At 43.2% G+C, this 1,153,433-nt stretch overlaps 2 protein-coding genes, 1 non-coding gene and 2 pseudogenes across 10 annotated transcripts; 4 read left to right on the top strand and 1 right to left on the bottom strand.

Annotated features, from left to right (window-relative positions):
• The first annotated feature begins 493 nt into the window (after nucleotides 1-493).
• On the top strand, nucleotides 494-94,222 carry LOC126298358 (histone-arginine methyltransferase CARMER). 8 transcript variants are annotated; one of them, XR_007552599.1, is made up of 12 exons: nucleotides 494-858; nucleotides 10,548-10,679; nucleotides 10,786-10,889; nucleotides 25,164-25,379; nucleotides 25,782-25,959; nucleotides 32,807-32,897; nucleotides 34,626-34,798; nucleotides 35,233-35,455; nucleotides 39,087-39,274; nucleotides 41,961-42,053; nucleotides 44,302-48,236; nucleotides 86,680-86,769. XR_007552599.1 is itself a non-coding variant. In XM_049989652.1 (12 exons), the coding sequence occupies exons 1-12, from the start codon at nucleotides 726-728 to the stop codon at nucleotides 91,215-91,217; spliced, it is 1,812 nt and encodes a 603-aa protein (XP_049845609.1). In that variant the 5' UTR covers nucleotides 496-725; the 3' UTR covers nucleotides 91,218-94,222. The 8 variants fall into 8 exon arrangements, 7 of the variants coding, with proteins under 7 accessions (XP_049845614.1, XP_049845615.1, XP_049845616.1 ...); XM_049989652.1 differs by lacking the exon at nucleotides 44,302-48,236 and adding an exon at nucleotides 91,101-94,222 and having other exon boundaries at nucleotides 496-858; nucleotides 41,961-42,083; nucleotides 86,680-86,813; XM_049989654.1 differs by lacking the exon at nucleotides 44,302-48,236 and adding an exon at nucleotides 91,101-94,222 and having other exon boundaries at nucleotides 497-858; nucleotides 86,680-86,813.
• A 141,829-nt stretch (nucleotides 94,223-236,051) lies between these two features.
• On the top strand, nucleotides 236,052-921,571 carry LOC126298453 (organic cation transporter protein). The gene is made up of 10 exons (XM_049989783.1): nucleotides 236,052-236,128; nucleotides 663,153-663,264; nucleotides 802,303-802,495; nucleotides 809,435-809,538; nucleotides 879,850-880,007; nucleotides 902,639-902,807; nucleotides 908,051-908,284; nucleotides 911,964-912,178; nucleotides 917,851-918,041; nucleotides 920,930-921,571. Exons 1-10 carry the CDS (start codon nucleotides 236,086-236,088, stop codon nucleotides 921,140-921,142), a joined length of 1,632 nt encoding a protein of 543 aa, XP_049845740.1. The 5' UTR covers nucleotides 236,052-236,085; the 3' UTR covers nucleotides 921,143-921,571.
• On the top strand, nucleotides 462,350-462,467 carry LOC126299879 (5S ribosomal RNA; annotated as a pseudogene).
• On the top strand, nucleotides 849,323-849,395 carry Trnaa-cgc (transfer RNA alanine (anticodon CGC)). Its single transcript has one exon. It is a non-coding gene; the product is annotated as a tRNA-Ala (tRNA).
• Nucleotides 921,572-986,014: 64,443 nt separating the features above from the next.
• LOC126299919 (5S ribosomal RNA) lies at nucleotides 986,015-986,132 on the bottom strand (annotated as a pseudogene).
• Nucleotides 986,133-1,153,433: the final 167,301 nt, after the last annotated feature.

Here is a 1,153,433-nt window from a genome sequence, read left to right on the forward strand (position 1 = left end):
ATTCGTGTATAGATTATAGGCTGAACGTGAGATGATAAGCGTTTATAAAAATGTTGCCGTGACTAAATACAGTGATAAGAATTTGTTGGGCCATCAAGTGTACGGTCTGTTTCTGAAAGCATAAGCCTACATCGAAGAGAGATAAGTTCTTTTATACATGTAACGTGTCTTAATAAAATTTATTATCATAATGGACACTGAGAAGATATAAAGTACGTTGTTTTTTTAAGTTTGCGAATTTTATTGCCTATAAATAAATTTGATTCCTTAACATATTTTTGGTTTTTCTTACATGCTGAAAACGTTTTTTCTGCAAATGCCTTGTTTCTGTTTCTTTTTATTGTTTGTTTACATTCAAAAATATTCAATAACACCGCCAAAATAATAAAGTATTCGAGGTAAACAAATAAGTAAAGAAGAATGCATCTGACTTACGTCGGAATTCTTGTAATACTGTATACAGCAGTTATGTGGCCTCTTCCAGTTGGCCCCTAGCACTTAATGCTGCAAACAAATTGATCAAATAGGAGTGACCTATAGACATGGAGGTAGAATTACTATTATACCTCCATGTCTATAGGTCAGTATCTGAGATCGTATCGTAAATATGCGGATAATTTACTGTGGTCAAGTTCATCATTGCAGCATTGTATTTGAAGTTCTTTGCACTGCTTCGAGCTTGTAGGCATAAGCTTAGTGTCACGCTATCTTATCTAATACGAAAAATGGCGCAGATATTTCGCAGGGTGAATGTCTTGTGCGCTACTACTACGTGTGAATTTGTGCCAAAATATGAACATTCGGTGGTTGTTACGCTAGACTATGATCCCCAGGGCCTCAGCGCAAAAATTCGGAAAGGTAATCAGTCTTATTTCTCTTTAAATTCTCTTGTACCAAACATCTCATTGTGTGTATCCGACGCGTCTTTTCGAAGAGAAAAGTATAGGAAAAAAGACCAGTTTTGTTCAGTTATTCACCTAGTTATGCATAAGGACGTTCTTAGTCATCGCAACTCATTTATTTCTCAAGTAGTCACTGAAACTCATTCTGAGACTTGGATACCGGTACAAACCAAGCAAACTTACTTTTATCGAAATTTCTTAGAAAAATTTGAGATTAAACATTTAAGGTCATTGTACTGTGGAAAATATTTCGTATGTAAAACTGAACATTCTGAGCGCATTACAAATTTCTTTGTTAAAAAGGAAAGTTCTAGTTTGAACAGCGTCGGCTTGAAGTGATCACTATTGGTCGTGAACAGCTGTAGTGTATAGGTACTAACAACAACATTGACTACATATGATTAACTCTGATTTTTGCGAAACAGTATTTTGACTGTTGCTTGGTAATACCAGAGGCGAGAAACGTCAGAGCGCGTCTTCAGCGACTTGTTTATTGAATGACTTTCGTTTCAGATTTTGGATGAAAGAAGTGTAATTGTCAGCACCTTTTCTTTACGTATGAAGTGGCTGATGTTTGGCCTATTCGTATTTTGGATATGCGAGGGATCTCCTGTAGCATAGTTGCAGTTTCATAGTAATGAACTAGCACTTAGAGGAATATTTTGATCTTGTCCATGTCTGAACACTGGGTTGTTCACGGATATTTTCTGAATAGTTTGGTACAAGTGATGTTGGTCTCCTGTTGCTCATTATAGAGTAATTCCTGATTCCTATTTATTTTTGTGTCTGTAGTGCAATAAAAATGTTTGCACAGATAATGTCAATGGTATACTGTGTGTGTCTCATTTGGAAACAAACGTGTGCCCACTTTACACCTAATGAGATGGCCCAATGGTTAGAACACTGGACTCACATTTGGGAGGATGGCAGTTGAAATCTGCAAATGGCCGGCCAGATGTCTTCTGTGATTTCCTTAAATCGCTCCAGGCAAATGCTCGGATAGTACCATTAAAACAGGGCATTGCCAGTTTCCTTTTCCATCCTTTACATTTGGGTCAAAACACATAAACAAGAAAAAAGTTGTGTTTACATGAGTGGGTTACATTTATTAAATTTTGTTGCAGATTAAGATTACTAAATTCCAGCTCTGTAAATAACCATGATGTAGCAGAGTTTTCACAGAGAAGTGATAACTGTTTGTAAACCTATGACACGTTCCACATCATGGTGGGTTGTTGTGTAGGTGATATTTGGAAAATGCAGAAACTAAACTAAATAATGAAGTCAGTTCTTGAATGTTACTCTTACTGTTCTTAAAGGAACAGTGTTTGGGCACTAGTATTTATAATACTTTGTAAATGAGCTACCCAGTAACATGCCCTGTACATCTATGCATATTGCAGATGTAACCTTTGTAAGCAACATTTGTTGTATGCAAACTGTAATTACAAAATGGGGAGTACCGCAAGTTATGTAATACCTAGTTTGAATGTGAAACTTTTGAGTAAAATATGAACAGCTAAAAAAAAAACTGTTGTTTAATTCCTTCTAATTGTTTTGTGGTGCAAATGTCATGGGCGCCCAAAAAAAATTTTTGACAGGAAATGTAGTTTTGTATAGGAAAGAAAAAATGTGCAGGTATAACTCAAGATAGTCTGTAAATAAATATAACAACTGCAAAGAGTGGTATATCAACAATTTGACTTAAGAAAACAATAGTTACGAATGTACAGATACAAATCTATGTAATATATTACCTTCATTGACACATTATGTCTCGCGAAATGCCTTGGAAAAATAAAATAAAAAAGTCTGTAAAACTGGTTCACACACTTGAATTCAAAAACTGTTCTCATCTAAATTGCTAAGTAATTTTTGAGACTTGTATATTCAATAAACATTGATATTGTCGTGGTATAGTGTGCAAATGCCGAGTGGTGGATATATTAATTAAATAAACAAGTCACATTAAACATGAGGCCCAAAATATATTTTAGTACATGAAAATGGCAGTGTGTGGTTTCTTCTATTTCATTTTTAGAGTGAAGCACTTAATGTTTCCTCAGACTCCCACTATATTTTCAGGAAATTATTTATGGATCTTTTAGAGGTAATACATTATTTGTTACATTAGAATATATTATTTGTTTTACTCAATAAAGTAGTAGTAATTATATAGTCACTTAAATGTGTTCAGACTTGATAAAAATATTTACTGCAAAATAAACTGCCGTAGACCATCAAATATCTGAATGCTAATAAACTTAAACATTGGCTAATTGAAAGCATTCAACAAATTTAAATTTACATATCCTATAGAAATTCTGCTGATAATGATGTGGCTATTTCAGTAGTTTTCCCTACATGTAATCATGGTTGACTTCCTATGTTTACATCTGAATCTTCACTTGTGACAGTTCATTCTATTGTACAATTCATGACTATGACTAAAATATCACACTTGTAGAAATATTTCGTTTGGTCATTGCTGGCTTTATTTTGTTGTTAATAAGCGGAAAATTAAATCTGCAACGTATCTTTAGTTCAGAGTGTTCATAATGTTATATACTACTTTTCCATTTTGGGACTTTGTTGAATAAACTGTGTTGATGTGAATGTATTATACTGTTTTATTCTATACTCAAAAAAATTGCAGAGTATTAAAAATTTTGTTATATTTGAGAAGATTTTGAATATTATGTTGTTTAGTCATGAATGTGTCATAGTTCGTACACATGCATACATATGTGCATACATACATACAGCATTTGTCAGTTTATTCTGACTTTTGAAGCAGTTACTGTTTGAGTGTGCTGTATTTTGACACTAGGGGGTAATGGCTACAAATGCAGGTTTGTAAAAATGAAGTACTAACAGAATGTTAGTTTGGTTTTCAAGGTGGCTTTACAACAGAAATTGCTATATATGCTTTCAATGAACAAATATTAAAGGCTTTTGACAACTGAACATCACCCATTGGTTTTTTGTGATCACTGTGTGAATTGTGGAAATCTTCTAGATAGCTTACCTATTGTGGTATGAGTGGTACAGTTCACAGAGTGTTGAATATGAATTAAACTTGAAGAATGAAGAAGATTGAAATTAACTATACAGATTGTCTACAAAAACCAACCAACCTAAGTGGGGAAGTATCAAGAACAGTGTCCTACAACGTTCAGTCTTGTCCCTTATTGTCCACAATATATATTAATAGCTTGCTACTCTATATTCATGAGGATGCAAAGTTAGTTCTTTTTGCTGATGATACCAGTACAGTAATCCCACTCAGCAAACAAGAATTAACTAAGGAAACTAAATGTCTTTCACAAAATTAAGTGGTTCTCTGCAAATGGATTCCCACTAAATTTTGAGAAAACACAGTATGCACAGATGTGTACTGTAAATAGCATAGCACTATTGTTAAATATAGACTTTGAACAGAAGTATGTTGGGAAAGCAGAATGTTAAAACTTTCCAGTTTTGTGCACTGTTAAGAAATTGAATTGGAAGAAACACATTCATGATCTGCTGAATTGAGTTCAGCTATTTATTCTATAAGGGTTACTGCAAATTTTGGTGATAACCATATCAGTAAATTAGCATATTCTGCCTGTTGTAATTCACTTTCATATGACGTATTTTGGGATAATTCATCATTGAGAAGGAAAGTATTCATTCCACAAAAGTGTGTAATCGGAATAATAGTTGGAGTCCACTGGAGATCACCATGCAGATATTTATTTATTTAAGGAATTGGTATATTCACAGTACCTTCACAATACATATTCACTTAAGAAATTGGGTACTAATAACCCAGCCCAATTCAAAAACAATAGCTAATTGCATAGCTGCAAGACTAGAAGAGAGGATAATAAGCTTTACTATTCTAGTTTAAATCTGACTTTGGCACAGGGGTTGAATTATGCTGCCACAAAAGTCTTTGGTCCTTTACCAAATAGCATTAAAAGTCTGATAGATAGCATTTAAAAAACAATTAAAATAATTACAGAATGGCAACTACTCCTACTGAATAGATATATTTTTAGTTATTAATTAAAAATTACATAACATAAAGAAACCTTATGTTAAATTGACTTTCACATTATTACGAAGTGTTGTATTCATGATGTATGGAACAAGTTTTAATGCAGTGCAATGTAATGTAGTAATGATAAAGCATCTCCACTCATTAAAACCTGTTAAAGGGAATGTTACTCTTGGAACCTGTTGATTGCATCAATTTTCTGCAATTATACAGTGAAAATTTTAATGATTTGTTTAGAGTTACTTCGCCCTCACATTGAAGAATAATACACAAGTATGCGAAAATTCATTCTCCTCTGCTAGGTCCTCCAAAGACAGTTCATTAAGATATGGCAGTGTGGGAACATATAGCCTACATGATCCGTTTAAGAACCAGAGAACTTAAATTTTTCTATTTTTATTGCACTCCTCTTTGTATGCTGTACATAGAATATTGATATTCTTCTTAACCTCTTCCTGCATAATATGCACGGGGAAAGGTAATACCTCTACCATTTTGGTACTTACCAGTGCTATTTTGTTTTTATCCTTGATTGTAATTTCTATGGCTGTGGAAAGTCATGATACACTGCAATAAATTGTAATAAAACAAATTTCACAAAGTTTATACAGTGAAAAATCAGCACTAACAAGGTTTGCCATATTGTCAAATTTTCTGTCAGTCAGAATTTTTGGCACACACATCAAACAGCACTGTACACAGTCAAATTTTGGCAACTATAGTAAAATTTGACAAATTGTTTGGTCATTTACAAGGTCCTTAAAACACATTTGTGGTACGTGACTGTTGTCATGGTATTCAACATGTTTGATCAGTTTCATCTTTTGAAGCAAATGTTTGCCTGCTACATTAAGATTTGTCCTTGAAACTTCTGTAGAAAAGTGTTTCTCTGTTTGTATTCTTGTGTTTTAAATCACTGTGGTTTTTAAAACCTTTTGTTATTATCTGTGCCATCTGAATTCCTCATTGTGCTTCACTTAAGGAATTTTACTAATCTGTCTTACTTCTTTAGTTCCCTATAGTGTATTATTGCATTCACCATTCAACAACCTTTTTAATTCTGTCTACCTCTAGCATGTCCTTTCACTCTTCGGTATTTTATACAGTGTCATAGCTAATAAACACCTGAGCTGATTAAATTAAATTTCAGATCGCTATATGAATCGGATGTATTCAGTATTCATTTTGAATACTTCCTCTTGAAATTGGATGTGGCAGTTTTAAAGTTGTAGCTTTTATTTGCCTAAATAAAGTTACATTAATCTCAATAGGGTGATCAGACATAGGTTGAATACTATATCTTTTTTTTTCAGTAGTCACAAGTGAGTAACACACTACTAGCTATTTTGGAAATCAATGAAGCAATAACATCTCAAACCTGATAAATTTTTTTTAGCTGTGATGACAACATCGTTGTTGTTTTTCTGAATTTTATCACAGATATTCCTTGTGCTTTTGACTCTCTTCAATCATCTACATTTCTTTTTTTACACGGGTGGCAGTCAATAAGTTCTGACATGTTCATATCCACTGCTGACTCTTCCCTTAATAATTTACACTCAGTATTTTAACCTCAAATTTTCTGTGAAAAATGTTTCACTAGTATATTCTGGGTATCATTTTGATTTGTATCAACAAAAATATTACTGTCATGGCCTACTTTCTGATAATGTAAAATTATCTGTCAGCGCATTAATTCATCTTCTTTCCCATCACTTGGTCCCAATGTATTGAAAACTGTTGAAAAAGGGCAGAAAAAAAATTTGAAGCCTCTAGTGATAGTAGGGTAAGGGGTGTTCAGAATAAGATAAGAAACAACTATGTGGGTAACATTGAAGTCTTTATTCAAAAGTAGTTGCCAGAGCCCTGAGCACAGCCATCTCATTTTTTTAATGAGCAGGAGGATTTCCTTCTTACAGATTTTCTGCAGCCGTGACAGGAGCCAGTTATTCATTGTTGTCCTCCAGTTTGTCATTAGAGCTGCTGTGCTTCCCCCTGAGATGTTTTTTTAGCAAACCAATCACATGGAAGTTGGAGGGCTACAGGTCTGCAAAACAAAAGCTGCTCTCATTTGAACTGGGCCATTACACACTTGTGTACATAATCTTGATTTGTTCTTTATTAAACTGGCATGAAGTTGTATGAGGATGTTTGACACTAAAGGCAATTTAGATCTCCAAAATAGGAAACACACCTGGGCTGGTGGAATCTTTTTTTCAGTTGTGTATTTTCACAGATTGGATTAGCTGCTCTGTTAAGTGAGATTATTCATTAGTATCATAAACTGCTTGCAGGATGTGGAATAAATTTCTGGCCACACATTTCATGTTTGCAGAAATATGAGCCTGACACTACTTTTAACAAAGTGGCGTGTACCATGCTACTTCAGCAACCAGCAAATTTATTGACAGACTGTGTAGCGAGACAGAAGATAAAAATTCCTTGTGAAGTATGTGACAATATTTGTTCTTTACTCAGTGATCGACATTCTGGTTCACAACTTATATTCCTAATTTAACAGAAAATCTTTCATGTGTTTAGGTGAAATCTGCTTGTCAGCTCATACTGTTACTGAGAAATTTGTATGCATAAATTTCGTATTTGTATCAGAAGGATATGGATAGTGGTAGAGAAAAGTTGCGACACAGTGCTGTTGAGGGTTAAGCTGCACTTTGCTATTGTAATTGTGCTAACGTGAGAAACAGAGATGTTACCTTTATGTTGAACACAAATGAAGATAGAAATGGACATTCAGACGTAATGAATACTTGTTTCTTGTAACTGCAAATGAATTAGGTTCTTAGAAATATTGAACCTGGTGACACACCTTCTGATATCACCTATCTATTTTTGCCTATGAAGTTGTGAAAATGGCAAACAGGAAACATCCATTGAAATCCAATAGGTGTAAAATTATGGTGATTCTCACGCTCTTGCATTTGTTTAGTAAGTCAATTTAAATTTAACCTAGGCCAATGCTGCAGATCAGTCTCGACACAACCTATATTTCAGAAAATATTGTAAAGTAAAATATTATCAGTTTCCTGTTCTATTCTTGTTTGCACACTGACGTTCAGTATCAGTATGTTCAGCCACCGCAGCTTCTCAATACTAGCCCCGTGTTGTGTATTGCACAGTATAGAAAGTGCATCATTCATTTTTGTAGAATTCATATAGCACAGCAAGCAAAACAGAAGTGCTGACATTCAGTATTGATTTCAGATGTTGCCAAGTGCTGGGGAAAAAAAAGTTGGTGAGCATTTTTTTAATTTTCTTGTGTTTTGGGCTAAAATATGGGTAGCACTTCTTATCTACAAAGAAAGCCAGCATTTTGATTTAGTTAAAAGTATCATATTGTACTTCTGATTGGCCAAAGTTTATGAAGTAATTTAAAAATTTTGCAACTAGATTTGGTACATGTGTGGATCACACACACACACACACACACACACACACACACACACACACATATATATATATATATATATAGTTGGAACAATTGTTCTGTGAATCTTAATTATTTGTATGAAGTTGCATGAACTTGGTGAAACAGTCAGATCCTGTGTGCAGTTTTGTAGAAGTTACACTTTCCATACGAAATATATAAATGTAAAATGTGAAATACTTATTCTCATCTATGGGCACACAGCTGCTGTGAATTCCCTGAGAGAAGTCATTTTCCTGCATAGACTGCTTCAGTTTGAAATAATCAGTATTTCATGGTTTAGCAATTAGCTAATTTAATCCCTTGGACATTTTCAAGCTACCTCTGTTCCTTTCCTAACATTAGTTTTAAGCATATAGTATCATATATTCCACACATCAGTTTGGGGAAGACATGTGGCAGCATCCGTGTGTAATTTCAATGAAAGTGAATTTAAAAGTGCTTCTAAGTCACATAAGATATATAGATCAAGATGGTACTGAATCCTTTCTTGTGCTCATGACGTGTTTTGAGCATAGTCCGTCACCAGATGACCTGGTGACAGGTAACCGAATAATTGAGATTATATAAATCTCAAATGAAATTAATTGTACACAATTTTTGAAGAACATGAATACATACCATCAAAGATCATTACATGCATTATCAAGTACGCTGAATAATGTCTGTACAAATGTCAATTAAAACAAGTCATATACAAGAAATAGGCTTAACCAATAGCTGAATACAGTTACATTGTCAAGGCACTGCTAACGGAGCCATAACATAAGCTTGTATCGGTACAGGGCAGCTCTTCTGATAATGTGTAAAATACAAATATGAATATAAAATAATAAAAGCTCAATTAGTACTTACGTGCAAGGTCACTTGTACAGTACAGTATAAAAGACGCACCACTTACGTTGTCATATAGAACCATATTGGGCATGATCATAGTTTCAGTAGGGGGCATCACATCCAATGCAAAGTTAATTAAAATAATTATTTTTCAATAAAACAAAGTTAATTCATTTTCACCAGCACAGTACAATACTGCACTCTTTTGAACTGGTGGATGACATGAATCTTTCATATGATCTATATCTGTTTTACTTATGCAACTTACCAGCATTTGTAAACTCACTTTCATAGTTACTGTTGTGATGGTTGCATGCCTCTACCAGGACTTCAGGTCATTTTTACAACGTGTAATCTCAGTTTAAATCTTACATGGAACTATTTTAATGTTTTGTATGCAGCTACAGTGACAAAACTCGCATTGAAGTCAAATTTTCTCTTTTTTACGTATGGGCTTGACATATGAGGTAGTTATGCCCACAACTACAATGGTTACGTGGATCCATTAAGGACACCGTCAAATGTTTTTTCATCTACACTGATGGTTTGATTATATGATGCTATATCCGTACAATTTTCCACTGTGATGAAAATAAGAGGTTGCTCTAAAATATTCAAGGGGAGGGGGGAATTAGCTAACAGCTAACTCAAAAAAATAGTGATTATTTCAAAATAAAACAACCTACACAGGAAATTCACAGCAGTTGTGGACCCATACATACAAGACTCCTTGTCACTTTCATTAATGTCACATGGTACATTTTTCTCAGGAACTCATCAAGCAAAGTTTCCTAGTAACAAAAGCATATGGTATGAATTATTTGTGGTATATATTCAAGAACCTGTAGAAGCCTGCCTAACCTGTTCTTAGTATGTTTATACCTTTATGAGATGTGCTGTGAATAATATATTGATTTCAAACAGTGTAGTTCATAGTTGAATGAGAAAGTTTCACAAATGTGCTGAATACTACAGCTGACTCTACACTGATCAAATTGGTATGAAGGACATTGTTAAAGTTTGTGTCAGACTTTTTTAATTTCTTAAAAATTCCAGGTTAATTTTTTTTTAATTACATGGTAGGAAACTTTTGGAAATCAAAATTTCAATGTTGAGTTCTGGTGCAGGACATTTATCATCAGTCTGAGGCAAATCATAGCATTAGAAAACCCACTTCAGTTTGTAAATATCATATGTTCTAGGGTTTGGTTTGTGCGTAACACGTATCTTTCGATAACAAAAAGCTTTAAGTATTTTTTTCATTTATAAACTGCCTTGTATATTTTCAAAGAGTTTTTTCTTTTTTTTTTAATTTCAGATGAGAGTACTTACGACAGCATTGGTGAATATCCCATTTCGAGGGCAACTGAATGTGCTAGAGTGGGACCACAAGGTTATGTATTCACTTTTGATACAGAGAGCCTCCTATTCAGATTTCAGAGTGTAGCAGGTATGAAGTTCTGCATCAATGCAATTTTATTGTTTACTGCTCCTGTTCTGCCATGTCAGTCCAGTTTGTTGACTTAATCCTTTGATTTTATTCTCTCTTTCTTCAGATGCTAGAGCATTTCATGAAGCTGTAAGCAAAGTAAAACTTGGAAAGGATTCGTCAGTTTTTACAGATCGCACTGAAGACTCTTCAGCCATGCAGTATTTCCAGGTGAAATTTTTTATACCAAATACATTGAAATAATCAGTAGCATTGTGTTAAAGTACTTCCAAGAGTGGCACCGAGCACATAATCTGAATGTTGTGATTTGTGAAGAAACTTTCATTATGGTGGCAGGAATGGATCAGTGAAGTTGATGACCAATTCCATGGTTTGTAAAATGCCAGACGGCATCTTTTTTTATAAACAAGATCTTTGTAGAGTTCATAGAGTAAGCTTGAGTCAGATGTCTGGCAGTTATCATTTGATAGCCTTATGAAATGATCATTTTAGCAAATCCTGTGAAATGCAGAAGAAACAGTATTAAAAAGTGATTTGGATGAAATCCATGGGGACTGAGCACAAGCAGTGATAATTATTTTATTGTGGTTTAATGAGTATAAGCATGACCATAACACTGAAGATAAAAGCACTGTGGCCATCCAGTTGACCTGTTAAGACCATGGTGAGGAGCAGCCTTACTTCGAACTACAGTAAAAGATGTGGAGCACAGTATATATTATCTTTCAGTATACCTTTTATTTATTTTGAATAAACACCATGGCTTGATCATGAATCTTAGTGGATCATGAAACTTAGTGAGCAGACAGATTATGTTGGTACATCTTAATTGTTGCCCATGAAAGTCTAAGGTCATTATTTGAAATGTTAAGCAGTGTCTTGCAATAAGTATACTTGATTATTATTGTGTGAATGAAATCCTGGTGTGCTCATCCCATTTTGTATCACTTTGCAACATTACACCTAAATATAAATATAAATAAAAATAAAAATAAAATAATTGATGAGACTTTCAGGCAGCTCACTACTAATGTTATAGTAAAGTGTTACAAGGCTTTTTTCTACTTATCCTTATTAACTTCCATTCTTCTACATTTAGAACAAGCTGCCATTCATCACAACAACTAGAAATTTTGTCTAAGTAATCTTTTCTATTCCTACAGTCACTCAATGATGACACCTTCCCATATATCACATTGCCATCAGCAAGTAACTATAAATTGTTCATCAGGTCATTTGTCCCTGGGGCACTTCTGATGATGATATTGTCTGATGAACACTTGATGTCAAGAACTGCATACTGGGTTCTATTACTTCAAAATTCGTCGAACTACTCCCATATCTGGGAACCGATCCCATATACTTGTACCTCCATCAACAGTCTACAGTGGGGCACCATGTCGGATGCTTCCTAGAAATCTAGATGAATGGAATCTGCCCGTGGCCCTCCATCCATGGTTTGTAAGATATCATGTGAGAAAAGGGCAAACTGAGTTGTGCATGAGCAGTGTTTCCTAAATCCATGCTGATTTGTGGGTAGAAGTTTATCTGTCTAAAGGAAGTTTGTTATATTCTAACTCAGATTGTGTTAAAGTTATGTAGCATACTGACATTAAGGATATGAGACCTTTTCGCTGGGTGAGAAATTCACGATAAACACAGGCTAAATCAGGGACCAGATCCACAGGATACTGTCAGTAAAACTGAATTGGGATTCCATGTGGACCTGGCAACATATATCTTCAGATCTTTCAATTGCTTCTGTGCGTCACAGATGTAAATTTCGATGTCCTTTATGTGGGAGTCTGTAAGACAGTGAAATGATGGTATGTTAGTATGATCCTCCTGCATGAATGATTTCTTAAATATGAAATTTAAAACTTCAGCTTTCCTTTTGCAATCTTCTGTAGTCTCCGTAGACTGCTCGATGAGTGACCGAATGAAGCCTTTGACCCACTTAGTGATTTTATGTACGGACAGAATTGTCTTGGGTTCTCAGCAAGAGCAAGATATGATGGTGGAGGTTGTTGTATGCTGCGTGCATTGATCTTCAGACGCTTCAACTTCTACTAACTTTTGTCTGCTGGCATTTGTGCACTATTTTTAACCAAGAGTGCAATATTTTATTTCCTCAGTGTTCCCTGAAACTGATTATTAGACTGTGGTGGGTCCTTTCCATCCTTAATCCACTGACTCGGCACATACATCTCCAGAGTGTGATTCACAGTCTGTTTAAACTTTGCCCAGAATCCCTGTATTATCTTCCATGCTGGAGCTAAATGATGTCCATTCACTGCCTAAGTGGGAGTCTAACAATTGCTTATGCTTTTTTAAGCATAAACACTCTCCTGACCACCTTGACAGATCTATTAATGGTAGTAACTGTCATCGCAATATCATCATGAGCACTAATCCGTGTTTCTGACACTGTCGATAAGGTCAGGCCTGTTTGTAGCTACAAGGTCTAATATATTTCCATTGTGTGTGGGTTGTCTAACTAGTTGTTCAAGGTAGTTTTTTGGAAAACATGTTCGGAAGTGCTTCACAAGACTTTTAGCCCATGCCACTTGAAGTGAATCAATAGACATTCCAATATCTACACAGTAGGTTAGTCGCTTCCAACTAGTATTGAATGACATGGTTATTTACTTGCTACTGACTGTAGCCTTTTTTAATTATACTCAACTATCACAGCATAAATAGGTGGCTGGTAAAACTGTCTAACAATCAACTTGATTTGACCTAGACTTACTTACATTCTTGCAGATGATTTCACTATCTCACTGCATTGGAGACAATATTTTTGTCAACTGCAATGAACTCACACTCCTATGGCATCTAATCTGTCTGTCCTATATACATACCAAGAATCGCTAAATATCTCTGAGCTTTTAATTTTGTGTTTCAGCCAGTTATTAGTCCTGAGAATAATTTGAGCAAAAGAAATTTTCTGAAGGGCCAGAAATTACAAATACTTAAAGAACTCACTGTTAAAATTTCAACAGTCAAAGTGTGTCTACTTTGTATGTGATCTGATATTGCTCCCCACATATTGACTTACAAACATTCAGCAGAGAACCTCAAACTACTGCCTGGCCAAGGAAAAAAAGCCTCATATGTACTCTGCAGGTACTAAACTACTCGAGTAGCTGCTTCCTTTGTGTAGTGCTCCTCTTAACTATCAAGGGGAGTCCTACAACTCTGCATGCTATAACACAGGCCCAGAAATCTACAGCCATGACCATCACAGAATCAGTGAAACCTCTGGTTGAGGTCCCCAACTTGGCTCCAAATCCAAGAACCCTGATAGACCATGGGTACATAGCTACAAAATGTGAGCTCTGTTTGCACCATGCAAGTGAGGCCAGCAGTTTTCACCACTTCCACCAGTTGCCAGTAGAATTTGAGGATGTTATCAGAACCCAAGTGACAGGCATAATTGGTGATAACATTTGCAACAACTCAATCTTAAGGCAACCTGAACCCTTAATAGCCGTAGGTACAGCCTCCCCCACATCTCAGATATGGCCACCTGGCACACACACACAGTGCACATTGGAATTCTTTCTGGCCCTTGACATTATTTCCCTAAGAGGCTCCACAATGTGCCTAACATTGGAGCTCCCGATAACTAGTAAACCCCCTGCCCCCCTGTATCTGCTAAGACCCTGCTGAAGGAGTGGCCACCTGCCCGCTCACAGAGTGAATGTGCGAGGGCAGATGGTGAGTGCACATCAACACTCTATGATGAGTGATGCGACCGCATAACAACCCACCACTCACCCTGCAGAGTGTGGATCCCATGTCGGGTATGCAGGAAGGTGCCTTGATGGCAGAGCCTGTGGGTGAAACAAGTGACACCAGAGATGTCCCATGTGACGTGCCAGTTTCTCCGCTGCTGTCACATCCTGAGGCAGCAGTCTGCAGGTGGCTGACATGGTCATAAGTATCTTCATCTGTTTACGAACTGCAGCCAGCTCCTCTTGCATCTGCACTCAGCAAGCACCTCCTGCTAGTAACTTGAGAATTAAACTATGATTAAAAACAGAAAAAGTCAAATATGTGACTTGATAGTCTCATGGTGCTTCAGCAGTGGATGCTCTCAACTGACTGATCTGTGGTTACTGGCTACTGGCCATGCAAAAACAAATGAATGATGATTGCATGAATGTACACATTACCATTACCAAAACACATTACTATACCTCTCAAACACAAAAATTGCAATGAATTAAAGAATTAAACTGAGAACACAGAGAAGCTAGATATGCTATTTGTTAGCCTCCTGTTGCTTTATCCATGAAGGTTGATAGCTGAATGTTTTACAGCAAACTAGGAAAATATTTTGGATACATTTTGTAATTTTTAATGTTTTATATGGGAGATTGCAACTTTCCAGCTATTGATTGGGAAAGTTAAATTATTGCAATAAGGTGCACGATCAGGAATTTGTATGTAATCCTTCTGAATGTCTTTTCTGAAAACAGCTTCTGCAGTTGAAGAATCAGTTTGAGGGGATAATGTCTTGGATATCCTTGTAAATGAAGAGAGCTTACAGTTTGTTGAACATAAGAATGTTGTAGCATCAATGAATATATGCATTAAAGGAAATTAAAAAAAGGGGAAATATTTCTGCTTAGCAGGCGTTAAAAGTAACAGAATACAAATGATTTGAGCATTCGACATCATTTGGTCACCTCTACAGGCAATTCTGTGGATAGGCATTGTATACAGTTCAAAAGCAACTTACAATATGCTGTGGGCAGGTCTGGCAAGAAATTTTGTGATGAATGCAGAAAACCTAAACAAATCCAAAATTAGTGTTAGAGGGCCATCCAAGAAATGTTAAATGAATTTGAGGTGAAAAAATGAGAAGTAGTGTGATAGAAGGCTGAAACGATTAATTTTATCTTCCCAAAATGTTCACTGCAAAAGATCCATAACAAGATTCCTTATGTTGTACAAATGCTGAAGTTAGAGATATTGAGGTAAGTGATTGTAAAGTAGAAAATTAACTAACATAATTCATCATAGAAAACACTTCTTGACACCAGATGATACACCTGTATAATTCTATGAAGATAGTATGAAGAAATTTTTTCTCCTTGTAACGGCAGTTTATTGTAGGTGGTTGGAACAATTGAGGGTAGCAAGTAGCTGGATAAAGATGCATGTCATTCCTGTTTTCAGGCAGGCAATCTCATGTTTAGGAATCAGCGTTAATACCACAATCAATAATGTTGTGAAACTTAGATCACCTTTGAAATGCAGATGGCAGTTAAGTGCCCAGATTCATGGAAGGAATTTGAAGTTGCACGTTACATCCTAGTGAACAAAGTATGTTCAGATTATCAGACTAGCTTTGTGACTGAATTCAGGACTACTTAGCGGATACAACTCAACAAGCAAAATAGTAAGAGTAAAGGAATTTTAGGTGTCACTCATATGAGTGTCAACGCCCCTTTAAATTATCTGTTAGGTAATGTCTGGAGCTCTGGTAGACTGTGGATCGTCCTGTTGCATATGGAGAAGTAATAAAGCTAGAAAATAGTTGCACAGTGCAGGAAAACCAGCAGGGGTTCGATGCATGTGCAGAGGATGGTATTTGACCACCAGCATAAACGAACATTGTGTAGTATCCTTTCACTAATTGGCTGTTTGATTGCTGGACTGTTCCAAACCCTACTGGCCCTACTCACAAAATCTTCCAACTCCCTGAAGATATCTTCTGCTTTCACTTCCAGGAACATGCATTCCCCGACCTCAGAACTTGTTTTGTTCTCTCACCAGTGCTGACCCAGAGTCAAAAGTGTTCCTACAGCAGCATCCTCACACAGTCATCACCAGAACGTGTCAAACACGTGTGTGTGTGTGTGTGTGTGTGTGTGTGTGTGTGTGTGTGTGTGTGTGTGTGTGTGTGTGTGTGTGTGTGTGTGTGTGTGTGCGTGCGCCCGCACGACCTGGCTCAAATCAAGTATTCCCACAAGTTCAGTAAATGTAGATGGCTACATCTTTATAAGACAAGACAGATGTAACAGACAAGGGGATGGCATACGGGGGTGTACATATGCTTTGCTTTATCACCTACTGTGCTACACACATTCAACAGTAATTAAGATAAACAAGTGAAATATATGTTCATGGAAATGAAATCTCTTAACAGAAAGTGTCTGATATATGTTTTCTATAAACTTCCTAAAGTACACAGGTTAGCCTGCTTCGAAACTGCTAATTCAACTCTTGAATCAACATATAAGCATGTAATTATAGTTGGTGATACTCAATTTTTTATACAAATTGAGTTGATGCTTTCTTCTTCAAAAGTATTGCTACCTCAGCTTGCCCCTACCCATCATACGAAAAGTAGTCACACTCTCGTAGATCTATTTGCAACAAAATCCCCAGAGTAATTTGTACCTCTCAAATATTTGCACCTGGCATCTCTGCCCAGGACATAATTTTCATGATGTACTTGCTAGAACGTCCCAGATAGAAACCACAACTACATACCTGGACTTCAAACACATTAATTTATGTCAGCTTGTAGCTAAGGTGCAAGAAATAGTTTCAGGGACGTTTTCTAATCCTGTCTCAGAGATAAAAAAATACTTCATGGATTTACTAACATACGTAATCAGTTGTATGACAAATCTGCTAGTCTAAATACTGAAAAAATAAGTTCGAAACGTGCATCTTGACTTACTGAAGAGCTAAAACAACTCGGTCCCAAATTCTGCACATTGGACATAGCAAGTGCAACATTGTATTGCTTACAAGTACAAGCAGAAGCAGAACACACAGTCAAGCTGTGAGAAATGCAAAACTAAGGCATACCCGTACACTAATATACAGCAATAATAGACCATCTGTCCTGTGGAAAAATCTGTGTGGTATTGGTACAGGCAAAGTAAAAGCTGGAAGTGATCCCATTGTCCTAGCCGAAGAACTGAACTGGTGCTTCATATTATCTGCAGCTACAATTGAGCTGCAAACAAAACACTCATTGATTTCTTCATGGGGTAACAAACTGTAGCCATGGAAAAATTCTATCTAAAGCATGTTACCTATAGTACTATCCAAAAAGCAGTCATACATATCAGATCAGACCCTGGTGGACATTGCATCCCAGTTCAAATGAAGCAGCCTATTATTGTCCCACTACTTGCCACTATATCAGGTATATTCTATGACTCCTTACCACAAGCGTTTCCCCTGAGGCCTGGAAACAGGGACTAGTTAAGCCACTACCTAAAAATGACATTGCCACAGGATCCCCTGACTACTGACCTACTTGCATTCTTCTTACACTGTCCAGGGTCTTAGAATATATAGTCCATGACTTGCTAACAAATTGCCTAACTGCAAACAACATACTAGATGAATACGAATCAACTTTTGGTAAACATTGCAGTGCTGTATTAATAAAGGTAACAGATGACCTGAAGCTTGCCATCGATGCAGGAGAGGTGACTACCACGTGCTTCTTGGACTTCAGCAGAGTGTTAGACATAGTAGAGTTCGATATTTTACTTGCCAAACTTAGCAGTCTAAATTTCTCGTAAAGTGCAATGTTGTGGTTTTACTTATATCTGACATATCTCCAGCAGTGCATTGTGTCGTGTTGGTCACCCTATAGTAACAATGGATGCAGATAGTATTTGACTTCCCACAGGGTTCAGTATTAGGCTCTATACACTTTTCCTTGTATGCGAGTTACGTTATCAGTTTTATCCTGGTGCATATAGCAAATGTATGCTGATAACTTCAAGCTGTATCTAAGTGCAAAGCCAGTGAACCTGAAGACAGCCATTGAGAATCTTGACAGAAACCTGTGTTTGCATTTTCAAAATGGGTGCAGGATATAGGGTTAAACAGGGTGTATATGACCCGGGACAATCGGGAGATCCGGGAGAAACTCGGGAATTTTTTCCATCCGGGAGAAAACTGTGAAAAACCCAGGAATTTTTTAGAATTCCGGAAATTTTTAATTGTTTTAGTTAACAGTTAAATTTTTGTAATTTTGACTGGTAAGAACCGGTACTCTAACAAAGGATATTACTGTATCCCGCTACTGCAGAATAATACTTCAACAATAAAACATAAACGAGAGAAAAAATAAAAATACAAAGGAAATGCGCCATTTACGACGACACACACAGTGCTCTCACAAGCGTCTGCCAACAGCTAAATGTGTCAAAGGCTTTAGGAAGACCATGCAGAGCTTCATTACAACAATTTGCCTCCTATGAGCGTGAAGTCACAGCTGTTTACATTTGATTCATTTTAGCAGTTACGAGCGGGCTCATGCGCATGCGCAGTTGATTCGTGTTTGAGCAGTAGATTCTCCCGCTTCTGCATACAGGAATTTAGCTTTTGGCTGTGCAAGCAGTCACAGCAAGCAGCTAGATACTACTGGGAAAAGGGGGCATTAAATTCATATTCTTGAGGAAAAAAAACTTGTTTCACAAAGCGTCTAGCATCCAGCACACGTTTGTCTATCGATTATTCACATGATTTTGAAGTGCTTCACTGTTGATTTTTGAATGCGTGCATAGTGTTCCTGATGTCTATCAGGAGAATCCTTGTTGCATCTATAAATAAACTTTCTGCAGACAAAAGGCGACGGGACTATACGAGCTGAGCAGAGTAAGGCCGAACGGATTAATGCTAATTGCCGTCTAATTATGTGGCTGATTGGGTTTGCGAATGATTAGCGTTGTTATAATTACTAGCCAAATCCATAGATTCAGACTACCAAAATGGAAATAAATGACTGACAGGAATAACAGGCGAGAAAGATTATGTATTATCTTCTCGGTGTATCCAAGAAAAGGATATTTTTTTTTTTTTTTTGCCAGATCGCTAGTAAGGACCAGTTGTACAGTCCCTGGCTAGCAGCCGTTTAAGTTCTATTCTGGAAGTAACACGGAAAAGTGTTGTTTGAACATGTAACAACGCCTAACCGGAGAGTAATCGCAGGATGTCTAAACCGGTGATTCTGGCAGAGTTAGTGAAGGTAATCGGCGAACAAATTTTGACAATGGCAGGAATAGCTACAGAATTGATGACAAGATTGTTTGTTAGAACAAGGAAGGAGAAGAAACTGGGACATCACACAAATTATGGAAGAATAAGACAATTCCAAATTTATGTAAAAATTTCTTAACACTGCTTTTCAATCTCATGTTTGAGAAGCTGGTGCGTATGAATGAAATGTGGAACTATTTGCTAACAAAGCTTTTTGCTTGTAGTAGGCCTAATAGGCATTTGGTGTTGGTACTTTGTGAATTATATTCTGTTGCATTATAAAATGCTTATTAACTTTAGAGACCAGTATTATATGTGAAAGCTTTGCTTTTCTTGTACCAACATTATGTATATTAATTTAAACTATTAACTTTCCCTGCTTGCGTATTAGTGCTACTTAACAGTGATACTGTTGGCTGACTACATCACATGCCCTATGCTCTGAATATCCGCTGTCATCAGCTGCCGACATCACGTGACATGAGCTATGACTGGCTTATAGAAGCACTTTGCAATCTGTTTCAATGATTTGGAAAGTAACATGCAGTGTTGGGTGGTGGAATTCCACTGTATACTTTTGTAATACAAAAATACGCAGCGTACATTCTGCTGCACATCAGATATTTCTAAAACGTGTCTTTTCTTCTGAATTTCTTTTTCTAATGTGCCAAAAATTCTACGCTGTGTATAAAACCACAATAATTCAGAGGATTGATAAGACTGCGAGTGGTACTGGTGGGTTATTCTAGGCTCTTTAGCCACAAATATCTGGAATCCATACCATCTTCAATCGTAAATGGGACAAATATCAATCTCTTTCCCTCAGTGAAGAGTCTAGGAATAATAATAGAGGAAAATTTAAATCGTACTGAGAACATAACTGCATTGTACAAGAAGGCATTAACACCTCTCTACGCCCAACAAAAATATAAAGATTCTTAGATAACTATGATGTAATAAAGGTACTGTATGTTTGAAACCCTGGTCCGATGTAAGAGGGACCTGACATGCATTATCACTGAGATTAAATAAATAAATATATAAATAAATAAATATTGTGCATAAATAGGCAGAATGATTCATTGTTAAATTTCTCTGTTGACAAAATCTGTAATACAAGGTTTGGGGCAAAAATAATTGCAACTACCGTATTTACTAGAATCTAAGCTGCACCTGAAAAATGACTCGAAATAAAGGAAAAAAAAATTCCCGAATCTAACCCGCACCTGAAATTTGAGACTCGAAATTATGGGGGGAGAGAAGTTTTAGGCCGCACCTCCAAATCGAAGCAAATTTAGGTCGAATGAATGACGATACAGTTACAGTAGTTTGGTTCGAGTCGTAAGCTTAGCAGTTAAGCTTTACCAGGCAGCCATTGTTATGCGTCAGGCGCTCCGTCCGTATTTATACGGGTACCCTTCTTTTTTCATGTGCTTCGTCTGGTTTGAATCGATTGCTTATTTTGCTTTGATCTGATAAGTGCCGTTCTCTTTGTTATAGGTGTTTACGTCACTCTAAGCTGAAAATGCATTACTGTACTGTGTCATGCATTGTTTGTCTCATTCTGATAGTGCGTGTTTACAGCCTGTTGCCGTTCGCAGCATGGCTTGCTTTTGTGCGCGCTACCGCCGCTTACAATTGAGAGAGAGAGAGAGAGAGAGAGAGAGAGAGATAGAGAGAGAGAGAGAGAGAGAGAGAGAGAGAGAGAGAGAGAGGAATCTTCTCATTAGCGAAACAATGACAAGAGGCTGCTATTAGCTGTTACTTACACTGCTGCTTTCTATGATAATGATCATCAAGAACCAAATAATAGACTGCGTATGATATAACATGGTCTGAACGAGAGTTAGGCGAAAATTTTTCTCCGTTTGAAAATCTTTGCGGCCGCTTCCTTAGTACATCAAATTCTGCACAGAAATTAGTCATCTTAGATTTAAAAATCTAGTCAGTTGCCGTGCTTCGTTTCTGACTGTCACTATTAGGCATAAGAATAATACGAATATAAACATGACACGATACGTATATTCTTCCGTGTTTGCTGCTGCCTCACTCTAGTTTCGTAGATTATTAGGCAGACAGGATTTAAATGAGACAGCAGCAAACGCGAAAGAATACATGACAAAATGTTTATATTCGTATTATTCTTTTGGTGAAGAGAATACTGATGTGATTCACGTTTCATCAGGTTCCTATTAGCAACCATCTCTTTTCACAGGTAGGAAAAAATTCAGAACATTGAGTTGGCCATATTGACATTCATTCCAAACAGTCTCACCAGTCGGATTTTTGTAGTACATTGAAATTCTGCTACATTTGAAGATGAACAATACGGAATTTGTAGTTACTTCGTTGGATAATGTATGAAAATGCAGTAGTTGATACTCGGGGCGGAGAAAAAAGCTCGCCTTCCACCTTTAAATTTATTTGCTGACGTAGAGGTTTTGGCGCCAGTATTTATCTTTGTGCCTACAAAGCATGCCTGTGTAGCGCTACATATATTCGACAGCAAAAGTTAGTTGTGGCGGCACCTACCAACATTTTTCAGAACTTCCGCTTGCTTTGCACTCGATTCTAAGCCGCAGGCCGTTTTTTGGATTACAAAAACCGGAAAAAAAGTGCGGCTTGGATTCGAGTAAATACGACAGCCAAAGTTGCAAATTTCACTTTTTTTTTATTCATTTGATGACCAGTTTTGGGCAGGGATCTATTTTCAAACAGATAGCCTGTATACGCTGTAACTTCTAGTTTTTCACATTTTCTGCATGGCTTTTGCATTTTTTGGAAATACCAATTTGATTTATGTTATGATGATTTGAAAATGGGTCCCAGTCCAAAACTAGTCATTGTGTGAATAAAAACAAAGAGAAATTTTCAGCTTTTGCGAATTTTTCGTTGTACTGATTAACAGAAGTGTTGACCTACAATTATTCCACCGTGCTATAAGTTGGTAATTGCAACTACTTTTTTTCCCTCTCCCCTGCAGATAAGTGAGTGGATCACAAACTGCTATTTGTCATGTGGGGGCTATATAGACATAGTGTGTGTTCCAACAACAGATAGCTCTGTGATTGCTGGTAATAGCACAGAGTGCACTGTGATGTCAGTTGTGTGGTGAGCTTTGTGGAACATGGAAGTACTCATCTTGAGCAGTGCACGAACATTAAAGTAGCCATTCTCTGAGGGAGAAATGCAAGAGAATGTCACAGTGAATGGGTGGAAGCCCTCATGAGTAATGCTTTCTATGTCACATGACAGAGCAATGAGCATTGAGTACTACAGGGTCACCTTAGTGCTACAAGTACAATGTAGCATTCGGGAGAAACGTCTGAATCTTGGGGACAGTGCAGCAGTGCTGTCATATGGCATGACAATATGAAACCACATAAAGCAGTGTGTGTGCGACAGCAACTGCGATGCTCCCCTACACCCGGTTGGCTGTTTGTGACACTATGACATTGCCAATGCTGTGCAACAACTGATGATCCAACTTAGAAATGGTGTGGCAAAAAGTGACGTAAATGGTATTGACACCTCCCACATTGCTGGCAGCATTTAGTGAACATTGTAGGAGACTACTCTGAAGGCATGTAGACCTCATTTCGTCATGTCAACTGTGTCTGCTGTTCTGTAATCATTTTGTGCCATGAAACCAGTATTGTCCTGTACACTACTGTTCTAAATGTGTGTCGCAATGTTCGCGTGTTCAGTATCCACACATGTCATTCTCATCTCATCCTCTCTTTTGTATGTTGCATTTTCCAACCAGGTTGGTATCTGCAAGGGGGAGGAAATAGTTCCAATGACTTTCGCCACAACCATTAGTATCGGGGAGTAACTATTTACAGTGGCATAAAGTGGAATGACTGCATAAAACTGGTTGAAGAAAAGTTAAGTGCCAGGCTGTGATTCATTGGGAGAATAGTAAACATACATAATGAACCCATGAAAGAGTAGCTTAAAGTTCATTTGACCAGTTCTTGGGCATTCTCGTCAATTAGGGACCCTTACCGTGTCAGATCAGTAGAGGAGATATGAAAGATCCAAAGAAGAATAGAACATTTCATTACATGTTCATTTAGTATGTGCAATAATGTCACAGAGGTGATAATTAAACTCCAGTTGCAGAAACTACAGAGAGGTGGTGTGTATCACAAATAGGTTTACTCAAAACTTTCAGAGTGCATGTTTCAAGAGGCTAGGTAGAATATTACTGTCATCCATAGACAATATTTGAGATGACCATGAATGGAAAATCAGAGTACTTCATTCTTGTATAGGAGCTGACTGATAGTTTTCCATTCCACGTAACATTTGCAGATGGAATAGGAAAGGGAGCTTGCAGATTAGGTGTAGCTTAGAATTAGGTTATGTTGATCTTTGTGGTACCTTTATTCCCAAAAATGCACATGGTGTTACCAGATGTTGAGCTTGGTGTTGAAGGTAACTAAGTATCTTGTTTTGGTGGCTATCATAGTCCCTACCCTTCCTGTTTGTCACTTTACTGTAAGGACTGTTATGAAACTTCACTATACTGAACTGATTGTCAAATACCATGATAAGCTGGTGTCCTTTTTACAGCCAGATAAGCACAGTGACACAACTCAAAAATGTGATACCTGAGAAAACTCAACCTGAAGAAATAATTATATAAAACTTATATTGAAACAGTATAAACTTCCTTTAAATTTCAAATAAGTATTGTTGGCTGTAAGTTTCATTATATTTTTTGTGCACATAGGGCTTCTTCAGAGGAAATTCTCAATGGCATAAAGTAAAGATGCAATTTTTTGACTTGTCACTTTTCTTGCTGGGGTGCAATACGTGTAAACCATCCAAAAACTGAATTGTACAACATGCAAAGGAGTTACCTATGTTGAGCATTATGGAGATGAGGAGGTACAGAGAGACAAAAGAATGGCTAATTCCAACTATAGGAGTTGGAAATACCTGAAATTGCTATTGGCTGGGCATGTAGCCTGATCATCAGACTGATGGTAACTGCTTCTCACCTTATGAAATGACTTGGAAGATTCCCGAATAGAAGGTGGGTTGGTAATAAGAAATTGACAGGATGAGCTTAGCTACATGAAGCTTAAGATTTTGGGGATAGGTCTGGTTTGTGACAGTTGCATTTGTCATGATCAGTATTATGAATGTTGCTGATTAATCATTGGTGTTTCATTGCAGATACTGTTCCTGGAGTTCTTTTGTGGTTCCTTCAATTTTCATTTCATTCCTGTTAGGATTCATAATAAAATATTACTTGCTTTCAGTGCAGTTTATTAGGTTAATCATTTAGATGCTGTATTCTCAAAGACAAAAAATAATCTTGTTAATCTTTGGTGACCATTCAGCCAGCATTAGTGTTTCTGCTCTTAATTTTTAGCTGCAACAAAAAATTATTTTAAGCTCTGAAATTAGAGTTTAACTTTCATTGTTCAAATTTTTCATTTACAGTTTTATGGATATTTATCCCAACAACAAAATATGATGCAAGATTACATTAGGACAAGCACGTACCAAAGAGCAATTTTGGCAAATTTAGATGATTTCAAAGATAAAGTTGTCTTAGATGTTGGTGCGGGGTCAGGAATTTTGTCATTTTTTGCTATTCAAGCTGGAGCAAGAAAAGTTTATGCAGTTGAGGCAAGCACAATGGCACACCATGCAGAGGTAAGTGACCATTGCATATCATACCTCCCCTCCCCTTTTTGCCTATCTCTGACTCTGGTACCCCAGTCAGCTGTGATGCCTCATTTATACTGAACAATGATTTGTTCATTGTTATCAAGAAAAGAAACTGGCAGTGGTTTGCTATACAGTTTTCTGAAAATTGTGTATACGTGCTCAATATTGCTGAAAAGTTAATTTTTCATTCTGTTATAAATGTTTGTCTATATAAATTTTGAAGAATGATGTGTGAATCTAATATTTTTTCAAGTAGACTCGAAAATACATTTTAACATGATGTTTTGATGAGTGTTATGTGTCAATGGCGATTGGCATAAATTGATTTGCTTAATATTTTCATTTGATAATTTTTTAGCTATTGTCTATTTACTGTATATGTTTCAGACCCTGGTGAATGCAAACAATTTGAAAGGAAAGATAGTAGTAATTGCAGGCAAGGTAGAAGAAATATCTCTTACAGAGAAAGTTGATGTCATTGTTTCAGAACCAATGGGTTACATGTTGTACAACGAAAGAATGTTAGAAACATACCTACATGCTAAAAAGTGGCTTAAGGATGGAGGTAAGCAGTATTTCTTACAGCAGAGGGGAAAAAATGCATCTTTTTTGTTTGTGTAATGACATAACGGGGCAAGAATAGATTGCTCAATAATATTGAGATATTTCTGTGAAGACTTGGTTTGACTAGGTTGGTTACTGCACACGAGAGAATATTTGGTGTGGTGTTACACAGCATTGATCTTAAATTGTAGTAATATGTTGTCCATTCTGATTACACTAAATGGCATAATAGATGTTATGAGACTTAAACATTGATTTTGAGAATTGTTGTAATTGAGGGCTCAGAAGTCACTGATAGGTTCTTCCGAAACTTACTAAAGATTGGGGAGAGGATTCGGGTATCGAACAGTGTGCATGGTATCATTATTCTACCTAAATTGTGGAAATAAGCAACAATGGACATGGAAACTTGTAGTCAACCAGACAGAAAAAAAAAGTTGCGCAGTGTAAAGGTACCCAGTTAGTATATTCATTGTGCTCGGTGAATCCTTCTCTTCTCTGTCCAAAATTTATTGCTTGTCCACTTTTAACAAGACCATGTGCCTGTAATGAAATGAGATGTAATGTGAAGTTGTTCCTTTGAAAATGTAATATTGGCTTTGTTTCCTTTAGTGACTGTAAACACTGTTGGTTCATTTATAAGAATGTGATTTTTGCCGTGTCATCAAATAGTTACACTTAAGAAACATTTTGTTTTTAAAAAGTGTTTTATTATTATTATTATTTACGTCAGTGATACTAAAGTAACCATAAGTTGAGAGATGATTAACCCATCTGTGTTACTAGGCTGTTTCACAAGCAACAGTCCAGACTGTGTATGAATCGCCCAAAAATGGCAAGACTAGCAGGGATACAGTTGGAAACTAATGCAAGGGCATCCAGCTGCCCCTTCTTGTCTGTGTTCTTAGAGTTGTCTTTGGCCCCAAATGGCCTCAAGCTATTCTGTCCCTCGACATCGTTGTTGCATTTTTAAACTTTACTGTAAGTGTTTCATTTTTCTAACTTTCTAAGCTCATTAGCTGTCTATTCATAAAGTCTGCATTTCCTCACCCCATTTTAGTTGTACTATGATGACCTTACTGTCCAGCTACAGTTGTAGCTCCATGGGTTTCATCTCACTTTCAACTTTAGGACTGAAGCTACTGTTCCATACATTATCAACCACGATGACATTGTCACAGACCCTGGAGATCTCAATTCTCCATCTGTCGTTTTGTATCTTTTTAAGTCATTTTCTTGTAAATAGAGGGACTGATAAGGGTAGTTTAGTCCCTTTAAATAATGACCTATCCACCGTCATTGTCATTCGAACACTGCAATACATACAAAGGTCTGTTAGTACATGAATGGTAAGCTTATGAAGTTTACCCTAATACTTGAAAAGTTTCATAGGCACTGACTGTTTCAATTATAAAACTGTCTGAGGGATGGTACATTATGGTTTCATTTTTCCATGTGGAAACACACTAATCCGGAGGCAGCCAGATCATGCAAAAGTGCATGTGAGCATGATGTGCTGCATTCATGTGGACTGACGTTCGGCCTGTCTCAGCTTTGCTCAGTCCTTCTTGGAAGTAATCGGTACAGTGCGACATTACATTTAGCAGCAAAATGTGACACTTTCTCCCAGCATTTGGTGTGTCATTTTTCAGTTGACACGACATTGTTCAGTTCGGCACAGATGAGGTGTCAGTGCTATTTACCCTATGCTATTTGTTCATGATACAGAGGAACAGGTCCAGTGACTGTTTGCACAAAGAGGCAGTCAAGTGATCTGTCATGATGAGTATTTAAAACTGAATTGGAATGAAAGAGAGAATCTTGCGAATTCCCAATATCTATTATGCAGGCACATAACTAATTGACAGATACCACAAATTTGTTATGGGGTGACATTACAACATTGTGCAGAAAGAATTTAAAGATTTAGTGATGGTGAAAGAGCAAACAATTATAGTGATACACAGATTGGATTCATTGTTCTGTACATAAAGATGCACTTCATGTTAAGTTTATAAGCATAGAGCACATGCTGAAATTGGTTGTACAGTTCTAAACTTTTGAAGCTGCATACATTACACTTTCAGCTGCAACAGTTTTCGATGGAATTAAATAGAAAGTATGGAGACTGGAACAGTTTACTGTTTTAAAACCTTCTATTTTTGAATTACTGAAGGATCTTAAGGAACAAACATTGGAACATCTGAAATCGATTGCAGACCTTGCATTTTTATCATTTTACCCACAAATTATTTTGATGTTTAAAACTCAGTTGAAATTAAACTTTTCTCATGGAATTGCATCAGGTAAACTGAAATATAATATTTATTTTTAATTTTAATGTGTCATGAGGGCATCGTGATATCAGCATTAGTAGACCTATGCATAAAAACTGTCACATTTTTATTTATTGCAAATGAAAATTTTTAATTATATCATCTACATGTTACACATTCCAGTCACACAAAAGTTCCTTAGAATTCATGTTCAGTCCTCACAAGTGAAAGAAGTACGTCTGGTACAGCTGAAAACACACTCTTCCCTTCATCATACATAATCGAACTTTGTGCATGCAACACACCCTTATTGTTTGGGATTGTGCTTGCCACTACAACAGGCACAGTGTGAAGTGCTCTTCAGGCATGTGTGCTGCTTTGTGCTTTATCAGTATGCACTGCCTTTGAGCTGTAGGCCTGGAAGTAATTTTTTTTGAGCTATCAGGCTTCATCCTCCCCAGAGAGGGGGGGGGGGGGATGTGAAACAACATGTGCCCCAATAAATCCTGTAGTTACCTCACACAAGAAATTCAGTAACAACTTGGGCAACTAATTGGAAAGTTTATTGAGAAAGTTTAAATTTTATGTACTGCCATAAGTGAGGTGCTAGAATAATCTGTCTACAATTTTCTGCTTTTGCAGTCAATGGCACATGTTGCATGAAACATGTCTGCTTGTCAATGAATACCATGTTTTTAATATAGTCCTTGACAATTTTTGGACAGTTGATCGTAGTTATGCTCCCATCTTCTTTTTTGTTCACTGTCAATTTTATTGACTTAATGGAATAAACATCACAATAATTTAAAAATTGAATTATATGTTAGAATTTTTCGCAATTAGACCACCAGTTGTTCAGTAATGTGTTCTGTTTTCAAAGATTCACTACATACATAACCACTAAATTGAAAATGCTTTTCAACACGGTGGGGGAAGAAAAATGCATTTTTTCTTTTTGTTAAGACAAGATAAAAAGCTATTTTAACTTCTACAATGCCAGTTCAAAAACTTCACCAGAAAGAAAAATGGAAATAATAAAATGAGTGTAAAAAGTATTCGTAGTTTTTTTAGATGTAGTTCACTCACAGACAGACAGACAGACATGGTGTTAGATGCTTCATTCTATATTCTGTACATAACATAATTCTCAAGTACCTGAAAATTTGCGTATGTTTGTAGCAAAATTTGCATCTCTCTTTTTGGTCAAACATGCATCTTTCTTTTTTGCCCAATTTTGCAGTTTTCCTTTTTGGCCAAATTTGCATCTTTCTTTCATGACCAAATTTGTATCTGATTTTTTGTTTATAAATGATGAGAAATGGAAGTATCAAAAGGTTGCCACAATTATGTGCCTGAAGGCGCATACTGTGACATTGTACTTCGAAATTCACTGTTAAAAAAGGAAAGTAGTTACTGGGGATATTTGAGAGTGGAGTGTTACATCAACATCGATTGCACACGTACCATATTTTTATGCACCAGGAATTGAATGGCGATGACTTTGAATGTCGTGTACAGTTGTGCCACTGGGCACAAGAAAAATTACAGGATGACAGATTTTTTGCACATGTTCTATTTAGTGACGAAGTGTCATTCACCAACAGTGGTAACGTAAACCAACATAATATGCACTATTGTTGTTGTGGTCTTCAGTGCTGAGACTGGTTTGATGCAGCTCTCCATGCCACTCTATCCTGTGCAAGCCTCTTCATCTCCCAGTACCTACTGCAATCTACATCCTTCTGAATCTGCTTATTGTATTCATCTCTTGGTCTCCCTCTACGATTTTTACCCTCCACGCTGCCCTCCAATGCTAAATTGGTGATCCCTTGATGCCTCAGAACATGTCCTACCAACCGATCCCTTCTTCTCGGCAAGTTGTGCCACAAACTTCTCTTCTCTCCAATCCTATTCAATACTTCCTCATTAGTTATGTGATCTACCCATCTACTCTTCAGCTTTCTTCTGTAGCACCACAATTCGAAAGCTTCTATTGTCTTCTTGGCCAAACTATTTATTATCCATGTTTCACTTCCATACATGACTACACTCCATACAAATACTTTCAGAAACGACTGCTTGACACTTAAATCTATACTCGATGCTAACAAATTTCTCTTCTTCAGAAATGCTTTCCTTGCCATTGCCAGTCTACATTTTATATCCTCTCTACTTCGACCGTCATCAGTTATTTTGCTCCCCAAATAGCAAAACTCCTTTATTACTTTAAGTGTCTCACTTCCTAATCAAATTCCCGCAGCATCACCCGACTTAATTCGACTACATTCCATTATCCTCGTTTTGCTTTTGTTGATGTTCATCTTATATCCTCCTTTCAAGACGCTATCCATTCCATTCAACTGCTCTTCCAAGTCCTTTGCTGTCTCTGACAGAATTACAATGTCATCGGCGAACCTCAAAGTTTTTTTCTTCTCCATGGATTTTAATACCTACTCCGAATTTTTCTTTTGTTTCCTTTATTGCTTGCTCAATATACAGATTGAATAACATCGGGGAGAGGCTACAACCCTGTCTTACTCCCTTCCCAACCACTGCTTCCCTTTCATACCCCGCGACACTTATAACTGCTATCTGGTTTCTGTACAAATTGTAAATAGCCTTTTGCTCCCTGTATTTTACTTGTGCCACCTTCAGAATTTGAAAGAGAGTATTCCAGTCAACATTGTCAAAAGGTTTCTCTAAGTCTACAAATGCTAGAAACGTAGGTTTGCCTTTCCTTAATCTTTCTTCTAAGATAAGTCGTAGGACCAGTATTGCCTCACGTGTTTCAGTATTTCTATGGAATTCAAACTGGTCTTCCCCGAGGCCGGCTTCTACTAGTTTTTCCATTCGTCTGTAAAGAATTCGTGTCCGTATTTTGCAGCTGTGGCTTATTAAACTGATTGTTCGGTAATTTTCACATCTGTCAACACCTGCTTTCTTTGGGATTGGAATTATTATATTCTTCTTGAAGTCTGAGGGTATTTCGCCTGTCTCATACATCTTGCTCACCAAATGGTAGAGTTTTGTCAGGACTGGCTCTTCCAAGGCTGTCAGTAGTTCCAATGGAATGTTGTCTACTCCGGGTGCCTTGTTTCGACTCAGGTCTTTCAGTGCTCTGTCAAACTCTTCACGCAGTATTGCATGTGGTATATCGGCGACCTTGACAGGTAAATGTATGGTGCGACATTATGGGAAGGAAGGATGATTGGCCCCCATATTATCATGGCAATCTAAATGTTGCTGATTTCCTATGTAATATTCTACCGATGTTACTACCAGATGTTTCACTGAATGACAGAATAGTGATGTACTTCCAACATGATGGATGTCCAGCACATAGATCATGTGCGGTTGAAGCGGTATTGAATAGCATATTTCGTGACAGGTGCATTGGTCATTGAAGCACCGTACCATGGCCCGCATGTTCACCGGATATGACATCCCCGGATTTCTTTCTGTGGGAAGTTGAAGGATATTTGCTATTGTGATCCACGGACAATGCCTGAAAACATCGTCAGTGCATCGACAATGCATGTGCAAATATTACGGAAGGCGAACTACTCGTTGTTAAGAGGAATGTCGTTACACATATTGCCAAATGCATTGAGGTTAAGAGACATTATTTTGAGCATTTATTGTATTAATGTGGTATGTACAGGTAATCAAGATGTAACAGCATGCGATCTCAGAAATAAGTTCACAAAGGCACATGTATCACATTGGAACAACCGAAATAAAATATTCAAACGTACCTATGTTCTGTATTCTAATGAAAAAAAAAAACCTACCTGTTACCAACTGTTTGTCTAAAATTATGAGCCATATGTTTGTCACTAATTCAGCACCATCTATCACAAAGCGAAAAAGTAGTCCCAACTAAAACATTCATACTTCTTTATGTACTACATGAATATGTAATAAAAATGGGGATTCCTATTAAAAAAAAAAACCACAGCTGATATCCGTTTGACCTATGGCAGCGCCATCTAGCGGGCCAACCATAGCATCATCTGGTTTCTCCCTTCAAGCTAGACAAGTTTCATTCTTTGTAGTTTTTACGTTTGACGCTCATTTCATGAGGTATGTGGCCCAGTCACTATCAATGGGCCACCCTGTATAGCTGGGTAGCTGGAATGTGAAGGGAATGATGCTGTCTCGCAGCAGTGAATAAGTAAATGTGAATATAGGTAATTGCTACTGTAAAAATTAGTATGTTGCTTTTATCATTCACTGCAGTGTATTTCACCTTAAAAAGTGTAAAAAGGATTCCTGTCCTTCGTATATTGCTTGATTAAGTTGATATTAGTACTAAAATCCGTAATAACTATCCCCGTACAGTTTTTACAGAATGAGCTTGCTTAATGGACAAAATGAAAAAAAAGATTATTTCAATATGTGACAAAAGAATTCTTTGTAAAAGAATCAGTTGGTATTATAAAGAGGGATGATGTTACATTTTTATTTTGTCTGTCATTTAGTTCGCAGGATTTTACAGTTTTTAGATATCATTGTAGACATGTATTGTGATATGTATAAATTCTGATAAAGATCGTTTGGTTTTTAATTTAGGTAAAATGTTCCCAACCAGGGGCGATCTGCATATAGCCCCCTTTACTGATGATAACCTTTACATGGAGCAGTTTAACAAAGCAAATTTCTGGTGAGTACACACACTTTCTCAGTCACAGATGATCATGTAAAAAACTATGAATAGTTTAGTTTGATGAACGAAACTAAACAAAATGCAAGACAGCAAAGTACTGTTTATAAGGAAAGTGAATTTGAGATGAACAGCAGCTTAATTTCGAAGATGACTTCGCTCTTCTTCCTCCTCCCTCTCCCCTCCCACCTCCATTTCTGCATTTCAACAGTGACTGCTGACTGCACTGTTCCAAATTACACATATAGAATTAGAAATCACTTCAAGCAAAATATGACAACATTTCCATACCTGACTTGATTTGATGTACTTCACATATTGTCATTAAATATGTAGATGGTACAGCCACAATAAGAAGCCGTACAATCTTCATCACTAATTTACAAATTGTGAGTGCATGATCACCATTGTGAAATAAGTGTTGACATCTATAGGAAACCTGTTATATGTCTGTACAGTGGCAAGTGACATGCTTGTATTCTGGGAGGCTATATGTTGCCGCTGCATGTCAGTTCATGGCTTCAGTTCAGATAGTCTCTTTAATTATGTGTACAAAATATTTCCTACGAAGAATATAAAGTGCAGAGGATTGTGGTTACATGTTATATAATTGAACAAGGAAAGAGTAAAACATGATAACATACACCAAACAGGAAAATTAAGTGTAAACTTCAGGTTTCTCTGTGGTTTTCAGGTTGGTTGGTTGGTTGGTTGGTTGATTCAGGGTAGGGGACCAAACAGTGAGGTCATAGGCCACATTGGATTGGAGAACGGTGGGGAAGGATGTCGGCTGTGCTCTTGTACAGGAACCATCCTGGCATTTACCTGAAGCAATTTAGGGAAATCACGGAAAACCTAAATTAGGCTGTCAGGTGCAAGTTTGAACTGTCGTCATCCTGAGTGAGAGACCAGTGTGCTAACCACTGTGTCACCTTGCTCAGTAGTTTTCAGGATTTCTTTGAAATGTAGATCAGTGGACAATTCTCTCTCTCTCTCTCTCTCTCTCTCTCTCTCTCTCTGTCTGTCTGTCTGTCTGTGTGTGTGTGTGTGTGTGTGTGTGTGTGTGTGTGTGTGTGTGTGTGTGTGTCATTCATTATTTTAGCATTTTCTTGCAAGTCAACATGTATTTGTGAAAACTTTGCATTGTATCACAGGAAAATTGAAATATTTGTATACAGAGTGACTATTTTTTGACAAGGTCATGCAAAATCTAGTCTTAATCCCCTCTACCCATTACATCAGATCCTGGGTATGTGCTAACGTTTAGTTCTAAGTAAAATGTAAGACATCCAGAAGCATTCAAATGAAGAAAAATTGAACAGATGCCTATCAGTTTTGATACAATTATTTCTAATCTTTCAGTAAATACCGGGGGCCAGTTATCGAAAACAGCGTTCTTCTTTCCCTTATTTTTCTTTCAGCTTCTAAACCGAATGTTAGCACAGAGTTACAAAAAGGACACCTCCCTTTGCATGAAAAGTACACTAACTAGTAACCCCTACAGGTTTTGAGGGGAGTGTTATTTACTGGTATGTACAACAAAAGGAAAAGAGAACAGCCTGGAGATGACATGTCTGTAATAAAGTTATGCTACATGTAATTTTTAAATCAGTTCCTTGTTATTAAAGCATGTATTTATGTAGTGCTGTTATTACACAAATCTGTCCTAAAATTATACAAATCAGGTGGTAAACTTCTAGAGAGTTGACTGTGACTTACTTTTGCCAGGTATCAGCAGTGTTTCCATGGAGTGGACTTAAGCAGTTTAAGGCATGCTGCAATGAAAGAGTATTTCCGGCAACCCATAGTGGACACATTTGATGTCCGTGTTTGTATGGCAAAGTCTGTCAGGCATACTGTGGATTTTCAGCAGGCCAGTGAAACAGATCTCCATCGAATCGGTAAGTACAGAAAAGTGCTGAATGAATGGTTTTATTTAAACACAAATGGAGTACTTTGCCTAATGTGACATCTGTGTGGACAATCATAGTTATTACTCTATCATACTTACAAATATTGGACTGGAATTTCAAACAATAGCAAAGCTATTTGTGATTGTCTGAAAGAGTATGTTACTTTACGGTTGATAGTGACATCAAAGTGTTTACTCTGGGGAAGAATTTTGTGTTTGCAGTACAATAATGGTGTTAATCACTTTCCAAATTGAAGATACTCAATCCATAAACTGATAAATATGGTGGGAAATTGCTATTCTAGGTAATTATGCACTATGGCTAGTACACATTTTTGTATTATGAGAAGTGCACACATTTGAGCTCCAGCTTTTTAAGATCACATGTTTATTAAAATACATGAATTCATTTTCATCTTACAGAAATTCCTCTGCAGTTTCACCTGTTGGAATCTGGAACAGTTCATGGATTGGCGTTCTGGTTTGATGTTGCATTTATTGGCAAAAATTCAACAATATGGCTCTCAACAGCTCCATCAGAGCCTCTCACACATTGGTACCAGGTTAGATGTCTCTTGGAGACACCAATTTTTGTGAAAGCTGGACAGCTGCTTACTGGAAGAGTTTTGCTTTTAGCCAATCAAAGGTAAATTTAAAAAATGCTGACAACTACTTTGTTATAATTTAATTTGAATATTGGAATTTTGCCTATGTAAATTTTCAGAAGTGAAAGTCTGTAGACAACTGAACAAAGAAACATTCCAGATTTATATTTTTAGGACAAGTTTTTTTTAATTGCTTTTGTTTCCCCATTGCAGCTCCTTTCACTTTCACCTCCACTTTGGCAGATTTAATGTTCCATTTGAATTCATCATTTGCTATTTCCTGTAAACATGCCCTTGGTGTCAGTATTGGAGTATTGACAATCAGTTGATTCATGACAGACAAATGTAAAAGAAACCAGATCATGCTATTTAAAGCAGTAACAGTTTTAGAGCTAAAATGGAAATGTTGTAAATTTATAATTTGTAGTATGGGAACAAAGTTTCTCATGATAACATCCTTGTATAAAATGGTGTCATAAGCCTTTCCACATCACATTAGAAAGAAAGGAAAATAAATCACCAGAGCTTTATTCAATTTCAATCGTCTTTATTGAGAACCAGTGAATGTCATTATGCTGCTATATGTTGGTGGTTTGTGATAGTGGAACCTGTTGAAATGTAAATGCCTCCGTGAATATCTTTGCAATGTTTAAAAACTCTGGTTGAAGTACTGCTTCTGGCTAGTATACAGCTCAGCTGAGAGGAAAGAAAAGTCATAATTGTGCTATACTGTGTAACATGATTACTTCCTCATGTGAATTAAACATATTATACAAAATATTAAAATACTAAGAAAAGTAATGAGAGTAGCAAAAATAATATGTAATGGTAAATACATATAAAATTCAACAAACAGTTAGGCTATATGGGGTGTTACGAAAAGCCACTGGTGAAAAGAGAGCATTGTGTAGAAATGTAACATTGTCACAAGAAAATAAAGTAACAAACCCAAAATAACCACATGTAATAGGTCAATGTGCATCAGCACTGCCATGCAAGATGAAGTAACAGATGAATTAGAAGGATTAGAAAAACTCCAACTCCGCATGTATTGGTGATTCGTCTGTACCGATCTTAAGAGTGCTCTATCTTATTTGAAGCACTTGCATTGATGTGACTGCTTGCTCTAGGCAGGCACTTTCCCAGATGCATTGAAAATGTGTGGGGCGACTTAAACATAGAGATTTATAAAACTATCACACTTGTAGATGATACCAAAATTGTACTAAAAGAAGTAGTAAGTAAGAGTTAAAGGCATCAGTTAACATGGCCACAAAATGACTCTGCAGCTGAGCACAGAATAGTCTGCTTAGAACAAAGGAAAATGAAAAGGAAAATTTCACAGTGCTCTAAACAGCAATATGTACATTCCATTTGTTTCCATCAATCATGAGCCAGTTGGCAACAGTACATAAACCAAATTCCTAGGATTACAAAGCACAATAAAATAGAATGTGAAAATGAAATGTCTTAATGCAAAATTCAGCAAGAACTGCTATCTTCTTTGATTAACAAAATACTACTGTAATGAAAAAAACACTAGAGTGTATATTGTATGCCTACTTTCATTCACATCCTGAATATGGGATCATATTTTGGGGAAATCCAAAAAATGAAGCAAGTATCAGCATATTAAAATTACAATAAAGGGTCATTAGTCAAATTTGAATTTAAACCTAGATACTCGTGTGAAACACCATTTAAGATCTCTGGTATTCCATCTTTACCATTTATTTGCATTGTGCAATCTATTATAATCTTCAAAATCCAAGAATACAAGTGGTTTTTGTAAGACACAGTAGCTTCTTGTGGCGACTTATTTACAACTGCTCTCCAAAATGCTCCATAAGGAAGTTGTTAACCATAGCTGGAAATAGTGGAGGACCCAAGGCCATTCCTCCTGTCATTTCATAAAAATTTTCTGTGTAGCAAAAATTAGATGGTGACAAAACAGCTTCAGTCTCCAGGAGGAAAGCAGTCTGGTAACAGATTTAATGTACCTGTCACAGAGCTGTTTAACAGAGAAACTACATCCAGTTGGCCCTCAATATTATTGAGCTAAACTGATTTACTTTTATCTTGACAAAAATCATAGTTTTCAATGTGAACATCACATGTTAACAACCACTATGGGCACCTTAATGTAACAAGATATTTGGCTAATTTGTAGGTTGGGAAAACCAACAGCACTAGTAATGGGTCTCAGGGCAACATCTCCTTTAGGAATTTTAGGCAAGCTTTACAGCGTGGTAGGTCTGAGAGATAGACCCTAATATTCTTAATGGCATCATGTGGTAGTTTAAAAACAAACAGGTCTGCCATTTCCTGGTAAACGACAGAACAGGATCACATTCTGCTCATCTGCATGTATAATCCTCCAACACAAGTGCTGCTTTGCTGAGATGGTCTGCAGCTCGAAGAAATGCTGTGACATTTCCATTGTCAGCTGGGCAACACATTAGATATTTATCTCTCCACAAGTGTGAAGTCCTCTTGTTGCTCTGTGGAAAATTGACTTTGGAGGGTTGGCTGTTAGTAAAATGTGACCTTGGCAAACCTTACCTCCTTGGTCATGTACCGTGGAAGGAGTTTCCCTGTTTTCTTTCCAACTGCATTGTACTGGCTACTATATGTAAGAGTAATTACTGACCTATTTTATATATACATTATTGCCTGCCCCATAAAAATTAAAATGTGTAACCATTTGCATTATATCCACTCTTCTTCCCACAACAGGCCAGTGATCATAGTGATTGAAAAGTTATCAGGCCACATAAAATACCTTGTCTGAAACTAAGGCACATTTGTATGATATAATTTAACCATTGTAGCAAGGATCTATCTTAAGCTTTTAAAAGCAGCAAAAGTAATTTTAGTTTTTAATACTGTTCACTTGTATTTACTTTGTGATTGACAGATAGCAGTGATTCTAAAATGATTCGGTTTGCTAATGACACTAGTTATGTGCAACATAGGTAATCTGTCAAATAGTGCAGTTAAAGACATAAGTTCATTGCTTGTAGAAAGCAAATTTATGCTAAATAACATTGAGACTTAGTTCTACAGTTTCTAACATACAGTTCTGACCTTTTTATTACACAAAATGGTTGTATGATTAGCAAGGCTCAACAGTCCAAATTCCTAGGTGTTCATTATAGATGGTAAGCAGACATAGTAAACCCATGTTCAGGATATTGTTCAAAAAAGGAATGCAGCTGTATTTTCCCTTATTCTTGGTCCAGAAATGAACAGTTCGAGCAATGTGTAGTATAAGTTCGTAAACCTTCTGTTGACCCCTGCTCAGTGTCTGGGATTTCTGACATTGACCTTTCAGTATGTACACGATGTGATCAAAAGTATCTGGACACCTGGCTGAAAATGACTTAGAAGTTCTTGGTGCCCTCCATCGGTAATACTGGACTTCCATATGGTGTTGGCCCACCATTAACCCTGATGACAGCTTCTCCCTCCCTCTCCCTCCCCAAAGAAGGAATATAAAAGCTTAAAAAGTAACTATGGTTGATAGAAACATCTAAAAGTGAAAAAATCCCACTTCTGAGTATTTTGTCTCCTTTAATGTAAATATTTTAATAATGATTCCATCATATGGACTATAGAAAATTTCTTTTTAAAGATAAGAATTAGCTGACGAGTTTCTAATCTCTTTGACAGGCAGAGTTATGATGTAACAATTGAGCTGTGTGTGGAAGGCACAGGTACAAGGTCATCTAATACACTGGACTTAAAGAACCCTTATTTCCGTTACACGGGACAAGCAGCACAACCTCCACCTGGTGTCAATCATACCTCTCCAAGTGAAACATACTGGAGCCAGATCGATGCACAGGGAGCACGTCAGGGTAAGTAATGCTGGGCTGAAGAAAATTTCTTGAGTATTAACCATGCTGTAAACATCTGAAAGGATTTGACTAGCTGCTGCCCATAATTGAAATTCATTTTTATAGATTTAGTTATGTCATTCTATGATATGTTTTTTCCTCTTTTTGGTTGTCTGAAAGTATGCTAGTTTTGTTTATGTAGAATTAAAAATGCTTATTCTTCCTTTTTTGTGCTTCAGAATGTCTTTTCTGAGGTATGTCATATTTTATAACTTATTCGTATTTGATTAATGTCAATTGAATAGTTAAGGATTCGTGATGAAAGTGATTTAGGGTAGGTCAATGAAGTGACCAGAAGCTGTTGGTTATGAGGTGGGATGGTTCCAAAACAGGCAGTATTTTCGAAATTCTCTAAAAATAGTGTTACATAATCCAGGCAGTTGTGGATAAAATGTACCACAATTCAAGAATATTTCCAATGATACAGTACATTGAAGGATGGTAACATTAAATAAATGAATGAAAGTCTCTGGTTTCTGTTGGGGTAATTCACTGCAGTAGTAAAAACATGCTGTAACTGTTTTGAGTCAGATCACACTAGATTAGAGGGCATGCGATATTCCACACTGTACTGTTGCTATTCAGATATGGGTGCATGTGAATGAGTTTACGTTAAAGCTTCAAGCTGATGAATGGCTTCAGGAAACGTGTTACAGAAAAGTTTCTGAGAAGAATCCAATAAGGCAAAGGCCATATTCATATTGGTATGCAAACATGAGTGCTGCAGTATGCACTGGTGAAATTGTTTACACATTATTTTATCACTGTTGTTTCGCCAGGCTAATGCTCATGTTATCTTTTCTTCAAAGACCATTAGTCCTGCTAAGTATGTGGGAGAGTTTGGAAAGTAGAGTAGAGGCTATTAGGGAAGGTTGAGAGTCATGGCCGGATAGCTCAGTTTGTCGGAGACTTGTTGAATGGACTTCATTTTGGTGCTCCTGGACATACAAAATGATTATACGACATAATGCAGTGCTCGGTTCGGAGAATGAACCTAACAGTCTGTGATTATGAAATTAGTAATGAGCACCTATAGCATGTCACATTGTTTAAATATTTACTGTGTGTGTGTGTGTGTGTGTGTGTGTTGTGTGTGTGTGTGTGTGTGTGTTGGAAGGGTTCTCGGAAAATGTTGCACCTGTAAAGGAAATAACATACGAGGGCATTTGAAAAGTCCGTACAAAAATAAAAACTACTAACGTGTTTGGGGAAAACTTTATTTTTCGACAGTCTACTTTTAGACTTATACACTTCATCCAATGCTGTTCTAATTTGTTGATCTCTTCCTAATAATAGGAATTGCGCAAGTCTGCAAAATAGCTATTGGGGGGGGGGGGATGTGAAACGAGTTGGAACCCTATTTCCATTAATTTTGCGACCACAACTGCTGAGGTGTGGGCTGGTGCATTGTCGTGATGAAAAATGACTTTTGTGCGGTCCAATCGCCGTCGTTTTTCTTGCAATGAATAATATGCACCTGTTATAGCTTTATCCGTTTCCAGATAGTCGATGAGGATTATCCCTTGCGAATCCCAAAGACAGTCACCTTAACCTTCCCAGCTGAAGGACTGCTCTTCTCCTTTTTAGGTGGGGATTCTCCCTTCGTAACCCATTGCTTAGATTGTTGTTTGGTCTCAGGAGTATAGTGATGTACCCACGTTTCATCCACAGTGACAAAACAACACTTAGTCCTGCGGATTCTTCCTGAACAGCTGCAAACCATTCTTGCAACACTTCGCACGATTCAGTTTTTGGTCAAGTATGAGCAATTGTTGAACCCATCTTGCGGATAGCTTCCTCATGTCCAAATGTTCATGCAAAATATTATGTACCCGTTCTTAGAGATGCCCACAGCACTAGCAATCTCGCGCACCTTAACTCTTCTGTCATCCATCACCATATCATGTATTTTATCAATGATTTCTAGAGTCATAATCTCCACAGGGCATCCAGAATGTTGAGCATCCCTTGTACCCATATGGCCACTCCGAAAATTTAGAAACCAGTTATAAACTGTTCTAATTGAACGTGTAGAGTCACCGTAATGTTTATCAAGCTTCTCTTTAGTATCCTGATGCATTTTGCCGTTCATAAAGTAATGTTTAATCACCACACGAAATTCTTCTTCATCCATTTTTTGACAATCTGTCGACTTCTTTGATTCACACAAATGCCAAACACAAAGAATAGACCAATATGGCTGAAACTTGATGTGGGTTCCTTCTAAAGATGCCATCTCTCGGACTTTGCACGGACTTTTCAAACACCCCTTGTACAAGACCCTAGACAGTGAGAATAAGGTACCAGAGGCACATATAGGCAGTCATTTTTTCCCTTACTCTGTATGTGAGTTGTAATACAACAGATATTGATTAAAATTGATCTGATACTCTTCACCCCACACTGTGCTTGCTCCTCCCCCACAAACACCTCCCCCCCCCCCTTTCTCAGTACGGGAAAGTTATAGTTTTCACATGTTTGTATAGTGGCCAGTCTTGGAACACAATATTCCAAAATTGCTGTTTGTGTTTAATCTAACATATTTGCATTTGTTTTTTGTGTTACAATTTTGAAATGATTGTATACTTTTTTACTTTAAAGTACTCGTGAACCACATGACACTTTTTCATAATTCCTTCCTTTCTAGCAGTGAATATGGTGAATGGAATAGCAGTGAATGGTTTGGGAGAAGTTGCCACGATAGATGCAAGTCAGACAGCACCCAACCTAATGGGACTGGGTAAGCAACTCAGCCATTATCTGATTATAGGTAGGAATGCTCTTCTTTAATTTTATGCATGTTGTTGGCTTTATTAATTTTCACCTTCTTTCTTATTCATGGACTACATATGTAAACTGGAAAGGGGAAATGCTTTTTTAGTGTTCCATTTGGTGTTGTCTACAGGAAAGTTTAATTCTGTTAAGCCAAAAGTCTGTTAGTTGTGTTGTATTTGTCAGAATGAATTTTCTAATAGTTTCATACTCTACCTTTAGCAATTACCCTTCCTACTACTTATCAGATTAGTGTTCTTCCTGCACCTCTGTTGTTTCATTCTGAAAAATAAACTGCTTTTCATTTTATTCCTTCATGTTTGACAGAAACTCTCCATTTTCTTCTTAGAGAAATTTTATGACTGTCAAAAGTGAATTGAAACTGACTTGATATTGTGATGTCCAAAAACCTTATACGTGAGGATTTTGCAATTAGTGAAAATTTCTTTCATGGAAGTTGGAACTAATGTCATTGTCCCTCAGTTAAATAATTAATTTGCAATATTTATGCTGCTGTTGTGCACTGTCAACACTTGCATTGTAACTACTGCTGTGTATCCATTTTTTGTCATTAATTTTAGAATACTTTTATTCTTTTTGCTTCTTGGTTAATGCATAACTTCTTCCCTATCTTGTTTGTATATTCCACCAGCTGGGAGATTCGTAGCTGCACATCTTTATTTTAAAGAATTTTTTTATGAGGCACAAAAATAACAGAAGTAAAAATTTCATCTGTTGCTGTCAGTTGCAGGACATGCACTTTTTTTGTTGTTTCTTACAAGGCTCAGTCTGCAACTGCCATTTGTTTTTTTTCTTGCTGTTACAAAATGGGAGATCTTGTGTCCACTGAAATGACCAAAGGAAGCAACCAAAAAGACATGGTCATGCTTGTATCAAAATACAGTTCTGCAGAATTCTGTTATATAAACTAATTTAATAGCATAAAATTTAAGCCATGCTATCAGGTTCCCTGCCTAAGCACCACCTGGAAAGAGGGACCTTCTGAAAATACTTAAGTTTTTGAAATAATAATTTTGAATGGTATTGTTTTACTTCCTTTGGCCATTCAGGTGGAAGCTTGGTCTCCTGTGACATAACATCTCTGGTTGATGTATGTGAAAGTTTTTCTTCCCTGAACTTCTCAGAGGGGTGTGTGCTAATTATGCATGTGACTTAGTAAAGACTCTTGTTAAAGCAATGTAATCATTTTCATATGTCCAGATACTTTGAGATATGTTGGCAATCTTTGTGAGCCCACAGGTAGCACACTCTTTAGAGTAAAACTTCGGTTGGCCTAATGGAATGTGTGCAAAATACATAAATTCAGCATGTAGGATACGAGTTGTGGTAGTTTTCTGAAATTCAGACATCAATACATCACTTGTTTTCTGGGTATGAGGCATTAAATAATTTGTGTAAGACACTTTCCTGTCATAAGCTTTCTCTGTAGGGTATTGTCTTTACTGAATACATTTGCTTACAATGTTTATACTGTGTATAATTATTAGGTGTGAGTGAACTGGTCAGCATAATGACAAACAGCTCAATGTCAAAATCTCACAATAACATCTCTGGTAAAAACAATTTAAAAGAATAATTCAGCTCCATCACATTTATAATGTTATTCTCTTAAAAGAATTTTAAGAGGATTGACTTTTCCATTGTGCTTGAGCAAATTATTCTCATAAATTGTGAAATTGTGGACTTACAACTGGATGTCACTTCCATTGAGTGATGGATAAAACTGAACTGTAGTGAAAGGGTGATATCTAAGACATCATTATTTCATTCTATGAGTGTGATAACTGTAGCATAGTAGAAAGAGTTTTGGATAATTTTTATGTATGAAAAGTATACTAATAACTGTAGAGTAGTAGTGGACACCTTGTGTATTTGAATGTATTTTCATTGAAAATCTTGTAGTGATTTTGTGTCCTGCTTTTCCTTTTTTTATTCAAAAGTGTGTTAATGTGAACTTGAATGTTGCCATTAATTTATATTATTTCTACGATCATATATAAGGTGCCATGCAATTTAGTATTAAAATCAAAGGTGATGAAATAGGAACTCTTGCTTCATATTTCCAATATTGAAAAGGCAGTTTTCTCTCTAACAAAAAGGGCCATATATTAGCTTTAGTTATCATTAAGAAATTATTTATGTGGTAACTTTAACATTAAACTAATTTTTAAAGCAATATTTATTAAATTTTGTAGGCATTGAAGAATGTTTGGTGAAGGATGCTGGAACAAAGAAGGTTAAATTGAAACACATACTGCATAAATAATGAAACAGCACAGCTGTGCTGCCCCATCCCCACCCACAAACATACACATTTCCTTCTTATACCAATCAGATCTTTCTTCTCCATCCTAATCTTTATCTCCCCTTCCTTGAACTCTGTCTGGGCTCCTGCCCCAACACTTCTATACACACACACACACACACACACACACACACACACACACACACACACACACACACACACACACACACTCACTCAATTACTGTATATCCTATTCTTGACCGTCTCTGATAACATTTACTGATTCTTTTTTTAGCCACGTCACCCTTATCTTACCTTTACTTGTGCTTATTACAGTGTTATGCATTCCTGTTGTTAATTGTTAACTCATCAATCATACCTTTTCTGTTTTTTGTTATGCTTCTTGTATTTTACCTGCAGCTCCTTGCACAGCAGCTTAAGAAAGTCCTTAGATGTATATTATGTTTCACCATCGGGACCAGTCCTTATCATGGACTCTGATGTGAGTGCAAGCCCAGTGTTTTTTCATCTCTTACGGAGTTACTAAACCCTTGTCCCAACCTATTACTGTAGGTTGCGATGGGTGGTTATTTTTTCATTTAACTTCCACTATTGAAGTAGCTCTTTGCTTTTCGAAAATTTTTCTGAAATGAATATTGGTTTGGCAAATAAGTCTCTTCAGTTTTTAATGTGTAATGAAATGATAACTTTCATGTAAAAATGTAATTACATAATCTGGTCACAATATTGTGACTATCAGTGAACTGTTACGTGCAGTGTGGAGTGCAGCACAATAGGAGTTCCAAAATTAGTCTGAAACCTTTCAGGAGTTATGGAGGGTCCATAGTAAATTTATTAAATATATGCTCTGATAGATAGGCAATTGATAATTTAGGCAAATTTGGTTGCTATGAAATTCTTGGAAAAACTCTCCCAAGCAGTCTCACGTATTTTAGACTTTCCATTACCTTTCTAGAAGTCCCCATACATCTTTCGAAGGGAGAAATGTGGTTGTGTAAAACATAATTGAAATTTTAGTAGTTGCCAAAATGACTGAAAAGCATCTTACAAATGGATACATTACTCATAAGAATCAGATTGAAACATTGTCCAGAGAACACTAATTATTCCACTCTCAATCAGAACAACAAATTTTATTTCATCCTACTATTAAAATTGAAATATTTTTATCAATGGAAACGAAAACTATGGATGAGAATGGAGTTTGCGACACCTTCATATAAGATACTGCCAGTTGCCTTGACATATCTGACTAGGACAAAGACCAGAGCTTCCGACAGTAACATGCATAGTATTTGTGAAGAAGGTGATTGATATAGTCTTTTGACAGTAGAGTGTTTATTGTAATTTGGTATAGCAAGGAGACAGAATATTTTACACAAATTGTATATGTTCTGCAGTACTTTTTTTCTTTCTTTTTGAAACTAGTTTTTGCTTAAGATACAACTGGGGAATAACTTGGTACAGTTGTTGAAGATGTTAGCAAGCTGCTAGAAAACTTTGAGGGAAATGTTTCAAATGAAATGAGTTTGAAATGAAAATCATTTGGACAGTGTAACTGTTGTAGCAGTAAAGTGTACTAAGTGTAAAGAAATGCAAAGGAGGGTTTCAAAATGAGATCCAAATTGCATTATAGGTTCAAATTTTGTCAAAACTGAATTGGAATTTGTTATATAGCATTTATTCTACTGTCATAACTAACACAAAACTTAAAACAATGATACTAGTTAAAGTAAGCCAAAAGCTTATTCTCAAAATAGATAAATCTTGTAGACATACACAGTTGGCTTGAGTCATTAGTAAGTGTGTGTGTGTGTGTGTGTGGGGGGGGGGGGGGGGGGAGGAGAATTGGAGATTCAGGAGGTATAAATTTCAGTAATGCTGACACACATTAAAGCAGAAAACAGTTGTCCCTGGTTTTTGAAACTGTTACTTCCTTAATTGGGGAGGAAAGAGGGATGTTTTTCATGGTGGGGAAGGAGGGCCAGCTAACTCCTCCTCAGCTTTCAGAAACCTCTTTCCCTGTCCTCCTAGTTCCAAAACTTGGGAACAGAGTTGTTCGTACTTTTATGTGTATTGGCAGTGCTGGAATTTAATCTTCTGAAGGTAAGTAGTGGCCAGTATTCTGTCTCCTTGTAATTTTCTAGTACATTTGTGTTCAGATGCAGTCCTCTCATCCAGTTCAGATCCTGGCAGCATACGCTAGTTAATAAAGATACTGTTATTAGCATGATTGCCTGCTTACAGTAAATAATCAACTTCTTGCTAGGTGCTGCTTTGTAAAATTACTCATAAGCATATTATTCCAAATCAAACAGCTAGCTGCAATCATCAGATTGTTTCAAAAGACTTTATACAATGTGCATTAAACTGGCAACATCTAAGGAACTATATAGGTTTTACCTACCTTTCTTTAAATAGAATATATTGTGTGTTACAAGAGTTAATCTTTAACCTTCATATCCCTCCCCTCTATTGTTTTTTGGCAAGTTTTGTAATAACACTCAAATCCATCTCAGACTGAAGAGCTGAATGAACTTTCTGCTACTGTCAAGATTTGCAGGATAAAAATTGGCTGACCAGTTTTGAAGTGTTCTGTTAAAACATTTCTCATACATTGGGTGTTGTCAAATATCTTTGTAGCTCATATCTCTCTTCCCCGCCTCCCCCCACTCTTCAGTAAAGCAAAATATAGTTCTTAATATTTCCTTTCGTTTCCACAGAACTGGTATCAGCCAATTTTAGTATTTTGTTTTTGAAAGTAGAGTAGAATAAAAACCTGACTATACCGGAAATAACTTGCAGAAAATAATAAACTGAATGGACTTCTTTGCCAACCTCTTGTATTCTTTCTTAAATTTATTTAAAAATTCTTCAAATTGGACATGATGAATGAGGGTGGATATGTTTTAGTTGCCTGTTTGTCAGAGCAGATGTGTTTTTTACATAAAAAGGAAATGTAGCTACATGGTTAGGAAGCAAAGAAGAAAATTTCATACTAAAATTAATATAGAGGGTGATATGCTGTTTACTGCATAGGTGTCATGTGGAGTGCCATTTTGTTCAAACTGTAGTATGCTAAATGGGATACATTATTGTTTAAAATGGTGGGTAGTCAGTACTTTGATCTTTTGCAGATCACCTCACCGACCGGGCCAAGTTTGTTCACAGTATATATTAAATTTACCTTTACATTTATTATGCAGACAAAATCAGTTGACAGATTCTTACACCAGGTAGTAGCATTTATTAACATTACACTTTCAAATTAGACAGTGATACCAGCAAATTGCTTTGTACCGATGCTCCCTACTCCACAGTGTGTGGTTGTATGAAAAGCACAGTGTACTTTAAATTGTCCCACAGTTGCTCCTTACCTGCCGTGCACTCCTTTATTGGTTTGTGTTAGTGCGTTCTTTCTGCCTATTAATTTCATGAATTTACTTGTGTTCTGGTACAAATAATTAATAATTGTATTCTGCATGTAAACTCAATAGTAGTCCTATCCTTCTGAAAACTGTAACATTTGAAACAAACGTTGACGGGAAGTAATACACAGTCCACATTTCATAATCATTCAATCAAATTTCATCCTTGTGCTTTTCCTGTTCCCTCCCCTGCTGCTCTTTGTTGTGTATCACTTAAAATCAATCTCTCTCTCTCTCTCTCTCTCTCTCTCTCTCTCTCTTTCTTTCTTTCTTTTTTTCTTTCTCGGATACCCCCTTCCTTCCCTTGGAACAGTGTGGGTTGGACTGCAGCAAGCAGTATCATTAATTTACTTGCACCATTATGACCAAGGATTCCGGAGATCCAAAGATAAGCGGCATGTGCCATCTGTTTTCTGCATCAGCAGCTCCTCCCCAAGTGAGTGATTGTATTAAATCACTATTTTTTTTCCTTACAATTGACAACTTTTGTATTGTGGTAAATGTAAAGCACGAAACATGATGAAATCTTGCTGTTATGTAACTTCATTTAAACTTTGTGAACTTGAAGTGATATATTCGCATCATTCATAGGTAGTGTTCTCATCGTGTTGTTGGTGCACAGTTTCTAAGATTCGGTATTGGTAATAATAATTGAAAAGACATTCATTTTATCATCATGTGTTCAAAGCTATAAAGAAACATTGTTGGTATAGTATTCACAATATTTTGTTACATTGTTTAGGGATTTGTTTAAATATGTGCTTTGATTCTTGCACTATGTTCATTGTTTAATAGGGTGATAAACTTTGCATATGGAGCACATACTGTGCTAAGAATGTGATATTTGTTATTTCTCTCTTCAGAAAAAAAAACTACATACCAATTTCTGCTTATTATTTGCAGATAGTACATCATCCACTTCTGTGTTGAGATGTAAAGAGTCTGAAGTTATGTTATGTTGCATGACTGTTTTGGCTACATGTGATACAGTATGCCATCAGTAATCATTGTCAGTGAGAGAATTAACATTCATTTTAAAGGAATGAGACACGTGAAAATTCAGTCTATACACTTTATCGAGTACCTGAGAGAATAAAAACTGATCAGAAACATAGTGCTTCTGTAAGGAGAAAAAGTAACAACAGTACTTCTTGTAAGACATTTAGCCAAATGAATAGGTACTGTCTGTCTATTCATCATCCTAGTCCCTTCCCAGTCTAATTTTTTGTTTGTTGGATAGTTGATTCCTGTTTACGTTATTTTCTTAACTCCTTTTTCACTCCTGGTTTTACAGTCTTAATATTGCTCTGTTTTTCTGCCAGCATTTCACATTGCAGCCACTTGCCTAAGTAGGCCTTCCAGTTCATTTATTATCTCTGTAGCTACTGAAATTCCATTTGCTTATTTACTCCCTTAAATGAATTTTATTCTTCCATCTATTCCTGAAATCTTACTTGCCCACTTTACATATCACACTTGGTATATCTGCCTGCTTTCTTCATTTTGCTTTCAGCTCTTCTAATGCGGGGTTTCTGTTGTCACATGAACTATTTAAATTAATAATTATTACGCTTTGTCATTTGCATGTGTAACCAATTCTTGGACTTACCATTGTTGCAGTTTTTGTCATCCAGTTATACACTTTATATTTATTCTCTTCTTTAGTGTTAGAAAATGTTTCTAGCATTGTCTCAAAAAATTTAACATTTTTTCATTGATTATCATCTCAAGTATACGATATTTGTCTTTCCTGCTTTTTGAATCTATGTTAACACATTTTTGTGTAGTCTCAAACTTCTCTCATTCCTATTCTGGCCTGCAAGACAAGCAGGAGGTATTCGTGTGCTCAGTGTTTCCCAGCTGGGTGTTGCACCCTTTGCCTTTGTGACCACACACATTATTGTACAGCTGTTTAACCATGTAAAACAAATTTCAACTTCTAAATTGATATTGAATGCAGTGGACTGCAGGGGTTGTTGGTCAACCTCAGGATTCATAGAATTGGTGATGTCTCCGGGAGAGGATGCTCTCAGTGAAGTAAGCAAATACAGTATAAATACTAAATTGTTAAATTTTTGACCAAATTTGAATATTTGAGTGTGTAATTTTTTAGGGAATTGTGCAGATAAAAAGTTGGGTGGTGCCATGCAGTAAATTAAAAATAATAAAGCTAGTTACTAATGCAAGTAATTTAGGTTCCTTTGGCCTATTACATATTGTCAAATTTTTTGCCAGCAACCAATGTGACAGCAGCCAGTAGATGTCAAAGGAAGTATGGTTAGTTACACACTTGGTTGCCACAACAAATGAGTTGCAGATCATCAGGCTTGAAGGAGTAACCACTCCCAGTGACCATGAAGTGGGGCAACCAATGGTGTGGCTTAACAGAAGGGACACAGTGTTGTTTTAGGTTATGTGCAGCACCACACAAGGGCAAAAAAGGCTATAAATGTTGTAATATATATTTATTGTAAGGGATTGTGATTCCAGTGTGAGATCAGTTCAAAAGTACTCAGTGTCGTTATAATTAAAAACGTAATGTTTGGAACATGTAAAGACCACCATAAGTGTTTAAATAATACACTACTTTTCTTCATGAAATATAACAGGCAGCAGTGCCCAAAACTTGGACAATAAAAGTTTGTGCAAACTAGTAATATGAAGTCCGTACTTGAATATACAGGCTGTCCAAAATTTGTACACACTCTTCGATGTAATAACAGGATAATCTGTTTTTGTCCTTGACAAAAACTTCCAAAAACAGAAATAAAAACACTTGCTCAGATGTAGATTACAGTATATTGAAAGCTTTCGACAAACACTCTTCAATTGGTGAAAATACTGTCATTTACAGATGATATTTACTCCCTACACTCAAAATGGTTTGTTCTGCAAGACTTGCGCAGATGGTGACCACAGCATCCACACTTTAACTTGTTTTTGTGGTACCTCTGGTTAGTTATATTCTTCAAACATATGATTTCTAGTTGGTTCTTCATTTGGAGTAATTTTGATTATCTATAGTTTCTTTTGATGGATGTATTTTAAATAATAGGGAGTTGGAGTCCTTTAAAGTCCTTAGATTGCTCTTCTGCATATGGCTTCAAAAGTTCAAGGGTTAATTCATGCAAATACAATTTTCTAGCACTTGTTTTTCCTTTATTCCACATAGGTACTCTCTTCTGGAACACTCTGTAAGAGTTTATTGTGCCTATATAAAGTAATCTCTAGAACATTGACAGTGGCTATCTCCTCATACCACTTTTTGTAGGGTATGTCCTAGTTATTTGATATATGGCATCCACTCCTCCTCTAATGGAATTGTAATATAGGTTTATGTGAGTATCTTTTTTTGGTGCATCAGCTCGTACTCCTACATCACAGTGCCGTGTAGGCAACAACAGATTTTTCTTATTTTTTTTTTCCATTGTAATGTAAGACACAACTGTTACTAGAGGCTTCTTAATTGATGGATCTGTGAGTGAAAACTTACAATAATACAGTTCTGTGCCTGCTGCATCTTAGGTTCTTGCAGTATGAGTTTTCTGTTGAATTTGAGTGACCCAATTTTTAATTTGCATTCAGTGTGTCTCCCAATTCCACAGAAGTGTAGAAGCAGTCAGTTGTTACTATGTAACCTGTATTCTGTATTGGCTCCACCAGCCCCTTCACATTCTCAAAGGAACCTCATTGAAAGGCAGGTCTAGTGTCTTTTGCAGCATATACTTCCATTTTTATTGTTTATTGTTCAGTTGCACTACTGAGAATTACAACAAATGTACCATATGACCCTGGCATGTGTCAAAAAAAACTTTATAAGTGGAGACAACACGTGACAAGACACAGCATTTCATCAGTTTTTAGTGATGTTCACTTCTGAAGTACTTCAGGAATATCCCATTTAGTTCTTAAAGTACTTATGCAGTGCAAATTTGTCACATACACATCTTTATGCCTGGTGCCCTTATCAACAAAACAAATAATTTTCATTAGTAGATAATATCTTGTCTCATTCATATTTGCTTTATACCTGGCTCTTCCCAATAAATTTGACTACAGATGAGATAATGAAATATTGGTGCTTTGGTAAACTCACATTAAAATTAAAATTCTCATCAATTCATGTATTTCAAAATTAGCAGAAGATAGTTTTTCTTTCAACTTCTTCAATTCTATGATCAACAGTTTTCCAAACAATTTCAGGAGTGTAAAATTTCTTCAATGACTCACATACATTGGTTATTTTCCCAATAGTAGTTATTCCCTGAGGTTTGTGGACTACATTGGCAAGATCTCTTTTACATTGCCCTGGAGCTTCTGCAAGACACTCAACCAGACCTTGTAACATCTTTATTTGGAGCATTATCTGTGTGGTTTGTTTCTTCTTTGTCCTCAGTTTCATCATCATTTGAAGCCTTTTCAGCTTCTGCGTGATCAGATTCAAAATCATTGAAATCTAATAATTCATCACCCACCAAAAGTTAAGCTAGAATTGCCGGCCGCAGTGGTCTCGCGGTTTTAGGCGCGCAGTCCGGAACCGTGCGACTGCTACGGTCCCAGGTTCGAATCCTGCCTCGGGCATGGATGTGTGTGATGTCCTTAGGTTAGTTAGGTTTAAGTAGTTCTAAGTTCTAGGGGACTAATGACCACAGCAGTTGAGTCCCAAGGTGCTCAGAGCCATTTGAACCATTTTTAAGCTAGAATTTCTGCCTCATTCGAGCCTTCACAATCATTAAAGAAAATCTTCCTCACTTCACTTCACATTCTACACTGTGACAAACTGCTATAAATCAACAATCAAAATAAAACTCAAAATTGGACTATCAACAGTGCAGAGTTAAACTTGCATCAAAGATTGCCAAATGAAATTTTTACACAGAATTATGGTCACAGGTAGTACAACCCAGGTCAAAATATGCCCTTGAGCATACAACTTGTATTTATTTGTAATTTTAAATTTATTGCCAGATTAGTATACAGTGCAGTACTTTATAACACTCATAACATGGACTATTTGATATTATTTTTAATAAAAGAAAAAAGGACAGGCAATTTTTGCATGTGCTTGGTGGTCCTATGATTAAAGCTTTGGGTAAAAGTGAGGTAGCAGCAAGCAAGAAAATAAAAATTTGCTGCCTATCACTGATGCAGGAATTTGTCAGAAAACACTTCTTCTATGCATACTAGCTTAACTACTTCGTGTTGGCATCAGCCATTAGCTTTCCACAATTGTCACTTGTTTTAGTTACTTCAATCGTAATTCATTGTTTAAGTATTTAATAGATATTGTAAATGTAAAATTTAAATTATTTTTCTACTGTCGAGAGATTTTTATGAGAAAGGGGGAGATATTTATGTAAGAAAGAGATTGTGATCCAAAATATGAGCACTTTGTGGGTAAAAAGCAATTTTTTCGTTAAACTGAGAGCAGAGTCATTGTTAGAGATAATGCAAATACTGCTTGGACAGAAATATTTGTTTAACATGTAGGAATTGGGCATGAACAGTAGAGAATTAAGTCAAAATTCAAGGTTTATTCAATTACAGCAACAACTGTGCCACATTTATTATGGGCTTAAGAACATCAATTGAATTGTTAGCTGCCCTCAACAGAGTAATTATTACTAGATGGGCAGACAGGCATTACCAACAAAGGCTTGTGTTTGACACAAACAGGACACTATAAGCAGTTACGACTGGCTGACATAAGCACAAAAACATAGTGAGGCAAATGTGAATATTTTTGCACTTAAGAGCATTATTAAATTATGAATTAATCAGTTCTTTCAAAAAGGTTGAATGCATGACACATCATGGTCTGGAATGAATAAAGAAAGGAAAAGGTACACAAAAGAAGAGATGTGAAGAAAGCGAGGAGGGTGAGCAAATTATTGTCACTGCAGTAAGAAACCCGTTAAATCTCACTAACATTATCTTTGTGTGTGAAAGTTCATGACATATTGGTTGCAATCTGAATGATTTATGACATTTGCTGATTTGGACTGCTCAGTTAATATTCAGAGTGAAGCATACACTGAGTGCAGTCCAGTTGGACATAAGAAATGACAGAATTAACCATGATGATATTTTGTTCTTATTATAGATATATTAATCTTCCTTCAGTTTTAGTTATTTGCTCACAACTATTGACATGTATATTGATATCGACCTGTAAATTCTGTTTTATACACCAGGGAATGTGCAAATAATTTTAGGTTTTGTCAGAAGAAAGCAATTTGTGAAACATGTTGTTTGGGTTTAAAGTAGTGTCGGCTTGGGGGTTTTAGTGTGTGCTTTGGCATGTTACATTTGAGCTTCTTAAATGATTACTGATGGCAGCCCCATAACATTTAATTAGCAGCACAGCACAAGACATCAAGTACATTTAACACAGGTTTGAATTTCAAAATTCGTTTACTTAAGCAGGAGTATTACAGATTGTTGTAGACTTAATTCACTTTTATGTATATCTTTCCTCGTTTCGTTTACTGCTTCAGTAACTTTTACCTATTTGAACCTGTGCATGACATAGTTTTTGCATTGCACTGCTTCTTGTTTGTATTACATATAAAGTGCTAGTTTGCTTTAAATAGTATTTTGCCTGCTGTATAATGAATATTCAAAAATCAGAAAACTAATATTCTAGTGTCTTCTTAGATAGTAATGCTTTTGCTGAAATGCATGTGAAAAGTTTATGTAATTATTCAGTGGATTACAGTCTCATCTGTTGGGCACTCCTACAATTCAGGCTTTATATTTCTTTTCTGAGGGTGTTGTGCAGTCGTTGAGAGAGGAGTTGTTCAAAATGCAAGAGTTAAGTGACCCTTAAAATACATGCTAATGTGATACAGCTAGCAGTGGAATAGTTTATTAGTTAAACTGAAATTAAGGTTACAGTGATTCTGCAGCATCAGCAGCAGCTTAGGCAGTTTTGCCAAAGATAAATTTCTGCTTCTTTGAAAATGCTACTTTACTTTTTCTTGAAGCACTCTTGATTATTTTCTCCCCATGTAGCATATTAGGCCTCTTCATGAAGACTTTGTTATGCTTCCCTCAGAAGTTTGCTCAAGAATGAGGTGATTACCGGTAATGACTTAATCAATTTTTCCCCATTCTGGGTAATACAAGCTTGTGCCCAGTCTCTTAATGCTCTGGTTGACAATCCCGTCAGTTGACAGACACAAAAATTTCAATAGACTGCTTTGCCTGTCATTTGGCAGGGTTCAATTTCTCACACTTTCAAATATGAAATCATTTATATTGATGTGCTTGGTTTGTCATAATTGTGTTGAGGGTCATGTAGTTTCTAAAGCAACTGGTAGATTGCATTTGTTGCGTGTAATCAAGCTTCTGGAGGACAGCAGCAGTTAATTCGGCACAGAAAGAAATAAGATGTGGCTTAAATTTTTCTTGCAGACTATGAAGTTGTGCATTAATTGGAGAAAGATTTCATTGACAAGAACACTGAGAATGGTGATATTGATAATTAATATGATCCTGATTTTATGCTGGAAGAAATACGTCAGACTTCAAGTATTTCTTATTTTGATTTTTTAAAAGTTGAGTGACACAATTGCTTATATTATTTTCTGTCGTTTTTTTAAATTCTCTGTACCACGACTCGTATTTTTATATGTTGTACGTTCAGAAAGTGAAGAATGTGGTGAATGTAGAACCACAAAATATGAGTCATGACAACACTGAAAGTAGGCCAAGACAACAATAAATCATACTGATTCTGAAGAAGGATGGATGGATGGATGGATGGATGGATGGATGGATGCAGACTCCTTTCAAACTACATACATTTTTGTTGGGGCTGATGCTGTCTCAGATTTGTGTGAATTGGACACAGATTGTTCTGTTTGATTCCCCCCTCCATTTTGTGGACAGTGACCGCTTCACTCATTTCAAAGTATATACTAATTTTTACATCATACAGGAGATATAAAAACTGACAGGTAGAGGTCAACTCACTCCTACTTAATGTAGAATGTGTGGTTGGAAGAGGTCACTCATGTAGAAGTAAAAAATTCTGGTCTATAATTTTTCACACCAGCATAAACAAAAAGTCCCTTGTACAGGAGCATTAGAGTCAGTATTCTTGTCTCTTGTCATCACAACTAAAATTTATTGAACATAAATATTTTCCTCTAGATCAGGTGAAACTTCCACCTGAATGCCAATTCATTGGGAAAGTGAGATGAAGCAGGGTATGATCTGTTACGCAAGGGCTGTTCTCTAGTTGAAAATGTTCATTAATGGTTTTAACAGGCATATCTGCTTCTCAAAGACATATTGATTGATGAAGGCATGTGTAACTATAATTGCAGAAATTTTCAAGCTGTGTGTGCCACAAAGCCAAGCAAATAAGACACGAAACATTACATGATACCTATCAAATTCTGGTTGTCTGGAATTTTGACATTGGCATTGTGCGAAAGACTACCTGGTGCCTTAGCAAAGCTAACGGTGTGTATTATTCTCCAGTAGGTTCTACACAAGCACTACTCTTGCAAGAGAGATATGAAAGGAGAAGACAGGTCTTGTTGATGAAAGCATAATGAAGATTAAGGCAATGCCCCTGACTTTGAAATCATGCAGCATACAAAAAGTGGAACAGGTGTTAATGAGCAATGGGAACCTTCTGGCTGTATGCCGGGGAAATAAATATGCATGCCAAGCACCAGACACGAAGCAGGAATAATTCATGAAGACCCAAGAGGTAAACGAAAAATGAAACCTGCTTATGTTATGGAGTCCTCCACCACCACCACCACCACCACCAACAACAACAACAACAACAACAACAAAATTATTGATCAGTCTGATCAGAGTTTGGGTGCATAACAGTGAAATGCTGGAAGAAGCTAATAAAATTGAAAGTAAGGTAGTGTGCCTATGAAGGAATTGAATGCAGAAAGGCCAATGTGCAGGGAACCAACTGACCAGGCCATATACCAGAAAATATTTTCTGGGAAAAATTCCACCTTCACCAGGTTAAACAAGAATCCAAAGGATGTGCAAAGTACACTCAGCAGAGGACCATTGCCTACTCATCATCTGATTTCCACCAAATCTGATATATGTGAGTCTTGCCCAAAAATAAGTGATAGAATGAGTACAAAACGACACTCTGATTTCTTTGTGGAACTTCATTATTTTTTTATTTTTGTTTCATTTGCACTGCAAAAAACTGAAATAATGCTCAGTATACTGTTTTATTAATATTTTCATGAAAAACATAAAAAGGCAAAGGAAAATTAGAGTTGGCTTGAAAATAAAGCCTTTTGTGTAGGAGAAAAATTGTCTTCTATTAGTTGACACAAGGGAGACAAATAAATCCACAAATGTATGACAAGATTTTTCAAGCTGAAAGATTGGCATTGTGCAGTATTAAAGTGATTACCCCAAATGGAGTTCACGTGTGTGAGCTTGTGTCGCCAGGTAAAGAATTTGATCAAATAGCTTCAAAACTACTCTTACCACATCAAGAGAAAGAATGTTGCATGCTGAGAAGACCGCATCAAAATACATTCCATTGTACATCACAACCTGTCTTTACCAATATTTGGCAAAATGATGCTTTATGGTTGGTTCACAGCCAACTATGTGATTAGAGAGAACTTTTTATAAATGTAAATCAACCTCATTTTTCTGTATAAACTTCACAGTAACCATGCAATTGTAAAAATACAGTATTCCTAACGTGTACAAGATGCTGAGATAATTACTGCGTCCCTTGTTTTGAAAGTGAATGTCACTCCAGCATGTATAAATCAATAATTTAAAATAATAAAACTATCTAATTTAAATGTTAAGGTCTTATGTATGCCTTACAATCCCTTCCTGAAAATTTATTTGTAATTCCAAATTTTCCACTGCCTATATTTTTAATGCTTTATAAAATATTAATAAATGCAATGTATTGAGCATTATTTCAGTTTACTTGCATTGTAAGTAATATAAAAAAAACTGAAGATTCTTCCAGATATGGATTTGACTCCATGACCCTTGGATTATCACTCTGCATTATTTCCACTGGCCAACCAGTGCTTGGAAAGTATGATAACATAAAAATATTATGCATCACCCAACCCGTGTCAAAAATGGTTTTTTTCCGAATGCTTGGCTGTCTGCAGCCTCCATTTGTCATTTTCATTTCTGGCCAAGCCCTGCATGTATCATAAAATTGGACAAAATCAGTGATGACTAGTAGGTGCTATCCCCTTGTCAGACGAGAGAAAAGCAAACTGGAAAGACTGTGAGAGAGAGAGAGAGAGAGAGAGAGAGAGAGAGAGAGAGAGAGAGAGAGAGAGACAACACACCAGTGCAATGAGTGCAAAATTGCCATATGCAGTGTGCCTCGTTTAAAAGTGTATCAGTTAAAAAAAATTGTGTGAAGGTCAGCCAAATAAAAGTGAGAATTGGAAGAAAATAATAAGTAAACTATTATTTCAAAAGGAATTGCAATAACTGTTAAACCATTTATGCCACTGTGAGACAAGACAGTCAGTGCCTTTATGGAGAAATAATAGCAGCTGCCTGTAGAGCCATGATTGTACACAGGCACGAGGATGTTTGTCTGAAGCAAATCAATGTCCATGAATGTGTTTCTTTAGAACTCCAAAAACTGGAAATCCCATGGAGAGAGATCAGGACTGTATGGATGATGTGGAAGGGCTTCTTTGTGAAACATGGGCAGCATATTTGAAACAACCTTGGCAACATATTGGTGGGAATTATTCTGCAACACAATGATGCTTTCTGTCAAACTTCCTGGGCATTAGGTCTTGATGGTGCAATTCAGTTTTTGTGAAGTTTCCTCATACTGTTACTTGTTAATTGTGGCGCCATTTCCAGAAAGTCAGTGAGTGGGGGGTCCTTTTAGTTAAGGGAAAGATTATTGCAACTTTCCTACAGTGAGCCCACACGGTGCCAAGTTTAGACAGCGCTATAGAAGTTTTGCTGAGATTCCCTTAAGCATCCTCCCTACAGTCCTGAACACTCCCAACAAGATTTCCATATTTTTGGAGCCCTGAAAAATAAGTTAGTGGCTGTCAGTTTGGATGAAGAGGTGCAGGACAAGGTACAATTGTGGTTCTGCAGGCAAGTACGAAAATTTTTTCCAGAGATTTTGGCTGTCCTGTCTGACAGTAGGATCAAAGTTCAAAGTATTAACAGCACTTGTGATTACTTCCCAATAGTCAACGGTTTACTTATTTTTCTCCATCTATCTTGTTTTCATTTGATTGATGCTTATACTACATAAAAAAGATTGTAAAAGTTTATAATTGTGATTTTAATCTAAAAGTTTTCAATTGTTTTGCCTTTGGTGAATGTATTTTGCATAATCTAATATTCATTATAAAAGTATATAAAACAGTTAAACAAATAGAGATGCTTGAAAAAGGTAAACTAGCAGAAATAGATTCAGGATTTTATATAAGATTAGCATTACAGCTAAATATTGGCTGGTTTTCATAACAAAGAAAAAGGTTGAAAAACCATAAAAGTGGTCAGAATTGTAAGAGATGGTGATGTTTACATGGTCAGCAATCAAAATGTTAAGAGATCATTGTTAATGAGATTTTAAGCATTAACCTGTGTTCTTGGTAAGGAATGCCTTACATCCAGGCAAAGCTGCTTGAGGAAACCCAAAAGCAGTACCCACAAGTTTTTTTATTTTGCCTTTTCAAAACCTGAAGCAAACTTCTATTGACCATGTCTGGTGTGTAGAATGGATGTTAAGGGATATGGATTTGGGACCTCTCAAGATACGTGTTGTCTGGCTGCTCTGTAATGATGCTTGTTGTGGTGAATGTCACCATTACTGACAGTGGTTTTCCCTGTTCTTATGAAATTTATTGTAAATATGTTAACAGAATGCACTAATGAGCTTTCCATTTTCCAAACCTTTCTGAAATGAGGAACCTTAAAAGTTTAGCAATAGCCAGTGATACAATCCAGAAAGCATGCTTTGTGTACTGTGCAGATGCTGCAAAGCACCTCTCCAGTCACCTTCCAAACATGAAGATTGGTTCCCTCGGTAGCAGCTTCAATTTATCACTGATTTCCTACATCTGCATGCACATCTATGCTTTACAAGCCACCTTACAGTGTGTGGCAGAGGATACTTAGTGTACCACTGTCAGTCCCCCCGCACTGTTCATCACAAATGGTTCGTGGGAAGAAAGAATTTTTCGTAAGTCTTCATGTGAAATTGAATCTCTCCAATTGCATGCTCATGGTCATCTCATGAGGTATATTTAGGATAAAGGAATATAATAGTTGATTCTTCTAAAAATGGAATTTTAATACTAAACTACCCCGTGATGCCTTTCTTCTAGCATCTGCAGTTGGATTTATATGAGCAACTTAGTGATGCTCCTGCACTTATCAAATGAACATGTAACAAAATGAACTGCTCTTCTTTGGATTTTGCTTTTTCCTCTTATCAATTCTATCTGGTATAGATCAAAGATTGATGAACTGTATTATAGGTACAGCAGAGGTTTGGTGAGCTACCTCATTTTTGGATGGACCACACTCCCTGTGCGTTCCTCCATGACTGTATGGCATCTGCCTTACCTGCAATTAATTTTATGTGATTGTTAGATTTTTGCTCTGTGCACATATTCCTAGATATTGTATGGATGTGACTGCCAGCAGTGATTGTGCTATAATCGTGTAATCCCACAGTGTCTTTTTCAGCCTATTTGTGTACATTATGTTAAATTGGTTAATGTTGAGGGTCAAGTGACAACCCCTGGACTAAGTGCCAATCTTTTGCACGTCTTTCTGCATTTTTCTACAATTTCCTAGAGTTAAAGACTTCTGTTTACATCACCCATCATCATCATCATCAGCAGCAGCAGCACCTATAGCCATGAAAAGCCTCAGAGCTCCAGACATTATCCACTAGATTATCCTATAACATTCCCTTTGAGTATGCCCAGCAATGGTATCTACTGCCCTCTAGGTCTCACGGACGAACAGAGGGAGTTGGGTTTCATACAAGCATTATTTGTAGAACCTGTGTTGGATTGGTACAGAGGAGATCCTATATCTCCAGAAATTTCATGGTAGGTGAGCATAAAACATGTTTCAAAATTCTACAACAGACTGACACCCGAGATCTAGACCTATAGTTCTGTGCATCTGTTCTATGACCCTTCTTGAAAACAGGAATGATCTGCACATTTTTCCAATCACTAGGAACATTTTGCCCCTCCAGTGACCTACCATACAGTACTGCTAGATGAGGGAGCAAGTTTTCATGTAATCATGCAGAATAGTATTGATATTCTTCAGGTTCCGTTTGTGTCACAGTTCAGAGGAAGGAAGGAACCACAGTATGATCTTCGTCCATAAAACAGTTTTGGAATAAGGTGTTCAGTATTTCAACGCCCTCTCTGTCAACCTCTGTTTTGATGCTATTATGTTCGGAGTGTCTTGACTGATGGCATCAATCTGTTTACCAATTTAATGTAAGACCAAAACTTCTTAGGATTTTTTGTGTCAAGGCAGTAGGTTCAATTTTAGTTTCGAATTAGCTGATTCTTCACACATGGGGTTCTCGATGCTAATTTGGCTTTATTCAGTTTGTCTGCGATTCCTTAGATATGTTTAAATTGGCAGTATTTATAGCAACTTTCTAATATGGCTGTTGGGCCACAGTGGATCTTTCCCATCCCTCACAAGGTTGCTCGGCACATGCCTGTCTAAAGCACATTGTTCAGTGCTTTTGAACTTTGTCCATTGATACTCAGTGTTGTTACTAGTGGAGATGAAATTTTCGTGCTGACTGCTCAGGTAATTTGAAATGTTTCTTGTCATTCTTGGTAAGCAGAAAGATCTTCTTACATATTTTTTTTTATTCCTATTTACAGCCGTATTCAGGGATGCTGTAATGGCCAGATGATCACTGTTATTGTATGCTGTGTCAAAAAATTCGGGTCTGTTTGTCATCACCAGGCCAAAGATGTGCTGTTCATGATTCAGTTACCTCATTAGTAGCCCAAGGTAATTTTTGGGAAAGACATTTAGAACAACTTCACTTGATTCCCTGCCCTAATAGTACTTTAATAACTTGTTCCCAGTCCATAGCATATAAGTTGAAATATACATCTACATCCGTTCTCTGCAAGCCACTATACATTGCATGGTGGAGGGTACCCTTTAACACTACTAGTCATTTCATTTCCTGTTCCACTCACAAAGTGCCATCATATATGACTATGTATGAGCTCTAATTTCTTTACTTTTATCTATGTGATCCTTATGCAAAATGTACATTAGTGGCAATAGAATTGTTCTGCAGTCGGCTCCAAATGCTGGTCCTCTAAATTTTCTCAACAATGTTCCTCAAAAAGAATGTTGCTTTTCCTCCAGGGATTTCCATTTGAATTCCTGAAGCATCTCCATAATGATAACAAATCATTGCTTCAATGTCTTTCTTTAATCCAATCTAATATGCAGTCCCCTTTACAGATGAACCATACTTTCTCAGAATTCTCCCAATAGATGGAAGTTAACTATTTGCCTTCCCTGCCACAATCCTCACATGCTAGTTTCATTTTATTTCACTTTGCAACGTTATGCCCAGATATTTAAATGATATGACTGTGTCAAGCAGGACACTACTAATGGTGTATCTGAACATTACATTTTATTTTCCCTACTCATCTGCATTAACTTGGATTTTCCTACATTTATAGCTAGCTGCTATTCATCACAGCAAGAAATTTTGTCGAAGTCATCTTGCATCCTCCTACATTCACTCAATGACAACAAGTACTGTAACATGACCAGGTAATTTATGAGGTCGTCTCCATTGTTTTTCTCAAATGCTGTGCTACAACTGCTTGGGAGGCAGGGGGCTATAAAAACATCTGATGACCACGGTTGATTCGCCTTGACCACTTAATTTGACCAAAATTGTTTCTCATTCAGAATGTGTACAAACTTCACTAGATATTATTGTATTTTGTGTGACTGCAAACACACCTACATCAGCAGTGTTGAACTCAAGAGTTTAGATTTTCACTGCTATTAACATCTGGTTTCAGCCTGTCTTCTGTCCCCCAGTATCTGCCGTGTTGAAGAGTGCCCTCTTTAATTAATGGTGATAGTATTCTTCCTTGCCTAATATTAGAATTATTTTATTAGGCCTATGGAACACTTTCTCTGTCCTAAGAAACTCCATATGTGCACATCACACATTCTTGATGTCCCTAGTTGCTGCTTCCTGACCTGTTAAAGGGTGTCCTACAGTTCTTCAGTCACTAGCAGTGGGCAAGAAATGCACATGGAGGATACTCATAGAATTGCTTGAACCTCTGTTTTAAGCCTTCCACTAGTGGCTCCAAACCAGAGGACTGTGATCAGCTCTGGGAATGGTGCTGCAAAATACTGGCTCTTCCGTCTATCCTGCACATGAAACAAGCCGACTTCACCAATTCAGCCAAGCACTTCCAGGGACTGAGGGTGTCCACTAAACCAATGCAAGTAGTGTCATTTAGGCTGACATGAGTCTGATATGCAGCAAGTTGCACCCATCGCTGAACACTGGTCATTTTTTCCCGATCTGCCCACTATTTGCTTAAGGGGCTCCACTGTCCGCCTAATGTTGGAGCTCCCAGTGATAAGTAGTCCACTCTCTGTGCCTGTCCAGATCTTTCAGATTGCCCACAGATCCTATATCCTATGCTGGTTCAGATGTACTTTCAGCAGTGGACAATACCTCAAACCCTTTCCTTAAAGTGTAAGAGGACAGCCATGTAACCAGTATCCTCATTTGTCTTCTCTGTCCACATTCCCAGTACCACCTCTCCTCACCATCAATCAGTTTATCAACTGGCCAGGACTAGTGAATATGAAGACAATAGAACATCAGGGATCCCAGAGATGCCAAAGCATTTGTATCAGGTGCCCAACGTCATCACAACCCAGGAGGAGCAGCCTGAAACTTGTTGATTATGGCTTCTGGCTCTCATAATTCCCTATGCATACATACACAACAGGGTGCAGTACCTATACATCTTTAATTAGTATATGTCTGTCCCGGCACACTTAAATTTGTTCCTCATTGTATATTTATGTCTCAAAAATTGACAGGGTAAGCACAAATTGAAATAACAAAGATTTTAGAAGATGTGACCGGACTGCTGTCCCGTAAGTTACTTGTAAATAGAGACCATTCACTTCTTTGAGCAGCTCATGAGAACATAATCTAAACTGCATCCTATGTATAAACAAAAACTGCTGATACTCCTGGCACATCTGCTCAACTCTACGGTTACACTTAAATCTTGTGAATAATTTCTGACAGGTGCAATATTGTTCAATAATGTGTCTGAAAGAAATGACTCCAAATCCCAATTGGAGCCCTCAAGGCAATCTTTCAGACAAATACCAACTTCGAAATTGTTAAAAAGTTGGTGATAGATACACAATCAGAAATTGCTTGGCACCTACCAAGTAAAGTATGGCAGTGCACTCGACACATCCTATATTAAATGTTGAAGGTAGCAATCATGATTGATAACTGGCTGGTAGACGTGCCACTATGCCAAAGCCTTCATATGACATTGATGGCTACAGTGTCTGTGTTTATACATTGTCTCTCTCATCACAAGACAATGTCATTCAGATATGTATGCATGTCTGCAGACATTGTCACTGACAGTTATAGTTGTGTTAAATATAAGGAAATAGTTTCGCATTCTGTGACTATCCATTGACATCAGATATTTGCGACACCTGAACATTTGTGTGTGTCAAAGCCGGATTTCCCACTTACCGCAAGCAGTCGCCTTAACCACTGTGTTTATCTGAGCGCCCTGGAGGGATTCTCAGATAACCAAAGTGGTTAAGGCAGCTGCTGTCAATATGTAGGAAATTCAGGTTCAAGTTCTGGTCTTTCTCAAATTTTCATGTGGCATAAACAGCCTTTCATCAATGCATATTCACAGAATATGAAACAATTTCATGATGCCTTCACGCAAGACATAACCCAGTGCAATGCATGCAGCAGCTGGAGTATGTGAGGATGCAACTCGGAACACTGAAGGGATGACTGCTTGACAGCTTTGCTAATACGTGGCAAACTTGAGTGTCCTAACCCCACCCATATTTAGGCAGTCTTGAAGTAGGAAAAATTTATACCATGACAAAAACTTGTACCATGCCAACTCTGGTCCCAAAGCAGTGTGCTTGGGCCATCCCATCTGGCCAGCTGAAACTTTTCTAAAAAAAAAAAAAAAAATCCACAGCTTCCCACAATCAAAAGAAAATCAAGTGAGGTATCATACAATGTGAAATAGAGCCTCCTGTCGATCAAACTCTAGATCTGATTGTGCTAGCAAATGCGACATTTCATCTACATTAGCATGCTGGTCTGTGGTCCAGTGACAAGTGTCATAGCAATAAGTATTCTCCAGGCCTGCCCAGCTGTGCAGTTGATGGGTGGTCATATCTGGTTGCTTGGAATAAGAGCCATATAAGGAAACTAGCATCTTGGGGTCTAACATGTAATTTTTAATCCTGAATATTATTATAGCCAGTGCCTCTTTTCTGACTTGTGAATAATCGTTCTGAAAGTGTCTTTGATGCATAAGTAGTTGGTTTGTGTGTCCTAGCTGGGTTTTAATGCAACAGGACTGCACCTATGCCATACTGGGGCATGTCTGTGGCCAGGATTAATGTTCTACACAGTGTAAAAGAAACCAAACGAGGAGTTGAGCACACACACTGCCTGAGGGACTGCAAAACCCATTAACAGTCTGCGGACCAGTGAAGTCATTTAAGATGATGGCAGATGGGTGCAGACTGGAGGATGAACTTTGCCTTGTCCAAAAAGAACTGGACCTCCGTCAGCTTCCTGGGCACCTGCCAGTTCATAATGACTTTGGCGTGCTTGTTTTTAAAGATGAGGTCACCTTTGGTATGGACATGACCAAAAAAATGCACATTTGAGGAACACTACATTTTTTTCTAATGGAGGCAATCCTCCAGAATACGTTGGAAAAATGCGTGCATATTTCGTAAATGCTCCTCTCACATGTTGCCTGTGACCTAGATGTCATCGACCTAGTTCAAGCAACAAGGAATGTCCTGGATCAACTGCTTCAAATATCATTGATCATTAGGTGGTGCAGACTAAATTTCAAATGGCAAACAGTTAGACTTGTAAAAACCAAAAGTGGTTTTGAGCACTAAGAAACTCTGAGATGCAAAGTCCAACAGCAGCACTTGCAGGTAAGTGTCACACAATGCAATCCATATAAAACACTGGCCACCTGACAAACTGGCCAACAACTGCTCCTGCCATGGAAATGGATAAAGTCCACGACACATACGCATTGACTATATGTTCAAAACTGCAACGAAGGTGCAGGGTGTCATCTGGCTTCTGAATCACCACCAAGGGGGTAGCTCACTGTCAAGATGAAATAGGAGAAACAACACCAAGGTCCTGCCAGCACTGCAGCTCATCCTGGACCTTGTCACACTTGATAGAGGAGGTGGGATGGGGGCAAAAAGGTCTAGGTATTGCAGATGGCTTAAGGGAGATATGTATCTTGAAATTTTCTGCCTGACCCAAGGAATTAGCAAACAGCTGGTCTCATGAAGTTAGTAGAGATCAGATCATGAAAGGGGACCAACTGACATGTTAAATGTACTTTGTCCAACATCTGGTAGCCAAAATAGAAGGCATTCGACAATAAAATATTTTAGGGTGACATGTGATTCAATGACCAGGGCCTCCCATCTGGTAGACAGTTCAGCGGCGACAAGTCTTTTGAATTGACACCACTTCAGAGACTCGTGCGTCGATGGGGATGAAGTGAGGATGATTAGGACAACACAACATCCAGTCCGTGAGTGGAGAAAATCTCCGATCCAGCCGGGAATTGAACCTGGTCCCTTAGGATTGACATTCAGTCACATTGACCACTCAGCTACCTGGGGCGGACTACCAACAACATAATTTCCCATTTCACATTCTTATAATGTCCAGATGGAAAATTGCCCCCTCAGAAGAGTGCACTCTTAATTATAAGACCCATCTTGATTTATTGGGCAATGCAGGAGTCCAAGGAAAACATTAGGGCATCTGAGGGCCCTCCCTTGGCTTGTTGATATAACAAACAGATGCCAAACTGTATACTTTTTGGCATACCCCACACAAGGCATCTACATAGTGCAATCCTGTTGAATATGTACCACGTGACAGTTGAGCCAGGACCACTGACTTGCCCACGAGTGGAACAAGATGCAGAAGGACAGCGATGTTGAAGGGGCAGAAAAGTCAAAAGTGGGGACCACACCCGATTGACTTGTACCCGCTGGGTTCACCACGGGTGAAGACAAGGGGTGCCATAGCTTCACAGCACTCGTAGTGTCAAAGGCATCATCACACAGCAACTCAGCAGAAGGCACAGTCACCTGGTCAATGCCACAGGGTGCAAGGGGCTCTTTACTGCAAGTACCTAACTTTGCTACCTGCCAGTTATCGGAAAGCAGTCCTGTACCACAGTCGTAAGTTAATGTGAGTAAACGATCTGAGCAAGTTTGGCTATGTTGGTGGTCAGACAGGGAGTCAGGTGCTGAAAATCACGTTGCTAATTACATTTGCATGCGAAGTAGCACATCAGAGTACACTCACACCGGCATTTAAGTGAGAGGTCTTGCAGGTTGATGATCTGGACTGCATGAGACTGCAATTGCGCTTGCAACACATGGGTTTGATGACTGGAGTACTGCTTGAGCAACATTGTTCCTCAAAGCTAAGTTTCTAGAGCATGGGGGAGGACTTAAAACTTAGACTTCCTCACTCTATGCCCTTCTTGTGGCTTGTTGCCCTTACCCATTGTTCATGTGAGTGATACACTGCCAAGAAACTGTAATAAAACCTAAGAACATACTCTAGCTTCTTAATGTGGCGTAGGGGCAAAATAACTACACTACTGGCCATTAAAATTTTGCTGCACCACGAAGATAACTTGCCACAGACGGGAAATTTAACAGATAGGAAGAAGATGCTGTGGTATGCAAATGATTATCTTTTCAGAGCATTCACACAAAGTTGGCGCCGGTGGCAACACCTACAATGTGCTGGCATGAGGAAAGTTTCCAACAGATTCCTCGTGCACAAACAGCAGTTGACCCGTGTTGCCTGGTGAAACGTTGTTTTGATTCCTCATGTAAGGAGGAGAAATGCGTACCATCATGTTTCCGACTTTGATAAAGGTTGGATTGTAGCCTATCACCATTGCAATTTATTTTATTGCGACATTGCTGCACGTGTTGGTCGAGATCCAATGACTGTTAGCAGAATATGGAATTGGTGGATTCAGGAGGGTAATACGGAATGCCGCACTGGGTCACAACGGCCTCGTATCACTAGCCGTTGAGATGACAGGCATCTTATCTGCATGGCTGTAACGGATCGTGCAGCCACGTCTCGATCCCTGCGTCAACAGATGGGGACGTTTGCAAGACGACAACCATGTGCATGAACAGTTCGACGACGTTTGCAGCAGCATGAACTATCAGCTCGAAGACAATGGATGTGGTTACCCTTGACGCTGCATCAGACAGTAGCGCCTGTGATGGTGTACTCAACAATGAACCTGGGTGCACGAATGGCAAAACGTCATTTTTTCGGATGAATCCAGGTTTTGTTTACAGCTTCATGATGGTCGCATCCGTGTTTGACGACATCGCAGTGAACGCACACTGGAAGCGTGTATTTGTCATCGCCATACTTCCATATCACCTGGCGTGATGGTATGGGGTGCCATTGGTTACACGTCTCGGTCACCTCTTGTTTGCATTGACGGCACTTTGAACAGTGGACACTAAATTTCAGATGTGTTGTGACCCGTGGCTCTACCCTTAATTTGATCCCTGCGAAACCCTACATTTCAGCAGGATAATGCACGACTGCATGTTGCAGTTCCTGTACGGGCCTTTCTGGATACAGAAAATGTTCGAATGCTGCGTGGATAGCACACTCTCCAGATCTCTCACCAATTGAAAACGTCTGGTCAATGGTGACCGAGCAACTAGCTCGTCACAATATGCCAGTCACTACTCTAGATGAACTGTGGTATCGTGTTGAAGCTGCATGGGCAGCTGTACCTGTACACGCTATCCAAGCTCTGTTTGACTCAATGCCCAGGCGTATCAAAGCCAGAGGTGGTTGTTCTGGGTACTGATTTCTCAGGATGTATGCAACCAAATTGCGTGAAAATGTAATCATGTCAGTTCTAGTATAATATATTTGTCCAATGAATACCCGTTTATCATCTGCATTTCTTCTTAGTGTAGCAATTTTAATGGCCAGTAGTGTACCTTTCTCTGTGAAACTTGCATAGATTAGAGCACCAGGATGGTTTTTTCTTATACGTTGAAACATAATACTCTGAATTCCGTAGACCTGTAATGGTTCCTAGAACTCTAAAAATGTTTGTATAGATGATTCATGCAATTCCTCACAGAATATTTTAAGTTTGATTATATCCCATCATGTTCAAAATACATTAATAACTTAAAGCAGTCATCAAGCCAAAGATTGTTTAAACACCACAGTGCATTACTAGGTATGGTCCTGGTGGCGGCAGTACACTGTTACATTCCTTTGACCTTTGAAATGAGTAACCTTCTAGTTATTTGGGGGGGGGGGGGTGCTTATATTGCAATGTCGATTCCAAACTACAGTGCAATGAGGCATTCTTCACATCATCATTCACTGGCAGAGGTGAAAGAAATGATACGTAAAAATCATTGGACTGACTGCGGTTCGAACCCTAAGACCTAGTATGGCACTTCCCCACTGAGGCACCCCAAAATAAGGTACTTGTTCAAACTCCAAACATACATCCTCTAGAAAATACATCATCCTTGTCATTTTATTGTGTATGATAATTGTTCACACATTAAGTCATGTCTTCCTGTGAAATGCTGTGTTCAGATTGAGAACTTAAGAGTTGAACTGCATACATGCAGAACAAGTGGGAAGATGATACCGAAGTTTTACCAGGACTGCTAAGGGAGCATATGAGGAAAATAGTTAAGCTATCTCTAATAGCTGATGACACTTGAACATATGTTGTCTATTTGAAATAGGGTTTTCTTATGTTGATTGTGTCATGTCCTGTATTGAGTTCAATAAGTTAAGTACCAAGAAATAAAATGTACCTCACCTTAATGCACCCATTTGTTTTTTGTAATTATATCATTTCAGTATCACAGCTTGTGAACTTCCTCAGAAGAATTTTCGATTATTGTCAGTTTAAAATCATTGTTGCGAATTCATTTTGTAACCCATTGTGATGAGTTTTTGTCATTTTTATAGTAAAAATTTTGCAATTATTCATTCCAGGTGTTTTATATGTGTGATAATAAGTAGTACGTTTAGGATAATTTAATTAATTATTGTGTGTGTGTGTGGGGGGGGGGGGGGGGGGTTGTCAGACTATTCCATATACACTTCCCAGCAGCACTGCAGTTTGAATAGGATAGCGGTAACTCCTGTGTGTCACAAGAGGTGACTAAGTGGGGTTGCAACATAGGCAAGCCTCCGAAGTTTACAAAAGTAAAATGATTAGTTCTTTCAGTTTAATACAACCACCATCACCAGCCTTCTGGATTATTTAAATTTTATGTCTCATTAAGGGTTTCACCTCCTATTTTTTTTCTAAATTTTGCAGCAGCACAGTTTATCAGGGGAAGGACTCCTTAAGTGGCACTCATTGTCTGCAGTGCACGATCGTCTTCCATGCACAAAAAATTCAACATGGTAGCCAGTCCAGTGTTGAGTCAACATGTACCCTCTGTCATAGCTGCCTGACAACACAATGCTGAACTGTAAACGCCTCGTACAGGCTGTACAGTAGGCCTCCATCTTTCCTGGGACTCAAGGATCCTGGAAAATGGCCCCACTGTGCCAGGTGACCATTGCCATGATAGGGTGTGACCCTTGGAGCAAACCTCTGATTAAGAGTATCATCAGTGTAGATCTTTCAAAAATAATCGATCAACTTTGTACAAGTAAATGGCTATACTAACTTGGCTTTCTCAGGGGACAGAACTAGCAGTTGTTTTACAAACAGTTATTACCCCCTAATAGTCCCACCTCTGGCCATCCTGAGGGATAAGGGTCAGGTATGAAGGAATAGAACTAGACAGTTTACACAATATCTGGTATGCTATAGAACTGACGGAAGATTGTTTACAGCACTTGAACCTCAATTATTTGTGGAATGTGTGGAGGAAAAGTTTGGAGAAGTAGCGGCACCAGAAAAGACTAGTAAACTCCCAGTTTGGTAAAGAATTCAGTTCTCATGTATAAAGCAGCATCAAACATCTAATTACATTACAAATGAGTTAATGTGTTAAATATTTGAAATTCAGCAAGTAAGTGAGAAAAGTTTGAAATTATTCTTAAAGTTGGTTGGCAGCCACCAAGTACTCTAATTCTAAAACACTGGATCAATCAAGTCCAAGTATTTGCTTACCATCAGTTAATGTATTATACCTCTTAATGAATAGATTGATTTTTTTTTTAATTCAGTCAATGACTATACCAAATATTGAAAATTAGATTTTTGTTGCTTGCTGAAGCCATTAAATGGTCAATCTCCAACTGGTACTGGCTTCCAGAATAGCAGTTTAGTAATGTAGGTTTCAAATGGATCTGCTAATTAAAACAAGTGCTACACAGTCAGAAACGCTCCAAAAATGTAATGAACTGGGGACATACCAGGTACTCTGCCTCCACATAATAGCCTCCATTCGATTCAAGGCATGATGTTCCGCAAGAGCTCTTAACTGTCAGACTGACGATGAATTGCGAACCAACCTAGAATGACAAGGAGACCATTTTGTACAACACATCCAGAGAGATCCTAAGGGCAACTGGATAGACGGGTTCTTTTGTTCTCGCATTGGAAGGAAACATCCTACCTGAAAACATTAAATTCTTATGTTCTTCCACGTGCGAGATTCTACTAGTTCTTGAATTTCAGACACGTGTCCTCCCATTTTACTGCTGAACCTATTTGTGGAAATTATGAAAAAGCACTGCATGAAGAAAGACGATGCAAAAACCTTTGTGTATTCTTCATGTTCATGTTCAGATTTGCCCTGTATTCTCAAAGAAAAATACAAATGTGTAACATTTGATAGACATCCTACTTTCTTAAGTCAAAAGGAAGTATGCTGGCTCCATCCTGTCAATGTGGAAACTAATTCTGCAAACACTATCTAATCTGCAGTGACACAGATTGTTTACTTCATTATAATATCCCTAGCCATGAAGTAAGTCAGACTACCTGTTCTATAGAGAAGCAACAACTACCTCAGCTCCCAGAAGTATAGCACCAGCAGAGACCCCCATGCTCATAAAGTCAGAGAAACCTGAGAGAATGCCAATGAAGATTCCCACCAAAAACCAAGCAGATCTATGACCTGATACTAGCTACTGGTGGGATGTGACAGGACAGTCCTATCATTATTTTTTTCTCGAATTTTAAACTGAAAAATTCCTGTAAGAACCAAAACTCCTGAGATAAAAAGAAAGAAGAAGAGAGAAAATTCTAAACCTGAATCTAATATGGCAGTTGTAACTGACCTGGACCACCCTTTGAAAGCAGATGAGCCCATTTATGTGAATATTGCATCACTATCACAGGAAGTGCAGGAACACGTAGTAAAATAATGCATACACACTAACACCTTCACTGCTTTTAGTACCCATTTTTTGACATTACTTCGATGGATCTGTGATGGTTAGCACCACCTAGCAGGGTATGTCAGCTGATGACCATTTAACTTGCTATGTGCATTGACTTCAAGAGCAGAAATTCTTAGGAAATCGCTTGCTTAATACTATCTTGTATTTTGCAAAAACTGAATAAACACTGGAAGGGCGCATGGAGGTGTCTGTATGCAGCTACACCGGGATGCTTTTGGTGAGCAAGTGCTGCTTAACACTACACCAGAATCTGTGCCAAGTTGTCTGCCACAATAACAATATGTAATATTTGAACTCTGCTTGCTTAATGCAGAAGAGTCATTGCATTTTAGTGATGCACACAGTTCTTCCGGCTCCTGCAACAAAATGGAATGTTCATGGAGATATCTATGATAGTGACATCTACTCAGTTGTTGTAGCCTTATCAGACAATAGAAATAACGAATTTATGCCACCTTGGTCTCATAGCTGAGCCAACTGACCAGCTGTGCCATTGTAGGGACACAGGAGAAAGCAATCAACGAGGTGGTATGAGATGCTCCTATTACTATCATATGCAATATGGATTCTACAATCCTCTATTCTTTGGGCCTCCCTTGACAGAAATAGGAAAACTTATTCTAACAGCATCTTTCAATAGCCAACTTAATTTTATTGTAATCATACTCTGTGAAAGCAAGATTTTTAATGGAGGGGGAGGGGAGTGAACAATGACACAGCCTCATCTTCTCTAGTATGGACCAAATTCAACTGCATTCTGGTCATTTACTTAATCAATCTCAGACATTGCCGCTAATGTAGACATCACCATCTCCGTCCAAATTATTTTAGAACGTCTTAACAGCACACTATGCAAAAATGTGTGTCCAACAGTTACCATTCCGCTTTTGCAAATAACCAGTGCCTTGCAGAACACGGAAATTCAACTTTCAGCTTCCAAAACCTTGAAACTTGGATTATTTCTTTTAATGAATGGGAATGCAAGTGCCTTGACTTTGTCAGGACCCTTCCCTTAGGCCTGACAAGATGCTTAATCCAATGTTAAAACATCTCAGCAGTATCAGTAAAAGCAGTGCCGTAGAGTTTTTTTTACCCCTGTAGTGCCAAGACTAGTCATATGACTGGCCAATGAAAGCACGTCCTCACTGAGAAACAAAAAAAAAAAGAAAAGTTATTCAGTAGTATCAACATATTTATAAAATGTAACTTATCCAGTCAGTTTCAATTACGCCCGTCTTTTATTTTCTCACGTTATGATGATTTGTTTTGAGTGAAACAATATATGCGTTTATGAAATGGTCAATTCTGGAAATACTTGTTTTCCTTTTGTTTCTGCCACAATATTGTAAAGTATTTTGTATTATTAAGTATAACTGGATGTTCCTTTTCAGAATGGAGATGCAGTAACATATGCTTGTCATTCTTACATAAAATTAATTCTACATTCCATGTGAAATGTAGTTGTATGAAATAATTTGAGTTGTAACACAAGATTGACAGGAATATCTTTTTCTAACTTAGTGACGGTGTGAAGTCTGGATCCACAGGAAGGATGGGAAATAAGATATTTAATTTTGCCATGTCTGGTCTTGTGTCCATTAATAACTATTCCCCTGTGTAGTGGAGATCCTTCATGCAGACAATTTCATACCATAAAGCACAATGTTAGTGCCTACTACCTTGAAATTGGGAAAATGTGCACAAAATGCAAGCAGTTTCTGACCATTTTGTCTGATAATCAGTTTATGTAAATTTCTGGAAAGAAGGTTAAAAAGTGGCTTTGTTGGTGCTTGTAATCTAGATATTCCTTCCTCAATTCCACTGTAGTTTCCAAGAACTCCAGTCCATCAGTGACCATCTCCTGTATCTAGAAGCTGCAGTCCATAATACCTTTGCACATTGACATGTGATTACCATATGTTTGACCTACAAAAGACTTACTGAAGAATGTCTTTGCAAACTATTCTTTATATTTCATAAAAGGTGTTTTTGGGGATGCCTGTCAATTTTTGTGGATAACTTTTGTTTTTATTGTTTCGGGTCCAAGGGGCCACAGCTCTTTGTAGCAAACACATTCAGGAAATCAGGACTCGCTGGTATCTATGACGTATACTTTCCTCTTTGTATAACAGTAAACAATAATGTAACTGCTGTGGGACCTACAGTATAACCAACAATATATGATGTTGATTTCCGCTTGTATTACAGCTCTACATCTCTGCGCACTGTGGAATATCAACTTCAGAGAGCTATACATAATGGACATGGTTGGTCTAAAACCGGGAGTATTGTTTCTCAGCAGTGAAATTATGTCTCGTACATTTCTACAGACTCAAGTCTTTACAACCTCAGCCTGAGTTTTACTTAGATCAACTCTACTGGTAGTTGAACGCTGCCAGTCTGTAGGTATTCTATTTAACAACACACTAATTTTGTTACCATACATGTGCCAACTAAAGGCAAATTGTATGGCATAACTTCATGCTCTTCATTTTCTCAGAAGTAACTCATGGGGAACAGATGAGATGGTTTTACAAAATGTTAGTTTTATCTCCCATATGTTACGGATGTACTGTCTATTGTTCAGCAGCACTATCCAAACTTCAATTGTTACATCCTCTACCCTATAGTGCAGTCAGATTAGCAACTAGATCCTATTTTTTAAACACCTTGGTGTTTTCAATGCCAGCAACACCTAGTAAAGTATGCAGTCACAACTGAACAGAGACCCAAACACCATAGTTAGCACACTGTCCTAAAACCAATGGATCCAACTTGTATTGAATAGTCTCAGAAAAGGCAGACAGGCAGAGGTGTAATTTGAGGACCTATGCTGTGAACTCAGATTTCGTCTGCATCTCCCATGTAATACATTTCCTACCTGATAGTATGGACGGACACGCTCCATGATTCCCAGGAAATCAGATCCCACCACTTACCGAGTACGTATTGTACTCAATCCTTCATGACTAGCAACATATTTAAATTTTATACACTGATGGCTCAAAGGTCAGCAATCTTGTTGGTTATGCCTAAATGTACATAGGCAGCTACAAGAAACATTCTACCAAAAGCACTGTGCAACTGACAACTGTAGCCAGAGATCTTGCGACACATCAAAGCTCTTCCAGTCCATAACTTTTGTGTGCAGTGATTCTTTGAATGAAATGCTGGCAAAAGAAAAATATTACTTGCAGAAACATGCTGGCCTCCAGTATTCAAAATCTGTATGACATACACAGACCTGGAACTCTTGTCACTTCCCTTCGGACACTAAATCATGAAGGCAACCACAATGGCTAAATTAGCTCCGAGATCCCCAAGTACTGGTGTTAGGTCACATCTGTAACACAGTATGAAGCCCTGGGAAAAGGAATAGCAAACAACTGCATTCCTCAAACTAACTTAGAGAGGTGGGAGAGACCATTAAGGAGTGTTGAACTTCAAAGCCTCCCCAAAAGAAGGCATTTTCTTATGAAGCTTGTGCATTTGCACATCAGACTCCCATGAATTTGTCCTGTGACAATTATTCTTGCACCATTGTGTGTGTTGAGTACCCCCCTGATTCTCTCTCATATCCTCATAGAGTATGTCGTTCTGGTGGTTGATCTGCGATGTGGGCGGAAGCTGGATATGTTGTTACCACAGATACGACATGATAATACTGCAGGTGCCAAGTACATTGTAAATTTTTTGTGAGAATGTGGGCATAGTAAGAAAATGACATCCTCTTTTGAGTTGGTGTGGGTGATAAGTATGAAAGGATTGCCTTGTGACATGCTGCAGATGTTGATTGAAAGTAACAGAGCTACCAATTTTTGGAAACTGAAAGGACTGATAGAGTGCTTACAAGAGTCCCTATAAATAATAATAATTGCTTTCGATGTGTTCAGAAACTTCTGTGATATACACTATCTGGGATTTATAGGAACACAATAAAATATAAATATGATTGAAGAACTTTCAAAGACTTTTGTGTGTGTTACTTTAAAATTTTAGTTTGCAAGAAAACACATTCACCTGAGACTGTTGGAGAGTATCAAATTCCAGATTGTTCACACTTTTAACGCCATCTTAAATCTGATGAAAGGTGTGGTCTGTATGTAGCAAGCATCATGATTTGTTTGCTAACACTGTTTGATTGCAGTTTATACTAAAATAATAATTGTTTATAATTTCTTTGTTTATGTTCATTCTAGTGTTTTTATTCATATTGAAACCTTTACTGTAATTCTAAAAGTGAGCTTTGTGCTGATGCTGCGCATTTCTAAAATTATATGATACATTTCTTTTGTAGGGTTGAATGTTTCTGTAACAGTGAAATCGAACTCGGACATTGTTAAAGTACCCAGATTTGTTTTAATAATACTATGATAAGCAAATGTGGGAGTCAAACAACACTTGTTAACACCTATCATTTATGTCGAATGCCTCAGGTACCATATTGTTTACAGCTTTGTAAGTTCAGGTCAGAAGGTAGTGCAAATATGGAAGGTCTCCAACAACATGCTATTGAGCTCTGGCAGAAAATATTTAGAAATTTGATTCATGATTAGAACGGCTTATTTGGTTTACTCATTTGAGTAATAAATATCACAAGTATAGGAAGGCATCCATGTTTTGAAGTGCTTAATTTTCTTTGATGTTGTCTTGTGAGACTATGAGAAAGGGCATTTTTGTGTGTTAACCATGTAAATTGTTTCCTTGTTGTAAAGCTTTATCTTTTCAGTAATGATGTTTGCTTTAAATTGTATGTTTTTTTTTTAAACTTTGGCTGTATGACTGTGTGCATGGGTGTTGCTGCACTTCTCTACAGAGCTGGTGCAAGGTGTTTTGATGCTCTACACACACAATGTAATTTCCCTTCCCGTCCTAGGCACTGTGTTACACTCCCTCCCTTCGCCCCCACTCCCCCACCACCCACGCACAAAAAGTGAAACAAGTAAAAATTTTTGTATCCTCCTTAGATAGACAATGCACTAGATGATGTAACATTAAAGAAAAGAATATGAGTTGTCAGTTGTTTGGATCTTGCCTGCGTTTTTTTAAGGTATGGCCAAATTATGGTTATTTTACATTCCACAGTTTGTTACATTTTCATGTGGGTTTCTTGAGAAACATGCATTTTTTATCCAACAGATGCTTAAGTTTTTCAGTGGTGTTGGTTGAAATTACTGAAGCCTATGAGGGGTAACTTTAAATATATACAGCTGATGGCAAAATATTATGTTCTATAAATATCTTTCAGCTGTTGTTAGTTACCTACTGAAATTATTATTTGATGTATAACCAATTTGTGAGGGCTAATTTTGAAAAAAGATATGTCTGAACAAAGCAGAATTGTCAGTATTAATATCATTTATTCCCAGGCAGTTCCACCACAAAAGCTAGTAACTTTCTGAGAGAGGTAAAAGGTTTTTCCATAAGTCACATGTACTTCTACGTACAGGGTTTGGACAGAAATGCACACTTTGAAGATACATGCAGGTGCCAGTCAAGCCTGCAGTTATTTGACCATGAACAGCACCTGTGCAGTGTCCTCAATATGTTGCAAGTGTCAGTCATCATCAGAACAGCCTTCATGTAGTCTTGAGTGCTCTATGTCCGTACTAAGTGAATTTGAGTGTTTGCAAATTGTTGGTACTCTTATAGTGGGTGCTTTGATAACTATGGTAGCAGCGGTATTTGGTGTTTTAAGAGGTACTGTATCAAATATTTGTATCGTGCAGGGAAAGTGGAAATATATTATCTGTCAAGTCAATGCGGATAGTAGTGCATGTTGATGAGTGATCATGACAGACGGTCATCGAAGAGGATTCTTACAAAAAATAAGAGGACAACTGCTGCAAAGGCACTGCAGAACTGAATGCCGCACTTCCGAACCATGCCAGTACCGAAACAATGTGAAGGGAGTCCCATAAGCTGGGAATCACAAGGCTAGCTGAAATTGCAAAACAGCTCAGTGATGCAAATGCCTGTAGCGGAAAAGTATATCGTTGAAACCATAAAACGTGGACTATGTAGCAAAGGAAAGAAAATCAATTGGTCAGATTTGGGGATTCAGAGATAATTTGAGGAGCCATATTGTGCTATTACTACCAAGGAGAGTGTGACCATTTTGGCTGAGCAGGTTCATCACATGGTACAATATTTGTTCCCTAATAGTGGTGCTGTGTTCAAAGACGACATGACCCCTATTCACAAAGCTCACATCATCCAGGACTGGTGTTGTGAGCATGAGGGTGAATAGCTGTATCTCCCATGGACACCAGTCACCAGATCTCAATATTATTGAATCTTTGTGGTCTACTTTAGAGGGAAGGTGATAACTCTACAACTCCATCATTGTTACCCAAACTTACCAATATTTTGTGGAAAGAGTGGTATAAGATTCCATTGAAAAGAACAGAGGGCCTGTATTTATATCTTTGGAGATGACTAGAAGCTCTTTTGAATGCCAGTGGGATAGCTGCACCATATTTTTGTCCAACCTATGTACAAGCATTTCTGATAAAGTACAGCTCAATGTCTCCCCTTGCTTGATAATTTTGATTGTTCATTTCAAAAATGCCTTCTTTTACAGTTTACTCACATTATGAAAATTGAAGAGAGGCTGCATTATATTAGACTTTTTTTTTAAATTTATGATGCGAGGTATGACCTAGCCTTGACATCAAAGGCCTAATTATAGATCTATGTTAAACTTAAGGTGTTTTTGCCATATCTGGTGCACTTTTAAGGTGCTTCATGTTTAATTAATTGGAATATTTTTTGAAATACAGGAATATCTGCCTAGCATTCCATAAGTCCTGCAGAAAAATCTGAGTATGTAGTTGTACTGTCATGACTTAGATTGTGGAAAATGAGCAGTATTAAGTGAAGAGATTTATTGTTGAGGAAGATAATTTTGTTACATATCTTCACAACAAAAATCCAATCACACCACTTCTAAGTTGCAAATCACTCTTTCGATTGCGTGTCCTGTGTTAGTTACCTGAAGACTAGTGTACAGGGAACAGAATAGAAGCTGTATGAAGGGAGAGGAAAGCGCCCACTCCACCCCCCTCACCCGCTCCACCCCCCTCACCCGCTCCACCCCCCTCACCCGCTCCGCCCCCCTCACCCGCTCCGCCCCCCTCACCCGCTCCGCCCCCCTCACCCGCTCCGCCCCCCTCACCCGCTCCGCCCCCCTCACCCGCTCCGCCCCCCTCACCCCCTCCGCCCCCCTCACCCCCTCCGCCCCCCTCACCCGCTCCGCCCCCCTCACCCGCTCCGCCCCCCTCACCCGCTCCGCCCCCCTCACCCGCTCCGCCCCCCTCACCCGCTCCGCCCCCCTCACCCGCTCCGCCCCCCTCACCCGCTCCGCCCCCCTCACCCGCTCCGCCCCCCTCACCCGCTCCGCCCCCCTCACCCGCTCCGCCCCCCTCACCCGCTCCGCCCCCCTCACCCGCTCCGCCCCCCTCACCCGCTCCGCCCCCCTCACCCGCTCCGCCCCCCTCACCCGCTCCGCCCCCCTCACCCGCTCCGCCCCCCTCACCCGCTCCGCACCCCCCCCCCTCACCCGCTCCGCACCCCCCCCCCCCTCACCCGCTCCGCACCCCCCCCCCCTCACCCGCTCCGCACCCCCCCCCCCCCCCTCACACGTCCCACCCCACCCCCCCTCACACGTCCCACCCCACCCCCCCTCACCCGCTCACCCGCTCCACCCACTACCCCCCCCCCCCCCCATTTTCTGGCTGCTACTAAAATCTTCCTCACTGCTGTGTGTCATTGCAATGATTTTATGTTATGATATGGAGCGAAACAGTTGCAAATCTTAATAGAAATAAGACTACTGTAATGATTGTTTTTTATTTGTGGTAGAAATATGATGTTACTAAAAGTTGTCCTCACTATCCAGCTTCCTACTATTTGTCCATGATAAGTTGACGAATTGTGCAGTAGCAGTGCCCCACATTAGAGCTACTGATGGGTGAGGAGCGGTAACAGAAAGGCAGAATTGGTTGCTTGTAGCAGTGCTATCGCCATTACCCATGTTTTGTGCTTTATGTGTAATCGGAGGTTGCACTTTCGGAAATAGTGTCCAATTAAATGACTCTTGTCGGGTCGGAAATCACCTGATTTGTTGACATATTCATGCATGAGACTTTTACCTACAACTTATATATTATTTATTTATGAAAAATGAAAGTAAATTAATGTAAAACTTACGACACTAACAATTGAAAGTCAAAAACTGATTTTTGGAATCTGTTTGCACATTGCATTTATTCGGCACAGTGCAGCAGTAACGTTTATAAAGTATGCTTAATATGCATAAAAGTATTATCAGAATGATATTCACTAAATATCACATTCATTTTGTGTTTGAATTATCATCATCATCACCACCATTGTTTGAGGGCATGGTATTGATCACTACTTCATTGAGACAATTTCTATTATTCCATATTGTGTCCAATACTCTTTCTCCAGCTGCTGCCCTTTCCTGCAGTAACTGAGAGGGAAGCGGCATTAACAAAATTCTGCAGCTTTCCTTTAGCATTTCACCAGTGACATCATTCTTCCTGAAATTGTTTTGTTTTGGCCCATTCCAAGTCTGTCGGATTTAGATCGCAGTTGTAGGGTGGTAAACAGTCTACTTTGTGGCCTCTGTGGACAGTGATTTTATTCACAACATAAATGTTAGTTTTTCTTTATTTTAGATAACAGATGAGCCTTCCTCATTGAGCCATTGCAGTTTATTTTTCTGTCTCAGAACCACCCTAACATTATAATCCTGAGATCATATTTATTGGATGTTCTCTCAACCTGCCTTCTGTGGTATGGTGCATTATCCATCGCAATTACAGAATTGGATGGAATATTAGGAGCCACCATATCTGCAAACCATTTTTCAAAAGTAGTGGCATTCGTTTGTCCTAGGTAGTCACCCACAGTTGACTTTGCCAACAACTAAATGTGTGATTTCGTGATAAATCTGTTCCTGAATCCCACACTAGCAAGAGTCAACTTCTTTGAGGTACTACCCCACTACAATGTGTTTCATGTTATAGAATTTCTCCAGAGTGTTTTGCATGACCTGCTTATTGAAATAACCTGTTTCGTGCATGACATCGCTACATGTTACCCTAAGCAAAAGGTGGTATACTTAACAGATTGTTGGACCACAATGAAAGGATGTCAAAAGTAAATCTTTAACACAGCTATATGTGCACTGCACTTAATCACTTAGTGTGAGGAATGTTGGGAGTAGTGGAATAAGATATTTCTGTACATTCACTCCCACACCATGTGCCAAAACGATGGTGTGTTTACAGTAATCCCCTACATATGCAATTGAAATAGGTTTAGAAATAACACGTTTATTATACATGACTAAAGCAATTTTACAGATTTGCTGTAGCCATATTAGTTGATATATTGTAACAGGGCTCTGTGCGTGCCTACATGCGCATCCACCCTGCTGGTTCTGTAGAAATCAAGTCTTCAATCAGATTCTTCCCACATTTGATGCAGCATTTCCCTATAAATCTGTTCAAAAGCACTGTTGATGCAAGTTCACAATTATGGTAGGTTTATTGGTGGAGACTGTATGAACACTGAATCTTTCACATAACCCCACACACTCACAAGGAAAAAAAAATGCATGGAGTTAGGTTAAGAGGGTGCAGAAGCTATGACATGAATTGCTGATCATTTACACCACCATATTCTCAGATTCCCATTTAAGAATTCATGAACATTGTAATGGAAGTGGAGTGGACCACCATCCTGTCGGTAGATGGCACTGTCGGTTTCCATTTGTGGCACGAGTCAGTTTTCTGACATGCCTAGATTCATGATACTTGTAACAGTCTTTTCGCACAAGAAAACAGGACCATAAACTGTAAACTGTGAGACTCCACAGAACACATTAACTTTTGTTAAATATTGACTGCGCTGCATGTTAGTGTGGGAGTTCACTGTCCCCAGGGTTGCACGTCACGCCTTTTCCCTGTGCAATTCATTAAAAATGTTACTTGATCAATGAAGTTGAGTTTCGCAAAAAACTTGTCCTCTGCCATAAGCTGTTGCAACCCTGTCAAAAATTGAAATCTGTGACTTTGGCATTACCTTAAGATCTTCAAAACATTTGCTTGTCATATGTTCTGCTCTCTGCTTGCTCTGTTTATCGACTTCTGTTGGCTGCGCATGAAACACACATGCGCACAGTCAACTGTTTGTTCACTTATTACTGGTCGACTCATTGATTTCTCCTTGCAGAGCCACCATCCTGAGCTTTCATTGGCAAATGGCAGGGGCTGGGAGCTTCCCCCCCCCCCCCCCCCACCCTCCCCCTCCCCGTTAATAATTAACAGCAGATAGCTCTAATGGGTCATTGTGACCCTGGATGAGGAAACCTTGAGCTGGACGAAAATGATGTAAATTTGTGATCACTGTTAAGATACAGAGCCAACAGTGGAGATCATATTCTTAATGACCAGTGATGGGAAAACAATGTATAAAAGTTCTTTCATTCAAAATGAACTTATTAACACATTTGGTCACTTAATACAATTAAAAGTTGTAGAAATGCCAGAAAGTCTGGTTTTTTATTCTGTTTTAGCTGATGAAACCGCTGACATCTTTCAATTCGAACAATTTTCTCTGTGTACATTATGTAGAGGAGCAAGCTTTCAAAATCTGAGTAGATTTCGTGGCATTCGTCCCCATTTATGGGGGAGCAGGATTGGCTAACACATTATTGAATACCTTGTCAGGTATGATGTTGCTGCCACAATGAGTGGGCAAGTCAGAGGTGTACAAGCTTCCATCAGAGAAAAGCTACCGTTGGCCATATATACACATTGTTCTTCAGACACTCTAAATATGTGTGTGTCGGATGCAAGCAAAATACCTTCTCTAAGAAACTGTATGGGTGTCATAAAATAAGTGTGGGTATTCTTTCATTTGTCAGCCAAAAGAACAGAAATATTGAAATCAATGATTTATGAATGTTTTCCAGAACAAAAGAAAAGAAAACTTATTTTACTGTGCGAATCCCAATGGGTAGGAAGGGCACAGCTCAGTACTTTTCTTTAAAGATGTTTTGGAGCCTATCTTTCTCTCCTTTTGCTAAATAATAGAATTAAGTGACACAGCATCTAAGGCTCTCACTCTAAGTAGAGCTATTAGTCAATTTACATTTCTTGTTAATTTTTTTGTTTTGATCAGAGTGCTGTCAATCACCCCTAACTTATCTGAGCAGCTTCAAAACAAAAATATTGATCTTCCCCAGGCCTTGACTAATGTTATGAGTATCTTACACCTTCTGCCAAAGGAAAGGGTAAATGCAGATGACTCATTTAAAGCCTTGCATAATGGAGTGAAGACATTCACTGGCCAAACTTGACATTAAGGAAGAGATTCCAAGAATTTGTTGCCTTCAGTCAGCTTATACCAATGTCCCTTACACCACAAAAGAAGAATACTATCGACAAGTTGTTTATGTGCCATACCTGCACGATTTTTGTTACTCACATAAAGAATGCTTTGAATTTCACAAGGAAAGAGTTGCACCCGTACAAAGCATTCTTCCATAGTTGTGTATTACAACAGATTTCTGTTCATTGGATGTTGCTTTTAATTTCTACAAGGAAGATTTGTCACATAAAGATATTGTGCAAAGTGAGTTCATGTTGTGGAAAGAATAGTAGAGTCAGGAAAATCCTTCTAATCTTCGAAAAACAGCTATGAGTTATATTGAAAAACGTGACAAGACAGTCTTCCCCAACATTTATATCCTTCTGAAATCACTAGCAGTTCTTCTCATTTCTGTCGCAACTGTAGAGTGAACTTTATCCAGTCTGAGAAGATTGAAGACTTACCTAAGGAGCAGTACATCTGAAAGTAGCCTTAACGATCTTGCTTTACTTCCTGTCCACAGAGACATTATAGTTAGTGATGATGAGGTTCTTGATAAGATTGCAAGTGTACCAAGAAACCTGGATGTTGTTTTGTAAACATTGTTCTATGTAAAAAAGTGAAGTTCCTTGTCAGTTCGATAAACAGTTAATAAAAAGGTTGTTACTGCATTGTCATTTGTCCAACAGTCAGTTTAATAACCAATCTTGTAATGGTTGTTCAAAACAATTTCTTGGTGAGATAGCTCCTGACTTTTTGTATTCAGTTATCAAATACTTGATTGTAAAGTAGACGAGAGACATTTGAAATTTGCATATGACATCCTCAAAGTTTTTAATCTAAGTGCAGCCCTCTAATTTTAATTCATTCAATATTATTTCTTGTTGACATTGATGTGTTCTCCTCTGAATCCATTTTTGAACCTAACATTTCCTCTTTTTCCCCCCCTTCATTTTTGTGTTACATCTTAACTGTTATTAATGAATAATAATGCAATGACAGTAGCGACTGCTCTGGTTTTTAAGCACCACTGCACTTCTGTAAGAAGCACTAGCTGAAAGTTCCTGAAATTAGCTTCTCCCAGTGACTTGAAGAAGCAAACTTGAATAAGTTCTTGTGTCAATGTAAATGACTCCAGTCACAATAAAAGATTATTTATTCATCAGTCGAATTAAGTCGGGTGATCCTGAGGGAATTAGATTAGGAAATGAGACACTTAAAATAGTAAAGGAGGTTTGCTATTTGGGGAGCACAATAACTGATGATGGTCGAAGTAGAGAGGATATAAAATGGAGACTGGCAATGGCAAGGAAAGCGTTTCTGAGGAAGAGAAATTTGTTAACATCGAGTATAGAAGTGTCAGGAAGTCGTTTCCGAAAGTACTTGAATGGAGTGTAGCCATGTATGGAAGTGAAACATGGACGATAAATAGTTTGGACAAGAAGAGAATAGAAGCTTTCGAAATGTGGTGCTACAGAAGAATGCTGAAGATTAGATGGGTAGATCATGTAGCTAATGAGGAGGTATTGAATAGAATTGGGGAGAAGAGGAGTTTGTGCCACAACTTGACTAGAAGAAGGGATCGGTTGGTAGGACATGTTCTGAGGCACCAATTTAGTACTGGAGGGCAGCGTGGAGGGTAAAAATCGTAGAGGGAGACCAAGATATAAATACACTAAGCAGATTGAGAAGGATGTAGGCTGCATTATGTACTGGGAGATGAAGAAGTTTGCACAGGATAGAGTAGCATGCAGAGCTGCATCAAACCAGTCTCAGAACTGAAGACCACAACAACAACAACAACAACAACAACATTCATCACATGCCTGGTTTTGGGATAGTGCCCATCCTCAGGTGTTAATACATTCATGTACATGTTTATATTGCATGAGATCACTGTATGAATACAAAGAAAATTATTTGCTGGTGACTAAACAGATACAAGTGGAACAATTGTAAGTGGCAAGGCAGCATTTGTCATAAACATATCTGTAATGCCCCTTACAATTGTTCTACTTGTATCTGTTTAGTCACCAGCAAATAATTTTCTTTGTATTCATACAGTGATCTCCAGCAATATAAACATGTACATGAATGTATAAACATCTGAGGATGGGCACAAGCCCGAAACCGGTCATGTGACAAATAATCTTTTATTGTGTCTGGTAGTGGAAATTTTTCTACACCTTATAAAGGAACAGTCAGAGTTCAACAGTATCCACTATGGATAAAATTCACCTTGGAAATTGCTTGCAGAAGATAGTCATTAGTTAGTGGATGCAAGCCTTTCAATGCATACAATAATGCTTGACATCTATTGGCATCTCAATGTGGGCAGCACTCTAAAACAAGTGAATATCTTTCAACTGGTGCTGATTTTCTCTGCTTCTGGCAGCACCAGCAAAATCGTCAAATTATCATGGACAAACAGTACTTGGCCTGTATTGTAGAGTCTGACTGTTATGTTATCCAGAATGCAGAAAATTCTTCCCGTCATTCATTATTGTAGCAATGATACAACTAATATGCATGATCTAGTGTTTCCTTCCAGGTGATTTAATTTGGAACCAGCTGCTGTTTTATGTGCTGTAACATAGCTTTATATAACCAGTGTGTTTTTCCTTTTAATTTTGCATGGAATATGCTAAAGATAGCTGTGCAGTACAAATTAAATTCGAAGTATTTCATTGCATTTCAATTCATGCAGATGGCCAACCGAATATTCACCCAGGATCCATTTCAAGTACTGGACGTCAACGAGTATGTGCAGGAACTGCTACATCTACCCAGGCTGCACAGTTGATAGGTGGTGGAATATCTCCAACGTTATTTACATCACCGGTTAGTAATTCTGTATTTAGAATGTGTGTGTGTGTGTGTGTGTGTGTGTGTGTGTGTGTGTGTGTGTGTGTGTGTGTGTGTGTTTCAGAGGGACAGTGACGATGTGTCTGCAATAAATTAGGTTCCTGCTACTGGTATTACAGGCAACTAGTGATTGTTGTTGACTTTGTACTCGAGTCAAAGATAATGTTAAATGTTGTATGGCATTGTCAGTTGGATTAATTGCCCTTCTCCCAATGTACAGGACAGTATTACTCTAAGCGACTTCATATTGCAGATATTCATAGCTCTTACTTCTTTCTCATGCAGAGACTGTGATTAAAGTTTGCACTTTAAGTCCCAAACACAGATTTTTTGCAAGTTGTCGGAACAGTTTGGTTCTATTTAACAATTTGCATACTTCGCAAATGAAATGAAGATGTAATTGTTGTTAAAATTGGGGAAGGAATTCGTCAATATCCTCCAGGAGTTTACTGTTTTTGTTTTGTAACAAAAGTTCAAACTAAACTAACAGTTATCAGTGGGAACAGGAACATGTTATTACCTGGCCCAGGAAATTTGAAGGTGTGGCCAGGGATAGGAGGTAGTAACAGCATACTTTCTAATAAAACTGGAGTGCTCCCACACACTACTCATCTGTGTGCTAATGCCCTGTATAACATAGTGATTAAATGCTGAATATCACTTTCATTCAACTATGTTCCTTGCAAGCTTGGTATCACATATTCAGTGCCATATTTATGAATTCAGTTTTGTCAAAATGGGCTACCAGCTACTTTATTTTTGATTATTCATTTTTCATAAAAATCTGTAATAGTATGTCTTTTTCTAAAACTGTGTGTTGTTTTTAGACTTATTTATCATGATGTCTTATAAAACAAAATCCCATAGGCAGGACTTTTTTTGAGTTTCCTTGCTAGCCTGTGTGACAAAAGCTGTTAACTTTCTCATAGTTGATGTTTTGTGGTATTGTTCACCATATCACAGCATTGCTTTCTAACAAGACATTTATCCATTGGATATTTTATTGTGTGCTCTTTCTTTATTTCTTTGCCTTTTTGGGGTAGTATTTGAATCCCATTCCCCTCAGCATCGTCTTTTCTTAATGAAATTTGTGCATTGACTTTCTCAGCTTTAACAAATTGCTTGCACCTTTTGTCGTCTTTTCCCTCATCAGAATTTAATGATAGCAGCTACCTATAGTGGCAGCCTTCAAAGGAGACCATTTTCTATCATTTTACTTACTTGCACATGGGAATTGAAGCAAGCTTTTCATCTTTGATATTTCCTGAACTATTTAAGACATTGTAATTCTGTTTTCACCCAGATGAATTGTAAAATTTCATTAACTTAAAAAAACCGGTACTTATCTGACATGCATACATGTGGTTGGACTGATACACCAATTGGAAGCTAAACACATGGCATCTTAGGATGATTCAACAGTTGACTGTAGTAACAGTTCTGCTCTTGTTTCTGCAGAGCTTTGAAAGAAATGTGAACATCAGAAATTGAATGACTTCGTAAAACATACTGTAACATTGCATCATAAGTTTAATGTTGAGATTAACACTCACATTACAAAGTTACATCAGTAACAGCAACAAAAATGAAATCGTGAAAGAATGTGGTCATGAACACTTCCTTAAAATTTCATTTATGTCAGATGTTGGAAATGCCCACCATCTATTGCAATATTTGTTAGCAGTTGTTATTGCAAGGGTGTCTGAATGGACCAGAGAGATTCCATAAACATCATAGCATGTGCTGCACAGTATGAAGTTTTAAATCTTCTTGAATTGCCAGGACTTCTGCATAGACATTATTTTTCAGTTTTGCCCAGAGAAAAAGTTCAGGCGAGAAAAGTTCTGTGGCATCAAATCAAACAAACAAACAAGCAGGCCAACTGACAATATCTTTACATCCTATCCAGTGAGCAGGAAACAGCTGGGCTAGAGCTTTCTGAAAAATAAGCAAGTAGCGAGCTGGGCAGCTATTGTGTTGGTACCACATACATCTACATATTTAGAGTTGTACTTCCTCTAGGAGAGCTGGTAGCACTTTGCTAAGAAATGGTGTGTATCATTTTTTACCTGTTAGGTTTCTTCAATGAAGTACAGACCAGTCACGTAGTCTTCAATAACCCATCAGCATACTTTCACTCTCAACTGCCTCCAATTTTCAACCTGCCTCAGCTAGTGTGGGTTCTTGGTGATGCAATAATGCATATTTCTTACATTCAACTCTGCACGATTTTAAATGTAGCAAATAATTCCAACCAGAAACACGTTGTCCTGATCTTGCTTCAGAACCAAGTGACAAAACTCCATGTGTCTTCTCCCGCCTTGCTTCTTCCCCCGCCTTGCTTCTTACGAGCAAAAACTGACACATATATTTTGCTTGATATGCTCATTACAGGTTTGTTACATACCCTTTGCAAGGTATTCCAGTGCCCTTTCAATACAAACTGTCATTCTTGTTGTACACCTTATGTCAGGATATCTTTGTGCATACAGTTCAACTGTTGTCTTCATGTTCCTGCTGCATTCTGTGCACGATAGTATCATATCCAGTTTGTCTTGATTTGTGAATGAAGCATATTTTTTTAAACCAAACAGCACTCAACACACACGAATAACACAGACAGAATGAAAGCTAAAATTCTTTGGTGCTCCTTTTATACTAGTGTTGCAATGGTACAAAATAGTTTCCTCCTTGTGCAATGTGACATATTTCCCTATGTGCCTATTAAGAACTTCTTTGTAAGATAACCATTGGTTTCATGTTCAAAAATGGTAAATTATTTCTAACTATTGTAATTACCCTGAAACTAGTAACTGGATTATGAAGTGTAAAATGCCATTGAATTGGTGTGTTTTAGAACTATTACACTAGTGAGGGAAATTACTATAATTTTATTTGAAAAAGCAAAGTTGATGCCACTATCTCTGTACTTAATGTAGCAATGGAAAGAGACTGTGTAATTTCGGTGAGGACCTTCGTAAAATTCTTTTGGGTGAAAACAGAATTAATATACCTTAAATGGTTCCAGAAATAGTTGGGTTAACAGCTTAGCATAGTCACTTTGTATAAGGTAGTGTCTCACTAATCTCAGATAAATTTCAGATTGGTCCAAATTCCTGTGATTGAGTTTGTTGTTCTCATCTCAAAACACAATAAGAAAATCAATGATACTAGTGCATGGAAAAGTGGGTTTCAGGTTGTTTGATCTAAAAGTTCGAAATCCCTTGATGTGACTCGTGATAGAAGACTTTACAGAGAGACAGTTGCATCTGTCCATCGGTGTAGCTTATCTGAGAACACAATATTCTCTCTCATTATAATCAAAACCATTTGCATAACTGGAAACAGATGATTTTATTCCAGGAACATTGTGAGCAGTTTCTATGTTTCATATAAGTGTACATTTTTGTTGTTGCTACATGGCAACTACAATAATAAATTGGTACATAATTACCCTAGATTGTGTAGGATCTGATGACTCTTACTGAATTTAATACAAAAATAATTCATGCCATCTCCAGTGGTATAGTGTCCTTGTATCGAAGGCTGGTCAAAAATTATGAAATTGGCTGCTGTGATTTGCAAGTTCTTATGGCAAAGGAGGACTAGTGCTTGACATACCTACATGTAAAGTTGGTAGTTCCACCCTTGCAGACACACAGGTTATTTTTGAAATTTACGAGGAGGATTGCATCCACACACATTGTTGGACTGCAAAAGCATTCTGTCCAGTCTGTTTCAGAGTGGGGTGATTAGCATTGGTGACTAAGTGGGTTTTCATTGTCATACTCTGCCCGATTTTCTGTCAGCCAAACAGTTTGAGGGACTATTTCATTGTGATTATTTGTTACAATTTCCATTCAGTTTTGTGTCCAAAGTAGGCTCTACCAATACTTCCTCCTAGTTTATTTTGCCAACATTCGCTAAGAAACTCTGAATTAACATACGGTGACCGTTAATCCCTGTCTGTTCTCCTCACAGTTACTGGACTGCTGCATTCAGGTACCAAAGATCTTCTTGTAGAATTTTTTCACAAGTAGTATAAAAACATCACTGTGTTAGTATGTAGCATTATTAAAATTAAGAATATATGCCTTTCAACTTTGTACAAGTGGGACATGAAATGGAAGAAACTTGGATGAATCTGTTTTTTCAATGTTTGGTACTGCTACATGACAATAACAAATTAAATTATTGTGTTTCTCTTTGTATTATTATTATTATTATTATTATTATTATTATTATTATTATTATTATTTTCAGACTCATCAACTAGTCCTCCAGAATACTTCTCATTACCCAGTGAACAACAGTTTAATGATAGGAGACTATGTAACTCCTGGCAGCACAGTGTTGACAGCACAGAGTTACAGACAGTGAGTCCGTGGATATAACAAACAAAACTGAGGTTTTTACTTGCAACTTGTGTGTAGACTTTAAGTGGAAATACCACTTTTCAAGGGCTGCTAATATTTTATGTAAAGTGGCTTGCTCTCATGTTGTAAATCTGAAGAAAAGTGTTGTCACCTCAACTACCTCTGAGATGAGCTCTTTGTGTGTGTGTGTGTGTGTGTGTGTGTGTGTGTGTGTGTGTGTGTGTGTGTGTGTGTGTGTGTGTTTTTGTGTGTGCACACATGCGTGCATGTGCACACATGTGCTGTGCATACTTACGGATTATTTCTCAAAGGATTGAGAAATGTAGGTATCACTACATAACAGACGAAGATTTTACCAAATTTACATAAGAGAAGACTGACTTAGCATGCATAAGTGTAGAAGTATGAAGGATTGTAGAACTGGAGCATGTATTATACAGTTCCATCTTGTATTCAAAAGTAAGTCTTTTACAGCTTCTGTGAAGTATACATTCAGCTGATGCCTGATAAGCATAGATCAGGAGCTACAGTATCTGTGCCTCTGTGTTGTGGTGTCAGTTTTCCTGAGTTGAATGGTGGTGTGTTAGTGACATGTAGAATTTAAATGTGTGTGACCAGAAGAAGGAAAATGAACTTCTCAGTTTGGTTGCAGTTCCCTCCCCATCCCTGCCCCCCTTCCCCAAACCCAGTATTCCTATGTGAGTGCTTATTGTTTTAAATGACAATGAATTTAAAATTGGTTTTAATTTATTTTATTTGTATTTTTATAATTGACATTTTTAATGTTTAAAAATGCCTTATTGCTGATAATATGAAGACTTGTACTATGTACGTTTTTTTAAATACATTTTATAGGTTTTAATTCTAAATATTGTAACAATGCCAAGTAATGAAAACCTTGGAACAAATGTGAATGTGTTCGTTTTAGAACATTATGCGAGTGTAGATTTACTGTTTTACTTTCAAATCAGGTTTAGAAAAATTTTGATTATTTTCCCTCCCCCCTCCTTATCACTAGTTTTTTGTGTTGCTTAAATTTTGTGTGTGATAGACATTACTAGAAACTTACTGTTCGATATTGTGATGTATTTAATTATATTAACCCTTCAAGTTGGTAGACTGTGTGCGTGCCTAGTGCACTGGTGGTAGTTCATATGTCTGGCTGCTAATGAACTTGCCGTAGTTAGGAAATCATTAGTAGGAAAGGAATAAAGGTTTCAGAAATTAACAATATATGTTTGGTATGGTTAAAACATACATTATTATTTAAAATTGGTTTTCTTTATACAATAGCTTGAAAAATATCTTTGTTTCAAAGTCCTACACTGCAGTCTTCGCAGCAGAATGCTGTTTCTTGCAGCATACTGTTAATCTCATTTTAAGCTTGATCTTATATGGCGTGAAATGTCTTGTTGTGGGTGGTTCAGGCATAACACCTTCTGAAGAACAATCACACAGAGGTTAAGCTACATTCTTCCTGTGAATTTCCAGCAGTTCTGGTGTGAGTAGTAGCCTGAAATATATATGTATTTCTTCCTTTGTCTTTCCACCGGCTTTATAAAAAATAAAGGCATCATGCACTATAGTATTGATCAACCTTCTAAACATTTTTGTGTACTACTTTACATCTTCTTCCTTCCTTGACAGAAGGTTGTACTTCCAATCATTCAGATCTACACCACCGATAAAGATATTGTGTTATTTAATGCACTGAGGCTTTTGTAATCTTATGCCTCTCGGGGTTGCTGTGGCAACTAAATCTGCAGCATAATGGTTAGTTTCACATGTGATTGTTTCACATAAATATGTCTTTTTTAATGCTTTTGCTGCAAAATTCACCTATATCACAGGTTCACATTTACCAATAAATAGTGTTTTTAAAGGCAACAGAAGAATAGTAGACGTCTTCCCACATCCAGTCTTCTTCATACTGACATTTTGCACTGGTGCAACTCGTGTGACGTCCTCATGATCCTCAGTTTCTACTTCACGTTTTTGATTGTTTCTTCCAGACTGTCAGTATAATTGTAATCATCAACTGTTGTAACAGTTAGACTGCAAATGGCGAGTACACACTCAGAATACTGCCAGTCCAGATGCTCACAGTATGTGAATACATACTCGAGGCACCCAACTTGAGGGGTTAATAAATAACTTGCATTGTATTCTTTCTTTAGTGTTCAGAATATTTCTTTGTTGTGGTGATTAACATGTAACTACACTTGCTATCTTTAATAGATACAAAATATGTGTAAAACTTAGTGCAATGTTGCTGTCATTGTGATTTACACATATTCTGCATGGGAATTTTGTGGATGCTTGCCATACCTTCTGTTGAAGTAGAGAAACATGTTGCAAAAACAGTTTTATTACTGTGAGAGTGGCTTGTCACTACACAGTGAAGTTAATAGGTTGTCTGATCTGTATATGAGAGTCAAATGCCTATTGGCATGTAGAAAAAGTCAGTTTTTTGCACAGCAGGTGAATAGGCACTTACCCATGAAATATTCAACAGAATAAGTGACTTCATGGGAACAAGACCTTGCTAAGCTTTATTCTGAGAAACTATATTATTGTAGTGTTCATGACTTCACTGTGTCAGTGATTAAACATTTACAATAAGAAGTTGTTTTCACATATTTAAATGATGTGATAATATGGGCACTTCTTTTTTATTTTATTTTTTTGATTGTTTGTGACTTCACTCTTTTAGTGATCAGGATTTTACAGTTACTTACTGTCTTCATACCTGTAACTGTGTGGAGACTTGTTTGTTTTAGTGATCATGACTTCACTGTTTTTCAGTGATTGTAATTTACAATTCAATGTTGTTTTCAACTCTGTAATAATGTGATATGGGACCAGAAGTTCTCAATTATGTGAAAGTATTGTACCTTTTTCTTTATTTCTGTTTTGAAAAGTCCATTCTGTTGCAGATGAGTGTGATTTAAAAATGGATTTGGTAATAAAATTGTGATTGTCAGGAAAAAATACACCAATTACACTACATTTAAAAGACTTTCATTTGTAGGCATTAAATACACTTGTTTACTTCCTGTTCTGTGTCTCATTTACTTCTGCCATTTAAAAGCAAAATGTTCTGGAATCAAATCTTTGAAACTAAGTAACTGCAGAGAAGAGGAGGGGGGGGGGGGGAGAGAGAGAGAGAGAGAGAGAGAGAGAGAGAGAGAGAGAGAGAGAGAGAGAGAGAGAGAGGTGTTATTGAAATTAAGTTTGGTGGCATAAGTCTGTATTTGTTCAGAAATGTTTTCTCCTTTGTAATAGTTACTGCCAAACGTCAAAGTGTAAAATCACCATCACTTGAATAACACCCCTGAAATTGTTCTCTCTAAATTTACCGAATTATTGTGTAAGCTACTATAAATGTGTTGCAGTTCTTAATATATAAGAAAAGCTGTTGTAACTGCTTCAGGTGGCCACTTATAGATTTCCTTAGTTTACTGAAATAGGTCAGACAAGCATCTGTTGGCACTTCAGATTATCAGATATGAGCATATGTTCCTTCATTGCATGCTTAGTTTCCTGCTTATAGAAGTTAACTTGTATGTGCTCTACTGATGGTGCTTCCTACATTTGCTTTGCTATTGAGACACACAAATTGGCATTTTCACAGTTGACTGTTTTCAGTAGGAAAGCCTCAAGTGTTTTAGGACAGTATTTTATTTCATCAGCTGTTGTTTGCTCAAAACAAGTTTGCACAACTCTCACACAGCTCCCATTGAAGAGTTTGTTGTTTCTCCAGTCCAATTCAGCTTGAAAGCTAAGTATTAGTTGCAGGGTGTGTGTGTGTGTGTGTGTGTGTGTGTGTGTGTGTGTGTGTGTGTGTGTGTGTGGGCGCGTGCGCGCACACATAGGATTATTCCAGAGTGTTAGCAGTGAAAACATAAAACAAAACTGTGGATACACTGATTTTTTTACATTTATGTGCTAACACGGATGAAAATGAAGAGGGATTGGACAATATATATAGGCAGACTGAGGAAATGAGAAGAAAATAGGAAGGGACAAGCAAGAACTGGAATGATGTGACTGTTATAAAAATAACATTAAGACAGCAAAAATCTTTCTAGATGGATATGCTGATACAGATAAAATTTACGTGTATGAGATATTAGGACAAGATTGAAGCACATTAAGAAAAGACAACAGATAAAGAAATGAGATATGAGAAATTGAAGAATGTGGGACTATAGGAAAGAGTACAGTCACTAGGTTGAAAATGGGAAAATGACTGTTCAGAAGAATACAGAAAACTGTATAGTGAACTAAGAAAGTTTACTTAGCATGCTAGAGAGGATTGGATAAGAAAACAATTTGAGGAAATAGAAGAACTGGAAAAGAAAGAAAAATTTGACGAAATGTACAGAATAGTGACATCTTCAACAACAATATATGCCAAGAAAGTGAACAAACAAGGAATGTTAAGTAAACGTGGGGAAAAGACCATATGTATGGAAAATGAGAAGAATGTTCGGATAAATTATATGGAAGAGTTATATTGTGCACTGGCAGATAACACCAGAGTAATCTTGGGAGATAAAGGGGAACAGAATGATGATAACAGGTCAAAAGGTCTTGGAATGCGAATTGGAGAAAGATATTTAGGAACTCCAGGAGAAGAAAACATTGGGCATTGATAGAGTACCATCTGAGGCCCTGAATGTCTTAGGTCCAAATTCAATAGCCAGATTGATGGAGATAAAAAGAATGACTGACAGAAATTTGGCGTGAAGATTTACTTAACACCAATGTAGTATGTTTACTTAGAAAGTGCAGTGTAAAATAATGCAAAGACTATAGAACATTAAGTTTCATCAGTCCCATTACAAAGGCTGTAATGTGTCATGCTAAAGAGAACTGCGAAGAAAATGGAGGAAAATACTGGGGAAGACCAATTTGGGGTCAGAAAGGTTAAAGGAACAAAAGATGCAATAGGTTGTCTGAGAATGATTGGAAGGGGAATAATAGAAATGAACGTGGAGGGGGGAGGTGTATTTGTTTTATTGATTAGGAGAAGGCTTTTGATAGAAAACTGGATTATACTGCTGAGAATTTTAAAAGCTGTTTTATAGGCTGGGAAGTTAGAAGGTTAATAAAGGAGATGTATATAAACTAAAAAGTGACAGAATAGGGAGTGAGGAAATAAAAGAAATGAGCACTGGAAGGGGAGTAAGGCAAGGATAGTCACGGTCACAGAAGTTATTCAATATATATATATATATATATATATATATATATATATATATATATATATATATATATATATATATATATATGGAGAAGAAATAATAGGTGAGGCCATAGAGGATGCAAGAAGCATTGTAAATGAAGGAGAGAACAAAGACCGTAAAATACGTGGATCATGAAGCAGTGCTGGCAGAATGAGGAATTTCAGATGATGTGGAGGAGTACTGCAAGAAGGGTTGAGGTGAATGAAATGAAGAAAAATAGAGACAAAAGTTATAGAGTAAGCAAGAAGGAAGCTCCAGTTAACTTATTAATAGACAGAAGAAAGATAAACCAAGAAAAACCTTTTCAGTACCTGGGAAGTTTAATGAAATGAATGGAAGCTTTACAGAAGAAATAAGGAATAGGATATCTATGGAAAGGAGAGCATTTCAAAAGATTAAACAGTTATTAACATGTAGAATAATTCCAGCAGAGCTGAGGAAAAGATTTTCTAAATGTTATATCTGGGGTGTACTGTTAGCAGTCAATCATGGACAGTTAAAAAGACATACATTGAGAAAATTTTGAAATATGGCTGTGGAGAAGAACGCTTAAGGTTAAGTTTATTGACAGACTTCAGAATGAAGAAGTAAAGTAGAAAATAGGCGAAGAAAGCATGTTATTGGAAGTGATCAGAAAAAGGAAAAAAATCTCCGCTGAGGCGTATAACGCATAGGAATTATTTGCAGCAAAGAACTGTAGAGGGAAACATAGAAGGAATGAGACGAAGAGCTAGGAAGAGAAATAAAATCTCACTTGACATTAGAAGAGCACAAACAGATGAAGATGTTCAGAACAGAACATGTTGGAGGGTCTCCAGCTGAAACCTATCATAAGACAAAACACTAAAGAAGAAGATATTTTTATTTATGAGGTGGAGGAGGCATAGAACCTTAATCAAATATGTACTGATGTCTCACTTTATAGAATTTTGGTGCTATATTTTTAATTATTTAATGAACTAGTTGAAGACTCTGACATACAGGGTTAGTCAGAAAAGATTTTACGACTTTGGAGTGATATAGAAATTTATTGAGGTAACTTACAGGATCAATAGATGTGTCACTTTGTAGCAAACGACCTTGTTTCACATAAAAGTGCCAAGTGTCATTTTTATTTGATGTGACTACCATTTGTGATAGAGCAAACACCACATCAGTAATCAATTTTTTCCCACACTCATTGCAGCAGCTTGGGCATAATTTGTGCAACGACTGTGTAGATATGATTTTTCAAGTCGGCTAAATTGTTTGATAGGGGAGAAACAAACACTCAGTTTTTACTGAAACCCCAGAGAAAGAAATCGATTAGTTTCAAGTCTGAAGAGGGAGGTGGCTATGCAATTGGCCCTTCACGGCCAGTCTGCTGACCTGGGAAGCAATAATCAAGGAAACTTCGAACTTTCATGAGGAAATTAGGTGGTGAGTAAACTGTAGGCCTGCCTGGAGTTTCTTTGGTGTATTCATTGTGAAATTTATGCAGAGAAGTTGTTGCAGAGTTTGTTTCATGAAAACAGATCACACTAAACAGTGGATACCATACATGTGAGATATGGAGCCCTGATGAGTAGAGCTGTTTACAGGCATGAATTGTCGATTAACAAGTGCTTTTGATTGAGGAGTAATCATGAGTGTCCTCATCAGATGTTCCTGTAATATCAACATAGTTCCTTCATTTATCACTACATCACATTGAGTGGTAAATTGCTTGTAAGTTAACTATGCTTCCCATTCATGGTCAGGTATGTATTTGCATATAGAAGCAGTAAGGTCATTATTACACTATCATATTTATGTTAAATATTTATGATCAAAATTTGACAGTGTAATAGGGAACTTTGTGAAATCTCGCCTTTCATCAAAGAAACAGAATCAAATCTATAGCCACGCCACCCATTTGATCATAAAAGCCATACGTCTTTGGTTCCCCACAATACGAAATGTAACCACCTGGAGCACTGGTATCGCTACAGCTATTTAATGTCCCTCTACTGTGTTTGTAAACATGACTCCAAATTTCGTGTATTTCCTTGACACTTTTCTTTTTTATAACCATGCTGTTAGTGGGGTGGGAGGTGAGCAATGGGCTCAATGCATGCTATTAATCATTTGCTGATGGGCAGATGGAATATGCTGCAGGCAACTTTACATCCACAATCACTGTTTCAGCCATCCACTTCCACATCTGTGAACATCCGGGCAGCTTTTCAGCAAGCTTGAATAGAGGTGGTGGTCACACTCTAAAATAAAAAAAATTCTTAGCTTTGCATTCTACATTGACTATTTTTGAACTGTACATGCCACAAGTTAAAGTGTTTCATCTGTTTTGTACTTTTTATTAACTTTGTACTTGTTGAAACACTAATTCTATTAATTAATTTATTCAAAAATAAAAATTGTTCTTGTTGCCCATATACGGTACTAAACATTTATTTACCTTTGGATATCCCCCATTCATGCTTTATAAATCTGTTGGTTAATATGCACTGTGGTATTAGATTGCTGTATTAGAGTTGCTCTCTCCTGCAACAAGAAATCACAGTGTCACAGTGAGACTGTCTTCTGCACCTACAGCGTTTCTTAAGTGAATATTCTGTTCTGTAATATGAGAAACGACTTTACTGAGAAAATACTGAAATACACTCTCATCCACTCATAAGTAATTTATGTAAGACTTGATGTTCTACATTTGCATCTCTCTTAAATATTGCTGAATGCTTTTGTTTTCTCAACGTAATACCCATGGCTTCCCCAAGTATGTTTTCCTTTTTTTCTGCCTCTTTCCTTCCAAATGCACACACAACGTAACTGTGGCACAAGCAACTGCATCGCAAAATAAGTTGTTACTGTCCGCCATCTTGAAATTTGGTATAAAATATGATGACAGTGTAATAGTCCTTTTTAGTGCCTCATCAAAGATCTTTGTCAAAGAAATATGATAGTGTAATACTGGCTTGCACTGATTTCTGGAAGCCTTGGACATTTGAATTGAAAGTCCAAGGTACAAACGGATATGATGACTCACCAACTGAGTGAATATTCATGTAATTACATTACTTTGTGGCAGCACAATTAAAGATAAAAAAACTTCTGAAAAATCTATTGTCAATAACTGAATTTCTATTTTGAGTATAGTTTTTATGTGACTAAGATCAGTGTTGACAGACAATCCAAATTTTCCTAGAAGGGCGTATTTCTGTAAATTAGAGGAATTGTGCTTGAGTTTTCAAATGAACAGGCTGATTCACATTTTGCATGTATCTCATTTTCAGCAATGTTACCTTCTGCAAAACAGAATGTCTTGCTGCAAGGCCGTGTGGGAGGGGATGTGACTCAATAACAGATTCCCCCAGTGGTCTCACATGTCTTTCATGAGTTCATGCTTGGCTACCATGGGGCTACAGTCGTTGCAGCATTACTTCCTTTCTGTGCTTTGAGCTTGTACTTCCACTATCCCTTTCCCACCACTGCCTCTCCATCAGATGGTTTTCTTAGTGTAGATGCTGCTTGGACCTAGTTTATGACATGGGACTCAAATTTCCATTTGTGGCATTTTGTGCAACTTTTCATTAAACAAATACATGGTCCCCTGCCACCAATTTTCAAAATTCTGTAGCAGTGAGGGTAGTGCAGGGAATGTCGCCAAATGTGGTGTATGGTCCTTTCCATCTTTGCACCCTTACCTTTAATGAGGTGGTAAACCCAAAACCCAGCACGGTGGTCATCCCACTCAGGAGGGGGGGGGGGGGGGGTCAAGTACCTGCACATGACCATGACACTGTTGTTGCCTGAGCTGTAAACTCGCCATGTGTGCCAAGGAAGGAGTATGTGCCCATAGTGACTGGGGCAAGAGACTCTAAGTAATGGATTCTTAGCCAGGTAGCCATTACTCAGGCTGGGAGGAGAATTCTTCCCCCAATACGTGGTTTGTACAAGGACTGATGGCAGTTTGTTGTTGGCCGCAAAGCCCTAATCCTTTGTGGAGAACATACAAGGAACGCCAGTTTCGATAACAGCATGCCTTGTGATTGTCACTCCCCATAATAATCCAATGATTCAGGGCACCATTTACACTGAGACCTGCTATTGCAATCTGATGACAAGCTTTCCACCAAATTGGAGTGACGGGGGGCCAAAGGAGAATAGGGTTGCTACTGGGGCCTTCATCTTGGCCTTTGAAGGCAATTCATTGCCTGAAAAGGTCAAGGTGATGGTATACCGATGCGATGTGAAACCATATCCCCCCCCCCCAAGCGGTGCCTCAAGTGTTTGAAATACAGGCATATGTCTTTAGAGTTGCAGTGCTATTTCCATCTGTAGAGACTGTGGATGACAACTGCATGCGAACTCTCATTGTACCTTTTCCCCACATGTCAGCTGTGGAAAGCACTATCACCTGCTCGCCAGATAGCAACATTTTCCAGAGAGGGAAGATAATGCAAGAACATAAGACTCTGGACAAAAACCAAGAGAGGTAGTACAATCAGCTGCACCCAGCAGTATCAGTCATCTGCTTATGACAATGTTGCCCCCTTTGGTGATGGTACCCCTGCCCGTTCAGGTGGCTCCTGAGGCCCCAGGTTACCCTACGCAATGGAACTTGGAACCTATGTTTGTTCATGCCATAACCCCTCAACCAGTGGCAGCAGTGACCCTAGGGCATCACCTACCTCTTTGGCCCCTCCATGACCTCACAGTACATCAACAACATTATTCTCCAGCAGAATTGTAGCAGTTTATTCCACCACCTGTCTGAAATAGGACGTTTATTAAGCACTCCCCCTGCGTTCTCCATTGCCCTTTGTGAATACCAGGGATATTATATGAATCACACAATGACAAGGTTTCGGGTGGAGTTTGTACATATGTTCTGGACGCTATATTGTGAACTTGTGCCTCTTAACACACCTTTGGAAACTAGCTCTTTGGGTAAGGGAATTTCAGGATATTTCCATTTGCAGTGTTTACCTCCGTACCGATGATGAAGTGTCTCAAAATATATTGTTTGCATTGGTTTCTCAGCTCCCCCCACCTTTAGTAATCTTGGAGGACTTCAGTGCCCAAAACCCTTCATGGGTTGGAAAAATGATCACTGGCCACAGTAAATACTTCGGAAACTTTGTGGCGCAATCTAACCTTTGTCTCTTGAATACAGGTGCTCCCACACACCTCAGTGAGGTGCACAGAACTTTCTTGGCCATTGACCATTCCGTCTGCAGCCCCTGTCTTCTCCCATACATCCACCATGATCTCTGTGGTTGTGATCACTTCCTGATCATCCTGTCCCTACCTCAGCATCGCTGCCCTGGGTGCCTGCCCACATGGTCTCTCAACAGTGTTGACTGGGGTGCTTTCCCCTCTGTTGCCCATGGCTGCCCACCACATAGAGATGTCATTGAGGCAGTCCAGAATGCAGCTATAGCCATTCTTCTGCTAGCTGATTTAGCAATCATCTGTTCCTCAGGACTGCCTCGATGGAAGACATTACCTTGGTGGTCATCAGAAATTACAAAGGCCATTAGAGGTTGTAGGCAGGCTCTCCTGTGCCATAAGCGGCATCCATCAATGGAGCACCTTATTGTCTTTAAGTGGCTCCATGTCTGGGTCTGCCAACTAATACAAGGATAGAAGCAAGAATCCTGGGAACAGTATGTTTCAACCATCAGACCATGTACCTCTCCTTGGGAATTCTGGGCAAAGATCAGACACACCTACGGATAACACACCTGCAGGTGTACATGGTACTACCTTGAAGGGTGCAGTCTACACTGACCTGAATGCCGTCACCGAATATTTATCTCTGCATTATACTAGAGCCTTTGTGTCAGAGAATTATCAACCTGCCTTTCGGTTCCTAAAACAATGGGTGAAGTGAAAGCAATTATCTTTTACTGCACACCACCTGGAGCCATGCAATGCTCCATTCAGTGAATGGGAATTCTTCAGTGTCCTAGCCCACTGACCTGATACAGTTCCAGGGCCAAACATCATCCACGACCAAATGCTCAAGCACATATCAGTAGATAGTCAGCTTCATGTCCTTGCCATCTTTGACTGCATCAGGAGCTAGAGCATTTTCCGATCGCATTCGCAATAAAGCATCATCATCCCAGTACTGAAACAGGGTAAGCATCCGCGACAGATGGACAGTTATCGCCAAGTTAGTCTCATCAGTGTTCTGTGTCAGTTGCTTGAAAGCCAGCAGCTGTATTGGCTCCTTGACTCTCAGGGTCTTCTGGCTCCATCCCAGGGTGACTTTTCCCAAGACCTTGGCAGTGGTGGGAAGTGGAGAGTGGACCAGCAGAGATATCAGCCCGCGACCAACGATATCCCGACACTTTGGCTGAAGATGATGGAGACGCATGCCATCAAAATGTTGCTACGAGACGATGACGCTGCTCGGCTGATAACTCATGAAGATTTCATATATGAAATTTGCCGAGAAAGCCTGCACTCACATATTTTGCCAAGACTGTTCCACTACTGGTAATCTGGGTTACTTTGAGTCTGCCATCTGAACAGCTTTTTCCTAAAGTTAATACCTTATAGCTGTCTTCTTTGACCTACAAAAGGCGTATGATACCACATGGCAATACAACATCCTCGGTACCTTACACTAATGGGGTCTGCGGGATGCACTCCCGAATTTTACCCAGAATTTATTGTTTCATCATATTTTTACATTCAAATTGGTGCTTCCCACAGTTCTCCTCATATCCAAGAGCATGGGGCCCTTCGGGGCTCTGTACTGAGTGTCCCTCTCTTTCTAACAGCCATCAATGGTCTAGCAGCAGCTATGGGGTCCTCAGTATCACCCTCCTTGTATGTTGATGAAGTTTGCCTCTTCTATTGCTGTTCTAGTGTGGGTGTCATGAAATGTTGACTGCAAGGCACAATACGAAAGACGCAGGCATGGGCGTCACCCATGGCTTTAGATTTTCAGCCATCAAGATTTATGTTGTGCACTTCTGTTGATGTACCATTCACTATCAACCCAAAATTTACCTCAACGACCAACTAATCAATGTGGTGGAGGCTTACCGCTTTTTAGAATTGGTCATCAATGCTTGGTTGACATGGATTCCCCATATTTTTTCACCTTAAGCGAAAGTGCTGGCTGCACTTTCATACACTTTGCCATCTGAGTAACACCAGCTGGCCTGCAGGTCACACTAACCTTCTGTAGCTTTACAAAGCCCAGATACAATCCTGTCGTGATTATGGGAGTCCGATATATAGTTTGGCATTGCCCTCAGCATAGCAGGTACTGGAGCCTTTTGACCTAGCCCTGTGAATAACATGCTCCTGGAGGCAGGGCTTCCTCCATTGTGGATTAGGCATCATCAACAGCTTGTCAATTATGCTACACACATTTGCAGCTCCCCTAGGCATCTGAACTACTGTCTCATCTTTCCAATCAGGGAAATTCATTTCCCACAACAGCAGTCCAAATCAGGGATTCGGATTGCAATCTGTATCCAGTCCCTCCCCTCTGAACCCCAATTGTTTCTTCTACCACCCCTCTTCCAGACCCACTCATGTACACTTCCATGGTGCATCCCTCGGCCACATCTTTGTCTTGATCTATCACAAGGTCAGAAAGACTTGGTTCATCCTTAAGTCCACCACTACCATTTTTTCTCCACCTTGGCGCATCACAGGGCACAGTAGTAGTCTATAGTAATGGGTTGATGGTTGCCGGTCATGTAGAATTTGCTTATTTTCATGTGGGACGTAATGAACTGTGCTTCTTGCTGGATAGCTGTAGTGCTTTCACTGCAGCGCAGAGTTGGTAGCCATCTCTGGTGCTCTTGAGCATATCCGTTCTTTCACTGATGAGTCCTTTCTCATCTGCGGCGACTTCTTGAGCGGTTTGCAAGCTCTCAACCAGTGTTACACTCACCATCCTGTGGTCATGACATCCAGGATTCCCCGTATGTCCTTGAACAATGTGGACACTCAGTGACTTTTGTCTGGACCCCAAGCCATGTTGGGATCATGGGGAATGAACTCGCTTATAGACTGGGCAACCTGGCTATCAGTAAGCCAACTCTTGGGATTGGTGTGCCAGAAACAGATGGCCGATCAGTATTACGCCATCAAGTTTTAGGAATCTGGGAAATGGAATGGCTCAATTCAGCAAACTACAGGTGATAAAGGAGACTATGAATCTGGAGGTCCTCCCTGCAGGCCTCTCACAAGGACTCTGTCATTCTTTGCCAGCTCCATGTCAGCCATACTTGGCTGATTCATGGTCATCTCCTCCATTCCGAGAACACACCCCATTGTCATATTGTTTCCTGTTTGATGGTGGTCCATATATTGCTGAACTCTGCCAACCTAGCCTTCCTGTGGCAGACTCTTCCATCTCCCTGATTCGCTACACCTAGTGCTAGGAGCAGCATCTGATTTACTTTCACATTTTATTCATGAAGGGGGTTCTTACCATTGTCTTTAAGGGAGGGTCACTTAACCTTACCGGCCCATTGAGGAGTCGGCAGAACACACTGTTGCCTACTGTTCCCTGAACAGGCTGCCGGTGCCTGGGAGTGGTGGTCCACCCTGGCCCTCATCCTACCTGCTCTTTTCTTCTTCCTCCTCTATCTCCTGTGGTCTGTTTGATTTGTTTGTCTTTTGTCTGTATGTGCTTCTGTTTACCTGTCCATGTTGCTAGTCTTTCCTATGCAGTTACTGGGTAGGGTACTTGCGGTAAGTGGGGGGGGGGGGAGGGGGGTTGGGGGATGTATGTCCCCTCATTGCACTCTGCCTTTGGGAACTTGCAGCTGCTCCCTAGATGGGACACTTCACCTGCATCTCTTTCTATGTCTCTCTTTCTTTTTTGTCCCTCATGTAGCCTTCGTTGACATTCTGTAGAACTTGGGGTTTTCTTCCCTTGGGTTTTGTGTGGTACGCCACCTCTCATGTACAATCATGTAGAACTGTCTGTTAAAGGAAAAAGGAACTGATGATCAAGTAGTTTGGTCCTTTAATCATCCAGCTAACCATCCATTAATAGGTTCACCTTCACCACTGACTTCAGCTAAACAGTTCCAGAACATGATTGAAATTTACTGAGCCAATTCATAGGTGCAGTATAATTGTCTATTTCTTTCTCCTGATTTTATCACCCTTTGCTCTAATTATTGATTCATTACCATAGACAAATTGATGCACCTGTATATCAACTGCATCGAAGCATTTTCCATTTCTGGGCATGGTGGCATACAAAACGACACCACAATAACTTTTTGAAACAACATATGGTTTTCAATGTACTTCAGTAACACTGGCATTTTTGTCACTACTAGAAATGCCTTTGTTGTTGTTCTTATTTATTATTATTATTATTATTATTATTATTATTATTATTATTATTATTATTATTCTGGCCTGAGAACTAGTTTCACCCATCTCTCCATACTACTGCAGGGACCCATGTGGAGACACTCTCAACACTATTAAAACAGTGTTAAGAGTTCAGTCATTTTATTCGTTCTACATCTATGCTCTGCAAATCACTGTGAAGTGTATGGCAGAGGATATGTCCCATTGTACCAGTCATTAGGGTTTCTTCCTTTTCTATTTACATATTGAGTGTGGGAAGGGGGGGGGGGGTGCCTAGACATGCAGGGTGGTCACATTGAAATGTACTGAAATTATGTCCTATTGTAACGTAAGTTGCAGTGGCATTACATATTGGTTAATAAAATTGAAGTACAATATCTATAGTGACTTTAGAATCTTCCCACATCGACATGGAATCTAGTGTATACCGGCCTTCTGTAAACCAAGATCGTCTTTGGTGCTTCCCAATAATGCTCATATTTTATTGCGCAGGCGAAAGACAGATTTTACTCGACGATTCTTCAATATGTGTCCGATTTTTCCCGATAGTGCGTCAGTGTAGGAAGTATAGAGGCAGTTACTGCCTCTCCCTCCGTGATGCCTTTGGTCTCTACAGGTTGTACTGTTGTTGTGGGGTAGAAAACGTGCATAATCTGCCATTCTGGGTACCCTTTTTTTCGGGATACAGTTCAGAGGTGTTCTAGCGCCTTTGGCAGACTCTCTGCATATGAAATGGTGTGGCCAGTGTATTATTTTCTTAGCACTTCATTCCTGTGCGAACAGTGGTGCTAGCTGTCTGCATGCAAAACCAGGACAGTGTGTGTTTTCTTCTGATACACACTGTGGCTGAGGGTGCCGTCAGATCTTCTCTTGACCATGGCGTCCAGGAATGGTAATCTTCCTCCTTCAGTCTCCATAGTGAATTTGATGTTAGGGTGTATGGAGTTGAAATGTGTAATGAAATTAGTTTCTCACTTCCATGGGACCATATGACGAATGTTTCATCACATAACGCTGTCCCAGCATTTCGAAGTCTGTGCCAAGATCTTGGTACATTCATATCCCATCATGTGTTTGAGACAAACAGTGCTCTGCGACCGCTGACTTGGAATACGTCAGTCGAGTGTTGTTTGGATGACGCCAAGGCTTCATACTTGAAGTTCTCCATATACAAATTCGCGACCACAGACGGGACTGGGCTCCCATTTTGGCTCCTTCCGTTTCTTCATAGTATTCTCCATTAAACAGAAAGTACATATAGGTCAGGACATGGCCTGAAAAGGCCAGTGGTCTTCTTGTCAAATTTCTGACCAATAAGCTCTGGTGATGGTCGTAGAGGTACCCTGGTGAAAACAAACAACGTCGGAACTCACCAGGATATGTGAGAGTTTCACTCTGAAGTTCTCAAGTCGTTTTATAAAATGAACAGAATTGTGGATATGTTGTGTCTATTTACCTACATAAGGGCTTAGCCTATTCTGTCAGGTATTTTGCCGGCAAATGTGTAGGTGCTCTAATGTTGTTGACAATCAGGCACAATGACACCCCATATTTTGAACTTTTACCTCTAGTAAATCTGCGTTTTTGAGAAGATCCCTAGTCTTGTTCTCCATCTCTTTGTGGTGTCAACGCTTATCTTCCTGTAGGAGTCATTTAACAGACTGCAGCTTCTCAGTGTAGTCCTTGGGGGAAAGAACAAGGTAGAGAGCCAGACTAAGGGTCTTAGTCAAGGACGTGGATATACCAGAGGGGGTCGCCAAGGAACTGTTACCTCAAGGATATGTACCTATAAGACTTTATCGAATCCCTACAGCTCACGAAGGTAAGGTGACATTGCGCTCCATTTTCAGCAACGTTTGGGCATCTACATGTTTGCTGGTAAAATACCTGGTGGAAATACTAAATCCTTATGTGGATAAATGCACTCATCATATCGCAATTCTGTGCAATTTGTAAAACGCCTCGACAACTTCAGCGTGAAACCCTCAAATATAATGGTGAGTTCTGATGTCGTTTCGTTATTCACCAAGGTACCTCTATGACAGTCACTAGAACTTATTGGTCAGAAATTTGATGAAAAGACCACTGACCTTTTCAGGCATGTCCTGACTTCCACGTATTTTCTGTTTAATGGAGGATACTATGAACAAAGGGAAGGAGTCGCAATGGGTAGCCCGCTCTGGTTCACAAACTTGTATATGGAGTACTTACAGGAGCAACTCATGGCATCATCCAAATGAAAAGCCACGTGTTTTTTTTTCCATTATGTGGATGACGTGTTCATCATTTGGCCTCATGGAAGGGACAGACTTCTAGACTTTCCTACACATTTGAACTCCATCCACCCCAAAATCAAATTAACTATGAAGATAAAAGGAAGATTACCGTTTCTGAACGCCATGGTCAAGAGATAAGTGGTTGGAACCTCAGGCCTCGGTGTTTATCGAAAGAAAACCCACATTTACCTGTATTTGCATGCAGACAGTTGCCACCACCCTTCGCAGAGGAATGGGATACTGAAAACACTAGTATACAAGCCGGACACCATTTGACGCAGAGTGTCTGCCTCAAGACCTGCAACACCTCAGAACCAGGTACCCAGAATGGCAGATTAGGCGTGTTCTCCGCCCTACCACAATAGTACAACCTGTGGAGACGGATGACGTCATGGAGTAAGAGGGAGCCACTGCTCTTAAACCGCACTCAGGCCCAATAGCGAGAGAAAGCGGAAGCATATGGAAGCACAAAGTGAAAACCTTCTTTTGCCCACCCAATAAAACAGGATCATTATTCGGAAACGCTAAAGATGATTTACGTTTGCAGAAGGACGGCGTATACCAGTTTGAAAGTCAGTGTGGGAAAACATATATTGGACAGACAGTGTGCCCCGTCGAACATCGTTGCCGAGAACACCAGAGGCACACTCGACTGACGTATTCCAAGTCAGCGGTCGCAGAGCACTGTTTGTCTCAAACACATGATGGGATATGAATGTACCAAGATCTTGGCACAGACTTCGAAATGCTGGGACAGCGTTGAGAGGCAATAGAAATTCGCACCAGGGACGATGTCAGCATCTGAGTTTGCAGCTATGATCTTAGCAAGGCCTGCGACCGGCACTGAGTTTAATTAAGGAGACACTCAGCAAGCAAAGCGATCTGGCGACAACGGTCGACAGAGAACTTACATCAACGCTATCACAGACGCCAACGCTAGCATCTTCGCGACCGCCGACATGTGCCTGCGGGCTCGGACTGTGGATGGAGCGACTCGTGGGACAAGGGATACTAGTCGGCCACGATACACTATGTGATCAAAAGTATCCCGACACCTGACTGAAAATGACTTACAAGTTCGTGGCGCCCTCCATCGGTAATGATGGCATTCAGTATGGTGTTGGCCCACCATTAGCCTTGATGACAGCTTCCACTCTCGCAGGCATACGTTCAATCAGGTGCTGGAAGCTTTCTTGGAGAATGGTAGCCCATTCTTCACGGAGTGCTGCACCGAGGAGAGCTATCGATCTATGTCGGTGAGGCCTGGTACGAAGTCGGCGTTCCAAAATATCCCAAAGGTGTTCTATACGATTCAGTTCAGGACTCTGTGCAGGCCAGTCCATTACAGGGATGTTATTGTCGTGTAACCACTCCGCCACAGGCCGTGCATTATGAACAGGTGCTCGATCAAAGTTGCTATCGCCATCCCTGAATTGCTCTTAAACAGTGGGAAACCAGAAGGTGCTTGAAACATCAATGTAGGCCTGCGCTGTGATAGTGCCATGCAAAACAACAATGAAGAACACGACTACGCCGTAACACCACCGCCTCCGAATTTTACTGTTGGCATTCCATACGCTGGCAGATGACGTTCACTAGGCATTCGTCATACCTATATCCTGCCATCTGATCGCCACATTGTGTACCGTGATTCGTCACTCCACTGTTCAATCGTCCAATGTTTACGCTCCTTACACCAAGTGAGGCGTCGTTTGGAATTTACTGGCGTGATGTGTGGCTTATGAGCAGCCGCTCAACAATGAAATCCAAGTTTTCTCACCTCCTGCCTAAGTGTCATAGTACTTGCAGTGGATCCTGATGCAGTTTGAAATTTCTATGTGATTGTCTGGATAGATGTGAACCTATTACACATTACGATCTTCTTCAACTGTCGACGGTCTCTATCAGTCAACAGACGAGGTCTGCATGTACTCTTTTGTGCTGTATGCGTCCCTTCACGTTTCCACTTCACTATCAAATTGGAAACAGTGGCCCTAGGGATGTATAGGAGTATGGAAATCTCGCGTACAGACGTATGACACAAGTGACACCCAGTTCGAAGTCCGTGAGTTCCGCAGAGCGCCCCATTCTGCTCTCTCACAATGTCTATTGACTACTGATGTCGTTGATGTGGAGTAACTGACAGTAGGTGGCAGCACTATGCACTTAATATGAAAAACGTATGTTTTTTGATACTTTTGACCACATAGTGTATGACACAAACACGGGCAGCTAATACTACCAGTGTGATAGCTCATATGGAGCAGGTTTTTAAATTGTTGGAGGAGAATGAACAGCAGGTAATATTTCACGAACAGCTAACACTGCAAGTGCAATGTTAATTGGCAGAACAACAGTCTCAGTCTGATTTCTGTAAGACTAAAACAGTAGTACGTGCTTAGTCATTCACTGGTCCTTCAGCCGCATACCTAATAACTCTCTTCTCCTAGATAACAACAGAAGACGTTACTGTGTTTTATAGACGATGCATTAGCCATGGCTGCATTAAGTTGCTGTTAAGTTGAAACATGATCGAAGATGGCTATGTTACATATCAGGGCTAGAAAAAAACGAATATTTCGTACCATAAATTGCTTAACAAAGTAGTCATATTAAGTGAGTTAGGGAAATTTTTGCGTCATTGGTATAGAGAAACTCAATATTTTAACACAGAAAGGAAATGAAACAGTCGAAATATATTCTAACAGACTATGCAAAATTAATGCACAGACTTATGACCTGGTGCACATGTCAGATGTGGACAGTCTTACTTAAAAAAGCGGAAAATTGGGAGCGGCGGACGTGTTTTTTCAGAGGGACCCACCCAGATTTTCACGACGGGTGTGAATGGAGACACTAAGTACGACACGACGACGTCTAGCAGGAGACGTAAAGACCCTGTAACATACTGGGTGATTCAAAAAGTATACCACAACTTTAAAAACGTGTATTTAATGAAAGAAACATAATATAACCTTCTGTTATACATCATTACATAGAGTATTTAAAAATGTTTTTTTTTTTCACTCAGAAACAAGTTCAGAGATGTTCAATATGGCCCCCACCAGACACTCGAGCAATATCAACCCGATACTCCAACTCGTTCCACACTCTCTGTAGCATATCAGGCATAACAATTTGGATAGCTGCTGTTATTCCTCGTTTCCAATCATCAATCGTGGCTTCGAGAGGTGGCCAAAACACCATATCCTTAACATACCCCCATAAGAAAAAATCGCAGGGGGTAAGATCAGGGCTTCTTGGAGGCCAGTGATGAAGTGCTCTGTCACGGGCTGCCTGGTGGCCGATCCATCGCCTCGGGTACTTGACGTTCAGGTAGTTACGGACAGATAAGTGCCAATGTGGTGGCGCTCCATCCTGCTGAAATATGAATTGTGGAATTTGCAGCTTTCTGCTAGCTCTGCGAGTCGATTTTCCTGGGCTGCGAACAAATGCTTGCTGGATGCGTGCTACATTTCATCACTCGTTCTCGGCCGTCCAGAACTTTTCCCTTTGCACAAACACCCATTCTCTGTAAACTGTTTATACCAACGTTTAATACACCACCATACTTCGTTCGATATGCACGCTGAACAACTGTCGTCGATTCACTTCTGCCGTACTCAATAACACAAAAAGCTTTCTTTTGAGCGGTCGCCATCTTAGCATCAACTGACGCTGACACATAGTCAACAGCGCCTCAAGCGAACAAATGTACAACTAAATGAAACTTTATAGCTCCCTTAATTCGCCGACAGATAGTGCTTAGCTCTGCCTTTTGTCGTTGCAGAGTTTTAAATTCCTAAAGTTGTGGTATTCTTTTTGAATCACCCTGTATTCTTTAAGAAAATGTTGCGGAACTGCAGACCGCTGACGACTAAGGAAACAGCAGAAGCAATTTGGTCAATATGAATGGCGTCGTGGAGCAGTCTCTCTCCTCAGTGACACAAACATTTCACCTTTGGTAATCGATCATACTGATCGATGGCGTTTATATGACTCACACTCGATCCTCTGGTTTATTGTATGGTGACATCTTGTGTGTGAGATTGCTCCAATACTACTCTTGCACTTGCTGCCCTACGAGATGAATATCAATCCAAAGCCACTGCTGATGGAGTCCAGCATACAGTACTGATGTTAGTACAGCAGCCAGCGCTGATGGGTAGTGTGGGGTTCTACCAACACCTCTCCGGTCTAGGGTAGAATCTGCCCTGAACTGCATCGCCGCGTGTTTCTGAAGGCATACCGTACCGGGTCAGTTTCAGCATTCAGCACGACTACACGGCATCAAACATCGCGGTCCATCTGAGGGGACAACACGGGCGGTGATCTGGGACTGCCCGAAACTGCGTGTGTGTCAAAACACACACGTCACCGAGCTACCGACAGGGTATGCTTACTTTGCCAGCCGGCGGCAAAATCGCCACATCAGGGTGTCATCGACTTCGTGTCATCGACTTCCACTTCGAACTGTCGCAGTGTCCTCGGCAGTCATGAGTCTATTACTGAATTCAGCAGATTTTTCTCTGAATTACGCAGCTGCCAGTCGACGCAAAAGAAGCAGCTTTATGTTCAGTAGGCCTTATGTAATAATTTTGAATACTGTTTTATTATGTCTTTCAACGCCGCACAGGTTTTTCGTCTGCATCCTGACGAGTTAGTAGGGATTTCCAGCCCGGCAGAGGGCAGCTCTTACAGTAGCATTGGTACGCAAAGAAACATAAACGAATTTTTATGAGAGGAATTGGGTGCAGATGAAATCGCTTTGAATTTTCGTTTGCTTGCTTGTTTGCTTGCTTGTATGGATTATATAAGTCCTTGACAGGATTCCAGAAATATGTGGCACCAGATATTTATGCACTGGTCCCCACAAATTACGGGATGATGGTTTACGTGCATGCAGCTGGCGCCCGATATGTATTCCAGTGGGTACAGATCAGGCACGTTTGGTGGCATCAATGTGAGTTCACTGTAATGCCCTTCAAACCTTGCATCGCTGACATTTATCCTGTTGGAAGGTGTCATCACCGTAGTGGGAGATTTCAGGCATGAAGCGTGGCAGGTGGTCCGCAATAATGTTCACGTAGTTCATTGCTGTCATGATGCGTTCGATTACCACCATAGATCCCATGAAAGCCCAACTCAGTGTACCCCATATCATAATTCTGTCCTCACCGGCCTCCATCCGTGACGCGTTTTGCGCACCCATTCGCCTGAATGACAGCGTGTAAGGACACAACCATTGGTCTGGTGTAACAAGATTCATTCGGCAGGCGACACGTTTCTATTGATCCTCGGTGAAAACTCAGTGATGGTGTGCACACTGCAATTACAACTGACGATGTCGTTGGGTCAACACAGGAACACGTAGGGGTCATGCGATGTGGAGCTCCGTGTTCAACAATGGCCTCTAAACGAAATGGTTCAAATGGCTCTGAGCACTATAGGACTTAACGTCTGAGGTCATCAGTCCCCTAGACTTAGAACTACTTAAACCTGACTAACCTAAGGATATCACACACATCCATGTCCGAGGCAGGATTTGAACCTGCGACCGTAGCAGTAGCGCGGTTCCGGACTGAAGCGCCTAGAACCGCTCGGCCACAGCGGCCGTCGCCTTTAAATGGTGTGCTCCGAAGCATTGTATTCTGTCGTCAGATCTGCCACAGATCACTGCCTATCCTGGATTACACAGTGTGGGATACTCTGATCCCTGCGTTTTGTGATGAGACATTGTCGCCCGATATCATATGGCCTACTCGTGGTTTCACTATCCTTCAACCACTTTCCATAGGTGCTCGCGACAGCAGTACGTCAACAGGCGATCAGCTTCGCCGTTTCAGAAATTCTCATTTCTAGCTGCAGCGCCACAGCAATGTGCCCTTTCTCAAAGCCGCTTATATCAGTGGATTTTCGCATTTGTGGAACGTATATTCGCTATAGTGACTGCTCCTTCGCCTCTCTTCCGCTTACATTCTTTTCTTACTGCGTCATGTGCACGCAACACCACCAGGAGGCATTCAACCTCGCGGTGGGCAGTGCTTATGATGTTTTGGCTCATCGGTGTATATGATTATTGTTGTTACCTTGGACTCAGTACACCGTAATTATGATCAAAGGTAAGAGTTTCCTGTCAGTATTGATAAATGCGAAAGTTGTTTATTGATAACAGAAACACGTTTTACATGAGCCTGATCATGTATTGATACGATGTTTGATATATTTTTGTTTCGCTTTTTAATTTGAAATTTTACCTTTTTGTGACGAAGTTGCGTTTTATAGCGCTATATGGTAATTCCGGATTGATTTTTGTTTTTACTAGAACATTCTTTGTTTCACGTTACAAATCAAGAACTTTCGAATAAAACTTGAATTAAACACTGAAAATTTCAATTGTGCTATAAACACCATTAATTTTTAAGTAACAGACAGGGGGATAATTATATAGAACAAAAACGCTATGCATGTTACTGATAGAGACTTGTAACGTACTTTGGGGTACTTCTGCTACATTAAGATCCAAAACTCAAGAAGGCAAGAGAAAACTTACTTCGATTTAATTTTGGAGTCTGAAGAAATATCAATTAATTGTTCATTTTCTTCAGTGGTAAGTGTTGATGGAAGTATTGTACTGAAAGGATCTTTGATCCAGTTATGCTGATCCACTTCTTCTAGAAAGTACATCAGGAAATAATTACTGAGTTGAGTTACATGGTCCACAAACGCAGACTTCAATTCTTCACTCAACTCAAAATAAACGACTTCTTAAACTGTGTGAACAGGGAAAACTTAATTTGGGAAGGCGTTTCCTTTTCTCCACTGACAAATCAGTCGCGAAATCAAAACCATCGCGAAAACCCGATCAAGTTTTGCACAGACGTGTTGTGCAGTGTTTCTAGGTTGCTCATCGATCACGTGACGTCGCACGTTTTTATTCTGAGTGCCCAGAGAGTACGTAAAGACGCCCAGAAAAAAGATTCCCATGCAAAGTGTGAAGTACGTGCTGTTATTCAGTTTCTTCATGTGGAAGAGTTCCGCCGGATTTCATACAGTCCCTGTAACCAAACTGCCTAGTGCGGCAATGGTGCAGGAACTTTGAACCAGGACGTACAGACGTCCATCATGCAGATGGTCAGGGAAGGAAGCGAATGTCAAGTGATGTTATTGTTCAGCGATTAGCTCAGGCGATTTGAGAAAATGCTGTACGAAGGGCATTACAGAACATGCAAAGATGAATGTTAAAATCAGTCATTGTCTTTCATGACAATGCTCGCATGCACACTGCAGCTGCAACGAAGGCACTCCTGACGCATGTTCGATGGAAAATGTTTGATCATCCAGCGTACAGCCCGGAGTTGGTTCCCTCTGATTTGCACGTCCTTGCTCAAATGAACCCCTGGCTATGACAACATTTTGGTACACAACGAGCTGCTGACAAGCACTCAGAATTGGCGGAAAGCACGGGCAGCTGCCTACTACGATGAGGGTATTGGAAAGTTAGTGCAACACTACGACGCATGTCTAAGTTGGAGCAACGACAATGTAGAGAAATAGCTGGAAGGTGTAAATAAATGTTGCAAATAAAACATTTTTGATTTTCAGCGTGGATTTCATTCCTCAACCGATCGGACCTTTGGAAAAAAATTAAGAGAAGTCCTCTTATGCACATTTACAGAACAAATTTTTCACACTGCAGGAGAAATTAAAACTGCCCGGACTAGGACGTCAAACTGGGCCCTTGGCTTTTCGTGGGCAAGTGTTCTACCAACTGAACTATCAAATCACGACTCACGACCCATTCACAGAGCTTTACGTCCGCCGGTACCTCAACTCCTACCTTCCAAACTTCACAGAAGTTCTCCTGAAATACTTCTAAGACTAGCACTCCTCGAAGAAAGGATTGTGGGGAATTGGCTTAGCCACAACCTGGGACAATGTTCCAAGAATGAAATTTTCATTCTGCAGCGAAGAGCGCGCTGATGTGAAACCTCCTGGAAGATTAAAGCTGTATTCTGGACCGGGATGCGAAACCAGGACCTAAGCCTTTCTCGGGCAAGTGATCTACCCAACTGAGCTACACAAACACGACTCACGATCCACGTCCAAGCAACGGTTCGACACACAGTTTTAATCTGCTAGAAAGTGTCAATTCACATTTATCGAAAACATCTCGAATTAATTGTCCAGCTATTGAAGTAGTTTATCACTTTAGTCACTGACTGAAGAAGCTCATGAAGGGCAAGGCTCATGTTTTCTAAGGCCAGTGCTGCTCGGTGAATAAAACAGCGTGTCCAGATAACCTGAGGAGCCTCTTTACGGATCAGAGCTTACAATTCTGCATAACAGTCAGTCGTACTACGACCTTTATCTTCACACACGCTTGCACAGTTTGGGTCAAGAGGAACAGACAATACGAGTCATGGGCTTGACCACTGACGCAATATTAATTGCTGTTGTGACGTCGCCTGTTAGAGTACACATTCACAGTTCTGTTGTTAGTTAGCAAAGGTAAGTCAGTTTGAAAGTCGTTGTAAGATCACAATATACACTGAAGAGCCAAAGAAACTGGTACAACTACCTAATGTCGTATAGGGCCCCCGTTACCACATAGAAGTGCCGCAACACGACACGGCATGGACTCGACTAATGTCTGAAGTAGTGCTGGAGGGAACTGATACCATACCATGAATCCCGAAGGTCTGTCCATAAATCCGTAAGAGTACGGGGGGGGGGGGGTGGAGATCTCTTCTTTAGAAATGAATGATACATTTGAAAGATAATGCTTTGTACATACATTTCAAAAAAATTGTCCATTCTGAAAGATAAAAGCAAATCACAGGAGAAAAACAAAGATTAAAAACGGTCAGCAGTCGACAAAGTTAATCTTCTAAGTGATTGTTACTGAATAAAAGCAACTTGGTCACGTAGTATGACTCGACTGCCACGGACCACGCGGCGTACAATGTTACATGCGCAAACATGAGTACAAGGTGCAAACGGTATAAGCTGCCGAAATTATACAGACGATACGTCTCAGTGTGCTTGATAATAAAGCCTAATGAAATATCATTGTATCGTGTTCCTTGTTTTTGTTTTCCTAAAATATATTTGTAGGGTTGGCAGCAGATGCATTTCTGTTTACATTGTCAACTGACAACACTATTGTAACGAAAATGAAACCCATATTACTTTGTTTCCTCTTATAACAATACTGCAATAAGTGTTCACAATGCCCGCCATTCTATTCGACACATCTTTCGTTACGGCGAATGCAGTTTCGTCGTACTCGTTCATAAATATGCACATTTGCCTTTATGATATTGGCAGCATCGAAAATCGTCCACTTTATTTACTTGCTTAGCATAAATAAGTTCCTTCATATGGCCCAGAAAGGAAAAATCCGGTGGATTTAAATCAGGACTGCGTCCTGGCGGTCGATGTGGACCGATACGCTCAATCGATCGTCCTGGAAATCGTCAATTCAAAAATCTTCGTACTCTGTGACCAAAGTGGGGTGAAGCACCATCGTGGAGGAAACACATTCCGCCCGGGAGTAGCCGAGCGGTCTCAGGCGCTGCAGTCATGGACTGTGCGGCTGGTCACGGCGGAGGTTCGAATCATCCCTCGGGCATGGGTGTGTGTGTTTGTCTTTAGGATAATTTAGGTTAAGTAGTGTGTAAGCTTAGGGAAGGATGACCTTAGCAGTTAAGTCCCATAAGATTTCACACACATTTGAACATTTGATGAACCACATGTTATCACGAACAGCTAACGGAAAGTCTTCAAACAAATTTGGTAGCAATGTTCGGCAATTGTCACCAGTCGATCTTGCAGGTAAAACATAAGGCCAATAATGTAATCAATCATTGATTACAACCGCCCATAGATTTATGGAAAAGCTGCGCTGTAAATGTGTTGCCACTACTTCGCGCTGGTTGCGTACTCTCCACGTATGCATGTTATGGAAATTAGTTATTCCTTCGCGAATGAAAACGCGCTTTATATGTGACGAATATTTTGTTTACAAAATCATTCTGCGCACTTTGTAACAAAAACCACACTGAGAATTCTTGTTGTGGAGGGGAATCTTGCTTTTCCGCCACTTTTACGCGTTGAAAATGCTAAGGCCACGCCCCTCTTTTTTTCTAAATGTGATGAACGACAGCGTGCGATACATCCTTGCCGAGTGATGCTTCGAGTACTGAGAGTGGGATCTTCGCGGATGCGGTCCAGAATTTGTTCCGCAGCCCCCAATGTACGTTCATCGCGTTGTGGGCCGTTGCCTTCTGCGTGGGGCGGTAAAGAACCACTATATCTCAATTTATGCAAATCAAATACGTAGTCGTAAGCTGTATTCGGTCATGATTTATTTAATAGTGAAACAAAGAGTATCAGAACAGACAACACATTTCGCCTACTGAATCAAATGTAAAAAGGCAAAGATAACTATTGTACTTCGTTACGAATTAATTACAAAATAATCAAGTAAAAGTAGAGTATTATGACGATAAAAAAACTTTGGTGAACAGCGCCAAATGTCGATCGCGCAGGAAGTCTTTGTTGTGGGAAGCGTTCTCGTTAAATTGGTACAGGTGCCCTCCCAACACCTTTTGTCTCGCCATAAATTAAATGAATATCGCATAGTTCAACGATAGTAAATCTCGCTTCCATCCCAACGTTTAATCGAGTTGCAATAACATCTGCACAGGTAACTCGATGACTGTCGATGATCGACGAATTACAATGACTCAACCTCTCAGATCGTAGCTGCCTATGAGTTTGCGACTCACTCTCGCGATGTCAATACACGTAGCGGTAAATAACACGAACCGATTGCTTACATATGTGCACCTGTGATGCGGAGAGGGGGCGGAGCAGGTACCTCGTAGTGTTTTGATCTTGTCTAATGAACACTCCCTGTCTATTGTGCATAACGTCTACACAAGTCACGTTTAATCCGCGTGCACTGTCCAGTGTCTACTTGCCCAAAAACATTCTCTCGAGAAGAACTATTTTTTTTCTGGGACAACCGTAGAAACTGGACAAACATGTTACTAGAACTTTTATATCAATTACTTGTGTTCTACTAACAGGATTTTTTTGGCAGCTTATACCGTTTACACCCTGTATATATATATTTAAACACAACTGGCCATTAAAATTGCTACACCACGAAGATGACGTGCTACAGACGTGAAATATAACCGAGAGGAAGAAGATGCTGTGATATGCAAATGATTATGTTTTCAGAGCATTCACACAAGGTTGGCCCCGGTGGCGACACCTGCAACGTGCTGACATGAGGAAAGTTTCCAACCGATTTCTCATACACAAACATCATTTGACCGGCGTTGCCTGGTGAAACGGTGTTGTGATGCCTCGTGTAAGGTGGAGAAATGCGTACCATCACGTTTCCGACTTTGATAGAGGTCGGATTGTAGCCTATCGCGATTGCGGTTTATCGTATCGCGACATTGCTGCCCGCGTTGTTCGAGATCCAATGACTGTTAGCAGAATATGGAATCGGTGGGTTCAGGAGGGTAATACGGAATGCCGTGCTGGATCCCAACGGCCTCGTATCACTAGCAGTCGAGATGACAGGCATGTTATTCGCACGGCTGTAATGGATCGTGCAGCCACGTCTCGATCCCTGAGTCAACAGATGGGGACATCTGCAATACAACAACCATCTGCACGAACAGTTCGACGACGTTTGCAGGAGCATGGACTATCAGCTCGGAGATCATGGCTGCGGTTATCCTTGACGCTGCATCACAGACAGGAGCGCCTGCGATGGTGTACTCAAAGACGAAGCTGCGTGCACGAATGGCAAAACTTCATTTTTTCGGATGAATCCAGGTTCCGTTTACAGCATCATGATGGTCGCATCCGTGACGGCACTTTAAACAGTGAACGTTAGATTTCAGATGTGTTACGACCCGTGGCTCTACTCTTCATTCTATCCCTGCGAAACCTTACATTTCAGCAGGATAATGCACGACCGCATGTTGCGGGTCCTGTACGGGCCTTTCTGGACACAGAAAATGTTCGACTGCTGCCCTGGCCAGCACATTCTCCAGATCTCTCACAAGTTGAGAACGGTTGGTCAATGGTGGCCGAGCAACTGGTTCGTCACAATACGCCATTCACTACTCTTGATGAACTGTGGTATCGTGTTGAAGCCGCATGGGTAGCTGTACCTGTACATGCCATCCAAGCTCTATTTGACTCAATGCCCAGGCGTATCAAGGCCGTTATTACGACCATAGGTGGTTGTTCTGGGTACTGATTTCTTAGGATCTATGCTCCGAAATTGCGTGAAAATGTAATCACATGTCAGTTCTAGTATAATATCTTTGTCCAATGAATCCCCGTTTATCATCTGCATTTCTTCTTGGTGTAGCAATTTTAATGGCCAGTAGTGTAGAAAGCAGAAATGTCGTGGGCACGTCCGGAGTTTAGAGGAGCGCTGAATAGAGCGATGGGTGTGGCGGATCGCCGTTGGGCCGAGCCTGCTCTGTCGACGGCGCCATCCGCCCTCCCCCCCCCCTTCCCTCCCTCCCCCCTCCACTTATGACGACTGGAGATGCTGTCGTGTCAGACCGCCGTTCGGAGGAGCTCGACCCCCCGGTGGCCTCGTCTGACCCGCCGCCTAGAACGAATCGGCCACCGTCCATGGACCTCGACGTGGGCTACGATTCCCGAGAAGACGATGTCACAGTGCACGATGCACTCCTGGCCGACGAGAGGGCGCAATGGATAACGGCCAGCGCGCTGCAGCGCCCTGATTTCGAGCGGCGCAAACGGCCAATCTCCGCAGCACCCGCCGGCGCCAAAAAGGCGCCCAATAAGAAGAGGCAGCTTGCTGTCTCCACTACCGACGGCAGAAGACGTGCCGTACCAGACGACAGAGTGGCAGGTGTAACCTGGACAACCGTCACGCATCGGTGGGTGGCCAGACCCAGGGCGACGCCTTCCCTGCCGCCCACGGCTACTGCTAACCTCTACGGCGCGCTAGCAGACGAGGAGAAGTCGGAGCAGCCAGCAGCACCCGAGCAGACGGAGACCACAGCCGCTGCCCACGCTGGTCGTGCGGCAGAAGAAGATGCGACCGCCTCCCGATCGGACACCACCGCCGGAGGGTCGGAGCCACGGCGCCTCCCATAGTCTTTGAGGTGGCCAAAGTCTATAAAGGTTTCCTACAGCTCGTAAAGCAGTGGACGAGTGCAGACTTCACGGTGCGAGCTGCAGCAGGATACCTCGTGCGACGGCAAGTCGCAGACACAGAGGATTCCATCAAGGCGACGAGCGAGGCGTCGAACCAGGGCATGATGTGCTGCACGCACGCCGCCGTCCCCGAGAGACTCCTGGAGATCGTCGTGAAGGGCTTCCCCAAGGTGGCGGAACCTGAACTGAGGGACGACGAACTGGTGCAGCTTGACTTCTGTGTGTCCAACGTCACGCACAAGGAGCCGCCTTGTCTGCCTGTGATCGCCACCGACACCCCAGAGAACAGGCGGCTCTACCAACTGCAAAGAGTGGCCAACACCAAGGTCACAGTAGAGAACCTGAACAGAAGAGGGTCTTGGTCAATACGGACTAAAAGGAAGGGTTGGTTGGGTTGTTTGGTGAAGGAGACCAGACAGCGAGGTCATCGGTCTCATTGGATTAAGCAAAGAAAGTGAAGGAAGTCGGCCGTTCGCTTTCAAAGGAACCATCCCGGCATTTGCCTGCAGTGATTTAGGGAAATCACGGAAAATCTAAATCAGGATGACCGGACGCGGGATTGAACCGTCGTCCTCCCGAATGCGAGTCCAGTGTCTAACCACTGCGCCACCTCGCTCGGTTTAAAGGAAGGCCTCGGCGCTTGTTGGTGACGTCACGTCAGCTAGGCACGGCGAACGCCAGGTCTGTTGCAGGCAGAAACGCCTGGGCGTGCTTATCACTGAAAATCTCTTATTTTTGAACAAAATGCTTGGTATTATTTTGAATTCTGCAATTTTATTTAGATGAATGATTTTTCATACCATCGTAAAGCTACAAATGAAGATCATAGTTCTGTATTACTGAATCCTGCCACAAACAAACGTAGATCAATATTAGAAGATGCTTTGCCCATTGCAATCTTCGGAATTTTTACATTCAAGTAACTATATTTACTTGATCCATTTTGTTATCGAGGCTTACCCTAACCCCCTTACAAAGAACTAGTTTCTTTTATTTATTTATTTTCGTTTGACATCGTCACTGGAAATGTGAACTAATTTACATGTGTAAATGTCTAACTCTTGCCAGTCATTAGATTACAGTCGTTTTCAACGAAAGGAATTCTAAACAGGAAACAAAATAGCTTCATACATCGAAAATACTGCTGAGCTTAAACTTTTTTAAACATGCACATTAGAAAAGATAAATATTCCCCTCTTGCAACTGAAAGGAGAAACTTTACAAGTTAAAAAAATTTATTTGATAAAACAAGTATCTCTCTTTTTGCCTCTCCTTCTATCCACCCCTCCCTTCCCCAACGTGTCCAGTCGCAAGGTATTTCATTAACATTCAGTGCTCCTCACCCATAGTCAACCAAGATACCTAAAGAAGAGCACCAATATGTTCACAGTTTCTTGTAAAAGCAACCCAGTACAAACGTAACTTCCTCAGATTTACAAATAAGGTAAAGAAGTACGAATTCTGTCGCTGCTGGACCATGAAGTTGTTTTTGTATGTCAATGCTTAAAACAGGTGGATATTTAAGTTTAGGAGTACACTACTTGTTAAGAAGTGTAATGAATTTCACAATTAATTGATTGCAGAAATCTCTCAGAACAATGTGTGTCGGTCAACTACCGCCAATAGTTTCACATTTTCCTGTGTCAGCGAGGGAGACACCACCATTATGAGTATGTCTGCAACAGACCTGGCGTTCGCCGTGCCTGGCTGACGTGACGTCACGAACAAGCGCCGAGGCCTTCCTTTGAGTCGGTGTTGGCTCGGTGCAGTGGTTCCCCTGCCACGGGATGGGTCCCGTGGCTCTCCACTTCCTCGAGGAGTGCGTGAAGTGCGCTGGCGCCCGTGCGGGCAGAAACTGTCCACTCCCGAGGACGCACACTCTCAAGTGTGCAAACTGTGGCGGCCCACACGTGCCGAGTTACCGCGGCTGTGAAGTAATCAAAGCCGCAGTTGCTCGCCAACGCTACGCCCGCTATCTTAAAGCTATTCTACACTGCTGGAAATGGAAAAAAGAACACATTGACACCGGTGTGTCAGACCCACCATACTTGCTCCGGACACTGCGAGAGGGCTGTACAAGCAATGATCACACGCACGGCACAGCGGACACACCAGGAACCGCGGTGTTGACCGTCGAATGGCGCTAGCTGCGCAGCATTTGTGCACCGCCGCCGTCAGTGTCAGCCAGTTTGCCGTGGCATACGGAGCTCCAGCGCAGTCTTTAACACTGGTAGCATGCCGCGACAGCGTGGACGTGAACCGTATGTGCAGTTGACGGACTTTGAGCGAGGGCGTATAGTGGGCATGCGGGAGGCCTGGTGGACGTACCACCGAATTGCTCAACACGTGGGGCGTGAGGTCTCCACAGTACATCGATGTTGTCGCCAGTGGTCGGCGGAAGGTGCACGTGCCCGTCGACCTGGGACCGGACGGCAGCGACGCACGGATGCACGCCAAGACCGTAGGATCCTACACAGTGCCGTAGGGGACCGCACCGCCACTTCCCAGCAAATTAGGGACACTGTTGCTCCTGGGGTATCGGCGAGGACCATTCGCAACCGTCTCCATGAAGCTGGGCTACGGTCCCGCACACCGTTAGGCCGTCTTCCGCTCACGCCCCAACATCGTGCACCACGCCTCCAGTGGTGTCGCGACAGGCGTGAATGGAGGGACGAATGGAGACGTGTCGTCTTCAGCGATGAGAGTCGCTTCTGCCTTGGTGCCAATGATGGTCGTATGCGTGTTTGGCGCCGTGCAGGTGAGCGCCACAATCAGAACTGCATACGACCGAGGCACACAGGGCCAACACCCGGCATCATGGTGTGGGGAGCGATCTCCTACACTGACCGTACACCTCTGGTGATCGTCGAGGGGACACTGAATAGTGCACGGTACATCCAAACCGTCATCGAACCCATCGTTCTACCATTCCTAGACCGGCAAGGGAACTTGCTGTTCCAACAGGACAATGCACGTCCGCATGTATCCCGTGCCACCCAACGTGCTCTAGAAGGTGTAAGTCAACTACCCTGGCCAGCAAGATCTCCGGATCTGTCCCCCATTGAGCATGTTTGGGACTGGATGAAGCGTCGTCTCACGCGGTGTGCACGTCCAGCACGAACGCTGGTCCAACTGAGGCGCCAGGTGGAAATGGCATGGCAAGCCGTTCCACAGGACTACATCCAGCATCTCTACGATCGTCTCCATGGGAGAATAGCAGCCTGCATTGCTGCGAAAGGTGGATATACCCTGTACTAGTGCCGACATTGTGCATGCTCTGTTGCCTGTGTCTATGTGCCTGTGGTTCTGTCAGTGTGATCATGTGATGTATCTGACCCCAGGAATGTGTCAATAAAGTTTCCCCTTCCTGGGACAATGAATTCACGATGTTCTTATTTCAATTTCCAGGAGTGTATTAGTTAGGTGTTGAAGCGTTTACTGTTTAGAATTTCCTTCTTCTTGAGTGGGAGATGAGTAGTTGTGATCTTCTTTATTTTAGTGTTTTACTGGTGTGTTGGCGGAACGAGTTTAGGATCTTATTTTGTTGGCTTTTTGTTTCGCTTCATAGAGCAATGCCTTCTGCTTATCGGTCGATGAGAGGAACGGGACGTCTATATCGCTCCCGTTGGTTGTTTGGGGCCCCCAGGTTTCTGATGAGTGGGTTTGTTGATGTTGGCGTCTTCTCGTAGAATATTCTGGCGATCTTCTGGAATCGCTGTAATACTTCTAGTTCTTCAGCTTCCTCGTGGATATACTGGTGTGGGAACTGTGGGTGGACATGGAAGACACCTCGCAGAATTTTGTTCTGCAATGACTGCAGTCTTTGAATATATCGTTTTGCTGCTGCACCCCACACCTCGCAGGCGTAGTCAAAGAGTGGCCGCAGGTACATTCTGTAGATGAGCAGTCCATTTGCTACGGAGAGGTAGGATTTTCCGTTGATGATGGGATAGAGCGCTCCCAGACGTTGGTTTATCTTCATGCGGACTTCTTGTATGTGGTGACTCCATGTTAATTTCTTGTCCGTGACTACTCCTAGGTATTTCACTTTGTCTTGCCACGGGAGTTCGACGTTGTAGAGTCGTAGTGACGTTGTGGCATTTTCCTCTTCCTGGTGAAGATAATGGCCTGTGTCTTTCCTGGGTTACAGCTAATTCTCCACTTAGCCGCCCAATCTTCTAGAGCATTGCACACTCTCTGTAGTCTCGGCACGAGTACTTCCTTCCATTTACTTCGGGAGTAGACCATGGTATCATCCTCATAGATGGCTCGCTCCACCCGCGGGATCACTGGTAGATCTGCCGTAAAGATGGTGCAGAGTACAGGCCCGAGGACAGACCCTAGCGCGACTCCTGCTCTGATCTGTCGCACTGTTGAGGTTGTATCATCTATCTTCCAGTGAAGGTGCGGTTCTTGAGGTATGATGCAATGAGTTTTACGTAGCTCATCGGGAAGCCAAGATGGTGTAGTTTCCAAATAAGTCATTGATGCCACACAATGTCAAAAGCTATCTTGACGTCAAGGAGTACGGCTAAGCAGAATCCCCGTCCATTGAAGGCAGCAGTAATATATTCTACTGCCCGCAGAATCTGCTGCGTGGTAGTATGTCCACTACGGAATCCGAACTGCTCTGGTGGTAGTAACTCCTTTTGTTCTATTATTCGTTGCAGTCGTTGGAGCAGTAGTCGTTCGAAGAGCTTGCTTATGTGCGGGAACAGGCTGATTGGGCGATAACTTGTTGCTTCTTTGCGATTATTTCCAGGCTTCGGCACCGCCACTAGAATGGAATGTTTCCATGCCTTTGGGAAGAAGGTCTTGGAGAGGATGAAGTTGAAGATTGTGGTTAGATACACCACTGCTGTCCAGGGAAGTTGCTTCAGAATGCGTCCATTGATTTCAACCACTCTTGGCGCTTTGTTGTTGGGCAGCATCTTGATTCCTTCTGCCACCTCTTCTACGGTGATAGGAGGGATGGCTTCTTCATCCTCATCGTCAGGTTGGAGTATGTTTGTGGCTTCCCTTTCAGTTCCCTCGTTGCGTTGTTGGTCGACGCGATCTTCTAGAGGCTGAAAGTTTTCTCAAACACGTCTTCTAGCATATTTGCCTTGTCCTGAGGGCAATAAGCTGTACGGTCGTCTGTTGTCAGCGGAGGTATTCTCGTCCGTTTGTTGGTGAGATGTCGTACTGTACTGGGTCTGGCGTAAATGAGCGCAGTTTAGCTGCCCACTGTCTATTCCTGTGGTCAGCGAGGCCTGCTTTTATTTCACGTCGCAGGTGGCTGATACGGCGCTTAATATTGGTGTCTCGTGTGACTCTCCATTCTTTGCAGATCCTGTTTTTAGTCCTAATGGCTGCGAGGATTTCTTGCGGCAGGTCTTCAGTTAGTCTAGTTGATGGTCTCCTTTAGGTGTTCTACAGCGTCTTCTATGCTGTCGTCTTCTTCATTGGGCACAGAACAAAGAAGACTGCCGACCGCTCCCTCGGCCGTCCGCGCCAAGTCGCACAGGCGCTTCCCTGTATTGTGGGATTCTAAACATGTGGATTTTAAAAGTAGAATTAAGACGCATTATACTGTTGTAAATACTGCAAGAGATTTCGAAACAACAGACACCAAATTGCGGAAAAAAGCTGTAGATTCAACGTGAGCAGGAAAGTAATAAAATGAAAAACCTGAAAGTGTACAGGATACAGAAAGTGTGTATGGAAGCAAATGGGAGTATTTTGATGCTACGAAATAAATGTTTCGCGCCCACACTGCTAAGGAAACAGAGGACAATCTGGTAAGTACGACAAATTTAACCTTCTGCAAATAGTATATATTAATTTCATACAATGTAAGCTTTCACGGCCGGTATTGTCTTCACTTAAAACTTCGGCGCTGATAGGCCGTGGTCGAAGTATAAAACTGTCTCCTGACGTTTCGTCTCCGACTGCGGGAGACATCCTCGGAGGTAAAGCGGCGAACTGCGAAGAGAACTCGAGGAAGCGCTGATTATATAGGCAGTACAGAGGGCGCCACTGTCGATCACGTGGCGTCGGCTATGAGATTGTCTCTGGTGGTGCCAACATTCTCGATTGAAAGTAATCGATCGTCACTCTTGCGGTGCAACGCTAACATCCAAATTTTATCCAGTTTAACACCTTCGTCTTTTCTGTCAAAATTATTACGATGTTTATCAATCTCGATAGCCTCTCTATACAAGCGTGCATAATAATGCGAGGTTTTTGATATGACGCTCGTCTCGCTGAATTTTATTTCATGATCACCTTCCTGGTAAACGTGTTCCGCTACGGACGATTTATCCGTGTGACCCAGGCGGCAATTCCTCTTATGTTCAACAAGACGGGTGTTCACACTCCCACCCCAGTCCCACTCTCCCTTGTGAGCACCCACCTTGCCCATGCACAGGAGGATATTGAAAAAGGTACATTCATGGCCCCTTCCCCCGTTATATTACAGGACCATTAAGAACAAAGCTCCACTCTTTGATTAATGGAACAATTGTGTCAGCCTCTCACCACAGGTGCCAGCAACTGAGCCCAGGGTCTAACCCAGTACCCTTCCATAGTCAGGGACCAAAGTTGGTAGTCACACAGAGCAGCTTGAGTGGGCTGACTGAGCTGATGGATGCATTGTGGGATGCAGTGGCCATGGAGAACCTCCGCCTCACACTGCCCTGTATGAGAGAGGTTCAGTCTTAAGAGCGAAACACCGCCAGCGCATCCTGTTTGTTGTGATTTGTAAATATTGATTTCTTATGTTGTTCAAATGGTTCAAATGGCCCTGAGCACTATGGGACTTAACATCTGAGGTCGTCAGTCGCCTAGAACTTAGAACTACTTAAACCTAACTAACCTAAGGACAGCACACACATCCGTGCCAGAGGCAGGATTCGACCCTGCGACTGTAGCAGTCACGCAGTTCCGGACTGAAGCGCCTAGAACCGCTCGGCCACAGCGGCCGGCTCTTATGTTGTTGTTTGAAGGGATGCACGAAATGTTCTTCTTTGCTGTTTGATGGCAAATGGAAGGCATTACAATGGCAAAGGGATAGCATTAAGCAGAGACTATTTGTGGGTCACTGTCTTGTACAAGGGTCCAAAGTACCCGTTCATTAAACAACTTAACTTTGAGAGTCTAGATGCTTGCGTGAGAAGCAGTAGAGTTCATACATGCCATTACGAGAGAGTAGATGAAGATCCGCGAGGAACCATACGTGATTCGAAGGTGTCCTTTCCCTGTAGAAATACTGGGGTAGGTTAGGGACATGTAAGTCGCCGAAATGGCTTGCAGCAGTTCGCTGAGCCACAGGATATTATTAATTATTGTTCACGAAGATCAGCCACATGTCACCAAGGAAACCTGCTAAGTGGATACGGTCCCATGGATCTTGTGGTATAGGCCAGGATGCCAGGATGTGTAGCGCTGTGACGGAGCAGCGTGGTGGATGATGCAGGCTGTGCTGGTGATAGCCGTACAGTTGAAGTCTCTGTCCTTTTCTGGCCAGTATATGTGACGGCGTTCCATCGCCTTCATGTAAGTGATGCCCAAACTGAACATCTACAGGATATGGGAGTGTAGTTACTGAGTCACACTCACCTTGCAGTCTTAGTTTTCCAGGAGGTGGGTAATTATTCCCTTGGTGACCTGTAACTCATTCTGGAGGGACTGTCATATGGGCGTTTTTCTGGAGTTGGTTTGGGTGGTTGGTCTGTTTTATCGGGCAACTTAGATTTAGGTCCAAAAATACAACGACTGGTCTGTAATGAGTTATTGAGCGAAATTTGGTTCCATACAGTACTGTGCACTCAGGTGACAAAAGCAATGCGATAGCGATATCCACATATACATATGGCGGTAGTATCGCGTGAACAAGGTACAAAAGGGCAGTGCAGCGGCGGAGCTGTCACTTGTACTCATGTGATTCGTGTGAAAAGGTTTCCAACCTAATTATGGTCGCACGGCGGGAATTAACAGACTTTGAACACTGAATGGTAGCTGGACCTAATGCATGGGGCATTACATTTCGGACATCATTAGGAAACTCAATATTCCGAAACCGCAATGTCAAGAGTGTACTGGGAATACCACATTTCAGTCATTACCTCTCACCACGGAAAACGCAGTAGCCGACACCCTTCACCTAACGAACCAGAGCACTGGCGTTTGCGTAGAGTTGTTAACGCTAACACTCAACCATCACTGGGTGAAATAACCACAGAAATCAGTGTAAGACGTACGATGAATCTATCAGTTGGGATGGTGTGGCGAAATGTGGCGTTAATGAGCTATGGCAGCAGTCGATCAACACTAGTACCTTTTCTAACAGCGCAACATCGCAAGCAGCACCTTTCCTGGGTTTGTAAAAATATCGGTTGGACCCTAGGCGACTGGAAAATCGTGGCTTGGTCAGATGAATCCCGATTTCAGTTTGTAAGAGCTGATGGTAGGTTTCCAAGAAGCCACGCGGCAAGTTTTCAATAACGCACTGTGAAAGCTTGTGGTAGCTCCATGATGGAGTGGGCAGTGTTCACATAGAATGGACTGGGTCCTCTAGTCCTACTGAACCGATCACTGACTGTGAATGGTTATGTTCAGCTACTTGGAGGTCTTTTGCAATCATTCATAAAATGGCTCTGAGCACTATGGGACTTAACTTCTGAGGTCATCAGTCCCCCAGAACTTAGAACTACTTAAACCTAACTAACCTAAGGACATCAGACACATCCATGCTCGAAGCAAGATTAGAACCTGCGACCGTAGCGGTCGCGCAGTTCCGCACTGTAACGCCTAGAACCGCTCGGCCACTCTGGCCGACGCAATCATTCACAGACTTTATGTTCCCAAACAACTATTTGTCTTGTCACTGGGCACAATTGCTCGCTATTTTTTTGAAGAGCATTCTAGACAGTTCGAGCGAATGATTTGGATGCCCAGACCGCCCGACATGGATTCCATCGAACATTTAAGGGACATAATCCAGTGATCATTTCGTGCACATCATCTTGAACCGGTAACACTCTCGCAGTTATCAACGGCTGTAGATGCAGCACGGCTAAATAGTTCCGCAGGGGACTTCCGACGACTTGTGGAGTCCACGCCACGTCGAGCTGCTGCACTAACCCGGGCAGAAGGAGATCCGAGACGATATTACGAGGTATCCCATGACTTTTTCACTTCAGTGTTTGTAATATTTCCACCTCAAAAATATTGACGAGAGCTTAATTCTCATTTTGGCTGTAGCTACCCTGAGCTGTGGGTTAGAGTTTAATGCGTAAGCAACTGTTTATGCAAACTTCTTACGATTTTTATTGGACAGAACCACTCTGATGCCATTTTCGGCTTGTAATGTGAGAGCTTAGTCACGATTAAAAGTATCAAAGCAGCAAATTTTAAGATCTCTTTTTAAAGCTTCAAATGCTGCCTGATAGACGGATGTGTAAAAGAAGCGTATGTGTTTTTACGAAACTGTAAAAGGTTTGTAATCTCAAATGCCTGCGATTCGAATTTAGAGTAATAATTTACTTTTCATAAGCAAACTTAGAGATCGTGAGGTCCGTTGTTGCATGTATACGAGTTATGGCTTCCACTTGTTCTTTCTCCGTTCTAAATCTCTAATGCTAAAAATGTCCCAGACATTCTGCTTGAGGTTTGAATGTTACACATTTATCTAAACTGCTCTTTAGACCAGTCTGCTGGATTCTGGTGAAAAGCAGGTGCCAATTTTGAAGGTGTTCAGTTTACATTACGGCCCATGAGAATTATATCTTCCAAGCAATTGCCACAACTGGTGATGTTGCAGATAAGTTGTTAGAGGAAGCGCTGGAAAATCGCTAAAGTGGCAAAGCCGAGAGGCCAGCAACTGTTGCAATACAAAACAAATGGTGCGTTGACGACAATGTGTGAAAGGGATGGTTTGTCAGCTGGTAGCTGGAGATACGCAGGTCGAATTTGGAAAAGAAATGACAGCCTACAAGTTTGGTCAGAAGGTAATCTGGGCGGGGACTGGATATGAATTCACCATGTTGACAGACGAACTGAAATATATGCAGAGGCGAAGTTTGTCATTAAGTTTCTTTAATACTGTTAGAGGCGTAGACCATTGAATGGAAGAGACAGGCGCCACAATTTGTTTTCGTGCGAAATGATGAGGTTCTTGCTTGAAGAAATCACGGATGGCGACAGGAATAGGTACGGCGTGGTGCAACTTCGGCGAGACTGTGGGTTTGAACATGACGTGTGCAATATAGCCTTCTGCACATCCGACGCTGTCGTTAAAGAGATTCGTAACGCAACGCCTCCGAAGTATAGGAGGGAACACATTGTGAAACATTATAGTCTTTGTCGTCGATCAGAGGATCGAAACCTTGAAATGCATATGACTGAAAAATGCTCTACACTCGGATAGGAGCGACAACCAAGAAGGAGAGACGGCCTGAGACTTTTTGTACATTGCGTGCAATTCGCAAACTCCCCAGAGTGGAATAATTTGCTTGCATCAACAACGTGGGTGCTGTGCAGTAAGTCTGATGGATGGCACACGCAGTTGTTCGTATGTGGGCTCGTTTGCTGTCGAGACAGTGTCGTGCTGAAATTGATTATAAGTCCCATTAATACACTACTGGCCATTACAATTGCTACACCAAGAAGAAATGCAGATGATAAACTGGTATTCATTGGACAAATATACTATACTAGAACAGACATGTGATTACATTTTCACGCAATTTCGGTGCATAGATCCTGAGAAATCAGTACCCAGAACAACCACCTCTGGCCGTAATAACGGCCTTGATAGGCCTGGGCATTGAGTCAAACAGAGCTTGGATGGCGTGTGCAGGTACAACTGCCCATGCAGCTTGAACACGATATCACAGTTCATCAAGAGTAGTGACTCGCGTTTTGTGACAAGCCAGTTGCTCGGCCACCATTTACCAGACGTTTTCAGTTGGTGAGAGATCTGGAGAATGTGCTGGCCAGGGCAGCAGTCAAACATTTTCTCTATCCACAGGCCCGTACAAGACCTTCAACATACGGTCGTGCATTATCCTGCTGAAATGTAAGGTTACGCAGTGATCGAATGAAGGGTAGAGCCACGGGTCGTAACACATCTGAAATATAACGTCCACTGTTCAAAGTGCCATCAATGCGAACAAGAGGGGACCGAGACGTGTAACCAATGGCTCCCCATACCATCACGTCGGATGATACGCCAGTATGGCGATGACGAATACACGCTTCCAATGTGCGTTCACCGCGATGTCGCCAAGCATGGATGCGACCATCATGATGCTGTAAACAGAACCTGGATTCATCAGAAAAAATGAAGTTTTGCCGTTCGTGCACCCAGGTTCGTCACTGAGTACATCCTGTCTGTGATGCAACGTCAAGTGTAACCGCAGCCATGGTCTCCGAGCTGATAGTCCATGCTGCTGCAAACTTCATCGAACTGTTCGTGCAGATGGTTGTTGTCTTGCAAACGTCCCCATCTGTTGAGACAGGGATCGAGACGTGGCCGCACGATCCGTCACAGTCATGCGGATAAGATGTCTGTCATCTCGACTGCTAGTGATACGAGGCCGTTGAGATCTATCACGGCGTTCCGTATTACCCTCCTGAACCCACCGATTCCATATTCTGCTAACAGTCATTGGATCTCGACCAACGCGAGCAGCAATGTCGCGATGCGATGAACCGCAATCGCGATAGGCTACAATCCGACCTTTATCAAAGTCGGAAACGTGATGGTACGTATTTCTCCTCCTTACACGAGGCATCAGAACAACGTTTCACCAGGCAACGCCGGTCAACTGCTGTTTGTGTATGAGAAATCGATTGGAAACGTTCCTCATGTCAGCACGTTGTAGGTGTCGCCACCGGCGCCAAGCTTGTGTGAATGCTCTGAAAAGCTAATCATTTGCATATCGCAGCATCGTCTTCCTATCATCTTCGTGGTGTAGCAATTTTAATGGCCAGTAGTGTAGCAAACTGGAGTAGTATCTGTTTAGGTCTTGTCGTGCACAGGTCGAGTTGCGTGGAAAATTTGTTGATATTTTTGCTCTGCGGTGTCAGTGTCTGTTCCTGCCCAACGCGAGTTGTTCGTGGTGATGGTGACCGCGGCTGTGCCGACAGCTGACGCGTTGCCACAATCATCTCATTCCTCGTCCAGTATAGGATACCGTACACGAAGCTACCTAATCACACAACGATGGCAACCCTGAGAAACATGTGTAGTTTGCTGTATTTCTGTTAACAGAACGATATGCTATATCACACCATGTCGACGAACTCTCCTGTACGGCCCCGCAAGGACCTGCATGGACACGAATAAGCTGAAGACATATCTGTCGGTCAGTGCTTCCGATCAGTTTTTTCATAACGGAAAGGATTAGGGAAAGCATATTCATTGAAAGAACGGTCTGGTGAAGTAGAATTCTTATAAGCATTAGCTACTGCAAGAACTTCGTCTAGGGTAAGTTGCTCTCATTTCAAGGCTTGTAAATCCACTTTCCGATCACAACTGTAAAGAATGACATCGTGCACTGAAGATTCTGCATACGACTGTCCACTGACAATGTTTTCACTAGTAAACGAACTATTTCAGGAGAGATACGAGGGTTGTCCCGAAATTAACTTCCGATCGGTCGCGAAATGGACACCACAGTGAAAATCCGATGATGCTTCGTACAGATGTGTTCGGCAGTGTCTCTGTTATGACTGTCGATGGCATCAAGACGCTCTTTTCCGATTTGAGCGCACCGTGAGCGAGTAAAAGTGCCTAGAACAACGATGTCTCCCGCCAAGTAGGAGGGCCCGCTGAGAGGCTTCGCCCTAATGAATGCAGCCCACCTAACACAACTGCCACGCACTTCCTTCTTCACGGCAATTCTCAGCCGCATCCTGCAGGGGCATTGAAGACGCTGGTGCAGCCTTTTCGATGGGAAGTGTTCGAGCACCCACAACACAGCCCTAATTGGCTCGTCCTGAGTATCATCTCTGTTCACATGAAACGCTGGATACGAAGACAACACTTGGATGCAGGCTACGCGCTATAGACCAGCGTAGAGAATTATCGGAAAGCACAAGTGGCTGCCTTCTATGACGATGGTGTTGGAGATTTGGTATAACGCTCCGACAAATGTCTAAGTCGGAGCGGTGACTGTGTAGAGAAGTATCTGGAAAGTGTAGCTAACTCTTACAAATAAAATGTTTCTGATTTTCACTGTGGTTTCCATTTAGCGACCGATCGGAACTTACTTGATGCACAACCCACGTATCTGTCCAAGCTGCATACGTTTGTTTAAGGTATGCATTCGACACTGAAAAGTTCGAGCCTGTATCATGTTTGTAAACTGTAGACCGAGCAACGCTTATGGTGGGGAAGTAGTAGATCCTGCAATAACGTGACAACTGCCGTAGAGAGGGATTAAGAATCAATTTCCCGACTACCAGTTCAGTGCAGCGTATGGTGATTTATGAAAATTATGTTCCTGTGGGTTTCTTGTGATGGTTATATTCGTTACCAGGTTCTGTATTCCTTACAGTTTTAAGGAGTTTAGTCTAAAATTAACAATGGCCAGGCGTGTCAGCAGCCCGTGTTGCTACCGATTTAAAAGGCGCTCTGCGGAAGCGTCAGTATAACCGTGTGAACAAACCCGTAGGTGATTCTTGTAAGGTCGTGGTGTAGAAAGCGTGGGGACTCGTCTGCTAGGATTTCAGTTTGCAGATATACTTTAGTAGCGACCACGTAACACTATTACACGTAAAAGGGTGAGAATATATCCGTAGCTCGTGGTCTAATGGCTAGCGTTACTGTCTCTGGATCACGAGATCCCAGGTTATATTCCCGGCCGGGTTGAGGATTTTCTCTGCCCAGGGACTCGGTGTTTGTGTTGTCCCCCTCTTCCTCCTCCCCCTCCTCCTCATCATCGTCATTCGTGACAGTGGCTAGATTGAACTGTGTAAAAACTGGACTGTGTGAAAATTGGGACTTACTACGAGAGCTGATTTCGCGCAGTTGAGCGCCCCACAAACCAAACATCATCATCAACATGTTACAAATGCCTGCCAAAGCTAGTATCTGAGTCTCTACAAGAGGACGCAGTTTATGAACGATAGAGATTAACTTAGGACTGAATAATAAAACACAACGACGTTGAACAACACGTGTGATTTACGTGCATGAAAGTGCAGCAGAACTCTGCGACGCAAGCTGTCCACGTCGTCTTCCTCAGGTTTGAGGACAGGTTGGTATGAGTGTGTTGCAGTGGGAATACAGACCACTGTGTTAGTTGCCCCTAGGTTCTTGCGTGGTTTGTTCTTTGTTCCTCAGCCTACTGGGGCAGTTGCCACAATTTCAAGAATTCTGGATCCATGGCAGCATTGAGTGTTACAGACAGGGGGCGGGGTTTGAGTCCAGTCGATGCACTAACGAGAGTCGTCGTCTTCACTGAAGTACTCGACACTGATTTGACGAGTGATCTGATTTATTTGCACAACGAAATTGCAGTCACAGTACAACACATGAATTAGTTCATAACCTCTCTGTACCAGGCCGAGGTCTTCTACAGTCGAAGACAGAACATGATAATTTAAACAGAAGGTAAAGCGATCCAGTCCAAATCGTTGTACGCAGTAGCAGAACTCCCAAGGTATTAACCGTGTACATGTCCAAGTTCACGGGCAACGGCAGGTTTTTGCTATCGGTTCAAGCAATGGCAGTTGCTGTTACAAAATCTGAAGTGACCTCGCACGGACGATTCTGGTTACTATGTAAAGGTCATGTGCGTAGTCGACGTTTTGCAACCTGCACCACTCAACTAACGAGCAGCCCCTAGTGGCTCGCCATCACAGTTTTCTTTATCTTAAATATCTTTGTGACTAATGCCCTTTTGGCATATTTATTATTTTATAAATGACATAAGTACTGCCAGTCTTTTACAATGATTCAGTACTTATACTCTATCATACGTTTTTAGTCATAATTCTGTGACCATGTTATAGAATATAGACCATTCTTTGATTTAAATTCTGAGGAAGACACTCCTAGCAGTGTTGAAACCCGGTTAATTCATTAAAAATAGTGACCGAGAGCTGTTTTTCTTTCAGTTGTTTTCTAATGAATGTACTTCTGACGAAAAAGTGCTTCTGGTAGCTGGAGTCCATTGTTTTTGTTAATCGTGCGTTTTGCTTTCGTGCGGTGATATTTCACTTGAAACTTTTATTCCCTTACATATATTTCTTTATATCTACCTGAGATTTGAAATACCAATTTTCATAATTTGTCTTTAAAATTATTTTAATATAACAAAATATATGCTTACTAATTTTCAACCAATATTTTACTCCCCTAGGGGCTGAATTTCCAAAAGCCAGTGTAACACAATTTTATATTTGTTTTATTTCTAACAGAGAAGCCAAATACAAATTTTCATAGACTTAACATTGAAAATGCTTCCATAATGAAATACTTTCAAAAATTTTCATCCCCTATTTCACTCTCTTAGGCTGTTTAATTTCCAAAAATGGTGAAACGCGAATTTCTTTCTTCTAAACCGAGAAGTCAAGTACCAATTTTCATAGATATAACTAAAAAAATGCTTTAGTAGTTCTTTAATAATGATTTACGTAAAAATACTTTCACCACTACTTTTCCCCCTTAGTGCTTGAATTTACAAAATCCTGAAACACGTATTTTTTTCGTAATATTACACATCGCTGCGATTCAGCAACTGTATAAATTTGAAGAGATCGAGAAAACCAGCTAACCAGTTGAAAACCAAAGGCTTATTTAGCACTTGACCTAGGTTTCGTTATTTATAAAAACATCTTCCTCAGTCATATTACAGTCATAGACTTCATTACACTCATATTTATTAACAGTCCATAATTCAGTTCCATACATGGATACACTTCAGACAAATACCTTCAGAAAAGACTTCTTAACATTTCAGTCTCTATTCGATTCTACCAAATTTCTCTTCTTCACAAACGCTGCTCTTGCCATTGTCAGTTTACATTTTATATTCTCTCTACTTTGGCCACCATCTGTAATTTTGCTGCCCAAATAACAAAAATCATCTACTACTTTTAGTGTCCCGTTTCCTAATCTAATTCCCTTAATATCACCTGATTTAATTCGATTACTTTTTCATTGTCCTTGTTTTATTTCTCTTGATCTTCATCTTATATTCTCCTTTCAAGACGCCATCCAAATTTTATACATTATCATACTCATTAAAACTGTTACAGAATTACAGATTTAAATAAAAAATAAACAGAAACAAGACTGTTAATACTGTTCTCAAGTTGTAAGTATTACAGGATTTGGGTTAGACTACTTTCACTTGATATCTAAAGAATTATTTGTAGTAACAATATTTACTCCTGTTACTTTCTTGAACTAATCATTGATCTTAACTTTTAGATTTGTAAGTCTTCTTTTGCTGTAAATCTGGCTATGGTGTCAAACAAAATTTAAAAGTTTGGAATTGCTTTCCTCATACATTTTAAATTGAAAGTGGGTGCAATTTCTAAGCCCATTTGACTACTTGCACACTTCTACCCTGTTCTGTTTGCATTCTGAGTGTATTCTTTGAAAACAACGTAGGAGTTGCGAGGAGAGCTCAAACAATGAATTTGAAAAGAATTACTTACAATTAATCAATTATCATTAGTATTACTCTATCCACTTTCTGATGAAGGCAACCGTCCATGCTCCTCTAATGCAATTTCAGTCACATTCAGAAAACAAATCCATCTTGCTAGGAAATAATAATGTGTTGAATTTCTACTTATTCGGCGGTAACTGAAATCCAGACTAGAACTTCTGTCCCCATCCATGCTGGTGTGTACCCAGGATGCTAGCTGCTTTCTAATAATGAGATAGGTAGATGCGTATAAAATATTCTCTTTGTTCAAATAGATTTCGGGCTTGCAGCCGGTCGTCGTAAACTTCTTCGCACGATATTTCGGCTGGACAACTGCCAGGTGAGCCGAACGAGGACTGCCGAAGACGTTCTCCGCCCCGTCTTGTATAGTGCGCTGATAGTACTGCCGCGCATGCGTTGCAGTCGCGAAGACAGAAGAACCACACCGCCCAGCAACAGCGCCCTCGCTGGTGGAACTGCGAAACTCAGGTGCCGTCGGTACTGTCGCTGGCCGCAGGTATCGATGTCTTCTGGCGTCTTCGTCTCGAGAAAATTTCTGTGATGACGGGATTCCATGCATTATTCAGTTGGTAACCACTGTCCCGGTTCAATAAATTTCCAGCACTGCGTATTTCAACGGATTCTTTAATAATGGAGTCCCAAAAAGTTGTTGCTGTGGCCAAAATCGAAGTTTTGTCGTACTCCATTGAATGTCCGTTAGAAATACAATGTTCCGCAATTGCAGATTTACTGGGTTGCAGTAGACGGGTGCAACGTTGATGTTCTGTACAACGCTCTTCCACAGTACGTGTTGCCTGTCCTATGTAGGCCATACCACATTGACACGGTATTTTGTAAATTCCCGCCTTCCGCAGCAACAGATCATCCTTCACCGAACCCAGCAAATCTGAAATCTTAGAAGGCGGACGAAAAACAACTTTCACATGAAAAGTATTTAGAATCCTTGCTATTTTAAAAGAGATATTACCAACGATAGGAAGAAACGCTAAAGACTTGGCTGGCGCACTCTCTTCTTTATCCACTTCCCGGTTCCTGGCTCTAGTTGCGAAGGCCCTGTTAATTTGCCGGGTCGAGTAACCATTGTCCCTGAACACCGTTCTTAAATGTGCAAGTTCCTTAGGCAAATTTTCTGCATCCGACACCGTGTGTGCCCTGTGACAAGGGTTTTAAGTACACTCATGGTTTGGGATGGGTGATGGAAACTGGAAGAATGCAGGTACAAATCAGTGTGAGTCGGCTTACGGTAAACAGAGTGTCCCAACGAGCCGTCACTCTTCCGTTTAACCAGAACATCCAGGAATGGAAGGACACCATCTTTCTCTAGTTCCATGGTAAATCGAATATTCTGATGGATGGAGTTAAGATGATGAAAAAACTACATTAACTTTTCTTCTCCGTGGGGCCAGACTATGAAAGTATCATCGACGTACCTCCAGAAAACAGTTGGTTTACAGACCGCTGATTCAAGTGCTCTCTCTTCAAAATCCTCCATGAAAAGGTTAGCCACCAGAGGGGACAGAGGGCTGCCCATGGCGACACCGTCAGACTGTTCAAAAAAATTCCTGGTTAAACATAAAATAAGTCGAGGAAAGAGCATGTCGAAACAAAGCAGTGATGTCCGATTCAAACTGTTGACCAATTAGAAACAAGGAATCCCCAAGAGGTACTTTTGTGAAAAGGGAAATTACATCAAAACTCACTAGAAGATCCGAACTATATAAGTGGAGAGACCCCAGTCTATCGATAAAATCAGCAGAGTTCCGTATATGATGTGAACATTTGCCCACAAATGGTCTCAGCAAGGAAGCTAGATGTTTGGCTAAATCATACGTGGGTGCATCAATATTACTCACTATAGGTCGTGAAGGCAGACCTTCTTTATGCACTTTAGGAAGACCATACAGTCTCGGTGGTAGGCTGCCATGTGGTCTTAACCGCTTGATGGTCTCTGGAGCTAACGACGAAGAGTTTAAAAGTGCACACGTCTTACGTTGCACACGTGCTGTTGGGTCGTGATCAATCTTCCTGTACATGGTATCACTCAGTAGACTATACATCTTCTCTAAATACAACCCACGAGGTAACAAAACGGTAGAATTACCTTTATCAGCCTTCAACACCACTACTTCCGGATCTTCTCGAAGGTTCCGTAGTGCAGCCCTTTCTTGAGCGGTTATATTACTGCGTTGGGGTGGCGCTTTCAGAAGAACCCGACTAGTTTCCCGTCTTATTTCTTCAGCAGCGTCCAAAGGAAGGCGACGTACAGCTTGTTCAACACCACTTACAAAACTAATAAGAGGTACTGCACTTGGTGTAGGTGCAAAATTAAGACCTTTGCCCGAAACAGACAGCGTCGCATCGTCTAAAATCTTCTCCGTGAGATTGATCACGGAACGTCGCACAGTTATTTCCTGTGGCGTCGGCTGTTGTGGCGCCAAGCGATCGCATTTCGACATCTGCCGGGAACTAGCAGCCTTGTATACCCAGTCGAACTTGGCTGAAGTGACTCCATCCACCCAGTCCCATGAAATAGGAGAAAGAAGTGCTGCAATCTTCAAGTGTAGATGGAACAATTCTTCTGAGATGGCATCCAACCTTCGTCTCGTATGACAAATTCTCTCCTTCACAATAGCAAGGCTCACCTTCTCGATTATTTTCCGTGCAGTGGTCGTCTTAATAAAATGTGTCACTCTGGTAAATTTAGGTATTATGCCATGATCTCGACATCTCATTAAAAAACTTAAAGAACTTAAAAGTTCTGCTCTCTTACCACGTAGCTTGTCGAACCTTCTTACATTTGAGACCATCTCCTCCCCGTAAAGGCGTTTGATGTAAAATTTGAAATTTTCCCGGCGAATCAATTGTTAAAATAGATTTCGGGCTTGCAGCCGGTCGTCGTAAACTTCTTCGCACGATATTTCGGCTGGACAACTGCCAGCCATCTTCAGGTGAGCCGAACGAGGACGGACGAAGACGTTCTCCGTTCCGTCTTATATAGTGCGCTGATAGTACTGCCGCGCATGCGTTGCAGTCGCGGAGACAGAAGAACCACACCGCCCAGCAACAGCGCCCTCGCTGGTGGAACTGCGAAACTCAGGTGCCGTCGGTACTGTCGCTGGCCGCAGGTATCGATGTCTTCTGGCGTCTTCGTCTCGAGAAAATTTCTCTTTAATCATCAATAGCAGACTCCCAAAGCTTACTAATGTACCAGAGTCTTAATGCTTCCCGTTCAAAAAGTACATTTGAATATGACGTACAAAAGTCTGTATTTTTGAAAATCACGTCGGTAATTTGCGTTGCAAACGAAGCTGGGAAACACAGAGCCTGCATACACATTCGTGCATAAATGATTAGTTACTTTTTTTTAATATGTGGAAATACCCCATGTCTCTCTTCAGTCATGATTAACAGCTGCCCGAGGTATTAACTACGAAGCATTAGGCAGTATACGAAATCGGTGTTGACGTCTCTTTCGAATGGTAGGCAGTTCCGATACTGTTTAGTTAGCTTCAACGATCCAGGGGTAGAAACAAACAAACATTTTTTCCACTTTTGCATTTCATTAAATGCTCTCAGTTAATTAATTGTGTTGATCAGAATTCGAAATTGGTTTCGTTTAACGAACTGCACCGATCAATATGCGTCTGCCAACAGTTTCAAGCTTAGCTTCCAGAAATCGCATGGCATGTAGAAAGATAGGGGCCAGACGTCCAGTCAGTGCTCAGAACAACAAATATGAAGAGAAAGCTAGAATTGGATTGAGATGAGGAAGGAAATACGGCATTCCTTTTACTTCTGGCATTCACCTGGAGCTACTGACTGGAAAAAAAGAAAATCTAAATCAAGGTGGCTGGCCGGCATTTGAAGACCTTTCCTTCTGAATTCGAGTCCAGTGCTACCTCACCACATCGAAAATGGTGTCTATTTTGATTCTTCCCAAGAATCGGTTGTAATTCTCGGCAGAACGTTCTGCGAAGCATTCCCATTGTTCGAGAGTTCTGTGCAAACTTATATTCGTCGAACACCTCTCCCTCTCCCCTCCCCCCCACCCTTCCCCCAACACACACACACACACACATACACTCCTGGAAATGGAAAAAAGAACACATTGACACCGGTGTGTCAGACCCACCATACTTGCTCCGGACACTGCGACAGGGCTGTACAAGCAATGATCACACGCACGGCACAGCGGACACACCAGGAACTGCGGTGTTGGCCGTCGAATGTCGCTAGCTGCGCAGCATTTGTGCACCACCGCCGTCAGTGTCAGCCAGTTTGCCGTGGCATACGGAGCTCCATCGCAGTCTTTAACACTGGTAGCATGCCGCGACAGCGTGGACGTGAACCGTATGTGCAGTTGACGGACTTTGAGCGAGGACGTATAGTGGGCATGCGGGAGGCCGGGTGGACGTACCGCCGAATTGCTCAACACGTGGGGCGTGAGGTCTCCACAGTACATCGATGTTGTCGCCAGTGGTCGGCGGAAGGTGCACGTGCCCGTCGACCTGGGACCAGACCGCAGCGACGCACGGATGCACGCCAAGACCGTAGGATCCTACGCAGTGCCGTAGGGGACCGCACCACCACTTCCCAGCAAATTAGGGACACTGTTGCTCCTGGGGTATCGGCGAGGACCATTCGCAACCGTCTCCATGAAGCTGGGCTACGGTCCCGCACACCGTTAGGCCGTCTTCCGCTCACGCCCCAACATCGTGCAGCCCGCCTCCAGTAGTGTCGCGACAGGCGTGAATGGAGGGACGAATGGAGACGTGTCGTCTTCAGCGATGAGAGTCGCTTCTGCCTTGGTGCCAATGATGGTCGTATGCGTGTTTGTCGCCGTGCAGGTGAGCGCCACAATGAGGACTGCATACGACCGAGGCACACAGGGCCAACACCCGGCATCATGGTGTGGGGAGCGATCTCCTACACTGGCCGTACACCTCTGGTGATCGTTGAGGGGACACTGAATAGTGCACTGTACATCCAAACCGTCATCGAACCCATCGTTCTACCATTCCTAGACCGGCAAGGGAACTTGCTGTTCCAACAGGACAATGCACGTCCGCATGTATCCCGTGCCACCCAACGTGCTCTAGAAGGTGTAAGTCAACTACCCTGGCCAGCAAGATCTCCGGATCTGTCCCCCATTGAGCATGTTTGGGACTGGATGAAGCGTCGTCTCACGCGGTCTGCACGTCCAGCAGGAACGCTGGTCCAACTGAGGCGTCAGGTGGAAATGGCATGGCAAGCCGTTCCACAGGACTACATCCAGCATCTCTACGATCGTCTCCATGGGAGAATAGCAGCCTGCATTACGAGAAGGCGCTGCAGTCATGAACTGTGCGGCTGGTCCCGAAGGAGGTTCGAGTCCTCCCTCGGGCATGGGTGTGTGTGTGTGTTCGTCCTTAGGTTAATTTAGGTTAAGTAGTGTGTAAGCTTATGGACTGATGACCTTAGCAGTTAAGTCCGATAAGATTTCACACACATTTTTTTGTATTACTTTTACTTTCAGCTGGTGCATGTGCTGCTTACAAAATAACTGCAAAAGGGCAACGAAAATTGTTGAACACTCGAGGTGCAGTGCAGTATTAAATACGTTGACGGAAGAAATCGAAACACCAAAAATAATTAATGTAGAGTAATGAAATTTCTGGAATAGATTTGTCTAGGTACAATCTTTTGGAAATTTGTGGTAAGGACTAAGGGGCCAGATTGCTGAGGTCATCCGTCCCTAGGCTTACGCACTACTTGATTTAACTTAAACTAACTTACGCTAAGGACGACACACACACACCCATGCCCGAGGGACGACTCGAACTTCCAACGTGGGGATACGAGTGAGCCGTGACAAGACGCCCTAGACCGCTCTGCTACCCCGCGCGGCAGGTACAATATTTAAGTTATTAACATTGCGATATCACAAGTTAATTTAAACGAGAGATAAGCCATTGCAAATGTGAAATGCTGGTCTATTACTAATAGATGTAGCCGCCAGAATGTCGAATACAAGCGTGGAAACTTTCATTCATTGTGTTGTACAGGTGCTGGATGTCGGTTCGTGGGATTCAGTTCTACGCCTATTGCTCTTGGCCGGTCAGTACAGGGACAGTTAATGCTGTTAGTGGATGACGGTAGAGTTGTCGTCCGATGAGTGCTCGACTGGAGACAGATCTGGTGATCGAACAGGCCACGGCAACTCTCTGTCGACACTCTGTACAATGTGGTGGGTTACAATAGCGGTATGTGGACGAGCGTTATCGTGTCTGAAAACACTCCCTAGAATGCTGCCCATGAATTGCACCACAACGGGTTCCGTCACCGGATTGACGTACAGATTTGTAGTCAAGGTGTGTGGGATAGCCACGAGAGTGCTCCTGCTGTCATATAATCGCACCCAGACCATAACTCCCTGTTTTGGTTCAGTGTGTCTATCACCCAAACATGTCGGTTGCAAGCCCTCAGCTGGCCGTCTCCTAACCAACACAGGGCTATCACTAGCACCAAGGAACCACTGAAGTCGCATATGTAGGTGGTATGGGGCTAGTGGAATGCACGCAAGAGGGCATCTAGCTCGGAGCTATCATTTGTAACAGTTAGTTGTGTCAATGTAGTGCCAACTGCTGTTCAAATTGCTGTTCCAAATGCAGTATGATGCGCCAGAGCCCCACGCCGAACACGATGGTCATCCCTCACGGGAGTGCTACGTAGCTGTCCGGAGCCCACTCTTTTTTTCGACCGTGCATTCTCGTGACCTGTGCTGCCAGCTTTCACGTGCAGTGGCTACATTCTGCCAACTCTTTCTGCAGTATTACAGAAGCAACAACCAGTTTCTCGTAGCCATATTACTCGACCTCATGAGGTGCTGATAATGACGTCTTCGTCGCCCTAAAGGTCTTGTAGCTTAACATCAGCTCGCCACGTCCAGTCTCAAAGGCAACTAACGCTAACGACCGTTACAGCGTGTATTTAAAGCAAACCTGATTTGCATCCTTATAGTGACGTTTCCAGAGCCATTCTTATGGGACTGGGGCGAAATCTGAAAAAAACTTCACCTTTGACATATAGAAAGACGCTTACCAACTTTCGGTTATGTCGTACAACTCCTTCTTGGTGTTGCGCTATTTTTTTTTTTTTTTATTTCGTCATTTTCAGTGCGGTAGGTCCCGCAGCTGAGATGAATTTTTTGAAAGATTTGTTGATGCCTTCAGTTGCCATTCCCTTTATGTCATGTACGATTGTATAACATTGGACTTAGGCCATTTTCAAGTATCTAAAATGGAAGTATTATACATTGGATACATTAGTGACACTTGTGATTTTGATGTAGCAACAAGTCATACCTATAGATATACTAGGCCCATTATAACTTACTTTATGGATGATTTTTTGGTAATAAATTATGTCATGTATGTCATTGCTCCTATGGCTCCACGTTATGCTCACAAAATAAATCCGAGATGTTTACGCTATTTTAGGAGCACGTTACTTTCGAGCAGTTGTTGCAAAGCCCTTCTATATAAGGCCATGTTTTAACGTGCTTCACACTAGGAAGATCATAATTATTTTACAGAAATTTGCTGTTTGGCCGGCAATTCTTTTGTTATCTATAATATTTAATTATCGTTCATCATTGGTGAAAATATGACTGTATGTAATCTCTTTAAAAACTTGTAAATATTTGTTCTTTTATTATGGAAGCACGTCATTTTTGAATAGTTGGTACAAAGATCTTATATATGAAATCTATCACAGTACTCTAATGACACAGAACTGAGAACTACGAGAGACGAGTAAAACTGCTTTATGTTTCGCATTATAGCCATATTTATCATTGTGATTTTTCAACTTCTCCCTGCGTATTTCTTGCTCGAACACTCCACGGATGTATTGCCGGTCCATGGTGTCCAACGGGCCCGTTGGACACTATGGTCCGGCAGTACACCCGTGGACTGTTCGAGTATATTTATTATTGATTGTAGCGATAATTTTACATCCTATGGTTCTGTAATGCTTCGCCGTAGAACTTCTAGAAAGTTTTCCAGAAATTTCCCATTTCATAGATCTTTTTACTCATTTAAAACTCTGTCTAACTGAGCTTTTAGATGGATGTAAATTTCAATTTCTTCTGTTACATTCATGATTTTTCCTTTCTATAACTTATGTAATATTTAAAGTGATCCATCTATATTAGGTATTTTGTGGTTGGTGTCGTTTATGTGTGCAGCAAATGTGGATGGGTTATTGTCGCTTATTGTCGTGTGTTCTTTAAATCGTGTACTAACTTTTCTTCCTGTTTGTAGAATATAAAATTACATTACACATAGACTTATATATGTTCAACACATAAATATATGCAATTGCTTACCAAAAATAGTCGTATAAAGAAGAGCTACAGAGAATACTGCACGCCGCTTCCAAGAACAGTGCTAACAATGAAGAATTATCAACTATTGTTCTGAATACGCGGTAAAAATTCGCTCAGACGACCTGCACTGCCATCTATCGGCATTTTAGGAAACAATTAGGTGGTTGGCAGAGAGACTACTGGCACCTGAGCGGAAAGGGAGAAAATATTATGTGGTTAGCCACAGTGACCACCGCCCATTGAAACCGTCTACGTATATGGTTAGTTACAGTTTTGCCTGCCCTTCAGAGATATAAGGGTGCACTGCAGGAGTAAAATTGGTTGGAGTAGCGTCAGAGTTTTTATCCCATTGACCACGGGTCAGTAGCTATGTAAGGCAGCCATTCCAACAGCCTGCCATAGGTGTGGGCCAGCGCTGGGAATCACACAAAGTGGTTTGAGTGAGCTGACTGAAGGCGTAACGGGACATCCTCTTTCTTGAGGTCTGTAGATACTGCTTTCTTATTGTTGTATCCCTCTAGGATCCACCGGTACGCAACACATACATGTATTACGGGCTGCCGCGTCTCCAGGCCACTGCAGACACCACCGCGGAGAAGTGGGTACACAGTATGACCACAACCAGAAGCAAACTGTGTTTCTTGCCAACTGCACCTGCCACCTTCAGGTATTTTTATGAGTCGACGCATTCCAGCTGTGACTCATTATTATTTTAGTAATCGGATACTGCGTTTTTACATTTTGGGAAGTGCAAATTTTGCGTTTCTGAAAATTTAAGACAAATTGCCAATCTTTGCAACGCTTTGAAATTTTATCAAGATCCAATAGAATTTGTGGAGCTTTTTTCAGCAGAAAACCCTACTGAAATCTGTTCACCCGCCTGTGAGTAAACTGTAGACATATATGCATACAGATGGACATACGCTACATTCTACACTCTTGCTCATCAATTAAGGATAATTGCAGAAGGTGGTGCCTCACAATGTGGCACTTCACAAAACTGGCGCTAATAGCATAGGCACATAGGGAACACACACGACACAGATCTGTAAGCCCACGGTATTGGTGATAAGTTGAGAAAACCGACCTGAAACAGATGTGCTATAAAACGCCACTGTTTCCTGTGCATGTACCCCGACATCAATATGGGATATGATCACCATGCACACTTACACAGGCCGCACAAGTTGGTATACTCTGGATTAGGTGGTCAAGCAGCTGCTGGGGTATAGTCTCCCATTCTTGCACAACTGCCTGTCGGAGCTCCTGAAGTGTCCTAGGGGTTGGAAGACTTGCAGCGATACGTCGACCGAGAGCATCCCAGACGTTCTCGATGGGGTTTAGGTCTGGAGAACAGACAGGCCACTCCATTCGCCTGATATCTTCCGTTTAAAGGTACTCCTCGACGTTGGCAGCTCAGTGGGGCCGTGCGTTATCATCCATCAGGAAAAAGGTGGGACCCACTGCACCCCTGAAAAGGCGGACATACTGGTGCAAAATGACGTCCCATTACACCTGACCTGTTACAGTTCCTCTGTCAAAGCATGCAGTGGTGTATGTGCACCAATCATAATCCCACCCCACACCATCAAACCACGACCTCCATACAGGTCCCTTTCAAGGACATTAAGGGGTTGGTATCTGGTTCCTGGTTCACGCCAGGTGAAAATCCTGCGAGAATCACTGTTCAGACTACACATGGACTCGTCATTGAACATAACCTGGGACCACTGTTCCAATGACCGTGTACTGTGTTCTTGACACCAGGCTTTACGGGCTCTTCTGTGACCAGGGTCAGTGGAATGCACCTTGCAGGTCTCCGGGCGAATAAACCATGTCTGTTCAGTCGTCAGTAGTCTGTGTGTCTGGAGACAACTGTTCTAGTGGCTGTGGTAAGGTCCCGAGCAAGGCTACCTGCAGTACTCTGTGGCACTGATGGTGAGATATCGGTCTTCCTGTGGTGTTGTACATTGTGGACGTCCCGTACTGTAGCGCCTGGACACGTTTCCTGTCTGCTGGAAATGTTGCCATAATATTGAGATCACACATTATGGCACACGGAGGGCCCGTGCTACGACCTGCTGTGTTTGATCAGCCTCCAGTCGCCCTAGTATTCTACCCCTCATAGCGTCATCAATATGTGTTCTTTGAGCCATTTTCAATACACAGTCACCATTAGCACGTCTGAAAACGCCTGCAAACTTACTCGCTTCATCGTACTCTGACGTGCACCAACACACCTCTGCGTATGTGGACTGCTTCCAGCGCCACCGCGCGACGACCGCGGGTCAAATGCGCCGCATGGTCATACCCCGAGGTGATTTAAAACCGCAGACCGCACACCAAAGCGTTGTTTCACGATGTATCATCATTATCCTTAATTTATGAGCATGAGTGTATATTTGTAGTAGTTCATACGAAGTCTATTCGGAAAGCAAGATGCGATAGGTCGCGAAGTGGAAATGACAGTGAAAATCCGATGACGCGGCTTTGCACAGTTTGGTCGAGCTGTGTCTGTAGTATGCCTGTCGATTGCGTCACGTCACTCTTTTCAGTTCTGAGCACACAGTGAGCACGTAAAGACGCCTAGAACAATAGCGTCTCCTGCTAGCTATGGGTGGCCACTGAGAGGTTGTGCCTGATATCATGTGGACCCACATAACGTACCTGTCCTGCATGTCTTTCTTCGTGACTATTCTCTGCCGCACACTGCAGAGGCAATGAAGACGCCCCTGCAGGGCTTTCGATGGGAAGTGTTTGATCACCCACCATACAACCTGCACTTGGCTCCCTACGATGTTCATATCTGCACACATGAACCGCTGGCTGTGAAGACAATAGTTTAGTACAGAAAACGAACTGCTGACCAAAGTAGAGAAGTGGCGGAAAGCACAGGCGCCTTAATTCTGCGACATGGCATTGGAAATTTGGTACAACTCTATGACAAATGTCTAATTCGGAGCGGCAACTATGTAGAGAAGTATTTGGAGGGTGAAGCAAACTGTTGTAAATAAAATATTTTTGATTTTGACAGTTGTTTCCATTTCGCGACCGATCGGACATTACTTTACGGATAGCCCTCGTTAAACTTACTGCTGTTTCTGTTGGTGTTCCGAATATGCTCCCAATTCTCAGCATATAATATGGTGATTGGAAACACGAATCATGTACTGTGTTTTGTATGTTGTTAAGGTACTTCATGAAAAAATAAGCACTTCCTGTATGTGTTTCTGACTGTGCACACTGCGTCACTCCAGATTTAACAGGTGCATTGTCGAATGCACGGTATCATCTGGTGAAATAACCAGTTGGTGTTCCTCGTGCCGTTGCTGAGTAAGAAGAGCAGTAGATCGCATTCCCTATATTTAGTTTTCTGACGGATTTTAATAGCTCACTGTCAACGCTCGCCAGCCTCTAGATCGGGGAACCCTTATCTGGAAAAGTCTGTATGAATTTCACGAGGTGCTCGTCATTTGACATCAATTACGTACATGTTATAGACTGCTACAGAAGCTGCAAGAATTGCTCTTTCCAACACAGCACTTCGGGGCCAGAAGCATTACCATGACATCACTAAAAAGTTGTATAAGATAGTACGTAAGCTATGGTCACTTTCGAAGCCGAATCTATATTCACGAAGTTATTTGTAGAAGACACGTTTCTGGCCATGGTATTATCTCTCTCACTTGCCGCGACCAATTTCTACCGTGATGATTTTTGAAGAACGTCACCTAAACCCCTCACTCCTTCACTTATTCGTTACATTGATAATATATTTTTTTATTATTTGACGTCATGGTAGGGAGACAATGTACCAATTGATTCATCACATGAATAGCTTAGATACCATCCTAAAGTTTATGTTAGAAATGGAAATAGATGAAAAGCGGCATTTCTTAGACGTTCTAGATGAGTGGAAGCAAAACAGTTGACTAGGACACTCTGTGTATCCTAAGCATGATGATGATGATGATGATGATGATGGTGATGATATTCGGTTTGTGGGGCGCACAACTGTGCGGTCATCAACGCCCGTACAAATTCCCAATTTTTACACAGTCCAGTTTCTTTTCACAATCCAATCTAGTCACTCTCACAAATAATGATGATGATGATGAAATGATGAGAACAACACAAACACCCACTCCCTTGGCAGAGAAAATCTCAAATCCGGCCGGGACTCGAACGCGGGATCCCGTGATCCCTAGGCAGCAACGCTAGCCCCTACAGCACGAGCTGCGGACGTATCAAAAGCAGACCCACAGGGACCGATACCTCTAAACGCACAGTTTCTGGCAACCTTCGCACGGGAGAGTTACGCTGAACACTTTGATACATGGAGCTGAAGGCGTAACGGAAGAGAGCCATCTAATGTCCGTATCCAGACAAAAAGACTATCAGATATATGCTGTTAGGTAGATTCCCTCTTGAAAACTCTGACTCACATTCAGTCAATCAACATAACAAGATAAGCTCTCGACGTTCCTTCTTTCCTGTAGGGCAAAGTCCAGTAACACTGGGTGAATCTTAAACTGTCGAAGGATTAAATCTGTTTTAAGCCACATAAGAAAAGTGAAGAGTGATGCATCCAACAACGGAGAGTCATAGCCTCAGAGTTCATCCCATTTATAATATTCATTGTACACTATGTGATCAAAAATATCCGGACATCCCGAAAAAAATACATTTTTCATATTAGATGCATTGTGCTGCACCTACTGCCATGTACTCCATATCAGCGACCTCAGTAGTCATTAGACATCGTGAGAGGGCAGAATGGGGTGCTCCGCTGAACTCACGGACTTCGAACATGGTCAGGTGATTGGGTGTCACTTGTGTCATACATCTGCACGCGAGATTTCCACACTGCTAAACATCCCTGGGTCCACTGTTTCCGAAGTGATAGTGAAGTAGAAACGTGAAGGGACACGTACAGCACAAAAGCGTACGGGCCGACCACGTCTGTTGACTGACAGAGGCCGCCGACAGTTGAAGAGGGTCGTAATGTGTAATAGGCAGACATCTATCCAGAACATCACACAGGAATTGCAAACTGCATCAGGATCCACTGCAAGTACTATGACAGTTAGGCGGGAGGTGAGAAAACTTGCATTTCATTGTCGAAAGGCTGCTCATAAGCCACACATCAAGACGGTAAATACCAAACGACGCCTCGCTTGGCGTAAGGAGCGTAAACATTGGACGATTGAACAGTGGTAAAACGTTGTGTGGAGTGACGAGTCACGGTACACAATGTGGCGATCCGATGACAGGGTGTACGTATGGCGAATTCCCGGTGAACGTCATCTGCCAGCGAATGGAATGACAACAGTAAAATTCGGAGGCAGTGGTGTTATGGTGTGGTCGTGTTTCTCATGGAGGGGGCTTGCATCTCTTGGTGTTCTGCGTGGCACTATCACAGCACAGGCCTTCTTGCTTCCCACTGTTGAAAAGCAATTTGGGGATGGCGATTGCATCTTTCAACACGATCGAGCACCTGTTCATAATGCACGCCCTGTGGCGGAGTGGTTACACGACAATAACATCCCTGTAATGGACTGGCCTGCACAGAGTACTGACCTGAATCCTACAGAACATCTTTGGGATGTTTTGGGACGCCAACTTGGTGCCAGGCCTCACCGACCCACATCGATAGCTCTCCTCAGTACAGCACTCCGTGAAGAATGGTCTGGTATTCCCCAAGAAACCTAACTGAACGTATGCCTGCTGAAGTGGAAACTATCATCAAGGCTAAGAGTTGGACAACACCATACTGAATTCCAACATTATCGATGGAGGGCTCCACGAACTTATAAGTCATTTTCAGTCAGGTGCCCGGATACCTTTGATCACATAGTGTACATGTGGCAGTGGCTTCGTGTTACAGACCTGATAAGAAAACATTTTTTATGAAGTTTCAGCATAGTGGAGGGTAGGATTAGCAGCTTGAGTGTGAATTATTTTTAATTTTTCCAGTATCCGCTATAGTTGCGATAACAGTCATCTATTTGTTGTGACTAGTTTCGAAACATCACGTCCATTTTCAAATCACAGCCTTAAATGTAAGTGTAAGCATAAGTCTATCAATGTATGTATGAATAACAAAAGTTCATATTTGACCATAGAAACATTTAATGAATATAAAATGTTAGCCTTCATACGGGTATATAAGATGGTTTCCTTCCAATCGAACGCTGGAGTACCATTTTTACCAGTCTTGGTTTCTTAGCTATAGTGCATCTTCACACTATTCGTTCCGCCATCTGAGCTATTTGTGTGTTTTGGGTGGCGCTATTTCAAGAGCCGTTTTAATTAATTTTATTTTAATCTCCTCTCAGTCTTCTGAATCTATATTTAGGCTTTCCTGAAATTCTTGTTTCTTCATTTTCAAAGCTTCAGTATCAGTTTTATGTATCCTATGCCCTTGTCTTGGAATTTTTGTTTATGGAGTAAATTTCATTATTATTCTTATTATTAATATTATTATTATTATTATGTGGTTTTCATTTATTGTTATTAGTATTTCTTCAAGAGCGCAGTGAAGTCCTGATGATGATGCAGTCAACTTAACAGATTTATTGGAGCCAACTGAGTTACCACAGAACATACCTGATTTATGAAACGTCGAGTTTCCATCACCTGATTCTTTGTCAGACGTCGAGTGCGCGCCACAGCAGTGCACCAGCGATATATCACAGCAGCAACAGCAGCAGCAGCAGCAGCAGGGCATAAAAAACTCTTCTACCGGGACTGAAAGTCCCTGTAATCAAGACGTTAGCACTACTCATCAGGCGGTTATGATGGCATACCTCGCGTGTTAAAGTGATGCCATTCTCAGTAACGTAGAATCTAAATGTGAATGGCTATAAGAATATCGTTGTGGGCGCGTCTTCTAGAGAAGAGTTCAACACAGTGGTAGTGTTTGAAAATCCCCTTTCAAGCGGCGTGCATCCTATGAGTGGTGTCAGTTTCTAAGATGCTACTCCAGGCAGGTGTAAAATGAATGTGCGCAACGGAGAATAATACACGCTAAAATGAACATTTGGCCCTGTCTGACTATCCCTTGAAGCAGATCTTAGGATCTCTTAATTCTATAAATTACAATCTAAATGAATGATCAAGGCAACTGATCCTACTAAATGATAAACTTTGTTCCTGCATATATATTTATTGCAGATGAAAACAAAAACCTTTATATTACAAAGTTAACACTTCCTAAGTAAAATTACTAATCAATTGCCTAACTCTGCCGCTTATTATGGCTGCGCGGTCTAATATCCATAACGCGAAAAGACTGACATCATCTATGTACCAAACACTAGAAGACACTACTTTCGAAGATGATCTATTTTTGTGGTGTGGAACCTCAGTGGAAATAAACTAACGTGAGCACAGCTCTTTAGCTTTTATAGCCCTTAAAAACCGAAGCAATTTGCGATATCACCGTATGACTGCGTCTGGTGCGCGAAGTGATGGTTCTCGTACTCGTCTGCGACGATGGAAGAACTCCAGCCACAAATAACACTAGGACGGCAGAAGGAGGTCCTCTGACTCATATACTCTAATACTATCTCCTCCTCTCTGTGTTCTACAGACGAGAAACGTGAATTCCCAGCCACATGGACGGAATTTATATGACGTGTCAATTTAAGTACAGTGAAACGTCCCCTTAGAAAAATTATACAAGACTGTGCTTAAACTGACACAAAATATTTTTAGCGCAACGCAATCTGACTTCCAAAAATCCCTACGAAAGAATGGCCCTGACTGACATTAACCTATACGTTTCACAAATCACTTACCTCACAAAAATCTTCGTTACTCAAGCTACTGCAATACAGCGAGCGCCACTACTGCCAGCTAAATAAAAGATTCAAACTACTGAAGGCACTAACTACTGATAGGCATAGTTAGCAAATGAAAGATTTTAATAGAGAACAAACAATGTATTTACCTTAATAGTCATAATATATATATCAGTTCGTGACACCAATTCTTACAAATTTCAAAACTCCGCCATCTCTCCCCCCACGTCCACCACTGCTGGCGGCTCACCTCCAACTGCGCAACGCTACGCGCTGCCCAACACTACAATGGCAGACAACAATGCAAACCAGCCACAGACTGCACACGGCACAGCCAGTGATTTTCATACAGAGCGCTACGTGGCGGCGGCGTTACCAATAAAAAAACCTAAACAGCCTACTTACATAGTCCCCATGCTCCCCACAATACAGATTTGAATTTTTTTCATAATTACAGTAAGAAAGATATCGAATGAACACACTTATTGATACAATGATGGTCAAAAGCTAAAATTTTCTCACAGTCCATGAAGACAGTTCTGATCATTCATCACAGTAAAATTGCAGATTTTTTTTTCTCAAAGTCTGAGCAGTAAAAGAAAATGCACACGGAAGTAGTGGATTTCCATGCACTCTTGAAGAAGTAGTGTTGTCCTTACAATGGAAAGACAGTGCTGACTCTTGACATGCAGACAGGTAATGGGCCACAACAGAGCAAACCCACAGCAGAGTCAGGTGAAGGTTTGAAGAATATTGGTAGGTAGGTCATCACAAAGCAGACCCACTGTAGTTGTAGTAGAGATTATGGTATTGGTGGGCCACCAGAGGTGCAGACCCACTGCAGTCCTTGTAGAAATAATGGTATTGGTGGGCCATCAAAGATGCAGACCCACTGTAGTTCATGTAGAGACGGCCAGCAGCCAACTGTTGCGACTGTGCAGGTGCACAATCACCATCGAAGAGTCTTGAAGAGAATATAGCAAGTCGATAAACCACCACTTGTGTACTGACAAGGTTTTTGGAACTGTCCTTAGAACCAGCAATGCTGAATTATTAACACATGTGCAAACACTATCAGTCCCTACTTCTCACATATTGTCCATATACTATGACCAACAGAAACGTGTGCAGTAAAATGTAATTTACAAGTTACTTAATTTGATGAACTGGTCTCAATTACAATTTTATAACATGAGAATACAATAACAAAGGTACAAAATATATCATTAAAGAACATAATAGTACAGATAACATTTGCAGTAATACAGGCTTTATAAAAGAATCGAAATAACAAATACATCAGTGTTACAAAAATTACGACATAAGTACATACATAAAAGATCAGAATAACTTTTGAAACATCAATTTCGCACATGAGCATTAGAACAAAACAGAATAAATAATGTGTAAACATGTTTACGAAGTAAATAACATGTTATTAATGCAAATTATATTTGAGGATAACAGTATTCCTCATCATAGTGAATGTAGCTTAGTATTAGAAGAGAAAAAATTCTATGAAACATTACACAGAGACAGGAAGAAAATAAATACACAAGGGTACACAAACACATAGTGGGATAACACAAAAGGAAAGGACAGGGTTTGTTTTCAGGGTAACATTTGGTACTGCAGTCCAACCCAAAACTTCATTCCATAGATCGTCCCTCTTGTTTCACCATTTGCTCCAGCCCAAAAAAATCCTATCCAACAATGCTTTCTGTTTTCTGTTCACATCCTCTTTCAAAAATAGTTTTTCTCCACTGTACACTACTTTTTTGGCCAAACAATTTTTTTATAGCTTCTCAATGCTTTTCTTCCAATTCATCATAGTTAGTTTCTTATATAGTCTACCCCCTCTTAAGCTAACTTAAACCTACTGAGCTCAGATGCTAAACTAAGGGACGACGCAATGCAGCAGCACAAAACAATTAACACAAACAACAAGGACAAAAAAATGCAAGTAACCAAAGCAAGCAGCAATAAATGTAATAACTTATACCTAAACATGACAAACCCACAAGCAGAAAAAATAGTACAGTAAAGACAACAATGCAGATAAGGGAAAGTTATAATCACATCTCAATGTCTATGTAATTAAAGTGGTGCACCACAAAAACTAATGCTACAACAAATTACTAAGTACTTGAAAAGAAAATTATATATACAGTTACTGTTATTATTCGCTTCTTATTGCTTTTTCCATTCCAAGAGCTCCTTTTTCGAAGAATGTGGATCATAAAATAATTATTTAATAGATCTGTTGACAGAAAGTGTTCACATTAGCAAATGCATTTAATTTTATTTTATAAAACCAATGCTGCTACAAGCTGGAAACCAGATATCAAATGAAATAAGCAACTATGAAAGGCAAAGCATAAAAATATCATTCAATAGTCATGTGACATTTCATAAGTTAGTACAAATTCTCTCAACTCTCGTAGAAAGACGCTTGCCATTATCAGGTGTGCAGACGTAGATAAGTATCTTTTCCAAGTAATGAGCGTGTCGTTTTTGCGATGCTTTCTACAAAGGAATGTCAATAGCGAGGATACTGGCCTCCTTTTTTTTTTTTTTTTTCCTTGTGCCTCTGAAAGGCACACACTAATGGCTTGTTTCTAGGTGGCTGTCGCGCAGCTGGGTGCCCACGACGCATTACGTGCACGTGGTCACTTAACTTTCTTAACGAAATATTTACGACACCAGTTTCCACTACGGTGGCAGTATCATATAAAAATATTTTCACAGGTTGAGAATTTGCGTTACTAATGTGTAGAAAATAAAATCCTATAAATATAACAGTTTCCAAAACATTTTCGTCGGCATTGTAATACATTCACGCATTTACATACATTTCATAACTCTTAAAGTACGATTCTTGGTTTCCAACAACCTTTTTCACAAACCAGAGTCCCTAACCACTACTTATTATTCCTTACCTTATTCGTTGATACGTCTTCAATATTTCACCATAACAGATGCATAGAATAATCAAATAACTCATATAGCATCAGCTTATTGATCATAAACATACCGCAACAGCGTAATACACATCATCATCATAACATCATAAAACCTCAGCCAAATCTCAAAATCGTCGTAGCTTCCTCCAATAATTTCAAAACCTAAAAAAAATTCTCTGCTCATGTCAAAAGTGTCATCTACCTCAAACGTACTTTAAAACTCATGATCTCATACCAAATACATCATCCAAAGCTCTCATACAGTAGTAGCACAACGGTTCCGAAAAAATATGAACTGTTCACAAAGTACAGACAAAATACAATTTCATAAGTGTGAAATTATCCAACTGTGTAATTGCGTAAACATCTGTCACTGATGTAGTAAAACAAATATTTGTCTCTCTCAGTTAAATGATCACATAGCTGTGTAATTCTGTGTTAGAAAAATATGGTACCAATGTGTAAAGTTGTATAAGCAAATACCATATTAGCTAGGGCTCCTTGTGCTTGCCACACACATGATACACAAAGTAACCGTGTACCCCCTGAGGATTAATGTAATTATATCCTCAGGTGTTACAGATTACAGCAATTGAATGAAATGTATCACGGAAAACTTTCTTTGTGATTCAAATATGTTGAAAAATAAATGATTTAGGTACAAACTTAATCACTTAAATGCATGTCCTGTAGCGCTAAATGTGCGTCTTGCTGTAAGACAATCTCTGTGGAAGTGTCGTAGTTATTGTCCTCTGAAAGCTAAGTTCTGCAGAAGTCAATGTACTTACCTCATGATAAACGAAAGAGAAATGCTTTGCGTATAGATATCGTAGTTACTACGCTTATTGCCGTGAGGAAGTAAGTTCTGTATTGTAACGTATTGTTGTGCTACAGAAAAGGCTGTCTCATTGTAGCTATACCACAAAGTTACTACTAAAATACGTTTTCCTTTCCAGAAGAATTCAGAAAAACTGTGCAGATATAAAACAGATACACCGCAGAAGCACAATGTAAATTGTGTCACACATTAGTACCGTCGTGATATACTCGTGTAGCTAGCTATCAAAGACACCAAATGCTAAGTCATCTTTAATCTCACAGCAAGTATTTCAAATAAAGAATGTATTTTCAAGTAAACCAAAATGTTGCATTAAAATCTCATTAGCAGTACTGGTAAATGCTCTAAGTATGTAAGCCTTATAGTCGTTACGTAATTGTGCAACTAACAAGCAAGAATGTACACACACAATAACACTGTGACGTCTGTTCACTATAACAATGCATTCGTAATTTCTATTTAAATAAGTTCTCTTGGTTCTTGACTGGAAAATTTAACTTAAAACATGGTTGCATGTTAACAGATTCTAAGTCTGACAAATTGTACTAGTAACGTGCAGTGAAAAATTTTATGGCAAAGACTAAGTTATAAAGCAGATTATCTCTTAATAAACGGTTTTACATGTGAAATGTGGTGCAATCATTTACCCTTTCTTGTACGCTGAATTTCAACTTCAACGCAATTATAATGTGGTATACGTCGGTAAGGAATACTGGAATTTTTCTCAAGGTTGGCGTCTGTTATTTTTCCCTGAGCCAGCCGGCGCACGTGGCTGCCTGCGGTGCGAGTCATTGTCTGTCTCTTTGTTGGCGCGCGCCGTTATTGGGATTAGGAGACCTAACTTCTACAAATTCACCTTGACGAGAAGGCCCTGCCCTGTTTGAAGCTCGCCAGTTCTGATGGAATTCAGGTCTGTCGTTTTGTCGGTAGTTTATATAGTTTCGTGTTTGTCGGTCATGTGGTGGAGAATTTCTCCCTGAATCGTAACTGCGCGCTAGACCGTTGCATCTAAAGTTATTCTGTCTCCCCTGATAATATTTATTTTGGTTCCCATATTGTCTGTTTCCATGGTTTTCTCTGTCATATTCATTATTACGGAGATACCATCTTTCTCTGTAATTATTACTACTCTGCCAATGGTTGTCATATGGGTGGTTTCTGTTTTGGTCACGATTTGTGTTGTGAGAATAGCCTTGTCGTCTCCAGTTATTATTTCTTTTATCGCGGAATTGCGACTGATGTGACATGTAATGTGTTCCTGTTTTCGCGTTCCGCGATTGTCAGTGTCAATTTCTAATTCTTGTAAGAGTCCCTGAAAAACTTCAATGTCGTCTTTGCAACGCCCTGCCAAAATAATATTCCTTAAATGTTCCGGCAATTTCATTAAGCAAATGCGGATGAGTTCTGAAGGGCTGTATGGGTTTGAAAGATATTGATTCTTATGCAACATGTCTTAAAAATATTTGACAAGACTGGAAAATTCAGATTGTTCAAAGTGTTTCATCATCATGATGCTATGTTTTACTCGGTCTTGTGTAGCTTGAGACCAATATGCTGAGAGGAAGGCATGATAAAATTCTCCTTCACTGTGACAATCGTGAATGACTGATCACATTCTTACAGCTGGTTCATTCTCTAAGTAGCCACACATAAATTCTAATCTGTGCTCTAATGACCAGTTGGGGGGGGAAACAATGAGAGAATTGATGAAGCCACGCTTGTGGATGAATGTCGTTGCCAGAATTTTTAAATGTTTTGAATTTACGTGTAGTAATGAACAGCTTATAGTCAAAATCATCATATCGGCGAGTCGCATGTCGGTCATTGTTACGTCGTTTCGGCGGTTCCATCTCATAATTCGGTGTACTTTGCCATTTTCTTTCATAATCTCCGAAGTGCCCTGTGTTATTATTTTGTGGCAGTTCCGTATTTTTATGTCCTTCTTCCCGTATTGGAGTGCGAGTGTCCTCTGAAATACGTAATTCTTGTATTACCTGTGTCAGCTGATCTTGTACTTCCCGGATTTCTCTTTGGTGTTGCGTATCAATTTGATTCAGATTTTGTTTGAATTTCCTAATTTGTTCGCACTCTTCTGTGTCATTTAAGTTTTCTTGAGTTTTTGCAAGTTGCGTAACCGAATCGGTAGATGCAACTGAGTCAATTTTAGCTTGCAAGGTCTCATGATTTTCTTGAACAATAGTTTGCAGTTCTTTTATGGCTGCTTCGTGATTCTGTAATGCATTTTCATGCCGCGAAAAAATAGGTTGGAAAAGATTACAAATTTGTGTTTTTACGTCATTACAGGCTTTTTCACAATTCGATTCGATTTTATGTAATTCAGTAGTTAAATCTTCACGTGTTTGTTCAAGCGTATGTTCCACTGAGTCTAATTTTTGAAGCTTTTGTTCCATTGTGTCTAACTTTTGAAGCTTCTGCTGTGTTTGTCTCTGATTTTGTTCCAATGTGTCTAACTTTTGAAGATTTTGTCCCATTTGTTTCTGATTTTGTTCAAGCGTTGTGTCTAACTTTTGTAGCCTTTGTCCCATTTGTTGCATTAACTGTAATAACAGTGCACTGGTGTTTGAAACATGTTCCTCAGTGCTTTTCGGCAAGAAGAAAATGTGTCTTGACTTATTTTAGAAAACGGTGAGAACCCAAAACCTGAATCTGCTGTATTTGCAAGGTTGTGTCCTGTCATTCCCGATTCCTGAGGCGAGCTGTTGCCGACCGATCGATCGATAATGCTTCCCTGTTCACTACATGTTTCACTGTCTACACCATTATTTGACGCCCGCTCCATTTCCCTATGCATAGTTACCAAATTACTACTTAGAATGTCTGTTAATTCACTACACAGTGGTGCTGGTAAGCTACGCTAGTCGTCACTATTATTTCTCAGTTAACTTTGGAGCCTAGTGTTACGTTTTTCACACGCCATTATTGTCACAATATTTCACACGACAACACAGGAAACAACAATTTGAAGAGCAAAATAAGAGAACACATTAACGTAGCACTGAAAATAATATCTAGTTAATTGCAAGTGTAGCTGCGAAATACTTGGTGCAAATCTACATGCATGCCACAAGTGTTTTACTGTACAACAATGAAAAACTACAACTACAGAGGAAATTCTCTCTACAATTACGCGCTAGCAATAAACAAAGGCTACACTAACTACACAGACTACAAGAAAAAATCAGAAGATTCCAGTGAGGTATCCTCGGCTAAGGGCCGACATATGAAACGTCACCTTAGAAAAATTATACAAGACTGTGCTTAAACTGACACAAAATATTTTTAGTGCAACGCAATCTGACTTCCAAAAATCCCTACGAAAGAATGGCCCTGACTGACATTAACCTATACGTTTCACAAATCACTTACCTCACAAAAATCTTCGTTACTCAAGCTACTGCAATACAGCGAGCGCCAATACTGCCAGCTAAATAAAAGATTCAAACTACTGAAGGCACTAACTACTGATAGGCATAGTTAGCAAATGAAAGATTTTAATAGAGAACAAACAATGTATTTACCTTACTAGTCATAATATATACACTCCTGGAAATGGAAAAAAGAACACATTGACACCGGAGTGTCAGACCCACCATACTTGCTCCGGACACTGCGAGAGGGCTGTACAAGCAATGATCACACGCACGGCACAGCGGACACACCAGGAACCGCGGCGTTGGCCGTCGAATGGCGCTAGCTGCGCAGCATTTGTGCACCGCCGCCGTCTGTGTCAGCCAGTTTGCTGTGGCATACGGAGCTCCATCGCAGTCTTTAACACTGGTAGCATGCCGCGACAGCGTGGACGTGAACCGTATGTGCAGTTGACAGACTTTGAGCGAGGGCGTATAGTGGGCATGCGGGAGGCCGGGTGGACGTACCGCCGAATTGCTCAACACGTCGGGCGCGAGGTCTCCACAGTACATCGATGTTGTCGCCAGTGGTCGGCGGAAGGTGCACGTGCCCGTCGACCTGGGACCGGACCGCAGCGATGCACGGATGCATGCCAAGACCGTAGGATCCTACGCAGTGCCGTAGGGGACCGCACCGCCACTTCCCAGCAAATTAGGGACACTGTTGCTCCTGGGGTATCGCTGAGGACCATTCGCAACCGTCTCCATGAAGCTGGGCTAAGGTCCCGCACACCGTTAAGCCGTCTTCCGCTCACGCCCCAACATCGTGCAGCCCGCCTCCAGTGGTGTCGCGACAGGTGTGAATGGAGGGACGAATGGAGACGTGTCATCTTCAGCGATGAGAGTCGCTTCTGCCTTGGTGCCAATGATGGTTGCATGCGTGTTTGGCGCCGTGCAGGTGAGCGCCACAATCAGGACTGCATACGACCGAGGCGCACAGGGCCAACACCCGGCATCATGATGTGGGGAGCGATCTCCTACACTGGCCGTACACCTCTGGTGATCGTCGAGGGGACACTGAACAGTGCACGGTACATCCAAACCGTCATCGAACCCATCGTTCTACCATTCCTAGACCGGCAAGGGAACTTGATGTTCCAACAGGACAATGCACGTCCGCATGTATCCCGTGCCACCCAACGTGCTCTAGAAGGTGTAAGTCAACTACCCTGGCCAGCAAGATCTCCAGATCTGTCCCCCATTGAGCATGTTTGTGACTGGATGAAGCGTCATCTCACGCGGTGTGCACGTCCAGCACGAACGCTGGTCCAACTGAGGCGCCAGGTGGAAATGGCATGGCAAGCCGTTCCACAGGACTACATCCAGCATCTCTACGATCGTCTCCATGGGAGAATAGCAGCGTGCATTGCTGCGAAAGGTGGATATACACTGTACTAGTGCCGACATTGTGCATGCTCTGTTGCCTGTGTCTATGTGCCTGTGGTTCTGTCAGTGTGATCATGTGATGTATCTGACCCCAGGAATGTGTCAATAAAGTTTCCCCTTCCTGGGACAATGAATTCACGGTGTTCTTATTTCAATTTCCAAGAGTGTATATCAGTTCGTGACACCAATTCTTACAAATTTCAAAACTCCGCATCTCTCTCTCCACGTCCATCACTGCTGGCATCTCACCTCCAACTGCGCAACGCTACGCGCTGTTAGCATCCAGCTGCCGCTGCCCAACACTACAATGGCAGACAACAATGCAAACCAGCCACAGACTGCACACGGCACAGCCAGTGATTTTCATACAGAGCGCTACGTGGCGGCGGCATTACCAATAAAAAAACCTAAACAGCCTGAACGCTGCGTACTCAAAGACGACTTCTAACCCGGAGTTGAAGTCCAGACTCATATAGGTTCGCAACAGTACAGTGCCTAACTGTTCTAACTATAAACTCTCCTGAGAGCTAAGGCAACAAGTCCGTCTGTATCAACAAAGCTGATACCAAGTGACCGTCACACACGGGCGCTCACAACGAAAGAGCCTGTCTCTCCAGCGCTGGCTTCCCAGCAAGGCTTGGCTGCCCACCATCGTAATTCCGAAAACGAATCATATTTCCGAAACCACGGAATATTCTCCCTGTCTACAGATTCTTCCAAACGTCGACCAACCATATTGTAGTCTTTTGTCGTCCAGCGCGGCAAGTTTGCGAGGAAAAACCTATACTCGTACAATGGTACGCTTCTGAGTAAAAATACTTGGAAATAACCCAGCCTGTGTGGTTTCCGAGGTGCTGGTTCTTCGTTCCTCTCACCTGCGTCCAAGATTTTCATCGTTTCATCGTTTGGCTACGAAACCGGCCGGTCACGAATCTATTGTTCTCTAGTGCTTAGGTGCTACGATGTCCGTCTTGCTATTTGCTGTGTTTAGGCAGGACCAACACACCTGTGTGGGCCTTGCACCCAGAGCTTCATTTCCACCAGCCGTTTCATTTCCACTGGACTTCCAACCTCTACTAGTATAGGCAATCATTCATTACTCCGTTATTGTAATAACGCCACTCCGTCACTCCGTCACAAGAAGTACGTGACAATGTCTGTCTCCTTTATATATTCATACATACGATGCACCACCTATCACATGATACCTAATTTTGTTTCTAGATCACGGCAAAGTATGTGGATGAGTGCTTGTAAGGTGCGAAATTATAGCCACCATACAAGTTATGTCAAAATTTTTCATACCTGATCTCACTGCAGTGCTAAAATGGTGTGTTACTGGACTGCCATACAGCGCGTGTTGGGCAGTACCAAACAAGAATCAAAATTCACAACAACAGGAATAGTGAGTGTGAACTCATTTTCAGGAATCAATGTTCAGAAATTTGATGTCTGCTAGCTCGGACATGCAATGTGCTGTGAATAACCATCTCGGGTGGTGAGGGCATGACTATTGATTTTTCTGGTATATATGGAATGCGAGAAGCATGAAAGGGAGACAGTGGTGAGAAGGGACTGGGACAGGGTTGTAGCTTATGCCCGATGTTATTCAATTTGTACATTGAACAATCAGTAAAGCAAACCAAAGAAAAATTTGGAGTAGGAATGAAAGTTCGAGGAGAAGAAATAATGACTTTAAGGTTTACCGATGACATTGTAATTCTGTCAGAGACAGTAAAGGAGTTGGAAGAGCAGTTGAACGGAATGGGCAGTATTTTGAAAAGAGGATATCAGAGGGACATCAAAAAGAGCAAAATGGGTATATCGGAATGTAGCCGAATTAAGTCAGGTGGTGCTGAGAGAATTAGGTTAGGAAATGAGACATTCAAAGTAGTAGATGAGTTTTGCTAGTTGGGTAGCAAAATAATTGACGATGATCGAATCAGATAGGATATAAAATAGACTGGCAATGGTAAAAAACATTAGTAAATAAGAGAAATTTGTTAACAACGGGTATAGATTGAAATGTCAGGAAGTTTTTTCTGAAAGTATTTCTATGGAGTGTAGCTATCTACGGAAATTAAACATAGACTATAAACAGTTTAGACAGGAAGAGAACAGAAGCCTTTGCATGTTACAAGAGAATTCTGAAAATTAGATGGATAGATCACGCAACTAATGAGGAGGTACTAAATAGAATTGGGGAGAAAAGAAATTTGTGGCACAACCTGACTAGAAGAAGGGACCGGTTAGTAGGACACATTCTGAGACATCAAGGGATCACCAGTTTAGTACCAGAGGGAAGTGTGGGTGGTAAAAATCGAGAAAGGAGACCAAGAGATAACCAGAGTAAGGAGATTCAGAAGGATGTAGGCTGCAGAAGTTACTCGGAGATGAGGGTTTGCACAGGAGAGATTAGCATGGAGAGCTGCAGCAAACCAGTGTTCGGACTGAAGACCACAGCAACGACATGGCATGCTCTTAAAAAGCTCACTCATGAAAACAATTCGGAGGAAGTTTTGCATACTAGATTCGATATTTCTTGTGATTCTGTATGCTGTATATATAAAGTATCATGCCTTCTCAATGTTGCAAAATAAATACACGCATACATATACATGCTCATGTATTTTACTAAGTTATCTGAGATTAAAAAAAGAAAATAAATGATTGTTTAAAACTTTCATTTCAAGTAGATGAAGATGCACAGCTGTTGTAGCTCAGTAAGTGAGTAGAGTACTATATTTTTATTATGCAGTGGAACTGCCAATGTGACTAGATTTTTTTTGTAAATAACAAAAGAATTTCTGGTTTATTCACTAGGAATATACATACAATTTTCTCTTTTGTACAGAGACACTTTAATAATATTGACTGGAGATAGAGAGAGTCATTTCTCATTGGTCGATACTTAGCACTAATACCATTCAATAATATTGACTAGAAACATTCTTACATTAAAACTAAAATATAGTCTGTATAGTAAACCTCCCAGGACAGTTTTTTTGTTTATAAATGTACAGTTATTATTCTTTGATATAACTGTTTTTACATACTTTTTAGATTCTTTACTGCAGTTAATGCAATATTAGAGATAGCAAACTGTTAAAACTTTCTTGGCCACTTGTCTACAAATTGACTTTTGGCTTCTGTCTCGTGAACATCAGTCGACATTAGTTTGATAATCTTTTTGACGCTTCGCCAACGCGAGTGGCTGGCATTGTTACAGCTTCACCCTCCAGTCTGCCACCAGCAATGGAGCGTGAAGAGTTGACAATGTCAGCCACTCGTTTTGGGGAAACCTTAGAAAAATCTAATGTCAGCTGAAGAACCCGAAACAGAAACCAACAGACAACTTGTCATTAGAAGTACGGTTACCATTGTGTTCTTTGACAATAGATGTGTTTCCTACATACGATGTAGAAAATATGTAACACTATTAACACTTTTGCACAGGGCATAACTTAATCATAGCTAATACTTGGTTCAAGAATCATAAAAGAAGGTTGTATACATGGAAGAATCCTGGAGATACTAAAAGGTATCAGATAGATTATATAATGGTAAGACTGAAATTTAGGAACCAGGTTTTAAATTTTAAGACATTTCCAGGGGCACATGTGGACTCTGACCACAATCTATTGGTTATGAGCGGTGGATTAAAACTGAAAAAACTACAAAAAGGTGGGAGTTTAAGGAGATGGGATCTGGACAAACTGATTAAACCAGAGGATGTACAGAGTTTCAGGGAGAGCATAACGGAACAATTGTCACAAATCGGGGAAATAAATACAGTAGAAGAAGAATGGGTAGCTCTGAGGGATGAAGTAATGAAGGCAGCAGAAGATCAAGTATGTAAAAAGACGAGGGCTAATAGAAATCCTTGGTTAACAGAAGAAATATCGAATTGAATTGATGAAAGGAGAAAATATAAGAATGCATTAAATGAAGCAGGCAAAAAGGAATACAAACGTCTCAAAAATGACATCGACAGGAAGTGCAAAATGGCTAAGCAGGGATGGCTAGAGGACAAATGTAAGGATGTAGAGGCTTATCTCACTAGGGGTAAGATAGACACTGCCTACAGGAAAATTAAAGAGACCTTTGGAGAAAAGAGAGCCACTTGTATGAATATCAAGAGTTCAGATGGAAACCCAGTTTTAAGCAAAGAAGGGAAGGAGGAAAGGTGGAAGGAGTATATAGAGGGTCTATACAAGGGAGACGTACTTGAGGACAATATTCTGGAAATGAAAGAGAATGTAGATGAAGACTGCGTGAAGAGTTTGACAGAGCACTGAAAGACCTGAGTCGAAACAAGGCACCGGGAGTAGATAACATTCCATTAGAGCTACTGACGGCCTTGGGAGAGCCAGTCCTGACAAAACTCCACCATCTGGTGAGCAAGATGTATGAGACAGGCGAAATACCCTCAGACTTCCAGAAGAATATAATAATCCCAATCCCAAAGAAAGCAGGTGTTGACAGATGTGAAAATTACCGAACTATCAGTTTAATAAGTCACAGCTGCAAAATACTGACGCGAATTCTTTACAGACGGATGGAAAAACTGGTAGAAGCGGACCTTGGGGAAGATCAGTTTGGATTTCGCAGAAATGTTGGAACACGTGACGCAATACTAACCTTACGACTTATCTTAGAAGAAAGATTAAGAAAAGGCAAACCTACGTTTATAGCAATTGTAGACTTAGAGAAAGCTTTTGACAATGTTAACTGGAATATTCTCTTTCAAATTCTGAAGGTGGCAGGGGTACAATACAGGGAGTGAAAGGCTATTTACAATTTGTACAGAAACCAGATGGCAGTTATAAGAGTCGAGGGGCATGAAAGGGAAGCAGTGGTTGGGAAGGGAGTGAGACAGGGTTGTAGTCTCTCCCCGATGTTATTCAATCTCTATATTGAGCAAGCAGTAAAGGAAACAAAAGAAAAATTCGGAGTAGGTATTAAAATCCACGGAGAAGAAAGAAAAACTTTGAGGTTCGCCGATGACATTGTAATTCTGTCAGAGACAGCAAAGGACTTGGAAGAGCAGTTGAACGGAATGGATAGTGTCTTGAAAGGAGGATATAAGATGAACATCAACAGAAGCAAAACGAGGATAATGGAATGTAGTCAAGTTAAATCGGGTGACGCTGAGGGAATTAGATTAGGAAATGAGACACTTAAAGTAGTAAAGGAGTTTTGCTATTTGGGGAGCAAAATAGCTGATGATGGTCGAAGTAGAGAGGATATAAAATGTAGACTGGCAGTAGCAAAAAAAAGCATTTCTGAAGAGGAGAAATTTGTTAACATTGAGTATAGATTTAAGTGTGAGGAAATCATTTCTGAAAGTATTTGTATGGAGTGTAGCCACGTATGGAAGTGAAACATGGATGATAAATAGTTTGGACAAAAAGAGAATAGAAGCTTTCGAAATGTGGTGCTACAGAAGAATGCTGAAGATTAGATGGGTAGATCACATGACTAATGAGGAGGTATTGAATAGAATTGGGGAGAAGAGGAGTTTGTGGCACAACTTGACTAAAAGAAGGGATTGGTTGGTAGGACATGTTTTGAGGCATGAAGGGATCACATATTTAGCATTGGAGGGCAGCGTGGAGGGTAAAAATCATAGAGGGAGACCAAGAGATGAATACACTAAGCAGATTGAAAAGGATGCGGGTTGCAGTAAGTACTGGGAGATGAAGAAGCTTGCACAGGATAGAGTAGCATGGAGAGCTGCATCAAACCAGTCTCAGGACTGAAGACCACACACACACACACATTAACACTGAGACCACTAGCATAAAGTGAAGAAAACTATATACAATACACACACACACGCACACCCAACACACGCACACGCAAACACACACACACACACACACACACACACACACACACACACACACACACACACACATATATATATATATATATATATATATATATATATATATATGGCGAGTCACTAACTATTGCCACCAAGAATAGCTCCGAAAGCATGATAGTAGCAGCAGAAAAGTTTGTGGGACAAAGTTGCATGGGACAACGGGGACCATAATATGATGCTGGTTTTTTGTTGCTAGGTGGGGTCGCTTTAGAAATATGAAAGTCAAATTTGCCTTTTTAAATGGGATACTATAGTATGATACTTATTTTCTGATAGCGACTATCGAGACGAATTCAATGGTGTATAACAGTAGGGTCTTTGAAGGTCAACGAAAGTCACAAAGGTGTCATGAACGTCCAACGTGTTCGAAATGATGACCATTGGTATCAATGCAGTGCTGCAATCCTCTTATCATGGAGTGAGTGGTATTCTTGATCACATCGGCACTTATCGAAGGACATGCTCTGACAATTCTCTCTCGTATATCGTGCAAATAATAAATATTCGCTGAATACGGTGTACCCATCTAACGTGCCACTGGCATGTAAACACCATTCGACGGTTTCGCAATACAACACTAATACGAACGGTAAGAGAACTATTGTTGAATCACTCTCTGTCACCCAAGTGATTGCTTTTCGCAATATATATAAATGACCTAGTAGACAGTGTCGGAAGTTCCATGCGGCTTTTCGCGGATGATGCTGTAGTATACAGAGAAGTTGCAGCATTAAAAAATTGTAGCGAAATGTAGGAAGATCTGCAGCGGATAGGCACTTGGTGCAGAGAGTGGCAACTGACCCTTAAAATAGACAAATGTAATGTATTGCGAATGCATAGAAAGAAGGATCCTTTATTGTATGATTATATGATAGCGGAACAAACACTGGTAGCAATTACTTCTGTAAAATATCTGGGAGTATGCGTGCGTTACGATTTGAAGTGGAATGACCATATAAAATTAATTGTTGGTAACGCGAGTACCAGGTTCAGATTTATTGGGAGAGTCCTTAGAAAATGTAGTCGATCAACAAAGGTGGTGGCTTACAAAGCACTCGTTCGACCCATACTTGAGTATTGCTCATCAGTGTGGGATCCGTACCAGCTGCCGGCTGGTGTGGCCAAGCGGTTCTAGGCGCTTCAGTCTGGAACCGCGCGGCCGCTACGGTCGCAGGTTGGAATCCTGCCTCGGGCATGGATGTGTGTGTTGTCCTTAGGTTAGTTAGGTTTAAGTAGTTCTAAGTTCTAGGGGACTGATGACCTAAGATGTTAAGTCCCATAGTGCTCAGAGCCATTTTTCCGTACCAGGTCGGGTTGACGGAGGAGATAGAGAAGATCGAAAGAAGAGCGGCGCGTTTCGTCACAGGGTTATTTGGTAAACGTGATAGCGTTACGGAGATGTTTGGCAAACTCAAGTGGCAGACTCTGCAAGAGAGGCGCTCTGCATAGCGGTGTAGCTTGCTGTCCAGGTTTCGAGAGGGTGCGTTTCTGGATGAGGTATCGAATATATTGCTTTCCTCTACTTATACCTCCCGGAGGAGATTACGAATGTAAAATTAGAGAGATTCGAGCACGCACGGAGGCTTTCAGACAGTCGTTCTTCCCGCGAACCATACGCGACTGGAACAGGAAAGGGAGGTAATGACAGTGGCACGTAAAGTGCCCTCCGCCACTCACCGTTGCATGTCTTGCGGAGTATAAATGTAGATGTAGAAGTGAATAGTGTGACTATGGGAATGTTTCAGTCCCGTCCTCATAAATGAACCGTTTGTCGTCATAACGTGAGAGGCTGATTTTCCGTTGCAGTTCAGTGTGTACCACTTGAAATCGAATGCATCCTTGGCGAACAGTATGCGGCGCGGGAGGTGGCGTAGCACCAAAATCACCAAGCAGGCAGTCCTCGTAATCATCAATCATGAGAGAAATTGAAGTCGCACGTTTCCCATCCTGGAATTTGGGTGGCAGCTGTTTCTGTATGGTACGTAAACATTTCCGATATAAGACCCGTAAACTCCACACTCTCGATCTATACATATCTTCTTTAATTAGACAGACAATCTCCTTCTTAGCTGACTATGTACCATAAGGATTGTCGGCCATATATCCAGACCTATCAAATGCGTCGGGGTGGTACCTTATTGCTTCATGAAGATTGCAACCCTTCACTGAAGAGATGAAACCATCCGTATCCATATAAAGTAACTTTGGATCAGGGAAATGAGTTTTCGCCAACGAGTAATGAAAGTGGTGCACATGAAGTTTGGAAAGGTTCAGTATACACATAACGACATATAGGAACTGCCGAAACCTTAGGCTTCTCCAAAGCAACTAATCACTGACTGAAGGTTGTTACCCGTTTAAAATATGGCCCGGCGAATAATCCTGTGCGCCATAACACCACCTAGCGGGAAACTACTCGAATTTCACGTTGGTTTTTCAGATGTTTCACCTTTTCTGTAAATATCAGGAGTAGAAATATCTTCATTGATGAGTCCTGCTTCGAGCTGAGCCCCCATGACCAGTGAAGACCTGTCTGCAGACGTCCCGGACGGTGGTAGTATACCAGCCTGACTGTCGCCCGCCAAAAGGCCCGAGTGATCGTCTGGGGTGCCGTTCCTTCTCTTAGCAGCGCCCCTTTGGTTGTCATTCCCGGCACACTTGTAGCACAGTGGGACGTCGACGATATTCTACGGCCCCGTTTGTTCCCCTTCGTGGCAACCCATCCTAGGATTGCATTTCAGCAAGATAATATCCACATAGAGACGGCGAGGACTTCTGCTGCTTGTCTTCTTGTTTGCCAAACCCTACCTTAGCCAACAAGTTCGCCAAATCTCTCCCGAACTGATAACGTTTAGAGCATTATGGACAAGGCCGTCCAACCATCTCGGGAGTTTGAAGCTATAATGCGCCAGCTGGACAGGATTTGGCATGATATCCCCTGGAGGACATCTACTAACTCTGTCAATCAATGCCAAGCTGAATAACTGCTTGCATTAGAACCAGAGGTGCATCAATGAGTTATTGACTTGCTCTATTTGTGAAGCTCTTTCACTTGAATAAATCATCCATTTTTTCTGAAATTGTAATCATGTGTTTCTCTGTACATGTACAACACATTTACCGATTTCTGACCCATTCGGATAATTCGTTCGTGGTGCGTATTTTTTTTCATAGAGCGTAACAGTACAGCCGATGCGGGTCGAGTCGTCCACATACAGGCTGGTCGGAAATTCCCGTTACGGACTTCTAGGACTTGTAGAGAGGAGTGAGTACATCGTATTTTAAGTAGGAACCCGTATCCAGAAACGTCATCCATCGAGACTACAGAGCGTCAAAGTTATAGGCGTGGGCGTGGGCGTCTGTAAATGTACGTACATACAGGGTGATTCTGTGATGATGTTAAAAACTTTGTAGGACGATGGAGAACGATAAATGTATTAATTTGAAGTAAGGATCCCTGTACCGGAAACGGACGAGTTGAAAGTTATAAACGAAAACCGCTCTGATACCTCTGACTGTTGAATAGATGTACCGGTTCTTGCGTTGCGAAGAGTGTAGGGTTGGTAACTTTCAGTGATGGTAGTGTGGACAAAAATGAGAAAAAATGTCCACTAAACGTGGGATCTGAATTGAATACCTGAAGAGCTATGACCATTCGTTAATCTTCACTACTGTGAAACACATCTCCTCTCATGAGCAAGTGTTCATAGCTGTTAAGGTACGCACTTTAGCCCACGTTTATTGGACATTTTTTTCTCGTTTTTGTACACACTACCGCCACTACAAGTTACCAATCCTACACTCTTCGCAACACGCGAACCAGTACATGTATTCAACTGTAAGTGGTATCAGAACGGTTTTCGTTTATAACTTTCGACTCGTTCGTTTCCGGTACAGGGATCCTTACTTCAAATTAATACATTTGTCGTTCTCCATCATCCTAGAAAGTCTGTAAAATCATCACAGAATCACCTGTGTATACGTACATTCATAGACGCCCGCGCCTATAACTTTGGCGCTCTGTAGTCTCGTTGGATGACGTTTCCGGACATGGGTTCCTATTCAAAATATTACGTACACTCCCGTCTGTAAATCCTAAAAGTTTGTAACGGGAATTTCCGACCACCCTGTATAGTGTGAGCCAAGCTGAGCTGGGCGCTCTCTCCACTGCGTGTGCTATCAGTAGAGAAGACGAGATACAACGGAAAGGACGGAGAATATGCAGTTCTCAGGTGATGGTACTGAACGTAACCCACTCATTGTACGATCATGTCAAGGTTCACACATCACGCCTCAAACATGTTGTGACTTAGGAATAAGACCGCGTGTTCGATGTTCATGTTGAAATTTTGTTTTAAAGAAAGCAAGACGTAACTCGTTCCTGAAATTAACCTCGGGTGTGCTTCTTATGAAATAAAATTCTGATATATAAACACATAAAATATATATTGTTTATTGAAAAACACATTCAGAGTACACAGAATAGTAAATCATCAGTTGTTGTTGTGGTCTTCAGTCCTGAAGCTGGTTTGATGCAGCTGTCCATGCTACTCTATCCTGTGCAAGTTTCTTCATCTCCCAGTACTTGCTGTAACCTACGTCCTTCTGAATCTGCTTATTGTATTCATCTCTTGGTCTCCCTCTATGATTTTTACTCTCCACGCTGCCCTCCAATACTAAATTTGTGATCCCTTGATGCCTCAGAACATGTCCTACCAACCGGTCCCTTCTTCTTGTCAAGTCGTGCCACATACTCCTCTTCTCCCCGATTCTATTCAATACTTCATCATTAGTTAAGTGATCTACCCATCTAATCTTCAGCATTCTTCTGTAGCACCACATTTCGAAAGCTTCTATTCTCTTCTTGTCCAAACTATTTATCGTCCATGTTTCACTTCCATACATGGCTACACTCCATACAAATACTTTCAGAAACGACTTCCTGGCACTTAAATCTATACTCAATGTTAACAAATTTCTCCTCTTCAGAAATGCTTTTTCTTGCTACTGCCAGTCTACATTTTATATCCTCTCTACTTCGACCATCATCAGTTATTTTGCTCCCCAAATAGCAAAACTCCTTTACTACTTTAAGTGTCTCATTTCCTAATCTAGTTCCCTCAGCATCACCCGACTTTATTCGACTATATTCCATTACCCTTGTTTTGCTTTGTTGATGTTCATCTTATATCCTCCTTTCAAAACACTGTCCATTCCATTCAACTGCTCTTCCAAGTCCTTTGCTGTCTCTGACAGAATTACAATGTCATCGGCGAACCTAAAAGTTTTTATTTCTTCTCCATGGATTTTAATACCTACTCCGAATTTTCTTTTGTTTCCTTTACTGCTTGCTGAATATACATATTGAATACATCAGGGAGAGGCTACAACCCTGTCTCACTCCCTTCACAACCACTGCTTCCCTTTCATGTCCCTCGACTCTTATAACTGCCATCTGGATTCTGTACAAATTGTAAATATCCTTTCGCTCCCTGTATTTTACCCCTGCCAGCTTTAGAATTTGAAAGAGAATATTCTAGTCAACATTTTCAAAAGCCTTCTCTAAGTCTACAAATGCTAGAAATGTAGGTTTGCCTTTCCTTAATCTTTCTTCTAAGATAAGTCGTAAGGTCAGTATTGCCTCACGTGTTCCAATATTTCTACGGAATCCAAACTGATCTTCCCCAAGGTTGGCTTCTAGAAGTTTTTCCATTCGTCTGTAAAGAATTCGCGTTAGTATTTTGCAGTTGTGGCTTATTAAACTGATTGTTCGGTAATTTTCACATCTGTCAACACCTGCTTTCTTTGGGATTGGAATTATTATATTCTTCTGGAAGTCTGAGGGTATTTCGCCTGTCTCATACATCTTGCTCTCCATATGGTAGAGTTTTGTCAGGACTGGCTCTCCCAAAGCCGTCAGTAGCTCTAATGGAATGTTATCTACTCCCGGTGCCTTGCTTCGACTCAGGTCCTCAGTGCTCTGTCAAACTCTTCACGCAGTCTTCATCTACATTCTCTTTCATTTCCAGAATATTGTCCTCAAGTACGTCTCCCTTGTATAGACCCTCTATATACTCCTTCCACCTTTCCGCCTTCCCTTCTTTGCTTAGAACTGGGTTTCCATCTGAGCTCTTGATATTCATACAAGTGGCTCTCTTTTCTCCAAAGGTCTCTTTAATTTTCCTGTAGGCAGTATCTATCTCACCCCTAGTGAGATAAGCCTCTACATCCTTACAATTGTCCTCTAGCCATTCCTGCTTAGCCATTTTGCAGTTACTGTCGATCTCATTTTTGAGACGTTTGTATTCATTTTTGCCTGCTTCATTTACTGCATTTTTATATTTTTTCCTTTCATCAATTAAATTCAATATTTCTTCTGTTACTCAAGGATTTCTACTAGTCCTCGTCTTTTTACCTACTTGATCCTCTGCTGCCTTCACTACTGCATCCCTCAGAGCTACCCATTCTTCTTCTACTGTATTTATTTCCCCGATTTGTGGCAATTGTTCCGTTATGCTCTCCCTGAAACTCTGTACAACCTCTGGTTTAATCAGTTTGTCCAGATCCCATCTCCTTAACCTCCCACCTTTTTGCAGTTTTTTCAGTTTTAATCTACCGCTCATAACCAATAGATTGTGGTGAGAGTCCACATGTGCCCCTGAAAATGTCTTACAATTTAAAACCTGGTTCCTAAATCTCTTTCTTACCTGTATATAATCTATATGATACCTTCTAGTATTTCCAGGATTCTTCCATGTGTACAACCTTCTTTTATGATTCTTGAACCAAGTGTTAGCTATGATTACGTTATGCTCTGTGCAAAATTCTACCAGACGGCTTCCTCTTTCAGTTCTTTCTCCCAATCCATATTCACCTACTATGTTTCCTTATCTCCCTTTTCCTACTCTCGAATTCCAGTCACCCATGACTATTAAATTTTCGTCTCCCTTCACTACCTGAATAATTTCTTTTATCTCATCATACATTTCATCAATTTCTTCATCATCTGCAGAGCTAGTTGGCATGTAAACTTGTACTATTGTAGTAGGTGTGGGCTTCGCGTCTATCTTGGCCACAATAATGCGTTCACTATGCTGTTTGTAGTAGCTTACCAGCACTCCTATTTTTTTATTCATTATTAAACCTACTCCTGCATTACCCCTATTTGATTTTGTATTTGTAACCCCGTATTAACCAGACCAAAAGTCTTGTTCCTCCTGCCACCGAACTTCACTAATTCGCACTATATCTAACTTTAACCTATCCATTTCCCTTTTTAAGTTTTCTAACCTACCTGCCCGATTAAGGGATCTGACATTCCACGCTGCGATCCGTAGAACGCCAGTTTTCTTTCTCCTGGTAACGACGTCCTCTTGAGTAGTCCCCGCCTGGAGATCCGAATGGGGGACTATTTTACCTCCGGAATATTTTACCCAAGAGGACGCCATCGTTATTTAACCATACAATAAAACTGCATGCCCTCGGGAAAAATTACGGCTGTAGTTTCCCCTTGCTTTAAGCCGTTCCTAGTACCAGCACAGCAAGGCGGTTTTGGTTAGTGTTACAAGGCCAGATCAGTCAATCACCGAGACTGTTGCCCCTGCAACTACTGAAAAGGCTGCTGCCCCTCTTCAGGAACCACACGTTTGTCCAGCCTCTCAACAGATACCCCTCCGTTATGGTTGCACCTACGATACGGGCATCTGTATCGCTGAGGCACGCAAGCCTCCCCACCAACGGCAAGGTCCATGGTTCATGGGGGTGAGGGGGGGGGATCATCAGGGGAGGTACATATACTGAAAGTGCTCTCGTCTCCTTTTGACTGTAGCACGAACACTACTTTTCCTCTGGTATAGGAAGCTGAATCACTAAGGACAGTTCAAAAACATTCAACAAAATTTGATCATAATCCGAGGCACAAAAAGGTGATTACGTTTTCATGGCGAAAGTAACTTCTTGTGCAGTTTCCTTGTTATACACTTAATACACTGAGGTGAGAAAAGTCTTGGAATACCTCATAATGTCGTGTCGGACCTCTTTTCGACCATCGCAGTGCAACAACTAGACGTGGCAAGGTCTTAACAAGTCGTTGGAAGTCCTCTGCAGAAATATTGACCCATACTGCCTCTACAGCCATCCATAACCGCGAAAGTGTTGCCGGTGCAGGCTGTTGTGCACGAACAGACGTTTCGATTATGTCCCATAAATGTTCGATGGGATTCATGTCGAGCGACCTGGGAGGCCAAATCATTCGCTCGAATTTGACAGAATGTTCTTCAAACCAATCGCAACCAACTGGGGCCATGGCTCCATGGGACGTGCGCAACACTTGGACCCTACCATCAGCTCTTGCCAACTGAAATCGGCACTCATCTGACCAGACCACGGCTTTCCAGTCGTCTAGGGTACAACAGATATGGTCACGAGATCATGGGAGGTGCTGCAGGTGATGTCGTGCTGTTAGCAAAGACACTCGACTAAGTTGCCTGCTGCCATGGCCCCTTAACGCGGCACTGACCTAACGGACAGGTTCGTCGTACACCCTACATTGATTTCTGCGGCTTTTTCACGCAGTGTTGCTTGTCTGTTAGCACAGACGAGTCTACGCAAACACCGCTGCTGTCGGTCGTCAGGTGAAGGGCATCTGCACTGCTTTGTCTGTGGTGAGAGATAATGCCTCAAATTTGGTATTCTCGGCACACTGTTGACACACTGGATGTCGGAATATTGAATTCCCTAACGATTTCTGAAATGGAATGTTTCATGCATCTAGCTCCAACTACCATACCACATTAAAAATCTGTTGATTCGGGACCTGTGGCAATAACCAAGTTGAAAACCTTTACACATGAATCTACTCAGTACAAATAACAGCTCCGCATATGCATTGTCCTTTTGTATTTTGTGTACGCGATACTACCGCCACCTCGATATGTGCATATCGCTATCCCATAACTTTAGACACGTCAGTGTATTACGCTACGTTATGCTGTGAAATGTATTTACGATTTTTAAGAATTAATGAATTTAGGAAACGTCACTGCTTCACCATAAAGCACAGCATAAAACAGTGTCAAATAACTGTAGTTAAAGGAATTTTTTTGGTAAACATATTTCCATGAAAAAAATAACGAACTGGAAACGTTAGCCGTAAAGATGTCAAAATAAAAGAACATTACTTCACTGATGAAAATGAAAGGCGTTACATAATGAACACGTGATCGAACGCCACCAAACCGGTACTCCAGCATTTCTAAGCCTATGGGATATGTCGATAAAAATTTCATATATATGTCAGCTTATTTACAGTATTTTCTGTACAGAACAAAACCAATTCACCAATGAACGGTGTGACAGCATAATTTTTGGTGTATCTAACAGTACTGTTATTTTCAGAAAGAGATCGCAACACGCATGCCGAGAGGATGTACACGTGCAGCTTGTCGTCATCTCCTAGGCTCTGAAAAAGATCGAATCATTGGCAAGAGGGATGTGGGAGCAATGTACGTTGCATCCCGGAATGGTATCGCAGGCTAACACAAAAAAATTGATAAGGTTCATTACTGGCGACAACATAAGTAAAACGAAAACTGCAAGGTAGGAGGAAATTTTGAACAGGTCGAGGGGTGAACACGAAAGCGATTGCGAAAAGTGGGACCGGCCGACAGACCCATTTCGTAGGGGAAGCACATTGCCATTACGGTAATAGACAGATATCGTCAACTGGTAACAGAACAGTGTGTCACAAGAAAGCCCAGTTATACAGGGTGGTCCACTGATAGTGACCGGGCCAAATGTCTAACGAAATAAGCATCAAACGAAAAAACTACAAAGAACGAAACTCGTCTAGCTTGAAGGGGGAAACCAGATGGCGCTATGGTTGGCCCGCTAGATGGCGCTGCCTTGGTCAAACGGATATCAACTGCGGTTTTTAAAATAGGAACCCCCAATTTTTATTACATATTCGTGTAGTAAGTAAAGAAATATGAATGTTCTAGTTGGACCACTTTTTTCGCTTTGTGATAGATGGCGCTGTAATAGTCACAAACATATGGCTAACAATTAAATTAAAATACAGAATGTAGGTACATTTAAACAAACGCAGTTGATATCCGTTTGACCTATGGCAGCGCCATCTAGCGGGCCAACGATAGCGCCATCTGGTTTCCCTCTTCAAGCTAGACAAGTTTCATTCTTTGTAGTGTTTTCGTTTGACGCTTATTTCGTGAGATATTTGGCCCGGTCACGATCAATGGGCCGCCCTGTATATAGCAACAATAATTATTCAGCCACTGATGCAGCAGAAAAGAGCGTATGAAAGCCAAAGGTAAGGAAGTCTGAAGCCACTAGGAGAGCAGATGTCACTGCTACGCCACCCCTCCCCCCCCCCCCCCCCCCCCCACGCGTCTCCCCCGCAGCAGAGCGAACAGAAAGCGCCAGAATAAAGTCAGCGCCTTTCTTAATCTCACTCTCAGTTGCAGTTGTCCCGTGGTACGGGGGAGGCTGTATCTGTCGACCCACTCTGAGCCTAATCGTCTACAATCATCTATGGTGTCGCAAGTCTCGCTAGCGAGACTCTGTTACTGTGAGCTGCAGAGCCAATCTTGCGACCAACACTGATGGAATGCAGATACCACCATCATTCTGTTGGCCTACTGGTGGCTTGACCAGCAGGGCCAAGAAGCTGTTCGCCATCCTACGTTGTGAGTGGGAGCCAGTGTTACTGTTCACACAATTCCTCCACTGATGCTGCTGCCGTCTATCCCTTAACTGGAGACCGCGGGTCGAACTCTCCACTACAACGAGTACTACAGGTTGGGATGGAGGGGAGTAGTTTCCTGGGCGCTCGTCGCAAAGAGAAGGTCGGAAATCGGCTTGCAGAAGATGCTGTTCGCACCCGAGACCGCAGTATAGGAGGAGGAGAAGAAACAAAAATCCTAGGAATAACACGGGCTCATCAGAACAACCACACCAGCAACAGAACACCAACACAAGGGAACACAACCCGGACAGACAGACCAGTACACCCACGACACACCCACTGACCACAAATGCAACACAGGTGCCAATAGCAGTCACACAAACAAGCAACACCCAAGCCAGCCCATCCCCAGCACCAAGACGGACACCAGCGGCTGCCAACACAGCACCAAACTCACAGGCCGACACAAACAGTATCTTCACCAACATTGGGAGAATGTTGGAAACAAAATTCCCCCAAAACCCGATCGTCGGCTACCTCGTAAGAGCGGTCCCGATCATCACTACACTCACCTCACAGCTAATGTCACCCCAACCGGGCCAGCATATGGCTCACATACTAAACGCAAAAACAACGCTCTACACTACTTACAATTGCTAACACACCACCACCGCCCCCTCACACTAACAACCAAACACTATCACAGATCCTGTTCTGGAACGCAGACGGGATCGAAAACAAAAGAGCCGAACTGGCGGCGCTAATGGAGAGGACGGATATCCCCATCGCTCTCATAAGCGAAACTAAACTCAAACCGCACAAGTTAAACTTCACCGGTCATTGCGTCTATCGTATCGACCGAATATACGGCAGCGGTGGTGGCGGAACAGCCATCATAGTTCACAGAAACATAGAGCACACGAACATCGAGATCCCTGTACTTGAAAAACTAGAGGCTACGGCCGTCAGGGTCAAGTTCAACGGAGCTTACACAGTGCTGATATCGGTCTACAACACACCTAGGAACATCAGCACACGAGATATCAGCTCACTACTCAACATAGCTCCGCGAGTAATCGCCGCTGGCGATCTAAACGCCAAACACCCCGACTGGAACTCACGTGTACGGAACGCCAACGGCAAAAAACTATACGAACATGCTCTACATAGAAACTACATCACACTTGCACCGGTTGAGCCGACTTATATTCCTTACCAAAGGAATCATAGAGCAGACGTGCTAGACTTGGGCCTCATCAAGGGCATAACAGTAACCCTCAACCTTGAGGTTGTAAACGATCTGCCCTCAAACCACACCCCTGTAATGCTGGACACGGAAGAAACACTGCAGAACAACGAACCACGCAGGATACTGAACTACAAGCGCGCGAATTGGACGCTGTTCAAGGAAACGCTTGATAGACGTATTCCTGAAACTCACGAGATTACACAAACAGAACAAATCGATGCGGCTGTTGTAGCTCTTACCACTGGTGTCCAAGACGCAATGCCTGACGCCATACCAATTCGACCACTACAACATCACTCAGCGGCGCTGCCTCAGGAAATACTGAACACTATCTCATTGAGAAACCGTCTCAGGAGAAATTGGCAGAGGACCCGGCACCCATTGTATAAACGGCACGTTAACAGGCTCCAGGGAATCATACGGGAAAAAATACGTACATTTAAGAACACACAGTGGGATCAAAAACTCGCTGGGATGGATACCACACGTCCTGGGGTGTGGCAGCTAGCCCGACATTTCACCAGGGAAAAACACTACACCCCAACGATACAGGGACCGGACGGCCCCATCTACTTCGCGGAGAGAAGGCGGAGTTCATGGCCACCACACTAGCAGCGTCTTTCACACTCAACCTGGCTCCTTCCGACCCGTCGTTCACACTTGAAACTGACCAGGTGGTTACACAGCTTGTAGCCCAGCCAGCGCGCACCGAAATTAGACGCACACAACAAACGAAATCACATGGGCTATTATGCACTCCACACCTAGGAAAGCCCCTGGTCACGATGGCATTCAGAACCGCGTTCTCCAGGAGCTCACGGTCAAAGCCATAGAATATCTTACCTTCATTACGAATGCCATCCTCAAACACCAACACTTCCCTGCCTGTTGGAAGGCGGCCAAAGTCCTGATGTTCAGGAAGCCAGAGAACGACCACTCCCTCCCACAAAATTACCTACCCATCAGCCTGCTGAGCGCGCTCAGCAAGGTCGTTGAGAAGGTGATTATAAAACGATTCACTCGGTTTTGCATTGACAATGACACCCTGCGCCCGGAGCAATTCGGATTCAGGAACCATCGCTCGACAACACAACAACTACTGAGAGTCGTAGAATACATAACACACGGTTACATCACGAACAAAGCAACTGGGTCAGTGTTCCTTGACGTCGAGAAAGCTTTCGATCGTCTCTGGCACAATGGCCTCATCCGCAAACTCACGGACGCTGAGTTCCCCGACGGACTCGAATGTCTCGCACACTCATACCTTACCAACAGAAGTTTCAGCACTGACATTCAGGGTATACAATGGACACAACATGTTATCCAAGCAGGGGTACCCCAAGGAAGCATCCTAGGGCTCCTCTTGTTTAATCTCTACATTAATGATATTCCAACGACACAAAACACGACGGTTGCCATCTACACGGATGACACGGCCATACTTGCGCAAGACTGGAAACCATCAAACATTAATAACAGACTACAGACAGCACTCAGAACTGTCGAGCCTTGGTTGGAGAAGTGGCGTTTTAAAGTAAACGTCGACAAGTGAGAGGCAGTTCTGTTCACTCGCAGGCCGAAATTACTGCGCAAACACCAAAACTGTAGACCAATAACACTACACGCAAGCCCAATACGTTTCGCTGAGAAAGTCAGATACCTCCGTGTTTGGCTAGACCGGAAGCACACATGGGGGGACCACATACAATACATGACCAAAAGAGCAAACGCGAGGCTCAAACAACTCTATCCTATGCTCAACAGGAACAGTAGACTGAATAGGAGGGTATCTAGGACAGTATACATGACACTGATTAGACCGCTGATGACACACACAGCTCCTGTCTATGGATACGCAGCATCCACACACCTGGACCGCCTCCAGAAAATACAGAACAAGGTATTACGTATCGTAAGCAATGCTCCCCGATACACACGGACAGCGGACCTTCACCGAGAATACCGACTGGAGACTCTCCAGGAGGTATTCAAAAAACTCGCCACACGACTGTACAAGAAATCAAGTCACTCAAACAATCCTCACATCCTACACTTGGACAATTACGATCACAACCATAGATGGAAACATAAGCGCCCAAAGACACTCCTTACGGACTAGCCATCTATGGTAACTTAGTAACTACGCAAACGACGCAATGAGGCGAGCCCCTGCACTTCAGCCACTGACTAGCTTGCTAGCTGAGCCTCTGCCATGAGAACTGGCAATCGCAGGGAAGGCACACACGAAACACAAACAGACTCCCAACACATATCACACTGCCAGTCCCTTTGAGGACCATCGAACTGACAAACCTAAAACGACATGGCTGTGTTACAGGAGCAGCAGCTGGCCCAGAAGACATCGTCGGGCCAGCATCAGCAGCGCTCACCTCCTCGACAGGACTGAGCATTCCTTGACAATCTGGCATTGCTTCTATGGTACTGATGCATGATACACAACCGCTAACATAACCCTACCTTGCACGATCTGTCGCAGATAGCAAGAGACCGCTACTGCCCTTACTACCCAACCTGACACTGTCGCAGAGGCTTTTTTCCCCTTGGCACTTTTTTCCCCTCTGCCCTTAAAACCGCTCTTCTTTCAAGCGTGACTCTCTTGAGCTTTTTCGACCACTTCTATCACCCAGATGCGCCCGTATTAATGGGTAACCCTACCCAGACGTACGGATAACATGGCTGTTCCTCGCCCCTGCGATCTCCTCGATGTAATTACTAACAATGCAGAGGTGACAGTAGACCTTTTGAGTTGGTCACCATGCTTGTGCGAGCGTGGAGGGGCTCACACCTTTAGGAAAAGAAAATGCTGTTCGCCGCCGTCCATCGAGGGCCACGACAGATGCGGCGCCTGGGGGCCATCGACCGTCCGTGACGTAACGGCTCCCATGCGAGGCTTCCGTCGACTCAGCAGTACTGCCGGCCGATGTGCGGACGCTACTGCTGTGCGCACCCGACTGAGGTGCCAGCGGCCGGGGCAAACAGTGTTGCATAAAGCCGGGCAGAGGTTATAAGTGGAATGTCACCACAAACTGCCGGGAACAGATTACTGGAAGCTGGGTTGAGATGTCGAGCTGCCTTATATCATTTACCGCTGACACCAGAGTCGACAGGGACGTGGAATGGTGTTCAGCGAAGTCTCAATTCTGTTTATGGTGGTAAGACTGACGCCAACGTGTCCATAGACGACATGGTGAAAGCAGCGATTCTCGACTCATACCTCCATAACTCTTGGAATGATGGTGCAGGGGCCTACTAGATTTGCAACAGGACTGATTTGCTGACTATTGAAGGGACGCTGAATATTCGCCAGTTTGTGGCAAGAATTGGAAACCCTGTTATCATACGCTTAATGACCAGGGTAACAAATGGCATATTCCAGCAGGATGGTGTAATATCCAAAGCTGCAGTTCATCCTACAAACCGCTTGAGGATCGTGTCGATTCTTGACTTACCTATAGCTCCCTTGACGTGTCACCAACAGAGAATGTCAAGGATGCGATGCATACTTTTTCACGAGCCTTCAATCAACGATCTTCATGAACTGACACAGCATGCGTTTCAGGCATGCGAAAGAATTCCTCAAGATGACATTCAGAGGTTGTTTGTTTCCATATCATAAGGAATACAAAGAGTGTAGGTGGACAAAAATGGTACAAGTGGCTTTAAGCACTATGGGACTTAACATCTGAAGTCATCAGTCCCCTAGACTTAGAACTTCTTAAATCTAATTAACCTAAGGACATCACACACATTCATGCCCGAGGCAGGATTTGAACCTGCGACCGTAGCGTGTGCGCGGTTCCGGACTGAAGTGCCTAGAACTGCTCGGCCACAACGGCCGGCATGTAGGTGACACGACTTACTTATGTCGATGAGGGTATCAGTTCCGAATGGAATGAATATTTACTCATGACGTTATGTTTAATACGTTTTTCACTTTATAGCCATGAACAATGAAATTAGAGATACCGGTACCTTACTTCCAAGGTGTAGCACCCATCTGCGTCCTGTAGACAGTGGCGACGCGTCGTGGCGTTGACATGAAACGCATCGGGCAGCTGTCCGCACCTATGTCCGCTTAAGTGCAACACACAACTCACGGAGATTGTTCACAGTTGGATCCAACGCACTCCTATCCCCTCTCGATGGTGTCTTAGTTGTGGTCGGAAAGACTGAAGTGAGGCAAAGTAAGTCGCGACACTGGCACATTTATGTCCGTGCAGTGCTCATTCTGACACAATTAGGGCGTGATGTGGCAGTGCACTGTTTTACTGAATGTCGGATGTGGGGTGTTGTAAGCCAGTAAACGGATCCCCACGATGGGCCAGTGGATTCTCGTATTGTTCGGTGAAACGGAATGACGATAGACGTACGAGGGACATTATATTTCATTACATGCAATAATCATCCACAAAACGGTACCTGCACCATATGCCGGAAATGTGTTCTGTCGGCAAGCTTGATGCATAGACTCAGTGGCTTCCTCCGTTGTTCGCCGTGCTAAAAAAATCCAGTGCCTCGGTTGGCAAAGTCCTATTGTTGAGGGATTCCTAAAGCTCCATTCTGTGTTACACTGTCGAAAAAAATCAGCACTAAGAAGAAGCTGTGCAACATAAATCAAGATCGGTAGGTGTGTTTGTACTGTACATCTGAAAGATGATATCTGTTCAGATTTCGCACCAGTCGCGCTATTAGCGCCACTGTGAGGATGCAAATCAGGTTTGCTTTAAACACACGCTGTACCGGTCGTGAGGTCAGTAACCTTTGAGATTGGACGTGGTGAAATGATGTTATCCAGGAATGCCTTTAAGGCGACAAAGACCCATTATCAGCACCTCACTGAGTTTGAACGTGTTCGAGTAATAGGCTACGAAAAACTGAATGTTCCTTCTGCGATACTGCAGACTTGGCAGGAATGTAGCAACTGTACATGACTGTTAGCAACGGTATTCGTGGGAATGCACGGTCGCAAGAAGACCGGGCTGCGGACGGCTATTTGGCACTAGCGAGAGGGAAGAACATCGTGTTCGGCGTAGGCCTCTGGCACATCGTGCTACATCTACAGCCGTAATTTGAGCTGCAGCAGTGACAGGATGAACTGGTACAAATGGATTACTTCAAGGTCAGCTCCGAGACAGGAGCCCTGCAGCATGCATTCCCCTGTCCTCAAACCATCGCCATTTGCAACTTCAGTGGCGTCAAGCGAGAGCTCATTGGAGGACAGGGTGGATGTCTGTTGTCTTTTCTGATGAAAGCTGGTTCTGCCTCAGTACCAGTGATGGCCGTATTTGGTTAGGAGGAGACCAGTTAAGACACGCAACCAATCTGTGTGCGTGCTAGAAGTACTGGCCCTACATGGTCTGGGGTGCACTCTCGTGGTTAATCCATACAACCTGACTGCAAATTTGTATGTCATTCATCATCAGCATTACAGGGGTGTTTCTAAACATTTTAACGCTCGCCCACAAACCACTGTTGTAATCCAACTTGCTTTACAAAGTGTCGGCTTGCTGCCTTGGCCTACTCGATCACCAGATCTGTTTCCAACCGAGAACATGTGAGATATTATTCGACGACATCTCCAATGTCTTCCACAATCGGCATTAACCGTCACTGTATTGATCATCACATGCAACAAGCCAGGAACTCCATCTCACAGACTGACATCTTCCACCTGTACAGCACAATGCATGTATGTTTCCATTCTCGCTTTCCACATTCTGACAGTTACATTGGTTATTAATGTAGCAGCATTTCACATTTGCAATGGCTTATCTAGCGTAATCTTGCAATGTTAAACAGTTAAATATGTTACCTGGACAAATGTATTCCCGAAATTTCATTACTCTACGTTTTGGTGTTGCAATTTTTGTTCAGTTAGTGTTTTAACTGAAATGTTTTATGTCGTCATCCTACAGTTGTGGCGAAAGTCAGTGTGTCCATGTCCGGCTTTATAAGGAACGTATTTTATGAATATTATGTATATAGCTCCACTAATCATGGCTACCAAGCTCAGGATATAACTACGCTCTGTACGTATAGTTACTGAGTCTTAGAAAAACGTTTTTCACAGGAAGTCATTCTGCGAACTTTAAATCTGTATGATCACCACAAAAAACTGATCGAAGAGAATTTTTTCAGGTATGAAATGATAATTAAATCAAGACCCAAAGCTTTCAACAGGCGTCGATATACATCAACGGGGACAGTTGAAAATGCGTGCCCCGGCTGGGACTCGAACTCAGGATCTCCTGCTTACATGGCAGACGCTCTACCCATCTCAGCCACCGAAGGAACAGAGGATGCTTCGGTTCTGGGAGCTTCAGTCCGGAACCACGTGGCTGTTACGGTCGCAGGTTCGAATCCTGCATCGGGCACGGATATGTGTGATATCCTTAGGTTAGTTAGGTTTAAGTAGTTCTAAGTTTACGGAACTGATGACCTCAGACGTTAAGTCTCATAGTGCTCAGAGCCATTTGACCCACTAACGGAGCGAGGCTGTGCGAGGCTAAGACACTGAGTTCCAAGCCATACCAGTTCAGTGCTTCTATAGTTTTCTCAAATCGTCTAAGGCAAATTCTGACCGATATCTTTCCATATTCAGAGCTTTTGATCCATATATAACGACCTATCGTTCGACAGGGCCTTAAACCCTGATCTTCCGTTTTTAACAACGTACATTTCTCTGGACTAAAAGCTGTAGCTAGTCAAGTAACCAAACCAGTTCTTCCTATGGCTAGGGTGCCGGATGCTTTGTCAAGTAACAGAGTGCTGCTGAGGAAAGTAAATGAAGGAAGAAGATGACAAACGGCGCCACTACGTATTCGTCTCATTTCCATTATCACTATGGACCACTGAAAATGTTAACGCCTGAGAACGGATCGCCGTCAACAGTGTCACTCGTCTTTAATCTATGAGGTAGCGCAGAGAGGTATGACAGAGATTTATCCCTTGCACGCTCCCCGTGAGACCCACATTCCCAACTTCATGTCCCCACTCTACATTCGTGCCAGCCGGGGTGGCCGAGCGGTTCTAGGCGCTACAATCTGGAACCGCGCGACCACTACGGTCGCAGGTTGGAATCCTGCCTCGGGTATGGATGTGTGTGATGTCCTTAGGTTAGTTAGGTTTAAGTAGTTCTAAGTTCTAGGGGACTGACGACCTCAGAAGTTAAGTCCCACAGTGGTCAGAGCCATTTGAACTATTTGAATACTACATTCGTAGTGCACCTGCCCATTCCACTCATTACTCGCGGCAGACAATCTTACCGAGTCCCGTAAGAGTTCGGGCAATGCTTGTGCATCCAGCACAGAAGAAGAATATCAATGGCCTGTTAGCCTCAACTATATGAAGATGCTATCTGTTCTTTCGGACATGACCGAAAGAACAGATACCATATTCATATATCTTTTCAGGTAGGTGCTCAAGATAGAGTCTCGGTTATTCATTTCATTAGCTTATGATAAACCAAAAGCCCCTTTACATAAGCGACTGTTCTGGTGATTAAACAGTAATGTACTCCAGCCACGTGTCAAAGTCTTCGAGGTTGACTCTCGCATAACGCAGTTTTTTTCTCACACATTTCAAGTTGAAAAATATGGTAGGCAAATGATATATACGATATAAATAATACAAAATACATTGTACATTGTTTCTATTTGAACTACGTTCTCATTTCTGAAATTAATGACGTACATGTGTCTCCTACACAAAATTGTATCTTTTGTGTTCGGTATTTCTTTTACTTGTTGATGACATTGTAGCTCTTCCAGAAAAGGAAAAGGACTTGTAACAGCAGTTGAACGGAATGGGTGGTATCTCCGAAAGAGGTTATAAGACGAGCATCAACAAAAGTAAAACAAGGGTAATGAAATGTAGTCGAATTAAATCAGGTGACGCTGAGAGAACTGATAAGGAAATAAGACGCTAATAGTAATACATGTGTTTTGCTGTACGGGGTAATTCTTCTTGACGTTTAAAAAAACTCCAAAGCGACGTAGATGATGCTGAGACAAGTTATTTGTTTCAAATGGTTCTGAGCACTATGGGACTTAACATTTATGGTCATCAGTCCCCTGTAACTTAGAACTACTTAAACCTAACTAACCTAAGGACAGCACACAAAACCCAGCCATCAAGAGGCAGAGAAAATCCCTGACCCCGCCGGGAATCGAACCCGGGAACCCGGGCGTGGGAAGCGAGAACGCCACCGCACGACGAGATGTGGGCACAAGTTATTTAACATATGGCACACGGGGCGCAAATGTCTGGAAATCCCGAAACCTGGATGACAAATACTGAACACGTGACGTCACCAGAGACGTACCTCGCACCTGATCATCCCACCCAAAGGAAAGTATTCACCTCGATGTGGTCTTGGCCCTCGTGCGCGACTTTAGGGCGTGGGCCTCAGGTTTGAGTCTTACGTCTGGCAGGTGGTATTTTTTTGTGTTCTGTTAGACAGTTATATGTTTCCGTTGAGGTAATATTCATTAGTTATTTACCGGTCTCGCGGACTGCGATGGTTAACTGTGAATTACATTTCTACAGAAACCTACTACACTCCTGGAAATGGAAAAAAGAACACATTGACACCGGTGTGTCAGACCCACCATACTTGCTCCGGACACTGCGAGAGGGCTGTACAAGCAATGATCACACTCACGGCACAGCGGACACACCAGGAACCGCGGTGTTGGCCGTCGAATGGCGGTAGCTGCGCAGCATTTGTGCACCGCCGCCGTCAGTGTCAGCCAGTTTGCCGTGGCATACGGAGCTCCATCGCAGTCTTTAACACTGGTAGCATGCCGCGACAGCGTGGACGTGAACCGTATGTGCAGTTGACGGACTTTGAGCGAGGGCGTATAGTGGGCATGCGGGAGGCCGGGTGGACGTACCGCCGAATTGCTCAACACGTGGGGCGTGAGGTCTCCACAGTTCATCGATGTTGTCGCCAGTGGTCGGCGGAAGGTGCACGTGCCCGTCGACCTGGGACCGTACCGCAGCGACGCACGGATGCACGCCAAGACCGTAGGATCCTACGCAGTGCCGTAGGGGACCGCACCGCCACTTCCCAGCAAATTAGGGACACTGTTGCTCCTGGGGTATCGGCGAGGACCATTCGCAACCGTCTTCATGAAGCTGGGCTACGGTCCCGCACACCGTTAGGCCGTCTTCCGCTGACGCCCCAACATCGTGCAGCCCGCCTCCAGTGGTGTTGCGACAGGCGTGACTGGAGGGACGAATGGAGACGTGTCGTCTTCAGCGATGAGAGTCGCTTCTGCCTTGGTGCCAATGATGGTCGTATGCGTGTTTGGCGCCGTGCAGGTGAGCGCCACAATCAGGACTGCATACGACCGAGGCACACAGGGCCAACACCCAGCATCATGGTGTGGGGAGCGATCTCCTACACTGGCCGTACACCTCTGGTGATCGTCGAGGGGACACTGAATAGTGCACGGTACATCCAAACCGTCATCGAACCCATCGTTCTACCATTCCTATACCGGCAAGGGAACTTGCTGTTCCAACAGGACAATGCATGTCCGCATGTATCCCGTGCCACCCAACGTGCTCTAGAAGGTGTAAGTCAACTACCCTGGCCAGCCAGATCTCCGGATCTGTCCCCCATTGAGCATGTTTGGGACTGGATGAAGCGTCGTCTCACGCGGTCTGCACGTCCAGCACGAACGCTGGTTAAACTGTGGCGCCAGGTGGCAATGGCATGGCAAGCCGTTCCACAGGACTACATCCAGCATCTCTACGATCGTCTCCATGGGAGAATAGCAGCCTGCATTGCTGCAAAAGGTGGATATACACTGTACTAGTGCCGACATTGTGCATGCTCTGTTGCCTGTGTCTATGTGCCTGTGGTTCTGTCAGTGTGATCATGTGATGTATCTGACCCCAGGAATGTGTCAATAAAGTTTCCCCTTCCTGGGACGATGAATTCACAGTGTTCTTATTTCAATTTCCAGGAGTGTATACTGTGTAACAAGTAAATGAGTATAAACTTCCCAGCTGCACAGCGACCAGTAAATGATCTACGTGTTCTTTACTACATAAAGTCTGTAAACAAATAAATGAGGGGCAAAAGGAAAGAAACACAAAATAAGAGCAGCGTTTGCTTGCTTACAGCGAGAACAACTCGTTTACAACATATCATATTTACAAAATATGTTCTAAAACTGAGTATCCTAGCGGAGCGATGTGTAGCACTGTTCCCTAACGGCGAGGGTATGATCGACAAACCCAACCGCTGTACGTGCGTCATCTGGTGACGTCACAAGTTCAACATTTGTTGTCTACTTTTGGGGTATTCCCTACATTAGGGTCCCACGTGTTATATATCAAATTACTCGTCTCGGCGTCATCTATGTCGCTTCGGGTGCTTTTAAAAATGAATAAGAATCAGCAAAATAGGTAACAATGTCAGAAGCGTAAATGACATAAAATGAAGACTGGCAATAGCACGAAAAGCATTTCGGAAAAAAGAGTATTTTATTAACATCTAATATAAATGTAAATGTTAGGAAGACTTTTCCCAACATATTTGGCTAGAGTGCAGCCTTGTACGGAAGTGAACAGTTTAGACAAGAAGGCAATAGAAAATTTTGAAATATACTGCTACAGAAAAATCCTGACAGAGGGGTAGACCGAGTAACTAAATAGGATGCAGTGGAACACATTGGGAAAAAAGAAAATTATGAAACAACATGACTGAAATAAGGCATCGGCTGACAGGAAGCTTCCTCACATATGATGGGATCGTCGGTTTGGTATTGGAGGGAAGTGTGTGGGTTAATCACAGTGGAGGGACAGCAAGGTTCGAATACAGAGAGCACATTCAAATGGATGTAGGTTACAGTAGTTACGCAAAAAAATAATGAATGTGGAGTAACGAAATTTCGGGAATACATTTGTCTAGGTAATACATTTAAGTGATCATTTACAAGATCATAGGTTAATGTAAGCGCGACATAAGCCATGGCAAATGTGAAATGCTGGTACATTAATAACCGGTGTAGCCGCCAGAATCTTGAATCCAAGAATACAAACGTGCATGCATTGTGTTGTACAGGTCCCGGATGTCAGTTTGTGGGATGGAGTTCCATGCCTGTTGCACTTGGTCGCTCAATACAAGGATAGGTAATGCTGTTTGTGGATGACGCAGGAGTTGTCGTTCGATGACGTCCCATATATGCTCCACTAGATGATCAAGCAGGCCAAGGCTTCATGTGTACACCCTGTAGAGCATGTTGGGTTACAACAACGGTATGTGGGCGAGCGTTATCCTGTTGGAAAAAACCACCCCGAATTCTGTTCACGAATGGCAGCACAACAGGCTGAATCACCAGAGAGACGTACAAATTCGCAGTAACGGTGTGTAGGATAACCACGAGAGTGCTACTGCTGTCATAAAAAATTGCACCCCAGACCATAACCCAGGTGTAGGTCTACTGCGTTTAGCACGTAAACAGCTTGGTCAGGCACTCAATTTGTCTCCTCCCAACCAACTCTCGGCCATCACTGGCACCGTAGCAAAACCAGTTTTCACCAGGAAAGACAATAGACCTCCACCCCGCCCTCCAATGAGCTCTCTCTTGACACCACTGTAGACGCAAATGGCGGTGGTTTGCAGTCAGTGGAATGCACGTTACACAGCGTCTGGCTCTGAGCTGTCCTTGAAGTGACCGATTTGTAACTGTTTTTTATGTCAGAGTGGTACCAACTGCTGCCTAAATTGTTTCTGCAGACGCAGTACGATGCGTCAGAGCCATATGCCGAATAAGATGGTTTTCCTCGCGGTAGTGCCACGTGGCCGTCCGGAGCCCGATCTTCTTGTGACAGTACATTACCGTGACCACCGCTGCCAGCAATCATGTACAGTGGTTACATTCCTGCCTAGTCTTTCTGCAATGTCGCAGAAAATCCAGCGTCTCATAGCCCTATTACACGAACTCGTTCAAACTCGGTGAGGTGCTGATAATGGGGTCTTTGTCGTCTTAAAGGCATTCCTGAATAACATCATTTCACCACGTCCAATCTCAAAGGTAACGGACGCTCACGACCGTTAGAGCGTGTTTTTAAAGCAAACCTGATTTGCGTCCTCATAGCGGCGCTACTAGGGCTACTTTTACGCGACTGGCACCAAGTCTGAATAGATGTCATCGTTCAGATGTAGAAACATGTATACTAACTTTCGTTTATGTCGCAAAACTTCTTCCTGGTTTTGCAATTTTGTTTTTCCGGCATTGTATGTAGGAATGGATGCGACAAATCACAGGAAGTCTGATCCTAAACAGAATATTCCAGGCAGTGACGTTTCCTTGTGAATTTCATCGAAATGGTCATCTGAGACAATAGTTAAATATATAGATTACTGTAATTATTGTTGCCGGCCCGGGTGGCTGAGCGGTTCTAGGCGCTACAGTCACTACTGTCGCAGGTTCGATTCCTGCCTCGGGCATGGGTGTGTTGATGTCCTTACGTTGGTTAGGTTTAAGTAGTTCTAAGTTCTAGGGGACTGATGACCTCAGAAGATAAGTCCCATAGTACTCAGAGCCATTTTTTTTGTAATTATTGTTGTTGTTCGCCCACTGTAAACAGGGATACTCTCTGACTAAATCAGCTAAAAATTAAGTCAGATGTTACTTCGAGATTATTGTACGCGTTACTTAATTCTTTCTTGCACCACACCTTTTAATTTGCACACAATAAAACAAGACGAATGGTTGTTCTACCTGTGATGTGGCGGTGTAGCCCCTCCACTGAGTGATTTGCTACAATGTGGACCGTCTATTAACGATCAACGAAGAGCCTTGTCATCAACAGTTTGGTTTCGACTGCAGTTAACTTTGACAGCGACGTCTCTCCTTGAATGGAGGTACTGACGGTACATACTTGACACAGCGACACGTGAAAAGCACAGTTCCTGTACGACGTAGGAAGAGGAGTGTCTGGTGTGGTGTGTCGGGCAGCGTTCCGTCGCTCATCTTGCTCATCCGCTGCTCCATTCTCACACTGATGGCCATTTGCAGCGCTGACGATACCGAAGAATCGCGATATGTCCAACTATTCCGGCTGCTAGCTGACACGAGCGCTTCTTCTCCAGCATAGCAGCTGTCTGCATTGGGATTACTCCTGAGTTTGCGGGGTTTACGGAGCCTTTCTCGCGCTGATGTTTGTCGGGCGGCATAACACGCAGGCGTTATGAGCTCAGGGGCAACTGCGCGTAGTCGCTTTTAAATGGCAGGTAATTAACTACTGCTTCATGTGAAGCAACTACATTGATGCGAGTTCATGAAGATCGTTACGAGAGCGTTTAGAAATAACGCATAACGATTACTGACATTCAAAATATAACATTCGCTTAAGATGTTATTTAACACACAGTACATACTGATACGTGCTCATTCGTTAATTCCTGCATCTGTTATGAGCACTGCATAGAAGGCTGAAAGATTATGTATAATGTTGTGATTTGAACGCTTAACTAGGTGGATAGCTGGTAATTGGGATGATATGTTGATGTACAGTACCCATAGCTATATGTAATATGAACACACGAAACGACAAAATCTGCACAAAATTTACATGCCTATCTATATAGCTGACTTACGATGCTATGAACGGAAGTAACGGAAAGACATGCAACTCGTCGTAACGCTAATAGAAAGGTTCGTTGACTGTGGCCATTTCACTTTACCAGTTAGCAGTAGTAAAACTATATTAGTTCCTATTACACTGTACAGCTTAAAACATTTTTTGCTTTCATTTGCGTAATACACAAATAGTTGTAATGAAATGGAAACCATTACGCGTGTCAAATTTTATGCTTGAAACTTCCTGGCAGATTAAAACTGTGTGCCGGACCGAGACTCGAAGTCGGGACCTTTGCCTTTTGAGGGCAAGTGCTCTACCAACTGAGCTACCCAAGCACGACTCACGATCCGTCCTCACAGCCATCTGGCGGAAGTTATTTCAGCTGCAAGTAACATTCCTTATAAAGTTTATGTATGTTTTCTGTATCTAAGCTGAAACTTCCTGGCAGCTGGAAACTGTGCAGGACTGAGACTCGAACTCGGGAAGGTAGGAGATGGGGTACCGGCGCAAGTAAAGTTGTGGTGGCGGAACCCCAGCTGTGTTAAGTAGCTCAATTGGCACCGACACAGTAGCTCAGCGTCTTCGGTCAGAGGACTTGCTACCTTCTGTAATAATAATAATAATCATAATAATAAACTGAGTGAAGGGATCAACGATGAAAATTGGTGTCATATAACGTCTGCACCTACCAAATACAACGACCAATAAGGAGCAAAATGAAGCAAGGAGAAAAAAAATTGGTTGAGCATTTGCTAGTGAAAGGCAACGGTCCCGAGTTCCAGTCTCTGTCTAGCATACAGCTTTAAACTGTCAGGAAGTTTCATATCTGCGCACACTCCGCTGCAGAGTCAAAATTTCATTCTAAAATTTTATACTTGTTTGCAAAGCAATTTCACTTGAACTATAAAAGAAATGAGAGTGCGCAGCATATGTTTTTGTATCGTCCTAAATGTGAGGCTGCCACTAAAGTACCAAACAACATATTGACTACCAATATTTTGAAGAAGTTTATTTGTAACAGAGGAACAGAATCTTCCGAGACAGATAGTGGCATGCAGCTAGAAAAACAATCATAAAATTCCAAAAAAAGAGCGTCATTTCGAAAGATTAATTTTCAGCTCGAGCACGAGTGCGGAACCCAATAGCTCCTAACGAACGAGCGAATTTTTGAGATTGTTTACTCTCCATTATTAACGAAAAAGTGGTGTTCCTAAAACGTGTTACAACAGTGAATAACAAAACCTGTACTGGATTTGAATTTTTTTGTAAGGTGTTTATGATTTTTGCTTGTTTACTTATGTGTACTGAAATGACTTGAGATTTTATTTTCATGTCTCGGATCGCTATTAGATATTTGGCATTACAGATACATATTCGGTTTACACCTATGATTATGGACAGAACAGAAATACTATTTATTAACGTAGTAAAACTTTCAGTTTGGCCGAGGTCATGTTATAATTTAGTATTGTGACTAATATTTGTGAGACATGAGCTCACTTCTGGTTTTAACGTACTGTCAATACTGTTGAGTTTCGTTTATTTAACAACTTAAGTGCTGGCTGACCGTGTTCCGTATCCCACATAGAAATCATCTCTGTCTGTCAAGGAATTCCAAAACTTTTAATTATATATACTCTCCCTGCTTTTAACCAAACTCACTTCTCAATTAATTAAAAAGTTTCGTTGCAGGTTATTCTGTCAACACGAGAGAGAAGAGCTGGTACGGGAAAACCAGGCTTGACGACAGTTATTAAACTCTTCAACTTGCTCTGCCGTCAATTAAATCAAATATCTGCCTCTGATCGTCACAGGCTGTATATATGTATGAAAGCACAGTATCTAAATTGTTGCGTCTCGTGCAGTATATTCACTCTCCTCGAAAAAACCATTCATTATTTTCTACTGAAAATATTCTGTGCAGACTTTCTCTTCGCAGCTTGTACAAATAAAATAAATCAATCGTTGAAATTGTTCTCCGAAATATTAATAAATCTGAAATATTTTGCTGAGTTATCCTCTACCTTCACAGAAATAAGGATCGCCAACTTACATACATCAGAAAACAATAAAATATATAACTTGTTGGTAAATAGAAATAACAGATCTCCAGGCATTGACAGTGAGGAAAATACACGAGTGCTTCTCAGAGCAGCGATGGCCTTCGACACATTTGCCACTGATGACCAGCCACTCTGCAAGCTTCGTATTCAGAAGAGTCATGTATTCTCCCAGGTATCACCAGTTGTATGAAAAAAGTAAAAAAGGAACAGAACACATACTTTCTAGTTACAAAGGAACGTACGTCTATTTTAAGACTTAATAAATATTGTTAAATGCCTAACACATACACCGAAGGAAAAAAAAATCACAACTACCAGAAGGAGTTGTGAGACATAAACGGAAGTCGGTAGGCGTTTTTCTACATCTGAAAGATTATGTCTATTCAGATTTCGCTCCAATCGCATAAGAATTGCGCTAGTAGCGCCACGTTCCTTCTGCGGTACTGCAGAAAGACTCTGCAGGAATGTAGCCACTGTACGAGTACATGACTGCTGGCAGCGGTGGTTACGGGAATGTACGGTCGCAAGAAGACCGAGCTCGGGACCGCCATGTGGCACTACCGAGAGGAAAGCCATCGTGTTCAGCGTATGGCTCTGGCGCATAGTACTGCGTCTGCAGCAGCAGTTTAAGCAGCAGTTGGCACCACAGTGTCAAAACGAACTGGTACAAATCGTTTACTTCAAGGACATCTCTGAGCCAGACGCTTTTTAGCGTGCGTTCTACTGACCCCAAACCACCACCATTTGCGACTACAGGGGTGTCAAGCGAGAGCTCATCGGATGGTAGGGTGGAGGTCTGTTGAGTTTTCTGATGAAAGTTGGTTTTCCTTCGGTGCCAGTGATGGTCGTGTATGGGTTACAAGGAGACCAGTTGAGGGCTGCAGCCAACCTGTCTGCTTTCTAGACACATTCGACCAATACCTGGAATTACGGTCTTGCGTGCAATTTCGTATGACAGCAGTAACAATCACGTGCCTATCCCACGCACCGTCACTCCAGATTTGTACGTCAAGCTGGCTATTCGATCTGTCATGTTGCCATTCATGAACAGCATCCCAGCGGAGTGTCTTCCAACGGGATAACGCTCTGCCACATACCGCTGTTGTAACCCAACATGCTCTACAGTGTATCGACATGTTGCCTTGGTCTGCTCGATCACCAGATCTGTCTCTAGTTGAGCACATATGGGACATTATTGGACGACAACTCGAGCGTCATCGATAAAGAGCATTAACCGCCCAGTACTCACCGACCGAGTGCAACATGCATGGAAATCCGTCTCAGAAACTGACGCCCAGCGCCTGTATAACACAATGCATGCACGTTTGCGTGCTTGTATTCAACATTCTGGAGGTTACACGGGTATTAATGTACCGGTATTTCACGTATGTGATGGCTTATCTCGCACTTACATTTACCTGTGATCTTGCACTGTTAATCACTTAAATATGCTATCTGGAGCAATGTATTCCCGTAATTTCCTTACATTAATTATTTTTTGGCGTTGCGACTTTTTCCCGTCAGTGTACATTTGGTCAGCTGCTGCGGAAAATTCTTATATTCAGAATGTAGATGGCGTTACTGCCATCTGCTTTGCGTAGCTGCGATGAAACGCTAATCATTTCAGTTATCCACCCATGCAGTACACTTCAAGCCAGTTTGACATTTGTTGCATGTACTATTTATAGTATTGTAATTTTATTGGCCACCAGTTCATATAGCAACTAGTGTATTCCTCCCTATAACGCCGACAATGGGATTGCGTGACATTCCTTGTCACGTAGCTGCTTTCTCATCTCACGGTACTGTGTTACCTTGTTTTACTGTTTTTTCGCGGCGCTGTTAGACAGTCAGCATTGCGGCGCTCTTTGCGTCAGCACGTCGCTGCCGTTTTGTGGAAGATGACACTTGAAAACTCTAATTCATATTGTCTCAGACGCATCAGCAGTTTCGTCACAATGTACTTGGAAAGATGGGTCTTAGATACATCGCCAATCTACGTTCCTCTTAGTTTGTTTCATACAAGAATATTCGATAGCTCTAGATGTTGGAGACTTTGTTTTGATCATTTGTGGCAATATGGGATAGAAAAGTTATCAAATATACAGTGGTGACTGGAAGCTGCCTTCACCGATCCTTTTGCCAGGAAACTGAAGCTAAAGCAACTATATCACTATTCCAACTATAGACATTCCAAACAACTTGAGACCTTGAATTATACTTTTCAAACCAGCAGATGGTATTGAGCGGACCTGATACGGGTAAAATATCGTTGTAGTGCCTCTTGTTACAGTCACAGGCAGAGACTCAGAAAAGCTAGTATCTCTATCTCAAAGTAAGTGTACTTGTCTCTCTAGTTTATAACTGTAGGGTCTGCTGTAATTTTTGTATGATATCTCACAGGGGGAGGCCACGACGTTGGGAACACAGATTTACTTCAAACTTTTCACACCTTCAGTAGGCCATGAAAACAACTTAATGTGCAAGTTGTAAGGTGCAACACTCTGGAAATTCCGAGAAAATCGCTAGGGAAGGCTTACACGTGTATTATGTGACTTATGTATCTGTTCGTAGCACCGGAAGTTTGAGTTCATGGTGGTTAAGTGATTCACGCCGGCCAGAGTGGCAAAGCGGTTCTGGGCGCTACAGTCTGGAGCCGGGCGACAGCTACGGTCGCAGTTTCGAATCCTGCCTCGGGCATGGATGTGTGTGATGTCCTTAGGTTAGTTAGGTTTAAGTAGTTCTAAGTTATAAGGGACTGATGACCTTAGAAGTTAAGTCCCATAGTGCTCAGAGCCATTTGAACAATTTTTTTTTTTTTTTTTTTTTTTTTTTTTTTTTTTTTTTTTTTTTTTGGTTAACGTTTGAGGTTCATCAGACGAAAGTGTTTGAGGCGACAGTCCGACTCCCACTCAAAATCAACGTTCAGTCTGTATGTTTTTCATCACTGGTCATATATGATTTGCATCCAAACTATCGGAAGAAAGAGAAACTTTTCAATATGTCGAGGTGTGTTTTTCTTTAGAAACTCTGAACATTCCCTATAAATGTAGGAAAACTGCATTCATTTGATGTGGTGGATGCCGTTTCAATTTATGTTTTACATGTCTGTATGACAAATACTATCCTGCAACGTATGATGTCGAGAGCACATCCGTCGAGTAATTGTAAATTACTGTCACATTGTGACTTACTATATTACTGAATAACGTCATTCACATATTTATTTATCGAGGTTTGACATGTGTCTTGCAAGCCCGTCCCCCGTCCTTGAAAACTTAATTAAAAATAGTAAGTAGTCAACTAACATATAAAATTCATTAGAACTTCATGAAAATGCGCTTGGTTTTTTTCATTATATCGCCTCTCAAATGTCATATAAATTAAATAATGTGACCAGTGATGAAAAAAATATAGATTAAAAAGTTAGGGTGAGCGAGATTCGCACTGTCGTCCCGTCCACGACCCTGTTGTTTGGCGCGAACGCTAACCACGTGACCAAACTGACTTTTTACGTAAAGTGACTTCGCACAGATATACCAGTTACATAATAGAGGCGTAAAACTGCTCTTGCGGCTTTCTCGGAATTGCCAGAGTAATGCGCTTTACTACTTGAACATACGTTGTTTTAATGGCCTTCTAAAAATGTATAAAGTTCGAAGTAAATTCGTGATCCCAACGTCGTGACGTTCCCTTGTCAGTGAAGCGACCTTTCAGAAATTTGGGCAGTTTGCACTCGAGGCTCTTGTAGAATCTCTAATTCGAGTCGATAAAGCATTAATATAACAGAAAGTGCTTCTTTAACAGACAGGTAATGGACGGCGCAGTTAGTCTTTACACTTTTTCAACTTGCTGTGTTAATTAAAATATATATGTATATTGTGAAAGCTGCTTGATAATACATACATTCATTAAAGTACTTTGCCGTTGTTACCATTATTTCTGTATAAACATCAACACAGAACGGAGTCAGTGAAATAATTACACAAATATTCAACACCATACCTCAGCTTGTTATAGGTAAAGATATGGGGCTTAAGACTGATTTAAAGAACATTATATTGGGCAAATCCTTTTACTCAATAGAAGAGTATCCTCTTAAAATCAAAATTTTAAATCATTTTGTAATTAATATTAACACTATAATACAACAATATTCCATAATGTTAAGTCGTTGCATGGTATTTCACTAAAATGAAATGTAGAGTGCTTTCTTCAGTTACTTCCACATACTAGAGACTTTTCGCCATGGGATACATGGAATATGACTAATATAATGTAATGTCATTCAACTGTGTTACATTATCACGTATTTCATAAACTTGGAGAGTGCATATGGTTGGAGTACTTTTACACGGATTTTAGGTTCGCTTTAAACAATTGAGCCAGTACTTCCCTTTCAAGTACACTCTCAGTTGTCTTCAAGTAGCTAAGTTATCCTAGTTCCAGCTTTCCAGAAACAAAAATATTTTGGCGGTGCTGGTAATCGAATGTGAAAACTCCGTTGGGAAATTTTACACCCTGCCTACTCGCAGGAAACGGTTTTACAGCGTGAGTTAACGGGACCCAATTTTGCTGTAGGACGTAATGACAGCAGAATAGTAATATTGCTTGCACCTGTTATATTACCAGAATCTTATGGCGATTTTATTTTACTCTTCTTTTCATTGGTCTGTCTAGAGGTCAGGTATTTCACTCGAATTTTCTGACGCAGTGGTGCAAGAATCACAAATCCATACGACCATTGGTAATAAGTAACGCTCTCAGACGCTTCTTCTTATACGCTGCTTCCTACGGCAGTACTTACTTCCGCGCACACCATGATAAGGGTACAATCCAGATAGTTTTCTTACAGCTGTGTACGTAGCGCTCCTGTAGTGCTTTAGGCAGCCATACTGTGGTTTTAAATGTCCCGTAAAAGAGAATATAACGGGTTAGGATTAAGAGCACAATTTAAATGCTTACGTTCGTTCAGTGGTGCAGAAGTTGTTCCCAGCAGTTGATTATACCATCAAAATGACAATGCCACTACTAACAATGAGAAAGACAAAGTTAGCTTTGACGAATGGAAGGACAGTAAAGCCGATATCCTCCTGGCCCCGTAATTTTCTAAATTTTTGTTCACGCAATACTACGTAGAGAAACCAACTTCGTTTGCCTGACGTACTGCGTACTGGGATAACACCTAAACTTTCGTGCTGTTACTTGTTTAACTGATTGCTTTCTGAGTGATAATTATATGAAGCTCTCGTACTTCTACTTGCTTATCGATAATTAAGTCCGCCCCGATAGCTAAGTGGTCAGCGTGACAGATTGCCGTCCTACGAGCCTGGATTCGATTCCCGGTTGGGTCGGGGATTTTCTTCGCTCAGGGACTGGGTGTTGTGCTGTCTTCATCATCATTTCATTCCCATCCGGCCCGCAAGTCGCCCAGCAAGGCGGCCTGACTTGCCCCGTGAGGGGCCTCCCGGCCAATGACACCAAACGCTCATTTCCGTTTCATTTCCATCGATAATTAACAACCAGTCTTACTGAGACCCGATGCTAGCACTGCTACTGGCTGAGGCCAATAACGTACATGCATTAACCATCTTTCTTATAGCCCTGAAATACTTCAACACTTAATAACAACTTGTGCAACATAATCTGTGTAACTTTTCAGCATCTTGTAGACTCGTGCAGCGGCAAACTTACTTCACACGCTGAAAGATAAAACACTTAAGGACCAGTAGTGTGCGCTGGTAGATATTAGCACCTCAGCCTATTACAAAAAAGCCAAATTGTGACCATGGGAAAGTTAGGTTAAGGAACAGCAGTGTGCGGTGGTAGATATTAGGAGCTCCACCTGCTACAAAAAAGCCAATTCGTGACTATGGGAAAGGTAATCTGAGGACTACAGAGGATTATGCTGCGTGTGCGAGATCAGGAACCTCAATTTTCAATTAATCTATATTGAGACAAACATAAACGCATTTGGGGCTCCAATCACAATGTAAATACAGGCAAGGCCGAACACTATAGGCAGATGATGCGTGACCACATGTTGCAGAAAATGCAAGCCTCGCGATCTCTTACGAAGATTATCGTTATAACGCGGAATTCAAAACACATCGAGAATGGATATAAGAGGATATAATGAACGAGTAGCGGAAGTAAGAACGTCCATGTTGGACGGGACACATGCAGAAATACTAATGTCTCTTATATACTAACCTAAACACTGCTGCTACAATAAACCCAGAATGTGTCTTCAGTATTCACGAATAACACAAGTAATAGAAATGATGAAAAACCTTCGCGAAACATGTATAAAAAAGAAGGAGACTTCGTTACCCTTAGTAGCGCAGTTCATTATGAAGATGTCCCGCGGTCTCTCCGGAAGAGTCTATTCACAGAACGGTGATACGTGCGCTTACGTGCAGCTGCAGGACATCGTTATATAATTTGACCAACTTAAGAAAGACGCACGTATTCTGGAGTCAAAAGGGCTTCCTTCTTCAGAAATACCGATACTGAAACGATAACTTTGGTTCAGCAGGTATTTCGTCTGCTGGTGGTTAATAAACTACTAGAAGTGTTATGAAAGTTAGTGTGGTGAATATTGATTGTTGTGCATATAGGGGACCCCCGCGATAGTCATTCTTTCAGAGTTAAATGTTATCGAGCCATTTTCTTCTGATCTGAAGAAATAGTTAAGTTCCCTAGCACATTTGAAGGAAAGACACTAATTTTCTTGTGACAAATGGTGAAAAATTCATTGATTGTCAAACAAGATTTATAGACGCCCATCTTCAGCAAGATTAGGGCTGTTTTTAATTGAAAAGGTGAGCCTACAATACGAGGGCAAGGTGAAAATTACTCTGACTGTTAAACGAAATCTAGTCCCATTTCTTTACAGCATCCGTTATTAATGATTTTGTCTCATAGTTGGAGAAAATGAACTACGAAATTAAGGCAAAGTTGAAAAAGTGCTACTGGGGTGAAAAATTCGTAGTCATTACTACACTATGTGCCACTGTGAAGCACATTGTTCCCTCTCATTCACCAGAACTGCATCTTTATATTTTATTTACTGCTACCAGTTTAGAGCGATGGTTTATTCTCAAACGGTAGCTAGATGAAACCAAGGTTATACGATCTTAAATGTTACTTTTCAAATATAAAGCTGGAAAAAAGAAATCGTACACCTGGAAAGACGACGTCGATTCTGATCCGATGACAGCATATACCACTTGGGGGATAGTAGATAGTAGATGTACTGATAATAATTTCAAAGTCGCCCGCCAGCAGATAGTGTAGTGGCATAACTATTAGAGCACCGTCTGTGTCTACCCTTTAATAGGGGATGTTTAGAGCGTGAAGGCTCAATGTGGTGCAAACCTGTGAAGCAAGCAGGGAATCATATCATGGAAACGAACTCGCGCTTCTTACAGCAACTGAGCGAATTTGAAAGTGATGAAATTTTGGCCTTCCGATTGGAGGGATGGTCCTTTCGGAGAATTGGCACACAAGTTGGACGTACTGCGCAAGTTGTGCAACGATACTGGTATCCATCGTCTCAGGAACATGTTCACACCCATAGACGGGGTCCTGGACGGCCACGCAGCGAAGACGGCCGTCAGGATCAACGTATCGTAAGGGCAGTGGCAGATCGTGCAGCTACCATAGCACAGATAAGCAGGCTTATGAGCCCAGTCATGTCAACACGAAATGTTGTAAGCCGTTTATTAGCAGAGGCACTACGAGTTCGCCCACTTCCAGCCCGTCTCCCACCCACCCCACAGCATCGACGTGCTCGGCTCGATAGGTGCCGTCAGAGTATCACTTCGAAGATAGAATGGCATGCAGTGGTCTTCAGCAATGAAAGCACATTTTGTGTGTACGCAAGCGATGGTCCTTTGTGCAGACTGGTGAGTGCTGTCTCGTAGAGTGCATTCATCCCTTCGACCATAGATACTAGTAGACTGGCCTTGCTGTGCAGAAGCTATAGGGCTGGTGTGGCTCCAACATAAACCACGTGACTCTTCGTAAAACGTGGCGGGATTTCAAATCAGCGGTCTGTCATCCTATGTTTGTATCGTATTTTCCCCACATTTCTCAATTGACTGCCAAACGCTTCCAACAAAAATTACTTTTTTATTCGTGAAAAATTATGCCAGAACTACATTTGACCTGTATTTGTTTACAGTATGCAATATACCTGAAACTTTTATTTTTCGGGGTGTTCGTTTCCACATCGCATAACATCACTGTAAACAAAACAAAAATGCATGTTTTGAGGTATAATTTGTGGGCGAAACATGTCCGAAACGGCACTTAACGTAACGTGCTACAGTTCTATTCTAATACAATATTTTACTAACTCGCAGTTATCACACACATTCTAACAACATTCAGACTTACAGGCATTGGAAGCACAGATTTCAGAAGACGAGGCATCATCTAACGAACGCCTTCTAGTGTGTGATTTACGGAGCTTAGGCCTCTTCGATTTCATATGCTCCGGAAAATCAAAAAGTGTCGGGATAGCATCAATACTTAGCCAATTCCCTCCAGTCTTAGCCCTATAAAATCATCAGGTTTAAAAATGACAGACACTGTAAATATAAATTATAAATATATATTGTAAATAATAACTAACCTATCAAAACACTTCTCCTCGAAGTGCTTCGAGCAAAGGAGCGTATGTGCACATGGCTTAAAGTTTTCCTTTTGAGGGCCTGTATCCAAAGCTGCCTTCGGATTTCATCCTTAGGGAACCTATGATTAGGAATGAGAAACAGTTATACTTACTTCTGTAACCGAATTATCACAGATACTTTGCAAAATGTAATATGAGTCTGACTTTACAGGCATCACTTTCAACAGTTTAATTTGCGTGGTGCTCTATTTCAAGTGTAAAAAACATATAAAAGTCACTTAAACGTAATGCCATTTCCCCCGACAAAACGCTGAGTACAGCCATAAGCGCAACACGAAACAACCATGTTTTGCCCACATTCACGTGACTTCAGCCCAGAGATGTTGGAGCCACGAAAATGACGTCAGGCCCAGTCTCTTATATTTATGGTCGAAGATTCATCCAAGACACACTGGCCCCAACCCAGGCTTTATGTTCTGGCTTGCGATAAGCTACAACTCTCGTTTACCTTCGGTGTTTCCGGAGAGGACGCTAACCAGCGCTCACTACGTGCAGAATATTGTTGGACTCGTTCTTTTGCCGTTCCTGCATCAGGAAAGTGATGCGTTGTTCCACCAGGATAACGCTCGCCCACACATTGCCCGTGAAACTCAACGTGCCTGCAAGGCATGTAGCAACTTCCCTGGCCAGCAAGGTCTTCAATCGAGCACGTGTGGAATATGATGGGACGAAATGTGACTCGTACTACTCGTCAAACAATAACTGTTACAAAATTATTTGAACAGTTCGAGCAGGCGTGGTATCGTATATCCCAGGACAGTATTCGCCATCTGTGGATAGACTGGATGCCAGAGTCACTGTCTGCATTGCAGCCCGTGGAGACTACGCCATGTACTAACACCGGTGTTTCTGCATGGGTCGTTACCTGGTACCTCAGAACCGCTTGTGCTATTGATCTGCAAATGTAGATCATATTTTAAAAAATAACGTTTAAGATCCTGTAACTTTGGTTGTATCTAGGTACCACTTGAGAATGAGCCGTCGTTCGAAAACGTTAGCAATAAACAAAATATAAAAACATAGCCATAGTGGATTCTTATTACAACAGTATGCACTTCGTACAACCATTTTAGCTGAAATGATTTCCTGTATCGAGTGAGCAGTCTAACAAATTCACCCATTGAGACATAAACAATGATACAGGACGTTTCCCAGAATGTAAGCCGGCCGTTGAAGCCGAGCGGTTCTAGGCGCTTGAGTCTGGAACCGCGCGACCGGTATGGTCGCAGGTTCGAATTCTGCCTCGGACATGGATGTGTGTGATGTCCTTAGGTTAGTTAGGTTTAAGTAGTTCTAAGTTCTAGGGGACTGATGACCTCAGATGTTAAGTCCCATAGTGCTTAAAGCCATTTGAACTATTTGAACCAGAATGTAAACAAACACAGCTGTAATCAAGAACGTGTATAATTCCAATAGTACACGCTCTTTGAGCATCGCACGGATTAGAAAATGAGTCCAATCAGACGCGAACGGATACGCTAGTTGTTCGAGAAGTTTGTATAACGATACATACAACTTTTATTCGTTTCTTTTCATATTTCGACACGCATCTAGACGTTTTTAAATCAACGAAAATAAACTGATCGACTAAAGTTGTCCGACCTAATGGCAGGCACAACAGCTTATGCATATTTCGTAAAGAATATGTTGAATTAATTCCAAAACGTACCACATAAAAATACACACATATAACAATCACACCTCCGTCACCCCCATGACACACAAGCGCACACATGCACATATAGATGTAAAAAACCGCTGGAGAAACACAGGTAAAGTTAGTTGTAGGCAAATGTGTTATAACACTTGAGAAATCAACAAAAAGATTTTTATGCATAAAAACACAACATTATGTGTAGATATTAATAAAAACTTACCATTTACGCGTTACAAGTGAATCAATTTAATAATATCTAATTCTTAATATGTGGAACTAAGTGACACGAGAAAGTGGTGGCAGTCATGACAACACAGGCACTTACATTCAGTTGGCATCAAATGGAGTGAACAGAAACAATGAAGTCAATAGAAACAAACTTCCATAAATTTCTATACTATCGTGTCAGAAGATAAACTGTAATGTTACTCGAAGATTTGTTTGTCTTGTTTGGTGGGAACCAGTTTAACAGTGAAATTATGATCTTTAAAGTTGTCAACACTGTCAGTTTATGTTTTGTTCACTCTATGAAAACCACAGATGTGGTGCTGAACTTTTTTTTACTTTATTTGTAAGTACCAACCTAAATCGTGTTGTTTAATTTACATACCTGGTAATCACATTTGTATTTCCGTTTAATTAACCAAAAGTTCAGCTTCAGAGTACATCTTAATCAGACTTGTGCTTCGGCCAATTGAAAATGTAGGTTTGTGTTTTCACAATTTCTAGAATGAGTAGAAACAGTAATCGTCAGTGTTTCTTGAGAAGAAAAGCAGGAATTTGACGGATATGAAGAACCATCTGAGACTGTTCCAGCCAAGGAGACCATGCTGTGATGAAATGTATGGAAAAAGTAATCAGTAATTTAGGTCGTTTGCTTGTTATTAAGAAGGCAAAAATAATGTTTTCTTTAAACATAAGGCCGATTAAACATATCGTTTTCAAAGATGAGGAGTTAGTTTTAGTCAAGGACATTTTGTTCGAAAGATATTCAGTTCTGGGGGTACGAATTCGAAGACATCATGATGTTAGTGACTTAATACATTAACAGACAAACAAAGTTCATAAATTTAATGTTAAAATAAAATCATTAAAAGTCAAACAATTTTTATTTCGAAAACAGAGTAAAAGACCACAGTTCATCCAATATTTCCTGTTTATGAACTGAAAAAAACTTTTATGCACCAGATAAATTTTGTTTGTTACTGTCTTGGATCCAGATCCGACTGAAATACCCCTATTCAGCCAAAAACCAATAAGACACCGCTGTTTCTATCCACGCCTCTATGTGAGGTGAGTAGAAAATTAAATTAATCATTTATTTTTATAAAAGTATGAGTTACGTATAAAATTTTGCTTTTCGTATTCCTTTTTAAAATAAAATTATCAATTTTCCTTTTAAAGCTGAAACTATTTCTGTTCACCGCATTTTACATTACTGGAAATGAACATTTTTTAAAGGACTGTTTGAGAGTAAATTACGAAGGGAGGCTTCATAACCATCTAAATTAGGGATGTAGAGACTTGCCAGTACCGCCCCCCCCCCCCCCCAAAAAAAACTGTGTTGTGAAAAGTAATGTATCCGAATATTTTATTCTGTTCTCAAAATCGATTGAAGTATTGTAAGTAGGCTCTTTAGGTTTCTATATTGGCAACGCCACATAGCGCTCTGTATGAAAATCACTAGCTGTTCTATGTGCAGTCTGTGGCTCGTTTGCATTGTTGTCTGCCATTGTAGTGTTGGGCAGCTGGATAAGCGCGTAGCGTTGGAGAGTTGGAGGTGAGACGCCAGCAGTGGTGGATGTGGGGAGAGAAATGGCGGAGTTTTGAAATTTGTAAGAGTGGATGTCATGAACTGCTATATGTATTATGACTTTTGATGATATTAAGGTAAATACATTGTTTGTTCTCTATTAAAATATTTCATTTGCTAACTATCCCTAACAGTAGTTAGTGCCTTCCATAGTTTGAATCTTTTATTTAGCTGGCAGTAGTGGCGCTCGCTTTATTGCAGTAGTTCGAGTAACCAATATTTTTGTGAGGTAAGCGATTTGTGAAACGCATAGGTTAATGTTAGTCAGGGCCATTTTTTGTAGGGATTTTTGAAAGTCAGATTGCGTTGCACTAAAAATATTTTGTGTCAGTTTAAGCACAGTCTTGTATAATTTTTCTAAGGGGACGTTTCATATGTCGACCCTTAGCCAAGGATACCTCACTGGAATCTTCTGATTTTTTCTTGTAGTTTGTGTAATTAGTGTAGCTTTTGTATACTGCCAGCGCGTAATTATAGAGAGAATTTCCTTTGTAGTTGTAGTTTTTCATTGTTGTACAGTAAAACAGTTGTGGCATGCATGTAGATTTGCAGCAAATATTTCGCAGCTGCGCTTGCAATTAACGAGATATTATTTTCAGTGCTACGTTAATGTGTTCTCTTATTTTTGCTCTTCAAATTGTGCTTTTCTGTGTTATCGTGTGAAATATTGTGACAATAATGGCGTGTGAAAAACGTAATACTAGGCTCCAAAGTAAACTGAGAAATGACAGTGAAGACGAAAGCAGTGTGTTGGCGACACCGAGTAAGGAATTAACTAATGTTCAAAGTAGTAATTTGGTAACTGTACATAGGGAAATGGAGCGGGCTGCAAACAATGGTGTAGACAGTGAAACAATTAGTGAACAGGGAAGCATTATCGATCGATAGGTCGGCAACAGCTTGCCTCAGGAATCCGAAATGACAGAACACAATCTTGCAAATACTGTAGATTCAGGTTTTGCGTCCTCACCATTTTCTCAAATAAGTGAAGACACATTTTCTGCTTTTCAAACTGCGAATATTGCCGGTTCAAATGCATTGCCGAATAGCACTGAGGAACATGTTTCAGACACCAGTGCATTGTTATTACAATTAATGCAACAAATGGGACAAAAGCTTCAGAAGTTAGACACAATGGAAGAAAATTTTCAAAACTTAGACACAATGGAACAAAATCAGAGACAAACACAGCAAAAGCTTCAAAAGTTAGACACAATGGAACAAAATCAGAGACAAACACAGCAAAAGCTTCAAAAGTTAGACACCACAATTGAACAAACACGTGAAGATTTAACTACTGAGTTACATAACATTGAATCGAAATGTAAAAAAGTCTGTAATGACGTAAAAACACAGATTTGTGAGCATTTACAACCTATTTTTTCGCGGCATGAAAATGCATTACAGAATCACGAAGCAGCCATAAAAGAACTGCAAACTATTGTTCATGAAAATCATGAGACCTTGCAAGCTAAAATTGACTCAGTTGCATATACCGATTCGGTTACGCAACTTGCAAAAACTCAGGAAAACTCAGGAAAACAGAAAGACACATGGAGGAAATTAGTTCATTATCAGAGAAATAGTTGAACTTTCGGATCAGCTAAATAATTTATCTACGAAGGTAGATGATAATCTGAATGATACAAAACCGGTAGTTTTTAATGACACAGAAGAGTGCGAACAAATTAGGAAATTCAAACAAAATCAGAATCAAATTAATACTCAACACCAAAGAGAAACCCGGCATGTACAAGATCAGCTGACACAGGTAATACAAGAATTAAGTATTTCAGAGGACACTCGCGCTCCAATACGGGAAGAGGGACATAGAAATACGGAACAGCCACAAAATAATAACACAGGGCACTTCGGAAATTATGAAAGAAATTGGCAAGGTACACCGAACTTTGAGATGGAACCGCCGAAACGACGTAACAATGACCGACATGCGACTCGCCGATATGATGATTTTGACTATAAGCTGTTCATTACTACACGTAAATTCAAAGCATTTAAGAATTATTGCAACGACATTCATCCACAAGCGTGGCTTCATCAATTCTCTCATTGTTTTCCTTTCAACTGTTCATCAGAACAGAGATTAGAATTTATTTGTGGCTACTTAGAGAATGAACCAGCTGTAAGAATGCGATTGGTCATTCACGATTGTCACAGTCAAGGAGAATTTTATCATGCCTTCCTCTTAGCATATTGGTCTCAAGCTATACAAGACCGAGTAAAACATAGCATCATAATGATGAAACATTTCGAACAATCTGAATTTTCCAGTCTTGTGAAATATTTTGAAGACATGTTACACAAGAATCAGTACCTGTCAAACCCATACAGCCCCTCAGAACTCATCCGCATTTGCTTAATAAAATTACCTGAACATTTACAGCATATTATTTTGGCAGGACGTTGCAAAGACGACATTGAAGCTTTTCGGGGACTCTTACAAGAATTAGAAATTGACACTGACAATCGCGGAACGCGAAAACAGAAGCACAACAATTACAACAGGTCACATCCGTCACAATTCCGCAATGACAGAAATAACACCTGGACACAACAAGGCTACTCTCACAACACAAATCGTGACCAAAACAGACACTACCCGTATGACAACCGTTGGCAGAGTAGTAATAATTACAGGGAAAGATCACCTCGCCGCGGTAATGACTATCACAGAGACAATCAGAGAAACAGACAATATGGGAACCAAAATAAATATTATCAGGGTAGACAGAATAACTTTAGACGCAACGGTCCAGCCCGCAGTTACGATTTAGGGAGAAATTCTCCACCACGTGACCGACAAGAAAGAAACTATGGAATCTACCGACATGACGACAGACGATATAATCATAACGACAGACCTGAATTGCATCAGAACTGGCGGGATTCCTACAGGGCAGGGCCCTCTCGACAAGGTGAATTTGTAGAAGTTAGGTCTCCTAATCCCAATAACGGCGCGCGCCAACAAAGAGACAGACAATGACTCGCTCCGCAGGCAGCCACGTGCGCTCGCTGGCTCAGCGAAAAATAACATAGACGCTAACCTTGAGAAAAATTCCAGTATTCTTTACCGACGTATACCGCATGATAATTGTATTCAAGTTCAAACTCTGAGTACTATGAAGAGTAATGGGTTGCGCCACACTTCACATGTAAAACCGTTTACTGAGATATAATCTGTTTTTTAACTTAGTCTTTGCCATAAAACTTTTCATTTCGCGCTACTAGTACAATTTGTCACACTGAGAAATTGTTAACATGCAACAATGTTTTGAAGTTTAATATCCAGTGTAGAACCTAGCGAATATTTTTAAACAGAAATTATGAATGCATTGTTATAGTGAACAGACGACACAGTGTTGTATTTGTACATTTTTCGGTGTCTTCACATTTTTCCTGCAGCCATTTCGTCTTAGCTTCCCTGCACTTCCTATTTATTTCATTCCTCAGCGACTTGTATTTCTGTATTCCTGATTTTCCCGGAACATGTTTGTACTTCCTCCTTTCATCAATCAACTGAAGTATTTCTTCTGTTAACCATGGTTTCTTCGCAGCTGCCTTCTTTATACCTATGTTTTCCTTCCCAACTTCTGTGATGGCCCTTTTTAGAGATATCTATTCCTCTTCAACTGTGCTGCCTACTGCGCTATTCCCTAATGCTGTATCTATAGCGTTAGAGAACTTCAAACTTATCTCGTCATTCCTTAGAACTTCCGTATCCCACTTCTTTGCGTATTGATTCTTCCTGACTAATGACTTGAACTTCAGCCTACTCTTCATCACTACTATGTTGTGATCTGAGTCTATATCTGCTCCTGCGTACGCCTTACAATCCAGTATCTGATTTTGGAATCTCTGTGTGACCATGATGTAATCTAATCGAAATCTTCCCGTAACCCCCGGCCTTTTCCGAGTACACCTCCTCCTCTTGTGATTCTTGAACAGGGTATTCGCTATTACTAGCTGAAACTTGTTACAGAACTCAATTAGTCGTTCTCCTCTTTAATTCCTTCTCCCAAGCCAATACTCTCCTGTAACCTTGTCTTCTACTCCTTCCCCTACAACTGCATTCCCGTCGCCCATGACTATTAGATTTTCGTCCCCCTTTACATACTGCATTACCCTTTCAATATGCTCATACACTTTCTCTATCTGTTCATCTTCAGCTTGCGACGTCGGCATGTATACCTGAACTATCGTTGTCGGTGTTGGTCTGCTGTCGATTCTAATTAGAACAACCCGGTCGCTGAACTGTTCACAGTAACACACCCTCTGCTCTACCTTCCTATTCATAACGAATCCTACACCTGTTTTGCCATTTTCTGCTGCTGTTGATATTACCTTATACTCATCTGACCAGAAATCCTTCTCTTCCTTCCACTTCACTTCACTGACCCCTACTATATCTAGATTGAGCCTTTGCATTTCCCTTTTCAGATTTTCTAGTTTCCCTACCACGTTCAAGCTTCTGACATTCCACGCCCCGACTCGTAGATCATTATCCTTTCGTTGATGATTCAATCCTTTTCTCATGGTACAACTTACAGCGTGTTAAATGTCGGTACCTGAAAAGCAGCGTGCTCTAATCGAGCTACTAACCGCAGGAAACGTGCTTCCCATTTATATCCATAGAAGAATGAAGCTGTGTATGGTGATAATTGTATCGAAATTTGTAATGAGTGACATTCGGTTTTTCGTGCTCGTAATAAAGGAAACGGTGGTGCTAATCTCAGCGTATGTGACCGCCCTGGGAGTGGACTACCGCATACGGCAAACCAGCGAGACTCACCAGAATCACATTGATGAACACATCAGAGAAAATCGTCGGATAACGCAGACACAGCTCTCAGGTAAGAGTGGCATATCACGAGAGCGTCTTCAGGCCATTATTGCAGAACTGCGATACAGAAAACTTTGTGCACGGTAGGTGCCTCTAAGGCTCATTCCTGACATAAAGCTTAGGTGACTGGACATGTCAACAACTTCTTTTGCGTTTTGAGCATGTGGGTGATGAGCTCCATAACAACGTTGCGGTAGGCAATGAAAGCTGGATTCACTATTTTGATCCCGAACACAAGAGAGCATCAAAGGAGTTGCGCCACAAAGAATAACCGACGCCAAAAACGTTCAAGGCCATGCAGCTTCATGCTCATAGTGTTTTAGGATGTTCCGGGTGTGCTACATTTGGAATTCATCCCTAAAGGCACTATCACAAATTCTGTAACGAACTGCGAGACCCTCAGAAAGTGAAAGCACGATTTCAAAGAGTTCGTCCACTTATGGAGCACCTTCTCCTTTAGCAGAACATTGGCAGACCACAGATGAGCGCTGCGACATCTGCAACAGTCCGACGCCTTGGTTCACTGTCATCGATCGTCCTCCATACAGTCCCGACTTGGCCCCATCCGATTTTCATCTGTTTCAAAAACTTAAAGAACACCTTCGGGAGCTTCACTTTGATAATGATGACGTGGGGCAAGCAGATGTGAGTTTGTGGTTCCATCAACAAAGTCAAACATTCTACAGCGATGGTTTCAACAAATTGGCCTCTCGTTGGGAGAAATTTGTACGTCATCAGGATGACTATGTTGAGAAATAAATATGTCGAGATGAAAAATAAAGTTGTAGACTGATAATAACGTTCGTTTTATTTAAAAAGCTTTAAAACCCGTCACGTGAAAAATTCAGAGACAGTACTTTTCAGCAAGCCCTTATATATAAATCACGTGACCCACGCAAGCCGTCGTCTATAGTCTTATGTTTCCCACATACATTAGTGCAAGAAGGATTGCCCCGCCACTGTTGTCCAAAGGGAGTGCGCAAGTACAAGCGAACCTCCATCTGCCTGTGTTTTCCTCTTGGTTGCCCTCTGATAGCGTCGGGTCGATGTCCATCTGTAGTTCGAGTCAGGTCTTACAGTCAAACAGGTAACAACTGCAGTGTACTCCAGCGAAAACCACACCGATATTACACTGATCTATAGGGAGAATCACTGCGATGCACCTGAGGCCCGAAGACTGTATTCACGTTTTCCAACGCGACGTCTACCTTCTGTGCATGTTTTTACACGTACAGAGATGCGTTTAAGAACCGAGGGAGCTTTCCACATACAACGTGGCGTGAAAAGACCAATCCGCAACGCACCCGATATTGCCTGGAACGTTACTGAGTATTTTGGAGCACATTTCAAACACGGTAAGCTTAGCTTACATGAAAATAAGGCGTGCGGAAAATGTAGTGTAACGAAAGTGCTGTCGTGTTATTGCGTTTACACTGATGAGCCAGAACTTTATGACCACTGCACACCTCGACGTTGGATGCCACTTGGTAGTGTTGTGAGCACGTGACGCGGTACCAGAAGTATGTGAGCGGAGCAGACACGGACGGGGGATCACCCTAGCGAAGATATGGGCTGCAAAAGAGGAAATCCATTGAGATAAGCGACTCTGACGAAGGGCAGATTATAATTACACAGAGCCTGTGAAGCAGTATCTCGGAAACGGTGAAGCTGGTCGATTGTTCAGGTGCTACTGTCCTGAGCATATACGGATGGAGGGAGAAGGACAGTGAAACTACCACTAAGCGCTAAATGGTTGGACGTACATGATTCTTCACAGGACATGGGGTTCAGATGCTTGTCTGCTCTCTAAAGTAGGAGAGATGGTGATCCGTGGCATCTCTGCCGAGAGAGATAGACCACAGTGCTGGTGCAGGCAAACGTGTTTCGGAGCACACTGTTCATTGTAGATTGTTGTTTGTCGTATGTTGTCGAACATGGAGCTTCGCAGCAGACCACCCCTACGTATTCGCATGTGGATCCAGCGACGTCGTCAGTCACGATCGCAGTGGGTACGGGACCACAGGGATTCGACCATCGATCAATGGAAACGTGTCGGCTCTTCAGGTGAACCACATTTTTGCTACACTAGGTAGTCGGTCGTCTCCACAAACGCCGTCATCAAAGTGAACAGCGGCTCGAAACGTGCAACGCGCCACGGTCGTAGGCTGGTGGGAGCAGTATTATGCAACAGGAGACATACTCGTGCGCTTGCATGGGACCTGTGGTAGTAATCGAAGGCACGTTGTCAGATTCGAACCATCTGCATCCCTTGATGCTTGATATCAGTCTTAAGTAATAGAACCCAGTACGTTGTGCTCGATGGTGAGTGTTCATCGGAGGTGAGGGTATCATCTGGAGCGTCCCAGGGAAGTGTGGTAGGTCAGCTGTTGTTTTCTATCTACGTAAATGATCTTTTGGATAGGGTGGATAGCAATGTGCGGCTGTTTGCTGATGATGCTGTGGTGTATGGGAAGGTGTCGTCGTTGAGTGACTGTAGGAGGATACAAGATGACTTGGACAGGATTTGTGATTGGTGTAAAGAATGGCAGCTAACTCTAAATATAGATAAATGTAAACTAATGCAGATGAACAGGAAAAAGAATCCCGTAATGTTTGAATACTCCATTAGTAGTGTAGCGCTTGACGCAGTCTCTTCTATTAAATATTTGGGCGTAACATTGCAGAGCGATATGAAGTGTGACAAGCATGTAATGGCAGTTGTGGGGAAGACGGATAGTCATCTTCGGTTCATTGGTAGAATTTTGGGAAAATGTGGTTCATCTGTAAAGGAGACTGCTTATAAAACACTAATACGACCTATTCTTGAGTACTGCTAGAGCGTTTGGGGTCCCTGTCAGGTCGGATTGAGGGAGGACATAGAAGCAATTCAGAGGCGGGCTGTTAGATTTGTTACTGGAAGGTTTGATCATCACGCGAGGGTTACGGAAATGCTTCAGGAACTCGGATGGGAGTCTCTAGAGGAAAGGAGGGGTTCTTTTCGTGAATCGCTACTGAGAAAATTTAGAGAACCAGCATTTGAGGCTGACTGCAGTGCAATTTTACTGCCGCCAACTTACATTTCGCGGAAAGACCACAAAGATAAGATAAGAGAGATTAGGGCTCGTACAGAGGCATATAGGCAGGCATTTTTCCCTCGTTCTGTTTAGGAGAGGAACAGGGAGAGAAGATGCAAGTTGTGGTACGAGGTACCCTCCGCCACGCACCGTATGGAGGATTGCGGAGTATGTATGTAGATGTAGATGTAGATATCCTCCTCGACGGCGATGTCATCTTTTAACAGTATAATTGTCCATGTCTCGGGGTCAAAACCGTGCTATAGTGGTTTAAGGATCGTTATAGTGAACTTAGGTTGATGTCTCGGCGATCATATTCGCCTGATGTAAATACTGTGGATCCCATAGGACATGGCACCCCTTTAAGCTGTACCTACATCAACAGCTATTTGGAAATGATTTCCAAAATCGAGTATCGTTCCGCAGACCTCTCGTAAATAACGCAGCCTTAAATCCGGATTTCATCAGGCAGATTTTATGCGCTGATGAATGCTATGTCACCAATGACGCCACTGACAATAGACGCAATCTATATTACTGGGCTCCTGCAAATCCTCACTGGTTACGGCCACATGACATGCAAGCACACTGGGATATTAACGTACGGTGCGGTATTTTAGGAGACCACATTACTGAACCAGTTTCTTTGGCCCTCAGGCTAACTGGTCGGCTGTACTTGCAATTCCTACAGAATGAGCTGAAACTTGGCCGTCTCCTAGAAGATATTCCGCTTCTGTTAGCTGTGAGGCAGTGGTTTCAGCATGATGGTGCACCACCCCGTTGTTATAGAGGGGTTAGGTATATATCATCAATGTGTACTCCGAAAGTTGGAAGGTCGTGGTGGCTGCATTTGATAGCCAGAGAGATCGCCTGATTTAACACCCTTGGATTTTTTTCTTATGGAGTTATATCAAATCCAAGATTTACGAAACGGAACCGGAAAATCCAGATGTATTAAAAGAACGGATACGTCACGCTTACACTTCAGTATCTGGGGAAATGTTAAGAGATGTTCATGATAATACCGAGAGGCGCTAACATCAATTCATCCAACAAGACAGACATGCATTTGAAGGTTTGTATTATGAGTAATGCAGTTATAAAGATCTATAGGTCTAAAGGAACATCATTTATGGTATTAGTTATATTCAATATTCTTCATTGCAGTCAAAGATACGATAGCATTTATGTAATACTGCCAATCGTGAAGCACGAATTGGTGCATTATGTGTTGTTAATAAATCAGCTGTCATTAGTTGATATGCCTCGAAACAGGTAATTAATGTGCTTTGGCCCTTGCACGTATTGATTTGGTCAGGTACAATAATTTTTCTTCACAGGCACCTTTCTCGAGCCCAGGAATCGATCCCAGCAAGTTTTCTAGCGACGAGCTATAGGACCAGATACAGCTGTGAAGTGTTTGTTTTCAAGTGCTGATCTTACGTTTTGCATGGTCTCCCCTCTGTTGGTGTGGAGTATCCTTTACTGTTCTGCTTAGGCAAGCCTTTCGGCGTCTGTGATATCCGGGATTATTTAACGTCAAAGGAGGACAGTGTGCAAGGGCCACCTGGTAAATCGGTAAATGTAGGATGAGTCTCCCAAGAGTCGTTAGGCGTATTTTCTCTGGTGTTTTGGCAAATATGTGCTATTTCGTGTTTGCACTGTGTAACTAGAGTCAGTCCGAAATAACTCCACTCATCACATTTTTCATGCGACACCCAGTCGACGTAAAGCGTCGGTTTGTTTCCTGTTACAAATGTAATGGTTTTTAAAGCGGAATTTTACGTGCCTATTCAATAGAGCGGTCCCACATTAGTCTAGTGCGATAGTCGTTTCATCGGTATATATTAACAGGAACAAGTAAAACACGAGGAATAATTGGCACTCCAGCAGCAACTAGGTAGCGCTGCTGCAGTGCAGTCCAGAGGGGTGCTGTTACTGCTGGAGTACTGATTATTCATCGTGTCTTAGTGTCCCTGTTAACACACAGTGATAAACACAGATATCACAATATACTAATTTGGCACGGCCCTATCGAACGGGCACGTGAAATTCCGATTTAAAAATAATTTTGTTTGTAACGGGAAGAGCCGGCCGGAGTGGCCGAGCGGTTCTAGGCGCTACAGTCTGGAACCGCGCGACCGCTACGGTCGCTGGTTCGAATCCTCCCTCGGGCAAGTATGTGTGTGATGTCCTTAGGTTAGTTAGGTTCAAATGGTTCAAATGGCTCTGAGCACTATGGGACTCAACTGCTGTGGTCATCATCCCCTAGAACTTAGAACTACTTAAACCTAACTAACCTAAGGACATCACACACACCCATTCCCGAGGCAGGATTCGAACCTGCGACCGTAGCAGCAGCGCGGCTCCGGACTGGAGCGCCTAGAACCGCACGGCCACCGCGGCCGGCGGTTAGTTAGGTTTAAGTAGTTCTAAGTTCTAGGGGACTGATGACCTCAGCAGTTAAGTCCCGTAGTGCACAGAACCATTTTTGTAACGTGAAACAACCCAACGCTTTCTGTCGACAGTAGGCGTCGCGTGAAAGACGTGATGAGTAATATTTGTTTGGTTTGAGTCCAGTTACCCACTGCAAAAGGGAAACTGCATATACCTCACGCAACACCAGAGAAAAAGTGCCTGACGACCCTTAAGCCTTTAAATTTTGTACTGGGCTGCGTTTTCGCTAGAGGTCACGGTTTCCAAGTTATTCCAGAAAAAAGTACAAACGTGGCCTTCAAATACACAACTACCACACTCAGCCTCCACTGGTTAGGATTAATAGTATGTTGTTCATGGCACTCCCTCCTATCATTGCACAAAAATTTGCGACTGCTCGAATTATTTCCCACCTTCCACCTCTTTTGGTCTTCATTGATTGGCCTTACTACGCTTCCAGCTTAGTCTAGAACATACGAATTGTAAAACTGACGTTTGAGTAAATTTTACCCAACAGTTTTGTGAATTTTAACAGCATAAAATAAACAATTACTAGGGCTATTCGGAAAATAAGGAACGATAGGTCGCGAAATGGAAACTACAGTGAAAATCAAAACTGTTTCATTTGCAACGGTTACCTACACCTTCCAGCTACTTCTCTACACAGTCGCCGCTCAGACTTAGACATCTGTCGTAGCGTTGTACCAACTTTTCAATTCTCTCGTTATAGAAGACAGCCGCCAGTGCTTTCCGGCAATTTTCTACTCTGGACTGCAGCTCGTTGTCTGTGTCAAAATATTGTCTTCATAGCCAGCGGTTCATCTGAGCAGAGATGAACCTCAGGGGTAGAAAATTACAGGCTGTATTGTGAGTGATCTAACACTTCCCCTCGAAAATGCTGCAGGAGCATCAGCATTTGCCACTGCAGAGTGCGGTCGAGAATTGTCGTGCAGAACGAAACGCATGACACTTATGTTGTGTGGATTGCATAGCTTCAGGCGAAATCTTTCTCCAGGCCCCCATACTTGGAGGAAGATGCTAATTTCTAGTCACCTCTACGCTATCACTGTGAGCTCATAACTGGAAAGAGCGACATGATGCGACCGACAGGCGTACTAGACACATTTTTGTAGAGTAATAGGATTGTCACGAACAACATAAGAGAAATCGTGACTGGTGAGGAATGAATGGCGGACAGGGTGAGTAACAATCTGCAGTTGTTTGCTGATGATGCTGTGGTGCATGGTAAGGTGTTAAAGTTGAGTCAGTGTAGGAAGATACAAGACGACTTAGACAAAATTTCCAGTCGGTGTGATAAATAGCAGCTAGCCATAAATGTGGAAAATATAAGTTAAAGCGTATGAATAGGAATATCAAACCTGTAATGTTCGGACACAGTATTACGGTTGTCCTGCTTGACCCAGTCAAATCGTTTAAATATATGGGGGTAACATTGTAAAGCGATATGAGGTGGAACGAGCATGTGAGAATTGTGATAGGGAAGGCGAATGGTTGACTTCGGTTTATTGGGAGAATTTTAGGGAAGAGTGGTTTACCTTTTAAGGAGATCGCATGTAGGACATTGGCGCGACGTACTGTTGAGTACTGCTCGAGTGTTTGGGATCCGTACCAGGTCGGATTGAAGGAAGTCATCGAAGTGGGTCAGAAACGTGCTACTAGATTTCTCGCGTTGGTAGAGGTCCAATGACTGTTAGCAGAATATGGAATCGGTGGATTCAGGAGAGTAAAACGGAACGCCATGTTGGATCCCAACGGCCTCGTATCAGAAGCAGTCGAGATAACAGGCATCTTATCTGCATGGCTGTAACGGATCGTGCATCCACGTCTCGATCCCTGAGTCAACAGATGGGGACGTTTGCAAGACAACAACCATCTGCACGAACAGTTCGACGACGTTTGCAACAGCATGGACTATCAGCTCGGAGACCATGACTGCGGTTACCGTTGTCGCTGCATCACAGACAGGAGCGCCTGCGATGGTGTACTCAACGACGAACCAGGGTGCACGAATGGCAAAACGTCATTTTTTCGGATGAATCCAGGTTCTGTTTACAGCATCATGATGGTGGAATGCGTGTTTGGCGACATCGCGGTGAACGCACATTGGAAGCGTGTATTCGTCATCGCCATACTGGCGTAACACCCGGCGTGGTGGTATGGGGTGCCATTGGTCACCTCTTGTTCGCACTGATGGCACTTTGAACAGTGGACGTTACATTTCAGATGTGTTACGACCCGCGGCTCTACCCTTCATCCGATCCCTGCGAATCCCTACATTTCAGCAGGATAATGCACGACCGCATGTTGCAGGTCCTGTACGGTACTTTCTGGATACAGAAAATGTTCGTCTGTTGCCCTGTCCAGCATATTCTCTAGATCTCTCACGAATTGAAAACGTCTGGTCAATGGTGGCGGAGCAACTGTCTCGTGAAGCTGCATGGGCAGTTGTACCTGTACACGCCATCCAAGCTCTGTTTGACTCAATGCCAAGGCGTATCAAAGCCGTTATTACGGCCAGAGGTGGTTGTTCTGGGTACTGATTTCTCAGGATCTATGCACCCAAATTGCGTGAAAATGTAATCACATGTCAGTTCTAGTATAATATATTTGTCCAATGAACACCCTTTTATCATCTGCATTTCTTCTTGGTGTAGCAATTTTAATGGCCAGTAGTGTATATAGTTGTTTTTCTCTAGCTCTATTTACGAGTAGAACAGGAAAGGAAATGACAAGTATCGGTACAGGGTACTCTTCGCCACGTACCGTACGCTGGCTCGCGGAGTATCCATGTAGATTTAGATGCAGTGAGGAGGTGCGTTTGAAGCTCGATTTTGTAAATTTTTCTTGAATAACTCGAAAACCGTGGCCTCCAGCGAAAACGTGTCCCAGTGCAAAAATTAACTACATTAAATATCCTTCAAAAGGTCCTGTTCATTTTTTTCTGTAGGACTATTAGTTTGTGCGTAGCGAGCGATAGAATATGAAACTCACGAAGGCCATGTATACAATTGTGGGTGGCATAGAACGACATCAGTATGAGCAGCTGAATCGCCCTATATATCACTTGTTTCATAAGGATTCATTTTATTTGATAAATACAAACGCAATAAAGCATTTTTATTGAGACATTATTTACACATTTTTGATAGGTAACGAGACAATCGATTGATTTCACAATTGCTTTGATACTTGGCTTTATATTTGTCGTAGAAAACCGCAAAACTGAACCACTGACGTCTAAACAATGTCGTTCCCGGAAGGCCCGCGTGCACCTCTTATTGATACGACAAATTCAAACCTAACGTGTCGTGAAACAAGTTATTATTCCGCAATGGGCTCGCGCTGCCCCAATTCCAGCTAAAGTTGCATAGCTCAGAGGAATTAAGTTCTACCTGGGTTTTCGTTTACGAGAGGGAGTGAAAGATGATTTTTAAAAAAGCACAGATGGAGACGGGCGGACCACTATCGGATAAATGGCGGGCTGCATGCAGCATTACAAATCTAAATATTTGGAGTGCTTTAACTGTACCGAATGAGGCGAAGTCGTCCCGTAGTGGTGGCTCTTATATAATGACAATAATTATACAACGTGCTCCGTACTTTGAACAGCAATCACGATTATGCTCTGGAAGTGACGGCATTTACGTTAGCCACAGCAATGAATCAACTTATTTGCTGGATCTTTGATAAAAGTCAAGGACAAATCGTGACATTAGGCTTTTAATGAGGAGCCTTTACTGAGCATTAAAACATGTCACACAGAACCCAATGGATGGCATCCAGGAGGGTACAGGGCAATAATTGCAGATTGTGTCCATAAAACACAACACAGGAGACAGCTAGTAAACAGCATGCGCGAGTACCTGGCAACACTCACTTTTGCTGTCCCCTGTTTTAGAAGCTAATTGTCTCGTGTTGGTCTGTCACTTATTGACATATATATTTTTCCTCGTAACGTAAACTGCACCTTTTCTGATCGTTACTCTTACTCACATTTACTGCGGGACATTTACATAAAGGAAAGCATATTCGATAATGGTATAAATATATAGAGAAGACGAAAGATGATTAGCTGCTGGAGATATCTACATAACTAGGAAAGAGATAACCTAATTATTAAATAAAATTTTAATTTAATTTTGTTGCATAATAACGTGAGTCAGACATTGACTTCATATGCGGCTCTTGAAATAGTTGAGCTGCGTAGCGTGAACAACATGTCACAAAAATATTGATTTGGGACAGCTGATTGTGAATTAAAATCCATCAAAAGTTTGCTAAGGTCTATAAGGAGTCTTCTTTTCATCTTTTATACTTACGAAATAGTAAACTAAATCTAGTCGTTGATACGTTTCAGTTGAAGGTGGTTCACATGAATAACATCACAAAATTTTAACCATGGATAAAAAATGTAGAAAAATTGCAAAATATTCTATTGGGCGCCAGGAAATTAGAGGTGTATTAAACACCTGACATCATAGACCTGTGTCAGTAAAGAAGACGGCACAAAACTTCCTGCGGGCCGTGATTCGTGCTTGGGTAGCTCAGATGGTAGAGCACTCAGTCCGGCACACACTTTTAATCTGCCAGGAAGTTTCATATCAGCGCACTCTCCGCTGCAGAGTGAAAATCTCATTCTCATTCATTACAATTTGCATGAAGAAATTACCTATGAGGAAACTTTGTTCAAGACGGGTGACGAACTTTGTTGAATTCTGACCTAAAGCAAATGGGGTAACCATAGCAAAGCAATGGTTAGACATCGGTGATGTTTTGCTAGAAAAGTTGAAGTCGATTTCATCTGCTGGAAGGTTTATGGCTAAAATTATATTTAACGGTTACTACGGAAGTCTTCAGGCCCAACTGGGTGAAAGAATTCGCGAGCCGTTATCTCGATTCAGACAGAATAAATCATCTTTGATCAGGTCAGTGTAGTTGCTTACAAAAGTGGTCAGGACATGAGAAAACTGGTGGTTTGAAGTGCAAGAGGCAGAGTCATTCACCCTGCACTTCACACTTCGCACCTTATAAATTCTCCCCGTTCCTGTATTCAAGTAAATGAGTGGCTGCAAAAGGTTTTAATTCAGTGTAGAAGTTATGAACGCTGTAGACTGAAATGTTACAGAACTTTTGCAATTGCACCCCATGGTACTTCAGGATACTAACCGGGTACAGACTAGACAAAGTACATTGACCCAAAAATGCATATTATATTTTAAAGATGGTTTTTCACTGTCAGGCCGAGAATTTTACACGTTGCCATAACATTTGTGAAACAACGAGCTCCCTGTGAGTTTCTGCAGAGACTGTTAGAAATACATCGCTCGCTTTCTATCGCTAGTGCATCGAAAGTCTCTGAAGGATCGAAGAGTTCCTAGCGACTGGAAAAAAACACGTGTCAGTCCCGTCCTTAAGAACGGTCGTCGGACAGATACACATAATTGTGGCTCTATATCGCTGACGCCAGTCCGTTGTAGAAATACAGAACATGTTTTACGCTCACGCTTTATGATGTTTTTGCAGAACGAAATTCTTCTCTGTAGAAGTCAACATGCATTCAAGAAACAGAGAACTTGCGAAACTCAGCTCGTTCTATTCGTCCAAGAGACCCAGAGTACTGTAGACAAAGGTTACTGCCGTTTGCTTTGACTTCCGGAAGGCATTCGACAGAGTTCCCCACTAAATACGACTAAAAATAAAAAATAATTTCTCCAAGCCCCGATTCCTGACACCATACAAATAGACCTGAAAATTTATAAGTGTGAATTTTTAACAGCTATGAAGACACCTGTAAGATTTAAAACGAAAAACTTGGGTTGAGTGCATCAGATAATAGTGAGCAGGTGAAATATTCATGCATTAATTAGTAAGTGCTGTAATAGTATGAAAGTAAACTATTCTTGTATCAATTGTATATAGGATGTGCCACACGTTTTTCATTTTATACTATACAAGTATTGTCGTACTTATTAAAAATTTACAATCAAAATTTTCAGGTCTATTTGTATGGGGTTAGAACTCTGTATGGGACCAGGAGAAATTATTTTGCACTTTTTAGTCCGTTTTAAAAAACGTGGTAATTAAAATGTATTTTAGTTTAAATAGTTATTTTCTGCTTTTAGTCTTGTGCGTGCGAAATTTTCAATGGATCTAAAACATACTGATGAGATTATAAGAGAGACCTGGTACATTTCAGGCTTATATCAGTGTTTTTCATCTGAAAATTTATACCTCATTACTAATAATATATGCATATGTTTAACTGCTATTTTCCTAAAAAATAAAATAAAGAAGCAAGCAAAATTAATTTATAAGATTTTAGTCTCAATACTAATTTTCCACGCTTCTTTTCGTATGGTGTTTTGTTTTACTACGGCTTCCTATCAAAAGATTTACTTCTTTCGCACACTTTCAGATTTGCCTTTGCGCTAGCACTTTGGCCTAGTAATCTAGCGAGAAAAATATAAAATTTAAGAAATATTGTCGTAAGCATTTCCTTGTTTGTGTTTGGTTAACCACACAGCCTGTGAAGACAGAGTAGAACGAAATGACTTCTACATTTCCTCACAAGTAAGAACAATTTGGCAACAGCAAACCTGAGCAATAGAAAAGGCCTTCGTTCGTACTTACGACGAATACATTTTAAATGAGAGGTCAGAGTTTGGAGCCTCTGATGTCCTGAAACCGTCTTGGTTCCTTTACGAGCTGCTTTGGTTTATAAATAGTTCGCATCGACGAGAGCAAATAAAAGAACATTGAAATCGTTTTTGATATACAGCGTTGGCAAAATGTAACTGGTCTGGAAAATATTTCATGCACCTAAAATAGGCAACCCAACTTACATCAGCCGCAACAAGGGCAGATAATGTAAGTTGGGTTGCCTATCTTACGATGTATGAAATATTTTCCGGGACATTTACATTTTGCCTACCAAGTACAAATAGCTTCTTCCACTGTAGTATGAATACTGCAAAATCATGCGTTTTTCCTCCAAAGCCTCCTGCCCCCCTCCCCCAAATCTTGCGACATCCAACCACTCTTCGCTATAGTTTGGGGACTGAAAGTAAATAAAAAAGGAACCAGAGATCTAGTTATACACTTTTGACAAACACGAACACACACACACACACGCACACACACGCTGGAGGAAACTTGTTGCTCAGTATGCTACATAGCATTTGAAGGACTAAGTCTAAGTAAGTCATCTTGCTCACACATGGATTACGGAAAAAGTATAAAACCCTACCAATGCCAACGCATTTACCAAAACGAGCATTGCCAAGGGCGGGTGATAATTTGTGCCCACCATAATTTAAAAAAAAATCATCAATGTTGTTGCAGTACATTAACAACATACTTTTAAGGAGGTACTGATGTGGAATCACGGTCCAGAACCTGAAAATGTCTTTTAGCACACTCTTAGCAACCACGTGTAGTACCAACTTTGTGGCCTACACAAAAAATATTAAAAAAGGCAAATTTCGTTCATTGTTGTTGACTTTTTCTCTCGACATACTTTTTGAAGAGATACTGATGTGTAGCTAAGGTCCTGAACCTGGAAATATTGAATACGACCTTCAGTGGGGAAGTGCCATGTACCGCTGAGACTTAAATTTTTGGTTTATGTTTAAGTAGAAAATTTAAAACATATATGGAAATTCGTTGAAGAATTCTTTAGAAACAATAAATATTTTTTTAGATTTTAAAATGTAAAGAAATGATCTAGATTACAATATTTTCAAAATGTGGGCATAAAATACCTTCCTCTCCCTCCCCCCTTTTGGTAATGCGAGGGTTAAATATCCCTGTACGTGGGCTCCTTTTTACAATTACGTCTTGGTCTCAAAACAGACCGGTAATCTGCTGTTAGCAATGCGGACCTCGTGATGGCTGCAACAATGGAATCACGCATGCGCACACGTCGAAAAAGCGCCTTGCACCCACACGCAGGCGTCTGTTGTGTATGAAGGAAACACAGGCGCGTGGCGACTATGCAAAGGTGCACACGTGTAAACGCACCTTTGAAACAACTGAATTCAACCCTTTCCAATGGCGTCTTACGTGGAGAACGCGGCAAGTGCCATAGCCCAGTTTCCCAGAAACTTCGCTTAGTGGAAGAGGAGTCAGATTATCCACAGATACTCAAGCGTGTCTGAGAAAGCGACGGCCAAAGTTTTCGACTTAATTTACATGTCTTTTGGCGAGTGCTACTCTCCGTCGAAACAGTGGCACAGTCGTTAGCGTAGCGGGCTCTCAGTTTCGAGCCGCGTCTTCGAATCCCGAATATTCTTTTTAATTATTTTATTCCTTATTTTACCCGTTTATCTACCAATGTCCGTAGAAGGTTACTACATAAACGTTTTTTTTTAAAATCAAGTTAGGGGATATAAGGGCGTTATATTAATCGTAAAATTACTACTGGGTTTCACAATAGGCGTCATACATTTATTATGTACACTCCTGGAAATGGAAAAAAGAACACATTGACACCGGTGTGTCAGACCCACCATACTTGCTCCGGACACTGCGAGAGGGCTGTACAAGGAATGATCACACGCACGGCACAGCGGACACACCAGGAACCGCGGTGTTGGCCGTCGAATGGCGCTAGCTGCGCAGCATTTGTGCACCGCCGCCGTCAGTGTCAGCCAGTTTGCCGTGGCATACGGAGCTCCATCGCAGTCTTTAACACTGGTAGCATGCCGCGACAGCGTGGACGTGAACCGTATGTGCAGTTGACGGACTTTGAGCGAGGGCGTATAGTGGGCATGCGGGAGGCCTGGTGGACGTACCACCGAATTGCTCAACACGTGGGGCGTGAGGTCTCCACAGTACATCGATGTTGTCGCCAGTGGTCGGCGGAAGGTGTACGTGCCCGTCGACCTGGGACCGGACCGCAGCGACGCACGGATGCACGCCAAGACCGTAGGATCCTACACAGTGCCGTAGGGGACCGCACCGCCACTTCCCAGCAAATTAGGGACACTGTTGCTCCTGGGGTATCGGCGAGGACCATTCGCAACCGTCTCCATGAAGCTGAGCTACGGTCCCGCACACCGTTAGGCCGTCTTCCGCTCACGCCCCAACATCGTGCAGCCCGCCTCCAGTGGTGTCGCGACAGGCGTGAATGGAGGGACGAATGGAGACGTGTCGTCTTCAGCGATGAGAGTCACTTCTGCCTTGGTGCCAATGATGGTCGTATGCGTGTTTGGCGCCGTGCAGGTGAGCGCCACAATCAGGACTGCATACGACCGAGGCACACAGGGCAACACCCGGCATCATGGTGTGGGGAGCGATCTCCTACACTGGCCGTACACCTCTGGTGATCGTCGAGGGGACACTGAATAGTGCACGGTACATCCAAACCGTCATCGAACCCATCGTTCTACCATCCCTAGACCGGCAAGGGAACTTGCTGTTCCAACAGGACAATGCACGTCTGCATGTATCCCGTGCCACCCAACGTGCTCTAGAAGGTGTAAGTCAACTACCCTGGCCAGCAAGATCTCCGGATATGTCCCCCATTGAGCATGTTTGGGAGTGGATGAAGCGTCGTCTCACGCGGTCTGCACGTCCAGCACGAACGCTGGTCCAACTGAGGCGCCAGGTGGAAATGGCATGGCAAGCCGTTCCACAGGACTACATCCAGCATCTCTACGATCGTCTCCATGGGAGAATAGCAGCCTGCATTGCTGCGAAAGATGGATATACACTGTACTAGTGCCGACATTGTGCATGCTCTGTTGCCTGTGTCTATGTGCCTGTGGTTCTGTCAGTGTGATCATGTGATGTATCTGACCCCAGGAATGTGTCAATAAAGTTTCCCCTTCCTGGGACAATGAATTCACGGTGTTCTTATTTCAATTTCCAGGAGTGTATGTGTGTGTCGTATTTGCAAGCTTTACAGTCTTTTTAAATTGTCATATTCTTATATTTCATTATTATGTCAATTCTTCTATTAACTGTTATAGTTTTTTCTTATGTTTGTTCTTCAGGAAGTTTGGTGCATTTCTTGGATGATACTAATCGTAGAAACATACGAAACGTCGAAATTCCGAACTCCACGGTCACTGCACGAAGCCAGGTTTGGCACAGTGACATTTCTTCGTACGAATCTCACTCGAGAAGACACGTCGTTAACATCGCTGAAGATTTCACGCGTTGGCAGTAATTAGTGCGCCCCCGGTAGCTGGGTGGATAGTCTGCCTTCGGCGGTGCTACGGCACGGACGTCTGTTTACGTCCCTGCCGGAGAAGTTCGCGCTCGCGCAGTTGTTTACCTCTTCAGCGTACTCGTGCTTTTAGACGACTCGATATAGAATGGCACATGCATACCGAAAGTCGACTCTCAAGATTAGTTTTTCGAATGAATATTAGAGACCAAAAGCCTACGAAATAGAAAGGTTCCTACGAGACGAAGTTAAACTTGACTACAACGAACTTATCGGAATCCACCTCTCCATAGTGAGCAGTGTCGTTTACGTCAAGCTGTTTAACGATGCAGTTTGTGACAGAATCATCCGAGATACTAAACATGGACTCAAATTTCGTCACTCTGATGCACATGTTGGAGAAGTAACTATTGATCATACAGGACTGGGCTTACGAAACATACGGATTCGAGGTTCCGTCTGACTTGGTCGTTGACGCCTTACGCCCATATGGAAGAGTGCTTAGCCACGTTGAGGAAAAATGGTCCAACGTCACGACTTACCCCGTTCTCAATGGGGTGCGTCAAATCAGAATAGGACTGACACAACATGTACCCTCGTACTTGTTCATCGGCGGGTCCAGAGCTATATTCATCTACGATGGACAACCCAAAACATGCTCAGGCTGCGGGAAAGAGGGCCACGTACGTTACGAATGTATGCAGCGGAGGATAGTGCAAGTTCCAAACGGCGAACCCGTGCCTCCGTCCACGTTGACGCCGTTGCCACTAACGTATGCGGACGCATTTCGAACGGATACCATCCCGAAGAATGACCAGCTACAGAATCCTGACAGTTTACGGCAACCGACTGCAGCACAGACCGCCTCCAGTGACGAAACGACGCACACCTCTGCCGCTCCGGCGCCGACGACGCCCTTAACCGAGCGGAAAGGACCGGTAGGAGGTATGGAAGTTGATCCTGCGGTTGTCCCGACAGCTGCTTTCGTCCCTGAGCACCGGGAGTCACTGCCGCACTCGGATACGGAGGCGCACACGCGCAAACAACGGTCGCCGAAGCGCCACAAGAAACGACGGCTAGCGCCGTCGGATACCTGCTTACTGCAGTCCACGTCAGACGGACTTGGGTGTAACGTCGATACAGTGCATCCGGATGCGCAACGGGAGGTTCTTATCTCCACACAGCAGTACGACGCGAATCATGCTAGACAGGGGTTGAATCCAGACACACCGGACGGAAAGACGACGGAAGGAGACCCTCCACCCACCGCAGCAACGCTACCGCCTTCGGTCAGCCCGGCCGGAGAGACACAACGGGAGCTGGACCCCCAGCACAGGAACTGGGCCGACGAATCCGATACTGACCCACACACCGACGACGCACCCGCAATGGCGAGTGCTGCGTCCACGGGATGTTAACCGCGCAGAAGATGCAGACTGACGTACAAACAGCATGTCACTGGGCAGCAGCACACAAATTAACATAAGCGTTCGTGGGCGCTTTACGCACTGAGGAACAGCGGCTGGCATATCGAACAGCCTCTATTAATATTAATACGATCAAAACGACTGTCAAATTGCAATTATTACGAGACATATTGCATGCATCAGACGTCGACATCGTTCTGCTTCAGGAAGTATGTGTTGAGAGCTTCCCCGACCTCTATGAGTACGATACGTACATTACACCTACTACCGACGGCGGCAGCGGAACAGCGATACTTCTACGTAGCGGCACAGTAGCCGAGGACGTGGTGTACCTGCCGTCAGCGCGAGGACTGGCGCTCACAGTGCTGGGAGTACGGGTCGTTAACATTTACGCACCGTCGGGGTCCGACAGACGGCGCGACCGATCCCGATTTTACGCAGAGGAGATTGCAACACTATTCTTAGGTCGGTATGAACATGTCTTATTTGGAGGCGACTTCAACTGCGTGCTCGCACCAAAAGATCAACACCCACGTTATACTTCATGCCCGGAGCTGCGGCAGCTCATACAGGACATGAATCTCATTGATACATGGGAGAAGATATATAGCGACAGACATGGATACACCTACGTCACGAGTCACACTGCAAGTCGTCTCAGTCGCATTTACGTAACACGTCGTCTCGAACCTTCGATCCTCGATGCGGAATTGTGGCCTGTCGCCTTTTCAGATTACATAGCATATATATGCACGGTCTCTCTGAGTCGTCGACAAGTGTGGAGGAGTCACAGTGTTTGGAAACTGAATACAGCACACCTCAGGGAACCTGAGTGCAGACGCATAGTCGAAGAAACTTGGCACGTGTGTGACCGACGCCTCCCGACATATCCGACGACGTTGCAGTGGTGACTGGAATGCGTTAAGCCTGCACTGCGCCGAGCGTTAATTGTATACGGAAGAGAGCAGATGATGTGGAGGCGACACACGACGGAATTTTATTTCACGATGCTCCGCGAACTTTCTGTACAAGCACCTTCACAGGAGCATCGTGCCGGTATAAAACGAGCACAGGCCCAAATCATTTCCATAACGCGCCGCCGTCTGGAGGGTGTCGCAATCCGTGCAAGGGCCTTTGAACGAGTCCGTGGAGAATCACCGTCGATGTATCACGTTATCAGAGAAAAACAACGTAGCCGCAGAACCTTAATACAGTCGGTCGTACTGCCAGATGGTCGCCGCATGACAACCCAAAAAGATATTGTCAACGCTTTCGTGGAACACTACGGTCATCTCTATGAAGAAGCGGAACACCATCATGCAACTTTTCATGAGGTCGACGAACGCTCTCCGCGTGTCTCGACGAGTCGGCCAACCTGGAGTTAACAGGTGAAATCACAGTTGACGACGTAATGGAAGCGATTGATAAGGGAGCGTCGCACAAATCGCCGGGGCCCGACGGGTTTCCGTTAGAGTTCTATCGTACATATAAAGATCTCATGATTCCACGATGGACTGCCATGTACTGCGAATTGATGTCTCCCAACGTGCCTCTTCCACCCTCCTTCGTGGAAGGAATGATCATCCCCATTCACAAACCATCTGGCGGCACAGGGATACAGGCCTACCGGCCACTGACCCTTCTTAATTGCGACTACAAGATCTACGCCAGGATACTTGCAGCACGCTTTCAACGCGTAATACGCCAAGTGATTTCACTCGACCAAACCCAGCTAGGAGGAGACAGCAATATACAAACGGCACTCAGCGACTACTACGATGTTATCGCACTGGCATCAACATGTCGTCTCCGGGGTGTATTGGTATCTATAGACTCCGATCGCGCATTTGACAGGCTGAGTCATGCTTATCTCACGGACGTGATGACGAAAATGAAGTTTCCGGAAAGTTTTGTCACCGTCGTCATGAGACTACTCCACGGAGCCGCATCCAAAGTGCTCATCAATGGACGCTTGGTGGGGCCCATCACCATCTCACGATCGGTCAGACAAGGGTGCCCGCTGTCAACGATATTGTATGCCATCGCTGTCGAGCCGCTGCTCTGCGGGCTCCGGAATCGACTCCAAGGAATGACGATAAGGCACAACAAGTTTATATGCCGAACATATGCAGATGACCTAGTGTTTTTAGCACGGTCAGGCGACGAGGCAAGAGCGACTTTGCATTGGATTAATTTGTATTGTATGGCTACGGGAAGTCGCCTGAACATGGCAAAGTCGGGAGCGATGAACATCGGGAGAGGACTCCCGACAGGTAGTGTAGCACCATTACAGCCGATCAACAAGATGAAATGCCTAGGAATTATCTTCAGTACAGACGTTCGACGCACGGCAGCACTGAGTTACAGACATCTTCTGTAAACAATTCGTGCGAGTGTCCGAAGTCACAGGTTAAGGGCACTGCATATGATTCAACGGGTCACCTTTGCCAATGCTTATCTAGCCTCTCGCATCCCCCACCTGGCACAAGTTCTTCCTATGCCGGTGGTGTTGGCCCGTCGAATCCTGGCGGCACTAGGATATTTTGTGAGCACAGGTCTGCTTTTTAAGGTAGGATATGAAACCCTCACCCTTCCTCGTAGTCGTGGAGGTCATGGACTAGTCCACGTACGCGACCGAGCAGTGGCTATTTATGTAACCACAATGATAAAGATGTGGACACGACACCAGACAAGTCTGACGGGCTTCTTGATAGAAGAACTCGCTCCACCTTCTCGTTTGGCTCCGGTAGCGGTGGCTCACATCTCACCATCGCTTGCCCATATACGAACCTTTTTTGTGGAACACAGTTATGTACATATGGAACTACCGACTACCAGGACGGCAACGGCACATGGTATATATCACATCTTGACTCGACGACGGCCGAATAATGCCGTAGAGCGCCGCCAACCAACAGTTACGTGGTCAGTGGTATGGCGTACAGTGCACCATCCACACCTTGATACGGGAACGCGCACACTGTGGTATCAGGTGGTAAGTGGGAAATACGTGACTCGTTCCAGGTTGCATACAATTCATATGGCGGACGAGCCGCTGTGTCCGCAGTGCATTGTTATAGACTCAGAGGAACATCGCCTGATATGCGGTCCTTCGGCGGACGCATGGTGTTTGTTCAAAAAAAATGATCGCCTTCCTCCTTCGGGTGGGGCCGCAAACAATAGAACCACGCACACTACTTCTCCCAGACAGGACATATTATCCCCGAACAAAGACTAACGCTGTGACTTGGATTCGAGGTTTGACTGTGCGTTATCTTTTCCGAGACGGCAGTAAGAATGTGCTTGACTTTTGGGCCTTACTACAGGAACATCATTCACAGCTTATGAGACATCCGAGATATCGAACATATTACGCAAATTTTTTAGGGAGTGCCTTACTTGATCCCCCACCCAGTTGGGGTGTCCCGGGTAGGAGAATGTAATTATTGTCTATAAGTATCAGAACAAGAAAGGACCAGGACAGTGGAGAAGATCCACAAACACACGTGAAGACGTACCCGACACCAACGCGAGGTATGACCGGATTAGCGAGGTACGAGCCTGAAAGAAGAACGTAGACCATTATTGTTTTGTCCTGAAAGAAGCAGGATTTTTTTCACTATTATGTAAAAAAAATAAATAAAATGTCCACTTATTTACATTTCCCAGAAAAATTTTATTTTATAAAGTCATCGTCTTATATATAGAAGCAGTTTATGTTTGTTATTGTTACACCATTTTGCAAAAAAAAAGCGGTTTAATGCTGAGCGGTCTAAGGCGCTGTAAAAAATAAAAAAGTGGTCAGCCTGACAGACTGTCGATCCTAAGGGCCCGGGTTCGATTCCCAACTGGGTCGGAGATTTTCTCCGCTCAGGGGCTGGGTGTTGTGTTGTCCTTATCATCATCATTTCATCCTCAACGAACCGCAGGTCGCTGAAGTGGCATCAACTCGAAAGACCTGCACCAGGCGAACGGTCTACCCGACGGGAGGCCCTAGCCACACGACATTTCATTTCATTTCCGCCGCTAACTTTACCGGAAACTGGAGCTTTCAATTGATTATGAATGAAGATACACTACAGGAATTTCTCCATAACTAATTTCACATAACTTTTTCTTCTTCTTCTTCTTCTTCGCGGATGTATCACTTAGGACTAGGCGTAATCAACATTTGTTGGCCTTCCTTTTCGCCCAGTATTCCTTCATAAACAACGAATGGGCTAGCTTTCGTTGCGTAGACCACGTATGTCGGTTACTTTTTCTCTCTTCTTCCTCAAAACCCCGTGCGTTTGTGATTTTTCTGATTTCATTTCTACCATGTAGATTTGGAGACCCTAAGTCTCTCAGGACTTTTTCCGTCTGTTTGTACCAGTTCGGTCTTGTAGTTTTGTTCTTTTTCATTTATTTATTTATTCTTCTAATTCATTCACCATAAATATAATTCAAAATGGTTCAGATGGTTCTGACAAGGAAACCTCCCCATCGCACCGCCCTCAGATTTAGTTATACGTTGGCACAGTGGAGAGGCCTCAGTTTGTATATTTTGCTTATTTTATCATAGTTTCACACAACTTCTTCCTGTTTTCTCGATTGATCTGTGTTCAGTTTTTCAAGGTCTATCCATTGTGCCAACTTATAACTAAATCTGAGGGGGGCTGCGATTGGGGGGGGGGGGGGGTCCCTTATGAGCACTATGGGACTTAACATCTATGGTCATCAGTCCCCTAGAACTTAGAACTACTTAAACCTAACTAACCTAAGGACATCACACAACACCCAGTCATCACGAGGCAGAGAAAATCCCTGACCCCGCTGGGAATCGAACCCGAAATATAATTAGTAGAGGAATAAGGACAACGCTTTTTCAGTATACACTGGGAAACAGGAATATTTTATGGGCATCGGTAGAAAAATGAAAAAAAAAAGAAATAACATGCGGGGTTCGAACATCTGGCACGCAAATACGAAGCCACGAGACTACCCACGGTGCCACGATTTCAGTTTAACACTTTGCTCGCTGAAAGGCACTAAAGTGCCACTAAAATTGTGACTGTCGTGTTCTCAGGAACAGTCGAGTATCTACGCTTAAGCCGAAACACGTGTGGCCTTATTTTGACCCCTCTCCTACTGAGCGAAGTGCCCGGTAAATCGGTTTATGGCAGTCGCCGTGCGCTCCTCTTTAGTCAGGTCGCGCAGCCCTTTTGTGTCTTTGCCGTTGCGCGTCTAAAGACGTCGGTAAGGGTTGCATTCAGTTGCGTAAACGAGTGCCATTGAGCAGGTAGACGGGTACCACCGCGAGGCTCGTGCTGCCATTAACGCCGCACCTTTAGATGTGGGTGTCGCCCTACGCACCAGTACGTGTGTACACTGCTTCGTCCAGCCTCCGTACGCGGGGTGCGAGATGGTGTATTGTGCACGCAGAGTGAGTAATGAAGACAACGCCGGGTGCGTACCGTCGGTAGCAAAGAGCGGCGGTTACTGACGGCAGAGTAGTGGCAGAGACGCCGTCGCGTGGAGGGGGCGTAGCGCGCGTGCGCAGTGCGCAGCTCTGCGGCCGGTCGTGGCCGCTGCTCCGCGCCGTCGGCCGTCAGTTCGCCAGCAGCTCGCGGCACAGAACCTACACATGGACGTCGACAATGACCTGGAGCAGCTCATGGCGCACCTGGGTGAGTCGCCACTTGTTGCTCGGTCCACCTCAACCCTCCCTCACCCCTACTCTCACCTAGGCTGCCGCGGCTCACACACCAGTCCTCAGCACACGCTTCCCCAGATGTAAATTTTTTTTTTCGTAAATCGCCAAAAAGAAAGCGGCCACGTTTTAGACAGTTTCTTAGCTCTGTGATGCCTTGCATGAAACAATTGCCTTGGTCATGCAACGCTCCACGGATTGTCCCGCGGAACGAGGCCACTTCATTATTGATTTTTTTTTTATGTAGGAAATGGAGCAACGAGAAGAATGCGTACCTTTGGTACTGCTTTTTATTCGCACGTGACGAGCACCCACACCATTCGCTACGAGTGCATCTGTAATGAAACACCACTCCGACGGAACAGTGGCTCGTCTGTGTGCGTATCATTCAATCTCTCCGTCATCTATTCCCAAAAGCGTCGCAAGTGCGAGTAAATACATTGTTGACAGTCAGTCCCTGCAGGAAAAAATGGAACTTCTTAGTTTTAGCTCACGCGTCATCATTAATTGCTTCGCCCGTGGTAATCAATGACGAACATCCATCTACAATATTCTACACGCATTTATTTTGCTGTTTTTTTTTCGCCAAATAATAGTGTTTGAAAGTGCGTTTATGTTGAACCAGTTTTATTTTGCGGTTAATCGAGGAAAATTTTTCTCTGAGATTTATTTTTAAGTCGGACAGTTCAGTATAGGAGGAGCGTTATGTAGAACTGTGTCCGGTGAAAGAGCGAGTGCGGTATGAAACGAGAGCGAAGAAATGCTAGGCAGACTGTCATAACACGCGCTGGCAGAGGCGGGCGGCGTCGCCGGGCCTGTGTCACGCTGTACAGCCTCCGCCTAGGCGCAGGCGAACGCGTCTAGCTGCAACGAAAATTCAACCTGCGTCCCATTGTTAGGCAGCACACGCCATTTCGCTGCCACTGCTCTTATTCTGAAGAAAGATACCATTCCACCGAGCTCTATTTTAACATTGTACTTTATTCAGTGCTACTAGTTTCAAGTGCATTTAAAAACATAGCAAAACACAATAATGAAACAAAAGTTGTAAGATAAAAGCCATACAACTACAGTGGATGAAGTGCTTTCACAAAATAATTATCTGTAACAGATGTGAATATACAGGTATGAAGAAGATGTATCCTCATCTGTTATAGTATGACTACTACGTTCATAAAAACTACAACAACCGTTTTTTTTTCATTTATCTACCGATGCCCATAAAAGATTCCTGCACGAATGTTTACCAATGTATAATGAAATTGCATTGACCTTATTCCTCCAATAATTATACATATGGTGAATGAATTTAAAAGAAATAAATAAATAAACGAAGAAGTTATGTGACATTAGTTCCGGAGAAATTTCTGTAGTGTATTTTGATTCATAATCAGTTGAAAGCGCCAGTTTCCGGTAAAGTTGTAACTTTCTTTCCATTATGATGTGTTGTTCTGTTTTTAGATGCACTTTAAGATGAGTTGGCCGGCCGTTGTGGCCTAGCATTTCTAGGCGCTTCAGTCTGGAACCGCGCGACCGCTACGGTCGCAGGTTCGAATCCTGCCTCGGGCATGGATGTGTGTGATGTCCTTAGGTTAGTTAGGTTTAAGTAGTTCTAAGTTCTAGGGGGCTGATGACCTCAGATGTTAAGTTCCATAGTGCTCAGATCCATTTGAACCATTTTTTTTAAAAATGGGTTGTGCCCAGCCCGAAACTAATAGTGCTGAACGAAGTACAATAAAAATCCAGCCTGGTGGAATGACGTCTTTCTTCAGATTTATAGAGCCTGTGGCGCCCGCCCTCAAGAGAATGATAACTGCTCTTAGTACTCAGAACGCCGTAAAAGTCACTTCATACACTTTTGAGTCGAACGTTGTTTTTGAATCCGCCGTCGAAAGTAAAACACATTCATACTTTCCCCGCCAAAACTTAATGAGATTCCTCTATTTGCTAAATGTATGGCTGCAGCTTGAGTGGTTTTTCAATCAAGTAGGTCAAGTAAAGAACCGTGGCAGTTACAACCTAGACACTCACGTTCCCACAACCTTAAATTTATAGATTTACATGGCACAGTGGTACGATAGTTCTTCAAATCTCCGTCCACTTCTCTTGATTTAACGTTTACATAGTTTCCCTAAATAGATGAAGTCAAATGTTGAGATGGTCCCTTTGAAAAGGACAGCGGATTTTCTTTCCCGTCCTTTAGTAATCCGACCGCGTGCTCCGTCTCTAATGATCTCGTTGCCGGCTGGGTATTAAATTGTAGTCTCTCTTCTTTCCAAATTTATAGACGCGGAATGCAGTGTCATATGCATACTGAAAATCGGCTCCAAACCAACCGATAGATTTCGCATAATTTATTAGAGGCTGGTTATAAACGAAGTATACATTTGTGACTCTTCAAGTTATACATTTATTTGGATGTAGTCAGTGAAACACAAGAAACGTTTCGCATCTTAACGTTATCCATAAATATGTTCCAAGGAACACGTTCCTAACTATAAAGTACTCCATTCATATCGTCTGGACTACGGGATAACCTTTCCAGTCATGTTTGGAAAAGCGTTTCTGGCTGCTGTAAACACTCCAGCACTCCAGAAGAGCGCGGAAGAGTGTTTTTGGGGAAGTTTCCAGGTCCCGGACGTAACAGTTACCTACCGGACACGAAACAGGCGGCCGCTGTCCATGGTACAGCGGCTGATGAAATCCTTACGCCAGACACTTTCACTTCTCTTCCACGGAAGCCGAGAAGTCGTAGCGCACTGATACTGCAGTTTATCCCCTCTAGTTATTGAAGCTAGCTTTCGATTAACTGGAAAATGTTTTGCATACAAGCACAATGTCCGTTCTGGTACCTCGAAATTGGAATTTACCAACCTGCTATTTCATCATACGATGGACGGGAAGAAGTTAAGATGGGAACGAGTCTTTACCTGCGTTATGGAATTCGTGAATTCAATCAAAATAGTAAATTTTCTGCCTTATCATTTTATGGAAAACGTGTGTTAAAGTAATTACTTTTAGACCTTCAGTTCTATCCTCAACATTTGTTAGGTATTAGCGTTTATTTTGTTAGAAAAGTATTCAAACGGCAACGACTAGGCAATCAATTTTCAAGCGCTGGTGAGCGAGTGCATTTCGTACGTTGCCATCCCAGAAAGCATCCTGGTGCTTACGGTTTCTCTTTCCTTCCCGTCCATTTTGCTGTCGCTGTCACACAAGGTGAGGTTTCAAAGTTCACATTGGCTCTCCGACTCTGTCTTCGGGATTCAGTGGCTAAATTGTTTTTGGGCAGGCTGATTTATCTGCCGGCCGGAGTGGCCGTGCGGTTCTAGGCGCTACAATCTGGATTCGAGCGACCGCTATGGTCGCAGGTTCGAATCCTGCCTCGGGCATGGATGTGTGTGATGTCCTTAGGTTAGTTAGGTTTAATTAATTCTGAGTTCTAGGCGACTGATGACCTCAGAGGTTAAGTCGCATAGTGCTCAGAGCCGTTTGATTCAATCTGTCAAATATTTGTTCGAATCTCCTAGCGAATGTACAATCAAATGCCCTCGTCGAAGAAGCCTATTATCTCTAACAGTCTCCAGCTTACGTTGTTTAGAACTGTGATGATTCCAATTTTAGTAACATATTTCTAGAAAAAATGGGACAATACTAAGGAAAGTCGTGAAATAGGACGGTATGGTAGCTATTCTGCTTATCAATATGCCAAAAGATGTACGTTATATGCATAATAATGAGATTTTTCTTCTGAGTTCATTTTCGTAAAAGAGCATTAACTCTAGGTTTCATTATTATTGTTATAGATCCATCAATTTTATCGCTACCAGAGGCTGCCAGTCTGGGATATGTTTTCCAACAAACATATTTCCTCCAGATTCTATCATATCTAGAAACTTTTATGATAGTAATTGTTTCACCTAACTTAGTTATGTGATGAAAATCTGAAGCTGTGAAGGCACCCATATCAGCACCTCTTTCTAAAGCATAGATGAGAAACAGTCGGGAGATACGTAGCACGACTCAGTAGCACGGTAGCAGCAGTGTGAAAATCTGGCCTGCCACTGTATGTACTGTAGATTGTGTGAAAGCCTCGACATGAGCTGTGTAATAACGATACTACATTCGGAAGGCACAACCTTGCGTAAATAAAACACAGTATCACACACACATCGCATACCTCTGAAGCTATACAAATCAGTATTAGAAGGTGAAGGTTAGAGAGAGAGAGAGAGAGAGAGAGAGAGAGCGTTTCATTGAACATCTAGGCCACAAGAGAATGTCGGCAGTAATCTGTGTTTGAACTCAGTCCTCCTTTACGAGATATATGGAGAACCTAATTAGCACACAACGACACACTATCAATAAGAGTCGGTTTGCAATTCCACAGGCCTTTAGCGGGTAGGCGGTAACAGCCATATAATTTAGACTGTGGGAACTGAAGTTATACGTACCAGTTTGAATGACGGAAAGAGCAGACCAAAAATTTCCTTTCGCCTCTAAATTTGAGTATGACATTGTTATGAAGACACAAATATTACCACACTTACAGACAGTACATCGAAAACACGATTGTGTCACCGAGAGAGAATATCTTCTCATCAGACCATTTGATATTGTGCTGCGGGATGCTGCAGACTGCATAAAATATTTTATCATGTACATTGAACGGCCCTTACATAATTTTCACAACCTGTTTTATGGTAAAAAAAAATTCGATGCTTAACATCGCAAAAAACTAACTTATAGGTAGGCCGTAGTTGTTACTACAATTGCAGGTAATTTCTGTTTCATTTCATCGCTAGTGCTAACTTCCCATTCAGGCATTTTCTCTGGAAATATTAAACTCATTCAGTCAATGTTCTTGAAAATATGTGATATTTCCTAAGGTGGACAGTGTGAAGCGACTCTTACGTCAGCCGTTAGTATTTACACAAGAAATGTACACCGCCGTCTGATGCTGTGTTTAAATGCCACGCTGATGAAAAGAAAAGAAATGGTTCATTTGAAGAAATTTTGGGTTCTCGCCATATCATAAACATACATACGAATCGCCAAAGCAGGCTGGGGACAAAAAACTTGTACCGAAATGTTCTGACATCCTTAGATTAAGAAATGAAATCGGATCATTAGAAGTTTCTAAGCAAATTTTCGCAAGATATATGGCGTCTTTTTTATGTGACCATAGTCGGAAATCATTTGACGTGCCGTCTTCGTTGGCTTTACAGGTAACGGGAAGTTAAATAGAAAGAATAGAATTAAAGGAAGGGAAGATGTTGGTGTTACCAGAGAAGCAGCTATGTTGTTAGTATCACAGAGTTCGTGACAGTTGTAGTAGAGGATTTGAGAATCAGTACACAGCCAGCCAAATGAACAGGATCAAAACCGCAACTTCACAAGCTTCTTCAGACCTCTCTAGTTAGGCTTCTTTATACTAGAACTACTTCACTATGAGTTTACCATGCTCGGAAGCCGGTGCGGCGCTTTACAGTGACTGCCAGCCACCGCTGTGAGTTTGCATCGAGATACTGAACATCATGAGTCAGGAAGATGTACTTACGTGAATCCCGATTCAGTGCAACGACCGATTCTGGACACCAGTTGGTATGGAGAAAACAGGGAACAAGTACGATTCACAAATTAAATTAGAATGTAATGACTACTGCGGAGCCTGCCGTTGTGGCCGAGCGGTTCTAGGCGCTTCAGTCTGGAACCGCGCGACCTCTACGGTCGCAGGTTCGCATCCTGCCACGGGCATGGATGTGTGTGATGTCCTTAGGTTGGTTAGGTTTAAGTGGTCCTAAGTTCTAGGGGACTGATGACCTCAGCTGTTAAGTCCCATGGTGTTCAGAGCCATTTGAACCATTTGAACCACTGCGGACATGTGCTAATGGTCCGAGCAGGTATCATAGCCAACGTTTATGATGGTACCTTTTCAGGTTTCCACGCGAGCTGATTATTTCATCGTCATCCGCAGACCTGGACGACGGAACCAGTAATGTTTCTCAGCTGCTGAAAGCAGCGGTCCCATACATTATCGCTGTCTTGTCTCCAAGCACACTGGGAGCTTTTGTTGTATCGTACATCTACTCTTAGCGAACCCAACTCTTTGTACTCGCTAATAACATTCGCGGGACATAGAAGATAAAAAGAAAATGGTTTTCTTAAACACTGAATTTCACAAATTATGCTTCTGTTAGCGGATACTGGGGTAATGAACCGATAACTAAGAATAAACATTGTCAACACACATTTCTAAATCATTAACACTGCATAATATCGCACCAGCACCAGGCACTATAGCCGTGAGAGCTGTTTTTCTTTCGTCAGCTTGACGAGGGCGAATCAGCAGTGTTTGGATAATGTCTACGTGGAGACAAAAGTAGATGACCACCTATTACCAGAAGAAATGCGCATGCCCATTACGATTTCAGTCATTGGAAACCAAACAAACAGGACCACAAGAATAGTAAACTGCTATAACACTGCCTTTATGTAGAACTGTCTGATAGAATGGTCCAGAAAGCAGTTTAGTTATGAAATTTCGATGTGATCTCTTCCACAGAATAAACGAAACGTTGTGCACAGTTTCATATCGACTGCAACACATCATCTTGTTAAGCAAAGCCGGCCGTTGTGGCCGAGCGGTTCTAGGCGCTTCAGTCCGGAACCGCGCTGCTGCTACGGTCGCAGATTCGAATCCTGCTTCGGGCATGGATGTATGTGATGTCCTTACGTTAGTTAGGTTTAAGTAATTCTAAGTCTAGCGGACTGATGGCCTCAGACGTTAAGTGCTTAGAGCCATTTGAGCCATTTTGTTAAGCAAAATGTAGAAGAGTAAATCAATATTTTACCTACAAAATACATAACTGCTAACTCGGTAAAGCAGTGGGCAGTTATCTTCATAGTTATTTCTACAATCAAGACAACAGACGTTTAGAAAGGATCGTATTGATGTATAGAACTTTCAGCTGTATTTTTTCGAATTACAACTGGAGTGCATCAAGTTACGAAACATAACACCGTCTGTGTGTGCTTCTGTGCCACCATCTGTCACTAGCGACTATCACGAGAATGACCCACATTCGTGAGACCACGAGCACATGTACAAAATAAACACAGCTATTGTTAACATAATATTTTTCTCCAATTTTATCGGCATTCTCCTTGATCTAAGGATAATGGACAATGACGATTGGTCAGCGAATCATATAACACGCGGATCATTTTTGTTCTGCGGTAACGATCTGTGGATGGGAGAGCACGGCCAGTGAGAAGTTCCATGCTCCGCAAACAGCGAAATCGCCAAGAATAGTGTTTTAGATTTTAGGAGATAAAGGATGGGATCGACTGTGGCCTTGCACCTCTATATGCATCTGGAGTAATTTATGCTAAAAACAACAAACTTCAGAGCAGTCTGAATGATAACCAAACACTAAACCTTCGGTATGAATGCATCGTACGGTGACGACGGGCGAAGGTAAGCGGATATGAGGCCCAGTGCCTATGTAATCTGGTAGTTCCTCAAGAGAATTCGGCTACATTTTATGTGGTCTTACGTAAACTGAAAGGTAAAAGGAAAAGGGTTTAGTCTCTCTAGAGGGCTTTGGCAAAGCTGATCATCGACTAAAAATAGAAACAAAAGTGGTTGGCTCATTTTGTAACACTAGGTGATCTCATTCTCAAAGTACCAATGATTACAATCACAGTGATCTATTTAAAACTCCTTTCAAACGTAGAACGTCATCTAACAAAATAAGAAACACGATAAGACTATGCTGTCCCGTAAGATAAGCAGCTGAGCTATGCGGTATAGATAAAGAAGAAATTATCTTTCATTTCAGATCTGGCCTCACACATGGAAGAGTGGTACATCGTTTCTTCGCTCGATACACCGTTAGATTCATAAATAAGTAACCCTGACTTGCTGGTACATGTAATATCATTTCTATAACGATCTTCAAAGGTCGTGTCCTTCTGCAGTGGCAATATTTGTCGTGGCAAACTAGGTCTGGGAGAAGTAAATGCTACTGTGTCCCTGTCCTTCAGCTACACATACAGTACAGACTTTTCGTTATCGCTCTGTTGATTAATTGTCTAAGTAATTGGTTGTAGAAAAGTAGTGTTCACACATTACATTTCGTCTCGTGCTCCTCTGTCCGTCCAGCAGGCGGGACCCCTTTTGCGCATCTGTATGGCTTGTATACACTGTCTTCTGGGTAGCGTCGTAGTCACAGTGGCGACTTTGTTAAGGTATGAGTGTCAGTGGTACTTATTTTGTCGGACATTTCCAACAGAACAGACATCTCTCAAATATGTACATTTCTGTAAGAGCGCGACGGCTTCTTGACGCTTGCTTCTGTACGCATGCACACATATGGTCCGACCTCCTACGGGAATCAATAATTTGCGAGTAGGAGGCTAATGGACGAGGGACGCTGCAGTAAAGGGTGCAGTAAGTTGGAAATTTGAGTGGTCAGGGACCGTGACCACATGGCCGAAGCAGTGTCGGAGGACTGGCTGCCCTCTGTAATAAAAGAAAACGAGTGAAGTATTCTACATCTGCATCTACATCCATACACCTGACGGTGTGTGGCGGAGGGTACCTTGAGTACCTCTATCGGTTCTCCCTTCTATTCCAGTCACGTATTGTTCGTGGAAAGAAGGATTGTCGGTATGCTTCTGTGTGGCCTCTAATCTCTCTGATTTTATCCTCATGGTCTCTTCGCGAGATATACGTAGGAGGGAAGGTATGTTCTCGAAACTTTAACAAAAGCCCGTACCGAGCTACTGAGCGTCTCTCCTGCAGAGTCTTCCACTGGAGTTTATCTATCATCTCCGTAACGCTTTCGCGATTACTAAATGATACTGTAACGAAGCGCGCTGCTCTCCGTTGGATCTTCTCTATCTCTCTTATCAACCCTATCTGGTACGGATCCCACACTGTTGAGCAGTATTCAAGCAGTGGGCGAACAAGCGTACTGTAACCTACTTCCTTTGTTTTCGGATTGCATTTCCTTAGGATTCTTGCAATGAATCTCAGTCTGGCATCTGCTTTACCGACGATCAACTTTATATGATCATTCCATTTTAAATCACTCCTAATGCGTACTCACAGATAATTCATGGAATTAACTGCTTCCAGCTGCGGGAAAACTCAAAAAGGGCTTCAGTCATAAAGGGTGCAGGCCGAACACAGGAAGAACATAGGTATACAGGAACCATCGGTATAACAGTTGTAAATTGTCGTAGCTGTGTTGGGAAAGTACTAGAGCTCCAAGCTCTAATAGAAAGCACTGATGCTCCAATCGTTAAAAGTACTGAAAGCTGGCTCTAGCTGAAGATATGTCCAGTCGAAAATTTTTCGAAAAGCCTAACATTGTTCCGAAAGGATACGCTAAACAAGGTTGGTGGCGTGTTTGTTGCTGTTAGAAGTAGTTTATCTTGTCGCGAAATTGAGGTAGATAGCTCCTGTGAGTAGTATGGGCAGATGTCTTTCTTGGTAACTGGTATAAAATAATAATTGGATCCTTTTACTGACTTCCAAATTCAGATGATACAATTGCTGAAAGGGTCAAAGAAAACTTGTCTTTAATTTCAAACACGTACCCGATTCATACAATTGTAGTTGGTGGAGACTTTAATTTACCCTCGCTATGTTGGCGAAAATACATGTTTAATTCCGGAGGTATGCATAAAACATCATCCGAAATTGTCCTAAACACATTCTCTGAAAATTATTTCGAGCAGTTAGTTCATGAGCCTACGGGAATAGTAAACGATTGTGAAAACACACTTGACCTCTTAGCAACAAATAATCCGGAGCTAATAACGAGCATCAAAACGGATACAGAGTTTAGTGAACACAGGTCTGTCGTAGTGAGACTGAATATTGTAACCCTCAAATCCTCCAAAAATAAACGAAAAATATACCCATTCAAAAAAGCAGATAAAAATTCGCTTGACGCCTTCCTGACAGATAATCTACACTCCTTAAAAATTAACAATGTAAGTGTAGACCAGATGTGGCTTTAATTCCTACCGAATAAATTAACAGACGATGGAGCTGAACCTCGTTGGTAAACAAAAAGGATCAGAGCACTGTTGCGGAAACAAATTCCTCCACCAAAGTAGGCGAAGTAAATATTCCAGAATTCGAATCAAGAACAGCTGAATCGTGAGTAACGTAGAAATAGATATCCTTGGAGTAGTGAAGTAACTTAAATCACTTAATAAAAGCAAGTCTTCCGGTCCATATTGTATACTAATTAGGTTCCTTTCAGACTACGCTGATGCAACAGCTCCATACTTAACAGTCATATATCACCGTTCGCTCGACGGAAGTTCCTAACCGCCGGTCGGGGTGGCCGAGCGATTCTAGGCACTACAGTCTGGAACCGCGCGACCGCTACGGTCGCAGGTTCGAATCCTGCCTCTGGCATGGATGTGTGTGATGTCCTTAGGTTAGTTAGGTTTAAGTAGTTTTAAGTCTAGGGGACTGATGACCTCAGATGTTAAGTCCCATAGTGCTCAGAGACATTTGAACCATTTTTTGAGTTCCTAGCCCAAAGACTGGAAAGTTGCAAAGGTCACACCAACATTCAAGAAAAGTAATAGGAGTAATCCATTAAACTGCAGGCCCATATCATTAACGTCGATATGCAGCAGGATTTTAGAACATATATTGTGTTCAAACATTATGATTTACCTCGAAGAAAACGGTCTGTTGACACACAGTCAACACGGACTTACGAAACATTCTTGTGAAACGCAACCACCTCTTTGCTTGCACGAAGTGTTGAGTGCTATTGACGAGAGATTTCGAACTGATTCCGTATTTCTGGATTTCTTGAAGGTTTTTGTCACTGTACCACACAAGCGGCTCGTAGTGAAAATGCGTGCTTATAGAATATCGTCTCAGTTATGTAACTGCATTTGTGATTTCCTGTCAGAGATGTCACAGTTCGTAGTAATTGACGTAAAATCATCGAGTAAATCAGAAGCGATATATGGCGTTCCCCAAGGTAGTGTTGCTTGCCTTTGCTGTTCCTTATCTATATAAACGATTTGGGAGACAATGTGAGAGACCGTCTTAGGTTGTCTGCAGATGACGCTGTCGTTTATCGACTAGTAAAGGCATAGGAAGATCAAAACAGATGCAAAACGATTTAGAAAAGACATCTGTATGGTGGAAAAAGTGTCAATTGACCCCAAATAACGAAAAGTGTGAGGTTATCCACATGAGTGGTAAAAGGAGTCCGTTAATCTTCGGTTACACGATACATCAGTCAAATCTACAGGCCATAAATTAAACTAAATACCTAGGTATTCCTATTACGAACAATTGAAATTGGAAGGAATACACAGAAAATGTAGTGGGGAAGTCGAACCAAAGACTGCGTTTTATTGACAGGACAGATCTACTAAGGAGACTTCCTACACTACGCTTGTCCGTCCTCTTTTAGAATATTGATGCGCCGTGTAGGATCTTTACCAGATAGGGTTGAAGGAGTGCATAGAAAAAGTTCGAAGAAGGCAGCACGCTTTGTATTACCGCGAAATAGGGGAGAGAGTGACATTGAAACGATATAGGATTTGGGATGGACGTCATTAAAACAAAGGCGTTTTTTGTTGCGGGGGAATCTTCTCACGAAATTCCAATCACCAATTTTCTCCTCTGAATGCGAAAATATTTTGTTGAAGCCGACCTACATAGAGAGAAACTAACACCATTATCAAATAACAGAAATCAGAGCTCGCACGGAAAGACATAGGTGATTGTTGTTTCCGAGCGCTATACGAGATTGGAACAATAGAGAATTGTGAAGGTGATTCGATGAACCCTCTGCGAGGCACTTAGATGTGATTTGCAGAGTATCCATGTAGATGTAGACATCCTGAAAACCATAGACCAAGGTAGTCAGGTAGCTTCAGTATTTCTTGATTTCCGAAAAGTTATTTGCTCAGCTAAGATCTTACGCGGTATCTAGTGAAATTTGTGACGGGACTGAGGCTCTTTTGGTAGAGAGGACGCAGCAAATTGATTTGGATGGGGAGTGACAGACAGATGTAGAAGTGCTTTGGGTGTGTCTTAAGGATGGGTTTTGGGACCATTTCTCTTCATGTTGTGTATTAATGACCTTATCCTTAGACTTTTCGCAGATGGTGCAGTTATATATAAAGTACTGTCGACAGAGCTTATAAGCATTCTGTCAGATCTTGAGAAGATTTCAAAAAGGTGCAAGTATTAGCAACTTACTTAAATGTTCAGAAATGGAAAACTGAGCACTTCACAAAACGAAAACACGTAGTATCCCATGACTGCAGTATCAAAGGACCACAACTGGTATCGGTGACGTCATACAAACAGCTGGGTGTAAACACTTTGTAGGGATAGGCCCAGTTGTTAGTAAAGTAGGTGAGAAACTTCGGTTTATTGGTAAAATACTAGGGAAATGTTTTTGGCTAAGTAAGGGACTGCTTACGGATCAGTCGTGTGACCCGTCCGAGAATATTGCTCAAGTGTACCAAATAGGAATGACAGGGAATACTGAGCGTGTATAGTGAAGGCCGGCAAGAATGTTCACAGGTATGTTTGATCCATCGAAGACTGCCACGCAGATGCTGAAGAAACTGACCCGGCAGACACTTGAAAATTGACGTAAACTATCCCGACAAAGCCTACTTAAGAAGTTACAAGGACGGGCTTTAAACGATAACTCTAGGATTGTACTACAAACCATTAAGTTTCGCTCTCTAGGGACCGTGAGGACAAGTTTAGATTAATTGCAGCGCCAAAAGAGAAACTCAATCCAGCTGCGCTCCGTACGTGAATGGAACGAGAAGAAGCCCTAATAACTGGTAAAATCCGAAGTACCTTCTGTCATGCACTGCACTGTGATATGCACAGTACGAATGTACACTACTGGCCATTAAAAATACTACATCACGAAGATGACGTGCTACAGACGCGAAATTTAACCGACAGGAAGAAGATGCTGTGATATGTAAGTGATTAGCTTTTCAGAGCATTCACACAAGGTTGGCACCGGTGGGGACACCAACAACGTGCTGACACGAAGAAAGTTTCCAACCGATTTCTCACACAGAAACAGCAGTTGACCGGCGTTGCCTAGTGAAACGTTGTTCTGATGCCTCGTGTAAGGAGGAGAAGTGCGTACCATCACGTTTCCGGCTTTGATAAAGGTCAGATCGTAGCCTATCGCGATTGCGGTTTATCGTGTCGCGACATTGCTGCTCGCGTTCTTCGAGATCCAATTACTGTTAGTAGAATTTGGACTCGGTGGGTTGAGTTGGGTAATACGGACCGCCGTGCTGGATCCCAACGGCATCGTATCACTAGCAGTCGAGATGACAGGCATCTTATCCGCATGGCTGTAACGGATCGTGCAGCCACGTCTCGATCCCTGACTCAACAGATGTGGACGTTTGCAAGACAACAATCATCTGCACAAACAGTTCGACGACGTTTGCAGCAGCATGGACTGTCAGATCGGAGACCATGGCTGCGGTTACGCTTGACGCTGAATCACAGACAGGAGCGCCTGCGATTGTGTTCTCAACGACGAACCTGGGTGTACGAATGGCAAAATGTCATTTTTTCGGATGAATCCCGTTCTGTTTACAGCATCATGATGGTCGCATCCGTGTTTGGCGACATCGCGGTGAACGCACATTGGAAGCGTGTGTTCTTCATCGCCATACTGGCGTATCACCCGGCGTGATGGTATGGGGTGCCATTGTTTATACGTCTCGGTCACCTCTTGTTCGCATTGACGGCACTTTGAACAGCAGACGTTACATTTCAGATGTGTTACGACCCGTAGCTCTACCCTTCATTCGATCCCTGCGAAACCCTACATTTCAGCAGGATAATGCACGACCGCATATTGCAGGTCCTGTACGGGCCTTTTTGGATACAGAAAATGTTCGACTGTTGCCCTGGCCAGCACATTCTCCAGATCTCTCACCAATTGAAAACGTCTGGTCAATGATGGCCGAGCAACCGGCTCGTCACAATACGCCGGTCAGTACTCTTGATGAACTGTGGTGTAATGTTGAAGCTTCATGGGCAGCTGTACCTGTACACTCAATCCAAGCACTGTTTGACTCAATGCCCAGGCGTATGAAGGCCGTTATTACGGCCAGAGGTGGTTGTTCTCGGTACTGATTTCTCAGGATCTATGCGCCCAAATTGTGTGAAAATGTAATCACATGTCAGTTATAGTATAATATATTTGTCCAATAAATACCCGTTTATCATATGCATTTCTTCTTGGTGTAACAATTTTGATGGCCAGTAGTGTAACTGTAGATGTAGACTCTCTCAAACTGTTCTGGCATAATTCGCCAGCGATGCGGCGTTACATTGTTTGTAGGTTACCGTTAGTGAACAAACAGTTGGAAATAATCAAAAACTAGGTTCCCATATCGTTCGTCAGTGAGACGCGTTGACAGAAGCACTAGTGATGCTTTTATCATCCCACATGCACATTCTTCACACGATGATATCTACACTGCCTACTTGAACGGGACAAGAGGTATGTGTCGTTTTGTATGGTTTCTGGCGTGCTCACTATAACGTAATGGCAAAAGTACACTGTGGTGGCAAAAGTCTTGGGATACCTCTTAACATCGTGTCGGACCTCCTTTTGTCCGGCGAAGAACAGCATCACGATGTGGCATGGCCTCAAAAAGTCGTTGGAATTCTCCTGTACAAATACTGCCTCCATAGCCGTCCGTAATTACGAAAGCGTTGCCAGTGAAGGATTTTGAGCACGATCTGACCTCTCGGTTATGTCCCATAAACGTTTAATGGGATTCATGTCGGGCGATCTGGGTGGTCAAATCATTCACTCGAATTGTTCAGAATGTTCTTCACATCAGTCAGGAACAATTGTGGTCCGGTGACATGGTGCACTGTAATCCTTAAAAATTTCATAATTTTTGGGGGACATGAAGTCCATTAATGGCTGCAAATCATCTCCAAGTAGTCCGGCCCCAGTAGCTGACTGGTCAGCGATACAGACAGTCAATCCTAAGGGCCCGGGTTCGATTCCCGGGTGGGTCGGAGATTTTCTCCGCTCAGGGACTGGGTGTTGTGTTGTCCTAATCATCATTGTTTCATCCCCAAAGACGAGCAAGTCGCCGAAGTGGCGTCAAATCGAAAGACTTGCACCAGGCGAGCGGTCTACCCGACGGGATGCCCTCGTCACACGCCATTATTATCTCCAAGTAGTCGAACACAACTATTTACAGTTAATGATCGGACCCATTCCATTCCATGTAAAAACAGCCCACACCATTATGGAGCCACCACTAGCTTGCACAGTGTCTTGTTGACAACTAGGGCCTGTGGCTTCGTGGGGTCTGCACCACACTCGAACACTACCATCTGCTCTTACCAACTGAAATCGGGACTCATCTGACCAGATCACGGTTTTTCACCCTACGGTCCGACCGATATGGTCACGAGCCCAGGGAAGCCGCAGCAAAGGCACTCGCATCGATTGTCTGCTGCCATAACCTATTAACGCCAAATTTCTCTGCTCTGGCGTAATGGAAAAGTTCGTCGTATTCGTCATACGTCCCACATTGGTTTCTGTGGTTATTTCACTTAGTGTTGTTTGTGTGTTAGTTATGACACCACCACGTAAATGCCACTGCCCTCGGTCGTTAAGTGAAGGCCGTCAGCCACTGCTTTGTCCGTGGTGAGAGCTGATGTCCGAAATTTGGTATTCTCGGCACACTCTGGATCGCAGATTACGATTTCCCTAACGAATACCGAAACGGGATGTCCCATGCGGCTGTCCTGTGTGGCCGAGCGGTTCTAGGCGCTTCAGTTTGGAACCGATCGACCGCTACGGTCTCAGGTTCGAATCCTGCTTCGGGCATGGATGTGTGTGATGTCCTTAGGTTAGTTAGGTTTAAGTAGTTCTAAGTTCTAGGTGACTGACGATCTCAGATGTTGTATCCCATAGTGCTTAGAGCCATTCGAGCCACTTTTTGTCCCTTGCGCTTAGCTCCGACTGCGATTCCGCGTTCAAAGTCAGTTAATTCCCGTTGCACGGCCATAATCACGTCGGAAACCTTTTCACATGAATCATCTTGGCAGGCCGTTGTGGTGTGGCCTAGCGGTTCTAGGCGCTTCAGTCCGGAACCGCGCGACTGCTACAGTAGCAGGTTCGAATCCTGCCTCGGGCATGGATGTGTGTGATGTCCTTAGGTTTAAGTAGTTGTAAGTTCTAGGGGACTGATTACCTCAGATGTTAAGTCCCATAGTGCTCAGAGCCATTTAAACCATTTTTTGAATCATCTGGGTACAAATGACTGCTCCGTCACTGCACCGCCCTTTTATACTTGGTGTACTCGGTACTACATTCATCTATAATGTGCATATCGCTATGCTATGAATTTTGTCACCTCAGTATAAAGCCATGAGGGCGACTCACGAGTTATCCTTGGACAGCTCAGTTGAGCGCAAAAGGCGTGGTTCCCGGTTCGATTACCCTTCCGACATACAGTTGTTGAGAAGTAACGAGCGTTGGCGCACGCTATCCCGTGACCGAATTTAAAAAAAAAGTTCAGATGAGCGCGTTAGTCGCTGCAGTTACTGTCTCGCGGTCCGTTTAGGTTTCAGATATCTACCAAATGGGAGTTACACTATTCATACAAAATTGCAAAATCGACTACATTTGGGATTATTCGTCCACTGTGCAAAGTTATCTTGGTGAAGCAAACAGACATTTTGAAGTATATTCCAGACGAAAATATATCTCAAGGATTTGAACAGTACGCAATGTTTGTTCATAGCATCGGAGCTCTCGAAGCTAATCATATCAAACATTCAAGTTTCTTAAACTTTACGTATAAACATTATTTTTCTGTAGCGCTGTTGGCGCTATGTAACTCTATCGCTTTGTCTGGGTAAACATTCACGTTACTGGGGAAAATAGGGATTCAGGAATTTTCAGAGATTCTCTGGCTGCCCCGAAACAACGACCTTTAACAGTAAACCACGAGATGACCCTTTCTTACATAATCGTAGGTAAACTGCCATTTGACTGACGGAAAATTTAATGAGACTTTGGGGCTAAATTTACCAACTATTTTCTTAATGACTTGAACATCCAGATCATATGTTATGAAAGAAAGTAAATTTTTTCTCACCTATATTTTCCTTTTTTGCTCGAGATATTTCCCACACACAAGATCAAAACAAATTCTACCGAAACTCACCGTCTCACAATTTTATTTTTATACAATTCCCATGTTATATAGCATATTGAGGCCTCTTTGTACTTAGTCAGTTAGTAGTTCGATATCAATATTCTAGCAGTCGATTTCACGGGATTTTATTAACGTCCAATAAAGAGGAAAACAGGAACAAATTGGAAATACGACAAAAACGCGCTGTCAGCTGTACAGCGCACGGGCGCCACGTATTTTTCTAACCGCGCGTCAAAGCGTATTGGGCTGCATATATAAATTTCCTCCGTGAACTCTACGTTAACACGCGCCACTGTGTGTTAACGCTCGCTCATATGACTGGTTCCGATTTCAATGTTGGTTGTATAAACGAGCGATTTTAAAACGCGCGCTGAATTCCCGTCTTCTGAACTTAGCCTTATCCTGCTACTAAGTTTCAAAATCAGGTTTGTCAGGGCATATTGTCGGTCACTAGTTTGTAGATATCCATCACACTTGATTTGATTGCTGTTGATTTATAGCTTATATCATCCACTTCTTGTTTTAATTTGTGAAGTTGCATTTGGGTCGTTATGTGTTTTCAGATGTTTCAAATTATTGCACATCTCGTCCGCTGTACTGTCTTTTTTGAAAGTATATCCACATCACTACTAGAAGCCATGTTTCACTATGTCTGTTTAGTACCTAACAGCAGACTCTCTAAAAAAATTGCGGAAGATTCAATACGTAACGTCTTTAACTACTTTCCAATAATTAGCACAGCACATGGATTTGATTGAAATACCCGAACTGAACACATGGGGAGACACAATACGCTTCGGACAAGTAATGAGCTGACCGAGTTTATTGGTTCACACAGACGGAGGGTTCACCGAATGGACAATTTCCAGTATAATGGGTTCAAAATGGTTCAAATGGCTCTGAGCTCTGTGGGACTTAACGTCTAAGGTCATCAGTCCCCTAGAACTTTCAATACTTAAACCTAACTAACCTAAGGACATCACACACATCCGTGCCCGAGACAGGATTCGAACCTGCGACCGTAGCGATTGCGCGGTTCCAAAATGTAGCGCCTAGAACTGCTCGGCCACTTCGGCCGGCAGTATAATGGGAATCAATCGACTTGATCGACGTTTATTAACAGTGACGGAAGCGAATAAGTGTGACATGTCTGAAACATCTAGAAGTCGCAATGAATTCTTTTAAAAACAACTAAGCACATGCCATACAGATGAGCTTGTAAGGGTCTCTCTATGTGATACTGGAAATACTTCATGAATCTTTGTTAAACTTGTTTGGTGGGATATGTGTTAAAACCAAATGCCTACTTACTTTCAACGTCCCGTAAAAATTTATTGTGGGACCCAGTTCTGTCAGGAATATGTATCGATAGTGTCGATAAACAGTATGATTCCATGATGATGTTAAAACTTTGAGTGATGATGGAGAAGAGTAAATGTATCAATTTGAGATAAGGAATCTTGGTACGGAAACGACAGAGTCGATATTTACACCACTGGCTATTAAAATTGCTACACCAAGAAGAAATGCAGATGACGAACGGGTATTTATTGGAGAAATATATTATACTACAACTGATATGTGATTACATTTTCACGCAATTTGGGTGCATAGATCCTGCGAAATCAGTGCCCAAAACAACCACCTCTGGCTGTAATAACGGTCTTGGTACGCCTTGGTACGTCTTGAGTCAAACAGAGCTTGGATAGCGTGTACAGGTACAGCTGCACATGCAGCTTCAACACGATTCTACAGTTCATTAAGATTAGCGACTGGCATATTGTGACGAGCCAGTTGCTCGGCCACCATTGACCAGACGTTTAGAGTTGGTGAGAGATCTGGAGAATGTGCTGGCCAGGGCAGCAGTCGAACATTCTCTGTATCCAGAAAGGCCCGTACAGGACCTGCAACATGCGGTCGGGCATTATGCTGCTGATTGGTTCAAATGGCTCTGAGCACTATGGGACTTAACATCTGAGGTCATCAGTCCACTAGAACTTGGAACTACTTAAACCTAACTAACCTAAGGACATCACATACTTCCACGCCCGAGGCAGGATTCGAACCTGCGACCGTAGCGGTCGCGCGGTTCCAGACTGAAGCGCCTAGAACCGCTCGGCCACTCAGGTCAGTTATCCTGCTGAAATGTAGGGTTTCGCAGGGATCGAATGAAGGGTAGAGCTACGGGTCGTAACACATCTGAAATGTAACGTCTGCTGTTCAAAGTGCCGTCAATGCGAACAAGAGGTGACCGAGACGTGTAAACAATGGCACCCCATACCATCACGCCACGTCATACGCCAGTATGGCGATGACGAATACACGCTTCCAATGTGCGTTCACCGCGATGTCGCCAAACACGGATGCGACCATCATGATGATGTAAACAAAACCTGGATTCATCCGAAAAAATGACATTTTGCCATTCGTGCACCCAGGTTCGTCGTTGAGTATACCATGGCAGGCGCTCATGTCTGTGATGCAGCGAAAAGGGAAACCGCAGCCATGGTCTCCGTGCTGATAGCACCTGCTGCTGCAGACGTCGTCGAACTGTTCGTGCAGATGGTTGTTGTCTAGTAAACGTCCCCATCTGTTGACTCAGGGGTCGAGAAGTGGCTGCACGATCCGTTACAGCCATGCTGATAAGATGCCTGTCATCTCGACTGCTAGTGATACGAGGCCATTGGGATCCAGCACGGCGCTCCGTATTACCCTCCTGTACCCACCGATTCCATATACTGCTAACAGTCATTGGATATCGATCAACGCGAGCAGCAATGTCACGATATGATAAACCGCAATCGCGAGAGTCTACAATGCGACCTTTATCAAAGTTGGAAACGTGATGGTACGCATTTCTCCTCAGAACAACGTTTCACCAGGCAACGCCGGTCTACTGCTATTTGTGTATGAGAAATCGACTGGAAACTTTCCTCATGTCAGCACGTTGTAGTTGTCGCCACCGGACCAACCTTGTGTGAATGCTCTGAAAAGCTAATCATTTGCATATCACAGCATCTTCTTCCTGTCGGTTAAATTTCGCGTCTGTAGCACGTCATCTTCTAGGTGTAGCAGTTTTAATGACCAGTAGTGTACTATGTCTAGCAAAAATGGGCTGTAACGTGCATACCTAAGCAGCTATGAGCACTTGTTCATATTTGCTACTATGTAACACGTCTCTTCAAGTGAACAAGTGCTCGAAGCGTTTAACGTATGCCTTTTAGAGCCCATGTTACGAGACATTTTTTTCTTGTTTTGGCCCATAGCAACTCCTTTCAAAATATAGAAGGCAAAGGACTTGCAGTAGAAGAGGTCCGCTCTCAAAGGTATCAAAAAATTTTCGCTTATAACTATCGACTGGGTCGTTTCCGGACCCGGGTCCCTTACCTGAAATTGGTACATTTACCCTTCTCTATCACCCCTGAAAGTTTGTATCATCATCACGGCATCACCTCGTATAGTGAATGTAATAATACTGCACGAATATCGCTATCTCTACATTGTCACATCTGACAATCGATGCACGGGATTAGCCGAGCGGTCGTTCGAGTCCTTCCTCGGGCATGTGTGTGTGTGTTTGTCCTTAGGTTAATTTAGGTTAAGTAGTGTGTAAGCTTAGGGACCGATGACCTTAGCAGCTAAGTCCCATAAGATTTCACACTCATTTTTTGACAATCGAAGTATCGTTTGAATTTGTAAGAGCCACAAGCGAGCTACGGGAAGGCTGAGGGCTGGCAGTTGGTGCACACAGCGTCCCTTCCTCAGTGCTGGAACTCGCTAACGCACGCTATTGCTGTGGCGCTTAATCATGGAATTGTCACTTCGAATCACCGCGGTGGAAGTTTTTTCAATCTGTCTATTTCCACGTCGGGCGCCACTGCGTCATTTCGATTACGGACTGAGATCCTCTGCACACCTATCCCAGGGTAAATAAAGCAGAAAGATGAGCCAGTGCAGCATGGAACAGATGCACGCAAAATTCGCAAAATTACAGCTAAATAATTATGTTCTATAAAACAGTCCTAGTTTTACTCAAGCGAATCGATACTCAGAAATACGGGAACCTCTTCTTACTGTCTGCAGACACAGTAACGAACACCTGCAAATGGTGTTTCGAAATGAATATAAAATATTCCTTCATTATTGGTACAAGAACTTGTGCTGTCGTAAAATCAATCGCGAGCAAGGGAGACCAAGCTAAGCGGTAGTCGCGTGCGTCCACAGAGCCTGAAATAGTGGCTAAGAAGAGCCGAGCCGGCACAAAGCTGGCGTCGCTCGATGTGCCACTGCGCCCAGTTTTAAGGCCCTAACAAGATAATGCGAAGTGCTGATAAGCAAACCAAGCCACGCGCTGCGTGGGGAGAAGGCTACAGGAAGCGATACGAGAAGAACCGAAGAGCTCCTGAAGAAAGACTTTCGCTTTAGAGCAGGATGGCTGGTCTAGCAGGATGTCGGTACAAGCTGTGCGCCTTGGACGACTGATATGCTTTTCTGACAGTAGCTGACCAGCAGATATAATTCAACACTTTGTTCTTAATGGGACGAAATTTTCAGATGTAAACGTATCTTATGGATTTTCACTAAATAGGGGTCTAGGATTGTTACTGTTTATAATATGCGAGTATATAGGCCCCTACAATTGAGCTACTGGATAGCGCCTGAAGCTCTGAGGCTATTCGCAGACGGTGCCGTTGTCTGTAGGAAAGTTGCAACGCAAACTGACTGTAGCGGTAAGTGAGATGATCTGAAGTGGATTGATGATTGGCGCCGAGAATGGCAGATGACTCTCAAAGTAGGTGATTGCTTATAGACCGAATTTCGTGGTGATGTTACAAACTTTCAGGGATGATGGAGATGGCCCAATGCATCAATTTAAGGTCAAGGACATTGATCCGGAAGCGACCGAGTCAGAAGTTATATACGAAAATCCTTATGATATCTCTGACAGTGGAATACACCTGTAATGTTGTTGTTACGACTGTAGGGTACGCAACTATCAGAGGTTGACCAAAATTGAAAAAAAAAAAATGAGTAAACATGATTTCAAAATGCATTTCACAGAAGGGAAGACGAACAATTGCTCATCGCTCTTAAGGGATGCATTTTAGAGCTAATGCTTACTCTGAAAGTTGCCTACCCTACAGTCTTAGCAACAACAGTACAGGTACATGTATTCCACTGTCAGGGGCACCACAACAATTTTCGCTTATAACTTTCGTCTCAGCCATTTCCAGACAAGGGTCTCTTACCTCGAATTGATACATTCGCGCTTCTTCAAATGGTCCAAATGGCTCTGAGCACTATGGGACGTAACTTCTGAGGTCATCAGTCCCCTAGAACTTAAAACTACTTAAACCTAACTAACCTAAGGACAACACACACCCATTCCCGAGGCAGGATTACAACCTGTGACCGTAGCGGTCGCGCGGTTCCAGACTGTAGCGCCTAGAACCGCTCGGCCACCCCGGCCGGCATTCACGCTTCTCCATCACCCTTGAAAGTTTATAACATTATTACGGGATCATCCTCTATAAGCGGAGAGATGCATTAATGCTCGATTACAGTACTGGTACTAAGTCAGTGGAAACATCAAGCGTAAAATGCTTAAAAGTAAGTGTCCGGAGCTACTTAACGTGCAACAACCACATTAAAATAGCTGTTAGGAAACAGTTGCCAGGTTATGATTCATTGGAAGTGTCCTAAGCAAAGCCGGTTGTTGAGGCCGAGCGGTTCTAGGCGCTTCAGTCTGGAACCGCGCGACCGCTACGGTCGCAGGTTCGAATCCTGCCTCGGGCATGGATGTGTGTGTGTCCTTAGGTTAGTTAGGTTTAAATAGTTCTAAGTTCTAGGGGGCTGATGAACTCAGAAGCTGTCCCATAGTGCTCAGAGCCATTTGAAGCATTTGTCCTAAGGAAGTACAGTTCATGCACGAAAGAAGTGGCTTACAAACTCGTTGAAACGATTCTTGAAGGTTTTCGTCGGCTATGGACCCTTATTAGGTAGAATTTATACACTGATCAGTCACATTAATGGCAGATGACTCTCAAAGTAGATAATTGTACGGTATTGCTTACAGACCGTGAGATTTCGTGATGATGTTACAAATTTCGGGGATGATGCAGATGGTCCAATACATCGATTTAAGGTCCCGAAAGACCGAGTCGAAGCCTGAATAAACCGCCTTTTGCAGCCCGAACCACTGCAGGACGCACAGGAAGAGTGTCAGTGACGTTCTGGAAGGTACCGACAAGGACGTGGGGCCAATTCCAGTGCCGTGGCCGTCTCCGATAGGTTTCTCGGGTGAGGATCCATGGTGCGAACAGCTCGATCGAAGTTGTCGCAAAGATTGTAGAGTGGTTTTAAATCCAGGAGTTTAATTGCCAAGGGAGTACATACTCATTTTGGTGCTCTTCGAACCACTCAGGTACACTACGAGCTGTGTGACACGTTCCATTGTCCTGCTGGTAGATGGCACCCCACTGAGGAAGAAGACGCTGCAACTATGGGTGGACATGGCCGCAGTTATAGATGTATACATGTGTTGATCCACTGTGCCTATATTCGTGCCGGCCTGGGTGGCCGAGCGGTTCTAGGCGCTACAGTCTGGAACCGCGCGACCGCAACGGAGCAAGGTTCGAATCCTGCCTTGGGCATGGATGTGTGTGGTGTCCTTAGGTTAGTTAGTGTTAAGTAGTTCTAACTTCTAGGGGACTGATGACCTCAGAAGTTAAGTCCCATAGTACTCAGAGCCATTTGAATCACTGTGCCTACCAGAATGACGAGATCACCCAGGGAATGCCACGAAAACATTCCTCAGATCATAATACTCTCTCCTTCGGCTTTTGTGCTTTCTTATAGACGATTGTAGCAGGGCCTTGGTTTTCACACGTTTCACGTCCTACACGCCAACGGCCATCTGTCCGATGGAGCATAAAACATGATTCTTCTGAAAAGGACTCCTGACGTCATTCAGACACTTGCGGTGCTGACGTGCAATTTCCAGCCTTCGTCGCCGAAGAACAGCAATCAGCATGGGTGCATGAACTAGGAACCTACTGAGGAGGCCCATAAGCTCCAATGGACCCTCAGTTGCTCAAGAGTTACACATCTGTTCACTCGTATACATATAGGCACCCGTCGTTCACCCCTATCATCTATGGTCCGTGGTGCACTACAGTTGTCAAATGTTCGAATGGCTCTGAGCGCTATGGGATATCATCAATCCCATAACTAACCTAAGGACATGATACACATCCATGTCCGAGGTAGGATTCGAACCTGCGACCGTAGCAGTCGCGCGGTTCCAGACTGAAGCGCCTAGAACCGCTCGGCCACACCGACCGGCACCACACTTGTCTTGGCGCCGGATGTGGATAGCCCATTTTGCCACGCACGGTATAATTTAACCACGGAGCTCGTACATTTTACAAATTTAGTCATTTCGGAAATACTTCCGCCCTTTGCCCGAAAGCCATTGATCATGCACTTGTGGACGTCAGATAAGTGGCTCCGTTTCCGCAATACGACAACGACTGCGCTATTTTTCCGCATCTCCCCGACACCCTTTATATACTCTGCACTACTAGGGCTGCCAAATGCCGTCTATGAATTGTTGTTGCACTTTGACATCGAACATAGGCGGTGGTCCCATTAATGTGACTAGACCGTGCAGAATAGATAGACGAGTACCAAAGGAGAGTGGCGCGTTTTGTTACGGGGTCGCTTAGTAAGACCGAACCGTTTCGCAGATGTTCATCAAACCAGAGTGGCAGATGATAGAAGAGAAGCGTCGTGCTTTGTGACAAAGTTTATTGAAAAAATTCCTATGGCGTACGCTCCAACAAGAGTCGAAAAACATATTACTTTCTCTCATACACATCTCATGAAAGTACCACGACTGGACAATCAGATAAATTAGGCTTGAAATTCATTCTTACCGATAGCCATTATTCGCACGAACCATTGACGAATGGAACTAGGAAGAGCTGCCCGCCATCTTATATCATGAGGAGGCTTGCACAGTTGAGGTTTAAAACGAAAAATATTAAAATGACAAAATTTGGAATTATAGAATTCCTTTGCGAGTTTAGTACTCCAAGCACACGTATGATTCGTTTTTTTTTTCCTCAAACGATTCAGACATAACATGTACGAGTACTGTAGTTTCCGGAAAAGGTTAGTACCATATTTAATCACTTGTGTGGTAGAGTAGATTTTCTTCTCAAATTCATTTTAGCATACATTTGAGAGGTGGAGATATGTTCAAGAAACACGCAGGGAGAATTCATGAAAACTGAACAGAGCTGAAGCGTGTATCAAAGGTTGCATAGCTACTAGGCGTCAGTTACTTGCCCATAATGCTAGACAGAATGCATTCGCTCTCGACCTTGTGATGATCGTTTACCATAAAATATCTCTGCATCATAATCGAACAGCGCATCAATATACGCCAAAGGACATTGAGTTTTCATTCGTTACCACAATTGTATAGATAATGACGCGATTTTAGCTACCGACTGAACATAGCCAATATTTAAGGCACTGAGCTTGCAGCTTGTGGAACGGTTATTAAATACCGGTCACGCCGTATTTATTTGGATTTTCCATGGTTTCCTTACATCACTTCATGCGAATGGATAGATAGTTCTCTGGATAAGTTTATGGGCAATTCGTTTTTTCATTCTTTCCCAACGACAAGGCGATTCGATGCCGTGATTAAGCGAATGGACTCCAGCCATCTAGACATAGGTATTCTATGATTCCTTAAGCCATTGAAGGTTAATGTTACTGTCGATTTCCTCCCCAATCCTTGTTCAGTCTTAGCCTGTGCTCCGTCTCTAACGAGCCCGTCATAAGTGAGACATTAAACGGTAATGTGAAGATGGTATCTGTTCTTTCGGACATGTACGAAAGAACGGATACCATCTTGATATAGTTAAGGCTAACCGGCCGTTGACCTCCTCCTCCTGTGCTGGATGCACACGTATTGGCCGAACTCTTACGGGACTCGGTAAGATTGTCTGCCGTGAGTAATGAGTGTAATGGGCAGGGGCACTACGAATGTAGTGTGTGGACATTAAGTTGGGAATGTGGGTCTCATGGGGAGCGTGCAAGGGATACGCCCTGCAGTAGCTATATCCTCTGTACCCTCCGTGGTTTGAGATGGATACAGCGTCTGCCATGTAAGCAGCAGATCCTGGGTTCGAGTCCCGGTCGGGACACACATTTTCAACTGTTCCCGTTGATGTATATCACCGGGTGTCGACAGCGTAGGGTCTAGATTTAATTATCATTTAAACGATAATGTTCCTCCCTTCTTCATTTCCTTCCTATGTTCCGTCTACAAAGACCTTCTCAGGGTTCATTATCAAATTGTGACCTGTTTAATTTTGTGTTTGGTCATAACGTGAAACGTATAATATTTTCAGCCCAGGAAATAGAAACCACGAAGTAGGACTGCAACTTACTCACATGTGACAGAAGTTTGCTTTGCATGAAGACAGCATCTTCAACAATGTATCTTATATAGTGTCGTAAGTGAACCAAACAGAACTCGTATGTGTCATCCTCGGATGCTCTTATAACATAAAAATGACTTGAAACTACGAGAGGTAAATTCGTTAAGTGAGTAATTGCTCAGTGGCTGTACGGCACTTTAAGTTAATACCGAAGTACCTGACGGTAATCGTGACAAGTTAGCAACAATGACTGGAATATATTTTAAGTTTTCCGCAGAGCATTGTCATATTTCTTTACGTAACGTAATTAGGTTCTGAAATAAAGTTTTCAATGCCATCTGAGAGCTTCTACGCCGTCTTGCTCTTGTTTGCAGGTAAAAATAGATGTCTGAAGGTCTTAACAGATCTATCGGTCAGCATGAGTGTGCTTTTTAAGTCATTTCCCATGTCGTTTTGACAAATGCTGGGCTGCTCCACAAAGTGACAAGCAGCTAAAAGCTCATAACGGAGCTTACACAGTTCACAGATAGATGCTGCACACGATTTCCTTCCCTTAGTATAGCCGGCCGCGGTGGTCTAGCGGTTCTAGGCGCTCAGTCCGGAACCACGCGACTGCTACGGTCGCATGTTCGAATCCTGCCTCGGGGAGGGATGTATGTGATGTCCTTAGGTTAGTTAGGTTTAAGTAGTTCTAAGTTCTAGGGGACTGATGGCCACAGATGTTAAGTCCCATAGTGCTCAGAGCCATTTGAACCATTTGAACCTTAGTATAACTGACGTCGGGGACGTCTGGCCACAAGGTGTAAGAGGATTGAATTAGCTAAATCATTAAAACAGTGCACATGGTATAAAAGCTGGTAGACAGGATGGTCAGAGACAATCTGAAAAGCTTCAAAGGGTGTTGCAGCGTAGGTAGCGCTGAGAAATAATTGTTAAGAAAAAAATTCTATACGTTGCGCCGTTTCCGCGTTAATTAACCTTGACGTTAGACAATCAGGTCGTTGCACGTGCAAATTCAGGCGGTTCGACAGATAAAACTAGTAGGTTTTTTTCATAGCGTAGGTGACAGCGCAATAGACTGCTCAGCCTTTGGCTCGGGTTCGATTCTTACTACAGACCGATGTCCAAGTTTTGTATAACAGTCTTGTTCGGTTTTTGAAAACCAAACGAAGAAAAGGTTTGGTAACACCCTCTCTAGCAGCAGACTGTTTGTAATTCCGCGCCTGTCAGCCTCATTAGCTAACCTCAATGTTAATTAACTCTATAATGGCGCGACGGATCGAATTACTGTTTTTGACTCTGTGTGTGTGTGTGTGTACTGTAAAACTGGACAACTTAGCACTTCTTCTAACAAAATCTCTTACCAACCTGTACTGAGACATTTAATTTACGCCGAGCGCGATTAGCCGAGCGGTCTTCGGCGCTGCAGTCATGGACTGTGCGGCTGGTCCCGGCGGAGGTTCGAGTCCTCCCTCGGGCATGGGTGTGTGTGTTTGTCTTTAGGATAATTTAGGTTAAGTAGTGTGTAAGCTTAGGGACTGATGACCTTAGCAGTGAAGTCTCATAAGATTTCACACACATTTGAACATTTAATGTACACGTATGGAATTTCATAACCGTTAGCCTTTACATTTGATAAAAATAAAGTTTTGATGTACAGTGAGGTACTCGGAATATTGAATATTAATTGTCACAAAGTTAATCTTCACATTAGGACAACATTACGACGTGAAGTCTAAGGCAGGGAATGTTGAGTTAAATTCATCTGTCGCAAAGATGGGGTGACCTGATGTTTCTTTATAACGCAGTTTCAACTTTGTCATAAATTTGCCCAATTTTTGTGAGTTTTGTTTCACTCATATGCAGAAAATTATTTGTTTCAAAGTTGACCAATTTGGTGAGATGTGGTTTTCTAATTTTCTTAAAAACTAGATAATTATAGGCATATCCCCATTCATACAAAATGACAATGAAAAAATCAACTTCACTAAGCAAGGTAATTAAACAATACTTCTACATACATATTTATGCATCTGTTCAGTGGAACCGTATGAGAAAAAGCGACATGTCACTATATTTGCATTTAACACAGTAACCTCTAAGCAAGGAAATTCAAAAATGGTTCAAATGGCTCTGAGCACTATGGGACTTAACTTCTGAGGTCATCAGTCCCCTAGAACTCAGAACTACTTAAACCTAACGAACCTAAGGACATCACACACAACCATGCCCGAGGCAGGATTCCAACCTGCGACTGTAGCGCCTAGAAGCGCACGTTAACTTCGGCCGGCCAACACAACATTCTGAGCAACTGCAGGTTTATTTAAAAACAAAGTTATAATGCGAAATAGAACTTCATTATTTTTTACCAACTTCTTTCGCTTTTTCTGTTGTTCAACAAAAGTTTTGTAAAAAGTAGCTCTTATACAGAACGATCTGCACATATACCTCGTTTATATCAATTTACCCTCAGTTACTCAGCTCTTCAAAGTTATCAGCAGTAACAGAAAGTTTCCAAGACATGTACGAACACATTTATCCAGCTGCCAAAAACCATTTTTTTGACCAGCTCAAGTGTGATATCACATAGTTATAGGTTTAATCGTTAATGACCGTACTATACAAGAACACACAGCAGCAAAGCTGTATGTTGAATGTTGACCAGAATTACAGTTTTTATGAATAAACAGTCTGAACGCGCTATTGTCAAAAAAAATTTACCCAGTTTTACGTTATATATATATATTCGACGGTACGTAAACCTAATGTTTCTTTCTTTCTTACGTCGCACTTTTTAGTTTCCCAATATTGTGGCTTCGTGATAAGCGTACAGTTTAATATCATCGGGATGCGCAGGTTCAGTTAAATGTAAATTTATTGGTCCAGCCTACGGAAGTATTGATTGAGGAGACATGCACGTAGTCGTCTGGTGTAGTGCTCGGGAAAGCCGTTACCCTGCCCGTGACGCAACGACAGCTGCTGTCAATAAGTTACAGGAGCGAATGTTGCGCAGGACCACGTCTGAATAATTACTGCGCGCAACCCACAAGCCTGGGTTCAGCCAGACGGTGTTAATCGTATCAGCCAGACCTGCACACGCTTCCGTGCACTGATCCATCCTGTTCACAGTACCTTCACTTACCTCTCATTATGTTTATCGGAACAAATCTGGACCAGAGTTGCAGCTCTTTAAAAGAGATGCATCTAACAGGACTTTCCATTTGACATTAACGAACTATTAATTGCAATTATTTCTCTAGAAAGGTATAAAATTCACTTGAAACAAAGTATTACGTCAGGCTGCACTTCACATGCGTATACAGAAACGTGGAGACGATGTACTATTTTGTATTTTATACAGACAAGGTCGTAAACGTAAGTTAACCTGTCGAGGCTTCAGCTTCAGTGGATCGACTTTGTAAATTGCGGTTAACCAAAGTTTATATGACTGGTTTCGAGATTCAGCAAGCATATGCGACGTTGTAGAGTGTCGTATCAACTAAATCACACCATTTCATTCAGCAAGGTGTCGCGCAGTTTGTCAACATTTCGTTAGAGATCATATAATGGGGAGCATCTAAAGAATACATACTATCTGTCGACGTAATCAGCTTCTCTGCCGAGGGATTTAAGCGAAGGAAACCCTTATTAGCCAGCTCATGAGACAAAAGCTTATTAATGAGCGGAAATTTCCTAAAAATGTGGTAGATGTCGCGAAAAGAACATATTTTTTTTAAAAAAATACGCAACAACTTCGCTGTATTATGTTGTTTCAGTTTATAGTGCTACTCGACGGAATAGCATGCTGCTATGGCAGAAATGCAGGGCCAATACATGAATGCTCTAAGAGACGAAACGCAATTTGCGTACACGTTTAGGTTTTCATCGTCCATCCACAAACAGACACCCTAGAGACCAAAAAAGAATTATGACGATAACGTGATATCGACAAACCACAGGCGACTATTATTTTCTTCTTGGATTTCGGCAAAGCTTTTCATGCTGTCGATCTGCTCTGCAGTGGTTCCACTCATACCTTCCATTTCGCCAACACTGAGTAATGATCGGGCCAAAAAGGTCACAATGGAGGGGTGTACACTGCCCAATTACATTAATGCGCAACTGTTGCACATTGCTCCTTCCAGAATGACGGAATAATCCAGGGAATGCCACGGAGATATTCCGCAGATCATAACGCTTCCTCCTCCGGCCTGGACCCTTCTAAAGACTGCAGCAGGGTGTTTGCTTTCGGATGTTTCACGCCGTACACACCAAAGAACATCCGTCCGATGGAGCATAAAATGTAATTCATCACTCAAAGGACGTCCAGTTGCCGTGCAAACTCCAGCTTTCGTCACCGATTAAGAGCAGCCAGCACGGGTGTACGAACCAAGCGTCTGCTGCCAAGCACCATACGCAGCAACGGTCGTTTCGAAACACTCTTCGTAGCCTCTTGGTTCATCTGGGCGGTCAGTTGCTCAACAGTTGCACGTCTGTTCGCCCCTACACATTTCCGCAGCCATTTGTTCATCGTTGTCATCTATAGCACGTGGTGCACCAAGTTACCTCGGCGCCGGTTTGGGATGGCGCCATTTTGCCATGCGCGGTATACTTTAACCACGGCGGCACGCCAACACTTAACTGACTTATCCGTTTCGGAAATGCTTCCAACCGTGGCCCGGAAGCCAATTATCATGCCCTTCTGAACGCCAGATAAATCGATCCGTTTCCGCCTTACGTCAACGACTGCTCTTTTTTCCGTGTGCCCCCGGCACGCTTTATATACTCTCCACTGCAAATGCGGCAACCTGCCGTCTGCGAGTGGTAACTGCACGTTGACGTCGAATATGGGCGGTGGTCACATAATTGTGGATGGACTCGGTTGTGTCAGGGATCCCACAAGGATCAGTATTGGGCCCATTATTCTTATCAGTCATCATCATCATCATCATATTTTAAGACTGATTATGCCTTTCAGCGTTCAGTCTGGAGCATAGCCCCCTTATAAAATTCCTCCATGATCCCCTATTCAGTGCTAACATTGGTGCCTCTTCTGATGTTAAACCTATTACTTCAAAATCATTCTTAACCGAATCCAGGTACCTTCTCCTTGGTCGGCCCCGAATCCTCCTACCCTCTACTGCAAAACCCATGAGTCTCTTGGGTAATCTTGCTTCTCCCATGCGTGTAACATGACCCCACCATCTAAGCCTGTTCATCCTGACTGCTACATCTATAGAGTTCATTCCCAGTTTTTCTTTGATTTCCTCATTGTGGACACCCTCCTGCCATTGTTCCCATCTACTAGTACCTGCAATCATTCTAGCTACTTTCATATCCATAACCTCAACCTTGTTGATAAGGTAACCTGAATCCACCCAGCTTTCGCTCCCATACAACAAAGTTGGTCGAAAGATTGAACGGTGCACAGATAACTTAGTCTTGGTACTGACTTCCTTCTTGCAGAAGAGAGTAGATCGTAGCTGAGCGCTCACTGCATTAGCTTTGCTACACCTCGCTTCCAGTTCTTTCACTATGTTGCCATCCTGTGAGAATATGCATCTTAAGTACTTGAAACTGTCCACCTGTTCTAACTTTGTTCCTCCTATTTGGCACTCAATCCGTTTATATTTCTTTCCCACTAACATTACTTTCGTTTTGGAGATGCTAATCTTCATACCATAGTCCTTACATTCCTGATCTAGCTCTGAAATATTACTTTGCAAACTTTCAATCGAATCTGCCATCACAACTAAGTTATCCGCATATGCAAGACTGCTTATTTTGTGTTCACATATCTTGATCTCACCCAGCCAGTCTATTGTTTTCAACATATGATCCATAAATAATATGAACAACAGTGGAGACAGGTTGCAGCCTTGTCTTACCCCTGAAACTACTCTGAACCATGAACTCAATTTACCGTCAACTCTAACTGCTGCCTGACTATCCATGTAAAGACCTTTAATTGCTTGCAAAAGTTTGCCTCCTATTCCATAATCTCGTAGAACAGACAATAACTTTCTCCTAGAGACCCGGTCATATGCCTTTTCTAGATCTATAAAGCATAGATACAGTTCCCTGTTCCAATCATAACACTTCTCCATTATTTGCCGTAAGCTAAAGATCTGGTCCTGACAACCTCTAAGAGGCCTAAACCCACACTGATTTTCATCCAATTGGTCCTCAACTAATACTCGCACTTTCCTTTCAACAATACCTGAGAAGATTTTACCCACAACGCTGATTAAAGAGATACCTCTGTAGTTGTTACAATCTTTCCTGTTTCCATGTTTAAAGATTGGTGTGATTACTGCTTTTGTCCAGTCTGATGGAACCTGTCCCGACTCCCAGGCCATTTCAATTATCCTGTTTAGCCATTTAAGACCCGACGTTCCACTGTATTTGATGAGTTCCGACTTAATTTCATCCATCTCAGCTGCTTTATTGCACTGCAATCTATTGACCATTGTCTCCACTTCCTCAAATGTGATTTTATTTCCATCCTCATTCTTATCCCTTTCTACCTCGAAATCTGAAACATTGATGATCGTATTTTCACCTACATTGAGCAACTCTTCAAAATATTCCCTCCATCTGCCCAAGGCATCCACAGGATTCACCAGTAGTTTCCCTGACCTGTTCAAAATACTTGTCATTTCCTTCTTACCTCCCTTTCGAACACTGCTAATTACACTCCAGAATGGTTTTCCAGCAGCTTGACCCATAGTCTCCAACCTGTTTTCAAAGTCTTCCCAAGATTTCTTCTTGGATGCTGCAGTTATCTGTTTGGCTTTGTTTCTTTCTTCAACATAACTTTCTCTGTCTACCTGAGTTCTAGTATGTAGCCATTTTTGATACGCCTTCTTTTTCCTTTTACAGGCTGCCTTGACTGTGTCATTCCACCAAGCTGTTTGCTTCATCCTACTTTTACACACTACTGTTCCAAGACATTCTTTAGCCACTTCTAGTACTGTGTCCCTGTACCTTGTCCATTCCTTTTCCAATGACTGCAATTGACTACATTCAACTAATATGCTAATTTTGTGTCAACTATTCTCTCCCACTGCAAATAACCCCTATACGCTAACGACCCTCATTTATATCGAAGTGCAAGTCCAACATACTTGTGCACAGCCATCCCACATGTAAATGCCGATTCACTTGCCCTGTCAGAGTGGGTGCAGAACATGGATTTGAAACTTAACCGGTCCGAAACGCAAGCAGTTTAGTTCCTCACAAAAGACATGTTACACCTCAGTGCAGAGAATCTCTTCCACCATTAATTATTAACGGCGCAGACATAATATTTTTTTCTGCACAGAACTTAGGGCTAATTCACAACCTTTACTTAGACTGAACTGAAGTCTGTAAGAATGTGTCACTTCACTCTCTACAGAAACAGAAAAAAAATGTTTCCTATCAAGCTTAAAAAGAAGCTCGTAGAGACTATAATACTCCCCATTCTTGACCTGCTGATGCTGTTGTCGAAAGACTTTCGTATTAAAGCTGACGTAGGCTGGAACTGGTGAGGAAGGCTTGTGTACGCTACATTTGTGTCGTACGCTTTTTCGACCATATCACTCCTGCCTATGAACGGTTATCATTGCTAGGTGCCTATAAGAGCAGAAACTATCACCTTCTACGTTTTCTCTAGCGTCTTCTCAATCACTGCACTCCTTCTTATTTGTCTGCAACTCTTTCGCTACTGTCTGAACAGCACAGCAGAAATACTCATTCACAACAAAGTAAAATTCTCTCCGTATCATCACAGAGCCCTGCCATGTTTTCTTAATCATTTTCTCTATCGGGAACAAGAATTTCGATTGATCTTCCTCAAAATATCAGAGAAATTAAATTATTTCCAAATTTCAAAGACAGCTAAAGGTCCACCTTCTGTTACAAGATTCGTCTTCAATGTGTGTGAATTTGTAAGGGACGAAATTGCTGAAATCATCGGCTCCTAGACTTACACACTACTTAAACCAACTCATGCTAAGAACAACATACACACCCATGCCTGAGGGAGGACTCGAACCTCCGGCGGGAGAGGTCGCGCAATCCATGACATGGCGCCTCAAAACGAAAGGCCACGCCATGCGGCTCAGTCATCTCCTACATGTCGCTTGCAGCTCACTCTTGTCACCTCCTCCCTCCCTGCCACACAATTTTTCACTATTGCTTATCAGATATTCTGTTCCATTCTTTCCTAACAACCACTGTCTCTGTCATTTCAATCTTCTCCTCTTTCTTTATCGATTTCGCTTCTGATAATACTAAACATGGCCTCAAATTTGCTAGGCTAATCTATATCATTCTAAATACCATTAATTATTATTGTCAATAATTATTATTATTGGAAATGTTTGGTAATGTGTTTGGTATGTGTTGCTCCTGGTCGGATGTAAGAGAGGGCCGTAATTCCCTAATCTAGTCAGCTTACATAAGGAATAAAAAATAAAAGTAAAGGACAGACTGAAGACATAAAATTCCACAGGAGACTTGTATCTCGTTGCTCTAACAGAACATCACCACCGTGAATGAAAATTTTTTTGGGAGCCGGCAAGAACAGATTCATCACTCATCAGAATGACTAGACATTATTGGAAACATCACGAGCCGAACATGGACATATCATTACAATTGTATGCCTATCGATTCCAAATGATTCAAGAAATCAAGCCAGTCAGTAACATAAAACGAAGCGAGAATTTATCAGACTGAATATGCAGAGAACGTCTAACACAGTCATCAGTTTTCGTAGTCGAAAAAAAAAATGGTTCAAATGGCTCTGAGCACTATGGGACTTAAAATCTGTTGTCATCAGTCCCCTAGAACTTAGAACTACTTAAACCTAACTAATCTAAGGACATCACACACATCCATATCCGAGGCAGGATTCGAACCTGCGACGGTAGCGGTCGCGCGGTTCCAGACAGAAGCGCCTAGAACCGCTCGGCCACACCGGCCGGCTGTCAGTTTTCAAGTGCTTTAAAAATAAAAGCATCCATGCTAAACTGAGGCCGAAAATCGTTTTTTGTGATTTGTGATAAGTTACACTCCTGGAAATGGAAAAAAGAACACATTGACACCGGTGTGTCAGACCCACCATACTTGCTCCGGACACTGCGAGAGGGCTGTACAAGCAATGATCACACGCACAGCACAGCGGACACACCAGGAACCGCGGTGTTGGCCGTCGAATGGCGCTAGCTGCGCAGCATTTGTGCACCGCCACCGTCAGTGTCAGCCAGTTTGCCGTGGCATACGGAGCTCCATCGCAGTCTTTAACACTGGTAGCATGCCGCGACAGCGTGGACGTGAACCGTATGTGCAGTTGACGGACTTTGAGCGAGGGCGTATAGTGGGCATGCGGGAGGCCGGGTGCACGTACCGCCGAATTGCTCAACACGTGGGGCGTGAGGTCTCCACAGTACATCGATGTTGTCGCCAGTGGTCGGTGGAAGGTGCACGTGCCCGTCGACCTGGGACCAGACCGCAGCGACGCACGGATGCACGCCAAGACCGTAGGATCCTACGCAGTGCCGTAGAGGACCGCACCGCCACTTCCCAGCAAATTAGGGACACTGTTGCTCCTGGGGTATCGGCGAGGACCATTCGCAACCGTCTCCATGAAGCTGGGCTACGGTCCCGCACACCGTTAGGCCGTCTTCCGCTCACGCCCCAACATCGTGCAGCCCGCCTCCAGTGGTGTCGCGACAGGCGTGAATGGAGGGACGAATGGAGACGTGTCGTCTTCAGCGATGAGAGTCGCTTCTGCCTTGGTGCCAATGATGGTCGTATGCGTGTTTGGCGCCGTGCAGGTGAGCGCCACAATCAGGACTGCATACGACCGAGGCACACAGGGCCAACACCCGGCATCACGGTGTGGGGAGCGATCTCCTACACTGGCCGTACACCTCTGGTGATCGTCGAGGGGACACTGAATAGTGCACGGTACATCCAAACTGTCATCGAACCCATCGTTCTACCATTCCTAGACCGGCAAGGGAACTTGCTGTTCCAACAGGACAATGCACGTCTGCTTGTCTCCCGTGCCACCCAACGTGCTCTAGAAGGTGTAAGTCAACTGCCCTGGCCAGCAAGATCTCCGGATCTGTCCCCCATTGAGCATGTTTGGGACTGGATGAAGTGTCGTCTCTCGCGGTCTGCACGTCCAGCACGAACGCTGGTCCAACTGAGGCGCCAGGTGGAAATGGCATGGCAAGCCGTTCTACAGGACTACATCCAGCATCTCTACGATCGTCTCCATGGGAGAATAGCAACCTGCATTGCTGCGAAAGGTGGATATACACTGTACTAGTGCCGACATTGTTCATGCTCTGTTGCCTGTGTCTATGTGCCTGTGGTTCTGTCAGTGTTATCATGTGATGTATCTGACCCCAGGAATGTGTCAATAAAGTTTCCCCCTCCCGGGACAATGAATTCACGGTGTTCTTATTTCAATTTCCAGGAGTGTATTTGCATTGGATCCTTCAATATGCCTTCAACAATTCCTCGTTTAGCTCACACAGAGGCCTCGAGTAATTTTTGAGAAGTCGTTCCACCTGTAAATCATCAATCTTAGATATATTCACATATCAAAAGAAGTTTTGCATCACATAGGTCCCGAGAGTTCCGGAAACTGTACAGAAAATTGGAATAGAGATCGATATAAGCATCATTTCCGCCCATTTTATTGCTCATGAAAACCATACATTCCATGTTATACCATCATACAGTGAGACTTTCAGAGGTGGTGTTCCAGATTTATGTACACACCGGTACCTCTAATACCCAGTAGCATGTCCTCTTGCATTAATGCATGCCTGTATTCGTCGTGGCATACTACCCACAAGTTCATCAAGGCACTGTTGGTCCAGATTGCCCCACTCCTCAACGGCGATTTGGCGTAGATCCCTCAGAGTAATTGGTGGGTCACATCGTCCATAAACAGCCCTTTTCAATCTATCCCAGGCATGTCCGATAGGGTTCACGTCTGGAGAACATGCTGGCCACTCTTGTCGAGTGATGTCGTTATCCTGAAGGAAGTCATTCACAAGATATGCACGATGGGGGCGCGAATTTTCGTTCATGAAGACGAATGCCTGTCCAATATGCTGCCGGTATGGTTACACTGTCGGTGGGAGGATGGCATTCACATGTCGTAAAACCGTTACGGCGCTTTCCATGACCACCAGCGGCGTACGTCGCTCCTACATAATGCCATCCCAAAACGGTAGGGATCTACCTTGCTGCACTCGCTGGACAGTTTGTCTCAGGCGTTCAGCCTGAGCGGGTTGCCTCCAGACACGTCTCCTACGATTGTCTGGTTGAAGGCATATGCGACACCCATCGGTGAAGAGAACGTGATGCCAATCCTGAGCGGTCCATTCGCCATGTTGTTGGGCCCACCTGCACCGCCCTGCATGGTGTCGTGGTTGCAAAGATGGACCTCGCCATGGACGTCGGGAGTGAAGTTGCGCAACATACCGCCTATTGCGCACAGTTTGAGTCGTAACACGACGTCCTGTGGCTGCACGAAAAGCATTATTCAACATGGTTGCGTTCCCGTCTGGGTTCCTCCGAGCCATAATCCGTAGGTAGCGGTTATCCACTGGAGTAGTAGCCCTTGGGCGGCCTGAGCGAGGCATGTCATCGACAGTTTCTGTCTCTCTGTATCTCCTCCATGTCCGACCATCATCGCTTTGGTTCATTCCGAGACAACTGGACGTTTCCCTTATTGAGATACCTTCCTGGCACGAACTAACAATGCGGACGCGGTCGAACCGCGGTATTGACAGTCTAGACATGGTTGAACTACAGACAACACGAGCCGTGTACCTCCTTCCTGGTGGGATGACTGGAAGTGAACGGCTGTCTGACCTCCTCCGTCTAACAGGCGCTGCTTATGCATGATTGTTTACATCTTTGGGCATGTTTAGTGACATATCTGAACAGTCAAAGAGACTGTGCCTGTGATACAATATCCACAGTCAACGTTCTATCTTCAGGAGCTCTGGAAACCACGGTGATGCAAGACTTCTTTTGATGTGTGTATCTGGACTGACGGAACGACAGCACTGCATTTCTTTGAAGTTGACAGTTACTCAGCAGCTCCGAAGTGAATACGTGTTGTGAGCAAATTGAATAGTGCGAATCCTCAAGAAATTTGATTTTGTCAACATATAGCAACTTTCATGCATTGTGTTGCTGTGGTTAAGTGTGAAACGATAGAAAGAGAGAGGGCGAAGTTTACTTCTGAGATATAGTCCTTTTCTCACTAATGTTAACTACTTCCAGCAGCGCCACACATCATATGATAGCATAGGCGATTCTTGAAAAGGGCACAATCGGCTCATTTTCGGTCTTTACTAATGAGTAACAAGGAATTTTGCTACAAGGTTTAGTGAAACACACAGCAGTCCAAAAAATGTATAGCTTTCTTGCATCAGAATCTTCGACTGAAGAGTGAATTAAAGTAATAGGAAAGTGATAGGAACGAAATTCAAAGTTGAATTTTTTTGCAGCAGGCGCTACTGTGTAGTAAGTAAGAAAAGATGGGTTGGTTACATCCCTCGTCTTTTGACCAGTAATTAAACATATGCTTTTTCTCACTTTCTTGCATGATATTCACACCTTAAATGAACAGTTAGCACAAGATCGGTGTTTTCAACATCGAGGAACGGACCAGTATATCTGTTGTGAGATGCTCTTTGGTCGTTACGTTTTTCCTGTACGTATCAACTGTTTTTGTAATATCAATGTCTCCACATTAAACGAGTTTATATAAATTTATGTCGTTAAGAGGGTCTCCCTCACAGGGGAATGCAATAAACCAAGAAGCGTGTGTTGTCGGGCTTTTTCAAATCATAAATACCATTTTCTCATTTGGGAGCAAACCCATAGTGCAGTTCGAAGATCACTTTCAGTTTAAGAAGATTTTTCACTTTAATGAGAAGTTGTCGAAAGACGACAGAAGTTATAATACATCTTACTCTTCGTTGCCATTTCCTGAACCTCCTGGTTACTATACGCTGAACCTCCGATATCTTAGAACTCTAACTGTATTCCATAGTACAGTAATCTAACACTAGGCTACTGCAGAAATGAAGGATTCATGAGGCTCAACTGAACCTTATTAGTCCAGTCAACAAAGGAAAATTAGGGGAAAAATTCGTATATTCGCAAAATTTTTGTACATTGTTAGGGGCAGCGTCATGAGTAACACACTAAAAATTCTGACCGTTAGGGTGTGAATTTGGGGCTAAGAGGAGAGTTTGAAGGTCACTTTTGTTAGGTTCTTCCTCAATTTCTCGGGACCGCGGATTCAAGAGAAAATGTCCGCAAGTACAAAATTAAACTAATTTACGTTTTCTACACCAAATATCGTATACATTTTTTGTCTTGGACAAATAGTTCCCGCGTTGCAGGAGATAGAAAAATCTCAAGTTATTTAAAAATGTCTTTTGATGGAATTAAACTGATGCTTATTTTAAAATGAACTGGGTTACAATAAATACTAAATGTTTGTACCACGTAGCAGGACAGTATTATGGAATAAATTGGGTTCTGTGGTGTTACAGTGCTGAAAGGTGGTGGCAGAGGTTAGAAGTGTAGGGGAATCAGGTAGCCGGATTGTGGTCATGCATTTCCCTCCATCATACATCTCCAAAATGAAGCGAGCAGCCATTTACCCATTTTCTCTACCGCACTATGTCATAAAAAACAGCTACAAGGTATTTCAGAAAGTTATGCCAACTCTTCCGTAGCTCGCCTTATGAAACAGTGGCTACCAACGCACAGATAGTCTCGGCGGGAGAGTGAGTTTATATTTCACAAAATATGTTAGCACGACATGGAATACACATATGAATTACTGACGATACTAAGGCAAGAATCGGATATGGACTGAGTCAACGTTAATCTCGGCACATTGTACTACAATGGTAGAGGGAAACTGGTTCTTAGTCATCCTGTACGGTAATTGTAGCGTTCTTCCAGGAAAGGGAACTACCCACATGATGAGTGCTTCTCGCTTTTGAGTTTAAAAACAGACTATATCTCTCCAGAATTTTCTGTGCAGTTTTCTCATGTGAGTAGAAAAAATAACTTCAGTGACCTCGTATTTGTATTGTGAAGCTATTTACAGTTTATTAATTATTTATTTGCAGTTGTTAAATGAGCTGTACGTAAAAAAGCTCAACAGCTGCAGCTGGCAACTGTCTATCAAACTGAAGAGCATGCTGCAAATGTAACATTCTGTCAATATGTATTTCACAACATCGATTTCATTGTCTCCGCTATCAGTGAGGGGAATACTTTTCGAAGTTTGGGGAAATCAAATGCATAACATCAGCCTCAGCTCTTTCAGCATCTGAAGAGGTCCAGTGTCTTAAATTTGCTTCCACTGCGGTGGAAGTAGGTCACTTACGTGTTATGGAACTTCAGATATTTAGACACAAGTCAAGTAATGCATTACAGGTTTACACATAGTCAGCCCTATTTCATCAGACACTTTGACGCCCACCTTGCAAGATATACTTCGATGAGCGGCAAGAGGCTCCACGCAGTGCAGTCCACTCTATAAGTGTCAGCAATTCCTGAGTTGAAGAGATTTACTCAGTCTAACAGTAACCCAATTAGTAATGAGAGAAGAGCGGTAAATTTTCACGTCATTTGTTAATTCACCACAAAGTGACTACAACACAAGGTTACACGGTTTTACAATGACAATCAGCCAACGACAGACAGCAGTAAAATGGCACATATGCCAATCCAATCCCTTTTCACCAACACTACAAAGGTCACTGACAACATCGCATTTAAGGATTAAGCACTTCTCAGCCATTATTTATAGAAAACTGAAAATAAACAGGAGATGACTGAAGTTATTTTATGTATTAACATAAGAGAACCTGACAAGAAATGCTGGGAGACATAGCCCATCTGTAAACTGAAAAGTGAGCGGCACCCATTGTAGAGGAAGTTGCGTTTTTGGAAGAATGCTATAGCTGTCGTACGGGATGACTAAGAATGTTCCCTGTAGTGTTCAGAACAGTGAGCAGAGCTTTACGTAAATTCTGTCCATACACGATTCTTGCGTTAGTATTATTAGTATTTCATACCTACAGTCCATATTAGTGTTAACACATTTTGTGGAAAATAAACACCTCCCTCCTCCCGGGACTGTTAGTGCACTAAGTAGCCAGTGATTCGTAAGGCAAGCTGCGAAGTGGTTGTTATAACTTTCTGAAATATCCTGTAGTATCTTTTTGTGACGTAGTGTCGTAGAAAATTGCCTGCTGCTCTTCATTTCGGAGACGTTAAAAGGAGGGAAATGCATGACCACAATACAGCGTACAGCGACCTACCTGCCCTCACACTTCTAACCACCCCCGCCACCAATCCACACTGTAACACTTTAGAATACAACTTATCACTTAATACGGTTCTAATTTACTTAGATGTGGTACAAAATTTCATATTTGTTATTAACCCACTTCATTTAACAACAAACATCAATTTTATACCATTGAAACACGATTTTTTTTAATAATCTGCAATTTTTTCATTCCCTTCAACGTGGAAATTAAGAGCCCTAAAGAAAAAAATAAGTCAAACATTTTTGTAGGATATGTAAAGTAGTTTAATTTTTTTTACTGGGAATCATTTTCATTAGAAGCTATGGTTTTCGAGATATTCAGGAAAAACATAAAAAAGTGAACTTTAAAAGCTCTCCCAACCCCCCCCCCCCCCCCCACACCCCCACCAGTCAGGATTTTTAGTATGTTGTCCATGACACTGCCTGTTACCATTGTTCAAAAACTTGCGATTGCACAAATTTTCTACCTCCGGTTGACATTTTAAGGTCTTTGTTGACTGGACTTCTGGACAGTATATGTTGTTGTTGTTGTTGTCTTCAGTCCTGAGACTGGTTTGATGCAGCTCTCCATGCTACTCTATCCTGTGCAAGCTGCTTCATCCCCCAGTACCTACTGCAACCTACATCCTTCTGAATCATTTAATCATACAGTAAAGCTGCATGTCCTCGGGAAAAATTACGGCTGTAGTTTCCCCTTGCTTTCAGCCGTTCGCAGTACCAGCACAGCAAGGCCGTTTTGGTTAATGTTGCAAGGCCAGATCAGTCAATCATCCAGACTGTTGCCCCTGCAACTACTGAAAAGGCTGCTGCCCCTCTTCAGGAACCACACATTTGTCTGGCCTCTCAACAGATACCCCTCCGTTGTGGTTGTACCTACGGTACGGCCATCTGTATCGCTGAGGCACGCAAGCCTCCCCACCAACGGCAAGGTCCATGGTTCATGGGGGGAGGACAGTATATGTACAAGGCAAAAAAAAAGAAAAAAAACTATATGTCTCAGAACTATGTACGACCTTTGACTCTGGAGGAACGAGTTAACAAGCTACTGACCAACGATATTCTAGACCTGTTTCCGGGAGGACGACGGTTCAATCCCGCGTCCGGCCATCCTGCTTTAGGTTTTCCGTGATTTCCCTAGATCACACCAGGCAAATGCCGGGATGGTTCCTTTGAAAGGGCACGGCCGACTTCCTTTCCCATCCTTCCCTAATCCGAGCTTGTGCTCCGTCCCTAATGACCTCGTTGTCGACGGGACGTTAAACACCAATATCCTCCTCCTCTAGACGTGTTTAGTGGACTTTGTGTGCTGGCCGCTGTGGCCGAGCGGTTCTAGGCGCTTCAGTCTGGAACCGAGCTGGTGCTACGGTCTGAGGTTCGAATCCTGCCTCAGGCATGGATGTGTGTGATGTCCTTAGGTTAAGTAGTATAGGGGACTGATGACTTCAGATGTTAAGTCCCATAGTGCTTAGAGCCATTTCAACCATTTCTGACTATGTGTCAGGCCAGCGCACCCAACATGGAAGCTGTTATACCCGTCGTACTTTGATAAACACTTCAAAGTTTTCGCCACATAGTTGTGCCACTAAAATATCCCATATGAAGGTGCCTGAAGGAGGGGCATCACCTAGGGCTCCAAAGTCTAACGCCTGTCTAAGTGCAGCAGTTCTGTCGCTCAGGGTGAACCCTCCCCCCACCGACTCACCGCTCTCCATACGTAGAAGCGAGATCGCATGTCCTACAAAAGGCGTTGGCGTTTGTTTTCGATGTCGCTCAATAATACAGGCTGCCAGATTACGGTTATCACCGCATTGTCCAGCACGTAAGTGCCAATATTGTTGAGTAGTATCTCAAGTAATACAGTGTCCCCTTCAGCACCGCTGCGACGACCTTCAGTATGCGTAAAGCACTTTGCCTTTGGGGTTTCTGTGTAGTGGAAGCCGAGACAGAATAAGTCTTTGTTACACCCTATATAATGACCTCGTGTGGTATGGACTAAGGTGCACCTACACCAGACTGGAGCAAATGGACTACAGCCATCGATATCGACAGCTCCACATCTATCTCCTTCTACTCTGCCTCACCAGCCAGCCACTGCAGTGGACGAATCAGTACTGTACTGTCCGTTACGACCAGACAGAAATAATAATAATAATAAGTCCGTTATATAATCATATTATGTGACGCAATATCCGCTCGTCACCAGGTGCGACCCTCTTCTATCCAAGTGCTGTAGTGGCTGCATGCTTTGAACCGGCTAAAATATCACGTATGGGGAACCCAATTTCCTAGAGATCAAACGGCCGCTTTCTACCTCATTCACATGCTGTTATGCTGGCCTTTGACGTCAACGAGGCACAGCCCACCTGGTGGACACGTAGAACAGTGCGCGTCAACAAGTGACTTGGACTTTGTACAGATGACGTAAATGCAGGACTAGCAACGGCCTGTGTTACGTGTCTGAATAGATCAGTGTTATACCAGGCTCACAGAATGAAGTACTATCAAACGACGTACAAACGTGACATCAAGTCTTGATATATTTAGACGATTGCTTGTGGTTGTTACAGTTTTCACAAAACTCAGTGTATTTTGAGATCTCTAGTTTCTGATCGTGATGTTACAGAAAAGTGAGAAGAAATTGTCCATGTTTTGAGAGGTGATATTATGGACCAAACCGAGATAATATTTTCCGGTAAAAATGGGTTTCAAAATGAACATCTTAAGTGGTATGAGCACATGTTCATTTTTGGTGACGTGAAAAATATCAGTTCTATTGCAAGCTCTTTGCTATTACGAACGACTTACAGAACGCAGTAAACAAATGAGGACACATACCTCAGTTATCGTCCATGGATACCGCAGACAGTAAACATTTGTTAATCAAAAATTGATTTTAAGGGTAGAGTGACTTGATCTTCTATAGGACTGCCACACTCAAACATAAATTTAGCATGAAGTATTTAGTTTTCAAGCATTTTCTCAAAAAATAAGCGAGAGATTTATTTTCCCGCTTTCAATAAAGGGTACCCGATTTTTTTCCCATTTCTGGTTTTTACATTCAGTACGGTTTAAGTTTTGCGAAGTGTACTAAATCTAGTATAAATACTGAAATAACGTCAACATATAAACATGAATATATTAGAAAACGATTACCATTAAAAAAAGGTGTTATAATGTGTCAGGTAAGATTAGCAATTAGCGATGTAATTTGCGTTATAAAATGAGACCACATAAGACTATATGGTAAAGTGTCACTGGCAAGTACATTGCTAGTGCTTGAAAATTTTGATTTGTAGGCTTGCAGCCAAGACGGTCAGTATATCCCACAGGTGAGTGTCAATGTGCGGAATAGAAAAACTGATTTTATAGTAAAGATACAAGTTTATGACACAGGGAAAGGAAGTTATATTGTGCTAAACAAATTTTCTACACTGATTTTGAACACCAGTTAACATTTCACTACTCACACCTGCAAGTATACGTAGCACGTTCTGCTACAGAAGTTTTGCAGTCAGACTGTTTAATGCTTTGATCATAGCAGTTCATACTCAGCAACACTAGTCACGGTGTCCCTCATAGACTTTTATAGAATCAAAACCAAACTTCAGATAAAAATAGCTTCAGATTGAGCAAAACTGTAGAATTAAGCGATTGAAACTTATGCATAACAATTTTCTTTACATTAACAGCGATAAAAGTACAAATAAAATATATATTGAATTACATTTTCCGATACAGCTACCGACTATAGCATAATACTCTAAATTGGTGGTTTTCTAAATGGGGTGGGAAATCCATAACTGTAACATATTTGGTTCAATTTCCTTTCGATTTCACAGGCCTCATTGTCAAAATATCCACGCAAAAACTGTTTGCTGCATTGCTTCGTGTGGTGATTTTCCTTGGAATTCTTTCTTTATTCAAAGCAGGGATGTGAACATTGCTTCGTACTTCGTCAGTGGGAAGCCTTTTATACGTATTGATATTACATAAATATTATGAATTTCGTAACACGAACAGAAAAATTAACATTTAATAAATTTTTGCACCTATTTTTTACGAACGACAGATGTAATGACCATTATCAGTTAGTTCATAATATTTATATACAAGTAACAACTCTCAAATATAGATCATCGGCATCTGCCCTTGGAACGGTGTCACTTCTTAGTTTCGGCCTATGATTAATTAAACTCATATTGGAAAACGTTTTCACACGATTTGTGTATATTTAAAACGACCTAAACTGTGTAACGATATATTTCTTCCTTTCACATACTTGTCTATGTAATGAAATGCTGCACAAGAGTTCACCATTGTACGTCGGAACTTCAGAAAGTAAGTTACTCGTGTCGTCGCTTTCCTAGGCCATAGCACAAAAAGAGAAAACATGTTCTAGGTTTTGCTAGAGTCAGAATTCTGCTTCGGTACGGATAACAGATGCATCCCAGGAGGGGGGGGGGGGGCGTAGTGAGACGGCGCGGGAACTAGAAACGTACTTCAAGTCTGAAGTACGGTTATTGTTAGCAAAACGTCTAAATTGCATAGAGTTTCGCCGTGAAATTCTGACGGTATATGGACCATTCGCAGTATCGCGTCTAGCCGTAGTGGAATGGTGCCAAGAGTTTGACAAAGTTCGCAAGGGTGTGAATGATCCTGATCGGGAAGGAAGGTCAGCAGCATCGATCTCAAACAACAAAGACCAGGCAGTCGAGGTACTGATTCACAACAATCGCACAGTGACCATCGCGGACATTGCTCAGCAGAGCCGCGGCTCAATAGGTATGCTCATTGCATCGCCCGAAATAGTCCGTTGTGTCGAAATCTGTGCTCTCGCTAGGTTCAGCGACTAATGTGACCTGCACCTAAAGACGTAAGGTGTATGATGTCCCTCGACTTCCTTGAGCGCTACTCCGTGGAAGGAAATCATTGGCTAACCCACATCACTCCAGGCGGTGAAACGTAGGTCCATCATTCCACACCTGCGATAAAAAAATCGTCTATGGAATAGATACACACCCCCTTGCCTCCACGAGAGAAACTCAAAGTACTAACATCAGCAGGAAAGGTCATGCCCACAGTTTTCTTCGACCTTGACGGAATTGTGTGCACAGAGTTTATGGCAAAGGACACAACCATTAATGCCGATCCTAGCTTGCAACAGTGACACCGCTGCACAACGCCATAAAGAGCAAGAGGCGTGGAAGATTAAGCAAAGCCATTGTTCACCTGCACGACGATGCAACCCCACACAGCAAGCAGAACACAATCTTTTTCACCGTTTTCGATGGTAGATTTGGAAGCATTCACTATTCAGTCCAGATCTAGCACCATGTGATTTCCATCTCATCGGCGAACTGGGTGAACATGTGGAAGAGATTTTCCAACGATAAAGACGTTGAGAAAGAGGTTTACCAGTGGATACATGGCCAAGGAGAGGATTTCTATCGTCGAGGAATTGAACGATGATAGAACGTTCTGACCGTCGGTTACACAGTCTGTCAAAAGTACTGCCATGCAGCAGTGTCACTTTGAAGTGTTGTGCGCATTTAAATGACTCTGAGTACTATGGGACTTAACATCGGAGGCCATCAGTCCCCTGGAACTTAGAACTACTTAAACCTATCTGACCTAAGGTCATCACACACACCCATACCCGGGGCAGCATTCGAACCTGCGATCGTAGCGGTCGTGCGGTTCCAGACTGAAGCGCCTAGAACCTCTCGGTCACACCGGCGGGCTGTGCGTATTCAGTAAAAGTTACTTGGCCTGCCTTAATAATGTGTAACTTACGTTTTGGACTTTCTAGTAATATAAAACTTTTGCGAAAACACAACAATAATGGAAAATTAACGTTATTACATAAACCGCCTGCAGGAAGAAAAACCTATCAACTGGCAGAGATATTGAATTCAGTATAGTGTGTAACAAAAATGTACGACACAAATTGCAAGACACAATTTCTCACACATAGACGTAGAAAGGAAACGATTTGAGCATATGGCATCGTTGAACGGGAAGCCCCTATTCGGGGAAGTACGGCAGGCAAGCGCAAGTCTTATTTCATTCGAAGCCACATGGGGTTACTGGCGCGCCGGTGATGAGGATGAAATGATGGCGAGGTCAACACAACACGCAGTCCACGAGCGGAGAAAATCTCCAACCCGGCCGGGAATCGAAGCCGGACCCAATTGCATCGTGGACGAGCACATTACCACCTAGCTAAGCGGGACATGGACGCAGAAATTAATTATGTGTACTTGCATCTGGAAATGATTTGTTTTCATGTCACAACTCGTTTTTTGCAACTCATTAATCATGGGAAACGCACAAGAAAAGAAAACTAGATTCATGGGGGTCATTCACGCTTGGTGACATCTGGTTACTTTGTGCACAGCCAGTGTTCTGTATTACATGCCATGTGACGTATGTCATTGTTTAGTTATAGGCAACATTAACTGTTCCAGCGATCAGTACGACCATTGCAAGCACACGGGTTACTACGTAGAGATAATCACAGACTTGGCTTGAGCAACGGTAGTGTACACAAATGCGGAGGTGGTAGATGCCCATTTGATGTATGGATTAACTGAAGGCAATAGCGCTTGCTCTCAACGTTTGCACCAGGAGAGATTTCCAGGACAGTAAAACATTTGAAGTCATTAATCGTCGTCTTAGGAAACATGATGCGATTAAGCCTGATACTCGCGGCCGGGGAAGTCTAGAAGATTCAAAATGGTTCAAATGTCTCTGAGCACTATGGGACTCAACTTCTGAGATCATCAGTCCCCTAGAACTTAGAACTACATAAACCTAATTAACCTAAGGACATCACACATCCATGCCCGAGGCAGGATTCGAACATGTGACCGTAGTGGTTGCGCGATTCCTAAGGCACGTAGAACCGCTCGGCCACACCACCCGGCAGTCTAGAAGGACGATGACACCGCAACGGAAGGCGACAGTTCTTTTACAGTTGACGACGACCCTAGTGACAGTACAAGACAGGTAGCTGTAACACTGAATGTTGACCTCATGACTGTCTGAAGAGTGTTTGTTACATTAGGACCAGCTGCATCCATACCACTTACAGCGTGTGCAGGCACTATCCAGCTGCATCTTTACAGCATATGCAGGCACTATCAGGAGCTGATTTCCTGCACGGGAACTCTTCTGCAAATGGTTTATTCAAAAAAGTGTTACCCATAATTTTAGGGAAACAGTTCTGTTTACAGATGAGGTGTCGTTTCAGCGAGCTCAGATTGTAAAACTTCACAATCATCATGTAAGGTCAGACGTCAGTCATTACGCAGCTGTTGAAGTCGGTCATCAACAAAAAATTTCTGTCAGTGCTTGGGTTGGTATTGTTGGTCACTGTTTGGGAGGGCCTCACTTTCTTCCACCCATGCTCAACGGACCAAGTTATCTTACTTCGTAGGGCATGTTCTACCTGATATTTGCAGATGTGCCTTTAGTTGTGCGAGAAAATGCTTACTTCATGCACGATGGAACACACTCTTCATTTTAGAGCTAATGCCCGTCAGCTTTTAATGACAGATTCGGTGACAGGTGGGTAGACAGAGAGGGAGTCATTTCCTGGCCTCTACGCTCTGCGGACCTAAACCCACTGGACTTTTATTTGTGAGGGCGTTTGTAAGCTCTTATGCTCGTAACGCCAGTACAAGATGTTGAGAGTCTCCGTGTCTGTATTATAGAAGGCTGTGAAACTATAAGCAATACTACAGGGATACATCAGTACATCCGGGGTAATCTCCGACGGCGGTTTGATGCATCTATCAAAGTCCATGGAGGGCATATTGAACACCTTCTGCGAGAAAGAGTTGCATGTTGTATGCTGGTGCGTTCTGTCAGTGTATGGTCCCCATGATTAGTGAGTTGGAGCAAATGAGTTGTAACACGGAAAAAAAAGCGTTTCCAGACCCATGTGTATATAATGAAATTTCTATGACTACGTATGAGCAATGTGTCCTGCAATTCGTGCCGTACATTTTTGTTACACCCTATATAATGACTTCGTGTAGTATGGACTAAGGTGCACCTACACCAGACTGGAGCAAATGGACTACAGCCATCGATATCGACAGCTCCACATCTATCTCCTTCTACTCTGCCTCACCAGCCAGCCACTGCAGTGGACGAATCAGTACTGTACTGTCCGTTACGACCAGACAGGAAAAATAATGATAATCAGTCCATTCTATAATCATATTATGTGGTGCAAAATCCGACGTCGCCAGGTGCGACCCTCTTCTATCCGAGTGCTGTAGTGGCTGCATGCTTTGAACCGGCTAAAATATCATGAATGGGGAACCCAATTTCCTAGAGATCAAACGGCCGCTTTCTACCTCATTCACATGCTGTTATGCTGGCCTTTGACGTCAACGAGGCACAGTGCACCTGGTGGACACGTAGAACAGTGCGCGTCAACAAGTGACTTGGACTTTGTACAGATGACGTAAATGCAGGACTAGCAACGGCCTGTGTTACGTGTCTGAAAAGATCAGTGTTATACCAGGCTCACAGAATGAAGTACTATCAAACGACGTACAAACGTGACACCAAGTCTTGATATATTTAGACGATTGCTTTTGGTTGTTACAGTTTTCACAAAACTCATTGTATTTTGAGATTTCTAGTTTCTGATCGTGATGTTACAGGAAAGTGAACAGAAACTGTCCATGTTTTGAGAGGTGGTATTATGGACCAAACCGAGATAATATTTTCCGGTAAAAATGGGTTTCAAAATGAACATCTTAAGAGGTATGAGCACATGTTCATTTTCGGTACCGTGAAAAATATCAGTTCTATTGCAAGCTCTTTGCTATTACGAACGACTTACAGAACGCAGTAAACAAATGAGGACACATACCTCAGTTATTGTCCATGGATACCGCAGACAGTAAACATTTGTTAATGTTGTTACTGTATTCACAGTGCTGGATAAGTGTAGCGCATATACAGGGTGGTCAGGAACAGTCTGAAAAAATTGTAAGGGTGATGCAAGGGAGGTTGTGCTGAAAAATAAATGTTAACAATACAATTCGATACGTTTCACAGTTTCCGAGTTAATTAACATTGAAGGTATCTAATCAGGCCCTTATGGGTGCAAATTCATGCAAAATCGTCACCTAGTAAAAAGCATCGGATGCTCCTTAAGGCTATTCGCTGCTGATGAACTTGTTTTCATCAAAGTAGCAACGCCAGAAGGTAGTAAGAATTTGCAGAACGACCTGCAGAGAATTGATAAATGGTGCAGACTCTGCCAGTTGACCCTGAACGTAAATAAATGTAACATATTGCGCATACATAGGAAAAGAAATCCACTACTGTACAGCTACACTATTGATGACAAACAGTTGGAGACAGCGTATGCCGTAAAATATCTAGGCTTAACTATTCAGAGCGACCTTTAGTGGAATGACCATGTAAAACATATAGTGGGAAAAGCAGACACTAGACTCAGATTCATCGGAAGAATCTTAAGGAAATGTAACTCATCCATGAAAGAAGTGGCTTATAAGGCGCTTGTTCGCCCGATTATTGAGTACTGTTAATGTATCTGGGATCCTTATCAGGTAGAACTGATAGAAGAGATAGAGAAGATCCAACGAAGAGCGGTTCGTTTCGTCACGGGATCGTTTAGCTGGCGAGAGAGCGTTACGGAAATGCTAAACAAACTCCACTGGCAGACGCTACAAGAGAGACGTTGTGCATCACGGAGAGATTTACTATTGAAATTTCGGGACAGTACTTTTCAGGAGGAGTCAGACAACATATTACTCCTTCCCACATACATCTCGCGTATTGACCTCGAGGAGAAAATTCGAGAAATTAGAGCCAATACAGAGGCTTACCGACAATCATTCTTCCCACGCACTATTCGCGAGTGGAACAGGGTTGGAGAGATCAGATAGTGGTACCGAGAGAACCCTCCGCCTCACACCATTAGGTGGCTTGCAGACTATGATGTAGATGTAGATGCGGCGCGCCAGAGACGATGTCGCCAAACTAGTAATTCGTTTAGTTTCCTAAAACCGTACATAAGAGGGAGACAATATTTGGTCATGGGATGAAAGTAAGGATCGAACCCGAAGCAAAGGCTGGACGGTCTCCTAGGCTATCATCTACGTTATTAAAACATTTGACAGTAATTGCGTCTTCCGGGCTGTTTGAATTTGCCGTGCCCTTTTTAAAGGAACCGTCCTCCCATTTGCCTGGAGTGATTTACGGACGTCGCGTAAAACAGATCTGGAAGGGCGGATGGGAGTATAGTGTGGTACCCACTGCGTCACCTCGCTCCTTAGCGTTGTTACCAATCCTCGTAGGGTATACAAGGGCCGTGAGCAGCGTCAGATGTTGAGTGATCACTGTGAAGGTCCTAGAAATGCTGCGTCCTCGGGTAATACAGCGTTATCAGCGAGTAACAGAGTTTGAAAGGGGCCTCATTGTCTGCCTCCATTTGCCCGACTGGTCGAATCGTCCATATTTATGGAGCATTCAGATGTGCCAGAGCACGATGTTGGGCTGAATGCGAACGAGATGGCTAGCATACACGTCGTCAAGATTCCAGTCGACCTCATCTGACCAACACTGAGGATCGCCGTATTGTGGACATAGCACATCATAACCCCTTCATATCTATGATTTACATCCGAGAACAAGTAACTGTCTCCCTGAAACATCCTGTGTCATCCCGCATCATAGGTTGGAGACTAGCAACAGCCATACTATGGAATTACTATCCCACGTGTAGTCTGTCAATAGCACCACAACACAAACGGCTGCAATTTGAATGGTGCTTTAACTAGGAAGTGTGGACTGGTAATGAATGACGTTGCAGTGTTTTCAACGATGAACCGTGGTTCTGCACTACCTCGGTTAACCACCGTTGGCGAGTATGGCGTTGAGTTGGGGAAAGGTTCTATTCTTCCAATGTTTTGAAGAGGTACAGCGATGTTAGTTCAAATGGTTCAAATGGCTCTAAGCACTATGAGACTTAACATCTGAGCTCATCAGTCTCCTGGACTTAGAACTACTTAAACCTAATTAACCTGAGGACATCACACACATCTATGCCCGAGGCAGGATTCGAACCTGTGGCCGTAGCAGCAGCGTGGTTCCGGAATGCAGCGATGTTACTTCTGACGTCGTTGTGTGGGGATCCATCGGGTATCGGATATGACTTGTGGTCACGCCTGGTAGAGACTGAGGGAACTCTGACGGCACAACCGTAAGCCACAGATATCCAATGTCCGCGTACGTTATATCTCTTGCCACAGTATCTTGATGCCATTCTTCGACGGGACAATGTTCGTCCACACATGACAAGTGTCTCTATGAGGTGTCTGCGAGATATTGAGGTACTCCCGTAGCCAGCAAGATCCCCAGATCTCTTCCCGATAGAACATATGTGGGACCATCTTGGACGTTAAATCCTTCCCAGTGTCAGTATCGACGTTACAGAGGACCAGTTACAACAGCTATGGGCAGCTTGTCCCAGGAGAGGAGACAGCTTTATAACATTATTCCCAGCAGAATCAGAGCACACATTCAAGCCAGAGAGGGTAAAACGTTATAAGCGGGCTCATACTGCGAAAAGCACTGTTGTTTTTTACTCGATTTTATAAGTATCGAAACGACATCACACACCTTCCCAACCCGCACTTTTGGCTGCTTCACTTTTTTGTGAGGCATTATATCAGTGGAAGGTGGTCAATCATATCTTGTTTTATAGAAAAATACCATAGAATATTCAGCATCTCGATATAACTCGAAACTTCTCATCCAACTTCAACGAATATTGTGTGTTAATGATGTTGGTCTATACATGTAGAACTGGATTCAGATCTGCATCAAGCTACCCTTTTGAGGTTTCCCGCAATTTCCCTGAGCCCTTGAGGTGGATGAGGAATGGCTCTTTCTACACTTACGTCTAATAGAGCGAGGGAAAAGTGACTCCTTATATGCATCCGTATGAGCCCTAATTTCTCGTATCTTATCTGCGATGTCCTTAGGCGAAATGTATGTTGACGGTAGTATGATCGTGTGCAGTCGGCATCAAATGTCAGTTCTCTAAATTTTCTCAGTAGCATTCCACGAAAACAACGTCGCCATCCATCCTGGGATTCCCATTTGAGTTCCCGAAGCATCTCCGTAACACTTGCGTGTTGTTCGAACCCACCAGTGACAGATCTAGCTTCCCGCTCTGAAGTGCGTCGATGTTTTCATTTAATCTGACCTGGTGTGGATTCCAAACTCCCGAGCGGTGCTTAAGAAAAGGCAGCATTAGTGGCTTCTATGCGGTCTCCTTTATAGAGGAACCATACTTTACCAGTCGACCATTCGCCTTCTCTGTCACAATCCCACATGTTCGTCCCATTTCATAGAGCAACATTTCACCCAGGTTTTTAAACAATGTGACTGTGTCAAGCAGAACACTACTAATGCTGTATCCGAATATTACGGGTGTGTTTTTCCTGATCGTCTACATTAACTTACTTTTTTTTGCATTTAGAGCTACGTGCCATTCATCACACCAACTAGAAATTTTGTCTGAGTCATTCATCTTCGACATCTGTGTATAGAAGAAATAGCGGTCCTATCACGCTTCCTGGGGCACTCCTGACGGCACCCTCGTCTCCGACGAACACTCGACGTCGAGGACAACATACTGGGTTCTATTATTTAAGAAGTCTTCAAGTCACTCGCATGTCTTGGAACCTAATCAGTATGCTCGTACCCTAGTAAACAGCCTGCATTTGGGTCCCAGCTTTTCGGAAGACTACGTATATGGAATTAGCCTGCTGTCCTTCATCCTCAGGTCGCAGTATATCCTGTGAGAAAAGGGTCAGCTGAGTTTCGCAGGAGCGATGCTTTAGAAAACCGTGCTGATTCGTGAACATAAGCTTTTCGATCTCTGGAAATTTATAATATCCGAACTCAGAAGATATTCTACAATTCCGCACCAACCGTTGTTAAGCATAGGCTTCTTGTTCTGCAATTTTGCGGGCCCGTTCTATTACCCTTCTTTTACAGTCCGATTCTATCGGCCACCTTGTCTTCCTGTACCTTTTGTTTTTCCATCACCCTATTGAGGAAGTGACCCAAACCAGGATGCGATCTGTGGACGAGTTCTCCCGGTGATTGAGTGCTCCGGCCCCTCTTCACCCTCCGCCGCCAAATAATGACAGAAAGGCACTCAGTTAGCGAGCGGACAGTGATGAAATGCCGGCGTATAGGAAGTGGTCCAACAGATCGGAACTGTGCCTTGGCTGCAGCCAATCGTCCCCGCGCTACAGTGCTATTTTTGTCGCGCATCGTGACTCCAGACTTATTTTAGAGCTCTTTCGCTTCCTGTTTTTCGCCCACATATGTGTTCTCCGTCCTGGCTGTTTAATATGCGCTAAATATTTGTACCGACTCCTTACTAGCTCGCTAAATTTTTAAATAAGACTGTGATGTACATTTCCTTGCCAAAATGTATATTATACAAATACTGCAAACACAGTGTTGTGTATCACAAAAAAGAGGAAATAATTCAAAGGTAGCTTTGCATATCAGCTGATGATAAGTTAAAGGATGCTGTGCAGTCGGCCGTGGTGGCCGAGCGGTTCTAGGCGATACAGTCTGGAACCGCGCGACCGCTACGGTCGCAGGTTCGAATCCTGCTTTGAGCATGGATGTGTGTGATGTCCTTAGGTTGGTTAGGTTTAAGTAGTTCTAAGTTATAGGGGACTGATGCCCTCAGAAGTTAAGTCGCCCAGTGCTCAGAGCCATTTGAACCATTTGATGTTGTGTACGTAGGTCCGATTTCCATGTTAATCTTCCGTGTGCCTCTATGATTTACATTCAAGAGAATGTTGACTAGTTTACAATAAACTTGTGAATTTATGATAACATTGTTAAAGTTCATCCTTACTGACGTGGGACACCGGCTAACAATATAGGTAATAGAAATGGAACGCCAGAGCCGCATTTTCAAAGTGTTTATTACCCAGACCACTAGTTTCAACGCTGACTCACGTTAGGAACATACAGGGTGAGAATTTTAAATTGACAAACCAGAATAACTCGAAAAGTAAGCTTCACACGAAAAAATGTGTAGAATCCAAGGTTGATTATTTTCGAGGGGGACATTTGCTGGTGCTAAAATTAGCCCGCCACCCCAGCCCCCTGGGGATGGAGCGGGAGGCTACTTTAAAATGGGAACCCCCATTTTTTTATTGCAGAATCAGATCGGTTTATCGTATCGCGACATTGCTGCTCGCGTTGGTCGACATCCAATGACTGTTAGCAGAATATGGAATCGGTGGGTTTAGGAGGGTAATACGGAACGCCGTGCTGGATCCCAACGACCTCGTATCACTAGCAGTCCAGATGACAGGCATCTTATCCGCATGGCTGTAACGGATCGTGCAGCCACGTCTCGATCCCTGAATCAAGAGATGGGGACGTTTGCAAGACAACAACCATCTGCACGAACAGTTCGACGAAGTTTGCAGCAGCATGGACTATCAGTTCGGAGACCATGGCTGTGGTTACCCTTGATTGCTGCATCACAGACAGGAACGCCTGCAATGGTGTACTCAACGATGAACCTGGGTGCACGAATGGCAAAACGTCATGTTTTCGGATGAATCCAGGTTCTGTTTACAGCATCATGATGGTGGCACCAATTGAAAACGTCTGGTCAATGATGGCCGAGCAACCGGCTCGTCACAATACGCCGGTCAGTACTCTTGATGAACTGTGGTGTAATGTTGAAGCTTCATGGGCAGCTGTACCTGTACACTCAATCCAAGCTCTGTTTGACTCAATGCCCATTCGTATCAAGGCCGTTATTACGGCCAGAGGCGGTTGTTCTGGGTACTGATTTCTCAGGATCTATGCACCCAGACTGCGTGAAAATGTGATCACCTGTCAGTTCTAGTATAATATATTTGTCCATTGAATACCCGTTTATCATATGCATTTCTTCTTGGTGTAACATTTTAATGGCCAGTAGTGTAATTAGATTTTTGGATCGAATGACTGTTCTGTAGCATTAGCTCTAGTAAGTGCAGTCTTGCGATTGTGGTCGCTCCACGTTATTCTCACAAACCCCTGTCAGTGTGGTGAACACAGACAAGAGTCAAGAAGACAGAGCGCTTTGCCGCACTCCTCAGTAATTGCTAGCAGTGGAATACAGAGCCGTCGGCAGGGTAGTGTAAGCACAGATCCTCGCTCCGCTATCTCGTTAAAAGTCGAGATTCAATATCTGACTCATCTTGTGAGCAGTAAAAAGAAGCGCTTCCCCCATTACGTCATTCCTGAACATCAAAGGCGGGAGGTGACAGAGTTAACGAGCAAACTGTTTTTCTCCCTGTCCCTGTATGAAAACTAGATGCGCATATGAGATATGGGGAATGCACAGGATTTCTAAGAAATGAAACGAATTCGAGAAGATAAAGGCCTTAAACAAGCCTCTGTTGTTCAGAAAGGCAGTTCTTTTTACAAACCCAAAATTCTCTGACTGATTGCATGGAATCTACTTCTTCGGCGTTCACTTTGTGCGTCACAAGGCAGTGAATTTGCTTGTGGGCAGAGCTGGTAAGTTATGAAAGCCAATAAAATGCAATAACTGAAAAGCGGTATCACATTGACGCCCTCTCCGTGTAAGACTGAAGTTTCTACGTACGCACCAGGTACCATCTCTCACATAATCATTATGAGCGTTAACCTGTCCACTTCAGAGTGTTAATTTCAGTAACAAAGGCCACAGCTGCCTTCGATACTCCTAAATATCTCACAAATCACTGTACAGTGTTTGCCTCACTCGTAAATGATGTTCTAGAAAAGTGACTGACTGTACATTCCTGAACCCTAATTTGTCTTATATTGTTCTTACAATCCTTATGTGAGGTATTCGAAGGAAGTAGGAGAATAGTTTAATTTTTTTCACTTACTGGTTACTTAAACTTTCACGAAAATAATGGTACCTTCTCTTGAAAGATTCCCATGTAACATAACAACAAATCTGACAACATTTCCATGGATTTATTACATCAGTTTATTTCATATGATATGGTGAAGATTCTAAAAACTGGAGCCAACTTTAGAAAAAAATAGCATTAGTGTCTTTTCCGCACACTGTAAGAGAAAGTTAAATGAATACTGAAGACCCGTCGCCGGCTGGTGTGGCCAAGCGGATCTAGGCGCTACAGTCCGGAACCGCGCGACCGCTGCGGTCGCAGGTTCGAATCCTGCCTCGGGCATCGATGTGTGTGATGACATTAGGTTTGTTAGGTTTAAATAGTTCCAAGTTCTAGGGGACTGATGACCTCAGAAATTGTCCCGTAGTGCTCAGAGCCATTTTTTTTTTTTTTGAACACCCGCCACAACGGGACCGTGAAATAATTTCATTTAAAAGTATTCCTCACATTTGTTAAGACATTTACCCCACTGAAAGGCGAGTGATCAGTTCTTGTTTCGTAAAAAGCGGCCGGCCGCTGATGCATCCAAAACCGCACCCACTCTTGCACTTCCTCGTCCGGTTGAAGCCAACGTCAACACATGTCTTTCTTCAATGTGCTAAGTTGTGAAAATCACACGGTGAGAGAGCCGTTCTGTACGGAGGCTGCTGCAGTGTTTCCCAACAAAATCGCTGAAGCATAGCCTGCGTCCGAGGGCTGTGTGGGGGCGGACATTATCGTGAAACAGGATGATTTCGTCCGACAGAATTTCTTGGCGTTTTAACCTTGTCTCAGTTTCCGCAAATTGTCTTCATAGCACTGCGCATTATTGTGGTTCCACACTTGCGGAAGTCTACGAGCAGAGGGCCTCTGCAGTCGAAGAACGAGGTCATCATGACCTTGTTGGAACTTGTGTGAGCAGCTTTGGATTTCTTAGGCAGAGGAGTTGTCGAACGTTTCCACTGTTGGCTTTGCCATTTGATCTCAGGCTGTCGGAATGCTGTCGGACGGAAGTATCTTGTTTCACGATAACCCCCGTCCCCACATTGCCAAACAGACGAAGGCTATGCTTCAGCGATTCGGTTGGGAAACACTGCAACCCCGATCTTTCACGACGTGATTTTCACATCTTTAGCAAGCTGAAGAAAGATGTTTGTGGACGCCGGTTTGAGTCTGACAAGGAAGTGTAAGAGTGGGTGTGCTTGTGGATCCGTCAGCGGCCGACCGCTCTCTACTATGCAGGAGACTATCGTCTCGTCTCCTAGTGGGATAAATGTCTTAACGCGTGTAGTGATTGCTTTTGAATGGAGCCGTTCCATAACCCCATTGTGGCCGGTGTTGGGTTTTCATCTGACGGCCCTACATACTTTGCATTTACACTACATTTTCCGGGGGTACTACAATGAAATCTCTCTGCAACGAAATATGTGTTCGTTCTGTTTCACATCAGTTAGTAAAATTTCCCCTCTTTCAAGAGTTAGGTGCAAAAGTTTGTGCTTAGCACCCACATAGCATTGATGTTAAATAAATTTTGTTTTTGTGACTTCGTACTTGTTGCGCTACAACTTCAGTCATGTATCAGACTTATCTGCGAAATAATTCAAAATCTTTCTCGACACTGTTGTTCAATATCGGGCGGATGGATATCCTGGGACATTCTGCCAGCGTGGAAGAGTTTCTGTCTATAAAATAACGCGATCGTCATCTTTTCTTTGATCCTTTGACATAATATTTAATCTTGAATGACATGGGGCTTTAACTGAATATTTTCTTTCCGTTTTAAAGATAAAAAGAGTTTCTGAAATACTTACTGTTGAAGCTCGTAATTTTCCCGAAACAACGGCAACGAATTTTAATTACTCCAGCCTCACGTCCAGCTGAACATTTTCTCAATATCCTACGAGTTTAACGTTGCTAAATAATTGTCAAACAATGCTTCATTTTTAAACTTTACAATTTAATTGTGGATGCCTAAACTAAACATTTACGGCTTAATATAGCGATACTGCATTCAGTGTGTATGACACCTTCTTTCATGACGTTCATTTAAGCCGAATGAGTTGCATACTTCCACTAAAATCATTAGACTCTGGATCTATCTGAATCAACGACACCCTTATATGTCCATCTGCGAAGGAAGGTACCTCATCTCTAGCGGCTAAAACACAATAAATGCTTACGAACTTGCAGCATAGTGCAGTTCTCTAATGTCCGTTCTATGAGGTGTTTTTACTGTTGTTGAGTCGGCCATAGTGCCGCTTTGATCTTCTCTGCAGGGGTAGTTTTTGTACATAGGATAATCTTACCTACATTTGTCTCACTTACTACACGGAAGGTCTGAAAATGGACATAGGTGTCCCAATGTACTCACCATCAAGAAATAAAAAAAAAAAGATACTTCTCAATGCGACTTATGACGAGGCTACAATAATTTACTTCAACAATAAAAATTATTTTAAAGTTGAGAAAGGTGTTTTTTCCACCACCCATCAATGTCATTTACTGCAAAGCCCTGCGCTTGTGTATAATCCATTTATGGAGGTATGTAAAGATTACAGAAGCACGAGTCAATGAAGAAACGGTAGAGGAGAGGATAGCGTATCTAGGAACACACCCTGTTTTTTGGTCGGTACTTCAGTGTATGACTGCTTTTCGAATCACGTGAAAGAATACGTTCTGGAGGCCGCCATATACAGTTTCCGCATTTTTCTATAGTTTTTGTTGTCAGACATGAAATTGTGTTTAGCGAAGAATTTGTAAATATTTCGCGTTCTACAGATTTAAGTGCTGTGTAGAATGTTCGGAAATTCCCGTTACAAATTTCTAGCACTTATATAGGATACTGAGTACATAATATTTTCAGTAGGAACCCATGCCCGGAGACGTACCGTTTCTGTCCTACGACCGTTTCAATTGAGATGGGTAGCGCGTCCACGTCTGCTAAGGGAAAGAAAAAAAGACTCAGAGCTGCTTGTCCTGGTATCCAGTAGGGTAGACAGGATGATGTGTTCTTGTTTAATTTACGAGACTCCTGTAGAGATAGAGGAAGATCTGCTGGCTGAAGTAGAAATTGAGGAGACACCAGGTGAGATGGAGCGTGTGTACCAGAACATACTTCGGAGGCACAATGTCTGTAACAACGTTGATGGTCGCCACATCGAGCCGCTGTCGTAATGCGTCATTACTGTTCTATATATACGGTATGCTGGGTTCATTTTTGTTTTGGAATAAAGTAAACACGTAATATTTAAGTATCAATACAAAAACATATAAATAGTCGTTTCTTTACGTTTCCTTTTGAATAGCTATCTAACAATTGTACTGTATGACGCTTAATTCAATTCCCCAAGCAGAAATGAGTGAGTTTAACTTCTAAGTTGAAACCGTTTTTTGGGAGGTGACTATCAGCAGCCGTCAAGTAACGTATAAAATGCCGGTTCGATCATCAGCCGCTTTTATTTTAAACCCAAATATTCTCTTCACTGTTAAGGGTTAAAATGCTTTAAGCCACAGCATTACATTTGTCATTACTTAAATAATGTGTAGAGCATGTCATGAATATCAGTATACGACACAGCACATTTAGAAGCGAATATAATAATAACAAGTGTACCCTACTGTAAGTGACTGATGGTGAGACATGCAATTTATACATAAATGGAAGCCATCGTAGAACGGAAACGGTACGTTTTCGGACATGGGTTCCTATTCAGACTATTATTTACTTACTCCCCTCTACAAACCCTAGAAGCCTGTAACGAAATTTCCAAACACCCTGTCATATATTAAAGCTATTTTGAATATATTATTTATTATTAAGGTTCAGAACTTTATGGTGATTAAATGATACATATTTTTAGAACTATTTATGTAACCTGTGGATGGTCGAGCCATACTTCGTCAGCCGAGCACCATCTTGTACCTTGCAACAGAAGAAGATCTATGATCATGGAACATACAATACTTACAAATGAGTGAGTTTGCTTACTGTCTTAACACTTTTACCTGTCTGCAAACAGAAAATTTGTGTTAGTTTCTTTGTCAAAACGAATTTAACTTGTAACTGGTTATGATAATACTTCTGCTTAAGTTGATTTCGCTTACTGTTTATCGTTTTGTGGTAGAGTAATAATATATGTATTATTAAACACAGCGTTTAGAAGATTTCCTCAATTCCAAAACTTTTAGATTTCAATCGATTATTTTATGAAACGTCCCCTTAAAACAATTATACAAGACTGTGCTTAAACTGAAACACAATATCTTTAGCGCAACGCAATCTGACTTTCAAAAATCCCTACAAAAGAATGGCCCTGACTAACAATAACCTATACCTTTCACAAATCACTTACCTCACAAAAATCTTCGTTACTCGAACTACTGCAATACAGCGAGCGCCACTACTGCCAGCTAACTAAAAGTTTCAAACTACGGAAGTCACTAACTAATGATAGGCACAGTTAGCAAATGAAAGATTTTAATAGAGAACAAACAATGTATTTACCTTTATAGTCACAATATATATATATATCAGTTCATGACACCAATTCTTACAAATTTCAAAACTCCGCCATCTCTCTCCCCACGTCCACCACTGCTGGCGGCTCACCTCCAACTGCGCGACGCTACGCGCTGTTAGCATCCAGCTGCCGCTGCTCAACACTACAATGGCGAGTATTACAACAATGCCAACCAGCCACAGACTGCACACGGCACAGCCAGTGATTTTCATACAGAGCGCTACGTGGCGGCGGCGTTACCAATAAAAAAACCTAAACAGCCTACTTACAATTTGTTTCTAGATGCATAACCATGTAGCACCTTGGAAGATGCGTTCACATTCGGAGAAACCTTTATTTTCCGGAGTAATCTTTGTAATTTCTGAAAAAGCCTGCAGCACATGAAAAGTGAATGCCATCATTTAAAACTGAACTAAGAAAATATATTAAACTTCTGTTATCTAGAGGCGAATGTCAAAAGTTTATCAGCTACAACATTCTCCCCTACTTTGTATCACACAATTATGATCAGAAGAGTCATAAATTAGATATTATTTATTAAAAAGCAATATATTTGCTTGACAAAATATATGATACATATACAATTCTTAAAGAGTCATATTTCCCAAAATAGAAGTTCCAGCGTTTTCTCTCACTATTTCCTTATCTGTCAACGAACTGTATATGTGGAGTTTGAATGAAATGATTAACACACAGAGGGATAGATAAGTATCCAGTCTTGCTGAGGGCAACATATGGACATGCTACGTCACTTTCGGTTCAGCCACACTGCAGCAGTCCAATATGAAAATTCAAGTGATAATGTTATCCAGATCTTTGAAGCTGCTCCATTCCGGTATATTTTAATTACCTCGCTTAAGCTCCACTTAGATGTCGAATGCGGGAAGAACGTATGACAACACATCACCTTTTGTATTGGGAGACTTTACTCTGTAAGTACTGCATGTGTTAACACATCTCGTCAGATGATACCTCATGCATGACTGTAGTGAATCTGTCGGTCATAATATTGTCTGTTAGCCGGCACTGTCTCTTCAGCGGCTTGTGCTTCTGTACTATTTACGTTGTTAACTTTCAAACATGAGTTGTACACGGTTGTACAAATAAATGACCTTCAAGGGTGGTAGAAGAGACGCACCTCCCTACCTGAAAATAGTTTTTATTCAGTTTCATCCGTTAGAACAAAGGTATTTCCCTCGTGGGTACGTATCAGAAATACTCCTAAATATGCGTCTTATTAGCCGTTAGTTCTTAATTTTACTGTCTTTCTCAAATGCGACCCTGTCTTCTAAACCAACAGCATAGGTAGCAAATATTAATATTTTCTACATCATAAAAATAGACTTTTATTGATAATTTTTAATATGGCGTAAGTTATAAATTACGAGCCTTTTGAAGGTACTTGGTTGAAGATATTCTGTATAATTATTTATTAAAGAGTGGGCTACATGATGATGAAATGATGAAATAAATTTTTAAACTTTCTAAAATTGAGTATGGAAGATGTCCTAGACGACTCTAACAAAACTTTTTTTCGAAAATGGCACGTCTAAGATTTTGGGGGCAAAATGTGTTTTAGGAAAATCATTAAGGATGAATAGAATGGCACAGAACAAAATTTTCTTTTGGTTAAATAGACGTTCGTTTTGGTTTTTAAAACAAAAAATTATGAACTTCAATTTGGAAATAATTCTTTTTGAAATTATTGCGAGTGAAGAGCTTTACCTGTTTTCTGTTTACTATTATATATTTTCAAAATGTTTGTAATCTTGTCCTATGCACATCCTTCCCCCATCTTTTCGCGCTTTGGGTGCTGCGATGTATCTCTGCATGTGTCAGTGGCGAGTATGTTTCCCGAATTCAGTCTTTCATTTCATCTCTTGAAGGAATCTGATGCAGTGTAGCAAAAATAATAAAGGTGAATTAAATACCCCCCCTTCCCCCACACAACGCTATCCCGATTCATCGAGCAGGAAAGAATACGACTCCCCTGCAAGGCGCATCGATCCCGAATCAGTGCTTAACTCGAATTTTCGTTTTAAGAAAACATAAACTGTTACTATTAAAATAAAAATACAGTTATTTCAGATAGGAAATGTGATATGAATGTTTTTCTCACTAAAAAACGAAAAAATATCTCATTAGTTTACTGGTATGCGTCAGACGAAGAATTCTTAGGTACAGTGATGAATAATCAGTGGGCTTTAGATTTTTTCCGTCAATTATTTTTTCACCTCTTGTGAAGACTTGTAAATATGAAAAATACCAAGTTGCGTCGTATTTAGGAAATCACGATAATATGTGCGATAGTATGTAAAGGATGGGGTAAGTCAGTTCAAAGGCCCGAGGAAGATAAGGGCGTTCCACTTCCAATGGACCATACCTAGTTTAAGACTTCGGTGTTCAAACCAACCTTCAGGTTAAGGGCAGCCACACCTTAAGCGTATTTATTATCCTGTGAAACTTGCTCCATGCGTCAGGGAGTTTGATCCGATCACATCACTGAATCTACGGACCATATCAAACAGTTACCAGATAAGAGACTGTCGGGTTTTGAGAGCTCTGTTCAGCTGTGACAATTCTGAGCCATCTTCCCATCAGAGGCTCTGAAGATGGCTACGTGTCCTCCAGTTTTTTAACTGATTCCAAGGAATGCGAATTTCAAACCACTTTATCCGTAATTGCTCAGCTAACAAAACCTTTGGCGAACACTATTTTAAAAAATAAGGGCTGACACGATAGGCGTGATACACTTTGTATCATAAATTTTAAGTAGTTTTATTATTTATTTAAACCATCATCTTTGCTGAAAGCAGTTTACATGGCTAAATTCAGAAAAATTAAGGCAACTATATTCAGATGGGGCAAATAAAAGTGGCCCAGATTCTGCGCGTTAGATTTTCAACATTTTGAAACCATTTGTAGCAGCATCAATGGAGGAGGAAAAGATCTACAGTTACTTCCAAGAGAACTGAGCAATTGCTCACACAGCCGGCCGAACTCTGGAGCACATTTACACAATCTTCACGCTTGACAGAGTTGTTAGCAGAGATCAATCTGGTCGCTGCTCTAGCTGGCCACCCAGGTCACCTGATCTGTCAGAGTGTGATCATTTTGTGTGGGGAGCCCTCAAGTCTAAGGCGTATCTCAACAAACCTCATAGCCTTCAAGAACGCAGCAGAACATCTCGGATGAGACTGCAACAGTTCCAGCAGTCCAGCTTCGATTCATCATCAGAACTTCCCGACTAGGCTCAAAAGCGCCAGCAGATGAATAGTGATCACTTTCAAAATATGCTATAGTTAGGTTAGTACAGTGCTGTCTTTCCTCAGGTGTGTTTCTTTGCACCAAGGAACTCTGTTCTCCAGGCCACTTTTACTTGGCCCACACTGCATAGGGTGATTCTTATTAACATTTCAAACCCTCCTAAACGATTTAGAACACTCTGAGACCAGTAATTCAGTCTGAGACACCCGGAGCCACAAATGTCGGGAAATATGTAGAAAGTGGATCACAAATGTTGAACATGTGACGTCACCAGATGTACGTCGCCGCACGTGCAGCGGTTGAGCCTATCGGTGAGTCGAAACTGATCATGCCAATCCAAGTCAAGAATTCACGTTGGTGTGACTCCTGGCCTGCGTGCGTGACTGTAGATCGTGAGGCTCAGGGTTCGAGTCTTGCGTCTGGCAGGCAGTATTTTTTGCATCGCGCTAGACAGTTACGTCTTCACATTCAGATAAGATTCATTATTTTATTTATTGGTCTCGCGGTCTCCGCTGGTTTATTGCCAAAGTACAGTACAACAGAAACCTATCATATTGCGTCACACGTAAATGAGTGTAAGCTTCCGGACTGCGCTGCTACCCGTCAATGAACTACATTTTCTTTACTAAATAACGTCTGCAAACAAAACGAGAGGGAAGAAAGGAAAGAAACACAAAATAGAAACAGCTTTTGCTTGGTTACAGCGAGGACAATTATTTTGTAAGTTCTGCATTTACAACAGACCACATTTACAAATGGTATTCGAGATTTGCACGGTTTGAATGTAAGTATTGCATCGCTCAATCAGCCCTTCACGCACGTGCTCGAAAAAATGCGCCCTATTTTCGATCTACGCGGCGGCAACGGCTATGCTGGCTATGAGGCCCATTTTCGACTCTACGGGGTGCTGTAAACGAGCTCCTCCATGGGATCACAAAGGGAAAAAAAATAGCTGAGCGATGTATAGCATTGCCACTACCGGCGAGAGTAGGATTGAGAAGCCCAACCATTGAACGTGCGGCGAGGTACGTCATTTGGTGACGTCACGTGTTCAACGTTTGTCAGTCACTTTTGGGGTATTTCCCGACATTTGCGGCCACATGTGTCTTTCAAATTCTGAAGGTGGCAGGGGTAAAATACAGGGAGCGAAAGGCTATTTACAATTTGTACCGAAACCAGATAGCAGTTATGAGTCGAGGGACACGAAAGGGAAGCAGTGGTTGGGAAGGGAGTGAGACAGGGTCGTAGTCTCTCCCCGATGTTATTCAATCTGTATATTGAGCAAGCAGTAACGGAAACAAAAGAGAAATTCGGAGTAGGTATTAAAATCCATGGAGAAGAAATAAAAACTTTGAGGTTCGCCGATGACATCGTAATTCTGTCAGAGACAGCAAAGGACTTGGAAGAGCAGTTGAACGGAATGGATAGTGTCTTGAAAAGAGGATATAAGATGAACATCAACAAAAGCAAAACGAGGATAATGGAATGTAGTCGAATTAAGTTGGGTGATGCTGAGGGAATTAGATTAGGAAATGAGGCACTTAAAGTGGTAAAGGAGTTTTGCTATTTGGGGAGCAAAATAACTGATGATGGTCGAAGTAGAGAGGATATAAAATGTAGACTGGCAATGGCAAGGAAAGCGTTTCTGAAGAAGAGAAATTTGTTAACATCGAGTATAGATTTAAGTGTCAGGAAGTCATTTCTGAAAGTATTTGTATGGAGTGTAGCCATGTGTGAAAGTGAAACATGGACGATAAATAGTCTGGACAAGAAGAGAATAGAAGCTTTCGAAATGTGGTGCTACAGAAGAATGCTGAAGATTAGATGGGTAGATCACATAACTAATGAGGAAGTATTGAATAGGATTGGGGAGAAGAGAAGTTTGTGGCACAACTTGACCAGAAGAAGGGATCGGTTGGTAGGACATGTTCTGAGGCATCAAGGGATCACATATTTAGCATTGGAGGGCAGCGTGGAGGGTAAAAATCGTAGAGGGAGACCAAGAGATGACTACACTAAGCAGATTCAGAAGGATGTAGGTTGCAGTAGGTACTGGGAGATGAAGAAGCTTGCACAGGATAGAGTAGCATGGAGAGATGCATCGAACCAGTCTCAGGACTGAAGACCACAACAACAACAACATGTGTCTCATATTAAATTAGTTATCTCAGAATCATCTACGTCGCTTCTGGGGTTTTTAAACGTTAATAACAATCACTCTGTATAATAAAATATATAATAACAATATAACAAAGTGGTTACAGGGAGTCTGGTCGCTCAAACTTGCGATTTTTCAGCGTTGTTAGAGCTCGGCAGAATAGTAGAACTGATGCGAGTGGCGGACGAAAGCAAGCTCTTTTGTTGAGAGAAGTGGTGGCCATTAGTGCAGGTGCTCCTGTCTTTAGAGCTGCCTGGAGCGCTCGCCGCGCGCCCGGTAGAAGGACAAAGCTTTCTCGCAGCAGAAACGCGTATTGAACAATCGCCAAGCCGGCTCGCTTAGCGCTCCATGCCGACAAACTTGCTCCCGAATTAAACTCTAACTGGATCTGGCTTATTCCACCAGACCTTCAATTTGCTTGTTGGAGTTGTTGCCAAGGAAACGCACGATATGGATCCAGCCCGGCGCTTCAGTTACAGTTGCTGTATTGGATTCTCGAAAACGTCAGTAATGCACGTAGACATCGGTAGCTACTGTTCAGCACCCATGTCGAATATGACATCAATAACATGTGGTGTTCGTCTCCAATCATCTTCTAGCCGCTTCTTAAGGTTGTTAGAAATTACGTCTCCATCGTCACTTTCCCTAATGAAATTCGTTGTAACTAATCCAACACAATTTGAGAAGGACGCTGATATTCACAGCTATAGTAGTCGAAGAAAATAATGACCTGCCCTATTAACTGCTAAAGCTTTCTGTAGCTCAAGCATGCGTTACATTTTCAGCCACAAAAGTCATAATTCATTTGCCCAAACAAAAGAAAATTTTATGTGTAATCGGATACTGAATCTACTAGACAACTCTTTCTATTCAACAGACGAATCTGAAACTAAAAACTGGTAGAATGTGTAACTTTGAAAAGAAGTCTGAGTAGTGTCACTCTCATATTTAAGCCGCTGTGCTATTTAGTAATCTGTAAATGGCTGCATATAGCTATACAAGCAAACGAAATCATAATTTACGTAGTATGCAAATCGACACATTCCCCATCGTTTCGACAGAAACTGTGCAGATAATCTATGTATGGAAGGTATTCCTAAGGTTTTAATTATCACTTCGAAAAAATAAAGTTATGTATTCAATTGATTATTTGCAGATACACATCTGCAATATCGGTACAAATTGAAATCTTGGTGGCACAGTACTGTAGAGGAACCAAAACAGAGTAACACGGTCTATCTCAGCATCATCAGCTGAATGCACCATTTTTTAGGGTTCTTATAGCAGCAAGCGTATTTTATAGTAATTTTATGTAATTTAAAATACACAGGCTGATTCAACTGCCCTTATTATGTCGTTTTATGTACACCGAAATGTTCTATCTGGCCTTCAACAACCACGCTCGAAATTTTCATATTCTTTCGTTCGCCACGCGCCAAATATTGGTCATACAGAAGAAAATGAATAGAAGCTTTTTGTAGGAACTTTAATGTAGTTAAATTTTTTACAGGGATAGGTCTTCGCTAGAGGCTATATTTTTCGAGTTATTAAAGAAAAACATACAAAAGTGACCATCAAATGCACCCCACTCACACACTCAGCCCCTAACGGTCGCTATTCATGGAACTCCCTCATACCACAGTACAAAAATTTGCAACTGCACGAATTATTTCCCACATTCAACCGTTTTTTATCTTCACTGATTGGCCTTAAGCCGCTTCCGACTAAGTCGACCATTCACAAATTTTAATATTGATGTATGTGTAAATTTTACCTAACAAAATTGTTAACTTTGGCAGCATAAAAGAAATGATTAGATCGTTATATTCGTCGGGCTTTCTGACAACGAAACTACTGTGCTTGTAAGGGTTTAGCCTGGATCGAATTGTGAAAGTAACTTGTTTTAGCGTGACTTTTTTTTTAAAAAAAAGACGTTTTTCTTTTATTATCACTGAACGAGGTGGCACAATGGTTAGCACAAAGGACTCGCATTCGAGATGACGACGGTTCAAACCCGCGTCCGGCCACCATGATTTAGGTTTTCCGTGATTTCCCTAAATCGCGTCAGGCAATGCCGTGATTATTCCCTTGAAAGGGTACGGCTAACTTCCTTCCCCATCCTTTCCTAATCCGATGGGAAAGATGATCTCGCTGTTTGGTGCCCTCCCCAAAATCAACGAAACCAACCGTCTTTCAATAACCTCACGGACACGTTCAAATTAATAATGTTAACGGAATATTGGACTATGCTGGTGGCGTAGTACTCTAATCAATAGAAAACAAAAAAAGGTCAGATATCTGTAATAGCTTACGTAGTCGTAAATTTATGTATAGAGGCAGGGGGGAGAGCCCTCGAACAGCAAATTAGAAATCTCGATTGGTGAGGGATGAGTATGGGGTTGGAGATTCGTTTGAAGGTCAGTTTTATACATTTTTCTTGAATAACTCGAAAACCGTGACGCTCAGTGAAAACGTATTCCGTCACAAAATTTAAGTACATTGCATTTCCTGCACAAGGTCTTATTAATTTTTGGGGGGAGGACTAATAGTTTGCGCGTAGCGAGCGAGAGAAGGCCAAATATTACATTGCCGGTTGCATAAAACGACATCGGTAGGGGCAGCTGAACCATCCCGTATGTGTAAGATTGCAATACAAAACAGACGACGGAGAAAACGAAGGTGTCTGTAGAAAAGCGTAATGTATAATTGTAAGTGAAGAGGGCAAAACTGTGAATCTTCTACTGCATGAAGTTTTTCTACCAAGCAGAGATGGAAAAATCAATTATGATTTAAATGTACAATCATCAATAGCATTTTCATTGTGTATACCACACAGAAATTTATGGCGAGGTCAGTGGAGCAAGGTTTCACTATCTAGACATCGCAGTAGGTCGTCGAGTTGCACGAGGAGAAATAATATTAAGTACTGAACAATATTTTTTCAAGTTTTTTCTTCTTATCTTTTAAATATGAAGCGATAAATATTACTACTGTCGGTAGCAAACTGTATTTCTAGTGTAGGTTAAATGTTAATTCAGCATTAAAACTAAATCTGTAAGAGAGGCATTGAAAAGGATTTGTATATTCGTTCGAATGATATGCGCACACGTCACCTTCGCTGATTTCTTGGTCCACTCGTAAATAACTTAGAGGGCCTGCTTGATTGAGTTATGACGGCTCTTAGGCTCTCTTGCCTGGCAGTCAGATATATAAGTAGTTGAAGGTCACCTGCATCACTTACAGTGGTCCTAATACTGATATATGACGTTATGTCTCCTGGACTGCGTCTTTAGCAATCTGCGTATTATTGCCTGATTTAAGAAAAACATTGTCTTATTTAACTCTCCGACATATACTGTGGGCAAAGTAAAAATTTTATGGTACTATTTTTTCTTCGATTGTAGCATTGACGTACCGCTAACGTCTGCGCGAATAAATGAAAATTTTTCTTGATTGCTGTTAGGAAGGTATTAAGAAATTAGTGAGACAAGTAAGAAATGTAATATTTTATTCCTTTCTCTTCTTAAAGCGGAGGCGAGGCTGTTAGTTTCTTTATAACCTTTTCCACCAGACAGTGGTTGTGGTGCCTGTACTCGAAGGGCCAGAACTTCCACAACTGTTGACTGCATGACTGAAATGAAGCGTTCCAGTTGCCAGTTATATTGCAATTATATTCACACAATCAGTTCGCACTCAGTTATGAATCTTCCAATAGTGTGTGAAGTATTTATGCCAATGACAGCACAGTCACATAACGTCATATATAGAAATGGACGACATAGGTTGCAGTCTATTTGATTCTGAGTAATATGCTACTTTTCTAAGCGATTAGTGATTTTTGTAAATTATTCTCCTAAAAAAATATTTTTCTCTTTAACAGTATTATACTTAAATAATATGACAACAAAAATTGATAGATTTAATTACTATTTAATGTGTTTGCTAAATTATGTCGACTTCGTATTATTGCTGTTCTTATGCCTCCTGGTGGAAAATATCCTTGGATTGCATAAATGCAGGACTCGCATTCGGGAGGACGACGGTTCAATCCCGTCTCCGGCCATCCTGATTTAGGTTTTCCGTGCTTTGCCTAAATCCTTTCAGACAAATGCCGGGATGGTTCCTTTGAAAGGGCACGGCCGATTTCCTTCCCCGTCCTTCCCTAACCCGAGCTTGCGCTCCGTCTCTAATGACCTCGTTGTTGACGAGACGTTAAACACTAATCTCCTCCTCCTCCATAAAATGAAAACAAGACAGTATTCAGTTAACATCAGTATTACTTTCGCTAAAGTCTACCAGACGGTTTAGTGGGAGGTCCCTGTGGGAATTCTGTTTGGCCTGCTCAGTTTGTGTCTGCAGTCCATGTTTCCACCAAATTTAATCGATACACTTGATACGCATTAGCTACATGCGGTAGGATCCATTTTTTACGAAATTCTTCGTGATAATTGGACTACTCAAAACTCAGTAATAAATTCTCATGAGCGATCATTAGTAATAATGTGTAAGCTGCGTAGAAACCTAACCAGGTGATGATGGAAACGAACGTGGTGACATTTTGCGGTGCCTTGTAAACGGAAATATAACACTGGAGTCTGCAGGTAGACGAAAGGATAGTAAACGGGCAGTGCAATACATTTAAAGCAATAAGGGCAGCTGAGGCGTTGCAAAATTATTGATTCTGTTTGCCACTGAGAATGTTTAGAAAAAATATGAAACATGACATTGGTAGCGTTACAATCTGTACCATGAGCACATTCTCTGGCAGTATACCGTGAAAAACGACAGCCGCTGCAAAAAATAATGCTCTCTTCGCCTTGCTGTGGCTTGCTCATGAAGCGAAGCTCATGTTGTAAAAATATTCTGCACTAGTCACAATTTCGCTTAGAAATACTGAAGAATGTGCCGTAACTAAGAAGAGATTTATTTTAGCCCATAAATATGCGTGAAACCGGTCTCTTCAGAGTTTCCACGAGGAATTATTTGTCGTAGTTCATATGCAGACAATATAGTAGAACATGTAGTCAGCAATTTTCGCACAGATCTCCTTAAAAATGTTGCATTGCACGTTGAGTACACACGACTTAGTCAATCATACTCTAGTGGCAAACATACATTATTGTAAGTCGATTGTAAGCGTCCCCACGCTCAATACTATCCCAAATTCTTTCATGCCAACCAGAATCAACACATTAGTGTATTTTGTTTGCACTCAGTTTGCGACGACTAATATCGAGAAACATCGCTGTCGTTTGGGAACAATGGGCAAGCAGAAGAGAATTATCTAAACGCCAGTGAGGGTGTGCTACGCTTCTAACAGTCCTATATTAAAACCGGCACTATTGCATTGTGTTCTTACTCCTTCCTCATAATACTGAAAGTTATATCGTCTCCATTAAATAACCTCTAGTAACGTTTTCTATATCCAAAATGCTACTCAGAAAAAGAGTATAAGTGGACGAGGTTTTGGGTTCGATTCCAGGTCCGGCACACGAGCTTAATCTGTCAGGAAGTTTCAAAATAGCGCAACATTACGCTGCAGAGATAAAGATTCATCCTGGAAATAGTCCCTAGGCTATTGTTAAACCATTTATCTAAAATATGCTTGAATACTAGTCTGCTAAGGTGTGCAGGAGATTTTCAGTGCATTACGGTAAGTAAGAGATAGCTGCTGGTACACTGGTATTGGTAGAATTGAAGCTGGGAGGACGAGTCATGAGTTGCGTCTGGATTCTACCCGCGTTTAGGAAAGGTTCTGGGTTCGAATACCAGTCCTGATATTAAAGTTTTAACATCTTAGGAAATTTCAGAACATCATCTCCAGCCCAGAATAAGAGTCACATGGGAAGACTACAAAAGGTGCGTAACATCCTTACTGGCTCACCGAAATTTGATTCCAGACGTAGTTCAGAGAAACACTGTATGTATTGGCAACGACGACAATTTTACTGAAAATAAAGAGTGCATTATAAATATATTTCAGTAGTTTCTCATTATACGTATTCTGCACACATTTTCTGTATTTCCTTTACTCTCGAAACACTCTCCATGTTGCAACTTTCCTGTAGAAAACGTCGATCCAATAGAAATCATGAAAACTAATTGCAATTATCATTTATCAGTTAGTTTCCCATTAATTATATGATTCACGTATTGCAGACGAATTTATAATTTTAAAAATATTTTTCTGCCCTAGGAAAGCTAATTTAGTTGCATTTATATACCTACTGCGCTACCGAACAGCAGTTATAGAAAATGTTTGATTGAAAGGCGGTACAGCAGAGTTATTGTCATGAAACTGAATTTCAGGCGAGAATTTTTTTAAATGCCTATGGCCCTCCTAAGTGAATATTTACGTTAACGCTTTACGATGAACGAGTTTTAAACGAGTTTTAAACATTTTAAACGAGTTACACAAAGTTTCTTACATCTAACAATGACATTACACATCTTTCAGTGATCTAGCTAAAATGCACAACTAACGTTAATACCTAATACATTTAGAATTTTCAAGATGATGTATAACAAAGACTTAAAACCACAAAATTACACAAGACACTAATTAATATAGTGAAAAGAGCTTCTAATATAAATCCAAAAAGTAATTTAAGAATTTCTGGCTTGTCCTAATTTAAAACTAGGTTGATGTTTTGCGGTAATAATCATATAATATTCTTAGTTATCCGCTTATACACTTCCTGCTTGAGAAACAGGGGGACAAATATATCCAACCGCCACAGTATCACAGCCACGTAATGCCATTTCTTAGACATTAAGTCTACACACGTCTGACAGACAAAACAATAGTAAATCCTACGCTGCACATCGTGGTGATGGTTTCGTATGACAAATAACACCTTTTAAGGTCTTAGATGGGATGGTAGGGTGTAACTCCGCGTAATACCTTGTCTTAACGAGTACTGACTGTTATCTTGTTCTTGCTATTCACGCCTGATTATCGATATCAGGTAGCTTTAACATGTGTCGTATGGAACCTTCAAATTGTGACATAACACATTTATAATTGTATTGGACCCAAGCAAAATTATCCTAATATATGTTAAGTGAAAACCAAATGTGAATTAAATTTGTTTCTCTTACACTTCCTAAATTACTAATAAACAAAGTGGAAGTACTAGCCATCATCTAAGTCGCTAGCCTCTAATACTTCCGGAGCCGACGATATTATCGAAGCAATTGTGTCGACGAGCTCCAGTACCCAAACGGGCCAAACGGGCGAATATCTTCAGGTAGCGTCAGGGCTTTTAACTTCACTGAGATACCTAATCAACTGTTTTTAGTAGGATTATGTATTAATATAATGTTATTCAAGTCTCTTGAAAATATAATGACGTCCAGAGGATTTTCGCGATCCAAAAAAGCGACATGTGGTGTGCCGACAATGTGTGCTCTAAATCGTTCCTTGGCAACTTTGTTAGACTTGCGACAGTGATGCGGCTAGAGAGTAAATCGAGATGTCCCTCCACCGGCGGCATAGAGAACGTCAATACGGGCTGCGATGCCGTTGCACGGCAATACAGGCCATCCTGCATGACCTTAAGTAACACTTCCCATTGATCGACAGCAGCCCTCAGGAGATCATGAAAAGCCCGTGGCGGCAGTGTTGTGAACGTAAGCCTGCAGATTCAACCGGGTTTAAGTCTGAGTATCGTTTATTAGGCTAGCATTGTGTGGTCGAGCATTCTCAAACAACAGCTGGACATGAGTGTAGGAACATAGCAAAATGATCGTAGTAAGATAGCGTTGTGCTACAGTTAAAGCCTAAAAATCACAACAGCACAGTTTCCACTCAGTTGTCCTCTGTTATGATAATATGAGGCTTTAAAGCCCGCGAGCTTTACTAAAAGCCATTATATTGAAATAATTTTTCAAGAATCTCGAATGTCGTCAAGGAAGTATAGTTTAGTATAAAAACCTATAAGTGCTTCAGTGACTTAATAGACAAAAAATTGTTACGAGGATTGGATGCACAGCAAAATGCTCGACCTTTTGCGTACTATCACTTGTCGAATTTATATATTTATTTAACGACTGAGATGAACACTGGAACGTATGTAACCAGGCCACAATTTTTCCCGATTAGTTTTAAGAACATTCTAGATAATTCGAGCGAATGGTTTGGCTCTCCAGATCGCCCAACGTAAATTCCATCGAACATTTATGGGACATGATGGAGAGGTCAGTTCTTGCAAAAGATCCTGCATCGTCAACACTTTCGCAATTATGGACGGTTATAGAGGCAGCATGGCTTAATATTTATACAGAGCACTACCAACGACTTGTTGATCCCATACCACATCGAGTTGCTACACTACTCCGGGCAAAAAAGTGTCCGATACGATATTAGGAGGTCAGTGTAGTCAATCACATTGCGGAGCAGTATTCGGCGACAGAGTATACATTGTTGCATCTGTTGAATTTACCTGCCGTTGGCTCTAGATGTTTCCTAAAGGACAGGAAGGAAGGAAGATTACGGTTTAACGTCCCGTCGACGTCGAGGTCATAAGAGATGGAGCACCAACCCGACTTTTTTCAAGGATGGGGAACGAAATCGCCTGTGTCCTTTGAAAGAAACCATTCAGACACTTGTCTAGATCGATTTAGGGAAATCACGAAAACCTAAATCTGGATGGCCGGAATCGGATCTGAACCGTCGTCCTCCCGAATGCCAGTACAATGTACTAACCACTGCGCCACATCACTCGGTCCTGAAGGACAAGATGCGATCCAGTATGACGTCAAGTTACTCAGGAAATTGATTATGGGAAAGCACTTTATTGTTGAAGTATACGTTGGGAGATTTTGTGGTTTCCTCATCATTCATGTGGAAACATTATTTCCGTTTTGCTTGTGTTGACACTCAGACTCCAGTCAGCGTAGAATTTTCCAACACCTTCAAGGTCTTTGGAAAGGAAACTGTCAGCATCTTCCATTTGATTTGGGCAGCTATGACTAGGCAGTCAGCATAAGCAAATTTACATACTTTTGTTTCTGGCATGTCGAATATGTACAGGCTGGAAAGCGCAGGTGCCAGCACTGATCCTTGAGGGTGGCCCTTCTTTATTTTTAGGATACTACTTACATTGAATAGCCAAAGAAACCGGTACACCTACCTAATATAGTGTAGGACCCCCGCGAGCACGCAGAAGTGCAGCAACACAACGTGGGATGGACTCGACTAATGTCTGAAGCAGTGCTGGAGGATATTGACACCATGAATCCTGCAGGGCTGTCCATACGTCCGTAAGAGTACGAGGCAGTGGAGATCTCACCTGAACAGCACGTTGCAAGGCGTCCCAAATATACTCAATAATGTTCTTGTCTGGGGAGTTTGGTGGCCAGTGGAAGTGTAAACTCAGAAAAATGTTCCTGGAGCCACTCTGTAGCAGTTCTGGACATGTGGGGTGTCGCACTGTCGTGATGGAATTGCCCAAGACGGTCGGAATGCACAATGGACATGAATGGATGCATGTGATCAGACAGGATGCTTACATACATGTCACCTTTCAGAGTCGTATCTAGACACATCCGGGGTCTGATATCACTCAAACTGCACACGCCCCACACCATTGCAAAGCCTCCACCAGCTTGAATAGTTCTCTGCTGACAGGCAGGGTCCATGGATTCATGAGGTTGTCTCCATATCTGTACACGTCCATCCGCTCGGTAGAACGTGAAACGAGACTCGTCCGACGAGGCAACATATTTCCTGTCATCGACAATCCAATGTTGGTGTTGACAGCCCCAGGTGAGGCGTAAAGCTTTGTGTCGTGCAGTCGTTAAGGGTACACGAGTGGGCCTTCGGCTCCGAAAGCCCTTATAAATGATTTTTCGTTGAATGGTTGACACACTGACATTTGTTGATGGCCCAGCATCAAAATCTGCAGCAATCTGCTGAAGGGTTGCACTTTGGTCACGGAGATGCTGTGTCCCATCGCTCGTGCGCCGACTATAATGCCACGTTCAAACTCATTTAAATCTTGGTAACCGATCTAAAAACTGCTCCAGACATTTGTTGTCTTATATAGGGGTTGCCGAGCGCAGCGCCTCATTCTGCCTTTTTACGTATCTCTGTAATTGAATACGCATGCCTATACCAGTTTCTTTGGCGCTTCAGTGTATTTTGTAACCCATTATTATTTGGAAGGTTCTGTCACGTGGTATGTTTTTGACAAAGCCTAAGATTTTCTGGCATGGGATGATGCTGTGCAGTATACACGGTGATACCCTGATGTTACAAATTTTTAGGGATGATGGAGAAGGGTAAGTGCATCGATTCGAGGTAAAGAACCCTGGTATAGAAACGACAGAGTTGAAAGATATGCGGGAAAAATCTTTCTTATACCGCTGACAGTGGAATACAAGTACCAGTACTGTTGTTGCTAAGATTATATGGTAGGCAGCTTTCACAGGTGGTGGTATGGACCAAAACAACAATTAAATGCTTAGCAAGCATCGTCTCTAAAACGCATACCGTAAGAGCTATGAGCAGTCGTTCACTTCGATACTGTGAAACACATATTTGTAACTGAAGTCTCTTTGGTTTCCATGTTATTGGTGGAGGTAGTAAGGACCAAATAAAGAAAATATGTACTGTAAGTATGGGTTCTAATATGTATGTCTTAAGATCTATGGGCATTCGTTCAGTAGGAAAAATTTGTTTCACAGTAGCGAAGTTGAACTTTTGCGATGTACTCCGTCAGTCCTATCTGGTAACGATCCCACAACGATCAGCAGTATTCTAAAAGAGGAAGGACAAGCGTAGTGTAGGCAGTCTCCTTAGTAGGTCTGTTACATTTTCTAAGTGTCCTGCCAATAAAACGCAATCTTTGGTTAGCTTTCCCCACAACATTTTCTATGTGTTCCTTCCAATTTAAGTTGTTCGTAATTGTAATACCTAGGTATTTTGTTGAATTTACGGCTGTTATAGTAGACTGATTTATCGTGTAACCGAAGTTTAACGAATTCCTTTTAGCACTAATGTGGATGACCTCACACATTTCGTTATTTAGGGTTAACTGTCAATTTTCGCACCATTCAGATATCTTTTCTAAATCGTTTTGCAATTTGTTTTGATCTTCTGATGACTTTATTAGTCGATAAACGACAGCGTCATCTGCAAATAACCAAAGATGGCTGATCAGATTGTCTCTCAAATCGTTTATACTGATAAGGAATAGCAAACGGCTTATAACACTACCTTGGGGAGCGCCAGAAATCATTTCTGTTTTACTCGAAGACTTTCCGTCAATTACTACGAACTGTGATCTCTCTGACAGGAAGTCACAAATCCAGTCACATAACTGAGACGATATGACATAAGCACGCAATTTCATTACGAGCCGCTTATGTCTTACAGTGTCAAAAGCCTTCCGGAAATCCATAAATACGGAATCGATCTGAAATACCTTGTCAATAGCACTCAATACTTTATGTGAATAAAGAGCTAGTTGTGTTTCACAGAAACGATGTTTTCTAAACCCATGTTGACTGTGTGTCATTAGAACGTTTTCTTCAAGGTAATTCATGATGTTCGAACACAATATATGTCCCAAAATCCTGCTTCATGTCGACGTTAACGATATGGGCCTGTAATTTAGTGGCTTACTCCTACTACCTTTCTTGAATATTGTTGTGACCTGTGCAACTTTCCAGTCTTTAGGTACAAATCTTTCGTCGAGCGAACGGTTGTATACGATTGTTAAGTATGGAGCTAATGCAACAGCATACTCTGAAAGAAACCGAATTGGTATACAGTCTGGACCAGAAGACTTGCTTTTATTAAGTGATCTAAGTTCCTTCCCTACTCTGAGGATATTTTCTTCTCTGTTTCTCATGTTGGCAGCTGTTCTCGATTCGAATTCTGGAATATTTACTTCATCTTCTTTTGTGGAGGCATTATCACAATGCACCATCTGTGAGGCAATGGCTTGTGGACAATAGCATTCCTGAAATGGACGGACCTTCCCAGAGTTCCGACCTGAACCTAATGGAACAACTTTGGGATGAGTTAGAACGTCGATTTCGATCTAGACCCGAGCATCCAACATCACTACCTTCTCTGGGCTCGGCTCTTGAAGAAAAACAGACATTCAAGAACATTGAAAATTTTCGCAACTGCGTTCATGCTGTCATAAAGTCGAAAGGTGGACACACCCCGTATTAATGTCCACTAATTTGTGTACAGAAACATTTGATCAGGTAGTGTACGTACCGTTTTCGCAGTGGAGGTGTTTATCGTAGGTTACACAGTTTTCAAAGCTCTTATCTTGCTCTCTCGTTAACAGTGGGTACTCCAACTACTTTTGCAACTTGAGATAACCTGTAATTACTCCTCGTGGCTGCAGTCGTAAATATCGTCATTTACATTGTTTTCTGCTGGAATACACAATATCAAATTATTGTGCGTTTTAACTACATTGATAATAGAGTCACGTACTCTAGATTTTATTTTGATGAGTGAAATCGACCAGGTATCTATTTTCCCAAAGGAACGAATGAGTGAAATAAATGCCGTCTTTACTGAATGGGAAACTCCATCTCAGACGTCGCACAGGCACTGATATTTTCACGTGCGAAAGTGTTGAAAGTTTACCCAGAGCTTGGATGGCGTGCCCATGCAGCTTCAACACGATACCACAGTTCATCAAGATTAGTGACTGGCGAACTGTGAAGAGCCAGTTGCTCGGCCACCATTGACCAGACTTTTTAATCGGTGAGAGATCTGGAGGATGTGCTGGCCAGCGCAGCAGTCGAACATTCTCTGTATCCAGAAAGGCCCGTACAGGACCTGAAACATGCGATCGTGCATTATCCTGCTGAAATGTAGGCTTTCGTACGGATCGAATGAAGGGTAGAGCCACGGGTCGTAACACATCTGAAATGTAATGTCCACTGTTCAAAGTGCCGTCAATGCGAACAAGAAGTGACCGAGACGTGTAACCAATGGAACTCCATACCATCACGCCGGGTGATACGCCAGTTTGTCGATGACGTATACATGCTTCCAATGTGCGTTCACCGCGTGTCGCCAAACACGGATGCGACCATCACGATGCTGTAAACAGAACCTGGATTCATCCGTTTTGCCATTCGTGCACCCAGGTTCGTCATTGAGTACACCATCGCAGGCTCTCCTGTCTGTGATGCAGCGTCAAGGCTAACCGCAGCCATGGTCTCCGAGCTGATAGTTTATGATGCTGCAAACGTTGTTGAACCGTTCGTGCAGGTGGTTGTTGTCTTGCAAACGTCCCCATCTGTTGACTCAGGGATCGAGTCGTGGCTGCACGATGCGTTACAGCCATGCGGATAAGATGCCTGTCATCTCGACTGCTAGTGATACGAGGCCGTTAGGATCCAGCACGGCGTTCCGTATTACCCTCCTGAATCCATCGATTCCATATTCTGCTAACAGTCACTGTATCTCAACCAACGCCAGCAGCAATGTCGCGATACGTTAAACCGCAATCGCGATAGGCTACGATCCGACCTTTATCAAACTCGGAAACGTGGTGGTACGCATTTCTGCTCCTTATACGAGGCATCACAACAACGTTTCACCAGGCAACGCCGGTCAAATGCCGTTTGTGTATGAGAAATCGGTTGGAAACTTTCCTCATGTCAGCACGTTGTAGGTGTCGCCACCGGCGCCAACCTTGTGTGAATGCTCTGAAAAGCTAATCATTTGCAAATCACAGCATCTTCTTCCTGCCGGTTAAATTTCGCGTCTGTAGCACGTCATCTTCGTGGTGTAGTAACTTTAATGGCTAGTAGTGTAGTAAATGACACCTATATCTTGGGGCAGTCACTTTCCTGCGACGAACAGTGCTTCATGTGGCCTTTATCTGGTTCCAGGAACAAAGTCTCCTCCGGCTTTCATGCCCAGTAACTTACGTTATGTTAGTTGTTGAACAATTTGTTCCTACCCTGAAGCTAAATGAGAAAGATCACACGTTCCAGCTGAACTAAGTTAAAATTTGAGTGAAAACTTTCCAAAGTTTTCTTTTAGCGCTTTTCTTTTAATGTGAGACACGTTCTGTGTACTAGGAGTATGTAAAAAAAAATGTTCAAATGTGTGTGAAATGTTATGGGTCTTAGCTGCTAGGGTCATCAGTCTCTAAGCTTACACACTACTTAACCTAAATTATCCTAAGGACAAACACACACACCCATGCCCGAGGGAGGACTCGAACCTCCGCCGGGAACAGCCGCACAGTCCATAACTGCAGCGCCCAAGACCGCTCGGCTAATCCCGCGCGGCAGGAGTACGTCAACTCCAATCATAAACTTGTCATGACAAGAAAAAAATTTAGTACTGCAAGCTACACTAGAAGAAAGAAAATTTAGAGCTTAACGTCCCGTTCGGCTACAAGAGACTGAACACTACTGAGCTGGAACGGCTGGGAAAGGAAATCGTCTGTGTCTCTTTTGAAGCAACCATTCCAGCGTCCGCAGTAACTGACTTACGGAAACCTGAATCATAATAGCCAGACAGTGAGTTGAACTGCGCTACTCCAGTATATGTGTCTGGCACTGCACCATCTCGCTTTACGTTTAAGGTTCAACACAGCAAGACAAGTTTTACATCTAGAAACTGTGCAGGCTTATATGTTTGCGACAGTGCAACTCTTGGCGCAAAATTGCCCACAATATATTCATGCAGAATTTGAGAAGATAACACTCAGCGACTTCCAACAAACTTTACACATAATTTCAAACCTTTTTGAAACTTTTTCTCGCTGACACGTCCCATAAAATAATGAGAGGAAAAAAAGTTTATCGTTTACTATATTTTCTCTGTTCGTGCAGCAAAACTTCAGCATCAGGCATGACGTTTTAATTTATTACTCGTTATCTAATATATCTCTTCTCAATACACTTCGCAGACAGACAAAATTATTTCATTATGCGATATATAATTCAGGAGACATAACGCCATAAAGGATTGAGTAGCGTGAAACGGTGTTGTATACACGGGAGTTCGATTCTTTAAAGAACTGCGGGTTCTGATGTTTCTGTTAATGTAAATAAGATGACAGCTGATGTCAACAAGCTGAATTGTAGAGGTGTAAGTGCTGCAGCGGCTGACAGCGGAGCTCTTGTTTACTAATTTCTGCTGTTCAGTGTGGGCTTTTTAGCATACTGTTAAGATGCCGTAAGTTCGATCCCTGGTGACCTACAGGGCAGAGATGCTCTCCATAATATCGTGGAAATTTAAGAGAAATAACGTCGTGCAACGGATTACGTCTTATTGGATAAAAACTATAATGGGTGCACCAATTAAGCGTGGAAGTGTGGATACCACACCTCACACTGACATATTAATGAAGTGGCTCATCTAACTACAAAATGAAATTAGTGGTCACTACAACAGTTGGCTTTATTAGTATAAGACATCAAACAATTGATTGACCCACTACATCAAGCAAGTACATATTTAATAAGTGGACAGAACATTGTAATAGCGATGGCGCAAGTGGGCGAACATACAAAAGCATAATGTGAAACTATATCCCGAGTATGGGCAATGACCGTGAAAACTGTTAGTAATTTGAAGAAAGAATCCCAGAAAAGAAAGTGCGAACACAAACAGATTAACCAAATTGCACGATCTGTGAAACTAGTTGGCTTCAAATGTTAAACTTGCGCAATTAAACCCTGATGTAACTTAAGGGGGATAGGACGTCAAACGGGCCGACTTCGAGAAGGAGAGGCACCACAGAACATTTTCATTTGCACTGTCTATACTTTTACAAATATATTCATAAAACTTTGTCAGCATGACCGGGAAGGATTCAGGATTCACACTCATAGCAGTGGAAGTTCAAAAACAAGAAAAAATAATATTTTTTAAATGTGAAATTACATGATTTTTTTCACTTACTGTTGGCTGCATTTGTTGCTATAGGTACACTTTTCTTCATAAGTAAGTGAGATTCTTCGATGAATGTTGCACAGCTTACAAACCATACTTACAGGTGTATGAAAATCTAGAATTTATTTAATCAATGGGAAAATGAATGGGCTGTTACGTTTTAAGCTTCGTGTTTAGAGAAAACTCGATTTTATAGTTAATTATCTCAATTTTTACCACAGTTTTTAACAGATTTGGGAAATTTCACGTGTCAAAAAATTTGTTTTGTAATGTTTTTGAACTTCCTCTGTTATGAGTGTGAATTCTGAATCCTTCCTGGTCATGCTGACAAAGTTTTATGAATTTATTTTTAAAATTATAGACAGTGAAAATTAAAATGTCCTGTGGTGTCTCTCCTGCTCCAAGTTGGCCCGTTTCACGTCCTACCCCCCTTAACTAGCTTCACGGCCCTCTCGGCTCGGTGACTGCGTTGCCAGCTCATGATTACCATCCTTAGTTGGAACGGGCAGTGGCTGGAAATTCTGAGTCCAACACGACCTCTGTACTCTGGTCTAAATTTCAGACGTCTCTCTCCAGAATATTCTGCAACGTCCTGGAGCAAGTCTACTCTTCAATGTCGCTGCGACAAGTGTTTTCTGACTTTACTCCCAGAAAAATAACTGGTTTTGCCAGAGTAGGAATCTCAGCAGACCTTGCGAATTCTGACCAACATTTATTTTATAAACATGTTTAAATAATTCCTATTCTCATGGATTCTGTCAAAGTTGACCAATAATGATATGGCACAGGAAAGAGGGCAGAAAATCTCTCCGACTACATGACAGGTTTCCAACCCCGGCCAACCGAACGATTTGCACATACAGGAAAACTTGTTACCAAATGCTTCCACACGGGAACAACGTACTGTAATTCTGTTTTTTTGCTGCCGAAGGGCAAACAACGGTAGGCATCCATCGGAGAATGAAGAATGTATTTGGGCAGCATGTATATCGAAGACCAGTGTTGTGTAATGGTGAGCCAAGTTCGGTGGGGAGGCCAGTCTCATCCCCTACAGACGCCAACCAAAGAGGGAGACACTCGAGCATCCGCTCTATAGTCCTGATCTCTCCCCATGCGATCATCACGCCTTCAGTCCATTAAAAAGCGTCGTGAAGGGTCGACGATTTCTGTCGGACGAGGATGTGCAGCAGGCTATTAAGGACATATTCACGCAGCAGGATACGATGTTTTACAAAATGGATATCTTCAACCTGGTGCGTCTGTGGGATGATTGCCTCAATGCTCAGGGCTATTTTACCAGATTGGCATACCGATTCTGAACTGCACGGCCTTCTAACGGAATATTTTTGATAGCCACATATACAAAACAAGTGCTCAGGTAAACAAAGCGGAACCGCTTCATAAGTCTTATCAATATCTATAATATATTGATACTTCAAACAAATCAACAGAGATAAGGAGGAATAACCTAAAGAGAAAGCTTGGTGAACTGAACTAACGAGATAAGCTTTCGTTACACACCTGTTCGGGTTGGTGGTGACAAGGATTCTGGTGGAAGACACGTTGGTAGTCGTTATTACAGTTTTAAATAATAAAAAGACGGAGGAGAAGACCTGTACAGTAAATAGCAAACAGAAGTTAATGACACAGCAGAAAATTATAAATGGTTCAAATGGCTCTGAGCACTATGGGACTTAACATCTGTGGTCATCAGTCCCCTAGAACTACTTAAACCTAACTAACCTAAGAACATCACACACATCGATGCCCGAGGCAGGATTCGAACCTGCGACCGTAGCAGCAGCGCTGTTCCGGACTGAAGCGCCTAGAACCGCTCGGTAACAGCTGCCGGCGCGCATAGATTTCATTTGCCTTAAGCGAGAAAAGGTAGGTACAACTTTAATATAATATAGGAAACATTGTTGTGTTTGTGAATAATCAACTTTAACAGAAGTTTTGAAATCAACGGATTATTCGACTAAGAGTGTGGGGAATACCGCGTGTAATCTGTGATGTGCACTGAGCGTTATATGCGTATCGATATATCCCAGTCGGGCTAAATTTTCACTCTGTATGACTCGAACAAAACGAGAAACCAAATCTTCGTTACATAGATATCCACTGTACATCTGCGCTCACAGGTACGACAAATACATAGCTCAGAATGTTTGCCATTAGCAGCCATCAGTTATAGTAGATCGTCATTCAGGTGTGATCAGCGTGCCACATAGAGAATTATACTGCTATTACCTACGCAGAAAAGGTTTGATTAATAATCATATTTTGTACATCGCCTCTACTAATTGACAGGCCAATCATTCTCCTAACAGACTGTACAGATATTGGGTATGGAATCTCAACGACTGACGTTACGGTAGCTTCTGCAGAGGCTATGTATACCTTTGAAAGGGACTTACTTACAGGAAGTCACGCTTACCGTCGAGGTGGTGCAGTATTTAAGGTACTAGATTCGCATCTGGGAGGAGCTGAGTTCAAATCCCCGACAGGCCATGAATATTTATCAGGACGTGTATTCGCAAACTGCGAATGCGGGACTACAACAGCTATACAGTTTACTGAAAACAAATGAAAATTTGTTCCGCACCGGAACTCGAACCTGGATTTCCCACTTAACACGAGCGATCGCCTTAAGCACGCCAACTATACAAGCACGGTTTACGGACGGACCCATACTTCCATTCCATAAGTCCCATTGTCTGCTTCCCATAGTGCTCCAACCACGATGTGATTTCCGCACAGTTAGAGACTTACTTTAGTTTCCCCGTCAGGTTGGCTTGGTTTTGGATTGAAATACATTACACTGATGTGCAAAACTCATGCGATATACAGCGGCGGTAGTATCGCGTGCATTGGCGGAGCTGTCATTTGTACTCAGGTGATTCATGTGGAAAGGTCTCCGACGTGATTGTGGTCGCAATAGACTTTCAACACGAAATGCTGGTTGGAGCTCCACGCATCGGAAACTATGGAAATTGTTAGGGAATTCAATATTACGAAATCCACAGTGTGAAGAGTGTGGTGTCACCGCCAGACACCCCACTTGCTAGATGGTAGCCTTTAAATCGGCCGCGGTCCGGTAGTATACGTCGGACCCGCGTGTCGCCACTATCAGTGATTGCAGACCGAGCGCCGCCACACGGCAGGTCTAGTCTAAAGAGACTCCCTAGCACTCGCCCCAGTTGTACAGCCGACTTTGCTAGCGATGGTTCACTGTCTACATACGCTCTCATTTGCAGAGACGACAGTTTCGCATAGCCTTCATCTACGTTATTTGCTACGACCTAGCAAGGCGCCATATTCAGTTACTTTTGATATTGTGAACTATGTACCGTCAAGAGCGACGTTCGTCATTAATGGATTAAAGTTAAGTATTCCACCAGCTACGTCCGTTTTTCTCACTTCTAATTCCCGTGTCATGTTCCAGACCTCACGCCAGCCTGCGTGAGCTAAAAACCGTGCATTTCGGCCTCCTTTAGCAATACGGTGTTGGCTCTCCTGCCAATCACAACAAAGAGTGTGCCAAGAATTCCAAATTTCAGGCCCCACGGACCATGCAGTGGTCGACAGTCTTCACTTAACTACCGAGAAGAGCGAAGTTTTCTTACAGTTGTCAGTGCTAACGGACAAGCAACTCTACGTGAAACAACCGCAGAAATCAATGTGGGACGTACGACGAACGTATTCCTTAGGACAGTACGGCGAAATTTGGAGTTAATGGACAATGCAGCGGACGACCGAATCGAGGACCTTTGCTAACACCACGACATCGCCTGCAGCGCCTCTCCTGCCCTGGGCTCGTGACCATAACGGTGGGAACGTAGACGACTGAAAACCCGTGGCCTGGTCGGATGAGTCCCGATCTCATTTGGTAAGAGGTGGTGGTAGGGTTCGAGTGTGTCACAGATCCCATGAAGCCATGGACTCAAGCTGTGCAAGCTGGTGGTGGCTCCGTAATGGCGTGGGCTGTGATTACACCGACCGTTGACTGAAAATGATTATGTTTGGCTACCTGGACACCATTTTCAGCCGTTCAAGAACCCTACGTTCCCAAAGAACTATGGAATTTTTCTGGCTCACGATGCGCCATGTCAACAGACCACAATTTTTCAAGATTGGTTTGAAGAACATTCTGGATAATTCCAGCGAATGACTTGGCTACCTACATCACCCGACATGAATCTAGTCGAACATTTATGGCACATAATCGTGAAATGAGTTCGTACACAAAATCCTGCACCGGGGACACTTCCGCAATTACGGTCAGCTATAGCGGCAGCATGGCTCAATATTTCTGCAAAGGACTTCTAACGACAACTTAACAGACACTGTCAAATACGAAACAGCACTAATTTATGGAAATTTAGATATTTCTGGTGACTATTCACTCACAATTAATGACTACCATGATATTTCCCGTGAATGGACCAGAGATCACATTCCTTTCGTCGATGTCCAATTTTGCTTAATAATTGTATAGTGGAACTCTCTCTCTCTCGCTCTCTCTCTCTCTCTTTCTCTCTCTCTCTCTCTCTCATTGTCGGAAAACTTAGATATATCCAGAGTGAAATTTTCACTCTGCAGCGGAGTGTGCGCTGAAATGAAACTTCCTGGCAGATTAAAACTGTATGCTAGACAGAGACTCGAACTAGGGACCGTTGCCTTTCACGGACAAATGCTCTACCAACGTTTTTTTTTTTTCTTCCTTCATTTTGATCGTTACTGTTCGCTGTATTTGGTCGGGGCGGACGTTACATGACACCAGCTTAAGTTCATCGTCGATCCGTTCACTCAATTTTTTATTATTATTATTACAAAAGGTAGCAAGTCCTCTGAAAGAACACTTTGAGCTACCCTGTCGGTGCCAGTTGAGCTACTTAACGTGACTGGCGTTCCGTCACCACAACTTTACTTGCGCCGGTACCTCATCTCCTACGCTGCCCGGGGTGGCCGAGCGGTTCTAGGCGCTACAGTCTGGAACCGCGCGACCACTACGGTCGCAGGTTCGAATCCTGCCTCGGGCATGGATGTGTTGATGTCCTTAGGATAGTTACGTTTAAATAGTTCTAAGTTCTAGGAGACTGATGACCTCAGAAGTTAAGTCCCATAGTGCTCATAGCCACTTTGAACCCATCTCCTATCTTCCCGAGTTCGAGTCTCAGTCCTACACAGTTTTCAGCTGGCAGGAAGTCTCAAAAAATGGTTCAAATGGCTCTGAGCACTATGGGACTTAACATCTGTGGTCATCAGTCCCCTAGAACTTAGAACTACTTAAACCGAGGCAGGATTAGAACCTGCGACCGTAGCAATCACGCGGTTCCAGACTGAAGTCCTAGACCCGCACGGCCACACCGGCCGGCAGGAAGTTTCAGCTTAAATGTAGAAAAAATTCATGAAATTTATAAGGAATGTTACTTGCGGCTGAAATAATTCTGTTCTGCCACTTGTATTCACCTTTTCAAAGCAACTACAAGAGTAAGCACGTCGGCTTGACCATTTTTAGCAAAAACATCACGTTGTTACCGAGATACCTCACCAAATTCAACTGGGATATATATCGGCATAGTGCCTGAGGCACGTTACCAGATAGATAGTTTCTTTGTAGCAGTAACATGATATTTGAGAAGTAAGTAGGTACAATGTAACTGCTTGCATGCACGCAAGGCGTCGCGTGCGACAACCTGGACGAGAATATAGACCACACGCGCTCGTGTTCTCTATGACTAACTCGTGTCTCGCTGTATAGGATTTTAAGATGATAAAGTTTTATACCTTGCCAACTCACGACATACACTACATACAAAATTAGTTTCTCTTTGATGCTACTGGTTTGCAGTAATGTAACTTCCTACGACTTGTAGCTATTCACATATCTGCCCGTGCAAAATATGTCGTTATTTGACGATTAGTTCAATAAGTGAAACTTCGTTGCAGATTAAAGGTGTATGCCAGGCCGGTATTCGAACCCCGAGCCTTGTATTTTTATGGCAACGCTCTTACCGACTGAGCACCCACGTACGACTCACTGCCCTCCCTCACAAGCGGAATATTCCCTTCGATTTAGTACATTAATACACATGGGAACAACGTTCACAAATTACCGGGAGGCTAATTATATCGAAATTGCTCTCTCGTGCGCATGGTTGTGCTTAATACTTCGAGCGTCAACGCTGTCTAAACTCACCACACATTTCACAACATCTGATCTCTCTGATGGTTAACACGTGGCCACTATTGACTCCTGACTTCAGAGAGGAAGTCGTCATTAGTCGATCGAGCAATAAATTCTCCTGCACACATCCCGTCATTAGAATAGTAGTATCGAGCGCTTCCATACGAATTAGTGCCATTGACTTACCACGAATTTAAACTCAGTTTTTAGGATGCCATTCTGTTTCTCCAGCTGCGTAACGGGCAACTTGATAAAGAACACTGCCGTTGCTGTTGTGGTACTGTGAATGCCTTATAACATAATTAAAGGTTACTGGTGATAATTTACACAGTCGTACATGCTGCAAAACATATTCTTCATCTATCTATAAAAATCCCTTCATTACTTGAAGACAGTACTAAACTGGCTAAATTGAAAAATTTGGTGGGTGTATCAAATTAGACCTAGTAAGTCAGAGGTGAATAAAAATATGGTGGATAGGGGAAGATGTTATCATTCCCAGTATGGAAGCAAGCACACATTTTACCAGAAAAATGGAAATTAAAGATAAAAAAGGTCACGATATTTAAAAGAAGCGGAAATCGAAGGCCTTCCTGACTAAATATCCAGATTCTCTCATGAAGACATTTGGTGAAACCGTTGCAAACCAAAATGTGGATGAGCATGCCGGTATATTATCACCATACCATCCAAAAATGTGAGCAGGACAATAAAAACTGCATCTAATGGCTCGGAATCTGTGTAAAAGTCAATTTGAAAACATTTTCACGTCTCAAGAAATTTTCATTCAATATGTATATTAATTTTTATTGATTAATATATTAATTAATTACTATATTCCTCACGCTGTGAGTTAGGTCACGCAGCCGACAGAAAGAAAACGAAACTAGGGATATTTAAGTAGTATGACCATACGGCTCGCTATAGGATTAATAAAGAGAATCTTTATTCCTTACAATAAATATACATAAGTAAATATACTTCCCGAGAACGTGCCACATAGAAATCAAAAGACAGTTAACGGTTCTTTAAGGCTATTATTATTTGTATCTGTGTCTACTAACGTCTGTCAAAAGTGTTTAGACGTTTCAACGATTATTTCGTAAAATAAGGGATTACAAATAAATTAGTCTCTGGCTGCTTGCTGACATCATCGATCAACAATACGTGCAACAAACCTGTATCTCCAACGCAACACAAAATTTGAGACATCAGCGGTCGGCAGACAAAATTTTGTGTGGTGCTGTAGAAACAGTATTGGCAGCAAGCTATGATCTCGATCAGCCACAGACTAATTTATTTACAATTTCAACTCGTCATACGTCTACGTTCCCGCCTTCCATCACGACGTAAAGTTTATTTCACAAAATTTTCTTCTGGAGGGTTCACAGTAAGCTGTTGATACAAAAGTCAGTCAAAGCAATAAATTATTTCTGCTTATTTGAACTCGTCTGAATAATTTTATATGATAGTTTAAATTTTAATATTACATGTCTGTCGAGGGTTAAGCGTTATTAGAGATAGAGCAGTTCATCAGAATAAGCATAAGAATGGAAATCGATAGTATCCTTTCCAATAGGAAATTTTTTCCATTCACTTTAAACGATTTAGAAAAACCTAAATGCGAATAGTCGGACGGGTATTTGAATCTCGTTCCTGCAGTGCCATAAACAATGCCCTTCCTCGCTCTGAATCTGGAAGAAATATATAGCACAGAATTCTGTCTCCAGTTACACTAGAGAAATTTATCGGCTAATTCTTCGAATGATTCTGAAAGGGCGAGGACGCAACAGGTGTCTTCCGAGTGTTGTGCGCATTGCGGAGACCCCGAGCTACCGCTGCAACCGATATCAAATGGTTCAAATGGCTCTGAGCACTATGGGACTAAACATGTACGGTCATCAGTCCTCTAGAACTTAGAACTACTTAAACCTAACTAACCTAAGGACATCACACACATCGAACCGAGATCGTACCAGCACATAATGTAGTTGATATTCCATTGCTTGCTTGCGGCTATTTGTCACTGTCTAACGCAAATACGTCTTACCCCAGATACACTTGCACACTTGACGAGGTGCGTGGAGACAAAGGAGTGATTCTTGTTACAGGCACTGATGATGTTCCGCTCGAATGATGGGTGTAAACCTAGTATCATGTAACCACTTCGACACTATCACACAGCGTAACAAAACCGCAAACTTAGCTGCGAGGGAAGCGAGGAATACAATTCAGAGAGTAAAACGTTCACTAGATCTGACAGCTAAAAATGAAGTCGACATGTGGCTTACTGTGAATTATTCTGTGCCACAAACAATGTAAAGCAGTCGAAGAGTCAGGAATAGTCTTTCACAATCTTAAAAGATATTAGAAGTGTGCCGATTTTTAAACATGTTTCACAAATATTTCTCACCGATTGCATCACTTTTGGTCGCCAGGGGAATTTTGTCCTCTAGTAAGAAGAATTGAAGAGAAATTTTAGTGCAGGCCGGCCGAAGTGGCCAAGCGGTTCTGGGTGCTACAGTCTGGAACCGCGCGACCGCTACGGTCGCAGGTTCGAATCCTGCCTCGGGCATGGGTGTGTGTAATGTCCTCAGTTAGGTTTAAGTAGTTCTAAGTTCTAGAGGACTGATGACCTCAGAAGTTAAGTCCCATAGTGCTCAGAGCCATTTGAACCATTTTTAATGCAGTGCTTCTTAGAGAAGGAGCAAATGTTTAGTTAGGCAAGGATAACATGAAGCCACGTGAAACATAAATCAGAGGCCGAACCCCAACGAGCTCAAGCCTAGAAAAACAGTAGATACAGCAATGGACACCCAGCCATGTTTCACTCTTCCGTCGGAAGTAGGAAGGAACGTGGAACAAGACTCATTCTACCAAACGACATTGCTCCATAGTCCAGGTTCAAATGATTCTGAACACTATGGGACTTAACATCTGTGGTCATCAGTCCCCTAAAACTTAGAACTACTTAAACCTAACTAACCTAAGGACATCACACACATCCATGTCCGAGGCAGGATTCGAACCTGCGACTGTAGCAGTCGCGTGGTTCCGGACTGTAGCGCCTAAAACCACTCCGCCACATCGGCCGGCCCATAGTCCAGGTTTTATGGTTTTCGCACCACTTTTTACTGCTACAGGCATTTGTACCGTTGATTAGTGGTATTGGAATTCCAGCTAGCCGTGCAAGTCCATGTTTACAAGGTAACCTTCCCATCGCACCCCCCTCTGATTTAGTTATACGTTGGCACAGTGGATATGCCTTGAAAAACTGAACACAAATCAATCGAGAAAATAGGAAGAAGTTGTGTGAAACTATGAAAAAAATAAGCAAAATATACAAACTGAGAAGTCCTTGGGAAAGATAGGTAACATCAAGAAGAGCGTGAGCTAAGGAGCGCTGTGGTTCTGTGATTAGCGTGACCAGCTGCGGAGCTAGAGGTCCTTGGTTAAAGTCTTCCCACGGATGAAAAGTTTAATTATTTCAGGCAATTATCAAAGTTAAGGCACTCACACATAATCAACTTCGCTCTCCAAAATTCCAGGACATGTTCAGATTTTCTTGGACATATGCAGGATTTGACGTTCTACCAAAAAAAAAAAAAAAAAAAAAAAAAAAAAAAAAAAAAAAAAAAAAAAAATTCTTTTTTTTTTTCGCTCTCCAAAATTCCTGGACATGTTCAGATTTTCTTGGACATATGCAGGATTTGACGGTCTACACATGGAAAAATTTGAAAACGTTAAAAACATATGTTTTTACGGAGCACAGGGAAAACTGTGCGACTATGAAACTTTTGCATGCCGGCTGGTGTAGCCGTGCGGTTCTAGGCGCTTCAGTCTGGAACCACGTGACCGCTACGGTCGCAGGTTCGAATCCTGCCTCGGGCATGGATGTGTGTGATGTCCTTAGGTTAGTTAGGTTTAAGTAGTTCTAAGTTCTAGGGGACTGATGACCACAGATGTTAAGTCCCATAGTGCTCAGAGCCATTTTAACCAAACTGTTTCATTCATTTGTTGCAGTTTATGTGACAAACTCTTATGTTTTCATCACTTTTTTGGGAGTGATTATCACATCCGCAAGAATACCTAAATCGGGCAAGGTAGAAGGAGCTTTTTACTCATTCGCCAAGTGTACAAGTTAGTCGGGTCGGCAACATATTCCCGTCATGTGACGCACATGCCGTCACCCGTGTCGAATAGAATATATCAAACGTGTTTTCCTGTGGAAGAATCGGTTGACCTACGACCTGGCGATCAAATTTTTCGGTTCCCATTGGAGGGGCACGTCGTTTCGTCTACTAATCGCACGGTTTTGCGGTGCTGTCGCAAAACACAGACACTAAACTTATTACAGTGAACAGAGACGTCAATGAACGAACGGACAGATCATAACTTTGCGAAAATAAAGAAAGTAAACTTTTCACTCGAGGGAAGACTTGAACCAAGGACCTCTCGCTCCGCGGTACCACGGCGCTTCTGAAGTCACAGTCTCCTTGATGTTGCCTATCTTGCGCACGGACTACTCAGTTTGTATATTTTGCTTGTTTTTTTCATAGTTCCACACAACTCCTTCCTGTTTTCTCGATTGATCTGTGTTCAGTTTTTCAAGGCCTATCCACTGTGCCAACTTATAACTAAATCTGAGGCGGGTGCGATGGGGAGGTTCCCTTGTTAGTGTGATTTTGGTGCTGGCGACATTCGATTCTGTGTGACTTTTGCTGCTGTCGTCCTCTTATTTTTCGTCGCAGTCCTCTATAATGACCGTCTCCCACGATCACCCAACACGCACTTTGCGACTTAACGGAAGATGTTTTTCCGCTAACCCTGTATGCGGTATAAATCTTCGATACCGTGCCTCTTGCAGTTCCAAACACTTCGGCTCTCCTGTTTATAGAAGCACCCACCATAAGAACACCAACAATTTCCTCCGTTCGAATTCCTTTAGCTCCGACATAATGCACCCGCAGCTATACAGAACACTGTTCTGACCACAACTGACACTCCCAATGTACTCAGGGCATTGTTCAGGTGCCGACCGTGGTCAAATACAACACCGCAAACTGCACACTTGGCTAGTATATGCATTTATGTTCAACCATGTATTTCTTGCGTTGCTTCCATATTTTTTGTCTGAGCTCTGTAGGTATACCAAGAAGTGTGGCACTCCTTGTAGCTTGAAATGCAAGTGAGGCTTGGAAAACAAGGTACACTGGTAATTTTCTAATGCACTTAGCATTTTCCAGTTTTTTATAAGAAAACTGACTTTATTTAACAGAACTGTCCCCAATATGTTGATTCATTGTGAGGTTATTATTACATCTCAACTTCTCCCACCGCTCTTCAATGGTCTGCTAAAATTCCATGTTACTTTTTAGAGACGGCATAATGTAATGAATATAAAGTTACATCATTGTCTAACAGAAAAGCTTCTGTCCACAAATCAGCACGGGTGTGGAAAGCATAGCTTGTGCGAAACTCAGCTTGCCCTTTCATTACATGATATCCCGCAAACCGTGGATGGAGGACAACAGGCACATTCCATATTCCTAGATTTTCGGAAAGCGTTTGACACGGTGGCCCGACTGCAGACTTTTAAGCAAGGTCTGAGCACGTGGAATAGATTGCTAGATATGTGGGTGGCTCAAAGTCTTCGGAAGCAGTAGAAACCAGTACGATGTTTTCGACGGCAAATGTTCATCAGGGACAATGCTATCGCCAAGAGTGCCCCATGGGAATCTCAGGAAAGTCTGATAGGAACGCTCTAGTTCTCTATATACACTGCGCAAAAGCATTACAGAACGATATCGGTTTATTGGGAGACTAGGAAACTGTAGCTCATCAGTAAAGGAGACCGTGTGCAGAACGTTTCTCGGTTGTTTGGGCCCCCCAGCAGGTAGGATTAAAGGAAGACATCGAAGCAACTAAGAGGCTTGCCACTAGATGTGTTATCGGTAGATTAAATCAACACGCGATCATCATGGGGACTCATCGTGAACTCGGATGGGAATCCCTGGTTATAGGACGATATTCTTTTCGCAAAACTCTATTGAAAAAATTTAAAGAACCAGCATTTTCAGCTGATTGCAAAACGATTCTATTGCTGCCAACGTGCATTTGAGGACCGAAAAGACAAGATAAGAGAGATTAGGACTCGTACGGAGCGATTCGCAGGTGAATAAGCACTCTCCTTTTGTATTTTTGGCCATGCAGTAAGGCGGAGAGAGTAGCATTGCAGTATAGCTGGTTCCCGTACCGTAGCCAAGTGTTTCACAACGACAGAACTGAAAGTTTATCTATTTCTGTTACTACTTCGAGCATCTACAGCAATATATGAAGCCATTTCACTATTTTCACATGTCTCTCAGGCAATGTGTTTCTATTTAGCTTGACGTATACAACAAGATCATCAGATGGAAAGATAGCAAAATAGAGTTCTATATTCTGTTCACAATGGGGCCATTAAAGACACAGCCATGGAGCACAAGCTCGTATTTGGCTGTTGAATGGGCTGTGACTTTCGTTAAAGAGTAATTCTGGGACAGCACCCCATCTTTGAACACCCCTGCTCCCGAATGTTTGCCCAGTGCTTTTTCTTAACATACTCGCTTAGAAATGATGATTATCTTATGGGCTCAGAGAATGTGTCGTCTCATTGCTCTAAAGTACTCAAAAGACCGTTAATTGGTATAACAGAACATTATTTTTGTATAATCACCTGTCCTTCACACTATCTGCGTAATTCCAGACGTGTCAACCTCGAACATATCGCTCACGGAATTGTTTATCGTAGGTGGGTGCACTTTGGGCTGCTGACAATCTTGACCGTGCAACCCGGACCTCCAGCTTATCAGCAGTCCTACTGAACACAAATACGTACCTGTGGTATACAATGAGAGCTGCTTCTTCAATACAGCGTCTACTAAAATCCCAGGCGTTAGTTCGTCATTACCCTTTAGAAACCGCTGGCATTGGTTTTAGTAGCTTGATGGCACTAAGGATACACACAGTAGTGCCAAGAAAGGAATTAATCACGGCCAGATCCACACAGTCATCTCATTTGACGAAACCGGTAGAAAACTAAGAGAGGAAAATCGTACTAGGAGTACACAAAAAACTTACGCGGCCACACCTTCCTTCCTTCTGTTGAACTAGTGTAGAAAAGCAGCTACATACCAGACAGGTACCCGGATCAAAGTTTTATTTTCCTGAACACAATCTAAAACGTATACAACAGCGCCCACGAATACTACAGAATAAAGTCAGATACAGGAACTTTTGTCGAGAAGGTAAGCTTCGTACTAACCTGTGTACATCAGATTTAGCCATACGCGTTAAGAGCTTATATTGGCTCTACTTGTAGTGGATCTACTGATTTTTTTCGGTTGCGAGATTAACGTATGACTAGGAATTAGTTTCTTAGCAAGCCTGAGTATGGTTTTTACGTTTATTTCCACATCTTTGGAAGAAAATGACTCCCTACCACATTTCTGCTTGCCGGTTACGAGGGATATTTGTGTATTCAAAGCCGATACTCAAGTAATTTTTGTTTTTAAGTGGTTATCTTCACTCGTTCATTCGGGCGGCAGCGATGGGCTGCCTGATCACTGGGAAGATTCATTGTTTTACATCTACATCTATATCATACTCCTCAAACCACCTAATGGTGTGTGGCGGAGGGTACTTTCGGTACCACTATCTGACCCCTCCAATTCTCTTCCACTCGCGAATAGTGAGTGGGAAGAATGATTATCGGTAAGCCTCTGTATTGGCTCTAATTTCACGAATTTTCTCCTTGTGGTCAATACGCGAGATGTATGTGGGGGAAAGTAATATGTTGTCCGACTCCTCCTGAAAAGTGCTGTCCCGAAATTTCAGTAGTAAACCTCTCCGTAATGCACAGCGTCTCTCTTGTAACACCTGCACAGCGCGGGATTAGCCGAGCGGTGTAAGGCGCTGCAGTCATGGACTGTGCGGCTGGTACCGGCGGAGGTTCGAGTCCTCCCTCGGGCGTGGATGTGTGTGTTTGTCTTTAGGATAATTTAGTTTAAGTAGTGTGTAAGCTTAGGGACTGATGACCTTAGCAGTTAACTCCCATAAGATTTTGCACACATTTGAACATTTTTTGTAACGTCTGCCAGTGGAGTTTGTTTAGCATTTCGCCAACGCTCTCTCGCCAGCTAAAAGATCGCTTGACGAAACACACCGCTCTTCGTTGGATCTTTTCTATCTCCTCTGTCAGTCCTGCCTGATAAGGGTCTCAGATAGACCCACAACCTGCCATCGAAAAAAAAATGGTTCAAATGGCTCTGAGCACTATGGGACTTAACATCTGTGGTCATCAGTCCCCTAGAACTTAGAACTACTTAAACCTAACTAACCTAAGCACATCACACACATCCATGCCCGAGGCAGGATTCGAACCTGCGACCGTAGCAGTCACGCGGTTCCGTACTGAGCACCTTAACCGCGAGACCACCGCGGCCGGCCCTGCCAGCGGATCGCCACATTGTGTACCGTGATTCGTCACTCCACACAACGTTTTTCCAATGTTCAGTCGTCCAATGTTTACGCTCCTTACACCAAGCGAGGTGTCGTTTGGCTCAACCATGAAATTCAAGTTTTCTCACCACGCGCCTAACTGTCATAGTACTTGCAGTGGATGCTGGTGCAGTTTGGAAATCCTGTGTGATGGTCTTGATAGATGTCTACCTATCACACATTACGACCCTCTTCAACTGTCGGCAGTCTCTGTCAGTCAACAGACGAGTTCCGCCAGTACGCTTTTGTGCTGTATGCGACTCTTCACGTCTCCACTTCACTGTCACATTGGAAACAGTGGACGCAGGGACGTTTAGCAATGTGGAAATCTCGCGTACAGACGTGTGACACAAGTGACACCCAATCAGCTGACCACGTTCGAAGTCCGTGAATTCCCGGAGCTCCTCATTCCGCTCTCTCACGCTGTCTAATGACTACTGAGGTCGCTGATACGGACTACCTGGCAGTAGATGGCAGTAAAATGAACCTAATATGAAAAACGTATCACATAGTGTATATTGTAAACAGCAATGGTTCTATCACACTTCCCTGTGGTAGTCCGGATATTACCTTTACATCTGTCGACTTTGTTCATAATCAGTGCGGCATTGTCCAGTCTAATTTATTTATTCAATTAATTCATTAAGTCGTGTAAATCAGTTTTTAAAAATGATGTAATATCGCAACTACACAAGACGGACAAACAAAAGTGCCCATCTGATTACAAATCAAAACATATCCATCCTGCATAGTGCTTAACGTAATACTCAAGGATGAATGAGCTAATTTAAAACATTAATCACGATTTCAGTAACACCATAGCGGCGTAACAAATCTGATCAAACATTTTGCTTAGGCGGAAGTGTATGGCATCTACAAATATCAAGAAGGTTTCGGTTCCCGTCTGAGGTAGGTGCTTTTTCTCCACTTGGGGACTGGGTGTTGTGTTCTCACGTTTGTACCGTTATAACTGACAGCACACTACTGAGATGGCAGAATAAGCATCGTCCGGAAGCCAATTATACAAGGTGATTTTTCCATCGTGTACCAACTCTGGGGATTGATCAATAAGAGGAAACGGAACAAAAAAGGTCTATGGTTTCAGTGCTAGAGACCATTTATTGAATCATACATTGTTACAGAGATTGCGGTCTGGCTGGCTTGGAGCACTATGGGACTTAACATCTGAGGTCATCAGTCCCCTTGAACTTAGAACTGCTTAAACCTAACTAACCTAAGGACATCACACACATCCATGTCCGAGGCAGGATTCGAACCTGCGACCGTAGCGGTCGCGCGGTTCCAGACTGAAACGTCTAGATCCGCTCGGCCACACGGGCCGGCTGACTGCGGTCGAATACGCTCTGTACCGTGCAGCCACAGTTACAATATGCATAGTTGCTTCCTAGAGCCTGGTGCTGTTCCTTATACGTCATGCCCTAGCGCCCTCTCCTGCCATAGTTATTGGTAATGAGGTGTCCGATTCACTTCTCTTCCTGACTCACCTTGTAGTGAATGTAATAATGCGTTGTACACAATGGTTCAAATGGCTCTGAGCACTATGGGACTTAACTTCTGATCATCGGTCCCCCAGAACTTAGAACTACTTAAACCTAACTAACCTAAGGACGTCGCACACATCCATGCCCGTGGCAGAATTCGAACATGCGACCGTAGCGGTCGCGCGGTTCCTACCTGTAACTCCTACAACTGCTCGGCCACCCCGGCCGGCCTGTACACAATGGTTCTGTATTCGAAACGAGAGTTTGCCTACATAGTGATTACTTAGGGAAAGGAAAATGGCAACGCGCGGTGGGCAGCAAGGTTGTATCAGGAGACCTATCCCCGCTGACAACAACCACACCATTCAATGTTTGCAACAGTGTTTCGCCGTTTCCTGAGACAGGGCCGTTTCAAGAAGCAGGATGTCATGAAGGACGTACCCGAAATGTTCGGACACCGGACGTGGAGGAAAATGTGATTAACGCTATGGAAGGCGACAGCCGTGTCAGTACCAGGCAGTTGGCGCACCATTATAGAGTAAACCAGACAACCGTGTGGAACATTTTCCATAACGATTGTTACTACCCTTATCACTTACAGCGTGTGCAGGGCTTACTATCCTCAGACTTTCCACATGGGGGCGGTGTTGTCACTGGTTTCTTCACCAGGCAACCACTATCCAAGGGCTCATGTTATACCCTACTGGCCATTAAAATTGCTACACCAAGAAGAAATGCAGATGGTAAACGGGTATTCATTGTACAAATATATTATACTACAACCGACATGTGATTATATTTTCACGCAATTTGGGTGCATAGATCCTCAGAAATCAGTACCCACAAGAACCACCTCTGGTCGTAATAAAGGCCTTGATACGCCTGGGCATGAAGTCCAACAGAGCTTGGATGGCGTGTACAGGTACAGCTGCCCATGCAGCTTTAACACGATACCACAGTTCATCAAGAGTACTGACTGGCGTATTGTGACGTGCCACTTGCTCGGCCACCATTGACCAAACGTTTTCAATTGGTGACAGATCTGGAGAATGTGCTGGCCTAGGGCAGCAGTCGAACATTTTCTGTATCCAGAAAGGCCCTGCAACATGCGGTCGTGCATTATCCTGCTGAAATGTAGTGTTTCGCAGGGATCGAATGAGGGTAGAGTCACGGGTCGTAAAACATCTGAAATGTAACGTCCACTGTTGAAAGTGCCGTCAATGCGAACAAGAGGTGACCGAGACGTGTAGCCAATGGCACCCCATACCATCACGCCCGATGATTACGCCAATATGGCGATGACGAATACATGCTTCCAATGAGCTTTCAGCCCGATGTCGCCAAACACGGCTGCGACCATCATGATGCTGTAAACAGAACCTGGATTCATCCGAAAAAATTAAGTTTTGCCATCCGTGCTCACAGGTTCGTCGTTGAGTATTCCAACGCAGGCGCTCCTGTCTGTGATGCAGCGTCAAGGGTAACTGCAGCCATGGTATCCGAGCTGATAGTCCATGCTGCTGCAAACGTCGTCGAACTGTTCGTGCAGATGGTTGTTGTCTTGCAAACGCCCCCATCTGTTGACTCAGGAATCGAGACGTGGCTGCACGATCCGTTACAGTCATGCGGATAAGATGCCTGTCATCTCGACTGCTAGTGATACGAGGCCGTTGGGATCCAGCACGGCGTTCCATATTACCCTCCTGAACCCACCGATTCCATATTCTGCTAACAGTCGTTGGATCTCGACCAACGCGAGCAGCAATGACGCGATACGATAAATTGCAATCGCGATAGGCTACAATCCGACCTTTAACAAAGTCGGAAACGTGATGGTACGCATTTCTCCTCCTTACACGAGGCACCACAAGATCGTGTCACCAGGCAACGCCATTCAACTGCTGTTTGTGTATGAGAAATCAGTTGGAATCTTTCCTCATGTCAGCACGTTGTGGGTGTCGCCAACGGCGGCAACCTTGTGTGAATGCTCTGAAGAGCTAATCATTTGCACATCACAGCATCTTCTTCCTGTCGGTTAAATTTCGCGTCTGTAGCACGTCATCTTCGTGGTGTAGCAATTTTAATGGCCAGTAGCGTACATCCTACTCACAGATGATGCCACCTTTGCGCGCAGGGGTGTCTTCAGTTTCCACAACAGTCACCTTTGGGATAGTATGCAGAACCCCATGGTATGGCGACAGCGAATCATCAGCATGTTTTTGTCGGGATAATTGCCGACCGTATTTTAAGATGAGTCTTGTTTCCGCGTCACCTAACAGGCCGCAACCATCGACGTTCCTTGCGGGTGGCTTTGCCTCTCCTGCTGGAGGAAGTACCACTGATGATTCGAAGGGTTATGTGGCTGCTACATGATGGTGCTCCAGCCTACTTCGCCGTTAACGTCCGGACCCATCTCCATCGTGTCTTCCGTGGTCGATGGATCGGATTACGGGCTCGTTCCCCGGATCTCAACCCGTGCGATTTCTGGTTATAGGGCAGTCTCAAACGTATCGAGTCTGCAGAGCCCATTCCAGATGCGGAGACACTGGAGCCGCGTATCCATGCTGCCTTTGACACTGTTCGGATGCAGCCTGTCCGATGTGAACTTGTGAGAACGAACATGGTACGGCGCGTACACGCATGCATCTAGCGCATACGGAAACCATTTTCAGCACATGCCGTAGCTGTGGCTGCACGGTACAGCGCGTATTAGACCGCAGTCTCTGGAATTATGTATGATTGAATAAATGGTCTCTAGCATGGAAAGCATGCATTTCCGGACATACCTTCATTAGACCTGTTTTATTCCTTATCCTCTCATCGATCAATCTATACAGTTTGTAACGGTGGAAAAAATCGCCCTATGTTAAATAAATAAAGAAATACCTGACACTATGCTATCAAAGTGTCAAACTGTATGATACTGGCTTTGGAACATAACTGGCAACTATATTAATTCTGCTCGATTTGAAAGAACAAATTGCAAAAGCTTACACATCACGGAACACAAAAGGTATGAATCGTATCTTACAGGGTACACAACAATACTGAATCCAGGGACCACTGTAATGGAATAGGGAAGTTGTAGAGCTGGACCGAGCTGTGATTGGTCATTAATCATAAGCATTTTATTCTACACAAAATATCAAACATCAAAAAGGATCAGTAAAGATTTCAAGGTTGAGGGCTCAAGGTTCGCCGGCCGAAGTGGCCGAGCGGTTCTAGACGCTACAGTCTGGAGCCGCGGGACCGCTACGGTCGCAGGTTCGGTCATGGATGTCTGTGATGCCATTAGGTTAGTTAGGTTATGTAGTTCTAAGTTCTAGGGGACTGATGACCTCAGAAGTTAAGTCCCATTCTGCCCAGAGCCATTTGAACTTTTTTTTTTTTTTTTTTTCTCTAGGTTCACATCAGATCCACCGAACATAATCAAATTAACACTGAATTTTGCATAACTGGTGGACCTCACATCCAACAATTTTAACTGCAAACACGGCCAACACAAGGAGCTGCAAATCAAAATAATGAATATGGACACCTATGCTTGGGCCTGGAAACATTAGACAAGCAGAGAACGGGAAGAATGATTACGGCTTAACATAATTAAGACAGCGAATTCAATAGAGAATGCGCAGTAGTTCTCTTGGAGGGCAATGGGAGATACAGTCGTCGGTGGGGCTTGATGGAGGAACCATCCCCGCCTGACGTGACTCTGCTAGTTACGGAGAGGCTGAACATCTGCTTCCGAACGGAGTTTGCGTCCTATTTCTTCAGACTACGAGTTTAGCGTAACACATGTGCTACCTTGTTCGGTTTCACAGAACTATCAGACCTGTCTCTTACAAATGCTGATAACGCGATTCAGCCACAGCAATGGTAGCGAACAGGGAAAACGATGAACAGTATCTAGTGAAGCTAGCGCTCGGTTACGGAAGAGACGTCTACTAAAAACGCGTCCAGATACAAATCGATGGAAAAGTAGTCGCCTCTGGACTTCTTCGTGCCTAAGGTCAAAATAATTCCATATACTGCTTGCTGACGCAAATGGAACTTCCACGACGAGTTATTTTACCGACTGACCTTCGGGAATTGCAGCCATGCTGTGGGCGTCCCCAATAGCAAAAAAGACCTAGCAGTCCAGTTTCGGATTTTTCACTTCCGAAGAGTAGATTCTGTTGCGATCTGAAGCGATAAAAATATCACACCCAACTATGGATAGTTTACGGATTGTTAAATACCATAGACAATGAAAGAAATTTTGAGTTATCGTTTTATCGGCACCAGGTGAGCAAAAGCTGGTACTGAGCAAGGATAGCGAAGGAAATAGGCAATAGCCTCTTTAAGGAATGGCCGTAACGTTCTGTTCAAGGTTTATTGATGCGATAATGGAGTTTAATAGACTGCGATTTATTATTCAATTAAAGGTTTTTGAGAGAGACTGCAACAATTCAAAGCTTTTAATCTAGTACGGTACTGCAGTGCTTGTGTTGTTCAGAATTACGATGCATTGGTCCTTCGGACATACATGCGTGTCCGAAGGAACAGGCATTGCGATCACAACAGCTCGCGATAACGGGATATCGGGGTTCGAGACCCAGTTCGGCACAAATATTCACTGCCGTCATCCCATTATGTAGCTGATGGTTGTTCATATTCGCAACTACCAATACATTTCATGTATTAATTTATTAATATGATTAGCTTCAAGTATCTATGCCCATTCGCTATGATTATATTTATGTTTATTACATGCGGCAACGTCAAAAGTGTCAGCGCTACACCAAATGGGCACTCGTCAGAGACCTCCACAAATAGCACACAATGCTAAGGAAACGTATCTGAGTGTTCGGGCGCCTGTAGTAGCTTCATATATCGCCGGTTGGAGAGTTGAGCGGTGTTATCGGTATACCTTAGACCCACCACAAGAATTTCCCTCACACAATTATACTGCGTTGCTCAGCGACTATGGTTCTTCCCTGTGTGAGCAGACCCAGGAACAGGAAGGGCGCTGACACACCTGTTCATGGTAAATCGTGTTGTAGCCTCGAGAACGATTGATTCTCACTGACCGCTAGTCTAGCGCTCTACTAGGACATCTTAATATCCAACCAGTATTCTGTAAAAGAAACTACATTGTGACACCAACGTACACGTTTGGGACAATGCCATGTTAGGAGTACGTACGCTACTGAAATGGTTTCATATGGATATTACACTACTGGCCATTAAAATTGCTACACCACGAAGATGACATGCTACAGACGCAAAATTTAACCGACAGGAAGAAGATGCTGTGATATCCAAATGATTGGCTTTTCTGAGCATTCACACAAGGTTGGCGCCTGTGGCGAGACCACAACGTGCTGGCACGAGGAAAGTTTCCAGCCGATTTCTCATACACAAGCAGCAGTTGACCGGCGTTGCCTGGTGAAACGTTGTCGTGATGCCTCGCGTAAGCAGGAGAAATGCGTACCATCACGTTTCCGACTTTGATAAAGGTCCGATTGTAGCCTATCGCGATTGGGGTTTATTGTATAGCGACATTGTTGCTCGCGTTGGTCGAGATCCAATGACTGTTAGCAGAATATGGAATCGGTGGGTTCAGGAAGGTAATATGGAACGCCGTGCTGGATCCCAACGGCCTCGTATCACTAGCAGTCGAGATGACAGGCATCTTATCCGCATGACTGTAACGGATCGTGCAGCCACGTCTCGATTCCTGAGTCAACAGATGGGGGCGTTTGCAAGACAACAACCATCTGCACGAACAGTTCGACGACGTTTGCAGCAGCATGGACTATCAGCTCGGATACCATGGCTGCAGTTACCCTTGACGCTGCATCACAGACAGGAGCGCCTGCGTTGGAATACTCAACGACGAACCTGTGAGCACGGATGGCAAAACGTCATTTTTTCGGATGAATCCAGGTTCTGTTTACAGCATCATGATGGTCGCATCCGTGTTGGGCGACATCGTGGTGAACGCACATTGGAAGCGTGTATTCATCACCGCCATACTGGCGTATCACCCGGCGTGATGGTGTGGGGTGCCATTGGCTATACGTCTCGGTCACCTCTTGTTCACATTGACGACACTTTCAAAAGTAGACGTTACATTTCAGATGTTTTACGACCCGTGGCTCTACCCTCATTTGATCCCTGCGAAACCCTACATTTCAGCAGGATAATGCACGACCGCATGTTGCAGGCCCTTTCTGGATACAGAAAATGTTCGACTGCTGCCCTAAGCCAGCACATTCTCCAGATCTCTCACCAATTGAAAACGTCTGGCCAATGGTGGCCGAGCGACTGGCTCGTCACAATACGCCAGTCAGTACTCTTGATGAACTGTGGTATCGTGTTAAAGCTGCATGGGCAGATGTACCTGTACACGCCATCCAAGCTCTGTTTGTCTCATTGCCCAGGCGTATCAAGGCCGTTATTGCGGCCAGAGGTGTTTGTTCTGGGTACTGATTGCGTGAAAATGTGATCACATGTCAGTTCTAGTATAATATATTTGTCCAATGAATACCCGTTTATCGTCAGCATTTCTTCTTGGTGTAGCAATTTTAATGGCCTGTAGTGTGTGAAGGCAGAAATCTATACGGATGCCATTATGCTATGTTATGTTAAAATAAATAAGAAAACAAAAGAATACTAAGATTGTAAGTGAGATCGCTGTTGGGTAGGAAGAGAAGGAAGTTATGTCATTACTGAAACAAACATTGATATTATGATAAACAAATCTGCTCCCTATACATGGTTTTGAGAAACTTCCGTTACAGACTTCTGGGAGTTTTAGAGGGGAGAAAGTACATAATATTTCGAGTAGCAACCCATGTTCCTATACAAAATATTGTGCACTCACTCCTTTCTAGAAGTCCTAGACGCTTGTAACGGTAATTTCCGAATGCTCTGTATACAACATAGTGTTTTATGGTACGAAAACTGCGGATTAATTCGTTAGTTATGGTTGGCAGAAACAGAGAAGTAGTGGAGTTCAGAAGAAACATTCAATTAATGGTTTGTGTCTAAATAATTTTTCAGTACGATAGACATAAAACAAAATTAAGTTACCGCAAAGAAAAATATGACAAACGATTTTGGACTCCATTGTTTGAATCCACAAACATTTCCTGAACTACATCATATTCACCAAAATCATGAAGTTGCACCAATATTTTATTTTTCAACACTTGACCATTTTTCAGGGTAAACACACTATCCATAGTCAGGCGTCAAAAGGTTTAGTATTAACAATGTTTTCATTGTTACATATATCATGACGTCTGAATGTAAGCACCGTTTACTCATCACACTTTTCACTTCTAAGTCTTACTTTTGGGTTGATCCAGAAATACTTCCAGGTGTTGACAAAGGCTGTATTGGTGCAGCTAAATGATGTTTGTGAGAATAATGTCATTCGAAAATATTACGTCTTCATTTTTAATGTAATGGCTATTTTGAGTAAATGTTTTAGTATTGTGTATATAATTCCTTATTGAATGAAATCTTGCAGTCGGCAGCAGCTTATTACGAATCTGTGTAAAAGTTTAAGATTTGCCCGAAAGGGGTACGAACACGGATCTCTGGGTTTGGCTGCCAGTGCTCTGACTTCTGACCTATACAAGCTTACCTCAAGGGCGGCCGCAAACCTTCAGTTTGACATCGGCTTTCCTGGTTACAGATATTCTGTTTCTGGAGATCGCCGCAGCCTTGTAAAACAGTTTTGTCTCCTGTCACCCAAGCATGTTTCATAGCGCTGTTGACGCAATCATTATTCTATTGAATTATAGCATGACGTGGTAGTCGCGTGAGAGTCTTATTACTTATGAGATATAAGTGCTGTCGCAAACGCTCGGTTGACTGACCATGATGTCGAAGTACAACGTCCATGAGATTCATTTTACGTGGGACAATCACTGACGAGGTCATAGGACATGTATTATAATTACCACACACTGGACTCGCATTCGGGAGGACGACGGTTCAATCCCGTCTCCAACCCTCCTGATTTAGGTTTTCCGTGACTTCCTTAAATCGTTTCAGGCAAATGCCGGGATGGTTCCTTTCAAAGGGCACGGCCGATTTCCTTCCCAATCCTTCAATAACCCGAGCTTGCGCTCCGTCTCTAATGACCTCGTTGTCGACGAGACGTTAAACACTAACCACCTACCAACCTATAATTACCAACGCATACCCTCGGCGTCTACGCTCGCCGTTAAATCACAGTTTAGCGTGGTATTAAGAAGTGTGGACACATTTCATGTCCATTTATCAGTTAAAATAATAGAAAATTTGAGGTCGTGACAAAGAGAGAAAATCGTTAAAATAAAAGGGTAATTTTAAAACATGTTAAGGATGCTACACTTCCCAGTACGCCTCCTCTTCTTCTGAAAATTTTGACGGGAAATCTTTAAAACATAGACTTTAAATATATCCACTTCCTTTGCAGAACTTTCTTCCACATTGAATACTGCGTGTTACAAAGACAGAAACTTTCAGTGAGGTCGAACATAAATGAATGATCTGGCGGTGGAGAATGTACAACGTTCAAGCCTGATAACAAAGATACGAAGTATTTTAATGAATGGGCTGTTGGCTAGAATATGTTTAGCTGATAGAATCCGTCACGTTATATTGGGCAGCAAATGTTTAATAGAAACAGAAGTTAGATCGGCGGTATCCCTAGAAAGCACAATATTATCACTAATGTTGTCAATAAATACATCCATTTGTAAAAAGTGAAATATTCAGAACCAATGGTATGTGACACGCCACGATAAGAGGGCGTGTACAACAGCAGAACCACACTTAGGGCCTGACAAGTGATTTAAATGGGAGAGAGGCACCATGCACGTAGTCCCAACAGCACCCTCTTTGTGTGAGCAGAAAGATCAATGTTGCGAAAAGCTCAGTCGGTGCGGAGACGTCATACGAAGTGGAAACGTGAGCCACTATGCCTCGCCGACATCACAGAGTGGAATATCAGCATGTGAGTGCGTTCTGACGCGACAGAACGATTACTCTCCGGGAGGCGGATCTGTCGTTCCGTGAAATTGCGGCTTGTCAGGGCAAGCTGCTTTAACAGTGAGGCGCTTGTGGAACCAATGGAAAGAAGAGGGCCGTACACAACGCCGACAGTGTACTGGACGACACGATGTCGCTAAAGCGAAATATGACTGCCATCTTGTCCTCCTGGTCGTAACGGACAGAACAGCTTCGTCCACAGTGTTCGCGCGACATTGGAGTACTGCAACGGGTGTGGATGTGTCTGCGTCGACGGTTCTACACTGTGTTCTGCGGGGTGGACTGACGGCACGCATGCGGTTGCGTTGGCTTTCCTAGACCAGACCCACCAACGTCGCAGACACTCAGGGCACGTGAACGCCGATGCTGGCGTACTGAGTGGCAAAATTTAGTGTTTTCGGACGAGTAACTCTTCAACCTGTTCAACACTGATGGCTGCATACGCGTTTTATGCCGCCGTGGTGAACACAGTCGGGCAGGATGTATTATTGAGCGGCATAGCGGACAAACGCGAAGTGTGACGGTTCGGAACGCCATTGCCTATATCAAGCGGTCTCGTCTCCTACGTCTTGAGGCAATCTGAACAGCTACCCTTCTACATCAGGGAGGCCCTACAGCACGAGGAATTGCCCCTCCTGCAGGCTGTTCCACATGCCACATTTCAGCAGGACAACGCCCGGTCGCATATGGCGAGGAATGTGCAAGCCCTTCTGCTTCCTTGGCCTGCCCTTTCGCCCCACATGTCGCTCATTGAACATGCGTAGGATACAGTCGGTCGGTAACTTGTTCGTTCAGATCCTCTTGCAGCCACTGTTGATGCTTTGTGGACGCGCTTACAAACCACGTCGTAGAGTATTCCGCAGTAGCATATCCAGGCGCCCTTTGACACCATGCCACGACGTCTGGAGGCTGTGATTGTAGCTCGTGGTGGCACTACTCAGCACAGTGACAGTGTATCTACAGGTCTGTAATGCTAATAATTTGTGTAGTGTCATGTCCCTCATCGGTGGAATAAGTTTCACTGTGATCACATCTCTCGGTCTTGGTTTTTCATTATTTTCAAACACAAGTGTACGTAAACGACTTATTATACCCGTCCAGTAGCACTGTCATATTTACTGGGTAAATATGTAAAACTGGGTAAATATGTAAAACGGTTTAAGATAGTACGGTCAATCTGTATACTGAACGAGCGACGTGCTCCACCTTCAGACGGATTCCACCAAGTATCTACGGCCGCTGGCTGGTAAGTTACATACACAAACAGTCCTCGTGCATCAGTCTATTTATTAATCGAAACCACAGCAAAATCCCTACGGTATTTCCTGAGATCAGCCTTCACACACATGCATAATTACGCTGCAAGAGACTAATTTATCACCAGCTGCGACATAGTCGCGTATATGAACAGTGATCCAATATTGTCAAATGTTTTTTATTCCAGTCCTTGATCACAATATCAGTTCTTTTGACGATGACCGGTTTCAGTCAGTAATGACCATCCTCAGATCTTTTCTATACCATGTCCTAAAGTGATAAGGCCGTAATGGCATCGTCAAAAACATATAAATATACTCAGCCCAGCATCGTCACATAGATCTAAAATAAGGTGTAGAATAGGCCACATCGTTCACACAGTCATTTTTGCAACTCGTGGCCTATTCTACACCTTATTTTAGATCTATGTGACGATGCTGTGCGGAGTATATTTATATGTTTTTGACGATGCCATTACGGCCTTATCGCTTTAGGACATGGTAGAAAAGATCTGAGGATGGTCATTATGACTGAAACGGGTCATCGTAAAAGAATTGACATTGTGATCAAAGACTGGAACGAAAAACATTTGACTTTAATTTATAATATGTTTGGATGCCGGTTTCGTTTAAGCGTGACTAAATGGAAGATAATATCCATAAACAAGAGAAAGAATGGGATAGCATCTAGTTACAATGTAAGTGCTAAACTACACATGCCACATCGTAGTGGCATGTGGAACGAAAACACAGTTTCAATTGTACGGAACGTCACCGGATTTATTGGGAGGAATCTGTTCAGTTCCAATGGAACTGTTAAGAAAATTGCTTAGAAGGTGATAGGGCTACCTATTCCAGAGTGTGAAATCGAATAGGTATAACAGCGACTCAACGAATTTGGACACGCTCACCAGGTGCAAAATATGTCGGCGAGGTTCGTACGAAAACATGACAGAGATGCTCAGAGAAATCGTGTGGGGCTCTTTGGAAGATACATGATGATGTGGTAGGTAAAGTTAGAAAACTGGCATTCGAGGAAGATTTTGCAACCATTTTACATACGTCACGCGTGTGAGCGCGAGAAGTAATAAAATAACTTAAGGCGAGTACAGAAGCATCCAGACAGTCGGTTTTCGTAGTTCCATACACGAATGGGTTAGGGCAGGAGGTGGCTATTGGCGGGGCTATGTATCTTCCGCCACGTTCTATACATTGCGTGGTATGATGTCATACAGTATCGACACCACGCCAGGCGTTCTAGGTCTAGAGGTTGGCAGTAACACATGTGACTGCCTTGCAAATCCACAGCCTGCTAGTACATGCACCCTTAGCTTCACGTGCGAGCAGCATCACTACCGAGCCGGCCGTTGTGGCCGAGCGGTTCTAGGCGCTTCAGTCTGGAACCGCGCGACCACTACGGTCGCAGGTTCGAATCCTGCTTCGGGAGTGGATGTGTGCGATGTCCTTAGGTCAGTTAGGTTTAAGTAGTTCTATGTTCTAGGGGACTGATGACCTCAGATGTTAAGTCCCATAGTGCTCAGAGCCATTTTGAGCCGCCACCGAGCGGGCTTAACAAAGACGCCGCACCGACGCCATCCAGACTACTCGTGGAGTTCACTTGGAGCCTTCGCAACGTTACCAGTTACTTCCTGATTGTTTATGACGAACGTTCCTAATGTGGATTACTGTTTGAACTTGGAGAAGAAAGTTAAGTAAAAGACGTTGATTCTACTCATTTTGCTTTGTCTCAACACTTACCTGTTCCTCGGTATCTTCCCTGGACCGATCTATCACATAGGATAAGGAACATTTGTTAATTGTAACAGTAAAGTTCTGACACTGCTGAGTCAAAAGATGATGACCACTGCCTACAGAATTTGGAATGTCACCCGGTGACGCTGCGGGAACGTGACGCGGGGAGTAAACTACACTGACGGAAAAAAACGCAACAGTTTTTTTAAAACTGAGATTCTTTCAAAAACTGATGGTCTTCTCGATTTCATCAGTGCACATACTAACGTGGCTCGTAGTTGTGTGTTGAAGAAGTGCATAGAGATAATCAAAATATCACACACATGGCTCTGAGCACTATGGGACTCAACTGCTGTGGTCATCAGTCCCCTTGAACTTAGAACTACTTGAGCCTAACTAACCTAAGGACATCACACACATCCATGCCCGAGGCAGGATTCGAACCTGCGACCGTAGCAGTCACTCGGTTCCGGACTGCGCGCCTAGAACCGCGAGACCACCGCGGCCGGCTATCATACAAATATTTCTTTGTAAATACAAAGAAGGAAAAGGTATTCAGTTTTATTAAGAATTATAAGAAAGCCAGAAGCATTGTTGAACGGCTCTGCATCCCAGTTTTCATCATCTGTGGTGATATTTGGCAAATGTCTTTCATCTCACGGTGTTTAAGATATACACTGGCGGAAAGAATCGCAACACCAAGAAAGAGTTGTGCGACATAAATGAAAGTTGGTAGGCGTATTTTTACATCTGAAGGATGATGTCTGTTCAAGTTACCCACCAGTTGCATACGAGTGGCGCTAATAGCGCCGCTGTTGTTGTTGTTATTGTGGTCCTGAGACTGGTTTGATGCAGCTCTCCATGCTACTCTATCCTGTGCAAGCTTCTTCATCTCCCAGTACCTCCTGCATCCTACATCCTTCTGAATCTGCTTAGTGTATTCATCTCTTGGTCTACCTCTACGATTTTTACCCTCCACGCTGCCCTCCAGTACTAAATTGGTGAACCTTTGATGCCTCAGAACATGTCCTACCAACCTATTCTTTCTTCTAGTCAAGTTGTGCCACAAACTCCTCTTCTCCTCAATTCTATTCAATACCTCCTCATTAGTTATGTGATCTACCCATCTAATCTTCAGCATTCTTCTGTAGCACCACATTTCGAAAGCTTCTATTCTCTTCTTGTCCAGACTATTTATCGTCCATGTTTCACTTCCACACATGGCTACACTCAATACAAATATTTTCAGAAACGACTTCCTGACATTTAAATCTATACTTGATGTTAACAAATTTCTCTTCTTCAGAAACGCTTTCCTTGCCATTGCCAGTCTACATTTTATATCCTCTCTACTTCGACTATCATCAGTTATTTTGCTACCCAAACAGCAAAACTCCTTTACTACTTCAAGTGTCGTATTTCCTAATCTAATTCCCTCAGCATCACCCGACTTAATTCGACTACATTCCATTATCCTCATTTTGCTTTTGTTGATGTTCATCTTATATCCTCCTTTCAAGACACTGTCCATTACGTTCAACTGCTCTTCCAAGTCCTTTGCTGTTTCTGACAGAATTACAATGTCATAGCGCCGCTATGAGAATGCAAATCAGGTTTGCTTTAAATACACGCTGGGAATGTCGTGAGCGTTAGTTACCTTTCAGATTGGACGTGCTGAGTTGATGTTAGTCAAGAATGCCTCTTGTCGCGTGGTCCAGGGCGTCTTGTCACGGTCTGCGCGGCTCCCTACGTAGGAGGTTCGAGTTCTCCCTCGGGCATAGGTGTGTGTGTTGTCCTTAGCGAAAGTTAGTTTAAGTTAGATTAAGTAGTGCATAAGCTTAGGGACCGATGACCTCAGCAGTTTGGTCCCATAAGACCTTACCAGCCGCTCCTGTGGCCGAGCGGTTCTAGGCTCTTCAGTCGGGAACCGCGCTGCTGCTACGGTCACAGGTTCGAACCCTGCCTCGGGCATGTATGTGTGTGCTGTCCTTAGGTTAGTTTAAGTAGTTCTAAGTATAAGGGACTGATGACCTCAGATGTTACCTCCCATAGTGGTCAGAGCTGGCTCTGAGAACTATGGGACTTAACATCTAGTGCTCAGAGCCATTTGAACCAAGACCTTACCACAAATTTCCAATTTTGAACGAGGTCGTGTATTTAAGAGAAGCTGGATGATCATTCTGCGATATTGCAGAAAGGCTTGTCAGCAATGTAATCAATATACATGATTGCTGGAAGCGGTGGTCACGTGAATATACGGATACAAAGAGACCGGGCTCCGTAAGGCCAAGTCACACTACAGAGAGGGAACACCATCGTTGTCGGAGTATAGCTCTGGCGCATCGTACTACATCTGCAGCAGCAATATGAGTAGGAGTTGGTTCCACAGTGACGCAGCGAACTGTTACAAATCTGTTACTTCAAGGACAGCTACGTAGCGTCGTGTGCCGTGCATATCTGTGACCCTAAACCACCGCCATCTGCGACTTCAGTGGTGTCGGCTGAGAGCTCATTGGAGGGCAGGGTGCAAGTCTACTGTGTTTTCTGATGAAGCTGATTCTGCACCTGAAATTATGATCTGCGTTGTCATTTCGTATGACAGCATGAGCGCTCTGGTGGTTATCCCACGCACCCTGAGCGCAAAATTGTACGTCAGTCTGGTTATTCGACCTGGTGTGCTGTCATTCATGAACAGCATTCCAGGGGTCAACAAACAGGACCGACCTGGAACTCCATCCAACAAACTGACATCCGGCACGTCTACAACACAATTCATTCGCGTCTGGATGCTCGCGTTCAACATTCTGGCGGCTACACCGGTTATTAATATACCAGCATTTTGCAATGACTTATCTGGCTCTTACATTAACCTGTGGTCTTGCAATGTTAATTACTTAAATATGTTACCTAGACAAATGCATTCCTGAAATTTCTTTACTCTACTTTTTTTTGTTGCTATTCTCTTTCAGTGCATATAGCCTAAGCAAACAGAGACATACCGGGCATTGTCCTAGCGACGCCAAAGGCTGCGAAAGGCGAGAGACATTAATGGCAGATTGCTATGGTCCGACGCATGGGAAAGAGCATCTCCGAAAAGGCGAATCCAGTCGGCTGTTTTCGTGCTAGTATCGCGAGAGTCTACGGAATGTAGTTGGACGGTGAAATCACAAGTAGGTGACGAGAAGTTAAGCGTACAGACCTAATTAGAGAACGTGTAGGTAGGAGGAGGCTTGCCCCCTCTGTTAAGCAGGATAGGCCAAGATGTGTGGTAGATCTGTTGACAAAGTACAATGCTGGTGCAAGCACTCGCGTTGCGGAGCACGTCATTTAGGTCACACTGCTGAACCTGTGGCTCTCTAGCAGACGACCTCTACGTGTTTCCATGTTAACCCAACGAATGGTCAGTTATGACTGCAGTGGGCGGGGATCTTAACGACTGGAAAGTGGGTCGATGGAAACACGCCGCCTGCAGTACTGTGTTATGGGAGACATCCGCGTAGGCTTCCTTGGAACCTGTGTTAATAATCGAAGTACCATAATACTTGTGGATTGTATGAACGTTGTGATCTCTGCTGTTTTCTTTGCGTGACTGATTAAGAGCGAGCTTCCAAGTGTTCAGCAGAGTTGTTGTTCCATTTTATGCACAATATTTCGATGACCGACCCATCTGTCTCCTGCAGGCACTGCGAGCTTTGCTATTTTGTGTACTTGGTGCCTAGACTCCAACCAGACTGCTATCTACAGGATGTTTATAAATGAATATCGGGGTTTTAACGTTTTATAATATTTATTACATTAAACTTCACAGTTATAAATGATATGTCAAAAGAAAGAGTAACTTACAGTTGTCTGGCACCAGTGCGCATGTGCAGCGCACAATGTTTCTGCCACGATCTGCTAGACAGCGGTAGTAGCGAAGATGTCAACTAATGAACAGAAAGCGTTTTGTGTTTTGCAGTTTGCAAAGACCGAATCTGTAGTTACTGGGCAACATGCGTTCTGGATGAAGTTCGGTTGTGATCCTCCAAGTGATAATAACATTCGTAGATGGGATCATCAGTTTGATGATACCAGCTGCCTTTGAAAAGGGAAGAGCACAGGACGACCAACAGTTAGTGAAGAGACTGTTGAGTGAGTGAGAGAGTCGTTCACTCATAGCCCAAAGAAATCAGTCTGGACGGCTAGTCATGAATTAAAAGTTCCCGTGTCGACTGTTTGGAAAATTTTAAGAAACTAGCAGACCTCCCTGAATTAAGAAACCAGATTGAAGCAGCTGTTGCTACTCGTACAATCACTGAAGACACACTTATCACTCGGCTATAGACTTGATGTGTGCCGTGTGACAGATGATGCTCACGTTGAACATTTATAAGGTCCTTGGTAAAACTGTTTGAGATGCTCTTTCATTTGACATATCGTTTACAACTGTAAGTTTAATATAATAAATATTACAAAGCGTTAAAACCCAGATATTCATTTATAAATACCCAGTATTATTGGTCTTATGGGGCTATTTATAGCTGAGATCGATTCCCGGCATCCAAATGCGCCCCCCTGAAGATCTTTCGTGTAACAGAGCACACACTGATACTGCGTGAAACGCAAATTCCCTCACCATTTTCCGGCTCTGATGGATTTGACAGTGGAAAGATTTTCATTAACTGAGTGCCGAACCCAAGCATTATTAAAATTGACACCTCCATCCCTGTCTAATAGGTTCTCTGACATCTTTATTTCGATAGACGCCTTAATTATGCTGTCCCAGAAAGGTCGATCACACCACAATACTGATCTGATCGTATTTTATTACATGATTGTATTCGAGGAGTGCAAGGCGGCAACTGATTTGCTTGGTTTTATAGTTGGGTGTCCCATTGATGTTCCTTGCATCTCTCCTCGACTGTTCTGACGATCTGCAGGACCTAAGGCATGCGACATTCACATGGAATGCGATACATCCGTCATCAAAGTTGGAAAACGCTGAGAGAATCAGTCGCCAGCCAGAGTGGCCGAGCGGTTCTAGGCGCTTCAATCTAGAACCGCGCGACCGCAACGGTCTCAGGTTCGAATCCTGCCTCGGGCATGGGTGTGTGTGATGTCCTTAGGTTAGTTAGGTTTAAGTAGTTCTATGTTCTAGGGGACTGATGACCTCATATGTTAAGTCCCATAGTGCTCAGAGCCATTTGAACCATTTTGAGTCAGTCCGTGCTCTGTTAAAGAGCGTCAAAGAGCGCAGTGTACGTCGGAAATGGAAACCGCATAAATAGCGGCGTGAGGCATACAATACTGACGTTGAAATCTTGGCCACCAAATCTTCCCGATCTGAACCCGATGGAACTTACCTGAGACGCTGTCAGGCACTACCTGCGTGCCAAAAACCACCGGCCCTTACATTACTGGAATTGTGTGACCCTCTGCACACATCTGGTGTAATACGTGCCCTGAAACCTACCAAGGTCTTTCAGAATCCATGAAATGAATAATCGCAGCTGTGTTGTGTTCCAGAGATGGAACAACGCGCTATTGGTTGTAATGTTTCGGGTCATCAGTGTATGCAGATACCGCAAAAACTTCCCGCGAGCACAATTCAACATTCTACATATTCCTGAGAGACTTACAACATCGGATCACTTAGTCGTTTGGTTGACTGATGGCCCGTAACGAGGTGGGCGTCCTTTTACGGAAAAACAAACCTATTTAAGAGAGTACGTTCCGCCACATTAGTGGCATTGTGAATAAAGGTTATACAGACCACAAGCTGAAGATAATGTTACAGTTTATAATATCGTAAACAAACAATGTTCTGACGCGGCATGGCAAATGTGAAAATGTTATTTGAGGATTAAAAAAAGAGCAATAGTATGCCCACCATGACTTCTGCGGAAATCGCTTAATGGGAAAAGGGAAAATTACGTCCAAAGTCCTTAATTACCTTAGAATGAGCAGTACGTTTCCTCAGCGATTGTGAAATTCAGTGACTGTCTTCATTTACATCGGAATTATGCAAAAGCCTCAGCTCAAGTGCAGATTAAGCAGCTCCGATGACAACTGTAGCGTTTAAGAACGGCAGCGCTTGAGTAAACTAAACACTAGCCCGAGAAATTCTCGTGTACTGAACGTAAATATACACTGCGTGGGTGAAATAGTATGACAATAGTTCATCTTTAAATTGTTCCCTATTTATCTTACCGTCTACAGTAGTTACGTTGATGCAACCACCATGAGCAACATATAATTTTTCCCATATTTGCATATAAATACAGTATTTTGTAGACACGGTTCTTGGTACACTAAATTTTTTTTTGTTTCTTTGCACACAGATATGATTTGCCGTTACTGCTAAAGAGTCAGTAGGTACACTAGTTATTTTATTGAATTATAGCAAAGTGTGAGAGGTAATTACAAGATAAAGGTCTACAACTGCGACCGTGTGGGCTGCAGATTCCTCGACTTGCGCCATAGGGTGGTGGGGTTTCGGGTTCCACTGGATAGGTCAGAAGTCCACTACACGCGGCAAGCGGCTACACAGATATCAGGGGTTGTGTGGTGTGGGCTGGGCAGTTTTTTAGGTTAGATGGCCTTGGGCAAGTACAGAAAGGGCAACAGCCTCAATGGGTGCGGGGCAAAGTCAGGACATGCGGGGACCAAGTAGCAATCGGTATTGTATTTGAAAACTGTTGAAGCTGCATTGGTAAAGTACCGGAACTTCAAGTGCTGATAGAAAGCACCAAAGCTGAAAGCGTTATAGGTACAGAAAGCTGTCTGAAGCCAGAGATAAATTCTGCCGAAATTTTTACCAAGGTACAGACGGTGTTTAGAAAGTATAGAATGCATGCAACCAGTGGTGGAGTGTTTGTCGCTGTTAGTAGTAGCTTATCCTGTAGTGAACTAGAAGTGGATAGTTCCTGCGAAATATTATGGGTGGAGGTTACACTCAACAACCGAGCTAGGTTAATAATTGGCTCCTTTTACCGACCTCCCGACTCAGCAGCATTAGTGGAAGAACAACTGAGAGAAAATTTGGAATACATTTCACATAAATTTTCTCAGCATGTTATTGTCTTAGGTGGAGATTTCAATTTACCAGATATAGTCTGAGACACTCAGATGTTTAGGACGGGTGGTAGGGACAGAGCATCGAGTGACATTATACTGAGTGCCCTATCCGAAAATTACCTCGAGCAATTAAACAGAGACCCAAATCGTGGAGATAACATCTTGCACCTACTGATAACAAACACACCCGAACTTTTCGACTTTGTATGTGCAGAACAGGGAATCAGTGATCATAAGGCTGTTGCAGCATCCCTGAATATGGAAGTTAATAGGAATATAAAAAAAAGGGAGGAAGGTTTATCTGTTTAGCAAGAGTAATAGAAGGCCGATTTCAGACTGCCTATCAGATCAAAACGAAAATTTCTGTTTCGACACTGACAATGTTGAGTGTTTATGGAAAAAGTTCAAGGCAATCGTAAAATGCATTTTAGACAGGTACGTGCCGAGTAAAACTGTGAGGGACGGGAAAAACCCACCGTGGTACAACAACAAAGTTAGGAAACTACTGCGAAAGCAAAGAGAGCTTCACTCCAAGTTTAAACGTAGCTAAAATCTCTCAGACAAACAGAAGCTAAACGATGTCAAAGTTAGCGTAAGGAGGGCTATGTGTGAAGTGTTCAGTGAATTTGAAAGTAAAATTCTATGTACCAACTAGACAGAAAATACTAGGAAGTTCTGGTCTTACGTTAAATCAGTAAGTGGCTTGAAACAGGATATCCAGACACTGTGGGATGATGATGGCATTGAAACAGAGGATGACACGCGTAAAGCTGAAATACTAAACACCTTTTTCCAAAGCTGTTCCACAGAGGAAGACCGCACTGCAGTTCCTTCTCTAAAACCTTGCACAAATGAAAAAATGGCTGACATCGAAATAAGTGTCCAAGGAATAGAAAAGCAACTGGAATCACTCAACAGAGGAAAGTCCACTGGACCTGATGGGATACCAATTCGATTCTACACAGAGTATGCGAAAGAACTTGCCCCTCTTCTAACAGCCGTGTACCACAAGTCTCTAGAGGAACAGAAGGTTCCAAATGATTGGAAAAGAGCACAGGTACTCCCAGTCTTCAAGAAGGGTCGTCGAGCAGATGCACAAAACTATAGACCTATGTCTCTGACGTCGATCTGTTGTAGAATTTTAGAACATGTTTTTTGCTCGAGTATCATGTCATTTTTGGAAACCCAGAATCTACTCTGTAGGAATCAACATGGATTCCAGAAACAGCGATCGTGTGAGACCCAACTCGCTTTATTTGTTCTTGAGACCCAGAAAATATTAGATACAGGCTCCCAGGTAGATGCTGTTTTTCTTGACTTCCGGAAGGCGTTCGATACAGTTCCGCACTGTCGCCTGATAAACAAAGTAAGAGCCTACGGAATATCAGACCAGCTGTGTGGCTGGATTGAGGAGTTTTTGGCAAACAGAACACAGCATGTTGTTATCAATGGAGAGACGTTTACAGACATTAAAGTAACCTCTGGCGTGCCACAGGGGAGTTTTATAGGACCATTGCTTTTCACAATATATATAAATGACCCAGTAGATAGTGTTGGAAGTTCCATGTGGCTTTTTGCGGCTGATGCTATAGTATACAGAGAAGTTGCAGCATTAGAAAATTGTAGCGAAATGCAGGAAGATCTGCAGCGGATAGGCACTTGGTGCAGGGAGTGGCAACTGACCCTTAACATAAACAAATGTAATGTACTGCGAATATGTAGAAAGAAGGATCCCTTATTGTATGATTATATGATAGCCGAACAAACAGTGGTAGCAGTTACTTCTGTAAAATATCTGGGAGTATGCATGCGGAATGATTTGAAGTGGAATGATCATATAAAACTAATTATTGGTAAGGTGGGTACCAGGTTGAGATTCATTGGGAGAGTCCTTAGAAAATGTAGTCCATCAACAAAGGAGGTGGGTTACAAAACCCTCGTTCGACCTATACTTGAGTATTGCTCATCAGTGTGGGATCCGTACCAGATCAGGTTGATGGAGGAGATAGAGAAGATCCAAGGAGGAGCGGCGCATTTCGTCACAGGGTTGTTTGGTAAGCGTGATAGCGTTACGGAGATGTTTAACAAACTCAAGTGGCAGACTTTGCAAGAGAGGCGCTCTGCATCGCAGTGTAGCTTGCTCTTCAGATTTCGAGAGGGTGCGTTTCTGGGTGGGGTATCGAATATATTGCTTCCCCCTACTTATACCTCCCGAGGAGATCACGAATGTAAAATTAGAGAGATTAGAGCGCGCACGGAGGCTTTCAGACAATCGCCCTTCCCGCGAACCATATGCGACTGGAACAGAAAAGGAAGGTAATGACAGTGGCACGTAAAGTGCCCTCCGCCACACACCGTTGGGTGGCTTGCGGAGTATAAATGTAAATGTAGATGTACAACACTAGTATGCGACTTCCATGCATTATCACATTCAGTTTGGTTATAAATAGAGACAACCATTCTTTTCTGCAGTAATTACTTTCACTGCTTCATCGCTGTTATCTAGTAGATGCAAGGTTAGAATGAAGATGCGTAGCACTACCTATGTACCGGAATTGACATTTACGTCGATATACATAAATGTAGTCGTCAAAATACCTAACTATGTAACTTACAGTTTTCATCACTTGGAAGTAGAAAACTACTAAATCTGCTTCCCAACCGTTTCTCGTACAGCTATATAGTAACATGTAGAATCATTTCTTGTATATAAATATTATTCGGGTAATTGTGAATCACTGCAATAACAGGCCTGAGCTTCATGGAGTATATCTACATCTACATACATACTCCGCAACCCATCTCTACTAGTAATTTCCTTTCCTGTTCCATTCGCAAATAGATCGAGGAAAAAACGAGTGTCCGTGTGCCTCTCTTATCTTCGTGGTCCTTACGCGAAATGTACGTTGGCAATAGTAGAAACGTTTTGCAGCCAGTTTCATACGTCTGTTCTCTACATTTCTCAGTAGTTGACTCGAAAAGAACGTCGTCTTCCGTTCAGGGATTCCCATTTGAGTTCAGGAAACACCTCCGTAATACTTGTGTGTTAATCGAACCTACCGGTGCAAAACTAGCAGCCCGCCTCTGACTTGCTTCGATGTCTTCCTTCAATCCGATCTGGTGGGAATCCCAAACACTCGAGCAGTACTCAAGAATGGGTTACACCAGTGTTCTTTATGCGGTCTTCGTTAGAGATGAACACACTTTTCTAAACTTCTCCCAGTAAGCCAAAGTCGATTATCCGGCTGCTCTACTACCATCCTTATGTGCTCGTTCCATTTCATATCGCTTTGCAACGTTACACCTAGGTGACTGTGTCAAACAATGCACTACTGGGATTGTTTTTCCTATTTATCTGCATTAAATTATATTTAGAGCAAACCGCCATTCATCCCAACAACTAAAAGTTTTGTGTAAGTCATCTCGTGTACGGCTACAGTCACTCAATGACGAAACCTTCCTGTACGCCACAGCATCATCAGCAAACAGCAGCAAGTTACTGCTCACCCTGTCCGTCAGATCATTTGTGTATACGTGGCGATCACAGAGTATCCGTTTGAGGCTGTTGCTGCAGCATATATGCAACGTAGCGTGACCCCGATGTGGGTATATAAGAACGTACAGGCAAGGGATTAGGGTGTTATTCAAGTCTACCCCACGTGTGTGCGATAAATACGGAAACGTAAAATATGGTGATGTTATTACCAAATACGTCCAAACAAAACCGACGTGCTGCTATTCTTTCCTTGCCTGCCGCAGGACATAAACCAACGGACACCCATGAACGTGTATATCGATTACCACCGTTGTTGAATTGTGCGCCAATGGTTGCTGCTACATATAGCAAATGTCGTAACGCAGAAGTTACGCTATCTCACGTAGGAGATTGTCGAGCACACGCGCTACTCGTATAGCCCCATGCAATAATCAAACATTCGGTGCTTTAAAAAACACATAGAAGGATGTGCAGCGGGCAGTTAAGGAATTCTTTACGCAACAGGACACGGCGTTTTACTAAACATGTATCTCCAACCTGGTACGTCGGTGGGGTGATAGCCTCAATGTTCTGGGCGATTTTGCCTGATAGGCAAACCTGTTCTGGATTGCACGGCCTTCGAACGAAAACTTTTTTATCGTCCCGTATCACGCTTTCCTGGAGCACTTCTGACGGCACTCTTGTCTCTGATCAACATTCGTAGTCGAGGACAAAGTTTTGGTTTCTACTACTTAAGAAGTCTTCGGGCCAGTCACACATCTGGAACCTACGAGGTGCATTCAAGTTCTAAGGCCTTCGATTTTTTTCCTCCGGACTGGAAAGAGACAGAAACATGCGCATTGTTTTAAAATGAAACCGCGTTCATTGTCAATACGTCCCAGAGATGGCAGCACCGTACGGCAGATGGAATTTTACCGCCAGCGGCGAGAATGAGAACTGTTTTAAATACTTAAAATGGCGACGTTTTCCTTAATTGAACAGCGTGCAATCATTCATTTTCTGAATTTGCGTGGTGTGAAACCAATTGAAATTCATCGAAAGTTGAAGGAGACATGTGGTGATGGAGTTATGGATGTGTCGAAAGTGCGTTCGTGGATACGACAGTTTAATAAAGGCAGAACATCGTGTGACAACAAACCGAAACAACCTCGGGCTTGCACAAGCCGGTCTGACGACATGATCGAGAAAGTGGAGAGAATTGTTTTGGGGTATCGCCGAATGACTGTTGAACAGATTGCCTCCAGAGTTGGCATTTCTGTGGGTTCTGTGCACACAATCCTGCATGACGACCTGAAAATGCGAAAAGTGTCATCCAGGTGGGTGCCACGAATGCTGACGAACGACCACATGGCTGCCCATGTGGCATGTTGCCAAACAACGTTGACACGCAACGACAGCATGAATGGGACTTTCTTTTCGTCGGTTGTGACAATGGATGGGACGTGGATGCCATTTTTCAATCCAGAAACAAAGCGCCAGTCAGCTCAATGGAAGCACACAGATTCACCACCACCAAAAAAATTTCGGGTAACCGCCAGTGCTGAAAAAATGAGGGTGTCCATGTTCTGGGACAGCGAGGGCGTAATCCTTACCCATTGCGTTCCAAAGGGCACTACGGTAACAGGTGCATCCTACGAAAATGTTTTGAAGAACAAATTCCTTCCTGCACTGCAACAAAAACGTCCGGGAAGGGATGCGCGTGTGCTGTTTCACCAAGACAACGCACCCGCACATCGAGCTAACGTTACGCAACAGTTTCTTCGTGATAACAACTTTGAAGTGATTCCTCATGCTCCCTACTCACCTGACCTGCCTACTAATGACTTTTGGCTTTTTCCAACAATGAGAGACACTCTCCGTGGCCGCACATACACCAGCCATGCTGCTATTGCCTCAGCGATTTTCCAGTGGTCAAAACAGACTCCTAAAGAAGCCTTCGCCGCTGCAATGGAATCATGGCGTCAGCGTTGTGAAAAATGTGTACGTCTGCAGGGCGATTACGTCGAGAAGTAACGCCAGTTTCATCGATTTCGGGTGAGTAGTTAATTAGAAAAAAAGTCGGAGGCCTTAGAACTTGAATGCAACTCGTATTACGAATGCTCGTACCTCCGTTAACAGTCTGAAGTGGGGCACCGTGTCAATCGCTTTTCGAAAATCTAGGAATGTTGAATCTGTCTGTTGCCCTTCATCTATGATCTGTACGATATCATGCGAATAAAGGGCAAGGCAAGTTTCGCACGAGCAGTGGTTTCTAATTCCGTGTTGGATTGTGGACAGAAGCTCTTCAGCCTCAAGGAAATTTATTATATTCGTACTCAGAAGATATTCAAGAATTCTGCACCAAACCAATGTGAGGGGTATTTTGCGGATATGTTCATTTACCCTTCTTATACGCAAGTGTCACCTGCACTTTTTTTTCAATTGCTTGAGACTTTGCTCTCGGCGAGAGATTCGCGGTAAATGGAAGTTAAGTAATGTGCGGATGCTGTAGCGTACTCTCTGTAAAACTGAACTGGAATTCTATCCGGACTGGTGACTTGTTTGTTTTAAACTCTTTCAGTTGCTTCTCTACGCCATGGGTGCGTATTACTATGTGGTCCATACGGGAGTCTGTACGAAGGTCAAACGGTGGTATGTTTGTACGGTCCCCCGTGTGTGAGTGATTTCTTAAACGTGAGATGCAAAACTTTGACTTTCCTTTTGCTGGCTTCTGTTGCCGTGCAAACCTGTCCAACGAGTGATTGGATAGAAAGAAGCCTCGGACCCACTTAGCAATGTTACTTAGAATCAGTATGACGGTGGTAGTTGCTGTATGCATCGCGCGTCCCTCTTTTTACAGATTCACGAATTTCTACTAACTTTTTCTTGTCGTTCTCTGTGCGTTCATTTCTAAACCAAGAGTGCGACTACCTTACCTTCCTCAACATTTTCAGAACTTCGTTATTAAACCACAGTTGACCTTTTCCGAACTTAATCTACACTACTAGCCATTAAAATTGCTACACCAAGAAGAAATGCTATGATAAACGGGTATTCATTGGACAAATATATTATACTAGAACTGACATGTGATTACATTTTCACGTAATTTGGGTGCATAGATCGTGAGAAATCAGTACCCAGAACAACAACCTCTGGCCGCAATAATGGCCTTGATACGCCTGGGCAATGAGTCAAACAGAGCTTGGATGACGTGTACAGGTACAGCTGCCCACGCAGCTTCAACACGATACCACAGTTTACCAAGAGTAGTGACTGGCCTATTGTGACGAGCCAGTTGCTCGGCCACCATTGCCCAGACGTTTTCAATTAGTGAGAGATCTAGAGAATGTGCTGTTCAGGGCAGCAGCCGAACATTTTCTGTATCCAGAAAGACCTGTACAGGACCTGCAACATGCGGTCGTGCATTATCCTGATGAAACGTAGGTTGAATGAAGGGTAGAGCCACGGGTCGTAACACATCTGAAAAGTAACGTCTACTGTTCAAAGTGCCGTCAATTTGGACAAGAGGTGACCGAGACGTGTAACCAATAGCACCCCATACCGTCACACCGGGTGATACGCCACTATGGCGATGACGAATACACGCTTCCAATGTGCGTTCACCGCGATGTCGTTAAACACGGATGCGGCCATCATGATGTTGTAAACAGAACCTGGATTCATCCGAAAAAATGACGTTTTGTCATTTGTGCACGCAGGTTCGTCTTTGAGTACACCATCGCAGGCGGTCCTGTCTGTGATGCAGCGTCAAGGCTAACCGCAGCCATGGTCTCCGAGCTGATAGTCCATGATGCTGCAAACGTCGTCAAACTGCTTGTGCAAATGGTTGTTGTCTTGCAAACGTCCCCATCTGTTGACTCAGGGATCGAGACGTGGCTGCACGATCCGTTACAGCCATGCGGGTAAAATGCCTGTCATCTCGACTGCTAGTGATTCGAGGCCGTTGGGATCCAGCACGGCGTTCCGTATTACCCTCCTGAACCCACCGATTCCATATTCTGCTAACAGTCATTGGATCTCGACCAACGCGAGCAACAATGTCGCAATACGATAAACGGCAATCGCGATAGGCTACAACCCGACCTTATCAAAGTCGGATACGTGATGGTAGGCACCTCTCCTCCTTACACGAGGCTTCACAACAACGTTTCACCAGGCAACGCCAGTGAACTGCTGTTTGTGTATGAGAAATCGCTTGGAAACTTTCCTCGTGTCAACACGTTGTAGGTGTCGCCACCGGTGCCAACCTTGGGTGAATGCTCTGAAAAGCTAATAATTTGCATATCACAGCATCTTCTTCCTGTCGGTTAAATTTCGCGTCTGTAACACGTCATCTTCGTGGTGTAGCAATTTTAATGGCCAGTAGTGTATTTAGTCTGCACATACGAGTCCAGAGCACGATTTTTAACTTCGCAAATAATTCCTCTGCATCCCTCATACTGGTACTAAATGTCTCTTCTTTTTCTAATCGGATGCTAACAATTGCTTATCTGGTCTTTCTACCAAAAACGCTCTCCTAACTTTGTTGATAGATTTATTAACTTTAGATTAAATCTCACAAACAGGAACCAGCAGTAATTATGAGTCCACGAATTTTTCACATCTCAATAATGTGAAGAGTCGCCAGAAATGACACGTGTTTCGGATTCCGCTCTAAACTTCCCCTTGCGGTCACACTAATGTGACTACTTGTCAAAAGCCTGAGTAGCCATCTTTTGTAGTGCGGACCGCTGCGAGCCGTGCATGAAGAGAGTCAACTAGGTTCTGTAAGTTACCGACAGTGATGTGGAGCCATGCTGATTCCAGTACCGTAGCCAGCTGCGCTAAGTTTCTCGGTTGAGGATCCATGGCGGGAATAGCCCGATCGAAGTCTACTAACCATACACGTACATAGGTACACTGCGAGATGTGTCATACAACGCATTGTCCTGCTGGTAGAAGCCATTGTGCCAAGGACATAGTCCCCAAGGATAGATGCATACTTGTGTTGATCCATTGGGACCGTAACGCTCCATCCTCCGTCCTGGCCTTCCAACGATTGTTGCAGGGTGTTTTCCATTTGTCCGACGGAACATAAAATGTGATTCATCTAAAAACTAAAAAGGCCACTCAGTGGACATCCAACTGCAGTACTGACGTACAATGTCCAGCCTTCGTCGCCGATGAACAACGGTCCCAAGCGAAGAGTTTACAAACTTCGCCGTTTCGGAAACGCTTCCACCGTTAGCCCCATCGAGGTCTACGAACCATACACGTACATAGGTACACTGCGAGATGTGTCATACAACGCATTGTCCTGCTGGTAGAAGCCATCGTGCCAAGGACATAGTCCCCAAGGATAGATGCATACTTGTGTTGATCCATTGGGACCGTAACGCTCCATCCTCCGTCCTGGCCTTCCAACGATTGTTGCAGGGTGTTTTCCATTTGTCCGACGGAACATAAAATGTGATTCATCTAAAAACTAAAAAGGCCACTCAGTGGACATCCAACTGCAGTACTGACGTACAATGTCCAGCCTTCGTCGCCGATGAACAACGGCCCCAAGCGAAGAGTTTACAAACTTCGCCGTTTCGGAAACGCTTCCACCGTTAGCCCGATCGAGGTCTACGAACCATACACGTACATAGGTACACTGCGAGATGTGTCATACAACGCATTGTCCTGCTGGTAGAAGCCATCGTGCCAAGGACATAGTCCCCAAGGATAGATGCATACTTGTGTTGATCCATTGGGACCGTAACGCTCCATCCCCCGTCCTGGCCTTCCAACGATTGTTGCAGGGTGTTTTCCATTTGTCCGACGGAACATAAAATGTGATTCATCTAAAAACTAAAAAGGCCACTCAGTGGACATCCAACTGCAGTACTGACGTACAATGTCCAGCCTTCGTCGCAGATGAACAACGGCCCCAAGCGAAGAGTTTACAAACTTCGCCGTTTCGGAAACGCTTCCACCGTTAGCCCGATCGAGGTCTACGAACCATACACGTACATAGGTACACTGCGAGATGTGTCATACAACGCATTGTCCTGCTGGTAGAAGCCATCGTGCCAAGGACATAGTCCCCAAGGATAGATGCATACTTGTGTTGATCCATTGGGACCGTAACGCTCCATCCTCCGTCCTGGCCTTCCAACGATTGTTGCAGGGTGTTTTCCATTTGTCCGACGGAACATAAAATGTGATTCATCTAAAAACTAAAAAGGCCACTCAGTGGACATCCAACTGCAGTACTGACGTACAATGTCCAGCCTTCGTCGCCGATGAACAACGGCCCCAAGCGAAGAGTTTACAAACTTCGCCGTTTCGGAAACGCTTCCACCGTTAGCCCGATCGAGGTCTACGAACCATACACGTACATAGGTACACTGCGAGATGTGTCATACAACGCATTGTCCTGCTGGTAGAAGCCATCGTGCCAAGGACATAGTCCCCAAGGATAGATGCATACTTGTGTTGATCCATTGGGACCGTAACGCTCCATCCTCCGTCCTGGCCTTCCAACGATTGTTGCAGGGTGTTTTCCATTTGTCCGACGGAACATAAAATGTGATTCATCTAAAAACTAAAAAGGCCACTCAGTGGACATCCAACTGCAGTACTGACGTACAATGTCCAGCCTTCGTCGCCGATGAACAACGGCCCCAAGCGAAGAGTTTACAAACTTCGCCGTTTCGGAAACGCTTTCACCGTTGGCCCGAGAGCCAATGATCATGCCCATTTGGACGTCAGATAAACCGCTCCGTTTCAGCATTACGACAACTACTGCGCTTCTATGCGCACATGCTCGAAAGAACAGATACCACGCATTCATATAGATGATTCGCCTCGACGGGCTATGAATCCACCACGTCCATTGCGAATGCGCAATAACGTTCGACTTCCTGCGGGAATCTCAAAGTAGCGAGAGTGGGGGATATGGATTGCCATATATACTTATGACATTTATACAGTTGCTTCTCTTTTCTCCAAAAGTCTCTTTAACTTTCTTACAGCCGGCAGCTATCTTTTCCCTAGTTATGAATGCTTTTGTATCTTTGCATTTCTCGCCAAGATATTCCTGCTTTGCCATTTTGCACTTTATATCGGTCTCATTTTTTATACTTCTGTATCACTTCTGCCTGCTTTATTTGTTGCATTTTTATATTTTCTTCTTTCGTCAGTGAGCTTTGACATATCGTATGTTATCTAATGTATTCTGCTGGACTTTCTCTTTCTGCCTATTTGATCCTCTGCTGCCTTCACTATTTCATCTCTCAAGGCTACCCATTCGTCTGCTGTTGTGTTTTTTACCCATATATCAGTCAATTGTTGCCTAATTCTCTCTTGAAACTCTCAACAACCTCTGGTTCTTTCAACTCATCCAGCTCCAACCTCCTCAATTTCCTACATTTCTGCAATTTATTCAGTTTTAATCTGCAGTTCATGACCGATAAACTATGGACAGAGTCCACATGTGCCCCTGGAAATTTTTGCAGTTTAAAGTCTAGTTTCGATATCTCTCTCTTATTATTATGTAATCTATTTGAAACCTTCGTGTGTATACAGATTTCTTCCACCTATACAACCCTCTTTCACAATTTTTAAACGAAGTATCATCGATGATTAAATTATGCTTTGTGCTAATTTCTACCAGGAGGTTTCCACTTTTATTCCTTTTCCCCAGTCCAAGCACTCCTACCATTCTTCCTTCTCTTCCCTTTCCTACTACTGAATTCCACTCAAACACCACGATTAAATTATCGTCGCCCTTTACCATTTGGGTAATTCCTTATATTTCATCACACATTTTTTCAATCTCTGTCTCATTTGCGGAACTAACTAGCATATGAATTTGTATTATATTCGCTTCTGACTATCTTGGCTACGATAATGCGATCACTGTCTTCTTCATAAAAGCTTACCCACATTCATATTTTGTTCCCCACAATTATCTAGTCATGAATTACCCCTATTTTATTTTATATTTGTAACCTCGTAGATACCTGACCAGACATCTTGACCTTCCTGCCACCGCAATTAGCTGATTCCCATTATATCTGTCTTCACCTAATCTGCTTTCGATTACGGGATCTAACAATCCACGCTACGACTATTAGATTGACAGTTTTGTGTTCCCTGATAACGACAGCCTCCTGAATAGTCATGGCCCGGAGATTCGAATGGGGGATTTTTTTTTTTTTTTTTTACCTTTGGAATATTTTAACCCGAGAGGACGACATAATCATTTAAGCATACAGTAACGCTGCATGCCCTCGGGAAAAATAACGGCTGGAGTTTGTCCTTGCTTTCAGCTGTCTGCAGTACCAGCATAGCAAGGCCATGTTGGCTGATGTAACATGGCCAGATCAGTCAATAAACCAGACTGCTAACCCTATTCAGGAACCACAGGTCTGTCTGGCCTCTGTACAGCTACTACTCCCGTCTCCTTCCCACAACCTCCCCGTTGCAGTTGCACATACGTCTTTGTTATCTGTATCGTTAAGGCATACAAGCTATCTTACCACTGCAAGATCCATGGCTCACGGGAGCAGGGAGTTATAATTATCAGAATTTTACTCAATCAAATTCTGGAGAATCTCATGTTTCTCGGAAATTTGGTACCTATCCTTAAACAGACATTATGAGACCGTGATTATGGAGATATTATTTTCTGTTAAAATTCAGATTGCAATAGACGTACGTTGAAAAATATCCAGTAACGTTTGCGGTGTATTGAAACAGGAAACGTAAATAATTTAAGGGAAGGTTTGAAAACACGCATACACGAGCTACTGAATTTGATAGAGCTGCTGTGTTGGAAAGAGAACGATCCTGTCGCTACAGTCGAATGAAATACTCTGGAGTAACACGTGACAAGGATATCATCAGTACTTTTACTGCTTCTCGGTGTGGCATTCGTTCTTGAGATGAACGACACCTGTAGGATCAACGCACATGATAGCGGCAAGGCAGTGGGTGGCCAACATTCCATATCTCAGGCTGCGCACCCATCTTTACGAGGCCACATAATCGAAGATAGTAATTTCCATACCTACCTTCCCGCGTCTGTGACTGCTGGGCATTAGCAATATTTGGAAGTAATCACCCATGTTCTCTGGGCTTCAGAGCCTCCACATTTTGAACCTAATTGGAAACAATGGATCTGAAAAAAGCATCTTACCCAATGTGGCAGATCCATTATTACGGCAGTAAAGTCTAAGCGTTAATATTTCTACAGTCAGAGCACCTTTCAGTCCGCTCTATAGCGAATTCGTCGTGTGTTAACAAGGCCATGTCAGTGACATGGTATATTGTTCTCTGAACTAGATGTCGTCGTGTTTTACAAAATGTTAAAATACTTTAGTAAATAGAGGCCGAATAACAAATGTTTCCTGAAGTATTCTGTATTCAGTGTAATAATGACCAGTCATTCTACATCTACATCTACATCCATACTCCGCAAGCCATCTGACGGTGTGTGGCGGAGGGTACCCTGAGTACCTCTATCGGTTCTCCCTTCTATTCCAGTCTCGTATTGTTCGTGGAAAGAAGGATTGTCGGTATGCTTCTGTGTGGGCTCTAATCTCTCTGATTTTATCCTCATGGTCTCTTCGCGAGGTATACACGTAGGAGGGAGCAATATACCGCTTGACTCTTCGGTGAAGGTATGTTCTCGAAACTTTAACAAAAGCCTGTACCGAGCTACTGAGCGTCTCTCCTGCAAAGTCTCCCACTGGAGTTTATCTATCTTCTCCGTAACGCTTTCGCGATTACTAAACGATCCTGTAACGAAGCGCGCTGCTCTCCGTTGGATCTTCTCTATCTCTTCTATCAACACTATCTGGTACGGATCCCACACTGCTGAGCAGTATTCAAGCAGTGGGCGAACAAGCGTACTGTAACCTACTTCCTTTGTTTTCGGATTGCATTTCCTTAGGATTCTTGCAATGAATCTCAGTCTGGCATCTGCTTTACCGACGATCAACTTCATATGAGCATTCCATTTTAAATCACTCCTAATGCGTACTCCCAGATAATTTATGGAATTAACTGCTTCCAGTTGCTGACCTGCTATTTTGTAGCTAAATGATAAGGGATCTATCTTTCTATGTATTCGCACCACATTACACTTGTCTACATTCAGATTCAATTGCCATTCGCTGCAGATCCTCCTGCGTCTCAGTACAATTTTCCATTGTTACAACCTCTCGATACACCACAGCATCATCTGCAAAAATCCCCAGTGAACTTTCGATGTCATCCACAAGGTCATTTATGTATACTGTGAATAGCGCACGGTCCTACGACACTCCCCTGCGGTACACCTGAAATCACTCTTACTTCGGAAGACTTCTCTCCATTGAGAATAACATGCTACGTTCTGTTATGTAAGAACTCTTCAATCCAATCACACAATTGGTCTGATAGTCCATACGCTCTTACTTTGTTCATTAAACGACTGTGGGGAACTGTATCGAACGCCTTGCGGAAGTCAAGAAACACGGCATCTACCTGTGAACCCGTGTCTATGGCCCTCTGAGTCTCGTGGACGAATAGCGCGAGCTCGGTTTCACACGACCGTCTTTTTCGAAACCCATGCTGATTCCTTCAGAGTAGATTTCTAGTCTCCAGAAAAGTCATTATATTCGAACATAATACGTGTTCCAAAATTCTACAACTGATCGACGTTAGAGATATAGGTCTATAAGTCTGCACATCTGTTAAAGGTAACATATTCGGAAGAAGTGGGCTCCAAATCTCTGTCACGCCATCCAAATTTTGATTTTATTTACTACCCTTAAATAGCTTAGGGCAAATGCTGGACTGATTCATATGAAATAGCGACGATCTATTTCCTTCTCCATTTTTGTTCAGTCCGAGTATGTGCTCCCTAATTACCTCGTCACCAACGAGATGCTATATCCTAATCTTTCTTCCTTCCTTCTTTTCATAAGTTTAAATGCCCCGCCCGCCTCACTCATTACAGACGGGAGAAGTGTCTGATACCACAGCTTTTAATATTTCACAAACTTATCAAGGTATAAAAACAAGTTAAAATAATGCCAATGTGTCAGCATAAATAACAGTCTACACGACTGTGCAGTACATAAATTGTAATAGCCTCAATGCAGTATCTGTGTAGACATTTGCTTCCAGTCGGACCTATCGCTATTCCATATCGGGGATATTTGACATTTTGCTACAATTTGCGCAAATTTATTTGTGTCAGTTACATTATAATGAATGGAAATGACTTTTCGTGGGATTATGCTGTTGTTCGCAAGAGCTCATATTCATTTCCCATGTACAAGCGGTACTTTAATGGAAACAGTTGCATCATAATGAATGAAAAGTACGATTTGTGGGACTATACTGTTATTCGCAAGTGTTTATATTCATTTCACACGTACATTTCATTTTACGGGCATTTTATATCCTACACATCTTTATGAAGAGTGTACAAGAACAGAACCTAGTTTTTATGTAGCTGTATACCTAAGACACTAAACAATATTCAGCCTGTAATTAATTTCCGCTGAATCACTTGTTTCCGAACTAGATAAAACGACCAGAATGCAATTGAGTATATACCCTGCACAGTTCTTCATTTAACGAAGCACTTGTCACGATAACACCGTTACGCAGCAGGCCTGTTGCATGTGCCATTAATGCCACACGATAACATAAAAGCATATTTTTACTTGTTGCCCTCGGCTTTTATGGGACAACTGATGCGGTCGAAAATGTTTTAGTGCACCCGCAGTTGCGACATAAGTTGCGAGTTGCGAAATGCTAGGTAGTCCCCAAACTGGAATTTAAACTGCCAGGACAGGATACTACATGGTTGGCAACGTATGACCGACTTTCGGAACTGATAATTGATATACACTCCTGGAAATTGAAATAAGAAAACAGTGAATTCATTGTCCCAGGAAGGGGAAACTTTATTGACACATTCCTGGGGTCAGATACATCACATGATCACACTGACAGAACCACAGGCACATAGACACAGGCAACAGAGCATGCACAATGTCGGCACTAGTACAGTGTATATCCACCTTTCGCAGCAATGCAGGCTGCTATTCTCCCATGGAGACGATCGCAGAGATGCTGGATGTAGTCCTGTGGAACGGCTTGCCATACCATTTCCACCTGGCGCCTCAGTTGGACCAGCGTTCGTGCTGGACGTGCACACCGCGTGAGACGACGCTTCATCCAGTCCCAAACATGCTCAATGGGGGACAGATCCGGAGATCTTGCTGGCCAGGGTAGTTGACTTACACCTTCTAGAGCACGTCGGGTGGCACAGGATACATGCGGACGTGCATTGTCCTGTTGGAACAGCAAGTTCCCTTGCCGGTCTAGGAATGGTAGAACGATGGGTTCGATGACGGTTTGGATGTACCGTGCACTATTCAGTGTCCCCTCGACGATCACCAGAGGTGTACGGCCAGTGTAGGAGATCGCTCCCCACACCATGATGCTGGGTGTTGGCCCTGTGTGCCTCGGTCGTATGCAGTCCTGATTGTGGCGCTCACCTGTACGGCGCCAAACACGCATACGACCATCATTGGCACCAAGGCAGAAGCGACTCTCATCGCTGAAGACGACACGTCTCCATTCGTCCCTCCATTCACGCCTGTCGCGACACCACTGGAGGCGGGCTGCACGATGTTGGGGCGTGAGCGGAAGACGGCCTAACGGTGTGCGGGACCGTAGCCCAGCTTCATGGAGACGGTTGCGAATGGTCCTCGCCGATACCCCAGGAGCAACAGTGTCCCTAATTTGTTGGGAAGTGGCGGTGCGGTCCCCTACGGCACTGCGTAGGATCCTACGGTCTTGGCGTGCATCCGTGCGTCGCTGCGGTCCGGTCCCAGGTCGACGGGCACGTGCACCTTCCGCCGACCACTGGCGACAACATCGATGTACTGTGGAGACCTCACGCCCCACGTGTTGAGCAATTCGGCGGTAGGTCCACCCGTTCTCCCGCATGCCCACTATACGCCCTCGCTCAAAGTCCGTCAACTGCACATACGGTTCACGTCCACGCTGTCGCGGCATGCTACCAGTGTTAAAGACTACGATGGAGCTCCGTATGCCACGGCAAACTGGCTGACACTGACGGCGGCGGTGCACAAATGCTGCGCAGCTAGCTAGCGCCATTCGACGGCCAACACCGCGGTTCCTGGTGTGTCCGCTGTGCCGTGCGTGTGATCATTGCTTGTACAGCCCTCTCGCAATGTCCGGAGCAAGTATGGTGGCTCTGAAACACCGGTGTCAATGTGTTCTTTTTTCCATTTCCAGGAGTGTACGTTCATCTTTGGAGAATTTGCAGTGGACTGTTCAATAGTCACATCTCGCTTAAGCCGGAACCGTATTGCAGCCAATTGACGATTGGGCACTACTAACATGTCATGTCGGTAAACAAAAGCACATTCTGCCTTCTCTTACATGAACTGGGTCCATTGAACCATTACAATAGTGATTTTTCCAGCACACTTTTCTTATTGGGACGATATGAGCGAAGCACTTGAACAACACGTAGCCTAGTTCTGGCGTCCGGTGGGTCGTGCAATCATTGGACCCGTCGTCTCAGTCGCTTGGAGCGATCTACGTATTATGGATTCGGTACATCGTCTTTTCGAATGTCGATCCAGCGTAAACCTGCTCAGCTTCCCATGCTCCGATCTCTCTTCCACAATTTTGTAGATTGGCTTCGTTCAATAGAGTGTTGCATATTGGTGGTATTGCTTCAAATATTAAGATCAAGTCACCATGTAATCGGGGATAATTGGGTAGGGGGCAGTGTTCTCTCTGTGTTAGGAGAGCCACATTTTAAGTTTTATAATGGATCGGTCCAACCGGTTTGGTCACAAGCCCAGGAGACGCGCTGAAGGCGATGTCGTACTGTTGGCAAAGGGATTCGCTTCGATAATCTGCTGCCATTGCCCATTAACGCTAAATTTCGTGGCAATGTCCTAACGGATACGTTCGTCGTACGACACACGTTGATTCCTGCGCTCATTTCACACAGAGTTGCTTGTCTGTTAATAATGACAACACTACGCAAACGACGCTACACTCGGTCGTTAAGTGAAGGCCGTCGGCCAATGTGTAGTCCATGGTGAGAGGTAGTGGCAGAAATTCGCTAATATCGGCACACTTTTGACACTGTGGATCTCAGAATATTGAATTCCTTAACAATTTCCGAAATGGAATGTCTCATGCGTCTAGGTTCAACTGCCATTCCTCGTTCAAAATCTGTTATTTCCCGTCGTGCGGTCATAATCACGTCGGGTACCTTTCCACGTGAATCACCTGAGTACAAATGACGGCACCGCTGATTCACTGCCCTTTTGTAGCTCGTGTACACGATACTACCGCCATTCGTATATGAGCATACCGCTAGGCCATGACTTTTGTCACCCCTGTGTAATACTGTGGACGATTAATACATCAAACCACCTCAACAACAACAACAACAATAACAACAACAGTCAGGTTCTAGCCAGTGTGCTCCTCTAGGAACCAAATTTTTAAGTACCAGTATTTAGATTAAAAATTTGTTGCTTCACTAAATGTTTCCACTCGTTTTCAGAAAACGTATGTTTACATATACTTATGTATACCCTTTCCTTTTACAGGTAAGCAGTGCAGCAAGAAATATAAGACCTCTATCCCCGAAAAGAGGATTAACTGATCTTATCATGAGGAGCCTCCAAGAAACTGGTCTGGTGAGCCTGTATCTGTTACAATATCACTCAGTTTTGCATAGCGTAGTCACCCTTGTCCTCGCTGACGACTAGCAACTAATCATCTCGTAGTGGCATCGAATATATGATTGTTATTTTTTCAAACTTATAAAAACTGTAATCGAACTAAGAACTACATTGAAATAATTGACTTCTTGTTATTATAAAGCGCACCACGGACGGTGTACCGTAATTTTTTAAGCTGAAGATGTTAATGAATTGGAGGTAGAAGAAAGTCTAGAACGAACTGTAAGACAGTAGTGGTAATCATCGCTGAGTACATGTAATGTAAATTCTAACCTTCTCTTTCACATCTGTTGTCCATCTTCAACACCGAGAAATAATGTCTCAGAATGTTGCCTCAGGTAGTCTTCTGAGTACCACATTAATTTAGAGAATCCCATTTTGGAAACATCCCCTAGGCTGTGGCTAAGCCATGTCTCCCCAATATCCTTTCTTTCAGGAGTGCTAGTTCTGCAGGGTTCGCAAGAGAGCTTTTGTAAAGTTTGGAAGGTAGGAGACGAGGTACTGGCAGAAGTGAAGCTGTGAGGACGGGGCGTGAGTTGTGCTTGGGTAGCTCAGTTGGCGGCAGTCTCCAGAGAATGCCGACGTGAAATACTTAGTTCTTGTATCCGGCACGGTAGCTCAGCGTGTTCGGTCAGATGGCTGCTCTCTGTTATAAAAAAACTGCGTGAAACGATCAACAACGAGCTTCAACGCATGTCATGCGACGTCCGCTACGACGAAATACAACGAACCATAACGAACCAAAAAAAAAAAAAAATAGTTGGTAGAGCACTTGCCCGCGAAAGGCAAAGGTCCCGAGTTCGAGTCTCGGTCCGACACACAGTTTTAATCTGCCAGGAAGCTTCACATTAATTTAGTTTTTACTAACAGAATTGATTCGCTATTTACTTCAACGCTTTTTGTCAATGTCTAACAGTTTGAGTACGTAAAATAAAGTTAGCTGAAGTAGGCAGACAAATATACTTTTTCCCCATTCAGTAAAGAGCTATGAGGTGACCATTCGTGAATTGTAATGTACTTCCAGCAGCAGCTTCATGGGACATTATTTACACGGATAGTTCAGTGCAAAAGAATAATCAGTACCGCCAACAGGCGGGATATTTGAGTTATCTAGTTTTTTTTTCTGCAGCTGTGGACCAGATTCTAAGACAAAGGAAACATTTTGTGCACTTTTGTTGCCAGAACTAAGTTTAAAATTAATTACTCGCTTCATATAGATGAAAAGTGCACGGTTAGAACAATATAATCGCTCCGTAAGCAGTCACTAAAATTTACACTCATGTTCAGAAAAAACAGAACACCTTGAATGGCTAGAGGTAGGACTTTCGTATTCACAGAACGTGTACATTGGTATGTTGTGAAGAAATGATTAGCATTTGAACCATGTCGGATAGCGGGTTCAAGGTTAACATCGACATCACGGCGCAAAAACACCTACCGGTAAAATGTGAATGCGGCTCTTGTCACTACAAACCTGAGGTAATGCATCAGTGCAACGTGCAGGATGCCTCGCAGACGTATGTGCGAACAGTATCGTGAAATCAGTGAGTTTAAAAAAGCGCACGTTATTAGTGTGAGAGAATATAATGCATTAATCTGGGAAACTGATGATGATGATGTTTGGTTTGTGGGGCACTGAACTGCGTGGTCATCAGCACCCGTACAAAGTCTCAATTTTTACACAGTACAATTTTGCTACTGGCACGAATGATGATGATGAAGTGAGGAGGACAACACAAACATCTAGTCCCCGGGCAAAGAAAAATCCCCAACCCGGCCGGGAATCGAACCCGGGACCCCTTGATCCAGATGCAGCAACGCTAGCCACTAGACCATGAGCTGCAGACGTCTGGGAAACTGCTGCTTGTATGGGACGAAGTGTCTCGCAGTGCAACGGGTGTGTGCACAATGCCGTAGAATAGGACGAGATGTGTCTGGCCACAACACCCATATAACATCAAGACCTCTTCCGAATGGCATTTCAGGGCAGATCTGCGTCCTCCTCAGCTCTAGCGGAACAGTGTAATTAATACATCGTGCGCTATCAGTGGTCACAATCTGTCGCCGTTTATTACGGCATAGGTTACGTGCGGGTCGTCCACTTCTCCGCATACCTTCGACGACTGTACAGAAACATGCTAGACGGCAATGGTGTACGGAACGAAGTCCCTGTGGACAAGAATGGCATCATATAGTGTATTTGGACGAATTCAGGCTCTGTTTACTTGAAAATGATGGCTGCATTTTGGTTCGCGGCAGACAGGGGGAGCGGCATCACAGTGACAGCATTAGCACAAGACATACAGCGCCAACTCAAGGGCTTATGGTATGGGGTGCTATTCGGTACCAACACAAATCACTGTTGGTGCGTGTCTAGGGCACTGTGACCAGAGTGACGTACATGAATGACATCCTGCGACGTGTAGCGATGCCCATTCTGCACAACACCTCAAACGTCATTTTTAAGAAAGACAATACATGACCACATGTTGCTGCACGAACATATGCCTCCTTGGTGTCAGAGGATGTCAATATTTTGGCCTGGCCCGCCAGATAACCAGACTTATCACCAATCGAAAATGTGTGGAATATGGTGAAACGACGGGTGCTGCGCTGTGACACAATGCCAACGACCACAGATGAACTATGGAACCAGGTGAACGCATTATGGATGGCTATACGACAGGACGTCATTCGCGCCTTTTACGCGCCGATGCCATCATGCATGGAGCAAGTTATCAGAGTACATGGTGGACCCGGTGCCTACTAGGCAACAGGACACATGTTGAACTGGGGTGACTGAAATGCTAATCATTTCTGCAGAACATACTAATGTACATGGCCTGAGAATATGAACGTCCTATCTCTAGACGTTCAAGACGTTTTTTTCACAGATCCACATTAAGATAAAAATTTCGGATTTGAGATCCTCAGCATATCTCCCACGAAAGCAGCCCGTCATATAACATAAAGTACCGTTGATGTGGAGATTGGTAGGGACGTAGCACATCAGACTGGACAAGGATAGAGAGGGGAACTGAATGTGTCATTTCCAAACAAACTTCCCCTCATTCGTGTTAAGTTCGTTGTGGATACCACGAAAAAGCTAAATCTGAATTTCCCGGCAAGGATTTAAACCTAGATCCTCCTCCCCCCCCCCCCCCCTCATCCCTACTCCCTACAAACACACGAATGTGAGTCGAATGTCACCCCCGTCGCTCGGTGCTTCGCAGTATGTGTTAAGTGTAATCGTTTCGTGTAGGTGACTGCGATGGGCGCTTGTACAGTCTTCACCAAGTGCAGGGCGTGCCTTGCGATACAGCCCCGTGTTGTACATTCGGTACATGAGAGAGGGAGCTATTTGTATATCCACCACAAAAGGAAAAATGAGCAACCTGTTTTTTTTTTTCTTTTCGCATAGGAGGAATTCTTACTTATACTGGCCACACAAATCGCGGCCAGTCCTTAGCCTCACACAGTCCAGCCTTGCTCACCTTCCTGTCTCCCGCACCTTCATCTCCCACGCCCAGTATCTGCATGTCTCCCATGGTAGTATCCTCCATCTCGCTCTAGTCTTATCGTTCCTTCGGCTTCTCCATGCATCACTGCCTTTATTACCGTGTTCTACCCTCTCTTCCTCACACGTCCGTAGAACCTGAGTCATTTAGTTTTCACACACGCTACAATGTCAGGCACTTTATACAATTGTTTGAGTTCTCTGTTTTTCCATATTCTCCATGGGTTATTTTCTTTCACCGTTCCACATATTCTTCTCAGTACTTTATTTTCATAAGTAATGAGTTTTTCATCTTTTTTGTCAGGGTTGTATGTCTTGCTTGTGTAGCACAGTATTGGTTTGATGATGGTCCGATAAACACACCTGGAAATGGAAAAAAGAACACATTGACACCGGTGTGTCAGACCCACCATACTTGCTCCGGACACTGCGAGAGGGCTGTACAAGCAATGATCACACGCACGGCACAGCGGACACACCAGGAACCGCGGTGTTGGCCGTCGAATGGCGCTAGCTAGCTGGGCAGCATTTGTGCACCGCCGCCGTCAGTGTCAGCCAGTTTGCCGTGGCATACAGAGCTCCATCGCAGTCTTTAACACTGGTAGCATGCCGCGACAGCGTGGACGTGAACCGTATGTGCAGTTGACGGACTTTTGAGCGAGGGCGTATAGTGGGCATGCGGGAGGCCGGGTGGACGTACCACCGAATTGCTCAAAACGTGGGGCGTGTGGTCTTCACAGTACATCGATGTTGTCGCCAGTGGTCGGCGGAAGGTGCACGTGCCCGTCGACTTGGGACCGGACCGCAGCGACGCACGGATGCACGCCAAGACCGTAGGATCCTACGCAGTGCCGTAGGGGACCGCACCGCCACTTCCCAGCAAATTAGGGACACTGTTGCTCCTGGGGTATCGGCGAGGACCATTCGCAACCGTCTCCATGAAGCTGGGCTACGGTCCCGCACACCGTTAGGCCGTCTTCCGCTCACGCCCCAACATCGTGCAGCCCGCCTCCAGTGGTGTCGCGACGGGCGTGAATGGAGGGACGAATGGAGACGTGTCGTCTTCAGCGATGAGAATCGCTTCTGCCTTGGTGCCAATGATGGTCGTATGCGTGTTTGGCGCCGTGCAGGTGAGCGCCACAATCAGGACTGCATACGACCGGGGCACACAGGCAAACACCCTGCATCACGGTGTGGGGAGCGATCTCCTACACTGGCCGTACATCTCTGGTGATCGTCGAGGGGACACTGAATAGTGCACGGTACATCCAAACCGTCATCGAACCCATCGTTGTCCTACCATTCCTAGACCGGCAAGGGAACTTGCTGTTCCAACAGGACAATGCACGTCCGCATGTATCCCGTGCCACCCAATGTGCTCTAGAAGGTGTAAGTCAACTACCCTGGCCAGCAAGATCTCCGGATCTGTCCCCCATTGAGCATGTTTGGGACTGGATGAAGCGTCGTCTCACGCGGTCTGCACGTCGAGCACGAACGCTGGTCCAACTGAGGCGCCAAGTGGAAATGGCATGGCAAGCCGTTCCACAGGACTACATCCAGCATCTCTACGATCGTCTCCATGGGAGAATAGCAGCCTGCATTGCTGCGAAAGGTGGATATACACTGTACTAGTGCCGACATTGTGCATGCTCTGTTGCCTGTGTCTATGTGCCTGTGGTTCTGTCAGTGTGATCATGTGATGTATCTGACCCCAGGAATGTGTCAATAAAGCTTCTCCTTCCTGGGACAATGAATTCACGGTGTTCTTATTTCAATTTCCAGGAGTGTAATCTTATTTTTGCCTGCCTGGACACTAACTTTTTTGTTCTAAGAACTCGTCTTTCAATTATCATGAACTTTCTTCATTTATACTTAAAACTACTTTCTTAGCTTCTCCCATCAGTACAGTTCCCCTTTTCTTCCGGTCTTCCATGCTCTTTCCTATCGCCATAATATCATGCGCGAAATACAGAACATTTATTTTCTTCCCTATGGTGACTTGTGCACATTCTTCTGTTACAATCGTAAAAGGAACGAAGGCGCTTTAGGAATACTGTCGATATTAGTTTACTGATAAAAATCTACCGAACCGTCTTCCTGTAGTTCTTTGGTACCTTCTTTTTTCTAATCATTTGGCATAACTTCCATAGCGGTAACAGTTCCAAAATACGTACACCGTTGTTCCTCTGAGCACACATATTTTTTGACCGAACTATAAACTGTCGTACTGTCGCTGCCCTGTATATGACGATGAGAAAGGCATTAAAGAAGTACCGGTGTACGGCCTAATCCTATCGAATAGCACGAAGGGAGCCGCCGAGCTCAACGTCGGACGGCTGAATCTAATGCTACTTGGGGACAAGTTATTTTTATGATTTTCGTAAAAATTTGGTGTTACGAATGGTTTTCAAGAAGTAAGTCACACAACATTATGGCAGACCAAGTAATTTTTATTGGTGTTACGAAGGGTTTTCAAGAAGTAAGTCACACAACATTATGGCAGACCAAGTAATTTTTATTGACACCTGCACTACACTTCAAAATGACGCAGATACATGACACCATTGTGAACATAGTCACCAAGTATCTGTAAACAACGACTGGAGCGCTCAGATAGTTCAATTCCTCAAAAACAGAAATCCTGTTCTTGTCACGGAGCCCTTCGAGAACTGCTATGTTAACGTCCTCCTCGTCGGAAAATCCCTCGATTATTTGGAAATAGTCGTCTGTGGTCGATGTTGAAGGTTTCCTTCCAGACTAGCATCAACCACGTCTATGTGGCTTTGGGGGCTGGAAGTGACACTGCGTTTGGTCCATATAACCGCCAGAATTTCACGTGAATCTGGGTGCAAATACGCGTTTTGACACACAAGAATCACAATGTCCCGTATACTTCAATTCAGCAGTGCCGTTCCAATTGACGCGTCTTTTCACTCCCACACCGTGAGCCACCTGTTATCGGGGCCTCAGCAGGACTGCGAGTGCAGGAAACCCCAAACATGGACTCTCTTCTGAAAGTGCGATACTCTTGTTGAGCAATGGTCTTAGCGTGGGACGACAAGTGTAACTCAGTTTCTAGAGTTCCTACGTATTTGGTGAATATTGGTATGGTGAGAAAAAAATATGTTGAAATGTGTGTGAAATCTTATGGGACTTAACTGCTAAGGTCATCAGTCCCTAAGCTTACATACTACTTAACCTGAATTATCCTAAGGACAAACACACACACACACACACACACACCCATGCCCGAGGGAGGACTCGAACCTCCGCCAGGACCAGCCGCACAGTCCATGACTGCAACGCCCTAGACAGCTCGGCTAATCCCGTTCGGCGGTATGGTGAGACAATGCCTGTGTGAGAACGTAGGTTAATTTTTATAATAAAGTAAAAACAGAAACCAGCCACTGTAAACAGTGCTATTTGTTAAGAAAGAAGCCGTGCAATGGTGATCCTGTCAGCTCGAAACCGGTAACAGCCATCTTCGTTCTTAGCAGCACTGACAGCGGCTTGTTGCTGTTGCAACCTTCCCGTCTCCTCTACATCTCTCTTTTTATTTGTTTTTTTGTTACTAAACTTTCCCTTCTACAATAACCTATAAAACATTTCCTTGGATTTCTATCTCTTGCTTAATAATAACAAATGAAATCTTCCCTTTGAAATTAATTCTCTTTGTCAATCTTTGCGTACAAATTTAATTACTGCTTATTAAAAGTGATATTCTGATTGTTTCTACGAAACATAGAATGTGTCGTCGTCGTGGCCCTCAGTCGTTACCTGCAATAACCCAAAACCGTTCCTTACCTTTTTTGCTGTTACTGGATCGCCATCTGACTGCTACATAGAACTGCGACATGAATGTACTTACTCCGGTTTACTATACTCTATTAACTGCTGGTGGGTTGTCATAATAAGTGGCTGTATTTATTACCAAAGCTGACGTTATTCTTTAATTAATTTGACGGCAGTTACGTAATTCATAGTTACACTTTTTCTTGACAACAATAAAATTTTTGCAAAGTTTTACGTTGATGGGTTTTGGAATGGATTATAATCAGTAATGCAACATTGATGGCAAAAGCTAATTATTTTCTGAAAACGTTTCTTCAAATATTTACTGCTGGTAATGAAATGATTTTACAAACGTTGAAGTGGGACTTACTTTTTACAACAATCTTACAACTGGCATTGCGCAAACATACCTTCAGTAGTCTTGAGTTTCACAACGAAAACAATTCAATAATATTAGTTCCTCTTATGATAATAGTTAGCTGATGTCTCTGTACATCCGTTTATAATCTCTTGTAAATCATAGCTGGTGGTTGGCAAGCACACTGCTCCTCTCAATCTCTCGCATCAGACCTGCTGCCAACTCGCTTCACATCTCGCTTACTACTGACTTCCTACGACCGCTAAAATACTGTCTCTCCTGCCAACAATGCTTTCTGGTGCAGACAATCCCTGCTACCATTACAAAATGTATCAATGCGCGGTCTTTCCCGCTCTTTTCTTAAAATGTATCAATACGCGGTCTTTCCCGCCCTTTTTAAATTTATGTCAATTTGCGGTCTCTCTTGCCAACAGTACTTTGGTGCAGACATTCCCTGCTACCACAATTATTTCCAACATGACAAAGATTAATTATTCCTACTTAAGCCTATTAATAAAATATAAACATCTTTCATAAATTGTGGGTTGACAATAGACAATAGAAATATACACGTCTTACACTGTTTTTATTTTATTGTAAGAAATCGCCTGCGCTCTCTAACAGTAATACGTGCCCTCTCTCTGTGAGAAACTGTAAACCGAAAAGTTGACTCATAATTCAATGGTCAGGAACATTACGTTACCTCCCCTCCTTGCCTTTTCGACCAAATACCAGTGAAGCAAACAAGTACTGGACAGCTGTTCAAGTCTCTCACCAATATTTTATAAAGTTTTAAGATTCAAATACTTATTTTAATGATTATTTCTGATAATATTTGCTGTAAAAGTAGTATATTAGTGGATTTTCATTCATCTCTGTCTTTCTTGTTGTGTTATTGATTCGAGTGGTGTGTTATTCGTGAGTGTGCTTACGTCGTTCGTCGGAGTCTCAGTACTGTGTTTATATTTCGCGGCGTGGGTGCAGGTGAAGCGGTTTTAAAGCTAAGTATTGACAAAGTTGTTTGTGCACTGTACTCGGTTATTACATTTAGTAGTTTTGGACGGTGAAAGAACGGTTCAATAAAATTTCAGAAACGTTCGCTCACTGTGTTTCATAAAGTTATTTGTGCACTGTAGTCATTTATTAAATTTAGTGCGGTAATTTTCAGCTGGTATTTCTTGTTGTTCCTAAAGAAATATATCATTGAAAACATAAGCTCATTGTGTTTAGTTTCGTTGAGTGTTCCGGTGGACACTTGGATTTTTGTATTTAGACAAGAAATCGTGTGAATTTTCTGTCGTATTGGTATCAGTTGTGGTTTAGTAGCATTAATAGAAGTAGTTGCTTTCTTAGTAGAGAGCAAAATTCGAGATCACTATTGTTAGTTCTTTAATAGTTCTACTGTAGTAATTGAACTTCTGTAACGTGGACGTTTAGTTTTTCAGTACTTATTAACGTTTTACCATAAGTGAGAACTGTGGGCTTTGACGTAGGTTTGTAAATAGTGGGTTACGGTGTGAAATTTCTTCGAAGTATTTTCCTGAGGGGAATACAGTGGGGACGCCAGTGGGCATTCTAGTGAGATCCTTTCCTGGAAATGCATAATTTGTGGCAGAGATAAGTTAATAGAGCGTAATATCTGTACCCTGCAGGTGCATTTGCAAAGCGCAATGGAGGAACTAAGCAGTACGAGGAGGGAGAGGGGGTCTGGGGAATGGGAACTGACAGTTGGTAAGAAGGCTGTTACGAGGAGGAGATATTCAGACAGTTGTACTTTGCGTATCACCAATAGATTTAACCAACTGTCGAAGTAATAGCAAAGGACCCTAAGACAGTTGCAGTTTCAATAGAAAGAAAAAGGTTCTGCTATTAGGTAGTCCACCTGGCAAAGGTGTGGTCCAACAGTTGCAAGAATGTTAAGGAGTGATTGCCAGGTCACCAGTATTGTGAAGCCTAGTGCAGGGTTGGCTCAAGCGACTGTTAACTTAAGGGAGTTAACGTAGGGATTTTACGAAAGAGGATCAGGTAGTGATTGTGGATGGGGCTGGAAATAGTCTTGATAGGGACGAGGAGTCTGATATTGTTTGTGACCTGGAAAAGATAACTACTCAAACTTCGTGCAACTGTTTCAGCGTAATGATCGGCCTCATTTTAATGATGGTACTAGGCATGTTAACATGAGGCTTGTGAAGGCACTGCTGGCGAAGGGCATGGCTCAGATTGCAATGGTGGCAGTTGAGTCTATCAGTAGGTCGGGCTTTACTAGGCATGGCCTGCACCTCTGTAGGTATGGCAAGGGGAGTTTGGCAAAGCTTATAGGGGACAGTGTAATGGGCGGTGATGGGATCACTCATGGGAAAATTCCTGTAGTAGTTGGTGTTAGAACTGCGCCTTTTTTAAAATTGAAGTCAGCTGGTAGGTATCCCTCCATAAAGGAAGTTTCTCTAATAAATGAACCACCTTCGAAGAAGGTCAAGTACTCAAGTAGTGAAAGAATAAGCATATTTCAGCAAAATATAATAGATATTAGAGTTAAAGGTAGTGAACTGTTTATAGATGTTTACTCTGACATTTTGGCATATCACAGTGCCGCTTAAATGATGTGACAGTTCAGAGTCTTGACCAGGATACAGATTAGCTGACTGTTTATCAGCCGCGCGGGATTAGCCGAGCGGTCTAGTGCGCTGCAGTCATGGACTGTGCGGCTGGTCCCGGCGGAGGTTCGAGTCCTCCCTCGGGCATGGGTGTGTGTGTTTCTCCTTAGGATAACTTAGGTTAAGTAGTGTGTAAGCTTAAGGACTGATGACCTTAGCAGTCCCATAAGATTTCACACACATTTGTGGGGGATTGGCGATGTACTTAAAAACAGTATTCGAGTCCATAGATGTATCAAAGGACTGCACTGAACAGATATTTGAATGTTACTCAGGGGCAGTTGAATTTAGTGAGACTAACTCTTCTAGTTGTTATTTATAGTTCCCCTAACTCTGACTTCAGAACATTTCTGCTCAAGCTAGAGAGGATTCTTGGTACACTTTATATGAAGTGCCAAAAATTAGTTTTATATTGTGACTTGAATATTAATTTTGTACGTGATTGTGCAAGAAAAAGGATGTTGGAAGATCTAAATTATATGATTTGATGCAGACTGTGTTTTTTTCAATCAGGGTGCAAGGGAACAGAAGCACAATCATGGACAGTATTTTTGTTCATTCTTCATTACTAGATGGGCATTCTGTTGGTAAAAGGGTGAATGGCCTTACAGACTGATGATCAAATTTTGACACTAAACGGTTTTTGTACTCAAACAAATGTTATATTTACTTGAAAACTATGTAGAAAAGTTAATCCTACGGCAATAGAGAGTTTTTTAAACCTCGTTGAGGAACAAGAGTGACAGGATGTTTACAGTGCTGATAACACAGATGAAAAATATAATATTTTCCTTAACACATGTCTCATGCTCTTTGAAAGTTGCTTTCCATTACAGCATTAGAACATTCTAAACAGGGCTAGCATTAAAAACAGTCTGGGTGGCTCACTAGTAGGATAAGGATATAATGTGGAACAAAGTGGGAATTATATCAAAATGTTAGAAGCAGACATAATGAGACACAGTAGCCCATTACAAACAGTAGTGTAAGGTAGTTAAAAATGTTGTTAGGAAGCCAAATAGAATAGCTAATTCACAGAGTAAAATTAAAGCCATATGGTCAGTCGTGAAGGAAGTGTCTGGTAGTAAAAATGGCTTCTGTTTCTGATAAGTCAGATATCTGTACAGTATTCAACACTCACATTCAGAACATAGCATGCGAATTACATGAAATCTTACTTTCTACTGTGAATCTTGGAAAATGTATCTCCGAGGCTGATATCTGAAATACTCCTACGTGACACTAACAAGAGGGAGATTGAGTCGATAATTAAATCACTGAGGACTAAGAGCTCTCATGGAGATAATGAAGTATGTAACAGAATACTTCAGTACTTTGGTGAACATGTTTGCTCTCTACTTAGCCATATTTTTAATTTTTCCTTTAGGAATGGTCAGTTTCCTGGACGATTAAAGTACTCAGTAGTGAAGCCGCTTTATTAAAAGGAGGAAGGAATAATGTACACAATTTGAGACATATTTCTATGCCATCAGTGTCTGCTAAAGTTATTAAAAAGCTGTGTATGTAAGGATAATTGATCATTTCATTTCACATTGTTTGCTGCCAAATATACAGTATTTTTTTAGAAGTGATTTAACAACTAAAAATGATATATTCTCTTTTCTCTGTTAGGTACTGGATGGATTAAACAAAAGGTTTAGAATCGTTTTTGGTGTAACTACTGCATTTGTTTGTGTTGATCACAAAACATTGCTCCAGAAGTTAGGCCATTGTGGAATACGGGGAGTAGCTCAATTAATTCACCTCTTACTTTGAGAACAGACAGAAAAGGTCATTCTCCACGGTATTATGGCTATGGTGTGGTGTCCGAGTCTGGCATGGTTAAATTGGGGAGGAGGAACCGGTGTACCGCAGGGATCAGCTCTGGGGCCGCTCCTGTTCCTTATTTATATAAATGATATCACTTCTGTTACTACAGATGATTCTAAAATATTTCTATTTGATGATGCCACTAGCTTGGTAGTAAAGGATGTTCTGTACAACGTTGGCACTGTTTGAAACAGTACCGTTCAAGACATCCTCATAACTTGTAAAAATGGACTAACGCTACATCACGGTGAGACTCAATTTTTAAAGTTTATAACGCACAATTCAACAAAACCTGAGGTTTTAATGACTTAGAATGGGCATATGATTAGAGAGATTGACCAGTTCAAATTTCTAGGTGTTCAGATAGATGGTAAACTATGGTGGAAACACCATTTTCACGATCTTCTTCAAAGACTTACTGCTGCCATTTTTACTGTTACAACAGTGTCTGAAGCAAATGATAGATAGTTCGATACGAAAAGTAACTTATTTTGCTTATTTTCATTCGCTTATGACATGTGTTATTATATTTTGGGGTAACACTTTCCATTGTCAAAGGGTATTTTTGGCTCAGAAAAGGGAGTTTCGTATAATAAGTGGTGTAAGTTCACGAACCTCTTGTCAACTACTTTTCATTAGTCTGACCATTCTGACAGTAGACTCTCAATATAGTCTTTAATGTCGTTTGTTGTTAACAAGATCAGCTTATTCCCAAGAATTAGCTGCTTTCACTCAGTTAATGCTAGGCAAAAATCAAATGCTAATTTGGACCGCACTTCCTTCACTCCTGTGCATCCATCATGCTGCCGCAAGAATTGAAAAATCTTAGCAGTAATTCACGCTATTTCAGATCTAAACTGAAGAGTTTCTTCTTTAAGAAATTAAGCTGATTCCTGTGTTATATTGTTTATTGTGTTCACATAAACTTGTGTTTTTAGGATTCATAAACATTTTACTTTATCTGTTATTCTTTTTCTTTCGTAATTTCGTGTACTGTCACATCCCATGATCGTGCAAGTTTGCTCCTCAATTTGATCCTACGGAACTAGACGCGCGAAATAAATGAAAAGTCTTTGAGGCTGCCTCCGGGTCCGAAGCACACTAGTGTGTGCGGGAACGGGTGACTTTTTCAGTCACTCTGATGCGTTCCCCACGTCTGTATCTGTTATGAATGCCGTGTTGCACGTATGGTGCTAGGTCACACCACAGAATTACGACGCTCACCCTGTTACAACACTGTCACATCGCTGTTGTTCGAAACGGGAACACACACTGTCTAAGATAAGCGACCATTTGTAAGTGGTCACTCAAGCGTTATTCATGTGTACTTTGTATATCCGCCCAAAGTGATAATTTAGTAAGTCCTTGGAAGTTTATCGTACGCAGCCCACAACTGTTTGTCGAAATTATCGATAGTATGTGCCCGTAAGCAAGTAATGACCTGGTTATCTCGCCCAGCCAGTGGGCACAGCCAGAAGAACCTGATATATCGAGTTCTGATGACTGGACTTTTACCTTGGCCTGTGGTAAACAGGTTCGGGCAACTGTCTCATTCATTTAAAACGGTGCAACTGAAAGCTATACGTAATGCTGCTTACTGAAAGCGAGTCGCGTGAAATGTTCTTACTGTGTTAGCATAACAAGGGGAGTGCTGTTGTAACGCATCCTCTGAAATTTTTATTAATGAAGCGTTGTAACTTGTACAAAGTCGTTATTCGAATAAAATTCCGTTAGTGGTCGTGCTTGTGGTGATCGTAACTGCCGAAAGTAAAGGATGTAGAGACGAAAGAAACACGAGAAGTATTGCGCTCCGTCGACATCTACAATAGTAGAGACGACATAACAGCTCAGTCGGACAAGGTTAGAGGCAGATGCTACTAGTCGTATTGCTATGAGAACCATCACGTAATTCGCCTGCAAAGAGTTAAGAACAAGCACATAGAGACCTAATCAGGATAAATGGAGTGGGGTTTGAACCATACGCCCCACAAACGGAATCAAATTTGTCAGTCACTCCGCCACATCGCTCAAAATGTTCCACAAGAAGTTCAGCTCTGATCTTAGTCGACAAGTATATCATTCTACATTTAAGCACAGATCATTATGACCATGTCGGATGACCACGAAAATCTGTGTTTCAACTCAAACTTATTCCAAATGATGGCTTCATTCCAGTACGGGGCATGAGCCTGTATACCTTCGCGGCTTTGTTCCACTGGTATTTTTTAATATTCCGTTTATACTTTCACAGACCACTTCACCAGAAAATCGAAAAGTAATACGTCTGAAGAAGAAACATTCACAGCTAAAAATACAGAGGAACAGGGGCTTTCACCAATATACTTGTTTCACTTTTAGTATCATAGAGTGTGTGACGCACAATAATAAATTCTTTTCTTAGTTGTATGACTTCCAATCCTTCAGAAAATTTGTTTCTAAGTTGCTTTACCGTTTCGGCACAAGGTTTTTACAATGTGTACAGTATACAGCGGCGGCCGGTCTGGCCGAGCGGTTCTAGGCGCTTTAGTTTGGAACCGCGCGACCGCTACGGTCGTAGGTTCGAATCCTGCCTCGGGCATGGATGTGTGTGATGTCCTTAGGTTAGTTAGGTTTAAGTAGTTCTAAGTTCTAGGGGACTGATGACCTCAGATGTTAAGTCCCATAGTGCCCAGAGCCGTTTCAACCAGTATACAGCGCGCTGTCCGTAAATGGCAAGAAACTTCAGATTCTGATGGCCGAAATTCAATCAGCTACAGTGATGGAATGAGAGGAGTACATCATATGTCCTAAACTGATGAATAAAGTAATCCACAGTGCACACTAACACATTAATACCACAAAATGATCATTATTTAATTAGTGTAAATTTTATTGTATTGGTATAGTTACGTGACGGTGAGGTTTGCACTTCGAGATAGGTCCCAATAATAAAAATTTAAACAGAATACCAACAAATACTCATTCGTTATTACTGTAAAACTCATTTATTGAAAGGCTTTTTAATTTAGTAAACATTCTAATTCATTTCGCCCAATAAATTACGCAGTTCACGGGCATAAACATACTGAATTTATCCTTCCCAGTGACATAACTGAAGAACTTTTTTTCCGACGGGGAAGCTCTTTGGTCGCGGCTCAAAGTGACATGTCCACGTTCCGTTCTCTGTTACATTCTGGACAAGAAATTACCACCATCGGATTCCTAATGTGTAAGCAGATATGAACAGACGACAATGTTATTATTGTTTATGGTCATCTATTACGGTGAGATAGAACACTTTGGCTCAAAGCTTGCGATGCAGAAACTAATAGCTAATTGTGTTGAGCATATGGATAGGGATGGCAAATTCAACGTTTAGCATATCTGATCTCATCGGCCTCTTGCCTTATGTGTATGTGCCAGACTATTAGATAATGATTTCAATACTTTCACAAATTTTGCGGTGTTTTTTTCCATAACCAGTGTCCAACGTCAGCTTGAAACTCGTAATCGTTTAGCAACATTTTCAGTTTCTCGAATTCACTACTATGTTTTCAACAACAGTTTTCATGTTACTTTTCCGACTCTCACAAAATCCTATGCATTCTACACTGCCTCTTTAAAATCAGTCCGCGTTATATTGCATACAATTTCGATGAAAAACTAACATTGTTTGGATACTGACATTAATGACGAACAACATTTTCAACTCCATGATGAATTAATATGATTTTTTGCACCTGGTCACACAAAAATTGAGAGTTACCCAGACCGTTTGTTGATAACTCACTAAAAGTACAAACGATTACGCTGCCCATAGTAGGAGTTCGAAAACGTTACTTTACGTTAGTAGTCGTTGACTAGCTCGAATACTAGTTGCTGATAAGGTCCATCCTGTGAACTTGTGCCCAATGATTATAGAATCAATGACATTCGATAATTTTTGCGATGATGTCCTAATCTTGTCATTGAGATTTTCTGACATCCTTTTTGTGATGGCATTAATGTGTTACTGGCCTACATGTTACAAAGTATCACTACCGAACTGTTCGATTGTCTTTCCTTTCGTCCTGATACATATCGTACACTAAAACTACTATGTGAGCTACTTACACATAATTTGAATTCGGTCATACGTTCCCTAGCGCCTGCGCTGTCTCCTGATACTTGCACATCTCGTAACAATAATTGTATCGCGTATATTAAGTTATATGGTGTTGGGGCGCTCTAAGACGATTTATAATTACAAACTCATTACTGTATCATCATTTTAGAGAAGATGAGCATGCCTATCGTACTTCTGGAGTGAGAATGTCAATGAAATGTCACAGCGACAGTCAGATACGTGAGTGCAGAGGAGCGGAGGAGAAGATGTCAGCATTCACTCAGTCTTAACCACACAGCTTTTGACGTGTGGTCTTATAAGCTCAACGAACAAAGGATGTATTACTGAGCCCTTTGAAAAGAACAAACTGGTCGCACTGGATTTTGTAGAATTAGTGCCACGCGCCACCACTGTCAAATCGGATACGACGCAGAGCGATAGACTCCAGCTGTCGTTCCCAGGACTACACTGTGAACGAGTGTCTACAAGAAATATTGCACCATACGCACTGGTGAAACACGGTGTAACAACAGCGGACGTGAAAAGATCGTGACGGAAGAGAGCGGAGGCAAGTGTCACGCATTGAAAATGACAGTCGGTTTCAAACCAGGCGAAATTGGTGTTGTCAGCGAAAGCACGTACAACCCAACCGGTTTGCGGGTGACCATTGCGAAGGGAACTTCATGCAATGGTCTTTTAGAGCCAAGTACCTGGGAAAAGAACATTGGCTAGAGAGCCACTTGTAATTACACGTCTTCAGTCAGTCAAACAACATAGAAACTGGACAGTAGGTGAGTGTGGGCTTGTATTGTGGTCCAACGAGTCACGACTTTACTTTTCTAACGATGTAAGTGGACCGACAGCAAACGAAGTATTTAACCCACAGTTCGTAGATGTAGAGTGAGGCAACAGATAGGACACCTCCTAATATCGTGTCGGACCTCCTTTCTCTCGGCGTAGTGCAGAAACTCGACGTGGCATAGACTCAGGAAGTCGTTGGAAGCCCTTGCAAAAATATTGAGCCATGCCGTCTCTTTATCCGTCATTAATTGCGAAAGTCTTGCCGGTGCAGTATTTTGTGCCGGAACTGTCCTCTCCATTATGTCCCATTAATGTTCGATGGGCTTAACGTCGCGTGACGCTAGGGGCCAAATCATGTGCTCGAATTGTCCACAATGTTCTTCAAACTAAACGCCACCAATTGTGCCCCGGTGATATGACACGTTGCCATCCACAAAAATTCCATGGTTCTTTGCTGCAAATGGTCTCGAAGTAGCTGAACGTAAACATTTCCAGTCAGTGATCGGTTCAGTTGGACCTAGGGGACCCAGTCTGTTCCATGTAAACACAGTCTATACCATTATGTAGCCACCTGAGCCACACTCTAACATCAGCTCTTAACTCGTCCGACCAGGTCACGATTTTCCTGTCGTCTACGGTCCAACCGATATGATCACGAGCCCAAGACATGTGCTGCAGGCAATGTCGTGGTGTTACCAAAGGCATTCCAGTCGATCGGCTACCACCATAGCCAATTAACTCCAAATTTCGCCGCACTGCCCTAAAGGATACGCCCGTCGTATGTCCTTCGTTGATTTTTGTGGTTATTTCACCCAGTGTTGCTTGTCTGTTAGCACTGACGAATCTACGCAAATTCAGTTGCTGTCGGTCGTTAAGTGAATGGCATCGTCCACTGCGTTGTCCGTGGTGAGAGGTAATGCCTGAAATTTGGTGTTCTCGGTACGCTCTTGATTCAGAAGATTTCAGAATATTGAATCCTTTAACGATTTCAGATTTGTAATGTCCTATGCGTCTACCTCCAATTACCATTCCGCGTTCAAAACCAGTTAATTCCCGTCGTGGGGCCCTAATCACGTCGGAAACCTTTTCACATGGGTCACGTGAGTACAGATGACAGCTCCGCCAACTCACTGCCCTTTTATATCATGGGCGCGCGATACTATCGCAGTCTGTATATGTGCGCGTCGCTATCCCAAGATTTTTATGACCTCAGTGTTGTTCAGGTGCTTCTGTGGCGCTTCTTGTAGCATAACGTAAGCCCACTCATTCAGATAGTCGTGAATATGAAACTCAATGTTTATTTCAACATTTTCGGCGAGCTGGTGTTGTCGTTTCTTCTACATCTTCGTGATGAATGCTGAGGACAATCCCGTCTTCCAAGACGACCCCACCCTTGTCCACGGGGCTGCACGTCTATATTCTCGGTTTGCAAAATACTCGAGCACTCTATCGCACCTTGACTGACCTGCTGAATCGCCAGATTCTTGTCTCTCAGAAAATGCCTGGTATTACTTTGAACACAGGGTTTAATGTAGTGACCAACATCACCACAATTTGTTAGCTCTGTGGGATCTAATTGGCTACGGATGGCTTCAGCTGGATATGGTGCACCTGAAGAAACTTTTAGACGATCTTCTTCGCCAAAGTGTCCTTTGTCAAGACTTCAGGCGATGTTAGAATATGTCTGCTGAGAATCACTAACTTTTTGTCCAGTGCGCTTTTTTTTGTGCTACCTTTAGAACCGTGTGTATCTGTTTCAGACACACCTACTTCGAATAAGGAGGCATTTAAATACAGATTGTACAGGTGAGTGCGTCAATGTATTCATTCTTCCGTTTGATTTAAACAATTCTTGTGACCTCGAACGAAAAACGCACGTACTACAACTGTACACAACATTATCCTCCAGAAAAGTGGTAGCTGTACATATGGGCGGCTTTTTCTGTTCGGATAATATGCGGTCCAGTCATATTAATGTGTATACTGTTATATTCGACGTCAACGTGCAATAATCACTCATAGATGGTAGCTAGCAGTACTAGCAGTGTACGGCATATAAAGCATGTCGGGTAGACGCGAGAAAAAGGACAGTATATGTCGTAATGCGGAACGGAACGATTTATCTGACGTCGAAAAGGGCATAATCATTGGATTTAGGGTTAACTGTGTCCTCTAGCGCAACTTTACGCTAGCACATGAAAGGTTCAGTCAATGAAAGGACTAGGCCACAATTCTCAAACATTATTGACTTTATTACAGTGTAACTCTCTGAGCAAGTTTCATTCCTTGGCTCATTTAGCATTAAACTTTTAGGCAAGCTATAAAATAATAAAAAACTAAAATATATTTTACCAAACAATCAGAATCCAATAAGCCTGGTACTTCAACTAGAAAAATAACTAGACCAGAATATAACCTTTGGTCTTACTCTAAGCCTGAATCTACCAATGAGCTCACGATTTTTTTCAAACCCCACAGAGCATAAAATTTTAAGACAAAGTTTCTCATAAAAATATTTCTCTAATTAAATATAGAAATCTCATAAACAAATCCAAGCTGGCAAGTAAATGACTTTAGTTTTAACTTCTGCACTAGTTCAACACAGGATAATTAAATAAACTCGTGGTTTTAAAATTAAGCCACCACTCACGCAACTACAAATGCATCAAGAGATAATGGTTATAATTCGAAGCATATACTTAAAGTAAGATTACACAGCCTTCCTTTCATTACACATGAACTGCCGCTCTTGGTACGAGCTCTTTTACTCTCCAACAATCAACAGGCCCTGCTCTCCCGTCTCCAAAGGCAGGTCGTTGTAAACAGGGAGAGCACACCAAGTAACAAGACAAGCTTCTAAAACACACAAACAGATGGTGTTAATTCAAAAAGCCTCAAAAACATGTTCCTACGGGCTTCAGGGAATACAGGCCAGACCAGAAAGACAATTTAAACTATGGCATGGAAAACTTGAAGCAATCAATTGGCCCACTAAATAAAATATAAAAATTTAACCACACTTGATAAACCATCAAAACACGGGCATTTCACTACTAAGGAAATCGTTCAGGACTTCTATCTATCTATCGCTTGAGTCTTGTCCCGCAGTTACGTAGGGTCAGCCATCGTTAATCGGATTGGGCATGTTAATTCTAATGTTCAAATGTGTGTGAAATCTTATGGAACTTAACTACTAAGGTCATCAGTTCCTAAGCTTACACACTACTTAACCTAAATAATCCTAAGGACAAACACACACACCCATGCCCGAGGGAGGACTCGAACCTCCGCCGGGACCAGCCGCACAGTCCATGACTGCAGCGCACCAGACCGCTCGGCTAATCCTGCGCGGCTGGGCATGTTAATGTTTAAGGGGTGGCCGGATGCCCTTCCTGCCGCCACCCCGTACCCCCTGGGAAGGAATTAGTGCACCCCAACTGTCTGCGTCGAGTGTAATCCATGGAATACTGCGAAAGTGTTCAGATGTCTGCGAGCCGTGTAACTGAGGCGGGACATGGTGACCATCCCGATATTCACCTAGCGAGATGTGGAAAACCGCCTAAAAACCACATCCAGGATGGCCGGCACATCGCTCTCGTCGTTAATCCGCCGGGCGGATTCGATCCGTGGCCGGCGAGCCAACCCGAGTCCAGGAAGCAGCGCGTTAGCGCTCTCGGCTAACCTGGCGGTTCTAAATCGTTCAGGACTGGCAGTTGGCAATACCCATAGCACAGATTGAAGAAGCTGACGAGAATTTCGCATGAGGCAACAAGAGGCAGCAAAGCATTAAATCACGTTGTCACCACAGTTCATGGGCTAAAATTTTACTCACAAAAAAAAAAAAAAACTATCTATGGACCCATTGTCGTCGTGAGCAGAAACAAGGCTGTCCACTCAGAGTCTTGTCAAACAATGAGCTTCAGAATCACCAACGCCAGTATCAGTTCTACGCGTTGCCAGTTTATACAGCTCCAGCGTGCTTCCAAACACAGTCCATGCGTGACTCACGCCTCCTAGCGGCTCCGTGTTCACTCTCTCCTCTCGTGCCTCGCCTCATGCGCACGCTGTATAGGCAAACTTTACGCCAGACGGGATCGATAATCGCTAGGTCGATGTGCACACATCACTGTGGAGGCAACTCCAAACGGCTAAGTTTGTACACTGTTCGCGTGTAGCTGTTGTTAAAGTATAGCTTGCATGGGAAAATGGCGCAATTCAAAACCGGAGAATACTAGTGCAACTGTTCAGCAAGTGACCCAGATGAACCGAGTGGCTGCCAACAGTACCTCCTCAACGACGGTTCAGCGAACGCGAGCGCCATATGGACATGGGTCTCCGCAGTAGGCGCCAGGTCCATGCACCCATGTTAACTGCTGTTCATCGGCGACGAGGGCTGGAGTTTGCACGCTAATACCGCAACTGGACGTCCACAGAATGGCGGTAGGTGGCCTTTTCATATGAATCACGTTTTATGCTGCATTGTAAATATGGAAAACATTCTGCAACAATCGTTAGGTCAGGCTGGAGGAGGGAGCGCTATGGTCTGTGGAATGTTCTCGTGGCATTCGCTGGGTAATCCTGTCATTGTGGATGGCTCAGTGAATCAACACAAGTATGCATCTATCCTTGGCGAGCATGCGCAATCCTAGATACTGTGTGTTTTTCCTCGGCACGATGGCCTCTACCAACAGGACAATGCAACGTGTCACACAGCTCGCAGTGTACGTGAGTGGTCTGAAGACCATCAGGATGAGTTTACCGTACTCTCCTGACCATTAAACTCCCCAGATTTAAAACCAGTCGAGTATCAGTGGGACCACCTTGATCGGGCTGTTCGTGCCATGGATCGTCAACCGAGAAAATTATCGCATCTGGCTACTGCACTGGGGTCGGCGTGGCTCCACAGTCCAGGATCTCATTCACTCTGCAAATGCTCGAATAGGTTGTTATTAAGGCTTTTTACAGGTGGTCACATAATTTGACTGGACAGTGTACTTACGAAGATGCGGAATGCATCTCCCTATCCTAACGTATACCTGAAATCTGGACGTACGCTCGTTGACAGTCCGCTACAACGTAGCTACTAGCACGACCGTTCCAGAACATCTACACTGAAGAGATACGTATTAAGATTAATCTCACTACTAAGGCGGAACTATTTATAAGAAAAAATTGAAAAATGAAAGATTATTCCACCGAAAGATGTGCAACAGAGTTCAAGAAAACGTTAGAAACAGTACGGCACGAATGAAACACAATAAGAGCACGTGGAAAAGGGCGACACGGAATCAGTAACAAAAGGTTTTGCCGGTCGGTGTGGCCGTGTGTTTCTAGGCTCTTTAGTTTGGAACCGCGTGACCGCTACGGTCGCAGGTTCGAATCCTGCCTCGGGCATGGATGTGTGTGATGTCCTTAGGTTAGTTAGGTTTAATCAGTTCTCAGTTCTAGGGGACTGATGACCTCAGATGTTGAGTCCCATAGTGCTCACAGCCATTTGAACCATTTGAACAAAAGGTTTTCCAACTTACATAACCCCTGAAACCGCAAATGAAAAATTGCGAATTTAATTACTAAGCCCTGCCAGCACACACATCTCACATTCATGTACATATAAAAGGTGTTAGGGGTATAACTGCAGATATTGTGATCATTGGTACCTTAATATGCACCCACTTCAGTGTATTTGTTGTTTTCTGTCTGCGTCTAACGCTCTTTCCGCAAACATGTCACATAATTTACTACCTGATGTTTTCTGTATGGTCGTAACTAAACTACTAAGTCGACTACGGCTGCCCTTATAGACTAACCGTTTTGCGTCCACGTGTCCGCAATTTAACACCTCAGCCCGCATCTCGTGGTCGTGCGGTAGCGTTCACGCTTCCCACGCCCGGTTTCCCGGGTTCGATTCCCGGCGGGGTCAGGGATTTTCTCTGCCTCGTGATGGCTGGGTGTTGTGTGATGTCCTTAGGTTAGTTAGGTTTGAGTAGTTCTAAGATCTAGGGGACTGATGACCACAGATGTTAAGTCCCATAGTGCTCTCAGCCATTTAAAACACCGTAGAAATAATATTAGAGAATGAGACTAACGTGTTTAACAACTGTGACTGATACCTCACTCAGCGAAGAGGGACAAGATTTTGAATATAGTCGTAATAACAGGCCATCACACATATTTTGAAACAAATGTTAATTATTATATGAACTAAGTCTTGTGACACTGACTGGTATGACAACTTCATATTTATAGACGAAAAGCACAGTAATGTGGTGGATGTTCTAGAGTAAGGCTAGTCAACCTCTTTTACCCACCGCTCAGTTCTGTATCTCCGTTAGTAATAAGCTTGTCTAACCGCCAACCTGTTCCACAAAACGATGATTTGCAAAGTAGGAAAGTAACTTTACTTTATAAAATTTATAAAGCAGTGTTACAGAAAGTCAAAGCATACAATAATAACAATAACAATAATAACTGCATCCCAAATACTTTGTTAAAATTTTATGAAAACATAATGAAATCGTGACAGCAGAAATGCTCACTAGTGGGCGGTAGGAAGCAAGTTGACTGCCACTGTTTTAGAGTATCAATTTATTTAAGTAACCAGTTCTCACCTTACAAGGTCTTCATTGAATTCTCGTGGTTTTCATAAATATAAAAAACATAACTTCTTCTACATCGTTTCATTTAAAGTGAAATTTACGTGAGTTATTTACACTTAAATATGCTAAAGTGGCCATTGATGTAGGGTAAAAATACTAACGGGTTATCATCCGCGCTCATTTAGGTATTGTATACATCTTTGTACTGACACAGACTTCAGCTGCAGACCAGTAAGCATTCTTGGCACGTTCTTCCCAGCATTCAGTCTAGTCCACTCAAGCATGTCTGAGCTGTCCTGACGATGGAATGGGACACTACTGTGCCTCGCTCTCAAGAGCGCTGCGTGGGCTCAAATGCTGACGACAGCTAATAATGCTTGCTTGCTTGACCTTTCATTTCAAATGCAGCTTCGAACAATTTGTATAACAAACGTGCAGATTTATACTTTATAAAGTTATTAATACTTAAGCATATCCTCTTCATGAATAAATAAAGAGTTATTGGAAATTTCAAACGAAATATTACATATACGAAATTGATTTACAGTCAATAGTACGTATCACTGCTACATCAACCAGTTTTATGCGGTGGATAAGTTAAAACTTCGTGTGGATATGTTACAGAAATCGAAAAAAAAAAAATTGAAATTGCGCTGTATTTTGACAACTGCTGACTTTGTTACGATTTCAATTGAAGGTGCAGACCTAGTATAAAAGTTACTCAATAAATAGACAATCTTTAACTGGAATTTTTTAATGTCAACGCGCAGTTTGTTGGAACGCAGGGAGAAAGTTTTGTCGAAATCACAAAACGGTAATTCATGTACGACAAACGGATGACCCATCTTATTACATTCACTCTCAAAACCGACTTGTTCTCTAGTTTGGTTAATATCGAATGGTTTTCCCAAACTGCAAGTGAAAATTCTTGTAAAAATCGTGTACACCAATGCCAAAAGCTTTTGGAACTACTCATATTATTTCGTCTTTTCAAGCACTGAGTAATAGCTTTCTTATCTGTATACATTTTGCATCCACGTTCTGTTTTCTGAATTCGATGAGACTGAGGTTACTTCAGTGTGACAAACAACTTCCTCCTCTATACCGCTGAAAAATAACAGCAACCCTACAACCCTTAAAAGCGATAGAGGTCCGTCTACAGTTGCCTCAGGCTGACACGTGTCTCCATTAATGTCAGTAAGAGGAGTAGTGAAATCCAATACACTTTCTCGCGTTTCTCGGTCTTTAGTGATACACTTAACCTCGCCTCCTACACTGCGCGCTGCATTCCTCTCCTTACTACTGTCCCAGCGTCAGTATGAGCTTCTCAGGTTGCGCATCCAGACCTTCTCTTTATTCCCCTAGCGCCCTCTTCCGTCAGTTTTCCTTCACCTACGAATAACGTGTGTTTTCAGTACCTAACTTTAACATCACTCAGAAAAAGGTTTTTATGTTCAAATAATTTGGCTTCAACCTTGGGTAAAGTTTTTTGTTATTTTTGTATGCGAATCTGCCTCATTTCCGTAGATTATACAATCCAAAAATCGATTGTTCACACAGTCTTCCACCTTCTGTCTCTCCAACACAACTGTTTACGCAACAACTGACTGTTTCAGACGCGATATTATAAAATTTTCGTGAACCTCACCAACATTAAATTGAATTAAAGCAATTGAGCATTAAGAATAATTCAAAGTCAGGAATTCAGTAACAAACTTTGAGGGACGATAGTTCGCACAGAGAGGAGGATTCTTGATAATAAGGAACACATCTGCTGTAGCGTGTCGGTCACGAGCTGCGCAGACAGTTTGTCCGTAATGTTCTGATAGTGAATAACAACCGTATAAGAATTACACCAGTCCTAAGCCCCCGTATTTGCTTAACACACAGTGTAGGTTTATTCCAACGTAGCTTTAACAAAATGCAAATCATTTACAAAATGTTGTTAATCCTCCCCGAGTTTTACTGAAAACTCATCCGTGTAACTTATTAACGACATATTACGAAGAGTATGTTCCTTAACAGAAATGGAATTTTATCGAAGTTTGTCGGTGAAGTTAAGTGTCGCCGAAGTGTCCATTGTTATACAGTGCGATCCATTGTTCGTGACCGGGCCAAATATCTTACGAAATAAGCGTCAAACGAAAAAACTACAAAGAACGAAACTTGTCTAGCTTGAAGGGGGAAACTAGATGGCGCTATGGTTGGCCCGCTAGATTGCGCTGCCATAGGTCAAACGGATATCAACTGCGTTTTTTTAAATAGGAACCCCCATTTTTATTACATATTCGTGTACGTAGTACTTAAAGATATATGAATGTTTTAGTTGGATCACTTTTTTGGCTTTGTGATAGATGGCGCTGTAATAGTCACATACATGTGGCTCACAATTTTAGACCAACAGTTGGTAATAGGTAGGTTTCTTAAATTAAAATACAGAACGTAGGTACGTTTGAGCATTTTATTTCGGTTGTTCCAATGTCATACGTGTACCTTTGTGAACTTATCATTTCTGAGAATGCATGCTGTTTCAGTGTGATTATCTGTAAATACCACATTAATGCAATAAATGCTCAAAATGATGTCCGTCAATCTCAATGCATTTGGCAGTACGTGTAACGACATTCCTCTCAACAGCGAGTAGTTCGCCTTCCGTAATGTTTGCACATGCATTGACTATGCGCTGACACATGTTGTCAGGCGTTGTCGGTGGATCACGATAGCAAATATCCTTCAAATTTCCCCAAAGAAAGAAATCCGGGGACGTCAGATCCGGTGAACGTGAGGGTCATGGTATGGTGCTTCGACGACCAGTCCACCTGTCATGAAATATGCTATTTAATACCACTTCAACCGCAAGCGAGCTATGTGCCGAACATCCATCATGTTGGACGTACATCGCCATTATGTCATGCAGTGAAACATCTTGTAGTAACATCGGTAGAACATTACGTAGGAAATCAGCACATATTGCAACATTTAGATTGCCATCGATAAAATAGAGCCCAATTATCTTTCCTCCCATAACGCCGCACCATAGATTAACCCGCCAAGGTCGTTGATGTTCCACTTGTCGCAGCCATCGTGGATTTTCCGTTGCCCGATAATGCATATTATGCCGGTTTACGTTACTGCTGTTGGCGAATGACGCTTCGTCGCTAAATAGAACGAGGGCAAAAAATCTGTCATCGTCCCGTAATTTCTCTTGTGCCCCGTGGCAGAACTGTACACGACGTTCGAAGTCGTCGCCATGCAACTCCTGGTGCATAGAAATATGGTACAGGTGGAATCGATGTTGATGTAGCATTCTCAACACCGACGTTTATGAGACTCCTGATTCTCGCGCAATCTGTCTGCTACTGATGTGCGGATTAGCCTCGACAGCAGCTAGAACACCTACTTGGGCATCATCATTTGTTGCAGGTCGTAGTTGAACACTTCGTGTTTCCTTAAATAACGGAACTATCCGGCGAACGGTCCGGATACTTTGATGATGTCGTCCAGGACACCGAGCAGCATACATAGTCCACTCCCGTTGGGCATTTTGATCACAATGGCCATACGTCAACACGATATCGTCCTTTTTCGCAATTGATAAACGGTCTATTTTAACACGGGTAATGTATCACGAAGCAAATACCGTCCGCACTGGAGGAGTGTTAAGTGATACCACGTACTTATACGTTTGTGACTATTACAGCGCCATCTAACACAAAGCGAAAAAGTGCTCCAACTAAAACATTCATATTTCTTTACGCACGACACGAATATGTAATAAAAATGGGGGTTCCTATTTAAAAAAATGCAGTTGATATCCGTTTGACCTATGGCAGCGCCATCTAGCGCCATCTCGTTTCCCCCTTCAAGCTAGGCGAGTTTCGTTCTTTGTAGTTTTTTCGTTTGATGCTTATTTCGTGATATATTTGGCCCGGTCACTATCAATGGACCAACCTGTATACGTCTTATAAATGTTTATTACATCCACAAAACAAGGACTGTCGTATAGTTCTTACAAGAATATATATTTGCTGAAGTGTTCATCTGAAACCTCCGACCTGAATCCTGCAACAATTATTCACAATGCTTCAGGAAGAACAAGAACGAATTCCGTTTTCACTGTATCAAAACGTAGCAGAAATGTCTCTCCGAGGATGTCACGACAGCAATAAAATGAGTTCATATACGCTTATAGTTAAATGGGTAGCGCCTATGGTACGAACAGAAATACATGCCCCTAGACTTTTGATCACTTCCCATAAATAAATGGACAGATTCGCAACATCCCCATCACGATCAGCGACCTGAACCAGACTCTTTCACCTTATTTACAGGAAGAATGTGTCAGTATGAAGTTATTCAATATAAACTTTGAGAGGAATCCTAAATGAAGACTTCTCACTAAATTTCAAAATACTAGCTGATCACTGAGTACTGACAATGACCAAAGTGTTATCATTGGCAATTGAAACTGTTCTTTCTGTATTCTTAGGATTACACTTTCTAGTAGCTATTCAAAATTAACTCTCAGCTGTATAACAGGATCATAAATAGTTTGGCTGTAGCCATGTAAATACTTATACGCCTACATTTTCGTCACAGTCAAGAACAGTCAGTAGCCAATAGTGCTCACAGTGATCCTACTCATCTTATTACATTTTTTATTTATTTTATTTACTGTCGACTCCCAGTCTTTGGAAGCGGTAACATCCATCAAGTACCTGGGTGTGACTGTTCGAAATTATCTCAAATGGAATGATCAGATTACACAAGTAACGGGTAAGGCAAACTCTAGATTGCGGTTTATTGGTAGAATCCTGAAGCAATGCAGTCCTTCGACTAAGGAAATAGATTACAATACGTTAATTCGTCCAGTCTTAGGCTATTGTTAGTCTGTATGGGACCCTTATCAGTTGGGTCTGATCAAGAGATTGAGAAGGTCCAAAGAAGAGCGGCAATATTTGTGACTGGTCCATTTAGCCATCGTGAGGGCGTTACAGATCTCTTAGAAAGCTTGAAGTGGGACACACTTGCAGATAGACGGCGCGCTAAACAGAAGGGGCTGCTCACTAAATTCCGAAATCCGATCTTCGCCGAGAATGTAGGGCATATATTATTACTACCAACTTTCAAATCGCGCAATGATCACCATTCAAAATTCAAAGATGAGGGAAATTAGAGTTCGTACTGAGGCGTTGAGACAGTCGTTTTTCCTTCGAGCGATCCGCGAGTAGAACAGGGGGGGGGGGGGGGGATATGACTTGGGCGCTAATTGTGCTCTCCGCAACACACTGCTTGGTGGCTAGCGGAGTATACAGGTTGTTACAAAAAGGTACGGCCAAACTTTCAGGAAACATTCCTCACACACAAATAAAGAAAACATGTTATGCGTACATGTGTCCGGAAACGCTTAATTTCCATGTTAGAGCTCATTTTAGTTTCGTCAGTATGTACTGTACTTCCTCGATTCACCGCCATGATTTCATACGGGATACTCTACATGTGCTACTAGAACATGTGCCTTTACAAGTACGACACAACATGTGGTTCGTGCACAATGGAGCTCCTGCACATTTCAGTCGAAGTGTTCGTACGCTTCTCAACAACAGATTCGGTGACCGATCGATTGGTAGAGACGGACCAATTCCATGGCCTCCACGCTCTCCTGACCTCAACCCTCTTGACTTTCATTTATGGGGGCATTTGAAAGCTCTTGTCTACGCAACCCCGGTACCAAATGTAGAGACTCTTCGTGCTCGTATTGTGGGCGGATGTGATACAATACGGCATTCTCCAGGGCTGCATTAGCGCATCAGGGATCCCATGCGACGGAGGGTGGGTGCATGTATCCTCGCTAACGGAGGACATTTTGAACATTTCCTGTAACAAAGTGTTTGAAGTCACGCTGGTACGTTCTGTTGCTGTGTGTTTCCATTCCATGATTAATGTGATTTGAAGAGAAGTAATAAAATGAGCTCTAACATGGAAAGTAAGCGTTTCCGGACACATGTCCACATAACATATTTTCTTTCTTTGTGTGTGAGGTATGTTTCCTGAAAGTTTGGCCGTACCTTTTTGTAACACCCTGTATATGTAGATCTAGATGTACGAACACGAGATCAAGTTATGAATAGAAAGAGAATAGGTGAATATCACACGTCTGTTACATCTCAAGTTTATATAGCTCTCATGCGTTCTCAGTCATTTACCATATTAAGAAATACTTTCTCTGGAGGTACTTTGCAATTAACGTTAAAGCTTGTCTCTGCATCCACTTGATAGCTAAACCCGTATCCAGCCAAGGCGGGCTAAGAGGTGCTCGTCATTTAGCACGAAATACGTTGCATATGTAACTGGTCCGGTAATATACCTAGCCACACGCCTCTATATTGCTTCGATGGCGCCTATGGTTCCAAACATTCATGGTGGTTTCTGTTTGTTCTATATCGTGTCTCTCTAGCACTTTCACGCAACGACGCTCTGTGCGTGTTTTTTAGGGAACTGACTAGTTTGAACCTGGGTCCTGTTGCTGGTAAGGAGACGCCAGACCACACATGACATGTACAATTCAGAAGAGTTCAGTGAGACTAGCGATGATATAACCAAATACTAAATGATCTCAGCGTCAGCTCCACTGCACTCCCTGTAAAAGAATCTTAATACTAACTAAATTTAGTGGAAGAGGTTCAAGACTCTCCTATTTTTAGTTAGCTGGTAAAATAACTTCGAAAAAGCAGTTAAGTTTACCGTTGGAAATTTTATTCTACTCACAAAACATCGTTTATAAATTGCACTATTGATAAAAGGAAATGTTTCAATACAGGATGGTAAAAACCAACTGCGTTCAACAAAAATGTGAACAAATATTCCCTGAATGGGTTTCCAAGTTCTACAATGGATCGAAGGATGACCTATGCCATATCACATCTATAATCAAGGTTTAAACTAAGTTTCACAAAAGAGAAAACTATCAAAATGGTCTACAGTGACCCTCAATTATCTTTAACTACTTATCTAACTTGTCGTAAATTACAGTGGCTGATGTGACTTCTCAATAACTATATAACAGAGAAATCATCGCGTTTCAGATTTTTACTTCAAGTGGCAAATGTGAACACCATGAGCTTTAATTGACGATCGACACTAGTATTACGCAAAAAGGAGGTGTAACAGATGAGACTTCTGCAGTTCTGAGTGAAGCTTTATGCGCTGTTATGCGGCGTCGCGTGCGCTCATTACCTTGTCGTTGGTTAGGCAGCTCCAGGGGGGCAGCGGCCTGCGCAGCTCCGCTCACCTCGCCATGTCGGAAGCAACCCCTCTCCACTTCTCCTTACTACAGTTTACCGAAGTTGGTTTAAAAAAACTATCTGGCTGTGTTTTCATCTGACCAATCAGGGTCTCAATGTTAACCTTAAGCTCCGCCTACAAAAATTATGTGTATCCAATGTGGTGGGGCAATGTTTTTAAAGTTTGCAACGTAACAGAGACGCAAAAAAGTCTCACGCTAAAACTTGCATCTGGTATGGTCCTTTTAGCGTTATCGTAAGATCTATACTATTCTTCTGGAGGGCTCTATCTTTTAACATGGGCTGGCGGGTGGTCCTAACGTAACAGAGACGCGAAAAACTACCACGCTAAACCTTGCGGGTGGTGTGGCCCTTTTTGTGTTATCGTAAGATCTATACTGTTTTTCTGGAGGGCTCTAGCTTTTAACATGGGCTGGGGGGTGGTCCTTGACGTAACAGAGAGGCGAAAAAGTCTCACGCTAAAACGTGCGGGTGATGTAGTCTTAGCGGTAGGCTGGCAACGTGGGTGTCCAGTCCGTCCCTTATCGTAGGACCTTCTAGTTTAACACGGTTCTGCTCTCGGCTTCTGTTCTCGTTTCTCCTCTCGGAACTGCGTCTGTCTCACGGTGGGAAGGTATGACATGCATTTAGGCATTCTTGTGTTAGTCTGTGGTATTCCTTTTGCTCACTCGTTACTCGTATTTCTTTGATTAATTTAATGTCACGATTTATTCAGAGCTATGTGACATACGACTGGATTTGCTTATCATGTCAGGGTTTTCATGGAAGGTGTTGGATTTGCCTGACACCTCACATGGTGGTGGTGGTGATGGTTTCATTTTTATAACGGTGCTGCTGCTTTCTTTTTTATAATCTCCTTGGTGCATTGTTACAGGGCCATATCTGAAACGTGGCTCTTCACCCTGGAAGCAGGCGGTGCCTGGTCGCTCCTAAGTAAAAGACCGAAAAACCAAATAAAACTGTTATACAATTCAACTCGTAAACCAGATAACAATACGTGGCAATAACTGACCGACCACGCGTAGTCGGTTAGCACAAGCTGGACCGTGGCAGTCGCTACCCTTGAGGACAGGCAACCGACAGAACACGCCCTGCTACTGAAGGGCCTCTATATACTCCACCACAGTAGACCTGCAACACCTTGTTTCAACAGTAAATTGAGTTTACTGCTACTCCCAGGTCTTCCCAGACACATCATGCGTTCCCAGGTTACCTTCAGTTCTCTCTCGTCTCTAACGATTTTGTCGTTGACGAGACATTAAACCCTAATTTAATTCCCTCAACGTGGATGGATAATTATGAACTGACTATTGGTTGACAGACGTCGTTTTGAACTGCTAATCGGTGTACTATTGTGAGATGACAGGCAGCACGAAGATATAGATTGTCACGAGATGTTGATGGAACACAAAACTGCGACCAAACGAGCTATTATTCCAGTGGACGGTAGTGAAGTGATAAAGACCCTCGATACGTTGAAAAACATAAAGACATCATGTCTTGACAATAATCTCGTGTTTTGAAGCAAAAACACTATACCACAGCCATCCAAATGGTTGAATTTGTTTCTATAGAATCTCTGAGGATTAGTCCACAGCACTAAGAAATCGTTTCTTTTCAAATAACTGGGCTACGTCTGGGGATGGGATACAAATTTGTTGACAGATTTAGCTGTCGGAATTCCTGTTTGCGGATGCTAAGTGACCTTACCTTGCTCTGTCGAATGCATTGACTCTTAAAGTTACCACCTCTCTCGGTAAACGCCAGTGGGATGATCTTCTTTGCGCAAACACCCAGTGCAAACGCCCTCATATCACGCTGTGTAGAGTGCCACTTTGATTCGTCCCCGGTCTCCGATCATTTATTGACACACACAAAAATATCAAACTTTTCATTCATTTTCAGTCATGATTAAAACTACTCAGAGCGTGTACGGTTTTCAAATGAGGATCTGCTACATTTTCGACACCGAGGTTATCATAGATGAAATAATTTAGTAAGCACTTACGTATTAGTTCTCAGGAAGGTTGAGCAGCACTCTCAGATTGTACGCTGATGCTACTGTTGCCTACAGGAAAACAATATCATCAGATGGTCGTGTGAAAATGCCAAAGGCTCAGACAATATTCCCAAGTAGAGCACTAAACGATAGGTATCTTGCCGGCCGTGTTGGCGGAGCCGTTCTAGGCGCTACAGTCTGGAACCGCGCGACCGCTACGGTCGCAGGTTCGAATCCTGCCTCGGACATGGATGTGTGTGATGTCCTTAGGTTAGTCAGGTTTAAGTAGTTCTAAGTTGTAGGGGACTGATGACCTCTGAAGTTAAGTCCCATAGTGCTCAGAGCCATTTGAACCATTTTTGATAGGTATCTTGAAATACAGATAAATTATGCTTATCCATTACGGATATTTTAGAACCGTGACTGTATATTGAATGTAAATAAGTTATACAGAACTGCAACCAGTCACTTTTTGAATAATAATGCTATATTCCATGAACCGGTTTTCGAACCTTTTCAGGTTCATCTTCAGATGGTTTCGGGAGGATCCGGGAAGTTACATCATTACTGGTAGTAGCATAATGCTGGGTGCTGGTTTGCGACAGTATAGGCGCCTTTTTTCGGATCTGTCTGCCTCCATTTTGATGTCCAGAACACTTTCACACAAACTATATTAATTTACACTTTGACAGCGACACTTTTCCAGCATCCAACATGCGCTTTACAATGGTTGCTTGTTGTGACTGGTTGCAGTTCTGTATAACTTATTTACATACAGATAAATTAAATATAACGCCCACAACAACGAGAAAGGTCTCGATACATCCTACTACAAGGCGAGTGTAAAGGTTATGGAGCCCATCACATCACTGTTCAGATGCAATGACGACTTGAAACCAAAAGTAGGAACAACGAACGTAAACTTTAGATACAAGACGCTAGTCTAATCAATTATAGACTACAATATTTTAAACATAGCTGCACAACAGCAACGGTTTCATGTAATAAAATTATAAACAGCCGACCAGTTGCAATAGATAAAGAAATTCTTTATCTGGGTTTCGACAAATATAAATTTGTCTTCCTCAGAAGGTAACAATTTTACATTGGTAAGGACTAATGTACCATCGCCGTTTTTACAATTGTCGGCATAGATCCATGTGTCAAAAATAAAATATAGGACTAGAATTAGAGTTTGTCACGTTGATATAACATAGCTCATAGATCCATGAGCTATTTTATATTACCGTGACAATGCAGCCATTATCGCGAAGCAAAAACTACGCTTCGCCAAGATGTAGACTGATGTTTACAGTGCATCGTATTATTGTCGCTTGTTTAGTGGAAGGTGTGCTCGAAAATTCGTTACGATATGGGTAGTGACATACGTGAAAAAGATAATATATCTATTTTTTTTTAAATGACTGTTCGACTACATTCTAGACATTTACAGAGACGTACTTCTGATTATTTGCTCTGTGATTATGGTAAACTGACCTTTATTCCAGGTTTGTTGTAGTAGAAATGAACAAATATATACTGTACCATCTATTAATAAATGCCATTCTGGACTACTTCCTACGCCATTGACTACCTTCGATAGTTATCAGTTGTGCCTAATATGTAACTGTAAACGATGGGCGCTGACGTCGAAGTAAGGCTGGTTAAGGTTTAAAGAATCGCTGAACACGTGGGCATTAGAAACAGAGCACGAGTAATAATCAGATCTGAGTGTTGTAAGAAACCGGCATTGGACATTTCTAATAAACCATCCCAGCATGCGCCTAAACTGATTTATCCTAAATATTAATGATCGCGTGGGGATTTGAACCTCACTCCTCCAGAGGCGGGAGTAGTGTGGTAATCTCAACTCTACCTCGTTTGGATCCGACTACGCCAAGTGCATGGCAATTGTACTAAAGTGTTCTAAGAATATGGTATCAAATTATAGAATGAATCCGTCACGAAATCAATTTTGCATGACAAGTGAAAATAGTGTGTTCCGTCCGATGAACGAATCACCATTAATAGATACTTATACCCTCATTCCACAAGAGACTGCAGAGAACACTAGCGCAAGATCTAGTAATAAGAAACGAATTTTACCCTGCCAACATGCCTAGATTTCAAAATTTCTATTTCCACAGGAACTGGATCTCTATACGCGTAAATTAAGATGGAGGTAAAAAGCGTCGACATGATTAAACGGTCAGAGTCACAACTTTCATATTTTCTTCATAAGCAAAGAGCACTACCATTTGTTAACGTCACGCTGACTCGGACCCGTGGGTATCTGAAGGAGTACAAAAGGGTCACTTGGAGATATAGCATCCTGGTGACAGGAGGTATAGTTATTCAACATAGGAGGTAACTTACAAACGTCTCGTTCGATCAGTGCTTGAATATTCCCCCTCAGTATGGGATCCTTACAAGACTAAACTCATAGAGGAAATAGAGAAGATACAAAGAAGGCCAGGACGTTTCGTAACAGGTTCATTTAGTCGGCGCGAAAGCGTCACGAGCGGGAAGGAGTGGCCGAGTGGTTCTAGGCGCTTCAGTCTGGAACCGCGCGACCACTACGGTCGCAGGTTCGAATCCTGCCTCGGGCATGGATGTGTGCGATGTCCTTAGGTTAGTTAGGTTTAAGTATTTCTAAGTTCTAGGGGACTGAGTCCCATAGTGCTCAGGGCCATTTTAACCATTTCTGAAAGCGTCACGGAGATGCTCAGACAATTCCAATGGCAGACGTTGCAAGAGAGGCTTTCTGCATCAAGTTATGGACTACAGTTAAAGTTCCGAGAGCGAATAACCAATATATTGCTGCCTACTATGTCTATGTCGCGGAGAGCCCATGAAGATAAAATTAGAGAGATTCGAGTCCACACGGAGGCTTACCAGCAATCGTTCTTCTCACAAACCATATGCAACCGAAACAGGAAAAGTGGTAAGTTGCACTGATACAAAACGTGATCGCCGCCACGAACTGTGAGATGACTTGCGGTGTATAGATGTAGATGCGCAGGGTGATTAGAAACAGCCTGGAAAGCTTGTAAAGGTATTGCAATGTAGGTTTTGCTGAGATATAATTTTTAAGGGAAAAAATTAGATACGTTGCATCGTTTGAGTTAATTAGCACTGAGGCAGCACAACAGATACAATTAGTTTCAGTTGTTCTCGTAGCGTAAACAATGGCTCTGGTTCGATCCTAACTACCGCCCCGTGTCCAATTTTTGTATCGCTCTCTTGTTCGGTTTTGGGAAACCAAACGAAGGACGCGTTTGGCAAACGCCTGATTGGCTAACTTCAACGTTAATTGACTGTGAAACGGCGCAACATACCAATTTTTTTCTTAACAATTATTTCCCAGTACAACCTACCCTTCAACACCCTTACGAGCTTATCAGACTGTTTCTGACCACCCTATAGATGTTGGTGCACGTGAAGTGTACAGACAACCAGTACACAACAAGGTGAAGGAGGCACTTAAGATGTTTTTGTAGTTTAGGTGCAGTAACATGGAAGCCTTGTCTGAGTATTAGGCAACAGGTTGCTGCCTCGGAACAGGCAATGACGGAGTAACCAAGAAGGCGAAATAATCAGCACCGTCGGCCAGTCCAGTCTGCAGTGACGATATGGGCTGCAGACCAGGTAAACAAGCTTAAACGAGTCATGAGCCGTTAACTACCTGCCTCGTCCTCCTCCCGTTCCCTGTAAGCTACTTGTGGATGCAAACCATTATCAGTCACGTGATTTCTGTGCCCGTCTCAGGGCCTCTCGCTCTTGAATACGTCTCTTCTGCTGAACGCCTGAACATGCTTCCTTCACTTGCAGCCTCTGAATGTTCACTGGTACTCTATATTCTCCAGTACTCAACACAAAATAGTTACGGAACATTTGAGGCGCCTAACAGCTGATTAAGAAAATAACGATTTCGTAAGTGGTCCACTAGAGAAACTTCCTACTGCACCACTATAAAAGCTTTCTCTGGGAAATTTACACATAACAAACGGACCTGGATTCTCTAAGGATATTGATTATAGAGACTGGGATTTGTGATCATGGTGCAATTTTTGTAAAAATGATTAAGAACTTACGAAGGTAAGGGAAAATTCTGCTTGTTCGGTAAAGTGGATACGTGGGTGGTCCTATGAGGTATCAGGAGGAAGGCAGAATAGTTTAATTCGGCATATCATAAAAGCAAGAACTGTGGCTCAAGTTAATACCATTAGTATATTAAATTCTAAACAAACATACACGGCACAACAGATAAAAATCACAGAGATCCACTGTGCTACGTGAAACTCATTAAGCCGGCCGTTGTGTGCGAGCGCTTGTAGGCGCTTCAGTCCGGAACCGCGCGACTGCTACAGTCACAGGTTTGAATCCTGCCTCGGGCATAGATGTGTGTGATGTCCTTAGGTTAGTTAGGTCTAAGTAGTTCTAGGGGACTGATGACCTCAGATGTTAAGTCCCATACCGCTCAGAGCAATTTGAACCATTTTTTTGAAACGCAATAAAACTCTTCTTGAGGAAGTATCGACAGGTAGAAACCAATGTATCGAATGGCAGATGCTAACGGAACACATTTTACTACCGAAACAGCTACACATGAAACTTCATTAATTAGAGTAACGAAAACCTTATAGCAGGAATTTTCCCAAAATTCCAAAAAATAGCAAATTTATAAAGGTTCTCGGTTAAAGAAAGTTAATGTTCATATATTGCATGATGGTACAGCGAACAACAGCACGAAACCATAAATGAGAAGTTCTGTTTTTCCTTATGCACGCAACTTTTTTTTTTTTTTTTTTTTGTGGCTGGGGCAGAGCACACGCCACATTCATCTATATCAAAGCCAGCAGAAATACCGCATTATTGATGGGTCTTTGGCTTTCGCACGGAACCTTTCATCAAGTGCTTTATCAGAGAACTCTTCATGGCATGTTTCACTGCTCCATTACAACAACAGCTCTCTCCTATTCTTGAAAACTTTGCAGAGGCTACTTCGCTGAAATGCTACACCGGCAAAGTGTTCAGGAGTACTTCTGCGGAAGTAGGCGAGAGGTACTACCAGATTTAATTCTTTCAGACGCGTGTAGGGGTGTGTTTTTGATTAATTAGTGAGTAGAAAAGTTCAAGAGTTCCAAGCTCAAGAAACCCGAGGCCCGGGAGAGCGGTGTGCTGATCACATCTCCGTCCATACCGCATTCAATGACGCCACTGGCAGAGGATGACACAGTGGTCGGTCGAGCTCTGTTGGCCAGCCTACGGCCAGAGTGCGGAACGATACCTTACCTACATAACTTATATGGTGAACAATGCAAGAATTCTTCATTGCTGTTTTTTGCAAAATCGATGCGAATATTGTTGTTACCTTTCTCCAAATTGCCACGAAGTATCGAGTGTGAATCTGCATCGCACGAATAGCTGTAATGAGAGCTTGAACAATGTAGCTTCGATGTTGCAATGGATGGGAACGGAATGAAAGACGGGCAGTTGTGAAACATGCTATCGGCGCAAACGATACTCGTTTCGTTTAGAACTAAAGGTATCACTAAGTTATACACCCCAATATTACAGTGGTATTTGTCCTCAGTCCGTGAGACACTGAGGACAAGTTTTCTAAAGGGTCTGGTGATGTGGACTATAATACCCACGACTATTCCTCTTCTTCAGACAAAGAAACTCCTCCAGTATCGGCAATAGCAGATCGGGGTGAATGCCACTGCAACACAACTGCGAACTAGGCTAAGAATTCAGGTATTAATTCAGCACTATTAGTTGTTTCATTATGTAACCTCATCCCCTATTTTCTGCACGTTGTATACTATTCTAATCCTCCTTCGAATGTGCAGGATGCATTGAGAGTTAGCTCACAACCTCTGCACTGAAGTGACAAAAGTCACGAGATGGGGATATCCACGTATACAGTTGACCGTAGTATCGCATACGCAAGGAATAAAGAGGCAGTGCGTCGGCGAAGCTGTCATTTGTACTCGGGTGATTCATCTGAAAAGTGTTCAAACGTCATTGCGGCCGCACTACGGGAATTAACAGACCTTAAATGCGGAATGGTAGTTGGAGCTAGAAGCATGGGACATTCCATTTCGGTAACTGGTAAGTCCGCAGCTCGTGGTCATGCTGTAGCGTTCTCGCCTCCCACGCCCGGGTTCCCGGGTTCGATTCCCGGCGGGATCAGGGATTTTCTCTGTTTCGTGATGAATGGGTGTTGTGTGATGTCCTTAGGTTGTTAGGTTTAAGTAATTCTAAGTTCTAGGGGACTGATGACCACAGATGTTAAGTCCCATAGTGCTTAGAGCCATTTGAACAATTTTGGTAACTGGTAAGGAATTCACTATTCCGATATCCACAGTGTCAAGAGTGTGCCGAGAATACCAAATTCCACATATTACCTTTTACAATGGACAGTGCATTGGGCGACGGCTTTCACTTAACGACCGAGGAGAGCGGCGTTTGATTTGAGTTGTCAGTGCTAACAGACAAGCAACCCTGCGTGAAATGACCGCAGAAATCCATGTGGTACGAACGACGAACGTATCGGTTAGGACAGTGTGGTGAAATTTGACGTTAACGGGTTATGGCAGCAGACGACCCACACTAGTGCCTTTGCTAACACCACGACATCGCCTGCAGCGTCTCTTCTGGGCTCGTGACCATATCGGTTGGATCCTAGATGAGGCGAAAGCCGTGGCCTGGTTGTATGACTCTCGATTTTAGCTGGTAAGAGCTGATGGTCGGGTTCGAGTGTGGTGCAGATCCCACGAAGCCATGGACCTAAGTTGTCAACAAGGCACTGCGCAAGCTGGTGGTCTCTCCATAATGGTGCGGGCTGTGCTTGCATGGAATGATCTGAGTCCTCTCGTGCAACTGAACCCATCACTGGCTTCATGTTTCCAAGGAATGATGGAATTTTTATGGAGGACAGTGGGTTATTTCACCGGTTTGAAGAATGTTCTGGATAGTTCGAGGTCATGATTTGGCCACACAGACCACCTGACATGAATCCCATCGAACATTTAAGGGATATAATTGAGAGTTTATTTCGTGCACAGAATCCTGCACCGGCAACACTTTCGCAATTATGGACGGCTACAGAAGCAGCAAGGCTCAGTATTTCTGCTGAGGACTTCCAACAACTTCTTGAATCCATGGCACATCGAGTTGCTGCACTCCACATGGAAAAAGGAGGCCCAACTCGATATCAGCAGGTATCCTATGACTATTGTTGCCTCAGCGTACACTGGTCTTCTACACCAGTTCAAAAAATGTTCAAATGTGTATGAAATCTTATGGGCTTAACTGCTAAGGTCATCAGTACCTAAGCTTACACACCACTTAACCTAAATTATCCTAAGGAAAAACAAACACACACACACACACATATATATATATATATATATATATATATATATATATATATATATATATATATGCCCGAGGGAGGACTCGAACCTCGGCCGGGATCAGCCGCACAGTCCATAACTGTAGCGCCCTAGACCGCTCGGCTAGCGGCTTTCTACACCAGTCATCGTACTACGTGATATGAGTACATATCAAATATAAATAAGAAGGCTGACAATCTACTCGTGTACTGTAATACGACGACTCGTTTATAAGACCAGATATCCACTGGCTGCAAGAAAAAAAAATTAGTACACGTGGAAAGATGATGTCGATTTTGATCCGATGACGGCATTTGCCACCTGGGTGATAGTAGATATACTCACAATGATTTCAACGTCGTCCGCCAACAGAAAACGTAGCAGCATAGCTACCTCAGTGCGATCTGTGGCTAACCTTTAATAAGGAATGCTCCCTGCCAGAAGCCTCGGTGTGGCGCAGACGTGCGAAGCAAACAGGCAATCGTGTCACGGAAACGCACTCGTGCTTTCTACCGCCGACTGAGCAGGAATGGAAGAGGTCAAAATGTGGTCTTCCGATTGGTGGGATGGCCTTTTTGGAGAACTGCCACACAAGTTGGACTTGCTGTGTCAGTTGTGCAACGATGCTGGTATCAGTCACCAGTGGAACGTTCTCACAGCCGTGGAAGAGTTTCTGGACGGCCACGCAGCATAGACGGCCTCCAGGATCATCGTAATCTAAGGGCAGCAGTGGCGGTGTCATGCAGCTACCACAGCACAGATAACAGGGCTTATGAGCCCAGACATGTCAACACGAACTGCTGCGAACCGTTTATTAGCAGTGGCATTACGGGCACGCACACCTTTAGCCCTTCTTACATTAACGCCACAGCACTGAAGTGCACAGCTCGGGAGGCGCCCGCCGTCAATCATCTGGAAAATGAAATGGAGCGCCGTGGTCTTCAGCGATGAAACCAGATTCTGCCTGTACGCGTATGACGTAGACCTGGTGAGCGCTATCTCGTAGAGTGCATTCATTCAAGACCTTACGATTTGGGGTGCGATAAGCTACAGCTCTCGTTTACCTTTGTTGTTTCTGAAGGGCATGCTAACCAGCGCTCGGTACGTGCAGACTGTTGTCAGATCCGTTTTTTTGCCGTTCTTTTGCCGTTCTTGGAACGGGAAAGTGATATTTTGTTCCAGCAGGGTAATATTCGCCCACACACTGCCCGTGAAACGCAACGTGCTCTACAAGACTTGTAGCAACGTCCCTAGCCAGCACGACCCCCGGATTTGTCTCCAGCACATGGGATGAGAAGTGACTCCTGCGACTCGTCAACCAACAACTCTTGCAGAACGACGTGAACAGGTCGAGCAGGGGTGGCATAACGTATCCCAGGACCGTATCGCAATCTGTACAATCGAATGGATGTCAGAGTCAGCGCCTACATTGCCGCCCGTGAAGGCTACACAACGTACTAATATAGGTGACGCAGCACTGGCCGATCACTGGTCCCTCTGAACCGCTTGTGCTACTGATCTGTAACGTAATCATTTTCTGTACTCCAAATGCACTGTTGCAACAATAAATATTGAGTGAATCAGAAACCTCTAAAAGGGTGTACTAATTTTTTCCAGCAGTATACGTTATTTCGACGACGACATGTCCTTTAGACATGTCGCACATTTCAGCTTGCACTTGAGAATGGCTATAAGCCGAAATCATAATTGCGTGAAATAAACGGATAGTAATTACAGTTAAATGGCGGAATTTTTTAAAGTGTTTATTTGGAGTGATGTCGTGGCCAGGAAACGTGCCGGCCGCTGTAGCCGAGCGGTTCTGGGCGCTTCAGTCCGGAACCGCGGTGCCACTACGGTCGCAGGTTCGAATCCTGCCTCGGACATGGATGTGTGTGATGTCCTTAGGTTAGTTAGGTTTAAGTAGTTCTAAGTCTAAAGGACTGATGACCTCAGTTGTTAAGTCCCATACTGCTCAGAGCCATTTGAACTATTTATGAACCAGGAAGCGTGTACTGCTGATGAATGGCGTCGCTGCGTGTTGAGAAATGAATCGCAGTTCTGGACTATACCGGATGACCAGTGTAGGCTATTATGGCGGCGACTTGGGGATAACTCTCCCATTGTCCAATGGTTTGGAGAGGCACAGCGCTAAAACTCCTTGCGTCGTAGTATACGGAGCCATCGGGTATGATTCCAGGCTACAGCTAGTAGTGATTTAGGGTACTCTGACTGCACAGCGGTGCGTCATAGGCATCCTGAATCCTCAAATATCACCTCTCATGGAGATTTTTCAACAAGATAATGCTCGTCCACACGTGGTACGTGTATCTATGATCTGCCTGCTTCATGTTGAAGTACTTCTGTGACCAATAAGATTCCTAGGCCTGCCCCGACAGAAGATGTGTGGGACCATCTTGGACGTCAACTCTGTCCCAGTGCTACTATCGACGACATGAAAGTCTGGTTGTGGGACAGTTTGCCTAAGGAGAGAAACCATTGGCATAATGACGGCCTTACGAACCAAATAAAACCATCCATCCAGGCCAGACGGGGAGCAACGTAATACTGTTAAGGGGACTCATACTGCTAAGTTCCTCGTGAATTTCACTGGGTTTTGTGACATTACATGCCTTATCAATGAATGAAATTTCATTTCGTTTCGATCTCCTTGTCTGGCTGCTTCACTTTTTGTCAGGCAGCGTGTATATCATGGTTAGAAGCGTGTTACTGCACCTGTCTGAAGTCCCGTAGTGGAAAATTAGATGTCTGGCTCTTAATAGTGCTCTCAGATTTGCGGCTCATTTCCGAGAGGTTGCCGTTCCGTTCATTAGCGGACTTGAGAGAGGCTGGGGCGCAATAACCCAGTTGCTGTAGGGCCGCTATATGCGGAGACACTTGGCGACGTCACGGCGCGGCACGGCGCCAGTACACACAGATATAACGTCGCGGCACCGTAACCCCACAATACGTCACCGCGGCCAGACGGGGAATGCTATTTAGCAAACCCGCCCCCATATCTCGAACAAAGGAATAACTCCAGGTTGCGAAGTTCCGTAAATAAAGTGTTCGTGGAGAAGCAAGGGAAACATTTTTTTTCTCTTTCTTTTTTTGTAATAGGTACGAGGGGCTGTAGCTTACCGAGCAGACTAACACTTTGGCAAGAAACGGGAAGCCAAAATGTTGACTGATATTTACTTTACAAGCTGGAATTTTTCTACCGGAAATGTCGAAGAGCAAAGGCGGAAGTGCCGTCAGAACGAAGCAAAATTTCGATGTAGACCTCCACGCGCGGTATGTGACAGGTCAGCCGGCTCGTCTGCAATCAAAATTGAGTTGACTTTAGCGAAGCGTGTAAAATTCTTTAGGAGTTGAAACTCATTTAAGTTATTTCGAGCATAGGTGACAAAATGGCGGCCATTTGAAGAAAATAGGCTTTTTTCATAATTTCTCGACTTCGTCGGCCAAGTAAAAATATTTATACACTACTGGCTATTAAATTTGCTACACCAAGAAGAAACGCAGATGATAAACGGGTATTCATTGGACAAATATATTATACTAGAACTGACATGTGATTGCATTTTCACCCAAATTTGGGTGCATAGATCCTGAGAAATCAGTACCCAGAACAACCACTTCTGGCCGTCATAACGGCTTGGATGGCGTGTACAGGTACAGCCTCCCATGCAGCTTCAACACGATACCACAGTTCATAAAGAGTAGTGACTGGCGCATTGTGACGAGCCAGTTGCTCGGCCACCATTGACCAGACGTCTTCAATTGGTGAGAGATTTGGGGAATGTGCTGGCCAGGGCAGCAGCCAAACATTTTCTGTATCTGGAAAGGGCCGTAAAGGTCCTGCAACATGCCGTCGTGCATTATCCTGCTGAAAAGTAAGGTTACGCTGGGATCGAATGAAGGGTAGAGCCACGGGTCGTAACACATATGAAATGTAAAGTCCACTGTTGAAAGTGCCGTCAGTGCGAACAAGAGGTGACCGAGACGTGTAACCAATGGCACCCCATACCATCACGCCGGGTGATACGCCAGTATGGCGATGACGAATACACGCTCCCAACGTGCGTTTTCCGCGATGTAGCCAAACACGGATGCGACCATCATGATACTGTAAACGAAACCTAGATTCATCTGAAAAATGACGTTTTGACATTCTTGCACCCAGGTTCGTTGTTTAGTACACCATCGCAGGCGCTCCTGTCTGTGATGCAGCGCCAAGGGTAACCGCAGCCATGATCTCCGAGCTGATAGTCCATGATGCTGCAAACGTCGTCGAACTGTTCGTGCAGATGGTTGCTGTTTTGCAAACGTCCCCGTCTGTTGACTGAGGGATCGAAACGTGGCTGCACGATCCGTTAGTGCCATCTCGACTGCTAGTGATACGAGGCCGTTGGGATCCAGCACGGCGTTCCGTATTACCCTCCAGAACCCACTGATCCCATATTCTGCTAACAGGCATTGGATCTCGACCAACGCGAGCAGCAATGTCGCGATACGATAAACCGCCATCGCGACAGGCTACAATCCGACCTTTATCAAAGTCGGAAACGTGATGGTACGCATTTCTCCTCCTTACACGAGGCATCACAACAACGTATCACCTGCAACGCCGGTCAACTGCTGTTTGTGTATGAGAAATCGGTTGGAAACTTTTCTCATCTCAGCACGTTGTAGGTGTCGCCACCGGCGCCAACCTTGTACGAATGCTCTGAAAAGCTAATCATTTGCATATCACAGCATCTTCTTCCTGTCGGTTAAATTTGGCGTCTGTAGCACGTCACCTTTGTGGTGTAGCAATTTTAATGGCCAGTAGTGTAGTTGATGGACTGGAATAAAAGTGGTACAGCTCCTAGAAAATTTAGTTAGTTACGTCGGAAACAAAGAATCATGCCAATCGGTTCAGTAGGTTTGAAGTTATCATACCGCGTGATAAAATGTATTTCGAGAAAAACGCGTTTGAAGTTTTGACTATATATAAATGCAATAATGTAACTTATGTTCGATCTGCTACTCCGGGTCCATAAACTAGTCCTTCCTTTTCCTCATAGAGGGCGTTGTGTTCGATCCGGCGATCCTCCAGAGACGCTCGAACGGCCGGAGACAAGCGATTTTCGGCTGCTTGAATCCGGTGGTCGTCCGAATGCTTGGCGAACTGCTTCGAACAGAGTCCCAGGGAGACGTCCATCGTTGTCAGGGTCTTCAGAATTGCTGAATACCCTTCGCTAAAGCTGCTCACTGCCAGGAAAGTCGCAATCTCCGCAGTCAAATGGTTGGGGGCTAACTTCCAAACACACGCGTTCAAACTTTCAGTTGAATTTTGTGTGTTTCTTCCCAAGCACCGGTACAATAACTCGTCCTCCGAAAGAAAAAAAACTGGTGAGTGAAAAAGGCCAATTTCAGGCAGGTGCATTTTTTGTTCAACTGCGAATAACTAACATTTCCGTTCCGTATTCGAAAAAACCGTTTCGGGGGTGGATTCTAAACACTTTAATGGATCCAAAAATTCAATTTAAAAAAAATCGATTTTTTGAACCAAAAGATAGTAAACCTCACCTTCATTTCCTCTGTATGATGATGTTGCCGTGGTGTCTGTAAGGTGTCGAAATTGAGTGACTATAGGAAGATACAAGACGAGTTAGAAAAAATTTCTAGTTAGTGTGAGGAATGACAGGTAGTCCTAAATGCGGAAAATCTACGTTAATGAGGATGAGTAGGAAGATCAAACCGTATTTTTCGGATACAGTATTACTAGTTTCCTGGTTTACACAGTCAAGTCGTTTAAATATCTGGCTGAAAAGTAGCAAAGCGATATGAGATGGAACGAGCAAGTGAGAACTGTGGTAGAGAAGGTGAATGTTAGACTTCGGTTTATTGGGGAATTTTAGGAATGAGTAGTTCACTTGTAAAGGAGACCGCATATAGGACGCTGGTGCGACCTATTCTTGAGTACTACTCGAGTGTTTCGGATCCGTACCAGGTCGCATTAAAGGAAGACATCGAAGCAATTCAACGGCGGACTGCTAGATTTGTTACCGGTAGGTTCGAACAACACGTAAGTGTTACGGAAATGCTTCAGGAACTCAAATGGGAATTCATGGAGAGAATGCGACGTTCTTTCCAGAAACTCTATAGAGAAAATTTAGAGAATTGGTATATGAAGCTGACTGTGGGACGACTCTACTGCCACACTGTGCGTAAGGCTCACGAAGATAAGATACGAGAAATTTGAGCTCATACAGAGGCATATAGACAGTCGTTTCCCCTCGCTCTATCTGCAACTGGAACAGGAAAGGAAATGACTATTAATAGTACAGGGTACCCTTCGCCACGCACCATACGATGACTTGCAGAGTACCTATGTATACGAAGATGAAGTGAACTAACTTTCTGTATCCAGAAGCCTTTTTAAAGAGACCTTCAACTATTACCCAAACAATGAAATTACAGCGATTATCAACTGAACTGCAGATGAAGAAAATGTTTCTTTTCAGCAGACGGATTATCTTGCCCGACAAGGAGCCGCAGAATGGCAAAACAAGAAGTTTCTTTCCAGAAACAAAGCATAAAATCAAGCCTATCTTCAGATGTCCTACCAAAATCCGACAGTTACTGAGGCCAGTTGAAGGTGGGACAGGTCTCAGAACACCGGTTCTGCATGATACCTTGTGAGTGTGCCCAGTCTTACGCCGGACAAACAGTGCACGCCGCGGAACAACGCTCGAAGGATTAAGAGAGGTTTGATCACCTGCACTACCCCGAAAAATCCGCTTTAACTGGGCATGTTCTAGAAAACGAGCACCGGATGAGATTTGACGAAACCTCTGTCGTGGCGTGCACTAACGGCGGCTGGGGCTGCGTAGTTAAGGAATCCATCGTTATAAAAATAACCGATAACACCATTAATGGAGACGGCGACCTGTAGTTCAGGGCAGCGTGCGATCCAGCAGTCATGAAGGTGAAGCGGGAGCAGCGAATGCGGAGTCGACGTATGCCCATATATAGCGATGCAGTGAGCAGCACTGACCATCTAGACTATATAGGGGTGTACTAGAAGCTCCTCAGCACTCATTCTACTCAGAAATGACCAAGGAGTATTTGGTCGATGGCTCATGGCATTTTAAGCATTTGATGCTCCTGGAAAATAAAGAACATTTTATTCAGTGTTATCGCTGATTCTTCTGCATTCTTGAATTACAGATAGTTAACGTGTCTGTGTTTATCACGATAAATTTGCATCATCTCTCTCTCTCTCTCTCTCTCTTTCTTTCTTTCACACACACACACACACACACACACACACACACACACACACACACACACACACAAATAAATGGAGAGATAGAGAGAAATAGATTCTCTTCTCTTCGTGATGTGGAACTATTCTATTGTCATGCCTAAGTTAGTATGTTTACAATGTAAGTTAACTATAGGTTAGTCCGGAACTGTTCAAAATTTTTTAACCTGTCAATTTAGCAACAACAGCCAGACGCGATCTATTGCTTATTTCTGATTACACATTTAACGTGTCCATACGAATGTAACAGCCGGACACGATGTACCCTGCGTAGGCCTAGTTAGGTATGTGTGCTATTGTGTGAGTGTGTGTTTGTCGGTGTATTAGTTTTGTCATGTTAACTAATTCTTCCATCGCTGCTTGGTAGATCAACTTAACATTTACAAATGAAAAACGCAACACGTCGATCAGTCATCAGATAATATTGCCAATGTAATTCACTAAATAAATTATTACAACTGAATATGCAAATTTTGTGTTTTTCATTTATAACTATCGGTTTGTGTCTGTAGTAGAGTCTGTATTCTTTGCAAATTTTCTGTTTTGATGACATATGGGTCTCTGTTGACGTCTGTTGGTCTGTGGTTTGGACAGGAGAGTTGCGATAAATATTGGTACACGCTCGTAGAAAAGTATGTCAGGTGACAGACCCCATTCTCCAAAACGGAACAATTTTGGCCAGTGGTGTAATACTAATGTGGGGTTTATATGGTTACAACAAAATGATATAACTAGTACCCGTTTCACAACGAGGGCTCCGTTTGCTTATTGCAACCCTCTAGACGCCTGTCCTTCCAGCTCCACAGTGTGCTACCCGGCTGTGTCACACCAGTGTGATGCACACTCCTGAGGTAGGAAACTGCTTCAGAGATCAATAGACCACCATCCTATCAAGCACAGCTTGTACGATGTCAGCTGAAAAATTCCTTCTTTGGGCTCTGCTACAATCAAACTCCGTGAGCTGAGGCCAGCTGTTAAGCTTATCCGGTGTTCATTAACGTAGTTAGAGATAAAGAATCTCAAATGACCCCCGCTGTCTTACACAGGGAAACAGCCACCGAGATGAAAGTTTTGTTTGGCTGTTCGTTTACATCCTGCCCCATTACACATCATTTGTAATACAATATTTTGTATTTGTGTGTGTGTGTGTGCGTGTGTGTGTGTGTGTGTGTGTGTGTGTCACCCGGTGCCTGCACATAGCTTACTCCTCTCGAATAGCGCAAAGGGGGTTGCCAACGGACGGATCATCATCAACAGTGTGACATGTCCACACCTCTATCTATCTATCAACATTTATACTCCGCAAGCCACCCAACGGTGTGTGGCGGAGGGCACTTTACGTGCCACTGACACTAACTCCCTAACAAGTTCCAGTCGCGTATGGTTCGCGGGAAGAACGACTGCCGCAAAGCCTCCGTGCGCGCTCGAATCTCTCTAATTTTACATTCATGATCTCCTCGGGAGGTATAAGTAGGGGGAAGCAATATATTCGATTCCTCATCCAGAAACACTCTCTCTCGAAACCTGGACAGCAAGCTACACCACGATGCAGAGCGCCTCTCTTGCAGAGTCTGCCACTTGCGTTTGCTAGACATCTCAGTAACGCTATCACACTTACCAAATAACCCTTTGGATCTTCTTTATCTCCTCTGTCAACCCGACCTGGTACGGATCCCACACTGATGAGCACTACTCAAGTATAGGTCGAACGAGTGTTTTGTAAGCCACCTCCTTTGTTGATGGACCACATTTTCTAAGGACTCTCCCAATGAATCTCAACCTGGTACCCGCCTTACCAACAATTAATGTTATATGATCATTCCACTTCAAATCGTTCCGCACGCACACTCCCAGACCGTAACTGCTACCAGTGTTTGTTCCGCTCTCATATAATCATACAATAAAGGATCCTTATTTCTATGTATTCGCAATATATTACATTTGTCTATGTTAAGGGTCATTTGCCCCTGCCTGCACCAAGTGCCTATCCGCTGCAGATCTTCCTGCATTTCGCGTCAATTTTCTAATGCTGCAACTTTTCTGTATACTACAGCATCATCCTCGAAAAGCCGCATGGAACTTCCGACACTATCTACTAGGTCATTTATATACATTGTGAAAAGCAATGGTCCCATAACACTCCCGCCAGAGGTTACTTTAACATCTGTAGTCGTCTCTTCATTGAGAATAACATGCTGTGTTCTGTTTGCTAAAAACTCTTCAATCCAGCCACACAGCTGGTCTGATAATCCGTAGGCTCTTACTTTGTTTATCAGGCGACAGTGCGGAACTGTATCGAACGCCTTCCGGAAGTCAAGGAAAATGGCATCTACCTGGGAGCCTGTATCTAATATTTTCTGGGTCTCATGAACAAATAAAGCGAGTTGAGTCTCACACGATCGCTGTTTCCGGAATCCATGTTGATTCCTACAGAGTAGATTCTGGGTTTTCAGAAACGACATGATACGCGAGCAAAAAACATGTTCTAAAATTCTACAACAGATCGACGTCAGAGATATAGGTCTATGAGACATTGCGGAGACGTATAGTATTTAAACCAGGACGAAGGCGCGTACTCCGGTGATCAGGAACTTTACGCCACCACCTCTCCTCCAAGTGCCTGAAAAGTACTAGCAGTAAAATTTTTTCCCCACCATTAGGATTCAAACCGGCTTACATCAGGGTCATTTTGTTCGTTATTGTTGGTTGCATATGTTCAGGGTGGACGTCCTATGGCGCCGATTCAAGTTCATCGTTGATCCATTCACTCAGTTTTTTTTATAACAGAGGGCAGCTGATTTCGGCCACGAGGCGGGTACAGATCAAAGTAAAGCCAGGGGCAGAAGCAGGACTTGGCGCTGCTTCTGTGCGCTAGATTGAGCGCCTCACTGCGGCTGTGACCGAATGCCGCGTGGCTCCACGTGGCGGACAAGCACGTGCGGACAAGATCCTTGCCACGTGTCGGACTATTCATCTCCCTCTCTTGCAACGCAAGCGTAAAAACTAGAGCTTGCTACTGAGTTTGTTGTTGTGGGCGTTCCCGCTGTAGCTGGCACAGGACTGTATCACGTGTGACACGAATACCAATCCACTCAGCACTCTCTTTACCCATTCCATTCGTCACGTTTCCCAAACTAAGGGAGCGCTATGAGGAGAGATGTGTGACAGCAGAAGGGAGACTTCGGACAAGCAGAACGCAGAATGTTCTGCAGGGATATTCGCAAAACTTCCAAATCGTAACTCCAAAAGGAACTTTTCAAAATGGTATTGGAACTTGTATTTTCTACACTTTTGCATTAGACGAAACATGTTGCTAGAAACTGCATTATACACTGAGGAGCCAATATATTATGGCCACCTGCTTCATAGCTTGTTTATCTGTCTTTGGAACGAAATACATCTCTGATTCTACGTATCAGGGTCCTACAGTTGGTGGTAGGTCTGTGGAGGTATGTGGCATTAGATGTCTACGAGGAGGTCATGTAATTCACGTAAATAACGGACCGCTGATTTGTGTACGCGACAATGGCGCCCGATAGCGACCCAGATTGGTTACATAGGATTTACATCAGGTGAATTTGGCTGCCGAGTTATCAACATGAGTTCACGGTAATGATCCTCAAACCATGGTTCTGGCTCCGAGATACGGACAATTATATTGCTGAAAGATGACATCGCCATCGGGGAAGACATTAAGCATAAAGGAATGCAGGTGGTTCGCAGCTGTCAGAATGTCTTCGATTACTAACACAAGTCCCATGCAAGCACAGAAGAACGTCTCCCATAGTATAACACTGCTCCCACCAGCCTGTGTCCGTGGCGCGCTGCACGTTTCGAGCCGTCGTTCACCTCGATGACGGCATTTGTGGAGACGACCATCGACCTAGTGAACCAAAAATATGATTTACGTGAATAGCCGACACATTTCTATTGATCGACTGTCGAATCCCAATGGTCCCGTGCCCACTGAAGTCGTTACTGACGATTTGTCATGGCCTGTCTTCCACCAGGCGTCTCTGGCTCCCTTTTTGTCGATGATTTTGCCATCTATTGCAGTTCTCTACGGACCTGTTTCACTGAGCTGCGTCTTCAGCGCTGTCTTGACCGTCTTCACTCCTGGAGCATCGCCAATGTCTTTCGATTTTCCACAAACAAAACTGTCTGTATCAATTTCTCGCGGTGGAAATGGTTTCTCCCATCATCTCTACATCTTGGGCCTGTTGCCCTTCCGTTCGTTGACACTACGAAATTTCTGGGTCTCATGCTCGATAGGAACTCTCTCGGTCCTCCCATGTCTCTTACGTGGCAGCCTGCTGTACGTGGTCCCTTAACGTTCTCCGTGTCCTCAATGGTACTTCTTGGGGTGCCGATCAAACCACTCTCCTCCGTTTGTGCGGGTCCCTTGTCCGTTCGAAACTCGACTATGGGTGCATTGTTTATGCATCTGCACGCCCATCCCTTTTACACCGTCTCAACACTATCCACCATCGTGGCATCTGCTTGGCCACGAGTGCCTTTTACACCAGCCCAGTTGAGAGTCTGTATGGTGAAGCTGCTTAACTACCTCTGTCCTACTGCCGTGACTTTCTCCTCGGCAGGTACCCATGCCGTTTGTCCGCCATGCGTGGCCACCCTTCCTATGCCTCCTCCTTTGATGATTCCTTAGATCGTCAGTATGGGGCTCGTCCTTCTTCGCTGTTACCTCCTGGAGTCTGCTTTCACCACTTGAACGGCGGCTTAACTTCACGCTACCTGCAACTTTCCCCGTGGGTGAAACCCTTCACCACCTTGGCTTCTTGAAGCGGCCCATGTTAACCTTGACCTTCATTCGCTTCCTAAGGACACTACACCATCGTCGGTCTATCGCCTACAGTTTCACAACCTTCGCATGGAACTTAGCGATAGTACATTTGTATACACTGATGGCTCTCTGACTGATCGTGGGATCGGGTGTGCATTCGCAATTGGCACCCGTGTCTTTCGATATCGGCTTCCGGCCAACTCCTCAGTGTTTACAGCAGAGTTTTTCACCTTGTATCAGGCCACGGAGTACATCCGGCGACAGATACTTCCCAATTGTGGTTCAAAATGGTTTAAATGGCTCTGAGCACTATGGGACTTAACATCTGTGGTCATCAGTCCCCTAGAACTTAGAATTACTTAAACCTAACTAACCTAAGGATATCACACACATCCATGCCCGAGGCATGAATCGAACCTGCGACCATAGCAGTCGCGCGGTTCCGGACTGAGCGCCTAGAACCGCCTGACCACAGCGGCCGGCTCCCAATTGTGTCCTCTGCTCAGACTCATTCAGCGCAGCGCCCTCCAAAGCCTCTGTGCGCTGTACACTGCTCATCCCTGAGTGCAGTGGGTCCAGGAAAACTGTCATTTACTCACTGTTGGTGGAGCCAATGTCATGTTTCTGTGGATCCCTGGTCATGTCGGTCTGCCACGAAACGAGCCTGCTGAAGCTGCTGCCAAGGCTGCAGTCCTCTTACCTCAGCCCGTGAGTACCTCTATTCCCTCAGATGATCTCTGCGTTGCCGTCTGTCAGGCGGTGGTGTCCCTTTGGCTTCGCCAGTGGTCCTCCCTTCACGGGAATAAGCTTCGGCTTCTTAAGCCTCTCCCGGCGCCTTAGACGACCTCCTGCCTTTTTAGCCATCGTCATTTGTTCAATGGCGCTGCCCCACCTCTTTGTACGCATTGAGCCCAAATTTTAACTGTCCGCCACTACGTGCTGGGATGCCCTTTTTTTACTAATTTACGTTCCATATTTTGTTCATCATCTGATTTAGCAAATGACGCGCGGGCTGTCACCCGCGTTTTACTTTTTATCCGTCGTAGCAATATGGTGAAGGCCATTTAATTTTTAGTTTTGTATCTCCATTTTTATGGTGTTTTTAGCCCCTTTCCCACGTGTCTTGTTTACATGTCTCCTATTCTTTCTATTGAGACTGACATATGGTCGTTTTCCTTGTCTCTGTGTTTACGTTCTATAGTTTTGACTTGGGCACGTATGACCTCAGTTGTTCTTTGGCGCTCTAAAACAAAATATACGTTGTTGACGATGCCGTTGGGTCAACGTGTGAACACGTAGGGGTGGTCTGCTGCGGAGCTCCATGTTTGACAATGTACGATGAACGGTGTGCTCTGAAACACTTGTGAGTGCACCAGCGTTGTGCTCTTTCGGCAGAGATGCTACAGATAACCATGTATCCTACTTTACAACGCAGGCAAGCTTCTGGACCCCACGTTATCTGAAGAGTCGTGAATGTCCAACCATTTAGCGCCTAGGGGTTGTTTCACTGTCCTTCTACCTCTTCCGTAAATGCTTACGACAGTAGCACGTGAACATTCGACCAGAAACGCCGTTTTCATACTCGTTCACAGGCTGTGCGTAATAATAATCTGCCCTTTGTCAAAGTAGGTTATCTCAATGCATTTTTTTTCTACATGCAAGGCATATCTTCGCTAGGGTGATCCCCCTTCCGTATCTGCTATGCTTACATACTTTTGCTATCGCGTCACGTGCCTGCAACGCCACCAGGCAGCATCGAACGTCGCAGTGGGTAGTGTCGTAATGTTTTGGCTTATCAGTGTTTCCGGACACCTATTACTGGGCAGTAGTATGGGAAGTGTGCATCCATTGTTTTTCGGTTTGAACTCTGCTGGGGGCACTTTCAATGAGATTCCTGAATGTCTGTGGAGGAATGACAGCCCATTCTTCCCCAAAAGCCAAAACCGGAGAAGGTAGTGATTTTGGGTGCTGGCATCTGGAACGCATTTGACATTCTAACTCATCCCAAAGATTTTCCATCGGGTTCAGGTCGATTATCTGAGCAAGCCAGTATGCTTCATGAGTGTTATTGTTCACAAACCACTGCTTCATAGAGATTTCTTTATGACAGGGTGAATTGTCATGCTGATACAATCATCCTCTCTGAAATATTCATCTACCGTATGCAGTGCACTATGCTGTAAAATGTGTTCAAATCCAGGCGCATTTAGCGCTTTCTTAAATGCAGTAAGGTTACCACACTTTAAACACAAATAAAAGCCCCTACCTCTTTACTACTTCAGCGTTGGCACCACACATGATGGCAGGTAACGTTCTCCAGCCATTTGTCAAACCCAGTCTTTTCCATTCCATTGCCACAGGATATAGCGTGATTCACCACACCAAATCACTCGTTTCCAGGCATCCACTACACAGGGGCGTCGCTCTTTACATCACCTCATGCGTCGTCGCTCTTTACATCACCTCATGCGTCGGTTAGCACTGACTACAGTAATGTGTAGTTTTTGTGGACCTGCCCCATTATTTTTGACTTCCTACGTACAATCACTGCGCTAACAGAATTGCTGGCAGTGCTTTGTAATTCACGAGTGATTCCTTACGACGATTTCATGCGTTTTTGTTGAACCGCTCTTCGCAATGATCGACAGTCTCTGTCCATCAGTACACAGGTCTACCTGGTCTTGGTTTAGCTGTGATTGTTGCTTCGCGTTTTCACTTCAGTCACCTCACTAACATTCGACTTGGAAGGGCTGAAATGTCCCCGACGAATCTGATACTCAGGTGACAACCGATGACTAGTCCAAGCTTGAAGACACTGATCCCGCCTGAACAACCCATTCTCCTGCTATTTTATTCGCTACAGAGCCAGTTTCGCGCCATTTGCCACAAATTTTTGCACTGCAGACTTTGATCGAAGTTTTTCCAAAACACTTCCAGTCTTAAACTCCTGAGTATTCAGTTCCGCACACTATTCCACGAAATATGTTTCACGTAAAACAATCAGCATGCGCCATTTTATCGTGAGCACCATTTTGTGTTGCACTGAACTAGCCACTAAACATATCTGCTCCTCTCACTCACTGTAGTCTAATGACATAGCGAAACACTCGGGACAGAGCGAGTGGGAAATGCGCACGCCCACCATATGACAGCAGCTGATTCGTGCATCAAAATCACGGTTTCCAGCAGTTTCTGGGACTGGCTGTTCTCCTGTACATTAAAAAGGGGGAATTCCGCGCAGTATTACAGGCTATTTTTTATGTACAGAATGTTTCAAAGTCTTTGCATCAAATGTCAAGCGGTGATGCATCAAGCCATGGGCAACAATTTTTCTTCGAGACAAAATATTCACAGAAGCTTCTCGGCGACGCTAGACACCCGTTAGGTTTCGCCGCCACTTGGACGACGAAATTTCACCTAACTAGCATAGGTTACTAATCAGGTGTGCTGCAGACAAACTACCCCAGTGAGTTGATAGAGTGACCTTCAACAAGAAAATTTAAGAATCGGCGTCTCTAAGTAGAGAAAGATATTTTACAAGCTAAACGGGAACACTAATTTTGCTGAGCCTCCACGGAGAAGATAACTTAGTTATCGCCAGTACACAAAACATATGCACACCGCAGAGCGCCTATACCCCGTAGCCTCTCAGGAGCGTAGTCCGTACCAAAGGAGAAAAACTGTTCTCCGTGATGCTGAAAGTACATTACGTTTTGGAATTAAAAATTAAATAAAGTATTGCATTTTTTTATTATATACAGATGAAAGCCACACTTAAATACTACTTTTCTACATAGTTGCCATTTAAATTAAGCACTTATCGTAGCGATGGACGAGCTTGGAAATTCCTTCGTTGTAAAATACGGCCGCCTGCGCCTTCAACCACGTGGTTACATCTTTTGGGACAGAAAAGGTAATTTTTGTGGATTTCCTGGGAAGAGGCACTGTAATAAACTCTCAAAGGTATTGCCAAACTCTGCACAACCTCAGAAGAGCAATACAAAACAAGCGCAGGGGAAAGTTGGGCTCAAAGATCTTGCTGATTCACGACAACGCCCGGGCCCACACGTCAAATGCCACTCGTGAAGTTCTCGAATCTTTTAAGTGGGAGTTGTTTCCTCATTGGCCGTACAGTCCCGACCTGGCACCGAGCGACTTCCACTTACTCCCAGCAATGAAGAAGTGGTTGGCTATGCAGCGTTTTGATGACGACGAAGGAATTTCCAAGCTCGTCCATCGCTACAATAAGTGCCTTAATTTAAATGGCAACTATGTATGACGTGCTACAGACGCGAAATTTAACCGACAGGAAGAAGATGCTGTGATATGCAAATGATTAGCTTTTCAGAGCATTCACATAAGGTTGGCGCCGGTGGCGACACCTACAACGTGCTGGCGTGAGGAAAATTTCCAACCGATTTCTCATACACAAACAGCAATTGACCGGCGTTCCCTGGTGAAACGTTGTTGTAATGCCAGGTGTAAGGAGGAGAAATGCGTACCACCACGTCTCCCGACTTTGATAAAGGTCGGATTGTAGAGCATCGCGATGGCGGTTTATCGTATCGCGACATTGCTGCTCGCATTGGTCGAGATCTAATGACTTTTAGCAGAATATGGAATCGGTAACTAGTATCTCCGACTGAAGCAAGCATTACATTTTAGTTTTGGTAGTGACAATAGTAACAACAATACAGTAATTTACACAGACAGACATGAAGGAAACCAGAAAAAACAGAAAAGAAAGATTACTTGATACTAGTGAATATGAGAGAAAATCGTAGTTTATTGGGAAAGGAACAGAGTATAACAAAAGGACATCAGAAAAGTGAGAATTAAAAGTCTCCTCGACTTGTAGCTCACTGAGATTGGGAAGGTATGGTTATTAGCGTTTTACGGCCTGTCGAAGAAACGGTCATTAAAAGCTTAGCAAAAACACGCATTGAGCAGAGATAGTGAAAGAAAGTGACAGTGACCTTCTCGAAGAGAGAGTCTCGACATTTGCTTCAAGTCTCTAGGGGAAGCTAAATAATCCCTACTTCGGGATGACCGGATGGGTATTTGAACTCAGGTTCTCGAGTTTGGTTCCTTAATCCCGCGCAAAATCGTTCTGTCGATGTCATTGCGGATGGAGCACTTGCTCAGTATGCACTCTTCGCAATTATCCCCTTAGCTACAACGTCATCACTCGTTTATTCTTTCAAAACGAAATCTCATTGACAGAACATTTTGTGTGAGTATGCGTACCGAGAGCTATGAGTGTTTCGCAGAGTTGATAAGCCTTAATATGACAGAATGAAGGAGAGGTGTAATGGAAAATTTTAGCTTTCGTTCTCCCGTAATTTCACAAACGATTAATTGACAGATAACCTTAATTCAGAAAATATCGTTATTGTAAAACACAACTAGCACTTCACTCTCTGGAAGCAATGAGTGCAATCGAAAGCGGATGTCACATTGATTCCAGATATTTACACTACTGGCCATTAAAATTGCTACACCACGAAGATGACGTGGTATAGACGCGAAATTTAACCGACAGGAAGAAGATGCTGTGATATGCAAATGATTAGCTTTTCAGAGCATGCACACTAGGTTGGCGCCGGTGGCGACACCTACAACGTGCTGACATGAGGTGAAACGTTGCGACGCCTCGTGTACGGAGGAGAAATACGTACCATCACGTTTCCGACTTTGATAAAGGTCGGATTTTAGCCTATCGCGATTGCGTTTATCGTATCGCGACATTGCTGCTCGCGTTGATCGAGATCCAATGACTGTTAGCAGAATATGGAATCGTTGTTTTCAGGAGGGTAATACGGAACGTCATGCTGGATCCCAATGGCCTCGTATCACTAGCAGTCGGGATGACAGGCATCTTATCCGCATGGCTGTAACGGATCGTGCAGCCACGTCTCGATCCCTGAGTCAACAGATGGTGACGTTTGTAAGAGAGTAACCATCTGCACGAACAGTTCGACGACGTTTGCAGCAGCAGGGACTGTCAGCTCGGAGACCATAGCTGCGGTTACCCTTGACGCTGCATCACAGACAGAAGCGCCTGCGATGGTGTACTCCGCGTCGAATCTGGATGCACGAATGGCAAAACGTCTTTTTTCGCATGAATCCAGGTTCTGTTTAGAGCATCATGATGGTCGCATCCGTGTTTGGCGACATCGCGGTGAACGCACATTGGAAGCGTGTATTCGTCATCGCCATACTAGCGTATCACCCAGCGTAATGGTATGGGGTGCAATTGATTAAACGTCTCAGGTACCTCTTGTTCACATTGACGGCACTTTGAACAGTGGACGTTAAATTTCAGATGTGTTACGACCCGTGGCTCTACCCTTCATTCGATCCCTGCGAAACCCTACATTGCAGCAGGATAATGCACGACCGCATGGATACAGAAAATGTTCGACTGCTGTCCTGGTCAGCACATTCTCCAGATCTCTCACCAATTTAAAACGTCTGGTCAATGGTGGCCGAGCAACTGGCTCGTCACAATACGCCAGTCACTACTCTTGATGAACTGTGGTACCGTGTTGAAGCTGCATGGGCAGCTGTACCTGTACACGCCATCCAAGCTCTGTTTGACTCAATGCCCAGGCGTATCAAGGCCGTTATTACGGCCAGAGGTGGTTGTTGTGGGTACTGATTTCTCAGGATCTATGCACTCAAATTGCGTGAAAATGTAATCGCATGTCAGTTCTAGTATAATATATTTGTCCAATGAATACCAGTTTATCATTTCCATGGTGTAGCAATTTTAATGGCCTGTAGTGTAGATTTTCGGAAGGCTTTTGATACCGTTCCTCACAAGCGACTTCTAGCCAGATTGGGTGTCTAGGAAGTATAATCTGAGTTGACCAACTGGATTCGTGATTTCGTGTCAAAGTCCACAGTTCATAGTAATAGCTGGAAAGGCATCGAGTAAAACAGAAGTAATTTCTGGCAGTCCCCAAGGAAGTGTTATAGGCCCTGTGCTGTTCCTGATCTACATAAACGTTTTAGGAGACAATCTGAGCAGCTCTCTTAGATAGTTTGCAGATGATACTGTCATTTACCATTTAGTAAATTTGTGAGAGATCAAAACCAATTGCAAAATGATTTAGACAAACAGCTGGGAATCCGCAAAAATGTTCACTGCCTTTTTGTGGACTTCCAGAAAGCATGTAATAGTGTGAATAGACAAGCAATATGGCAAGAACTCGAGAGGCCTCAAGTTCCCAGAAAACTCATAAAACTGGCACAGATATTCACCCAGGAGACAACATGCATGGTGAAAGTAAATGGAAACATATCAAAGAAGTTCAAGGTGAAGACTGGAGTGCAACAAGGAGACTGCCTCTCCTCTCTTCTGTTTAACCTGGTACTGGAGAGAGCCCTGAGAAAGGTAGCATGCCTAGAGATGGTAATGTAGCTGGGAAGAAGAATCAACACCCTGGTCTATGCGGATGATGTAGTTTTAATATCAGAGAAAGAAAAGACTGGTTCAGATGACAAGAACGTTAATCGAAAAGGCAATGAGAGCAGGCCTGAAGTTGAATATGGGTAAGACAAAATACCTCCTAGTTACCAGACAAATTGATGACAGACCCCTGAAGGTGGAGGACAAAGTCTTTGAAAGGGTGAAAGACCTTAAATATCTTGGGGCTGTACTCAATGAAAGGAGCGAGATAGAGTAGGAAATTACCGCACGAATACAATCAGGTTAAGGTTTGCTCTAGGATAGGTGTTAAAGTTTCCATCGAGGTCCTCAAATACCAAGATCTACAATTTGTAGTCTTATATGGAGCGGAGACCTGGACCATCACCCAAGAGATGGAAAGAAAACTCCTGACCTCTGGGAATGACGTCCTCAGACAGATTTTCGGGTCAGTGAAGAACGGAGATGAATGAAGGAAAAGAAAGAACTGTGGGTTGCAGGAGTTGTACAAGTCGATGGACATCGTGGCAGTGATCGAAGGATGAAGACTGAAGTGGTATGGACACGTAATGCGTCGAGAAGGCCAGATAATCATGCAGGTAGTAGAGGAAGATATTAGAGGCAAAAGACCACAGAAAAGACCACGACTCTGATGGATTGATCAGGTCAGAGAAGATATGAGTACGTTGGGGCAGTCTGAAGAAGAATACATGGACCGAGGATGCTGGAGGAGGCTGATTGGTGAGGCCAAAGACCGACTGCGGTTTGTGTGGCCAACGCAGTAACTAAGTATCTGTATGGTGCGAAAAGTGACAATTGTCTATAAATAATAAAAAATGTGAGAACATCTACAATAGGATTAAAAGGAATGCGTTAAATTTCGGTCACACGACAAATTAAATTACACAAATATAAAGATTGCAAATTAAACTAAATACCCAGGGATAAAAATTAAAAACAACGATCATATAGATAATGTTGCACGGAAGGCTTACAGATGACTGCGTTTTATTGCAAGAACATTTAGGCGATGAAACAAATCCGCTAGAGAGGGTGCCTCAACTGCGCTTTTCCGTCCTCTGCTAGAGTACTGCTGTGCGGTATGGTACTTTTGCCAGACAGTTGACGGGGGACATGGAAAAAGTAGGAAAAATGGTACCTTGTTATAGGGAAGAGAGGACCATGGATATAGCAGGCGAATAGGGGTGGCGATCATTAAAACAAAGGAGGATCTTCTCATGAAATATCAACTTCCTCCTCCGCCAGCGAAAATATTTTGTTGCTGCTCACCTACATAAGGGCAAACAATAACCGTAATAAAATAAGAGAAGCCAGAGCTTCATGGAAAGATTTAAATGTTCGTTTTTCCCGCCCGCTGTTCGAGAATGAAACGGTAGAGATGGCTGATGGCTCTGAGCACTATGGGACTTAACTTCTGAGGTCATCAGTCCCCGAGAACTTAGAACTACTTAAACCTAACTAACCTAAGGACATCACACACATCCATGCCCGAGGCAGGATTCGAAACTGCGACCGTAGTAGTCGCGCGGTTCCGGACTGAAGCGCCTAGAACCGCTTGGCCACCACGGCCGGCTAAACGGTAGAGAAATAGCTTGTAGGTGGTTCGATGAATTCAATGCCAGGCATTTAATTATGAACTGCAAAGTAACCATGTAGGTGTAAATGTAGATCAGCGAGAGCTTTTGATGCATATATAATGACCTGTCTATCGACAGGGCCTTAAACCCTGATCTTCCGTTTTTAACAACGTACATTTCCCTGGACCGAAAGCTGTAGCTAGTCAAGTGACCAAATCAGTTCTCTCTATGGCTAGAGTACCGGATGCTTTGTCAGGTAAGAGAGTGCTGCTGATGAAAGTAAATGAAGGAAGAAGATGAAAAATGGCGCCACTAAGTAGTGATCTCATCTCTATTATCACTATGGACCACTGGAAATGTTAACGCCTGAGAACGGATCACCATAAACAGTGTCACTCGTCTTTAATCCATGAGGCAGTGCAGTGATGTATGGCAGTCTCGTGAACAAGTCTCTAATCCACCGCTCTTGGCCCTGGCCAGAAAACTCTGCCGTTAATTTTTTTCACCTCCAGGATTCGAACAGGTTACCTTTTGTAATGGCAACCCCCGTTCTAGCGTGCGTTACCGACATTGATGACATGAAGTCCGGTCTGCAAACATGAGATAGGACCACCTGTTCTTTTGCGTAGGTAGTACGGATGGGGCCTTGACCAGTTATGAAGTGTGCCAGTTGCTCGACGCTGCGCCGGTACACGACGTTAGTAGGTCATGGACCGTCTTTCCAGGCCGTGCCTCGCCATTAATTTCTGCAGAGTAAGCTGGCTCAAGTTGTCAGAGTCGGGAGGCCCGGTGATCCAGTACTCCCGCGGTCGACCATACTTGGACGTTCCACAGCCCCCCTAAATCTACCAGTGAGAATTGCTACATGTTTCCTTTGTATAGGCGCTCGATCGACTTCCTTTCCATCTGAGCAAGCCTTTCATCTCTAATAACTGTGCTGTCATCAGGAAGTGAAACCCAATCCTTCCTTCTGGTACCTCGCTCCGTCCTTTAATAGCAACCGTCAAGGGGTAGAGTACTGATAAGACTCACATCAGGGAGCACGTCGGTTCGGATCCGCATCTTGCCATCCTGGTTTAGGTTTTCCGTGATTTCCCTAATTCACTTAAGGCGAATGCCGGGATAGCTCGTTTGAAAGGGCACGGTCGATTTTCTTTCTCCACTTAGAGCTTATGTTCCGTTTCTAATGACCTCGCCGTCGATGGGACGTAAACCCTAATCCCCTTTCCTTCCTTTCGGACTGTTGGGAATATGCTACATTATTCCCGCTGCACTGGTCACTATGAGTGGTGACATAGTTTCACGCAACCGTCGTCCATTTGCTCTAGCCACTTTGCGGTGAACACAGTTTTGCTACGCGACGTAAACATCGTGGTCAGTAAAGGAAACATTAAGTGACGCACCTGGCTCAACCTCACGCAATCCGAAAATTGTTAAATAATGTTAATAATGGTCATCAGCCTCGTTTGGACTCTCTAGAATCGGTTAAATAGTCACCACGCCTACACCATCGATATGAATGCCCTGTAGAAATCTGACTGTACTCGAATAGAACGAGAGCCGAACAGGAATCGATAAACCGTGAACACTGACTATTTAACATCTAAATCATTTCCTTGCAATGTCTTCTGATTCTCGTAGGAGTAAAATTTCCGGATAAGAACTAAAACGTACGAAATACAGTCACTCAGAATCGAACACTTCAGTTTCCACTTCAGTTTCCATTTCAACAAACCTCTCTTAATCTGTTCATTCGATCAACATCTCCTCCTACAATATATCATAAGAACTCAGTCGCCTTTGAAAACTGAAAGAGCCGAGACAACTGTACGTATACCAAATTTTATGAAAATGTGGGAACTGTGCGACTGCTACGGTCGCAGGTTCGAATCCTGCCTCGGGCATGGATGTGTATGATGTCCTTAGGTTAGTTAGGTTTAAGTAGTTCTAATTTCTAGGGGACTGATGACCACAGCAGTTGAGTTCCATAGTGCTCAGAGCCATTTGAACCATTTTTTGAAAATGTGGTTCACGATAGTGCTGCGGGCTTTAAATTTGCTTTATTCAACTCTATCTTAACTTCTATTTTAAAGAAATTAGAAATTGATCACTGCAGTTTGCGCTCCCATAGAACGTATTGAACGTCCCGCAAAACTGCGCACAACGATTATAAAAGCTTCTAAAAATTGTTGAAGTGTTTAGACTATGTTAGAGATTAATTGGCTTTAGCCTCAGTAATGGTCAGTCTCGTTGTTTCGTCTCTGTCTACAAGTGTATGCACTTTTCTTTCTGGGAGCGTCACTTGACAGCATCTCTTGTACTATCTATATGGAAACAGTAACTGTTCTCGAAAGAACAGATACTGTTGGTGACCGTGCAGCTTTTCCCTGGAATAAATGATGGTTAACTGAAACCCTCAGCCGCCGACAGGTGTTGTTGATTTACCTCGATGTGGACAGCTGAAAATGTGTGCCCCAACCGGGACTCGAACCCGGGATCTCCTGCTTACATGTGTCCTCGGTGGCTCAGATGGATAGAGCGTCTGCAGTGTAAGCAGGAGATCCCGGGTTCGAGTCCCGGTCGGGGCACACATTTTCAGCTGTCCATATCGAGGTAAATCAACAACACCTGTCGGCAGCTGAGGTTTTCAGTTAATCATCATTTATTCTTGTACTATCGTTTGTTACCCTAATGTCCATAAAAGCTCTGACGTTATACAGTATCATGTGACTAATCCTGCAACTCTTAGTTTAATTTTAGAATCGACAACATTGTCGACCTGTACTATTATTAAATGTATTTATTCGTGATCGCAATTTCGGTCTTACACCATTGTCAAATGAAAACTCGCAATGATGTGCCTCAATGCATAATCATTCCTTTCACGAGGACGCTCTCCTCGTGGCAACCATGTTTACTATTCCACGTGTATAATAAAACACGAGTCTTCGTCATTCATACAGGGTGATGTTGCTAAGCAGGGAACGATCCACGAAAGAACAAGAGGCAAGAAAGGTCATTTGGACATATGGCCGGAAATGTGTTCCAAGGAAGGTTCCCCCACTTGAAGCTGGAGATGTTTCTTTGACAGTGTAGCATGATTGGAAACACACATGAGAACACAACAGGCATGTGGTAATGCTCTCTCCGTGCCATTATTTTAGCAGCAGACTCAACAAGGCACTGAATTGGAGCGCCATCCTGCAGGAGCCACATCATTACCCATTGTACGTCTTCGAGAAGGGGAGCGAGGGTCAGACGCAGGAAGTGCAGATACACGTCGCCTATGAGGCGTGAGAGAACTGCCTGGTCCCAAGAAGCAGTCGCCAATAATCCTCACCCACACACTGATGCTGAACCGGTGTCGATGGTTCGATATTACCAACCGTGGGAATTCTCCGTTGCTCACAAGTAGTTGGTGTGTATGTTGGTTGTACCATCCCCTCGTAAACGTAGCCTCATCTGTGAATAGGATGGATGATAGAACTCCTATCACCTGTGAGACGAACCAGCGACAAAACAGTCGCCACTGAGGCAAGTCCGTACGTAATAAGACCAGCGATACGTTAGCGGCAGCTGTCGTGGATAGTGTTCCACACGGACGTCTAGCTTATCCCAGGCTGGCAGGCCACCTCCCTGGTGCTGATACTGGATTACAATCGAAGTACTGTTATCTCCATCCTTGTGGTTGTACCTCCTATGGAACGAATTTCCGGCCATTGTCTATCTGACCTTTTTTGTTAAACATCTCGGGGATTGCTTCTTGCAGTTTGTCCCCATTCAGTAACATCACCCTATATAAAATAACGTAGCACTTCATGTAATATTTACTATGAAATTCATGAGTTGTTATGCGCACAGAATATGTAAACATGGATGACACGAGGACAGTGTCTTCTTAAAATAAACTACTTTTTATACATTGAGGCATCCCATAGTGAGCTGTCACTTGAGAATAGCATATTTAATAATATAACAGTCCAGGTGGATTTTTTTCTGTTTATTGTATGATGACAAGAGAAGTACTACATAACTATTTCAAACAAATGTTAATTTCTAAATTTTGTAAAAAAAACTGTCTATAGCCAAGATCGCATAAATTCTTATTTATTTTCGACAACAGGTTTCGACAGACTTAACTGTCATCTTCTGAACATAACAAAGACCAGAAGATGACATAAAAGTTTGTCCAAAAAGGTTGTCAAAAATTAAGAATAATTTATGCGCTCTTGGCTACATAAAGCCTTTTACCAAGCAAAACAGATCGCTCCTTCTAATTTCTCTCATGAGAAAATTCAGTCATTTCTAAACATGTACACACAATCTCAAGTTCGTATTGGGTTTATAGCTCTACGTTAAGGTTTCATAGCCAGTCAGAAGCTCCTACAGACAAATTGTGAAGGTATTTTACTGCACCTTTTAATGAACTGAGTTAACAGTCACATGAAATGTGATGTTCTGTTTGCTGCTCATCACCGCAGTCACATTAAGGCGAGGAGTTCCACCCCCATTGGTGCAGCAGTGTTACACATCAGCCACGGCCAATTCCGATCAGATTCAGTATGCACGATTGTCATCGGGGTGGAAAGAAACCATCGTTCCATCGATAGGGTAGATGAAAACCGACTGATTGCTCCCAGGGAGTTTTGATTAGTTGGTGTAGCTTCATGGAAGATTGCTCCTGCCATTGATTGTTCCAGGCTTCTTACATGTTGAAGTTATTGTCCTGAAATCTGAGTGCTGTGTGCCACGATGTTTTTCTAACCATCAGTTGCTGAGATTGTGATAACTAAATTGCTGAATGAATTGTTAATTCTCGACTTTGTCATTATTGTCCACATATTACGGATGGTGGTTGAATATTACTGAGGACTGGTAGCCAGAGCGTGTTTGTGGAACGACTACACTCTGTGATGAGGCGTGATACTTGATTGAGCTGTGTGTCAGTTGTTTCAATGTGGGAATGTTTAGCCAGGCGGAACAGCAATATTATGGAACGAAAGAGCTAGAGGACTGAGGACTGTTGCAGTGACTACTTGAGAAGTTAATCGTTATGATTTTAGTTGCCACTATCCAGAGCTGAATTTTGTATGTGAAAAACCCGTCTAGGGTCACACCTAGGTATTTTGGAATGCTGCAGTGTTGAAGACTCTGATCTTTAAATGTGATATTAGCTTTGTATTTTGATTGTTTATTCAGTAGGTGGCAAGTTGATGGTCTTTTTATAATGCGGTTGGAGAGAATTATGCTTGTAGTATTCATCCAACGTCTTCAGGTCTGATATTACTGTTGCCTCAGAGTCTCTAAAGACTTGATCCTGAGCGATCAGAGTAATATCATCGGCTCCAAAAAATTCCATAGACATTGTTTTTCCGAGGTCGCATGTTCACAAATTAAATAGGAGTAGAGTCAAAATAGGTCCTTGTGGGATACCATCATTTATTTTGTTAACTCTGCTTCTCTGAGACAACATGAAAGCATCTGCAGGGTGACTGATTCAGCTGATCCTACTGACGGTCGTTTTATGCAACCCACACCAAATCTCAATCAGAAACTTTGTTCAGACAGACGACAGCCACATAATCGATAAAAGTTCTCGGAGGTTTGAGCGACTGTTAGCAAACGGAATCACACTGTAGGATAATACAAGTGAGGATTGGCCATGAGTTACACGGTATTTGCTACGGTCGCAGGTTCGAATCCTGCTTCGGGCATGGATGTGTGTGATGTCCTTAGGTTAGTTAGGTTTAAGTAGTTCTAAGTTCTAGGGGACTGATGACCTAAGCAGTTAAGTCCCATAGTGCTCAGAGCCATTTGACCCATTTTCGAGTTATTCTGGCACATTTTGACAATGTGCTTCACATCTCCAGACCGAAAAGACCAACAACGCTATTCTGTCATGTGGGATTGCATAAAGGGCAGCTGACTAACCTTGTGTTGTTCAGCATGTTGCCGGTTAGAGTGATTAGTTTCCGGCATGGAAATTGTCGTCATTTCTAAAATACTGAAATATTTGGGACGCAAGTAATCACGAAGCATCAAGGAGTGCTGTGAAAATCCAAACATGATCAGCATGGTGAAATCTGGGTGCGAATGTTCGTGTCTGTATAGTGGAGATGCTTATCACTGAATGAGGCTTCCAGAAGCATCTCCAGAAGACGGGCACAATCGGAAATTGTCGTCGCAGCTTCGACATCTAGAATTCCATCCCAACCCCGACTGTCTTTCAGATCGGATAGTTTATTAATGTTCCTCCGGGCCTGTAAAAGATACTTTACACCATTACTTGCAGTCGCCTGTGACTCATATACTTAGAAGCTTCCTACTATGAAAGTCAACCAGGATAATTTCGAGGGTGACTAGGAATGATTCAGCAGAGCGATTCGCCAAGCCTTCGTCGACGCACACGACCATCTGGTGGCCGCATAGGTGGTGCGGGAGCAGCGAACAGCGAGCAGCGGCCGTGCTCACGAGCACGTCCCACGGCGCGCCTACACGCTGATTGTATGCGGCCGGCGTCGCCTGCAGCCATTATCTTGTTGACCAATACTTAGAAATCACCTAAGTGCCTCGCGTTTATTAGGCGAAGCGCCGCCGCATCAACGGTGACGTTCATCCGGACAGTCACCTCCGGCCCGTCGTCTCCACCACCGCGAAATGGAGCACCGGCCATTATTGCTACTTGTGCGGTGAGGCTGTTATGGAACTCATTTCTCGTCAATCCTCGGTCGGTACTGGGCCAGTCCGCGGACGGACCAGCTCTGTGGGGCCCTTCAACGACGGAATCGTGGTATTGTTATTCTACATCTACATCTACATTCAGACTCCGCAAGCCACCTGACGGTGTGTGGCGGAGGGTACCTAGAGTACCTCTATCGGTTCTCCCCTCTATTCCAGTCTCGTATTGTTCGTGGAAAGAAAGATTGTCGGTATGCCTCTGTGCTGGCTCTAATCTCTCTGATTTTATCCTCATGGTCTCTTCGCGAGATATACGTAGGAGGGAGCAATATACTACATGACTCCTCTGGGAAGGTATGTTCTCGAAACTTCAACAAAAGCCCGTACCGAGCTACTGAGCGTCTCTCCTCCAAAGTCTTCCACTGGAGTTTACCTATCATCTCCGTAACGCTTTCGCGATTACTAAATGATCCTGTAACGAAGCGCGCTGCTCTCCGTTGGATCTTCTCTACCTCTTCTATCAACCCTATCTGGCACGGATCCCACACTGCTGAACAGTATTCAAGCAGTGGGCGAACAAGCGTACTGTAACCTACTTCCTTTGTTTTCGGATTGCATTTCCTTAGGATTCTTGCAATGAATCTCAGTCTGGCATCTGCTTTACCGACGATCAACTTTATATGATCATTCAATTTTAAATCACTCCTAATGCGTACTCCCAGATAATTTATGGAATTAACTGCTTCCAGTAGCTGACCTGCTATATTGTAGCAAAATGATAGAGGATCTTTCTCTCTATTCGCAGCACATTACACTTGTCTACATTGTGATTCAATTGCCATTCCCTGCACCATGCGTCAATTCGTTGCAGATCTTCCTACATTTCAGTTCGATTTTCCATAGTTACAGCCTCTCGATATACCACAGCATCATCCTCAAAAAGCCTCAGTGAACTTCCGATGTCATCCACAAGGTCATTTATGTATATTCTGAATAGCAACGGTCCTACGACACTCCCCTGCGGCACACCTGAAATCACTCTTACTTCGGAAGACTTCTCTCTACTGAGAATGACATGCTGCGTTCTGTTATCTAGGAACTCTTCAATCCAATCACACAAATGGTCTGATAGTCCGTATGCTCTTACTTTGTTCATCAAACGACTGTGAGGAACTGTATCGAACGCCTTGCGGAAGTGAAGAAACACGGCATCTACCTGCGAACCCGTGTCTATGGCCCTCTGATCTAGAGAAAATGTGCATACAACATACACATACACAAAACCGAAACTTCCACAGAGTAGCTATAGTTACATGCGGCCTCCCGAGACGAGAAGTGAACAACCGGTGCCAAATGTTCGGATGAACACTCTACTAGACAAAATGAATGGATGAAAACATCTGGTTTAAGCAACGTTACAATGAACTAAAGCGACTGTCGTAATGATTGTAAGCTTACTGTGGTTCTTAGATGGGCACCAAATCAGTATAGCGTACATCTCCCGAGCGCGAATCCATCGTATTAGCAGTTTGCCACCTCTCTCTGTTTGGTATGACTGAGATGTTTCGGCTTCTTTATGCCTTTCACTCTCTGATAACAGAGATGACAGCTTATGTGTCAGCTACAGTCACGAATACGTCTAGAGAGGTACTGCGAGAAATATTGCTAGGTCTGCGTTGCATGTTGCTGAAAGGGTTTAAATTGCGTTGCATACTTTAAGTGTGTTCTTTCACTTTTCAGGGGTCGTCTTGGGTTCTGCAAGTCGGAACTTGAGTGATCTCAGGGTATGTTCAATGTCCACTGAGTGACAGTCACCACACATTTTTTGGTCCATACCTGACTAACTTCTTTTTTTTTATTTTTACGTTTCGCAACCATTCTTGCATAACTCTGCATTGTGCATGCTGTGTTGCTACCTTACGCTCAGGGAATATTTCGTATTCTGTGTGAAATCTGAGGACCAGAATGCACTTTTTCATTAGAGTGTGTGCCGTGGTGCTGAACGGATCCCACTGCTTCTTCAGATTTGTGTGTTTTGTGTTCCCAGATGGACCACTGATGGTTTTCGTAGCGTGCATTGCGTGTAAAGCTTCACTTAATCACAGCTTGGCTCGTTTTGCATTGTGTGACCTAGTTTTGATTCTCAAATAATTCTCTCGCTGATGTGTTTCAGTGCCTTGTTAACTCGCTGAACAATGTGGTTTCTTTACAAAAGTGTCCCAGATGCAGTGGAAGCGAGTGTCCACTCAAGGACAGAATGAGATATGAGTCTGGAACATATATCTTTGCCGTTGTAGAGCTAGTACACCTGGCCGCGTCGGGCTCCATCCGTTTCGCGTGAATCTTGCTTTACCAAGTTCTCGCACAGACTTGATCAAACATAAAGACTTTCAGTTAAGTGAAGAACTTCTGCATATTTTGTTGTAAATGATAACACAATATGCAGTTTTAAACACAAATTAAATACGAAGACCAAAATACAGATAGTCTCTTATAACCTCGTGGAATAATTATTTACTACTCACACTATCAGACTTCTGTAATTCAAATGGTTCAAATGGCTCTGAGCACTATGGGACTTAACATCTGTGGTCATCAGTCCCCTAGAACTTAGAACTACTTGAACCTAACTAACCTAAGGACATCACACACATCCATGCCCGAGGCAGGATTCGAACCTGCGACCGTAGCAGTCGCGCGGTTCCGGACTGAGCACCTTAACCGCTAGACCACCGCGGCCGGCAGACTTCTGTAATACCTTACAGCAAATTAACATATGCAAATAGAAACAAATGAACTTAAATACCAATGAAAAATTTAAATATGAAATCATTTCGCGTGCGCCGATGAGCGTTTCAGCATGGCCGTTAAATAGGCCGCCATGATACTATATGGGAGATGATGGGTTCTCCGTGAGTCCTGAAAGTGAACTGTAAAGGAGAAAACTGTTTTGAATATCTTGATAATAAAAGTGTCTTAACTAATTTTGGTTATAATTCGTATTTTAGTCACTGGGGATGAAAAAACCATTACTTCCAGCTACTTCTATTCTGAATCATACCTTTGGAATTCAAATCTAGCAAAACTTGTATAATCTTTTAAACCAAATACGCTTTTCCATATTATTATCAATTGTAAACACCCTTTCTTTTTGCTGTATTGGGTCCATGGTGTTTGTGGTTTGGTAACGTTTTCTCTAGGAAGTTCACGGATTATAAATGAACGTAATTTCGCATCCTTCAGTTACCACGTCCACAACCTTATAGAATACGGTCAGAGAAAAGAAATTAGTCCTGGAATTCAACTAGACACAACTGTGTCTGTGATTAATGCACTGAACTCGATTTAGGAAGAGAATGCTTCATTCCTCACTTTGGAAATGCTGTGGTTTCCCTTCATCACCTCTGGGGAACTGAAAAATATTCGTTCCTGAAGACCATGACCTGTTCCATGTACCATCCTTCATGTAGTTACATTTCAATATGTAATGACTCCAGGGTTGGAGAGGCGTTATACTACTTCCTTCCTCTTTTGGAAGGCAACCATCTGTGTTCAGCCTATTTACCTCATTTTTATCTGCAAATCTCGAGCTTGCAAGTGTTCTTTCAAACAAGGAAACGACATATGAGACAAACACCTGGATTATAGAGTGAAAGATCCAGCATGTAAGAGCCGGCCGGGGTGGCCGATCGGTTCTAGGCGCTACAGTCTGGAACCGCGCGACCGCCTCACACACATCCATGCCTCGGGCATGGATGTGTGTGATGTCCTTAGGTTGGTTAGGTTTAAGTAGTTCTGAGTTCTAGGGGACTGATGACCTCAGCAGTTGAGTCCCATTGTGCTCAGAGCCATTTGAACCGTTTTGAACCAGCATGTAAGATTTAGAGCGCTAAGGTGCACTAGCATATGAGAGTCTGTTAAGAAGTGGTACGTGGAACGATGCCTACCTTAACTCCCAGAAGTGCTTAAAGCCTAGACCGACACCCGACTGCTGATTCTTCCATATCGGCAACGCTTTAGTACATAGATCAAAAATAAGTACTCTTCATTTACCTGTAGTAAGCTTCTAAGTACATATACACCTTTCTTGCAATCCTTATCATCACACATGTTACTTTTCCTTATTTTCACAAGTGAAGACTCGATTTCTGCAGGTGTGTGTCTATGGGGGGAGCTGGGGGGGGGGGGGGGGGGAGGAATGGGGAGGAGGAATGCGAGTGACTGTTATACACAGATTTCGGAAACCATTTGATATCTGTTTTCCAATAATGACATACAATAAGGGTATAGCAAATTCCTTCAAACTGCTGTTGCATTTCCACTTACAGCAACGAGAATCACAATCCCTGCCCAAGAGTGAGTGAAATGTATACTCCTGCAGTTATTAAAATCGTCCCTTAAACGCAGCTAATTCCCAGTCACCGGTAATTCTGAAATGTCACAAGTTTCCACAGGACCACATGGTCTACAATAATTAACCAACGCAATAAGTATACATAATTATTTTTAACAGTGTCTGGAGAAATATACAACGGTGATGATCTTGTAGGTACACAAAATTTATGAAATTTTTTCGCAACTGCGGAATTCTGTTGACATTTAGCTGCACTAGATATGAAGCTCTTACCTACTGGTGACACATGAAAATTTATGCCGGACCGGAACTCAAACCTGGATTTCCCGCTCGCGATAATAGGTGGTATCTTCATACCTAATGCAGCTAATGTCAAAAAGATTCGAAAATTGTAAATAAATTTAGCAAGTATACTTAGTTGGTCCACACACGACACGACCCAGCGCCTAGCATTTATTTGTATGAAGTGTGACTTACGAAGTGCTCCCCATTTCGCCAATAACACTGGGATGACGGCTTCCAAAGCGACTTCAGTGTCTCCTGCACGCAGTGCCTTTGGGGTCCTGTGGCCATCTATCAGAAGTTGTTGTTGTTGTTGTAGCTTACAACAGTGGTGTCCGTGAGTCTGATATAGGTAGAATGCTTTAGTTGTAGATTTGACTTAATTATTACTAAACTGCCCAAGTTCTGGCACAACCTCCCCACCCCCCCCTCCCCCCAAAGACATGCATTATTTATGTTTCTTTTCTTTATTACTTGCATAATGAAGGTAAAATAGCCTGCATTTTCAGTACAGTTCAGTAGGGCGCACTGTGATTCCAATCATGAATGTCACCAGCTTCTGTACACTGTTCAATTTGTCAAAATGTGTCAAAGTTTCATTTCAGACATAGACAGTGTAAGCATTAACACTTTACAGCAACAAGCGTTGTCATCACAGCGAGTTACCCGCCGGATTAGCGTACATCACAACGACATGATTCGAATATTCAGTCGCTGTCGAGAGACACGAAATATTGAAGCAATACACTACCTGATCAAAAGCATCCCATCACTTATTAGTCGACACTAATGCAGGGTGCGTCCACTCTTCGCCTTTATGGCGGTTCGGACTCTGCTGATGACACTTTCAGTGATATATCCGGATGTCTGTGAAAGAATGGCAGCACATTCATCATCACGAGCTGAAACTAGAAAATGTAATTACGTTGGACGCTGGGGTCTGGAGTGAAGTCGACTTTCAGACGCATCCCTAAGGTGTTCATCTACATCTACATACATACTCCGCAATCCACCATACGGTGCGTGGCGGAGGGTACCTCGTACCACAACTAGCATCTTCTCTCCCTGTTCCACTCCCAAACAGAACTAGGGAAAAGTGACTGCCTATATGCCTCTGTACGAGCCCTACTCTCTCTTATCTTATCTTTGTGGTCTTTCCGCGAAATGTAAGTTGGCGTCAGTAAAATTGTACTGCAGTCAGCCTCAAATGCTGGTTCTCTAAATTTCCTCAGAAGCGATTCACGAAAAGAACGCCTCTAGAGACTCCCACCCGAGTTCCTGAAGCATTTCCGTAACACTCACGTGATTATCAAACCTGCTACTAACAAATCTAGTAGCCCGCCTCTGAACTGCTTCTATGTCCTCCCTCAATCCGACCTGATAGGGATCCCAAACGCTCGAGCAGTACTCAAGAATAGGTCGTATTAGTGTTTTATAAGCGGTCTCCTTTACAGATGAACCACATCTTCCCAAAATTCTACCAACTAACCGAAGACGACTATCCGCCTATCCTGCCTTTACATGCTTGTCCCACTTCATATCGCTCTGCAGTGTTACGCCCAAATATTTAATCGATGTGACTGTGTCAAGCGCTACGCTGCTAATGGAGTATTAAAACATTACAGGATTCTTTTTCCTTTTCATCTGCATTAATTTGCATTTATCTGTGTTTAGAGTTAGCTGCCATTCTTTACACCAATCACAGATCCTGTCAAAGTCATCTTGTTTCCTCCTACAGTCACTCAACGACGACACCTTCCCGTACACTACAGCATCATCAGCAAACAGCCGCACATTGCTATCCACCTTATCCAAAAGATCATTTATGTAGATAGAAAACAACACATCCCTGGGGCACTCCAGATCATACCCTCACTTCCGATGAACACTCACCATTGAGGATTCAGGTCGGGACTCTGGGCAGGTCAATCCATTTTAGTAACCTTATTATCCACATACCGCTGCTTCACGCATGCTATTTTATGGCACAGTATATTGTCATACTGATACAATGATCGTCCCCGAATTGTTCTTCAACAATGTCGTAAAATGAATCCATATCCTTCGGCATTTAGCGTTTTCTTAAGTGCAATAACAGGACCACGCCCTACCCGCCACAAAAAACAACTCCATACCTTAACACCACCTCCACCATAATTCACTGTTGACACTAAACATGATGGCATGTAACGTTCTCCAGCCATTCCACAGACCCAAACCCTTTCATTGGATTGTCACAGGCTGTAGCGTGATTCATCACTTCAGATCACTCGTTTCCAGTCTTCCACTGTCCAGCGGTGTCCCTCTTTACACCATCTCAAGCGTCGCTTAGTATTAATTACAGTACTGAGTATTAATTACAGTAATTTTTTTAGCTTATGAGGAGCTAGCCGCGTGGAGTGGCCCGCGGTTAGAGGCGCCATGTCACGGATTGCGCTGCCACTCCCGCCGGAGGTTCGAGTCCTCCCTGGGTGTGCGTCTGTTGTTCTTAGAGTAAGTTAGTTTAAGTAGTGTGTAAATCTATGAACATTTTTGGAGGAGCTGCTCGGCCATCATACCTCCTACTTTTTAACTTCCTACATACTGTGCTAGCGGTACTACTGGCAGCACTATGTAACTCACGAATGATTCCTTCCGAAGATTTCATGCATTTCTGCTCAACCGTCCTCTGCAGTACACTACGGTCCCTGTCCGCCAGTACTTGAGCTCTTCCTGGTCTTGGTATAGCTATAGTTGATCCTTCACGTTTCCACTAGACAGTCACATCCCCAACAACCCACTTGGGCAGCTCGAATGTTCCTGATGGATTTGTTACTCTGGAGACATCCAATAACTAGTCTACGAACGAAGTCAATAAGCTCTCCTGACAGTCCCATTCCTCTGTTACTGCTTCTCTACTGACAATACAATATTCCTCACTTCCAATTATACTTACGGGTCCGTCTTTCGTGATATCTAGTGATCAGTTCCGCATTAGATAGATATTTCCAGATCATTTTGGTCAGATAGTGTGCCTCGTGATGATCGTCATGGTCAACATAACCAGCTGGTGACCTCTGCTTATAAATTATGTCACTTACGCACTCAGAGATCACTGCTACAGAGCTCTGTTTTTGGAGGCTACTGGATGGAGTGTGTCGACCCACACAGTATGCAACCATCTCCGCAGGATCAACTTCGCCTTCAAACGTCCATTACACACAGCAGTGCAAACTTCGCAGCATCATGGTCCACGCAGATGGTTGAGCAAGGGAACACCTCAGGAAAGGCGTCAAATGGTGTCCATATAAGAACCTACATTTTGTCCAAACATTAATCATACCTGACTTTGTGGACTGAAATATTCTGATCAGCACGGAAAATAAATGCTGATTACGGAGTTCTACAACAACACCATGCAAATTCATGTATTCGATAACTTTGTGAGCCACAAAGCCGAGGATGAAGAAATATTGAGATTGAAGTGAGAGAAAGGTTCTTTTACTTGGATGTTACTCATCATAAACGCTCTTCGCAATGAGTCCAAATTACGGTCTGAGAAATTCCAGATACTAGCGCCAGCACTTCAAAACACACTGTAAGACTCAGGAGAGAAGGAGTAAACGAAATAAAAGTTCACGATTTGAGAGGGTATCTGATTACAAAATAAAGTCATATTTACAATGAACTCGGCAGTGGCTCTAAGCACTGTTCGAGGTTGACACGTCTGGAATTACGCAGATAGTGTGAAGGACAGATGATTTTACAAAAATAATGTTCTGTTATACCAATTAACGGTCTTTTGACTAATTTAGAGCAATGAGACGACACAGTTTCTCAGCCCATAAGATAATCATCATTTCTGAGCGAGTAGGTTAAGAAAAAACACTGGGCAAACATTCGGGAGCAGCGGTGTTCAAGGATGGGCTGCTTTCCCAGAATTACTCTTTAATGAAAGTCACAGCCTATTCAACAGCCAAATACGAGATTGTGCTCCATGGCTGAGTCTTTAATGGCCTCACTGTGAACAGAATATAGAACACTTTTTTGCTATCTTTCCACCTTCGAAACATGGTTCAAAAAATGGTTCAAATGGCTCTGAGCACTGTGGGACTAAACATCTCAGGTCACCAGACCCCTAGAACTTAGAACTACTTAAACCTAACTAACCTAAGGACATCAAACACATCCATGCCCGAGGCAGGATTCGAACCTGCGGCCGCAGCCGTCGCGCGGCTCCGGACTGAGCGCCTAGAACCGCGAGATCACCGCGGCCGGCGGTTCAAATGGCTCTGAGCACTATGGGACTTAACATCTGAGGTCATCAGTCCCCTAGACTTAGAACTACTTAAACCTAACTAACCTAAGGACTTCACACACATCCATGCCCGAGGCAGGATTCGAACCTGCGACCGTAGCAGAAGCGTGGTTCCGGACTGAAGTTTCTAGTACTGCTCGGTCACAGCGGCCGGCTAACTCGGCAGTACGAGCCCAATTAAAGGTATCATTTTGCATCCCTACTGGCATTGACGCATGCACTGATTCGGTTGGAAAGAGAGCCAGAAAGCCTTTCTATCCTCTCCTGAGGCAAATTGGCCAACTTTTGTTAGTGGTCCTTGATATAGTGGATACTGGAACAGGGATGGAGTTGACACCCGAAGAGGACCCACAAATGTTCTATTGAGAGCTTATTGGGGATCTTGTTAGTCATGAGAGTACCTCAATACCGCGTAGACAGCTCATAGAAACACGTGCCACGTGTGGACAAACACTGAACTGTTGAAAAATGGAACCGTGTTACTGTATTATGAGACGCAGCATATGAAGTCCGTGACATACCTTTGTGCCGCCAGAGTTCCCTCAGTCACTACCTGCCGTAATGAAAAGTCATAACCGATGGCTCCTCTTAGCATGGCGGTAGGAGTAACACTGTTGTGCCTCTCAGAAACATTGGAAGAATGGGACATCTCCCCAGGTCACCGGTATTGTCGCAGGCGACGGTCATCCGATTAGTGCAGAAGCGTAATTCATCGCTTACACAATGCGACGCCATTTATCAGTGGTCACTCTTCCCATTCACAGCACCACTCGAAACACAACCGTTTGTACCGTGCTGTTAACGGCAGCCTACATATGGGACGATAAATCCCTGAGCCAACTGTTGCTAGTCCACGACCAATACTGCAGAGAGTCTATTATTTCTTCTCGGATAGTAAGCGCAGATGTGAAGGTTACGATGTGTTTGGTGTACAATACGGCGATTCTTCCTTGTGGTGGTCAGACATAGTCAGCTGGAACCTAGATGATAAGTATGCCTGTCCTCACGTGTTCATGCAGTCCAGCATCGGGCCACTGCCACATCAGAAAGCCCACAAATCTCGACACTGCCGAATCGGCCGGCTGGCCACATGGAGACCAACAATGAGGCACCTTTCAAATTGTGCTAGGTTACGCTGACACTATCTCACACCAGTAAGCGGCATCTCCTTGTCCTTGACAGTCAAAATTCAATATATGACCCTGTTTACCCCTCTTATAATCCCTGCCAGGCCTCTTAACATCACTAAACACGAACAATACTAATGTACTCTGCTCGCAGTTCTACCTGTCACAGAGAATAATTTACATATCCGCCGATGGTGTGTTTGTGTGTACGTACGAGGTTACGTTGAATCCAGCCATGGCTGGGTTCAAATGGCTTTGAGCACTATGGGACTTAACATTTAGAACTTAGAACTACTTAAACCTAACTAACCTAAGGACAGCACACACATCCGTGCCCGAGGCAGGATTCGAACCTGCGACCGTAGCGGTCGCGCGGTTCCACACTGAAGCGCCTAGAACCGCTCGGCCACAACGGCCGACCATGGCTGGGTGCTTCACTTTTTTGTCAGGCTGTATATAGATCATAGGCTCTTTAGCAAGCATTAAAAATAAAGTAAATACAAATTGGTGGTACAAATTGCAAACGAAAAGTAATATTCAGCAAGGGAAGATGCTGTGCAACCATCAGTTTTAACGAGTTGCGTTTTCTAAAGTCCGTCACAGATTTTTCAACCCTTTGGTCCGTCTACCATCTCAAAAGAAACCTCAGTGCGAAACTGTTTACTGATTCCCAGCTCAACAGCCATTGTAAGCAGTTCGTTCGTAAGACTTCACAGGCTTCCAAACAAGCTGCCACAAAAATAGCGAAACACTACGTACTCTCATGTTGTCAACACGCTGAAAGAAAACAAGCACGACCTCTTTGCATGTTGACACTTGGCAGACACTTCACAGTGTTGTCCTACCGTGGCCTTTCGCAACAAGTATCTTCCCAAGTTACAGATCGGGAGCTTTTACTTTCAGCCAGTGCCAGTGTTTATAGTCCACGTATACTGTTCAGAGAGATGAAATTAGAAAGTATCGCAGTTTCACGTCATTCTGATCGTTTACCAGCATTTAGTATTTCACACTACTAATTATTGAGGTTCGTAAGTAATAAAAGGACAGCCGGAAGATGAACGCAAGGAGAGAAAAATAGTGTAGCTGCGGTATTAATAATATTCTCTGTAGCAGTTCACCAGATGAAATTATTTCTCTGGACTTTAGTCTACTCGCTAGGCAAGTAAATATGAATGGTGAGACAGTGGAGTTACATATTTCAGCAACTATGCTTTAACAGACTTTCTGTGCCACATGGGTTTTTCAGCTTCAAGCAGAGCAAAGAAGATCTCACAGTTGTCAAATTATTAGTCCATTTATCAATTCCAGACCGGGACGAGTTACATTAACTGTTCAATTATTCCAACAAGTCCCTTATTTCTGCACATAAGGTTTATTCTACGTCATTACTGCGGATGGGCCAGAGATCAGAAGTAAACGCTTTACCATAATGATGTAGCCTGTACAGTGATAAGAGCTGGATATTTGCCGATAACTAATCTTTGTTAAGCTATAGTTAGAATAAAGTACATTTTAAGCGAGGTAAGTCGGAAAATAGTTCTTTAAATCTCTGGAAAAAGTTGCGAATGTAATGTATTATGGTACCGAAATAGAGTACTCCCATTGTAAGTAGGATCAGTATCAGGCTGACAGGTCACTCCAGCTTGGTACAGTTAAGAGAGCCTACTTATAAACACAAAATAGCGAAGAAAATTTTAATTTAAAACTGATAGTAATCACAATCAATGACAGGATACCGAACAAAAAAGATCTAATGAACTTATGTCCAGAAATGCATAGTTTCCAGGCTACAGACCATTTATTCCATCATACATTGTTACAGAGACTGCCACAGTAACAGTATGTGTCGGGAATGGTTTCCATGTGCCTCAACACATGCGTGTTCGCGCCGTAGCATGTTCTATCTGACACGGGACATCGGCCAGGCTGCATCCGAACAGTGTCAAAGGCAACACGAATACACTGCTCCAGTGTCTCCACATCTGGAATTGGTTCTGCATACACGATACTTTTGAGATGGCCCCATAACCAGAAATCGCAAGGGCTGAGATCCGGTGTACGAGCAGGCCGTGAAACTGGATCCTCTCGTCCGATCCATTTACCACGGATGACACGACTGAAATGCGTCCTGTCGTTAACGGTGAAGTGGGCTCGAGAACCATCATGTAGCAGCCACATAACCCTTCGGATCGTCAATGGCACTTCTTCCAGCAGGGGAGGCAATGTCACCCGCAAGAAACGCCGATAGTTCCGGCCTGTTAGGCTACGTGGAAGGAAAACTGGTCCCAAATTCGGTCACCAATCATCCCGGCCCACACATACCGGCTGCACCGATTCCGATGATTCGCTGTCAAAATACCATGTGGGTTCCGCATACTATTCCGAGAATGAGTGTTATGAAAGTTCGAGGTAACACTCCGCGCATCTGTGAATAGTATGGATGACATAAACCCCGGAATCGTGGTTGCCTGATGAAGAAACCAGTGACAAAACTGCTCCCAATGTGAAAAGTCTGTCGCTAGTAAGCGCTGCACGCGCTGTATGTGATAAGGGTAGTAACTATTGTCATGGAGAACGTTCCACACTAGACTTACCCGGTACTGGAGGGCCAACTGCCTGGTACTGACACGGGTGTCGCCTTCCATACCGTTAATCACGATTTCCTCCACGTCTCGTGTCCGAACATGTTGGGTACGTCCTTCATGATTTCCTGCTTTCTGAAACGACCCTGTCTCAGAAAACGGCGAAACACTGTTGCAAACATTGAATGCTGTGGTTGTTGTCAGCGGGGATAGGTCTCCTGAAACAACCTTGCTCCCCGCCGCCCGTTGCCATTTGCCTTTCCGCAAGTAAGCACCATGTGGGCAATCTCTTTACTCGAACACCGAACCATTGTGTACAGCGCTGAATCATATCCACTACAAGATGAGTCAGCAAGAGGAGTGAATCGGATACAACATTACCAATTACTAGGGCAGGAGAGGGCGCTAGGTCATAACGTATGAGGAACGGTACCACCCTCTAGGAGAAAACTGTAAATGTAACTGTGACTGCATGGTACAGAGCGTATTAGACTGCAGTCTCTGTAACAAACATGGTTGAAAATATGGTCTCTAGCATGGAAACAATGCATTTCTAAAAATGGATCAAATGGCTCTGAGCTCTATGGGACTTAACATCTATGGTCATCAGTCCCCTAGAACTTAGAACTACTTAAACCTGACTAACCCAAGGACATCACACAACATCCAGTCATCACGAGGCAGAGAAAATCCCCGACCCCGCCGGGAATCGAACCCGTGAACCCGGGCGCGGGAAGCGAGAACGCTACCGCACGACCATGCATTTCTAGACATAAATTGAATAGATCTTTTTTGTTCCGTACCCTCTCATCGGTCAGTCCCTGGAGTTTGTGCTAGGTGGAAAAAATACGTATGTAGCTTTACATTTCTACGAACATGCAGCAATCACGTGGCGTGCGTCGCCTCGGACTAACCAGTCTTTACTTGAATGACGGCGCAGTGGCTAGCACTCTGGACTCGTATTCGGGTGGACGACGGTTCAAGCCCGTGTCCGGCCATCCTGATTTAGTTTTTCCGTGATTTCCCTAAATCGCTCCAGGCAAATGCCGCGATGGTTCCTATGTAAGTGCACGGCCGACTTCCTTCCCCGTCCTTCCCTAATACGACTGGACCGATGACCTCGCTGGCTGGTCTCCTCCACCAAACAACCCACCCCTTATCCGTCGGTTATTAAATAATTTTCGGTGTTGTGTGTGTGTGTGTGTGTGTGTGTGTGTGTGTGTGTGTGTGTGGTAGTGTGTGATGTCCGCAGAACAAGGTATCGCAAAAAAATTGGTACCTCAAGACAGCACCACAAGTACAGACAGTCGCTGCAAAACGCAGCGACGAATCTGAGAAGTCGGTGCAGACGCGCCCCTAGTGTTTCCTTACGTCACAGCAGCTGGGAAGTTATTTACGTCCGAGCGCAGTGCCGCTCAGCCTACTCTCTATGTAATCAGCGATCAACAGTAATTATCGCTTACTTCGACGGTATCGGCATAGTACAGATCCGTCTGCGTGCGACTAGAACAGCTATACTGACCATCGTGTCATGTAAAAGACAATTAGCTCGGATGTGAAACTACTATTCTGCAATGAAGTGCTGAATTTTATAAGTGTCAGAGACAGCATCAGTTTCGTGTCATCTGTATGGACACTACTTGTTTCCAAGGTTAAGTATTCACCATGTTCAAGCTTTAACATATTACTAATAATTAGTGTGTTGTAGTATCTGTTCGACCTCAACTCGAACTAGCCTTGCTACAATACTCCACAATATGTATCGAGCAAATGTACTGCGTAGCAGGGGGAACCGTGGTTTAAAAAACCATCAAAGTGACATAAGTATTATGGGTTCATCGATAAGCCAATAAAGGGCAGAAACATTACGAGCGTCTCAGATGAGTTATGTGTCGGCTGCAACGTCGTGCCATGAGCTTCTCTGTGATGGCAGGCAAGAGGTCAGGAATATATGAACTTCGTGGACAGTCGCTTATCGTCAGTGACCCGCTAGTGAACAATGTAAAAAAGAAATCGCAACACTGCGGAACGTGTTTCCTGACATACCATGATTTTCAGACAAGAATTGAGTATGCGGGTTGGAAATAAGGTACGAACACGCTCGTTTAGTATCGTCCCAAAAAATTTTTTGGAACAAGTTATTTCACCTATGAAATGAGAGTCGATTCAACACCTGACTTCGCACAGTACCTGGTCTGCTATCGGAACAATACTTACGTTAGAACAGTGTGATAGAGTGCAAAAGTGTGGGAGAGGGCTCGTGTGTGGTCCAGTATCGATATCAGTGTACACTCTGGTTTAAAACTGCTAGAATAAAGATCAGAGAATAGTGAAATGTACTGTCATGTTCTCCTGTGCCTCCGAAATTCTACTTCATGAGTAGTGCTCGCCAACGTACTTGTTGAATGTAAGTTGTTTCTATTAATATAAGCATATAAGAGCATAGGCTTTCTAGGCCGGAGTCAATTTTAATGAAGCTGTTCTACGTGTCTCATCTACTACTACTGCAGGTAGCCTTCATAAGGGTGGTGATGAAGACTTCCCCTGCAATAGAGCCAAAATGTTTGATGTTTTGTCATATATGCTGCGATCACATATACAAAATAATTTTATTAATACATTATAAAACGTGTTAATAAAAAAAGCAGACAAGGTTCACATTAAACAGTCTCATACGGGAACAAGGCGAGAATACCTCGGCCTGGCGTTAAAACACATGATTTGTAGATCAAATATAAAATTTTTTATACAGTCCGTTTTTAACTTAATACACCCCGATTTTTTTCGGCTAGCAGATTCCTTGCTCTGAAGGTGGTTCTGGAAGGTCTACTTACGGGTGGTAGTTAGACTGTTTTCCAGACACTTTTTTTTCAGAATTAAACTAGATGGTAGTTATACGATGCCAAATCTGATGAGTAGGATAAGTATTCTAGCAATCTGCTCCCCAAATCCCAAAATTTTTCTACTGTGGAGGCACTTCATGGACAGGCACGTTGTCCTAAAGAAATATTAGTAGTTTCTTTTGCGCAGTGTACCTGTCTATCGCAGTTTGAAGGCTATTGATATTGACCTTGCTGGTCAATTTAATAAGCAGCAGTTAATTGGAGGTCCGAATGTATTTCGTGGACTCCATATGAACTTTACCTGTGATGTACAAGCAGTGTTTGGAGGCAGTACTTGGCTCACACTTGCTGTTGTGTGGGGTAATCAAGCAGATTATGGTGGCCTTGAAGCTTTTCCTGATGCCAACATTCTGACTTGTAAGACGTGGAGTATTTCGGAGACTACAGGACTGTTGGCTAAACAGCCTTATGGTACTCTAGTTCCAAGCATGCCGTTTGTTTTGAGTACTAGTGTCTTCTCACATATGTTTTATGCAGCTGCACCAGAAGGTATATGTAATATTCACTAGTTATTGTTTCACGTTCTGCGAAGTAAACAATAAGAAGAACATCTGAAAAAATGTTGGTCATGATTTTTCCGGCAGGTGATATCGGCTTTGTCTTTTTGGTGCAACATCCACTAATTTCGCTTCTGTTTCTGTGTGGTGTAAGCTACTGGATCATATCCAGTCCCCAGGGAAAAATCGACAAACCAAAATAAGGGGATTTTTTTTTAAATGGCACTGACATTGCAGATACACTAATTTTGGTATTTGCTGTTGGTGAATATTTAACTTAGGCGGCACACATCTCGCACAAAAATCTCTTGCAGTTAATTCTTCATCTAAAATGTGGCTTATGCCATTTCAGTCACCTTCGATTGTACGATAACACATTGCGTAGTTTCTCGAAGTGGTTATAGTTTTGGGATGTCCTTCACGTAGATTGTTTTCAACAGAATTACGGCACATTTGAATTCAGCCATTCCTTTCGTGGTTGTTCAGATTGAAGTAGATTCCTGGGCAGTAAGCCGTCTAAAACAGGGAATTTTTTCGGCGCCACGATATTCAAGTTCATCCCTGTGGATGAAACACAAAGAACACGACTCCTATAAAAAGCTGTGTAAAAACCTATTCTGGAGAGCCAATTGATGTTTGACTAGAGTTATTGCACAACGTGCATCAAAGTAACGGAAACAAGATTTCAGTGATACTGACACCATTTTTGTACGAGGCTACGAAGTTTTCACTGTGGGCTAGCTCTAGCATTTTAAGTCCATGCCAGACTGCCTCTTCTGTTCATAGCGAATTCCCCATGTGTGTTAATAGTCTTCTCAAGACGGTGGATGTGTGAAATATCTTGCATCATTCAAAAATATGATCTGTGACACCACCTTTCTGAGTAACTACGAAAAGTAAGCTGTATATCTGTGAGAAAAATTGTAAGTGCCCGCTTGGTGCTAAAGTATCGAGCAATATAAGTCAAATGTGTAAGTTGTACTGAAATATAAATCTTGCGATACTTTCTTATCACTTGATAAGAATGGTATCTGAACCCACAAAAGAGTCAAACTCCATTAAACGAAATGTCTCTACTTGACTGTGTACGTCTCCAAATATAAGAATCTGTATTTTCGTTTCTCTTTAGATCGCCTCTAAAACTGCATTTACATTACACGAAACAGCCTAGGGTATCAGTTTCTCGACGCAAGTCTCACGTGAAGCAGACGTGGTCCCCATCGCGAAACGTGTTACATGAGGCTGTTTCGCGGTGAGCCAGACCCCCTGGCGGTTTGTGGGCGCGAAGCAAAGTGTCTCGTTTCTCTTGTCGCGCCTAGTGTAGATGTCATTCCTTGTTGCACACTAGACACTGAACCACGAGGAAAGCATCTATCTCACAGAATTTTACAAAAGCTATTCGCTTTTGTGAGATCTTAAAGAAAAAGTCCATCACAATCATGCGAAAAGGGAGGATGTATGGAATGAAATAAGCGTGATCCTTCAGCAACCAGCCTCAGCTTTGAAAGTTCTTGTTGATATCTTTGATGGGGTATGGGTTCCACTGGAAAATCCCTCACAAACTGGTTCCATATTGGCATCGACGTCGGAATAACTCCCTTCTTCACCAGCGGTGACCTCGTTTCTTTTTCACATAGAGCGTCATAATGAGGGTGAATGCGTCTGCAGCATTCGGAGGTACGACAGTGCGCAAAATTGTTCTCTTGCCAAAAATGATGATACAGCATTTTCGAGCTTGTTTTGCACAAAAGTTTCTCTCCGTGCAAGTCAAAGGATAAGGCAGCTATCTCACGAAACCACCTCACGCAACTGTCTTACGAGGCAAGTCTCACGTAGTGTAAACACACCTTAAGGATAACAGATGCTTCATATTGTTTTCCAAGTAGCGCCACAAGCAGCGAGGTAGTAGACCGTTGTTTGTTATGAAAAAAAGCAATTTACAAACATGTAGCACACGCACTCTGTTCATCACAAACCTCGTTCTGCATGAAATAACCATTTCCGACCACGAATTCCTTATCTCACCGTACTCAGTAAAATCTTCTAGAAACTGTATAACCATGTACACTCATGCTCATAAATTAAGGATAATGCTGATTCATGGTGAAACAACGCTCTGGTGGGCGGTTTGCGGGTTTAAATCACCTCGGGGTATGACCATGAGGTGCATTTGACCTGCGGTCGTCGCACGGCGGCGCTGGCAGCAGTCCACATACGCAAAGATGTGTTGGTGCTTGTCAGAGTACGGTGCAGCGAGTAAGTGTGAATACGTTTTCAGACGTGCTAATGGTGACTGAGTGTTGAAAATGGCTAAAAGAACACATATTGATGACGTTGTGAGGGGTAGAATACAAGGGCGACTGGAGGCTGGTGAAACACAGCAGGTCGTAGCACGGGCCCTCCGTGTGCCACAAACTGTGATCTCAAGATTATGGCAACGATTCCAGCAGACAGAAAATGTGTCCAGACGCTACAGTACGGGACGTCCACAGTGTATAACAACACAAGAAGACCGATATCTCACCATCAGACGGCCTGCAGACGGCCACGGAGTACAGCAGGTAGCTTTGCTAGGGACCTTACCGCAGCCACTGGAACAGTTGTCTCCAGACACGCAGTCTACAGACGACTGAACAGACATGGTTTATTCGCCCGGAGACCTGCAAGGTGCAATCCAAGGACCACTGGTCACAGGAAAGCCTGTAAAGCCTGGTGTCAAGAACACAGTACATGGCCATTTGAACAGTGGTCTCAGGTTATGTTCACGGACGAGTCCAGGTATAGTCTAAAAAGTGACTCTCGCCGGGTTTTCATTTGGAGTGAAGCAGGAACCAGATACCAACCCATTAATGTCCTTGAAAGAGACCTGTGTAGAGGTCGTGGCTTGATGGTGTGGGGTGGCATTATGATTGGTGCACGTACGCCCCTGCATGTCTTTGACAGAGGAACTGTAACAGGTCAGGTGTATCGGGACGTCATTTTGCACCAATGTGTCCGCCTTTTGAGGGGTGCAGTGGGTCCCACCTTCCTCCTGATGGATGATAACGGACGGCCGCACCGAGTTGTCATCTTGGAGAAGTACCTTGAAACAGAAGGTATCAGGAGAATGGAGTGACCTGCCTGTTCTCCAGACCTGAACCCCATCGAGCACGCCTGGGATGCTCTCGGTCGACGTATCGCTGCACGTCTTCAAACCTCTACGACAATTCAGGAGCTCCGACAGGCACTGGTGCAAGAATGGGAGGTTACACCCAAGCAGCTGCTCGACCACCTTATCCAGAGTATGCCAACCCATTGTGCGACCTGTGTACGTGTGCACTGTGATCATATCCCATACTGATGTCGGAGTACACGCGCAGGAAACAGTGACGTTTTGTAGCATATGTGTTTCTGGACGGTTTTCTCAACTTATCACTAATACCGTCGACTTACAGACCCGTGTCGTGTGTGTTCCCTATGTGCCTATGCTATTAGCGCCAGTTTTTGTAGTGCCACGTTGTGTAGCACCACATTCTGCAATTATCCTTAATTTATGAGCATGAGTGTACTATAAGCGACAGCTCAAAATGGAGAAGTGTGTTTTCTTGTAGTATTTCATCTTTGTTTCTACACGGTTCAGTCACATTAATGTGACCACTGCCTATGTTCGGCGTGAACGTGGAATAACCACTCAGACGGCAGGTGACGGCAATAGCTGTAGAGAATATATAAAGCGTGTCGGAGGGACGCCAAAAACAGAGCAGTCGTTGTACTGCTGAAACGAAGCGATTTATCTGACGTCCAAATGGACACAATCGTTATCATTAGCTTTATGTGGAAACATATACGAAATGGCCAAGTCTGTAAACAGGCCAGTGCAACCGTGGTTGAAGTATACTGCACATGGCAAAATGTCAATATCCAAAACTGGCGCTGAGACAACTGTGGTGCGTCACGGGTAATAGATGACAGGGGTGAACGACGGCTGCAGAGATCTGTACGGGGGAGTAGGCGTGCAACTGTAGATCAAATGACCGCCCAGATGAACCAACGGGCACCAACAGTTTCTCTTCCACGATTGTTCAGCGAACGTTGCTACATACGGTACGCTGCACAGAAGCCTGGTTCGTGCATCCATGCTAACTGCTGTTCATGGGCGACGAAGGCTGCAATTTGCAAGCCAGTGCAACTGAGTGGCCACAAGTGGTCTTTTCAGATGAATCGCGCTTGATGCTCCATGGAACAGATGCCTTTGGCGTTTATGGCTCTGTCGCAATCCTCGGAAGGGCCCAGGCCGGAGGAGGGAGCGTAATGGTTTGGGCAATGTTTTCGTGGCATTCCCTGGGAAGGCGCAATGGATCAACAAAAGTATTAATCTATCTATGCTTGGGGACTATGTCCACCTCAACATGCAGCTTGTTTTTTCCTCGGCACAATGGCAGCTACCTCCAGGGCAATGCAACGTGTCACACAGCTTATAACGTACAAATGTGTTTTGAAGAGCACCAGTATGAGTTTATACCAACGGCCTTGCCGCAGTGGCAACACCGGTTCCCGTCAGATCACCGAAGTTAAGCGTTGTCGGGCTGGGCTAGCACTTGGATGGGTGACCATCCGGTCTGCCGAGCGCTGTTGGTAAGCGGGGTGCACTCAGCCCTTGTAAGGCAAACTGAGGAGCTACTTTGTTGAGAAGTAGCGGCTCCGGTCTCGCAAACTGACATACGGTGGGGAGAGCGGTATGCTGACCGCATGCCCCTCCATATCCGCATCCAGTGACACCTGTGGGCTGCGGATGACACGGCGGCCGGTCGGTACCTTTGGGCCTTCATGGCCAGTTCAGGAGGAGGTGAGGAGGAGGATGAGTTAACCATACTCTGTCCACTGGACTACCCGGATTTAAACCTAATCGAGGATCTGTGGGACCACCTAGATCGAGCTGTTCGCGCCATGGATCATCAACCGATAACTCTAGCGCAGCTGGCCACGGCAGTGGAGTTGGCATGGCTCCACATCCCTATCGGTATCTTACAGAGCCTCACTGGCTCTCTTCCTGCACATCTGCACTGAAAAAGTGATTATTCACGCTTTTGACAGTTGGTCACATTAATGTAACTGGACCGTGTATTATTTCTTTGTCGTTTAGAATAAATATTTGGTGCCAGTTATTCGAGTGGTCTCATACGTTTAGGAATTTGTAATACGATAGTACGTTTATTGTAATCGAACAACGATACGGTATAGAGTCCCCTGCAGGAGTATAAAATGATGTCTTCCTATTCGTAAGCGTGTGGAAATGTAAAAGGCAATTTTAGCTTTAAAGTCATCATTAAGCAACCTGAAAACACGTAAAAATCATTTAAAAAAACAATCTCCAGTTCTCCGATCGACGAGTAACTCTATTGAAAATGAGTTCAATTTTCGCAGAGCATGGATGTTTCACACCTAGTGAGGGTTGTACTTTCATGAATGTGAACAAAATCAGTTTGTTTTAGAGCTCCAGCAGTCAGTTGCATGTGCTGATATTAACAGTGTCATTTGAATATCACTAAGGAACGCGGAGACAGACCTGACATGCGGCTGGTATGTATCACGGCGTACGCATTCAAAAGATGCAGCTTATCTTTGTGTGTGCTACGGTTATTCAGTTAGTCGAGTTTCTCCTTGCTTCCTCGTTGCTGCCAGAAAACACGAGGTAAATGACGTGCTCGCCTGCAGAATGAAATGTAATTCGCTTATCTCTCTTTTCAGCGATTATTTGAATCCTAGCATAGACAGTACACACGGAATATGTACAATGTTTTCCACAAGATACTACGACGTGTCTCAGACAACCCGCCACAACAAGGATTAATGAACGTTGACGTTTCAGTAGTGACCCTTCTAACCTTCTTTATACTAATCTTGCAGTTTCCATTAGCCGTTTGTCTTGAATATGGCTGAGGTGTTCTACTTATATACTTAAACTGGTGGAGTTTTAGCAGCCAATCTTTGCTGCTTATAAACAGTCGTCATATTGTTAATTAATCACTGATTATTGTACAACACTCAGTTACGTACAGAATCAAATTCACTACACGTCAGTACGAAGGTGTGTTACACTATCCTAAGGTGGAATTGCTTCTGATATTCCAACCTTCTTGCTTCGTTTCCAAAGGATTAACCTCGATGAAGTTTTACTCTTCGTCGTTTAGTCCACAAAAACATAATGCTAAATAAAATTGACGTCCAATAGAGAAACTTTTAGAGTAGCTAGAGTTATAAACAATTTAGCATCTATTTGTGGTTAGAGTTGGAGACGCTATGCATGGACTGCAATCCTGTATTCGCTCAGTGAAACGCGCAAAGGATCACAAAAACTTAATCAGTCACCACCATTTGTCGAACATTCCATTCCTGAAAAATGGCTATACCATGAAACAATGAGAACAGGAGGTATGCTACATATAACATACTATTATCACGAGGATGTTAGATACGGAAAATGAACGATATTCGAATAAGACCAAGCGAAAGTGTTCCACAGTCTCATTAAGAGTACTGATAGGAAGAGAATTTGAGAAGTAGTGAACAGTGTAAATTATGACAGTCTGAAAAGAAATTGAAAAAAAAAAACTAGATATATGTCCCGTTCAGTCCAACACTTCGAAATGCCACGTCGCTTGGGTTACTTTCTTTGTTTTTCAATCGGATCTGAACGCATTTTAAATTATCTCCTCAGGGAGAGTATTATGAGTTTGTCACTCCTTAGTCGTTATTTCACACGCCACTGCTCGTCAATGTGACTAGACGAGATGTTCTCTGTCGCTTATTAAGGTTCGGATTATTCGGCGGGTGCGTTAAGTATGTTCAGAGCAGATCCCCAATATATGTCTCGTATAATATACTTTGTGTTGGCGAGGAAAGCGTACATGAATGCATTCCACGTCAGCTCAGGTAAGTTTGAGTAACAAACATCGTGCAGTATTCTGTCTCGAATACGACTTTCCCTTGAGTTCACAATACCAGTACTTACTGTGTAAGTAATTTATCTAAGGGCTGTTTGGCTCTCTCCATATCTCGTAGAGTGTATATTAGGGTCACCAGACTCAAATTATTCTTAGGACATCCACCTACTTCAGTCTACAAGACCTGCGGTTCACTTGATCACTTTTTTATTCGTGTGAGCAGGATCAGTACGAAGAAATGAAAAAATAAGAGTGTATGAAGCTAGTTACATGTAGTAAACACGATTAAGTATAGGTGCATGGAAGATTATACCATGGATGACCAATAAGGTTGGTTGGTTGGTTCATTTGGAGGAGGGGACCAAACTGCGAGGTCATCGGTCCCATCGGGTTGGGGAAGGAAGTCGGTCGTGCCCTTTCAAAGGAAACATCCCGGCATTTGCCTGGAGCGATTTAGGGACATCGCGGAAAACCTAACCGCCGGACGCGGGTTTGAACCTTCGCCCTCCGGAATGCGAGTCTAGTGTGCTAACCACTGCGCCACCTCGCTCGGTGACCAAGAAGGGGCACCCTCAAGGGTATTTGGAACCGCTTGCAGTATATCTTCCTCGGTGAAGGACGCGAGACAATCAGCAGCAGCCGATCAAGCTATCTATGTCTACGCTTCTCTGCAGTCACAATCTGTAGGGAAGACTGAAAATCCCTTTTTCGGGGTATTGTATCTAGATCTTCCGACTCGAAATCGTAGGTAACTGATAGCATGTCACGTAGGCCACTTGTCTTGGTGAACAGGAGAGTGATTTTCAGACGTTGTTCTTTCCACATTGGCGTCAACCTCGGCCAATATATCGGGGTGAGCAATGCCTGCCAGCGCATATTTCTTGGCAAACTTCCAATAATAAGCCTGCCTCTGTGTCATTCGGAATTTTATTGACCACTTTCTCGTGGGCAGACCTGTACCAGACAGGGTATGCGTATTATGCCACCGATTAGCACACATAGGCTGCTCTTAATGTACTGCTGATAGTTACTTGCTTCTGTTTCTATGATAAATTATGTAGTAAGCGTTAAGTACTGTATGCATTTATAAATATTCCGAACTAGTATTGTCACTGCCAAAATATCAAAACATCTTCCTTCTTTAAGTGGATAATGTGTGCAGCGTCTTCTTGCGTATCTTGTGAAATAACTTTTGGAATTGTCATTTGTATAGTCATGTTATATGATATCTAGGGGAGAGTGTTGTACGTAGAGGGTGGTGTACGTACGAATACACGACGTTTTGTGGTCGGTACTTGAGGCCAGTGACTGATTTTAGAATCACATGCAGAAATACGTACAAGAGACCGCCACAAGTATTTTTCGCCATTTTCTACAGTTTTTGTTGTTGTTAGGCATGAGCTTTTGTTTTGCGCAACATTTGTATATATTTTGCGTTCTACGCATTTAAGTGCTGGATAACATATTAAAGCTACTTGTAATACATCATTAACTCTTCCGATACAGAATTTTATAATGAGTAAAATACTGTATTTTTAGAGATCTTTATACAGGGTTTCCAAGGAGGGATGGTCAATATTCAGGGATAAGACAGGAAAGATCATTCCAAGCAAAAAAAGTCTAATAAACAAGGGTGCATATCTTAACAGCTATGAGTACTTCTTCATCTTCGATTCTGTGAGACAAATCTGTTCTACCACAAGCTATTTTGGGATGAGCTAGTATGGACCAAATAAGGAAAAACTACCTAGTAAACATGAGCCCTTACCTTAAGATTATAAACACTTCTTTCAGAGGAAGGGATGTGTTTCACAATAGCGAAGACGAACGAAGATGAACAACAGCTCATAGCTCTTAATGTATGCTTTTCAGAGCCCATATTTACCAGATTTCTTTTTCTTGTTATGGTCCATACTACCTCTTTCCAAAATATGGAAAGCAAAGAGCTTGTAGCAGAAGAGATATGATTCACAGTACCGAAGTTGAAGAAATGCTCATACCTTTTAAGGTCTGCATTTTAGACCCCAAGTTTACTAGGCATTTTTTGATACGAATGATCGTTCCTGTCATACTCCTGAGTACCGACTATTCCTCCTGGGACACCCCATACAGTATGTGGCCATTTAAGTCATAGTTCATCGGTCTTGCACCTCTTGTACCTCGACACAGAAGAAGGTCTTTTACCGAGGAACTGAGTATCTTTAACGTATTCTCAAATTTACATGCCTTGAAAACGAAAATCTGTGTTGTTTGGTAATTATTCCTATTTCAAAATGTATTTAAACTGAAACCGGATTTTTGATAATTCTGTACTTTTGCTTAACTTGATCTGACTCACTGCTTATTTGTGTGTAGCAGATTAATACTGTATCAGATAAACTATTAAATAAAGTATTGAAAAGATTTTTTCGATTGCTACTCTTTTAAATTTCAATCGAATTTTTGTTTCTAGGTAGATGACCATGTTGCACATTGGAACAAGTTTTCATATTTCGAGAAACCTTAGTTTTCTGGAGTAATTTTTTTTAATGTCAGAAAAGGACTGCAGTACTTAAAAAGTGAACGCGATCATTCAAAAATAAGAACATATACATAGCTTCTCATACATGGCTGGCTGTAGACGAAAACCTGAAGTGTACAACACTCTCCACTAGTAATAATTTAGTCAGAATAGACTGTTGTCTTTTATTACAAAAATTCGTAAGGCGTTAAAAATGGACGATGACAGCTACTTACATAGTTTAATTAATACAATTTTCACACACACTGTTGAGCACTGTCGCAAAACTGGACTTTTACTCGACACCAAATGAAGTGTCACAGTGATTAAGACACTGAACTTGCATCAGGGAGAAATGGACTACAGACTCCCTTCTATTTGTCCACATTTAGATTTTCCACGGATTCTGTTGAGCTCATCAGACAAATGCCAACATAGTTCCTATGAAAAAGACATGGCTGCTTTCATTCTCCACATTTTTGTCATCCGAGCTCGTTAGCGTCTGTAAAGGTGTAGGGGATGATGCAGTCATTGGTAACACCACTTGTAAGGGGTGTGGACTGAGCTTTGGTGACTGATGCTTTGGTGGAGGTGGAGCGTAGGAGCAAATATGTATGCAGCCAAGGCTGACGAATAATATAGTTACCTCTGATTTCGACGGTCAGTCGGTGGACCCATACAGTGTCCTTTTAGTCTGGCATATCACCAATGTTCTTTTCATCTTTATTCATACTCCATGTCATAATAACCTCCTCCCACATAACACATACAACATTCACATGGATTACGGTACACACACTACTTTCGAGACTTAGATCCTCTTAAACAATAGAAAGAAGAGCTTATCTTTGTTGGCAGGAGGAATTCCACAAAAGTCTACGGAAATTTCTAGAGGCTGCCAGCATAAGGCAGATAAGCTATATCCCTTTTTATTTTTACGTTTTCAGTCTCAAGTTCTTCCTCAATCGTCTTTGATTTTGACAGTAAAGCTTCCTCAATTTGTCGATCTGAGTACCCTTCCATCCTAACATTAATCTTAGGTGTTGTATTTCTTCAGCGAAGTATTCTTTGTTTGACGGCATACGTGCTCCATGGACCATTCTCTAACACGGAATTCCTGTGAAACATATGGTGATGGTTGATGTGAGGAGGTAAAGGTCAGTATGTGTGGGTTTTTATATACAACTAATGAAGCAATGTCTGTACTGGCCCAGCCTGCATTGTTCTCAATTCTCTTCCTCCCCCTTCCTCCTTACCAGGCCTGTCTGTTATCCTATTAGTTGAAGAATACTGAGCCAACCACCATATAAGCCACGTTTCCAGGAACATCATGAGATAATTTCTTACCCAATTTATTAACCTTATAGATACAATTTATTACCCAAGGTGACTGCCTCTTCATTTATACCGTTCTTATAATTTATGATCTAATGTGGCTACCACAGTCAAAATATGGCTGCCTAAGGAACGGCCAACACTATGACATTACAGTGGTCATAGCATAATGTAAAAATGGCAGAAAATTAAAAAATCCAAGTGAGATAGTTTGCACATTGCATGGTCTATTTATTTAGGAATCTTTTTTTGTATAAATTTGCTGCATCTTCTAAGTGTTGCGGCAATAAACTACAGCCTTTGCTCCACCCTTCCACATCTTTTAAACACTGTCAAGTAGGATAATCACAATATTTCACTAGATCTGTGTATGTACCGATGCTACATCGAGATGTATAATTATTAGTGACTTAAGTTATAGAAGTTACTATACAGTCCACAAATGACTAAAGGATACACTCTCAATGGAGTGGGTGATATCTGTATTATGAATCTGATCTCATTTGGCACTTAGCTGTAGGGGTAGTTTAGTGGTATTGGGTGTAAGTATCGAAGCGTGTGTGGTGATCAGAATTTGCAACAGAAGCCGTGGAGTTAGACATAAGAAGCAGATGACACAACACCTCTATTCTTTAATAGAGGAATTGCAAAACATTCAAGGATCATCGTAATATATATACTGCAAAGATGGATTATACAATGTCTTACAAAACGGTACGCCCAAACTTTCAGGAAACATTCCTCACACACAAATAGAGAAAAGATGTTATGTGGACATGTGTCCAGAAACGCTTAATTTCCATGTTATAGCTCATTTTAGTTTCTTCAGTATGTACATGATTTCATACGGGATACTCTACCTGTGCTGCTACAACATGTGCCTTTACAAGTACGACACAACATGTGGTTCATGCACGATGGAGCTCTTGCACATTTCAGTCGAAGTGTTCGTACGCTTCTCAACAACAGATTCGGTGACCGATCGATTGGTAGAGGCGGACCAATTCCATGGCCTCCACGCTCTCCTGACCTCAACCCTCTTGACTTTCATTTATGGGGGCATTTGAAAGCTCTTGTCTACGCAACCCTGGTACCAAATGTAGAGACTCTTCGTGCTCGTATAGTGGACGGCTGTGATACAATACGCCATTCTCCAGGGCTGCATCAGCGCATCAGGGATTCCATGCGACGGAGGGTGGATGCATGTATCCTCGCTAACGGAGTACATTTTGAACATTTCCTGTAACAAAGTGTTTGAAGTCACGCTGGTACGTTCTGTTGCTGTATGTTTCCTTTCCATGATTAATGTGATTTGAAGAGAAGTAATAAAATGAGCTCTAACATGGAAAGTAAGCGTTTCCGGGCAAATGTCCACATAACATATTTTCTTTCTTTGTATGTGAGGAATGTTTCCTGAAAGTTTGGCCGTACCTTTTTGTAACACCCTGTATACATAAAAAAATTATACATGGTCGTTGTAGCCCGTATGCATTATTGCAGCCACTCTAAGGCAGATTGTGAAGAATTTATCCTAATGGGATGGAAATCATTAGAGGCAATATACATGTACACACAAACAAATGATTACAATTTCAGACAAATTGGATGATTTATTCAAGAGAAAGAGCTTCACAAACTGAGCAAGTCAATAACGCACCTCTGGCCATTATGCAAGCGATTATTCTGTTTGGCATTGATTGATAGAATTTTTTGATGTCCTTGTGGGGGATATCTTGCCAAATTCTGTTCTATCGGCATGTTAGATCCTTAAAATCCTGAGTTGTTTGGTGGTTCCTGTCCATAATGCTACAAATGTTCTCAGTTGAGGAGAGAGCCAGCGACCTTGCTGGCCTAGGTATGGTTTGGCAAGCACGAAGGCAAATATTAGAAATTCTTGCCATGCGCGGGCAGGCATTTCTTGCTGAAATGTAAGCCCAGGATGGCTTGCAATGATGGGCAACAAAATGCGGTGTAGAATATCACCGAAGTACCGCTGTGCTGTAAGGGCGCCAAAATGACAGCCAAAGGGATCCTATGAAAAGAAATGGCACCCCAGACTATCACTCCCAGTTGTCGGACTGTATGTAGACATCAGCCAGTTTGTTGCACCACCACTGTCCTGGGTGTCTCCAGACACATCTTCGGCCTGACTGGTGTAGAGCAGTCTTCAGTGATGAGTCCCACTTCGAATTGCACCCCAATGACCAGTGAAGACATGTGTGGAGACAGCAAGAGTCATCTGCCATGTAGGGTGACAACCACGAGTGCTGGTCTCTGGCATCATTTCTTTTCCTAGCAGGACCCCTTTGGTTCTCATCTGTGACACTCTTACAATACAGTGGTATGTCAACTATGTTCTACGCCTCATTTTGTTGCCCTTTATGGCAAGCCATCCTGGGCTTACATTCCAACAAGATAACACCTGCTCATGTATGGCGAGAGTTTCTACTGTTTACCTCAGTGCTTGAAAATCCCTACCTTGTCCAGCAAGGTCGTCAGATTTCTAACTCTATCTTGGCTAGCAGGGTTGTCAGATCTCTCCCTAACTGAGAACATTTGGAGCATTATGGGCAGTGCTCTCCAACCAGCTCAGGATTTTGACGATCTAGAGCACCAATTGGATAGAATTTGGCACGATATCCCTCATGAGGACATCCAACAGTTCTCTAAATCAATGCCGAGCTGAATAACTGGTTGCATAAGGGCCAGAGGAGGACCAACACATTGTTGACTTGCTCAGTCTGTGAAGTTCTTTCTCTTGAATAAATTAACCAATTTTTCTGAAATTTTGATCATTTGTTTGTTTGTACATGTACATCACACTCACCGATTTCTGCCCCATTTGGATAACTCCTTCATAGACAGGAATTTTTTTGTCTTAGAGTGTATTTGCATCCAAAATTGGTGAGGTCTTGTTCGGAGAACCTTGCTAGGGATACTATGTTACGGTTTTGGAATATTAATAACATCTCTTACCTGGAAATATTGTAGATGGCTAAAGCAGCAGAAGTCCTCTACTCTCTTAGCTGAGACAGATTTCCCTGTAGTGCTGCGTCATGTGCGACATCAGTTGCTCTGGCACCAGTTGTATGGCAGGTAAGTTGGTCAGAGGAGTAGTGTTTGTGTTGGCAGTCGCTCCCTCAGGCTGGTGATGCAATGGCTCATAGACACCCATATGCTCCTGGCGTAGGGTGGGTGCTTAACGTGCTTATTCAGGTGTACCGCAGACCACTCTCCATCTCACACAAAACTGCTGGCCGCGCTATTAATGTCACACCATGCTTGGCCTCTGAACCAGTCAGAGGCAGCTGCGTCTGCCTGCTTAGCTGAGAAGTAATGTGTTTGCCTACCATCCAGGAGGCCTGGGTTCGATTCCCAGCCAGGTTGGGAATTTTCTCAGCCCATGGAGTGGGTGTTGTGTTATCCTCATCTCATCATCACCGACACGCAAGTCACCTAATGTGGCGTCACCTGAAGTAAGACTTGCAACCTGGTGGCCTTACTTCCCTGGGTGGGGCCTCCCAGTGATCAGTGCCACACGTTCATTACATTTTCATTTCAGAGGCAGCAGCAGGTGTGAGGTGAGAGTGAGGTGGCTCGAGGCTTTGCAGTGGCAAGCTGAAAAATGGTTCAAATGTCTCTGAGCACTATGGGACTTAATATCTATGGTCATCAGTCCCCTAGAACTTAGAACTACTTAAACCTAACTAACCTAAGGACATCACACATAACCCAGTCATCACGAGGCAGAGAAAATCCCTAACCCCACCGGGCATCGAACCCGGAAACCCGGGCGCGGGAAGCGAGAACGCTACCGCACGACCACGAGCTGCGGACTGGCAAGCTGATGAGAGCAAGTAAGAGGCACAGACAGGTGTGGGGACAATGCGGGCATCACGGGGCAGCAAAGTTTTGTATGAATAAACAAAGATATAGTTGTTCCCATCCAATCCTACACATACCTTCAGTGGAAACTGCTTAAACATTAAAATATTCTACACGTGTCTTTGGATGACGATCTTGGAATGTTTTTAAATGTACATGTTAGTAATTATTACAACAAGCAAACAAACTAGAATTATTTTAAATTTCATGCCATTTTGCGCTTATCACAGCACTGAACGTTCCTAAATAAATAGACCATACAATGTACAAGCTACCTCACTTGGATGTTTTTAAGTTCTCGACATTTTTACATTGGGCTATGTCTGGTCAGAAATGTTTTGATTGTGGCAGCGATACTGGGTCACAAATTATACTAATTAAGATAAGGCTCTCTTGGAAAAACATCCAGCAACCGTATTAGGTCAAAATTACAGCAATAATGATAAGGCTGGTATAACAATACAGACAGCGAACTTGAGTAATAAATTTTAATGATAAAGGTAATTAATTGGGTAATAAATTGTCTGAGCATTATTCCAGAAATCTGGCAACCATGCAGGCTGGGTCAGTTTGCCTTAGCAAATAGTATAACAGCTCATCATTTATGCATAAGGCAACTGGCCTAGAAGGGTGGAGCTAGTGAGGATGAAGAAGGGAGAAGGGGAAATATCTGGCAACAGTGTAGGCTGTGCCAGTATAGACATAGATCCATTACTTATACACTCTGATCCAGTAGTCTGTCTGTTCTTCTCTTAACGCAAGGTAACTGGCGCTCATTTTCCAGTTATTTCGTGACTTTGGTATTACGGTGGATATAATTTATATTTTCCATGAATTTATCAAGGTTTCTCCGTCCATGTGCTCAAACCATACACTCATCCTCCTTGTTTCAACAGGTACACATTGACTTGAACTTCGCAGATTATAGTGTGTGTGTTACATGTTCCATATACAGTTCGACACTACAGACTGTATAGGAATATTCACCACCACGACAGCTGTTTGTTCGTAGTATTTTCCATCAAACTGAACATAACACCATTAATAACTAAATGTAAATGACATCTAAAGTTATTAGCTGTGATATCTCAGATCCATCAGCCAAAACCGGAAACTACAAAACAGAAAACTCTACAATTACTCCTGACAACTTTACAACTTTCCTTTGTAAATGTGAGTTATCTGTATGCCTGTGATCCCACCTATGATATATTAGTCATCTCTGTATGTTGCACTTTGACACGGGATTGCCACGTGTCTAAGGCACTGGATCCATCCTTCAGAACATACAATTCCTTTTTTTCTGCTGCCTTCATTGTCCTCCATTTTTAACAAATCGAACGATTCGTCTTGTCACCCTTTAGTCGAGGATATTAAATTTCTTTCAGTCAGACTCACTACCTGGACATGTTTCTTAGTCATAAAGTGCAACTGAGTGAATGATGGAAATATAGGTGCAGATCTTTGTTCTACATGATGGCACTCTGGACCTCAGAATATTTGGCATTTTGAATAAGCATCTGTCAACATCTTATATCCTCTTTTGTCAAGACCAAGTCTAATTCATTGCGTGGAGTGACGCATACTCCAAGATACCCGAATTGGCCGGCCGGTGTGCCATGCGGTTCTAGGCGCCTCAGTTTGGAACAGCGAGACCGCTACGGTCGCAGATTCGAATCCTCCTTCGGGTATGGATGTGTGTGATGTCCTTAGGTTAGTTAGGTTTAATTAGTTCTAAATTCTAGGGGACTGATGACCTCAGATGTTAAGTCCCATAGTGCTCGGAGCCATTTGAATCATTTTACCCGAATTGCTTCACTGATTATAAATTTAATCCATCCGAACGTACTATGTCTCGTCTTGGCCATAACTGACGTCAGCATGTTATCCTGTTCGGTAAATTTCATTTTAGAATTCCCATTTTTTCCAGATCGTAAATGTGATCAGCCTACTTTGTCGGAAGCCAATAGTGGTTCTGTTCTTTTTCTCTCGTCAGTTTCACTGACACGAATGACACCATAGGGCGCTGTCTGCTGTCACGTACCTCCTCTTGATTCTTCCACACCCCCACACCCCACCCCCGTCCTCTTCCAGTGAAGGAATGTGTGAAGTTTATTAGCTGGCTCATCGCCTTTCCTGCTTTCTGTTCAAAGTTATCATGCAAAGTCTTTCTTAGGAGAAAACAGAAATTAGCTTAGTAATAGCATAAACAGACTAGTGACATTCTGATACTGAACCCAAGCTTACGTTTTACTGTGATTAAGGGTAATTAACGCTCATTCTGATGCAATAAGGTGTGTCTCAATAAAGTACAAATGTTCAAATGCAGCCAGTTTCTGACTAACTTCTTATAATGTACATTCCTGAACAGATACTGTGAGGGCAGTAAAGAAGTGTCACTCTCGGTGAGCACTTGTTGTTGTTGTTGTCTTCAGTCCTGAGACTGGTTTGATGCAGCTCTCCATGCTACTCTATCCTGTGCAAGCTGCTTCATCTCCCAGTACCTACTGCAACCTACATCCTTCTGAATCTGCTTAGTGTACTCATCTCTCGGTCTCCCTCTACGATTTTTACCCTCCACGCTGCCACGCTGCCCTCCAATGATCCCTTGATGCCTCAAAACAAGTCCTACCAACCGATCCCTTCTTCTAGTCAAGTTGTGCCACAAACTTCTCTTCTCCCCAATCCTATTCAATACCTCCTCATTAGTTACGTGATCTATCCACCTTATCTTCAGTATTCTTCTGTAGCACCACATTTCGAAAGCTTCTATTCTCTTCTTGTCCAAACTAGTTATCGTCCATGTTTCACTTCCATACATGGCTACACTCCAAACAAATACTTTCAGAAACGACTTCCTGATACATAAATCTATATTCGATGTTAACAAATTTCTCTTCTTCAGAAACGCTTTCCTTGCCATTGCCAGTCTACATTTTATATCCTCTCTACTTCGACCATCATCAGTTATTTTACTTCCTAAATAGCAAAACTCCTTTACTACTTTAAGTGTCTCATTTCCTAATCTAATTCCCTCAGCATCACCCGATTTAATTTGACTACATTCCATTATCCTCGTTTTGCTTTTGTTAATGTTCATCTTATATCCTCCTTTCAAGACACTGTCCATTCCGTTCAACTGCTCTTCCAAGTCCTTTGCCGTCTCTGACAGAATTACAATGTCATCGGCGAACCTCAAAGTTTTTACTTCGTCTCCATGAATTTTAATACCTACTCCAAATTTTTCTTTTGTTTCCTTTACTGCTTGCTCAATATACAGATTGAATAACATCGGGGAGAGGCTACAACCCTGTCTCACTCCTTTCCCAACCACTGCTTCCCTTTCATGCCCCTCGACTCTTATTACTGCCATCTGGTTTCTGTACAAATTATAAATAGCCTTTCGCTCCCTGTATTTTACCCCTGCCACCTTTAGAATTTGAAAAAGAGTATTCCAGTCAACATTGTCAAAAGCTTTCTCTAAGTCTACAAATGCTAGAAAAGTAGGTTTGCCTTTTCTTAATCTTTCTTCTAAGATAAGTCGTAAGGTCAGTATTGCCTCACGTGTTCCAACATTTCGACGGAATCCAAACTGATCCTCCCCGAGGTCTGCATCTACCAGTTTTTCCATTCGTCTGTAAAGAATTCGCGTTAGTATTTTGCAGCCGTGGCTTATTAAACTGATAGTTCGGTAATTTTCACATCTGTCAGCACCTGCTTTCTTTGGGATTGGAATTATTATATTCTTCTTGAAGTCTGAGGGTATTTCGCCTGTCTCATACATCTTGCTCACCAGCTGGTAGAGTTTTGTCATGACTGGCTCTCCCAAGGCTGTCAGTAGTTCTAATGGAATGTTGTCTACTCCGGGGGCCTTGTTTCGACTCAGGTCTTTCAGTGCTCTGTCAAACTCTTCACGCAGTATCGTATCTCCCGTTTCGTCTTCATCTACATCCTCTTCCATTTCCATAATATTGTCCTCAAGTACATCACCCTTGTATAAACCTTCTATATACTCCTTCCACCTTTCTGCCTTCCCTTCTGTGCTTAGAACTGGGCTGCCATCTGAGCTCTTGATATTCATACACGTGGTTCTCTTCTCTCCAAAGGTCTCTTTAATTTTCCTGTAGGCAGTATCTATCTTACCCCTAGTGAGATAAGCTTCTACATCCTTACATTTGCCCTCTAGCCATCCCTGCTTAGCCATTTTGCACTTCCTGTCGATCTCATTTTTGAGACGTTTGTATTCCTTTTTGCCTGCTTCATTTACTGCATTTTTATATTTTCTCCTTTCATCAATTAAATTCAATATTTCTTCTGTTACCCAAGGATTTCTAGCAGCCCTCGTCTTTGTACCTACTTTGTCCTCTGCTGCCTTCACTACTACATCCCTCAGAGCTACCCATTCTTCTTCTACTGTATTTCTTTCCCTTATTCCTGTCAATTGTTCCCTTATGCTCTCCCTGAAACTCTGTACAACCTCTGGTTCTTTCAGTTTATCCAGGTCCCATCTCCTTAATTTCCCACATTTTTGCAGTTTCTTCAGTTTTAATCTACAGGTCATAACCAATAGATTGTGGTCAGAGTCCACATCTGCCCCTGGAAATGTCTTACAACTTAAAACCTGGTTCCTAAATCTCTGTCTTACCATTATATAATCTATCTGATACCTTTTAGTATCTCCAGGGTTCTTCCACGTATACAACCTTCTTTCATGATTCTTAAACCAAGTGTTAGCTATGATTAAGTTGTGCTCCGTGCAAAATTCTACTAGGCGGCTTCCTCTTTCATTTCTTAGCCCCAATCCATATTCACCTACTATGTTTCTTTCTCTCCCTTTTCCTACACTCGAATTCCAGTCACCCATTACTATTAAATTTTCGTCTCCCTTCACTATCTGAATAATTTCTTTTATTTCATCGTACATTTCTTCAATTTCTTCATCATCTGCAGAGCTAGTTGGCATATAAACTTGTACTACTGTAGTAGGTGTGGGCTTCGTATCTATCTTGGCCACAATAATGCGTTCACTATGCTGTTTGTAGTAGCTTACCCGCATTCCTATTTTCCTATTCATTATTAAACCTACTCCTGCATTACCCCTATTTCGTTTTGTGTTTATAACCCTGTATTCACCTGACCAAAAGTCTTGTTCCTCCTGCCACCGAACTTCACTAATTCCCACTATATCTAACTTTAACCTATCCATTTCCCTTTTTAAATTTTCTAACCTACCTGCCCGATTAAGTGATCTGACATTCCACGCACTTAGGTAGTAAATAGTTGCTGATTCATGCAAAGCGACCCGGTCTTTGACACGTGTGCACTTAGTGGATTTTTCCTCTAATATAAGAGAGTTCCACGTGGAATCCGAAGCCTACGGCATCCCTAGTTCATTTCACTAAGTATAAAGAAGATCCATAAGGAATTTATACAGTGTCCAACTGACGAAAAACGTAGATGTTGGTATTGATGCACTTATACAACTGGAACAAGTTGGTATTCCCCATGTGAAAACAGACTATAAAGGAGATTCTCAGTGACCTCAAATAGGAATCGTTGGAAGAGGTGAACGTCGCTCTTATATTAGAAGCTATTCACGGTAATGCTTGCAATAATTCTACAACTTTCGTTATATATGCCGGCCAAGGATAATAAGACAAGACAGATAAGTTTGCCTTCTGAAGCAATAAATACAGCCTCTGATCCTTGGTTCTATATGCAAATGGAATACCAGCACAGAGGCATGCAGCATATGTAAAGTCTGATGAATGGTTTAGATTGGTATTTCCAAACAACATACTTTGTCACTGGAAAAATAAATTATAACACTGTGTAATTATGTGAAAATAGTAGCCTGGTTCAAGTGGCCTCGTATTTCCGTTAATTCCAGACGTCGCTGTAGCACCTACAAGAGCCATTCTGGCTCACTGCCACTTATGTAACTTTCATACAACCGGCGAAATCCAGCTTACACAAGAATGCTCCAGGACTCTATAAAGGACCTCTCTCTCTCACACACATACACATTCACACGCACAAATACACGTAAAAGATAACTTGGGTTGCACATGACGATTTTTTTCATTTTTTATCGTAAAAGTGTCTTCGGTCTCTACCTGTGGCGAATTTGCACTATTTGCCTCGCTGTCAGAATGTACTCCAGTGTGTGTTAGTTTAAGTTTGATTCTCAGACCCGGAACTATTAACTGGTCTTAACAACAGACGTTTTACTGATTACTAGTATCACGGTGAGCGGCTGACGAACAATTGACAGTGGTATCAGTACACGGAGTTCAGGATTTTTGCTCCTTGGAAGCAAAATGACACTTGACGGTAAAACAAGGATGACATAGAAGGCTGATTAGCACAGGCAAAAAGGATATTCTGGCCAAGAAAAGTCTGCTAGTATCAAACATCGGCCTTAATATTAGGAACACATTTCTGAGAATGTGTATGGTAGTGAATCACGTACTGTGGAAAAACCGGAAGAGAAGAGAATCGAATCGTTTGAAATGTGGTGGTACTATAAAATATGTTGAAAAATAGATGGACTAATGAGATAACGAATGAGGAAGTTCGCCGCAGAATCAGCGAAGAAAGGAACGCATGGAACACTCTGAAAAGATGAATAAACAGGTTAGCGTCATGTGTTAAGACAGCAGGAGGGAATAACTTCAATGGTACAAGAGGGAGCTGTAGGGGAAGACAGAGATTGGAATACACTCAAAAAGTCATTGAGAACGAAGGGTGTAAGTGCTGCTTTCAGATGAAGAGGTTAGCGCAAGAGAGGAATTCGTGGCTGGCCGCAGCGAACCATTCAGAAGGCTAATGACTGCAAATAAATAAAATCAGTTATGGAACATGTATTTTCGTGTTAAACGGATGCAGAAAATCGCAGAAATATTTGTCGACATGAGTAGCCTCAATAATTTGCGGTGCGCTTAGCAACTTAGTTCGTTACCTCAAGAAATACAAGTAAGCAGCCGTCAACCTGGGTGCAGTGCTAATGAGGTAGGTTTCTCATAGTTGAGAACCAGCCAACATTTAGATTGTTTAATGGAGAATTCTACCCGCGCTACGAGTCACGTTTTTTGCACGATGTACTGTCACAGATAAAAGTCCTATGTGTGATTGTTCGGTCTATTTTGTAAGCGAGCCAGTTCAATTTTTATCTTCAGTATTATATTCTTAGCGCAGTTTATACAGGCATATCTGTCGTCTACATGACAACACACTCAATGACTGTTTTAAATGGCTATATTTCATTTGCAGTTTAAACTTTTCCCGGCTGTTAGGGACGCAGCCACGTAGTCACATCGTCCATGGCACATATTTCGATTGGCAAGACTCTCACCATTCTCTAGTATAACAGGAAAAAATGAGCTTTAAAATCATGACGTCGAAGTGGTGAATTCCGTAATTGTCAATATATTGCCGGCCGCTGTGGCCGAGCGGTTCTAGGCGCTTCGGTTCGGAATCACGTTGCTGCTGCGGTCGCAGGTTCGAATCCTGAATCGTGCATGGATGTGTGTGATGTCCTTAGATTAGTTAGGTTTAAGTATTTCTAAGTCTAGGGGACTGATGACCTCAGATGTTAAGTCCCATAGTCCTTAGAGCCATTTGAACCAAGTTAATATCAAAAGCGCAACGTTTGTAGCAGTTTTTATTAGGTTGAGATCATTGAGTTTCTGGTAAGTCCCTCAACATTCTTAGTCAGGTGGATGCTGGTTCCAACGTGGGATCTGAGTGACGTTATATGCGTTCTTAAGAGCAGTGGGGCACATACGATATGCTGCGACTGCTAAATTCGTTTGTTTCCAGTCCTTGGGAGCCCTTAACTCTCTAAAACACTTCCACCCTTCAAATAAAATAGTCCAGAATATCCAGGACGACTTTCTTCACCTACAAATGCTGGAGAAGTAGGGGTCCTCCTGCTGGGTATCAGGTAACAAGAGTATTAAGGAACCATCACTCTTCATTAGCTAATTTTCATAACTTGTTCTGAACAGCCTCTTTCAAAAAGCAATTCCAAAATCTGCTGAAACAGCAAACCCCCAAGGGATAAATAATAGTGTCGATAGACAATGCAGAGACAGCACTCTGTAATGACGGATTTGTTTGCTCCTCGCTGACAGCTGTGTTGATCACGGCGATCCTCTACGGTCATGGTCGTCTAGCTAATATAAGCATTGCCACAGTTCCAAGAGAGGCCGTACAGTGCTGCTTTCCTGTACCTGAAGCCATCCTTTCCAAAGCCTTGTACACTGTCATTTGTGAGAACTCAAACTATCCGGCAAGAATGACCCGAATTAATTCAATATTGGATGATCTGTTGGCTTAAACATCAGAATCAGAATTTATTGATTAAGAGTGCTGAGAGAGGACACAGTAGCGTCATCTCTTGCGTGGGCGGAAAGATGGTCCTCACGTCAAGCTGAATCAATGAAGAGCTGTCAATCCAAGTGGAAAGCCGGCCGGATTGGCCGAGCGGTTCTAGGCGCTACAGTCTGGAACCGTGCGACCGCTACGGTCGCAGGTTCGAATCCTGCCTCGGGCATGCATGTGTGTGATGTCCTTAGGTTAGTTAGGTTTAAGTAGTTCTAAGTTCTGGGGAACTCATGACCTCAGAAGTTAAGTCCCATAGAGCTCAGAGCCATTTGAACCATTCTGAACCAAGTGGAAATGCGAAATCAGTATGAGCATATCAGCGAGTTCTCTGGGAAATGGGTTAATCATCTAGAGGACTCATTGCTGAAGCTATTTGTATTTGTGTGTTTGTTAGGGGTCGTTCAACGGCTAGGTTATCAGAGTTTAGTAAAAAGTAATGTGGTTAAAGTGTCGAAGACGTGGTAAAAAAAAAAGCAATCTGATATAAAATTGCACATACTCTCTCCCAATTTCACCCATAACCAACGGCACAGTAGCTCACATCGGGGAAGATAGCGGTAAAATGGTCAGCTGTTCTAAAAATGGTTATTAAAACGCAAGTAAGACAAGAGGTAAACACAAACTAATACACAGGAATATGTGGGAAGCTGAACAGTTCACAAAAGACAGATGAGGCACCCATTGTGATAACATATTAAAAATTTCTAGAATGAAATTTTCACTCTACAGCGGAGTGTGCGCTGATATGAAACTTCCTGGCAGATTAAAACAGTGTGTGGGACCGAGCATCGAACTCGGGACCTTTGCCTCTCGTGGGCAAGTGCTCTACCAACTGAGCTATCCAAGCACGACTCACGCCCCGTCCTCACAGATTTAATTCCGCCAGTACCTCGTCTCCTACCTTCCAAACTTGCCCGCGAAAGGCAAAGGTCCCGAGTTCGAGTCTCGGTCCGGCACACAGTTTTAATCTGCCAGGAAGTTTCATATTAAAAATTGCTCACCAATATTTTAGAGAACCTCTCGGTCAGTTCATAAAACCTTAAAATACGCAAGACATTCCCTTAATTGTCGCTTAAAATAGGGGGCAAATCTGTCAGTAAATTAGGTTCTGCCCTCTGGTCTGAATATAAAATACAGCCTATTAAAATGGGGCGCACAATGATACGTCCGCGCATTGGAGAGTTCTCCCGCCGGAGCAGGAAGCCATGTTTGTTACGGCTCTGCCCTACGCGAAGACGAGTGAAAAGGACCTAATCCCGTCTGCGCGGCTGGAAGGAGATACGCTATGTCGGCGTTGTGGACTTTACTAGACGCAGTCTACTGTCTGTCACTTCTAGCAACTTTTCTTCACATCTGCGCATGACTCTGTACGTTAACAGCGAGAATTAGCATGTAGGGGGATGACACAATAAACGAAAAGACTATCGTGACATGCCTACTTAGCTCCTACATCTGCCATTTCGTTGCCCTTAATATCCATGTGCCCTGGTACCCGGCAGAAAGACACCTGCTTACCCAGACTTTGTAGGCGAAGAAGGGCGTCCTGGATATTGTGGACTATTTTATTTGCATGGTAGAAGTGCTGTAGAGAGTTGAGGGCTCTCAGAGACACGGAACAGACGAACTTAGCAGTCCTAACACATCTCATCTCCTCCAATGCTCTTAAGAACGCACACAATGCGACACCGGACACAATGAATTCCTGAGGTAACCAGATGTTGACGACAGCTCAGTGAAGACAACAGAGCAGCTAACGCAGTACCCCTGTCTAGGCCCATCAATGAATAGAGATATATAGTTGTGGTGTCATTTAATATTACGTAAAGTATTGTATTAAATACATATACAGAAGTGCAATCTCTCTTGTACTGCTCTAAATTCAAAATTACTCTGGGCCCCTGCAGTAACCAGGGTGGCAGTCGGTCGCAACCCTGGACTTTTATGGTACACTGGTGAATTGGGACCAGGGAGGATCTTCTACGCTTGACGCACCATAAGGAGATGCCGCTGATGGTGAGTGACATTTCCCCAGCCTCAGCACAGATCCTGGGTATTGGGCTGGTCCTGTAAGAACCCGTAGCCAGCCGGGTAACCTCACGGTGGATAACGTTGAAGATTCTGAGGTAGAAGGTATCACCGATCCGTATACCGTGAACCCATAATCTGGCCTCGATCTCACGAAAGCCCTATAAAATTAAAGCAGATGCGCCCTGTCTCTTTCCGGGCCCCTGCGGCTAAGGCACTTTTAAGATATTAAGCACTCTCTGGGACCTTGCCATCACTTCCTTATGTGTAATAACCACTACAGTTTGGAATCAAAAAGGAGGCCCAGAAATTTCACACAGCCCTTAAACTGTATAACAGTATCCGTCACATACAAGCCAGATAAATTAAAAATACGACGAGAACGATTAAAATTAACACAAACACACTTATCTACACAAATTGAAAAACTAGTCATTGTTGTCCTCTTCTCCAGCCTGTCACGACTTTCCTGTCAGAAAGGTCACAGTTCGTAGTAATAGACGGAAAGTCATCTAGTAAAACAGAAGTAATATCGGGCGTTCCCCAAGGAAGTGTCATAGGCCCTCTATTGTTACTGATCTATATTAACGACATAAGAGACAATCTGAGTAGCCGTCTTAGATTGTTTGCAGATGATGCTATATTTACCGTCTTGTTAAGTCATCAGATGATCAAAACGACTTGCAAAATGATTTATATAAGATATCTGTATGGTGCGAAAAGTGACAATTGACCCTGAATAACGAAAAGTGTGAAGTTACTCACATGAGTACAAAAAGAAATCAGCTAAATTTCGATTACGCGATAAGTCACACAAATCTGAAGGTTGTAAATTCAACTAAATGCTTAGGGATTAAAATTACAAATAACCTAAGTTGGAACGATTACATAGATAATATTGTGGGTGGAGCACACCAAAGACTGCGATTCATTGGCAGAACACTTAGAAGGTGCAACAGGCCTACTAAAGAGACTGCTTACACCACGCTTGTCCGCCCTATTCTTGAGCATCGCTGTGCGGTGTGGGATCCTCATCAGGTGGGACTGACGGATGACATCGAAAAAGTACAGAGAAGGGCAGCTCGTTTTGTATTATTGCGAAATAGAGGAGATAGTGTCACAGACATGATACGTGAATTGGTGTGGCAATCATTAAAACAAAGGCGTTTTTCGTTGCTCCGGGATCTTCTCATGAAATTTCAGTCACCAGTTTTCTCCTCCGATTGCGAAAACATTCTGCTGACACCCACCTACATAGGGAGGAATGATCATCACGATAAAATAAGAGAAATCAGGGCTCGCCCAGAAAAATGTAAGTGCCGTTCGAGAGTTGAACGGTAGAGAGACAGCTTGCAAGTGGTTCATTGAACCCTCTGCCAGGCACTTTATTGTGAATAGCAGAGTAATCACGTAGATGTGTCACTGTAATTTGCTGCTGATAATTCGCTGTCGCAGTATTGGAGCAAAACAGAAAACTGCAAAATCGTCCACAAATAAGGAGTACTCCATAGGACCCCTTATCATAGACGTAAAGCTATTAAATGCTATGGCAAAGAGTATATCACTTAAGTCTGTTCTGGGGAACACCATTCTCCTGCTCAAAACTATTTGGCAGCACAACATCAATTTGGTACCTAAAAAAGCGCTTAGATAAGAAGGAGTGATTGAATAGGGGGTGGTGGCCATTGAAGCCCAACTGCTTGATCTGTCCTAGAATATTGTACCTCCAAGTAATGCCGTAAGCCTAATTAATGTCAAAGGATATCCTATGTAAGGTTGTTTACATCGGAAAGCCTGTTGGATAGCCGCATCTAGCAGGGTCAGATGGTCGACATCTCCTGAACCCACACTGAGCTCAGGAGCAGCCTGGTCTTTGATATCCAGACTAGACGACGGTTGCTCATTCGCTCCAAGGTCTTTCCTACACAGCTCGTTAAGAGAAGCTCGCGTAACTGCTGGGACACGTTCGGTCCATGCTTGGTTTGAGGAGAAATTGTCCTGTCTTCCACATTGTATAAAAACAGTGTCGGAGGATTTCCTTTGACGCTGTTCGCAAGTTTCGCATTATGCTATAGTGAATTTGGTCGGATTGGAAGCAGTATCACGAACCTTAGACAGTTCTGAATGCACATAGAGGAACGACAACTGTATGACTCAGAATTATTGGACCTGAATTGCAATTCACACCTCTCCATGCTCGTGCGGTAGAGGCGGAACGCTGGATCGTTGTCTGGGCGATGTTTGTAGACATATATAACCGACGTTTTTATCGGAAATAATCCTGACAACTTCACATACTTCCGCAGAAAAAGTGGGGCGATTGACAGGGTCCAGAAGCGTTTTCCACGACCTTTCCTTGCTTTATGAGCCGAGCTACTTGAAAGTCTACGAGGTTTCCTGTTGCTGGGCGACACTTAAACTGTTGCGTAGCCATACGCCTGACCCAGGTTGCTGAGCGGAATGTGTCAGTCTAACAGGTTACAGGCTGCCTTCGAAAAAGACCTGAGGACTTCAGGATGGATAAGTCGATGGCATATTGGCTAACTCGTATGATGTGGTCCACCCATTCCTGGTCGCTACTTCGTTCAAACACTGCCAGCTAGCTGAACAGCGCCCTGATAGCTCTGCTGATCATCCATCTTGGCAGCTTCCTGTCAAGGACTGCTCCATTTAGTAGGCCAACCCTGAGTACGAAGCGGTCTTGGAATGGAGGTCATCGTTAACTTCCCACTGCGAGGTCTGGGGAGCAGAAAGAAATGTCTGTGGCCGAACATGAGCCAATAAACGCGTTTAAATGAGTAGGATGGACTGTGTTGTGGATGTACAGTTCCTGAGACGTTGTGAGGTTGGAGCAAGTAGAGTGTGAGACCCATAACAAAGTATGGTCATTTAACTCTCCCAGTAGGAGAAATTATCTGGAGAGCTGGTCTATGAGATCTCTGAAAGCGTCAGAATCTATCACTTCTTGTTGTGGTAGATACAGAGCGCATATAGTGATCCCACATGAACCTGAACTGTGACTGTTTGCAGTTTAGTAACCAGGGATAGAACCGAGAAGTCAGAGAAGCCACAACGTTAGAGAACTGTAGCGAACTACAGGAAGACCTGCAGAAGATCAGCCTTGGATGCAGGGAGTGCCATCTGACTCTCAACATTAAGAAATGTGACGTATTGTGCATAAACAGATGTAAAAATTCTTTTTTACATGATCACACGAGCGCAGAACAGTTACTAGAAGCAGTTATTTTCATAAAATATCTATGATAATGCGTACGGAGAGGGGTAAAGCGGAACAAACGCATCAAACTAATTGCAGGTAAGGCATATGCTAGGCTGAGATTCGGTTCGACCAGTACTTGTATATTGTTCATCAGCATGACATACGTACCAGATAGGATGGATAGAGGAAATAGAAAAGATCCATAGCGCGTTTCGTTACAGGTTCAGTTACCTGGTGCGAAAGCGTGGCGGAGATAATCCTGCTGCAGTGGCAGGCGGTGCAAGAGAGGCGTTCTGCCTCACAGTGTGGTTTCCGAGAGCGTACGTTAGTACAAGAGTCAACAAATATATTGCTTCGGCCTACGTAGATCTCGCGAAAGGGCCATGAAGATAAAATTAGAGATATTCGAACCCGTAGGGAGGCTTACTGGCAACTGCGAACCATTCGCGACTGGAACAGGAAAAGGACGAAGTGTCACTAGTACACAAAGTGTCCTCCTCCACACACCACAATGTGACTTGTGGAGTCTAGATGCAGATGTGGATGTGGATGTAGATCCTTCGTTGTTTTGAGCTCTCTTTCTTCAAGGTAGATACTGTAGTCTCTACTCCTGACAGGACGATCCCCAGAGCAATTAACACACACAACAAGTGACTCTATAGCGGGCGGCTTTATCACATTTGTTGTGTAGCTCTGGTACGAGGATGAGTCAAATGAAAACCTTGAATATTTTTTTAAATATTTTTTATTGTGCAGAAGTGGTACAAAGCTGTATCACGTTTCAACATAATCTCCCCCACGCTCAATGCAAGTCCTCCAATGCTTACAACGTGCATAAATTCCTTTAGAAAAAAAATCTTTTGATAGTCCTCGCAACCACTCATGCACCGCGTGGCGTACCTCTTCATCAGAACGAAACTTCTTTCCTCCTATTGCGTCTTTGAGTAGTCCAAACATATGGAAGTCACTTGGGGCAGTGTCTGGTGAGTATGCTGCATGAGGAAGACACGCAAAATGCCGGTCTGTGATTGCCGCAACTGTTGTACGGGCAGTGTGGGGCCTTGCATTGTCATGTTGCAAAAGGACACCTGCTGAAAGCAATCCACGTCGCTTTGATTTGATTGCAGGCCGCAGATGATTTTTTAGGAGAGCTGGGTATGATGCACTGGTGACAGTGGTCACTCTAGGCATGTAATGCTCCAAAATGAAGCCTTTTTCGTCCCAGAAGAGAGTCAGCATAACCTTCCCTGCTGATGGTTCTGTTCGAAATTTCTTTGGTTTTGGTGATGACGAATGTCGCCATTCCTTGCTCGCTTTCTTCGTTTCCAGTTCTTGGAAGTGAACCCAGGTTTCGTCCCCAGTAACGATTCTTGCAAGGAAGCCATCACCTTTTCATTTAAAGCGCCGAAGAAGTTCTTAACAAGCATCAACACGTCGTTCTCTCATTTCAGGAGTCAGCTGCCGTGGCATCCATCTTGCAAACACTTTGTGAAACTGGAGCACATCATGCACAATGTGGTGTGCTGACCCATGACTAATCTGTTAACATGTTGCAATGTCATTCAGTGTCACTCGGCGGTTTTCCTTCACTATGGCTTCAACTGCTGCAATGCCACAACTCATTGTGCGTGACCTGGACGAGGACCATCTTCCACTGAAGTCACACCATTTGCGAACTTCCGACGCCATTCGTAGACTTGTTGCTGTGACAAACACGCATCACCGTACTGAACCTTCATTTGTCGATGAATTTCAATAGATTTCATACCACCACTACACAAAAACCGAATAACAGAACGTTGTTCTTCCCTGGTGCAAGTTGTAAGTGAGGGTGGCCATCTTTATACTGATACTGCGACGGTATGTATGCATCTGCACTATGCTGCCACCTACAGGCCATTCTGCACGCTGTTTGTAGCAAGCTTACCAACTTACAGGAAAAATTTCGATTTGTTATTACAAATTTAAGGTTTTCATTTGACTCACCCTCGTATATTGTCCGAGACATTCAGCTGTTTGACAGTTTGTCGGGAACTAGATGTTTCAACCAACATTGCCCCATTCCTCAATCGTTTTATAGATTTTAGGGTGCCAGCAATGACATCTAAACCCTTTTGAATGTAGAAAGGGGAACTTTCTCAAAGCTACTCTCCTTCCTTGTAATTATTAAAATCACAACCTACAGAGCAGCCTGTTTTCTGCTGGTATAAACTGAAGAATCTGAAGTAAATCCTGTATCAGAAGTTTTGGTAACACGAACGCTCTTGTTGGGTTGGGTGTTGGTACCCTGCAGCAGTACACCCATTCCGGAAGCAGTTGGGTGGTTGAACCTCGAAGGTTCCATCTCGGTCCCATGAACAGCTACAGAAAAAAACAGTCCACCCAGACAGTCCTACTTGCCTGGGTATGCTTTATATAACTGAGGTGCGGCTGGTTCTCCAGAGATTGACCGCTAACCTTTTCAACCTCGGCAGCCATGTGTCTCATCGCCGTAGCATATATTGAGATTGAGGTTTTTTGTAAGTATTTTTACCATCCTCACGATCTATACGTTTAATTCGAGATCCCCCGTTTCCTGTGACACTCAATACTCCATTACTCCGCTGCATGGTGGTCGCTGAAGCATCTCCACAGCTTACAGCTACAGAGGACTGGCGGCGCTCACCAGTTTCCATCTTAGGAAATATGGGTTCGCCAACAGTACCCAGCGAACGAATGCTGAGGTCCTCGAGTTTCTCGCCATTTAGATTGCCCCAGGAGACCAATCGTGGCTTTATTGACAATACCAGGGACAAGACAAGCAATACCCTCCCTGTGACAAGGACGTGGTTCAAAAAATGTCTCTGAGCACTATGGGACTTAACATCTATGGTCATCAGTCCCCTAGAACTTAGAACTACTTAAACCTAACTAACGTAAGGACATCACACAACACCCAGCCATCACGAGGCAGAGAAAATCTCTGACCCCGCCGGGAATCGAACCCGGGAACCCGGGCGTGGGAAGCGAGAACGCTACCGCACGACCACGAGATGCGGCAAGGACGTGGGACCAAGTGATTTTGGGTAACACAAGCTGGAGGTAACAGCACCTTTTTTGCACGCCCGTTACAGCTGCGTCCACCGAGTTGACCCGGCGTTGGGGCTGCATCAGGCATGAATCTGCGTCGACAGTCTGACACATTCAACTTCCATTCTCCAGAACCCACAGATGTCTTCCAATGAAATGGCCACTTGAATGTTATCGTTGGTGTACTGTGTGCCAGAACACTTTTGCACAGGTCCCACTGCAAAATGTCTTATAGTAACGGCTGCAAACATGTTAGGCACTACTGTGGTAATCGTAATCTGGAAGGCTGCATTGCCATGCGGCGTAGTGGTCCAACAAAAAGTGTAATGGTTTAAGCTGCCACTTTGCATTAAGTCGCAAGCGTAATTTAAAGCCCTAAGAAAACCCCATTTTCCCTTTTCAGTCATGTTTATACCCCATAATTTGGTGTGTAATTTCCTGCCACATATGCAAAGGGTGTGCATGCTTCCTTTCAGGAACAATAAGCTGCTTTCTTACTTGCAGTGCCTCCCACTGGAGATGGTTCAACATTCCTCTGACGCTCTAACGTTTAGTAAGCAAACGCAGGACGAATAACGTATATGTTCTTCACAGCTTCTTTATCTCTTCCGACAATTCGACTTGGTACCGGTCTCAGGATGACGTACCATGTTCAGTAAACAGCCGAGCGAGGGTTTACTTACCGTTTTCTTCACTTTCATTCAATAAATCTGAGGCTGGTATCTACCTCCACTAGATGTATGTGGTTTTTCCTCATCGGCTAGCCCCGGACAGACACTCATACGTGCTTGACAGTTTAGAATGATTCCAGTCATTGACCACCCGTAGTTCAGTTAAACAATATTGAGTCCTTTCGTCTGTTCAAACGCTTTAAATTACATTTCCTTGAACTGAGGCACAGCTGCTAGTCATGCAAACAGGTGCTGATCATCCACACACGTTTTCTGTCGTAACAAATTTTCCAACTAAGAGACGTCCCTCTACACAGGTAGTTCTTAATTCAATGCGCAAAATTGACAGATATTACTAAGATGCCAACAACACATACATTTCGCTAAACAACCACGTGTCGGTAACGGATTTTGAGTGAGCACTGAACATGGGTAAGTACGCCCGTGGCGAAAGATATAAAAAGTATCTTCTTCGATCATCGTTACACCAAAGTTGATCTGAGGTACGTAGTGCTCTGGCGTCCTGGCGTACTACAGTTATGCGGTGTCATCAGGGACAGCACTAACCCGTACATTCGGCCATCAGTGGATCGGCCAGGGAGAACCTGAACATTGGCCTGCAAGGTTTCCGGAGCTCAACCCATTCGACTTCTTTCTCTGGGGCTGCCAATTCTTACAATGGTCACACACATACGAAACACGCCACACATTTTTCCGTCGAGCACGAGACGGCTTGCTAAGTCGGTACCGGCTCTGCGCTGAAGTGAATAGTGCTCATTTTGAAAATTTACTGTAACACTGAGCACAATAATAAAAGACTGAAACACATACAGAACTGATTTATTCTGAATCACACTTGACCTCTTGGATACTCCACTCCGGTTGCTTAACGAAGTTTACAGGGTGAGCCAAAAGTCTGTTAACGTTTGAAAATTCAGTACTTCGCGGAATAATTTAGGCAGAAATGTAAATACTGATACACCTGCTTGATATGACATGGAGTCTTATTGAAACCAAAAAGTGCACACAATTATCAACAGATGGCGCTTAATATGATACAAAAGCAATAATTAGCATAAAAGTTGAGTTTTATCGAAGAAATTGTTCTTTATAACAAATGCTGAACATATTGGCAGTCATTTATCAACAATATCTGTAGTCGAGGGACAATGTTGTGAACAGCACTGTACAGCATATCAATAGGTATGGTGAGATATTTCTGTCCGATGTTGTCTTTTAGAATCCCTAATCAGGTCGGACGATCGTGGTAGACTTGACTTCCCGTCCTGGATGATGTCCTCGTGCCTTCCATCTACCCTTCCTGCCAGATGTATCCCCTCCTTCTCCCCCCCCCCCCCCCCACTCCTCAGGGCTCCCACTCTCCCTCCCTCTCTCCGTTCCTTTCTTCCTCCTTTTCCCCTACTGAATATCTTCTTTCTCCTTTCTCCCCATGGGCTTCCGGATCCTTTTCTTCTCCCCTCCACTGCCCCCTCCTACCCCTCCTGATTTCCCCCTACCGTCTCTCCCCTCTTTTCTTTCCCCGTCCTCCCTTCACCCAGTGCTAAGTCTCCTTCAGTGCAGTGATTTTTAACGTTTTCTTTGTGGTGACAGTGGTTCTACAGTGTCGTGTGCAGTGCTACATTCCACCAGCACCAGCAGTGTCACCAGCATCATTCATTTGTGTTCCCACTGTGGGGTATTTTTTGTTTTCATGTCGACTCACAGTGTTCATTCTCTGCATGTGTGTGTGGCTCTCATCTATGTTGTTTTTAAATCTACCATTTCCATTCATCTATTTTTGTTCTTGTTTCATCATCACTTTAAACCGTTCTGTGTTATGTGTTCATTTCTCTTTTGTTTTTTCTTTCCTGTAACTCTCTTGGTTGAAGAGCGGCGTATTGTGCTGCTGCCAGCCTGTCCCATTTTGGGTAGTGAAATAACAATAAAGAAAAAAAAAGTGGTAGACTTGCGACTTCAGGTAACCCCACTACCAATAAGCACATGGATTGAGGTCTGGATACCTGGGGGACCCAGCGTGATGAAAGTGGTGGCTGAGTACCCAATCCTTACCAAAGTATGTGCGCAAGAGATCTCCCACACGTGTAGTAGTATCGTACGGAGCGCCATCCTGCACGAAAGTCGTACCTTCCAGCTACTGTTCATCAGGCAGGCTAAGTATGATGCGGTTCTTTAGCATTTCGGCGTACCTTGAACGCGTCACACTGACAGTCTGAGGAGAAGTAATCCGCATTTCGTAGAAGAAAAAGTGCTCAGTCATGATTGACGTACTAAATACAAACCACACCGTGATTTTCACGTCATGCAATGGGGTTTCTACGACAGCCCTAGGATTTTCCATAGCCAAAATTCTGAAGTTGTGGGTGTTGGCAGACCCTTGGAATGTGAAATGGGCTTTTTATGTCTAAGGCCATCTGTTATCCTGTTTTTGTACTCGTTTTTTGGTTTCAATAATACCCCATGTCATTTTAGGCACACGTGTCAAGTTTTACCTCTCTACCTATATTATTCCGTGAATTACTGTGGCCGGCCGGAGTGACCGAGCGGTTCTAGGCGCTTCAGTCTGGAACCACGCGACCGCTACAGTCACTGGTTCGAATCCTGCCTCGGGCATGGATGTGTGTGATGTCGTTAGGTTAGTCAGTTTTAAGTAGTTCTAAGTTCTAGGGGACTGATGACCTCAGCTATTAAGTCCCTTAGCGCTCAGAGCCATCTTTTTAATTACTGTGTTTTCAAATGCTAACCGTTTCGTTTTTGGGTCACCCTGTATTTGTTGTTGTTTCTGAAATTGTCTGTAAGATGGGCACTGAATTTTTGAACACCCTGTATAACTATCTAGTATGCCAAAAGCCTGAAAAGGGCGACACACGTTTTCAGATAGGACCTTCATTCACTACTGGTCGTTAAAATTGCTTCACCACGAAGATGACGTGCTACAGATGCGAAATTTAACCGACAGGAAGAAGATGCTGTGATATGCAAATGATTAACTTTTCAGAGCATTGACACAAGGTTGGCGCTGGTTGCGACAATGTGCTGACATGAGGAACGTTTCCAACCGATTTCTCATAAACAAACAGCAGTTGACCGGCGTTGCCTGGTGAAACGTTGTTGTGGTGCCTCGTGTAAGGAGGAGAAATGCGTACCATCACCTTTCCGACTTTGATAAAGGTCGGATTGTAGCCTATCGCGATTGCAGTTTATCGTATCGTGACATTGCTGTTCGCGTTGGTCTAGATCCAATTACTGTTAACAGAATATGGAATCGGTGGGTTCAGGAGAGTAATACGGAACGCCGTGCTGGATCCCAAGGGCCTCGTATCACTAGCAGTCGAGATGACAGGCATTTTATCCGCATGGATGTAACGGATCGTGCAGCCACGTCTCGATCCCTGAGTCAACAGATGGGGACGTTTGCAAGACAACAACCATCTGCACGAACAATTCGACGATGTTTGCAGCAGCATGGACTATCAGCTCGGAGACCATGGCTGCGGTTGCGCTTGACGGTGCGTCATAGACAGGAGCGCCTGCGATGGTGTATCCAACGACGAACCTGGGTGCACAAATGGCAAAATGTCATTTTTTCGGATGAATCCAGGTTCTATTTACAGCATCATTATGGTCGCATCCGTGTTTGGCGACATCGCGGTGAACGCACATTGGAAGCGTGTATTCGTCATCGCCATACTGGCGTATCACCCGGCGTGATGGTATGGGGTGCCACTGGTTACACGTCTCGGTCACCTCTTGTTCGCATTGACGGCAATTTGAACAGCGGACGTTACATTTCAGATGTGTTACGACCCGTGGCTCTACCCTTCACTCGATCCCTATGAAACTCAACATTTCAGCAGGATAATGTACGACCGTATGTTGCAAGTCCTGTACGGGCCTTTCTGGATACAGAAAATATTCGACAGCTGCCCTGGCCAGCACTTTCTTCAGATGTCTCACCAACTGAAAACGTCTGGTCAATGATGGCCGAGCAACAGGCTCGTCACAATACGCCAGTCACTACTGTTAATGAACTGTGGTATCGTGTTGAAGCTGCATGGGCAGTTGTACCTGTACACACCATCCAATCTCTGTTTGACTCAGTGCCCCGGCGTATCAAGGCCGTTATTACGGCCAGAGGTGGTTGTTCTGGGTACTGATTTCTGAGGATCTATGCACCCAAATTGCGTGAAAATGTAATCACATGTCAGTTCTAGTATGATATATTTGTCCAATTAATACCCTTTTATCATCTGCATTTCTTCTTGGTGTAGCAATTTTAATGGGCAGTAGTGTATTTACTTCCAGTTAATATTTTTTCCTTAGAGTCGTTGGTTACCATCATCATTGAGACTGAGTTACGTTCCTACATTTCACTCTCGTGATCTAATGCAGTCGATTCAGCTGTAGATTATGAGGCTGTCGCAAGGAAGGTGAGGCAGTTTAGGGACTTCGCGGGCGATGGCCGCGCCTCACGTGGGCGCCGTGCGCCAGTTTCAGAAAGGCGGAAGGCCAGGGGCTTCGCTTCCTCCGCGCCGACAGTTGTCGGGCATCACAAGATTAGCGCACACTTTTCCAGGTCGAGCTGCCCACCACCTTCGTCTTACTGCGTTCATCTGCGAGCTGCGCCGCTTAGGCTGTGTTATACATCTTGCTGACTGAAAGTACAGCTTAGTGAGATGGCCCAGTGGTAAGAGGATTAGCTGGTATCTTGGAGGACAACGGCTGAAATACGCGTCCCGCCAAGTATATTTAGGTTTTCCGTACTCGTCCTTAAATAGATGATTTGTATGAAAACAGCGCATCTGTTTTTTTCCCCAACGCTTTCTCTATTCGAGATCGTGGTCTATCTCCTTGTAAGTTAGCTGGCGTCAGGGTCACTATGTGTAAGTTGCGGAAAAAATTGGCGTTATGTGTAAGTTGCGTGTAGCTCACTTTGAATAAGAAAATGCTATCTGACATAGAAATCAGCATAAAAGGTTGGGTCGCACACGACAAATAAAGGGTTCGGCTGAATCGGAAAATTAATTAATTAAATCCTAAGAAAGAGACTCATAAAAGAACATTCATTGTACTATCACTCATAAAGAATGGGATGTAATTACTAGTTTGGTGCAGGCATTGTTCACGTAAATAAAATATTAAAATAAAGTAAATAATGCGTGAAGACTGTGTATACGAGAAGCTTGCAGCAGCACCCCTGAAAACAACATCTATTCTAAAGAATTTGTTTCAAATAAAAAGGAACACTAATTATTGAACCTGTGCGCATGGAAACGCTATGGATGGGCTAACGAGGAAACTGCAAGGTCAATGGCGGAGGTAATAGAGACGTAACATCGGTACACAGGATAAGATTGGTGGCAAAATTATTTATTCCTTAAAACATTGATGTAATTCATCTACACAACTGCGGTTGCCTGGTAACTAAGTACAATTTCTTGTGAAACGGTACACGATTCACGACACACTCGTATGCCCATGTAGTTTGCGGAGACACAATTTCTACATGCCGTGGCCAAGTTTTAACCACATTAAACCGCGCAGCCGCGAACAATTAACATTTTTCAGAAGGCATATTTGAATAGACAAAGGGTGATGGCAGTGGGCCAACAACCTCTAATAGTAAACGACGTGGATGGCTTCCAACGAACATAAGGTAAATTAGCCAAAGAATATTCACGAAGAGGCAAAATTATTAAGGTTCAGGAAAGATTAGAACGTATGCAGACGCAGTTGCAGGAAGACAAACATTCACACTGAACCGAGGGCGCACTTCTTACATATGCAACATCTTTGTGTTACGCTCTTATTACGGATCAAAGTCTACATTAGGAATCAAACTGAAAGTCTGCAGAAGCCTTGCATTCCTTGCTGAGACAAGGTTAAACAATCTTTATAAGACGAGACGTGACACCAAAAGCTAAAAGCTCCCCAGAAAATATTAGGTACAGGCTCCCTGGTAGACGCCATTTTCCTTGACTTACGGAAGGCGTTCGATACAGTTCTGCACTGTCGCCTGATAAAAAAAGTAAGAGCCTACGGAATATTAGACCAGCTGTGTGGCTGGATTGAAGAGTTTTTAGCAAACAGAACACAGCATGTTGTTCTCAATGGAGAGACGTCTACAGACTTTAAAGTAACCTCTGGCGTGCCACAAGGGAGTGTTATGGGACCATTGCTTCTCACAATATATATAAATGACCTAGTAAATGGTGTCGAAAGTTCCACGCGGCTTTTCGCGGATGTTGTACACAGAAAAATTGCAGCATTAGAAAATTGCAGCGAAACGCAGGAAGATCGGCAGCGGATAGGTACTTGGTGCAGGGAGTAGTAACTGACCCTTAACATAGACAAATGTAATGTATTTCTAATACATAGAAAGAAGGATGCTTTATTGTATGATTATATGATAGCGGAACAAACACTGGTAGCAGTTACTTCTGTAAAATATGTGGGAGTATGCGTGCGGAACGATTTGAAGTGGAATGATCATATAAAATAATTGTTGGTAAGGTGGGTACCAGGTTGAGATTCATTGGGAGAGTCCTTAGAAAATGTAGTCCATCAACAAAGGAGGTGGCTTACAAAACACTCGTTCGACCTATACCTGAGTATTGTTCATCAGTGTGTGATCCGTACCAGGTCGGGTTGACGGAGGAGATAGAGAAGATCCAAAGAAGAGCGTCGCGTTTCGTCTCAGGGTTATTTGGTAACCGTGATAGCGTTACGGAGATGTTTAACAAACTCAAGTGGCAAACTCTGCAAGAGAGGCGCTCTGCATCGCGGTGTAGCTTGCTCCCCAGGTTTCGAGAGGGAGAGTTTCTGGATGGGGTATCGAATATATTGCTTCCCCCTACTTATACCTCCCAAGGAGATCACGAATGTAAAATTAGAGAGATTCGAGCGCGCACGGAGGCTTCCCAGCAGTCGTTCTTCCCGCGAACCATACGCGACTGGAACAGGAAAGGGAGGTAATGACAGTGGCATGTAAAGTGCCACCGTCGGGTGGCTTGCAGAGTATAAATGTTGATGTAGCTACGAGACAACGCGCCACGCGGTTAAACCAACTCACCGTCAGAAGAGAGCTCGGCTGCAAGCCCTCGGCACTCTGGAAGCAGACTGACCGTCACACACACTCCAACGTCTCCCACGCGATTCTGTGGCCAGGAAAAGATGAGGCTTCCGTCACCAACGTAACACCGGTAACATTCACGCAACGAGAGCAAACCTCTTTGCCTAACTGGAAACTACAGGGGTTGGCCATTCTGTACGACTACCGCTGGTTCTCTGCAGCATACTAAACCACCGTATAGCAACACGAAACACAACCACATTCATTCGCTCACGCCGCAACACGAAACACTACCATATTCATTCACTCACGCCTGCCAGAGAGTTTTGTATCACTGGAAAGTAAACCAAATGATAATGAAAGGGGACTACAGGACCCTTTCATCTTGTACTGCCAGAAGTTGGACTGCACGGAAATAAGAGGATAGGCATACTGGTCGTCAAGCTTCCGGTTGACCACGTCGGACCACCACTAGGGAGGATCGCCGTATTCCGCACCAGTCACGTCGTAACCCCTTCACATCTGAACCTCCCATCTGACAAGGGAACCTCCCCATCGCACCCCCGTCAGATTTAGTTATGAGTTGGCACAGTAGATAGGCCTTGAAAAACTGAACACAGATAAATCGAGAAAACAGGAAGAAGTTGTGTGGAACTATGAAAAAAATAAGCAAAATATACAAACTGAGTAGTCCATGCGCTAGATAAGTAATATCAAGGATACTGTGAGCTCGGGAGCGCCGTCGTCCCGTGGTTAGCGTGAGCAGCTGCGGAACGAGAGGTCACTGGTTCAAGTCTTCCGTCGAGTGAAAAGTTTAATTTTTTTATTTTCGGACATATATCAAAGTTCAGGCACTCACACATAATCAACTTCGCACTCCAAAATTCCAGTACATGTTCAGATTTGCTTGGACATATGCAGGATTTGACGGTCTACACACTGAAATATTTGAAACCGGTAAAAACATATGTTTTTTGACAGAGCACAGGAAAAAACTGGGTGACTGTGAAACTGTTGCATTCATTTGTTGCAGTTTATGTAACAAATTCTTATGTTTTCATCACTTTTTTGGGAGTGATTATCACATCGCACGGTTTTGCGGTGCGGTCGCAAAACAGAGACACTAAACTTATTACAGTGAACAGAGACGTCAATGAACGAACGGACAGATCACAACTTTGCGAAAATAAAGAAAGTAAACTTTTCACTCGAGGGAAGTCTTGAACCAAGGACCTCTCATTCCGCAGTTGCTCACGCTAACCAAGGGACCACGGCGCTCAAGAGCTCAGAGTGTCCTTGATGTTGCCTATGTTGCGCAAGGACTACTCACTTTGTATGTTTAGCTTATTTTTCTCATAGTTCTACACAACTTCTTCCTGTTTCCTCGATTGATCTGTGTTCAGTTTTTCAAGGCCTATCCACTGTGCCAACTTATAACTAAATCTGAGAGGGATGCGATGGGGAGGTTCCCTTGTGAGAACAAGTAGTAGATTTCCAGCACCACTATGTGTCATGCCTTCCAATTAGCCTAATATTAGCAGCAGGTGGACCAGGCAATTGCCGTCCCATGCGTATGCTGCGGTTAACACACAAACGGTTGCTTTTGTGTGGGTGCCGTGACCGGGAGGCAGGGATTGCTGTTGAATGACGTCGCATTGTGTTCAGTGACGAATAACGGCTCTGCATTACGACCGACGACCATCGTCGAAGAGTATGGCCGCGACCTGAGGAGAAGTCACGTTCTGCTAATGTTTTGGATAGGCACATCGATGTTACTGATGGAGCCACGTTGTGGGGATCCGTGGGATACCACTTCAGGTCACGGCTCGTAGTGACAGGGAACACTGACGGCACAATCACGACATCCTGCGTCCTTATGTCTTACCTCTGACCCGATAGTGTCATGGTGCCATTGTTCAACAGGAAAATGTTCGTCCGTACGTGTCACGTGTCTCTACGAAGTGTCTGCGTGACGTTGACGTACTCACATTGCCAGCAACATCCACAGATGATGAAGTTTGGTATGTGGGGGGCTCAGCTACGCGGTCATCAGCGCCCATACAAAGTCCCAATTTTTATACAATCCAGTCTCGCCACCGTCACGAATGATGATTATTATTATTATTATTATTATGACATTATTTTACAAGCATATCTGTCAACTTGATGTTTTACAAAACTTCAAAATCAAATACTGATTTATGCCCTTTTTTCCTGTCTTCGCCAACATATGGCTGCACCAGTAAACGTTCACAGTTTGGTTGCTGTGTTATAATGTAAGACAAAACAGAGGCATAAACTAATAATTTATTACATCTATGATTCTTGTCAGATGTTACAATCTTCTTTCCAACTATAAAATGTCTGCAGAAACGCATCAGCAATACGAAAAAGTGTAGTGCAAAAATGGTTCAAATGGCTCTGAGCACTATGCGATTCAACATCTGACGTCATCAGTCGCCTAGAACTAATTAAACCTAACAAAACCTAAGGACATCACACACATCCATCCCCGAGGCAGGATTCGAACCTGCGACCGTAGCGGTTGCTCGGTTCCAGAATGTAGCGCCTAGAAGCGCACGGCCACAACGGCCGGCTGTAGTGCATACTTCGAGGATCACAGTGATACCATCACATACCACATTATTTTGCCAGTATATTTATCAAATTGATGTCTAAAACATGATTCTAAGTTCTAAAGTATGCTACTTCCTTGTCCAAACACACATGGGCTAAGAAAAACAGCTGACAGATTACATTAAAATTAGGCTTAAGAGATCGAATGTAACCTGACCAGGCTGAAATACAAGGCAAACTCACAAACATATAGGCATTCTGAATGTAATTATTTAGGTAGACTCTTGGTGTGGCACCGTCATATTGAATATTTAAGTGTTACAATGGTATATAAACACATAAAGGCTGTCCAGTGTGTTGCTGTGTACTGTCGTCACCTAACATTTGTCACAACCAATTTGGACAAGGGCAAAGATAATGTATCAGTAGAAAAATATAACAGATGATACAGGTTGCCAGTTATTATAAGTAATTGGACGTAGTTGTGGTCAAGTATGAAACTAACTGCTGCCATCGGAACTATGGCTCTCTAACACACTTACCAGTCGGAGCTAAGGCTTTTCAAAACGTTTACAGATTGTGTATTTTATATAATAAAGTACTAAATAACACCATCATGGAATAAAAGTACACGACTTAAAACAACTCACTCATTCAATATAGTCATACATAATTTTAGAAAGAAAGGGAGAAGGTGTTTTATTACAGGATATTAGGATAAACTCGAGAACAAGTGTTTTGTTTATACACAGATAACAAATTCAAAGATGTTGACAGAGATATAACATCTCCAAAGACATCACTGACGTCTACAATGTATGTGTTTATACAGTGTCTGTACCTCAACATTAAAAGATACAGATAAGATACAGGAGTCGGGCACTGTATAAACACAGACATTGTAACCATCTATGATGCACCCCTGTCTCGACGGCCTTGTATTGGGTGGGAAGCCTGAAATGACGATGATGATGTTTGGTTTGTGGGGAGCTCAACTGCGCGGCCATTAGCGCCACTACAAAGTCCCAATTTTTTTCACATTCCAATTTTTTTACACGGTCCAATCTACCCACTGACAAGAATAATGATGATGATCATGAAATGATGAGGACGACACAAACAATCAGTCCCCGGGCAGAGAAAATCCCCAACCCGGCCGAGAATCGATTCCGGGACCCCGTGAGCCAGAGGCAGCAACGCTAGCCACTTTCTTTTTTTTCTGTTGATCTGATTTTGTTCGTTATTATTAGTTGTATTTGTTGGGTGCGGATGGCCCATGACGGTTGTTCAAGTTCATCGTTGGTTCATTAACTCAGTTTTTTTATTACAATTGGCAGGTAGCCCTCTGACCGAACTCGCTGAGCTACCGTGCCGGCAATACCACGAGTTGCGGACAAGATCCACACCCATGTCCACGATAGGATATGTGTGGGACTAGCTTTGTCGTTAACTCCGTATTTGTGCCAGTAACCAGTATATCGCAGAAAAACTACAACAGTTGTGGGGCACCTCACCTCAGTAGGGAATACAAAAGCTTTTTGACTTTCTTCCCGACCGAATTGTGCATGCACGCATGCCAGAGGGGTGCGAGGTCATACTGATAGGTGGGCTCATTCTGACAACTTCTTTGTAAAGCTGAATCGATTTTGTAATAACTGAAGTAACATCACATGCTCTCCCAAACAGTGAAGATTCATTTCGTTTCCTCCTCTCCATGTGCGTGCTTCACTGTTTTTGTTACGCAATTGGTTCAAATGGCTCTGAGCACTATGGGACTTAACGTCTGTGGCCATCAGTCCCCTAGAACTTAGAACTACTTAAACCTAACTAACATAAGGACATCACACACATCCATGCCAGAGGCAGGATTCGAACCTGCGACCGTAGCAGTCGCGCGGTTCCTGTTACCCAATTATTTATCGTTAAAAGCTGAAATTACCGTCGACTGCGAGGACATTAGTAAACGTGAACGACTTAAATCTGTTCTATAGAGACAAAAAGTCAACTAAATTAAAATCAGTAAAAGCAAATAACGTGCAAACTGTTTCTTGTGATACAGTCAACGAGACATAACACATGACAGAATTTTTCACTGATCCGGCTAAGTGTAGAGAAGGTACTCTGCTACCACTTGTCATTTCAGCCGCTCATTCGAAACGATACACTGGCAAGTTAGTAACGGACGGAAATTTGGTCTTGAAGCAGAATACTGGAATTGAGCTCTACAAGAAGACATTCTGTGTCAATTCTTTGTTAACAATAAGCGTTTTGTTGGCGAAAGGCAAGGCTCCTGTCGAAGCGACGTGAAGACATAGCCTGAAAGTCCTTTATCATCGCGGTCCGTGAAAGGAACAGTTTAGGTGAAAATCTGAAACAATAAAGGAAAACAGGTATAACCCCGAGGGCTTTTCATCACTAATATAAAATCATTTGTCAGTCATACTTTCACTACAAAGAGAATGACATTGGAAACAAATCTCTTGTTACGCCTCCAATAGTAACTTATTTTATAAGTCTGTAATTTACTGAAAAAGTTCGCTGTTAATGATATATCAGTTACCTTTCCACGTTGATTTTGCTGATGCAGCTATGTCGCAGCTCTCTTACAAAGCTGTAAACCAGCCACATATTTAGATACCAGGGTCGAAGCAAGTGAAGCAAGTATAACAAACTACACGGAATATCGGATACTGACGAAACAGATAAAACAAAATTAGAATATTACATAAAATGAACAAAATCTCGAAAAGTGAAATTAACAATGAGCCAAGTACGAAGAACTGAATCTGAGACCGCTGATACCGCACCTGTATAGCATCTGGTGGAACACCTAGCGTATACCAACGAAGTAGAAGACCGTGCAGTAATACAACTCCTTTTTTTATGGTTTTGTGCCTTAATCGGTAAAAACGGAACCCTTATACATATTACATAAAATGAACAAAATCTCGAAAAGTGAAATTAACAATGAGCCAAGTACGAAGAATTGAACCTGAGACCGCTGATACCGCACCTGTATAGCATCTGGTGGAACACCTAGCGTATACCAACGAAGTAGAAGACCGTGTAGTAATACAACTCCTTTTTTATGGTTTTGTGCCTTAATCGGTAAAAACGGAACCCTTATACATCGCTTTGTTATCCGTCGGCCTGTCCGGCTGTTAAAAACCGCCGGCCGCGGTGGCCGCGTGGTTCTAGGCGCTGCAGTCCGGAACCGCGGGACTGCTACGGTCGCAGGTTCGAATCCAGCCTCGGGCATGGATGTGTGTGATGTCCTTAGGTTAGTTAGGGTTAAGTAGTTCTAAGTTCTAGGGTACTGATGACCTCAGATGTTGAGTCCTATAGTGCTCAGAGCCTTTGAACCTTTGTTAAAAACCATTTTCCTCAGGCAGGGGTATCAAGTTGGAATTAACTTCACATACTGAGGTCTATGGTACCTTGGTGGCGCAAAAATTTGAAGCTTCTAAGCCAATACGGCAATTTATCTAGTACGTTTTCGTACTCACAAACACACTCATCAAAACCTTTAGGTTTGCCCAAATGACTTGTTTCTGAATTTATAACTAGCAGCGATTATTGAACGTATATATAACGTTTCAAGTTGCATGTAAAACAAACGTTGGCAGACTGGTTAGAGGGCGGTACACGCAGTACTGTCAGTAACCTCCTAGATTGCTCAAATGCCAGGAACTACTCTATGCTGCCGCTACGAGGCATTCGAATAGACCACTCAAACGCCAGTAGTTACGTCTGCCGCCACAGAGATCGCTGAAACCTGCAACTATTCGATGCATCTGCCATACAGAGAGTAGTTGTATATTCATACGCCAAGCATATCATTTGCGCACCCGCAAGCCGACTCTCGGTCAATTATCACGCAGTTCCAGTTCTGGCTACCAAATATTGCCTACAGTAAACGTCGAGTGTCGAAGATTAGTCCAAGTGACAGTTGAAGTGTTTATATATTGAGAGACCGGTTTTCTGCTGTCCAAACTCAATTTCAGTCAGAATAGTCAAAATCTACTGTGGCAGTTTAGATTACATTAAGAAATGTTACATCAGTGCCACGTTTTCTCACAAAGCAAAATCTGAGTATGTTTTTATGTACATTACTTTAGTAAATGATTCTTCTTGTTTCTCATATGTTGCCGCCGCGTGATGTGGCGATGGTAAGTGTGCAAGTAGGCTACTTCTCTATAACCACGGAACTCTGTAGTTGGGGATTCGCTTAGTGCTACCTTTATGCTGGGCGCCTAAATTATTGTTGAATCTAACAGTATCCCTTTTCAATTAGAGAGACATACAATGGGGAATGATTTGTGGATTGTTGTCTCTCTGCTCCCCACCCCCCACCTCTATCCCCACCAATGCTGTAAAGATACTTTTATTTTTATTTCCAGTGGATTAGTTTTATTTCGAGATGATTGTCCGCCTTCATCATGTAATTGTTATTGATTACCGGTTTCGACTTTCAGGGAGATTCATATCTTAGTGATGGCACATGCAGGGAACTTTGCTGTTGTTGTTGTTGTTGTGGTCTTCAGTCCAGACACTGTTTTGATGCAGCTCTCCATGCTACTCTATCCTGTGCAAGCTTCTTCATCTCCCAGTACATACTGCAGCCTACATCCTTCTGACTCTGCTTAGTGTATTCATCTCTTGGTCTCCCTCTACGATTTTTACCCTCCACGCTGCCCTCCAATACTAAATTGGTGATCCCTCGATGTCTCAGAACATGTCCTACCAACCGATCCCTTCTTCTAGTCAAGTTGTGCAACAAGCTCCACTTCTCCCCAATTCTATTCAATACCTCCTCATTAGTTATGTGATCTACCCATCTAATTTTCAGCATTCTTCTGTAGCACCACATTTCGAAAGCTTCTATTCTCTTCTTGTCTAAACTATTTATCGTCCATGTTTCACTTCCATACGTGGCTACACTCCATACAAATACTTTCAGAAACGACTCCCTGACACTTAAATCAATACTAGATGTTAACAAATTTCTCTTCTTCAGAAACGTTTTCCTTGCCATTGCGAGTCTATATTTTTATATCCTCTTTACTTCGAACATCATCAGTTATTTTGCTCCCCAAATAACTAAACTCATTTAATACTTTAAGTGTCTCATTTCCTAATCTAATTCCCTTTAATGTTGGAAAAATTAGAACTTGTAAGATGTTTCCCTCGAGTACATGGTAACAAGCAGATGGAAGAGGTTGTCAGTATCAAATTATTGGGTTATAACTTGATAATAAATTCAACTGTGAGGATCATTCTGCAGAACTTTTGAAGTACCTAAACAAATCTTTATTTGTTGTGCAGATGTTGTCAGAAATAGGTGTTGTGGAAATTATAAAAAGGTAGAATACTTCGTTCACCTTCAGTCCATAATGTCATACAGTATATTTCTCAGGGTAACTCATCAAGCCGAGTCCAAAAGCATGCAACATGGATTATTTATGATATGATCTCAAGAACGTTCTGCAGCGGCAAATTCAAGAAACTGGGGACACTGACTACTGCTTCAAAACATATTTATTCCTTAACGCAGTTTGTCTTAAGTAATATATCTCTTTTTTCAAACCAACAGCTCAGATTATGGAATCAAAATTAGGAACAAGAATCATTTTCACGAAGATTTAAAGTGCTTACTTTGGTCCACAAAGATGTCTATTATTCAGGAACAAACATTTTCAATAACTTCCCATCAGCCATAATAAATATTGCTAGTAATGACGTTCAGTTTAAGAGGAGCGTTACTGGATTTCACTATGGCCGAAATAATCGTCTTGAGAAACTCAGCAACTGTATTGATCTTTAAGATAATTCTCATTTAATGTTCCATCTCAGTTTTACATTTTTAATTAGATTACATTTTGCTATTCCTCTGGATCATCTTCAGATCTAAAACAAACTAAAACTAAATATGTACCATCTATTTTACGATAAGTAGAAAAAAGAATAGTATATAAATGAAAAATGTTGCTAAGCACTTGCGTCAACAACCCGGATTGTCTATTCAGAAGCACATCAGAGTGCTGTGATTTACAACTGCGGTCAGTGTTTTAAATATGTGAAAGTTAGGGGTAAAGGAGGGGGGACGGGGGGAGGGGAAGGAAGTGGAGAGTTTAGCAAAAGGAGTCGTGCCAAAATCATTGAACGTATAATTATGTAAAAATCTTCTTGTTGAATCATTAATAGTGCAATTTTTGTTTTCATACTTTCGGAGTAAGACATTATGACTTCAAAGATTCACACTTTGAATACCTTAAAATACTAATTCAGTTTTCGGTACTTTATTTACACTTTTATAGTTTAACATTTTGCCCCTTTTTACAGTTTTACGTATACATTCTGGTATTTTAATAGAAGGTTTTTTGCAATTTTGGTACAAGACCCTCTCTTGTTAAACCTATCACTATCCCTCCCTCTCCCTCACCCTCTCCCAACTATTCCCCCCTTGCCTTGTTTGGATCCTTTCAGTTCCCCCTTACTCCATTTTATAATGTTACTATTTACTGCCGTTTCCATTGTACATACTCATTGTTCTACACTATTAGTGTTTCAACGAGAAATTTTCACATAATTATGCTTTCTATAATTTTAGCACGACCCCTCTTGTTAAAGTTGTGACATCCCCACCCCCCCCCTCCCTGCTCCCCCCCCTCTCCCTCCCCCAGTCAGCCTCACGCAATTCCCCCTCCCTTGCTGTCCTCTACCTCCAGTGTACTCCTGTTTAAAACAGTGACTGCAGTCACAAAACACAGTACGCTGATATGTGCTTTTGAGTAGACAAGACAGGTTTCTGGCGCAACTATGTAGGTAAATTTTTCATTTATGTACTATTCTTGTCTTTTCTACTTACTGTAAAATAGTAGATGGTACATATTTAGTTTTACTTTGTTTTAGCTCTGAAGATGATCCACAGAGATGGAAACCTGTAATCTAATTAAAAATGTGCAATTGAGATGGAACAATAAATGAGTTATCCCATATCATTTACTGGTAGAGAACTACTACTATGTTGATGAATATTTTAGTAGAACCAACTGATGTATATATATTATTGATACCAAATAATGTATTACCTAAAACATGACTTCTGTACGTCGTCAGTGCTGTGATCAATGTAAGTAAGTGTTGTAAACCGATTTTTCTCCTTCACGATGTGTGGCGACTGTAGCCTAAGAGTTAAAATCTGCACCACAGTGTATTGTACATTTACATGTTTGTGACAAGTTTACTACCTTCTACACGAAAATATGTTTAAGACTCTTTGGCTTATTCCACATCCGTGATGACCATTTGACTTGGATCTGTGGAAGAAGCATTAGTATATCTCTTCTTGTTTGTAAATGTGTACTGTGTATTCCTCCTTGAGGATCCCCCAACTATGGAACAAAGGAAAAAAGTAATTTCAATCTAGGGTAATACAGACTGAGACAATGTACTTCCATCGTCCCTTTAAAAGTCCCAAGAAATACTTGGTTTGTTTCAAAAATTAGCAATCTCATACATAACGCTTTGGCTGTTTCTTTATTCCGTCAGTTTCTTTGTTGATACGAGATATATTTCTGACATACATAGCATGATAGCTCTTCAGTGCTTTCATCCTTCTTGTAACATGCCTTGATGTACAAAAGGAGCATTAGAAGTGAGAAGCGTATTTGTTATTAATCGTCTACGAAACAAGGAAATAACACTTTAAAATAATCTCTGCTTCAGAAGAAAATACTCTTCAAAAACCAAGAAACGGAAAATGCACAATTTTGTGACTTCTTTTGCTAGTTATAAAGATATCTACAATACCTTTATGACCGCCGTAAATCTCGGACTGATTTGATAACCGTAAACTTTGGCAAGCACTCCAGTACAATGGCGCGAAGACAGAGATTTTACGGCAGCTGGTGGCGATTAGTTCGCTCACATAACGACTGGAGATAAGCATCCTCTTTTTTCTGTTCTTTGGAAATTCACGGCAGTAAGTTCCTAAACAGCCGTGGTCGAATTTCCGACTGCCATGTGCTGTAATCTCATGCTACATAGCGTAATACCCAAAATGTTTCATTCGCTGCAGGACTATATGTTCGTTTTAAGTGAGAAAAACAACAATCCGCAGTTTTTAGAAATACACCTACCAAGAAAGAAAATGTGCAGATATATTTGCAGGTCGAAAGTCTTTTGCACAGAAAATGACACGCCAATTATTATGTATTTATAAGGCGTAAATCGCTGAAACATACCAGCCATGTTGCACCTTCAGTGAATAATAGCATTGCTGAAAACAGTCTTCCTTCGAGTACTCTCACAGAATAATCAGCGAAAAATTTTCACGATAGTTTTTCTCCAATACTTTTTTATGTTCAACCATCTCTCTCTTTTCTTTCTGCAGATAATTTCACAACCATCCTCTTAAGATTTTCATCTTTAGGCCTTATATTCTAACACACTCATATTTTTAATTTGTGTAACTATAATTCAGGGGCCAGGTTTCGTTTGCAAAGGAGCATTTTTATTTCTCTGCTACTTTTGAGTGGGGTATTTTTGCGCTTCTAGAGGGGTCTACGTTACTCCATGTGCTCTTACCACTTTACAGATTCTTTCATATATGACAATTTTTTTCTAACGCAAGTTCTTGAATTTTCTCTTCTTCATATTAGAACTATTTAACGTTTCCTGCACGTGTAACATCTGTTGCTAATATTTTCGTACATTTTTCCTGTTAAAACTGCCCCCTTACAAGAAACAAACTTATTTCTATATGTATAAGATTTTTAAAAGTACAGAAACATTTTCCTCAAAAGAGAATCTGTTTTGGCACACAGATATTATTCCTTTCCAAATTTATCGCTGATTCTCCATATTCTTTTCATTTTTCGTCGCAGATTCCCCCAGATTTTTCTAAGGCCCTCTGGGCAGAAACCATAACCTTTTTTAGCACTCATCCATTTTCTAGATGTTGCAGATTAATTTTATCAAATTAAAATTTCCTTTATTTTGCAGGACGGTGGGAAGAACAGACTCTATTTGAAAATGTCTCTCATTTGTTTATAAAATCTGTTTTGATTGAACCTACTTGTATTTTTTTAAGCAAATGTTTAATTGAGACGATGTAAGATGACCTGGTGAAGAAATAATGTCAAAGAGCGGTTAATTTGAAAACGTAAATAGGAATTAAAGGCAACTTAATCGAGACGAAAATTTTCAGAAATGCCTTGGGAGAATTGAAGCAACTCTTTACCCCCTTATATCATAATGTAACAGAAATGCTCTGAAAAAGTAAATGGGAATAGTTTGAAGAGGAATGAAGTGGCTCTTGCGAAGCCACGTCGAACGAACTTGGAGGAGCTGTGTTTGAGATAGGGTGCACAGTAATTTAATTACCTTAATCGGCATCCGCAAAAACCACGAGACTAAGATAAGACAAATTAGTGTACGTGCAATGGCATACAATCAATCATATCTTCCTCCTTCCATGAGCGAATAAAATGGGCTAAATAATATCAGCAACAGTTACCTTCTGCCATCACTGTGAAATATCTTGCCGGGTGTATATATGAGGTGCGACAATAAAGTAATGAGAAAGATGTAGAAAAAAAATGTTGCTTACCGTTCTAGTCAAGTTTAGTGTTGTCTCCTTCAAAGTAGTTCCCTTCTGATTGCACACACTTTTTCCAGCGCTTCTGCCATTGATGGTAACATTTCTGAAACTCATCTTCTGTAATATCCTCAAAGACCCTCATCACAGCTTTTTGGACATCTTGTGTTGTTTGAAAATGGTGTCCCTTGACCGCTGTTAGAAAAACGTTGCACGGAGCGATATCTGGTGAATTAGGTGGCTGTGGTAGTACTGAAATTTGTTTTGAGGTTAAAAATTGCTGTACTGACAGAGCAGTGTGGGATGGCGCATTATCGTGATGCAGAATCCAGTTATCAGCAATGTTGGCCCGGACACGAAGAACTCTTTTACGATGTCTCTATAAAATTTCTTTGTTGTAATTTTGGTTAACTGTTTGTACAGGAAGCACCCACTCTTTATGCACAATTCCCTTGGAATCAAAGGAGTACACAAGCATGTATTTCACTTTTGACTTTGACATGCGAGCTTTTTTTGGTCTGGGTGATACCTCTGAGCACCACTGCGAAATTTGGCGTTTTGTCTCTGGATCGTCCTGAAAAAAAAAAAAAACTCAACAATTCTGGATTGATTTCCGTTTGCTCTAACAGATCGGCTGCCACATTTTTCCGTGTTTCTCGCTGTTGTGGTGTGAGATTTTTGGGGACCATTTTTGAACAGATCTTTCTCATACCAAGATCTTCAGTTATTATTAGACTAACCGTTTCTCGATTGATGTTCAGTTCTTCTGCTATCATTTTCACGGATGATCTTCGATCACATCGTACGAGTTCACGCACCCTGATCAAGTTGATATCCGTCTGTGAGGTTGATGGTCGTCCACTGCAGTCTTCATCTTCAACATTCGTTCTGCCGTCACGAAACATTTTATGCCAACGAAAAACTTGAGCTCTTGACATAACCTCCTCTCCAAAATCCTTCTGAAGCTTACCCTAAGTTGTCAGCGCGTTCTCACCCAATTTAACACTAAAATAAATGGCATACCACTTAGCAATATTATTCGGTTGTATTTCCGCGACGACACAAACACATGTTAACTTATTACAGCACAACTCACGACTGAGCAGTTGCATCGATGTGCTGCTTGGACTAGAACCAGCTTATAGACCAAGGTCAAAGATATTGTGCCTACGTAAGCCTGCAGGGTTGCCACATATTGCAAAGAAAATCAGTATCATTACTTTATTGTCGCACCTCATATATATAAAATTACACGAGGAGTGTTCAGTAAGTAATGCAACACTTTTTTGTGAAAGCATGTTGGTTTTATTCAGGATTCCAACAGGCCATATATTGCCTATCTTTTGGTCGCAAAACCCTATTTTTCAACATAATCTCCATTCAATGCTGTGGCCTTACCCCATGTTACTGGAAGAACCTGCATGCCTGCATGGTACCACTCTTCTGGTCGACGTCGAAGCCAACGTCTTGCTGCATCAATAACCTCCACGTCATCCATGTACTGCTTCCAGGGGAGTGCATCTTCCATTGGGCCAAAAAAATTAAAGTCGGAAGGTGCGAGATCCGGGCTGTGGGGTGGATGAGGAAGGACAGTGCAATGAAGTTTAGTGAGTCCTTTTGGGTTTGCCGACTTGGGTGAGACCTTGCGTTGTCGTGGAGAAGGGGAGGTTCGTTTGCATTTTTGTGGCGAGAACGTGTTGAAGTCATTTCTTCAATTTCCTGAAACTAGCGCAATACATTTCATAATTGATAGGTACATAATGAAGGAGGACATCAAGCAGAAAAACCGCCTCTGACTGAGGGTGCGGCTCTGAACATTTTCGTCAGAGGACAGGTGGCGTGACGACAGTCCATGGATTTCCCATCCAAATTGACGAACCCATGTTTCATCTCCTGTGGCGATGTTCGACAAAAAAACTGGCATGCTCAGCCTTGTAAGGCGCAAGCAATTCTGCACAGATCATCCTTCGTTGTTCTTTAATTGTCTTCTGTTAGGTGGCGAGGAACCGAATGGGCACACACCTTCGAGATCCCTTACTGGTGGACGAGTATGTTAGCCCTACAGACAGAGACAACCAACTGTGCAGCGAGGTGTTTGATTGTGATTCGTCGGTCACCTCGAATGAGAGTGTCCGCACGTTCCAACACTGCAGGAGTCACAGCTGTGTGCTACCGGTTGGCATGCAGGAGATCGGAGCGGTTTGTGCGAGGTTGTTACGTCTCACCGTGCTCTTGTTCACTGCCAGGCCTCCACAGATACTCTACAAGCACTTATGAATAGCCGGCCGCTGTGGTCTAGCGGTTCTAGGCGCTCAGTCCGGAACCGCGTGACTGCTACGGTCGCAGGTTCGAATACTGCCTCGGGCATGGATGTGTGTGATGTCCTTAGGTTAGTTAGGTTTAAGTAGTTCTAAGTTCTAGGGGACTTATGACCACAGCAGTTGAGTCCCATAGTGCTCAGAGCCATTTGAACCATTTTTTCGCTTATGAATATCTGCGATGCTCTAGTTTTCCACCGAAATAAACTCAATGACAGCGCTCTGCTTGGAACGCACCTCCGTAGACGCCACTCTGAAGTCTTCGCGCAGCGCCGCTACCTATCGGAACTTCATAAAACTTTAGGGACCGAACCAGGAATAATTCCACGATGTACCACAAAAGATTCCGCATTTTTCAACCGAAACTAAGACAAAAATGTGTCTCATTTCTTATTGAACGACCCACATAGATTTGTTTTAAAAGCCATTTCTCTTTTACTAATAGCTATATCCTATATGAAATGAATGGATTCCTGGGGTAGAAATCTATGGAAAAGCAGTGAATCAAAATATACCAATGCAAACAACTAAGACGTGTGGAAACTGCAATGTAATAAATACGTCGTGCTAATTAGATTCATTTCATCGCATTTAATTTGTTGTGTTGGCAGAAAAGCCAACACCGTGTTACTAGAGGAGGCCGAAATGCACGCGTTTTAGCTCACGCAGGCTGGCGTGAGGAGGGAAGAACTATACTGACGTGAGGTCTGAAACATGACAAGGAATGAGATTTCAGAAAGCGGAGATAATTAGTTTGATACTTAACTTTAATCCATTAATGATGAACGTCGTTCTTGACGGTACATGATTCACAATATTATCTGGTCAGAAGACATATAGTAACTGAATATGGCGCCTTGCTAGGTCGTAGCAAATCACGTAGCTGAAGGCTATGCTAAACTGTCGTCTCTGCAAATGAGAGCGTATGTAGACAGTAAACCATTGCTAGCAAAGTCGGCTGTACAACTGGGGCGAGTGCTAGGGAGTCTCTCCAGACTAGACCTGCCTTGTGGCGGCGCTCGGTCTGCAATCACTGATAGTGGCGACACGCGGGTCCGACGTATACTAACGGACCGAGGCTGAATTAAAGGCTACCACCTAGCAAGTGTCTGGCGGTGACACCACATAATTCATTTCACATATATTTTTTGTGGCGGCACAAACCACACTCCTCCACCAGCTGAACGTCCCAGTGTTCGGAAATCATTGGTGGAAACATCAGTGACAAAGAAAGTTTGAGTAACGCCGGAAGGTTTGGTCGAATAGCCAGATGGTTAAAGCGACTGTTCGCGACAGGCAGGAACCTCGGTCTGACACAGCTTTTCAGTTGTGACTATATATTCATTACGATAGACTATCTAAAAATCAACCTTTCTTTTAAGTGTTTGGTAATTAGAGGGACTTCTGATCTGATTAACATAGAGGTACGTGTGAGCAGTTGCCAGCGGAAATCCACTACACGAAATGCTACGCACAATTAGTAGCTACCAGTTGAACTGAACGGTAAACGAAGTCAGCTGTGGCGTAGTCACGCCGAGGCAGGCGTCGCGTCTGTAGTGAACATAGCGACAGAGGCGCGAGGTGAAGCGAGCGCGATAGGGTGACGCAGGCGGTGTAGGGGAGTAGGGAGATGGTTGAGTGGTGGGGGGTAGGAGGGGGCAGGGCGCAGCAGACTGCACGCCGCGCTGGCATCGATCAGGCCGGGCACTGCAGGCCCACACACACTGCAGTCCGGGTCAACGGCGGATTCTCCGCAACACGCGCTTCTGTGGCCGTCCTCAGCTCGAATCCGCGACAAGGGGTTACTTACTAGCTTGCCGCACAGAGGATGGCGGATTCACATCTACAGGGTGTTACAAAAAGGTACGGCCAAACTTTCAGGAAACATTCCTCACACACAAAGAAAGAAAATATGTTATGTGGACATGTGCCCGGAAACGCTTACTTTCCATGTTAGAGCTCATTTTATCACTTCTCTTCAAATCACATTAATCGTGGAATGGAAACACACAGCAACAGAACGTACCAGCGTGACTTCAAACACTTTGTTACAGGAAATGTTCAAAATGTCCTCCGTTAGCGAGGATACATGCATCCACCCTCCGTCGCATGGAATCCCTGATGCGCTAATGCAGCCCTGGAGAAGGCGTATTGTATCACAGCCGTCCACAATACGAGCACGAAGAGTCTCTACCTACATTTGGTACCGGGGTTGCGTAGGCAAGATCTTTCAAATGCCCCCATAAATGAAAGTCAAGAGGGTTGAGGTCAGGAGAGCGTGGAGGCCACGGAATTGGTCCGCCTCTACCAATCCATCGGTCACCGAATGTGTCGTTGAGAAGCGTACGAACACTTCGACTGAAATGTGCAGGAGCTCCATCGTGCATGAACCACATGTTGTGTCGTACTTGTAAAGGCACATGTTGTAGCAGCACAGGTAGAGTATCCCGTATGAAATCATGATAACGTGCTCCATTGACGGTAGGTTGAAGAACATGGGGCCCAATCAAGACATCACCAACAATGCCTGCCCAAACGTTCACAGAAAATCTGTGTTGATGACGTGATTGCATAATTGCGTGCGGATTCTCGTCAGCCCACACATGTTGATTGTGAAAATTTACAATTTGATTACGTTGGAATGAAGCCTCATCCGTAAAGAGAATATTTGCACTGAAATGAGGATTGACACATTTTTGGATGAACCATTCGCAGAAGTGTACCCGTGGAGGCCAATCAGTTGCTGATAGTGCCTGCACACGCTGTACATGATGCGGGAACAACTGATTCTCCTGTAGCACTCTCCATACAGTGACGTGGTCAACGTTACCTTGTACAGCAGCAACTTCTCTGACGCTGACATTAGGGTTATCATCAACTGCACGACGAATTTCCTCGTCCATTGCAAGTGTCCTCGTCGTTCTAGGTCTTCCCCAGTCGCGAGTCATAGGCTGGAATGTTCCGTGCTCCCTAAGACGCCGATCAATTGCTTCGAACGTCTTCCTGTCGGGATACCATCGTTCTGGAAATCTGTCTCGATACAAACGTACCTCGCCACGGCTATTGCCCCGTGCTAATCCATACTTCAATAGGGCATCTGCCAACTCCGCATTTGTAAACGTTGCACTGACTGCAAAACCACGTTCGTGATGAACACTAACCTGTTGATGCTACGTACTGATGTGCTTGATGCTAGTACTGTAGAGCAATGAGTCGCATGTTAACACAAGCACCGAAGTGCAATTGGGCCAACTGGCGGTGAATTGAGGAAGTACAGTACATACTGACGAAACTAAAATGAGCTCTAACATGGAAATTAAGCGTTTCCGGATACATGTCCACATAACATATTATCTTTATTTTTGTGTGAAGAATGTTTCCTGAAAGATTGGCCGTACATTTTTGTAGCCCCCTGTATACACCGACTGCCAACTTCTGCTGATGAAACACAGTATTACTGTAATCTCAAGAGATGGCAGCGTCTTTAAAATGCTGGACAGGCATTCAGAATGAGCAAGATTCAGATCCCAATCCGGAGGTGAGGTGGCGCAGTGGTTAGCACACTGTACCCGCATTCGGGAGGTCGACGGTCCAAACACATCCTGATTTAGGTTTTCCGTGATTTCCCTAAATCGCTCCAGGCAAATGCCGGGATAGTTCCTTCCTCATCGTATGGGACCGAAGACCTCGCTGTTCGGTCCCCTCCCCCAAATCAACCAACCAACCAATCGGGTGACACCAGAAGAGTGGAAACGTCTAACTGTCTAAGTGCCAAATCTTACAGTTGTCAGGAACATTAAAAGGAAAAGTGTCTCTGTTTTTACGTAACTTATTTGCATCCAAAAGGTTGAGAAGTTATTCTGATACCACAAAATTATGCTGTTCACCTCATCAACGCAAAAAATTGCACAAATTTGAAAATAAATATTTTATTAAGAACTTTGAGACTCATCCCAGGGATATAACTGTTTCCAAGTGCCAACAGGAAAGTTTTTTGTCCCATGCGCTATTAATACTGAGCAGTGCATTTTATTTGTGGTAGGACAAGTGCAGCACCACAGCAGTAATGTTTTAACTAGTAGAACAGTTAATTTCTCATACCTACAAAATTTTTTACAAGGGAATAACGAATTAAATTCAAGAAAACATTTCCCAGTATTGATGGTTCAAATGACTCTGAGCACTATGGGACTTAACTTCTGAGGTCACCAGTCCCCTAGAACTTAGAACTACTTAAACCTAACTAACCTAAGGACAGCACACACATCCATGCCTGAGGCAGGATTCGAACCTGCGACCGCAGCGGTCGCGCGGTTCCACACTGTAGCGCCTAGAACCGCTGGGCCACTCCGGCCGGCCCCAGTATTGACTTCTGTTTCTTAATGCTGTTTCATTCCTGGGATCAGATATTGTTAAGTTAATGAAGAACTCCCTTTGCTGTTGAGAAAGAAATGAAGTCGCAACATCGTCAAAAGGTCTTTCTGTTTTGCAATTGACAAACATGGCTGGTTTTTCAGATGAAGTACGGCATGGCATACTGTTACATGAGCCATGGTCTCTCCTGTTTTGAGTACACAGACATTTTTCCGTTCCTCTGTTTCGGAGTAAGAATTTTTAAGTTATTTGATATGGATGACTATGAGAAACTATTATCAGAGATCTTACACGTCTGCATTGACAACAGTGTTTCTACACTATATTTAAAATCAAAGAATTCAGTGTTTGTATCGTTTACACATGATTTGGATCTAATAATAAGTCTAAAAATATGCAATAGAGTGCCGAGAGCACGAAAATTGCATTTTGTGAATAAAACGTCATTTAGAACATTTGACATTTCAACTCTTCAATTTCCAGTTCAACTTAATAACATTAATACCGCATTTTGAGGATATGCCTGCCACTGTTACACGTTGTCTCACAAATAAAATGTATTCCCCCGTTACTGAAGTGTATATGATGCCCTTTCTGACGCGTTACTCTCAAGTGTAGTGTTTCTTGCTCAGAATGGCTACCAGTATTACAAGAGAAGCTGTTACACCAACTCAGTGCACTTTTCCGTGTTTCTTTCATGAAAGCACTAAAAACATCCCAACAATGAAGGCAGTTTGTTGCTGAGTCCATATCAACATAGGCACACTATCACGTTTCATTAGACTCCATCTCTTTTCAGGCTATGTACAGACAAAGTAGCCTTTTGACGAGTGTTTTGTCTGACTTAATCAGTGTCTAACAAATGGATTTATAGTTACAACGAAGTTGACATTTATAGCTATCATCCTCCGATGCAGAGTCATTGTCAAAGCATTATTCCAAATATGATACACGGTACGGATGTCCTAACTGTTGATTAACTCTGACTATACATTCCACAAACAATTTATTTGTCTGTGTTTAGCTATGAAATACTAGGATGGATAGTGCGATAAATCTTTTGCATTTGCTTTATGTTTTCGTCTTCTTTAAAGGCAAAGAGAGAAGATGAAGCGGTATCCCATCATAGAGCCTATGCCTACCGTCATGTATTTTTGACTTTCAATTGTTAAAAAACAACCAGCAGGAGGAAGGAAGGATTCGCGCTCAGCTAGTGAACGAGTGAGAAGCACGCCATTTTAAGTGAGTAATTGAAGACCGATATTATGGGGTCGCTATGAATAAGTGAGGAGTATGTATTTCATATGTGCACCGTTTAGAAAATACAGTATTGTTTTATTAACAGAAAGGTCGTGTGAGTTGTTATTTCAAATAGTACGATAATTACAAGAACTGAAGCCGACCTGTGTACTTTGGAATATTACGAAGATCCGATAAGCTCAATGGGAACACGGTTAAGACTTCGAATTTGAACACGGCGACCAAACGTAGCATTATAAACAATGGTAAGCACAAATCTACAGCGGAGAAAGAAACTACTTCGCCCTGCAAAATAATATGAACTAATACGAATTTATTTCCAGGCACAGCTCAGCTTATTGTGCTTGTCATTCATGCCGAAAAATTAATCTCATTAATTCAATACATTTTAAAAAGCCACGCATTTCAACATTTTATTATCATCGATTCCATTATTTTATTATTATTTATTGTGTGCCTATGAACACGAAGAAAGCGGTTTCTGCGAAATGTTGAAAGAAAACAACAAGCAATATTACTGCGCTTATGTGCAGAATAAATTGTCAAAAATGAAAACACTTTTAGTACTGTAATACATTTTGGTGATATTATACGATCATCATACAACAGTTCAGAAAGTCAGTGCAGCAAGACTGTCACTCGAAGATGAAGTAAAATCATGAAAACACCCGATTTAAAAAAATAAATAATACTTGCGATTGTAAGTAGTGTATTTAATTTTTCATTTGGATTGAGGTCCTTTATGCTGAATGATAATTCATATTCAACAATTACGCCATACTTCTACTTAAAATTTTTTGAGTACTCACTTTTCTCGATCATAACAAAGGAAGTATATTCTTTTTCTTCGTAGTGTCCCTACTCCTCTACCTAAATGTGAAACTTTTTTGGAAAATTATTATTCTTCGTGGTAGTGCAGGTAAGCACTAACCAGCACACTTTGTTCAAACATCATAAAATCTTAATTTGTTTACACACGTGAGCAAGGTAATTCACCTAACATTCGAAGATGGCGGCAGCCACGCCACCTCTCATCTATCACGTGACAGGCCAAAACCTCGTCCTTATCTATCACTACATGCCACGCCCCACTGTATCTGCTATAATTACCTACTATATTACACCAACACATAATCAAAAATGCTCGACGTAAAGCACCACAGTCACAAGACACAGGAAGAAAGGTGTTTTATTCGATATATCACTTAAAATAGAGAACGACTGATTTGTTTATATCTCACAACACGACCGAAGATGATTACAGTGGCGCAAAATTTTCAAAGACGATGATTGAGTCGATGCTCCGAAAGTAAATTCTTTGATAACATTATCATTTATTGAGTACAAACACACACACAGTAAATTCTTTGATAACATTATCATTTATTGAGTACAAACACACACACACACACACACACACACACACACACACACACACACAAAATTAAAGGTCCCTATGATAATTCGAGGAAAACAAAATTATATTATTTCCCGAAATATGTAAAATTTTGCACACTTTGGAATTACATTGGAACTTCAAATTAAATATTTACTCATTGTCTGTATTCCATATAAAAACTGTATTAAAATGTCTTTACAGCAAAACAAAAAATGTTTCATTAATAGTGTTCGATTTCAATTTATGCAGATCATCTTCAGACAATAAGGCATCTCCTTCAGTGATCCGGGTAGACATTGAGCGCAACCGAACTGTATACAATTGTTGTAGTTGACGGATGTGCCCTCTGGCATTCAGTTCGGCTCCGCTCAGCGTATCCCCACATCACTGAAGGAGATGGCTTATGGCCTGGAGATGATCCGTATGGACTGAAACCGATCACCACTCATGCAACATCTATTTTGCGATCAAGACTGATTACTTCATTACAATTATATTTAGAGCGCTGTTATTCCAGATATGTTATCAAAAGAACATTATCTTATAAAAATGCATATGGCTCACTTCTTTGCACAACTGATAAAAGGTTTTAGGTTAGACAGCACTCGTTAGTGACGAAAGTTCGGTTGCTGTACCACACTTTTCAAACTCTACGAAACTTCAAATTAAATACACTGCTGTGACAAAAGTCGTGGTATGCACGAACTGACCCATAAATGTTATGTGAGATTCATGTCGGGTGATCTGGTGGCCAAATCACTCTCTCGAATTGTCTAGAATGTTCTTCAAACCAATCGCGAATAATTATGGCCCAGTTAAAAGCTGCACTGTCATCAATAAAAATTCCACAGTAATTTGGGAACATGAAGTCCATGAGTGGGTGAAAACGGTCTCCAAGTTCAACTGGACCAGTGGATCCAGTCCATTCCATGCAACACAGTCCACATCATTATGAAGAGACCACCAGTTTGCATGGCGCCTTGTTGACAACTTACGGCCGGCCGTTGTGGCCGAGCGGTTCTAGGCGCTTTAAAATGGTTCAAATGGCTCTGAGCACTGTGGGACTTAACTTCTGAGATCTTCAGTCCCCTAGAACTTAGAACTACTTAAACCTAACTAACCTAAGGACAGCACACACATCCATGCCCGAGGCAGGATTCGAACCTGCGACGGTAGCGGTCACGCGGTTCCAGACTGTAGCGCCTAGAACCGCACGGTCACCCCGGCCGGCCTAGGCGCTTTAGTCCGGAACCTCGCTGCTGCTACGGTCGTAGGTTCGAATCCTGCCCTGGGCATGGATGTGTGTGATGTCCTTAGGTTAGCTAGGTTTATGTAGCTCTAAGTTGAGGGGACTGATAACCTCAGTAGAAGTCCCATAGTGCTCAGAGCCATTTTTGACAACTTGCGTCCTTGGCTTCGTGGGGTCTGAGCGACACTCGAACTCTACTATCAGCTATTACCAACTGAAATCAGGATTCAGCTGACCAGGCAACGACTTTCGAGTGCTCTAGGGTCGATTGATACGGTCACGAGCCCCGGAGAGGCGTTGCAGGAGATATCATGCTGTTAGCAAAGGCACTGGCGTCAGTCGTCTGCTTCCATAGCCCATTGACCTCATATTTCGCTACATAGTAATAACTGATACGTTCGTCGTACGTCCTACATTGATTACTACGATTATTTCACACAGTGTTGCTCGTCTGTTAGCACCGACAACTCGACGCAAACGGCACTGTTCTCGGTTGTTAAGAGAAGGCCGTCGGCCACTGCGTTTGTCCGCGGTGAGAGATAATATCTGAAATTTGATATTCTCGTTACATTCTTGACGCTGTGGATCTCGGAACATTGAATTCGTTGACGATTTTCGAAATGGAATGTGTTAATTCCCGTCGTGCGGCCATAACACGTCGTAGTGCAGCAGCTTGACGTGGCATGGACTCAACAAGTCTTTGGAAGCCCCCTGCAGAAATGCTGAGTAATGCTGCCTCCATAGCCGCCCATAATTGTGAAAGTGTTGCAGGCGCAGGAGTTTTTGCACGAACTGACCGTAAATGTTCGATGAGATTCATGTCGGGCGATCTGGGTGGCCAAGTCCTTCACTCGAATTGTCCCAAATGTTGTTCAAACCAGTCGCGAACAATTGTGGCTTGGTGACATGACACATTTTCATCAATAAAAATTCCATCGTTGTTTGGGAAAAAGAAGTCCATAAATGGCTGCAAATGGTCTCTAAGTAGCCAAACATAACCATTTCCAGTCAACAATGTGTTCAGTTGGACCAGACGACCCAGTTCATTCCGTGTCACACTATTATGGAGCCACCACCAGCCTGCACAGTGCCTTGTTGACAACTTGAGTCCATGGCTCCGTGGTGCCTGCACCACCGTCAAATCCTACCATCAGCTCTTACAAACTGGAACTGGGGATCATCTGGCCAGTTCAGTTTTCCAGTTGTCTAGGGCCCAACTGATATGGTCGTGAGCCCAGCTGTAGCGCTGCGGGCGATGCCACGCTCTTAGCAAAGACACTTGTGTCTATCGCCTGCTGGCATAGCCCATTAACACTAAATTTCGTTGCACTGTCCTAGCGGATACGGCTGTCGTATGTCCGACATTGATTTCTGCGGTTATATCAATCAGTACTGCTTGCTTGTTAGTAATGACAATGCTAAGCAAAAGCCGCTGGTCTCGGTCATTAAGCGAAGGCCGTCGCCAGTGTGTTGTCCGTGGTGAGAGGTAGTGACAAAACTTTGGTATTCTTGGTTGGTGGTTGGGCCGGCGTGGCCGTGCGGTTCTAGGCGCTTCAGTCTGGAACCGCGTGACCGCTACGGTCGCAGGTTCGAATCCTGCCTCGGGCATGGATGTGTTTGATGTCCTTAGGTTAGCTAGGTTTAATTAGTTCTAAGTTCTAGGGGACTGATGACCTCAGAAGTTGAGTCGCATAGTGCTCAGTGCCATTTGAACCATTTTTGGTTGGTTGCTTTGGGGGGGGGGGGGGGGCGGAGACTAAACAGCGAGGTCATCGGTCCCATCGGATTAGTTAAGGATTGGGAAGGTAGTACGCCATGCCCTTTCAAAGGAACCATCCCTGCATTTGCCCGAGCCGATTTTGGGAAATCACGGAAAATCTAAATCAGGATGGCCGGACGCGGGTTTGAACTGTCGTATTCCCGAATGTGAGTCCAGTGTGCTAACTACTGCGCCACCACACTCAGTTGTGGTATTCTCATACACTATTGGCACAATGGATCGCGGAATACTGAATTCCCTAATCATTTCAGTAATGCAATGTCCCATACGTCTAGCTCCAACTGAAGTCTGTTATTTCTCGTAGTGCGACCATAATCACGTTGGAAACCATTTCACATGAGTAAAATGTGTTCAAATGCCGCGCGGTGTTGCCGCCCGGTTAGATGCGCCATGTCACTGACTGCACGGCTCCTCCCGCCGGAGATTAGAGTCCTCCATCGCGCATGGGTGTGTTTGTCGTTCTTAGCAAAGGTTAGTTTAAGTAGTGAACAAGGCTAGGGACCGATGACCTCTCCAGTTTGGTACCTTAAGAACTCACACACATTAGAACATTGTGTTCAAATGTGTGTGAATTCCTAAGGGACAAAACTACTGAGATCATCGGTCCCTAGACTTACCAACTACTTAAACTAACTTATGCTAGGAACAACATACACAGCCATGCCAGAGGGAGAACTCGAACCTCCGGCGGGAGGGGCCGCGTAATTCGTGATATGGCGCACATGAATCACCTGAGTACAAATGACAGCTCCACCAATGCCCTGCCCTTTTATACCTTGTATACGCGATACTACCGTGATCTGCATATGTGCATGTCGCTATCCCATGACTTCTGTCATCTCAGTGGTCTTCACGATACTGTGAAGTTGTTTGTTGAGGTATAGCCAGAAACCCACTTTGCTTTTGTCATCTTCCCTCAGGATGCAATATATCTTTTGTCCTTTTAGCCAGTGGATGGCATTCCCTTCTGTTGGCGGGTACAGGACATCACTGGGATTTACAAAAACTGCTCGCGTAATGGTAGATCGAGTTGTTCGGGTTATACTCCCTGGTCTTTGCCCGATAACTGACCGTATTTCCTAGACTTTGTGTACACTAATCTATGTTCCTCGATATCCATCGCAGGACGGACAATTTGGCAAATCTGCGAGGTATATGACATGCAGTATGGAGTTGATCGCTGCTTTCCTATTTACGGCCTTGTATCCCGTCTCTTTGACGTTCGTGGGTAGATGATGGGTGCTGATATTTCTCCAGATTATGTTCCAGTAATGATCAGAATATTTTTGTTCAATAATGATTCTACTTTAATTGATCACTAACTATGCATATATATTTTTTCACCTTAGCCATATTCTTTGCAGTGATTATGGTCTAAAGGTAACGAAACTCAACTAATAATTGTTTAAAATTATAAAACCCAATGGCAATATGGTGAAATCTGCGGGCAGAGTCACATTTGTAGGAACGATTTCTTCTAGTAGGTTGCCCTTAAAGCTGTTAAGTGTCACTTTCCACAAATAAAGCTTTTGACCTGACACCGACATGATTGAGGTTTAGTCCTCCTCGGTCAGCTGACAGCGTTAGTAAGTCGAACTTAACTTTGAACATATTTCTACTACCGACGAAGCTGCCTAAGACCGACATTATTAGTTCAGCGTTATCACTTGGAATTGGTAGGACTGTGTTACATAGCTGAACTTAGAGACGATACATTCATTGACAAAAGCTGCCTTCTGCAGTTCATCAAGGTTCGTCGTACTGTGTTGTGTGACGCTTGCTATCGCTCTAGCAAGCACTTTATATATATGGTTCAGATAGTGTTCTTCATTTGGTACCTGTAGTCAGTACCTAAAATTTGGATATTAGAAAACGTTCAGCTGTTGTATGTTCTGCACAGATGTTCCACGACCTAAGTTCATAAAACCTGTTTAACAAGTACTTAACTTTGCGTCCGCTCTCATTTCACGGTTATCAGTGATCTGTAATGTCTTTCAAGTGTCATTTTCTTATGTGATTACTAGCTCTGCATCGTCTGCAAGGCCTTATAACAATTTATTGATCATGGTTGTACAATCCTTGTAGGTGTTTCGCCACGGTTGCCAGTAAGAGTTCGACAACAATAGCAATATAGGTCTTAGACATTGGGCGCCCCTCTCGCACTGAGTTCCTGAACTGAATACTTCTGGTCAACTGGTCTTTGACCGTGAGTTTTGATTGAGCTGCTCTCTAAAATCCTACCGACGACGTTAAGAAAACGTTGTGGGAAGCTCAGAGCGTGCATCATTTTGAGGAGTTACTGATGGGCCACCCTGTCGAATGCCTTGTCTAAATTTAAAGTCACGATAGCACATTAAGTACAGAGAACCTCTGGAGTTGCTATAATATCTCGATATTCGCACATTGTTTGGGAAATAGATCTGTCCTTGCACAACTAGTCTGAGACGGGCTGACTACCCCACGTATTATCATCTTAACCCCTCGCTCAAGAAAGCGGGACATGATTTTATTATCACTGTTGAGGAGTGTAATTCGTCTGAGGTTGATGCACAACGCGAATGTTTTCAAGATAAGCACTACGATTTCCGCTAGGATGTCCTCTTACAGATAATTAATACGTGAAATTAGAATTAATTTAATTCCTTCAGCTACTGACGAGAGTTGATATTTATCAACGGGAACAGGTCAAAATGTGTGCCCCGACCGGGAGTCGAACCCGTGATCTCGTGCTTACATGACAGATGCTCTATCCATTTTTTTTCATTTTGTTCGTTGTTGATCGTTGTGTTTGGTCGTTGCGGACGTCACGTGACATCCATTCTAGTTCGTTGTTCATGGTTGCACTCAGTTTTTTTATTACAGAGGCCAACCAGCTCTCTCGCCGAACACGCTGAGCTACCGTGCCGGCGTCCATATGAGCCACCGAGGGCATTACGCGTGGAAGACATTCTTACTAAGTCCCGTACGAGTTCGGGGAATATGTGTGCATCCGCACTGAAGAAGTAGTTCAAAATGGCTCTGAGCACTATGCGACTTAACCTCTAAGGTCATCAGTCGCCTAGAACTTAGAAGTAATTAAACCTAAGTAACCTAAGGACATCACACACATCCATGCCCGAGGCAGTATTCGAACCTGCGACCGTAGCGGTCGCTCGGTTCCAGACTGTAGCGCCTAGAACCGCACGGCCACTTCGGCCGGCGAAGAAGAAGGTCATGGCCGGTATTGCCAGAACTATATACTTATATGGATATGGTGTCTGTTCTTTTGGACATGTTCGAAAGAATATAAACCACATCCACATAAAAAAATTAATATGTAGCTTGGCGCTTTGTCACCAGTTGATGTTTGAACTAATCGTGGCGTAATATGGTCTCAAATTTCCTCTGATCTATGAAGAATTGTACTGACTATTTGTTTGGGTTTTTCACGCAGTTGCCTCAGCGTCTTGATGCGCAAACCTAAGTTTCTTATTATTGCTAGAGGAACGGCTTTTCTTTGGAGTTGGATAACTGTCTAATGAAGCATGCTGCTTCAGTTCCGTATCGTTTTGGTCAACAGATGCTTCCTCTAAATTTTCGGAGGGCCCTTGAATGGGATCAGTAGGGGATTCTGTTGCAAGATCGGTCGACTGCAGTGCAGCAGCAACTTCCTCCACAGTATCTGGGATGTGCACAGGAATATCTTTGTCAATGACAGTATCATTTTTTTTTGATAAAACAGGTATCTCTCTTTTGCCTCTTCTTCTGTCCCCCACCCCCCTTCCCCAACGTGTACAATAGCAATATATTTCATTAACATTCAGTGCTCCTCACCCCATAGTCAAAATGGTTCAAATGGTTCTGAGCTCTATGGGACTCAACTGCTGTGGTCATTAGTCCCCTAGAACTTAGAACTACTTAAACCTAACTAACCTAAGGACATCACACACATCCATGCCCGAGGCAGGATTCGAACCTGCGACCGTAGCAGTCGCACCCCCATAGTCAACCAAGATACCTAAAGAAGAGCACCAATATGGTCACAGTTTCTTGTAAATGCAACCTAGTACAAACGTAACTTCCTCAGATTTACAAATAAGGTAAAGAAGCACGTACTCTGTTGCTGCTGGACCATGAAGTTGGTTTTGTATGTCAATCCTTAAAACAGGTGCAAATGTAAGTTCAGGAGTACACTATTTGTTAAGAAGTGTAATGAATTGCACAATTAATTGATTGCAAAACTCTCTCAGAACAATATGTGTCGGTCAACTACCGCCGATAGTTTCACATTTTCCTGTGTCAGAGAGGGAGACACCACCATTTTGAGTATGCCTGAAACGGACCTGGCGTTCGCCGTGCCTAGATGACGTGACGTCACGAACAAGCGCCGAGGCCTTCCTTTGAGTCGGTGTTGGTCTTACGGGTCGGCAGCTGAACCACGCGCCGCTGTACACACGTGAGCCGGTAATCTGCACGCAACACTCTTACGAGGTTGTCCGTCATATGACGCTATGGCGCGGTGCTCGCAAACGTTTATATAATAAGGGATACCCTTCTGGAGTTCGATTTTTAATTGGCGTACTCCGATCAATACCGGAAACTTATGAGTATCTGACCGCCTCTCAGCAGTGTTACTGAGAACTTATCTGTACGTCGACAAAACGTCATTTATTTGCTCGGCTGTCAGTTAAAAGGTCAGTTCAGATATTCTTACTATTCGAATATGAAACATTTCTAACATTTACATCACCAGCGTTTCCGTCACTTTGTTTTTAACTTCAATGTTCCCCCTTAAGATTGAACAATTTTAAAACATAATTCAGCAGATGCTAACTTGATAAAAACGATGCTACTCACAATAAACATGTGAATGCCAATGATATTGTCAAAATTCAACTTAACTTTTTCTTCAAGGAATGATTCAAACACAAATGAGTTCTGCCTTGCAAAGTTACGATCCAACGTAAACTTCGACATATCGATTCGAGGCAGTTCTGACATCACTGAATCATTGTTCAAAAACCTTTACAACACTCACAAATAACAGGGACAAGCTGCAAAAGCGTAAACCTCACCAAGCACGAGCGAAGTCAGCCGCAGCACACATAAGACCACCACTCACCATCGCAGCCGACGGTAGACGACTTTTCGAGCACGCCTCCAGGACCGACACAAACGTCAGCCTGTCACAGAGGCCACAACCCTTACACTTGCACGTTTTATGCTTTCCGCTCGTGGTCTAGTGACTAGTGTTGCTGCCACTGGATCACGGGGTCCCGGGTTCGATTCCGGGCCGGGTTGGGGATTTTTCTCTGCCCGGGGACTGGATGTTTGTGTTGTCCACATCATTTCATCATCATCATTATTCTTGACAGTGGTTAGATTGAACCGCGTAAAAAACTGCAATATGGAAAAAAAACTGGAACTTTGTATGGTCTCTGATGGCCGAGCAGTTGAGTGCCCCAAAAAGCAAATACCATCATCATCGTCGTCATTTCATGCTTCCCGTCCAGTGAAGGCCATTGAGAGAAGGGTACATCATAGATGGTTACAATGTTTGTGTTTATACAGTGCCTGACTCCTGTATCTTATCTGTATCTGTATCTTTTAATGTGAAGGTACAGACACTGTATAAACACAGACATTGTAGCCATCAGTGATGTCTTTGGTAATGTTATATCTCTGTCAATATCTTTGATCTTGGTGTGTGTATATAAACAAAACAGTTGTTCTCGAGTTTACGTAATATCCTGTAGTAAAACACCTTCTTCCTTCCTTTCTATAATAATTTTTTCCTATATTGAATGAGTGAAGTATTTTAAGGCGTGTACTTTTATTCCATGTTGTTGTTATTTAGTACTATAATACCGTCTGTAAACGTTTTGGAAAGCCTTAGCTCCGTCTGGTAAGTGTGTGACAGACCCATAGTTCCGATGGCAGCAGTTAGTTTCATACTTGACCACGACTAGGTCGAATTATTTATAATAACTGGCATCTGTTATATTTTTCTACTGATACATTATCTTTGCCCTTGTCCTAAACTGGATGTGAAAAATGTTAGGTGACGACAGTACATAGCAACAGACTGGACAGCCTTTATGTGTTTATATACCATTGTAACACTTAAATAATTGAAACTTACTGGCAGATTAAAACTGTGTGCCCGACTGAGACTCGAACTCGGGACCTTTGCCTTTCGCGGGCAAGTGCTCTACCATCTGAGCTACCGAAGCACAACTTACGCCCGGTCCTCGCAGCTTTACTTCTGCCAATATCTCGTCTCCTTCCAAACTTTACAGAAGCTCTCCTGGAAACCTTGCAGAACTAGCACTCGGTAGCTCATATGGTAGAGCACTTGCCCGCGAAAGGCAAAGGTCCCGAGTTCGAGTCTCGGTCGGGCACGCAGTTTTAATCTGCCAGGAAGTTTCATATCAGCGCACACTCCGCTGCAGAGTGAAAATCTCATCCTGGAGACTTAAATAATTAATATGAGGGTGCTACACCAAGGGTCTACCTAAATAATTACATTCAGAATGCCTATATGTTTGTGTGTTTAGCCTGGTCAGGTTACATTCGATCTCTTAAGCCTAACTTTAATGTCAACTGTCAGCTATTTTTCTTAGCCCATGTGTGTTTGGACAAGGAAATAGCGTACTTTAGATTTAGAATCATGTTTTAGACATCAATTTGACAGATATGCTTGTAAAATAATGTTGTGGTATGTGATGGTACCACTGAGACCCTCAAAATAAGCACTGCTCTTTTTCGCATTGCTGACGCGTTTCAGCAGATATTTCACGCTTGGAAAGAATACTGTAACATCTGACAAGAATCATGGATGTAATAAATAATTTGTATATGCCTCTGTTGTGTCTTACACTATAACACAGCAACCAAACTTTGAATGTTTACTGGTGCCGCCATATGTTGGCGAAGACAGGACAAAGGGGCATAAGTCAATAGTTGATTTTGAAGTTTCGTAGAAAGTTGTTTAAAGTAAAACTCATGTTCGAAAACTGTGTGTTGCTAATATGTTATCTGCATTGTATCAATAAAGATTGGTTTTCTAACTATTTATGGAGGGTGTGTTTTACACTCATTCTAATATTCAATAGTTAATGAGATACAGCTTATATTTAAATTCACAGATGTGGCTGGCGAGCCAGTCCACAAACAATTTCTTTTGTGAGTAATGAGAACTTAGTCGACAATATATTTGGTCTCATTTACGCAAATTAGGCAGTTTTTTTAGATACATGTTTCTGTGTGTGTTTTGATGACTATTTTCGATGTGGATGTTGGGTCCTGCCCATTCATATTGAGAGGGTGCCTGAGGGATGCTATACAACAGTTCAAATAAATAACATTAATAGTTCTATTTCAATGAAGCAGATTTGACAGTACTTAACTTGAATGTACAGCACGTGTTGCAAGCGATGGGCAACATGCAAACAGTAGATGATCTTCGCTCTGGACAAAGTCCATGTAAGCACTTGATATGGATCACGACTAACAGTTCTCGTAGCACTCTCTGCTGGGACGTGCTAATACTCTGTGAATGTCTACTACCGTCCGGTCTAGGCTGGCAGGAGCGTCGCTTATATTCACTTCTTGTCGTGGTGCGGTCCTAATCAGCCACCATTGGCCGACGCCGTTTCACCACCTTCGCTGGTCTCACGTTTTTCGTCTTAGTTCCTGCGCTTGAGTTTACGCCAGAACAGTGGAAATACTGCAAACGTAATTTTTTGACAAATAATTCAGATACTGTTGAGAACAGCCAAGACTGAGCTACACTGTGATAGGCTGTTTCATTTTAATCGCGGATAAAATACTTCGCTGTAATTGGAGTGATTTTCCACGTCATTTTAACACTACACTGGTTAAATACAGGGTTATGTATATGTAAATACAGTAACTTGAGAACATTTTTACACACCATTTTAATATTGGGCTGTGAGTAGCTGCAAAACGGGGAAGGGGTGGGAGCGTGCGCGGTTAAGAGGGATCAGTCTAGGATTGCACTGATATCTTTCATGTTATATTGCACCTATTTAAGGTAATCTCTGCGTTGATTGAGCCAATTTATTGAGATCTCTTCGTGTGTACCATGGGTATGATAATGGTTGCAAGTATTGAGCAGCCATCTGCCGGCCGTTGTGGCCGAACGGTTCTAGGCACTTCAGTGTGGAACAGCGCGACCGCTACGGTCGCAGGTTCGAAACCTGCCTTGGGCATGGATGTGTATGATGTCCTTAGGTTAGTTAGGTTTAAGTACACTACTGGCCATTAAAATTGCTACACCACGAAGATGACGTGCTACAGACGCGAAATTTAATCGACAGGAAGAAAATTCTGTTATATGAAAATGATTAGCTTTATAGAGCATTCACACAAGGTTGGCGCCGGTGGCGACACCTACAACGTGCTGACATGAAGGAAGTTTCCAACCGATTTCTCATATACAAACAGCAGTTGACCAGCGTTGCCTGCTGAAACGTTAATGTGATGCCTCGAGTAAGGAGGAGAAATGCGTACCATCACGTTTCCGACTTTGATAAAGGTCAGATTGTAACCCATCGCGATTGCTGTTTATCGTATCGCGACATTGTTGTTCGCATTGATCGAGATCCAATGACTGTTAGCAGAATATGGAATCGGTGGGTTCAGGAGGGTAATACGGAACACGGTGCTAGATCCCAACGGCCTCGTATCACTAGCAGTCGGGATGACAGGCATCTTATCCGCATGGCTGTAACGGATCGTGCAGCCACGTCTCGACCCCTGAGTCAACATATGGGGACGTTTGCAAGACAACAACCATCTGCACGAACAGTTCGATGACGTTTGCAGCAGCATGGGCTATCAGCTCGGAGACCATGGCTGCGGTGACCCTTGACAGACAGGAGCGCCTGCGATGTTGTACTCAACAACGAACCTGGGTGCTCGAATGGCAAAACGTCATTTTTTCGGATGAATCAAAGTTCTGTTTACATCATCATGATGGTCGCATCCGTGTTTGGCGACATCGCGGTGAACGCACATTAGAAGCGTATATTCGTCATCGCCATACTGGCGTATCACCCGGCGTGATGGTATGGGGTGCCATTGGTTTCACGTTCGGTCACCTGTTGTTCGCATTGACGGCACTTAGAACAGTGGACGTTACATTTCAGATGTGTTACGACCCCTGGCTCCATCCATCATTCGATCCCTGCGAAACCCTGCATTTCAGCAGGATAATGCACGGCCGCATGTTGCAGGTCCTGTACGGGCCTTTCTGGATACAGAAAATGTTCGGCTATTGCCCTGGCCAGCACATTCTCCAGATCTCTCACCAATTGAAAACGTCTGGTCAATGATGGCCGAACAACTGGCTCGTCACAATGCACCAGTCACTACTCTTGATGAACTGTGGTATCGTGTTGAAGCTGCATGGGCAGCTGTACCTGTACACGCCATCCAAGCTCTGTTTGACTCAACGCCCAGGCGTATCAAGGCCGTTATAACGGCCAGAGGTGGTTGTTCTGGGTATTGATTTCTCAGGATCTATGCACCCAAACTGCTTGAAAATGTAATCACGTGCCAGTTCTGGTATAGTATATTTGTCCAATGAATACCTGTTTATCATCTGCTTTTCTTCTTTGTGTAGCATTTTTAATGGCCAGTAGTGTAGTTCTAAGTTCTAGGGAACTGATGACCTCAGATGTTAAGTCCCATAGTGCTCAGAGCCATTTGAATCATTTTTTAGCCACCGGAGTCCACGGGTCCCTTTTACCAAAATTCTCGAAGAACATGCCTGAACCACTTCCAAAATTTCAGGTCCAGCCTGTATATTGATTATCACATCATATATAGTCGCCTGGCGAAAATGTTGTCATTTCATAAATTTCGTGGCTACTGATCTTTTCGGTTGGGGAAGGTTTTGGGCATAGTTAATGTTAGAATTATGAGGTTGCCAAGATAATACGTCATACTGCCCCAGAAGATGCCTCAAAGTCAAAGCGAAACGCGTCTGATAAAGTAAAAACGGGATTTATGCAGTTGCACATAGGCAATCATAGCCGGAAACGTGAATAATAAAATAATCTACTGATGTTTTTGAGACCGCGTCCCCAACAGAATTTTGGGAGACGCTCCATACTGCAACAAAAGATACAGGACGCATCTCAAATGACAATGTGTCTGAATTCCCGCTTTTCTGAGGGCATGGTACGGACACAGTGAAGGAGCAGCGGATTGAGAAATATGGGAGAAACGTGAGTAATGGAAGGACGCAGTCCAATCCGCTCCACAGCGCCACTTTCTCTCCTGGACTTTGTGCAATTCTGTAGCGGCCGCGAAGCGTGATATCGCCAGCAGACATAAGCCGCCACTCTCACTTCACGCGACGCGGGCTGGACCACTTGCAACAATGCTCGCTCGACCGGCAACTGCTCCGCCGAGTGGGCTAACGAGAGGCGCGAAGCCGTACTTCTTCCCTCTCCCTCGTGTGTTGCGAGAACAGTGAACTGTTAAGGGCAGTCTTCATCTATGCTGCTATATAAAGACAAGTCGTTATTTAACGTTATTACCAAAAATCTTGAAAAGGTCTTCAGCAATTTACTTCAGGTTTTTAAACGATAAACTACTGAACATTCGGACGTGTACAGGCAATATATTTTTAAGATATATGATATAAATAAATACATATGTAATATTTAAATGGGAAACGTTGGTACCATTGGTCTCGATATGTTATTGATTTACGTCAAATTTTTACACGATACTCTAATGAACATTCGGATGAACATAGGCTATATATTTTAATACATACAGTACATAAATATATCTGTAGTATATTGAGGAGTAACACTGTTATCTAAAATCTTTAAAAGTTCTTGACTTGCTCACTTCAAATTTTTACACGAAACTAATAAACATTCAGACGCACATAGGAAATGGCTCTAAGCACTATGGGACTTAGCATCTGAGTTCATCAGTCCCTAGACTTAGAACTACTTTAACCTAACTAACCTAAGGACATCACACACATTCATGCCCTAGGCAGGATTCGAACCTGCGACAGTAGCAGCAGCGCGGTTCCGGACTGAAAAGACGCACATAGGACATACATCTTTTTAAATGACAATGTACAAGTTTCCTCTTCAAACCAATTGTGGGAAAGAAATTGATGTACTGTGCTGTGAAAAATGTACTATTTCGTTTTCTTTATCGCAGTCAGTTTCAACTACGATAGCATAGCACGTAGACCAATAGACAAATTCGATGCGATATTGCAGTGCTCTGCCGTTAAGTAGAACGATGCAATGTTCTTTGTGACATGCATCCATTATTTATTTCTAATTTCTGCTACTAGTCACTTTTTTATTTTATGTTTAATCTAACATAATACAACGCGTTTCGATCATGTTCTTTTCATCTTCAGGCGTTTATACATGGACACATACAGGGAAATGTTACTTAAAATAAACAGTCTTAAACTACAGTATGTATGTATAAACGCCTGAAAATGAACAGAACATGATCGAAACACGTTGTATTATGTTATATTAAACACAAAATAAAAAAGTGACTGGTAGCAGAAATTAGAAATAAATAATTATCCCACACAGTCGCGGTTCACAGACATAGCCATTATGGCCGACAATAAACATGCATCCATGTCCGAAGGAAGATTACATCGTTCTCCTTAACAACACAAGCATTGCAGTATCGTTTTTATCCGGCAGTACTGGGCAGCAATTTTCAATTAAAATGTCCTCGTCCGTACGGGAATTACATAGTGTGTGTGCGAGTGCAGGTTGTGACGCAGGGATGACGACCTATGGAAGTGTGGGTCTGTGCGTCGTGCACGGATAGCCAAAGCGGTTGAGGCAGACATTTCCAGTGTCATCACTCCTTTTTACACCAGATGGTTGTTCGTATTCGCAACAATTTTTTTTCCATACACAGGGTGCCCATAGTTAAACTTCCAGTTTCAAGACACTGTAGAAAGAGAACCAACGTCAAATTTGAGCAGCATATTATTGACGCAGGGGGAAACGTTACGGAACAAAAAAATTTAACGAAAATTTCACCTATATATGGCACTGTAAGCGTCAGAATATGCTTACCAATAGACGCGCGGCACGCGGCTGTTTAGCCTGTGTCCGAGACGCTCAAAGTGACTGTCTCCATGGAGGATCGCTCGCTGCTGGTAAAGCTGTTTTGCAAGAACGGTGTCTGCGAGCCAGCAGCGCAGCAGAAGTTGCGGACAATCAGGGATATGAAGAAAGGCAGTAGTCCGATGTCTGCTAAGCATCTGGAGAATATGATTAAAAAATTCGAAAAGACAGTTTCTTTGGCACAAGGAGGTAAACAGTTGATCCGGTGTCTGTCGAATATTTAGACACAGCATTGTAGAAGGGGTCGAACGGTGGTGTCCAGACGTCTATGCTATCCAAATGAAATCCCCCATGTTCAGGCGTTTCTTCACACTGACCTGCCAGCAAGACAAACGTTCGCGCTGGAATTTCTTGTTCGCATGGAAGTGGACAATGAATGGCCATGGAATACTCTGTGGACAGACGAAGCCCACTTCCATCTCCAAGAGCAGAATTGCAGAATATGGACAAAGGAAAATCCACACGCCCACCAACCGGTGCCTTGCCATCGTTCCGATTGCCCGTGTCGGAGCTTTGAGTCCTCTCTCGTGGTGTGTGTGTTGTCCTTAGCGTAAATTAGTTTAAGTTAGATTAAATAGTGTGTAAGTCTAGGGACCCATGATTCAGGAGTTAGGTCCCATACGAACTTACCAAATGTATGTCTGTCTGTCATTCTGCTAAGGTGACTGTGTGGTACGGGTTGACGGCTTCGTTTATCGTAGGACTGTATTGTTTCGAGGACATGAGGCTTAAGGGTCTGTTCAAAAATGTGTGTGAAATCTTATGGGACTTAACCGCTAAGGTCATCAGTCCCTAAGCTTACACACTACTTAACCTAATTAACCTAAGGACAAATACACACACACCCATGCCCGAGGGAGGACTCGAACCTCCGCTGGGCCCAGCAGCACAGTTCATGACTGCAGCGCCTCAGATCGCTCGGCTAACCCCACGGGGCGCCTGAGAGTCCCATTATTTGTAGCGTCACTGGTAAACGCTCTGAGAGTCGTTTGCTCTCCAACGTCATTCTAGCCCTTCAACAGCGTGGATGTGTGGATGGGGTCATTTTTATGCAAGATGGCCTCCTTCTCACGTTGCACAGCCAGTGAAACAGCTACTGCAGAGGCCTTTCGGAAATGCTAGAATTATCAGCCGTCATTTCCCTAGAACTTAGCTATCCAGATCACCTGATCTTAATCCGCGTGACTTCTAGCTGAGAGGTCACCTGAAAGATATTATGTCGAATGATCCAATTACGAACGTAGCTAAACTGAAGATACTCATTGCGTAATGCATTCTGAAAGTGACCCCCGATACACCATGATGTCTTGTGGAACCCTCTGTTTCTCGATTTCAACTTGTGGCAGCATATTGAACATCTCTTGTGCCAGTGGCACTATAATTAGAAACCTTGTCATTTATTTTTCATGAGGTTTTTGGTCTCAGCACAATTAAAAACAGATTTTCCCAATCCGATGTAGACGAACTTACGGTGGTGGAAGGGCTTACCTAATTAACAGTGCCACAACTGTTGACTTCCGCACTTGTGAAATTATGTACTTTGAAAAATACGGATGGTGTAATGCGTAGTTCAAACCACAGCCATCGTATTGCGCTTTATCTGTCATCTGTAGCTGATCCCTTTATGTTAAAACGCTTGCAGCACTATCTATTAATAAAAGTGTCTTTTTTTCGCGACATTTCCCCATATGTCGAGAATGTGCTATTCAAATTTGACGTCGTTCTGAGCAATAATACTCTTTCTACAGCGTTTGAATTTGAAACATTAATTATAAACAACCTGTATATTCTTTCTTCCTATATATAATTTTGAACAAAAATCATGTGTACAACAATGCCCTGTTTTGTTTCCTTGCTCGCCGTCGGCTTTACAGAAAACAGAAAAGTTGGACTTAGGGGTTATCTGTGTATCATTAGAATAGTACTATGGAATCCGAATTGTTCGACACTGTGTAATTCTACCTATTTGCAGATTAAAACTGTACAAGAAGCTTTCATTGAAGCTACTATCTTTTCAAATTCAACAGCTGGAGAAGTATCTCTCATACCCTGCGTAAAAAAGCTCGGAACCGATTTATCCTTTCATTTTAAGGGCTTGAATTCGAAATCAATGTAACATTTACAGAAACAATAAACAAGGCTGAAAGGTAAAGAGAGAGGTAATCGAGCAGAAAGGGTAGGGGAGGAAAAGAACATAGAGAGGGCGGAGGAGGTGGACAAAGAGAGAGGGGTGGGAGATGGGTAGAGAAAGGGGGGAAAGAGTTGAGGATGTATATACAATTCCTATACATATTTAGCAATTGCGAAGCATTGCCAGACCCTCAAGTGTTATAATATACACTGAAGAGCCAAAATGGTTCAAATGGCTCTGAGCACTATGGGACTTATCATCTGAGATCATCAGTCCCCTAGAACTACTTATACCTTACTAACCTAAGGACATCACACACATCCATACCCGAGGCGAGGTTCGAACCTGCGACCGTAGCGGTCGAGCGGTTCCAGACTCAAGCGCCTAGAACCGCTCGTCCACACCGGCCGGCGAAGAGCCAAAACATTGTGACCACAGTACACGGGAGTTTGAAAGCCGCTTGTTGGCTCTGCGGGCAAGGGGTGCGGTAAGAAAAATATTTAAATGGAGCAGAAGGAATGGGAAAGCCTTCTAAATATGATAAGGGCCGAAAATTGGGAAATCAAATGGCATGAGAAACTTTGAAGAAGGGCAAATTCTTATGGTTTGGCACCGATGAATAGTGGTAGAAGGTGGTCGTCCACGCCTCGCTACAGAACGCGCAGGTGGCAGATCTGAAAACAGAGTGGTGAAAGCAAATGTTTTCTAGAGCACACCGCCAGCGCACATCATTAAATATGTGGCTCCGCAGCAACAGAGCGAGGTGGCGCAGTGGCTAGCACACTGGACTCGCATTCGGGAGGACGACGGTTCAGCTCCGCGTCCGGCCATCCTGATTTAGGTTTTCCGTGATTTCCCTAAATCGCTCCAGGTAAATGCCGGGATGGTTCCTCTGAAAGGGCACGACCGTCTTCCTTCCCCGTCCTTTCCTAATCCGATGAGACCGATGACCTTGCTGTCTGGTCTCCTCCCCCAACCCAACCCGCCCCGCACAGATGACCCAACGACATCGTCAGTTACGACTGCAGTGGACACGCGATCAGCGTAATTGGTCGGCGGATCAGTGGGATCCGTGGCCAGATGAAACATTTTTCTTGTCACGCCACGTCGATGATAGTGTCCGGGTAAACCGTCACTCAGGCGAGTTATTCATCTACATCTAGAGCTACATAGATTCTCTGCAAGCCACCACCTTACCGTGCGTGGCCTAGGGTACCTTCTATCACTAGTTGTCATTTCTTTTCCTGTTACACTTGCAAATGCAGCCGATTCTCTAAATTTTCTCAATAGTGTTTCTCGAAATGAACGTCGCCTTCCCTACAAGGATTCCCATTTGAGATTCCGAAGCATCTCCTTGGTACTTGTGTGTTGTTCGAACACACCAGTAACAAATCTAGCAGCCCACCTCTGAACTGCTTCGATGTCTTCCTTCAATCCAACCTGGTACGGAACCCAAAAACTCGAGCAGTACTCAAGAATAGGTCCCTCCAGCGTCCTACATGCGGCCTCCTTTACAGGTGAATCACTTTTCCCTAAAACTATCCCAATAAACCGAGATTTTATCATGCTGTGTGGCTAGGGCCTCCCGTCGGGTAGACCGTTCACATGGTGCAATTCTTTCGAGTTGACGCCACTTCGGCGACTTGAGCGTCGATGGGGACGAAATGATGATGATACGGACAATACAACACCCAGTCCCTGAGCGGAGAAAATCTCCGACCCAGCCGGGAATCGAACCCGGGCCGTTAGACATGACATTCCGTCGAGCTGACCACTCAGCTACCGGGTGCGGCCAAAACCGAAGATGAGCATTCGCCTTCCGTGCCTCATTTCTCACATTCTCGTTCCACCTCATATCGATTTGCAGCGTTACTCCCAGATATTTAAACGTCTTGATTGTATCCGAACATTACTGTTTGATCTTCCTACTCATCCGCGTTACCTTACATTTTTTCACATTTAGGGCTAGCTGCCATTCATCACACCAACTAGAAATTTTGTCTAAATCGTCTTTTATGTTCCTACAGTCACTCATCTTCGACACCTTACCGTACATCATGGCATCGCTAGCAAACAACCGCAGATTGCTGTCCACTCTATCCGCCAAATCATTTACGTATATAGAAACAGCGGTCCTATCACACTTTTCTGGGACACTCCTGACGATACTCTTGTCTCTGATGACGTGCCTTGCCACGGAAACAGGCTGTTGGGGACACTGGGGATCATTGAGTTGGGCTTTCTTGTGACCTCTGGTAGTAATCCAAGGTACCATGACAGGTGTGGACTACATGAATATTACTGTGGATCACCTGCATCCTGGCATGCTAGATGTCTTCCACGACGGCGATGGAATATTCTACCAAAATAGCTCTCCGTGTCTCACGGTAAGAATCGTGCTACGGTGGTCTCAGAAGCATGATAGTAAACTCAATTTGATGTCTTGGCCAACAAAGTCGCTTGATCTCAACTCGATGGGCCACGTCTGGAAGGGTATTAGGAGCCGGCCTCAGCATCACCGACTCGTAAGTTACGGGAACTGCAAATTTGTGTACGTAGCAGCAGTCGAGTACAATACAAGAAACAACTAAGACATTATCTGCCGGAGTGGCCGAGTGGTTCTACGCGCTACAGTCTGGAACCTCCGGCATGGATGTGTGTGATGTCCTTAGGTTAGTTAGGTTTAAGTAGTTCTAAGTTCTAGGGGACTGATGACCTTAGAAGTTACGTCCCATAGTGCTCAGAGCCATTTGAACCATTTGACGGGGTACAACGTTTCGTTTTCACTGATTCCTCTGATACCCCTATGTTTACAAACAGCAAAATACGTACAACCAGGAATACGGATATTAAATGACCAGTAACTATTGTTCACTTATTTTCAACATATCACAACTGGGTTTGGAGCCTATGCTCCGACGTCAGGTGATGAACAAGCATAGTGCGATATCGTCCAGAGCTCGCGGTGCCTGACCGATTTCGACAACGCGAAAATATCGATCGATCCCACAGACATTAAGCGAGCTCCCGCTGCAGTCCGCAACAATCAGTGAGAGGCACGCCAGATGACCACGCCTCCCTCTCAGCAGAGCTGCGCCATCATGCTGAGGTCAAAGTAATGTCGAGCATGCAAGAGCTCTGTCCCAGTTTGTGACCTCAGCTTCAGCAGTCAACAACGTTGCGAAGGAACAGTGATCGAGAAGATTCAGAGGAACATGTGCTTTAGTTGAAGCTGAACACGGTACTTCAAGAGAACAGTTTGTGATCGTATGCATCAAGTGATCCTTATGTAGTCAATGACAGTTGTAAATATTCTAGGCTCTCTTCTGACAAAGAATAGTCTCAAGTTAAGTAAATATTTTCATCCATTTTGTAATAAAGTGAACTAATATTTCATGTGTTCTAGCTCGATGAGCCTTATCCCAGAGCAATAAAAAGAAAACGTAGTTATGACCAGCCGAAATTAGTTTCGTCTAGCCACAATACCCAGAAATTATTTTTTAGCGTTGCCATACTTCAGTTTTGGCCATCAGACCTATCTGCTTTGCTTTTAGTCATTTAGTAATTTTCGTAACTATACGTGTGTAAAGACACACTTGACGTATTTTGGCATAACTGTCGATTTTACACATTGTAAAAATGAGGCAAATGCTACATGTTACGGCTTTTTCTCCTCAATTAACCGTCCTCCATTTGCTTGCAAAGCGAATTCAGGAAACATGTTTAGTAGAAATAACTGATTTCGCTAGGTTATGTAGCCCCATACATGTCCTACAACTTCGCAAAGGTGTGACCGCATCAAACACGAGCTCTATCTTGCGTGATAGACTCCGCTTAGCCTCAGATGGTGGGTGGTGAACGTACCATAGACACTCCTATGAGTCAGTCTCCATGACTGTGTTAGTAAAATTAATCGTTGATCATAAAATTACAGAAGCTTCGACTAGAAACAGTGTGATGGACTGGAAACTAGGTACGTTTTAGTTTTATAGCATAGAGCATGGTTCAAACGGCTCTGAGCACTATGAGACTTAACATCTGAGGTCATCAGTCCCCTAGAACTTAGAACTACTTAAACCTAACTAACCTAAGGACATCACAAACATCCATGCCCGAGGCAGGATTCGAACCTGCTACCGTAGCGGTCATGCGGTTCCAGACTGAGGCGCCTAGAACCGCTCGGCCACTGGGACCGGCCATAGAGTATGTTATTGGTTAACAAGTGTTCTACTAAGAGAAGAATTTACACAAAAAATTGATCTTCTGTGATTCTTGATTTACGGGAGATGCTAAATGACTTCATTTCACAGTGATTTTTCTTAGCACACATGTCTGGAGTTCACGAGGTTCTACCAAAGACAAAAAGAAACTTAGAACTTACACGATACATGTTTAAAGTATGAGCAAGTCTGTTCGCTCCAGTTAAGTTATCTTACTGCTCGGAAAGAATAACAATACTATCTCTCGTTCGTCTTAGCTGCGCTGCCCAACCTGGCACGCTGTAATTAATTTCAGTAATGGGAAGGTAGTGTGTTCTTGAAAATTTCGTGAGCGCAAAGCGGCTTGTAGAACATCGAACGGCTCTTTCCAAACACTTTAATCAATCCTATTACCGCAGCTCTCTCGCGGATATGCTGGAAACGTTTATTTGCCACAGCACTTGAGAGGTTTTTCAATGGTTCAGCATAGGCGACTAGCTAGGGATAATGAGACCGGTTTCCATACAGATCTAGTAACAAAATCATAGCTTTCACACCTAGAAACCATTGATTGAAGCGAACACCATAAAGATTCGTTGTCGGAGGGTACTTGACGAGTACGAGGGGGTTACTTTTAAGAGTTATTGGGGAATTGCTGGAATGATCAAGGCAGTGTATGTTCAGTTCATATGTTTCACGTTGACGACATTTTCGTTTGGACGATGATGATGATGATGATAATTAAGTGAATGTATCTGTCATAAATTTACACGAGGGTGTATAATATCTGGTATCACGCTACCACAAACGCCTCAACAATGTGGACAGGTTTCAAGAAAGGTAGTTGAAGTTACCTGAATTGCACGAATTCTTCGTAATACAACAGAATTTATGTATAAGCTGGATGGCCTGAGATTTCCACCCGATGATACACTTTACTACGCAGGGGTGTGTACCACGTTAAAAATTACAAAATTATGGCGTAACATGCCTGAAGTACTGAATTTTTTGTGCTGTATAGAGTCTGTAAGTACATAAATTACATTTGTTCCTTGCGTTACACAGCACAAAACTAACAGATACACTACTCATATGACACGTTGAGAATGTCAGTATTCTACCAATTTTTTTCAATGTTCATCCATACTGTAAGGTGTCACGCACTTGTTGTATCACAAAGTGATTGAAACTGCACTATGGAAAATCTGTCGTCGCGGGACAAATGTTAACGCCCTGCATCAAGTAAATTCAGTTATATTGTGAGGAATGCGCGACATCTTATGACGAGTTTCGTCTATTTTTACCAATGATTGCTGTACGTACTCTTCATTTATAGTATTTACTGCAGTCATTGAGGTTCTTGTAACATACATTGTGGATAAAATGATAGCGTCACACTGCCGCCGTAGCCGAGGTCGCAAACGTACCCTTGTCTTGTTGCGCTCGACGTGGTGGTAGGTTAGAATCCTGTCAGGGGCAGAAGTTATCGTCACCAGTATTTGGCTGGTAAGGGGAGGACAGGTGATGGCGTCAAGTTCTTGATGAGCACACTTTGCGCCAATATCTTGTATTAAATCCCAACCTCTCGACAGTGTGTCATAAAGTGAGAACATGTAACAAGTTTGCTACAGATGCTTCCATTAGGAGGAGACGTTAAGCTCTGCGGCCCTATTGGTACTGAGCTGCCACTAGGTTTCATCCTCTACCTTCTCTCATCACCATACACTATACAGGGTGTTACAAAAAGGTACGGCCAAACTCTCAGGAAACATTCCGCACACACAAATAAAGAACAGATGTCCGGAAACGCTTAATTTCCATGTTAGAGCTCATTTTAGTTTCGTCAGTATGTACTATTCTTCCTCGATTCACCGCCAGTTGGCCCAATTGAAGGAAGGTAATGTTGACTTCGGTGCTTGTGTTGACATGCGACTCATCAGTACGTAGCATCAACAGGTTAGCGTTCATCACGAACGTGGTTTTGCAGTCAGTGCAATGTTTACAAATACGGAGTTGGCAGATGCCCATTTGATGTATGTATTAGCACGGGGCAATAGCCGTGGCGCGGTACGTTAGTATCGAGACAGGTTTCCAGAACGAAGGTGTCCCGACAGGAAGACGTTCGAAGCAATTTATCGGCGATTTGGGAGCACGGAACATTCCAGCCTATGACTCGCTACTGGGGAAGACCTAGAAAGACGAGGACACCTGCAATGGACGAGGCAGTTCTTCGTTCAGTTGACGATAACCCTAATGTCAGCGTCAGAGAAGTTGCTGCTGTACAAGCAGAGACTCTTCGTGCGCGTATTGTGGACGGCTGTGATACAATACACCATTCTCCAGGGCTGCATCAGCACATCAGGGATTCCATGCGACGGAGGGTGGATGCATGTATCCTCGCTAACGGAGGACATTTTGAACATTTCCTGTAACAAAGTGTTTGAAGTCACGCTGGTACATTCTGTTGCTGTGTGTTTTCATTCCATGATTAATGTGATTTGAAGGGAAGTAATAAAATGAGCTCTAACATGGAAAGTAAGCGTTTCCGGACACATGTCAACATAATATATTTTCTTTCTTTGTGTGTGATGAATGTTTCCTGAACGTTTGGCCGTACCTTTTTATAACACCCTGTATATGCATTCGTTACATTCACCTAGGCTCAAGAGATACACTTAAGACATAATTCACACACACCAAGACGAAGGAGCCATTATTCGCGTAGGAAGAAAATCTTTTCCGATGACGTGGCTGGTCCTACCCTTTGGGGTCTCCCAGTTACAAATATCATAAGACTTTTTGTTCCTTTGGGACCACTGATGTATCTATTTGTTGCGATATATCAGCATCTGCTAGCCGGATAACTCTCATAGACCACGAAAAACGATGTTTATAAATCTCAGTAACAGTGACGATTTTAAGCTATTTCAACTAACTATCCTAGTGACGAAGTGCAGAGATAAATGCTGGGATGGTGTACAGTTGGAACTGCGTCCTAATTCCACTTCGAAAATTTTGGTTTAATTCTTTAGGAGCTCCCAGTAATCCCTCTAGAACAGGACTGGGCGCCGGCCGGAGTGGCCGAGCGGTTCTAGGCGCTACAGTATGGAACCGCGCGACCGCTGCGGTCGCAGGTTCGAATCCTGCCTCGGGCATGGGTGTGTGTAAGGTCCTTAGGTTAGTTAGGTTTGAGTAGTTCTAAGTCTAGGGGACTGATGACCTCAGAAGTTAAGTCCCCTAGTGCTCAGAGCCAACAGGACTGGGCGCGCGAGCTGCCGCCAAGACTGCCCGCTAGAATTGTGGGGATTTGTATCGCTGTGAGGGCACGATGCGAGCGCAGCTCACATTCTCCTACTCGCGAATAGGACCGAAGACTGCCGACAATACACGATCGAAGAGTGACACTCGAATTTTTAATCATAAGTTGTGTTCAAAACGACTACCGACTGCTGCACACGTCGTTGCATACCTTCGGGTGTAGTTGGTATGTCCTTGTAGACAGCGTCTCTCAGCTTTCCCAACAGAAAAAAGTCTACAGGCGTCAAATACGGGGAACACGCCGACCAAGATACAGATCCTCTGCGTCTAATCAAACGATGTGGAAACAATTCGTGAAGATATACCGTTGTACTTCGTTTACTATGATCTGAACAGCCGCCATATTGGTACCACAGGTTCCTCCTAGTCTGCAGAGGAACGCTGTCTAGCATCTGTGGAAGACGGTGTGTTAGGAGGCTGTGATACTTGTGTGCGTTCAATGTTCCGTCTATGAAAAACGACCCTATAAACTTATGGTTAACTATCCCACACCATACGTTTACATTTCATGGACGCTGATGTTCCACCCGACGAAGCCAACGGGGATTCTCAACAGACCAGTAGTGCATGTTTTTGCGGTTTACATGCCCATATACAAAAGTTAACACGATTCTCATAATCGTTTCAATGCAGCTCTTGATGGAGAGAGATATGATAGGGATGGAGCCTACGTCGATGTAGAATGTGTAAGATACTTGCCTGACTCAGCCGGCCGCGGTGGTCTAGCGGTTCTAGGCGCGCAGTCAGGAACCGCGTGACTGCTACGGTCGCAGGTTCGAATCCTGCCTCGGGCATGGCTGTGTGTGATGTCCTTAGGTTAGTTAGGTTTAAGTAGTTCTAAGTTCTAGGGGACTGATGACCAGAGTAGTTAAGTCCCATAGTGCTCAGAGCCACTTGCCTGACTCATGCCACTTCCTCGTGCGATTGTGCGGGGCTAACGTGCGGATCAACTGCCAAATCAGTAAGAACATTAATTTCCTCCTCTTCTGTCGTCAATTGTTTCGTTCTGTTACATTGTCTAGGTGTTACACTACGATTTTCTCGTAATTGGTAGAAGACGTTAATGAATAATTGCCGAGATGGTCGATATCTATTGAGATATATTGCCGCACACACTGTACAAGAACGAATTGCATTTTTCCTACACACACACACACACACACACACACATTGAAAATGTTGACTTTTTATTCATTGGTAAATCCCATTATCCACTCACGACCTACTTGCTTGGACTGTGTGACACTAACTGACAAGCAAGTTGCCATACACTCAAGGAACACACAAGTATAGTGTAGGCAAACATAACAGCGTGCCTAGCAACTACGTGGGTTGAAAGACACAAACATGGGTAACTCATAAACACCACTGAGATTCTAATTTACCCTACTTTCAGTTTGTTAATGTCAATAGCCAGTGTTTCATTAAAAAAGTGTATGTTTGCACAAATGATACACTTTCTAAGTATTATTACTGTCTGTTTATTGGCCAATAATACGAGCCCCTGACTTCCAATCCATTCAATGAAAATCGCACATCATTAGCACTTTCCATTTCCATGATATTTGCCGTGCAAGTTTTAGATGATTCACTCAGTGTCGTGGACGCCGGCCGGTGTGGCCGAGCGGTTCTAGGCGCTTCAGTCTGGGCATGCCTCGGGCCTCGGGGATGGGTGTGTGTGATGTCCTTAGGTTAGTTAGGTTTAAGTAGTTCTAAGCTCTAGGGGACTGATGACCTCAGATGTTAAGTCCCATAGTGCTCAGAGCCATTTGAACCATTTTTTGTCGTGGACGGTATTTTATATTATTGCTATTTGCGGGCCTTCCCAGTTTCCTGTACATAGAAACCAGGGTAGAAAATGTCTGTCGCTACATCTATGCCTTGTTTCATTTTAGCTTGTCCTTATAGTCTTTGCGTAAAGTATGTCTCCGAAATAGTAAAAATAATTTTATGTTCAAAATCAAATGTAGTCTCTAAATTTACCACTGGCTTTTTGTGAGAAAACTGATGTTCATCTAACGGTTGTGATTAAAGTTCGATTACCATCCCTATAAGATCCTTGTACTGGCTAATCCAGCTGACCGAAATCCTGTTCCGATCAAAAACTAAATTCGAATCTCCACCTATTAACCTTCCAAGAGAAAGCCAACAATATACCGGAACTACTAATTGACTGAATATCGGAACCAAACTTCACGAATATTACACGTGCTGCTCAAAAACCAACTCTTTGTTTACTGCCTATGCTTTGTGGCGTTCTGCCATCCTGATTCTCTGCCGTCAACAGTAAAATACGTTATATACCCAACACTAACATGTACTGACACAATAAACTGATCTTCACGCACCATCACAATCAGGTTCCACGGTGTCAGTACATTTTACTATTGACTGTATAATTATTTTATAATTGACACCAGAGGCGTGGTATTGCTTTTATTTTATTCGACTCCACAGTATTAAAGTAGTCGTGTTGGTTGCTGTAAATAGCTTTGTGATAAATGAAGCAGCTCAGATGACAGAAACTGGTAACACAGTGTTGCTTATCAGCAGATTAAAGGCCGTTTCAGGTGACTCAGCGGACCGAGCACTTAACTGCGACCGGCACTATGCATATTCATTTTATTGTGAACTGCCGCCTTCGCTAGCTGGTTAAGATTGAACTTGGGATTTACGTCACTGGCGACGAGTACGAGCGTAGCTAGCGGGAGGGAAAGCATGTGCTCCAGAAGCAAGCGCAACAGCGGCGGCACAATGCGCGAGGAATGAGCACAAGGCCGCTTGCACGCCTCACCACGCAGCTGCCGTGTTACACAGACACCGCACCCGCTCACCGCTGCCAAACTCGTAGTCTGCAAGGTCCCACAGCACGTGCGAAATCGCCGATTCGTGTCTTGCTTGCGTTGCCAAGTTATTCGACGTACACCACTAAAAAAAATCCACACGACACGCAGCAGTCAGAAGGCGCAAGGGCCGAACAGCGATTTCCTTCGAGACTGTACTGATCAAGCAATGAAAGACAAACAGAGAGCAGTCCTTCAAGGAAGATTTGTGTAGACTTCATAAAGTACACTGCTGTGCATCCAAATTGTAATACAGAGAAGAGGGCATGCAAAAATCGTCAAATTAGCATGAAGTACACTACCGGGTGGTTAAACGAGGGACGTCCAATAGAAATACAAATTTTTTTCTGAAAGCAGGTTGGTTTTATCCAGGATTTCAATATACCGTGTTACCAGGATTCTTTTGGCTACCTAATAACATAATCTCCGTTAATGCAACAGCCTGACGTCACCCTACTGGGAGGGCCTGTAAGCCCGCTAGTATATGCCGGAGCCAATGTCTTGGTCCATCAATAACCTCCACATCATTCATGTACTGTTTCCCCTAGAGTGTATCCCTCACTGGGCCAAAATGTTGTGCCCCTACCATTATACCCGTTACTTGCGACAGACAATCCACCGAGTCCCGTAAGAGTTCAGGCAAATCGTGTGCATCCGCACAGAAGGTCATCAGCCGGTAAGCCTTAACGATATGAAGATGGTATCTGTTCTTTCGGACATGTCAGAAAGAACAGGTGCCATCTTCATATCACTTCTGGTTGTCGGGCCGTATGGCTGGCGACAGTGAGGTTAGTATACCACATCTGTCCAAAGCGTCTCCAGACACGTCTTCGCTGGTCGTCGGGTTCCAGTTCGGAGCGGGACTCACCAATGAAGATAATTCTACTACAGTCAATGAGATTGTATGCCGAAGACGTGTCTAGAGACGCCCCGGACAGCAGTGGGATACCAGCCCGAAGTCGTGCGGCATACGGCCCGACAGCCAGGAGTCGTAGTCTGGCATGGCATTTCTTTTCATAGCAGGACACCTGTGGTTTTCACTCGCGGCAGCCTTACAGCACGACGGTACGTCGACGATATTCTACACCATGTTTTGCTGCATTCCATGGCAAGCCATCTTGGGCATACATTTCAGCAAAAATGGCTCTGAGCACTATGGGACTTAACTTCTGAGGTCATCAGTCACCTAGAACTTAGAACTACTTAAACCTAATTGACCTAAGGACATCACACACATCCATGCCCAGGCAGGATTCGAACCTGCGACCGTAGCGGTCCCGCGGTTCCAGACTGTAGCGCCTAGAACCGCTCGGCCACACCGGCCGGCTAAGGAGCGATTGAACAGTGCAAAAACGTTGTGTGGAGCGACGAATATCGGTACACAATATGGCGATCATATGGCAGGGTGTGGGTATGGCGAATGCCCGGTGAACGTCATCTTCCAGCGTGTGTAGCGCCAACAGTAAAATTCGGAGGCGGTGGTGTTATGATGAGGTCGGGTTTTTAATTGAGTGGCCTTTCACCCGTTGTTGTTTTGCGTGGCACTATCACAGCACAGGCCTGCACTGATGTTTTAAGCACCTTCTTGCTTCCTATTGTTGAAGAGCAATTCGGGGATGGCGATTGCATCTTTCAACACAGTCGAGCAGCTCTTCATAATGCACGGCCTGTGGTGGAGTAGTTACACTACAATAATATCCCTGTAATGGGCTGTTCTGCACAGAGTCCTGACCTGAATGCTATAGAGCATCTTAGGGATGTTTTGGAACGCCGACTTCTTGCCAGGCCTCACCGACCAACATCCATACCTCTCCTCAGTGCAGCACTCCGTGAAGAATGGGCTTCCATTCCGCAACTAACCTTATTGCACCTGACTGAACGTATGCCTGCGAGAGTGGAAGCTGTCATCAAGGCTAAAGGTGCGCTAGGACGGCGCAACGAACTTGTAAGCCATTTTGTGAGTTTCCGCGACACTGCACGCCACCACTCTGTAGCCACTGCAGCTGACGAACGCTGGCGTAGGGGCGAATCGGCATGAATTGGGGTACCCCTATATGTCACTACTCTCGATGTTCAGCCGGTATAGAACAACTGTTGCTGGCAAAGACTGCAGCTCTTTTTCTAAATTCCGCACACATATACCACAGAAATCAGCAACAAACCTAATCTTGTATTCTTCCTACTATACTGCATAAGCTCAATAAGTAAAATTTCGTAATTTTCATGGCCAGCAGTGTAACTCGGACCAGATCATCACTTCAAAGAGTGGTCTTTGATTAGTCTTATGAAAATAAATTACAGCAAGCGAAAATGGGATTGAGTACAGTGCCTAAAAATATTTAGAACCATTTAAACTGAAAGACAAATAACATTCTTAAAACATTGATTCTCTGCCATGATGTCATTTCTAAGATTTATCAAAGCTGTGGAGCACAATAAACAAAAACTGTTCCCAACTTCGGTCACGAGTGACGATTATCTGTTAACTTATTAACTGGAATGATACAAGACAAACTAAACTGACCGTATTTGTTACCGTACCGTTTGAGTAGAGCACGTTACCAGGTGCTGACTGAGCTGTGTGTACACAGTTGTTGGAGACTGTGCCTCTTGGTGCCCGCGAGATGTGGTTTCAACGAGACGGTGCGCTTCGGTATCAGTTTCCGTGGGCATTTACCGCTTTCGGACACCCAGATTTAGGCTTTTTATCACATAAGCCAAATACCAGGACTATTCCTATGGAAAGAACACAGCCGAGCTTGCAACCCAGTTGCGTTGTCGATAAAAAATTAAACTGTACTCTTCCTACTACGAGCTCCATTACACTCGTCTTTGAATTTGAAGTGGAGATCCTGTCTCATTTGCAGCTAGATCAGTTGGTCTCATTTCAATGATTTAGCCGGCCGGGGTGACCGAACGGTTCTAGGCGCTTCAGTCTGGAACCGTGCGACCGCTACGGTCGCAGGTTCGAATCCTGCATCGGGCATGGATGCGTGTGATGTCCTTAGGTTAGGTAGGTTTAAATAGTTCTAATTTCTAGGGGACTGATGACCTCATATGTTAAGTCCCATAGTGGTCAGAGCCATTTGAACCATTTGAATCCAATGATTTATTTTCCTGTCGGGTTACATGAAGTCGTTGGTGTGCGAAATACCGAAGGAACTGGTTGGTGGGGTCGTAGCCCCTGTCTCAATGCACAATAGACAACAGGAATACTCAAGCTTAAGTTGTTACTATAGGGTGTAAGTTGCTTGTGTCAATAAAATAACAACTATTCAGTTTGATTATGTCAAACTACTCAACTTAAGCCACTGGAGGTAAGTCCACACCAGCTGTTTACAACAGCTACTCGAGGTAGGCTATTGCTGTGACGCCGAGAAGCAAAATCCTGTCGTACCACACTGGTCGAGAACGGTTAATGACCGATGACCTAAAATGTCCCCGTGTGATGGATAACGACGACCTGGTAACGGCCGCACTCGATGAAGGTCGCATGTTTTCTCTTGTGGTACTCGCGCGAAACGTCACGTCGCCTCTGGTTCAGTGCGTCCGCAATCGCAAGCAGTTCCCTGAAACTCCCGGCCTTTCTCTGTGTAATACCGTGCAAACATACCAGCTGTCCAAACGTTGTGAAATGCTCCTTCACGGTATAATACGTGGTCACTCGCTAAGACAGCGGTTAGTCAAACAACTGTCCTAATTTACAGTTTCTAGCGCTTTACGCCTCACCGATGATCGTGTTATCACAGACAATGTATGCAATCGCCGTCGAAATCTAGCCGGCCATAGTGGCCAAGCGGTTCTGGCACTTCACTCTGGAACCGCGCGACCGCTAGGGTCGCAGGTTCGAATCGTACCTCGGGCATGGAAGTGTGTGAGTGTGATGTCCTAAGGTTAGTTAGGTTTAAGTAGTTCTAAGTTCTAGGGGACTGATGACTACAGATGTTAAGTCTCATAGTGCTCAGAGCCATTTCAACCATTTTCGTCGAAATCTAATCAATGACACAACTGTCTAATCCTTTACCATTCTTTTTTTTTTCTTTTTTTTGTAAAGCAGACCGCGAATAGAACACCAGTACTGCTCGAGTGTTTGGGATTCCCATCACTTCGGATTAAAGGAAGACATGGAAGCAATTCACAGGCGGGCTAGTAGACTCTTTTACTGATAGGTTTGATCAACATGTGAGTATTGCGGAAAGACTTCGTGAACTTACGTAGGAATTCATTTAAGGAAGATGGCGTTCTTTTTGAGGAACGTGTTGAGAAATTTTGGAGCACCGGCATTTGAAGCTGACTGTAGTAAGATTCTACTATTGCTAAGTACATTTGGCTTAAGGACAATGAAGATAAGAGAAATTAAAGTCCTTGCGAAGGCATATAGCAGTCGTTTTTCCCCTCGATCTATTTGCGAGTGCAGCAGAAGGGAAATGACCAGTAGTGGTACAAGGTACCCTCCTCCACGCAACATACCGAGGCCCACGGAGTATGTATGTAGATGCAGATGTAAATATTTACCTTTTTGAAACCATCCATAATTACGGAAACCAATAACCATTACTAAACCTGGGCTCCCTGGTTGTGAAGGACAGTTATCAGTTCTTTACTGAAACTGCCATACTTTGGCATTAGTTGAGTTAATTAACGCTAGTGCGAAATGCATTTTTGTGACAGGTAATAGATGATTGCCGTGCGCAGAATTGGATAGTCATCAGTACTATCGGCAGTAGTGATTCGTACGCAATGACGCAAGACATGGTAAATGAGCAAATAATACCATTGTCTCTTGCCCGGAAGAATTGCGATTCGAATCACATTCTTGTAACTCTGATTTAAGAATTCCAAATTTTTCCTAAGCTATTTAAACCAAATATCAGATCGAGACCTCAACCAATCCCTTTTAACGAGTTTGAACAGGTGTGTGAACCTTCGGGTTCACCGATCTTTAGGCGCTAACTAAGACATCTGAATCATAGTGTTAACAAGAGTAACGTACGACAGAGCAACGATTACATTACTGTGAGTAAGCGCTTTCCTGTAATGTTTCTGTAACTCACAATTGATCCAAAATTACTGAGAACATTCTCCATGAGCTTTATGTTATGCTTATTAGTGGTAGTTCATTGTTGGGATGGCAATCATCTGAACAGAAATGCATCTGCAAGCATAAAAGTAGGTCCTTCATTAATCTCTAAACTGACATTTTCTCGGCATGCTTTTCCTTTCTTTGACATCGATTTGTAGTCGGATTTGGGGACATATACGATAAATAGTTTAGACAAGAAGAGAATAGAAGCTTTCGAAATGTGGTGCTACAGAAGAATGCCGAAGATTAGATGGGTAGATCACATAACTAATGAGGAGCATTGAATAGAATTGGGGAAAAGAGGAGTTTGTGGCACAACTTGACAAGAAGAAGGGATCGGTCGGTAGGACATGTTCTGAGGCATCAAGGGATCACCAATTTAGTACTGTAGGGCAGCGTGGAGGGTAAAAATCGTAGAGGGAGACCAAGAGATGAATACACTAAGCAGATTCAGAAGGATGTAGGTTGCAGTAGGTACTGGGAGATGAAGGATAGAGTAGCATGTTGAGCTGCATCAAACCAGTCTCTGGACTGAAGACCACAACAACAACAACAGCAACAACAACAACAACTGTGTTCCAACGTAATGTAATACCTCGAGAAAAAAAGGATATGTTGACATATACCAGCACGGTTTCAGAAAATGTCGTTCTTGTGAAAAACAACTGGCTATTTATTCACACAGAATAACGAGTACTGTCGACAGCGGAGCTCAAATTGATTTCAGACTTCTAGATTTCCAGAGGGCTTCTGAAGCCATTCGTCACAAGCAGCTTCCAGTCAAACGGTGTGCTTTCTCTCTATTGTGTTACGGATTTGTGATTCCCCGTTAGAACAGTCACAGTTAGTAGTAAAGAAAGGGGAGTCATCCAGAGAAATCGAAGTGATATCTGGGGTTACCCAAGGAAGGTTATACACTGGTGTGACAGAATTCAAGGGATACATACTTATATCGTGTTGGACCTCTTTTTGCCCAGCTTCGTGTAGCAACTCGACGTGGCATGGACTCAACAAGTCGTTGGAAGTCCAGTGCAGTAATGTTGAGCCATGTTGCCTCTATCGCCGTCGATAATTGAGAAAGTGTTACTGGTGAAGGATTTTGTGCACGAACTGACCCATAAATGTTACGTGAGCTTCATGTCAGGTGATCTGGTGGCCAAATCATTTGCTCGAATTGTCCAGAATGTTCTTCAAACAAATCGCAGACAATTGTGGCCCGGTTAAAAGGCGCACTGTCATCCATACAAATTCCATAGTAGTTTGGAAACATGAAGTCAATGAATGGCTGAAAATAGTCTCCAAGTTCAGTTAGCCCAGAGGATCCAGTCCATTCCATGTAACCACAGCATTATGAAGAAACCACCAGCTTGCATGCTGCCATGTTGACAACTTGCGTCCATGGCCTCGTGGGGTCTGAGCCACACTCGAACTCTACCATCAGCTATTACCAACTGAAACCAGGGTTCAGCTTACCAGACCACGGTTTTCGAGTCCTCTAGGTATGGTCACGAGTCCCGGAGAGGCGATATCATGCTGTTAGCAAAGGCGCACGCGTCAGTTGTCTGCTTCCATAGCCCATTGACCTCATCTTTCGCCGCATAGTTCGTCGTACGTCCCACATTGATTACTGTGATTATTTTACACAGTGTTGTTCGTCTGTTAGCACCGACAACTCGACCCAAACGCCACTGTTCTCGGTTGTTAAGAGAAGGCCGTCGGTCACTGCGTTTGTCAGCGCTGAGAGATAATGCCTGAAATTTGGTATTCTCGTTACGTTCTTGACACTGTGGATCTCGGAACTGAATTCGTTAGTGACTTTCGAAATGGAGCGTCCCATGCGTCTAGCTCCAACAACCATTCCGCTTTCAAAGTCTGTTCATTCCCGTTCAAATGGTTCAAATGGCTCTGAGCACTATGGGACTTAACATCTGTGGTCATCAGTCCCCTAGAACTTAGAACTACTTAAACCTAACTAACCTAAGGACATCACACACATCCATACCCGAGGCAGGATTCGAACCTGCGACCGTAGCAGTCGCGCGGTTCCGGACTGAGCGCCTAGAACCGCTAGACCACCGCGGCCGGCGTTCATTCCCGTCGTACGTCCATAATCACTTCGGAAAGCTTTTCATAGGAATCACCCGAGTACAAATGACAGCTCCACCAATGCTCTGCCCTTTTATACCTTGTTTACGGGATACTAGCGCCATCCGTATATGTGCATTTCGCTATCTCATGACTTTTGTCTCCTCAGTGTAGGCTCTCTCCTGTTCTTACTCTATACGCGCGAGTAGGAGACACACTGAGTAACCCTATTAGACTGTTTACAGAAGATGGCGTCGTTCACCATCTAGTAAAGTCATCAGAAGATCAAAACCAATTATTGCAAAATGTTTTAGACAATAAATCTGCATGGTACGAAACGTGGTAATTGACCCTACACAGTAAAATTACGAGGTCCTCCACATGAGTAGAAAAATTTCGGTTACATGATAAATGGCCCTAATTTAGAAATTGTCGATTCAACTACATACCTAGGGATTACAGATCCGAAAAACTTAAACTGAAACCATCTCTTAGAAAATGATCTGGGGGAGGCTGACCAAAGACTGCGTTGTATTTGCACAACACTTAAAGACGTGAACAAATCTGATGAAGAGATTGCTTACAGTACGCTAGTCCATCCTGTCCTGTAATACTTATGCGCGATAGGGTATCTTCATCAGATAGGACAGACGGAGGACACTGAAGTAGTTCGAAGAAGAATAGCTCGTATTGTATTATCACAAAATGGGAGAGGGAGCGTCGCGTATATGATAACCAAGATGCGGTGCCAATAATTGAAACTAAGACGTTTTCCGTTGCGGCTAGGTCTTTTCACGAAACTTCAGTCACCAGGTTTCTTCTCGGAATGCGAAAATATTTTGTTGCCTCTCACTTACATTGGAAGGACTGAGCATTGTAAATAAAATAAGACAAATTAGAACTCGCAGTTTGCGGATTAGTGATGTAGATGTGAATTCATTATTATTCTTTATTTCTACATTCACATTCTACAACTTGGTGTAAACCATTTCGAATTAATTATTTCGTTTTCATTCATATGTTTTGTACAGAAGATGTATACTATCATATTTTCTTTATTGCCGGCCGCGGTGGCCGTGCAGTTCTAGGCGCTTCAGTCCGGAACCGCGTGACTGCTATGGTCGCAGGTTCGAATCCTGCCTCGGGCATGGATGTATGTAATGTGATTAGGTTAGTTAGGTTTACGTAGTTCTAAGTTCTAGGTGACTGATGACCTAAGATATTAAGTCCCATAGTGTTCAGAGCCATTTGAACCATTTTTTTTTTCTTTATTGAGCCAGCCTTTAAGCAGCGATCACGAAGTTTTGAGATGCCGGTTCCAGATCTCCATATCCTGGAAATGGTCGGAAGAGAGCCCTTCGATGCGTAAACAATTACTACAGTTTCAGGATAACAGAGGTAGGTCTGTACTCTTTTAGTAGTATCAAATAAAATGAGAGACTGAACTTCAGTAAAGGTTTAATTTTAGGCATTTGTTCGTAATTGCATGAAAACCCATGCGTGTTTTCTCATCGTTCGCCAAGCCAGTAAACAGTAACCTCCTGTTTTATTACTATAGATTTAGAAACAAAAGAAGAGTTGGTGAGATAAAACGGAAATGTTGTGTTAAGCAATATTATCTCTGTCTAGTAAGAAAGCACGTATCCGTCTAGTGCTTCTGCCTTAGCATACACGGCGATTTTGTTGCAGCCGTGCTTGACCATAGCTAGCGAATCATGTAGGCGGCGCACCTCTTGGCCGCATTCACGCACACTTCCTCGTTAGCGGACCAGAAGCACCAACAAAGAAACAGCTTGGCTGACCATTTATGCTCTGCCGGCAGTAATTGCGTGTGCCTATTAGATAATTACTCGAGTTTCCGGCGTCGAATTCCTCTCGCGTCCTCAGCCGCAACCTACACACACTTTTTGCTTTCACTCCGTCTATCTAATAAATGTATCCCACGTACACGTTATGACGTTTATTTTTAACAACTCGCCGCTACTACAAACACTATTAAAAGCCAATTACGAGAATAGACGAACGAATTCTTCGTTATCTCCCTACGTTCAACGTGCCGCACAGCTCTTACTCCTTGTCGGTGCTAGACAAGAGTGCATTAAAAACCGAAAAAATGGAATTTGCATTGTTAGATCGTTCCCTAATTACAGCAACATTTCTTTGTTCTTCCTGAATTTCTCATCCAGCGATTTGGTCGTCTACTCACAGGGCAACACACCAGTGTTTGCAAGGGAGGAAACGCAGGTCGTTTTAATCTCTTGCCTGTTAATGGGTCTCTTATAGTGTTGTCCTTTCTAGTTGCTGTTTTAACATTGTGCCCCGCAGTGCATTCATAATTTACTCTGGGCGCTAATGACGACTGTAGCTGTGCACCCTAAAACCACAAAAAAAGGCAAGGTCGTTAGAGACGGCGCAAGCTTGGAGTGGGGAATGATGGTGGACGAAATTAGCCATGTGAATCCTACAATTTGCCTTAGGCGGCTTAAGGAAACAACGGACTCTGAACCACCATCCTCCCGCATGCGCTTCCGTTATCTTAACCAGTGCGCGAGCTCGCTCTGCGAGAAAAAAGTGCCATATAATCCTGTCTATGACCTTCTCCCCATGTTCGTGAATTTGTCCAATCATAAATCAATTATTCTGATTCTATATGTATTGCAGAGCTATAAAAACTGTCAGTCAGTAACCAACTAGGAACATTATAGAACTTTTCTAGCGAGTGTTGTTTTTCTAGATGGAGATGTTTCGTAAGAAGAGGTGCAATGTATTAGCCACCCACTAATCTGGTAACAGATCACCACGATAGTGCTGTTATGCTGTACGTAACAGCCAAGTTATCTTTCCGGAAAAAAGCAAGGAATTCCCAGTGTTTAACATCTTCCATTTGCATTTCACTCCACTTTTTAACTAGCTTCTTATTCGCGGCTTCGCCAGCGTACGAGTATGCCACATATAGTGCACACATATATGTCTGATTCTCTGGTGTTTTACACCATAAGAATCCAAAAAGGATTTTAAATTTATCTGTGGTATTCGGCCATGTGGCATTATCTTAGGTCCCGTTGACAAAATTATTGGCTCGCTGTAGTGCTTATTCTCGTGATCTGATTGACACACTGAACGGCAAAAAAGACTAATTGCACTTCATATTTACAAAATATTCGAATTCACGTAAATACAAGAAAGAAATACCAACAGGTCGTTTAGAAAATTTTTACTTATCACCCGCTCCTCATCACTGTCCCCATCCCTAGGAGAAGAGAGTCATGAATATACCAAATCTGGTTGAAGTTGCTCCAGGCGTACCTGAGTTATTCTTTTAAGTGACTCCTTTTCACCCTCCACCCTTGTGGAAGGTAAGCGGTTCTTACTCACACAGTGTTTCTTTCCAGATAGTGAACGATAGCTGGTCTCTTAGCCGAGCGGTTCTGGGCGCTTCAGTCCGGAACCGCGCGCCTGCAACGGTCGCAGGTTCGAATCCTGCCTCGGGCATGGTTGTATGTGATGTCCTTAGGTTAGTTAGGTTTCAGTAGTTCTAAGTCTAGGGGACTGGTGACCTCAGATGTTAAGTCCCATAGTCCTTAGAGCCATTTGAACCATTCTGACGTTACGCATGTAATCGAGATAAAGTCTGTAAAAGGTTTGAAACAATTTTAAAGTTTGTTGGAAGTTACTAAGTGCTCTCATTATCAAACAGTGAGTAAGTATAGCCCAGGTATTTTGCCCTACGTTTTGAGAAAAACTAGGTTTTTAACCTTCTTAGTGCTTACGACGTCATATCTCGTGAACTATATGTCGTACAGTGACATAAGTTTTCAGGTACATTCAGTGGTGTATGTGGTTAGTATCAGCAACCTGTGTTTTAAAAGGTAGTAATGAAGAAATAACAAATTAAAACGACATGCCTCGTGCGGCAGTTTAACTGCATGAAAAGCGAAAATATAGTAAACATGAACATTTTCTTTTCATCATTTTGTGAGAAGAGTGAGCGAGAAAAAGTTTCATAAGCGTTTGAAATTAGGGGTAAAGTTTACTGCAAGCTCCTAAATGCTCCCATTCTCAGAGACTGGATGAATAGATTCTGAGTATCGCGCGCGGTGCGTTAGGCTTCTTGTTCATCCCTTCCCCCATCCTTTTGATGGTAGATTGTTTTTGCCCCCACACGGCTTATTGCCAGATATGTGAAATGTGTCCCATGTTTGGTTGAAATCGATTGAGTAGTTTAGGAGGAGATGTTGTACATACATACATACATACATACTTTTTTGTAATATATATTCAAATACAGATAGAGACATTCTACAACCACCATCCTCTAATTGTGCACATATTGTCTAAAAAAGTTACTGTATAGTTTCCAACGTCTTATATAGACTGATCATAAAGACTGTGTAATATTTGGACATTTCTGTTTTGAACACTGTAATATAATTCGTTTATACGATAATGCACTGCACTAATCAGTTTACTAGAACTACTTCGAAACAAAACGCAATGCCGACAACAGCCTGTAGTAAGCAAAATTACAAGTGTAAACCACTGTATCCACCTGAGGTTGACGGTGTTAAACCTCCAAACAGGTTTCGTAAAACAATGATTGACGCAAATATCTGTTTTTTTTTATGTGTCATCTATCATCAATTGCCGCATATTCCATGGAAAGTTCTACATGGTAGGAAATAAGTTTACAAATCGAACTTTGGATATTTATCAGTTTTTTTACCACATAGCGTACAAAACTTCATGAAATATCCCTTCGGCAGACAGTTTCGATTTCTGTTGCAAGAAACATCCAACATTGGGCTTGTCAGTAGGAGACATTTGATTCAAATCACAGTCCAGCCATCCTGATAGTCTTCCTGGTTTTCCTAAATCACGGTGGGTTAACGCGGAGGTGGTTTCATCTCTAACCACGGTGACGTCGACGCTAAGTAGATCTCTTTTTTTTCACATCAGATTTCTTACACCAGAAAATAGTGTTCTCACCCTGCTTGAATAAATAATTTACAAATAAAACAGGTTTCAGGATTTGAAGAACGTTACTAGAGCATATTGATATACGTAGGCTATTTTTTTTCTCCTATCTTCACAATATCGGCTTCGAATGGCACTGCCTTAGAGTCCCACAAAACCTGTCTTCAGAGACCTTCCTCTGGTTTCTGGCAAGGAACTTTCCACACACGCGTAAAAACCTTTAAAAATACTTTTTACTCCAGTTTTTGCCGAGAAGATGCTGCAGTGATTTGACATTGGCCTTTCATCTGGGAGGATTGCAGTTCAAATCCTCAATAATAAAAGAAACAAATTTCTTGTATATGTTCACGATCATTGTGAACATTTTGTGAGTAAAACAGTTTAGACAGCTTAACAAATTTCTTTATTGATTACCTCGTTTCGGCTAGTACCATAATCTGATATAAAAAAAAAACTCACAACTCACAAAACAAGCTTCAGTGTCAGTATTAAAGACTGTGCGTAGTAGGAGGGTGTGTGTATGTGTGTGTGTGTGTGTGTGAGCGCGCGAGGGACGACTCGAACTTCGGGCGAGAAGGGCCGCGCAATTCGTGACATGGCGTCTCTAACCGCGCGGCTATAAAGGCATGAACCAACTTGTTCTGCTTGTTCTAAGCTTTGTGTATATTAACAGCTGCCACAAAGCGACCTTAAGACTATTCTAGGATGGTACATAGTATTGAACAATCACTCTACGTTCACACTCTTGTTTGTTTTTCATATACGACATAAATAATGCACGGTACAAAATTAGTGAATCTTTCGACATTTCTCTTGAATATATTGGTGAGGATACATTGCAACACTTATTACATTGGTAAGCGTGGCACGTTAATATCATTTAGTACAGGTACATTTGATAATAAACGATCTACGTTAGAAACATTTCATATTAAGCAACATGTGATAACAGTTAAGGACTTCGTAATGTTGCACAGAAAAAATAACAAAATCATTTTCAGAAATTTTGAGAGAAAACTGTAACTTATGGAACGGGTCGAGAATATGACAAACTTTGTTGTATTAAACAGTGGTCATACTCGACCTCCGCGTTCTTACTCAATGGAAGATAAGTTGCGTAGTCCGACTTCAGCAGGCTACAATTCAAACCTGCCGTCAGAGTTCCAGAGTATTCAACTGACTAAATTGATTTACAAAATTTTAATAACAGAAATGTAGACTAAAGATTTGCGTACGCAGGAAACTGACTTGCGGACAGAATTTCTCTCGCCCGCGCAGATCAAAAATGGTTCAAATGGCTCTGAGCACTATGGCACTTGACATCTATGGTCATCAGTCCCTTGAACTACTTAAACCTAACTAACCTAAGTACATCACACAACACCCAGTCATCACGAAGCATAGAAAATCCCTGGCCCCTCCGGGAATCGAACCCGGGAAGCCGGGCGTGGGAAGCGAGAGCGCTACCGCACGACCACGAGCTGCGGACAGGTGCAGATCTTAAGCTACGGAAAAGGTGTCTCCGCAAATACAGGGTGGCGCACGAAATGTGTTACCAGTTGTTTCTTTCACAATTTACGACGCACATTAGATATCCCGCTGGGATCTCTACAGCAGTACCAACAGAGCTCAGAGCTCGGAAAAACAAATGAGTTACGAAATGACTTGTAATTCACGATACTGCGACTAGGAGACTAGTAAGCAGCAATGGCTGACAATGGAAGACTGATGACACAGCAACGATCGGCAGTTGTGTTACTTTTTCATGAAACGAAAAGCCTTGTTGTGACTCAGAGGCGTTTTCGACAACAGTTTAACACACGATGGGTCCCTTGTAAGAAGGCCATCCACAGGTTGTACGATAAATTTGTACAGGAAGGGACAGTATTGGAAGCGAATCGACCTCGGCCTAAGCCTGTTTGTTCGCCGAAGAATATTGAAGCGGTACGAGTTGCTGTAGAGAGAAGACCCGGGAAATCGTGTAGAAAGGCAGCAGTGCAACTGGGAATATCCAGACGCTCCGTTCAACGCATTCTCAAAAGTGACCTCCATATGTACCCATACAAGATGACCTGTGCACAGAAGCTCACTGAAGAGCACAAGCAGCAGAGACTGCTGTTTGCTCAGTGGGCGGAGGATAGGGAAGAAACTCTAAACAACGTTTGGTTTTTAGACGAGGCGCATTTTCATTTAGACGGTGTAGTTAACAAACAAAATGTACGCTTTTGAGCCACTGGAAACCCACAAGTGCTTCATGAACGTCAACATTATGCTCCGAGGATTACAGCGTGGGCAGCAATTTCCAGTCACGGACTTATTGGACCCTTTTTCTTTCAAAAAATTGTGAACAGCGAGCGTTATTTGAGCATGCTTCGCAATAGCTTCATTCCACAGCTTCTTGCTACTGCCTCGCCCTTCAACATGCAGTGGTTCATGCAAGATGGAGCAAGGCCACATACTGCAAACACTGTGTTGGAGTTTTTACACGAACATTTCGACATGCGGATCATTTCATTCAGCTTTCCAGGTTGCTTCAATGACGGACAAAATTGGCCCCCCAATAGTCTAGACCTCAATCCATGTCACTTTTTTCTTTGGGGGTACCTAAAGGAAAAATTTTCCCGAAACGACCACGTGATTTAATGGAGCTCAGAAGACTTATTCTTCAAGCTTGCAGTGAGACAGAGAAGATCCAACGAAGAGCGGCGCGTTTAGTCACAGGGTTATTTGGTAAGCGTGATAGCGTTACGGAGATAGAATGAAATTTTCACTCTACATCGGAGTGTGCGCTGGCAGATTTAAACTGTGTGCCGGACCGAGACTCGAACTCGGGACCTATGCCTTTCGCGAGCAAGTGCTCTACCGACTGAGCTACCCAAGCACGACTCACGCCTCGTCCTCACAGCTTTACTTCTGCCAATACCACGTCTCCTACTTTCCAAACTTTACAGAAGCTCCCCGCGAACCTTGCAGAACTAGCACTCCTGAAAGAAAGGATATTGCGGAGACATGGCTTAGCCACAGTCTGGGGGATGTTTCTAGAATGAACTTTTCACTCTACAGTGGAGTGTGCGCTGATATGAAACTTCCTGGAAGATTAAAACTGTGTGCCGGACCGAGACTCGAACTCTGGACCTTTGCCTTTCGCAGGCAAGTGCTCTACCGACTGAGCTACGCAAGCACGACTTACGCTCCGTCCTCACAGCTGTACTTCTGCCAGTACCTCGTCTCCTACCTCCCAAACTTTACAGAAGCTCTCCTGCGAACCTTGCAGAACTAGAACTCCTGAAAGAAAGGATATTGCGGAGACATGGCTTAGCCATGATGTTTAGCAAACTGAAGTGGCAGACTCTGCAAGAGAGGCGCAGTGCATCGCGGTGTAGCTTGCTGTCCAAGTTTCCAGAGGTTGCGTTTCTGGTTGAGGTATCGAATATATTGCTTCCCCCTACTTAAACCTCCCGAGGAGACGACGCATGTAAAATTAGAGAGATTCGAGCGCGCACAGAGGCTTTCCGGCAGTCGTTCTTCCCGCGAACCATACGCGACTGGAACAGGAAAGGGAGGTAATGACAGTCGCACACAAAGTGCCCTCCGCCACACACCGTTGGGTGGCTTGCTTAGTATAAATGTAGATGTAGAAATTACGGAAGACATGTGCCGTAAGGTAATCACTAACTTCAGTGTTCGTTTGAAGTAAGGAAACGAAATGGTGGACACATTGAGCATGTGCTGAATTAGAACAAATCTCCGTGGACGGCTCTTCATTGTAGTATATGTTCCTTTCAGATTGTATTGACAATAAAGTTTATATTCAAAGAGAAAATAGTAACATATTTCGTGTGCCACCCTGTACTAGCGTCTTCGTCGCAAGCTACCTTCGTCTGAGGTTCCAGCGCTGTCAACTGGACGGCGTAGCCTGCGTAAATACTGTGGGTGCCGCCGCTGTTTGTGATTTGTGTAGCAGACGCTGTGCGTCATCGTCTGTGTCCGGTGAAGGCCGGCAGCCAATTTGGGGGAAGGCTCCCTGGCGGGTGGCCAGGCCCTTTGGGCGGTCGCGGCCGTTCCTCTTCCTGCTTTCCACTGGCAGCCCACGTCACGCGCTCTTGGATATCCGCCGCGGCCAACACCGTCCGCCTGGCCCTGACATCCAGTTCTCACATGTTGTGTCACCAGCTCTCCTGTGGTATTCTATCGCTCACGGGCACATTTTTATGTGTAAGCATTTGTTTAGCCGTTACCACCAATGATCACATGCTGCGCGGGATTAGCCGAGCGGTCTCGGGGGCTGCAGTCCTGCACTGAGCGGCTGGTCCCGGCGCAGGTTCGAGTCCTCCTTCGGGCATGGGTGTGTGTGTTTGTCCTTGGGATAATTTAGGGACTGATGACCTTAGCAGTTAAGTCCCATAAGATTTCACACACATATGAACATTTTTTCGATGCTCACATGACTACATACCTCCTACATCCAATTACGCTAAAGCCGTTGGTAGTGATTTCGAACGTCACAATTGAGGGTGTCAAGTTCAACATATGCTGAACGCTCGAATACGATGCGACTTGTGCATACGGTACGTGTGACTCAATGTGGTATACGCGATCGCAGCGCGCTCCAGCGGCAGTTATCGGCTGTATCTGTCTCTCAGATCACACTGTTTACGAAATGGACAGGCGAAAAATTCTTACGTTATCTCTATTAAAACGCTCATTTCCTCCCTTGCCCATACGCTAGTTGTGTCGTTTTGTCTGTATTTTAAATAAATAAAAACTTCAATATCGAGTAACATGCTACAAGGCAAAAAGGAACGTACCACGTCCAGTCAATGTGGACATAGGCTAATAGAAGTTCCGTTACCAACAGTGCGAATCCAATTTTCAAGTTGTCCACATAAGATAAAAATTATTTCATCATTCTCAGTTTTTTGTAAAATCCTAAGCTCGTTCTTACTCGATCACTGTTCCTATCCAGTAGCAGAATCTTTACAACATGTGAAACAGAAGACTTGAAACAAGAGGGTGCTAAATATCTTACTGCAAGTAGTGCAAGCTGTCTTCAGCCTAAAGACAATAGAACAAACCAACTCCTCAGAAAGAGCGCACTTCTATTTACATAACACCGAATATTGTAAGCCGGCCGGAGTAGCCAAGCGGTTCAGGGCGCTACAGTCTGGAACCGCGCGACCGCTACGGTCGCAGGTTCGAATCCTGCCTCGGGCATGGATGTGTGTGATGTCCTTAGGTTAGTTAGGTTTAAGTAGTTCTAAGTTCTAGGGGACTTATGACCTCAGCAGTTGAGTCCCATAGTGCTCAGAGCCATTTTTTTGAAAAGCAAAGTGAAGTAAAAAACTATTTGGGTGCAGTGAGCTGTGAATCAGCAACACATCACCTGTTCCCCAAAACTCTACATCTCTGTTCATTACGCTCCATAGTCCGGGAATGATGAACAACCATACTTAACATCTTATCAATTTCTGATGGCTTCAGCTGTACATATTGTGGTGTCACCGCCAGACACCACACTTGCTAGGTGGTAGCCTTTAAATCGGCCGCGGTCCGGTAGTATACGTCGGACCCGCGTGTCGCCACTATCGGTGATTGCAGACCGAGCACCGCCACACGGCAGGTCTAGAGAGACTTCCTAGCACTCGCCCCAGTTGTACAGCCGACTTCGCTAGCGATGGTTCACTGACTTCTACGCTCTCATTTGCCGTGACGATAGTCAGCATAGACTTCAGCTACGTTATTTGCTACGACCTAGCAAGGCGCCATTATCAGTTTCTATTGATATTGTAAATCATGTAATGTCAAGAGCGACGTTCGTCATTAATGGATTAAAGTTAAGTATTCCACCAGCTACGTCCGTTTTTCTCAAATTCTAATTCCCTTGTCATGTTCCAGACCTCACGCCCGCCTGCGTGAGCTAAAACGCGTGCATTTCGGCCTCCTGTAGTAACCCTGTGTTGGCTCTCCTGCCAACCACAACAAATATGTTATTAACTCATGTTTAATTATAACAAATCGTACCAAATAAAACGCGTTTTTGGAGTATCCTCAACGTGCCGTTGCCTTGAAACAGCATACTTCCATAATACACAAGTTACAATATTTTTTTAACCACGAATATGACTTTTCCCGTCATTGTCTTACAACAAATTGTGTTATTGACGACGGGTTTTCGAGAGACCCTCAGTTTTCTGGTGCTCAGTATCGGCATACATGGGCTTCAACTGAAAGCCAATATGGCCTCTTGGGACTCTGTAATGAAGTGGGATGTCGTCGTGTGACGTAGGTGACGTTTTTCCGTCTCATTTTCCTATGTTTAAACGCACGTTAAGAATACCTGCCATTCTAGATATTGCTCTGTACTTTCAGGCAGATTCCGCAATGTGCTTTTTCCACCCAGTGGCGTCAGAAACTTGGCAAGTTGCACGTTGACGTTTGAAGGCATGGACCGTGTGCCGACGGCATAATGGATTGCTCCTTTAATTTGTCCCACATGAAGAAAAGGAAATGAAAGTACACATCTAGCGACTATTACTGCAAACCCCAGAAGCGAAAGCAAATAAAGAAATTGTACTTATTGTATGTAGTATAGCAGGACGAATATGTGATTTAATTTAAGGGTGTTACGGGGGTATAAATGGTGCGAAATTCAGTACACAGAGCTGTCAACTCTGGCACTACCAACGGCTCTAGCACCGCAGAGTATCGAGTTCGTCACAGCTAAGACGACGGATACGGGTACGTCATTCCATGTAGCTTCAGCTTTGTGCCCGTGCTCATCAATTGTAGTGGTGGTGTTCCAGTGTCTTGGCTACAAATCACCAGATGTTTTGAACGGGTTGGAGATCTGGAGAACGTGCTGTTGGGGCAACAGTCAAATATACTCTGCATCGAGGTAAGTCAGGACAGCAAGGGCAACGTGCGGACTTGGGTTAACTAACCTGTTGAAAGGTAACGCCCAGGCGACCTCGAAGACAGGGCACAGCCACCAGCCTTGACACGTCAGATATGTTACGCCTGCTGTCCAAATTACCGGCTGTGTTAACCAGAGGTGACCGTTTTGTGTATTCAGTGGCACCCCAGACGGTCACACCAGGTACTGAACCACTATAAGGCTGACGAATGCAATGGCACAACGTACCTTCTCTTCAGAGCCTACACCGATAGGCTTTGATCAGCCATAACATTATCACCATCGACCTACTACGGACACAGCAGTGCAGCGTAGCCGTGCGGTCTTGGGCGTCTTGTCACGGTTCGCGTGGCTTCCCCCGTCGGAGGTTCGAGTCCTCCCTCTGGCATGGGTGTGTGTGTGTTGTCCTTAGCATAAATTAGTTTAAGTTAGATTAAGTAGTGCGTAAGCCTGGGGACCGATGATGTCAGTTTGCTCCCATAGTCCTTACTACAATCTTTTTTTACTACGGACACAAACGGGTCCGGCGACAGCAGCGTCACCTGGCGAAGAATGACTGCTAGTCAGACAAACAAACGACGCGTTTGGCATCAGTGAGCTTGCTGTCTGTGCTGTCTGTCTGTAGAATGGGAAAGCCGCGCTATCTATCTGAGTTTGACCGAGGGCAGATTGTGATGGCTCGGTAAGAGTATTTCGGAAACTGCACGACTTGTCAGGTGTTCGAGGAGTGCTGTGGTGAGTGTCTTCAACATGTGGCGAAACCACACATCGGACATCGTAGACTGAGCAGATTGGTAAAACAGGACAGGCGGCGAATTGTGGCGGAATTAACATCAAACTTCAATGTTGGTCAGAGTACAAGTACGTTTGAACACACAGTGCACCGAATACTCCTAACGGTGGGCCTCCGCAGCCGACAATTCATGGATGTGCCGATGCTAACACCACGACATCGGAAATTACGACCGAAAACGGCACGTGACCATCGGCACTGGACGTTGGCACAATAGCAGAGTGTTGTATGATCTGATGAATTCTGATACCTTCTTCATCATACCGATGGGAAGGCGTGAACTCGTCTTCCAGGGGAACAGCTCCTTGACACCTGTACAGCGGGACGGAGACAAGCTGGCGACAGCTCGATCATGCTCTGTGGAACATTCACATAGGCATCCATGAGTCCAGTGGAGCTCTTGCAAAGCCCCATCATGAAGGCCAAGGAGTATCGTACATTGCTTGCAGACCACATTCCTTCATGACAGTCACGTTTCCTGACGGCTGTGGCATTTTTCAGCAAGATAATGCGCCACGTCACAACGCCAGAAGTGTTATGGAGTGGTTGGAGGAGCACATTGGCGAGTTCCAATTGATGTGCTGCCCCCCAGCTCATCAGATCTGTACCCGATCGAAAATATCTGGGATATGATTGAACATGGGGTAAGAGCTCATCGCCCCCCCCCCCCCAGATTTTACGGGAATTATGTGACTTGTGTGTGCAAATGTGGTGCCAACTCCTTCTAGCGACCTACCAAGGCCTCATTGCTCCCATGCAGGAATATCTACAGCGGATAGGCAATTGATGCACTGAGTTGCAACTGACCCTTAACATAGACAAATGTAATGTATTGCGAATACATAGAAGGAAGGATCCTTTATTGTATGAATGTATGATAGCGGAACAAACACTGGTAGTAGTTACTTCTTTAAAATATCTGGGAGTATGCGTACGGAACGATTCGAAGTGGAATGATCATATAAAATTAATTGTTGGTAAGGCGGGTGCCAGGTTGAGATTCATTGGGAGAGTCCTTAGAAAATGTAGTCCATCAACAAAAGAGGTGTCTTACAAAACACTCGTTTGACCTATACTTGAGTATTGCTCATCGGTGTGGGATCCGTACCAGGTCGGGTTGACGGAGGAGATAGAGAAGATCCAAAGAAGAGCGGCGCGTTTCTTCACAGTGTTATTTGGTAAGCGTGATAGCGTTACGGAGATGTTTAGCAAACTCAAGTGGCAGACTCTGCAAGAGAGGCGCTCTGCATCGCGATGTAGCTTGCTGTCCAGGTTTCGAGAGGGTGAGTTTCTGGATGAGTTATCGAATATATTGTTTCCGCCTACTTTTACCTCCCGAGATCACGAATGTAAAATTAGAAGGATTCGAGTAACCACGGAGGCTTTCCTGTAGTCGGTCTTCCCGCTACTCGACTGGAACAGGAAAGGGTGGTAATGACAGTGGCACGCAAAGTGCTCTCTGCCACACACCGTTGGGTGTCTTGCGGAGTATAAATGTAGATGTAGATGCCACCACGTGTCGCTGCGGTTATCCATGTCAAAGGTGGACATACCGACTATTACGTAGGTGTTCATAATGTTCTGCCTGATCAGTGTATACGTCCATTGCGATGCTGTATGAAGGAGAGGGACTCGTCTGAAACAACGGCGTGGCGTCTTTCCTGTGTCCAGTATCGTCGATTGGTGTGCATCTCTCTATTACAGCGTCAAGGGAAGCCGCCACAATTGTCACTGTGCTGATTCTGTAGTGCACCAGACGTCGTCGCGTTGTCAGAGTTGATACTTGTCTAGCTGGAAACAGGCGTTTTTCCTCAGACACGCAACGTGACGTTACTGCAGGGTCCTGCATGACGTAGCGAATAAGACCCCGTATATTTCGAAACTGGATTAGTAACAAGTGGAGAAATATGACGACAGTCGTTTTAATGCTTCAGGTGTTCTGCATAGCCACTGGAGTAAAACGCTTAGAGCTTTAACTCAATGAAGTGAAATTCTCAGTTAAGTCCTTCTTTGGGTTGTTGTCCCACTCGCACGTCTCATTATTTTGAACATCGGTCAAAGCGTTGACATTTCTTTTTGTGGTAGGTTCGTAATGAAACGCCAAGCCTCGTCGCCTCTGCCGATTTTTCTAAAAAGAGAACTGTCCGCGTTTCACATTTCAATCAAGTCGCTGGAGGTGTCCACACGTCGTCGTATCTGCTCGGGAATCAAGGTGTGCGGGGGGCAAACTTTGAACATATTTCACTCATATTCCAAAGATTCCAGAAAATACCTTGAAAGCTTGATTTAAGAGACGTAGTGCCACTGCGATTTCTCATACAACAACACATACACTACGGCCGTAAGTCCAGTACTTAACACTGCCTGCTCACAACTGACTATTCTACGCAGATCTGTTGTTTATAAACTGACGGAGAAATCTGCACCACCAAGAAGGAATTGTGCGACATGAACGAAAGTTGGTAGGCGTGTTTCTGCATTTGAAAGACGACGTCTACTCAAATTTTGCAGCAATCGTATAAGAGCGGCGCTAGTACCGCCACTACGAAAATGCAAATCAGGTTTGCTTTAAATACACGCTGTAACGGTCGTGAGCATTATTAACTTTTGACATTGGACGTAGTGAGCTGATGTTACCCAAGAATGCCTTTAAGGTGGCAAATACACCAAAATCAACAGTTCACTGAGTTTGATTGAGGTCGTGTAATAGGGATACGTGGAGCTGGATGTTCCTTCTGTGACATTGCTGAAACACTTTGCAATAATGTTGCCATTCTACATGATTGCTGGCAGCGCTGGTCACAAGAACCTACGGTCGAAAAAAAGTGCGGGCTCCGGACAGCTACGTAGCACTACCTAGAGGGACGACCACAGTGTTCGGCTTGGCGCTCTGGCGTATCGCACTGCATCTGCAGCAACAATCTGAGCTGCAGTTAGCACCACAGTGACACAACGAACTGTTACAAATCGATTACTTCAAGGACACCTCCGAGCCAGATGCCTTGCAGTTACAATCTAATGACCCCATACCACCGCCATTTGCGACTACAGTGGTGCAAAGCGAGAGCTCATTGAAGGGTAGGGTGGAGGTCTGTTGTGTTTTCTGATGAAAGCTGGTTCTGCCTCGGTGCCAGTTATGGCCTTGTGTTGGTTAGCACGAGGCAACTTGTCTGCGGGCTAGACACATTGGACCTACTCCTGGAATCATGCTCTGGGGTGTGATTTCGTGTGACAGTAGGAACACTCTCGTGGTTATCCCACGCACCCTGACTGCAAATTTGTGAGTCAGTCTGGTGATTCGACCTGTTGTGCCGCCATTCATGAACAGCATTGAAGGGGGTGTCATCCAGCAAGATAACGCTCGCCCACTTACCGATGTTGCACCCCAACATGGTCTACAGAATGTCGGCATGATGCCTTGGCCTGCTCGATCGCTATATCTGTCTCCAATCGAGCACATATGGGACAACATCGGACAACAACTTCAGCGTCATGCACATCCAGCTATAACTGGTCCTGCGTTGACCGACCAAACGCAACTAACATGGAATTCCATCCCACGAACTGATATCAAGCACCTGTAGAACACAATGTATACACGTTTGCATGCTCACTTTCAACACTCTGGCGGTTACACCGGCTATTAATTTAACAGCATTTCACAGTTGCAATGTCTTATCTCGGGCTTGCATTGTTCTGTGATCTCGCAATGTTAACCACTTGAATAGGTAATTTCATTACTTTACATTAATTATTTTTTGGTGCTGGGATTTTTCACCTTCAGTGTAATTGTTAGTTCAACCTATTAACGTCGCTTGTACGGCAGGAATAAAATCAGTACCAGACCCTTTTGGACAGATGCTGTACAGGGGATAGCCGAAATAATGTGAACACCTGCACTTACTCGGGGATAATTTATTAATAAGGAATTGAGCCCCAATTTGCCCGTAATACAGCTGCGATTCTTCTTGGAATACTGGCATATAATGATTCTATAGTCTCCAGTGGAGTGTTACGCCACTATTCGATCAGAACCTGTTCTAACTTCTGTAGTGACGAGGGAGGCGGAAATCTGTTCCGGAGTCTGCGCTCAAATACCGTCCACAAGGGTCCCGTAATGTTCAAGTCCAGGGACTATGCTGGCCAGGGAAGACGGTGCAATTCAGTTGCATGCTCCTCATACCACAATTGTACTGTCCTGGCTGTGTGGGTGTGAGCATTATCGTCCTGAAATATGGCATCATTGTTGGAGAACAACATTTCAATCATTGGGTTCACTTGATCACATAAAATCTTCATATAATCGTTGGCTGTAACACGGCCTTTGAGAGTAATGATGGGATCAGCAGAATACAATGATATGGCTGCCCACAACATCAGACGTCTACCTCCATCCTTAACCGTTCGAATCAATCAGGATTGCAGGCTTCTTTTGGCATTCTCCAGACGTAAACACGACCCGATGTTGGAAATAATGAAAACGTTGATACGTCGGACCACATTGTGTGTTTCCACTGATCAGCCGTCCAGGATTTATGCTCCTGCCACCATGCTTTACATTTATTTGCGTTGGTTGTCGTCACTAATGGTTTCGATATAGCAGCTCGTCCATAATTATTCGCTTTATGGAGTTCTCGGCATACCGTGTCGATAGATACGGGATGTTTTGTTCGATAATTTTCTTATTCAATACTCACACCTATCTACTGGCCTCAGTATTCTTTCAAAACCGTTTCGTTATCTTAATGTTTCTACAGCAGTCCGTATCATTCGTCATCGTTTACTCCTACGTCCAGCACTCTCGCATTCCTAGGCTGCTTTGCTCTGTTGTGGCACTACCTTGACAATCCCTCCGGTCGTTTAGAGTCCCTACCATGCACTCATTTTTTGACGAAGATTGCAATACTCTGCGAAATAATTCAGTTTTCTTACTGGGCTTTTCATCAACAAACTACTAAACAAGAAAGGGGGTGAGTTCAGGGTGAATTTAAATATTCATTTACCCAGACAAATTTTTTAATTATTTGGCAGTTAATTAAAATGTGAGGTAATATGGAAGGTTTACGAAGACGTGACCGCCTTACAACCCATATTTCTTTACCTTATTATCAGGTAAGTACCTGGAAACAATCAGGATATAGTTGTTCATAAAAGGTAGACATTATGCCTCACTGCTCAAGCCTTCATCACAGTCATCCCCATAAGTAAGGGATACACGATTCTTGTCGTTTTGTTTGTCTGACGTCTCAACAGATACCCCTCTGTTGTGGTTGCACCTACGGTACGGCTGACTGTATCGGTGAGGCACGCATGCCACTCCCAATGACCAAGTCCCTATTTCCTGAGGATGGTGCCTGAAGGGGAGCAGCAGCCTTTTCAACAGTTGCAGGGCCAGTAGTCTGGATGCCGACTAATGTGGCCTCGTACCATCAACCAATATGGCCTCGCAGTGCCGGTACTGCGAACGGCTGAAAGCATGGAAAATCTACAGCCGCTATTTTTCTCGAGAGCATGTAGCTCTACTGATTAGTTAATTCATTATGTCGTACTCTTGGGTAAAATATTCCAAAGCAAAAGTAGTCCCCCACCCATTTCTCCAGGTGGGGAGTACACACGAGGATCTCAACATAAGGAGAAACATAAGTTCTGTTACATGGGTGGGAGTGTGGAATGTTAGCTGGGCTAGAACATTTAAAAAGGGAAATTGGATAGTTTGAAGGTAGATTTAGTGGAGGTTAGTGAAGTTCGGTGGCAGGATGAACAGGACTCCTTGTTAAGTGAGTAAAGGGTTATAAATACAAAATGAAGTAGGGATAATGCAGGAGTAAGTCTAATAATGAATAAGAAGGGATTAATGCCAGTAAGGTAGTTGGAGTATGATAGTGAATACATTATCGTAGCCAAGCCAGACACGAAACCAACAGCAACCACAAAGGTACAAGTTTATATGGCAACTATTTCCGCAGATGATGAAGAGATTTAAAAAAATGTATCATGAGACAAAGAAAATTATTCAGTCAGTTAAGGCAAAGGAAAATTTAACTATAACGGCTGACTGTAATTCGGTAGTAGGAAAAATAGTAAGTGAATATAACCCGAGGGATAAGAATTGTGTATCTGTATAGTAGAATTTCTCGTAGAACATACAGTCGAAATCGGCTATAACGACGTCGAAGACACCGAGGCTTACGGCCGTTATAGCCGATAGTCGCATAAATCGGTGGGTTTCTTTTTTCCTGCTGTGGAGCAAAATGTGAAAAAAACTTTAATAAGTGAAGAAAGAGGTAGCAAAGTAGCAACACGAGCTTAGAAAACGAATGAGATAAAATATCGGGCATGTCTGAAACTTGCCGTAAGTTATGTATAGTATAACAGACATGAATGACGCAAATTCGTTCCAGTTACTGTATGACAAAAATTGATCAACTGTACAAAAGCGAAAAGAGTATTACACTGATCAGCCAGAACATTATGACCAGCGACTTAGTACTGATCAAGGCGATAGCAGCGTCACCTGGCGAGGAATGACTGGTAGTCAAACACACGCACGGTGCATGCAGTATCAGCCAGCGTGCTATCTGAGTTTGACCGAGGACAGATTGTGATGGCCCGGAGGCTCGGCACGAGCATTTCGTTAATGACACGATTTGTCGGGCGTTCGAGGAGTTCTGTGGTGAGTGTCTTCAACACGTGGCAAAACGAAGGTGAAACCACCTCCAGACGTCGTGCGGTTGTGCTGTACCTAAAACATTGAAAATATCCAACGCACATGAGCAGAAAACATCATTGCGTACTGAAAAAAATAACATAAATTGGAACTGAATTTTCTAGTTTTCTACAATAACAGCAAAGACAGTGTGTTGCATTTGAAAGTTAAAGCAACTGGTTAAAAAACTAACACTTACTACAAATAGTACATTGATCAACCAGAACAATATGTCCACCTAAATAATAGCAGTACAGGTGTCAAGGAGCTGTGTCCCTGGAAGACGACTGATTCGCGCCCTCTCATCGACATGATGAAGAAGATATCGGGTTTCATCACACTATGCAACGATCTGCCACTGTGCCAACATCCAGAGAAGGTTGCCACGTGCCCATTTCAGTCATAGTTGGCGATGTCGTGGTGTTAACATTAGCACATGCACGGCTCGTCGGCTGCGGAGGCACATTGTTAGGAGTGCTCGGTGCTCTGTGTGGTCAGACACACTTGTACTCTGCCCAGTGTTGACTAGCAGTCGTTCCTTGCCAGGTGGCGGTGCTATCGCAGGGACGGCTTTATATCGATAGTATATCGGTGGTCATAATGTTCTGGCTGATAAGTGTATACTGTCCTACTTAAGTTAATAAGTTATCTTTGTTTGCTTTTTGCATTTAAGGTGTGGTTACACATTTTTCATTTGACAACGCATTCGTTTTAGCGCCTCGTCATTGTTATTTGTGTTAAACTCTTTTTCGAAAATAATAAATTTTTGTAAAGTTCTCATCGCATTGAGAATTTCTGTTCTTCTTGTTCAATTTCATAATTATCAGTCAAGTGTTGGCTTTAAATGTCAGCTACAATTTCTTCTTCACTCGCTGAGGCGCACACGTTATTTTAAGAGACGACAAAGTTCTTGCACTAATTCCGCCAGAGAAACGTCATCCCATCTTTGTCATTATCACCGTGGAATGGCGAAGAAAGATCTCTGAATTTGGCATATTTAAAACAATTGGCAATTGTCTTTTGAGTGACAGTTTTCCCACGCTTCCGAGATCAAAATTGCTTAAAGAACACTGGAAACTTTTCCTTCACCTTCTTCGATTTTTTATAACGTGTTCATCTTTTGAAATTTTCTGTACTGCGTTTATGAGAGTTTATAAATCCTTGGTCAATTGGTTGTAGAAATTAAGTGACCTTTGGAGATAAAAGGTTAGGTTAGTGTTGTTTAACGTCCCGTCGACAACGAGATCATTAGAGACGGAGCACAAGCTCGGGTTAGGGAAGGATGGGGAAGGAAATCGGCCGTGCCCTTTCAAAGCATTTCCCGGCATTTGCCTGAAACGATTTAGGGAAATCACGGAAAACCTAAATGAGGATGGCTGGAGACGGGATTGAACCGTCGTCCTCCCGAATGCGAGTCCAGTGTGCTAACCACTGCGCCACCTCGCTTTAAGCACTGCATCTACATCTTTTTGGCTGCTCCGCAAATCACACCTTCACAATAGTTCTCTCTCATTCCATTCTCGAATAGTGACCCGTAAAAACGAATACCTATGTCTTTCCGTGCGTGCTCTGATTTCCCTTATTTTATTATGATAAACGTTTCTCCCTATGTAGGTCGGCGTCAAGAAAATATTTACGCATTCGGAGGAGAGAGTTGGTGATTAAAATTTCGTGAGAAGATTCCGCCACAACGAGAAACGCATTTCTTTCAGTGATGTTCACCCCAAATCCTGTACCATGTCAGTGACACTGTCTCCCCTATTTCTCGATAATACAAAACGTTCGGCTCTTCTTTGAACTTTTTCCATGTACTCCGTTCGTCCTATCTGGAAATGATCCCACACCGCGCAGCAGTACTCCAAAAGGGGACGGACAAGCGTAGTGTAGGCAGTCTCTTTAGTAGATCTGTTGCATCTTGTAAGTGGACTACCAACAAAACGCAGTCTTTAGTTCGCCTTCCCCACAACATTGTCTATGTGTTCTTCCCAATTCAAGTTGTTCTTAATTGTAATATCTAGGTATTTAGTTCAATTTACGGCCTTTAGATTTGATGGATTTGCCGTGCAACTGAAGTTTATCAGGTTGTTTCATGTGAATAACCTCAAACTTTTCATAAATAGGTCTATTGCCCATTTTCGCCCCATACAGATACCTACCTAAATCATTTTGAAACTGGTTTTGATCTTCTGACAATTTTAATAGACGATAAACGACAGCATCATTTGCAACCATCCTAAGTCGGCTGCTCAGACTGTCTCTTAAATCGATTATATAGATAAGGAACGACAGAGGACCTATAAAACTACCTTGGGGAACGCCAGAAAATACTCATGTTTTACTCGAGGACTTTCCGTCGATTACTACGATTATCGACTACTAAATGAGCAAGGCAGTTATCGACCAGGAGAATAATTTTTCGTTTCTTTAATTTCATCTGAGAGTCCCAGTTACGCAACTACTTTTCAAAAATGTCATATGTCATCCAAGAATGTGTACTGTTTTCCTAAAGTAAAGGTAGAGTGTGAATTTTTAAAAACATCTAGGTTTCCTCGATTTTCCGATCACGAAAAGCTTTTGTTTACATGGTCCTGCCACATTTGCAGCAACCATAACTGTGATTACTGCCTTATATATTTCCCCACCTGACCATTGTTGGTCGCATTTAAATTTCAGTTTCTTACTTGAGGTCATGTTGTAAAACAAGCCAGCCTCATCTGCATTAAATATGTCATCTGGCTTGTAATCTTCACACAAAACAGGCCCGTTCTTAAATAGCCACTCGTCTGTTACACCATCAGGTACACCAGCAGTTTCGCCACAAATTTTCCCGGTGATAATATCATGGCGAACTCGGAAACGTTACATCCAAGATAAAGAACACTTGAAGCTCGGATTTCCCAACGCAAGCGTAAATTCATTGGTTTTCACTTGAACAGTATGTCCATTGAACGACACATTATTGATATTTACCGCTTTAAACTTCTTCAATATTTTTGTGCTCAGATGATATCGCTCCCTTGATTTTTAAAGTATTGTGTTTGAAAAGAAACTGCGTTTTCTCTCTGTCGTTCCAAATTGCAGTAATCGTTGAGTGTGAGACACTCAATTACTCTGCAATGCTGACGTTTGTTTCCCTGTTTTTTATCGCCATATTATCAGTGACTTTCCTTTAGTATTAAATACTTTCCTCTTTTACTGTAACATCTTTAAAGCGAAGCTTGCATTGACTGGAACTAAAAACCTTCATAAAGCAAGACTATGATAATTAAGGTTACATTGTTGTTAGTAATCCCCAAGTACGTAACAAATAAAAATGAATATTTGGAGATTATAGCCGACAAATTTCTCCGAAAATGTAATGAAAATACTTCGTTTTATATGGCAAGTCGCAATAAGCGATTTCTTACTAAACGATTTCTTTAAAATACAACGTTTGTGTAGAATTTAGACTGGCCCGTTAGATTTCGCTGTTATAGCTAATACTACATTAAAAGCGATGTCGCTGTAAACGGTATCGAGTGCAGTACACTCATTGCAAGTCCTGATTTAAGCATTATGAAAGAAGATTTTATGCATGGAAGAGACCAGGAGACACAGGAAGTTTTCAGATTGATTATACAGGGTGTTACAAAAAGGTACGGCCAAACTTTCAGGAAACATTCCTCAAACACAAATAAAGAAAAGATGTTATGTGGACATGTGTCCGCAAACGCTTAATTTCCATGTTAGAGCTCATTTTAGTTTCGTCAGTATGTATTGTACTTCCTCGATTCACCGCCATGATTTCATACGGGATACTCTACCTGTGTTCCTAGAACATGTGCCTTTACAAGTACGACACAACATGTGGTTCATGCACGATGGAGCTCCTGCACATTTCAATCGAAGTGTTCGTACGCTTCACAACAACAGATTCGGTGACCGATGGATTGGTAGAGGCGGACCGATTCCATGGCCTCCACGCTCTCTTGACCTCAACCCTCTTGACTTTTATGGGGGCATTTGAAAGCTCTTGTCTACGCAACCCCGGTACCAAGTGTAGAGACTCTTCGTGCTCGTATTGTGGACGGCTGTGATACAATACGCAATTCTCCAGGGCTGCATCAGCTCCTCAGGGATTCCATGCGGCGGAAGGTGGATGCATGTATCCTCGCTAACGGAGGACATTTTGCGCATTTCCTGTAACAAAGTGTTTGAAATCACGCTGGTACGTTCTGTTGCTATGAGTTTCCATTCCATGATTAATGTGATTTGAAGAGAAGTAATAAAATGAGCTCTGACATGGAAAGTAAGCGTTTCCGGACACATGTCCACATAACATATTTTCTTTCTTTGTGTGTGAGGAATGTTTCCTGAAAGTTTGGCCGAACCTTTTTGTAACAGCCTGTATAATGGTAAGACAGAGACTTCGGGACCAGATTTTAAACTGTAACATATTTTCAATGGCAGAAGTGGACTCTGGCCACAGTTTATTGGTTATTAACAATATATTCTGGCTGAAGAAATTGCAAAAATGTAGGAAATTAAGGAGATAGAACCTGGATAAGTTAAAGGAACCAGGGGTTATTGAGATTTTGGGAGGGAGCATTAGTATACAATTGACTGAAACAAGGGAAACGAATACAATAGGAGACGAATAGGTAGCTTTGAGAGATGAAACACTGAAGGCAGCAGATGATCAAATACGTAAAACGATAAGGTCTAGTAGAAATATTTGGATATCACAGCAGATACTGAATTCAGTTGAGGAAATAAGAAAATATAAAAATGCAGCAAATGAAGCAGGCGATATGGAATGCAAACGTCTAAAAGATGAGACTGACAGCAAGTGCAAAATGGCTAAGGAAGAACGGCAAGACGACAAATGTAAGGATATATAAGCATATACAACTAGGGGAAAGGTAGATACTGCTACATGAGAATTAAAGAGGCGTTTGGAGAAAAGGAAAGCAGCTGTTTGAACATGAAGAGCTCAGACGGAAAACCAGTATTAAGCAAAGAAGGGAAAGCTGATAGATGGAAGGAATATATAGAAGTGCAGTACAAGACAAATGAACTTGAAGGCAATACTGTTGAAAGGGAAGAGGATGTAGATGAAAATGAGATATAGAATGTGATTCTGCAACAAGAATTTGTCAGAGCACTGAAAAACCTAAGACAAAACAAAGACCCTGGTGTAGACGACATTTCCTCAGAACTACGGATATCATTCGGAAAGCCAGCCATAAGAAAACTTTTCCACCTGGTATGCAAGATGTATGAGACTGGCGAAATACTCCCAGACTTCAAGAAGAATGTAGTAATTCCAATTCCAGAGAAAGCAAGTGCTGAAAGGTGGGAATATTACGAAGCTATCCTTTTAATAAGACATGGTTCCAGAATACTGATACGAAATATTTTCAGAGGAATGGAAAGATTGGTTGAAGATGACCCCGGGGAATATCCCTTTGGGTTCCGGAGAAACTACGAACAAGTGAGGCAACACTGACCCTACGACTTATCTTAGATGGTGGGCTAACGAATGGCAAACCTACGTTTATAGATTTTGTTGGTTTGGAGAAAGTGTTTGACAATATCGACTGGAATACACTCTCTGAAATTCTGAAGACAGCAGAGATAAAACATAAAGTGCGAAAGGTTATATACAACTTGTACGGAAACCAGACGGCAGTTATGAGAGTCGAGAGGCATGAAAGGGAAGCAGTGGCTGAGAAGGGTGTGAGAAAAGATTCTAGCCTATTCCCGATGTTATTGGTTTAAATGGCTCTGAGCACTATAGAACTCAACATCTGTCATCAGTCCCCTAGACTTAGAACTACTTAAACCTAACTAACCTAAGGACATCATACACATCCATGCCCGAGATAGGATTCGAACCTGCGGCCGTAGCGGTCGCGCGGTTCCAGACTTTAGCGCGATGTTATTCAACCTGTCCATTGAACAAGCCGCAAACTAACCTAATGAAAAATTTGGAGAAGGATTAAATTTCAAGGAGAAGAAATAAAGAATTTGAGGTTTGCTATTTACACTGTTATTCTGACGGAGACAACAAAGGACTTGGAAGATCTGTTGAACGTAATGGACAGTGTCTTGAAATGAAGATATAAGATGAACATCAACAAAATCAAAACAAGGGTAATGAATTAAATCAGGTGATGCTGAGGGTGTTAGATTGGGAAACAATACACCCAAACTAGTAGTTGAATTTTGCTGTTGGGGTTTAAAGTAAATCATGATGGTCGAAGACGAGAGGATATAAAATATAGGCTCGTATTAGCAAGAAAAGTTTTTCTGACGAAAAGAAATTTTTCAACACCAATATCGATTTAGTCCGTAGCTCTTGGTCTCGCGGTAGCGTTCTCGTTTCACGCGCCCCGGGTCCCGGTTTCGATTCCTGGCGGGGTCACGGATTTTTACCTACCCCGAGATGACTGGGTGCTGTTCTGTCGTCGTCATCATCATCATCATCATCATTCATCCTCATTACGGTCGGAGGAAGGCAACGGCAAACCACCTCCATTAGGACCTCCATGGGACTTGATTTCCAATACAGATTTAAGTGTTAGAAAACCTTTTCTGAAGGTATTGTTGTATGGAAGTGACACGTGGACGATAAATAGTTCAGGGAAGAAGAGAATAGAATCTTTTGAAATGTGGTGCTACAGAAGAATTCTAAAGGTTAGAAGGGTAGGTCATGTAACCAAAGAGGAGTTGATGAACAGAACCAGGGAGTTACGAAATTTGTGACACAACTTGACTAAAAAATGGATCGGTTGATAGGACACATTCTGAGATACTAAGGGATGACTAATTTAGTATTGGAGGGTTGCGAGGGGTAGGTAAGAATTATAGAGGGCGACTAAGAGATAAATATAATAAGCTAGTTCAAAAGAATAGTTGTAGCAGTTGTTCGGAGATGAACAGGCTTTCACGGAATACAGTATCGTGTAGAGCTGCATAAAACTAGTCTTGGGGCTGAAGACCACAACAACATCATTATTATACAATAGTCGGAGGAAGTCAATGATAACAAGCTCCATCAGAGGCCTGTTATGCTCTCACTTTTAATTTTCTGTATTATTATCATACTCCGTCGCTGAGCTCACTGAGGAGGACTTGTGTTTTGACCTAAGAATATACACGAAAATTCCCAGATTCAAAAGGTAATCACAGAAAATAAACACATTCTAAAGGATCTAAAAACATGAACTACCAAACGTTATTCAAGGTAGTAAAACGCTTAGCAGATAAGTAATACCGCCGGCCGTTGTGGCCGAGCGGTTCTAGGCGCTTCAGTTCGGAACCGCGTGACTGCTACGATCGCAGGTTCGAATGCTGCCTCGGGCATGGACGTGTGTGATGTCCTTAGGTTAGTTAGGTTGAAATAGTTCTAAGTTCTAGGGGACTGATGACCTCACATGTTAAGTCCCATAGTGCTCAGAGACATTTTTTAAATAATACCCCATCGCTGTAGCTATCACAAAAACATTAGCATCTAAACCAGGCAACAAACACTCTCTTGATTACCCATAATACTATTGTAATAAAGAACCTTAACAAAGTAATAACTGGCATACACACACAAACTTACATACACACACACACACACACACACACACACACACACACACACGCACGCACCAGGCGAAACATAGAAATACACAGAATAACAGCAGACGAAGCCACAGTCACACAAACAACCCAATGCGATCTTATCAGCGCAATCAAAGAGGTTCACAAGTATAACAAGACAAAGGTGAAAACTACAATATTCTGTGTACGTAAAGTGCAATGTGATCTAAATCGAACATCTGTTGAAACATGTTAGTCTCTTCTTGACCGACTCGTCTCATTTTTATTTCATTTCTTCAATTATATTTTCGCATCTGATACATTCTTTTACCGATTAGATAGGTATATCAGTGCTGATTATGAGCAGCCTAGGTGACTACAACTATTAAGCCATCAGTTCCCATTCTCAAATTTTCTTCACACTAGATAGCTATTGCATGTTGAATTTTTCTGTAGCTCTATGTCTGATGAAGCAACAGGCACGTTCCGATGACTCCTGGCTAGTAAAAATGGAGCCTTGCTTCCGTTTCTAAGAGACGCGCCTCCAAGGGTGGGTGAGCCACGTTCAGAGCGGGCAGCCCATTGACTGTTTTGTTTAGGCCAAGCACCCGACTGCCAGCGGTCGCAAACTTATTTTCGGAACGCGGTGGACGCCACAGCATGAGAGTCCACCGACTTCGGCTTAAAACGCTAGTATAATGAGTAATGACGAAAACTTTGCGCTGTACAGAATACTGCCAATTTTTACAAGCCAAATCTATTCGCTGAGAGCACCACTCTATAGAATTTTGTTTGCTTTGGACGTCAACCTTCCTAGTAAGTAGGAGCGTGCGATGCCACTAGCAGATAATAATGTCTTTCTTTTTCGAGTGAAGAGAAATAAGTGAGTTCCTTTGAGAATTTATTTTCTCTCTTTGCGCAGGCGAGGTGCCATCAGGTTCAAAAGTGGTTGGGTTCAAATGGCTCTGAGCATTATGGGACTAAACATCTTAGGTCATCAGTCCCCTAGAACTAAGAACTACTTAAACCTAACTAACCTAAGGACATCACACAACACCCAGCCATCACGAGGCAGAGACAATCACTGACCCCGCCGGAAATCGAACCCGGGAACCCGGGCGTGGGAAGCGAGAACGCTACCGCACGACCACGAGATGGGGGCATCAAAAGTGGTTCAAATGGCTCTAAGCACTATGGGACTTAACATCTGAGGTCATCAGTCCCCTAGAACTTAGAACTACTTAAACCTAACTAACCTAAGGACATCACACACATCCATGCCCGAGGCACGACTCGAACCTGCTTCCGGACTGAAGCGCCTAGAACCGCTCGGCCACAATGGTCGGCGAGGTGCCATCAGGAGGGTGCCTTCTCCACGCTGGGTGAAGGGCCTTACCATTTCGTTGGAAACGCGGTAAAGGACTCCATTGGCTGCCCTTGAAAAAAATCGAGTGTGGGAGATACCAGACCCCTTTATAAGTGTAATATTACAGACCTGGAAGAACCGCGGATTGGCTGAAGTAAAATTGTCTTTGGGGAGTGGGAATTCTGCGTGAAACTTTTAGGAAACATAAGCCATTGTCTGGTTGATAAAACTTTCCGTAGGAGGGGAGTTCGTCAGTTTTGTTACGAAGATTTTCATTGGGCAAAAGTTAACGGGGCCTTGCCGCTAGCGAAGAATAGTCCGTGTGACCTTCGGGGAGTGCTGAGCGCAGCCAGCTCCGCAGGGGCACTCTGGTTCGACAGCTCTGGGGGAGCACTGAGGACGCCTCTGCGAAAACACCGGGGTTCTACACCTCTGCGAGAGCACACTGTTCTGCACCTCCTTCTGTTACTCTGGTTGGGGACAGCCCTACTTCTGCGGGAGGAAACTGTAAGCAGCGTCCAATCTGTCAGCAGGCATCCACACTGCTCCATCCTGCGGTTTATATCATGACGAGAACCTGCTGCACAGACGATCGGGAATGAGAGCTATCAATCATTCGCTAGAACAAAGTTAGATTCCGGGCTCTCGATACTTTTCATTAGGGGTTTCAGGGTTCATAAATGACCTATTTAGTTATAGAAACCGCATGTGACAACCTATTCCTTCTGACAAAGTCGGAGCGCAACTATCGTTTAGTTTTATCAACAAATTGTAAGATTATGACTATTCCCTTCGTGCTTATTATTCAGTCTTTGTGAAGCGAATCAGTCGTTAGTTTAGATGCTCACTGAAACTTCCTGACAGATTAAAACTGTGTGCCGGACCGAGACTCGAACTCGGGACCTTTGCCTTTCGCGAACAAGTGCTCTACCAACTGAGCTACCCAAGCACGACTCACGACCCGTCCTCACAGCTTCAATTCTGCCAGTACCTCGTCTCCTACCTTCCAAACTTCACAGAAGCTCTTCTGCGAACCTTGCAGAACTAGCACTCCTGGAAAAATGGATATTGCGAAGACATGGCTTAGCCACAGCCTAGGGGATGTTTCCAGAATGAGATTTCCACTCTGCAGCGGAGTGTGCGCTGATATGAAACTTACTGACAGATTAAAACTGTGTGCCGGACCGAGACTCGAACTGAGAAACTCATTCTGGAAACATCCTCTAAGCTGTGGCTAAGCCATGTCTCCGCAATATCCTTTCTTCCAGGAGTGCTAGTTCTACAAGGTTCGCAGAAGAGCTTCTGTGAAGTTTGGAATGTAGGTGACGAGGTACTGGCAGAACTGAAGCTGTGAGCACGGGTCGTGAGTCGTGCTTGGGTAGCTCAGTTGGTAGAGCACTTGCCCGCGAAAGACGAAGGTCCCGAGTTCGAGTCTCCATCCGGCACACAGTTTAATCTGTCAGGAAGTTTCATATCAGCGCACACTCCGCTGCAGAGTGAAAATTCGCATTCTAGATGCTCATTGTCGATAAAAGCTATTTGTCTTATTTTCCCTTTGTATTACCCTTCTCTATATCATTTTGTCTGAAAATATGTGTTACTTATTTGACACACACATTTCGCAATTAATTGGAGACCATTTGGACCAATATCTTATTTCAGTAACCTGATGACCACTCTTTATTGGAGTTATTAATGGTTTTTGAACGCACCGTACCCAGGACTCACTTGTTAGGCGCACCCTGTTCATCACCTTATTTTGCTGCACCCAAGTTTCTATTGCTGCATCTGAGTCCGTAGATAGCGACCTACCTCTCCAGAGGTCCAACCGATTTAGATCATTGCGACTGCATGAAAGCATGTCCAGCTTTTGCTCAGTTCGCGTTTTTCGCTTTGTGTAGAAATCTTTATAAAATAAAATAGGAGCCAAAAGTCATGAGTAGTAATAGTAATTTAAAACCTGCGAATTGCTCAACAGTATTAATTTCAAACGTGAGCACTCTCTACGATACCGCCAGACAGACTTGTAAGAAAAAAGCAGTTACAGTGGCCACTGAATATGCTTCAAAATTAAGCGAAACACTTCTGGACTAAATAAGACTTCCATTACAGTCGCAGAGATGGAACATATCCCATAGTACTTGTGAAACTGCGACTACAGAAGAGAGACATGTATCCATTCCTTTTAGAAAAAGCGTGAAGAAGAAGATAACCGACAATCATCCCTTTAAGTCAAGTTATAGCTTGAGAAACCCAATGCCAAACTAACTGAATCATGTTCCGACAGCTAACGACAAATGGTGGTCATCAAGAAGTTGTCGTACGCCGCCAGCAGACGTGGGTAATTGGGTGGCACTGCTGAACGGCTTTTCGGGTTTACATCGTCCGCCGGGAGTCGGCAGCCGCGGAAGTTTAGCGCCGAGGCTATATTTTACTGGTCATCTTGGCCATTGTCCAGCACAGCGACGTTGCAGGTAGCATTTAACCCTGTTTACAAATACATTCGCTCCTCTTCGTGAAAACAATAGTATACAAGCCCAGACTGACCTCATTACGGGGGTTCAGTAATAACATTGTAGTTCTGATTATTACGCCACTGAACCTGAGCATTGAATGAAGGAAGAACTAGCAGACGTGTAGCTAATTAGAGGTTCACCAGTATATTAGTAGAAAAGGACAGGGAAGGAAACTGACAGTAATCTTCTCGAAGGACTTATTCAATTGGAAAGACTCGGAGAAAGCTGAAAATCTAAATCAGAATGCTGTTTCGTCGAAAACAGACGCCATAAGAGCGTGGCTGTGTGAAAATACAGGCGAATTTTTATTGGAACTAAGAAAAACATCAAACCACAACCAATTTCTCTTATTAAATAAAGTAGAACCGTTACTTGTTTCGAACCTCAAGCTCATCTTAAGACGGCCGTACACATTTGTTTAACATATTGTAAAAGGCATGTGCAAAACTCACCAAATAAACGCCCACAGCCGTCTAAGGATGAATCTGTCGATAAGAAACCGATAATAGCCACATTTTTAGTAAGCAGAGCTATTAACAGTAGCCGGTTCGTCATTTATTTTCGGTACAATTTCGCCTGTGAATTGGGATCGCTGAATGAGAATTTGAGCTCTGCTTCTTTTGCATACAAATCCGTTGTCTTCTTTTCGTTCATTCAAATTCGTTCAGTTCTGTGTTTCTAGGAACTTATTTCTTTGGAGAAAAGTGTAACAACAGTTTTTCGAAGAAAATAATTCGACCAGCACATATCAGCTAGGATGGGTAGAGCAGAACTGACTGTATTCATTGTGAACTTTAGTTCATCGTAGAAAACTGGCAGAAATGATGTCTTGCGATGTTTTCCATTTTAGCAAAGAAAAATCTTCAAGGATGGCTGTGTGCGTCTGCGGAACAAGAAATGTAGGGCACTCTTCCAAAATGTGCGTAGAAAGAGGATTGTAGTAGGTACCTCATGGAAATGTTGACACGCAGAGCACTTTGTCAACAACCATCAGCTGAGAAGTGTTTATGAAATACTCGTAGTGATTGGTCAGTTGAAACTGGTTATTCCGTAAATAACTTATGTGAGTGTCGACTGAAACAAACTTTATGGTTAAAAATAATGTGCTCAAAGATCCCATGACTTAATTGCCAATGGCGGACTAAAAAAGATTGTTTTAAAATGCAATTTTCTGGTTGATTCATGCCTTCAGACACTGTAACAAAAAACTGAGCGGCACTTCGGAAACTATCATCTGGTTGCTATGTACAACTTCTTTGAGGACAGCTTGTGCATGCCTTTCCTATCTATGCTGCATGATGAGTGAAATGTAGAACTGCATAGTGCGACAGAGTGAAAACTCGTACCATTAATTGGACAAAACCCTTACAGGTATATTAAATACAACAAATGTCACATTTCAAAACAAAATGTCCGGGCGTGATGGTCAATAATAAAGCAAATAAGAGTGAGCCAGGGCGTAAACAAAATGCAGGTGGATCTTATGTTGAAGTTGACAGTAGAGAGAAGAGAAAAAGTGAGCCTCCTTCAAGTGTGTCATACATACTAGAAGATCTCGCGTCGCTACCAATGAACCGATTGCCATTAATAGTTTTTCGTGCACTAACGAAGCTTTGATTGGAAGCTACTGGCAAATAACAATGAACTCCGGTGCATGATGTTTAGATCAAGAGCTGTCATGCCATTCAAATCCTGTTTATTCTAACGCTTTCTGTCACTGGGAATTGAACAGGCTACTCATAGACGAGTGCCTTTCATCCCGTGAGAGCAGCGACCTAATTTGAAATGTCGATCAAAGAATTAGGTAGCTCACTTGCAATGTACTGGCACAGCAAAACAGACGTTTGTAAGATAGTTGTTTTTTATGTATAGCCCGCATCTCGTTCTCGCTTCCCGCGCCCGGGTTCCCAGGTTCGATTCCCGGCGGCGTCAGGGATTTTCTCTGCCTCGTGATGGCTGGGTGTTGTGTGTTGTCCTTAGGTTAGTTAAGTTTAAGTAGTTCTAAGTTCTAGGGGACTGATGACCATAGATGTTAAGTCCCATAGTGCTCAGAGCCATTTGAACCATTTTTGTTATGTATATCTCAGACTTTTCACAGCTTACATATCTATTGTATTACTTGAGAGTAATACACTTCCTGGTAATACAAGTAAAACACCCAGACTGGTAGGAGGGAAATAAATGAAACTTCACGAGTTGAGAGGGAATGTGATGTTATTGCAGTGATTACAAAGACGAGTCAAATTGACAAAGCTCTTCGCAGAATGAGCCCACTTACTGATATAGCGTCACACCTCGTCTGGCCTGAATACATGCATTGATTCGGTTAGGCATTATGTATTAAATCCGTTGCATCCTCTCCTGAGACAAACTGGCCCGCAATTGTAGTAACTGGCCTTGGATATTGGCACTTGGATGGTGTTTATGTCCGAGTTGGTCCCGTACACGGTCTATTTGGGACAGATCTGGGCATCCTGTTGGCTACAGGAGTTCAACAACATCACCTGGACGGTTCATAGAGGCACTTGGCATATGTGGACGAACGATCTCCCATCAGTAAATCGCGTTACAATACCGTCGCATGAGAGGCAATACACAATGACGCAGGATGTCCATGACGTACCGTTATAGTTCCCTCAATCACTACTAACCGTAACTGAAGAAATACTCGGTGGCTCATCACACCGTGGTGGCTAGAGTAACAGCGCTGTGCGCCTCCATAACATTGGTTCAGTGGGGCGTCTCACCAGGTCGCCGCCATACTCGCTGACGACGGTCATCCGGGGTTCGTTGCTGAACATAATTCGCATTCTGTTCGTATCTGTAACTGCACGGTCAGCGTGGCGTATTACTAACTGAAGGGGCCCGGGTTCGATTCCCGACTTGGTCGGAGATTTTTTCCGCTCGGGCAATGGATGTTGTGTTGTCCTCACGTTCATACCATCATGGCATTTCACTACTGAGATGGCTGTATGGGCACGTCCCGAAAGCTAGCAAATAAAAAACAAAATGCGTCACCGTTCATCATCTACATCTACATGACTACTCTGCAATTCACATTTAAGTGCTTGGCAGAGGGTTCATCGAACCACAATCATACTATCTCTCTACTATTCCACTCCCGAACAGCGCGTGGGAAAAACGAACACCTAAACCTTTCTGTTGGAGCTCTGATTTCTCTTATTTTATTTTGATGATCATTCCTACCTATGTAGGTTGGCCTCAACAAAATATTTTCACATTCGGAAGAGCAAGTTGGTGACTGAAATTTCGTAAATAGATCTCGCCGCGACGAAAAACGTCTTTGCATCTGCCACACTCTCTCCCCTATTATGTGATAATACAAAACGACCTGCCCTTTCTTGCACCCTTTCGATGTCCTCCGTCAATCCCACCTGGTAAGGATCCCACACCGCGCAGCAATATTCTAACAGAGGACGAATGAGTGTAGTGTAAGCTGTCTCTTTAGTGGACTTGTTGCATCTTCTAAGTGTCCTGCCAATGAAACGCAACCTTTGGCTCGCCTTCCCGACAATATTATCTGTGTGGTCTTTCCAACTGAAGTTGTTCGTAATTTTAACACCCAGGTACTTAGTTGAATTGACAGCCTTGAGAATTGTACTATTTATCGAGTAACCGAATTCCAACGAATTTCTTTTGGAACTCATGTGGATCACCTCATACTTTTCGTTATTTAGCGTCAACTGACACTTGCCACACCATACAGCAATCTTTTCTAAATCGCTTTGCAACTGATACTGGTCTTTGGATGACCTTACTAGACGGTAAATTACATCATCATCTGCAAACAACCTAAGAGAACTGCTCAGATTGTCACCCAGGTCATTTATATAGATCAGGAACAGCAGAGGTCCCTGGATGCTTCCCTGGGGAACACCTGATATCACTTCGTTTTTACACGGTGATTTGCCGTCTATTACTAAGAACTGCGACCTTCCCGACAGGAAATCACGAATCCAGTCGCACAACTGAGACGATACCCCATAGGCCCGCAGCTTGATTAGAAGTCGCTTGTGAGGAACGGTGTCTAAAGCTTTCCGGAAATCTAGAAATACGGAATCAACTTGAGATCCCCTGTCGATAGCGGCCATTACTTCGTGCGAATAAAGAGCTAGCTGCGTTGCACAAGAACGATGTTTTCTGAAACCATGCTGATTACGTATCAATAGATCGTTCCCTTCGAGGCGATTCATAATGTTTGAATACAGTATATGCTCCAAAACCCTACTGCAAACCGACGTCAATGATATAGGTCTGTAGTTCGATGGATTACTCCTACTACCCTTCTTAAACACTGGTTCGACCTGCTCAATTTTCGAATCTGTAGGTACAGATCTATCGGTGAGCGAGCGGTTGTATATGATTGCTAAGTAGGGAGCTATTGTATAAGCGTAATCTGAAAGGAACCTGATCGGTATACAATCTGGATCTGAAGACTTGCCCATATCAAGCGATCTGAGTTGCTTCGCAACCCCAGTTGCTTACTCCGCTGTCTCAGAAGAATATGCGGCGTCTCCGCATCCTTCACAGTGATCAGTCAACATCTGACGCTGTTCACGCCCCTTACACATCCTACCAGGCCTGTATTTGTTGTAGAGTCATGGAACACATTTTGTGTTCAGACATAATGACCTTTCTAGACTCTGAGAAGCTCATCTGCAGAAATCAGCACGGTTTTAGAAAACAGCGGTCATGCGAGACACAGCTGGTCCTCTTTGCGCATGATACACAACAGGCTCTAGATACCGACTCCAAGGTTGATGCCATATTTCTCGACCTTCGAAAGGCGTTCGACTCGGTTCTGCACTGTCGCTTGGTCCAAAAGTGCTCGCTTACGGCCTATCCGATGACATATGCGGTTGGACAGAAAGTTTTCTAACAGACAGAGCGCAGAATGTCGTCCTGAATGAGGTGACTTCAACAGAAACAAGCGGAACTTCAGATGTGCCCCAGGGCAGCGTAATAGGTCCGCTGCTTATTACGACTCACATAAACGATCTGGTTGATGGTATTGACAGCGGCATTAGACTGTTTGCCGATGATGCTGTAGTCTATGGGAAAGTAGTATCGCATGAAGGCTGTGAACAAATCAATAAGGATTTGCAGAAAATAAATGCTTGGTGTAATGACTGGCAGTTATCTCTCAATATTAGTGAGTGTAACCTACTGCGTAAAACAAGGCGAAAATGTACGAGTACAACATAAATGCCCAGTCTTTGGAAGCTGTGACATCTGTCAAGTATCTGGGTTTGACTGTTCGTAATGATCTCAAATGGAATGATCAGATTACACAAGTAACGGGCAAGGCGAACTCTAGATTGCGGTTTATTGGTAGAATCCTGAGGCTATGCAGTCCTTCAACAAAGGAAATTGCTTACAATACGTTAGTTCGTCCAGTCTTAGAGTATTGTTCGTCTGTGTGGGACCCTTACCAGTTAGGTCTGATTCAAGAGATTGAGAAGGTCCAAAGAAGAGCATCAAGCTTCGTGATTGGTACATTTAGCCATCGCGAGAGCTTTACAAATCTCATAGAAAGTTTAAAGTGGGACACACTTGCAGATAGACGACGAGCTAAACAGAAGGTGCTGCTCACTAAATTCCGAAATCCGATCTTCACCGAGGACGTGGAGCATATATTATTAGCACCAACTTTCAGATAGCGCAATGATCATCATTATAAGTAAGGGAAATTAGAGCTCGTACTGATGCGTTCAGACAGTCGTTTTTCCCTCGCGCGATCCGCGAGTGGAACAGAGAGGGAGAAATGTGACTTTGGCGCGAATTGTGCTCTCCGCCACGCACCACTTGGTGGCTATCGGAGTATATATGTAGATGTAAATGTGGATGTTACAAAATTAAACATTAGCAATACTCACGCACTCTGATAGCTGTTCTACCCGTCACAGAGAATTGCAACTCAATCATTTACGTACCTAGCGGTGTTGTGTATGGTTACGGAGTTACATTGACATCCGCCCATATCTTTTATGTGCCTTACTTGTTTTATTAGGCAGTGTGCCATGTGAAAAATGTTCTTCAAAATATTACACTACAGGCCATTAAAATTGCTACACCACGAATATGACGTACTACAGACCGAAATTTAACCGACATGAAGAAGATGCTCTGATATGCAAATGATTAGCTCTTCAGAGCATTCACACAAGGTTGGCGCCAGTGGCGACACCTACAACGTGCTGAAATGAGGAATGTTTCCGACCGACTTCTCATCGAAATCCAATGTCTGTTAGTAAAATATGGAATCGGTGGGTTCAGATGGGTAATATGGAATGCCATGCTGGATCCCAACGGCCTCGTATCACTAGCAGTCGAGATGACAGGCATCTTATACGCATGGCTGTAACGGATCGTGCAGCCACTTCTCGATCCCTGACTCAACAGATTGGGACGTTTGCAAGACAACAACCATCTGCACGAACAGTTCGACGACGTTTGCAGCAGCATGGACTATCAACTCGAAGACTATGGCTGCGGCTACCGTTGACGCTGCATCACAGACAGGAGCGCCTGCGATTGTGTGCTCAACGACGAACCTGGTTGCACGAATGGCAAAACGTCATTTTTTCGGATGAATCCACGATCTGTTTACAGCATCATGATGGTCGCATCCGTGTTTGGCGACATCGCGGTGAACGCACATTGGAAGCGTGTATTTGCCATCGCCATACTATCGTATCACCCGGTGTGATGGCATGGGGTACCATTGGTTATACGTCTCGGTCACCTCTTGTTCGCATTGAGGGCACTTTGAACAGTGGACGTTACATTTCAGATGTGTTACGACCTGTGGCTCTACCCCTCATTCGACCCCTGCAAAATCCTACATTTCAGCGGGATAATGCACGGCAGCATGTTTCAGGTCCTGTACGGGCCTTTCTGGATACAGGAAAAGTTCTACTGGTGCCTTGACCAGCACATTCTCTAGATCTCTCACCAATTGAAAACGTCTGGGCAATGGTGGCCGAGCAACTGGCTCGTCACAATACGCCAGTCTCTACTCTTGGTGAACTGTGGTATCGTGTTGAAGCTGCATGGGCAGCTGTACCGGTACACGCCATCCAAGCTCTGTTTGACTCATTGCCCAGGCGTATCAAGGCCGTTATTACGGCCGGAGGTGGTTGTTCTGGGTACTGATTTCTCAGGATCTATGCACCCAAACTGCGTGAAAATGTAATCACATATCAGTTCTAGTATGATATATTTGTCCAATGAATACCCGTTTATCATCTGCATTTCTTCTTGGTGTAGCAATTTTAATGGCCAGTAGGGTAAAAATGTTCGTTGTTTTCGGCGTGATTATACGTAAGTTTCCAAAGTGAAGGTTCGTCTCTGCAGCGAAGTGGTTTGCTGATTTAAAGCTTTCCAACAGATAAAAATTGTGTGCCAGATTTTTTTTTTTGCGCAGTATTTCCTGCCGTTATATTCGCGCTAACTTCTCGATGGAATCACAATGACTGTAATAGGGCATTATTGACGTCATTCATCGCTATTAAAAAGAAAAATTCCTGACTTGATGAATAGAGAGCATAATTACAGAAACCTCTTCACGTTTAAATTCTTTACATTACCTTCACAGATCCTATAAGTGCGTTTTTGTACAAACATTTTAAAATGCAGGGAGGTGTGTTACCTGCAGTGATCGCTAACACGACGAGTCTCTTTCTCAGAGTTCACTGTCCCAGGTTGCTACAGATGCTGAGGCCAACGCAGCGTCTCACTTCTCTGTCAGCGCATTAGAACAAAAACTTCCGCTCCCAAAATAGTAACGCATACCTTGGCACAAGCAGCAGCGCGGTTGATGGTAGTTTCGCGGCTGCGTATTTAGTAAACGTGAACCAAACTGTCGTGAATGTGTTTACTTTAATAATATCTGTAGCGCCGAATGAAACTGGCTGATGTAGCCGCGTTTAATGTAAGTTAATGGGCAGGACTCTACACATTATAGGGCTGAACGCTGCTTCACAGGAGATACAGCGCTTATTTGCTGCTCATCTACATCTACTTCTACACCTATACACCGCAAGCCACCTAGCGGTGTGTGGCGGAGGGTACTTCGTATAGGACTGTCATTTCCTCATTTACCTGTTCCAGTAGCGAATAGTTCGCGGGAAGAACGATTGCCATTAAGCCTCCGTGTGGGTTCGAATCTCTCTAACTTTATCTTCGTGGTTTCTTCGCGAGATACAAGGAGGCGGAAGCAATATATTTGTTGACTCATCGAGAAACGTACGCTCTCGGAACGAACTGTAATAATAATTCACACCGTGATGCAGAACGCCTCTCTTGGAGCGTCTGCCACTGCAGTGGTTTGTCATTTGTGTGACCCTTTCGTGCTTATTAAACGAACATGTAACGAAACGTGCTTCTCTTCTTTGGATCTTCTCTATTTCCTCTATCAGTTCGATCTGGTACAGGTCCCATACTGACGAGCAACATTCAAGTGTTGGTCGAACGAGTGTTTTGTAAGCTACTTATTTTGTTGACGGTCTTCATTTCCTGAGGACTCTTCCAGTGAACCTGTCTGACATCTGCTTTGCACGCTATTGATATTATGTGGACATTCGATTTCTAATCGCTTCGTATGCATACTTCTAGATAATTTATGGAAGTAGTTGCTTCTAGTGATTTTTCTGAAATTATGTAATCATGCAATATAGGATCTATCTGTCATGTATCCGCAAAACGTTACATTTGCTTATGTTGAGGGTCAATTGCCATTTGCCGCACAAAGGTCTTCCTGCATTCCGCTACAATTTTCTAGCGTTGAGACTTCTCTGTATGCAAGAGCATCATCTGCGAAAAGTTTCACGGAAATTCCGTTGTTATCTGCGAGGTCACTTATATCTACTGTGAAAATTAATGGTCGTACAACACCCCCCTGCAGCATACCCTAAGTTACTTTCCGTCTGAAGACCTCTCTGTTCAGAATGGCACGTTGTGTTCCATTTGCCACCAACTCTTCAATCTAATCAGACAGTTTGTCTGATATTTCATACGCTCGTATGTTGTTCATTTGGCGGCAGCGCGGAACTGTATAGTATGTGTTCCGGAAGTCAAGGAACACGGCATCTACCTGAACGCCTGTAGCTACTGATTTCTGGGTCTCGCGGACGCACAGCCCGAACTACGTTTCACTCAATCACTGTTCTCGGAATTCATGTTGTTTCCTAAGGAAGAGATTTTCGGCTTCCAGGAATGTCATAATACACGTAACATCAAACATGTCACAAAACTCTACAACTGGCCAACGTAAGATACACAGGCGTATAGTTTTGTGCATCTGTTCGACGACCCTTCTTGAAAACAGGAATGACCTGTGCTTTCTTCTAATCATCAGGAACATCTCGCTCCTCCAAAGACCTACGGCCCCTGCTGCCAGAAGAGGGGCAAGTTCTTGCGCATACTCTACGTTGAATCATATGGGCATTCCGTTAGATCCAATGGCCTTCCCTCTCTTGGGCGATTTAAAGGAAGCAATGCAACAAGATCTTCCTCTGTGAAATAGTAAGAATTCATGATGCCCCTCCTCTTCATACATCAAAATAAATTCCATATTTACGAGTGGGTAATGAGCACAGGATCGTCGTCTTTGTATAATTTAATTCCTTAATGTTGTTTTGCGTATGAGACGTGGTAACTGCATACGAAGAATATTTTAAACCACAAACGACACATCAGGGGAACTGGCGGCGTTTGTGTTTTATAGTTGGCAACATAAATGTATCTTTAAAAAAATGGCTCTGAGCACTATTGGACTTCACTTCTGAGGTCATCAGTCCCCTAGAACTAAGAACTACTTAACCCTAACTAACCTAAGGATAACACACTCATCCATACCCGAAGGAGGATTCGAACCTGCGACCGTAGCGGTCGTGCGGGTCCAGACTGTAGCACCTAGAACCGCCCGGCCACACCGGCCGCCAATGTATCTTAAAGAAACAGCATAAACCATTCAATGAACACAAGGAAGAGGAGCAATATTTATCTTCCTAGCACACTCTTAATTATGTTCAAAAATCGTGTAGAACCTTTTAGAATACATTTACAACAGGATTCAATCAAATCTGAAGGCTGTCGTTGACAAACTTGAATTATATACATATACTAAGATGGTATCTGTTCTTTCGGACATGTCCGAACGAACGGATACTATCTTAGTATATATATAGTTAAGGCTCACCGGCCACTTGACCATCTTCTTCTTCTGTGCGAATGCACAAACAGTGCCCGAACTCTTACGGGAATCGGCAACGCGATCGAGTAATGAGTATAATGTGCGGGGGCACTACGAATGTAGTGCAGGACATTATGCTGAGAATGTGGGTTTCGCGGGAGGCGTGCCAGAGATAAAGTCCTGCACTCGCGCTATCCCCTGTGTCCTCGGTGGCTCAGACGGATAGAGCGCCTGCCATGTTCGAGTCCCGGTCGGGGCACACATTTTCATATGTCCCCGTTAACGTATGTCAAAGCCTGTAAGCAGCTAAGGGTGTTCATTTCATTGTAAACTTCAATTATTTGACCTTAATTAGAAGGCTCCCCTCCTAGGTATCCCCTTCTGTGGCTTGCAGGAGTACTTTATATCAATTTACTTGTGTTACGATGATTGCAGTTTTTAGCGTAGTAGTGTTACATGTCATGCATATTACTCGGTCGACTTTCCCACGTCGCTGGCGCAAGTTACAATCCTCTGCCACTACTTTCTGCTTGTGGCTTACAGAGCGGCTCCACGCGAATAACGGCAGTTGAGGTTTAGAATATTAGAGGCTTCTGGTAACGTGAGAACTGCGAGGAAGCTTGAAGATGGAGCTTTCGCTCCTACATGCATATTCTAACAAAGCGATTTTGCCGCAGTTGGCTGTACCTGGTTAGCAAACTAAACTGATAAAGATTATTTGAAGTCTTCCCCTAATTAGGTTCTTTGCAGTACATTCCATCACATTTTTGTTATGCTGTCCTGGTAGGTTGGCTTAGTTGAGGATATTCGGATCCGACGTGATTTTGAACTAATCCACATGTGTTGCTATCTGGTTGACATCAACAACTATTCTTTTGAGAATAGTTTTTTTAATGCAGGCAGTACCGAGCTAACATCTACCTAGAAATAAACTCCTCGTTATCGCATTTTACGTGGGGAAGGTTTCAGTTTTTGACGTGGTGAGAATGTCTCTTTCCCGGTAGTTCTGATTCTGACATAAGTGTGATAACGAAGTCAGCAGCGTGGTGATGACCGCATGGAGGTCGGTCAGCAACCGGCTGTGTTATCTGAGCTCGCTGCGCCACGCCGCCTGCTAATGCCCGCCCAAAGCGACAGCTTTTCGTGACACACACACACATTTCCTACTCACCCATTTACGAGTCAATTAGCCAATCTTTCTTCCAAAGACAATTTCCCCACATTCCTCACATTCTCCTGAATATAATGAGGATTGAGTGCAGGAATATGGAAAGAAGAACTGTACGATTACTTTATAGTATTGCTTTAGTCAAACTGAAAGTATCAGAGACATGCTCCACATACTCCAGAGGGAACCACCAAAATAAATCATGTGCGTATCACTGGTTGGATTCATCGTATAATTCAGGAAACGTACGTTTCGGTAGCAGCCTTAGGAAAGTACTGTTTCAGCCCATACATACATCGTGTAAAATTTGAGATTGCTGAGCGATACAGAGGCGTGACTTCTGCGTTCTTCTTGTTTATCATCCTGCTGTACCAAGCATCTCCTCTCTTCAGCCGTCCGGTGTGGCTGAGCGGTTCTAGAAGCTTCAGTCTGGAACCGCGCGACCGCTACGGTCGCAGGTTCGAATCCTGCCTCGGGCATGGATGTGTGTGATGTCCTTAGGTTGGTTAGGTATAAGTAGTTCTAAGTTCTAGGGGACGGATGACCTCAGATGTTAAGTCCCATAGTGCTCAGAGCCATTTGAGCTATTTCCTCTCTTCATGTCATCGAACGATACGCATTACGCCCCTCTTGTAATATCCGTTTCCTCTTCTCAGAACGAATCTCTTTGCAAGTCGTCAATTTCCGCTCTCTGCTATTCCACATTAAACATCGATTCATATTCTGTGGCTCCCGGAAACTACACTCCAGCAACCCTGTAATCCCCACCGCCATAATCTACAATCCTGGTACTCGGCCATGCCTTACTACATATCCCGCCGACCAGACATCTAAACATACACTATAGCCTCCCCAACGAATTTTCAACAGACCTCCAGTCGCTGGTTCTTGAAACTTTGTAAGTAGGTTTTCGCGGGATAGTGTCATCTATCTTCAATCACTTGAAAGCTCAGGTTTTCCAATATTTCCGTGACGATCTGCTGTGATGAAAACAAACATGTAATCATTTGTGCTATCCAAAAATGGTTCAAATGGTTCTGAGCACTATGCGACTTAACTTCTGAGGTCATCAGCCGCCTAGAACTTAGAACTAATTAAACCTAACTAACCTAAGGACATCACACACATCCATGCCCGGAGCAGGATTCGAACCTGCCACCGTAGCGGTCGCTCGGCTCCATACTGTAGCGCCTAGAGCCGCACAGCCACTCCGGCCGGCTTGTGCTATCCTTCTTTCTATACTTTCAATATACCCTGTGAATATGGTAAGGACCGCACACACTAGGATCATACTGTATGATGCGTTTCAAGAGTATTTTGTTAACAGACTCCTTTGCTGACTAATTCCATCTTTCCTGTATCCTACTGAAACGTCCCCTTGGAAAAATTATACAAGACTGTGCTTAAACTGACACACAATTTTTTTTTTTTAGCGCAACGCAATATGACTTTCAATAATCCCTACAAAAGAATGGCCCTGACTAACATTAACCTGTACCTTTCACAAATCACTTACTTCACAAAAATCTTCGTTACTCAAGATACTGCAATACAGCGAGCGCCACTACTGCCACGTAAATAAAAAATTCAAACTACGGAAGGCACTAACTACTGATAGGCATAGTTAGCAAATGAAAGATTTTAATAGAGAGCAAACAATGTATTTACCTTAATAGTCATAATATATATAGCAGTTCATGACATCCATTCTTACAAATTTCAAAACTCCGCCATCTCTCTCCCCACATCCACCACTGCTGGCGGCTCACCTCCAACTGCGCAACGCTACGCGCTGTTAACATCCAGCTGCCCAACACTACAATGGCAGACAACAATGCAAACTAGCCACAGATTGCACACATCAAAGCCAGTGATTTTCATACACAGCGCTACGTGGCGTTACCAATATAAAAACCTAACAGCCTACTTACACTACCCATGAAAGAAAATCTCTCTCCTGCATTACCTACGACTGAGCCTGTATGATTATACAGTTTCATATTCCCACAAGCTATTACTCCCAGCTATTTGTATGCACTGACTGGTTCCAACTGCGATTCATTTTCATGACCGTACATTATTGCTCCGTATTCATACCCAACAGTCAGGTACCACAAATCCTACTCATACATCAAACTCTGCTGATCCTACCGTAGCACACAACTAAAGCCCTGTAGTCCAGTCAACCATCCCCCTTCTTATTTATCCTTACCCAGTGCATGTCCTACCCGTACAGATACTTGCAGTACTTCTTTCAAACCTTTTTGGCGAGTCGTTTGAAACAAAATAACTATGCCTGTGTGTACTTCTAAAAGCGTCAGAGGAAATAATTTTTTTAAATAATATTAAAAATATTGCATCCGTTCGTACTTGAAAAAAGTCATCAGACTTTCACTTTTAGTATTTTGTGGTTGTGGAGTGGATTCTTGTAGTGTTACCAGCCCGCTCTCGTCAGCTGGGGCAGGTAGTCTGAAATAGCAATAAAGAAAAAAAGTAACCTTATCCATGTTATGTACAGTGGCTCGCAGCATTCAAATGTGGAACACATGGTTTAGCTGAGAAAAGTCAATGACCATTGAAGGTATTTTATGGGGAGGTTTACTATCTTTTGGTTCAAAAAATCATTTTTTTTTAAATTGCATTTTTGGATCCATAAAAGTGCTTAGAATCCATCTCTGAAACGGTTTCTCCGAATACGGAACGGAAATGTATTCGCGGTTGAACAAAAAAAAAATGCACCTGGCTGAAATCGGCCTTTTTCACGCACCAGTTCTTTTTTTTCTGAGAACTAGTTATTGTACCGGTGCTTGGGAGGAGACACACAAAATTCAAATGAAAGTTTGGAGGCGTGTGTTTGGAAGTTAGACCCCAAGCATTTGCATTCTGGTGCGATGACTGTGGAGATTGCTACTTTCCTGGCAGTGAGCAGCTTCAACGAAGGGTATTCAGCAATTCTGAAGACCATGACAACAACGGACGTCACCCTGGGACTCTATTCGACGCAGTTCGCCAAGCATTCGGACGGCCACCGGATTCAAGCTGCCGAAAACCGCTTGTCACCGGCTCTGGAGCAACGTAGTATGGCCCAGATCGAGCCGAACGCCCTCTGTGGGGAAGAGGAAGAACTAGTTTATGGACTCGGAATAGTAGATTAAACGTATGTTGCATAATATAGCATTTATGTGTAGTCAAAACTCCAAATACGTTTTTCTCGAAATGATTTTTTTAATTGCGCGGTATGGTAACTTCAAATCTACTGAAGCGATTGGCATGATTCTTTGTTTCCGACGAAGCTAACTAAATTGTGTAGGAGTCGTACCTCTTTTATTCCGATCCGTAACTATAAATATTTTTCTTGGCCTACGAAGTGGAAAACTCGATGAAAAAAAACTATTTTTTCAAATGGCCGCCATTTTGTTTCCTGTGGTCCAAATAACTTAAGCGAGGTACAACTCCTAAAGAATCTTATGTACTTCACTAACGTCAACTCAATTTTGATTTCAAACGAGCCGGCTGACCTGTGACATACCGCGCGTAGAGGTCTACATCGAAATTTTAATTCGTTCTGACGGCACTTCCACCTTTGCTCTTCGATGTTTCCTGTCGAAAAATTCCAGTTTGTCGAGGAAATATGAATAAATATTTTGACCAAATTTGGCATTGATATCTGTAACACATCCTGAGAAAAAAATTCTCAAAGAACATGCTTTTTTGGGGCCAAAGATAGTAAACCTCCCCTTAAATTCGTCTGGGCAACTATAAGAAGTGCGCATTTTTGTCGTCACACGCGTCTCATTACATTGATACAAAATGTCATCAGTAGTTAATTTATGTCAGATTTTCGCTTTGCAAGCAAACAGTAGTGGTGCTACACTGTGTCGTGTTTCACATCAAGAAATATGTGGTGCTGCAAAGCTATGGGGGATCTGGGAAAGAACAGCAGTGCCAAACGAGGGAATACCTCAGAAATGTGCAAGAAGATGGCAGTTCCTGATGTGTGAGAAAAGAGGAGGGGGGGCAGGAGAAAATTAGCGCTTAACGTTCCGTTGACAATGAGGTAACTGGAGACGGAGCACAAGCTCGGAGTAGGGAAGGTCGGAAAAGGAACTCGCCCGTGTCTTTTCAAAGGAGCCGTCAGGGCATTTGTCTTAAGCGATTTAGGGAAATCACGGAAACCTAAATCTGAATTTTAAAGATTGCAAACATAACTGCAGTTATTCCAGCGTCGAAGGTCGGCGCAAATTGGTCCATGGAGTCCACCCACTGTTCTGGAGTCTGAAGATGGTTCTTAAATAGAATCGTAACCGGTCACTCCAATTAAAATAAAAGTATGCGATCAAGTCTGTTTTTAATCTTTAAATTTTAATTTTAAAAGCTCGCTGATAATGTTTTCAAAAATTTTATCTAAATCTGAATGGCGGGACGCGGGTTTGAACCGTCGTCTCTCCGAATGCGAGTCTTGTGTGCTAACGATTCTGCTACCTCGTTCGATGTGAGCCAGCATCAGACATAAAATAACTCCGCTGATGATGTTTTACATCAATAAAACGTGTATGGCGACAAAAATACGCATTTTCTTGTAGTTCCTTGGATGGATTTAAAATATCTTCGACGATTATAAAGCAGTTAAGGACACTATGGCTACACAAACGACGAATTTCCAGTACATGCTAAAGAAGGCGCTGCTGTTTATAGGAAGACCAACGAGCGTTTTGGAATATTAGCCATATGGTAATCGAGGGATCAGAGGAAAAAAATAGTACCGAGCTGAGAACAGATCACCCAAAAGACGGCAAACTGTGAATGGATACAACACGCTTACTACTGACATCTTTAAGATGAATTGTGAGCGCAGCAATATTTTCACACAGCTGGAATGAAAGAAAGGTCCAATATAAGCAATAGCAGATGAGTATCGACAATGAAAGAGTATGAGAGTAATCCTTATGAAATGTGAGCTTAAAAGTTAGAATGTAGCTTACTTTGAATATAATGGCTCATAAAAGTTACCTCTCGTTTCATTCGTTAAAGCTAAAAACCTGCAATGTTTTAGCAGTCACTGACGAGCAGTACACAACACTTCTCATGAGTCTCCATGCGATTTTTTCCTTGCGTTTTGGTGTGTTTTAAACCGCCATCGGAACCAAGATCTTCAGAGATGGAACAGTAGTTTAATTCTGACAAAGATAAGGGCGGGAATTAGCGGTGGCATATTCCAAAGAAACAGTACGGTATTATTTCGATTAATAGTATTATTTCGATTAATTTCGGGAACCATACGAGACATAAATCAGATTTTACTACCAGCTGCCTGGTACTTCTAGACTGTGAATCTAGTGTTGTACTACTGAGCTGTTTCTCTCGGTAAAGATCCTTAGCAACCAGCTACCGTATCTTGAAAACGCGTTAGATGGAGAAAATAAACCAAAATTGATGACATACACTGTAACGGTAATGCCTCTCCGTAAATTCAAAACTTTAACTTCATTATTGCCCTAAAGCAAAACTGTTTCATGATCATTATCCTCTAAAATGAAGGATACGTTTCCATATCGTTCATTTCTCGCCCTTCTCACCTCATAGATTGCATTAAAGCTTAAATGTTGTATATCTATAGTTGCGAAGAGCACTCTGTCTTTTTCCTCACTAACTGATTCAAAGCACGAACTGCTACGCTGGATAGTTAACAAGTGGAATCTTCTCCGTGAGATTCGTTTCACAACTCCTCGTTAATGCGGTTCGATGTGTAATTGACGGAACGGTTTAATATTTAAGGAGCCATCAATAAGCTTCTGTCTGAACGCTGTACAGTTTGGAATCGGTATGCCATTCATGCAAAATTGCATTGAGTCAATCGTCCTACCGAAGCACCAAGTTGAAGATAACCGTTTAGTAAATCACCATGTGCTACTGCTTGATGAATTCCGTTATTGCCTGGTGCAAATTCTCATCCAAAAGGAATCGTCGACCCTTGAAGGCCTTTTGTAACGGATCGAAGGCATGATAATCGTATGGGGAGAGATCAGGACTATGGGCGGATGCTCGAGTCTCTCCCACTTCAGTTGGCGTAACTTCAGCTTTACGACATTAGCTATACGGCGACATGTGTTATCACTAAGCAGTAGCACTCATTGGCGCTCCAACCCACAACGGGCGTTTTCGACAGATATGATACTCCATACCCATCTCCGATGGATGTCTACTGCTGTTTGTCCTTCAGCACACAAGGAAAGAGTTATAGAAGATTGTTCCCGTCTGGACGCATTTGGTAACAACGTCGCCATAGTTCACGTTTACGCATTTACCACACGCACGTCGGAAAGACAGACCTCTTCTTTTAGTAAACTTGGGCCGTAAATTTCTTTCCTCCCGGATTCTACTCAGGTCATTAGTTATCCGATCTACCTATCTGATCTTCAGTTATATTTTGTAGCATTAGATTTCAAAAGTTTATATTATCATCTTGCCTGGACAATTTGTCGTCCACGTTTGGTCTAGCGTTCCTCAAGGTAGTGTCATAGGCACTCTGCTTTTCCTGATTTACATAAATGATGTAGGTGATAATCAGAGCAGCCCCCTTAGATTGTTTGCAGATGATGCTGTACTTTACTATGACTATTCGCGTGTGTACTGCATCACAGTTGATCAGGTATTTTAACCATATTGTTCAAATGGCTCTGAGCACTATGCGACTTAACTTCTGAGGTCATCAGTCGCCTAGAACTTAGAACTAATTAAATCTAACTAACCTAAGGATATCACACATATCCATGGCCGAGGCAGGATTCGAACCTGCGACCGTAGCTGTCGCACGGTTCCAGACTGTAGCGCCTAGAACCGCATGGCCACTGCGGCCGGCTAACCAAATGGCATCTCCTCAAAACAAGAAGGCAAGCGTAATCTAGCGCAAAGGTAAAAAGAAGCGTTTTTCCTCGTCCATCGAAGTCAGTGGATATAGGGAAGATGCTGGCGCCAGATGTTTCTTTTAGTGAAACATTGCCCAAAATGTTCTCCTCATAAACTGGCAATGGAACAGCGCCTACTCGTCAACATCGATTTCGTCCAAATTTGGCCAAAAATGAAAGCGAGGGAAGTGAGAGTTCCAGATGACCAAGTGTTTAGAAAAAAATAGCATTTCTAGTGCGGGTCGAGCCGGCATGAACCATTTATGTTTCCAAGCAGCGGTTGCTAAAACAGAAAGAACACAGAACGGCAATATGAGGGTCTTGGGGTCGAGTCCCTATGTGGAAATTCTTTATTTTCAGTTGTTACGTTACTGACACTGCAAATAAACCGAGCTAATGCTCAATAGATTGTATTTATTAATATTTTCATAAATGACATGAAAAGGAAAGGCCAAGGAAAAATTGAGAATGCCATCGTGCAATTTTAAAGTGATACCACACAAATACACTAGGCTAGTGCAACCCTTCGACGTATTTGTATCCTCGAGTAAAGAATTTGACCAAAAAGCTTCAAATCTGCTCTTATCTCTTCGAGAGAGAATAAGAAATCACATCCCGAGAAAACTGCATCAAAATACATTGGACATGGCAAGCAACGCTCACCGTTATAAACGAAATGATGCGTTAAGCGTGGTTCACTGCCAAACTGTACCATAAAAGAGAACTTTTTATGAATGTAAACCAGGGTTGCTTTTGTACATAAACTTTAAAACAACAATGTGATAGTAAAAATGCAACGTTTATAACGTGTGAAGATGCCGAGAAAATTACAACCTGCCTTGTTTCTACGGGGGATATTACACCAGGACATGTAAATGAGCAACTGTAAAACAAGAAATGTATCAAATTTTCTATAGAAAGTTCTCATATACCCCTCATAATCTCTTCCTCGAATTTAATTCGCAATCCCAAAATTTTCTTTACCTTTTTTTCATACGTTTTAATAAAATGTTATTAAATAATATATATTGAGCATCATTTCAGTTTATTTGAATTATAAGTGAAGGAAAAAAAATAAATTTTATATACGGACTCGAGCCCACGACCCTTGGAGCACAGTTCTGCACTCTTTCCACTGCGACAGCCGCTGTCTCGAAGCGTTGCTAACAAAAACAGCTCATGTGTCACCCAACTCGCGTCAAAACCTACCATTTTTTTCTGGGTGGTTGTCCATCTTGAGCTCACTCTTCCGTCACTTTCATTTCTGGCCAAGCCCTGCATATACCATTAATCTGGACGAAATCGGCATCGACGATTAGCGCGGTCCCTTTTGTGAGTAGCCAAAAGTCGCGGGAAGCGTTCCATTTTAAGTGTGCCGTGTGTGAAGCCCAATGTTGCGTCTAAATGCTAGGTGTGGACATGGTATCTGAGCAGTCCGTTGCAGAACGGTTTGTGGTAAACATGGCAGCTCGTCGCCTGTTAACCGACTTCAGTTATGGGAATTACACGAGAATGGTTCAAATGGCCCTGAGCACTATCTAACTTAACATCTGAGGTCATCAGTCCCCTAGAACTTAGAACTACTTAAACCTAACTAACCTAAGGACATCACACACATCCATGCCCGAGGCAGGATTCGAACCTGCGCCTAGAACCGCTCGGCTACACCGGCCGGCGAATTGCACGAGAATTTTGGTGTCCAAGGTGGATCTTAAATTTCGTAGAGATAATGTTTCCATGCGTGAAATAAGAGGACCACAAGAATTTGACGAACGGAAGTCACGTCGACTTCTTAGACCTATACAAAACGGCCAGCGGTCAGCTGATAGATAGCGCCCGATTTCAAGGTGGAAAGTTAGGAATTCATTTCTACTAGCACTGTAAGAAGATAAATGAAACGCATAGGTGTCAACAGCCGCCATACAGTAAATATGTTACTTCTGTTGTTCTGTTGCTTCCCTCGTAAGTTACGTGCTTAACCAAAATCTTTCCTTCATTCTATTTTATTGTTTTTGGACGTAGAGTAGCCAAAGTCGTGGCCCACACCTCTTCGCCCTTCTGAGAAACGTAGCCATGCAACCAACCATAATCTAACAATACACCAGGACGTTCTGAAAATTAGTACCTCCGAATTTTTGATGTGAAATTTCTTAAGGCTTTTTATATAAAACTTTGTTAACATTATACATCCTTATTCTTCATGTCTACATATTTCTCAACATAATCACCCTGGTGACGAACATATTCCTCTCAACGAGAGACCAGTTTGTTGATACTGTCGCTATAGAATGACCGACATTATTGGCGGAGCCACAAGCTTATCTCTGCTTGCACAACCTCATCACTATCAAAGTGAAGTCCAAGAACGCGTCCTTTAAGTTTGTGGCCAAGTCAGGACTGGATCAACGATGATCAGTAAGAGCGAATCCAAGCCGTCGGAGTTTTGCACATGTCACAAAGCTTGTGAGTGGTCTGAACGATAGGGTGTGTCATGTGCAGACGAACTCTTAAGAGTTCGAAACTCGATTATAGCACACTGTTTCTCTCGCACCGAAATAGTTAACAAAACACACCACATGTTACACGCTACAAATCTGAACCCTCTAACGGCAGAGGGTTGCAAATATGTTAACAGCGGTTGTTTCATTTAAAAAGCCTTAAGGGTTTTCACATACACTCATGAAAATGGAAAAAAGAACACATTGACACCGGTGTGTCAGACCCACCATACTTGCTCCGGACACTGCGAGAGGGCTGTACAAGCAATGATCACACGCACGGCACAGCGGACACACCAGGAACCGCGGTGTTAACCGTCGAATGGCGCTAGCTGCGCAGCATTTGTGCAACGCCGCCGTCAGTGTCAGCCAGTTTGCCGTGGCATACGGAGCTCCATCGCAGTCTTTAACACTGGTAGCATGCCGCGACAGCGTGGACGTGAACCGTATGTGCAGTTGACGGACTATGAGCGAGGGCGTATAGTGGGCATGCGGGAGGCCGGGTGGACGTACCGCCGAATTGCTCAACACGTGGGGCGTGAGGTCTCCACAGTACATTGATGTTGTCGCCAGTGGTCGGCGGAAGGTGCACGTGCCCGTCGACCTGGGACCGGACCGCAGCGTCGCATGGATGCACGCCAAGACAGTAGGATCCTACGCAGTGCCGTAGGGGACCGCACCGCCACTTCCCAGCAAATTAGGGACACTGTTCCTCCTGGGGTATCGGCGAGGACCATTCGCAACCGTCTCCATGAAGTGGGCTACGGTCCCGCACACCGTTAGGCCGTCTTCCGCTCACGCCCCAACATCGTGCAGCCCGCCTCCAGTGGTGTCGCGACAGGCGTGTATGGAGGGATGAATGGAGACCTGTTGTCTTCAGCGATGAGAGTCGCTTCTGCCTTGGTGCCAATGATGGTCGTATGCGTGTTTGGCGCCGTGCAGGTGAGCGCCACAATCAGGACTGCATACGACCGAGGCACACAGGGCCAACACCCGGCATCATGGTGTGGGGAGCGATCTCCTACACTGGCCGTACACCTCTGGTGATCGTCGAGGGGACACTGAATAGTGCACGGTACATCCAAACCGTCATCGAACCCATCGTTCTACCATACCTAGACCGGCAAGGGAACTTGCTGTTCCAACAGGACAATGTACGTCCGCATGTATCCCGTGCCATCCAACGTGCTCTAGAAGGTGTAAGTCAACTACCCTGGCCAGCAAGATCTCCGGATCTGTCCCCCATTTAGCATGTTTGGGACTGGATGAAGCGTCGTCTCACGTGGTCTGCACGTCCAGCACGAACGCTGGTCCAACTGAGGCGCCAGGTGGAAATGGCATGGCAAGCCGTTCCACAGGACTACATCCAGCATCTCTACGATCGTCTCCATGGGAGAATATCAGCCTGCATTGCTGCGAAAGGTGGATATACACTGTACTAGTGCCGACATTGTGCATGCTCTGTTGCCTGTGTCTATGTGCCTGTGGTTCTGTCAGTGTGATCATGTGATGTATCTGACCCCAGGAATGTGTCAATAAAGTTTCCCCTTCCTGGGACAATGAATTCACGGTGTTCTTATTTCAATTTCCAGGAGTGTAAAATATTCGGAGGCACGCCCTGTACTCCTGGTCTTCAATGAGTCTGGAACCGAAGTAATTAGAGTAGCGGTAAGACACTGGACCTGCTCGCAGTAGTACAGCGGTTAAGATACAGAAATGGGCGTGTAGGCTTAAGTTTCCCGAGTGTTCTCTACATCACTCTGGGCAAATGCTGGGACGGTTATTTGCAGAGGAATATGACCGAGTTCCTTTCCCACCGATCCCCATTCCGAGCTTGTGCATATGCTACAACAACCGCCTGATGGTGGAACGTTCTTGCTTGTTTATGGCTGACGCCTGATAGACTAGTAATCGTGGAGGTAGAATAAGGGGAGATGGCGCTACAGGCTTACGCTGTACGTTGTTGCCGGCCGCGGTGGTCTAGCGGTTCAAGCGCTCCGTCCGAAACGGTGCGACTGCTACGGTCGCAGGTTCGAATCCTGCCTCGGGCATGGATGTGTGTGATGTCCTTAGGTTAGTTAGGTTTAAGTAGTTCTAAGTTGTAGGGGACTGATAACCACAGCAGTTGAGTCCCATAGTGCTCAGAGCCATTTGAACCTCTGCTTTAACAACTATGTATCCCTTTAAGTACTTATAATGTAACCACTGTAACAGGTGTTGCACACATTTTACTGAAGATTTAATTAACTACATGTAGTTACCACTTTTACATTAAGTTATCGCATTTTAAAACTTTAGTCTCCATTTCCAGCATATTTCTTGCCAGGACTTTTCAGTTACTTGGGAACAACCAAACAATGAAAACCAAGTGTACTGCTCACCTCCAGAAAGCTCTTGCCGTTGGATTGATAGGAAATCTAAAGTCAAATCACAGAAATAAAACCATACTGTAAAACCTTACAGTGCATCAGAACTTCAAGTATATATAAGAAAATAGCTCTTAAATAAGTCCAATTACGAATGAAATGTGATTTGTTTAAACTTTAGACTACAATCAGAAAGATTAGTACACCCGTAAGCGACGCAAGACGGCATTTTTTTTTTTTTTTTATGAAAACACTTCACGACTACACGGAATCAAACCAGCAGAAGCGAATGTTTTGGGGTAGCTAACATGGCGGATCTTCACTTGGGTCGACTTCATGTTTGTGACTTCATGACAACTCCTCTTATTTTTAACTCCATGCTAGCAATGGTGACGATACCTGCCATCTCAGAGGACGGCTCAGAGGCGTTCGCGAGGGAGCAGCAGAGAGATTAGTTCACGGTCAAGGCGATGCTCTTATCTCAGCTGTGTCGCCCGGTTTGTCCTTTCTCTGAGACACACACTCAGTTATGACTCACACACAGATTGACTGTTATCATTACTACGTAATGAGAAACTCGTTATCTTCACTCATTGAATGTCCCGGAATTCTCACCATCCTTCCGGCAATCTCTACGTAAGCTCCTGCAGTTTCCGTAAATTACTTTCAATGAATGACGGAACGGTTCCTGTATTCCTGCCTTCTTCCTCGTCCAGCTCCGTCTCTCAAGACCTTCTCTCTGTCAAGAGGACGATTAATCATTCGAAATAAAAGAAATGAAAACCATTACTCACATTCTCACACATCCTTGAATTTGCCACCGTTCGCCAAGAGAGCTCCAAGAAACAAAGAGTAGAGGTAGGCCATTTTCAAATCACTGGATTTACACTCATAGGAAATATTAATTTCAGACAATCTTTAGTTTGAAAGTTTCCTTCACATGTTGTTGTTGTTGCGGTCTTCAGTCCCGAGACTGGTTTGAGACAGCTCTCCATGCTACTCTATCCTGTGCAAGCTTCTTCATCTCCCAGTACCTACTGCATCCTACATCCTTCTGAATCTGCTTAGTGTATTCCTCTCTTGGTCCCTCTCTACGATTTTTACCCTCCATGCTGCCCTCCAATACTAAATTGGTGATCCCTCGATGTCTCAGAACATGTCCTACCAACCGATCCCTTCTTCTACTCACAAGCTCCTCTTCTCCCCAATTCTGTTCGGTACCTCCTCATTAGTTATGTGATCTACCCATCTAATCTTCAGCATTATTCTGTAGCTCCACATTTCGAAAGCTTCTATTCTCTTCTCGTCTAAACAAATTATCGTCCATGTTGCACTTCCATACATGGCTACACTCCATACAAATACTATCAGAAATGACTTCCTGACACTTAAATCTATACTCGATGTTAACAAATTTCTCTTCTTCATAAACGCTTTCCTTGCCATTGCCAGTCTACATTTTATATCCTCTCTACTTCGACCATTATCAGTTATTTTGCTCCCCAAATACAAAAACTCCTTTACCACTTTAAGTGTCTCATTTCCTAATCTAATTCCCTCTGCATGGCCTGATTTAATTCGACTACATTCCATTATCCTCGTTTTGCTTTTGTTGATGTTCATCTTATACCCTCCTTTCAAAACACTGTCCATTCCGTTCAACCGCTCTTCCAAGTCCTTTGCTGTCTCTGAAAGAATTACAATGTCATCGGTGAACCTCAAAGTTTTTATTTCTTCTCCATGGATTTTAATACCTACTCCGAACTTTTCTTTTGTTTCCTTTATTGCTTGCTCTATATACAGATTGAATAACATCGGGGATAGGCTACAACCCTGTCTCACTCCCTTCCCAACCACTGCTTCCTTTTCATACCTCTTGACTCTACATAAATCTACATACGTAGATGTATTCTGGGTTGGTATATATATACCCCGCGTCACATATCAGAAATACATGAAACAACTATTATGCCTCTAGTTGATTTATCTGTTACGATGGGTCGTCTCTGTCAGAAATAGATCCTTTTGAGAACTGTCGAATTTGATTTATTCTTAGTAATTAAATAATTAAGAAGTCGCAGGTAAACTTTCTGCGCGGCACATCTCTAGATATCGAATGAGGTGGCACAGTTCTGAGACACCGAACTCTGTGGTCGTGCGGTAGCGTTCTCGCTTCCCACGCCTGGGTTCCCGGGTTCGATTCCCCGCGGGGTAAGGGATTTTGTCTGCCTCGTGATGACTGGGTGTTCTGTGATGTCCTTAGGTTGATTAGGTTTAAGTAGTTCTAAGTTTTAGGAGACTGATGATCTTAGAAGTTAAGTCCCATAGTGCTCAGAGCCATTTCAACCATTTGACGCTCTCCCGCAATAAACAATCGTGGAGAGCTAAGTTTCTCTCTGAACTCATCGACCAGCGAAAATTTTGAGCAAAGTATAAGTGGCCCACCAAGGAAATGGCTGTCGGAAATAATAACCATAACAGGTGGTAGTGTTATTTTGTATTTACTTCCATATAAAATATTGTTTACAACTTGATAACCGTAATCTTATTGCTACATTGAAAAAAGAGTAAGAACCTTATTTTCCCATCGCAGCGTTAGCAATTAACGTTTTATTACATCTTTCCTCAAGCGTAGTTCAAGCCTAGAGTGTCAGGAACGTATTTTTATCGTATTCCTTGAATCGGCACAACACGCCAAAACACTTTCCAGACACCAAATATTTAACTTTGAGATATTCATTCAACGCTACTTATTTTGTAACAGCTTCCCTTCTAGAATTTAGCTATGAAAAATGATTCAAATTGCTCTAAGCACTATGGGACATAACGTCTGAGGTTATCAGTCCCTCAGACTTAGAACTACTTAAACCTAACTAACCTAAAGACATCATATACATCCATGCCCGAGACAGGATTCGAACCTGCGACCGTAGCAGTCGCGTGGTTCCGGACTGAAGCGCCTAGAACCGTTCGAACACAGCCGCCGGCTTAGCTATGCAACTCGTCGTTGATGGTCTGTTGAAACCACATTCTACCGGAATTACTTTGGACGTTATGCTATCGAAAAAAAAGTGGCCGGGAACACAATGTACTGTATCGAGAAATACATCCTCTCATGTATGATGAGAGAGTGAGCGGCAAACTTGACCTTAATGCTTGACATCTAGTACGATGTCATACTCGTTTTGACCGACATGAATGGAAATGAGGATTCTGTGCCTACGGGCGGAAGAGAGGTGAGACTACTGTGTTGCGGAGTAGTCTGTTGCTGATAAGGCACACGGCGTGCCGCAGACACGGGAAAAACTCACACGTGGAATCGTTTGTGCGTGTGTGCGTCTACAACTGTACCATGTTGAAGGACATGGCAAGCGCAGTTTGTTTTCGTTGTTGAAATTGTTTCTTCCTGTTCGCTGTATCACGAAAGAAGGGAAATTGTAAGACCATCAGACCGAAATAAAGGTTTCGTATAATTCCTGTCTCTCTGAATCGAAAGCGTGACAAAGTTCGTAGGTTGCAGTCACGACAGAGTCTTCCTGCTCCGAAGGAAGGAAGCTAAGAGCCGACGTAGAGGTCTTTAGGGGTGAAACATAATAGAGAAAGAATAGGTGAACTTGAGTGTGGCCCATGCAAGGGAACGCAACCCGCATTCGCTTCAGGCGAATTACGGAAAGTCTGAACCTGTTTGGCTGTCGGACAGATATCGAAACGCCGCTTCTCCTGTGGTGTCACCGCCAGACACCACACTTGGTAGATGGTAGCCTTTAAATCGGCCGCGGTCCGGTAGTGTACGTCGGACCCGCCTGTCGCCACTATCAGTGATTGCAGACCGAGCGCCGCCACACGGCAGGTCTAGAGAGACTTCCTAGCTCTCGCCCCAGTTGTACAGCCGACTTCGCTAGCGATGTTTCTCTGACTTCTACGCTCTCATTTGCCGAGACGATAGTTAGCATAGCCTTCAGCTACGTTATTTGCTACGACCTAGCAAGACGCCATGATCAGTTTCTATTGATGTTGTAAATCATAATGGATTAAAGTTAAGTATTCCACCAGCTTTGTCCGTTTTTCTCAATTCTAATTCCCTTGTCCTGTTCCAGACCTAACGCCAGCCTGCTTGAGCTAAAACGCATGCATTTCGGCCTCCTTTGGTAACCCTGTGTTGGCTCTCCTGCCAACCACAACATCTCCTAAACAGAAGTCCCTGTGTATATCAAAAAGTAGGCGCCTATTCATTCGTTACACCAACAAGGGGCTCTGGACAAAAACGTCGTTTATGTATGTGTGCTATACGTTCGACTCAGACTCCTATATTGCAAACCGCCAGCTTTATAGTTTGTTTTAAGCGGTACGAACGGTGGTATCATGTTAATATCCCTTTGGATCCATTCACAAAAACTCGTTCAAACTGAATTCATTGCCGCCAACAATAACAGAACACAGACTTACTTCAGTGGATATTAGTGTGTACCAAAAGTATTTAAAAATACGTATTAGTAAGTGTTAATTTGTTCAAACTACCGATCGCTGCGTTTCGGCTCGGCTAGTGGAGAAACGAATACACAGTATAATTTATAGTAATAGCCGCTAGATGTCAGTTGTCTTCTGTTTTGTTTGATAACTGTCATATGTTTAAAATGGCTACTCCGCAGCAGAAACCATTTTGTGTTCTCGAGTTTGCGAGGTGCAATTCCGTGATTACAGTGCAAAGACGTGTCAGGTTGAGGTAATAAATTGATCCCTTCCTGTGGGGCTTCATGAAAGACAACGTTTATGTACCGCCACTCCCACAGAACCCGGAAGAGTTGAAGAACCGTATCTGTACCGCCATAACATCAGTGACGAAGGACATATTTGCCTGAGAAGGGGAGGAATTTGAGTTTCGATGTGATATTGTTCGTGTCGCTGATGGAGGACATATGGAACATCTGTAATATGTGCTTGAGAGGTTCGTAAATGTGTGTGTGAAGTTTCATATTTGTAAGCCTTAAGGTTTAATAAATATATGCATTCGAAATAGGTATATTCTTTTCCAGTATACGTAGTATCTTGACATAAAATAAGATTTAAAAGATTTTTCCGCTTTTCACACTTCCTTCAGTAACATTTTACGCTGCATAAAATTATCAGAGTTGTGTGTTCATGGTAGACGTTGTGGCAGATTAATGTCGTGAGGAATACATATACACTCCTGGAAATTGAAATAAGAACACTATGAATTCATTGTCCCAGGAACGGGAAACTTTATTGACACATTCCTGGGGTCAGATACATCACATGATCACACTGACAGAACCACAGGCACATAGACACAGGCAACAGAGCATGCACAATGTCGGCACTAGTACAGTGTATATCCACCTTTCGCAGCAATGCACGCTGCTATTCTCCCATGGAGACGATCGTAGAGATGCTGGATGTAGTCCTGTGGAACGGCTTGCCATGCCATTTCCACCTGGCGCCTCAGTTGGACCAGCGTTCGTGCTGGACGTGCCGACCGCGTGAGACGACGCTTCATCCAATCCCAAACATGCTCAATGGGGGACAGATCCGGAGATCTTGCTGGCCAGGGTAGTTGACTTACACCTTCTAGAGCACGTTGGGTAGCACGGGATACATGCGGACGTGCATTGTCCTGTTGGTACAGCAAGTTCCCTTGCCGGTCTAGGAATGGTAGAACGATGGGTTCGATGACGGTTTGGATGTGCCGTGCACTGTTCAGTGTCCCCTCGACGATCACCAGAGGTGTACGGCCAGTGTAGGAGATCGCTCCCCACACCATGATGCTGGGTGTCGCCCCTGTGTGCCTCGGTCGTATGCAGTCCTGATTGTGGCGCTCACCTGCACGGCGCCAAACACGCATACGACCATCATTGGCACCAAGGCAGAAGCGACTCTCATCGCTGAAGACGACACGTCTCCATTCGTCCCTCCATTCACGCCTGTCGCGACACCACTGGAGGCGGGCTGCACGATGTTGGGGCGTGAGCGGAAGACGGCCTAACGGTGTGCGGGACCGTAGCCCAGCTTCATGGAGACGGTTGCGAATGGTCCTCGCCGATACCCCAGGAGCAACAGAGTCCCTAATTTGCTGGGAAGTGGCGGTGCGGTCCCCTACGGCACTGCGTAGGATCCTACTGTCTTGGCGTGCATCCATGCGTCGCTGCGGTCCGGTCCCAGGTCGACGGGCACGTGCGCCTTCCGCCGACCACTGGCGACAACATCGATGTACTGTGGAGACCTCACGCCCCACGTGTTGAGCAATTCGGCGGTACGTCCACCCGGCCTCGGCCTCCCGCATGCCCACTATACGCCCTCGCTCAAAGTCCGTCAACTGCACATACGGTTCACGTCCACGCTGTCGCGGCATGCTACCAGTGTTAAAGACTGCGATGGAGCTCCGTATGCCACGGCAAACTGGCTGACACTGACGGCGGCGGTGCACAAATGCTGCGCAGCTAGCGCCATTCGACGGCCAACACCGCGGTTCCTGGTGTGTCCGCTGTGCCGTGCGTGTGATCATTGCTTTTACAGCCCTCTCGCAGTGTCCGGAGCAAGTATGGTGGGTCTGACACACCGGTGTCAATGTGTTCTTTTTTCCATTTCCAGGAGTGTAAATTATTTATAATCATTCATTAAAACTGAGTTATCCAATCGCTCTTCTCTCTCTCTCTCTCTCTCTCTCTCTCTCTCTCCCCCTCCCTCCTTCACTCTCTCCCTATCTTTCTGTTTTTCTTCCTGTCTTTAACTCTCTCTCAAACACACAAACGCGAGCCGCACTTCTACCGGTTGGCAAACTCGTCCTTAGATATTGTTAACTTTTGCAGTCTTAGATATATGAAAAAAAAATCGAGAAAACTTTTATTCATTTATACGTACATGAATTTCATATTCTTGCGGTAGTAGATGAATGATTTTTACCCAGAATCGAACCATTTCGGGAAACTAAGTGAGATAGATAATTGAAAAATGCATTCATCAGAAGAATATGTTAGTTTGCTATAATTCTAACAACAAATCGAAGTGTACCAATCGCTTTCCTTTCAACAGACCTTGCATACTCGTTCCAGTTATTTCCGTTAGTTTTTTAGGCATTAAATCTTCGTTAAATTTCCTCGTTGTTCATCTGCATGTAGAAATTTGAAGTAAATTGCCAAGAACTTCAAAGTAAATCGGTCAAATGCTTTTCGAGCTGTTTGAAACAAAGTGGTCGAGCGGTTCTAGGCGCTACAATCTGGAACCGCGAGACCACTACGGTCGCAGGTTCGAATCCTGCCTCGGGCATGGATGTGTGTGATGTCCTGAGGTTAGTCAGGTTTAAGTAGCTCTAAGTTCTAGGGGACTGATGACCTCAGAAGTTAAGTCCCATATTGCTCAAGGCCATTTTAACCATCTGAATCTTTTATAGCCTTCGTCCGCCTAAATGTTCATTAGGAGATCACCGAGCGAGGTGGCGCAATGGCTTTACCAAGGACGACGGTACAAACCCGCGTTCGGCCATCCAAATTTTGGTTTTCTGTGATTTCCCTACATTGAAAATGGTTAAAATGGCTCCTAGCACTATGAGACTTAACATCTGAGGTCATCAGTCCCCTAGAACTTGGGACTACTTAAACGTAGCTAACCTAAGGACATCACACACATCCATGCCCGTGGCAGGATTCGAAGCTGCGACCATAGCAGTCGCGCAGTTCCGGACTGTAGCGCCTAGAACCGCTTTGCCACCGCAGCTGGCTTCCCTAAATCGCTTCAGGTGAATGCCGGGGTGGTTCCTTTGAAAGAGCACAGTCAATTTCCTTCCCATCCTTCCCTAATCCCAGATTGTGCTCCGTCCCTAATGTCCTCGTTGTCGATGGGACGTTAAATGCTAATGTCCTCCTCCTCATTAGGAGATCGTGGAGAAATTTGAAGTAAGTGGGCCAAGAACGTCTACAGATTTTTGGCAACAATCTCTCCCACTTATCATAGCATGTATATATTTTTCAGGTCAGATTTAGAAATCTTATGTAGACAGCGATCTTCCTCTTGTCTTGAAGGCAAAGTCTGAAAAATTTCATCAAGATCAGAATGAAACTGCAGATTTGTATGAATTACAAACAAACGGATACTATTCTTTGTATATACAGGGTGAACATTAATAAAACCGACAACCTGCAGGGACGAAAATGGAAATGGAGGAAAAAAATTTCCTATGAACATGTGTCCGGAACCTATCGCTGCCACGGTAGATGGCGCTGAAGAATGGCAGTTCCAGAGACCACGTGTCGTGTGTTCATTGCGTGCTGCAGGCTGTGTGACTGGCGCAGCGTACTGCACGCAGCAGAATAGTCCGGTATTCATGCTGGAAACAAGCCAAGATGGTGTTTGTGTAAGCCCAAGCACACGGAAACGGTACATAAGCAGCACGGTTGTACCAAAAACATGTACTCTAACAGACACCAACCCCATCACACAACATTTCAAGCCCTTTTCGGATGATTGTATGATCAAGCTCCTTTATGGCCGTACATGGGGTCTGGACCCCTCCACCATCCTCCATACCTATAAATCCCTCATCCGCCCTATCCTCTGCTACGCCCACCCTGCCTGGATCTCCGCTCCCCCTACCTTTTACAAATCCCTTCAGATCCTTGAACGCCATGCTCTTTGCCTCGCCTATCGCATCCGTCTCCCCTCCCCCACACGGTTCCTGTACGACCTTGTTCCCTTCCCCCACTCCCTCCTTTTCCTCGAATGGATATGGAGCCTCTACACCTCCCGTAAACTCGATACTCCTCACCCACTTGTCTCTCCCATCCTCTCCCGCCCCCGTCTGCTGCCGCACCTGTATTTCCACGTCCCACCTGCTCTCCATACCACCACTCTCCATACCCTCTCCCACGGTGGCTTCCGCCAGCTCCCCCTCCCTGATGACGCCCTCCTCCCCTTCATCTACCCCTCCTACCAACTTTGATACTCCTACCCTCTTCCTGTGTTCGTTCCTATGGGCACCCTCTCTCCCTTCTCCTCCTTCCCTCCCTCCTCCCTTTCTCCCCCTCCTCCCCCGGGCTTCCCCTACCACCATACCTCCATTCTTCCTTCCATCTCCTCTTCCATTGGCATCTTTGCTCTCCCCTCTCCCCCAACCCCTTCTTCCACTCTTGGTAGGTCCCCGGACTCGCACACGTTCAGTGGACATTCGCGTGCCGGAGATCATCGCCATCAGTTTCTCGTGTGTGTGCCATCGTGTTGTGATTTAGTGTTTATCGCCACCACGCTCCTTCGTTCACTTGTACCGTCTAAGCCATCAGTGTCTGTGCGCAGTGCGGACAGGTTTTGGTGTTTTTTCGTTGAGTGTGAATGGCTTCAAGTTTTTTAATTTTTATATCTACTCTTCTCTTAACCACCAATCTGTTGCTTTTCTATCTTAATTTTCTCTATTACTGTAATACTTGTGGCTGAAGAGCGACAGAGATTTATCTGCTACCAGCCCACCTTTGTATAAGGTGAAAAATAACAATAAAGAAAAAAAAGATTGTATGATCATGGGTCATTTCAGGCAGACGAACGTGCAGGGAGGAGGCGGACAGTGCGTGCACCAGATATGGAGGACTGTGTTCCACAGGATATTACGACGAAACCTTGTACAAGCTCCAGGCAAGTGCCCCACATACTACAAGCCAAACTACAATCGCGTGTATCTCCCATGACAACCGCTACTATTCTCAACACCAGCAATCCCAGTTTGCTTAGCTGTGTACAGTGTTCCAGGAAAATTTGTTGTCGTTGCATTCACACCTTCCATTTCCAGACACATGTTCATAGGACCTTTTTGCTCCATTTCTAGTCAGGAATCCGTCTCTGCAGTTTGTCCGTTTTATTAATGTTCAGGCTATACAGACGGACGTCTACACATTTGCAGCCCTAGCCCTCTGTCTCCTCTCCAGAGGACCTCAAACTGTAGCGTGCAACATGGCCGTGTGCAACGTAACTATGACGGTATGTGAGAAACGCTATACTGCAGTCAAGTTTCGAATTCGAAGAGTTCGTCCACGCATGGAGCACTCACTCCTCCAGCATGATAACGCCAAACCACAGACGGGATCTGCTACATCTGCAACAATCTGAAGCCTTGGGTTCACTGTCATCGATCATCCTCATTAAATTACTTGACTCCATACGATTTTCATCCGTTTCCAAGACTTAAAGGATACTTTCGAGGACTTCGCTTTGACAGAGGTGAAGCGGTGTAAGCAGAACTGAAGCTGTGGATCCATCAACAAAGTTAGACATTCTACGGTGACGGTATCGACAAATAGGTTTCTGATTGAGAGAAATGTCTTCGTCACCAAGGTGACTACGTTGAGAATAATTATGTAAGCATGAAGCATAAAGATGACGAATGTTAATATTGTTTGTCTTATTCAAAAATCTTTGAGAGTTTTTACATTAAAAATTCGGGGACTTAGTTTTCTGGATGTGAAGTTAGGTAAAAAAACATTACATGGATGTTAGTGGCTCGATTTTCGCAATTATCATCATTACCCAGAACGGCATCATACAGATATCTATAGATCGGGGCAATAAAGGGGAAATATTAACGTTTCAGCCCAAAATCTGGCTGTCACATTTCAAATTTAATCGGGAATGGTCAGTTTCTGTACAGGAGAATGTACGATTACTGTCCAGTTTATGAAATGTATCTAGGCTTTCCGTACGAAGTACATAAAAAGAAATACATTTGAACATAGGAAATAATCTTTAATATTACACTTACTCAAAGCATTACTTGTACAGACTGGCTTAATGGTACGAAACTTCTGCACTTCGTTATTGTGCGGAGTACCTAACAGTATGTTCCAAGGCAACATACCAATTACAGCGACTATTCATGATCCGATTATGGAGCAAAGAGAACTCTGTGGCATCTCCAAGATAGATGCCATTTCCCGTAAGCACCTCATCCAGGAGCCTTTCAGTGACGTTCGACAGAAAGTGACATTCGCCTGCCTACAGGAATACTGGCCACTTTCACAGAAACTCCAGTGGAAGACTCTACAGGAGAGACGCTCAGTAGCTCGGTACGGGCTTTTGTTGAAGTTCCGAGAACATACCTTCACCGAGCAGTCAAGCAATATATTGCTCCCTCCTACGTATATCTCGCGAAGAGACCATGAGGATAAAATTAGAGAGATTAGAGCCCACACAGAGGCATACAGACAATCCTTCTTTCCACGAACAATACGAGACTGGAACAGAATGGAGAACCGATAGAGGTACTCAAGGTACCCTCCGCCACACAACATCAGGTGGCTTGCGAAGTATGGATGTAGATGTAGATGCACCTGCCAGCTCTACTGGCATAGACAGCATGGACATTGACAAAGACAAAGGTTCTCCAGCCTTCTCGCCAGTGTATTGCTCTTATCTAAATGTCGGCGGCTTCCACTTATTCACTAAGAAATCTACATTATTCCACAGGTTATTCACCTTGGAATGATGAACCACATGTATTCTTAGCTTTTGAGTCAAACGTTGCAAAGCTTTCAAATTCAAATGGCTCTAAGCACTATGGGACTTAACATCTGTGGTCACCAGTCCCATAGAACTTAAAACTACTTAAACCTAACTAACCTAAGGACATCACACACACCCATGCCCGAGGCAGGATTCGAACCTGCGACCGTAGCGGTCGCGCGGTTCCAGACTGAAGCGCATAGAACCGCTCGGCCACACCGAGCTTTCAGTTCCCCATATCTACAGCACAATAGTTCATCAGACAAATGTTGTCTACTGTCCTAGTAAACTAGGTCTACCCATCAAACCCTTTACGCAAACACTTTAAAACACCTGTTCGTCAACGCTGAAATATGACATTTCCAGTTGAAGGAAGATAGATATTTCCAAACGACGGCAGATTGTGGCAGTATAGCCGAAAGTTCTTTCTGCCTTGCTGCTACACAACTTAAATAAAAGTTGACCAAATATTATAATGCTTTATGTATGATGAAGTCCCACACTCCGTAACAGAGCGTAGGGGACGATGCGGGAGACCCGCACCGCCATACTAGGCAAGGTCCTAATGGAGGTGGTTTGCCATTACCTTCCTCCGACCGTAATGGGGATGAATAATGATGTTGAAAACTACACAAGAGCACCCAGTCATCTCGTGGCAGGTGAAAATCCCTCAACCCGGCACCCCGTGCTCAGGAAGCGAGAAAGCTACCGCGAGACCACGAGCTGCGGATGGTTTTGTATAAGTTTTGTATTTACAACAAAATAACAGAGACAGTCAGAAACTTTTGTTCACGCCCAGTGAACGAATGAACTATATAGCGATGAACATTCTAGCTAATTTCAGGTATAAAACACTGGAAACTAAAAGTAAAGCAATTTGATTTGTTATACGGGAGACGCCGAAGTGTTGTGCAGGCGCCTACCCGGAAGAAATTTCTTCCTTCCAGCATGCTGACACTTTTCCTCCGGTTTCCAAATTGTGTGCGAGCTTACAGAATTCCTACCTTTGTGATGATACTGACGAGTTCAGAGCAACTGGAGCTCAGCACTTGCATGGCTTTGTTTAGTAAAAAATAATCAGACGTGAAAACAGAATTAATTGTATTCCAGTGGAGTGTTATAGGTCTGTTAATGGTATACATAAACCATTTAGTGAATAACGTCGAATGGCCGCGGAAATAGTGTTGTAAATACGGTTGTCATAACGCCAGAAAATTGTAAAAAAAAAAAAGAGAATAGCTACAAAGGATCGACGCTTGGTAAAGGCTAAGGGAGTGGAATTTATACCCAGCACAAGCAATTTTCACATGTAGCGCATAAAAAGACAAGAGGATAGTTATTATTTGAATCCGCAGTTCAAGATCATTTATGGAAAATGATCAAAACCGTTAAATATCTTAGAGTATTCGCCCGGAGCGATTTAAAATGGACTGACCACACAAAATTAGTTCTAGAAGAGGCAGAAGACAGGCAGATTCAATGGAACAATGGGAGAATTCTAAGAAAATGTAAGTAACTCAAAGAGGAGATAGCAGACAAAACCATCGTTCGACCAATTCTTGGGTATTGCTAGTCAGATTGGAATCATAATGAGCTTAAATTAATAGGGGACATAGAGAAAATCCAGGGAGACGCATTTCGTCTAACGGTCGTCTAGACAGTGTGAAATGATAATGCTAATGTCAAGAAAGTAAATGGTCATGCAAGGGCTTACTGTCAGTCGAAGGGGACCGAGTGTGGTACATGGTTCAAATGGCTCTAAGCACTGTGGGACCTAACATCTGAAGTCATCAGTCCCCTAGAGCTTAGAACTCCTTAACCCTAACTAACCTAAGGACATCACACACATCCATGCCCGAGGCAGGATTCGAACCTGCGACCGTAGCAGCAGCGCTGTTCGGGACTGCGGTGCCTAGAACCGCTCTGCCACAGCGACCGGCTGTGGTACATGAAAAGGTAGTTTGGTAGTATATAATATACTCTCCCAAACAACCCTTCAACCGTGTACCTCTACATCTGTGCAGTATATACAACGGAAACAACAGCAACACTAGGAAAGAAAAGTGCGACATAAACGAAAGTTGGTAGGTGTGTTACTACATCTGAAAGACGATGTCTATTCAGATTTCAAGCAAGTCGCATAAAGAGTGGAGGTAGTGGCGCCACTATGAGAATACAAATCAGATTTGCTTTAAATACGCGCTGTAATGGTCGTGGGCACAACTTACTTTTGAGGCAGGATGTGGTGGTGAGTTGGTCAGTCAAAAATGCCTGGCGCATCGTATTGCATCTGCAGGAGCTATGTGACCAGCAGATGGCACCTTCATTGACACAACGAACCGTTACAAATCTGTTACTTCTAAGGCAGCTCCGAGCCAAACACCCCGTAACGCTCATTCCATCGGCCCCAGACCACCGCTGTTTTCGAGTTCATTGGTGTCAAACGAAAGCTCATTGGAGGGGAACGTGGACGTCTGTTGCGTTTTCTGATGAAAGCTGCCTCGGTGCCAGTGATGGCCGAATGTTGGTTAGAAGGAGGTCAGTTGAGGGCCTGCAAACAACCTGTCTGCATGCTAGACACACTGCGCCAACACCTGCAGTTAGGATCTGGGGTGAGATTCAGAGTGACAGCAAGAGTACTCTCGTGGTCATCCCACGAACCCCGACTGAAAATTAGTGGTTATCCGACCTGTTGTGTTGCCATTCATGAACATCATTCCAGGGGATGTCTTCCAGCTAGATAACGCTTGCCCACTTACTGCTGTTGTAACTCAACATAGTCTACAGAGTATCGAGATGATGCCTTGGCCTGCTCGATCATCAGATTTGTTTCCAATCGATCATATATGGGACACCATCGGAGGACAACTCCAGCGTCATGCACAGCCTATATTGACCGACCAAATGCAGCAGACGTGAAACTCTATCCAACAAGCTGACATCCGGCACCTGTACAACACAATGCTCAACGTTGTAGCGGTTACAGCGGTTATTAACGTGCAAGCATTCCACATTTGCAATGGCTTATCTCGCGCATACATGAACCTGTGATCTTGCAGTGTTAATAATCTCATACACTACTCACTCTGTCGTCAGGCCACGAGTGTCCTACCGGGACCATCCGACCGCCGTGTCATCCTCGGAAGAGGATGCGGATAGGAGGGGCGTGGGGTCAGCACACCGCTCTCCCGGTCGTAAGATTGTATTCTTGACCGAAGTCGCTACTATTCGGTCGAGAAGCTCCTCAATTGGCATCAGGAGGCTGAATGCACCCCGAAAAATGGCAACAGCGCATGGCAACCTGGATGGTCACCCATCCAAGCGCAGACCACGCCCGACAGCCCTTAACTTCGGTGATCTCACGGGACCGGTGTATCAACTGCGGCAAGGCCGTTGCCATTTAATACACTACTGGCCATTAAAATTGCTACACCACGAAGATGACATGCTACAGACGCGAAATTTAACCGACAGGAAGATGATGTGATATGCAAATGATTAGCTTTTCAGAGCATTCACAAAAGGTTGGCGCCGGTGGCGACACCTACAACGTGCTGACATGAGGAAAGTTTCCAACCGATTTCTCATACACAAACAGCAGTTGACCGGCGTTACCTGGTGAAATGTTGTTGTGATGCCTCGTGTAAGTAGGAGAAATGCGTACCATCACTTTTTCGACTTTGATAAAGGTCGGATTGTAGCCTATCGCGATTGCGGTTTATCGTGTCGCGACATTGCTGCTCGCGTTCGTCGAGATCCAATTACTGTTAGTAGAATTTGGACTCGGTGGGTTGAGTTGGGTAATACGGATCGCCGTGCTGGATCCCAAAGGCATCGTATCACTAGCAGTCGAGATGACAGGCATCTTATCCGCATGGCTGTAACGGATCGTGCAGCCACGTCTCGATCCATTACTCAACAGATGGTGACGTTTGCAAGACAACAATCATCTGCACAAACAGTTCGACGACGTTTGCAGCAGCATGGACTATCAGCTCGGAGACCATAGCTGCGGTTATCCTTGACGCTGCATCACAGACAGGAGCGCCTGCGATGGTGTACTCAACGACAAACCTGGGTACACGAATGGCAAAACATAATTTTTTCGGATGAATCCACGTTCTGTTTACAGCATCATGATGGTCGCATCAGTGTTTGGCGACATCGAGGTGAACGCACATTGGAAGCGTGTATTCGTCATCGCCATACTGGCGTATCACCCGGCGTGATGGTACGGGATGCCATTGGTTACACGTCTCGGTCACCTCTTGTTCGCATTGACGGCACTTTGAACAGTGGACGTTACATTTCAGATGTGTTACGACCTGTGGCTCTACCCTTCATTCGATCCCTGCGAAACCCTACATTTCAGCAGGATAATGCACTACCCCATGTTTCAGGTCCTGCACAGGCCTTTCTGGATACAGAAAATGTTCGACTGCTGCCCTGGCCAGCACATTCTCCAGGTCTCTCACCAACTGAAAACGTCTGGTCAATGGTGGCCGAGCTACTGCCTCGTCACAATACGCCAGTCACTACTCTTGATGAACTGTGGTATCGTGTTGAAGCTGCATGGGCAGCTATACCTGTACGCGCCATCCAAGCTCTGTTTGACTCAATGCCCAGGCGTATCAAGGCCGTTATTACGGCCAGAGGTGATTGTTCTGGGTACTGATTTCTCAGATCTATGCATCCAAATTGCGTGAAAATGTAATCACATATAAGTTCTAGTATAATATATTTGTTCAATGAATACCCGTTTATCATCTGCATTTCTTCTTGGTGTAGCAATTTCAGTGGCCAGTAGTGTATCTTATCTAGACAAATATATTCCCGAAATTTCATTACTCCACTTTATTTATTTTTTTGCTGTTGTGATCTTTTTTTAGTTAGTGTAGATGCAGAGATGAAAGGAAGGAAGGCAGATGAAGTTAAAAGTCCCGTCGGCAATAAGACGGAGCGCGAGCTTGGGTTCGACAAAGATGGGGAAGGAAATGGCCAGTGATTTCTTCAAAAGAACCATTCCGTCAATTACTTTAAGTGGTTTAAGGAAACAATACGCAGATGGCTCGATGGGGATTTGAACCGTCGTCCGTCCGAATACAACTGCAGTGCCTCAGCTCGGTGTGGAGATGTTCAGTGCAGAAGTGGAGCGTGCAGCGTTTTATAGCCGTGTGTTTGTGGCTCGCCTTTGCCTTAGACTTCCGAGCATTAAGGCCGCTTATCTAGTAGTCGGCAGTAATCGTGAAACAAAGGTAAACGCTGATCCAGCGTTGCCGCGCAGTAACTGTAAAGCATCATAGTGTCACGCTGACAGGGCTCTGAAGGACTCACTTGAATCAACATAGCTCCAGATTAGTCAGCCACATCGTTCCCGGAGACAGTCTCAGTTTGTTAACTACACGTGTGAAAAATCAAAGAAAGTTGCATGATAGTTGCCATGAAAGAGACGTTGGAATTCTCTTCTCATGCAGTCAAAGGCATGTAGCTACAATTGGACCACGTATGTCCTACTGGGTGACGCAGCTGAGACAGATCACGTCAGATACATCCAGAGTGAGGAGATACATGGGCGTGAGAGTTTCGTTATGTAACCACGGACAACGTGGCAAAATTTCTGATGTATGCGAGTAATTTTTAACGTTTAGAGCTGCCGAATTGTGACTCTCGTTTCTGTTCTTTAAATGAAACTACATGCTTTTTCTGTGGCACTGGAAAGTGCATTCGCAATGGATTTCAGAGACGTAGCATGTATGGAACTATCTCAAACGGTAAAAAGATTACAGCGTCATCAACCACTGACCCGCAGGAGTAGAGGTCCCACATACATCTACCCAATGGAAAAAAATCAACGAACTGGAATGCAGATATGGCTCGTGTGTTTACTTGTGCACTTGAAGTACAGCAGTTTGTGCTCTGGTGTTATAGCTGTCATACAACTTTTTGCTGCAACAATTCAGAATTTCACATTGTATGAGATAGTGTGCAGAATGTATATGGTTTTCGTTCATGGAAAAATACCTTAGCGCCCGCTGCGACGCTCTTGTAGACTGTATGGTCTGTACAGATTTTTTCTGTTTTGTTTAATCGATTTTTTTTATTTTGTTCATAAACTGAAACACCTTCTCAATTTTTCACGGTAATTAAGGCCAGATAAGCATGGTCTTTTCCGAATGCACTTATGACAAAAAAGTGATTCTAGTAGCTGGATTACAAGGTTCTTGTTACTCACGTCTTTCGCGTTCTTGTGGTGATATTTCCATGGACACTTCCATCCCCTAATATACTGCTTTATATCTAACCGGAGTGAAATGCAGATTTTCATAGATTTAGCTCTAAAAATTGCTTAGTAGTTCATTAATAACGATTTAGTTTCAAAAAAACGTTCCGCCACTATGTCACCCCCATAGGAGTTAAATTTCCCAAAATAGTGAAACATGTATTTCTTTATTTCTGATGAGAAATTAAATATCAATTTTCGTAGTTCTAGTTCCAAAATTACCCTAATAGCGACGTATTTCCAGAAACCTTCCATCCCCTATTTCACCCACCTAGGGGTGGAACCTCGAAAAGTCCATTCTTAAACGATGCCTACAGTATAAGATCAACATCCTCTCCAAATTTCAGTTCCTATCTTCAACGGTTTCGGTTGGTCGATGATGGGTCAGTCAGTTACGACACTGCCTTTTATATATACAGATATCGCCAAACTGCTAGAGCAGCAGTGTGGTAATATGCTGAAAGGTGGCCTGGTGGCGCCAAATCCTCGTGGTTTGTTTTTGCAAATATTATTAAAAAATTTCAAGAAACTGAAACTATGAAGAATAAAACACGGCAACAATAAAGAACAGCGAATGATGAGAGAAATGCAACTAACATCTTAGCAGCAGTAACACTCAGCCCAGATGTCCCTACGAGGCAGCTTTTATGTACGAGTGTGACCACCGACACGTGTGTTCTGCGTACACTACATTCCAATGCATTTCATCCTTTCCACATTTCGCTCCATCAACAGCTTCATGACAACGACTTTGAAAATCTGTTACAGTTCTCAAAATGAAGTCGACAAGAAACTCAAAGTGATCCGCAGGTTCTATGCAAGATTTTGTTTACGGATGAAACATACAAATAGAAACTATGGACAAGTCAATCATCGCAGCATTCGCTACTGGTCAGCTGAAAATCTGTCCGTGCTGAGAGAAGAATCACAGCACTGATGGAACTCTAAATAGCCACAAGTATCTACAGTTCCTAACAGATATGCTGCCTCAGTTATTGAAAGACATCCCACTATACATCCATTTGAAACTTCAAGGCAGATTAAAACTGTGTGCCGGACCGAGACTCGAACTCGGGACCTTTGCCTTTCGCGAGCAAGTGCTCTACCAACCGAACTACCCAAGCACTATTCACGACCCGTCCTCACAGCTTCAATTCTGCCAGTACCTCGTCTCCTACCTTCCAAACTTCACAGAAGCTCTTCTGTGAACGTTGCAGAACTAGCACTTCTGGAAGAAAGGATATTGTGAAGACATGGCTTAGCCACAGCCTGGGGGATGTTCCCAGAATGAGATTTTCACTCTGCAGCGGAGTGTGCGCTAATATGAATCCATTTCCTCAGTCCATTTAGCACAGATAATTACACTGCAAGAAAAAAAGCAGTAACAGCAAGCACCATGAAAAAATTATTTGAATGGGTCGTAAATCGGTACCTCTGATGTGCATGTACAAACAAACAAATGATTACAATTTCAGGAAAACTGGGTGATTTATTCAAGAGAAAGAGCTTTAGCAATTTATCGCGTCAATAATGCATTAGTCCACCTCTGCCCCTTATTGAAATAGTTATTCGATCTGGCATTGATTGAAAGAATGAGTGGATGTTCTCCTGAGATATCGAGCCAAATTCTGTCCAATTGGAACATTATATAGTCAAAAACTATGCTCCATACTTGGTGAGAGATCCGGCGACCCAACTGGCCAAGGTATACTTTGGCAAGCACGAATACAAGCGCAAGAAACTCTCTCAATGTGTGGGCGGGCATTATCTTGCTGAACTACAAACGCGGGATAGCTTGCCATGAAGGGCAACAAATCACCGCGCAGAATATCGTCGACGTATCGCTGTGCTGTAAGGGTACCGCAGATGACAACCAAAGGGGTCCTGCTGTGAAAAGAATTGGCGCCCCAGACAATCACTCCTGGTTGTCGGCCGTATGACTGCAGACTTTTATACCACCGCTGTCCATAGCGTTTCCAGACAGGTCTTCAGCCTTGAATTTCAGTGATGAGTCTCGCTTCTAACTGATCCTCGATGAGGAGTGGAAACGTTCTGGAGCCTTCCCAGACAGTCGTGGTATATCAACCTGACTGACGCCGGCCATACTGTCCGACAGCCAGGGGAGATTGTCTGGAGTGCCATTTCTTTTCATAGCAGGACTCCTTTGGTTCTCATTCACGGCATCCTTACAGCGCAGCAATACGTCGACGATATTTTGCCCCCAGTTTAGCTGCCCTCATGCCAAACCCTCTGAGGCCTACATTTCAGCAAGATAATACCTGCCCGCACACGATTCGAATTTTTACTGCTTGTCTTTGTGCTTTCCAAATCCTACAGCTGCGCGGATTGAGCGCGCGGTTTGAGGTGCCATGTCACGGATTGCGCGGCCCCTCCCGGCGTAGGTTCGAGTTCTTCCTCGGGCATGGATGTGTGTTATGTTCTTAGCATAAGGTATTTTAAGTAGTGTGCAAGTCTAGTGACCGATGACCTCAGCAGTTGGGTCCCTTAGGAATTCACACACATTTGAATAAATCCTGCTTTCGGCAACGATGGCGCCAATTCAGAACGTTTGGAGCATGAGAGGCGGGCTTCCCAATAGTCTCGGAATTTCGACGATCTAACGCCCCAAGTGTTAGAATTTGGCACAATATCTCTCAGGAGGACATCCAGCAACTCTGTCAATCAATGCCAAGCTGAGTAACTGCTCGAATAAGGGCCAAAGGTGGAACATCGCGTTATTGGCTTGCTCAGTTTGTGAAGCTCTTTCTCTTGAATAAATCGTCGAGTTTTTCTGAAACTGTAATCATTTGTTTGTTTGCACATGCACATCACATATGCCGATTTCCTTCCGCGCGACCGCTACGGTCGCAGGTTCGAATCCTGCCTCGGGAATGGATGTGTGTGATGTCCTTAGGCTAGTTAGGTTTAAGTAGTTCTAAGTTGTGTGATGTCCTTAGGCTAGTTAGGTTTAAGTAGTTCTAAGTTCTAGGGGACTGATGACCTTAGAAGCTAAGACCCATAGTGCTCAGAGCCATTTGAACCATTTGAACCGATTTCCTTGTCATTGGGATAATTCCTTCCTGGTGCGACGGGTATTTTTTCCTTAGAGTGTACTTTACGGAACACTGAGAAATCGTTGTATCTTTCGATCGGTAAACAAAAAACCTTTTCGCTCTCAAGACTAAGATCTCTACATTTTTAACAGCGGGAAAAATTAAAACAAGATTTTTACATGTAAACGCCGACTTCTCACGAAGACATAAAATCCCATACAACACGGCCCTGTGCTGATATAAGTTCAGATGAAAATAAATGCGCAGTCTTTCCTGTACAGAATCGCTTTGTAGAGATGTATTACTGTCAAGGGTCAACATTTGCAGCAATTGGTACCAGCCATAACAATACACACACATACCGTACCTCAATTAAATGTTTTCCTACATTTGGCACTGTTAGGCGGAACTGTGGTTTACAGTCCTCTTATCTTGTTATATTTTGACCGGGCGCTGAACTCCTCTCTAAAGAGTCATTCCAATGCCACAGGAAAAAGTATACATTTCTCTTTAAAAGGTGGTATAATTCTGTTGCTATAAATGTTAACAATTACTTCTTTGCCTCAGAAAAACCATCACAGTGTCAACTACAGCATAGCGAAAACTGAAACTCAATATATTTACTCATTCTGGACATAAAGGATTAACATTAATAAAACAGAGAAACTACAGGGGTGGATTGCTGACTGGAAATGGCGGAATAAAGGTCCTATAAACATGTGTCTGGAAATGCAACGTTGCCACTGTTGATGACGCTAACGAATGGAAGTTCCTCTGACTACGTTCCGTGTTTTACTTGTGAGTTGCATGCTGTGTGATTGACGCAGCGTACTGTACTCGGCCAAGATGGTGTTTGTGCACGATCAAGGAGATGGAAATGGTCGAGAGGCAGCAGCACTATACCAAAACGTCCTCCCCGATAGCTGAGTAGTCAGCGTGACGGATTGCCGACCTATGGGCTCAGATTCGATTCCTAGCTGGGTCGGGGATTTTCTCCGCTCAGGGACTGGGTATTGTGCTGTCTTCATCATCATTTCATCTCCATCCGGCGAGCAGGTCACCCATTGTGGCGTCGAATGTAATAAGATGTGCACCAAGGCAGCCGGACCTGCCTCCCAAGGGGCCTCCCGGCCAATGGCGCCAAACACTCATTTCCATTTGTACCAAAACAAGTACCCTCACAGACGCCAACTACATCACTCAGTATTTAAAGCCCTTTTCTCATGCAGATACACATAATCTTAGTTTGGCTTACACCATGTTGAGGGGCTACTCGCCTAAAGCTTATGCCAGGGTTTGTCTCAATATCCTGTAGAGTACGGTCCTCCAAATCTGGTGCATGCACAGGCCGCTGCCTCCCTGCACGTTCGTCTGTCCGAAAGAACCCATGATCACATAAACACCCAAAAAGGACTTTAAACGTTGTGTGATGTGGTTAGTGTCTGCGAGGATACTTGTTTTGGTATAGCCGTGCTACCTGTTGACCATTTCCATCTGCTTCGGCTGGCCGCTGTGGCCGAGCGGTTCTAGGCGCTTCAGCCCGGAACCGCGCGGCTGCTACGGTCGCAGGTTCGAATCCTGACTCGGACATGGATGTGGGTGATGTCCTTAGGTTAGTTAGGTTTAAGTAGTTCTAAGTCTAAGGGACTGATGACCTCCGATGATTTGTGATTCCATCCTTGCACCTCAATTAAGACTTATCAGAGTTTCCTTGATGAATAAATAGAATTTTTCAGCGGTCTTCTACACCTGTAATCGATCTGTTGCGTCTATACTGCTTCTCTACCGACAACTCAGTACTCTCCGCCTCCTTTTATACTGGTAGATCCATCTCTCGTGATATCTATTCATCAACTCAGAATTACATAGGGGTCTCCGGTTACGATTGATCAGATAGTGTATCTGTGTACTCATTCAGGATGCAGAATGCAATGCAGAGCTAACAAAAACAAGTACCGTCTAGCGGACTGCGTTCATAGACTTCGAAGCGATACCTGCCGCAATAGCTCCTTGTAATCTTACGTCAAGATCGTCCCTGATAAAACAAACTGCTTCGCTGTTTACCTCCGGCAATAGGAGTGCCCAAACCTCCGTGACACTTTTATCAATAGACGGATGAACTGGGCGTTGAAACATCCTGACATTGAAACTATAGCCCGAATCAATACTCGAAATCATATATTTTGCTTTTGACGGTTATGTCCGTGAAGACATAATTTGAACGCCGACACACAAGTCATCGAAGCGGCGTTAACTAAAAAGACTTGCACCAGGCCACAGGTCTACCGACGGAAAGCCCTAGCCACACGCATTTTTTTTTTTTCAGCGCACTGACCGACTCTGAGCTTCAACTTCAATTTGCCACTACCTCTAGCATAGTTTTCTGTTTCTTGTGGCAGCCACCCGCGGCTTCACTTCAGATACGATCAGGAGTCCATCAGTAAAGAAGCAGTGACGTTGTTACTAGCCCATGAAAACTGTCACTAATTTACCTTGACAACACATTGTTACTCTCCACTGAACTTTGGCACAAATGGCTCTGAGCACTATGGGACCTAACATCTTAGGTCATCAGTCCCCTAGAAGTCAGAACTACTTAAACGTAACTATCCTAAGGACATCACACACATCCCTGCCCGAGTCAGGATTCGAACCTGCGACCGTAGCGGTCTCGCGGTTCGAGACAGAAGCGCCTCGAACCGCTCGGCCACTTCGGCCGCCCACTGAACTTTCTTTGAATAGTGTTAAATAACATTAGTAGTCCCTTGCAACGTCATTGATACCAATCTTGGTGAACGACTTTCTTGTCACACCGCAGAATCTTACTTCTATTGCGCTACATCACAATACACTGTTGGTCAAAAAGTTTCGAGACAGATTTTGTTCCTGGGCGACGTCAGCGCAGTAACTACGGAGGCAGCTTGAACTTCCAGGGCCGGCCGCTGTGACCGAGTGGTTCTAGAAGCTTCAGGCGCTGCTGCTGCGGTCGGAGGTTCGAATCTTGCCTCGGGCATGGATGTGTGTGATGTCTTTAGGCTAGTAAGGTTTAAGTAGTTCTAAGTCTAGGGGACTGATGACCTCAGATGTTAAGTCCCATAGTGCTTGAACCATTTTGAACTTCCCGGTGTAGACAACGATGCATTCAAACAATCAGTTGTGAGCAGGCAGCGTTAAGCAGTGGATGTGCGGGCGTTCTGTGTCAACATCGTGCCACAAATCATAATGGAGCAACATCTCTAAATCGAGGGTTCAAGAATATCTCCAGGATGTTTTGAAGAAGAGAAAAGAGTGTGCCAAGTTCGTCCCGGACACCTTATCCTCCGAACAAAACAACGACGCGTAGACCCCTGCACCTGAAATGACAAACGCGGACAGTTCTTTACTGGAAAAAGCACCTCGGCCGACGAGACTTAGCATTATCAGTATGAACCTGCTACAAAACGACAAAGTGTATCAATTCATATGAAGGGTCAAGAGTCTGTCACGCCGTAAGCGACATTCAAGCCAAAGTGACGCGCGAGTTGAACAACATGCCAAAGAAGGACTTTTCTGACAGTTTTGCCTGGTTGTATGAAGGTTCCGTGCGTTGAACTCAAGTTTGAGAAAGGAGGGGGGGGGGGGGGGGGGGCGTTGGGAGAGAGAGACTATGCAGAACACCTGCAGCCTTAAAATCGCCAACTCAACTTTTCTCTCGTCTTTACTGATCCATGGGCGAGCGGTTCTAGGCGCTACAGTCTGGAACCGCGCGACCTCTACGGCCGCACGTTCGAATCCTGCCTCGGGCATGGATGTGTGTGATGTCTTTAGGTTAGTTAGGTTTAATTAGTTCAAGGTTCTAGGGGACTGACGACCTCAGATGTTAAGTCCCATAGTATTCAGGGCCATTTGAACCAGCCATTTACTAATCCAGTCTCATATGTTTTTGGACTGATGCCGTAGAACTTTAAAATCTTTGAGAGAATGCGATACAGTTTGCTGCCGTAAGTGAACTGCATTATTGTTTGAGCTGAATGATGCTGTTAAAAAGCGAAAACTTCAAGCATACGTGTTGGTGAACGCATTCCAGAGGCCTACTTACTGAACATGTACGTCTTCTAATTATCTGGTCTGGGAAGTCAGATATTTTAGTTCGCACTGTATTATGTTCAAAAGGTCTACCTGACCTTTGAGGAAGCCAATGTTCATGAGGAATACCTTTTGTAGTGCTGAAAGAATCGTTCTTGCTAATGCAAATTTCTTTGCTCGTGAATCACAAACTGTCTCTCAACAAAAGTGAAAGGTGCTACAAGAAACGTAACACACGAAATCTCCTGCTAAATTCGAACGCCGGCATGCGCTCTTCGCGCTTAGTGCTAAACGAGGACGCTCATCGATTCAGCCCGAGCTTTCTACTTGCCACTTCGATTTTCCGACTTTTCATATATCACAGAGAGCCTCCTGTACATCTTACTGGATCTGAACAACTATTTGAAAGGATATGGAGACGATATTGGTATCCATAACATATGGATTGTTTTCGAAAACAATTACTCTTTTGCAGTAACACACTCGTTGCACAACTTAGTGGTTACAAGTGCCTTGAATCTACACGCTTGACGTTGAGATGCTAATGCAGCAAGTTATGTGTATGCGTGAGAGCGGCGCTGGAACTTGGGAAGTAGATTATACAGTTTAACGCTTCAGTTACTCAGTTGATAAAAGCCTTGCAGGTGCTAGAGTTTGCGTTCTACTACCTGTAGAGCAGCCAGTTTGAATCAGACACGAAGTTTGATTATAGAAGCTTTAGCCAGCGATAAGGGGCTTTCCCTGGACTTATACACTGAGCAATACGCGTGATTACGTTTGTCACCAGATGACAATCTTTTCGCTGAATCAAGCAATATCGGCAGATCCTACCGGATTTCCCAAATTTTTTCTCATGACATCTCGCGACAAATAACATCACTGTTTGCAACGGTGGTCCGACTTCAACTTCTGGTCTGTCGACATTTCTCTCTTGCTTTTCTAAATTCCATCTTCGAGTCCCAGCCTCGTATGCAGCTTCAATCCGCAATGTACACTTAGCATATCTACATCTACGTGATTACTCTGACATTCACAATAAAGTGCCTGGCAGAGGGTTCAATGAACCATATTCAAGCTGTCTCTCTACCGTTCCATTCTCTAACGGCACCCGCGAAATATGAGCACTTAAATTTTTCTGTGCGAGCAATGATCTCCCTCATTTTATCGTGATGGTCATTTTTTCCTATGTAGATGGGTGCCAACAGAATATTTTCGCAATCAGAGGAGAAACCTGGTGATTGAAATTTCATGAGAAGATCCCGTCGCAACGTAAAATGCCTTTGTTTTAATGACTGCCACCCCAATTCACGTATCATGTCTGTGTCAGTATCTCCCCTATTTCGCGATATTACCAAACGAGCTGCCCTTCTTTGTTCTTTTTGGATGTCATCCGTCAGTGCCACCTGATGCGGATCCCACGCCGCACAGCAATACTCCAGAGTAGGTAGGACAAACGCGGTGTAAGCAGTCTCTTTAGTAGACCTGTTGCACCTTGTATGTGTTCTGCCAATGAATCGCAGTCTTTGGTTTGATCACCACATTATCTATGTGATCGTTCCAATTTAGGCTATTTGTAATTGTAATCCCTAAGTATTTAGTTGAATTTACAACCTTCAGATTTGTGTGACTTATAGCGTAATCGAAATTTAGCGGATTTCTATTAGTACTCATGTGAATAACTTCACACTTTTCTTTATTCAGCGTCAATTGCCACTTTTCGCACCACACAGATATCTTATATAAATCATTTTGCAATTCGTTTTGGTCATCTGATGACTTTACAAGACGGTAAATGACAGCATCATCTGCAAACAATCTAAGAGGGCTACTCAAATTGTTTCCCATGTCGTTTATCTAGATCAGAAACAATAGAGGGCCTATAACATTTCCTTGGAAAACGCCGGATATTACTTCTGTTTTACTCGATGAATTTACGTCTATTACTACGAACTGTGACCTTCCTGACAGGGAATCCCGAATCCAGTCGCACAACAGAGGCGATATTCCATAGGCACGCAGTTTGATTAGAAGACCCTTGTGAGGAACGATGTCGAAAGCCTTCTGGAAATCTAAGAATATGGAATCAATCTGACATGCCGTGTCGATAGCACTCATTTTTTCATGAGTATAAAGAACTAGTTGTGTTTCACAAGGACTGACTATGTGTGAACAAACCGTTATCTTCGAGGTACTTCACAATGTTCGAACACAGTATATGTTCCAAAATCCTACTGCAAATCGACGTTAGTGATATGGGCCTGTAATTCAGCGGATTACTCCTACTTTTCTTACTGAATATCGGTATGACTAGCAATTTTCCAGTCTTTAGGTACGGATATTTCTGTGAGCGAGACGTTGTATATAATTGCTAATTGTGGAGCTATTGTGTGAGCGTGAAATTTTCATGCTATTAAGAACGGTGTGTGGCCACCACACTTCGACGATTCCACGCGGCCGTATGGTCCTTGACTATAACCTTGTGCAATCTCCAGCAACATACTACGCCCTAACATCAAAAACACTGTTATCGAACAGTGTGACTGAACAAGCAATCAACATGGACGTTGATTACTAATTAACGACATTACTGTATTTTATCGAAGGTTTTCCCGATATCAAGAAACAGTGTCCTGTTTAGCGACGATATCTACAGCGTTATGGGTGACGTGTATAAAGATACCGAGTTAAGTGTCTCACGACAGCTGTTTCCGAGATCGATGCTAATGTTATCGAGTAGTTACTTGACCTCCATTCGCCTTTATGGCAGAGGTCACTAACTCATGATAGTAGGATGGTGCTTGACGTGAAGGGAGTCGATGATGGAAGAAATTTCCATCGTGGTTTTTTCACGGAGGAGGAAAGAGAGATTGTGGCTTACTGTTCCTAATCAGCAAACGGTGAACCAATATTGTAGCGTAAATCCCATACCTCTCAGCAGTGTTTCGTCGAATGAGGTCATCTGTAATAGTTGAAGGTGATCCACTCACTACATGGGATTAAGCTCGGTGTATCCCTTGGTGCAGTCCAGAGGAAGCATGCTATTTGTCGGGGTTGAATAACAATCTGTCCCTTTTTTAATTTTCATAATGCTATATAGAAATTTGGACCATTCACTCAGCATCAACTTACAGCCAGCATCCATTGAATGTCGTAAGGTATATGACTGAATGACTATGTGGTCAGAAATCATAGGCTTTATAAACTCAGATAAAACTAAAGAACTAAACTCAGCCATCAAGGTGAGACGACTGAGCGGCGCCAACTGACCGCCGTGTCAACCTCTGCCGTATGGCATCATGACGGCGCATGGGATTAGCACATCGCTCATCTTACTGTTGCTGACTTTCCAGCTCTTGGAGCCGCTACATCTCATTAAAATTGCTTTCTAGGCGTCATGAAGCTGAGTGGAAAAAAAATGATTCAAATGGCTTTGAGAACTATGAGACTTAACATCTGTGGTCATCAGTCCCCTAGAACTTAGAACTACTTAAACCTAACTAACCTAAGGACATCACACACATCCATTCCCGAGGCAGGATTCGAACCTGCGACCGTAGCAGTCGCGTGGTTCCAGACTGAGCGCCTAGAACCGATAGACCACTGCGGCCGGCCAGCTGAGTGGAAACTTTTCCAGTCTGCTCACCAAGAAAAATACCTTGTAGCAGCGATAACTGAATCAGACTGTTCCGCATGGCACTCAGAATCGGTAATCACTTATTTTTGTCATGGGCATATGTACATTTTTTTCAATATGAATATTCCCACGTAACTAGAAAGATAGAAGGTGCACCTGTACACTACTTATCACTTGTTTACATACAAGTTGTTTACAGTACCTTTTCTTTTATCCTAAACGGTTAAAATGAAGCCATTCAATCCTTCTTCGGCGATCAGTCTGAAACCGCAAAAAAGCTGTTTTTTATAACAAACTGCTGAGGAGCTCTGAGAAAGGTGACGAAGTTTGGGATAGAAATAGTGTTTCATAAATCACTCAACCAGGTAGTCCACGCTCAAGAATCTGTTTAATTTCTGTTGTGTGTTCACCATAAAAACATTGCAACTCCTCGTTGAAATTAGTGTTGCATTCGTTGGCGTAATAGATATCAGAATCATCGTTGCGGGTGCTGCGGTGACTGTATTTTATCTTCTTGGCAATCTTTTTCTTCAAACCTTCAACCAGTCTGTCAATCCCCTCTTTCGTGTCTTTCTGCAGTAGTGTTTTGGTTACCCTAGAAAGCCTCTCAAAGCTTCTCATGTTGTCGACTGTGGTTCAAAAATGGTTCAAATGGTTCTGAGCACTATGGGACTTAACTGCTGTGGTCATCAGTCCCCTAGCACTTAGAACTACTTAAACCTAACTAACCTAAGGACATCACACACATCCATGCCCGAGGCAGGATTCTAACCTGCGACCGTAGCAGCAGCGCGGTTCCAGACTGAAGTGCCTAGAGCCGCTCGGCAACAACGGCCGGCTGTCTGGTCTTTGTTAATCTGGCTAACGGGTGGTGATCTAATCCGAAGGAGGAAGGATTAAGGACTAGGGACTGGATATTTATTGTCTGTATTAGAACATACAGTCACCATTAATCTTTATTTTACAATTACCATTGCCAACTTTGGCCCGAATAAAAAGATATTCGTCTGCATTGAGCATCTTCTTTCTTCTTGTAGACAAAGTAAATGGCTTATCTAGAACAAGGGTCCCATACGGAGCTTTACCAAGTAATCCTGTAGTCTCTGCTATACTCCAAGTCTTCCAAGCCAAGATATTAGCATCAGGAAAAGCTTCAAGGCCACCATAGTCTGCATGATTGCCCCAAACAACAGCCAAGGTCAGCCATGTACTGCCTCCAAAAACAGCTTCTATATCATTGGTGAACTCCATTCGTAATCCACGAAAAACATTAGCGCCACCCATAAGCTGTTGCTTATTAAACTGTCCAGTCAAATCAATGTCTATTCCTCCCAGTGTCTTATACACTGGGGCACTGCGCCGCCAGCGACGACGAAACGCTCGTCGCAGTGGCGCTGCCGAGGCCCGTTGACACAAATTCGAGGGTTTCCATCAGAATGTATTGGACTGGATCGTTTGGGGAAGAGGCCAAACAGCCAGCTCATCGGTCTCATCGGATTAGGGAAGGATGGGGAAGGAAGTCGGCCGTGCCCTTTCAAAGGAACCATCCCGGCATTTGCCTGGAGCGATTTAGGGAAATGGCAGAAAACATAAATCAGGATGGCCGGACGTGAGATTGAACCGGCGTCCTCCCGAATGCGAGTCCAGTGTGCTAACCACTGCGCCGCCTCGCTCGATCCCTCGGAATGGCAAGCGTTTTCAGTACCTTTTGGGAAACAACTCCTGAAAGTGTCAACAGGCAGCATTACTTTACAGTAGTACTGCGAGCGTTAACATGAAATTGCCAATCGCAATACCGACTTTCTGATCTGGAGGCTAATTGTCAGAAATTTCTGCGTGTGAAAAGAGTGTCGTGGAACTGTGAGAAGCTCACTAAATATCACTAAATGGAAGAGTGAGTCGGTTGCAAGCCCTGGTGGGGAGGAGAAAGGAGTTTGAAGCCCTCTGGTGCAGGATATCGTGCCAAATTCTGTTCAACTAGCCCGTTAGGTCATCAAAATCCCGAGCTATTTGGAGATGATGTTCAAATGTGTGTGAAATCTTATGGGACTGAACTGCTAAGGTCATCAGTCCCTAAGCTTACACACTACTTAACCTAAATTATCCTATGGAGAAAACACACACACCCATGCCCGAGGGAGGACACGTACTTCCGCCGGGATCAGCCGCACAGTCCATGACTGCAGCGCCTTTGACCCCTCGGCTAATCCCGTGCGGCCCGCTATTTGGAGAGCTCTGCACATAATGCTCCAATATACAGGGTGTCCTAGCTATCTTGTCCACCCAAAATATCTCTGGAACAATAACAGCTATTGCAAAACGACTTTCACCGGTATCAATGTAGGGCTGGGGCCCATGAATGTACATATTTGGAAACATTCTAAAACGAAAGCATATGTGTTTTTTAACACAAACTTATGTTTTTTTTAAACGGACCTCCTATATTTTTTCTTCAGAAATCCATAGCATGACAAAGCACATACACAATGGCGTTGATTGCATCGCAATATTCCCATTACATCCCGAGATATTGAGACGCGAAGTTGACGCTTGAAACACCCGACATGCGCTGCTAGCGCACGTCCTGAGGCTCAGGCGTGAACCCCATGCTGCCCGTAATCGCGATGTGATCGACATGCGTAATCACATTTCCATACTTATCAAGAGGTCCGAAACGAATAATATGGTCTGCTGCCATCCTGCATTAACGTCGTACATTCCAGCAGGTATTTATCCCATATGCTAGGGGTGATGCGGTTCTGTAACATATCTGTATACCGCAACGTTAGTCACAAAGTTAACTTCGCTTATCGTTAATCCGTTACTAAAAAGGTAATGCCGTTCAACGTTAAAACTTTACTTTACTGTAAATCTAGCGCAAGTGACAGTTAATCATTCACTCGTAATAGTAAAATTCATGTTGATGGTTTTAGTGAAACGAGCAAGTGGACTAAAAGTTTTACCCTTGTTTAGGTAAAAATGTTTTGATTTGGGAAGTTCAGGTAGGACATAGAAGAAGAATGTAAACATGTTTAATCAATTAGTTTTATTATCACATAATTATCAATGTTATGTTTATCTAATGCGTTAAATGACAAATTGTTGCAAACAGATGTTTCTTAACATCACTGGGTAAAATGGCCCTTTGTAGAAACTTCCACTGTGGTACCAGCACTACATACTAAACATAGCGTTCACATCTCATGCTCAAAGTGATGCCCATTGGCTTGCATACGTAGGGTCACTCTGCGGGTGAAGGATGCCCTACTTTCCGCTACTGTTTCCTCTTTGATGGCCGTACAAGCATCAATAATGCGTTGCTTCATGTCCTCTGCTGTTGTTGGTTCATCTTGGTAAACAGCATCCTTCACTGCTCCCGAAAGAAAATAAGCCAGCGGTGTAAGGTCCGGAGATCGGGTAGGCCAATCTAACTGGGCCACCTCGTCCAATCCACCTACCAGGGAACTTACGGTTCAGAAGTCGTCGTGCTCGTAAGGTGTTATGTGCAGGGCATCCGTCATGCTGATACCACATGACCATTCTCCGGTTCAGAGGTACGGTGTCCAAGAGAACAGGAAGACTGTGTCGTATAAATCTGGAGTATTGTCTGCCATTTTGGATGCCATTTATAAAGAAAGGTCCGATAATGGTATCTCCAATAATCCCATCCCAAACATTAACTTTCCACAGACGTTGATGCTCTACCTGACGGAGCCATTTTGGATTGTGTGCGGACCAATAATACATATTCATCATATTGACAATTACTTTGTTGGAGAATGATGCTTCACCGGTAAAGAGAACATCTGCAAAAAAAAAAAAAAAAAAAAAAAAAAAAAAAAAAAAAAAAAAAATTGGATTAGTCATAAGTTTTTGCTGAGCCCACCGACAAAATGTTACCCTATTGCGGAAGTCATTCCCATGAAAAATCCAGGTGTAAATGGACATGGTAAGGATGAAATTTATGACGTTTAAGAATACGCTGTGCACTTGATTTCGACACACCAACTTCACGTTCAATTTGACGTATGCTGATTTGAGGATTCACAGCTATGGTAGTGAGCACAGCAACTTCAGCACGTTCATCTGTGCGTGTTCTAGGACGATGTCGAGGTCTTGGATTTAAGCTTCCCGTTTCACGTAGACGAGATGTGAGACGACCAAACATCCGGCGCGAAGGCGATGGTTTGTCAGGGAATCGTCTTCAGTACAGTCGTTCTGCCTGAACAGCATTTCGTCCACCTACAACAGGGTGCAGCAGAGGTATGTAGAGTAGGGTAGAAAACAGACATATTAACTTAATAATCATAGTGTTCGCTAACAGTACTATCAACAAACAAGCAATCTCATAACGTATTTCCCGTCAATGTACATTCTCCATAGATCAGGAGCATTTCTACCATATCTTCATGTGTGTACATTATACTGTACAGTATAAGTTCCGCAACACAACGTTTATTCACAATGTGTACTACCTCCGTGCCGTCACTAGATTACTCTGATGCACGACTACACTGGCAAGCGGTGTACTGCACGCCAAAGCAAGAACAAATGGGATGCTCGGAGGGTGGAGGAGTACAGGAGTTTGCATGGGTCGCAAAGGCGAAGTGGTAACTGTAGCAGTAGTGGGAACTACGTTGGACACTTGAGTAGGTAGAGCCAGGCCCTGCGCGACAGGCACAATGTGTCATACAACGCATAAGATAAACCTTATTTTGGGTGTGCAGGATAAATAAGACAACCTGACGGGCGTACACCGATCGGTACTGGTTCATATTGTGTACGTAGATACGTAAAACGTGCAAGAGGGAAACCATTATGTACTTATGAGAGTTGATGGCAGTAGACCTTATTACTCGTTTCGGACCTCTTGATAAGTATAGAGGTGTGATTACACATGTCAATCACATCGCGATTACGGGCAGCATGGGGTTCACGCCTGAGCCTCAGGACGTGCGCTAGCAGCGCATGTCGGCTGTTTCAAGCGTCAACTTCGCGTCTCTATATCTCGCGATGTAATGGGAATATTGCGATGCAATCAACGCCATTGTGTATGTGCTTTGTCATGCTATGGATTGCTGATGAAAAAATATAGGAGGTCCATTTAAAAAAACATAATTTTGTGTTAAAAAATACTTATGCTTTCGTTTTAGAATGTTTCCAAATATGTACATTCATGAGCCCCAGCCCTACGTTGATACCGGTGAAAGTCGTTTTGCAATAGCTGTTATTGTTCCAGAGATATTTTGGGTGGACAAGATAGCTGGGACACCCTGTATACCATGATACGTCATGTGTAACAGTCGATAGAAATAATTCGAGCCCGCCAACAAACGTTTCGGAGGAGTGTACGCAGCAATACGTCGCCTGGTTTGCTTCGCACTCCGCCCTCCACTGAGAGTGCGTCAACTCTGGTCATTGCCGCGAGTGGGGCTTCGCCAGACGCCACGGAAGCTCCGAAACGGCGGATGACTAGAAACGTTTCAGAGGTTATCAAGAGTTTCATACCTAACAACAGTTTCTTGGAAAGAACTCTGTAATTGCGTACTCCTACTTGCAGTATAATCTGAAGGAACTGATTAATGGAACAGCAAATAGTATTTCGAGAAGGTAAATATTACATAATAGAATGAGTTACTATTTTTCCATAATAAAACGATCAACTCATGAAAGTCCCGATGTAACCAACTAACTCTTTCTTTGCACTGCCTTCGTGTAAAAGGGAGAAACTAAGTTCATGGCCGATTTTCAGAGTTCGTTGGCTTCCTAGGTGTCTAGGGAATACCTGCACACCTTTCATATAACCCTCTTGCTGTTCTGTTCACTTCCAATAGCTTGACTAAATTGCAGGGAGGATTATGCTTAACAGTACTGAGAAAAGTCCATAACATAAGCTGGGTACTGTTCAATACTTAAAATAGTTTTTGTAAGTGCAAGGACAGATCGATTCGCGTGCTGTATTACGAATGCGATTAGTCGGTCTCACCACGTTGCTGTTGGCAGTTAAAGTTCGAAAAATCGATTCTGGATAATTTTACCGACCACCAACCTAAGCAGAAGTTTCACAGATATTAGAACACGGCCGGCCGGAGTGGCCGAGCGCTTCTAGGCACTTCAGTCCGGAACCGCGCGACCGCTACGGTCGCAGGTTCGAATCCTGCCTCGGGCATGGATGTGTGTGATGTCCATAGGTTAGTTAGGTTTAAGTAGTTCTAAGTTCTAGGGGACTGATGACCTCAGATGTTAAGTCCCATAGTGCTCAGAACCATTTGAACCATATTTTTTATTAGAACACAACGCTGTTGTCCACAGTTAAGGTCCACGTGCCGATGTACAAATTATGCAATTCTCTTACACCACATTGTTCAAAAAATGGTTCAAATGGCTCTAATCACTATGGGATTTAACATCTGAGGTCATCAGTCCCCTAGAACTTAGAACTACTTAAACCTGACTAACCTAAGGACATCACACGCTTCCATGCCCGAGGCAGGATTCGAACCTGCGACCGTAGCGGTCGCGCGGTTCCAGACTGAAGCGCCTTGAACCGCTCTGTCACAGCGGCCGGCCGCAACGGACAATACCGACCAAAACGCAAAAAAATAATGGTAAATCATTGACTTTATCTATAGGCAAAAAATCCGGGTTCGAACCTCGGTCCAGCACAAATTTTCTTTCTCGTCATTCCATTATGCAGCAGATGAGTCTCCATATTTGTAATCGCGCGTACATTTCGTGTAGTGTAATGTTTAATTTTACTAACACATTTGGAATTAGGTTAAAATATTGTGTGTTATGTTCACATATACCAATTGATATGCAACATTTAGTCTGTTCTTTTATCTGGGTAACAGACTAAAATAAAATAGCAAATAAAAAATAAGTAATAAACATGTATATATTTCTGAGAAGCTGTCGCGCTGCCTAAACAAACCGGAAACGTATTGTGCAGCTCATTTTTCAATATCCTCCATCTCTTATGCTAAACAATGGTAGCAAAATGCAGGTTTTTGTGGTATTGAGGTGACGACACTACCTCATGTAACAGTGGTCGTAGATTCGAGTCCCACTTCACACAAGGGTGTGAGTTTAAATATGCAGTTTCTCTCTCTCTCTCTCTCTCTCTCTCTCTCTCTCTCTCTCTGTGTGTGTGTGTGTGTGTGTGTGTGTGTGTGTGTTTGTGTGTGTTTGTTCGTAAAATTCTAAAGTATGAGTTATAAATTGGGAACCACATGATGAAGAAAATACTGTAAAACAACAAAACTGATAGATCATTTCATATCTGTACGTATTCGTATTAGAAACTCCTCCGCTGCGTATTTCAGTCTGTATGTGAAGGCTACTTTTAGGAGCCACTGTGGGGACTGTTATACGGCTTTGACTAATAGACTGATTCACGACGAAGCTTAGTGTATAATTTATTACCGCTACGCTAGACAAGTCGTCCGATCGTATATACTTCGCGCTGCCCGCATAAGCCGGGGCAGGTCGCTAGTACTTGCGTAAAGAGCACAAACGTGTACTTGGCTGTATGGTCGATTTGTCAAACGAGAATTATTTTCATGAAAATAGCTTGGTAAAAATGTGACTACGTAAATGTTCCAGTCGTATTATTATATTCGTGCGGGATCAGTGGCCGGATTATAGTCATCTCCTTACAGTCTACAGTTTACACAAGGATCCAGTTCAGATGGTTCAGATGGCTCTGAACACTACGGGACTCGACATCTGAGGTCATTAGTCCCTTAGAACATAGAACTACTTAAACCTAACTAACCTAAGGACACCACACACAGCCATGCCCGTGGCAGGATTCGAACCTGCGACCGTAGCAGTCACGCGGTTCCGGACTGAAGCGCCTAGAAACGCATGGCCACCGCGGTCGGCTAGGAACCAGTTCCAGCGAGATGTAGCAAGCCCGCGTATGAGCTCAAGTAAGCTGCCAAATCGTCCGCTAAAATTTTGTGTGAGGTCAACTGTGTGATACGACTGAAGATCTGACAGGAATATAATCAATAAAAGAAGCCTGGTAATGAGCTCTGACCGACCAACAATTCGCAAGAATTCGCCGAACGGGGTTCCTGCTAGTGACCGTTTTAGTGTATAAATTACACTTACTAAGGATCATTTCGACAAATCTCATTCCAGCACCTGACTTCTCAATGGCTACATTGGTTAAGTATATTTAGGTGCTTGACAGTTGAGACTCATTGTAGTGACTAATAGCTCATGGTGTAGTCAAACGGAACCGGGTCTTCCTTTTAATTAATATTTACACACACTAGATTACAAAAAATGTTCAAATGTGTGTGGAATCTTACTTAACTGCTAAGGTCATCAGTCCGTAAGCTTACACACTACTTAACCTAAATTATCCTAAGGACAAACACAAACACCCATGCCCACACTAGATTACATTTATTGGTGTTAAATGCCAGCTGCTAGTCTTTGCAACAGGCTCTGATATTCTGTATGTGTCATTTCTTTGTTGCCCGGCAAAGATAATAGCAACGCTGAGTCCGAGACGCCAATGCAACTACACTCCTGGAAATTGAAATAAGAACACCGTGAATTCATTGTTCCAGGAAGGGGAAACTTTATTGACACATTCCTGGGGTCAGATACATCACATGATCACACTGACAGAACCACAGGCACATAGACACAGGCAACAGAGCATGCACAATGTCGGCACTAGTACAGTGTATATCCACCTTTCGCAGCAATGCACACTGCTATTCTCCCATGGAGACGATCGTAGAGATGCTGGATGTAGTCCTGTGGAACGGCTTGCCATGCCATTTCCACCTGGCGCCTCAGTTGGACCAGCGTTCGTGCTGGACGTGCAGACCGCGTGAGACGACGCTTCATCCAGTCCCAAACATGCTCAATGGAGGACAGATCCGGAGATCTTGCTGGCCAGGGTAGTTGACTTACACCTTCTAGAGCACGTTGGGTGGCATGGGATACATGCGGACGTGCATTGACCTGTTGGAACAGCAAGTTCCCTTGCCGGTCTAGGAATGGTAGAACGATGGTTCGATGACGGTTTGGATGTACCGTGCACTATTCAGTGTCCCCTCGACGATCACCAGAGGTGTACGGCCAGTGTAGGAGATCGCTCCCCACACCATGATGCCGGGTGTTGGCCCTGTGTGCCTCGGTCGTATGCAGTCCTGATTGTGGCGCTCACCTGCACGGCGCCAAACACGCATACGACCATCATTGGCACCAAGGCAGAAGCGACTCTCATCGCTGAAGACGACACGTCTCCATTCGTCCCTCCATTCACGCCTGTCGCGACACCACTGGAGGCGGGCTGCACGATGTTGGGGCGTGAGCGGAAGACGGCCTAACGGTGTGCGGGACCGTAGCCCAGCTTCATGGAGACGGTTGCGAATGGTCCTCGCCGATACCCCAGGAGCAACAGTGTCCCTAATTTGCTGGGAAGTGGCGGTGCGGTCCCCTACGGCACTGCGTAGGATCCTACGGTCTTGGCGTGCATCCGTGCGTCGCTGCGTTCCGGTCCCAGGTCGACGGGCACGTGCACCTTCCGCCGACCACTGGCGACAACATCGATGTACTGTGGAGACCTCACGCCCCACGTGTTGAGCAATTCGGCGGTACGTCCACCCGGCCTCCCGCATGCCCACTATACGCCCTCGCTCAAAGTCCGTCAACTGCACATACGGTTCACGTCTACGCTGTCGCGGCATGCTACCAGTGTTAAAGACTGCGATGGAGTTCCGTATGCCACGGCAAACTGGCTGACACTGACGGCGGCGGTGCACAAATGCTGCGCAGCTAGCGCCATTCGACGGCCAACACCGCGGTTCCTGGTGTGACCGCTGTGCCGTGCGTGTGATCATTGCTTGTACAGCCCTCTCGCAGTGTCCGGAGCAAGTATGGTGGGTCTGACACACCGGTGTCAATGTGTTCTTTTTTCCATTTCCAGGAGTGTAGAAGCAGTTTCCCGTCAGAGGGCAGTGTTGTGAGCCGCCAGCAACACTGCGACACACCATTGAAACACGGGCCGGGTCTCTAGCGCAATGGTTCCCAGCCTTTACTCCTGAGTGGAATTAGATAGAATTCCCGCCCCAATCTTTCACCATCACCAACATTATCGACAAACTAAATTTTATAATGAAAGAGAATTTTCTTTGAACTCTTATTTTTAAAATGACCAAAGATAAATATTTAATATTTTGGGTGTTTTATTAAACCACTAACTAATGAGTCAGCGCCACAACTGGTAATACTTGCTTCCTAACAACCTTTTTTATGAAGCTCGCTACATACAGCTGCTTCTACGAAAAGATAAAAGAAAAGCTAACTATCCACATTGAGAGTAGACCCTTGTTACAAAACATGTTTCTGCTCTACCACTCCTCTCCCTAGCGACACTTGCTTCACCCATATTTTGTACACCCATTTAACAGCAACCAAGTTCAGGCTGCCAATGTTTTGCGTCTGACCATTGCTGATAATAATAGTAATAATAATAATAATAATAATACTGTGTAGGGTCTGGGCAGCGTAGAAATTATTACATAGTTACCGTTGTGTTGTGCTGTCAGTTAGTTTGTTTATCTGTTGTGAAGTGATAATGAGGCATATTCTGGTTCATTCCGCAAAATAGGTAGAATTCGACAAAGGTATATGTGACATATATGTCTCGGTTTTACTGTCGTAGATACATGGTAAAAAGTGCAAAATATGTGTGTAATGTAAGGACTATGTGAGGAAGATGTTGCTCATATCTTCATTTCACGAGCTGTAGCCGCCTCCACATTGTGTCACGCGTTAATACTAGTACTATTAAAAATGTATCATATTGTAATCAGTATTACAGCCTTACGAAATAGTGATAATAGTAATGAGCTTTTAAAAATAATTTAGTTTGGTGACCGAAACATAGTCAAATCCTTTCGTTTTTAACCCTCGGGAAATTTCGTTTACACCAGGTTGGCAACCACTGCTCTAGCATGTAATCCCCGGCCTCAGCAGTCGTTTATCGCCGTAAGTCGTGGGGCTCATTGCTGAGCGTTGTGACCCCGTGAACTAAGCGTCTCCATCCCGGCCGGCTGCCAGCTTCTCTTAGAGCCTGTTGAAGAGGTAGTCCCGACATTATCTTGGTTTGATCTATCCACCTGCTCGCTGGCCTTCCCTGGTCTGTATACCTCCATCTTTCAAAGCATGATTATTTTTCTCCATCTCTTCTCACAAAACGGACAAAGAAACGGAGAATTTTTTGGTTGACATGAAAAGAAAGGCACCTGGAGAATGAGTTGCTCAATAATGGACACGCTACGGCCTTAAGGATTAATTTTTCGCTTGTATTAAAAAAAAGACTTCTTCGTAGCCGCTCGCTCTAACGTAATCCGTCTTCTCATCTCATCTTAACAGCTTCTCGTGTCGGAGTTGGTTGACCTGAGGTAGATGAAAGACTACATGACATCCAATTCCTTTACTTGACCTGTGATTTGAACCTGTGCTCCTCTGTCAATTATGATGAATTTGTACCTGCTCAGATTGATGTCTATTCCGTATAATAAACTAATTTCCTTTACTGTTGTTAGTAGCTCAACAGGTTCATCTACGCTGCTGGCTCAAAGCAGGCTGCCAAACTGCCGCTTCTCTGGTTGATGTTAGTGAACCAAGGGACACTTTGGACTCGCATTTTTCAGGAGGCGGTTCGAGTTCCTTTTCGGTCACTCAGATTTATATTTACCATGGTTTCCATAAAATGTTTAAGATAAACCCCCGATAGATCCCTTGAAAGGATACGTTCTATTTCTTTCCTCAGCCGAAGTTGGAACGCCTCTCTAAAGACCTCGTCACCGACCTGACTTTAAATCCTAATGTTGCTTTTTTTTCTGGTTGTTGCTCGGCAATTTATTCAGGTGCTCTGTACTTGTGAAATCCCTAGATTCCCGACACAGCTCGAAGTGAATTACGTTTAGGTGGGACTTGAACTTTAATGCTGATAAGTGAACTGCCTCGGTCATTGTTTATAATACTCTCTTATGCTCTGATTCGTTGTTAGGTTCAAGTAATCATAAAGTCGAGCTCACCACCTTGCACTCAACAGTGTAATCTGAGAACGGCTTTAGAGAGCTACAAAAGTTTCATGCTTCTCAAAGCTTTAAGCGAAATTAACGAACAAAATATCAACTGATATCGTTTCAACAGCTCTACCGGAAAGCAGCTTCAGAATTTCTGTTAAAGCAGTTGACTCTAAACTATGAAATGTAATGTTGATCCCACGGTCTAAAAAAACGTGTTTTACTACAAGTAAGCAGCAAAACAGTAAGTGTAGCGGTAGTATGAGATAATAAACAGTAGCTATCTGCAGAGGTTAGATTACCCCTAGGTTTAAACTAGGCAATAATGTTTACATTGCTTTAATTCATTGTTAGGTCCAGTTATACTAAATTATTCCCTTTCCTTACTTTCTTTTGTTGTAGGGCGCCACTACCCCAAGGAACTTTCCCCACAAAGGAAATCAGTAAACATAGCATGTATAGCATAAGCTAAATCTAATTTTAAATATGAGCAGCCGTCTGATGAATAGCCTGTCACCCCTAAACCGGTAATGGGGCGCTATATTTTCTTAAAAAATAACACTATTAACAGTGTCTGGTTCCTGTTTTCACTTTATCGTCGTAAGAATGAAGCTGTACAAATAAAAAAGCAAGGTTTGGTTTAATTTCCCATCAACGACGAGGTCATTAGAGATGGGGATTGGAGTGGTACCGTGTCCTTTTGAAACGAATCTTCTAGCCATTTGTGTTATGCTAAAGAATCTATTACCTTATCAAATTTCGTCAAACTTTGAAATATCAAAATGTCGTTGCCTGTCATTGAAAACGCTGTTAATACGAATAGTACCCAAAACTGGTGTGGTTTCTAGAGTCATTTTGTCACTGTCTGCTAAATAAAACGAAATAGGACTTTCTAATATTGCAGCAATTGTAACACACGCCAAATAAGCAAGACTGCTTTGGCACAAATGGTCATTTCTATCTATGACACATACATAAATAACACGACAGACCGTAATTCACAAAGTACCTATATCAGATGTCTCTTATGCCTACTACAACCAAAAAGTTTTGTGTTAGAAAGTAGTTTCACATTTCATTCATACGCTCCAGTTTCTCAAGCATGGGATCGAAAAGTAGTAATAGTAAAAAAAATTTATGTGAATTTGGAATCGTCATATTCTCCGATGTAATTTGTGTGATATCTTCGTTTCTTCTCCTTCCTCGTTCTAACAAACAATCTTGTCATCACTAATTCAGTAACTATTCACGTTATTGTCAAAACTTATTCTCCGGTTAACTTCACTAACCCTGCCAGAATCATCGGTTTAGTTATCCCACGTTAATTATCCGGTTAGGCGATTTTACGCGTTCGTACAACGCGTTTTCTGCGCTATTCCGAAAACAGAATTAGGTGACTACTAACCGGGGACTTTGTAACTGGCCATTAGTAGTGTAGCGATATAGCAAATATTTTCTGTCAGAATTTAATTTTCTTGGATATACCTAGAAGATAATATGTAATCTTTCTTACCAGTTATTCCTGTTAATCGTTTATTTTTTTAAAAAAATGGTTCAGGAGTTAACATCAGAGGCCATCAGTCCCCTAGAACTTATAAATACTTAAACCTAACTAACCTAAGGACATCACACACATCCATGCCCGAGGCAGGATTCGAACTTGCGACCGTAGCAGTCGCGTGGTTCCGGACTGAAGCGCCGAGGACAGCTCGGCCACAGCGGACGGCGTTTATTTCCACTCTGGTAGTCTGAGTGTGTGGATTTCGCTAAGAATTACAACAACACTTATCATTCGCACACCCAGTCAACCGCATAAACAAACCGCAATTAGCATTGACTTGTTCGGGTTTATTCAGCTCAGCTCGTATAGCTCCGTCCTGTTTTGTCTGTCGGAAGGTTTTTTATTTCTAGATGCGACGGGGTTTCTCCTGGCAGAGACAGCTCGTACACTATGCACGCATTTAAAAATCAACTTATGATTCGTTCAGATATGAAATGTGTTCAAAAACCAACAGGGATGCGTTTCAAGATCGTATGAGCAATCGATAGACCAACGAGCGCTGGTTGCTAGGCGCTTTGTGAAACAAGGTTTTTTTCTTCAAGAATATGGATTTGACGCCCACTGAAACTGCCGCCCAGGGCAGATACCCCGGTTGCCCCCCTCCCCCTCCATCCGGGCCTGCAGATAGCTTCTGCAGTAAGTACAAGACACCAATACTTTTCCTCCATTGCCCGTTAGCACACTGGACCCGCATTCGGCAGGACGATGGGTCGAGTCTGCGTCCGGGCATCCACATTTAGATCTTCCGTGATTTCCTTCAGTCGCTCCAGGCAAATGCCAGGATGGTTCCTTTCAAAAAGGCACTGCCGGGTTCCTTCTCCATCCTTGAAACCTTCCGAGCTTGTGCTCCGCCTCTGATGACCTCGACGTCGAACGGGACGTTAAACCCTAACCTTCTTTTTCTTCTTCATTGCCTATAAAACTATTGGTTCAACGCCTCAAACGTTTCATCCTCACTACATTTTTACCTGTGTTCTTAGTCATGTTCTTGTGAGCCTCACAAGTTCTTCGGTAAGCAAGTCCGCGATGCTGTAAACGGGAATTGTGTCACAAGCCTCGTATTAAGTCTGTAGCTCTGCTTGCACCAGTGACCTTCTTTACGAGATTTCGTAACGTAACGTGTCTCATTCAACTTGAGGATAATGGCCGTACTCCATCTTCCCGTTTCTGACTCCCTTATCTGCCGCTCGATTCTGCTCTTCGAGAGATGACCTCGTATTCTGGCAAAGGTAGCGCGGCTGTTTTAATGGGTGAAACCGAATAAAAAATATTTTTATAGTCGAAAATACATATTTTATACCATTCATCAAGGTTATTTATCTGTCAAATTCTGTATCTGTGTACAGTTGATCTTTGAAAGTTAACATATCTAAAGACTATAGAAACAAACGTCATTTCACCAATAACACTGGGCAACAAAACAATAATTTTTGAATGTTTCGAACACTTCAGAGGCAATTCCTACTAATTTTGGGTTGAGAAAAACAAATATGACAATGAAAAATTTTTATTGGCTCTAGTTTCTATGATATACATAAGGTGGAAGTATTACATATGAACGGATTGAGAGAAAAGGTTACATTTTAATTACATACATCCTAACAACAATGAAAATGCATTTCATTTTTTTAAACTGGTAATTACATGCTAAGAGTTCTAAATTGCTGGAAAAATACTTCGCAGATGGTCGTGTCTGAAGAGAATCATGTGGTGGCCTATTGACTTCGTCGTCTTTTAGCTTGCCTCTTGTAATGGAGTTTCACAGAATCCCAACACAAAGACCAACAGTAATCCGCAAGCATTACTTCATTCCAACGGCCCTGATATCTTTGTTCGATAACAGAAATGTCCTGATGGAATCTCTCACCATGTTCATCACTAACAGCTCCACAACTAGGAGGGAAAAGTCTAGGTGGGAGTGGAGAAAATGGATCTTAAGGGACATGTTGCATCCAAGGTTACGGTATTATTGCAGGAGCACTGTCACCAAATGCTTGTAGTTGTCATCTCTTTTGTTGCCTAAAAATCCATGAACAACACCCTTGAAGGCTTATCAAGCTTCCTTTCCTTTACCCTCCAAAACTTGGTCAAATGCATAATCCTTTACAAGTTCTCTTATTTGTGGCCCAACAAAAATGCCTTCCTTAACTTTTGCATCACTTAATTTCGAAAATTTCTCTCATATGTACTTCTCGGTTCATAGCTTTGACACACTTTTTCATCAAACCCAGCTTTATATGCAGGGGTGGAAGAAGAACGTCTTTTGGGTCCACAAGAGGCTTGGCAACGACATTTTTCTCGCGAGGGTGAAGATTTCTTGCAGACCAGTCTTCTTTAATATAATGCAGTTTCCTATATCTACTGTCCCACATACATAAGAAGCAGCAATGCTTTGTGTAACCCAGTTGCATTCCTAAGAATATGGCAATGGCTATTAGATCACCACAGATTTTCCATTTGTGTTCATGATATTTAATTGAGTCCAAGAGAGCTGTCGTATTTGCATATGTCTCCTTCATGTGAACAGCATGACCAACAGGAATAGATGGAAGAAGGTTCCCGTTGTGAAGTAACACAGCTTTCAAACAAAGCTTGGAGGAGTCTATTAATAGCCTCCATTTAGTTGGATCATGGTTCATATTCAAAGATTTCATCAAGCCATTAATGTCGCAGCAAACAACAAGATTATTTTTCTTCTCAAAAAGGGAAGCAGTTCCATGTGACGTTTTCTGCAATGTGAGATTCCATTCCATTGCTGTAGTCGAGACCCAAGATTTTCTGCATTCTCTTTTGACAGACCAAGGTCTCTAATGAGATCACTCAATTCCGCTTGGCTCAGTCTGTGCGGTTTATCATATTTTCCCTCAAAATCAGGGTCATGGGATGTGGAAAGCTTGTTTGGTTCTTCTTGTTCCACCTGTCATCATTTTCTACTTCAAACACACAATTTTCGGGTGGAGTAGGAACTGGTAAACTATCCGAATGTGGAATGGGTCGAATAGCAGATGGAAGATTCGGGTACTGAACTGTTCTTCTTTTCTTCATAAACAATCCTGCCTTTATGGGTGAAGTCAGGTAGAAATAGCAGTCATCTGTACGGTTTGTAGGCTCCCCCCCCCCCCCCCCAACTCATAGGCATAGCGAAAGCCATAGATCGTTTCTTCTTTTTCAGCCATTCTCGTAGTGTAACTGAACATGCGTTGCAAAATGTATGTGGATCCCAAGACTTATCCTGGTCCCCTACTTTCATACCGAAATAATACTGATAGGCAGTCTTTACAAAAGGCGTCAGATTGCGTTTGTGTGAGGATAATGTTATTTCACCTCAAATATAACAAAAGTTATTCACCATATTTACACATTTTCGTGGCATTTTTACAAATTTTACACTAAAAAAGCACTCGCGAACCAGAAATTTTGCATTAATTTGAGTAGAAACTACATGTAATTCACAGTCACAGCAACAATATCTATGTTTATGATTTATAAACAGCTGAAGAGCATTTTTGTTTTCTTATTTGACTGGTGTGCCATCTCCCCAAAAAAAAATTCCCCCAAATTTAAAATCTTCACTCTAAAAAATGAAATGTCACTTTATCTTTTAAAAAAGACCTAATCTGTCATTTTTATGGTGATTTTTGAATTCAGAAGATGAAAATACATGTAAATTTACTATTTTTGAACCAGAAGCATTTTCATTGCTGCCCGGTGTAATACGCGTAACAGAGAGGTATGAGCAGCAAATTCCTAAGAGTCATAAACGAGGTATTATTTGGTAAAAAGTTAAACATTTAATTGAAACTTTATATGTTAACACATACTGTACTTACATAGTCATATTTCTTAAAATAAAATTGCTGTATTGCACGTTCTTCCTTTATTCGTCACAAAGAATGTGTGGTTCCAATGAAATGATTATAATACAGCGAAATGGGGCACCTTGTGGCGAAGATCTTGATAATGGTATAACTGTGGTTTTTGGTATTGGGCTAATGAATCAGAAAACTAGCTCGGTCAGGATGTGGTGCAAATACAGATACTCTGCTACACTGGCACTGGTTTACTCTATGGCAGAGTACTGTGCCCCAGTATGGAGAAACGGTACAGATAGACGCAATTTGATGTGAAGGTAAATCATGATGTGAGGATAATAAGTGGCACTATTAAATCAACACTGCTTCCATGTGTTATGTAATACTGCACCACCATCAATTAGACGAAAAACAGCAGTTGTAACAGAGTTCCAAAAATAGTGCAAATGGCTCTGAGCACTATGGGACTTAATTTCTGAGGTCATCAGTCCCCTAGAACTTAGAACTACTTAAACCTAACTAACCTAAGGACATCACACACATCCATGCCCAAGGCAAGATTCGAACCTGCGACCGTAGAGGTGGCGCGGTTCCAGACCGTAGCGCCTAGAACCGTTCGGCCCCTCCGGCCAGCAGAGTTCCAAAAGCGTGTCTATATAACCAGCCACAGGATATAGCGGCCAATTGACTTAAGTCCAGAAAATCACACAGAACCTAAGATGCCTCTCTTATACATGATGTGTGTCAAGGATGGAGGGATCTTTGGTAGGCGTTTCCACCAGCAAATTTTTGCCTCATTGCCGATCCAAAGAAAAGGGCAAAAATGGATTTGATCTTTCCAAGAATCTGTGGACAGCTCTGAACCGATTCCGTACAGGGCACGGAAGGTGTGGTGCCTGTTTGTACGGAAAAGATTCCCCTACGTGCAACTGTGGGATTTCTGTGCAAACTACCAACGCCTGACTGAATAATGCGTAATACCAAACTTTTCTGGTGGACTCAGTGAAATATATTTGATGATGGACACGTTAAGAAACCTAGGTATTAAGTTTTATTTTTTTTACTGTTTGTTTTTTATGTTGTGTTTGCTTTCATACTATGTATTTTATATCCTTTATATACGAGGTAAAGTGACCATGTAAGCTATACGAATAATACTAATAATAATAATAACACCACATAACAAACCTGACATCACACTCACCAATAAAAAGATGAAATTAACACAGCTTATTGAAATATCCATACCCAATACAACAAACATACAGAAGGAAATAAGAGAAAAAATTGAAAAATACATCCAACCGGCTGAGGAAGTCAAGGACATGTGGCATCAGGATAAAGTTGACATTATACCAATTATGCTATCAACTACAGTAGTGTTACCGCACAATATCCACCAGTACATCAACGCAATACAGCTACATCCAAACGTATATATACAACTACAGAAAACTGTAATTATTGATACATGTTCATTTACCCGAAAGTTCCTACATGCAATGTAACATATACCGTACAGTTAAAAGGAAGTCACGCAAATCAAGGTCCGCGTCGCTTTCCATTTTTGACCAGACATAACGTCTGAGAAAAGAAAGATTAATAATAATAATGCAGTGCGGATACACCGAGTCAACATATTGCTCTTATCTATATTTTTCCAATAAGCCGCCTTGTAATTATTTCATCTAAACTCTGTATTTACACTTCGATGAGGAAGAATGGATGAACGTACGACAACACAGCAACTATTTTGGAAATAATAACTCTGTAACTACTGAAAGTACAGACAATGATGAGCCTAAACTTTATGATCACCCGTTTACTAGCGTCTTAGTCGAAAATTGGAGCACAATATAGCATCGATTCTTCGTGGCACGGATTAGACGAGTAATTCGTAGATTTCAGGCGGTATATGGCAGTATGTGTCCATGCACAAATCACGCAATGCCGTTAAGTCATGGGCTGATGCTTTGTGGCCAACTAGCGTCCGATAGTGTCCCAGATCAACCTGGTTTAGGTCAGGCAAGTTTTCTGGCCAAGGCATCAACATGAGTTCACTTTCATGTTCCTCAGACCACTGTAGCACGGTTCTGGGCTCACCACATCGGCATTTAAGCTACTGGAAGATACCATTGCTGGCTTGAAAGACATAAGGTTCGAAGGGTATCGGTGGTCCGCAAAATGCTGAAATAGTCGCACATCCCGTGAAACACCAAGTGGATGTCCTCAATGATGCAATAACTGCCCCCAGTCGGCCTACGTCCGTGACACGGTGCATGTCTTGAGTAGCCTTTCGCCTTGAGATCGTCAGATATTCCACAGATCGCCACTTTCTCCTGCTGTACAGAGTGGCTTTGTAAGTGTTGCATGTGTTAACGCAAATTGTTTCAACTAAATGTATACTTCCAGAATGAGATTTTCACACTGCAGCGGAGTGTGCGCGGATATGAAACTTCCTGTCGGATTAAAACTGTGTACTGGACTGAGAGTCGAACTTGGGACCTTTGCCTTTCACGGGCAAGTGCTGTGCCATCTGGGCTACCCAAGCACGCTCACGACCCGTCCTCACAGCTTCAATAGTGCCACTACCTCGTCTCATAACTTCCAAACTTCACAGAAGCTCTTCTGCGAACCTTGCAGAGCTAGCCATGTCTCCGCAATATACACTCCTGGAAATGGAAAAAAGAACACATTGACACCGGTGTGTCAGACCCACCATACTTGCTCCGGACACTGCGAGAGGGCTGTACAAGCAATGATCACACGCACGGCACAGCGGACACACCGGAACCGCGGTGTTGTCCGTCGAATGGCGCTAGCTGCGCAGCATTTGTGCACCGCCGCCGTCAGTGTCAGCCAGTTTGCCGTGGCATACGGAGCTCCATCGCAGTCTTTAACACTGGTAGCATGCCGCGACAGCGTGGACGTGAACCGTATGTGCAGTTGACGGACTTTGAGCGAGGGCGTATAGTGGGCATTCGGGAGGCCGGGTGGACGTACCGCCGAATTGCTCAACACGTGGGGCGTGAGGTCTCCACAGTACATCGATGTTGTCGCCAGTGGTCGGCGGAAGGTGCACGTGCCCGTCGACCTGGGACCGGACCGCAGCGACGCACGGATGCATGCCAAGACCGTAGGATCCTTCGCAGTGCCGTAGGGGACCGCACCGCCACTTCCCAGCAAATTAGGGACACTGTTGCTCCTGGGGTATCGGCGAGGACCATTCGCAACCGTCTCCATGAAGCTGGGCTACGGTCCCGCACACCGTTAGGCCGTCTTCCGCTCACACCCCAACATCGTGCAGCCCGCCTCCAATGGTGTCGCGACAGGCGTGAATGGAGGGACGAATGGAGACGTGTCGTCTTCAGCGATGAGAGTCGCTTCTGCCTTGGTGCCAATGATGGTCGTATTCGTGTTTGGCGCCGTGCAGGTGAGCGCCACAATCAGGACTGCATACGACCGAGGCACACAGGGCCAACACCCGGCATCATGGTGTGGGGAGCGATCTCCTACACTGGCCGTACACCTCTGGTGATCGTCGAGGGGACACTGAATAGTGCACGGTACATCCAAACCGTCATCGAACCCATCGTTCTACCATTCCTAGACCGGCAAGGGAACTTGCTGTTCCAACAGGACAATGCACGTCCGAATGAATCCCGTGCCACCCAACGTGCTCTAGAAGGTGTAAGTCAACTACCCTGGCCAGCAAGATCTCCGGATCTGTCCCCCATTGAGCATGTTTGGGACTGGATGAAGCGTCGTCTCACGCGGTCTGCACGTCCAGCACGAACGCTGGTCCAACTGAGGCAACAGGTGTAAATGGCATGGCAAGCCGTTCCACAGGACTACATCCAGCATCTCTACGATCGTCTCCATGGGAGAATAGCAGCCTGCATTGCTGCGAAAGGTGGATATACACTGTACTAGTGCCGACATTGTGCGTGCTCTGTTGCCTGTGTCTATGTGCCTGTGGTTCTGTCAGTGTGATCATGTGATATATCTGACCCCAGGAATGTGTCAATAAAGTTTTCCCTTCCTGGGACAATGAATTCACGGTGTTCTTATTCCAATTTCCAGGAGTGTACTTTCTTCCAGGAGTGATAGTTCTGCAAGGTTCGCAGAGGAGCTTCTGTGAAGTTTGGAAGGTAAGAGACGAGGTACTGTCAGAACTGAAGCTGTGAGGACGGGTCATGAGTCGTGCTTGGGTAGTTCAGATGGCAGAGTACTTGTCAGCGAAAGGCAAATGTCCCGAGTCCGAGTCTCGTTCCGGCACAAACTTTTAATCTACTATGAAGGTTCAGATGTATAGCTTTCTGCCAAACACTACCTCATCTTATGAATCTGCTGGTTATAATTGTCTGTTACATGTTGGTGTTTCTTCAACGACGTCTGATTCTGTGGTCTTCAGCTTAATTAACTTTCAGACATCGATTGTACATAAATGCAAAGTTTTACAGATAAACGACATTGAGGTGTGGCAGAATAGACGTATTACCGGATTTTAAAATATTTTTATTTGCAGTTGTTTCAAAGAAAAGGCCTTTTTTGCATGCTACACATCGAAATTTTTATTTTTATTTATGCACCCAGACGCGTTTCGCCTTTTTTACAAGGTATCTTCAGTGGGTGTCCTGAAATATTACATGATTTGTCCATTTTTACACATAGGTTATGGTTTCACATCTAGGTTATAGATTTAAAAACTGTTCCTTAACGTTTTTTATGAAATGGTAAGGTATTTACAGGTAACTTCTAATTCATTGCATCTAAGCAGATTGCTTTTTCTCATCTGGCAACCAGGTGGACATCTTACAGTTAACTTTCAGTTCACTGTTTACGTTACATATCACTGTAACTGCCATCTTTTTGATACAGAGTTTCATTTGTTTTTCTAAGTGTAAGTACCTTCCCACTTGATAAAAAAAAACGTTGAGGAACTGTTTTTAAGTCTATAACCTATATGTGAAACCATAAACTACGTGTAAAAATGGACAAATCATGTAATATTTCAGGACATCCACTGAAGATGCCTTGTAAAAAAGGCGAAACGCGTCTGGGTGCATAAATAAAAATAAAAAATTCGATGTGCAGCATGCAAAACAGGCATTTTATTTGAAAGAACTGGAATTTATGTACAGCTGCTGGGAAAATGGCCACCGCAAGAAGCCGGTGCTGGTACGTAGCCTACCGCCGGCCGCGGTGGTCTAGCGGTTCTAGGCGCTTCAGTCCGGAACCGCGCGACTGCTACGGTCGCAGGTTCGAATCCTGCCTCGGGCATGGATGTGTGTGATATCCTTAGGTTAGTTAGGTTTAAGTAGTTCTAAGTTCTAGGGGACTGATGACCTCAGAAGTTAAGTCCCACAGTGCTCAGAGCCATTTGAACCAATTATCCAGATAAGATTAAGCAGGTAGTAAAGGAAATATATTATGCAACTTCAGTTTACTTTAAATCAACGTTATTCCCACCAGTCATTACTCCTCCTTCCACTTGATGTCTTGTGATGGAAATACCTGCACACTATTGTACAAAAATGCAGAGTCATCATCAACCACATGTTTTCCATCTGCAGAATTCTGTAGTGAAATTTTGTTAATTGTTTGAAACATGTTTTTCTCTGAAGGCTTTCCACTAACCCACCACCAGTTCTACTTTGCATCTGTGTACTTTTAGTATAAAATTTTATGTAACATGTATGTGCAAGATCTTCTGTTCTGCGTGCAGCAAAACTAATTTTTCCGCTATTATTTTCTATTCTTTCTCTTCCTTATTCTTTTTCTTTCGTTGTTTACTCTAAGTTTTTACTTTCTGCTCACTGTTACCTAAGTCTACAGCAGCACTGATGAAGTTGAACAAAAATCGTTCACATTTAGTGACTTTATTTTTTTTCTCTACTGCCATCAAGCTATTACGCATCTTGCGCGAAAGCATCGCAGTAACTGTTACATTATAAACTACTTTCTTAACTAGACTGCTACTAGACCACAAGCATTTTATGCACACACATCATGTCACAGTCGTTTTTATGAGCCTTCTTAGAGTTTTGTTTGCCTTCTTCTCACATTCTCACGTACGTACTTGTTATCACTTGGATAGTTTCTTGTACCGTCATACGTAGCGTGTGTTTCTTCCACTTCTAATTATTGTCTTAGCGTACAATATTCTTAGCAAGTGTTTCTTTCTAAACAGGGATGTGTGTCATCAACTTAAGGACTTACAAGTGACTTTTAAACATGTTGACAGTACACTTTGCCAGTACCGAGCGAGGTGGCGCAGTGGTTAGACACTGGACTCGCATTCGGGAGGACGACGGTTCAATCCCGCGTCCGGCCATCCTGATTTAGGTTTACCGTGATTTCCCTAAATCGCTCCAGGCAAATGCCGGGATGTTTCCTTTCAAAGGGCACGGCCGACTTCCTTCCCCTTCCTTCCCTAATCCGATGAGACCGATGACCTCACTGTCTGGTCTCCTTCCCCAAACCAACCAACCAACTTTGCCAGTGTTCGAAACTGTAGTCACCGCACTACGGCAAACTTCCCTATACCGCAAATCCCACAAAAATAAGAAAAATGAGTTGATTAGAGTGTAGCGTCTCGCTGGTGCTGTGATAATTGTAGACGAGGCATTAATTCAACTGAACAATGGAAGGGGAGTAAATCGTCCGTAACTTCATTGACAGAAATGCTTCGGTCTTGGCATGGAGTGATTTAGAGAACATACAGGGAACTTGCACTAGGATGACCTGACGGCAATTTCAATCCTCTATCAGTACTACAGTTTCGTAACCTCTCCTCCGCAACGCTTAGTTTATAAATAGAAATATAAGCACACCATGTTTAGCTGTCGAAACTAGTAGTGAATAAGATAGCTGGTAATGACCAATAGGTTACAAAACGTACCTTTTAGATGTTGGATAAAACCACTGATATGACAAGTAAGTATTTCGTTATCTTGTAGACGAATAGTCACGTTATGGGAACAGTATCTCATGAGGACCACAGCTTCGTGTTGAAGCTGTGGTGCCTCTTGCTGCTAGCGATATAGCTTGTTTTGCCCCGTATAACTATCATACGAGGGGCTACCCAAAAAATAGGGGAATAATTCTTTAAAAGCTATATATTTTCAAATTGTTTAGGAAACAACCATATCCCCTTCCAAATACTCTCCACTATACCTAATACATTCGTCCCACCCGTGCTTTCAGTGTTCGAAATATTTTTGAGACATCTATAGAAATGGCTGTCATCTCCTCTCCCTTTTTTCTTGACTTCTTCAATGTCGTCAAATCTGTGTCCTTTCATGCCCCGTTTCATGCTTGGATATAAGAAAAAGTTGCACTGAGCCATGTCATGTGCGTAAGGCAGTGGAACTATGTCATTTTAGCTAAAAATGTCTAACGGAGATGGGTGTGTGTACAGGTGCATTGGCAGCAACTCTTTTCATTCCCAAATCTTCCGTTAAAATTCGCTGAACTGAGCTCCAAGACCTGCCAGTTGATCAGTTGTCTGCAGACGGTCTGTAACTACAAGCTCTCGAGTTTTTTCAATATTTTAGTCGATTCGGGCAGTTGATGGACGTCCAGAACGAGGTTTGTCATCAATCGACATGTCGCCATTTTCAGATCGAGCAAACCAGTCGTACACTACAGTTTTTCCCATAGCATCATCCTCGTCAGCTGTATTCAACATTAAAGCAGTTTCAGCAGCATTTTTTACCGATGGAAATACAAAATTTCAAAGCTGCACGTTGTTCACTTAAACTTGCCATCATAAAAAACGAAACAAGAACAAAACAGCGCTATCAACAAAAAAAAAAAAACCACAGCAGATGAACAGAACAAGCGAAGTCGACAACACAGGAGGCACTGAACGGGCAATGAGTTGCGCTATACACGCCTAGCGGCAGAAAAGCGTACTACACAAGATGCAACCGCGGCAATGTTGCTCGGATTTGCTTTGGGTGCCCCCTCGTAAATGCATCACATCTGACTCAACGTTTTGTCACGCACAAGGACCAAAATCTGCTATTGGCCGAGTTCAAAGGCTGTCCTCTCTGGCCTGTAGAACGCATTACCCAAATCATTGACTTACTACTGATAGCGGTATTTATTTTATGATTATAATATTGTGACTTAGTCTTGTTGTCTTTTTTGTGTCTCTGTAACAATTTGGTACGGACCTGCTGCTACTCGACATATTTTGCTTCCGATGCACAATTCGCCAGCTTTCCATAAAGTGAAAACCTTCAGTCTGCCAACTGCCTGTGACTCGTATACGTTTATTTAGAATGTTTTGCACGCTGAATTGCTGAAGACACAGTTAGAGAATTAGTGCAACACTCATGTGGACTCGAAGGAGAGAAAAGAAAATTCTGTACTCCCGTAACTATTGTATTTCTACAATGATTTATTTAATCTGACGCAGACGTTTTTTAACTGCGTATGTAACTGAAAATGGAACTCTGAAAATTGTTGTTAAATGAAAGCTTTGTCCTAGGAATTTTATCGCTTCAGAGCAATAAATCACCGCTGAAATCTCGGTCTATCAATTGAAACCAAATGGAAATGAGCATATGGTATCGTTGGCCGGGAGGGGAAATTCGGCCACCGAGTGCAAGCCTTATTTCAGTCGACGCCACACTGGGCGACTTCCACTCCAGTGAGGAGGATAAAATGATGATGAAGACAACAGAAGACCGGGAATCGAACCTGGGCCCGCTTGCACGGGTGGCGAACACATTACCACCCAGCTAAGCAGGCGGACAATTGTAATCCAGTTGGAATACCTTCTCAAGGTGAATGTGATTTCACATTTTCAGAGAAGCTGTGCTACATCAGAGCTGAAATGCGTTAATAATAGTACATTTCCAAAAGCGTTCACTCTTCCCTTAAGCGTCGTGATTCTAAGTAGTCAGGGAGTCTGCATTTTTGCCATTGTGGCGCTATGCATGGAGGATGGACTGTTTATTAATTAGCTGTATTTATGAAATGAGATTACGTAATCAAATGATTCGCTCAAAAAGCAATGACTGTGATGTAGGCTCTATTCAACACGTCATCCTTCACACATCTCTACATCTTCCGTACAAATAAATCTTACATATGAAAATTGAGACTGAGGCAATTGCAAGATACCTAAAACGTAATACCTTATATTTTTAAAATCAGTCGCAACAATCCCCGTTACAATTAGTGACAGTCACAATTCAAAATTCGCCGGTGGCCGGACGTAATTCTGTCAATTACAAATTTATCGAGATGTCTTACAATAGTATATTCTGCCAATTGCATATAGTATCTCCACGAAACCTCAGACCGTATTAGTCCCATTTCATTACAGTTCTCTCACTCTTAATACGAAAAATTACAAAGAGTCTATCTTCTCCATTTTTCAGAGATTGCAACGCTCTGTTGCAATAGTGTATGGTATGTTATCTCTGGTTGTGTGCTGTCATGCAGTGTGTCATTATGTAAAGCTACAGGTCTTCACATTTTCAACAAAATTCATATTTTCCGTATACAAAGAATAAAACACGAAATTAAATATAGTAGAAAAAAAGTCACAGAGAACTGGATAGCATTCAACGAATGCCTATCAGAGCTTATTACTTATTATGCTAAGTAATGCGAGAACGAAGTGTGTTGCCGGCCCGGGGTGGCCGAGCGGTTCCAGGCGCTACATTGTGGAACCGCGCGACCGCTACGGTCGCAGGTTCGAATCCTGCCTCGGGCATGGATGTGTGTGATGTCCTTAGGTTAGTTAGGTTTAAGTAGTTCTAAGTTCTAGGAGACTGATGACCTTAGAAGTTAAGTCCCATTGTGCTCAGAGCCATTTTTTTTGAACGAAGTGTGTTAACTTTGTCTCGTTTGCTTCCAGGGGAGTTTGGGCCCTACCAGATGCGCCAGTTCGCACTACACATAATGGCCGCATTCACAGCCGGCATGCACATGCTCTCACTGGTAACCGTCGCCGCAGTACCGGATCACAGGTAAGTCCTTAATACCTGCAAATCTACTCTTGAAATTAAGTCAGTGCACGATTCATTGGTTACACAGATGCAAGGGGATCAGGAGTACTAGGCTAAAATGTAATCTTTCAGCCTGACGACTCACTTGAGTGCGGCAGTATAGAGCCCTTAGATAAGGCTAAGTCTGTAAATGACATAAGCTGTGCGCGTCTTTACGCACTGCCTTGTCGGTACGGATTTGCTCTTATGTCACATATAACAAAACGAATTAACATTTCCAAATACGTTACTATACAATCTGGCGAATCTTAAGAAATATTCCGGAAGTCTACAGTACCCCCGAACGGAAAAATGGGAGGGAGGGGGGTGGCAGAGGGGTAGTGGTGTCATAAGGTACAAGACTCCCATACCCCTCCCCCCCCCCCCCAAAAAAAAAATAATGTAGAAACGTTTATATTCTACAAAGAGGGTGATTCCGTGATGACGACCTAAACTTTCAGGGATTATGTAGAAGGGTAAATATATCAATCTGAGGTAAGGAACCTCATCCGTAAACGATCGAGTCGAAAGCTGTAATCGAAAATCGTTCTGACACTTAGGTGTAGAGGTTGGGATAATAACTCAACTAATACAGTGCAGACGGCGTACTGTACACCGACCTGAGCAGTCCTGGAGTACAATGTCTGTACTGTAGCAGACTATAATCTGTGACTAAAAGCTAACCAAATGGAATTGTACCCTGTGGCAGAACTTCCAGACTTGATTGCCATGTATGGGCAAGCAAATGAAAACAGAAGACAAGCGGAAATGTTGTGCTGGACCAAATATCTGCGTAGAAAACATCCTGCTCGCACCATTTTTACAATACTTTTCCAACGATTAAGGGAAACGGGGCAATTGGTATCACAGTACAAACGGCCGAGGAGGATGTCAAACTATGCGGAGTATCGGCTTAGAAGGTGCAGTGCTTGGTCAAGGGGATGAAGCACCTACAATCAGCACTCGATCACACGCACGTGAAATGAATGTTTCGTAGAGTACAGTGCGGTGAGTATTACACGAAATACTGCTACAACCCTACTATCCACAAAAAGTGCATGATTTGGCTCCTGCTGATTTCCGACAACATGCCGTGTTCAGCCAATGGTTATTACAGACCCTTACAGTCGATCCTTAATATCCTGTATATTTCACGGATGAAGCCTGTTTCACCAGAGACGGAATGCTAAGTGGTCGAAATACGAATTGTGATTGGAAAGTTTTAAGCCCGCATCTCGTGCTCGTGCGGTAGCGTTCTCGCTCCTCACGCCCGGGTTCCCGGGTTCGATTCCCGGCGAGGTCAGGGATTTTCTCTGCCTCGTGATGGCTGGGTGTTGTGTGTTGTCCATAGGTTAGTTAGGTTTAAGTAGTTCTAAGTTCTAGGGGACTGATGACCATAGATGTTAAGTCCCAGAGCCATTTCAACCCTTTTTTTTTTTTTTTTTTTGGTGGAAAGTTTTAAGAATGGATTCACTACTGTTTACTGGTTTGGCAGGCACGTACACAGAGGGAGTGAGTCATTGCCTCGTCCTTGAACGCCCTCTGACAGGAAACTGCGTTTCCTTTCTTCAGTTCGTTGTGGCAGCTGGTTGAGTGCGGGTCTGTTAGCGCTTGTTGCCGGATTCTGTCTGAGTGAAAAAGAACGTAAAGACGGAACAACGAGTTTGTGTGAAATTTTGTTTTAAAACCGAGAAATCAGCTTCGGAGACTTACGAACTGTTAAAAACAGCTTTTGAAGATAACTGTATGAGCCAGTCAAATGTTTTTGTCTGGTTTAACAGATTTAAAATGGCCGTGAATCATTTGAATATGAATCACGGTCCGGCCGTCCTTCCAACTCAAAAACGAATGAAAATGTTGTGAAAGTTCGCGACTTAGTGCTCTCTGATCGTAGACTTACAATTAGCGAGATGGCTGATGAACTTAATTTAAGTTTCTATGCAGTTCAGGCAATTTTAACTGAATATCTGAACATGCGTTGAGTATTCGCAAAACTCATTCCAAAAGTGTTGTCAAGTGACCAGAGACAATACCGATTTGAAGTATGCCAAGAACTGATTAATTGGACTGAAAATGGCCCAGATTTGTTAAATAGGGTAATTGAAGGTGACGAATAGTGGGTATATGGATATGTTCCAGAAACCAAAGTGCAGTCTTCTCAGTGGAAGACTCCAAGTTTACCATGACCGAAAAAAGCACGGCAAAGTCGGTCGAAGATGAAGACAATGTTGGTGGTTTTTTTCGATTATACCGGTATTGTGCATCATGAATTTACCCCTGGAGGACAGACAATTAACCAGGTATTCTACAAAGGTGTCCTTGAGCGTTTGCGCGAAAAGGTGCGGGAAAAAAGGCCTGCATTGAGGAAAGAAAGGAATTTAGTGCTGCGCCATGACAATGCTCTGGCTCACCGTGCCTTATCCATCGTTGAATTTTTGAGCAAATTCAAAAGTCCTGTGCTTCCACCACAACCACCATATTCCCCTGATTTGGCCCCTGCGCACTTCTACCTGTTTCCTAAACAGAAATTTTCACTGAAGGGGAAGCAATTTGACTCGATTGAAGGCGTCCAGGCAAATACAGAGAGCGTCCTTAACACACTTCAGGAAAAATATTTCCAGGGATGTTTCCAAACGTAGAAACACCGTTGGAGTCCGTGTGTCCAGTCAGAAGGAAACTATTTTGAAGGAGATGCATCACGGTTGCATGTAAGTACCACCATTGTACAATTATAAACCCGTTCTTAAAACTTTCTAATCACACCGCGTAGTCATGTTTGGGCCGATGAGAAGCCTCAAGTTGCAGTTGCGAAGAGCCGTCAAAACAGATTTTCCGTCAGGGTATGGGCACGCATTGTCTGTGATTACGTACTAGACCAGTTTCATCTTCCTCCCCACTTTAATGCACCAGCGGACATACTATCCAGGTTCCTGTAACATAACCCCTTTTTTATTCGTCAACGGATGTGGCTCCATCATGGTGGAGCCCGCCTCACTTTGAACTAAGGGTTCATGAACACCTGAATTAGATATTCCGTGAAAAGTGAAGAGGCAGAAGAGGTTCTGTTTCGTAACCAGCATGTTCACCTGATCTCAACCCACTTGATTCCTTCATGTGGGGCCCTGTGAAAAGTCTTGTGTACGAGATATTTGTCAAGACTGAAAAGGTTCTCCTGGCAAGAATTCTCGCAGCCTGCGCCACTGTCCACATGTCACCAGGCTTATTAGAACGGGCACGACAGAACTTTATGCAAAGATGCCAATCCTGCATTGACGCTGAGGGGAAGAAAATTTTAGATACAGGCTCCCAGGTAGATGCCATTTTCCTTGACTTCCGGAAGGCGTTCGATACAATTCCGCACTGTCGCCTGATAAACAGAGTAAGAGCCTACGAAATATCAGACCAGCTGTGGGGCTGGATTGAAGAGTTTTTAGCAGACAGAACACAGCATGTTGTCCGCAATGGAGAGACGTCTACAGACGTTAAAGTAACGTCTGGCGTGCCACAGGGGAGTGTTATTGGACCATTGTTTTTCACAATATATATAAATGACCTAGTAGATAGTGTCGGAAGTTCCATGCGGCTTTTCGCGGATGATGCTGTAGTATACAGAGAAGTTGCAGCATTAGAAAATTGCGGCGAAATGCAGGAAGATCTGCAGCGGATAGGCACTTGGTGCAGGGAGTGGCAACTGACCCTTAACATAGACAAATGTAATGTATTGCGAATACATAGAAAGAAGGATCCTTTCTTGTATGATTATATGATAGCGAAACAAACACTGGTAGCAGTTACTTCTGTAAAATATCTGGAAGTATGCGTGCGGAACGATTTGAAGTGGAATGATCATATAAAATTAATTGTTGGTAAGACGGGTGCCAGGTTGAGATTCATCGGGAGAGTCATTAGAAGATGTAGTCCATCAACAAAGGAGGTGGCTTACAAAACACTCTTTCGACCTATACTTGAGTATTGCTCATTAGTGTGGGATCCGTACCAGGTCGGGTTGACAGAGGAGATAGAGAAGATCCCAAGAAGAGCGGCGCGTTTCTTCACAGGGTTGTTTGGTAAGCGTGATAGCGTCACGGAGATGTTTAGCAAACTCAAGTGGCAGACTCTGCAAGAGAGGCGCTCTGCATCGCGGTGTAGCTTGCTCCCCAGGTTTCTAGAGGGTGCGTTTCTGGATGAGGTATTGAATATATTGCTTCCCCCTACTTATACCTCCCGAGGAGATCACGAATGTAAAATTAGAGGGATTCGAACGTGCACGGAGGCTTTCCGGCAGTCGTTCTTCCCGCGAACCATACGCAACTTGAACAGGAAAGGGAGGTAATGACAGTGGCACGTAAAGTGCCCTCCGCCACACACCGTTGGGTGGCTTGCGTAGTATAAATGTAGATGTAGATGTAGAAGCCCTGGGCATTTCTGCACACTGCGTCGTCGGTGATTCATATGGCGTTCTGCGGAGGATCAATATAACTTTGTGAAAAACCTTTCAGCTGCTTCTTGTGATATAGTGGGGTAGGTGGAATGGGGAACCACCTTCTCGGTTTTCACTTTGCAGACCTAAGAAAGAGGGAAGTGCGTGACCACAACCCGGCGACCGTTCTTTCCTCGCACTTCTACCCTCCATCTCCACCCCCTCAACTCTGTTATATCCCCCGATCACAGTTTACCCTTTAAAATGGATCTACTGCGCTTAGACGTGATTCAAACATTGAATATTGGTTCTTAACCCACTTTGTTCAATAAATATTAATTTTATGCCATTAAAACAATATTTTAATAATCTGCGGTTTTACCATCCCCTGCAACGCCGAAACGAATAGTGCTAGAGAACAAATGAATACGACCTATTTTGTAGGAAATGTAACGTAGTTTAACTTTGTACTGGAAAACAGTTTCGCTAGAAGGCAGGATTTTCGAGTTATTCAAGGAAACCTAATACCGCGACCATCACACACCCCTCCCCAACCCCAACGATCACATCCCACGCGTGGGGACAATTAGTATGTCTTTCATAAAATCCCCCCTCCTCACCACCTCCATCACTGTACAAAAATTGTGGCCATATGACTTTTTCCGTCATTCGCCATTTGTTGTTCTTCGTTGACTGGACTATAATCAACACTAGGTCCCAAAGTTGGCCAGGTGGGCGTGGGGCCAGTGTAAGTTTACGAAATGCTTCCTGTGGGCCACAAATTTCCAATCTGATTCAGGTCTTGCGCTCTAACAGGTCAGTCAAATGGTTCAAATGGCTCTGAGCACTATCACTATGGGACTTAACATCTGAGGTCATCAGTCCCATAGAACTTAGAACCACTTGAACCTAACCTAAGGTTATATTCAACGGTAATTCTGTACGTCATGATCAAGGTTCGGAAGCTGGGGCTCTTAGTTTGAGTTATATCTAACGACATCACACAACACCCAGTCATCACGAGGCAGAGAAAATCCCTGACCCCGCCAGGAATCGAACCCGGGAACGCTACCGCACGACCACGAGCTGCGGACAACACAATAACAAACAATACAATGTATAGAAAGGTGGTACGTGGGGGGCGAACGCAAATTACTTCGGTAGAATTACACTGCATCGAACGTAGTCAGGCGGCTACCATGTAACTATACAGATTTCTTCTTATTTGTTTATTCGAGTCTGAAGCGCCTCGCCGTTTCGAACAGATAAAAGTAACTGCCATATTGTACATGTAAAACAGTGCGCTGTAATTATACCCTGACACAGAAAATCAGAAGCTCTAGGGGCAAAACTGTTACAATAATAAAGGAACAAATACACTTCTAAAAGTGTGTTACATGTGATGCTGTTGCCGTTGCCAGAGCGTGTCGCGTTAACAGTGGTGCGAGCTGTACACAACCGAAGGTACCAGACCTTATCAAGACACGCGAACAGTTTTGTTTTGTCGACTGTACATGTGCCACACAATTAATTTAAAAACTATAACAGCAGCAAACTCTCACGAATTTGATATCGTCATAATTTACATAAAACAAAATCTAAGTGTGGGCTCAAATTTATCAGTTATTTCACTAAGCATTACGACTGCGATCTGTGTATGTAAATGAGGGAAATGCCGTTTCTTTGAGTCGTTTCCACCTACGTTTGGGAAATACGTTTTTCTGTGTCTTCTCATTCATAGATGTTCTTTCCCTTTCCCTCTTGCCTTACTCAAGATGTGGTTTGGTGGTTCTACCTACGAACTCAGGAGCCGCGTCCGATTTGTTGTTGGCACCAGGCATGGTCAGGCCGTGGATGTGTGTTTTTCCACGACTGGAATATCACTTGTCAGGCTGGGAGCCCATCCAAGTCGGCCATCACACAACCAACTGAAAAGTATCCTGTGCTAAATGTGGTTTGAAAGTTCCGGAATTCCTTGCCGCTTTCGAGAATCTCAGTCTTCGCGCTACTTTATTATCCGAAAGTTAGCTGTGGAATTTTGAAATTAACATATGGGATGATTCCGTGATGGTGTTTCGAAACTTCAGAGATGATGTAGAAGAGAGAAAGGATCAATTTCAGGCAGGGAACCCTGGTGCAAAAACGACCTAGTCGCAAGTTATAAGTGAAAATCGACTCAAGTTCCGCTTTACCCATGCTTATCGCTCAAACTAAGAAATGGTTCAAATGGCTCGAAGCACTATGGGACTTAATATCTGAGGTCATCAGTCCCCTAGACTTAGAAATATTTAAACTTAACTAACCTAAGGACATCACACACATCCATGCCTGAGGCAGGATTCGACCGTAGCAACCGCGTGGTTCCGGACTGGAGCGTCTATAACTCAAACTAAGAGCCCCTGCTTCCGAAACTTGATCATGACGTACAGAATTACTGTTGAATATTCTCATATACCCTCAGATAATTTCTCCTGTTGATGGATTAGGAACCTGATGACAGAGAGACCGGAAATCTTGAGTCTACGGTACGGTAATAATGACTTCCATTTACCTGCACAAGTTTCAGAAGCCGCTACACTTACAACAGTCGTTATGCAGGCATGAATTATTAATAATACTAACACAAGAAACGCGTATGGACAGACTCTATATAAATCTCCACGTAGTGTTCTACTATACTAGAAGAGAAACTGCTTCTCGTCGCACCATACGGTAACTGAAGTCTTCTTCGGAGACATACCGAACTTTGCATCGTTCCTGGAGGAGTGCTCGTATAGCCAATGTGGTTAAGATGATCGCTCGCGATAAGCGGGAAATCCTGTTTCGAGTCCCGGCACGGCAAAAGTTTCCCTGTGCCACAAACAGTTGATGTCAATGCAGATTCGAAAAATTCGAATCTATTCCGTAATATTTACCAGAACAGTGTCATGACATTGTAATATGAAGATACGGACACTATATAGACACAGACATTGTACCAATCAATGATGTTTTGTCGGGAAAGCCACCTTCCCTGAACATGAATGGTGCTCGCTTTTCATTTTAGAGACACACTGTACCTCCCCAGCATTTCCTGTCCACTTCTCTTACTTGCGTGGGCAAAATATCTTCACTGAGCTGGTGTTTACATAGTGGAGCTTTTTTTGGTTTATTAAACGAGTACTTATTTGTAGTTTTTAGATGAGTTTTTATTCAAATTATGTTCCTGTAAGTAAAAACTCAGAAGGGTGTAGTTTGTGTGATGTTGTCATTGAGCTTGAAGTGTTGGCGGGAAAGGAATTAAATTTGTAAATGTTGAACCTTGCTGCTGCCTGTCACTGGCAGCATATTGTAAAGCCCTGTAATTATGTTGTAGTCATTTGGTGGAGAATTAGTGAATGACTAGAAAGTTACTGCGCTGCTCTCGCTATTAATTACTGGTAGACTGTATAAACCTCTACCATTCATGAGTGGGCTGCCCTGAGTGGAGCCACTGTCAACGAACATGCCGATATGGATACCCCGGTTCCTGTTAAATGATTGAAGTTAACCACTGGTCGACAGTGGACAGTACTTGGGTGAATGACTGTCCGGGCACGCCGCGAGCTTTGCGTAAGAAAGGTAAAATTTTTGATCACCCCCCTGGTGCTCTTCGAGAGGAGTAGACTATGTGCTGGCACTAGGTGTCGCCGTTTCCCTTCTCTCATGATCTCCGACACACACACACACACACACACACACACACACACACACACACACCATCACAGTCACCTACACTTAACAGATACATTTACGCACGCAGCTCTTGTACTTCCCAGAGAAACGGTGCCTGCAGCGTAGAGGATAGTGAAAACCTTTCCGATTAGACGGCTGAACTGCCCTTTGGAGTCTCCCAGCCACCTATGCCACACGACTTCGCTTTACTTTAGTGGAGATACTTACCAAGCATCCACACTATGTCTTCCAAGGTAGGTGTGAATATGTCTGATGGAAAGGGACAAATGGATCAAATGGCTCTAAGCACTAAGGGACTTAACTGAGGTCATCAGTCCCCTAGAACTTAGAACTACTTAAACCTAATTGAACTAAGGACATCACACACATCCATGCTCGAGGCAGGATTCGAACCTGCGACCGTAGCAGCAGCGCGGTTCCAGACTGAAGCGCCTAGAACCGCTCGGCCACATCTACATCTACATGGTTACTCGGCAATTCACATTTAACTGCTTGGCTCTTCATCGAACCACAATCATACTATCTCTCTACCATTCCACTCCCGAACAGCGCGCGTGAAAAACGAACATCTAGACCTTTCTGTTCGAGCTCTGATTTCTCTTATTTTATTTTGATGATCATTCCTACCTATGTAGGTAGGGCTCAACAAAATATTTTCGCATTCGGAATAGAAAGTTGGTGATTGAAATTTCGTAAATAGATCTCGCCGCGACGAAAAACGTCTTTGCTTTAATGACTTCCATCCCAACTCGCGTATCATATCTGCCACACTCTCTCCCCTATAACGTGATAATACAAAACGAGCTGCCCTTTTTTTGCACCCTTTCGATGTCCTCCGTCAATCCCACCTGGTAAGGATCCCACACCGCGCAGCAATATTCTAACAGAGTACGAACGAGTGTAGTGTAAGCTGTCTCTTTAGTGACTTGTTGCATCTTCTAAGTGTCCTGCCAATGAAACGCAACCTTTGGCTCACCTTCCCCACAATATTGTCTATGTGGTCTTTCCAACTGAAGTTGTTCGTAATTTTAACACCCAGGTACTTAGTTGAATTGACAGCCTTGAGAATTGTACTATTTATCGAGTAATCGAATTCCAACGGATTTCGTTTGGAACTCATGTGGATCACCTCACACTTTTCGTTATTTAGCGTCAACTGCCACCTGCCACACTATACAGCAATCTTTTCTAAATCGCTTTGCAACTGATACTGGTCTTCGGATGACCTTACTAGACGGTAAATTACAGCATCATCTGCGAACAGCGTAAGAGAACTGCTCAGCCGGCCGGCTGGAATGGGACAGTCATATTGAAGTCTAGAACAATAATCTGCTGTAATGCATTGCTTGACTTAATTTGAAATTTCTGATGTTCCGTTACTGCTAGGTAACCTACTTCTGTTGCAGAGGGAGACAATTTAAGCGTATGGGCTTCTTCAGATGGTGGGAGAGTTGAGGCTGGGGTTGTGCATTTGCTGCTCCTCATGCTGTGAAAAAGTATTCCAACAAGTAATAAGTGGAGATAAAGAAATCACCATTGTAGGGCACATGTTGACATAGTGTAACACATGGAACAGGTTCTGCAATGTGTGTGGTACAGATGACAGCTCCATCTGTTGAACTTTTTTTACGTAAGTTGACGTAACAACTTCCGTAACCCGAAAAGCGAGCTGCGCTCATGGTAGGGATGGTAGTTTTTAGCGGAAGAAGGCTACAGCTGCCGTACGGGATGACTAAAATCATTTTCTCCTCCAGAAGTGTAGAACAGTGAGTAGAGATTTACGAAGATTCAGTCCGTATGCAGTTCTTGGGTGGTTATTCTTAGTAACTCATGTCTGTATTCCATGTGATATTAACGCACTTTGTGGAAAATAAACACTCCCCTTTCCCCCTGGTATGTTTGCATATTGCACTGACAATGATCCATAACGCGCACTGTTGAGAGTCGGTGTAACTTTGTGAAACACTCTGTAGTTACGTCTTCTGACGTGGTGGGGTGGACAGCGTGCGGAATCACAAACTCCCTCTTCAGTTTGCAGACCTATGATGGAGGTAACGGCATGAGCACGTTCTGGAGACAATCTTGCCTCACACCTTCTACCCTCCACCCTTGACTGTTACGCCACCCGGAGTGGCCATGCGGTTCTAGGCGCTACAGTCTGGAGCCGAGCGACCGCAACGGTCGCAGGTTCGAATCCTGCCTCGGGCATGGATGTGTGTGATGTCCCTAGGTTAGTTAGGTTTAAGTAGTTCTAAGTTCTAGGGGACTGATGACCTCAGCAGTTAAGTCCCATAGTGATCAGAGCCATTTGAACCATTTTCTATTGCACTTAGATGTGGTACACACAATTAATATTTGTTCTTAACGCTCGTCATTTAGCAATAAATATTAATTTTACACCAATAAGACGCCATTTTTAATAATCGGTGGTTTTTCGACCCACTGCAGCGCGAAAAAGGTGAGTCAGAATAGGGCATTTTTTGCAGGAAAGTTGACGCAGTTTAATTTTATTCTGGACAACAGTTTCGCTAGGATCCGCGGTTTTCGAGTTATTAAAGAAAAACGTAAAAAAGTGACCTGGAACGCCGTACTAGAGCTGTCGTAGATCAACGCCGAACATGATCCGCTGCTGCCTGTGGCCGACGCTTAATGCAACGCGGAAGTCCATCTCATTAGCGGGGATGTGGAGATTCCTGATTTGGCGGCGAATCTCAAAGCTCCGCCCGTGGCGCCACTCGGAAACTGTCTTAGCGTGCTAGCTCCGGATGCAACTGTTGCCAAGGACACAACACAGAATTAAATTACAATGAAATGAATACCCCTAGCTGCATACAGGCGTTGATATAAGTCAACGGGAACAGTGTAGAATGTGTGCCCCGAAAGGGACTCGAATCCGGGGTCTCCTGCTTACATGGCAGACGCTCTATCCTTTTTTTAAAACTTATTTTGATCGTTTTCGTTCGTAGTTTCTGCTCGGGGCGGAATTCGGAAGATACCAGCTGCAGTTCGTCTTTGATCCATTAACTCAGTTTTTTTTATTACAGAGGGCAGCTAACACTCTGACCGGACACGCTGAGGTACCGTGCTGGCACTTATCTCTGGCACGCCTCCCATGAGACCCACATTCCCAACTTATTGTCCCTCACTGTATTCATAGTTCCCCTACCCATTATACTCATTACTCGCGGCTTTTTGCCGATTCTCGTAAGCGTTCGGGCACTGTTTCCGCATCCGGCATGTCCGAAAGAACAGATACCATCTTCATATATATATTTATAGTTAAGTTTCACCGGACGTTTGACCATCTTCTTCTGTGGGGATGTACCAACAGTGCCTGAGCTCTTACGGCAATCGCGCAAAAAGCCGCGAGTAATGAGCATAATGGGTAAGGGCACTATGAATATAATGCGGCCGCGCGGGATTAACCGAGCGGTCCAAGGCGCTGCAGTCATGGATTGTGCGGCTCGTCAGGGCGGAGGTTCGAGTCCTTCCTCGGGCATGGGTGTGTGTGTTTGCCCTTAGGATAATTCAGGTTAAGTAGTGTGTAAGCTTATGGACTGATGACCTTAGCAGTTAAGTCCCATAAGATTTCACACACACATATTAATATAATGCGGGACAATAAGTTGGGAATGTGGGTCACAACGGGAGGCGTGCCAAAGATAAGTCCTTGCAGTTCCACTATCTTGTGTGTCCTCGGTGGCTCAGATGGATAGAGCCTCTGCCGTGTAAGCTGGAGATCCTGAGTTCGAGTCCCTGCGCGGAGCACACATTTTCAACTATCCCCGTTGACTTACATCAACGCCTGTATGCAGTTAGGGGTATTCGTTTCATCATAATTTCTTTCTAACGAGCTGGATGGTCACCAAAAGAACAGATACTATCTTCATATATACTCCTAGAAATTGAAATAAGAACACCGTGAATTCATTGTCCCAGGAAGGGGAAACTTTATTGACACATTCCTGGGGTCAGATACATCACATGATCACACTGACAGAACCACAGGCACATAGACACAGGCAACAGAGCATGCACAATGTCGGCACTAGTACAGTGTATATCCACCTTTCGCAGCAATGCACGCTGCTATTCTCCCATGGAGACGATCGTAGAGATGCTGGATGTAGTCCTGTGGAACGGCTTGCCATGCCATTTCCACCTGGCGCCTCAGTTGGACCAGAGTTCGTGCTGGACGTGCAGACCGCGTGAGACGACGCTTCATCCAGTCCCAAACATGCTCAATGGGGGACAGATCCGGAGGTCTTGCTGGCCAGGGTAGTTGACTTACACCTTCTAGAGTACGTTGGGTGGCACGGGATACATGCGGACGTGCATTGTCCTGTTGGAACAGCAAGTTCCCTTGCCGGTCTAGGAATGGTAGAACGATGGGTTCGATGACGGTTTGGATGTACCGTGCGCTATTCAGTGTCCCCTCGACGATCACCAGAGGTGTACGGCCAGTGTAGGAGATCGCTCCCCACACCATGATGCCGGGTGTTGGCCCTGTGTGCCTCAGTCGTATGCAGTCCTGATTGTGGCGCTCACCTGCACGGCGCCAAACACGCATACGACCATCATTGGCACCAAGGCAGAAGCGACTCTCATCGCTGAAGACGACACGTCTCCATTCGTCCCTCCATTCAGGCCTGTCGCGACACCACTGGAGGCGGGCTGCACGATGTTGGGGCGTGAGCGGAAGACGGCCTAACGGTGTGCGGGACCGTAGCCCAGCTTCATGGAGACGGTTGCGAATGGTCCTCGCCGATACCCCAGGAGCAACAGTGTCCCTAATTTGCTGGGAAGTGGCGGTGCGGTCCCCTACGGCACTGCGAAGGATCCTACGGTCTTGGCGTGCATCCGTGCGTCGCTGCGGTCCGGTCCCAGGTCGACGGGCACGTGCACCTTCCGCCGACCACTGGCGACAACATCGATGTACTGTGGAGACCTCACGCCCCACGTGTTGAGCAATTCGGCGGTACGTCCACCTGGCCTCCCGCATGCCCACTATACGCCCTCGCTCAAAGTCCGTCAACTGCACATACGGTTCACGTCCACGCTGTCGCGGCATGCTACCAGTGTTAAAGACTGCGATGGAGCTCCGTATGCCACGGCAAACTGGCTGACACTGACGGCGGCGGTGCACAAATGCTGCGCAGCTAGCGCCATTCGACGGCCAACACCGCGGTTCCTGGTGTGTCTGCTGTGCCGTGCGTGTGATCATTGCTTGTACAGCCCTCTCACAGTGTCCGGAGCAAGTATGGTGGGTCTGACACACCGGTGTCAATGTGTTCTTTTTTCCATTTCCAGGAGTGTATATATAGCCAGTATTTTCCGACTGGTAGGTGGCAGGAGGAACAAGACTTTTGGTCAGGTGAATACAGGGTTATAAATACAAAATCAAATAGGGGTAATGCAGGAGTAGGTTTAATAATGAATAAAAAAATAGGAGTGCGGGTAAGCTACTACAAACGGCATAGTGAACGCATTATTGTGGCCAAGATGGACACGAAGCCCACGCCTACTACAGTAGTACAAGTTTATATGCCAACTAGCTCTGCAGATGATGAACAAATTGATGAAATGTATGATGAGATAAAAGAAATTATTCAGGTAGTGAAGGGAGACGAAAATTTAATGGTCATGGGTGACTGGAATTCGAGAGTACGAAAAGGGAGAGAAGGAAACATAGTAGGTGAATATGGATTGGGGGTAAGAAATGAAAGAGGAAGCAGTCTGGTAGAATTTTGCACAGAGTATAAATTAATCATAGCTAACACTTGGTCCAAGAATCATGAAAGAAGGTTGTATACATGTAAGAACCCTGGAGATACTAAAAGGTGTCAGATAGATTATATAATGGTAAGACAGAGATTTAGGAACCAGGTTTTAAATTGTAAGACATTTCCAGGGGCAGATGTGGACTCTGACCACAATCTATTGGTTATGAACTGTAGATTAAAACTGAAAAAAGGTGGGAATTTAAGGAGATGGGACCTTGATAAACTGACTAAACCAGAGGTTGTAGAGAGTTTCAGGGACAGCATAAGGGACAATTCACAGGAATGGGGGAAAGAAATACAGTAGAAGAAGAATGGGTAGCTCTGAGGGATGAAGTAGTGAAGGCAACAGAGGATCAAGTAGGTAAAAAGACGAAGAATTGCTGAAATCCTTGGGTAACAGAAGAAATATTGAATTTAATTGAAAATATAAAAATGCAGTAAATGAAGCAGGCAGAAAGGAATACAAACGTCAGAGCACTGAGAGACCTGAGTCGAATCAAGGCCCCGGGAGTAGACAACATTCCATTAGAACTACCGACAGCCTTGGGAGAGCCAATCATTACAAAACTCTACCATCTGGTGAGCAAGATGTATGAGACAGGCGAAATACCCTCAGACTTCAAGAAGAATATAATAATTCCAATCCCAAAGAAAGCAGGTGTTGGCAGATGTGAAAATTACCGAACTATCAGTGTAATAAGTCACAGCTGCAAAACACTAACGCGAATTCTTTACAGACGAATGGAAAAAGTGGTAGAAGCCAACCTCGGGGAAGATCAGTTTGGATTCCGTAGAAATGTTGGAACACGTGAGGCAATACTGACCCTACGACTTAACTTAGAAGCTAGATTAAGGAGGCAAACCTAGATTTCTAGCATTCGTAGACTTAGAGAAAGCTTTTGAAAATGGTGACTGGAATACTCTTTTTAAAATCTGAAGGTGGTAGGGGTAAAATACAGGAAGCGAAAGGCTATTTACAATTTGCACAGAAACCAGATGGCAGTTATGAGTCGAGGCACATGAAAGGGAAGCAGTTGTTGGGAAGAGAGTGAGACAGGGTTGTACCCTCTCCCCGATGTTATTCAATCTGTAAATACTGGGAGCTGAAGAAGCTTGCACAGGATAGAGTAGCACGAAGAGCTGCATCAAACCTGTCTCCAGTTCTATTCACTGCTAGTGTCTGAGTAGTTTTTATGGAAAAGGTTAGCGTATGTTATTGTGTTTTTAATGAGAATTCTGTGGCGTATGTGTGCCTTTGTACAGACGAATTATGATGGAAACAGTAACCAATTAGCCTACAAATCTTCCATTGCAACCACAGAGGTTGATTTTTAAGGATTTATTTTTATGTTAACAGAATCTTCCGTCGATTCTCGGTAGAACAGCATTACAATAAATGAAACTCACCAGTTTGATTTTGTTCTACAATATTACTTACAAATGTCTGAAGATGGCCTGTAAGCCGAAACCCGGTTAACACAATAAAAGTAATATTGTAGAATAAAAGCAAACGGGTGACTTATTTTCGATTTTGTGTACTCCGTAATGGTGTGATTCGCCCTCTTGGTTACAACAACAGATACTGAAATTCTACAGTATTTTCGATCATACTAAAGACGCATTGTGTTGTCGGAGATCTACACCGTTTAAGAGCAGTTTTAAACTGTCTAACAAGAAGTTTGGGATAGGATAAGCTACACAGAACTACAAGGGTCTAAGGAGACTCTGCAGGGAAACAGCAAATGAAGTATAAGTGACCAGTGGAACTATTTGAAGTACTCGATGTCAAAGTAATGGTGAAGTAATTTCACTAGTCTTTTATACATGCCAGAAATATCGAGATTATTCAGTCAGTGATCGCCAGCTCTCAATCATCTTTAGTAGTTGGTGCCGTTAATATTAGAAAATTGTAATTGGAGCAAAATCTCACGCAACGAACAAATTACGGCAAGACGGAGCTAAAAGAACCTGTTCTTTAATTTAAACCTTCACATTTATTCTTCTTCTTCTTCGCGGATGGAGCACTTAGGACAACGCGTAATCAACATTTGTTGGCCTTCCTTTTCGCCCAGGATTCCCTCATAAGCAACGAATGGGGTAGCTTCGTTGTGTAGACCACGTATGTCGGTTAGTTTTTCTCTCTTCTTCCTCAAAACACCGTGTGTTCGTGATTTTTCTGATTTCATTTCTGTCATGTAGCTTTGGAGACCCTAATTCTCTCAGGTCTTTTTCCGTCTTTTTGTACCAGTTCGATCTTGTAGTTTTGTTATTTAAAAATGTATTGATTTAGCGCGTTGAACGGTTTGAGTCCATTCTTTCTAAATGCCTCGTGAATTGGATTCTTCTCACGCGCATTGTATCGGTTATTTTGGAGATATTTTTATATATATCTGCATTGGGTTTTAGCCGGCCGGGGTGGCCGAGCGGTTCTAGGCGCTACAGTCTGGAACCGCGTGACCGCTACGCTCGCAGGTTCGAATCCTGCCTCGGGCATGGATGTGTGTGATGTCCTTAGGTTAGTTAGGTTTAAGTAGTTCTAAGTTCTAGGGGACTGATGACCTCAGAAGTTAAGTCCCATAGTGCTCAGAGCCATTTTTTTTTTTTTTTTTTTTTGCATTGGGTTTTAGATAATGCACACCATCTTTAGTTCTTGGTCCTAGGATTTTCCTCATTATTTTACGTTCTTTCACTTCTAATTCGCGTTTTAGTGTTCTGTGTTGAAGATTGCATAGAGATGCATAGAGAATTCGGGTTTAATTACTGTTGTGTAGTGTCGTATTTTGTAGTTCCACGAGAGACTCGTTTTGTTGTAAACGTTTTTTGTTAATTGAAACGCCGTCTCCCTTTTCTGGACTCTTGATCTGACAGATTTCTTTTCATTACAATTACATTTATATTAGTTCAAATAATAAATAATACAATCAGTTGCAAAAGAGAAAATTGTATATCAAGTTGGATTCCTTTGTGAATCGTTGTGCTCAGTGACTATGAAGCGAATATAATCAGGGGTAAACACAGCAAACAGTAGCAATTATTATGTGGACATTGAAGCTCAGATAATGATGTAATCTGTAAGTCGCTGATAAGGGGTAGTATCAGGTTACATATCAGATGACAGGCTGCATAATTGGGTGACTTATATTCATGGGCACCCTCCACCCCTCTCACCCCCAGAGAACAACCAAGAACTGATCAAGGTAATCCAGAAGAAACCCAACCCCGTTCCCTCTTCTCCCTCTCCCTTTCACCTGCTCCTCCGCCAGGACCAAAGAGACTGAAACACCATCTCCCATCTTCAACTTTTATAAATGGGACACCTAAGTGAGTGGGGTTCACTCTAGAGGTGGGCATCGTATGGAGAGGATCACATTATGTCTGTTTGTTAGTAACAAATAGTGTTAAAATATGTCATTCAAGATCTATTTTTTCAATAATTAAATATTACGTAATATTCGTCATTCAAGGCACCAACAGAGACCACATCCAGGCAGATATGTAAATACGCTCGTTCTTCCATATTTTCCAAAATCTTACGTATGTTTAACCCATTTTTTTCCTATTTGTCAATATTTTTCCATGTTTTACCAAATTACGTGAGTTGCGCCCCACTGCCCTCGAAGTCACGTCGACGTCATGATGCTCTCAGCCAATCACAATCCAGCATACGCACGAATTATTTATCCCTGCTAAGCCACCACTTCATTATTAGTGTGTGTGTGACCTGATAGAGCATGAATTAGAAACGAACACATTGGTGTCAATAATGACATCGTAGCAAATCCTATAAGCACTGAACTTCTATCGATTTTGAATCAAGGATACAGTACGTAAAGGAAATACCACACAGTGATAGATAAACCCCTGCTAAGTCACCATCATATTAATAATTCTGTGACGCCATAGTAAATTTCTGATGCTTCCAACCAAAGATAATGTGTGTGTATATAAGAATTGACACAGTGCTAAAAAATACACATCTGGGGAGCATGAAATTGTATCCAAATTTCATTGTGGCGAGTTATCAGATGTTTTACAAAATGTTACTCTACACACATCTAGGTGAACTGTGTGCGTCCATCAGCTGGGTGAAATTGGCCTGATGGAACTACCTAGTAAAATAACACAGCTCGATGTATAAACTCTTGAAAATTCATCCTTACAATACTAATGTGTGCTAAAACTAGTTCTTCATCATATTTGTGGAAATAATGACGTCATAGCAAAATTATGATGCTTCTAACCAAAGATAATGTGTATAGAAGAAATAGACAGGGCAACAAGTGAGTAGTATTTCAAACCAAAGTAACTGCATTCTCCAGGATACTATCAGACACTGTAATAACGGATGCAGAGTATTAACACGAGTTGCATATTTGCAGGACTTCTGGGTCTCTGGTCTAGGAGAACGTGCTGAATTATACATGAATACGATTTGCACAAGTTCGCAGACATTATCGAGATATTTCAGAGTGTGTGCCTGGGTATATACTCTCTGGATTGTGCCTTCTGTTACACGACGCCACGACTTCCGTGGAACGCAATGTAAAGAAGAACACTTGTCAGCATCGTACTGTTGACCCATGTCCAGATGCTACTCTTCTATGAACGTGGGATTTCACGATACTTCCCCAGTGTGAGCAGAGTTATGCCAAGCCGAATAACCCTCGAATGAGTGAGGAGGAGTACGGGTCTTCTGATGATTTAAGTTACATCCTTCACTTGCATGTAAACAACCTCTATGTGTAAGCCAAGCAACTAACTCTATCGTTTGGATGGTTCCTATGGCTGCCTGAAGAGAAAACCGTCAGCGTGAAGGCTCTCAGCACTATGGGACTTAACATCTGTGGTCATCAGTCCCCTAGAACTTAGAACTACTTAAACCTAACTAACCTAAGGACATCACACACATCCATGCCCGAGGCAGGATTCGAACCTACGACCGTAGCAGTCGCGCGGTTCCGGACTGAGCGCCTAGAACCGTGAGACCACCGCGGCCGGCTCAGGGTGAAGGAAAGGACCAGTGTGTGGTTGTTGATTCTGTCGAGGGATATATTCTAGAGAAGGAAATGACAATCCTACCCATTTGTATGAAACACTCAGCCACTTGGTGTTGTGTCCGTATTGCCTATTGACGTGAAATGTTCCCATCGCGAAGCTGTTGACAATTCTCAGGAACAAGCAGCGAGATATTCTACAATTTTACAGTACAGAAAACTCTGCAGTGTCTCAGGTTGAGGATGGAGCTTTTTAGAATCACTAGCGGCATCTCCTTAAAGCTGCGTTGCTGGTTGAAAGATTGTGTACGTAAAAACCGAACAAAGGGCTCTTGCAACCTGTGACTTCGAAAAAGATTTTACAAATTAATGTAGAATTCAGATTACCGAAAAACAGTGGAAAATGTTAGGGAATATCGCAAAATTCATTTACTTTAGCGCTGTATTAGTCGTAATGCCACAAAATATTACATCGCAAGACCAAATTCTAAGCGAAACGTCACCTTCATTAAGGTCTAGTCACTGTGGAGATAGCGAAGGTTTCAGTGCTATCCACGAAACCTGTCTATATCGGGATGTGTGTCCAGGATCTGTCCAAACTCCACATATACCGATTCTCATAGGTGTTACTGAGTCCATATATCACCGTTCAGAAGTTACTTTATATGGATACAGACCGTTTCATATACTGGGTGAAAGGAAGCGATTTTATCTGACGATACTAGGCAGCGACTTTCAATTAAAATGCCCCCCTTCGTAGGGAATTACATAATGTGTGAACGAGTACAGGTTGTGACGCAGGAACATAAGGTAGTTTGGGTTTGATCGTGAGTCTTGCTCGGAAATCTTGATTCGCTTGAATTGAATGTATAAATCGATTGGGATCATTGGTATACGGGGTATGAGAAAGACCTTTCATGATTCTGAATTTATGATAGTAACTACAATGACATTACTTCAAATAGTTTTTAACCTGGGAACGGGTAGCATTACAAAGTTTCACACGATTCAGATTGCATAGTAGTATTCTAACGACAGCCAAGCCAGCTCTCATAATAAACAGGTCTTCTGTTCAAAACACCTGCGAGAAAGAAAACAAAGCTGCCCACTTTCACAGCACACCACAACGTTTTCCTTCTCGCACTGAGTTGCAACAGAAAGGCTGTACATTTTTCCATAAAATATGTAGCCTATGTCCATGGGTATGTTCATAAGAGTATCGTGTAAAAATCTGAAGTAAAACGACCAAGAAGTTTTCGAGATTTTTGCTAACAACAGTTCGCCTTTATATATTCGTCTAGATAATAGTTATGTAAAAACTAAAGGACGGAACTGTTTACAGGGTATCAAATAGATTAAGTCTACAGTCGTTTGGCTTTAATTAGCATATTACTCGTATAACCGTTGTGTCATAGCTATAAAATACTTATGGCAATGGTACAAAACACTTATAAGCATTTCCTGAAACGGGATTATTTGACCCCCCTCCCCCCGCGCTCCTCCCTCCATGCCCCTCTCTCTCTATCTCTATCTGTCTATCTCTATTTCGAACATTCATACACTCCGTTGTTTCCTAGTCTTAACTGAAGTTGTTGAGAGACGAAATCTGCACGTTGGGCGGCCATTGAGCTCAAGGGCTTTTGACTTCACACTTGTTCCATTCGAGAGCAAAATGTGGCAAAATGCATGGCTCTAAGTACACTAATGCTACATGAAACAGTTAACCTTTCAAAGGCAGTATTATACCTGTAACAAAGCGATGTTATATGAAATACATGAAATGTAACCTAACCTAACCTAACCCAACCATCAGACGTAGAAGGTAACGACGACACTGAAAATGTATGTCGGGCAGAGATTTGAATCTGGACTTCCCTCTTTAAGCAAGCAGTCGCCTCATGCGCTTTGGCTAGCCGTCCAGGACTCGCGGCCAGACTACAAACTTTCATATGTGTATATGGATATAGTGTCTGTTCTTTCGGATGCACACATATTACCTGAACTCTTGCGGGACTTGGTAAGAATGTCTTCCACGAGTAATGAGTGTGTTGGGTAGGGACACTACGAATGTAGTGTGTGGACATATAAGGTGAGAATGTGTCTCGCGGGGGGCGTGCGCGAGATAGTCCCTGCAGTCGCACTATCCTCTGTGTCCTCGGTGGCTTTCAGCCGTGATACGCGAAGGAACTTGCCCCCCTTCTTGCAGCGGTGTACCGTAGGTCTCTAGAAGAGCGAAGCGTTCCAAAGGATTGGAAAAGGGCACCGGTCATGCCCGTTTCAAGAAGGGACGTCGAACAGATGTGCAGAACTATAGACCTACATCTCTAACGTCGATCAGTTGTAGAATTTTGGAACACGTATTATGTTTGAGTATAATGTCTTTTCTGGGGACTAGAAATCTACTCTGTAGGAATCAGCATGGGTTTCGAAAAAGACGGTCGTGTGAAACCCAGCTCGCGCTATTCGTCCACGAGACTCAGAGGGCCTTAGACACGGGTTCACAGGTAGATGCCGTGTTTCTTGACTTCCGCAAGGCTTTTGACACAGTTTCCCACAGTTGTTTAATGAACAAAGTAAGAGCATACGGACTATCAGATCAATTGTGTGATTGGATTGAGGAGTTCCTAGATAACAGAACGCAGCATGTTATTCTCAACGGAGAGAAGTCTTCCGAAGTAAGAGTGATTTCAGGTGTGCCGCAGGGGAGTGTCATAGGACCGTTGCTATTCACAATATACATAAATGACCTGGTGGATGACATCGGAAGTTCACTGAGGCTTTTTGCAGATGATGCTGTGGTGTATCGAGAGGTTGCAACAATGGAAAATTGTACTGAAATGCAGGAGGATCTGCAGCGATTTGACGCATGGTGCACGGAATGGCAATTGAATCTCAATGTAGACAAGTGTAATGTGATGCGAATACATAGAAAGATAGGTCCCTTATCATTTAGCTAAAAAATAGCAGGTCAGCAACTGGAAGCAGTTAATTCCATAAATTATCTGGGAGTACGCATTAGGAGTGATTTAAAATGGAATGATCATATAAAGTTGATCGTCGGTAAAGCAGATGCCAGACTGAGATTCATTGGAAGACTCCTAAGGAAATGCAATCCGACAACAAAGGAAGTAGGTTACAGTACGCTTGTTCGCCAACTGCTTGAATACTGCTCAGCAGTGTGGGATCCGCACCAGATAGGGTTGATAGAAGGGATAGAGAAGATCCAACGGAGAGCAGCGCGCTTCGTTACAGGATCATTTTGTGATCGCGAAAGCGTTACGGAGATGATAGATAAACTCCAGTGGAAGACTCTGCAGGAGAGACGCTCAGTAGCTCGGTACGGGCTTTTGTTAAAGCTCCGAGAACATACCTTCACCGAAGAGTCAAGCAGTATATTGCTCCCTCCTACGTATATCTCGCGAACAGACCATGAGGATAAAATCAGAGAGATTAGAGCCCACACAGAAGCATACCGACAATCCTTCTTTCCACGTACAATACGAGACTGGAATAGAAGGGAGAACCGATAGAGGTACTCAGGGTACCCTCCGCCACACACCGTCAGGTGGCTTGCAGAGTATGGATGTAGATGAAGATGTAGATACTGTGCGGACGGGCTCGGCGCGCCGGGCAGTGCTCCGCAGGTGTTGTTGTTTACCCACTAGCGCGCGGTCGCGTCGTTGTATTGCCTTATAGTACTGTACCGACCCGTCATGGCGTTCTCATATCGAAAAGCTGCAATTAAACTAACATTCAACGCATCGTACATGAGACCGAAGGCCGATGAAATTGAACGGTTTCTTCGAGACATCATGCACATAGAACCGCAAGAACTGATAGGCATTCATTTGTCTATTGTATACAGCACAGTGTACCTCAAACTGATTGACGAAGCGGCCTGCGACAGACTACTCCAACGATCTGCAAACGGCTTTCGCTTCTGTCACGGAGACGGTAATGAGAGCGTGGTAGGAGTTGACCATGCTGGTCTGGGGGTGCGTACCGTGCGCGTCTTTGAACTACCGTTCGAAGTTCCTGCCAACCTTGTAGTTGATGCGCTGCGGCCATACGGCACAGTTCTGAGCCACACAGAGGAGAAATGGAACACATTCGAAACGTACCCTGTCCTTAAAGGGGTACGACAAGTGCGCATAAAACTTAAGAAGCACGTTCCATTATATATTTTCGTTGGTGGCTGCCGCGCAATTGTTGTATATGATGGACAACCGAGGACCTGCTCGGGCTGCGGCCAGGAGGGCCATGTTAGAACTGAGTGTCTGCAGCGCCGCCTCGTTCAGGTGCCCCGCAATGAGCTTCCCCAACGATCCACTAGGACCTCTCTCCCGCTAACGTATGTGGAGGCGGCACGACATGATGTGATGGATTATCAAAACCTACTACCTCCTCAAGCCGCTGCCAGCTCCGTTGGACAATCAGCGCCGTCGACGACGCCGCAGCTAAACAATGCAGAGGCTCCTACAGCCTCTGCCCACCGCAGCGTCGTGGGCACCCAGCCGCCGTCACTGTCGGGATCGGACACAGGGATTCCTGGTGACCGAGACTGTGTCGAGCCCCGCCCTCCAGTGGATGTCGAATCTCGGATCCGAAAGCAAAAATCACCCAAGCGACACAAGAAGAGGCGATTGTCAATTGACGAACGGGACAGGGATGTGAAGCCAGTGGAAGACATCGACTTCGTTGACTCGTCCACAGTTGCAACGGACTCCAGTGGAGTCATTCACCTGAAGGCGCCTGAAGACAAGGAACACTCTCCTACATCTGGTGGCCCAGAAAACGAGGCACATTGCGTCGACTCCCAAAATGTGGGCTCCTGTGAAAGCGACCAGCCACCATTGACATCACAGTCTTCTCTTGGTGATTGGGCAGACGATATGGAGGCCGATGATGCACAGCAAACATCGGTATCTCCACCAGAGCCCATGGCTGACATGGAGCCCGGAGGGATCTGCCAGTCAGGGACTCATACGGCACAGTAATGCACAGCATGCAGCTGGATGGGTGTGTGGTGTGTGAGATCACTGTGGGCTTGCACCAGCACGCTGCCTCCGCCACTTGATATGTCTCAGTCATACTGTGTGAGAACAGTCAGTGTAAATGTTGCCCACTCCACTGTCAAGACCCGCATGTTACACGACACGATCAGAGCGGCAGACTTGGACATTGCCCTTCTCCAGGAGGTCCGTCCTGCGTTTAGCCCTATATGGCTAAACCACCTACAGCCAACCCCCAGGTGATGGCGCAGGAGGAACGGCCATCATTCTCCGAGATGGCATAGACGCGACTGACGTGACGTACTTGCCGAACGGGCGAGGCATTGGTCTCACACTTAGCGCAGTCCGCCTCATTAACGTCTACGCTCCCATCGGTAATTCGCACCGTGGTGACAGGCATGTCTTCTATTCGAAGGAGGTAGCCCCACGTTTGCAAGGAAAAGTGGACCATTACATAATGGGCGGCGATTTTAACAGTGTTCTGCGGCCCGAGGACAAGATACCGCATTACGTCCCATGTCCGGCTCTACAAGCATTGATACGTGACCTCGCGCTCCACGACACATGGCTCTTACATCATAGGACCCAGAGTGGATATACGCACTTTACCATCCATTCTGCCAGTCGTCTGAGCCGGATCTACTTCTCGCGTGCCCTCCGCACAGCAACCCGTGATGCAGAACTCTAGCCGACGGCCTTCACGGATCATCTCGCGTACATCAGCACTATCACCTTACCCCGACAACTCACAAGACGCAGCAGGGGCCCGTGGACGCTGAAAGTCTCCCTCCTTCGCGAGGAAGCGTGTCGGCGAGCAGTTACTGACACGTGGCGTCGATGTATCGGGCGCCTGCTCATGTATGCTTCCACGTTGCTGTGGTGGCTGGGATGTGTCAAACCCGCACTCCGAAAGACCCTGATGGCCTACGGGCGTGACAGATCGAACTGGCAAAGGGCAACATCGGAATTTTACTACACAGCGTTACGTGAGCTGGCGACGCAACCGCCGTCTCCCGAACGTCAGATGTCCGTTCAACGCATCAAAGCTCGTCTACTTCGCATCAGGGCAGAGCAGCTAGAAGGTGTCCGCATCCGTGCGCGAGTGCAAGACTGTATCCCCAACGAAACGGCGTCAGTGTATCACATTGTGCGCGAGACGTGCCACCGCAAACGTCAGCTCATTATGGCGGTAAACACGGAGGAGGGCGCCGCGCAGTGACACAGACGGACATCGCGCACATGTTCGCCAGACACTATGGGACCTTGTACATGGAAGATCCGCGAAACGTACGTGATTATGACGAGCTGTTGCACTATTTTCCCGCCCCTCGGGACGTGGCACCCGATGATAGTCTGCTGTTGTCCATTACATCCGACGAGCTGACATCGACCTTGGCACGTGGAGCACCGAACAAGTCGCCTGGACCCGACGGTTCACCCCTGGAATTCTACCGCAATTTTCACGACCTTATGGGCAACAAATGGCTACAAATGTTTCAAGACCTCATCCGCCCTGATTTCACTGTCCCCACAGAATTCACAGACGGCATTTTGATCCCAGTACCGAAACCGAATGGTGGTTGTAGGTGGCAGGACTTTCGCCCACTCACACTCCTCAACAACGACTACAAGATCTTTGCCCGCATCCTCCGCGCGCGTCTCCACACCGCTATCGGGAAAGCCATCCACACCTATCAGACATGTTTAGGTGGTGCCAGCAACATACATACGGCGTTAGGAGCATACTGCAACGTAATTGCTTTGACGGCGGCCTGCAAAATACGAGGCGCCCTTGTTGCCGTAGATTTTGACCACGCATTCGACCGCGTCGACCACGGTTTCTTACGCGCAGTTTTGCAACACATGGGCCTCTCTCCAGAGTCTACACAGGTGGTCCTTCGACATGTCCACGGAGCGCTTTCCCGCATGATGGTCAACGGTTATCAGTCTGGTCACATTATTGTTGGACGGTCAGTGCGACAAGGAAGCCCCCTGTCGGGTATATTATTTGCTGCAGCGATGGAACCAGCTTTACATGGTCTACGGCAGCAATTGACTGATATTTCCATGCGGGACGTGACCTTTCGTTGTGGTGAATTCGCCGATGACGTGGTGTTCCTGGCCAGATCAGAGGTTGAAATGCATATGGCGCTACAGTGGTTACGCCAGTACAGGGTGGTCGCTGGGAGCGTCATCAACGTGAAGAAGACAAAATACATGGATGTCGGAGGGGGGCTTTCCCACGTAACGGCGTTGCCCTTTGACAAGGTGCCCGTACTCAAGTGTTTAGGAGTGCAGTTCTATAGCAATGTCCGCCGCTACTCGCCACCGGCTGCTACACCAGACACGTGCTCTGCTGCAGGACAACAAATTGCGTCGCTTGGATATGCTCCTCAGAACACGTTATGTCAACTCCTATCTTGTCTCAAAACTGACCAACTGAAAAGTATCCTGTGCTAAATGTGGTCTGAAAGTTCCGGAATTCCTTGCCGCTTTCGAGAATCTCAGTCTTCGCGCTACTTTATTATCCGAAAGTCAGCTGTGGAATTTGGAAATTAACATATGGGATGATTCCGTGATGATGTTACGAAACTTCAGGGATTATGTAGAAGGGAGAAAGGATCAATTTCAGGCAGGGAACCCTGGTGCAAAAACGACCTAGTCGCAAGTTATAAGTGAAAATCGACTCAAGTTCCGCTTTACCCATGCTTATCGCTCGAACTAAAAAATGGTTCAAATGGCCCTAAGCACTATGGGACTTAATATCTGAGGTCATCAATCCCCTAGACTTAGAAATACTTAAACTAAACTAACCTAAGGACATCACACACATCCATGCCTGCAGCAGGATTCGAACATGCGACCGTAGCAACCGCGTGGTTCCGGACTGAAGCGTCTGTAACTCAAACTAAGAGCCCCAGCTTCCGAAACTTGATCATGACGTACAGAATTACCGTAGAATATTCTCATATACCCTCAGATAATTTCTCCTGTTGATGGATTAGGAAACTGACGACAGAGAGACCGGAAATCTTGAGTCTACGGTACGGTAATAATGACTTCCATTTACCTGCACAAGTTTCAGAAGCCGCTACACTTATAACAGCCGTTATGCAGGCATGAATTATTAATAATACTAACACAAGAAACGCGTATGGACAGACTCTATATAAATCTCCGCGTAGTGTTCTACTCTACTAGAAGAGAAACTGGTTCTCGTCACACCATATGGTAACTGAAGTCTTCTTCGGAGACATACCGAACTTTGCATCGTTCCTGGAGGCGTGCTCGGATAGCCAATGTGGTTAAGATGATCGCTCGCGATAAGCGGGAAATCGTTTTTCGAGTCCCGGCTCGGCAAAAGTTTCCATGTGTCACAAACAGTTGATGTCAATCCAGATTCGAAAAATTCGAATCTATTCCGTAATATTTACCAGAACAGTGTCAGGACATTGTAATATGAAGATACGGACACTATATAGACACAAACATTGTACCAATCAATGATGTTTCGTAAGGAAAGCCATCTTCCCTGAACATGAATGGTGCTCGCTTTTCATTTTAGAGACAGACTGTACCTTCCCAGCATTTCCTGTCCACTTCTCTTACTTGCGTAGGCAAAATATCTTCACTGAGCTGGTGTTTACGTAGTGGAGCTATTTTTGGTTTATTAAACGAGTACTTATTTGTAGTTTTTAGATGAGCTTTTATTTAAAATATGTTCCTGTAAGTAAAAACTCAGAAGGGTGTAGTTTGTGTGATGTTGTCATTGAGCTTGAAGTGTTGGCGGGAAAGGAATTAAATTTGTAAATGTTGAACCTTGCTGCTGCCTGTCACTGGCAGCATATTGTAAAGCCCTGTAATTATGTTGTACTCATTTGGTGGAGAATTAGTGAATGACTAGAAAGTTACTGCACTGCCCTCACTATTAATTCTGTTACTGGTAGGCTGTATAAACCTCTACCATTCATGAGTGGGCTGCCCTGAGTGGAGCCACTGTCAACATGCCGATATGGATACCCCGGTTCCTGTTAAATCATTGAAGTTAACCACTGGTCGATAGTGGACAGTACTTGGGTGAATGACTGTCCGGGCACGCCGCGAGCTGTGCGTAAGAAAGGTAAAATTTTTGATCACCCCCCTGGTGCTCTTCGAGAGGAGTAGACTATGTGCTGGCACTAGGTGTCGCCGTTTCCCTTCTCTCATGATCTCCGACACACACACACACACACACACACACACACACACACACACACACACACACCATCACAGTCACCTACACTTAACAGATACATTTACGCACGCAGCTCTTGTACTTCCCAGAGAAACGGTGCCTGCAGCGTAGAGGATAGTGAAAACCTTTCCGATTAGACGGCTGAACTGCCCTTTGGAGTCTCCCAGCCACCCATGCCACACGACTTCGCTTTACTTTAGTGGAGATACTTACCAAGCATCCACACTATGTCTTCCAAGGTAGGTGTGAATATGTCTTATGGAAAGGGACAAATGGATCAAATGGCTCTAAGCACTAAGGGACTTAACTGAGGTCATCAGTCCCCTAGAACTTAGAACTACTTAAACCTAATTGAACTAAGGACATCACACACATCCATGCTCGAGGCAGGATTCGAACCTGCGACCGTAGCAGCAGCGCGGTTCCAGACTGAAGCGCCTAGAACCGCTCGGCCACATCTACGTCTACATGGTTACTCGGCAATTCACATTTAACTGCTTGGCTCTTCATCGAACCACAATCATACTATCTCTCTACCATTCCACTCCCGAACAGCGCGCGGGAAAAACGAACAACTAAACCTTTCTGTTCGAGCTCTGATTTCTCTTATTTTATTTTGATGATCATTCCTACCTATGTGGGTTGGGCTCAACAAAATATTTTCGCATTCGGAATAGAAAGTTGGTGACTGAAATTTCGTAAATAGATCTCGCCGCGACGAAGAACGTCTTTGCTTTAATGACTTCCATCCCAACTCGTGTATCATATCTGCCACACTCTCTCCCCTATTATGTGATAATACAAAACGACCTGCCCTTTCTTGCACCCTTTCGATGTCCTCCGTCAATCCCACCTGGTAAGGATCCCACACCGCGCAGCAATATTCTAACAGAGGACGAACGAGTGTAGTGTTAGCTGTCTCTTTAGTGGACTTGTTGCATCTTCTAAGTGTCCTGCCAATGAAACGCAACCTTTGGCTCGCCTTCCCCACAATATTGTCTGTGTGGTCTTTCCAACTGAAGTTGTTCGTAATTTTAACACCCAGGTACTTAGTTGAATTGACAGCCTTGAGAATTGTACTATTTATCGAGTAATCGAATTCCAACGGATTTAGTTTGGAACTCATGTGGATCACCTCACACTTTTCGTTATTTAGCGTCAACTGCCACCTGCCACACCATACAGCAATCTTTTCTAAATCGCTTTGCAACTGATACTGGTCTTCGGATGACCTTACTAGACGGTAAATTACAGCATCATCTGCGAACAACGTAAGAGAACTGCTCAGCCGGCCGGCTGGAATGGGACAGTCACATTGAAGTCTAGAACAATAATCTGCTGTAATGCATTGCTTGACTTAATTTGAAATTTCTGATGTTGCGTTACTGCTAGGTAACCTTCTTCTGTTTCAGAGGGAGACAATTTAAGCTTCTTCAGATGGTGGGAGAGTTGAGGCTGGGGTTGTGCATTTTCTGCTCCTCATGCTGTGAAAAAGTATTCCAACAAGTAACAAGCGGAGATAAAGAAATCGCCATTGTAGGACACATGTTGACATCGTGTAACTCATGGAACAGGTTCTGCAGCGTGTGATACAGATGACAGCTCTATTTGTTGAACTTTTTTTACGTAAGCTGACTTAACAACTGCAAATAAATACTAGTTTAATAAACTGAAAATAACAACACTCTGCTCAAGTAAGTTATTTTTTCTACTCACATAAGAGAACTGGACAGCAAATGCTGAGAAGGTATGGTCCGTAACCCGAAAAGCCAGCTGCGCTCATGGTAGGGATGGTAGTTTTTAGCGGAAGAAGGCTACAGCTGCCGTACGGGATGACTAAAATCATTTTCTCCTCCAGAAGTGTAGAACAGTGAGTAGAGATTTACGAAGATTCAGTCCGTATGCAGTTCTTGGGTGGTTATTATTAGTAACTCATGTCTGTATTCCAAGTGATATTAACGCACTTTGTGGAAAATAAACAATCCCCTTTTCCCCCTGGAATGTTTGCATATTGCACTGACAATGATCCATAACGCGCACTGTTGAGAGTCGGTGTAACTTTGTGAAACACTCTGTAGTTACGTCTTCTGACGTGGTGGGGTGGACAGAGTGCGGAATCACAAGCTCCCTCTTCAGTTTGCAGACCTATGATGGAGGTAACGGCATGAGCACGTTCTGGAGACAATCTTGCCTCTCACCTTCTACCCTCCACCCTTGACTGTTACGCCGCCCGGAGTGGCCATGCGGTTCTAGGCGCTACAGCCTGGAGCCGAGCGACCGCAACGGTCGCAGGTTCGAATCCTGCCTCGGGCATGGATGTGTGTGATGTCCCTAGGTTAGTTAGGTTTAAGTAGTTCTAAGTTCTAGGGGACTGATGACCTCAGCAGTTAAGTCCCATAGTGATCAGAGCCATTTGAACCATTTTCTATTGCACTTAGATGTGGTACACACAATTAATATTTGTTCTTAACGCTCGTCATTTAGCAATAAATATTAATTTTACACCAATAAGACGCCATTTTTAATAATCTGTGGTTTTTCGACCCACTGCAGCGCGGAAAAGGTGAGTCAGAATAGGGCATTTTTTGCAGGAAAGTTGACGCAGTTTAATTTTATTCTGGACAACAGTTTCGCTAGGATCCGCGGTTTTCGAGTTATTAAAGAAAAACGTAAAAAAGTGACCTGGAACGCCGTACTAGAGCTGTCGTAGATCAACGCCGAACATGATCCGTTGCTGCCTGTGGCCGACGCTTAATGCAACGCGGAAGTCCATCTCATTAGCGGGGATGCGGAGATTCCTGATTTGGCGGCGAATCTCAAAGCTCCGCCCGTGGCGCCACTCGGAAACTGTCTTAGCGTGCTAGCTCCGGTTGCAACTGTTGCCAAGGACACAACACAGAATTATATTACAATGAAATGAATACCCCTAGCTGCATACAGGCGTTGATATAAGTCAACGGGAACAGTGTAGAATGTGGGCCCCGAAAGGAACTCGAATCCGGGGTCTCCTGCTTACATGGCACACGATCTATCCATTTTTTTAAACTTATTTTGATCGTTTTCGTTCGTGGTTTCTGCTCGGGGCGGAAGATACCAGCTGCAGTTCGTCTTTGATCCATTAACTCAGTTTTTTTTATTACAGAGGGCAGCTAACACTCTGACCGGACACGCTGAGGTACCGTGCTGGCACTTATCTCTGGCACGCCTCCCGTGAGACCCACGTTCCCAACTTATTGTCCCTCACTGTATTCATAGTTCCCCTACCCATTATACTCATTACTCGCGGCTTTTTGCCTATTCTCGTAAGCGTTCGGGCACTGTTTCCGCATCCGGCATGTCCGAAAGAACAGATACCATCTTCATATATATATTTATAGTTAAGTCTCACCGGCCATTTGACCATCTTCTTCTGTGGGCATGTACCAACAGTGCCTGAGCTCTTACGGGAATCGCGCAAAAAGCCGCGAGTAATGAGCATAATGGGTAAGGGCACTATGAATATAATGCGGCCGCGCGGCATTAACCGAGCGGTCCAAGGCGCTGCAGTCATGGACTGTGCGGCTGGTCCCGGCGGAGGTTCGAGTCCTTCCTCGGGCATGGGTGTGTGTGTTTGCCCTTAGGATAATTCAGGTTAAGTAGTGTGTAAGCTTGTGGACTGATGACCTTAGCAGTTAAGTCCCATAAGATTTCACACACACATATTAATTTAATGCGGGACAATAAGTTGGGAATGTGGGTCACAACGGGAGGCGTGCCAAAGATAAGTCCTTGCAGTTGCACTATCTTGTGTGTCCTCGGTGGCTCAGATGGATAGAGCCTCTGCCGTGTAAGCTGGAGATCCTGAGTTCGAGTCCCTGCGCGGAGCACACATTTTCAACTATCCCCGTTGACTTACATCAACGCCTGTATGCAGTTAGGGGTATTCGTTTCATCATAATTTCTTTCTAACGAGCTGGAGAACAGATACTATCTTCATATATACTCCTAGAAATTGAAATAAGAACACCGTGAATTCATTGTCCCAGGAAGGGGAAACTTTATTGACACATTCCTGGGGTCAGATACATCACATGATCACACTGACAGAACCACAGGCACATAGACACAGGCAACAGAGCATGCACAATGTCGGCACTAGTACAGTGTATATCCACCTTTCGCAGCAATGCACGCTGCTATTCTCCCATGGAGACGATCGTAGAGATGCTGGATGTAGTCCTGTGGAACGGCTTGCCATGCCATTTCCACCTGGCGCCTCAGTTGGACCAGCGTTCGTGCTGGACGTGCAGACCGCGTGAGACGACGCTTCATCCAGTCCCAAACATGCTCAATGGGGGACAGATCCGGAGGTCTTGCTGGCCAGGGTAGTTGACTTACACCTTCTAGAGCACGTTGGGTGGCACGGGATACATGCGGACGTGCATTGTCCTGTTGGAACAGCAAGTTACCTTGCCGGTCTAGGAATGGTAGAACGATGGGTTCGATGACGGTTTGGATGTACCGTGCACTATTCAGTGTCCCCTCGACGATCACCAGAGGTGTACGGCCAGTGTAGGAGATCGCTCCCCACACCATGAAGCCGGGTGTTGGCCCTGTGTGCCTCGGTCGTATGCAGTCCTGATTGTGGCGCTCACCTGCACGGCGCCAAACACGCATACGACCATTATTGGCACCAAGGCAGAAGCGACTCTCATCGCTGAAGACGACACGTCTCCATTCGTCCCTCCATTCACGCCTGTCGCGACACCACTGGAGGCGGGCTGCACGATGTTGGGGCGTGAGCGGAAGACGGCCTAACGGTGTGCGGGACCGTAGCCCAGCTTCATGGAGACGGTTGCGAATGGTCCTCGCCGATACCCCAGGAGCAACAGTGTCCCTAATTTGCTGGGAAGTGGCGGTGCGGTCCCCTACGGCACTGCGAAGGATCCTACGGTCTTGGCGTGCATCCGTGCGTCGCTGCGGTCCGGTCCCAGGTCGACGGGCACGTGCACCTTCCGCCGACCACTGGCGACAACATCGATGTACTGTGGAGACCTCACGCCCCACGTGTTGAGCAATTCGGCGGTACGTCCACCTGGCCTCCCGCATGCCCACTATACGCCCTCGCTCAAAGTCCGTCAACTGCACATACGGTTCACGTCCACGCTGTCGCGGCATGCTACCAGTGTTAAAGACTGCGATGGAGCTCCGTATGCCACGGCAAACTGGCTGACACTGACGGCGGCGGTGCACAAATGCTGCGCAGCTAGCGCCATTCGACGGCCAACACCGCGGTTCCTGGTGTGTCTGCTGTGCCGTGCGTGTGATCATTGCTTGTACAGCCCTCTCACAGTGTCCGGAGCAAGTATGGTGGGTCTGACACACCGGTGTCAATGTGTTCTTTTTTCCATTTCCAGGAGTGTATATATAGCCAGTATTTTCCGACTGGTAGGTGGCAGGAGGAACAAGACTTTTGGTCAGGTGAATACAGGGTTATAAATACAAAATCAAATAGGGGTAATGCAGGAGTAGGTTTAATAATGAATAAAAAAAATAGGAGTGCGGGTAAGCTACTACAAACGGCATAGTGAACGCATTAATGTGGCCGAGATGGACACGAAGCCCACGCCTACTACAGTAGTACAAGTTTATATGCCAACTAGCTCTGCAGATGATGAACAACTTGATGAAATGTATGATGAGATAAAAGAAATTATTCAGGTAGTGAAGAGAGACGAAAATTTAATGGTCATGGCTGACTGGAATTCGAGAGTACGAAAAGGGAGAGAAGGAAACATAGTAGGTGAATATGGATTGGGGGTAAGAAATGAAAGAGGAAGCAGTCTGGTAGAATTCTGCACAGAGTATAAATTAATCGTAGCTAACAATTGGTCCAAGAATCATGAAAGAAGGTTGTATACATGTAAGAACCCTGGAGATACTAAAAGGTGTCAGATAGATTATATAATGGTAAGACAGAGATTTAGGAACCAGGTGTTAAATTGTAAGACATTTCCAGGGGCAGATGTGGACTCTGACCACAATCTATTGGTTATGAACTGTAGATTAAAACTGAAAAAAGGTGGGAATTTAAGGAGATGGGACCTTGATAAACTGACTAAACCAGAGGTTGTAGAGAGTTTCAGGGACAGCATAAGGGACAATTCACAGGAATGGGGGAAAGAAATACAGTAGAAGAAGAATGGGTAGCTCTGAGTGATGAAGTAGTGAAGGCAACAGAGGATCAAGTAGGTAAAAAGACGAGGGCTAGTAGAAATCCTTGGGTAACAGAAGAAATATTGAATTTAATTGAAAATATAAAAATGCAGTAAATGAAGCAGGCAGAAAGGAATACCAACGTCAGAGCACTGAGAGACCTGAGTCGAAACAAGGCCCCGGGAGTAGACAACATTCCATTAGAACTACCGACAGCCTTGGGAGAGCCAATCATTACAAAACTCTACCATCTGGTGAGCAAGATGTATGAGACAGGCGAAATACCCTCACACTTCAAGAAGAATATAATAATTCCAATCCCAAAGAAAGCAGGTGTTGGCAGATGTGAAAATTACCGAACTATCAGTTTAATAAGTCACAGCTGCAAAACACTAACGCGAATTCTTTACAGACGAATGGAAAAAGTGGTAGAAGCCAACCTCGGGGAAGATCAGTTTGGATTCCGTAGAAATGTTGGAACACGTGAGGCAATACTGACCCTACGACTTATCTTAGAAGCTAGATTAAGGAGGCAAACCTAGATTTCTAGCATTCGTAGACTTAGAGAAAGCTTTTGAAAATGGTGACTGGAATACTCTTTTTAAAATCTGAAGGTGGTAGGGGTAAAATACAGGAAGCGAAAGGCTATTTACAATTTGCACAGAAACCAGATGGCAGTTATGAGTCGAGGCACATGAAAAGGAAGCAGTGGTTGGGAAGGGAGTGAGACAGGGTTGTAGCCTCTCCCCGATGTTATTCAATCTGTAAATACTGGGAGCTGAAGAAGCTGCACAGGATAGAGTAGCATGAAGAGCTGCATCAAACCTGTCTCCAGTTCTATTCACTGCTAGTGTCTGAGTAGTTTTTATGGAAAAGGTTAGCGTACGTTATTGTGTTTTTAATGAGAATTCTGTGGCGTATGTGTGCCTTTGCACAGACGAATTATAATGGAAACTTCAATGACAGTAAACAATTAGCCTACAAATCTTCCAGTGCAACCACAGAGGTTGATTGTTACGGATTTATTTTTATGATAACAGAATCTTACGTCGGTTCTCAGTAGAACAACATTACAATAAATGAAACTCACCAGTTTGATTTTGTTCTACAATATTACTTACAAATGTCTGAAGATGGCCTGTAAGCCGAAACCCGGTTAACACAATAAAAGTAATATTGTAGAATAAAAGCAAACGGGTGACTTATTTTCGATTTTGTGTACTCCGTAATGGTGTGATTCGCCCTCTTGGTTACAAAATAGCAGATACTGAAATTCTACAGTATTTTCGATCATACTAAAGACGCATTGTGTTGTCGGATATCTGCACCGTTTAAGAGCAGTTTTAAACTGTCTAACAAGAAGTATGGGATAGGATAAACTACACAGAACCACAAGGGTCTAGGGAGACTCTGCAGGGAAACAGCAAATGAAGCATAGGTGACCAGTAGAACCATTTGAAGTACTCGATGTCAAATACTATTAATTACACAAGGTTAAGGGCAGTGCACCAAAGCAAAGTAATGGTGAACTAATTTCACCAGTCTCTTATACATGGCAGAAATATCGAGATTATTCAGTCAGTGATCGCCAGCTCTCAATGTTCTTTAGTAGTTGATACCGTTAATATTAGAAAATTGTAATTGGAGCAAAATCTCACGCAACGAACAAATTACGGCAAGACGGAGCTAAAAGAACCTGTTCTTTAATTTAAACCTTCACATTTATTCTTCTTCTTCTTCTTCGCGGATGGAGCACTTAGGACAACGCGTAATCAACATTTGTTGGCCTTCCTTTTCGCCCAGGATTCCCTCATAAGCAACGAATGGGGTAGCTTCGTTGCGTAGGCCACGTATGTCGGTTAGTTTTTCTCTCTTCTTCCTCAAAACACCGTGTGTTCGTGATTTTTCTGATTTCATTTCTGTCATGTAGCTTTGGAGACCCTAATTATCTCAGGTCTTTTTCCGTCTTTTTGTACCAGTTCGATCTTGTAGTTTTGTTATTTAAAAATGTATTAATTTAGCGCGTTGACCTGTTTGAGTCCATTCTTTCTAAATGCCTCGTGAATTGGATTCTTCTCACGCGCATTGTATCTGTTATTTTGGAGATATTTTTATATATATCTGCATTGGGTTTTAGCCGGCCGGGGTGGCCGAGCGGTTCTAGGCGCTACAGTCTGGAACCGCGTGACCGCTACGCTCGCAGGTTCGAATCCTGCCTCGGGCATGGATGTGTGTGATGTCCTTAGGTTAGTTAGGTTTAAGTAGTTCTAAGTTCTAGAGGACTGATGACCTCAGAAGTTAAGTCCCATAGTGCTCAGAGCCATTTTTTTTTTTTTTTTTTTTTGCATTGGGTTTTAGATAATGCACACCATCTTTAGTTCTTGGTCCTAGGATTTTCCTCATTATTTTACGTTCTTTCACTTCTAATTCGCGTTTTAGTGTTCTGTGTTGAAGATTGCATAGAGATGCATAGAGAATTCGGGTTTAATTACTGTTGTGTAGTGTCGTATTTTGTAGTTCCACGAGAGACTCGTTTTGTTGTAAACGTTTTTTGTTAATTGAAACGCCGTCTTCATTTTCTGGACTCTTGATCTGACAGATTTCTTTTCATTACAATTACATTTATATTAGTTCAAATAATAAATAATACAATCAGTTGCAAAAGAGAAAATTGTATATCAAATTGGATTCCTTTGGGAATCGTTGTGCTCAGTGACTATGAAGCGAATATAATCAGGGGTAAACACAGCAAACAGTAGCAATTATTTTGTTGGAATTGAAGCTCAGATAACGATCTAATCTGTAAGTCGCTGATAAGGGGTAGTATCAGGTTACATATCAGATGACAGGTTGCATAATTGGGTGACTTATATTCATGGTCACCCTCCACCCCTCTCACCCCCAGAGAACAACCAAGAACTGATCAAGGTAATCCAGAAGAACCCCAACCCCGTTCCCTCTTCTCCCTCTCCATTTCACCTGCTCCTCCGCCAGGACCAAACAGACTGAAACACCATCTCCCATCTTCAACTTTTATAAATGGGACACCTAAGTGAGTGGGGTTCACTCCAGAGGTGGGCATCGTATGGAGAGGATCACATTATGTCTTTTTGTTAGTAACAAATAGTGTTAAAATATGTCATTCAAGATCTATTTTTTATTAATTTAATATTACGTAATATTCGTCATTCAAGGCACCAACAGAGACCACATCCAGGCAGATATGTAAATACGCTCGTTCTTCCATATTTTCCACAATCTTACGTATGTTTAACCCATTTTTTTCCTATTTGTCAATATTTTTCCATGTTTTACCAAATTACGTGAGTTGCGCCCCACTGCCCTCGAAGTCACGTCGACGTCATGATGCTCTCAGCCAATCACAATCCAGCATACGCACGAATTATTTATCCCTGCTAAGCCACCACTTCATTATTAGTGTGTGTGTGACCTGATAGTGCATGAAATAGAAACGAACACATTAGTGTCAATAATGACATCGTAGCAAATCCTATAAGCACTGAATTTCTACCGATTTTGAATCAAGGATACAGTACCTATAGGAAATACCACACAGTGATAGATAAACCCCTGCTAAGTCACCAACATATTAATAATTCTGTGACGCCATAGTAAATTTCTGATGCTTCCAACCAAAGATAATGTGTGTGTATATAAGAATTGACACAGTGCTAAAAAATACACATCTGGGGAGCATGAAATTGTATCCAAATTTCATTGTGGCGAGTTATTAGATGTTTTACAAAATGTTACTCTACACACATCTAGGTGAACTGTGTGCGTCCATCAGCTGGGTAAAATTGGCCTGATGGAAATACCTAGTAAAATAACACAGCTCGATGTATAAACTCTTGAAAATTCATCCCTACAATACTAAGGTGTGCTAAAACTAGTTCTTCATCATATTTGTGGAAATAATGACGTCATAGCAAAATTATGATGCTTCTAACCAAAGATAATGTGTATAGAAGAAATAGACAGGGCAACAAGTGAGTAGTATTTCAAACCAAAGTAACTGCATTCTCCAGGATACTATCAGACACTGTAATAACGGATGCAGAGTATTAACACGAGTTGAATATTTGCAGGACTTCTGGGTCTCTGGTCTAGGAGAACGTGCTGAATTATACATGAATACGATGTGCACAAGTTCGCAGACATTATCGAGATATTTCAGAGTGTGTGCCTGGGTATATACTCTCTGGATTGTGCCTTCTGTTACACGACGCCACGACTTCCGTGGAACGCAATGTAAAGAAGAACACTTGTCAGCATCGTACTGTTGACCCATGTCGAGATGCTACTCTTCTATGAACGTGGGATTTCACGATACTTCCCCAGTGTGAGCAGAGTTATGCCAAGCCGAATAACCCTCGAATGAGTGAGGAGGAGTACGGGTCTTCTGATGATTTAAGTTACGTCCTTCACTTGCATGTAAACAACCTCTATGTGTAAGCCAAGCAACTAACTCTATCGTTTGGATGGTTCCTATGGCTGCCTGAAGAGAAAACCGTCAGGGTGAAGGCTCTGAGCACTATGGGACTTAACATCTGTGGTCATCAGTCCCCTAGAACTTAGAACTACTTAAACCTAACTAACCTAAGGACATCACACACATCCATGCCCGAGGCAGGATTCGAACCTACGACCGTAGCAGTCGCGCGGTTCCGGACTGAGCGCCTAGAACCGTGAGACCACCGCGGCCGGCTCAGGGTGAAGGAAAGGACCAGTGTGTGGTTGTTGATTCTGTCGAGGGATATATTCTAGAGAAGGAAGTGACAATCCTACCCATTTGTATGAAACACTCAGCCACTTGGTGTTGTGTCCGTATTGCCTATTGACGTGAAATGTTCCCATCGCGAAGCTGTTGACAATTCTCAGGAACAAGCAGCGAGATATTCTACAATTTTACAGTACAGAAAACTCTGCAGTGTCTCAGGTTGTGGATGGAGCTTTTTAGAATCACTAGCGGCATCTGCTTAAAGCTGCGTTGCTGGTTGAAAGATTGTGTACGTAAAAACCGAACAAAGGGCTCTTGCAACCTGTGACTTCGAAAAAGATTTTACAAATTAATGTAGAATTCAGATTACCGAAAAACAGTGGAAAATGTTAGGGAATATCGCAAAATTCATTTACTTTAGCGCTGTATTAGTCGTAATGCCACAAAATATTACATCGCAAGACCAAATTCTAAGCGAAACGTCACCTTCATTAAGGTCTAGTCACTGTGGAGATAGCGAAGGTTTCAGTGCTATCCACGAAACCTGTCTATATCGGGATGTGTGTCCAGGATCTGTCCAAACTCCACATATACCGATTCTCATAGGTGTTACTGAGTCCATATATCACCGTTCAGAAGTTACTTTATATGGATACAGACCGTTTCATATACTGGGTGAAAGGAAGCGATTTTATCTGACGATACTAGGCAGCGACTTTCAATTAAAATGCCCCCCTTCGTAGGGAATTACATAATGTGTGAACGAGTACAGGTTGTGACGCAGGAACATAAGGTAGTTTGGGTTTGATCGTGAGTCTTGCTCGGAAATCTTGATTCGCTTGAATTGAATGTATAAATCGATTGGGATCATTGGTATACGGGGTATGAGAAAGACCTTTCATGATTCTGAATTTATGATAGTAACTACAATGACATTACTTCAAATAGTTTTTAACCTGGGAACGGGTAGCATTACAAAGTTTCACACGATTCAGATTGCATAGTAGTATTCTAACGACAGCCAAGCCAGCTCTCATAATAAACAGGTCTTCTGTTCAAAACACCTGCGAGAAAGAAAACAAAGCTGCCCACTTTCACAGCACACCACAACGTTTTCCTTCTCGCACTGAGTTGCAACAGAAAGGCTGTACATTTTTCCATAAAATATGTAGCCTATGTCCATGGGTATGTTCATAAGAGTATCGTGTAAAAATCTGAAGTAAAACGACCAAGAAGTTTTCGAGATTTTTGCTAACAACAGTTCGCCTTTATACATTCGTCTAGATAATAGTTATGTAAAAACTAAAGGACGGAACTGTTTACAGGGTATCAAATAGATTAAGTCTACAGTCGTTTGGCTTTAATTAGCATATTACTCGTATAACCGTTGTGTCATAGCTATAAAATACTTATGGCAATGGTACAAAACACTTATAAGCATTTCCTGAAACGGGATTATTTGACCCCCCTCCCCCCGCGCTCCTCCCTCCATGCCCCTCTCTCTCTATCTCTATCTGTCTATCTCTATTTCGAACATTCATACACTCCGTTGTTTCCTAGTCTTAACTGAAGTTGTTGAGAGACGAAATCTGCACGTTGGGCGGCCATTGAGCTCAAGGGCTTTTGACTTCACACTTGTTCCATTCGAGAGCAAAATGTGGCAAAAGGCATGGCTCTAAGTACACTAATGCTACATGAAACAGTTAACCTTTCAAAGACAATATTATACCTGTAACAAAGCGATGTTATATGAAATACATGAAATGTAACCTAACCTAACCTAACCCAACCATCAGACGTAGAAGGTAACGACGACACTGAAAATGTATGTCGGGCAGAGATTTGAATCTGGACTTCCCTCTTTAAGCAAGCAGTCGCCTCATGCGCTTTGGCTAGCCATACAGGACTCGCGGCCAGACTACAAACTTTGATATGTGTATATGGATATAGTGTCTGTTCTTTCGGATGCACACATATTACCTGAACTCTTGCGGGACTTGGTAAGAATGTCTTCCACGAGTAATGAGTGTGTTGGGTAGGGACACTACGAATGTAGTGTGTGGACATATAAGGTGAGAATGTGTCTCGCGGGAGGCGTGCGCGAGATAGTCCCTGCAGTCGCACTATCCTCTGTGTCCTCGGTGGCTTTCAGCAGTGATACGCGAAGGAACTTGCCCCCCTTCTTGCAGCGGTGTACCGTAGGTCTCTAGAAGAGCGAAGCGTTCCAAAGGATTGGAAAAGGGCACCGGTCATGCCCGTTTCAAGAAGGGACGTCGAACAGATGTGCAGAACTATAGACCTACATCTCTAACGTCGATCAGTTGTAGAATTTTGGAACACGTATTATGTTTGAGTATAATGTCTTTTCTGGAGACTAGAAATCTACTCTGTAGGAATCAGCATGGGTTTCGAAAAAGACGGTCGTGTGAAACCCAGCTCGCGCTATTCGTCCACGAGACTCAGAGGGCCTTAGACACGGGTTCACAGGTAGATGCCGTGTTTCTTGACTTCCGCAAGGCGTTTGACACAGTTTCCCACAGTTGTTTAATGAACAAAGTAAGAGCATACGGACTATCAGATCAGTTGTGTGATTGGATTGAGGAGTTCCTAGATAACAGAACGCAGCATGTTATTCTCAACGGAGAGAAGTCTTCCGAAGTAAGAGTGATTTCAGGTGTGCCGCAGGGGACTGTCATAGGACCGTTGCTATTCACAATATACATAAATGACCTGGTGGATGACATCGGAAGTTCACTGAGGCTTTTTGCAGATGATGCTGTGGTGTATCGAGAGGTTGCAACAATGGAAAATTGTACTGAAATGCAGGAGGATCTGCAGCGATTTGACGCATGGTGCACGGAATGGCAATTGAATCTCAATGTAGACAAGTGTAATGTGATGCGAATACATAGAAAGATAGGTCCCTTATCATTTAGCTAAAAAATAGCAGGTCAGCAACTGGAAGCAGTTAATTCCATAAATTATCTGGGAGTACGCATTAGGAGTGATTTAAAATGGAATGATCATATAAAGTTGATCGTCGGTAAAGCAGATGCCAGACTGAGATTCATTGGAAGACTCCTAAGGAAATGCAATCCGACAACAAAGGAAGTAGGTTACAGTACGCTTGTTCGCCAACTGCTTGAATACTGCTCAGCAGTGTGGGATCCGCACCAGATAGGATTGATAGAAGGGATAGAGAAGATCCAACGGAGAGCAGCGCGCTTCGTTACAGGATTATTTAGTGATCGCGAAAGCGTTACGGAGATGATAGATAAACTCCAGTGGAAGACTCTGCAGGAGAGACGCTCAGTAGCTCGGTACGGGCTTTTGTTAAAGCTCCGAGAACATACCTTCACCGAAGACTCAAGCAGTATATTGCTCCCTCCTACGTATATCTCGCGAACAGACCATGAGGATAAAATCAGAGAGATTAGAGCCCACACAGAAGCATACCGACAATCCTTCTTTCCACGTACAATACGAGACTGGAATAGAAGGGAGAACCGATAGAGGTACTCAGGGTACCCTCCGCCACACACCGTCAGGTGGCTTGCAGAGTATGGATGTAGATGAAGATGTAGATACTGTGCGGACGGGCTCGGCGCGCCGGGCAGTGCTCCGCAGGTGTTGTTGTTTACCCACTAGCGCGCGGTCGCGTCGTTGTATTGCCTTATAGTACTGTACCGACCCGTCATGGCGTTCTCATATCGAAAAGCTGCAATCAAACTAACGTTCAACGCATCGTACATGAGACCGAAGGCCGATGAAATTGAACGGTTTCTTCGAGACATCATGCACATAGAACCGCAAGAACTGATAGGCATTCATTTGTCTATTGTATACAGCACAGTGTACCTCAAACTGATTGACGAAGCGGCCTGCGACAGACTACTCCAACGATCTGCAAACGGCTTTCGCTTCTGTCACGGAGACGGTAATGAGAGCGTGGTAGGAGTTGACCATGCTGGTCTGGGGGTGCGTACCGTGCGCATCTTTGAACTACCGTTCGAAGTTCCTGCCAACCTTGTCGTTGATGCGCTGCGGCCATACGGCACAGTTCTGAGCCACACAGAGGAGAAATGGAACACATTCGAAACGTACCCTGTCCTTAAAGGGGTACGACAAGTGCGCATAAAACTTAAGAAGCACGTTCCATTATATATTTTCGTTGGTGGCTGCCGCGCAATTGTTGTATATGATGGACAACCGAGGACCTGCTCGGGCTGCGGCCAGGAGGGCCATGTTAGAACTGAGTGTCTGCAGCGCCGCCTCGTTCAGGTGCCCCGCAATGAGCTTCCCCAACGATCCACTAGGACCTCTCTCCCGCTAACGTATGTGGAGGCGGCACGACATGATGTGATGGATGATCAAAACCTACTACCTCCTCAAGCCGCTGCCAGCTCCGTTGGACAATCAGCGCCGTCGACGACGCCGCAGCTAAACAATGCAGAGGCTCCCACAGCCTCTGCCCACCGCAGCGTCGTGGGCACCCAGCCGCCGTCACTGTCGGGATCGGACACAGGGATTCCTGGTGACCGAGACTGTGTCGAGCCCCGCCCTCCAGTGGATGTCGAATCTCGGATCCGAAAGCAAAAATCACCCAAGCGACACAAGAAGAGGCGATTGTCAATTGACGAACGGGACAGGGATGTGAAGCCAGTGGAAGACATCGACTTCGTTGACTCGTCCACAGTTGCAACGGACTCCAGTGGAATCATTCACCTGAAGGCGCCTGAAGACAAGGAACACTCTCCTACATCTGGTGGCCCAGAAAACGAGGCACATTGCGTCGACTCCCAAAATGTGGGCTCCTGTGAAAGCGACCAGCCACCATTGACATCACAGTCTTCTCTTGGTGATTGGGCAGACGATATGGAGGCCGATGATGCACAGCAAACATCGGTATCTCCACCAGAGCCCATGGCTGACATGGAGCCCGGAGGGATCTGCCAGTCAGGGACTCATACGGCACAGTAATGCACAGCATGCAGCTGGATGGGTGTGTGGTGTGTGAGATCACTGTGGGCTTGCACCAGGACGCTGCCTCCGCCACTTGATATGTCTCAGTCATACTGTGTGAGAACAGTCAGTGTAAATGTTGCCCACTCCACTGTCAAGACCCGCATGTTACACGACACGATCAGAGCGGCAGACTTGGACATTGCCCTTCTCCAGGAGGTCCGTCCTGCGTTTAGCCCTATATGGCTAAACCACCTACAGCCTACCCCCAGGAGATGGCGCAGGAGGAACGGCCATCATTCTCCGAGATGGCATAGACGCGACTGACGTGACGTACTTGCCGAACGGGCGAGGCATTGGTCTCACACTTAGCGCAGTCCGCCTCATTAACGTCTACGCTCCCATCGGTAATTCGCACCGTGGTGACAGGCATGTCTTCTATTCGAAGGAGGTAGCCCCACGTTTGCAAGGAAAAGTGGACCATTACATAATGGGCGGCGATTTTAACAGTGTTCTGCGGCCCGAGGACAAGATACCGCATTACGTCCCATGCCCGGCTCTACAAGCATTGATACGTGACCTCGCGCTCCACGACACATGGCTCTTACATCATAGGACCCAGAGTGGATATACGCACTTTACCATCCATTCTGCCAGTCGTCTGAGCCGGATCTACTTCTCGCGTGCCCTCCGCACAGCAACCCGTGATGCAGAACTCTAGCCGACGGCCTTCACGGATCATCTCGCGTACATCAGCACTATCACCTTACCCCGACAACTCACAAGACGCAGCAGGGGCCCGTGGACGCTGAAAGTCTCCCTCCTTCGCGAGGAAGCGTGTCGGCGAGCAGTTACTGACACGTGGCGTCGATGTATCGGGCGCCTGCTCATGTATGCTTCCACGTTGCTGTGGTGGCTGGGATGTGTCAAACCCGCACTCCGAAAGACCCTGATGGCCTACGGGCGTGACAGATCGAACTGGCAAAGGGCAACATCGGAATTTTACTATGCAGCGTTACGTGAGCTGGCGACGCAACCGCCGTCTCCCGAACGTCAGATGTCCGTCCAACGCATCAAAGCTCGTCTACTTCGCATCAGGGCACAGCAGCTAGAAGGTGTCCGCATCCGTGCGCGAGTGCAAGACTGTATCCCCAACGAAACGGCGTCAGTGTATCACATTGTGCGCGAGACGTGCCACCGCAAACGTCAGCTCATTATGGCGGTAAACACGGAGGAGGGCGCCGCGCAGTGACACAGACGGACATCGCGCACATGTTCGCCAGACACTGTGGGACCTTGTACATGGAAGATCCGCGAAACGTACGTGATTATGACGAGCTGTTGCACTATTTTCCCGCCCCTCGGGACGTGGCACCCGATGATAGTCTGCTGTTGCCCATTACATCTGACGAGCTGACATCGACCTTGGCACGTGGAGCACCGAACAAGTCGCCTGGACCCGACGGTTCACCCCTGGAATTCTACCGCAATTTTCACGACCTTATGGGCAACAAATGGCTACAAATGTTTCAAGACCTCATCCGCCCTGATTTCACTGTCCCCACAGAATTCACAGACGGCATTTTGATCCCAGTACCGAAACCGAATGGTGGTTGTAGGTGGCAGGACTTTCGCCCACTCACAATCCTCAACAACGACTACAAGATCTTTGCCCGCATCCTCCGCGCGCGTCTCCACACCGCTATCGGGAAAGCCATCCACACCTATCAGACATGTTTAGGTGGTGCCAGCAACATACATACGGCGTTAGGAGCATACTGCAACGTAATTGCTTTGACGGCGGCCTGCAAAATACGAGGCGCCCTTGTTGCCGTAGATTTTGACCACGCATTCGACCGCGTCGACCACGGTTTCTTACGCGCAGTTTTGCAACACATGGGCCTCTCTCCAGAGTCTACACAGGTGGTCCTTCGACATGTCCACGGAGCGCTTTCCCGAATGTGGTCAACGGTTATCAGTCTGGTCACATTGCTGTTGGACGGTCATTGCGACAAGGGTGCCCCCTGTCGGGTATATTATTTGCTGCAGCGATGGAACCAGCTTTACATGGTCTACGGCAGCAATTGACTGATATTTCCATGCGGGACGTGACCTTTCGTTGTGGTGCATTCGCCGATGACGTGGTGTTCCTGGCCAGATCAGAGGATGAAATGCTTATGGCGCTACAGTGGTTACGCCAGTACAGGGTGGTCGCTGGGAGCGTCATCAACGTGAAGAAGACAAAATACATGGATGTCGGAGGGGGGCTTTCCCACGTAACGGCGTTGCCCTTTGACAAGGTGCCCGTACTCAAGTGTTTAGGAGTGCAGTTCTATAGCAATGTCCGCCGCTACTCACCACCGGCTCCTACACCAGACACGTGCTCTGCTGCAGGACAACAAATGGCGTCGCTTGGATATGCTCCTCAGAACACGTTATGTCAACTCCTATCTTGTCTCAAAACTGACCAACTGAAAAGTATCCTGTGCTAAATGTGGTTTGAAAGTTCTGGAATTCCTTGCCGTTTTCGAGAATCTCAGTCTTCGCGCTACTTTATTATCCGAAAGTTAGCTGTGGAATTTGGAAATTAACATATGGGATGATTCCGTGACGATGTTACGAAACTTCAGGGATGATGTAGAAGGGAGAAAGGATCAATTTCAGGCAGGGAACCCTGGTGCAAAAACGACCTAGTCGCAAGTTATAAGTGAAAATCGACTCAAGTTCCGCTTTACCCATGCTTATCGCTCGAACTAAGAAATGGTTCAAATGGCCCTAAGCACTATGGGACTTAATATCTGAGGTCATCAGTCCCCTAGACTTAGAAATACTTAAACTAAACTAACCTAAGGACATCACACACATCCATGCCTGCAGCAGGATTCGAACATGCGACCGTAGCAACCGCGTGGTTCCGGACTGAAGCGTCTATAACTCAAACTAAGAGCCCCAGTTTCCGAACCTTGATCATGACGTACAGAATTACCGTTGAATATTTTCATATACCCTCAGATAATTTCTCCTGTTGATGGATTAGGAACCTGATGACAGAGAGACCGGAAATCTTGAGTCTACGGTACGGTAATAATGACTTCCATTTACCTGCACAAGTTTCAGAAGCCGCTACACTTATAACAGTCTGATGCAGGCATGAATTATTAATAATACTAACACAAGAAACGCGTATGGACAGACTCTATATAAATCTCCGCGTAGTGTTCTACTCTACTAGAAGAGAAACTGGTTCTCCTCACACCATATGGTAACTGAAGTCTTCTTCGGAGACATACGGAACTTTGCATCGTTCCTGGAGGCGTGGTCGGATAGCCAATGTGGTTAAGATGATCGCTCGCGATAAGCGGGAAATCCTTTTTCGAGTCCCGGCTCGGCAAAAGTTTTCATGAGTCACAAACAGTTGATGTCAATCCAGATTCGAAAAATTCGAATCTATTCCGTAATATTTACCAGAACAGTGTCAGGACATTGTAATATGCAGATACGGACACTATATAGACACAGACATTGTACCAATCAATGATGTTTCGTAAGGAAAGCCATCTTCCCTGAACATGAATGGTGCTCGCTTTTCATTTTAGAGACAGACTGTACCTTCCCAGCATTTCCTGTCCACTTCTCTTACTTGCGTAGGCAAAATATCTTCACTGAGCTGGTGTTTACGTAGTGGAGCTATTTTTGGTTTCTTAAACGAGTACTTATTTGTAGTTTTTAGATGAGTTTTTATTTAAATTATGTTCCTGTAAGTAAAAACTCAGAAGGGTGTAGTTTGTGTGATGTTGTCATTGAGCTTGAAGTGTTGGCGGGAAATGAATTAAATTTGTAAATGTTGAACCTTGCTGCTGCTTGTCACTGGCAGCATATTGTAAAGCCGTGTAATTATGTTGTAGTCATTTGGTGGAGAATTAGTGAATGACTAGAAAGTTACTGCACTGCCCTCACTATTAATTCTGTTACTGGTAGACTGTATAAACCTCTACCATTCATGAGTGGGCTGCCCTGAGTGGAGCCACTGTCAACGAACATGCCCATATGGATACCCCGGTTCCTGCTAAATCATTGAAGTTAACCACTGGTCGACAGTGGACAGTACTTGGGTGAATGACTGTCCGGGCACGCCGCGAGCTTTGCGTAAGAAAGGTAAAATTTTTGATCACCCCCCTGGTGCTCTTCGAGAGGAGTAGACTATGTGCTGGCACTAGGTGTCGCCGTTTCCCTTCTCTCATGATCTCCGACACACACACACACACACACACACACACACACACACACACACACACCATCACAGTCACCTACACTTAACAGATACATTTACGCATGCAGCTCTTGTACTTCCCAGAGAAACGGTGCCTGCAGCGTAGAGGATAGTGAAAACCTTTCCGATTAGACGGCTGAACTGCCCTTTGGAGTCTCCCAACCACCCATGCCACACGACTTCGCTTTACTTTAGTGGAGATACTTACCAAGCATCCACACTATGTCTTCCAAGGTAGGTGTGAATATGTCTGATGGAAAGGGACAAATGGATCAAATGGCTCTAAGCACTAAGGGACTTAACTGAGGTCATCAGTACCCTTGAACTTAGAACTACTTAAACCTAATTAACCTAAGGACATCACACACATCCATGCTCGAGGCAGGATTCGAACCTGCGACCGTAGCAGCAGCGCGGGTCCAGAATGAAGCGCCTAGAACAGCTCGGCCCCATCTACATCTACATGGTATTTTGGCAATTCACATTTAAGTGCTTGGCAGAGGGTTCATCGAACCACAATCATACTATCTCTCTACCATTCCACTCCCGAACAGCGCGCGGGAAAAACGAACACCTAAACCTTTCTGTTCGAGCTCTGATTTCTCTTATTTTATTTTGATGATCATTCCTACCTATGTGGGTTGGGCTCAACAAAATATTTTCGCATTCGGAATAGAAAGTTGGTGACTGAAATTTCGTAAATAGATCTCGCCGCGACGAAAAACGTCTTTGCTTTAATGACTTCCATCCCAACTCGTGTATCATATCTGCCACACTCTCTCCCCTATTATGTGATAATACAAAACGACCTGCCCTTTCTTGCACCTTTCGATGTCCTCCGTCAATCCCACCTGGTAAGGATCCCACACCGCGCAGCAATATTCTAACAGAGGACGAACGAGTGTAGTGTTAGCTGTCTCTTTAGTGGACTTGTTGCATCTTCTAAGTGTCCGGCCAATGAAACGCAACCTTTGGCTCGCCTTCCCCACAATATTGTCTGTGTGGTCTTTCCAACTGAAGTTGTTCGTAATTTTAACACCCAGGTACTTAGTTGATTTGACAGCCTTGAGAATTGTACTATTTATCGAGTAATCGAATTGCAACGGATTTCGTTTGGAACTCATGTGGATCACCTCACACTTTTCGTTATTTAGCGTCAACTGCCACCTGCCACACCATACAGCAATCTTTTCTAAATCGCTTTGCAACTGATACTGGTCTTCGGATGACCTTACTAGACGGTAAATTACAGCATCATCTGCGAACAGCGTAAGAGAACTGCTCAGCCGGCCGGCTGGAATGGGACAGTCATATTGAAGTCTAGAACAATAATCTGCTGTAATGCATTGCTTGACTTAATTTGAAATTTCTGATGTTCCGTTACTGCTAGGTAACCTACTTCTGTTGCAGAGGGAGACAATTTAAGCGTCTGGGCTTCTTCAGATGGTGGGAGAGTTGAGGCTGGGGTTGTGCATTTGCTGCTCCTCATGCTGTGAAAAAGTATTCCAACAAGTAATAAGTGGAGATAAAGAAATCGCCATTGTAGGGCACATGTTCACATAGTATAACACATGGAACAGGTTCTACAATTTGTGTGGTATAGATGACAGCTCCATCTGTTGAACGTTTTTTACGTAAGCTGACGTAACAACTTCAAATAAATACTCGTTTAATAAACTGAAAATAGCAACAATCTGCTCAAGTAAGTTATTTTTTCTACTCACATAAGAGAACTGGACAGCAAATGCTGAGAAGGTATGGTCCGTAACCCGAAAAGCGAGTTGCGCTCATGGAAGGGATGGTAGTTTTTAGCGGAAGAAGGCTACAGCTGCCGTACGGGATGACTAAAATCATTTTCTCCTCCAGAAGTGTAGAACAGTGAGTAGAGATTTACGAAGATTCAGTCCGTATGCAGTTCTTGGGTGGTTATTATTAGTAACTCATGTCTGTATTCCATGTGATATTAACGCACTTTGTGGAAAATAAACACTCCTCTTTCCCCCCTGGTATGTTTGCATACTGCACTGACAATGATCCATAACGCGCACTGTTGAGAGTCGGTGCAACTTTGTGAAACACTCTGTAGTTACGTCTTCTGACGTGGTGGGGTGGACAGAGTGCGGAATCACAAACTCCCTCTTCAGTTTGCAGACCTATGATGGAGGTAACGGCATGAGCACGTTCTGGAGACTATCTTGCCTCTCCCCTTCTACCCTCCACCCTTGACTGTTACGCCACCCGGAGTGGCCATGCGGTTCTAGGCGCTACAGCCTGGAGCCGAGCGACCGCAACGGTCGCAGGTTCGAATCCTGCCTCGGGCATGGATGTGTGTGATGTCCCTAGGTTAGTTAGGTTTAAGTAGTTCTAAGTTCTAGGGGACTGATGACCTCAGCAGTTAAGTCCCATAGTGATCAGAGCCATTTGAACCATTTTCTATTGCACTTAGATGTGGTACACACAATTAATATTTGTTCTTAACGCTCGTCATTTAGCAATAAATATTAATTTTACACCAATAAGACGCCATTTTTAATAATCTGTGGTTTTTCGACCCAGTGCAGCGCGAAAAAGGTGAGTCAGAATAGGGCATTTTTTGCAGGAAAGTTGACGCAGTTTAATTTTATTCTGGACAACAGTTTCGCTAGGATCCGCGGTTTTCGAGTTATTAAAGAAAAACGTAAAAAAGTGACCTGGAACGCCGTACTAGAGCTGTCGTAGATCAACGCCGAACATGATCCGCTGCTGCCTGTGGCCGACGCTTAATGCAACGCGGAAGTCCATCTCATTAGCGGGGATGTGGAGATTCCTGATTTGGCGGCGAATCTCAAAGCTCCGCCCGTGGCGCCACTCGGAAACTGTCTTAGCGTGCTAGCTCCGGTTGCAACTGTTGCCAAGGACACAACACAGAATTAAATTACAATGAAATGAATACCCCTAGCTGCATACAGGCGTTCATATAAGTCAACGGGAACAGTGTAGAATGTGTGCCCCGAAAGGGACTCGAATCCGTGGTCTCCTGCTTACATGGCACACGCTCTATCCATTTTTTTAAACTTATTTTGATCGTTTTCGTTCGTGGTTTCTGCTCGGGGCGGAATTCGGAAGATACCAGCTGCAGTTCGTCTTTGATCCATTAACTCAGTTTTTTTTTATTACACAGGGCAGCTAACACTCTGACCGGACACGCTGAGGTACCGTGCTGGCACTTATCTCTGGCACGCCTCCCGTGAGACCCACGTTCCCAACTTATTGTCCCTCACTGTATTCATAGTTCCCCTACCCATTATACTCATTACTCGCGGCTTTTTGCCTATTCTCGTAAGCGTTCGGGCACTGTTTCCGCATCCGGCATGTCCGAAAGAACAGATACCATCTTCATATATATATTTATAGTTAAGTCTCACCGGACGTTTGACCATCTTCTTCTGTGGGGATGTACCAACAGTGCCTGAGCTCTTACGGCAATCGCGCAAAAAGCCGCGAGTAATGAGCATAATGGGTAAGGGCACTATGAATATAATGCGGCCGCGCGGGATTAACCGAGCGGTCCAAGGCGCTGCAGTCATGGATTGTGCGGCTCGTCCCGGCGGAGGTTCGAGTCCTTCCTCGGGCATGGGTGTGTGTGTTTGCCCTTAGGATAATTCAGGTTAAGTAGTGTGTAAGCTTATGGACTGATGACCTTAGCAGTTAAGTCCCATAAGATTTCACACACACATATTAATATAATGCGGGACAATAAGTTGGCAATGTGGGTCACAACGGGAGGCGTGTCAAAGATAAGTCCTTGCAGTTGCACTATCTTGTGTGTCCTTGGTGGCTCAGATGGATAGAGCCTCTGCCGTGTAAGCAGGAGATAACGAGTTCGAGTCCTGGGGGGAGCACACATTTTCAACTATCCCCGTTGACTTACATCAACGCCTGTATGCTGTTAGGGGTAATCGTTTCATCATAATTTCTTTCTAACGAGCTGGAGAACAGATACTATCTTCATATATACTCCTAGAAATTGAAATAAGAACACCGTGAATTCATTGTCCCAGGAAGGGGAAACTTTATTGACACATTCCTGGGGTCAGATACATCACATGATCACACTGACAGAACCACAGGCACATAGACACAGGCAACAGAGCATGCACAATGTCGGCACTAGTACAGTGTATATCCACCTTTCGCAGCAATGCACGCTGCTATTCTCCCATGGAGACGATCGTAGAGATGCTGGATGTAGTCCTGTGGAACGGCTTGCCATGCCATTTCCACCTGGCGCCTCAGTTGGACCAGCGTTCGTGCTGGACGTGCAGACCGCGTGAGACGACGCTTCATCCAGTCCCAAACATGCTCAATGGGGGACAGATCCGGAGGTCTTGCTGGCCAGGGTAGTTGACTTACACCTTTTAGAGCACATTGGGTGGCACGGGATACATGCGGACGTGCATTGTCCTGTTGGAACAGCAAGTTACCTTGCCGGTCTAGGAATGGTAGAACGATGGGTTCGATGACGGTTTGGATGTACCGTGCACTATTCAGTGTCCCCTCGACGATCACCGGAGGTGTACGGCCAGTGTAGGAGATCGCTCCCCACACCATGATGCCGGGTATTGGCCCTGTGTGCCTCGGTCGTATGCAGTCCTGATTGTGGCGCTCACCTGCACGGCGCCAAACACGCATACGACCATTATTGGCACCAAGGCAGAAGCGACTCTCATCGCTGAAGACGACACGTCTCCATTCGTGCCTCCATTCACGCCTGTCGCGACACCACTGGAGGCGGGCTGCACGATGTTGGGGCGTGAGCGGAAGACGGCCTAACGGTGTGCGGGACCGTAGCCCAGCTTCATGGAGACGGTTGCGAATGGTCCTCGCCGATACCCCAGGAGCAACAGTGTCCCTAATTTGCTGGGAAGTGGTGGTGCGGTCCCCTACGGCACTGCGTAGGATCCTACGGTCTTGGCGTGCATCCGTGCGTCGCTGCGGTCCGGTCCCAGGTCGACGGGCACGTGCACCTTCGGCCGACCACTGGCGACAACACGCCCCACGTGTTGAGCAATTCGGCGGTACGTCCACCCGGCCTCCCGCATGCCCACTATACGCCCTCGCTCAAAGTCCGTCAACTGCACATACGGTTCACGTCCACGCTGTCGCGGCATGCTACCAGTGTTAAAGACTGCGATGGAGCTCCGTATGCCACGGCAAACTGGCTGACACTGACGGCGGCGGTGCACAAATGCTGCGCAGCTAGCGCCATTCGACGGCCAACACCGCGGTTCCTGGTGTGTCTGCTGTGCCGTGCGTGTGATCATTGCTTGTACAGCCCTCTCACAGTGTCCGGAGCAAGTATGGTGGGTCTGACACACCGGTGTCAATGTGTTCTTTTTTCCATTTCCAGGAGTGTATATATAGCCAGTATTTTCCGACTGGTAGGTGGCAGGAGGAACAAGACTTTTGGTCAGGTGAATACAGGGTTATAAATACAAAATCAAATAGGGGTAATGCAGGAGTAGGTTTAATAATGAATAAAAAAAATAGGAGTGCGGGTAAGCTACTACAAACGGCATAGTGAACGCATTAATGTGGCCGAGATGGACACGAAGCCCACGCCTACTACAGTAGTACAAGTTTATATGCCAACTAGCTCTGCAGATGATGAAAAACTTGATGAAATGTATGATGAGATAAAAGAAATTATTCAGGTAGTGAAGAGAGACGAAAATTTAATGGTCATGGCTGACTGGAATTCGAGAGTACGAAAAGGGAGAGAAGGAAACATAGTAGGTGAATATGGATTGGGGGTAAGAAATGAAAGAGGAAGCAGTCTGGTAGAATTTTGCACAGAGTATAAATTAATTGTAGCTAACAATTGGTCCAAGAATCATGAAAGAAGGTTGTATACATGTAAGAACCCTGGAGATACTAAAAGGTGTCAGATAGATTATATAATGGTAAGACAGAGATTTAGGAACCAGGTTTTAAATTGTAAGACATTTCCAGGGGCAGATGTGGACTCTGACCACAATCTATTGGTTATGAACTGTAGATTAAAACTGAAAAAAGGTGGGAATTTAAGGAGATGGGACCTTGATAAACTGACTAAACCAGAGGTTGTAGAGAGTTTCAGGGACAGCATAAGGGACAATTCACAGGAATGGGGGAAAGAAATACAGTAGAAGAAGAATGGGTAGCTCTGAGGGATGAAGTAGTGAAGGCAACAGAGGATCAAGTAGGTAAAAAGACGAGGGCTAGTAGAAATCCTTGGGTAACAGAAGAAATATTGAATTTAATTGAAAATATAAAAATGCAGTAAATGAAGCAGGCAGAAAGGAATACCAACGTCAGAGCACTGAGAGACCTGAGTCGAAACAAGGCCCCGGGAGTAGACAACATTCCATTAGAACTACCGACAGCCTTGGGAGAGCCAATCATTACAAAACTCTACCATCTGGTGAGCAAGATGTATGAGACAGGCGAAATACCCTCACACTTCAAGAAGAATATAATAATTCCAATCCCAAAGAAAGCAAGTGTTGGCAGATGTGAAAATTACCGAACTATCAGTTTAATAAGTCACAGCTGCAAAACACTAACGCGAATTCTTCACAGACGAATGGAAAAAGTGGTAGAAGCCAACCTCGGGGAAGATCAGTTTGGATTCCGTAGAAATGTTGGAACACGTGAGGCAATACTGACCCTACGACTTATCTTAGAAGCTAGATTAAGGAGGCAAACCTAGATTTCTAGCATTCGTAGACTTAGAGAAAGCTTTTGAAAATGGTGACTGGAATACTCTTTTCAAAATCTGAAGGTGGTAGGGGTAAAATACAGGAAGCGAAAGGCTATTTACAATTTGCACAGAAACCAGATGGCAGTTATTAGTCGAGGGACATGAAAAGGAAGCAGTGGTTGGGAAGGGAGTGAGACAGGGTTGTAGCCTCTCCCCGATGTTATTCAATCTGTAAATACTGGCAGCTAAAGAAGCTGCACAGGATAGAGTAGCATGAAGAGCTGCATCAAACCTGTCTCCAGTTCTATTCACTGCTAGTGTCTGAGTAGTTTTTATGGAAAAGGTTAGCGTACGTTATTGTGTTTTTAATGAGAATTCTGTGGCGTATGTGTGCCTTTGCACAGACGAATTATAATGGAAACTTCAATGACAGTAAACAATTAGCCTACAAATCTTCCAGTGCAACCACAGAGGTTGATTGTTACGGATTTATTTTTATGATAACAGAATCTTACGTCGGTTCTCAGTAGAACAACATTACAATAAATGAAACTCACCAGTTTGATTTTGTTCTACAATATTACTTACAAATGTCTGAAGATGGCCTGTAAGCCGAAACCCGGTTAACACAATAAAAGTAATATTGTAGAATAAAAGCAAACGGGTGACTTATTTTCGATTTTGTGTACTCCGTAATGGTGTGATTCGCCCTCTTGGTTACAAAATAGCAGATACTGAAATTCTACAGTATTTTCGATCATACTAAAGACGCATTGTGTTGTCGGATATCTGCACCGTTTAAGAGCAGTTTTAAACTGTCTAACAAGAAGTATGGGATAGGATAAGCTACACAGAACCACAAGGGTCTAGGGAGACTCTGCAGGGAAACAGCAAATGAAGCATAGGTGACCAGTAGAACCATTTGAAGTACTCGATGTCAAATACTATTAATTACACAGGGTTAAGAGCAGTGCACCAAAGCAAAGTAATGGTGAAGTAATTTCACCAGTCTCTTATACATGGCAGAAATATCGAGATTATTCAGTCAGTGATCGCCAGCTCTCAATGTTCTTTAGTAGTTGGTGCCGTTAACATTAGAAAATTGTATTTGGAGCAAAATCTCACGCAACGAACAAATTACGGCAAGACGGAGCTAAAAGAACCTGTTCTTTAATTTAAACCTTCACATTTATTTTTCTTCTTCTTCTTCGCGGATGGAGCACTTAGGACAACGCGTAATCAACATTTGTTGGCCTTCCTTTTCGCCCAGGATTCCCTCATAAGCAACGAATGGGGTAGCTTCGTTGTGTAGACCACGTATGTCGGTTAGTTTTTCTCTCTTCTTCCTCAAAACACCGTGTGTTCGTGATTTTTCTGATTTCATTTCTGTCATGTAGCTTTGGAGACCCTAATTATCTCAGGTCTTTTTCCGTCTTTTTGTACCAGTTCGATCTTGTAGTTTTGTTATTTAAAAATTTATTAATTTAGCGCGTTGACCTGTTTGAGTCCATTCTTTCTAAATGCCTCGTGAATTGGATTCTTCTCACGCGCATTGTATCTGTTATTTTGGAGATATTTTTATATATATCTGCATTGGGTTTTAGCCGGCCGGGGTGGCCGAGCGGTTCTAGGCGCTACAGTCTGGAACCGCGTGACCGCTACGCTCGCAGGTTCGAATCCTGCCTCGGGCATGGATGTGTGTGATGTCCTTAGGTTAGTTAGGTTTAAGTAGTTCTAAGTTCTAGGGGACTGATGACCTCAGAAGTTAAGTCCCATAGTGCTCAGAGCCATTTTTTTTTTTTTTTTTGCATTGGGTTTTAGATAATGCACACCATCTTTAGTTCTTGGTCCTAGGATTTTCCTCATTATTTTACGTTCTTTCACTTCTAATTCGCGTTTTAGTGTTCTGTGTTGAAGATTGCATAGAGATGCATAGAGAATTCGGGTTTAATTACTGTTGTGTAGTGTCGTATTTTGTAGTTCCACGAGAGACTCGTTTTGTTGTAAACGTTTTTTGTTAATTGAAACGCCGTCTCCATTTTCTGGACTCTTGATCTGACAGATTTCTTTTCATTACAATTACATTTATATTAGTTCAAATAATAAATAATACAATCAGTTGCAAAAGAGAAAATTGTATATCAAATTAGATTCCTTTGGGAATCGTTGTGCTCAGTGACTATGAAGCGAATATAATCAGGGGTAAACACAGCATACAGTAGCAATTATTATGTGGGCATTGAAGCTCAGATAATGATCTAATCTGTAAGTCGCTGATAAGGGGTATATCAGGTTACATATCAGATGACAGGTTGCATAATTGGGTGACTTATATTCATGGGCACCCTCCACCCCTCTCACCCCCAGAGAACAACCAAGAACTGATCAAGGTAATCCAGAAGAAACCCAACCCCGTTCCCTCTTCTCCCTCTCCCTTTCACCTGCTCCTCCGCCAGGACCAAAGAGACTGAAACACCATCTCCCATCTTCAACTTTTATAAATGGGACACCTAAGTGAGCGGGGTTCACTCTAGAGGTGGGCATCGTATGGAGAGGATCACATTATGTCTGTTTGTTAGTAACAAATAGTGTTAAAATATGTCATTCAAGATCTATTTTTTCAATAATTAAATATTACGTAATATTCGTCATTCAAGGCACCATCAGAGACCACATCCAGGCAGATATGTAAATACGCTCGTTCTTCCATATTTTCCACAATCTTACGTATGTTTTTTCCTATTTGTCAATATTTTTCCATGTTTTACCAAATTACGTGAGTTGCGCCCCACTGCCCTTGAAGTCACGTCGACGTCATGATGCTCTCAGCCAATCACAATCCAGCATATGCACGAATTATTTATCCCTGCTAAGCCACCACTTCATTATTAGTGTGTGTGTGACCAGATAGTGCATGAATTAGAAACGAACACATTAGTGTCAATAATGACATCGTAGCAAATCCTATAAGCACTGAACTTCTACCGATTTTGAATCAAGGATACAGTACCTATAGGAAATACCACACAGTGATAGATAAACCCCTGCTAAGTCACCAACATATTAATAATTCTGTGACGCCATAGTAAATTTCTGATGCTTCCAACCAAAGATAATGTGTGTGTATATAAGAATTGACACAGTGCTAAAAAATACACATCTGGGGAGCATGAAATTGTATCCAAATTTCATTGTGGCGAGTTATTAGATGTTTTACAAAATGTTACTCTACACACATCTAGGTGAACTGTGTGCGTCCATCAGCTGGGTGAAATTGGCCTGATGGAAATACCTAGTAAAATAACACAGCTCGATGTATAAACTCTTGAAAATTCATCCTTACAATACTAAGGTGTGCTAAAACTAGTTCTTCATCATATTTGTGGAAATAATGACGTCATAGCAAAATTATGATGCTTCTAACCAAAGATAATGTGTATAGAAGAAATAGACAGGGCAACAAGTGAGTAGTATTTCAAACCAAAGTAACTGCATTCTCCAGGATACTATCAGACACTGTAATAACGGATGCAGAGTATTAACACGAGTTGCATATTTGCAGGACTTCTGGGTCTCTGGTCTAGGAGAACGTGCTGAATTATACATGAATACGATGTGCACAAGTTCGCAGACATTATCGAGATATTTCAGAGTGTGTGCCTGGGTATATACTCTCTGGATTGTGCCTTCTGTTACACGACGCCACGACTTCCGTGGAACGCAATGTAAAGAAGAACACTTGTCAGCATCGTACTGTTGACCCATGTCCAGATGCTACTCTTCTATGAACGTGGGATTTCACGATACTTCCCCAGTGTGAGCAGAGTTATGCCAAGCCGAATAACCCTCGAATGAGTGAGGAGGAGTACGGGTCTTCTGATGATTTAAGTTACATCCTTCACTTGCATGTAAACAACCTCTATGTGTAAGCCAAGCAACTAACTCTATCGTTTGGATGGTTCCTATGGCTGCCTGAAGAGAAAACCGTCAGGGTGAAGGCTCTGAGCACTATGGGACTTAACATCTGTGGTCATCAGTCCCCTAGAACTTAGAACTACTTGAACCTAACTAACCTAAGGACATCACACACATCCATGCCCGAGGCAGGATTCGAACCTACGACCGTAGCATTCGCGCGGTTCCGGACTGAGCGCCTAGAACCGTGAGACCACCGCGGCCGGCTCAGGGTGAAGGAAAGGACCAGTGTGTGGTTGTTGATTCTGTCGAGGGATATATTCTAGAGAAGGAAGTGACAATCCTACCCATTTGTATGAAACACTCAGCCACTTGGTGTTGTGTCCGTATTGCCTATTGACGTGAAATGTTCCCATCGCGAAGCTGTTGACAATTCTCAGGAACAAGCAGCGAGATATTCTACAATTTTACAGTACAGAAAACTCTGCAGTGTCTCAGGTTGTGGATGGAGCTTTTTAGAATCACTAGCGGCATCTGCATAAAGCTGCGTTGCTGGTTGAAAGATTGTGTACGTAAAAACCGAACAAAGGGCTCTTGCAACCTGTGACTTCGAAAAAGTTTTTACAAATTAATGTAGAATTCAGTTTACCGAAAAACAGTGGAAAATGTTAGGGAATATCGCAAAATTCATTTACTTTAGCGCTGTATTAGGCGTAATGCCACAAAATATTACATCGCATGACCAAATTTCAAGCGAAACGTCACCTTCATTAAGGTCTAGTCGCTGTGGAGATAGCGAAGGTTTCAGTGCTATCCACGAAACCTGTCTATATCGGGATGTGTGTCCAGGATCTGTCCAAACTCCACATATACCGATTCTCATAGGTGTTACTGAGTCCATATATCACCGGTCAGAAGTTACTTTATATGGATATAGACCGTTTCATATACTGGGTGAAAGGAAGCGATTTTATCTGACGATACTAGGCAGCGACTTTCAATTAAAATGCCCCCCTTCGTAGGGAATTACATAATGTGTGAACGAGTACAGGTTGTGACGCAGGAACATAAGGTAGTTTGGGTTTGATCGTGAGTCTTGCTCGGAAATCTTGATTCGCTTGAATTGAATGTATAAATCGATTGGGATCATTGGTATACGGGGTATGAGAAAGACCTTTCATGATTCTGAATTTATGATAGTAACTACAATGACATTACTTCAAATAGTTTTTAACCTGGGAACGGGTAGCATTACAAAGTTTCACACGATTCAGATTGCATAGTAGTATTCTAACGACAGCCAAGCCAACTCTCATAATAAACAGGTCTTCTGTTCAAAACACCTGCGAGAAAGAAAACAAAGCTGCCCACTTTCACAGCACACCACAACGTTTTCCTTCTCGCACTGAGTTGCAACAGAAAGGCTGTACATTTTTCCATAAAATATGTAGCCTATATCCATGGGTATGTTCATAAGAGTATCGTGTAAAAATCTGAAGTAAAACGACCAAGAAGTTTTCGAGATTTTTGCTAACAACAGTTCGCCTTTATATATTCGTCTAGATAATAGTTATGTAAAAACTAAAGGACGGAACTGTTTACAGGGTATCAAATAGATTAAGTCTACAGTCGTTTGGCTTTAATTAGCATATTACTCGTATAACCGTTGTGTCATAGCTATAAAATACTTATGGCAATGGTACAAAACACTTATAAGCATTTCCTGAAACGGGATTACTTGACCCCCCTCCCCCCGCGCTCCTCCCTCCATGCCCCTCTCTCTCTATCTATCTCTATCTGTCTATCTCTATTTCGAACATTCATACACTCCGTTGTTTCCTAGTCTTAACTGAAGTTGTTGAGAGACGAAATCTGCACGTTGGGCGGCCATTGAGCTCAAGGGCTTTTGACTTCACACTTGTTCCATTCGAGAGCAAAATGTGGCAAAATGCATGGCTCTAAGTACACTAATGCTACATGAAACAGTTAACCTTTCAAAGACAGTATTATACCTGTAACAAAGAGATGTTATATGAAATACATGAAATGTAACCTAACCTAACCTAACCCAACCATCAGACGTAGAAGGTAACGACGGCACTGAAAATGTATGTCGGGCAGAGATTTGAATCTGGACTTCCCTCTTTAAGCAAGCAGTCGCCTCATGCGCTTTGGCTAGCCATACAGGACTCGCGGCCAGACTACAAACTTTCATATGTGTATATGGATATAGTGTCTGTTCTTTCGGATGCACACATATTACCTGAACTCTTGCGGGACTTGGTAAGAATGTCTTCCACGAGTAATGAGTGTGTTGGGTAGGGACACTACGAATGTAGTGTGTGGACATATAAGGTGAGAATGTGTCTCGCGGGGGGCGTGCGCGAGATAGTCCCTGCAGTCGCACTATCCTCTGTGTCCTCGGTGGCTTTCAGCAGTGATACGCGAAGGAACTTGCCCCCCTTCTTGCAGCGGTGTACCGTAGGTCTCTAGAAGAGCGAAGCGTCCCAAAGGATTGGAAAAGGGCACCGGTCATGCCCGTTTCAAGAAGGGACGTCGAACAGATGTGCAGAACTATACACCTATATCTCTAACGTCGATCAGTTGTAGAATTTTGGAACACGTATTATGTTCGAGTATAATGTCTTTTCTGGAGACTAGAAATCTACTCTGTAGGAATCAGCATGGGTTTCGAAAAAGACGGTCGTGTGAAACCCAGCTCGCGCTATTCGTCCACGAGACTCAGAGGGCCTTAGACACGGGTTCACAGGTAGATGCCGTGTTTCTTGACTTCCGCAAGGCGTTTGACACAGTTTCCCACAGTTGTTTAATGAACAAAGTAAGAGCATACGGACTATCAGATCAATTGTGTGATTGGATTGAGGAGTTCCTAGATAACAGAACGCAGCATGTTATTCTCAACGGAGAGAAGTCTTCCGAAGTAAGAGTGATTTCAGGTGTGCCGCAGGGGAGTGTCATAGGACCGTTGCTATTCACAATATACATAAATGACCTGGTGGATGACATCGGAAGTTCACTGAGGCTTTTTGCAGATGATGCTGTGGTGTATCGAGAGGTTGCAACAATGGAAAATTGTACTGAAATGCAGGAGGATCTGCAGCGATTTGACGCATGGTGCACGGAATGGCAATTGAATCTCAATGTAGACAAGTGTAATGTGATGCGAATACATAGAAAGATAGGTCCCTTATCATTTAGCTAAAAAATAGCAGGTCAGCAACTGGAAGCAGTTAATTCCATAAATTATCTGGGAGTACGCATTAGGAGTGATTTAAAATGGAATGATCATATAAAGTTGATCGTCGGTAAAGCAGATGCCAGACTGAGATTCATTGGAAGAATCCTAAGGAAATGCAATCCGACAACAAAGGAAGTAGGTTACAGTACGCTTGTTCGCCCACTGCTTGAATACTGTGAATACTGTTCAGCAGTGTGGGATCCGCACCAGATAGGGTTGATAGAAGGGATAGAGAAGATCCAACGGAGAGCAGCGCGCTTCGTTACAGGATCATTTAGTGATCGCGAAAGCGTTACGGAGATGATAGATAAACTCCAGTGGAAGACTCTGCAGGAGAGACGCTCAGTAGCTCGGTACGGGCTTTTGTTAAAGCTCCGAGAACATACCTTCACCGAAGACTCAAGCAGTATATTGCTCCCTCCTACGTATATCTCGCGAACAGACCATGAGGATAAAATCAGAGAGATTAGAGCCCACACAGAAGCATACCGACAATCCTTCTTTCCACGTACAATACGAGACTGGAATAGAAGGGAGAACCGATAGAGGTACTCAGGGTACCCTCCGCCACACACCGTCAGGTGGCTTGCAGAGTATGGATGTAGATGAAGATGTAGATACTGTGCGGACGGGCTCGGCGCGCCGGGCAGTGCTCCGCAGGTGTTGTTGTTTACCCACTTGCGCGCGGTCGCGTCGTTGTATTGCCTTATAGTACCTGTACCGACCCGTCATGGCGTTCTCATATCGAAAAGCTGCAACCAAACTAACGTTCAACGCATCGTACACGAGACCGAAGGCCGATGAAATTGAACGGTTTCTTCGAGACATCATGCACATAGAACCGCAAGAACTGATAGGCATTCATTTGTCTATTGTATACAGCACAGTGTACCTCAAACTGATTGACGAAGCGGCCTGCGACAGACTACTCCAACGATCTGCAAACGGCTTTCGCTTCTGTCACGGAGACGGTAATGAGAGCGTGGTAGGAGTTGACCATGCTGGTCTGGGGGTGCGTACCGTGCGCATCTTTGAACTACCGTTCGAAGTTCCTGCCAACCTTGTCGTTGATGCGCTGCGGCCATACGGCACAGTTCTGAGCCACACAGAGGAGAAATGGAACACATTCGAAACGTACCCTGTCCTTAACGGGGTACGACAAGTGCGCATAAAACTTAAGAAGCACGTTCCATCATATATTTTCGTTGGTGGCTGCCGCGCAATTGTTGTATATGATGGACAACCGAGGACCTGCTCGGGCTGCGGCCAGGAGGGCCATGTTAGAACTGAGTGTCTGCAGCGCCGCCTCGTTCAGGTGCCCCGCAATGAGCTTCCCCAACGATCCACTAGGACCTCTCTCCCGCTAACGTATGTGGAGGCGGCACGACATGATGTGATGGATGATCAAAACCTACTACCTCCTCAAGCCGCTGCCAGCTCCGTTGGACAATCAGCGCCGTCGACGACGCCGCAGCCAAACAATGCAGAGGCTCCTACAGCCTCTGCCCACCGCAGCGTCGTGGGCACCCAGCCGCCGTCACTGTCGGGATCGGACACAGGGATTCCTGGTGACCGAGACTGTGTCGAGCCCCGCCCTCCAGTGGCTGTCGAATCTCGGATCCGAAAGCAAAAATCACCCAAGCGACACAAGAAGAGGCGATTGTCAATTGACGAATGGGACAGGGATGTGAAGCCAGTGGAAGACATCGACTTCGTTGACTCGTCCACAGTTGCAACGGACTCCAGTGGAATCATTCACCTGAAGGCGCCTGAAGACAAGGAACACTCTCCTACATCTGGTGGCCCAGAAAACGAGGCACATTGCGTCGACTCCCAAAATGTGGGCTCCTGTGAAAGCGACCAGCCACCATTGACATCACAGTCTTCTCTTGGTGATTGGGCAGACGATATGGAGGCCGATGTTGCACAGCAAACATCGGTATCTCCACCAGAGCCCATGGCTGACATTGAGCCCGGAGGGATCTGTCAGTCAGGGACTCATACGACACAGTAATGCACAGCATGCAGCTGGATGGGTGTGTGGTGTGTGAGATCACTGTGGGCTTGCACCAGCACGCTGCCTCCGCCACTTGATATGTCTCAGTCATACTGTGTGAGAACAGTCAGTGTAAATGTTGCCCACTCCACTGTCAAGACCCGCATGTTACACGACACGATCAGAGCGGCAGACTTGGACATTGCCCTTCTCCAGGAGGTCCGTCCTGCGTTTAGCTCTATATGGCTAAACCACCTACAGCCTACCCCCAGGTGATGGCGCAGGAGGAACGGCCATCATTCTCCGAGATGGCATAGACGCGACTGACGTGACGTACTTGCCGAACGGGCGAGGCATTGGTCTCACACTTGGCGCAGTCCGCCTCATTAACGTCTACGCTCCCATCGGTAATTCGCACCGTGGTGACAGGCATGTCTTCTATTCGAAGGAGGTAGCCCCACGTTTGCAAGGAAAAGTGGACCATTACATAATGGGCGGCGATTTTAACAGTGTTCTGCGGCCCGAGGACAAGATACCGCATTACGTCCCATGCCCGGCTCTACAAGCATTGATACGTGACCTCGCGCTCCACGACACATGGCTCTTACATCATAGGACCCAGAGTGGATATACGCACTTCACCATCCATTCTGCCAATCGTCTGAGCCGGATCTACTTCTCGCGTGCCCTCCGCACAGCAACCCGTGATGCAGAACTCTAGCCGACGGCCTTCACGGATCATCTCGCGTACATCAGCACTATCACCTTACCCCGACAACTCACAAGACGCAGCAGGGGCCCGTGGACGCTGAAAGTCTCCCTCCTTCGCGAGGAAGCGTGTCGGCGAGCAGTTACTGACACGTGGCGTCGATGTATCGGTCGCCTGCTCACGTATGCTTCCACGTTGCTGTGGTGGCTGGGATGTGTCAAACCCGCACTCCGAAAGACCCTGATGGCCTACGGGCGTGACAGATCGAACTGGCAAAGGGCAACATCGGAATTTTACTACACAGCGTTACGTGAGCTGGCGACGCAACCGCCGTCTCCCGAACGTCAGATGTCCGTCCAACGCATCAAAGCTCGTCTACTTCGCATCAGGGCAGAGCAGCTAGAAGGTGTCCGCATCCGTGCGCGAGTGCAAGACTGTATCCCCAACGAAACGGCGTCAGTGTATCACATTGTGCGCGAGACGTGCCACCGCAAACGTGAGCTCATTATGGCGGTAAACACGGAGGAGGGCGCCGCGCAGTGACACAGACGGACATCGCGCACATGTTCGCCAGACACTATGGGACCTTGTACATGGAAGATCCGCGAAACGTACGTGATTATGACGAGCTGTTGCACTATTTTCCCGCCCCTCGGGACGTGGCACCCGATGATAGTCTGCTGTTGCCCATTACATCTGACGAGCTGACATCGACCTTGGCACGTGGAGCACCGAACAAGTCGCCTGGACCCGACGGTTCACCCCTGGAATTCTACCGCAATTTTTACGACCTTATGGGCAACAAATGGCTACAAATGTTTCAAGACCTGATCCGCCCTGATTTCACTGTCCCCACAGAATTCACAGACGGCATTTTGATCCCAGTACCGAAACCGAATGGTGGTTGTAGGTGGCAGGACTTTCGCCCACTCACACTCCTCAACAACGACTACAAGATCTTTGCCCGCATCCTCCGTGCGCGTCTCCACACCGCTATCGGGAAAGCCATCCACACCTATCAGACATGTTTAGGTGGTGCCAGCAACATACATACGGCGTTAGGAGCATACTGCAACGTAATTGCTTTGACGGCGGCCTGCAAAATACGAGGCGCCCTTGTTGCCGTAGATTTTGACCACGCATTCGACCGCGTCGACCACGGTTTCTTACGCGCAGTTTTGCAACACATGGGCCTCTCTCCAGAGTCTACACAGGTGGTCCTTCGACATGTCCACGGAGCGCTTTCCCGCATGATGGTCAACGGTTATCAGTCTGGTCACATTGTTGTTGGACGGTCAGTGCGACAAGGGTGCCCCCTGTCGGGTATATTATTTGCTGCAGCGATGGAACCAGCTTTACATGGTCTACGGCAGCAATTGACTGATATTTCCATGCGGGACGTGACCTTTCGTTGTGGTGCATTCGCCGATGACGTGGTGTTCCTGGCCAGATCAGAGGATGAAATGCGTATGGCGCTACAGTGGTTACGCCAGTACAGGGTGGTCGCTGGGAGCGTCATCAACGTGAAGAAGACAAAATACATGGATGTCGGAGGGGGGCTTTCCCACGTAACGGCGGTGCCCTTTGACAAGGTGCCCGTACTCAAGTGTTTAGGAGTGCAGTTCTATAGCAATGTCCGCCGCTACTCACCACCGGCTCCTACACCAGACACGTGCTCTGCTGCAGGACAACAAATTGCGTCGCTTGGATATGCTCCTCAGAACACGTTATGTCAACTCCTATCTTGTCTCAAAACTGACCAACTGAAAAGTATCCTGTGCTAAATGTGGTTTGAAAGTTCTGGAATTCCTTGCCGTTTTCGAGAATCTCAGTCTTCGCGCTACTTTATTATCGGAATGTCAGCTGTGGAATTTGGAAATTAACATATGGGATGATTCCGTGATGATGTTACGAAACTTCAGGGATGATGTAGAAGGGAGAAAGGATCAATTTCAGGCAGGGAACCCTGGTGCAAAAACGACCTAGTCGCAAGTTATAAGTGAAAATCGACTCAAGTTCCGCTTTACCCATGCTTATCGCTCGAACTAAGAAATGGTTCAAATGGCTCGAAGCACTATGGGACTTAATATCTGAGGTCATCAGTCCCCTAGACTTAGAAATACTTAAACTTAACTAACCTAAGGACATCACACACATCCATGCCTGCAGTAGGATTCGAACATGCGACCGTAGCAACCGCGTGGTTCCGGACTGAAGCGTCTATAACTCAAACTAAGAGCCCCAGCTTCCGAACCTTGATCATGACGTACAGAATTACCGTTGAATATTTTCATATACCCTCAGATAATTTCTCCTGTTGATGGATTAGGAACCTGATGACAGAGAGACCGGAAATCTTGAGTCTACGGTACGGTAATAATGACTTCCATTTACCTGCACAAGTTTCAGAAGCCGCTACACTTATAACAGTCTGATGCAGGCATGAATTATTAATAATACTAACACAAGAAACGGGTTTGGACAGACTCTATATAAATCTCCGCGTAGTGTTCTACTCTACTAGAAGAGAAACTGGTTCTCGTCACACCATATGGTAACTGAAGTCTTCTTCGGAGACATACGGAACTTTGCATCGTTCCTGGAGGCGTGCTCGGATAGCCAATGTGGTTAAGATGATCGCTCGCGATAAGCGGGAAATCCTTTTTCGAGTCCCGGCTCGGCAAAAGTTTTCATGAGTCACAACAGTTGATGTCAATCCAGATTCGAAAAATTCGAATCTATTCCGTAATATTTACCAGAACAGTGTCAGGACATTGTAATATGCAGATACGGACACTATATAGACACAGACATTGTACCAATCAATGATGTTTCGTAAGGAAAGCCATCTTCCCTGAACATGAATGGTGCTCGCTTTTCATTTTAGAGACAGACTGTACCTTCCCAGCATTTCCTGTCCACTTCTCTTACTTGCGTAGGCAAAATATCTTCACTGAGCTGGTGTTTACGTAGTGGAGCTATTTTTGGTTTCTTAAACGAGTACTTATCTGTAGTTTTTAGATGAGTTTTTATTCAAATTATGTTCCTGTAAGTAAAAACTCAGAAGGGTGTAGTTTGTGTGATGTTGTCAATGAGCTTGAAATGTTGGCGGGAAAGGAATTAAATTTGTAAATGTTGAAACTTGCTGCTGCCTGTCACTGGCAGCATATTGTAAAGCCCTGTAATTATGTTGTACTCATTTGGTGGAGAATTAGTGAATGACTAGAAAGTTACTGCACTGCTCTCACTAGTAATTCTGTTACTGGTAGACTGTATAAACCTCTACCATTCATGAGTGGGCTGCCCTGAGTGGAGCCACTGTCAACGAACATGCCGATATGGATACCCCGGTTCCTGTTAAATCATTGAAGTTAACCACTGGTCGACAGTGGACAGTACTTGGGTGAATGACTGTCCGGGCACGCCGCGAGCTTTGCGTAAGAAAGGTAAAATTTTTGATCACCCCCCTGGTGCTCTTCGAGAGGAGTAGACTATGTGCTGGCACTAGGTGTCGCCGTTTCCCTTCTCTCATGATCTCCGACACACACACACACACACACACACACACACACACACACACACACACACACACACACCATCACAGTCACCTACACTTAACAGATACATTTACGCACGCAGCTCTTATACTTCCCAGAGAAACGGTGCCTGCAGCGTAGAGGATAGTGAAAACCTTTCCGATTAGACGGCTGAACTGCCCTTTGGAGTCTCCCAGCCACCCATGCCACACGACTTCGCTTTACTTTAGTGGAGATACTTACCAAGCATCCACACTATGTCTTCCAAGGTAGGTGTGAATATGTCTGATGGAAAGGGACAAATGGATCAAATGGCTCTAAGCACTAAGGGACTTAACTCAGGTCATCAGTCCCCTAGAACTTAGAACTACTTAAACCTAATTGAACTAAGGACATCACACACATCCATGCTCGAGGCAGGATTCGAACCTGCGACCGTAGCAGCAGCGCGGTTCCAGAATGAAGCGCCTAGAACCGCTCGGCCCCATCTACATCTACATGGTATTTTGGCAATTCACATTTAAGTGCTTGGCAGAGGGTTCATCGAACCACAATCATACTATCTCTCTACCATTCCACTCCCGAACAGCGCGCGGGAAAAACGAACACCTAAACCTTTCTGTTCGAGCTCTGATTTCTCTTATTTTATTTTGACGATCATTCCTACCTATGTGGCTTGGGCTCAACAAAATATTTTCGCATTCGGAATAGAAAGTTGGTGACTGAAATTTCGTAAATAGATCTCGCAGCGACGAAAAACGTCTTTGCTTTAATGACTTCCATCCCAACTCGTGTATCATATCTGCCACACTCTCTCCCCTATTATGTGATAATACAAAACGACCTGCCCTTTCTTGCACCCTTTCGATGTCCTCCGTCAATCCCACCTGGTAAGGATCCCACACCGCGCAGCAATATTCTAACAGAGGACGAACGAGTGTAGTGTTAGCTGTCTCTTTAGTGGACTTGCATCTTCTAAGTGTCCTGCCAATGAAACGCAACCTTTGGCTCGCCTTCCCCACAATATTGTCTGTGTGGTCTTTCCAACTGAAGTTGTTCGTAATTTTAACACCCAGGTACTTAGTTGAATTGACAGCCTTGAGAATTGTACTATTTATCGAGTAATCGAATTGCAACGGATTTCGTTTGGAACTCATGTGGATCACCTCACACTTTTCGTTATTTAGCGTCAACTGCCACCTGCCACACCATACAGCAATCTTTTCTAAATCGCTTTGCAACTGATACTGGTCTTCGGATGACCTTACTAGACGGTAAATTACAGCATCATCTGCGAACAGCGTAAGAGAACTGCTCAGCCGGCCGGCTGCAATGGGACAGTCATATTGAAGTCTAGAACAATAATCTGCTGTAATGCATTGCTTGACTTAATTTGAAATTTCTGATGTTGCGTTACTGCTAGGTAACCTACTTCTGTTGCAGAGGGAGACAATTTAAGCGTATGGGCTTCTTCAGATGGTGGGAGAGTTGAGGCTGGGGTTGTGCATTTGCTGCTCCTCATGCTGTGAAAAAGTATTCCAACAAGTAATAAGTGGAGATAAAGAAATCACCATTGTGGGGCACATGTTGACATAGTGTAACACATGGAACAGGTTCTGCAATGTGTGTGGTACAGATGACAGCTCCATCTGTTGAACTTTTTTTACGTAAGTTGACGTAACAACTTCCGTAACCCGAAAAGTGAGCTGCGCTCATGGTAGGAATGGTAGTTTTTAGCGGAAGAAGGCTACAGCTGCCGTACGGGATGACTAAAATCATTTTCTCCTCCAGAAGTGTAGAACAGTGAGTAGAGATTTACGAAGATTCAGTCCGTATGCAGTTCTTGGGTGGTTATTATTAGTAACTCATGTCTGTATTCCATGTGATATTAACGCACTTTGTGGAAAATAAACACTCCCCTTTCCCCCTGGTATGTTTGCATATTGCACTGACAATGATCCATAACGCGCACTGTTGAGAGTCGGTGTAACTTTGTGAAACACTCTGTAGTTACGTCTTCTGACGTGGTGGGGTGGACAGAGTGCGGAATCACAAGCTCCCTCTTCAGTTTGCAGACCTATGATGGAGGTAACGGCATGAGCACGTTCTGGAGACTATCTTGCCTCTCACCTTCTACCCTCCACCCCTGACTGTTACGCCACCCGGAGTGGCCATGCGGTTCTAGGCGCTACAGCCTGGAGCCGAGCGACCGCAACGGTCGCAGGTTCGAATCCTGCCTCGGGCATGGATGTGTGTGATGTCCCTAGGTTAGTTAGGTTTAAGTAGTTCTAAGTTCTAGGGGACTGATGACCTCAGCAGTTAAGTCCCATAGTGATCAGAGCCATTTGAACCATTTTCTATTGCACTTAGATGTGGTACACACAGTTAATATTTGTTCTTAACGCTCGTCATTTAGCAATAAATATTAATTTTACACCAATAAGACGCCATTTTTAATAATCTGTGGTTTTTCGACCCACTGCAGCGCGGAAAAGGTGAGTCAGAATAGGGCATTTTTTGCAGGAAAGTTGACGCAGTTAAATTTTATTCTGGACAACAGTTTCGCTAGGACCCGCGGTTTTCGAGTTATTAAAGAAAAACGTAAAAAAGTGACCTGGAACGCCGTACTAGAGCTGTCGTAGATCAACGCCGAACATGATCCGTTGCTGCCTGTGGCCGACGCTTAATGCAACACGGAAGTCCATCTCATTAGCGGGGGTACGGAGATTCCTGATTTGGCGGCGAATCTCAAAGTTCCGCCCGCGGCGCCACTCGGAAGCTGTCTTAGCGTGCTAGCTCCGGTTGCAACTGTTGCCAAGGACACAACACAGAATTAAATTACAATGAAATGAATACCCCTAGCTGCATACAGGCGTTGATATAAGTCAACGGGAACAGTGTAGAATGTGGGCCCCGAAAGGAACTCGAATCCGGGGTCTCCTGCTTACATGGCACACGCTCTATCCATTTTTTTAAACTTATTTTGTTCGTTTTCGTTCGTGGTTTCTGCTCGGGGCGGAATTCGGAAGATACCAGCTGCAGTTCGTCTTTGATCCATTAACTCAGTTTTTTTTATTACAGAGGGCAGCTAACACTCTGACCGGACACGCTGAGGTACCGTGCTGGCACTTATCTCAGGCACGCCTCCCGTGAGGCCCACGTTCCCAACTTATTGTCCCTCACTGTATTCATAGTTCCCCTACCCATTATACTCATTACTCGCGGCTTTTTGCCGATTCTCGTAAGCGTTCGGGCACTGTTTCCGCATCCGGCATGTCCGAAAGAACAGATACCATCTTCATATATATATTTATAGTTAAGTCTCACCGGCCATTTGACCATCTTCTTCTGTGGGGATGTACCAACAGTGCCTGAGCTCTTACGGGAATCGCGCAAAAAGCCGCGAGTAATGAGCATAATGGGTAAGGGCACTATGAATATAATGCGGCCGCGCGGCATTAACCGAGCGGTCCAAGGCGCTGCAGTCATGGACTGTGCGGCTGGTCCCGGCGGAGGTTCGAGTCCTTCCTCGGGCATGGGTGTGTTTGTTTGCCCTTAGGATAATTCAGGTTAAGTAGTGTGTAAGCTTGTGGACTGATGACCTTAGCAGTTAAGTCCCATAAGATTTCACACACACATATTAATTTAATGCGGGACAATAAGTTGGGAATGTGGGTCACAACGGGAGGCGTGCCAAAGATAAGTCCTTGCAGTTGCACTATCTTGTGTGTCCTCGGTGGCTCAGATGGATAGAGCCTCTGCCGTGTAAGCTGGAGATCCTGAATTCGAGTCCCTGCGCGGAGCACATATTTTCAACTATCCCCGTTGACTTACATCAACGCCTGTATGCAGTTAGGGGTATTCGTTTCATCATAATTTCTTTCTAACGAGCTGGAGAACAGATACTACCTTCATATATACTCCTAGAAATTGAAATAAGAACACCGTGAATTCATTGTCCCAGGAAGGGGAAACTTTATTGACACATTCCTGGGGTCACATAAATCACATGATCACACTGACAGAACCACAGGCACATAGCCACAGGCAACAGAGCATGCACAATGTCGGCACTAGTACAGTGTATATCCACCTTTCGCAGCAATGCAGGCTGCTATTCTCCCATGGAGACGATCGTAGAGATGCTGGATGTAGTCCTGTGGAACGGCTTGCCATGCCATTTCCACCTGGCGCCTCAGTTGGATCAGCGTTCGTGCTGGACGTGCAGACCGCATGAGACGACGCTTCATCCAGTCCCAAACATGTTCAATGGGGGACAGATCCGGAGATCTTGCTGGCCAGGGTAGTTGACTTACACCTTCTAGAGCACGTTGGGTGGCACGGGATACATGCGGACGTGCATTGTCCTGTTGGAACAGCAAGTTCCCTTGCCGGTCTAGGAATGGTAGAACGATGGGTTCGATGACGGTTTGGATGTACCGTGCACTATTCAGTGTCCCCTCGACGATCACCAGAGGTGTACGGCCCGTGTAGGAGATCGCTCCCCACATCATGATGCCGGGTGTTGGCCCTGTGTGCCTCGGTCGTATGCAGTCCTGATTGTGGCGCTCACCTGCACGGCGCCAAACACGCATACGACCATTATTGGCACCAAGGCAGAAGCGACTCTCATCGCTGAAGACGACACGTCTCCATTCGTCCCTCCATTCACGCCTGTCGCAACACCACTGGAGGCGGGCTGCACGATGTTGGGGCGTGAGCGGAAGACGGCCTAACGGTGTGCGGGACCGTAGCCCAGCTTCATGGAGACGGTTGCGAATGGTCCTCGCCGATACCCCAGGAGCAACAGTGTCCCTAATTTGCTGGGAAGTGGCGGTGCGGTCCCCTACGGCACTGCGTACGATCCTACGGTCTTGGCGTGCATCCGTGCGTCGCTGCGGTCCGGTCCCAGGTCGACGGGCACGTGCACCTTCCGCCGACCACTGGCGACAACATCGATGTACTGTGGAGACCTCACGCCCCACGTGTTGAGCAATTCGGCGGTACGTCCACTCGGCCTCCCGCATACCCACTATACGCCCTCGCTCAAAGTCCGTCAACTGCACATACGGTTCACGTCCACGCTGTCGCGGCATGCTACCAGTGTTAAAGACTGCGATGGAGCTCCGTATGCCACGGCAAACTGGCTGACACTGACGGCGGCGGTGCACAAATGCTGCGCAGCTAGCGCTATTCGACGGCCAACACCGCGGTTCCTGGTGTGTCTGCTGTGCCGTGCGTGTGATCATTGCTTGTACAGCCCTCTCACAGTGTCCGGAGCAAGTATGGTGGGTCTGACACACCGGTGTCAATGTGTTCTTTTTTCCATTTCCAGGAGTGTATATATAGCCAGTATTTTCCGACTGGTAGGTGGCAGGAGGAACAAGACTTTTGGTCAGGTGAATACAGGGTTATAAATACAAAATCAAATAGGGGTAATGTAGGAGTAGGTTTAATAATGAATAAAAAATAGGAGTGCGGGTAAGCTACTACAAACGGCATAGTGAACGCATTATTGTGGCCAAGATGGACACGAAGCCCACGCCTACTACAGTAGTACAAGTTTATATGCCAACTAGCTCTGCAGATGATGAACAAATTGATGAAATGTATGATGAGATAAAAGAAATTATTCAGGTAGTGAAGAGAGACGAAAATTTAATGGTCATGGCTGACTGGAATTCGACAGTACGAAAAGGGAGAGAAGGAAACATAGTAGGTGAATATGGATTGGGGGTAAGAAATGAAAGAGGAAGCAGTCTGGTAGAATTTTGCACAGAGTATAAATTAATCATAGCTAACACTTGGTCCAAGAATCATGAAAGAAGGTTGTATACATGGAAGAACCCTGGAGATACTAAAAGGTGTCAGATAGATTATATAATGGTAAGACAGAGATTTAGGAACCAGGTTTTAAATTGTAAGACATTTCCAGGGGCAGATGTGGACTCTGACCACAATCTATTGGTTATGAACTGTAGATTAAAACCGAAAAAACTGAAAAAAGGTGGGAATTTAAGGAGATGGGACCTTGATAAGCTGACTAAACCAGAGGTTGTAGAGAGTTTCAGGGACAGCATAAGGGGCAATTCACAGGAATGGGGGAAAGAAATACAGTAGAAGAAGAATGGGTAGCTCTGAGGGATGAAGTAGTGAAGGCAACAGAGGATCAAGTAGGTAAAAAGACGAGGGCTAGTAGAAATCCTTGGGTAACAGAAGAAATATTGAATTTAATTGAAAATATAAAAATGCAGTAAATGAAGCAGGCAGAAAGGAATACAAACGTCAGAGCACTGAGAGACCTGAGTCGAAACAAGGCCCCGGGAGTAGACAAAATTCCATTAGAACTACCGACAGCCTTGGGAGAGCCAATCATTACAAAACTCTACCATCTGGTGAGCAAGATGTATGAGACAGGCGAAATACCCTCACACTTCAAGAAGAATATAATAATTCCAATCCCAAAGAAAGCAGGTGTTGGCAGATGTGAAAATTACCGAACTATCAGTTTAATAAGTCACAGCTGCAAAACACTAACGCGAATTCTTCACAGACGAATGGAAAAAGTGGTAGAAGCCAACCTCGGGGAAGATCAGTTTGGATTCCGTAGAAATGTTGGAACACGTGAGGCAATACTGACCCTACGACTTATCTTACAAGCTAGATTAAGGAGGCAAACCTAGATTTCTAGCATTCGTAGACTTAGAGAAAGCTTTTGAAAATGGTGACTGGAATACTCTTTTTAAAATCTGAAGGTGGTAGGGGAAAAATACAGGAAGCGAAAGGCTATTTACAATTTGCACAGAAACCAGATGGCACTTATTAGTCGAGGGACATGAAAAGGAAGCAGTGGTTGGGAAGGGAGTAAGACAGCGTTGTAGCCTCTCCCCGATGTTATTCAATCTGTAAATACTGGGAGCTGAAGAAGCTGCACAGGATAGAGTAGCATGAAGAGCTGTATCAAACCTGTCTCCAGTTCTATTCACTGCTAGTGTCTGAGTAGTTTTTATGGAAAAGGTTAGCGTACGTTATTGTGTTTTTAATGAGAATTCTGTGGCGTATGTGTGCCTTTGCACAGACGAATTATAATGGAAACTTCAATGACAGTAAACAATTAGCCTACAAATCTTCCAGTGCAACCACAGAGGTTGATTGTTACGGATTTATTTTTATGATAACAGAATCTTACGTCGGTTCTCAGTAGAACAACATTACAATAAATGAAACTCACCAGTTAGATTTTGTTCTACAATATTACTTACAAATGTCTGAAGATGGCCTGTAAGCCGAAACCCGGTTAACACAATAAAAGTAATATTGTAGAATAAAAGCAAACGGGTGACTTATTTTCGATTTTGTGTACTCCGTAATGGTGTGATTCGCCCTCTTGGTTACAAAATAGCAGATACTGAAATTCTACAGTATTTTCGATCATACTAAAGACGCATTGTGTTGTCGGAGATCTGCACCGTTTAAGAGCAGTTTTAAACTGTCTAACAAGAAGTATGGGATAGGATAAGCTACACAGAACCACAAGGGTCTAGGGAGACTCTGCAGGGAAACAGCAAATGAAGCATAGGTGACCAGTAGAACCATTTGAAGTACTCGATGTCAAATACTATTAATTACACAGGGTTAAGGGCAGTGCACCAAAGCAAAGTAATGGTGAAGTAATTTCACCAGTCTCTTATACATGGCAGAAATATCGAGATTATTCAGTCAGTGATCGCCAGCTCTCAATGTTCTTTAGTAGTTGGTGCCGTTAATATTAGAAAATTGTAATTGGAGCAAAATCTCACGCAACGAACAAATTACGGCAAGACGGAGCTAAAAGAACCTGTTCTTTAATTTAAACCTTCACATTTATTCTTCTTCTTCTTCTTCGCGGATGGAGCACTTAGGACAACGCGTAATCAACATTTGTTGGCCTTCCTTTTCGCCCAGGATTCCCTCATAAGCAACGAATGGGGTAGCTTCGTTGTGTAGACCACGTATGTCGGTTAGTTTTTCTCTCTTCTTCCTCAAAACACCGTGTGTTCGTGATTTTTCTGATTTCATTTCTGTCATGTAGCTTTGGAGACCCTAATTATCTCAGGTCTTTTTCCGTCTTTTTGTACCAGTTCGATCTTGTAGTTTTGTTATTTAAAAATTTATTAATTTAGCGCGTTGACCTGTTTGGGTCCATTCTTTCTAAATGCCTCGTGAATTGGATTCTTCTCACGCGCATTGTATCTGTTATTTTGGAGATATTTTTATATATATCTGCATTGGGTTTTAGCCGGCCGGGGTGGCCGAGCGGTTCTAGGCGCTACAGTCTGGAACCGCGTGACCGCTACGCTCGCAGGTTCGAATCCTGCCTCGGGCATGGATGTGTGTGATGTCCTTAGGTTAGTTAGGTTTAAGTAGTTCTAAGTTCTAGGGGACTGATGACCTCAGAAGTTAAGTCCCATAGTGCTCAGAGCCATTTTTTTTTTTTTTGCGTTGGGTTTTAGATAATGCACACCATCTTTAGTTCTTGGTCCTAGGATTTTCCTCATTATTTTACGTTCTTTCACTTCTAATTCGCGTTTTAGTGTTCTGTGTTGAAGATTGCATAGAGATGCATAGAGAATTCGGGTTTAATTACTGTTGTGTAGTGTCGTATTTTGTAGTTCCACGAGAGACTCGTTTTGTTGTAAACGTTTTTTGTTAATTGAAACGCCGTCTCCCTTTTCTGGACTCTTGATCTGACAGATTTCTTTTCATTACAATTACATTTATATTAGTTCAAATAATAAATAATACAATCAGTTGCAAAAGAGAAAATTGTATATCAAATTGGATTCCTTTGGGAATCGTTGTGCTCAGTGACTATGAAGCGAATATAATCATGGGTAAACACAGCAAACAGTAGCAATTATTATGTGGGCATTGAAGCTCAGATAATGATCTAATCTGTAAGTCGCTGATAAGGGGTATATCAGGTTACATATCAGATGACAGGTTGCATAATTGGGTGACTTATATTCATGGGCACCCTCGACCCCTCTCACCCCCAGAGAACAACCAAGAACTGATCAAGGTAATCCAGAAGAAACCCAACCCCGTTCCCTCTTCTCCCTCTCCCTTTCACCTGCTCCTCCGCCAGGACCAAAGAGACTGAAACACCATCTCCCATCTTCAACTTTTATAAATGGGACACCTAAGTGAGTGGGGTTCACTCTAGAGGTGGGCATCGTATGGAGAGGATCACATTATGTCTGTTTGTTAGTAACAAATAGTGTTAAAATATGTCATTCAAGATCTATTTTTTCAATAATTAAATATTACGTAATATTCGTCATTCAAGGCACCATCAGAGACCACATCCAGGCAGATATGTAAATACGCTCGTTCTTCCATATTTTCCACAATCTTACGTATGTTTAACCCATTTTTTCGTATTAGTCAATATTTTTCCATGTTTTACCAAATTACGTGAGTTGCGCCCCACTGCCCTCGAAGTCACGTCGACGTCATGATGCTCTCAGCCAATCACAATCCAGCATATGCACGAATTATTTATCCCTGCTAAGCCACCACTTCATTATTAGTGTGTGTGTGACCTGATAGTGCATGAATTAGAAACGAACACATTAGTGTCAATAATGACATCGTAGCAAATCCTATAAGCACTGAACTTCTACCGATTTTGAATCAAGGATACAGTACCTATAGGAAATACCACACAGTGATAGATAAACCCCTGCTAAGTCACCAACATATTAATAATTCTGTGACGCCATAGTAAATTTCTGATGCTTCCAACCAAAGATAATGTGTGTGTATATAAGAATTGACACAGTGCTAAAAAATACACATCTGGGGAGCATGAAATTGTATCCAAATTTCATTGTGGCGAGTTATTAGATGTTTTACAAAATGTTACTCTACACACATCTAGGTGAACTGTGTGCGTCCATCAGCTGGGTGAAATTGGCCTGATGGAAATACCTAGTAAAATAACACAGCTCGATGTATAAACTCTTGAAAATTCATCCCTACAATACTAAGGTGTGCTAAAACTAGTTCTTCATCATATTTGTGGAAATAATGACGTCATAGCAAAATTATGATGCTTCTAACCAAAGATAATGTGTATAGAAGAAATAGACAGGGCAACAAGTGAGTAGTATTTCAAACCAAAGTAACTGCATTCTCCAGGATACTATCAGACACTGTAATAACGGATGCAGAGTATTAACACGAGTTGAATATTTGCAGGACTTCTGGGTCTCTGGTCTAGGAGAACGTGCTGAATTATACATGAATACGATGTGCACAAGTTCGCAGACATTATCGAGATATTTCAGAGTGTGTGCCTGGGTATATACTCTCTGGATTGTGCCTTCTGTTACACGACGCCACGACTTCCGTGGAACGCAATGTAAAGAAGAACACTTGTCAGCATCGTACTGTTGACCCATGTCGAGATGCTACTCTTCTATGAACGTGGGATTTCACGATACTTCCCCAGTGTGAGCAGAGTTATGCCAAGCCGAATAACCCTCGAATGAGTGAGGAGGAGTACGGGTCTTCTGATGATTTAAGTTACAGCCTTCACTTGCATGTAAACAACCTCTATGTGTAAGCCAAGCAACTAACTCTATCGTTTGGATGGTTCCTATGGCTGCCTGAAGGCTCTGAGCACTATGGGACTTAACATCTGTGGTCATCAGTCCCCTAGAACTTAGAACTACTTAAACCTAACTAACCTAAGGACATCACACACATCCATGCCCGAGGCAGGATTCGAACCTACGACCGTAGCAGTCGCGCGGTTCCGGACTGAGCGCCTAGAACCGTGAGACCACCGGCTCAGGGTGAAGGAAAGGACCAGTGTGTGGTTGTTGATTCTGTCGAGGGATATATTCTAGAGAAGGAAGTGACAATCCTACCCATTTGTATGAAACACTCAGCCACTTGGTGTTGTGTCCGTATTGCCTATTGACGTGAAATGTTCCCATCGCGAAGCTGTTGACAATTCTCAGGAACAAGCAGCGAGATATTCTACAATTTTACAGTACAGAAAACTCTGCAGTGTCTCAGGTTGTGGATGGAGCTTTTTAGAATCACTAGCGGCATCTGCTTAAAGCTGCGTTGTTGGTTGAAAGATTGTGTACGCAAAAACCGAACAAAGGGCTCTTGCAACCTGTGACTTCGAAAAAGATTTTACAAATTAATGTAGAATTCAGTTTACCGAAAAACAGTGGAAAATGTTAGAGAATATCGCAAAATTCATTTACTTTAGCGCTGTATTAGTCGTAATGCCACAAAATATTACATCGCAGGACCAAATTTCAAGCGAAACGTCACCTTCATTAAGGTCTAGTCACTGTGGAGATAGCGAAGGTTTCAGTGCTATCCACGAAACCTGTCTATATCGGGATGTGTGTCCAGGATCTGTCCAAACTCCACATATACCGATTCTCATAGGTGTTACTGAGTCCATATATCACCGGTCAGAAGTTACTTTATATGGATACAGACCGTTTCATATACTGGGTGAAAGGAAGCGATTTTATCTGACGATACTAGACAGCGACTTTCAATTAAAATGCCCCCCTTCGTAGGGAATTACATAATGTGTGAACGAGTACAGGTTGTGACGCAGGAACATAAGGTAGTTTGGGTTTGATCGTGAGTCTTGCTCGGAAATCTTGATTCGCTTGAATTGAATGTATAAATCGATTGGGATCATTGGTATACGGGGTATGAGAAAGACCTTTCATGATTCTGAATTTATGATAGTAACTACAATGACATTACTTCAAATAGTTTTTAACCTGGGAACGGGTAGCATTACAAAGTTTCACACGATTCAGATTGCATAGTAGTATTCTAACGACAGCCAAGCCAGCTCTCATAATAAACAGGTCTTCTGTTCAAAACACCTGCGAGAAAGAAAACAAAGCTGCCCACTTTCACAGCACACCACAACGTTTTCCTTCTCGCACTGAGTTGCAACAGAAAGGCTGTACATTTTTCCATAAAATATGTAGCCTATGTCCATGGGTATGTTCATAAGAGTATCGTGTAAAAATCTGAAGTAAAACGACCAAGAAGTTTTCGAGATTTTTGCTAACAACAGTTCGCCTTTATATATTCGTCTAGATAATAGTTATGTAAAAACTAAAGGACGGAACTGTTTACAGGGTATCAAATAGATTAAGTCTACAGTCGTTTGGCTTTAATTAGCATATTACTCGTATAACCGTTGTGTCATAGCTATAAAATACTTATGGCAATGGTACAAAACACTTATAAGCATTTCCTGAAACGGGATTACTTGACCCCCTCCCCCCGCGCTCCTCCCTCCATGCCCCCCCCTCTCTCTATCTATCTCTATCTGTCTATCTCTATTTCGAACATTCATACACTCCGTTGTTTCCTAGTCTTAACTGAAGTTGTTGAGAGACGAAATCTGCACGTTGGGCGGCCATTGAGCTCAAGGGCTTTTGACTTCACACTTGTTCCATTCGAGAGCAAAATGTGGCAAAATGCATGGCTCTAAGTACACTAATGCTACATGAAACAGTTAACCTTTCAAAGACAGTATTATACCTGTAACAAAGCGATGTTATATGAAATACATGAAATGTAACCTAACCTAACCTAACCCAACCATCAGACGTAGAAGGTAACGACGACACTGAAAATGTATGTCGGGCAGAGATTTGAATCTGGACTTCCCTCTTTAAGCAAGCAGTCGCCTCATGCGCTTTGGCTAGCCATACAGGACTCGCGGCCAGACTACAAACTTTCATATGTGTATATGGATATAGTGTCTGTTCTTTCGGATGCACACATATTACCTGAACTCTTGCGGGACTTGGTAAGAATGTCTTCCACGAGTAATGAGTGTGTTGGGTAGGGACACTACGAATGTAGTGTGTGGACATATAAGGTGAGAATGTGTCTCGCGGGAGGCGTGCGCGAGATAGTTCCTGCAGTCACACTATCCTCTGTGTCCTCGGTGGCTTTCAGCAGTGATACGTGAAGGAACTTGCCCCCCTTCTTGCAGCGGTGTACCGTAGGTCTCTAGAAGAGCGAAGCGTTCCAAAGGATTGGAAAAGGGCACCGGTCATGCCCGTTTGAAGAAGGGACGTCGAACAGATGTGCAGAACTATAGACCTACATATCTAACGTCGATCAGTTGTAGAATTTTGGAACACGTATTATGTTTGAGTATAATGTCTTTTCTGGAGACTAGAAATCTACTCTGTAGGAATCAGCATGGGTTTCGAAAAAGACGGTCGTGTGAAACCCAGCTCGCGCTATTCGTCCACGAGACTCAGAGGGCCTTAGACACGGGTTCACAGGTAGATGCCGTGTTTCTTGACTTCCGCAAGGCGTTTGACACAGTTTCCCACAGTTGTTTAATGAACAAAGTAAGAGCATACGGACTATCAGATCAATTGTGTGATTGGATTGAGGAGTTCCTAGATAACAGAACGCAGCATGTTATTCTCAATGGAGAGAAGTCTTCCGAAGTAAGAGTGATTTCAGGTGTGCCGCAGGGGAGTGTCATAGGACCGTTGCTATTCACAATATACATAAATGACCTGGTGGATGACATCGGAAGTTCACTGAGGCTTTTTGCAGATGATGCTGTGGTGTATCGAGAGGTTGCAACAATGGAAAATTGTACTGAAATGCAGGAGGATCTGCAGCGATTTGACGCATGGTGCACGGAATGGCAATTGAATCTCAATGTAGACAAGTGTAATGTGATGCGAATACATAGAAAGATAGGTCCCTTATCATTTAGCTAAAAAATAGCAGGTCAGCAACTGGAAGCAGTTAATTCCATAAATTATCTGGGAGTACGCATTAGGAGTGATTTAAAATGGAATGATCATATAAAGTTGATCGTCGGTAAAGCAGATGCCAGACTGACATTCATTGGAAGAATCCTAAGGAAATGCAATCCGACAACAAAGGAAGTAGGTTACAGTACGCTTGTTCGCCCACTGCTTGAATACTGCTCAGCAGTGTGGGATCCGCACCAGATAGGGTTGATAGAAGGGATAGAGAAGATCCAACGGAGAGCAGCGCGCTTCGTTACAGGATCATTTTGTGATCGCGAAAGCGTTACGGAGATGATAGATAAACTCCAGTGGAAGACTCTGCAGGAGAGACGCTCAGTAGCTCGGTACGGGCTTTTGTTAAAGCTCCGAGAACATACCTTCACCGAAGAGTCAAGCAGTATATTGCTCCCTCCTACGTATATCTCGCGAACAGACCATGAGGATAAAATCAGAGAGATTAGAGCCCACACAGAAGCATACCGACAATCCTTCTTTCCACGTACAATACGAGACTGGAATAGAAGGGAGAACCGATAGAGGTACTCAGGGTACCCTCCGCCACACACCGTCAGGTGGCTTGCAGAGTATGGATGTAGATGAAGATGTAGATACTGTGCGGACGGGCTCGGCGCGCCGGGCAGTGCTCCGCAGGTGTTGTTGTTTACCCACTAGCGCGCGGTCGCGTCGTTGTATTGCCTTATAGTACCTGTACCGACCCGTCATGGCGTTCTCATATCGAAAAGCTGCAATCAAACTAACGTTCAACGCATCGTACATGAGACCGAAGGCCGATGAAATTGAACGGTTTCTTCGAGACATCATGCACATAGAACCGCAAGAACTGATAGGCATTCATTTGTCTATTGTATACAGCACAGTGTACCTCAAACTGATTGACGAAGCGGCCTGCGACAGACTACTCCAACGATCTGCAAACGGCTTTCGCTTCTGTCACGGAGACGGTAATGAGAGCGTGGTTGGAGTTGACCATGCTGGTCTGGGGGTGCGTACCGTGCGCATCTTTGAACTACCGTTCGAAGTTCCTGCCAACCTTGTCGTTGATGCGCTGCGGCCATACGGCACAGTTCTGAGCCACACAGAGGAGAAATGGAACACATTCGAAACGTACCCTGTCCTTAACGGGGTACGACAAGTGCGCATAAAACTTAAGAAGCACGTTCCATCATATATTTTCGTTGGTGGCTGCCGCGCAATTGTTGTATATGATGGACAACCGTGGACCTGCTCGGGCTGCGGCCAGGAGGGCCATGTTAGGACTGAGTGTCTGCAGCGCCGCCTCGTTCAGGTGCCCCGCAATGAGCTTCCCCAACGATCCACTAGGACCTCTCTCCCGCTAACGTATGTGGAGGCGGCACGACATGATGTGATGGATGATCAAAACCTACTACCTCCTCAAGCCGCTGCCAGCTCCGTTGGACAATCAGCGCCGTCGACGACGCCGCAGCCAAACAATGCAGAGGCTCCTACAGCCTCTGCCCACCGCAGCGTCGTGGGCACCCAGCCGCCGTCACTGTCGGGATCGGACACAGGGATTCCTGGTGACCGAGACTGCGTCGAGCCCCGCCCTCCAGTGGATGTCGAATATCGGATCCGAAAGCAAAAATCACCCAAGCGACACAAGAAGAGGCGATTGTCAATTGACGAACGGGACAGGGATGTGAAGCCAGTGGAAGACATCGACTTCGTTGACTCGTCCACAGTTGCAACGGACTCCAGTGGAATCATTCACCTGAAGGCGCCTGAAGACAAGGAACACTCTCCTACATCTGGTGGCCCAGAAAACGAGGCACATTGCGTCGACTCCCAAAATGTGGGCTCCTGTGAAAGCGACCAGCCACCATTGACATCACAGTCTTCTCTTGGTGATTGGGCAGACGATATGGAGGCCGATGTTGCACAGCAAACATCGGTATCTCCACCAGAGCCCATGGCTGACATTGAGCCCGGAGGGATCTGCCAGTCAGGGACTCATACGACACAGTAATGCACAGCATGCAGCTGGATGGGTGTGTGGTGTGTGAGATCACTGTGGGCTTGCACCAGCACGCTGCCTCCGCCACTTGATATGTCTCAGTCATACTGTGTGAGAACAGTCAGTGTAAATGTTGCCCACTCCACTGTCAAGACCCGCATGTTACACGACACGATCAGAGCGGCAGACTTGGACATTGCCCTTCTCCAGGAGGTCCGTCCTGCGTTTAGCTCTATATGGCTAAACCACCTACAGCCTACCCCCAGGTGATGGCGCAGGAGGAACGGCCATCATTCTCCGAGATGGCATAGACGCGACTGACATGACGTACTTGCCGAACGGGTGAGGCATTGGTCTCACACTTGGCGCAGTCCGCCTCATTAACGTCTACGCTCCCATCGGTAATTCGCACCGTGGTGACAGGCATGTCTTCTATTCGAAGGAGGTAGCCCCACGTTTGCAAGGAAAAGTGGACCATTACATAATGGGCGGCGATTTTAACAGTGTTCTGCGGCCCGAGGACAAGATACCGCATTACGTCCCATGCCCGGCTCTACAAGCATTGATACGTGACCTCGCGCTCCACGACACATGGCTCTTACATCATAGGACCCAGAGTGGATATACGCACTTTACCATCCATTCTGCCAATCGTCTGAGCCGGATCTACTTCTCGCGTGCCCTCCGCACAGCAACCCGTGATGCAGAACTCTAGCCGACGGCCTTCACGGATCATCTCGCGTACATCAGCACTATCACCTTACCCCGACAACTCACAAGACGCAGCAGGGGCCCGTGGACGCTGAAAGTCTCCCTCCTTCGCGAGGAAGCGTGTCGGCGAGCAGTTACTGACACGTGGCGTCGATGTATCGGGCGCCTGCTCATGTATGCTTCCACGTTGCTGTGGTGGCTGGGATGTGTCAAACCCGCACTCCGAAAGACCCTGATGGCCTACGGGCGTGACAGATCGAACTGGCAAAGGGCAACATCGGAATTTTACTACACAGCGTTACGTGAGCTGGCGACGCAACCGCCGTCTCCCGAACGTCAGATGTCCGTCCAACGCATCAAAGCTCGTCTACTTCGCATCAGGGCAGAGCAGCTAGAAGGTGTCCGCATCCGTGCGCGAGTGCAAGACTGTATCCCCAACGAAACGGCGTCAGTGTATCACATTGTGCGCGAGATGTGCCACCGCAAACGTCAGCTCATTATGGCGATAAACACGGAGGAGGCCGCCGCGCAGTGACACAGACGGACATCGCGCACATGTTCGCCAGACACTATGGGACCTTGTACATGGAAGATCCGCGAAACGTACGTGATTATGACGAGTTGTTGCACTATTTTCCCGCCCCTCGGGACGTGGCACCCGATGATAGTCTGCTGTTGCCCATTACATCTGACGAGCTGACATCGACCTTGGCACGTGGAGCACCGAACAAGTCGCCTGGACCCGACGGTCCACCCCTGGAATTCTACCGCAATTTTCACGACCTTATGGGCAACAAATGGCTACAAATGTTTCAAGACCTCATCCGCCCTGATTTCACTGTCCCCACAGAATTCACAGACGGCATTTTGATCCCAGTACCGAAACCGAATGGTGGTTGTAGGTGGCAGGACTTTCGCCCACTCACACTCCTCAACAACGACTACAAGATCTTTGCCCGCATCCTCCGCGCGCGTCTCCACACCGCTATCGGGAAAGCCATCCACACCTATCAGACATGTTTAGGTGGTGCCAGCAACATACATACGGCGTTAGGAGCATACTGCAACGTAATTGCTTTGACGGCGGCCTGCAAAATACGAGGCGCCCTTGTTGCCGTAGATTTTGACCACGCATTCGACCGCGTCGACCACGGTTTCTTACGCGCAGTTTTGCAACACATGGGCCTCTCTCCAGAGTCTACACAGGTGGTCCTTCGACATGTCCACGGAGCGCTTTCCCGCATGATGGTCAACGGTTATCAGTCTGGTCACATTGCTGTTGGACGGTCATTGCGACAAGGGTGCCCCCTGTCGGGTATATTATTTGCTGCAGCGATGGAACCAGCTTTACATGGTCTACGGCAGCAATTGACTGATATTTCCATGCGGGACGTGACCTTTCGTTGTGGTGCATTCGCCGATGACGTGGTGTTCCTGGCCAGATCAGAGGATGAAATGCTTATGGCGCTACAGTGGTTACGCCAGTACAGGGTGGTCGCTGGGAGCGTCATCAACGTGAAGAAGACAAAATACATGGATGTCGGAGGGGGGCTTTCCCACGTAACGGCGTTGCCCTTCGACAAGGTGCCCGTACTCAAGTGTTTAGGAGTGCAGTTCTATAGCAATGTCCGCCGCTACTCACCACCGGCTCCTACACCAGACACGTGCTCTGCTGCAGGACAACAAATGGCGTCGCTTGGATATGCTCCTCAGAACACGTTATGTCAACTCCTATCTTGTCTCAAAACTGACCAACTGAAAAGTATCCTGTGCTAAATGTGGTTTGAAAGTTCTGGAATTCCTTGCCGTTTTCGAGAATCTCAGTCTTCGCGCTACTTTATTATCCGAAAGTTAGCTGTGGAATTTGGAAATTAACATATGGGATGATTCCGTGACGATGTTACGAAACTTCAGGGATGATGTAGAAGGGAGAAAGGATCAATTTCAGGCAGGGAACCCTGGTGCAAAAACGACCTAGTCGCAAGTTATAAGTGACAATCGACTCAAGTTCCGCTTTACCCATGCTTATCGCTCGAACTAAGAAATGGTTCAAATGGCCCTAAGCACTATGGGACTTAATATCTGAGGTCATCAGTCCCCTAGACTTAGAAATACTTAAACTAAACTAACCTAAGGACATCACACACATCCATGCCTGCAGCAGGATTCGAACATGCGACCGTAGCAACCGCGTGGTTCCGGACTGAAGCGTCTATAACTCAAACTAAGAGCCCCAGTTTCCGAACCTTGATCATGACGTACAGAATTACCGTTGAATATTTTCATATACCCTCAGATAATTTCTCCTGTTGATGGATTAGGAACCTGATGACAGAGAGACCGGAAATCTTGAGTCTACGGTACGGTAATAATGACTTCCATTTACCTGCACAAGTTTCAGAAGCCGCTACACTTATAACAGTCTGATGCAGGCATGAATTATTAATAATACTAACACAAGAAACGGGTATGGACAGACTCTATATAAATCTCCGCGTAGTGTTCTACTCTACTAGAAGAGAAACTGGTTCTCGTCACACCATATGGTAACTGAAGTCTTCTTCGGAGACATACGGAACTTTGCATCGTTCCTGGAGGCGTGGTCGGATAGCCAATGTGGTTAAGATGATCGCTCGCGATAAGCGGGAAATCCTTTTTCGAGTCCCGGCTCGGCAAAAGTTTTCATGAGTCACAAACAGTTGATGTCAATCCAGATTCGAAAAATTCGAATCTATTCCGTAATATTTACCAGAACAGTGTCAGGACATTGTAATATGCAGATACGGACACTATATAGACACAGACATTGTACCAATCAATGATGTTTCGTAAGGAAAGCCATCTTCCCTGAACATGAATGGTGCTCGCTTTTCATTTTAGAGACAGACTGTACCTTCCCAGCATTTCCTGTCCACTTCTCTTACTTGCGTAGGCAAAATATCTTCACTGAGCTGGTGTTTACGTAGTGGAGCTATTTTTGGTTTCTTAAACGAGTACTTATTTGTAGTTTTTAGATGAGTTTTTATTCAAATTATGTTCCTGTAAGTAAAAACTCAGAAGGGTGTAGTTTGTGTGATGTTGTCATTGAGCTTGAAGTGTTGACGGGAAAGGAATTAAATTTGTAAATGTTGAACCTTGCTGCTGCCTGTCACTGGCAGCATATTGTAAAGCCCTGTAATTATGTTGTACTCATTTGGTGGAGAATTAGTGAATGACTAGAAAGTTACTGCACTGCTCTCACTATTAATTCTGTTACTGGTAGACTGTATAAACCTCTACCATTCATGAGTGGGCTGCCCTGAGTGGAGCCACTGTCAACATGCCGATATGGATACCCCGGTTCCTGTTAAATCATTGAAGTTAACCACTGGTCGACAGTGGACAGTACTTGGGTGAATGACTGTCCGGGCACGCCGCGAGCTTTGCGTAAGAAAGGTAAAATTTTTGATCACCCCCCTGGTGCTCTTCGAGAGGAGTAGACTATGTGCTGGCACTAGGTGTCGCCGTTTCCCTTCTCTCATGATCTCCGACACACACACACACACACACACACACACACACACACACCATCACAGTCACCTACACTTAACAGATACATTTACGCACGCAGCTCTTGTACTTCCCAGAGAAACGGTGCCTGCAGCGTAGAGGATAGTGAAAACCTTTCCGATTAGACGGCTGAACTGCCCTTTGGAGTCTCCCAGCCACCCATGCCACACGACTTCGCTTTACTTTAGTGGAGATACTTACCAAGCATCCACACTATGTCTTCCAACGTAGGTGTGAATATGTCTGATGGAAAGGGACAAATGGATCAAATGGCTCTAAGCACTAAGGGACTTAACTGAGGTCATCAGTCCCCTAGAACTTAGAACTACTTAAACCTAATTGAACTAAGGACATCACACACATCCATGCTCGAGGCAGGATTCGAACCTGCGACCGTAGCAGCAGCGCGGTTCCAGACTGAAGCGCCTAGAACCGCTCGGCCACATCTACATCTACATGGTTACTCGGCAATTCACATTTAACTGCTTGGCTCTTCATCGAACCACAATCATACTATCTCTCTACCATTCCACTCCCGAACAGCGCGCGGGAAAAACGAACACCTAAACCTTTCTGTTCGAGCTCTGATTTCTCTTATTTTATTTTGATGATCATTCCTACCTATGTGGGTTGGGCTCAACAAAATATTTTCGCATTCGGAATAGAAAGTTGGTGACTGAAATTTCGTAAATAGATCTCGCCGCGACGAAAAACGTCTTTCCTTTAATGACTTCCATCCCAACTCGTGTATCATATCTGCCACACTCTCTCCCCTATTATGTGATAATACAAAACGACCTGCCCTTTCTTGCACCCTTTCGATGTCCTCCGTCAATCCCACCTGGTAAGGATCCCACACCGCGCAGCAATATTCTAACAGAGGACGAACGAGTGTAGTGTTAGCTGTCTCTTTAGTGGACTTGTTGCATCTTCTAAGTGTCCTGCCAATGAAACGCAACCTTTGGCTCGCCTTCCCCACAATATTGTCTGTGTGGTCTTTCCAACTGAAGTTGTTCGTAATTTTAACACCCAGGTACTTAGTTGAATTGACAGCCTTGAGAATTGTACTATTTATCGAGTAATCGAATTCCAACGGATTTCGTTTGGAACTCATGTGGATCACCTCACACTTTTCGTTATTTAGCGTCAACTGCCACCTGCCACACCATACAGCAATCTTTTCTAAATCGCTTTGCAACTGATACTGGTCTTCGGATGACCTTACTAGACGGTAAATTACAGCATCATCTGCGAACAACGTAAGAGAACTGCTCAGCCGGCCGGCTGGAATGGAACAGTCACATTGAAGTCTAGAACAATAATCTGCTGTAATGCATTGCTTGACTTAATTTGAAATTTCTGATGTTGCGTTACTGCTAGGTAACCTACTTCTGTTTCAGAGGGAGACAATTTAAGCTTCTTCAGATGGTGGGAGAGTTGAGGCTGGGGTTGTGCATTTGCTGCTCCTCATGCTGTGAAAAAGTATTCCAACAAGTAACAAGCGGAGATAAAGAAATCGCCATTGTAGGACACATGTTGACATCGTGTAACTCATGGAACAGGTTCTGCAGCGTGTGATACAGATGACAGCTCTATCTGTTGAACATTTTTACGTAAGCTGACATAACAGCTGCAAATAAATACTAGTTTAATAAACTGAAAATAACAACACTCTGCTCAAGTAAGTTATTTTTTCTACTCACATAAGAGAACTGGACAGTAAATGCTGAGAAGGTATGGTCCGTAACCCGAAAACCGAGCTGCGCTCATGGTAGGGAAGGTAGTTTTTAGCGGAAGAAGGCTACAGCTGCCGTACGGGATGACTAAAATCATTTTCTCCTCCAGAAGTGTAGAACAGTGAGTAGAGATTTACGAAGATTCAGTCCGTATGCAGTTCTTGGGTGATTATTATTATTAACTGATGTCTGTATTCCAAGTGAAATTAACGCACTTTGTGGAAAATAAACAATTCCCTTTTCCCCCTGGAATGTTTGCATATTGCACTGACAATGATCCATAAGGCGCACTGTTGAGAGTCGGTGTAACTTTGTGAAACACCCTGTAGTTACGTCTTCTGACGTGGTGGGGTGGACAGAGTGCGGAATCACAAGCTCCCTCTTCAGTTTGCAGACCTATGATGGAGGTAACGGCATGAGCACGTTCTGGAGACAATCTTGCCTCACACCTTCTACCCTCCACCCTTGACTGTTACGCCACCCCGAGTGGCCATGCGGTTCTAGGCGCTACAGTCTGGAGCCGAGCGACCGCAACGGTCGCAGGTTCGAATCCTGCCTCGGGCATGGATGTGTGTGATGTCCTTAGGTTAGTTAGGTTTAAGTAGTTCTAAGTTCTAGGGGACCTCAGCAGTTAAGTTCCATAGTGCTCAGAGCCATTTGAACCATTTTCTATTGCACTTAGATGTGGTACACACAATTAATATTTGTTCTTAACGCTCGTCATTTAGCAATAAATATTAATTTTACACCAATAAGACGCCATTTTTAATAATCTGTGGTTTTTCGACCCACTGCAGCGCGAAAAAGGTGAGTCAGAATAGGGCATTTTTTGCAGGAAAGTTGACGCAGTTTAATTTTATTCTGGACAACAGTTTCGCTAGGATCCGCGGTTTTCGAGTTATTAAAGAAAAACGTAAAAAAGTGACCTGGAACGCCGTACTAGAGCTGTCGTAGATCAACGCCGAACATGATCTGTTGCTGCCTGTGGCCGACGCTTAATGCAACGCGGAAGTCCATCTCATTAGCGGGGATGTGGAGATTCCTGATTTGGCGGCGAATCTCAAAGCTCCGCCCGTGGCGCCACTGGGAAGCTGTCTTAGCGTGCTAGCTCCGGTTGCAACTGTTGCCAAGGACACAACACAGAATTAAATTACAATGAAATGAATACCCCTAGCTGCATACAGGTGTTGATATAAGTCAACGGGAACAGTGTAGAATGTGTGCCCCGAAAGGGACTCGAATCCGGGGTCTCCTGCTTACATGGCACACGCTCTATCCATTTTTTTAAACTTATTTTGATCGTTTTCGTTCGTGGTTTCTGCTCGGGGCGGAATTCGGAAGATACCAGCTGCAGTTCGTCTTTGATCCATTAACTCAGTTTTTTTTATTACAGAGGGCAGCTAACACTCTGACCGGACACGCTGAGGTACCGTGCTGGCACTTCTCTCTGGCACGCCTCCCGTGAGACCCACATTCCCAACTTATTGTCCCTCACTGTATTCATAGTTCCCCTACCCATTATACTCATTACTCGCGGCTTTTTGCCGATTCTCGTAAGCGTTCGGGCACTGTTTCCGCATCCGGCATGTCCGAAAGAGCAGATACCATCTTCATATATATATTTATAGTTAAGTCTCACCGGACATTTGACCATCTTCTTCTGTGGGGATGTACAAACAGTGCCTGAGCTCTTACGGCAATCGCGCAAAAAGCCGCGAGTAATGAGCATAATGGGTAAGGGCACTATGAATATAATGCGGCCGCGCGGGATTAACCGAGCGGTCCGAGGCGCTGCAGTCATGGATTGTGCGGCTCGTCCCGGCGGAGGTTCGAGTCCTTCCTCGGGCATGGGTGTGTGTGTTTGTCCTTAGGATAATTCAGGTTAAGTAATGTGTAAGCTTATGGACTGATGACCTTAGCAGTTAAGTCCCATAAGATTTCACACACACACATTAATATAATGCGGGACAATAAGTTGGGAATGTGGGTCACAACGGGAGACGTGCCATAGATACGTCCTTACAGTTGCACTATCTTGTGTGTCCTCGGTGGCTCAGATGGATAGAGCCTCTGCCGTGTAAGCAGGAGATCTCGAGTTCGAGTCCTGTGTGGAGCACACATTTTCAACTATCCCCGTTGACTTACATCAACGCCTGTACGCAGTTAGGGGTATTAGTTTCATCGTAATTTCGTTCTAACGAGCTGCATGGTCACCGAAAGAACAGATACTATGCATCTTCATATATATATATATATATATATATATATATATATATATATATATATATATATATATATATATAGCCAGTATTTTCCGACTGGTAGGTGGCAGGAGGAACAAGACTTTTGGTCAGGTGAATACAGGGTTATAAATACAAAATCAAATAGGGGTAATGCAGGAGTAGGTTTAATAATGAATAAAAAAATAGGAGTTCGGGTAAGGTACTACAAACAGCATAGTGAACGCATTATTGTGGCCAAGATGGACACGAAGCTCACGTCTACTACAGTAGTACAAGTTTATATGCCAACTAGCTCTGCAGATGATGAAGAAATTGATGAAATGTATGATGAAATAAAAGAAATTATTCAGACAGTGAAAGGAGACTAAAATTTAATGGTCATGGGTGACTGGTATTCGAGAGTAGGAAAAGGGAGATAAGGGAACATAGTAGTTGAATTTGGATTGGGGGTAAGAAACGAAAGAGGAAGCCGTCTGCTGGAATTTTGCACAGAGTATAAATTAATCGTAGCTAACACTTGGTTCAAGAATCATGAAAGAAGGTTGTATACATGGAAGAACCCTGGAGATAGTAAAAGGTGTCAGATAGATTATATAATGGTAAGACAGGGATTTAGGAACCAGATTCTAGATTTAAGACATTTCCAGGGGCAGATGTAGACTATGACCACAATCTATTGGTTATGACCTGTAGATTAAAACTGAAGAAACTGCAAAAATGTGGGAAATTAAGGAGATGGGACCTGGATAAACTGAAAGAACCAGAGGTTGTAGAGGGTTTCAGGGAGAGCATAAGGGAACAATTGACAGGAATGGGGGAAAGAAATACAGTAGAAAAAGAATGGGTAGCTCTGAGGGATGAAGTAGTGAAGGCATAAGAGAATCAAGTAGGTAAAAAGACGAGGGCTAGTAGAAATCCTTGGGTAACAGAAGAAATACTGAATTTAATTGATGAAAGGAGAAAATATAATAATGCAGTAAATGAAGCAGGCAAAAAAGAATACAAACGTCAGAGCACTGAGAGACCTGAGTCGAGGAGGAGGAGGAGATTAGTGTTTAACGTCCCGTCGACAACGAGGTCATTAGAGTCGGAGCACAAGCTCGAATTAGGGAAGGATGGGGAAGGAAATCGGCCGTGCCCTTTCAAAGGAACCATCCCGGCATTTGCCTGAAGTGATCTAGGGAAATCACGGAAAACCTAAATCAGGATGGCCGGACGCGGGATTGAACCGTCGTCCTCCCGAATGCGAGTCCAGTGTGCTAACCACTGCGCCACCTCGCTCGGTGACCTGAGTCGAAACAAGGCCCCGGAGTAGACAACATTCCATTAGAACTACTGACGGCCTTGGGAGAGCCAGTCATTACAAAACTCTACCATCTGGTGAGCAAGATGTATGAGACAGGCGAAATACCCTCAGACTTCAAGAAGAATATAATAATTCTAATCCCAAAGAAAGCAGGTGTTGACAGATGTGAAAATTACCGAACTACCTGTTTAATAAGTCACAGATGCAAAACACTAACGCGAATTCTTTACAGACGAATGGAAAAACTGGTAGAAGCCAACCTCGGGGAAGATCAGTTTGGATTCCGTAGAAATGTTGGAACACGTGAGGCAATACTGACCCTACGACTTATTTTAGAAGCTAGATTAAGGAGGCAAACCTACATTTCTAGCATTTGTAGACTTAGAGAAAGCTTTTGAAAATGTTGACTGGAATACTCTTTTTCAAATTCTGAAGGTGGCAGGGGTAAAATACAGGGAGCGAAAGGCTATTTACAATTTGTGGTTGGGAAGGGAGTGAGACAGGGTTGTAGCCTCTCCCCGATGTTATTCAATCTGTAAATACTGGGAGCTGAAGAAGCTGCACAGGATAGAGTATCATGAAGAGCTGCATCAAACCTGTCTCCAGTTCTATTCGCTGCTAGTGGCTGAGTAGTTTTTATGGAAAAGGTTAGCGAATGTTATTGTGTTTTTAATGAGAATTCTGTGACGTATGTGTGCCTTTGCACAGACGAATTATAATGGAAACTTCAATGACAGTAAACAATTAGCCTACAAATCTTCCAGTGCAACCACAGAGGTTGATTGTTAAGGATTTATTTTTATGATAACAGAATCTTCCGTCGGTTCTCAGTAGAACAACATTACAATAAATGAAACTCACCAGTTTGATTTTGTTCTACAATATTACTTACAAATGTCTGAAGATGGCCTGTAAGCCGAAACCCGGTTAACACAATAAGAGTAATATTGTAGAATAAAAGCAAACGGGTGACTTATTTTCGATTTTGTGTACTCCGTAATGGTGTGATTCGCCCTCTTGGTTACAAAATAGCAGATACTGAAATTCTACAGTATTTTCGATCATACTAAAGACGCATTGTGTTGTCGGAGATCTACACCGTTTAAGAGCAGTTTTAAACTGTCTAACAAGAAGTATGGGATAGGATAAGCTACACAGAACCACAAGGGTCTAGGGAGACTCTGCAGGGAAACAGCAAATGAAGCATAGGTGACCAGTAGAACCATTTGAAGTACTCGATGTCAAATACTATTAATTACACAGGGTTAAGGGCAGTGCACCAAAGCAAAGTAATGGTGAAGTAATTTCACCAGTCTCTTATACATGGCAGAAATATCGAGATTATTCAGTCAGTGATCGCCAGCTCTCAATGTTCTTTAGTAGTTGATACCGTTAATATTATAAAATTGTAATTGGAGCAAAATCTCACGCAACGAACAAATTACGGCAAGACGGAGCTAAAAGAACCTGTTCTTTAATTTAAACCTTCACATTTATTCTTCTTCTTCTTCTTCGCGGATGGAGCACTTAGGATAACGCGTAATCAACATTTGTTGGCCTTCCTTTTCGCCCAGTATTCCCTCATAACCAACGAATGGGGTAGCTTCGTTGCGTAGACCACGTATGTCGGTTAGTTTTTCTCTCTTCTTCCTCAAAACACCCTGTGTTCGTGATTTTTCTGATTTCATTTCTGTCATGTAGCTTTGGAGACCCTAATTCTCTCAGGTCTTATTCCGTCTTTTTGTACCAGTTCGATCTTGTAGTTTTGTTCTTTAAAAATGTATTGATTTATGTTTGAGACCATTCTTTTTAAGTGCCCCTTGAATTGAATTCTTCTCATGCGCACTGTGTCTGTTATTTTGGAGATTTTTTTATATATTTCTGTATTGGGTTTTAGCCGGTCGGGGTGGCCGAGCGGTTCTAGGCGCTACAGTCTGGAACCACGTGACCGCTCCGGTCGCAGGTTCGAATCCTGCCTCGGGCATGGATGTGTGTGATGTCCTTAGGTTAGTTAGGTTTAAGTAGTTCTAAGTTCTAGAGGACTGATGACCTCAGAAGTTAAGTCCCATAGTGCTCAGAGCCATTTTTTTTCGCATTGGGTTTTGGATAATGCACGCCATCTTTAGTTCTTGGTCCTAGTATTTTCCTCATTATTTTACGTTCTTTCACTTCTAATTTGCGTTTTAGTGTTCTGTGTTGAAGATTTAGTGTTTCAGATGCATAGAGAGCTTCGGGTTTAATTACTGTTGTGTAGTGTCGTATTTTGCAGTTCCACGAGAGACTCTGTGTGTTGTAAACGTTTTTTGTTAATTGAAACTCCGTCTCCATTTTCTGGACTCTTGATCTGACAGATTTCTTTTCATTACAATTACATTTATATTAGTTCAAATAATAAATAATACAATCAGTTGCAAAAGAGAAAATTGTATATCAAGTTGGATTCCTTTGGGAATCGTTGTGCTCAGTGACTATGAAGCGAATATAATCAGGGGTAAACACAGCAAACAGTAGCAATTATTCTGTGGGCATTGAAGCTCAGATAACGATTTAATCTGTAAGTCGCTGATAAGGGGTATATCAGGTTACATATCAGATGACAGGTTGCATAATTGGGTGACTTATATTCATGGTCATCCTCCACCCCTCTCACCCCCAGAGAACAACCAAGAACTGATCAAGGTAATCCAGAAGACCCCCAACCCCGTTCCCTCTTCTCCCTCTCCCTTTCACCTGCTCCTCCGCCAGGACCAAAGAGACTGAAACACCATCTCCCGTCTTCAACTTTTATAAATGGGACACCTAAGTGAGTGGGGTTCACTCTAGAGGTGGGCATCGTATGGAGAGGATCATATTATGTCTGTTTGTTAGTAACAAATTGTGTTAAAATATGTAATTCAAAATCTATTTTTTTATTAATTTAATATTACGTAATATTCGTCATTCGAGGCACCAACAGAGACCACATCCAGGCAGATATGTAAATACGCTCGTTCTTCCATATTTTCCACAATATTACGTGTGTTTCACCCATTTTTTCCTATTTGTCAATATTTTTCCATGTTTTACCAAATTAGTGATTTGCGTCCCACATCTCTCGAAGTCACGTGGACGTCATGATGCTCTCAGCCAATCACAATCCAGCATATGCCCGAATTGTTTATCACTGCTAAGCCACTACTTCATTATTAGTGTGTGTGTGACCTGATAGTGCATGAATTAGGAACGAACACATTGGTGTCAATAATGACAACATAGCAAATCCTATAAGCACTGAACTTCTACCGATTTTGAATCAAGGATACAGTACGTAAAGGAAATACCACACAGTGATAGATAAACCCTTGCTAAGTCACCAACACATTATTAATGTGTGTGACGTCATAGTAAATTTCTGATGCTTCCAACCAAAGATAATGTGTGTGTGTGTGTGTGTAAGAATTGGCACAGTACTACAAAATACACATCTGGAGAGCATGACATTGTATCCAAATTTCATTCTGGCGAGTTATTAGATGTTTTGCAAAATGTTACTCTACCCACACATCTAGGTGAATTGTGTGCGTCCATCAGCTCGCTGAAGTTAGCCTGGTGGGAATACCTAACAAAATAACATGGTTGGATGTATAAACTCTTTAAAATTAATTCCTACAGTACTAAGGTGTGCTAAAACTATCTCTTTATCATATCGATGGAAATAATGACGTCATAGCAAAATTGTGATGCTTTGAACCAAAGATAATGTGTATAGAAGAAACGGACAGTGCAGGTGAACAGTATTTCCAACAACCCTCCAAGTAGCTAGCAGGTTAAAGTACCGAAGTGGGGAGTATAGCCGTGAACACTATTCCAAACCAGCAATGGCCGAGAAAGTTGTATAATTACACTGAGGTGACAAAAGTCGTGGGATTCCGATATGCACCTATACAGATGGCGGTAGTATCATATAGAGGACTGTGCATTGGCGGAGCTGTCATTTGTACTCAGGTGATTCATGTGAAAAGGTTTCCGACGTGATTCTGGGCGCGCGCGCGGAATGGTATTTGAATCTAGAAACGTGGGACATTTAATTTCGTAAATCGTTAGTGAATTCAGTATTCAGCGATCAATAGTGTCAACAGTGTGCCAAGAATACCAAATTTCAGACATTACCTCTCTCCACAGACCTAAGGAACAAGCAAACCTGCCTGAAACAACCACAGAAATCAATGTGGGGCGTACGAAGAACGTATCCGTTAGGATAGTGCGGCGAAATTTGGCGTTAATGGGCTATGGCAGCAGGCGACCGGTCCGAATGCCTTTGCTAACAGCACGACATCGCCTGCAGAGCCTCTTCTGTCCTCGTGACCATATCGGTTGGATCCTAGACGACTGTAAAACCGTGGCCTGGTCGGAGAGTCCCACTTTCCGTTGATGAGAGCTGATGGTAGGGTTCGAGTGTGGTGCAAACACCACGAAGGCACGGCCCCAAGTTGTGAACAAGGCACTGTGGAATCTGGTGGTGGTTCCATAATGGTGTGGGCGGTGTTTACATGGAATGGACTGGGTCCTCTGGTCCAACTCAAGCGATCATTGAGTGAAAATGGTTATGTTCGGCTACTTGGCGATCATCTGCAGCCATTCATGGATTACAGGTACCCATATAACGATGGAATTTTTATGGATTACAATGCGCCATGTCACCAGGCCAAAATTGTTTGCGATTAGTGTGTAGAACGTTGTGGACAGCTCGAGCGAATTGCCTGACGACCCAGATCGTCCGACATGAGACCCATCAAACATTTATGGGGCCTAACCGAGAGGTCAGTTCATGCGCAGAATTCTGCAGCGGCAACACATTCGCAATTATGGACGGCTGTAGATGGGGACTTCCAACGAATTGTTTAATCCCCTGCAAAACGCCGGCCAATAGGAGGTTCGATACGATATTAAGAAGTATCTCAGTTTTGTTACCTCACTGTATATGTCTAATCATCTCCGTCCTGCTGGCCGACACAAAAAGCACTGGTACGAAATTAGTCATTCAGAGAGGGACATCCCGCCATAGCAAACAAGTAGTAACTCGTAGACAAACACACGTTCACCAACGGATATCACTGGACGAATTTGTGGATAAACGTTGCTAACAGAGTAAGCGCTAAACGCTTCACACTCCTCGACCTGTCTCTCCGGACCAATAAGGACAAAACTTCTCCCTTTTCCTCCTGCCACTATGCTTTTAAAACTAACGCTTATGCCTGGGTGTTCCCATTTTCAGCCAGAGCTCACTCCCACATGAAATGAAGATACGCAATTTTAACGGCGATCAAAAAGGCATAGCTGTATCCACTTCTGAACCTTACCCCATCGTGAACCTACTCTGCACCGTAGGGATCCTGACAACACACAAAATAATGTAGTTGAACGATGTTTGTTTACAATAGGATAAAGTCAGTTTTCATTCGTTACATAAAGCTTGTAGCTTTAGAGTAGATATGCAAACCGTCTCAAAAATGAGATCGACAGGAAGTGCAAAATGGCTAAGCAGGGATGGCTAGAGGACAAATGTAAGGATGTAGAGGGGTAAGACAGATACTGCCTACAGGAAAATTAAAGAGACCTTCGGAGAAAAGAGAACCACTTGTATGAATATCAAGAGCTCAGATGGAAACCCAGTTCTAAGCAAAGAAGGGAAAGCAGAAAGGTGGAAGGAGTATATAGAGGGTCTATACAAGGGCGACGCACTTGAGGACAATATTCTGGAAATGGAAGAAAATGAAGATAAAGACGAAATGGGAGATACAATACTGCGTGAAGAGTTTGACACAGCACTGAAAGACCTGAGTCGAAACAAGGTCCCGGGAGTAGACAACATTCCATTAGAACTACTGACGGCCTTGGCAGAGCCAGTCCTGACGAAACTCTACCATCTGGTAAGCAAGATGTATGAGACAGGCGAAATACCCTCAGACTTCAAGAAGAATATAATAATTCCAATCCCAAAGAAAGCAGGTGTTGACAGATGTGAAAATTACCGAACATTCAGTTTAATAAGCCACAGCTGCAAAATACTAACGTGAATTCTTTACAGACGAATGGAAAAACTGGTAGAAGCCAATCTTGGGGAAGATCAGTTTGGATTCCGTAGAAATACTGGAACACGTGAGGCAATACGGACCTTACGAAGTATCTTAGAAGAAAGATTACGGAAAGGCAAACCTACGTTTCTAGCATTTGTAGACTTAGAGAAAGCTTTTGACAATGTTGACTGGAATACTCTATTTCAAATTCTAAAGGTGGCAGGGGTAAAATACAGGGAGCGAAAGGCTGTTTACAATTTGTCCAGAAACCAGATGGCAGTTATGAGAGTCAAGGGACATGAAAGGGAAGCAGTGGGTGAGAAGGGAGTGAGACAGGGTTGTAACCTCTCCCCGATGTTATTCAGTCTGTATATTGAGCAAGCAGTAAAGGAAACAAAAGAAAATTCGGAGTATGTATTAAAATCCATGGAGAAGAAAATAAAACTTTGAGGTTCACCGATGGCATTGTAATTCTGACAGAGACAGCAAAGGACTTGGAAGAGCAGTTGAACGCAATGGACCGTGTCTTGAAAGGAGGATATAAGATGAACATCAACAAAGACAAAACGAGGATAATGGAATGTAGTCGAATTACGTCGGGTGATACTGAGGGAATTAGATTAGTAAATGAGACACTTAAAGTAGTAAAGGAGTTTTGCTATTTGGGGAGCAAAATAACTGATGGTGGTCGAAGTAGAGCGGATATAAAATGTAGAGTGGCAATAGCAAGGAAAGCGTATCTCAAGAAGAGAAAATTTTTAACATCGAGTATAGATTTAAGTGTGAGGAAGTCGTTTCTGAAAGTATTTTTATGGAGTGTAGCCATGTATGGATGTGAAACAGGGACGATAAATGGTTTAGACAAGAAGAGAATAGAAGCTTTCGAAATGTGGTACTACAGAAGAATGCTGAAGATCAGATGGGTAGATCACATAACTAATGAGGAGGTATTGAATAGAATTGGGGAGAAGAGGAGTTTATGGCACAACTTGACAATAAGAAGGGACCGGTTGGTATTACATGTTCTGAAGCATCAAGGGATCACAAATTTAGCATTGGAGGGGAGCGTGGAGGGTAAAAATGGTGGTGAGAGACCAAGAGATGAATACACTAATCAGATTGAGAAGGATGTAGGATGCAGTAGGTACTGGGAGATGAAGAAGCTTGCACAGGATAGAGTAACATGGAGAGCTGTATCAAACCAGTCTCAGGACTGAAGATTACAACAACAACAACATGCAAACGTTTGCCAGCCGTAGTTGGACGGTATTCTCTGTTATTAACATATGAGAAAGACAAGTGGACGTCATAGTTTTTAGGTGGTCATGGAGTGATACTTTTTTTGTACGACTCAGTAGGCATAGCACTGTATTTAAGACATGTACAGTCAGCTGTCCACGTGGGTGTATGTTTCAGTGTACATATAAGGCTTGATTTCGGTAGCTAGCATTGTACGTTGCATGCTAAAGAAACCTGGTAGGGTATTGGAAAAATTTTGAAAATATGAATAGTATGACTACAATTAGGAAAAATATGGAAAATAATGAAAAAAGTAAAGACATGGATACGAAATGGAAATGCAAACATTCTTTATTTATACAGAAACAGTATTGAAATACAGGGCAGAATGATACTACATGCGTGTTTTAATAGCTGAAAGACTGTACATTCTAGAGGGACATAGTATCAAGACAAAATTGCTGTACTCCCCTACAAGTGGATGATACTGCATTAGCAATAGGCATATCTGGAAAGATTTAGAGTTATGATTCTAGTGGTAAAACCTTGAACTGACAGACAGTACCAGTGTTTTGTCAACATGGATGTTATTCTGCAGGGTTAAAAAGACGTCATGTTCTTCATCTACAAGGCGCTATTGGTAAAATAGTCAGTTTTCTATCATATTTTAACAAGTGCTACGGCATGTGTATATGTAGCTCGTCAGTGGCTTCTATCAGCATACTATTGGTCCCATGTAAAACCGCTTGATTTGTCGGTATAATATTAGATATGCTTATTTGGCACATTGGTGTTCCGTCGACATCCGGCCAAGTAGCTCACATTATTTGCATCATTATTGTAACTGTCTGAGATCTGTCGGCGAAATATTACGTGCTTATAAAACATTGGTGTCTCGAAAAGGCCGCGCGGGATTAGCCGAGCGGCCTTAGGCGCTGTAGTCATGGACTGTGTGGCTGGTCCCGGCGGAGGTTCGAGTCCTCCCTTGGGCATGGGTGTGTGCGTTTGTCTTTAGGATAATTTAGGTTAAGTAATGTGTAAGCTTAGGGACTCATGACCTTAGCAGTTAAGTCCCATACGATTTCACACACATTTTGTCTCGAAAACTTCCGATCACATGCACATTGGCGACTAGCAGGGTTCTGATGGTGGTTACATGACGCTCGAAGCCCGAGCGTGTGGTCTACACCTCACACGGTAGCGTTAAAAGAAGCATTCGGTGTGTAACATAAAATAGGACACAGAGCAGTAGAAAGAGACGTACACTATGTGATCAAAAGTATCCGAACACCACCCAAAACATCCATTTTTGTTATTAGGTGCATTGCGCTGCCACCTACTGCCAGGTGCTCCATAACTGCGACCTCAGTAGCCATTAGACATCGTGAGAGAGCAGACTGGGGCGCTCCGCGGAACTCAGGTACTTCGAACTTGGTCAGGTGATTGGGTGTCACTAGTGCCATACGTCTGTACGAGAGATTTCCATACTCCTAAACATCTCTAGGTCCACCGTTTCCGATGTGGTAGTGAAGTGGAAACGTGAAGGAACACGTACAGCACAAAAGCGTACAGGCCGCCCTCGTCTGTTGACAGACAAAGACCGCCGGCAGTTGAAGAGGGTCGTAATGTAGGTAATATGAGTTTGCATTGTGTGCAAGAAGTGCAGTTCCAGACAGTGTGTCGTGCCACGTGCTGGCCCTAGCCGTTTAAAAGGACAGCTATCAGCAGATATCTCAAAAATGGTTCAAATGGCTCTGAGCACTATGGGACTTCTGAGGTCATCAGTCCCCTAGAACTTAGAACTACTTAAACCTAACTAACCTAAGGACATCACACACATCCATTCCCGAGGCAGGATTCGAACCTGCCACCTTAGCGGTTACGCGGTTCCATACTGTAGCGCCTAGAACCGCTCGGCCACTCCGTCCGGCAGGGTCGTAATGTGTGATCTATCCAGACCTTCAGAGAGGAATTCCAAACTGCATCAGGATCCACAGCAAGTACTATGACAGTCAGGTGGGAGGTGAGAAAACTAGGATTTAATGGCAGAGCGGCTGCTCATAAGCCACACATTAAGCCGGTAAAAGCCAAATGACGCCTGCTTGGTGTAAGGAGAGTAAACATTGGCCGATTGAACTGTGGAATAACGTTGTGTGGAGAGACGAATCACGACACACAATGTGGCGATGCGATGGCAGGGTGCTGGTATGGCGAATGCCCGATGAACGTTATCTGCCAGCGTGTTTAGTGCCAACAATAAAATTCGGAGGCGGTGGTATTATGATGTAGCCATGTTCTTAATGGAGGGGGCTTTCACCCCTTGTTGTTTTGCTCGGCATTATCACAGCATAGGCCTACATTGATGTTTTAAGCACCTTCTTGCTTCCCACCGATTAAGACAAATTCGGGGATGGCGATTGCATCGTTTAACACGATCGAGCAACTGTTCATAGTGCACGGCCTGTGGCGGAGTGGTTACACGGCAATAACATCCCTGTAATGGAGTGGAGTGCACAGAGTCTTGACCTGAATCCTACGGAACACCTTTGGGATGTTTTGGAACAGCCGGCCGTTGTGGTCGAGCGGTTCTCGCGCTTCAGTCTGAAACCGCGCTGATGATCTCAGATGTTAAGTCCCATAGTGCTCAGAGCCATTTGAACCATTTGTTTTAGAACGCCGACTTCGTATCAGGCCTCGCCAACCGACATCGATAGCTCTCCTCAGTTGAGCACTCTGTGAAGAATGGGCTGCCATTCCCCAAGAAACCTTGCAGCATCTGATTGAACGTATACCTGCGAGAGTTTCAGTTGTCATCAAGGCTAAGGGTGGGCCAACACCATATTGAATTCAAGCAACACCGATGGAGGACGCTACGAACTTTTAAGTCATTTTCAGCCAGGTTTCCGGATCCTTTTGATCACGTAGTTCATTTTCCGAATATTGAGTGTACATCAGTTTACATATTTCATAATTGGGATTTATCTGTATACATAGAGGCACGCGTGGGTCTGTTCCTTAACATTATTGTTATTGTTTCCTTCTTTTATATAAATCTTACAGGTTCAAATTACATATAGAAAGCTTGCGAGCCGTAGTTGGACTGTAGGCTGAAGTAGAAATGGAAATCATCGTTGTCAGGTGATCGTGGAAAGATATTTTTGTAAGAATCACTTCAGATATCTAAAGTCACCTCAGATATCTAAAGTCAGTATTCCATGTGAGAGTTTTAGCATATCTATAAGGGTAGGACTTTTCACCTACCACTGTCATTTTTATGGTCTATCCTACCGATTTGACAGTTTGAATACCTATCCTACGAATTTGCCAATTTTTATGGCCAATTTGCCAATTTCCAGATTTGATATCGTATAAATTTGCCATTTTCTTTCGTACGCTACCAGTTTGACCATTTTACAGCCTGTCCTGCCAGTTTTCCAATTTTTACGGTCTAGCGTGCCAATGGATATACTCTACAACCGTTATTACCGATTTGTACCATTTTGTAGTATTTAAAATTGAAAGAAAACATCTGATAACTCGGAAGAAGCAAATTTAGAATCAACGTCATGGTTTGTGGTGAATATCTTGAAGCCTTCTCCATACTGGATAAATTTTAAAAAATTTTCCCTCATTTTTCAGAATACACCATAATATCATTAATTTATATGCACTTTAATATACCAAAATATTTGAATATTTGCCGTTATTTTGCAGAATATGGTACGACGTCATTAATTTATACACACTGTAATTTTCACTACATGTGTGACTTGCATGCTATTCACCTCACGAAACTTCGCTATGAAACTACATTAACAGATCTGAAGACTGTTGAGAAACACTATGGTTTTGGCTGTCATGTGGGAACCTACCAATAACTTTCTGGCCAGTCATCAGGAAAGAGGAAAAGACGATAAAAACGATATTCAGAGGAAAACTTCACACCAGACTTGCTCTGGAAGAAAGGGACGTCAAAGAGTTTCCAGCCTCCAAGACAATAACACGTTCTTTTCTTACATTTTCATATTCAGCGAGGGATGACTCTTCACTATATGCGGAAGGCTACTAAGGAAATGTACACAGCTGAATGCTTGGTCACTTCTGATGTAATGATTTTGGTAATGACTTATTACTGGAAATATTCTCAATAGTTAAAGAGACGTGTAAAGACAAAAATTTAAGGCTGCAGTCCCGTGACTGCGTAAAGCGATACGTTCAGCAGAAGCACTGTGATTATAGAGGCATCATAAGCTAATAATGCAGGTAAAATCTAGACCTGTTGTGTATCTGTCGTCAAATAGGCATTACTGAATTTATTAAACATTCAGATGCCTCGTATTTGTGTATGTTTTCGAACCGTCACGAGATCAATAAATTGTAATAATTCTGCCGATGAGACAAGTGTAGATCGCCCTCATTATTTGTATATGAAATAGAGGACTGGGTAGGGAAGAAAGAAGGTGGGTGGGAAACTAGAGACTTCCAGCCGCGTAGGGCATTGTGGAGGCGCAATAGCTATACCTGGAATTCTGTGACGGACCGAGACTCGAACACTGATTTACAACTTTCATGAGCGGTGCCCTAACCGCTTCGGCCACCGGCACATAGTCACTGACCGACCCAAATTTCCAACTTACCGGACGCTGCAATGCAACGCCTCTCGTCCATTAACCGTCTACTCGCAAATTATTGATCACTATAGTAGTTTGGACGATCTTAGTGCATTTTTACGGAAGGAAATGGCATGCAGCGGTCACGTTAGTACAGAAATGTAAATACAGGGTGAATCACCTAAAACTTTTACCGCAAATATTGCAGAAAGGGAAAGTGCTATTGATATGGGGTTTTCACGGAATGGATTGGTAGTCAGGGACTTGTATTGTTAGCCAATCAACAGATTGTAATAATACTTAGAACTTGTGTTTTTTGTGCAGACAGCCGGCCGCAGTGGCCATGCGGTTCTAGGCGCTTCAGTCCGGAACCGCGCTGCTGCTATGGTCTCAGGTTCGAATCGTTTCTCGGACATGGATGTTTGTGATGACCTTAGGTTATATGGTTTAAGTAGTTCTAAGTTCTAGGGGACTGATGACCTCAGATGTTAAGTCCCACAGTGCTCAGAGCCATTTTTTGTGGAGACATACACTTTTTAAATGGTACAATGCTTTGTGACATTCACAAACTAGAAGTAGGGTAAATTAGATTGCAGCATAGTTTTCGCAGTCGTTTACCAGATATCGTATTTTGAAACACACCGACACTTGTATAATACCTGTGGTAACACACACTAAAGAACACAACAACTGTATACACTAGTTATGTGGATTCTGAGCAGTAATGAGACAGTTGACCATCACAAGTTGTGTTCAAAATGACCACATGCAGTGTTAATACCAGCTTTCAGTCTGGTATGAAATAACTGCTGCACACATCCTAGCATATCAGCGAAAATGTTCGAGCAGGCTGCAGTAATACGACGTTGCATACCATCGGAAGTAGTTTGTATATCCTCGCAGACAGCGTGTTTCAGCTTTCCCCACAGGAAAAAGTCTACAGGCGTTACATCCGAGGAACAGGCCGGCCAAAGTACAGGTACTACGCACCCAGTCCAAAGATTTTGAAACAATTCGTGAATACATGCTGTAGTACTTGGTGCACTAGGGGCTGTACAGCCATTGTGTTGGTACCACAGCTTCCTCCTAGTCTGCAGAGGAACGCCTTCAAGCATCCGTGGAAGATGGCCTGTTGGGAGGCTGCGGTACTTCTGCGCATTCAGTGTTCCGTCTATGAAAAACTTACCTACGAGCTGATGGTTCACTATGCCACACCACATGTTTACACTCCATAGACGCTGACGTTCCACCTGACGAAGTCAACGGTGATTGTCAACAGACCAATAGCGCATGTTTCAGCGGCTTACCTGGCCATGATTGGTAAATATGCCTTCATCTCTAAGCGAGATACATGATGCATCTGGAGTATCCTGTCTTAATGCCCGTGTACAGAAGTTAACACGAGTCTCATAATCGTTTCCATGCAGCTATAGATGGAAAGAGAGGTTATAGGGACGGAACCTGTTTCGGTGGAGAAAGGGTAGGACACTTCTCTGATTCGTGCCACTTCCTCGTGTGGTTACACGGGAGCTAATTTGAGGACCAACTGCAAAAGCAGCAAGAACTTGATTACCCCACTTCTGTCGTCACTTGATACCCGGTTGCTGTTGTACCTGCTGACACACACTGAAGACCCTGTACTGTCCGAACATCGTTGACTGGCGTAGCGTAGATCAATTCTTTCAAGTGTCTCCATAACCAAAATTCTAGGGGATTGAGGTCTGGGGAACGAGCAGGCCAAGGTGTGGAGCCTCCAGTACAATCCATCGGTCCTGAAATGTCTGCGTCAGATGTTCGAGCACATTGTGACGAAAGTGTGCTGGTGCGCCATCATGCATGAACCACGTGTGTATTTGTTGCTGCAATACCACAGCTCAAGAAAATGGTTCAAATGGCTCTGAGCACTATGGAACTTAACATCTGAGTTCATCAGTCCCCTAGACTTAGAGCTACTTAAACCTAACTAACCTAAGGACATCACACACATTCATGCCCGAGGCAGGATTCGAACCTGCTACCGTAGCAGCAGCGCGGTTCCGGACTGAAGCTCCTAGAAGCGATCGGCCACAGCGGCAGGCAATACCACAGCCTCCAGCAAGGTAGGCAGTACATTGATGAGGAAGTCCAGACAATGCGCCCTAATTAACCTTTGTGGTAGCCAAGTGCGCCTGCCCATACGTTGATTGAGACTCGGAGTTGACTCCCGCTTTCCTGAATTGTTTGGGGATTTACATCTGCCCGTACATGCTGGGTATGGAAATTCACATCACCATCTCTTGTGAACCCTGGCTCGTCGGAAAATAAAATCTTGGATGTCAACAGTGGATCTTTGGCACACTTGTGCAACAGCCATTGCCAGAAACGTCGTCTGGCATGATGATCCTGTAGCCTTAGGGCCTGAACGCACTGTAGATGATACGGGTATAGCAATTGTTCATGAAGTAACCCCCCCCCCCCCTCCCACACACACACACAAATAAGAGAGTGGACATGCATTTTGCTGCTGCTAATCGTTACACACTGGTCACAGGGGTTTCTTCTACCGAAAGTAGCACATGCTCCTCCATGTCAGGCCTGTGGATTGTGCGGGACCTTCCACTGTCAGTCTTCCGAGGTGCAAAGGTACCTATGTCCTTCAGACGCTGCGAAAGTCTGCCGAACAACTTATCGGAGGGCCCTCTTCTCTGTGGATATTTTTCAGCGTAAAGGGCACGGGGTCACAGGCTACGTCCATTTGCTAAACCATAGCAGAATACCATATCCGCCATTTCACTTGTGGAATAATAAGCTGCCATTACTATCAAGTGGTGGAAAAGGGAAAATCTAAACGTATTACGCCATCTGTACGTGCAAACAGCGCAATAACAGTAAACATATAAGTGAATCCACGTTTGGAAGAAGGTACCCAGAGTTGACAGTACTGTACAATAAGGCACACAAACATGACGAAAACTAACGTAGCCTACAACACGACTCGAACCACACAACTGACTGCAGACCACCTAATGTTAGGTAGAGTACTGTGATTAAGACATCATAATACCCTGCCGACACATTTAACGGAGCGCCAATGCAATGGCTCTGCTAATATCCGCAACCAAGCATCGCGCAGCCCTTCCTTTAAACGCAAGTTTATCTCGGAAAGTATGTGTTTCCGGACCATGTTTACTGGACTTCTTTTTCTTGTCACGATGTGTACCACCATCTCTCAAAGTACTCGACAGTTTTTTTAGCCCCCTTTATATGCGAGAGGTGTCTCCTCTGTTGGATATGTGTATATATACATTTCTGTGATAGCGTAACGGTTCCATGACATTTTCCTTGGTGCGGATGCACTAATATCGTCCTAAATGCTACGAGTAGCGGATTAATGGCCGAGGAACGCTACATTTGCAGCGTGCAAGAAGTTTGAAATTTGGGTCGGTCAGTGACTATGTGCTGATGGCCGCTCACGAGAAGCGATAAATCTGGGTTTGAGTCCCGCCATTGCAGCTTCAGAATGCTCCATGTGATTGGAAGTCAGTAGTTTCCCACCCACCATTTCTCTGTCATTCCCATTCCTCTGTTTCACATACAATGTCTACACTAGCCATGTTATCACGATTGGCGTCTGTTTTGTCGAACATGTATTTTTTACAGTGCGGAGGTACTAATACTTCCCGAACTCCTACGGGAATCAATAATTTGCGAGTAGGGAGTTAATGAACAAGGGATGCTGATTGTAGCGTGTGGTGACTTGGAAATTTGGGTCGATCAGGGACCGTTCCGGGATGGCCGAAACAGTTAAGGCAACAGTTCATGAGAAGCGGTAAATCTGGGTTCAAATCCTAATCTGGCGCTGATTTTCAACTATCCACACTACATTTCTACAATGCTCTGTGCGCCTGTAAGTCACTAGTTTCCCACCACCCTTTCTCTTTCCTTCCCATTCGTATATTTCATGTACTGTAATGTCCACACCACAGCGTCATCACCAGTTGTGTCTGACAGAATAGACAGTACCCGTGTATAGATACATGCCCACATTATTTTTTGTCAAAATAGTCCTAGCTGTACTTAGTACGGTATGAAAGTCATCCATACAGTATGGTGACTGGTAACGCATAACGTTCGAGTAACTTCCAGCATTAATATTACCTCGTGCTTTTTTTTTACCTTCTGCTTTCCTATAAAATTAACGGCGTGGGATGAACTGCTCGTGCTTGGTAGTAACATCTCGCATCATTTGTAGCTCTCTTTAGTACTAATAAGGAAAATTTGCTGCGGAATCCTGAAGTTACAGCGAGAAAAACTGCCTCATGGACGACATGCTTTTTAAGCTAAGCCATAAATGAATGAGTAACGAAGTCATAGAGACGTAGTAGTGTCAGCTAGGAATATCTATCGAGTGAACTTAGTGTACTGCACTTGTCGACAACAGTGAGCCGGCTGCGGTGATCTCGCGGTTCTAGGCGCGCAGTCCGGAGCCGTGCGACTGCTACGGTCGCAGGTTCGAATCATGCCTCGGGCATGGATGTGTGTGATGTCCTTAGGTTTAAGTAGTTCTAAGTTCTAGGGGACTAATGACCACAGCAGTTGAGTCCCATAGTGCTCAGAGCCATTTGAACCATTTTTTTTGACAACAGTGAATAAGGACTTGAGTTCTGTATAACACTTTTTGTTGTGCTAAGAGCTTACCTCCAAAATTACGTTGGTAACAGAAATGATGAAAATCGAATTATAACAAAGTTACTTTCCATATATAAGTAACACGAAGATCCAATTATTGATCAAGACCACATCTGCGGTTCACATACCTATGTCGCCTTACGAAACTACACCATAAATCTACGTTAATAGATTTGAAGATGTTGCGGGAAATTCCCTATTAATCAAATGGATCAAGAAATATCTTACGAATAACTACATACTTCGAATAGCTTTTATCACGACATTCATAGACTGCATCTGATAATCTACTGTGTGCTATTTTGCTGTAATCTAACAGGAATGTCGCTGATAATCTGTCTCTGCCCCGTCATTCACTAACAAATCGAGACCATTGACAGCTTTCCATCGTCAGTGCGTAAGCTTTTCTAACTGAAATTAGTGCAGACACAAAAATTTCAAAATCCAGATGGAGCAGTAGTTAGACGCTGATATTTATCTACATACAGTACAACAGAATCACATATGTTTCGTAACTTCTCGCTTCAAAGCTATCAGCTCAGTAAGCCAGTGCCAACGATCCTCTCTTGTCTCCACAGGGTCTAATTTTCTTATTCGATCGAAAAGTCTATGAGGCATGTCTTAGATGATATTCAGACAATTGTTTGTTTACGCGAAAAAATTCTGAATTTACTCGCAGAACAGATACAATTGGAGGTACGTTTTACGAGACTTCGCTGCTTTGAGTGTGTGGTCGCATTGCATGTTACACGAGATATCTGCGCCGGGCGGAGTGGCCGAGCGGTTCTAGGCGCTACAGTCTGGAGCCGCGAGACTGCTACGGTCGCAGGTTTGAATTCTACCTCGGGCATGGATGTGTGTGATGTCCTTAGGTTAGTTAGTTTTAAGTAGTTCTAAGTTCTAGGGGACTGATGACCTCAGAAGTCCCATAGTGCTCAGAGCCATTTGAACCATTTTTGAGATATCTGCTGATATCTGTCCTTTTAAACGGCTAGGGCCAGCACGTGGCGCTACACAGTGTCTGGAGACTGCACTTCTTGCACACAATGCAAACTCATATTACCTACATTAAGAATATGGCCGATTATTTTGCGCTCATGGCTAATCCACAAGGTGACACAAGGACTACTAATCTTACTAAATTTTGTTGCTGAAATGAAATTCATCGCTTTCATTTTCATATACTATAAAGCCATTTTGCGATGTCGCTACAGCAAAATCTATCTTTGAAACAATTAAGTCTAGTACAACACCCAAAAACTCTTTTTTCTTATCCTATAAGAAAAAGACATTGAAATATCCTTACGTTTAATTCAGATGAAGCACCACTTTATCCCTTGTCTATAAAACACATTACTTCGTATGAATTGCAGGACAAAAGAACTATATTTTTTCAGTCTGTTCTGACTATATATCATTTTCTTCAAGGTATTTCATAATGTTCGAACACAGTATATCTTCCAAATCCTTTGCCGCGTACGGGTTAGCCGAGCGGTCTGAGGCGCTGCAGTCATGGACTGTGCGGCTGGTCCCGGCGGAGGTCCGAGTCCTCCCTCGAGCATGGGTGTGTGTGTTTGTCCTTAGGATACTTTAGGTTAAGTAGTGTGTAAGCTTAGGGACTGATGACCTTAGCAGTTAAGTCCCATAAGATTTCACACACATTTGAACATTTTTTTCCAAATCCTTTCTGCACATTGATGACAGTGATGTAGATCTCCTTCCTTGTGCACTGGTGTAACATGGAAACTCTCAAGTCTTTAAGTATAGATCTTCTGTTGTGCAAAGTGGTTGTATATCATTATAAAACATGGACGTATTCCATCAGCATACTCTGGTAGAAACCTAAATGGTATACCATCTGAACCGGAAAACTTGTCACTATTAAGCAACAATGAGTTTACACTTTAGATTTTCATCTCTTGCTAGATAAAGCCTACAGGGACCATCCGACCGCCGTGTCATCCTCAGTGGAGGATGCGGATAGGAAGTGCGTGGGGTCAGCACACCGCTCTCTCGGTCGTTATGATGGTATTCTTGACCGAAGCCACTACTATTCGGTCGAGTAGCTCCTCAATTGGCATCACGAGGCTGAGTGTATCCCGAAAAATTGCAACAGCGCATGGCGGCTGGATGGTCACCCATCCAAGTGCCGGCCACGCCCAACAGCGCTTAACTTCGGTGATCTCACGGGAACCGGTGTATCTCTTGCTAGATAAGCAGTAAGAAATTCTCTGTTGTGACTGGAGAAGAGAATACATATGTAACGACCTCAACAAGATCTCTATTCCACATACTGGTGGAAGTATCCGGATAAATTACAACAACTGTTTAAGTATTTCTCATTAGGTTTCGTTATTAACAACTTTTTTATATTTCTTTATACCTTTATACTTACTGCATTCGAGCCTCGGCCCCATTACATTACCAAATACACCGTACTTCATAGAGCACATTACAGTTACAAAATTATGGAGGAAACATCACAGGTCGGCCTGGGTGGCCGAGCGGTTGTAGGCACTACAGTCTAGAACCGCGTGACCGCTGCGGTCGCAGTTTCGAATCCTGTCTCAGGCATGGATGTATGTGACGTCCTTAGGTTAGTTAGGTTTAAGCAGTTCTAAGTTCTAGGGGACTGATCACCTCAGAAGTTAAGTCCCATAATGATCAGAACCATTTGAACCATTTTTTGAAACACCACAGATCGCATTTTTCATGTACCATCTGCAAATAGGTAAAATTCATCCTAGATTTCCGAGCGTTTAAAACCGTTTAGAAACGGCATTCATTCAACTACCGTCCGCCCCCAGTAGCTGAGTGGTCAGCACAACAGAATGTCAATCCTAAGGGCCCGGGTTCCATTCCCGGCTGGGTCGGAGATTTTCTCAAGTCAGGGATTGGGTGTTGTGTTGTCCTAATAATAATAATCATCACCATCATTTCACCCCCATCGACGCGGAAGTCGCCAAAGTGGCGTCAAATACACTCCTGGAAATGGAAAAAAGAACACATTGACACCGGTGTGTCAGACCCACCATACTTGCTCCGGACACTGCGAGAGGGCTGTACAAGCAATGATCACACGCACGGCACAGCGGACACACCAGGAACCGCGGTGTTGGCCGTCGAATGGCGCTAGCTGCGCAGCATTTGTGCACCGCCGCCGTCAGTGTCAGCCAGTTTGCCGTGGCATACTGAACTCCATCGAAGTCTTTAACACTGGTAGCATGCCGCGACAGCGTGGACGTGAACCGTATGTGCAGTTGATGGACTTTGAGCGAGGGCGTATAGTGGGCATGCGGGAGGCCGGGGGGACGTACCGCCGAATTGCTCAACACGTGGGGCGTGAGGTCTCCACAGTACGTCGATGTTGTCGCCAGTGGTCGGTGGAAGGTGCACGTGCCCGTCGACCTGGGACCGGACCGCAGCGACGCACGGATGCACGCCAAGACCGTAGGATCCTACGCAGTGCCGTAGGGGACCGCACCGCCACTTCCCAGCAAATTAGGGACACTGTTGCTCCTGGGGTGTCGGCGAGGACCATTCGCAACCGTCTCCATGAAGCTGGGCTACGGTCCCGCACACCGTTAGGCCGTCTTCCGCTCACGCCCCAACATCGTGCAGCCCGCCTCCAGTGGTGTCGCGACAGGCGTGAATGGAGGGACGAATGGAGAACAGCGATGAGAGGCGCTTCTGCCTTGGTGCCAATGATGGTCGTATGCGTGTTTGGCGCCGTGCACGTGAGCGCCACAATCAGGACTGCATACGACCGAGGCACACAGGGCCAACACCCGGCATCATGGTGTGGGGAGCGATCTCCTACACTGGCCGTACACCTCTGGTGATCGTCTAGGGGACACTGAATAGTGCACGGTACATCCAAACCGTCATCGAACCCATCGTTCTACCATTCCTAGACCGGCTAGGGAACTTGCTGTTCCAACAGGACAATGCACGTCCGCATGTATCCCGTGCCATCCAACGTGCTCTAGAAGGTGTAAGTCAACTAACCTGGCCAGCAAGATCTCCGGATCTGTCCCCCATTGAGCATGTTTGGGACTGGATGAAGCGTCGTCTCACGCGGTCTGCACGTCCAGCACGAACGCTGGTCCAACTGAGGCGCCAGGTGGAAATGGCATGGCAAGCCGTTCTACAGGACTACATCCAGCATCTCTACGATCGTCTCCATGGGAGAATAGCAGCCTGCATTGCTGCAAAAGGTGGATATACACTGTACTAGTGCCGACATTTTGCATATGCCACATTTTAGCAACTCGTGAGAAATGCATACGTGGTTTCGCAGGACAGGCTGAGGCTAGCGAAAGCTCTTAGTCTGCGAGTTCAGCCCTGCTGCTACCTGATCGAGATGAGTGTCATATTACGCCAAACAAGTACTCTTCAAAGTCATAGTATGCACCTCTTACATACGGAGAGTAGTGGCTAAGTGTGTCTGTCGCGATCACTAATGTGTTGTATTGATTGTACATATTCTCAAAACAAACAAACAAACACCGTCCGAACAGGCCTTAAAGGCCCAACGGCGCCGACCGGCCGCCGTGTCATCCTCACAGTCCTTAGGCGTCACCGGCTACGGATACGGAGGGACATGTGATTGGCACACCGCTCTCCCGGCTGTTGGCAGTATTCTTGAGGGGCGCCTCTACTTCTCAACAAGTAGCTCCTCAATTGGCATCACAAGGGCGTAGTGCACCCCATTTGCCAACAGTACTTGGCACACCCATACTGTGACCCATCCAAGTGCTAGCCAAGCCCGATAGTGCTAAACTTCGGTGAACTGACGGCAACTGCGGCAAGGCCGTTGCCTGCACATATTCACAGAAACTGAATATTTCATGTAAAGGCACATGGAGGGATTAGCGGAGGCACTGGAAGAGCTCAGAGGACGTGTTTGCTCGTAGCAATTGTTTCAGTCTCGTGCTTAGAGTGAGCATTTGTACAACAAAAAAAAGCTACAATTATATCAAATAGCAGAACATTACCTATACTTTACTGCTAATTGTGTTAAGTAAGATACGAAACTTGACGGCAGCCATTGAATATGGTAATATTGACCAGCGTTTTTAGGTGGGATAGCATCCTGTCTTAAACACAGTTCACCTATAAGAGTGGATGCACTAACATTTTTTCTATCGTTGTGCAGAACTTACCATGTCACCATTAAATTATACGCACACTGTAATGTCAAAGAATCTTACGCTACTATTTACCGCCATTTTCAGAATATCCTGTGCCATCATTAATTAATATTGTGTCTTAAGTGTCTTAGCTCTTAAATTATGGTAATATTTGCAGGCATTTTTAAATGTAAGATAACTATGCTGTTGATGATATCCTCACTATAGCGTACAGACCTCGAATGACGAAACTAATACTAATGAAATTGGGACCGATGACCTCAGCAGTTTGGTCCCCTCAGACCCTACCACTTACTAATGAAATTAGTTTGTTATTATTGGTTATAACAAATACCCATACGCTGATTGTCTCACTACAGTGTACAGACTTACAATGGAGGGCAAATTGGCTTAGAGCAGTGGGGCCCCCGGCGATTGGCTCAGAGCATCATGACGTTCATGTAGAGCAATTGACGGAGAGCAAAGCAGGGGAGAGGAGAGGGAATGGATGAAAAGTCTGTGACCTTGAATTTAAGAAGAAAAACTCCCTCAGAACAACATGAGGCCAATTCCTGGAAGGCTCACACCAGAAGTGCTAATGTTTTAGCTCCTGGAACGCTGACACTGAAATGTGCTAACATCAGCGATTTTGGAGCCATAAATGTCCTTGCTCTCCTACAACACCCTTTTAAGGAAAACTTCCCACGTTTTGTAATGTCCAGGGACCATTATGTATTGCGGTCACTTATGCGTATTTATTGCCTTTGAATAAAAGTGTCATTTCTGTACGTCTCACTGGGTATTTCTTTCAGTTATCTTTTATTCTATACTGTATCAGTTCTTCCTATATATGTCCAAGTTTCATCAAGATATGTTACTTGGCAGTGACTTTCGTCCTTAAGATTTACGCCCCAATGTTCTTGTTGGCTTTGGTGGTCCACTCTTATGCATGCTTATATGGGGTTATCGACAACAAGGTCATTCGAGACGTAGCAAAGATTGAGTAGGACAAGTATGAAGAAGGAAATGGGTCATGAGCTTTATGTGGGAGCCATTCCGACATTTTCTTTAACCGATCAAAGGAATCCACAAAAAATCTAAATCTGGATTGTCGTCGAGTGTTTGAAACTCGTTCCTGAGGATTGCGAGTCCACTGGCATAACTACTGCACCAACTGCCTCTGTTGTGTTTTCCAGTTATGATGGTACCTATCCGGGATCTACTGTATCTTATTTGGCCGGCTGCCGGCCGCGGTGGTCTCGCGGTTCTAGGCGCGCAGTCCGGAACCGTGCGACTGCTACGGTCACAGGTTCGAATCCTACCTCGGGCATGGATGTGTGTGCTGTCCTTAGGTTAGTTAGGTTTAAGTAGTTCTAAGTTCTAGGGGACTAATGACCACAGCAGTTGAGTCCCATAGTGCTCAGAGCCATTCGAACCATTTGGCCGGCTGACTTCCTTTTTATGTTTGTGAAGGAACGTAAAGCAGATTCCTTGTTGTCCTACCTCGTGAAATGTTCTTTCCACGCGAGTGAAAAGGCACGCTGCCAAGGTGCTGACTCGGTGTTACTCACTCGCTTTCGTTACGCTACGAAACAACGCACAGCCGGCGCTGAAAACATTTTATTGACAAACCCTGATCCCTGTCCTCCACTACTATTTTCATTTTATTCTTACACGGGATAAATTAATACAAATATCAGTTAATAACAACATTTTGCAGCATTCCTTCTATCTTCTACCATTTCTCTCTATTCAGGACATCCTTCTTGCATACACCACGATGCTCCATTGTTTCGTTGATGTGGTCTGCAAAGAAGATTGTGATATGCCGGGTTTCCGTTTACCAGTTGATTTCCATTCAATAACTTTCTTTGGCCACCAATGATCTGGCATTCTCACGAAATTTGTTCAAAGATTTTCTTTGAAATTTGTCTACCACTGATTAATTTGTCATAATTTCAGTTCCATCTTCATCATTAGTTTCCTCTCTGTTCTTGATGTTCTAGCGCACCTTGGTAAATAATCCATTTGCACAACTATCAGTCTTCTTTTAAGGTTTACACAAAGAATTTGTAGTTCTGATTCATTGTATGGGACAAATTCAAGCATTAGCCTACCCATTCTTTTCTTATTGTTCTTGGAAATGTTCTTGTCACACCAAAAAGAGTTGACACAACTCACTAGTGTTCTGTTTTGTTGTATTCTCCATTTTACGCCTGTATTACCCAGTCAGTTTTTGTCAATATACGCCCCTACATGTTTAAATTTATCTGTCTGATAGCCAATCCGTCATACGTGTATACTTAAAACCAGTGTCACTATTCGTTACCAGATATTTGGTTTCTGACAGATTCGTCTCTAGACCCCATTAGTCGTATTCCTTACAAAATGGTTCAAATTGCTCTGAGCACTGTGGGACTTAACGTCTGAGGTCATCAGTCCCCTAGAACTTAGAACTACTTAAATCTAACCAACCAAAGGACATCATACACATCCATGCCCGAGGCAGGTTTCGAACCTGGGACCGTAGCGGTCGCGCAGTTCCAGACTGAAGCTTCTAGAACAATTCGGTCACACCGCCCAGCCCTTACACAAATGTCGTATCATTAACTCAAGATCGTATTCATCTAGTCTTATAATGCATTAATTACCAGGAAAACTCAATAGAAACACCCATACGTCATTAACAATTATTCCAGTTATTGCACAGCTGTTGCTCCAACTAGCCACTTCTACATATTAACTTAACAAGATAGGTGACCTACTGCAATTTCATATCAGTCCTTTTGTGACATTAGTAAGTTCTGATAACTTTGTTTTTCTTTTAATCTGTAACTTATTCTCTTCCTGTGTTTCGTTAATAATCTGAATAGGATGATCATTCATATTTATATACATTGCGCAAGGAATTACTTTATCGAAACCATGGAACTGCCTCCCACTGCGACGCGAGAGTGCAACATTAACATGTGCGTGAACAAAACGGCAAAGGATCCCTCTACGATCTCTGAGTTGGGCAAAACCCTCGGTGCTCCCATGCAGATTTACTGAGCATGTTAGAAATGAACTTCGCCAGAAACTTCGACAGCAATTCAACGTTATACACTAAATACATTACATTTATTCGCTGTTGCAAGTATGGATATCCATCAACTGTATAACTGAATGATGACAATGAAAATTTGTGCCGGACAGGCACACGAACCCGAATTTCCCGCTTATCGTGAACGGTCGCCTTACCATTTGGCTATCCGAGCACGACTCACTGGCCACATCCAAACTTTCATATGTCGTCAACCATGTGTTTGTCTACAACCTGGGCTCGTACATTCGTTATGGATATTCCCGTACAGGGGAGACATTTTACGTGAAAGTTGCTCTCCCGGGTCGGACGAATGTCCGAAGGAACTTTGTAGCGTAATTCATAATAACACAGGCACTGCAATATTATAATATCTCAATTCAACCTGTCGGTTGTTCCAGCGCTTGAGGGTTAGGCAACCCTTTCGATACTCATGGGTGGAGTTTGTCCTTCAGGCACTCCAGCAGACTCTAGGTGGAAATGCTGTCGAAGTTTTCGACAGATATATTTGTAGCATGCTCAGTGAAGTTGTGTGGGTTCCACCCAGAGGGTGTTGCCCAACTGGGGGGGGGGGGGTTCGAGGGACACTTTACCGTTTTATTCACGCACATGTTAATGTTGCACCTCTGCGCGATCGCGTCACCGGAGAGTGGAAAGTACGAGGGCTGAAAAAGCGTAAGTACCTTTTGTTGCTTCGGATCACGTACAAATTTCGTCGAATGGTTTTTAACGATCCCTGTTGATTTCAGTCTGCACACGAGAGAAGAAGCTGGGATCGCGCTACCACCAAAGGGGTCCGATCACGGGCAATGTGGATGCAGCTCCACATTGTCCTTAGAGACCGATGAAACGGCCGAGGGTGTGAGAAGTGTCACAGGTTGAACATCTTAACGTTGCTAATCGTACGGCGAACTGTCGTTTTTGGCCACGAAGTGTGTGCAAATGAAGGCCCAGGTGCGGCTGCGCGGTTCTTTCCGTCCCTTTACGACGAACCTGCACCTACCTGTGAACACTGTCTCAGCATATCAAGCCGAGTGAAACCTACTGTACTTCGACGTGAACCAGGCTGCAATTAAAGTCACTAATCTACGTTTCGGGAGAAACACGAAATGAAAGGTTGGAAAAGTTGTTCTCAATTAATATATTCTGAAACTTAGGTGAACAAGTATCGCTGCCAAGCCCGTGCTAGTGTTAACACAGTCACTCACAATCCCTTTCACTCGCGTTAGGAAGTTTATGGTCTTTCATTTCCCGAAAATGTAATAGCTACAAAAATACTAATTGTTTTTGATTGAGAACGCTCGCGAAGTATTAACTCAGTCAGTACCAAATGCAGTCACAGTGTTTAGCCACCGACCTGCTCAATACGCCACGCGGAATATATGCCTTTTCTCGTCACAAAATTCACTTAAAAACTCCGAAATTTCTACACACAAATCGGAATAATTATGCCGTCACTTTCAAACACTTTTGATGTATGAAACACTGCTAGATCCAGCAACTTATCATTTCCATCGTAACTAATACTGCATACGTCCGATCTCTTTCATGGCTAGACTTCGACTCTTCTCTAGAATACTCTGAGTTTTCTCTACCAGCAGAGAAAGGCGCGCGAAGAATATTGATTTACCATTGTTCAGTTTACTCAACAGCCAATAGCAAAACAACATTCTCCGGTGTCAGTCCGCGCTTTTCATCAATAACAAATCGCAAAATAGTAAACCTAACGACTGCACTTTTTACCGACGTAATTATCTAATATGCTGAAGTTTTGTTTATGCATATAGTTATTTACTATTGTTATTTATACCTGAATTAATTTTCCCTTTACCATAAACTTACTTTACAAAACTATTCTACAAAAATCCCCTTTGTCCATATCCATACTTCTTCGAAATGTTCCCACACTAAATCCTACTACATAACTCGTTAAACAATTATCTTCATATCAACCTTAAACCACACTCACGCATCATTCATAGTGCTAAAACACATTTATAATATTTTACACTACACAAAAAGACATAAGAACACTTAAACTAAATCAGTCCCCTATCCAATACTGCCCTCTATCGGCTGATACATAAACTATGTGCGCGTCCAGTCTCGCGTCACCATCTGTCACTATCCAGCTCTGAGACACATCTGCCTCCAAGGCAGGATCGTTATGCGGTGCTACGCCTCACAGGGAAAAGGGTGGCTTCATTGACCTGCTTCATGCCACCCCTTGAGGCCTTCCAGTGTCGGTTCTGAGCGGTGGTGTGTCTGGAAAATTTTCCTAGGCCACTCATAAGAAAACTGCGTGATTTCAACGCTGGGAGTCATGGTTTTGACCTCCATCGCCGGGACGTCAAAAGAATGGGTGAAATATGGGCAAGAACGGCTGTAACGACCTTCTCATTGTGCGACACGTCTATGGTGGCTTTGGGCAACGTGACATCATTAACACATCGTAGAGCTCACATGAACTGAGCTGTGGCCTTGAAGTGTCGGAACAACATGTAATTCCACCTTTTACGCAACGCCGGCCGCGGTGGCTGTGCGGTTCTAGGCGCTCCAGTCCGGAGCCGCGCTGCTGCTACGATCGCAGGTTCGAATCCTGCCTCGGGCATGGGTGTGTGTGGTGTCCTTAGGTTAGTTAGGTTTAAGTAGTTCTAAGTTCTACGGGACTGATGACCACAGCAGTTGAGTCCCAACGACGCAACGACACAACGACACAAACTCAGCACAATAGGCTGTAGGGTGGTAGGACTGGACCAAACACATCACGTAATCACCATCGACAGTTGCACCGAACATTTTATTTGGTAACTTTAAACAAAAGAACTTGACAAATAAAACCATCACATGTTTAAAACTACCACACATCTTTAAAAATTACCATTCAGGTGAAAATAAATTACTTCAGTGTTAAAATTCACAAAACACGGTACTTATGCCCTTTTACACATTTACTAAAATGAGATAAATTTTGTATACTCTAAATTGTAATCAAGCTTGCTTACTTACTTACTTACTTACTCACTCACTGGTCATGCCGGACTCGACAGTCCATTACCGCAGCAACGTATTTTCGCCATCTCTCCCTGTCTTGGGCTATTTCCTTCCATTCACCTTCAATACCTAGGCTCCTCAAATCAGCCTTCACCTTGTTCTCCCATCTACGCCTCGGTCTCCCCACAGGACGTTTTCCCTCTAGGTGCCCTACCAGTACTCTGCGCGCTGCCCTGCCCTCATCCATTCGAGCTACGTGACCCGCCCATCGCCTACTAAAATATACTCTTTCCTTACGACAGTGATTGTTATTACCAAAATAATTCAGAGTTCAGACAACAATCAATACCATGGCACACAACATGTTACTTAAGTGATAGGCACCACACAATTTGGCATATAAAATATAAAATTTCATGTGAGTAAACAAGCTCGTGAGATTCAACATCTACGCTCAGAAAACGGACACCCGTCCGCTCAGCTGTTTCCAATACAGGCTCGACATTGACCATCAGACGGGAGCAGTAACGGTCACGAATGGGCACGAGAGAAACCCAAAACTAGTGGGTATCTACAAGAGACTGACAGCTGCCTTAAATAACTAGAAACACAATAACTCATTACAACACATCATCAGTAAAATTAATACATGAAATTGCTGGCCGGGGTGGCCGAGCTGTTCTAGGCGCTACAGTCTGGAACTGCGCGACCGCTACGTTTGCAGGTTCGAATCCTGCCTCGGGCATGGATGTGTGTGATGCCCTTAGGTTAGTTAGGTTTAAGTAGTTCTAAGTTCTTTGGGACTGATGACCTCAGCAGTTAAGTCTCATAGCGCTCAGAGCCAATTTTTTGAAACTGCTTTCAGTGGCGGTTAAACCTTGACAGTAGGGATCTGCAACGGAATGTCTCAGCACTCCAGGCCCTCGTAAATGTTAATGATCACACCACACACACCTTAAAACATGACGTATTAAACCAATTAAAATCAACACATTGTAGGCCAGACTCAGTAGGAGTAGCGACGGCCGCCCAAGAAAATACAGTCAACCACACAGAAGCCAGTAGTGGAATCCGACCACAATTTACAGGACAAGCAAAAGCCTTACCCTCTTGCTTGATCGACGAAGCCAGCCGCCGCAGAGACATGAAGCAAGCGGTAAAAATACCAACGGCTTCCCAGTAACGTCTCTTTCCACGCCGGCAATATTTGCCACGGCGCCGTCACCCGGGTAACAGCCCCTTTTAAGACGTGGTGTAGCAATTTTATGCCAGTAGTGTAATTTTGCCAAATAAACAGCTCATTGTGCAGTTCACACTAATGCCTCTGGAGCATTTAATGTCACTTCTGCTCCCCTTCTTAAGATAGGAACCATACACGATCTTTTTTCCACTCTGTGGATATTTTAATCCGTTCACAACAGCTGCTCATAACGTCCGTTATTGTTTTCTTTAAATGGTGTCCAGTTTTCAACAGTTCCACAAGAATATTTCCAGGACGCGGTGATCGGCCATTCTTCATCCTACCTAACGCGCTGTTCGCCTACTCTATCGTAATAGTCGTAACTCGAACAGTTTCTTCGGTCTTACCATCTTCGTCTTTTGTGTACTGAAGTCAGTCTTCAATTAAAAGAGCTGTATAATGCCTTTTTTTCCTTATTCTTGTAATTGTTCTCCACACTTCTGGAGTTGGTGATCCAACAATTAAAATCTCAATGTGAACGCGTGACGTTGTTTTTATATAAATCGCCAGATTCCCTTTTTTCACGAGACATCGATAAACAGCGCCTGCTCGTGAACCAGTCAGCTGAGCACTGTTACTATGTGAATGTCCATTTTTATTTATTTTTTATTCAGCTAGACATCTACGCTATGAAAATGTCACAGTATATGTGTGAAATACACGAAATTACAGAAAGAAGGAAGAACAGAATAATAAAGTTTGGGGCTATAGTGTGATAGTATGGAGCAACACGAAAAACATAATAATAATAATAGCAATAATAATAATACAGGGTCGAGTCACAGTAGTGTGACCACCGCCTATGTTTTACGTCTAAGTGTAATAACCACTCACAGACGGCAGATGGCAACATTAGCAGTGGAGGGTATGCAAAGCGTGCCGGTGGGACGCGGAAAACAATGCAGTCGCTGTAATGCCACAGTCTAATACAAGGTGTTACAAAAAGGTACGGCCAAACTTTCAGGAAACATTCCTCACACACAAATAAAGAAAATATTGTGGACGACTGTGATACAATACGCCATTCTCCAGGACTGCATCAGCGCATGAGGGATCCCATGCGACGGAGGGTGGGTGCATGTATCCTCGCTAACGGAGGACATTTTGAACATTTCCTGTAACAAAGTGTTTGAAGTCACGCTGGTACGTTCTGTTGCTGTGTGTTTCCATTCCACGATTAATGTGATTTGAAGAGAAGTAATAAAATGAGCTCTAACATGGAAATTAAGCGTTTCCGGACACATCTCCACATAACATATTTTCTTTCTTTGTGTGTGAGGAGTGTTTTCTGCAAGTTTGGCCGTACCTTTTTGTAACACCCTGTATATTAGACTGTGGTAATGCGGAAAGGGAGCAATTTATCTGGCGTCCAAAAGGGCTTGATCATTGGCTTTCGCGTCAGAGGTAGAAATATTTCCGAAAGGCTAAGTTTGTAAAGTATTCGCGTGCCGCCTTGCTTAAAATATACCGTGCATGGAAAAATGGTGGTGTCCAAAACCAGCGCCGTGCCAACTGAGATGCACCACTGGCCATAGGTGGAAGGGATGAGTGACAGCTGCGGAGAGGTGTACGGGCGAATAGACGTGCAATTGTTCAGCAATTGACCACCAGATGAGCCAAGGGCTACCAACGAGCAGTGTCTCCTCAACGACTGTTCAGGGATCGTTGCTGCGTATGGACCTCCGCAGCACTGGCCTGGTCATACGCTCTTGCTGACTGTTGTTATCAGGCCGGTCGATGTAGCCATGCGTTTCTAGGCGCTTCAGTTAGGAACCGCGTGACCGCTACGGTCGCAGGCTCGAATCCTGCCTCGGGCATGGGTGTGTGTGATGTCCTTAGGTTAGTTAGGTTTAAGTAGTTCTAAGTTCTAGGGGATTGATGACGTCAGATGTTAAGTCTCATAGTGCTCAGAACCATTTGAACCATTATTTTTTTGTTGTTGTTATCAGTACAGAGGCTGGAATTTGCACGTCAATACCGCAAGTGAGCGTCCACTGAGTGTCAACAGGTGCCCTTTTAAGATGAATCACGTTTTATTCTCCATTGCATAGGTGGCCTTTGACGTGTTAGTCGTGAAACATCTGAAAGCAAATGTCCTGCAACGATAATCTCAAGGATCCAGGATGGAGGAGGGAGCGTTATACACTGATACACAAAAGAAAGTGATATAGACATGCGTATTTAAATACAGAGGTATGTAAACAGCCATAATACGGCGCTGCGGTCGGAACTCTTATCCAAGGTGGTCCATTGATAGTGACCGGGCCAAATATCTCACGAAATAAGCATCAAACGAAAAAACTACAAAGAACGAAACTTGTCTAGTTTCAAGGGGGAAAACAGATGGCCCGCTAGATGGCTCTGCCATAGGTCAAACAGACGTCAACTGCTTTTTAAAAAAATAAGAACCCCCATTTTTATTACATATTCGTGTAGTACGTAAATAAATGTGAATGTTTTAGTTAGACCACTTTTTTCGCTTTGCGATAGATGGCGCTGTAATAGTCACAAACGTATAAGTACGTGGTAACACGTAACATTCCGCCAGTGCGGACGGTGTTTGCTTCGTGATACATTACCAGTGTTAAAATGGACCGTTTACCAATTGCGGAAAAAGGTCGATATCGTGTTGATGTATGGTTATTGTGATCAAAATGCCCAACGAGCGTGTGCTATGTATGCTGCTCGGTATCCTTGACGACATCATCCAAGTGTCCGGACCGTTCGCCGGATAGTTACGTTATTTAAGGAAACAGGATGTGTTCAGCCACATGTGAAACGTACCCTAGATAACTGCACGCCAGAAAGCTTTACGCCTCGCCTGGGCCCGCCAACACCGACACTGGATTGTTAACGACAGGAAGCATGTTGCCTGGTCGAACGAGCCTCGTTTCAAATTGTATCGAGCGAATGGACATGTACGTGATACGTCTAATACGACTCTGACAGGTGACACGTACGTAAGTATCCTGTCTGATCACCTGCATCGACTCACGTCCGTTATGGATTCAGATGGACTTAGGCAATTCCAGCAAGCGACAACTCACACGTCCAGAATTGCTACAGTGTGGCTTCAGGAACCCTCTTCTGAGTTCAAATACTTCCGCTGGCCACCAAACTCCCCAGACGTTAACATTATTGACCTTAGCTGGGATGCCTTTCTACGTGATGTTCAGAAGAGATCTCCGCCCCATCTTACGGATATATGGACAGCACTGCGGGATTCGTGGTGTCAGTTCCCTCCAACACTACTTCAGACATTAATTGAGTCCAAGCCACGTTGTGCTGCAGCACTTCTGCGTGCACGTGGGTGCCTTACACGATATTAAGCATGTGTACCAGTTTCTTTGGCATGTTTTTGTGGCATTCCCTCGGTAATCTCGTCATTCTGGAAGGCACGACAGATCGACACAAGTATCCATTAATCCTAGGGGACCTCGTCTACCCGACATGCAGTTTGTTTTTCCTCAGCACGATGGCACCTACCAGCAGGGCAACGCAATGTGTCACACAGCTCACAATATACGTGAGTGGTTCGAAGAGCACCGGGATAAGTTTGCCGAACTCTCTTCGCAACAAAACTCCCCACATTTAAATTCAATCGAGAATCTGTAGGATCACCACGACCGGGCTGTTAGCGCCATCTCTCCTCAATCGAGAAACCTAGCCCAACATTAGAGTATTCATGACTCTACATAGCTTTCGGTACCTTCCAGAATTTCACTGACTCTCTTTCTGCAGTTCTCGCGCTGCAGAAAGTGGTTATTCAGACTTCAACAAGTCATCACATTAATGTGACTGAACAGTGTAATAATAATAAACATATGAAATTTTGTTTTTAAAATTCAGTCTTAATCACACCACGTATGTTACAAGAACATAGGTGACCGATTTTGGTAATATCACATGACCATCATCAGAGCCATGGTATCCTTCGAAGATGGTAGGTGGAGCACTCGTCAGGTCAACTGGACCATTTGACATCACAGCAGCTGAGAAGGGTGCTCCACCTAGCATCTTCGAAGGATGCCATGGGTCTGATGATGGTCAGTGATATGACCCAAACCGGTCACCTATGTTCTTGTAACATACGTGGTGTGATTAAGACTGAATTCTAAAAACAAAGTTTTAAAAATTTTAAGCACTGTTCCAAAAATGTTTATTAAAATTGTATAAACATATGAAATGATTTATTTCAATTTGCAGGTCTCAGTAATGGGCAAGGAGTGGGGAGGGTGTCTGCTATTGCCTATTATCATAAAGACGTTCAACTGGAATGATTTGGAAAATCACAGAAAACCATATATGGTTCATATGGCTCTGAGCACTATGGGACTTAACTTCTGAGGTCATCAGTCCCCTAGACTCACAACTACTTAAATCTAACTAACCTAAGAACATCACACACATCCATGACCGAGGAAAAATTCGAACCTGCGACCGTAGCAGCAGCGCGGTTCCGGACTGAAGCGCCTAGAACCGTTCAGCCACAGCGGCCGGCTACAGAAAACCAGGACTATGGATAAGATGTTTATTTTCACAGTCTCAGTTGAATATGCTTTGAGTGACTAATTTCGATGGCGATATGAAGAACGTCAGTTCTATAAAAGAAAAAGAAAAATAGTAATTAATAAATATTTTTAAGTAGATAAATATAAGGTGAAAACTTCCTAATAATTTGAAATCATAATTTTTACACATATCGAGATTAGTCAAAATATTTTAAATAAAAGAAGTCATACATCAAAAGAAAATCCATCATACCAACTTTTTGCCAGTTTATAAAGCTACGCAATGTACAACTAAAACCAATTCGTATTAGAGAGGCATGTCAGGAATAATGAGTAGGGGTATAATAAGAAGGAAGGTTAGTGGGAGGAAAGGGATGAAGGAAGAAGCTAAATGGACAGAAGTACGTGCAAAATATATTTGTATTCAAAAAACATCTTAAAATTCACTTTAAAAGTGAAAACGTAAGTTTGATAAGTAAACAATGAAATATGGTGTTTTCCGAGGAAATATTGTCTACTGGCGGAAAATGATGGCTCGATCACATAAAAAGCATCTATACTCTTTGTATGAACTTTTTTCGTACCTCCCAGTGCATGCTAGAGACTTACAATAGTGATAACACAAGCAACCGAACCTAAAATACTCACACATGAACTATATTGTTTACTGTTTCATTCGTTTCAGCAAATCATCTCCCCATAACAAAATCAAGGATTCCTGATGAAAAATAAAGGCGCTTACTAGGGTAAATCATTCAATCTAGGGTTTTAGACTTATATTTTATTACTGACAGCCTTCTACAGTCGTAGGGATCAATCGACAACATGTGTTCTAGTATGCTGCACAACCTTAGTTAGGTATTCCCAGTATAAAGGCCACTCCTTTGTTTCGTGTTGATGAAATATTTTTGTTCGGTTGAGGCATGTTCATGCTGTGAGCCCCAAATCTCTTCGACTAGTAGACGTAACGTGATGTCAGTTTAGAAATCTCTAGAGTGTTAAATAGAGGCCTGACTGCACTTTGTAAATTACTCTGGATGGCTCGCTTTTGGGCTAAAAATATCATTTCTACCATCAATATGTTGCCTTTAAATATTTTCCTACAGGGTATCAAGGAATGAAAGCATAAAAAGTAACGTAACTTTGGTGCATCCCTAGTGATAGCTATTGACAACATCGTTATCGTTAAATTAGCAGCACTCAGCTTCTGTATGAGTTCACCAACATATTGAGCCCACGACAGTTTACCATATACCCTCAGTTCCCAATATCTGAGTGTCTTCAGCTTCTCTAATCATGATAGTATTGTTAGAAAATTGAATGTAGCGCGAATAAACCGGATGTAAGAAACTTTATCCACCGTACTTTATAGCAATTTGGAGTCAGTTTATTGGCTGCGACCTAAGAGTTGCATCTCTCCAGAATCCGCAAAAGATGAGGATTGACCATTGAAGACCCTGCACATCTCAGTTATATCAGTAACAGCTTCATTATTTGCACGGAAAATTAAGTCCTAATCTTCTTTCGTTACCTGCTATCAACGAAATGACACCTGAACCGTTTTGGTTCTTCTCTTATGCTCTCACTGTACTCAGTATTAAATTTTCTTTATTCTGATACATATGCTTCATATTTGGGGGGCTCGTACTCTTAGCTTTGCTACTGAAAGTTCTTCAGACCTTACAGTCTTTTCCGTCATTAGCCAGAACAGATGTCTGTTGACTGTGTCGTAAACTTTGATTCAGTTACCGCTTTCTTTTGCTTAAGTTTCCGATGCCTAGTGGTATTCACATTGTATACTCTTCGCGACAGACATTTCGTTCGAAGTACGTTAGTGGAAAACAGCTTTCATAAATTGTAATAAAAGTGTGATGTAATGTGTTTTGTTCATCGACCAACTTGTATGCTCTGTGTAACTTCTGACAGAACTAGATGGCGCAGTGGTTAACATATTGGACTCGCATTCGAGAGGAGACCATTCAAATCCGCATCTGACCATCCAGATATAGGTTTCCCATGATTTTCCCATTTCGCCCCTGGAAAATGCCTGTATGGTTCTTTGGAAAGGCACGGATGACTTTCTTCCCCATCCTTGAAACATTTCGACCTAGTGATCCGTCTCTAATGACATCGATGTTGACAGGACGTTAATCCTTAATCCTCCTTCCATCTTATGTATATCTACTGCCCTGCCGCTAATATTCCTTCAAGAGTAAAAACATGATTCTGTTTTATTGGGTTGGAGAATTTTAATTTCTTACATATTCGTGGACTTTTCGTTTCTTTCATAGCGTCTGCCAGCCTTGGAGTGAGTACCTCATTGCCTGATACCGAGTTATTAACAGTTTATGCACTAAATCGATTCATCTACGAGATATTGAAGAAGATATTGTCTATTGCTGTGCAGATGCTTCTTGTTGAGAAAGTTACAACTGAGAGTAAAGTAAGTAAAGAAAGGAATGGTTCTTTCTTGTTTGGGGAATGTCTCATGAAGTCAATACCGCATGCCTCAAACAGAAACATGCTAGTCTTCCTCGTTATGAGCATCACGTTTGCACAGAACGAACATCGAGTGTGGGTGCAATGGTAAGATACTGGACTCACATTCGGGGGAGCGATAATTCAACTTTCCGTCCGACCATCCAGATTCAGATTTCTATTGTTTCCCTAAATGACTTAAAGTAAGTTTCAAGATGATTCCTTCCGAACGGATAAAGCAGATTCCCTTCCACATCCCTCCATCGTTCGAACTTGTGCTCTATCTCTAATGATCACGTCGTCGATGGTACTTTAACGACTAATCTCCCCCCCCCCCCCCTCTTTCTTAGAAACATCCCATTGTTCAATCTGGATGATCTATAAATCACTATTTCTAAAAATTTAATAGCAGTCCATTCGAACGTTGTTGCATAGATCCCTAACACTTGTTCAACGAAAAAATCGATATTTCATTGTGCTTAATGGAATATTATCGTTGGCAAAGTAGCAACTCCATCTGTCTGCTAATTATACCTGAAGAAGGTGCCTAAACTATATCCCTGGAGACGAAGCCTCACCATTTCTTCGCTCTCAAAATGATGTGTCGAGAGCCATAATACGTCAAAGTCCACACCTAAGTGTAGTTCATATCTTTCCACAACATTCTCGCGACGTTCTAATGAAACATCTACAGTGCAATGGAGTCTTATTTTCTGTTACCATAGGACTAACTTCTTTGTTTACAGAGCCCTTACTAAGGAGAGGTTAAATTCACCTTAAAAGTATATTTATGTCTCAGATCAATTACAGCCTAAATCTGACGCACTCAACCTGCCTCTCCTTTCCAGATCATCTGTCTTGAAAAACCCAAATTACTGGTAATCCAGTCGTGTAAGACTTCACTTCATATCATCGTTGAAGAGCCGTCGCTCATGATGCCAGCACCACATGATAAGAGCCGATGAATCTGAGAAGCTGACTTTGACCCGTCGCAACTTAACCCATCCCATCCGCTATCATCACATGATCCTCCTTTGTATAGTCTTTGCGGAGTGGTTTCTTATTCTGTTTTAATGGACTGAAACATGTGTCTGTATACATCAGTTACATGATGCTCACATATTGGCACTTCAAACAAGCGACAGTTGAAGCCTGATGTATGGTTTTTGGTCCGTTCAAAACATTCCCCACGTTCTTTACACCTATACCTACTTTACATACAAATTCATTGGAATCTGCCGGCTAGAGAAATACACTTTCCGTCTGTAATGAACAGGGTGATTCCGTGATGATGATAACGTCATCGGTGACGGAGAGGGGTAAATCTATTAGTTTGAAATGAGGGACCCTGATCCGGAAACGACCGAGTCGAAAGTTATAAGCGAAAATAGTTCTGACACCGCTGACTTGACCTATTCTGCTATAAGCTCTTCGCTTTGCATATTTTTGGAGGAGGAAATATGGACCAACATAAGAAAAGAAGTCCAGTAAACATGGTCTCTAAAACTCATTCATTAAGAGCTATGTGTAACACATCTCTTCTACTGAACAGGTGTTCACACTCTTAAGGTATGCATGATAAGAGGTCCAATGTCAGAGGTATCAGAACGATTCGGTCGTTTTTGAACCAGGGTCACTTACCTCAAACTGATACATCTGTCCTCCTCCATCAACCCTAAAACTCTGTAACTTCACTACGGAATCATACTGTTTTCCCCCTGTTTCTATCTGCTGCACTTTATAGCCCTTTTCGTCTCCACACGGCCCTCCTCATTCTGTCAGATTGTTTGCTGACACCCTTTAACAGTGCCTCAAGGACGCTTATCTTTCCGTCCACACCTCTGGTTGTCTGTTACTGCTGAAGAATTGACAAAAGAGGGAGGAGGGAAGAATACTCAGTATTGTAGAATACTCAGTATAATGTCGTTTATTGAAACTGAACTACACTTCTCGAACAATCCCTATATACACACAAAGAAAACAAATAGCATGTAGACGACTATTCACCAAGAGCGTCGGTGAGGTCCGTCGGAGCTGGTCCTAGCTCGGCGAGGAACTGGCTGTACTGCTGCTGCGCTGGCCTTATAAAGCCGGCGGAGGTCGGCGGAGTACTCCAACTTTCCTTGTGTCTGTGAGGCGACCTCTGCAGAAAAAGGTTCGCATTAGTCCCTATCAAATTCTGTTTATTTTGAAGAATTGTTTTCCTCTTGGTTGCGCCTGGAAGTGCTTGTGTATGTTATATGGTCTTGAGTGTAGTCTGCCTGGCAGGGGCCGTCTGTGGCAGACGCAACAAGGAGTGTAACTAATCTTCGTTGTAATCTGCCTACTACATTTTTGTCTAGAAAAGTGATTCTTAAATCTACTGCATAGTGATTCACTGCTAACGAATCTACGGCATCTCCCAAACCTTTCACTTCAACTCAGAATTTACTAAAATAAGCAAAAACAATCAAAGGTACGTGACTACTTGGTTTTACAGAAACAACATGCACTTAATTCACACTTGCAAACCTACACAAGCTACAAAAAATAAAATAAAAACTCTACCATTTCGTAAATTACATACTGTTCTATCGAGATCTAAACAGCAACGGGAAATAACCATTCTGCAGTTAGTACGTCACCCGGGCGCCCGGGTTCCCGGGTTCGATTCCCGGCGGGGTCAGGGATTTTCTCTGCCTCGTGATGGCTGGGTGTTGTGTGATGTCCTTAGGTTATTTAGGTTTAAGTAGTTATAAGTTCTAGGGGACTGATGACCATAGATGTTAAGTTCCATAGTGCTCAGAGCCATTTTTTTAGTTAGTACGTCAGCAGTTCACTGAAGGTTTAAACATCACTGTACATGAATTACGTAAAAGCTATTTCCAGTGCCGTTGTATGCTATTCTAATGCTGCCATTGATAAACAGTGCATTCTTTTTGTCTTTTCTAGACATATACACAGGTGAGCAAAACCTAAGGACTAAAGTAATTTTCACATAATGTTTCACTGCCACATAATATACATGGTCCAGGCTCATTAATGTGACAACCGCCTACGATCCAGGTCAACGTGCAATAACCACTCGCACACGGCAGGTGTCAGCACTAGCACTGGATGGTATATGAAGCGTTTTGGGGGGGGGGGGGGGAAAGGGGCGGGGGTTGGGGTGCGGAAACAGTGGAATGTTGGCGTAATGCGGAAACGGAACGAAATGGTTCAAATGGCTCTGAGCACTATGGCACTTAACATCTGAGGTCATCAATCCCCTAGAACTTAGAACTACTGAATCCTAACTAACCTAAGGACATCACACACATCCATGCCCGAGGCAGGATTCGAACCTGCGACCGGAGCGGTCGCGCGGTTCCAGACTGAAACACCTAGAACCGCTCGGCCACACCGGCCGGCGGAAACGGAGCGATTTACACTATGTGATCAAAAGTATCCGAACAACTGGCTGAAAATAACTTACAAGATCTTAGCGCCCTCCATCGGGAATGCTGGGATTCAGTATGGTGTTGGCCTACCCACAGCCTTGATGAAAGCTTACAGTCTCGCAATTAGGTGCTGGAAGGTTTCTTGGGGAATGGCAACCCATTCTTCACGGACTGCTGTTCTGAGGAGAGATATCGATGTCGGTAGGTGAGGCCTGGCACGAAGTCGCCGTTCCAAAACATCCAAAAGGTGTTTTGTAGGCTGCAGGTCAGGACTCTGTGCAGGCCAGTCCATTACAGGGATGTTATTGTCGTGCATTATGAACAGGTGCTCGATTGTGTTGAAAGATGCAGTTGCCATCCCCAAAGTAGTGGGAAGCAAGAAGGTGTTTAAAACATCAATGTAGGTCTGTGCTGTGATAGTGCCACACAAAACAACAAGGGTGTAACCCCCTCCAAGAAAAACACGACCACACCATAATACCAACGCCTCCGAATTTTACTGGTGGCACTACACACGATGGCAGATGACGTTTACAGGGCTTTCGCCATACCCACACCCTGCCATCGGATCGCCACATTGTGAACCGTGATTCGTCACTGCACACAACGTTTTAACACTGCTCAATCGTCCAGTGTTTACGTTCCTTACTTCAAGCGAGGTGAACCGTGATTCGTCACTGCACACAACGTTTTAACACTGCTCAATCGTCCAGTGTTTACGTTCCTTACTTCAAGCGAGGTGTCGTTTGGCATTTACCGACGTGATGTGTGGCTCATGAGCAGCAGCTCGACCATGAAATCCAAGGTTTCTCACCTTCCGCCTAAGTGTCATAGTACTTGCAGTGGATCCTGATGCAGTTTGGAATTCCTGTGTGATGGTCTGGATAGATGTCTGCCTATTACACATTACGACCCTCTTCAACTGTCTGCGGTCTCTGTCAGTCAACGGACCAGGTAGGCCTGTACGCTTTTGTGCTGTGTGTGTGCCACTGTCATTACCTCCCTCTTCTGTCCCAGTCGCGTACGGTTCACGGGAAGAACGACTGTCTGAAAGCCTCCGTGCCCGCTGGAATCTCTCTAATTTTACATTCGTGATCTCCTCGGGAGGTATAAGTAGGGGGAAGCAATATACTCCATACCTCATCCAGAAACGCTCCCTCTCGAAACCTGGGCAGCAAGCTACACCGCGATGCAGAGCGCCTCTCTTGCAGAGTCTGCCACTCGAGTTTGCTAAACATCTCCGTAACGCTATCACGCTTACCAAACAACCCTGTGACGAAACGCGCCGCTCTTCTTTGGATCTTCTCTATCTCCTCCGTCAACCCGACCTGGTACGGATCCCACACTGATGAGCAATACTCAAGTATAGGTCGAACGAGTGTTTTGTAAGCCACCTCCTTCGTTGATAGGCTACATTTTCTAAGAACTCTCCCAATGAATCTCAACCTGGCACCCGCCTTACCAACAATTAATGTTACATGATCATTCCATTTGAAATCGTTCCGCATGCATACTCCAAGATATTTTACAGAAGTAACTGCTACCAGTGTTTGTTCCGCTATCATATAATCATACAATGACGGATCCTTCTTTCTATGTATTCACAATATATTAAATTTGTCTATGTTAATGGTCAGTTGCCACTCCCTGCACCAAGTGCCCATCCGCTGCAGATCTTCCTGCATTTCGCTGCAATTTTCTAATGCTGCAACTTCTCTGTATACTACAGCATCATCCGCGAAGAGCCCCATTGAACTTCCGACATTATCTACTAGGTCACTTACATATATTGTGAAAAGCCATCGTCCCATAACACTCCCCTGTGGCACGCCAGAGGTTACTTTAACGTCTGTAGACGTATTTCCATTGAGAAAAATATGCTGTGTTCTGTTTGCTAAAAACTCTTCAATCCAGCCACACAGCTGGTCTGATATTCCATAGGCTCTTACTTTATCAGGCGACAGTGCGGAAGTGTATCGAACGCCTACCGGAAGTCAAGGGAAATAGCATCTACCTGGGAGCCTGTATGTAATATTTTCTGGGTCTCATGAACAAATAAAGCGAGTTGGGTCTCACACGATCGCTGTTTCCGGAGTCCATGTTGATTCCTACAGAGTAGATTCTGGGTTTCCAGAAACGACAGTACAGTTGACAAATGCTGGATGGTCGTTGACGCACGAGGATGTACCACAATATATCTCCTCAACGCATTCGACGCATGCTCGGCGGGGTTTAAGTCGGGAGGACGGGCAGGGCAGTCCAATCCATTCGCCAAATTCTTCTCTTTCCAAGAGGTACTCTACCTGCTCTTTACGATGCGGTCGCGCATTGTCATCCATAAAAATGAAGTCATGTCGTATGTGATGGGGAGACGTCCACATGCACGAACGACCATTCAGCAGTTGTCAACAGCGCTGGTGGAAGAATGGAAACGGAGTGGCCGAGCAGTTCTAGGCGCTTCAGTCTGGAACCGCGTGACCGCTACGGTCGCAGGTTCGAATCCTGCCTCTGGCATGAATGTGTGTGATGTCCTTAACTTAGTTAGGTTTAAGTAGTTATAAGTTCTAGGGGACTGGTGACCTCAGATACTAAGTCCCATAGTGCTCAGAGCCATTTGAACCAATTGAAGAATGGAACGCCCTACCACAAGAAATTCATATCAACTTTGTGGCCCTCAGAGAAGCACGTTCTAGAGCGTTCACTACCGCCTGTGGTAGTCACACACCCGCCTTTCGTAGTGTCCAGGGCATCATCATAAAATGTGGTGACTCCTCTGCAATTACTGTCTTTGAGCAAAGGTGTCATTGTTTTCGTCTTATTTGCTTCAGTTACGTTCTGTCTTTCTATGTATGGTCCAAGTTTCATCGAGCTATGTTACTTGGCACAGACACATCACGCGCGTCCTTAAGTTTTGCTGACCAATGGATGATGTTGGTATTGTAGATCGAATCCGGCCATAAAATAAAATTAAAAAATTTCAGTCGAAACTTTTTTTGTATGCCACAAGCTTTATGCAACTGATCGCTGTGTCCTTCATTGTGATTATGTCACATTGCTTCTAATTCTCTTTACTGGTATATTTTATATTACCACACGACTTAACTTCTCCCTCACTGTGATAGAAGTTAAAAGAAATTTTACACATTCCCTGTTAAGGCAGCTTTGTTGCTGCGATGCTCTTAAGCTGTCCTGTATTGACCATAGAACTAGACTCTTTGCTTCCCAGTTTGATTCAGACTACGGAATCTTGGAAGCTTTAAAAAAAGGGAACAAAAACACTGTAAGTCTTATTTATTTTGCATGTTCTTATACATATTTAAGATTTTTAATTTTAGAGCTAAAAAGTAATTTCTGTGCTGTTTCACTCGGCATGACATCAGTGAAAAAATAATTACAGTGCCGCAACATTGAGTCAAAACCTGATGGTCCCTTGATACAAAATTCGTATTCGCTGAAGTCTTTAGTGCTGCAAATTCAACAGAGTTCAGTTCTATTAACTACATTTCTCGTATTTTTTTATGGAGTACACGAGATCTAGTGACGTAAGAATTTACTAATCCTCCTTTGTGTATAAGTACTACGATAATCGTACCGTCGACGTTTATACGAGGCCTGTCAAGAAAGTAAGTTCCGATTGATCGTGAAATGGAAACCACAGTGAATATCAGAAACGTTTTATTTGTAACAGTTAGCTACACCTTCCAGCTACTTCTCTGCGTAGTCGCCGTTCTGACTTAGCCATTTGTCGCAGTGTTGTACCAACTTTTCAATACCCTCATCATAGAAGGCAGCCGCCAATGCTTTTCCACCAATTCTCCATGCTGCCCTACAACTCGTTATATGTGCCAAAATGTTGCCTTCATAGACAGCGGTTCATGTGACCAGAGATGAAACTCAGAGGGAGACAATTACTGACTGTATTGTGGGTAATCAAACATTTCCAATTGAGAACGGTGCAGGAGCATCTTCATTGTCCCTGCAGAATGCGGCTGAGAATTGTCTTGAAGAAGAAAACGCACGACAGTTATGTAATGTTGGCTGCATAGCTTCAGGCGAAATTTCTCACCAGGCCCTCGTACTTGGCGGCAGACACTATTTTCTAGACATCTTTACGCGCTCACTGTGAGCTCAGAAATGAGAACAGCGACGTGATGCTATCTTAGGTCATACTAGAGACACTGCCCAACACATCTGTGCAAAGCTTTATTGGAATTTCATAGTCGTTTCCAGTTCGCGACCGATCGGAACTTACTTTCTGGACGCCCTTCGTACATGATACCATACAAAATTCAGCTACTGCAAGCTCTTCGTGAAGGTGACAAAAAATAACGTATGGAGTTCCGTAATTTCGTTCTTGGCAAGATGGAGGATGACAGTTTTCTTCAACGGTTAGTGTAGGTGACGAGGTAACATTCCATTTGAATGGAAAGGTGAACCGTCGTAATGTGAGAATATGGGGTACGGAGGAAGCACATGAACTTTTACAATATGAGAATGACTCTCCAAAATGTAAAGCGTTTTGTGCAGTTTTACGGCAAAAGGTGTTTAGTCCATTTTTCTTTTCCGAGAACACTGTTACTAGAAGCACATATCTCGATATGCTTCAGAGTTTTCTTTTCCTACCGTTGGAGACTGATTCGAACGACTCCATTTACCAACAGGATGGGGCACCGCCACACTGGCATCTGGAAGTGCTGGAATTTTTAAATCGAAGGATTACTGAACGATGAATCGGTCACACTTGACCAAATAATTCAGCCCTACGTTACTGGCCTCCTAGGTCACCGGACCTGACTGTATGTGATTATTTCCTGTCGGGGTTTATAAAACACTCTGTTCGCGTGCCTCCGTTACCAACAACAACGAATGAACTGAGACATCGAATAACAGCAGCTGTGGAAGCTGTAACTCAAGAAATGCTCGCTGCAGTATGGGAACAATTTGAATACCGCGTTGACATATGCCGTGCACCTACGGGGGGGGGGGGGGGGGGGGGGAGGGGCATTGAACACCTATGAAAAGGTATGAAACAAAAAACTTTTTGAGTTTCCCTTTCATGAAAAAACAAAATTCATTATATATGTTTATAATTTTCAGAAATATAGACGTGCCATATCGGATGGTTCTTTTTGATACAGTCTGTATACTCTTAATAATAACAGACTGTCGACCGATATTTAAATATATTTCATGCTTCCTGAACAAAGCTTGAAAATAAAAATTTAATGAAAGACCAACAAACGATTTGTGAAATAATTTGTCTGAATGTAAAAAATAAACTAGAACATTTACGCACTTTTGAACGATACTTGAAATTATGTAAGAAAAATGAGGTGCCGATTGAAAATTTTAAAGTCCAATGTGTAACTTAGAATCTTAGAATTTTAAAGTGTGCTGGAGAGTATTTTTCTGGTAGAACTTCACTCATTAGTATCCTTATTTCACTAACATATGAGCATCTCAGCTGCTGTACATGACTTCAAGCACATTCAGAGGCATGTCAAACGTTTCTCTAATCGATTTCATCACCTACTTTTAAACAAATCATACTAAAAAGGATTTGATTTTTCAAAAAAGTTATTAAATTAATTAATTGCAGAATATTTTTGCAGACACATAACGTAGAACATAGTGAACACCGTTTGACTGTCTAATTCTTAATTTGCTCAATAATTTCTCATAAGAATAATTGTTTTTCTCCTTTCAGTAACAAATAGCAGTTAACATTCCTTCAACAATTTACGTGTTTGTTTCTCTTGACAGGTGTGCAATTCCCGGAGTTGACGTGAATGGCAGTGTAGCTCCTTGGAACACAAGTGAGCTGACATTCCATATACCGCGTGGAAAGGACGGTCTCGATTCCTGCCGTATAATTGACCACTCGACGAACCAAACAATCAAGTGTGACTCTTGGGTGTTTGATAATACGTATTACGAATCGAGCAAAGCAATAGAGGTGAGTGATGAAATGATGCAGTCGCATGTTTCTAGTTCTATAATAATTAAGAAAATATGTATCATGGACTGTCGGACAGCTTAACTGCAGCAGGATGGATGATAGAGAGTGCATTTGAGGAGCTCGCTATCTCTGTAGAGACACTACGCCCGTGTTATACGCTGCAAGAAAGAGATGAGGTCCGTCTATACCGTAGCTTGATAGTATATGTCTACGTAAAGTGGCAAGAAGACATGGAAACCATTCTAACGCTCTTCTTCGCGACTAGATACTTTCCATGCAAAGTACAGCATGAAGGTGTAGTCCAGTCGATTTTGTGAGATCATCGTATGTGTGGGCTACAGGTACATATTTTGGCTCAGCTTAGAGAAGTTTTTGAAGAGCAAACAAACGAGAACCTCCTATAAAAGAATAAACTGTGCCGTGGATAGACTGACGTACGAAACCCGGCGGGAACTTAAACGGAACTTAGCTCTTTCTAGGTGTCGGTATAACCTTTCAGAGTGTGCATCGTTTATCGATTGCGCCTTAAGCTAATATAGGTTATGTTTTTTAAAGTCCACCCTAATACTGTTTACTAAGTTACATTAAACCTTTCTGTTTATTGCCTGCCAATGTTCCACACATGATACTAACTAGACCGCTATAAATCTTGAATAAATCTTCTCCCTACAAAAAATGACTAATAATTGATCTTCTATCGTTCCCAAAGTAGATAAAGATGATACAGCGCAAATACTGTACATAGAAGATGATAATTTGGAAAAATTAGCATGGTAAAGAGAAATAATCTGTTTTTCGCTTAGAATTTCGTAGCTATTAAATTTAATTCTGCGTGCAGATAACCGATATTGGCCGGAAATCTAAAAATCTCTGCAATCAGAGGAAACACTGAGATGCAAAGAACTCAAGGAAGGAAACCGCTGAATAGAGCCTCTAACGACTTTGCTGCCCACAGGATGTTAGAAACAAGTGAAACATCGATATAGAAAAAAGCTTCTGTTTCTCCCTCCGCAGCGCAGTCAAGCATTTCGTATTGCCTATCCCTCAACGCAGTTCGCATCCCAGAGCCAATGACATAGACTCAGTGCGATACCCTTTTAGACTGGTTTGAGAATATTGACTTTTACCGTATTCTAGTGTTGTCAGGAGTAGGCGAGTCTTCATCTTTTGCGAAAACCGTTCACAGTGCGTACGCTGAAGCCAATTTGAGAAGTACTCAGTATTAGACGTACATTTGCCTCTGTAAATTTCTGGAATCGCTTGAAACCATAAACACGACGTCATGTTCATAGACTTCAGTCTTCTCCAACTGGTGAATCTCAGCTGCCCCGGTTTGCCCCTTGTCTTGACTGACTAGCTCAGCTATCTTATCAAGTCAATGCAGCCCAAGCACTTTAACAATGTAAGAGACCCAGTTTTCTTTCTCCTTATCATCTAGTACTTTGCTCGGCTTTCACATTGTTAACAGAACAGTAAATATCGTAAATAAATTGTTTTGCAACGGACGTTGTTGGTCACACAGTTAGACAATGAATCCTAAACAGTCGTTACATCACAAGCCATTTCCTGATACCAAATTTTAGGACAACTAACACGTGGGGCATGGGGCGGGCAGGGGGGCGGTGCCGGGAGGTACTTACCGTAAGGGAAACACTTTCACCCATCTACTAATCTAGATAACCTCGTTGGCGTGTATTCTCTAAGTCATTTCAGTCGACACAATGGAATGAATCTTTAAATAGGCCACGGCTGCTTCCTTCCCTGATACCTATATAACTGAACTAGCATTCCGTTTCCGTTGATTACCATGAGACGTCAAACTCAAATCATATTTCCATGTCCTTTGCCAGTCACCTACCAGTTGGGCAAGCCCTCTGTAACCCACATGGAATGAGTGATGACCCGTACAAGTAGCATCATGCATTCAAACCTGATTAACCAGACTGCCCATGCCCAAACGTTGCGAAGAATATTCTGCTTACGGAAGTGCTGTGAGTGCTGCATATGTGCAGCCGATTAACGGGACATGCTAGTTTTTTGACACTGGGCTCAACCGGGATAGATGTCTGAGAATAAAGCCTTATGTGCGTGATATCGCTTGAATGACTCCAATAAAATACCCTCAGTCAGTCTGAGGTCCAGTGGCACGAGACATGTTGAGAAGATATTTTCCGTCCAACGCCAGCTGCGAGTGAAGCTTGGATAACAGTTCGTTATACCCAGGAGCCATTACCGCTTAGAAGCAAGCTTTTATTGCTGCATTTCCTTTAAACATATTCTCTAAGTAGCTCTTTTTTTAATTCCGATTCTCCAAGATTCAGGTCTCTCAGAGTTAATATTATTTGTAAATGAACAGAGTCATATTATTTCTTGTCGAGCTATACCTTGTGTAGTCTGTTTTTACAGCTACCGTGGTTACAAGTCTCCTCGTCAAGTTCTGTAAACTTAGTAGTATCAGCTTAACACTGCATCCGAATTGCAACCAGTTTGAAATTAATTTCATTGCCATTAGTATGGAAAGCGACCCGAGAACATGCGTAACGCAATTAGACTTCACGATTACGGCACGTTCGCCAGGGAATAAAACTGGACACTCCATACCAGAATTTAGCGACACTTTTTTGTACTGGAATCTTCGTTTTAATTACTTTACTTACATCAGGTTTCAGGATGATATACAGTGCATTACTTTAATATTTGGCCACTCTAGTACATCGACGTCGAAATTCCGCAGAAAAAAAAGCAGGCATGATAGCAAGTAAGTAACGACATAAAGGAAGTAAATCTCCAGATAGGTACTTTTACCGTTCTATTATTTCTGGCTTGAACTGTAGGAAAAAATTTCCTTTTTTGTCGTTAAAATAGCATTAAGTTGTAATATAAAAACATGCGGCTACCAATGGCTCGAACGTTTGTTCCCTCATTGAAACTGTAACAAATACCATCTTTACATCCCAGCAATACTTCTCTCCAACAATATCTTTCTATTAGTGACAGCTGCTGGCTTGTTGCTATAAAAAGCGCGATTCGCTCAGGGATATGATTCGCTTTCAACACATCTCTTTCCATCGCTATCGGCTCTATACGATCGAGCGCGGATGACCTTTCTGTTTAGCGCCCTCCGCCGTAAATCATCATCTATTCGTTCGTACAGAAATGAAAAGAGAATCCTCTCACTTACACAACAGCGGCAGCAAGGGAAGCTTAGTGAAACACACAGACGTCTCTTCAGCCGTAAGTTAAGGGAAACCCCTTGTTCAATTGCTGAAGTTAGCAGCGTAATTATTTCAGAACAGTGGCACCAAAATCAACCCTCAGAGAGGACAATGCGTTTTTGTCAAGATTACACCGGGTGGAAAGAAAGGAAAAATTACCTATTTAATGTGATCAGTTGTACGATGGATCCGAGCTACACGAGTAAAGAACCTGACTGGTAGGAAATGTATTTAAGGACGAAAGTAATAAATCAGATGACAGAGCGCGTGAGTGGCACTTGATCGACGAAATATTACAAAGTAAAATCGTCGCATCACAATAAACAACGTTGGAACTGTGGTAATTATATGTAATCTATATCTTCGGCTAGGGGAGGCGAACTTACGTTTACTGACAGAACTTGACTAGAGGCAAGTACCTGAATCTTTTATAGGAGTATTTACACAAAAGTCGAACAAAATGTTTTGCGTCAGATTGACGATCATATTCTACCAAGATATGAAACATGAGGATTTCGCAGTGCGTCTGTGACTGCCTTTTAGCTGCTCTAAAGTTATTTAAATAATTTCGCAATCTCTGTAGCTCAGGCTCATGGAGAAGGAATGAGAAAGTCTGAGAAGAAGAGTATGGCATAGATAATTTCCGTATAGACAGAATAGAAGAATTTCTCATTACCCACTAGAAAAACAACAGACAAATTCTAAGGAAACAGGTATCGGTATAAACATTTAAGAGATTCTAAGACTAAAACAATGTGAAACAATATATTGAGAACTTTTTAAAGTAAAAATATATTGGGTCGTTGCTGGACAGCCGAATATTGAAGTGGCTCCGTTTTATGTTCTGTTACTTTATGATTATTTTCACGTGTTTCTTTGTAAATATTATATGCGATTTTCATTTGTAGAACACGTATAAAAATATTGTAAAATCACAAAATCTGTTTTGTCGTAAATATATATATACAAATAATATAAAATTATCTGCACCACAAATATGGCCAACTGTTAAAATGAGACACTGCATATTGGGGCGAACACCCATTGCGTCATAGAGGCGCTTGACGTATTGCTGAGGAAATGTGCCGTATTTCTGCAACGGGCATTCCAGATCCCTAGTACCAGACTGTAACCTTCACATCGGGCCCCACCACGTCGCGTGTGTGATTGGTCAGTGGATCTTGCACGCCAGGGTAACATGTCGCACCAGGAATGCCGTCGATGGGCAACTTTTCTGTATGGCATTTTGTATTACTGTGCAACAATGTAGGGCTTTGGAACTGCTCCAGGAAACATTATTATAGAATTTCCACAACATACTATTTCATTATGACAGCTGTGGTCTTGAATCAATATCTGCTAACTATGTGACGTTCCGCAATGCACTTCCGGTTCTCATGCAGCCAAGAACGTCTCCATATCAGATTATATGGAGAATCTTATGAATAGATACTTCACAAGAGAAAAGCCAACGGAGTTTTGGCAGTTAATGTGTTACCAGAATGAGACGTTCTGTCTCCGTCTGCAAGAACCGGTAGAGAACGAGGCCGAGGCACCAGCTACAGAGATGGTGTTGTTAGCAATGAAATTTTGTTTTTGTTATTTTGACATATTTTGTAACGTTCATCAAGTATTTACCGTATCTATAAAGAGTTCAGTTTCTACCGCTATTTTAAGTTATTCAGTTGTTTGTGATTCTCACAAACTGATTAACTGGAAAATAGAGCCGTCATTAAACTTTGTTGTGGACTGTTTGTCGCCAACGAATTCCCCACAGTTAGGAAATGGATGACTGAATTCAAAAGTTGGCGTATTTCTCTTGAAGAAGAAGTGAAAGACGTCTCAAACCAGCAACCACATATGAAAACACTGAGAAAGTGCTTAATGTGGCATAGCTAACTCCGTAGACATATCAGAAGAAACAGTAAAGTTATGTGCCAAATTATGGACGAGAAAGCTTGGTGCAAGACGGGTTCAGCTTTTGTTGAATACTGACCAAAAGAAATTGCGAAAACTTGTTTGTTACCAATGTCTGAACCCTTTCATGAATAAACCACCAAATGTTGAGTACCAATTTGTTATTGTGGATGGGACGTGGATCCAACACTTCATGCAAGACACGAAGCAGTTATCAAAACAGTGGGTGGAAGTCGATAGCCCCGTACCAAAAATGGCTAAATTGGTTTCATCAATCGGAAAGAACATAATCAGTTTTTTCTGGTCTGTAAAATATCCAGTTTTCTACGTACAAAGATAAAAGAAAAACTGATGAATGATACACAAGTCATCTCGACCAACTGGATGTCAAAACAAAACGAAGGAGACGTACACCAGATTCGGCGACTAAACAAAAGATTCTCTCACCTGAAGAAAACTTCTGCAGCTTGGACGATGTTCACGAGATTTGTCAGTCTGTGAGTTCCACCTATTTCCAAAAACAAAATTTATGGCTGGATAACGTTGTAAGTTCAATGATGAGGCTATGGAAGCCATAGACAGATGTTTTTCAGACCCTCCGAAATCGCATTTCAGGAATGAAATCTACTCACTGGAAAAACACTGGCCAAGAGACCTCATAAATGTGGACATCATCAGAAAATCAGTACATTTTAATCGATAATTCGAAACCGAGCAGGTCTGAAAAATTACTCATCATTTATCTGTGGTATAGTTTGATTCATAGGCGTGAGATTATGAATACTATATTGGTATTCGAATTCCCTATTATTACTCCCTTTTTCTTTTCTTTTTACATCTACTGCCACTGTTGAGATTACGACACAAGTTGGGTGATGTGCCGCAAATTACTTCAAGCAAACCCAAACAAGTGAGTTTCAAACACTGTGTGATGAAGACCGCATTTCAAAACAGGCGTACCTATATACTGTCATACATCTCCTTGCTGTAGCAACGGTATACTTTGTAAAATATATTTATTGATGAACTTCAGAACACCTAAAAAAATGACGCTGCTGGTTAATATCTTGAACGTTAACACTTCTTGCTGTGCCAAAATTACCTGCATCTTTATGACGCTAAGTTGGAAGATACTGAAAATTCAGACTTTCAGAAACGCTACATCCGCTCATACAAAACATTATAACAAGTCCAAGTAGATTAACATTTATAAGGAATTTAAATTTTATAATTTATAATGTAAATAGGTATTTTAAGAACTGAGACCTGTGAAAAGCAAACATTTTCTTGCGATCTCAGAATTTACACTCCACCATTGCCCTTTTTCAGAGCCTAGAAGCTCGCTCAGTAAACTGCCTGAGATAGAATCCAAAGAACTATTTACAATATTGGTATTCACATGGCCCCTCAAGTACGTTTAATGTGTTTTCTAACTATGGCGTAGATTGCTTCGTATGTGTGAAATTATCAAGGACGTAATGCCACTGTGACTTTCCACAAATCTGTATGTCGCATCTTTCTCTTCCACATTACTTAATACTGCGTTCTATGCATAAGGAGATCAGAAAAGTCAAATTGATAAATATCTGCACAATCACAAAAGAAAAAAGTAATCCAGAAACAAACTCTGGAATGCAAACTCAGAAAGTCTGAGAAATAATTTGACACATAATCAGTTGAGTTTGTTTCCTGTGATTTGGTTTCATTTCTGATGTATATAACTAATTTCTCGTCAATTTTCAATGTACATAAAAATATCATGTTCACAATAAGATGCCTGAAGACTTTTTATTATTGTTTGCAGTGGAATTTTGTTTGTGACCGCCGATGGATGGGAGCTGTTGCACAATCTGCGTACATGTTCGGTGTTTTTACTGGCGCTGTTGTGCTGGGGAGCCTCGCTGACAAGTGAGATACTTGAACATGCTTTTGTACATCTGATGAGAGAAACAGAGTGTGATATATAGAGAAGTAAATCGAAAAATCTGAAACAGATGTGATTTAAGATCACTTATTACATTTTCAGTTAACGCTCGAGTATCATTTTTGCACAACTGTCTCACGTCCATGAATTATCGTTTCAAGAAATGGCTATCTTTGTTCAAGTGTGGCCACTATCACATTAAGGATAAAGAAGCACACAGAACAGACATTACATTTACGTATGTAGCACAAATCACTGTTTAACATGCAGTTTGACATCTTGTTGATAAAAATTATTCCTCCACACAACTGCAAATTTGACTTGTGAAGTATTCTCAGACTGGGAGAAATACACTAGAACCAATAAAAAATAATTTATTTCACCATATGATCTGATAAAATGGGATGGAAAATATTGAACAAAGTATTTTTTAAAGCTTTTGATGTAATATAGTTGAAATGAAGCACGCGGAAGTTACCTAATGCCTCTCTTTACATTCAATCAAAAGTTACGACTCTTGAAAGGTAGCTATTAAACACAGGGCATTTTTCAGATAAGAAGTACATTAAAAGTGCTCACTTATATATACATAGTGATCGTTCCCTTACTTATTCGTGTAAAAGTGAATCGCATTCATTTTGCATTATGAGCGGGAAGTAAAAAATATTGTAAGTAGTTCTGTCTGGTCAGTCGTGGCGTAAATTAAAAATAAATGATAATGAGCATCATTGAAAAGACAATAGCAACTTTTTTCTCAATAAATTTTCTTAAAGAGAAATTTGACCAACAAAATATTTCAGCATATTCTTTTCAAATGGGACACAGTGCAGTATTGCACTGAAAGTAAAGGGGTACATGACTAGCGAGAAGTATCTCCCTTTCAAAATACAAAGGAAGATTCTTTAAAACTATATATTAATACAAAATTCTGTTTTGCTACTGCCATATTTCTCTCAAAGCCAAATCTAAAATAGCGATTAACTTTGATAAAAATTGTGTTTTACAGTCATCAGATAACTCGATTAATATTATAAACTAGTAAGTTGGAAAACATTTAGCTGGAAGTGTATTGCCAGTTCTTGCAATATTTCATTTTGTTAAGATGGGGATGTTAACAGTATATTACATTCATATTCCAACTACTCTAGTGTTCACCTGAATAAAAAATTACATCCCATGCTAGAAATTAATCAGTTATTAAAAATAATTGGAACAAATGCCAAAGGGTTGTTACCTGAGAAACATTTTCTAAGTGTAGTTCATTAAGCAGGGAAAAAGACTGCAGCTTCAAAATGTATGAATATTTTTTTTAAATGTCATTCTCAAATAAAAAATATATATATTTTTTACAATACAGCAGGCGCAGCTAACGTTACTGCGACAATTATTTGACAAATACATAATTAAATATAAAGACTCATACTGAAATAAAATATCAGTAATATCTTCATAAAACAACGTCCGCATCAAATTTTAAAAGTAAGAAGATTAATCAAATGTACAAATTTCAAACATTAGCGATTAAGTATTTACGTTTCTTTAAGTAATAACAAATTGTCACAGTCTTTCCACCTGTATGTCCATATGTGTTGTGGACTACTTTTTTCTTCAGGTAAATAGGTTATGTGTTACTGCACAAGTAATAACATGAAATGAAGAATAGCTGTTTATACAAAAGGCAGAGTCATTATGGAAACTTTAATTTTCATGAATGATATACTCAGTAAATATTTTGAAATTCTTTGTTACCTAAGAATGACAGAAGCTTCTAAGAGGAATAATTTAAATTTTTCGCTGATTAATGAGCAACTCTATTAATAAAACACATCAGACAAAAATAAAGAATTATAGTAACATCAGTTCTGTACTTGTACAGAGATCACATGGAGAGATGGTATCGATCTTTTAATTCCTTATTGCAGAACCTCATTAGGACAAAAAGAACTAATAAGGGAACTTTTAATAAACTGTTTCTGGATTTAATAGCTAACAATGATGCAAAATATGTGATAAGATAAATTGTTTATAATAATAGCCTTAACAATAAATCGATTCATATATATATTACAAGTAATTTGAAACAAATATTATGTGAAAGATAATATTCTAATTATTTGAACCAAATAATTATATTCCACATGAAATAATGGATGTGTCATACAGTCAATGTAGACAAAAAAGTTCACACTTTTTATGCCACTACTGCACCATAAAGTTAAAATTTTCTTGAACAGTGAAATTTAGAACAAATACAAAAAAATTGAGTAAAACTTATAAACAAAATAATTATGTGCTAGAATGAGAGGATTTTATTTCAGTCACAGAAACAGCCCTATTTAACGGAGAAATGTCACCAAGAAAAGGTTTAACAAATTCCAAAATTGTGTCATCAAGAATACAGAAACTATGTATATTCCAGTGTAGCTCTGAAGGTGAAGAATAACAATGAATTTATTATGTACTAAACAAAATTGTATGATAACTGATGTCAAGTAGCGATAATTCACTCTTTTGTCAGGGAGTCAAATGGAAACATAAATCTATCAGTGACCACCACATTCAGTGAATTTCGACTCTTTTTTGCGAAAAACACGGCAACAAGGTAATAACACTACTTACTCGGCCGCAAGAGACTCAGGTGTGCTCACTATTCTTCACTAGATGATATTACATTTAAATTACACATGTCAGCTAAAATCAGAAGACTATTTGGACTCCAAAAATATTAGCAGATTTATTTTCAATGATGTGTCAAGTGAAATATTATAATTTTGCCCTGATACGAATAGATTGCCTTCTTCGCCTTTTAGTAATGCAGTGATTTTAGTGTATTTCCTACTGGTTGAAACAGGCCGTAGTCTCACCTCACTATAGACAATGAGACACAGAAATAGCATGAAGCTCGATTTAACTGTTTCTCCAGAGCTCCTCAATAATCCATATTTCGCACGTTGATCTGTTCTGAAATTATACAGGTAAAATCATATTCCTAGCTTCAGAGTTTATCTTCTCTTATCTTCGCACAGGGTAGGCTGTTAGGTTATGTCTTTACCAACAACATTCTATATGAACTTCACGAAATAAACTGCTTGGCTTTCATATACATTGCAAGCTTTCAGCCGGTCAATTCATAAACTGTCAGTATATAGGGCAGAATAAATTGAATGCCTTTCATCTAATTAACGAACAACCAGTATGACGTAAGAACGTACACTATGTGATAAAAGGTATCTGGACACCACCAAAAACATACGTATCCCATATTATGTGCATTGTGTTGCCACCTACTGGCAAGTACTCCATATCAGCCATCTCAGTACTCACTAGACACAGTGAGAGAGCAGGATGGGCCGCTCCGCGGAACTCACGGACTTCGAACGTGGTCAGTTTATTGGGTGCAACTTGTGTCATGCGTCTATACGAGAGATTTCCACACTCCTAAATATCCCCTAGGTCCCCTGTTTCCAATGTGATAAGGAAGTGGAAACGTGAAGGGACACGCACAGCACAAAAGCGTACAGACCGACCTCGTCTGTCGACTGACAGAGACAGCCGACAGTTGAAGAGGGTTGTAATGTGTAATAGACAGACATCTATCCAGACCATCATACAGGAATTCCAAACTGCATCAGGATCCACTGCAAGTAATATGACACTGAGGCGGGAGGTGAGAAAACTTGGATTTAATGGTCGAGCGGCTGCTCGTATCACACACATCCATGCCCGAGGCAGGATTCGAACCTGCGAGCGTAGCGGTCACGCGGTTCCAGACTGAAGCGCCTAGAACCGCTCGGCCACTCCGTCCTGCTTTAAATACCTTCTTGGTTCCCGCTGATGAAGAGCAGTTCGGGGATGGCGATTGTATCTTTCAACATGATCGAGCACCTGTTCATAATGCACGGCCTATGGCGGAGTGGTTAAACTACAGTAACATCCCTGTAATGGACTGGCCTACACAGAGTCCTGACTTGAAGCCTATAGAATGTTTTGGAAAGCCGACTTTGTGCCAGGCCTCACCGACCGACATTGATAGCTCTCCTCAGTGCAGCACTCCATGAAGAATGGGTTGCCATTCCCCAAGAAACCTAGCACCTGACTAAAGTATGCCTGTGAGAGTGGAAGCTGTCATCAAGGTTAAGGATGGGCCAACACCATATTGAATTCCAACATTACCGATGGAGGGCGCCACGAACTTTTAAGTCATTTTCAGCCAGGTGTCCGGATACTTTTGACCACGTAGTGTATGTTATACGTGAAAGCTGTGTGTCATTCTAGTCTTTCGTGAGTACTTAGTCACGAATTGTACGACCTGGAAACGTCTGGCCGTTGTCACAAGGTTTCAGATTGCCACTTCCGCCTCTCCTCGCCCTCCAAACTCTACAAAGGCTTTCTGAAGTAGCCTATCTGGGAGAAAGGAAACAGCCGAGAGTTGCACTAAACCACAGCCTCATGGATGCTATTGAGATGAGATGTGGGAATGTTTGTAACCTTAGGAGAAGAATTAGTGGCAAGTCGAAGCTACGGCTCAGTTAACGATGTGTGCTCGTATCGTATGATAGCAACGAGAAAGTAAACCCCAGCTGAAAATTATTCCAAACTTTAACTAATTACTGAAACTCCAAAGTCATCCTATGTACATCTAATCCGACACTGTTGTAACTTGTTACTAACGTTCATCTCAACGTATACTCCACTATAGAGGAGAAATGCATAATCTCTCTAACATTCTGCCATTGCAACAATATGGAAACATGCTCAGAGTGTGGGGAAGATGTTATCTGTATAGCAGATACTTCAGCTTTCGGCCTCCGCCACCCCAGCAGTTCCTGAAAAAATGTCACATGGGAATGGCAGTCGTGCTGGCGGCTGTATCGTGAGCTTGTATCTTGCTTTCGAAGTATCTGTGTTTCAATCACCTCGCTTTCTCGATGGAAATTTTGAAACGGAACTCTGATTATGCATATTGTGGTCAAGACGATTTTTGCTTTTTTCACTAGTACCTATTTGAGCTTACATACCTTTCAGTGGTAACATTCGCACACATCTACGTTTTCGGCCATCGATTTAACGTCGATCTTAGTTTCCATAGGATGTGTTGTTCGCGGCAGTTACCTGCCTCGTTTGTCAGGCACTCACACAAAAAATACATTAAAAACACAAGAAAGAAACATAAAAAGGTCCGCTTCTAGGCCGTGAGGGCCCAATGGATGTCGACCGGCCGGCGTGTCATCCTATGCCTTGCAATGTCGTGAGGATGCAGTGTGGAGACGCATGTGGGCTGTTTTGTCGACTTTACAGACCTTAGAGCCGTTAGTACTTGGGCAGATAGCTCCCCAATTGTCATCACGGGGCAAAAACTATGTTTAGAAATCGAAAACATCAAATACGGTGTTCCTCGTGAAATTACGATATTGGCAAAGAACCTGAACTCAAGACAGGGGACCTCACGTTCATTTTATATTTTTACATGTCCGTAAGTATTTTGACACCGTCCCTCACAAGCGGCTTCTAATCAAAATGCATGCCTACGGAGTATCGTCTCAGTTGTGTGGCTGGATTCGTGATTTCCAGTCATCACGGACACAATTCATAGTAATAGACGCGAAGTCATCTCGTGAAAACTGATTGATATCTGGAGTTCGCCAAGGAGTTGTTATAGGCTCTCACCTGGTCTTAATCTATGATATGTTCTTATAAGCTCTTTCAAATTGTTTACAGAGGATGTTATCGTTTACCATCTTGTACACTCATCAGAATATCAAAACGATTTGCAAAATTATTTTGAGAAGGTATCTGCAGGGTACGGAGGACCTGCTCTATTAGCGTACCGTACAGTGCACTACTTTGCGATACATGGAGATGAATCACACACGAATCGAATCAGCTCAGCAGATTAATCACCGTTCACTAGTACACCGGTCAGCCTGAGCGTGCTGTTTAGATGGTGTTTCCCAGGACCGTTTAGGCAAATGAAAAGTTGGTACGCTACTCCCGCCTCAGATAATATGATACAAATGGTTCAAATGGCTCTGAGCACTATGGGACTTAACTTCTGAGGTCATCAGTCCCCTAGAACGTAGAACTACTTAAACCTAAATAACCTAAGGACATCACACACATCCATGCCCGAGGCAGGATTCGAACCTGCGACCGTAGCAGTCGCGCAGCTCCAGACTGTAGCGCCTAGAACCGCTCGGTCACTCCGGCCAGCTAATATGATTCACAAACGGTTAAAATATAGTAAGACACAGGATGTATACTGCTTGGGAAAAAATTAGTGCACTTAAAACCACGACGTCGATTTTGATTCGATAACGGCATATGCCACCTGGGGAATAGTAGAAGTACTGATAATGGTTTCAACGTCGTCCGCCAACAGATATCATAGTGGCATAACTACCAGAGTGTCATCTGTGTCTATCCTTTAATAGGGAATGTTCTCAGCGATAAGCCTCAGCGTGTGGAGCAAATAGGCCACTATGCTACGGAGACGCACTCGTGCTTCCTACAGCCAAATGAACGAGTTTGAAAAGAGTTAAATCATAGTCTCCCGAATGGTGAAATGGCCCTTTCGGAGAATTGCCACACGAGTTGGACATGCTGCGTCACTTGTGCAACGATGATGGTATCCGTGGTCACATGAACACACTCACACTTGTAGACGAGGTTCTGGACGTCTAGGCAGTACAAACGCCCACAAGGATCGTCATTTTGTAAGGGCATCAGTAGCAGATCGTACAGCTAACACAGCACAAATGAGTCTGCCTCTGGCAGCTGAGCGGTCAGCGCGGCGGAATGTCATACCTAACGGCCCGGGTTCGATTCCCGGCTGGGTCGGCGATTTTCTCCTCTCAGAGACTGGGTGTTGTGTTGTCCTTATCATCATCATTTCATCCCCATCGACACGCAAGTCGCCGACGTGACGTTAACTCGGAAGACTTGCACCAGGCGAGAGGTCTACCCGACGGGAGGCCCCAGACACACGGCATTTCCATTAAGCAGAAATGGGAGGACTTGTAAGTCCATGCGTAGCAACAGGAACTGTTTCCAACACGTCATTAACAGTGGGACTACGGTCATGCGCACTCTAGCCCGTCTTCCACTCACGCCACGGGATCGACGTGCATGGTTTGACTGGTGCCATCAGAGGATCACTTGTAAGATAGAATGATGCGCCATGATCTTCAGCGATGAAAGTAACTTCTGCCTGCAAACAAGTTATGGTCGTTTCTGCATAAAACTTACTGGTAAGCGCTGTCTCGTGAAGTACATTCGTGCAGGGCACGCTGCCCCTACCCCAGGCTTCATGGTCTAGGGTACTATAAGCTACAACTCTCGTATGCTTTTGGTGTTTCTGGAATGGAATGGAACTCCCATCACTTGTTGCTTATTAACCTGTCCGTCGAGATCAATTTCAATTACCCTTAATGTCTTGTAAACTTGTCACTGTGCCGCCAGCGACGACGGTAACCACGTCGCAGAAGCATTGTTGAGGCACCGTTCTTTTGGCGTCTTTGCAACAGGAAGGTAATGGGTTGTTCCAAAAAGATACTGCTCGCAATCACGCTGCCCGTGAAACTCAACCTGTTCTGAAAGTCGTGAAGCGACGTCCCTGTCCAACACGATCACCGGTGTTGTCTCCAACCAAGCACGTGTGGGATGTGAAGGGACGAGAAATGTTTCGTGCCACTCGTCAGCTAACAAATCTCGCAGAACTACGTGAACATGTCGAGCAGGTGTAGCATAACGTAGCCCAGGGCAGCATTCGGCATTTGTACAAACGACGGGAAACCACATTCAGCGCCCGCATTACTGCCATGGGGGCCACACCACGTACTAATATACATTACTGGCCATTAAAATTGCTACACCACGAAGATGACGTGCTACAGACGCGAAATTTAACCGGCAAGAAGAAGATGCTGTGATATCCAAATGATTAGCTTTTCAGAGCATTCACACAAGGTTGTCGCCGGTGGCGACACCTACAACGTGCTGACATGAGGAAAGTTTCCAACCGATTTCTCATACACAAACAGCAGTCGACCGGCGTTGCCTGGTGAAACGTTGTTGTGATGCCTCGTGTAAGGTGGAGAAATGCGTACCATCACGTTTCCAACTTTGATAAAGGTCGGATTGTAGCATAACGCGATTGCGGTTTATCGTATCGCGAGATTGCTGCTCGCGTTGGTCGAAATCCAATGACTGTTAGCAGAATATGGAATCGGTGGGTTCAGGCGGACAATACGGAACGCCGTGCTGGATCCCAACGGCCTCGTATCACTAGCAGTCGAGATGACAGACATCTTATCCGCATGACTGTGACGGATCGTGCGGCCACGTCTCGATCCCTGACTCAACAGATGGGGACGTTTGCAAGACAACAACCACCTGCACGAACAGTGCGATGGCGTTTGCAGCAGCATGGACTATCAGCTCGGAGGCCATGGCTGCGGTTACCCTTGACGCTGCATCACAGGCAGGAGTGCCTGCGATGGTGTACTCAACGACGAACCTGGATGCACGAATGACGAAACGTCATTTTTTCGGATGAATCCAGGTTCTGTTTACAGCATCATGATGGTCGCATTCGTGTTTGGCGACATCGCGGTGAATGCACACTGGCGTGATGGTATGGGGTGCCATTGGTTACAGTTCTCGGTCACCTCTTGTTCGCATTGACGGCACTTTGAACAGTGGACGTTACATTTCAGATGTGTTACGACCCGTGGCTCTACCCTTCATTCGATCTCTGCGAAACCCTACATTTCAGCACGATAATGCACGAGCGCGTGTTGCAGGTCCTGTACGGGCCTTTCTGGATACACAAATTGTTCGGCTGCTGCCCTGGCCAGCACTTTCTTCAGATCTCTCACCAACTGAAAACGTCTGGTCAATGGTGGCCGAGCAGCTGTCTCGTCACAATACGCTAGTCACTATTCTTGATGAACTGTGGTATCGTGTTGAAGCTGCATGGGCAGCTGTACCTGTACACGCCATCCAAGCTGTGTTTGAGTCAATGCCCAGGTGTATCAAGGCCGTTATTACGGCTAGAGGTGGTTGTTCTAGGTACTGATTTCTCAGGATCTATGCACCCAAGTTGCGTGAAAATGTAATCACATGTCAGTTCTAGTATAATATATTTGTCCAATGAATACCCGTCTACGATATGCATTTCTTCTCGGAGTAGCAATTTTAATGGCCAGTAGTGTAGGTGTCTGAGCAATGGGCGACACCTGGTACCTCATAATCGCTTGTGCTGTTGATCTGTAAATGTAGTCATTTCGTGTATTCCATATTCGCTGTTGCAACTATATATCTTGAATGAATTGGAAATCTCTTAAAGGGTGTTTTAATTTTTTGCGGTAATCTATTTTGTACGATTCAGAGGCAAATGGTGCTGACGAAATCCCTCCCTTAGGTTAACCTGACGACTGTGGCGTGAGGAAAGGCTTCGAGCCACACAGTTAAATAGCAAAATAAAACGTGCAAACTCCTGAAAAAGTGGACTCCATATTACGTGGTATACACGCTACGGAAAAGAAGGAGGAGGTCGGCATGACGCGAAAAATGAGGATGACGACAAACAATAAAAAGTGTGTACCCCTCGACTTCATTACAAAAAAAAATTCGTCCCATTTCGGTAAAATGAAAATCCACGAGTTTGAATTTTGTCGGTTCAACTAAATACCTACAATTATGAACAACGTTAATTGAAACCATCACATAGAAAATGTTTTGGCGAAGGTGAACCAAAGATTACGTTCTATAAGCAGAAAACTTAGAAGATCCAACAAATCTTCTAAAGAGTCTACCCACATTAAGCCGTCTGAAGTATTGCCGTGCGGTATGGGATCCTTACCAGATACAATGGCTCTGAGCACTATGGGACTTAACACCTTAGGACATCAGTCCCATAGAACTTAGAACTACTTAAACCTAATTAAGCTAAGGACAGCACACACATCCATGCCCGAGGCAGGATTCGAACCTGCGACCGTAGCGGTCACGCGGTTCCAGACTAAAGTGCCAGATACAATTGACGGGAGACATCGAAAACGTTAGAAGAAGGGCAACTCGTTTGGTATTATCGTCAAATAGGGGAAAAGAGTGTCGCAGACATGATAAGTGAAATAGGGTGCCAATCATTAAAACAAAGGTGTTTTATTTGAGGCGAGATCTTTTCATGTAACTTCTGCATCTGCATCTACATACACACTCCGCTAGCCACCATCTTGTTCGTGGTGGAGAGTACCCTGTACCATTAGTAGTCATTTCCCTTTCTGTTCCACTCGCAAATAGAGCGAGGGAAAAAGGATTGTCTACAGGGTGATTTTTTTCCACGTTCCAGAAGCATCTCCGTACTACTAGCGTGTTGTTGGAGCCTACCGGTGACAAATCTACCAATCCGCCACTCGATTTCTTCGATGTCTTCCTTTAATCCCAAACACTCGAACAGTATTCAACAACGGGTCACACTAGTGTCTCATATCCGGTCTCCTTTACAAATGAACAACATTTTGCTAAAATTCTCCCAATAAATCTAAGTCGAACATTTGCCTTCCGTACTGCAGTCCTTAAATGATCGTTCCATTTCATATTGCTTTGCAACGTTACGCCTAGATATTTAATCGATGGGCCTGTGTCAAGCTGCACACTACTAATACTGTATTGGAACATAGGGATTTGTTTCTACTACTCATCTGCATTAACTTAAAGTTTTCTGCATTTAGAGCTAGCTGCCATTCATCACACCAACAAGAAATTTAATGTAAGTCACCTTGTATCCTCCTACAGATACTCAACGACGACACCTTCCCATACACCGCAGCATCATCAGATAACAGCCGCAGAATGCTACTTATCGTGTCCGCTAGATCATTTATGTATATACCAAAAGAGTGGTCCTGGACTCTGGTAGGCGCGTCGGCCCTGGATCGAATCCGCCCGTCGGATCAATGACGAGGGCCGGTATGCTAGCCTGCCTGGATGGGGTTTTTAGGTGGTTTTCCACATCCCGCTAGGTGAATACCGGGCTGGTCCCCACGTCCCGCCTCAGTTACACGACTCGCAGGTATTTGAAACACGTTCACACTCTTTCATGGTTTACACTAGACGCAGACAGCTGGGGTGCACTGATTCCGTCCCGGGGGGTTCAGAGTGGCGTCACGAAGGGCATCCGGCCACCCTTTGCAACTAACACTGCCCAATCAATAATAACAAGGCCAACGCAGCATTGCAGCGGGAATAAGGCCTCAAGAAAATGATGATGACAAAAACAGTGGTCCTGTCACACTTCCGTGGAGCACTCCTGACAGTACCCTTGTCTCTGATGAACACTCACTGTCTTTCTCTTCCGAATGCCAAAATATTTTGTTGACTCCCACCTACGTAGCATCGTGACAAAATAAGATAAATCGGAGCACACACGAAAAGATTTAGGTGTACATTTCTCCAATGCACTATTCGTGAGTGGAACAGTTGACAAATAATGTGAAAATGTTTCTGTGAACCTTTGGTTCCGCATTTAAGTTTTATTTAGTATTCCGTTGTATGGGTGATGCAAACCAGAAGAGAGATGTGCTTGGATTGATTTGGGGGAATAGACCAAACTGCGGGGTCATCGGTCTCGTCGAATTAGGGAAGGATGGGGAATGAAGTGGGCCGTGCCCTGTGAAAGGAACCATCCCGGTATTTTCCAGAAGCGATTTAAGGAAATCACGGAAAACCTAAATCAGGATAGCCGGACGCGGGATTGAACCGTCGTCCTCCCGAATGCAAGTCCAGTGTGCTAACCACTGCAAGAGAGATGTGTCCAGTTAACCAAAAACAGTACAACTTTATTACTGACGCAAAGAATACACACTAACGTTTGGGTCTGAATAGCTTCCGAAAAAAGCAACTGAAAGGTCGGCCTGATTTAACGAGAAATTTAACTTCTCTATAGCAGTTCTTGAATGTACAGTTTGAGAACGCAGTCTCTCACAGTAAGAAATTACTGCCATAGGCAAAGTCCGTATCTGCCGCAGTATCGATGTCTGTTTCGGCTGGAGTGCGCTGCCATCTGACGAATGGCACTCGGTAAACGTCGATGTCGAACTCGCCCACTCACAGACCGACAGGCGCGCTGCTCTGCGGCGTCTTGTAAAGCCGTCAAGCAGACGAATACTGGGAAGTCGTGCTTCTATCACGTGGCCACATAGGAGAGCTAGTGTCGTCAAAAGCGGCGCTGTGGTGCCCACAGATACTGCTGCGGCTGTCACAGGCAGAATGAGGTGCGGTTGGTTTGTAGACGCCTTGAGAGCGAGGCAACCCGTGGCACACGGATGTGTGGCTAGTGGCTGGGTCGTTAGGTGCCATCCACATTCCTCTTTCCTACAGAGGAGATGGCAGAGCCATTTTGCTGTATAGTCTGAGATGTGACTAAGTGGACAGCTGAGGATGCAGAATATGAACAGCAGAATCATCATTTAGAAGTAGATGAGCTAAACTCCGTATCATCATCAGCCGATAGGTATCACTGGATGCGGATACTTCCCAGTCACGTAGCTCCTCAATTGGCCTCACAATGGCAAAGTGCACCCCGCTTGCCAACAGCTCTCGTTGGACCCGGACGATCCCGCATCCAAGTGCTAGCCAAGCACGACATTGTGAACTTCGGTGAGCTGACGGAAACCGGTGTTACCACTGCGGCAAGAGCGTTGTCAGAGGTAGATGAAGGAAACGTTAAAACAATTAAAACAATAGAAGAACAAGTAAATCGAAGGCTTACAGTAGATAGCTTTACCATACTGGCTTCCATAAACATCTTTGTTCCATAAACATTCCAAACCATCTGTGAAATGTGTGAAATGAATGAGTCCATTCAGAATGGTGCAGGTAATAGGAGCACTATTACGTTGAGAAACAACACATACAGACAATGATTTCCATTACCCTCCCAAAGCTCCTCTCAGTGAAGCAGAAGTTTGCAGAGGTGGACTTAGAGCTGCAATACGCCTCTCGAAATCTCTGCAGTTACTTCTCGTAGAGAACTTTCTGCAACGTTACTTTCGTGAAACACTTGCATTGCCATAAGGTTTAAAGGATAATTAAGGAGGAACAGTAAATATTTTAGGAGGTTGTAGTTCAGGCTGATTATGGAAAATATACCGTATAACATGTGTCCAGTTTTCATTATTTACGGACACGCAGCTGTTAGAATGCAACCCAAACAAATGCTCACAGAAGGTGTTAAGCTGAGACAAATGATTAAGATGAAAGTTAATTTTCGAGGCTCCATTACCGACTTCTGTATCCTCAGAGAAGCGACTGTTTGGAGGGCAGAAGTACAGATAGTTCCGTAAAGTAGGGACTCTTCCAGATCGCCCCTCGCCAGTTTTCCTCTGAAGGATAGCGGTAACCTGTTGTCACCTGTATGCGCAGTCAAAGAAGATTCAGAATTACACTACTGGCCATTAAAATTGCTACACCACGAAGATGACGTGTTACAGACGTGAAATTTAACCGACAGGAAGAAGATGCTGTGATATCCAAATGATTAGCTTTTCAGAGCATTCACACAAGGTTGCCACCGGTGGCGACATCTACAACGTGCTGACATGAGGAAAGTTTCCAACCGATTTCTCATACACAAGCAGCAGTCGACCGGCGTTGTCTGGTGAAACGTTGTTGTGATGCCTCGTGTAAGGAGGAGAAATGCGTACCATCACGTTTCCGACTTTGATAAAGATCGTATTGTAGCCTATCGCGAATACGGTTATCTTATCGTGACGTTGCTGCTCGCGTTGGTCAAGATCCAATGACTGTTAGCAGAATATGGAATCGGTGGGTTCAGGAGGGTAATACGGAACGCCGTGCTGGATCCCAACGGCCTCGTATCACTAGCAGTCGAGATGACAGGCATCTTATCCGCATGGCTGTAACGGATCGTACAGCCACGTCTCGATCCCTGAGTCAACAGTTGGGAACGTTTGCAAGACAATAACCATCTGCACGAATTAGTGCGATGGCGTTTGCAGCAGCATGGACTATCAGCTCGGAGACCATGACTGCGGTCACCCTTGACGCTGCATCACAGACAGGAACGCCTGCGATGATGTACTCAACGACGAAGCTGGGTGCTCAAATGGCAAAACGTCATTTTTTCGAATAAATCCAGGTTCTGTTTACTGCATCATGATGGTCGCATCCGTGTTTGGCGACATCGCGGTGAACGCACATTGGAAGCGTGTATTCGTCATCGCCAAACTGGCGTATCACCCGGCGTGATGGTGTAGGCTGCCATTGGTTACACGTCTCGGTCACTTTTTGCTCGCATTGACGGCACTTTGAACAGTGGACGTTACATTTCAGATGTGTTACGACTCGTGGCTCTACCCTTCATTCGATCTCTGCGAAACCCTACATTTCAGCAGGATAATGCGCGACCGTATGTTGCAGATCCTGTACGGGCCTTTCTGGATACATAACATGTTCGACTGGTGCCTTGGCCAGCACATTCTCCAAATCTCTCACCAATTGTAAAAGTCCGGTCAATGGTGCCCGAGCAACTGGTTCGTCTCAATATGCCAGTCACTACTCTTGATGAACTGTGGTATCGTGTTGAAGCTGCATGGACAGCTGTACCTGTACACACCATCCAAGCTCTGTTTGACTCAATGCCCAGGTGTTATTGCGGCCAGAGGTAGTTGTTCTGGGTACTGTTTTCTCAGGATCTATGCACCCAAATTGCGTGAAAATGTAACCACATGTCAGTTCTAGTATAATATATTTGTCCAATGAATACCCGTTTATCATCTGTATTTCTTCTTGGTGTAGCAATTTTAACGGCCAGTAGTGTATTTATTTATTTGCGTAGGCCATAACCAGTGTCTTGACTCGCTGTAACTGGCCTTTAGCCGATCGAGGTAGATGACGCTCGGTTCTCGCCGGCTGCTGCTGTGGCGGTTGCCACGCGGTGGCTCCGGCGCTGGCCATACTGCAATGCTGCGGCATTGAGTTATGGCGGCGCGGTATGCCGGATTCACACACGACGATTTGGGAGGTGCTCTGTCCCCTCCCACTCAGCACCGTTCTTCTACTGCACTGATATAGTGTATGCCGTGTAGAAGTGTAGTACAACGATCTTTGCCTGTCGTTCAGGCAGGCCGTGGTCAGTCAGCCGTAGTATCAGGGTCGCTGGCGTCCTGACCTGGGACGATAGGGAACATCCCGAAGTCCACCCATCGGTGACTATAGACCTATATCTCTAACGTCGATCAGTTGTAGAATTTTGGAACACGTATTATGTTCGAGTATAATGACTTTTCTGGAGACTAGAAATCTACTATGTAGGAATCAGCATGGGTTTCGAAAAAGACGGTCGTGTGAATCCCAGCTCGCGCTATTCGTCCACGAGACTCAGAAGGCCATAGACACATGTTCCCAGATAGATGCCGTGTTTCTTGACTTCCGCAAGGCGTTCGATACAGTTCCCCACAGTCGTTTAATGAACAAAGTAAGAGCGTATGGACTATCAGATCAATTCTGTGATTTAATTGAAGAGTTCCTAGATAACAGAACGCAGCATGTCATTCTCAATGGAGAGAAGTCTTCCGAAGTAAGAGTGATTTCAGGTGTGCCACAGGGGAGTGTCACAATATACATAAATGACCTTGTGGATGACATCGGAAGTTCACTGAGGCTTTTTGTGGATGATGCTGTGGTATATCGAGAGGTTGTAACAATGGAAAATTGTACTGAAATGCAGGAGGATCTGCAGGGAATTGACGCATGGTGCAGGGAATGGCAATTGAATCTCAATGTAGACAAGTGTAATGTGCTGCGAATACATAGAAAGATAGATCCAATATCATTTAGCTACAAAATAGCAGGTCAGCAGCTGGAAGCAGTTAATTCCATAAATTATCTGTGAGTACGCATTAGGAGTGATTTAAAATGGAATGACCACACAAAATTAATCGTCGGTAAAGCAGATGCCAGACTGAGATTCATTGGAAGAATCCTAAGGAAATGCAATCCGAAAACAAAGGAAGTAGGTTACAATACGCTTGTTTGCCCACTGCTTGAATACTGCTCAGCAGTTTGGGATCCGTACCTGATAGGGTTGATAGAAGAGATAGAGGAGATCCAACGGAGAGCAGCGCGCTTTGTTACAGGATCATTTAGTAATCGCGAAAGCGTTACGGAGATGATAGATAAACTCCAGTGGAAGACTCTGCAGGAGAGACGCTCAGTAGCTCGGTACGGGCTTTTGTTGAAGTTTCGAGAACATACCTTCACCGAGGAGTCAAGCAGTATGTTGCTGCCTCCTACATATATCTCGCGAAGAGACCATGAGGATAAAATCAGAGAGATTAGAGCCCACACAGAGGCATACCGACAATCCTTCTTTCCACGAACCATACGAGACTGGAATAGAAGGGAGAACCGGTAGAGGTACTCAGGGTACCCTCCGCCACACACCGTCAGGTTGCTTGCGGAGTATGGATGTAGATGTAGATGTAGACAGCAGCAGGCTGTGATATTGAACTCTGCGAATGATGATTATAGCGAGATAGCCCAGTAGCGAGTGTCGTTGCTCAGTAGCGTGCAGGACATCTACAAGAGACTTGTGCCATACGTCGCTTTGTTGAAATCAGGAAGTCGAGTGTGAACGTAATGTACGCCATATAGCAGTGTGAGCCACTGCCTTACGAGCTAAAATACTGAGGTATTTATGCAGCGACGTTGTGGCTAATGTTTACCCGACGCTACGATCACATACATCGGTCTTGTTGTTACGAAGATATCAGCAATTCTTACTCTGCTGGGTAGCTCAGCTAATTTGTTACAGTATAAGACTGGTCCGTAAAAGCTCTTGGTACCCATTGTTGCATTAGCAAAAGCGTTTCTTTCATGACGTACCAATGGTGACGCGATCCCACCCAGCTGCCCTGCCTCACTACGTTTCTGCTGAGGTCCGCTGCCTGGCTCGCCGGAATTCTCGATGATGTGTTTTCCCTTGACCCACTCTCTATCGTGAAATGTTATTCTCCGCGCCCGCCTCGTGTCGACACCACCGTAATGTAAATGTAAATTTTAACCGTTTGTTGCCTTGTACAAGGTGGGCATGCAACAGCGCTTTTGAATTCTCTCGGCAATGTCTTCTGAGGTTACTTCGGCGATATTTGATAGGGGCAGCAATATTCGTAATCCAAACGATCAGTTCGACTCTTGTGTTTTCATTTCCTTTGTAGAGTCCACCTTTCAACCACCCCAACAAATAAAAATCTCATCATCATCATCGGTCACATCGGATTAGGGAAGGACGGGGAAGGACGTCGGCCGTGCCTTTGACAGGAACCATCCCGGCATTTGCCTGGTGCGATTTGGGGAAATCACGGAAAGCCTAAATCAGGATGGCCGGACGCGGGATTGAACCGTCGTCCTCCCGAATGTCCAGTGTCCAACCACTGCGCCACCTCGCTGGGTAAATAAAAATGTAAAGTCGTAAGTAGAGGGGACCTTGTGGCCAAGGAACGTGATCATTTCTCCCGATCCATCTGCCGAGGAATGTTAAGTAGAAATGATGTGTCACCTGACGATTAGAATGTGCAGAGGCCTCGTATGCTGGAAGAACGTACCTTACCTTACAGCCAAATGTAACTTTGTTCCTTCAGTATTTTCTATGTGTTGTTTGTAAATAGGTGGAGAATACTTACACTATGCATTGCAATTGATCAACATGCCGCAATCACAACGACAGTCGAAAAGTTCAGTTACGTAAACTCGAGCAGAACTTAACTAGCTGAGCCTCGCCGGCCGCGGTGACCGAGAGGTTCTAGGCGCTTCAGTCCGGAACCGGGCGACTGCTACGATCGCAGATTCGAATCCTGCCTCAGGCATGGATGTGTTTGATGTACTTAGGTTAGTTAGGTTTCAGTAGTTCTAAGTTCTACGGGACTGATGACCTGAGATGTTAAGTCCCATAGTGCTCAGAACCATTTTGAACCTGAGCTTCAAAACAACAATGATAGTTGATAAATAAGCACATAGCAACTGAATAGCAACATGGGATACGGAAAGTTATCTATGTAATCAGCTGTATCGTTGCAAATAATAAGAACTGGACACATGTTTTATGAAATGTTTTATTCGTACTAGCCTACCGACGCCTCCTAAAATATTTACTATTCCTCCTGAAACACCCTGAACAGCATGCAGTTCGGGAGATCGAAGTGAAGCAGGGAAGCAGTGGTACCTGTCGTTCTTCGAAGATGGCTTGCAAATTCCTTGCTATATGTGGCTGGACAGTGTCCTGCTGAAATACGGCATATGGAGCTGCTGCAGGAGGGACGCCCCTGATGCTGCGGTTGCTGTTCAGGTTTCCCTCACTACGTAGGAGGCGAGATGGCACGTTATAGCCAATGGTACCCCAAACCACCACAATTATCGTGTGTGCGCTATGCCGCAAAATAGTGCAGTCTGCCCGATTGCGTTCACCACGTTAGCATGTAACATGTAGGGGAACTCAGGGCGGAACGGGATACTTAATGTTTAACAATGTGTGTAAAATAAGAGAACACAAGAAAACACTCCTTAAAGTTATTAAAAAAGCACCTTGTAGTGTAACCTAATGTGCCTTATTTTAAAATCACTTAAAACAATACATTTTGCATTTTTTACAATTTTTCAAAGAAAGTTTTGCATATTTCCCGTTCTGCCCCACGCACGAGGCAGAATGGTATAAGGCTATTTTTGTTAAATTATAGCATAAACGTTGAATTTGCATTGCGAATATCGTATTAAACTGTGACAAAATGTTATATAAAAGGTAATTTAAACAATGAAAAAGTCATTCTTCAAAATAAGAAAATTTTCTAATGTCATTCTGAAAAATGTACAATGCTTAATAACCACCGAACCACTAACTACTAGTCCTTTCGACGATAGACACAAATCAGTGTTTCCTCTTCATCTTCACTGTCTATGCCAGCACATGAATTGTGTGCCCACTTGAAACACCTCTGGCATGCGACCCAGTCTTCATTAGAAACGGAGTAGAAGTCCCCACAGCAGAGACACTCAACACCCTCTCTCTCTCTCTCTGATTCTCTCTTCCCCATCATCTTCTTCCTTTTATTTTTCTTAAGGTCTTTGATATCTTTTTTTTGTACAGTTTGATATTTTTGCCTTAAGCTGCATTCCACCTGACGTTTCGGTCCTGACATTGTTCATATTTGTGCACCCTCCTCCTTTCTGTAGGCCTACTTTACATGCGACAGCATTCTGCAGTTCCTTCTTATAATGAGAATCTGTTAATACGACGGTTTTTCCTTTTCGTCTTGTAGTCCGCCGAGTATTTTGACAGATTACTGGGATTGGAATGAGAGCCTCGAGCGATATCTGGAAAGCTGAGTTGTTCGGCGAACATAGCTGGTTGGGAAAGTTAAATTGTGAAACTGCTCCTTTGTTGAATCCCATTGCTCGAGCCCCAGAAGTTTTTTCTGGCTTGCTAATAGACAGTGTAGGATGCCTCGTAATAAATCCTTTAACCCAGTCTTGTCCAGCTAGACAAGTTTGTTTGTCAAATCTGTGTGGAAAGCCATTTCTTTTGGCTAGTTGATAGGCTAGTGATCTGAGATCTTTATTGTTAGACCAAAAAGTCTGCTTTCCATTGACTTGACATATGTTACCAGCTCACGTTCCTGTTCTGCAGTGAACAGCTTTTTAAATTTCCCATCTGATTTGTCAATTATATAGTCAGGATTATTCGTAGCTTTAGGAACATATCTTTCCAATGTTGATTTCGGTACGTTCAACTGCTTAGATGCTTTTAAAAATCCCATTTGAAAAGATGAAACGGCCTAAACTGCCATTTCCATCGCTTTAACGTCCCATTGCTGTCTATCAGCCTTTGTCACGTACGTTAGCACCATCTGGAACAGCAAGGGGGAAAGAGAAAAGAATACAGTTTGTTTTCTACATGCATGAAAATATGACGGGGCAGAACGGGACACTATCCCATTCTGCCTCGTCCCGCTCCGCCCTAAGAGCACTTTTGAGGTTAACAACTTTTATGGAGTGTAATAACTGACGTATTTAAACGCATTAAATAACTAAAGTATAACAAATGCCATGCACTTTAAGGGAATGTGTCATTTTAGGGTTTACAATTAACAAATAACAGCTTACCTGGAGTTGAAATTCACCAAACGTTAGAACAATGCAAGCGGTAACGTGACGGACAACAATTCACTTAGATCTCGCACTTCAAACTAAATAAAAATGGCTGCCCTAACTTCCCTTCCATTCGGAGGAATAGTTACATGCCCATACAACAGGTTGCAGCACTGTCCAGTCTAGAAAAGAGCAGTTTCCCATTGTGCCCCGCTATTCCGTTCTGCCCCGAGTTCCCCTGCGCGGCTATCACTGTACGATAAGCTGAAGTGAGACTTGTGCGAAAACACCACATTTTTCCACTCAGCATAACACTGGCGGCGTTCTCTGCCCGGAGCAATCTGAGGCGTTGGTTGTTTCTGGTCAGTGGAATGCTTCAGAATGGCGGGCATGACACCAATACAGTTCTCAGTAGATAGCATCGAACCTTTGACGAAGATATATCCACATCCGCTGCTGTGCTTCGACGTTGAGCCAAACACTGTGGACGATGCTGTTCTGTCGGTTACGGCCATGCGGAGAAGATGGCGGTGATCCCTTGCTGTGGTCGCCTTCTGTGGTTCAGTGCCCGCTCGTCGCTGAGTAAGACCCTCTTCTGCCCACTGTTTCTACACACACGTCTCTGCCTTCGCAGCATGCCTTGTACGAGCTGCAGTGTCACGCTACGACAAAGCCATTTTCCTGGGACCGTTCATTCTGTCCCGTTACAACTCACTCAAAAGCAGGCATTTGCCCCCCCCCCTCCCCCACTGACGGCGACGAAGCGTATAGGCACTTGCACGTTTCCACTTCGTTTGAAGGCTCTGCATCCACTGAATGGGGCGTAACATTAACTTCTCCGATCACAGGAAAGAGGGCGCTACTGGATCTACGCCCACCACTTCTCTGCAGTCTTAATAAAAAATTGGAAGTACAAATGTTCATAATGAAGATAGATTCATCTACAGTTATTATCTATCCGGTACAGCTGAGAGATCATGGCAAAACAGTACGGTACCACAAGTCTGTGCTCGTTAGTCTCGTTAGCCTGATTTTACTTTTAGTGGATCATTCAATCACTGACAAGGTAATATTCCCAAGTGTAAATAAAAAATCTTGATGAAACTTGTCAAGTGTGTAGAGCGGGCATAATAATGCACTACTTTTTTTTTGTGTGTCAGACGTCTCTTTTAAGGGGTAAAACACACCCTGAAAGGTAATTTGGCATATTAGGATTAGAGTGAGTACCTCCGAAACGGTTAGGCATTAAAGATGTTTTTCATATAAAAGTTGATATATAATTAACGTTCTTGAAAACTGTATATTCAACTTTTTTAATCATTTGAAATTTTATAAAGTTCCCAAGCACCATTAATCAATTTTCAAAAATGAAAAATTGTGTTACAACATTAATTAAAAATCTATCAAGTCACATACTTCGATGTGTAATAAAGCTCATTTCTGAAACACATTTCTGGAAAATAAGCTGTACGCAATGTGCTGTTGGAGCATTTTCAACATACCTAATTAAAATATCTAAACGTTTTATATTATTCTAATTCTTTATTTCACTTACATTTATTTTATGTTTTAAATTGTTATTTCACGTTGTACATTCATGGCTTTTCTGTTTTTTAGATTATTGTTTGACGTATGTGTATTTTATTAATTATGATACAAAATCATTATAATAATAATTATCTGTAAAGATATATTTAAAACATAACCTTTTTTACAGTATCCGCATAAAATTAAAGAAATTTCTTCACATAATATTCACGACTGAGAAAATATAAAACAAAATCCAGCACGATTTCAAATTTTCGTAGCTGATCCACTAAATACCCAGCTTTGTATCAGGCATATTTCAGTACATTGGTAAGGCTTGACGAAGAGAATTGATTACGTACCAGTGACTGCAGCTGTATTATATTGTTTCTCAAGTGGAGATGGACATCATAATCATTTTACAGAACTAGATCTGAAAACCTCCCCATAAAGTTTTCCCAACATAAAGTCCGTATAAGTCGCACGGCCAACCCGTGGTGACGAGGCCTTTGCGATCACCAGATGTTCAACTTTCTTGTCCTCGATTGCCGTGCTCTAAACGGTTCTTGCACACTGATCACTCCAAGAATGCAACAACAATGCAGATTTTTCTCCCCCCTCGGGAAACAAAACATCTTTCAAATATCTTTTGACTAGTTCTAAGTTCTAGGGGACTGATGACCATAGATGTTAAGTCCCATAGTGCTCAGAGCCATTTGTAGAGGGGAATGAGTACGGAATATTTTGAACAGAAATCCATGTCCTGAAACCTACCGCTCTATTCTACAATGGTTTAAGATCAGATGTGTAATATATCCACGCCTGCTGAAGGAAAGAGAAGTGTATGAGAGTTGATTGTGCTGGTATGTAACAAGGTGGACAGGATGATGTGCACTACGTCACACGATTACCTGATGTCACTTAACTTCTGCTTTGCTGCGAGACCTGTGCGTCTCCGATATAGTGAACATGCTTCGTTACGCGTTTTCGGAATGCACCGACATGCTCCTCGTGTATGGCGAAGTTCGAGGTAACGGAAGAACTGCTAGTCGGCTGTATCAGCGGTTCCGAGAAGCAGGTACCTACACCATGAGGAGGCAGGATTGTGATGCACCACAGCAATGCCGCACGCCATAATTTAAACAACATGTACTGCATCGCGTTGAAGAGAACCCGTCAACGAGTACTCTAACAATTGTGCGTGCAATGGGTGTTAGTCACAGTATCGTCTGGGAAATTCTACGTAAGCAACAATTGTATTGTATTGTATGTTAACCGGGGGCTAGAAACGACGGAGAGGTTCCGTCCCGGCCGCAACCGCAGTGGTCCACAACCCCACGACGACTACCGCAGTCCACTTCACCCCTCCGCCGCCCCACACCGAACCACTCTTTCAGGATTATTGTAAGGTTCGCCCCCCCCCCTTCCCCCCTCACACCAGACGAGTGTAACCCCTATGTTTGCGTGGTAGATAATAGTGGTGTATGAGTATATAGAGAACTTGTTTGCGCAGCAATCGCCGACATAGTGTAGCTGAGGCGGAATATAGGGAACCAGCCCGCATTCGCCGAGACAGATGGAAAACCGCCTAAAATCCATCCACAGACTGGCCGGCTCACCGGACCTCGGCACAAGTACGCCGGGCGGATTCGTGCCGGGGACCAGGCGCTCCTTCCCACTCCGGAAAGGCGTGCGTTAGACAGCACGGCTAACCGGCCGGTCCAAGCAACAATTACTTCCATACCACTTACAAAACGTACACGCTATGAGTTCAACAGATTTTCCACAACGCGTTGCCTATTGCACGTGGTTGCTGCGCAGCTGCATCCAAATACCTCTGTTCCCATTTCGACTTCTGTTCAGAGATGAATGTAAGTTCATCTGTTCTGAATCTACAAAATAGCCATGGCTGGGCAGAAGAAAACCCTCATGCCACCCATGTTCAGGGATTTCAGCACCGGATTGGTATTAACCTGTGGGCAGGTATTCTAGGCGGTCATGTGAATGGGTCATACCTCCTTCCACTAAAGCTAACTGGTCCTGCACACTTGATCTGCGTACGAAACGTACTGGACCCGTTCTCGGAAGCTGTTCCACTGAATATCCGTCAGGAAATGTGGTTTCAGCATGATCTTGAACCACCTTACTTCTAGTGTGCCGTTCGGAGACGATATAGTGAAAGATGGAGAGGTCGAGGTGGTCCAATGACGTGGTTACCGGGATCGCCGAATTTAACTCCTACAGACTACTTCTTGTGGGGCCGCATGCAATGTTTAATTTACGAGTCTCCTGTAGAGACAGATCTGCTGGCACGAATTCTGTCTGCTGCATTAGAAATTGAAGAGATACCTGGTGGGGTGGAGAGAGTGTACCAGAAGTTTTTTCGAAGTTACAATGTCTGTAACAACGTTGAGGGTCACCACATCGAGCCGCTGTTGTAATGCATCAGTACTGTTCTGTACATACAGTACGCTGGGTTCTTTTTTTGGTTCAAAATGGTTCAAATGGCTTTGAGTACTATGGGACTTAACTTCTGAGGTCATAACTCCCCTAGAACTTAGAACTACTTAAACCTAACTAACCTAAGGACATCACACACATCCATGTCCGAGGCAGGATTCGAACCTGCGACCGTAGCGGTCGCGCGGTTCCAAATTGTAGCGCCTAAAACCGCTCGGCCACTCCGGCCGGCGGTTCTTTTTTTATTTTGGTTTAATGTTAACATTTAAGGTTTCAGTTTTAATACAAACAAATGTGCTTAAGTGATAAATTGCTGTTTCCTTAGTTTCCTTTCGAATTGTTACCAAATAATCGTCCTGCGTCACGCGTAATTCAGTTCTCAAGCAGAAGTGGATGAGTTCAGAATCTGAATTGAAACCGTCTGGGAATGGAAACGGAACGTTTCCGGTCATGGGTTCCTATTCCAAAGGTTATGTACTCACTTCCCTCTACAAGTCCTAGAATTTCCGAACACTCTGTATAAGGACACTGAAGAGTGAATGCACCCACTATAAATATTCTTAACATCGAATAAAAGAAAATCACCCCACACTGGGGTAAAAACAGACATGGCAGTCTTATACCATAACAACAAAAGCTAGGGAATGGTCACCCCAAAGCATCCACATTGCATACGAAAAGGTCATAAATAAAAATGAAAATATCGTCAATGACCAAAACAGCAACAACAAAAGGCCCATATCCAAACTAATTCACAAGCTACCATGAACTGACGTTTAAAAATATTAAAAAATTCAAAGAATTGAAAAGAAAATATAAATAAATAAGTAAATAAAAATTTACACAACCACAGACAGTGCCTCACTACCCATCCGCCCTCAATCCCCGGTTCAACACACCACTCCATTCCCTCTGGATCCCTCAGTCAGTTCTCATGATCCCTCAGTCATCTCTATAGCTTATGGCCCAGAACAGTGCAAACATATGCACTTTTCTACAGCACACATTATATGAATAGAAGTATTTCCTGGAAGAAAACTATAAAATGTGCATAGCACATACAGAACAACAAATGGCTGGATGAAAATTCCACAAAAATTACTGTAACTAAGAAATATAAGCACGCAATAATAAATAGAAACAACTAGATCATAATAAACTGCCAAAAACACTGCAAATTCCACATAAAAATATGTATAATTAAATAATTTTATATGTATTGTACTGAAAGTGCCCAACATGAACAGGCGAAACATGTCTGGTACTCAAGAGTATATTTCCGTTGCAAAAGAAGGAAGTTTTCTTATCTTTATCTTTCTTATCTTACAATATTTATTAGGTATGTTGAAATTACGCTGACAGCACATTTTGTGCAGCTTAATTTCCAAAAACAGTATTTCAAAAAACAGCTGTATTACACATGGATGTGTGTGGCTTCGAAGCTTCTTTAATGAACGTTGTAAGAAAATTTTTATTTTTCAAAATTAATTAACGATGGTGGTGTATTTCGCAAAATTTCTAAATGTTACGGAAGTTGATTATAGAGTTTTCAATAACGTTAGTTACGTAACACCTTTCATATGAAAAAACATTTTTATACATCGTCGTTGCGAATATATTCTCTCTAAACTTAATACACCAAATTACGTTTTGGAGTGTGTTTTACCCTTTAAAAGTGAAATTAGGCACTAAAAGAAATATGTATTGCATTTTTTTGTTCCCTCAACACACTTGCAAAGCTTCGTAAGAATGTTTATCAACGCTTGGAAATGTTCCCTTTCAAGTGAATGAGCATAATTCACATATTTGCACAGATTTAGGTTTTCCGTTGTTTTTTAAGGGAAATACCACTATGGTTTCTCTATAAAGAACACAGTCGATTTCTTCCCAACTCCGAACTTGTGATTCGTCCATCATGACCTTATCATCTATGGAACGTGAAACAGTAATCTTCTTTACTGGATTCGAGCGGCTCAGAAGACTTATTACTAGCTGCAGAAGACTAAACGAACAAACGACAAGCGCTGGACGTATGACTCCCAACCTGTTCCAAGAATTTCGGCTGGTCGCCACTTAGAAGGACTGCGTGTCATTATCGTTTCTTTTGCTAAATAGCTTCTCACTTAATCCCACGATTCAGTAGACTCCTGTCGAAAACTTTCCACTACAGAAAAGTATGCTGTAGCTCTCTGGATTGAGCCCCGGACCTCTATATTTGATTCCAGCAACGCTATCCGAAACGCCGCAAAGACACAGAGGTGTGAATTGAAAGAGTAGTTTTATAGCTTCTACTACCGCAGTTGCCCTTCTGTGAGATTTCGGTCAAATTTCACATTCCATATTCAACAGTGGATGACGTAGCAGAAGAGGAAAAGTCAGTGCTTTACGAGATAAAAAGAGCGAGCAAAAAGTTTTTATTCGGAGGCTGTACTGTCCAGAATCGGCATATCGGTCAGACAGACTCGCTTCTGGCATTGAGACAATCATCCCACCCACGCACCAGGATGAATATACCCTTCTGGTAAAACATTGTGTCCTGCTGCGTGAAGAAGTCTGTAACTGCCTGCTGCGCATCGTCATTCGGCAGGAATCGCCGACCCTTCAGAGCCTCTTTTAAGTGACCGAAGGAGTGATAATCGCATTGCGAGATATCACTGCTATATGGCGGGTGCTCGACTGTCTGCCGCTTGAGTTGATGGATGAGGCTGGCCTCCCAGATCGATCAGCGTCTTGTGTCGAATCGTGACTAGCACGGAGCTTGGCGCATCATTCCACCAAGATGGTTTTCGGCAGGCATGCTGCCCCAAACACGTCCTTCATTCTCCAATGGCCGCCTACGGCGTTTATCCTTCGGCAACGAAGAAAAGAATAACAGCACGTTTGTCCTGTTTGGAGGCATTTGGTAATAACGACGCCATAGTTCACGGTTCCGCATTTACCGCACGCACGAATGCCCCACTAATCCCTTGCCTAAATGTCGGACCTTGTATACCCGCATCGAAGTCGCACTGCATTGCATATACGCTGCAGCAACGGCCACAAACGAAGACTTTTTTATCGCCCCTTTTACCAGTCTTTGAGCACTATGGGACTTAACATCTGAGGTCATCAGTCCCCTAGAACTTAGAACTACTTAAACCTAACTAACCTAAGGACATCACACACATCTATGCGCGAGGCAGGATTCGAACCTGCGACCGTAGCTGTCGCGCGTTTCCAGACTGTAGCGCCTAGAACCGCTCGGCCACTGGGGCTGGCCTATAAATATCAAAACATTCGATTTCCACTTAAAATATGTTAATATTCGTACCATTTGTTCAGAGAAATATGTGCTGGGATACCACAGGTGAGAAGGAGGCGCACAAACGAAGGACCACATCAGTTGTTTGCTGCCGATCACGGTGATAGAAAACACATTGCTCACAGGCCTACAGCAATTCAGAGTAACAAACGAAGTAACGAAATGCATTACTTTCTGATCCAGTCGAGTGGCGGTGTACGAACTGCGCAAATGCTAGATGAGCATTATTTGTTGTGAGCTGTTATTTCAACTTTGACATTTGCTCTTTATGGTCTGGTCTTTGTTCACTGGGTTTAGTTCTTCGGATTCCGCCACGGGATTTCAACGCACTACTTTCTGTTCTCTATGAATCACGAGCCTCTTTGAGACGGGGAGCTCACCAGTCCTATACATGTAGCATAGTCTGGTTTGAGGAGAAAACTTTTCTATTCCATTTCTTCATTCCTCAATTGTCCCTAAATTTTTGGCACTGTTTAGAGTGAGGCATCTAGCCTCCCTATGTTTCTTACTCCGTCATGATCTTCACTCTTAGACATATCCGATGAATGTTAGCGTTGGCTATTGTCATTATCGTGTATTTTGTTGTTCATTTCCAAGAAATTTAGACTACTGTTGAGAGACGTTTTAGAACTATACACTATATGATCAAAAATATCTGGAACCCCCCTCCCCCTCCTGTAATGCGTAATTCACCGCTAGATGCCAAATGAGGCAGACCCGCCCGTATAAAAGGAGACGGGGAGAACTGCGTTGTCAGTACAGAAGCAGTAAGAGACTGGGACGGTCGAAAGAGTTCAGTCACTTCGAACGTGTACGAGGGACGTTTGTAAAGTCCGTGCAAAGTCCGAGAGATGGCACCAGCAGCGCGTATCGAGGTCATATTTAGTTAGTAGCATCTTTGGTAAGAATTCACAGCAAGTTTCAACCATATTGGTCAATTTCTTTGTTTTTGGCTTTTGTGTGAATCAAGGAAGTCGAGTGATTGTCAAAAATTGGACGAAAAAGAATTTCGTGTAGTGATTAAACATTACTTTATGACAGGCAAAACGCCTCAGGGGACTAAAGAAGAGCTTGATAAACATTACTGTGACTCTGCACCTTTGATTAAAACAGTTTATAAGTGGTTTATAATTTTTCGGAGTGCCCATATTGGCACAAGTGATGCTGAACGTTCTGGACACCCTGTGGAGATTATGACTCCAGAAATCCTTGATAAAATCCATGATATGGTGAAGGATGACAGAAGAGATAAGGTGCGTGAGATTGCTAGTGCTGTGGGCATCTCGAATGAACGGGTACATAATATTTTGCATAAACATTTGGGCATGAGAAAGCTATCCGCAAGATGGGTTCCATGATTGCTCACGATTGACCAAAAACGGAATCGTGTCAAGTGTTGCAAGGATGGTTCTCAGCTGTTCAAGAACAATCTGCAGGACTTCAAGCATCGTTTCGTCACTGTGGATGAAACATGGGTACATTACTACACTCCTGATACCAAACAACAATGTAAACAATGGGTTACCAAGGGAGAATCTGCACCACAAAAGGCAAAGACCATTCCTTCGACCGGAAAGGTTATGGCGACTGTCTTTTAGGATTCGCAAGAGATAATCCTCATCGACTATCTGGAAAAGGGTAAAACTATTACAGGTGAATATTATTCATCGTTATTCGACCGTTTGAAAACCAAGCTGCAAGAAAAACGCCGGCGATTGGACCGCAAAAAAGTCACGACAATGCACCAGCACACACTTCGGCAGTTGTGGTCGCAAAATTAATGGATATAGGATTCCAACTCGTTTCACATTCCCCCTATTCTCCAGACTTGGCTCCCTCGGACTACTATTTGTTCCCCAATTTGAAGAAATGGCTGGCACGACAAAGATTTTATTCAAACGAGGAGGTGATTGCAGCAACTGATAGCTATTTTGCAGACTTGGACAATTCCTATTATTTGGTAGGGATCAACAAATTAGAACAGCGTTGGACTAAGTAAATAAGTCTAAAAGGAGACTATGCCGAAAAATAAAAAAGGTTTACCCCAAACACGTCAGTAGTTTTTATTTTTGCACGGCCTTTTCAAATGCCCGTCGTACTAGTCATTGGATGCCACCTAAGTAAAAAATCCATTAGGGACATTTCATCCCTTCTAAAGATGCCCAAGTCAACTGTTGGTTATGTGACTATGAAGTGGAAACACGAAGGAATAACCACAACTAATCCAAGACCAAGCGGACCTCATGCACAGACGGGTTTCCAAGGTCGAGCATTGCGGAGGGTGGTAATAAAATATGGCACGAAATAAGCGGAAAAAATCATTTTTGAGTTCCAAAACGCGACCAGCAGTCCTACTAGCACAATGTCTGTGCTTAGGGAGTTCAAAAGAATGGGGTAGAGCGGTCGGGCAGCTCTCCATAGGATACACATTACTGTCGCCAGTGCTCAGCAACGCTAGAGATCTACATCTACATTTATACTCCGCAAGCCACCCAACGGTGTGTGGCGGAGAGCACTTTACGTGCCACTGTCATTACCACCCTTTCCTGTTCCAGTCGAGTATGGTTCGCGGGAAGACCGACTACAGGAAAGCCTCTGTGGTCACTCGAATCTCTCTAATTTTACATTCGTGATCTCCTCGGAAGGTATAAGTAAGGGGAAGCAATATATACCTCACCCAGAAACGCACCCTTTCGAAACCCGGACAGCAAGCTACACCGAGATGCAGAGCTCCTCTCTTGCAGAGTCTGCCACTTGAGTTTGCTAAGCATCTCCATAACGCTATCACGCTTACCAAATAACCCTGTGACGGAACGCGCCGCTCTTCTTTGGATCTTCTCTGTCTCCTCTGTCAACCCGACCTGGTAAGGATCCCAAACTGATGAGCAGTACCCAAATATAGGTCGACTGAGTGTTTTGTAAGCCACCTCCTTTGTTGATGGACTACATTTTCTAAGGATTCTCCCAATGAATCTCAACCTGGCACCCTCCTTACCAACAATTAATTTTATATGATCATTCCGCACGCATACTCCCAGATATTTGACAGACGTAACCTGCTACCAGTGTTTGTTCCGCTATCATATAATCATACAATAAAGGATCCTTCTTTCTATGTATTCGCAATACATTACATTTGTCTATGTTAAGCGTCAGTTGCCACTCCCTGCACCAAGTGCCCATCCGCTGCAGATCTTCCTGTATTTCGCTGCAATTTTCTAATGCTGCAACTTCTCTGTATACTACAGCATCATCCGCGAATAGCCGCATGGAACTTCCGACACTATCTACCAGGTCATTTATATATATTGTGAAAAGCAATGGTCCCATAACACTCCCCAGTGGCACGCCAGAGGTTACTTTAACGTCTGTAGACGTCTCTCCATTGAGAGCAACATACTGTGTTCTGTTTGCTAAAAACTCTTCAATCCAGCCACATAGCTCATCTGAATTCCGTAGGCTCTTACTTTGTTTATCAGGCGACAGTGTGGAACTGTATTGAACGCCTTCCGGAAATCAAGGAAAATGACATCTGCCTGGGAGCCTGTATCTAATATTTTCTGGGTCTCATGAACAAATAAAGCGAGTTGGGTCTCACACGATCACTTTTTCCGGAATCCATGTTGACTCCTACAGAGTAGATTATGGGTTACCAGAAATGACATGATACGAGAGCAAAAAACATGTTATAAAATTCTACAACAGATCGGTGTCAGAGATATAGGTCATTCCGTAAAGAGTAACGCCACTGAACAGTGGATGACTGGAAAAGAGTGATTTGGAATGATGAATCACACTGTACCCCGTGGCAATCCCATGGATGGGTCTCCGTTGGCAGGTGACCGGAGAATGTTAAGTCACACCAATACCCAAAAAGAGAAGTAGGAGTAATCCGCTGAATTACAGGCCCATATCCCTAACGTCGATTTGCAGTAGGGTTTTGGAACATATACTGTGTTCGTACATTATGAAGTGCCTCGAAGAAAACGACTTATTGGTACATAGCCAGCACGGATTCAGAAAATTCGTTCTTGTGAAACACAACTAGCTCTTTATACTCAAGAAGTAATAAGTGCTACCGACAGGGGCTGTCAAATTGAATCTGAGTGGCCGCCGTAGATTGTTTGCAGATGTTGCTATCATTTACCGTCTTGTGAAGTCATCAGATGACCAAAACGAATTACAAAATGATTTAGATAACATATCTGTATAGTGGCAATTGACCCTGAATAAAGAAAAGTGTGAAGTGATTCACATGAGTACTAAAAGATATCCACTAAATTTCGATTACGCGGTAAGTCACACAAATCTGAAGGCTGTAAATTCAACTAAATACTTAGGGATAACAATTACAAATAACCTAAATTGGAACGGTCACATAGATAATGTTGTGGGCAAAGCAAACCAGAGACTGCGATTCATTGGCAGAACGGTTAGAAGGTGCAACAGGCCTACTAAAGAGACTGCTTACGCCACGCTTGTCCACCCTATTCTGGAGTATTGCTGACGGGATGTGGGAGCCGCATCAGGTGGGACTGACGGATGACATAAAAAAAAATGGCAGCTCGTTTTGTAATATCGTGAAATAGGGGAGATAGTGACACAGACATGATACGTGAATTGGGGTGGCAGTCATTAAAAAAAAGGCGTTGTACGTTGCAGCGGGATCTTCTTATGAAATTTCAGTCACCAGTTTTCTCCTCCGATTGCGGAAACATTCTGTTGGCACCCACCTACATAGGGAGAAATGATCATCACGATAAAATAAGAGAAATCAGGGCTCGCGCAGAAAAACTTATGTGCTCGTTTTTCCCGCGCGCCGTTCGAGAGTGGAACTCTAAGAGAGACAGCTTGATGGTGGTTTATTGGATCCTCTTCCAGGCACTTGATTGTGAATAGCAGAGTAATCACGTAGATGTAGATGCACATGCAGATGTTATCTGCGATCATGTGTAGTTTAAACAGTTGAGTACAGTGGACACAGTGTTACGGTATGGGGAGTTTTCCGTGATCATCTACATCTACATCTACATGACTACTCTGCAATTCACATTTAAGTGCTTGGCAGAGGGTTCATCGAACCACAATCATACTATCTCTCTACTATTCCACTCCCGAACAGCGAGCGGGAAAAACGAACACCTAAACCTTTCTGTTCGAGCTCTGATTTCTCTTATTTTATTTTGATGATCATTCCTATCTATGTAGGTTGGGCTCAACAAAATATTTTCGCATACGGAAGAGAAAGTTGGTGACTGAAATTTCGTAAAAAGGTCTCGCCGCGACGAAAAACGTCTATGCTGTAATGACTTCCATCCCAACTCGTGTATCATATCTGCCACACTCTCTCCCCTATAACGTGATAATACGAAACGAGCTGCCCTTTTTTGCACCCTTTCGATATCCTCCGTCAATCCCACCTGGTAAGGATCCCACACCTCGCAGCAATATTCTAACAGAGGACGAACGAGTGTAGTGTAAGCTGTCTCTTTAGTGGACTTGTTGCATCTTCTAAGTGTCCTGCCAATGAAACGCAACCTTTGGCTCGCCTTCCCGACAATATTATCTATGTGGTCCTTCCAACTGAAGTTGTTCGTAATTTTAACACCCAGGTACTTAGTTGAATTGACAGCCTTGAGAATTGTACTATTTATCGAGTAATCGAATTCCAACGGATTTCTTTTGGAACTCATGTGGATAATCTCACACTTTTCGTTATTTTTCGTCAACTGCCACCTGACACACCATACAGCAATCTTTTCTAAATCGCTTTGCAACTGATACTGGTCTTCGGATGACCTTACTAGACGGTAAATTACAGCATCATCTGCGAACAATCTAAGAGAACTGCTCAGATTGTCACCCAAGTCATTTATATAGATCAGGAACAGCAGAGGTCCCAGGACGCTTCCCTGGGGAACACCTGATATCACTTCAGTTTTACTCGATGATTTGCCGTCTATTACTACGAACTGCGACCTTCCTGACAGGAAATCACGAATCCAGTCGCACAACTGAGACGATATCCCATAGCTCCGCAGCTTGATTAGAAGTCGCTTGTGAGGAACGGTGTCAAAAGCTTTCCGGAAATCTACAAATACGGAATCAACTTGAGATCCCCTGTCGATAGCGGCCATTACTTCGTGCGAATAAAGAGCTAGCTGCGTTGCACAAGAGCGATGTTTTCTGAAACCATGCTGATTACGTGTCAATAGATCGTTCCCTTCGAGGTGATTCATAATGTTTGATACAGTATATGCTCCAAAACCCTACTGCAAACCGACGTCAATGATATAGGTCTATAGTTAAATGGATTACTCCTACTACCCTTCTTGAACACTGGTGCGACCTGCGCAATTTTCCAATCTGTAGGTACAGATCTATCGGTGAGCGAGCGGTTGTATATGAGTGCTAAGTAGAGAGCTATAGTATCAGCACAATCTGAAAGGAACCTAATCGGTATACAATCTGGACCTGAAGACTTGCCCGTATCACGCGATTTGAGTTGCTTCGCAACCCCTAACGTATATACTTCTAAGAAACTCATGCTAGCAGATGTTCGTGTGAGCGCTGTTATTGTGCTTAAGAAATTTAAATGCGATAGGATATGAGCACGTTTTACTGTGTACAGTAGAGAAACAGTTCGAACACGATCTGCTGATAACCTCGCCGTTGAGCGCCCCTCAGCACCAAACACCAATCAGACACGACAGTTGTTTGTATCAGCATGACAATGCATCCTGTCATACACAACGTCTATGGAGCAATGGTTTGTGAACGATAACATTCCTGAAATGGACTGGCCTGCACAGACTCCCGACCTGAAGCCAATGGAACCCTTTTGGGATATATATGGATATGAGCGTTTGGCGTCATTAGCCGGGAGGTCCCTTACGGAGCATGTCCGGCGGCCTTGGTGCAGGTCTTATTACATTCGATGCCACATTGGGCGATCTGCGCGCCGGATGGGGATGAAATGATTATGAAGACACACAACGCCCAGTCCCTGAGCGGAGAAAATCTGTGACTCAGCCGGGAATCGAAACCGGGCCCGCAGGACGGCAATCCGTCACGCTGACCACTCAGCTAACGGGGCGGACACCTTTGGGATGAGTCAGAACGTTTCTGGTTTCAGCTCTTGAAGAAGAATGGGTTGCCATTCCCCCACAGACATTCAGACACCGCATTGAAAGTGCCTCCAACAATGTTCAAGCTGTCACCAAGGCGAAGAGTGGACGCACCCCATATTAATGTCCACTAATAGGTATGCCGATACCTTTGAACAGATGGTGTAAATGTAGAACTCTGAAATGTTGTGACTATTTGAATATAGTTACACTCCTGAAAATGGAAAAAAGAACACATTGACACCGATGTGTCAGACCCACCATACTTGCTCCGGACACTGCGAGAGGGCTGTACAAGCAATGATCACACGCACGCCACAGCGGACACATCATGAACCGCGGTGTTGGCCGTCGAATGGCGCTAGCTGCGCAGCATATGTGCACCGCCGCCGTCAGTGTCAGCCAGTTTGCCGTGGCATACGGAGCTCCATCGCAGTCTTTAACACTGGTAGCATGCCGCGACAGCGTGGACGTGAACCGTATGTGCAGTTGACGGACTTAGAGCGAGGGCGTATAGTGGGCATGCGGGAAGCCGGGTGGACGTACCGCCGAATTGCTCAACACGTGGGGCGTGAGGTCTCCACAGTACATCGATGTTGTCACCAGTGGTCGGCGGAAGGTGCACGTGCCCGTCGACCTGGGACCGGACCGCAGCGACGCACGGATGCACGCCAAGACCGTAGGATCCTACGCAGTGCCGTAGGGGACCGCACCGCCACTTCCCAGCAAATTAGGGACACTGTTGCTCCTGGGGTATCGGCGAGGAACATTCACAACCGTCTCCATGAAGCTGGGCTACGGTCCCGCACACCGTTAGGCCGTCTTCCTCTCACGCCCCAACATCGTGCAGCCCGCCTCCAGTGGTATCGCGACAGGCGTGAATGGAGGGACGAATGGAGACGTGTCGTCTTCAGCGATGAGAGTCGCTTCTGCCTTGGTGCCAATGATGGTCGTATGCGTGTTTGGCGCCGTGCAGGTGAGCGCCACAATCAGGACTGCATACGACCGAGGCACACAGGGCCAACACCCGGCATCATGGTGTGGGGAGCGATCTCCTACACTGGCCGTACACCTCTGGTGATCGTCGAGGGGACACTGAATAGTGCACGGTACATCCAAACCGTCATCGAACCCATCGTTCTACCATTCCTAGACCGGCAAGGGAACTTGCTGTTCCAACAGGACAATGCACGTCCGCATGTATCCCGTGCCACCCAACGTGCTCTAGAAGGTTTAAGTCAACTACCCTGGCCAGCAAGATCTCCGGATCTGTCCCCCATTGAGCATGTTTGGGACTGGATGAAGCGTCGTCTCACGCGGTCTGCACGTCCAGCGCGAACGCTGGTCCAACTGAGGCGCCAGGTGGAAATGGCAGGGCAAGCCGTTCCACAGGACTACATCCAGCATCTCTACGATCGTCTCTATGGGAGAATAGCAGCCTGCATTGCTGCGAAAGGTGGATATACACTGTACTAGTGCCGACATTGTGCATGCTCTGTTGCCTGTGTCTATGTGCCTGTGCTTCTGTCAGTGTGATCATGTGATTTATGTGACCCCAGGAATGTGTCAATAAAGTTTCCCCTTCCTGGGACAATGAATTCACGGTGTTCTTATTTCAATTTCCAGGAGTGTATTTCGATTTCACTTCCTGAATATTCTGAATAGGTAGGAGAATTCTTGTGAGTGGATTCAGGGCAATCTGGTCTCTGCGATTGCAGTCTTTGTCGGCGTATTCCACTGATGAATTCTTGTCGGGTTATCAGCCGAGTGGTGGCGTCGTCTTGTCGCAACGTTTCAATGAGTTTCGTATCCATCTTCACCAGAAGATGATGGGTGCGAAACTCATTGAAACGTTGCGACAAGACAATGCCACCACTCAGCTGATAACCGGACAAGAATTCATTAAATTGGTCACTGTCCGCAAGCAGCTAGAAGTTGGCCTCCAGCTGCTGCCTTTGGCCTGGGTTGATGACACCCCTGTGGCGATAGCTGAGGCTTCCCTGTTGCCTCTAGGATCACCATGGCCGCTGCATCTCGCAGCGTGCTTTAGTTCTGAATAACCGGTATTTTCCGGTGTTTGTTTGGTCTCGGCTATAACAGGTTTCTTCCATTTTTTGCTAATAACCGAGTAAATACCTTCACAGCAGCAGTGCTAAAATTTTTGCTTTCTAAATAAAACCTTTTTAAAAACGAGTGCTGTTTATTCGTAAAATTTCCATTGCTTTGAAATACTGGATCTGATAGAATTTGGGAAAATCGACCAGCACTAATAACAGCGCTTACGGTTAAGAAGTAACAACAAACACAAACACACGAATCAGTACGGCATTGCGGGGATAATAACGTACCTGTTGTCGTGTGACGTATGGGTTTCCAGGAAACCCGGACTCGGTGTTATATTTAGTTGGACTTTTTCCCCTAAAAGCCAGACTACAAATTTTGAATAGAAATTCTCAGTTGGCTATTTTCAATGATTTGTTAATAACCAATTAAAGTCAGTTTTTTGCGAGACCATCAATAAACATACTTAAACTAAGCAACAGTCACTAAACATCCTTATAATTTGGCAATTATGTTAGCAACTAAGTACCCAGTCTTCTGAATTGCTGTGTTGTGCCTATGATAATACAATGTCAGAATAAACTAAAAGCTCTCCAGCACGCAAAGTACATAATTGTACATTCTTCTGGGACAGAAAGTGAAAAGATATTCAAAAACATTCATTTCATTTAGACTTTTAAACAAAGGACAGTAATAGCCAATTAAGTGTTAATATTTCTCAACTGAACCCACTTTGCCTTGCCGACACGGTAACTCAACGTGTTCGGTCGGAGGGTTAACTGCCCTCTGTAATAATAAAAAAAACTGAGTTAGTGGATCAACGACGAACTAAAAAGGGTGTCTTGCGACGTCCGCAACGAGCAGATGCAACGCACAAAAGCGAACAAAATGATATTAAAAAAAAAAATTCTAGGCGCTTCAGTCCGGAACCGCGCGACTGTTACGGTCGCAGGTTTGAATCCTGCGTCGGGCATGGATGTGTGTGATGTCCTTACGTTAGTTACATTTACGTAGTTCTAAGTTCTAGGGGACTGATGACCACAGATGTTAAGTCCCATAGTGCTAAGAGCCATTTGAACCATTTTTAAACCCACTTTATCAAGAACAATATCTTTCTTAGAAATAATTTCGTGGAACTCGTGACAATATAATTTTAAATTACACAACCACAACATCTTTGCGATTGTGTTGGTTTGCAATTTATTGCGTTCCTTTGTTCATTTGGCGTTTATGAAACAGGACACCCGTTCGACTTTGGCGTTAAGGTCTGGAATTACAAAGTGATATTTTGCCAATTTCAATAATTCCGAATAAAATTCTTCATTATGCACTTACTTGTTTGAAAACTGATAGGAGAGACGTGCGATCTTGGCGGGGCGGATTGGCAACGGCTGATAGGCACATTCTTCTTTGCCTCGATCGCTGTGCACCTAGTGTGGTTGTGATATTCTATGTTAGGCTCGTCCAACGTTCGAAGAGAAACATAGGACACAGACATAAGAATAACAATGATTGCTCTATCTGTGTATCATTATAGCATATGTCCCCATTCCTCCTCATACTTATTTCTCGTGCTTGCGTCATTTGCTTGGAACTGGCCCTTGTAGTGCTTTCTCTAGTTCATCGCTAAAAAGTGTAACAAAATCTGTATCTCTCCGGCCGGACGCGGATGTAAAAAGCCAGAAATGTCCGGTTAAAGCCGGGCTTCTGGCGACCCTAGTGGAGTGGTCTGATAGAGACGGTACGCGTGTACGTGCAGTCTACTAGACTTGCCCCCACCTGGTCTATACATAGACGTGCTATAAACTTGGAATAAGAACTAAACCCTTAAGGGAGGTAGGACGTCAAACAAGCCGACTTGGAGCAGGAGATGCACCACATGACATTTTAATTTCCACTGTCTATACTTTTACAAATAAATTAATAAAACTTTGTCAGCATGGCCAGGAAGGATTCAGAATTCACTCCCATAGCAGTGGAAGTTCGAAAACACAACGAAATATTTTTTTTTACATGTGAAATTTCATCATTTTTTTCACTTACTAACGGCTGCATTTATTGCTATAGGTACACTTTTCTTCGTAAGTAAGTGAGATTCTTCGATGAATTTTGCACAACATACAAACCATATTTAAAAGTGTATGAAATTCTAGAATTTTCCAAATATATTAAAAACAGTGGTAAAAATTGAGGTAATTAACTATAAAATTTGTGTTTTTTCTAATCATGAATTTTAAAATAAAACAGTTCATTCGTTTTTTCATAAATTAAATAAAGTCTAGAGTTTCATACACCTGTGAGTATGATATGGGTGCTGTGCAAAATTCATTGAAGAATCTCTCTAACTTATGAAGAAAAGTGTATCTATAGCAAGAAATGCAGCCATTAGTAAGTGAAACAAAATTATGAAATTTCGCACGTAAAAAAATTTTATTTTGTTACGTTTTCGAACTTCCACTGCAGTGAGTGTGAATCCTGAATCCTTCCTGAAGACGCTGACAAAGTTTTATGAATTTATTTGTAAAAGTATAGACACTCGAAATTAAAATGTCCTGTGATGCCTCTGCTGCTCCAAGTCGACCCGTTTGACTTCCTACCCCCCCTTAATTCTGTGGCGGTTTCAGAACGAAAAATTCATACCATCCATAAGTGACGATGCAGAGAAGACATCAACTTGTGACCTTACGCTCTCGCTGTCGCCGTGTCCGTCTCCTACACTTTCGCAGTCTTTGCTGGAGACAATGAGACAGATTTCTGCCGCAGCTTCAGCCTCACATCACTCGTGATCTACTCCTTCATCCTCATTAGAATATCCACTTTTGTTCGAAGTCTACGTTTGTTAGTAGAAGTAATAGCAATAAGACCCCGACAATCGGTTAATTCAGAAACCGGTTATTTTGAACAATTTTAGCAGTCAGGTTAAACTGGAGACGAAAAGAAACGATGTAACCGAAAATCCGTTGCGATACCGGACATCCCTTGGTCCAACTGGCGTGGCAAATTAATCTTTGAGTTATCACAAAACAATTCAGGAAGAATGTCGTACACCATCAAATAAATAATACACTACCCTGGTAAAAGTGCATTGTACTGTTATACGGTTAAGGTGATTCGAAGGGAGACAGACCGAGCGAGGTGGCGCAGTGGTTAGCACACTGGACTCGCATTCCGGAGGACGACGGTTCAATCCCGTCTCCGGCCATCCTGATTTAGGTTTTCCGTGATTTCCCTAAATCATTTCAGGCAAGTGCCAGGATGGTTCCTTTGAAAGGGCGCGGCCGATTTCCTTCCCCATCCTTCCCTCACCCGAGCTTACGCTCCGTCTCTAATGACCTCGTTGTCGACGGGACGTTAAACACTAATCTCCTCCTCCTCCCTCCTCGAAGGGAGACATGAGACCGTTGTAGCAGTGTGGACAGAAGTAAACGGTGAACAAAACTGTTCTTTATTATTACATCTGATTTGGACAATCATCTCTGGCGCGGCTCACTGTTGTCTTGTAATATTTTCTCTCAGCACAGCAAGCGAGGTATGCGTAGCACAAAGTGCATGCGGTATATGCCGAGGTGAGGAAAGTCATGGGATAGCGATATTCACATATACAGATGGCGGTAGTATCGCCAACACAAGGTATGAAAGGGCAGTGCATTGGTGGAGCTGTCATGTGTACTCAGGTGATTCATGTGAAAAGGTTTCCGACGTAATTACGGCAGCACGAGGCGAATTAACAGACTTCGAACGCTTGATGGTAGATGGAGCTAGGCGCATGGTAAATTGCATTTCGGAAATCGTAAGGAATTCAATATTACGGGAGCGACAGTGTCAAGAGTGTCCCAAGAATACCATATTTCAGGCATTACCCCCCACTGCGGAGAACACAGTGGCCGATGGCCTTCACTTAACGACCTAGAGCAGTGGCGTTAGTATAGAGTTGTCAGTGCTAGCAGACAAGCAACACTGCTTGAAATAACCGTAGAAGTCGGTGTGGGACGTACGACAAATGTATCCGTTAGGACAGTGCAGCGAAATTTGGCGTTAGTGGGCTATGGCAGCAGACAACCGGTCCGAGTATCTTTGCTAACAGCACGACTTCACCTGCAGCTCCACTCCCGCGCGGTTGGACCCTAAACGACTAGGTCCTAGACGACTGGAAATCGTGTTCTGGTCAGGTGAGTCCCGACTTCAGGTGGCAAGAGCTGATAGTACGATTCGAGTGTGGTACAGACCCCACGAAGCCATGGACCCAACTTGTCAACAAGGCACTGTGCAAGCTGGTGGTGGCTCCATAATGGTGTGGGCTGCGTTCACATGGAACGGACTTGATCCTGCGGTCCAACTGAACCAATCATTGACTAGAAATGGTTCTGTTGATCTTCCTGGAGATCATTTGCAGCCATTCATGGGCTTCATGTTCACAAACAGCTACGTAATGTCACCAGGCCAGAATTGTTAGCGATTGGTTTGGAGAACATTCTAGACAATTCGAGAGAATGCTTTGGCCATCCAGATAGCCCGGCCTGAATCCATCGAATATTTATGCGACATAATCGAGAGGCCAGTTCGTGCACGAAATCCTGCGCTGGCAACACTTTCGCCCTTCTGGGCGCCTATAGAGACAGCAAGGCTCAGTATTTCTTCAGGGGACTTCCAACGATTTGCTGAGTCCATGCCACGTCGAGCTGATGCACTACGCCGGCAAAAAGGAGATCAGACACCGTGTTAAGACTTGTCACATCACTGTATATGCACGCTGCCTTGGAGGCGGACGTGCTGAAGTCGACACTGCTGCACTCTGGACGTTGAGTCAGTGGTAGCTTGAACGGACGCCGTCTCGGAGCTGGCGGCCAGCGGCAACGCAGCGTAGGCATCTTAGCGCTATTGCCGGCAGTGTCCTAGTGGCGTGGTGGCGGGTGATAAGGTCCAGGGAGATGAATCCTGGGCTGTGGGCTGCGGAGCTAAGTCATTGTTACAACGTAGCTCAGTCTAGGTGCAGAAATATTGCCCAGCTGTCCAAAACGACAACGGGCTGGTCCTGAGGGCTTAGATACCGCTGTCCAGCACTGAGCGTGCGGAAGAAGCCGCCTTTCTGTGAGCTGCAGAAGCGTCTCGAGCTCAGGTCAGTGACCAAGCTCCACGTGTTGCCCCACGGTAATGAGTGAATCTGCAGAAGCTTCCTGAAAGTTTGTCAGTCGCAATCAAAAGATTATCAGCAACTATTTACAACACAAGACTGAGAAAGTTCACAACAGGATATTAAGCATCGTCCTACTTACAATCAGCGGGGTGGGAGATGACTTAGCGATGCGACATGAACTTTGTTCATCTTAGCTACCAATGTCTAAAGCTGAAGGTATTGTCTTAATAAAAATATAACTTCCTACGTGACTGTTCATATTTTGAGTTTGCTAACATAAAATGCACATCAAAAAGCTCATTGCGCTACTGAGGTGGAACTGCCATCAGCTGCAGGTCCATCGCCAGTCAACACAAGTCGGTTTCAGCCTCGAACAAAGGCCTACGACCCCTACTTACCAGTTGTTAGCCAATTTTGATGACCATCACGTCACTTTCCCCGATATACAGGGTGTCATAAACAGTTTGAATGTTTGTAAGGGTGTTGCAGGGTAGATTGCAATGAGAAATAATTGTTAAGAAAGAATTGGATATGTTGCGCCGTTCCCTAGTTAATAAGCAATGAAGTTAGCCAATAAGGCCGTTGCACATGGAAGTTCAAGTGGCCCGTCAAAGGCAGTGTTGACAAACGTGTCCTTCGTTTGGTTTCCTAAAACCGAACAAGAGAGTGATACAAAAATTGGACATGGGACGGTAGTAAGGATCGTGTACTATCATCTACGCTATGAGAATAACTGACACCAATTGGTTCTGGTGGGCCGCTTGAATTTGTGAACGCAAGGCATGATTGGCTAACTTCAGTGCTAATTGACTCGGAAATGCTGCAATGTGTCGAATTTTTATCTTTTATTTTCTACAATTATTTCTCAGCACAATCCATCCTGCAACACCCTTACAAACTTTTCTAACAGTTTCTGGCCACCCTGTATACAATTTTGACATTACAATGCTACACACTGATAACTAAAGTACCAACTCTCTGTTAAATACAGTTTCAAATAATTTTACGATCGTGCTATCTCTTGAAAAGGTATTTTTACGGGTACACTACCTTTGCTTCTCGCTAGTTGAAGGGCTTGAGACAACTCCAACCACCTGTTGCTAAGCGGTGTCTGCCCCACCAACTTGCCTTACTTTTAATATTTTCCAGTAGTATTCCTGTGTCAAGGACACAGAACCCTCCAAATTCTTCACTGCGGCCCCACCATGGGTGGCTTGCATATTTACCAGGCGCTCAGCAGCCCTCAGTGCAACAATGGTCGGAAGGGTCTGTCGCACCATCCAGTAAATTCTGATGCCCTCACTCAATTAAAATTCAAAATCTACAGGTCCAAAGGTTGGATGAAGGTGCGGTTTGCACCAATCAGTATCAAATTAAACAGAGCACATACTGAGATACGTTCCACTTCTATTTCTACTGACTCGATTACGTAACTTTAACGTAAGGAAATAAGTGTGATTATTGAGATAGCAAATCACTGCCACATCTCCAATAAATTAGTTTTATTCTTTTAAATTCCTCAGAACTGGCAGAGTCTCTATGGCCACTATATGTTCTCTCATGGGTGTGAGCCCCATTTACTCGTGCATGCCCTTGGCATTTCAAACTCTGATGAAAAATAATGTACTTGTCGAACCACAATTTTAAGCTGTTACCCTACAGTGTTAAACAATGGTTGACGACTAACTGTATGTTGTTACCGCTAAGGTCTGGTTCACAAAATATCGTCTAAATAATTAATACAGTTAGGGATGCCCTGAATCAACTCTCCGATATACCTTTGGAATACAGCAGGCAATCTTGCTTCCACGAACAGCAATCAGTGTTACTAGTACATCCCAGATTATGTATTAAAAATGACTTCTTGGCAAAGGGAGGAGTAGAGAGATTGATTTTGGAAAAATACTGCCTAACGGGGCTGTGGTAAAACTGCGATAGGCCTAGCTAGCTAACAGTGGATCAACAACTAGCTTTCGACAAGGGAACTATCCCCGGAAAGGATGGGTATAAAAAACAACGACCCTCCAAGGCGAACAGATCACAAGTTGGTACTATGAACATCGGAACACCGTCAAGGAAGGTAGAGGAAATAGTGGATATGATGGAAAGGAGAAAGCTGGATATGTTAGGCATGGGAGAGACAAAATGGAAAGGAGAAGGCAGTAGGGAACTGAGGAAAGTTTACAAGTTATATTGGAGTGGAAATGAAGAAGGAAGACAGAAGGAAATGCGAGTTGTTGTGAGGGACGGTCTAAAAGGAGAGGAACAGAGAACAGGCGACAGGATAATAAAGATAAGAATAATGGCAAAGGGAAGAAGCTTGGCGGTGGCTCAGGTGTATGCCCCTCAAGTAGGACTTTGAGGAAGAATGATGAAAACTGATGAATAAACAAAGGATAACAGTCATGGGAGACTTGATTGGAGTGAAAGACAACGGTATGGAAATGTATTGGGAGCAGAAGGATGGAGACGTAGAAATGAAGATGAAAAGAGATTGCTGGAATTCTGCAACAGAAGTGGTTTAGTGATAGGGAAGTCCTGGTTTCAGAAGAAAGAGAGCCATGGTGATCTGCACGAGAACCATGAAGGAATGGAAGAAGACAGAGAAGCAGCAAAGGAGAATTGGAATATGGAAACTGAAGGAAAAGGAAGTCAAGAAAGAATATCGGGAGGTTATAAAGGAAAAGTTACCAAATGGGTGAACCAAAAACAGGAGAAGAGGAACGGGGAAAGTTAAAAGTGCTATGGCAGAAGCTGCAGTAACTGCATGCGGACTGAAAGTGTCATCATGGTGGCAGAAAGAGTCAAGGAGGTAGTTGGAAGGAAGAACAAGACCTTGTGATTATAGTTACAAGAAAGGACTGAATTAGCAAGAGAGGCGTATAAGAAAAAGAAGAAAGAGGCAAATAAGACAATAGCTGATTACTGAAGAAAGTGATTGGAAGAATGGACAAAGTTGATGGAGGAGGATAGCAGAAGAAGTAAGGAAGTAGTATATGGAATGGTCAAAAATGAGAGAGAAGGTATGAGAGAGGATGCTAGATAAAAATGGGAGAGAGTTTAATAACAGAGACACTAAAGACAGTGAGGAAGCTTTACTTTGAGCACTAGCTCACCCGAACGGGCTTGGAGATAATGATAATAGACTAAAGGAAGTAGAAGTAAACTCTAGGGGGAAGAGTGGGAGGGGACCAGAAATGGGAAGAAGTAGAAATGTGGCACTTGACAAGATGAAACTAGGAAAGGCACCAGTTATGGACGAAGTAAGTGTCAAAATGGTGAAAGCAAGGGGGTGGGAAATACTGACTGACTGTGCGTGTGATGAGAGTGTTGTGGAATGAGAAGAAGACTCCGAGAGATTGATAGAGGGCGCTAATTGTCTCTATGTGCACGAAAAGGCGTAGGAAGGGTTGTAGGAACTATAGAGGAGTGACAGAGAAAAAACATTGTGCGAAGGTGTATGAAAAGATCCAGGAGATCAAAAGCCGAACAACGGTCGTCAACAAAGTGAGAGAGGAACAGCGTGGCTTCAGACCTGGGAGATCAACTGTTGACCTTACAATTATAGTGAGGCATCTCTGGCAGCACCACTATGAATTTTGGAAAGATCTTCTGGTAGCCTTCCTCGATACAGAAAACGCATTTGATGGTGTCTGTAGAAGAAAGGTCTGGGAAACTGTAGAAAACAAGAGAGTGGAAGAGCCGTATTGAGGAAGTATGGATTGTGTGAAAGTGGGAAATGGAAGGATGGATTAGTTCCAGCACACAAGTGGTGTGAAACAGGGCAGTGCATTGTAACCTCTCCAAAAATGGCTCTGAGCACAATGGGACTTAACATGTGAGGTCATGAGTCCCCGATACTTAGAACTACTTAAACCTAACTAACCTAAGGACATCACACACGTCAATGCCCGAGGCAGGATTCGAACGTGCGACCGTAGCAGCCGCGCGGCGCCGGACTGAAGCCCTGGAGCCGCTCGGCCACAACGGCCGGCGTCACCTCTCCTCTTGAATGTCGTCTTATGGTCCGAAAAAACTGGAAAAGACAAGATGAAATCAGTAGTGTTCGCGGATGACTTGATAATGTGGCGAAACAGGAAGAACGAGATTCAGGAACAGCTGGGTGCTTGGGAAGAAGCTGTGAGACAGTATGAAATGAAATTAAATGTAAACGAATGTGAAATCCTGGTTACAACTAGAAAGAAAGGCAGACCAAACTAGCTGGAATACAGACTGGAGGTGGACAATCGAAGGAGGTGGGAAGTGTCAAACACTTGGAAGGTGTGATAGAGGAAAATGGAAGAAATGAGAAAGAGATCAGTGAGCGTGGTAGACAGGCAGAAGCATTCTTTTGAAGTTTTAAGAGCCTGGTTTGGAATAAAGACGTCCCACAAAAACATAAAGAAGTAATATACAGAAATTACTACATGTCAGTACGGGCCTTTGCATCTGAAACATGGGTAATGAAGTAAAAAGATGTAAGCAGATTACAGGTATGTAATCTGTACGGAAGGCGTAACGAGGAGAGAAAGGATGAGGGATGAAAAGGTATGGAAATAGTAAAAGAGGAATCCTTGCAGAACAGGATGGAAACATCAAGGCTAACAAAGTATGGGCCCTTCAAGAGAATAGAAAACAAGAGGATTGCCTAGAAGATACATGAAATCGAGATATGAAGGAAACGAGCAAGATGAAGACCAAGGGATGGATGGTTGGAAGGTGCGGATGAGTGTGTTGAAAAAAGAGGCGAGGACTGGACCAGAGTAAACACAGAAAGATGGTGGGGAAACAGGACTAGATGACAAAGCAGACGTTCCAAACACACACAGTCTGGGGCTGCAAACTGTCAAGATGATGACGATAATGATGATGTTGATGATGATGATGATTATTGGCCCCCAACTAGTTTACCACCATCGCCTCTGATCTAGCTGTCAGATAAAGATTAGTATTAGACTGTGTATTTGCCGTCAGTTTAAAATCACCACATATACAAATTAATTCGACAGACTTTTTAATTGTAACCAGCAGTGTTGCCAACTTCCGACCATGGTTAGGCGTTATAACCATAAATTACTGCAGTTTCTGTAGCTCTGTTTGAGTGACGTCATGCCTAATGAATAAAATTATGACGGTTTTGATCTTTTGTACATCTCAAAGTGGATTCAAACCATTGCTTAAGACTAACACAAAGTTTTCCAAATCACTAAAAGGAATTATCGTAGATGAGAATGCTACTTGGTTATTGATTTGGAACCCAAATGAAATGAAAATTTTCAGTGTGAATATGTTACTTACCGCTGGCAAACTATTATCAGTGTCAGCATGCAAGCTACTTGCGTTTAAATTACTGGCTCTTTAATTTGTACTCATAATGGTATCTGCAGGCCACTGATGGATACCGCTAGTCTCTCTGCATTCTGGATCCAAGTGGTACCATTTTGCTTGAATGAGTGTCAATTAATTAGCGACACCACTATCCCTGTGTCCACCTGAGTTTGCTGATTGTTGATGATGAAATGGATCATCAGCTTGGAGTTCCATATGCTGGTACTATCAGTGTGGTGGCGTGGAGCAGTGCAGTGTGCTGTGTAGCTATTGATGGTCGCTGCCCAAGTGGCCTGATGTGTGGTATACATCACACTTCACGCTGTAATACGGACACTGAATTGTGTAACACCTGGAGCAAGAGTTACTTAACTTAATATGTATGGACCCATGAAGTCATTGAAGTGGAGAACCGACCATGAACTCGGACGTGCTGGTGACGGACAGTGAAGTTTACTCTCTTGTACTGGAGCATCTGCCAACGCAGTGGTACATAAATTATTGGTTTCTTAATGGCTTACAGGCTTGAGCTATGTCTAAGACCTCATCAGATAATGGGTCTGAAGATGCTAACGCCTTCGTTTCAGCTTTCTCCAGTGTCAATCTGACAATAACACGAATTAGAGATCGTGTATATGAAGGATGAAGCCAGCTACTTTGTACATTGGTAGACTTCGAACTCGGCTATAGTGTGAGTTTGTTGGCTATAACTTTTTGTTACTAAATCACAGAGAACAGAAAACTCTAGCCAACTGTTATCTGCTAGAAGATGTAAATTTTGGAGCTGTCCACATAAATAACTCCCGATCTGAAAGACAGTTGTTGGCTATTACTTTTTGTCGGTAAATCATAGACAACAGATAATTCAAGCATACCTGTAGCTGATAGAGCCTGTAAATTTTGTAGCTGTCTCATAAAAATGACTACTGGAAAGTAACAGACACACTGATGAACCGGGTGAGAAATGGCACCTGCACTGCAATACAGTAAGAAATGTCATAATTAAACATCCCAGGTTTCTTCGGTTTCGTTGAAGGCAGCAAAAGGCAGTAACTGTAACATGTTGCTGCCGCTCTGTGTCGTTCTTGTTGTAGTTGTTCCAACAGTGGTTACTGCTGCTGTTGTGGTTGTTGTTGATGATGATGACGATAATGATGCTACTCTTAGAATGAACCATTCCTACTGCTGCTGATATTGTTCCAACAACTGTTTCAACAGTGCGAGAAAGACAGGGAAAGAGACCTGAAGAAAATCGTGATGTTTCAGCACAACAGTTTTGGCTACAAAGGCAACAGAAAAACAGAAATCAGCAGGACAAACTGTTCTAATATAAACTGTATTAAACAGATATTGCACGTTGTAACTTCCACACATTCCAGTACCTAAAGAAAGTTTGGCTAGAAAGCATTTCAAGGCCAATAAAGATACTAACAGTTATTGAAGGGGATTTTGAAGATCTTCAAGAATCATGCTTCTGGTATAGAATACACTCACTAGAGAATGTTGAACAAAGTGGACTAACCTAATGGAGCACTAAATAAAAATTCGTTTATTGCCTAAAAAAATGTCTTTCATCAAGAGGCTAATAAATATTCACATTTCACTCATAAGGGTGAATAAAAATTGATGGAGAATACTTTGAGAATACTTGAAAGTAAATATTTGACACATTAGAAATTTGCATTACAATTTCAGATCGACGCTTGTGTGAGCTACATTTACTTCATTTCTTTCATATGAAGACTGATTTCTTGATTTACTTCTTTCATGTCAGAAAATATGCGCATACTGTTATAATTAAATACTCAAGCGTGCCAAAACAGAGGACTTTTACTTGACAGAAATACTTCAAAGTAGAGCTGATGTTTTACTGTTAAATATAGAAAAGGTGGTCAGAAACAGGCCGAAAATCTTGTAAGAGTGTTGCAGGGTAAGTTCTGCTGAGAAATAATTGTTAAGTAAAAAATTTGATACGTTGCACCGTTTCCGAGTTAATTCGCGTTGAAGATAGTCAACTGAGCCGTTGCGCGCGCAAAATCAAGCGGCCCGCCAGATTCAATTCGCGTCAGTTTTTCTTTAGTATAGATGATGGCGCACGAGACTGCTCAGCCTTTGACTCGGGTTAAGTCCTTACTAGAGTTCCATGTCCAATTCTTGTATCGCTATCTTGTTCGGTATTAGTGAACCAAACGAGGGACTCGTTTGGCGACATCCTCTCTGACGGGCCATTTGAATTTGCACCCGCAACGATTTTATTGGCTAACTTCAACGCTAATTAACTCGGAAACTGCGCAACGTATCAATTTTTTTCTTAAATTGTTTCTCAGCACAACCTAAGCTGCAACACCCTTACAAGCTTTCCAAGCTGTTTCTGATCACCCTGTGTATGTGATATCATCTGTTCTGTATGCACATGATTTCCAAACTGCAGTTACTGGCTTAAGGCGACAAGGACACCTTAAAATGGATGCCAGTAGCTTGCTGGATGTCAGTGATGATGTGCTTCTATCATTTCTGAATCTTAGTGCAGGTCCAAAATATCGCCACCTTACCGTCTTTTTGCTCTGCACTATTTATAGGTGTTTCCAAATCAGATAGTTTTCAGAAGAGCATTATTCCTTAGGCACTTCCCGCATAAAATTATGAATGATGAATAGAGCGTAAAAGATGTGAAAAGTGGCAGTGGCCAATAATATTGCAGCCTTAAATGTGTCACTTGCCTTGCATTTAGCCATAATATGTTATGAGCTAAGAGGAGACTATCAACACTGAGGGACGCTGCAAACACGGTCTCAGATTGTGGAGCAGCTGTGAACCTCTTGCAAGGACAAATAGACAATAAAGCTAATAGTAAGTCCAATAATAGCATCGGGTTCAGACTATTCACACCTGTCTCGTGCCCAAGATCATCTTTCTACTGTAGATTGTACTTTGTCATCAGAGGAACATGACACATCCCTTCCTCTTAGAACTACAAGCATATGGTTTCAGGTCTTTCACAAATGATATAGTAATTCAGATTCCAATGCAGAATATTAGACGTTCAGCAGAAATATTTTTCTTTTCTTTCCTCTCACCGTATTGATTACTAGATAACATCAAAGGGAGAGAATGACAGGCCTATTATTTAATTGTAACAAATGTATATTTTCATTACAGTCCTAAGATATTGGTTCAACATTACCCACCCTCATTTTTACTTTTACTTACATTTTTCACCTTCCGCCACGGATGTATGGCGAGAATACAGCCAACCTCACAGCGTTTTGTAATAATAGAGTTGAAAAGATGCTACAACACTAGTGGAAAATGAAACACAAGGCTCTGGAAGTAATAGCTCCACATCAATGAAGTTTTTATCACAGAGAAGTATCTTGTACACGATATATGCCCAAAATCACAGGGCTGTATAACTTCGAACTGATTGTCTCAGATAAGACTTTCAGTATTTTGTATAGCTTCTTCCAGTCACAATTTCATCCAAAAATACTGCATACAGATGGTCGCAGAGCTGTTGAAAGCCACTTGGAAATTAGTGTTCCATGCCACTTCCACCTGCTTTCACAGCTTATCAAGGGATGTGAGAGTAATGGACACTGAGCCAGACACGTTCCTATTCAATTTTACACAAGCTCGGTGGTGGACCAGTTTGTTTACTGAACAGGCCACTGTAGCTGCCGGATATCTCGGCGATTGAGTGATGTGTATAGCGTATGCACAGATTCTGTCCTGTTGGAAAAGCATATTTCCTTGATTTTGAAGGAACAGTAACAAAATGTGATGGATGAAATTCTAGCTATATTTTGCACTGTTCATTCTAACTCCAGCAGATGCAATTGTAAGCCCCGGCACTCCACATTACAGTGTTCTGACTTGGTCCTGTATGTTGTTGCCTTATACACTCCACTTCCTGTCGTTCACCTGGACAATACCAGGGCTACGAATAATTTTTAATAGATACTAGGGCAAAACATAAACCTGTATCACTCGTGTCTTCATTTGTGCTCCACTTGTTCTGCTTTATACATCTCTAATGCTCAAGCATGAACAATGGGTTCAGTTCTTCAGTTCTGGAAGGGTTGTTACGTTCTCTCTCACTTCCCATTCCTCACAGATCTATCTTGCCATCACCTCCAGTTTTAGCTTGCCACAGATTCCTACAATTATAGTAATATATGAAATGTTTTATATAACAGCAGTAATATCAATTTGTTTGCATCACCTTAAAGTAACTTGTATTGTAGCAGTTGACTCATACATAGCAATTTAACAAGATTTGAAAATATATTCACACAGTATACAATGTGCTACCTGTAAGTTCCCAAAATTTACGTGTAGCTGGTGAAGTCTAGCTAACACGACGGAACGCCGCCGGGTGGTATCTGATACATTACTTGTGCTAGGTAGTCGCGTTTAGTTTTTATGCGCATTTCCGCATTCTCGTGTGTTGTGTGTCTTCCAAAAATGGGAGGGGGAGGCCTGGAAACAAAACACTGTATAAACTTTTTGTTTCATACTCAAAACAGAAGCTACATAAACATATGACATGTTGAATGAAGCATCTGGGGAAGATGCCGTAGGTCACAGTCCAGTTTACGACTGTTTTAAAAGTTTCCGAGATGGCAGGACATCGTTTGACCATGAATCCCATTCAGGACGACCTGCTGTTCGGAATAAGGTGCTAAAAGATTGTAGGTAGACCATCCAGGACGTAATGCAATGCCTTGGGGCTGTCTTACGAGACGTGTCAGAGGATTTTGTCCGCACGAACGAATGGTTCCTCATTCCTGACAGTCTGAGGTCACACACTGTGTTGATCATCCGGGCGTTTCTGGCGAGAAAGAACATTCCTGTTGTTCCTCATCTGCGATATTCACCCAAACTGCCATCGAGTGACTTTTTTTTTATTCCCTGGAATGAAATTCAGGTTAAAAAGCCGAAGATTTCAGACAGTTGAGGAGATTCAAACAGAATCGCAAGTGGTACTAAACAGGCTCACGAAAAATTCATTCCACGGAACTTTCATTTCATGAAAACAACGCTAGGAGCTGTGTGTACCACCAAGGAGACTACTTTGAAGGTGATGGTAATAAATAATATCCAGGTAAAGTGTAATTTTATTTGTTGGTGTATTCCGGGAACGTTTGGGTAGCACCTCTAAGATCGATGCTTGAATTCACTGTCATCAGTATTTCACTTAGCAACTACGTCAGCATCTCATGGTGAGAGGTGGTGGGTTATTTCTGGCTCTTCCTGTTCCATTCGCAAACGATGAGTGGGAAAAATGACTGTTGATAAATCAACATATCAGCTCTAATTTCTCTGATTTTATTGTCGTGGTCGTTTCACAAGAAGTATTTGGTAGGAAGAGAGATGACACCCAAGACTTCCTGGAACGTACTCTCTCAAAATTTTAGATGGACCTCTCTTCGCGATAGACAACCCCTCTCTTGTAGCAACCGTCACTGGTGTTCGTTGAACATCTCCATAACGGTCTCACACTTCTAAATGATCCCTTGATGAAATGTGCCCTATTCATTTGGTCTTCTCTATCTCTTCTATTAATCCTACTGGGCTAGGGTCCCATACTCAGGAGCAGTACTCAAGAATCGGCCAAATAAGTGTATTGTAAGCTCCTTCTTTCGTGGAATAATTACATTTCCTTAAGATCCTTCCAAGGAATCTTAACCTGGCATCTGCTTCCCCTACAATTAGTGCTATGTGGTCATCACACTTAGGTCGCTTTGGACAGTTACTCCTAGTTATTTTACTGTTTTTAATGATTGTATTGACTTTTCATCAACAGTGTTATCGAACAGTAATAGAGCTCTTCGCCTATTTATGCACCATACATTACATTCATTTACATTCAGGATCAACCACCAATCTCTGGGCCAATCATCGTTCCTCTGCAGGTCTTCCTGAATTTCGCTACACTCTTCTGGTGTTGCAACATTCCTGTAGACAACCGCATCGTCTCCAAACAGCGTCAATGAGCTTCCGACGTTATCCACTAGATCAGTTATACACCGGTATATTGCGAAAAGTGACGGTACTATCACATTTCCTTGGGATACCTTTACATTCAACGTTTTCGTCCTGTGAAGAACAGTTTGTTGCTTTCTGTCTCCTGGGAAACCCGGAATCCTGTAACAATGCGATCCAGTGCTCACTGCACTCACATTTTGCTCAGTAAACGACAGTCCCGAATTGTACAGTACGCCATCCAGATGTCAAGGCACAGCCCATCACCGAGCGACGTGGCGCAGTGGCTAGAATACTGGACTCGCTTTCGGGAGGACGACGGTTCAATCCCGCGTCCGGCCATCCTGATTTAGGTTTTCCGTGATTTCCCTAAATCGCTCCAGGCAAATGCCGGGATGGTTCCCTTGAAAGGGCACGGCCGACTTCCTTCCCCATCCTTCCCTAATCTGATGAGATCGATGACCTCGCTGTCTGGTCTCCTTCCCCAAACAAGCCAACCCAACAGCCCATCAACATGGACACCTTCGCTTACAGCACACTTTATTTCATGGATGAACACCACTGCGTTACATTTCCCCATTGGGTATATGTACCAAGAACGTAGAAGAGACGATATTGAGTAATAACACTTTATTATAACAGAGTACAATACAGCACATCTGCATTATATGAGATTCAAGACTGAACTGTCTTTCCCGAGCTCCACACAGATATTCAACACAACAGTGGAGACTCTCTGATCAACGGTGTCTCTAACGCTGATGTTACCACAGGGCTCCCCCCCCCCCTCCCCCTCCCCTTTCAATAGTGCAGAGCACTGTGGGTAGTGACCGAGCAATGTGGTACAGTGGTTAGCACACTGGATTCGCATTCGGGAGGGCGACGGTTCAATCTCGCGTCCGGCCATCCTGATTTAGGTTTTCCGAGATTTCCTTAAATCGCACCAGGCAAATGCCGGGATGGTTCCTCTGAAAGGGTACGGGCGACTTCCTTCCCCGTTCTTCCGTAATCCGATGAGACCGATGACCTCGGTGTTTGGTCTCTTCCCCCCAAACAACCCAACTCAACTGTGGGTGGTGATGCTTGGTAAGTGTTGTTAGTTGTAGAGAGCGTGTGCAGATACACATGACCAGTTGTGGCGTAGTCGACTGCGATACAGGGCACGACTGGACTGTTTCTTGACGTCTGGTACTCAGCGGCGGTGGTGTAGATATGATACGGCGCCAGGTGAGCGGTAGACGGCTGGGGACGTCTGAAGCGGGACACGCTCAGCGCGGGCGGTGACTTTGGAGGCGGAGGCCTATAGTCCGAATACACATCAGCACGGTTGTCAGGCAGCTGGTGCGCTCTTCAAATGTCTTTGAAAAAACGACAATCTCACCTACACTATGTGATCAAAAGTATCTGGACACTCCCAAAAACAGGTACTCCATATCAGCGACCTCAGCCGTCATTCGACATCATGAGAGAGCAGAATTTGGCACTCTGCGAAACTCAAGGACTTCGAACTTGGTGAGGTGATTGGGTGTCACTTGTGTGACACGTCTGTACGCGAGATTTCCACACTCCTAAACGTCTCCAGGTCCACTGTTTCCGATGTGATAGTGAAGTGGAAACGTGAAGGGATACGTACAGCACAAAAGCTTACAGGTCGACCTCGTCTGTTGACTGACAGAGACCGCCGACAGTTGACGAGGGTCGTAATGTGTAATAGGCAGACAATCACACAGGAATTCCAAACTGTATCAGCATCCACTGCAAGTACTATGACAGTTAGGCGGGAGGTGAGAAAACTTGGATTTCATGATCGAGTGGCTGCCCATATGCCACACGTCACGCCGGTAAATGCCAAACGACGCATCGCTTAGTGTATGGAGCGTAAACATTGCACGATTGAACAGTAAAATTCGGAGACGGTGGTGTTATGGTATGATCGTGTTTTTCATGGAGGGAGATAACATCCCTTGTTGTTTTGCGTGGCACTGCTACAGCACAGGTCAACATTAATGTTTAAAGCACCTTCTTGCTTCCCACTGTTGAAGAACAATTCGGGGATGACAACTGCATCTTTCAACACGATCGAGTACCTGCTCATTATGCACGGCCTGTGGCAGAGTAGTTACATGACGGTAACTTCCCTGTAATGGACTGGCCTGCACAGAGTCCTGACCTGAATCCTATAAAACATGTCTGGGGTGTTTTGGAATGCCAGACCTCACCGACCGACATCGATACCTCTCTTCAGTGCAGCAAACCGTGAAGAATGGACTGCCATTCCCCAAGAAACCTTCCAGCACCTGATTGAAGGTATGCCTGCGAGAGTGGAAGCTGTTATAAAGGCTAAGGATGGGCCAAGACCATATCGAATTCCAGCATTTCCGATGGAGGACACTACGAACTTGAAAGTCATTTTCTTCCAGGTGTCCATATACTTTTGATCACATCGTGTATATAGCAAAGACATATCGTTCATTTAAGGTGTCAAAGCAAGTTGTCTATTACTCGTTTAAAAGTGTCTGGAGCTTCAACCAGTCCAAAAAGCATAGCATGAAACTCATAGAAACCATCAGGAGTTATGAAAACAGTCCTTCGTCGGTCAGTAGCATCAGCGTCGTTTTTCCATTAGTCTTGCTGCATGATCATAATCGAGAAATACTTTTATCCTTTCAAGCTTCCTAGGGTGTCATAAATGTGATACAATGATGAATAGACATCTTTCTTTATGATTTTGTTCGTACATAAGTATTGGGCGCAGAAACACCTTGTGCCATCCTTCTTCTTCATAAGGACCACAGGAGAGTACCAAGGGCTCTCTGAAGGTTCATTGATGATAGCGTGCAATATCTTCTCGACTTCCTCCTGGATTCTACTTCACTCAGTCGGTGACACTCTATATGAGCGCTGGCTAATTGTTGAATGATCCCCAGTGTTGATAATTTTTGTCATAGACTGCTTGGTTTGCCATTTCTCCACTCTGAATTTGAAAGCATCCAAAAGCTGATGCAGAATGGCTATCACTCACCAACATCGTTCCTTGGTTAGGCCAGACCCTATGGGATGTTCCATAGCAGTTTCCTCCATGGTGTGTGGTAACAACTGACGAGGAATCTATGCCAGTGCAATGATAGTGAGTAAACCGTCTGCTGGCAGCAAGAGGATTAGGCCACGTAGTCACTGTGTGATAATAATCGTTAGACATGAATGAGGAGACAAGTGACCGGAGCAATTGGTGTGTCGGGAGCATCATGCTAGATATCTATTATTAGATTGTATTCAGCTAGTGTGATGCTGATGTGTTCAGAGTTGAAGTCATGGACGTTAAGGATGATTCATGACGGGTCGCCAGACTGCGTAATAGCCAACGTTACTTTGACAGGGGTCTGGTCATCGCAGTCAGTATGTGGGCTGGTCAGAATCATAGGACATGAGGCCACAGGGGCCCAGAGGACCCATACCAGTTTGAGTCTTTGTAGAGAGAATGCCATTGTTTTCCCACAGAGTAAAATATCAATGGTATGCAGGCTGCCAGTCGCATCCTGCAACTGCGTAGTATGAAGGTTTCCAGAGTGGTGTGTGTCATAGATGGTGGTACCTGCAAATTTTGAATATGGCACCTCGCCCATTGCACTAATGCCAGCAGACATTTGCCATAGAAGACATCCAGTAGGGAAGCCTGTAGGTCCTTCTTAAATGCTGAACAAACAACCAACACCCTCAGCAAGGGCTCTGTCCACCATCCATCGTGGCACATGATTGGAGTTATCAGGGTGCAGTGTCAATGTTCCATGAGGCCATTACTCTGTGGGTATTACGTAGTCGTATGATTACAAGTAATGCCGCAGAGGTGGTAGTGTATGTCAAGCATAGAAGATTCGAAATGTCTCCCTTGATCTGGAATAATAGTTTCAGGACAGCTGCATTGAGGTGTCCATATCTAATGAAAGCTCAAGTAGTAGATTCTACTGTGACATCTTTGATCGACACTGCTTCAACCCAGTGTGAGACTCGATCGGTTATAGGTGTTTGTAGCCTCCTGATTCTAGGACGGTGCTAACGATGTCCATGTGCATGTGAGCAAACTGTATATCAAAGCTGCCAAGTGAAAGCTCCACATGGCTACTGACTTGGACATTTTGGCACGCAAAACGGTTCTGCGTCCTGTTGCCTCGACATCATTTGCCATTTGGCTACACAAATCATTCCGTTACGAGCCAGACTGTTACTTGGACACCTGGGTAGGCCAGCTTGTGGAGCTAATTGAAGATTGGGTAACACATGGATGAGGCTGTTCCGTAAACCATTGCAGACCATATGGTCGTCAGTACTGGGAACTATTCATCGTTTGATGTATAAATTAGAGACAGCTCTGTTGAGTAAGTCCATGATGGACAGATTGCACTCTTATTCATGTGTTTCATCTGCTAACAAGGCGTAGGTCAGGGTGGAGTGAAATAGTATTGATACACAAGAGATAGTTGATGAGCATAATGTTGGTACTATGTAAGTGACAGATGTCCATCATGTGGTGCACGATGAGATCAAGGTGGCAAAAATGCGGGAATAACATCCTTTGATGGTTGACATATTGCATGAGCAAGTGGTTTGTCATCTGTATTGATCACAACATACCTGTCTTCAATATCCTCCTTGAAATGTCGAACTATTTCATACACAGCCAGTAACTCAGATTGAACATGGACCCTTTGATTTTGAGGCCATGAGTTTATTAGAGAAGAAGCGGAGAGACTGTATTTCGCCTGCAGCAGCTTGTTGTAGGACAACCCCAATGGCCAGTGTGCTAGTGTCCATAGTGGCTGTGAGTTGTGCGTCTGGTATGCAATGTGCTAGGGTGGCCGCTTTCATGATGCTGACTTTGACAGCTTGCATGGTAGGAGTCCACTCAAGTTTTCTCTTGCCTTATACATTCCAACTGGTAAGAGCATCTGTGTGCAGGCCTGAATCTCCACTGCATGCGACAGGTGACATTGGTAAAAGTAAGGATGGCTAGAAAGCGCCAGAAGTCATTTTAAGGTTGTGGGCGTGGTAACTGTAGAACGAGTTTCTTCTGTTTAGCTGTGGGTTTCATGCCTTTGGCATTGACGGTATGTCCAATGAAAGTTACTTCGCTTCTACACAACTGAGATTATTCTTCTTTAATGATGACCCTCACATCTTGGAGGGTGGTGAGAACGTGTTTGAGATTTTTTATTTTCCTGGTTGTTGGCAGGAAAGATTAAGATACTCTGAGCAACAGCTCAATTTTAAGAGAACTCCGTCGATAAAACGTTGTTAGGTTTGGGTCGCGTTTTTCAATCTGTAGAGCATGAAAAGAAATTTGAAGAGGCTGAAAGGTGTCATGATAAACGTCTTAGTGACGTCACCTGGGTGCATTGGTGATTGAAGTTAAGCCTTTTTGCAGTCGATAACATTAAAACCAGTCGCACCCACAAGGTAACGTGTAAAGTCTTGAATGAATGTAAGGTGTGGGTAACTGTCATGTATTTCAACAGTTGAGAACTCTCTAATCACCACAAAGTCTAATAGAGCCATCCTTTTTTGTGACCAGTTTTATGGGTGAGGTCCAGGAGCTGTCCGAAAAGAGAACTATACCCAATTGTCACAATTCATCGATTGATGTTTTTGCTGCCAGTAGAAGACCCAAGGACAGCAGGTATGCCTTGTGCCAAATTGGAGGACCAGGTCGTGAGAATGCTGTGTGTTGTGCTATTCCAAATGGTACACTGACGGATCTTCACTCATGATTTGGACGATGTGAGAGACATTAGTGAGACACTGAGAACCGAGGTAGACGACGCTATACTAACCTATGAGTGGTACAGTTTGGTCAAGTGCGCCGGTGGCGTATCTGCTTGACGTGGAGGCGATGAGGTGTGTTCTGCATACGCAGGGCTGGCAGAGAGCCTTTGGTACAGCTTATGTGCATGTGCAAGTTATGCAGATATGTTGTGTGCAAGTTATACAGATATGTTGTGAAGGTGTTGGAGTAGAATATCATTTTCAGCACAGAGCATCTCTAATTCTTTGCGTGTTATCAGGCAATGCTGATGTGTCTTCGTGATAGCATTCATGGTCATTGAGCATTGTTTCATGATCACAGATTGTGCATCATCTTTGTGGCTAGGAAGACTGGAAGAACACGTGTTTTGCACCCTGCATTGTCTTTAGTGGTATGAGGGCACAATTCCTCGGCGGTAACACTGAACTGGCCCTTCCTGGAATAATTTTTCACTGATAACACTGAGCTGCCCTTCCTGGGTTGGTTCATCTGTCCCTATGCGCGTGTCTAAGAACATGTTCCCCCTGCTCGTGGCAATGGTGATCCAGAGATCTCCTTGACCATCACCAGTGATTATGATGGTCGCTGTCATGTAGACTTCTTTTGTGAGCCTGAGTATCTCTTTGCAATCGACAAAAGCTTCATAATTTAACTGTGCATCTCGATTGACGACTGGAGCTCGTCTCGTTGATGACAGTGGAATAACAATTTCTTCAGTCACAAACAACCGCCCAGAGCAATATTTGTTTTCTGTACCAGTTGGAATAGCTTTGCCAGTCTGGAGCTCTGATCTTCCATTGACTATGAGAAAAAATGGCTCAAATGGCTCTGAGCACTATGGGACTTAACTTCTGTGGTCATCAGTCCACTAGAACTTAGAACTACTTAAACCTAACTAACCTAAAGATATCACACACATCCATGCCCGAGGGAGGATTCGAACCTGCGACCGTAGCGGTCACGCGGTTCCAGACTGAAGCGCCTAGAACCGCACGGCCACACCGGCCGGCGCCTATGAGAGCTTGTGACGCTGGCAACAAGCAAAATCTGAGAATAACCCTGTGGTTACATTCTGATAAAATAACAAATTCGAGTGGCTGTGTTTCGCCATTGGTAGTTATTCTTGCAATATAAGCCCCTGTTTGCTGGATGTATGTATAGTTTGTATCTTTCATCGCAAGCTATTTCATATCACATAACATAGTATTCTTTAGTTGACAATAATAAGCGTCCGGCATTACAAAAAGGGATGTCCCTCAGTGAGCTAGTGACCGGAGAGATTGGCCATCGATGATGATGTCAGTGAGATTTTCTGATACCTTGGTGACTGTCATCTATGCAGGAGTTTCATCTACGAAGACCTCACGTCCATAGATGGTCGCCTTGCATAATTTTCCTGAAGTCAACAGCTAGGCGAGGAGCTAGTACCTCTGTATCGCGACAGCGAACGGCTATGGCGTGTTGGAGAGCGACCTCGTCCACTGTATAGCGATGGGCTTCGTCCCATAGGTCCACTAAAATCGTCTGCAGAGGAGTGGCGTGAACAGAACTGTTATGATAGTTCATCTACATCTACATTTATACTCCGCAAGCCACCTAACGGTGTGTAGCGGAGGGCACTTTACGTGCCACTGTCATTACATCCCTTTCCTGTTCCAGTCACGTATGGTTCGCGGGAAGAACGACTGCCGGAAAGCCTCCATGTGCGTTCGAATCTCTCTAATTTTACATTCGTGATCTGCTCGGGAGGTATAAGTAAGGGGAAGCAATATATTCGATACCTCATCCAGAAACGCACCCTCTCGAAACCTGGAAAGCAAGCTACACCGCGATGCAGAGCGCCTCTCTTCCAGAGTCTGTCACTTCAGTTTGCTAAACATCTCCGTAGCGCTATCACGCTTACCAAATATCCCTGTAACGAAACGCGCCGCTCTTCTTTGGATCTTCTCTATCTCCTCTGTCAACCTGACCTGATGGTCAATACTCAAGTATAGATCGAACGAGTGTTTTGTAAGCCACCTCCTTTGTTGATGGACTACATTTTCTAAGGACTCTCCCAATGAATCTCAACCTGGCACCCGCCTTAGCAACAATTAATTTTATATGATCATTCCACTTCAAATCGTTCCGCACGCATACTCCCAGATATTTTACAGAAACAACTGCTACCAGCGTTTGTTCCGCTATCATATAACCATACATTAAGAGATCCTTCTTTAAATGTATTCGCAATACATTACATTTGTCTATGTTAAGGGTCAGTTGCCACTCCCTGCATCAAGTGCCTATTCGCTGCAGATCTTCCTGCGTTTCGCTGCAATTTTCTAATCCTGAAACTTCTCTGTATACTACAGCATCATCCGCGAAAAGCCGAATGGAACTTCCGAGACTATCTACTAGGTCTGGCTGCGTAGTAGTCTTCAAAAACTCGACTTCTTTCTCCGCAGTACATTCAATGTGTCCAGGTCGTCCAATGTGGAAACACGCTAGGATGTTGTTCTCTGTCATCCAAATGTCTGTTCTTTTGTGGAGCGTTCTGTTTGGCATAGGAGTTGATTTTACCTGCGTTGTTGGAGTGCTGGTTGTCGTTTGATGCCTGCAACGTAAGTGCAATTACGCTGAATCCATTCTTCTTTACGCGTTCTGGTGAAAAAAATGGCTCTGTGCACTATGGGAGTTAACATTTGTGGTCATCAGTCCCCTAACTGACCTAAGGACATCACACACATCCATGCCAAGGCAGGATTCGAACATGCGAAAGTAGCGCTCACGCGGTTCCAGACTGAAGCGCCTAGAACCGCACGGCCACTCCGGCCGGCGCGTTCTGGTGACAAGGTCGCCCATGTCCAGGGTCAAGAGGCAGTCGCTTCCTCCACCCTCCAGTTCCTAGGCAAAAAACATAGTGTAGTAAGGTGTTTTTCTCTCAATAAAATGATTTAAAAGTCGGTTTTACGTAGGTTTTTAACAGGAGCAGAACTGGAACTTTTCTATAGCTAGTAACAAGTTGCCATTCGTCTTTCTAATATTAAAAATACTCCGCAACCCCAGATCCAGATCCCTACAAACTATCGCATGGGTACCCATTGCTGATGACGGAGATTAACACTAATGGCGGATATATCTCTTCTTCTACATTCTTTATTACCTCCTGCTTTATGAGGTCGACATTCACGGCTCTTATACCTTGTGTGATCGTCTGACATTCCGGACTGCCATACGCTGCTGTAACTCTTGTCTTATTCACTTGTGAAAGGGGCGAGCCCATGGTGGTCTTCCACTACTGTCATAGGGGCCACATTGGGCAAACGGTCATATCCATTTCGTCCACCTCTTTTCTGTTACATTTCCTCAATTCGCTGGCACCACATGATGAATTCCTCTGTTCTTGTGACATCCTTTACCGAAGAGCTCGGTACATCTCTTCTACAACTCATTTCATCAAATTTAATCTAATCTAATCTAAGTGTGAGAGCCGGCCGAAGTGGCCGAGCGGTTCTAGGCGCTTCAGTGTGGAACCGCGAGACCGATACGGTCGCAGGTTCGAATCCTGCCTCGGGCATGGATGTGTGTGATGGCCTTAGGTTAGTTAGGTTCTAGGGGACTGAAGATCTCAGATGTTAAGTCTCATAGTTCTCAGAGCCATTTGAGCCATTTTTTTAAGTGTGAGATGTTGTCTGTTTCTGTCATGTCAAATGGTTCCAATGGCTGTGAGCACTATAAGACTTAACTTCTAAGGTCATCAGTCCCCTAGAACTTAGAACTACTTAAACCTAACTAACCTAATGACATCACACACATCCATGCCCTAGCAAGGATTCGAACCTGCGACCGCAGCGGTCACGCAGTTCCAGACTGTGGCGTAAGGCTGAAACATTCTGTGTGTACCACTGTATCGCTTCCCCATGATGTTGGTCCTTATTCTTCGGTTTTTCCTCCTTTAAGCGTACTTGCTGCTTATATTTCGTTTTCTGTCCGTCTAGGCGACGGCTCTTCCATTGTCTAATTGAAGCCATAGTGATATAGGTGTTATGGAGCACCCAACGTCTCCACCAACCAGTGGCACGTCTAAACCACAATCAAGGCTAAATCTGGAGGCAAAGTAGTCAAAGAAATTAAACACTTAGCACCGCAAGTACGTTTATTACTGACACCAACGCAAAGTCAGAACAGAACTGACCTCCTGGGTGACGAGAGCAGCTATTTATACAAACATCAGATATTCCAGAATGCTGGTGTTCATACAAATGATTATTCCAAAATATACAAACATTACAAAACATAAGATATTTCAAGAACCCTCCACATAAGTAAAATACTAAATAACACATAACTGCAGATGAGAAGGTATGAACTGGCAAACCCCAGCATACAAGCTAGTGACACCAATCACTACGCTACACTGCATGCAACACAGCCTGTACCAGTATCAGCTCTTACATTAAAACAGTTGTGCTGTTGCCCGTTAAGTAACTTAACCTTATGATCGCTATTTTTGAAGCAAAACAAAAAAATTAATTATGTAATAATAAAGAGTTTGTTTATACTCTACATAGCCCCCACAAAATATTACCTGTAAATATAAAAATACATACAAAGTGAAATATCAAGCTCTGTATGGCCTTCTGTTCCTAAAAAAAAAATTTAAGCCTTTTAACTAAGATGGTTAATGAGGGACAATTGATTTCTCATCAGATCATTGATTCTGCTCCTAATTAAGAGAATAATGATTATGCTACCTTTGAATGGTGAAGGCACTTTCCCTCTAATCTTAGCCAGTGAGCAGAGGAACAATTTTGGTAAACAGCTGAAAATCATATTTGCCTACTTATTACAATAAACTGACTAATTTTTATAAACAAAATCGATATTTTAATTTCATTATTATTAATGAAAACCTAAAATAATAAAAAAAATTAGAATAATAAATAATGAAATAAAATATAATAGAGGAAGATGCCAGTTTTAAAGCATACTGTTATATTCAGTACTTAATAAGTTATTAGAATTTATCCTGTAAAGAATGAACTGGTTGAAATAATTAATTTCAAAATTTAAATAACAGGAAAATTCACCAAAAAAATTATTTTTTTCCTGGAGAAGATACATATCGTAGAAGATGACTGACATTTAATTTCTACAATTAATATAGTAATAATTGTAACACATTTACTATGAATTAATTGTAAAACCAACCTAAATAGAGGTTAGTAAGTATATTCTGCCTTTTCAGCAACGCCAAATACAAAGTGCACAGCAGACAAAATTACTAAATTGAAAATTATTGTATGATGATCCACTTACGTGAATAATAAAAAATAATAAAATAAATATACTCACCAAAAGATACTAGACCATCAGTTATTATTTATTATGTACTATACCTGTTAATCCACCAAATATAAATAAGTAAATTAATTCAAAGTAGACATTGATGTCATTTCTACATTGGTCCGTAAAGTGTTTTTTATCATCTTAATACTTCAATTTCTCGTGGGATGACAATAATATATGATGAATGAACTGTAAACATTTCTCTGTGAAATGAATATTCAAAGAAGTTTTGGCTTCAGGTTCCAGAGTTCTTTAAATATATGTGATATGCTCATACAATTAATTTTATAAATCCAGTTTATAAACTATAGTAATTTATTCCTGATGTACTAAATATTTTCCACTTTCTTGTCAAACAGTATATGAAGTAACATAAAACCCTGATAAAATTAATGTACAAGCTTCTACATGACCAAAAAAATCGAAATAAATGTTTGTTGGATTGGAATCACAAACTCCTACCAGTTCAAAGAAAGATGTGCTTAAGTTTTGGTCAGTTAATAATATTACTACGTAGCATTCTAGTACAGATAATGTTAAAAGATCAAGGGATTGTAATAGTTACTGATAAACCAAATAATGGTATTTGATCTGTCATCATACTTTTGAGCATGTCTAGTTACTGTTCCAGTAAAGTTAATTGAACCTAAAATTGATGAAACACCTGGAAAATCTAATTAAGAAATTATAATGTCCTTTGGTATTTCTTCATGACCAATAGCACTTGCCAGTCGTGGAGAAACGTTTCATTCTTTACCAGCACCATTGCCTGCTATAGAAAATTTAAGAAAATTCCTAATGATACTGGAAAATTTAAAAACATTGTGTTTTTTGCTTGTGGAAGTGCAATATCTGGTGCCTGATTATTAATCCTGAAAAACACTTAAGAAGCCCACCTATTATAAAGAACATTATTAATGTCTGAGTTGTAGTAATTACAGTACATTATATTATGATAAGCCTCAGTTATAGATATAAATTGATCTAGTTTGGCTTCAGTAACTATTCTTACTGATATTTTGACTATTTCTACCCAGGCTATAATTAAAAATCAAAGTACTGATCTCTTTATACATTCTTGAGAAGAATTATTTTTTAAGCAAGATAGCTTATGTATTTGGTCTTGTGTTCTAATGTTACTTCTGGGAAATCTTTCTCTCTTGCCATGAAATAAATTTTATATTCAAATGTGATTCTATACTGCAGCTCTTGTGGAGTAAATTTCCACTAAGACTTAAAAGATTGGCCTTTTAATTATTGTTTTTAGGATTATTACTTTGCTGCCAATAAGTCCTTAACATAGAGTGATTTAAGTCAGTCTTGACATCACTTCTAGTGTTGAAATTATAACTATTATTGGTAGGTTAAAATTGGATTATAGAGTTTTAATGTTTATTGATCATAAACTTTCTGCACATGATATAATAAGGGCAGAAATCAAATTAATATACAATCATATAGTGTAACTGTTGTTAATACCACTGTAAGTGTTATTAAGGTTGGTGATTGTATAACAATTCATTTTTGTTGAAATCCAAGAAATGATGATAATCCACCTAATGTGAATAAAAATAAGAAAAGTGTAAATTTAATTTCTGCTTTTTCCTAGTTAATTTAGAATTATGAAATACAGATTTATTTGTTTTAATATTATGACTACAATTAATTCTAATTATGAATAGGTAATAAAAAATTTTGTCTTACACTTAATTATTCATTCTAATTGTCAGGTTTATGGGTGTATTAAATATTGCCACAGTGGTCCTAATATGTCAGTAACAATTTTTAGAATTTCAGTTGTTAAAATGAAAGTTTTTATTTGATAACAGTAAGGTAAAACTATTATTGGAGCAGTTATTTTGTCATGTGTTAAACAAGTGATTAATCTTGATGACTTCATAACTGTGCCAATCAAAACTGAAACATTACACTTCCAATTTTTAATAATAATGTATATTTTAATATTATTGACAGAACTGACTCTCTTTCCCACCCTTATGATTATTTTACCTATGAGAATCCACAATATCTAATAGCTCTCTTCCCTCCAAACATCATGTGAGCCTGTGAGCCCTGCTTTGTTACTATTCATAAATCTAAATCCTCTTTGCTACACTACATTGTTTATCCATATTTCTTCATAAATTTTCCCACTCACCTATGTTATGCACACACTTTACTGGTGGCGACCAACCTGGTGATGTGACTTTTGTGACACCATGTAGCAATGGCTGCTATTGTTACGACTGCGCCACACATACATCCTGTTTTCCAGATCACAGCTACAACACATTCCATAACTAACCACCACATTTAACCATCAAATCCACTCATCCCTCCTCATTGCTCCTGTCAGAATTTCATGTCTTTCCTTCTTCTTTCCAGCATGTAATCAGATATCCACATGCCACAAATCCATCCTACTGCTCCTGGCACAACTTCTTCTGTCCTTTTTACTCCATGATCTAACACCATATCATCCAGTTCCCTTATATCTACCCAACACTTTCACTCACCAATTTCCTGCATCATTTCCCGTTTCCCAACACCATCCATATTCCAATCAACCCCTGCTCCATTTTTCTGCACCAGTTCAGGAAAGAATCCCTGTCCCTGGCTAAAACTAAGTCCCACATCCTGTTCCTTAAATGCTGTCTCAGTTATGAAAAACCCCAATACCCTAACAGTAAAAATTTCCTTCTCTGGATCCCACCATTCTTTCACAGTGACATTCACAGTTTCATATCCCACCAACTCCACTGCAGAAATGCCTCTCCATGTCATACACATCTCAAAACTAACTCTACTCCCTTAAAAAGATACTGCTGCTGTGCTATCCTTGCAACATACAAAGCATCTCAGAAATAGAAACCTTTGCACTCCAACACCTGCAAGAACTTCCCAGACACAACCTCTGTCAACTATCTACCCTGTTGACATGTTACTCCCACCTTAGAAAACCAATATCCATCAACACCTATCCTACTCACAGTGAAACTCCTCATTGACTCCTCATAGCACCCAGATTCTACCTAGCTGACCTCTGCAATTCATCACATCCTTGAAAACTCCCTCCCAGCACCCCATAAATCCTAGAATGTAGACAAACGCAAAACACTGTTGTTAACCTATCTGCCAAAGAAATTTCAGTGCTATCCAAAGGCCTCACCTTCAGTCCCACACACAAGTTTAATGATGTTGGACTTGTCAAAGGCCTACTCTCCTTCTCCCAATCCCTACTGAAAACATTTCTTTGCTGCCAATGCCTCCATCCAAAGCCAATCTCATCCCAGCACTGAATTTTGTCAGTCTCAGTTCATACCACCATCCAACCATAACACTCCCCCTCCCTCCCCCTCACTTACCACCAAACCACTCCTTTGTCACCTTCCAGAAATTCCCTACATCCAACTTGGCCTCACCATCCTTCCTCAGATTCCTTCTCAAGAACATTAAGCTATCTGTAGAAGAAAGGACAGCCATAAACAACCTGAAAATGGATCCTGACCTAATCACCCTCCCTGCAGACAAAGTATCCACTACTGTCATGATGAGTTGCAGTGGCTACCTGGCAGGCCTCCACCAACAGCCTGACTCCTTCATCTACAAGCTCTGCCGAGGTTATCCCATCACTTACCTCCAACATATCCTCCACTCCATACTGAAAACCCATACACACTTCCCAGAACCTCTTCTGAAAGTCCATCTCTCTCTTCATCCCAACAACAACCCACACATTCACCTTCTATATTCTCTCAAAAATCTACAAACCCAACAATCCTGGACACCCACTTGTAGTTGGCTGTTGTGCTCCCATGGAAAGGCTTTCCACTCCTGTTGACCAACACCTCAACCAATTCCCCAGAAACTAGCCTACCTCAGCAAAGGTACTATCTCTTCCTTCACCTCTTTACCTCCTGGATTAACACTTGTCACTGTTGATGACACTGAATATACACCAATATCCCTCGTTCCCCTGGCCTTGCTGCCATCAAACTCTACCTCTCCAATCTCATCCAGACTCCATACCCACCACTTCATTCCTTATACACCTTAACAACTTTATCCTGACTCTCAATTACTTTTCCTTTTAAGGGAAGGTGTTCAAACAAATCCATGACACATCCATGGACACCCACATATCACCCTTCTATGCCAAAATATTTATAAGCTATCTAGAGAAAACCTTCCTAGCCTCCCAAAACTCTCAACCCCTAGTCTGGTTTAGTTTCATTGATGTTATCTTCATGATTTGGACTCAGGGCCAAACTACAACAGTGCTCATTCCTTAACAGCCTCAACACCTTCTCTCCCATCCTCTTCACCTGGTCTTCCTCTACCCAACACAACACTTTTCTGGATGTCAACCTCCATTTCTCAGATGGTTCCAGCCACATGTCTGTGAACACCAACAGCACCTGTATTTTGACACTTGCCATCCTTTGTACACCAAAAAATCCTTCCTATACAGTCCAGCCACCCATGGACAACGTATCTGCAGTGATGAGAACTCCCTTTCCTGGTATGCTGATGTCCTCCCAGAGGCCTACCCATATGGGCAGTATCCCTCAAACCTAATCCACATAAATATTTCCTGTGTCATATCCTCATACATCCCCAATCCTCCCACCACCCCCAAGAGTCAGCTACAAGGGAGCACGTCCTCATTACCCAATATCATCCTCAACTGGAACAACTGAACCATATCGTTTGCCAGAGCATTGATTACCTTTCATCATGCCAGAAAATGAGGGACATTCTAGCGAAGTGGTGTTCAGTCACCCTTCCAACCTACACATTATCCTAGTCCATTCCTAAGCCACTTGCACTCCCGACTCCTTGCTTCATGGATCATTTCCCTATGGCAGACCATGTGTAAGACCTGCACCTCCTACTCCAGTCCTGTCACAGCTTATCTGACACCACAGAGGCCAAACCACCTTGAAAGCAGCCCTAACAGATACCAGCTTTGCTGCAAACACAGCACAGTTTTTTTTATCTTGGTATGACTATCAACCAGCTGTCCATCAGAATGAATGGCCACTGCCAAACTGTTTCCAAGAACCACCTGCTGTCATAACATGTACAACATGCTCAGTTTTAATGATTGCTTCACAACCTGAGCCATCTGGATCTTCCCCTCCATCACCAGCTTCCCTGAATTATGCAGGTGTGAGTTAGCCTTATAACACATCCTCCACTCCTATAATCATACTGGCCTTAGTCTGCAGTAACCCACTGCCTCTGCACCCTCCTACCAACTGTTTCCTCTTCCTCTATCCTGTCACATCCTCTGAATTAATGTTGCCACATCACCTTCAACACGCACTGCTCTCTACCAGCACCTACAATCTGGCATTACATGGCTACCTCCTAAACCTGTCAATCCTCCCTTCTGCACTACTAACTAACAATCCCACCAAGTGGCCACCTTCCTCTGAGCTGCTTGCCACCCACCCCCAATCCCACTCCCTGCCTCCTGCCTCCCTCTCCCACTACCCACCCCACTTGACACTGACCCCACCACAACCAGTCCAACTGCCAAAATGTAGCACTGGTACTTCAGGTCCAGCCAGTGTGATGTAGGTTTTTTCATTTTCTTATTATTTTTTTACTGTAGCTTGTAAAAGGATAACTCTGAAAGCTAGAAAATGTGCCTCTGCTTCTTTTTTTCTGTGAGTAGTCTCCTTTAATCCATAGATATTCATATTCCAAAGTTGTTGTAGTTTGTCACCTATATCAGCTCCTTCGATTTTTGAATCACCCTGTATAAAATATGTTAATTTGTGCATCTGAATGTTAACTGCAACAAGTATATTAGAAATTCCATCTGTAATTTTAGTATGATAATAGATTTTAGTGTACTCCCTGAAAACACTTGCAGTTTTGCAATGCAACTTGAAAAATTTCCTAGGGCCATTTATATGCTTAGAAACTCATTTCAAGAAAATGAAATTATTATTCAACCCCAGGTTTTAGTTTGTAAATATGTATAATGTGTTTAACAGATCACATAAATTGTATAAATAGAAAACACCTTTTTGTTGTATATTTCCTAATCTTCTTTGACACTTTTCTTAGGTTTGGACGAAAGACTATATTTTACCTCTCAGCTGTAATGCAGCTTCTTCTTGGTGTTGGAGTGGCATTTATACCTGAATACTATACATTCCTAGTAATAAGATTCCTGTATGGAGTTTTTGGATCTGCAGGTTCCTACATCACAGGATTTGTAATGAGTAAGTAGTAAGAATATGTATCACATAATGTGATGAAATCATTTTAACTTTCACCTTCAATTAAATTATCCACTCTCTGGAATCAGCTATTTGTTTGGTGACAAATTGTGCAAATTTTCTTGCTGTATCTGAATCAAATATTTTCTCTGTAATTTCCTCCATTATTCATTTGTATGACCAGTGATGCTTTTTTTATAAACCATTGAGAGAAATAAAATACTCATTAACTGAACTAAACTCCATCAGAGTATTGTGTGATTTGCTAAAAATTTTAAATCATTGCAAGTTAACAAAATTTACTAAAAGAATCTTTTTGTTTATTGAACAGTCATCTTACTGGCTGAATACATAGCTTTCAGATCATTGACTGGATTATGTAGTGGAAGTCCATAAATATTTTATCAAGACATCTATCTTAAAATTTTCAGGGATTGCTATTGGAGGCTGCTGACAAATGGTCACTAACAGAATTGTCATTGGGTAACTCATCTTACAGGGACTTTGAACAGAGGCTGAGCACTCATGAAGGTGTTGCCACCATACAGATGGTGGATAGCATGCTGAGAGGCCTATGTCTGAAACTAAATCTAGCACATCTGCACATGGACAGGATCCCAAGAACTGTTGCAGGGTAGAGTTGTGGCACAGTTTTCTGCATAAGGTTCTCAGCATTCTGTTGCATTATCATTTCCCCTTTCACTTTTGTTTCTTCAGTATTTGAAACTTAGATAATATTAGTATGTGATTCTCTAGTGGCAGATGTTTCTCAAATACATGTCCTTCTCAAATGTTGAAACGTAATGAATCCACAGAGATTCTTTACCTAATTCAATCTCTGTTCTTTGTTCATGTTTTCATCTGCAATTTATTAAAATTAATTCTGTAAAAATTGATTCATGAGGTTGTTTCCATACTTACACATGTCCATCCACTCAATACAATTTGAAACAAGACTCATCGGACCAGGCAACATGTTTCCAGTCATCAGCAGTCCAATGTTGGCGCTAACAGGCCCAGGTGCAGCTTAAAGCTTTGTGTCATGCAGTCGTCAATGGTTTACAAGTGGGCCTTCAGCTCCAAAAGCCCATATCAAATGATGTTTCATTGAATAGTTCACACACTGACACTTGTTGATGTCCCACAATTGAAATCTACAGCAATTTGTGGAAGGTTTGCACTTCTGTCATGCTGAATGATTCTCTTCAATAATTTTTTGGGATCTTTTTCCAGTCACAGTGATGTCAGAGATTTGATGTTTTTCCAGATTCCTAACATTCTCAGTACACTCATGAATTGGTCATACAGGAAAATCCCCACTTCATCACTACCTCAGAGAAGCTGTGTCCCACCACTCATGTGCTGACTGTAACACCACGTTCAAACTCACTTAAATCTTAATAACCTGCCACTGTAGCAGCAGTAACTAATCTAGCAACTGTGCCAGACACAAACTGTCTTATATGGCTGTTTCTGACTGCACCGCCATTGTTTGCCTATTTACATATCTCTGTATTTGAATACACATGTCTAAACCAGTTTCTTTAATGCTTCCGTGTAGTTCTCCTTTGAAAGCATCACCTACAAACAGATCGATGGTACAGCAATGGGCATACACATGGCACTGTACTATGTCAACCTATTCAAGGCCCATACAGAGAAATCCTTCCTAACCACCCAAAATCCCAAATCCTTCAATTGGTTCACATTCAGTGATGACATCTTCATAATCAGTACAGAGGGTGAAGACACTCTACCCACATTCCTCCAAAATGTCAATACATTCTCCCCCATTCAGTTCATCCTCAACCCAACAAACCACCTTCCTCAACACTGACCTCCATCTCAAAGATGTTTTGTCAGCACCTCCATCCACATCAAATCTACCAACTACCATCAACACCATCCATTCCATACTGAGATGTCTCTTCCATACAGCCTGGCCACCCATGTTCTTTGCATCTGTAGTGATGAGCAGTGCCTCTCCAAATATGTCAAGGGCCTCTATGAGCCCTTCACAGATGAAAATTTCCCTCACAACCTTGTCCAGAAGCAGATCTCCTGTGCCTTGTCTCTCCAGTCACCTACCATCTCCCTCATATCCACTGTCAGGCTACAAAGTAGGGTTCCTCTCATGACTGAGTGCAACACAGGACTGGAGAAACTGAATCACATTCTCCACCAGAGTTTTGACTACCTGTCACCATGCCTTGAAACGAGGAATATCCTATCCACTATCCTTCTCACCAGTCCCACAGTAGTATTCTGCTAACCATTGAACCCACATGTCATATTTGTCCATCTCTACTCCACCCTTGCTCCAAATCCCCAAATCCGTTGTCTCATGTCTCAGGTCCCTCCTACAGACCTAGCTGTAAGATGTGTTCCATACATCCTCCCACTAAAGTCTGCTCCAGTCCTGTCATAGGCACCTCCTATCCTGCCAGAGGCAGGGCTACTTGTGAAAGCAGTCATGTGATCTACTAACTAAGCTGTAACCACTTAGCTACTTTAAGTGTGGATGTGACAACTAACAAGCTGTCTGTCTGCATGAATGGGTAATGCAAAACTGTGGTCGAGAGACAGATGGACCACCCAGTTGCTGAACATGCTGCCCAGCATGATATGCTTCACTTCAATTACTGCTTTACAGCCTACACCACCTGGATCCTTCCTGTCAATACTAGCTTTTCTGAACTGTGCATGTGAGAATGCTCCGTATAACATATCCTTCACTCCTGTGACCTTCTGTCCTTGGCATTCGCTAGTCCCTGTCCTCCCCCTTCCTAGCCCCATCCTTGCTCCCACTACAGAACTACACACACCTTCTATTTCACAATACATTTATAGCATTATCCCCTTCCTCACCACTCTCCCTTTCCCCCTGCAACCTCCACCACCACCACAGACTCCCAACACTGAACCTAGCAGAACATCTTGTCCCCACCATATCCCTGCACACTCCCACAAGCAGTATGACATCCTCTCTCATCCCTACTATCTTATCCTTCCCACTCTCAGTCCCATGCTGCCCCCCCCCCCCCTGCTCACCCCACCTGCCCTATATTGCTGCATGTCAGACACAGGAGCAGTTCACAATTGGGCCCCATGTCCAGAGATAGTGGCCATAAGAACTGTATTTTCTGAAAGTTTAACTGTTTAATAATATTTTCATTCTGCCCATCTGAAACTCAATGCCTTCTCTATGTGGTGAGTGGCAATCTAGCCCTTTCATATTGTAGTTATTCCTTCCTGGACTGTCCACCATTTTATTTCCCAATTATTGTTTTTTTGGGTGGGGTGGGGGGTAAGCAGACCTTCATTATTAAACATTGTTGCTGTTACATGTGCTCACTGTTTGGGGAAATCTGAGCTTTGGTTATAAAATGATGTGACTGATGCTGTCACAGAGTAAGTATGCAAATTAAACAACCAATAGCTGTGAAGCCTGAAGCATTCCCAGTCAAATGCAGCATCTCTATTGCTTGTAAGCAAATCAGTGTGGCTGTGTCCTTTGTTTGGGTAAGAGCTGTTACTTTGTTTTGCAGTATTAATAATAAGTGTAATAACAGAGCAATGAATTGTCTTGAAGTCCCATATGAAACTTGGTAAAACTGGTGTGGAAACCACTCTTCTACTAAAAGAAGCACATGGGAAAGATTGCTTATCATGTGTGATAGTTTTTGAGTGGTTCAAGCATTTCCAGGAGGGATGGTAAGAAGATGACTCATGCCTGGGGCACCGTTCAACATCAGAAACAGATGAAAATATCAAAAATGTAGGTAGTCTGATTTGACATGACTATCAGTTGAGTATTTAATTGCTTGCTGAAACTGTAGGAATTGATAAACAAAAGGCAAATTTCACATGCCCAGTTTAACATGAGAAAAATGTGTGTGAAACTGGTGCCAAAAATTCTCATGATTGAATAAAAAGCAGCTTGTGAAAATGTTCATTCTGACACTTTCAGTATGATTTAAAATGACTCTAATTTCATGAGATTACTGCAGGGTCCAGATTTACAGAAAGCAGAAAAAGCTTGAATGAGGAAATCATAATTCAAAGCATCTCAATCTTAGACGACCCACCTTATTCACCTGATGTAGCACCATGTGCTTTTTTCTATTCCCCAAGGTCAAATCTGCATTAAAAAGAACAAGATTCCCATCCATTGAAGCAGTCAAAGAAACAGTGACATCATCAAGGAGCTCAAAGAGGAAGACTTCCAGCACTGTTTCCATCAATGGAAAATTCAGATGGAACATTGCAAGGATAGAGGAGGGGAGTACATTGAGGGTGACAATAACTAAAGATATATGTTTCTGAAATAAAATGTTTTACGGTAATGGTACCATTATTTTATATCAACACCTCATACTTCTCTTTGGCAATTATTGGGTACAGAGCAGATGCAAACAAAATTTGAACTTGATGATTAATGAAATATAACCAGCCAAAGAGATCAAGCACAGCTCATGTACTTGCAGTAGCTTTCTTTTCAGTGTCAGTATAAGATAGTTTTTGCCTCTCCACAATCAGTTCATTCTGAGCAGTAGTCTAGCCACATTCTTCTGCAGCAATTCCATGTCTCCAGCCATTCAGCACCTCTAGCCTTATCAAGACAATCACATTTCTGATTCAAGTCCCATTCTGGTATGAGCTGTGTGATTTAGTGGATGTAAATTATAAATTTATTGAATTTCTGTATAAATTTCTCTCCACTTTTAAAAGTTATTTCCCAATAAAAACTTCAAAATATGGTACCAGTGATGTATCAAAAAAACTGTGGAAAACAAAATATATTAAAGTATCATATCTCAGAAGGAGGGAAGAGCACCTAATGGTCAGGATAAGCACAGATGTTCAACTGGTTTTATGTTATGGAGGATATTGTTGTTTATTGTGAAAAGTAATTAGAAAATCAAAAAGCTTTCATGTCTTGTCAGAGATTCAAAATTAAACCAATACAGAGCAAAGTCAATCAGAGAACAAGATGATCTTGTAATCAAGTACAGTAACCAAATAGTACCTGACTCAGAACATACAGAAGTCTTCTTTAACAATCACTTTCTAAAAGTAGCTGAGTACTTAAGTACAATCAAATCAAAAGAGAAAGCATTGCCATATATGTCATGACTAGTACCAAAGCTTTCAATCAATTCTAGATCACACCAATTCCTTCCTGAAAACCAAGAAAGTGATGAGCTCTCAAAAGCAAAAATTCTCATGCTATTGAAAGCAGTTCAAGCACAAAACATTGCCTGAAAAAAAGTGAAGCATCCTGAATGGGAGGAAAAAATGAAATGAAACTTTTGAGGTTGAGAGTATATGTCATGTTATTTCAGTGATCACAAATCTGAATAAAATTTATAAAGAAGATGGCAATAAGAGCCCACTTATCAGTATGATGTTGAAACCCCTCTGGTCTGGGTGCATGCACTGATACGATTCATAAGGATTCATAAACGCATTGTATTCTCTCATGAAGCTTGCTGGTCCACAACTGTTGCAATTGGTCCTTGATGTCCCAGATACTGCTATTAAAATAGAGCTGGTCCAACACATGTTCTATTAATGTTCTATTAAGGACAGATCTGTGGATCTTGCTGGCCATGGGAGCACCTCAACATCATGTAAACAGAGACACATGCTATGTGTGAGTGAGCATTGTCCTGTTGAAAAATGGCACCACAATTCAGTCAAATGAGAGGTAACACATGAGGATGCATGATATCTGTGACATACCATTGTCTCATCAGAGTTCTCTCAATCACTACCAACTGTGACCTCAAGTCATACATGATGGTCTCCAACACCATGATACCACAAGTAACACTACCATGCCTTTCCAAAACACTGTAAGAATAAAATATCCCTTCAGGTCCCCACCCTACACACTGATGATGGTCATCTGGCATAGAGGAGAACTGTGATTCATCAATGAACACATTGTGATGCCATTCATCAGTAGTTCATGCTTTGCAATCACAACAACACTCCAAAACAGTCTTTTCTGATGTGGTGTTTGTGAAGCCCATGTATGCATCAGTAAATCCCTAACCTGGCTGCTGTTTGTCTCTGACCAGTGGTGCAGGATGCCACAGAATGTTGTAGGGAGTTCATTATTTGTTATCGGATGGCAGGTGCAGATGTGAAGGGGCTATGATGTGGCTGGTGCACAATATGACAGTCCTCTCTTGAGGTAGTCAGATGTAGTTGGTGGAGGCTTGACAATAAGTATACATCCCCTAACATTCCTATGCAGTCCAATGATGGGCCAGTGTCACTTTCAGATGTCTCACAGATCTGGATATTGCATAATTCAACCAGCTGGCCAAAGAGAGACCAACAATAATGCTCCTTTCAAACAATTTTTAGGTGCTGATACTCACTCTCACATGTGTATGTGGCATCTTCATTTCTTTCACAGTGAACACTCAACATCTGATGCTGTTCACACCTTTTAAATACATTATCATGGCTTGTAGCAACACCAAACACAAATAATACTAATGCACTCTTGTGGCAGTTCTATCTGTCATAGAGAAATGCAACTCTAATGATTTATCTACCCACCAATAGTGTGTACATGTACAAAGCTGGAGTGACATCCAACCAAGTCTTCTGTATTTTTCCTGATTGTGTTAGGCAGTGCATTAAAAGCATGCCTTTTTGATAATTATATCTACTGCACTCAGCCATATATTTGAAGCATTGATTTCATAAGATGACTTTCCAGAGAGTCTAAAGTATGCTGTTGTCATATCCTTCTTTAAGAATGGTAGTAGGACAGATATTAGTAACTATCAATTTCCTTTTCAAAGATTTAAATAAGGTAACATATTTAAAAATGGGATTTTATATCTGCAAAACATAAGATTATGTGTCAGTCATGATCTGAATTCCAGAAGGGCTTCATCAATGAACATGCCACAAACCATTTCACTGACCACGTTTAAAGATATCTGAATGACAAGATTTTACCTTCCGAGATTTTCTTAGATCTGTCAAAGGCATTTTTTTTAGCAAATCACAACATTATTTTGGAGGACTTAAAAATCATGACTTTTAAGGCATAATAAGTAAGTTGTTCACACCATATTTAACTGATACAAAGCATAGGATCATATTACATAACTCATTTAGCTCTCACAAAAAATCTTATTCTGAATGGGGACAAATTACTTCTGGAGTACCACATGGTTTAATTCTGGGACCACTCCTGTTCTTGGCATGTATAAATTACATTCCATCTTATAGTCATAAAGCAGAAAAACTGCTCTTTGCTGATGATGAAAACATAATAATCAATCCCAACAGTGCTGCAACAACAGAATGAACAAGAAATGAAATATTCAAAAGTATTATTTATAGGTTCCCTGCTAATGGTCCACCACTTAACTTAGAAGAAACAAACAAAACAAGATAGATCATCAGCAATAGCAATACAGTAAGGGAGAAAGGAAATACGTAAAAGTGATTAGTCAAAATTCCAGGATGTTTGTATTAAACTAAACATGAATTTGTAATCACAATTTACAAGTCTTCAAAAATGATTGAGATCAGTAATATTTGCTCTACATATAACTGCTGATTTTGGTGACGGAAGCATCAGAAAATTTCTTTACATTGCAGAAGAGCATTTGACCACCTCCCTTGTGAATTAAAGGTGCTGGCAGATAGTGAAAGTTTTAAAAAATTGAAATCATTTCTACTTGACATTTCTTTCTACTCCATAGATGAAATTATTGCTATATTGTATGTATCTGGTCAGTTTACTTTCACTAAATTTTGTTGTAGATTAAAATTACAACAAAAAAACCAGTTCTGTAAATAGCCAGCACATGCCATGTTTTCACACAGAAAATGTATCTTATCTGTGAACCTACTGATATGTTTATGTCATGAATATTATCCACAGAACATGCAAAAACAGTAACCTAAAACAAATTTTCATGAATCTTGATTTACACACTTCCACCCTTGTCACCTGTGATGAAACTTAAATTATTCTGGGACCTAGTATCCTGTAGTGATATCTCACTTCTTTGTGTTTAACCTTAACTGACCCCATTGACAGTCTTCATATCAGAATTCACACCATTCATGTAACAGAAATAGATGGATATAATACGCACAAAGGTAGGTTGCTGTGGTTCTATCACACTACTGCCCACAATGAGTTTTCATTTCAACTAGACACTTAACCAACAACAGTATTCATTTCTGCAGCAACCTACGGGAAGTTGATCTGCTTTTAAAAGTTGTTATTGAATTGGTCTCATATAGGGAGTAATTAGTTGCAACCTTAGACATGCAGCACACACATGCCTTGTACAACTTGGCAGTGTGTCACCTCAAATGCTTGGTGGTCACTCAGGATGGTGTTTCAATTGTTTTTGAGCTAAGCTCATGTAACACTTCAGGATTTTCTGTATTATTCTAGGTATGGGTCATAACCGAGCTAATAACATTCAACAAACTCAACTACCTATGCATTGAGTTTTAGCTGGATCCCAAAAGCACGAAGAATTTAAATGTGCATATTTACTTTAATGCCAACAGCACCCTTAATTTTTCTATGACATTTCCCATTCCATATACCTTTCACAATGTGATGTATGAAGAGCTCAGTTCTGTAGTTGAACTGTAAATAGCTTCACTGCATTCTAACCAGTGCTTGGAAATCCTCATTATTGTTCTTTGAAAATATGATGGGGTCCATGTGACAGCTTCAAGACAACAGTTGATGTATCCATGATTGATTCATATCCCATGCCAGCACTGATAAGTTGTTTTCCTGTACAGCATGTGGTCACTCTTGCACAAATATTACTCTAGAGAAAGCACAGTTTCAACTACTCATTGATAATGCATCACAAAAATTCATAGTGACCAATACTCTATATGGCTTGTACCAGTTTCATTAAGTCCTAAGCACAACTAGTGCACAGGTCACATCTTGTTGGTCTCTATAGTGATGTAACCCATAGCACCCTTCCCTTGATGACACTACAGTTACAGACATAGACATAGATCATGATACGCTTTCTCATTGCTAAAGTAGACAGGTCAGCATTCCAACTCACAGAAATGCCAGATCTTCCTACATGATATTGAATATCTGAAGCACATGGCTTACAAATTTTTGTCCACAAATCATTTAGCAATTTCCAGCATCTCCCAAGTTACTGAACTACAGTCTGAATGCTCTAGGAATACAGAACAAAGGAGACCACTTACTGAAAAGTAGTAGCATCATTGAAAGGCACACACAAAACAGACAGAAAACTTTCTAGCTTTCATAGTACATCCTTTGATAGACAATGGTGGGATGAAAGTTGTGTCACATGGGACAGGTAGTGGGAGACAGAGGTGGGAGGCATTGGTGGAAGGGGGAAGCGAGTGAGGTAGCTAGCAGCTTGGAGAGAGGCAACCAGTATGGAGCACAGATGTCGGAACCAGTGGATGGTAGTGTATGATGAAGATGAGGTGAAGAGGTGAATTCAGAGATTGTGATAGGACAGACGAAGAGGAAGCTCTTGGGTAGGGGGTGTGCAGACAGTTTTTTAATTGATATTGAATCCAGGATGGCTCTGGGAGTGAATGATGATCTGCAAGGATAGCTTTCATCTGTGTAGTTGAGCAAAGCTGGTGGTGTAGGGAAGGATCAAGATGGACTGGGTTATGAGGCAGAATGTTGTGCTCTGCTGGATGATGTGCCACCAGGTGGTCTGTTTTGTTCTTATCCACAGTATGGTGGTGGCCATTCATTCTGGTGGACAACTGGTTGGTTGTCATATTGATATAAAAAGTTGTGCTGTGATTCCAGCTAAGTTGGTATATGAGATCACTGTTTTCACAGATGGCTCAGCCTCTGATTGGATAGGATAAGCCTGTGACAGGAATGGAGAGGGAGGTGCTGGGTGGGTGGTTCAAATGGCTCTGAGCACTATGGGACTCAACTGCTGTGGTCATTAGTCCCCTAGAACTTAGAACTACTTAAACCTAACTAACCTAAGGACATCACACACATCCATGCCTGAGGCAGGATTTGAACCTGCGACCGTAGCAGTCACTCGGTTTCGGACTGTGCGCCTAGAACCGTGAGACCACCGCGGCCGGCTGGGTGGGTGGATTGAGTAGGATTTGCACCTGGGTCTTCCACTGAGTTATGGTTTGTGTGGCAAGAGGTCAGGAGTGAGAGTGGCATGGGGATGGTCTAGGACACTGTGCACGTTGAGTGGGCTACAGATCACCACTTAAGGATTAGTCAGAAGGATGTTTGGTATGATTTCCCTATTTTCAGGGCAGGGTGATAACTAAAGGCCTGGTGAAGCATATGATTTGGCTGTTCCAGTCCAGGAAGATACTGGGTGATGAGGGAGTTGCTCCTTTGTAGCTAATTCATGGAGTGGAGGGGTTGCAGGAGGATTTGGGGTGTGAGGATATGCCACTTGTTATCTGCTTGGGGACTAGTTTTGGGAGATGGAGGGGGAGAGGGGTAGTGCTTCTCTGTCAAGGCCTTCTTGTGACATCCATCATACTGGGCAAAGGAGCTCTCATCATTGCACATACTGCATCCATGGGTGGCCACAGTGTATGGGTGGAATTTTTTGGTGTGGAAGGGATGTCTTCTGGCAAAGTGCAGGTACTGTTGGAGGTTAGTGGGTTTCATACAGAAAGAGATGCCGTAGGAGCCATCAGAGAGATGTAGGTCAACTTCGAAGAAGGTGGGATGTTGGGTAGGGGAGGACCAGGTGAAGCAGATAGGAGAGAAGGTATTGAGGTTGTGAAGGAATGAAGATAGGTGTTTTTGGCCCTGAGTCCAGATAATGAATATATCATCAGTGAACCTGAACCAAACAAGAGATTTGGGGTTTTGGAAGGCTAGGCAGGTTTCCTTTAGATGGCCCAAAAAAAAGGTTGGCGTAGGAGTCTACCATGCAGGTACACATGGCACATTCTTCACCAACTTTCCACCATCCTCACCCCTTTACCTCTAGGATCGATTTTGATCGCTGTTGCTGCCAACCTCCTATACATCAACAACCCTCATGCACATGGACTTGTCACTATCAAACATTACCTCTCCCAACATTCTTCAGGCTCCAAACCCACCACCCCATTCCTTATACACTTTACCTACTATATCCTGAACCAAGAGGTATAAAAACAAATCTGAGACTCAGCCATGGGCACCCACATGGCACCCTCCTATGCCAACCTGTTTATGGTCTATCTAGAGTAAACCTTCCTAGCCTCCCAAAACTCCCAACCTCTAGTCCGATGTAGGTTCACTGATGTTATCTTCATGATTTGGACTCAGGGCCAAGACACCCTGTCCACATTCCTTCACAATCTCAATGCCTTCTCTCCCATCTACCTCACTGGTCCTCCTCTGCCCAAGACACCACATCTCTGGATGTTGACCTTCACCTCTCTGATGGCTCCATCTGTCTAATAAAACACAAAAACACCAAGAATACCTGCATTTTAACACAAAAAATCCCTCCAATATAGCGTACCCACCAGTGGACTATGTATCTGCAGTGATGAGAACTCACTTGCCCAGTATGCTGTATGCCTTCACAGATACACACTATCCCCAAACCTAGTCAACAAACAGATTTACCATGACATATCCTCACACATCACCAATCCTCCCACCACCTCCAAGAATCAGCTACAAAGGAGCACCCCCCCCCCCTCCACTTGCTGTCCAGTATCATCCCTGAATGGAAAAACTGAACCATGTCCTTCCCTCCACTCCTTCCCACCCAGGGTTCCATTACCCACCCAACCTGCTAAACATCCTAGTCCATCCTTATGCCATGCCCACTCCCAACCCTCTGCTATAAGGATCATATCCTATGAAAGAAACAGATGCAAGACATGTCCAATCTACCCACCCAGCACTTCCTACTTGTCCAGTCCTGTCATAGTGTTATCCTATCCCACAACTTAAAAGCCTTGTCGTCCAAGAAAGTAGCCCTGTCATAAAATACCAATTCTGCTGCAATCACTGCACAGCTTTTTATGTCAGCATGACAACCAATCAGCTTTCCACCAGAATGAACAGCCACTGCCAGACTGTGGCCAAGAACAAAATAGACACCCAGTGGCACAACAAGCAGCTGAGCACAACTTGCTTGATTTCAATGGTTGCTTCATGATCCATGCCATTTTGATCTTTCCCTCTGCCAACTACTTTTCTGAACTACACAGTTGGAAGTTATCCTTGCAGCACATCCTTCACTCCTGGAATTATCCTGGCCACAATCTACATTAATTGACTGTCTCCATACCATCCATCCATCTGTTCTATCACCCCCTCCAAATTCACCTCTCTGTGTCACCTTCATCGTGAGCTGCTTCCCACCGGCTTTGACACCCATGCATCACACACCCAGCCTGAGCACCTGCCACCACTCCCTCCCACATTCCTAGTCAGCAAACAAACTGCTTCTCTCCAATCTGACAGATACCATTACCCCTCAATCCTTCTTTCTGCCTCCCAACTCTCTCTCTCTCTCTCTCTCTCTCTCTCTCTCTCTCTCTCTCTCTCTCTCTCTCCCCTACCCCACACCAGTTCGACTGCTGAAGTGCATTCCTCAAATGTTGTTCCTATCCACCATTGTGTAAGGACCTGGTTTGTGTGTGTACACACAGGTTTTTGTAAGTGTGTGCAGTTTGTATGTGTATTTGTACTCTAGCTCGAGAAAGGATATACTCTGAAAGCTACCAAGCTTTCTCTCTTTTTTGTGTGTGCCTGTAATTGACACTTCTCCTTTTCAGTGAGTGGTCTCCTTCACCCCTAAAGTATTTATATTAAAGAATTTACATCACTAAATAACAATCTGTATCTCAAAAGGTGAACTCTTATGCTCGATTTATCCCAGATGCTACTACAACTGCAGAATCACTCAGCTCACTACATAACTTGATAATAATATCTTTCAATCTACTTGCACTCCTCAATTTAAACAAGTCTTAAGTCATTTGATGAACTGTCAGTTGCAAGCACCATGTCTGAAGCACTTCATCCCAGGTTGCTAACATATACAGAGAATAGACAAATCAGTATATATATAGATGACACACACTGGATAGGTCACAACCCCTAATCACATAAAACGAGCAAGGTGGCGCAGTGCTTAGCACACTGGACTCGCATTCAGGAGGACGACGGTTCAATCCAGTTTCTGGCCATCCTGATTTAGGTTTTCCATGATTTCCCTAAATCGTTTCATGCAAATGCCGGGATGGTTCCTTTGAATGGGCACGGCCGATTTCCTTCCAATCCTTCCCTAACCCGAGCTTGCGCTCCGTCTCTAATGACCTCATTGGCGACGGGACATTAAACACTAACCACCACCACCCTAATCACATAACTCTTAAAGCTCGCTCTTCACTTCAAAACAACTCTTCCTGAAACAGAGAAAGAAGTGTTATCATACATAGCATCTATAACTTCTATGACTGTCCTTACAGGCTACGATTTGATTAGGTTAGACTGCAATCCCATCCTGATCACCATATCCCTGTGAGCACAGTATGATGACAGCATTTAGCGTTTGCTGTTAACCAATGAAAATCACAGCACTAATTTTAAATCTACATTGTGCCATGCCTCTACTAACACCTTTACTTGACTTCTTGTGGAAACTGTTGACAATATTGATTCTTTGATGGTAATCTGTTACCCACTGCAGCATCATGTGCTGTGACCCTCATAGACCATCAATTACACTACTGGCCATTAAAATTAATACACCAAGAAGAAATGCAGATAATAAACAGGTATTCGTTGGACAAATATATTATACTAGAACTGACATGTGATTACATTTTCACACAATTTGGGTCCATAGACCCTGAGAAATCAGTACACAGAACAACCACCTCTGGCCGTAATAATGGCCTTGATACACCTGGACATTGAGTCAAACAGAGCTTGGATAGTGTGAACAGGTACAGCTGCCCATACAGTTTCAACACGATACCACAGTTCATCAAGAGTAGTGACTGGCATACTGTGACGAGCCAGTTCCTAGGCCACCATTGACCAGACATTTTCAATTGGTGATAGATCTGGGGAATGTGCAAGCCAGGGCAGCATTCGAACATTTGCTGTATTCAGAAAGGCCCGTACAGGACGTGCAACATGCGGTCATGCATTATTCTACTGAAATGTAGGGTTTCGCAGAGATCGAATGAAGGGTAGACCCACAGGTCATAACACATCTGAAATGGAACGTCCACTGTTCAAAGTGTCATCAATGCGAACAAGATGTGACCGAGACGTGTAACCAATGGCACACCATACCATCATGCTGGGTGACATGCTAGTATGGTGATGATGAATACATGCTTCCAATGTGCGTTCACCATGATGTTGCCAAACATGGATGCGACCATCATGATGCTGTAAACAGAACCTGGATTCATCTGAAGAAATGACATTTTGCCGTTCATGCACCCAGCTTCATCATTGAGTACACCATCCCAGGTGCTCCTGTCTGTGATGCACCGTCAAGGGTACAAGGGTAACCACAGCCATGGTCTCTGAGCTGACAGTCTATGCTGCTGCAAACATCATCGAACTGTTCATGCAGATGGTTGTTGTCTTGCAAACATCCCCATCTGTTGACTCAGGGATCTAGACGTGGCTGCACGATCTGTTACAGCCATGCGGATAAGATGCCTGTCATCTCAACTGCTAGTGATACGAGGCCATTGGGATCCAGCACGGCATTCCTTATTACCCTCCAGAACCCACCGATTTCATATTCTGCTAACGATCAGTGGATCTCAACCAGCAATGTCGCGATATGATAAATAGCACTCATGATAGGCTACAATCCGACATTTATCAAAGACTGAAATGTGATGGTACGCATTTTGCCTCTTTACACGAGGCACCACAACAACATTTCACCAGGCAACACTGGTCAACTGCTGTTTGTGTACGAGAAATTAGTTGGAAACTTTGCTCATGTCAGCACGTTGTAGGTGTCACCACCAGTGCCAACCTTGTGTGTATGCTCTGAAAAGCTAGTCATTTGCATATCACATCTTCTTCCTGTTGGTTAAATTTCGCGTCAGTAGCACATCATCTTTGTGGTGTAGCAATTTTGATGGCCAGTAGTGTAAATGTCCAATGCACTGCACTCTTTTGGATATGTGCCACATGGCATCAAAGTCACAACCCTCATTTGAAGTGGCCATTCCCTGCCCAAGCAATCTGCAAAATAATTCACCTACTGACAAGCAGTGACAAAGGATACAAACAACATTATCACACAGTGCTGTCTCTGCACGTCTTCTGGCTGGAGCCACACATTAGTGTTTAACATCATGGTCGCTTCTACAATGTGATTGACACGGGAAACTGGTCATACATCATTCTCTGATATGGTCTAAACTTCTCAGGGTGAAAAAAGACTGGAAATAAAGGGACACCTATTTTGGCTTAGGTGCCAACACTGAATTGTTTTCAAGATAATGATAACTCCAATTTTTGATGCCACTTGGTCAGTATCCATGTGTGGTATTGAACTAAGAAAGCTGATGGTGTAGTGGGTAAGAACCTAGCTACTGATTTTTGTGTCCTGTGTTCAAATCCAATCTCATGCTTTTCTTTTCTTTTGTTATTGTGAGAGTATGTGACATCAATCCTGACAAAAGAAATAAAAATTTCAAATCTTGCCACAGATAGATTTTACCATAACATATTCTTATATAATTAACAGTAACAGAATATGAAAAACATATAAATTCTAGTACTTCAATTTTTACTTTGAATTTTACTATTATACTTCAGAAATAGTGGTGGATTTCCCAGTTTGAGCTCTATCATTAAAAAAAAATTCAAAATACAGAAATTCAGCACCACGAGGACATATGCTACAGTCCCATTTTTTAGTGTAAATGTCATTAGAGAATGCACCCTTGTTAATGTTAAGACATACACCAGTTTATGAAATGACATCAGAATGTGTAGAAAACAGTAACAAAATATGCAAAGGTCTCACAAGATACCTATCATTAGTTTTTTTTACAAAGTTTAGTTACTTGTAAAAATGGAGCTGTCTCTGTATATTATAAACTCATGATGTGGACAAAACCACTCCCCTTATACAATGGGCTGTTTGTTGATGAAATTGGAATACCAAGATGTTCATTAAGAGTAATTCCACCAAAGAGTATGCCATTATGTTATCTGTGCAATTTCCACTTTTACCAGTAGGTGAAGATTCCCTGATTGCAGAAATGCCACTTTCTTGTCACACAGCAGAGAGAAATGACAAGAAGAACTGATGCAATTAAAACAAATATATTGATCCATAATGAACTACAGGCTCCAGCTTTTAAGAATGTGCTTCAATGTGTGTGGTTTGCCACAAAATAATCACCAGTTCACAAGATAGTCAAAACTGTTAATAAGGTTGCTTTTTCTAATGACATTTGCACTTTGACATGTGACTGTTGCATATGTGCCTTCATACATTGCCCATGGTGTTCCAATTTTTTGTACTTTGAGTGTTTAATGATAAATATTACCCTGGGGAATGCATTGGTTTTTCTGATGTATAATAGCAAAAACAGGGCAAAAACTGAAATACTAGAACATACTTTTTTTTAATTTTCAATTATTGTTAATTATATATGATTTGTAGTGATTAACACTATTTTTATCAAGGTTTTAAATGCTTATTTCTTTTGGCAATATTGTTGTGATACTTCTGTTACAACAAAACAAAAAAAGAAATATTAGTTTGTATTTGAACAGGGGTGCAAACTCTGAAACTATGCTCTTAGGCTTTATGCTACATGCTTGCTTAGCTCAATGTCATGTGCTCATATTGATAAAGTGATGTCAAAACTTTGACTGTCATTTCCTCAAAAGCTTCCTGTTCTAATCCCACAAGAGAACACCACAGGATAACTGACACAATAAAATTTATTAGTTCTCGAGAACAACTTACTATGGGTACACTGGCAGCACAGTGGTTCAGAATAACTGGCCAGACCAGTCTCTATACCACTGCAGGGTGAGGCTGCTCCTGTGACATCAAACTAGTGAGGGGTATGCACTCCAGTTGAAATGCCACCAAAGCTACTGCCTTATGCTGCGGAGGCATACACTCTTCAGGTTTAGGTGGTGCCACAGGTGGAAGAGAAGGCTGGAATCCTCGCAGGTAGCCAGTCCCAGTGACTGGAGTACCAGCAAACATGGTGTTGTGGCCAGGATGGAAGGGAATGGGAGCTCGCCCATACAAAGAACTGATTTTGATGGCGCTGGACCTCCCAGTCACCTGTTCACAGGGTGTATATGCTGTGGCCATTCCAGCATATGATGACTACTGGTATCCAGTGGGAATGCTGATGAAAACAATGTGCTTAGAATGCAATCCCTGGTGTAAATCCAGGTACTTTGGAACACTGTGATGGTCACTATCCAGAATGGAGAAGATGAAGCAGTGTCCATGGCTGGCACCCATGGAGAAGCTCCACTGGGCTATGGGAACCAATAGGAGTCATCTGGTAGGCTCCCAGAAAAAAAAATTAATGCCTTTTTGATGGGCAAATGTTGCAGATATTTTTTCATCTGGGTGTTAAAGGTGCAATCCATGTGCTCAGCCTCCCCTTTGGATTTTTGGTGAACTTGAGGGGAGCAAACATGGTGAATACTCAACCTTCATGAAATGCCTGAGGCTGGATCTGGCATCCATTGGAAGACCTTCCAAAGAAGAAAAAATTGGGGAGAGCTTGAATAGTGGCCTCAGTAGCGGCTGAGGGGCATAAGACCATATATGAAAATGCAAAAATGCATCAATAACAATCAGCCAGATCATGATGAGAAACAGATCTGCAAAATCAAGATGGAAGTGCTCTCAGGGCTGGGTTACTGGAGACCACTGAGAGATCAATGACCTGGAAACCACCTGTCAACTAGCGTACTGGCACTGGCGACAAGCAGCAACCAAGTGATCCAGCTCTTGGTTGATGCTGAGCCAGTGAACATTTCTGTGAGCCAAGACTTTGGTATGGGAAGCACACCAGTGTCCCTCATGAAACAGCTGTAAAATGTCCCACCACAAACTATTGGGAATTACCACCAAGTGAGGTGCATTGTCCATGGAGATGACAAAGACATCATCCAAGACAGAGAGGCAGTGGTACAAGACAAAGAAGTTGCAAAGTGGATCAGAAAAGTGGCCCGGAGAATGAGAAAACCATTCCTGCTGGATGAGGTGGTCTACCTGCCTCAGGATGGTGTTGGCTGCTATTTCCTTGGTGACTTGGGCACTCATGATCAGAAAACTGCCTACCACTCAGAAGGAGGAGACATGCAGATGAAAGCACATGAGCTCCTCTTGATCAAACTGGGGGGCCAACGGGCAGCTAGGATAAGGCACCTGCATTGGCATGGTTCCCCGTGGGGCAAAAACGAATGCCTCAGTTGTATTTGGAGAGGAAAAGAGCGCACCAATACAACACGTGTGCTGCCTTATCAGTCACCAGGACGGATGGACTAAATAACCAAATTAAGGGCTTGTGATCCATAATAAGATGTAAATTTGGTGCCACATAAGAAAATGTGAAATTTAGTGACCACATATTAAATGGCCAAACCTGCGTTGATCTGAAAATAGTGGACTGAGAGTTTTGGATGCAAATTCCAGTGGCTGCTCCAAGCCATCTGCAATCCAATATGTGAGGAGCAGCTCATCACCATGCTGCAAGGCATCCACACAAAATTAATAGTTTGATGGGATCAAAGACAGCTAGACATGGTACCAACCAGAGGTGTTCCTTCAGTGTGCTCAAGGTCTAGTCACACACTGGGGACCAGATAAGGGGACACCTGTGCACAGGAGATGCAATGGGTGCACAGTGGTTGATAGCTTGGGAATGAGCTGGTGGTAATAGGCAATTTTACCTAGGAAAAAAGCCTGTGGTTCACCAAATGACAAGGGATGTGGCAGGTCTTTAACAGCCCAAATACTCTCCATAGGTTGAATGCCCTGTCTTGGGATAACAGGGTCCAAATACTTAATGGATGGACGGAAAAGTTAGAGAAAAGGGCCTGGAGGTTGTGTAGATGGTTGCTCATAGTACATCCTGTAATAACGATGTCATCCAGGTAGTTGAAGTAGTGTGGAACATTGGACATGACCTGTTCCAAACAGCATTGAGAAATTGTGGGGGCACTAACCACCCTGAACACAAATCACTGGTATTGATAAAGGCTGAATGGCATGGTAATGACCATGATGCACTTAGACTCATCATCCAGGGGTAAATGGAAAGATCACATGTGGAGAAGAACTGACACCCTTCTAAGCATGTGAAAAGTTTGTCAGGATGTGGCAATAAGTATATGTTGATCACAGACTGCAAGTTCATAGATGCCTTAAGATCACCACAAAGGTGCAGCTTAGCAGAGGGTTTCTTAACAGTGAAGGGGTGTGGCCGATTCACTAGAAAATGACAACCACAATCTCAAGACAAGCTAGCCAGTCCAGCTCCACCTTGACTTGTGAGCCAGGGGACTCTATCTAGCATGAAAAAATCTAGAACAAGCTGACTGCTTCAAAGTTATGAGGACTTTGAAGTCTGTAGGCACCCAAGACGTCCCGCAAAGACATCCATAAATTCTGAGCACAGAGATTCTGAAGACTGATAGAAGACCTCAACAGATACCAACTTTACTGGGTCTGTAACTGAAAAGCCAAAGGCCTGAAAGGCATCAAACGTGAAAAGATTTGCTGTGCTAGCGTCATGAACAACAATAAAGGTAATAAGTTGAGTCACTGATTTATAGGTGACCTCCTCGGTGAACTGACCAAGCAAGGGGATTTGTTGTTCACCTTATCCCCTGAGGTGCCTGTTTCCCTGTGACAGCTGACAAGAGATGAGGTCTGAAGATGTTTGGGCATTAAGCAGAGAAACTACCATGCTGGTGTCTACCTGCAGATGCACCTGCCTTGAGAGAACCTAAACTTTAATAAAACGCTTGTTGGGAACCAGCTCTGACAACAACACTACCCAAACGTCCATATTATATGCTCTGATGCTGTGTTCTGTACAGCTGAGCAGTTGAGTGGCAGACTGCCACAACGTGACCTTTTTTCTGACACTTAAGACAGACTGCCCAGATCAGTATGTTTGGAGCAGCCCAACACACATGACGGTAACAGTTGGTGTCAGGTGGAACACCATATACATGCTGTGCAGGAACTGCTGGATTGGCCAGTTTGCAGTGCCATGATACTGTGCTCCCCGAATAGAGCTCAGCCTCCCTGTACCACTGCAACATTGCACCAGGCTTCCAGTTGCCGACCAGTGGCTTGTGAAACTTCATATAACTGGGCAAGTAACAAAACCTCTGTGAGGAAGGGGCTTTTATAAATGAAGGGCCCGTTACCAGACTTTCTTATCTGGGTTGGAGTGGATTATAACATCACGAACCATGATGTCTGCATATGACTCTTTTGAATTATCTGTGGCAAAATGACATTTGTAACTAAGGCCACCATGGAGGGTCATGGTCGAGACACAGTAAGACTGATGGTGCTGCTTCTTCCAATGGTAAAATTCAACCCTAGTGGCCATGATGTGTATGCAGTAGCAATAATATGAAGACATCAATGAATATTAGATGTCAAATGACAATGAGTAAGGCTCCTGCAATGGGGCCAACTGCTGGAATGCCTGATACAATCTGGGAGAAATCCATGGCAAAAACAGAGCATGTCATACCTCTGCATCAGGAACACCAAAGGTATGAAAATGCTACTGTAGGTGGTGTTTGCATGCCTACCAATCTTCTGCCACTTTATTGAATAGCAAAAACTGAGGAGAAATGGAGAAAGAGCTGGATTTTTGGAGAGCAACACCAGCAAAGCCTGTTACATGACAATGATGAGATCCATCTGTTCCTGCACCAACATCTGAATCAGAGACCCTATGCCATGCCAAAATGTGGAAAGCAACTGTGCAATGAAAAACATGTTAAGATACAACTGCACTTGTCATGAATGTGTTCTAATCCTGCAAGAGAACACCACACAATAACTGATACAAAGAACTTTATTAAATGTTGAGAACAATTTACTATAATGGGCACGTTTCCCACATAGTGGCTAGCAGTAACAGTCTGATAACACATATGCAGAGGTAAACATGTAACTGAGTTAAAGCTGGCTATGCCAATATCTAAAATCTATCTGCCAGCTGGTACAGTGCATGGACAAGAGGCTGCACACACATCCACAAGTGGTGGTGTCCACCAATTGAACTTCTAGCTGCATCTGCCAAGTTATGTGGCATGGCTTATTACTGCGCACTCTGATCTCAGGGATAGATCTATGTGGGTCACTACAGTTTTCATTCTTATTTCACCCTGCAGTGTTTGGACTGCATCAGAGAGGGACATGTAGTGGGTTCCCCTCATGAGACTACATTCATATGTAGGTTATTATCCGGTTTCTACATTGTGTGTGGCTTATTGTTTTGGGTGTTATATCACACCACTCCTATGAAATTGTCTGAAATGTCCACTTTACTGCATGGCACACTGCAGAGTAAAAGATTCATTCTGCAACCAATCCTTGGGCTCTGACTAAGCTATTCTATCTCATACCTTTAGTTTAAGTTTGGTAATAGAGCAGGAGAGAAAGAAGACCCTTGAGTTTGAAAGTCTAACAGAAAGATACTAATAACTTGAAGAATTGATTCAGTCTGTGAGATATGCTTAGATGCCCTAAATGATAGAGTATGGCCCATGAAAGACAAATATCTCATTTCCAGTCCCAGACTACAACACAGTATTAATTTGTCATGAATTAATTCCACTGTACATTTTCTAGTTATTCACCAATACTGTATTTCACTGTTGGCAGAGTTAGTTAATTCTTTGTGTGACATTTTCTTTCACTGTTTATCCAAAATAAATGTCTTCCTGTTAAACTATATTTGTTATCTAATGGAATCTAAAAAGGGCCCTTAATGATTTTCAAGACCCAAAGAGAAATTAGAAACAAGAAAACAACAATGTGGTTCATGAAAGTGGTAATAAGTCCTCATTTCAGATTCATAAAAACCTCTAAAAGAAATGTTGGCAACTTATATTGTAAGTCATAATCACTGAATTTTCATGGGTTTTCATGCAAGATTATCAATTATTAAAAGTCAATTAAAAGTAGCAACAAACTTTTGATAAAATTATAGTGTCATATTACTGTTCACAAACTCAAGAATGATATCAACACAAACTAAAGCTACTAAAACTGCAATAATGGCAATAAACCAACTGCTGGGAAATTAACATTGGTTTTTTTCTAAATAGTGTTTATGTTGTAGTGAGTTTAAAATGCCTGGAAGACTTGCCTATAATGTTACACAAACATTTTGATGTGTGTAAATATCAATTCAGATCAAAACATAAAGCAGAATTTCTATAAATTATTTTGTACTTTAGCATGTATACATCTTTAATGGCTTCTTTTACTCTCTATTCTCTACCACATCTAAAATCTTGCATGTTTATATGTTTATTGGGAATGTTCTTATGCATTTTTAATTTAGCTATATTGCTGAAACTATTTTTTCCTCTTTATCAGCAATGGAAATAGTTGGCCCATCAAAAAGAACCATCTGTGGGGTAACATTCCAAGCCATGTTTGCTGTTGGTGTTATGATGGTTGCATTTTGGGGATATTTTATAAAAGACAGCACACTGCTTCAAGTTGTATATGGACTACACAGTACAATTCTCATTGCACACTGGTGGTAAGTACAGTCTAATTTCTGCAAGACCAAAAAAAAAAAAATACAGTACAGAATTTTTTTCTGTTATTACTATCAATAAATTATAGGTGTAAATGAGTAAAATAACTTAAGTTATTTGAAAATAGCATTTAGATCAATACTGGCACCAGTTCCACAAAATTTCTTTGTTTGTAAACAAAGCTATAAATTTAAGTACCAGGATTATGCTGCTTCAACTACTTTTGCAGCTTTTCTCACTTTCATATGGGGCTTGTCTCCAAATATTCGAGTATTATGTGCAGAAAACAAGTAATTTGAACAGTTACATGGTGTTTATAAATAATGTTACTAAACAGAAAACAAATACAAATACTTGGTTCTACTGAGTAGATTGTCTTAATTTCTGCTCCAAACTTATTTTCTTATTTTATTATTACAAATTAATTTTGAAATTATAATGTTAATTTTATCTGTTCGGTAATAATCTGCATTTTCTCTGCTACACTTCATTGTATTCATTTTCTGTTTACCACCATATACAGTTATTCCCACCTTTCTGTTTTGTCTATAAAAATATGTGCCACTGCAATAAACACAATCAGCTACTTCATGTGTTCTTCTCTGACTTAGGGTTTTGGAGTATCTGTCAACCACCTTAGACACTGATTGTGCAAGTGCTGCATCCAAAAAGAATAGCTTGTATAAATACAAACTTAAGTGATGTGTAGAGCAGTGCACTTGTATACTTGTAATAAGTAGTTAGGATAACATTAATTACCCCAAGTTCAATTGATGAAGAACCAACAAACAAAGAGGAATTGTGAAAGCAAGTGTCAGTATGCCTTGTAGACATTAAAGCGTACAACATCAGCATGTATTAAATGCCAAAGTGAACTGCAAACGTAACCAGAGTGGCAGTACCATTGTGTTTATGGCCAAGAAACAGGGCAAGGAAGTAGTACTAGTGCACAGTCCAGTATTCTTGCAAGTGGAGTGGTTTAATATGGTACAAGTTTATAGCCTGAATGGCTCAACAATTAAACATTGACCTGCACTTCTTCATGACAATACTGCTCACATCCTCTAAGAACATTTAATTAACAGCATAATATATATGAATCATCACTTTGTCTGAATAAACAACAAACGTGTGACATTATCCTATTTATCTGGGCTAATATGCCTCTGGCAACCTGCATCTCTGTTGAATCTGGCTGATAAGTAATTGACAAAAGTAGACTATTTCATGTGGCATTTTCCACACCAGGTTTACAGTCCAAAGCACTTTAATGGCACTTTGATATCCAATAACCTAATGTTTATTGCCAAATCAAGTCTCATTCACTCTAATTTAAGCACAGACAATGTTTCACCCACATACTACACTCAGTTGATGACCTATAAAGACAAATACTGTTTGACTGCACTAATCTAACATAAATGCACTGATTCACAATAAGTAATTTGTGGCAAGGGAATCATTAACACATTAATCAATTACACTGTCCTTTCAGGTGGCTATTCATATCAAAATGAAAATGATATGCACAGTAAACATAATTTGGAAATAGCACAGTTCCCAATTTGATACTATTTTCACAGTTTGCAGAAGGGATTATTATAAGATTAACACATTCCATGAAACTAGTTACAAGTTCACAGTCAATCAAATGAAACAGTCGCTGAGTAGCCTCATGGACATGGATTTTAGCTAAAACTCAGCACACTGTACAAGTTGTAATTTGCGTTAACTCATATGTGGTACACTACGTTAATTTGAGGCACTGATCTTGCTCACATTATATACTTCAGCAGACTGATTAAAATGGCTCCCAGCAGGCTTCCTTTTATAAGATTGCAAAAATTTGCAATAAACTCAGCTATGTCCATTTGCTCGGGTTTTACAAGTTACAGTTAAAGATTGCTTTTTCTGAATAACTGAATAGTGGAACACGATTTTTTTACTGGTGACTTTTTAGATGAAACAATAATTGCTTGTGCATTATGCTGTCTAGTTTGCCAAAATTTGGTATTTTGTTTCAGTAAGAATGCTTTAGATAAGAATGTTAATTACTCTGAAGCCAAACGAGAGCAAAAGCAACTATCATATCTCCAACATTCGCAGTATAAGTGCCATAATTATTTATCTCTCTTTTTCCTCTACTCTCTCTGAAAGTTAGTAACTGGGTATATGTTCATATGTGAACAATGATACCCAAGTTTGCAGTTACTGGTATTTGTAATTAGCACAATTTTTGGTAAACTATCTAATTACCTCAACAGATTCGGATTAAGAAAATGATGATACTGGGTAATAAAGTCAAGTTGGCTAAGGCCTGAGTTGATATTTGAGAATTTAGTAGTGTGTACAGGCCATATAGGTGATAATATGGAAGATATCTGCAAATAAATAAATGAAATGAAATAAAATAAAAATTTGGTAGGAAGGAAAACGTAACAGGGGGGAAAGAATCCATCTGCTTTGTTACAACTGCTTAAATTCTGTTGCTTCATTTTTTCATTACAAACTAATTTCATCTACCTTTTGTGAAACTAAGTTGTCTTGTTTGTACACATCATGACTCATTTATTATGGTAGCCTTTAAAACCAAATCCCATTGATAAAATAATATTTCCCAAAATTTGCTTACTAAGCTCGAAGTCCATTTCTGAGCAACAAAAGCTGTGAATTTTCTGAAAAGTTGTTATTTCTTTCTGTTGTTAAAAGTATCACAAATACTATTTTCTAATAACACATTTATCCATAACATCAATGAGATACTTATTGTGTGTGCAGTGCTTCTAGATACTTCAGTCCTCCTCCACTTCCCATCATTCCCACCCACAGTCATTTGCACACCATTTACTTGCACAACTTTAACATTTTGACTGTACATTCTGTCTCCATTACCATCAGCATTGTTAAACATTTATTCTTATAACTATCTCTAAATTTAATGCCATTGAGACCAAACCATAGTGGCTGCCACTGAAACATTTTGTTTGATAACTTTCAATACTTGCATGGAGAAGTAGTAAAGTACACTATATTCAACTGGAACATAGCTGCACCTACTCATGTGACTAACAATGGAAGGCCATAACATTGAGATCACACACTGACTTCAAACTTCGTCCACTTTTAGTAGGCCATTAAAACAACATAATGTGCAAGTAGCAAGGTGTACTATTCTGGCAGTTCTGAGAAAATTGCAAGAGGAGTTTTACACATCTATTAAATAAATGATGTATCTGTGCACAGATGCCAGATATTAATATTCATGTTAATATGTTTGAGCTTTGTAAGATGTACGTGTATGAGGAGATGATTCAACACCTGCTCAAACCTTTGTTTTTGTAGTACAAGTGTAAATTCTGTGATATTCAAAAAATTGCACCTACACCATTTGTTCTTGCTGCATTAGCAATATCCCACCACTATGCAGGTTAACTGCTAAATGGGGCCTGCCTCTGTGTCTGCAGTTTAAAGCGTCAAGGTGCAAAATAGTTCCAGGTACCTTACCAGATTGTATGTATCAGGAATTCTGCAAATTTCAACAGGCATATATTTTCAGGAAAATTCCACATGACTCTTCATTTATTTGTTATTAGCTATAAATGTGTTTGTTCTAATAATTAAATTTAATTAGAACTAGTAAGTAGTCAAGTAACATGAAATTCACTAAAACTTCTTGCAAAGACACATCATGTTTTTTAATTCTATTACCTCTCATATGTCATATAAATTAAATAATATGACCAGTGATGAAAAAATATAGATTAAAAATTAAGACTGAACCATCAGCTTATGATGCTCAGATGCTAAACACTTGCCCACCATGAACTCTAATGTCTGGCCCCTACACACAGAAATATCAGTTACATAATAGATGCATAAAACTTCTCTTGCAATTTTCTCAGGATTGTCAGATTAGTGCACCCTACTACTTGCACATTATGTTGTGTTAATGGCCTACTAAAAGTGTACAATGTCTGAAGTAAATCTGCATTCCCAACATCATGGTCTCCCCTTGTAAGTTAGTTCCTGCTGCAGGCTGGTCTGCAGTTTGCTTTGTCAAATAATAAGTACATTTACAAGGGGCACAATTGTATGTCTCTTGGAAATAGGTTTGTCACATCATAGCAACAGCCTTGGGTGGCTAGGCTGTATGGAATGGAGCCCAGCCACCCATGGCTGTCTCTTTGGTAATGACGAACAATCCTTCTCAAAATGTACCGAGGGTCTCACTGAGACCATAATTACCCTCCCAACTTTGTACAGAAACAGATCTCTCATGCCTTATGTTTCCAGTCTCCTACCCCCTCCCAAAGTTCCACCATCCAGCCAGAGAAGAGCATTCCACTCATGACTCAGTACCACACAGGACTGTAGCAACTAAATTACATTCTCTGGCAGGATTTCAACTACCTCTTGTTGTGTCCTGAATGAGAAATTTGCAACATAATATACTTCTCACCTCTCCCACAGTGGTATTCTGCCACCAACCAAAACTACACATTATCCTCATCTGTCCCTGCACAACCCCTGCTCACAACCCCTTGCCTCATGGCTCATATCCCTGTAATAGATCTAGCTGCAAGACCTGTGCCATATATCCTTCCACTACCACCTACTCCAGTCCAGTCACAAACATGACCTATCCCATCAAAGGCAGGGCTACCTGTGAAACCAGTCATGTGATCTACAAGCTAAGCTGCAATCACTGTGCTGCATTCAACATGGGCATGACAACCAACAAGCTTCCTGTCTGCACGAATGGCCACCTCAAACTGTGACCAAGAAACAACTGGACCACCCTGTTGTTGAGCATGCCATCCAACATGACGTTCCTCATTTCAATGACTGCTTCGCAGCCAGTGCCATCTGCATCCTTCTGCCAACTCTAACTTTTCTGAATTGAACAGATGGGAACTCTCCCTGCAGTATATCCTATGTTCCCATTACATTTCTTGCCTCAACCTTCATTAGTCATTTTCCTTACCCATCTAGCCTCTACCTTCCCATTCCAGCATTACACAGCCCTCTATTCCACCAATGCTCACTCCACTATATGGTGAGTGGCAACTATCCTTTTAATATTATAATTTCAGTAATATGTGGCCTAGTTGACTTTGCAGTTGTTGGAAGTGTTAGTCCATGTCATTACTTACTTTTTTACTAGAATTTCCCTCTAAGCATATAGTACTCCTTATGTAGCTCAGTTTTTTTGGGGAATGTCTGAGAGCTCATTTTTATTTTTCAGGCTTATTGATGAATCGCCCCGCTGGTTATGGGCTCAAGGGCGAGTCACTGAAGCAGTGAAGATCGTTGATCGTGGTGCACAAGTCAATAGCAACTCAGAAAAAGTGGATATAGCACACTTTGTTTCCAAAGGTGCACTGTCTGCACAGAAGCAAGAAACTGTTGCATATAGCCTATTAGATTTGTTCAAAACACCAAATCTTAGAAACAAAACACTCAATGTTTGTCTCAACTGGTACGTACTCTTCTCAAAATAATGTCTACATTTTCCATGATTTTTTTTTATTGACATAACTGAAATTATGTAGTACATTTGACAAGGAACAACAGTTCTCTAATGACAGAGGTTTTTTTCATGTAAAAGGAAAGAATAAAGTACAAGTGTATTACAGCATAGTATGGGTTAATGTTCAAGGAATGGGAGGAACATTCCCAACAATACATTACATTAAAAGATATGCTCCGTTCATTTTATAGACCCATTGTGATGAGATCCTTCTTGATGTGGACATAATACAAAATAAAATGTGAAATACAAGAATTAACATGTTTATATTCATATTCATGACAAACGTATTTAGCACAACAGAAGCTAGAAAATCTTCAGCTGTGGAATTCATTTTCATTCACAGTTTAATACAATTGACATAAACATATAAATCCACAATTACTTAAGCACTGTACATAAAATAATTCCTTGTCTTTTTTACTTCCACTGGTAATCTTTACAGAATTAAGATGCGTGGAAGTAGTATATTGTATAGCAGTAACATAGTGACATCATTAACATTATAAACAGTAATTAGTTTTATTATAAAATTAATTGATGAACTGAGTGGCTACCATTGAAACTGCCTGTACCTTGTTAGCAGACACCTTATTCTGGTTGCTAACAAGTTACTGAAAATTTGCTTTACTGGCAATCAGACATCTTGTTTGGAATAAAAGCAAGCACCCTTAACTACTCCTTGTGATAATTTTGTGAACTGAACTGATGTTTTGGAGACTGTATAGATTATTTAATGCAAATCTAATTGATTAACTGATGAATAAACACAGTGTCAAGCAGTAATCACTATACCCACTTCTCTGAATAGGTTTGTGAACAATGTAACATCATGAACAAAATGTGAAAGTTGTTTGAAATATAAAGAATATTTGAAGCATATAAATGATTAGTATTTTGAACCAATTAGTCTACATATGTGCTGATCAGCTTCCTCACAAGAACCATGGATACACATAAACTGATGCACAGAGAGAGTTCAACATTTTGCACTAGTGTTACTCACTAGGGTCCTTCCCCATCGCATCCCCCTCAGTTTTAGTTATAAGTTGGCACACTGGATAGGCCTTGAAAAACTGAACACAGATCAATCAAGAAAACAGGAAGAAGTTGTGTGGAACTTTGACAAAAATATACAAACTGAGTAGTCCATGTGCAAGATAGGCAACATCAAGGAGAGTGTGAGCTCAGGAGTGCCATGGTCCCGTAGTTAGCGTGAGCAGGTGCGGAATGAGAGGTCCTTGGTTCAAGTATTCCCTTGAGTGAAAAGTTTACTTTATTTTCACAAAGTTATGATCTGTCTGTTCGTTCATTGATGTCTCTGTTCACTGTAATATGTTTAGTGTCTATGTTTTGTGACCGCACCCCAAACCGTGCGATTAGTTGATGCAAGAACATGCCTTGTTATTGAACTCACAAACTATATTTGCTGGATTCATATTGCCCACGGAATACATCTCACGTATTTAATGAACTCTCGTCCAAAGTACCGAACAGTCAACTGCCAGCCAGGGAGCCTCGTTAGCAGGAATACTCCCTCTTCCATGCACTGTAGTCGACTGACGTGTGTTTTGATGATTGTTTAGGTTTAGTGTCCCCATACTATGGTGCAGTTACCTCACATCGGACGGACGGACAGACAGATAATAATTGTCTGAAAATAAAAAAAAATTAAACTTTTCGCACAACGGAAGACTTGAACCAAGGACCTCTTGTCCCGCACCTGCTCACGCTTACCATGGGACCACAGTGCTCCTGAGCTCACACTCTCCTTGATGTTGCCTATCTTGCACATGGACTACTTAGCTGTATATTTTGCTTAGTTTTTTCATAGTTCCACACAACTTCTTCCTGATTTCTTGGTTGATCTGTGTTCAGTTTTTCAAGGCCTATCCACTGTGCCAACTTATAACTAAATCTGAGGGGGGTGCGATGGGGAGGTTCCCTTGTCAGAGGGAAACATTACACTGCAGATCAGTACACCTCACGTAGAATTTTTTTTTTTTTTTCACAGAATTGTAGAATTTGAAATGAGTAAATGGGGATGCTTCATGCATGTAATTTGTGTATTTTATCAAATCAGAGTACAGCCAGTTACAATGAGTTCAACAATACAGTGCATGGCATGCCAATTGGTAAAGAACAGAAACTTGCAGTAAGTCTTCCTTCCTTGTGAATTATAGTAATGACCCCATGTGATACTGTAGAGGTGAAAACAATCTCCCAATGGGCATTATTCAATGTCATACTAAATAAATGCTTCGCATGATGATGTGGGGCACTACTAGATATCATAGCCACCTTTTTCTTACTGTTGGTGCAACTTATTTGAAGGAATGTTGAAGAATTCTTTTCTGGGCAACAGATACCATTTCTTTCTTCATATACACATATCTAACTTCATGCTCATCCTCCAAAGAGGGTGCATTACTTCATATAGCTTTCAATGGTCCTGTCATCACCATTTACCAATATGTACTATGACTCATCAGACCAGACAACATTTTCTCACACCTTGGGTGTCCAGTGAAAGTGTTAATGTTCCCAGGCTAAAGTATGTGTGCCCTGTAACATGTGATGAGCATAGGTACTGATGTGGGACTGTAGTCTCTGATTTCTATAATGTTAAACTGGTTCTGGATAGTATGGCAGCTCAGTGGTTGCTGTTGGCCAGCACTGAAGAGGTAATATACTGTGTTATGACCTCTCTTTCTTCTGTTACACTACATGTAGTTGGTGGCAACTCTGGTTATTAACATGTTGTTTCATATGGTAGTGGATACTTGTAGAGGTAGATCTCCTCAAAGTAAGGTATTTGTGGTACAGCATTGACAAGATGATCTTAGAGGTGGATTGTCCCATGCACAGGCACCTGTGATTTGTTGACAATCAACTGCTGTGATATCATATATCTTGCCAATTTTATGTCTGACTATCATTGCAAATCCACTACAAAGTCTGATGAACTCCCACTCACATAATATGCCAGTTACTATAGTGACTAGCACATTCTCTTTCCAATACAGTAACTATATCTTCTTCAGTTACTGAAGAGTGTAATGTAAAATTCTGAAAAAAAAGTTTCGGAAAATGAAGCAACTAAAGGAGACTGAGACTTTCATTAAGGACTAGGATATACACTGAATCTCTTAGGAATATAACACAGACACCTACTTAAAAGTAGTATTTCATACAAAATTATAATACTTTTCCAAAATTAAATGCAATTATTATTTATTAGTAAGGAATTACAAGCTACATAATCTCTTTGCTGCTGACATAATGTTTCCCAAACTTGTCTGTTTTTACAATGTTCTCTCCAATTAGAAATTTACAAGTAAATTAAGTTCTATTCCACATCATCTTAGAATCTCATTCTCTTGCTACATTTTCAGGTTCTTTAATTAGGCCATAGAGTTCTTGTTTATCATTTGGGTATGCCAGTCTCCAGTGATATGGTCTTTTACAGCTCCAAACATTTTTCTCTGGAATATTCTGCTTATGGATGCATATTTTGGTTTCAATACAGATATTTCCATTCTTTTAGAAATTTCATAATGCATAATTCATTTAAATACAATGAATCGCAAAAATATTATCTAAGAGGTCTATGGTCTCTGTTTTGCAGGTTTGCTAATAGCCTGGCATACTATGGTTTGTCCCTGAACACAGGGAATCTTGCAGGAAATCCATATTTAATTTTATTCATTCTTGGGTTGGTAGAAATACCCAGTTATATCATGACTATTTTGTTGATGGACCGTACTGGAAGACGTTCGCTTATAAGCTCACTGATGCTGCTTGGTGGGATATGCTGTATCATAGCATGCTACATTCCACAAGGTATGTCAACAGTGTTTTATAAATTTCTCTATTCACAAAAGTAAATACATTATATTCTATTTGCTCAGAGTATATACTACAGTATATAACATAACCCAATGTCCATAAATCTAATGTAGTTACACAGTTAATGTAATAGATATACTATGCCTGTCTGAGCATCACATTGTGTCTGATGTGGAAAAGGTAAATATCAGTGGTTATAAACTAGCTGCACATATCAGTAGAGAGAATAAGGTGGGAGGAGGAGTTGCCATATATGTCAAAAGTTATCACTGTGTAGAAAGCTTAGATACAAAAAATGTTTGTCTATAGCAACTTATAGAAGCATGTGCCTGTCAACTTAAAATGAAGGGGTGTTCTTTTATAATTGTAACAGTATATAGGTCCCCTTCAGGAAACATTCATTTATTCCTGGAAAACTTGGATGCCTTATTGTGCTATGTGTCAGATAGGGGAAAGAAAATTATTATTTGTGGGGGCTTCAATGTTGATTCACTGAAAGAGTGTAATAGGAAGAATGACCTGGAAGTCTTGGTCGGTTCTTTCAATTTGACATCTGTCATTAATGTTTCTACTCGGGTAGTAAAGGACAGCAGCACATTGTTAGATAACACTTTTATAGACCAAGATAGGTTTAAAAACATAAATTCTTGTCCTGTTGAGAATGGGCTTTCTGATCATGATGCTCAGCTAGTTACAGTATATGACATAGCTCCATTCAGTAATTCAAAACTACTCTCCAAAGTTGTGCATTCACTTAAAGACTCAACAATTAGAAATTTCAGAGAAAATCTTCAGCAGTTAGACTGGGATGAGGTGTACGAGGAACCGGATGCTAATTTAATATATAACTTATTTCATGATACACTTGTAAGACAATTTGAAAACTGTTTCCCCAAGAAAGTAGTTAAATCTAATTATAAGAAACCATCTAAAAAAACCTTGGCTTACTAAAGGAATAAAAATATCTTGTAACCACAAAAGGGAACTTTATCTAACAGCAAGAAAGAGTAATGACCCAGAAACAGCCAAATATTATAAAAACTACTGTGCTACATTAAGAAAGGTTATTAAAAAGTCCAGAAGCATGTGCATCATGTCTGAGATTAAAACCTCTGATAACAAAATCAAAACAATTTGGAATATTATTACAAGGGAGACAAGACAACCAAGAGTACAGGATGACGGCATCACCATCAAAGCGAATGGAAACTTGATAAACAACAAGCCAGAAGTCAAAAACATTTTGAATAATCATTTTTTAAATGTTGTAGAGAAAATAGGATCTAAATGTTCATTAGAAGAAGCAAGCAGTTAATTGAAGAGGCCTTACCCACAACATTTGATACAACTGAAATTCCACCCACCTCTCCTTCTGAAATTAGGAACTCTCTCAAGAATAAAAGCTCACATGGAATTGATGGCATTTCCAGCAGGATCATAAAAGCTTGTTCCCAAGAAATAAGTGGGATTCTTAGCCACATATATAATAGCTCTCTGAAGCAGGGTATTTTCCCAGATAGACTGAAGTATGGTTCAAATGGCTCTGAGCACTATGGGACTCAACTGCTGTGGTCATCAGTCCCCTAGAACTTAGAACTACTAAAACCTAACTAACCTAAGGACATCACACACATCCATGCCCGAGGTGGGATTCAAACCTGTGATCGTAGCAGTCGCACGGTTCCAGAATGCACGCCTAGAGAGACAGAAGTATGCCATTGTTAAACCACTGAATAAAAAAGGGGATACGTCTGATGTCAACAACTACCACCAAATCTCTCTTCTGACTGCCTTATCCAAAATTCTTGAAAAAGTAATGTATTGTAGAGTAGCTTCACACCTTTATAAAAATAAAGTTTTAACAAAATGTCTGTTTGGTTTCCAGAGGGGTTTTTCTACAGAAAATGCTATATATACTTTCACTAATGAAATATTAAATGCTCTGAGTAACCAGAAGTCACCCATTGGGATTTTTTGTGATATATTTGATTTGATTTGATTTATTTCATGTTCCATATGTCCAACTGTGTTGGATACACAAGGACGTGTAACGAGTCAGTTTTTTACAAATACAATCTGATAATCTTATAGCATATACAGAAATTTGAGTGCATAATTATATAAAAAATTTCACAGTAGATTCTTTGGGCAGCAATTATCGTTTTGGTTTTGAATTTATTTTGATGTTTTTTTATTACCTTGGTTATCAGGCTTGTCAGATATTCTCTACCCAAGCCATCCAGGTGAAGTCTGTGTTGCATGTGGAATCTACGTCCAATTCTGCTTATATCAACACATTTCACGTTTTTAAAATGTCTGCAGAGTTTTGCAAACTGATCAAGGCTTTTGATTGTGTAAATCATGGAATACTTCTAGATAAGCTCAAGTACTGTGGTATGAATGGGACAGTGCTCAAATGGTTTAAATCATACTTAACTGGAAGAGTGCAGAAATTTGAAATAAACAGTTCACATAATATGCAAAAAAAAAAACTGATGATTTCTGAAACTGGGGAACAATCAAGAATGGGGTACCACAAGGTACGGTCTTGGGTCCTCTGCTGTTCTTAATATATATTAATGACTTGCCATTCTATATTTACGAAGATGCAAAGCTGGCACTTTATGCCGATGATACAAGTATAGCTATCACACCCGATAGACAAGAATTCACTGGTGAATTTGTAAATAATGTTTTTCAGAAAATCATTAAGTGGTTCTCTGCAAGTGGGCTCTCATTAAACTTTGACAAAACACAGTATATACAGTTCCACACAGTAAATGGAATGACCCCATTAATAAATATAGACTTCGATCAGAAATCAGTAGCTAAGGTAGAATATTCAAAATTTCTAGGTGTATGAATTGATGAGGGGTTGAACTGGAAAAAACACACTGATGATCTGCTGAAACGTTTGAGTTCAGCTACTTATGCTGTTAGGCTCATTGCAAATTTTGGCGATATACATCTCGGTAAATTGGCTTACCATGCCTATTTTCATTCTCTGCTTTCGCGTGGCATCATATTCTGGGGTAACTCATTATTGAGTAAACAAGTGTTCATTGCACAAAGCATGTAATCAGAATAATTGCTGGAGCTTATCCAAGATCATCCTGCAGACACTTATTTAAACAGCCAGAAATCGTCAATGTAGCCTCACAATATATATATTCACTTATGAAATTTGTTATTAACAATCCAAATGAATTCAAAAGTAATAGTAATATATATGGCTACAACACTAGGAGAAAGGATGATCATCACTACTCAAGGTTACATCTCACTTTGGCTCAGAAGGGGGTAAATTATGCTGCCAAAAAAGTCTTTGGTTACTTACCTAATAGCATCAAAAGTCTGACAGATAGGCAGATAGCCATATAGCATTTAAAAGGAAATTAAAAGAATTTCTTAATGGCAACTCCTTCTACTCATTAGATGAATTTTTGGATATAGTAGGTGGGTAATTTCTGAGCGCCCCCCCCCCCCCCCCCCCCCGCAAAAAAAAAAATTGTGTCATGTAATATTTTGTCTAATGTAATATCTTGTTAGACGCCTTTCATTAACCTGACACATTCCACATCATTATGAGGTATCGCATTCATGATCTATGGAACAAGTACTAATCTAATGTAATCTAATCTACGGCGCTCAGAAACAGTCTGGAAAGCTTGTAAGGTTGTTGCAGAGTAGGTTGTGCTGATAAAAATAACTGTTAAAAAAAATTGGTATGCTACACTTTTTCTGAGTTAATTAGCACTGGAGAAAGCCAATCAAGTCGTTGCACATGCAAATTGAAGTGGCGCACCAGGAAAAGTTTCACCAGATGTGTACTTCCTTTGGTTTCCTAAAGCTGAACAAGAGAGCAATACAAAAATTGGATATGAGATGGCAGTAAGGATAAAACCCAAACAAAAGGCTACTAGGCCACTTGAAATTGCATGTGTAATGGCCTGATTGGATAATTTCAATGTCGATTAACACTGAAACAGTGCAACATATGGAATTGTTTTCTTAACAATTAGTTCTTAGTATGACCTACCCTGTAACACCCTAACAATTTTAACATAATGTTTCTGATCATCCTCTGTAATGTATAAGGTGCCCTAATGTATTAGCAAATTTATGCGAGATCAGACAAACTTGACAGGTATTATTTTTTAATCCTGGCCAACAGTTTGCATTTCATATAAATTTTTTGCATACTTTGCCATAACAACTATATGAATAATGTAAGAGTATTATCATTTTACATTATAACAGTGGTAGTGAAAAACAAAATAATTATTATGAAAGAAAGTAAGAGATTAAAAAGAGAAAAATAAGAGGAAAAGTTGGAAAAAAGGTTAATAATGGTAACATACACAAACATTAAGCAGTGCTTGAATATACCATTTGGTCTGTCAATAAAAGTGAAAAATATAAAAAGCATGCTTCATTTAGAAGAACTGGCAAGAAGAAATACACATATTAATAGTAAACATGACATCTAATTAAGAATGCTTTGTTAATAGGGAAACGAGCAGTTAACAAATTAATATGTCTCAAGTAGTGTGCATTCATTTTCAGTTAGATTTGGAAACTGAGGTGCAAATATAATAAAAACCATGGGGCAATAAGTTCCAGAACATGGCAAGAAACACCTTTTACACTTGAATTTGTTATTTTCAGCTGCTTTACTTCTAATTTTCCTTAGCAGTATTTACGCATTTTCACCAGTTCTAAACAATATTCCTCTGTCTCAGTGTTCACTCTAGATAGTGGATATTTTACAGATATTTATAACTATGTTGCACAGTGCATTTTGAAACCTAGCAGTCAAGCTGTAGTGTTTGCTCTGCAAATTCGTGTCTTTCTTACTTTTCTTATTCCTCCATGATTCCCGCTCCTTTAACATCACTCACTTAATCTCAGATTCCATAGTTCTATGCAATTATTAATATAACTATTATTATTATTATTATTATTTAAATACTTAATTACACTTCAGTTTTCTCTTAGCTGCTTATTGCTGTAACACAGGAGACAACTGGCAACATCATTTTGATCTTCCAAAGACCATTTGTATCCATAATCAATACACTGATTTACTTTTAATTTGTGTTTATGACTGTGTACATTCTACTGCTACAGATTTTAGTAAAGTGATTTTACTGTATGGTTTTCTACAAATTCTTGTATTTGAAACACATTTATTCTATCACTACACTCCATTTTAAATGGTCACTCATATATCAACTAGTTCAGATTGACCACAAAAAGAACTGTACTAGATGGGTATGACAGCAAATAAATTGGCTTTCTTTTTTCGATATATTTTTTATTTGAATAATTTTGAGGTTAGTACTCATTTCCTCAGATAAAATAAGGTACTCAACAACAAGTAAAAACAAACAGAATGGCTTTCGGTTTATAGTAGCAGATGAATAAGAGTAACATTAGAAACTATTTTATTTTTTAAACATGAATTGATCATTGTACTACCAATTAATTCCAGTCTGACAACTGAGAATTACAGTGATTTTTTTGTTGTTGTAGAAAATGATAATTTAATTTTTAGAAACTATTGTGTTATTGCATTTAAAATTTCTCTTAAATGATAGCCTTCATACAGGGTTATATTATATTTTTCATATAATATTAATGTGAATTATTTATTGTACTTCCAGAGACAGCAACAGGAAGTGTTTCTGCAGTTACAGTAGTTATGCTTGGAAAGTTTTTCATAGCAGGATCATTTGCTATCATCTACAACTATACAGCAGAACTTTTTCCCACAGTAGTGCGCAATACAGCATTGGGTGTTGGCAGTATGTGTGCACGTCTCAGTGGTGCTTTGACACCTCTAATCACACTTCTGGTGAGTTACACATAACGAAATGGAGAAGCAAACAGTCCCTCATTTTGCTATATAATGTTCTGAAACAGAATTGTCTGTGTAATTATCAGTTTAGATCTATAACAGAGCGGTGTTTCACATTTTGAAGCATCAGGCATGTCAAACCCAACACACACTTTTCTCATATGACATACTGAAAGCTTTGGACCAAGTCAATCACAAAGATGCAGTATTTGTTGATTTCCAAAAAGCATTTCACTTTGTACCATACCTACACTTCTTGTCACAAGTACAATCACATACTGGCTCTAGTAAAATTTGTGACTGGTTTAGATTTTTTGATATGGAGGATGGAGCATGTCATCTTGGATGTAGAGTCATCATCAGATGCAGAAGTAACTTTGGGTATGCCGCAGGGAAGTGTGTTGGAACTCTTGCTGTTCATCTTTTATATTAATGACCTTGCAGAAAATGTTAATAGTAAACCCATACTTCTTGCAGAGGATGCAGTTATCTATAACGAAGTACAGTCTGAAAGAAGCAGCATAAATATACAGCCAGATCTTGATAATATTTCAAAGTGGAGGAAATATTTGGAAAATTTCCTTGAAAATATAAAACTGTGCACTTCACAAAATGAAAAAACATACTGGTAGTATCCTATGACTATATTACCAATGAGTCTCTGTTGGAATCAGCCAACTCATATAAATACCAAGTATAACACTTTGTAGGGATATGAAATGGAATGATCACATAGGCCCAGCTGTGGGTAAAGCAATTGGTAGACTTCCATTTGTTGGCAGAATACTGATGAAGTACAGTCAATCTTCAAAAGAGACTGCTTACAAATCACTCGTGCAACTGAGTGTTGTTCCAGACTGTGGGACCTGTATCAAACAGGAAAATCAGGGGATTCTGAACATATACACAGAGGGGCAGCATGAATGGTCACAGGTTTCTTTGATTCATGGGAAAGTGTCTCAGAAATGCTGAAGAAACTGAACTGGCAGACTCATGAAGATAGACATAAACTATCAAAGGAAATATGCTAACAAATTTCAAGAACAGGCTTTAAACTATGACTCTAGGAATACACTACAGGCCCCTACATATTGCTCACACAGAGATCATGAGGATAAGATTAGAATAATTGCACCGTGCAGAGAGGCAATCAAACTATCATTCTTCCCACACTCTATATGTGAATGGAATGTGAAGAAATCCTAATAATTGGTACAAGGCATTCATCCTCTGCTGTTCACTTCACAGTGATTTGCACAGTATATATGTAGATGTAGCTCTGACAGTTAATTCTATATAAGTCACGTTAGATTGATGTATACTGATATTTCTGAATAAATCAGCAGCAAAATTTAATATCAAGATATCACAGCACCATAGAAACAAGTCTAGATAGTTTAAGCCACATTATTCAACATAACTTTCTTAACATTCCATTAACAGACACATAGGTAAAGGATCAAATTGTAATCAAAGAGAAAGGTTGCTAATAGACTCTGTAGACTCCCTTCCCCTAATTAGAAACTCTAATAAAATTTTTTAAACATTCAACTACTTCGACAAATTATGCAGTTCATTTTACAAGTTGTATTAATTTCAGTAAGTGAAGTGCACTTCTAGTAAGCACATTAATATTTTGGCACTTATTAATTGAAGCAGGGAAGGAATGTTTATAAAAAAAATAATTTTTTATACTCATCTTTCTTGAAGGTCATGGTAAGTAATTTATATCATTGTACAGCAGGTCCCAGGTACATCTGTTTACTTAAATGAAACATATAGTTGTTTGTATCTCATTATTTATTCTCTTCCATATTTTGCTTGATATTTTCACTAAAAATTTTCAAACTCATTTCCACTAAAATGTTGATATTGGTCCATAACAAAAGACAAGAAGAATAATTGACTAATCAGCCCTTACATTGTTTACATGAGGTTACAAGAACTTACAAGAAATAATCAAACCAATTCTTTCGCATGCTATGAGGTTATTTGCAGATTACAATTTGGCTCACGAATTTACTAAAACAAAAAAAACTTTTTGAACTATCATAAATTTTCCAAAACAGAAGTGAATTACAGTAAATGTGAATATATTGTGAAACTGTAATAGAAATGCAAAAAAGTATTTTCTATTCTTTACATTAAATTTTAATTTATAATGGGATGTTCAAAAAATGGTGACCTTTTTACATTGAAAATTTCAGTTGTATTTCTTTAAATAAAATGTTTTTTAAGTTGATTATGTCTTGTGTATATGTTGGATAATAACTAAAAGAAATGTTTACATTAATCACTGTCAATTCAAAAGGAAGCATTTAATTTATATAACTTAATGTATTACATATCACAAAACCATTTATGTATCAGACTGTGAATTTAATCCTCAGTATCATACAGCCCACAGAACTTTGTGTGACTTTTCATTTGGTGTAATATGTTCAATTATTTATAAAAGATCCTGTAAAGCAATAAATTAAAAAAAGGTATATTGATTTCAGAATGAATGAACTATCAAAGTGTGTTTTATTGCTGTGCTAATTTTATCAGAATTCTGGTACCAGTTTTGCAAGCTTCATTTCAGTAGTGATAACATAAAATGAATCTAAAATTCTCTGTTAATTACATCATATTCAATTGTAAATAACATTAACTTCATAGAAAATTTTGAGTTTAATATTGTTCATGTGCTTCCGAATTTCAATATATTAATCACACTACATATATGACCTAATAAATTACATGTAAGTATAATATGATATTCTCTATATTAGCAACAAGTTTCTTTGAGCGTAAATTAAAATATACTTTTGGCAAAGGAGTAAACTGAACCTTAAGTGCAAGATATCTTATATTTGTAACATTTTTTCTTTTTTAATTTTCAGGACTCCTTTGATAAAAAGCTACCTTCTGTTATCTTTGCCACAATTGCCATTGCTTCAGGCTTATTATCACTTTTACTCCCGGAAACACTGAATAAGCCAATGCCTCAAACTTTAGAAGATGGTGAGAAATTTGGGGAAGGAGACACAGCATGTGCAAGTTGTTTTGGAAGAAGCAAAGAAAAATATGAAGTTCCTCTTGCTAGCATGGAATGAATGGTATTTCATTTAATAAACCTTGTTCAAAGTGTGAATGAAAATAAAGTACAAATATTTTCAGTTGAAATACTTTCTGTCCTGAACAAGTGTGTGGATTATCTTTATTAGTTAATCAATATCAGTGAATGAAATACAAAAAGTATTAAACTGTTGCCTCTGAAATTAGTGTGCCCATAAGGAAAAATAATATTATATGTACTGTGACCTCTGAACTTTTTGTTTTCAACTAAATATTTTATAGACTAGCAATTATATACACTAGAAATTGGTCCACACAAAGGACTGTGTGGAAGCTGAATATCATAGCACAAGGCAGTTTCTTACGGGTTCAGTTTGTGTTTTTTTCTGTTGATAGACTGTGAAAAATATGTAAATAACTATGAAAGGAAGATTTTGTACATCAATAAACCACCTGTTGCAGCTGTATTTATAACATATTGGAAATGTTAAGAAAACTGTCAACCACAATACCCACAAGAAATACACTAGAAAACAGAGGCTTATGGGGAAACAAGAATGGCTTATGCATAATCCACAGAATATATTACATCAAAAGGTGTAATTGTAATCAGTTCTTAATGTTAACTGTTGACAAAAGTTGTAAAGCAACGTTATCAGATCTAATTAAATATGAGTCAGTGCACTATGTTTGCTTCACGCTGGAGGCAGTTACATCTTACACAAATATGAATCTGCTACTAATTGCCCCAAAATTTAATTTCACTCTTTGAGGTACCCATTGCTCCAATACTGTCTACTGCCTTACAGCCTCAGCATTTTTATTTTCATCAAGGCAAGGATTATCTTTTGTATCATGATGTATACAGTCTCATGTGCCTAGTCAGCACACTCAGAAGCACAGTGAAAGATACCCAATTCAGATGTGGCGCATGTTAAATAATGTGCAACTAATGACTTATTTCAGTATGTTTCAAATTCTGCATCTGGAAATCCTCTTTCTTTATTATTATTTTTAACTTTACTCTCAGTGGTACACATTGTTAAAATGTGTAAATTTAATGGAACACATTGTTAAAATTAACATATTTATTTTGTTTATTTTGAATAACAGTGTAAAATATGTTATACTCTGATTGCCATGAGCACGAAAGAACCTAATACACATGATTTATTTAAGATCATGTGATTGTGATACTGTGAAAATGATATTACATAAATTCGAATAAATACTTTCCATAATGTAGTAAAATAATTATCCTTCTGTGCGTTTAATACGATCATGGCAACTAAAAATATCACAGTATTTGAAACAGCTTAGAAATAAGTATCGATCCTTTGGATTACATATTTACTTTTAAATTTACTCATTAAGAATATTGTGATAATTAAAATGACTTGGAAGTAAGTATTAATCTTATAGCTTTTGATTAAGTTTTGCTTATTATGAAGTTCTTATGAACTAGTTTCTGAAATTCAAGAAAGTATGTGTTATTATTTCATGTCTTATAAAAGACATGACATTGGCCTAATTCTCTATAAACCAAAGAGTGCTCTATGCCTTATATGGTACCATTCATTCGATGGTATAGCTGGAAACATTGTTTTATAAGAGCCTCATACATTATTTTATGGACATCACAATTAAAATAGAGTAAATTTTAACTATCATAGAAAATATCCCTATAGTTTCTGTTCTCACATTTTAGTGTGACCTTCCTGCATTTCTTGCATCTAATTTTCTTTTCAGTTACAGCAGCCAAGTAACACAAAATAATCTGTTTCCCTTTTATCATTAATAAGCCTGCACTGAGCCTCTAGATATTCATTAACTACTCATAGAGAACTGGTACTTGCTTTCCATAAACTATTTCAACATATTTTGTATACACAAACTGCAATGTACTGGCATTATTTAATTACTGATTTCTTGAAACAGAAGAAATGCCACCTATGAACACTTTCAGAATTTCCTGCCATAAATATTAGTAAAATATTAAGAAAATCAAAAAGTATTTTTCTCCAATTTGGAGCATTTATGTAGAAATTACATAAACACATTGTTGTGCTAGATAGTAATTAATGCAAGCACTATTCTCAAGCATTCTATATTAATAGAAATTTTGTAGCTAATACTGGAAAGTTTATAGTTTCATGTGGAGAAAGAAATTGTGAAATCTCATGTACACAAGGTATTCATTGCCTACATAAAGTATAATTTACCACACAAAACACTGGGAACAGGGAAAGAAATGGAAACTAAGGTTTGTGAACCTGTCCATGAAGTATGCTTGGAGTGAAATTAAAACTAAAATCTGTGTGTCTGCCCACGAGGTATGCTTGTATGGCTCAACTGGAAGAACACAGCCATGAAAATAGATTATCCAGCTCGAATACTCAGACCCCCACACCATCTTAAATTATCACATATAATCAGACACTAGTATAAAGCCCATCCTGCTGCAAGTGTACCACTGCATTCTCCAAAAACCAACAAATAAATTGGAGTCCTTCCTCTAATTTTTAATGATGGCAACATTAGGTTTTTTTACTAATACCTATATCTTCTGTAATACTCATATATATTCACAGATAGTTCATTTATTTCCTGTGAATTGCCAAATATAATTGCCAAACATGAAATAGATCAGTTTCAATGGGGACATTTATCATCCTGTCCATACAGTGTGCATGCTGTAACTTTTGTCCCAACTGACACAAAATTTATTATACATGTGTGATGCCCAAACAGTTCAGTGAGACATGTAAATAAAAATAGCTCTCTCTCTCTCTCTCTCTCTCTCTCTCTCTCTCTCTCTCTCTCTCTCTCTCTAATTTTTAATCAATTCTGATTCTTCCTGACCACATGAAATAAATCATATAAATTTCTTCTGTCCTGCTGCATCTGCATAAGACTTACCAGTTTGAAATCCATTACTCTTATGATGCCAACAATTCATCTCATCCTTTGCTGCCTCTTCTCCTTGTACCTTTGGTCTTCCCCAGTATTAAGATCTTTTCCAGTGAATCATGTCTTCTCAAGAAGAGTCCAAAGTATGTCAGGTTTTGTTGTAGTATCAGACCTTCCAAGTAGTAATCTGGTTTTATTTATAGAAACATCATATAGTATTTAGATAATATGCCTCACAATACTGACTGTAAATAGAACATGTACATTTGAAGAGTATTTTAATTACTTACTTTATAGAACTTCCTAGCTAATGCAGGAAAGTGTGTAGTTTCATGTGGAGAACTTGTAGCCATAATTCTTCCAGAATAGCATTTCCTTTCTTCATTTTTTTATACTTTTGCTGTATAGAGAAGAAAATGATTTGCAGAATGCAACCACAGACACTGTATTTTCTTGTTTGTTACCTTTTGTGATATTCTATGAATAGTTCTGCTTAGAGATAGGTCACAGCACACACTTGCAACCTTTAACACACAAGCAGTCCTTTAATTTCATGTAAATGACAGAATGTTGAGACATTGGTAATGGAGATAAAGAAATGTATGTGTGTGGATAAAGTAATATTTCCATAGCTAAAAGGGCAATATAGCTGTAGGTGAAAATGTTGACCAACACAAAGTGGAAATCAAATATTGAAATAGCATACCTTTTCATAGGAATGTTCTTTGCACAGAATTTTTATGTAAAAGAATGAAAGAAAGTAAAATAGATCAAGACACAACCATTTCCGACAATTCTCTCTATCACATAGCTTCACTGTGGATAATTGGTATAAAAAGTGCTAATGTTACTTTTATACACTTTTCTGCAATACACATTCCAAAAATTATTAAATTGTAAGTAAATGCATTGTTGCTTGTAAATCCTGAAAACATCAACAAAAAACAATCCTTAATAACAATGTAGTGTAGTACCACACATTTTTAGTAACTAGCATGGCATATGAGAGTGGTTTCCAAGGACAATTATAAATTATGAATAATACTGGAAAGTACTTATGTGGTTTAAAGGTGTGATGAGGGATCACTGTCCACTTCTTCCAAGTATGAGTATTTTGTAATGATAGAATGCTAATATTAGTGCATGGCCAGTGTTATAATGCAGTATTTATGTTTACTTTGTTGAAGGTCCAGCCATGAATACTGCTGACACACACACACACACACACACACACACACACACACACACAAGCCTGTTTGCACATCCCACAGTGTGATGTAATTTTTTTTCTAAGGATATAAAGCAACTGTAAGCAGCTACTCTCTTGTAATACATAATAAAACTTCTGACCATGTGGAAAGAGGATAAATTTGTGAAAAAGAAATAATGTTATGTTCATTCAGTTGCTCAGAGAATTCATACAACATTTTAACAGAGACAATATATGCATAAATAAAAAGAAGCTGCTATTTGCAAATGTTGAAAAGTTGTCTATCTTACAAAGTTAGAAGAAATTTCTGTCCAACACTTATCAGACACAACTAAAATCCACAAAGACTGACACATTCTCATTTGAAATGATAAAAGTATTGTAGAGATTGACATGTGATTACTGTAATTATTTTTCTACTGGGTACATCTTCAGGCACTTCACAGCATTACATAATAAATTGGGCAAACTATTAAATAGAAAAAAAACATATTTACATATCATAATTAAAACAACATATTTTGATAGTTACTTTATCAAATACTATGATCAGGATTCTTGTAAACTTAAAGGAAATGTAACTCCTGACAGCAAATTGTAAACATATCATAAATGCTTTACAGATATTCTACTAGCAAATTGACTGAAATTTAAGATCATGTAGGCACTGAAGCTACTACATCTGAGGAGAGTAAGGACATTGTATTCCTCATAACACAACTGTATAAATTAGCAAATTGCAAGAAGGAAATAAAGTATATTTGCTTTAGTTAAGAGGCACTATTTTCATGCAGAAGAGAAAAACTACTAGTTATAAAAAGATGTGTTCGTAGATTTTGTGGAATGCCTACCACCTGAGGTGAAAAGATGCTTATGATCTATTTTTTTTAGTGTTACTGTTGTCAATGTGTGCCAATACAGCAACAATTTCACTACTGTTCCATGTAAGACAACTCTCTGTGTTTTTATTTAAAAGCTAATGTGCACTATATTATTTGAAACAGAAATATTCCTGTTTTATGATACAGTAGGTGAATGAATAGTATGTCCTGTTTCTTCATGTCATAGGAAAAGAACCATCAATAAGCATTTTGTAATGTAGTTCCTTTACCATTTGTTATATTTTTGTTCAATATTATTCACTGTCAGTTTTATTTGTGAGAACATGCATTTAAATATCTTATTTGTCTGTACAATGTATTAGTATCAGTTATTTGTAAGAAAAAGTTTGAAATAGGCTTAAATATTGTAAAAATGGTTGATTTTTCTCTTCATGATTTAGATTCTGTGTATTAACATGTTATCTTTATTACTTGATGCTATATCTCTAAACAAATGTATTAGCCTACTCATTAGGTATTTTTCTTGAAGTCTGTAATTTCCAATCTGTGTTTTCAACTATGTTCTACTTAATGTTTTGTCACATATAATTAACAAATTTTGTCATTGAGTGGGGATGTTATGACTACTGTTGAATGTTTCATTTCTGTTTTGGTCTTCATCATAATTTCCATATCTTTTCAAGAGACTGGCCACACCATCAATCATGAAGACAAATGCTGACTATCAGTTGTTCAGAGTCAGTATATGTTTCATATATTGGCCTCACAAATGGCCAAACTGTCAGCTTCCTGCTCTAGAACTATTTTCTTAATAGTTCTTGTTGCCTCACTCATCCTCCACATTCCTAGTCTTGATCTTTTATCAATGCAATGTAAGATACTTGCTTTGTCATAGTAAATATGGAGAATCGAGTAGCTTAGATGGTACCTTGCCAGTGGCCTGCTGCAGTGGTAACACTGGTTTCAGTCAAGCCACTGAAGTTAAGTGCTGTCAGACTTGGCTAGTGCTTGGATGGGTCACCATCTGGGACTTACGAGTGCTGTTGGGAAGCAGGGTGCACTCAGCCCTTATGAGGCCAATTGAGGACCTACTCGATTAAAGAGTAGTGACACCAGCCATGAAAACACACAACAGCTGGGAAAGCGGTGAGCTGACCACATGCCCCTCAGCATCCACATCTGATGACACCTAAGGGCTGATGGTGATATTGATCCTTCAAGAACTGTTTGGACAGAGTTTTTTTTTTTTAGATGAAGTGATATTGATCCTTCAAGAACTGTTTGGACAGAGGTTTTTTTTTTTTTTTTTTTTTTTTTTTTTTTTTTTTTTTTTTTTTTAAAAGATGAAATGAACACACTACCACTTTACCATTATCAGCTGACAGAGATAGTGAATATTCTACTAACTAGATAGTCCTATAACTGGCTGTATGAGGCATGTGACATCTGTTTACTAATAATATCTGCTGGTAGATGCTACACATTGTATTTGCATGTTTTGGCCTTCAATATGCTAGATGTGAGATTCAATAAGTCACTAAAAGTTAATCAGCAGAGTGCATGCCTAAGAACTCTTTCATGATGCAGTTACAAGAGAATTATATCTGTAACAGCACTATTGTACCACCCAAGTTTGTTCTTTGCCACTTACACAACCAGTGCCCTGGGACAATCGTAAACCACAGAAGCTATGAAAGATCAGAGACAGCTAAACAATCTGCCCAGCTGCAAAACAATCAGTTCATCAGCCACCTAATAATTCAGTCAGTATGTTAGTAATGACAACAGTAAATGTCTTACCTAAAGGTATAAAAGTACTCTTAACATATGTCAGCAATATATTTGACACAGTGTGGACATGACAAAAGCTTTTACTTTAATGCTTCTTTGGCAAAACCTCAGCCATATTGAGATTTGTTTGGATGATATAGGAATTAATAATTCTGGGCTTAGTTGCAGCACTTACCAGCAGGGAATAGTATATATTGTGTACACTCAGCTGAAGATTTCTGCAAAACACCATGGCACAGTATCATTCCAACAGTAATTGTTTAGTGAAGGTAACAGATGTTATTGAGTATATGAAGCATTTCACTAAGAAAAGTCACTAAGTAAATAATAAATATGGAAATCATGACAAAGGTGAAGATGTAGTATATACACAGCTTTTAAAAGTCTGAAAATGTGACATCATAGAGTACTGTCTCTTCACGGGACTGGAAATAAACTATATTGGCAAGACCGTACAGCCAGACTACAGTGCCATATTTAATTACTCGCAGGATTAACAAAAATTCTTTCATCAAGAAAGGAAAGCAGTGAGATCACATTTAAAATCTCAATAAAACTGTTAAATCTGCCCTGGATATGCATGATGAAAAAGACCATAAAATTCACCACATGCCTCTTAAAATGGGAAAAGATTGCTACAAAAGGCCAAGATGTGCAATACAGAATAAAATATGATACTTTCTTCAGTATCTCATCTTTTTCAGGCTACACCTGTAAAAGAAGGGCAAGGAGAGTTAGTGTGTTAAACCGCTGTAACCTCTCTCTTGGACAGTATGCTCAGTAGGTACCCAAAAGTTTGTAGAATATTGCAAAATGCTATGAAAAAAATTAAAGATGCAGAACATCATTAGCTACCTTTAAACAGACAGTTAAAGCGCAACTCTGAGACTGTCACAGTCTGCAGTCCAAGGATAGACAGGAGTATAAAAATTATTGAGATAATTTAAAGCTTTACGACAATTAGGGTTATTTACAGAAAGTTCAAAACATATTAGCAATGAAAGGTACAAGATGGTGTTACCCAACACTTGCTAGTTGCATGCAGCATGAAGTGTGGTGACAAAGACGCTTGCATTTAAAGAAATACCAAGTTGTTATTGGTTGTCTTATTTTGGAAATGTTTCAAATTATATGAATTATTTAACAAAATTTATGAAAATACTACATTAAACAGAAGATCAAATGAAACTAAGTTGAATTCCATACTAGATACACAGCAAGTCATTGAACTCAGTTGACTTACTCAAAACAGAAAAAAAAATGATCAGTCCATCAGCTCATTGCAAACCACCACAAATTTATTTTCAAAAAAATTCATTGGCTGTTTCTAAGAACAGATATAAAAAAATACCAAACCAAGAATGTGGCTTTCAGGAAACTAATATAATTGTTAATTACATGATCCATTACCACCATCAGCATTGGTCCACATGAAAAAGAAAGACACTTAAGAAACTCATTTTGGCTAAATTATAAGAAATGCAACATGCAACTCACTATAATGACTGCACTACACATTTAAAGAATTGCTATGTCTGGTTATTTTGTTCTGTAGTAAAGATGTAGAATACTTTTATTTTGTTGCGAAATAAAATTTCCTGTTAACTTGTTTTCAATCAAGAATGGCAGGGCAAAGTAACCAAAATTTTTGTACCTCTATGGCATTGCTTTCATGTATTTCAAGCAATAATGAACTTTCTTTCTAAGTTTGAGAGGTGTTGATGAATGTACTGAACTGCTTGACAAACATATGATGTTGTAACTCAGAGATTATTTTCATATGCTTTGTAATTTATGTGAGAATGATTTGCAATAAATATATTTATTTTAGTATATTTTCTGAAGGCTAAAATGAATTAAATTTCACTCTCTTATAGAGAAATAAAGTAGACCTGTGTCCTGTAAAAATATAAGCAAATCACTTGAAGTAACAAACATGTAAAATGAGAAATAAATTAAATGTAATTTACCAAGGTGATAAATATCACAATAGTTTGAGGAAATGACATGTTCTGTTGCTGGTGACAGAGTCTAATTTTACTTTGCACATATTTTTGGCAGTATTCAGGTGCATAGCTGATCTAAGTCAGAAACATTTTGAACACAATTATACAGGCTATTCAGTGATGTCTGTAGCAGTTTATGATCCTCTGTTTTATTTATTTCTTTAGGTTTCTGCACATGAAGATGAATTAATTTGATATTACTTTACTGGCAAGATCATCAGTTTAGCCGTAATTCATATAAACAGCTATTTTTCATCTGTTATTGTATGGGCTATCAGCTAGATAGCCTGTATCTAAAGAAGAAGCAATAAGTGTCAATATATATGTACACTGAGAGCTGAAGACTACAAGAAAGTAAGCAGAAATCTGCAAATTAAATACATATCATTTTCAGTGGCTAAAACAAAAGTATAGCTTCATCCTGCAAAAAAATGTACATTTGTTCCATACAGTAATATGGCATTCTGGCAACTTCTGTATGGTAAGGATAAATAAAACATACTGAATGTTTTGATTGACACTCATAATGGATACAATATAGTTCCATATAAAAAATTGATAGGACTTCCTAAAAAGTCAAGAAGATGCACTTCTTATTGTGAATGCACACAAAAATTTTCTTGCCTCCACACCTACCACCCCTTCTCTCATCCATTTGGTTACTTATGCTTCTTACTGAATAACTGTTAACTGTCAGTGTGATCTGGATTTGCAACAATACATCATCAAAATACATGCAATACAGTGGTTATATTTATCATTTAACATTTCTGTCACTCATTAAAGTGTCACAATCTCATAAATATTGATAAATTATTGAAGTACATAGTGACAAAGTCAAATTATGTGTGGAATACTCAGGTGACTCATATACTGATATTATCTTATTTCCGAACCCGTAGTCATTCAAGACAGACTTCCAACTTACAGTTATTTTGATTAAAGTGTCTGTTTCTGTCTGTACTGCCACTCTTAAGAGTTTTGACATAATATATTTTCATACTGTGTATACTACAGGCAAAGGTGAGAATGTAACAAGTAACTCACTGAAAAATCAGAGCAAAAAAAAATTGTGTTATGACCATGCAGTCTGCTTTCAGTGACTTGAATAGGGAAGTTCAAAAGACCACAGGGTAATCTGAAATGAATTAATCTGACCCAATCTAGCATTAAATGTGTTATTATCCTGCATACAGATAATTTTTCAATTTTAAGCTGTGAAGGATGCTGAGAAGTAAATGGCCTGAATAATAACCCATGTTCTGAGCTGTTCCATTTCCATGATACAAAAATAAACATGAAAATAATGTGTTCCACTTTCATACAGTGGGAAAGAGGAATAATAATTTACCAAACCTTTAATTGTTACAAATTTTGTAATCAACTAATTAAAGTTTTCAGTAATGTACCTCATTACTTCCAGCTTTATATGTTTGCCATACAATGCAGCACCCTGTTCAATGACCTGTTTCTCTGATCCAGGAAATTACAAGACTTCTATGAATTGCTACCCTCAAGAGCAATATCTTCAGTATCACATAAAAGCTGCTAAGGCTAATTCAATATTTGGTTCAACAAGTGTGTCTCAACTTTTTTCTATTAACAAGCTGACCCAGTCCTGTCAGTGGTCAAGTTTAACAGATTTTAATCTGGGCAGCTCCACGTGTTTATACCATGAAACATAGTCTCAGATATATTACATATTTTGGAACCATAATGTGTGTAAATCTATAAGCAGCACAACTTGATGTTACCTACCTACATGTAAATCTTTTTGTAGTTCTGCTCACCATTGTAGCACAATCTAATGTACTTATTAATTAGGTAATAACACTTACTGCTTTGGCAGAAAAATAAAAAGATGAAAAGAAACACACATAACAAAAAGTATGCTGTAATATTCATCTCTTAGAAGTGCTGCAAACACATCTTCCTAACTTTCTCACATTTGTGGCCTTTGGCATGTAGCTGACTCACTCACACACCTGCTCAGAATTGCGCAGCGGTGGTGGAAGCTGGAGGGCTGAGCAGACTTGCCTGCACTCACAGAGTGTGTGTGCACTCCAGAAGGAAAAATCTTGGCCAGGCCTGTCTTAATGTTTCTAAAACAGAAATATGTCTTTTTCCACCTCTCTAGTAATTTAGCATCAGCAAATATCAGCCCATGGTTTGGTCATCTTGCCATAGTCAGATATAAAGATAAGCCAACATACTTGGTGTCACATTAGACAGGACACTGACATATCATAAACACATTTCTAACACAGCTATGAAGGTACAAACATGAGAGAACCTGATGAGGAACCTGAGAGGTAGCACATAGGAATTAAATACATCAATTTTCTGTAGAGCATCCCCTGCATTGGTATAATCAGCAGCAGAACACTGCACACCAGATTGGCTCTGCATCATTCATGTGAAGAAAGTTCACATTCTTTTGAATGTAGCTATGGGAATAATTAGTGGCACAGTCAGCTCTACGCCTGCTTGCTGGCTACCACTACTATTAAGCATCTGTCCAGCCCACCTTCCTCAAAACATCGTTCTCTCTTCAACCTTTGCCAGCAAGTTTCTAAAAATGAATTGAAACCTGTTGATGAAGATTTACCCTTGCTGCCTAGGAAATTCCTCAAATCCAGACGACAAGCATATGAAGAAGGAGTCTAAATGCACTTTACTGAGTTCAACAAGGATGCTGAATGGAAATCTGAGTGGTGGTGTTGTTGTTATGGTCTTCAGTCCAGAGACTGGCTTGATGCAGCTCTCCATGCTATTCTATCCTGTGAAAGTCTCTTCATCTCCAAACAACTACTGCAGCCTACATCCTCCTGAATCTGCTTAGTGTATTTATCTCTTGGTCTCCCTCTGCAGTTTTTACCCTCCACACTTCCCTCCAATACTAAATTGGTGATCCATTGATGCCTCAGAATATTCCCTAGCAACCAATCCCTTCTCTTAGTCAAGTTGTGCCACAAACTTCTCTTCTCCCCAATTCTATTCAATACCTCCTCATTAGTTATGTTATCTACCCATCTAATCTTCAGCAGTCTTCTGTAGCACCACATTTCAAAAGCTTCTACTCTCTTCTTGTCTTAACTATTTATCGTCCATGTTTCACTTCCATACATGGCTGCATTCCATACAAATACTTCCAGAAACAACTTCCTGACACTTAAAGGTCTACTTGATGTTAACAAATTTCTCTTCTTCAGAAACAATTTCCTTGCCATTGCCAGTCTACATTTTATACCCTTTCTACTTTGACCATAATCAGTTATTTTGCTCCCCAAATAGCAAAACTCATTTACTACTTTAAGCGTCTCATTTCCTAATCTAGTTCCCTCAGCATTACCTGATTTTTTTGCCTACATTCCATCATCCTCGTTTTGCTTTTGTTTATGTTCATCTTATATCCTCTTTTTAAGACACTGTCCAATCTGTTCAACTGCTCTTCCAGGTCCTTTGCTGTCTCTGACAGAATTACAATGTTCTCAGCAAACATCAAAGGTCTTATTTTTTTCTCCATGGATTTTAATTCCTACTAAAAAATTTTCTTTTGTCTCCTTTACTGCTTGCTTAACATACAGACTGAATAACATTAGGGATATGCTGCAACACAGTCTCACTTTCATCCCAACCACTACTTCCCTTTCATGCTCTCAACTCATAACTGCCATCTAGTGTTTGTACAAATTGTAAATAGCCTTTTGCTCCCTGAATTTTATTTCTGCCACCTACAGAATACGAAACATTGTCAAAAGCTTTCTCTAAGTCTACAAATGATAGAAACATAGGTTTTACTTTCATTAACCTATCCTCTAAGGTAAGTTGTAGGGTCAGTATTGCCTCACATGTTCCAACATTTCTATAGAATCCAAACTGATCTACCCTGAGGTCAGCTTCTACCAGTTTTTTCATTCATCTGTAAAGAATTTATGTTAGTATTTTGCAACTGTGACTTATTAAATCAATAGTTTGGTAATTTTCACGCCTGTCAACACCTGCTTTCTTTGGGATGTCTCATACATCTTGCTCACCTGATGGAAGAGTTTTGTCATGGCTGGCTCTCCCAAAGCTGTCAGCAGTTCTAATGAAATTTTGTCAACTCCTGGGGCCTTGCTTCAACTTAGGTCTTTCAAGGCTCTGAAATTCTTCATGCAGTATTGTACCTCCCATTTCATATTCATTTATGTTCTCTTCCATTTTCATAATATTACCCTCAAGTACATAACCCTTGTATAGATCCTCTATATACTCCTTCCACTTTTCTGCTTTCCCTTCTTTGCTTATGTCTGGTTGTCTATCTGAGTGCTTCATATTCATACAGGTGGTTCTCCTTCTTCCAAAAGTCTCTTTAATTTCCCTAGTGATATATGCTTCTACATCCTTACATTTGTCCTCTAGCCATCCCTGCTTAGCCACTTTGGACTTCCTGTAAATCTCATTTTTGAGAATTTTGTATTCCTTTTTGCCTATTCATTTGTGCACTTTCATATTTTCTCCTTTCATCAGTTAAATTCAATATCTCGTCTGTTACCTACAGATTTCGACTAGCCCTCATCTTTTTACCTACTTGATCCTCTGCTGCCATCATTATTTCATCTGTAAAAGCTACCCAGTCTTCTCCTACTGTATTTCTTGCCCTGTTCCTGTCAATCATTCCCTAATGCTCTCTCTGAAACTCTCTACAACCTGTAGATCTTTCAGTTTATCCAGGTTCCATCTCCTTAAATTCCGAGAGTGTTAAGCCACGAAAACACAGAGGCATGAACTTTTCGACAATCCATCCATTAAAGTTCCAGGCTCTTATCATCCTAGGGAGGTAGGCTTAATAGATTCCAGACTGAAGATGGTATGTGCAAATACATCATGCACAAGTGGGGCTTTTGAACTCACAGCACATTTGATGCAGTGATATTCACACAAAGAAGTAAATTGTAAATGATTGTCTTACTGGATGTTTCCCTGGTGCTGTCAAGTGTCTCCATGAAGTGCCCAACAAGATGCTCCACTGGACTGAGTCTTCCAACATGTGTGCGTGTAGTCTGGGTCATTGAATGTTTATATGGTATTTTTAGTTGCACATGTTGTTTTGTGATTAAATATATATGTAACAGTTTTGTTGTTCTAATTGATGCATACAATAATAATAAAAACTTATTTTGATCACTTAATGATTAATGTCAGAGGTATAAATAAAAATGAAACATTAATAAGTGTCTATTAAAGTAATTAACATAGACTGAAAATATTTTAAGATTTAAAAGTCCTGAAATAATACTTAATTAATCACAAGCTGTGGAATGTCAAGAAATTTAGTAAAAGAAATTCCATAAGCTGTAAAGTTGAGGAACAGCTATATACCAGACTTGTAACAGCATTCAGTGGTCTCCAACATATTGCTAACCCTACTCTGTATCATTCAATCCTAAAAATGTGTGGGATGATGGGTGGGAGTGGTGGGAGGTGGAAGCATAAGGGAGAGTGACTACACAATTGACAATGTGTGTTGTTAAATTGTAACAAAGATATTATCCAAAACATGTACTAAAATATTTATCCAAAGAGCTTATCACTTTTAAATTAATTTTAATACATGTTTTGCAAAATTCCTTTGTTACATTTTAATATTGTGTATTATCAGCTATCTAGTCATGCCATGCCTTAACCACCATCCTTGACATATGGATCTGTATGAGAAGTATTTGTTTGCCATGATATGATGAGTTATGGTAAGCAAATTTTAAAGAAACTTATTTATTTAGACAAAATGTATTCATTGTGTTAGTAAAAACTAATTATACTATATGCTGAATTCATACTGACATATATGTCAATTTCTGTGGATCACTCTGGGCACTATTTATAAACTAAACATTATTGATGACAATGGCAGTAATCCACAGGATGGAATTAACAAATGCTCCTACTAGCTTGTAGAAGTTGGGCATATCTGATAGGAATTCACTGCAGAGGCAGGTAAACAGAATACAAAAATAAATATAAAATTGAAGAATACTCAAAAGGTAAAAACCAGAGTTCACAATATAACCGTAGTCTTAGAAAATTCAGATAGAAGGAAGATTATAGTTATATCTCCTGTCAATGCTTAGATCATTAAAAACAAAGCACAAAACCTGATGAGGAAGGAAATTGGCCATGTCCTTTCCAAAAGAACAATCCCTGCATTTAGAGAAATCATTGAAAATATAAATCTGGATGAGAGTGTAGTGTTTTACAACTGTGCCACCTCACTTGACAACACTCAAGAAATATGTATCGCATGTTGTGCACCCTTAAATGAACTCATCAGCTAAAGATACTGCCTATCATATGCAGAAACTGGTTAAACTGTGTGGAAGTGCCCAAATAATTCAAACAATGGGGCCTTCACCCATATTATCTTATAATAAGTTCTTAATTTTCCCAGCTTATAACATTAGTAAATAAATTTTACTGTAGAAAACAAAAAATAATAATTAATCCAATAAAATACAGTCATGTTAAAAAAAAACAGAACAATTTCAATGACTAGAGACAGGATTTTCATATTCACAGGACATGTTCACTAGTATATTCTGCAGAAATGATTTCAGTCACCTAGGTTCAGCATGTGCCCTGTTGCCAAATAGGCACCAGCTCTGTCATGGGTCCTGATAACTTGTTCCATGCATGATGGCACTGATGTGTATAAGGCATGAATGGCATCCTGTGGTATAGCAATCCATTCACCTGGCTGCAAAGTTCATCTGCTGTGGTTGGCATTGGGTCACAGCACTGCACCTGTAGTTTCACCATATCCCACACATTTTTGATTGGCAACAAGTCTGGTGATCTGGTAGGCCAGTGCAAAAGGCTGACATCCTGTGACACCAAGAAGACACGTTTTCTTGCAGCAACATGAAGTCATACAGTGTCTTGGTGAAAAATGGCATATGAGGTGTTGTGTAGAGAGGGTGTGGCTACAGGTCCCAGGATGTCATTTATGTAAGTCACACTGGTCACAGTGCCCTGGACATGCAACAGGTGTCGTTTGTGGTTGTATCCAATAGCACCCCACACCATAAGGTCTTGAGTTGGCACTGTACATTTTACAGGTAGTGTTGTTCTGCAGAACACACTAATGTACATATTCTGTGAATATGAATATCCTGTCTCAAATCATGCAAGGTGTTCTGTTTATTCTGAATGTGACTGTATATCAGGATATTTGTGAAGTCTATTTTCTGTATGACAAGATTTATAAGAAGCAAATATAATTAAGAGGCATGCATGCCTCACCCAGACATACAGCAGCACCATAAATGTGACCGCATCAGATGAGTTCCTGAATAGGGGAAATAACATTTTCAGTAGTACAGGAGCAACAGTGTCAATGATTGATTGATTTAGCCTTGAAACATTAACCAACATGCTATTGCTATGTTGGTACTGTAGATGCCTGAAACAAGGGAAACTATAGCCATTATTCTTCTTGTGGAGATTCTACTAAAATATTCTAGTGATAAAATAGCTCCCATTTGTATCTCTAGATGGACACTACTCAGAAGGATATTGTCATCAGCAAAAAGAAATCTGGCCTTCTATGGGTTTGAGGGTTGATGGTTGGATCACTCAGTCATGCAGGGAGATTACAGAACTTGGAAAGTTAAACGGAATGACTGAAGTTAAATATAGTGTAAATTAGTGAAGTATGAATGCAGGCTGAACAGGATTTCTGGTTAAGTGAATATAGGGTTATTGACCCAAAATCAAACTACTTGTGATGTAGGATTAGATCTAATAATAAACAGAAAAATAGGTATGCAGATAACTATTATAACATAGTGAACACATTACCACATTTAAGACAGACACTAAACCAATAGTACAAGTGTATATGGCAACTAGCTCCAAGGACTGAAAAAATGTATGAGAGAAAAGAAATTGTTCAGTACATTAAGGATGAAATTTTCATTGTCATGAGGAACTTCATTTTGATAGTAGGAAGAGAAGCCAAAATAGTAGGTAAACATGGACTGTGGTAAAGAATGAAAGGAGCAGGTGCTTAGTAGAATTTTGCACTGTGAGCAGTTCAATCATTGCTAATACTTGCTTTAAGAGCAATGGAAGAGACTTTGAAACACTGGAAGGCTTAAGAGATTCACTCATTCAATTGAACATCATGTCCCATAGATCACATTAAGAAAGAGGACCTCAATGGATTTGGAACAAATCAAGGTACACATCAACAAAAATGAAGCACCCAAGAAACTTAATCTTTTACAATGTATTGCCAATAAACTAGTGCTATACTGCTTACTATGTGTATATCAGATCATGAGGAGATTTGGTTAAAATTTCTGACAAAAAGTCCCACAGAGCAATGTGAACAACCCTGACACATTAGAACTGTTAATGGTATTCATGTCAATGCTTTCAGGCCACAGCTGTGTATGACAGAATGGTCCAGCTTCCTTTCTCAACTTAGAAATGTTGATGAAGCTGTTGACAGCTTTGTCAATCTTGATTCTAATATGTTTCATAAGTACTGTCCCCACAGTATTAAAAAGACACAAGGGGAAACTAAGTAAAAGTAATCATAGAAGTTTTCATTGATATTTCTCACTTGACCCCAAAAAATTAAGAACACATGTCATCATTCTCTATAAGAGATCTAAGAACAGTAAACAAAGATAAACCTGAAGAATAGCTACAGATTAGAAATTTTAGAACAGAAATGAGTGGCAAATTATAACTATATTCAGCAATGACAAAACAAAGGCAAGGCTGCTTGATGAATTATCAAATCAGAGCTCGGTAATACTAATAGAACCACTCGTGATACTACAAACATCACACCTGATGAAATGAATAACTTCTTTAATAATTCTGGTAACAAAGGGCACCCAACACAAGAAATGACAGCTATAAATCAGGCATTAATAAACACCTAGGGAAAAAAATTATTCATATCACACAACAAACCTGCAACATCTACACTCAAGTGGGAACAAATTGCTGTCACTGACATTGCAGTAGCAATAGCAAAATCCAGCAACTCAAAATCAGAAGATTTTGTTATTAAGAAGATAGCACACATTGTATTGCAACCACTTTACCTACTAATAAATTGGATTTTTATGAGTCGTTCTTTCCCAGTCTGCTCAAAGATAACAGTAGTGGTCCCTCTTCATAAAGAAGGAGACAAATCATGTGTTGATAACTACTGTCCTATTTCTCTTCTACCAATACTTTTGAAAATAGCAGAAAATTGCCACACCAACAAATTTACAAACATTTCACCCACAATGGAACATTGAAAAACACTCAGTATAGCTTCAGAGGAAATTAATCTACACTGAAAGTTGTTGGAAATTTTGTTTTGACAATACTCAATGCCTTTCAATCACAATCATCTGTTGATGTCCTAGTGATTGACCTGAGCAAGGCATTTGATTCTGTGAGGCATTGAATTTTGATAGATAAACTTGGATGCTATGGCATTTGAGAGACAGAACTCAATCTTATTAAATCATATATTGACAGTAAGAAGCAGAAGGTGGGCTTTAATGGGTTCCTAAGTGCTTCAAGATGCATGTCTCAGTCTCCATACTGGGACACTTATTGTTTACTGTTGTGTTGGCTGAAGAGCCAACACCATGTTACTATTGGAGGCCGAAATGCACGTGTTTAGCTCACGCAGGCTGACATGCGGAGGGAAGGACTATACTGATGTGAGGTCTGGAACATGACAAGGAATTAGAATTCAGAAAGTAGACGTAATGAGTTTGATACTTAACTTTAATCCATTAATGATGCATGTTGCTCTTGATGGTACGTGAGTCACAATATTAATATCAATAGTAACTGAATATGGCACCTTGCTAGGTCGTAGCAAATGACGTAGCTGAAGGCTATGCTAAACTGGCGTCTCGGCAAATGAGAGCGTATGTAGACAGTGAACCATCACTACCAAAGTCAGCTGTACAACTGGGGCAAGTGCTAGGGAGTCTCTCTAGATTAGACCTGCCGTGTGGCGGCGCTCGGTCTGCAATCACTGATAATGGCGACATGTGTGTCCGACGTATACTAACGGACCGCAGCCAATTTAAAGGCTACCACCCAGCAAGTGTGGTGTCTGGCGGTGACACCACATTTACAATTTAAATTAATGTTCTACCTAGTACTTTGTCATGTAAATCTGTCCTGTATGCTGATGACACCATTTTCACTGCAACTGGAAATAACATAGAGGAACTAAAGGAACAAAGCCCAGCCAGTCCAAGAATTTCTAGTATCTGGTTCAAAGAAAATGAATTACATTGAAAACACAATTTTTAACTTATGCAGTACCAACAATAATTGTATGTCAGTTAAACCTCAGGGTGTATTCTCAGATTGCAAATTAACTTGGAATCTCCACACATTATATATGCACTAAACTATCAAGAGTAATATACTTGTTACATAAACTTAGAGCATGAGTGAGTGAGAAGATCATGCTCAGCTCATGTTATGCATTTTTTTCATTGCCACATAACCTACTGCATACTGCTTTGAGACAGCTCCACTTGGGCAAAAAGTGTTTTTATTTGTCAGAAAAAGGCTGTTAGATGTGTAGTGCATATTTGCCAAAGCAATGTATCTTGTAGGCCACTTTTCAAGAAACTGGGTGTCATGACAGTCCCACCAGTATTTATATTTAGTTGCCTATTCTACAAGATCAAGATGGCTACAAATTACAGCAATCATTTCATTGTCACAATACAGAAAAATTGACCAGCCCTTTACCAGACTAAGCAAGACTCTTAATAGCTATACCAACCTTGGATTAAAATTGTTCATACAGTGCCACCAGAAGCACCACTACCTCATTAAAACCCTTCAGAATTGTTCTACAAAACTGGCTTAAACAGAAGGCTTTCTATTACATAGGAGAATTTTTTGATTTTTCTAAAGTGTATCTAATATTTTAACTTATATTCATTTTATGTTTGTATGGAAATCTATATAATTTAACTGTTTCTTATTGTTATATGTACAGTTATCACTCAGTTTGTGTAAACTATTATCATCAATGGTATGTAAAATTCTTGAAGATGGAATATTTAAAAAATATATGTTTTTTTCTTACTCTAGTTAACTGTAATCCAGTAAATTAGTAGGATAGTTAAACATCTAAAAACGCTACTGCTTCTTAAGTAATTCTAACAACTTACATAAGTATCAAAATAATTTTCTTGGAATTGTTTTTATAGAAATAAGAAGCAATATATTTTTGACTTGCTGTGTGTTGAATAGACAATTTTCTCATTTTCAACAACCATACAATAATAAGAGGAAATAATCAATGTAGCAGAAGAACAACTAAGAAAAAATACAACGTCAATAAGAATCCTTCAATTTAAGGACTGAAAGTATAAGATAAAAAAATGAAACAGATGTAAGAGATCACAAACACACAAAACCAAGACTGACAGAAGGTGCAAAACTGGAAATTAGAAATGGTTAAAGGAGAAATGCGAAGCTGTAAAAGCATGCATGTATTTTGGAAAGGTGGATACTGTTTATAGGAAAATTAACAAAAATCTTTGGAGAAAAGATAAATGGCTTTGTAAGCATCAAGAGCTTAGATGCAATAGGGAGGAAGGAAAGTATGAAATGTGGGAGGAACACATGGCATAGCTACACTGAAGCACCAACGAAAGTGGTATAGGCATGCGTATTTAAATCAGAGATATGTAAACAGGCCGAATAGGGCACTATGGACAACAACGCCTATATAAGACAAGTTTCTGGCACAGATACGTCTGGATACAACTCTGACATGTGACACATACGTAAGCATCCTGCCTGATCATCTGTGTCCATTCATTTTCATTGTGCATTCTGACAGACTTGGGCAATTCCAGCATGACACTGCAACATACCACATGTCCAGAATGGCTACAGGGTGGCTCCAGCAACACTCTTCTGAGTTTAAACATTTCGATGGCCACCAAACTCCCCAGACATGAATATTATTGAGCATATCTGGAATGCTGTTCAGAAGAGATCTCCACCCCTCATATTCTTATGGATGTATGGGCGACCCTGCAGGAGTCATGCTGTCAATTCCCTCCAGCACCACTTCAAACATTAATCGAGTCCATGTCACATTGTGCTGCAGCACTTCTACATGCTGGCAGCAAATACAAGTGACCTCTTTGAGAATGTACCTGGAGGGTAGTGTACCTAGGAGCACATGATGTTTCCTGGTGGGTGCTTCAATCTAGCAATTTATTTTAAAATCAAGTAAAGGAATTGCACCAGAGACCATCAAAGCAGTTTTCAGGATTTTCTACTATTTTTGTAGTGTTTTATGAGGTTATGTCTCGTGCAATGTGTGAAAATATTATGAGTTCTACATGATTAAGTGCTATAACATTACTGCCTTTGTCACTTGGTTTTCCACTTCCATGGTTAAGTCTTTATAGTTGGTGATAACAGTCCCTCAGTAATTAAAGCTCATCACTTGCTCAACAGACATGCGATCTACTTTTAATTTATATAATACAAGTGTTTTTATATTACAGTATTCTTACTCTTTTGGGTGAGATCTCCGTAGTATACTGCTTAGCTGTTTTATTGAAGTTGTGTAGTAACTTTTGTAAAGTATCCTCATTGTTTGTTATCAGTACAGCATCATCAGCATAATGTGTAACTTTTAGTACTTTATTTCCATGTTATAGCCCAATTCCTTTGTTACAGCATCAGTGCTGGTTCACATGTGAATCATTTTTGTGTTTTTATTCTCTTTTATTACCAGCATACACATATCTTCTATTGTTTTCACTAAACTATTTGGTATTTTCTTGTCAATTAAAGTTTGAATTATATCCTTCTTTCTAGTTCTATCAAAGGCTTTCGACAAATCAGTAAAGCACAGGTAGGCTGTGTTACTAACAGCAGCTGATGCAGTACATCCACAGAAAAAACAGCAACAACAGACGGAAAAGGCAATACATTAAAATTATTTGGAGGATACTGTCAATTCTTCACTTGCAGATTTTTATTTTGAGTAAAATTCTGTATATTTTAAAACCCGTTATAGGACATGTGTATGGTTAAGTTTACTGTGGAACATGTGATATTTGCAAGTCAACTGAATAACTATAATTTCTTAATGATTTTCTCTGTCTCAAAAATAGAATTTTTGTTTTGGCTGCCAATAACTTGTGTTTCAAAATATTTGTAAATTGTAACTTGTCTTTGATAATACTTATTCTTAATTTCATCTCACTTACCAATTATTGGGAGGCAGCAGAGTAGTGATGTGACACAGAGGCTGTTAAATACAGTACTGACAAGTGTTTCTTGATTGAAGCAGTTTTAAATTTGAACAGACTATTTGTGTACTTTGGAACAATTTTTCACATTTTGAAAAAATCTTACTTTTCCTAGGTAATTTCTGTGATTTCAGACAATGACTGCAGTACACATAAAGTGAAAGCTATCATTCCAAAGTGAAATAAAAAATATATAAACTTTTATGATAGGAGTGGCTAGAGGAGAAAATATGAAAAATGCTGCAAGGCAAAACAACCTCCCCAACACACTGAATCTAATGCCAGTCATCATGAGCAGTTTTAGCAGCAGTGTTCACCAAAGTAAAAAGGGCAACTAAAATATGTTGAAAGATTTACACATTCAACAAACTAACTAAAGAGATAGTGATGTCATTTCTCAAGAAGGAAGCTGGAAGAACTTACTTAATACTGGCCAGTAGCATGTAGAAGAAGAATAGTTCAAGTTTGGAAGAATAATTAACTGATGATGCATTGAAAAGATACATACCTAAAAGGACAGTTCGTGTCAGAAGAGACCCTTCACAGCACGTAATCTCTATAAAGAATCTTCTACAGGAATAATAACTATTAATACTGTACAAAAGGTGTAAAACAAAGCATAGGACAACACACAGGAAGAGGGTAAAGGGAGTGCATTTGGCTGTGAAAAGGGCAATGTGTGAGTCTTTCAAAGACTGCTGTAGCAGTAGCAGTAGTGGTACAAAGTTCGTACCACCCCACATTGCTTTGTTGCCAAATTTATTCAAGATGGCGGAGAAAGATATAGCAATGTTGCAATTACATCATGGCGGGAAGTTCAAATTTTGGCAGGAAAATAGGTCAATTAGGCTACCACCACTAACCTAACCCCCTCCCCTCCCCTTCCCAGAAAATGAAGAGGAGTTAAAATTCCATCAGGACAATGCAGCACACCACGGCTACAACCACTAACCTAAGAAAATGGCGGAAAAACAGGTCACTTGGGCTACCTCCTCTAACCTAAGTCATCTAACCACCACCTCTTCCTAGGAATTGGTGGGAAAAGGACTGTGCTGGATAGGATGAACACAAGTCTATATTTTCAGTCTTTATTTAAACAATTAGAGGATATAGCTCCATCCAGTGTGTCCACCGTGAGGTCTGGAGTCCAACTAACCTAGTACACGGTACTGCCACCAGAGGGCACTGTCATCCCTCCCGTGATGTAATCCAAGATGGCGGTCTGGGGAGGGGGAAAATAACGGGAAAAGGACTTAGCCTGTTCTGAGCTGCTGGAGAGAGGAAGGAGTGTATTTATTTTGGAACAATTTATTTAGGGATGGATTTGACACAGTATATTTATTACACTTATACAAAACACTCACTCTGATGTGCTTGGGGTCACACTACACAGCACACAGAGCTTTAAACTACTTGTGAATCACCCAAATAATGCAGTACACTGATAAACAGACACAAAAACAACTCGTAAATTACCGACATAATGCTTTGCACACCCTACAGACCTGCTAACTTCTCGTAGATCACCGAAATAATGCATGTAAAACGCTCTGTAGACATGTTTGCTAATTGAAAACTGTCAAACTAATGCATTGCACATCCTACACACCGGCAAACTACTCGTAAATCACCAAAATAAAGAAACTTCCTGGCAGATTAAAACTGTATGCCAGACTGAGACTCAAACTCGGGACCTTTGCCTTTTGCAGGCAAGTGCTCTACCAACTCAGCTACACAAGCACGACTCACTCCTTTCAGGAGTGCTAGTTCTGCAAGGTTCGCAGGAGAGCTTCTGTTAAAGTTTGGAAGGTAAGAGATGAGGTACTGGCAGAAGTAATGCTGTGAGGACGGGGCGTGAGTCGTGCTTGGGTAGTTCAGTTGGTAGAGCACTTGCCCGCGAAAGGCAAAGGTCTCGAGTTGAAGTCTCAGTCCGGCACACAGTTTTAATCCGCCAGGAAGTTTCAACTCGTAAATTGTCAAAATAACATATCTAAAGGACGCTGCAAACACACTTGCTAATTGTCAAATGTCAAAATCATGCACTGCACACCTGTTCACAAAATAATGCAACAGACACCAAAACAGCTTGTAAATTATGAAATGGTAATGCATGTATAACACTCACAACGCTTAAACAGCTGAAAATAATCCAGTCACAAACGCTCAGTGCACGTAAAAAATGGTTTTCAACTATCATCAACTGCAAGTACAAGAGGCTCCAATGTGTGTGCACGCTTTGCATGGCCAGCTGGACAGTCACTTTTGTAGGAGCTTTTGTGATGTCTCAGCTTGTCTGCATAGAAATTCTAGCCCTAACAGACCCTGTTTCAGAAAAAATTTCACAGAAAAACGCCTAATGCATTCTTCCTTGCAGTCCTAAATTGGCACCCCATCCACGATGTGTTACCCTTCTTGCTTTCAACATATGCACACGTTCTCACTGCTAAATAGAGACTCCTATGTCCTGGCACAAAGGATGTCTTGTGAATGAATGGAGCATTATGATTGGCTCTTATTGAATTTACCCGCTGAATTACTGATGCTGCCAGTGTGGAAGCACCGTACACATTGTATTTCTTTCTGCAGACGAGACTTTCAGCGGCAAACAAAAACCTATTTTGTACGGATCACCATATTGCACTGACAATTAAACCCTGTAAAGTGGCCAACAGATCGTCAAATATGGAAAGACTCATACTCAATCACAACTCTTTGCCACTGAGGGCTGGAGCTTGGATATTAGAGCATGAAACTGATATCCAACCCAGCAATATATGTCCGCGTACCATGTCAATGTAGTAAACATACAATTCATATCCTGCGCCATACCAAAATCGCCCTTTTACATAATGTGTATAGCTATCACCTGCCAGACACTCGTACATATACCACAAAGATAGACACATGCACCATAGGTATACTCCTCGCTGCACTAGATACTTCCCCACGAGATTAGGTGGCCATCCACTCTCAACACGTGACCAGAGTGACCTCAGTGGACCGAAGTCACTCTCAGAACTGTTGTGCAAAAACAGGCTTGTTTCCCCTCAGCACAAACGCGTTTCTGGTCCAGACCTGCTTGCTGGCCTGTTTTCTACACACATCTCCTGACTCTGTGATTGCAAGAACATATGTAATTTCGTATGATTTGCGAGAATATCATAAAATTTGCACGGTGCTTCTCGATATCAAGCACATAGCAATATCACTTACATAGCAGTATCGCTTGCTCAACATAATTCCGAAGATATAGACTGGAAATTATTTCTCTAGAAATCCAAAACTTTAGCATTATTGTTATTATCATATTATTATTATTATTATTATTATTATTAGAATGGTTAGACACAAAGCATTGCCGGCTGCTGTGGTCAAAGGGTTCTAGGCACTTCAGTCCAGAACCATGCTGCTGCTGGAGTCTCAGGTTTGAATCCTGCCTTGGATATGGATGTGTGTGATGTCCTTAGCTTAGTTAGGTTTAAGTAGTTATAACTCTAGGGGACTGATGACCTCAAATATTAAGTCCCATAGTGCCTAGAGCCATTGAAACCATTTGAACACAAAGCATTAACAACCTAAAGTCATCCAACTTCTGCCAGTTCAGAAGTAAGGAGTGCAGCAATAAACTGATTTACCAACAGCAAGTGCAGTGCACACATTTGAACTTGTTTGATTTTAAATGGGGTCGTAGTGTGCAGGTCAAGCGAGTGCCAAAATGGGGAGGAGTAATGCAGGGGAAGCATGTTTTGTAACAAGTGTGTACACCCACTGTGAGTATCAGCTTTCGTTTTTGAGGTGTTGTGCGTAGCCCTTGCGATGCACCACAAATTCCTTCATCATTCATTCTAACACACACACACACAGAAACTAAATGACTAAATGTCATCCATCTTTCATCATTTTAAAAATAAATGTGTTCCAAGAAAAGTCTTTCATTCTTCCGCTTTAGTTAAGTACTATAGTTGATGATGATGTGGTTGGGGGGGGGGGGGGGGGGCAACAAATGGCAGAGGAGGAGGGCAGGGGTACTAGCTAATGTCTGATTGCACTCAGGTGGAATGGTCCTAGAAAAATTGGGAACCACTGCTCTTTAGAAAGCTTAAAAGGCCTTGAATTTTTTCGAACAGCTTTATCGATCGTAAGGTCTTCTCTTTGCAGAAACTGATTGGAATGACCATTTTTTTTTAATACTGCATGCCAGAAACAAGTTAAACCAACGAATTAAAATTTTATTGTATTCTTTAAAATAAATTTTGCCTCAGTTTTTGTTCCTGGTGTTGACAAGTTCTAAGTCATAACCTCTTCCATAGCCTTTATGACTTTATCAAAATTCTTGTAAACAATTCCGACCGCCTTTACTCTTGAAGGCTACCTAGTCTTACTCTGGGATTTTAAAGTTATGGGGATTTGTTTTTGTAGACATTCCATCTTGAAGTTGAAGCCACAGAGAAAAGATGCATTGACGGATGGTTCCAAAAAACATTCGATCTTCGGCGGATGTGTCGGCTTCATGTGCTCCTACTACATTTAAAGAGTGAGGAATACATGGTACGAAATAGGCCAGTTCATTCTTCTCAAATATTCTTGACGGGACGCCTTCGTACTTTCCAGCCATGTTTCCCCATTGCCATAAGACTGCCCTCTGTAGCATTCCGTGTTCAACCCATCTCGTTCTTTTTTTTCAGTATCTCTTGACTAAGACCTGTTTTGTCTCAAATTATAAAAAAGTCAGCAAAACCTCCCAGAACTTCTGAGTCATTGAACTTGACATGGTGAACTACTTGTGTCATTTGCTTACTGTGCCTGACACCCGGAGTGCAGTCAAACATCAATGAAAAGTATTTAGCATCTAATCATATCTTGCCTCATTTTTTTGGCAATGACGTCAATGAACTCATCTTTGTGGCATTCACTATGCTGATGAAGGGGGGCACTATAGTGTGATAGAGATCAATGGTATACAGAAATCTGCCACCCTCTGGATCACCAAAATCACCAACTTCTTTTGTTCCTCTAAACGGATTCCTTTTCTTTGGTAGGGGGACAAAAGAAAGAAAAGGAAAAAAAACATGAATAACACAATGCAACACTGCTCTCCCATGAGATTCCTTGTATCTTGTCTATCAATGCCACCGCTCCCGACAGAGACTCTAGAGCCTTCCGTGAGCAAAAACAAACCTTACGGTTTTGATGAATTTTCATGGGCAGGCAATTTGTTTTCCAGCTAACGATTCCTTCTTCTTTAGCTAATAATGATTTTGGGTAAGAATCTGAACCTCAGTGAGAATACAATATAAAGCATACAATATAAAGCATTTTTGCTCTGATTACAGCATAGCCATGATCTTTTAACTTCTGTCCCATTTTTCAACTCCTTCCGAAACAAATCTTTATTTAAACTGCCGCGTTCTACATAGCTTTTACTGATGTCGGGATCACGTTCGTTTTCTACACCCACTTTTATAACATAACATGTTTCAGCGTCAGAAAACCTCTTCGGCCATGTTCCAGGATCGTTAAAATCAAATTCAAATTCACAAGGTTCACCCTTTTCATGAAGACCAGGTGACATTCCAGAAATTGGTGTTTCACATTTCACCGTCTCTTCTGTTTCCTGCATACTCGTGTCATCTTAGTAGTTAACTTCAAAACTGAAACCAAAAAATAGAAAATCTATACTAACCTTTTGAGATTTACTGTCCAGTAGTACTTCGTCAACGTCCTTTGATATTGTGGTAGTCTTACAGTAGCGGCAAGGGGGTAATCCCTGTTTAAAATGTCGCAAAAAAGCGCATACAAGAAGAAAACTTATACACTGGGAGCGCACCGCTGACACCCTCACTCCGTCAGTTCCATCTGATGATGGCGGAACGGTTGTTCGCCGAAATATAGTGCACCTTCGACGATTGCATGCGGCAGTACACCCTAGAGCCTTGGAAGCAAGAAGTAAACTATTCGTACGCAGCCTGTTATTGTCTCGTAATTTACGTGTGGTAAAGTAAAATCTATACGATCGCATTACATAATTCGGTGGAAATCTACCATTACTTGCTTCAAGCTCATAAAAGTTACATTAGGGTTGAGAGTTCGGCATGAGCACGCCGAGGCGCGGACAAGAGTTGCCACGTCCCGCATGGAGAGCGCACACGTGAGCTTAACGTTTCATTCAGCTTGCTCAAGCTCGCAAACTACTCACCTTATCAACGTGGAACTTGGATCAATGTGATCCTGAAGAGCTGCAGTATGTGTCAATTTTACTTTTATTTGCGGCAACAAATTATTAAGACGTTATACGGGCAGTTTACAATACCGCATTTTCTGACGAAATTACTGAAATTCCGACCTGCGAGAAAAGCTTTTGTTATTGAAGTTAGGTGAACAGATGAAGTGGATGAAATCTTATGAACACATCAAATTTTCGTGTACTCGTAACCGGAACTCTGCCAGAGTTTTCTAAACACGAAATAATGTCCATTAAATACAATGAACAATGGTCCGCTTGCGCGGCAATTACTTAGTGGTCGCCCCGTAGGAAACGGATCGCTAGACTTATAATTAATCCCTTATGAAGTTTTCTAATCCATCTACTTATTTGGGGCATAACAGAGTATAAGATCGTGTTTATCGCGGTTGGAGAACGTACATTACGTAGTAGTGTGGGCAGAAAGAAAAAAAAGCGTTACGAAAACATTACTTCAGTATTGCAGCAGTGATATTGTAAACGGTAATACTTATTTTGTGTGATACAGACTGAATTCCTGACACGAGCTGCAGTTAGAGTTAGTTGATGATAAGGGCTTCTTATTAAAACGTACGCAAATGCAATTCCGTTGTGTTACCTATCATTTTGGTAACGGCCTTGACGCAGTGGATACACCGGTTCCCGTGAGATCACCGATGTTAAGCGCTGTCGGGCGTGGTCGGCTCTTGGATGGGTGACCATCCAAGCCGCCATGCGCTGTTACCGTTTTTCGGGGTGCACTCAGCCTCGTGATGTCAATTGAGGAGCTACTCGACCGACTAGTAGCGGTTTCGGTCAAGAATGCCGTCATAACGACCGGGAGAGCGGTGTGCTGACCCCACGATCCTCCTATCCGCATCCTCCACTGAGGATGACACGGCGGTCGGATGGGTCAGATGGACCACTCGTGGCCTGAAGACACAGTGCTTTTTTTTTTTTTTACCTACCATTTTAGACTGCGCCCTTCAAACATGCAGCTGAATCCTCCTGTACTTCATTTCCGGGGAGATAACGCAAAAACTCCACTGACATCACTCTCGTTGCTATGATAGATTACTTAAAGTGTAGCTGTAACTGTCACAGTTGTTATTTAATGAAATGAAAAAAAACTGTGTACGGCTAACTTGAAAAAGACAGGATTTGTTAATGGTGACTAACAACATGCTGAGTGTCGGATTTTCCTCTCCGCGATAATAATCAAAATCATGAATACGAATAGCATTCTCAGGAAAGAAATCTGTATTGGTTATCCACTTATCCATGCAACGATTTTTCCCCAAGAATGTCAAGCTTTGATGTTATTCAGCTTCATTTTATTTCACGAACATTTGTTGCCAATCTTCAAAATTGTGTTTTTGTTTATGTTCAGAGCTGCATCAGTTCTATCGATTAGTTTTAAAGGCGAGCAGCAGGCCACCATTAAATTTTTAAGCCTCGAAGTAAGCACTTAACGCACAAACCATTTCTCTCGACTGACCTTGCACGGCATCATATGCTCTATGGTTAGATATGATTAAAAACGTTTATTATATACTGTATGTATACTGGTATCTTAAAACAGAAATTACTTGATACTTTGCGTTTTTAAAATCCTTCACGTACGCAAACGTAATGCAGATCGTGACTTGAACAAACCAAAAATAGAAATAAGACAAAAGCACGTAGCCTAAGGTTTTGTTTAGATTCCGCCTTTCTCTTTCTTGTGCACACAGGATCCATTTCAGTCACTTAAAATCATTAAAAATAGAATAATATCAAACGATAAAATCAGAGTAAAAACAATTACAAATATGATTTTAAAACTTCATAAAAAACGAATATAGTAATACAGCTTCAAGGTATCGCTTACGTTCAAATGGCTCTGAGCACTGTGGGACTTAACATATGAGGTCGTCAGTCCCCTAGAACTTAGAACTACTTAAACCTAACTAACCTAAGGACATCACACACATCCGTGCCCGAGGCAGCATACGAAACCTGCGACCGTAGCGGTCGCGCGGTGCCAGACTCAAGCGCCTAGAACCGCTCGGCCACACCGGCCGGCGGTATCGCTTACGGATTGTATTTATACAGGTATTATAAAATCTTACTTGGTATTAAGTTTTCGTTACTGGCAGCAGGCTTTGTGAAAAATGAGCCCAATTTTCATGTTTGGGACATGTCACTTCTTTTCTTCCTACTTTCTTCTGCTAATTTTTCCTGCACGTCGCTCCACTACTTTTTTCCGGTCATCCATTGTAATAAAAATTATTAAGCACATTTACGTACACAAATATTAACAAAACAGTGGAGATCAATGAAATGGGTATTCCAGCTCCCTGTTGAGCTGAAGAGCGCTCTCTGCTCTGCGGTGCATTGTCGCTGGCTGTGAACAGAGTACTAGTCTCGGCCTGGCACACAGTTTTAATCTGCCAGGAAGTTTCATATCAGCGCACACTCCACTGCAGAGTGAAAATCTCTTTCTGGAAACATCCCCCCGGCTGTGGCTAAGCCATGTCTTTGCAATATCCTTTCTTTCAGGAGTGCTAATTCTGCAAGGTTCGCAGGAGAGCTTCTGTAAAGTTTGGAAGGTAGGAGACGAGGTACTGGCAGAAGTAAAGATGCGAGGACGGGGCGTGAATCGTGCTTGGGCAGCTCAGTTGGTAGAGCACATCCCCGCGAAAGGCAAAGGTCCTGAATTCGAGTCTCGGCCTGGCACACAATTTTAATCTGCCAGGAAGTTTCAACAATCAAATAAGCCGGTGGCACGGGATTCGGCAGCTGGCACGCCGAGCCTCATCAGAACTCCCTGATCGCTAGTGATGGGAACAACAGAATGAAAACAATCGATTCAGTTGTTTGTTGCAAGACAATCGACCCGTTCTGTTTTAATTTTACGTATCGGTTGAAATCTTTTGAGTGAAACAAGTCTGGCAGCAACTGAATAAAAAGAATAAAATCGGCCGGTTGTAGCTTTACGTATCGGTTCATTTCTTTCACCTGAAACCAGTCTCTGGGAGCAACCGAATGAAAACAATCGATTCAGTTGTTTGTTGCAAGACAATCGACTCATTTGGTTTTAATTTTACGTATCGGTTGAATTCTTTTGAGTGAAACAAGTCTGGCAGCAACTTAATAAAAAGAATAAAATCGGTCGGTTGTAGCTTTACGTATCGGTTCATTTCTTTCACCTGAAACCAGTCTCTGGGAGCAACCGAATGAAAACAATGGACACAATATATATTAATGACTTGCCATATTCACGAAGGTCTGGTACTTTTTGCCGATGATACAAGTATACCTATCACAACCGACAGACAAGAATTAACTGGTGATATTGTAAGCGATGTTTTCCAGAAACCCATTAAGTGGTTCTGTGCAAATGGGCTCTCATTAAACTTCGACAAAACACAGTATATACAGTTCCACACAGTAAATGGAATGACCACATTAATAAATATAGACTTCGATCAGAAATCAGTAGCTAAGGTAGAATATTCAAAATTTCTAGGTGTATGCATTGATGAGGGGTTGAACTGGAAAAAAACAGACTGAGGATCTGCTGAAACGTTTGAGTTCAGCTACTTATGCTATTAGGGTCATTGCAAATTTTGGCGATATTCATCTCAGTAAATTAGCTTACCACGCCTATTTTCATTCTCTGCTTTCGTAAGGCATCATATTCTGGGGTAACTCATCATTGAGTAAAAGAGTGTTCATTGCACAAAAGCGTGTAATCAGAATAATTGCTGGAGGTCATCCAAGATCATCCTGCAGACACTTATTTAAAGAGCTAGAAATCTTCACTGTAGCCTCATATATATATTCACTTATGAAATTTGCTATTAACAACCCGAACGAATTCAAAAGTAATAGCAGTGTACATGGCTACAACACTAGGAGAAAGGATGATCTTCACTACTCAAAGTTAAATCTAACTTTGGCTCACAAGGGGGTAAATTATGCTGCCACGAAAGTCTTTGGTCACTTACCTAATAGCAACAAAAGTCTGACAGATAGCCATATAGCATTTAAAAGGAAATTAAAAGAATGACTTAATGGAAACTCCTTCTACTCATTAGATGAATTTTTGGATATAGTAAGTAAGTAATTTCCCAACCCCATAAAAAAAAATATTGAGTGTCATGTAATATTTTGTCTAATGTAATATCTTGTATAGACACATTTTATTAACCTGACACGTTCCACAGCGTTACGAAGTGTCGTATTCATGATCTATGGAACAAGTATTAATCTAATCTAATCTAATCTGACTGACTTACTCGTTCTTTCTTTTCAAGTGAAACCAGTTTCTCTGGCGGTTGAAGCATGTCTGTTTAAAAGTGATAAAAGGATTGACTGCTGCTGTGCAATTATTAAATTGTTCCAGGTGCGATTAAATTAAATAAAGATTCGTTGGGGCTCTATTAGGGCTGCGTGAAAAAGACAGGAACATTGCCTGATTTTTGAGACTGTTTGCGTTAAGTTCAACTGAAAGGTACAATTTCGATACTAATTTATTTATTCATCTGTCACCTAGCGCCACGTCAGCGTCCTGCTGCCAGAGGGCCAGGGAGGCCGACGGTGCGAGAAGTTAGCCACTCACCGATAACTTCGGCCCTAGCAGTACTGCGCTTGCGCCGGGCGCTGCACCACCTCCTCGCCACGGCTATAGCGCCGGACGCTGCGCTACCTCCTCGCCCCGGCTGTACCCCTGGCTCTGGCAGATGTAGGAGGAGGTTACGGCGGCATCGCCTCGCGCCCCCTACTACCCCCCTAAATCACCAAAGACCGTCGTCCCCCACTCCCCCCTCCCCCCCTCCCCCTCCCCGCCCCCGGGAAAGGGTGAAAAATTATGTAAGTAAAATCACTCAAATACAGAGACTGAAAACATTCATATAACTGACGTAACCGACAGATACTTGGTTTGGGTCACATGAACTAACCACTCAAACGAGTGACGTGGCCGTTTCATTCGACTGAAAAAACCGACTGAACGAAAAAACAATCGACTGGCCAACTGGTTGTGAAAATAGTCCGTTCTCTCATCACTAATGATCGCCAATCTAATTCTCCTATCTGCTATCCTGTAGCGTCATGCTACTTCGGTGAAACAAATTTAAGGATATAAATAAAACAAGATTTTAAACATAGTTGCAACAGCAACTGTTGAAATTCTTCACGATAAAGGATGACAGCCAAAACAATTGCAGGATAAAAATTTATTAAAATTCTTGACCAATATAAATATACCTTCATCAGACACTAGGACACAGGTAAATTGGGTCCATATTTTCTATTTTACATAAATGTTTTTAAATGGTCAGATATGTTTTATTTATTAAGACAAAGTTTGAATTAACACAACTTTTAATAATTTTTTCTGCGCTTATGTAGGTATTCATGGATTTTAATATGCGCGAGTGTTTGGAACATACCACAAGTGCCCTCTCACGGCGAAACCATCTGCCCTAGTGCTTTCACACTTTTGTCTCGATAGTTCATAGTAGAAGTACTGGTGCTAAACTGTTCGCATTAACCCTGTGCCCATAGTCATGTTGTACAAATGGAGAAGATGTCTTAATTATTGACGATGCCTTTGGCACAATTGTTTTATTAATCTCCATTGCATGATGTAATTTTAGTAAGTAACTAAAAGATTTTCTGCCTGTATTACTCTGGTAATTTCACTGTTACTTAAGCTTTTGTGTTTCTCACTTCCGATGCTAAAGCTTTTGTTATGAAACTGTCTTCCTGTTCAGGATTTTTTACTTCTGATGGAGGTATATGTACCGAAACCTTGGTCAAGAATTTTAATAAATTTTTATCCTGCAACTGTTTTGGTTGTCATCCTTTATCGTGAAAAAAAATGTAAATAAAAAACAACTTCTTTAAAGCAAATTGAATACATTTATTGTGTTTCTGAAATCTGATACTTTATATTCAAATCAACAGGAGTCGAAATGTTCGTAACGCTAATACCGAGAATGCTATTCATTATGGCGTTTTTAGAAAAAATCGTTCCTTGGTTTTTATGCTTTTCATTGCTGATTGAAAGATCGCTCACAACAGTATGTAGATCCATTAACATGTACGTGATACTGGCGACATTTTTGTGCAGCTTGGTAAATGTTTTTTCCTGTAATTAACGATACCACCGTAACATATTAAGCGTGTTGTAGTATCTTTCAGCAAAGTTGAATTTTACAAGCGTATAACTTCTAACTGTAGAAACGATTGCAAATCATCGGATGAAACTGAGGAAGCAGTGCTGAACTGAACAATTTCATTGTCATTCCGAATGTGGTTCGCTCTAGGAATCTCGTATCAAAAGGCACGTTGAGCTGTTTTATCTTGGCTTGGTAAACGCCAAAACTAGTACCTTGAGGTAGTTTTAAAGAAGACAGACGATTTTAGAATGTTTAAATTACATTAGTAATTTGCCTCTCAAATGGTTCAAATGGCTCTGAGCATTATGGGACATAACATCTGAGGTCATCAGTCCCCTAGAACGTACAACTACTTTAACCTAACTAACCTAAGGACATCACACACATCCATGCCCGGGGCAGGATTCGAACCTGTGACTGTAGCAGTCGCGCGGTTCCAGACTGAAGTGCCTAGAACCGCCCGGCCACATCGGCCGGCAAACCCGTATTTAGTTAGAATGCGTTCTTACTACTTAAAACTAGTCTTTACTGAGCCACTTCATCAAAAGGCGTTTTGCCTAATTAAAACTAGTTATAACTGACTTTCGCTTTTGACCAGCAGTAAAATTCTAGTTGTAACTAAGGCTATCAGTATCAACTAGTTTCATCTAGTAAGAACGCCTTCTAACTAAACTAAACGGAACTAGTTTCCACTAAATTTATTTAGGGGCAAATATTAAAATTAAGAGCAACTACATGTTGATTGAAATAAAAAAACAGCATTTTTGTATTTTGCAATGCAATATTTATTGGAATATTGATCATACAGCTAAACACATTCCAGATACTGAAAACAAGAAGGCGCCGACACGAAAATGGCGAGTGCTGCTGCAAACTGGATGACAACGGGAAAAACATAAGAGAAACGCGTGTGTATTTTGAAGAGTGCGATGTTGTATTGTATGCAATACCATGCTTTGAGCTATACCATACAATGAGTCATTTCTAATAAATATCCTTCAAGAAACTTTTTTCCTTTAAATCTACCACTAAAACCCTTCCTCAATATATGAAAATTAATAATAAATAATTTTTAATTCTGCACCAGCGTTACTACTGTGAAAACCTTCGAATTGTTAGGTATTCAGTTGTTAGATAATCACTTGCCCCCACAACAAACGCACATAAGCGTGTCAAATACGCGCCGTTACAAGCGCGGAAAGAATCACACGCACGGGAACAGTTCCAGGCGCCAAACTCCATCCTGAGCAGCGTTGCAGCGGCCTACGCCACTGGGCGCTTTTCGCCACAACAAACAACACCGTCTAGGAGTTAAGCACGTGCAGATCAGCTTGTACGTATTTATCATGGCAGATCTAAATCAAGAAAGGCAATGGAAAGAAGAATTGTGATAAGGATGTTACATGATGAACACGAAAAAAGAGAAAACCACAACAATGTTATGACAAAAGAATCTTACGACAAATTAGTGGACGACATTGAAGAAGCACAATCAGCTGAGAAAAAGACACAGAAGTAGTACAGAATATTAAATCGATTCAAGGTTATTAATATTTGTCTGACCAGGAAGTTAATGACAAGCCTGTGAAGTACTACTTACGTGTCGAAGAAATTTTCGACATGATTGAAGCAGCTTATCAGGCCGTTGGTCATGGAGGTCGAGATAGATTAAATGATGAAACTTCAAGAAAATATGTAAACGTAACAGTGGAGATGATAAACATTTATCTGTCTATGTGTGAAACTTGTTAACGCAAGAGGTGCATTGAGAAAAGAGGGCATGTTTTGAAACCAATACTTCATTCAGATATGAACAGTCGTTGCCAAGTTGATCTGATCGACATAGAAACTCAAGAAGATCGTGGATATAAGTATACAGGGTGTTACAAAAAGCTACGGCCAAACGTGCAGCAAACATTCGTCACACACAAATAAAGAAAAGATGTTATGTGGACATGTGTCCGGAAGCGCTTAATTTCCATCTTAGAGCTCATTTTAGTTTCGTCAGTATGTACCGTACTTCCTCGATTCACCGCCAGTTGGCCCAATTGAAGGAAGGTTATGTTGACTTCGGTGCTTGTGTTGACATGCGACTCATTGCTCTACAGTACTAGCATCAAGCACATCAGTACGTAGCATCAACAATTTAGTGTTCATCACGAACGTGGTTTTGCAGTCAGTGCAATGTTTACAAATGCGGAGTTGGCAGATGCCCATTTGATGTATGGATTATCACGGGGCAATAGCCGTGGCGCGATACGTTTGTATCGAGACCGATTTCCAGAACGAAGGTATATGCCTCGCGACTGGGGAACACCTAGAACGACGAGGACACCTGCAATGGACGAGGCAATTTTCTGTGCAGTTGATAACACCCTAATGTCAGCGTCAGAGAAGTTGCTGCTGTACAAGGCAACGTTGACCACGCCACTGTATGTACAGCGTGTGCAGGCACTATCAGTAGCTGATTGGCATCCACGGGTACACTTCTGCGAATGGTTCATCCAACAATGTGTCAATCCTCATTTCAGTGCAAAATGTCCTCTTTACGGATGAGGCTTCATTTCAACGTGATCAAATTGCAAATTTTCACAATGTGTGGGCTGACGAGAATACGCACGCAATTCTGCAATCACGTCATCAACACAGAATTTCTGTGAACGTTTGGGCAGGCATTGTTGGTGATGTCTTGATTGGGCCCCATGTTCTTCCACTTACGCTCAATGGAGCACGTTATCATGATTTCATACGGGATACTCTACCTGCGCTGCTAGAACATGTGCCTTTACAAGTACGACACAACATGTGGTTCATGCACGATGGAGCTCCTGCACGTTTCAGTCGAAGTGCTCGTACGCTTCTCAACAACAGATTCGGTGACCGATGGATTGGTAGAGGCGGACCAATTCCATGGCCTCCACGCTCTCCTGACCTCAGCCCTCTTGACTTTCATTTATGGGGGCATTTGAAAGCTCTTGTCTACGCAACCCCGGTACTAAGTGTAGAGACTCTTCGTGCTCGTATTGTGGACGGCTGTGATACAATATGCCATTCTCCAGGGCTGCACCAGCGCATCAGGGATTCCATGCGACGGAGGTTGGATGCATGTATCCTCGCTAACGGAGGACATTTTGAACATTCCCTGTAGCAAAGTATTTGAAGTCACGCTGGTACGTTCTGTTGCTGTGTGTTTCCATTCCGTGATTAATGTGATTTGAAGAGAAGTAATAAAATGAGCTCTAACATGGAAAGTAAGGGTTTCCAGACACATGTCCACATAACATATTTCCTTTCTCTGTGTGTGAGGAATGTTTCCTGAAAGTTTGGCAGTACCTTTTTGTAGCACGCTGTATAATGGTGTATCAGGACCACTTGACTAAATTTGTTTTGTTATGTGCACTGCAAAGCAAGAGGACAGAGGAAGTGGCACATCATTTAGCAGATATATTTTTGACATTTGATGCTCCTTGTATTTTACACTCTGAAACGGCAGCGAATTTGTTAATTCTGTCATAAATGAGTTGGCTGTAGTTTGGCCTGAGTGTAAACTGGTTCACGGGAAACCGAGCACAGCCAAAGCCAAGGTTCTGTTGAACGCACCAACCAAGACGTTGAAAAAATATTGGCTTCATGGATGCAAGACAACATTACCACCAACTGGTCAAACGGTCTTAGCTTTGTACAGTTTATGAAAAATCGGGCATATCATTCTGGTATCAAGCAAACACATTACAAAGCTATGTTTGGCACAGAACCACGAGTAGGGCTTATGACTTCGAGTTTGCCTCTAGATGTTATTAAGGAGATACAAGATGAAGATGATCTTAAAGAGGCTTTAAATAAAATTAATGTGGTAGACACAGACACCTGATGAATTGGAACTATCACACGTCTCAGAGGAGATAGCGGTTATGGCTAGTAGCAAAGGACAGATTACAGCTGCAGCCAGACAAGAAGATGCAGAAGCTTTGTCCAGTACAAGTATACAGTCTCTAATAACAGCAGCAACCAATCAAGAGAATCCAGAAGCCGTAGCTAGTACGAGCGCAGAGCCTAAAATAACTCCAGCTTGCCACGAAGGTCCAGAAGCTGAAGCTATTACGAAACGACAATCTCAGATACGAACAGCTAGAGAAAACGCTCGTGAAAACCTGACGAAACAGGCCAGAAGAATGAAGATGGCTTCAGATTCAATACACGCCACTGTAGAAAACAGTGACAATATAATTGTGCTGATTCCTGTTATGGACAGAGCAAAAGCAGATCTCCCCAATATTATTGGAGTTGTTCTTCAGAAAGATGAACAGGGCTTGCACAAGATTGGAACAAAATATTGGATAGGGTTGGACTGTTTGCGGGAAGAGACCAAACAGCGAGGTCATCGGTCTCATCAGATTAAGTAAAGACAGGGAAGGAAGGCGGCAGTGCCCTTTCAAAGGAACCATCCCGGCACTTGCCTGGAGTGATTTAGGGAAATCACGGAAAACCTAAATCAGGATGGCCGGACGCGGGATTGAACCGTCGTCCTCCCGAATGGGAGTCCAGTGTGCTAACCACTCCGCCACCTCGCTCGGTCTAAAATATGGGGTACTCGACAAATTGTATTGCAGGTATGTATTTCTGAATTGATTTCAATAATTAAGGACAAATGTCAGACACATTGATTACTTCATTAATTTAATACTCTGAAAATGTTGCTAACTATTCAGGTAATTAATTAATGTTGTAAGTTTTAATATTTACATTGAAATATATTTTATAACATGTATTAAGTATCTAATCGCCTCTCAAACAAGCTAATTTAAAGTTCTCTTCCAGATCCGAATTCGACGTGTCCAAAGAGAAATTTTTGCTGCTGGAAGACGTGCCAGAGACAAAGGTCTGATTAAGAACTGCTGCCAAGACGGCAGCCTTAGGATCAGGACAAGGATTAGTTCGCTGTGTGTGTAAGAACGCATGTATTTCAAAAAGGTGCTTTTGTAGGAAAAAAGAAAACCTTTGTAACTCAAAATGTCACGACTGTTTGCCTTGCAATAACAAATAATCAAAATTTAATTGTTAAATTTTTTCGTACGTTTCTCTTTTATTAAGACTGCAGCAACTTTTGCCAAATGTATGAGTAATTGATATACTTTTACTGTACTATTATTTTTTTCCACTTCCGCAACTAATACTGTTAATATGGCTCTGTAATGTTCCTTAAAATGTTTCTTCAGTACATGGTTATTTTGTATTGCTGTAGTTAATACTAATGACTGTTATGTATGATGTATGTTATGTTTAGCTGTATGATCAATATTCCAATATATATTGCATTGTACAATATAAAAATGCTGATTTTTATTTCAATCAACACGTGGTTGCTCTTAATTTTAATATTTGCCCCTAAATAAAATTAGTGAAAACTAGAACAGTCTAGTTTAGTTAGAACGCGTTGTTACTAGTTGAGACTAGTTGATACTGATAGTCTTAGTTACAACTAGAATTTACTGATGGTCAAAAGCGAAAGTCAGTTAAAACTAGTTTTAAGTAGGCAAAACGCCTTTTGATGAAGTGACTCAGTATAAACTAGTTTTAACTAGTAAGAACGCGTTCCAACTAAAAACGGGTTTTGACTGTAACAGAATGGTGGTGACAACACCGTGATGCCACACACAATTCACACCCTTGACCATGACATTCATTACATCACCTGCTTCCACTGTTTCAGCACACAGTGCTTCTTGGTGAATGAAATACTGAACAGGCAAAACGTCTTTCCCGAATTTGCTTCTAGTTTATTTTTAAAGGACAAGGGAAACTTTGATGACGCCCAATCATTTGTGGCTAGAGAATAATGCTTATACCGTGGCAAATTCATGTTGTTCACCGATTCACTAACAGCTTCAAAAACATCAAGACCTGTTGTGGTTTAACCGGACGCTACCACGTCAAAGAGTTCTTCAGCTCCCTATCAGCACCACGCACACATACTGCAGCACCGTCAGATATTATTCTACAGCGGCCCCCACTGAAGATGGCTTGCCACTCCTCCCTATAATAGTAGTAGTAGTAGCTTTATTCATCCGTAGATCTCTTTTTACAAGGATATAGGACATGTCAAAGTATTTAGATCGATTTAAAATAAGCTAATTCGTATACACATATATTTACAGACTTCTAGTTAGAGACAATCATTAGATTTACAAATAACTTATTAAATAATGTAATGCCCCATTGTTCACTAATATTTCACTATCAGTCACTGGACACACTATACACATATTGTTTCATAACACTTCCCCCACACTGGTTAACCCCATGCCATTTTCTGTACCGCAACTTCCCATTTCCTATCCTGAAAAACTGATTCAGCATCCCTCCTTAATGAGTGAGATGTTTAGCTCAGAAAGAGGAAGAGGTGTTAGTATTGCGCCATGCATAGCTTGGGAGTAAGTATTTCTAGAAAGGAAAAAAAAAAAGAAGGTGTTATGTGGAATGGAGCTAATTGGGAGCGAATTTGTAACTTGCTCGAACTGCTGCTTCACTCGCGTCTTCTTCCCTGTCATTCACCTGAAAATAATAAACGCATTACAGTACATTATCTGTGATGCATATTTCTATATCTTCTTCAATAAGAATTGTTTGTAAACTTACGTCTGCTGGTATGTCGTTCTTATGCCTGGCTACTAGCTCTTTGCGTGCTTCGGCTTCTACCATCTCGTAATGCTCTTCGTGTATAATGACACTGTAAGTTGCACTTCTTAGCAGAATTAAATGCTTTATGAAATTACAAGACACTGCCAACGTCCATCCCTCTCAATAAATAGAAATCTCCACTGCCAACGAAGTTCGATATATGACGACAATTTCAGACAGACAGTTTCTGCTTCCCTAACATTAGCAATCGCAATTCACACTCGTAATTCACTGCAAATTCTTCGCACAATGGGCAGTTGGTTGCTCAACTTACGAGTATTCTAATAAATATGACCAATGCTTGATTTGTAAAAGAAGAGGTTCCTGTACAGTGACGTTCCAGGGTGGTGATTCTCAAATTTAGACTTTATTAAAAGGTTATTTTAAAGCTTTTCTGCGCACTTTAAAAGTGCGAATACAACATTTGTACTGGCAAAAAACAAAATTCTATCGCACCACATCCCCAAAACAGCAGTTGAAACGTCCCCTTAGAAAAATTAAGGAATTAATGTGCTGATAAACCTCTTGCATTATTTGATTTTCAAACAGCTGAGCAGAACTGAACGTACTCAGACATTTCGCTCTTTACCTATTCTGATCGACACTAAACTGACACACAATACTTTTAGCGCAACGCAATCCGACTTTCAACAATCCCTACAAAAGAATGGCCCTGACTAACCTTTCACTAATCACTTATCTCACAAAAATCTTCGGTACTCGAACTACTGCAATACTGCCAGCTTAATACTGTTCAAAAGTCATTATATATATATATATATATCAGTTCATGACATCCAGTCTTACAAGTTTACTGTCTCTGATGGACACACATCCAGATCATCCGCTCTCAAAACTCCGCCATCTCTCTCCCCACATCCACCACTGCTGGCGGCTCATCTCCAACTGCGCAACGCTACGCGCTGTTAACAGCCAACTGCCCAACACTACAATAGCAAATTCCAACAATGCAAACCAGCCACAGACTGCACACAGCACAGTCAGTGATTTTCATACAGGGCGCTACGTGGCGTTGCCAATAAAAACCTAAACAGTCTACTTACACAGTTCTGATTTTTTTTCTTTTCTTGTCAGAGGTGCCGCTATTGAGTACCGGTGGGTACTATTACAAATCAAGCACCGAATATGACCAATAACAAAAAGATAACAGCCTCATCATGTGATGTAAAATTTAAAATTTGAAATAATTAAATATTTTTAATCAATAGATTCCCTGCAATCGATTGAGAACAACTGCATAGCAAGAAAACATGTGAATCCAAAATATGTGGTGTTTTATTTTTAATGCTTCAAGTAAAACGTTTTCCGAAAAATTACAACAGCAACTTCACTTCGTTTACATGCAGTTCGTTCTTTCAGCAGCGCAAGAGATGACTCATCTCCCACCTGTCTGCTTTCCATGAATCACATCTAGATGTGGACACGATTCTTTACGTGGTACGGCGAAGAAGTCTACCATAGAGAGTCCACGATAAAGGACACGATTCTTTTCGTGGTACGGCAAAGAAGTCTGCCATGGAGAATCCACGATATAGAATTGAGGCAATTAGTCTCAACAATGCATTACAGTGTGTACTGAGTTTCATGAGAGCAGTGCTGTAAGCACAACCTAAACGGTAAACATCACGGGTTTGTTTTTTATTTTTTCCTTTATTTGTGCTACCTCAACCAACCTCCGATACATACTGAACCACTCAAACACATATAACTCGTGATTGTCATACAGTATTTACACTGACTGTAAACATACACTCCTGGAAATGGAAAAAAGAACACACTGACACCGGTGTGTCAGACCCACCATACTTGCTCCGGACACAGCGAGAGGGCTGTACAAGCAATGATCACACGCACGTCACAGCGAACACACCAGGAACCGCGGTGTTGGCCGTCGAATGGTGCTAGCTGCGCAGCATTTGTGCACCGCCGCCGTCAGTGTCAGCCTATTTGCCGTGGCATACGGAGCTCCATCGCAGTCTTTAACACTGGTAGCATGCCGCGACAGCGTGGACGTGAACCGTATGTGCAATTGACGGACTTTGAGCGAGGGCGTATAGTAGGCATGCGGGAGGCCGGGTGGACGTACCGCCGAATTGCTCAACACGTGGGGCGTGAGGTCTCCACAGTACATCGATGTTGTCGCCAGTGGTCGGCGGAAGGTGCACGTGCCCGTCGACCTGGGACCGGACCGCAGCGACGCACGGATGCACGCCAAGACCGTAGGATCCTACGCAGTGCCGTAGGGGACCGCACCGCCACTTCCCAGCAAATTAGGGACACTGTTGCTTCTGGGGTATCGGCGAGGACCATTCGCAACCGTCTCCATGAAGCTGGGCTACGGTCCCGCACACCGTTAGGCCGTCTTCCGCTCACGCCCCAACATCGTGCAGCCCGCCTCCAGTGGTGTCGCGACAGGCGTGAATGGAGGGACGAATGGAGACGTGTCGTCTTCAGCGATGAGAGTCGCTTCTGCCTTGGTGCCAGTGATGGTCGTATGCGTGTTTGGCGCCGTGCAGGTGAGCGCCACAATCAGGACTGCATACGACCGAGGCACACAGGGCCAACACCCGGCATCAAGGTGTGGGGAGCGATCTCCTACACTGGCCGTACACCTCTGGTGATCGTCGAGGGGACACTGAATAGTGCACGGTACATTCAAACCGTCATCGAACCCATCGTTCTACCATTCCTAGACCGGCAAGGGAACTTGCTGTTCCAACAGGACAATGCACGTCCGCATGTATCCCGTGCCACCCAACGTGCTCTAGAAGGTGTAAGTCAACTACCCTGGCCAGCAAGATCTCCGGATCTGTCCCCCATTGAGCATGTTTGGGACTGGATGAAGCGTCGTCTCACGCGGTCTGCACGTCCAGCACGAACGCTGGTCCAACTGAGGCGCCAGGTGGAAATGGCATGGCAAGCCGTTCCACAGGACTACATCCAGCATCTCTACGATCGTCTTCATGGGAGAATAGCAGCCTGCATTGCTGCGAAAGGTGGATATACACTGTACTAGTGCCGACATTGTGCATGCTCTGTTGCCTGTGTCTATGTGCCTGTGGTTCTGTTAGTGTGATCATGTGATGTATCTGACCCCAGGAATGTGTCAATAAAGTTTCCCCTTCCTGGGACAATGAATTCACGGTGTTCTTATTTCAATTTCCAGGAGTGTATTACTTAAATTCACGATGTGCTCCTGTCCTTGCCATGAGAGTTCACTCAAAACGCCAATTCCAACATTCATGCCTCCAGACAACTTTCCTTCGGTTCGGTGCTTACATCGCGTAAAATATATGAATTTGATGCTATTAATTTAATTAGCACTGTTCTCAGAATAATGTTATTCTTGGGCCGCAAACAAAATACGACACACCAGTCAAGTCGTCTGGCCACAGATCCTTAGTGCTACCTGTGCGAAACCGGTCTGGATTGCTAGTGATTAATGAAAACCACCTCAGCTGTATTATGAAACATTTATTGTGTTACGACCAGTTTCACTTTCTTTGAACAACTTCAAGTTGCCGAATTGTGCTGATGTCTACTCGGCAACCTGAAGATGTTCAAAGAACTGAAACTGCTCGTAATATATTAAATGTGTAATACATTGAGCTCACAAAAGTCATGTATTAGCGATATGCTCATATACCGATGACAGAAGTACCGCGTAATGAAATATTAAATGCTCTGAGTAACCGGAAGTCACCCGTTGGGATTTTTTGTGATCTATCAAAGGTTTTTGATTGTGTAAATCATGGAATACTTCTAGATAAGCTCAAGTTCTGTGGTATGAATGGGACAGTGCTCAAAAGGTTTAAATCATACCTAACTGGACGAGTGCAGAAAGTTGAAATAAGCAGTTCACATAATATGCAAAAAACTGGTGATTTCTCAAACTGGGGAACAATTAAGAATGGGGTGCCGCAAGGTTCGGTCTTGGGTCCTCTGCTGTTCTTAATATATATTAATGACTTGCCATTATATATTCACGAAGGTGCAGAGCTGGTACTTTTTGCCGATGATACAAGTATACCTATCAACCCGACAGAAAAGAATTAACTGGTGAAATTGTAAACGATGTTTTTCAGAAAATCATTAAGTGGTTCTCTAAAAATGGGCTCCCATTAAACTTTTACAAAACACAGTATATACAGTTCCACACAGTAAATGGAATGACCCCATTAATAAATATAGACTTCGATCAGTAATCGGTAGAATATTCAAAATTTCTAGGTGTATGCATTGATGAGGGGTTGAACTGGAAAAAACACACCGAGGATCTGCTGAAACGTTTGAGTTCAGCTACTTATGCTATTAGGGTCAAAATTAATAGCAGTGTACATGGCTACAACACTAGGAGAAAGGACGATCTTCACTACTCAAGGTTAAATCTAACTTTGGCTCACAAGGGAGTAAATTATGCTGCCACAAAAGTCTTTGGTCGCTTACCTAATAGCATCAAAAGTCTGACAGATAGCCATATAGCATTTAAAAGGAAATTAAAAGAATTTCTTAATGGCAACTTCTTCTACTCGATAGATGAATTTTTGGATATAGTAAGTGGGTAATTTCCCTACCCCTACAACAAAAAAAATTAAAAATATTGAGTGTTATGTAATATTTTGTCTAATGTAATATCTTGTATAGACACCTTTTATTAACCTGACACGTTCCACATCATTACGAAGTGTCGTACTCATGACCTATGGAACAAGTACTAATCTAATCTAATCTAATCTAATCTCTAATCTAACAAAGTGTAAAGGGACAGTCCACTGGTGGCGCTCTCGTTTGTACTCCGGTGAGTAAATCCCTCCCGGCTAGCCACGTGTTAGACGGAGCAGGAAGGCGAGCCAGTCCCAGCACGAATCCATCCAGCGGATTAGTGTCGAGCTCCGGTGAGCAGGCCAGTCAGTGGATGGTTTTTAAGGCGGTTTTCTATCTACCTCAGCGAATGCGGGCTGGTTCCCCTTATTCCGCCTCAGTTACACCGTGTCGGCGATTGCTGTGCAAACACCGTTTCCACATACACATGCACCATACCTACTCTACCATGAAAACATTTGGGGTTACACTCGTCTGGTATGAGACGTTGCCACGGGGGTCCACTGAAGGGCGAACTGTACAATATTCCTGGGATTGGTGTGGGGCGGCGGTGGGGTGGGTGGACTGCTGTGGCCTGTTGTGGGGTGGGGACAAAACCTCTCCGTCGTTTCTAGGTCCTTGGTCTAATACATACATACACACATACGTACGTACACGCTCAGGTGAGTGATGTGAACAAGTTTCCAACGTGATTATGGCCGCACTATGAAAATTAATAAACTTTCACCGCGGCATGGTAGTTGGAGCTAGACAAATAGGCCATTCCATTTCGAGAATGGTTAGGGACTCCAGTATTCCGCGATCAACAGTGTGAAGCATGTGCCGTGAACACCACATTTCAGGCATTACCTCTCACCACGGACGGCCTTCATTTGACGACGAGAGCAGAAGCGTTTGTGTAGAGTTTCCAGTGCTAACAGACAAGCAACATTGCGTGAAATAGCCGCAGAAATCAATGTGAGACGTATGACGAACATATTCGTTAAGACAGTGTGCTGAAATCTGACATTAATGTGCTATGGCTGCAGACGGCCGACGCACGTGCCTTTGCTAACACCACGACAACCCCTCCAGCGCGTCTCCTGGGATCGTGTCATATCGGTTGAACCCTAGACGACTGTAAAACCGTGGCCTGGTCAGATGAGTGCTGATTTCAGTTGGGAAGAGCTTATGGTAGGGATCGAGTGTGGCGCAGACACCACGAAGCCATGGTCCCAAGTTGTTAACAAGGCACTGTGCGTGCTGGTGATGGCTCCATAATGGAGTGGGCTGTGTTTACTTGAAATGGGCTCGGTGCTCTTGTCCAACTCAACTGATTATTGATTGGAAATGGTTATGTTCGGCTACTTGGAGACCATTTGCAGCCATTCGTGGACTTCATGTTCTCAAACAAGGTTGTAATTTTTATGGGCGACAATGAGCCATGTCACTGGTCTAATTGTTCGCGACTGGTTTGATGAACATTCTGGACAATTCTAGCGAATGGTTTGGCCACCCAGCTCGCTCGTCATGAATACATCGAACACTTATGGAACATAACGGAGAGGTCAGTTCGCGCATAAAATTCTGCACTGGTAGTGCTTTCGTAATTGTGGACGGCTACAGAAGCATCATAACTCAATATTTCTGCAGGTGACTTCCAACGTCGATTTGCTGCACTTCTCCCGACGAAAGGAGGCCTGAGTCGATATTAGGAGGTATCCCATGATTATTGTCACCTCAGTGTAATACACCAAAGGCGGTTTTCATTAACCATTAATATTAATGTCAGCCGTGGTGGCCTCCACATGATCAAGATTAATTGCAGTTACATTGTGGAGAAAATGTGCCTTCTTTCATTGCAGACTGAAACGGTAAAACGTGGCCGGAGTAAGTAACAAAAACACAGGGTGTCCCGGACTGTACTGATAAAGAGAAAGTTGTGTCTCTGGGAAACTATCGTGCTGAGATTTAGACGGTCTGCTGGGAGAAACTAACTGGGTTACGTAGACCTCGACGTGGTTACCCTTGGTAGCGCGGACCGTGTCTATGTGATACTCTATCAGCTGCCTTACACTCATAAACACCATCAGAGTGACCAGTCATGTTGCTGCTGTAATCCAACCACGCAGATCTGCAACATCTACACTTATACTCCGCAAGCCACCCAACCGTGTGTGACGGAGAGCACTTTACGTGCCACTGTCATTACCTCCCTTTCCTGTTCCAGTCGCGTATGGTTCGCGGGAAGAACGACTGCCGGAAAGCCTCGTATCTCCCTAATTTTACTTTCGTGATCTCCTCGGAAGGTATAAGTAGGGGGAAACAATATATTCGATACCTCATCCAGAAACGCACCCTCTCGAAACCTGGACAGCAAGCTACACCGCGATGCAGAGCGCCTCTCTTGCAGAGTCTGTCACTTGAGTTTGCTAAACATCTCTGTAACGCTATCACGCATACCAAATAACCCTGTGACGAACCGCGCCGCTATTCTTTGGATACTTTCTATCTCCTCTGTCAACCGGACGTGGTACGGATCCCACACTGATGAGCAATACTCAAGTATATGTCGAGTGTTTTGTAAGCCACCTCCTTTGCCGATGGACTACATTTTCTAAGGACTCTCCCAATGAATCTCAGCCTGGTACCCGCCTTACCGACAATTAATTTTATATGATCATTCCACTTCAAATCGTTCAGCACGCACACTCCCAGATATTTTACAGAAGTAACTGCTACCAGTATTTGTTCCGCTATCATATAATCACACAATAAATGATCCTTCTTTCTATCTATTCGCAATACATTACATTTGTCTACGTTAAGGGTCAGTTGCCACTCCCTGCACCACGTGCCTATCCGCTGCAGATCTTCCTGCATTTCGCTGCAATTTTCTAATGCTGCAACTTCTCTGTATACTACAGCATCATCCGCGAAAAGCCGCATGGAACTTCCGACACTATCTACTAGGTCATTTATATATATTGTGAAAAGCGATGGTCCCATAACACTCCCCTGTGGCACGCCAGAGGTTACTTTAACGTCTGAAGACGTCTCTCCATTGAGAACAACATGCTGTGTTCTGTTTGCTAAAAACTCTTCAATCCAGCCACACAGCTGGTCTGATATTCCGTAGGCTCTCACTTTGTTTATTAGGCGACAGTGTGGAACTGTACCGAACCCCTTCCGGAAGTCAAGGAAAATGGCATCTACCTGGGAGCCTGTATCTAATATTTTCTGGGTCTCATCAACAAATAAAGCGAGTTGGGTCTCACACGATCGCTGTTTCCGGAATCCGTGCTGATTTATACAGAGTAGACTATGGGTTTCCAGAACAAAACATGTTCTAAAATTCTACAACAGATAGATGTCAGAGATATAGGTCAATAGTTTTGCGCATCTGCTCGACGACCCTTCTTGAAGACTGGGCTACCTGTGCTCTTTTCCAATCATTTGGAACCTTCCGTGCCTCTAGAGGCTTGCGGTACACGGCTGTTGGATGGGGGGCAAGTTCTTTCGCGTACTCTGTGTAGAATCGAATTCGTATCCCGTCAGGTCCAGTGGACTTTCCTCTGTTGAATGGTTTCAGTTGCTTTTCTATTCTTTGGGCACTTATTTCGATGTCAGCCATTTTTTCGTTTGTGCGAGGATTTAGAGAAGGAACTGCAGTGCGGTCTTCCTCTGTGAAACAGCCATACAAGTGCAATACTCTAGAGCTTTCAGAAATCTTCACAGAAGGATTTTCAACGGAGCCATATTCGGCAGACAAAGAAAAGACTCCCCCAAAATACACAATGCAAAAATTCTCTGCTACATAATAAAGGGAACCACTGTGTGCCGAAACTTTTAATATGGCGCTGTACATGACAATTGAGAGACGGGTGTTTGAGTATTGGTTAAAAACAGTCTTGGTTGCAATTTTAGATATTTTTATTTTTCAACTACTCGTTTCACCTTATTTAGGCATCTTCAGGTTGATCTTAATTTGGTATTTCCTAGAACGATCCTTTAGGCAGTGTAGCCAAAGGGCATCGTCGAATGAATGAGGCCAACATCACCTTCGTTAAGCTCAGTAAAAACTTCCTAGATGGACGTGAGTGACTCCAAGACCTGCATAACGCGTTCCCGTACACAGGAGCGAGTTTAACGAAGCAGATGTTGGCCTGATGTATTCGGCAATGCCCTTTGGCTACACTGTCTAAAGGACCGTTCTAAGAAATGCCAAATTTAGATCAACCTGAAGATGCCTAAATAAGGTGAAACGCGTAGTTGAAATACATAAACCTAAAATAGCTACCAAGACGGTTTTTAACCAATACTGTTAAGCACTGATTTGCTGTATGCCACAGATGGATTAGAAGAATTTCTACGGGTGTTTGATGTTGACATACAGACAGAAGTTGATAGACTTACAATATGTGCAGGACAGTGGCGGACTAAGCTCGTCGGAGGCCCGGGTCTACGAACTAAATGAGGCCTCCAGTCTGCTTGGAAATTGATATATGTATATTGCATATTTTGTAAAAAATGAATAATATAGATATAATAGCTGACATAAAAATCAGGTGTTTATAATGTGTGTGTTCTAAGGCATGGTAATTTTAACACACATCTTTAAAGATACAGGTGTGAAATTTAGAGTACAAATCACCATTTATCACAGTAACCATCAGGCAGAGTGCAAAAAATAGTAAAGAACATAATAAGAAAATTACATTTTATTTTATACACCTTGAAACAAATATTGTGCAATTATAAAATCAGTTAATTGCTTAACTTTTGTATGATATATTAGTTATTATTGATATTATTATATAATACATTCTTTCGTGCCATTATTTCGCTAAATTCTCTGTGATGTTGTTGCAAATTATTTCATTTGAAACTTTTCTTTCTGCTTAAAAACGGACATATTGGCAAGTCGTTCTTGATCATCATACGGTGAGGATTATTTTTTATTAGTTTCAGTTTAGAAACAATTATTTCTCATCATGTGGATGAGACATAAATGGTCAAGTAGTGTTGGATAATAAGTGATGATTCACTAAAGTCCCACATAATTATAAATTAAAGGATTTCTTGGCCTGTCCATCTCCGCAGCTTGTTCGGATACCCGGCTGAGCCCGGGTGTTAACAGGGAAAGAGACAGTGCTGGGAAGGCAGGAATGACTGGTCACACATAAGCGAAATTGCTTTGTGAATTGTCTGTACTCCTTTGAGAATAGTGAAGGTTTGATAAGCTAGGAACAGGACGCTTCACATCCTTTGTAAAGAAAAATCTCGTAATGTAAAGTAATGACTGTAACAAAGTAATGTGTAATTCAGTAATGAATGTAGTACAAGAGACTTTTTAGTAGTTTACACAATTCATTCTTTCCTTTTTCCACTTCTTTCTTAAGCCTCCACCTTTCTGAGCTCTTTTATGAAATCTGATCTCAAATTTTGTTGCTAAGCTTTTATTACACTAATAGTAGGGAAGAGCAGGCATCACCCCACTCTGCATTGTTGCCAAATTTATTCAAGATGGCGGCCATAGATATGCCAATGTCACATTGATGTCATGATGGGAACTTAAAATTTTGATGGGAAAACAGGTCATTGGGCTACCTCCACTAACCTAACTCCCCTCCCTTCCCACCTGTACCCTCCCTTTCCCTTCCTCTCCCCCATCTGGAAATAGGAAGGAAAAGGACTCAATCTGTACTGGGCTGCTGGCCAGGATAGAGGTAAGTCTTTATTTTGCATTCAGTGTGATTTATTGTTTATTTAAACAATTTGAGATGCCATTGATCTAGCTCTAGACAACAGCTCCATCCAGAGGTGCAGAGACCAACTGACCTAGTTCGCAACACCACCACCACCACCACCAAAGGACACTGTTGACCCTCCGCTCCACCTCCCCTCCTGTGACGTAATCCAAGATGGCGGTCTGGAGAAAAATGGCGGGAAATTCGCTCAGTCTGTGTGTAGCTGCTGGACTGGGAGGGCTTCATGATGGTAGGCAAATACAGCGTGAACGAGGCATTGTTGAAGCAATTTCTTTAAGAATATTGTTTATTTATTTCTGAAATAGTAATGCACACTGAAATTGACACTGGTGTTTATCAATTTAGACGATTCTAAATTGCGGAACTTTTTATTTTATGCCAATAGTGAAAGGAACTAAATAATATAGACTGACGACTCTAGCTTAACTCATGAAGGTATTGTCAACCTCCACATGAGCCATTATTGGCCGGAACACAACCCATATGTCACTCGTGAATGTGACTTTCAGGCACACTTTGACATAAAGTTACGGACTGGAATCGTGGGAGGACTGTTTTTAGGCCCTTGCCTATTCCCAGGTAAGTTGAATGCGGCTCTGTATCGTACATTTCTTTACAATACTTTTCCTGCCAGCTATGGTTTCAGCATGATGGTGCATCGCCACACTTTGGAACAAATGTGTGTAACAATTTAAATGAAGCGTTTTCAGGGAAATAGATCGGTCGTGGAGGTCCAATGATCTGCAGGGAAACTGATCGGTCGTAGAGGTCCAATCATCTGGCCTCCACGTTTCCCGGACCTTAATCCACTAGATTTCTGTTTGTGGAGACTATTAAAGGAACAAGATTATACTGTTCGACGCATGGATGAACGTGACCTAATAGCTCACATGCGTGCCGCTTTGGCAATGGTGGATTTTTGGCGTCAAATGTACAGAATGGAATTTTTGTTCATAGCATAATGTGCAATCTAGTGTAGCCTACCTATTGTGTTTTTTGTACCTCATTGGATACAGAAGATATTATTGTACTCACTATTATTAACTGTTGGATTTATTTGTGTCATGGAAGAAACAGAGTGGTCGTCTACATCTGTAACAAGTTAGTGTTATGTCTTAATGTTTAAATAAAGGTAACAATAACAGAAAGAAATACACAAGTTACCGCATTGTGGATGTGTAAATTGGATACAGTTTCATGCTTCAATTGAAAAAAAAACAATTGTTTGGGGCAAACGTGCGACTCAAACATTGGCGAGACTGTATAACCATCCCCTACGGCAGTGCCTCACCTCACTGAGCTCGCAGCTCTGACACAGTGTAGAGTTCATTTACCTGTTCCTGGCTGCGCTGCACGCAGTTACAGCAATGTCAGAACCTCGTTTCTTAAATCGCGTTTGTAGTAAATATATTAGTGGGACTAGGTTTTGCTAGATACACTTTTGTCTTGTCTTGGGATGATGAATCGTGTGCCAACCACTAAGTACAAGCTTTTTCTTCACCTTGCACATACCTGAAACCAAAGATGGTGCAATGTAAGGTGGGGTAAATGCACAGGTTAAGTCACGAAGTTCTACTGCACATGGTCATACGACCTTTGTTTATACATCTACCTTAATATATTTTGCTTAATTGTGGTAACTATACTGTCTTTTTTTAAGATATATATTCAATAGATGGTTTATGACCGCTCAACCATGTTTTAATGATGTATTATAGAAAACAGTCTTTCTTCGTCAGGATAAAGGGGTGACAAAGGGTAAAGATGTACATCTTTACACATAACACAGTTACAATGAAGGGGGCAAATTACAAGTGATAGCAAATATCGTCATCGTAAGCACTACAATGCCAAACAAACTAGCAGAAGTTTTATTAAATAATAAATGACAACCAAATATACTAAAACACACATTACTGCACATATAATTAAGGAACTGAATGGTAAAGGTAACATCCCACCTTCTGCCTTCTGTGGGGCATGGAAGAATATTTACAGTATCACACTTTTTACTGAACAAATGTCTTCTCTAGGAGGGGTCTTGAATGTTATTTGGGCATTGATCACAGAAGATTTTCTCCAAAACTTAAAACTGGAGTCATGTGCATCAAACTTGAGCGCCTACCCCACACAGTATCTTATTTGGGTTTTGCCAGTCTGCTTCACTACTGCATCTGTAGTAAACTCATCTACAGTTTACAAAGCTGAATCATTCCCTTGTCCTACTTCTGTCTCCACGGCTTCCAGCATTACAGTGTCCTCTTATCCTCTTGTGCCAAATTTTCCTCCAAAAAATCGTTGCAATAGTCTTCATCTCAATCTCTGATGCTCTGCACATCATCGTCTGTTTCCGATGAACTTTCCACAATTTGTCGCTTTTTAATGTTTCTTCTGTAAGAATCATCAGTCTTCTTTCTGGTAGTACAATTACTCGCATTTGTTAGTAATTTCTGAACTTTTAGGTTGTGAGATTACAGGGTACTCTCATTTCTGATTCGGCGTGGGGAATATTATCTACTGCGATTTGACTTCATATATTATGATGAAATGGTGGGCCGTAGTTTGTGGTCTTGTTTGCATGCTCTAGAGAAGGAAATACGGTAAGCTTTACCTGTGTTCAAAGGAACAGGGTGCCGACTTAAACGACTGCAGTAAAAGCACGGCGTTGGTGGGCCGACAAAGTGCGTTTTTCTGGAGAACCATGAGGACACATTTCCGGACGGCCGCATGCCACGATCGCATTGTGCAAAACACATTATGTTGGCGCCGGACGACAGGCAAAGGTCCAGATATACGGGGCCAGCGCCGAGAAGTCGCCGACAGCCCATTGTAGGCCGAGAAGAAAGCAGAGGATGGGCTCTTGTTAGGAAGCAAGCGCCAAAAGGAATGTAAACATTCTGCGAATCTACATGAGGCAGGGAAACTGGCGTCCAGACGTCCAGACTCTGTTTCAAAACATGTTTGTCAACGCACGAAGCTGTTTGCGAGTTTATGGCCATTCTTTGGAAACTTTGAAATAGACGCAACAGGGGAGATAACAAGCTGTTTATGGAGGGCTGTGCTTCCACCCTGTATTGTGTTAGCCAAAGACATGGCAAACGTGTGGGAAAGAGGCCGCAAAGCCGAACTTTTTTCCGTTTTCTGCCAATTAACTTTAAAGTCTCTGATTGGTCAAATATGTTTGCAGTGCAAAGACCTTTGTCCAGGATTATAATGCCGGGCTCCAGATGGTGATCAACTTGTGTTAACGTGGGGGAAGTCAAAAAAGAGAAATATGCTTTTGGAACCGAGCTGAGGAGGAAACACAGAGAAAGGAAGAAAGATCACTCTATTACAAGTCTCTTGTAGTGGCGCTTGGCTAGTAAAGCACTGCAGGTCTCTACCTAACGGTGAGACTTGTGTCCTTTGCTAGTGAGCGACTTAGAGCCTGTGCCAGTCACCTTCTGAACCGCCAGAGGTACTGCTTATATAATCACGGTCACAACGAGTGACACATGCGTGTACTTATTTGTCTGGAGTCGGCCGTCTAAACATTTGACGTATTCCGACACGCACAGTCGCGCCATGGAGTCAAATTGGTTTGGCAGACCAGCAAACAGGTCCACTTGCACACTGGAATCCATAATGAAGTACCTGCGTTCTGAATTAACTGAACAAAAGACCGTGTACTTGCATTTTTTGGAAACGCACATTTAATAACAGATTGCCGCCATCCATGACTTCAGTCGCCGAAAGCGTCATGGTGTGCTTCATTGACCAGCAGGACGGTAAAGTATTCACTGCTGTGATGTAGGGCTATAATATACTTCTCAGCACCCTGTTGTTTCGAACCGTCTTTTTCTCTTTTTTTTTTTTTTTTGGTATGGTAGAATATAGATTCTTGGTGATGGCGTAGTTTGATGCCATAGCCTGGATTGACGTGTGTGAAGTCAGATAGAGCGAGTAGTATTCTGGTTAGTGTCATGTGTCAATCCCCAGCAGATCACTTTGTCCACCATAGATCCCATGTTAGTAAGGCGTCTGTTAAATAAAAATGTTTGTGAGATGTTTCTTTAATAATTTTGTTATCTTTTCATGTTTAAGGTCAATAAATCAATTGTCAATTACACTACAACGTCTCCCTGAGTTCTAATTAACAGTTCCTTCCCATTTTATTATAGCAGTCTAGATCTGAAACATAAGGAGTAGAGTTTTCACTTGGTGTCCACTGCGTGGCTCTTTTACTTCATTAACAATAATCATCTTTGAAGGTCTTCCTTCATCTTTTCAGTTACGTCTTTTTTTCCCTTTTGTCAGGTTATAAGCCTTTTATGCATTTCATATGAAGTTATTACCTCTGATCCTTTGGTTACTCTCTCCCTTTTTTCTCTACAGACCTCTTATGGCTGTGAATAGTTTCCAAAAGTAATCTAGAAATGTTTTTCTTTACCCTGTCCAGTATTAACAAAAAGACCAGCCTTGGTAGATGTTGAGGGCTCCCCACAGAAAGTTGTATCATCAATGGAGTAAGTGGATAATGCTTGTGAAATGGTCTATGGGTGCTCTGCTTTCCAATGTTGAAGAGCTTTAGGAAATCACACCCTGTTTGAGTGCGTAAATTCCTAGTTTTCAAAATCCTGCCTGCATAACAGATCGGTCTACATTCATCCACACACGACTTAGCTTCTGGCCAATATGATGTTTTTGCCACTTAATGAGCGCAATGTACCAAGCTGTTTTTACAGATTTCATAACGCTTAAGTCCAATGTCTGAAGAAGGTAGAATAAAGAGGAAGAGCAATTAAAACTTAATATTTCCATTCCATGCTATTTTTATCAGTTTCAAATATATATGGCCGTCGCGTATAAGCAAAGCAGCCCTATTTCCTCCTAGTGACGGTAAAAACTATTTCTCGAAAAAATTCTCAAACACCTCAGCATCCATCCGGCCATTGCGAGCGGCTGCATAAGTAAGTTCAGGAACAGTTTCTTCTTGAGAAGCTTGCCAATCACTCCACGCGAATTTGACCTTAAAATATTTCTAATGGAGGCAGTTCGCTCCAGTTCACAGATACGTTAAACAAAACAAAAACATTATCCCTTCCTGGAGAACTTTTTGTGCTTGAGGATGGTAAACCCCATTCCCACAACCGTAGTCTTTGAAGAATCGCTATCAAATCCTGTCTTGTCTATATTAAAAATCACATTTGGTGTACTTTCGAGCCCAAGAGCTTTTATAGTAACTTCAAGGAGGTTGAAGTAGGGATGGACAATGAATGGATCCACGCAATTGTTTCTGCACATTTCAGTGCTTTGGGATTTTTAATAGATAAATTATTGCTTTTCATGAACGCATAGAACTAAAATCATAGTTTGGTTTGTGATGTACAATGGAAAAAGCTCCTGTCTTGACAGTCCAAGACCTCACTTTTTCGTCTCAGTTATTCTTGCTGCCATGCTTTTTTCGACGTCGAATGAAGACGTGCTGCCAAGAGAGAACGTTTTAACCCCTCTTATACCTTTATCACGATCTCTTAATGCAAAATATGGTACACTGTATATCTCAGAACCACGATGTGTATCCATTCGGCCAGGTAGCACCTCCTCCACACCAGCTTCTAGGTCTCTTGCTGTCTACTGCTTTCCTCTCCCCGTTTACCTTATATAGTTTCTCGCCTTGTCTCACCATGGAATAGTCCAGCTAAACAGTGTCTTTCATTAAAATGTTGAAACTAGTTAAAAGGAGAGTATTCATTCACCTGAGAATTCTGTTCATTAGCTACTCATCCATTGTCTTGTTCAACATTTTGGCATTGCTCTGCACTAGGGGAATGAAAATTCAGTAATGGGGCACATGCACAGTACTGTGCGCTTTCTCTACAAATTAGGATGCACAAGCCCAACTAGTGAATTTTTTTTGGGTGAAACTCAGAAACTGTACTGTAATTAAATCCATGCATAGGAATGCTTCTGGAAATGCTATGCCTGACGCCAGCACACACTAGCAACAACAGAAATAAATACATATACAGGGTGGGACAAATAAAAATTACCCAGATGAGTAGATACGATTGGACTGAATGTATGCATATAACAAGACCCCGTGACGTACACACCACGTGTAAGCCGTCACAGGTTCAGAGCGTAGGGCGGGCTGTGTTAGTGTGAGTGAAGCAATGCAAAGGGGATGATGGTACTCACAGTGGAGCAGCAGGTGTTCGTTGTGAAAAGTTACATGACAACAAAGTCGTGGTAACGATGTAGTCAGTTGTTTGCTAAGTAGTTTAATTGTGTCAAAGTGCCAACAAAGAGTGCTACAAAACGCTTAGTCCGGAAATGGCGTCAGACAGGATCAGATTTGAACATCTTGTGCGGCTGGTCCCGGTGGAGGTTCGAGTCCTCCCTCAGGCATGGGTGTGTGTGTTTGTTCTTAGGATAATTTGGGTTAAGTAGTGTGTAAGCTTAGGGACTGATGACCTTAGCAGTTAAGTCCCATGAGATTTCACACACATTTGAACATTTTTCGAACATCTCAAAAAACATTCTGAAACGTGCCTGCACACCGCAAAATGTTGCTGCATTTCACCGGAAAATACTTCAGAGTTCTAGCAAATCAACCCGATGACTGTTGTAAGAGACAGGCATATTACGTCGATCATGTGGACGAATACCCCACCTGGACCTGCACCTGCATCCCTACCGAGTGTCTGTTGCTTATCCATTAAAACCAGCGGATGTTCCTCAGCGCCGCCAGTTTTGTCAACTTTATCAATGAGATAACACTGAATGACTTGGACAAGGATCTGTTCTTTATGCCTGATGAAGCCTAGTTTCACCTGAGTGGTTATGTCAACTGACAGAGTCACAGGTTCTAGGCGCATCCACATCTACATCTACGCGATTACTTTACTATTCACAATAAAATGCCTGGCTCAGGGTTCAATGAACCACCTTCAAGCTGTCTCTCTACCGTCCCACTCTCGAACGGCACGCGAGAAAAACGACCACTTAAATTTTTCCGTGCGAGCCCTGATTTCTCTATTTTATCCTGATGATAGTTTCTCCCTATGTAGGTGGCTGCCAACAGAATGTTTTCGCAATCGGAGGAGAAAACTGGTGATTGAACTTTCATGACAAGATCCCCTCGCACCGAAAAACGCCTTTGTTTCAATGATTGCCACTCCATTTCACGTATCGTGTTTGTTACACTATCTTCCCTATTTCGCGACATTACAAAACGAGCTGCCCTCCTTTGTTCTTTTTGGATGTCATCCGTCAGTCCCACCTGATGCGGCTCCCACACCCCAGCAGCAATACTCCAGAATAGGGCGGACAAGGGTGGTGTAAGCAGTCTCTTTAGTAGACCTGTTGCACCTTCTAAGTATTCTGCCAATGAATCGCAGTCTTAGGTTTGCTCTACTCACAATATTATCTATGTGACAGTTCCAATTTAGGTTATTTGTAATTGTAATCCCTAAGTATTTAGTTGAATTTACAGCCTTCAGATTTGTGTGACTTATCGCGTAATTGAAATTTAACGGATTTCTTTTAGTACTCATGTGAATAACTTCACATTTTTCATTATTTAGTGTCAATTGCTACTTTTTGCACCATGCAGATACCTTCTCTAAATCATTTTGCAAGTCGTTTTGATCATCTGATGACTTTACAAGACGGTAAATGACAGCATCATCTGCAAACAATCTAAGACGGCTACTCACATTGTCACTTATGTCGTTAATATAGGTCAGGAACAATAGAGGGCTTTTAACACTTCCTTGGGGAACGCCGGATAATACTTCTGTTTTACTCGATGACTTTCCGTCTGTTACTACGAACTGTGACATTTCTGACAGGAAATTACGAATCCAGTCGCACAACTGAGGCGATACTCCGTAGGCACGCAGTTTGGTTAGAAGACGCTTGTGAGGAACGGTGTCAAAAGCCTTCTGGAAATCTAATAATATGGAATGAATTTGACATCCCCAGTCGATAGCGCTTATTAGTTCATGAGTATAAAGAGCTAGTTGTGTTTCACAAGACCGATATTTTCTGGAACCGTGCTGAATATGTGTCAATAGATCGTTTTCTTCGAGTAATCGACATAATTTCCACGAAACATCATTGCATTATCAGAAGTTTCCGGTTTGGTGTGTATTGTCTGCAAGTCACATTATTGGTCTCGTCTTCTTTCATTGGACACTGACTTTTGCGGGTTGCATTTCCACCATTTTCAATCCATTTGTGGCAGTATCAACAGAGAAGGGAAAGACCTAGAGTTACTTCCAACATGATGGAGCAACTGCCCATAGAGCCAACCGGACCTTGGAGCATACTTACACAATCTTCACGCCTGACAGTTGTTATCAGACGTCAGTCTGGTCGCAGCCCTATCTGCCTACTCACGTCACCTGATCTGTGAGTGTGTGATTACTTTGTGTGGGGAGCCTTCAAATCTAAGATGTATCGCAACAACCCTCATAGTCTTCAAGAACTACAGTAGAAAATTTCAGATGAGACTCCAGCAATTCCAGTAGTTCAGTTTCGATCCGCTTTCAGCAACTTCCTTAGTGGGGCCCAAAAGTGCCAAGAGATGAATGTTTGTCACTTTCAACATCTTCTATAGTCTGCTTAGTACCGTATTTGCTTTTCTTTGCTGTGTTTTTTTGTACCCTGTTCTCTGGGCCACTTTTATTTGCCCCACCCTGTAGTTCTCTGTATGATCATGCAGTGGCAGCTCTGTATGAAATAATTCATGGAAGCTATGAACTAACTGTGTATTTACCCCAAAAGTGTACTAACTCCATCTTACCTGACATATAGAATTTTTGGTGTTGCATACACTGCTGCAAATGGTATATGTTAACAGCAGTTTGAAATAGTGCTTTATCTAATGTTGTTGTTGTGGTCTTCAGTCCTGAGACTGGTTTGATGCAGCTGTCCATGCTACTCCATCCTGTGTACCCTTCTTCATCTCCCAGTACCTACTGCAGCCTACATCCTTCTCAATCTGCTTAGTGTATTCATCTCTTGTCTCCCTCTACGATTTTTACCCTCCACGCTGCCCTCCAGTACTAAATTTGTGATCCCTTGATGCCTTAGAACGTGTCCTACCAACCGATCCCTTCTTCTAGTCAAGCTGGGCCACAAACTCCTCTTCTCCTCAATTCTGTTCAGTACCTCCTCATTAGTTATGTGATCTACCCATCTAATCTTCAGCATTATTCTGTAGCACCACATTTCAAAAGCTTCTATTCTCTTCTTGTCTAAACTATTTATCGTCCATGTTTCACTTCCATACATGGCTACACTCTATACAAATACTTTCAGAAACGACTTCCTGGCACTTAAATCAATACTAGATGTTAACAAATTTCTCTTCTTCAGAAACGCTTTCCTTGCCATTGCTATTCTACATTTTATATCCTCTCTACTTCGACCATAATCAGTTATTTTCCTCCCAAAATAGCAAAACTCCTTTACTACTTTAAGTGTCTCATTTCCTAATTTAATTCCCTCAGCATCACCCGACTTTATTCGACTACATTCCATTATCCTCGTTTTGCTTTTGTTGTTGTTCATCTTATACCCTCCTTTCAAGACACTGTCCATTCCGTTCAACTGCTCTTCCAAGTTCCTTGCTATCTCTGACAGAATTACAATGTCTTCGGCGAACCTCAGAGTTTTTATTTCTTCTCCATGGATTTGAATAACTACTCCGAACTTTTCTTTTGTTTCCTTTACTGCTTGCTCAATATACAGATTGAATAGCATCGAGGAGACGCTACAACCCTGTCTCACCCACTTCCCAACCACTGCTTCCCTTTCATGTCCCTCGACTCTTACAACTACCATCTGGTTTCTGTACAAATTGTAAGTAGCCTTTCGCCCCCTGTATTTTACCCTTGCCACCTTCAGAATTTGAAAGAGAGTATTCCAGTCAACATTGTCAAAAGCTTTCTCTAAGTCTAAAAATGCTAGAAACTTAGGTTTGCCTTTCCTTAATCTTTCTTCTAAGATAAGTCGTAGGGTCAGTATTGCCTCATGTGTTCCAACATTTCTACGGAATCCAAACTGATCTTCCCCGAGGTCGGCTTCCACCAGTTTTTCCATTAGTCAGTAAAGAATTCGCGTTAGTATTTTGCAGCTGTGACTTATCTAGTAAGAACTCTTAAAGGATGAGGATGTCGAACTGTGAACCGCACCGTCCACAATGTAGTCAGTAAATAAGTATTATTAGTGTAAGTAGAAAAGAAACAAGAAGCAGAAGAAAAAGACGAAGAATGTCACTATACATTGGTTACTAACACTGCCATTCTTCTTCCTGTAGGTGAAGGGAAGGCATCACAACCTGCATGGGATGTTATAATTATGTTGTGTAACACCACCGAACATTTAAAAATCAGAGACAGCAAGTGTGTTAGTGTGGGGATGATTTCAGATTGTGAGTTCTATCAGTGATCGTGTTCGAAAATCCTCAATATAGTGATGCCAAAGTCATAATATCCCTAGATGAGTGGATTCGCCTATGAGAAGATTCAGTAGTAGGTATCTAGTGCTGTTTCTAGCGCAAAGTAGGTCATCAATGCCGTCATCGATTAACTAAGGGATTTCCCCACCACCACCACTCGCCTCTCTGACAGAGCCCAATTGCCCTGTGTATAAAATGGCGGGAATTCAAATTATGGTGGGAAATACAAAATATTGGAGGGAAATTTAAAAATCAACAATTGTGCTAGCGTGTTTCAAGTGAGAATAGGGCTGTTGTCTAGATATGAACTGTTGGGAAATTCAAAATGGTGCATAGTCATGTTGATTGAATTGAAACACGAGCACCAGCCTAACTATGACGTCAGAATCCAAGATGGCTGACTTTGAATGGAAGATGGCGATCGGGGCACACTGGCACAGAACTTTGACGTCAGAATCCAGCTAAGAACTGTCGGGCTGATTATAACTGTGTGAAATTCTAGCGTATTTGCCCAGATTAAAGATGGTGGATTGTCATGGTAGCTGACTAGGAATACTGGCGCTATGACATGACATTGAAGCTCAGCTCTGTCATGCTATTTATAAAAGTGTAGAATTCTGATGTACTGCTCCAGAGCTGGAAAACTGGTACAGCTCTATAATGTCAGAGTCCAAGATTGTAGGACAAATGGAAGTAACTCGCCTATAGAGACCTGGAGGGCTATTGATAGCACTCAGGTCACTGTGTAATTCCATCCTGCGTGTTTCATGTTAAGCTATTCTCCCAGCTAAAACAAATTTATACACTACTGGCAATTAAAATTGCTACACCAAGAATAAATGCAGATAACAAACAAGCATTCATTGGACAAATATATTATACTAGAACTGACATGTGATTACATTTTCACGAATTTTTGGTGCATATATCCTGAGAAATCAGTACCCAGATCAACAACCTCTGGCCGTAATAACGGCCTTGATACGCCTGGGCATTGAGTCAAATAGAGCTCGGACGGCGTGTACAGGTACAGCTGCCCATACAGCTTCAACACGAAACCACAGTTCATCAAAAGTAGTGACTGGCGTAATGTGACGAGCCAGTTGCTCGGCCACCATTGACCAGACTTTTCAATTGGTGAGAGAAATGGAGAATGTGCTACCGGGGCAGCACTCGAACATTTTCTGTATCCAGAAAGGCCCGTACAGGACCTGCAACAAGTGGTCGTGCATTATACTGCTGAAATGTAGAGTTTCGCAGGGATCGAATGAAGGGTAGAGCCACGGGTCGTAACACATCTTAAATGTAACGTCCACTGTTCAAAGTGCCGTCAATTAGAACAAGAGGCGACCGAGACGTGTAACCAGTGGCACCCCATACCATCACGCCGGGTGATACGCCAGTATGGCGATGACGAATACACGCTTCCAATGTGCGTTCACCACGATGTCGTCAAACACAGATGCGACCATCGTGATGCTGTAAACAGAACCTGGATTCATCCGAAACAATGACATTTTGCCATTTGCTCTCCCAGGCTCGTCGTTGAGTAAACCATCACAGGCGTTCCTGTCTGTGATGCAGCGTCAAGGGTAACCACAGCCATAGTCTCCGAGCTGATAGTCCGTGCTGCTGCAAACGTCATCTAACTGTTCGTGCAGATGGTTGTTGTGTTGCAAACGCCGCCATCTGTTGACTCAGGGATCGAGACGTGGCTGCACGATCCGTTACAGCCATGCGTATAAAATGCCTGTCATCTCGACTGCTAGAGATATGATGCCTTTGGGATCCAGCACGGCTTTACGTATTACCCTCCCGAGCCCACCGATTCCATATTCTGCTAACAGTCATTGGGTCTCGACCAACGCGAGCAGCAATGTCGCGATACGATAAACCGCAATAGCGATAGGCTACAATCCGACCTTCATTAAAGTCGGAAACGTGATGTTACGCATTTCTCCTCCTTACACGAGGCATCACAGCAACGTTTCACCAGGCAACGCCGGTCAACTGCTGTTTGTGTATGAGAAATCGGTTGGAAACTTTCCCCATGTCAGCACGTTGTAGGTGTCGGCACCGGCGCCAACCTTGTGTGAATGCTCTGAAAAGCTAATCATTTGCATATCACAGCATCTTCTTCCTGTCGGTTAAATTTCGCGTCTGTAGCACGTCATCTTCGTGGTGTAGCAATTTTAATGTCCAGTAGTGTATGTTTGGGCAGCACGTACAGCATCATAAGCTACTGTCCAAACTGTACACAGTGTAGTAGTAACAACTATGTCTTTATTTTTAAAAAAATACTTGTGAAGGAGGGAAAGTGCCCTCCATCTCCACAGTGCGTGACCATGGCACTGCACACACTAACTAATAGCTCCATGCCAAAGCGTCACTCGCGGCTCCCCCCGTCATAGGTTTGAACCCTCCCTTGGGCGTGTGTGTGTTTTGTCCTTAGTGTACGTTAGTTTACGTTCGATTAAGTAGTGCGTAAGCCTAGGAACCGACGACCTCTCCAGTTTGGTCCCATAAGACCTTACGACAAATTTCCAAAGCGTCAGCGACCAGTCTCCCCTCTGGGGTCATGCCACTGCTATTCGTGCAGCTAGCGCGCATAGCGCCGGCCAGCATTTCGCCCACTGCACGATCTGCAAAGCTAGCGCTAAATCCACTCCCTGCTTACGTATGTGTCTGATGTGTGCGTTTAGGTGTTTACATTTCAACAGTTTTAATGCATCCTTCATTATGGATAAAGCATTCCGTCTTCAGGCCACAAGTGGCCCATCGGGACCATCCGACCGCCGTGTCATCCTCAGTGGAGGATGCGCATAGGAGGGGCGTGTGGTCAGCACACCGCTCTCCCGGTCGTTACGATGGTTTTCTTTGACCGGAGCCGCTACTATTCGGTCGAGTAGCTCCGCAATTTACATCACGAGGCTGAGTGCAACCCGAAAAATGGCAACAGCACATGACAACCGGGATGGTCACCCATCCAAGGGCCGGCCACGCCCGACAGCGCTTAACTTCGGTGATCTGACGAGAACCGGTGTATCCACTGTGGCAAGGCCGTTGTCCCTCATTATAGATAAGGACATTTGCAATGCAGATGTCTCTGCCCATTGTACCATAATTTTATGATTTTATTAAATTGCTTCTCCTAAATTGAAGTAAACTGAAGTATAAATGTGTCCATTCTTATAGAGAGGAAATGTGCGTTGCATATGTAAGTGCACATTGTAAACTATTATACATTAATTTATAAGAGGGTAGAATGAAAGGAAACGAAAGACTAGAGTTTAACAATTAAATTTATTTTCTCGAGAAAATAGATAGTAGCAACGTCTTTTTTATCTTACAAAAAAGATTCCACATATTGGACTATTTCATTTGTTTCAAACAATATGTTTGTTCTGAACACAGATAACAAAACAGTTTGACAAAATAAATAACTGGCAATACTATGCTTTCTTTCAATAAATACTCGAATATTTCACATAATTTTCAGCATAGATAAACGACATGCCTCACATTTACAGATTACATAGCAAACAACATACAAAAGCTGTATACAATATTTACAAAAGCAACATTATATATATATATATATATATATATATATATATATATATACTACGTCAAGTGCAGTTAAAATACACTGAAGTGCCAAAGAAACTGCCACACCGCCTAATATAGTGGAGCGCCCCCGCGAGAATGCAGAACTGCCGCAGCACAGCATTGCATAGACTCGACTAATGTCTGAAGTAGTGCTCGAGGGAATTGACACCATGAATCCTGCAGGGCTGTCCATTAATCCGTAAGAGTACGAGGGGGTGGAGATATCTTCTGAACAGCACGTTGCAAGGCATCCCAGATATGCCCACTAATGTTCATGTCTGGGGAGTTTGGTGGCCAGTGGAAGTGTTTAAACTCAGAAGAGTGTTGCTGGAGCCACTGTGTACCAATTTTGGACATGTGGGGTGTCGCTTTATCCTGCTGGAACAGCCCAAATCCGTCGGAATGCGCAATGGACATGAATGGATGCAGATGATCAGACAGGATGCTTATGTACGTGACACCTGTCAGAGTCGTATCTAGACGTACAAGAGGTCCCATATCATTCCAACCGCAGACGCCCCACGCCATTACGGAGCCTCCACGAACTTGATCAGTCCCTTGTTGGCATGCAGGGTGCACGGATTCACGAGGTTGTCTTCACGTCCACCCGCTCGATACAATTTGAAACGAGACTCGTCCGACCAGACAACATGTTTCCAGTCATCAACAGTCCAATGCCGGTGTTGATGGGCCCAGGCGAGACGTAAAGCTTTGTGTCATGCAGTCATCAACGGTACAGAAGTGGACCTTCGTCTCTGAAAGCCCATATCGATGATATTCCGTTGAATGGTTCGCATGCTGCCACTTGTTGATAGCCCAGCATTGAAATATGCAGCAATTTGCGGAAGGGTTGGACTTCTGTCACACCGAATGATTCTCTTCAGTCACCGTCGGTCCCGTTCTTGCAGGATCTTTCTCCGGCCCCTGTGATGTCGGATATTTGATGTTTTACTGGATTCCTGATATTCACGATACACTCGTGAAATGGTCGTACGGGAAAATCTCCACTTCATTGCTACCCCGGTCATGCTGTGTCAGTCTGGTCCCTTTAATCCCCCAAACCAACCAACCATCCATGCTGTGTCCCATCGCCCGTGCGCCGACTGTAACATCACATTCAGACTCACTTAAATCTTGATAACCTGCCATTGTGGCAGCAGTAACCGATCGAAAAACTCCGCCAGACACTTTTTATCTTATATAAGCGTTGCTGATCGCAGTGCCGTATTCTGTGTGTTTACATATCTCTGTATTTGAATACTCATGCCTATACCAGTTTCTTTAGCGCTACAGTGTATACAAATTTGTGTGCCGTGAGTAATCCAGGCTGTCACGTTTTGAAGACTCTTGCACAGTTTACAAACAGTAGATGGACAGTTTTAATTCTTCCAACAGCTTGGAATACTCATGGAACACAAACTTAAATATTTTAATTGCACTTGACGTAACTGGAGTACTCATGACAGAGTTGACAGACTTACACTTTTTTTTTAGCTACACTTTGGTGTGGAATATTTATTTACAGCTCTTCCCTGTGACACATAACACCAAATGCGATCTCTTTTGGTATGGCCAGCAGCAGTGAAACTAAACCTACTGTACAGATAATACACACATGGTGTGCGGCAAACAGTTTAACTTACGCATCTGGCGTGCACTCGCACATATGAAGAAAGGTATCTTTAAATCAAGGGGTATCTTTGCAATTAATCTGACTGTGGAAGGTGGGGGGGGGGGGGGGGTAAAGTGTCACCTCAATACAACTGTTGCGCAAACGGAATGCAGTAGGGTGCGCAGTATATCGGAGCTGGATGAAGCATGGAGTGGAATTTTAGCAGTGAGCGTAAACAAAAATTCTGGCAAAATAACATTTATTAGATCGGTAAATTGTACACATGAACGAGTATAGTGAATAATATGATGATTGCTATTGCCTGAAATCTATTACGTCGCATATTAATTAACCCCAGGAATAGTATGAAATATAATCAAGATTGATAACAGGCAACCACCACTATAACTTAAACCTAATATTTTACAAATTCGTCATCAGCTTCTGTGACACTGGTTTCAAATTTTAAATGAATTTTGTTGTGAAAATGGAAACTGCATGTCACTAACAAGACAGCAAAAATATTAACGAAAATAATGAGATGCAAACGTGACACAGTTATAGAAAATAAGGAAAACCAAATTAAGCAAAAAATGCTATTAAAAACACAAAGTATTGAGTAATAAATAACAATTGTGTAACATGATAAATAAAATGACACTAGTAAACAAATTCAATTACGTGATCAACTGAGCAGCGTATAATGACACAAAAGTGTAGTGATAGTTAAGCACGTAATTTTAAAATCACAGTGAAGTAAGAGAAACATTAAAGTCACATTGTGTAAAACGTAATTCTTTGTGCAATTTTTTTCAAAGAAGTTATTGTCCGCTGAGAAGGAATACATGAAAAATTGACGCTTGAGAGACTCAGTGAGTTCATGACAAAGATAACACACAAATTAATATAATTTATGCTAAAAAAATCACTTTCCATTTCGGTTTTGCTGTACTCGAGATCGTTATCTGTGACAGCACGAACAAAATGTACGGTATGTGATCAAAAGTATGCGGGCACCTGGCTGAAAATGACACACGTTAATGGCGCCCTCCATCGGTAATGCTGTAATTCAGTATGGTGTTGCCGCACCCTTAGCCTTGATGACAGCTTCCACTCTCGCAGGCGTACGCTCAATCAGCTGGTGGAAGGTTTCTTGGGGAATGGCAGCTTATTCTTCACGGAGTGCTGCACGGAGGAGAGGTATCGATGTCGGTCGATGAGACCTCGCACGCAGTCGGCGTTCCAAAACATCCCAAATGTGTACGATAGGATTTAGGTCAAAACTCTGAGCAGGCCAGTCCATTACAGGGATGTTACTTTCGTGTAACCACTCTGCCACAGGTCGTACATTCGTGCATTATGCCAGGTGCTCGACAGTGTTGAAAGATGCAGTCGCCATCCCCGCATTGCTTTTCAACAGTGGGAAGCACGAAGGTGCTTGAAACATCAATGTAGGCCTGTGCTGTGATAGTGTTACGCAAAACAACAAGGGGTGCAAGCCCCCTCCATGCACAGCACGACCACACCGTAACACCATCGCCTCCGAATCGTCCAACGTTTACGCTCCTTACACCAAGCGAGGCGTCGGTCGACATTTACCGGCGTGATGTGTGGCTTATGAGCAGCCGCTCGACCATGAAATCCAAGATTTCTCACCTCCCGCGTAACTGCCATAGTACTTGCAGTGCATCCTGATGCAATTTGGAATTCCTGTGCGATGGTTTGGATAGACGCCTGCCTATTACACTTCTTCTAATGTCAGCGGTTTCTGTCAATCAACAGGCAAGGTCGGCCTGTACGCTTTTGTTCTATACGGGACCCTTCACGTTTCCACTTCACTGTCACATCGGAAACATTGGACCTAAGGATGTTTAGCAGTGTTGAAATCTCGCGTTCAGACATATGACACAAGTGATACCAAATCACCTGACAACTTTCGAAGTCCTTGAGTTCTACGGAGCGCCCCAGTCTTCTCTCTCACGATGTCTAATGACCACTGAGGCCGCCGATATGGAGTACCTGGCAGTAGATGGCAGCACAATGCACCTAATATGGAAAACGTATGTTTTTGGGTGTGTCCAGATACTTTTGATCACATAGTGTACATAGGGGGAGCACTTTGTGAAGAGTCCATTGTCGAGGGAGGGGAAGGAGGGGTTCGTCGTCGCAGCTGTCAGTGGGCATGACTGTTTCTGTACGAGACCCGATCCTTCTGTCAATGACGTCTTGCGGTCCTCTCCAGAACGGCTCGTGTGCGCCCTCTCTTTGCTGGTAACCGTGTCAGGTAATGCCCTCGTTGCCGTGATCAATGAGCGATCAGCGGCGGGTTCCCGACCAAGGATGGCACTAATTAGGTCTTCTTCGTGCCCCCGTTGCCAGCAGAGACCCTTGCCCAGCCTCTGCGACGGCGATCTCACTGTAATCAGACGGCCGTGGAGTGATAAGGTGTTTCCACTTGCTCTAATGACGACTCATATTGGTGGTCGAACTAAGGTGTGGACCTCGTTGTATCTCGGAGCATTATTAATGACAGGGTCCTGTGCAAGGGTGGCACTAAGAGCTCTTCTGTGTGCCCCCCGCCCCCCTCCCCTCGGTGCCAAATGGCTGTAAGCACTATGGGACTTAACATCTGAGGTCATCAGTCCCCTAGAACTTAGGACTGCTTAAACCTAACTGACCTAAGGACATCACACACATCCATGCCCGAGGCAGGCGACCGTAGCAGGCACGCGGTTCCGGACTGAAGCGCCTAAAACCGATATGCCACAGCTGCTGGTGCCGCCCTCGGCAACAGAGAACCTTGTCCACTGTCGACTTTTTGCATCATGAGCCGACTCGCAGTGGGCTCAGTCCTGCATCGCGCACCCTCTCGATGCGCCGAGTCTGTTGCAGTGACACTCTGTTCTTCGGCGCACTCTCCTTCGTTGATATCACAGGAGGCCGGGTTGTGCAAAAGCACTGACCGCGACGCTTTTGATTGGTGTCAGGTGCAGGTCGGGTGCACCTACCGGTGTTGTCGGCTCTTCAGCATGCCAAGCTCAGCCGACACTGGGTGTGACGTCACCCACCGTCTGCTATTACGTCTGGCCCAGGGCATCGAAAGTGCGTCCAGATCGTGAGGTTCGCTGGTCTGCCGCAAAGGAAGGGTGGGCCGCGCGCCTCTTTGTTGAGGGTAAATGAAATGTCGTGTGATGAGGGCCTCCCGTCGGGTAGACCGTTCGCCTGGTGCAAGTCTTTCGATTTAACGCCACTTCGGCGACTTGCGCGTCGATGGGGATGAAATGATAATGATTAGGACAACACAACACCCAGTCCCTGAGCGGAGAAAATCTCCGACGCAGCCGGGAATCGAACCCAGGCTCTTTGGATTGACAGTCTGTCGTGCTGACCACTCAGCTACCGGGGGCGGACTTTGTTGATGGTAGCCACTGCTGTAATTGGCTCACGTGGACTAGCTGATAGCCGCGGGACTCCGCATTCACAGGAACCGGTAAATGCCGCATTCCAATGACGTGAAGACAGCGCTGTTGGCGTTGGCCCCCTGTCTGAAGCCTCGCCGTGAGATATCAGATCTGGACTTACAGAAATATGCCACCAGATAGATCATACAAAAGAGATTGAAATCCGTACTTATGGCGACAAAAAGCGAGAGAACAAAAACTTAATTAATACTATGAACTAATGGAACAATATACAGGGTGTTACAAAAAGGTACGGCCAAACTTTCAGGAACATTCCTCACACACAAATAAAGAAAAGATGTTATGTGGACATGTGTCTGGAAACGCTTAATTTCCATGTTAGAGCTCATTTTAGTTTCGTCAGTATGTACTGTACTTCCTCGATTCATTGCCAGTTGGCCTAATTGAAAGAAGATAATGTTGACTTCGGTGCTTGTGTTGATATGCGACGGGGGCTCTACAATACTAGCATCAAGCACATCAGTACGTAGCATCAACAGGTTAGTGTTCATCACGAACGTGGCTTTGCAGTCAGTGCAATGTTTACAAATGCGGAGTTGGCAGATGCCCATTTGATGTATGGATTAGCACGGGGCAATAGCCGTGGCGCGGTACGTTTATATCGAGACAGATTTCCAGAACGAAGGTGTTCCGACAGTAAGACGTTCGAAGCAATTGATCGGCGTCTTAGGGCGCACGGAACATTCCAGCCTATGACTCGCGACTGGGGAAGAACTAGAACGACGAGGACACCTGCAATGGACGAGGCAATTCTTCGTACAGTTGACGATAACCCTAATGTCAGCGTCAGAGAAGTTGCTGCTGTACAAGGTTACGTTGACCACGTCACTGTATGGAGAGTGCTAAGGGAGAACCAGTTGTTTCCGTACCATGTACAGCGTGTGTAGGCACTATCAGCAGCTGATTGGCCTCCACGGGTACACTTCTGCGAATGGTTCATCCAACAATGTGTCAATCCTCATTTCAGTGCAAATGTTCTCTTTACGGATGAGGCTTCATTCCAACGTGATCAAATTGTAAATTTTCACAATCAACATGTGTGGGCTGACGAGAATCAGCACTTAATTGTGCAATCACGTCATCAACACATATTTTCTGTGAACGTTTGGGCAGGCATTGTTGGTGATGTCTTGATTGGGCCCCATGTTCTTCCACCTACGCTCAATGGAGTACGTTATTATGATTTCATACGGGATACTCTACCTGTGCTGCTAGATCATGTGCCTTTACAAGTACGACACAACATGTGGTTCATGCATGATGGAGCTCCTGCACATATCATTCGAAGTGTTCGTACGCTTCTCAACAACAGATTCGGTGACCGATGGATTGGTAGGGGCGGACCAATTCCATGGCCTCCACGCTCTCCCGACCTCAACTCTCTTGACTTTCATTTATGGGGGCATTTGAAAGCTCTTGTCTACGCAACCCCGGTAACAAATGTAGAGACTCTTCGTGCTCGTATTGTGGACGGCTGTGATACAATACGCCATTCTCCAGGGCTGCATCAGGGATTCCATGCGAGGGAGGGTGGATGCATGTATCCTCGCTATCGGAGGACATTTTGAACATTTCCTGTAACAAAGTGTTTGAAGTCACTCTGGTACGTTCTGTTGCTCTGTTTTTCCATGCCAAGATTAATGTGATTTGAAGAGAAGTAATAAAATGAGCTCTAACATGGAAAGTAAGCGTTTCTGGACACATGTCCACATAACATATTTTCTTTCTTTGTGTGTGAGGAATGTTTGCTGAAAGTTTGGCCCTACCTTTTTGTAACACCCTGTAGTGAATTGACCCGTAAACCTTACAATTGGTTAATTAGTTCTAAGTTATAGGCGACTGATGACCTCAGAAGTTAAGTCACATAGTGCTCAGAGCCATTAGAACCATTGAACCTTAAAATTGGGTATTAAAATGGATCTAGTGTAAGCACCATGATGTGGTGTAAAAATGTAATATTCCCAGCAGCTTTACAAACAGGGAAAAACATAAAATTATCACGATTTTATAAAAGAAAAGTAAACGTTGAAATGTAATTTGTTTATTGCTGTTTGCATTCATGGTATCACATAATCAGCATTCACCCAGACTAAATACTGCTATCTGCACATGGAACACGACAAATTCTGGCTAGTACCAACAACTTCATTACGTACTCAGACACATAACACACTTATAGAACGACACAGAACACATGCTACCTAATCCCCACTACTTCATGACGTATACAGACACATAAAACACCCATAGTACCACATAGAACATCTACTAGAATACTCTCTGCCCATAACTAAATCACCTGTTACTGTTCTCTTTAACGATGGTTTTTCCTCCCTTATTCCGTACGATGGCCCTACGCTTCTTAGTGGTCATCGGGATGCTCGTAGATTCACATCAAGATGGTGAATGAACGACAGAAATATAGCAGCATTATCTGAAACATTTATTTTAAGAGAAATAACTTCTTTTTATTAAGTACACATATTTTTGGCGTCTCCCTATGGATACATAACTTGTATATTAATTATTACTGCACTATGTCACAAGGAATTATACATACATGTTGCTTACTATGTACAAGAATATAAGGATAGCAGAAGGTGGTGAATAAGTCGATTGTCACCCCAACATCCGGCGGTTCATCTACATCTGCATCTACATCTACATCTACATGATTACTCTGCAATTCACATTTAAGTACTCCACTCCCGAACAGCGCGCGGGAAAAACGAACACCTAAATCTTCCTGTTCGAGCTCTGATTTCTCTTATTTTATTTTGATGATCATTCCTATCTATGTAGGTTGGGCTCAAAAAAATATTTTCGCATTCGGAAGAGAAAGTTGGTGACTGAAATTTCGTAAATAGATCTCCCCGCGACGAAAAACGTCTTTGCTTTAATTACTTCCATCCCAACTCGCGTATCATATCTGTCACACTCACTCCCCTATTACGTGATAATACAAAACGAGCTGCCCTTTTTTGCACCCTTTCGATGTCCTCCGTCAATCCTACCTCGTAAGGATCCCACACCACGCAGCAATATTCTAACAGAGGACGAACGAGTGTAGTGTGAGCTGTCTCTTTAGTGGAATTGTTACATCTTCTAAGTGTCCTGCCAATGAAACGCAACGTTTGGCTCGCCTTCCCCACAATATTATCTATGTGGTCTTTCCAACTGAAGTTGTTCGTAATTTTAACACCCAGGTACTTAGTTGAATTGACAGCTTTGAGAATTGTACTATTTATCGAGTAATCGAATTCCAACGGATTTCTTTTGGAACTCATGTGGACCACCTCACACTTTTCGTTATTTAGCGTCAACTGCCACCTGCCACACCATACAGCAATCTTTTCTAAATCGCTTTGCAACTGATACTGGTCTTCGGATGACCTTACTAGACGGTAAATTACAGCATCATCTGCGAACAACCTAAGAGAACTGTTCAGATTGTCACCCACTAACAGCAGAGGTCCCAGGACGCTTCCCTGGGGAACACCTGGTATCACTTCAGTTTTACTCGATGATTTGTCGTCTATTACTACGAACTGCGACCTTCCTCACAGGAAATCACGAATCCAGTCGCACAACTGAGACGATATCCCATAGGCCCTCAGCTTGATTAGAAGTCGCTTGTGAGGAACGGTGTCAAAAGCTTTCCGGAAATCTAGAAATACGGAATCAACTTGACATCCCCTGCCGATAGCGGCCATTACTTTGTGCGAATAAAGAGCTAGCTGCGTTGCACAAGAATGATGTTTTCTGAAACCAAGCTGATTACGTATCAATAGATCGTTCCCTTCGAGGTGATTCATAATGTTTGAATACAGTACATGCTCCAAAACCCTACTGTAAACCGACGTCAATGATATAGGTCTGTAGTTGGATGGATTACTCCTACTACCCTCCTTAAATACTGGTGCGACCTGCGCAATTTTCCAATCTGTAGGTACAGATCTATAGGCGAGCGAGCGCCTGTATATGACTGCTAAGTAGGGAGCTATTGTGTCAGCGTAATCTGAAAGGGACCTAATCGGTATACAATCTGGACCTGAAGACTTGGCTGTATCAAGTGATTTGAGAGGTATCTACTTCTAAGAAACTCATGCTAGCAGCTGTTCGCGTTTCAAATTCTGGAATATTCCTTTCGTCTTCCCTGGTGAAGGAATTTCGGAAAACTGCTTTCAATAACTCCGCTTTAGCGGCACAGTCGTCGGTAACAGTACCATCGGCACTGCGCAGCCTAGGTATTGACTGCGTCTTGCGGCTTGTGTACTTTACATACGTCCAGAATTTCTTCGGATTTTCTACCAAATTTCGAGACAATGTTTCGTTGTGGAACCTATTAAAGGCATCTCGCATTGAAGTCCGTGCCAAATTTCGCGCGTCTGCAAATTTTAGCCAATCTTTGGGATTTCGTGTTCTTCTGAGCTTTGAATGCTTTTTCCGTTGCCTCTGCAACAGCGTTCTGACCTGTTTTGTGTACTACGGGGAATCAGTTCCATCTCTTACCAATTTATGAGGTATGAATCTCTCAATTGCTGTTGCTACTATATCTTTGAATTTCAGCTACATCTCGTCTACATTTGCATAGTCAGTTCGGAAGGAATGGAGATTGTCTCTTAGGAAGGCTTCTAGTGACACTTTATCCGCTTTTTTAAATAAAATTATTTTGCGTTTGTTTCTGGTGGGTTTGGAAGAAACGGTATTGAGCCTAGTTACAACGACCTTGTGATCACTAATCCCTATATCAGTCATGATGCTCTCTATTAGCTCTGTATTGTTTGTGGCTAAGAGGTCAAGTGTGTTTTCGCAACCATTTACAATTCGCAGCTTCCGCTCATTCGAGGAATGGCCTTACATTGGTGCAGACCTTTCGACCGTGTGGATCGAAGTGTCTCCACTTCCACTGCGTTGGGATGTGGAATGCACCGCACCCGATACGGTCCACTGAAAAGACTGAGAAACTTTTTGCAGAGGGCAGAACGTTTATTTGGGAGCTTGTGGTTTCTGACGAGGACCTTTTGTCCAATCTGAAATACAATCGTTCTAATACCTTTCTTATATTCCTTTTTTTTCTAGCCTCGGCGGCCTGTTTAATGTTTTTCAGTGCTAAGTCTACAATTACTTGACGCCAGAGTCTCCGTTCGTTTGGCCAGGAAACTGCCTCTTTGATCTTACTCGGCGGTTCTTTGTGTTTCAGTACCAAGATTGAGGGTAACCTGATCTACGAATGTGGCAGTTCGTTTAGTATGTCCTGAAACGATTTCAGATGCTTGTCTCACGTTCTATGGTTGCTGTGGCAGTAGATCTTGCATAGCTTTACGAGTTCTCGTATCACGCGTTCCACGGGGTTACAGCTCGCTTGGTAGACTGAAATGAATGTAGGCTTTACTCTCTGACGCCTCAACATTTGCAACCATTCTTTAGAACGAAACTGCGGACCACTGTCAGAAATCACCTTCACATGTCCCACTTCTCACAAGAAGTTATGTGCGAACGCCTTTGACACAGTCTTGCCAGTTGCTCTCCTCAGTGGCGTGAGCGAAACAAACTTGGAAGTTAGTTCCACAGCCACCAGTACATAGACAAAACCTGATCTAGTACGAGTTACTGGTCCGAACAAGTCGACTGCGGTAATGCCACATAATTTCATTTAAGGAACTGGGAAGCTAATCGTGAGCTACATATTGCATGGTCAGGCATCCAACACCACCATCATCACGCACCTAAATACTTGGGAGTCACTCTCGACAGAACTCTGACATTCAAAACTCACTGCAAGAAAACCAAAACGAAAATCTCCGCTCGAAACAACCTAATTTGCAAACTAGTGGGGACACCGTGGGGATCACATCCACAAACTATTCGCAGTACTGCAATGGCACTGTGCTTTTCTACTGCTGAATATGCTTCTCCAGTCTGGTACAGGTCATCTCATGCCAGACAAGTAGACATTACTCTCAACGAAACCTGCAGGTTGATCACAGGTTGCTTAAGACCTACCCCAACTGATAAGCTCTACTGCCTGGCTGGAATAGCGCCATCATGGATACGCAGAACAGTGGCTGCCAACAAGGAGAGACTGAAAGTGGAACAGGACAGTGCCCATCCACTGCACCTACATAATCCACCACAGCTACGGCTGAGATCGCGAAAGAGATTCCTGAGAACATCTGAGAAGCTCACCATTTCACCAGAGAAGGCAAGGCTGGAGTTATGGAAGAAGTCGACGCCTCACCTGCAGACACCAGAAGCTGAAGAACTACCACCTGGACACAACGAGAGCTGGTCGGTGTGGAAATCTTTAAGCACATTACGATCAGGAGTTGGATGATCCGGAGACAACCTGAAGAGATGGGGTTCATAACAGAAGATACATCCTGTGATTTTAGACAAGAACAAACCATAAGCCACATGCTCCAGTGCCTTTTGTGCCTTACATCCTGCACGAAGATTGATCTCCTGCAAGCCACTCCAAGCACCTTGGAGGTTGCAAAGTGTTGGGCACATGAAATATAAATACAATTTGTGTGTATATATTTATTGATGTGTATGGCAACTGTAAATTTGTATGCTTCTGATTCGAGAATCAAAAAAATGGGGATTATTGGGTAACAGGTCTCATGCTGTTTCTCGAAGCATTTCCTAACGCCGAAATGTTCGTAACTCGAGTGTATGTTCCACACTAATATATCCACAACTACACTGGGAATTGCTAGCAGCCATCGCGTATCGTCTGGACCACGTCTTTCGAATAGAACGCCGTCTTTTATTACATAGAAGTGACGAATCGCCTCGTTATCGCGATCGCCCCATTTCTCTTTGATATCCCTCAACACCTCATCATTGTCCTGCTCGTGTGCGACGTCCCTTAGAGAAATTGTTATGGAATTTTCTCCTGCCACCCCTTTCAGATATAGGATTCTGAAGTTGTTCTCTCCAGGATCTTCATCTTCTGCATGTACTAATCCTACAGGTATTGCAATGATGTTTTTGTCCCCGGGAATTCTTGGATGTACAACGCCCACCTTGTTAGTCTCTTGTGGGACACTTTGGTGGCCATTAGAAACTACAGAGACCAGTGGTCGGTAAACACCGTTGTCGTTCGACCAAAAAGGTAGTACCGGAATTTGGTAAACACCCACACGATCGCGAGCGTCTCCAATTATGTAACCAAATAATTTCTTTCACAGCGAGTGAGCACCCGACTTGCGAAAGAAAGTGTTTCCCAAGAGGATGGGTCATTGATATCCTCTGCTTGGAGTAAAATAATGCCCAAACGTGACAATGAGCTGTCAGTCATGACACAGAAATCCTGCGATCGATCACCGTGCGCAAAAACAGGTGCATTGACTAGCGCCTCTTTGAGTTTCGTAAGTTCGTCTCGCGCTTGGTGGTCCCAGATCCACAGGGCATTCTTCCCAGTCAGGGCACAAAGACGTAGTGTGGAGGTCAAGTTTAAGTTCGCAAAGCGTTTGTAGAAATTGCAGAGTCCTAAAAACCTCTATTTTTTTTTTTTCTTGTTGGAGTTGCGAATTCCGCAGTCGCACTAATTAAGTCTGGGTCGAGTCGTATCCCGTCCGCAAATACGATGTGTCCTAAGAATTTTATCTCTTTTCTTCCAAATTGTGACTCCCCGTCCTTTGTGACTCTCCCGCTTTTCAAATGCTTCCAATAAACGGTCCACAACTTCATTGTGGTCAGTATATGACTTTTTTGCTACCAGAATGTAGTCCACCTATAGAGCAACACGCGATCGCTGATCCTCCGAAATGATGCTGTTAAGGCCTCTAATAAAGGCTGCTGATGAGATAATCAGCGCAAACGGAAGGCGTTTGAACTGGTAACAGTTTCCATAACACAGAAATGCAGTGTACAGTCTGCATGAGGGGCGAAGAATAATTTGCCAAAAGCTTGGGCGTAAATATATTGATGACAAGACTTTTGCATGGAATCATTTTAAAAACTCCTCCAAGCTCTGCAGTCTGTTCATTTAAGGTATAATAATGATATTCACCTGCCTTGAGTCTAACACTAAGCGTGCAGACCCATCATGCTTTAGAATTACAAGTAATGGGGAACTGTACGAGTTTACCGCTGGTCCAGCGTGTCATTAATTTCCATTTCCACTTGCGCCTTATACGTCAGTGGAATGGGGTATGACTTCACGAAGAATGGATTGTGCTCATGCTCCCTAGATTGATATATGAAGCCTTAGATCGAGCCAGGTGCGTCCGAAAATACCCGCGCATGACTCCGCAAAATATGGTATAGCCTCTGTTGGTCAACTTCCAATGCTCCGACGTCGGCAGTACATCTCTCCGCGATCTTCGTGAAAACAGCATCTCTAGAAGAGCGTAGCGTTCCAAAGGATTGGAAAAGGGCACAGCTCATTCCCGTTTTTAAGAAGGGACGTCGAACAGATGTGCAGAACTATAGACCTATATCTCAGACGTTGATCAGTTGTAGAATTTTGGGACACGTATTATGTTCGAGTATAATGACTTTTCTGGAGACTAGAAATCTACTCTGTAGGAATAAGCATGGGTTTCGAAAAAAACGGTCGTGTGAAACCCAGCTCGCGATATTCTTCCATGAGACTCAGGGGGCCATAGACACGAGTTCCCAGGTAGATGCTGTGTTTCTTGACTTCCGCAAGGCGTTCGATACAGTTCCCCACAGTCGTTTAATGAACAAAGTAAGAGCATATGGACTATCACACCAATTGTGTGATTGGATTGAAGTGTTCCTAGATAACAGAACGCAGCATGTCATTCTCAATGGAGAGAAGTCTTCCGAAGTAAGAGTGATTTCAGGTGTGCCGCAGGGGAGTGTCGTAGGACCGTTGCTATTTACAATATACATAAATGACCTTGTGGATGACATCGGAAGTTCACTGAGGCTTTTTGCGGATGATGCTGTGGTATATCGAGAGGTTGTAAAAATGGAAAATTGTACTGAAATGCAGGAGGATCTGCAGCGAATTGACGCATGGTGCAGAGAATGGCAATTGAATCTCAATGTAGACAAGTGTAATGTGCTGTGAATACATAGAAAGAAAGATCCCTTATCATTTAGCTACATTATAGCAGGTCAGCAACTGGAAGAAATGAATTCCATAAATTATCGTGGAGTACGCATTAGGAAAGATTTAAAATGGAATGATCATAAAAAATTAATCGTAGGTAAAGCAGATGCCAGACTGAGATTCAATGGAAGAATCCTAAGGAAATGCAATCAGAAAACAGAGGAAGTACGTTACAGTACGCTTGTTCGCCCACTGCTTGAATACTGCTCAGCAGTGTGGGATCCGCGCCAGATAGGGTTGATAGAAGAGATAGAGAAGATCCAACGGAGAGCAGTGCGCCTCGTTACAGGATCATTTAGTAATCGCGAAAGCGTTACAGAGATGATAGATAAACTCCAGTGGAAGACTCTGCAGGAGAGACGCTCAGTAGCTCGGTACGGGCTTTTGTTAAAGTTTCGAGAACATACCTTCACCGAAGAGTCAAGCAGTATATTGCTCCCTCCTACGTATATCTCGCGAAGAGACCATGAAGATAAAATGAGAGAGATTACAGCCCGCACAGAGGCATACCGACAATCCTTCTTTCCGCGAACAATACGAGACTGGAATAGAAGGGAGAACCGATAGAGGTACTCAAGGTACCCTCCGCCACACACCTTTAGGTGGCTTGCGGAGTATGGATGTAGATGTAGATGTCTGTGATACTCGTCGGATGGATAGCTCAACCCACTAACGTAGTTGACAAGGATCTCCATCTCGGGTCGCGATCCAGACCGAGTACCAAATTTCAAGCAGCTCCTCAGATTCGTCACGCAGGACGCATTAATTAAAAACAAGTACCGTAAAACCTTCCCCAGTTTTAACCGACATTGTTCCTCCACGAATGTGAATTACCACCTGATGGGCATGCATAAAATCAGTGCCCAGAACTGCTTCGACATTAAGTAGCGGCACGATTAATAAATTCCATTCACATTCTCTCCCTTGACAAACATAATTCGAGTCTGCTTTCTGATTTCTATATACTGTCCATAGATCGCTCCCTCCACCTTCGTTCCATGCAATGGAAGAGGAGTGGGCCAATCCCCTGCCTCCTCACATCTTCAAAACCCCGTTTCGCTCAGAATGCTGAACAGACTCTCAGCGTCGATTACGCACGAAGTGACACTTATCTTCGGTAGAAGCCGACCTCGGGGAAGATCAGTTTGGATTCCGTAGAAATGTTGGAACACGTGGGGCAATACTGACCCTACGACTTATCTTAGAAGAAAGATTAAGGAAAGGCAAACCTACGTTTCTAGCATTTGTAGACTTAGAGAAAACTTTTGACAATGTTGACTGGAATGCTCTCTTTCAAATTCTGAAGGTGGTAGGGGTAAAATACAGGGAGCGAAAGGCTACTTACAATTTATACAGAAACCAGATGGCAGTTATAAGAGTCGAGGGACATGAAAGGGAAGCAGTGGTTGGGAAGGGAGTGAGACAGGGTTGTAGTCTCTCCCCGATGCTATTCAATCTGTATATTGATCAAGCAATAAAGGAAACAAAAGAAAAGTTCGGAGTAGGTATTAAAATCCATGGAGAAGAAATAAAAACTTTGAGGTTCACCGATGACATTGTAATTCTGTCAGAGACGGCAAAGGACTTGGAAGAGCAGACGAACGGAATGGACAGTATCTTGAAAGGAGGGTATAAGATGGACATCAACAAAAGCAAAACGAGGATAATGTAGTCGAATTAAGTCGGATGATGCTGAGGGAATTAGATTAGGAAATGAGACACTTAAGGTAGTAAAGGATTTGTGCAATTTGGGGAGCAAAATAACTGATGATGGTCGAAGTAGAGAGGATATAAAATGTAGAATGGCAATGGCAAGGAAAGAGTTTCTGAAGAAGAAAAATTTGTTAACATCGAGTATAGATTTAAGTGTCAAGAAGTCTTTTCTGAAAGTATTTGTATGGAGTGTAGCCATGTATGGAAGTGAAACATGGACGATAAATTGTTTAGACAAGAAGAGAATAGAAGCTTTCGAAATGTGGTGCTACAGAGGAATGCTGAAGATTAGATGGGTAGATCACATAACTAATGAGGAGGTATTGAGTAGAATTGGGGAGGAGTTTGTGGCACAGCTTGACCAGAAGTAGCGATTGGTTGGTAGGACATGTTCTGAGGCATCAAGGGATCACCAATTTAAAGGTGGAGGGTAAAAATCGTAGAGACAAAGAGATGAATACACTAAGCAGATTCAGAAGGATGTAGGCTGCAGTAGGTGCTCGGAGATGAAGAAGCTTGCACAGGATGGAGAAGCATGGAGAGCTGCATCAAACCAGTCTCAGGACTGAAGACCACCACCACAACAACAATAACAACAACATCTTCTGTTGGGTTGTTTGGGGAGAAGAGACCAAACAGCGATTTCATCGGTCTCATTGGATTAGGGAAGGACGGGGAAGGAAGTCGGCCGTACCCTTTCAAGGGGAACCATCCCGGCATTTGCCTGGAGCGATTTAGGGAAATCACGGAAAACCTAAATCAGGATGGCCGGAAGCGAGATTGAACCGTCGTCCTCCCGAATGCAAACCTAGTGACACTTATCTAATTGAGATTGCAACCACAGGACTAACCACTGGAACTGTCATGCAAGTAGTTTCACGCTGTAATTGTCCCCTCAAGTCTTCTCTAGCAATAAGCCGTACATCGCAAATTTCCGTTATGTTTTGCCTGATGACAACGCCCTCCGTATCCAACAAACGTCACTGCAGCGTCAGCGGTCTGTCATTTGATGGATTGTGGAAGGGATTGGTGACCTTATTTCAACGTCAGGTCCCGAAGCAAGTTTTGATTTTGGTGCCTGCTACGTTCGTTGCGGAATTGGTCGTGATTGCCGTAAGTGCGTCTATTATCATTTGTGACGTTTCGTTCATCATGCCTATTATTCCTCGCGTCAGCATTCCGATCATTCCCACCATTAGTAGCCAATTGCTATGGTGTGGCTGCTGTCGGTTGTCATGCTGATTGTTCCACCGCCAGCGGTTCCCCCTCGTCCTACAGCGTTCGCGACTGTAATCGCGCGGGCGCGGCTCGCAATTACTTCGTGGAGCTTGCCCACCGCTTGATGCACCTTCACTTGTGTCGTACTCCAGCTCTTGTAGGTAGTTTTTGAATAACGCTAGATCATCCTTGCATTTGCTACCTAGAATATATGTCGAAGATGCGGTGGCAGCTTTGTGATACAAATGCGGATAAGCACCGCTGCCCCATACGGGTTGCACAGGAACTGATTTCTCTGTATCATATCGTCGAAGAAGAGCTCCGGACTCGTGAAGCCGAACTGGTTGGCTGGCCGGGGTAGCCGAGCGGTTCTAGGCGCTACAGCCTGGAACCGTGCGACGGCTACGGTCGCAGGTTCGAATCCTGCCTCGAGCATGAATGTTTGTGATGTCCTTAGGTTAGTTAGGTTGAATTAGTTTTAAGTTCCAGGAGACTGATGACCTTAGAAGTTAAGTCCCATAGTTCTCAGAGCCATTTGAACCATTTGAACCGAACTGGTTGAAGATTGGTAGTATTATGATGGCACGTTTCACTTGTTCCTGGACCGCTTCTGACCAGTAGGCCGAAAGGAATGCCTCATAGAATTCATAAACAGTGTTGCACTTCCTCGCAACTGATCTCATTCGTAATGCCGGTTGTCGTACGAGATAGCCGCACATAAACTCCATCTTATGGGCATGAGGCCAAATGGGAGGCAACGAAAACTGTAATGGATCAGCCCTGGCTTGTGGATGAACTCCGTTTTTATCGTCTCTGAACACATCAAACCCCCTTACGATGAGGAAATGCTTATGGTCCAAATCGTGCGTTTCCTCTCCCGGCGAAAGCCCGCCAAAATTACCGTATTTCATTCGTCCACGAGCACTTCGCTTTCGTGCCTGAGATCAAAGTCGTCCTCACGGCCCGAGTCTCTGTCCTCATTGTATCGCCCGTCTTTTTTTATTGTTTCCTTCTGTAAGTAGGCTGTTTACATTTTCTTATTGGTAACGCCACGTAGCGCTCTGTATGAAAAATCACTGGCTGTGCTGTGCGCAGTCTGTGGCTAGTTTGCATTGTTGTCTGCCATTGTAGTGTCGGGCAGCGGCAGCTGGATGCTAACAGCGCGTAGCGTTGCGCAGTTGGAGGTGAGTCGCCAGCAGTGGTGGACGTGGGGAGAGAGATGGCGGAGTTTTGAAATTTCTAAGACTTGGTGTCTTGAACTGATATATATATTATGACTATAAAGGTAAATACATTGTTTGTTCTCTATTAAAATCTTTCAGTAGTTAGTGACTTCCGTAGTTTGAATCTTTTAGTTAGCTGGCAGTAGTGGCGCTCCCTGTATTGCAGTAGTTCGAGTAACGAAGATTTTTGTGAGGTAAGTGATTTGTGAAACATATAGGTTAATGTTAGTGAGGGCCATTCTTTCGTAGGGATTTTTGAAAGTCAGATTGCGTTGCGCTAAAAAATATTGTGTGTCAGTTTAAGCACAGTCGTGTATAAATTTTTCTAAGGGGACGTTTCATATGTCGACCCTTAGCCGAGGATACCTCACTGGAATCTTCTGATTTTTTTTCTTGTAGTTTGCGTAGTTAGTGTAGCCTTTGTTTATTGCTAGCGCGTAATCATAGAGAGAATTTCCTTTGTAGTTGCAGTCTTTCGTTGTTGTACAGTAAAAAAGGTGTGGCATGCCTGTAGATTTGCACCAAGTATTTCGCAGCTTCGCTTGCAATTAACTAGATATTATATTCAGTGCTATGTTAATGTGTTCTCTTATTATTGCTCTTCAAATTGTGCTTTTATGTGTTATCGTGTGAAATATTGTGACAATAATGGCGTGTGAAAAACGTAACACTAGGCTCCAAAGTAAACTGAGAAATAATAGTGACGACGAGCGACGCTTATCAGCACCACTGTGTAGTGAATTAACAGACATTCGAAGTAGTAATTTGGTAATTGTGCATAGGGAAATGGAGCGGGCGGCAAATAATGGTGTAGACAATGAAACAAGTAGTGAACAGGGAACAATTATCGATCGATCAGTCGGCAACAGCTCGCCTCAGGAATCCGAAATGACAGAACACAATATTGCAAATACTGTAGACTTAGGTTATGGATCCTCACCGTTTTCTCAAATGAGTCAAGACACATTTTCTGCCTGTCAAAATGTAAATGTTGCCGGTCAAAATGCACTGCCAAAAAGCATAGAAAAACAGATTCCAGACACTAATACATTATTATTGCAATTAATGCAACAAATGGAACAAAATCAGAAACAAATGGGACAAAAGCTTCAAAAGTTAGACACAATGGAACAAAATCAGAGACAACCACAGCAAAAGTTAGACACAATGGAACAAAATCAGAGACAAACACAGCAAAAGCTTCAAAAGTTAGACACAGTGGAACATATGCTTGAACAAACACGTGAAGATTTAACTACTGAATTACATAAAATCGAATCGAAATGTCAAAAAGTCTGTAATGACGTAAAAACACAAATTTGTGAGCATTTCCAACCTATTTTTTCGCGGCATGAAAATGCATTACAGAATCACGAAGCAGCCATAAAAGAACTGCAAACTATTGTTCATGAAAATCATGAGACCTTGCAAGCTAAAATTGACTCAGTTGCATCTACCGATTCGGTTACACAACTTGCAAAAACTCAAGCGAACTTAAAGGACACAGTAGATTCGATTTCAACACAAATGGACACTCTGAAACTTGGTTCAGAAAAACACACTGAGGAAATGTGTTCACTATCGGAGAAAGTAGCCGAACTTTCAGATCAGTTCATTAACTTATCTACAAAGGTAGATGATGATCTGAATGACACACAAGAGTGCGAACAAATTAGGAAATTCAAACAAAATCAGAATCAAATTAATACACAACACCAAAGAGAAATCCGGGAAGTACAAGATCAGCTGACACAGGTAATACAAGAATTACGTATTTCAGAGGACTCTCGCACACCAATACGGGAAGAGGGACATAAAAATACGGAACTGACACAAAATAATAACACAGGGCACTTTGGAGATTATGAAAGAAATTGGCAAAGTACACCGAATTTTGAGATGGAACCGCCGAAACGACGTAACAATGACCGACATGCGACCAGCCGACACGATGATTTTGACTATAAGCTGTTCATTACTACACGCAAATTCAAAACATTTAAGAATTCTGGTAACGACATTGATCCGCAAGCGTGGCTTCATCAATTCTCTCATTGTTTCCCCCCCAACTGGTCATTAGAGCACAGATTAGAATTTATGTGTGGCTATTTAGAGAATGAACCAGCTGTAAGAATGCGATCGGTCATTCATGATTGCCACAGTGAAGGAGAATTTTATCATGCCTTCCTCTCAGCATATTGGTCTCAAGCCACACAAGACCGAGTAAAACATGGCATCATAATGATGAAAAATTTCGAACAATCTGAATTTTCAAGTCTTGTGAAATATTTTGAAGACATGTTACATAAGAATCAGTATCTTTCAAACCCATACAGCCCGTCAGAACTCATCCGCATTTGCTTAATCAAATTGCCTGAACATTTACGGCATATTATTTTGGCAGGCCGTTGCAAAGACGACATTGAAGCTTTTCAGGGACTCTTACAAGCATTAGAAATTGACACTGACAATCGCGGAACGCGAAAACAGGAACACAACAATTACAGGTCACATCCGTCGCAATTCCGCGATGAAAGAAATAATAACTGGAAACGACAAGGCTATTCTCATAACACAAATCGTGACCAAAACAGACACCACCCGTATGACAACCGTTGGCAGAGTAGTAATAATTACAGGGAAACAACAAACCAACTTAGAATTCTTTTGTCAGAGCCACAGCTTCTCTATGAACTTTCTTTTTGTTCCATTGTTGTCGACGGAAATTATACTGGGAGTAGACTTTTTGAATGAATACAACGCAATCTTAAACTTTCACGATGCTGAAATAAGTTTAGAGAAAGAAGGTACGTCAATAGCTTTGAAATTTGAAGATTGGCTCTCAAACCATGACGAGGAAATTAATCGGCTTTACCTTCTGTTAGACAACAGTTCGGAATTTTCTACGGAACTAGACACTAACATTCGCTCTGCAAGTACTGACAGGGATGATATCGACGGCACATTTGAAACTAATGAGTTAATTCAGAATAAAATTCAAACAATTGAGAATTGTAATGACACTGATAGGCAGGACCTTTTTGAGATTTTACAAGCACATTCCACAGTTTTTACTCACAAAACAGGAACAATCAAGGGACTTCAATACCAATTTCGTGTTCGTGAGCATACTAAATTTTGTGTTAGACCATACGTAATTCGAGCACATTATAGGGACCGTGTTAGAACAGAAATACAATCTATGCTTGACGAGGGCATTATTGAGCCTGCAGAAAGGTCATACAATAATCCATTACATGTTGTTGAGAAGAAAAATGGGTCGATCAGGCTTGTCTTAGATTCGAGACAAATCAATACTATCATTATTCCTGAAACAGACAGGCCGCAAACGTTGGAAGAACTTCTTCAAAATTTTAATGATGTAAAAGTGTTGTCTTCCATTGATCTCAGATCCAGCTTTTATCAGATCGAACTTCCTCCAGAATGTAGAAAATACACAGCTTTCCTTTGTTTCGGCGTTTGTTATCAGTTTCGGAAACTACCTTTTGGTTTGAACATTTCCTCGGCAGCATTCATTCGCGGGCTAAATTCCATATTACCTGAGCTCTTAAAACGTCACATCACCTTATATGTGGACGATATTCTGATAGCAGAAGCCTCATGGAAACAACATAATCGCATCCTCAACAGCGTGTTACATATTTTTGCAGAATCTGGAATTACAGTTAACTTGGAAAAGTCTGAATTCGGTAGGACAAAAGTGAAGTTTTTGGGACATATTATTTCTTCTGAAGGCATTCAGCCGGATCCTGAAAAGTTAGAAGCAATCAGAGCCATTCCAGTTCCATCCACAAAAAAACAAGTCCGCAGTTTTCTAGGTCTCGTACATTTTTACCGTCGTTTTCTGAATATGCAAATTCTAGCTACACCAAAACTTTGTTCTCTCACTGGAAAAAATACTATTTTGAACTGGGACGAACAAACACACTTGGAATTCAATTCTTTGAAAGAATCGCTACTTAACGCTCCAATACTAGCTCATCCAGATCTGTCACAAGATTTTTGCCTTAGCACGGATTCTTCTAAAGTCGGTCTTGGTGCCCATTTATTTCAAGAAGCCACAGAAAATGACATTACTTTTGCTAGCCGAGTGCTAACAAAATCTGAAAAAAATTATTCCGTTACTGAATTAGAAGCTTTAGCTATCGTTTGGGCATTTAACAAATTCCGTTTCTTTCTTTATGGTTGTTGTTGTTGTTGTCTTCAGTCCTGAGACTGGTTTGATGCAGCTCTCCATGCTACTCTATCCTGTGCAAGCTGCTTCATCTCCGAGCACCTACTGCAGCCTACATCCTTCTGAATCTGCTTAGTGTACTCATCTCTCGGTCTCCCTCTACGATTTTTACCCTCCACGCTGCCCTCCAATGCTAAATTTGTGATCCCTTGATGCCTCAAAACATGTCCTACCAACCGATCCCTTCTTCTAGTCAAGTTGTGCCACAAACTTCTCTTCTCCCCAATCCTATTCAATACCTCCTCATTAGTTACGTGATCTATCCACCTTATCTTCAGTATTCTTCTGTAGCACCACATTTCGAAAGATTCTATTCTCTTCTTGTCCAAACTAGTTATCGTCCATGTTTCACTTCCATACATGGCTACACTCCAAACAAATACTTTCAGAAACGACTTCCTGATACATAAATCTATATTCGATGTTAACAAATTTCTCTTCTTCAGAAACGCTTTCCTTGCCATTGCCAGTCTACATTTTATGTCCTCTCTACTTCGACCACCATCAGTTATTTTACTTCCTAAATAGCAAAACTCCTTTACTACTTTAAGTGTCTCATTTCCTAATCTAATTCCCTCAGCATCACCCGATTTAATTTGACTACATCCATTATCCTCGTTTTGCTTTTGTTAATGTTCATCTTATATCCTCCTTTCAAGACACTGTCCATTCCGTTCAACTGCTCTTCCAGGTCCTTTGCCGTCTCTGACAGAATTACAATGTCATCGGCGAACCTCAAAGTTTTTACTTCGTCTCCATGAATTTTAATACCTACTCCAAATTTTTCTTTTGTTTCCTTTACTGCTTGCTCAATATACAGATTGAATAACATCGGGGAGAGGCTACAACCCTGTCTCACTCCTTTCCCAACCACTGCTTCCCTTTCATGCCCCTCGACTCTTATGACTGCCGTCTGGTTTCTGTACAAATTATAAATAGCCTTTCGCTCCCTGTATTTTACCCCTGCCACCTTTAGAATTTGAAAGAGAGCATTCCAGTCAACATTGTCAAAAGTTTTCTCTAAGTCTACAAATGCTAGAAACGTAGGTTTGCCTTTTCTTAATCTTTCTTCTAAGATAAGGGGTAAGGTCAGTATTGCCTCACGTGTTCCAACATTTCGACGGAATCCAAACTGATCCTCACCGAGGTCTGCATCTACCAGTTATTCCATTCGTCTGTAAAGAATTCGCGTTAGTATTTTGCAGCCGTGGCTTATTAAACTGATAGTTCGGTAATTTTCACATCTGTCAGCACCTGCTTTCTTTGGGATTGGAATTATTATATTCTTCTTGAAGTCTGAGGGTATTTCGCCTGTCTCATACATCTTGCTCACCAGCTGGTAGAGTTTTGTCATGACTGGCTCTCCCAAGGCCGTCAGTAGTTCTAATGGAATGTTGTCTACTCCGGGGGCCTTGTTTCGACTAAGGTCTTTCAGTGCTCTGTCAAACTCTTCACGCAGTATCGTATCTCCCATTTCGTCTTCATCTACATCCTCTTCTATTTCCATAATATTGTCCTCAAGTACATCGCCCTTGTATAAACCTTCTATATACTCCTTCCACCTTTCTGCCTTCCCTTCTTTGCTTAGAACTGGGCTGCCATCTGAGCTCTTGATATTCATGCACGTGGTTCTCTTCTCTCCAAAGGTCTCTTTAATTTTCCTGTAGGCAGTATCTATCTTACCCCTAGTAAGATAAGCTTCTACATCCTTACATTTGTCCTCTAGCCATCCCTGTTTAGCCATTTTGCACTTCCTGTCGATCTCATTTTTGAGATCTTTATGGTAAGCACGTAAAAGTATACAGTGATCATCGTGCATTACAATTTCTTATGTCTTCAAAATTAAATCATGACAGGTTAAAACGTTGGGCATTGTTTCTGCAAGAATTCCACTTCACAATAGTCTACATTCCCGGCAAGGAGAACATTGTTGCGGACGCACTGTCACGCGCACCGGCTGGGCTTGAGAAAAGCAACACAGAAGGCAACCTCGAGAAAAATTTCAGTATTCTTTACATTCAGAAAGTCGTCTTTGAAAACTTCATCACCACATCTTTAAAGGACATTGCTCATGAACAAGATAAAGATCCGATTTGGAAAGACATCAAAAGTAAATGGCATGAAAAGACACACACACAGATTCGGCATTATTATCTGGTTAGGAACAACATACTGTTCAAACGCTGCACTGTTGATAACAAGCTATGGGTACTTTGCATTCCAGACGATTTCGTTAATAAGCTCATTTGGTACATTCATTTCAGCTATGCACACTTTGGTCCACGAAAATGTTATCATATTCTTCGAACGACTTGTCATTTTAACAATATGGAAAAGAGAATTCGAAGAGTCTTGTCTATTTGTAAACTTTGTCAAAAGGCGAAACCATCTACTGTCTCGCATCGTGCTCCATTGTTTCCTATCAATCCTACTAAATTAAAAGAATTTGCTGCTGTTGATCTCTTGGGACCGCTTGTTAGAACATCTAATGGATTTTCGTACGTTCTAGTCGCTGTTGAACTTACTTCAAAATTTGTTTCTTTCACTCCGTTACGTAAAGCCACTGGACGGTCTGTATCCATCGCCTTTGTTAAAAATTTCTTACGTGAAGTTGGACACGTTAGTAAAGTCATTTCAGATAACGGACCGCAATTCAGATCTGCTGTTTGGTCACGCATGCTTCGTAACCATAAAATCAAATCTGTTTTTATTTCATTGTACTCACCACATTGTAACCCGTCTGAACGGATTATGAAAGAAATCAATAAGCTTTGCAGACTTTATTGTCACAGAAAGCATCAGCATTGGGACAGATATTTACACTTATTTCAAAACGTGCTGAATGAAATGCCTCATGACTCCACTGCTTTACCACCTGTTCTTGTACTGAAGAATAAAGAACCACCGAACAGAATCAGAGAGCTTGTACCTTTTCCGAATACACGTAAACTTCGACACAAAGACATAATTGATTTGGCTATTAAAAATATAAATTCTGCTGCAGACAAAAGGAGAAAATTACACGGTAAAGCAAATGCAAAGAAATTATATATTGGTCAGAAAGTTCTCATTAAAGCTCATTCATTGTCACATAAGAAGAAACACTTGAGTCACAAATTCTTTCTAGTTTACAATGTACCTTACAGAATCCGACGTATACCACATGATAATTGCGTTGAAGTTGAAACTCTGCGTACTAGGAAGAGTAAAGGTTTACACCACATTTCACATGTAAAACCGTTTATTGAAAGATAATCTGCTTTTTAACTTTGTCTTTGACATAAAATATTTCACTTCACATTTCTAGTATGCTTTGTCAGACTTATAATCTGTTAACATGCAACAATGTTTGAAGTTAAATATCCAATCAAGAACCAAGAGAACTTATTTAAACAGAAATTACGAATGCATTGTTATAGTGAACAGACGACACAGTGTTGTTATTTGTACATTCTTGCTTGTTAGTTGCACGATTACGTAACGACTATAAGGCTTACATACTTAGAACATATACTGTTAATGAGGTTTTAATGCAACATTTTGGTTCAGTTGAAAAGACATTCTTTATTTGAAGTACTTTCTGTGAGATTAAAGATGACTTAGCGTTTGGTTTCTTTGATAGCTACACGATTATATCACGACGCTACTAATGTGTGTGACAATTTACATTGTGCTTTTGCGGTGTATCTGTTTTACATCTGCACAGTTTTTTTGAATTATTCTGGAAAGTAAAACATGTTTTAGTAGTAACTTTTGTGGTATAGCTACAATTAGACAGCCTTTATCGTAGCACAACAATACGTTACATTATAGTACTTTCTTGATCACGGTAAGGTATGTAATAACTACTATATCTATACGGAAAGCATTTCACTTTCGTTTATGATGAGGTAAGTACATTGACTTCAGCAGAACTTTGCTTACAGAGGACGATAACTACGCCAGTTCCACAGAATTATCTTACAACAAGACGCACAGTTTAGCGCTACAGTACACGTATTTGAGTGATTAATTTTGTACTGAAAACATTTATTTTTAAAGATATTTGAAGTACAATGATACAAAGGTTTTCCGTGATACATTTCATTCCATTGCTGTAATCTGTAACTCCTGAGGATATAATTACATTAATCCTCAGGGGGGTACACCCTTACTTTGTGTACCATGTGTATGGCAAGCACAAGGAGCCGTAGCTAATATGGTATTTGCTTATACAACTTTACACATCGGTACCATATTTCTCTAGCACATTAATTACACAGCTATCTGATCATTTAACTGTGAGAGACAAACATTCATTTTACTACATCAGTGACAGATGTTTACGTAATTACACAGTTGGATAACTTCACACTTACGAAATTGTATTTTGTCTCTATTTTGTGAACTGTTCATATTTTTCAGAACCATTGTGATACTATAGGAGCTTTGAATGACATATTTGGTATGGGATCATGATTTTTAAAGTACGTTTGAGGTAGATGACACTTTTGACATGAGCAGAGAATTTTTTTTAGGCTTTGAAATTATTGCAGAAAGCTATGACATTTTTGAGATTTGACTGAGGTGTTATGATGTTATTATTACGACGACGATGTGAATTATGTTGCTGAGGTATGTTTAAGCTGATGCTATATGAGTTATTTGGTTATGCTACATATCTGTTATGATGAAATATTGAAGAAGTGTCGACGAATAAGGTAAGGAATAATGAGTAGTGGTTAGGGACTCTGGTTTGTGAAAAAGGTTGTTGGAAACCAGGAATCGTACTTTAAGAGTTATGAAAACTATGTATATGCGTGAATGTATCACTATGCTGGCAAAAATTTTTTGGACACTATTCTATTTAAAGGATTTTGTTTCTACATATTTGTAACGCAAATTCTCAACCTGTGAAATATTTTTATATGAGACTGTTACTGTAGCGGAAACTGCTGTCGTAAATATTTCGGTAAGAAAGTTAAGTGACCACCTGCACGTAATGCGTCGTGGGCACCCAGCTGTGCGACAGTTGCCTGGGAAAAAAGCCATTAGTGTGTGCCTTTCAGAGGCACAGGTAAAAAAAAAAGGGAGGCCATTATCCTCGCTATTGACATTCCTTTGTAGAAAGCACCGCAAATACGACACGCTCATTACTGAGAAAGATACTTACATCTGACACCTGATTATAACAAACGTCTTTCTACGAGAGTTGAGAGAATTCTACTAACTTATGAAATGTCACATGACTATTGAATGATATTTTTATGCTTTGTCCATAGTTGCTTATTTCATTTGATATCTGTTTTCCAGCTGTGTTGCATCATTGATTTTATACAATAAAATTAAATGCATTTGCTAATGTGAACACTTTCTGCCAACAGATCTATGAAATAATAATTTTATGATCCATATTCTTCGAAAAAAGGAGCACTTTGAATAGAAAGAACAATAAGAAGGGATTAATCACAGTAACTGAATACAAAATTTTCTTTTCAAGTACACGGTAATATTTTTTTACAATAAGTTTTTGTGGTGCACCACTTTAATTACATATACTTTAAGATGTGAATGGACATTGTCCGTATCTGCATTGTTGTCTTTAGTGTACTCTTTTTTCTGCTTGAGCTTTGTCATGTTTAGGTATAAGTTATAGCATTTGCTGCAGCTGTTTGCCATTCATAGTGCTACTGAATGTCACTTTGTATTACTAGGTTAAGCCAATTTTATTACTGATTTATTTTTCTTGTTTGGTGCGCATTGCCTTATATTAGTTGTAATATTGCTGCCTTTTAGGTACAGATAGGACTTTTTGGAAATAATGAAGAACGAAGGGAGATCTCCGAGAAGTAAAGAAAGTTATGTTTGCAAAATACTGCAGTAAAACAAACCCTGCCCTTTCCTTGTGTTATCCCAGTATGTGTTTGTGTATCCTTGTGTATTTATTTTCTTCCTGTCTCTGTGTACTGTTTCATAGAATTTTTTCTGTTCTAATACTAAGCTACATTCACTATGATGAGGAATACTGTTATCCTCAAATATAATTTGCATTAATAATCTGTCGTTTTCTTTGTAAATATGTTTAGAAATTATTTACTCTGTTCTGTTTTAATGCTCATGTGTGAAGTTGATGTTTCGAAATTTATTCTGATTTTTTATGTATGTACTCCTGTCACAATTCCTGTAACACTGATGTATATGTTATTTTGATTCTTTTGTAAAGCCTGTATTACTGCAAATGTTATCTGTACTATTATGTTCTTCAGTGATATATTTTGTACCTTTGTTATTGTATTCTCATGTTATAAAATTGTAATTGACACCTGTTCATCAAATTAAGTAACTTGTAAGTTACATTTCACTGCACAAATTTCTGTTGGTCATAGTATGTGGACAATATGTGAGAAGTAGGGACTGATTGTGTTTGCACGTGTGTTAATAATTCAGTAAGGGACTGGATAACAGCATTGCTGGTTCTAAGGACATTTCAAAAACAATTTTTGTGAGTGCACAAGTGGTGGTTATGGACTTGCTATATTATCCGCAAGACTCTTCAATGGTGATTGTGCACCTGCACAGTCAAACAGATGGCTGCTGGCCATCTCTACAAGGACTACAGTGGGTCTACACCTTTGATGACCCACCAATACCATTATTTCTACAAGGACTGCAGTGGATCTGCACCTCTGGTGGCCCACCAATACCGTAATCTCTACCAGGACTATAATGGGTCTACTCTGTGATGACCTACCTACCAATATTATTCAAAACTTCGACTGACTCTGCTGTGGGTTTGCTCTGTTGTGGCCCATTACCTGTCTGCATGTCAAGAGTCGGCATTGTCTTTCCATTGGAAGGACAACACTACTTCTTCAAGACTGCTTAGAAATCCACTACTTCCAAGTGAAATTTCTTTTACTACTCAGACTTTGAGAAAAACACTGCAATTTTACTTTGATGAATTATCAGGACTGTCTTTATGGACTGTGAGAAAATTTTAGCTTTTGACCAACATTGTATCGATAAGTGTGTGCATTTCATTACTTTGTTATTGAAATTATGAAAAAAATTTTCAAATCTGTATTGGTCACTGCCCAAAACAATTTGTAATTTTTTTGTGTGGAGCATGGGGGCTATGTAAGTAGGCTGTTTACATTTTCTTATTGGTAACGCCACGTAGCGCTCTGTATGAAAAATCACTGGCTGTGCTGTGCGCAGTCTGTGGCTAGTTTGCATTGTTGTCTGCCATTGTAGTGTCGCGCAGCGGCAGCTGGATGCTAACAGCGCGTAGCGTTGCGCAATTGGAGGTGAGCCGCCAGCAGTGGTGGACGTGGGGAGAGAGATGGCGGAGTTTTGAAATTTCTAAGACTTGGTGTCTTGAACTGATATATATATATTATGACTATAAAGGTAAATACATTGTTTGTTCTCTATTAAAATCTTTCATTTGCTAACTGTGCCTATCAGTAGTTAGTGACTTCCGTAGTTTGAATCTTTTAGTTAGCTGGCAGTAGTGGCGCTCCCTTTATTGCAGTAGTTCGAGTAACGAAGATTTTTGTGAGGTAAGTGATTTGTGAAACATATAGGTTAATGTTAGTGAGGGCCATTCTTTCGTAGGGATTTTTGAAAGTCAGATTGTGTTGCGCTAAAAAATATTGTGTGTCAGTTTAAGCACAGTCGTGTATAAATTTTTCTAAGGGGACGTTTCACTTCCCTCGTTTCATTACCTTTGAGCCGGTTCTCTAGTAACGATACGGACTCATTTAAGACCTCAGTAGCCCCTCTTTGTCACATGCTGACTTCACACTGCCCTAGTTGAAATCTTAAAAGGGGCCGCACTTCCTCTGTTTCCTTTACTAGTGTCGGCACGGTTTGTTCACCACCACCTGCAGATGCACTTACGTGACTGGCGCTCTCCACAAGTTTTCCTAGATGGCGCTTCACCTTGAAGATTTCCTCCTCGCAATTTAGTTTGAGTTGCAGGAAACGCTCTTTGAGTGAACAAATAGCCACAATGTTGTTATCTATCCTAGCATCAGAGGACCTATTGTCCTCTGCCCTCGAGGTTTCCAGCAACGCTAACACTACTTCGCGTTCGTGTTGACACTGTTACTTAAGAGCCTAGAAATCCCGCTCTATTCGGTTGTTGCGTTCTTCGCTCGCCTTTGTCACATGTACGTGAGTCGCCTCTATTGTGTACAGATGCTGTTGAATGCATTTAAATCTCGGCCCAAGTTCAGAGACGATAGATTCTTTAATGTTCGTTGTTACGTCTCATAATTTGCCTTGTACATTAGTCCGTTGCTCGGAATTCGCCGTCATCTGCGCTCATAAGTCTTCATTGATAGCGGAGACCAGCGCCTCTATTTGTTTAATATTCGCAGTCATCTGCGCCCCTAAATTTTCAACCGTGTGTGCATTGTTTGTGATCATTAGTGCCTCAAATCGCGCCTTGAACTGCACACATTCAGGTAAACACGGCACATGGTTCGTGGATATGCTGTTGACGGAGCCAGCAAATATATTGTCTGCCCTCTGGGGACTCTGTGTTGCACATTGTTCCTCAAAGCTTACTGGTGCACTTTGTAAGGGTAATATTCCAGTAGCACTACTGAAGTCAGGTGCACTGAACGAATCGTTTGATTCGCTAACACTTTGGTACGCGGGAATATTGTTTAGTTCGTTCGCGATGTTTCCAGTTCCCTTGGCGAAATTTCGCCGGAAGGCACGGTATTTTCTGTTTAGTTGCGCCTCGAGTTGCTCTTAGAGCGGCTACACGTGTCCATTATTTGTAGCTGACTAATTTCGCTCGCCAGCCACTTACTACAAGAATACTGCTTGGTATGCGAAAATTCTCATACGCCTATAGCACCAAAATTACCATACGGTACTCGTAGACGAGAACGAGATTGCAACAGCCAAACACAAGTAATATCTTTCGCACGCAAAACAATGACCAATTTCCTGTGCGTACGTAAAATACGTCCCCGGAAATTGATATTGTCACGCGATGTCACTATCGGACTATGAATTAACACACCAAAAATACACGCACAAAACCAGAAATAAAACGAAAGAAACAAAGCCGTATAGATCACAACGCGTTTTCCACGCTGATACTTGAAACAACGGAGAAATTGTTCAAGTGCTAAATGGAAAAAAAATTGAATAGTTAGTGCATTGATACATCCTACGGAAATTGATTTTTTCACAAAAAATTCCTAGGACGAGCATACTCAGAGATCAGGGTCGCCATATGAAAGGTATCTTTACAATTATGGGTCATCTTTACAATTAATCTGACTATGGAGGGTGGGTAAAGTGTGGCCTCAATACAACTGTTGCGCAAACGGAATGCAATAGTATGTGTCGTGTATCAGAGCTGAATGAAGCATGGAGTGGAATTTTAGCAGTGAGCGTAAACAAAAGTTCTGGCAAAATAACATTTATTAATAAAGTGCACACATGAACGACTATAGTAAGTAATATGATGGTTGCTGTTGCCTGCAATCTGTTACGTCGCATATCAATTAATCCTAGAACTTCACTTCCGAGTCCCCTGCAAGGTCTATGACCTATGGAAGAAAAATGACCAAAGGATGGTTTAATTACGAACACTTACATTCACACACACTTGAGAGACTAACAGGAAGGAAAAGAACTAAAAACCTTCACCGCAAAACACGTAGGTAGCAAGAGGCACTGTTCCCTTGATTTTAACATGAGGAATAAATGAATAAAATTTCTATTAAAGTGAATTGCTATGAAAATGAAGCATAAATAAGAATCACAATTGATTCAAATATTCCACAGCGGAAGTTCACAGTGTCTTGGCACTGTAGACTTTCTCATAGATTACAACCACGTGGTTCTCACAAACAGAAGCGCGCACAAAGAAAGTTATCAAGTGAGACGAACTGCATAAAATTCATACATAAAACCACGGAAATCATACGTAATACATATGCTCTCGCGAAAAGGATACTGAAGAAAATGAACTGAATCGCCGGCTGCTGTGGCCGAGTGGATCTAGGCGCTTCAGTCCGGAACCGCGCTGCTGCTACTGTCGCACGCTCGAGTCCTGCCTCTGGCATAGACGTGTGTGATGTCCTTAGGTTATTTAGATTTAAGTAGTTCTACGTTCTAGGGGACTGATGACCTCAGATGTTAAGTTCCATTGTGCTAAGAGCCACTTGAACCATTTTTAAACTGAATCACAATAAACTCACCACGGATCCACTCGTTTGATTAACAACAGTTCAACTGAGCAATATCCTACACCGTCCCTGGATTTTAACGCATTTAACACTCGCGAATAGGCAAGTAACATTTCTCACACACGATAATAAACTATGAACAACGAAAGAAATCATTTACTTTGAATAGCTTCGAAAAACTTACGTACACACTACTGGCCATTACAATTGCTACACCGAGAAGAAATGCAGATGATAAACGGTCATTCATTGGACAAATGTATTATACACTCCTGGAAATTGAAATAAGAGCACCGTGAATTCATTGTCCCAGGAAGGAGAAACTTTATTGACACATTCCTGGGGTCAGATACATCACATGATCACACTGACAGAACCACAGGCACATAGACACAGGCAACAGAGCATGCACAATGTCGGCACTAGTACAGTGTATATACACCTTTCGCAGCAATGCAGGCTGCTATTCTCCCATAGAGACGATCGTAGAGATGCTGGCTGTAGTCCTGTGGAACGGCTTGCCATGCCATTTCCACCTGGCACCCCAGTTGGACCAGCGTTCGTGCTGGACGTGCAGACCGCGTGAGACGACGCTTCATCCAGTCCCAAACATGCTCAATGGGGGACAGATCCGGAGATCTTGCTGGCCAGGGTAGTTGACTTACACCTTCTAGAGCACGTTGGGTGGCACGGGATACATGCGGACGTGCATTGTCCTGTTGGGACAGCAAGTTCCCTTGCCGGTCTAGGAATGGTAGAACGATGGGTTCGATGACGGTTTGGATGTACCGTGCACTATTCAGTGCCCCCTCTACGATCACCAGAGGTGTACGGCCAGTGTAGGAGATCGCTCCCCACACCATGATGCCGGGTGTTGGCCCTGTGTGCCTCGGTCGTATGCAGTCCTGATTGTGGCGCTCACCTGCACGGCGCCAAACACGCATACGACCATCACTGGCACCAAGGCAGAAGCGACTCTCATCGCTGAAGGCGACACGTCTCCATTCGTCCCTCCATTCACGCCTGTCGCGACACCACTGGAGGCGGGCTGCACGATGTTGGGGCGTGAGCGGAAGACGGCCTAACGGTGTGCGGGACCGTAGCCCAGCTTCATGGAGACGGTTGCGAATGGTCCTCGCCGATACCCCAGGAGCAACAGTGTCCCTAATTTGCTGGGAAGTGGCGGTGCGGTCCCCTACGGCACTGCGTAGGATCCTACGGTCTTGGCGTGCATCCGTGCGTCGCTGCGGTCCGGTCCCAGGTCGACGGGCACGTGCACCTTCCGCCGACCACTGGCGACAACATCGATGTACTGTGGAGACCTCACGCCCCACGTGTTGAGCAATTCGGCGGTACGTCCACCCGGCCTCCCGCATGCCCACTATACGCCCTCGCTCAAAGTCCGTCAACTGCACATACGGTTCACGTCCACTTTGTCGCGGCATGCTACCAGTGTTAAAGACTGCGATGGAGCTCCGTATGCCATGGCAAACTGGCTGACACTGACGGCGGCGGTGCACAAATGCTGCGCAGCTAACGCCATTCGACGGCCAACACCACGGTTCCTGGTGTGTCCGCTGTGCCGTGCATGTGATCATTGCTTGTACAGCCCTCTCGCAGTGTCCGGAGCAAGTATGGTGGGTCTGACACACCGGTGTCAATGTGTTCTTTTTTCCATTTCCAGGAGTGTACTAGAACTGACATGTAATTACATTTTCGCTCAATTTGCATAGATCCTGAGAAATCAGTACCCAGATCAACAACCTCTGGCCGTAATAACGGCCTTATTACGCCTGGGCATTGAGTCAAACAGAGCTTGGATGGCGTGTACAGGTACAGCTGCCCATGCAGCTTCAGCACGATACCACAGTTCATCAAGAGTAGTGACTGGCGTATTGTGACGAGCCAGTTGCTCGGCCACCATTAACCAGACGTTTTCAATTGGTGAGAGATCTGGAGAATGTGCTGGCCAGGGCAGCAGTCGAACATATTGTGTATCCAGAAAGGCCCGTACAGGACCTGCATCTTCAGTCGTACATTATCCTGCTGAAATGTAGGGTTTCGCAGGGATCGAATGAAGGGTAGAGCCACGGGTGGCAACACATCTGAAATGTAACGTCCACTGTTCAAAGTGCCGTCAGTGCGAACAAGAGGTGACCGAGACGAGTAACCAGTGGCACCCCATACCATCCCGTCGGATGATACGCCAGTGTGGCCATGACAAATACACGCTTCCAATGTGCATTCACTGCGATGTCGCCAAACACGGATGCAACCATCATGATACTGTAAACGAAACCTAGATTCATCTGAAAAATGACGTTTTGACATTATTGCACCCAGGTTCGTCGTTTAGTACACCATCGCAGGCGCTCCTGTCTGTGATGCAGCGCCAAGGGTAACCGCAGCCATGATCTCCGAGCTGATAGTCCTTGCTGCTGCAAACGCCGTCGAACTGTTTGTGCAGATGGTTGTTGTCTTGCAAACGTCCCCATCTGTTGCCTCAGGGATCGAGACGTGGCTGCACGATCCGTTACAGCCATATGGATAAGATGCCTGTCATCTCGACTGCTAGTGATACGAGGCCGTTGGGATCCAGCACGGCGTGCCGTATTACCCTCCTCAACCCACCGATTCCATATTCTGCTAACAGTCATTGGATCTCGACCAACACGAGCAGCAATGTCGCGATACGATAAACCGCAATCGCAATAGGCTACAATCCGACCTTTATCAAAGTCGGAAACGCGGTGGTACGCATTTCTCCTCCTTACACGAGGCATCACAACAACGTTTTACCAGGCAACGCCGGTAAACTGCTGTTTATGTATGAGAATCGGTGGGAAACTTTCCTCATGTCAGCACGTTGTGGCTGTCGCCACCGACGCCAACCTTGTGTGAATGCTCTGAAAAGCTAATCATTTGCACATCACAGCATCTTCTTCCCGTCGGTTAAATTTCGCGTCTGTAGCACGTCATCTTCGTGGTGTAGCAATTTTAATGGCCAGTAGTGTAAGACAACATTAACTTCTCATCGAAAAGGCACGCTTACCGCCAGTACGTCTCACCTGTCTCGCGTCCCACGGAAATCTCCACGAGCATTCGCTCTCCAACCAAAACCGCTCCCCATACATACGGAAGTGGCCAGAGGAACCCCTATTGTGGTGCCAACCTATACAAAAGGTGCGGCTAAGGCAAACAGAAAACTCTTTGCTACCTGGTACGTGTTCCCTACAGTTGGCTGTTCTGACACAGTGACAGACGACTACAGTCTTACAGATCTACACACTGAAATCCTTGCATGCACTCATTCATACATTCAACTGATCGGACAAGAAGAGGAAAGAATAGATACATTGAAATATGGGGCTTAAATGTACCCAACATGCATGTGGGGCTGTGAAAAGTATCAATAACCTAATGAAATGTAAAAACGAAATATGGATAATATACTGTGGCCACCACAAACACACTGAGCTGCTCAGTCTTTTCCCTTTTCTTCTTCACATCTAGGGTAATAGACTGTTTGCACCAACAGTTGAGGTGCCGGAGACAAACTAATGAAGCTGTGTGGTATGGCAAAAATTAACAGTCTCATGCAGAAACCCTTCAAACGTTCACAGAAAACAGTGTATCTCGCACAAATGACGTGCAAAATACTATGTATCTCGCAGAAATGGTGTGTAGAAAAACAAAGTACTCACACTCACAAACACACAGATTTATATGTCCACTATATGGGTGAAAAATAAGAAAGCCCTCAGGCATGGATGTGTGTGATGTTCTTAGGTTAATTAGGTTTAAGCAGTTCTACGTTCTAGGGGACTGATGACCTCAGATGTTAAGTTGAATAGTGCTCAGAGCCATTTGAACCAATAAGAAAGCCGACAAACCGCAGAGACGGATTCCTGACTAGACCTTCGACCATAGATACTAGTAGACTGGCCTTGCTGTGCAGAAGCTATAGGGCTGGTATGGCTCCAACGTAAACCACGTGACTATTGGCAAAACGTGGCCGGATTTCAAATCAGCGGTCTGCCATCCTATGTTTGTATCGTATTTTACCCACATTTCTCAATTGACTGCCAAACGCTTCCAAAAAAAATTACATTTTTATTTGCGAAAAATTATGTCAGAACTACATTTGACCTGGATTTGTTCACAGTACCATTTATAAAATCTAACAAATACATCGAACGCCCCTTTGGTGGGCAGCGGGACGAAATTACTATAAACTATCAATTAAAGTAAAATGTCGTTAAAATTCTTTAAAACAGTAAGAGTCGGCTCGTGTCAAAACTTTAAATATTGGATTCGCCTCGTCTTGAGCTCTAGTCACTTATAAAAGAAAATGAGATATTGGAATTATGTCAACTATAGGTGCCAAAATTGTCGACTTTAGGAGCAGGTCCATTTTAGAGTATCAATTTTAGGTGCACTTCAAAGGTTCAGTTCCTACTATTTTTACAAAAGTTTAAACTATCAGTTTAAAAAAATGATATTTTAGACGAAAGATAGACTTTGAAGTTTTAGAAAATAATTTTGGAGCCTACATTTATTTAATAGTATTAGAAGGTAGAAAAAAATTCTCTTTATGTGTCGACTATAGGTGCTCTTACCTTATTATAATCTCACTTGTGTACACAAAAAGGCGCGTATGTGCAGATGGCTTAAAGTGTTTCCGTTTCAGGGCCTGTATCCAAAGCTGCCTTCGGTTTTCATCTTTAGGGAACCTATGGGTAGGAACGAGAAACAGTTACACTTACTTCTGAATTATCACAGATACTTTCCAAAATGTAATATGAGTCTGACTTTACAGGATCACTTTCAACACTTTAATTTACGTGATACTCTATTTCAAGTGTAAAAAACATATAAAAGTCACCTCAGCAGATTTCAATAAACGCATCTGCATTATCATAGAAACACACTTGAAATGTAATGCCATTTCCTCCGACAAAACGTTGAGTACAGCCATAAGCGCAACACGAAACAACAATGTTTTGCCAACATTCAAGTGACTTTAGCCTAGAGATGTTGGAGCCACGAAAATGACGTCAGGGCCAGTCTGTTAGATTTATGGTCGTATTTGGATGGAAAGAGGTTCTATGAACATGTATCCGTAAATGTATCACTGCTACGATAGATGTCGCTGACAAATGAAAGTTCCTACAGTTCCTCTGACTACATGCCGTGTGTTCTTTGAGCGTTGCAGGCTGTGTGACCGACGCAACATATTGTAAGCAGCAGAGTGGTCTGGTATTCATGTCAGGGACTAGTTGAGATGATGTTTGTGTATGGCCAAGCAGATGGAAACGGTCACGAGGCAGCACACCTTACCAAAACAAATACCCTAACATATACACTCAGTCGCAAAAGTATTCGGACAGTGGGAAGTTTCACAATGAGTACTCGAGAAACACTGACTATGAAACCCAAACATATTTATTAGCAATATATATGCGTAACAACATTAATTACAAAAGAATTATTGTATTATTTCGTTTCCAAAACATAAATAACAGAAAAATTAACAACAAAACTGAAACATCCTACACACCCTGCTCCTACAAAAGTATTCGGACACTGTTCAATAAATGTTCATAAGTTGTACGACGAAAATGTCAATACCTTGTGGGTCCACCTTTCATTTTCAATACCTCCTCCAATCTACTAGGCACACTTTCCACAAGTTTTTTCGTGAAATCTGGGCCTATATTTGCCCATTCTTGGCGCTGTTTCTCTTTCAAGGTCTCCTTCGCATAGATGTTGTCCGCGCGGAGGTTCCGTATCAATTTATCCCACAAATGTTCGATTGGGGAGAGGGGTGCAATACTTTCGGGCAACTGAAGAGCAACCACATTTGTACAATATGCACGGTATGCTTGGGATCATTATCCTGATAAAAATGAAAGTTGTTCGCAATACCTATATGTCGTGCACTCTGCTTCAAATGTCCTCGCAGTATATTCAACTACGCTTCCTTCTTCATCGTATCGTCAATGAACATTAAATCACTTACACCATTGCCGGACATGCATCCCAATACCATGATGCTCCCACCTCCAAACTTTACTCTTGGTTTGAGCTTCTTGGGATTCATCTCTTCATTGGTCTTTCGCCACACTTTTGCCTTTCCGTCGCTTTGCCATAATGTAAATTTACATTCGTCGCAAAATATCACCCGATTCCACCAAGCCTGATCGTATTCGGCGTATTCCTCGCAAACTGCATACATTTCTTCTGGTTCACTGCATTTATGAATGGCTTTCGCCGTGGCACTCGACCATGGTAATGCGATCGTCGTTGTACTCTCCGCACGGTTTCGGGATGAACTTTTATACCAAGGTCTCCCTCCACCTCACTTGCAATTCGTGTGGCAGATATTTTCGGATTCTGTTGTACCTTTCGCACAATCACACATTCATCTCTCTGTGAAAATGTCTGTGGCCGACCTGTACTGCAACGGGATTCCAGTCGGTCTTCTTTCTCGAACCGTTTAATAATGTTGTGAACTGTACTTTTCTTCATGTTCACTATTGCGGCAATCTCCCTGCAGGTTTTCCCCTTCGCGTGATGATAAACGACAAGTTGCCTTTGCTCGAACGTAGAACACTTCGCTCTGCGTCCCTTCGTCGACCTGCACAGGCTTGCGATACGTGTTCACTAATCATCGCTATCGTCTCGCGGAAATGTCGGGCACACTGCAGTCGCTTCACCCTCTGTGCGTCTCGGAATGAACTACTCTCTCACGATGTCCGCCTTTGTCCGAATACTTTTGTTGTACCTTCCCATGCCGTTTTCAGGAAATATTACGTAACAGACACATATCCAACAACAACTCTTCGTATTTGACGCGTGTTTCACGTTGTGACATCGTACCCAGAGTCCCAACGGTTTGTGGCGGAGGACACTTTACGTGCCACTGTCATTACCTCCCTTTCCTGTTACAGTCGCGTACGGTTCGCGGGAAGAACGGCTGCCGGAAATCCTCCGTGCGCGTTCGAATCTCTCTAATTTTACATTCGTGATCTCCTCGGGAGGTTTAAGTAGGGGGAAGCAATTTTTCGATACCTCATCCAGAAACGCACTCTCTCGAAACCTGGACAGCAAGCTACACCGCGATGCAGAGCGCCTCTCTTGCAGTCTGCCACTTGAGTTTGCTAAACATCTCCGTAACGCTATCACGCTTACCAAATAACCCTGTGACGAAACGCGCCGCTCTTCTCTGGATCTTTTCTATCTCCTCCGTCAACCCGATCTGGTACGGATCCCACACTGAAGAGCAATACTCAAGTATAGGTCGAACGAGTGTTTTGTAAGCCACCTCTCAGCCTGGTACCCGCCTTACCGACAATTAATTTTATATGATGATTCCACTTCAAATCGTTCCGCACGCATACTCCCAGATGTTTTACAGAAGTAACTGCTACCAGTGGTTGTTCTGCTATCATATAATCATACAATAAAGGATCCTTCTTTCTATGTATTCGCAATAAATTACATTTCTCTATGTTAAGGGTCAGTTGCCACTCCCTGCACTAAGTGCCTATTCGCTGCAGATCTTCCTGCATTTCGATACAAGTTTCTAATGCTGCAACTTCTCTGTATACTATAGCATCATCCGCGAAAAGCCGCATGGAACTTCCGACACTATCTACTAGGTCATTTATATATATTGTGAAAAGCAATGGTCCCATAACACTCCCCTGTGGAACGCCAGAGGTTACTTTAACGTCTGTAGACGTGTCTGCATTGAGAACAGCATGCTGTGTTCTGTTTGCTAAAAACTCTTCAATGCAGCCACACAGCTGGTCCGATATTCCGTAGGCTCTTACTTTGTTTATCAGGCGACAGTGCGGAACTGTAGCGAACGCCTTCCGGAAGTCAAGGAAAATGACATCTACCTGGGAGCCTGTATCTAATATTTTCTCGGTCTCATGAACAAATAAAGCGAGTTGGGTCTCAGACGATCGCTGTTTCCGGAATCCATGTTGATTCCTACAGAGTAGATTCTGGGTTTCCAGAAACGACATGATACGCGAGCAAAAAACATGTTATCAGTTGTAGGACAAGTCTGTATCACGTTACTAATCCGGTTTCAGGTTACACAGTTATGCACCTTGCTTCCTCCACTTCCTGTCCTCATGGGACCACCGGGAACTAATCAAGGCGACCCAGGGGAATCACGAAGGCGATTGCGCTACTTATATTCGAGGTTATGTGACGAAAGTGGCGGGAGCCCTTTCTTCCCCTCCTCGATCTCCGCTTCCATCTTTTATAAATAGCTCAACGGTGCATGGGCCTCTTCATTCGAGGTCTGAGTAACATGGGGATAAGATGTGTTTATTTGTTAATAAGAATATTTCGTGACACTAGCACAGACTACGCCCAGAAAGATATGTAACTGCTATCATTTTTACGTATTTTTCCATATTTTTCATAGCCTCCCCAATTTTACATGTTTTCCACAACTTTCACTGTTTTATAACTGGATGCACTCTGGAGCATAGGGAGAGGTTGTACGCGTTGTCTGTACGTTTGTAACAAATTACGTCTATTTGTTAATAACAAATTAGCACTACATGGTACCAGCAGAGACCTCGCCTAGGCAGATACGTTAGTGCTTTCAGTTTTATGTATTCTTCGTACTTTCCTCAGTTTTACGTATTTTTTCACCAATTTTCATACTTTTATCGGGTTTTCCACGACTTTACTTATTTTGTCCATTTACACAAGTCTGTTCCTGACGTCACCTCGAGATCATGACGTTCTCAGGCAATCGCAGTGCCTGAATTAGTTACCACAGATATTGAGGCACACCTCCCCAACTCTTCTTTTAAACCTGGGACACTCTGGAGCTGGGTACTGTACGGATAGGCTGATTCTCTTTGTTAATAACAAATTACGTCGCTTGAGGTATGTTTGTTTAATATTTAGAGGCATCAGCAGAGGCCTCACCCAGACAGATATGTAACTACTCTCAATTTTATGCACCAGGTGATCATGAAGTCAGTATAAATTTGAAAACTGAATAAATCACGGAAAAATGGAGACAGAGAGGTAAAAATTGACACACATACTTGGAATTACATGGGGTTTTATTAGAACCAAAAAAATACAAACGTTCAAAACATGTCCGAGAGATGGCGCTTCATCTGATCAGAATAGCTATAATTAGCATAAAAAAGTAAGACAAAGCAAAGATGATGTTTTTTACAGGAAATGCTCAATATGTCCACCATCATTCCTCAACAATAGCTGTAGTCGAGCAATAATGTTGTGAACAGCACTGTAAAACATGTCCGGAGTTATGGTGAGGCATTGGCGTCGGGTGTTGTCTTTCAGCATCCCTAGAGATGTCGGTCGATCACGATACACTTGCGACTTCAGGTAACCCGAAAGCCAATAATCGCACGGACTGAGGTCTGGGAACCTGGGAGGCCAAGCATGACGAAAGTGGCGGCTGAGCACACGATCATCACCAAACGACGCGAGCAAAAGGTCTTTCACGCGCCATCGCTCGGACATTTTGTGAACTTTGTTTTTTTTTTTTTGTTTTGTTTCTAATAAAACCCCATGTCATTCCAAGCATGTGTGTCAATTTTTACCTGTCTATCTACATTATTCCGTGGTTTATTAAGTTTTCAAATACACTCCTGGAAATTAAAATAAGAACACCGTGAATTCATTGTCCCAGGAAGGGGAAACTTTATTGACACATTCCTGGGGTCAGATACATCACATGATCACACTGACAGAACCACAGGCACATAGACACAGGCAACAGAGCATGCACAATGTCGGCACTAGTACAGTGTATATCCACCTTTCGCAGCAATGCAGGCTGCTATTCTCCCATGGAGACGATCGTAGAGATGCTGGATGTAGTCCTGTGGTACGGCTTGCCATGCCATTTCCACCTGGCGCCTCAGTTGGACCAGCGTTCGTGCTGGACGTGCAGACCGCGTGAGACGACGCTTCATCCAGTCCCGAACATGCTCAATGGGGGACAGATCCGGAGATCTTGCTGGCCAGGGTAGTTGACTTACACCTTCTAGAGCACGTTGGGTGGCACGGGATACATGCGGACGTGCATTGTCCTGTTGGAACAGCAAGTTCCCTTGACGGTCTAGGAATGGTAGAACGATGGGATCGATGACGGTTTGGATGTACCGTGCACTATTCAGTGTCCCCTCACCGATCACCAGAGGTGTACGGCCAGTGTAGGAGATCGCTCCCCACACCATGATGCCGGGTGTTGGCCCTGTGTGCCTCGGTCGTATGCAGTACTGATTGTGGCGCTCACCTACACGGCGCCAAATACGCATACGACCATCATTGGCACCAAGGCAGAAGCGACTCTCATCGCTGAAGACGACACGTCTCCATTCGTCCCTCCATTCACGCCTGTCGCGACACCACTGGAGGCGGGCTGCACGATGTTGGGGCGTGAGCGGAAGACGGCCTAACGGTGTGCGGGTCCGTAGCCCAGCTTCATGGAGACGGTTGCGAATGGTCCTCGCCGATACCCCAGGGGCAACAGTGTCCCTAATTTGCTCGGAAGTGGCGGTGCGGTCCCCTACGGCACTGCGTAGGATCCTACGGTCTTGGCGTGCATCCGTGCGTCGCTGCGGTCCGGTCCCAGGTCGACGGGCACGTGCACCTTCCGCCGACCACTGTCGACAACATCGATGTACTGTGGAGACCTCACGCCCCACGTGTTGAGCGATACGGTGGTACGTCCACCCAGCCTCCCGCATGCCCACTATACGCCCTCGCTCAAAGTCCGTCAACTGCACATACGGTTCACGTCCACGCTGTCGCGGCATGCTACCAGTGTTAAAGACTGCGATGGAGCTCCGTATGCAGCGGCAAACTGGCTGACACAGACGGCGGCGGTGCACAAATGCTGCGCAGCTAGCGCCATTCGACGGCCAACACCGCGGTTCCTGGTGTGTCCGCTGTGCCGTGCGTGTGATCATTGCTTGTACAGCCCTCTCGCAGTGTCCGGAGCAAGTATGGTGGGTCTGACACACCGGTGTATATGTGTTCTTTTTTCCATTTCCAGGAGTGTATATACTGACTTTTTGATCAGCCGGTATTTTCCACAATTTTGCGCATTGTCCCCAATCACGCGAGTTATGTGTCAACATCGCATCGCATCGTGTCACGACGTCACGTCATGACGTCGCATTACAGTCTCGCGTGGTGTTGCATTGCGGTCGCGTCGTGATACTCTCAGCATTGAGCCGATTTATGCATCGTTGGTAAGCCTTAGCTCGTTTACTAGTGTGTGACTTCATAGTGTTAGAAACGAGCACGATAGTATAAATGGTGACGTCATGTCGATGTCGTCATAGAGAATTCTATAAGCACTACCGATTTCTAACCAAAAATATTGTATAAGAAACACCACCCTACATTATTATATGACGTCATAGTAAAATTCTGGTGCCTACAACCAAAGATACTGTATTCGTAGCACACTTCTAAAGGCAGGCGAGCAGTATCTCCGACAGACTTAGCGAAAATCATGTCGCCTGCTGAAGAGTAAATTACACTTCAGACTCCGACGTGTGGGTGTAAGCGCGAAACCCTATGATCGCGGACACAGTGCCCAGCAAAAGCCGGGAAAGTTGCGGTAGTCCGTAACGTCTCCCGCTCGCAGCAATAACGGCAAATATATCCCAAGACGTAAGTGGAAATATCATAGACTGGTACACGCCTGGATTAAGTAGAACTCCTCTCCAGTATTCGTCGGTGTGGTGTCACCGCCAGACACCACACTTGCTAGGTGGTAGCCCTTAAATCGGCCGCGGTCCGTTAGTATACGTCGGACCCGCGTGTCACCACTATCAGTGATTGCAGACCGAGTGCCGCCACACGGCAGGTCTAGTCTAGAGGGACTCCCTAGCACTTGCCGCAGTCGTACAGCCGACTTTGCTAGCGATGGTTCACTGTCTACATACGCTCTCATTTGCAGAGACGACAGTTTAGGATAGCCTTCAGCTACGTCATTTGCTACAACCTAGCAAGGCGCCATATTCAGTTACTACGAATGTATTCTGAAACAGATAATATTGTGAATCACGTACCGTCAAGAGCGACGTTCATCATTAATGGATTAAAGTTAAGTATCAAACTAATTATCTCCGCTTTATGAAATCTCATTCCTTGTCATGTTTCAGACCTCACGTCAGTATAGTTCTTCCCTCCTCACGCCAGCCTGCGTGAGCTAAAACACGTGCATTTCGGCCTCCTCTAGTAACACGGTGTTGGCTCTGATGCCAACCCAACAGTCGGATAATGCCGATGCGGCGTGAACGTTCTCGTACTATTGTGGCCACCAGATCGCGAACGGGGGAAATTCACAGGTCTATTTAGCACTACGCCAGACCGTCTCCCCAGCCGTGGTAATGAAATTTGAAAAATATGTGTGTAATCACCTCCGGCATAATAGCTGTCAGAAATGACGCTAGGAAGTGAGCGTCCGTCAGAGCAAAACCTGTCATAACTTGTCGATGCTTCTGCAGACAAACGCTGCTAACAGACATAAGCTGCACAGTCAGCACACTGATGTATCTACTACGAAAACTTATATGTGCATTAATAATGAGCATCACTCAAATGTGAGCAGTACTTCTGCCACAGACATATCGCCCCACTACACGTGACCCATGCCTGGTTCATTGGGGAAAAAAAATTGAGACCAAATACAATCCTAGGACCACATCGACGATGGACTGAATCTGATAGACATGTAACTCTTGCTATATTAGAGCGTGGCATCACTATAAGACTCCACAGCATCTACCTTAAGAACATCCGCACTTGGCTTGGTGTAGCCAGTGGCAGAATACTGTGCCCCAGTGTGGCTCAACAGCAAACACACACACATAGTAAATAGCCAACTTAATGCAACAATGCATATGATATCAGGCACAATCATGCCAACTCCTAAAGTGTGGCTGCCCGTTATCAGTAACATAGTCCTTCCTAACCTGCGCCGACAACACGCTGTGGATAGAGAATTTCAAAAAATCATGACCAACCCTCAATTACAAAAATGGTTCAAATGGCTCTGAGCACTATGGGACTCAACTGCTGTGGTCATCAGTCCCCTAGAACTTAGAACTACTTAAACCTAACTAACCTAAGGACATCACACACATCCATGCCCGTGGCAGGATTCGAACCTGCGACCGTAGCAGTCGCACGGTTCCGGACTGCGCGCCTAGAACCGCGAGACCACCGCGGCCGGCCTCAATTACAAATCCATGAAGATACTCACGACATCCAAGGAAACCGACTCCGGTCTAGGCATCCTCCACTAAAGACGGCACAGGCGCTGCACCAAACCAACTTTAAAATAAATGACCGATGGAAAGAGGAATGGGAGAGCAGAACAGCAGTAAACTGCCACAGTATGGCATGCATCTTCAGTAAACCAAAAGGATTTGATTGCCCTCTCAAAGTTTGGTCAACTCTTAATCGCATCAGAACCAACTGTGGGAGATGCGGCGACTCCTTGCACAGATGGGGTAAACTTCCATCGGCCGCTTGCGACTGTGGCGCTGAGAGACAGACGGTCAAACACATCGTGCAGGAATGCCCACTAAGGGCATATGAGGGTGACCCACAGGATTTCCTAATGGCGACCCAAGAGGGAATCGACTATATACTATCAAAGCTGGACTTTGTTTGTGATTGCTCTTCTGTGAGTGTAAATTTACAATTGGTGGTGTCCTTATATACAAACTGTTATTTGTTGTTCTGTTTATACACATGTGATTTTCTTTTTAAATCGTGTTGTTTCTGTAATTTTTGCTGTGATGTTATGAGCCATGGGCTAAATAAATAAATAAAAATCATATATAGTTGCGGGAATAATCGTATACGACATTGCTAAACGGAAACGAGAATGAGAAATGGTCACAGTGCAGCAAAAAATTAACTCTTCCTATATACAAAATCATAGATTCGCAGAGGTTAGGATACTATAAAATGCGACCTTAGAGATCGAGCACCGTATACCGATAAGCGTATCCTCCAAAGTCCAGTTACTAAGATGGTTTAAAAAAATTCGAACAATGCACACAGAATGACTTCTAGAATAGCGAGTTGCACAAACCTAATAACAGTGCAATCAGCACCATGTTTATGACGAGATGCCGCTCGTATTTGCAGGCACTACAGATCCTGGAATTGCGAGGCCAGACATCGCCACTGTGAACCTGCGGGCAGCCCTGGGAGTACACCGACGCTTAACATCTCTCACAGATCACAGAGAAAGAGCCACCTCATTGGCTCCAAGTAACATATTCTCAGTTCGAATATAATGAATTTCCTTGAGACAGAGAAGTTGCTGTCCATGCATCAGCACGGCTTTAGAAAGCATCGCTCCTGCGAAACGCAACTCGCCCTTTTTTCAGATGATATCTTGCAAACCATGGATGAAGGGTATCATACGGATGCCATATTCCTTGACTTCCGGAAAGCGTTTGACTCAGTGCCCCACTGCAGACTCCTAACTAAGGTACGAGCATATGGGATTAGTTCCCAAGTATGTGAGTGTCTCGAAGACTTCTTAACTAATAGAACCCAGTACGTTGTCCTCCATGGTGAGTGTTCATCGGAGGTGAGGGGATCATCTGGAGTGCCCCAGGGAAGTGTGGTAGGTCCGCTGTTGTTTTCTTTCTACATAAATGATATTTTGGATAGGTTGGACAGTAATGTGCGGCTGTTTGCTGATGATGCTGTGGTGTACGGGGAGGTGTCGTCATTGACTGACTGTAGGAGGATACACGATGACCTGGACAGGATTTGTGATTGGTGTGAAGAATGCCAGCTAACTCTAAATATAGATAAATGTAAATTAATGCAGATGAATAGGAGAAAGAATCCCATAATGATTGAATACTCCATTAGTAGTTTAACGCTTGACACAGTCACGTTGATTAAATATTTGGGGGTAACATTGCAGAGCGATATGAAGTGGAACAAGCTTGTAATGGCAGTTGTGGGGAAGGCGGATAGTCGTCTTCGGTTCACTGGTAGAATTTTGGGAAGATGTGGTTCATCTGTAAAGGAAACCGCTTATAAAACACTAATACGACGTATTCTTGAGTACTGCTCGAGCGTTTGGGATCCCTATCAGGTCGGATTGAGGGAGGACATAGAATCAATTGAGAGGCGGGCTGCTAGATTTGTTACTGGTAGGTTTGATCATCACGCGAGTGTTACGTAAATGCTTCATTAACTCGGGCGGGAGTCTCTAGAGGAAAGGAGGCGTTCTTTTCGTGAATTGCTACTGAGGAAATTTAAGAACCAGCATTTGAGGCTGACTGCAGTACAATTTTACTGCTGCCAACTTACATTTCGCGGAAAGACCACAAAGATATGATAAGAGAGATTACAGCTCATACAGAGGCATTTAGGCAGTCATTTTTTCCCTCTTTCTGTTTGGGAGTGGAACAGGCAGCGAATATGCTAGTTGTGGTAGGAGGTACCCTCCGCCACGCACCGTATGGTGGATTGTGGAGTATGTATGTAGATGTAACCACGAGAAGCGAATTACACCAACTGAGAGATGATGGGAATTGCGGTTCTGTGTGTGGCTATGAGTAACGGTCTAGAATTCCTTTCCAACAACTTTGGTCTGATAATAGCGTCGCTCCGGTCGCAATGCGGCAGTTCAGAAACACTAGCTGAGGATCGACCACACGATGACGGTAATCGCAAGAGTCCTGCTTGATAATGCTACCAGCGTATCTCCTGTCGAATATGGAGCAGCCAGCAGATTTTCAGAATAAAAACGTTCTAAAATTAATTTGCTGCTGCATGCAGTCTGATTAACAAAAATAACATTATTTAGTTGCAAATACAATCGAAATTTGTATTGGTTACAATATGACTGCGAGAGTTACATGCCCGCCAGGTCTAGTCCACCCTCATTGTGGTCCTAGGACTGTATTTGGTTGCTAATTTTTTTTTTTCCCAATGTGCCAGGCATGGGTCACGTGTAGCAAGGGGATATGTCCGTTGCACCAGTCCTGCTCACATTTGAGGGATGCTCGTTATTAATGCACAGATACGTCTTCGTAGTAAATACATCAGTGTGCTGGCTGTTCAGCGTGTGTCTCTGGAATTCTACGGATAAGTCGAAATTACACATCATAGTCGGATTTTCCCTTGGTTAGTTTATGAGGCTTATAGTAATACCGCTTTTACTTGCAGAGATTATTTTGTTACGGGTCTTCATTTTTCCTGGGAGGCTGCCTAGCTGAAAGCTAGTTTTTATATGTTTCAGATTGTTCCAGAAAGAAAAGGTGGTGGGGAGGTATGTGCTTGGCGCTTGAACTGTGTAATGGTACTTGAATTACGTAACCATTACGGCAGCTCACCTGAACCTCTCGATACCAGCAGTATTGTACTGTGTTTCTGTAAAGTAGTTAACATGTTTCTGAGACAACATTCACATTTGATTTCATTGATGTAGAGGTACTTTGATACATCGATATGTTTGTATTGCAATGATATTATTCTTATGTGTATTCTTTCTTTTGTCACTATGATCTTTGAAATACTTGTAACTCTCGAGTTTTTGGCGCGTAAGCGGTTATTAGAGAATCGGACCTTGAGAAGGTCAAGTCTTGGACGTCGTGTTGGAAAGACGCATAACGTAGTCAGCTTATAAAATGTGAACTTTAACAGTTCCAGTTATAAAAGATGTTAAGGAAGGAATGCTCAGTCCTAATTGGCTGAGAAGAGGTGCAGCCATATTTTACGTCACATGTCTAGTTACGTAGGTTTGTTGGGTTGTTTGGGGGGGGGGGGGGGGAGAAGGAGGGGAGCAGACAGCAAGGTCATCGGTCTCATCGGATTAGGAAAGGACGGGGAAGGAAGTCGGCCGTGCCCTTTCCAAGGACCCATATGCCTGGAGCGATTTAGGGAAATCATGGAAAACTAAAATCAGGATGGCGGGACGCGGGATTGAACCGTCGTCCTCCCGAATGCGAGTCCAGTGTGCTAGTCTAGTTACGTCCTGACCTTGACTATAAGTAACTCAATTACCTGGGTGATTCCCCGGGGTGACCCTGATCAATTCTCTATGGTTCCTCTGGGGAGAGGTAATGAGAGCACCAATGAACCCAAGCGTGTAAGGTGACACCAGATTTGTAACATGACACCATATGGAATTCTATCGTTATCTTGGCTTGAAACTATCCTGGAAAACTACTGCACAGTCTCTATAAAAATCTGTAGCTGTAGTTTTCACCAAATGCACTATATTATGCTATTTCCACAGTGACCGACACTCTGTTCATGAAACACCATTAAAATCCAAAACAAGCTTCCTTTGCGTTCTCTTTGATTCACGAATGAGTTAGGGACCTCATATCCACACCACCGTCAGTATGTGCGAAACTGCATTAAACCTTACCAGATCGGCGACGACAGTATAGTGAGAGGCTCACCCCAACATTCTGCTGTTAGGTTTCCACATCGATTACTGATGCATTAAACCTTACCAGATCGGCGACGACAGTATAGTGAGAGGCTCACCCCAACATTCTGCTGTTAGGTTTCCACATCGATTACTGATGCATTAAACCTTACCAGATCGGCGACGACAGTATAGTGAGAGGCTCACCCCAACATTCTGCTGTTAGGTTTCCACATCGATTACTGATGCATTAAACCTTACCAGATCGGTGACGACAGCATAGTGAGAGGCTCACCACAACATTCTGCTGTTAGGTTTCCACATCGATTACTGATGCATTAAACCTTACCAGATCGGTGACGACAGCATAGTGAGAGGCTCACCCCAACATTCTGCTGTTAGGTTTCCACATCGATTACTGATGCATTAAACCTTACCAGATCGGTGACGACAGCATAGTGAGAGGCTCACCACAACATTCTGCTGTTAGGTTTCCACATCGATTACTGATGCATGGTCTATCACAATGCTGCTAAAAAACTACCTAGCGCTCCTGCCTAGGAGCTGCGCTTTCCTCCTCCAGCAACGCCCTTCTTCTGGAAGCAACAGCAATGCCTTTACACCATCGCAGGACAGTGCTGTGTAATCTTTACGTCTTACAAAGAATGGCTGATACTTCCAATCCACTGATCACACAATGTGAAATGTTTTCTCACCTCGCAAAAAAATATTTATTGAAGGAAAACACAGTTTCTTTTCTATGAATGGTACGAACACTGGAAATATCTGCAAACAAAAATTCTCAGAACTGAAGTCCTTCCACTGTTCCTATATGATTATCATGTCTCTTCTCAATCCATTCCTGTTGATTGTTCCAGAAACGGAAAAGGATAAGGGTAGTTTTCATCTACGTCGCACCTAGTGGAGAAGTGGGCAGGCTATACTCAAATTTATACGGATTGCTCAAAAATCGACACGGAACGTTATACGGGGCGGGCTTTATTCCGCCCGCAAGCTGTGGAAGAAAGAAAGTTTCAGCTACCATGCGATGATTTCAAATATCTCGCAGAAATGTTCTGTAGGCTGTGCAATACGTAATATATCTCCAGATCCCTAAGGCAGTAATAACCACTAACTCCCAAAGCGTTCTGATCTATTACCTACTGGAATTTGAACAAACGAACTTCTAAATAAACCCTCGTCCTAGTAGAGCGTTATTATCAAGTACAAAAGCCTGAAAATCACATTTTGGCATTGAATATTGTTGTATTCTCCAACAGTTTATGGAACGTAACTTCTTCTACAATACAATAGCTGTAGACGTCCGTCGATCTAGCCGGAGATGTGGTTCCTCTCGGTCGGCTGGTACTTCGATCGGCGGTACAGTACAGCGGCTTCGGTGATATCTTCTCAGAGTCTCTGCTATAGCGGTTGCCATTAGCAGTGGACGAAGACTGGTCTACCTTCAGCCGGCCGGGCCTATAGAGTGATCTGGAGACAATAGAAACCCGGCGTAGGAATCCGTGGCCGGATATGTCGCGGCGACCTCTGCAAGGAAAGGTTCCGATTAATCGTCTGGAATCTTCGGCGTGTTTGCCTGACGTCTTCGCCTGTTTGGCTGTTGGTTTGTTTCCCTCATAGCGTGGCTGTTATGCGGTGCTGGCTGCTATTTAGGGGAACCCGATGGCAGGCAGTACAAATATAATGGTGGTGGTGGTGGTGGTTAGTGTTTAACGTCCCGTCGACAACGAGTTCATTAGAGACGGAGCGCAAGCTCAGGTTAGGGAAGGATTGGGAAGGAAATCGGCCATGCCCTTTCAAAGGAACCATCCCAGCATTTGCCTGAAACGATTTAGGGAAATCACGGAAAACCTAAATCAGGATGGCTGGATACGGGATTGAACCGTCGTCCTCCCGAATGCTAAATATAATGACAAAGCAGATTAACTAGTTATAGAAGAGATTAGCAGCGGAAGACCTATAGATATAAAACTCCCATACACAGACTACTTTTTGCAAATAAAACGACAAACGACATTTTAGTGGCGCGAAGCATGAACCAATAGTCAGAAGATACAGATAAAAGGTAACAGGTATACAGCCCATCATACCAAGGCATCCGTGGTTTGTACAGTCCAAAGTTTCTGCAAATAAGTCACAATCATCCATCTTTCTCCTCCCACTTACAGATATTCGGTGTATCAGAGACACCCTACTGCCAATGTGATGCTCCATAACGTGTAACGTCAATAGTGTTCTACCTCAGTGCAAGCGTTGTGAAACTGGCAGAGAAAAATTTTTCCAGAAACTTTCGTGACTCAGTCATTGCCAACTACTCTACACTACCCCAGTTCTTTGAATTGCAATGGTCGTTCAATAACTAATTCAACACTTTTTTCTGAAAGTAGGTTGGTTTTAATCAGGAACCCAGTACATCATATTATTCCCTACTCTCTCGATTACAAAACTCTATTTTTCAACATAATCTCCTTTCAATACGACGGTCCTACGCCACCTTACTAGGAGGATCTGTATGCCCGCATAGTACTAGTCTGCTGGTCAATGTCGGAGACAGTGTCTTGATGCATCAATAACCTCCCCGCCATCCACGTTCTGCTTCCCGTGGAGTGCATCCTTCATTTGACTAAACAGATGGAAAGTGCGAGATCCGGACTGTAGGGTGGATAAGGAAGAGCAGTCCAACGACGTTTTGTGAGCTCCTGTCGGATGCGCAGACTAGTGTGGGGCCTTGAGTTGTCATGCAGAAGGAGAAGTTCGTATGCATTTTTATGACGACGAACACGCTGAAGCCGTTTCTTCAGTTTCCTGAAAGTAGCACAATACACTGTAACTAACCTGTTTCTACGGGTTATCACGTTAAGATTATTGGGAATGGAAATGTGAAATTAACGTGAGAAGATTAGGGTCGCCACCGACTCTAACCATACAACTAATCAAAGGTTTGGCCGAGTCGGAAAATAAATTAATTTGATCACAGACCAAAAACTCATAAAAATGTATACCTCTTGATATCGCTCATAGAGGAAGTGATGTAATTAATAGTACTGCCCGTGCACTGTTCACGAGAATCAAACATTTAAAATAAAGTAGAAAATGTGTGAAAACTGTGCATATGATCAGCTCCCAACAACACAGCTGAAAATAAGACTTAATTTAAAGCATTCGTTTTAAAATAAAATGGGAAACTAATCACTGGACCCGTGCGTAAGGAAACGCGTTGGATGTGCGAACGGGAAAGCTACGTGGTGAGTGGCTCAGCTGCAAAAACGTAACCTCGGAACACAAGAGAAAATTGTAGATAAAATCATTTATTCCTAAGATATGGATGTGAGGCATGTACACACTTCCTGATAACATTAATTCCTAAAACATTGAAGAAAAGCATCGATACATTCACCGATATAATCTACACCTAAAATCATTGGTGTGAATCATTCATACAACTGCTGTTGCCTGATAACTGATCGCAATAACTCGTGAAACGGTACACGTTTCGCAGTACACCCGCGTGCCCACGTGGTTTGTGGAGACACAATTTCTAGGTATCGTGGCCAAGTTGCAACAATATCACATCACACAATCATGAACAGTTAACATTCTTTAAAACAAACATGAGATCGGACAGTTAGTGATGACGGTAGCCCAACAAACTCTAATGTTCAACCACGTGGTTGGCTCCCCACGGACGAAAGATATATAAAGCAAGGAAGATTTACGAGAAGGCAAAGCTATTAATATTTAGAAAAATAAAAGCTTATACAGGCACAGCTGAAGGCAAACAGACATCCATAAAGAAGCGACTGCTCACTTCTTATCGACACCTTTGTGTGGCACTCTTCCGGCGGATCCCAAGTCTGCTATAGAAATTTACTACAGAAAAATCTGCCAAAGTTTTGCATTCCTTGCTGCGACAAGGAAAAGCAATCCTTCAGAGTTGAAAAGCGAGACCAAAAGCTAACAGCTCTCCTCTCGCCAAGTAACAAAGCGCCACGCGGTCAGTCTAACTCACACTTCTTCGACGAGCACAGCTGTGGACGCTTCCCGTACCACCGCCAGACTGCTTCCCTTTTCCTTCTCCAGCCTCTCCCACGCTCCGCGTGGCCCGGAAAACCCAAAGATGCCATTTCCACCACTAACCTAACGAAGGTGGATTTCTCACAAGTAGCGCAAAACTCTTTGCCTACTTGACTACTACGAGAGTAGGCTATTCTGTACAACTGCTGCTGAATCTGTGTGACTATCGCAGACTTTCTCCAGCAGACTACGCCACCGTCTAGCAACGTGACACACAACCACATTCATTCAGTCACACCACTATGAGAGTTATGAGGAAAGAGAAACAAGGAAAAGAAAGAGAAATGCTAGTGAAAATGGGCTACCGGACTAATGAAAGGTGGCTACAGGACCCTTTCAACACTTCCGAGTTGATCGTTGCACCATGATGGAGGACATCAAACCATCAAACATAATAGCCCCTTACCAGTGCCAGAAGACCGTCGCCACGACTTTACCAGCTAAGTGTGTGGCTTTGATTTTTTTTTCTTTGAAGGAAAGATGATGTGACTCCACTCCATGGATTGATGTTTAGTTTCCAGCTCGACGTGATGAACCCATGCATGCTTCATCACCAGTCGCAGTGTTCGACAAAAATCTGTCACTATTAGCCTCGTAACGCGCAAGCAATTCCGCACAGATGGTTCTTTCTAGCTCTTAACACGTTGCCGTCCGGCGACACCACAGTAATGTCGTGTGCATAGTATCGCATAGTGGCCGGCGACACCACAGTGGTGTCGTGTGCATACTATCGCTCAATGGCCGGAAACACCACAGTGGTGTCGTGTGCAAAGAATCACTCAGTGGCCGGCGACACCACAGTGGTGTCATGTGCATAAGATCGCTCAGTGGCCGGCGACACCACAGTGGTGTCGTGTGCATAGTAATGCTTAGTGGCCGGAAACACATCAGTGGTGTCATGTGCATAGTATCGCTCAATGGCTGGCAACACCACAGTGGTGTCGCGTGCCTAGTATCGCTCAGTGGCCGGCGACACCACAATGGTGTCATGTGCATAGTATCGCCTAGTGGCCGGCGACACCACAGTGGTGTCGTGTGCATACTATCGCGCAGCAGCCTGCAACACCACAGTGGAGTCGTGAGCATAGTATCGCTCAGTGGCCAGCAACACCACAGTGGTGTCGTGTGCATAGTATCGCTTAGTGGCCGGAAACACCACAGTGGTGTCATGTGCATAGTATTGCTCAATGGCTGGCGACACCACAGTGGTGTCATGTGCATAGTATCGCTCAGTGGCCGGCGACACCACAGTGGTGTCGTGTGCATAGTATCGCTTAGTGGCCAGCGACACCACAGTGGTGTTGCGTGCATAGTATCGCTCAATGGCTGGCGACACCACAGTGGTGTCATGTGCATAGTATCGCTCAATGGCCAGTGACACCACAGTGGTGTCATGTGCATAGTATCGCTTAGTAGCAGGCGACACCACAGTGGTGTCGTGTGCATAGCATCGCTCAATGGCTGGCGACAAAACACTGGTATCATGTGCATAGTATCGCTCAGTGGCCGGCGGCACCACAGTGGTGCCATGTACATAGTATCGCAAAGTGGCCGGCGACACCACAGTGGTGTCATGTGCATAGTATCGTTTAGTGGCCGGCGACACCACAGTGCTGTCATGTGCATAGTATCGCTTAGTGGCCGGCGACACCACAGTGGTGTCGTGTGCATAGTATCGCTCAATGGCTGGCGACAAAACACTGGTATCATGCGCATAGTATCGCTCAGTGGCTGGCAACACCACAGTGGTGTCGTGTGCATAGTATTGCTTAGTGGCCGGTGACACCACAGTGGTGTCGTGTGCATAGTTTCGCTCAATGGCTGGCGACACCACATTGGCATCATGTGCATACTATCGCTCAGTAGCCGGCAACACCACAGTGGTGTCGTGTGCATAGTATTGATTAGTGGCCGGCGACACCACAGTGGTGTCGTGTGCAAAGTATCGCTCAATGGCCGGCGACAAAACAGTGGTGTCATGTGCATAGTATCGCTCTGTGGCCGGCGGCACCACAGTGCTGTCGTAAGCATACTATCGCGCAGCGGCCTGGGACACCACAGTGGAGTCGTGAGCATAGTATCACTCAGTGGCCGGCAACACCACAGTGGTGTCATGTGCATAGTATCGCTTAGTGGCTGACCACACCACAGCGGTGTCGTTTGCATAGTATTGCTCAATGGCTGGCAAAACCACTGTGGTATCATATGCATAGTATCTCTCAGCGGCCGGCGACACCACAGTGCTGTTGTGTGCATAGTATTGCTTAGTGGCCGGCAACACCACAGTGGCGTCGTGAGCATAGCATCGCTTAGTGGCCGGCGACACCACAGTGGTGTCGTGTGCATAGTATCGCACAATGGCTGGCGACACCACAGTGGTGTCGTGTGCATAGTATCGCTCAATGGCCGGCGGCACCACTGTGGTGTCATGTGCGTAGTATCACACAGTGGCCGGCGACACCAGAGTGGTGTCGTGTGCATACTATCGCTTAGTGGCTGGCAACACCACAGTGGCGTCGTATGCATAGTATCGCTCAATGGCTGCCGACACCACAGTGGTGTCATGAGCATAGTATCGCTCAGTGGCCTGCGACACCACAGTGGTGTCATGTGCATAGTATTGCTTAGTGGCCGGCAACACCACAGTGGCGTCGTATGCATAGTATCGCTTAATGGCTGACAACACCACAGTAGTGTCATGTGTATAGTATCGCTTAGTGGCCAGCGACACCACAGTGGCGTCGTATGCATAGTATCGCTCAATGGCTGGCGACACCACATTGGCCTCATGTGGAAAGTATCGCTCAGTGGCCGGCGACACCACTGTGGTGTCGTGTGCATGGTATCGCTTAGTGGCCGGCGACACCACAGTGGTGTCGTGTGCATAGTATCCCTCAGTGGCCGGCGACTCCTCAGTAGTGTCGTGTGCATAGTATCGCTTAGTTGCCGGCGACACCACAGTGGTGTCTTGTGCATAGTATCGCTTAGTGGCCAGTGACACCACAGTGGTGGCATCTGCATAGTATCGCTTAGTGGCCAGCGACACCACAGTGGCGTCGTATGCATAGTATCGCTCAATGGCTGGCGACACCACAGTGGTGTCGTGTGCATAGTATCGCTCAATGACCGGCGGCACCACAGTGGTGTCATGTGCATAGTATCACTCAGTGGCCGGCGACCCCAGAGTGGTGTTGTGTACATAGTATCGCTTAGTGGCCAGCAACACCACAGTGGTGTCATAAACATAGTATCGCTCAATGGCTGGCGACACCACAGTGGTGTCGTGTGCATAGTATCGCTCAGGGGCTGGTGACGCCACAGTGGTGTCGTGTGCATATAATCGCTCAGGGGCCGGTGACGCCACAGTTGTGTCGTGTGCATATTATCGATCAGTGGCCGGCGACACCAGAGTGGTGTTGTGTGCATAGTATCACTTAGTGGCCGGCGACACCACTGTGGTGTCGTGTGCATGGTATCGCTCAGGGGCCGGTGACACCACAGTGGTGTCGTGTGCATAGTATCCCTCAGTGGCCGGCGACACCACAGTGGTCTCCTGTGCATAGTATCTCTCAGTGGCCGGCGACACCACAGTGGTGTTGTGTGCATAGTATCGCTTAGTGGCTGGCGACACCAAAGTGGTGTCGTGTGCAAAGTATCGCTCAGTGGCCGGCGACACCACAGTGGTGTCGTGTACATAGTATCGCTTAGTGGCTGGCGACACCACAGTGGTGTCGTGTGCATATTAGCGGTCAGTGGCCGGCAACACCACAGTGGTGTCTTGTACATAGTATCGCTCAGTAGCCGGCGACACCATAGTGGTGTCGTGTGCATAGTATTGCTTAGTGGCCGGCAAGACCACAGTTGCGTCGTATGCATAGTTCCGCTCAATAGCTGGCGACATCACAGTGGAGTCAAGTGCATAGTACCGCTCAGTGGCCGGCGACACCACAGTGGTGTCGTGTGCATAGTATCGCTTAGTGGCCGGCAACACCACAGTGGTGTCGTATGCATAGTATTGCTCAATGGCTGGCGACACCACAGTTGTGTCATGTGCATTGTATCGCTCAGTGACGTGCGACACCACAGTGGTGTCGTGTGCTTAGTATCGCTCAATGGCTGGCGACACCACAGTGGTATCATGTGAATAGTGTCGCTCAGTGGCTGGCGACACCACAGTGGTGTCGTGTGCATAGTATCGCTTAGTGGCTGGGAACACCACCGTGGCGTCGTATGCATGGTATCGCTGAATGGCTGCCGACACCACAGTAGTGTCATGTGCATAGTATCGCTTAGTGGCCAGCAAAACCACAGTGGTGTCATGTGCATAGTATTGCTTAGTGGCTGGCAACACCACAGTGGCGTCGTATGCATAGTAACGCTTAAAGGCTGACTACACCACAGTGGTGTCATGTGCATAGTATCGCTTAGTGGCCGGCGACACCACAGTGGCGTTTTATGCTTAGTATCGCTCAATGGCTGGCGACACCACATTGGTGTCGTGTGCATAGTATCCCTCAGTGGCCGGCGACTCCACAGTAGTGTCGTGTGCATAGTATCGCTTAGTTGCCGGCGACACCACAGTGGTGTCTTGTGCATAGTATCGCTTAGTGGCCAGTGACACCACAGTGGTGGCGTGTGCATAGTATCGCTTAGTGGCCAGCGACACCACAGTGGCGTCGTATGCACAGTATCGCTCAATGGCTGGCGACACCACAGTGGTGTCGTTTGCATAGTATCGCTCAATGACCGGCGGCACCACAGTGGTGTCATGTGCATAGTATCACACAGTGGCCGGCGACCCCAGAGTGGTGTTGTGTACATGTATCGCTTAGTGGCCAGCAACACCACAGTGATGTCATAAACATAGTATCACTCAATGGCTGGCGACACCACAGTGGTGTCGTGTGCATAGTATCGCTCAATGACCGGCGGCACCACAGTGGTGTCATGTGCATAGTATCACTCAGTGGCCGGCGACCCCAGAGTGGTGTTGTGTACATAGTATCGCTTAGTGGCCAGCAACACCACAGTGGTGTCATAAACATAGTATCGCTCAGTGGCCGGCGACACCATAGTGGTGTCGTGTGCATAGTATTGCTTAGTGGCCGGCAAGACCACAGTTGCGTCGTATGCATAGTTTCGCTCAATAGCTGGCGACATCACAGTGGAGTCAAGTGCATAGTATCGCTCAGTGGCCGGCGACACCACAGTGGTGTCGTGTGCATAGTATCGCTTAGTCTCCGGCGACACCACAGTGGTGTCGTGTGCATAGTATCGCTCAATAGCTGGCGACACCACAGTGGTATCATGTGCATAGTATCGCTCAGTGGCCGGCGACACCACAGTGGTGTCGTGTGCATAGTATCGCTTAGTGGCCGGCAACACCACAGTGGTGTCGTATGCATAGTATCGCTCAATGGCTGGCGACACCACAGTGGTGTCATGTGCATAGTACTGCTTGTGGCCGGCAACACCACAGTGGTGTCGTATGCATAGTATTGCTCAATGGCTGGCGACACCAAAGTGGTGTCATGTGCATTGTATCGCTCAGTGACGTGCGACACCACAGTGGTGTCGTGTGCTTAGTATCGCTCAATGGCTGGCGACACCACAGTGGTATCATGTGAATAGTGTCGCTCAGTGGCTGGCGACACCACAGTGGTGTCGTGTGCATAGGAACGCTTAGTGTCCGGCGATACCACAGTGGCGTCATGTGCATAGTATAGCTTAGTGGCCGGCGACACCACAGTGGTGTCATGTGCATAGTATCCCTCAGTGGCTGGCGACTCCACAGTAGTGTCGTGTGCATAGTATCGCTTAGTTGCCGGCGACAGCACAGTGGTGTCTTGTGCATAGTATCGCTTAGTGGCCAGTGACACCACAGTGGTGGCGTGTGCATAGTATCGCTTAGTGGCCAGCGACACCACAGTGGCGTCGTATGCATAGTATCGCTCAATGGCTGGCGACACCACAGTGGTGTCGTGTGCATAGTATCGCTCAATGACCGGCGGCACCACAGTGGTGTCATGTGCATAGTATCACTCAGTGGCTGGCGACCCCAGAGTGGTGTTGTGTACATAGTATCGCTTAGTGGCCAGCAACACCACAGTGGTGTCATAAACATAGTATCACTCAATGGCTGGCGACACCACAGTGGTGTCGTGTGCATAGTATCGCTCAGGGGCCGGTGACGCCACAGTGGTGTCGTGTGCATATAATCGCTCAGGGGCCGGTGACGCCACAGTGGTGTCGTGTGCATATTATCGATCAGTGGCCGGCGACACCAGAGTGGTGTTGTGTGCATAGTATCGCTTAGTGGCCGGCGACACCACTGTGGTGTCGTGTGCATGGTATCGCTCAGGGGCCGGTGACACCACAGTGGTGTCGTGTGCATAGTATCCCTCTGTGGCCGGCGACACCACAGTGGTCTCCTGTGCATAGTATCTCTCAGTGGCCGGAGACACCACAGTGGTGTTGTGTGCATAGTATCGCTTAGTGGCCGGTGACACCAAAGTGGTGTCGTGTGCAAAGTATCGCTCAGTGGCCGGCGTCACCACAGTGGTGTCGTGTGCATAGTATCGCTTAGTGGCTGGCGACACCACAGTGGTGTCGTGTGCATATTAGCGGTCAGTGGCCGGCAACACCACAGCGGTGTCTTGTACATAGTATCGCTCAGTGGCCGGCGACACCATAGTGGTGTCGTGTGCATAGTATTGCTTGTGGCCGGCAACACCACAGTGGTGTCGTATGCATAGTATTGCTCAATGGCTGGCGACACCACAGTGGTGTCATGTGCATTGTATCGCTCAGTGACGTGCGACACCACAGTGGTGTCGTGTGCTTAGTATCGCTCAATGGCTGGCGACACCACAGTGGTATCATGTGAATAGTGTCGCTCAGTGGCTGGCGACACCACAGTGGTGTCGTGTGCATAGGAACGCTTAGTGGCCGGCGATACCACAGTGGCGTCATGTGCATAGTATAGCTTAGTGGCCGGCGACACCACAGTGGTGTCATGTGCATAGTATCCCTCAGTGGCCGGCGACTCCACAGTAGTGTCGTGTGCATAGTATCGCTTAGTTGCCGGCGACACCACAGTGGTGTCTTGTGCATAGTATCGCTTAGTGGCCAGTGACACCACAGTGGTGGCGTGTGCATAGTATCGCTTAGTGGCCAGCGACACCACAGTGGCGTCATAAACATAGTATCACTCAATGGCTGGCGACACCACAGTGGTGTCGTGTGCATAGTATCGCTCAGGGGCCGGTGACGCCACAGTGGTGTCGTGTGCATATAATCGCTCAGGGGCCGGTGACGCCACAGTGGTGTCGTGTGCATATTATCGATCAGTGGCCGGCGACACCAGAGTGGTGTTGTGTGCATAGTATCGCTTAGTGGCCGGCGACACCACTGTGGTGTCGTGTGCATGGTATCGCTCAGGGGCCGGTGACACCACAGTGGTGTCGTGTGCATAGTATCCCACAGTGGCCGGCGACACCACAGTGGTCTCCTGTGCATAGTATCTCTCAGTGGTCGGCGACACCACAGTGGTGTTGTGTGCATAGTATCGCTTAGTGGCCGGCGACACCAAAGTGGTGTCGTGTGCAAAGTATCGCTCAGTGGCCGGCGTCACCACAGTGGTGTCGTGTGCATAGTATCGCTTAGTGGCTGGCGACACCACAGTGGTGTCGTGTGCATATTAGCGGTCAGTGGCCGGCAACACCACAGCGGTGTCTTGTACATAGTATCGCTCAGTGGCCGGCGACACCATAGTGGTGTCGTGTGCATAGTATTGCTTAGTGGCCGGCAAGACCACAGTTGCGTCGTATGCATAGTTTCGCTCAATAGCTGGCGACATCACAGTGGAGTCAAGTGCATAGTACCGCTCAGTGGCCGGCGACACCACAGTGGTGTCGTGTGCATAGTATCGCTTAGTCTCCGGCGACACCACAGTGGTGTCATGTGCATAGTATCGCTCAATAGCTGGCGACACCACAGTGGTATCATGTGCATAGTATCGCTCAGTGGCCGGCGACACCACAGTGGTGTCGTGTGCATAGTATCGCTTAGTGGCCGGCAACACCACAGTGGTGTCGTATGCATAGTATCGCTCAATGGCTGGCGACACCACAGTGGTGTCATGTGCATAGTATTGCTTAGTGGCTGGCAACACCACAGTGGTGTCGTATGCATAGTATTGCTCAATGGCTGGCGACACCACAGTGGTGTCATGTGCATTGTATCGCTCAGTGACGTGCGACACCACAGTGGTGTCGTGTGCTTAGTATCGCTCAATGGCTGGCGACACCACAGTGGTATCATGTGAATAGTGTCGCTCAGTGGCTGGCGACACCACAGTGGTGTCGTGTGCATAGTATCGCTTAGTGGTTGGCAACACCACCGTGGCGTCGTATGCATGGTATCGCTGAATGGCTGCCGACACCACAGTAGTGTCATGTGCATAGTATCGCTTAGTGGCCAGCAAAACCACAGTGGTGTCATGTGCATAGTATTGCTTAGTGGCTGGCAACACCACAGTGGCGTCGTATGCATAGTAACGCTTAAAGGCTGACGACACCACAGTGGTGTCATGTGCATAGTATCGCTTAGTGGCCGGCGACACCACAGTGGCGTTGTGTGCTTAGTATCGCTCAATGGCTGGCGACACCACAGTGGTGTCGTGTGCATAGTATCCCTCAGTGGCCGGCGACTCCACAGTAGTGTCGTGTGCATAGTATCGCTTAGTTGCCGGCGACACCACAGTGGTGGCGTGTGCATAGTATCGCTTAGTGGCCAGCGACACCACAGTGGCGTCGTATGCATAGTATCGCTCAATGGCTGGCGACACCACAGTGGTGTCGTGTGCATAGTATCGCTCAATGACCGGCGGCACCTCAGTGGTGTCATGTGCATAGTATCACTCAGTGGCCGGCGACCCCAGAGTGGTGCTGTGTACATAGTATCGCTTAGTGGCCAGCAACACCACAGTGGTGTCATAAACATAGTATCGCTCAGTGGCCGGCGACACCATAGTGGCGGCATGTGCATAGTATCACTTAGTGGCCAGCGACACCACAGTGGTGTCGGGTACATAGTATGGCTTAGTGGCCGGCGACACCAGTGTTATTGTGTGCATAATATAGCTCAATGGCCGGCGACACCACAGTGGTGTTGTGTGCATAGTATCGCTTAGTGGCCGGCGACACCACAGTGGTGGCGTGTGCAAAGTATCGCTCAGTGGCCAGCGACACCAGAGTGGTGTCCTGTGCATAGTATCGCTTAGTGGCCGGCGACAGCACAGTGCTGTTGTGTGCATACTATCGCTCAGTGGCCGGCGACACTATAAAGGTATCGTGTGCATAGTATCGCTCAGTAGCCGGTGACACCACAGTGGTGTCGTGTGAATAATATCGCTTAGTGGCCGGCGACACCACAGTTGTCTCATGTGCATAGTATCACTTAGTGGCCGGCGACACTACAGTGGTATCGTGTGCATAGTATCGCTCAGTGGCCGGCGACACCACAGTGGTGTCTTGTGCGTAGTATCGCTTAGTGGCCGGCGACACCACAGTGGTGTCGTGTGCAAAGTATCGCTCAGTGGCCGGCGACACCACAGTGGTGTCGTGTGCATAGTATCGCTCAGCGGCCGGCGACACCACAGTGGTGTCGTGTTCATAGTATCACTTAGAGGCCAGTGACACCACAGTGGCGTCGTGTGCATAGTATCGCTTAGTGGCCGGCGACACCACAATGGTATCTTGTGCATAGTATCGCTCAGCAGCCGGCGACACCACACTGGTGTCGTGTGCGTAGTAATGCTTAGTGGCTGGCGACAGCACAGTGGTGTCGTGTGTAAAGTGTCACTCAGTGGCCGGCGACACCACAGTGGTGTCGTGCGCATAGTATCACTCAGTGGCCGGCGACGCCACAGTGGTGTCGTGTGCATAGTATCGCTTAGTGGCCGGCAACACCACAGTGGTGTCGTATGCATAGTATCGCTCAATGGCTGGCGACACCACAGTGGTGTCATGTGCATAGTATTGCTTAGTGGCCGGCAACACCACAGTGGTGTCGTATGCATAGTATTGCTCAATGGCTGGCGACACCACAGTGGTGTCATGTGCATTGTTTTGCTCAGTGACGTGCGACACCACAGTGGTGTCGTGTGCTTAGTATCGCTCAATGGCTGGCGACACCACAGTGGTATCATGTGAATAGTGTCGCTCAGTGGCTGGCGACACCACAGTGGTGTCGTGTGCATAGTATCGCTTAGTGGTTGGCAACACCACCGTGGCGTCGTATGCATGGTATCGCTGAATGGCTGCCGACACCACAGTAGTGTCATGTGCATAGTATCGCTTAGTGGCCAGCAAAACCACAGTGGTGTCATGTGCATAGTATTGCTTAGTGGCTGGCAACACCACAGTGGCGTCGTATGCATAGTAACGCTTAAAGGCTGACGAAACCACAGTGGTGTCATGTGCATAGTATCGCTTAGTGGCCGGCGACACCACAGTGGCGTTGTGTGCTTAGTATCGCTCAATGGCTGGCGACACCACAGTGGTGTCGTGTGCAAAGTATCCCTCAGTGGCCGGCGACTCCACAGTAGTGTCGTGTGCATAGTATCGCTTAGTTGCCGGCGACACCACAGTGGTGGCGTGTGCATAGTATCGCTTAGTGGCCAGCGACACCACAGTGGCGTCGTATGCATAGTATCGCTCAATGGCTGGCGACACCACAGTGGTGTCGTGTGCATAGTATCGCTCAATGACCGGCGGCACCTCAGTGGTGTCATGTGCATAGTATCACTCAGTGGCCGGCGACCCCAGAGTGGTGCTGTGTACATAGTATCGCTTAGTGGCCAGCAACACCACAGTGGTGTCATAAACATAGTATCGCTCAATGGCTGGCGACACCACAGTGGTGTCGTGTGCATAGTATCGCTCAATGACCGGCGGCACCACAGTGGTGTCATGTGCATAGTATCACTCAGTGGCCGGCGACCCCAGAGTGGTGTTGTGTACATAGTATCGCTTAGTGGCCAGCAACACCACAGTGGTGTCATAAACATAGTATCGCTCAGTGGCCGGCGACACCATAGTGGCGGCATGTGCATAGTATCACTTAGTGGCCAGCGACACCACAGTGGTGTCGGGTACATAGTATGGCTTAGTGGCCGGCGACACCAGTGTTATTGTGTGCATAATATAGCTCAATGGCCGGCGACACCACAGTGGTGTTGTGTGCATAGTATCGCTTAGTGGCCGGCGACACCACAGTGGTGGCGTGTGCAAAGTATCGCTCAGTGGCCAGCGACACCAGAGTGGTGTCCTGTGCATAGTATCGCTTAGTGGCCGGCGACAGCACAGTGCTGTTGTGTGCATACTATCGCTCAGTGGCCGGCGACACTATAAAGGTATCGTGTGCATAGTATCGCTCAGTAGCCGGTGACACCACAGTGGTGTCGTGTGAATAGTATCGCTTAGTGGCCGGCGACACCACAGTTGTCTCATGTGCATAGTATCACTTAGTGGCCGGCGACACCACAGTGGTATCGTGTGCATAGTATCGCTCAGTGGCCGGCGACACCACAGTAGTGTCTTGTGCGTAGTATTGCTTAGTGGCCGGCGACACCACAGTGGTGTCGTGTGCAAAGTATCGCTCAGTGGCCGGCGACACCTCAGTGGTGTCGTGTGCATAGTATCGCTCAGCGGCCGGCGACACCACAGTGGTGTCGTGTTCATAGTATCGCTTAGAGGCCAGTGACACCACAGTGGCGTCGTGTGCATAGTATCGCTTAGTGGCCGGCGACACCACAATGGTATCTTGTGCATATTATCGCTCAGCAGCCGGCGACACCACACTGGTGTCGTGTGCGTAGTAATGCTTAGTGGCTGGCGACAGCACAGTGGTGTCGTGTGTAAAGTGTCACTCAGTGGCCGGCGACACCACAGTGGTGTCGTGTGCATAGTATCACTCAGTGGCCGGCGACGCCACAGTCGTGTCGTGTGCATATTATCGCTCAGTGGCCTTCGACACCACAGTGGTGTCGGGTGCATAGTATCGCTCAGTGGCCTGCAACACCACAGTGGTGTCGTGTGCATAGTATCGCTTAGTGGCCGGCGACACCAAGGTGGTGTCGTGAGCATAGCACCGCTTAGTGCCCAGCGACACCACAGTGGTGTTGTGTGCTTAGTATCGCTCAATGGCTGGCGACACCACAGTGGTATCATGTGAATAGTGTCGCTTAGTGGCCGGCGACACCACAGTGGTGTCGTCTGCATAGTTTCGCTTAGTGGCTGGCAACACCACAGTGGCGTCGTATGCATAGTATCGCTCAATGGCTGCCGACACCACATTGGTGTCATGTGCATAGTATCGCTTAGTGGCCAGCGACACCAAAGTGGTGTCATGTGCACAGTATTGCTTAGTGGCCGGCGACACCACAGTTGTGTCGTGTGCATAGTATCGCTCAGTGGCCGGCAACACCACAGTGGTGTCGTGTGCATAGTATCGCTTAGTGGCTGGCGACACCACAGTGGTGTCATCTGCATAGTATTGGGTAGTGGCCGGCGATACCACAGTGGCGTCGTATGCATAGTATTGCTTAGTGGCCGCCGACACCACAGTGGTGTCGAGTGCGTAGTATCGCTCAGTGGCCTGCGACACCACAGTGGTGTCGTGTGCATAGTAGCGACTAGTGGCCGGCGACACCACAGCGATGTTGTGTGCATAGTATCGCTTAGTGGCCGGCGACACCAGAGTGGCGTCATGTGCATAGTATAGCTTTGTGGCCGGCGACACCACAGTTGTGTCGTGTGCATAGTATCGCTCAGTGGCCGGCAACACCACAGTGGTGTCGTGTGCATAGTATCGCTTAGTGGCTGGCGACACCACAGTGGTGTCGTGTGCATAGTATCGCTCAGTGGCCGGCGACAACACAGTGGTGTCGTGTGTATAGTATCGCTCAGTGACGTGCGACACCATAGTGGTGCTTTGTGAATAGTATCGCTTAGTGGCCTGCGACACCACAGTTGTGTTGTGTGCATAGTATCGCTTAGTGGCTGGCAACACCACAGTCTCGTCGTATGCATAGTATCGCTCAATGGCTGGCGAAACCACAGTGGTGTCATGTGCATAGTATCGTTTTTATGGCCTGCGACACCAGAGTGGTGTCGTGTGCATAGTATCGTTCAGTGGCCGGCGACACCACAGTGGTGTCGTGTGCATGGTATCGCTCAATGGCTGGCGACACCTCAGTGGTATCATGTGAATAGTGTCGTTAAGTGGCTGGCGACACCACAGTGGTGTCGTGTGAAAAGTATCGCTCGGTGGCCGGCGACACCACAGTGGTATGGTGTGCATAGTATAGCTAATTGGCCGGCGACACCACAGTGGTGTCGTGTGCATAGTATCGCTCAGTGGCCGGCAACACCACAGTGGTGTAATGTGCATAGTATCGCTCAGTGGCCGGCGATACCACAGTGGTGTCGTGTGCAAAGTATCGCTCAGTGGCTGGCGACACCATAAAGGTGTCGTGTGCATAGTATCGCTCAGTGGCCGGCGACACCACAGTGGTGTCGTGTGCATAGTATCGCTTAGTGGCCGGCGACAGCACAGTGCTGTCGTGTGCATAGTATCGCTCAGTGGCCGGCGAAACCATAAAGGTGTCGTGTGCATAGTATCACTCAGTGGCCGGCGACACCAAAGTGGTGTCGTGTGCATAGTATCGCTTAGTGGCCGGCGACACCACAGTGGTGTCGTGTGCATAGTATCACTTTGTGGCCGGCGACACCACAGTGGTGTCGTATGTATACTATCGCTCAGTGGCCGGCGACACCACAGTGGCGTCATGTGCATAGTATCGCTTAGTGGCCGGCGACACCACAGTTGTGTCGTGTGCATAGTATCGCTCAGTGGCCGGCGAAACCACAGTGGTGTCGTGTGCATAGTATCGCTTAGTGGCTGGCGACACCACAGTGGTGTCGTGTGCATAGTATCGCTCAGTGGCCGGCGACAACACAGTGGTGTCGTGTGCATAGTATCGCTCAGTGGCCGGCGACATTACAGTGGTGTCGTGTGCATAGTATCGCTTAGTGGCCGGCTACACCACAGTGGCGTCATGTGCAAAGTATCGCTCAGTGGCCAGGGACACCACAGTGGTGTCATGTGCATAATATCGCTTAGTGGCCGGCGACACCACGGTGGTGTCGTGTGCAAAGTATCGCTCAGTGGCCGGCGACACCATAGTGGTTTCGTGTGCATGTTATCGCTTAGTGGCCGGCAAAACCACAGTGGTGTCGTGTGCATAGTATCGCTTAGTGGCCGGCGACACCACAGTGGTGTCGTGTGCAAAGTATGGCTCAGTGGCCGGCGACAACACAGTGGTGTCGTGTGCATAGTATCGCTTAGTGGCCGGCGACACCACAGTTGTGTCGTGAGCATAGTATCGCTCAATGGCTGGCGACACCACAGTGGTGTCGTGTGCATAGTATCGCTTAGTGGCCGGCGACACCACAGTGGTGTCGTGAGCATAGTATCGCTCAATGGATGGCGACACCACAGTGGTGTCGTGTGCATAGTATCGCTCAGTGGCCGGCGACACCACAGTGGTGTCGTGTGCATAGTATCGCTCAGTGGCCGGCGACACCATAGTGGTGTCATGTGCATAGTACCACTTATTGGCCAGCGACACCACAGTGGGGTCGTGTGCATAGTATCGCTTAGTGTCCGGCGACACCGCAGTGTTATTGTGTGCATAGTATCGCTCAATGGCCGGCGGCACCACAGTGGTGTCGTGTGCATAGTATCGCTTAGTGGCCGGCGACACCACAGTGGTGGCGTGTGCAAAGTATCGCTCAGTGGCCAGTGACACCACAGTGGTGTTGTGTGCATAGTATCACTCAGTGGCCGGCGACCCCACAGTTTTGTCGTGTGCATAGTATCGCTTAGTGGCGTGCTACATCACAGTGGTGTCGTGTGCATAGTATCGCTCAGTTGCCGGCGACACCACAGTTGTGTCTTGTGCATAATATCGCTTAGTGGCCGGCGACAGCACAGTGCTGTTGTGTGCATACTATCGCTCAGTGGCCGGCGACACCATAAAGGTGTCGTGTGCATAGTATCGCTCAATGGCCGGTGACACCACAGTGGTGTCGTGTGCATAGTATCGCTTAGTGGCCGGCGACACCACAGTGGTCTCGTGTGCATAGTATCACTTAGTAGCCGGCGACACCACAGTGGTATCGTGTGCATAGAATCGCTCAGTGGCCGGCGACACCACAGTGTTGTCGTGTGCGTAGTATCGCTTAATGGCCGGCGACACCACAGTGGTGTCGTGTGCAAAGTATCGCTCAGTGGCCGGCGGCACCACAGTGGTGTCATGTGCATAGTATCGCTCAGTGACCGGCGACACCTCAGTGGTGTCGTGTTCATAGTATCGCTTAGTGGCCAGCTACACCACAGTGGTGTCGTGTGCATAGTATCGCTTAGTGGCCGCCGACACCACAGTGGTATCGTGTGCATAGTATCGCTCAGCGGCCGGCGACACCACATTGGTGTCGTGTGCGTAGTATCACTTAGTGGCCGGCGACACCACAGTGGTGTCGTGTGTAAAGTGTCACTCAGTGGCCGGCGACACCACAGTGGTGTCGTGTGCATAGTATCGCTCAGTGGCCTGCGACACCACAGTGGTGTCGTGTGCATATTATCGCTCAGTGGCCGTCGACACCACAGTGGTGTCGTGTGCATAGTATCGCTCAGTGGCCTGCGACACCACAGTGGTGTCGTGTGCATAGTATCCCTTAGTGGCCGGCGACACCAAGGTGGTGTCCTGAGCATAGCACCGCTTAGTGGCCGGCGACACCACAGTGGTGTCGTGTGCTTAGTATCGCTCAATGGCTGGCGACACCACAATGGTATCATGTGAATAGTGTCGCTCAGTGGCCGGCGACACCACAGTGGTGTCGTCTGCATAGTATCGCTTAGTGGCTGGCAACACCTCAGTGGCGTCGTATGCATAGTATCGCTCAATGGCTGCCGACACTACATTGGTGTCATGTGCATAGGATCGCTTAGTGGCCAGCGACACCACAGTGGTGTCATGTGCATAGTATTGCTTAGTGGCCGGCAACACCACAGTGGCGTCGTATGCATACTATCGCTTAATGGCTGACGACACCACAGTGGTGTCATCTGCATAGTATTGCTTAGTGGCCGGTGATACCACAGTGGCGTCGTATGCCTGGTATCGCTCAATGGCTGGCGACACCACAGTGGTGTCATGTGCATAGTATCGCTCAGTGGCCGGCGACACCACAGTGGTGTCGTGTGCATAGTATTGCTTAGTGGCCGGTGACACCACAGTGGTGTCGTGTGCATAGTATTGCTTAGTGGCCGGCGACACCACAGTGGTGTCGAGTGCATATTATCGCTCAGTGGCCTGCGACACCACAGTGGTGTCGTGTGCATAGTATCGATTAGTGGCCGGCGACACCACAGCGTTGTTGTGTGCATAGTATCGCTTAGTGGCCGGCGACACCACAGTGGTGTCATGTGCATAGTATCGTTCAGTGGCCGGCGACACCAGAGTGGTGTCGGGTGCATAGTATCGCTCAGTGGCCGGCGACACCACAGTGGTGTCGTGTGCATAGTATCGCTCAGTGACGTGCGACACCACAGTGGTGTTTTGTGAATAGTATCGCTTAGTGGCCGGCGACACCACAGTGGTGTCGTGTGCATAGTATCGCTTAGTGGCCGGCGACACCACAGTGGTGTTGTGTGCATAGTATCGCTCAATGGCTGGCGACACCACAGTGGTGTCATGTGCATAGTATCGCTCAGTGGCCTGCGACACCACAGTTGTGTCGTATGCATAATATCGCTTAGTGGCTGGCAACACCACAGTCTCGTCGTATGCATCGTATCGCTCAATGGCTGGCGATACCACAGTGGTGTCATGTGCATAGTATCATTTTTGTGGCCTGCGACACCAGAGTGGTGTCGTGTGCATAGTATCGTTCAGTGGCCGGCGACACCACAGTGGTGTCGTGTGCATAGTATCGCTCAATGGCTGGCGACACTTCAGTGGTATCATGTGAATAGTGTCGTTCAGTGGCCGGCAACATCATAGTGGGTTCGTGTGCATATTATCGCTTAGTGGCCGGCAACACCACAGTGGTGTCGTGTGCATAGTATCGCTTAGTGGCCGGCGACACCACAGTGGTGTCGCGAGCATAGTATCGCTCAATGGCTGGCGACACCACAGTGGTGTTGTGAGCATAGTATCGCCCAGTGGCTGACGACACCACAGTGGTGTAGTGAGTATAGTGTCACGCAGTGGCTGGTGACAGCACGTTAGTGCCTTTTTCATTCTGTTGGTGTTTTGTTTAAGTAACAATAAGGTACACACGTCAATAATTTTTTTTGTTTTTATAAGTACTTGTGCTCTTTCATCATGGCAGGCGAAAGAGACGATACGATTATTTACAATGAATGTGCGGACGTCTTGTCTGACCTTCCGGACGACTTCGCCGATTGGAAAGAAGACACTGGATATTTAAAAAATGAAAGTGAAGTGGAATCGTCGGAAGATAATGAAATACGTCCAAGAAGAATTCAGCGAACGCTACGGCTGCCAACGAATCAGACGAAAAAGACAGACTATGATTTACTGAGGACCAATAATCAATTTGAAGGATCTCCGGGTCCACACATATTTCCCAAATATACTCAGAGCGTCGTGGATATCGTAGAATTATATATTGGGAACCATCTATGTCAATATACGAGTATTTCCAACGAAACCAACAAGTATTACAGTCAAAATTACAGCAGAAGGAAACTGGATTTAAACAAATGCCAAATTTGTCTACGTTACGGGCCCGAACTTAGAAAAAGGTTTGTGCTTGCTATCCTTGTGGGAATTGTAAAGAAAAGCAAGGATTGATGATTACTGGTCAACGAATCCGTTGATAGACACTCCGATATTTCGCAAAACTATGTCCCGCAACCGATTAAAAAAATACTATTTTTACATTTTTCCGACAAGAACAGTAAATCGGATAATGCCGACAGGCTTTTGAAAGTGCAGTTCGTAACTGATCATTTTGCCAAAAGGTTTAAAGAAACGTTTCATCTAAATCAAACATTTCAATTGATGAAGGAATGATACGGTGGAGTGGACAGTTAAATTTTAAAGTTTACAATCCGTCGAAAATGACGAAATATGACATACTCATTCGGATGCTGTGTGATTCGAGTATGGGATACATTTCCTCATTCAAGATATATTCAGGCGATGGACAACCTTTAGCAAAAACAGTTATGGAACTATTGACACTTTCTAATGGAAAGTGGCATCACCTCTACATGGATATAAAGGTGACAAGCGGCCGGCTAAAAACCAAGTAATCCGAATTAGTGCTGCCGGCGCCAAGTGAATAAATTTGTACGAGACGTGCGGACGGCAAAGTGTTAATGGTCATCTGTTAGGCGGCGAGAATCCCAGGCGGTACACACCGTCGGGTACCCCAAGTGGTGCAGGAGTGTGTCAGTATTACCTGACAGACGTCTAGTTGAGCAGCGAGTGTCCGCACGGTCCAACATTACAGGAGTCACAGCTGTGTACGGCCGGCCAGCACGCGGGAAATCGGTCAGCTTTGCGCGACCTTGTTGCGATAATGACAGACGCCTCACTCGACTCACCTTGCTCTTGCGCTCTGCCAGGTGTCCGTAGACATTCTGCAAGCGCCTATGAATATCTGCGATGCTGTGGGTTTCCGCTAAAATAAACTATATGGCAGCTCTCTGCTTGGAACACCCCTCTCTACAGATCCCATTTTGAAGGCTACGTAAAGCGCCGCTACGTATCAGAACCTAATGAAACTATAGGGGCTGAAGCGAGAATACTCCACAACGTCTCAACAAAGTCTGCATTTTTTTTTCCAACCGAAACTGGCCTAAGAGAATAGTTTTGCATTATATATCGAACGCTCCTCATACAATCAGAAGTACATGTGCCGTAGCAAAGTTTATAGCTCAAGAAGATACACAAATCTATAGGAATAATGCCTGCCAATCTTGTATTGTGTTGTATGTTAACCGGGGGCCTAGAAACGACGGAGAGGCTCCGTCCCCGCCGCAGCCGCAGTGGTCCACAAACCCACGACTACAGCAGTCCACTTCATCCCTCCGCCGCCCCACACCGAACTTCTCTTTCAGAATTATTGTGCGGTTCGGCCCCCGGTAAACGACCCCAGGGAACGTCTCACACCAGACGAGTGTAACGCCTATGTTTGCGTGGTAGAATAATCGTGGTGTACGCGTACGTGGAGCACTTGTTTGCGCTGCAATAGCCGACATAGTGTGGCTGATGCGGAATAAGGGGAACCAGCCCGCATTCGCCGAGGCAGATGGAAAACCGCCTAAAAACCATCCACAGACTGGCCGACCCACCGAAGGGGAACCAGCCCGCATTCGCCGAGGCAGATGGAAAACCGCCTAAAAACCATCCACAGACTGGCCGACCCACCGGATCTCGACACAAGTTGGCCGGGCGGATTCGTGCCGGGCACCAGGCGTTCCTTCCCAGTCCGGAAAGCCGTGCGTTAGACTGCACGGCTAGCCGGGTGGGCAGCCTGCCTATCTTACTACAAGAACAGAATTACCTGCTTTCATACAAACAAGTTCTTTACTGTTAATTGTATCTAGTACTCTCGTTGACTACGTGTCACGGTTATATTCTGAAGACGCATTTATGGTTCAAAATGGTTCAAACGGCTCTGAGCACTATGGGACTTAACATCTAAGGTCATCAGTCCCTTAGAACTTAGAACTACTTAAACCTAACTAACCTAAGGACATCACACCCATCCATGCCCGAGGCATGATTCGAACCTGCGACCGTAGAGGTCGCGCAGTTCCAGACTAGCGCCTAGAACCGCTCGACCACTCCGGCCGGCAACGCATTTATGAATGTCTCTTCTACAAAGTATGTTTGATCAAGGTTAAATGATACCTTGCTATGACTGTCAGTTTTAAAAAGTATTGTGTAGGCTAAATAGTGTAATGCTGGAAGCAAAAAAAAAATATTGATGAAAAACTGAATGACGCATGCAGACTTTCGATCTATGAACATAATGTCAACATAATATCAACATTAAAAAGAACTTGAAACTTTGTCCAAACTAAAAGACTGGGTTTTCTTTTATGGATATAACGAAAAGGGCGGCTGAGTAACTAAATGGTTATTTAGAGGATTAATAACTTTCGCATCTAAATTAGAGTCAGCTTTGAAGAAACACTTAGAAACCACGCAGTCTTCAGAGGTGTTTCTAAGACCATTTAGAGAGATACTTGACTGCCTGCTACATATGTACTATGAGGAGATACGCATGGAAATTAGAAAAGCTCCCTTTTTAACTATCATAGCTGATGTCATAACAGACGTTTGAGAACACACTCATATGGTCCTTGGTGTACGGCACGTATGGAGTGATCTTCGTTTCCGCGCCTGGTTTCTTTTGGTGAGGGGAGAAGTAACAGTATAACTTGCAGGCGCAAAACGACTCGGCTTCAACTGTTGAAATATATCGACGTTCAAGCGTAAATTACATAGCGCATTACAGCGATATACGCAGTTAACGGAAGGCACAGAATCGTCGCCATTTGACGAACAACCATAGCGGAGCGCTTAAAACTATTTTCGAACTTCACTTACCAAATTCACACAAAGATTGACATCCAGAGACAATATTAAGCAGATATTACGTTCGGGCAGCTGTATCTGCAAAAATACAAAGCCTCTTGCAAGATCCGACGTCCATGGGACACTCATTCTTCAGCGTTGTGTGAAAAAAAAGTAAGTACATTAACGAGCCGATTAGGACGTACCGGTAACAATTTTGCAGAAAGTATGCGATGCGTGCCCTCGACTTCTAACTTCAGAAGTCCATAACTAAATAAATTTCCGCCGTCGCAATACGCCGCATTCAGCATTAATAGTACACTCCTTTACTTTAATAGGGAAACATGAAGCCTCATTAACGGTCCGATTATGAGAAAACGGTAGCTGAACATGGCAGAAAACCCTCTGCCTGTAACCTGTACGCGCTCAACAAGGTTGATCCTGCTTGGGTGAGCTTATATAAATGGTATCTGTTTTACCGTGGGATGATAAATGTAAAAGAAAGTGGGGATGGTACCCTGAGCAGAACTAATGAATCAGCATTTAGCATTTAAATCTGGCAACAGGTAACGACTCGAATAAATATTTTTCTTACGCAACTGAGAATGCAAACAAGATTTTTAGCTTTCGGCAACTGCTAATTCCATGGAAAACTGTATAAATTTGAATAAGTGTATGGTGTAGGTCAGTAAGACAGAAGACTTAGAAGTCTTAAATTTTTTACAAAAACGATTGACAAATAAAAGCTTATTTTGGTGAACACGAAACACATACACTCAAAGATAATGGTCGCCACTCATCCATACCAATAATAAATCCGTAAAACTGTCACGTCTGTCTAAACACGCTTCTCCAAAACAACTATACGAATTTTCGTGGGACTTTCACAGGTAACTTGAGAATAACTTGGGGCACAGTACAGGGTTTAGTTCATCAAAATCGGGTCACAGAAAAAGAGAGAGATCGTGATTTGATATTTTAACTAAAACCGTCGAATCTGTCTGTTTGAACACGCTAATCTCTTCCACGGAGTTTCCACAGGTAACGGTCTGGGGCACTGCATGGGCTTTATTTACATCAAAATCGGATTACAGAAAGAAAAAGATATTGTTATGGGAAGTTTTATCCACACTAATATCATAGATGTGAAAGTACACTGATCAGACAGAACACTATGGTCACCTTCCTAATAGCCCTACGTCCAACTATGGAACGGATAACTGCGACGGCGCGTCACGGCATGGAAGCAATGAGGCCTGGATAGGTCGCTCGAAGGAGTTGGCACCGCATCTGCACCCATGTCACCCAATTCCAGTCAATTTTGAGGAGAAGGGCGATGAGCTCTGACGCCCCGTTCAATCACATCCCACATACCAGGTGATCAAAAAGTCAATATAAATTTGAAAACTTAATAAAACACGGAATAGAGAGGTAAAAATTGACACACATGCTTGGTATGCCATGGGGTTTTATTCATCATCATTTAAGACTGATTATGCCGTTCAGCGTTCAGTCTGGAGCATAGCCCCCCCCTTACAAAATTCCTCCATGATCCCCTATTCAGTGCTAACATTGGTGTCCCTTCTGATGTTAAACTTATTACTTCAAAATCATTCTTAACCGAATCCAGGTACCTTCTCCTTGGTCTGCCCCGACTTCTCCTACCCTCTACTGCTGAACCCATGAGTCTCTTGGGTAATCTTGCTTCTCCCATGCGTGTATCATGACCCCACCATCTAAGCCTGTTCCCCCTGACTGCTACATCTATATAGTTCATTCCCAGTTTTTCTTTGATTTCCTCATTGTGGACACCCTCCTGCCATTGTTCCCATCTACTAGTACCTGAAATCATCCTAGCTACTTTCATATCCGTAACCTCAACTTTGTTGATAAGGTAACCTGAATCCACCCAGCTTTCGCTCCCATACAACAAAGTTGGTCGAAAGACAGAACGGTGTACAGATAACTTAGTCTTGGTACAGACTTCCTTCTTGCAGAAGAGAGTAGATCGTAGCTGAGCGCTCACAGCATTAGCTTTGCTACACCTCGCTTCCAATTCTTTCACTATGTTGCCATTCTGTGAGAATATGCATCCTAAGTACTTGAAACCATCCACCTGTTCTAACTTTGTTCCTCCTATTTGGCACTCAATCCGTTTATATTTCTTTCCCACTGACATTACTTTCGTTTTGGAGATGCTTATCTTCATACCATAGTCCTTACATTTTTGATCTAGCACTGAAACATTACTTTGCAAACTTTCAATCGAATCTGCCATCACAACTAAGTCATCCGCATATGCAAGACTTGCTTATTTTGTGCTCACATATCTTAATCTCACCCAGCCAGTCTATTGTTTTCAACATATGATCCATAAATAATATAAACAACAGCGGAGACAGGTTGCAGCCTTGTCTTACCCCTGACACTACTCTGAACCATGAACTCAATTTACCGTCAACTCTAACTGCTGCCTGACTATCCATGTAAAGAGCTTTAATTGCTTGCAAAAGTTTGCCTCCTATTCCATAATCTCGTAGAATAGACAATAACCTCCTCCTAGGAACCCCGTCATATGCCTTTTCTAGATTTATAAAGCATAGATACAATTCCCTGTTCCACTCATAACACCTCTCCATTATTTGCGGTAAGCTAAAGATCTGGTCCTGACAGCCTCTAAGAGGCCTAAACCCACAATGATTTTCATCCAATTGGTCCTCAACTAATACTCGCACTTTCCTTTCAACAATACCAGAGAAGATTTTACCCACAACTCTGATTAAAGAGATACCTCTGTAGTTGTTACAATCTTTTCTGTTTCCATGTTTAAAGATTGGTGCGATTACTGCTTTTGTCCAGTCTGATGGAGCCTGTCCCGACTCCCAGGCCATTTCAAAGATTCCTGTGTAGCCATTTAAAACCTGACATTCCACTGTATTTGATGAGTTCCGACTTAATTTCATCCACCCCAGCTGCTTTACTGCACTGCAATCTATTGACCATTTTCTCCACTTCCTCAAATGTGATCCTATTTCCATCATCATTCCTATCCCATTCTACCTCGAAATCTAAAACGTTAGTGATCGTATTTTCATCTCCATTGAGTAACTCTTCAAAATATTCCCGCCATCTGCTCAAGGCATCCACAGAACTCACCAGCAATTTTCCTGACCTGTCCAAAATACTTGTCATTTCCTTCTTACCTCCCTTTCGATGACTGCTAATTACACTCCAGAATGGTTTTCCAGCAGCTTGACCCATAGTCTCCAGCCTGTTTCCAAAGTCTTCCCAAGATTTCGTCTTGGATGCTGCAATTATCTGTTTAGCTTTGTTTCTTTCTTCAACATGACTTTCTCTGTCTACCTGAGTTCTAGTATGTAGCCATTTTCGATACGCCTTCTTTTTCCTTCTACAGGCTGCCTTGACTGTGTCATTCCACCAAGCTGTTTACTTCATCCTACTTTTACACACTACTGTTCCAAGACATTCTTTAGCCACTTCTAGTACTGCGTCCCTGTACCTTGTCCATTCCTTTTCCAGTGACTGTAATTGACTACATTCAACTAACTGGTACCTTTCTGAGATTGCTGTTATGTACTTGTGCCTGATTTCCTTATCCTGAAGTTTCTCCACTGTTATCCTCCTACATATGGACCTGACCTCCTGCACTTTCAGCCTCACAATCCCAATTTCACCGCAGATTAAATAATGATCAATGTCATCAAAGAATCCCCTGAATACACATGTGTCCCTCACAGCCTTCCTGAATTCCTGATCTGTTATTATATAGTCAATGACAGATCTGATTCCCCTGCCTTCCCAAGTATACCGGTGAATGTTCTTATGTTTAAAAAAAGGAGTTTGTGATTACTAAGCCCATACTGGCATAGAAATTCAAGAGTTGTTTCCCTTTCCTGTTGGCCTCCACATCCTCTCCAAATTTACCCATAACCTTTTCATACCCTTCTGTTCGATTTGCAATCCTAGCGTTAAAATCACCCATGACCAGAACACTGTCCTTGTCCTTTACTCTAACAACTATATCACTGAGTGCCTCACAAAAAGTATCCATCTCATCTTGATCTGTCCCTTCACAATGCGAATATACTGACACAATCCTAATTTTCTTGCTAGACACTGTCAAATCTATCCACATCAGTCGTTCGTTTACATACCTTATTGCAACTACGCTGGGCTCCATTTCTTTCCTGATGTAAAGCCCTACACCCCATTGAGCTATTCCTGCTTTGACTCCTGACAGGTAGACCTTGTATTCTCCCACTTCCTCTTCTTTCTCACCCCTCACCTGAATGTCACTAACAGCTAAAACGTCCAGCCCCATCTTACTTGCAGCCTCTGCCAGCTCTACCTTCTTCCCAGAGTAGCCCACATTGATATTAATAGCTCCCCATCTCATTACCATTTGTTTGCCAAGTCGTATCTTAGGAGTCCCTGGTTTGTGAGTTAGAGGTGGGACTCCATCAACTCCAAAGGTCCGAGGCATTTTGCTCTGATTGTTGCCAGCATCATATTTAAAGTACCAGGGAAGCAGGTTGCTAGCCTTACTTGCCCCGAATCCCATTGGGTTTTCCCCCTAAATGCTGAGGGACTAACCGGTGGATTTGGTAGTCTTTGCCGTATGAGCACAAAGGTGACCATGCCTCAGAATATGTCCGAGATGCCCAGTCTTATTCCAAAGTAACTGGTATTCCGACTGTCGGGACCACTTACTTGGCCACTCATTCGTTGCCTGTGGTTAATGAACTAGGACATGACTACAGGAACTCACACCATGAAACACAAAAAAAAGTTCACAAAATGACTGACAGATGGCGCTGGACAGCGAAACTGCTACCGTGAAGGGTGAGAGGTACTCCGATATGTTACAGAATCGGATCATCCCCAGCCTGGCTGATAAACACCTGCTGGAACATGCGATGTTTATACAGGATGGCGCTCCACTCCATATTGCTAGACGCGTGAAAGGTCCCCAGACCTCAGTCCGTGCGATTATTGGCTTTTTGGTTACCTAAAGTCGCAAGTGTATGGTGATCGACCGACATCTCTAGGGATACTGAAAGACAACATCCAACGCCAATGCCTCACCATCATTCCGGACATGCTTTACAGTGCTGTTCACAACATTATTCCTCGATTACAGCTGTTGTTGTCGAATGATGGTGGACATATTGAGCATTTCCTGTAAAGAACATCATCTTTGCTTTGTCTTACTTTGTTATGCCAATTATTGCTATTCTGATCAGATGAAGCGTCATCTGTAGGACATTTCTTGAACTTTTGCATTTATTTGGTTATAATAATACCCCATGTCATTCCAAGCATGTGTGTCAATTTGTACCTCTCTATCTACATTATTCCGTGATTTATTCAGTTTTCAAATTTATACTGACTTTTTGATCACCCGTTATGTTCAATGTGGTTTAGATCCGGTGAGTTTGGGGGCCAGCACATCAACTGGAACTCGCCGCTGCGTCCCTCGTACCATTCCATCATACTCCTGTTCTTGTGATATGGCGCATTATTTTCTAGAAAAGTACCACTGCCATCGGGAAACATGATCGTCATGACAGGGTGTATGTGGTCTGCAACCAGTGTAAGATACTCCTTGACCATCATGGTGCCTTGCATGAGCTCCACGGGGGCCACGGATGCCCACGTGAATGTTCCCCAGAGCATAATGGAGCCGCCGTTAGCTGCTTCTGTCCTGCAGTACAGGTGTCAAGCAGCTGTTCCCCTGGAAGACGACCGATTCTTGCCCTCCCATCAGCATGAAAGTATCGGGAATCATGAGACCACGCAAGGATCTGCCACTGTACCGACGGCCGGTGCCGATGGTCACGTGCCCATTTTAGTCGTAGTTACGTTGTACTGGTGTTAACATTGACACATCATGGATCGTCGGCCGTGGCGGTCCATCGTTAGGAGTGTTCAGTGCATTGTGTGTTCAGACACATTTGTACTCTGCCCTGAATTAGTCTGATGTTAGTTCCGCCACAGTTCGCCGCCTGTCTTGTTTTACAAATCTGCGCAGCCTACCTACGCCGTCTGGCATCTGTAATCGTGTGCGGACATTTGCCACGATTTTACCTGCACCGAAGGGTTGGGTCCCTTGTCTCCCCCACCCCCCTCCCCCTCCTCCTCTTCCTCCCCATCGCTTACTGAGGCTTTCCACTGGTTTGCTTAACATAGAACCAGAATCTCTTTGGTTTTTCCGCCACATGTCTAGAGAGAGTTTTGTTATGGAAACTATTAATGCATCTCGCATTGAAATCCGCACCAAATCTCGAGCCTCAGTAAAACTTCGCCAATCTTGGAGATTTTGCGTTCGTCTAAATTATACTTGCTTTTTCCGGTGCTCCTGCAGCAGCTTTCTGTCGTGTTTTGTGTACCATGGGGGATCAATTCCGTCTCATATTAATTTATTTGTTATGAATCTCTCGAGTGCTGTTGATACCTGTTCTTTGAACTTAAGCCACATATGGTCTTCACTACATAGTTTAGAAGGATTGGAGACTGTCTCTTAGAAAGATGTCAACCGAATTTTTAGTTGCTTTTGTAAATAGATATATTTCGGGTTTAGTTTTGGTGAATTTCTTTGATACGGAATTGATCCTGTGTGTTCACTAATCCCTGTATTCGCCGTGATGCTCAGGATTATTTGTGGCTAAGGGGTCAAGTGTGTTTTCGTAACCATTTACAATTTGAATGGCCTCGTGAACTAATTCTTCAAAATAATTTTAAAAAAGCGTTTAGAACAATTACGGAAGTTATTTTCTATCTACAAAAGGGTCTCAAAATGTATTATTATCAACATAGGGAAGGTAGATTGAAGTCACTGCCAACTGTATTTCTATGAGTAAGGTACCCATTTGTGATGAGACTCAAGTTTTCTTTGAACTGTTCAGCAACTGTTTCATCTGAGACCGGGGGTCGGTAAAAGGAGCCAGTTATTAATTTATTCTGGTTGTCGAATATAACCTCTGCCCATACTAAGTCAGAGGAACTATCTGCTTCAATGTCGCTTGTTAGCTGGAACACACATTACATTATTTTTCCTCAAGTTGTGCTTCATGTTTCTGTTATAGTGCTGATCATTACAATTACGGCTTTTCCCTCCAACACCTAGGATTCTTTCAATGTGAACCTGTAAATACCAGAGCTAAACAATGTAGAACAACAATGTACGTTACAAGCATAGCATTCTGTATTGCTTCATTTCCATACTTCTAACATTTTAAAATTGTAAATCGACTTTAGATGACATGTCAATCATAGATGTTGTTATCTCTGTTTATGAACGTACTTTCAGTCATGTTTTTAACATTGTCCTGCTACATTTTATTAACTAATGTTTCCCCGCAAGGGATATCGGATTTTAGAGAGTAAATTCATATGGAGTATGTCGTTCTTCTTTTCAAACATTCACATACCCATCTCTTCTCTCCTTGTTGTCTTTTGGGCATGCAGTTGTAGTAACAAAAGTAGGCACAAATGCAGTGGTCAAAAGAAATGATTAGCATACATTCGCATTCTCTTTACATCATTCCTTTCTTGTTGCTCCCATGGCGATGGACTGTTTCTATCGCAATCAGTAAGCGTGAAAGGAAGCTACCGTGCAGACAGAGGGATCTATATTTATACTTGGCGGAACTAATTACATACTGACATAATCGTCGGTATTGCTTTCGTTTCCCAAACGTTATGAATATTTCGATTTGGGAAAAGAGGCTCTGTATTTGGCCAAGATGTCGAAGAAGGAGGTCCCTTACGTACTGGTTGTATCGAGTAAGATGTGGAGACGGCGGTTTGAAAGCGGACAGAAGACGTACGAGGAAGGGCGTCCCTTACGTGAGGGATCGCTACCTGGCTGTTGCGCTATCGACCAACTAACTGTACATCGGGTGATTGATGATAATTCTGAGTCAACACGTAAGTCTACTGCCTTTTTGCCTTACGTAGGAAACACGTCCAACAAGATCGGTCGTATTTTACGGAAATACGATGTGAATTGTGTTTTCCGACCTCCATCTAAAATTAGAGCACTTTTGAGTTCCGTTAAGGATGTTCTCGGGCTGCGTAAGGCGGGTGTGTATCGTGTTCCTTGTAGCTGCGGCATGGCATATATTGGTCCAACTATGAGTACCGTGGAGGACCGATGTACTGAACATAAACGGCACATACGATTACAGCAGCCAAATAGATCTGCTATTGCCGAACATTGCTTGGATACTGGTCACCCCATGTTATATAACAACATCGAGATATTGGCATGCACGTGCAGCTATTGGGACAGTGCTATTAGGGAGGCAGTTGAGATTAAATTAGCGAGCAACCTCGTTAACAGGGATGGAGGTTTCTGTTTAAACTCTGTTTGGAATCCGGCTCTCTCCCTTGTGGACAAACAGAGGGACAGAGTCAATGCCAACTCACCTGCGAATCCATAGTCTCACTATCGGTAACTCTGACTTTGGTCATCTTTGGTGGCACTAGTGTTCAGTGTGTGTGTGTTATCTTTCCTGCTTCAGTCCGAGAACCGAGGCTTTAAATTTGCATGTACGCCGCCTGTCCGTTGCAGTTTGCCTTGAAAATGGCGGGGTGTTCTCCCGCCGAAATTGCGGCGGTCGCTGAAAGTGTTACCCGGCTGAATTCCCGGAAGTTATCTGAAAGTTGTATACGCCAGGAGAAACTCAGGTCTCACAAATATACTCCAGTCAATCAGATTGAAGGCCGAAAACGTGTCTGGAGATGCCCCAGATAGCGATAGGGTACCAACCTGACTGCCACCTGCCATGCGTCCCGACAGCCAAGAGTGATGTTCTGGAGTGCCATTTATTTCCATAGCAGGACCCCTTTGGTTGTCATCCGCGGCACCCTTAGAGCACTGCGGTACATCGACGATGTTCTACGCCTCTTTTTGTCGCTCTTCAAGGCAAGCTACCCTGGGTTTATATTTAAGAAAGATAATGGCCGCCTGCACACGGCGAGATTTCCTGCTGCTTGTCTCCGTGCTCGCCAAACCCTACCTTGGCCAGCAATGTCGCCTGGTTTCTCCCTCGTTGAGAACGTTTGGAACATTGTGGACAGGTCCCTCCAATCATCTCGGGATTTTGACTATTTAACGCGACAACTCGACAGAATGTGGCACATTATACCTCAGAAGGACATCTAACAACTATCAATGAAACTTCCTGGCAGATTAAAACTGTGTGCTGGACCGAGACTGTAACTCGGGACCTTTGCCTTTCGCGGGCAAGTGCCCTACCAACTGAGCTACCCAAGCACGACTCACGCCCCCCTCCTCACAGCCTTACTTCTACCAGTATCTCGTCCCCTACCTTAAAAACTTAACAGAAGCTCTCCTGCGAAACTTGCAGAACTAGCATTCCTGAAAGAAAGGATATTGCGGAGACATGGCTTAGCCACAGAATGGGGAATGTTTCCAGAATGAGATTTTCACTCTGCAGCGGAGTGTGCGCTTATGTGAAACTTCCTGGCAGATTAAAATTGTGTGCCGGACCGAGATCCCACATGCATTAGCAACGTACATGCTCCCATCACTGCCTGCTCATGCTGATAACTTCGTGTCGTCTCACAATAATGATGTCTTGGTAAATCAACATTAGCCTTGAATATGGAAAATAGTGAGAGAGTGACTCGTCCCCTCTCACTTCCAATTCTGTAGCACTGTTTAAAGTTATGCAAACATCCACTGCTTCCCTTTAAATCACAGTAATCCATGTTGCGTGCAGTTTGATGTGCGTAATGTAGTAGGTCACTATCATGCACATCCTGTGAACTGTATCAAGCAGCCTTGAAACTCGCAAGCACCACTTTTTGTAACAATTGCGCCTTGTCCTCCTTTGAGTGTTTCTTTCAGGAGTGCTAGTTCTGCAAGGTTCGCAGGAGAGCTTCTGTTAAGTTTGGAAGGTAGGAGACGAGGTACTGGTAGAAGTTAAGCTGTGAGGAGGGGGCGTGAGTCGTGCTTGGGTAGCTCAAGTAGTAGTTTTAATTTGCCAGGAAGTTTCATATCCGCGCACACTCCGCTGCAGAGTGAAAATCTCATTCTGGGAACTCTATCAATCAATGCGAAGCCGAGTAACTGCTTGAATAAGGGCCGGAGGTGGACGAAAGCGTTATTGACTTGATTAATTCGTGAAGCTCTTTCTCTTGAATTAATCATCCATTTTTTTGAAACTAGTCATTCTTTGCCTCTGCATGTGCATAACGTCTACCCAATTCGGATAATTCCTTCGTGCAGCGTCTTTTTTTCCCCTTATAGTGCATGTGTGGCCCTCATTCGAAAGTAGAACCCTCTCACACATTAACATTTTGTGTACCTACATTTTTTCCTTTGTCCTAATCATGTGACAAATCCCAGAATGTACAGCTGTGTTTGCTCTGAATGTGGAGTCTCGAAGGTGATGGATATCTGTAGTATGCCAGAATAGATTTGCCAACTTGGGACTATAACCATCGCAATGTAAAACTTCAATGCTTTCTTCACAATAAGTAAAGAAATGGATGGGTTAGTTATGTAAACGAGACCTATATTCCATTAAGATAATAATTAAGGATATGAGTCATTTCCGTCGTTGCTTTATCTTCTGTTTCATAAACCATTTAAATGAGACCGAGAATTACTTCATAGTTTCTCATACGAGACCAATCCTGTTTCGTTTTCTTCTCCCACTCCTCTCGTCAAAAAATGGTTCAAATGGCTCTAAGCACTATGGTACTTAACTTCTGAGGTCATCAGTCCCCTAGAACTTAGAACTACTTAAACCTAACTAACCTAAGGACATCACACACATCCATGCCCGAGGCAGGATTCGAACCTGCGACCGTAGTGGTCACCCGGTTCCAGACTGTAGCGCCACTCCTCTCGTCCCTTTCTTTCCTGCATTGCTACAGTCTCTTACTGCATCCTCTTACCTCCCAAATTTGTATTTTCTGCGAAAGGACAGTGTTCAGTCTCTGTGTCTCACTCGAAGGCAGACCTAACATATCAATTTTCTAATCCATGTGTAATCCTCAGGGATGAACTGCTCCGGGCATATCCTTGTATTACGAACATTTATTTCACCCACTAGTTTGCACCTAGATACCCATTCGCCCTGAACAACAATGCTCTTTGGGAAGCTATGAAACGTAGTATCCTGAATTTTACAGGCAATTTCGTTGTAACGGGCAGTGGCACAATTGCGCTCTCGTTAATTTCATCGGTAGTTCTATTATCAGAAGAAACGTAATAATCACAACACCACCCACACACGAAGCCATACTACTTGGAGAATACAGCAAGCGACGGTAACCGATTTGCAGCCGTGTCTCCGCAGAGACGTAGCGGCAGGTAGCATTGGCTGACGGATTTCGCGCGGGAAGTAGCAATAAACCCCTCTGCAAATGACCAGTAAAACTCGACACAGGTCCCACATCTACATCCGCAAGACGTGCCCTTAGCGCTAGGATTTCACCCGGAACAAGTCCCGCCAATTCACCCCCCTCCACGCCTATCCATAGTGTAAGGCCCTCCCCTAAACAGCTGCCAGTTCCGCAAACTGGAAGCTACATCAAAGTTGTAATCGTCACAGTCCAACACATGTTACACTGTGATGAAATCCAGTAATAAGAAAATTACGTTTTTATGGATAGTAATATAATATGAATTTGCATTATTAAAGAAATAAAAATATTTATAGAGAATTGAAAGCATCGCCAGCAATAAAAAACAAAAAATAAGGTGATGTTATTTAAGGGCAATGAGGACAAATTTGCATTAACTAATTCACTTATTATAATACGTTTACTTGAGAGAAACAGTACAGTAAACGTACAATGCGAAAACAATGGTCTTGAATGTGCCATGTCGGTAGTAAAGTCACGGATGCAGTCGACTAACTCTGTTGTCTAAAATCAACGTTGTATAGAAATAAGTGAAAGTCGTTTTGTCTATGTCGGCCCTCATAGTAGCTCACGAAAATTAAAGAATATAAGAATGCCATAAAGTAGAAATGCCTAATGAAAGCAGTAAGGTATTTGCTTATATGACATATTTCGTTAGTATTTGCATGGGTAGTGGGCGAATTTTAACTTGTAAATTCTTCCAATGCCATACCTGCGCATTATAAACGAGGTTATAAAGAATTTTGGCTGTTTCTGCGTGGTTAGTGTCCTATATGTTGTTGCAAACGTCTCAGGAAAATAATCTGTCGTTATTCTTTTTCCTGTCTATTTTTAACCAAAAGATTTATTAATTTCATAAATATCATTCAAACCATTTTTCAAAAATAATAATGATGATGTGTATGTTTGTCACAGAGCAGTTATGGAGGAAATAAATGCTCCAGTGTTTCACGGCTGTAAAACGACCTTCATGATGTGCTAGCTCTTCTTCCACCCCTAAAGCTTTTCAGCAAAACTATTCAGTGAATGACACGCAAAAACAGCCTGGAGGGATCTAGCAAGAACAAAGTAATTTTGATGCCGTCTGGAATTATAGTGAACACTGGTGCTTGTTTCGCGTATACTGTCTGAGTTCTGAAACTCAAGTGTCAAGTATACCATGGTTCCTCTTTCTCCAAGCAAATTATTCTTAGAGAGTATGTTTTTCATGTTTTAGCTTTGGGTGCTTTTTCTCACATAGAAGTATGTTTCTTTCTAAACATTCATGGTGGTGTCTGTTTGTTCTACACTCCTGGAAATTGAAATAAGAACACCGTGAATTCATTGTCCCAGGAAGGGGAAACTTTATTGACACATTCCTGGGGTCAGATACATCACATGATCACACTGACAGAACCACAGGCACATAGACACAGGCAACAGAGCATGCACAATGTCGGCACTAGTACAGTGTATATCCACCTTTCGCAGCAATGCAGGCTGCTATTCTCCCATGGAGACGATCGTAGAGATGCTGGATGTAGTCCTGTGCAACGGCTTGCCATGCCATTTCCACCTGGCACCTCAGTTGGACCAGCGTTCGTGCTGGACGTGAAGACCGCGTGAGACGACGCTTCATCCAGTCCCAAACATGCTCAATGGGGGACAGATCCGGAGATCTTGCTGGCCAGGGTAGTTGACTTACACCTTCTAGAGCACGTTGGTTGCACAGGATACATGCGGACGTGCATTGTCCTGTTGGAACAGCAAGTTCCCTTGCCGGTCTAGGAATGGTAGAACGATGGGTTCGATGACGGTTTGGATGTACCGTGCACTATTCAGTGTCCCCTCGACGATCACCAGAGGTGTACGGCCAGTGTAGGAGATGGCTCCCCACACCATGATGCCGGGTGTTGCCCCTGTGTGCCTCGGTCGTATGCAGTCCTGATTGTGGCGCTCACCTGCACGGCGCCAAACACGCATACGACCATCATTGGCACCAAGGCAGAAGCGACTCTCATCGCTGAAGACGACACGTCTCCATTCGTCCCTCCATTCACGCCTGTCGCGACACCACTGGAGGCGGGCTGCACGATGTTGGGGCGTGAGCGGAAGACGGCCTAACGGTGTGCGGGACCGTAGCCCAACTCCATGGAGACGGTTGCGAATGGTCCTCGCCGATACCCCATGAGCAACAGTGTCCCTAATTTGCTGGGAAGTGGCGGTGCGGTCCCCTACGGTACTGCGTAGGATCCTACGGTCTTGGCGTGCATCCGTGCGTAGCTGCGGTCCGGTCCCAGGTCGACGGGCACGTGCACCTTCCGCCGACCACTGGCGACAACATCGATGTACTGTGGAGACCTCACGCCCCACGTGTTGAGCAATTCGGCGGTACGTCCACCCGGCCTCCCGCAAGCCCACTATACACCCTCGCTCAAAGTCCGTCAACTGCACATATGGTTCACGTCGACGCTGTCGCGGCATGCTACCAGTGTTAAAGACTGCGATGGAGCTCCGCATGCCACGGCAAACTGGCTGACACTGACGGCGGCGGTGCACAAATGCTGCGCAGCTAGCGCCATTCGACGGCCAACACCGCGGTTCCTGGTGTGTCCGCTGTGCCGTGCGTGTGATCATTGCTTGTACTGCCCTCTCGCAGTGTCCGGAGCAAGTATGGTGGGTGTGACACACCGGTGTCAATGTGTTCTTTTTTCCATTTCCAGGAGTGTATATCGTGTCTCCCTAGCACTTACGCGCAACGACGCTCTGAGCGTGTTTTTTAGGGAATTAACTAGTTTGAACCTGGGACCTGTTGCTGGTAAGGAGACGCCAGACCACACATGACATGTAGAATTCAGAAGAGTTCAGTGAGACTAGCGATGATATAACCAAATACTAAATGATCTCAGCGTCAGCTCCACTGCACTCCCTGTAAAAGAATCTTAATACTATCTAAATTTAGTGGAAAGGGTTCAAGGCCTTCCTATTTTTAGTTAGCTGGTAAAATAACGTCGAAAAAGCAGTTAAGTTTACCATTGGAAATTTTATTCTACTCACAAAACATGGTTTATAAATTGCACTATTGATAAAAGGAGATGTTTTAATACAGGATGGTAAAAACCAACCGAGTTCAACAAAAAAGTGAACGAATATTACCTGCGTCGGTTTCCAAGTTCTACAATCGATCGAAGGATGACCTATGCCATATCACATCTATAATCTAGGTTTAAATTAAGTTTCACAAAAGGGAAAACTATCAAAATGGTCTACAGTGACCCTCAATTATCTTTAATTACTTATCTAACTTGTCGTAAATTACAGTGGCTGATGTGGCTTCTCAATAACTATATAAAAGAAAAATCATCGCGTTTCAGATCTTTACTTCAAGTGGCAAATGTGAACACCATGAGCTTTAATTGACGATCGACACCAGTATTACGCAAAAAGGGGGTGTAACAGATGAGACTTCTGCAGTTCTGAGTGAAGCCTTATGCGCTCAAAAATGCGGCATCGCGTGCGTTCATTACCTTGTCGGTGTTTAAGCAGCGTCAGGGCGGCAGCGGGCGGCGGCACAGCTCCGCTCACATCGCCATCTCGGAAGCAAGTCTCCTAACTTCTCCTTACTACAATTCACCGAAGTTGGTTTAAAAAAACTATCTGGCTGTGTTTTAATCTGACCAATCAGGGTCTCAATGTTAACCTTAAGCTCCGCCTACAAAAATTCTGTCTATCCAATGAGATACGTTATACTTTTCGTGGTGGGGCAATGTTTTTAAAGCTTGCAACGTAACAGAGACGCTAAAAAGTCTCACGCTAAAACCTGCAGCTAGTGTGGTCCTTTTTGTGTTATCGTAAGATCTATACTGTTTTCTGGAGGGCTCTATCTTTTAACATGGGCTGGGGGTGGCCCTTGACATACCTGAGACGCGAAAAAGTCTCAAGCTAAAACGTGCGGGTGGTGAGCCCTAGTGGTTAGCTGGAGACGTGGGTGTCCGTCCCTTATCGTAGGGCTTTCTAGCTTAACACGGTTCTGCTCTCGGCTTCTGTCCTCATTACTCCCCTCGGAAATGCGTCTGCCTCACGGTGGGAAGGTACGACATGCATTTAGGCATTCTTGTGTTAGTCTATGGTATTCCATTTGCTCACTCGTTACTCGTATTACTTTGGTTAATTTAATGTCACGATTTATTCGGAGCTATGTGACATACTAGTAGATTTGCTTATTATGTCAAGGTTTTCATGGAAGGTGTTGGATTTGCCTGACACCTTACATCTTCATAGGCTATTCATCTGAATACTGAGTTCTCGTATTCAGTGCTAAATTGTTTTCTCTTATGTTTGCTGTTGAAGTACTTCGCACAGCTGTGGCCAATTGTGCACGTTTTTTGTAACGTGTCTTTTAACTATCTGGCAAAATTTAAGATCTAGCAAGGTATTAATTTAACATTCATTCCAAGTGCAGCCGAACGCGGTAAACCACGAGGGTCAACTGGTTCAAATGGCTCTGAGCACTATGGGAATTAACATCTGAGGTCATCAGTCCCCTAGAACTACTTAAACCTAATTAACCTAAGAACATCACACACATCCATGCCTGAGGCAGGAGTCGAAACTGCGACCACAGCAGTAGCGCGGTTCCGGACTGAAGCGCCTAGAACCATTCAGTCACCGCGGTCGGCTGACACAGATGTCGAGCCATGTAGATCATAATCTTCGTTAGACAAGGAGCCACAAATCCCGTCTCCAGCGAGTAACAGAGAATCTTTGTCCAAGGAGCGGGTACGACATATAATTATTTGCATGGAAGATCATCCACAACGTAGTAAAACCAGACTTATGGACAGTTTTCGAGCAAGTCAGCATAATATGACGAATAAGTAATTAAAAAATTACGGATAATAAAAGGAGGACAAGCCGCAATTGTTACAAAAAGTGGTGCTTGCGAGTTTCAAGGCTGCTTGATACAATTCACAAGATGTGCATGATAGTGACCTACTACATTACGCACATCAAACTGCACATAACAGATTACAGTCATTTAAAGGGAAGCAGTGGATGTTTGCATAACTTTAAACAGTGCTACAGAATTGGAAGCGAGAAGGGACGAGTCACTCTCTCACTATTTTCCATATTCAAGGCTAATGTTGATTTACCAAGATATCATTTTTGTGAGACGACACGAAGATAACACCCTGAGCAGGCAGTGATGGGAGCATGTTCGTTGCTAATGCATGTGGGATCTTTATGATGGCTCTGCATCTACATACATGCTCCGCAATCCACCATACGGTGCGTGACGGAGGGTACCTTCTACCACAACTAGCATCTTCTCTCCCTGTTCCACTCCCAAACAGAACGAGGAGAAAAATGACTGCCGATATGCCTCTGTACGAGCCCTAATCTCTCTTATCTTTGTGGTCTTTCGGCGAAATATAAGTTGGCAGCAGTAAAATTGTACTGCAGTCAGCCTCAAGTGCTGGTTCTCTAAATTTCCTCAGTAGCGATTCACGAAAAGAACGCCTCCTTTCCTCCAGAGACTCCCACCCGAGTTCCCGAAGCATTTCCGTAACACTCGCGTGATGATCAAACCTACCAGCAACAAATCTAGCAGCCCGCCTCTGAATTGCTTCTATGTCCTCCCTCAGTCCGACCTGATAGGGATCCCAAACGCTCGAGCAGTACTCAAGAATAGGTCATATTAGTGTCTTATAAGCGGTCTCCTTCGCAGATGAACCACATCTTCCCACAATTCTACCAATAAACCGAAGACGACTATCTGCCTTCCCCACAACTGCCATTACATACTTGTCCCACTTCATATCGCTCTGCAATGGTACGCCCAAATATTTAATCGACGTGACTGTGTCATGCGCTACACTACTAATGGAGTATTCAAACATTACGGGACTCTTTTTCCTATCTGCATTAATTTACATTTATCTATATTTAGAGTCAGCTGCCATTCTTTACGCCAGTCACAAATCCTTTCCAAGTCATCTTGTATCCTCCTACAGTCACCCACTCAACGACGACACTTTCCCGTACAGCACAGCATCATCAGCAAACAGCCGCACATTACTATCCACCCTATCCAAAAGATCACTTATGTAGAAAGAAAACAACAGCTGACCTGCACTTCCCCTGGGGCACTCCAGATGATACCCTCACTTCCGATGAATACTCACCATCGAGTACAACGTACTGGGTTCTATTACTTAAGAAGTCTTCGAGCCACTCTCATACTTGGGAACCAATTCCATATGCTCGTACCTTAGTTAGGAGTCTGCAGTCGGGCATCGAGTCAAACGCTTTCCGGAAGTCAAAGAATATGGCATCCGTCTGATACCCTTAATCCATGGTTCGCAAGATATCATGTGAAAAAGGGATAGTTGCGTTTCTCCTTCGAATAGTATTTTTCTAGAGTTAAGAGCAAACAGGCAGGTTGATCATTTGACAGTAAATATTGTCGTGGAGGTTTCGGCCTTAGAAGCCACTTCCTGCTATTAGGGAAGGGAACATCTTGAAGCAATAAGGGGACAGAATGGTGGTCCCAAAAATTTCTCGCAGTGGTGTACAGACAGTGCTTTCGGCTGAGAGGTGGAAAAACTGCCTACCTGGACCTGCCTGTTAGGTGCCTCCAGCTACCCCAGATGCATATGCGTCCGATCAGGGCATTTTAAGTGTCGTATATGTCCTTTGTGAACAGGGATGGAGGCCATAATAATTCGCAAGTTTCCAAGTTCACGGCGGATCAGACACTATTGAAGGAGCTATTAGGTGGTGTCGCCCCTCTACCTGCAGAGCTTTTCGGGAAGCCTCAGGCCATCGAAACAATTTTAGAATGGAACACAACATTTATGGCGGCTCCTGATAATGATCTTCACATCAGATGTACTGTTCACTTCAGGACTGAACAGAAACTCAAAAACTAAAGTGGCCATGAAAAAAAAAACAACAAAAAAAGAAAAGAAAAGTCAGGAGCACAACTTGGTCTTCTCTCTGCGCAGGAATTTACGAGTCAGGGATTCGCTGCTTCTCGAGAAAAGAGAATGTTAACTTTTATTATGACTGGCCAATGGGTATGGCTCGTGGAGTCTTATGAATGGCACAAAGCCCTTGTGGGGGCAGTTACACAAGTGTTTTTGTGGACTGCACCGAGGTTTGATGGAAATGAGGAAAGGAGAAGCTTGGTCTTTTGATCCAGACTCCAGTCTGGAGAGGATTCTGCTCGCAACTCTCATTAAGAGTCAGTAGTGTCAGTGTCGTCGTAACTGCCGTCTGCTTCACATCTGCTGTGCAACGAGCTACTTTAAGTTTTAACTGTATTTTTCTTACTTGTCACTTCCTCTTCCGTGTGTTTTTGCTTTTAGGAAACTTTGAGAGGTGGCATCAGCCCTCTCTCATATTTCTATCTTAGTCTGAGTAATTCGATCTTCCTCTCTAATTGCATGTGGTGGAAAGTTGCTATTCCTTCACACGCGGACTTCCCACGCAGCGTCTCTCGTCACCTGGGTGGTCCGGTGGCAGGCGGGCTCTGCTGATCTTGAAAGGGTAAAGCAGCCCATACACAGCCGGACCGGTCCACCGACCGACCCGTTGAGAGGGTTGGCCCCGACCAGCTCGCCTGTGTGTGAGCGACGGGCTCGCGCTCGTGTCCGAAGTTGGGGTGCGTCGCCTCGACCGGCGAGCCGCTACCTGCTCCCCCGACCGCCACCTGCTGAGCCGGGGCCACAGCTTAGGCCGACCGCTTCCTCCTAGCCCACATTCCGTCAGTACGGTGTCCGACTCTCTGTTATTCACTACTTCTTTCGGTGTCACTGCTTTTCGCTGCTTTTATGATAACGTCGTTTGAGGAAAACAAAGACTTTTGGGCGTGTTTCATTAATAATGTACAGAGAATGGCCATGTTTGTGGGAGATAAAAATCGAAGGACTACTCCAATAGGAATATGAGGAACAAAGCCTACAAAGTTCTTATAGTTAAGTGCAAAGAGATAAATCGTGCACCAGACAACGCGTTTGTTATTAAAAAAAATTAGTTCTCTACGAGCGTCTTTCCGGCGACAGTTTAGAAAAATACAGGACGCTAAATCAGCAACTGGAAGTGGTGTTGAAAACGTGCCAGAACCGACGCTTTGGTACTATGATCTCCTGCAGTTCACCCTGGATCGAGAAGAGGTGCGATATCTTCACTAACACAGGGGAGGACTCCTTAGGATGAACGGAGTGAGGAAGTAAATGATGAGTCAGATACTGATGATGTAAGCATACAAACGCTTTTATTTATTAAGTATCCAAGTATAAATAAATGTTGCTCTGCACATAAACTCTAAATGATCAAAGTTTCTTGAAATTATAATTCATTCACGTCACTGAAAAATTGCTTGTATTTTCCTCGCACTTCCTCTGCAGTAACTGTGCTGGTTTTTCGTGTCGTATCCAGTCTTAACATTTGTTGACTGCCTGACTGCAAGTTTTCATCAGTAAGGTTTACAGTTTGTGAGTTACTGCAATCACCGGCAGTATTAATGTAATTAAGGCTTTTCTTCCTTAAAAAGTTGTGCAAAACTGTACATGCAAGAACAGTTTTTACGTCTACCGCTATTGGCGTTAATAACACTCTAAATCTGTTTGCCATTATTCCAAAAGCATTCTCAACTACCAGCCGAGCTCTGCTAAGATTGTAATTGAAGATCTTTTTCTCCCTTGTTAAGTTCCTTTGAGGATGCGGTTTCATTAAATTCGGCATCAAAGGGAAAGCTTCATCACCTACAAATACAAATGGCACTGTAGAATCCACTCCTTCCAGATAAACGGGATCTGGTAAATTTAGAGTTCTAGATACCAGTGAACTGTAGAAATCTATAAGCTTTAGAATACCACCATGACACTCGACCATTCGTACCGGTGTGAACATATATAAACTCATAGTTTGCATTTACAACAGCGAAAAGGACAACTGAAAGTACCTTTGTAATTATAGTAATAGGAGCCACTACCCGCAGGTTTTTTTAATCAGGACATGCTTGTTACTAGTCGCTCCTCAGCAGTGATGGTAGCTCTTATAAGCATTTCTTTCTTCTCGATTTTAGGCCGTATGAGATCCAGTTATTCACGAAAAGTATTGTTATCCATAAGTAAGAAGTTTTTATAGGCTGTAGGCTCTTTAACTTGGAGGGTACGTAACAGATTTGTGTGAGAAAACTTCAATTTATCTCTCAGCCATTCTTTCATCCATAAACGTTTCTTTTTCTTGTCTTCATCTACACATCACTTCTGCAGCCACAGCAAGTTTTCCTTTTTTTTGGCATGGCGAACGCTGCCACACGACTGCGCGCTCGCAGGTACAAGCCGCCCAGGGGTCGAGGGCGGCCACACACAGCCCGACTGGTCGGGGCTAGCGTTAGGGACCGGTTTGGAGGACCGGTCGGGGTGTGAATGGGCAGCTTAAGCCGACGGGTGTGAGGGAGTCGAGTGAATGCTTTCCAGACGCCGACATACACTCCTGGAAATTGAAATAAGAACACCGTGATTTCATTGTCCCAGGAAGGGGAAACTTTATTGACACATTCCTGGGGTCAGATACATCACATGATCACACTGACAGAACCACAGGCACATAGACACAGGCAACAGAGCATGCACAATGTCGGCACTAGTACAGTGTATATACACCTTTCGCAGCAATGCAGGCTGCTATTCTCCCATGGAGACGATCGTAGAGATGCTGGATGTAGTTCTGTGGAATGGCTTGCCATGCCATTTCCACCTGGCGTCTCAGTTCGACCAGCATTCGTGCTGGACGTGCAGACCGCGTGAGACGATGCTTCATACAGTCCCAAAAATGCTCAATGGGGGACAGATCCGGAGATCTTGCTGACCAGGGTAGTTGACTTACACCTTCTAGAGCACGTTGGGTGGCACGGGATACATGCGGACGTGCATTGTCCTGTTGGAACAGCAAGTTCCCTTGCCGGTCTAAGAATGGTAAAACGATGGGTTCGATGACAGTTTGGATGTACCGTGCACTATTCAGTGCCAAACACGCATACGACCATCATTGGCACCAAGGCAGAAGCGTCTTTCATCGCTGAAGACGACACGTCTCCATTCGTCCCTCCATTCACGCCTGTCGCGACACCACTGGAGGCGGGCTGCACGATGTTGGGGCGTGGGCGGAAGACGGCCTAACGTAGCCCAGCTTCATGGAGACGGTTGCGAATGGTCCTCGCCGACACCCCAGGAGCAACAGTGTCCCTAATTTGCTGGGAAGTGGCGGTGCGGTCCCCTACGGCACTGCGTAGGATCCTATGGTCTTGGCGTGCATCCGTGCGTCGCTGCGGTTCGGTCCCAGGTCGACGGGCACGTGCACCTTCCTCCGACCACTGGCAACAACATCGATGTACTGTGGAGACCTCACGCCCCACGTGTTGAGCAATTCGGCGGTACGTCCACCCGGCCTCCCGCATGCCCACTATACGCCCTCGCTCAAAGTCCGTCAACTGCACATACGGTTCACGTCCACGCTGTCGCGGCATGCTACCAGTGTTAAAGACTGCGATGGAGCTCCGTATGCCACGGCAAACTGGCTGACACTGACGGCGGCGGTGCACAAATGCTGCGCAGCTAGCGCCATTCGACGGCCAACACCGCGGTTCCTGGTGTGTCTGCTGTGCCGTGCGTGTGATCATTGCTTGTACAGCCCTCTCGCAGTGTCCGGAGCAAGTATGGTGGGCCTGACACACCGGTGTCAATGTGTTCTTTTTCCATTTCAAGGAGTGTATAATAGCGGCGGAGACACGCCCGCAGCGGCCTGAAGGAGCGGCTGGGCTAGAGATTCCGTTACTTCGCAGAAACTTAGCGAAAACACTTTCTGGCGGCCTACCAGCGAGGCGTGGGAATGACTTGTGTTCCAAAGCAGCCTTGGCGGGCAAATTCCCGCGTTTTCTGCCAAATCGTAACTGTGATTGGCTTGCTCAGGGCATAGTTCCGTGACGCAGCAAAATCAGCGCAGAAATTGGCGCGAAGAATCTCCATTGGTGGAATGGTAGTGCTTCGGCAATACAGTGGAATTTTCCGCCGGTTTTCGAGTTGCTCATTGGAACGTTTAACCACGGCCACTGTCGTGGGGGCGGGAATGTTCTGTGTTCGGCTTGTACGGGTGCTCTTGTGGTAGTCGGCTCTCGTCTTTCGGTCGGAGTAGGTTACAAGACTGAGCTCTCGCTGCTCTGGACAGCCTGCCTTCTGTTGGCTGTCTAACATACTTTTATTTAATTGTAACTGTCTGACGAAGTTACTGAAGTTTCGACTTCAACATAACTTTCCGAGTACAGTTGGCAATTGAGCGTTCTGTGTACAAGCGGCCTATGTTGTCTGTCTTGAGCAGTTTTTGGCTAAAGTTGACTGTATCGGAGTTATTGTGTGACTTCGCTTGTAAAAATCAATCACTGTACCGTCAGTGATTGTGTGGCGAGCCTTCTACGTCTCCCTAAGAGGCGCATTTGTATTGCTAGGAAGTCTTTAGTCTGGAACAACCAGACCAGGATAATTTGTTTCGGACTATACTCGCGGCATTATTATCATCACCACGGGACGTCGAAGCAACCAGCCATCGCCTCCAGTACGCCAGATCGTGTCCGTGCAGTTAAGAAGACAGCTTGGTAATGGACGTCCGCAGCACCGGCAAACCAGGCAATTTTGCTAGGTGATAATCAGAGCTCAGCAGGGCGAGCCTGTTTGTCTTTTTTTTTGTTCTGTCTTGGGTGTTCATTGCCTGAGTTCTCACTAATGTAGCAGCAATTAATGTTGGGTTAGCTGTGTGTCTCTCTTAAGATTTGAGTTGCAAGGAATTGGCTCCACATACCACTTCGTCATAAACGTCACAATCTAGTTTAGGGACAACTTCACCTTCACAGCACTTATTTGAGTATCCAGTTTGATGTATTGTAAATGTTTAATGTGTTTTGTTTATTATTTTGTGTTTAGTCTTAATAAATCATATTGTTATTTTGGACAGAACTCATTCGATTAATCGGTAGAGCAACCCTATCATTTCTCACTACATTAATGAAACCTTCCTTTATTTAACTTATTTATCAAATTAAATTATTGCAGGTGCCAAACTCTTTTCTACTCCACTTGCAGGGTCGATTACAGTCACTTCGCGTTTCTTTTTAATCCATGTGCAACAGCAACAGTCGGAGTTAGAATAGGGGCGGCTTAGAGCATCATTTACATATGTAGATTCTAGAAGAATTTAGTGTTAAATACACTGCTAGCCCCGGCACCTCGCAGCTTTAATTGTCGAGTGTTAGGAATAGTGTTCCATAGATTTCGTGTTTGTTTTGAATATAGTCATAGAGTCCCTTAAGTCAGCTGTAGTGCCAGTAGTGCTAGCGTTTGTTTTGAATACAGTCCAGAGACAGGAAGTGCTTATTTTCATTGTTTTCAACGAGAAGTGTCTAGTAACCAGAGTTTAGTCAGCTATCAGCCGCCTTTAGTGAATTAGCAGTCTAGTTAAAAGTTGATTAACTCTCTACAGTAAACTAATTTCTTAGGATGGATAGGATGTGTGACTGCTATGTACGGACGCAGGAGGAGCTGGCCACTGTTCGCGAACAGCTGAAAGTGTTGATGGCCGCGGTCAGCCGTCTTCAGGCTGCTGCCTCAGAGTGTAGCTGCAGTGGGGAGTCTGGTGCGTCGGTCGCATTGTACACCCCAGGTGTTACATGCTTCACCCACTGTTCTTGCTGCCGAGACATCTTCGCGGGTACACGGCGCGGTTGGGCCACCCTCTCCCCAAGGGGAGTGGCGGGTTCAGCGCCGTTCGCGGCGCACGAGGCGGAGGGTCAATGTGGAAGCTGGCCGAGTGGCATCGCCCGCTCTGCCTGTGAGTGGACATGTGGCCGCTCCTTCAGCAAGGTCCGAGCAGGCACACGGGGGGGGGGGGGGGGGGGGAGGGGTTTATTAGTTATTGGGTGATGGAGCCCCTTAGGTAATTAGCGGAAAGGTCGGGGAAGAAGGCCAGTGTTCACTCTGTCTGCTTGCCAGGGGTCTCAGAGATGTGGAGGAGGCCCTGCCGGCGGTGATAGAGAGCACTGGGTGCACCCGATTGCAAATTGTTGCTCATGTCGGCACCAATGACTCCTGCCATCTGGGTTCAAATGTCATCCTCAGTTCGTACAAGCGGTTGGCGGAATTGGTGAAGGCGGAAAGCCTCGCTCGCGAGGTGGAATCAGAGCTAACTATTTGTAGTATCGTTCCCAGAACCGATCGCGGTCCTCTGGTTTAAGCCTTCTACTCGGCTCCAAACCAGAGTCTCAGACGATACTGCGGAGATCTGGGGTGCAAATTTCTCGACCTCCGCTATCGGGTGGAGAAATGTAGGGTTACCCTGAATAGATCAGGCGTGCACTACGCGCCGGAAGCGGCTACAATGGTAGCGGAGTATGTGTGGAGTGCACATGTGGGTTTTTAGGTTACAGAATTCTCTCCCTAGGCTCGAAAAGACGCGGCAAGGTAGAAGTAGGCAAAATGCAACAGTGCTAATAGTAAACTGCAGGAGCGTCTATAGAAAGGTCCCAGAACTGCTCTCATTAATAAACGGTCACAATGCCCATATAGTACTAGGGACACAAAGTTGGCTGAAACCAGACGTAAACAGTAATGAAATCCTAAACTCAGATTGGAATGTATACCGTAGAGACAGGCTGGGCAGTGAAGGGGGAGGCTTGTTTATAGCGATAGGAAGTGTAATAGTATCGAAGGAAATTGACGGAGATCCGAAATGTGAAATAATTTGGGTGAAGGTCACGGTTAAAGCAGGCTCAGACATGGTAATTGGATGTCTCTATAGGCCCTCTGGCTCAGCAGCTGTTGTGGCTGAGCACCTGAAGGATAATTTGGAAAATATTTCGAGTAGGTTTCCCCACCATGTTATAGTTCTGGGTGGAGATTTTAAATTGCCGGATATAGATTGGGAGACTCAAACGTTCATAACGGGTGGCAAGGACAAAGAAGCCAGTGAAATTTTTTTAAGTGCTTCATCTGAAAACTACCTTGGGCAGTTAGACAGAGAACCGACTCGTGGCGATAACATATTAGACATCCTGGTGACAAACAGACCCGAACTATTTGAAACAGTTAACGCAGAACGGGAAATCAGCGATCATAAAGCGGTTACTGCATCGATGATTTCAGCCGTAAATAGAGATATTAAGATAGTTAGGAAGATTTTTCTGTTTAGCAAAAGTGACAAAAAGCAGATTACAGAGTACCTGATGGCTCGAGACAAAAGTTTTGTCGAAAGTACAGATAGCGTTGAGGATCAGTGGACGAAGTTCAAAACCATCGTACAATATGTGTTAGATGAGTATGTGCCAAGCAAGATCGTAAGAGATAGAAAAGAGCCACCGTGGTACAACAACTGAGTTAGAAAACTGCTGCGGAAGCAAAGGGAACTTCACAGCAAACAAAAACATAGCCAAAGCCTTGCAGACAAACAAAAATTACGCGAAGCGAAATGTAGTGTGAGGAGGGCTATGCGAGAGGCGTTCAATGAATTCGGAAGTAAAGTTCTATGTACCGACTTGGCAGAAAATCCTAAGAAATTTTGGTCTTATGTCAAAGCGGCAGGTGGATCAAAACAATATGTCCAGACACTCTGTGACCAAAATGGTACTGAAACAGAGGATGACAGACTAAAGGCCGACATACTAAATGTCTTCTTCCAAAGCTGTTTCACAGAGGATGAATGCACTGTAGTTCCTTCTCTAGATTGTCGCACAGATGACAAAATGGTAGATATCGAAATAGACGACAGAGGGATAGAGAAACTATTAAAATCGCTCAAAAGAGGAAAGGCTGCTGGACCTGATGGGATACCAGTTCGATTTTACACTGAGTACGTGAAGGAACTTGCCCCTTTCTTGCAGCGGTGTACTGTAGGTCTCTAGAAGAACGTAGCATTCCAAAGGATTGGAAAAGAGCACAGGTCATGCCCGTTTTTAAGAAGAGACGTCGAACAGATGTGCAAAACTGTAGACCTATATCTCTGACGTCGATCAATCGTAGAATTTTGGAACACGTATTATGTTCGAGTATGACTTTTCTGGAGACGATTTCTAGTCTGTAGGAATCAGTATGGGTTTCGAAAAATACGATCGTGTGAAACCCAGCTTGCGCTATTCGTCCACGAGACGAATAGGGCCAAAGACACGGGTTCACAGGTAGATGCCGTGTTTTTTGACTTCCTTAAGGCGTTCGATACAGTTCCCCACAGTCGTTTAATGAACAAAGTAAGAGCATATGGACTATCAGACCAATTGTGTGATTGGATTGAAGAGTTCCTAGATAACAGAATGCAGCATGTCATTCTCAATGAAGAGAAGTCTTCCGAAGTAAGAGTGATTCCATGTGTGCCGCAGGGGGGGTGGAAGGACCGTTGCTATTCACAATGTACATAAATGACCTTGTGGATGACATCGGAAGCTCACTGAGGCTTTTTGCGGATGATGCTGTGGTATATCGAGAGGTTGTAGCAATGGAAAATTGCACTAAAATGCAGGAGGATCTGCAGCGAATTGACGCATGGTGTAGGGAATGGCAATTGAACCTCAATGTAGACAAGTGTAATGTGCTGCGAATACATAGAAAGATAGATCCCATATCATTTAGCTACAAAATAGCAGGTCAGCAGCTGGAAGCAGTTAATTCCATAAATTATCTGTGAGTACGCATTAGGAGTGATTTAAAATGGAATCACCATACAAAATTAATCGTCGGTAAAGCAGATGCCAGACAGATTCGTTGGAAGAATCCTAAGAAAATGCAATCCGAAAACAAAGGAAGTAGGTTACAGTACGCTTGTTCGCCCACTGCTTGAATACTGTACAGCAGTGTGGAATCCGTACCAGATAGGGTTTATTGAAGAGATAGAGAAGATCCATGGAGAGCAACGCGCTTCCTTACAGGATCATTTAGTAATCGCGAAAGCGTTACGGAGATGATAGATAAACTCCAGTGGAAGACTCTGCAGGAGAGACGCTCAGTAGCTCGGTACGGGCTTTTGTTAAAGTTTCGAGAACATACCTTCACTGAAGAGTCTAGCAGTATATTGCTCCCTCCTACGTATATCTCGCGAAGAAACCATGTGGATAAAATCGGAGAGATTAGAGCCCACACAGAGGCATACCTACAATCCTTCTTTCCACGAACAATACGAGACTGGAATAGAAGGGAAAACCGATAGAGGTACTCAAGGTACCGTCCGCCACACACCGTCAGGTGGCTTGCGGAATACGTATGTAGATGTAGAAGAGTGGGTTGCACTTTAAGCACTTGACCTGAGTGTGACTTCGCTTTAGCATTTGTCTTGGTTGGGGCGCCTGTGGTGAGCACGTAGCTGTACTGACAGTTTAGACCTCAGCCATCTCTGACAACTCGCTGTGCTCTGGATGTGCTCTGCCCCCTACGATGCTCTCTCGTTTGCGTGATGCTGCAAAGGCAATAGGTAATGTTTACGTGGCAGCAAGCAAGAGTGGGAAAATGGGAGTGAGAGAACTACAATTATACTCTGAGCAATGCTTTTGGTCACTAGCTGGTAAAAAAAAAATTGCTTTCAGCGAGTTCCTGAACTGTGTACAAAAATCTTATTCTGTAGAACGAAGTATCCGTCCTGAAAGGTGTGTGGCATTGCAGGTCATATCACCTGGAAGGACTGGACAAATTCAGCCTCTGGATGTTTGTTTCTTCTGAGCATGTAAAACGTATCATCGCAGTATCTCCAGCTACGCCTTAAAGGATAGTCAGCTCCACGATAAGCTCCACTACAGACTTTTTCGCATTAGGTTGCATGTTATCACATTCCATCACAGGATGATGGTCAAAAACGTATAGAGCACATCTCCAAGTGCAAACTGTGTCATTGCATGCCTCAGTCCACCAACGACTGGGACATGGCGTAGTAAAGATGAAGTGGGAGGAATGGAACATTCTATGGTTGTAGGGATAGCGTTAGTAAGGTATTCAACCTGGTCCTCACTACTGGGGAAATGATGTTCGTCGAAGGTCGCCAGGGAGGAGTAAAGCCTTCAGTCGGCCTTAGAAGGCTGCCAATTGGGTTTGCACACAGGTGGGGTAGGAGTCAGAAAACAGATAGCACATGGGAAATGGTCGCTCGAGTACATGTCAGAGAGCATGGACCACTCGAGATGATGGGCAAGCTGGGCAGTGCAGAACGAGAGGTCCAAAGGGGAACAGGTGTGCATGGAGTCAAAGGAACGTGGATACCCCAGTGGTAATGGAGATGAGGTGAAGTCGATAGAGAAGGTCAGCCAAGAGGCCACCTCTGACAGGTTCAGTTAGAGCCTCGAAGGGGATGGTGCACATTAAAGTCACTGGGCAGCAAAATAGGGTGAAGGAGTTGACCAATGAACTGGAGGAAGTCTGCGCTGATGACACGGAATGATGGAGAGATGTAGATGGTACAAAGAGAAAAGGTGAAGAGAAAAGGTGAAGAGAAAAGGTGAAGAGAAAAGGTGAAGCGAGGAAGGAAAATGCGGACTGCAACAGCTTTCGGCTGAGTGTTCAGTGAAATGGTTTGAATATGATCATCATCCCAAATGAGTAGCATGACTCCCCATGAGATGATGAGAAGATCAAAGTGGACCAGAAAGAAACGCAAGAGATCAATGTGGCCATAAAGACACCATTTTGTTTCCTGGGGGTAGACAAGAAGTGGATGTTGCTATTCTAAGAGCAACTGCAATTCCTTCTTGTTGGATCTAGGGCTTCGAACATTCCATTGGAGAAGAGTCATGCCGGGAAAAGTGGAGGAGGGAAAAAATGGTTGGTTGGTTGGTTGGTTGATTGGGTTGAAGGGACCAAACAGCAAGGTCATCAGTCCCTTGTTACAAAGACGGTCAGTTCCGACAGAGGGACAGCTCAGAAGAGTCAAAAACGATAAAGGTAAAAGGTAAAAGGCTAAAAAAAAAGTGCAGTTGTGTCGTCAATGATAAAAACACAAGGAGGGAAGTCAGTAAATGGGCAAACTCAAGAGAGGAAATATCCCACCTGTGAAGCAGTACAAGCAAGACCACATGCTATTTAAAAGCGTTCAACCGCCAGAGTGTAAAAGGGCGGATTGTAAAAGGGATTAAACAAACCTAAAAGGCGATAAAAACAGTAAAAGGGAAAAAAGAAGGAACATGGCCAGGGAGGGGAGTCAGGAATCTCCAAGCACAGCCTACAGTGGGAGACATCCCAACCCTCACCGCCCTGCCCCTACTCCAGAGGGTGATGAAAATCCTTAAAACTGAGAATAAAAACCACTTTCACGGAGGAAACTGAGAACCAGTTCAACCATCCGGGAATCGTCTGCTAATATTAAGGGTAAAGTGCAGGGAAGTCTGTACTTAGTACGCAGAGCTAAAAGAAGGGGGCATTCCACCAAAATGTGGGCCACTGACTGGAAAGCTCCACAACCACAAAGTGGGGGTGGCTCACCACGCAAAAGAAAACCATGGGTCAGCCTGGTATGGCCGATGCGAAGACGACAGAGGGTGGTTGACTCCTTTCGCGAGAGGCGTAAGGAAGAACGCCATGGGACAGGTGTCACCTTAATCGCACGAAGTTTATTAGACAAGGAGGTAGCCTCCCAGGATGTGGCCCATGATTGCGCAAAGTGGGATTTGAGATGAAGCCGTAAATCCGCCACAGGAGGGGTGACAGGGAATGGGGGGTAAGTGACTGCTCCCCCAGCCAAACGATCAGCAAGCTCATTTCCTTGGATGCCCACATGGCCAGGGACCCAAAGGAAGCTAACAGAACAAGCAGCATGGTGGAGATCAGCGAGATGGTCATGGATGGAGGAGACCAAGGGATGACGGGAGAAACACTGGTCAAGTGCCTGAAGGCCACTCATTGAGTCTGTACATAACAAAACGCGATTGAGCTTGGACTGTTTAATAAAGGCCAGGGCCCGGGAGACCGCCATCAATTCCGCAGTGAACACCCCACATGCATTTGGCAGGAGATGATTTTCCATGCCTACAGAGGAGGTGAAGGCATAGCCCACACGATCAGCAGATTTAGAGCCATCAGTGTAAAAAACAACAGCATCCCGAAACTCAGATAAAATGCGGCGGAAAAAACAACGGAACACCATCGGGGGAACGGAATCTTTCGGACCTCGGCAGAGATCCATCCGAACTCGGGGCCGAGGAACTAACCAAGGAGGTGTGTTGGGGAGGGAACGTGGGATACAGGAAAAGGAAGGAAGCTGAAAATCACGGCGAAGAGACGCTAGGCGGAGCCCAACCGGTAAACCCGCCCGAGGGCGGGAGTCAGGTGGGCGACTTCCTTGGGCAGGGAACAGGATAGAATAGGAAGGATGAGTGGGAGAGGAACGGACAGCGATTGCATACGAAACCAGAAGCTGGGAGCGCCGAACGGAAAGGGGGGGGGATCCCAGCCTCAACCAGGAGACTATCAACAGGGCTAGTCGGGAAGGCACCGATGGCCAAACGGATACCACGATGGTGGACCGGATCCAAGAGGCGCAATGTAGAAGGGGCAGCTGAACCGTAAACTTGACAACCATAGTCCAAGCGAGACAACACTAAGGCCCGATAAAGGTGGAGGAGAGTGGAACGGTCAGCACCCCAAGAGGTGTGGGCAAGGAAGCGAAGGACGTTTAGTTTACGGAAACATCCTATCTTCAGGCGTCTGATATGAGGCAGCCAAGTGAGCTTGTTGTCGAAAAGAAGGCCAAGGAAACGAAACTGTGGGACCACAGGTAATCGTTGTGCATTGAGATAGAGCTCTGGATCGGGGTGGACTGTCACGCGACGACAAAAGTGGACCACTCGCGATTTTAAAGGAGAAAACTGAAATCCGTGTGAGATGGTCCATGCAGAGGCACGCCGTATAGCACCCTGGAGCTGCCGCTCTGCAGCGGCCATCGAAGAGGAACTAACCCAAATGCAGAAATCATCCACATACAGAGCAGGAGTGACCAAAGGACCGACGGAGGCCACAAGTCCATCTATAGCAATGAGGAACAGAAGTACACTCAATACGGAACCCTGAGGGATGCCATTCTCCTGGGTTCGCGGAGAACTTAAAACTGTACCAACCCTGACCCTAAACGAACGATGAAACAAGAACTGGCGGATAAAAATCGGGAGTGGGCCCCGAAGACCCCACTCATGAAGTGTAAGTAAGATATGATGGCGCCAAGCCGTATCATAGGCCTTGCGAAGGTCGAAAAATACAGCAACCAAATGGCGGCGCTGGGAAAAGGCCTGCCGAACTGCGGATTCCAAGCGAAGTAAATGATCGATCGGAGACCGTCCCTCTCGGAAGCCACACTGGTAAGGGGACAACAGACGCCGAGATTCGAGGACCCAAGTGAGCCGACGGGCTACCATCCGTTCAAGTAACTTACAAACAACGTTCGTCAGACTAATTGGCCGATAGCTGTCGACGAACAGGGGGTTCTTACCGGGCTTAATGACGGGAACCACGATGCTATCCCTCCATTGAGAAGGGAAGTCACCCTGGAGCCAAATACGGTTAAATACCCGGAGAAGATGTCGCTGTTGTGGAGCACTGAGATGTTGAAGCTGTTGGTTATGAATGAAGTCTGGGCCAGGGGCCGTATCATGAGAAGAGGAGAGTGCGGAAAGAAGTTCCCATTCAGTAAAAGCGTCGTTGTATGATTCTGACTGGCTGGGGGTAAAACATAAGGCGGAAGCTTCGGCCCGCTGTTTCTGGGGAAGGAAAGCAGCCGGATAGGAGGCTGATGCCGACGCTGTTGCAAAATGGGTCGCAAGGTGTTCCGCGAGAATCAACGGGTCCGTGCAAAGGCCATCCGGGAGGTGAAGACCCGGGAGGGTAGACTGCCGATGGCAACCTTGGAGAGAGCGAAGTGTAGCCCATACTCGCGACAGAGGGACAGCAGAACCGAGGGAAGAAACAAAGCGTTCCCAACACATCCGTTTGCTCCGTTTGATTAAGTAACGGGCCCTTGCGCGAAGGCGTTTAAAGGTAATAAGATTGGCAACGGATGGATGCCTGTTAAGGTGTTGCAAAGCTCGACGGCGATCACGGATGGCAACGGCAATGTCCGAACTCCACCAAGGGACCTGCCGGCGGCGAAATGGTCCAGATGAGCGCGGGATAGCAAGGCTAGCAGCGTGAACAATCGCGTCAGACATGTCACGTATGACATCATCAATACCATCCGACAATGAGGGAGAAAAAACGACCTGTGCAGTATACAGAGGCCAATTGGCACGTTGGAAGGACCAACGAGGTGATCTGTCCATGGGGGAGCGGGAAGGGAGCGAGAGAATCAACGGGAAGTGGTCACTATCGCAAAGGTCGTCGTGCGGTGACCATTGTAGGGAAGGGAGGAGGGAGGGAGAAGAGAGAGAAAGATCAATGGCAGAAAAGCTACCATGACCGGCACTGAAATGGGTAGGGGAGCCATCGTTAAGAAGGCACAAGTCGTGGTCGGTAATAAACTGGTCAATGAGATGACCCCGACTAGATGGAAATGCACTGCCCCACAAGGGATGATGTGCATTAAAATCGCCAAGTATAAGGAACGGAGGAGGAAGTTGCTGAAGGAGGGCACTTAAGGAGGCAGGTGTAGGAGTTCTGTCAGGAGGGAGATACAGATTGCAAATTGTGACTCCAGAGTCCAGGTGGATCCTAACAGCAACTGCTTCCAATGTAGTTTGGAGAGGAATCCACGTGCTGGCAATGTCCGTTCGGACCAACGTGCAAACTCCGCCAGACGCCCGTAGGGGGCCGACCCGATTTCGACAGAAAGCACGGAAGCCACGGAGGGTTGGTGAGTGACCACCAGTAAAATGAGTTTCTTGTAGAACCACACAAGCCGCAGAGTAAAATGAAAGAAGGGATTGCAACTCCGGTAGGTGACGGTAATAGCCATTACAGTTCCATTGGATAGCCAAAGAACGATGAGTCAATTGGGGGGTGAACAGGCTAATGTCAGTCATGCCGATGGGTCACCACCCGTCACCGACAAGGAGGGGGCGACATCCATGAATAACAGGTCGGAGTTAGGTTGTGAAGATGGGGACGAGACCTCTGGCGATACCAGAGACTCCTTGTCCCGGGACTTGTGCTTCTTCTTTCTTTCTGTTTGGGATCGTGGAGGGCTGTGTAACAAAATGGAGCCAGCCACAGCAAGATCGGGAACAGAAAGAGAGCGGGCGATCTGAGGGCCCGCAGACCGTGGTTCTCGTGGTGGCCGCGTGGCAGCAGACCTTTGGCCTGGAAGGTGCCGGGAAGGGGGATCCCGCGAGGGGCGCCCATGACCGGCAGACGCCGAAGAAGCAGGACACTTCTCCAGCCGTGGAGAGGAAGCGGTGCCCGGGGGGGATGGTGTGGGAACCGCAGGGGGAGGGGGGAGGAAAGGGGTTCGGGACTGGGGTAAGGAATGAGGAGGAGGGGGTGAAGATACTGCTGAAGCATAACTAGTTGTCAGGGTCACTGGATGAAGGCGTGTATACTTTTTACGGGCCTCGGTATAGGTGAGACGATCAAGAGTCTTATACTCCTGTATCTTTTTCTCTTTCTGATACACTGGGCAATCCAGTGACCGTGAAGAATGATTTCCACGACAATTTACGCACATAGGAGGGGGAACACAGGAACTTCCCTCATGGAACGGATGTCCACAGTCACCACAGAGGGGGGCCTGCGAACAGCGCGAAGACATGTGGCCAAAACGCAAACACTTGAAACATCGCATAGGTGGTGGGATGTATGGCTTCACGTCACACCGATAGACCATAATCTTGACCTTCTCAGGGAGGGTGTCCCCTTCAAAGGCCAAGATAAAGGCACCAGTGTCAACGCGGTTGTCCTTCGGACCCCTCTGAACCCGCCGAACAAAGTGAACCCCCCGCCGGCTTAGATTGTCCCGAAGTTCCTCATCAGATTGAAGGAGGAGGTCTCTATGGAAAATTACACCTTGCACCATGTTCAAGGACTGGTGTGGGGTAATTGACACAGGAATCGTACCAAGATGGGTACAGGCACGGAGAGCTGCAGACTGGGTAGCTGAAGCGGTTTTAATCAACAGCGACCCAGACCGCATCTTGCTGATAGAGTCCACCTCGCCAAACTTGTCTTCGATGTGTTCAACAAAAAACATAGGTTTCGTAAGAGTAAAAGTATCCCCATCAGTTCTGGCGCAAACCAGATAGCGAGGGAAAGGTTTCGCCCCCAGCCGACGAGCCTGGCCCTCCTCCCAGGGGGTAGCCACGGAAGAGAAGGCGGAAGGGGCAGAGGAAGCAGCACGTGAAGAATCTTTTCCAGTCAAAGAGACGGCCGGAGAACGGCCAGAGTTGTGGACTCTTATGCGTTTCATGAGCATAGTGTCCGCCCTGATACCACCCACTCCGATCAGGGGCTCTCCTCATGGGCGCCACCCAGCCACAGCAAGGGCCGTCTGGCACGGCGGCCATTGCTGGGAGTTCCGATGCTCCAGGACGACAAGCAACCACTCCTAGGCTTACATGAGGAGGTCACAGCTCAGGTATCAGACGTGTGATCCCTGTGTTTTCAGGGGGCTCAACCAAAAGGGTACATAGCGACCCCACCACACGGGCTGGCTACCGTGCTGGCTATGGACCCTAGCGTCAAACAACGACGTAAAGGAAACGATGGAATCAATGATGATGGCACACGCCGGAGACACTAGGTAAGGTGCTCTTCCCCAAATGGCTCACACTACGGAAGAAAATTTAGTGATGGAGGTCAAACCCCAGAGGGGACCAGAGAATACCAAAAGGATGAAGGAATTACAGAACAAGGCCGAATTGCAAGGTCAACAGAACCAGGAGAATAGCAGGGCCAACATAAGGAAGGACACCAAGAGAGGGAGAGGAGAGGTCGGAGGGAAGGATGAAGGACAGGAAAGGAGGGGGAGGGAAAGGAAATGCAGCCCGGAAAAAGAAGGAAGGCTGCAATAGCTCGGGGCCCCGTGCTCGCCACGCACGTACTCACGAAAGGACCGCGAGCCCCCTGGGGGGGGGGGGAAAAATGAAAGAGTGTCACCACAACAGTTGCCAAATGCCAGCCTTCAAAGACACTCTGCTATAGGATGCAGAGACTGGAGAATCCTGCCCCATGAGATCTACAGACGCGTCGGCATTCTCCCTCTATCGGTCTACGGATCCCACAACAGAAAAAGGGTTGGCGGAGCACACCAGCAACACATATGTCGGCCAATTGAAAGCATCACGCGGCGACCCCATTGAAGAGGATTTCCGAGTCAGCGAAGGACAAGACCCATTGCATTTGTTTGATTTCTTGGAGCCTTTGTAGTTGGCAGATGAAGATTTATATGTTCATTGACTGGAGAGACTTTATGTCTCAGCAGGAGTATTCTTTCTGTCCTGTCCAGCCTGCTGGTTGTGTAGCAGGTGGCTTCAAAGCCTGAGATGAACATCTGGTGGCTCGTTGCACAGCTGGAGGAGGAGACAGGGATGCTAATGTGATATTGGGCGATTTTACAACCATGCTGCTGAATTTGGGGTCGCAAGTCTGCATGCTCATGTCATTTGTGAAGTGAGATGTAGCAAGAACGGTACTCTAAGTGACAAATGACAAAACACAGGGCTTCCAACTAGCCAACAACCTGCGAGCGACAGGTTACGGAACTTTTTCCTTCACCCGAATTTCCTGGATGACCCACTCATTGAGATGATATGGGCATTCTCAGGAGGAGGAGGAAATGGGCAATCGCCCTCGTGAGCACCCCTACCACAAGTAACACATTTGGCTGTGTTTCGATAGGACACTTGAATGTTGTTGTAATGATGACATTGTCAGCAGCGCATCGAGTTTGGACTTAACAGTCAAACTGTGGTGACTTCATAGGCTAGTCTGATCTTTGATGAAATTACTACTCTATCAAACATGCACTAAGGATACAGTGAGGATGCATTAACTTTTTCATCACCCAGTGGACTGCAGTGACATTCTGATCAGAGAGGTAAGATGGGGTTTCTACCTCAGTCAGATCATCAAGCAGCTTAGTGTAACTGACACCATGTAAAGACTTCAGCATTTGATGGTCCTCAATATGAACAGGACACCCATGGAGGAGTGAAGCTGCAAGTATTTGTGCTTGAGTGTCACAATTATTAGTCTCCAAACGAAATGTGCAATTGTGTAAATAAGAAACAGGATTTCACAAGGCCGGCTATTGCATCAACATCTTTCTTAATAATAAATGGATTAACTGTAGCAAAGGACTGACAGTCTTCAGTACATGAAACCAAGGGCAACCTAGGTGGAGCTGGGAGGGTCTTTGAATCGTTAACCTCATTATGTTTACATTTACTAGACGTAGTAGGAGAAGGGGAAAGTAGAAAGAAAAAACAATGGAAAAACAGTGGAAGGTGTGTTCTGCTGTCAGGCTACTGAAAATTCAGGAAATATTCCCAAAAATACCCCAGACATGTTCCTAAGGAAGGGGAAAAAAGAATGCAGGAGGATAGATATGCGGCATGGAAGGGAAAAAAGAGCTGCAAAGTCTGGGGCCCCGTGATAGCCAAGTACAAACTCGCTTACGAGAACGGGGGGGGTCCGGACGAGAACGGGGGGGGGGGTCCGGACGAGAACGGGGGGGGTCCGGACGAGAACGGGGGGGGTCCGGACGAGAACGGGGGGGGTCCGGACGAGAACGGGGCGGTCCGGACGAGAACGGGGCGGTCCGGACGAGAACGGGGCGGTCCGGACGAGAACGGGGCGGTCCGGACGAGAACGGGGCGGTCCGGACGAGAAGGGGGGGGGGTCCGGACGAGAAGGGGGGGGTCCGGACGAGAAGGGGGGGCCGGAGAATAAATAAATATATTTGGTAAATGGTGGGTACTCATCTAGTTCATTAATAAATATGGAGATACACCAATCTCTTTCCTATTTTCTAATATTTCTAGCTGAGTGCACTTTGCACCTCTTCACTCCAAGGGCATTACTCCACTATCTGTTATGTATTTATGGTTTTATTTAAGCATGTTCATTGAAGGATAAATCTGGCTTCTTTAGTCTCCAGCTTCTATGATGTTCCCTGAGAGGTCAATCTGTACTGGGCTGAAGAGAACACCATAACTTGGAAATTAAAGAAGACAGACTGATCTCCCTAACACTGCTGAAATGAAAAGCAAAAATATGTAACAGATGTAGAACTCAGATGCATTAATAGTTAATAAAGAGATGGTTTGATCCCACAGTTATTATTAAATGGGCAAACCCAATTATTCGCCACGTTTAGACAATGTTTCAACCCCGTAACATAGGAGAATAACCACGTCGGCTTCATTCATGAGGGGACAATGACCACAAATTCCTCTTGCTGTGCATAGCTCATCTCCAATTTATATTTGTCCATAGTTATTGTAAATTCTGCCCAAACGAATTTTGTAAATCCATGTGTAACATGGTCAAAATTGTCAAAAGAGAGAACTTTTACAGATTAAGTCATAAACAGATAGATTAAAAAGTTGGCATTTTTATCTTTGAATGTAATCTTTCGAACCAGACATGTACAAAAAATGAGGTTATAACACTAATCCCAGGCAATATAGTTTAATGAAGTTTTTTTCAGTTTATACTACCATACATGTTCAGTGCAAGAGAAAATGTTTTAATAGGTATTCCATTGTACATTTTAGTGTATGTCCATAGTCTGAACATATGTAACGTCTTGATTGTATATGAGGACATGTGCTTTCAGGGTTACTATCTACTTAGGCACACAAATCCAGTAAAATTTCCATCTTTCGCTATTACTTCTTTCCATTTATAGAACATACTATTACAATTTTCATTTGTTTAAATATTTGACCACATAAACCTTCGAATGTATAAATGTGCTAAAATTCTGTCACTCCACTGTTTGCTGAAGAAGATGAAGGTGGAAACTTATGAAAGATCATATATCAGGAGTACATATATGCAGAAAGACAAATTCAATGCAAAACTGATGAAAAATAAGGAAGGGGATGCAGAGTGCTACCAATCATTGTCCTAAAGGACACATTTTTAATGACCTAGTCAGCTTAGCAAGCCCATTATGGAACACAATTTGGTGACAAAATCGATCACAAAACAACACTTCTCATGAACCCAGTAATTTATCATAAGTAAGGTCAAATAATGAACTTGTGTTGAAAAGCGTGGATTGCAAATAAAATGGTTCAAATGGCTCTGAGCACTATGGGACTTAACATCGGAGGTCATCAGTCTCCAAGACTTAGAACTACTTAAGCCTTACTAATCTAAGAACACACACACATCCATGCCAGAGACAGGACTCCAACCTGCGACCGTAGCAGCACTGCAGTTCCAGACTGAAGCACCAAGAACCGCTCAGCCACAGCCGCCGGCTTACTAAGTGAGATGAGACACTACACCACATCCAGTAAAATTGTAGTCTACGTCTACCAGCAGCAGATATAACAACACATTCAAGGCAGCTGCAGGTAAATTTGTCATCAGAATTACCTGGACAGCAAACAGATCATAAAAGCTCAGATTCAGAAATGGAAAAGTTCAGTAGTCTCTCTCGGGACAGAGACTGCTGCGAACACAGCTGCCTAAATATACGATTTTGATCAAATAAGAGCATACCACAATAAATTATTTCTGATAACAAATTCGATATATAACTTTGTGATGCCATTAATTACAATATTAATTGTTTAACTGAGTTATTTAAAGACATGACTGAGCAAGTATGATGTAAATCAGACAGTGTTGTTTTGGATGTATCACAACTAATCATGTTACTCTTAAGATTCAGATGTAAATTAATTTGACACAGTTGAAGACAAGTTATAATGAAAATCTCACTTATAGCAGACAACCATAGCTACATTACTATAATTTGAGCAAAATAAGGTTCCCTCTGCTCCAAGTAATCATATTTTTAGGATTATTCTTTATTTCACTTATTAAGAACTTGCTTTATAAAAAGAATACCTTTAGGATAAATTATTCATCTATAAATCTTAATGAAGGAAAATCAAACGTTATATCTTCTAATCTCTTACGCAAAATTTAGGTCAATGCTTCATGTGCCCCCTTTGGGCTTCCGTCTGAACTCCCATGCCTTTTTTTGTGGTTGCGGTTACCTGCGTTTCACTTTTATAGCTGAATTTCTCTTTTGACTTCATTTTAAGTATCTTAGCAATGGGTCTCAAGAAAATATTTGCATTCATCTTTCGTGTGACCAGTAATGGGTTTCCCTTGATTAAGGCTACACCTTCATCACACATTTCATTGCCTGACATGCTATGTCTTGCCACAGGCTTTGACATTACACTAGTCGTAGGAACTAAACTGGAATTACTGGATTGATCTGGTAAACAAGACACACCTCTTTCCATCACCAACAGATCATCAGTAGCTTGTATAACTGTAGGTAGCATGGCCGATGGCCCATTTGTAGGTGACAATATGACCGCACTGCTGTTCTGCGGCATGCAACATTCCCTAGCCTTTGTTGACCCAGTAACTGCACCATCTGCTTTAGTTGACGCTACCTCTGCCACCTCAGCAGTGGCCACGCAGCACTCCGCAGCAGTGGCAGCAGTGGCAGCAGTAGCAGCAGCGGCAGCAGCGGCCGCGCCGCCCTCCTCAACCGCCACCTCCGCCGCCCCAGCAGCAGCAGCAGCAGCCGCAGCCACAGCAGCAGTGGCCGCGCCGCCCTCCACAACCGCCGCCACCGCCGCCCCAGCAGCAGCAGCGGTGGCGGCCGCGCCGCCCTCCACAACCGCCTCTGCGCCACTACTCCTCGCCGCGCCTGCAGCCGCAGCGCCACTACTCCTCGCCGCGCCTGCAGCCGCAGCGCCACTCCTCCTCGCCGCGCCTGCAGCGGCAGCGCCACTCCTCCTCGCCGCGCCTGCAGCGGCAGCGCCACTCCTCCTAGCCGCGCCTGCAGCCGCAGCGCCACTCCTCCTAGCCGCGCCTGCAGCCGCAGCGCCACTCCTCCTAGCCGCGCCTGCAGCCGCAGCGCCACTCCTCCTAGCCGCGCCTGCAGCCGCAGCGCCACTCCTCCTAGCCGCGCCTGCAGCCGCAGCGCCACTCCTCCTAGCCGCGCCTGCAGCGGCAGCGCCACTCCTCCTAGCCGCGCCTGCAGCGGCAGCGCCACTCCTCCTAGCCGCGCCTGCAGCGGCAGCGCCACTCCTCCTAGCCGCGCCTGCAGCGGCAGCGCCACTCCTCCTAGCCGCGCCTGCAGCGGCAGCGCCACTCCTCCTAGCCGCGCCTGCAGCGGCAGCGCCACTCCTCCTAGCCGCGCCTGCAGCGGCAGCGCCACTCCTCCTAGCCGCGCCTGCAGCGGCAGCGCCACTCCTCCTAGCCGCGCCTGCAGCGGCAGCGCCACTCCTCCTAGCCGCGCCTGCAGCGGCAGCGCCACTCCTCCTAGCCGCGCCTGCAGGGATTGCACTATTCCTCCTAGCTGGCCCAGAAGCAGCCACACCACTCCTCAATGCCACACCAGTTGCCACCGCAACTGTGGTCCTGTCATCCCTCCTTGCTGCCCCATAAGCGACTGTACCTCTACAGACTGTGCATCCTTTCCTAGTCACTGCTGCCACCAGCGCCCTAGAGGGATTGCCAACTTTTCTAGCTGCTCCAGCAGCGGCACCACCAATGCGCCCTGCAAGAGTTGATGCAGCTGTGCCCTTGTGCCCTACACGAGTCAAAGCTGGGTTATTGTCCCCCACAGATTTTGTGTCATGGAACATTCTGTTGCGCTGGCTTGCCTTTCTACCTTTCTGTGTTAGAGGGGTTGTAGATTTCTCTTTTTCTGACAGACGACCTGGAGCTGCAGAGACTCCTGACACAGTCAAGGTTGGCATACATGTGGCTGTTTTATCCCGTTCACATGCTGTAATATGTATTCTCACTGGGGTTCTGGCAGGACATTTCAGTATCAATTGATCAGGCATTGTGGACACCTTTCCATCCGTGTCCAGTTTTGTGTTCTCAGTTTGTGTATGTAACAGAGATTTTCTTATAGCTTCATTCCCTTCAGTCCTGCCTTTTGAGCAAGTTTCAGTGTCATCATTCTTCGAGAAGCAACAGGTAATCTTTATCTCAATTTGCTGTTGCATGAACAGTTCTTCAGGCAAACTCAGATGATCAGAAGACATCCTGAAACATAGAGGTATGTACTTCAGACTTTGTACCTTGTCTGCAGTCTAAAGGATTATATAATGCTACCCATCATTCACTAATTATGCACAAGAATTAGTTTATTATAAACCTACTAATGAAGGTACAATTATTTTAATGCTTTCAAAATATCTGTAGATTGATCCTGCGAACAACCAATGGAAAGTTGATTTTGCTGAAAAACTCCTGTGCTGTGTCAAGTTGAATATTCGATACAGGTTGTTGGCTGTGACTACTAATGTAATGTTAACAGCTGTTAGGATGTCAATTTTCGGTCCTTATGTTCACACTTTTACTGTCAGATAGCATGGCTAGCGAATGTGAAAGCAAAAAAAAAATTAGTTGTTACACACACTGCTGTAGCTTATGCCACAGTCTAGGTTCATTTGGCTGTTGACAGTCTGGTTGTGAGTTGGCGAAGCCAACGTATGTGAAACTAAAATAACCTTGTCGTGGTGACAAACTCCTCTAAAGCTTGAACAATTTGAAAAAAAATCACCAATTCTATCACGTTATTTCGTCATGTTGTTTATGGCTGTTGTAGCATGTTTCCTATGTCACTGGTCAAAGCCAATGAGTTTTATCGAATGTTCCTCCTCATACGTTTGCGCCAAAGTGAGCATCTATGGGTTTACCTGCAGATATCTGCAATCAGTACTTTGTGGTTAGTTGTTAAAAGTGTCAATACCTCATATTTCATCAATTTATTCACTACGAAGGGACTGATAATGCTCATTATTGCGTTGAGTAACTCATTAGCCGTTCTGGACTGAGTGCTACTTGTATTACCTCGAATACACCATGTCCTGGCCTTGGTGGACGCCTGGTTTACATATTCTATCTTCCTTGTTTTCAGCACACTTGCAATAGCCTACATACTGCTTCCATCGTACTACCAGTTGCCTACGTCCATCATTCATACCCATTTGCATCAACTGAGATGATAACGAAAACAGTCACAAAGCATCTTGAGACAGTTCTAGGCCATACGACCTATTGCAATCTTTGCTCATTAGTCCGATTCATTTTTGCACTACCTATTATAATGTTAGGTGTAAAATTCAGTTTATCTATGAGTATTTCTGTGACATATATTTAAAAACAGACAATAAAATACTTGTTACATGCTTTTACATTATGGGAACTAACATACATATGATATACGAATATTTTTTTAATTTATTTACATGTCACGTTCAGTAGGAAAAAATTGAAGAACAGATCTCCAAGATCATAGAGCGTGTCAATACATGAAATTACAACATAAAAGTGATAACAGATAAAAATAAAATGCTTATGAACCCAAAAAAGTCAAGCCATAAGTTTAAGTAAACGCAGTCAACAACATAACATAAGAATCAGCTTAAGTCTTCACGGAACTCAACAGAATACAAGGAATGACCCATGAGCAAATCTCAAGAGTTGAGGAAATCGCTCCAAATGCAGGTAGGATTTGTGCAAGTATTAACTGACTAAAAGCTGCTTATTCTTGGGAATAAGCCGATATTGTTAACAAGAAACGACAGTGAGTGTAATATAGACTAGTGAACAGGGGTCGACAAGAGGTTTGAGAACTTCCACCACTTCTTGCCCGAACCACCCATTTCTGAGCCAAAAATATCCTTCGACAGTGGGAAGAGTTACTCCATGATATGCCATTTGACATCAGTGAACGAAAATAAGCAAAGTGCCCGTAGATGAATATTTGTGTCAAATGAACTATTACTTCAGATACCATTCGAATAGTAAAAATGTCAGCATTAAGTCTTTGAAAAAGATCCTGAACATGGGCTTTCCATGATAGTTTACTATCTACCTGAACACCTAGAAATGTGAACCGTTCAGTTTCACTAATCATATGTCAATTTGTGAAATTAAATCGTTGGATTTTGTTGAATTGTGTGTCAGAAACTTTAAATACTGAGTCTTACTGTGACTTAGCATTAGTTTATTTTCTACAAGCCACGAACTTGTCATGAACTGCACTATTTGAAACCGAGCCAATGTAGTACACAATATCCGTTACTACCAAGCTAGTGCCACCAGAGAAAAAAATGTTTTAGAGTTACCCAGGATACTAGATGGCATATCATTTATATAAATAAGGAACAGGAGTGGCCCCAGCACTGATCCCGGGGGCACCCCCTATTTGACCCCACATCATAGCCATTCTCAACTCTTTGAATAATAACCACTTGCTGTCTGTTATTTAAGTAAGAAGTGAACCAATTGCGAGATACTCACTGTATTCTATAATGGTCCAACTTACGGAGCAATATTTTGTGATCAACACAATCAAACGCCTTTGTTAAATCAAAATATATGCCTAGCGTTCGAAACCTTTTGTTTAACCCCGTCCAGTAACTCATAGAAAAAAGAGAATATAGCATTTTCAGTTGTTAAATGACTTCTAAGGCCCAACTGTACATTAGATAGCAAATCGTGTGATATGAAATTATCAATTGTCCGTACATACATAGTCTTTTCAATAACTTTAGCAAACACTGATGGCGTAGAGATAAGTCTAAAATTGTCTACATTATCCCTCCCTTTCTCCCTCTTTTGGAGGTGTAGGACGCGAGCGCGCGCGCTCACACACACACACACACACACACACACACACACACACACACACACACACACACACAACGAGAGAGAGAGAGAGAGAGAGAGAGAGAGAGAGAGAGAGAGAGAGAGAGAGAGAGAGAGAGAGAAGGCTCCCAAAAGATAAAGATAGGGTGACCTTGGGATGCACAGATGGTGTGTCTTGTGGCCGAGTTGCGGTAGCAGGCTTTTGGCCTAAAATACGCCAGGGGGAAGTACCGAAGGGAGGGTGGGGGGGAGCCTCATGACTGGCAGGCGCCAACTATGGTGGACACTTCTTTGGCTGGTGAGGGGTAGTGGCTCCCAGAAGGGAGGGCATGGGAAATGCAGTGGAGGGAGAGGGGATAAGGGGATGAGGCTGGGGTAAGGAAGAAGTAAAATAGGAAAGGATGTAACAGAGACAAAAGTCAAAGAAAGCGACACTGGGTAAAGTCTTAATATTTGGTGAGCCTCAGCATTAGATAGGCAATCCAGGGACTGCCACTCTTGGATCTTCTTTTCTCTCTTGTAAGCTAGGAAATCTGATGAGCGAGGAGAGTGGCAGTCATAACAATTGACACACAGATGGGGGAACTCTCATGCAGTCACCACACAGAGGGTCCGCCATACAACGGGAAGATGTGTCCAAAACACAAGCACCTCAGGGGTGGTGGGATGTACGGCTTCACATCCCATCTTTAGCACATAACCTAGATCTTCTCTGGGAGGGTATCTCCCTCAAAAGTCAGGAATAAGGCGCCGGTATTGGTGCAGTTGTCTGCACATGTCAAACAAAATGAATGCCACATCACTCCAGATTAGCTCGGAGTTCCTCATAAGTTTGCAGCATGAGGTCCTTAAAAAAAACATTCCTGGACAATATTTAGAGGCTGGTAGGGAGCAATAGACACTGGTACATTGCCAACAAGATGACAAGCACGAAGAGCTGCCGATTGGGTGGCAGAAGAGGCTTTGATCAATAGGGAGCCCGAACACATCTTACTGAGAGAGGAAGAGCAGAAGGAAGGAGGAGAGGGGAATCCATACCATAGACGCTAGAGAGGGAGATCTTCCCCAAATGGTTGGTTGGTTTGTGGAATTGAAGGGACCAGACTACAAGGGCCATCAGTCCCTTTTTCCACGAACTGTAAACACCCACAAAGAATAAAAACAAACAACACAGATGACAAGGAACGACACAAGACAAGAAAGACACAGACAGAGCCTAGAAAAAAGATTTTAAAATCACACAGAGTGTGACTGGCTGGCCGACTATGAAAACAAAGAAGGAAAAGCCAACCACCATGGAACACACTAAAAATCACAATCTAAAACCGTAGGCCAAAGGCTAGACTCAACACAAAAAAGGACACAAACCCTTACAACGAACGATAAACGTCCCCTACACGAATAAAACTCAGGACGAGATCTGCCATTGCAGCATCATCTGATAAAAGTGCAGGGAGCGTATCAGGCAGCACAAACGTCTGCTTGCATGGAGTTAAGAACGAACAGGTCAACAAGATGTGGACCACTGTCAACACTGGACCACAGCGACAGAGGTGGGTCCTCACGGCGCAAGAGATGACCATGCGTCAGACAGGTGTGGCCAATGCGGAGTTGGCAGAGAACAACTGAGTCCTTGCGGAAGTTGCACAAGGAAGAGTGCAACACATCAATAGTCTCCTTGACAGCCCGAAGTTTGTTGTGTGAAGGCAGGGTGCGCTATTCTTCACCCCATGTGCCGAGTACCTTCCGCCACCAAACTGACCTGAGGTCACTCTCCGAAACGTCAATATCCAAGGCTGGTGCACCGACAGCCTGTTTGGCCAGCGCATCAACACATTCATTTCCCAGGATGCCTACATGACCTGGGGTTCACACAAAGACCACAGAGCGGCCGTAACACGCAAGAGTATGGAGGAACTCCTGGGTAGCCATCACTAGACGAGAGCGAGGCAAACACTGGTTGACAGCTCGTAAACAGCTCAGAGAGTCACTACAGGTAACGAAGGACTCAGCTAAGCAGGAGCAGATATACTATAGGGCGCGAGAGGTGGCGACCAGCTCGGCAGTGAAAACACTCCAGCCAGCCGGCAATAGTGTTGTTCATAATGATCCCCTGGAGTAAGAGCATAACCGACATGACCAGCAACCATCAAACTGTCAGTATAGACAACGTCAGAGCATTGAAACTTGGTGGCGGCAGAGGCCCTTAGGAGGGACTGAGTCCTTTGGGCCCTGTGCCAAATCCAGCCGAAGGCATGGGTGGGCCACACACCACAGGGGTGTATGCAGAGGGGCCTGGAAAAAGAGGTGGAAGAGGGAAAACCTCAAGTCCAGAGGGAAGAGCTCTGACGCGAACTGCGATCGTACACCCTGACCGGGGCCGCCATTCCAGAACGAGGACAATGACTGTGGGAACAGGAGATGATAACTGGGATGCCCGGGCAAGCTACAAACGTGTGTAACATAAGCGGCCAGTAATCATTAGCGCCGGAACCGCAATGGAGGGACACCTGCCTCCACTAGTATGCTGCTGACTGGGCTTGTCCAGAAAGCTCCAGTGGCGAGTCGGATCCCGCTGTGAAGTATGGGGCCCAGCAACCACAATGCGGAAGGAGATGCCGAAACGTAGGTCAAGTTCCCATAATATAGAAAGGACTGAATTAACACCTGGTACAGCCGTAGAAGGGTAGACCGATTGGCACCCCAGCTGATGTGACTCAAGCAACCAAGAGCATTAAGATGCTGCCAGCATGTCTGTTTAAGCTGCCGAATATGAGGGAGCCAAGTCAACTGGGTATCAAAAACCAATAGCAAAATCCGATGCACTTCCACCACAGCAAGAGGTTCGCTGTTAAGATAAAGCTGTGGCTCAGGGTGAACAGTGCATCGCCGGCAGAAATGCATAACCCAAGTCTTGGCAGCCGAAAACTGGAAGCCATGCGCTACTGCCGAAGACTGCGCCTTACGGATAGCACCCTGCAGCTTCCATTCAACAGCTGCAATGCCAGCGGAGCTAAACTATAGGCAGAAGTCGTCAGCATAGAAGGACGCTGAAACAGACGTTCCCACCGCCACAGCCAGCCCATTAATTGCAATTAAAAAGAGGCAGACAGTTAAGACAGATCCTTCAGGTACCCCATTCTCATGAACTTGGGAGGAACTATGCAAGGCCGCAACTTGTACACGAAAGGAACGAAGGGACAGAAAATTTTGTATGAAAATCGGGAGCGGATCCCAAAGACCCCAACCATGAGGTGTAGAGAGGATATGATGTCACCATGTCGTATCATATACCTAGCGCATGTCAAAAAGATGGCGATCAGATGCTGACAGTGGGCAAAGGCCGTGTGGATGGCAGACTCCAGGCACACATTATCGGTGGCAGAGCGACCCTTAGGAATCCACTCTGAGATGGAGCCAGAAGGTCCCGAGACTCAAGTAGCCAACTCAACCTCTGGCTCACCATGCATTCGAGCAACTTGCAAAGAATTTGGTGAGGCTAATGGGGCGGTAGCTGTCAACCTCCAGTGGTTTCTTGCCTGGTTTCAACACGGGGATTACGATGCTTTCCCGCCATTGCGACGGGAACTATTTCTCAACCCAGATACAGTTGAAAAGGTATAGGTGGTGTCGCAGGCAGTCCAAAGAGGGGTGTTTGAGCATCTGACAGTGGATGCGAACTGTCCCAGGAGCCATATCAGGGCAAGTGGCTAGGGCACTTTGGAATTCCCACTCACTGAATGGAGCATTGTATGATTCAGGGTGTTGCATGTGAAATGAAAGGCTCGAGCGTTCCAACTGCTCTTTCAGGGAGAGGAAGGCCAGTGAATAATTTGCAGAAGCAGAACTCTGAGCAAAATGCTCCAGTAAGCTGTTTGCAATTGTGTCGGAGACAGTACAGACTGACCCATTCAGTGAGGGCGCAGGTACGCTGACAGGGATCTGATAGCCATAGAGTCACCTAATCTTGGCCCAAACCTATGATGGAGAGGTGGAGACACCTTTCCCAGCACTCCCGCTTGTGTTGGCGAATGAGGCGGCGGGCTCTCACACAGAGCCATTTAAAGGTGATGAGGTGTTTCAATGATGGATGCCGCAGGTAACACTGGATTGCCCACCTGCGATCTTTAATGACCACACTGATCTATGGTGACCACCAAGGCATCCTCCTCTGAGGGAACCCAGAAAAAAACAGGGAATGGCAGATTCAGCGGTAGTAACGATGCCGGTGGTGACCGAGTGAACCACCGCATCAATGGCGTCATTGGAAAGAGGCTAAATAGTGGCAATGGAAGTTAACAAGTCCCAGTCAGCCTTATTCATAGCCCATCTGCAGGGGCGCCCAGAAGAATGACGCTGTGGCAGTGAGAGAAAGATTGGAAAGTGGTCCCTAGCGCACAAGTCATCATGCACACTCCACTGGACAGATGGTAATAGGCTAGGGCTGCAGATCGAAAGGTTGATGGCTGAGTAAGAGCCCCAGAGTTATGTGCATTGAAATAGCCTAGTAACAGAAAAGCTGGCGGCAACTGGGCTATCAGCACGGCTAGGACATGCTGCAGGACATTATCATCCAGTGGAAGATAGATACTGCAAACAGTAATAGCCTGAGGTGTCCACACAAACAGCTACAGCCACTAAAGGGACAGACTCACTGTAAAGAGTGAAGGGCGTAGATGCAGACGCCACCAGATACCATCTCATAAGCTGCCCGGTTCTTATAACAACCCACATGGCCAGGGAGGGTGCGGGTTCACACCAAATTTCCTGAAGAGCAATGCACAGGAAAGGGTAAACGCTGAGAAGTTGTCGGAGCTCAGCAAGATTGTGGAAAAAACCGCTGCAGTTCCACTGGAGGATGACACTGTCCATGGCCGAGAAAGGCGTGAAGGGACTGAGGAAGCAGATTACGCCGCTGAGTCACTTGCTGCCACCGACTGAGTATCTGTGCAAGTGACATCCATTGTCTCTGAGAGTCCAGCGAGATCTAGATCCTTAGCGCACGCCAGAATCTCTACCTCGCCCTCAGACACAAAGCTTGTAGGTTGAGGTGGGGTGGGGTGCGTGTCACCACAAGTTCCTTCATCTTAGAGGTCTTCTTCTTGGACTCTTCTCACTGCTCCTTGGGTTTCACTGGCTGGGAGGGCTTCACTGATTCAGTCTCTGGGACGGAGGAGGATTGCAAAGCCCTATGACTAGCTGCTTGTAGGCACTTATACCACTACCAGGTGTCATCCTTCCCACTTATGGAAACCTGGGAAGGGAGGGACCCCATGGATCCATTGCAAGTGGGAGGAGCCGAAGAAGTTGGACGCTTCTACGACATAGAAGCGGGAACGGGCGTCGTCCCCGATGGGTGGGTGGGGGGGGGGGGGCGGGGGGGGGGGGGGAGGGGGTGTTGCTCCTAAAGTAGGTGGCGCAGTGGTAACAGGATGGGCAAGGGGGCATGTGGAGTTGTACGGCTTTGTGAGCTGACTGGAATTCACTCAACTGATGGGGCTATCATGGTGGTCTTTTTTCTTTTTTTTTCATCAGTCTACTGACTAGTTTGATGCGGCCCGCCACAAATTACTTTCCTGTGTTAACCTCTTCACCTCAGAGTAGCACTTGCAACCTACGTCCTCAATTATTTGCTTGATGTATTCCAATCTCTGTCTTCCTCTACAGTTTTTGCCCCCTACAGTTCCCTCTAGTACCATGGAAGTAATTCCCTCATGTCTTAGCAGATGTCCTATCATCCTGTCCCTTCTCCTTATCAGTGTTTTCCACACATTCCTTTCCTCTCCGATTCTGCGTAGAACCTCCTCATTCCTTACCTTATCAGTCACCTAATTTTCAACATTCGTCTATAGCACCACATCTCAAATGCTTCGATTCTCTTCTGTTCGGGTTTTCCCACAGTCCACGTTTCACTACCATACAATGCTGCACTCCAGACGTACATCCTCAGAAATTTCTTCCTCAAACTAAGGCTGCTATTTGATATTAGTAGACTTCTCTTGGCCAGAAATGCCTTTTTTGCCATAGCGAGTCTGCTTTTGATGTCCTCCTTGTTCCGTCCGTCATTGGTTATTTTACTGCCTAGGTAGCAGAATTCCTTAACTTCATTGACTTCGTGACCATCAATCCTTATGTTAAGTTTCTCGCTGTTCTCATTTCTACTACTTCTCATTACCTTCGTCTTTCTCTGATTTACTCTCAAACCATACTGTGTACTCTTTAGACTGTTCATTCCGTTCAGAAGATCATTTAATTCTTCTTCACTTTCACTCAGGATAGCAATATCATCAGCGAATCTTATCACTGATATCCTTTCACCTTGTATTTTAATTCCACTCCTGAACCTTTCTTTTATTTCCATCATTGCTTCCTCGATGTACAGATTGAAGAGTAGGGGCGAAGGCTACAGCCTTGTCTCACTCCCTTCTTAATACGAGCACTTCGTTCTTGATCGTCCACTCTTATTATTCCCTCTTGGTTGTTGTACATATTGTATATGACCCGTCTCTCCCTATAGCTTACCCCTACTTTTTTCAGAATCTTCAACAGATTGCACAATTTTATATTGTCGAACGCTTTTTCCAGGTCGACAAATCCTATGAACGTGAAAGTGTCTTGATTTTTCTTTAGCCTTGCTTCCATTATTAGCCGTAACGTCAGAATTGCCTCTCTCGTGCCTTTACGTTTCCTAAAGCCAAACTGATCGTCACCTAGCGCGTTCTCAATTTTCTTTTCCATTCTTCTGTATATCATTCTTGTAAGCAGCTTCGATGCATGAGCTGTTAAGCTGATTGTGCGATAATTCTCGCACTTGTCAGCTCTTGCCGTCTTCGGAATTGTGTGGATGATGCTTTTCCGAAAGTCAGATGGTATATCGCCAGACTCATATATTCTACACACCAAAGTGAATAGTCGTTTTGTTGCCACTTCCCCTAATGATTTTAGAAATTCTGATGGAATGTTATCTATCCCTTCTGCCTTATTTGACCGTAAGTCCTCCAAAGCTCTTTTAAATTCCGAGTCTAATGCTGGATCCCCTATCTCTTCTAAATCGACTCATGTTTCTTCTTCTATCACATCAGACAAATCTTCATCCTCATAGAGGCTTTCAATGTATTCTTTCCACCTATCTGCTCTCTCCTCTGCGTTTATCAGTGGAATTCCCATTGCACTCTTAATGTTACCACCGTTGCTTTTAATGTCACCAAAGGTTGTTTTGACTTTCCTGTATGCTGAGTCTCTCCTTCCGAGAGTCATATCTTTTTCGATGTCTTCACATTTTTCCTGCAGCCATTTCGTCTTAGCTTCCCTGCACTTCCTATTTACTTCATTCCTCAGCGACTTGTATTTCTGTATTCCTGATTTTCCCGGAACATGTTTGTACTTCCTCCTTTCATCAATCAACTGAAGTATTTTTTCTGTTACCCATGGTTTCTTCGCAGCTGCCTTCTTTATACCTATGTTTTCCTTCCCAACTTCTGTGATGGCCCTTTTTAGAGATGTCTATTCCTCTTCAACTGTGCTGCCTACTGCGCTGTTCCTTAATGCTGTATCTATAGGGTTAGAGAACTTCAAACTTATCTCGTCATTCCTTAGAACTTCCGTATCCCACTTCTTAGCGTATTGATTCTTCCTGACTAATGTCTTGAACTTCAGCCTACTCTTCATCACTACTATATTGTGATCCAAGTCTATATCTACTCCTGGGTACGCCTTACAATCCAGTATCTGATTTCGGAATCTCTGTCTGACCATGATGTAATCTAATTGAAATCTTACCATATCTCCCGGCCTTTTCCAAGTATACGTCCTCCTGTTGTGATTCTTGAACAGGGTATTCGCTATTACTAGCTGAAACTTGTTACAGAACTCAATTAGTATTTCTCCTCTTTCATTCCTTGCCCCAAGCCCATATTCTCATGTAACCTTTTCTTCTACTCCTTCCCCTACAACTGCATTCCAGTCGCCCATGACTATTAGATTTTCGTCCCCCTTTACATACTGCATTACTCTTTCAATATCCTCATACACTTTCTCTATCTGTTCAGCTTGCGATGTTGGCATGTATACCTGAACTATCGTTGTCGGTGTTGGTCTGCTGTCGATTCTGATTAGAACAACCCGGTCACTGAACTGTTCACAGTAACACACACTCTGCCCTACCTTCCTATTCATAACGAATCCTACACCTGTTATACCATTTTCTGCTGCTGTTGATATTACCCGATACTCATCTGACCAGAAATCCTTGTCTTCCTTCCACTTCACTTCACTGACTCCTACTGTATCTAGATTGAGCCTTTGCATTTCCCTTTTCAGATTTTCTAGTTTCCCTACCACGTTCAAGCTTCTGAAATTCCACACCCCGACTTGTAGAACATGATCCTTTCGTTGATTATTCAATCTTTTTCTCATGGTAACCTCCCCCTTGGCAGTCCCCTCCCGGAGATCCGGATGGGGGACTATTCCGGAATCTTTTGCCAATGGAGAGATCATCATGACACTTCTTCAACTACAAGTCACATGTCCTGTGGATACACGTTACGTGTCTTTAATGCAGTGGTTTCCATTGCCTTCTGCATCCTCATGTCGTTGAGCATTGCTGATTCTTCTGCCTTTAGGGGCAATTTCCCGCCCCTAGGACAAGAGAGTGCCCTGAACATCTATCCGCTCCTCCACCCTCATTGACAAGGCCTTTGGCAGAATGAGGCTGACTTCTTATGCCGGAAGTCTTCGTCCGCCAATGCTGATTATTTATCACAATTTAGGCAGTAGCGGGGATCGAACCCGGGACCGAAGACGTTTTGATTATGAATCAAAGACCCTAACCCTAGACCACAGGTACTCAATCTAGTGGTCGTAGCGGCAGAATATGAGGAAGTCATTCACACAGGATGGAGTCGTTCATATTTCCTCTTATCAGTGTAGGTCAGTCGGTCCAGTGTCTTATATTCCACGATTTTCTGCTCTTTCTGTAAGATCCTGCAGTCTGGCGAGCAAGGTGAAAGTGCTCTTCGCAGTTGACACAGATGGGAGATGGAGTTCATGGAGTGTTGGGCGTCCACAATCTAGACATGTGAGGCTGGAAGTACAGCAGTAAGACATATGGCCGAACTTCCAGCAATTAAAGCACTGCATCGGGGGAAGGATATAGGGCTTGACATCAATGTGGTTGATCATCGCCTTGACCTTCTCCGGTAATGTATCACCCTCTAAGGCTAAGGTGAAGGCACCAGTAGCAATCTTATTATCCTTCGGACCCCCATGAATGGGCCGGACGAAATGAACACATCGACACTCTAAACTGGTGTGCATCTCGTCATCAGACTGCAAAAGAAGGTCCCTATGGAACATAATACCCTGGATCATATTTAAAATCTTACGGGGTGTGATGGTAACTGAAACATCCCCGAACTTCTCACAAGCAGGTAACTTTTGTGACTGGGCAAAGGATGCCGTTTTTATCAATATTGACCCAGAGCCCTCCATCGCCCCAAACATGTCTTCTAAATGCTCTATGAAGAATTGAGGCTTCGTTGACATGAAAGACTCCCCATCAGCTCTCATACAAACTAGGGACTGGAGCGAGTAAGTGTCACTGCCATCCTGAGCCTTACGCTCGTCCCACAGTGCCACAGTGCATCCAGGAAGGGGAACGATTTGGGATCATATTACTGAGCATAGAATTGAGCCCGAGGATGCTTAGAGACTGCTGCCAGCTGGCCACCAGCAAGAGATGATGTACCATGCTTCATTGTGGGACATCCGCCCTGATGCCACCGACTCCGACCAAGGGCCCTCCCCATGAGTGCCACCCAGCCTCAGCAAGGGCCACCTGGCAGGATGGCCATTGCCGGGAGTCCCGATGCCCCAGGGAGATAGGCAGCTACTCCTTGGCATATGCGGGGAGTTAACTTTGCAGGCATCAGCAGAGCAATCCCTGTGTTGTCAGGGGACTACAACCAACAGGGTACATGGCGGCCCCACCACAATGGACTGGCTACCGTGCTGGATATTAGGTGCAAGGAAGTCCGTGGTCGTTGTCTCCGCAAAAAGCAACACTGTACAGTGCATGGTGGAAATCGCATCCAGGAATGTATCCTCACCCAAGAGATGGAGAACGAGTGGGACGGCAATGCGACGCCAACAAAGCTGGCTAAAGGTCTCAATGCACAATGGACACAATGCACCATGTAAGGTGCCCTTCCCCAATTGGCTCCCTCTTCAGAAGAATTTCGAAATATGGAGGGCAAACCCAAGGAGGGCCATCACATATATGCTGAAATGTCTGAGACTCCTTTTAGTTGCCTCTTACGACAGGCAAGAATACTGCAGGTCTATTCTAACCCCCAAACCTACAGGGGGATTCCCCAAATGTCTCACACTACAAACAGAAAATTTTGGAGTGGAACTCAGAATCCAAGCGGGGTCCTAAACACCAGTTAGGATAAAAGAGAACAGGCAGTAGGAACAAACTTGCAAGCAATACAGGGAACCAGGTGGATTTCCACGTCAACATAAATCAGAACACTGAGTGAGGGGAAGGAAATGCAGCCCAGGAATGTGTAATGTCCTTAGACAGAGGAACGCTATATTACTTCACCTCTGTGAATATATATTCGAAATGGAAAGTGGGGTTTTGCACAAAAATGGGATGAGATGAGCCAAAGGAAAAGAACCACTAAGACATAATGATTACAGCGCCTTTACATGAAATACAGACTTTAAACATTGGTGTAGTGGTTATGATACTAGACTGTTGCATGGAGGGTCATGAGTTCAAAACTCACCTGAACTGTAAAATTTCAGTGTCTATATTCGGTTTGAGTACATTCTAGAAGTACCCACAAATGTCAAGAATCAATGTACAGGAATGTTCTGTAACTGTATATATACCGTATGTGTTCTGGCCAGAGGCAGTTCACTCTGCGCACCTGTATATGCAAGTGCTAAATAAATCTTCGTTAAGTGAAGTCAGTGTTCGTCATTCATCTAATTACATCTTCTTCTACGTGACAATATAGTGGTAAAATAAGAAAAATGTGGAAAGTCATTCAGTTTGATGTGCCAACAGAATCCAGTGCACATTGATAAAAACTTTTTAGTTAAACACTTATCTAGTCTGCACATAACAAAACTCGGGTGAGGGAAGATTATTTAATAAAGCAGACAGCCTGATGGAGGGCCATCAGTTCGACAGTAAACACCTCACAGTGATAGACAGGAGATGGTGCTCTGTGCCAACAGAAGATGAAAGGCATGTCCCACATGATCAGCGAATTTAGAACCATCACTAAACAGACAATAGCATCCCAGAACTCCCATAAGAGCAGGCAGAACAAACAATGGAACGCAACTACAGCAATGGATGCTTTCGGACCCCAGAAGAGTTCCTCTGAATCCAGTGCTAAGGAACTAACCTGGGAGCGGGTGTGGTGTTTGGGTGAGAATTTAAGAAACAGACAAAGAGGGAAGGTAAAAGTCTCTGCAGAGAGAAGCAGGGCAGAGCCCAACCAGTAAAACCACCCAAGAGTGGGCAATGGTTTTTTTTTGGTTCATTTAAAAGGGAGGGGAGGGGTGGGGTGGGGAAGGGACCAAACTGCGAGGTCATCAGTACCTTGTTCCCAGAAGAATAATTACCCAAGGGAAAGAAGAAAACAAAGATGTATGCACAATAGCATGAGAAAGGAAGAACCATAAGAACGACAGAAGGACAACAGACATTAGAATGGACAAAACAGGACAAGAAAACCACAGAGACGAAAGAAACAGGGAGAAGAGATTAAAAACAAGAATGCAGATTATCGCTGCTGGCTGACCATGAGAATGAGAATAAAAAAGGAGAAGCCAGCTACTCTGCAACACAATAAAACCTCCACCCTGCGGCTATTACAGGGTGTATAAGCGGACAAGAAAAAAAATTCCCAGATTTCCCGGTTAAAATTACACTTTCCCCCGGGTGACGATGCACTTTTTCTGTAGTGAGTGACAGTATACTTTTCCTTGGAATTGTAAAACTTATCAGTCCTTTTAATGTTTATGGTTTTATACACTGGTGTAGTACTTCTCGACTCTTTAGAAAGCCAAACTCAGTAAAAAAACGTTTTGGAAAGATCTTTGATGTGCAGCAACATGTACGCTGCTTATTTTCGTATCACGAAAGTCTAAATTTAAATTCTATCAAACGCTACATGTTACTTTTCGAAGCATTGAAATCAAGTTTTCAATGCTATTTGTAGCCAGTCATAGCTCGTCATGTGATCTCGCCAGCCGATGACAGAGGATATTCAAGCATAGGGCACGTGATGTAATCAGCCAATATCGTTATCACTGTTAAGTAGGGCGTGCACACAAATAGGAAACGTTAATGATTTAAATTATTATATATACTGTTACTAAAAGAAAAGCAGATCGTTCACATATTATCTTGGTTTAGAAGATTAATAAGCTGCAAGAGAAGCTAAGCTTTCACATACGATGTTGACTTTTTTTGAGCATGTTACCTTTAAGATACATCCCACAAATGTGCCAGTAAAATTTTTAATAAGGACATAAATGTCTTGATCTTCAGGGCTCGAAAGTTTTCGAAATGTTTGTACTCAAAGACTTGATTTTTAAATGAGAATCAAAGGCTCTGTGATTTAAGAAATTCATCGTACATTCTCGCACATAGTTCATCTTACACAAAAGGAAACCTACTTTGAAAATAATGCTTTTCACATAACCATTCGCAATATTTTCCCGCGACCTGTTGGAAATAGATTAGTTTCAGTGGTTGCCAGAGAGCGCCAGATAATAGGCGTCATAGCACTTGCGCAGCTACTAGGATCCTGGAAGCGTGTATGTTTGTAGGTGTAAGACATTAAAACATCTTACATTATGTCATAAAAGAAACAAGACACATTCCCGGAATTCAAAAAATTCCCGGGTTTATCCCGGTTTTCTCCCGGATGAAAAAATTCCCGGGTTTTTCCCGGATCTCCCAGTTGTCCCGGGTCGTAGACACCCTGTTTTAGGACACAGAGGGACAAAGGACATGCGCCAAAACACAGATCAAATGATAAAACCCACTCTCACGAATAAAATGTAAAATTAAATCTGCTGTTGAGGCACTGTCGCCCAACACTGGAGGTAGGGTGATGGGAAAGTGAAAAGCCCTCCGCAGAGCGGCTAAAAGTGGGCAGTCCAGCAAGAGATTGACGACTTTCATTTGGGAGCCCCAGCCACACTGAGGTGGGTTGAGTTCTCGGGATGGAGGTAACCATGTGTGAGCCATGTATGGCCAATGCAGAGCCGACAAATGACAACTGATTCCCTGCCAGAAACCCGCAGCGAAGTCTCCTACACATTCGCAGTCCCCTTAATAACCTGCATACAGTTTATGCCACTCCATCTCCTAAAGCCGAAAAACCTTGTGGCGTAACACAGAACACAGGTCAACTTCAGAGATGCTCATATCCAGGAACGGTTTCCGCGTAGCCTGTTTGGCCAGCCTGTCAGCAAGTTCGTTGTCTGGGATGTCAATGTGTCCTGGGGTCCACACAAACACCACTGAATGACTGGACCGTTCCAGAGCAGAGATGGACTCCTGGATGTTCGCTACCAAAGGATGGGGAATGTAGCACTGGTCGATAGCTTGTAAGCTGCTCATGGAGTCAGAACAGAGAACAAATGGCTCACCAGAACAGGAATGGATGCACGAGATATGGCCACAAGCTCTGCAGCGAATACACTGCGGCCAGTGGGCAAGGAATGCTGTTCAATATGGCCTCTGTGGACGTAGGTGAAGTCAACATTACCATCAGCCATCAAGCCGTTGGTGTAAACAACTTCAGAGACCTGGAACACATCAAGAATCGAGAGGAAATGACAGTGGAGAGCGGCAGGGTTAGTGCAGGCCTTAGGTCATGCAAAATGTCCAGACAAAGCTTCAGCCAAGGTGTACACCATGGAAGTGTACGTGAATGGGCCTCAAGTAAAGACGGTAAAGGGAAGGACTCCAGTTCGGAGAGAGGGGATTGCACGCAAACCCCAGTCATGAGCCCTGACCTGCGCCTCCGATGTGGGAGATGAATTGCCATGGGTGGGAAAAGGAGATGTAATTCAGATGCTCAGCAGAACTACGAATGTGCGCAACGTAACTGGCGAGCAGTTGTGCATGTCTGATCCACAATGGAGGGACTCTGGCCTCCACCAGAACACTGGTCACCAGACTTGTTCTAAAAGCTCCTGTCACTAGGCGAAAGCCACAGTGGTGCACTGGGTTGAGTAAACGCAACACCGAGGGCGCCGCCGAACTGTAAACAAGACTCCCAAAGTCAAGGCAGGATTGAACAAGGGCTCTGTAATGCTGCAGCAGCATAGAGCGATCTACACCCCAGTTGGTGTTGCTCAGGCAGCAGAGAGCATTGAGGTGCTGCCAGCACTACAGCTTAAGCTGACAAAGGTGAGGTAGCCAAGTCAATTGGGTGTCGAAAACCAATCCTAAGAGTTGACATGTCTCCACTACAGTGAGTGGATTGTCATTAAGATAAAGTTAAGGTTCCAGATGAATGGTACAATGTCGACAGAAGTGCATGAGACACATATTTGCGGCCGAAAACTGGAAACTGTGGGCTAGATTCCACGACTGCACCTTGTCAATGGATCCCTGTCGACGCCACTCAGCAACTTCTGAACTGTAGGAGCAATATAAAATGCAGAAGTCATCCGTATATGGAGAAGGGGAGACCAACGGGCCTACAGCTGCTGCTAGGCAGTTCATGGCCACCAAAAATAGAGAGTCAATACGAAGCCCTGTGGAACGCCAGTCTCCTGAATATGGGGGAACTATGGGAGGTACCAACTTTGCCATGTTAAGTACGGAGTGACAGTAAGTTTTGGATAAAAATAGGGAGTGGGCCCTGGAGACACCACTCATATAATTTGACAAGGATATGATGTCGCCAGGTCATGTTGTATGCTTTACGTAAGTAAAAAAAGCAACCAGCTGTTGGCGTCTGGAAAAGGCTGTTCGAGTGGCAAACTCAAGAGACACGAAATTATTAGTGGTAGAGTGACCCTCGCAGAGGTCACCCTGACATGGCGCCAGTAGGCCACATGACTCCAGGACCCAACCCAACTGCTGACACACCATACGTTTCAGCAGCTTGACAACGTTGGTGAGGCTGATGGGCCGACAGCTATCCACATCAAGCGTATTTTTAACAGGTTTTCGCACCGGAATGATAGTACTTTCCCTCCATTGCGATGGAAAGACGTTATCGCACCAGATCCAGTTGAAGATGACGAGGAGAAATCACTTGTAGTCAGATGAGAGATGTTTAGTCATCTGACTGTGGATCCAATCCGGCCCAGGAGCTGTGTCGGAGCAATGAGCTAGGGCGCTGAGGAGTTCCCACTCTGTAAATGGACCATTCTAGGATTCACTGTGGCGTGTACTGAACGAGAGGACTTTCCTTTCCAGCCGCCGAGGATGCAAAAGCCTGGGGGGCTCAAGCAAAGTGCTCAGCAATCGCGTTTGCATCGGTAGAGAGCACGCCATTGATGTGAATGCCAGGGAAACCTGTTGAGATCTGGTACCCAAAAAGACGTCCGATCTTCGTCCAACACTCCTCTTTCCGTCGTTTTATAAGTAGGCGAATGCGGGCAAGGAGCTCCTTAAAGGCTATTAGGTGCTCTAGGGAAGGGTGCTGCTTACGTCGCTGTAGAGCTCGCCAGCGTTCTTTAATTGCCTCAGCAACTTCCAGCTACCACCAAGGGACTGTCATTTGAGAGGGGCACCCTAAAGAACGAGGGATTGCGTTTTCCACCGCATAAATTATCGTTGTAGTGACCTGCTCAATCACAACGTCGATGGCGCCATGTAGAGGAGATTCAGCGGTGACAGCAGATGTGAAGGCTACCCAATCTGCCTTGTTTAAAGCCCATCAGGGTAGGTGTCTGTGAGCATGACGCCAGAGGAGTGACAGGAAGATGTGGTCACTACCACACAGGTCGTCATTAGCTCCCCAGTGCGTAGATGGGGAAAGTCCTGGGCTGAAAATTGATAAATCAGTAGCCGATTAACTACCATGAGCCACACTGAAATGTGTGGCGACCCCAAAATTTAGAGACAGAGGTTAAGTTGGGACAGTAAATTTTCGACATCTGAGGCAGTTAGCATGGTGCTTCCACGCAAGGGGTTATGAACGTTAAAATCTCCCAAAAGTAGGAAAGGTTTAGGGAGTTGATCAATCAGTGCAGCCAATGCATTCAAGGGTACCTCACCATCTGGAGGGCACGCCATTATTTCCTGTGTCATCTGTATCCTGACAACCACAGCTTCAAGAGGAGTTTGAAAGGACAGAGGGTCACTACATACCGAGTTCAGAACATGAACACAAACTCCACCTGACACACTATTATATTCACTACTGTTCTTTTAATATACCCTGAAGCTGCAAAGGGCAGAAGTCCGCATGGCTGGGAACCAGGTTTCCTGGAGGACAATGCAGAAAGCAGGTGTCAAGTTTAACAGTTGCCATATCTCAGCCAGGTGGTGCAAAAAACTGCCGCAATCCCACTGGTGGATGACGTGATCGTGAGACTAAGAAGGCATGAAACACTCAACTAGGCAGTTTACACCTCAGGGTCACCTGCTGCAACCAACTCATTTCCTGAAAAGGCTATATCCATTGTGTTTGTGGGTCTGGTTGGTTGGTTGGTTGGTTGTTTGAGGTTTAAGGGACCAAACAGCAAGGTCATCAGTCCCTTGTTTCAAATATGGTCCATTCCACTAACGGGACATCTCAGGAAAGTCAGAACAATAAAAGCGAAAAGATAAAAACGTAAAAGGGCAGTCATGTTGTCAATGGTAAAAAACAAAATGAGGTGAAGTCGGTAAGAGAACGAACCCAACGCTATGCTGAAGCAGCATAGGCAAGACCACCTGTGACTTAAAAGGTGCAACCGCTAGAATGTAGAAACACGTATGGGAAAAGAAGACTAATCAATCCTTAAAAAAAGGTAAAAACAGAGTAAAAGGGGAAGAAAAGAGGATCTCGGTCAGGGAGGTGAATCGGGAATCTCCAAACACGGCTTACAATGGGCGACACCTAAACACTCACCTCCCTGCCCCAACACCAGAGAGATTAAAAATCACTTTCCCGGAGGAAACCGAGAACCAGGTTGACCATCCGGGAATCGTCAGCCAACATCAAATGTAAAGTGTGGGGGAGTCTGTACTTAGCACACAGAGCCAAAAGAAGGGGGCATTCAACCAAAATGTGGGCTACTGACTGGAAGGCTCCACAACCACAAAGTGGGGGTGGCTCATCACGCAAAAGAAAACCATGGGCCAGCCTGGTATGGCCAATGTGAAGACGACACAGTGTGGTTGAGTCCTTTCAGGAGAGGCGAAAGGAAGAACGCCACGGTCCTGGTGTCACCTTAATCGCACGAAGTTTATTAGACAGAGGAGTAGCCTCCCAAGAATTGGCTCATGACTGTGCAAAGTGGGATTTGATGTGAAGCCGTAAATCCGCTGCAGGAGGGGTTACAGAAAATGGGGGTAAGTGACTGCTCCGCCAGCCAAACTATCAGCGAGCTCATTACCCGGGATACCCACATGGCCAGGGACCCAAAGGAACAAGCAGCACGGTGGATATCAGCGAGATGGTCAAGGATGGCAGAGACCACGGGATGGCGCGAAAAACACCGGTCAATAGCAAGAAGGCCACTCACCAAGTCCGTACACAACAAAATGCGGTTGTCTTGGGACTGTTTAATTAAGGTAAGGGCCTGGGAAATTGCTATCAATTCCGCAGTAAACACCCCACATGTATGTGGCAGCAGATGATTTTCCGTTCCAACAGAGGACGTGAAGCCATACCCAACATGATCAGCAGACTTCAAGCAATTAGTGTAAAAAACAACAGCATCCCGAAACTCCCATAAAATTTGGCGGAAAAAGAAACAGAACACCACCAGGGGGGATGGAATCTTTCGGACCTCGGCGGAGATCCATCCGAATTCGAGGCCGAGGAACTAACCAATGGGGGGGGGGGGGAGCGAGGAAGACAGGACAAAGGAGGAAGCTGAAAATCACGGCAAAGAGACGCAAGGTGGAGCGCAACTGGTAAACCCGCCCGTGGGCGGGAGTCGGGTGGGCGACGTCCAAGGTCTGGGAACAGGATAGAATAGGAAGGATGAGTAGGTGAGGAACGGATAGCGAGTGCATGAAACATCAGAAGCTGGGACCGCCGAACAGAAAGGGGGGGGGGGGTATCCCAGCTTCAACCAGGAGACTATCAACAGGGCTAGTAGGGAAGGCACCGGTGGTCAAACGGACACCACGATGGTGGACTGGATCCAGCACGTGCAGTGTGGAAGGAGCAGCTGAACCATAAACTTGACAACCATAGTCCAAGTGAGACAGAACTAGAGCACGATAAAAATGGAGAAGGAGGGAACGGTCCGCACCCCAAGAGGAGTGGGCAAGGAAGCGATGGACATTGAGTTTACGGAAACATCCTACCTTCAGGAGTCTGGTATGGGGCAGCCAAGTGAGCTTGTTGTCGAAAAGAGGACCCAGGAAACGAAACTGTGGGACCACAGGCAATCGTTGTGCATCAATATAGAGCTCTGGATCAGGGTGGATCGTAGTATGGCGACAGAAGTGGACCACCCGCGATTTTAAAGGAGAGAACTGAAACCCGTGTGAGAGGGTCCATGCAGAGGCACACCAAATAGCTCCATGGAGCTGCTGCTCTACAGAGGCCATCGAAGAGGAACTAACCCAAATGCAGAAATCATCCACGTACAAGGCAGGGGCGACCAAAGGACCGACAGAGGCCACAAGTGCATCGAAAGCAATGAAGAAAAGAAGTACACTCAAGACAGAACCCTGTGGGATGCCCGTCTCCTGGGTCCGTGGAGAACTGAAAACAGTACCAACTCGAACTGTGAATGACCGATGGAACAGGAACTGGTGGATAAAAATCGGGAGTGGGCCCCGATGACCCCACAGATGAAGGGTAAGTAAGATGTGATGGCGCCAGGCCGTGTCATAGGCCTTGCGAAGGTCAAAAAACACTGCAACCAAATGGCGGCGCTGGGGAAAAGCCTGCTGAACTGCGGATTCCAAGCGAAGTAAATGATCGATTGAAGACCGTCCCTCTCGAAAGCCACACTGGTAAGGGGACAATAGATCCCGAGATCTGAGGACCCAATTGAGCCGACGGGCTACCATCCGCTCAAGTAACTTACAAACAACACTGGTCAAACTAATTGACCGATAGCTGTCAACAGATAGGGGGTTCTTACCAGGCTTAAGGACAGGAACCACGATGCTCTCCCTCCACTGAGAAGGGACGTCACTCTGGAGCCAGATACGGTTAAGCACCCAAAGAAGATGTTGCCGCTGTGGAGCACTGAGATGTTGAAGCAATTGGTTGTGAATGGAATCTGGGCCAGGGGGCGTATCATGAGCAGAAGATAGAGCATTCAGTAAAAGGTTCGTTGTAAGATTCTGATTCACAAGGGGTGAAACAGAAGGTGGAAGCTTCAGCCCACTGTTTTTGGTGAAGGAAAGCAGCTGGATAGGAGGCTGATGCCACTGCAAAATGGGTCGCAAGATGTTCTGCAAGAACTAATGGGTGCGTACAAAGGCCATATGGGAGGTGAAGGCCTGGGAGGGTGGACTGTCGATGGCAACCTTGGAGAGAGTGAAGTGTAGCCCATACCCGTGACAGAGGGACAGTACAACCAAGGGAAGAAACGAATCATTCCCAACATATCCACTTGCTCTGTGACTAAATAACGGGCTTTAGTGTGGAGGCGTTAAAAAGGTAGTAAGGCTGGCTACGGATGGGTGCCTCTTAAAGTGTTGCAAACCTCGAAGGCGATCATGGATGGCGATGGCAAGGCCGTACTCGACCATGGGACTTGCCGGCGACGACCTGTGCTGTGTATAGAGGCCAATCGGCACGTTGCAAAGACCAACGAGGTAACCTGTCCATCGGTGAGCGGGAAGGGAGCGAGATAATCAAGCCGGCCGGAGTGGCCGTGCGGTTCTAGGCGCTACAGTTTGGAACCGAGCGACCGCTACGGTCGCAGGTTCGAATCCTGCCTCGGGCAAGGATGTGTGTGATGTCCTTAGGTTAGTTAGGTTTAATTAGTTCTAAGTTCTAGGCGACTGATGACCTCAGAAGTTAAGTCGCATAGTGCTCAGAGTCATTTTCGAGATAATCAACGGGAAATGGTCACTATCACAAAGGTCGTCGTGTACCGACAAGCGTAATGAAGGGAGGAGAGAAGGAGAAGAAAGAGAAAGATCAATGGCAGAAAAGATACCATGACCGGCACTGAAATGAGTAGGGGAGCCATCATTAAGAAGGCACAGGTCGTGGTCTGCAATAAATTGGTCTATAAGAAGACGTCGTCTAGATGGAAAGGCACTGCCCCAAAAGGGATGATGAGCATTAAAATCCCCAAGGAGGAGGAAGTTGCTGAAGAAGAGCAGTTAAGGCAGCAGGTGTAAGAGTCGTGTCAGGAGGGAGACAAAGATTGCAAACTGTGACCACAGAGTCTAAGTGACCCTAACAGCAACCGCTTCTAATGTAGTTTGAAGAGGAAACCACGTGCTAGCAATGTCTGTACGGAACAACGTACAAACGCCACCAGAAGCCCGCAGGGGTCCGACCCGATTTCGACAGAAAGCGCAGAACCCACGGAGGGTTGGTGAGTGAGCATCAGTATAATTAGATTCCTGGAGAACCACACAAGCTGCAGAGTAGGACGAAAGAAGGGATTTCAATTCCGGAAGGTGACGATAGTATCCATTACAATTCCATTGGAGAACAACAGAACGATGGTTTAAATGGGGGCTGTACACGCTAAATCCAGTCATACCGCCAGGTCCCCACCAGTCACCAACAAGGAGGGGGCGACATCCATGAACGACAGGTCAGAATCCGGTTGTGAAGTTGGGGAAGGGACCTCCGGTGACACTAGAGGCTCTTTGTCCCGGGATTTATGTTTCTTCTTCTTTTCAGGCTGAGATCGAGGAGGGCTGTGTGGCATAAAGGAGCCAGCTGCAGCAAGATCAGGAACAAAAAGAGACCGGGCGACCTGGGGCCGACAGACCGCGGCTCTCGCGGTCGTCGCGCGGCAGCAGACCTTTGGCCTGGAAGGTGCCGGTAAGGGGCATCCCGGGAGAGGCGCCCTTGACCGGCAAACACCGAAGGAGTGGGACACTTCTCTGGCTGGGGAGGGGGACACAGGGTGAAGTCGTGTACATTTCTTACGGGCCTCTGTGTAGGTTAAACGATCGAGGGACTTATACTCTTGTATCTTTTATTTTCCTTCTTATATACTGGGCAATCTGGTGAACATGGAGAATGACTACCATGACAATTTAAACACACAGGAGGGGGAACACAGGGACTCCCCTCATGGAGTGGACGTCCACAGTCACCACAGAGAGGGGCCTGTGAACAGCGGGAAGATGTGTCCAAAACGCAAGCACTTAAAACACCTCATAGGAGGTGGGATGTACGGCTTCACATCACATCGATAGACCACAATCTTAACTTTTTCAGGGAGGGTATCCTCTTCAAAGGCCAGGATAAAGGCACCAGTATCAATACGATTGTCTTTAGGACCCTTCTGAACACGCCGAACAAAATGAACACCCCACCATCTGCGATTGTCCCGAAGTTCCTCATCAGTTTGAAGGATGAGGTCCCTGTGAAAAATCACACCTTGTACCATATTTAGAGACTGGTGGGGGGTAATGGACACAGGAATTGTGCCAAAATGGTTACAGGCACTAAGGGCCGCAGATTGGGCAGCTGAAGCAGTTTTTATCAGCAACGAACCCAACTGCATCTTGCTAAGGGTGTCCACTTCGCCAAACTTGTCTTCAATGCGTTCCACAAAGAATAAAGGTTTGGTATTGGTGAAAGTAGCCATCAGTCCTAGTGAAAACTAGATAACGGGGGAAAGGTTTTGCCCCTAGCCGACGGGCCTGACCCTCTTCCCAGGGGGTAGCCACGGAAGGAAAGGCCGAAGGGGCAAGACAAGCAGGACTTGTGGAATCAGTTCCACACAGAGAGACTGCCGCTGAAGAACGGCCATAGTTCCGGACCCGTATGTGTTTCATTTGCATAGCGTCCGCCCTGATACCACCAACACCGATCAGGGGCTCTCCTCACGGGCGCCACCCAGCCACAGCAAAGACCATCTGGTACGGCAGCCATTGCCGGGAGCTCCGATGCTCCAGGATGACGAGCAACCACTCTAAGGAATGAATGAGGTGGTCACGGCTCAGGTATCAGAAGTGTGATCCCTGTGTGTTCAGGGGGCTCAACCAAAAGGGTACATTAGCGACCCCACCACACGGGCTGGCTACCGTGCTGGCTATGCACCCTAGTATCAGACAACGACGTGAAATAAAAGGTGGTATGTACTAGGAGGGCGCACGTTGGAGACACTAGGTAAGGTGTTCTTCCCCAAATGGCTTGCACTACGGAGGTTGGTTGGTTGGGTGTGGGATTGAAGGGACCAGACTGCTAAGGTCATCGGTCCCTTGTTCCACGATAAAATCACACGAAATAAAAACTGTCAGTCGTTAAAAACGGAGAACTGAGAGAAGGGACGACACAATACAAGAAAGGTAGACAAAGACCAGACAAACGGAACTGAAATCGCACCGAGTGTGAAGGTGGTTGGCCGACCATGAAAATAAGGAAAAGCCAACCACCAAATGACATTAAAATCCACAGTTTAAAACCGCAGGCCAAAGGCCCAAGTCAATACAGGAAATAAAAGGACAAACACTCAAATCATACGATAAAAACCCCCTGCCCGAATAAAACTCAACACTAGGTCCGCCATAGCATCGTCATCACATAAAAGGGCAGGGAGGGTATCAGGCAGCGCAAACGTCTGCCTGAGTCCTGTTAAAAGCGGGCAGTCCACCAAAATGTGGACCACCGTCAGAGCTGCCCCGCAGCGACATAGCGGTGGGTCCTCCCGGCGCAACAAATGGCCGTGCGTCAGCCACGTGTGGCCAACGCGCAGCCGGCAGAGGACGACAGAGTCCTTCCGAGAGGCCCGCATGGAGGAGCGCCACACACGGGTCGTCTCCTTCACCGCCCGAAGTTTGTTGGGCGTGGGCAGGGTGCGCCACTCGTCACCCCAGGCATCAAGCACTTTCTGGCGCAAAAGCGACAGGAGATCACACTCCATAAGGCCGAGTTCCAGAGCCGGTGAACTCACTGCCTGTTTAGCCAGCGTGTCAACCCGCTCATTGCCCGGGATGCCGACATGACCTGGGGTCCAAACAAAGACCACGGAGCGGCCGCAACGGGCAAGAGCATGGAGCGACTCGTGGATGGCCATCACCAGACGGGAACGAGGAAAGCACTGGTCAAGAGCTCGTAAACCACTCAGGGAGTCACTACAGATGACAAAGGACTCACCTGAGCGGGAGCGGATATACTCTAGGGCGCGATAGATGGCAACCAACTCGGCAGTGTATACACTGTTCCCGGGTGCCAGCGACCGTTGCTCACAATGATCCTCTAGAGTAAGAGCATAACCAGTGCGACCAGAGACCATCGAACCGTCGGTATAGGTCACGGCAGATCCGGGAAACTCGGCAAGGAGAGCAACAAAGCGGCGGCGGAGGGCCGGAGGAGGGACCGAGTCTTTCGGACCCTGTGCCAAATCCAGCCGAATGCATGGTCGGCGCACACACCAAGGGAGCAGACGGAGATTGGCCCGGAAAACAGGCGGGAGAGGAAAAAACTCAATCCCACACAGTAGAGCCCGGACGCGAACCGCGATCGTACACCCTGACCGGGGCCGCCTGTCTGGAAGATGGACGATCGAGTGCGGGAACAGGAGACTGTAGTTGGGATGCCCTGGCAAGCTACAAACGTGGGCAGCATAAGCGGCCAGAAGTCGGTCGCGCCGGATCCGCAATGGAGGAACACCAGCCTCCACAAGTAAGCTGTCAACAGGGCTTGTCCGAAATGCTCCTGTGGCGAGTCGGATCCCGCAGTGATGGATGGGATCCAGCAATTGCAACGCTGATGGCGACGCCGAACCATAAGCCACACACCCATAATCAAGGCGGGACTGGATCAGCGCTTGATACAGCCGGAGAAGGGTGGACCGATCGGCACCCCATCCGGTGTGGCTAAGGCAACGGAGAGCGTTTAAATGCCGCCAGCATGTTTGTTGAAGCTGCCTAATATGAGGCAGCCAAGTCAGCCGGGCATCAAATACCAGTCCCAAGAACCGATGCGTCTCAACCACAGCAAGAGGTTCACCGTCAAGGTAAAGGCGTGGCTCAGGGTGAACCGTGCGACGCCGGCAGAAATGCACAACGCAGGTCTTAGCGGCCGAAAACTGGAAGCCGTGCGCTACAGCCCACGACTGCGCCTTGCGGATAGCGCCCTGCAGCTGGCGCTCAGCAACTGCAATGCCAGCGGAGCTGTAGTAGAGGCAGAAATCGTCTGCATACAACGAAGCTGCGACGGACGATCCCACAGCCTCAGCGAGCCCATTGATCGCAATTAAAAACAGGGAGACACTGAGGACAGACCCCTGTGGGACCCCGTTCTCCTGGACCCGGGAGGAACTATGGGACGCAGCAACTTGCACGCGGAAGGAACGAGACGACAGAAAATTCTGAATAAAAATCGGGAGCGGGCCCCTAAGACCCCACCCATGAAGTGTGGCCAGGATGTGATATCGCCAAGTCGTATCGTACGCCTTCCGCATGTCGAAGAAGACGGCAACCAGGTGTTGGCGGCGTGCAAAGGCTGTACGGACGGCAGACTCTAGGGAGACCAGATTATCGACGGCAGAGCGGCCTTTGCGGAACCCACCCTGAGACGGAGCCAGAAGGCCTCGAGACTCGAGGAGCCAACTCAACCTCCGGCTCACCATACGTTCTAGCAACTTGCAAAGAACGTTGGTGAGGCTTATGGGGCGGTAGCTGTCCACCTCCAGCGGGTTCTTGCCAGGTTTCAACACGGGGAGGACGATGCTTTCTCGCCATTGAGACGGGAACACACCCTCAACCCAGATGCGGTTGAAAACATCTAGGAGGCGTCGCTTGCAAGTCACAGAGAGGTGTTTCAGCATCTGGCTGTGGATGCGGTCTGGCCCAGGAGCCGTATCAGGGCAAGCAGATAGGGCACTCTGGAATTCCCAGTCGCTGAAAGGAGCATTGTACGACTCCGCGTGGCGCGTGTGAAAGGAAAGCCTCCAACTTTCCAACCGCTCTTTCCGGGAGCGGAAGGCCAGTGGGTAATTCGTAGATGCGGAACACTGAGCAAAATGCGCTGCTAACCGGTCCACAATCGTGTCGGAGTCAGTACACACCACTCCATTCAGCGAAAGCCCAGGGACAGAGACAGGCGGCCGATAGCCATGGAGTCGCCTAATCTTAGCCCAAACCTGCGATGCAGAGGTACGGACGCCAATGGTGGAAACATACCGTTCCCAGCACTCCTGCTTCCGTTGGCGAATAAGGCGTCGGGCACGGGCACGGAGCTGTTTAAAAACGATGAGGTTCTCCAAGGACGGGTGCCGCTTATGGCGTTGAAGAGCCCGCCGGCGATCTCTAATCGCCTCTGCGATCTCGGGCGCCCACCAAGGCACAGTCCTCCTCCGAGGGGACCCGGATGAACAGGGAATCGCAGATGCCGCCGCAGAAACGATGCCGGTGGTGACCGACAACCACCGCATCAATGGTGTCAGGGGAAGGAGGTGCGATAGTGGCGAGAGAGGAGAACAAGCCCCAATCAGCCTTGTTCAGAGCCCATCTGGAGGGGCGTTCAGAAGAGTGACGCTGTGGTAGTGACAGAAAGATGGGGAAATGGTCACTACCACATAAGTCGTCATGGACACTCCAGTGGATGGATGGTGAAAGTCCGGGGCTGCAGATAGAAAGGTCGATTGCCGAAAATGTGCCATGGACGACGCTGAAATGTGTCGGCTCTCCCGTGTTTAAGAGGCAGAGGTCAAGCTGCGAGAGAAGAGTCTCGACATCTCTACCCCGGCCAGTAATCGCGGCGCTACCCCACAGGGGGTTATGGGCGTTAAAGTCGCCCAGTAACACAAAAGGAGGAGGCAGTTGTGCTATCAATGCAGCCAACACATGACGCGAGACATCACCATCTGGCGGAAGATACAAACTGCAGACAGTAATAGGCTGAGGCGTCCACATCCTTACAGCGACAGCCTCTAAAGGTGTGTGAAGAGGTACACATTCGCTGTAGACAGAGTTAAGGATGTAGACGCAGACTCCACCAGATACCCTCTCATAAGCTGCCCGGTTCTTGTAATAACCCCGATACCCACGTAGGGCAGGGGTCCGCATTGCCGGAAACCAAGTTTCCTGGAGGGCAATGCAGAGGAAAGGGTGACTGCTGATGAGTTGGCGAAGCTCAGCAAGGTGGTGGAAAAAAGCGCTGCAGTTCCACTGGAGTATTGCTTTGTCCATGTCCGAAAAAGGCGTGAAGGGGCCGAGGAGGCAGATCACGCCACTGGGTCACCTGCTGCCACCGATGGAGGACCAGTACAATCTGCTTCCATGGCGTCTGAGGGTCCGGCGAGATCCAGGTCCTCAGCGGACGCCCGGATCTCCACCTTATCCCCGGACGCAGAGCCTGTAGGGAGCAGTGGGGTGGATGCCACCGCGTGGTCCTTGGCCTTAGAGGTCTTCTTCTTCGTCTTGTCTCTCTGGTCCTTGGGTTTCATTGGCTGGGAGGGCTCCAGCGAGTCAGTCTCCGGGACGGAGGAGGAGCGGGAAGCCCTGCGATCAGCCGCTGGTCTGCTTTTCTTCCATTGGCTGACGTCACCCTTCCCAGAGGCGGAAACCTGGGAAGGAAGGGACCCAAGGGACCCTTTCCGTGCTATTCGAGCAGGGGAAGTTTGAGGCTTCCCCAGCTTAGAAGTGGGGACTGATGTCCCCGATGGTTGGGGGGTTGCTGCTCCTGAGGCAGGTAGTGCAGGAGCAGCAGGGAGTGAAGTGCCCCCCACCATCAAGGGGGCAGGTGTAGCATTCCGGCTCTGAGAGGTGGCAGTCTGAGGGAGAGCTAATGGGGCCATAACAGTAGTAGCCGCGGCGTAAGAGGCAGGCATTCGAACAGGATGGAGGCGTTCGAACTTCTGCCTGGCCTCAGTGTATGTCAGGCGGTCCAGGGTCTTATACTCCATGATTTTGCGCTCTTTCTGGTAGATCCTGCAGTCCGGCGAGCAAGGTGAGTGGTGCTCTCCGCAGTTTACACAAATGGGAGGCGGAGCACATGGAGTATCGGGATGTGATGGGCGTCCACAATCTCGACATGTGAGGCCGGAAGTACAGCGGGAAGACATATGCCCGAACTTCCAGCACTTAAAGCACCGCATCGGGGGAGGGATATATGGCTTGACGTCACAACGATAGACCATCACCTTGACCTTCTCAGGTAAAGTATCACCCTCGAAGGCCAAGATGAAGGCACCGGTGGCAACCTGCTTATCCCTTGGACCACGATGTACGCGCCGGACGAAGTGGACACCTCGCCGCTCTAAATTGGCGCGAAGCTCGTCATCGGACTGCAATAGAAGGTCCCGATGGAATATTATGCCCTGGACCATATTAAGACTCTTATGGGGCGTGATTGTAACCGGAACATCCCCCAGCTTGTTACAATCGAGTAACCGGCGGGACTGGGCGGAGGACGCCGATTTGATCAAAACCGAGCCCGAGCGCATTTTGGACAAGCCCTCCACCTCCCCGAACTTGTCCTCTAAGTGCTCGACGAAGAACTGAGGCTTCATGGATGTAAAGGATTCACCATCAGCTCTCGTACACACCAGGTAGCGGGGCGAGTATGGTTCGCTGGCATCCTTAGTCTTTCGTTCCTCCCATGGTGTAGCCAGGGAGGGGAACGATTTGGGGTCATATGTAGTTGCGTTGTATTGAGCCCTGGAACGCTTAGAGACTGCTGGTGGCTGGCCACCAGCAAGAGATGATGTACCACGCTTCATTGCGGGTCATCCGCCCTGATGCCACCTACTCCGACCAAGGGCCCTCCCCACGGGCGCCACCCAGCCTCAGCAACGACCAACTGGCAGGATGGCCATTGCCGGGAGTCCCAATGCCCCAAGGAGATAGGCATCTACTCCTTGGCATACGTGGGGAGTTAACGGCGCTGGCATCAGCAGAGCGATCCCTGTGTAGTCAGGGGGCTACAACCAACAGGGTACATGGCGGCCCCACCACAACGGACTGGCTACCGTGCTGGATTTCAGGTGATGTAGTCCAATATCGTCATTGGCGCATAAAGCGGCACAGCATAGCAGACTGCAAGAAACCGCACCCAAGAACAAATCCACGCCCCAGAGATGGTAGGCGAGCGGGACTGCTAAGCGATGACGACAAACCTGGCTAGAGATGGTAATGCTTGATGGACACATCGCTCCTTTTAAGGCGCCCTTCCCCAATCGGCTCGCTCTTCGGAAAATTTAGAAGGATGGAGGTCAAACCCGTTAGGGGACCATCTCACAAGGCCAAAACGTTTGAGACTCCTTTTAGTCGCCTCTTACGACAGGCAGGAATACCGTGGGCCTATTCTTACCCCCGAACCCACAGGGGGGCACTACGGAGGAGAAATTTTGTAATGGAGGTAAAACCCCAGAGGGGGACCAAGGAATGTCAAAAGGAGGAGATGATTATGCAACCAAGCCAAATTGTAAAACCAACAGAACCAGGATAGTGGGGGCCAACATAAGCGAGGACACCAAGAGATGGAGAGAAGAGGGCGAGGGGAAAGGAGCAAGGAGGGGAAAGGAAATGCAGCCCTGGAGAGAAAGAAGGCTGCAATGGCTCGGGGCCCCGTGCTCGCCACGCACGTATCCACAAAAGAGTTGTGGACCCCATGGGGGGGTTTGTGCGTCTGGTGAGATCTAGGTCCTCACAAGACGCCAGAATCTTCACCCCAGATGCAGAGCTTGTAGGCAGCAGTAGTGTGGGTGCCACCGAAATTCCTTTCGTCTTGGGGGTCTCGCTGATCCTTGGGTTTCTCTCACTGGGAGGGGTTACGACCAGCTGCTTTTGGGCACTTCAGCCACTGGTGGGAGTCATCTTTCCCACTAGCAAAAACCTGGGAAGGGAGTGACCCAAGGGACCCCTTCCTAGCGAAAGAAGTCGAAGAAGGCTTATGCTTCTCTGGCTGAGAAGTAGGGACTTATGTCCCTGATGGTACTGGAATTCGTGGAACTGAGGGGGCTACAACTGATCATGTAGCGGCGGCGTAAGAGGTCATAGCCACACTATGGAGGTGCACAAAATTCCTCTTGGCCTCAGTGTAGGTCAGTTGGTCCAGGGTCTTGTATTCCATTATTTTCCTTTTTTGGTGTAAAATCCTGCAGTCTGGTGAGCAGGGGAATGATGTTCTCCGCAGTTGACATAGATGGGGGCTGGGGCACAATGAGTATTGGGATGAGATGGACAACAGCAATCTCGTCATGTGATGCTGGAAGTATAGCTGGAAGACGTATACCTGAACTTCCACCACTTAAAGCATTGCATTGGGGGAGGGATATATGGCTTCACATCACAGCAGTAGACTATCACCCTGACGTTCTCGGGTAATGTCACATCCTCGAAGGCCAAGATGAAGGCACCAGTGGCAACCTGATTATCCCTCGGACCCCAATGAACGCACCATATGAAATTAACTCCTCTTCATTCTAAGTTGGCGCACAGCTCATCATCAGACTGCCAAAGAAGGTCGCTGTGGATTATTATACCCTGGACCATATTTAAGCTCTTATGAGGCGTGATGGTAATGGAAACATCCCCCAGCTTGTCAGATGTGAGTAATGCCCGCGACTGGGAAGAGGATGCCGTTTTTATGAGAACTGACCCAGACCACATTTTGTACAAGCCCTCCACCTCCACAAACTTGGCCTCTAAATGCTATACAAATAACTGAGGCTTCGAGACAAAGGAGTCCCCATCAGCTCCCATAGATATGAGGTACCAGAGCGAATAAGGTTCGCTCCCATCCTTAGCCTGGTGTTCCTCCCATTGTGCAGCCAGGAAGGGGAACGATTTAGGATCATACTGCCTTCCATCGTACTGAGACTTGGAACGCTTTGACCACCAGCAAGTAATGACATGGTATGCTTCATTGCACATCAGCCGCCCTGACGCCACCCACCTCGAGCAGGGGCCCTCCCCATGGGCGTCACCCAGCCACAGCAAAGGCCACCTGGCAGGAAGGACATTGCCAAGTGTCCCAATGCCCCAGGGTGATGGGCATCTACTCCTTGGCATACGTGGGGAGTTAACGGCAGAGGCATCAGGAGAGTGATCCCTTTGTAGTCAGGGGGCTACAACCAACAGGGTGCATGGTGGCCCCACCACAACCGAGTATCTACCGTGCTGGATATGAGGTGTAAAGAATTCCATGGTCATCTTGTCGGTGCATAGTGGGTAGAGGAAAATGTATCCAGGATGGTGTCCTCACTCAAGAGACGGATGTTTGAAGGATGAGCGGGACTGCAATGCCACCATACGAAAGTGGGCTAAGGATCTCAATGCATTATGGGCACGATGCACCATGGAAGGTGCCCTTCCCCAGTTGGCTCGATCTTTGAGAAAATTTTGAAAAATGGAGGTCAAACCCTACAGGGGACTATCACATAAAACTAAAAGGTGAGAGACTCCTTATAGTCTCCTCTTATGACAGGCAGGAATACCTCAGGCCTATTATAACCCCTGGGCCTGCAGGGGGAGTGGCTGGGGGAGGCAATGTTCTGAAGCTGTGAAAAGAACAGAATAGGAGGGATGAGAAGGGAAAGAGTGGATAGTGATGACATTGGATACCAGGCACAGTGACCACCGAACTGAAAGGGGGAGGGGGATTCCAGCGTCCACCAAATGACTGTCGACAAAGCTAGTGCAACAAGCAGTGATGGCCAAAAGAATACCATGATGGTGAACCAGGTCCTAGAGTAGCAGTGTGCAAGGGGCAGCTGAGCCATAGTCCAGACGGCATAAGACTACAGCCCAATGAAGGTGGAAAAGTGTCAAACAATCCATGCCCCATGAGGTGTAGCCAAGGAAGCAAAGGGCACTGAATTTGTGGAAACAGCTAGTCTTCAGAAAGCAGATGTGGGGCTACTGAGTAAGCTAGTTGTCAAAAAGAAGACCCAAGAAACAGAAATGGTGAGACCATTGTGAGGCATTGGGTATTTCAGTAGAACTCCAAAACAGGATAGACTATGGCAACAGAAATGTACAACTTGCAATTAAGAGACAGGGTGGATCAACTGAAAACCGTGTGAGGGCCCCTGCAGAAGCGCACCAGATAGCACCTTGGAACTGTCATTTCTAGGAGCCCGCCAAATGAGAACCAACCCAGATACTGAAATCATCCTCACACAGAGCGGGGGGGGGGGGGGGGGGTCACCAATGGAGGCTATCAGTCCATTAATAGTAACAAGAAAAAGGATACTTAATACGAAGTGCTGTGGAATTCCATTCCCCTGGGTCTGAAGAGAGCTGAGAAAGGTGCCAACTTTGAACTCTGAGCGACTGGTGGGACCAGACTTGGCAAATAAAAAATCTGAAGGAAGCTTCAAAGACCCCACCCATGGAGTGTAAGTAAAATGTGATGATCCCAAGCCATGTTGAAGGCACTACAAAGATGATAGAAAACTGCCACAAGATGGTGGCACTGAGGAAAAACCTGTTCAACTGCAGTTTCCAGCCAAAGCAGGTAATCAACCGGAGACTGTTCCTCCCAGGAGCCACACTTTTATGGCATCAAGACGTACCAAGATTTGAGAACGCAACTGAGTCAGTGAGCCACCAGCCATTCAAGTAACTTTCAAGAAATGCTGGTCAGACTGATCAGCTGATGATCACCAGGGGGTGAGAGATCTTTACCATGCTTAAGGACAGGAACCACAATACTGTCCCTCCACTGAGAGAGAAAAATGCCTGTGAGCCTAATACGATTAAAACACCCAGAGGATATATTGTTGTGGATGACTGAGTTGTTGAGGCAATTGGTTATGGATGGAAGAAGGGCCGGTGCTGAGTTGTGGGAAGAAGAATGGCTCTGAGCACTATGGGACTTAACTTCTAAGGCCATCAGTCCCCTAGAACTTAGAACTACTTAAATCTAACTAACCTAAGGACATCACACACATCCATGCCCGAGGCAGGATTTGAACCTGCGACCGTAGCTGGGAAGAAGAGGGTGTTAGCAGTAGTTCCCATTCAGTGAAAGTTTTACTGTAGGATTCCAACTGAAAAGGGGTGAAATGTAAGTGGGAAGCACCAGCTCACTGTTTACAGAGGAGGAAGGAGGATGACACTGATGCCATTACAAAACAGGTCACAAGGTGTTCCATAGGAACCATCAGATCCATATGGAGACCACATGGAAGAACCTCACTCAGGATGGAAAACAAAAATGATTTTGTTGTTTTAATGTGAGGCATTCAAAACATATATATAAAATGAATTTCAAATTGCTGAGTGTTATACAAAAAGATGGCAGAGTCAATCCTCACACACAAATTTCATTTCATGCAACATACCATATTATATACATCTTACCACAATGGTCCTGTGTAAACAAAAGAAATCATAGTGGCTAATAAATGTTGCTCAGATATTTGCAGTTTTCTCAGAAATATCCAGGTTATTGCATCTCAATAGATTACACTTAATACTGAGGGCCAAACAAATTGCCAATTCTGTTACAATCAGAAAAGCTGCAACAAGCAGTGACAATGTAACTAATATCATAATCACCTGCAGCAGCAAAAGAATCACCATCACCTTCCAAGTCCTGCACCTGATACATCACCATCTACATTAAGTACATATGTAGAATCAGTGGAGGATACACCAGAGGTCAGTGGCTAGAGCATCAATGTCAGTATCAACAACAATTACAGGACTGACAAAAAAAGCAGCATCTGCCCAACTCCAGTAAAAACATCAACATCTGCATCATAAACAATGGCAGAAGCAGTACCAACAACTACAACAACAGTGCCCTCAAAAGTAGGGAAGCGAGCTAAGTTACTAGAAACGGTGTCAAGTGTTATGAGTAAGTGGGAAACAGTGCCTTCTGTCTGTCGAAATGGGTGTTCAGTCTAAGGCAGCAGAAGGAAGAAGCCCATAAGATATGTAATGGTGTTGTAAAAGACTATAGCCCCTAAACAAAATGTCCAATTTAAAAGGAATAACAATTTTGATCTAAAAATTTGCTATCTGAAAATTCAACAAGTTTATAGTACACAATATATTGTAAATAGTTTTGGTCTGTAGAATAAGTTTGAAATTTTTTGAGTGTACACTGGGTTACTGAGAGTGAACTTATGTTGTTAAATTTGATGATTCTAATACAGCAAATGGTTAATGTAGAAGATTACATATTAGAGGTGTTGGGGCAATCTACTTTAACCAGTCACTCAGCTGATCTGTTACTAATCTGGATCTAAATTTTTTGTGTGAAGAACAGAAGTTTGAAGCTGCTGACATAGTCATTGACAGTTTTAAATTAGTAATAATATCATACAGAAAACCTAAGAGTATTACCAGTGTATTTTTGGGAAAATTGTAAGATGCTGTAAGATGAATTTAGAGATCCTAGATGGATGCATGAGAATATTGTAATAGGTGGAGAAACTTGAATGCTGATTCTATATGACAATGCATAAACAGAGAGAGAGAGAGAGAGAGAGAGAGAGAGAGAGAGAGAGAGAGAGAGAGAGAGAGAGAGAGAGAGAACTTAAAAATCTACTGCACTCTACCAATAAAAGGTCCATAAGAGATCAAGCATGTCTTAACAATATTTTTGTCGGTTTTAAGACTATAGAAGAATCCTGTGATGTGACAATGTTTCCATCATAATTCTATATCTTTAAATTATAGAAGTAGGTTCCCTCTTGATAAGAGTAATAAAACCAGGCCTGTCCTAAAAGTTATCACCAGATCTGTTACTAATGAAAACTATCAGGTTTTTTAAGAGACTTGCTGACAGTCTGGCTTGGACAATGTTGTAGTGGAACAATACACTTAAAGTAAGGATTTGTCAGCAAAGATAACTTCTGATATGTTTTTAAAGCAGTTTTGATACAATTTGATGACATCCCCATAAACAAATGCAAAGTGATTGACAAAGGCATCAAAATCAAGTTCTCAAACAAGCAAAATCCATGGTATACTAAAATGCTGACAAATCTGAAAAATCAAGTTATGTTGTTTTACAATATATTTGATATTAGAGAGAGAATTCAGTCATGTTGTGATGAAGATGGCTTCATCAATTCCTCATTTGCAATGTGTTTTGCCTCTAATGAAAGGGATCTTCAGACTATCTGGGAAAGTTACAAAACCCACTACAAATATATTGGTCATGTACAAAAATTGTAAACCAAGAAAACAGAGAAAAACTACTTTAACCCAACAATGTAGAAGTTACAGGTCCTAAATTTGCATTCTGGCATTCTGATTGGGGGGGGGGGGGGGGGGAGAGAATGGTAACTGAAGAGTGTACTAGCTCCTAGAGTATGAAACACAAAATTTAACACTTACTGAACAATAAGTAAACCATCTCTTGAAACAAGGAGCTAAATGCATGAAGTTACACCCAGGAAAAAATGGGCCAAGCACATAATGTATAATGCTTAAGTATGGAACACTGCCAATGCTCACAATTTTTACCTAAAACAACATATACAAGATTATTAGCAATGGCCATGAAAGAGAAACAGGCAAAAGCCTAACCTGTGAAGTTTTACAGTAATGTGGTAACACACCACAAGCCAAAAAAGGTAATAAAAGGAAACTCCGATAGGGTAAGATTAAATGTGGCTTTTTAAAAAAAATACAGGTTCTCTCAATGGCACAAAAATCACCTGGAGAAGGAAAAGAACACTTAAAATATATAAACCATGGCTTTTTTCAACAGGAGGGAGCAAAATGTGTGCACACTGAACAAGCTGAGAGACAGACATTATTTGACTTACCATACAGAGATGACACCCCATACACAAAATAGCCCCTGTATACATATTTCATTTATGCATGATCTTACATGCCAGCACTGGTCTGACTAGATGCAAAATAACGCTTACGGTGTCATCATAGCAGGAAGCTCAGCTGTTGGTGACGCTAGTGTTTCTAACAGTGGAAGTTTGTGTGTAAATGATCAGGAAGTACGCCCAGTATCTGAACTAATATAGATTCATAAACTCATTTGAAAATGCACATCACAGCATCGAAAAATGCCTTATTTATCAACAATATCTGTTTGTTTAAAAGCATCAGATATTTGAAGCAAATTTATTTTGAAATTTCATATTCCTCAAGCAAATTTAATTTTAGCCCTTTACTTTCTATGTGCAGGATAATAAGATTTACCAAACTAAGGGACTGATAGCCTGAAACTTTTAGGTGTTCAGTGAAGGGGGTGAGGGGAAGGAGGGCAAATTAAACAATATTCACCCTCTTGCTGAATATCGGGCAATAAGTAACCTAGTTTGGAAAATCTTATAATCCTGCATGTAAAAAATAAAGGGTGAAAATTAAATATGACTGATGAACTTGAAATTTCAAAATATTTTGTCTTTAAATCTCCAAGGCTTTTAAACGAATAATTATGTCAAAAAATTAGGAATTTTTCGATGCTATGATGTGTATCTTCAAATGAGTTTATATTGTTCAGACAACAGGCATTCTTCCCGATTATTTACACACAGCCTTCCATAGTTAGAAACAATAGTGCCGCCGCCTGGTGACCTTCCAAGTATGACATCATAAGGCTTGTTCCATAAAAACACGGGAGAACTGCCGAATGTCAGTAATGTCCTGCCATGATATTTCGGCGCAGAGTCTTGTGGCCACCTTCAGGTGAGTAACACTGTAGTAGTACTATCATGGCAGGACATTACCGACATCTGGCAGTTCTCCCAGGTTTTTATGGAACAATCAGTATGCCGGGAAAGCTTTAAACATCACATCATAAGGCTTTATTTTTTATCTAGTCAGACTTGTGCTAATGTGTAAGGTTGTGCACACATGATAGATGTAAACAGGGCATATTTAGTGTTTAAGGGACATCATCTCTATATGATATCAAATAATGTCTGTCTCTTACCTCTTCCAGCGTGCAGATGATTTGGCATCCTCCTGTTGTATATAGTCATGGTTTACATATTTCAACAGTGTTCTTTTCCCTCTCCAGATGATTTTTATGATGTCAAGAGAACCAGTATTTTTTTTAAAAAAAAAGTCACATTTGATAGTACAATATGAAAGTTCTCTTATTATTGGCTTCTTGTGTGTTACAACATTACTGTAAACCTTCACAAGGAGGTCGGTAGGCATTAAATTTTATATTTCATACCATGAGAGCCAGTACCTGTTTAGTTATCACCACCCCCACCCCCTTAATGCAATTTAGGACCTGCAACTTTTATGTTGTTGGGTTCAAGAATTTTTACTTTTTTTTTCTTTTAGAATTTTTGTACATACCATATTAGTACTGGGGTTTGTAATTTTCCTAGACTGTCTGAAGATGCCTTTCAGTACTGTCAAAATGGATCACAAATAATGAACTAATAAATCCAGTGCTGTCCCCCATTATTTTGGAAACTACAAATCCTAAGTGTTCCCTCCATATACATCTATGAAAGTATAATCTTCCTACACAGCAGACAAAAATTATTTGAGGAGAATCATTTTAACCACACATGTAACACAAGAAATAAAAATAATTTTATGCTATGTACCCCCAGCTGAAATTATATGTACAGACTCCACAGTACTTGGAGATGATACACAACAAGTTAATGGGCAAAAACATAATTAATATGAAGCCAAAAATTTAAAAAAAGGCTATAGCAGATCCTTTGGGAGAAATACTATGAGTACTATTCAATAGAATAATTCATAGAGGGTGAAATTATAACTTGAGCAAGAAGTAGTAAAATGTTAGATTTTATTGTATGTATGTATAACAAAATTCTATTATTGTTATTATTTCTTTTCTTTCTCAGACGTTATGCCTGGTTAAAAATGGAAAGTGACGCGGATCTTGATCAAGCGTGACTTCCTTTTAACTGTACGGTATATGTTACATTACATTTAGGAACTTTCGGGTAATTGAACAAATATCAATAATTACAGATTTCTGTAGCTCTATATATAAGTTTGGATGTAGTTGTATTGTGTTGATGTACTGGTGGATATTGTGTGGTATGACTCCTGTAGTTGATAGTATAATCAGTATGTCAACTTTATCCTGATGCCTCATGTTCTTGACTTCCTCAGCCAGTTGGATGTATTTTTTAATTTTTTCTCCTGTTTTCTTCTGTATATTTGTTGTATTAGGTATGGATATTACAATTAGTTGTGTTAATTTCTTCTTTTTTTGTGAGTATGATGTCAGGTTTGTTATGTGGTGTTGTTTTATCTGTTATAATGGGTCTGTATTCATCATTCTCCAGTACATTTTGTGGTTGATACTTATGTGGGAACATGTTGTTTTATTAGTTTATGTTGTATGGCAAGTTGTTGATGTATTATTTTTGCTACATTGTCATGTCTTCTGGGGTATTCTGTATTTGCTAGTATTGTACATCCGCTTGTGATGTGATCTACTGTTTCTATTTGTTGTTTGCAAAGTCTGCATTTATCTGTTGTGGTATTGGGATCTTTAATAATATGCTTGCTGTAATATCTGGTGTTTATTGTTTGATCCTGTATTGCAATCATGAATCCTTCCGTCTCACTGTATATATTGCTTTTCTTAACCATGTGTTGGATGCAATCTTGATCTATGTGTGGCTGTGTTAGATGATACGGGTGCTTGCCATGTAGTGTTTTGTTTTTCCAATTTACTTTCTTCGTATCTGTTGATGTTACATGATCTAAAGGGTTGTAGAAGTGGTTATGAAATTGCAGTGGTGTAGCCAATGTATTTATTTGAGTGATTGCTTTGTGTATTTTGCTAGTTTCTGCTCATTCTATAAAGAATTTTCTTAAATTGTCTACCTGTCCATAATGTAGGTTTTTTATGTCGACAAACCCCCTTCCTCCTTCCTTTCTGCTTAATGTGAATCTTTCTGTTGCTGAATGTATGTGATGTATTCTATATTTGTGGCATTGTGATCATGTAAGTGTATTGAGTGCTTCTAGGTCTGTGTTACTCCATTTTACTACTCCAAATGAGTAGGTCAATATTGGTATAGCATAGGTATTTATAGCTTTTGTCTTGTTTCTTGCTGTCAATTCTGTTTTCAGTATTTTTGTTAGTCTTTGTCTATATTTTTCTTTTAGTTCTTCTTTAATATTTGTATTATCTATTCCTATTTTTTGTCTGTATCCTAGGTATTTATAGGCATCTGTTTTTTCCATTGCTTCTATGCAGTCGCTGCAATTATCCAATATGTAATCTTTATGTTTAGTGTGTTTTCCCTTGACTATGCTATTTTTCTTACATTTGCCTGTTCCAATAGCCACTGCTGAATACTTCTGTTATCTTTAGTAATTGGTTGAGTTGTTGATTTGTTGCTGCCAGTAGTTTTAGATCATCCATGTATAGCAAATGTGTGATTTGTGTTGGTATGTTCCAGTAATATTGTATCCATAATTTGTATTATTTAGCATGTTGGATAGTGGGTTCAGAGCAAGTCAGAACCAGAAAGGACTTAATGAGTCTCCTTGGTATATTCCACGCTTAATCTGTATTGGCTGTGATGTGATATTATTTGAATTTGTTTGGATATTAAGTGTGGTTTTCCAATTTTTCATTCCTATGTTTAGGAACTGTATCAATTTAGGATCTACTTTGTATATTTCCAATATTTGTAGTAACCATAAGTGGGGTACACTATCAAAAGCTTTTCGGTAATCAATGTATGCGTAGTGTAGTGACCTTTGTTTAGTTTTAGCTTGATATGTCATCTCTGCATCTATTATCAGTTGCTCTTTACATCCTCGTGCTCCTTTGCAACAGCAGTTTTGTTCTTCATTTATAATTTTGTTCTGTGTTTTATGTGTCATTAATTTCTGTGTAATGGCTGAAGTTAATATGTTGTATATTGTTGATAGGCATGTTATGGGGCGATATTTAGCTGGGTTTGCTGTGTCTGCTTGATCTTTAGGTTTCAGATAAGTTATTCCATGTGTAAGTGTATCAGGGAATGTGTATGGGTCTGCAATGTAACTGTTAAATAATTTAGTTAGATGTGAATGTGTTGAGGTGAACTACTTTAGCCAGAAATTTGCTATTTTATCTTTTCCAGGGGCTTTCCAATTGTGAGTAGAATTAATTGCTTGGGTGACTTCATGTTGCAAAATTATCACTTCAGGCATTTGTGGTATCATCTTGTATGTGTGTTTCTGCTTGTATCCACTGTGCATGCCTGTTATGCTGTACCAGGTTTGACCACATGTTGCTCCAGAAATGTTCCATGTCTGTTATGCTTGGTGGATTGTCTATTTTAATGTGTGTGTTATCTATTGACTGGTAAAATTTCTTTTGGTTTGTGTTGAATGTTTGGTTTTGTTTCCCTCTATCTTCACTTTTTTTGTATCTTCTAAGTCGTTTGGCCAATGCTTGTAATTTCTGCTTCTTTTCATCTAACTGCTCTATCACTTCTTGTTGTGAGAAGTTACCTAACCTTTTATTGTTTTTTGTCTGATATTTCATTTCTTATAAATTGTGTTAGCTGTCCAGTGTCTTTCCACAGTTTTTCTATTCTGATCTGTAGCCTGTGTTGCCATGTTGGTTTGTGGGTTTCTTCTGTGTGTTGGTTGGTTCTGATCTCTGCATAGTGTGTATATTTAGTGTAGTGAGTGCTCCTATATAAACCAGTAGTTGTAACTCTTCCATAGTTAAGCTTTCATTTATTTTGTTGTGTATGATTGTGTTGATAGTTTTTATGGTTGTTTTGACTTGTTGGTTATTTGGCGATCTATACAAGAAAGGTCTAATGTCTGTATTTGTGTCTTTGTATTCTATATATGTCAGCTGAAATTTTTCTTCTATATCTAACACGTGTGTTACTTCAAGTTCTATTTGTGCTCGTTCTGGTGGCTGTCTTAAGATTTTGTTTTCCTCTCATTGTTTAATTGATGCATGTTGTTATTTGTTTGTTTGCTGTGGGATGTTTGAGTCCATTACTGTATTTTCTTCTTCTTCTTCTTCTGATTGCACATTATTTTGTTCCAGTATTTGTTGTACTTGTTGTTTGATGTTTTCTAATTCTGACTGGGGTATCCTTTTATTTTTGATTATTACATGGATCTGATCAGCTAGTCGTCGTTCTGTTAAAAATTTTAATTCTGGGTATCTGATAATAAATGTTGTGTATACTTGTGATCTGTATCCAATTGTGTTGGTTGCTAGGTTTGTTGCTTGGTAATAACAGAACATGAGGTGTCGATTAACATCATCTGACCATCTCATCCTCTGTCTTTTTTCCTTCTAGGGTGGTTGCAGGAAGCATATCCTGCAAAACACCTCTATTTGGATTTAAATCATTTTCCAGTTGGCTACCAGTGTTACTACCATTGTGGGCAGGCATAGGGTTCAAACGTCGTCCCCGACCATGACGGCGCTTGTCCGAGGCTTCTTTAGATCTGTCCTGAACCAACTAATCACACTAAAATGGGGTTAGCCCTATTAGTGGTTTGTTCTTTTCGTCGCCTTTTACAACTGGCAGAACATACCGGAGTCCTATTATTTTCCCGGGCCTCCACAGGGTTTATTCTCATTATCATTATAATTATCATTGTGCTGTTTGTAAACAGCAGCAGTTGTTTGTTTATGGTGAAATTTTACCACAATCTGACATGTCTCCCACATGTGAATCAAATGATTTTGTTTATGTACCATGCCAGATTAGCCTATGTTACATGTAGGTATGATTATTAAAAACCCATTATGGAAGTCAAAAAAAGCACACAACTGCAGCAGTAATGAGAATCCCACAAATAAGTTCAATGCTGCGTGGAAACTAATGAACAGTGAGACCAAAACTGCAGGAAACAAATATGTGTGCCCCAAAAATTCATTTTTTATTAAGTAAATTGAAGTACAAAATGCTATTATCAAACTTGATATCAGTTCATCAGAGATACTTTCAAAAAATTTCTGTAGATTGTCAACAAACATGTGTATATTCATCTTCTCAAAAAAGTAGTAAAACAGCTGAAATAATCAGACAGTGTAGATGTATAGGACATATCTCTTAACATGCTCAAGGAAGTTATCAATTGTATTGTGCACCCCTTCACATAATGTACAAACAAGTGTATTCTGAGCAGTATTTTCCTGATGAGTTTGAAGTGTCTAGGGTAGTTCCAGTACATATAAAGGGAGATACAAATTCGCCTTAAGGCACAGGGCAATTTTTACAGTCTAAGCTTTTTCTAAAGTATCTGAATGCATTATTTACCAACAGTTATATGATTATGCTGAAGAACTGAAACTAATTAGTGGAGCACAATATGGTTTAGAAGAAACTTGTTATGGTTAATGCTATAGACTCTGTAGTCAAATTCCTACTTTGAGTGTTTGAGGGCAAAGAGTTTGTTCAAGTCCACTTTTTGTGACCTAAGCAAAGCCTTTGGCTGTGTGGGGCAAATGCAACTATGAGAAAAAATGGACTTTCATGGTGTCAGAGATGGCAGCCTTAAACATTAAAAATCGTATCTACAGAATTGTATGCAAGTTTTGTGTGTTGGCAAAGAAATGTCCTGTACAGAATAAGTTAATGTCTGTGCTCCACAGAGATCAGTATTGGGCATTTTCTTGTTCCTAATAATGACCAATGACATGCCATCATTCATTAAATCATAACAGTGCTATATGCAGAGGATACTACTTTTCTTCACAGTAGTAATGATTTTTGTCATCTTAAAACAAGTTCCAAAGACAGCTTATCAAACTTCTTATTGGTTTAAAGCAAATGGGTTCTTGTTGATCGAAAACAAAACACGGCATATGGGTTTTAGTCTAAAGAAGAAGCCTGTGTTACATGACAAGTTCTGTTAAATATGTGGGGATATATTTACATGGTAACCTATGCTGGGGTAAACATGTACTGTATATTAGTGGTAAGATGTCAAGAGTAATTTATTTCTTAAAGCAATTATGGATTGTTTACACACACACTCTCTCTCTCTCTCTCTCTCTCTCTCTCTCTCTCTCTCTCTCTCTCTCTCTCTCTCTCTTTAATTTGTATGAAGAAGTAGTTACTTGCACCAAAATAGAGGAAAAAAGTTCATTCTTATACCAAGAGAAGCAATAGATGCTTTTTTACTACATACCACAGATGGTCAAAACCAAATAACAGCTATGAACTCAGAGCACAAATTATTTACTAAGGTTCCACAAATCATACAAGATCTACCAGAACAAGCCTTCAAACAAACCTACTAGTCAGTAGCCACCCACTCTATGATAAAAAGGAATTTACCAGCTGTAACTTAACAATTTAATGTTAATAACCAACCTGTTTCTTTTAAATTATCAACTGTATTACATTGTGTGTTTGACATTTTCTATTGCTGTTATGCCCAAATATCATCATCATCATCATCATCATCATCATCATCATCATCTTTCCTTTCTCAGACCTTAGGTCTGGTTATTATTATTATTATTATTATTATTATTATTATTATTATTTCAGAGTGTATCAAAAACAACCGAAGGTTGAAAACAAGTAATATCTATAAAGCAATATGGCATCAGCATCCACCCTACAGTCTTCTGATCTGCATCTTGTCTTATCAGCCTCAGTTTGTCTAACAAGCACATTTGCACAAAAGAGATGTTCAATTACATAATCCCATGAGAATGGTTGCTGGAGTTATCAGATGAACACCTGCAGAATGGCGTGTCAGATTAGCCTATGTTGCACGTAGGTATGAGTATTAAAAAAGGCATCATGGAAGGCAAAAACCGCACACAACTGCAGTAGTTTTGAGAATTCCACAAATAAGTTCAAAGCTACATGGAAACTAATAAGCAGTGTCGCCAAAACAGCAGGAAACAAACAAATATCTGTATCCCAAAAATTCATTTTTTTAATTAAATCATTTTAAGCAGAAAATGATATCATCAATCCTGATATCAGTTCATCAGAGATGCTTTCAAAAAAATTTTGTATATTGTCAACAGATGGTACTAAGCCACATTCTATCCCTCAACTACAATACATAAATGCTCTCACAAACTAGTGCAAAAAAGATCATGGATAATAAAAAACTAGCAATCCATCAAGATGTCACTGATTAAAACCATAACCATCTTCTCTCCAAACAACCACCAACAATAACTGCAAGGGTAGCTGTGGAAGGAGAGTTCACCATTACTAATTCATAGACAAGAATGGACTGGACAGTACACTAATAATATGTCTTATCACCCAGAAACCACTGGGATAAGACTTGCCACACGAAATGTGGTCAATGCTAAACAGAATTGGAACCCAGCATGACAGAGGCACATACTTTCTATTTTCCTCTCCTACACACAAATGGGGTAAACAAATATCCCCACATTATAAGTGTGGAGAAAAACAGACCATTACGAACATTGCAGAATGGTACAGGTATATACTTGTAATACAGAATGCTTAATTTGGTTATACCTGGAGAATATACATATAATATGCTACACAGTGAAACCAAGCAACAGGTTGCATGCTACGTACATTATTCTAAATGATTTACACTGAAGCTAAAAATACATTTTTGTGAATTGTCTATTGCACATCAGTAATTTTAATTCTATTTTAGTTATTTACACTAATTTGTAATTCTAGTTTCTCTTAATGCTGTACAATCTGGGCACACCACTACCTGTGGGAGTCATAATGCACCTCGCCACAGGCCATTCCTATATTTGTTACAGAAAACGATTCTTACCATTCAAGTGTTTACGGTTTCTACACTTCAGATTTTTCAATGATTGTATTTCTGAGCCCCTTCTATATCAACCTGGGGTAGGCCCTCACCTTTGTTAACCAACGTCCACAGATCCTACATACAAACCATATACCGGTAATAAGGTAACAATTATCTTTATAGGCTCTTTTACCGTCAGATTCGTGATTTCCAACACTTTGTCAGGAGGGTGAGGGAGAGAGACGGGGAGGGGGGGATTCATGGCTCCCTGCAGATAAATACAGGAGTTTTATCCAACATTGATTACACCCACTAAAATAGCAGCCTATAAGAACGATACCTCATCAACAGGAAATTCTTCCCTCGAAGTGAGAAGTGAAAATCTGCTGATTGCTGTCTATATGGCTCTTAACCTGTTCCTGGCAATCGACATGTGGCTTGGGGTGGTTGGATCTTGTGACACGCGATCGCGAGTCTACTTTGCTTACGCGGGGACTCACTCATGGAATGATACTCCATTGGATGGGCAAGATAAAAGATACCGAAGACTGTCAGACGTACATGATATAATTCCACGAGATCCTTCGATACATCATCAAACAGCTGAGTCGGACACGATAAAACAAAGTATATTTTATACGAAATTTACTCTCAGGACATAGCATGGTCTTTGTACCCACTGGTAATTATAGAACGTGACGTTTCATTCGCCGCAAATAAGACCTAAAACTATTTCACAAAATACTTGAAACGAGTGGCATTATTTCAAGTTGGACAATATTATCAAAATAATCTGTGCGTATACCATATGGATCTTAATCATGAATGTTTAGTATCTTCAATCGTATGTCTGTTAAACAGTAGGTAAATTATTATTATAATACATTTTCGCCATTAACCGATTTCGCAGAACTTTGCAAAAATTACTAGCCTGTTCTTCCACCACACGCGCACGTAGCACAATAATCAAACAGCACACGTTTAACCGCCTCGGATGTAATCCAGTAAACTGCAGAGCAGCGAATAACGGCAGCGCAGACTTGATCCCCCGTTGTTGACACCAGATACCGCTTCATTGGTTGACATCACAAAGCAGATTCCTACTCTACGGAGTACGGGGTGTAAACAAGAACTGTTCACAGTGCACCACAGTGGCGCTCAGAAAGTGGAGACGAGAATTTGATATTGGACACTTGTGGTCTATAAAGTCTCGACATTACGACATTATCTCAAACGGGCCTTAAAAAAATAATAAAAAACACTTAAGCTACAGCGCATGAGCCTCACGTGATATTATTCAGTATCATCTCGCTCTCTATTTGCAAATTATTAGTACTGGAGAAAAAAAGAATTGGCCGTTTTTTGTGGGATATTTAATGTAGTCTTATTTTGTACTGAAATACTTTTTCGCGTCAGGCCGCAGTTTTCGAGTAATTCAAGCAAAATTAACAAAGGTGACATTCAAACACTCCCACCCCCCTCACCCCCCCCCCCCCCCCGCCACCACTGCCAGGATTTTTAGTACGTTGTTCGTGCCACTCCCTCTCCCTTCAACTGCACAAAAATTTAAACTGCACGAATTATCTCACATAATCGCGCTTTTTGGTCTTCATAAACACGGCTATTACGCTACCGGCTTAATCGGCTATTTTGTCAACGTTAATAGTTTAAACTTCCCTATAAGGTTAACGATAAAAAGCCATCTTTAAACATTATGCAAAACGAATTACGTTGACATGTCGATCTAAACTTAACCCTTAGAAACACAGTAATTTCGAAGCAAGACGATTAGACGAACAAAATGATTTGATTGCTAATTTTATTAAATTGCACAAAATTTACACAAACAAATTTTTTTCAATTTGTTACTGTATGACTAAGCTGGTATCGTAATAAGCCTAGTCAATGAGGACCGAAAAGGTCGAATATGGGAAACGATTTTTGTAGTCGCAAATTTTTGTTTGTTTGTTGTTGTTTGGAGGAAAGAGACCAAACAGCGAGGTCATCGGTATCATCGTAACAGGGAAGGACGGGGAAGGAAATCGGCCGTGCCCTTTCAAAGGAACCATCCCGGCATTTGGCTGGAGCGATTTAGGGAAAGCACGGAAAACCCAAATCAGGATGGCCGGACGCGAGATTGAACCGACGTCCTCCCGAATGCGAGTCCAGTGTACTAACCACTGCGCGACCCCGCTCGGTCAATTTTTTGTACAGTAGTGAGTGTGTAGGGAGGGGGGGGGGGGGAGTGGTCTGTAGCGCCTAGAACCGCTCGGTCACTCCGGCCGGCTGAACGACTCGAATCTCCACTTTATCGCACGCTGCAATGCAGCGTCACTCATCCATTTACCTCCTACACGCAATTTATTGATTATTGTAGGAGTTCGGACGATATTAGAGCATCCGCACTGAAACAAACGTCAAGAAACCGTCGCGCCTTATAGAAATATATATATTTGAGTGGTCCGACAGGACAAACATCACTCAAATAGAGACATCTCATGCAGAATCTGATAGCAGCCGAAGTCTGAACCGGTGTCGCTACCGCTAGCATCAGCCAGTGTGCTGGGCTTCAGCGGACTCTGTACGGATGCTGCCAGCCGTCTATATGACACGAAATACAGGATGGTAATTCTGATTTCCACCACAAGTACGTTTTTTCTGATAGTACTGTAGTCACAACCCACGTGACCCGAGTTAAACTTGAAATGCAAGAAGCGCACTTACGCTTTAGCCCATATTGAAAAACTGCGGAAATTCAAAATGGCCCGAAGTTTAAAATGACCAGTAGCTCACATATACTTTATGGAGGCAAATTCAAAAATTCAGTTAAACTCGGCCTCTGAGAAACACTTGTGCCACGGATCAGAAGCCAAAAAAAGTTTAAATATTATGTTTTTAAAATTCGCCACCATAAGATCAATTTTTACGGGATGCCAGCCATAAAACAAACATAAATCACCAATAGCTGGCCACCAGCTGCATCAAACACGTGTGAAGTTATATATTGCATTGTATTGTATGTTAACCAGTGGCCTAGAAACGACAGAGAGGCCGCAACCACAGTCGTCCACAACCCCACGACGACTACTGCAGTCCACTCCACCCCACCTCCGCCCCACACCGAACCACTCTTTCAGGGTTACTGTGCGGTTCGGTCCCCGGTGGACACCCCACCCCCCAGGGAACGTCTCACACCAGACGAGTGTAACCCCTATGTTTGCGTGGTTGAGTAATGGTGATGTACGCGAACGTGGGAAACTTGTTTGCGCAGCAGTAGCCGACATAGTGTAACTGAGGCGGAACAAGGAGAACCAGCCCGCATTCACCGAGGCAGATAGGAAACCGCCTAAAAACCATCCACAGACTGGCCAGCTCACCGGACCTCGACCCAAGTCGGCCGGGCGGATTCATGCCGGGGACCAGGCACTCCTTCCCAACCCGGAAAGCCGTCTGTTAGACCGCACGGCTAACCGGGCAGTCGAAGTTATATATACCAGGTACGCATCAAATACGTTTGAGAATGGATAATGCTTATCCACTGAGGTGACAAAGGTCATGGGATCTACAACTACATCTAAATCC

This window comes from Schistocerca gregaria, chromosome X (assembly GCF_023897955.1).
Source record: "Schistocerca gregaria isolate iqSchGreg1 chromosome X, iqSchGreg1.2, whole genome shotgun sequence".
In the NCBI taxonomy this organism is placed as follows: Eukaryota; Metazoa; Arthropoda; class Insecta; order Orthoptera; family Acrididae; genus Schistocerca; species Schistocerca gregaria.

Excerpts from the sequence above, each read along its gene's own strand:
- LOC126298358 (XM_049989652.1), top strand. The coding sequence starts at position 726 with ATGGCGCAGATATTTCGCAGGGTGAATGTCTTGTGCGCTACTACTACG. Across the intron at positions 34,799-35,232 it reads AACAGATCTCCATCGAATCG|AAATTCCTCTGCAGTTTCAC; the intron begins GTAAGTACAGAA and ends TTCATCTTACAG. Across the intron at positions 39,275-41,960 it reads TGCACAGGGAGCACGTCAGG|CAGTGAATATGGTGAATGGA; the intron begins GTAAGTAATGCT and ends CTTCCTTTCTAG.
- LOC126298453 (XM_049989783.1), top strand. The coding sequence starts at position 236,086 with ATGGACGTCGACAATGACCTGGAGCAGCTCATGGCGCACCTGG. Across the intron at positions 236,129-663,152 it reads GCAGCTCATGGCGCACCTGG|GGGAGTTTGGGCCCTACCAG; the intron begins GTGAGTCGCCAC and ends GTTTGCTTCCAG. Across the intron at positions 918,042-920,929 it reads CACCTCTAATCACACTTCTG|GACTCCTTTGATAAAAAGCT; the intron begins GTGAGTTACACA and ends TTTAATTTTCAG.